The sequence below is a fragment of the Rhipicephalus microplus genome, chromosome 2 (assembly GCF_043290135.1).
Source record: "Rhipicephalus microplus isolate Deutch F79 chromosome 2, USDA_Rmic, whole genome shotgun sequence".
In the NCBI taxonomy this organism is placed as follows: Eukaryota; Metazoa; Arthropoda; class Arachnida; order Ixodida; family Ixodidae; genus Rhipicephalus; species Rhipicephalus microplus.
Window position 1 is genome coordinate 293,806,783 of NC_134701.1, and position 937,132 is coordinate 294,743,914.

The window sequence follows — 937,132 nt, forward strand, 5'->3', positions numbered from 1 at the left end:
GCTCAGTTCCATTAGTTTCGGATCGTCACGACACACGCGCTGCGCAGCCCACGTGCTTTCCGAGCCGGAGAGGGAGTCGCGCCTTCTGCTTCGCATTCATATGTAAACAAGAGAGGAGAATTTGCCTACTCAATATGGCCGACTTCCGGCTTCATCGCGGCTTCACAACGAGTGACGTCAGGGCCTCTCCTTACCTTTTCCTTCCTCCGTGTCAGGGTACATGATGTGTAACATTTTCAAAGTAGGGTACATCCGCGTTTGCAAAAGCCTTAATGTAAGTGCTTGGGGCCGGGTTAGATTTTTGTGAGGTGGAGGGAAAATTCTTCTAGACAGGTAGAAATGTTTAGTGAGCTCGTTATATGTTGTAAGAATTTCCCGGTTATCCCCTTCACCGGTAGAACGCATCCCCGGGGAGGCGCGGTTAGAGAGTTCTCGCGCCGCCTCGTGTGCTGCTTCGTTGAGATTGGGAGGGGAATCATTGATTTGTCCAAGGTGAGCTGGGAACCAACTCAGAAGATGATGTGTTATGTTCTTGCCTTGCAGTATTTTCAGCGTTTGTTCACAGACCGTCCCCTTGGCGAACGCCCGTAGTGCTGCCATGGAATCACTGTAGACCACTTCAATGTTATCCATCTTGAGTGCTAAGGCGATGGCCACTTGTTCCGCAATGATTGGGTCTTTCGTCCTGACCGTCGCTGAGTTGATGACATGGCCAGCCCCATCGACTAGCACTGCCACAAACGCTTTCCCATTGGCGTAGGAAGCCGCGTCAACAAATACGACCCCTCGTTCCTCGTTTGAGACTTGACGAAGTATAGTCCTGGCCCTCGCTACTCTTCTTCCGACGTTGTGTTCTGGATGCATGTTTCTCGGTATAGGAGATACCGTGATAGTCTCCCTGATGTTGTCAGGGATATCATTGTAATTGCGTCTGATTGCTATTGGGTTTTGGCCCAGCTCCTGCAGGATCATTCTCCCCGACCTTGTAGTAGATAACCTTGCAAACTGTGCTCTCTCTTGGGCTTCTGCTATTTCTTCGAGCGTGTTGTGTATGCCAAGCTCAAGCAGACGCTCGGTGCTGGTATGTATGGGTAGGCCCAGGACCTTCTTGATAACTTTCCTGAGGAGCACATTCAGTGCCTCGGACTCTGCTCTTGACCAGTTGTGCATTGCTGCCTCGTATGTGAAGTGACTTAGAACAAACGCATGCATCAACCTGATGAGGTTGTCTTCCTTGATCCCATTTCTTTTGTTGGCCACTCTGCGTATGAGGTGCACCGCACTGTCTGTTTTCCGAGTTAACTTGGCTATAGATTTGCTGTTGGCGCCGGTAGACTCTATCAGCATTCCCAGGACTTTAATGGAGTCGACCCTCTGGATGGCATCCCCTTGATTTGTACGGAGATGGATGTCTATCTGGTTTAAGGGCTTCCATCCTCTGGGCTTCGGTCCCCGGCGTGCAGTCCGATAAAGCAAAAGTTCTGACTTACTCGAGGAGCACTTGAGCCCGGAAGGGCGAAGGTAGTCTTCTACGGTGTCAATAGCCTCTTGCAGAGCGCTCTCAATCTGCCCCTCGCTTCCACCTGTGCACCAGATGGTAATGTCATCTGCGTAGATGCTGTTCTTTAATCCTTCAATGCTCGATAATTTCTTTGACAGTCCAATCATGGCAATGTTGAACAGATTTTGGTGAAATCACTGCCCCTTGTGGCGTGCCCCTTGCTTCTAGTTCGATTTCTGTGGTCTCGATATCTGCAATCTTCATCACGGCTTTCCGATCTGTAAGAAAGGACCATACGTAGTCATAGAACGCTTTCCCTAGACCAAGCTTGGAAATTGCTTCGAGTATGAATGAGTGGTGGATGTTGTCAAACGCTTTTTCTAGATCTAGGCACAGAATGGCTCTCACGTCTCTGGTTTCATTGTCAATGACCTGGTGTTTGATAAGCTTCAATGCATCTTGTGTGGATAGCCCTGCCCTGAATCCAACCATATTGTGTGTATATATGTTGTTATCTTTCAAGTACTTGTTTATCCTGTGCAGTATGGCATGTTCTGCGACCTTGCCGATACATGATGTCAAGGATATTGGCCTCATGTTGTCCAAGTTAGGGGGCTTTCCTGGCTTAGGAATAAGGATCGTGCTGGCCAGCTTCCACTGCTCTGGCACCCTGCCTTCTTTCCATGCTGAATTGATCATATCCCTCAGGGTTTCAATTGAATCGTCATCAAGGTTACGCAGGGCCTTGTTTTATATACCGTCCGGGCCAGGGGCCGACCTGCCGTTGAGATCATGCAAGGCTCTTCTGATCTCCTCGATGTTAAAGTCGCCCTCAAGACCTGGATTTGGCGTGCCCTGGTACTGTCTACTTGGTGGTGCCAATCCTCTTTTGATTGGGAGGTACTTATGCACGAGCTGCTGGACAACTTGCTGTTCTGTAGTGCGCCCTATCTCTTTATGCAAAATTCGAGCGATAACATGCTTTTGATTTGTTTTGGTGGTGTTTTCGTTGAGGAGATGCTTTAACATATTCCATGTCTTGCCATTGCGCATCTGACCATCGACGGAGTTGCAGATTTCGTCCCATTGCTGCCTCGATAGTGCGCGACAATGTTCCTCGACTGATCTGTTTACCTCAGCTATCTTCTTCCTCAGTCTTCGGTTCAGGCGCTGACCCTTCCAACGGTTCAGTAGTGCTTGCTTTGCCTCAAGAAGATGAGCAAGCCGGCTATCCATTCTTTCAACCGGAAGATCTGTGGTAATGGTGGAGGAGACGGATTTAATGTCATCTTTAATCTGTTTGACCCACTGCTCCAAGCCTTGTCTGTGGCCATCTTGTTCCCTTTCCATCCTTATCTTCCTGAACTTATCCCAGTCTGTGAAGTGGGATTCTCTCTGCTTTTTACGCTCCACGGAGAAGGTAGTGGCAAGAATGCAGTGGTCACTCCCTAGGTCTACAGCAAGGTTCATCCACTGGGCCTTCTTGATGTTCCTTACATATGTAAGGTCCGGGGTGGAATCCCTGCAGCAAGATGTACCAAGCCTTGTTGGTAGGCTGGGGTCGGTGGTTAGGGTGAGATCAAGTTCACTGGCACTTTGCCAAAGTCGATTTCCTTTCCCAGTGTTGTACTTGTAACCCCATGTATGATGAGGGGCGTTGAAATCACCTGCTATGACGAGTGGACATTCCCCGGCGATATTAACAGCTTTCTTTAGAACCGTCTTGAACCCTTGCTTTTGTTCCTTTGGACTGCTGTATATATTAAGAATGAAAATGCTCTGACGGTTGCTGGTACCCGGCACGATCTCTACCAAGACGTGTTCCAATCGGCCTGCTTCTATCTTGAGGTCATGGGTTACGTGCGTTAGTTTGTTGCATACGAAGGTGCAGACTCCCCTCCCTTCAGTATCCCCTATTACAGGCCGGAATCCACGTAACGTTGCTTGCGGTGAAAGGGTCTCTTGTAATAATATAATATGAGGCTTTTCTTGGCTGCTCCTGATATACTGCTGCAGAGTTGCCTTCTTTTTAAGGTAACCTCTACAGTTCCATTGCCAGATACGAAATGCTTCACGTAGCGCTGCCATCATGGTTATTACATGGGTGGCCAGAGCCTGATGCTGCACCTGTCGACAGGTTTGGTACCACTAGTATTCGTGGCCGAAGGGGTGAGCTTGGTGCATGAGGAGGCCTTGCTGTGTTGTGCAGATATGCTTCGACCTTTGTAATGCGCAAAGTCATATGCTCTTCCAGTGCCGCCACGCTTGATTGTAGCCTACCCATCTGCTCGCTAAGATTGGCTACTACTTTGCTGAGCGTGTCAAACACCTCTTTCATATCTGACATGGTCGTTTGGTTGGCTTCCACGTGTTCTGCCATGACTGCCCTCTTTTTCGCGGTTCTCGAGTCCCCCACGTTTTCAGCCACAGGGACATCAACTGGCTGAGGCATTGGCTGTGAAGATTGCGCGCTGGTTAGCTTAGTCAGAAGAATTTTTATTTCCTTTAACTCAGCTGATAGCCTCTCATTTGATTTTGTAAGTCTCGCGTTTTCTTGCTCTAGCTGTGCAATTCTATCATGCTCTGGCAGCTTTCCTGTCATCACCTCTGCCCCGCCGTTGCGCACTCGCTCAGCCCAGCTGCCTTTCGAAGTAACTGCAGGCGTCCTCCCCGGGTGTGAAGCCGTGATCTCGAACTGAACGCCAGGTAGCTGGCCATTCGGGTGCCGCCCAGGCTGATCCTGACCCTGATGGTGACCTTGAGAACTCGAGCGCCCCCGTGATTGGGAGCGGGCCTTGGGTCTAGAACCTCTTCTGGAACGCGACCTCTCCCTGGAGTGGGGCCGCCTTTCCTGTTCTTGTGTAGTCTGGATGCTCTGGGTCCCGTAGGCTGGAATAAGCTGCTTGCCATTGATGTCTGGACTCGATGTGATTGATGCGTCCCGGGCTTCTGCGGCTGCTCGCGATCTTTCCCAACGTCTGCGTCTGACGACGTATGGCACTAAGAACCTGTTCTTGCACTCCTTGTCTGCCGTGGGATGGTGACCGTCGCACAGCCTGCATCTTGGATTGCACTGGTGCAGGCTATCTGGGTTCTTGATTTCGCAGCCTCTGCAGATTGTTTCAGCTGGGTTCGGACAGACGTCAGCCCGATGTCCCAGCTTTCCGCAGACGTAACAAATATCGATGTTCTTGCGGTAAAGGGAGCACTGCAAAAGTGAAGGTCCATATCTCACGAATCTGGGCACCTTGTGTCCTTCGAACGCTATGATGATTGTCCCGGTGTTCTTGATTCTCTTGGCCTGCAGCGCGAGCGGGTTGTTCGCGTTCACAATCTTTCGGGTCAAAATGTCCTGAGTATCGCTCACGGGGATCCCGCGAATCACTCCTTTACAAGTGTCGTGGGGTGCCGCGGCGTACGCGCTAACCTCGAAAACTTTGCCTACAATGTCAATTTGCTTGACCTTGAGGTATCTTGAAGCTCTGTCTTGGTCCGGAGTGCTTGCCACCATAATGTTCTGCTGCAAGTTGGAACAGATGATGTCCTGCATGGCCTCTTCCTCTTTGACGCCGGCCGCCAGTACTATCGCGTCTGCCACGGCTCCAGTGCCAATTCTCGAGATATTTAATCCTCCACGTGGTCGTAGCACAATTTTGCTGAAGTCCTTAGGTAGTGGCGGCATGCGTCCAGCTCGCACGATTGTATGCCTTGTGTCATACCTACTACGACTGGCTCGAGCGTCTCCCGCAACGCCGGCCTCAGTCGAACCCTTGGCAGCAGGAACGCTAACCGCGGCTTGCTTATTCCTTGAGCGTCTCGTTTCGGCTTCCTTCCAACCCATTTCTTCCGTGCAATCCTCTGGAGAGATGTCCTCTCCATCTACTTGGTATTCCATTCTCAGTTGCAGATACTGGAACGCGCAGAGCGTTGAGTCGCGTTGGCGCCGGGCCGGCGCATCGGCGACAATCGCCTCCTTGGTTAGGCCTAAAGCCCCCGGTGGCGTTGCTGTGTAAAAATGTCCCCCCCCCCCCCCCAAAAAAAACGGTTTAAATGTCCACTCACCGGCGCAAAGGTGGTATCTGCTGATTTCTTAAGAACTTAGGCACACGATGAGAGTAAAAACTCGGCGACAAATTCGTGAATACCACAGGAAAGCATTCTTGAAAGTAGGAGCCGATCTTCGCGCGTCCGCACTGGTCGGCACCTAGAGCGTCCTCCGAGGGGGAGCAGTGTTCATCTTGAATTTTTACCCATTTCCGCGGCGCGTAGCGTTGCAAATTTTGGCAGGCGTGATCATGAACGCCTCGTCTACGCATTGCACTTGTCAGCTCAAAATTGTCAAACCTGGTGAGTGGCCCTTTAAAGGAGCACTGACATCAAATTTACTCATGCCAAGATTTTTGCATCAGCGAGTAGCTATAGACCCCGTAGCAGCAATTTGCGACCTAAAACGCAACTGAGGGATGAATAACTATCAATTTTATTGATTTGTATCACTGGCATTCAGCAGTTTTCAAAACGGCCGGCAATCCCGCCATTTTTAGCGCTGGGCGCACCAGCAGTGGCGCTATCTTGTGGTCACCACAGTACACCTACCAGCCATATATTTTGTCATCCATTGATGTCACGTAACAACAAACTTGGTATATGCAGAGCTAGCAAAACGGCCGCGAGCGCATCATGAAGGGCCCAATTATATTCTCCTATGTAACGTTGACGCACGCGCTTGCTGTGTACAGCGACGTTGCGTTAGCAAAACGTGAGCACTCTATAGTCTGACGCCAGGCGTGATCAGCGTCCGTCACCGTGACCCGACGGCAACCGGTGCGAATTTCGCGCCAAGGATGCATAACCAGACAACACTGCGTCTTCCTATTTTTGTGAAAGAAGGACGCAGGACGCGCTGAAAGGTGCATGCGTCAGAGCAACGCAGCGCGGAGCACGCCTGCGAATATATGGCAGGACTGGTGGCTGGCGTGGCAACGCCGGCGTCACGCGACAAAATGAACGCTGGAGAGCACGCGCACCACGTCACATCGAATTTCCGCCTTGACTGTGGCTTGTAGTTATGTTAATTCTCACATGACACGCATCTCATGATTATCATGTTTGCACCAGTCGCATACCTTCGTCATCCATTGACGTCACGTTATACCAAATTCGGCATATGTGAAGCTAGCGATACGGACGCTAGCGCATCATGAGTGGGGCATGTAGTCATGTTGTTACATGACACGCATATCTTGATTATTATGTTTGGATGTGTCATTTACCTATGTCGTCCGTTCGCGTCGCGTAGTACCGAGTTTGGTACATGTGAAGCTAGTGAAACGGCTGTGAGCGCATCGTGAGCGTAACATGTAGTCATGTTGTTACAAGACACGCACTCATGTTTATGATGTTTGCACAAGTATCATACCTTCGTCATCCATTCACGTCCCGTAGTACCAAATTTGGTATAAAAGAACCTAGCGAAACGGCCACCAGTTCATCACGAGCGTGGCATGTAGTCATGTTGTTACATGGCACGCATCTAATGATTATCATGTTTGCACCAGTCGCATATCTTCATCAACCATTAACGTACCGTGATATCAAATTTGGTATATATGACTCTAGTGAAATGGCCGCGAGCGCATCATGTGCGTGGCATGTAGTCATGTTGTTACAGGACACGCATGTCATGATTTTCATGTTAGGGTCTGTCGCTTGTGTTCGCCATGCAATCATGTCATATCGTACCAGTTTTGCAACATGCCATGTGAACGAAACCACCGCAAGAGCTGCTGGACTATAAAATGTAAATCATGATATTCATGACATCCATGACATGATTTCCGTGTTATGACTAGTCAGATATGTTCTTCATACAGTCATGTCATGTCATACCAAGGTTGGTATCAATATCATTATCGAAACGGCCAGGAGAGCTAAATTTCGTAGGTGGCTAGATAGATAGATAGATAGATAGATAGATAGATAGATAGATAGATAGATAGATAGATAGATAGATAGATAGATAGACACGCTCAATGTTGCCGAAGTTCGCTAAAAATGCTTCGCATTTAATAGCTTTCAGGCCACGGATGCCGTTCAAATTTGGCCAAGAAGAACTAAGCCCACCAAACGATCAGATGATGGGCACATCTCGATCTTGAAATTTAATGTCAGTGCTCCTTTTAGCGGCTATTGCATGGATGAATGCTGCTCCATACAGCCACTGCAGTAACGGGACGTGTAGTTGAAAGCATTGAGGCTTTTAGGAGCGAAGCTCCTTAAGGCGTGGGCTGTGCGTCCCCTGTATGTAGCCACCTCTCGTTCAGTTCTAAGTATTACGCTAGCCACCGCTCGATCTAAAGGGTACAGCCATATCCATCCGTCCATCCATCCATCCATCCATCCATCCATCCATCCATCCATCCATCCATCCATCCGTCCGTCCGTCCATCCGTCCGTCCGTCCATCCGTCCGTCCATCCATCCGTCCATCCATCCATCCATCCGTCCGTCAGTCCATCCATCCGTCCGTCCGTCCGTCCGTCCGTCCGTCCGTCCAAAAGATGCAAGATGTTATAAACTAGACGGCGGTACGTGTAGTTGATTATGAAAGATGCGAGGTGTTATAAAATAGGAATGATGCCACATATGGCGCGTGTCATCGTTCGATATAGTGCGGCGACGTACGCTAGGGGAGCGTTGCAATAAAATCGAGTGGGCAAAATGTACGGAGGATTCATGGTTTACCAGGTTTACCTCCGGAGCTTCGCCCACTCATCATCATTCACTTCGTGGATATGGCGGCATTTTTTTTAATTTGCTTGCTAATCGATATGCTATTTCGCAACTGTAGCAATAATATCTTCACTCTCGCCAATTGAGCCCCACTGTGCAGACACAAACAATGCCTCATTTTTGCTATTCTTTCTTTTCGCATATAAGTGGGTCTAATTGTAACTATAACCTATTAAATGCGAATCATTTCTTAGAGAACTTCGGCGAGTTAAGCGTATCTATCTATCTAGAAATGGACATGGGCTGGGCATGTAGCGCGTAGACAGGATAACCGCTGGTCGTTAAGGGTAACTAACTGGATTCCCAGAGAAGGCAAGCGGGTTAGGGGGAGACAGAAGGCTAGGTGGGCAGATGAGATTAAGAAGTTTGCGGGTATAAATTGGCAGCAGCAAGCACAGGACCGGGTTAACTGGCGGAACATGGGAGAGGCCTTTGTCCTGCAGTGGACGTAGTCAGGCTGATGATGATGATGATCTATCTAGCCACTTATGTTTGGGTGCTCTCGTGGGCACCCTCATAACTTGGCGTATATACCAAAATTAGCATGGGAGAATAAGATGATTTGACGAACATGACGCGCTAGTCAAGACATGAATAATGTCACCATCCCGTCGTGTAAGTCGTCAAACACCTTCCGCCAGACAGTGGCACATACCCACGGGGGGGGGGGGGTATGTGCCACTGCTATGCGGGTATGTGCCACATGTGATTGGCCCTTAGTATGTATACACAGGAACGACGAGAACACACGCGAGCAATTGTAACACGCAAGCGTTAAGAAATACCCGAGATCGGTAGCGTCTACCCGACGAATGTAGAAATAATGCTAGGGTCCCATTTGGAATCAAACCCAAGCATTCTGCGTGACAGTGAAGCATTTTACCACAGAGCTACGCCATATCTTACAACTTCTTTTCAAATAGACACTAATCTTCATGAAACGTCAATAGTGGCTGCAGTGCTGCCTACCCAATTTTTGAACATATTACATATGTGCTATTTTGAAACTGTCGTCACGTCGGGTTAACGTCAATTGTGGTTAGTTGCCATCCGCTCAAGTTGGTTTCAGCGCTTCATATCAGCTTCTGGTGTTGCCAATACACATGTTCTAGTAACAGCATTGCGCAAGTGACGACAACCGATTATGTAAACATCTGCAACTCTTGAACATATGTATGTGCATTAAATGTACATATATTAGCGTCACTTTAGGACGTGTCGTTCAAAAAAAAAAATTGCAACACGGTTACCTTTCCTCCGCATGCTTCGCATAACGTCGACTCCCAGGTACATGGGGATCTGCCAAACTTTTGATGCTTTTTTTCGCGAATCATTCATGGGCGGAATTACCTGGCTTTGTGATACATGTATCGCATCGTGATCTTAACAAACTTTTCAATTACAATTAATTACAGACGTAGATCACAGAAGGTTTTCAAGGCCGGTTGGCGCGTAGGCGAATGTAGTACTTACAGATCCATAATAAATAATATATATGCATGGTTACATAAGAAGTAATACACAACCTGCGAGTACACATGTTTTCACTACTTCGTAGAATTAAACTGCTCCAGTTCTTCAGCAGCGTGAATACAACAGTACACGAAGAAATACTCGACGGCATCATGGCCTGACGAAACCATTTTATTTGCACAACCCCATGTGTATACGTATGCGCAAATCGTTGCTATATCACAATATTGAGTAAAAATGCAGAAATTGTCACTCGTGGTGAAAGATAAAAAGATGCAAAAAACGCGAATAAACATATGCTAATCGAGCACAAGATGAAAAGAAAAGAGATATTAAAGGAGTACTGAATGTTAATCAAAGGATGATGGCGCAGAGTTTTTCAAAGCACTGGGGTTTAGAAACAGTGAGGGCAAAATAGACTTCAACTGGTAGACTTAACTAGAAGGAGGTTATCTGATTGGTGGCTAAAGTCAAGGCACAAGTGAAAATTAAACCCTTCACTGCAAAGTACGAATCCTCAACCTCTTTATTAAAAAAAAAAGATAAATCTAATGGTTAGTTCACTAAGTATTACGGCTAGGTAGCGATAGCCGCCGCTCAATCTAAAGGGTACAGCCACATCCATTCATCCATCCATCCATCTGCGACCGTGTGCGTCTTTTCTATATTCTCCTTACTTCCATATGTGGTTGTGCCTGCACCTCGCTCTATCTCTCTGTCTTTTAATCCTATCCTTTGAATCCACGGAGGAAGTGTTTGAATCCCTCCTTACCCCCATCCCTCGTGAGTTACTTGTAAAGTGTCCTCCTTCTAAAATACAGTTACGGGGCTCACTTTGATCTTTTCATTTAAGAATCACTTCCCCCTCCCAACGCACGTGGCTCAACGCCATGTTCAGCGCAGTATCAAGAAACGCAGTGGATAAGAGAAAACCAAGCTTCATTTTCTTGATGTTTAGCCAAATACAGTACGCATGATGAATGAGCCTTGAACGCGGTGTACCAACAGAGGCAGTATTTAAACATGCGCGCTATGGTTGTCGCCGTTTGAAGGACCCGCATCATTGATCGTAGCTTTGACGTCACCACCAAGGTCACGTGACGCGTTATCCCATGTGACCAACGGGGAGGCGTCGTTTCATCGTAGAAGTAAACTTCGGAGCAAGAGTCAACACACGACGTATGTATTTGTTATTTGCCGTTAGTTTTCAGTTCGTCAGTAGTGTATTAGAAAAAACGAACGACAGCCTTCACGTGCATTTGGTGCGCGATTAGATATAATTGCAACGAGCTCTTCGAGGTGTGGGTAGAAGACCAACGTCAAATCAATCGGAACCGGTGCAGCTGACAGCTCTATTTTGGAGCTTGGTTTGCGCCTTGCTGCTCTGTGGTGCATGTTTTGCGTATCGAATGCGTCGCTGGCGAGTTCGTTCGTTTATACGTCGCCCTCAAATTATGCTCTTTTTGTTTCCGCAGAAATACTCAGTTTATGCACCGGACGTTCTATGTATCGCTTCAAGAGCTCCAAGTACAAAAATGCCACACCTAAGGTGCCAAAGAAAGGCGAGGTGAGTGCTTCCACGTTCGGCTTTTGCCATGGTTTCGTAACGGCGCGTCAACACCGCGCGGCCGGCTTTGCATTTCAGGGCTGGGTCCTGGACATATCTGTCGGCGCACCGCAGTCATTCGGCAACCACATAAAGGCCAGCGCTTTGCACAAGGTCTTCAGTGTTGACAACCGAGGTTGGTCACAAATGGTGAGAATTTCCCCGCTTCTCATGATTGACGACGTTATGCAGGAGGTGGAAGCCTGGGCGTCTTGCCGCTGGATGACACGGGAAAAAAGAGCAGGAACTGCCCGTTACTTCATGCACATTCCGGTTGGTACCTTGTTCCCTGATGAAAATTTTGCTACAGGTTTCTGCTGGTCCCAGTTCTGGTGGTTTATTAGCCAGTGGTTGCTGGCACCACAGGGCGCCCGCAACCATTACAAATTAAGTAGACATTCAGTAAATATCAACTATAAGATATCCAGTATGTATTTGTCCGTTTTAGGTTGTTCACAGCAGTTACGCACATTACATTGATGTAATATCAAATGGTCCATATTTTTATTGTGAGGATGCACTACCAGATCTGTCTCAACCATTATCAGATTTGCAGTGTGTGTTATGACTAGCATCTTGTGCTTTCAAAGAACTAGACCTTTATTGAGCGATATCGCCGCCGAGGCATGGTCCGACGGAGACAAATGGGCACGTTAGTGTCAGAGTGCTGTGAGGAATGTCACGCTAGGCCGAGAACCAGGAGGGAACTGTTTATTCAGAGAGCGCACATTGTCACATGACAATGGTTACCAATATAGCTGTTGTGTGGCACCATGCGACACATCCCATTGAAACTGAAAGTGATCTAAGGTCCATGAAATGCCAGACACCACATCATCTCCCCCTAAAAAGGAAAGGAGATGTAAATTATTGCATACTTGTACAACAGAACGCAAGTTATACAAAACTAGCACCACAGTATGCAATCACAGTTGTTTAGAACATTATACAGCAGCAAGGCACTGAAATAATGACATACAGTAACATGTGTAAGATGTACTGGTAAAAATGCCATAAATCTTTGGTGTACATGACAATTTGGCATAACAGTTAAAAATATTTTGCAGAAAATTGTAAAATAAAACATTATACAGTAGTAATCACATGAAATGTAGGAGTGTGCTCAACAAACATAATCCTTGTAACGCACCGTTTTTTGCGGTGTCGCTAGGGACAATGGCATGCAGGAGAATGACGTAAAGTATTCATCAATAGAGCCTTATCTATTTCAGAAGACTTTGAGCCTTGGGGCTCACCTACAGGGTCATCGTCGGAGAGCGGTAGCGATTCTGGAATGTCCGTACATGACACACCCGTTCCTGAGACATCTTTCCCCCCTTCGAAACAGTCTGCACTGGGGCTGGGCACATCAGCCGTTTCTTGTGAAGGGGCCTGTAAGGTGGTTTGTGGAAGTGTCACTAACTTGAGCATTGCAGAAGAACGTGGAGGTGGGGAGTAAATCTGTTGCATGAATGAAGAGTTAGCAGAGGAAGTGAATTATGCTTTAAAGTTGAGTTTTGCTCTGCATGAATCAGTACGAGCTTTGAAGCATTCCATACATTGTCATCACTTGGGCGGAATGAATTCAGTTGAAGTTGTCTAATAATTGTATATGGACCTTTGTACTTAATCTGCTTGTCTGGAAGACAAACTTTAACCCTGGGGCCCACCTGTAACTTGGGAGGTTTAGCTCTGCGCTTAAAGGGCCCGTAAACCACCCAGGGTTCAAAATTCAGTTGTGGAAAAATTGTGCACAGCCGTACGATAACAAGGAGTCGTAAGGTCATTTCGAAACAGTGCAATAATAGAGGAGTTCAACACATATTATCAGAACGGTGACGACCACACCTTTCACTCTCTACTGCACTTCCTTCCCTAGTATCCTCTCCCATGCCGCTCCCAATCTCACGTGGCATACGTCATCGCTGACGTGCTGTTTGAAACGCAGTCTACTTCCGGTTGCCGCGATTCCGTCAGTTGCGTGCTTGAACCGTGGCTGCCATAATTGTTCCGGTATGGAACCTGCATTGTGGGCATGCCTTTGAAGGATTGCCAGTGCGATGGACCCGTCCGGGGACACGCCCTGCTCTGCATGTGTTACATGCATGCGGGCAATGCGACGAACAACAAGCAGCGCGGGCAGCTGATTGCAGACTGACCAGAAGTCGTAGGCTCTTGCTCGAACACTCACAGCATATAGAGATGTCGCACAGAGCGTCGCGTGGAGGCCTGAAAGGCCCTGCAAGAAGGAGGGATTGTTTCTTGGAATTTGTGGTGCGCCGGCGGCTCGTAGCGCTGCCACGTGCGGAATTGTTGATCGCGACATTCTGCACAGGATGCGCGCATTTACTTGAAATGCTTGAAAAAATATCAGAGGTGGCTTACGAGCCCTTTAAATCAATGTGTTGCTTAGTTTCCTGTTGCTTATTGAATACTCGTGTTCTCACAGGATCCAACGTTGGCAAAGGAGCAGAAGACTTTGGGTGTAACCCTGCAATGACAATTGCAGAACGCACATGGCGATTATGCAAAAGTTGTACAGACGAAAAGCCTGTAGTTGCTTGAGGTGAAAAGCGATACGTGCCTAAGAACTCTGTAACAGCATGTTTCAGTGGGCGGCATTCAAGTTGAGTGAGCGGAACTCGCTCTTTCAGAACTGTGTTGAAACGTTCAACTTTGCCTTGTAGATAGTAGTTTGATGAGCAAAGATGCTGAATGCCTCTTTCTGAGAGGAAAGTTTCAAATAGTTGCCACCTGAACTGAGGACCGCTGTCCGTAGCGATTGCTTCAGGGAAGCCTTCCCTACTGAAAAGTGCTGTCAAGAATGTAATTACCGTTTCGGAAGTGACTGCATAAGTAAAAAAAATATCCGACCACTTAGAGTGGTAGTCAATGAATGTAATTGCAAATCTGCAGTTGTATGGAGCACGTTCGAGTGGACAGACAATGTCTATACCTAGCTTTTCCCACGGTTTGCTTGGCCACGGGAAAGGCTGGAGAGGTTCAAAAAGAGGTTTAGCAGATTTATCAGCGGTTGGACATACAATGCAGTTGGGAACTGCACGTTCAACTGGACTATTCAAGCCAAACCACCTGAACCTTTCTCTAAACCGTTGCTTCGTCCTGACAATGCTTGGGTGGCTTTCACGAGCCAATTGCACAAGTCTGTCACACATTGGTGTAGGAACGGTGAGTCTTATCTGCACAGGAAACTAAGTTTTTACACAAGACAGCTCAAGTCTGACTGCAAAGTAGGGCAGTAATTCTGGTGGCAATGATTTCTTATCTGGCCAGCCATTAGCAATGAATGTAAGCACATGTTGTAATGTAGCATCTCCGGCAGTTGCTGCCTTTGCATCAGCTTTACTTATGCAAGGAGTAACGAGAGAGATTATTTCGTCTTTTAGTTCTGGACAGACTGGAAGCTGTAAAGGTAAACAAGAAAGTGAATCTGCCGCAATGTTATGTGAACCCTTGGAGTACTATACAGTGAAGTTGTAGTATAACAGTCCAGCACACCAGTGTGAAATGCATAATGGGCGTCGGCCCTCTGATCCAGCAGAAAGTAACGTAACAAGAGCTTGGTGATCAGTGCGTAATGTAAAATGTCTACCCCATAAGTGCACATGCCATTTCTCACAAGCAAAGAGGCAGGCTAGGGCTTCACGCTCACCAGCAGAGTATCTGCGTTCAGCAGGAGACAAAGCTCTCGAAGCAAAAGCAATTGTGATTAACTGGTCACCTTTGAGTATCTGCGTTCAGCAGGAGACAAAGCTCTCGAAGCAAAAGCAATTGTGATTAACTGGTCACCTTTGAGTTGTTGAAACACTGCACCCAATCCTATGTTGGAACCATCAGTTGTAATGACTATTGGAAGCTTCTCGTCAAAGACTTGAATGAATGGGTTGGCAGCTAGTATTTCTTTGATATTGTTGAAAGCCGAATTAGCTTCCTTGGATCAATTGAATGTTTGGCCTTTACACAACATGGGACAGAGTGGTTCAACATCATCATCATAATGGGGAATGAACTTTGAGTAATAGCCAGCGAGACCAAGAAATAAATACAAGGTCTTAGAATATGCAGGTACAGGTGCATTAACAATAGCATGCACTTTTGATTAAAAAGGAGACAATCCTCTGGCACTGACATTGTCCTAAAAATTAAATTTGCTCGATGGCAAGGACACATTTGTCGTTCAGTTTGATTCCTGTGTTGCTTATGTGTCTTAGTACAATTTGTAAATTAGCATCATGCTTAGCACACATTCGACCCCAGACCAAAATGTCATCTAAGTAGCACAGTACTCCAGAGCAATTTTTCAAAATGTCTGACATCATTTTCTGAAAAACAGCAGGGGCAGATCCAAGCCCAAAGCAATCTCTACGGAATCTGAATAAACCATGATGTGTGACAAAAGTAGTTAAGTCTCTACTTGATTCTGACAAGTTAACCTGATGGTACGCTGATGCAAGATCTAGCTTTGAAAAGTAAACAGCATTTGTACGTTGCTGGAGAAGTTCTTTCATGTGAGGCAGGGGAAACCTATCAACCACGATAGCTTTGTTTGGTTCACGCAAGTCCACACAAAGTCTTAAGGAACCGTTTTTTATCTTCCCCACGACCAGTGGAGAGACTGAATCTTATGCTGAAACTCTTTCGATGACTCCTGTTTTGTTCAAGACGAGAAAGTTCATCGGAGACTTGTTGTCGAAGCAGGAATGGCAATCTGCAAAGTTTGGCAGCGACTGGCGGCACACCTAGATGACGTTTCACTTCGTGCATATAGCCTTTCACCAGTTCGAGTTCCTCGGTGAAGAGGTGATAAAATTCAGAAAGAGCATTCTCGGGAATTTTCGAAGTTTCTGAACCTGAAACTTGTGAGCAGGACAATGTTGCACCTTCGATGGTTATGAGGAGGCTTTGAATGGCATCTAATCCAAGAAATGAAGAACCCTCTTTCGTCGCGTAAAATGTGACAGCAGCAGTGGTATCATTGTACCGAACGTTTGTAGAGAGATATCTGAGGTTGGGAATGCATTTCTTCGAATAGTCCTAAGGAACAACGTACGAGTCAAGCAGTCTGGTCCTCAAAAAGTACTTCCTGAAATATTGTAAGTTAATGATACGGTCGCACCAATGTCAATGAGGAATGTTAACTTGACCAACTTGAACAGTAATTTTCAGTGGCGAAGGACGGCTGGAGCGTTCATCAATGTTTAGAATTGTAATTGTGTTTGTTACTGAAGTATCTCATACTTAACTATCTCATACTTAACTTTGTTCTGCTGAGACGTGCTGACATTTGATGAGCGGCGCACAGCTCTGTAGTGACCTCGTTTCCCACAGGCAGAACAAGTGCGATTGAGGGCTGGACAATTGGGAAAATTCGTGCAGTGTTGATGAGGTCTGCATCTGTTGCAGACACCCGATTCAGATCGGTGTGGTCCATCCTGATGGCTTGAAAAATTTGATGTAGTAGGATAAGAGTCGTGATGCCTGCAGCCATGTTAGCTTCCTGCTAAGTTCTGTCAGGGAGGCCGTCGGCCATACTTTTGTTTTTGGCGGCCATTTTGCACACCTGGATGTAACCCGATCTTCTCAACCTGTGCGTTTGCGAATTCCTGCATTTTGAGTTCTATACACTCCTCTTCTTTGACAATTTGAACTGCTTGCTGTAAAGTAAGGGTAGGACCCAGTTGCAAGAGTCGTCTTCGCACATTTGGTGCGGTTATTCCGCTGAACAGCTGATTGCAGACCATGGAATTGGCGGAGGCACTGAAGTTGCATTTTCTCGCCATTGTCTGTAAAGCAGAAACGTAGTCAGTAACTGATTCCCCCGGCATATGTTTGAGCATTTTGAAGTAATGACGCTCTAGGACTTCATTGCGTGGAGCCTTGAAACTGTTCTCTAGTAGTGTGAGTGCTGCGATGTATTCATCCTTCGTGCCTTTGTCCAGAGTCCCGTCTCCGCCTTCTGCCTGGTCCTGTGCATTTTGTAGCGTTCAGTAGACATCAAGGCCCTCAACTCTGAGTGCGTTAAGTAGTAGACCCTTCTTGAGAGCGGGTCGGGCGGTGTCTTTGGAAGCGACTTCGACGTATGCCCAAGGCACGGTAAGGGCACCCGGAGTTTGCAAGAATGGTGGAGGAGCAATCGCGGAAGTCGTGCTGGAACGTTGAGGCACTGAGAAGTCCCAGACGCCAGTATACGTTGGCGAGTCACTGATGGCAGCAAGTATTGGCCGAACGTGCAGGGGTGGCTGCAGTAGTGCAGTATGCCTAATGCATTTGCAGCGTGCAAGTAGAGCGGTGCCCTGTAAATGCGGCCAAAAAGGTGGCGATTCGCGTAGGAAATCGGTGAAGGATGCCGACAAAGTATGTAAGCTGCTTACTTGTTCATCTTGTCACCAGTTTGTTGCATCGCCGCCGAGGCACTGTTCGATGCACACAATGGGTGCGTTAGCGCCGGAGCGCTGTGAAAAATTTCATGCTAGGCCAGAACCAGGAGGGAACTATTTATTCAGAGAGCGAGCATTGGTGTGTAACAACGGTTATCATTATAGCCATTGTGTGGCACCTTGCGACACATCCCATCAAAACCGAAACTGATCGGAGGTGCATGAAATGCCCGGCACCACAACTAGCTTTTGTAGGGATCGAGGGATCACGTCTCAATGTGGTAAGCGTCATGCTATAGCATTTATTCCCCCAACTCAACTCGTGAAGTTCTTGTGCTGCTTGAACCAGTCTGGTGGCTTGCACGGGCGGATGCTTCTGTGAAGTGGCGCAGCCTTCGCCGGATCAGAACTGTTGGCAGCAATGGGGGTGCTGACTTCAGAATAGGTTGTAGGGAGGAACTGATGCATTCAATCGTAGGGACTGCATTGTCCTCCTGAAAGGCTTGACGAGTAGCGGGTGGTGACATTTTCAGTCAGTGAAGCTACACAGTTTCAGCTGGAGGCAGATGCTGAAGTTGGGTCAGCATGGTGGTCGTGGATCGATCCTGTCCTTGCATTTTTATTTTATTTGAGCATACTGTTAACCAACATTTGTGGGTCATTACAGCAGGGAGTACATAAAAGTAACAATTTGTATATAAAAACGCTCAAGTAGTGTCAACTGTTAATGATAACAAGAAAGAAAATAAACATTGGCATAACAAAAAGAAAGCAAAGCATCCACGCATCACCGACCGGTTTTTAGGTAACACAGCTTTCAAGCAAGTCTTCAAAAGCATTTGCATCGGTGCGCTCAGCATTATGTGCAGGTAGTGCATTCCAGTTCTCAACTTCCACAATATGTCACTGCACTGGCCACCTGTCGCACTACACCTTCCTCCCAGAGGGCAAGTTCCTCTTCTTGCACTGGAATTGAAAGCTGGGCTAGTCAGTAGTTCATACTCTGTTAGTGAACAGTGGAAGAACTGCCCAGCTGAAGCCCTCTGCTGTGTAATTCTTTCTCTGTCTCTTGTGTTGCACTCCCAGTTCTCTGAACGAATGTAAACCCTTTGCACTGTTTTAACATACACACGATCATCTACACCAAGCACATGCTCGGAGCCACCCATAAAATCATTTTCTTTTTCATTGTGTTGTTTTTCTTGCATCGCATCGATAAATCTAGGTTTGATGTTGAAGCTAAAGCCCTGCAATTATATTGCGGGTATTTCTTTTTCTCAGCTGTCACTATGCGAAAGGCAAAAGGTTCACTTAATTTGTCTCAAGAAATATAACTGCAGTGATTCAACAGTGGTTCAAAAGGCAAAGCATTCACACACAGTCCAAAGACCTTTAGGGAACACGGTTTTCAAGCAAAGGTTCAAAAGCATTTGCATGGAAATTACTCGCATGTAGTTGGGCCTTAAATGGACACTAAAGGCAACTATTAAATCGACGTTGTTTGTTGAAATAGCGGTCCAGAAACCTCGTAGTGTTACTTTTGTTCCAAAGAAGGGCTCATTTTGAAATAAAATCATGTTTTAGTGGCCCACATCGGGTTAGTGCACTTCAAATTACCCACCTCAAAAAGCGGACTATCTTACGTCACTGTTGCCGTGCTTAACCTTGCCCGCCTTTACTGCGTGGTCACCGACACTACTAGGCAGAAGGAAAGCAGCAGGAGCCACAGGAGCAACAACACCCATTCATAATTTTCGTGCCATTGGCTCAGAGATGGCAGGCGTGTTTTGGTTCAACTGCTTTGTTTTGGTTTACCAGATGGCCCGACCTGTTCATTGTAACCACGCGGAAATTGCATTTTTCGTACCACTCGTACCACTCCCCATAGTAACGTCTGGCAGTTGTTTTCGCCATGAGTCAAACAAACGAACAAGGAGCATTTTATTGCGTCTCTTGATGCACGGAAGGTTTTTTTATTTAATGCAGTTAGATTGATTACTAGTGATCAATTGTAGGTGGTTCGTCTGATATCATCTGTATCACTTTGGGAATGTCCTACTGCGGCGCATGTGTTATTGCGCATTTACCTTAACTTCTCGGTAATTAGGGCACTGCTGTTGATAATATTGTCATTTTAGATGTTGACATATATTGCGCTTTCAATCTGATGTAAATTGTTATTTGAGTTTAGTGTCCCTTTAAAGTTTCGTATTTGCAGGAAGTGACCGTGGGTTGGTACGGGCAGTTTCGTGACCTTCACTAGCTGTGTGCTTATCAAGTGCAATGTATCTATACTAGCATCATTCGTGAACCCCACTGTGGCTCACGGATAATTAAAAAAGATGGGAGACACACACATAGAAATACAATACTGCAGTGGTTAAAGGAGGGAAGGCAGCGAGCCGAGGGGGGGTCGGCATAAAAAACGAGAGATCCAATAGGCAAGAAGGTGTCGGTTAGCGTGACTGCAGCGGATGAATCTAGGAGGTGCGTTTATTATGCGAGTACGTTCATTATATTAGTGAATACAGTATTAGCAAGCGCCGTCAGCTCAAGAACAAGTTCGTTCATAGCGTCACTGTAAAGGTGCAAGTCTATCATTGCTCAGTTGTAAGCGAACATGGTGGCAACGTGGCGTCCTTTATGGTGGCCTCTTAGAAAATAGAAAGAGAAAGGTAACACAGTTATCTGTAGGTGGATTGTGGCAGGTGATGGTGAATGTTGAAAGCAAATCTCTTTTGTGCAGAGAAGGAATCTCTATGCTTTACACATGTGGTATTTGTGCGATGGATCAGCATGACCAAATTGAGCTAGCTCCTTGCTGGACATCTACAGTAGCAATCTTTGTAATGATGGGTCGATTGAACACATGTCTACTGCAAAGGTCGAATCGGTGTTTATTATTTTTTTTTTTTGCCATCAATGTTCTGGTGTGAAGCCACTTGTTTTCATGATCGGGGCGATGCCACTTGGAACATGGCCAGGGTAGTTCTATAGATTATATGAGCCTTGTTTGTGTAGGTGCTGTGATGCATTACATAAGAATGCACGGTTGAAAGTGTTCAATGGTTATTCTATAGCCCTATTTAAAATATGTTAGTGAAATAACGGTCGCAAATATTTCAGTGTACACTATTTGATGTTTAAATTTAGTAGTTCATATCCACAAATAACATTTCATGTCACCCTCATTATTTTAAATACTCGTATGTTTTACCTGCCGTAGGGCGGGTAGTTCTAGGCCCCTGTACAGCCACATAATAGCCTCATAGTTCGCATCTCCAACATTGTCACCACAAACCACACATCATTGCTATTTTATTGTAATTTTTTCCTGGCGCTCTTTGGCCAAGTATGGCCTTGCACCAATAAAAAACCACATATCATTTTATCCACTAATAACATGTAACAGTTGATACCTTTAGTGCATGTCATTAAAATAGTTGCGCATATACGAACCTTGTCCCTCGTTTGGATCACTTCGTACTCTGTCAGTGGGGCAGTCGCCTTTGCTAGTACTCATAGCTCGGCACACTCCCTCATGAGTACTCACACACACTCATTTGAACGTCGTGAGTATGAACATGAGTGAGTACTCATGAGTATCGGTAGTCGCGAGTATGAACATGAGTGAATATTCAAGAGTGTGAGTAGGCGTGAGTAGGAACATGAGTGAAGACCTATGAGTGTCAATAGGCGAGAGTGCAAAAGGGCGAAAAAATTGTGGTGAATGAGTCGTCTCTCAAAGTGCCGACCTACACAACAGCCCTAACAACAAGCTGCGACCCCCTATCTTGCTGTTTGAGTTGAGTTGCCTCCACAATGGGTTCCAGGCCGATGAAAAACAGGGACGAGTTTTAACTGAAAGTGTTCATTCACCTCAGTTACACGTCTGCCAATTGCGTGCAATACAGTAGCACATCTAAAATAACACCTCAGCGGCAGAGCGTTCTGCACTACTGGGGGAAAACGACTTAACGCATAGTAAGCTTATGTCTTGGGAATGATGTTACTGTTCATCTGACCGTGCATGGTGCATTTGCACTCTGGTACAGCGCAGTAGTTTGCACCATGGTTAGGGCACTGCGGGGGCTGATGGCGGCGGCGGCGCTCTTGGCTTGAATAAGATGCGGTCAGTCGCACCTCCCAAGACCAGGCTCCCGAGAAAGTGATGTGTGTCCTTGGATCGAGAGGAGGAATCTTCCCCAAAAGGGGCAAGAGGGAACAAGGCATCTCGAGGAGGCAAAATGCCCACTTCAGTGCAGACCTTTCCGCCACTGCGCATGTAATCGTATCATCAGCCGAGCCACCACATTGCAGACACTGGATTGCGCATGCTATCCTGAACAATTTAGTGGCAAAGAGAGAACTCTGTATTGACACTGGGCGATTGGACCTTTGAGGCCCCCCCCGCCGAAGACAACACACCCGTTTGGCCCCGGCTTCATGCAGGCAGCTAGCTCATTTGGGCTGACCAACCCAGGTGAAATCAGCAGTTGCCTTTTCCTATCTCTCTTTCCCGACATCTTCGTCTTGATCTCCAACATTTTATTTGTCCTGTCGCCTTCTCTTTTCTGTTTACTTATAAATTTCCTGGCGGCTAGGGCTAACCCTGTGTCATTGCTCAAACCTGGGTAGTTATGTATGGTTATAGTGGCGATGCATGGCTGGTGTCTTCAAGTGTTCTACCTTGCAGCGTCCCCTTGTTGGGCTCTGTGGTTGGTGACCACCATCGCCGCCGAAAATAATATTCCCTGTATAGAACTTTTTTTTCCCGCTCCTTGATCATCGCCCGAAAAGGTTGCACACGGAAGAACTCTTCTTATTCTCAAAACCAAAGCAATCCTTCGCCAAATATCATGTTGTACATAGCCAGAGAGAAAATACAGTCCGATCAGTTTCTCTTGTATCGAAAACCCTAACAAAAGCAATTGGCCCAGGATTTAATGTCCCCAAGATGGGAAGCGGCGACCTGCTTCTGGAGGTCCACAACAAGCTTCAGTATGACAATCTCTCTAAATTTGTTGCATTCGGGGATGTCCCAGTATCATTAGGCCCACTTAGATCCATGAACACAGCCCGCAGCGTCATCTCTGATGATCTTTTTGAATTCTCAAAAAGTGAACCATTAGAAGGTTGGCAAAACCAAAATGTACTCTGCATACCACTAATTACCACTCAGTATAGAGATCCGCGACCTTACCACCCTCATGACGCACTTTTTCGTTTCAAGAGGGTTTGTTTCGAACTGGCATCGGCGCCCTCGGCATTTCAAAAAATGACGCATATGATAAAAGGGTGCAAATGCGTCTTGTTTTACATTGACGATATAATTGTGCATTGATGCTCCCGAGAGGATTATCTGTGCAATTTGTATGCTGTTTTGAAACGGCTCTCTGATGCAGGCCTCAGGCTCAATCACAAGTGTGTTTTTGACGTCATAGAGTTGACTTTCCTTGGTCATGTTCTCAGTGCTAGAGGATTATTTTCACCAATGTCACCCATTGAGGCAATAACCAAGGCGCCTTCATCTAAAAACATCGACCAACTGCGTTAAATCTTGGCACTTGCAGGTTTTTACTCTAAGCTCATTCCGCATTTTTCTGATGTTGGGGAGCCAATGTGTGCCTTTCTTCGAGAAAATGCGCCTTTCGTTTGGACTGCAGCAGCACAAAGCAGTTTGGAGCAACTGAAAGCCCTGCCAACATCTTGTGGAGTTCATCTCTTCGATCCTCATCTACGTGTGCATGTTACGACAGATGCCTCAGGATATGGATTAGGTGCAATGCTTTAGCAGGATAATGGAACCTCACTGCAAACTGCCGTGTTCACCCCGTGTACTCTGCAACTACAGGAACTGCAGTACTCAGTAGGCGAACGTGAGGCTCTTCTCTGCGTCTGGTCTTGCGAACATTGGCACATTTACCTGTGAAGCAGGCCATTCATCCTACTGACTGATCATGCGGCGTTGGTTACGCTCCTCTCAGCGAAAGGTACAGGTTCATTAAGGATAGTGCGCTGGTCTTCCCGGTTGCTTTGCTACAATTACACCATGGAATACAGGAAGGGCAGCAAAAACCTTGTGGCTGACGCTCTCTCCCGGCTGCCCAGAGTTTACTCTACGGTGCACCTGAAGAATTCGTATGCCTTTTGTCTCCAGTTGTGACCATGCAAGAACTTTAAGAAGCAAGTGCCGATGATTAGGTTGTCTGTCCAGTTAAGCACTTCACGACTGCTTCTTGGCGTGACAAAAAATCCCTGTCAAAGGTGTTGCTTCCTTACTTTTATGTGAAGTCTGAACTGTATGTTGTGACATTCTATACCGCGGTGACAGTATTGTCATGCCGGCGACTTCGACACACAGTCTTACGGATCTGGCCCACGATTCACACCCAGGCATTAGTTGTACCAAAGCTCGGCTTTGAGATTCTTAATGATGCCCGTGCATGGATAGCCACATTGAAGAACTGGTGTGCAGATACGTGATTTGCCAGTCTTGTGACAGGTATGCATGTAGCTTTGGAGCACCACTGCAACTTGTTCCTCTTCCTGACGCAGCGGGGGAAAAAATTGCCATAGACATTGTGGGACCTTTTACACAAGCTTTGGCCAGCTACCATCCTGCAATTACTGTTAATGACTATTATAGCAAGTGGCCTGAAGTGGCTTTCGTACGAGATGCGATCACGTCTACAGTGAAGAAGTTTCTACTTGAACTTTTTGCGCGAGAAGGATACCCACTTGGTATTGTATCCGATCATGGACCACAGTTTTCTTCAGCAAGCTTTGACGAATTTTTCACAGAGCATGGATTAACGCATTAAAGCTCTTCTGTGTATTACCCACTAGCTAACAGCTTGGTGGAAAGATATAATAGGGTGATAAAGTCGTATATTCAACTAGCTCTGTTTCGAACGTCGTGATATGCAAACAGCCATGCTTGATCACCTGCAAGTATATCGCTGTACACCTCACGCGACTAATGGTGCGGCACCCACAGTTCTTCGATGCGAGCCTTGCACTAGACTTGACATAGTGGGATTGCCCGACAGATGTTTCAGCACGGACCCATCAAGAGCGGTATCGCAGTTGCGAAAGCGTGTAAAAAACAAGCAAAGGATCTGGAAGAGCTACGCCAATGAAAAACATGGAGCAAAGGAACCCAGCTTTGCCATTGGGGATTATGTGCATGTTAAGATGCCTGCAGTTCACGGCAAGCTGTCTCCACAATTCTCTGTGCCCAAGAAGATTGGAAAACATTGATTGACCTCGTACCTCTTGGAAGAGGGGCATGTGGGGAACGCATCTACGTTAGATGTTAGTCGCAGTTCACTCTGAGCAGTCAACAAAATGATATCGGGCACCTGTGCTGTTATGACCTGGCCACCTGCATCTAATCAGTCATCTAGTGCACCACAACCGGACATATCCTGAGTGGATGGCCATGAAAATGCATACCCTTGATCATTTGCTGCAGAGGGCATGCAAGTTTCAACCAGTCTCTCAGGATTTGATGCACCCATAAGAAACTAGCAAGAAAAGAATACCCCAAAGGAATTAAGGGACTTTGTAAGGAAGTAAAAAGAAACTGTTTTTTGTGTGCTTTTATTTGTTATTATTATATATATATATATATATTTTTTTTTGCAAAAGGGGTTATGTGATATAAGGCCTTGCTACCGACTACAGCCCTGTGCGATGGCATGCGCTCGGCAGCGGTCACTCAGAGGAGAAAGAAGATGGAATAAACAGGATGTTTCCATTTAGGTTATATGTTTATTATGTACGATGTAATACTGGCGATAGAAAATTGCGAAGCGGCATGACATGATTTACCAGCCTCCTAGAGACCACTGACACTGCACAACTTTCCCAAATGTTCGTATAACCGCACCTGTCGTTGATTCACTCTATAGTGCACATTGCATTGTTTTATTCTCTTTGTTGTCTCTACAATTTTCTTTCTGCATTACAGACTTCATAACTGACTTTGAATTTTGTCCGTACGATGACGGCCTCCTGGCTACCTGCTCCCACGACGCCACCGTAAGCTGCTCTTATCTCTCAGTGTGAATTGTGCTTGACATAGTTGTCTTCTGCAGATCAAAATCTGGAGGATTCCGGATGGCGGTGTTGTACCCAACGTGCCCCAAAATTCTGAACTTGTGCTTCAACCTGGCAAGTCTCGCATTGAGAACTTGTCTTTTAATCCAGCTGTGGACTGCCTCCTGGCTGCAGCCACAGACAGTGCTCTGCAAATCTGGGACCTAGTCAACCAATCCGAGCTTGGCAGTAAGTGTGGGAATTTTCAGTATTGTGCTTGGCTTGGCATGGTAAACTTGTTTATACAGTCGAGCCCGCTTATAACGAACCTGATCGTGACGTGGCATCCGTTCGCTGTATCCCGAAGTTCGTAGTAAATGAAACACAGCTTTTACAAAAAGTTGGGAGTGAAAACACAACTTTTTTTGCCCCAAAAAGTCCGTGATGCACGTGTTTCGAAGAACAGAAACGATAAGGGTGGTCTCGGGTTCCTTTAAAACAGCAGTGTGCTTGTTCGCCAAGGCCCGTGGCATAAGCTGCAACCAATCAGCCGCGCTCGGAGACGTTCGTTGTAAGTGCGATTTTTGTGCCATTGAACCAATGTATATTTTCACGATCATGCGGATATTGTTCGTTTTAAGCAAAAGTTCGTTTTAAGAGGGGCTGTTGTATGTGGGCTCGACTGTATTTCTGTGGATAATTTACTTGAGACTAAATAGAATTTTCGATTGATGAGATAAAAAAATCCTCGAACAGGGGCTGTCACTGAAGCCAATGTTCTGACAGGTGGTCTAGCTTCTTTAACCCTTTGGCTTCTGTGCTCTGCGTAGCTGTGCCTGCCCTGTATTCTGTGGGAAAATTTTTGCAGCCACAGGCGGCACGGGTTGGTGCATACAAATCACGACAAAATCTGCAAAAAAATGTTGTAGAATAACAAATCTTGTTTTGTTCTGTCAGCAATGCTTCACTGCATCGACTGTACATTGAAAATACTGTCCCCGAGACAGAATAGATAAGCCGTGGTTACAGCGTTCTGAGGCAGATGGCGGGATGCACATAGCAGTCAGGTATAGGATGAAGCAGTAGCCTCTGCGAAAATCCAGAAAAGTTGATTAGATAGCATGCATACATCGCCGCTGCCAAAAGCATGCATACATTGCCGCTGCCAAAGTGAAATAATGAAGAGAAGTTGCCTGCAAGAAAATAACTATATGAAACATGGAAATTCATAGCCTGAAGAAGTGAATGAAAGCTTCATCGAGGAGACATAAGTCGAATCATCACGAACATTTGGGCCGACGGTTTCTGTCACATTGTCTCTTTGTGTGAATTCATCTGGATAGTAAGCGTGGTCTTTACTAGCATGTTGACGAATGACCTCAATATTTTGGGGTAATCCTCTTGTGGACGCTCACTGCCCATTCGCGACACCAACCGAAATGGGCATCTATGATGTCCTGTCTATGACATGGACAGACGTCGTAGAGAGCGGTGATAGACAAACTTTTATGCTATGCCATACGTTGACTCTGAGAGTGAATTGACCTAAATGCAAGCAGTATGACTCCAATGACTGGCCGGTAATATAATATAGGCAGTGGTGTGAAACCTTGTACCTCTGCGCCAGGGGCTGCCAGTCTATTCACACGTCTCGGCGGTCAGCAATAGTAAAAGAGGTGGCATGGGAACTTGAGCCAAGCTCATCTGGACCATGTGAAGTGCACCCTTTTCTCCCACTCCGCTCCACGTGCTCGTTTTAATACTAGCAGTCTTTGTGCCTGTGCAATATCGGCACTTCTGGCACCCTGCCTCCTGGAAGCGGTCACATCACCAGCGACATATGAAGAAACTACCCTGTTTACTCGCGTGATTAATGTACTCGCATAATAAACCTACTTCCAATTTCAGTCGTCATAATTTGGATATTTTCCCCCTCGCCTAATAAATACGCCCCCTCCTTTCACCTGCTGCTGTCCCGCTAACAGACACCTGGTGTCTCCTTACCCATTGGATGTCTTCTGTTGGATATCCTCGGCCACCTTGGCTCGCTCCCTTCGCTTGTTGCTGCGTGCCGTATTGTTTTCCTTGCTATCTGTGTGTGGCAGGTTCCCCGCCTTTTTTATTTGTGTGCCACAGAGGGGTTCACGAACAGTGCGAGTGTGCGGACGTCGCAGCTGATAAGCACACAGCGAGCAAAGGTCACCGCACTTCCCGCGCTAACCATCGGTCGTTTCCTGCAAATACGAAACTTTAAGGCCTGATGACGTGCACTCGATTTTCGTGCGACGACAGGATTTGCTGCTGCGAAAAGTCGTTTGTCGCTCTCGCTTCGCAGGTTTCTGGACAACCAGAAAAAATCGCTTGTCACCCAGAAAAGATGGTGACGATTTCCGCAACATGGTAGAACTCCCCATTCTCACTTTGCTTGTTCTCCACGCGTACAGGAACTTCTCATGTGGAAGTGAGGTGGCGGCTGTATATTGTCGTTAATCTTGTTAAATCTTGTTTCGACGGTTTGTTTCGATGCTTCGGGGGTTGCTTGCTGCAATGTTGGTTGCTTGCTACAATGTGAACGGCATCATCGCGGCCGTCGTGGGATGTTGGGACAAAGTTGGCTAAGTGCATCGTAGCGCACACTTCTGGGCGCTCCTCGAGATGACTGCAGACACCACTGTTGCAGTTAAATGATTGCGGGAAAAGATAGCCGCATTACGCTTTTATGGTGCATGCGAGCTACACAGAGACAGCTTGCAGAAGATAGTGTCATCAACCACCGAAGATGAGTAAAGTGCAACAAAGTAGCTGTTTTCAAACAGTGTACGCGTATGTCAATTGCAAACGGCTAAATGACCTAACTTTTTTTTTTGCATTACTGCATTTCTTGCTCATCCCGAAAATGTTTTAATAAAATTTGTCCCGCATAGGGAACGCACCCCCCACTTTGCTTCAATTTTTTTTAGAAAAAAAGTGCGTTCATTACGCGAGTAAATGTGGTATTTACAAATATATACAACTGAGTTACTCCACAGTACGTTTGAATCTCTTCAGCCCACCGTTAAAACAAAATTAAGGACATCTCCAAATTCCAGATGAAGAGGGCTGGTGCTTCCCACGGCTGGCTTTCTGCCAGGACAGTTTCCCTGTCATCGCCTCGGGGTTGCAGGGATGCGTCCCTTTCGACTTACGGGACGGGTGGGGGGGCCTGAGGCGCCTGCCTATTGGTGAACTGGACTCGTTTTAAGGCCCCTCTTGGTCCGCTTGGCGGTTTTTGCGCCGTTTTTGCACGTTAGTTGGCATGTGCTGAAATCATTACCAGCAGCGACACGGGTGCGAAACAGTGCGTCATCTATTACGCAGTTATGAGCTTTGAGCAAGAAAAGCGTAGAGGCGCTGAGAAAGTTTATTGGACTCACCAAATCGCTGAATCAGAAACAGAACGAGGGGGTAAGTCTCCCAGAAACGGCATTATGAGGATCTCAGGTTATCCAATGAACCCCCGCAATAAAGATCGAATGTTGTATCTCGGTGAAATCTTGCAGCACGCCTTTTCTGGTTTGTGCTTCGCAGCCAAAACATTGAAGCGGGTGCTCAATACTTCTGGTAAAGTGGCACTTGCCTCTTCCGATATCACAATACGTCAACGGAGACCTGGCCTAGGGTAGTTTATGCTCTAACAACCAATAATACAGGCAACTCTCAAGAGAGCGGTGGATAGATGCAAAGGAAAAAAAAAATGAAGAAAGAGATATGAACGCGCACTGGGAGAGACGGCTTTTGTTTGGACAAAACGCACTAAACTACTGGACAACCTTACTCCATTCCACTAAGAGCTCGGTCTTTCAGCGACCAGAGGCTAATTAGGCCCCTGGCTCGATGTTGTGTGCCAGAAAGAGGGTGTTGTTGGTTTGTTCGTTGGCGTCTTTTGTTCTATTTGTCGCCTTTTGATGATAATTTACCCGTACCGACCACCAGCCATGCACAGGCTCTCTATCCTCACAGCTCTACACGCCGAACACCACCGTGCATCCGAGCATTGCGAGCTCCATTCAGGGTGCTGCTTTTTTGTTCTTCTTGTCTCATTACGCTGTGTACCATCCATACTGCCGCGCATGCGAGCTCGGACCATCACCACGAATGGACGGTGAGCTCGCACGCGCAATGAGGGAGACCCTTGATGACGCTCTCCCAATGGCTGGTTTATTACTGAGAATGTTGTACAAAGACATCAGTCATTCAGTACAACCAACCGTAATTGACATAATTATACAGGACACCAAATAACAAATACAAGTTATCAGATATATTGAATAGTTGCCACAAATTGAGCACACATAAAACAAAGAACCAAGATGGAGGCGCGAACCTACCCTTCGGTCAGCGCTATTGCGATCACGCACCCCAGAACAGAATAAGCAGAACAGACATAGGAACAGTTAAAAGAAACATACGGTGCACAATCGCAAGGTGCTGTGTCAGGACTTCGAGACTGCAAAAAAGAGCGCGCACCAGCTGAAGCCAGAGCCCCGACAAGATAACGTAACCACCGGCTGGCGACGAAAGACAAGGGGACAAAGAGCCGCCGGCTGGAGAGGCTAAAAGCATACGCACTCTCCAAGGTCCCGAAGTGGTCTCCCGAACCCTGTCTTGTGCCCCCGCTTGTAGGGAGCCTGAGCAAGGCCTGAACCCCTCCGAAAATAAGCCAATGGGACACCATTTTAAACTTCAGAAGAATGGTAAGTTGGGCTAGTTGGTACTGATCCATAAGGTATGTAACTGCGCAAAAAACTGACGGAAACAAGAAGGAGAGAAAAAGGACAGACAAGCGCAGACTATCAACTGACGCTTTATTGCAAGAACGAGGCAATATATATAATAGGCAGAAAAAAGCAAGAGGGGGCAAAGGGGGAGGAGAAAAAACACGAGGGACCAAATCACCAACCTTAGGCACATCAAGCATAGCACACCCGTCATACAAAACCAAGATAGCTTAACTCCTTATCATGTATGGCCACAGAGGGAACACTAACACAAGACACAGATTTCTTGTGAATATGCGCAGCCTCAATAAGTTCGCGCACTCTTTGGTTCTTATGCCGGAACAACACAGAAGTATCACCGAACAGCGGAGCGCAACCGCATTTCTTACAGTGGGCTGCCAGATGAAGGCCGGAGTGGCCTTTTAAAGAATTAAAATGTTCTCGAAGTCTAACATTTAGACAGCGACCTGTTTGTCCCACGTACACACGACCGCATGACAAGGGTATGGAGTAGACAACACCGGTGATACAAGATACATAATTATGAATATGACTAACATTGCATGTGTGTTGCTGGACATTTCGCTGATTCGCGACTCGTCTATCTACTTTGGCACATAAAGTGGATAACTTGTTCCTGGCAGAAATAACCACTTGGACATCATATCTTGATGCAACCTTTTTCAGGCGGTGGGTAAAACCATGAATATAAGGAAGAACAGCAAAAATTTTATGCTGCGCCTTCTCATCCAGGTCACAACCATTACCTGGACCTCCTTTATACTTCTTAATCAACTTCTCGCAGACCTTTACCAATAAGTCCCGTGGATATCCTGCCTGTCTCAGTTTTTGCACCTGCCCAGAAAAACTGTTACCGACTAAATGAGTGCAGGATTTCTTCAGTGCAGAGCTAAAACATGAGAGTGCAATGGCATTTTTAACCAGTTTCGTATGGCCGGATTTGTAGTTCAGCACAGGTTTTACGGACCTAGGGGCATAGCACCAACACACATGGGTGGGCGAGAACTGCAGCTGCAGATCCAAAAATTGGATACACTGGTCCTTTAGGTATTCTGAAGTAAACTTCAGGCCAAGACCACACTGCTCAAACCTCTTTAGAATACCTGCCGACATATCTTCAGTTCCCTTACGGAAAAACACAATGTAGTCATCGACATAACGAAAAACTCTGATTACAGAAGCCTGCAAGACCGGTTGGAGCGCCCGATCAACTCTACTTAGAAAAATATCACTTAAAACCGGTGCCACCCTAGACCCTATACAAACACCCTTCCTCTGCAGGTACACCTCACCTTGGAAAAAAATGAATAAAGACCCCAGGTAAAAGAACAAAAGTTCCGTGAAAGATTCAACTGACATACCACTTAAACCTATGAAGGCAGGTTCATCATTGTGATACGTAATGCATTCTTTCACTGCGGTCAAAAGGTGATTATGGGGTAGAGAATAAAAAAGGTCCTCTACGTCAATGCTCACAGCGTCACAATCAACGGGGTTGTCATCACGTAGGAACTGGACAATCGTTTCCGAGTTAGGTGCAATGTACGGGTCGTCTATATATAGAGACGTTAAGCATGTTTGTAAGAAACCAGACACACAATACTGCCACGTGTCGCGTTCCGTGATTATTGCGCGAAAAGGCATCCCAATCTTATGCGTTTTTGCAGTGTAAAATACTTCAAGCTGCAATTTATCCGCCTTTTTTACAGACTGCGCAAGTTTCTGCAAGTTCATATCGAGCAACAAGGCTACAGCTTGTTTTTTCCTTTCCGCTGGCTTGACTGACGTGGTCCGGAAATTCTTTTGCACAGCTTGTAATGCCTTCTCGCAATACATGCCTTCCGGCAGAACAACGAACTGACCTTCTTTGTCAGAAACAAGTAATCTAAGTTCGTTGTTAGCTATAAAATCAACCATTCCTTTCCAGTTGAAAGTCGGCCCTATAGGCCTGCCTGGCGGCACACCCATAGCATCCATGCAGTCTCCAATACAACGTTGTTTTTCACACTCCGGTACATGGCGGGAAATATCGTGCACCAGACTGACCTTTTCAACATTCGACAGACGAGGCTCGAAAGCAAACTTGGGACCTAGCTCAAGAACCTGCCTGTGTTGGTCCGGAAGATGCACATTCCCCAACGTAACAACGTGTCCTTTTGAAGCAGAAGTCCTTTCACGAGGAGGCAATGTCGGGCGGACTAAATTCCAGAGCGCCTCAGTAGCGAGGTCGGCGGTAGCACACCAATGTCTGTGGAGTCGATTCCTGTAGAACTGGTGGGTCGGCGTACCACTCCTTACTCTACACCATACACTCAGGCAATCCTTGTAGTACCGGACCTGACGCCACCACTCCGAGCGCAAGATGCGGCAAAGCCGCCTCGAGTGGCCTGGGGACGGCTGCATCCACCCACACCAGGCTTGAAGCTCGGTAGGGCACGTGCCATGTCTGATGTGCCAAGAAGCCGTGCGAGCCTTCACAACACCGACGGCGATGAGCGAGGTCAGAACGGCCGGGTCATTAACAGGAAAATTAACACAAGGAAAAGAGCCCGATGTACAAGAAATGAACTTCAGAAGAATGGTAAGTTGGGCTAGTTGGTACTGATCCATAAGGTATGTAACTGCGCAAAAAACTGACGGAAACAAGAAGGAGAGAAAAAGGACAGACAAGCGCAGACTATCAACTGACGCTTTATTGCAAGAACGAGTGCGCGAACTTATTCGCGCACTCGTTGCAAGAGTATTGCAAGAGAGTGCGCGAACTTATTGAGGCTGCGCATATTCACAAGAAATCTGTGTCTTGTGTTAGTGTTCCCTCTGTGGCCATACATGATAAGGAGTTAAGCTATCTTGGTTTTGTATGACGGGTGTGCTATGCTTGATGTGCCTAAGGTTGGTGATTTGGTCCCTCGTGTTTTTTCTCCTCCCCCTTTGCCCCCTCTTGCTTTTTTCTGCCTATTATATATATTGCCTCGTTCTTGCAATAAAGCGTCAGTTGATAGTCTGCGCTTGTCTGTCCTTTTTCTCTCCTTCTTGTTTCCGTCAGTTTTTTGCGCAGTTACATACCTTATGGATCAGTACCAACTAGCCCAACTTACCATTCTTCTGAAGTTCATTTCTTGTACATCGGGCTCTTTTCCTTGTGTTAATTTTCCTGTTAATGACCCGGCCGTTCTGACCTCGCTCATCGCCGTCGGTGTTGTGAAGGCTCGCACGGCTTCTTGGCACATCAGACATGGCACGTGCCCTACCGAGCTTCAAGCCTGGTGTGGGTGGATGCAGCCGTCCCCAGGCCACTCGAGGCGGCTTTGCCGCATCTTGCGCTCGGAGTGGTGGCGTCAGGTCCGGTACTACAAGGATTGCCTGAGTGTATGGTGTAGAGTAAGGAGTGGTACGCCGACCCACCAGTTCTACAGGAATCGACTCCACAGACATTGGTGTGCTACCGCCGACCTCGCTACTGAGGCGCTCTGGAATTTAGTCCGCCCGACATTGCCTCCTCGTGAAAGGACTTCTGCTTCAAAAGGACACGTTGTTACGTTGGGGAATGTGCATCTTCCGGACCAACACAGGCAGGTTCTTGAGCTAGGTCCCAAGTTTGCTTTCGAGCCTCGTCTGTCGAATGTTGAAAAGGTCAGTCTGGTGCACGATATTTCCCGCCATGTACCGGAGTGTGAAAAACAACGTTGTATTGGAGACTGCATGGATGCTATGGGTGTGCCGCCAGGCAGGCCTATAGGGCCGACTTTCAACTGGAAAGGAATGGTTGATTTTATAGCTAACAACGAACTTAGATTACTTGTTTCTGACAAAGAAGGTCAGTTCGTTGTTCTGCCGGAAGGCATGTATTGCGAGAAGGCATTACAAGCTGTGCAAAAGAATTTCCGGACCACGTCAGTCAAGCCAGCGGAAAGGAAAAAACAAGCTGTAGCCTTGTTGCTCGATATGAACTTGCAGAAACTTGCGCAGTCTGTAAAAAAGGCGGATAAATTGCAGCTTGAAGTATTTTACACTGCAAAAACGCATAAGATTGGGATGCCTTTTCGCGCAATAATCACGGAACGCGACACGTGGCAGTATTGTGTGTCTGGTTTCTTACAAACATGCTTAACGTCTCTATATATAGACGACCCGTACATTGCACCTAACTCGGAAACGATTGTCCAGTTCCTACGTGATGACAACCCCGTTGATTGTGACGCTGTGAGCATTGACGTAGAGGACCTTTTTTATTCTCTACCCCATAATCACCTTTTGACCGCAGTGAAAGAATGCGTTACGTATCACAATGATGAACCTGCCTTCATAGGTTTAAGTGGTATGTCAGTTGAATCTTTCACGGAACTTTTGTTCTTTTACCTGGGGTCTTTATTCATTTTTTTCCAAGGTGAGGTGTACCTGCAGAGGAAGGGTGTTTGTATAGGGTCTAGGGTGGCACCGGTTTTAAGTGATATTTTTCTAAGTAGAGTTGATCGGGCGCTCCAACCGGTCTTGCAGGCTTCTGTAATCAGAGTTTTTCGTTATGTCGATGACTACATTGTGTTTTTCCGTAAGGGAACTGAAGATATGTCGGCAGGTATTCTAAAGAGGTTTGAGCAGTGTGGTCTTGGCCTGAAGTTTACTTCAGAATACCTAAAGGACCAGTGTATCCAATTTTTGGATCTGCAGCTGCAGTTCTCGCCCACCCATGTGTGTTGGTGCTATGCCCCTAGGTCCGTAAAACCTGTGCTGAACTACAAATCCGGCCATACGAAACTGGTTAAAAATGCCATTGCACTCTCATGTTTTAGCTCTGCACTGAAGAAATCCTGCACTCATTTAGTCGGTAACAGTTTTTCTGGGCAGGTGCAAAAACTGAGACAGGCAGGATATCCACGGGACTTATTGGTAAAGGTCTGCGAGAAGTTGATTAAGAAGTATAAAGGAGGTCCAGGTAATGGTTGTGACCTGGATGAGAAGGCGCAGCATAAAATTTTTGCTGTTCTTCCTTATATTCATGGTTTTACCCACCGCCTGAAAAAGGTTGCATCAAGATATGATGTCCAAGTGGTTATTTCTGCCAGGAACAAGTTATCCACTTTATGTGCCAAAGTAGATAGACGAGTCGCGAATCAGCGAAATGTCCAGCAACACACATGCAATGTTAGTCATATTCATAATTATGTATCTTGTATCACCGGTGTTGTCTACTCCATACCCTTGTCATGCGGTCGTGTGTACGTGGGACAAACAGGTCGCTGTCTAAATGTTAGACTTCGAGAACATTTTAATTCTTTAAAAGGCCACTCCGGCCTTCATCTGGCAGCCCACTGTAAGAAATGCGGTTGCGCTCCGCTGTTCGGTGATACTTCTGTGTTGTTCCGGCATAAGAACCAAAGAGTGCGCGAACTTATTGAGGCTGCGCATATTCACAAGAAATCTGTGTCTTGTGTTAGTGTTCCCTCTGTGGCCATACATGATAAGGAGTTAAGCTATCTTGGTTTTGTATGACGGGTGTGCTATGCTTGATGTGCCTAAGGTTGGTGATTTGGTCCCTCGTGTTTTTTCTCCTCCCCCTTTGCCCCCTCTTGCTTTTTTCTGCCTATTATATATATTGCCTCGTTCTTGCAATAAAGCGTCAGTTGATAGTCTGCGCTTGTCTGTCCTTTTTTTCTCTCCTTCTTGTTTCCGTCAGTTTTTTGCGCAGTTACATACCTTATGGATCAGTACCAACTAGCCCAACTTACCATTCTTCTGAAGTTCATTTCTTGTACATCGGGCTCTTTTCCTTGTGTTAATTTTCCTGTTAATGACCCGGCCGTTCTGACCTCGCTCATCGCCGTCGGTGTTGTGAAGGCTCGCACGGCTTCTTGGCACATCAGACATGGCACGTGCCCTACCGAGCTTCAAGCCTGGTGTGGGTGGATGCAGCCGTCCCCAGGCCACTCGAGGCGGCTTTGCCGCATCTTGCGCTCGGAGTGGTGGCGTCAGGTCCGGTACTACAAGGATTGCCTGAGTGTATGGTGTAGAGTAAGGAGTGGTACGCCGACCCACCAGTTCTACAGGAATCGACTCCACAGACATTGGTGTGCTACCGCCGACCTCGCTACTGAGGCGCTCTGGAATTTAGTCCGCCCGACATTGCCTCCTCGTGAAAGGACTTCTGCTTCAAAAGGACACGTTGTTACGTTGGGGAATGTGCATCTTCCGGACCAACACAGGCAGGTTCTTGAGCTAGGTCCCAAGTTTGCTTTCGAGCCTCGTCTGTCGAATGTTGAAAAGGTCAGTCTGGTGCACGATATTTCCCGCCATGTACCGGAGTGTGAAAAACAACGTTGTATTGGAGACTGCATGGATGCTATGGGTGTGCCGCCAGGCAGGCCTATAGGGCCGACTTTCAACTGGAAAGGAATGGTTGATTTTATAGCTAACAACGAACTTAGATTACTTGTTTCTGACAAAGAAGGTCAGTTCGTTGTTCTGCCGGAAGGCATGTATTGCGAGAAGGCATTACAAGCTGTGCAAAAGAATTTCCGGACCACGTCAGTCAAGCCAGCGGAAAGGAAAAAACAAGCTGTAGCCTTGTTGCTCGATATGAACTTGCAGAAACTTGCGCAGTCTGTAAAAAAGGCGGATAAATTGCAGCTTGAAGTATTTTACACTGCAAAAACGCATAAGATTGGGATGCCTTTTCGCGCAATAATCACGGAACGCGACACGTGGCAGTATTGTGTGTCTGGTTTCTTACAAACATGCTTAACGTCTCTATATATAGACGACCCGTACATTGCACCTAACTCGGAAACGATTGTCCAGTTCCTACGTGATGACAACCCCGTTGATTGTGACGCTGTGAGCATTGACGTAGAGGACCTTTTTTATTCTCTACCCCATAATCACCTTTTGACCGCAGTGAAAGAATGCATTACGTATCACAATGATGAACCTGCCTTCATAGGTTTAAGTGGTATGTCAGTTGAATCTTTCACGGAACTTTTGTTCTTTTACCTGGGGTCTTTATTCATTTTTTTCCAAGGTGAGGTGTACCTGCAGAGGAAGGGTGTTTGTATAGGGTCTAGGGTGGCACCGGTTTTAAGTGATATTTTTCTAAGTAGAGTTGATCGGGCGCTCCAACCGGTCTTGCAGGCTTCTGTAATCAGAGTTTTTCGTTATGTCGATGACTACATTGTGTTTTTCCGTAAGGGAACTGAAGATATGTCGGCAGGTATTCTAAAGAGGTTTGAGCAGTGTGGTCTTGGCCTGAAGTTTACTTCAGAATACCTAAAGGACCAGTGTATCCAATTTTTGGATCTGCAGCTGCAGTTCTCGCCCACCCATGTGTGTTGGTGCTATGCCCCTAGGTCCGTAAAACCTGTGCTGAACTACAAATCCGGCCATACGAAACTGGTTAAAAATGCCATTGCACTCTCATGTTTTAGCTCTGCACTGAAGAAATCCTGCACTCATTTAGTCGGTAACAGTTTTTCTGGGCAGGTGCAAAAACTGAGACAGGCAGGATATCCACGGGACTTATTGGTAAAGGTCTGCGAGAAGTTGATTAAGAAGTATAAAGGAGGTCCAGGTAATGGTTGTGACCTGGATGAGAAGGCGCAGCATAAAATTTTTGCTGTTCTTCCTTATATTCATGGTTTTACCCACCGCCTGAAAAAGGTTGCATCAAGATATGATGTCCAAGTGGTTATTTCTGCCAGGAACAAGTTATCCACTTTATGTGCCAAAGTAGATAGACGAGTCGCGAATCAGCGAAATGTCCAGCAACACACATGCAATGTTAGTCATATTCATAATTATGTATCTTGTATCACCGGTGTTGTCTACTCCATACCCTTGTCATGCGGTCGTGTGTACGTGGGACAAACAGGTCGCTGTCTAAATGTTAGACTTCGAGAACATTTTAATTCTTTAAAAGGCCACTCCGGCCTTCATCTGGCAGCCCACTGTAAGAAATGCGGTTGCGCTCCGCTGTTCGGTGATACTTCTGTGTTGTTCCGGCATAAGAACCAAAGAGTGCGCGAACTTATTGAGGCTGCGCATATTCACAAGAAATCTGTGTCTTGTGTTAGTGTTCCCTCTGTGGCCATACATGATAAGGAGTTAAGCTATCTTGGTTTTGTATGACGGGTGTGCTATGCTTGATGTGCCTAAGGTTGGTGATTTGGTCCCTCGTGTTTTTTCTCCTCCCCCTTTGCCCCCTCTTGCTTTTTTCTGCCTATTATATATATTGCCTCGTTCTTGCAATAAAGCGTCAGTTGATAGTCTGCGCTTGTCTGTCCTTTTTCTCTCCTTCTTGTTTCCGTCAGTTTTTTGCGCAGTTACATACCTTATGGACCATTTTAAACGTTTGAGGGGCAGAGTGTCAACAAAGTGACGGCAATATATGACCAGCTGGCATCCGTCCAGTTAGGAGGAGAGCGACGAGAGAACTCTCCAAGGGAAAATGGCATAGAGAGACTGGTGCGGGTGCCTAATTCCCCTAGCTGCATATACTCATTCCTAAACAAAAGAAAAAAGCGGGGAAGGCATTCTTTTTTAGTAGAGGAAGTGTGCGTGAAGCATACGGATACAAGTAGGCAGTTGCAACATAGAAGACCACTCGTCGAGACATTGGCTCTTGTTCAAGGATTTTTCATCTCTTGGAGGTACCATACACTAATGTATTTGGTTAATATGGGTTGCTTTTAATCCGCTAGTGTGATGCGAGATGCCAGAGGTCTCTTAGCCATGCGGTGCCTTTTGCGTTTGGCTCCTGTCACAGTGGTACCCACGTTGTCATCATTTGAACGGAAATACATGTGCCACATGCAAAATAAGTTTCAAGACTTAATATCGCCCCTTATATTCATCAAGGATAGTTGGGACCATAGCCTTCTCAATTACGTCTATTGTGATAAACGCACCTTATTATATTTGGAAACAACCTTTCTTGGAACTTACAGAACTGAACCACATATGTGCTACCATGCCAATAAATAGTACTCAAGTTTTCTGATAATTTTCCTATTTGCCTTGCTGAAATAAATACTGCTTTATTTATTATATGATAAAACAGTTGCAGGAAGTTGTAGGTAAAATATACCTTCCTTTCCATTTTTTAAGCACCAGCACATTTTAAGTACACCTGTTTTTCAATGTAAACGACATCCATGAAGTACAGTCGAGCCTGCTTATAACGAACCTGAGCCTGACGCTGTATCCCGCAGTTTGCAGTGAATGAAACACAGCTTTTAAAAAAGTTGCGAGGCAAAACACAAGCTTTTTTTGATGCACGTGTATGATGCACATGTATCGAAAAGCAAAAGTGATAAGGGCGGTCTCGAGTTCATTTAAAACGGCAGGGTGCTCGTTCGCCGAGACGTGTGGCATAAGCTGCATGAGGCACTGGCTCTCCTAATCCGAGTCTTCCAAATCCCTCTCGCCATCTACTTCATTCACAATGCCCTAATCCGTTCACAGTTCCGCAGTGTCGGCATCATCATCGGCCATAATTAAACCATCGCAACAGATGTCCCACCCGCTCTCCCAGGGCGGAGTTGACGACGTGCTGCCACAAATTGCTGCCAGAGTGATTCTGTTCGGAAGATTCAGGCTCGGCATTGGGCCCGACGTCGACGAAGTCGGCCTCGCGAAAACGGTTTTGTGTGGATGTAGTCGTCACCGCTTTCCACGAAATATTCACTATCTCCGCTGCTGAATACTGACACCCCCGAAGCAGCAAGTTGGCTGCCAGGCGGTCAACAGCTATGAGCAAGCGCTCCGCAACGCGGCACCTAACGTGTGGATTATGCTCAAGCCAAGTGATCACACTTTCGACGTTTTGTTGAGCAGCAGGAAAAAGCGTGCGAGTCCTCCCGTCTGCCATCCTGACCACACACGCACACCAAGAGCGAGCAAGACGCGCACATGCGACACTCATGCCAAAATGCGTGGAACAGCTCTGGGCTCGTTTATAGTCGAAAAACGAAACTAATTCGAGCCAGCGTGGCTGGTGTCGCGGAGCGGTGGAGAAGGGCGAAGTGGTTGTGATCAAGAGAGGACAGCAGATTTGCGAGAGAAGGGCAAGCAGTTGAGATGAAGAGGGGAGGATGCGGTGGGAGGTGGACCTTGAAAACCAAAACACACGGGAAGGAGGCAGGTTGGGTAGCTTGCTTGAAAGGTCCACGAAACGCGCAACTCGCACGTAGAAAAACTTGAGAAAGAGTTTTTGAGTGGAAACCTGCACCGGCGGGTTTGCATGGCATTATCAACTTCGATATTTCGTGATTTGTTTCGCGCAAATTAACAGCCGTTCTCGCTTTTCCGGAAAAGCACGCATGTGGAGGGCATGCTGAACAGAGTGTGAAGTGAGCAAGAACAAGTCCTAAACACGAAACAAATCGCAAATTATCAGAGTCGGTGGGGTTGCATACGCGCGTGCACTAGGTGCAGATGATCGGATACAGTCAGTGGCTGGCTATGTTGGCAAACGGTCTCGTCCAGGCTGGCGATGCCAATGACAGTACCAGTGATCAAAAAGAGGGTAGATGGCCGACCAGTCTTCGAAAGATCTGTGGCAGTGTGAAAACACGGGCCTCGTCGAGGGGGGGGGGGGGTGGGGGGGCAAAGGACGGAGGGGTGCGTAACAAAAAGCGGCGGTCGGGAAGAGCAGAAACTAGAGGGGTGCGAAGGCAGGGTTGGCGTTTAGCAATAAGAATGTATGGGCACCTTGCCGATGCCTGATCCGTGGTCGAAAGTGGTTTCCCGGGAAGTCGGCACACCGCTCGCTCCGTTCGCTGTAACCGATCAGCGGTGCTCAGAGACGTTCGTTGTAAGTGCGATTTTGTGCCATTGAACCAATGTATATTTTCACGGCGTGGGGACCTGAGGCGCGCCCGCGACCATTTTGCGGGCATTCCGCCACACGGCCACACCCTTTTGCTTTTCTGCTCTGATAGTGGTGATAGATGGCGCCACGTGCGGGCGGCATGGGTTGTCAACCCGTGCCGCCCGCACTGGTTGACAAGCGGTTGTCAACGCAAGAGCGGCTGTCAACGCAAACGAAGAGATATGGCGGATGAGTTGACAAAAGGCTTTGAGGTGGTGGAAATAAACATAGAGGTGCATAGGTGGGGTGGTTTTCAACGAGACAGTATTCACTTCGATGGGCGGCTAGGTCATGAGGTGGGTTGGCGACTTGCAGGACGCGCAGTAGCTTTTTTGGGGGGCAAGCGGGCCCTTCGGGGTGTAGGATAGCTGGTAACTAGAAAAACAACCAGGGAGACTCTTTGATAGGTGGTATGGACAGATACGATTCCAAAGTGGCACCAGTATCTAAGATAGGTAGAGTCCGGGGAAGAAATAAACGTAGCCACGAGCGCCGAGCCAATTCAGACATAGGGTATATTAACATGCGTGGCGGTAGAAACAGGCTGAAGTGGGAAGAGATAGAAGAACAGCTAAGGGAGGAGAGGCCGATGGTATACGGTTTTGTAGAAACACATCTCAGGGACATGGAACAACCTCCTAACAATGCGGACTACGCGTGGGATAATTGTAATAGAACAGAAAGCAGCAGAAAGGGGGGTGGTATTGGGGCATTCATTCATAAAAGTACAGACTGGCAAAGGGTCAAACAGGAGTGCAAGGAACATTTATGGCTAAAAGGGAAAGTGGCAGGGCAAATTACACTCCTTGGTTTCGTGTACTTGTGGATGGGAGCAAAGGCCAGAGAGGAAAACCAGGCAATGGTAGAGTGTATATCAAAGGACATTCAGGAGTTAGGAGGAGAGTGCGAGATAATTATACTAGGAGATATGAATGCACACATAGAAGATATAGATGGGTATACTGACCCGACAGGCAAAATGATCATGGATATGTGTGAAAGGCTGGATTTGATCATTTGCAACAGTACCGAGAAGTGTGAAGGGCAAATAACATAGGAGGTAGGAAGGCTGCAGTCAATGATAGATTACGCACTGATGTCACATAAGATGTATGATAAGCTCAGGGGAATGCACATAGATGAGGGTGGCTCCAGAAGTCTGGGTAGTGATCACAAACGTATCAAGCTAAGTTTTGGAAGAGCAGTGAAAGTGGGAAGGAGACAAGATGAGCAACTGCAGGAAAATTTTTATTCAGAAAGGCAAATTGAGAAAGTAATCACTGAGGATAATAAAACAGTGTGGACATACACGAATCTAATTGGACTGTTTGAGCTAGAGCTTGCTAAGGCACGAGACAAGTCACCCCGGAAAAGAAGACACAGACCCAAAAATTGGTGGGATGAGGAAGTTAAGAGAGCCATAGCAAAACGTCGGGAAGCCTCTAGGGAACACAGACATGCTAAGCAGCGGGGTGAACCGACAGATGATGTTGAAAGAAAATGGAAAATCTTTCTAAGCTGTAGAAGGGATGCATCCCTTCTGATCAATGATAAGATTAGAAGAAAGGGAGCCCAGTGGCTGGCAGAAGTACATAAAAAAGATAGAAAGGCAGCTGCGAAATTTCGGAACCATCTAAACTCCCTAAGAATTGAGACGAGTCTAGAGCAGAGGTTTATAACTACAGGTCAAGGTGCTAGGCTAGAAGGGGACAAAGATGAATATATAAGAACAAGGGTGACAGAAAAATTTCAACACAGAAGTGCTTTATGCACCACAATAGAAAAGGATGAATCAAGTGGTGCAATGGCTCCATTTTCGCAACAAAAGTGGGAAAGAGCTGAGAAAAGGGTTCCTAGTAGTACATCAACAGGTCCAGATGGCATTCCAATTACTCTGATAAAGACATTAGGTCCGAAGTCTAAGCAGGCTTTGAGAGAGGCAGTGAGCAAAATAATAGATGAAGTTCCCGATGGATGGAAACTTAGCAGGATGAGCATGATCTATAAAGGAAAAGGGGACAAAGCTGACATGAACAACTACCGTCCTATAACAGTGACATCAGTGGTCTACAGGCTGGCGATGCAGATTATAAAGGAAAGACTGCAGGCATGGATAGAGGATGAGGGGGTGCTGGGGGAACTGCAGAATGGGTTTCGGAAACACAGGAGGTTGGAAGACAATCTGTTCTCACTGACGCAGTGCATCGATATAGCAGAAAAGAAACACAGGCCCCTGTGGCTAGCATTTTTGGATATGAAGGGAGCGTACGATACCGTGCTTCAAGAGGACTTGTGGGGAATACTGGACACACTAGGCGTGGAAGATGAAGTCAGTAATCTTTTAAAGGATATCTATAAAGGTAGCAAGGTAGTTATAAAGAGGGGAAAACAGGTATCCAAGCCTGCAGAGGTAAAACGGGGCTTAGGCAGGGGTGTTTTCAGTCACCCTTATTATTCATGATGTACCTACTAGGATTAGAGGCCAAATTAGAGGGAAGTGGACTGGGCCTCAACCTCTCTTTCGTCAAACAAGGAAAACTCATTGAACAGGCACTACCAGCATTGATGTACGCAGATATAGTTCTAATGGCCGACAACAAGGAAGATTTGCAGAGATTGGTGGACATCTGCGGTAATGAGGGAGATAGGTTAGATTTTAGATTCAGTAAGGAAAAATCAGCAGTCATGATTTTTAATGACAATGAAGGTAATGAGCTTAGAATACAGGAGGTCACGCTAGAGATAACAGATAAATACAAATATCTGGGCATATGGATAAGCGATGGGGCCGAGTACCTAAGGGAACACGAAACATACGTGTCGACTAAAGGTAACAGGAATGCAGCGGTAATGAAAAACAGGGCACTGTGGAATTACAATAGGTATGATGTTGTGAGAGGAATATGGAAAGGGGTCATGGTTCCTGGTCTGACGTTCGGCAATGCGGTCTTGTGCATGAGATCAGAAGTTCAAGCAAGATTGGAAATTAAGCAACGTGGAATAGGTAGGCTTGCCTTAGGAGCTCACGGGAATACACCAAATCAGGGAGTACAAGGTTACATGGGATGGACATCATTTGAGGGCAGGGAAGCTAGCAGCAAGATAAAATTTGAGAAGCGATTGAGAGAAATGGGGGAGGAGCATTGGGCTAGGAACGTATTCAGCTACTTGTACATGAAGAATGTCGATACAAAATGGTGGAAGCGAACCAGAAAATTGACTGGTAAATACTTGGAAAACAGCAGGGGGCCAAACCAAAAAGAATTATCGGTTAAGAAGGTGAAGGAAGCTGAGACCGATATGTGGAAAATTGGCATGATTAAGAAGTCCGCACTAGAGATCTATCGAACTTTTAAGCAGGAAATAGCCAAGGAAAGGATCTGTGATAATACTCGGGGCAGTTCTCTACTGTTTGAGGCCAGGACGGGAGTATTGCGAACAAAGACATATAGGGCCAAATACGAAGGTGTAGACACGGTATGCAGTACGTGTGGAGAGGAAGAAGAAATTGCCGAACACTTGATAATGTTCTGTAAAGGGCTTCACCTTGTAGTTCAGGTTGATGGCGCAGAGTTTTTCAAAGCACTGGAGTTTAGGGACAGTGAGGGCAAAATAGACTTTAAGCGAGTAGAATTAACTAGAAGGAGGTTATCTGATTGGTGGCTAAAGTCAAGGCACGAGTGAAAATTAAACCCTTCACTGCAAAGTACGAATCCTCAACCTCACTATTTAAAGGAAAAAAATATAAATCTAGTTTTTGGTTCATTGAGTATTACGGCTTGGTGGCGCTAGCCACTGCCCGATCTAAAGGGTACATCCACATCCATCCATCCATCCATCCATCCATCCGGGTTACATGCGCGCCGAGGGAGCTGGCTCTCTCCTCCGTGGTCGGCGCTGGGTAAGCACGTGTTTTCCTTCGTCCCCGTCCCCTTTGGGAATCGCCGGACTGTAGCCTGCCTGGGGTGGCCTGTGGCACCTCGGCAGGCGTGTTTACTTGAGTGCTAGCTTCGGTGCTGTACGCTAAGCCCAGAGCGGTGCCTAGTGCTTGAAGTGGTCGTACCACATCGAGCCGCACTTGCCGTAGGCCTACGCGTACGAGGTTTGCCCCAACACTCGCGACCAGGCCCATTGGCCATCGTGAGAGTGCGCATCATAGCCGCGAGGGACCTTTTTCCGACCGGCGGGCCAAAGCTTGCCATTGCCAGCTGCGACGTGCTCGCGGTTTTCCCCTTATTGTGAACGTCCGCTTGCGGGTGCCTTTGCTACCCGCGTCCCGGGAGCGGACGTCGTACTGTTGTTCGGGGTGCCGCCAGAGGCAATAAAAAGTTGTGTACTTTGTATTAGAACACTGTCTGTTTGCTGCGCCGCGTAAACGCCTTATTAGTTGAGCGCGCGCGGAGCGGTGCGCTACACGCGAGTAAGTGACGGAGTCGCGGCCCTGTGGCTCGCTAAGCGTGAACCCGCGGTGATCATCCGCTACGGTGAGTAGCGGGGTCATCATATACTGGCGCCCAACGCGGTATAAAAGGCTCATTAAGCCTTTGATTAGCTTAGCCGAGTCAGCCCGCCTTTGCGAATCAGGCTCACCGGGTTCACCCGCGTTATGTCTGCCCTGCGTGAGTTCTGTCCGCTTACGCTTTTAGCAGATACCGCATTGCTCGAGAACAGGGCCAGTGCCCCCCTTGAGCATCACAATCGCGCACCCTCACTTGTCAGATGCCCCAGTCGGGATGACACGAGACGCTATGTAACAGCTCCCACCGGAGAGGTAGCTGTTACAGCAGCTCCCACTGTTTTGGGTCCGGGGCCATAGCCCAACCCGAACAGTGCACGCGGGCGAATTGGATTGTTACTGCTCCCTTTGGAATGCATGGCAATTCCATGTCACAGCGCTACGAAACGGCTCTCAGTGGAACTTCCCGAGCGCAGATCGGCACCGCGGCCTCAGCCGTTGCCGAATTTCGCCCGCTGGCTGCTAGGCAACCTAGCAGCCAAGCTCATTTCGAGCACGCGCCAGTACCACTAGCAGTAAGCGGCCTAGCAATTTCACGTGAAGCTGCCCCAAGAGTCGGCTGTGAACAATAGGCGCTTCCTAATGTCGCGGCGGCTGGTATCCATTTTGAAACCGCGCCGCTTATCGAGCTCGGAGACAGTTCCCCATCGCTCGCCCGCGCCGCTAATGCACCGACAGCTTCCTTTGAAGCGGGCGCACAGACGCTGCTGCAAAATGCGCCCAAATGACTCGGGCACTCACGGGGGCAGTCCAAACGCTTTTGGCCGTTCCGAAACGCCCTCATCCCGCTGTCATGTGGGCCATTCCGACCTACAGTGGTTATGGTGATCCCCTTATTGTGAACGTCCGCGTGCGGGTGCCTTTGCTACCAGCGTCCCGGGAGCGGACGTTGTACTGTTGTTCGGGGTGCCGCCAGAGGCAATAAAAAGTTGTGTACTTTGTATTAGAACACTGTCTGTTTGCCGCGCCGCGCTAAACGCCTTATTAGTTGAGCGCGTGCGGAGCGGTGTGCTACACGTGAGTAAGTGACGGAGTCGCGGCCCTGTGGCTCGCTAAGCGTGAACCCGCGGTGATCATCCGCCACGGTGAGTAGCGGGGTCACCATAACGGTCATGCAGATATTGTTCGTTTTAAGTGAAAGTTCGTTTTAAGTGGAGCCATTGTATCTGGGTTCGACTCTAGTTGGTCCGTGTGTGGCTGCAAATGCACTGCTTGGTTCGTTTAGAAAAATGTACCATTAACCATAAAAATGTTTCTCCCATTCACCTCTTTTATGTGTTTTTCTAAGCACATTAGTGATGCAAGCGAGCAAAACCAAGATCAGCGGCAACACATTGCAGACGCCCCGCCTCTGTAGCCTTTGCTCCACCGGAAAGATAAGTTGGCGCCAACTATACCAGTAAAGCTAGTTTTTGCTCTCCGAAGCAGTGCTGGCTGTTTTAACTTATCCTTATCCATACTTATTCATAAACGCGGCACCTTAAGCTGATAGCACTTCCTGTGCACTCATGCAGTGCCTTATGTTGGGCTGGGGCGCAACATATGGCACTACATGCCACTAGTGCACACTGTCGTCGAGACTGACAACGAAGCACAATGTAATCCTGTCATTGAGTGTGTGCATACAGTCGACACGGTGAGGAAAGGCAGGTGTAATTTACTGTAAAGGCCACCATAAACACTGTCAAACTTGAGAAAAAACGTGCGTGAGCTAGTCCAGGCTTGCTCTCGCAAAGGTCCTCTTGCTGCCCAGATGCTATATGTTCTGCAAAAGTAAAACTAAAGATTGTCGTAATGTTTCAAGAATTGTTGTAAAAGTGATGCATACATGTTACTACTGGTGAACTAGCACTAGAATGTCAGCAGTATGTATGCGTTTTTCATTGTCTGATTTTCTGTCATGATGTGCAGAGTTAGTTACTTCAACTGCTAAATATGACTTTTTTGGTGTGCCTGTTGCAGAGTCGCACACTAGGGCTTGGTGGCTTACGTTTGCCTAGCTTGAAAGCGAAACTGGTGGTGCTTGATATATCTTCTGCCTTGGTGCCAGTGCAACTCAGCTATGTTTCTTACCGAACTTGACCATCACCCTCCAGTCTGTTTCAAACTGTGTCTAAAGTTATTCATGCTTGCATAGCTATTTTATTCTCTTTGCTTTCCAGCCAATTTGAAACACAATGAGCTGGTACAGAGCTTGAGCTGGCGAGGTGATGGCAACCAACTTGTGAGCTCAGGGAGAGACAAGAAGCTGAGAGTGTGGGACCCCAGGGCGCCAAGCGAGTCACTTGTAAGTACTTTACTCGGATATCACATGCTCTTAAGTGTTCTTTAGAAAGCCTTTTCTCACAAAGTGTAGTTGCTTTGTGGCCGTATGGCCGTGTGCTCTATGCAGCTTGCTGCTACTTTTTTATGCATGCACTCCACAAAGTGGTTGGCATTGTGTGTTCTACCCTCAAGCAGAGCCAGGAAATTGTGATGATGCAATGCACAGGGTGTAGAGAAGTCGTAAAATTCATCATTGGACTCGATGGGTAGTTGGACTCAATGGAAACGTCCCGAGAGACCCCGTGCGCAGCGCCACAGTTGACATCCGCTGCCGGTTGAGAGGGGTTAGGCATCACTCCTCTCTCTCCCAGCGCGACAGACAGTGGAGGAGGGGAGTCATGTCAGGACATGAGAACAGCAGGAAAAGTGGTATAGCCCGCGCAGAGGCCGCGGGCTAGCCTCAATTTTCACAAGATAAGTATCAATATATTGTACACACGCATACAAGCGTAGTTCAATAAACAAACCAGATATTCAGTCGTGCACGTGTGCGTGCGTGTGTGTGTTTATATGTTTAGATGTTAGCAGAACATGCGAATGTTCAATAGAAACCTTATTCTCTCGCTCGAGTGTATCTTAGCACACGTATGAAGAGTCCTATTGTAATATGCTTGAACGTCGCCTATCAGACCTTGGAACTGTCTGGCTTTTACCATTAAAACGAATCTCTGCCTAGTGAAAAATATCGCAGTGATTGACTTCAACGCGATCTGTTCCGGCGGGCACACGTGTGAACACTGCTGCAGCATTAATCCCATTGCAAAGCTAACTTACAATGCTCTTGGCGAGATTCCTATTAAAATTATCACAGAGTGCCAAAGCCTTGACACACACCAGGATATGTTTTCTTGTGTGCAGACATTATTCACTGTAAAAGTGCCAAGGAATAATATTGTGATGGGTGAACCGTTTAGTTTCTAAAGTATTTCAGCGCGAAGCAACTGGAAAAAAAGGTGGGTAAGTGATGGGGGGATATGAGTGAAAAATTCCGAAGGTGGGGGGGCGGGGCTTGGCTACGCCACTGATTTTGGAGCAACCCATAGATCTACATACCACCAACTATAAAGCATGCCTATAAATAACGTTTGAATTTCTGGTCGTGTGCTCAGGAAAAAAAATTATTTTATTGCAGGTTTTATAAATTTATATTTCAAGCGTCATGCTGATGTTTAAAACCAGCAAAGAGCATCCATATAGCTGCTGTCACAATAAAAGTATCCGATTTACACCTGAGACGCCAAACGCTGCCTATACAGTGCTGTCCGGTTCGCATCAAAAAATGTTTGTCATAAGAATACTCTAGCCACCAGAATGTTCAAGTTTTGTTTCATACCAGCATTACTCATCACATTAGCAACATGTGAGCGACACAGAGGTGCTTCATTTTGATTACTTTTGATGAGTGTAGGGGGGTAGAATTTTTGTCTTCTGAATTATTGTACTGGTGCTCAAATACTTTGATACAAAAATAGTCATACTGGTATGACTAAAGTTCATGTTCCAGGTATTTTCTATCATGATATAAAATTTCCAGACATTGCTCACGTGATAGACCAGTATGTTATTAGCATTTTTGTACCTTAACATAGTGGTCTTTTGGGACTGTTTCAAACATTCAGTTCTGCTTCATGTTAGAGTGGAACTCCCACCATAAAAATCCTGAATAAATTTTGTTCTAGTCAGGATTCAGTAAGAATTTCATGAAGCTAATTGGTGTGGCATCATTCTTCTGCTGCGCTAAAATGACACATAATTACAAAATGAGAAGTCAGATGTTCACAAATTTGCAACTGTTTATTTGCTAACAACGCACATTGTATTGTCACGTGGTAGTGATGCTGATGAAGCCAGCAGTCGACGTATGCGAGATGAAACTTTGTTTAGCTGAACTTGTGGCGACAAAATAGAAACTGATGACTGGAAGCAGTGCACTGATATTGTACACTGATATTGACAAATAAAATGTTGGTCATAGATAAACTGATAATCAGTGGAGTATGTTTGTACTATCAAATATTTTACTGCTAGCAGCCATGCAAGTTTGATCGAACTTGTGGCGACAAAATAGAAACTGATGACTGGAAGCAGTGCACTGATATTGTACACTGATATTGACAAATAAAATGTTGGTCATAGATAAACTGATAATCAGTGGAGTATGTTTGTACTATCAAATATTTTACTGCTAGCAGCCATGCAAGTTTGATCGAAGGGTTGCAAGATCATTTAGATGGTTCCTAGTCATTCGGCATGGTCTGTGCAAGGGGGTAGTTACACATGTGATGGGGTCGTTACATGAATAGAAATGAAAAGGATGGCATGTGGCAGTACACAGGCGCACACACACACTCTCTCTCTCTCTCTCTCAAAAGGGTGAAAAAATGAGAGAGAAAGAGGGTGAACCCCCCTGGTGGGCATTGTGTTTAGCTCAGTCCTTTTAGAACTATGTATCTTATTCTTGACCTTTCAGTGTATACTGATGGGTTTTCTTGTTTATTTTAGCATATTACTCATAGGGCTGTGAGAAAGAGGGTGAACCCCCTGGTGGGCATTGTGTTTAGCTCAGTCCTTTTAGAACCATGTATTTTATTCTTGACCTTTCAGTGTATACTTATGGGTTTTCTTGTTTATTTTAGCATTATTACTCATAGGGCTGTGTGTTGTTTACTTTGAAGGTATACCTTGTACTCTTCTTCACTGCAATAGCAATTATATGTGCTGATTTTAAGGTCACATATCAACCTTCCTCATTTGTGCTTTGCATATCATTGATTCCCACTGAACCTGGGATCTGCCAATTTTTTGTTATTTGAGTATACAGCTTTTCAGTGCGATCACCCATGTTTGCGGGGACATGTCGCGGTCACTTGCAGCGGCCCCAGTAACGACCGAGCGCCGCATGCTCAAATCAGCCAATGGCCGGTACAATGGCTTTGGCAAGTGATTTTGGACATTGTGGCGTCATTTACCGATAGAAGAGAGAAATTTTTATGTGACTTTGAGGATTTATTGTGAATTCCAGGTCACTTGCTGTGCGAACTTAGGGGGTTTTTAATGGGCACTGAGACCGCTATCACTGTAGAAGCAACGCCGTATTCCTTCTTTACCTGCGCTTCCATTGTTTTTTCTCGTAGCGACACTTCGTATCATTTCTCCTCTCTCAGACGAAGAAGCCCTCTGGGCAAGTCATTCTTGTATCCGTCATGTAAACGGATTCAGGTGGGTAATATGCTTCACCTCTGTCTTCCATGAATGTCGGCCACTAGTGGTAACTTGTGCAATTTCATAAGGACCTCACTGAGGGGATTGACCATGGCGAACGGACCGGCGTAGTGGGCGAGTAGCTTTTGGCTCAAGCCACGCCTGCATATTGTGGTCCACATCTACACTTGCTCACCGGGGGCGTATGTTACGTGCCGGTGTTTATTGTCGTAGCGAGTTTTGGGGGACTCTTGCGCTGCCAGTGTTTGTAAGCATGCAAGTCGACATGCCTCTTTTGCACAACAAGAAGTTTCCTCTATTGTTAAACCGTCATAGACGACAAAAGGAAAGATGGTGTCCAGCGTATTTCGAGGTGAGCAAGTGTAGAGCAGATAAAAACGGCTGTAGCCCGTTTCTTATTTCGCCGTGTTGAAGGCATACGTGACGAACGGTAATACTTTATCCCTGTTCTTGTGGTCGGAGGCGACGTACATCGACAATGTGTTGGTGAACGTTCGGTTTGTGTGCTCGGTCAGGTCGTTAGTTTGTGGATAATACGCAGTTGAGTGTCAGAACTTGGAGGCACACAAACGAAGTAATGATTCTACAACATCAACGGTAAATTGGCGACCACGGCCACCTAGTATCACGCGAGGTGGCCCATGTCGAAGATGACTGAATGCAACAGGAACTCCGAAGCTTGGGCTGCGGTGGTGGAGGACAAGGCAGCCGTCTCACAGTACCGCGTCAGGTAGTCAGCGTATACAATTATCCACTGATTACCTTTTGAAGAGCGTGGAAATGGTCCCATGAGATCAATGCTGACCTTTTCAAAAGGGGAATGGAGGGGGGGGGGGGGGGCTTTATGGAATGCAGGTGACCGACTGGACCTGAGGTGGGCCGCTTGTGGCTCTGACAATGCGTACAGCTGGCCACGTAGTTTTGAATTGTCTTGATCATATTAGGCCAGTAGAATCGCTCTTTTGTGCGACTAAGTGCTCGTGCGGTTTCTAGATGGCCCGAGGTCGCATCGTCATGCATGAGACGCAGAACAGACATTTGAAAGGACGCAGGAACAACCTGCAGAAAACGGGTGCCTGTCGTGAACAAGTTCCTCTGGTAAAAAAGACCATTTTGGACACAGAATCTGCCTTCGTTTATTGGCTTTTTTGCTCCAGCGAAGAGAGCTTTCAAGCTTGGGTCATTACGCTGCTCAGCAGCAAAAGTCACTGCATCGGGAAAGCCATGCGACAGAGAAGGGATAAAGTGGTCAAAGTTATCGGCTTCACAATCTGTCATCCGTAGCGACATCCTGGAGAGGCAATCCGCACCAGTGTGTAGATGGCGTCTTGTATGAAATCATGAGGACGTACTCTTGCAAACGAGTGGCCCATTAACTCCAAAAGAGTTAGCTGCCAGCCTCGCATCCTATAACATTATAACCTGCTACTATCGAATTATTTGCTTTGCCCTTCTGGTGAAACTGTGCCTTTTGGCTCTTAAATTTTTTTTTTCCTATTGTAGCTATAGCTGAAGTTATTAACCATTGGTCTGTTGAGACTGCACCTCAATGTGTTTGCTCTGTGTAGCAGCTATGTTTTGAAACAGACTTTATTTAATGAGCTGTGTCGTTCCTTGCCTTCTCAGCATGCACCTGGCCATGCAAATAACCGAGACTCCCGGGTACTCTGGTTGGGAAACACCGACTACATTCTTTCAACTGGTTTGGGCAGTGTGAGTGCTTCACTTTTTTTTCTACTTATTGATGATGAGTGCTGCCACTGGCGGTGAGAGCAGTGCTGCAAGATCAAGGACAGAAAAAAAACTGGGCTATACAGACATAGTGCATCTAACGACTCAGAGTTGTTAGATATGCTTTGTCTGTGTAGCTCAGTTTTTTCTGTGCTCAACTTTGCAGTACAGCCTTTACTACAGTATGTCCGAACTAGCCCCTACACAAGCTTTTCTGCCACTGGCCTATGATGGTGAATTATTCAAAATGCACGACCTTTTGTATTGGCTCAAGTGTATTGCAACACCTTTGTATTGCAACATCTGTACAGGGGGACAAAACACACTAGAGAATAAATTTGAAATGTTGCCATTACTTCAGCATTTCATGAAAACAAGGTACAGCCACCAAGATGTATGCCTTGATTTTTTTTAAGTTAACCTTAAATTCCTTTGAATTTTTTAATTATTTTGTTTAGGAGGCACTTATCTTACTTCCGTGATTTGTATTGAACTGTGACCAGTCATAATTGCTCACAGTGCAGCAAATGTGGTGAATCAGAGCCATTAGCAAGCAAAGGCCTTTTAAACAATGCTAATAGTGATGATGCAAATTTTTTTGAAGATAATGAGTGTGTTAATAATGATCAACATTTATTATTATTATTATTATTATTATTATTATTATTGTTTTTATACATGGAAAACACAGAGGACAGAGGAAATGGGGAGGGATTGTGAAAACTCATTGAAGCATAGCATTCCACAAGCAAAGGTGCTTTAATAGTTTAATTCCGCAAAGCATTGTGTTGGGTGAGCTGGTTTCTAGTTTCCATGTTTATAGCACAAGACAACCCCACAAAAAGGAAGGCAGACAAAATTCACGGAATGTCTTGGGTGCCTTCTCTGCTGCGTGTGTCATCTCGTATTGTAAAAATGAAAGCCTTAATGGTGATTATGAAAGTGTCTAACATGAAAATTGACTAGAGCTGAGCAAGTAACAAGGTGAATTCAAGTATTAAAGTCTGAGGGCAAATTAAATTGAATATATTTTTGAAGGCCTCGAAAGGAAATTAGAGAGAAAAAAGAGCAGCTGATTCACAGGTTTATTATTATGAGACAGCAGCATGAATGCATTTCTTTTGGCTACTTTAATGAAGTGCTGGAGGGATGCGGTTTCCTAATCATAAAAATATAAAACAGTGCTTGGACACGGATCTACACACTGTCACTGGTGTCCTTTGTCCTTCCTTCATCTTGTGTCTAAACGCTGTTTTATATTTTTATCATGGTGTCACGGATCTCGGAGGCGAGTGTTAGTGGATATAAATCCTGAGATTATAAACTCTCAGCTCCTAAACTCTCACGCGCTACCTTACACGTTTATTCTAACCTTTCTCTCAACTCCAGAACATATGCATACCTGCCAAGTCTACTGGATTGGTCGGGAGACTCCCAGATTTCAACCGTTTCTTCAGTTTGTACGGTTGTCATGAAAATCTCCCGGAAATTGAAATTTATATTTATACAAGTACCTCACGGGTTCCACGAGGGAACATTGCGTGAGGGGGGGGTACATTTTGATTTTCAAAGAGCGATGAAAATATATACATATGCAAAAGTCTGGCTGCGTAAAAATAGAAAAGAACGAAAGAAGCAGCAAACAATAACATTATATAATTCGGAACGATAATACGCAAGTATACAATACAAAATTGTGAAATATTTTTCTATAAAAGCCAAAAAGCACTTGGCTGCGCAAAAAAGATACAGATGAGAGAAATAGCAAACAATAACGTTATACAATTCCAAACGATACAACATAACTATATAATACAAGAAGCGTTACAGTGTTAGAGGCGACCGCGTTAAGAATCAGAAACTAGCAGGAGTACAATAGGTAAGGCGCACACAACTAGAGTTCAAGAGGCAGTTTTTCAAGCAAGCCTCTAAAGATCTCGGTTTCTTTCACGTTTGCTATATTTTCAGGAAGATTGTTCCAGAGTACAATGGCACGTGGTAATGAAGATGAATTATAGGCGTTAGTGTGCCCGTATAGACGCTGAAAACTGAGGTTATGCTGCAAACGACGGGAATATCGATGAGGTTTGAGAAGTGGCAAGAAAAAACTGTGCTTGCTGTTGATGATTCTGTGCAACAGACATAAAAGAGAAATGTTTCTGCGGGAGGCGAGAGAGGAAAGAGAGAGCGACTGCTTGATTTTAGTTACACTAGAATGCCTGCTGTAGTTACCGGTGATAAAGCGAGCAGCGCGGTTTTGAACCGATTCCAGGCTTCGGGATAGATAATCTTGGTCAGGTGACCATATAGAAGAAGCGTATTCGAGTTTAGGGCGCACGAGTGTTTGGTAAGCGAGCTTGCGTGTGGTAGGAGGTGCATCACGAAGGTTGCGTTTTAGGTAACCAAGCGTTTGTGACGCGTCAGCAGTAATCTTGTTGATATGACTAGCCCAAGAAAGGTTCGATGCCAGATGGATGCCTAGATACTTATAAGATGAAGTAGGTCTTAGAGGGCTACCATCAAGGAAATACTGAAATGTTGAGAGTGAGCGCTTTCGAGTGAAGGTCATTTGATTGCACTTATCAACGTTTAATGACATTTGCCAATCTGAGCACCATGTGGTTACACGATCAAGGTCTTGCTGCAGAGCTGTATGATCTGATGGTGAAGTGATTTTGCGATAGATTATGCAGTCGTCCGCGAAGAGGCGAATTGATGACGTGATTTCTGAGGGAAGATCATTGATAAAAATTAAAAATAACAAAGGGCCAATAACGCTCCCCTGAGGGACACCAGATGTCACCTCCGAGAGAGGGGAAGACATGTTATCAATTACAGTACACTGTTTGCGAAAACACAGGAAGTTCCTAATCCAAGAGACTGTAAGTGAATCTAAGTTCAGAGATGATACTTTAGCTATTAAACGACAATGTGCAACGCGGTCAAATGCCTTAGAAAAGTCGATGAATATGCTGTCTGTTGGTAAATTTTCATCCATATTGTTAAAGATCTCATGCGTGAATTCGATAAGCTGTGTATCACAGGAAAGTCCTTTGCGGAAGCCGTGCTGATTTTTAAAAAAGTATTGGTTTTGTTCTAAGTGTGATGCAACATGTGAAGAAATAATGTGCTCAAGTAGCTTACATGGGATGCTCGTTAAGGATATGGGACGATAATTACTGGGCAGGCATTTGTCCCCGGATTTGAAGACCGGAATGACCTTAGCGATTTTCCAGTCATATGGAATCTCGCCAGTTTGTAACGATTGCTGAAAGATGTGACCGAGAATGGTACTAGACGGAACAACGGTATGCTTTAAGATTTTAGAGTTTATGCCGTCGACACCTGAACATGTGGACGTCTTGAGATTTGTAATTAGGGAAGAGATACCTGCAGGATTAATCTCTATAGGATCCATAAAACGATACTGAAATGTAGGTGGCAGAGGCATGTTAGTGTAATTTTCTTTCGTAAAAACTGAAGTGAAGTAATTATTAAACACCACTGGGCAAGATTCAGGAGAGACCGTAACACCGGCACTGTTCAAAATCGTGATACGAGTGTTAGAGCGTGTGGGGGCGATTGATTTCCAGAATTTCTTAGGGTCGTTTTTTAAAAGTGACTGTAGGTCATGTGAAAAGAACTTGTGTTTCGCCTGACGCACAGCATGACAATAAACCTTATCAGAATCACGATGCTTCGCCCATGCTACCGAAGATTGCAATAACTTTGCCTTACTGAAAAGACGCTTCTTTTTATTTCGAAGGGTGCGAAGTGTACGGGTAAACCATGGTTTAGATGTATTTACGCGAATTGTCAAGCGAGGGATATGTTCATGCACCAGGCTCAACAATTTTTCTTTATAAAGGCACCAATTTTCGTTGACTGAGCGGTTGAAGAAAGAGGCCATAAATGAGTGAGAGAAGTCAACTAAACTCTGATTTATGGATTGATAATCACCTCTTTTATAATCAAGTATTGGCCTTGGAGAGACATAAGGCTTGGATGCAGGTAAGCTAATAGATACCTGAATGAGACGGTGGTCACTGAGACCATCTAGATATAAGGTTGATGTAGCTTTTTCAGGAGCTGACGATAGAAGCAGGTCAAGAATGTTGTGTTGGCGCGTGGGTTGGTCAATTAATTGAACAAAAGAGAAGTCAAGGGTTAGATCGAGGAACTCTCTGGAATTGCGTGAGAGGGAAGTTAGATTGGACCAGTCAATTTCAGGGTAGTTGAAATCGCCCAAGAGGAAAACGTCAGCTTTAGGAAACTTAGAGCGCAAATTTGTCAAGTTGTCGTGCAAATCTGTAACAAAACTTTCCGAGCAATCTGGCGGCCTGTAACATACTCCGAAAATTGTTTTGGATGCATGTGATGAGGAGCACACCCAAACAATTTCCAACCGTGACGGAATGTCAATCACAAAAGATGTGATATGACTTTTTATGGCAATAAGTACCCCCCCACCAGCTCTACCTATCCTATCTTTTCTGAAAATATGGAAATCAGATGAGTCAAGCAAAACTTCACTATCTGAGATATTAGGGTTTAGCCAAGTTTCCGTAAGCAGCAAGATATCGCAGTTGCTGTTTTCAAGATAAGAGCACAACTCAGTACGCTTTGAAATAATACTGCGTATGTTGGTGTATGATAAAGTGAAGTTCTTGTACGGAATGGGATCAGCATGTGGCAGGAAATTGTTTGCAAGTGTGTGCGTAGCCGACCTACGCGCGAGCTATTGCGATGCAGGTGTTATTTTGTCATTGATTGCGTCGTACACGTAAGTAACGTTATCGATTCGCAGTTTATCGACTGAAAGCTTGAAAGGCACGTTTTTAGCTTTTCCAAATTCTAACAACTTTTTCCTAGCAAACCGTGTTTGCGGAGCAAAATCCTCACGGATGGCAAAGAGCGTGCCCTTCAGTTTGTGGCCCATTTCCATGATGCTATGCTTGTCTTTAAAGAAAGCGAACTTTGTGATGATCGGTCTGCACTTATCAGAGTTGTATCTTCCAAGCCTGTGGGCTCTTTCAACTTGCGAGGATTGAAGTGTTATGCCAAGGTGCTCCGAACATAATTGAATAACTTTCTGTTCGGATGAGAACCAGGACTCGGACGGTTCGTCAGGTAGGCCAAAGAAAAGCAGGTTAGAACGTCGTAACCTGTTCTCGGCATCTTCACAACGCGATTCAATAGCCTTTATTTTTTCGCATATGTTGACGCCGGAAATTTGTGACAAGGAAGTCGATGAACCATCATTTTGCTTTAAAGCCATAACGTCCACCTCCACGGCATGCATCCGGGAGGATATCTGCTTTAGTTCGTCATCAACAGATGTCTGCCAAAGTTTCAGGGCGCGCAGATCATTCAGTATTTCTTCTTGTCTGGAATCTATCCTCTGGACAGTGGCCAGGACGGTAGTTAGAACTTCGTTTGTGTTAGGACCGGGATTAGATTCAACGTCACCGGATAGCAATAAAAGCAGGCTATTGGTATACATGCGAAACCAATTCTTACAGCGTTCAAACATAAGGAACAGTTCACTTGGGCACGACACCATAAGAAAGCAACGATTGCTGCTGCGGGGACAGCAAGAGCGGTCTAAATAACTAACCTGTAAGAGCAGACAGGGTAAGCGCTCCATTCCGGAACCGGTGTCGTGCCCCAAGCAAGCCTCTTCGGGAAAATGCTTATATGCGGTGCCTCCCCCGAAGATAGTGGCGTTGATTATCGTAGTCGATGACCATGGTTGCTGGTGTAGGAACTGATGATTATCCACTCCTGGCGGTATCGTCGAATGCACTGGTATTTCCACGGAGCATGAAGTGACGCCGCACAGAAAGGCGGCATCAGGCAGCACGTCTGGAGTAGAAATCAGCAGGAAAGCCTGTAAGAGCAGACAGGGTAAGCGCTCCATTCCGGAACCGGTGTCGTGCCCCAAGCAAGCCTCTTCGGGAAAATGCTTATATGCGGTGCCTCCCCCGAAGATAGTGGCGTTGATTATCGTAGTCGATGACCATGGTTGCTGGTGTAGGAACTGATGATTATCCACTCCTGGCGGTATCGTCGAATGCACTGGTATTTCCACGGAGCATGAAGTGACGCCGCACAGAAAGGCGGCATCAGGCAGCACGTCTGGAGTAGAAATCAGCAGGAAAGCCTGTAAGAGCAGACAGGGTAAGCGCTCCATTCCGGAACCGGTGTCGTGCCCCCTGTGCGTAATCTGTGCGTAATCTGTGCGTAAATTTCTGTGCGTAATCTGGCCGCATTGGCAAAAACGCAGCTCAGTCCACTCCAGGCTTTTCGAACTTACCCCATTTTATTGTAAATGAGTTTAAGAGGCATTCATCTAAATGCACATTATAATTTCAGTGATTCAAAACCACGGTAGATAGGAATTCTTGAAATTCCCCAGTCAAATTCCACTATGTTCATTGGGCCTCAATTCGAATGTTGCGAACACATTTCCTAATCGCGGCGGGTGATACGAAGTTTAGGGCAGAAACCATCGAACGAAGGCAGAGAGTAGCGTGCTCGAAGCTTCAGAAGTACGCGTGTGACCGGCGCACGCACTGTCTTCTACAGTGCGTGTGATTGTCGCTGAGACAACCGCTGTGGACGAAGCTGCGGTCGCTCTTGACACGATTATGTATGGCGAGGACGTAACTGACAGAACCTCAAAACAAGTCAAAGCAACGCTGCTTTCCGCTAACTCTGTGGAGAAAACTGTGGCAGATGCTGTCGTAGATGGCATAAAACGACTTAGTTTTGAAGGCGCGGGCGCATGCAGCCAAGTGCATGGGGATTGTAAAATGAACTACAATTTGCCACAATCGCCGTGCTTAAAACCTCGGTCGCGGCAACACGATAGCGATCTACAAGCTCCGAGGGCACGCAGCGGTAAGTTAAAGGCAGTGAATACGTAAAAAAAATAAAAAGTTACAGTTTTGTTCAAGGGTGAAGCAATAAATGCATCAGCAACAACTTGGAATGTAACGCCGAGAACGACAAGCAGATCCAAACGTGCAGTGCGCTGCTCACACACAAATGACGCACGAAATTGATACTTGCAGGACAAGAGCGAACTAACGTTTATCGCTTGACGCTTAACGTACTGTTTAAACAAAAACGGTGTACGATACGTAATCACAGGTACAGATGAGTACAAACTAATAAGTGTCCCAGTTGTTATACTTCGTAGTGTATGAAAAGCGTACTGTTTTCTCAAAAGGGGCCTGTGAGACCAAACTGACCATTGTGGGCCCAGCAACTAATGCTTTCGTTTCAGTGAAAACCGAAAGCTCACGATTCTCCCATCAAAGGATAAGCGCGTGCGCACAGGCATCTACCTCCCCCCTTTCCCCCCATTCATGGGGCAAAGTACCAGTGAGAGATTAGCACCCATCGGCGCGGAGTGCAGGCGGCTTTTTTTTCTTTGAGTGTTCATATATATAGATACGTATCCATATACGGTGCAGGATGACAGCGGTGGCGACGGCAAAAAAACAGCCTGGACTGTTCATATTGTTGCGAATGTATTTACTACTTTAGAGTAGAAAAGTACTCCAGCAGTCAAGATGGCAGCCGTTGTGTATTTCGAACAGCCCAAAAACGTCGTCGTCTTCTTCTTCGCACCGCCCGCATAGCTGCATAGCCGCGAACCCGCAACATCGACCTCCGGCGGCGAAAAGCGCCGACCCGGCGCTTGTTAGCAGGTGTTGGACGAGATGTACGGCTTGAGGCGAGCGACGTGGACGATGTCGGAAGATGTGGAAGGTATCGAAGGGTTTAGAGGTGCTATTTCATAGGTAACATCAGTTACCTGCCGTAGCACACGATAAGGTCCGGAATACTTGGGTAGAAGCTTTTCAGCCAGACCAACATGTCGCGACGGAGTCCACAGAAGAACGAGGTCACCTGGACTAAAGTGGACGTCCCGATGGTGGCTGTCATAGCTACGTTTCTGACGGAGCTGCGAGTCCGAAAGGCGCTGGTGGGCGATCTGACGGGCTTTCTCCGCGGTGCTAATAGCGCGGCGAGCATATGCTGTGGACAGGTCGGTAGGGTTGGGTACAAGCGTGTCGAACGGCAATGTCGGGTCTCTTCCATACAAAAGGTAAAAGGGAGAATATCCAGCAGTGTCGTGGCGTGAGCTATTGTAAGCGAAAGTGACAAAGGGTAGCGCAATGTCCCAGTCACGATGATCCGTCGACACGTACATGGCGAGCATGTCAGTGAGTGTGCGATTCAGACGTTCTGTGAGGCCGTTTGTTTGAGGATGGTAGGCCGTCGTAAGCTTGTGCTTGGTTTCACAAGAACGAAGTAGATCGTCAATTACCTTAGATAAAAAGTAGCGACCGCGATCGGTGACCAGTTGACGAGGAGCACCATGATGTAAGATGACGTCTTGAATCAAAAAGTCGGCGACATCTGTAGCGCAGCTGCTTGGAAGAGGTCTCGTAATTGCGAAACGGGTCGAGTAATCTATGGCGACGGCGACCCACCTGTTACCGTCGGTAGAAAGAGGGAAAGGGCCCAGCAGGTCGAGGCCGACACGATAGAAAGGCTCGGCAGGTACGTCGATCGGTTGAAGGAGCCCGGCGGGGTGTACCGCTGGCCTTTTGCGGCGTTGGCACGACTCACAAGACCTAACATAACGTTGTACAGAACGGTAGAGGCCGGGCCAGAAAAAGCGTCGGCGGACACGGTCGTACGTTCTGGCAACACCAAGGTGGCCAGCCGTTGGTACATCATGTAGTTGCTGAAGTACGGTCGAGTGCAAATGAGTGGGTATTACGAGTAGTAGTTCGTTTCCCACATGGTGCATGTTGCGGCGGTATAAAATGCCGTCTATGACAACGAACATGCGAAGCGAACTGTCTGTACAGCCTGTGTTCAGGCGGTCGATTAGCTCGCGTAGGGACGCGTCACGCCGTTGCTCACATCCCATGTTGCCGAAAGCAGAGAGCGAGGAAATACAGATGGACGCGTCGTCGGTTACTAGATCTGGAGCGTCAACGGGGTACCGAGAGAGGCAGTCGGCGTCTTGGTGTAAACGGCCAGACTTGTAAACCACTGTGTATGTGAATTCCTGGAGGCGCAGAGCCCAACGAGCAAGGCGCCCCGTTGGATCTTTGAGGGCTGAAAGCCAGCATAGAGCGTGATGGTCAGTGGTAACTGTGAAAGGCCGGCCATATAAATAGGGGCGGAATTTACCAACTGCCCATACAAGCGCCAGGCACTCGCGTTCCGTAATAGAGTAATTGCGTTCGGCAGGAGAAAGGAGCCGGCTGGCATACGCAAGAACTCGATCGTGACCGGATTGACGCTGGGCTAAAACCGCGCCAATACCGTAGCCACTAGCATCAGTGCGGACCTCGGTTGGAGCAGACGGGTCGAAGTGGGCGAGAATCGGTGGCGTGGTCAGAAGTGTTATGAGCTGGGAAAAGGCCGTGCCTTGATCAGGACCCCACTCAAATGGTACATCTTTCTTCAAAAGATCAGTGAGGGGGCGTGCGATCTCTGCGAAGTTTCTGACAAATCGTCGGAAATATGAGCATAGGCCCACAAAACTTCGAACGTCCTTGACACAAGTCGGTACAGGAAAATCCAGGACAGCTCGGACTTTGTCGGGATCGGGGCGGATGCCGGAGGAGTCAACGAGATGCCCTAGAATAGTAACTTGGCGATGCCCAAAATGGCATTTCGAGGAATTAAGTTGGAGCCCAGCCTCTCGAAATACTGAAAGAATTGAGGAAAGGCGCTCGAGGTGAGACTTAAAGGTTGGGGCAAACACAATCACGTCGTCCAGATAACACAGGCAGATAGACCATTTAAAGCTGCGCAAAAGCGTGTCCATCATCCGCTCGAACGTTGCCGGCGCATTGCACAAGCCAAACGGCATTACCTTGAATTGGTAGAGACCGTCAGGCGTTACAAAGGCGGTCTTCTCCCGGTCGAGGTCGTCCACGGCGATCTGCCAGTAACCGGAGCGTAAGTCTATCGAAGAAAAATAGGTTGCGCCATGAAGGCAGTCCAGGGCATCATCAATACGAGGAAGCGGGTAGACATCCCTTTTGGTGACCTTGTTTAAATGCCGATAGTCCACGCAGAAACGCCAGGTATTGTCCTTCTTTTTAACTAAGACTACAGGGGACGCCCACGGACTCGATGAGGGCTCTATGATGCCTTTTGTGAGCATCTTATTCACCTCCTGTTGGATAACTTGGCGTTCTGATGGTGACACTCGATAGGGACGCCTGTGAATTGGAGCTGCATCACCGGTATTAATGCGATGTTTGACTTGCGATGTTTGACTTATGGGCCTACCGTCAAAGTCAAATATGTCCGAATAGCTCGTGAGAAGATCAGTGAGGTCTTTGACCTGAGACGGCAAGAGGTCTGAGGCAATCATCTTAGTTACATTGTTGAGCCGTGTAGATTTGGCTGCGTCGGTGCTATGCGGGTTCGGCGAGGCGACTGTGGCCAGTTCACGTGACACTGATGAGATCTGGCACTCGTGTGACGGTGAAAGAGTGGCGAGAACAATGCCTTGTGGTAGGATTTGAGGGCTGAGTCCGAAGTTCAGAAGAGGAAGGCACGTCTTGTTCGCTGTGACAGTTAATATGGTGTACGGGGAGGAAACGTTGCGGGCCAATAAAACACCGGGAGAGGGAAAGACCACGTAATCCCCATCCGGAACACTGGGATATGGTTCAACTGTGACACAAGTTAGGGCTTGGGGTGGGAGGCGAACAAACTCAGCGCACGAAAGCTTGTTCTGTACCATCTTCGACTCTTCGGTGGCCGCAGGCAAGTCAAGTTGCACGACGCCGGCTGAGCAGTCAATTACAGCGGAGTGGTCGGACAAAAAATCGAGTCCAAGGATGACGTCATGTGGACAGTGAGCGAGAACATGGAATAGAACGGACGTCTGGCGGTCGGCGAATCTCACACGCGCGGTGCACATTCCGAGCACAGCCGGGGTCGCTCCACTAGCGACACGTACAAATAGGGACTCTGGCGGCGTAAGGACCTTGTTTAATCGTGCACGGAGGTCAGAGCTCAGAATTGAAATATGTGCGCCGGTGTCAATAAGGGCAGTAACAGGAAGGCCATCCACTTCTACATCAAGCAGGTTCTTGTCCGTAGTCAAGGTCAGCAGAGGGTTTTCAGGTCGGGAGTCCAATGCAGCGTCACCTCCGGGAGCTGCATTGCTCAGTTTTCCGAAGAAGGGCGTCCACTAGGGTGGGGCGACGAATAGCGGCGGTGCTGAGGTGACCTGGAGCGACGGTCATGCGGGGACGGCGAACGGCTGGACCGGCGGACTGGTGTCGCAGGAGTGCCATTGTACGGTCCATCGTCACGAGCGCTGTACTGCAGGGGCCGGTGGTTGTCGTCACGTCGATAGCCAGGAAACGACCGAGGTGGATACGTGCGGAAACGACAGTAGCGGGAGATGTGTCCTACACCATGACAATGAAAACATATAGGCTTGTCGTCCTGTGTCCTCCACTGAGCAGGATCACGATAGCGGCGGAATCTTTCTGGTGCAGGAGAAGGCGCTATGGTACTGACCCGAGGTTCCGTCAACGAACACACAGGCTGCAGCCCAACGTTTGCCAGCTCCTCTCTCACGACCTGTTGGATCAACGAGATCGTTGGTCGATCATCAGATGGGCGGGTCAGAAAAGACGGAGACGCGGCCTCGATTTCTCTACGAACGATGCGAACCACACTTTCGTTGTTATGTGGTTGACTGCATGGCGGCTGAAGGTCCTCGCAAGATGACGTAGCGGCCGTGTTCGGAAGTCGCAAGAAATTCTTGGCGACCCGGCGACTCTTCAGCTCTTCGAATCGGCGGCACTCTTTGATGATGTCATCAATGGTGGAACAGTCTTTGGAAACCAGTATGTTAAAAGCATCATCTGCAATGCCTTTAAGTAAATGGCTTACTTTGTCTTCCTCGGACATGTTGGGGTCGGCACGATGGCAAAGGGCGAGAACGTCAAGGATGTAGGTAACATATGATTCGGTCGTAGTTTGTGCCCGACCAGAGAGTTCTTTAGAAGCGGCCCGCTGGCGTCCGACGGCCTTACCAAACAGGTCACGAAGCTTCTGTTTGCAAGTATCCCAGCTGGTTATGTCCGCTTCATGAGCCTCGAACCACGCGCCAGCTGTTCCGCAGAGATAGAAGCCAACGTTGGCGAGCATCATCGTAGGGTCCCACCGGTACACTGCTGCAAACCGCTCGAACTTCGGAATCCAGTCGTCAACGTCAACATGGTCGGTGCCGCAGAAGTTGCCAGGGTCGCGCGGTTGCGTCAATACGACCGGCTGTACAGGCTGCGCCGGAGTCGCGGCTGAAACAGGAGCGGCAGAATTGGTTTCTGTTGCCATGGTCGGGCAGTCGAGAACACGTCCGCTTCGAAGTTCCGTCTTGCGTCGTACCCAGCACCTCCACCAAAATGTTGCGAATGTATTTACTACTTTAGAGTAGAAAAGTACTCCAGCAGTCAAGATGGCAGCCGTTGTGTATTTCGAACAGCCCAAAAACGTCGTCGTCTTCTTCTTCGCACCGCCCGCATAGCTGCATAGCCGCGAACCCGCAACAATATAATTGCTATCGCAATAAAAAAGGGCAAGACGTGTTTTGGCGTTCTTGTAAAAAAAAATTTAGTAGTGAGCAAAGCTGGCAGCCAGCTGCGCCGTCCCGTCCGTACACATGTGTCCCAGTAACACACACGCGAGTTGTTTTGACCGAAATAGATTCTGCTAGTTGTGTTGATCCTTTGAGACTCTCACCTTAGTGAAAAACTCTACTTTCATGTGTTCGGCCACTCCTAGCCACTGTAAGACCACAACGCTGATGTTGGCACTTGCGGTTGAGACTCCTCTCCCACCCGCTTTTGTTTTTCGCGGTTTTTTTGTTTGTTTGTTTGTCCTTGTTTTTTTTTTTTTTTTGTGTACCCCCCTTCTTTGCAGAAATCTCTTGGATTTAGAATTCTTGAACTTGGCAGGTATGCATATATATGTCGTTTTTGTCTCTGCTTCGATTTCCTCACCTCATTGGCCCATATTTTTCTCAAAATTGCCAATGGCCCGCTCACTATAATCATCATCGTCATCATCATCAGCCTGACTACGTCCTCTGCAGGACAAAGGCCTCTCCCATGTTCCACTAGTTAACCCGGTCCTTTGCTTGCTGCTGCCAATTTATACCCGCAAACTTCTTAAACTCATCTGCCCACCTAACCTTCTGTCTCCCCCTAACCCGCTTTCCTTCTCTGGGAATCCAGTTAGTTACCCTTAACGACCAGTGGTTATCCTGTCTACGCGCTACATGCCCGGCCCATGTCCATTTCCTCTTCTTGATTTCAGCTATGATATCCTTAACCCCCGTTTGTTCCCTAATCCACTCTGCTCTCTTCTTGTCTCTCAAGGTTACACCTACCATTTTTCTTTCCATGGCTCGCTGCGTCATCGTCAGTTTAAGCTGAACCCTCTTTGTAAGTCTCCAGGTCTCTGCTCCGTGGCTAAGTACCGGCAACATACAGCTGTTATATACCGTCCTCTTGAAGGATAGTGGCAATCTACCCGTCATAATTTGAGAGTGCTTGCCAAATGTGCTCCACCCCATTCTCACTACGATATATTGTTTCAAATGGTGAAAAACCTAGAATTGCTTGGGGCACCTCTCGGTATGCGAAAAGTAGTGCAGGCAAGGTACCAGTCCCAATCCGTAGGTTCGTCTTGACACATCCTTTTCACCATAGTCTTAAGCATCCCATTGAATCTTTCTACTAACCCCTAAGACATAGGGGAGTATGGTGTAGTGAGTCTATGTTCGATTGACAATAGCCCATTCAACTCGTTCATAACTTCTGAAGTGAAATTTGACTCCCTGTCACTCACCAGTTCTTTAGGCACACTGTGCTTAGAAAATGCCTCTGACAGTGCTTCTGCTACATCTATGGTGTCTATCTTTTCTAATGCTACTGCATCTAGACATCTAATTGCCATACTAATTAATGTAATTACATATCGATTGCTCTTACTTCATGCTAGTGCTATTGGTCCTATGATGTCAATAGCCACCTTTTGAAAGAGCATGTCCACCATGGGCATATTTCCTAAGGCGCTCTGCCTGCTCGCCCATTTGTTAATGTGCGCTGACACAAATCATAGGACTTCACATATCTTTCAACTTCAGACTTAATCTCTGGTCAAAAGAATTCTTCGGCAATTCTAGTAAGAATGTTCTTAGCCCGGTGCCTAATGTGGTTACACAGGAAACACCTGAGTTGTTTCTGTGACATGTTAGGTAATGCCTGAAGTGTACCCCTTGTCTTCTCTGGTTTAGTTCTGGCAATATCCTCATTGGCATTCCTTAGGTTTCTAAATCCCTGGGCCTCCAAATACTGGTCGGCATGTTTTGCCTCATCATCCAGTGAAACGACTGTCATGAGCAATCACCCTTCAGAAAAAAAATAAATAAATAAGCCAACGAAGTATAGACTATGGTCCGTGCTGCACGAGCGCGGGCACTGTGCAGCGAGGCCCAAGGTGCCTGACCCTAGCAGCGATTGGCACGCGAACAGCCACGAGCTGGGATTGTCGACATGGGCTTGGCAGGCGAAGGTCGCATCGCCAGCAAACGTTTTGGTGACGGCAGCGGCAGGACAGTGACTCGGCGACCTGTGACGTGGGCATCCCGAGAAGACGAAGACCTCAACATACTTCGAGGGAGGCTGCTCGGGATGCAGCTGTCGCTCACAGCTAGCGCCGACGTTCTTGGCGCAAACGCCCTTTGAAACAAGTCGTTGAAGACAGTCACCGGGTGGCCACGTCAGCGTACACCACCGGGCATTGCCTGTGGCCGCTAGGCGTAACCACTGAGGCATCCACAACGTCGCCAACATCAGGCGACGATGGCAACGGGTGACCACATCGCCAGTGGCAAGAACTGCGACGCTTGTCGAGAGCGTCGAGATCCCCGACTGGTACCGGGTACGACCAATCAGGACGTTGGCGTCAAGATAATCAATGGTGACAAGTAAGATCGGCCCGAATCTTGAGGGGAACTGTGAGGCTGACGTTGACTAGGACGGTTTAGCGTGTAGTGTGGTTGGAGTGTAAGCTTAGTAGGTTTCAGTTTGAAGCTCAAGGCATTATCGTTTGTTGTACATTTGTATATAGAGGGTGTGTCGTGCGGGTGTTTATTGAATGTGGTGTGTTGTTATCAGACTCTTGTCTAAGTTCATTGCCCTCAGCAGCAGCAGCATGTAATCCGTGGCAATGACCATCCGTTCTTTAAATAAAATTCCTATCTTCCTAAATTTCTAAATTCAAGAATTGCTCCAAAACTATGTGATCCTGCACACCCTCATAAGTTTTTTCCAGATTTGCCATCTCCATCCACCTGTCAATATAATTTGACAGGCGGCACACAAACAGCTTTGCTGTCTCAGCATTCTCAGGTTTGCACCCACGAAACAATGTTTATATTTCTATTTTGAAATCTGATTCCATTGGAGCAGAAATAGAATGCCAATAACTTCAGGATGAATAGAGATTTCATTGCACTTTAATTGAGACCGATTCACAGATCTCACCAGATAACCTGTGCATGCAGTTGTCTGCGATAGTGGCAGCGCCCGTCACCAGATAACTGGCACTGCCGCTATTATAGTTCTATTACTCGGAGTGCTTCTGAGGCAGCTGCTTGCTGCATGCTTCAAGTACTTTGGTGTTTGGCACGAATCCTCAGTGCATAATACAATTTAACAAAGTGAAATCAGAGTCCAAACCTCCAATTCATGTTACTGTATTACAGGTTACACTGCATATCCATGTGTTATGAAAAAAAAAAAAAAGCAGCCGACGTTGCTTTCATGTTGTCAGGTCATCTGAGCACGTTGATTCTCTTTCATCGTGTTGCTCAATTCATATTAGCTAGAAAAAAAAATGAGAATTCAGTTCCTGTTATGATATTACCAAAAATCATCTTTAGTGATTGTCATCCCACAAGCAATACAAGTTAACTTTCCCAAACTCTGCCATCTGAAAGGGAAAAAACAAAATGATGGGTTGAAAAAAAATCTTTTTGTACATCGTTTTCGTTCAAGCTACATTTTTCATGTACACTGTGTTCTCAATGGAGGTGTTCGATCACAGTGACGCATTAAACGTGAATGATTATGAAATGGTCCCCGTGAAGCAGGCTATAAAAGCGCGTCTATGGGACGGTGACTAGCCGCATGCCATATAATAAGGTTTACAGTCACAGAAATCTTGTGAACAGCAAAATATTCCTACTGCACAAGGGATGGACCAGTCAGTACAAGGCTATAGGGTGATACACACATTATGGCGAATGAATAGTCCACTCTGCTGCTACTGGCGAAGTCTTCAGTGGAATGACGGTGGTGCCGATATCATCACTAGGCCTACTGCATCGAACTGCAGTGCATTCACGCTCGTATAAGAAGCTAAGCTTTGCTACCACTGTTGCCACTTTCTATCACATTCATGATACCACATTTCGAAAGGAATGGGGTCATTCTGGCGGCCTTGTGCACTGCACCAGGCAGAGCTGTGTACACATACAGCACGCACTTATAGTCATCATGTGTATCACAGGTAATACTCTTTACAGTCGCCATCGCTTTTGGTGAGAGGTTCGTTTAAGTGATTTTTATGTTGCCCTGAAAATACGTATACAATTTGCCGCCGCTGACCAAAGTCTCCTCGGCAAGGAATCAAGCACGCGTTGCATAAAGTTTTGTTGTAGCTGGCCAGTCCATCAGTCAAGCAGAAAGCTTCTTATGACCCAATTATGCTTTGCTTAGAGCTGTCATGCGTTATGTCATACACACTGAACTCACGAAGACTTTGAACTACGTGTTGGAAGAACGCAGTACTGGCCGTTCTGTGGGACTTTGTTGACTGTCGAGTTTGATATCCTTTGAAAACATGTGAAATATTGGAGTACTTTTGCTCTAGACTGCTGTTTTATCATCCCAACACAGCACGTAAATTCAACCATCACAGTTTGTCCAAATACGGCTGCTAAAGCGGTATTCACACGAGGGAGAAATCCCGGAGGAAAAGCGAGGATGGCACATCATGGGACAACGACATCATGGGTTAGTGCGTTGACGTGACCTCCTCACGTATCCTTGGAGAAGGCGGGGATCGTTTCTCTGACCACACAAACTATCCCCGTGCAGCGGGGGATGTAGTGGAATTTCAGGTGGGTGTCTAGCCATATTGTAGCGCTCTTACCTGCAGAACACAGCGGCGGCGGCCATTCCATATTACGCTCTGGACTTGCGGGCACCGTGATGGCGAAAATGAAAAATGAAGGACCTTTTTTTCTTTTCTCTCATAGAAGAATATTCTTGCTTGTGGGAAATCTCTTTGATTACTATAGTAAAACTAACCTAACGAATGGTGTATGGGAGATGATAGCCAAGCAGATTATGGAGCGCTACCCTCCCTATGGAGTGATAGTTAGTTTTGTTTTTTAAAATGGTTATTTTTATGAGAATTGTGAGATCACCCCCTTTTGTATTGCTGCTGCCACTGCTCTGCTTATTCAGCTTGATGAACATGTCTCACTTTTTAAAAAAAATTTTTTAACGGACTTCTTTATTCAAGATTAAACACTTAAAATATAGACAGTCGTAAAATCTGAGGACTGCTTTTTTATTTTCAGAAACATGACATACATCACATTGTACTTTACTGGCTGCACTGATGCAGCAGATTTTTAGGCTGAATTTGCGTAGTGAAGACAGAAGTAGTCTTCTATTACGTTGCGTTTTGAAATTATAACGAATCGCTTGTGCAGAATTTTTTTTTTTTCACTGTGAACAAGGCTTCTGTATGGGAGCCGAAACGTCTTTGTTCGGTGTTTTTTCTTTTTAAACTTTCACTTCGGTCGGTGCTGTGCCTCCAGGTTCTTTACCTTCAACCAGATAATTGTCAAATATCAATAAGCTAGATCACTTCCATTCTCGATTTTTCTCATGAGAGGAAGACCAAATGCTTTCACATGTCATTTCAGGCATACTTACAAGCAGTACACTTGTGCTGACATAACCGGACAAACCACCCTTTGGGAACTTGCGTGGCGTACGCGCGCATATTAACACGACGTGGCTAGCAGACAATGCACGGAGCAATCCACATTTGCTTGCTTCAGCCAGCTTCCACCAGGCGGCGACTTCACTCGATCTCGTGACCAATAAGTATCACGGTCACTTTTTGCTCTTACAAATGACATTTTTCTGCCCCTGGGCTCGGCTCATCAGTCGTTGGACAATGGGTGTTGTCTTTGTGAAGCCAATGGGGCTTTTCCACCACAGTTCGCTCTCCAACAAGGCTGATGAGATCATGCCGTGAGTGATTAGGTCTGCAGCATTGTCTACTCCTGGGCAGTGTCTCCAATCCTTGGGGACCATTCAGATTTTGCAGCTCTGATACTCGGTTTGCTAAGAAGGGCTTTCATCTGGCAGTGTTTCTTTTGATACAGTGCGTGGCTACTGTGGAATCAGTCCAAAGAATAGTAGCAGCATTCCGGAGGTCGAAGGTCTTTGCAACATGGTTACACAGTCAAGCGTGGATGAGTGTCCCCATCAGCTCTAGTCGGGATAATCAGAGGTGCTTCAAAGGAGCTACTTTTGCTTTGGCCATATTTAGGCTTATAGTGATTATTCCCAGAGGAGACTTGCATGCAACATGTGACAGCACTGTATGCCTTCAGGCTGGCATCGCAGAAAATGGGCGACACTTTCTCTGTCTGTTAATCTCGGAAATCTCTTGCGATGATTTTCGGAATGGACCCTGACTTGATGCAGTGAAGCTTTTCACACCATTTGTCCTACTCTGCCGGCATTATTTCTGGCAAGAGATCATCCGAACCAACACCCAACTCCCACAACCATTGGAACATTATTTTTACGTTGAGCGTTTGAGAGCAATGAACCCAAAGGAGTAGAAAATTCTGGCTGAGACTTGCAACATGAATCTCTTGCTGTCAGCTCTTGTAGTGAGGAAAGTCTGACCTCACTCGGGAAGTGAGGTCAGATTGTACTCAAGGTTATCTGTATGAGCATTTCAACCCACTCCCAATACCTTGGTGGCTGCATGAAGTCCAGCATTTGCATTCCGTTTTGCCAAGTTTTCGTCTTCTGTGAAGTTGATTAAATCGTAGTCGTTAGGCATCCACTTGCGGAGTCTCATTCCTGCTTGTGATAATATATCGCTTGATTCCTGACATAACCTTTTACCCTGCTCAAGGCTGTCGACACCAGTCACAAGGTCGTCAACATAGAGGTGCTTGCACAGGATGCCCGCAGTTTCAGCATACTGCTCCGTGAGGCTTTCAAGATGGTGTTGTAATGTTGTGGTTAATAGAAACGTACTTGATGTGACACCGAACAGCATGTGCGTCATCGGGTAAGTTGCCGCTGCTGGAAGTTCTTCACCTTTATTCGGTGTATTTACATACCAAAGAAACCGCACAGCGTTCCGGTCACCTTCGGACAGATATTTGAAAATAAGCCTTTTCAATATTCGCAATCAGGCCGATGTTGTATGAGTGCGGAAGTTGATTAGCAAATCGGTCAGCTCTGGATTAAGTTTTGGACCACTTTCCAAAACATCGTTCAGTGATAGGCGGTCCTTGGTACTTAAGGAGAACGACTGGCCAAGACATTTTTTGTTTATTTCATCAGTGATCTTGATCAAACTGCACAGGATCATGCAGTTTTAGGGGCGAAGCTCTTTATGGCGTGGCTTGTGCGTCCCTCGTAGTACGTAATCACCAGTGGCACATAGCCGAAATAGCGGTCCTTACGATTTTGACCTCCAAGGTGGTTCCGGTGAGAGATTTCTTCTGTGCGTTGTTGAACAATAAAAGATAGTGCTCAATGGACATGTTAATGGCTGCTAAGGGGGAATGAGAGACAGGAGCATTCGGCCTTTAGGTAACGCGCACGCTGCGATCCCCATTAGCAGCTATTGGCATGTACGTTGAGCACGATCTGACAAGAAAGGGTTGCTATGTTATACTCGCTGGGTGTAACCTCCTTGGTTTTAGAAAGGTTTAGCGAGCGTAGGGCCGCATAGCCATGAATACAGTGAACTAGTATATACACCATGAACTCGAGGTGGTTAAAGGTGGGAAGTAAACCCGAAGCGCAAGCCGTAAGAAAGTGTGCATGTGCCACCTCCCGTTTAGTCCTTGAAATGTCCGCTGGATGGCGGTGCTTCTATATGGAGAATATGATGAAAAGATGCGAGATGGTGGTACTTGGAGTGCTGAATAGATAGACGAACGGACAAACAGACAGATGCATGGATGGACGCATGAACGGACGCAGGCGCGGATGCATGGACGAACGCAGGGACGGACGCACGAACAGACGCACGCACGGACGGGTGGATGGACGCATGGACGGTTACACAGACGTACGTAGGAACGGACTGAAGCAAGAACGAATGGGCGGACGAATGCTTCGCCCCACTCCCCATCATTCACTCCGTGGATATGCTGCCGTTTTTTTCTGCTGATTTCAAATATTTAATTAGTTTTCCTGTCTCTCATCTTCTTCCTGAGATAACTTCAGTTCACCCCCTATTGTTTAAGGCTGCCATAGAAAAAAGTGCTTAATTAAGAGTGATATATAAATTATGCCAATATAGACTAATGACTATAGATTGAAAGTATGCAAGAGTTTTTTTGTTTTTGGGTCTTTCTTTGTTATTTTACAGCAAAATGAACTATCCATTTTCCAAAGCAGTTGGAATTGTTAAAATTTTGATGAGTAATTAATTAAAAAGGCTTGTGTTCTAAATTCTGCTCACATACTTGCATTCTACACACATACATGTTTCCATTGCAACAAGCACTATTATTGTACCTGCCCTAGCTACAGAGATATTGAGGCGTCAATATTGAACAGTCGTAAATTTACTTTTTTTGAGAAAAATGGAAAAAAAAACTGAGAACACACAACTTCTTCAAAAAACAACAATCGTGGTGCGCATGTTTTGCAATCTTCATAAAGGTGCTCATAAATTCATTGCAAAACTTCTAACATAGGTCCCGGCAAATTATAAAGAAGGCTTGAAGTCTGTTCCCCATTTTTTTGCAGATTTTGCATGTTAACAGCACCAAGAATCTGGACAGTTGGAATGACATTAAAAAAATTACCACTTTCTGGTGTGTCGAAGTTGACAGAGAGGTAAAAAAAATACTTGCAAAAACCAAATGTGTCAATTTAAAAAAAAAAGAATATTTTTGTCACTTTTTGGTCCCAAAAACCAGTTTGCCTTCTTAATAATGCATTGAACACCACCCTCATTTGGTTGTCTGGCTTTTTTGTCGCACGACTGCTTGATGTGGCATGTAATACACTGGACTTCCCGAAGGGCTACAATGCTTGTCGACTGGCTCTGCATAGCTCTTTCTGACATATTCTCGGGTGCAGGTGTTATATTCCACGATCATGGTATCTCTCCTCAAAAAGCGCATTGTTTGGACGCTTCGCAGCGCACTCGTCTTCGAGCTCATCAACCATAGGTCTCCAGGGAAAAGACACTGTGTGCCGGCCATGGTTGAATTTGACGGTTTCTTTCAAGCGAAGTTTGATTGTGTCTTGATGACAAGCTGGTTCGTGTTCCTTGATGCCAATGTGTTCGAGCTCCCAGAATACCTCAACTGAGTCGATATTGATTTGTTGGTTTGCTCGCTCACTGCGACTCGCATTATGCCAGCAGCAGAGGGACCGACTCCTGATGACATTCTTGTGCCAACCTGGCTCTGGACTGTCCATCCAAATACAGTCTCAACTGCGATCAGCTTGGGTGTTATACACTTGGTGGCTCCCGTTACTAACTCCCAATAAGGATTGGCACCGTTTATAAGGTCGATGTTTTCACTTACATCACCCTGTGAGACTTCTGCAACTGGCAAGTCAAATTTCAGAAGTTTAAGTAGAACTGACTTTGAAAATGTAGCCATCATATCTACGCAGATGCAGGGAACCTCCAAATCCCCCTCGCATATTTGTTTTCCCGTCATACTGGCTTTGGAGCCACATCTTGACCCGACGCGCTTTGGTGCGGTTTATAGCCTATCTGTCACCAAAGGCATAGATTCTGAGCTCCACTTCCTTTAGAACCTCTGTGATGTAAGGAGTGGCGATTTTTGGGGAGGAGGAAGCTTCTGCTGTTCACTCATTGCCCCCCCCCCCCCCCTAGGGCCCCAAGGAGGTGAAAAGATCTGCCAGCACTCCCTCCACCTAACCAGACGGCTCACGTCTGTCATCTGGTGTATACATTTTCACGGGAAGCCATAGTTATTGCCCAACCATGTGATTTACCTGATGGCTCGCACCCATTAATCACTCTTTGATAGTATAATAATGTGAAAAGTTCGTGAACTCAGGTTGTCGCTAAAGCCAATTTTTCTTCTTCAAGGCTTCCTTGAAGGAGAGCATCCCTCCCCTTTATACTTGGATTGATCAGACTCCGGCTTGGTACCAGTTCATTTTGTACCAGTCTTTTTTTATAAGGCTTCTTCTGAATATTTGGGAAATCGGGAATGCTTGACCTAAAGGCCTTGGCAGCGAGAGAATGCCATGCTTGGCATTCATGCCTCTAACTACTGAGCGGTCATTTAAAGGAGTGATGCAGATTTGGAAAAGTTTTTGTTTCATGCTTATGCTTCAACACATGGTGACCATATGAGGTGCTTCACGAAAACAATGCTTCAGACTAGTTATGCCTACGTAGCACATGTACAGGCATACTCACTTGCAACAGGGGAGTGTGTGGCCTCTCTAGTTCAAAGGTGCGCAGCCACATGCTCCAGTGTTGCAAGTCATATTTAGTGCCACTGTACATCAAGACAAAGGCAGGCCGCAAGTGAGAGACCCTTGCTATGAAGTATATGAATTTTGTCATTATTCTTTTTTGCCAGTGACTGTCAAGTAGTTTGAAATAACACTGTCTAAATGATGCATTTGTGATAGTTATGCGTAAGTGGCATCTGTAAGGGTTAAATTTCATATAAGAGAGGCGAGTTTGAATATGTGATTGCCTCAGTGAGAGAACAATTACTTTGATGCTTGGGATTTTGGAAAGAAGCCTTGCCTTTGAATTGTTAAAATAAATGAAAATGCTGATAGGACAAAATGGATTAGAATTGCTGTCTGAAATAGGCCACATTTAACAGTGTAGGCAGACCTAGAAATGGAATTCTATATTATTTTCAGGATTGTTTGCATTTGAATCTATGCCAATTTTACGATTAGCGTAGATTAAACTCTGATTAGATTAAACTACCATTTTTTGTGAGAGCATTGCATGTTTATTAACTGCCATTTTCGGTGACTGAATTGCTCTACATCTTTTTTGGCATTGTGTTCTTTTGGTTGTAGGCAAGGGAGCGTGAGGTGTGCCTTCGAGATGTCCGGAGGTTTGACATTCCCTGCACCAGTTGGTCCGGTGACAGTGCCATGGGGTCAGTAGCACCTCTTTATATTAGCTCATAATATCTATGAGCAGTTAGATTGTCGCATCCTTTTTTCATTTGTTACTGCTTTGCTGTGACTCGGGATCTGTTCATCTCATTGTTTAATGGCCCTAGAAGGATGAATATTAGGAAAAAAATATCGAGACCATACTGATGTTTAGTGTGCCCACATTTTAGTGTGTCCTTTCAGAAACTGTTTCTTTTTTTTCCCCCAGCTTACCTGATGGTAGCAGGTTTGATATCTGCTGTGGCAGTCGCGTTTTGAGGAAGGCAAATGGTAGAGGCCTGTGTAATGTGCATCTACTACTACTACTACTACTACTACTACTACTACTACTACATCTTTGTATTCTGGGAAATTATGTTAGCTTGTTCATGTGCAGAAAAATCTTTGTTCACTCAAACGAACATGATTGTTAGTCATTGTCTATCAGATAAACAAGCATCACTTTCATCTAGCGTCATTCTGATGTTATTTGTGAAATATTATGTTGCAAAACAAAAATAAAAGCTTGTGTAGAAATGTACACCCTAGAAATGCAAGAGACAAACACTTTACACAGTGTTCTTAGGGTTCCTCTCGCCTAGTGTGTCTCTCAAGCCTGTTGAACTACAGAACCTGAAATAAAGCTGAGTTGCATACAACGAAGCTTCCCAAAATTCTACGCTCCTTATTAATGTCTATTAAGGGCGCTTGAAGTGGTTGTTTGCTCTGTGGCATGCCTTTGCGGCATATGTTGGCAAACTCACTCATGACAATGTCTTAGTCTGAGTGACTCGTGCCGAGTTAGGTGAGTCTGGGTCTGAGTGAGTCAGCTTGAGAAAAATTCTGGTGAGTCTTAGTTCGAGTGAGTCCGGCTGAGTTTTACTTTGGCAAGTCTGAATCTGGTGGTATTCATCATTAGGTCTCAAGTGCTGATATGCAGCTTCTCTAACAGCGTGTCAGACGAGACAGCGCTGTGTGTCCAAGACGTCTGTGTGCGATGTTCAGGACAAGTGCTGTGCGCTATAGGCGCTATCATAATCTGATGACAGAACTTGCAGCTGCCTTAACTAAATTGCGACTCGTGAACAGAGAACGAGTGCAAGAACGTTGCAAAGTAGCACAGTTTTTTTAGGTTGTGTTGTTTAGGAGCTATAAATTTAATAAAGGCATTCTTTTTTTGACTCCGCAATAATTTTCACCACTTTGGTAGATGCAAAAGTTTTTTTTACAGCACTTCTGTATAAATTTCATTGAAGATATTTTGGAATCGGAGTGAAAAAAAAAGGCGGGGCTACAGAGATTGAAAATGTGATCTTTAAAAACAATTTTTTATGCTCCAATTGAGAATAAATTTATGACTTGAAATTCTCTGTGATTATGGTATACCTACTCAGTGTTTTTATAGAAGTCTGTTGTCACAGCACATATTCCTTTTTTACAACCGACCATAATCGTTTTTACTATGGAGGTCCGTTGTAATGAAGTTATATAGTTAGTGGAGTCTCATTAATTCAAAGATGCTTAATCCGAACTTCCGGTTAATTCGAACTCGCGATGAGGTCTTGTCAAAGCTATGTGTATTCCAGTGGGCGAAAACACCCAGTAATTCGAATGCGCAAGCACTTGCGACAGTTAATTCGAACATACCGCGCTCCGTAAATGCTCTCAGCACCCCGCCCAATCTCGCTGCGGCACCTCCGACACCTCAACGCTGCACGCGATGAAAAGGAAAAGGAAAAAAAAGGCTACGGTGGAATGTTTTCTCTCTTTCAAATGCCGACCTGTTACGCGCCTGTGCCACGCTTCTTCCTTTTTCGTCCCTGCCATGTAGAGACCCTTCTCCTCCAATGCCCTGCGCAAAGAGAAAGAGGGAAAAAAAGAGGGAATGTGGCTCTCTCTCGCGCGCCGGTGCCACGCTTCGCCCTTTCCCGTCCCTTCCACGTAACCCTTCTTCTTTTAATGATGCGAGCGAAGAGAGAGAAAGAAAAAAAAGCTGCCGTGGAGTGTTGGTTCTCTCTCAAATGCCGATTGCTTCTCTCTGCGTAGCGACGCTCCTCCTTTCTCATCACGTGCTGGCCACGCTGCAGCTTTGGCGCAGAAGGTAGTAGCGGAGATGCAGTCATTGTTGTTGTCGTCTTTAGAAAGTGTCGGCGCTGGACATTGCCGCGCGCAGCTTGTCTTGCCAGAAGAATGCTGAAGCCGCAGTTGACTTACTTTGCAAGCTGCGGGCAGAATTGACTCGTTGCAAGGCAAACATGTGCAGATGCGCATAACTGATTACTTCAATTAATGACTGATTTGCTGTGATTTGTGATTAAATGTAAGTCTTCTGAAACTTCCCCCTTGTGTGTTAGCTCAATGCACATGTGCCACTGTATGGGGAGCCCTCCGTTTACTTAGCTTTCGTTAATTTGAACTTCTTTTAATTTGAACAAATTTTCTGGCCCCTTTGAGTTCGAATTATTGAGATTCGACTGTATAAGAAACTGAAAACTTTATTGCATAAGATAAACACTTGTGAATATGTTTTGGAAAAATCTTCATGTTAGGTTGAATTTGGGGATGTCGATTCGAGTGGATACAAGTGCTATAGTCGAAACTACAACTGATATGTGACTAAGCAGCATGGAAAGCTAGCTGATTTGGTATGCATTCGTCTAGTTCAAGTTGGTTGTCTTGTCCTGCTGTGAAGCTTGAACATCATGAACTATGGAGCTCGAATCTTGAGCATAAAAAGAAATCACACGTGGATGTCAAATTTGAACAATTTATCGCCATAAATAACTGATAGCTTTCGTGTTCCCCCTCAAGCAGTGCATGTCGCACAGTACCCTTTTACTGCACAATGTGCTACAATCCAAATGTGCCACACCAGCGTTTGTGTGCAGAAGTGTGAAGGTAAGCATGCTGCGCTCCCTGACATGATATGCACTAGGCTTGTGCACTGTCTAAACAGATGTCCACACATAAAACGTGGGCATGCAATTGCCCCGGAGCAGTCTGGTGCTGTGAGTAGGCAACCCACTGCACACAAATAGGTCGGTACAACTGGTGACTTGCGGTGACAGATGTAGTGTTTCACAGGAGTGATGTTTTGAAGAGATCACATTGCAAAGGCATACACACGCACAGTGGAAAGCTGAGTAAGTCAAACTCTCTGCCGTCAGTTGTAGCCTATCTCTTTCTTTGTCTGGCCATCCCGCATTTGAAGCAACATTTTGTTTTGTTTCATCAGCCTTTAGGGAGTAGACTTGAAATAGGGGCAAGATAGTATGGTTATTGCCAATTTCTTGCTCAGTACTAGTATCTACAGCTGACAATTGTGCTTGCCATTACTCTTGCACTTTTGAGCACAACTTTTTTTCCTGGCCACTAGTTGAACTAGGGAAAAATTCAATGGTGTTCCTTTCCGTCACGACCAATGCAACACTACATTGTTGGAGCTGCTGCCTGCCATCATCTTTTGCTGACTCCTGCTGATTGCTCTTGTAGTGTGGGTAAAGGACATTCAGAATGGTGCGGGCTCAAGTTTCCAATTTCAGTGAACAGTAAACTGTCATGTAGTGCGCTTTAGGTGTTGTCCCCATGGGTGTGGGTGCTGTTAGTGCGAGGGCAGAGTTGTGCACCCTTGCTTGTGCTACATACGCAAAGATAGCATTACGGGCGACTGCACCAGTTTCTATACCCTGAGCGATTCGAGTGGCAATTATTAAATTCAAGCTGTTACCAGATCGAGATTAAATTCATTAGTCGGCGTTGTTGGTATGAGGAATTGCTAACAAGTTTATACTTGAATTCCACCCAAGGATCAAAGAGTTTGACAGTCTATACCAGTATTTCATAGCAAGCTAATGCATGACGCCGCATTACCCTTAAGCACTGGAGTTGCAGTAATGACTTTCCTTTGACAGCATTGAAATGGCTCCTTTGCGTACATTAACTCTTTTTTTACCGCGCCTATTCAAATCGATCACCGGTGGTCGATGCTTCGGAGCATCGATTTTAGCATGTTGAATTTGTTTCTCGTACACCCAGCTTTTTCTAGTACAGTAAAATCTCGATGATACGATTACGCTTTATCCGAACTTCGTGATGATCTGATTTTTTAACATTGTTTCAAACGGACTACGTTATATACATTTCATCGTGATTCGGTGTTACAGGAATGGTTTCCCCACACCGTGGATGATACAAATGAGCAATTGGTCGCTGCAAGCGAGCGGCGCAACGCAGCTTGACTGTGTGAGGGAGTCTTGTTCACACTTGGCCTCGAAAGGAGCAAATGTGGTAAAACTCACTGGAATTTATGTCGCTTTCCAGCCTAAGTGGCTGGAAAACCACGTCACGAGGCTGGCGCGAAAAAATTGGTCCAATTTTTACGCCAAGCGATAGCGGATCGCCTTCACTCTTCACGGCTTAGACTGCACCAGCTCAAGCCATGTGATGTAAATAAACGGTTGCCAATTTAGCATGGCGGGAAAGGCATCGGCAATGGCTCGCTTCAGTGCAATCGGAAATTACCTATGTACACGACAAAGCTCACTGCCTCGACAAGGACACATTCACTGAGAGCCTGATTTTGATTACAGTCGCCGAGAACAACGGAAGTAGAAAAAGGCACAGTAGGAGCGAATCGGCATGCCCCAACGTGTCTCGCTTTTGCACAGCTGGCTGAATCTGTGATAAAGCTGCTGTCGTTTATCTCCCGAATGAACGTAGGAAAAAGTACGAACTGTTACTTTCCAGATCTTTGCATGCATGACTAGAACTCGGTAAGAACTTTAATGCTCAGGAAACGAGCAAAATAAAATGAATTCTCAAAGTGGCGAAGGCGACGTCGGCATGTATACTATGAGGGGCAGAAAAAATGTCAACGTTTTCAATGCACGGGTACAAGCTTTTCTGGCTGCTCTGTCATTTTCGTTCTCACTTTGCTTCTCAAGTGTGTATGCTCTAGGGCTGATTTTTTTTCTGTGTCGACTTTGGGGCGCAGTTTTCCGGCCACGTTGGTGGCAAAGCCAGTGAATTTTAGGCCAGTTTTGCCGCTTTCGCTTTTTTTAAAGGGACACTAAAAGTAACTATTAATTCAACTTTGATTTTTGAATTAGCAGTGCAGAAACCTCGTAGTGTTACTTTTGTGCCAAGGAAGTGCTTATTTTGAAATAAAATCGCATTTTAATGTTCCCCATCGGGCTTGTTACGAGGCGCGACCCCAACAGGGTCCCGAAGGCGCCACTGCTACGAAACTCGCCGCTGCCACCACTGTTACAAATCGCACTGCCCGCCGCCGACACTGTTACGAAGTGCGCTGTGGTCACGGGCCGCCAAGGTCACCAGTCGTTTGGTAGCGTGTGTTTCTCAGCTCGCGACTGCTTCTGCGCAGAGCTGATATACGAGTGAACAAGACGAAGGTGACTTAAGGCAAGGTTGATTTACAGCATAGAAATAGAGGCGTTAACATATTCGGCACTGGGGCTGACAGCTTATGACCCGAAGAGCCGAGATGTCTTCTCTCTGACGCATACGTCGGCTTCTTTCTAACCCATAGGCTGGCCGCTTGGCGAAGCGCTGCGTTGTTCTTTGTAGGTCCCAGGTGATCGTTTACGTCATCAATGTCCAATGAAAACTGCCGCCGGGTCGCGTCAGAATCCTCCAATGGGGACCCGCCGCTGGGTTACGTCATGATCCTCAAATCTGGAGCCACTGCGCTGGGTTGCACCCAGGGAAGAGTGATGTTGCCATGCATTGCATAAGACTTGCCAGACTGGATGGCACCGCTTGCATCGTCGAACTACTATCGGGTTCGCGGGTTGAGGGAGCTCGCCGTGCATTGTGTAACACACATTGGCGCGGCGGGTTAGGTGACGTCGTTGAGATAGTGGCGTCAGGTGGGCTCGCTCGTGGACTTTGACACAGATTGTCTTTGCAGAGGCAATGACGTTCGGTCTGGACTATCAGGCGTAACAGGCTAATGTGCTTCAAATTACCTGCCTCAACGGAACGTCTGATGTCATTGTTGCCGTGCACAATGTTGCCCGGCTTTAATGCGCGAGAGCCACAGCGGCAACAACGGCTATTTAATAATTTTAAGCCATGGCCTTCAAAATTGCAGGCATGCTTGATTCAACTGGGCCCCACTAGACGGCACGACCTGTGCAATTTGTGGGGGTGCTGACACCTCCTGTAAAGTTGTTCGTGCCGTGTTGCGCATGTTTCTCATGCAGAAGCCGTATTTCGGGGGTCACAACTATTGAGCTGTAGGTGGCGTTGTGTTCACGAGCGTTGATCACCACACACATCATGGTTAGATTGGTAGTGCCGGCGGTGAACCTTAGCAACAAGCCTTGGTGGCGGCACGAGAGAGCTAAGCGAGTCTCTTTGGCTGGTGGTGGTTGTCGCGAATGGTTGTCTCTAGCGTGGGTGCCCAATGCACGGCACCGCGGGTTGCGCACAGTGGGCCCTTGTGGCAAGTCAAGCGTTGGTCACGCCGCCTTGGGTATGTTATTGTGTTGGTTATGTTGTTGAGTGTGGTGTAATTTTGTGTAAGGCTGTTTTCGCGTATTGATCACAATTGATGTTATAATGATTTGGCTGACGATATCGTCGTTCTACAAGGAGTTAAATAAATGTTTGGTTTGGTTTGGACCGACCGCGTCTGCTGTGTTCGTTTAATCCAAGGGCGTGGTGCTCTCCATTTTCAGATCCCACATATTTAACCAGGTGAAATTGAATATTTGAACCTCTTGCGCTATGCCCCATAGTAACGTCTGGCAGTTCATTTTTCCATGAATCAAACAGAAACGAACAAGCAGCATTTGATTACTTCTCTTGATGCACGAAAGGTTCTTTTAGTCTAGCTAGATCGATTACTAGTGATTAAATGTAAGCAGTTTGTCTGATGTCATCCGGATCATTTTGAGAATGTCCTACTGCGACATAAATATTCCTCTGAATTTACCTGTTTCCCTTTAAGTAGGGCGCTGCTGTTGATAGTATTGTCGTTTTAGATGTTGTCATGCATTGCGCTTTCACTCTGAGATAAATTGTTATTTGACTTTAGTGTCCCTTTAAGGCGAAGTGTGAGTGCGCCTTAAGCGGCAGCAGCATGACTGAGGGAACAGCGGCCCGATTTTGTTCCTTTCAGGTGGCTTTCTTGAGAGACATTGAAGGCAGAGAAGTTCAGAAAAACATGTACTTTTTCACCAAAATAGCTGACCCCTATTAATTTCTTGTTCATCTGTATGATCAGCTTTAACTTGATTTGGTTCATACGAATTCAGAATGATACGAATATTTTGCGTGCTCCCTACGAATCCACCAACCCTCGTGCCCCCTCATCGTCAATGTTGTCATCTGCATCGAGAAACTCTAGCGCTTGTGGGAAGGTTGCACCCTCCACCGGAGCAGTGGGAAGTCTCTTGTAGCAAAGAATGAGGTGTCCTTGCATCTTGGTCTCCGTATCGAAGGCTGTGGAAAGGCTGTTGACAACATCATCGAACTTTCTGCGGTACTCAAGAGCGCGAATAGCAGTCATCAGTACCAGCGCTTGCCTCGAATAGGAGGCTGTTGCCAGTACTGTTGTTGTAAAAGTGCGACTCACTGATGTTCTCCTTATGGGTCCTGTAGCACTCGGAACACAGGAGAAGCACACGTGCTGCGCGTGGCATCATCTGTGGCCACGCACCATCACCAAAACATGGGAGGAGGACAGGGAGCGGCCGTACGATGGAAATGCCCGCGAAATGATCGCGGACGCACCTCAGAACCTGTTGTATCGGTAGCTGTGTCACAGACTGGCTGTCCACTGGGCACGTGTGAAATTCTCTTCTGTTTCCTTCCTCCCCCCCCACCACTATCTTTTATTAACACTGCTGCAGATAATAAACGTCATTCCTTTGCCTGTTCTCGAAGCGTGTAAACGTTTGTTCCTTTCGTGCTGTGGCCAGTAGGCTGCGGCGACATAACAGAACCCCACAACCTTTCCGTGAACTAATGTGTTAGGAAAATGAACTTGGCTGGCAAACTTAGCAAAAGTGTGTCCCCCTCGTGATTATGCTATAACAACATCAAAGTTCTGTAATCAAAAGAACCTTTGTAAGACAAATATTAAATTAAGGTGTGTAGTGTACACGTATCCCAAAGGAGTACGGCCACTAGTATGAATCCAGTCTTAGCGAGCCGCAGGGCATGTTTAAACGACACCGTGGTGAGAACACAGTACTGCTCAAGGTTGCAACACTTTATTGCCTGCGGCAACACCAAAAAACGCAGTACAGTGCCCGTTGCAAAAGGGGCGGCGGGAGAGCAAATGGGCTTATCCACGTCACAGGCGAAAAGTACTACACAGGGTACCGCAGCACGTCTCTGTGGGCAAAAGTGATTCACGGGGACACAGCGACAACAGGGCCCGGTCACTCGAGCGAGGGCAAAACTCTGCTCACGTTGGCTTCGAGAGATACGGTTCGGCGTAGTACGACCACGCTCAGACACCGCACCGCCCTTCGGCCTAGCATTCGAAAGGGGCAACAAAAAGTGAGCGTTCACTGCGGGTGCCAGGCGCCATTGGCAAAGTCCGACGAGCCCCAAACAATAGGAGCCGACAGACGGGAAAAAAAATGCGTGCTCATCCTCAGTTGTCCCGGAAAGATTAGACTCACTCCCGACACTCGCGCGTAACGTCCCGAGAGACTGCGCGTGGCGCCACAGTCGACTTCACTACCGGGTGAGAGGGATTAAGGTCACTTCTGCTTCCCCAGCACGATCGACCACGGAGGAGGGGAGAGTCATGCCAGGACATGAGAATGGCAGAAATAGGTGGCCAAGCCCGCACAACAGCGTTGGGTTAGCCTCAATTCCTACAGGTGTCAGCTTCTCAATCTGTGTTAAGCAGTAATAATTGCCAGAAATTTATGCCAGCTATCAGTACAGAGGTGTTGTTAGGAGTTTATAACCTGGCAACCAAAAATTACTTTCTATACCTTAGATGCGAAGCAGCTCTTTGAGTAGCCTGTGTAACGCTGTCCTTTTGTCCGCACTGCTCGCCTCACTGCAGGTGCTAAAGCATGCCTAGTAGCTCACACCCTCCTAGCATTGCACGGTGACGTCTCTCTCGCTTCATTCTCTCCACTGCTCGCAACGCTCGAGCCCACTCCTCATGTGGGCATCATCTCACCCGCACCACCTCTGTCCGTCTGTCGACGAGAAGAAACCGCGAGCTGGTGGAGGCACGTGCGAAGCCAACAGTGTGGACAGGGCGCTGCTGTTTGCCGCGTGATCGCGCCGATGGGCGAAACGCTGTCGCGGCATGCTTCTCGCTAGTGTGCGTGTACCTTTCCAAGCTGCTGCCAGCGTTGCAAGGGTTAGCAAAGCCTAACGTGTTAGCGAATAGCTACGTCGCCACCGACGAAGCCCGAGTCAGGAAAGCCGAACACAAGCGTTGGCAGTGGAAGACTGACAAGATGCGAGTCAAGAACACCGATCGCGTTTGAGGATACAGATGGCGTGCGGGTAACACCGAGATGCGAGCCAAGGAAGCCAGCACAAGCGTCTTGAACGCGTCTCCCACCCGTGTATTTGCATTTCAAACGTTTACTAGAGTAAATGCTACACACAGTTTCGTTTCAAACGGTTCTTCCAGTACCCGCGTCGACGCCCGTTTCCACAGAGTCAACGCCGTGCGCACAGCTGCTGCTTCGCATCCAGGGTTTCCTTCGGAAAGATGGTTCATAGTTTTTTATAACATTTCCGTTGCTCTATAATATATACTTTTTGGAAAGAGGATTGCATTGTGAAAAATTTGGTATGCTGCAATGCGTGCTGAAGTACTTTTTTAACTGAAAAAAAGTTATCTTCCCGATACATGTCAATTTTAACAATTTTTGTGCGGTAACAAAAGAGTTAAAGAAGTACTGGCACAAATTTTAAATAATTTCAGATTGCTAATCTAAATAAAAATGCAGGTGTCGAGAATCCTTAAAAGTGTCTTGGTGCTTGGTAATGCATTAAATATATTTGAATGCTTTGAAAGAGTGATCTTAGTTTCAATATGGAGACTAGCAGTTACAGGTGTCAAGAGGGGTCTGACTTCATGGGAAAACGGCAACTCGGGACATACCAGCAACAGCTGCCCGTTTGCTGTCAACCACACGTAGTTCACATAAATGAGTCAATTGTCGTCCAGAGACTGCTTTAGGCTACATAGAAGACGCATACTTTGCAAACCCAGTGTATCCATTGCAGTGGGGCTGGTTTGCAAGTGCTGGATGACATTAAAATCAAAGTAAAAGATTTTATTCGTGTTGTCTGGCTCCGTTATATGAAGAGCGGTGATAGTGCACACCAAGAAAATGAATGATGGCCCTCTTGAGGTGCCTGAAAATTGTCTGTAGTTTGCTACAACAAAGCTTTCTTTGCTTGTCCTCATCACAGGCACTGCGTGCAAGTAGCATAGGTAGTACTAACGCTGGTTGCTCATGCCAGGACAAGCTTTTATTGTGCTACTCTTGTCAGTAATAATAACTTTGCCAAGACCATGCCAATAAATGCATGCAAGCCATTATGTGGCACTCTGTGGTTGAATTTCAATTACTGCAGTGTGTTCAGCCTGCAGGTTACTTTAGGACACCTGTAATATTATTTTTGCTCACAACACAGGCATGTAGTGTCTTTCTAATGGCACATTGCTTGGGCTTGCATTTATAGTGCACCTAACTTTTTTCCTCTTCTAGAGTTTACATACCACTGTATGACCCCGACACCAACATGCTGTTCCTGGCTGCTAAGGTACCTGCTTCTTTACTCCAAATAATCTTATAATTTTTCACTGGTTATACCTAGAAGCGAATTTCGTGCAATCATACGTGCAAAGTTCAAGTTTAGTGCAAGCCATAGCAGCTGTGTAAGGCTTTGAATGAGTGTGTAATGATGTTAAAGCATGATCATGGCTGCACAGATAAAACTTCTCCAAGTAAAATTTTTTGTTTCACTCACGTCCTTTGCATGTGACAACAAACTCTGCATGCTTAGACCTTATTTCTCGTATATTCAAGTGCAGGTTCACTTTTAAGCAGAAGTATTAAAGAAGCATTGTTGAGCTGTATTTGCCTGATGGACCAAATCACGAGCCAAGCCGATGTATTGTGTGTCCCGTACATCGTACAATCCCATGGCCCTTTAGTCGTTGCAAAGACATCAAATGACACCCTGTTATCTGAGTGCTGAATGTGGAGCTATTTTAATTTATCCATAATCGCATCCTTTGTGTGAATAACTTCTAATAGGGGGGTGGGGAGGCTGCACAAACACACACATGTGAACCAGCTGGAACATTCAATTTTTTCATGCGTGTGTTGGCTTGTTAATGTTGGAGGAAGGAGGCTTTAGGTACTTACCATAAGCATTTCTCACAGGGTGACACCACAGTCAACTTTTGGGAGGTCACATTCAAAGAGCCCTTTCTGAGCGAAGGTGAGGCTATTCCTTTGGAAATCTTTGGCTTGCATATGTGGCCTCATTTTGGTAGCGATGAGCATTATCAGATGAGCGTTATCAATCTTTGAGCTTGCTTGCTAGAAAACTTTAGCTCCAAATAGACTAACACACAAGTAAGAGGTAGGCAATGGACATCAGTATGCCTGTTAGTTCTCTGCTGTGTTGAGTACAAAGCTGCACTTTTGTTCTTCACTCGTTAGTGTGTTTGTGAATTGAAGCCCAGAGACCACATATGCATGAAAATTTACCCGACAGCTACGAGTGACGCAATATGAGATAAAATAGGTCCTGTGTGCGATGTGTTGCTTGGCCAAAATCACCTTGTACACTTTATGTTGAATTCTAGACTCTGTTGTTCATTGCCTGGAATCTGTAGACATGACAAACGGTAAAGAGCTGAAACAAGATGTTAATCAGTGATGAACTACTGGTTGTCACCCATGCTTGTTCAGTGATACATGCTCAGAACAAGCAACCAAATGGTTATGCACATCAGAAAAAAAATAGACTTTTAGAAATGCAGCCCAACCCACTTATAACAATGCCAGATATAACGATCTATTGGTTATAACAACTATATTTCGGTGCAATTTTGAATTTCCTATGCTACCTTTTTAAACAGAGTCCAGATACAGTGAACATTTTTCAAAGCCTCCTACTTTTACAACTTCCGGTAAAAATATGGCGCACACAAAGGGAAAAAAAACAACGTTAGAGCAGGCTTTCTAAAGCATGATGATAAAACAGTATAAATTATAAAGCATGGGATAGGCACGCGCTCGCTTGGGCCCCGGTGCAGTTTACTTTCGACAAAGATATCATAAACCACGGCGAGCACCGTACGCAAATTTCGAATGTTGCGAGCAAAGTCACTTACTTTCCAGATGTTTTTTTTTCCACTGGCCGAATGGAAGTGGGAAAAAGAGAGAGAAAAAAAAAAAAAAGGAGGCAACATGAAAATTTGCAGTCAGTTTTCGCACGGCAAACTTTTTTGATGGCATTTTCGGCATCTACGACCACCGACGATTAACCGATAATGCCTTCGAACGCAAGAAGCCATAAATGCTAGAAGCAATAACTCTTGTCACATAAAAGTTCACTGCAACGCCCAACTCTCCGACACCAATGTGCCTCAAAAGATTTTCTACTTTTTGGTAATAGCAGGGACCGGTCGGTTAGTAATAATAGCAACTTCTACGCAGTTGTGGCAACGCGCTTATGAACAAGCATCAGAAAAGAGTAATGGCGAGGTGGTCAGTGGTGGTGAACATGCCATTGGACTCATTGCAGGCAGTGTTATTAAAGCCCTCTGCAGAAAGCTGCTCGGCGAAGGCACGGTAGTACAAGTGCGTCACGCTGCTGTTCGCAAGTTCACTGCCGCTACATCATGCGAGGCCACTTGTGTTTGCTTGCAAAATTGTTCGTTGCGTTTAAATGAACAGGCTACCCGCCGCACTCGAGCACGATCCAGAGTGAAGCATGCGCGAAGAAAGCACACACACGCATACATTGGACTGGAAGTGAACTAGCATGCGATGGAAAGAGCCGAACCGATGTGCTGCACGCAACTAGCCAGGGTGGTTGGTTCGACATGTTGGTACAGTGCCTCAGTGAAATACCGCTAGTTCATAACGAACATGGTTGAATTTGCTTGTGAGCAAATGGGCATCGTTTAACACGCGAGAAGGCCTAACTTGTCAGCTGAGGCACTTAGTGGCCAAACCTGGCCTGGCCGCTAAGTGAATGTTTTTATGGGTGGGCCCATATACAACGAACTACTGATATAACGACCATTTATTGTGGCACTTTCGAGTTCGTTATAAACGGGTTCGACTTTATGTCCCTTTGTACATTATATACCGTAGTCATCATTCTACCCTCAGTACATAATAACCTACCCCTATACTAGCAGCGCAGAAGGCCCATTGCCAAAGCTGTTCGTAGAATGCAGTTTACTTGAGTGGGTAACAGTTTTATGTGATGCTGATCTACCTCACGTGTACTTTCGTTCTTACTGGATTTACACTTAAATTTTTGAAGTCTTATTTGTGGATTTAGAATCAAACTTTTTTGTTTATTGTTTGTGCATATGGTATTCACACTACATACGATATTGTGTGCCGTATGCATACTGTATGTACCCAGGATTGCATAAAACCTGAGTACGTGGGCAACAGATATGGTCTAGAAATATTTCTGGCACCCTGCAAGCGTGGTAGAATATGTGTGGGATTAAACCGTGAAGTTTCCCGAAAAGCAAAAATGAATACCAATATAAGCGCAGGAAATTATACAACTAAAGCTGAAATTTGAACCTACATAATATAGCAGAACAAAACAAGGACAGAGAAAGATGTACACAGAATGATTGCTTGGCCTCAGCTGAAAATTTTGCTCTGGACATGTGAAATATAAAGTGAAAAGCAACAAAAAAATCCAAGTTGATGGTAATGTCAGCATTGTGCCATCAGTGCAAGCTACTCATGCATTGTGCATGCACCCTTTCCAAGAAGTTTTTTTGTAAGGAGAAATGCTTATGCACCTATCTGCCTCCCTATGTATGAACATGGCCTCACAAATCTCTGGCCTCCGGAACCAAGGGGTACCAAATACTTGGTATGCACCCTCACCGCTTACAATGATCAAGCTCCCTCTTTTCGTGGGAAGTGATTATATCGCTGCTCTCTTAGCAGTCATTTGAAGAACGCCCCATTTGTCTCACGTAAAGAGACGGTGTAGACAAACGAACCTGTAGAGAGCATTTTGGGAAGTTGCTCCTTGCGAGGAGAATGCAATGAGCAAGAATGAAAATTGACAAGGTATCTAGCTGTGTTTTTGCCTGTGCTCACTCGTAAAATGCCAATGCAAAAAACAGGTTGCTGCCTGTTTAGTAGGCTTGTGCAAATATTTGAATATCCAAATGAATAATGCAGTATTTGAATTCACTTCGAATAGAATTTAAGTTATGGAAAATTCGGAATGATTCGAAGCCAACGAATAGATGCATGTTAATCTGCATGTGACACCTTGTAAAGCTGATTTTACTGCAGTAAAGTGGTGCTAAACCGTGAGAACACTTATTCAGGGGAAATCTGCACTGCCTCAAAGTCTCACTTCAATGTTAAATGAGGATATTACCCTCGCATCGATTCATTCAAGTTTAAAAGCCTGTCCCGCCGCGGTGGTCTAGTGGCTAAGGTACTCGGCTGCTGACCCGAAGGTCGCGGGTTCGAATCCCGGCTGCGGCGGCTGCATTTCCGATGGAGGCGGAAATGTTGTAGGCCCGCGTGCTCAGATGTGGGTGCACGTTAATGGTGCATTCAGACGACGGATCGAATCCCGATGTGGCGGGACGGACGGCGCGTCACGTGACCTCACATCAGCGATTCCCCTCGTCCGCGACTCGTCCGCGCGGCTCGCGGACGGATGAACCCAACCTGTTTCTCACATCGGGATTCTGGCGGGGGAGAGCCGGTACTTCAGCGGAATAGCTTGGGATCGGTGGCAACCAGTACACTTTTCGTCTGCTCGCGGCATGTCCTCCATGGCTCGCGGACAGCTGCATGACTGGTCGGCATCATCTACGCTTGAGCATTGTTTACTTAGTTTCCGGAGACTTTGTTCTCAGGTGATTAAATATGCAGAAAGCACTTTTGGTGGTTCGGGAAATGTCGCCGCCGTCGCTTAACACGCGAGATTCTTAGCCGTCATGGTGGTGAAATATTCCAACTTTTGCAACCGGCGACGTGCCGCTTCTAAAAAAAAAGGCGGGAGACACGTTTAGAAGTTCTACAAGTGGGGAATAATGTAGTTGAAATAATATCCTGCTAGCAACTCCCTTTTCTCCTGAAATAATAACACTACTCGTTCATTTGTCACAACACGACAGACATCGCAGCCAAGCTTCGCTTCTTGCGGGCATCCATGTTGAATACTCTCAAACCGGTCTGCTGCCAGCGGGCGCAGGTGAGCGCCGAATCTGCTGTCGAGGGTAATCCGGCTGTTTTCCCCTAGGACACCGTCCGTCGTGTGGATGCGCCTGCAGGCGGACCATCCGCGGATTAGCTGTCCGCGTCCACGACAAATCCGGATTCGGTCCGTCGTCTGAATGCACCATAAAGAACCCCAGGTGGTCGAAATTTCCGGAGCCCTCCACTGCGGTGTCTCTCATTATCATATGGTGGTTTTGGGAGGTTAAACCCTACATATCAGTCAAGTTTAAAAGCCTGTTATACAAACTTATATGCTAAAGGTATAGCTAATTTTAACAAGTGTGATATTTTACAGGCTATTTGGAAGTGAAATTTGGATAGTATTCAAAGTTTTTTTTTCCACTTTCTTGGATGCGAAACAATAGCATTAGCGTAGGCCTTGTTTCAATTTTTTAAAGATATTGTACAGGTTAGTTAGGTCATGATAACTGTGCCCATTTTTCTTCATAATATGCAATATGTCTACTATTTGAATTCGCTTTGACTTGTCTCGAACCTAAAATTCATTATTTGAACAAGCCTACTGTTGAGGATAGAAAGGAATGCACCACAATGAAATGCATTGGCACTGTTGAAGTACTGCACACTATCATTGCATTCTACCCATTAATTTGTTCAAACATCCACCACTGGTTTGTGGTTGTGGTGATGAACTGCTGACCTGCAGGTCGTGGGATGGAATCCCAACATCGGTGGCCAGATTTTTGTTGGAGGCACTTGAGGCCCATGTACATAAAAATAGGTGCGTGTTTAATTACCCCTGGTGGTAGAAATTTACAGAGCCCCCCACTTCGTGATTTCGGGATACTAAACCTCATCAATTATTATACTATATAATTTGTTTAATCTCATTGGCTATAGTACCTTGGCTGGTAGGCTGTCTCGTTTTTAAAATTGAATATGTGGGCAGCCTTGTCAGCCATGGCAGTTACATTTCAAAGAGGGCAATGTGCAAGCACCATAATGTACTAATTTATTCATAGAGACATGGGGATATTCTATGGGTGCTGGCTGCTATGTTGCTTCAATGCTGGAACTGATCTGACCAACTGAATGGTGCTGTAGAAGCTTTGTTCAGTCTTGAGGTTTGCAGATGAGTTGTTGAGCAGTGGTGGCTGGCCTTGCAGCATCCAAGTACATGGGTGAAGTGCAGACTAAAGGAGTGGGCCTGGTGCCCAAGCGCGCCCTGAAGGTGATGGATGGCGAAGTGAACAGAGTGCTCGTTCTTGGCCAAGACTGCATTGTGCCCATCTCCTACCAGGTGCCCCGCAAGGTGAGCCATTTCAAGGGCACTACCAATACACTCTGGGAACAGGCCACTGACCAAATGATGTTTTGGAATTCGTGCAGATCCCTCAGTCACAGTGGAGTGAGAGCTGGTTTAAGTAGTGGTAAAAGCATGATTCGATCCAGTGTTCGGGAGTACGCGTGGATTAATGCTCCAGATGATCTGTTGTGTTGCTTGACTGAACTAATGGTAATACGCTGTTGAGCCTCATTGTCAAATTCTTCATTCTAAAAGAAACGGGGCATGCAAACACGGAAACAAGACGGAGTTCTCAGTCTCTCTAATGAGTGTTGTGGTGTCATGACCTTTGTGTCCATTTTTTTTTTTAGAATGTACATGTACAGACTAGCTCAGCTCTCTGTTGTTCTAAAATGTCAAATTTTCGTTCACTGTCACGATACACGCATTATCCCTGGTCATCCATCTTCTTGGCAAGTGTCTAGCCCTTGGCGACATCGTTCTTGTGCTTGTTGAGGCACCTGCAAGATTTTATACTTTCAACATGCCGATTTGCGATCGGTGCAGGAAATCTTGTGGACCATGCCAGGAAAACATTGCTGAGGCAAAGGATCCTTTACATTTAAGAAAACTAAAGGGACCGGCAACTGATTTTGTTGACACAGTTTTTTTCCGGCGTGACCGGAAGCTTACCCTTCGCAGTGTTCGCTGCTGTAGTAGTTACTCCCAAAAGCACGTAGTTATTTTATAAGCAGTATTTTTCGATTTGAATGGGTCTGAACATTGACATACTTTTTTGTCCATCAATGCTGAGATTTGATAGCGATGCCGGTATCCCTTCTAGTGACTTGTGCAAGCTGTCATTGTTTTGATTTTGGAGGGGTTTCTGTAACTATGCTTAGCCACGTTTATTCTGAACTTTAGAACTACTTTTCAAAATAACAACAAGCTGTTACAATAAAACGATGTGGCTTTATACAGCTTCCTTGTGTTTGTGCCGTGTTGCGTGCACCTGCGCCCAAGGTTGATGCGCCTATGTCGTGGATGGCTTGTCCCATCGTCATTACTCTCTCGGCACACGAGCCAAGTCAAGTCACCGAAAACATCACTGCGCGTCATTTCTGAGACAAAGTGTAGGTAAAAAACCACGCCACTCCGAAATGTTGGGGACCTGGAAAGAGCTTGCACGGTTCCATGAGCACATAGAAAAGTTGCTCAAAACACGATGACAAACACTGGATCATTATGCCATGCGAAGGCAGCACCACTTTATTGCGCACCACTAACGCAGGTCTATAAGTACATTTTTATGTAGCAATATCTTTAACTATAAATAAGCAAACAATATTTCAATACTAACAAGTAAATTGTCGACCACGTACACTAGTTCATGGTCACGTGGCAGAGCAGCTCGGATAATTGAAGTTTCTGCCATTAGGTGGCGCCACAGGCTATATTCAAGGTTTTCAATGAAGAAATAAAAATACTACTCCACTTGTCACGAGAAAAATAGGGTTGGTTTGAGTCACTATGAGGGACAATCTTTTCATCAGTGTAGTCATCTCATTTCACGTTCTGTGCAGTTGCCGGTCCTTTAAGCTTCCTTGCTGGACATATGCTCTGCACATCACGTTTTCTAAGAAACGCAAGCTAGGGCTTCACTCGCAGCTCAAATGTTCAGGGCATTGGCATGCTTTTGTGTTGATGATGAAGTCCCCATGTCGTGATAGTCTGTCGATAAATACATGCTTCTGAACATTGCATCGTGCATCGAATGATACTTAAGGAACATCTGTTCAGCTGTCATTCCACTCTGAACAGAGGATCTGTGCAAATCCTGAAACTTCGTATTGCATTTTGACATCACTCAGTGACCTCTTTACAGCATGTTATGAGGTCGCAACAAGTCATTTTTGGTGCAGTAGTTGTCCGCCCCGCCGTTGCCGGTCGCAAACTCCATTGCAAACTGACCCTCAGTAGGCTTCATGTCGGGAAAGGAATCACGTTAATATGAGTAATAACTTTGTTTAGAATACAAAAGAAACAATTAAGCATCACACAATGCGAATTGCGTGACGAGTGAGTCGTCCAACCCATTACCAAAGGTTAAGGCAGAATTCTTTGTCATCAGCCTCAGCATAATAAAATTGCCCAAAATTTTTTGCATGTGTGTAGCAGGCACCACGCTTCTTAAATCTCCGAAGAATGATAAATGATGGTATAGTGAATGCCTTCCTATTTCACAAACGTTATGATTTACGTTATTGCCCTATTATTGCACCTCAATGGCTGATGACCGAATGAAATGCGATCATGGGCACAATGAAGTAAATTCATTGACTCTCTCAATTCGGTATACAGTCCAAGCCACTCATAACGTTCCCAGATATAAGGATCTATTGGTTATAATGGCCATATTTCGGTGCATTTACGATTTTTCTATGCTACCCTTTGAAACTAAGTCCATATACAGCGAACATTGTTGAAAGCCTCCTACTTTTACAACGAACCCTTCCGGCACGGTCACGGTAAAAATATGGTGTGTACGAAGCGAAAAAAGTTTTAAAAAAGGCGCTATCACACTGTGTTGCACGAGACGATCATAAAGTGACATTCTTCTTGGCTTATTCTGTTGTGCTAATGAATCCTATCTCTTTCCTTTTAGACCTACAGGGACTTCCATGCAGATGTCTTTCCGGACACGCAGGCTCCATCTCCAGCTACAACTGTGCCTGACTGGCTGGCTAAGATCACCTGCAAGGTAGGCTGTATTTCTCACTACACTGCCCATCCTTTATACATTGGGCTGGCGCCCTTCCTCACAGGAGTACAAACCACACCTGTGTCGGGTTCAGCGAGCGTCCGGGCTATCTTGGCTGTCACCTGGTGTTATATAGCACTCAGCCTGCATTGCGGTTCAGCGCTGTGCAGCAAAACACTGCATCGCCTTCTCTGTTTAACATCATTCATTTGCCTCTAATGGCACTCAGACAGAAGGCAATGCCCGATCTCAAGTGGTAGGGAAGCAAAGGGGCTCTGGTGTTCAGTGCAAAACGCGCTACTGTGATGTGGTGGGCAATGTCATTGAATGCTATATGAGTAGTGTTTCAAAATGTTAGCTGTGCATACTCGCCGGGCACCGGTAGAGTCTAGCAGTCTGCCTTAGCTTGACTGTTGCCCCTTGTTTCTCAATATCATCCTTGGGAGGCTCTATGTGGAGGCAACGTAAGGTTTTGTGGAAAGGGGCAGAGAGACGATGTTGTGGGACCACAAATCATATATTTTGTCTGAAGCCATTTAGTTATGGGCAACCATCTTTTGCTTGGTGTGCCGTCGTTACCTTCAAGTCGAATTCTTCTAGTCGCAAGTGTGTTACAGGTGGCCAAAAGCAGACTGTTGAGCTGAAAAATGCATGCTGCTAGTATGGCAGTCGAAGTGAATGTAATTAGTAATATAAGAAATCATTGAAGTTTAGAACATACAGCTGGCCTAGTTGGTAGCAATTCATAATTACTAGGATTCATAACAAGGAATCGTGGGAGAAAGCACAAGATGACGAGCGGTGTTTACGCGTTAGCATTAAAGAGCTTGTTTCGCTAGAATGCCGGCGTGGGCTTCGATCGTTGCGAGTGAAAAATCATGTGTGTGACCGAAAAATTAAAGAGGCAAATAAATTAAATCATAAAAAATTTCGGGTGTGAGTTAGGATCAAACGCAGGCAGTTTGCATGGTGTGGTAACCTCGCTATTTAACGTAGTCAAATTACTGCAGGTATAGGCTTACCAAGCCACAGGGCTGCGTGTACCGTTGTCGGCTCACACATAGCACATCGCTCTGTGCTCGCTCAACTAACCAAGCGCTTAGTGCCACCACACGGCAAAAACATGGTGTTTGAACTAACAACACACGAACACTTTATTGGCTTTGGCAGCATCCCAAACACATTCCAACATTTGCTCCTGGGACTGGGAGAGCAAAGGACTGCACGCGAATGTACACTAAAGGGGAAATCACGAGCAAGTCTCAGCTGCCAATGCTTTGGCACGCTGCTCGAGAAAGGTCTCTTGCTGTTATGCTGCGCACTCTTGCGATGACAACTGGGCCTGCTCACGAAAGCTGGAGCAAGTCTAGTACACGTTGGACTCTGGGAAGTGCGGCTCAGCGTAGTACAACCAGGTATGAGTACTAAGCACTGCTGTTTCGCCTACTGTACCGAACACGCGCTAGCACAAAAACAGAGAGAAACGAGGGAAGGCAGGGAGGCTAGGTAAATGCACTTGCCAAGGATGCCAAGGCAGGCTATGGTTTGGAGGGGACATTGGAAGGAGGAAAAACACGTGCAGACAGTGTGCTGTTCAAGCAAGCGTCCACGGCATGCACATGCACGTGACTCTATCGTGGCCAGAGACCACGCGCATCGCCACCATGAGAACCAGCACGCGGTGCCATTTATCGCCGCTGCCATTACAAGAGCATGGTCTGAGAGAAATTTAGGAGACCGACATAATGGCGAAATGCCAATGCAATGCCGTTGGCACGCCTCAGATCCCCACAGTGGCAAGCACTTGTTCTACCATACAGCCATGCATCTGCTGAGAAATACAGTGGAAATGACTTCCTTGACTTGCAAATGCAGTGAAAGTAACATTTGTGCTTTACAAACACATGCGTCTTTTATACAGACTTCAGAATACAACATGTAATATAGATTCCGTGCACTGAGACTGGCGTGCCGCCGCACAGCCGTGAGAGAAGACAAACGTTGACAGCCCGAGCAGAATGAAAGACTCCCCCAACGTTCGTTATCACATAGTTTATCTGAATCGTGAACTGCTGCCTAGTCGATTGTACTAACAGGTATGTGCCGTGTCTTGCGGGAACGAAGTTTCAGAGTTTTTTCACTTGTTCTTGCTTTATTAGGCAGCGAAATAAGTGGATCATGGCTGTGGGACGTAAAAGGTGTTTAGTTCCCATTTCTTCTGCCGTCTCGCATTCTTCTGATGTATGCTTGAATTGGTCTGAGGCAGCCTCTGCATGTGTGACAATCTTGCATGATGTTCTTGCTGCCATAGAGCTGGTGAGAAAAGAAGCGCATGCAAGAAATTTTATTTCAGATCAAGAGTGATGGGACGTTTTAATGGACCTTAATAATTACTACCTTGCCAAGTGCCATTCGCGGTTTTGAGGTATGCAATGCGAGGTCAATTTGTGCTTCCCTGAGTTGATGATGGACCAGTGAAGGGGCAAACTGAATTACGTAGCATTTTGCCGTAAACACAAGTAGCCACCCGGCAGCATATGTGCACTCGATAGGATCAAGGTGGTACGTCAGTTGGTTAATTGGTCCTTATTAAACTCTCGCAAGGCACCATGAAATGGGCGATGCCTTGTTATATAAATGATATTGTTTATAAATCTCGAAATCTTTAGCGAAAGATCATTTTCTAAATAACTAATTAGCTTAATTAACAAGAAAAAACATGTCATTCTAGAAAAAGTATCACTTACATAACCTTACAATTCAATTCGTTTCGTCTCACGTAGCGAATCGCATATGGCATCCCAAACGCTCCTGTGTCTAAAACAAAGTTCTGTAATTCCAAAAGAATTAACCGACGGATGTAATGAATTGAATCCCATCTTTCGGATTTGGTTCATTCAAAACCCTTTTTTTTTTCACTGTTAAACAATCTGCATGTTAGGAAGAAATGATGCAGGGCGTATAGTATAGCAGACCCATACATGGCAAGAAACGATGCTTTGCGACTGCTATAGTGACGGATGTGCATGTCGGTGTTTGTTTCGGAAAGCAACATAACGCAAGAGGTTATAGTGAATGAGAGACACGTGACGGTGGCCGAAGTGGCCGTGCCATCGTTGTCAGCACTCTACAAGGTGAACTGAAAGACTGAACGGGGCATGCGCTGTCCTCTCTGGACTAAATCTTCTCGCGTTCTCTTTCTCGCCCGCGCCTCAAGCTTTTAGCATGAGCTGTGCAAGCAGCAAGGTAAAGACTATGATCATGATGAGCAACGATGATGCCATGACAATTTCAAACAAAGCACTTCGCGAAACTCGGTGGCTGAAAATGGCCGTGACACTACACCGCAACAAATGAGCACGCCAGTTTCCATGGCGAGTGGCCGTGGAGCCATTGATATTTCTAAACGCTCCGAGTATTTTGCAAGTACACAGGCAGTGGGCAAGCACCGATAATAATCTAAGTTCGAAAGAATGACAGATTGCCGCGATAGTTATGCAGCTGCCCTCATGCATTACGCACACCTGACACACGCGTTTAGCAGTCATTCCTGGCAACAGGCAGCAAAGCGCTCACTAACGCAAAAAAAAAAAAAAAATCGTGAAGTTTTTTATTTATTTATGGTGGCACTGCGAAGATTGTCCCCCTGCGATATCTTTAAATAATTTTGCTCGAAGCATGCACTAACCCGCTGGCCACGGGCGCTTGTGCCACCATAGCTATCAAAGCAATTAGGCGCTGCTGTCTGCTACGACTCTCAAATTTTCGCGCCCGCCACACCACAAGTGGTGCTGCTTGTGCCTTTCAAGGCGTTACAGGGCCCACACAGAGTGTATAGCAGTGATATTGTGTAGTACAAGCATGCATTGCCATCAAGTGTCAGAACATGCAATTATCATAATGTCATGGCTTAAGGGGGGACACGGGTCTTAGAAGGCCAAAAATCTCAAAAAATCGACTTTTTCAAGCTGACATTTTTGAAATCTGCACCTATTTTTGCACTTATCTGAGAAGTTTCTAGCTTCTCGCGTCATTATTTCTGGTGCAAAATCCATTTATAACATCCCTGTGAGATGAATGTGAGCGCAAATTGACGCTAAAATTGTGCTTTTTTCTCGCCAAACTGTTGCCATTACACACGAGCTATCGTGTTCATCTTGGTCTCGTTAGAAAGGGTCGTTCTTCATCTTCAATTTCCTGCCACCGCTGGCTCACCTTGCTCATTAGTTTTTTAGCAAAAACGCGTCATCGAGAAGCACTAGCGCGCGATTCAATTGGCTGCTTGGGGCACCTGACCAAATTTAGGCACCCGATTGGCCAAGGGGCGCTTTCAGCGTCTGCTTCACCATCGTGACGCGCACAGACATGTGCCATTTTGTCATGGTGCTACTGACCGCTTGCGGCAGTAAAGAAGTTCCGTGCTACAGTAATTTGTGAAGCGGGTTTGGCGGTGGTTCGTTCGCTGTGAACTTCAGAAAGATCCCCGACATGGCTCAGGACAACGAGGATAACGAACTCGACGCGGTCAACGGCGGTCGCCGAGTCACCGATGTAGGCCTAACTCACGTACGAGCCCGCTGGTTGCCGACAACGTTACTGAGAACGGCTGTGTTTTGCAGCCTCATCAGTTAGAGGACGGCAAGTAAAAAGCAGAAGTGAAGCTACCAAAGATATCAATCTTTGTAGTGACGGAACGGAAGTGCAGTCTTATCGCTAAACCTGCCGATGTTGTGGTTCCCCCCGCCTGACGAAAGGACTTTGAACTGCACAACGGGTCGTCAGAGTGGAGTTCGCCGCGCATCGACCAACAACAAAAAGTCAATCCGTTCACAGTGAGCATGCTCGCGGCTCTCGCAATGGAGGCTACTGGCAACAGGTAGACTGCTTTTAAGGACGTGTTCGCAACGTCGCAATCTCCGCTCGAAAATGCGGTAGTCTTACGTGAAAAGGAAACTAACACCTCGGCACTTGTGTAGCCTCGAAATTGATGAACGAGGGAGCAACTTTGGTTCGCGACACTTCCGGGTAACTTATTCTGGACAAGCCGGAAAACATTGCCGCGTTATTCGACCGCGTTATTCGACGGATCGTTGATGATGCACGCACATTTGTCGCACATCGCCGTTAGTACAGTCACCGAACTGATAAGTGGCCTTGCGGCAAACGAGCACACGGCGACAACTTGCTACAGGACTAGAAGAAACAACACGCCCGTACAAAGAATCAGTACTATTACATTCCCGGTGCATATTAACTGACTAAAGGTATGTGTGTCATGATAATTTTCCCTCGGAACGGTGAAATTAAGTTTTAACAGCATTATTCTCGAAGCACAGATTCTGACCACTTTCTTTTGCTTGTTCGGTAAAAGTAAACCTAGGACAGCTAGAGCTGTAATTGTTTTTGCACAATGTAGCTAAATGTGCAAAAAGAACAATGCTGGGAGCCTATTTTTATTGGGCAGCTACATTTTTTTATTTTATTATAAAAATTTCTGTATTTGGTTACATGCAATGAACTTTACTGTGCTGTAATTCGAGAAGTACTCGTTTAATGTTCGATCAGCTTGCAGCATTGCACTCCTTAGGCTTTCTAGCATTCATTTATATGTCAATGGCTATGTAATTATAAGTGCATACATTTTTACAGTTAATAATGTTAGAATTCTTTGTTTTCTTCATTTTCTCAAAATGGCATTTTTGTACACCCTGCATGAAAATTACTGCAATATATCTGAAACTATTACAGATAGTAGAATATTTCATTTTGCAGCATGAAGCTATATGTTTGGAGCACACAATATAGGAAGCAGATTTTTATTTCTCTTGATGCAAGTTTTTCAAACTAGTCTTTTGTGTGACCACACAATGGCCACATTCAGGGCTGTGAAGTTTAGTGTACTGTAAAGTAAGAAATAATGACCCATTCAAAAAAGTGCTTCTTATGTTGCATGTCTTATGCTTTCTACTGTCAATCCCTATGTTATTTATAAATTTTTGACAGGTGGTTATTTTTCTATTATGGTAAGAACAATAGAAATTGTTATCTTGATTATTTAATTAATGAAGCTACAGAAAAAATAACTACGTTTTTAGAATTCGGAGAACAAACTAAGTAAGCATGCCAACTTCTGTCACACTTGGTTAAAAAATAAATGAGAGAGCCCTAAGAACCATGTCCCCCTTTAAGGGGGGACGCGGGTCCTAGAATAAGAAAAATTGGCCAAAAAGTCGATTTTCACAGAATAACATTTTTAAAAATTTTATATCTCTACGCACGTGTTCTCAAATTGTGAACGCTGAATTCGATCAGTAAATGGGTTAAAATTGGTTATAATGTCGCCATGGCAGTTACGAAATGTCCTGCGAAAAGTAAAATTTGTTCAAACTTCACATGCACGCGGCCAGCGAGGCAGTCGGCTGATCATCGCTATCTTGAGCTCAATTTGAAGCTGATTTCTTTGTGCGCATTTAGCCATCCTCAGGAATGGCTAAATGCATAGAACGACTGCGCTTGCCTCTTTTCCAAAACCCCTTTCCCAACCGCTCATTGGCTGGAGCGCGTGCATGCCAGGCGAGCCCCCAGTTTCTTGCTTCCCATTGGCTGATGCGGCCAAGGCTGCTTGCGTTTTTTTCCCCCGTCTGTTGTTTGTCAGCTGCCGGCTCCTGTCGCGTACGTGTTCATCTGCTTCCCGCTCAAGTTACGCGACTTGTGCAACGACTGCCCGTTTTTTGCTGGTATGACTGGAGATGCTCGTCTAAAGAAGAAGACGTGCCAAGCGTACGGCAAGAAACAAAGGCGCCGTGGAACGCGCGGCAGAAGAAAGCCGACAATATGTGGCGGAGTTCGCCTGATGCGGCCGAAGGGGTGAACTTTGACGATGGCACTCAGCCGCGGGCACCTGTCGTGTCTGAAATGGTGCACTCTTCAGAGCCCAGCTGCAGCACCTCTTCGGATTATCACGTCGTCGGATCATCTGGCACTTCTAACAATATACAGGACTGCATTGACACGGCGTTTTATTTCGTGCATAAGTCTGCAGAATGCGCGAAGAATGCGGTGAGCTTGAAGGCATCTCTCGCATCACCAAGCGCGACGGAAGGCAAGTTCAGGCTTCTAGATGTTGATCTAGAGGATGACGGCAAGGGAAACGGGGCAGAATTTGGCATTGTTGACCTGGCGGTGATAGACTCGCTATTTCAGCTTGTTACCTGCCCCGAGTGTGGTGAAAAAAGCGTGACTTTCTCGAAGGCCAAGAAAGTGTATAAGCTGTGTTCGAAGCTCGTCGTCATGTGCAGCAGTTGTGACTTTCGCGAAGAGCGGTTTTCGTCCCCACATGTAGCTGACAAGACCGACGCCAAAATAAGGCTACTTGAACTGAATTTGCGTGCCATGAAGGCCATCAATAGCATCGGCAAGGGGAAAAGGCCCTGTCCTGCTTTTTTGCCGTAATGAACATTTCACATCAAGGGCTCCACTACAGGACCTATCAAAGCCACATGAGGTTAATGGAGGAACCTGCAGTGTGACAACTGCAGAGTGCAAAGCAGTGAGCATTGTTTGCATGAAAGAGCTCTATGCAGAGTTTGGCAATGTGCCCGGCAACGTTGACGTTATATATGATGGCACTTGGCTCACGCGCCGGCACAGCTCGCATATCTGTGTTGGCTGCATTATTGAAATGTACAGTGGTCTCTTTATAGACAACATTGTACTGTCGAACTTTTGCCTGAGTTGCACCACAGGACCCAAGGCAGTTGAGGCAGGACGCATGCATATATCTTCTTTGAATATCATCTGTTGCAGACATAAACAAGCGAGTGTTCAGAAGCACATGACCTTATTCATTAGAAACCTAATGACATGTAATAGTGAACGAAAAAAAAGGAACACTCCTATTACAATTGAAAGTACGATTTGCCTTATCTCAAGATACACTGGCCCAGGCATAGCTCCGTCATGTAATCAAGTGAACGGCAGGCATATTCAGCTTTTGATGGGACAACGAAGCTGAATGGGATACATGCAATCGACAGCACGAGTTGCAGCGTAGTTGCCTAGAAAACTGATAAGGCCTTGCCTGTAGCAGTGTAGCAACACAGCGTGAAAGTGCCAGCACCTTTCAGAGAGGCCCGCTACACATGAGCAGTTGCCTTCTTCAACCTTGAAGGGGGTCCGCCTTATGCACAGCTGGTGCAGAAGCCTAGCTAATGTTCCAGCAGCACACATTCATACAGTGCACGGTTAACGTCCCCTTCCTGTAGCTAGAGTTGTCATAGCTATGATGAGTTCGGGCGAATGAGGCAACAGGCTTGGTCAACAAAATAACACTTCATTGCTACGTTGGCAATAATGTGTAAATGTCGTGTAAAGAGATGGTCCGCTCTATGAAGAAAACAAAGGGTAGTCTTACACCTTTGGTTGTCGATCACCTTGGCTCACATGGAAATCCGGAGGTCTGTCGTCTCCGTTTGATGGCTGGTGTAGAGCGCATCTCCCTTTCTTTCTACAACCTCCCAGTTTCTCTCTCCCCAGCAAGGGTTTCTTCCCTCGCTGAGGGAGAAGAACCTGTTTTCGCGAGACGAGATAGGTTGGAATAGCGCACGTCAGCTGCGGGGTGAATGGTTCTCCGAAAGAAGCTTCATTGTCTCTGTCTCGAAGGGACCGATGTGTCCTCACAACTAGGCTGCTGCAAAAGAGAAAAAAAGCATGGGTGTGCGTGCTTCTCCACAACCTCAAGCTCACTAGACAGGCTCTTCAACTTGAAGTAAATCTGATGCTGTTCACTGAAAAGGCTTGATGTTGGCGTGCATAACACGACTATTTCCTCTGTTTCGCCAGTGAAATCCTTTATGCCGATCAGAATGAGGCTGTCTGCCGCTAGTACCCTTTCGCCTTCGACAAAGCAATGCCATTCAACACCACAATCTAGAAACTTGAGCACGACGCCAAGTGAAAGTGCTGCATTGATTCTGTTAGGTGTAGCCATATATATATATTTTTTACCAGTGTTGGCAGCACACAGAGCGTTTCATGGAGTTGTGAACAATATGCGCACCAGTGACCCCGAAGGCACCCTCAAAATTAAAGCTCCCAGTTAGTGCTCGAGCGAGACCTCCGCTCCCTCCCTGCATTCTTCATGCTTTTTTCTCTGCTTGAGCATTCGACAGCCTGTCTTAGGCAGTGGGATGTTATTGCACCTGCTCTCTGAGGAGCAGAGATGGGCTTACTCGTGTGATCTCTGCCACAGTCATGTTCATTGCCCCCACTCGCGGACGTTTACCCAGAAGTAGAACCTATGCATGGGAGCACATTATTAGTTTGGACATTATATGAAAAAGGATGGCGATGCCAATGCAAAAATTTATTAGAGTGTGTTTCTATGATTGTTATCTATAATTGTTATCTATAATTATTATCGCAGTTCAAGGTCAAAGAATTCATCTGGCTTGCAAATCTTCCCAACTCATTCCCTCCAGAGCCACAGTCTGTTTGCAAATCGCACAGGCACATACAGCGGCGCTGTCGCGGGATTTCTTGCTCTTCACGGGCCACTGAAAAAGCTGTGCAGTGGCATCGTTATGTATAAAACTGCAAAGCAAAACTTTTGACTATGTGCAGCCACATTCGTCCTCAGCACTTGCTGAACCCTTCAATGTCCTTCCCTGCCGAACACAGTCTTGGGACCCTTCCTTGTTGACTGCGGATCCGATTGTGGGAAAGAGGAGAGTATTCGGCCACTCAACCAGTCTTATCATCTCTTCCCACTTAGCCAGTCGGTTGTCGCATGTCATGTGGCCTGTTAACGAGATGCCATATTTATGGCTCAACCATGTGAGTAGTGCAGGGACTCATACCCACCAATCGCACCTTGGCTCCATATTAAGGTGAAAAATGTGTGAACACAAAGTGTAATTATGAAAGCAAATATTTTGACTAGTGGACTTGTCTGTTTCAAGGCCGCCTTGAAGAAGGGCATCCCTCCTCTTTATGCTTGGATTGATCACCGGCCCGTCCCTTTCATACCGATTCACATTGTGCCAGTTTCATTTTTTTAGAAGACCTTTTCTGAATATTTAGAAAACCAAGCCTAAGGGCTCAAACCAAAGTCTTTGAAGAGAAAGGAGTAGGTATGTCATGCAGTGCTAACGCCTCTGAAATTATTGATTACAATAGAAAATCATTCTTAGCGAGTTCTGGCGATCATAGAACCACTGTGCACAGGTAATTTCAAACAGTGTGTTCTCAGTTGCAACGAGTTTGCTTCATCTTTTTCTTGAATTGATAGACTGCTGGCCTTCTGGTTAGGACTTTCTTTTTACTTTTTGGAATGACCTTATCACACTTAAGGGGGGAGGCTACCCTGGAGACCGAACTTTTTTATTTTTTAGGATATCTGGATGAAACTTTCAGGGGTTGTTCACTACAATAAAACTAGCACAACTGCTAAGTTTCACGAAGCTGTGTTTCTTAGTTCCAGAGTTATTGAGGTTTAACTGGATGCTTCACATGGGTGCCTGAGGAAGAGTCGTGAGAAATCCCAGGACATAGTAGAAAGCTGAAATTCATTGTGGTCATTCCTTGATAGCTATCCCAGGGCGCTACAAAGCCGGTTTTTTTTATAATTCCCCCCCCCCCCCCCCAAAATTTTCACGCAACTTTGAATTTGATGTAACCAGTAATGACCAGATTCATCAAAACATCAAAAATTAATTGTTTATTATAAATTAACAGCACCAATTTTCAAAAAAAAAGGAGCTTGTTACGCCCTTGCAAGGTCATTCAGGAACAGAATAAAAAAAACGGCACACAAATCTGATGAACGGTTTTCGAGTTCTTGCTTTCCTCAGCACCACAACTAGCAAAAAAATCCGTTCTGAGAAAACAGGCCGAGAAAGTTCAAAACACGTGTTTTTTTCAAAAAGCTCCAGCACAGTAGCTAGAAGTGTCCTGGTGCACTCTTTTCTTCTTTCGCCTGGCCTCCATCTTCTCTTGGTGTCTTTTAGAATTCTTTTTTAGGCGTAAAGCGTCTTTTTCACGAGCTCGCTGGATGGCCAGTTGACCTGGTTGAAGTCCAATGGAGTCCGATATCACTTAGGTTGCTTTGCAGCAGCCGGCATTGTAGCGCAGCACTGCTTCATGCAGTGCTGTTTCTACCGCGATCAAGGATGAGTGTTGTTCCTTCGGCATCAGAGACCACAGAATGGAGTGGAATGATTCTGATGCATTTTGCGTCTTCGCTCCCAGGCAGCGCTGAAGAAGCGACTTTTGTGACAGTCTTTCGTAGATGGGCAGCATAGCTGCAGCGATATAGTCCGGTAGGCTGTGTTTATGTTTTGGCTGTGGCTCACGCTTTGCCTCTGCAGCTCTATGGCGGCATCACGATTGAGCCCCCTCCGGGCAAAGTTCATGGTGAGGGTCCTGGTCAGTCGATGTGACATGGTGATATGTTGCCATCACTGCACGCTGCACGGCTGTTAGGTCAGTTGAATTGTTTTTCAGGGCCCAACCATAATATCCTGTCAGCTTTTCAATGAGGGCTTTAGTCAGCTTCCCCTTCCCACTCAGTGGCTTATCACTTTTCTGCACAATGTTTCGAAGAGCACTTCCAATCCTTTTTTGAACATGGTTCAGACATTCTTCTTTTACAATTGGTACTAGCCCGTACACATTATCTTCTGTGAGGGCAGCGAAGGTACGGCTGTCTCCGTCGGACACGAGAGTGGTGTACCGCAGGCCATGCTTGGATACAGACCGCCCAAAGAGAGTCAAGCCTGCCTCCACTTCCATGCTTCCCGATTTTGCGTCTGTGTTTTTCTGGCAAATGTGGTGCTTCTGCCAGCTTTCGTCATAGCACCTTTCAAACATGTCATAGCACCTTTCAAACATTCTTTGCACGCTGTGCGGCTGAGCACGACGTTAAAGATGTTCATTTGAACGAGCGAAAAATGTTCGCCCTCACTTGTCACTGCAGGTGCAAGAGCCGGCTGCATCAGTTGAAATTTCTTCTGCGTCGCCGGCGTAGACTCGAGTTCAGCGCGAACGGCGTCACGACGTTTCGCATTCGCATAGATTTCTTCCTTCGTTAGGAAACGTGTCCGCAGATGAAGCGACGGTCCACTCACGCTCGATGGCGGCACCGATTCAGACGAAGTGCTGGGTCCGGCGATATCAGAAGCACTCGGTGTCACACTGGATGGCATCGATTCGGAGCACGTGTCGAGCCCGGCGATCTCGGAAACACTCGGTGCATTTGCGGCTCCAGCCACACTCGATGTGTCGGATTCTCGACTGGCGACAGCCGACAAAACAGTTCCGTCGCTGCAAGCGTCTACGCAGTCGGCACCCGCAGCAGAATAGCGGAATTTCGATGATCGTACAAGCCGCATAGCGCGCCTCCGCGCACCGGACTTCCGCACTGACTTCGGCTTCGTTGCCGGCATCGCCCGCAACAACAAAGACAAAAGGCACAGAACTAGTGCAAAAAGAAAAAAAAAAAACGAGAGAAAATGATCGAAGAGATAGCACAAGGCGAAGAGCGGCTCGTAAGCAGACGTCTGTCGAGGCGGACGGAGCAGAGAGCAACAACGAAGCGAGCGCGCTGGACGCGCCATCGAGAGGAGCGACCGCCCCCGCTGCTGCACAGCAGCCAATGGCGGGCACGCTTTCTCCCGCGAGATATGAATGCGCTGCTCTAGCCAATCAGCGCTCCGCATCGCATCGCGAGAAAACGCCAATAGCGTCTCAACTGTGCTGCCGACGCCATTTTGCAAGGCGGTGAACGAGAGAGAAAGAATTCACGGTCAAAACAACACCAAGATGGCGCGGGACGACCGCATGGTCCGGGAATGGCGCGCACGCGAAGTTTGGTTTGATTTCGGGATTTGCGCCTGTTTTGGACGCCGCGGCAGCCTCGAAAATAGTATTTTTTTTGCATTTTGCGGTTGAATTAGGTGCTGATAATTGCAGAATAGGTAGTTTATGAGACATACAACCCAAAAATGTGGTTTTTCAAAAAACGACTTTTTCGCGATTTTTCGGTTTTCAAGGGCCACGTCCCCCCTTAAGAAGTGGAAATTTCAAGGCCTGTCTTGTTTGTTAGACACATACCGTATTTACTAGCGTAATCCTCGCACTCGCATAATTCTCGCACCCCCCACATCGCCCAAAAAAAATACGTTTTTTTTTTCCTCGAGTCATTATAGCAACCCCGAAAACTGACGCAATAATGTCGGCTGCTCGTTCCAGCCACTGATGATGATAGCGCGCGCCATCTGGCGTCATCTCTTAAGCATCAAGTGTACTAGTGCATGGAGATTCAATCCAATCCAAGCCAAGCCAAAATGGCCAGTGCGCGTTGCGGCGTGTTTTGTATGTTGTGTCGGTAATCTTGGCACGTTATGGGGCGATACTGAAGCTACACGGCTGCTTCAAGTTGCAAGTGATAGATCATGCATTAAACAACGGCAACAGGGCCGCCGGTAGGCTCTTCGGAGCCTGCGAGTTTTGTGTTCGCTACTGGTGACGGCAGCTGAAAGCCACCTAGACGCGTTTGGCCTGCCGTGTGCCTAAAACTGGGATTGATGGTAAACTTTATTTCTTCAGAAGGAAACTGCGGACGATTCTGATAAATAGCCATCAGCCCAATACTGACGTCCTACGCTTACCTTTTGAGGGCTTCTGTTCAGCGACCAACGTTACCACTACGCCCGCAACGCCCACAAGCTTTGCGTATGGTATTCTAATTCTCGACTATTTGCTTCCACTTTTTATGTCTCAAATAAATCTAGCCTTGTGTGGTACTACTGCTTTTATTGTTGAGGTAAGTTCTAATTAGTACTTCTTAAAGCTTGCTGGAAGTTGCTGGTGTGAGAATCTCGATTTGCGGCCATTTCATTTTTTTAGCTCTCCAAGTTTTCGTGAAAAGTTTTTTCCGCGTAATTCTCCCACCCCCCAACTTTGCATAAGTTTTCCGGCAAAAAAAAGTGCGAGGATTATGCGAGTAAATACGGTACTTAATGAGAACTGGCAGACTACACTACCAAGAAAAGTATTGGGGATGTTATTAGCAGTAAATGTAAGGTAAATGTCAACAAAAAAAAGTGGACGAAAAGATAATTTGCTGTGGGCACGGAGCAAACCTGTGACTCTCAAAGGTTGCAGTTTGGGTCCCTGCCCAGGACAAGTTATCTTTTCATCCACCTTTATTTCTTCACCTTTGCATTACATCTTATGACATCGCGCATACCTTTAGGCAGACTTGCCAACCAGTTCTCATTAATTTCATGACACCTGTCATTTGCAAAAACCATATGTATATGCTTTCTTTGTCACTAATGCTTCACTTCAACACACATCTTGTGCAGTGCAGTGAAGCCAGGGTGTGACACTCTTGTGCTAAGACCTTGATTAATGGCTGCTCTCTAGATGTTGGCTTTGGCTCCTTGTTTGCATTGCAGCAGCGTTCCCAGTACGTGCACACTAATAAGAACATTTACCAAAAATTTAGGCATGTTCTGCTCCATCTGATCCTGAATCCCATTTTGTCTGCCCCCAAACAGTTCGTTTGGCTCCGAATGTGCTCCAAAACAGAGCTTTTCCTGCTCCAAAAAATTGTTCCAAAGCCTAAACTGGCTGGACCATCACTGCTTTTCGATTGTGAAAGATAAGGTAAACAAAATGTTTGAGTCTTGACCCAGCTATGTTTTAACTTGGTGATACTTTGAGAACGAATAATTACCAGTGATGCTACCGCTGCGCCTACAGTGCCGAATTGCACCAAATTGTCATGGCTGCTCCACACTGCTACATTTCCTCAAAATTTAGCGAGTCTGCGCCCAACCTGCACCAAAGGGCGGGCTGCAACTTTCAGAAACGAAATGCTTATTTGTTATACATCACCCCACTGTGCGATAATACCAACCCCATCTAACTTTTTTCATTTGCATCACGCTATAGCATTAACCCATTGCAGCAAAGGCGACTTTCAGACACTACTGTGGCTCTGAACAATTTTTAAAAGCGCTCGTTTAAGGCCTAGGAGGTCATAGACGTAGCAAAGGTAAGGACATTAAGTAATGCTGTTTCATACCTAGAATGATGGCTTAAAGCCCGAAAAATCGGATGCCGAAAAATTTCAGTGTCGAAAGTTTCAGACTTTCTTATACATTGACGTCCGTAGGGCTTGTGATGCTTTGGCGAAATCGGCTGAATTTGCAAGCGTGTCTGAAAATTCTGGCGTCTGAAAAATCAGCAGTCAGCTTATCTTCAGTCATGTTATAGTCATCGACTTCATCTACTAAATATGGTCAGGCTATCATATCATTTTTTTTTTTTCCATTTTACTCTATTTTGCTTGAATAACCTGCAGCACATTGTGGTTTTATTATTGGTGTGTCATGAACACAATCTTCAAAAAACGGCAGGAAGGGGTGGATAAAAAAATACGTAAACAGGGGTTGTGTTAGGCTGACATTTTGACAAGTGGACTTATCTTTTCAGGGCTAGAACACAACAGTTTTGTTCTGGGGAAGGCAAGTCCTCTTGTCGGAACGTTGGCTTGACACAACCCGCTCTTCACAGATCTTTTCATGAAGATAGTATCTTTCTTAAGATTGATTCAAACAATATCTGCTCCGAAAGCCAGTTTTGCTGCTCCAAAACACATTTTTGTCGGCTCCATAAGCTGCTCCAAAGCAGCCTAAGCTAGTAGCGTCATTGAATTATAATATAATTGAAAAAGGTCTGCAATACACACGAGGTGAGATGGTGAAGCGAAAGTCTGCCTACTAAATTTAAATGCAGTAGTGACCTTGCCTCGTTCATGCGTATCGCTTGTTTACCTTGCCGTGTGTGGGTGGTGCATACAAAGGTAGATTAGTTCCATCCGAGTAGTCTGCGGGATGCATCACTGCACTCGCCACTGCACTGGCAAATGCTTTGTATGCGTGCAGAGCGTGTTGGTAGAGCGATGCTGTGCTAGGGTTTCACCATTGGAGCAGCTTACTTCTACTGGTAATGTCCACTTCACATTGTCACTTATATTTTGCAACACAGCTCACGCTTAGCATTTTATCCTCATCATCTTTTATAAAATACTGTGGGTGCAGTCAAATGATATACAACTGTATGCCAACTTACTATGTTTAGCTTTATGATATTTTTTATGACAATTTTGGTTTCTGAAGGCATTTAACAGCACATTTAAAAAATTTGCTCATCTGCCCTTCATATTGCTGTAGACCTGTGTGCTCAGATTTGGGTGCACGTTAAAGAACCCCAGGTGGTCAGGAGCCCTGCACTCTTGCTTAATCATATGGTGGGTTAAACCTCTCATATGAATCAATTTGCCCTTGCTTGTTCTTTTGAACAGCAGTGTAGGAACATGCACTGAAGAGTTTTTTAAAATCTTTTTACATAATTGATGACAGACCAGCATCGGTGTCATGGCACAACTGAAAATTATTTGTTATTCTGTAACATCACATTGAGAGCACACACAACGATGTTAGAAACTGAACTCACAAGAGTAACTGACTACATTTAAAAGCAGTACATTCGAACATGTGCTATGCTACTGACAAGGATAAGATCGGGATGGTGTGCATTTCTGTGAACTGCACACAGCTAGTACGAACCTTGGATCTATTTATACTTTCTGTGTTGTGTTTTTTTTAAAGATGACGCGCCCTGCACTGTCAAATCTTTTTTTTTTTTAGTAGTGTAATGAAACATACACAGTGGTGTATTTTAGTTTTTGCAGAACTACAGGACATGACATCTATTGTGGTCTTATTCTTAGCACAGAAAGGAATAAAACATGCAGCAGAGTTCTTAAAAAATGGCATTGTAATATCTTGTAGGCACAGACGCTTGTGAAATTTAAGGGTAAGCAATAATATTGAAAATTTTTTTTCTTTCTGCATTATTTGAAATCTGCAGCTTTTTCTGAACCAAAAGCAGTCGTTTGTTTGTCATAGTACAATTTAGTACAATCATAGTACAATAGCCATATTGAGAAGTCACAGTTTGCAAGCTGGAGTGAATTTGGCACATACAGAGAAGAATGGTCCCAGAACTGCGAAAATGAAAGAAAGCAGAGGCATCAAGCCTTCTGTCGAGAAATCTTTGTCTGGTCGGGATCATCATAGTGTTGTCATCATTAACAAACACCTAAACTATTATCATTGGGTCATTAAAAGAAGTAGAGCCAGCCTGGAAGACATGCAAAAAGCTATGCAGTCCACATATTTTCCCATGGCAGTAAAGCATACCAATCAACTCTCGGCCTTTTCTTGAAGGGCTCGAAACTAAACTTGGTGTAAATTCAACAAAGCCCATTTTAATGGTGAACCATTCATTCATAAAGACCACACTCTCGCATCTGTTATTCAGACTGTTAAGCCAAATTATCTGGAACTAGCTCATCTAGAATTACTTGCCAAATGCCTCCATAAGAAAACTCAAAATCACGACGAGGCGTTGGATTGTGTTGTGGGAGCGTGCTCTGGAAGAATGTTTTACTTGGGCAGCAAATAGTATAACTATGCTCTTTTGATGCTGTGTTCACATTTAATGATGGCAATATTGCCCGTGTGAATGTGCTGAACAATTCAGAATTTCGCCAGGGCATTGCACAGTGCAGGGCCTACGCACCCTTTAGATGCGTCGACAGTACTTCGCTGATAGGGCTCCACAGCAGGCAACGAAGAAGGCTTGCCAGGCAAAATGTTTTCACACGAAAAGATGAATTGATATTAGTGATGACTATCTGGCTGGTGCTTATTGAATGGGTCCATCAATACTCTGTTATCTCATTGTACTTTTGAAATAGAGATTTTCAACTGTAAGTGAATATCTCAAAACATCATTTGTTGTACTTATATTATTTTTTCTCGGCTACAACAGTATCTAGAATCGTAGATTTCGGCCAGTATTACGGGTGTCTGAATTTTATGAGCTTTTCCTTGCGACACCAAGCTGCTGGTTCCAAAGTCTGTTATTTGGAGATGCGTATCTTGTGACCTAGAGATGACACAAGGCTTCTTAGCATGTATGCTATGAAAGTATGTCAAATGTAGTGTGACATGCAAAGTGCAGTGTATTAGAGAGTTTTTGGAAGTTAGGAACAAGGCCGGGTAAAGATACCCTAAAATTGTCTTGCGACATGATACAAGATACTTGGAGGAAGTGTCATATTTTCTTATGTATAACCCACCCCTGCACATAACCAGGTCCCCCAATCGCAAACTGTGTAAGAATCTAAATTAAATAAAAAAAGCTCCCTCGTATTGCCGTGAAGCCAACTTTTGCACTGCAATTCGTGTATGATTGTTAATGCTTCCGCTGGTAGTAAACAACTTGTATTATTCATTTTGTTTCTCTGATGCGACGATGTCCCCATGTATGCGCCTTGCTGCGGCAGTGAGTTTTTCCAGGTCTGCGCACTTGCATCTTCCTGAAATGTGCCGCAAAAGTCGGGTGTGCTTGTCGCTTAACGCGCTCGACCTTTTCTGCGTTGGTGGCGTGAGGGTTAGGGAGACAATACAGTTCGCCCTCACCCATACATACTCCGGCAATGATTTGTCCAGATACTGGGTGCATAGCTCCAACTCCCTCTGCAATCCCCACTCATAATTAGTCGGAAAGAATTCCCCGCGAAAACTGCTCTACTGAGCTGTTTTACACTTCTACCGTGCGGGCGCGATGTCCGGCTAGTCGGATCTATCGAGTTGCTTGCTCTGTAAGCGAAACCGGGACTACGTGCTCGAGAAGTTCGGCATCAGAAAGCCCCCATTGCCTGCTGATAGTAGCGCGATTCGAGATATTCATTAGCGCTCTTGCAGCTGTGGTGGCCAGTGAAGGCAGGCATGTCTACCTTGCCTCGTGGTCGCACATTCTGTACGGAGGCCTGCGCTGTGTTCTCTAGGGCGCTCTCCAGGCTTTGCATAACTGACAGCGCATTCTGCAAGAGTATCTTGCTCGAGGGCAAACTACTTCCCGAAAACTCGCCAACTCTTGCAGCGTGTGTCGGAGAAACTTGTGGTGCCAGCTCTGTTCACGTCGCGATCTGACGCAGTGCCACGCGTGGTGCTCCTTCGTAGGCCTAATCTTTGTTAATGCGGTCTCTGTAATATCCTGGTCATCCCGCTTGAAACAATCAAAATCTACGTTGTCAGACAGTCTGAACAGTGTCCCAGTGTTAGCCGAAGATCGACGCTCCGCGATGCGACATCAGACAACATGAACAAATCTTGGAATTCTTACATGCCTATTTTACGTTTGGAGGCATGTTGGTAGTCGCTCGTGTCCACAAAACTAGCCGCGGTGCCAAATTCATTACATTGGGAGCCAGACGAAGGGGGTCTGCCTTATGTATGGCTCACACAGAAGCCTAGCTAATGTTGCAGCTGCACACAGTCGAACCGTGCATGATTAATGTCCCCTTTCCATTGCACGAGTTATCACAGCTGCAGGGGTTTGGGTCAACAAGGCCACTGGCTAGGTCAGCAAAATAACACTTTATTGCTTCATTAGCAATAACACGTAAATGTCACGTAGAGGGTCTGTCCACTCTATAAAGATGACAAAAAGGTAGATGCTTACGTCTTTCATCGTCGATCCCCTTGGCTCGGAGGGAAATCTGGGGGTTGTCCTCCCTGCTTGGTGGCTAGTGCAAGAGAGAGCTTCTCACTGTTGGCACGCTCGTCTTGACCATCCTCTCGGTTTCCCCAAGGAGGGCTGGTTGCCTCGCTGAGAAAGGGTGTCAATTTATCCCCAATGAAATGAAGATTGGATGTTGCATGTTAGGTTTAATTAAGCAGGGCAAAGGTCTACGATGGCACATTAAATTTTGATCTACAGGTATATTACATACAAATTTTTTGGCTGTCTCTCGCCAACATTGCCCGTGTATCATACACGCTGTTTTTGGTCCCATCTTGTGGCAAATGTGGACTCGTCAGTGAAGACGACTATATAAGCCACTTGTCAATCCAGTGCTCATTTGCTCAGGCATACACAAAGTGCCCCTCATTATTGACCGCACTCACTATCGGCTTTCCGATAATTCTCTTGCTTTTGAGGCCTCCTAAATGTAGGGAATGTTTCACCGTTGTATCTAATGCAGCCGACGATCTCACAATCAGCTTGCGTTCTCTGACGGTCGGCCCAGAAAAGTCATTTGCCTCCGATATTATTGACATCTCCTCATTTTTCATACTCACCTACAGACGGGCTTTCCGGTAAGCATCCTTTATACTGCGCTTCGTCCTATAGGCTTGAATAATTCTAATTACAGTTTTTAATAGCCTGTTCGTGGTTCTTTAAATTGCTCTCTGGGAAAAGTCGTTTAGGCTTAGCTAAACAATACACATTATTTGTTTTTTTAAAATGTGTGACATCGTCCAATCACACAAACGCCCCTAAATCTTTGCAGGAAAAAAAAAACTGGGTTACAACTGTTATTACCTTTTCATCACCGCTAAAGCATGAGAAAAAAACAACTGTGTAAGAATAACATTTTTACCTCATCTTTACAAAGGTGATAGTGTCACAGTGGCTTAGCTTGCTTTGCACTCTAGTAACATAATTGGGGCGCACAATATTTTTCATCTCGAGTTGATCGAGCGATTTTATGTATCTGTTCCTTTTATTTTGGTGTGATAGCCAGTGCAATTGACCATCGAAACAACATTAAATCAAGCCATCATATCACAAAATAACCACGCAATGAAAGTCGAAGCTTAGTTTTGAAACCATGCTAAACATTTTGCGAGCAGCATGAACGTGAACGGCGTCAATCAAATTTTAAAAGTTGCACTTCTTGCAGCAGAGCGCCATCTGTTGAATGCAGGAGTAACTTCATTGCTTATAGCGCCACACAATCACAGCAACACAAGAATAAAGCAAAAAACAAACGCATGGCCTTCAAGATGGTGGACGTGCGGCGTAGAAACGTGCCACGTGCCCGCCATCTTGTATGCCACGCAAATTGCCCACTGCGCCATTGGCGCGTCACTCGAAACGTTTGGGTGCCGCCATTCGACGGTGCATTTGTGTTTCGAGTTTGCCGCAGTGAACTTAGTTGGGGACACCTGCTGCGCAGGGCACGTTCGGCCGGTACGCTGGCTAATTGGCTGGTTTTAAACTTATAGTTGGTCGAGCATGCGCTGGAGCATGGGAACTGAGCAACTAGATGGCACTTCTGCGTCGATTTGTGCACTCGTTACGAGAGAAAACAAGAGTTTCTGGTTACAAAAATGATTTGTCGTGCATTTCGCGGGCCAAAACAAGCAACACTGTCATGCGAAATTTTCGCTGTTCTAACTCCGATGACTTTTTCCCAGGTAATGAACTCTCCTCCCAAATTAATGTCAGCTTTTCTTAAAAAAAAAGGTGGGTTCATCATGCGAGTAAATCCTGACGTGACGTGAAACTGCAACAATCATAACAAGTGTGAGCCTGATCACAGTAATAAAATCCTACTAATTCCCATAGCTGATATCTTTGCAAAAAATTGACTACGAGTGTCTATTACATTTACTGAGATAGCGTAAAGGTAATGGAATCTGTCGTTTTGCTAATACACCAATTATAAAAAAAAATGTAAACCAAAGTGCGTGAATACGCACTTTGGTTCTATTCTTTCATTCTGCAGCAAATGTAATTCGGTCGTCAATCTCGTGGGTGCAGGTTACCACCCTTTCTCCCCACGCCGCAAGAGAAACATAAAAATCAAGTAATTTTCATCTGCAGTTTCGGCTAGCTTGAAAATCTGAAAAAAAAAAAGCTGTAAGTCCTCGTAAAATTAAACAGCTATCAAAGCGTGGTATGTGCCTGTATGTCGGAGGTACAATTTTGTTTTAGTTCATAAATTAAAGATTGCTTGGCATCTGGCACTTCTTTATGTTGCGACACTAAATGTTGCATTGGCTGCAGGACACTGTAACGAAAGTTTGTTTCACAGCAGCGCTAGATTGGTGCGCCGAAGAGCACGAGCATTGTAGCAGACGACGCAGAGCCACGCCTACAGCCACTGCTGTGCCTGCGCAAATTTCCTTCGATGCGCGGCCGCGCTGCCGGCAGTAGCCCATTGCGAAGCGCGGCCATGCGCTCGCGCGTTCACCCTAGCAGAGGATAGCACTGTACACCGACGACAATGTCAGTGCTCGTGTCAACTCGGAGATTGTTGGCTGTGTAGGCACTGCTTCTTCAATCTTGGTGCCGTCGGACTCCTCCGTAACTTGATTTCGTCATCGGTCAATTCTACTCACAGCTTGAGGTTTTTGTCAGCATCGGCGAAGCCCTCAAGGACTATTCCGGCTGGAATCCAAACACCGGTAATGTGCAGATCGTCAAAAGCAAACGTTCGCGAATGGAAGTTCGTCGCACAGGTTGTCCACTGCAAGCCATCTCAACATCCAGTATGAAGATCGCGTGGCGAAAACAGTTCCGGAGAGTCTGTTGCATAACCGCCTTCCACGAGTCTCCAAACATGCCGACCATAGGTCAACAGCGTAGCCTTTCCCACCGTCTTGAAACAGGCTGCACAGCACCATAACAATAATAACAGCACCATGCGGCCTAAGCTACGGCTGGCAACGCTTTGGCGTATGCTGGATTGCGGCATTTTCGGTTTCGAGGGTACGGCAGCCACGGCGCGTTGGGTTCGAAGATCTGAACAACCAAAAGGGTGGCATCGATAGTGACTTGAATCTGCGGTTCCGGTCCAGAAAATCGGATGACTAAAACTATAAATGTCTGGTATTTTTAAATATTTTTAGATATTTACTCTATGGGAAACTTGACGGTGCGACAGATGAGTCCGGGAAATCAGGCATGTTGTTTAAGCAGTAGTGAAAAGATGGGGAAAGCAAGCGGGAAACAGCGCAAACAAACTTGTGGATTATTCCACATGATCATATATACCAGGTGTCCCGTCTGTGATAAAAATTTTGAGAAAAATCATATTCTCTAGGACGTTAGCATTCAAAAGCTTGTATTGCGGAAATTCCGGTGTTGGTGTCATTTGTTGTGAGCGAAAAATCATCTTGTGCGTGAGTGATAAATCGAGAAAGATGCAGATAAAGTTAATGATAATAATAATTCCGGGTCTGAGTGAGGATAACTCGGGTCGTTTGTGTGGCAAGCAAATGTTCTACCACACAGCCACCCGCCTGCATGGGAATACAGTGTAAACAACTTTACTTGGAAATGCAGTGAAAGTAACTACAATTGAACACGATTATCTCGAACCCACATATATTGAATTTTCGGGTATATCGAACTCATAAGTTATCCCCTTGAAATTCCTTTGTAAATGTATTGCAGTTTGCACGTTTATATCGAACGGTATTTTTACCCGCCTTCAGATATATTGAACGCCGCGCAAGCTGGAAGGTGCACTTCGGCGCTCGCCGCGCCCTGCGATCTCCCCGGCAGCGCGGCTCCGCACGCGAGTTGGAAGGCGCTTTGACAATTAGCACTCGCTCACCCAGCGACCTCCGCCCGGCACCACACCTCCGTCAAAACCCGAAACTTTGAAAAACATGTGCAAATGGCATTATTTTATGGTTCAACGTAAGTGAAGGCAACTTGAAATAGTGGTTACCAAAATTAGACTTGTTAGGTGTTAACCTATAAAATATGTGACGTTTTAAAATTTACTTAGAACATATGAACTGTTAAGCTTTTAAACTTAACTAAAGATGAATGGATGTGAGGGTAATGTGTTCATTTAACATTGAGGTGAGGCTTCGCAACCATGGGAATTTTTTTCTGGATAGATGTAATCTAGCTATAGCACTCCTGCACTGTAGCGAAACCACCTTTACAGGGGTTCCATGCAGACTAATATGTATACATTTACGTTAATTTAGAATACTTTCAAACATCCAATAATTGAAACTTCAATCAGGGGGAATTAGAATATTGTAATATTCATTTTGATATTGAAGTGTGCTAATATTTGCATAAGCCTATTCGTCTAAGATTGCATATTTTATTGCATAACCAAACATGGTGTCAGTGGCATGGTAGCTTACAAGGGAAACATATTACAAGTTCGGCTATGAAAGCAACCAAGCCGATGGTGTACACTATTGTGGAACTAGCTAGACAGGAATAAATGCCTACTGTTGTAGCTTAGCAGGCAGAATATTGTGCTACTAAGCCCAGGACCACAGGTTTGGTTTCATGCCGCAGCAGCCACATTGCAATGGGAGCAATACACAAGAACACTCATGTATTTGGGTGCGCATTAAAGAACACCAGGTGGTTGAAATAAATTTGGAGTTTCTCGCTTATGCTTTGCCTCGAAGTATATTAGGATTATGGTTTATAAAACTAAAGGTACCTGGTTCGATCCCGGGTTTCGGCACCATGTGTGGTACCTCAAGGTCTGCCGGCTGCCAGGCTGTGGTGCAGGACAAGAGATGGCACATCCAAAAGGAACGCTGTTTAATGGAAGGATGAAAGAAAAAGAACAGATAACTTCGTGCCCTAAAACGAGTGGCAGCTCGTGAGAAGCAATGAACGACGGCTGTTAGGCTGATAAAAAGGAAGCTTCCACGATTCCTGCAATTAAGACTCGGACAAACATCTCCAAAAGAATGACAGATGAAAGCACTGATCGATGTCCTCTTTTGTTGTTCTTTCACCCTTTCACATCCAGTGCGGTTTGTTCCCATCTTAATCATGCTCCAACCAGCAGGTGCCCTTCTGCTGTCCATCTCGCAATTATTATTATCATAGAAGGTGAGACTGGAAAGAAGACACCCACCCGATTGTAGCATGAAGCCACGAGAAAATCTATACGCATTTCTCAAAAATAAAGCCTCTTAGTTGCTGAAAAATTCGTCCTGGTTTGGGGTACAAACCCGGGAGCAACGCCTATCCAGGGCGGTCGCTCTGCCAATTGAGCTAACCAGGAAGCTAGCAATTGACAGCCCGAAGGCGAATTCATCGACAGCTCGAAGCACATGGACACAAGTATTGCAAAGCAGTTCTGCGGAAACCCGCAAGGTGGCGGAATACTTGTCTTTGCAATACTTGTGTCCATGTGCTTCAATATGTTGATGAATTTGCTCTCGCGCTGTAATTTACTAGCTTCCTGGTATCTCAATTGGCAGAGTGACCGGCCTGGATAGGCGTTAATCCCGAGTTCGCACCCCGGACCAAAACGAATTTTTCGAAAACTGCAGACTTTCTTTCTGAGAAATCTGTATGAATTTTCTTGTGGCTTCCTGCTACAATCGGGTGGTTGTCTTTTTACCCTTCTGCCACCTTGAGGGTCTCTGCAGAACTCATTTGCAAGGTGGGACTGTTGCATGTGAGTGTTAGGCAGTTCTAAATCACTTGTAAAAGTCGTATATATGCTATGACAAATGAGCTGTTAAGGCTAGCATGTTGGCATACTTCCCGTAGCGCAAAAATACGTGACAAAGGACAAGGGATGAAAATTCTGTGCAATATATTTTTGTGCTACGGGATCAGTTATATATTACCAACTCGCCCAACTTCATAATCTTGGCATACTTGTCTTAGCAACCACTGCATGTAACACCTCGGTGGTGCAGCCCATTCCCAGGGTGAGCTTGGACCCAGCACGGAGGCCCAAGGAGGGCCTGGTGCGCACAGGACACCAGCTGGGGTCTGGCCATTCATCTCTGGCAGCTGCTGCATCCCAAGAGAAGGACATCAATCTGGTGCCAGCCGAGTACTCAAGCGAAGATTTCGGTGCCAAGATCCTTTCAGAAAAGGTTCTTACTTCTTTTTTCAGCTGGGCCATTTCGGAAAGAGGCTTAACTTGTCAGCATTAGTGTATGTGGCAAAGTGAGAACAATAGACAGTTCTAACCACACACATAGAAATGTTCAAGTAAACATCATCTCTTCTTGCATAGCGCCATGCTGATGTTTTCAGTCACATTTACCGTCACCAGCAAAGTTCATCATTTGAATCTCATTATTCTGCTGAATCTTCAGAACAAATTTGAACATTGAACATCATTTATATATGGAGGAAAAAAGATGCATAATTTCCCTGTGGGAGGCAAGGACTATAGGCTAAAGAGCCTGACGAGGTCTCGACCTCCTGATAACTAATACAGTCTACATCTGTAACATAATAGTCAAACATAATTAGTGTGTACGCGCTTTAGGAGAACTAACGGTTAAAACCCAGTTACGATGAATTTTCAATAGTCTCATAAACATTAATGCATTGGCAGACTGCTTAAGCCATAATGTTCTGCTTATCCCTACCGATTAGTGCATACTAACTACATACCTCGATAACATTTTGTGCCAGAAAATTTTACTGTGCGGCTGAACTTGCAGATGCCACAATGTGCCATGAACGGTTTGTCATGTTAAGTGCGGAGATCAGGCGATCAGTTATTCTGACTTCCGTGTGATAGCGACGATGACTTTGCAGGTAATCATAGGGAAAAAGCAAAGGCAAGGTGGCAACTACAAAGAAACGCGCAGGTATGGCTTATGATCGAAAAGCTTCATCACAGTAAGCATTTTCGGCTATCCGCTCGGGCACAAGAGTCACATAGCGCCACTTTAACCATATTGAACGCTTTTAGTAGACAACTACCTGAACACGCTAGGCCCTCAATTGCTTCCACTTGGTTGTGCGGGACCGTTTTCAAGCGTGCAGCCCTTTACAGAAACGCAAGCAGCTCGCTGTCACGGAGTTTCGTGTTGCAGGTCACGGACATCGAAATACTTTCCAGTATTGACACTAACAAGCGCACGGTATAGTAATTGTAGCGCTGTTGTAACCATACTACACCTTTTTATTCAGCGAGAGCCCGAATGCGCCTCCTTCTGCTGCCAGGACTTCTAGAGCATCATGAAAAGTGCATTGCTTGCGGAAAGCTCATTGCTGTCGCATTAATCCAAAAGTTTACTCGCTGCACCTGTGCATGGCCTGAAGCAAAGTGGGCGTACTCTAGAGCAAGTGGATCGATAGTCACTGTGTGCGCCGGGTAGGAGAAGCGATGCACATCATGCAGTAAACTATTTGGCGCTCTGCTACCTTACCGTGTTGAAAAAAAAAAAACTGCATCAGTTCTCGCTTAGGAGCAGACTGCAAAACAACTGTAGCTCAGACCTTGCAGTAGTTTCGAAATGCTCCTTGGCTTCGCCACCGCGTGCTAGAGGATCGTTTTGCAAAAGTGACAGAATCTTTTCTGCTTTTTGGCCAAAAGGAAGAAATGGCTTTGCAGTGGGCACTTTAGGCAATATTTCAGGTGGCAAGGAATTTATTCTTTTGTTGGTGATGATGGCGCATGTCAGAAGATGCGAATTTGTTGCTGGTTAATGTGTAGTACGTTTAGTGTCTAGTTATGCCGTCATACCGGGCAGGTACATATTAACGAGGTTTCACTGTATATAGATTTACACATCAGTAGCATACACATATACACAGTGGTGACATACTTTACACATATTTTATACATTTCACTACTATAAAATAGTATTCTGAGAACTGTGGTTATATGGGTTTGTTAGCAGGCATTGTACATGCCTTTTTCAACATCACAGCAACTAGACAGTGTGAGAAGACCGCACAACACAGGCATTGACATATGGATGCATACTACCTGAAGGCGTCCCGTATGCCATAAAGTGACCCTCGCTATGCATGACAAAGAGGGAATTTTAAGGACTAGTTTTCTTTTTTTTTTTTTAAGTGACGTTTAATAAAGAACTAACAGACTATAAGGCCAAAGAAAGTATGGATGTTGTTATTTCTACTAACCGGGATATGGTTATGCAAAGTGTATATTCAGTTAATGGTGATTCAGTTGACACTGCACACAGTGCACAGGATCGCAAGACAACAAAAAGCTCCGACTCAGCCCCACAACGTCGTCTTCAATCATTTGGTGTCATTTAGGCGCCCATGCCAAAGGTACCTTTCTATACCCGTGACATTACCTCGGCCGGCACAGCACCGTCGCGGTGTTTGTTATGGTTAGAAACTCATGTCACTTTTGTGGGGCTCCGGGTGAGAAATAATGCACAGTGTCAGTTCTGGATGTAACGGTCGATTTCATAGTTGGGGAAATTTCATAGGGGGACAGCTGTCACCTGATCGAGAACTCGCTAGGGCCCAACATATGATAATAAAAGTTTCTCGGAGAGGTTTACACAATGGGATAAGAGCCTCAGTAGCATAAGAGAGCCTGAAGGAAAAACTGCATCTCTATGTTGACAGTCATAGAGCGACTTTTGTCCAGTCTGGGACGATGAGAACTGAGTGCGGGCTACTGTACGTGCAATGAGAGCACGGGTGATGGTATCTTGAGCGTATGGAGTGGTGGATGGAACGTAAGTGGTTGGAACGTCTAGTGGCTAAGGTACTCGGCTGCTGATCCGCAGGTCGCTGGATCAAATCCCGGCTGCGGCGGCTGCATTTCCGATGGAGGCAGAATGTTGTAGTCCCGTGTGCTCAGATTTGGGTGCACATTAAAAAACCCCAGGTGTTGAAATTTCTGGAGCCCTCCCCTACGGCGTCTCTCATAATCATATAGTGGTTTTGGGATGTTAATCCGCACATATAAATCAATCAGTGCCATGGCTTCTTGCATTGGTTCAATGCTCCATTTGAGCAGGGGTTAAACTGAGCCTACACAGGTGGTGACGTGGAAGCGGAAATCATGGATGCAAAAGAATGTTTTTAGTCTTCATCCCAGAAAAAAAATGTTCTTTTTGAGGAGATTCGTGAGGTCCCTAACGATTTCCACGAAGTGGATGACAAAACAGCGGAAAATATGAGCAGACCCTCAGAAAGCTGTACACGTGGGACTGGGGCAGTACGGACATTGTCAGGGTCTGGTTAATACCAGCAGCGTCAACAAGGGTGGCCAAGTAATCTGACGGCGTCCAAAAATGCACTTCCACTCGTTAAGCTGGAGGCCACCACAAAAAAAATCAATAATGGCCGACAGGCATGGAAGATGGCTTTCAAAGGTAGGTGAGAAAACAATCACATTGTCCAAATAGCATAGACACGTACAGTGCAGTCCACTTATAACGATACCACATATAACGATATATCGGTTATAACGATGGGTCGACTTAGCAGTCTCATTTTATGCATTGGGGCTATGGGGAAAAAAACCATATATAACGATATGTTATCCACCGCATATCGGATACAACGATGAAAAGTTTGCCGTGGACGGCATGTTTCATTCAGAATAATCGTAACATTTAGATTGATAAATTCCTCTGAAACGAACTATGCCGAGACAAGACGAAAAGTTAGCGTAGGCGAGTACGTATTTGCCGCCACTGCAGCACAGCGCCGGCAGCGCGTCCCGGCCGTTCAGAAAGCCGAGGAGAGCATCGCGAGTTGGCGCGACGCGCTACAGATGGCGCCAGCTGTGTCACGTTTTGCGCCTCGCCGCGCGTCGACCGCGGAGAGGCTGAGAGAATTTAAAAAAAAAAAATGCGAAAAGCAAAGCGTCGCGCTATGCGGCTCCCCGCCTTCTACAACGGCAAGCCGGCAAGCTACTCGTAGCTTGCCGAACGAAAGCGATAAGAGAGAGAAAATAAAAAAAGCGAAAAGCAAAGCGGCGCGGCGGCATCGGGGCGGGGCCTCGTTGGCATTCCGGCTGTGTACCTCTGGCTGTGCTTTCTTCCTCCCACTGCTCCCACCCCGCCGTCGGTCAGTCTCTCTTCCTCAGCGAACCCGTGATGCGTTCTTCGGAGTAAGAAATAAAGTCGTGTTTTTGACATCCTACTATCTACAATATTTATTAATTGGTGAAAATAGCGAAATGAAGCCTGGAGCTACAAAAGGTACGTCCGGCGACGATTTTTTGGCGGCAGTCCAGATATAACGATCACCGGTTATAACGATCATATTTTTAGGTTTTCTCGATATCGTTATAAGTGGACTGCACTGTATACCATTTAAAACGGCGGAGGAGAAAGTATATCATGCATTCAAAAGTTGCAAGTGCATCGTGCAACCAAAAAGGCGGGAATTTAAATTAATAAATGCTGTCAGGTGTGATGAATATTTCCTTTTTGCAGTCGCAGTCATAGACAAAAATTTGCTAGTATCGAGATGAGAGGTCAACCGAAGAGAAATACACTGCACCATGGAGGCAGTTGATGACATTAATACGAGGTAGAGGATAGACATCCTTCTTGGTGATTTGATTGAGGTAGCGATAGTCGACAAAAAACCTCCAGCAGTTGTCCTTCGTTTTAACAAGCACGACAGGTGATGCCCAAATACTTGAGAAAGTCTTTAGGATGTTTTTGTTTAGCATTTTCTCTACCTCCTCCTATATAGTTTGGCACTCTAAGTGAGACACATGGTAAGGCCGCTTAGGAAAAGGACTGGGGTCGTCAATGTATGGTAGGATACAACTCTTGAGCAGCCCAGGAGACACTCGTTCAAGCAATATAGCCATATGGAGAGGTTACACTTTTACAACCTGGAGTGCATTAGGCTCATTCAAAAAAGAGTGCGCCCAGAACTGCGAAAATGAAAGAAAGCAGAGGCATCAAGATTTCTGTTAGGAAATTATATCTGGTGGGGGACGTCTTAGGGGTGTCATAATTGGCAAGCACCAAAACTATTATCGTTTGGCCATTAAAAAAGATACAGCCAGATTTAAAGAACATGCGAAAAGCTGTTCGGCCAGATATTTTCACATGGCATCAAAGGATACCAATTCATTCTACGGCCTGTGCCAGAAGGACGCTGAAACTTGGTGTAAATTCAATGAAGCCCAGTTGAATGGCGAACCATTTGTTCATTCATAAAGAACACCTTTCAGCATCTGGTATTGAGGCTGTTGAGCCAAGTTATCCGTAATGAGCTCATCAAATATTTCTTGCTAAATGCCTCTGTAGGAAACCTCAAAACCCTAACGAGTCTTTGAATTGTCACGTGGGTGCTCGCTTCGAAAAACGTTTTCCTCAGACAACAAACACTGAAAATATGCACTCTTGATGCTGTGCTCACTTTTAATAATGGCAATATAGCCCATGTCAATGTGCTGAAATCCTTTGGAATTTCACCAGAGCACTGCACAGTGCAGGGCCTACGCATTCTTGAAATGCATCGACAGTACTTTACTGATAGGGCTCCACAGCAGGTGACGAAGAAGGCTCCCCCAGGCAAGACGTTTCCACACAAAAAGATGAATTTATATCGGTGATGAGTATCTGGATGGTGCCTATTGAACAGGCCCGTTGATTTGCTGTTATGTCGTTATACTTATGAAATAATGCTTATTCTAAACTTTAGGTGCAATTATCTCAAAACATGCTTTTTTTGTACTTATGTTCCTTTATCTCAGCAGCCAAATAATCTAGAGTCATAAATTTGAGCCAGCATTTAAATAACATAATAGGCAATATGCCAAAGCAGAATTATTATTGTGTGAGGAAGTGTTTTTCTTCAACACGACATCTAATACCTATTGCCTAGTGTTAATTAGTTATCCAAAGTAAAAAAAAATAGCAAAAATATAATGTTACAATTTCCAGCACTAAATTTTTGTCATTAAAAAGAAGGGCTTACGATCATAATTATAGTAAAATAATTACTCAAACTGTTATAGTTAAGGAGAAAAAGATGCATGAACCTTACCCAAAATATATGGCGGGTATAGGGCTTACCCTGTTCCCTTAAAGGAGCCCTGAAACACTTTTTTGAGTAACCATAGGATTAATTCACTGCGAAAGCGTATTAACTTGCAAATTAAATGCCGCAAAAATTTTAAGAATTCGTCCAGTGCGAGCGTACTCTCTGCAATCGCATTCTGTCTTCTCTCGTCCCGGCGAAGGCCCTGGAAGCTAAGCAGGGAGGGGCAAACAAAAAAACGTCATGCGCTCCTCATGACCTTGAGCACTTTTTTCTTTTTTTTTATTTGAATATGCAACTTTTTCAGTGCGATCGTGCGCGCACACGTGGACAAGGGACAACTTCTTGTGGCGATCTCTGTAACAACCAAGTGCACCATGTTCAAATCAGCCAATGGCTGATAGATGAGTAATCTACGAGTGATTTTTAACCGTTTTCCGTCATTTGTCAAAGGAAGAGAAAGCAATTTTTAGCTGACTTTGATAATTTATTGTGAATTCGAGGCTGCGTGCTATGCTATAACATTCGTCTTGCGTGTTCTCGGGAGCTTATACTACCAATCGGCAGCATTTTCTGGCCGTGCTCTAAAAGTATTGCAGGGCCTTTTTAAGCTGGTCGAGTTAATGCTACAACGCGAATTCAGGAAAACGGGGCAGCTCAGACTCTGCCTCACTACAACATTGTCGTTTTCATCCATTTGGTGTCGTTTTGGCGCCTGTGCCAGAGGTCCTTTTTTTGCTTGTGACAGTATAAATGTGAAGAAAGAAAACTGGACAAAAAAATGACTTGCCACTGGCAGAGACCAAGCATGCGGTTATTGATCCACTGTCAACTCGTACAAAAGATTACATGCTTCATGATGCTAGCAGGCCAAAAAAGCGTTCTACACTCAATGTCATGCGTACTGACCGCACTAATAACGCTCACAGCTGTAGATGCACATATGAGCACCATAAAGTGGACGGGGGATAATCGCCACTGTAGCTAAGTTAGTAGAGTATCACATTTCATTCGAATGTCACAGCTTTCGTCCATGTCTTTGGCAAATCTACTTTTTGCCTACTTTTTTTTATTTTAATGTCGCAGTTGCCACATATAACAACTCTCATACATAACAACTTACATGCTTCGTGATGCTAGCAGCCCAAATAAGCTTTGTACATTCAACGTCATGGCTACTAAAGGCGCTAATAACACTCGCAGCTGTAGATGCACCTATAAGCAACATAAAGTGGATGGGGGATAATCATCACTGTAGCTAAGTTAGTAGAGTGTCAGACATTTCATTCAAATGTCACAGCTTTGGTCCATGTCTTCGGCAAATCTACTTTTCGGCCACTTTTTTTTAAAATTTTATATTGCAGTTGCCACATATAACAACTCTCATCCCCGCAGGGGCGCCTGTGAAAGCAGGCGTTTGGTGTGTAGCGACACCACGGACCAGAGCTAACGGGCGGGTTTGGGCTCCCTCCCACGCCTAGCCATGCGTGGCTTTGCCATGTCCGGGGAAAAGGGGATCCTGGGGGTTGAGCTGACACTGGGTGATTGGACCTTTAAAGCCCCCCCGGCAGAGGCAACACACCCCTTTGGCCCCGGCTTCACGTAGATGGCACCCCCGTATTGACCCGCCTGGGGGGAATTGGCAGTCGCCTTTTCCTGTCTCCCCCTCACATCTTCGTCTTTTCTCTTACTTTAAATCTTTCCTGTCCTCTACTCTCTTTCATTGACTTCCATGTTTCCTGTCGGCAAGGGTTAACCCTGTGTGGCTATCCTACCTTGGATACAGCATATTCGGTTATAGTGGTGGTGTACAGCTGGCGTCTGCAGGGCCTGTGCTTTCAGACCCTGCAATCTTAGGCCCAGGATATGAAGCATTGAGAATAGCAAGTGGTGACCTCCTGTTAGAGCTCCGCGACCAGAAACAATATGAAAAACTGTCTAATCTAGTGAAATTTGGAGATACCAAATTAATAGTAACCCCACACCGAACCATGAACACCACCCGTGGCGTTGTTTCAGATGATGACCTGTTAAGGCTGACGGAGGCTGAACTCCTGGAGGGTTTCAGTGAACAGAATGTCATCAACGTGAAACGAATTAGGATGAGGCGTGATGGCATAGAAGTCCAGACTAAGCACCTGATACTTTCAATTCAAGTGTACTGCCAAACTCCGTTGAGGCTGGGTACATCAGGCTTCGAGTGAGGCCATATATACCAAACCATTTCCGAAGTTTCAAATGCCAGCGGTTTGGCCACAGTTCACAGAACTGCCGAGGCCGCCTAACTTGCGCCAAATGCAGTGCTGAAGAACACACATCTGAAGCCTGTGAAAACTCTCTTCACTGTGCGAACTGTAATGGGGAGCATGCTGCATACTCACGGTCATGCCCATGCTGGAAAAAAGAAAAGGAAATTGTCACAATTAAAGTAAAACAAAACATTTCCTTTAAGGAGGCACGAAGGCAGGTGTCCTACCTACCAAAAACCAGCTTTGCCGAAGTGGCACGTCAGGGGGCAGCGCCACGACGGCCTCCGGTGGCTGTCTGGCACACGCGTAGTGAGCCGGCGGTGACACCATCCGTCCCCTCGGCGGTTGCGGCCAGTGCTGCTTCGCCATCCAAGAAGGACCCACCAACCTCCGGGCTGGGGGCCGCGAAGGCCTCGTCTTTTGAGGTGAGGCCCTCAAAACAAATGCAGCGCTCGCAAGAGCACATGTCCAGTGCCTCGCAAGAGGCAATGGACACAACACCGAGCGTGAGGGCGCAGCAAGCGCCTAAGGATCGGCGCGACTCAGTCGACCGATCCAAAAAAGAAAAATCTTGTGTCACGGCCCCTGGAAAGGGTCCATGAGCTAATTTTCCATTTTTGAGCACACAGCACAAAACACATCTAAAATGGACACACAGATTTTACAGTGGAATGTGAGAGGGCTTCTCCATAACCTTGATGATATTAGAGAACTCCTTAATAAACATACTCCAAAGGTGCTGTGTGTTCAGGAAACACATCTCAAGTCCACACAAACAAACTTTCTAAAGCAATATGCCATCTTCCGCAAAGACCGTGACGACGCTGCCGCCTCGTCGGGCGGTGTCGCTGTAGTAGTTGATAAAAATGTTGCCTGTAAGCAATTAAACCTCCAAACTTCTCTTGAGGCAGTTGCTGTCCGAGCAGTGCTGTTCGGGAAGCAACTAACACTATTTACATTCCTCCGTGCTATCAACTTTTGAAGACACAACTTCAAAGCTTCATTGATGAACTTCCTCCGCCATATGTAGTCGTTGGTGATATAAATGCACATTATCCCCTATGGGGGGACTCCCGTTTGGATGCACGAGGACGCCTAATAGAACACTTTTTGTTTTCGTCAGGTGCATGTTTACTTAACAAAAAAGAATCAACATATTATAGCACTACGCACAACACATACTCTTCTATAGACCTGAGTATTGTCTCGAGTACACTAATTTCATATCTGAAGTGGTCTGTTCTCAAGAACCCCTTTGGGAGTGACCACTTCTCGATAATGTTGAAGCTAACTAAAGAAACATGCTCGCCTAACTTTCCTCGTTGGAACACCAAGTCAGCCAACTGGGAACTGTTCCGAGAAAACACATTTTTAGATGGAGATGACATTGTGCTGATTTTAATATAGACGATGCTGTGGCATACCTAACAAGTTTTATTATTGACGCTGCAGTCAAATATATTAAGCAAACTAACGGAATGACTAATAAGCGTCGCATTCCATAGTGGAACGACGATTGTTGGAAAGCACGCAGTAGTCAAAATAAAGCTTGGAGATTACTTTGAAAATACCCAACGGCTGAAAACCTCGTCAATTTCAAACAGGTGAAGTCACAAGCCAGAAGAACGCGTCATCTTGCAAAGAAAGAAAGTTGCAATAGGTATAGCTCTGGTATTTATTCTTATATTGACGAAACAAAGGTTCGGAATAGGGTAAACAAGTTAATGGGTTGGGAGTCGCACCCCCTACCCTTGGTAAATAGCCGAGGTGAGAGCCTGGAGGAGCAGGCGGACTGCCTAGGCGAACACTTTTAATATGTCTCAAGTGCATCAAACTACACAGAAACGGTCTTAAAATTCAAAGAACGTGAAGAATGCAGCCCTTTAAATGTAAACGTTCATCCAGTGAGACTTACAACTGCCCATTTACATTAGCTGAACTTAAGGCATCTCTTGCATGCTGCAACAACTCGGCGCCAGGTGTCAATCGTATAACGTAAAAAATGGTCAAGTACCTTCACCCCGAAGCACTAAAAACACTCTTAACCCTCTTCAATATCATGTGGGCAGCTGGGTATATTCCATTGTCATGAAAAGAAGCTATAGTCATCCCGGTACCTAAACAAGGCAAAGACCCGTCCTTGGCCGCCAGCTACAGGCCAAAAGCGCTAACAAGCTGTCTATGCAAACTATATGAGAAAATTATAAACCGGCGCTTAATCCACTTTCTAGAAAGTAACAGTATACTAGACCCTCTTCAGTGTGGTTTCAGAGAGGGGAGGTCGACAATAGACCACCTTGTTCGCATAAAGACATACATCAGAGATGCATTTATTCATAAGCAGTTTGTACTTTCGGTATTCCTAGACTTGGAGAAGGCGTACGATACCACATGGCGATTCGGGATTCTACGCGATCTTGCCGCCATGGGCATCCATGGGAACATGCTAAACACAAAAGTTATCTGTCTAACCGAACCTTTCGCGTAAAAGTGGGAAACGCTCTCTCTAGATCATTTACCCAAGAGACTGGTGTTCCGCAAGGGGGCTTGCTTAGTTGCACACTCTTTTTTGTAAAAATGAACTCCCTGTAGTCAGTCATTCCAAGCGCGATGTTTTATTCCGTGTATGTTGATGTGCAGATGAGTTTCAAATCATGCAATATGTCTGTCTGCGAACGACAAGTGCAGCTTGGAATGAATAAATTCTCTAAATGGGCGGATGAGAATGGTTTTAAAATAAACACCAAGAAATGTACTTGCGTACTTTTTTCCAACAAACGAGGGGTAATGCCACTACCAAATGTTGCAATCACGTTGCAATCACGGGAGACCAACTCTCTGTGAGCAGCGAGCATAAATTCCTGGGAACCACTTTAGATTCTAAGCTGACGTTTATTCCCCATATTAAATATGCCAAAATGAAATGTTTAAAAGCGATGAACGTCCTAAAACTCCTATCACGTACAACATGGGGTAGTGATCGAAAGTGCCTCTTGAAGTTTTACAAAAGCCTTGTTGGGTCGCGCCTTGATTATGCCTCTATAATTTATCATTCCGCAACGCCAAGTGCAATAAAAATCCTAGACCCCGTTCACCATCTGGGTATCCGACTTGCAACCGGTGCTTTCAGGACAAGTCCTATCCAGAGCCTCTATGTAGAATCGAATCAGTGATCACTTCACCTGCAGCGATCCTATAGCAGTTTCACATATTTTATGAAGGTATGCGCAAACATCAAGCATCCTTCTTATTTAACTATAAACGATATGACCGCTGCCGCCCTCTTCCATAATCGACCCACAGTGAGAAAGCTGTTCTCTTTGCGTGTGAGAAACTTAAGTGAAGAAATAGGTGTTCCACTGCTAGAACTTTGTCCTACGCCCACAGCGAAACTTTTACCGCCGTGGCAGTGGCAGCTTATACATTGTTACACCTCATTTGTCGAGATCACTAAACACGCACCAGAAGCACATATTAAAATGCATTTCCGACAACTCCAGTCCAACTACTCTTGCGTAGAGTTTTATACCGACGCTTCTAAGTCGCATGCAGGGGTGGCTTATGCAGCCGTCGGACCATCCTTCTCGGAATCCGGTGTACTGCACCCGGAAGTATATTTACGGCTGAGGGTTATGCTCTATTGTCGGCTGTGAAGCATATACGGAAATCAAACATACAAAAATCGATTATATTTACAAACTCATTAAGCATCATAAATGCATTAAGATCACTTTTTAGATTCAGAAATCCGGTAATAATTGAGTTGTATTCCGTCCTGTGTACTGCGTATATGTCCAACCAGCATGTTACTACTATTTGCTGGGTACCTGGCCATAGAAGTATCGAGGGCAATGTGTTCGCTGACCAAATGACCACATCAATTATATTGCGCGCTATTAATCCTACCGCTACTGTCCCAGCAACAGACCTAAAACCCTTCCTACGTAAGAAACTGCAAAGCCACTGGCAACTCTTGTGGGACACAGAAATAAATAATAAGCTTCACTTGATTAGGCCCCAGTTAGGTTACTGGCCCTCCGCTACGAGAACATGGCGAACTGATGTCCTATTCTGTCGCCTCAGAATAGGATACACTTATGTTACCCATAGCTTTCTGCTGACTGGCGATGAACCTCCTACTTGTGCTAGATGTGGCGAGAGGCTAACCGTCCTCTACGTCCTCCTGGAGTGTCGGGAAGCTGAAAAAGAAATATTTTTGTTTAGCATACCGCTATCATCTTCCTTTACATCTGAATATGTTTCTCGGCGAAGAGCCGCTTTTTGATTTAAAATCAGTTCTAAGCTTTTCAAAGGATGTAGTATTGAATGTTTTTAGCGCAACAAGTTCATAGCGCATCCTCTGTTCAGGGGGTTCAGAGGATGCCGCTGTGATAGCAGCTTTCAATGAGCCCAGGCCTCCATGCTTTTGTTTTAAGGGCTCTGCTGAGGCACTGGTGCTCCACGCCAAGTTTTTATTTCATATACGTATCACTTTTAAAGCATTTTATGTCTCCATAGCACACATTTGTCATTGCCATAATTTTACTATATTTATATTTTTACGCACCTACAGCGACTGTTTTTAGGCCCATTTACAGCCACGTCACATCTGTTTTATCCACACTGCACATTGCACAGTTAATTATCATCACTTTGGCGCTCTTTGGCCATATCTGGCTCTTGCGTCAATAAACTCCACTAATCAATCAACAACTCTCATACCTTGCTTGCCATTATTGACTGCTAAACGGCTAAGGGGGTTAGTTCTAGGGAAGATTTAATATGCCTGTGACTTACACATTTATTGCATTGAGATGATGTGAACCAGGAAGCATAATTTTTAGCCGACTCAAGAAAACTAATTAGATCATGTCGGTGCGGACTCTCAATGGGCAAAAAAAGTCAAGGTTTGCTTCTAACAAACATCTCATGAACTAGTATCCTAATATCGGGAGGGCAAAGCTGTCGCACTCTTTATGAGAAACCTATGGTCCTTGAGGCATGTGCTACAATATCTGAAGTGTGGCCTCCAGTGGGGCGTCTAATGTATGCTGTTGGAAATAATGCAAATACAGCAGCTGAACAGCTTAAAATTTACAATTGAAGCATGAAATTGTCCTGTAATCTCCACAAATATTTGCATAGGCTGATATGACATGGTTCATGGGGATATCACAGGAGGTCCGCAAGATGTTTGTTTGGTGCCAATGCATGTGTGCAGCCGATTCCAGCTCCCAAGCCGGCTCCACGAACCAAAGTGAACCGTTGGGAAGACACCTCAGCCAGCACTAACGGCCTCAACGGGGACACTCCCGCATTCCTGCATAAAACAATGCCTCAAACTCGCTCAACTATGGCCTCCAGTACAGGACCCTCTGCAGCCCCCAGGAGCGCTCGCCGACAGCCATCACGCAACGAGGGACGTGGCTTCAAAGGCAAGTCCTCTCCATCAGTCTTCAGAAGCTATTAGAGCATTGTGACTAGCAAAATTTCGTGTGTGAAGTGAATTCATGTGATGTGTGAGTGCGAATCGAATCGGATATTTTAACACTAAAAGTGTCTTATGTCGAGGTCCACCACGACTCTGCTGATGTATTTCCGTCACAGATACGGCGTAAAATACGTACTAATAGATTGCAAAAAAAAAAAAAAAGTTTGTCACTGGGTGTTGAACCTACGACCTCTCGCTGTGCAGCACGCGGTGCAAAACCATTAGGCCAGATAACTTATGTTGTCTATCTTGCTAATAGCGAGCTGTCTATATACCAGACATATCGTTGGTGGTCATGTGAGCTCAGCAACTTCTGCACGTTTTCGTCATCAGTAGCGAGATGGCACGAAGTCAGGGGTGCAGCAGCTGCGCCAATTGCGCAAATTTCATACAATTTTTGATTATTGTGCTGTTCTGTGCCAGAACCATGAAATTCGCTGAAATTGAGCCACACTGTGTCAAAATGCCCAGCCAGCCTCAAAATTTTCTCAGGTGCAGCGATTTCGTTGAGAAATGCAGGCCACATCGGCCACCTGCAGTTTGTTCTATCAGTCAAAACACACAGACCCAAACTATAGTGCCTAGAATATACTTATATAAATATAACCAGATAAAGCAACAATGCTGCGCGCTCATCGGTCCGTTGACCACAACGGATACCTGTCGGCAGGGCGATGGAACTTCAAGACAAAAATGAATTGCTGTAGCCACCAGTGCTTCGCGGGAAATGTTAATTTCTTTGCTTGAAAATGCGGCTATGGCTTGTTTGGAACTGAAGCTTAAAGTATATGCCATGTTTTCCTTGCGCAAACTAGCTTGACATGCTGCGAATGTCGGCATTGCCAGCGACCACGACGATTGCCTTAGCAGTGCCACATAAAACTTTTTTTTTGTTTTGTTTTGAAGTTGCGTCGTCCTGGCCACTGTCCTGGCGATAGATATCCGGTACCGTCTCCGGGCCAACGGGCGCGCACCGTTGTTACTTCACCTTGAAGATCGCGCTTTGCAAGGTAGCCGAAGCGGCACCTAACCCCCTGGTTAAAGAATAAAAAAACAGCAGGCCTGCGCGAAAGGCACAGCACAGTCTCAGCCAAAGCTAGAAGAGCGGCCTTTCAGAGCCTTTTCCAACCACTCATTGGGTAACTGATGCAAGCACATTTTCTGGGTGCTCACTGGGGAATTAATAATAATAATTTCTGGGCTGGCATTCGCTATGCTATCCTTCGTCATTCCGAGAAGCGTGGTATCCGCTAAACATTGGCAAGGAATGTTGTGCCAATTGTTCGTGCAGTGGCTACAGATGATGAGGAATTATGCCTGAAGTGGGTAGGTGCCATAGTCAATAGGTGATCAAGAACAAGCTTTTGTAATGGGTTGGAGCGTTGTACGACCCACTTGTTACGCTATTCGCATTGTGTGATGCCTGGTGGTTCCTTTTATGTAACAAAACACTTTATTACTCATATTAACAAGATTCCTTGCCCGACGTCAAGCCCGCCTAAGGCAAGTTTGCGAATAAGTCCCAAGCACCAGCGTGGCTCAGTGGTAGAATACTGGGCTTGTGCGCGACGGCTCCGGGTTCGAGCGCCACTGTGGCCTTTGTTTTTCACTTACCGAGCTTTTTTTTGTTTGTTTCGTGTGATAGTGCTTACGGACAATGGCGGCAGCGGACAATTACGGCACCGTGCGCGACTTGAGTTGTGATCTCATCACAGCTCGAAAAAGGTAAAAATGGAGGGGGGGTGAGGTGTGGCGGTTAGATTTCTTGGCTTTATTTTTAGCCCGTGCAAAGAATGCTGCTTAAGCCACCTTTGCCGCCATACAGTGATGCTCAGCGAAAAAGCATATCGAGATTTGGAAGCGGCTGTTAGCGCTATACACGGGACACAGCACATTTTCCTGGGTTACTCATGCGTTATGTGCACCGCATAATTCTGAGTACCAGTATAGTAACCGACTTCTAAATAAGCTATTGGCAATCATATGGAGCAGTGTATGACATTTCTGCTTCCCTAAAAAAAAAACTAAATTGTGCGCCAGTGTATTTTTTTTTCGCCTCCCCTACTTCTTGGCTTTATGAATCTTCCGAACTTCAAGGGATTGCAAGCTTGGCAGATCCATATTTCAATTCGCTGAGTCTGTCAATTAGTTTTACAGGCTCTGCAAAAGCTAATATAGACCTCATAAGTGTTTGCTCAGTGGGGTGGTTCAAAATAGTACTTTCATAAAGTATCAGTGCTCATGTTCACACTGCACGATTTAGTAGATGTTGAATGATTTACAGATATCCTTTCAAAATGTAAGCCTTCTTATTTATACTGCTCCAAATTTGGTATTTCATAATAAAAAAATGTATGGATTTTTTCTCTGCAACCTGCTCTAAATTCGGATTTTAGTGCTCTAAAAATTGCTCCAAATTGTATTTCAGCTGTTGCACCCCTGCAAAGGGTTCACATTGAGCATGTTCGGAAGATTGTCGCATCGCATGTTGCATTGCATGCACACCTGGTGGCTGCTAGTGCGCGTGTGCTTATCTCATGAATTGGGTCCTTTGTACATCTTGTGCTTTTTCTGAAAGGTTGCTTCGAAGTTACAGTGATTCGGGACAGCACGAAGGTCACTTCACTCTCTGCCGCTGTCGCATTAATGTAAGGAGCACGCTGCTCACAAACGAAGAAGTAAGAATTGTGGAAGCTGTTCACACTCGTCCTGTGTATACTTGTGCATTCATTCCGTGTGTCTTTCTTTGTGTTTGAGCAGCGCACTTTAAGTCGAGCTGTGACAGTTGTAAGTCCGCGCTCATCCTGTGTACCCTTATTTTATACGTGCTTTCTGCTTGAGCTGCTTGATACAAGTTCTTAGCTGCACAAGGTGCAATAAATGCACAATAAATGCACAATAAATGCTATGCACAATAAATGCTCAACTGCCTCTGTGAAGACATGTTCCACTTTCACGTTATATCTGCTGCTGATCCGCAGGTCACCAGATCGAATCTCGGCTGCATTTTCGATGGAGGCCAAAATCTGTAGGCCTGTGTGCTCAGATTTGGGTGCACGGTAAAGAACCCCAGGTAGTCTAAACTTCCAGAGCCCTCCACAACGGCATCTCTCTTAATCATATGGTGGTTTTGGGACGTTAAACCCAGCATATCAATCAATCAATCATCTAATGTTATACCATTTTCTAGATAGAGGGATAAGCCATGTTTCTTTTTTTTTGTATATTTCTCGAATATTTCTAGAATATTTTGGACTGCTTTAAAGCAAAATTGCAGAAGAAAAAGTTGAAAAGATTCCTAAACATATTCTTACTAGATCGCAACATGAAAGTGCATACCTGCCAACTCTCCTGAATCCTGACTTAATCTCTCGATTGTATGAGTGCTGTGTCGATTCTCTTGAGCTGTTGCTACCACTACATAGTTTTCGTCTTCTAATCACACGTGTACATCAGCCTTTCTTGCTGCGACAATTTCGATGCGGTTGACGAACACATGCCTCTAAACTTCTTGGCGAGGGAAATTTTACTATTTCTGCATCTGTCCATCTTGGCTCCTGCATTTCGCACACTAGGCTTACGGCAATTGCCTGGGCACTAACCGGTTGTGTTAGTTGATTGTTTCTCCGAGTTCAGTCGGAAGGTCAATGGCGGTGTCAAAAGCAAAAAAAGTACTTGCAAATGTTTCTAGACTAGGGTTTTCGTGCTGTGTGACTTGGCAGAAAGATGAAAAGAAAAATACGGATTCTGTACTATGTGCACCTTTAATATAAGCGTTTCGCGCAGTGGCAAGGCCTAAATGAAGGTGCACAATGCTTGACAGAAGCATGAGAAGTACGGTCAGTCTGCGGAAGGGCTCGAAAATATTAAGAGTTTCTTTTAAAAGAGCTAAGCAGGCAGTGTGATTTGTGCAGAATGACTGTTCACGGGATTTCTTGTGGAAAACGACTTGCCGCTAAGCGCTCATGATCACGCAGGACCGTTGTTTCGGAAAATGCTCCTGAAGTGTGAGGATGTGAAACGGTACGAGTTCGGACGTACGAGGACAGCTGCCATCGTCTGGGAAGTGGCTAAGATTTCGAATACGTATACACTCTGAAACGGTGGGCTTTCGCCATCGCATTGGATGGAAACGACAGCGGGTCACAAATGTCTCGGTCCCGATTCCCGATGTATATATCCCCCCTGCAGTGGTCTCCCAAATTTGTCATGCTCCTAGGTTGGAAGGTATGAAAATAATTCTTTTTATTAGGTTGATGAAGCGCTGACAAGGTGGTGTTTCATAATTGTCTTCTGAAGAATAAGGCAATAGGAGGCCGAATTGTACTTATGTACATGATTTGGTGCCATCGAAGTAATGCCAACAACACTATACGTGGGATTACCTCAGCATCTTCTTTTTTTACAGCTTTTGTGGAAGCCCAACTGATGAGGAAGAGAGGAGTGGGCTCTATTCAAGTCCATAGTTCCAAATATGCCTTGTAGACGTGAATAACTAAGGTCATCTGAAGTTCTAGGTGGTAAAAATTTTCAGTGTCGGATTTTTTTGTCTTCCTGCTGAAATTTCAGTTGCAAAACAGCATTAATTGAGCCCCCACCTCTGCCAAATTTATCATCTTCATGTTGGAACCAGCATTTTCTCGAGTCAATACATTTGAGACTGTAGCAGAGCCTGGAAGGCAGCTTTGCTGCAATACGAAGATGTGATGGGGCAAAGCATATTAAAATTGAAGGGGTCACTCGAACGTTAATTGTATTTGTCTTTGGGAAGTTCTAATAGTTTGAATATCAAAAATTCTAGTGGGAATAATATCAAATAGCAAAGAGCATTAAAAAAATATGTTAAATTTTGAATATTTGTAGCCCCCTGGGGGCAAAAGAACCGGTTCCCAAAACGCAACCACTACACCACACTTATCTAGGGCATCATGGGGATTATGGTGTTCTATCAAAAGGAAGAAGATAGGGTAGCCATTGCATCAATTTAATTTCTTTACAAAGTGGACGTTTCTTCAAGGCTGCAACATTTTTGAAGTATACAAGTTTGCTTGTCGAAACATCGGCTTCAGCATCACCCCTGTTTGTGGATTTTTTTCTCAGAGATAAATATCTTGGATCCTGAGATGAAAGAAGGACGAGATAGCTTCGCAATTTTTGGAAGCAATCTTAGATAAAAAAAAGGGGGGGGGGGAGGGGTCAGGATTTTGCTAGTGAAGCTTGTATGAACTGAAAGTGTATTATATGGAAAGTGCTTGATAATGTGGTTATGTAAGTCAAAGAATGTACACGTTGAACATACATTTTGAAAAAGTGGATTTATGTGTATCACAGAAAGGAGTGAATGCATGTCCTGTTTATGTTCTTGGTGTCTAAGTTTACTGTAGGTATTTAATTGGTGCTGTCACTGAGATGTGCTACATTGCGCAGTGCGAGTATCCAAGTACCGGCACCTGAATGGTTCTGTGGGCAGCCGGGACACTCAGATCACCAACCTGCCACCCATGTGCAAAACACTGCCTGGCGAGAGTGAAGGCTTCCGCGCCAACATCGAGCGCCTTGCCCTGCCCTTGGCCATCTCGGGTGGCCATCTGGCAATCCTAGAGGTGAGAGTTTACTCAAGCACTGTTTCATCAGTAGGGTTTCGTAATGAGCTGTGCTCATAGGGGAACCTGTCGTGCAATGAACACATGGCTGTCATGAGTAAAGGAGAGGCACAGGGTGCGTGCCGAACGTGGAAGCGCTGCGACGATGCGAGAGAAAAAGTCTCCCGAGAGCACTCGTAGCAGCCACGTAGACGTAGAGAAAGACTCATGGCACCCGACCCGGGCCGAGGGAAAAATCCCAGAGAATGAGCCGACACTGTGTGTTGGCACGCCGAGCTGCGAGGACGTTGAGAACCAGCGTTGCTACCGCGACAGGAGCAGTACGACTGCCCGGTTCTGAGGATGTCGGCGTGAGAGGCCCGGCGTGTGGCTGTCGACCTCGAAGGTTCAGAGTAAGGCTGCCCGGACTTGCCGCACCCTTGCCCAGCAGTTCCTGGTCGACTTGCAGCTCTCCCACTTCACGGCACGATGGCGACAGCCCACACCAGTCTGCAAAACAGCTTTTGCATCAAGAGAGTCCATGGCGAGCCCAAGCCTAGCCTAGTGAGGCCGAAGAAGACAAAGTTTGGGAAGCCGGCGGCGACGACGACAAGCGGCTCGTTTGGCTGCGCCAATCGACGGTGACAGCAAAGAGGTTGAGGAGAGAATCAACGACGTAAATGACAAACCTCAACACAGCATTGAAGAGAAACTGAAGTGAATGGTAAGAGCATTCGATTGTGGTGGCGCTATATTGAATCAGGAACAGGCTAAGAATGGATTTAAACTGGTTTGCAGACTACTTTGCTTGTATTGTTATTGGGGTAATTTTTTGTCCGCGAGTGTTTGTTTCATTCTCGCTTTCAATTTTTGCCTTTTATCTTTTGGGTTATAAAGTGCGTGTTGTTTGTGCAACGCTCGTCTCCCATCTCTCTTACTTCCATCCGACGCAAGCGCTTTCAAGAAGCCCTTGCTATTACACGCTCTTACGTAACAACTAGCTCACCAGCCAAATCTTAGAAATGGCAAGTAACGTAATAAATAATGAAATGTAACATCAATACATGAACAGCATAACACATCATTGTAGTGTGAATGTGGCATTGCCAACGATTAGCTCACCTTGGTAGCCCGCCAGAGCAAGCCATGATATTGTTCCTATGAGCCTCCCACAAGAGACGCATCCGTTCACTGCGGTGCCTGCGTGGTGTCCGTATGTGCCTTCTTGTGTTTGGGTGTCGTTTTGCATTACATCAAAGCTTTTGAGGTGAATTGTGAACAAGCTCACATTGCAACTCTTGTCAACCCCCATTTCTTATGCTGCACTCGTGCCACTGTGCAAGCAAAGCGCCATCTTTCTCTCAGTGGCAAAACTAAGGCGCACAGGTGCTACGAAGTCAAAGTTACTTTGCAGGAGGTACAGCACCTCCACGTACTGCCCTTCTTAAATCAACATTCTAGCGAAAATAATAAAAAAACATTAATGGTGATGGGGGAGGAGGTCTCTATGAAAAGAAAGCAATCTGCGACATAAATTTCTACACATTGTTTATGCATCCTGATCCCACTTTTAGTCGACACTGCTGCACGGGCGACTTGTCTGGGAGCTCGACAATATGACCCAGGCATGGACGAGCTAAGGCAACGTGGGAATCGGTGCAAGAGTGTCACTTATGTCGATGCATCTTCTGGTCGAGGGTTGCCAGCAGAATCCACGGGGGCCTCGGTTTTAGGGCAGCTGCTTACTGTCACAACACTCTCAACAGAATCGCGTAGTAGTACTAAGGGAAGGGAGCCACGGGTGCATCTCCCGCATAGTATGATGGCCAGTATGGCTCTATCAAGTATATCACTGGCAACTAAGACGCCAAGTTCAAGGGAACAAAAGTTGCTTTTTTTTAATTTGTGTAAGGCAAGATGGAATGAGGGAAGCAAAGTGTGACATCTGGTTGTGTCCCACCTGCAACTCACTAACGCCTTAGGCTTAACTAGTCGCTTGACAAGAGCTGGGAACCAACCAGCACCCAGAATTGGCATCAAAGATATCAGCTCTGCGAGGTGGCTGACTCTGCTCACTGTCCCTAATGGTGAAGAACACCCATGTTGCGTCGCAATACCAGGCATACGAAGATGCACGTACCCTGGCCACACGACTGCTTGAGCTGCCACTCCCAGAGCCTGTGATAGAAGAATCTGCTTACAGAAAACTTGGACCATAAAGAGGCTGCCATACCAGACTTGTACATGTTAAAGGAAATAAGTACAGTAGAGTCCACTTATTATGATGCTTTTTATTGCATTCTAATGGATATAATGATGAACAATGGTGCAATCCACTTTTGTATATTTTCTGTTGAAAGTTTCTGTTGAAGAAACCAAAGGAAAAATTTTCCTTTGGTTTTAAAGAACACCAACAGGAGTACATGACCATGAAAGAGCTTGCTGAGTTAAAGGAGGGAGGGATGAAGTCCAGGTGCCCCTATATTATAACTTGCATCTTTGATCAATTAATGTTGAGCTTGTGTGCGAACAGTTGTGCACCATAGCACGTGGTGTAAGTGCGAGCCAACATAAGGCTGAAAATAATGCTGAATTTTAGTAGACATGAGCACAGGTCGGCAAAAAAAAGTAAAGCTCGCTTAGACTCACTCAGAGAATGCATGTTGCACCTAGGGCTCACTTTAACTCATTCACTAAAATTTTCCTTACACGACGTAATCAAACTCAGACTCGCTGAAATGTTTCTCAACTAGACACACTCGAATTGAAACTATTATATTAGTACTCACACTAACTCACTCACACTTATATTTGAGGGCTCAATCAGAATCAGTCCACTTGAGAGTTTCCTGACTTATGATCATATGCACAAGTTACATATTGACATGTAAACATTGCATTGGAGCCTCATGCAGCTCCTTTCATGTTGTTTAAACAATTAGTTGCGGATTTTAAAATTTGATTTGAAAAATTGGTTGGTGCATGCATATTGTGGCAATTGGGCCGACTTTATGTGATGGTGCTATTAACTCATTTGGTGTCGGCAAGTATGCAAAAAAAAAAGTAGTTTGTTTTATAGTTGCTAACCGATCATTTAAATCTGTAGGAAACCCTTTGCTGCCCCATTGTCGCTGCACACAGTTGTGTAGATGTGATGTCAATTGTGCTGATATCAACCAGGTATTTTTGTTGTATGCAACTGTACTTGATTCGAAAAAGTTGTGCTTTTGCTCTTACAAATGCCACCTCACACATGTGCATTTGCTGTGCCAGTCACTAGAGTAAGCAGCCGATTACCTTAATTTGTATCTTGCTCACAGTGGTAGTGCTGTAGTAACCTTGTTTTGTGGTGAATCCAGCTGTCCAAGAGAGGCCGTCTACAATCTGGAGTTGTTCCCAGCCTCATCTGTGGGACCAGCATCATGGACTTTGCCTGGGACCCCTTTGACAACAGGCGCATTGTCATAGGTGAGCTCCTCAGATTTGTTTATTCAACACAAGAGGAGAGGAACTGACGCATAAGGGGGAACTGGAAGCTCGAAGAAATCAAAAATAATAAAAGCACAAAAAAGAGAGACAAAAGGGAGAAGTACCATGTTGCTCCTCCCTCCTGTCTCTCGTTTTTAGTGCTGTTCTTTACTCTGCATGAAAAATAGTAGCACGGGGGTGTTGCTGAAACTGACATTTCTACAGGTGAACTTGTCTTCTTCAAAGCTGCCACTGCTTTCCTTAGCTCGTGTGTGTGTAGTTGCTCTGTAGGCTCTCTTGCGAATGAGTGTACCCAGTAAATTTCGTTGAGATCCATTGACCTCGAAAAGTCGCCGGAGTTTGCCTTTCAGCGTAGCTTCGTCCCGTCCGTTCACGTGTGTCCCGGTAAGACATACGCGAGTTCTTTCGACAGAAATAGATTTCGCTAGTTCTTTTTATGACGCGAAATTTTGAGAGACACAAGTATGTTCGCCCCCATTTGAGACCTGTTACTGTCGTTGGGGAAACCCTACCCTTGGGTGTTCAGCTCCTCCTAGTTGGTATGGGACTGCCCAACCCCAATATTTACTGAGCCCTCCACTTCATGTTTTTTTTTTCCCCCTATGGTTTTCCTTTTGTCTAAAAAGAAAGGGGGGAGAGCGAATTGGCATGACACCTCCCTTCCCGTTGCGGGAATCGCCAAGATTCAGAATTCTTGCACTTTGCAGGTATAGATTGGCGTTGACCTGACGAACTCCCCCTTTTCGAAACAGTAATTTGGCGTGAATAAATATCGTTTCGTTTTCCAAAACTGCATGGGGAGTAGCTTTACTGCGTTAAACAACGTGTGAACGAAGTGAGTGAGTGGTAATGCTCTTCGGTGCTGGCTCCTTTCCTATTGTGCAAACGGTGAAGCTAGTGAAGCTAACGTGAGCTAAAGTGCAGACTAGACATGTTTGTTATAATATCAGTACGCATGTACTATATAAGTGCAATAAAAGTGAGTCAATTTAAAAAATGTTAAGGAAAGAACATTTCGTGCTAACCTGTCCTGGAAAGTTTTTGAATATCTTTGAATTTGGAAACATGTACGAACCCCGGCAGTGCCATGTGAAGTCATGTGGCATGACCATATGAATATGTGATTGCTGTCCAATAGAAGTTATTCACTCAGGATTGTAGTGGTGTCCTTTTTTGTCTGCATCATGATCGTGGGCTGATTTTATTTTCAACTTTGTTAATGCCGTGGTTGATGTCTATAGTCGTTTTGTAGTCATTATTATCAAATTATTGTCTTTTTTCGATAATTTATGTGCCATGCATTTTGATGTTGACTACGCCGGCTGTTAATTTTTTCATTTCATGAGGCTTTTGCCCTACGCACATCTGCGTTTCATATCGTGCATAATTATTTCGAGATAAATGTAGATATGCTAAACTTATACCACATTTGATAATAGGAAGCATAAGTGCTAACCAGACACACAGCTGATGGCGTGCTTCAATTCTGTGCAGCATGCGATGATGGCCGCATTCGCGTGTGGACTGTTCCCGAGGGTGGCTTGCATGAAAGCCTGACAGACCCAGACTTTGAGCTGAAGGGCCACACTGAAAAAGTCCACTTTGTGAAATTCCATCCGAAGGCTGCCGGTGTTCTGGCCTCTGGATCCCATGACCTGACTGTGATCATCTGGGACATGGAGACTCACCAGTGCAAGATTCGCCTTCAAGGACATACTGACCAGGTGCTTTGCATCTCATTTGAAGAGACATGTAATGGGAAACATTTTATTCTTGAATTACAGGTATCAGAATGTTGTGCGAATCTCGAAATGAGAACGCCGCTCCCGGAACAAATGGAGACTCACACGATCGGGCAATCCAAAACATTGTGTACTACTTCTGCAAACGGCGATATCGCCAGCCGGGGAAAAAATTTCTCTATTGACATACTAAACAACTCTATACAATATTTCAATACACTGGATTAACGTAACAAATAGAAGATAACGCAAAGATGTTGTCGTCAATCTTAGACTCGCCATGAGGAATGCACAGCACACGACCTGCGGTTGCTGCTTTTCGTCGAACCCCGTTAGGAGGTCACCATCCACACCAGCCGTGATGTGCCAAAAAGAGCCCCCAATCTTTTATTTGTGGCCACATAACCTCACAACTAGGCATCGATGCTGGCGTTTCCGCCCCAATCATAAGGATGATGGCGTACATGGCCCGATGTCTTGACCGCATTCTAGGTCATCGGCACAGATAATGTGCAAACGACAGTCAACCATAGGTTACATCTCTAGAGACCAGCTTTTAGGCAAATGCCTATTTTCTCCTTGCGTTCCTGGCGCTCCACTTTCATATATGAGCATTAATTGTATATCAAGAAGTGCTTTATAGTGTTCTCATAGTACGTATTAAGGCCTATTTCTGGCATTTGTGCCTAAATGACTATAACTGCCTATAAATGCGTAATTTAAGAATTGGCATATATACAAACACTATATAACCTCAAATTTTGTTTTAAAGGCCAGTTTAAGATTGTCATTATCGAAATAGTGTTAAAAGTATCGTTTCACTGAAATTTGGGTGTCGTCAATGTCGCCGATTGTGAGCGAAGAATGAGCACTGCCGTGAGAAAAAATTTAAGATAGATGCAAATAAAGAACTAATTTTAAAAATTGTGTGCGAACCAAACCATCGACATCTTCATGGCAAGCAGGTTTTACACCAAAGCGCCCTGTACACGAAATCGCTTTTGGAGGGGGGAGCTACTTGAATGTTATATAGTGTGAGGAGCACCATTGACATGTATGCATTGTAATATCTCGTTGCAGAAGTGTAGAATTACTCCAAGCGTTAATACATGAGAATTGTGCAATGAACGTTCAGCCCACAAGGTACAAAGGAAACAGGAATTATTAGTATCCATAATGTGTGCAGCTGTGAAAGTGCATGTGTGGCCTAACAGACGCATTGTAGGTACCTCACTACCTAACATAAGGAAGGATTATGTCGTAGTGGGCACTTTGCAGTTGTATTTGCAGTTCTAATTTCAATATAGAGGCACACAGATGCTCCTTTCCTTGCGGCATTGTTTAGATGTCGACCGAGTAGCGTGCTATAATCTAGCGATTGAGAAGGCGATGTGAACAAAGCTTGATTACGCTTCCGCGTTATGCTTCTGAAGGTGAAGCTCAAGTGTACTCCAAAATTTTCATGTTATTGAGTTCAACCTAGCCTTTCTTGTCTAACCTAATTACTCAAAACAACCGCTAGCAGCAGTGAAGTTTGATGCGCCTGCCACCATATGTCACTGTGCTGACATGGCGTAAGTGATTGGCGAATGCAAAACCATGAAGAAAAAAAAACGGGATGAAAAAAAAGGAAATTGCAATCTTCACACGGCTTTCGTTTTGTTTGTGATCTATACTTTTTAAAATGTTCACCATTAGGGGGAGAAATTGACCCTATGCGATTAGACCCTGCTGACCCGAATCGCTGGTTTTTTAACCGTTTGGTTGTCTGCTCCTCTGCCGGCCCTTCTCATCCATGGATAGATGGATGAACGAAAAAACTGTTAGGCTCCAGTGGGTCGCATTAGTGTACTAGCCCGAAGTGGACTTCTCTGACGTTGGGACTGAAGACCTATTCTTTTGGCCTCACCGTGGGCCCATTGGACTTGCCATATCGAAAAGAAAGGCTTAAGAGTGTGTTGATTCGACAGCAGATGCTTGACTCCCTATGTCACAGAATAAAAGAAAAGACCCGTGTTGCGAAACGTGCAGGAAAAAATTGGCAGAACCCACGTACAGTGGGAATCGATGATATGCGAAGCATTAATGTGAAATGTTGATATGTCACTTTAAGGGGGCACACGGGTTGTGGAGACCGAAAAATCAAGAAAAAACTAGTTTTTTTTTTTTTGCGTTCTGAAATCTACAGCTACTAGTGCACTTATACCGTGAATTTCATGCCTATAATATCATTATTTTAGCTGCTAAGACCCTTCATACGGCACTTTCTAGCTAAATCTGAGCCGAAATCGACATTCAAATCGCATACTTTCCATGACGGGCCCCTGCCCTATCATGTGTTCCAGTGCGGCCCGCTTGGTCTCATTTGAGAGAACAGTCTTTCGCCTTCAAATTCCCGCCAGAATGGGTACAATTCAACCATTGGCAGCCTGTAAGATGAGCGGCAAAAAGAAGTATCAGAGCGCCTTCCTATTCGCGACTTCATGCACGTGACTTGAGCTTGCCTCTCTATTGGTGGAGGCTCCTGGCTTCGTCTGCTCCGGGTATTGAGGTGCACGTCCATGCGCGCCATTTTGCCTCAGTGTCAGCTGAGAAGTTTCATGATGTCAAATTTTTTGAGCGCAAATGAGTTTCATGAGCGCAAATTTCGCACATGGCACAAGTTGGTGCGAAAACGGCGCGAAGGACGCTAGTCCCCGATTTCAGGAAGCGCTCCGTGATACAGCAAAATCACCGAGGCGCTACACTCTCCGTGGCTCATGGCGAAGTCGTCGACGCTACCATGGAAGGCCTAGCCACCGCATCAGTTATCACGGAGCCTGTGCAAAGTCCGTCAGCCACGGAGCCTCCGAGCAGCGGTCGCGTGAGGCCGGCGGTGGAAACTTCTCAGCCACACCGGTTGTTCTGCACAGAACGGCATTGTAGATGGGCGCTCTTCAAAAGTCGGTCCACCGACTGCACTTGGGAGGCAACAGTCTAGCCAACGCCTCCTAAAAAAATTATGCCTGGAACGCGAGCTGTGAACACGGTGCTCTACCCTCCTATTTTACTTTCCTCCTTCGTTACAAAGGCTAGTGTCTCCGACAGCTGCCCCTGCGAACACAAAAATGCTCTCACAGTTACCTCCGAGTTGCCGTGATATCACATGACAGAGCAGTACGGTAGGGTCACGTGACTGAGCGATACGGAGGCGAGTGGTCTCGCGCGGCGGTGGTCGCAACACAAGGCAGGAGGCATGGCCTCTGAGATTGCGTGCTGTCAAGAGGCTCCCAATTGAAAAGAGAGCGATGTTCCAGACATTGTTTTTCTAGGAGACGTTGGTCTAGCCTGGTCTGTATCTGATAATCTAGCAGTAGTTTGGACGGAGACTTTTCAGCCTTAGTCGCTGTTCATCCGTAGCGGCATTAGGAACCGACTGAGACGTGTACTGAAGGTGCCACCACCCTGAGCTTTTCAAAGGCCTTCCTTGATCGTTCCACGAAGCCACTTGACTGCGTGGGGTAAGGGGTCGTCATGTGGTTGATCCCATTCATTTTTACGAACTTCTGAAACTCTGCTGAGACAAACTGTGGCCCTTCATCTGAAACCAGTGTATGTGGCAGTCTGAACCTAGCAAATATGGACCTTAACGCTTCCACGGTGACTTCCCACGTGTACTTTGTCTCGATATGGCCTCCAGGCACTTGGTTTCAGCATCCACGACCACCAGTAGCATGTGTTCTTCGACGGGGCTTGCGTAGTTGATGTGCACTCGAGACCATTTCCAGCCCGTTTCTGGCCATAGCGCCTGCGCAGGAACCTGTGCAAGAGGCATCGCACTGGTTTGAACATACCTTTCACATTCGCGTACCATCCTTTCAATGTCTGCGTCTAGCCCTGAATACCAAAAAATGGTTGGCTTAAGGTTTTTTCCTTCAGCATGGAACAGCAGCCAGCTACCAAGAATTGATAGCTGGCTGCTGTTTCGTTGACCTGCGGCTCGTAGTGGCTTTGCATATGCTTGATGACCTTGCTGTAGGGGAGGTCGTTCACGCTTTTGGGGTGGCATCGGCACTGAAGTACTTTGACAATGCCATTGGACAAAACCACCACCAGCAGCGCTCTTTGATTTGCCTCATCTGTGATTTCTTGTGCTTGAAAGTATGCTTCCAAGTGTACTTTGTAGGCGGACTAGCCTCCTTCTTCCGTGAATGCAGGTGCTTGTCCCGGCGCCATCACTGCCTGTTTAAGCACCCGCACTTCGAAGCCTCCTCTCACCGCGTCGATTCGTGCCTCGTTGCCGCTGTTATGTCGTGAGTGAACGACTCAGTAACCAAGCAAAAACAATACGTTTTATTTTGCGTGCGTCTCTTTTTATGTGCTAGGCGATGACTTCATGGCATGATTGGCGACTTGCTTGCATGGGGTAGCAGTAGGGAGGGAGTTCGGAATTTTGAAGCAAACTGTTTCGGATTTCAAAAACAAGATGAAGATCTTGGCAGTGGCTGTCAAATCAACCGGGGCTGAAAAGAAGAATGCGAGCTAGGGTGTTTACCCGAAGCTCGAGGAAGCGCTCGTCGTGTGGCTCAGTGCCATGATCGCTAAGAAAGTCCCAGTGTCAGGCAATATTTTGAAGCAGAAGGCAGAGGTTTTCGCCTTCTTCAAACTCAACGATGGATGGCTTCACAATTTCAAGAGCTGCAATGACTTGAAGTTCAAGAAGATGTGCGGGGAAAGCAGCGCCGGCGACGATTCCTACAAGCTGCTGCGAGAGGAAACGGTTGCATTTGCTGGTTACCCCTGCCACAGCGGCAAGCACAGCAAGAAGCGGCTCACTGTCCTCGTTGGCAACAACATCTCAGGCAGGAAGAAGCTTTCGTTGCTAGTAATAGGCAAGTTGAAGCATCCAAGATGTTTCAAGGGGCAGTGACTCTGCCTGTTCTCTATAAAGCTAACAAAAAAGCATGGGTAACGCAGCAGTTATTCGAAGCGTACGTGCGCAAGCTGGACGGAAGGTTCGAGCAGCAAAATCGAAGAGTTCTTCTGTTTGGGGATAACGGTGCTACGCATGGCCACATCAAAGACCTAAAAGCTGTACAGATTGAATTTCTGCTGTCGAACATTACAGCAATCCTGCAGTCGATTGAGCAAGGCATGATTCGGAACTTGAAGCATTATTACAAATTATGCGTGCTCAGCCGCATGGTGCTCTGCTTCGACAATGGGAAAAGCTACGCTGTTGACCTCATGTCTGCTGTCGGCATGCTAGCGAAATCCTGGAAAACAGTTACGCAAGAGACTCTGCGGAACTGTTTTCGTGACGTGGGCTTCACACTCTACGCCGAGGCGGCCGTCTCGCCCCAAGTGGACAGTGTATGCCATCTACGGATGTTGCCTTCAACGATCTGCGCACTGCCGGCATGTCGATTCTAGCCGGGGTAACTTTTAAGGGCTTCGTTGATGCTGACAAGGACCTCAAGCTACGTTTGGACTTGACCAATGAGGAAACGATACGTCAAATTACGGATAATTCTGACGACTCCGACACAGAGAAGAGCCATTTCCTACACAGTCAACGACCTTGGAGTTGACGCGAGCACTGATGATGATGTCATCAGTGTACAGCGGTAAGACGTTGACTGAAATTGACGCAGACATGATCACGGGCAAGCGGAGCGTTGTGCAAAAGAAAATAGGCGACTTCTTTGTGCCCAAGTGCTGACCTATGAGGTAGTGCGGACCACGTCAGATTTTTAAAAAATTGTTATAAACTGCTCCTTTCAGAGCCACTTAAATGGTGCATTGGCTGAATTGCAATGAGAATCTTGTACTCCGGCCGTTACCCTCTTCGTCAGCAAAAAATGTCTACAAGAAAGGGCGGGTTTTCACATGCATTCATTCTTCCAGACGTTTTCGTGGTCCCTTGAGGGTCCAGAAAATCGGACGTCGACTGTATTCCAATACACTCAATTAATATAACAACAAACACAAGGTGATGTGAAACCGGCACGCTTGTACGAATAGTGAATTTTAGGTTTGAAGTGAATAGTGATTTTGGTCTCAAGTTGATTTTGGATAATATATATTACATAAACAAATGTGAGCATCATTGTCATGACATGACTAATCTGCACAATATCTTTAACTGTTGAAACTTGTACAAATGCCATTTTTTTGGTTGAAAGTAAGTAAAAAAAAAAACTTTCTATAGTGGGAGGATCTGACTTTCATTAGAATGCTAGTGATAACCTGTAAAATATGTTATGTTTTAAAGTTTACAATTCTTGGAGCATATAAGCCAGTTAACAAGCTTTTAAACTCAAAAAATGATAAATTGATGCGAGGGTAATATGTTGATTTAACCTTGATGTGGGGCTTTGTGGCAGTGCAGATTTCCCATCAATAGGTGTCATGGCCTAGCACTTTTTTAGTGCAGTGAAAATACCTCTACAGGGGCTACATGTGCACTAATCTACATCTAGATAAATGTTTTCATGGCTTAGCACCCTTTCATTGCTGTGAAACTATCTTTACAGAGTAATAGATGCGGACTAATATATACTCATTCATTTATTTCAAAGACCAGAATTTTCAATAATTTAATGTCGAATATTCGAAGCATTCGAATATTCACACAAGCCTAGAAAGAGGCGGCAGCGACGTTCGACTCTCCACAAGGGGACCCACGGGACACGACCCGCAGCTGCAGTATCCCGCAGGACCCTGTCAGCAGAAGACCATCCATGCCAGCCATCACGCACCAAAGGGGGCCCCCAATCTTTTCTGTGGGGCCACTTAGCCTCGCTGCCAGGCATCAATGCTGGCAATGCCGTGGCAACCATGATGATGATGGTGCACGAGCCCTGCACCACCTACCACTTGGAGGTTAAACCTATACAGTTAAACCTGGATATAACGAAATGAATAAATTCTCAGAAAAATTTGCTATAAAGAGGATTTTGTTACATGGAGGTTTGGTACGAAAATTCAGAAAATAAACGCACAAATCAAATAAAAGGAGGACTGAAGGCAGAGCTAACCCAAAACACTTATTCAGCAGTGAAAAACTGGATATAACGAAATGAATAAATTCTCAGAAAAATTTGCTAAAAGAGGATTTTGTTACATGGAGGTTTGGTACAAAAATTCTGAAAATAAACGCACAAATCAAATAAAAGGGGGACTGAAGGCAGAGCTAACCCAAAACACTAATTTAGCAGTGAAAAACTGTGTTATTATTGCAATAGCGATTGCATGAACACTCTCGGCAAGTTTTTGCTGTCGCCCCCATATTGCGTAACAAGTGTAAATTGATAACAAGCCCCCGCGCATCGCTACTTTTTCGAGCAGGTAAGAGCGTGCGGGCGCTGCTGTAGCTCGTATCAAATGGGCCGGCCCATCTCTATCGCCTGGAAGGTGCATAACATGACATCTCCAGCATGTTAGAACTGCCATCGAATGCTCAAACAGAAAAAAAAAACACCCATTTTGAATGAGCATGAAAAAAATGCAGGAAGGGGGGCGGGGCCCTCGAGTAGCAACAATGAACTTTGATTTTAAGGGCGCTCACGATCGCTGGCGCGCCAGCTATCTCGACAAGTATCAGCTGTGCACTTTCAACGCGAAGGGTCTGTGTGAAAAGAGCACTTCTTCCTGGAGTGGCCGTATTTACTTACATTAGCATTTTGTAGGAGTTCTGCGATATCGGATCTAAAAAAGTTGGCTCCCAGCCTTACTTTGTATAACATTATAATTTTTCGCTATCGTGTTCATTGCATTGCATTCCACGCGCTGTCCTGTTGTTGCCAGAACTAATTGGCTAATCGCCAAAGCTTCGAGCCTATGAACTCTTGGCCCGGCACAAGACGGAAGCGCGTGATGAGTCGACCTCCGAAAATCCGTCATCACTGTGGTCTCGCAGAGTTTTCATCGGGACCTAATCTGACATCACCTCGGTGGTGACGACACGGCTGTCCGCATTTTGAAAAAGAAAGAAAAAGCAAACCTGAACATCGTCGGGGGCCAAATCATGGGTGTGCAGTAAAACCATGCACGCGCGCACTGCATTGAAAGCGAAGAGGGAACAACATAGATACTGAGGAAAACAACTCAGTAAAGTGCCTTCCATATCTAGTGCAGGCCCACATATTCGACGGTAGCTAAAAGGGCAGCACTGTCAATGCAAAAAGTAGTTTTTTGTTTGTTTTCGGTTTGGAGAGGGAGGGCACATCCGCACATGTGCCTGTGGTGGCAAGAAAAGCAGCTTGTAAGGCGCAGGCCTGCCTGCTTCACGCTCACCCGGGCGCAATAAGAAGCCCTCACTTGCGCCTAGTGCACCATGCGCGCATTCCGCCGCTTCGCGTTTTGGCGGTAGTAGTAGTACACTCACGGAAGATGCACGCTCGTGCTGAAATGCAAAAATATGGAGTGAAATTTCTAGATGTTCGTGAGAAAAATTCGTTGCATAAATGTTGTCATTTCTGTTACTTTGTTACGTAGGGGTCGCAAATACATGTGATTCTACAGTGTAACAGCAGGGAGTAGCAAAACTTGGTTATATTGCAGAAATATTTATATGGAGGTTCATTATGGGCCGGTTTAACTATATTATCTGCTTAAGTAATGTGGTGCCTGGTTGTGTATCATATTTTTTCTTTCCTGTGTAATGGCTGTGTTGCTACTACATGGTGCTTTTCATATCTTAAACATTTGGCTTCAGCGTGAAATAAAGTGTAGTTGCTAGTGCAACTCTTTCATGTCTTCTAAAACAGAGCTGCCACAACCAAACTTTGCAGATTTTCAGTTTGGCATGGGATCCGAACGGTGTCTTTCTGGCCACCGTGTGCAAAGACCAGAAGCTGCGTGTGTACGACCCTCTGAGGAGTGAGCTACCCGTGCAGGAGGGCCTGGGACCCACGGGCACTCGTGGAGCCCGAGTCACCTGGGTGCTAGGAGGGAGCCACCTGGTAACCACGGGATTTAACAAGTGCGTTGCTATTCTTGACAGCAATGTATTGGTCAAACTGGCTTAAAAAACTTCTCTGCATCTGTGGATGCTCACCTTGTGAACAAAGCCACATATTTGGCAATGCAGTCGAATTCGGCTATAAACAAGTTAGCTACAACGAAATTTCTGCCACAACAATTATTTTTCAATTCCCCGTCGGCTTCCCGTGAAAAAGAATGTGAAAAGTGTCTCATAACAATGGGTACATTTCCGGGATACTTTCGCTTTAAAAAAGTTTTTACGAGTACTACCACATATAGGAAAGAAACTTGCCTAGAATTGCCGCAAAATTCTGCTCCCAACTCGGTCATTTCTTGTTGGTTGGTGGCTTCCTGCACAGTGCAACCACATCGCCACACCCGTGCCTTCATTGGAGACACTTTCTGCCACCACACACACATTCCAGTAAAGTTTGCATCCGTGAAGTAGGTGCTCAGTGACAACTTGCTCATCAACCATGATGCTGCCAGTGGGTTTAATGAATGTGCGGGCGCTGTTAGAATCTCGCCTTGTTTTTGGCTTCGCACTTAAAACTAAACTACCACTCATCGTCACTAGCCCTATGGTTGTGATTGACAACCACGGCATGGTTGCATTCAGTGGCATTGTGAAGGTACACATGTGGCCAGCGTGCGCCTATTCAAAGTGTGACTGGATTCTGCCGCAACCGCTACGAACACAAGTGTGGTAGTGTCAATGTGACCATGGGCAGCGATAAAAGTGTGCTCGTATCTAACGCGTGCAGACTCATACCAATGCTGCTTGCCACATGCTGTGGATAAAACCCCGTTAATGCGATTGCAGATAGCTGTGATGCAGTTTTTAAGGCATGTGCACGGCCAGGGCGCACAGACAATAAATGGAACTACAATTTGCCGCAACAGCTGCACAGGAACCGTGGTTCCTATTGTCGCGTTCGTTGATAGCGAATGTGCTCCGAAGGTAGGCAGCGAGCAGAGCCGAAGATTATAGGCAATAAAGTCTTAAAACTGTACAAAGGGTTTCTGCTTTCCGGTCGTTCCTTTATGGCTATGGTAGTGCAAAGCTGCAGCACTTTGTTTTTAGTTGACCTTTGGCGAAGCTTTTGTGCGCTCGTCAGCGGGGTGCGCTAGGCACGCTCGAACTGATCTGATGATCTCATCTTCTTGTGCATAACACACCCATGCATTTAACTGGCACTTCTGACTTCAAACTGTGGTAGAATGAAGAAAAAGTACCTGCTTAATATTATCGCTGGGCAGTTAAGGCATGCCGTGAAGCTAACTTGCGCACCAAAATTATTTTTACAATCTGCATCCTGAGTTCAGCTACAAATTATTTCATAAGGACAGAAGGTTGGGCGAGTTTGTACGACAACTTTGAAGCACCAAAAAATAAGAACTGGAAAAAAAAAAAGGGTGGACAGGACGAGCCCAACTTGAAACCGAAATTTATTACAAGAAAGACAGGAAAGAGATACACCCCATGGGATGGCATACATGCGGCACAATTGCGCACACTGCTTTGTATATTTTTTTATATTAGTAAATTTTCTGTAAATTATCTGTATACTTTTTGCATGTTATTCACGAGAATATATGTTCACTCAGTGGGTGACCAAGTACGTCAGAGTTGGTGAGAGTTAAAGGGAGATGCGGGTTGAAGAACGCGAGTTTCTTTAAAATTACTGATCTTTTATTTTCGCCTGTTTTAATAAGATTAGTACCTCTACTTTTCTGGAAAAAAATTTCACGTCGAAGCTTAACTGGAAACGCTTTAATATTGCATCTAAAGAGCACAAGGTGCCTGCTAAAAGGCCGAAAGTGTGCAGTCTTCAAGCACGTTGCCGCCGATAATGCGCTGCCGCTTGCCATTGTCGATCGAATGAGGCGAAGAGCCGAGCCTCACTGTTCAACTAACAACAGTTCCCTCACTGATGCGGCGCAAGAAATAATAAAAAGAAGCACGCTTTTGTGCGTTTTTAGAGCACCGCTACTGGCTTATCACTGGTATTGATCGTAGACCATCATTGGCCGCTGCGAGCCTGTATGTGCTGTGAAGCCTACTTGTGGGGTCCACATCTTGACGAGCAGTGCAGCTGAACATTGCTTTTCCCGTGTATTTATGTGCATTATGAATGGGAAAAGCCAACACATCAAAAGTCATTGAAAGCCATCAGCTGGAAAGTTCGAGATGCGGCAATGGATGACGTCAGCGCCAATCTCGCGAGGTCGAAGGAACTTAGAGGGGATGGCATTGCCATTATGTACAACAGTATTTGGCACAAATGTAGTCGCAAAATGGCATCGGCACTGTTGTGTTCCTCGACACTGGACTTTGTTTAGATTTCGCAGTCCTGTCGAACTTCTTCCTTGCTTGCAGGCGGCATAAGGCTCTGCTAGATAGAGGGGAAGAAGTTTGGCAAGCATTTCATGGCCCTGTCTGTGAGTGAAATGTCTGTGAGGAGTCGGCTCGAAAAAGCAGAGAAGGACGAACTCATGGTGCTGGTATATTTTAGCAACAGTGGCCACTACAAGAAGGATTGTTCTTTTTGGTGTGCTAACTTCATTGCATTTAATGATATCTTTCATAAATAAAAATTCAATTTAAACTTTAAAACTTATTTTTCTTAAAACACAAATTTTGCCTTTTTTTTTTCAATGTGCCCCTCCTTTTTCAGGTACTTCTAGTGCTCACATTTGCATGAAATTTCGGCCAAATTTTTTCCAAAGTATGACATACAATTATCTTGTTTAAATTTTAATAGTTTATTATATAATGAAAAATTGTATGTAAACCTTTACTAGGATAGGTCAAATATAGACTTTTTTAGGTCTATTATTTTTTATGCCTATTACACATTTTGTATGTGCTTCCTAATTAGTTATTCGCATTCCACACTTTATTTTAAACATTATGAAACTATGAATGCTAAAAAATTACAGAAGTTTAGGGATGAAAAGAGGGAGGGGGGGGCTAAAGGGTTAAGGTGTTTTCACTTTGTCATGTCACAGAGCTGAAAGTTATGCAACTTGCAAGAAAACTGATTATATATTTGAAAACAGCATACTAAGCTTCATAAACAGCTCAAGTTTCAGTGCTCTAGGGTGAATATTAAAAAAAAGTGTCTTCGAGTAGCATCTTTCTTTAAATTGATGCACCTGCGGGGAACAAAAGATGAGTAATTAGATCTTACCGAATTTCGTGGTCTATAGATGAAGTTTTGCTACAACGAAATTCTGCGACAAATTATTTCGCACGCGCCGTCCATTTTGTTGCGACTGCAGACTGGACTTGTCCTCTTCAAGCCTTTACTGACGCATCGTTGTGCCGTACATCCTTAGCAGTGAAAAGAGAAGACCGCTGGCATAAGCTGAATAGACAGAATGGATGCTAGTGTAAAACATTTTCAACATAACACATGGAACTAAGACATCGCACGTTTCAGTCACTAATAATTAACTTGTGAAGCACAGAGTTTATGAAGTTAGTGGTGCACAACAGTTATACATGGAATAAAAGCATTGCTGGCTTTTTTTTTTAATAAATAATATATATGTATTGTTTTTTTTTATACGAATGTGAGAGAAATCTATAATGAAAAGGTCTAGAAAACAACTCGTGTTTTCATACTCAATAGGTTATTATCGGTTAGTTATGTTGGGATTAGATAAATAGTGAAGCAGGACAAATGTGTAATATGAGATGAAAAGCTTCAAAAAGTAAAACACGCATATTGTAAATATATAGTTGAGAAGGGAGCTATATGTTAAGCTGAACGAAGATATTATACAATGGTGTCGGTCAAGTAGTTGAAGTAACAGGTCAAACAGCTTACAGCTTACTTTTTAGTACCTTCACGGTTCAAATATTAAGTTAATGTTGTGACAGGGTGTTTGTGACGGGGTGTATCAGGCCGTAAACTGCTGCTCGTGATGGGACGAGGGTGGATGCCATGGAGCTCTCTGCGAGCTGGGCACAGCACATACCGAGGGAATACCTATACTGGCGAGTTCTTGGCGGATGATAGCTTGAACCATGTTAGCATTGAGTGGGGGTCGTGTCACTTGCAGCAGTGCGAGCCGGAGCAGGGGTAACGGTAGAGCACTACACAGGACCAGGTTGGCCCAAAAGCCTAGGCCAGGCCCGGGCCTAAGTCAGGCCCGGGTTAGGCTCGGGCCTAAGTCAGGCCCAAATTAGGCTTGGGTCTCATTCGTATTGGTATAATGGCATGCTGTTTTACTTTGTATTGTGAGGTTTAAGGTAGCAATGAGACACATACTATGTCAAACGCTGCAAATGAGAACACTTTGAGTCCATTAGCCTGCACGGTAATTGCACAGTACAAGATGTCTAGCACTTTGCTCCATCAGAATGCTACACGTAATTTTAAGAAACCGTTAATTTCACTTTACACCACTGAGCGAAAGACTCCCTTGAATATCGCGTAAGGAAAGGTTTACCAAGTGGTATTGCTGCAACAGCAACGATACATTGCCTAGAGTAGCGTATTTAATACGCGGGTCTTGGGAAACATTTTAACTATGTAGCTATGCTCTCACGCCCACGGCTCCTGTTTCCAGCTGCGTGACTCCGTAGACTGCAAGACACGACTAGCTGTTTTTTATGCACTTGAAGTTCATGATACGAAGTGACTCTTATCCCAGACGTGCTTATTGATGCCAATGTTGCCGATTTCTTGTGTTAGCAAGGCAGGTTCATGTATGTAGCATTGTGTAATTAGCCAATAATACTTAACTTGAATTCCAATCGTATGTGGCCTCCTTCGTCCTTGCCATATCTTGTCAGTTATTCATAAGTGTACTGATTTGTTAAAGCACAAGCGTGTGGCGCTTGTGCTTCGACAAACTAGCGTAAAAATGCTCCCACAGTGAAAGATAGTAAAAGCTCTCAAGAAGGCAATGATTATGATGATTATTTGCTGCTGTACCCTTTGTAACATGGAGGTGTACTCTCACAGCTGTAGCGACACATCTTATTCCATCAATTTTCAAAGGCTCTAGTGACACCCCATACTGGGGATTTTTTTCGTTCTTTCAAACTTATTTGCCTATCTTCTGCCATTTTTGGATATCAACTAAAAAGTAAAACTCATCAAAAGTGGGGACAGGATCCCCATTTCTTGTAAAATTTCAATGTATTAGCTATTCTCTGCAAAGTTTCTGCAGAGGTCTCACTTGCTTGCCTCACATAGTTTTGCAAGCTGCATGCATAGTTGATGTATTATCGGGACCTGAGGGGACCGCGTGCACTGCATACCATATGTTTGTTAAAAATTCTAAGAATACCTGTCGCTTGGCTCGTCGAAGTGTGTCTAGCGGACATGTGGCTTTAATTTGCGAAGCATTCCTTTGCGTGCTGCAGGCACCATTAGCCTGTCTGCCTCTCTGTCTGTCTGTCTGTCTGTCTCTATCTATCTATTTATCTATCTATCTCTCTTTCTGTCTCTTATGTCTGGGTGCTCGTGGGATTACCCAAATAACGTAATGTAAACCAAAATTAGTAAGGGAGGATAAGATGGTGTGACAGTTATGACTAGCTATTCATGACATACAAAATGAGACAATCCCATCGCGCACCTCGTCAAACCTCTTGTAACGTTGATGAGCCCCCCACCCCCACTCCATTCTGCATTGCATTTACTTGGGTCCCCCCCCAGTGGGAAGATGTGGGAGGCAATTTTTTTTTAAATTTCACTGAGCAATAAACGAAATTTGCAGGAGACTTCCTACATTAACTCAACAGCCGTAGCTCATATGCACTTTGTATAGTCGGAGTATAAATGATGTCTGGCATTTTTCCACTTTATGAAGGTATTATACTTTGTAGTCTTTCTTTGAAATGCAAAAGTAAGATAGCGAGGTTACCACTGCATAGATGAGAGAGCCAGCTATGACTCCCATTTTATTTGACATTGCTCTAAAATTATTTCCCGAAAGTGTTACAGGTGTAATTAACTGCAGATATACACAGGAACAGTTAAAGTTGTGGCCTTGAAAAAAGTTCTCAAAACACTCCTTAGACGTTACCTTGTGTGCTGCAGGTGTCTCTACAATATTCGAAGATTGAACAGTGCTTTGTTTGTGCCGAAGGCATATTTGGCTTTTTTCTGAGGTTCGCAATTACGCAGGCCTCTTTTTTTTTTTTTCGCTCTGTGTCGGTTGTGACCACGCTACTCGAGAGAGCTAAGAACTTATTCTCTAATGACACAGAACAAAAGAAAGAGGAGGCCCGCGTAATTGCGGACCTCAGAAAAAAACTGATACCCAAAAAACTTCATTCGAGCCGCCACCCACCACGCTGAGCAACAGAGGATATGAAAAACCCCAATCAACCTTAATTGGCTTCCCCCCCGAAACACGTACCGGTTCTATACGTTCAGGGAACCAGCGAGATGTTGGCGCAGATCTTCAAGAAGGAAGGGGTTCACATCGCGCACGTGCCTTCGCATACGCTGGGCCACCTCCTCCCATGCCCGAAAGACCGGCCAACAATGGACAGGACCCCCGGTGCCGTTTACAAAATTCCGTGCGCCGAGTGCCCCTCTTCGTATATCGGCGAGACAAAAACCTACCGGAACGACTGAAGCAACACGCCAACAATGTGCGGAAGTTCTACAAAGAGCGCAGCGCAGTCGCCGAGCATGCTGAGACGTTGGATCACCGGATAAATTTCGAAGCGACCGCCAACCTTGAAAGCGAGCCGAACTGGAGGAAAAGGTTATTATTCGAGTCATGGCACATACAGAGGACAGCCCATAAAATCAACCACTCTCTCGGAACCCTTCCCCCAGTGTATACACATAGACTGCGCTCCAAGGCAAAGCGAGAGAGAGAAAGGGGGGTCATTATCCGCCCTGCGAGTGCTTTGAAGACGCCGCTGCTACGTAATCTCCACAGTCATCCCTGAGGAAGGAACCAAGTCTGTTTCGAAAGGTCGGGTTTCTTCAAAACTTTTGGTTGGAGTCTAGATCATCTCCCAACGGCTGTTACGAACGATTTTTGAGCTTGTGTCATCATTTGCTAAAAAAAGCACTTTTTGGATGACTTTGAGAATTTATTGGGAATTGTAGGCCATGTGCTGCACTATAATATTTAGCTCGGTTTTCACGGGAGCCTCAATCGCCCATTGGCAGTGTTTTCTGACCATGCTAAAAAAGTGTTGCAGGTCCCCTTTAAATTTGAAGTGCGGCTTCGCAGCAGAGCAGATTTTGCCTGGACAGGTGTTTTTATGGTTTAGCACTTCTAAATTGCAGTGAAACCACACTTACAGGCAGTTATATGCGGAATAATGTACATTTATTCCTTCGTTGCGAATACTTCAAAATTTTCAATAATTTAAATTCAAATCGAAGTGAATTTGAATATTTCACTACATATTCATTCAACTGTTCAAAGCATTCGAATATTCGCACAAATCTGTTAAGTACACATATTTTGTACAGTAGAATCAAAATAATTCAAGCTCTGATAATTCATATATTCTGTTAATTAAAAAATTCAATTTTTTCGTTGGCCGTCTATTCTTTGAATATATTTAAAAGCCTCTTAATTCGAACTTCATCATTTGGTTAAGTTATACTGTTTGCAGGTTCATACTAAAAAGTATCTGCTGCTTTCCCACTACTATGTAAAAACTTGCGTGAATATATAATCCTAACAGTTTAAAAATGAAAAATAAGCACTTAAGGCCTTCATGGAAGAAGGCTTTGCAAGTAAATGAATGTTTGAAACAAAGCACATTTATGGTAAACCGTCATGCTTCTCAACTGGTATAGAGAGATTTGTGCTGAAGGCAGATACCTATAGCAATGAAGCAGTTGGCAATTCACGATTTCTTTAAAAGGTCTGATCAGTAGTAAATGGCCAATAAACTTCTGTACTTTACACATCTGCTTTCTGCGGCGGAATCGGTGGAATGTAGCATGCTCGTTTCAGTATCACTAGGCTCAACGACATATGGTAGGGGAAGTTCGACGACACCCGTAGCACAGTCATTGAGAGCTGAATAGGACGACAGGAAATCAAGTCCTAAGATCAGTTCATGCGGGCATTGCTCCAATACATAAAACAAAACAGACGTATGGCATCCGGCAACAGTGACCCGAGCAGCACACATCCCACTGACAACTGCAGTCTTAACATTGGCTACGCGGAGTACAGTGATCGGAGCTGGACTGAGAACGTTCCGTAGTCTTGCACGGAGGTTTGAGTTCATAACTGACACATGAGCGCCGGTTTCGACTAGTGCTATGACAGGTGCGCCATTGACATCTACTTCGATTAGGTTGTTGTGTCCAGGTAGTGTAAGCAGAGAAATTTCGGGTCGGGTCGTCACGGCAGGCTCACCTCTAGGAGCTGCGGTCAATAGTTTTCTGAGGAGCAGCGGGAGCCGGAGGGGGAAGGAGAATGAAAGCGCTGAGAGCAAGACAGGCGACTTGATGGCGAAGGAGGGCGCTGCAGTCGGGGAGGCGTCGATGGTGTAGTAGCATCGTCTTCATGGGTAGGCAGTCGGGAACCAACAGGAGAATGCCAATTGTTGGAATAGTTGTACCAGGGTGGCGAGTTTTAGGGACTACGGCAGTGGTGGGAAATGTGGTCGACACGTCCACAGCAGAAGCAAATAGGCCTGTCGTCAGGAGTTCGCCATTACGCCGGGTTCCGGTATCGAGGACATGCGTACGAGTTTCGGAGCAGATCAGGACAGGGTGGACGGTAGTCTGGTCTGTTCACGGGGCAGAGCGTCTAGAGTTCGATGTTAGCGAGCTGCTGGTGTACAACAGTCTGTATTAAAGAAATTGTGTGGGAATCATCGTGGCCACGACTTTGCATGGAGACTGGAGCTGCAGCTTTGATTTCGCAGCGGACGAGGCATACAATGTTCTCGCGTGCAGCAGGAGCAGGTGGTGGATAGATATTCTCGCAAGTAGACGCCACCGCTGTGTACGGAAGGCGTGAAAAATTAGAAGCAATGCGACGACTTTTCGCTTCTTCATAGCGCCGACATTCACTAATAACGTCGTCGACTGTTGATGAGTTGCAGAACACGAGGAGAGTGAAGGCATCATCTGCGATTCTCTTAACGATGTGCCTGACCTTTTTGCATTCCCGCATCTTTTCATCAACTGTGCGACAAAGGGCGAGCACATCCTGAATGTAAGTCACGTATGACTCGGTGAAGGACTGCAGTCGGCACATGAGTTGTTTCTGCGACGATGCCCAATAGTCTTGCCGAAAAGGTCGATGAGTTTACGTTTGCATATGTCCCAATTAGTGATCTCTTCCTCGTGGTTGGAAAACCAAACTTTGTCGTGCCCTCAAGGTAAAATAGAACATTGGCCAACATGAACGTGGAGTTCCAGTTGTACAGTGCGCTCACCCGTTCGTATAGCTGATGCCAATCCTTGACATCTTTGTTGTCTGTGCCGGAAAAGGTGCTTGGGTCACGTGGTTGGGTTAGAACGACGGTGCGGTTAGCGGCGGTTTGTTGCGGCGTGGCAGGCCCAGCTGGCCGAGGCACGGTTGGAGACGTTTCCGATGCATCCTCGTATTCCCCTTGAGCAGACACAGCGGAGGCAGCCAAGGAGCGTCCGCTATGGAGAATCGTCGTGATGGTGAAAGAGAGGGCCCGCACTCTCCACCAAAATTTTACGAAGAGAAAAGGCATCGTCGAGTATATTTACAAGGCGTGTCCAGAGTCCTTCAATTTTTACTGGTCACGAAACTGCTCCGTAACTCAATGGGAGAGCTTCATATGATGCGTTGGGTTGCCGCGCGGTGGCGCCACCATCTCACTGAGGGGATTCGTCGGGCTGGTCGGGCGGCGTTGCGCTGGCTCGAACGACGCTGCGAGTTGTTTGCTTTGTGTGGGAAACGTGCATATCGTGCTGTTGTGATGCGGCGTTAGTGCAGCGACGATGCCGAACACGTGTTGTGTCCCGGGATGTCGTTCCGGATACTAGGGCAGAACAGAAAAAGTTTCCTTGTTCTGTTTACCCAGCGACGGCGTGCTGCGCGAGAAATGGAAGCGCTTAATTCCAAGGCAAGAAACGGGTGACTTTTGCTTCGACTCTAAGTATGTGAGAGTGTGCGAGAAGCATTTCGATGACAGCGACATCGTCCGCGCAGATGAATTTGTGGTGAATGGCGAAAAAGTGTCACTTCCGCGCGACAAGCCCCTTCTGAAGCCTTGTGCCATTCCAAGGAAGTTTGATGGCTCGCATGCAAAAAAAAAAAAAACCTTTCTGGTGTCTTCGTGCTTTCACTTTTATTATTTCCACGAACTATCGCTCAGGATTCGTTTTTTGTTTTGTAACCATGCGTGGCCGCTTCCGGTTTTTTATGTGGTGTTTCAACTGAAGCGCCCGTTTGCTCTTTTTTTTTTGTACGTCGCGTCGGGCAATATTGTTGATATGGAAAGGTTGTCACCTTGTCACTAACTTGATTTCTTGTTTGCTCGAAAATATTCTCGACCCTATTTTCATGGATCGAAAATTAATGACGTCCCGAGAGCAATTCATGCATAGCAAATGCCGCGTGACTCACTTTATCGATGTCTTCTGTGCAGGCCACGCTGCGGACTGCTTCTTTGACGTTTGCGTTTCCTTCTAGTCTTTTGCAGAGCATGAGTTCGCTTTAATAAACTTCATTCAGTAGAACTTTACGTTTGTCTTTGCTGCGTGGCAATATTTTGTTTCGTCCGTGTGCTACACATCAAAGCGCAAACAATAAATTTTTGTACGCTGCACCACGCTCTTTTGTCTCCCTTCATAATATTGAAATTTATTTTTGTAGCATGTGATAAAAGTTTGCGCTTCCTTTTTTGCAAGGATTGAAAAGCGGGTTCGCGGAAAGACACAGAGTGCAGCATACATCATTTCGTGTTTTGATCCTTTCCCTTTATGCAGCGCTTTTAAATGTTACTGTACCACCTCATCGAAAAGAGAATATTACTGGGGTATCTGGGTGCTCAGCGCATTCCAGAGCACTCAACAGATTAATTAAAAGCCTACTCTGAAGGACGCGTACCTGCTTCTTTTCAGTTTTTTTTTTTCGTTGCATTATTGATAGGCCTGCAGCAGTCCGCAGCTACGGAGCTACCGTATGTATTGTGGTTGCAAAGTTTTCTTGAAGGAAACAAACAAAAGATATTTTAAAATCGGTAAACACGGCGCAGCGCTTGCGCCCAAAGACGCGAAAGCAGTTGCCGTTCGTGGCCGAGGTCTGCGGCGATTTATTCGAAAAAATAAAACACCATTGAAGGCAGGTGGTATACACAATAATTGGGCGATTCATCGCTAACAACTACGAAAAGAAAAAAAGAAACCCAGCGTGCAGAGACCAGAAGCAGCGAGCGTTTTCATGCCAAAAGCTGGCAAATATGCCGCACGCGCGGCGGCTGGATCCTCTCAGTGCAACGGTGGCGCCAGTAGTGGCACCCGCGGACCCTATATGAAACTAGCGCCGAAGTTTTGTGACCAGTAAACATTGAAGGACTCTGGCGTGTCTAAACACTTAACGCCAGACATACAAGGCAGAGCCAAGTTCACGCAAATATCAGCGAGCGTTGTCTTTCTCTTTCCGGTCTTCCTTTACATCTCCGACAGTGTTTCTTAGCAATATATCAAAAACTTCCCTAGTAGAGTTAGCAAAGGGAGATAAAGGCACCCCCTTACCTAATTCATGGCTCTGAGCAATAAATGTTGAATTTGTGCATGAAAGTCTCTACTGTGGAATATGTGGGAGTAATCGTGAGTCCAGGTAATGCAGATAGTAATGCTCAAGAGTATATGGAAAGGATATGGTGGGCAACAGAAAGTGGAACAATCTCAAACTCACACTCTCAAATTTTCTTCAACCAGACTTACCAAAATGTTCCTGAGCCTGACTCATTCAGACTCACAGCTCGATGCTAGTCCGAGTGCGTCTACTCATGAGGCGAGTTTGCTGACCTGTATGTTGTATTTCTTTTTTCATTGGTTTCTTTCTATTTTTGTTTCTCTTCTGTGCTCCTTATATCTTTTATCTATTTCTTTCTCTTGTTTTTTTTTCTTGTCTAAGTCTTATTTATTTATTTATTCAAAAAACCTTACAGGCCCACTGAAGGGCATTGAGTAAGGGGGACATCAGTATACAAACGAAATAACAATAAAGGAGAAAAGCAGACGAAAAAAATACATATATAAAAGATTACAAAAATCAAGGTGCAACAGCGTTATACAATACTAGAGTGCAACGAAATCAGGTTTTCACGAAAAATTTCACGGTTACAAATGGATACATGATTCGGAAGACCGTTCCAATATGCAATGGCTCGAGGTAGTGATAATAAGTTACATGCCTGCGTGTGACCATGAATGCGCATAAAGCTATGTGCATTGTGAATGCGCTGGGAAGTGCACGCAGGAGAATAAAGTGGCAAACAGTGAATTTCGTTACTATAAATGTACCTATTAAACAGACATAAAAGAGCAATGTTGCGGCGTACTTCTAGTGACTGAAATGCAAGGTCTTGTTTTATTAGAGTAATACTTGAATGATAGTCGTAGTTTCCGGAGACGAATCTCGCTGCCCTATTCTAGACGGCTTCCAACATACGTACCAAGTAATCTTGATATGGTGACCATGTGGATGATGCATACTCTAGCTGTGGGCGAACATAAGTAATATATGATAATGCGTGTACGTTAGAAGGAGCGTTGCGCAAGTTTTTGCGGAGATATCCGAGAGATTGAGATGCTTTCGATGAGACAGCTGCTATATGCGTAGTCCAGGATAGATCAGATGTAAGGTGAACGCCTAAATATTTGTAAGATGGTGTAGCTGACACAACCGCGTTATTAATCTTATAGTGAAATGCTGAGTTGGTATGCTTTCGAGTGAACAAGATTAACTTGCATTTAGAGGCGTTAAGGGACATCTGCCAAGTTTCGCACCACCGGAAGGTTAGGTCAAAGTCATTTTGGAGAGCGGAATGATCATTAAAACATTTAATGTTGCGGTATATGGCACAATCGTCAGCAAACAACCTAACTGTGGATGAAAGGTTATCGGGCAAATCATTAATGTATATTAGAAAAAGTAACGGACCTATTACACTGCCTTGGGGGACACAGGATGCGACGTTGCAAAGGTTAGATGAAATGTTGTTGATCACCGTAAGTTGCTCACGCGAAGAGAGGAAGCTTCGTAGCCAAGACAGAATAAATGAATCAATACGGAGTGCGGCCAATTTAGAGATTAAACGACAATGAGGGACAGTATCGAATGCCTTGGCGAAATTAAGGCATTCGATTCTCGAGCTTCTTGTCTGACACTATCTTTTGTCTGTATTCTTTTTATTTATCTTCATTTTTGTCATTCACTAGTTTCACCTACTCAACTTTGTCGAGCAGAGTTTGCGGTCAATGCTTGCACTTGCTGTACTCTGTAGTGGGGCTTGCCAAACCATTCCTGTAAGGCCTGCCCCGCCACGGTGGTCTAGTGGCTAAGGTACTCGGCTGCTGACCCCCAGGTCGCGGGATCAAATCCCGGCTGTGGCGGCTGCATGTCCGATGGAGGCAGAAATGTTGTAGGCCTGTGTACTCAGATTTAGGTGCACGTTAAAGAACCCCAGGTGGTCAAAATTTCCGGAGCCCTCCACTACGGCGTCTCTCATAATCATATGGTGGTTTTGGGACGTTAAACCCCCCAAATCAATCAATCAATCATTCCTGTGAGGCCCACCCACTGGGGAATTTTGCACAACGGAGCACAAGTGGCTGGTAGCCTAAACAGCTTGCTGCTAAAAAATTAGGCAGTATTCTCCTCAGTTTGATAGGCAAGGCAAGGTTGTGAATGGCCGGGCTGGCAGCACTCAATGCGCATTTTTTTTTTAACTGCTCCTACCAGGAGTTATGCACAAACACAATGTCCGAGCAGCTTCTTTTTGAAGGCTAAGTGAAGTTTGTTCCCATGCAGTACACCGTTTAATGCACTTTAGAATACTTTTGCAGTTGCTCAGCTTAAATGCCATTTTCAGACAACCTGGCGCATGTGCAGCCACTGCGAGAATGCTCTTTCTCCAGCACAGAGAGGCCTTAGAGAGAGGAAAAGGTTTGTCAGAAGTTTGCTTTGCGAGCCTAGCTAGCTCCGTGCAGCCTCCTCAGCTGGCTTTTGTGTCGTCTTAGGGGAGTCCATTAGCGACAGCATAAAGCGTTGCGATGTTTCTGTCTACCACTTTGGCTGACAACATTAATCTATTTCAAGTGTCATTTCATAGAGTACAATTTTTAGTATTCATTGTATTGTTTATTTGCTAATTTTTAGAAAAACCACTAGAGGTTTTCTGAGAACTCAAAAGTGAGGGCTCTTTATAAAAGCCTCATAATAATTATTCAAGTGCTTGAATGTAAATGCAACTTGCTTATTCGGTGTGCTCCAGGATGTTAAATTAGAAGGTGCTTCGAGATGCCTTGTATATGCATGCACAGCATAAGCGCCACCCACGTACACAAACCCAGTCTCTGTGAACGCTGCAACGCTAGTGACAGAAGGGAAAAAAAAACAGCCACATTTATGCGAAAATCAGCCAGCCTTTACACAAACACAAAAACTTCATGTATGCAACGGTCTGAGAACTGGCTAACCTCCCTGTCCTTCCTCATTTATTCCTCCTCCTCCTTCATGTATGCATAAAACATCCCCTTTGCACCGACACAAGACAAGGCCCTTCAGCGACACCACTGTTCTGATCAGCATGAGTTACCTGAAAACTTGCCAGCAAAAATAACTGCATCAGTGGCACGATCCGAAAAACAAAAAACGCCCGAGACCCTCAAACCTTGAGCAGAGCCTAACCTCTGTATTAAGAAGCATTTCTTCACTTGAACTTTACTTCTCACTGCCTTCAGTGCAGCACAAGTGCATTTTGAGCTCGCACTGTTTTCAGGTGGTGTCAAGACAGCATAAATGTGTTTCAAACACGCTGCCTTGAGACTGTGGCAAGTCAGGTTCAATTCAATAAGCGTTTATGAATATGGTGGTACTACTTGCAGCAAAGCTATAAAACAACAGCAAGTGTATAAAAAAAACAACAGAGGCAAAAAAAGTGCAACAGGTGAACAAGCAGTGAACCAGTAGCACACCAGCACACTGTCGACAAAACACCAGATGTTTGTGTTAGCCGTCTGTACATGTGAACCTATCTTAGATTGCTCAATAGCGAATGACTCTGTGTTGAGCTCACATTCTAAATGGGAAGCATTTCTTGGCGAACTTCAACGACTTTGACTGTGTTTTTTTATCCATCCAACCGTCCGTCCATCAGGGTGTCTACCAACCTGGAAAAGTCGGGGAATTTTGAAAAATCGGGCCTGGTCATGAAGACTGACGGCAGTCTGTGCAATCGTCACAAACATAGACATTACCATTGATCCAAGCTAAAAAAGCCTCTCTTTCAGCTGCAATTACAGTGAGCAGCAAAAGGATGCATGAGAAAAATCAAAAGCAGTGCGTAGCTGTTTCATAATATAGACGTAAAAGAATACACCCACCAAAGAAATATAAAGTCTACTGGTGTTTCCGAACCTGCTATGGGAGTCTTGTTCACAATAATAGCCATGAGAAAGGCACAGGGTATTTAATTACACCTAATTATGTGACATAAGCACCAACACTACATTGTTGGAAGTGTCCTATCACTCCTGTTCAGCGTAAGTGCAGTTGTATATGTGATGGTATTCCAAGTGCAGGCAGATGAAAGCTTTTTTTTTTTCTTGCCAGAGCACACGCGTCTGACCAGTCAGTTTGGTCGCCTATAGAATACACATGTTTAGCGAGGACATATGAAGTCATGCGTTGTTTCCTGACATCATATTCGTATTGTTCAACTCTTCCCGTGAAACCAGTGGTCTCACCAATGTGATAGTTGTCACAATTGTGGAAACCTGAAGCATAAAAATAAAAAAGACCGTGGACAGTTTCAGTCTAGGACTTGTCCTTCATGTTGTCTAAAGCATTCCTTAGCTTCCATGTTGGTACATTCACTATTTTGATGTCTGTTGCTTCCACATATCCCACAGCATACCTGTCTCTCCAACCACTACATTATACTTGTTGGTAAATTTGTGCATGTTTGTCTTGACCATAATTTCGGCTAGCTTGAAGGCCTTCTGGTTCGGATAGAACTGCCATTAGCAGAGGCTTGCCAGGCTATGTGATACCTTTTATTATTGTTATTACTATCATTATTATTATTGGTGGTGCAACAGCAAACGTCCTCAGCTATGCACTTATTTCTGATAGCTTGCACTTCAAAGGTAGAGTTGGGTAACTTCATCTAAATTTTTTGTTTCAGTTTCCTAAGATGATATTGTTAAGTCTGTGATTAGTTTTTAGTGTTATGTCCATAGAAGAGTACACAAACGAAGGTAACCCGCCTGCATCTGTCATAAATCTGTGGAATCGAGGGAGCTATTGCAACCAGACAGATTACTTCTTGCCAGCGCATATTTGAGTGCCATCGCTTTAAACGCTACTCCTAGCTTTCGTTGCAGGCATCCGAGGACACAGCCCAGAGAAATAACAAATCAACACGTATGTGCTCGTCGTGGAAAAAAGAAAGAAAGTATGCATTGCGGCTCCGTTCTTGCAAAGTTGTTAGTCCTTGTCAACGCATGGTGCGCAGAATACACAAGCAGTATATAATTATTTTTTTGCTGAAAAGTATATATTATAGGTGTACAGTTTAGGTGGACATGCAAACCAATACTAAATACAATAATCCACGTCGCATCAAATCCAATTCAATTAGCATCCTAAATAGTAAAGTCAGTTAATATAGGTCTATGTAATATATCTTAATCCACCTCTTAAGTGGCCTGGCCTGTAACCATTATAGTGAACTAGAATATACTCCAGTGACGGAACCAGCTGGGCTCAGGCATCCTCTTTTTACACAGATGCCACGAAATGGTGCCACTTCTACATTTCCTAGCAGCTTTGATTGCCTTGTTGGACTATCATGGGCTTCTTCAAACTTTCAACTGCGATTAATTTTGACTCGTGTGTTTGCATCCTGCCAAACAGCCAACTTGCCGATTCTCTGGCTCGGAGGTGTCATTTTGGCCAAATATACATATTTTTATTTACTGCACGTGCTCAGACATTCGGAGCACGTGTGATACATTTATTAGCTTATTCTATAGGATTGCCTGATTTTTTTTTTTTACCATTCGTGGGTCTGTTTCCAGTGCAGAGAGTTTTCCAAGCAGATGTAACGGTCATGGAGTTTGCTTTAAATCATCATGGGAAACCTGAAAAAGTCGGAGAATTTCGAAAAAGCTTATTGGTAGACACGTTGCTCAGTTTTTTGCCTGACCTTTGTGACATGGTATGGGATCACACATGGTGCTGCAACCATACCTGAATCTGCTCTCAGATGATTAGCCAAGCAGCTAAAGTGATGATGTGACGTTTCTTGCAGAGTCTCTGAACGACAAGTGAGCCTTTACGACAGCCAGTCGCTCTCAGCCCCCCTGACAACAGAGGGCATCGATGTCAGCCCAGCCATACTGATCCCCTTCTATGACGAGGACAGCTCAACACTGTTTCTCACTGGAAAGGTGCACTCTGCCTCTCTCTTTTTCTTTTTCCAAATACGTAATCCTTTCTTGGTGCTGTGGCATGATCAACCAGTGAGCAAAAAAGCGTGTTGTGTGAAAACCAGTTCTCTTATTGAAGCTATGTTCTACCTTACATTTATCATCTGTTTATGTGTTTGGTACAAACCTATTGCTTCTTAAATGGCTACATTTAATCTTCACAGGATTATTTTCACTTGTTTGTTGACATTGAAGGCCACATCCTGCCAACTGTTACAATGCATACAAAACAAACTGTCTCGTCCCTGTTGTAGCGTTTCTGCTGTACACCCTCAAAGATGCCTCACTTTGTTCAGTTATATTATCATTTATGTTTTATTTCGTATTTCTTTACTGCTTCCCCACATTCCTCGAGTTTCTGTCTTGCTAATAAAAAGTTTTAATAACTGCGATATGGCAGTTTTTTCTTGTTCATAGCTTGTATGTACATTTTTGTGTGCAGAGTTAGCAATCGAGAACTTGAGGAAGCGCAAGTTCAATGACAAAAGAGTGCCTCAGTACAATTACCGTATTTGCTAGCATAATTCGAGCCCTTTTTTTATTATTTTGGGTCTACGAGAGGGGGGGGGGTTGCAAAATATGCGGGATTTCTAAAACACATACGAAATAATAAGCGATAGTACTAACACGTGCAGTCTGCACACATTAAGAGAAAGAATCAATTGGAGCACAAACGAACAGCACTTGTTTCTTTAATATAATTAGCACATGCTTTAACAAGTTAGATTTGGTAGCACGCCGTCTAGTTATAATTGCTGATCAAGAGATCCAATTGGGAATCATCGTTGTGGCCGCTGTCACTGCCTTCCCGAATCGCATCATCCTCTGTTTCGTCGAGCTAGTGCACTCTTCTGCTTTCTCCACCACTGATCGCGATGATCATTACACGTTAAAGAACTTCACACTGAAGTGTTCAGTAGCGGCACGGTTCCCAATTTCTTTGGGCAAACCTGGTAACGGCGAGCTTAAATTTGCCGTTTATGTAAGTATTGTAGCCCACTGCAATGGAACAGTAAAAATGCGATGGACGGATGGTAAAACCTAAACGTCCGAAATCGACCAAGCGCGCTTCGCAGCGTGGATGCAAAGAATGAGGGGTACAGTTGGTACGACAGGGCAACAGGCTCTCGCACGCCTTCTATGCAATTGTCTGTGACGGTGAGAGAAATGAGGAGATAGAGAAAGGCAAACTCTAGATTTTCGGCAACAGGTTTGAGGATTTGGGTATGGTACTCTAGGGGCCTTAATTCAGAGGAAATTCTTGGAAGAAGGGACTTTGCACTCACAGCCCAGTTGACTGTGCCCAGTGAGGCGTGCACCCAGCGACGTGTTCAAAGCATTTAAAGATCCAAAGTCTCCTTGTTCACGCGCCGGCAAGCTGGCCCGGCCCGGGCAGGTTGGGGAGCACAAAGTATGTGAGTGATATTTTTTTAGTAATGTTGGCATAAGATTAGAGGTGTTCAAATTATGCGAGGGTGCAAATTATGTGAGTAAATACAGTGATCACGAGTGCTCAAACTACGACGTATAATATTTGAGTGGATATCAAAATGGAATGAAATGAAACTTCTGCATTGCACTCTGATTCATGCAACAAGGTAACTTATTTACCTTACCCTTGAGAAGTGCACAAGCTTTGTTTTTACCAGGCTGTGCTCTGTTAAAGCCTTTTATTCCATTAAAGAACTTTGCTCTATTGCTCTGCTGTGCCGGGTGTTGGGCAGTAACGCGATTAAAGGGCAGGTTTGCAGAGTCGGAACACCATTCTCGGAGGCGGGCGGGTCTAACTGCACTAACAGTATGGAGATCACTGAAATGTGATTTTCCATTCAACAAGCGTTTTCTTGGCATTTAAAAAGCACCACGAGGTTCCGTGAATGCTATTTCAACAATCTACATCGACTATGCTTCAAGCCACTACTTGCACCTTTGTTCATCTTTAAAGCAGCACTAGTCTGATTGGAGACGAACGTGATGTAGAGTTCTTGCAACATTTTTTTTAATACAGTAAAAGCTCGTCCATTTGATGCTTGTTAATCTAAAAAATCAGTTGATTTAAATGTGCTTCTTATTTCCAGCAAGTGGGTGCATTATTTGATGGCATCAATTTTTCTTTGATTCTGTCATATGAGGACGTAACCTGTTAATTTTGATCGTCCTCGGAGTGCTTTGAGCGCGAAGCATTGTAAATGTGCTACACAAAAGAGTAAAAATGGTGTTCACAAACAACGTTAACTGGGCAGCCCTATCTACATCGCTATCTTCATCAGCTAGTCATTTACAATTAACCCTTTTCAATTAGCTCATTTTTCGATCGTTCTTGTAGACGTGGTCAATTTAATTTTTGTATTTATTGAATACTGCCGAGAGAAAACTGGTCCAAGGAGGACAGGTATAAAAGGTAGGGTATAAGAACTAACACATGTGATATCATATGAATGTATCACGAGATATGAAATGGAAACACGTGCTAATGGTACTCATAAAATATTATATGGTAAAATATTACCCTCCCCCCATTACGGCCTGTCGTATTGTTTTTCTTTCTATCTATGTGGGGAACGTCTTCCGTCTTATCTGTGTGCCACAGCGAGGTTCACGAACAATGTGAGTGTAGACATCGCAGCTGATAAGCACGCAGCCAGCGACCTGAGGTCATGAAGCTACCCGCGCCAACCGACGATCGCTTTCTGCGAATACGAAAAATCCCAACCATGTGCACGCGATTTTCGAGCGGCGATGACAGGATTTGCTGTCGCGAAGGGTTATTCGTCGCTATTGCGTTGCAGGTTTCTGAAAAACCAGAAAAAAATAGCTTGTTGTCCTTAAAAAACTGTGACAATTTTCGCAACTTGGTAGCACTCCCGATTCTCGCTTCGCTTGTTATCCGCGCGTAGGGGAACTTCCCATGTAGAAGCGAGGCAGCGGCTGTATTTTGTTGTTAATCTTGTTATTGATGGTTTGTTTTAATGCTTCAGGGGTAGCTCGCTGCGATGCTGGTTACTTGCTACAATGTTAACGGTGTCGTAGCATTGTAACACAGGCTATTGGCACCCCTTGAGATCACAGCAGATATTGCGGTTAAATGATTGTGAGAAAAGATAGCCGCAAAACGCTTTTACAGTGTGCGCGAACGGCCGGGGGACAGCTTGCAGAAGATGGCGCCAACAACCACCGAAAATGAGTAAAGTGCAACAAAGAAGCTGTTTTCAAACAGTGTACGCGTATGTCAATTTTGAAAAGCTAAGCAACCTAACTTTTTTTTGCATTACTGCATTTTTTTGCTCCTCTCGAAAAAGTTTTTTTTTTTAAATTTACCCCACGTAAGAAACGCACCCCCCAACTTTGCTCCTATTTTTTTAGAAATAAAGGGCCTTCATTACGTGAGTAAATACGGTAGTTAATGCCCGATTTATCTGACTTCCTAAGGAACAAGAAATCGTCCAAAAAAGATTCATGCCTCTTTATTCTGCTCAAGTAATCAAATCCCCACAGCCCCATCTGAAATAGCTTCAGTGCCTCCTAAAGTACACTTATCAGGCATTTTGGTGCACGCCCAGGCTGTTGTGAATACATTCAGGACCTGCGAACCTTAATTTACAAATTTACATCGCGTGATGAGCGCCGCCAATACCAGAAAAGCACGAAATAAATTACGGCTTTTTTGCAAGTGGAAACGATGTCGCAGAACATAAAGGGTGTGGCAGAGTAGAGGAATACTTGTATGGACCTCTCCAATACGTGTGCGCACTTAGAAGATGCGCCACTGTACGAAAATCTCCGTTGACATGTAGCATTTGCTGCCACACTAGACTGATTATATTTAGTTGTGTGTAACACATCGTTCTTACCAGGGCGTTTTCGTGGACACGTGTTTGTCACGAAAATGTGTTCTTAATGCACACTCCGTTTCTGATTGAACATGGGTGCGGCGTGTGGGAATTGAGGCTAGCCCGCTGCCTTTGCGCGGGCTTTGCCGCCTTTTCTGCCATTCTCATGTCCCGACATGTCTGCCCTCCTTTGCTGTCTGCCGCGCTGGGAGAGCGGAGTGACGTTTAACCCCCTCACCCGGTAGCGGATGTTGACTGTGGCGCTGCGCGCGGAGTCTCCCAAGAGGTTTTCGCGTGCTGCGTCGGGAGCGGGCAGATAGATACTCTCCGGGACTGCAGACGGTGAGCCACGCAATATTTTCCGTCCGTCGACTCCCGTCGCTCGGGGCTCATCGGACTTCGCTGACGGCGCCTCGCGCCCGAGGCGAACGCTCACCTTTTGTTGCCCCACTGCGTACGCACGGCCGAAGGGTGGTACGGTGTCCTAGTGCGTGGCCTAGCTACGCCGACTTGTCTCCCTCCGAAGCCAACGCGAGTGCCTTTGCCCTCGTTCGAGCAACCGGGCCTTGGTCCCGGTGTCTCCGTGGATCACCTTTACCGCGGAGACGTGCTCGTGGCACCCTGTGTAATACTTTTATGCCCGTGGCGTGGATAAGCCTATTTGCTTTCCCGCCGCGCCTTTGCAATGGGCTGTACTGCGTTTGGTGGTGCCACAGACAATAAAGTGTCGACTTTGAGAGCAGTATCGTGTTCTCGCCACGGCAACGGTTAACGCGTGCCCTGCGGCTTGCCAAGACTGGACCCACGCTAGTGGCCGTAGTCCTTCGGGATACGTGTGCACTACAGTATGTATGTTTGTATGTATGTATGTATGCATGTAAGTATGTATATATATACGTTATCGCCCACAGTTCCACCTTTGCAAACTGCCCACTACTTCGTCCTTGCAAACATCTCGCTACACTTCATCACCGATCCACCACTTACTTCCCCGACCATAAAGCAAATACTGTTGAGAAGTAGCCAACATGAAATGCAAGATGATCGTGTACTTGTATCCAGGTGCACATTAAAGAACCATAGATTGTCCCACTGTGTCCATCTCTTGCTTGTACGTGATTGCCTATAGTTTCACCTTTGCAAACTTCCCACTACTTCGTCCTTACAGACATTCCACTACGCCCTATCACCGGCCCACCACTTCACCGTTATAAAGAAGTGGGAACGGAAGCGACGTATAGCTTATGAATAATAAAATTTCTTAAATATATACAGTGTTTGTCACGTATTTCACGATGTAGTGGGCGATATTTGCGAATGGTTCACAGTTTAGCGATGAAACCCTCCAGCGCTTCGCCCCTCTCATTATGATTCACTCCGTGGATATGCTGCGATTTTTGTCTGCTTCAACCTTTAGCACTTAGCATTGCGGCAAAGCAGACTTTTGTCTGCTTCAACCTTTAGCACTTAGCATTGCGGCAAAGCCGACTTTTGTCTGCTTCAACCTTTAGCACTTAGCATTGCGGCAAAGCCGACTTTCGGATATGCTGTGATGTCGAATGACTCATGTAAGCGCTCGTTTAAGCCTATGAGGTCATAGACAAAGCAGAGGTGGGGACTTTATGCTGTTTTAGAGTGGGAATGTCGGTTGAAAACGCAGAAAAGTGGAAATCAGTTTCAGCGTCATAAATTTCAGACGCTTTTATACATAGACGTTCAGGGCTTGTGATGCTGTCGCGAAATCGTCCGAATTTTCAGGCACATCTGCAAAACTTGGTGTCCGAGAAATCGGCAGTCAACTGGTCTTCAGTCACATTATAATAAGGTGCTATGGTTTTAAATTTTATCATTGGCTTTGTCTACTAAATATGGTCAGGTTATCTGTCAATGATATAATTCTTTTTTCTTTTATACTCTGTTATGCTTGATTAGCATGCAGCACAGCGTGTTTTTATCATTCGTGTGTCATGAACACATTATTAAAAAGATGGCAGGAAGGGGTAGATAAAGGCTTGCGATGAAAAATATCTGTAAACAGAAGTTGTGTCGGGCCGACGTTTTGACAAGCAGACAGAAGTGTTCTGTTATAGCCTTGAGGAAGACAGGTACACTTGTCGAAACATCGACTTGATACAACCCTTGTTTACACAGTATGTGTCTTAAAATTGATTCTAGTAATATCCGCTCCAAAAGCCAGTAGCATCACTGGTTCGAGACCGCCATTGGCAAATGTAGCGCGCCGCTCCGCGCACGCTCATCTAGTGAAGCGTTTAGCGATGCGGCAAAGCAGACAGTATTCGTTCTAACAAAACACAAGCTTCATTGCCTTCGGTGGCACCCCAAATCCAAAATACAGTACAACGTCCACTCCCGGAACGTGAGGAGGAAAGGGCTCCCACATGAAGACGAACACTAAAACAGGCAACCACGAGCATGTCACCGCTGGCAATGGCGAGCTTTGACACGTTGGTCGGGAAAAGGTCCTCGCGGCTATTGATGCCCTCTACCCTGATGACCACTGTGCCTGGTAAGAGAGCTAGGGCAAATCTCGTGCACATAAGCCTCCAGCAAGTGCAGCTCATCGAAGTATGACCAAATGCAAGCACTATGCACCACTCTTTGGCTTATTGCATAAAACCGGAGTTAGCACAAAGGTAATCACGCCCTCTGAAGGCTCCTAGGCAACCGGGCAGGCTTCAGTCTGACGATTCCCAAAGGGGACACAGACGAAGGTAAACACGTGCTTACTGTGCGGTGCCCATGAGGAGTGAGAGCGTCCCCGGTACACACGTGACTCAGTCTCGCCAACACTCGCACCCTGAGAGCACGCACTGCATAGAGCTCCTGAAACTTCACGAAATAGCGAAACGCTTCTCCTCTGCTCTCATTTCTCCTTGGTTTTTTCACCTTTGCACTCTCTTTTTGAATGTGGCATCACCTGCATTGTTCATGCGTAGTGGACGTCCATTTCTCGGAGAGAGCACTTGCTTGCTTGCTTGCCAGGCAGCGCACTGAGAGCATTCAAGCCAGCCATTTAACTCGTCCAAAAATTGCCTAAACGAGTTTGTTGTTGGCCCATGACAGCTCTGTGTAGTGTCGCGCAGGGTATACATACAATATTGTAGCGATGCTGAAGCACACAGACTAGTCGAACAAATGTATTTATTGCAGCCAGGGCCAGTAACAAAGGCTAAAGGAACCTTGTCAGGGACACCTGTAGAACAGGCTGTCACGTTTTTAACAAGTAACTGATTTCACAGTCATGGTGATAAATAGTCTTTTTTTAACAATTTGTGAAGAGCACTCTGGTAGCATCATCGACATGTTGTGCAGGGGGACTCGACCATCTTTGCCTTTGAGGTTGCCCTGGATGCACCCTATTTGTTTCCCCTGTCACACTACAAGTGCCCAGGGGGGCCCCACCAGGCAGTGGCCTTTCTGCCCAAGTTGGCCTGCCGTGTGGCTGAAGTGGAGTTTGCTTGTGCCTTCAGGCTGACCACAACCAGCGTGGAGCCACTGTCATTCAGAGTGCCAAGGCTGCGGGTGAGTTTCATTCTAAGCTCGTTTATAAGGCATTCGGCACCTGTTTCAACATGAAAAACCTCCATTGTGCCAAACTCGAGCCAAACTAATTTACCACCTTTTATGTCCTCTTTGAAAACTGTCCTTGTTTTGTATCTATGAAATATTTCACCATATTTACTCCAATCTAGGCCAACCTCGATTCCAAGCCAACCCCCTCATGTCCGAAGCCCCCCCCCCCCCCCCCCCCGAAAAAAAAAAAAGCTTACCTCGAATGTAGGCCAGGTGAAAAGCAGACAGCATTCACAAAGAGAAAACATGTCCGTGTATAAAACACGGACATGTATAAACACTGACATAGAAAAAGCCCGTGTATAATCTCTGCAGGCGATCCTTTAATGGCTTGTTAATGGAAACATCAAGTGGTTGCAATTGGCCCGTCAATCTACTCGGTATTATTGTGAGGTCGGTGTCCATTTCAGCCAACGCAGCCTTGACGCTGTGGGTAAAGTGCCTGCGGTAAGAGTCCAGCACAAGGAGAGAATGCTTGCACAGAAGCGCACCTGGACGTGGCCGCCATACGATATTCAGCCACTCATCGACCATGGCCCTAGTTATCTAGCCATTCTCATTGACCCGCACAATTACCTTTCGTGGGAAGGCCTCTTCAGCGGGTAGCGTCTTCCTCTTAAAAACAATTTAAGGAGGGTGCTTGTGCCCATCCGCTGTGCAGCACAGCATCACAGTCGCACTGTTTTTCATAGCCGGCAGAGCGCACCTTCACTTCCTTGGCCTCTTTTTTGGAGACTGTGTACCCCACCAGCATATCATAATACACGGGGGTTTGGTCCGCGTTGCCAATTTAGCCTATCAGATACGCTCTCGCTTCTCTCTTTCAAAGCACGAAACACTGGAACTCGAGCAACTTCTCTTCATAGTCAGCCGGTAATTTTTGGACGATTGAGGTACGAAGACTGAGGCTGGAGGCAAAGCGCTTCATGAATTTCTGCAGCCAGCCTAAGCTGGCTTTGAAGTCTGCTGCTGAAACTCCTTGCTTCCTTGAAAGCTCCCCTGCCTTCGCCTGGAGCACTTCCTTTGTCAATGGAAGGGCAGCTGCTTGCTGCGTCCGAACGAAGTTAGCCCAAGCCGTCTTTATTTCAGGGTGACTAAAGTCCCGCCCAGCTTGAACAATGGAGGACGACTCCGCGGCTAACACAACTTTCCTTTTATATGCCGCACTATAATGACTACGCTTTTTCGGCACCATTGAGCTACGCTACGCGCAACCCATTCGAAGCGAGACTCAAACTGACGAAAGGCTCGCCTCAACACTCGCCATGAACATAAAAATGGCGGCCTCCCGGGTGTACTTAAAGTGTCCTCTAATGCTTGAAAACATCGGTGCTAATTGCATAACTTGAAGTGGCGTTCGCCAGAACTATCGGGAGTGGAAATGACACCAGAAGGTTGTCGTCATGTGATTGGATAAATGTAACGTTAAATGTGATTGTGGCATTGCATCAATATAGGGATTAGTACTAAGGAATTTTTTTTTCTTTAGCATGATTTTTCACTTAGAGTAGAAGAGAATAAAGCTCTTCGACTTTTTCAGCTTGAAAACTACAAAGCTGGTCAAAGAATGCGCCGAACGCCACGGTGCTGAGGAAACGGGCCGGAAATGCTCCGGGTGCCGTTGTTTCAAGAAAATTAAAGAAAAAAAATGTAAAAGCGATGATATATAGACGCCATTGCAAAAAAAAAATCAGCTATGCTACAAAACATTATAAAAGCGTTCGCGAGCTGCCTCGTCGCGCGTGTTGTTTCTTCTTCAAAAACCACGTTATTTGTTATCATCGCAACGACGTCCTCAATACGTTGGACATAACAGGCAATATGTCATGTGAACTTCCTATATGGCAGAGCTTTCAGTTCTTTTCATTGGCCAGCCTTCCGACGTCACAGGGCAAGGGAAAGACTGATGCCTCAACGTGCGGTTGCGAGAGCACAGCAGCTCTTTAATAGGAAGGCCGTTCACGCATCTGGCGATGCATTGCAGAGGATGCGATCAGGGTAACTGTAAGCCGGTATTTGAGCAGACAACCGTAATCTACAGGCACAGGGGCTCAGGGGAGAGGGAGATTATAGAAGCCCTCTTTATCCAGAGGGAGGGGCATGATTGCATCAGCCACCCCTCTATCAGTCTGCAGGAAGGGGAGATAGCCTATCTGCAACGTTACTTATAGGCATGCTGAGCATGTATTTTTAGTTTTTGGTCGATTCGTTGGGTTAAAGTTGACGTCACTGCGGTATAAATGGTGTTTCCTGAATAAAATATTCCAGTTGCTAGTAGCGCGTCGTCTGTGTACTTCTTCTCTGTTGTGTGTCGTTTTTTCGCGCCCCGTATCATCATAAAGACTGATCAGGCGAGCCCGCGAAAATCTAGTTGAGGGTAAGCATCTATTTCATTGTATTTTGATATCTCTACACCGAATAACTTTGTGCTGCGTGCCCCTATCACTTCCGTTCTTGCAGGACTTATTTCTTGAGCCGTCAGTGTACACGACCAGCTAGAAAAACATGCAAAACTATGAGGTTGTGAAAAGTGTTGAGGGCCCCTTTAAGCCAGGTGTTGGCTCGGCTACTAACGGCTATAATACTATCTAGGTGGCGCTAGTTTTGCATCATTTTTCTCGATGAAAAATACCACATTTTTCAAAATCCTTGAATCTAAGGAGGAGGAGGAGGAGGATTGAAAGAGGAAGTACAAGGAGCTCAAATCTAAACTGACCCTGGAGTTAGATACAAAAAAATTTTGAAAAAACTATCGGCCTAGATTCGAATAAATAGGGTACCATTGCCCTTATTTCTATGATTATATCATATCTACTTCTTTTTCTTCTCATTCATGCTAGAGTATTAGTGGGTCGTTACTGTATTTATAGTTACATACTCGGTATATTTTTGTTTGTGAAGCATAGTGAAAAGGAAGACAAAGTTAGCCCTTGTCGCTATCATTCTTTTCCACTCCCATCACCATATTCATACCTGCCAACTCTCCCGAATTGTCGGGAGACTGCCGAATTTTGACCTAATCTCTCCTGATTGAAAGAACGATATCTGGAATCTCTGATAAAGTGGCCATCACAGCTGAGACATTCTTTTTAATCATGCGCGTATGTCATCCTTTCCTGCTGCGACGGTTGTGGTGCTGCTGAAGAGCACTCGCGACTACACTTCCAGTTCATTGTAACCATACTGTAGAGTACCACTATGTATATTCTAGGCACTATAGTACTGCGCCTTTGAGCAAAGGCCGGCGGCCGCGAGATGCACTCCCCACTGTACAGAAGGCAGGCGAGGGAAAAGGTACCGCAACTTGTGCATCTGTCTGTTTTGGCCCCCACTTTTCGCATGCTAGGCCTATGTGGCTTGCCTACACGTAGATTGTGTTCGTTACGTGGTTGTGGGGTTTGCGTGTTTCCCCGAGTTCAGTTGGGTGGTCGATGACATTGCGAAAAGCAAAGCACTTGCAAGTGTTCTGGACTCGTACACAGAGGTGTTTTCGTGCTTGGCGACTTCATGCAAAGGTGACAAGTGCAAATTTTGTACCGTGTGCGTGTGACCATTTCGTACGGCGGCAAGGCCGAGATAAAGCTGCACATCACTTTAGACACATTACAACTACGTTCGTGCTGCAGAAGGACAGGGCAACGTCAAGAGTTTTTTTTTTTTTTTCAAAAAAGCTGAGAAGACAGTGCGATCCACGTAGAATACCTAAATATTCACGAGATTTTTTGCAGAATGCAACTTGCTGCTAAGCGTTTGCCCACGCAGGACCATTTTTTCGGAAAATGTCTCCGAAGTAAGAGCACGGGAAGCTGTATGGGTGCAGACGTACGAGAACAACTGCCATTGTCGGCGAAATGGCTGCAGATGCTGAAAACGCAATGGTGGATGCTCTGAAATGCCTTATCTTCCACAACCGCAGTGGATAGAAGCAAGGACAGAGGGTCGCAAATGTCTCAGTGTCAGTCTCACTGATTGCCGATATCACCCCCTCCCCGCTGTGTTCTCCCAAAATTTCATGCTCCTAGGTTGGCACGTATGCATATTAATTCTCTGGGAATGTGGTATCTTCCTTCTTTTTCTTGTCTCATGTTATGTGGACTTTAGTACAAGAACCTGGCGTTATCTGTTCTGAGCAGTGCACAAAGGAATCAACTGTTCTAGCTTCTTACACATACCATATTTGCTTGCATAATTTTTGCACTTGTTTTGCAATTTTGAAGCTCCAAAATGGGGGTGCACAAATTATCGTATTTTTATGCGAAATGAACACACTCGCATAATAAACGCACCCAAACTTCATTCGTCAAAATGTGAATTTTTTTTCCTGCATAATAAATGCACCCATTACATTCGCCCGCTGCTGTCCCGCTAACCGACATCTGGCACCTCCTTTTCCATTGAATCTCTTTTATTGCGATAGCAATTATATGGACACGTTCTGCTGGATTTTGCCACCGTCATTGACGTTGATGAACGCCATCTTTCACATATTTGAATACGTATTTATATATATATGAAACCGCAAGAAATAAATATAATCCAGACGAAAACCCCGGCGCGCAAGAAGTGAACGTCCGACCTCTTGCTTGTGAGTGTGTGGCCTTAGCCCCTGAGCCACAAAGGAGCACCTCCTTCAACGTTGAAATGGCAAGCTATTTGTATCTACCACTTACTGCTGTATATGCCGATTTCGGGGGTACGTTTGTGTTTTCAGCATTACCAGCGAGATGACGCAATGAGCATGTGTCTCCAGATCGACACGGCACTGCGACACGTGCTGCTGATGTGTTCATCTCCCATGTGTACTTAGTCCCGCAGAGAATGGGGGGGGGGGGGGTAGACGCACACATGTGCGTGGGCTTATTTCGTGGTGGGGAGAATCGTAAGCCTTTGGCTTTCGCCAGAACAATTCTGTTGTAGTTTCCAGGCGCACAAAGGTCCCTGCAATCGCTTCACAGTCTTCATTTGCGTAAAGGGCGCACTTTTCAGACACAGCCAATTAACAACTGAGACACCTTTTCGCGTTCATTTGTACCTCTGAGTACGTTTCATGCATCATTTGTGCATGAGCAACGCTGGGGACGTTCTCAAATGCTTGCCATTCTTCGTGTGACGTTCTAATTTGTTGCTATAGCATTATTTGTTTCGCCTTTGTGGCAAAGCTGTGACTTTCGTTTTTTATTATTCCGACCACCTTCGGCCACCTCGGCTCACCCTCCCTTTTTGCTCGCTGCTGCGTGCCATATTGTGCGGGCGGCACACCCCTGTCGTTTTTCATTATCCGTGCACCACAGTGGGGTTCACGAACAGTGAGAGTGTAGAGACATTGCAGCTGATATGCACACAGCCAGCGAAGGTCACGAAACTGCCCGCATCAACCCACAGTCGCATCCTGCAAATACAAAACTTTAAAGCCACTCGCACACCCGCAATTCTTGGGCGATGACGACAGGGTTTGCTGTTGCCATGGCTGTCGCAAAGGGCCATTTGTCGGCGTCGTGTCGCTGGTTTCCGGAAAACCAGGAAAAAAAACAACGCTTGTCCCCCATTGATGCAATGTCAATGGTGGTGTCGCGGTTGTCGTGCAAGGTTACCATGAAGTTGGCAAAGTTCGTCGTAGGGTTTTAGCGCATGCTTCTGGGTGCTCCTTGAGGTCACGGGAGACACCACTGTTGCGGTTAAACGATTGTGAGAAAAGAAAGCCGAGAAATGCTTTTATGGTGTGCGTGGGTGGCTTGGGGACAGCTTGCAGAAGGTAGCGCGGCTTCAATTGCCGAAGATGAGTGAAGTGCAACAAAGAACCTGTTTACAAACAGTGTACGCGCATGTAAATTGCAAAAGGCTGAGCGACTTCTTTTTTTTTTATTGCCTTACGGCATTTTTTGCTCATCCAAAAAAAGTTTTCATAAAGTTTGCCCCGCATAATAAGCGCACCCCCAACTTTGCTCTGATTTTTCGAGAAAAAAAGTGCATTCATTATGTGGGTAAATACGGTATGTGAAGAGTTCAAAAGTGCATTCGAAATTTTGTGCAATTATATAGTCGTAACACATGTGGTATACAGTCGAATTCCGCTACAACGAATGCCGCTTCAATGATATATCCGCTACAACGAGAAATTCACGACTCCTCGTCAGTAGTCCATAGGAGTCAATGCATAAATATTGTTGCCACAACGAATACTTTTATTCTAGGCTCAGTTACTTATTTCTGTGCAATAAACCCCATCTTTAACATTTCAATGCATTTTCAGAGCCTGAAAATGCGTCAACAAAGTCTAAAACATGCGTTGGTCGCTGCTATACCGCCGCTGTTCAGCAAGCATAAGCGCGCGGCCATCGCTCGATAGCGATAGCAATGGGACTGCCCCGCTTTTGCCACTGGTGCTTTTTAGTCGCAGACGATTCAAAACTGAAGCTCAGTCGCTCAGTTCATGCTTTCCTTTATGCAGCTGCTGCATGCAACCGTAGAACGATGCCTTTTTCGATTCCGATGCTTATCATTATGTTAGCACTTGGCCAGTGTGGTAACTAATCAGAGCGGCTGTTTGTCCGTATTACCAACAAAATCAGCTAGCCGCGAGTGATGGATGATGAGAATGGCATAGCATAATGCAAGTCGCTGTTTCACAATACCCTGCCTCCATCTTGGCGTTGTCGGATACTTTTGACGGCGAACAGCTGCTGGTGTTAACGTGTTAATGCAACTGTTTGGTTCGTTCACGTAGGCAGTTTTAGGCATTGTTTCAGCGTGCTTTTCACCATGGCCTCGCTTATGCATGGGTGAGAATCGCGTCATGACACTCCTGGGGAAAAAATAGGAAGCAGCGGACATTTTTTGAATTTTGAGAATAAATGTTCCTTTGTTTTGCTAGCTCAGATCTGCTATATCTTTTTCAATTTCACTACAACGAAATTTTCGCTTCAACAAAATTTTTTCCGCACCCCATCAGTTTCGTTGTAGAGGGGTTCGACTGTATGCAGTATAACCTCGTTACCATGGATCCGCTTACAACAGACATTTGGTTACTACATACCGATTCGTGGCATTGTGTTGACCTCCCCATTCGTTCCATTCGTTGAACTTCATTTACGACAGATCCTGGTACAACGGACAATCAGATCTAATTGACTAAAATGTTAGGCCTGCAAGGTGGTCAGGACTTTCTTACAGCGGACTTTTCTGTCATGTACATACTAAATTCTGTAACTTCCGACTTGAAGCATCGCGTGATATACTTTTGGGACAGGAATAGTGCTGCGGATATTGGCGAATCGATTTACTAAGAACAAAGGCTGCCGATTACGGGAAGCTTTGGTGAGAAAAAATTGGCCCGCAGCGTGTTTGGTTTTGCGTATTGGGGCGTGGACGCGTGAAATTGGTGGCCGCTGCCACTGCTGCTCTGAGCGGTCAGTGCGTGGAAAGCATGGCTGGGGTCGGCTACTAATGCGCAAGGTTTGTGATTATAAGGAGCTAGCGGCCAATGTGATTCGTTGCTTGCGACAAAACTCATTGCAGTTTATTCATTTTCGCATATCTGCTAGCGTGACGGCCTTGTCCGCCAATTTCAGAGCAGTGTTAAGCCTAGCCATGACTTCGAGCAGGAAGCACGGCTGCAATGTGCAAGGCCGCGGTGCCCGATGTTTCAAAGTACGACATGCTCGATCGAGAGTACAAAGATCTGTCTTGCAGTTTTCTTCGTCGCAATGTCCGAAGCAATGATAAGCAGAACCTTCTCGCCAACGAGTCAACGCTATGACGGTTCGAGACACGCACGTGCGATGGCTATGAGTACAGTGTGCCATCATAATCTGAAGTCTGAACTTCCGCTTGCAGCTGCCTGAACAACCCGTGAACACAGAACGAGCACAAAAAATGTCACCAGGTAGTGCGATTTTAGACAGCTGCGGCCGCACGACGCACAAGAAGGAAACGATGCTATCCTGGAGGGGCCTACAGAATGGGCATCTCACTAGCGAGGTGTACTGGAGCAATACGACATAAGTAGCCATTCGGAATCCCCCAAATGAATTTCAAACATCTGCTTTTTGAACACGGACTGCTCTTTACAAAGTACTCCTACGACGAGCCTAAAATGGTGGTGGGCAGTTGTGCCATCATGGACCTATAAAGTTTTGAAAAACTCCTTTTTTTTTTTTTGTGTGACTTTCACGATAATTTTCACCACCTCAGGAAGCGCAAAAAAACTTCTTACAGCACTTCTACGTCGTTTTCAGTGAAGATATTTTGCAATTGCATAGAAAAAAGAGTACAGACACTGATGAATAATTTTTGAAAAATCAAATTTTTTATGCACCATTGAGAATAAATTCGACATGACTGGTGGTTCTCTCTAGCTATAACAGACCTATTCAGTGTTTCTATAAAGTTTGTTGCAACGGTACTTGCATTTTACATACTCCTTTTCCAACAGACCACAATCCTCTTTACTATGGAAGTCTGTTGTAATGAGGTTATAGTGTACATTAAAAAATGAATTGGAGCACGAATGAAGTGTACTTATCAGCACAGAATAAGCACATACTCTAACCAGCCAGATTCGGTCATGCACGGTCTAGTCGGAATCGCTAGTCAAGAGTTATAGGCATGTGCTTAGGGAGGGTAGCAGGAAGGGTGAAAAGCCAGCCTTATGCATTGTGTTGTGACTCCGGGTCCCCTGGGTCTTATTTTGGTAGCAAGCCCCCGTCCTTGGACTCATCGTCCAACAAGTCAGATGAGGTGCTCATAAGAATTTATTTACATGGTTAGGGACTGGGAAGTCAACAGAAGGTGAATAAGTAAGTTAGAGTTCTTTGGGAGAAGTGCAGAACTGAAAATATACAAAAAGTATTCCGCTTATATAGTGCCAGGCTGCAAAACCTGGGCGCATTTCTCACATATTCAGCCAATAAGGCGCTCGATGGTCCTGGTGCTCCTCTCATGAAGGTGGGGAAAGACACTATACAATGCACGGGGGGAGGGCACTGTCTAAAACGATGCCCAACTACGGTCACGAATGCTAACACTAACGCTGTGCATACATCACCAAGATTTTGAGCACATTCGATAATCCTAGATGATGTGTAGTCCAAGGTCTCTTCCGGAATGTGGTGATGTTTGAAAATACTTACTCCCGGAACATGTGCTAAACCTGTTTGCGTTCGGGTAGAACAATGTGGCGGTCTGACAGGTTTATTGTCAAACATGCCACTCCATGTAGCCGATCGTATGGAGAGAGGGGGATTGAGGAGGGGACGACTAATCTCTTGTCGTTTCCTGGAAGTTAATTCTTAACAACTGCAAATTTTCAGGACTTCGCTCTTGTCGAAAGGTGCAACTGCTACTGGTTTGGTTTTAGCTGCCACCCCCAAACAGCAAATACCATGCTGGCTTAGGTCTCTCCAAATCCACGGTGGCTTTGAAAATGTCCCCTGTCCTTTGTAGCTGGTATGGAGTCTAAGTCACAATGGCCTTTCCGGTCTCGTGTGTTTTCTCAGCGCCGAACCGGGTCGATGACACTCTTCTTCACGCTTAACAAAGAGGAAATTAACCAGTCCCAACTGTACACTGTTGCTTGGAATGCGTCTTAAGCTTTTCACCTGGTTTCACAGCCGCCGAAAAAATTTCAACACTGATGATGGTTCGAACAATTGACATCGGGAACGTGCCCCCACTACCTCCAGAATCGTCGTTCTGCCATAGCATATATAGCGCACAATGACCTTTTTTCTGCCCCCCCCCCCTTCACATCAAGGTGAAACCCTCCCCTCCCAAATTAAAAAAAAAATTTTCTGGCAACAGCAAAAACCAGTTGAGAATGTCCATATAATTGGTATCCCATTAAAAACAAAACGAATCTCTCCTTCGAGTTATCTTAGGCATATGCATAATGTACCTTGTGAGATTTTTTCGTTATGCACTTCTTTCTAGAGCACACAGTAGGAGGTTCTTGGAGTATAGACATAATGCCCTAGCCACATAAAATATTGCTCCAAAAGGAAAATGAAGTTTGTTAAATTGTGTAATTTCAGCACAGAGATGAGTGCCGTAAAAGGTTGGCTTTTTGAGACTAGCTGAATAAGGTTATGTTGTGCCCAGCAGTCTAATAGGTCGTAAAGAAAAAGAACTTTTCTTCATTCATGAAGTCTTAGGGGGAAATGTGAGTCTCTAGCATTGTACGTGACAGCATTTGTCTACCATATCTACTGATAATCACATAGGTGTATTTATATTGTTGCATCATGAAGTACAATTTTATTCAGTGTTTAATTTATTTGCTACGAAAATAATCAGTGAACAAGAATGCTCAACTGCGTGACACTATTATTTTTGCATCATAAACCGAAATAGGGAGTGCTTCTAAGGTGATTGGTTCCATGAAATTTTCAATGAATCTAAATATTTCTGGCTCTTGTGAAGAGCTAGAAATATTTAGATTCATCCACAGCAATAAACGAAAGCCAACCACAGCAATAAACGAAAGACAGTGGAGAGAGGACAAAAGAGGATAGTAGTTGTTGGGATAAAGGCACTTATTTCTGCAATCTAGAAGCATGGGAGAATTGCACAGAAGCTAAAGAAAGGAAATAGAAGAAGAGCAAGCATGGAGTAGGATGCTGTTAGTCGGTTGCTCACTTCATTATTGAGGCATCCGGTGAGCACAAGCAAGCCACATACGTGTGCGTAAGCGCTGGTTCGCCTGTATATCTCCACAGCAGAATGCACTCAGTGTGAGCAATCATATATTGCTAATCGCAAGTCAACTCCCCAACTTGGAAATCGTTCTTGGTAAACAAAAAGTTCACTTTGCTCAAAGAGGTGTGCCACCCTGTCAGTTGCTTTGGTTCTTCCTTTCAAAGCCATTCATTGCAAAATTTGCCAGTCCGGTCGCCAAACGCACCAATGTGGCTTTCAGTGATTTGAACCAGCTGCATTGAATTTTTTGCCCTCGGGTCACTGATGTTGCATGGATATGCACTGTTTTGCTTCACATGCTTCAAGCAACCTATGGCACACAGTCGTATATTGCCATTGGCTTAGGATGTTATCGGAAGGGTATCATCCTACACGGCACTCTGAAAAAAAGAGTTCCACGCAGCTCTGCACGCAAAGATCTTGCTTTCTTGTTTTCTCCATTACCTCGGGCACTTTTCTGACACATTGAACTCGTCCTTAATTATGAAGCGGCACAGCGAAGGGACGAGAAACACTGGCAATAAAGAAGACAGCGCGGCTGTGCCATCGTCACTTTGTTGCGCTGTTTCATAATTATGAACCCTTACTAACTTGCCCTATGGCATCTCTGTCTAACCAAAGCTCAAGGACTACTGGTAGAGAAAGTGGGATCGACACATACAAAACAAACTACACGTTATCAAGCCACACCTTGGCCATTGGCCACCAGTATCAAAATCACGTCATACTGAGGTAACACTAACGAGGCTCAGGATAGGACACACATACACGACACACTCATATCTTTTGTCCGGTGGCGATCCACCATTGTGACAGATGTGGTGAAGCACTAACAGTTCTTCACATTTTAATTCAGTGCAAACAATTAGACACTCTAAGAAAACAACACTTTCCATTACCCTACCGACAACATATACCTTTACACCCTGCAATGTTCGTCGGTAGGAAACCACTGTTCACTCATAAATCGGCGCTAGCTTTTTTGAGAGATGTTCGCTTTTATCATGTCATATACCCAGGCAATGCGTAGCGCGACCTCTCAAGAGAGGTTGCTACTGCAGTGACTACATTGATAAGCACTTGCCTCGCAGCCCTTGGACACAAGGGCGATGATGAGGCACTTGTGCTAGTGCAAAATATTTTTACACATGTTTTTATTGTCAAAACCATTTGTCACCAATTTTTACTATCCATATCACGCCACTGTCATAATTTTAATACTTATGTTTTACCCGCATTATAGCGAGGAATTTTAAGGCTTCTTTTCTATACAGCCATGCAATATATCATTGTCCAACTCTAGTCATTGAAATGGAACTCTTTGGCCATTAATTGGCCCTTGCGTCATAAAGCGCCACACATCATCATCATATGGCGTCTCTCATAATCACATCTTTGTTTAGGGTTGTAATGCCCCAGATAATATTACTAACTCTCCCAACTATCAGTGCTACATTGCGCATGCGCCCTGACACAATATTGTTTTCCAATATTACGTAGAGGATCACCAGCCACTTAAAAACAATTCTGTGCTTGTGCTTATGTGGCAGCGGCACCTTGGCATTTGTTAGGCAGTGATACAGATCGCAATGGCTTTGTTTGAGAGTGAAGCAAAATGCAGAAATGGCTAACAGGCAGGCAAAAAATAGCCCACACAGCCCTCCACGAAAAAAAACTACACTATCAAAATCATACCACAGATAAGTAGACTTTATGATTTCGTGTATTAGTGAACTTGGGAATATAGGTTGACCATGAAGTTTTGGAAAGTCGGTTTAAATATAAATTGTTTACTTTTAAATTTGCAATATGCGGTCACGTTCTCATGTGTTGTTTTTGTTTTCTGAATTATTCTTGCGACTGCTGAAAATGCTTCTTCAGCATTTCCAGCGACTGCAGGAAATGCTTCTGATTCTAAATGAGCTGCCCCACCAATGCCAACATACTGCACATCACAAATATTGCATTAGGGAGCATTTTCATTGATTGCATCATGATAGTAAAGTTGCATTGTTTCTCTGCACGCCACAACCAACCAGATGAACTCGCTGTCACATTGTTGCCGTGGTGCTTCAGACTTGCAAAATGTCAATAACATTGGGCATATCTGTAGGCACAACATGCCTTTTCTGCTTGATGCATTATTTGCAAAACAGTTGCCACATTATAGTTCTGGAAATCTTACTTTTAAGTGAAAGAATTCATAGCTGGATAAGTCAGGCCGATCATCTTAAGTCAAGGCGAGCTCGGGGAGAAAATAGCAGTTTTTGATAGCAATGCATGGTAAGTCAGTTGAACACATTGGCATTTGCATTTCACAGCGAAGGGAAAGTGCACTTTCTCAAAGTGACATTGTTTCATTTCAGTCCGAGCTGTTCCAGGATGACCTGTTTCCTGACACACGTGTCACCTGGCAACCAGCCCTGACAAGCGAGGAGTGGTTTGCGGGTGTGACAAGAGCACCGAAATACATCAGCATGCGTCCTCCAGACATGGAATGCTGTGCGTTCTGCTGCGTTGAATTTTCGTGATTATTATTATTATTATTATTATTATTATTATTATTATTATTATTATTATTATTATTCAGCACTCAGCTAGGTACAGTGCAGAGCACATATTGCCGCGACATATGGCCTGCATTCAAACAACGCGCCCATCACCGCGCGCACAGGGACATACATGCGCGCCATCTAGTGTTGCGCAGAGACGATGATGATAGCACGACAACCCAGCTGGCTCCGGCTGATGTGCGCCACGCACTTGGGACTTCTTTTGAAGAAGTAGAAAAAGGAGACATCTTTGGTGTTCTGCTGTAACGTTCTACGACCATTTTCTGCAAGCCAATGGAGCCATAATTGATCTGCGCAGATCTAGTGTGACGTTTTCGACCGAACAAGCTATGTCAGTGGAGGAATCGGAAAAGCGACGTCTTGCTGCTCTGCGCGTTGTTGATGATGACGTCACAGTGCCACCACACTGAAGTGTAATGGTGCTTGTTGAAAATAAGGCATTTTGTGACCACGAAGGAATAGCGGATGGAAACGTAGGGCTCTTTTTAAACAAAGAAATTTGCGTAGTGAGGGGTGTTGTTCACTTAAGAAATGGCCGCTCAGTTGTCCTCCTTACGAATTTTGGGAATGAATGTCAGCACATCGCGCAAGGTATGGCTATCGCCTATTTCCATGAGTTCTGCATGGCGACTGAACTATGCAGTTTAGCGACAACGCCAACCACTCCACAAGAGACCTGCAACGTCGACGCATCAGTTAACGTCAATCATAGGCTCCCAGAATATCAAAAGAAACAATTTTCCGCCCTTATAAAAGAATTTTCGGACTGCTTTTCAACGTCCTCTAAGGTGCAACGGACGGCTATTGCAAAACACAGGATTATAACAGAAGAAGCCACGAGACCGATTTAACAACACCCATATCGAGTATCGCAAAAGGAAAGAGACGTCATCAAGAAACAAGTCGAGGAGATGCTTTCAGATGACGTTATCCAGCCTTCCAGCAGTCCATGGGCGTCTCCCGTAGTGCTTGTTAAAAAGAAAGATAACAGCCTTCGATTCTGCGTCGACTATCGGAAACTGAACAGCATAACGAAACGGGATGTAAACCCTCTTCCGCGTATCGATAATACACTCTATCGACTACGGAGTGCAAAATACTTCTCCTCCCTTGATCTCAAGAGCGGATATTGGCAAATTGAGGTGGATGAGCGCGACCGTGAAAAGACTGCATTCATAACCCCAGACGGCTTCTACGAATTTAAAGCGCTTCCATTCGGCCTGTGCACAGCGCCAGCGACGTTTTAGAGAATGATAGACGCTGTCCTCACGGGACTGAAATGGCTGTCCTGCTTGGTGTACTTGGATGACGTCGTATCTTCCGCTACATTCGACCAACATCTAGAGCGATTTCGCACAGTATTAGAAGCCATTCGTTCAGAAAACTTGACCGTCAAGCCAGAAAAATGCCACTTCGGTTTCAGAGAACTTCGGTTCCTCGGACACGTCGTCAGCTCCGAAGGTTTTCGGCCAGATCCCGAAAAGACGGCTGCCATCGCGAAGTTTCCGACACCCAAAGACAAGAAGTCAGTACGTCGCTTCCTGGGTTTATGCGCGTACTATCGGCGATTTGTAGAAAATTTTTTGAACATTGCTGAACCACTTACTAATCTATCAGATTTGGGTGCACGTTAAAGAACCCCAGGTGGTCAAAATTTCCGGAGCCCTCCACTACGGCGTCTCTCATAATCATATGGTGGTTTTGGGACGTTAAACCCCACAAATCAATCAATCACTTACTAATCTAACAAAGGACGAGGTGCCCTTTATGTGGGAAAGTGAACAACAGGAAGCATTTGATGAGTTAAGAACACACCTGCAAGCCTCTCCTATCCTCGCCCACTTCAATGAGACTGCCGAAACTAAAGTTCACACTGATGCGAGTAACATCGGCCTCGGAGCCATTCTAGTGCAGCGGCAAAATGGCCAAGAAAAAGTGCTAGCGTATGCCAGCCCCAAGCTTTCGAAAGCTGAGACAAATTACTCTGCAATCGAAAAAGAGTGTCTCGCGGTCATCTGGGCCATAAGTAAATTTCGGCCGTACCTCTACGGTAGACCATTCTGAGCAGTCAGTGACCACCATTGCCTGTGTTGGCTGGCGAATTTTAAGGATCCCTCTGGCCGACTAGCAAGATGGAGCCTTAGGCTACAAGAGTACGATGTTACTGTGGTATACAAATCTGGGAAAAAGCACAGCGATGCCAACTGCCTGTCACGCACACCAGTGGAGACGAGTGAGCCGGAGGAAGAAGACTTCCCGTTTTTAGGCACCGTCCAGGCGTCAGAAATCGCTAAACAACAACAAAATGACCCCGATTTGCTGCCGCTTATACAGCGTCTCCAAGGACTCAACGTTAAAGTCCCGCGCACTTTATCCAGAGGGCTCCCTTCATTCTGTCTTCGAGAAGAGGTCATTTACAAGAGGAACTTCAAGCCTCATGGTGACAAGTTTTTACTCGTTGTACCTGCACCTGTACAAAACGAGATTCTGCACGCATGTCATGATGAGCCAACATCTGGACACATGGGTGTCAGCCGTACATTTGCCAGAATTCAACTCGAATACTACTGGCCAAAACTGTTATCTTCAGTTCAGCGCTATGTGAAAACTTGCCGTGAGTGTCAAAGACGCAAAACTCCATCCGTGAAACCTGCAGGCCTCCCCCAGCCAATAGAACCGCCGCATGCCCCATTCCAGCAAGTCGGTATGGATCTCCTAGGCCCGTTTCCGACATCGACTGCACACAAGAAGTGGATAGTCGTGGTCACGGACTATCTCACTCGTTACACTGAGACTGACTCGCTGTACAGTGCAACAGCTCTTGAAGTTGCCAAGTTCTTCATCAACAACATAGTCCTCAGACATGGTGCACCCAGCGTCATAATTACAGATCGTGGCACAGCTTTTACTGCAGACCTAATGAAATGTCTGATGCAAATGACCCATACAGACCAGAGAAAAACTGCAGCATACCATCCTCAAACAAATGGCCTAACGGAGCGCCTGAACAGAACTCTGACTGATATGCTTTCATTGTATGTCGACGTCGAACATAAACTGTGGGATGAAATATTGCCCTACATCACGTTCGCATATAATACAGCCATTCAAGAAACTACGCGAGTGACACCATTTGAACTTGTATTCGGCCGAACAGTCACCATTACACTGGATGCCATGTTACCACTGAATGATGAAAGCAGCAATCCACCTGGCCTAGACAACTTCCTGCAAAGAGCTGAGGAAGCACGACAGATGGCGAGATACAGAATATGCCGCCAACAGCGTGTCGACTCCTATCGGTACAATCAGCGTCGTACCGAAGCACATTTTCAACCAGGTGACAAAGTATGGATATGGACCCCAGTGCGTCGCCGTGGACTTTCTGAAAAACTTTTGGAGGACTGTCTCCGTGGCGCAATTGGCTAGCGCGATCGGCTGTTAACCGATTCTGAAAAACTTCTTAGCCGCTACTCCGGGCCTTACGAAGTACTCTATTGTGTAAGCGATGTAACGTACCATGTCAGATCCGCTATACACGGGAGCTCAAAATGCCACAACCCTACAGAGGTTGTACATGTGGTCCGGATGAAGCCTTAATATGAAAGATCATCGGAAAACCAATGACGCCTACCACGAATCTATTCATTGCCTGACGCAACGGGACGATGCGTATGAGGAGGGGGATTAGGCCGTGACATATGGCCTGCATTCAAACAACGCGCCCATCACCGCGCGCACAGGGACATACGTGCGCGCCGTCTAGTGTTGCGCAGAGACGATAATGATAGCGTGAGAACCCAGCTGGCCCCGGCTGATGTGCGCCACGCGCTTGGGACTCCTCTTGAAGAAGTAGAAGAAGGAGACACCTGTGGTGTTCTGCTGTAACGTTCTACGACCATAGTCCTTTTGAGTTGTGGGCACAGGTTCGCCCTTTAATAAATACGTTTTATTACACCCCGAGTCCTTCAACATCGTTACAATATAACTGCTTCTAGTGCTAGACCGTAGTATTGGGGGCAAATAATATTCAGCGCAAATAAGACATTAAAACAAATGCACGACACAAGCATGGTTTTCTGCATCGTACGTGTGCCGAATGTCATGACTAGAGGCCGGACATTTAGGCACTAAAAAAGTGTGTTTTAGGCACCAAAGATAGGCAGGTAAAACACTGTTCTAGGCCTCCAAAACCAAAAGTATAGACACAATGAACTTCTACAAAAATTGAAATGTTCCAAAACAACGATGACTTGTATCATCGGTGACTTGTATCTATGGCAAGAAGCAAAAGAAATTATATTGTTTAAGACTGCAGAAAGGTACCAATGATTAAACATAGGCATGCATTTCCCGCTCGATTTGCAGTATGTGGTCTTCCGTTTGTCTAGCATTGTGCATCAAATGTCCACCATTAAATTAACACTCTCCTGGGTCGCTTTCGTTTCGTTGTGGCTGGGAAGGGCAGCGCAGGAGCAAATAACCAGACCACTGATACCCCAGAAGAGAGGAATGCTGGGTATAATCGCATAGGACCAATTTCTCCCCTATCGGTGAACACCTTAAAGGGCCCCTGACTAGGTTTGGGCATTTCGAGCTGACAATCGTAATGGTGCACTGGGCACTTCAGATCATTCCTGTTAAGATTTGCAAAATAACATGTCGCGGTTCATCATAACTTCGTTAAATGCTAGCTATATCTAGAAAAACAGACAGGAAAAGCCCCATCTCCTGATTGTATCCTGCATTTTAAACGGTACCTCATTAAGAGCGTTCCACGTGACATTGCTCTACTTGGCATGTACAATTTGTGTGTTCTGTTGTGTAACATGAATGAGGAGTACTTTGGTTTGGGATGGCTGCTTCATATCATTTTGAAAGGGAAGCGCAAAGACAAAGGGAAAAGAAAGACAGTGCTCTTTGTCTCTGTTTTTCTTTTCCCCTTGTCTTTACATTGCCCTTTCAAAATCAGTATAATGAATGAAAGCTGAGAAAAATAATAACACGCAAGTGGAATCTCAGCTTGTTGATATTTTTATATTTGTTTTGAATAGCCTCTAGATGCTATTTACTAATCGGCCTTCGATTCGTGTCCGCCTCAGTAGACCAGTCGCTATAGGGTACTCCACTGCTAACCCGAATGTCGCAGGTTCGATTGTGGCCTCGGCGGTCATGTCTAGCTGGAGGCGAAAAAGTAGAAGCCTGTGCTCTGCGCGATGTCAGTGCACGTTAAAGAACACCAGATTGTCAAAATTTGCGAAGACCTCCACTAGATTGTCCGAATTTGCGGAGACCTCCACTACGGCATCTCTCATGTTCATATCGTGGTTTTTCTACGCAAAATCACACATACTACCACTACTACTACTACTAATATATACTTCTACTACTACTACGAGTACTACTATTACTACCCCATTTCGCTTGCGTTCGTCATTTCGTCGTTCCAATGTCGTGCCTTTGCCAACCCTGACAACGCTTAGCCTGTGTTTGGTGCGTCGTATCTGAACGCAGTTTCAGCGGAGTAATGAGCTGTATCACAGTCACAATACATGATCCTTGCTAGCCTCTTCTAAAGTACATGCACTGACTGATCCATCCCACAGAAACGGGTAATACGCAACAGAGAATGTCGAAACGACACAAGATCTATGGCATGTGTGCACAAGTATAGCTGGGGCACGTCATGCACGCGTGATCTTGCTTACGGATGTTGTTCTCGTTGTGTATGCGTCGTGTGATTCTTCAGCCCTGATACCGAAGAGAACAGGGAAGGATTGAGGCTTGCAATGGCTACATAGAACGAGAGGCAAGGGATTAAAGCTTGCTTCTTCGCATCATGCTTTGGTGGCTCGTAGCGAACCAATTTGAAAAATCACCGTGGTAGAACGCTTTTCATTAGGCCGCAAGAACTTCTAGGTTCTAACTACAACTTAATATGTCACCTAGGAAGCGATGCTTAAAAAGTGAATTACAAACAAAACAAAAGCCGAGTGCACATCGCACTATTTACCCGAAGGCACATCAGCAGATGGGTTACAATGTCATAGAAAACATGCCTTTATTGGCACAACACACTTTGTTCTCTTTATAAGCCATTTCATTCAGTCATGAAACTAACAAAAACAAATTAATAGAAATAATATATCTGATACGACATTCCAAATTCTTAATTACCGTCGTGCAAAAAGGACTGTCTAGGCACATTCATTTTCGAATGCGAGTTTTACCATAAAATGCTTGACATAGGAGCTTTTACTGCAGTTCGATTCGACGCGATGATGGTAATTCCCATTCTAGCTCATATTTCATATTGTTACAGCTATCATTTTTGAGTAATTGCTTAGTACAAACCTTAAAGCCTTGTTCTGTGTATTTTTTTATGTTTGTCACTTAAAGAGATATGACAAGGGATCTCATACGGAACAAGCGTATTTGAGCATAAGGAGAGTGTATGCTAAATACACCGTTGATTGTAACCATGCCGGCGCCTGTCTCAGGCTTCGCTGTATAAAGTATAATGATTTGGCGACCTTTGCCACCACTGAATCAACAAGAGCTTTCCATGAGTAGCCCTTCATGGCTTTTGATTCGTTTTCCAGCTACCCACAGCTGCCTTGAAAAACCTGCTCTCCATTTACCGCCGCAACACCAGGTTTTCAGGGTGGTTCTTCAGTTCCTTCAGGGCGCTAGACAGCTGTCTGTAGAAAGCGGTCGCCGCATCCTCGGTCGTAGAGGTTACTTTTATTTTTTTACCCCATCTTTAATTCTCCCTCCTCCTACCCCTGCAGACGCTGAGACGTGCTTCCACTCAGGGCTGCAGGAATAGCGTCTTTTTTTTTTTTTCACTCCTTATGCTCTTCCTTCAATCGCTCGCAGCATGTCAGCTTTGTCTTCATTGAATTTTATAGTGTTTGGAAATATCAATGTTGCCTTTTTACATAACTAAAGGCTTCACACCATGCTCGAAAACAAAATTTGGGCCAGAGTAGCACTCATATAAGCGCTCATTTGGAAAATAGGCATTTATAGGCACTTATCGGCATTTAGGCACGAACACCCAAAATAGGCATTTATAGGCACTATAAAAACACCATAAAAGCCTTTTTTATCCTCTAATTTATGCTCATATATTAAAATGGCACAAAAGGAACGCAAAGAATGAAATAGGCATTTGCCTATAATCCGGTCTCTAGTCATGACTATGTTCCACTTAGCTAACTTTGCTACATTACTTCACTGCAAGACTGGTTACATTGTAATCTTTTTCGACTCCCGTTTGCCCTCCCATAGAACTCCATCTATACGTGCACCGTTTATTGTGCAGCCCCCCTAAGATGAAAAACTGTTTATAATGCTGTTGCTAGAAAATCTGGCAAAGGTGGTGGTGAACATGCAGTGAGTGCACTTCTCCTACGTTGCTGGGGAAGAAGCAGCAATCTCGTTACAAAGTTCGAGGGGACGCCAAGTGAACAAATGATGAGAGGGGGACAAAAACAGAAAGTAAAAAAGACCACGGCAGAATTGTGCCGGTAGTGCAGGCTCACCAAGTGAGAAAGAAGTGCGGTTGCCTAGGCAACGGAAAAGCCTTTGCATTAGTGGCTGCGAGGCTATGGCTGCTCTGTGGCCATGTTTACTTACCATGGAATGTGTGATCGTGTCCTCATCAAGTGTGCATCGAGTATGTTGTAGGGGAAAGTGTAGTCATTATCATGCTTGCTACAGATATTGCTGGCAGGCTTTTGTCGTCATTGCTTACCCAAACTTCATGTCATGCACGCTGCTCATAGGTCAGTGCTTGAGTGCAATTTTTTGTCACCTAATGTCCGGTTTGTCTTGGACCACATCCAGAAACGCTGGCTAGGCCTAATAGTCAGTGTTGGTTGCTTTTAGTAGCAGTCGCGAGCGATCAGAGTCGCAGTTTTGTGCAGAACCAACGAAACTATTTACGGTGACTGCACTCGAAAGGAAGGGATCATATTATTGATGAAAACGAGGGGATGGGTGGTACATAAAACTCGAATAGTGGTTTACGATTTGAATTCAATGTCTTGGACATCAGGTACACACCCACGAATCCACAGGGTTTGTGTAATGCGCATAACCGAGGTGGTCTGAAATGTTGTCAGCAAATTTATGTGATGGCGTTCCTGTTAGGTTTTTTCTTTTTCTGCATCATTTTGTTCGTAACGTAGGACATTGGTGGTCATTTTTTAACATTTAACATTCTGAAGTTTAAATAATTGTAAGCACCCTGCATTGTATGCCTTGATTCTCGGCGATAGTTATAGCGCGAGAACAAAACGACGACACAGAGACAAGAAGGACACGAAGAACACGTATCCTTCTTGTCTCTGTGTCAACGTTTTGTTCTCTCGCTATAACTATCGTCATGCCACACCAACTAGCCCAAGCTGCCACACTTCTAAGTTGATTCTCCGACACGCGAGGCTATATGCTGAAATGCTAAACACATTTTGTGCAAGTGCAGCCTTTGAAAAAGTTTGTTTTGGTTATAGTAAAATGCAGCTTATAATACAGCTATTCACGACTCCAGCGGCTTACGTTATAAGCACTCTGTGTGGTATACAGTGTTTTAGGAATGGCTTTAGCATGGAATTAAATTTGTAATTGAAATCGCAAACTCGTATACACAGAAGTGTACTTATTGATTGGGGTGTGCAAATACTCGAACTTCCTAATATTCTTTGAATAGTCTTTTGTGTTCGACAGAAGTTTAATATTCAAAGTATTCAAGTTTCCTGAAGACTAATACAGCCAACATCCAAAGCAGACCCCTTCAGATTTCTTTGTGCTTCACCGCATTACACATATGCACTGCGACAAGGTTGTTTTTCAAACAATGCTACAGTCGCAAATGTATTGTCGACTCGAGAGAACTATGGTTGCTACATTGACATGCAATAAGCCATTGCAGTGGCTTCTTCATATTTTTATTATGCTTCACCGCATCAAACTCTGGTATTGCAGTGATATTTCCTTTGAAGCTCTGCCACAGCTGTAAACCGATGGACTTTCGAAATCACTAGTTTGAACCTATGCATTAGAGGTGGGGGCTTTAAATATTTGTTTTGAACCAGAAAGTCTGGGAAAATTTGAGGAAGATTGTCAGCATTCGAAACTTCAGATGTTTTCATACATTGATGTCCACAGGGCAGATTACAGTGATCCCACTCCTGCGCCAACTGCGCCAAAGTGCGAAAAATCAGATTTAATGCGCCATCCTGATAATATCAATGGAAATTGTGCCAAACTGCGCCGAACTCAAATTTGGGAGTGTCTATCACCGGCAATTAGCCACACCCGCGCGTCACTACATGTGCACCTTGTTCTCAGGACCACCAAAGGCACAATCACGTACATAGTTTATTTCGCTGAATAAACTGCAGTAGCGCTTGTGTCCTAAAATCCATGGTTCTATGTTTGGTGCTGATGCAGCTTTGTTGCACAACTCTGCTTAAGAGCGAAACTCGCTCTCCGCAGGGGCTCGAGACATCTAGCCCAATTGGTAGCAGAAAACTGTGGTGGCGATTCATTGGCGGACATCGGCCGTTCCAGGAACGCTGCTCATAGTTCGTTTTAAGAGTTGTGCAGCATGTAATAAAGCAATTTTCAAGAATGACTGCACGCATGCCGCCAGAATGTCTGTCACTTCTATCTCTGGACATCGCAATCTAATTTTCTGTGCTTCAAGTCCGCAGAAGAACACGTAAATTATGGGAACGCGTTGACACTTTTCCTTTAATATACTTTATTCCTCGATATTCATTCAGAAAAGCTTTTCCGTAATGTCCTCGTGCAGCACATCCGCGTTTGTAATCGCTGTTGTGGTAAATGTCCCCAAAAGACCCTGCGCTTTCGAATTCAGTATTGCTATGGTCCTAATACAAAATATTCAAGTGCTTTTTTTTAAATGTTATTTCATTAATGAAAACATGCGTCCTGGTTGGAGCAGCCACAATTCGGTTTTAATACGCGTAGCTTTCAGTAGTGAGACCATTGCTGGCGGCTTTGGTGGTGGAAGGCCCACTGAGAAGTGGCTACGCGATGTTACACGTGTTATTACCTGAGACTGTGGGCTGGCAGGTTTCTCTCGAGCTGTCCGAATTCCACGGAGATGACGTAATTTCACGGGCGGACATGGCTGACTCCTCCGCAGTGGCATAAAGACCACAAGGGGGGACACACATCTTGCAGTGGTGGCCATTTTATTTTATAGATATTGCCACCTGGCCATGAACTGCGGCGAGCACGAGCCAGCATCCAGGAGAAACAAACGAAGAAGTTGTTTGGGACAGCGTGCTCTTTCGCTCAGTCTTTTTCGTTGTGTCGTGCCACTGATCTGCTTCTCAAACACCGTCTGTGCTCACAGACGGTGTTCGACCTGACCCCAACAAGACAACTGCTGTTGCCACCTTTCCAGTCCCCCGTGACAAGAAAGCAGTACGTCGCTTCCTCGGCCTTTGGGCCCACTATCATCGCTTCATCGCCAATTTTTCTAGAATTGCCGAATCTCTTATTCGTCTCACAAGTGATGATAAACTATTCGACTAGAATGAAGAACAGAACACGACTTTTACCGATCTATGTGAGCATATGCAGGCCCCACCAGTTCTTGCTCACTTCGGTGAGAGTGGTGCTACTGAAGTTCATACTGACGCGAGCAATATAGGTCTCGGCGCCATGCTTGTCCAACATCAAGAAGGCACAGAGCGAGTAATAGCTCACGCCAGCCGAACCTTGTCTTGTGCTGAGATAAGCTATTCCACCTCGGAGAAGGAGTGCCTCGCAGTAGTGTGGGTCACCATGAAATTCAGACCTTACCTCTATGATTGCCACCTCAAAGTAGTGACCAAACATTATTCATTGTTCTGGTTAGCCAATTTACGAGACCCATCTAGGCGTCTGGCACGATGGAGTCCTCATTTGAAAGACTTTGACCTTACCATTGTCTATAAATTGGGTTGCAAGCACGAAGATGCTGATTCATTCTCCCGTGCACCTACTGGTTTTCGTGATCCCGACAATGAGGATGACACCAGCTTTCTCTGAGTTCTCACTGCTACCGACTTGATCGCACAACAACACGATGACGTTAAGATTCGCGCAATCACTGAGAATCTAGAAGGGCGCAACACACCCATACGTCATCATCTTTCTTGTATTCTCTCTTCATTCTGCCTACGAAATGGTGTCTTGTGCAAAATAAACTCGAATAGCAATGGGAAAGCCTACATGCTAGTGCTCCCTTGTGACATGCAAGATGACATTTTTCTGGCCTGCCACAATGAGCCCACATTCGGTCATTTAGGTTCTTCACAAACTTTCACCAGAGTACAACCGCTGTACTGCTGGCCGAAACTTGCTATGCACGTCAAGCGATATGTGATCATTGAGAATCTAGAAGTATTCAACACACCCGTGCCTCAACACCTTTCTCCCAATCTCTCTTCGTTCTGCATGCAAAATGGTGTCTTGTACAAAACAAACGCCTACGGCAATGGGAAAGCCTATCTGCTAGTGGTCCTTTCTGACATGCGAGACGACATTCTTCTGGCCTGCCACGACGAGCTCACATCCAGTCATTTAGGTTCTTCACGAACTCTTGCCAGAGCTCAACAGATGTACTACTGACTGAAACTTGCTACGTACGTCAAGCGATATGTGAAAAACTGCCGTAAATGTCAACTCCACAAATTTCCGCCACTGAAGCCTGTAGACCTGCTGCAATCACTCACGCCACCAAGGGCGCCGCTCGATCAAATAGAAATGGATATACTGAGGCCATTTCCTCTGTCATCTGCCAGTAACAACTGGATAGTCATAGCGACAGATTATCTAACGTGATACGCCGAAACAAGAGCCCTTAAATGAGCTATAGCTTCGAATGTTGCCCAGTTTTTCATCAATCAGATTGTTCTTCGCCATAGTGCCCCATCTTGCGTGATGGAACAGCTTTCACGGCCCACCTCATTGACACTGTATTCAAACTAAGCTTCACGAGCTATAGCAAGACGTTGGCATATCACTCGCAGGCTAACGGCTTGATAGAGCGACTGAACAAGACCGTCGCTGATGCGTTATTCGTGTATGCGGACGTTCAGCACAAGACGTGGGATCAGGTCCTACGATACATAACATTTGCGTGCAACACTGCCATTCAAGAAACGACATGATTCACACCATTCCGTCCCGTCTACGGACGCGAGGTCCAGACCATGCTAGATGCTGTGTTTCCACACGATTACGACATTTCGCTACACCTGACTCTTAGCAGCTTACTCACTATGCTGAAGAAGCTACGCCAGTTGGCACGCCTGCAAATCATGCAACAACAAACTGCAGATGCACACCGCTATAATCTTCGCCATCGACAAGTCAAATACCACCCAGGAGATCTAGTTTGGGTATGGACTCTGGTTCGCGCCAAGGGTTGTCCAAAAAGCTCCTGAGTCGCTGCTTTGGTTGTACCCTACAAAGTGGTGCATCACGCGAGTGACATGAATTAAAAGGTTGTCCCAAAAGGAACTATGTTGCCCTAGCGTCGAAAGCACTACCTAGAGATTGTTCATGTTGTACGGCTCAAGCCGTACGTCACGTGTTAGTGCGACCGTGCCGTGGCCTTACTACTTGTTGTTTTTTTTTCTTTTTCTTCAGTGTGCCCACTGTGTGCTTGTTCATTTGGTTTTCTTCTGCTTATGCACTACTACTTGCGCGAACATCGGCGCGAACATCGGCGCTAACATTGGCTGCTCTTTGAGAAGCTGCCCAGAGTTATTAGAAAAAAGATAAAGAAGACGATCGGGAAGCGCGACAGACAACAGCCGCTTATCGAAAGGGCCTTCAATGACAACTGTAGTGATTGGTAAACAAGCACTCTACTCCTCGGCGACTTGTCTGATCCACGCACATTCTCCTGTAAAGTCGTCGGGAGACAACAACGAAGGATGAACAACGTCCATGGTTGCCGCGGAGTCTCGCAGTGCTCGACACGTTTTTCCAGTCACACCAATTTCTTGGAGATACGGCTCTAACAACCGCATGTTCTTTTCCGATTCTCGGATTGTTGCTAAAGCAAACTTTTGCTAACAGTTTATCGTGATTTGCCCTTCCTTTTTGCAGTTGTAGCAGATTAGTGGCTTCCGTGATTCAAACGCCCGTGTGGTATCAGTGCGTTGTTTAGGAACCTCACTCGATTTCTCTGCTTCCGTTTGCCCTTCCCCTACAGTGTCCTTCGTAAGAGATGGGTCCTTCCTGAAATTACAGTGTGGAGCGGGTTTTCGTTGATCCGGTTTCTTTAAAAAGCTCTCTTTCCTTTCATCCTTTTCAATGCGCACTGCCCTGCTATGCAACTTTTGGCGAGTATAATACTCCTCAACTAACTCTACTGCCTTGTTTAGCTGTACTTCACCAAGTTTGTCCTGCAGCCAAAGCTTGACATCCTCTTCGATACAGCGGTAGAATTTATCCAATGCAATTCATTCTACCACTTTATCACGATCGTCATAAACACCTTCGCCCTTGAGCCATTCAATTAAATCGGCTTTAAGACGAAACGCGAAGTCAACGTGTGACTCATTCCCCTTTTTAGCATACCGGAACCTTTGCCTGAAAGCCTCTGGTGACAACTTATAACGTCTCAAGAGCACTTCCTTAATCTCGTCATAGCTCTCAAACGCTTCCCTTGATAAGCAAGTTATCGTGTCGGACACTTCGCCGGGAAGAAGAGCTAACAGGTTCTGCACCCAAAGAGACCGCTCCAAGGCATTTCGCTCACAGACATGTTCGAACTTGTTGAGATGCTTCGCCATGTCCTCGCCTACTACTAACAGTGGCAGTTGGTCTCGAATTCTCTGACTGCTGACCTGAACCGTCGCAGAAGCTACGCTAGGCACCTGCAAACACTGTAGGATTGCCGATTCTATTCGTTTCAACTCAAGGCGCTCCCGTCTCTCGGCCTCCTCACAGCGTTCTCGCCTTTCGGCTGCTTCACGTTCGTGTATTCTCGCCTTTCAGTTTCTTCACGTTCAAGAACTTCTCGCCTTTCAGGCTCCTCACGGCGTGCTTTGATATCTGCCCAGGCCTCAACTTTCTCAGCTGTCACCCCTTCGTCCTTCATGATCTCAAGGATTGCTTGCTTTCATTTCGCGCAGCCTAAAATAAGGCTAAGTTCCTCACAAATTTCGATAAGTTCCTTCACTTTAGGTTCTCCATCGTTCACACTGAGCTCTTGCTATTTGCCCCTGTTAAGAATCTACTTGCCGCTCTCACTATAAGTTTACTAGCAAGACGCACAAGCAATTTTTAACACTGCTGTGTTTACACCCTCCGCATTAACTTTGGTTTCAAAGCGCTCCGACTTGGCTTGAAACGATCAAAGCTCACTCTAATGCTTCACACAGCCCTTCTCTTAACTACTATAACCTGTGCTAGATTACTTTGGTGAACTGAGGGGAAAACATCAAGCACTCAACGCATCAGTGTCATTGATGCCGGCTGATCCCGCAGCTGCCATCTACTGTTACGAAGTGCGATGCCAACACGGTCCCGAAGGTGCCACTGCTACGAAACTCGCCGCTGCCAAGGTCACTGGCTGCTCGGTAGTGTGTGCTTTTCAGCACGCAACTGATTCTGCGCAGAGCTGATAGACGAGCGGACAAGACGACGGTGAGTTAAGGCAAGTTTTATGTAGAGCATAGAAACAGAGGCGTTACATATTTGGCATTGGGGCCGACAACTTAGGGACTCGAAGAGCCGAGGTGTCTCCTCTCTGAGGCATACGTTGGCTTCTCTCTGATGCATAGGTCGGCTGCTTGTCAACGCGCCGCTTGACTTTTTTTATAGGTCCCGGGTTATTTACTAAGTCACCAAGGTTCAATCGGAGCCACTGCTGTGGGTTGCACCCAAGAAGGAGTAATATTGCCACGCATTGCCTAAGACTCGCCAGACTGGATGGCGCCGCTTGCTTCATCAGGCCAGTGGGCTGAGGAAGCTCACCGTGCGTTGCGTAAGACAGACCGGCGCCGCCGCTTGATGACGTCGTTGAGTTGATGGCATCAGGTGGGCTCGCTCGCTAGCCTTGACACATATTGCCTTTGCAGAATCCATGACGTTGGGTGTGGACTCCCAGGCGTAAAATGAAAAAGTCGTTTGGGACAGCGCGCTTTCTCGATCAGTCTTTTTGGTTGTGTCACATCACTGACCTGCGTCTCTGACTACGCGGTATTCCTTGTCCGAAGCCCTTCATTTTCACGTGTGACAATATGCTTTATTTTCAATCTTATGAAATCAAAAGTTATGCATTCATATATAATACTATTATTACTGTTAAATCAGCATAAATGTCACCTGGCCAGAAGAAATAGCACTGAATAGCCAACAGTGCCTGAGCAATATTACTTGGCGAAGTTACCTTTTTGTAGCAACTCGTAGGCAGGCACTAGCATTTTTGTAGCTGTATCATTCAGGTTAAAGCATGCTATAAAAATGATAGCACTTTTTGTGCTAATGCATAAATTTACTGCCCATCTTGTGTGCTGGCTAGAACATGTCAGTTCAATGAACATGCTTCGAATTTCAGAGTTACTTTTTAGGAAAGTGCATTGGCCTTCACTGTTAAGAAATTGACATGGGACATTGAGAAGATAAATCTTGAGAGGGTACACTTGCATTAGGTTTTTTTTGTCCACATATTCCTTAGCATGTGTAGAGCAGAGCGCAAGTATCTCCTAACAAGCTTGATATCATCTATATAATTATTACAAACCTTAAGTAAGCAATTAGTAAGGGCTGAGCAATTTAAAACTTCTCCCATTACAATTTTCTTGTTCATCAAAATGTCCTATACGCACTTGATTATTAGTTATTTTCATTTTATAGTTAATTTGGAGTAATATGAGCCCATTCACAACTTCAGAAAATGCTCAGTTAGCTGGCAACGGTGGTCAAAAAAACAAAGATGGCTGTGCTTAACAGAGTCAACACGGCACTTTCGCTTAGCGCTGTGCTGAAGTTCTTTAATTGTGGCGTCGGATGTTGCTTCATCAAAAGCAAAAAGGTGCTGGCTGCGGACCTCCTCATCCTGATCGGTATAAATGATTTTACTTGCCAGGCAGCGGAAATCATGGTGCTGTGCCCGCAAACAGGATGCCTTTTCAGCAAACCGCATCATATTTACTTCAAGTAGAATAACCTGTCTAGCGAACTAGAAGTTGAAGAAGGCAACTGCTCATGTGTAGTGGATTCCTCGAAAATGTCCTAACACTTTTGCGCTGCGTTGCTGCACTGCTACAGGCGAGGCCTTAACACTTCTTGAGGTAACTACGCTGCAACTCGTGCTGCCGACTGCATGTATCCCATTGAGTTCTGTTGTCACCCCGCCACAGTGGTCTAGTGGCTGAAGATATAATCGCGGCTGCGGCGGTTGCATTGTTGATGGAGGCGAAAATACAGTAAAACCTCATTAATTCAAACTCGGTTATTTCGAAATCCCACTTAATTCGAAAGGTTTCCATGATCCTGTATTTTGAAATGTAAGTGTGAGTGGGTAATTTGAAGCGGCAGCTAGCACCAGTCCAGTTAATTCGAAAACTTTGGGTGTCATGTGCGAGTTTGATCCCGATTTCACCGTGAATACGTGAAATGATGGCTATTCATAGCCACAAGGCAATGCAACGTATCAATACTTACGAGTGGCAGCTAAAGCACCCCAGCTTCGCTACTGTCATGAGCCGTGCTTTACTGCGATGCAGCGGTGACACGCGGGCAGCCTATTGCATGTTTCTCGCAATGTCATTGGGTCATGGTTTGCCCATTCTGACTGGGATTGTAAAGAAATTAATAAAAAACAGTTTAGCGGAAATCGCGATGTATGCGAACCTCCCATTGTTCCAGCAATGCGCGTCTTTGCACTGCTGGCGGAGTTCTTGCCAGCAACACCTACTTCGAAAACTAAATTTGAAAGTTTCAAAGATGTTTTTTCCAGCCAAAACACATCGTGAGCTTCATCATACTGGCCATTATTATAGTCATAATTATATTAGAAAGAAGTTGCGAATGGTCGCATCATGACGTGCTAACAAAGCGAGGAGCAGGCGACAACATGCTACCCGCATGTCACTACTGTGTTGCAGTGAAGATGTTTTGTTTTCTGCAGGCGCACATTTCAGTCGATTGCAACCGCATTTTATTTATTTATTTTTGTTACCGGTGGCAGCGAGGCTCACTGTTCCTCCATGTTTGCGGCAAAATAAAGACCAGGTATTGCTGGACAACATTACCTTTGGAGCCGCAAGCTAGCCGGCACAGCAAGTGACGAGTACTGATTACTTTGAATAGCTACAAGTTCCTTGCATCCCACTTCCTGTATGTTCTGTTAATTCGAAAACCCACTTAATTTGAAGCTTTCTAGTGGCCCCAGTGACTTCAAATTAACAAGGTTTTACTGTACTGTAGGCCTGTGTGCTCATATTTGGGTGCACGATAAAGAACCCCAGGTGGTCGTAATTTACGGAGCCCTCCACTACGGCGTCTCTCATAATCATATGGTGGTTTTGGGACGTTAATCCCCACATATCAATCAACGGAGTTCTGTTGCCCCGCCAAGGCTAAATATTCACTTTATGCCATTCACTTTATTATAGAACAGAGCTATTCCTAGGCCAGTGTATAAGCACTTGCTTATATAAACGAAACTATACTCCGTGCTCAAAGAAGCCCGAATAATAATAAAATTGCACACATTCTAAATAATGGTGTACTCATTGAGGATAATTAAGTTGCCATGAGCGAATTGATTAGAACAAACTACCGTAGTGTCCGTCACCTTCTTTTCAATGTGTCAATGTGTAAGTTTCAAATTCGCACTATACTCCATAGCGTCTCATCTGCATCCTCTGGGAAGTGACGGAACAATACATTGCCATCTTTTCATCATAATGCCATGCATCACGGCACACTTCGATGGTCTTTGGACGTCGCTTTGTTCTTTTTCGGGCTCGCATCCGCAGCATTGCGAAAATATAGGAACTATGCAGCCGCTTCTCAACGCGCGCAACGTGGTAACATATCTCCTCTCAAAGTTGATCCTGTTAGCTCCACTTTCAGGCGTGGTCGCTAGGTGGCGAAAGCTTAGCTGGAGTCGGGAATAATGGCTCAGAGCTATAGAAAAAGTTTGTCCAAAAAGAACACATTGTCATCGTACAAGCAAGAACTATGCAACCTAATGTAAAACTAATTATATATTTGAAATCAGCATAAAGGTTTATATATACAGGAAGGATTTAATTGCCTTGGACTGCACATAAAGGCTTTTTTTTTTTTTTTCGAGTACAGTCGAACTCCACTACAACAAACGCTTCAACAAAATTTCTGCAACAATGAAAAAATCACGATTCCCTGTCAGCAGTCCATCGGAGTTAATGCATAAATATTGTCGCCACAACAAACACTTTTTGTTCGATCGTCCAGCTTCAACGAAATTTTACGGTGCAATTGCAGGTTCAGATACTTATTTCTATGCATAAACCCAATCTTTAACATTTCGATGCATATTCATAGCCTGAAAATGCGTCTACGAAGTCTAAAACGCGTGTTGGCACCACCAGAAACTGCCGCTGTACTGCCGCTGTTCATCAAGCATGGGCGCCGCCATTGCTCGATAGCAATGGCAATGAGACTGCCCTGCTTTTGCCACTAGCTTGCTTTTGACTTTTCGAGCCACAGACGATCTGAAGCTGAACCTCAGTCGCAGTTATCTTTCACCATAGCCTCCTACATTTCCCTTGCCTGCCGGATTATCGGCAGTCACTTGGAAAGCGCCCGTCGTCAGAACTGCGGTGGTCGCGCCACTCAAGTAGGGTTGTCTCCAAAAATTTTTTACTATTTTTGAGTTTATATGCAACAAAAATAACGTAAAAAAAGTTTTAAAAAGGCGTAAACATAATTATAATTAACCCTACGTAAGTGATGCCGCTATAGATGACAGGAGTTTCACGCTCATTCAGCAAGCAATTCCTTCAAAACAAGGCATAGCCTCTGAAATTAGCAAACGCCATAATTGCTGATCTCAAAGGCCATGTACAAAAATTCTTAACCCTATGCAGGTGGCGCCATCATAGATGACGGGTGTTTCGTGCTCATCTGGCAGTCAAGAAAAATATAGGAGGCTATGCCTTCACGCTTATCATTATGCTCGCGCTTGGCCAGTGTGGTAATTAATCAGAGCGCCTGTTCGTCCGCATTATCTACAAAATCAGCTAGCCGCGAGTGATGGATTAGAATGGTATAGAATAAAGCAAAAGTCGCCGCTTCACGATACCCTGCCTTTATCTCGGCATTGTCGGATACTTTTGACAGCGGATAGCTGCTGGTGTTAACGTGTTAATGCAACTGTTTTGTTCGTTCATGAAGGTGGTTTTAGGCATTGTTTCAGCATGCTTTTCACCATGGCCTCACTATGCATGGCTAAGAATACCCTCGTGACGCTGCTGGGAAAGAATAGGAAGCAGCAGACATTTTTGAGAATGAACATTCCTTTGTTTTTCTAGCTCAAATCAGCTATATTTTTTCTAGTTCACGACAACAAAATTTTCGCTTCAACGAAATTTTTTTTCATGCCCCGTCAGTTTCGTTGTAGCGGGGTTCGACTGTAGCATCTTTCCTTAGTATACCATGTTTGCGGAAATTCTTCTTTGCTAAATTACCTAAAATATGAAAAAACACTTGAGAATTAGTGACGTCACGTCAGAGAATCAGTGACGTCATGTGCAGAGATTTCGACGCGAGATTCATAAATTAAGCTTTCACCTTGATTTTCTCTGCTATCTGTAAACCTGAATTGTAAAAAATTGACATCAGAGTTGTGAAAGTAAAAATTATCAATCTTAACTGATTCACTTTTCACTTTAGTGTCCTTTTAAAGTAAAAAGTACATTGCCGATTTAAGCGGCTTGTTATACTAATGAGATTTAGCTGTAGTATGTATGGAGTAGGCCTTTCTCTTTATGTTGCAGATTGACAGTAAACTAGATGGACCATGATGCAATGCAAGTACCAATAACAGAATTGTGAGGAATTGCGGCCTCTCAAGTACAAGTTCACTTCGTAAACAGCGATGATAGTTGCCAGCAGTGATATGGTGCCTACGAAACAGAATGCATGTAATCACCGCAATGTTATGCTGCTGTTGGTATCACCCAACAAGTTTTTTCGGGGAAGCATTAGAAGGCTGTCAGCCGCAATGAGACAGTGGAAGTGCATATAGAAAGAAGCAATGTGTGTGAAGATGTTTTTGCCAATTGAGAGGAAGTTTCCCAGGAAACCTGATTGATTTCATAATATACTATGAATGATGGCTGCACGTATATTTCAGTAACATCTGTTTGTGGATAATCATACCCTATTCAGCAATGCTGGAGTTGACTTGTAAAGGCTGAATGAAGGAGGAAGGCTCAAGAGGCTCTAATACACAGCACATATTGAACCCATGAAAAGGCGGGACGTTGTTTAAGTCAAAGGTTCATTGGCAATTGAGTGCAGTTGCAGGTGCTCACACATCTTGAAAAGTTTACAATTGAGTTTAGTGTAAGTGCTGGTCATTCTTGGCCCATACATGCCCTTCTGGTATGGTAGCACAGTACACTCTGTACACAAAGGAAACTGCTCAAGAGAACCAGTGCAAAACGGTGTCTTGTGTGTTTATAGTGTGCATTACTGTGCTGTGAGCACATCACTCAGCCATCACGAACCAAATAGCCCTATTCATTGCATCATTTCCATTTTAAATTAAGATTTTTAGTTGTGATGACAATACAGGATTTTCGTTTGCCCTGAACACTGATTGGCGCTGAACAATTGAAGCACCATTTTAGTTTGTTTGGCTTGTATTGTGTTGCAGTGTCTGAGGCTCCGGAAGTGCGTCCTCCTGCTCCACATGTTCCCAGGCTACCACAGGATGTCACTCTGGACTTTGAAGGAGACCTGACTCTCTCCAGCTCTGTCATCGAGAGCAACAGGGAGAAAGAGGAACAGGCATGTCTCTTTGCTGCCCACTTCTGCCCGTGTTTTCATTCAAATCTCAGTTTCTTCTACAGTCACTTTTTTTCGCAAAAAAAATCGATGAAAAGTTGGGGAGTTACGAGAATTAAGCGAAGAAAATTTTCCACAAAAACCTACTGAGTTTGGGATAAAAAACGTAGTTGATCCCTCTTTTTAGGAATCGGTATAACGCGAAAGTGAAACATGTCCTCGCAGAGGTAGTTGAGCATTCATTGTGCACTGTTTCATCGTAACGGCGAAGGAATGAGTGCTGCAATAACAAATTGCAATGGCATGTGAAAACGGCAAGCAGCTTGAAACGTGCAGCGCACACTTCAAGCAGACAGAAAGTACGCATGAAATGAGCATACACAGAACAAGCGCAGACAAACAAATTCCTGTGTATACACGCAGAACAAGTATACCTGTGCCTGTGAATACACAGGCACAGGTATACACAGGGCAAGTGCGAGCAACGATTGCAGTTTTTACTTCTTTGTGTGTGAGCAGCGTGCTTCTTTTGTAAATGTGGCCGCAGCAGCTAGTGAAGTGACGTTCGTGCTCTCTTTAACTACTGTAACTTGTGATGAAACTTGCGGTGAAAGCACAAGATGCCCAAAGCGCCCGAATCCCAAGACTGCGCGAGTGAGCCACCATGCTAAAGAACATTGTGGAGTCTCGGTGTAAGAACCCGCTTTCGGAGGGATTGGAAACAGTAGGCACGTTTGAAGCGAACCGAGTCTTATTTATTTAACTACTTTTAGAACGACGATGTCACCAGCCGAATTAATACATCAGAAATCAGGCCTGCCTAAGGAAAGTTTGCGAACAAGTCCCAAGCACCGGCGTGGCTCAATGGTAGAATACTGGGCTGGCACCCAATGGACCCGGTTTAGAGCCCCACTGTCATTGGTACTAGGTTTTTTTTTTTTTTTTTTGCGCGACAGTGGTTACGGGCACCGGTGGCGGCGGACAACTATAGCGCTGTGCATGACCTGAGTTTTGATCTCATAATAGCTTTCTCTGTAAAAAATTATTTAACTAGTGCAGAAATTGAATTCACAGCAAACTAGCTTTAGCATGCGTACCTGATAAACGTTCCAGTGAGATCACTAGCTTCATGCGGGATACAACAGTCCAGTGTTCCCAATAATTTCTCAAGTATAATCACGGCGCAAAACTGAAAAACTCTGTTTCAGGTGTGTAGTTCATTTATTTATTTACTTGTTAAAAAATACATGCAGCGCCCGAGGGCATTATTGCAGGAGGGAAATACACAGCGTAACATATGCCTACATAAAAAGAACAACTATTCATAAATAAGATGAACACAAAAACAGATCATAACAGAAATGTAGCTATGAGTATAGCAGTATGTTCCTGAAGGATGCTTCAATGCGGCAGCTTGGAATCTATCGTGGAAGCCAATTCCAGTGCATGATTGTGGGCGGAAAAAAGGAGTGTTGGTAAATATTGGTTCTGCAAAAACTTTCTCTTAATTTTAGAGGGTGGTCAATTCTCTTAGATAGCCCTGCCGCGGTGGTCTAGTGGCCGAGGTACTCGGCTGCTGACCCGCAGGTCGCGGGTCAGCAGATCCCGGCTGCATTTCCCGATCAAATCCCGGCTGCAGTGGCTGCATTTCTGATAAAGGCGGAAATGTTGTAGGCCCGTGTGCTCAGATTTAGGTGCACGTTAAAGAACCCTACGTGGTCCATATTTCCGGAGGCCTCCTTTACGGCGTCTCTCATAATCATATGGTGCTTTTGGGACATTAAACCCCACATATTAATCAAATCAATCAGTTCTCTTAGATAACAAATCTTACCTTTCACTGCCCCATTTTTTATCTATTTTGATCACCTCATGAAATATTTTTAATAGCATTTCTAATCTCAAGTTTTTCCTATGTGAAACTAACAAGTCTCACCCTAACCTATCCTTAAGCGCATTGACACTGACTCTGAAGTCATAGCTGCTAGTCATAAAACCATCTGTGCAGTTTTGTACAATCTCGAGCATATTAGACAAAGTTTTTGTCTGTGGTTCTCACGCCACACAGGTGTACTGTAAGAGACAGGTCGGACATTCGAAAAGTAGAGTAGTTCTCTAATTGTGGGAGGAGCTAACTGGAAGTTCCGTCTAACAAAGTTTAACATTCTGCCAGATCTCGCTGTGACATATTCAATGGGCTTAGTCCAGGTAAGATTTGATGAGAAGTAAACACCAAATTATTTATACTCAGTTACTCATGTTAGCTTAATGGTATTTAATGTATAATGAAACAGGTATGCGTTGCGTTTATGAGTGAAGGAGGGGCACTGGCACTTCCTAGGGTTCAGGAACATGTGCCACCTATCACACCAGCGCATAATGCTGCTTAAAATTGCATTGCATGTACTGATGGTCGGTCGGAGGTGAATCTAATACAGTGGTAAAACACAAAATCATCCGCATAAAGACATACTTTGCATGAGACATTCTGAGCAATATCTTTGATGTAGACTAGAAACAGCAAAGGCCCCAAACAGATCTGTGTGGAACTCCCAAAGTAACAGCAACATATTCAGATGGGGAACCATTAATTACAACACGTTACATCCGGTCTTGCAGATAATGCCGGATCCAGTCAAGCAATGCAGGAGTAATACCGAGGGATGAGAGTTTATGTATCAGCAGAACATGGGGCACAGAATCAAACGCTTTCTGAAAGTGTAGGAATATGCAGTTCGTCTGCACACCAAGGTCAAATGAGTAAAAAAGATCATGACTGAACTTTATGAGCTGTGTTGAACAAGAAAGACCAGATTGAAATTCATGCTAAGATTCGGTAAAAAAGTTGTTACTTTCTAGATGTTTCGTCAGGACGCTGCAGACTATGTGCTCTATTGTTTCACTACTAACAGTCATTAGGGTAATCGGCCTGTAGTTGGTGACATTATTTTTTTGGCCACCCTTATGTGTCAGAACCACATTCGCGACTTTCTATTTTCTAGATAAACAAGAAGAACGCAATGATTTCTCAGATTATAACAAGGTAGCAGGGGCGTAGCTAGAAATTTTTGGGGGTGGGGGGAGGTTACACCAAACCAACTGGGGGGGGGGGGGGGAGCACAGGCATTATCGTTCTTCTGTGACGTCAATATCTGCGGCAGTTTGAGCAGATTGTGTATATAGATATCAGTCATGAAATTTCCCATTCTCCCCATGTGTATGCTTGTGAAGAAAGTAAGTAAAAGTAAAATAATCTCAGTTATATACAGTGAAGGACAGGTAGAGTGGCCGTTTGGAGCAACAACCGCTCGTCGCACCATAGAATGGACTATATAGTCTTAATCGCATCATTGTGATTACCCACCTGATTGGAGAAGACATCCTTAATCTCTGTTAGGCGTAGCTGGCGTAGTCCTTGATGTGGCGAAGTGTGTTTCACAAGTCAGACGGCTCCACTTACAATGACGAAATAGAGGTATATGCAGCATTTTTTTTTTGTAAATTCATAATTACATTTTGCTTTTGCTCACTTTGCTGAGTGAATAATTTCTTACTGTCAATGTTTGTGACTGCATGCCTTAGGGAAGGATTTTTGTTACTCTATATGTCAAGCAGCACTGATGCAGTGATAGCTTTTAGTCAACATTCCTTTATTTTTTATTTTACTGCAAGCAATCAAGCATGCTTGCGATACACAATAAGTAATTTTTTTGTAAATTATGCTGCACATTGGCAACAGAATTTCGTACGCGTTATTTTTCGGGAAGACTTTCTCGCAACCTTGAGTAACGTTATAGTTGCACTGTGAGTTGATAGCAATGTATTGCTCCAAATTAGATGTTGTATTGTGAAATGTGCAAGGGCAAGGTAGTCAGTGTTGTGAAATGTTCAATAGGTCTCAACTGAAAACTGAAAATTAACCTGAGATCAGACTTTACCTATACACATAGAAACAGCTTGTTCGTCACATATATATATATATATATATATATATATATATATATATATATATATATATATATATATATATATATATATATATATATATATATATATATATATATAGTGGGAGTAATAATTCAATGGGCTAATTAGTCTTCGTGAAGGTATGGGATATGGCACACCGGGAGCATTGTCAACAAGGATAAATATATTTATTTCCCAACAGTTTCGGGAGGGGTCCTCCCTTCATCAGGGGATGAGCTCATGTCAGTATAACTCATCCCCTGATGAAGGGAGGACCCCTCCCGAAACTGTTGGGAAATATATTTATCCTTGTTGACAACGCTCCCGTTGTGCCATATCCCATACCTATATATATATATATATATATATATATATATATATATTGTCGCGAGCAAGAACAAGACCTGCAGCCAGGAGTTCACCCGAACCAGAGCAACGAAAACGTTCTCTTCTTCTTCGTAGCCCCAAAACGGGTATGAACCACAGCGGCTCGTTCATCAATGGTGGCATTACCCCCTCTCCCAAGAAGCATCGTCTCGATGCTGTACATGAAGGCAAAAAAAAAAAAGAAAATGAGATGAAAATTACCATGCAAGCAAAATGAATGGCGTAAGGCGGAATAACATAGTTGGTTGTGGAGCCAAGAGTTAAATGAGAAATAAGAAAAATAGGAAAGAATGTAAGGGAGAGACGAATTGGCCTCTGAAATTACAGCGTCAGACATGTCCTGTCCCAATTCTACTTCGACAAAGAGGCTGCTTCGAGGTGGGAGAGTCAGAGAATCGTCGGTAACACGAAGTGCTCTTTTCCGGAATTGTGTACTGTCAGTTGCAGCGCAAAAAGGATCCTCGAACGGCACAAGTAATTCACGGAGGTCGATGACGGCGCCGTATTCACGAAGGAAGTCCATTCCTAGAATGACTGACCGAGAGCACACGCGCAATACGAGGAAAGAGCCTGCAAATGTCGACGTACGTATACGAATGCGTGCCGTGCACATACCAGTAGGCATCACCAGATGGCCCCCTGCCGTGCGTAACTGGGGTCCTTGCCATGGTGTGGTAATTTTCCTCAGTTCAGATGCCAGTGAGGTGCTCATTACGGAATAGTCGGCGCCGGTGTCGACGAGGGCGTTGACAGCATGATTGTCGACGAAGACGGCGATTTCGGCAGAAACGATCTTTCTGCTGGCAGAGAACACTGCGAAACCGGAATGGTCCTCGTCTGGTCGTTGCGTCGAATGAGGGTCTTTTACAGTTCGCCGGGCCGCGACTTCACCCCCAGAAGTCGCCGTTCCTAGTTCCCCCTGCGGGGACTTGGTGACCGGCTCCTGAAAGGAGCGAAAGACGATGAGGGCAAACTGGGTGACGTAGACCGGCGAAGTGACGGTGATCTCGACTGGCGGTGCTGAACAGTCGAAGGTGTTCGCTGGCCCGTGAGATAGGCCTCGATTTCGCGGGGGCGCTCACCGTAGCGCGGGCATCGAGCATCAGGATGGAAGCCGCGGAGACCTAGTTGCCGGTATTGACAGTTCCTGTATACGTGATCCGCTTCGCCGCTGTGATAGCAGAGCGGACGGTTATCCGAGGTGCGCCACGTGCTTGCCTTGCTACCACTTTGTCTTGAGGTAGACTGCAGATAGGTGGGTGTGCTCGGGAACCTTGAGCCGTGAGGCGGGCTCGAAGCAGTGGCGTGGAATGACTGCATAACCTGGTACCTGGGCCGCATAACAGGATCTGTAGCCGGTGGCGCAGGGGATCGCAATGCCGCTGCGTATATCAGGACTGGCGTCTCGGGAATCGGTGGTGTGATTGGGGTCAGGGGTGTGACGGCCTGCCGGACTGATTGTCTGATTACATCCGCGAGGGCAGACACAGGTTGATGGGATCCCACCGCCTGAAGCTGTCGCAGTTCGTCCCGAACAATACTTCGAATGAAGTCTGCGAGGGCCTGTCTCTCGCTGTCAGAGCCGATAGAGCATGCGGTGGCCGCTGTCAGAGCCGATAGAGCATGCGGTGGCCGGGATCTGGAGTTCGTATTGTGATGACCGCTGCTGCAACGTACGTTCCATAGTGGTCGCCTCACTGATGAACTGGGCGACTGTCGTTGGCGGATTGCGCACGAGCCCAGCGAAAAGCTGTTCTTTTACTCCGCGCATCAAATGCCTCACCTTCTTTTCCTCGGACATGGCAGGGTCCGCGCGCTTGAAAAGCCAAAGCATGTCCTCGACAAACATGTATACTCGTTCGTTCGGCCGCTGGTTTCTGCAGGATATGGCTTGTTCAGCCCTCTCCTTCCTCTCGGTGTTCCGAAAGGCGTCACGGAGTTGACGACTAAACTCTTGCCAGGTTGCAAAGGAGCCCTCGTGATTCTCGTACCACGTCTTCGCAGAATCCTCCAAGTAAAAGTGAACTCCGCGCAGCTTGCGAACATCGTCCCATTCGTTGATACAGGCAACCCGATCAAAGTGGTCGAGCCAGTCATCAACATCCTCGAAGATATCTCCATGGAACGGCTTTGGTGTCTGTGGCGCATGAAAAACATGGGCGAGAAGAGAACCATGGGCATCGCTGGTTTGGACCGCCTGGCTTGTCATCGGAGTTGCCATCTTTCTGGGTGTCGATATCAAGGGACCAAATTCAGGGGTAACCCACGCAGGCGGCGGCTGCTTCTTGCTCTGGGAGATGTAGCTGTCTCCACGATGGCCGACACAGCCAAAGTACACGTACCCAGCACCTTCACTAGTAATGTCGCGAGCAAAAACAAGACCTGCAGCCAGGAGTTCACCCGAACCAGAGCAACGAAAACGTTCTCTTCTTCTTCGTAGCCCCAAAACGGGTATTCATTCATTCATTTTATTACCTCAAAGGTCCCGGTTGGGATATTACATGAGGGAGTGGGTATTACAAAGGCTAACAATATAATGGTAGTTATGATGGGATAGTTTCGATGAGCCGTTTAAATGCTTGGGTGTCGATGATGGTGGTGACTTCGGTGGGCAGGTCATTCCAGTCTTGGGCTGTGCGCAGGAAACACGATTGATGAAAGGTCACAGTATAGGCTTGTGGTGGATATATTGCGTTACAGTGACTGTTGCGGGAAATGCGGTGGGCTCTTCTGATGTATGGGTTATCTAAAGGCAAAGAATGAAAGAATTTATGATAAAGGTTAACACGTGCGATTTTGCGGCGCTTAGCCAGTTCGGATAAGTTAATCTCTGCGTTTAGTGCCGAGATGCTTGATGTGTATGAATAGTTAGACAGTATAAACCGTAGCGCACGGTTCTGGACAGATTCGAGGGCGTAAGTGAGGCTATTGTGGTGAGGGTCAAAAATCGCGTTAGCATATTCTAGCTTTGGCCGGACAAAGGTTTCGAAGGCAACTTTTTTAATAGAAGGAGGAGCGAGCGAAAGGTTACGGCGTATATACCCTAGAGTACGATTAGCAGAATTGATTATGTGGTTAATATGACAGGTCCAAGTTAAGTCACGCGAGATGTACACACCAAGATATTTAAATGAATCGACTGTAGTAATCTGGTTGTTATTGATGCTGTAGTTATAAACAACGTGTTGTTGACGACGGTGAATAGACATTAACACAGTTTTATTTACATTCAAGGACATGAGCCAAGTGTTACACCAGTTCTGTATGCGGGTGAGGTCACATTGTAGTATGGAATGATCAGAGGGGTTATTAATTGCGCGGTAAACAACCCAATCATCTGTGAATAGACGGATGTGAGAAGAAATATTACAGGGAAGGTCATTAATGTATATCAAGAAGAGGAGGGGACCAAGTACGGTACCTTGCGCTACGCCTGAAAGAACGGGTGTTAGAGATGAAGAGCGTGAGTTAGCATAAATAAATTGCTGACGGTTGGTTAAAAATCCTCGTATCCAGGGTATGAACCACAGAGGCTCGTTCATTAATGGTGGCATTATATATATATATATATATATATATATATATATATATATATATATATATATATATATAGATAAACTTGGCTATAAACTTGTCCATTGCTCTACTGGCTCGTATGGACAGCACACCAGACTACCCATGTTCAAAGAGGAGTTCGCTTCTCAACAGATTGATGGCATTTGTTAATATGCCCTTGAGGTACATGCGACAAGGTGCCCGAGTGTCTGAGACCACGTATGTAGAGATACCCTGTTAGTCAGAACGATGGCAGTTGCCTCGGCTGGTGTGGAGGATGGGGTACGTATGGACGTGGAGTTGACAAGATTACCCCGGTTGAATACAGCGAGAGTGAAAGCGGGAGATTGCCCTTGCTGTTTAGGGTAAGTATTTATATCCGTATAATAAACGTCAGGGTGGTCCTTCAGTCGTTGCAGCCTCTGTACTCAAGCTTTTTCAGCATCCTCTATGCTGTTACAGATGCATATCGCGTGAAATGGGCTGCGTCATGATGCGGCGTCTGAAATTTTGTGATAGTAGGTTGGTGGCTTCTGAACAATATTCACAAGTGATGAAGGAATGACCTCGGATCTGATTCAGAGCATAGTGCACCATAATCAATTTCTCAGAATGCGTGAACTCCGGCGAGAACTGCCAGCGCATGCAACACGAGTTTACTTATGCTGTACTGTGCACCATCCATGTCGGTTGGTCTGTTTCGAGCATTCTGATGTGAGTCGCTGGAACCTCACTGCTGGCATCAATTTCTTCGCATTCATTCATGTCTGTGGTATAGCATCAAAACGCAACAAAACCTACCAGCCTTCTGTAGGGGCCTAATCAGAAGCGCGACACGTTTTGCACTTATACTGGGCAAGCGCGACCTTACCGGCTCCTGAAGGGAAGTGAAGAAAATGTATATTTGTAAATGTAATTGCAATCTTTGCGCCAGGGGAGAAACGAGCGCTAGTGTTTGAGGCGGAAAATTACGAGCCGTCATGTATCGTCGCTAAAGTTCTCAAAAAGGACTTGTTTTTGGACTATTTGGTGCATACTTGGTGCAGAGCTGAGGTGCAAAAAACATAACATGAAGCAGGAAGAGCAGGAGAGAAGACAGAACAGCGTCTGCACCAGCCAAAGTTCTTGTTTCTCGCATTGAGTGTCACTGCCCGACCTTTGTTGAGCGTGTTGCTTCCTATCGCGATGCGAAGTCACCCCTCTTGAAATTCGCTGCCTACACTTATTGGTGGATAGTTCATGTTCTGTGTCAATGAGCGCCCTTTCATGAGACTCGATGGCCACGCCGAAACGCTGTGAAGTAACGCTGTGAGGTGTCGCTTGCCACATTGAACACTCGACAACTGGCGAAAAGGCTACAACAGCCGAAGAAACGTTTCCCAGTTGTTTTTCTGCACTGCCTGAATTTGACTCGTGTACTGAAAGAACTCCTGAAAACTAAACCGCGGTTCCCGACAACGACATTGGTCTTAACGTGTTTAATGGGCCAAGGCACCAGGAGTTGCAGGACAACATGAATAGACGACGTTTGCTAATGATGCCTTAGAAACCAGGCGCTAACATTTATGCGGCCTTATCTCACAGTTGGGAGCATCTTATGTCTTGGCTATCCTTAAGCTTTCACCCGATTGATTCTGTTGCGATTACCAGCCGCACCACGGTCACTGCAATCGTTGCACAGTTTCCGTTTGCGAAAAGAGCGCACTTTTCAGACATAGCGAAGTAACAACTATGAGAGTGCTGGCACGCTCTGTAAAGTTCTTTGCACGTGTCTCGCGCAGAAGCCGTAATTCGGGGTCACAAGTGGTAGGTGGCGTTGTGTTTGCGAACGTTGATCACCACTATTGCCACAGGAAATTGCCAGTGCTCCGCACAATGCTAATGAAGAGAAACGCTAATGGCACAACTACGAGCGATGAAGAAAGCCGCAATGCACGAGCCAGCCCTGTATGCTCACGGGACTCCACTGAACAGCCAACGCGCGTAAAGAAGAAGAGAACGAAGGTGCTCTAGGCAGAGACTCACGAGGACTACCGACCGTCGGATCTTCTTGATTGCTGTGCGTCATTCACTTTGGGCACAAGTTCGCCCCTCAATAAACGGTGCAAATAGCTAATAAAACATCCTTGTTGTGAGGCTGCTACATTCGTTACATTTTCTGGTGGAATTGCTGGGTAGGTGATTCCAAACCCCACGAGAGAGCGAAGTCCAAGTTCTGACCATCTGCAAGCCGTGGAGCTTATGCCGGTACACCAATGGACCAATCGCCGTATTCGAGGGGATTCCCCAGAATTTGGATCACTTCCCTCTGTGCCAAGGGCATCGGCGATGGAGACAAGGAACGCCACCATCATGACTAGCCAAGTTGCACCATCACAGCTCATTGTCAGCCAACCCGTCATACCGAAGATGTTCTATGAAGACCCGTTTGAGGACGCCGAAGACTGATTGGATCATTCCAAGAGGGAGGAGAACATAAACCAATAAAACAAAGCAGGCAAGTTGCACAACGTCTACGTCTCTTTGGAAAACGCCGCGCGAGTGTGGTACGAAAACCACGACGCATATCTGACGTCCTGGGAAGAGTTCCGGCAGCGGCTACTGTGTACGTTTGGCAACAATGATCGCTGGGAAAAGGCAGAAGCAGCTCTTCGTGCACGAAATCAACGCACAAACGAGACTGTCGCTATGTACATAGAAGACATGTCCCGCCTGTTCAAGTGAGCTGATCACAACATGACTAAAGGGAAGAAGGTGGATCATGTCATGCATTGGGTAAAACAAGAGCTGTTCGCCGTGCGAATTACTCTGTGATAAGCTGCGATTTAGCGAAGTGCCTCAGGAAAGTTCTGACCAAATGGAGTGGACCTTTAGTATGTACGGCAGGCGGTCACCTAATTACGCCTCCTGGCAGATGCGCCGCAAGAGTTGAGATACGAGGTCTCACTTACGTTGGTGACTTTCTTGTCTTGCCCGTATGTTCGAGAGAAGTTACACTCGGAATAGACTTTCTGCAAGCAAATGGTGCCATTATTAATTTGCAGAGGTCCAGCGTATCATTTTCGACGGGACAAGCTATAATGGCAGTTCGAGCAGACGAGTGATATACCACTTCACTGCGTGTCGTCGATGATGATGTAACTGTACCACCGCAGAGCAGTGTAATGGTTCTAGTCAGAAATGATACGTTTGGTGACTACGAAGGTGTGGCAGACAGCAACATGTATGTTTTCCTGAAAAAAGGTTTTTGTGTGGCACGAGGGATTATCGAGCTATGAAACAGGCACGCAGCATACTCCTGACAAATTTCGGGAACGAATTTTAGCACATCGCAAAGTGTACAGCCATAGTTTTTCTTCACGAGTTTTGGGAAGCCACAGAAGTATGCAGCCTTGAAACAATGTCAACGAATATGAAACCAATATCTGATGTCTGCGACATAATATCTTTAAATCCTAACCTTTCAGTGATCCAACATCAACAGCAGTACAACCTTGTACAAGAGTTTGGCAGCTGTTTCTCCAATAGCTCAAAGGTACGAGGCACGACCATTACAAAACACAGGATCGTAACGAATGAGACAACCAGGCTAGTACGCCAGCACCCATACCATGTTTCACCAAAATAAAGGGAAGTTATCAAAAATCAAGTATGGGAGATGCTTGAAGATGATACTATTCAGCCCTCTAGCAGTCCGTGGGCATCTGCTGTTGTACTTGTCAAGAAGAAGGATAACACGCTAAGGTTTTGCGTCGACCACTGGAAATTTAATGCTATGACTAAGCGGGATGTATATCCCCGGTGGCTAAGGTACTCGGCTGCTGACCTGCAGGTCGCGGGTTCGAATCCCGGCTGCGGCGGCTGGATTTCTGATGGAGGCAGAAATGTTGTAGGCCCGTGTGCTCAGATTCGGGTGCACGTTAAAGAACCCCAGGTGGTCGATTTCCGTAGCCCTCACTACGGCGTCTCTCATAATCATATGGTGGTTCCGAGACGTTAAACCCCACATATCAATCTCCTTCCATTATCCCCTTCCGCGTATTGAGGACACATTAAACCGACTTCGGTGTGCCAAGTTCTTCTCATCACTAAATTTGAAAAGTGAGTACTGGCAGATCGAAGTTGATGAACGTGATCACAAGAAGACTGCTTTTGTTACCCCGGACGGATTTTATGAATCTAAGACTCTTCCTTTTAATCTCCGTTGTGCGCCTGCAACGTTCCATTGCATAATGGACACTGTACTTTCTGGATTGAAGTGGCAGTGTTGCTTAGTGTACCTTGACGACGTGGTCATCTTCGTCGCTACATTCGAGGAGCATATCAAGCGCCTGCGTACAGTGTTAGAAGCAATCCGTTCGGCAGATTTAACCATCATGCCAGAGAAGTGCCAATTCAGTTTCGAAGAACTTCGATTTTTTGGGCACGTCGTCAGCACCCGCGGTGTTCGCCCTGATCCCAAAAAGACAGCAGCCGTGGTAAGGTTCCCGGTGCCAGCAGACAAAAAGTCAGTACAGTGATTTCTAGGTCTGTGTGCTTACTATAGACAATTTGTTGGAAATTTTGTGCAGATTGCAGAACCCTTGACGAAACTTACGAGGGAAGATGTATCTTTCCAATCGGAAACCGAGCAACAAAGCGCCTTCAACAAATTAAGAAAACGGTTGCAAGAGCCCCCAATCCTTTCTCATTTCGATGAAACAGTTGACACGGTAATACACACAGACGCCAGTAACATCGGCCTTGGATGCATTCTAATACAGTGGCAGAATGGTGAAGAAAAGGTGTTAGCATATGCCAGCAGGACTCTAGCGAAAGCGGAGACCAATTATTCGGCCACAGAGAAAGAATGCCTTGCCGTCGTCTGGGCCATCAGTAAGTTTCGGCCGTACTTGTATGGTAGACCATACAAGTCTGTCAGCGATCACCATGCGCTTTGCTGGCTCTCCAATCTCAAGGACCCATCCGGACAACTAGGAAGGTGGAGCCTCTGGCTGCACGAATTTGATATAGCAGTGGTATACTGATCTGGGAGGGAGCATACCGATGCTGACTGTTTGTCACGGGCACCTGCCGACACAGCACTATCAGAAGAAGAGGATTTTCCATTCGTAGGTGTTGTCAAGACTTCTCAGATAGCCGAATTTCAACACGCGGACGAAGAATTGCTCGCGCTCATGAAACACCTGGAAGGAGCTGACGTACAAGTACCTCGTATATTTTCTTGAAGCCTCGCATCGTTCTGCCTCCGAGGAAATGTCCTCTACAAGAGAAACTTTCAGCCCAACTGTGAAAAGTTCCTGCTTGTCGTTCATGCAACTATGCGGCAAGAAATATTACAAGTGTGCCACGATGAGTCTGGACATTTGGGGGTCACTCAAACGCTTGCACGAATCAGTCTGCATTATTATTGGCCCAAGCTATAGTCTTCAATACAGCACTATGTTAAAACATGCCGCGAGTGCCAAAGTCGGAAAACACCTCGTGCTAAGCCAGTTGTGCAACCAATAGACCCACTGAAAGCGCCTTTGCAACAAGCTGGAATGGACCTCCTTGGACCTTTCCCGACGTTTTTACTCTGCAAGAAGTGGATCATTCTAGCGGCTGATTATTTATTGAGATATGCTGAAACAGACTCCTTGCATCTGGGAATGGCGACTGAGGTGGCCAAATTCTTTGTACAGAACATAGTACTACGGCATGGCGTTCCGACTCTTTTAATCACCGATATCTGCTGCATATCACCCTCAAACTACTGCATATCACCCTCAAAGCAATGGACTGACTGAACGCCTTAACAGAACTCTAGCTGACATGATATCTATGTATGTGGATGTTGATGTCGAACACAAAAAGTGGGACGAAATTTCATCATACGTCACCTTCGCCTATAACACCGCCGTACAAGAAACTACCAAGATTACTCCGTTTCAACTAGTTACAGTCGTGCAGTTACCATAACACTGGACTTTATGTTACTTAGACCAAGATGACTACCCATTTGATCTTGACGACTATATAGAGAGAGCAGAAGAGGCCCATCAATTAGCAAGGTACCGAATACGTCACCAACTATGAATCGATGCCGACCGCTACAACCGAGGAAGACGTGGAACACGGTATGACGTTGGTGACAGTGTAGATATGAACCCCAGTACGATGACGAGGCCTGCCTGAAAAACTCATTTGTCTATATTTGGGTCCTTACGAGGTAGTATAGTGACTCAGTGACCTCGTTTATTTAGTCAAGCTTACAGGACACGGGCATTCCAAACGACGCAACCCCACCGAGCGTGACACACATTGTGTGCATGAAACCATACTATGACCGATACGAAGACTAGCCACCTCACTTGCTTTGTGTGCAATCATTTCATTCTTTCAAACCTTCTGGGACAAAAACGCTGCATACATTATCATCGAAAGCATTGGGGCAATGCCTCTTGAGAGGGGGGATAATGCCACAGGAAATTGCCATTACTCCGCACAACGCTAACGAAGAGAAACGCTAACGGCACAACTATGAGCAATGAAGCCAGCTGCAACGCACGAGCCGGCCCTGCATGCGCACGGGACTCCACCGAACAGCCAACGCGCATGAAGAAGAGAATGAGGGTGCTCTAGGCAGAGGCTCACGAGGAATACCAACCTTCCTATCTTCTTGATTGCTGTGCGTCGTTCACTTTGGAAACAAGTTCGCCCCTTAATAAACAGTGTAAATAGAACATCATTGTTGTGAGGCTGCTACATTCGTTACACTATCATCATCATGGTTAGATCGGTAGCCCCCACTAGTGACCCCTGGCGGCAAACCTTGGTGGCAGCACAGAGGAATTGAGCGAGCTCTTTTTGGCTGGTGGTGTTTGGCGCGAATGGTTGTCTCTAGCAGTGGGACACCGGTGCACGGCACCGCGGGCCGTCTGCTGGCCTTGACACCGCCTTGTTTGTCATGTGGTTGTGTTGTTTAATATTGCGTAAGGATGTCTTAATAATAATTCGGCTGATGATATCATCGCTCAAAAAGTATATAAATAAATATGTGTTTGGCTCGGTTTGTTTCCACTGTGTCTGCTATGTCCGTTCACTCCAAGAGCGTGGTGGCGCTCCCCACATGGAGACCCTATACAACTGAGATGCTTATTCGGGTTCATCTGTACTTGTGAGTACGTTTCGCGAGTCATTTGTGCGTGAGAAATGCAGGCCACGTTTCGATCTGCTTGCCATTCTGCACGTGACCTTCCAATTTGTTGCTATCACATTCATTGCTTCGCCTTTGCGGCAGAGCTGTGTCTTTTTTCACACATTGCCTGATTTTATCATTATACACAGTGCTTAACTGTGGATGTTCTTTGCACAGATTATAAATTCCATGAAGTCCAAGATAAGCAACCATCATGACGCCCTTCCGCAGGATATGTTTGAGGGGGTGGATCCGAAAGAATGGGTGAGTATGTGCTGCTGAGCATCTGCTGATATTGTTTTTGAAGCCTGCTCAATGTGCACTGGAGCACATTAGAACAAAAAATATTTGCTAAAAGCCACCCTAATCAGGTTTGTGTACATACACAATCAATACTTCCCACCTCCTGTGCCTCAACTCTGCTTGAGTGTTTTTGACAGTTTTGTTATTTCCAGCTTCATTTGTGAATGGGGCTCCCATGTGAGAGCTGGAACATCAGCAAGTACTTGGTATAATTTTTTTGAGGCTAGTAGCTTTTGCTTTCCCGCAAGGTAGGAGATCAAATCTCTGCCACGGCAGCCGCATTTTCGATGGAGGTGAAAATGATTGAGGCTCGTGTGCTTAAGGCCCAGGTGGTCAAAATTTCTGAAGCGCTCTACGCTGGCATCTCTCATTGACACATCATGGTGTTGGGAAGTGAAACTCCAACATTTATCAATTATTATTAGCTTTTGCTTTGTCGCAGTGATGACTGTTGCATTATTTACAAACTTGTATAAATTAAATGTTTGCATTCTTGTAATTGTTTTTAACAGAATGTTCAACTACTTAATTTGAACTCAGGTACAGGTCATTTTCTCTAAAGGAGCACTGACATCAAATTTCAAGATAAAGATGTGCCCATCATTCGATCGCTTGGTATGCATAGGTCTTCTTGGCCAAACTCGAACGGCATCCATTGCATGGAAGTTATTTTAATTCGATGTCAAACAGCGTAGAAAAGCTAAGGAGAAAAAACAGAATATAGACTGCCCTGCGACATCAACACTAGGGCTACGTGTTCGATGTGATACAATCCACAAATACCATCCTAAGTGACGATACCCTAGTAGCGATGACTTGTACGATTTGAGTGTTCTTATCATGGTGCCAACTGGCGCCAAAGCGCAGAAACGCACTCGCTCGTCGCGTCTGATCTTCGTTGCACCGGTTTGAATGATTTCGTGTTATTATCAAGATAAAAACCACCTTTAGAAGAATGGCAAAAGAAAAGAGCATGATTAAACGTTGTCGGTCAGCATGTCGGGGAATCGTTGCGAGTTGCAATCGTCTAGTTCAAAGCACAGAAAAAGCGCAATGAGCATGTCTTTTCATATCACATACGTGTTACACATCAACACAACCACAAGCTATCAAAAGTGGAACAGCGTATAGTCAGATATTATCGCTAACAAGTAACACGCAGATATCCTTGAATTTTAGTTCATCTGTAGACTTTGCGTCCATGTAAAAGTGGTAATACCGTATTTACTCGTGTAATCTTCGCACTCGCATAATTCTCGCACCCCCCACATCGCCCAACAAAAATAAGAGTTTTTTTTTCGCGAGTAATTATCACACCTTTGAAAATTGCCGCAATAATGTGGTCTGCTTGTTCCGACCGTTCATGATGATAGTGTGTGCCATCTGGCGCCATCTCTTAAGCATCAAGCGTACTATTATTGCACGAAGATTCAATCCAATCCAAGCCAAGCCAAAGCGGCAAGTGCACGTTGCGGCGTGTTTTGTATGTTGTGTCGGCAATCTTGTCACGTTATGGAGCGATACTGAAGCTACACAGCTGCTTTCAAGTTGAAAGTGATTGATCATGCACTAAACAATGGCAAGAGGACCGCCGGTAGGCCCTTCGGAGTCGAGGAGTTTTGTGTTCGCTACTGGTGACGGCAGCTGAAAGCCACCAAGGCGCGTTGGGCCTGCCGTGTGCCTAAACTGGGATTGATGGTAAACTTCATATCTTCAGAAGGAAACTGCGGAGGATTCCGTTAAATAGCCATCAGCCCAATACTGACATCATACGCTTATCTTTTGAGGGCTCCTGTTGAGTGACAAACACTACCGCTACGCCCGCAACGCCCACAAGCTTTGCGTATGGTATTCTAATTTTTGACTGTTTGCTTGCACTTTTTGTGTCTCAGTAAATCTTGCCTTTTCTTTAAACCTCTGCTTTTATTGTTGAGGTAATTTTTAATTAGTACTTTTCAAAGCTTGCTGTTAGTTGCTGGTGTGAAAATCCCGATTTGCGGCCACTTCGTTTTCTTTTTCGCCCTGTATGTTTTCGTGGAAAGTTTTTCTCTCCTAATTCTCGCACCCCTCAACTCTGCATCGATTTTTCGCCGAAAAAAAGTGAGAGGATTGTGCGAGTAAATACGGTACCGTGTTAACCACGAGAGGCTGGATAGGTGGGGCCATCTGGAGGTGCAAAAAAGAACCTGACAAGCAGGAAACTTATTCTATTCCTCCGCTGATACTCATTCGCGATAGCGATTGAGCCCTCTGCGTATACCTGAATGCGTTGCACGCCAAAACACACCAATATAGCTGAGACACACGAGCGAACATGGCTGAAGCGTGCATCTTTAGCACCTCTGCAGTACTGCTTAGAATAGCATCCATTTCGGAATCACTATTCTGCAAAAGGTCGATCGAAGCAAAAATAATTTGCGATGTCGTGAATCGCGGGGATTCCAAGCTCCAGACTATCGTATTGAGCCCGAGTCGACACTGTGTACGGCGACGACAGCGATGCAGGTAACAAGGCATGACTGAATGTGTCCGCCTAGCAGACGAAATGTTTGCGAAGCAGCTGAGCTTGACGTCACTTTTTTCTGTAGGGAAGTGGTCATCTGTGGCGTGATCTGGAGGTGACTGAGAGGTAGCGTCACTGTTGGTGCTCCTAGCCCTAGAGGAGGAGAAAAACTTTATTCATCCCAAGAGGGAAAGGTGCGGTGGTGGAGTGTCAGAGGAGCCTACCCAACGTAGGTCTCCGTTACCCTCTTGGCCCAATCCAAGATCTGGTCCTGGACCTCGGTCGCCGAGCTGCACATAGCAGCCTCCCACTGCTCCTTACTATTAATGTGTAGAGAATTGGGTGGTAGGTTTCGAGTACACCCCCACATGATATGGTCTAGGTTAGCTCTTTGTTGACAGAAAATGTACAAAGGGGAGGGATATATCGCAGGGTGTATAAGATGGCGAAAATATGGGGTAATAAACGTATGAGTCTGTAACTGGCGCCATAGTATTTCATGGTAGCGCGAAGCTCCATGATGTAAGGGGGGGTATATAGTGCGCTGTAGGCGGTAGTGATTTGTTATATCGTGGAAGGTCAAAAGACGATCTCTCGCGCTGAAAAAGGCCGCGTGGTCTAAGGCGCTATCAGAGGTCTGCGCTCGGCCGGTCATTCCTCGAGCACAGGTATGAGCCGCCTCATTGCCACTCAACCCCGCATGCGCGGTCGTCCATATGAGAGCAACGTCTTGCGTGGGAGGATGTTTCTTAAGAATTGAAAGGGCAGTTGATGAGATGCGACCTGCGCTGAAGTTGCGTATGGCAGTTTTCGGGTCGCTTACAGTCATAGTGATATTGGGGATGGATAGACCTAAAGCGATGGCAGCCTCCTCTGCGTCCTCCGAAGAGTTGACAGTGACGGATGCCGTTGTGAGTGCCTTGCCTTTATAGTCAACAGCAGAGAGGGCATAGTCCTAGCGCTAGAAATTGCGGGATTGCCGGCCGTTTTGAGTAGTGGTAGATACCACTGATATAAATCAATAAAAGTGATTTTTATTCATCCCTCAATAGCGTTTTAGGTCACGAATCGCTGTTACGGGGTCTATAGCTATTCGCTGATGCAAAAATCTTGGCATGAGTAAATCTCATGTCAGTGCTCCTTTAATACTGAATGCTGCCATTGGGGTTCACAACATCAGAAAAAAATAAAAAAGGAAGCATGGTGCACGTTAAGCTGGAAATTCATTCGTGTCGTGCTTTTCATATCTCTCACATTAAGAGAGCGCATGCAGACCACCAGAAGACAGAAGACTTGTGTTCTTTAAATGAGGCTTGCAGCAGACATGGGAGTCATGGGGAGCAATAGCGCACGCTGCCAGAATGCAAGTCCTGTTTGGGACTGTTGTTACACTAGCATAAACAGTAAATGGCCGAAGTACTGAAAATTGCCGTTTTTCTCTTGCAGTCATTTTTTTTTTTTGTCGTTCAGTTAAAACTGAGATGTAACTAAACCCGATTTCAGAAATTTCCGAATCTAATGAAGAATTGTTCAGCTAACCGCACACGATTAACGTTCCCTTCCCGTAGCTCAAGTCATCGCAGCTACTAGGTTTGGGTGAATAAAGAAACAGGCTAGGTCAACAGAACAACTTTTTATTGCTTCGTTAGCAATGTAACGCCTAAATGTCGCTTAGAGAAACTGTCGGCTCTAGGAAGATAACAAAGGGTAGACTCTTATGCCTTTCGTCGTCGAATTCCTTGTGGTCGCTGCATTTAATGTAGCCATCGCTGCCGTGCCCACTTACGTCATGGCCAGTCAACGCCACTGCTGTCGCCTTTGCCGCCGTTACTGCCACCGTGGATCTGGCGCCGGTAGTACTGTGGTACTGGCTCTCCCGGCTGGGCTGCTGGTTGGTCATCATGCGCCGCTTGCATAAAGGCCACGTGGTGAGAGCGATGGGGTAGGGTGGAAGTGGCGTTGCTTGCTTGTTAAAGTACTGTGACGCCGTCATGGAGGGTGTTCAGGGGGGGGGGGGGGGGTGATTCAGCTGGAGGAGCAGTCTCCTGTGCGAGCCATCCCGGCGGAACCTCTGTCTCTTTCGGCTATCGATTTGCTCGGTTAAAGTTGACACACAAAAAGGGAAGCTTAATGCTCGCATAATGTGTTGCACACGAACCCTTGCATCCGCGTAGAACATGTCGAACACAGCCTGCCATGCAGAGTTGTCTCCGCCTGTTACGCAGGAAGTAATGTGGCTCTAGGCTCCTCACTCGGTGTTGAGCGTTTTCACCCGCCACCTGCTGCCTGGAGGGGGACTGGCCGTAGTCCTCGTTTTCCTCCCGTGACATGTAGCGTTTCAAGTCGCACACATGCATCGGTCTGCCGCTCGGTTCTTTTAATGTTTGCGAGCCAATAAACGAGCGAGGAAACCTTCTCTCGACCTTGGTACGACTTGGACCATTTCTGTGCCAGCGAGGCTGCAAACTGTTTGCTAGCATCACTAAGAACATGATGGCACTGCAACACAGATCACCCACTTCGTAGTGTACGTTCCGATGCGTGCAGTCGTACTGCGCCTTCTGCTGTGCGGCAGTGCCCTGGCAGTGCCAAAATAACGTAGTGCTTTACGTGAAGCTTCTGCTATCTTCTCCCGCAGCTGCATTGCCTATTCCGCATGTGCTGACGTCACCTCTGACACTACACTGCGATCTGCGAAGACGGTCTCCATTGAATTCGGCAGTTCTCTCCGCTCAGGGAACCCGAATGTGGTGAAAATCTCAACTTCTTCAATATCCCTTGAGCCGTCAGCTTTCTAAGGGGGAAAAGCTCTATCCATTTAATGAAGTGATTCGTGATCACCAGCAATAACTTGTTTCTGCTAGAAGTTTTGTGACGTTGCGTTGTTAGTACACAAGTGATGTTAGTATGCACTTATATAGGTATTATGCTATGCGCAATTGCATGTCATGCACTGTATATTTTTCTTTTTACCGCTTTAAAACCTGTGTGTCCGCGACATTCTCTGTGCGTAATATATTGTGAAAATGTTCAGCGTGCTATATCTATATTTATATGTTACCCACTCCTGCTTATGGCTTCACTTTGAAGCCAGCAGAAATCCTGTAAATAAATAAAATAAATAAATAAAGTTGCGGGGTACGGTCCCATTACGTCGCATGCTGGGATTTGCCTGGAAGTCTGGCTGTTAATTGGTTGCATGAGGCCGCCTCGTGGCTTGACGCTTTGGCACACTGTGGGCAAATGTGGGCGCAGATTAGTCAGATGGGCACAGGAAACACCATTAGACGAAGAGGCACCACTTTATATACATATTGGCACAGACACTGGACTACAATACACGACATATATACATGCACATGCAAGTAACTAACATGAACATGCTCCACACTCGCACCACTGCAGCTAATCTCGGTGCTTCAGTCGTGGGGTTGTCGAAGAGCAAAGCTCTGAGCTCTCGTCTGGCGTACCCAGAACAAGAGGCAGGTTGCAATGGTGCACAGAGCCAAGTCCGCAGTGCACGCTGTGTGGTCATTATCTCAGCGGGCCGAAACAGGGCCGCATGGACTCGGCGCCAGGACAGGGGTGAGTTGCCTCCTCTGGGTCAGGACCTGTGCATGGCCCGGCTCATCTGATACATGCCAGGGAGAAACTTAGTGCAGCAGTGTCGGCACCTGGCACAGCACCGGGGACGTCGACAGGAACAGTGCCACGAAGGGTGGCTTGAACAGTACCTGCCAAAAACGGCCTCTCGGATAGCGACAGGCCAGCGCCAGGGATAACGCCAGCCACTTGCCAGGAACGTCGCCGGGTAACACCAGTCGGGGACTGGTGGGGTGATGCTCAGCTTTGTAGTCTTAGTAGTCCAGCTTTTGCCTAGAACTAACATTTGCTTCGCTATTTCTGTTAAGGCTAGTGTCTCGCTCTCAGTTCGTTTCGAGTTAGCTGACTTGCCTCATGTCGTTCTGAAGCACGCGTTAGTGTGTCGGCCGTGGCATTGTTCTTGCCCTTGCAGTAGCGAACGGTGAAGTCGTAACACTGCAGCAGCAATGCCCAACGTGCTAGGTGGCCACATGGTTCAATCAAGCGCTTCATTCACGTGAGCACCGTGTGGTCAGTCTCAATCACAAACGCAACTCTGTCGATGTAAAAGTGAAACTTATGGAGAGCGAGAACTATCCCGAGACACGCCGTTTCAGTTACCGAGTAGTTCCTCTTTGCCGACATCAACGAACGGCCCGCGAATGCAATCGATCGGAGGGCACCTCTTTGCTTTTGAGGCAGAATTGCTCTTAAGCCCAGGTCACTTACGTCTGAGTCGCAAATTCTGTTCAAATCGGGTAGCTGCAGCTCTGCCGTGTTGGCCAGCAACTTCGTGAGGGGACACAGTGTGGCCTCTTGTTCTCGGCTCCAAGCCAAAAGCTCGCCATTGCTCAAGAGCTTCGTCAAAAGCACCTGCACCCGCGCGCAGTCTAGAATGAATTGGCGATAAAAGTTCACCACCTTAGAAAGCGCCTCGGCCCACCGATATTGTTCAGTGATGGATAGCTGACTATCGCTTCAAGCTTACCCTTACCCGACAAAATGCGACCCTCGTCAAACATGAATCATAATAATGTTATTTGGGTCGCTGCTATGAGCTTTGCCCGAATTCAGAGTAATGTCCGCAGAGCTCAGCCTTTCTAGAATCTCTCTAGTGGCACAAGTGCTCCTCGAACGTTTTCGAGTAAGCGACTGTGTCGTCTAGATATACGAGTGCGTGCTGCCACTTTGCATCTCCCAAAACACGGTCTATTAGCCTCTGATACGTAGCAGGAGCTTCCACCAAGTCAAAAAACATTCTCCTGAATTGGAAAAGTCCTCTGTGGCATGTGAAAGCCGATTTCTTTTTATCCCGCTCATCCATCTCAAGCTGAAAATATTCACGGCTTGCATCGAGCGTAGTGAAGTACTTCGCCCCGCCTAAGTTGAATACTAAGGATGAAATGGAGGGAAGAGGGTACGCGTCCTTCTTTGTAACCTCATTCAGCCTGCGGTAGTCTACAAAAAGGCGATATGTATCATCTTTCTTTGGAACTGGTACTACCGGGAAACCCCATGGTCTGTTTGAGCACTAAACTACGCCTGTGTCAATGAGTTCGTCCAAGGCAGCATCAAGTGCTTTTCGCTTAGCCAAGCTGATCGGTCGGGGATTGCATTTCCAAGGTCGTGCATCACCGGTCTCAATTCTGTGCTTGACCAGCGTAGTGCGGCCTGGGTGGTCAGTGAAAATGGCGTTGTACTCGTGGACAGTTACGACAGCTTCGCTCTTTCTCCTTCTGGCAGGCTCTGTAACTTTACCAAAAGCGAATGCACTGACCTACCCTGTAGCGCGGCAGATTGTTCTGGCGGGGTGGTTACTCGCGTGCTCTCGCTTCTCGCATGCCTTTGTCAATGCGGTGGCCTTCGAGAAAAGCTTCAGGGCATCTCTGTCGCACTTTCAGTGACTGCCATTTGCAATGTCAATGACAATACTCGACTCGGCGAGAAAGTCTCGACCCAGCTGCCCTTTGCAATGACAATACCCGACTGGGCCAGGAAGTTTCTACCCAGGATGAGGGACATTGACAGTCCCGGGAGATGCACAAAACGTTGTCGCCTCACATGTCTTTCCCTACGGATCACTAGCTTAGCTACGCCGCTCGACTGTGCTGTGCCGAAAGCAAGGTGGAAGATGGTGTTGCTTTGTCTCAAGAGGATGTTGTTCTCGCGGAGATGGTGCAACACATCGTCCCCAAATAAGTAAGCCCTTGCCCCCAGTATCCAAAAGTGCTGCAAACTTCTTTCGAGTTATTGTTAACCGAGTCTACTGCATCACCTGCGTGCCCAAGTGAAGGTTCAAGTGATCCGAACGCATTGGTGGAATTACTGATCGCCGCGCAGTGTCCGACATGGTTCACTGGCTGTGTCATCGGTTTCTCAAACCACGCATTTTCTCTTGGCCCGGCGTGCGGTCGCATTCACGGGCGATGTGTTCTGGCACGGCACACTGACAGCTAGGACCGCGGAAACCACGCTGGCTCAATCGTAAGTCACCTCAATCTGGTGGGCCTCGCTCTGGGTTGTGCTGCTCGTTAGGCCTCATGTCGACCGCACGCTCTTGCTGTGGAATTTCATATGCGAGGGCTGTACGGAGCACATAAGCGTAAGGGTCGAAAGCACTTTCTGACAGCTCCCGATCACGTGGTACGTGCTCATCAGCGAACGATGCTGACGCGTTACCCTTAAATGCTTCTGAAGCTATACTGCGCCGCCATTGCACGCGCAGCATGACTCAATTGACTGCGCTGCTGGCGGAGGCGGGCAATACGCTTGCGCCGCGAGGATGTACGCTTGTAGGCGCTTTGATTGCTTTGGCAGTGAGTTTTTCCATGTCTACGAACTTGCATCTCTTGAAGTGCACCGCAGAAGTCTAGTGCTCTTGCCATGTAACACGCTCGACTTTTTCTGTGTTGGTGACGAGAGGGTTAGCGAGAGGATAAAGTTCATTCACTGCCCATACATACTGCAGCAAAGATGCGTCTAGATGCTGGGTGCGTAGCACCAACTCCCTTCGCAAGCGCCACTCATAATTAGATGGGACGAATTCGCTGCGGAAGCTGTCGTGGAACTCTTCTACTGTGCGGGCGCGATGTCCGGTTAGTCAAAACTGTCAAGCCGCTTGGCCTGTGAGCGACACCGGGACCACACTCTCGAAGTTCAGCGTCAGTAATCCCTAATGCCTTCTGACAGTGGAGCAACCAGTTGAGATTCTCGTTGGCGCTGTTGAAGTCTTGGTAGCCAGTGTAGGTAGGCATGTCTACCTTGAAATGTGGCCACACATTCTGCACAGGAGCCTGCTTTGTGTTCTGCAGGGACCTTGCCAGGCTTTGCATAACTGACAGCGCATTTTGTAAGATTATCTTGCTTGAGGGCAAACTATTGCCCGAGGACTCTCATACAGTTAGAGCGTGTGTCGAAGCAGCTTGTGGCGGCACCTCTCTAATCGCGTTGCGAGGTGACAGGGCGCCATGCGTGGGGCTCTCCATTGTGTACTTAGTCTCTGCTCACGCAGTCTCTACGGCTTCTTGGTTGTGCCATGTGAAACGACCAAAATCTACGTTGTCAGAAAGTCTGAACAATGCTCCCACGTTATCCAAAGGATTGACACTTTGCGACATTAGACAACATAAATAAATCTTGGAATTTCAACATGCCTGTTGCCCTATGTTGGAAGAGCATCGGTAATCGCTCACATCCACAAAACTAGCCGCATTGCCAAATTCGTTACCTGGAGCACCAGACGGAGGGGGGCAAGCCTTTAATGTTCTAACCACGCACAGTCATACCGTGCACGATTAACGTCCCATTGGTCCCATTGGGCGCTTTTGGTCGTCGAAATCCTTGGCTCGCAAAGGGTATATAGGGGTCGTCCTCCCGGAGGCCTGGTAGCCGGCACAAAAAAGAGCTTCTTGCTGTTGGCACGCTGGTTCTGACAAACCTCCTGGTTTTCTTCTCCCCAAACGAGAGTTGGTTCCCTTGCTAAGGGAGGGTAACGAAAAGAATAGCGTACACCGACCACGAGGTGACCGGTCCATTTGAAGGAGGCTTCATTGCCTCGTTTCTTGAAAGGACTGACATTTTCTCGCAGCTAGGCTGCTGCGCTGCAATATAAGGGAAAGGAACCATGGGCGCATATATTCCCCACAGCTCTCACTCGTGCAAAGCAAGTCATCATGTCGCCCCGCCACGGTGGTCTAGTGGCTAAGGTACTCGGCTGCTGACCCGCAGGTCGCGGGATCAAATCCCGGCTGTGGCGGCTGCATTTCCGATGGAGGAGGAAATGTTGTAGGCACGTGTACTTAGATTTGGGTGCACGTTAAAGAACCCCAGGTGGTCGAAATTTCCGGAGCCCTTCACTACGGCGTCTCTCATAATCATATAGTGGTTTTGGGACGTTAAACCCCACAAATCAGTCAATCAATCAATCAAGTCATCATGTCTATTAGGCCGCCCATGCTCCTGAGCTTACCACATCAGAGCCTGCAACTGCCGTACTTTGACTCTTCCTTTCTGGACCCTACCAGTACTGTTCGTGCGGTGGCTGACATGTACCACATGGTATAGGCATGCCAGCTCAATCCTTCTTTACCCCCGAACCCAAATCCAACCAGAGAGAAGTGGGAGGCGACCCTGCTCAGTTGCCAAGACATTTGGCCAACAAGCCATGGTCCAGCATGCCAGGACAGCGGCCACGTCCAATGGGGTTCTGACTAGGGACTCCACCTAATACTGTAGAGAAGCTGATCCACTAGGGGCTGGTTTCCCTGGCAACCTCTCTGTATTTAATAAATGTTTACCACCACCACCACCGCAAAGTGTTGCCCCGTAGAGTAAAGGCGCTATACACTCAAGCGCTATACACGGGCGGGGCACCACTGTACATTCAGTCATGACCAGTGCCAAGCCGCGAACTCTTGTTAGAGTTCACCATAAGAAAAGAAGTGTGGCTGTCACTTTTTACGCATTCTTCTTTCACCTTTGTTTCAGTAAGATAAAAGCTTCTTTGAGAAATGCTCATTTACACACAGCGTTGGTGAAGTTTGTAGTTTTTCTGTGCAGGACGAAGACGTCTGAACTGCAGAGGCAGATTAAAGCCCACCTCGCCTTGCACCATCAGCTTTAGGAGGGAGTGCCAAGCGAAAGCATTGAAGGAATATTGTTTCTAAGTTATTGCAATATGTTCAACTTAATCTCACTTGAACTCTTGTAAATTATTTTCACTCTTGCTTTCCCAAAAAAACTGCCTAAAAATATCATCAGCACTGCTTGTGTGAGCTTTGTTGAACCAGTAGAAAGATTGAGGTGAAGCCATCATTGCAGCCCGAGTTTTTTTTACCCCTATCAAAAATTACATTTTGTGAGCAGGCATGCGCATTGCTTAGATTTTTAACCTTCTCTTATTTTAGTTTAGAGTTGAAGAACATGTATTCTTTGATTTTAGTTTGGTCTAGGAGTAATGTATTAAAGAAATGAATTTAAGTAATGATTGAAACAAGTGATCTGAAAGCTTAATACTCATGAAGAAAGGAATTGGTCACCATTTCCAGGTGTTGCACACCAGTGTGTTGTTTGCTCACAGTAACATTTTCTTTTATATTCTTGGATCCTTGAACTGAATGTACACCATATTGATTGCAAACATGACATACGCTTTACACCACACGATCCAGCACTGTCAAAGCAAAGTATATACTTAAGGCTGTATGACTGCTTAACTAGTCACACTAATACCTGAAGTCTGATATTCACAGACTGGTGTGTATTCTGAAATGACATGTCTGTGTGCAAGCAATGAAGTGCTTACTATTGTTCCAACTTGACTATTAAAGTTATTTTAAAGCAACAGCTTTCTTTTAAACTGCTGTGGGTGATGCCTTTCTTTTTATAGCTGTGTTGTGCTTGAAATAAAAAAGACTGAGAAAGGATTCAAATGAGTGACTATATTATACCAATCTTGGTGTCATCAATTTACCTAGACTTTCATCAGTACAAGCTCTACATATGTTGTTTATTTGGTGTTAAGTTGTTGTGTGAACAAGTTGAAGTGTGCAACAAAAATGGTTTGATTGCGCAACAAGGCATTTTTCTTTTTTTTTTGCTTCCTTCCTTTCCAAGTCTCAGAATAAACTATCATGTTTGAATACCTTTTAGTAGCAGTGTGTTGATACTGAATAATAGCTTGTGAATCGCATACTGAATCATATTGCCAAGGGGTCGTGACGTTGACGAAGGAAGCAGACTGTAATTACAAAAAGAAACTTTTTATTGGGCCGAACTTGTGGTCCATGAACTGAAGGTCAGATTACAATGATGCCCATTAGCACTGATTGCGGCGAGCAGAGCGCCGGCTGTCGATCAACTGACAAGCAGTAAAGCGCGTTGGCATTTATACAGGTGGCGTCCAACGTTCTAGCGTTAACGCTAGCAGCCGCATAGGTTCCAGAATAATGTGCATTGTCCGTAAAGTGGGCGTAATCTTAAGAAAACAATCTACTATAATCGTGAACCTTCTAAAACAATGAGGCGCAGTTCGTGCTGAGTATTCTAGACATGCTTTGTGGCCGAAAACTGACTGAAAACATAAGTGCAAAAAATGCACGTGGCAATATCGTGAAAAAAGAAAGTGTAAATCAAATATGAAAAGATCTATTCTCGCTGGCGTCAATTTTTTCTTGCTTGCGTGTAAAACAAATTTATGCAGTCACTGTTTTTTCTTTTCCTTTATTTATTTATTTATGATACCTCAAAAGGCCACCAAAGGAAGGGGTTTTACATGAGGGGTGGGCATATCTATAAAAACAGCTCTTCTATGATGCTATTGAAGATGGCTTGGTCGGAATGAAGCGCTGCCTTGGTGGGAAGGTCATTCCAGTCCCTTGACGTCTGGTTGAAGAATGAGGAGGCATGGAAGACAGTGTGGGCTTGAGGGGGTGCTTTATGTGCCATATCGAAACGGAGGGTGCAGAATCTGCGTAATTTAATGTGCTGTTTGCTTATTGAAGTTCCTGAACTAGCATGCTCTAGAAAAAGCGGAGTGAAAATACAGTATAGACTACTTATAACGTAACCGCTTACAATGGGGTCTTTTTCAACTCCCGTTTGCCTCCCTATAGACCCTCATGTATACACATACCGCTTATTGTGCAGTCCCCCAAGATGAAAGACCGGTTATAATGCAGTTGCCGGAAATCGTTTGTGACAAATGCGGTAGCGCGGGCTCTTCTTAAAGAAGGCGCGCTGCGTGTGCTGCTGAGGAGCGAACAAAGAGGTCGTTACGGAGGAGGAGGGGAGACGGAGTAAACGAGCGAAGTGTTACGTAAAAATGACACGAGGCAAGTTTATTCAGAATTTATATTGACACTGATGTGTATAGCATCGACTAAGATGGAGGACAGCACACACAACGGACAGACCACTTCCTCGTTGTCTTCTGACCGCTGATATGTCAGCTACGTAGCATTACTCCCCGGCGGTAAAAGCGCCATCTCAGTGATTATTAATTACGGTCTACAGTAGGCAGGTGGCAAGGTTTTAGCCTGCTGACGTGCACAACATCACTGGTTGTGATTGTAGGCAGGCTTGTGGTCTCAGATGCATGAATGATCTTATAGGTGACGCCGGTTACCTAGTGGATGATACAGTAAGGACCCATGTAGCGAGACAACAACTTCTCTGATAAGCCAACTCGACAAACTGGGCACCACAGGAGAACGAGAGAATCTGGTGAGAAGCGAACGTCAACATGCCGGCTGTCATATATGGCTTTCGGGGTGGCTTGCGAAGCCAAAAGTCTAGAGCGGGCGATCTGACGTGCGTGGTCGGCACGAGCAATAGTGTCGCGTGCATATTCATTGACGGCGTTGTAGTAATTGGAAGTAGGGTGTCGAGTGGTAACGTTGGATCACGGCCATAGAGCAAATAAAAGGGTGAATAACCAGTGGTGTCGTGGTGCGAAGAATTGTACGCGAAGGTCACGTGAGGTAGCCCCAGGTCCCAGTCATTGTGGTCGGAGGACACATACATCGTGAGCATGTCTCTGAGGGTGCGATTTAGGCGTTCGGTAAGGCCATTTGTTTGGGGATGGTAAAAAGTGGTGAACTTGTGCTGCGTGGAGGAAGAGCGCAGAAGATCGTCGATTACTCGGGACAAAAATGCGCAGCCGCGATCCCCCAGTAATTGGCGAGGAGTGCTATGGTGTAGGATGACATCGTGGAACAAAAAGTCTGCAATGTCAGTAGCGGTGCTGGTGGAGAGTGCTCGAGTGATGGCATACCTAGTTGCGTTGGCTATAGCAACGGCGACCCACTTGTTGCCCGATTTCGACTCAGGAAAAGGTCCGACAAGATCTATACCAACACAGAAGAAAGATTAGGTTGGGATGGAGATCGGTTGAAGAAGCCCAGCCCGGCACAGTAGGTCGCTTCCTACGTTGGCATTTATCACAGGAGGACACGTAAAGGCGAACAGACCTGGCGATACCACGTCAAAAGAAGTGGCGACGCACACGGTCGTACGTCCGAGATACACCTAGATGACCAGCAGTTAGTTCATCATGAAGCTCATGCAGCACGGTTGAACGCAAATGTTTCGGTACGACAAGAAGGAGCTCGGGGCCACCTGGCTGGAGGCCACGACGGTACAGCGTGCCGTTCAGGAGGACGTACGTGCGAAGCGACGCGTCGTTCGGAGCAGATTTGAGACGGTCAATAATTTGTTGCAGAGAAGCATCACGACGTTCATTACCGATCTGAAGAAACTGGGACATTGACATGACGCTGAGGCTAGGCTCGATGTCTGATTCGTCGGGCTGATCAACAGGGAAGCGGGATAAGCAATCGGCGTCTGAATGGAGATGTCCAGACTTATAAGCAACCGAGTAGGAATACTCCTGCAGGTGTAATGCCCAACGGCTAAGTCGTCCAGTGGGGTCCTTCAGAGAAGAAAGCCTACACAGGGCGTGATGATCTGTGATGACGCGGAAAGGGCGGCCATACAAGTAAGGACGGAATTTCGATACCGCCCAGACAAGGGCGAGATATTCCCGTTCTGTTATAGAGTAATTACGTTCAGACTTTGAAAGCAGACGGCTTGCATGGGCGATTACACGGTTGACATGGTCGACTTGTACTTCAAGCAGGCTGTGGTGTGTGGAAAGCGTCAGTAGAGTATTTTCGGCAGTCATTGGTATTGCAGCTTCATCTCTATAAGCTGCAATATCTAGTTTTCCTGCTGTGATCGTCCAAAGAAGCTCGGCGAAGAAAAGCGCCGAGGCGGCGAAGAGTGGGATTGGCGACGTAGCGGGGACGGGGAGCTGGAGCTGCGTCGACCGGACGAAGGGGCGTCAGTGTTGCGGCGACCGGGCAAGGGGGCGTCAGTGGAAGGCTCGTAAGATGACGAATAGAATTGAAGGGTGCGGCGGCTGAACGTTGAGGGGTCATCGGGTGTATGTTCACAGAAGTAGAGAAGCTCTGACGTGGTTGGTTTGACCAACGATGCTCGGCAATAGCAAGAAACGTGCCCAGGCTGGTGGCAGGAAAAACAAATAGGCCGGCCGTCGGGTGTTCGCCGTTCCGAAAGGTTACGGAAGGGCATTGTTGGAGGTAAACGGCGAGCTTGTCCTGGGGAGTAAAACGATACTTCAGGGCGAGTCAAGGGACATGCTGATGGAAGGCCGAGGTTCGCAAACTCCTGCCTCGCCACAGCTTGTATGAACACCACTGACTGCTGTTGTTAGTCAGAGGCGAGTGTTGCAAAAACGAATGGCTGAGGAGGAGCTGGACAGGTGGCTTCGATTTCCCGACGAACAATGCGCGTCAGGTTGTCATACGTGGGGGACTGGCGAACGGCTTTACACGATGAAGTTGTGGCCGTGTTGGGCAGCCAGGTAAATCGCTGAGTAATTCCGCGGCTCCTGGCATCTTCAAACCGTCGGCACTCTTTAATGATGGCGTCAACGGTGCCAAGGTTGTACACTAGAAGATTAAAGGCGTCGTCTGCTATGCCTTTCAGCACATGGGCCACTTTCTCACTCACTCATGTGCTCGTCAATCTGGTGGCATAGGGCGATGTTGTGAATGTACGTGACGCACGACGACGTCTGTGCATGCGCTGCCAGTTGATTACGCGCTGCGATCTGCCGCCTAACGGTGTCGCCAAAAAAGTCACAGATCTTCTCTTTAAAAGAGTCCCAGCTTGTAATATCCACTTCGTGCGTCTCGAACCACACCCACGGTTCGCCATCGAGGTAAAAAAGCACATTGGCAAGCATAAGAGTCGGGTCCCACCTATAGCTTGCGCTGACCCATTCGTACCGGTTGATCCATTTGTCGATGTCAACACCATTTTGGCCGGAAACACCATTTTGACCATTTTGACCAACACCATTTTGACCGGGATCATGAGCAGGAGGTAGAACGACATACGTAGAAGTCACGGAAAGGGCAGGTGGTGAAGACGATGGTTGTTCAACCTGTGACATGGTTGGACCTATAATGATGCGGCCGTTGCAGAGCTTCGTGATGAAGACAGGGAAGTACCCAGCACCTCCGCCACAAAGATGTTACGTAAAAATGACACGAGGCATGTCTATTCAGAATCTAGATTGACACTCATGCGTATAGCATTGACTAAGATGGAGGACAGCACGCACAACCGACATACCACTTCCTCATTGTTGACTTCTGACCGCTGATATGTCAGGTACGTAGCAGAAGGGCGGCAGGAAGAAAAAGAAAATGAAAAAAAAAAAGATCACGGGATACTGCGCGGCTTGCCGAGCGTGCGATTTTCCGCACAATACAGGGTGCAGCATCACGCCGCATCGGAGCTATCAGTGGGAGGCTCCAGGGGCCCATGCGGTGCCTCGACATGCAAGGTCGGACGACTTTGTATCCTCGTAATAAAGCTCAAAACAAACAACATTGCACAGCCGCGCTTCGTTCTATTAAAAAAATACTGAATAAAATGCCTTCATCAATGACAAGCACGTCACAACAGCTGATTATTGACGACTCCAACAGGTAGGGCTGGGCGTCTGCCGTCGCCTACACCGTTCACGCGTGAGCTCGTCATTGAGTGCTTGTTTTTGACAACACTATTAAGTTTTGCACTCGTATGTAATGCATTAGCATACGCTATTACTTTCTCGGCGTCATCGATGTGAAGACGGAAGTGAAGCAAGCCGACTCAGAGTCGCCGGTGTTGCTGTTTTTACTTGCGAAATGACCTTGCATCGCTAGCTAGGTTCTGTTTGGCCAACGCCTCCTCTAGAAAGATGCCTGCGACTTGAGCCAAAACACTGGTTCCCAACCCACTCCTGTTCTTTTCTCCTCCGCTGCCCAAACAGTGTCGGCGTCGAACGCTCGCTGCAGCAGCCGCTTTAAAACTTGCTGCCTCTGAGACTAAAACAATGTCTACTGCCATCTTGGAGGTGACACAGTCGTGTTTTTGTGATGGCGTCACTTTCGAATTGAGCGGAAGTAGTAGTGTCGGCTGCGAGCGCTCCTTACGGAGAAAACACTGAACTACGAGAAACCTCCCTTCCCCATAGGAAAGCGTGCGATGTCGCAGGCATCTTTCTAGAGAAGGCCTTGGTTTGGCGTTGCATATCTCAGTTGCCTTGCGAGCTTATGCCAGATTAGTGACTTGAATGACCCTTCTTTTCACACACTTCTCCTCTCCTAACTTCTTCCTGTCACGCTCGATATTGACATTGTTGGTTTCAGTGTCTGAAATGTCGGAGTTCTGCTGATTTTGAGTGGTTGCACCCCTATTTTGACATTTCCTGTAAACTAATGAGTTGTCCGCACCTGTTTTCCGACCAATAGGCTACTTCTATGAGATTTTTACGTTGAGCGCATACGTCGCGAGCGGTTGTAGTGCATGAAATGAAATGCGAGAAGTTTCTAGCTGCTTAAGAATAGACAGGTGCTGCCTTTAAGGCTGCATCCTATTTTACTGACGCTTCGGTGTAGCAAATAAAAAAAAAACACTCGTAAATAGACATAGAGGAAGACCGTGGCCCTCAGGCGGGAATCGGCTATACGTTTTTTTATTAGGAAAATTAGATTTTCAGACAATTAAGAAAAGAAGGTGAGGCAAGCTACAAGGCAGGTGAAATTGGGAGCTTGTAGGCAGTCAGGTGGTTTTCTACATTGCTAATAAAGTGCAACAGACCATCTACTTGGAGATAGCGTGCCCCGCTGCGGTGGTCTAGTGGCTAAGGTACTCGGCTGCTGACCCGCAGGTCGCAGGATCGAATCCCGGCTGCGGCGGCTGCATTTCTTATGGAGGTGGAAATGTTGTAAGCCCATGTGCTCAGATTTAGGTGCACGTTAAAACAACCCCACGTGGTCAAAATTTCTGGAGCCCACCGCTAAGGCGTTTTTCATACTCATACAGTGGTTTTGGGACATTAAACCCCACATATCAAATTACTTAAATATAACGCAGCAGCCAAGTATGCGATGACAAAATTTGGTTTGAATAGAGATGTCGAACCATTTCCAATTGTATATCTACTTAAAACGGATGAGGAAGGAATCGTTAACAAAGAAGTAAAAAAAAAGGGTCTGGGGTACAGCCTTACTAGTGACCATCTGCCAGTAATGCAGCAGAGCAGGATCGGCCATCCTGGTGCAGTACCTGGCCACAACCTCCCAAGTACACAACAATTAACCCTTGGCCCTCTGTGCCCAGCAGCTGCAAAGCAACTGTCCAAGGCAGCGGTCAGACCTGTGAAGCAGCGAAGGGTGCTAAGAATCCCTTGGTACGAACAGGCCGCCATTGGAATCTGAACTTGGCTACCTTCAACACTAGAATGCTATCTAGTGAAGCTAGTCTAGCTGTGTTATTCAAGGAATTGGAGGGTGTTAAATGGGATGTAATAGGGCTCAGCGAGGACACGGGAGGCTTATACAGTGCTGAAGAACGGACATGTCCTATGCTACCATGGATTAATTTACAAAAAAGAACTAGGAGTGGGGTTTCTCATACACAAGAACGCTGGCAACACAGAGAAATACTATGGCATCAGTGAGAGGGTGGTAACTATCATAATTAAGTTTAACAAAAGGTACAAGATGATCATTTGGTTGAACGCTTTTATGAAGACGTAGAGTCGGCCATTAATAAAGACATAGCATACTATTCTTGTGGGCGACTTTCATGCCAAAGTAGGCAAGAAGCAGGCCGGAGACCATGCAGTGGGGGAATATGGCATCGGCTCTTGAAGTGCTAGAGGAGAATCGGTAGAGTTTGCAGAACGTAATAATTTATGGATTATGAATACCTTCTTCAGAAAACGGGCTAACCGTAAGAGGACGTGGCGAAGTCCTTATGGCAAAAATAAAAATGAAATTCACTTCACTCTATGTGCTCGCCCAGACATTGCACAGGATGTAGAAGTAGTTGGCAAAATTAGATGCAGTGACCATAGAATGGTAAGAGCTCGTATTCGCCTAGATTTAAAAAAGCAAAGACAAAAACAGATACGCAAGAAGCGAATTGATGAACTGGCAGTGAGCGTAAAAACACAGGCATTTAGAGTTTCGCTTCAGAATCGATTCGAGGCACTAAATGAGATAACTGAAGTTAGCGTTGACACAATGAACGATAATTGTACTAGTATCGTCAAAGAGAGTACAATTGAAGTTGGAGGTTTAGTCACTAGACGGGAACCTGGCAAACTATCTCAGGAGACGAAAAATCTTGTTAAGAGACGACAAACAATGGAAGCCTCAAATGCAACCGACAATATAGAGTTAGTGGAGCTTTCAAAGTTAATCAATATATAAACGTAATGTAGCCGACATCAGGAGGTATAACATGGAAAGAATTGAGCAGGCTGTAAAGTGGCAGAACCCTAAAAGTTGCGAAGGCAGATTTGTGCATAGGCAAAAATCTGATGTATGCATTGAAAAACAAGAAGGTAATGTGATAACCAATATGGATAGGATAGTCGAGATGGCTGAGGAGTTCTACAGAGAGCTGTACAGAAGTCAAAAGAGCCAGGAGGATATTGTGAGAAACTATCATAGTCCAGGAGAATTCGACATCCTATCACTAACAACAGGGGAAGTAAGGAAAGCCCTAGAAGAAATGCAAAGAGGCAAAGCCACCGGTGAGGATAATGTAACAAAGGACCTCCTGAAAGATGGCGGAGAAATGGTGTTAGAAAAATAAGCCACCTTATATACAAAATGTCTCTTGATGGGAAGGGTACCAGAATCTTGGAAGAACGCCAACATCATCTTAATTCATAAGAAAGGAGACTTCAAGGACTTGAACAGGCCGATCAGCTTACTCTTCATTCTATACAAACCATTTACAAAAATAATAGCCAATAGAATTAAGACGATATCAAGAGTTCAATCAGCCAAAAGACCAAGCAGGATTTTGTACCGGTTACTTCACAATAGACCAGATTCATACTATCAATCAGGTAATAGAGAAATGCACTGAATACAACCAACCCCTATACATAGCTTTCATAGATTACGAGAAGGCGTTTGACTCTGTCGAGACATCAGCAGCAATGCAGGCACTGTAGAGTCAGGGCATCAAAGAACCCTACATAAACATACTGGAAGATATCTACAGAGGATCCACATGTGCAGCCACCATAGTTCTCCATAAAGAAAGCGAAAGAATCCCAATAATGAAGGGTGTAAAGCAGGGAGACACGATCTGTCCAATGCTATTCACCGCGTGCTTACAGGAGGTATTCAGGACACTAGGCTGGGAAGAGTTAGGGATAAGAGTTAATGGAGGGTACCGTAGTAACCTGTGATGATGACATTGCCTTGATGAGCAACTCAGGGGACGAATTACAGTTCATTATTACTGAACTGCACACTGAAAAGAGATAAGTAGGTCTAAAAATTAATACTCGCAAAACTAAAGTAATGTGCAATGATCTCGGCAGTAAGCAGCACTTTGTGATACGTGTAGAGACGCTGGAAGTTGTGAAGGAATGTGTCTACTTAGGACAGGTAGTAACCGCGGAGCCGAACGATGGGAGTGAAATAACTAGAAGAATAAGGATGGACTGGATCACATTCGGCAAGCATTCTCAAATCATTCATGGTAATCGGCCACTAACCCTCGAAAGGAAGGTATATAAGAGCTGCATCTTGCCAATACTTACCTGCAGAGCAGAAGCCTAGAGGCTTACAAAGAGGCTTCAGCTTAAATTGAGGACGATGCAGCGAGCGAATGAAAGAAAAATGATCGGTGTAACCTTGAGAGACAAGAAGAGAGCAGAGTGGGTCAGGGAATAAACCGGCGTTAATGATATCATAGTTGAAATCAAGAACAAAAAATGGACACGGGCCGGACATGTAGCAGGTAGGCAGGATAAGCGGTGGCCGTTAAAGGGGAACTCCAGCGTTTTTTTTATATTCTCCGATTTCAATAAATATTTCAACGTGTTCGCGTTGGCATCGTGGTGATATGTGCCCAATTATACAACCATAAGTTGTATAGTTTTTTTGTAAAACAAATTTTAAAACTGATAGCTAATTCTGGAATCACGCTTCTAAATGTGGGCCACCCTGTAAAATAACGTCAGGGCAGAGAACACCTACCAGTTGTCAGGGCCTACTTTTTTTTTCGAAAACCCCACCTTTCCCAGCAGACAGATGCAGCGCATGCTTTCTTTTAAGAGGTTGCAGCTACCCGAGCACAGTTCAGCTTTGTCAGCTGCATACAACGTGTTAGTAGTCGTTGACGTCAAGTCTTACAATATTGAACAACGATCGAGGATATCGGTTCGGGGCATGTCAGATGCTTCAGGCGCCGGAGGGTCGAAATAAAAAAACGACGATGCCGTGCTGAGATAGTAGCTGCATTCATCCCTGAACTGGTCACTGGTAAGTTCAGACGAGCGGCACAGCTTGATTCCGCGTCGGATGACATCGCCAACTTGCTTTTCGTGCATCAGAAGAGGCACATGAAAGCAATGTTTACACCTTGGCCAGCCATGACGGAGTGTAGCATGGATGTTCTGTGGTGTTATTTTTTTTAATTCACTGTAAAAGCATTATACCTCGCAAATTGAACACCGCAAAAATTTTAAGAATCTGTCCAGTACGGGCGGAGTTGCAAAGATTTGTCACACGCTGTAATCACAATGTCTCTTCTCTTGTCCCAACGAAAGCGCTAGAAGCTGAGCAGGGAGGGATGGGAGGGGCAAACAAAGAGCGTCACTCGCGCCTCATGACCTTGAGCATTTTTTTTTTTCTTCGAATATTTGGCTTTTTCAGTGCGCTTGTGCACGCGTGAACAAGTGACAGCCATCTCTCGGCGACCTCTGTCGCCAGAGATGGCTGTCACAACCGAGCGCGCCATGTTCAGATCAGCCAATGGCTGATAGAGAAGCTTACTGAGCTTATTTTCCGTGATTTGTCGAGAGAAGAAAAAGCTATTTTTAGCTGACTGATAATTTATTGTGAATTTCAGGCTGCGTGCTGCGCTATAATATTTGGCTCGCATGTTGTAGGGAGCCTCTAATACCGATCGGCAGCGTTTTCTGACCATGCTCAAAAAGTGTTGCAAGGCCCCTTTAAGAGTAACTGACTGGATTCCCAGAGAGAGCAAACGCACGAAGGGGAGACGGAAAGTTAGGTGGCGATGAGATTAAAAAGTTTGCCTGCATAACGTGGCAAGGGAAAGCACAAGACCCGGTTGATTGGAGGATCATCAGAGAGGCTTTCGCCCTGCAGTGGGAGTAGTGAGGCTGATGATGATGATGATCTCAGTTGCCAAACTGCCACCAAATTTGTAGGAAAAATTTGCCCCTGTAGTTGTGACTTCCCTGTGAGGGCTTTGTGTCGTCCGCAGTGCATTTCGCGAGTGCATGAGCGACGTTGGCTGTTTTAATTAACGGAATGAACGTAAAACGTACGTTGCAGAAGTTGGGGCGCTTTCTCTTGCTGTGTGCGCAGCTGTGCAATTAAGAAATCATGTCTCAGAGTCGGACAATCAACGACAGCGCGTCGTCCGCCGTACATCGTCGCGCTGAGACAGACGCGATTTTCTGTGCGATGCGGCATGCGGTGCGATAATGCAGCAACCGGAGTGGTGACCTTTCATGACGTATCATCGCATCGCACGGCCGCGTATCGCGGTAGCCGGTGCAGCGAGCATCGAACCAGCCAGATTTTTCGTCACCGCATCTGATCGCTGCATGGCCACAGCCAATCACAGTGCGAGCAGACAAGAGGCGTCATACCGCTGGTGGTGCCATAGCTCTGTCAACACTCCCATCACTCTTGGTCCAGGGCAGTTCAGGCACGAGACACTAGTGCCAGAGTTCCCTCTATTGTGAGGATGCAGGTGCGGCACGAGTCGGAGCAGACGCATGCGTCAAAAGCTTTGTGTTTGGAGAATCGCTGTGTGTGCTAATTTCGGACTACGACGCCCAACCCAATATCCCTCGATTCCGCGAGTGACCAAGAGTCTGTATACACCAGAACATCCAGGTGGGCCAGTTATTTCGGACTTTTATCGGCAAAAAGCCTTGGCGAGTGTGTGAGACGCTGCTGGGCCTCGGGCCGAGCAGCAACTACGAAAACACGACCACCGCCTAAGCCATGTCGACGCAACATCTGTAGCTCGTAATTTGGGACTACGACTCAGAAACATGCACATTCAAGAAATCCAGCTGGCCGCTACATCATCGGCCAATTTTTCCCATCATTATGAGGGGGTACTTCAAGAAATGCGTCGCAACTGCCCTGGCGCTCGCACACCTTCGACGGACGCGGAGATGCTGACAACCACAAGCTGTGCTACAGGAGCTATTTCCACCTTTCCTGGTGGTAAACCTAGCAAGAACAAAGGTGCACCACGCTACTCGCCTCGCATGGCTCCCGATGAGTACGTGATCGTCATCAAACCCAGGCAGACGTGCAATCTAAAGCAATATAAAGGCACAGGTAGCAACGGCAACGCCATACGGGCAGCCATCTCTCAACGTAGCGTCACTGCAGAAGTAGCCTCAAACGTGACACACCAATACAGCCTACACCCACTGTGGGAACAGAATCTAGTCATCGTTGGCACCAAAGATGAGTGTGTGCTGCGCATCCTCCTTAGCTTGGAACAGCCGCAGTTGACCGACGAAACCATCAACGTGCAAGCTTACCTCAAAGCAACTGACAACATGGGCAAAGGCGTAATCTGGCTGGCGAACACATTCACCACAGATCATATTCTAGCAAACACCACATCACCTAATAACCCAATTACCGGGGCCTGGAGGCTTGGCTCTACCAATGTAGTGATGCTCACATTTGAATTGAGCAATATTTCAAGGCTTGTCTTCTTCCTCAACTAAGCCACCTTAGCGCAGCAGTACAAAAAAACCAACGCAGTTTGTGCCATGTGTGTGGAAATCCTGGACACCGAACAGACGTGTGCCTCGGGCCCATGCAGGAGACCGAACAGTGTTCGCTTTGCGGCAAAACTGGACTTGACGCGTCGAACCCACACGAGTGCCAACCAAGCTGTGTGCTCTGTCCCGGGTCGTACGATGCCCGTTTTCGCTATTGTCCGCGCAGATATAGCCAACCAGCCGCCATCAAGCCTTTGGTCCAGCAGGCTGGCCAAGCCCGCGACTGCAGCCGGTTACCGTTTGGCGACCACAAGAAACAGCAAGAAAACAGCAATGTGGCTGGCAATGACACCAGCGCCAGCTCATTCAGCCTCGATCAAAGAAGCGGGCAACTTCCCCGTCCAAATCACGGTCCCGGTCCAGGGGATTCCAATCAGCCCAGAAGCACATCGAGCACGAGAAGACTTCTAGAGCGCCGCCCCAGCCCTCATGTCAACGGGTCATCAGGTGAGCTGGGCATCAAAGGTCGCCTCCCAGGGTACACAAAATACCTCTAAAACTACAGAATCTCCGATAATCGAACAGCTCATAAGCACTATTGAGAAACAGAATCGAACGCTAGCCCAACTGCAGCAACTAGTTGCGCAACAAAAGCAGGACGGCAGGCAACTACAATGAGAAATCAGTGTCCCCAGACATCCTCTGCAACTTCTGCAGACTGCGAGAGGCCCAAGACACCTTCTATAACGACAGAAACGGACATAGTTTCCACCCAATGCAGCAGCTTGACATCGCAGAATCAGGCCTCAATAGCCGACATGGTAGACAAGGCCCTAAAGGAGAAATTCGCCGCTTTTACAGCAACTACAACTCAGACAATAGAGCAATCAATTTTCAGCCACGTCGGCGCACTCTAAGCCAGAAATGCACAGCAATTTAGTGAACTCACAATGCCTTACATCACTCGGATGGAATCAATCACAGCCAAATACAATCGACAAGTTACATAACTCAATGAAGGCAAGCATATCAAGGGGGTCAAGCAGCTGTCTGGGTGGCGTGACATGCCAGCTGCAGCCCTCCACATCAGTTTAGATAGCTACGACGCCTCCACGCCCTGTGAAGGCTAGCCAAGGTCCGCAATTCAAAGTAATACAGTGGCATTGTCACAGTTTATGCCGTAAAGCAGCATTGATGCATCACTATATTAAAACCTTACAATCAGCGCCTGAAGTAATAGCTTTGCAAGATGTCGGTCAACATGCAGCCAAACTTTCTATGTATGCGACTTACACTAGTGCTGACGGCATATCAGCAGTTACGTTTGTCGATAACCATTATGACGCTCTACAGCACGACCTTGCCCTCAGCGATGCTAGCTTGCAATTTGTATTTATTCAATTTATTCCACGCAACAAGTACCGTCATTCAATATACATTCTAAATATATACAGTCACCCAGCGGACCGACACTATACGTTTGCTGAGGTCATCCACAAAGCGAAAGCCATAGCGGGACCCTGCTCGTGCTGGGTGACTTCAACATCAAACGTACCGATTGGGATTACGTCGTTGAAGATGCGAAAGGGCGCAAGTTACGTAACCTAATGACCATAGAAGGGCTCACGGACGTGGACTATCCCATGCAGATCGACAACAGCGTATCACGGGACACATGCCCAGACCTTACGATAGCTCTCGATGCTCTGCAACGAAATGGCTAAACTCCCAGGAAGCACTGGGAAGCAACCATTATCTTATCCATACCACCATAGCTTATAGCCGTCATAAAGCACACAATAAATCTGTCCAGCTGGTCGATTGGCTCGCTTTTCACGAAACGAAAAACTTTCCATTTCACCAGCCGCCCAATTCTTATGACGAATGATCACGAACACTCATTCAACTGAGGAAGGAAGTGACCAGAGAAATCAAAACCGACCTAGAAACACCAGCAGTATATCAGCACCTGCTGCACTTTTGGTATGCAAGACGTCAGCTGACCAGACAATGGAAGCGCCAGAAGCTTAACCGCAAGCTCAAACTTCGCATCGCGGAAGTTACAGCACAAGCAGAGGAATATGCCACCAAACTTTCAAAAGATAATTGGTTCGCAAAGTGTGACACACTTACGGGCACATTACACACTAAATCAGCCTGGCACTTATTCCAATATCTTATAAACCCGGAACAATCACGTGGAGCCACCCATCGAAACCTTCAGCAGGCAATCAATGCTAATGCAGGAGACACTCCTCAACTATTTCGAGATCTGGAGGACAAATACATCAACACCGTCATGAGCGCTGACCACGTCCCCAATTACAGCAGAATCGTGAACCCTGAAATGGATCGATATGTCACGGCTGCGGAGATTAGAGCAGCAATTGATATGATGCGTCGTGAAACGGCTTTAGGCCCTGACCAAATTACTACTACTTTGATGGCCAACATTAGCGACGACATGCTCAGTATATTTACTGATCTGATTAATAAGTATTGGGTCGATGGCACACTTCCTCCGGAATGGAAATCAGCTAGAATTACCTTTATTTCCAAACACGGAAAGCCAAACAATATAGACAACCTTTGTCCCATTTCCTTGACCTCTTCTGCTGACAGTTCCGCCGCGGTGGTCTAGTGGCTATGGTACTCAGCTGCTGACCCGCGGGTCGCGGGTTCAAATCCCGGCTGCGGCGGCTGCATTTCCAATGGAGGCGGAAATGTTGTAGGCCCGTGTGCTCAGATTTGGGTGCACGTTAAAGAACCCCAGGTGGTCAAAATTTCCGGAGCCCTCCACTACGGCGTCTCTCATAATCATATGGTGGTTTTGGGACGTTAAACCCCACAAATCAATCAATCAATCAATCAATCTTCTGCTGACAAAGTTATGGAGAAGACACTGTACATTCAGCTCATGGAATGGAATACATGGAGGCTAAGGACCTTTTCCCAAATACCATCTTTGGCTTTAAAGCACATTTATCGGCACAGTATGTTCTATTTCACTTAAAGCAGGACATAATCAATCGCCGCAGTGGAGCCACGCAACAGGAGCGCGCCATTCTGGAGAAAGACTTTGAAAAAGTCTTTGATAATGTCCGGCACTCTGCTATTCTGGCTAACCTGGCTGAAATAGGAAGCAGTCAACGTGCATACAAATACGTGCGCAACTTCCTGCACAACCGTCAAGTGACCATTGAGTAGGCAGCACTACATCAGCCCCCATTACAATGGGAGACTCCGGAACACTGCAAGGGGCCGTAATTTCGCCACTTATTCAATATGGCATTACTGAATTTCCCTAGAGCACTCAATGAGATACCCTGAATCAAACATGCAATATACGCTGATGACGTTACCATATGGACGAACACCGGCAGCATGGGACAGATAAAAGGAGTGCTTCAACAGGCCGCGAATACTGTGGAGTGCATCGGTTGAACCTGCGGCCTTCACTGCTCTCCCACTAAATTAGAATTGCTGGTATTCAGGCAACGTGGCAATTACATTCCTTTGAATATCCAACTTGATCAATCTCCAGTCAAGCCCTGCCGCAGAGGTCTAGTGGCTAAGGTACTCGGCTGCTGACCCGCAGGTCGCGGGATCAAATCTTGCCTGCGGCGGCTGCATTTTCGATGGAGGCGGAAATGTTACAGGCCCGTGTGCTCAGATTTGGGTGCACGTTAAAGAACCCCACGTGGTCGAAATTTCCGGAGCCCTCCACTAGGGCGTCCCTCTAAGCGCACATTAATAATCAGGGCAAGAACAAGGTAGCGATCAGAAAGTTATGTATTACCTGCACAAATATCTCGTGTATGCTATCTAAGATTGCCAATCGACATCAAGGCATGAAGGAAGCGGACATATTGCATCTTGTACAAGCCTTCGTAATCGGTCGCGTCACTTACAGCTTTCCATATCTGCGCATCCTGAAAAATTATGAACACAAATTAGACCGTCTACTACGGCTTTCATATCGGAAAGCCCTCAATCTACCCCCATGGGCCATGAATGACAGATTGCTTGCGATGGGCATATACAATACAGCATCAGAGCTTTTCGAAGCTCATCACACAAATCGAGTGATTCAGCTCGCACGTACCAAGGCAGGTCGTGCCACGCTAGATGCTTTCGGAATAAATCTACCCATGTAGGTCGCCGGTAATTTATCACTACCACATGAATGGCAAAGGAAAGTCCATATTCAGCCTCTGCCACGTCATATGCACCCCGTCCATCACAAGAACAGAGGAGCTGCCAGAGCTAAAATATATGACAAATATTCAGATTGTGAAGAGGCCTTCTTTGTGAATGCCGCAGGACCCCTGCACAACTGCGCCATGGCTGCCGTGGTAAATAGGTGGTAGGTCGTGAACTGCACCTCAGCTAGCGGAGTAGGAATAACATCCATGGAAGAGGTGAGTATAGCCTTGGCCATGCGTAACCCAAAAGCCATCTTTGTCCTCACGGATTCCCAGGCGGCGTATCGCAATTTCGCCAGAGTTCAAGTCGGCCGATTAGCGCATTCAATTCTGCAACAGGTTGTGGCCCGTCGTCAGGAGGGCCAGTGGATGCAACTGCTATGGGTACCAGGGCACACAGGAGTTAGAGGCAATGAACACGCTCATGCCTCCGCCCGCGATCTCTTACACTGGGCCTCCATTGCTTCATCCACAGCGCACCTTCTTGCTGACCAGGACGATCCACAGCCCCTCCTTTCCTATATTGACATCCTGCAACACATTAGGCTGAGTAGATGCACTCTATCCACACCTGACCTCAAATTAGATAAAGCATCGCAGTTCGCATGGAGACGACTACAATCATCAGCATTTCCAAATCCTTATTTATTGTTCAAGATAGACCCTTCGATGTACAATTCGCAGTGTAAGTTCTGTCCCCAGACGGCCACTTTATTTCATATGGTCTGTGATTGCCAAAACAATCCCAGTATATCAGCCAATCATAATCCTACAAATAGTCGAGTGGGAGGTGACCCTGCCCAACTCTGACCCAGTGCAGCAACAGGCCCTGGTCCACCGAGCCCGGACAGCGGCAATAGCCAATGGTCTTCCGGACGAGGAGGTCCAACCACTACAGTGGCTTATTTATTATCAATAAATATTTCATTCTCTCTCTCTCTCTCTCCCTCTAGTGCATATTTAGGAAACTTTATGGCGAAGTGATCAGGTGCAATCATTGGTTCTTTATTCTATGGTGCATCGCTGTGGAAGCTATGCAAGAAGCTCGGCCAGCAAAACGTACAAATCCGCGCGTTTCGTGATCGCTCGCAGGATATCCGATTAATGCCGGTGCATGCTCACGTTTCTTAGTGCTCCCCTTTGGCGCGAACAGAGGAATGCCGGATGCGCACAAGAGAGTGCGTAGTCGCGAACAGAAGAAAGTGGGGTGAGCACAAAAGAGCGCAGGTACAGAACGACCCTGTCGTGTTTTATCCTGCACCGACACTGAATGTCCAGGTGGCCGCCATCGTGATGTACCCACAGTAGAGAGCCTGTATGTGACGTCACGGGGAAACTAAGATATACAGCCACATAATAACAGACTTTCAATGACGTTTTAATAATATTTTCAATGACTTCTCACTCCAAAACGAAAGAAAAATTGAATTTTTGATGGTAAGAATTAACATCGAAGTACTTTTTGTTGCGAACGCATTGACTGCAAGAACTCTCGCTACCTTCCACAGCGTTGCACCTGATGTATGAAACGGAGTATAGTACACTGTACCTGTGTTCCTACAGTGAGCACACCACATTGGCAGAAATACAGACTGACTTGGTTGCACGTAAACGGAAGTCCGTGCGGCAACACATTGCCAGCTTTTTCTAGCCACTGGGTCACTAAAGTGTCAACAAGTTGGTTTTTTTTCTGACACATTCGTTTATTTGGACATTCGATAATTCGGACTTCTGTACGTTCCCCGTGGAGTCTGAATTATCGGTTGTCGATCGTATCTGTCTGCCTACATGTGGGTGCTCTCGTAATTATACCATCCCCTTATAGGGGAGGCTACCACCTTAAGGGGAGGGCTACCAAACTTTTTTGTTTATTGATATATCTCAATGATACTTTTAGAATATACTAATAACAAAAGCATTAGTACTACAGAATTTCATGAAGTCATGTTCACTGGTTCTCCAGTTACAGCAGTATGTCAGAATAGTGCACAAGGTTCTCTTATTCCAGGCCTGAAGAACCTACAAAAGATGCTGGAACTGTGAAATTAACAATTATGATTCCCAGATTGACACCTCAGGGGGTAACGGAGCTCTTATTTTGAATTTCCCTACTGGAAAGTTTTAGCAGTCCATCAAATCTAGGGTTGGTGATTAGGATATTATCAAATTTTGACTAGGCATCATAAATATCAGACAATATAACGAAACAATGGGCTTGTCTCCCCCTCATAAATTTATTCACGTAAATAATAAAAAATGACCTATGAAACTAGGATCAGTGGTTCCTCAGATATGGCTGGAACAAGCAGCCTCACTAGCCAAAAAGTAGTTTTGAGAAAATGACATTTGAAAGTTTTGGGCACATATGCAAATCAAAACCCTGCAGCATGACTGCAGGTGTCCTTTTGCACTCTTTGTCTTCACCGCCTTTCTGTTTTCTCGAAAAATCTCTTCTTAGCATTTTTAGCGATTCATTTGCACAAGAAATTTTTCACCTTCACTTGTAGTGGTGGCAGCTTCATGATCCTGCTCCATTGCCTAAAATTTCCACTTCGTCTTTGAACAGCAGCGCGTTGTTGATCTGCCGCCTCTTTCTCTTTGCACGCCAGAAAACGTGTTCGCAAATGCACAGTTGATAACGGGATCGCACTCTCGGAGGCTGATGAAAGAGATGATGTGGAAACCTCTGTCGATGAGCACGAGACACCAGGTGCACTTGCAACGTGAAATTTTTGCACCAGTGGAGCTGGAGTCTCGTGTCTAGGCGCGTCAATGCAACCACATCCTTGCATAGATGAAGCAGAAGCTGTCCCACATGTACTGTCGGCGCACATGCGAGCGCAGAGCCTCGTTATACGGACAATCTTCATAGATCGCTTCCTTGCACTGAGCATTTTTTGCGTCTTCCTTTTCGTTGGACACATCGTGAGCGAATGCAACAACAGTCTCATAAAGGCAGTTGAAAATCGTCTCGTGAAGACGTTTGAAAATCGTTTTGTAAAAAACGGTTGAAACGCAGAGAGTATGCGAATGGCTGCAGCGATAGACGATAGCGAGTGGAACACCAAGAAAATGCCGGGGACAGGTGATGTCACAATCCGTTGCGTACGTCGCCAAACACTTTTCGCCAGACAATGGCACATACCCGAGGGCAGGTGATTGAAAGTTTATATCTACCCAGGATTAATGAGAACACACATGGGCAATTTCAGCAAGTCAGTATTAAGTGTTGAGAATAAGCTGACATCAGCAACATTGACTGGACGAATGAAAAGAATGTCAGAATCCCAGCAGGAATTGAACCCTAGCATTATGCGTGACAATCGAGTATTCTACCACAGAGCCACACCAGGTTTCTGAACTACCTTTCAAATAGACCCTAATGTTCGTGAAACATCAATTGTGGTTGCAGTACTGACTATTAAATTTTATAGACATCATATATGCTCTCGTATAATACAGCCGTCATGTTGGGTTAATGTCGATTATAATTAGGCGCCATTCACTGAAGTTGATTTACGTAGCAGTGTTCAGGGCTACCATCCTCGCGAGCACCAGCGCTTCACATCTGCTCACTGCTTCTGGTGTCGCTAATATCTATAGTGTTGGCATCAATTTGCAACTGTAAACAACTGCTAATATGAAACATATGTGGCTGTTCAATGTATGTCTGTGCATGCATTTGTACATATATTTAGCACCACCATGCAACACGTCACTCAATAAAGAAACACAGTCACCTTACATCTGCATGCTTCGTATCACATCAATCCCCAAGGTTTGTAGGATCTGCTGCATTTTTTAAGTTATTTTTTGAATTCATGGTTTACCTTTTGTGATATCGCAAGCACGTCGAGCCATTATACAGCAGTCACAGTGCTCAAACCGACCAATGGCTGTGAACTCTAGTTTGTGGCATCATTTGTTGAGAGAAGGGAGAGAAATTTTTGGCTGAATTTGAGAATAGTTAATTCCATGCTCTACTGCAATGTCTGGTTCACAAGTTCTCATCAGCCAGGACTACTGAACGGCAGTGTTTTCTTGACCATGCTAAAAAAAGTTTGCAAATAATATGGGCTACTGCTGTTCTGGGTTCGGTTTAGACAGAGCTGAATATAATTCACAGAGCACAGGGCAAATTAAACATTTTTTGAATGACCGAGAGGAATTCATTGAAGCTATGGGCAGGGTGCAATTCGCCTTGGAATTCTACCCGTACAGATAGGTGTTCAAACTGTTAAATGCGGGACAATGAGGGTAGACCTGTGTTTGCTGACCATTTGTTATCTTACTTGTACATAAAGCACCTACAACTTCACAAAGTCCAGAGTAAGATCGGCATTGTTGCACCATTTGCAGTTTTTTTGATGACGCACAGAAGCAGATTTTGTCATTTATTATTCATAATGCTTGTGTCAAAAAACCTTTCCTCCAGAAAATGTGGGCGCACTGCATAAAATACATCTGCAATGTCTGGTCATCTGGAATGTCCGACCCTATCCCTGGGAATGAGGCGAAGTTCTGATCCATGCTTAAGGAAGATGTTACCTGCACAAGGGAAAAAAAAGAAACAACAAAAACCTCTGTAGATTGGACAACAGAGTGTGCCGATACCATGTGGTTATATGAAGCCGATTGGAAAAGCTGCATAAGTATTTGCCTAAGTCAGCAGTCACACACAGCTCGCAGATGTATAGCTATCAACCAAGGAATAAAATTTGCGTGACTTTGCTAAATGACACTGTGATTATTTACTAGCCTATTAGGATTTATAACGATTTCCTCTAGTCAGCTGCAGACAGGACTGATCTGAAGCATTTTTGGGGGGGATTGGGAGGGGGGGGGAGGTGCCCTATGTGGTAATCAATGTTGATTTCTAATAGCGGTGTCTGGGCCAGTTTTTTCGCTTGTTTTGGAGCAAGTGTGTTCCAGTCACAAGGGTGAGGATGGGAGTCAATTAGAGTCGGGGGGGGGGGGGGGGGAGCAGATTCAGAGTGGGAGTCACTCTGGGGAGAATGTAAATTTGCTCGGCCAAAATCAGTGGACTTTTTCACTGGGTCATCGTCACTACTCAAGGCATGATTTGAACGAAAATAACAGTAGACTGTGCGCAACCGAGTATGCAAAAATCCGTCTCTTGTGGTGGCCTGACGTGTATGTGGGAGAGTGCACCACCCAATGGATGCATCGCCAAGCAACCTCAAGGGTTCTCATAAAAGTTGCCAGTTCCGCTTATTATAAGCAGATCTAGGCTTTTTTTCTTGCTGAGACGGTTGCAAATTTTTATGGTCGCTTGTCAAGTTTTTACCTGTGCTTTTTTGAAAAATAATGTTGCATCGCCCTACATGCAATTTGTTATCAAAAACACAGCAAAACTACGCTTCCCTACACCAGTCAGCACTTTAGCAAACTGGAACTTTAATGCACACACAAGAAAGAACACACCAGACTAGCGCAGACTAACAACCGATCTTTATTCACTAAGGAACCACAAGTATACTCTTTTTCAACACCTCGTGAACACAGTGCATAAGCAAATCAGCATCCTACAATCACTCACATAAACTGATAAAACTGGTGTAATCTCGCATCATAAGGACATGTTTCGGTTCTGCTGAATGATGAAGAAATTGAATAGTTGAACAAGATGTGAGATTACACCTTCTATTGTAAAGGTCAGTTTATGTCAATGATTGTAGGATGCCGATTTGCTCATGCACTGTGTTCATGAGGTGTTGAAAGAGAGTATATCTTGTGGTTTCTTAGTGAATAAAGATCAGTTGTTATTCTGCACTGACCGGTGTGTCCCATCCTTGTGTGTCCTCGAGCCATTGCTATGGCTTCAAGGTGGTCAAAGTACGGCAAGAAGTATTGCAAAGAGTGAGAAAAGGAACCGAAGCTAAAGGACTGATTTCGTCCAGCCACTAGAGAGAATAAAAAAGCTGCATGCAAGTATTGCAAGGGTGACATTCGCACTTGCAGATGTACTCGTATTTTTTTTCTGCACTACAATGCAGTTTACAAGAATATGAACATTTGTAACTTCCGGCTATTTTAGGCTTATTCAGGCCGCCGCTTTTTTTTTCCTTTTTTTTTGGTGGGGGGAGGGGGGGACTTGTTTTCGTGTGGCTCTTCGCTTGTTTGCTCGGCGGCAACTAGCAACTCTGGTTCGCATACGCGCCGCTTGGTGGTAATCACACTTCAAGAATTCTAGGTACTGTAATACGGACTAACCAACGACACTGGGGAAGCTAGTGCACCTTTGCTGTCAATCACGTGCATATAGAATTGAATTCCTGTGGCGGCGCCCTTTGTAGTGCACATAACATTATTTATAATGAAACGATACGCATACCAGCAGTGTCAGCAGGGTTTATGCCGATTCCGTCATCAGTGATAATAGCGCTGGTGGCTGGTGGTACTTTGAACTACAAGCACAAGGGGAAAAAAAAAGAAAATAGCACGCTTAGCCGATTGAAATTAAAGCCATACACATATCGCGCGAATGCACCTGCAAATAACCCGAATTGGGACATCTTGATCAGCAAGACATGAAATGCACTCACTTCTTCGGCTGCGAACTTTAACACTGCTGTAAAAGGCGTGCATTCAGGAACGCAGAGGCTGAAAAGGAATGGGCACGATGTAGGCAAACCTGTGACATATGTCAAGCCAGGAAGCACAACTGTGGCGACCGTCACCATGAGCGAGACAGCGTATAAAATGATAACGTTATATTATACTTGAAATCAGACTTTTTACGATGCCAACAGTGAGATATGAAATGAGAAGGCACTTACACCTTGTAAGGAAGCTTCGGGTCCGACGTCAGAGTTATCTTGAACGTCACCTTCGACCTGATAGAAATAAGACGGCGTTACAAACATGAAAAGGGCACTGTTAACATTGGGAAGTGTTTCCAAGGGTACTGAGATTGAAAGAAAGCTTGCAGAGAATATAAAAACAAGCTCACATTTGGGACGTGCCGTCGCGGAGCCACGGGCTGCTTTCGCTGCTTTTCTACAGGGTTGCCGGAACCGAAACTAGAAAAATTCGTAACGTAGACGTTACCACCTCAAAGGGCTGTCCTTAAAGGTGTGTCGTGTAGCACCCAACGTCAAATTATCTCTCCTGCTGTTGCAATATTCTGCGCAATAAGAAGGTAAAGAGATTCTGTAAAACACGCAGCAGCGCTACAGCAGCTTCACCCATGAATTCACCTTTTTTTTTTTCCTCTATCACTTTCACCAGCGTTTTTTCTATTTTTTTTCTGTGCCTGTTGCGTGGCGTGCGTTTCCATTGCTCTACGATTGGCACTCTATTTCTTCGAGTGACCGCGTGGTAACGTCAGGTAATTACCCTCTCGCGCACGGAGGAAGGAAAGGTTTCCGTGCTCTCGCGTGACTTCTCTTTGCTTGATTGCTACTCTTGGATGTGGCGCAGCCTCTGGTTTTTTCCAATTTTATGCCATTACTTTTCTTCGTATTCGGTAATTTCGCATTCATGCGTTTATTTTGGTAACGTATTAAAAAAAAAACACGTCGTAAAGTGTCTTATTCTTTGTTTGCAAGCGCTCGAAGGAGCGCTTTGCCGAATATCGATCCCGATCAAAATATAAGTGGAATTCGCAGGTTGAAGTGATGAAACAAGACATAACAATTTTATATGAACAAAAGACAAAAATAAAAACAAATGAGTCAGTACTAGTTAAGTGCAAGCTTTTTAACGCTTCAAAAGCTTCCGTGACAACGGCTTTTTTGATAAAGCCTGGCCACACACACAAAAAGCGTTGCTAGAAAGGAGAATGCACAGACTGCGCCGGCTGCCATCGGACTAATTTTCGGGAAGCTGTATCGCAAAAGAAAAGGGAAACACTGTGAAGCGAGAGCACCAGAAGCTCCTAATATAATCAGAGGCATGCAAGTTTATTACAAATATCGAATAAATGCACGTTCCAACTTTTACGAGCGGCCATCGGCGAGCAGCTTCTGCAGGTGAAGCTTCCATTGAAGATGCCTGTGGCGTCATCTCTCCTATGTGACGCCAAATGCGTCAGAGTAGCGGCGAGTAAGCCCACTGCCCTCTTCTAGTACAGTGTAGCAACGCTACAGTGTCTAGAAAAATACAAAATACTACCTAGTGTGCTGAGCGCGCGCATTTTGTTCGAGGGAGGGTGGTTCGACAAGTGATGACTGCGCTCAGTTACTGCAAGCGGCGCTTCGAATCGAGTGAGTGCCTGATTGTGCGAAGAAGTTTTCTCGTCCAATTGCTGCCGGAGCCTCGCTACGAGTAAGATAAGTGTTTGACAGCTGTTATCTGTCGTATTTTGCCAGATGTGAGCAGCAACATACTGAGATGTTAAAGGCTAAGGGGTAATGCAATGTTTTGTGCCTCTGTGTCGAAGCGGTTATCGGTTGAACGAGGAAAGAATATCTTTGTTCACCGCACCGATGGACCCAGCACGGCTTGCAGAATGGAAAAGCAGGATCAAGAGGGCAGGCAGAAGGCTGTCGTTTGCGAACGACATTTTAACAGTGACTGCATCGAACGATCTTTTCAGATTACGGTGAACGGTGTCGCGAATGAAATCGCCCGAGAGAAGCCACGCCTGAAGCCCGATGCTGTCCATACAGTGTTCGCAAATTACTCAACACATCTTGTACCTAAGAAAACGGTCAAAAGGAAAGTTTGAAACCTCTGTGATCAAGGACCGGCACCTAAAGAACGGAAGCGAAATGTCGAGTTGACGTTCCCCGAGTCGTCGTCAGCAGTCGACGATGGCAATACGGGGTGTGCGTGTGTGTTTTGTGTGCGGCAGGCAACGGTGAGGTGTAAATTACGACATTATCTTCCTTTGATATTGCTAAATACGAGTACTGTGAAAGCAGTCGCGTAGGCATTGCACAATAAAGCGTTTTGTAAAGAACTCTCCGAAAATACAGAAAAAATGAAAGTTGTCCTCGGCCTACTGAAAGCTTCGCAGCGCTTGCGGATCGCGCGGATTGAACGCAGATGCACCCACTCGTGTCGCAGCGCACCAAGCGGTCGCCATCGGCAGTCATCAGTGATGGAGCCACTTTCCTTCCTCCGTGGATGGAGCCATCTCCTTGCCCGCGCTCAGCACACTAAGCAGATTTTTCTAGACACTGTAGCCACGCCAAACAGAACCTTGCCCACGGAGGAAGGAAAGGTAAGGACGTTGGTCTGTTTCTTTGCCGCAAACCGGGCAGTCACTGAAGAGCACCATACCAAAAAGAACCTTGCCAGAACACCTATACACTACCATTTAGACCATACGATGGTGCAACCAGTTGTGCAGAACACCTTGTGCGACGAAATAAGAGTAGCGGTGGCGTTGTGAACTAACTTATCCGACCTAGAGACGGCGCTGGTAGGCCTATCATCATCATTGCGTTAGGGCAAATAAGGCGGTTGTTTTGGTAGCAGGTGCATGGGGTCGTGGTGCGCGCCAGCAGGTTTATGGGCGTTTATTTGCTGCTATTGCGGGGTGGTATTCGCGCACACAACACCTTAACGTTACTATAAATATTTCCGCTATGCCGCCAGGTGACCGAGAGGCCTCAAGTGGCAAAAAACACGCCAAGCAAGTAAGCTTACATTGTTTATTGACAATCGTAAATTCAGCAATATACATGTAAACAAGGAATACTGTCTCTCACAAAGTTAAACAATACATGAAAAAAAAAACGTGATATTTGTTTATTGAAATTACCCGGTGAAATTGTGCAATTTTTTCTTGGCTTGTTCAGTCAGACAACGATATTTACACTCACGGCCCACGAAGGAGTCGAACTTGGGTCCTCTGCACGGAGGAAGGAAAAAGGTAAGGAGAGGGCATGCCCAGCCGGCGCAGGGCGTAAAAAATGTGGCGGAAATGACATCATGGCGGCCATATTCAGTAGGCGCAATGGCGGCGTTGTTATGGTTACGTGTTGCGCAGTGAAGCTGGTCTAGCAGTGAGCGGCCGCGGCTGGCGGCGGAATGTGTGCCTCCGCAGGTCTCGTGCTGAGCCGTGGCGGACAATATCTGTGCTCGGCGCCGCGTTATTGGTTACGCAGTGTTCGTCTGGCTGTTACATTACTCTTAGCAACGTTTACAAATCTCTTTGTCCATCACGGGTTTTCAACAGTGCGTAGAACAAGTGCATATCCATGTGTCGTGCGGCGGATGAAGCAGTTAGTGTTCAGCGAAATGGCGTTGGGCACCATGACGAAGCTGAATGACGACGAACGCCTTGCAGGTCAGTGACGGTTGAGCAGTGCTCCTGCTTGTGACAACGGACGACGCTGTTGAGCCCAGCAAGACGCCGTGAGGACCATGTGCACATACGTAGTTTCGTGTTGTGTGTGTACAGTAACAACTTGCATGTGCGTATTAAAACACCTTTTCTGTTCCGCTTGGTACACTCTCCATCAGCATTTCATGTAATCTCAACGTAACAGCAACCACGTTCAACTGTCACTAGCACCGTGCTCAAAGTCACCACGGTCGCAGAATGCTGACGCAGGTGAGTTTCACGCGGAACACGGACACAGTGGCAGGACGCTGCGTCAGTCGCGTGGCGGAATGCAACCGTAGAAGGCGCACGACCGATCGTGTTGTGTGTACAGTTGCTCAATTAATGACGTGAAAGCACTCGCCATTGTCAGTGCATCTAGCGCGCGTTCTTTCGTAGTTGCTTCGTTGTCAGCGAGCTGTTACTCTTTGTTATTACTCGGACGAAGCGATTTCGCTGAAGGTGTCCCGCTGGCTCTGAGTGATGAGCCCAGTTCCATTAGTTTCGGATCGTCACGACACACGCGCTGCGCAGCCCACGTGCTTTCCGAGCCGGAGAGGGAGTCGCGCCTTCTGCTTCGCATTCATATGTAAACAAGAGAGGAGAATTTGCCTACTCAATATGGCCGACTTCCGGCTTTATCGCGGCTTCACAACGAGTGACGTCAGGGCCTCTCCTTACCTTTTCCTTCCTCCGTGGGTCCTCTGCATCACGAGTGCGAGGCGTTAATCACTGAGCCACGGCTCTTTTTTTTTTCATGGTATTTATTAAAGTACTTGGGCAATAAAGACAAAATCAAGCGAACAAAAGTACAATCAAATCGCGAAAGTAAGCGTTCAAGTGTTACTCATAAACACTAAATGGCTAACACAGCGAGAGTTCCTCACATTGAGAGTTCTTCACATCCTGTTATACAAACAAAAAAGGGGTGAGGTCAAACAGTTCTCTAAGACGGAGTACCAGTCCGGTCTAAAGTCAAGCTCGTCGTAAATGTTTTTTAGGTGGATAGCCATTTGAATGAAGTGTGCGCTTGAAGAGGTGGTGGGCTCTGCATTGCGGTCTTGCATTCGTGTCTTCCACAAGCTGCGCAAACCCATGAGGAAAAACATATCGTATGGTACTTCATCAAGTGTTGCTGGCAGAAGATAACGTATTGTGTGAGAATTAATGACGAAACGTTATTTCAGTGCTCGCTGAAGGACATCCCAAAATAGTATGGCATCTTTGCAGCTAACAAAACAATGTTCAATCGTTTCCGGCACATCACATAGACGGCAGTTAACAGACGGAATGAAAATACCTTTTCTTTCTAACCATGTGTCTACCGCCAATGTTTCAGAGTGGAGTTTAAAGAATGTTTTTGAATTCGGTGGAATGTACATTTTGCGCACTCGCTTCAACACATCGTGACCTGGAAGATTGGCGTACAGTGAACGGTACAATGGAGGTGTGAAGAGTGTACTCAGTAGGTCCTTATACAGCACCTTGCGCGATACTGAGTACAGGTATTCTACAGAGAAGCGAGCTTTAAGGAACTGAACTGCGAGGTAAACTTCCTGCATGAATCCCCACAAGCATGGGCGTTCGGAGAAGTTGGATGAAACAATTAAACCTGGTAAGCAATCAACAAGTGTAACCTGCAAGAAGGAACGGATTACAGGATGGGAATTGTCTCGAAAAAAGAAGAATCGGGACACTATTTGCCATAGATAAAGGTGTTTTAGTCCTAACCCACCCTCACTAACTGGCTTGAATATATTATCACGACGCATGGGCTCAAAAGTCGAAGACCATATGAAAGTAGCGAAAATCCAATGAAAGCGTTGTATATAGAATCTTGCGCAATGAATAAGTTGCAATACATAGTAAAGTTTTGTCGCTAAGAAAGTATTGCAAGCTTCAGCTCTCCCAAATATCGAAAGTCGATAGGGCACAAATGTCTGGGCCTGTCGTTCAACCTTAGGGACACGTTCCTTCCAGTAATGCGCACTGAATCTATATGCATGCAATGGTACATTGAGGTATGTTGGAGGAGTTCTTGTCCACTTAATCCCTGCTAAGTGGTTCGGTGTGCTACCCCACAAGCCAAACCACAGTCCTAAACTTTTAGAGGCATTTAAACGAGCTCCTGATACTATGCCAAACTTTTCAATAGTATTTACCACATTTTCGACACTTGGTTTATCTGTGCAAAAGAATGCGACATCGTCTGCATAAGCCAATACTTTAACCTCACTGCCTAATATTCTAAAGCCACGAATGCAACTCGACTGTATTATGCTTAAGCACAGTGGTTCTAGATAAAGTGCAAATAAAAGAGGTGACATCGGGCATCCCTGTTTTACAGAAGAGCGAATAGAAACTGGCTTAGAGAGTTGACCATTAACTATCAGACGAGTTAAGCATTCATTATAGCATAATTTAACGCCTTTAAGAACAACTTTGCCAACATTAGCTTGTTCGAGAAGAGAAAAAAGGAAGGAATGACGAACACGATCAAAAGCTTTTGCAAGGTCTACCTGTAGAATTGCAAGATGTTTTTGAGAACCATGACAGTATTGAAGCACTGTTCGAGCGACATGTATATTGGTTTGTATGGATCGACCTCTAATCCCACATGTCTGATGAGACCCAATGAGGATCGACATAGCAAATTGCAACCTATTTGCTAATACTTTTGCGAAAATTTTGTAGTCCACATTTGACAGCGATATTGGTCTGTAGCCCTCGACGAAGCGAAGTTTTTCCTTGTCAGTTGTTTTCGGTATTAACACAGTGTGACATTTGCAAAAAGATTGTGGGAGTGTATCCATGTCATAACTCATCTGAAAAGTATTCAGCAATATAGGAGCAAGCGTTTTCTTGAAAGCTTTGTAAAATTCGCCTGAGATGCCATCAGGCCCCGATGTTTTCAATAAAGGCAAGTTGTCGATTGCTTGCTCGATTTCCTGTATAGTAATGGGCCTATTAATGACTTCACAATCACTGTCCTTCAAGGGGTTCACAAGAGAAACAAAACTAGCCTTGAGGTGAGCGTCAGGATCATCAGAGAGAGAGCTAACTAAGCTGTTATAGTATGTTTCGAACGCCAAAGTAATGTCTCCGTTATCTTTTATGAGCACATCGTTAAAGTACAAGTCTGGAATAACTTTAGAAATCGCATGGCGTTGCTCATCAAGTAAAGCTTGGCGCGTCGGTTGCTCAGAATTTAAAGTGCGCTGGTTCCGAGATCTAATACGTGCCCCTTGGTAGCGAGCAGCATCATATCTCTGTAGTTGGCACTTAATATTCTCAATATCTTTGAAGTACTTTCCCGGCATTTCGCATTCCATCTCATAAAGATTGCAAAGACTTTTAACAAGTATCTTTTCATCATTCTTTCTATAGAAAGACTTAACAACCCCAATTTCTAAAGCTACAGCGCGAACTTCTTGTTTAAAAAGCTCCCAAGCAGCGAAGATATGAAAACCAATCGAAAAAGATTGCCTCAATGCCATCTGGACGCGATTCATGAATTCCTGATCACAGAGGAGCTTCGCATTCATTTTTCAAAGGGCCCACTGGGGACGGAATTGTTTGTGACGATTTTCACCAATTTGCGCTATGACAATACAATGGTCTGAGAATGATACAGCTTCGGTGCTGCAGGAAATTTTACGAGATAGGAGTGATGAGGACACGTAAATCCGGTCAAGGCGAGCATGAGAGCTGCCTTGTACTCTTGTATATGCTGTTGCCCGATTCGAGACCCCGATGTCAATTAGTCCTGCATTATCTACAATACCGAATAAAAGCTCACCACTCCCGTCTCTCTTTCCAGACGAATTATAACGATCAATAGCTTCACATATGCAGTTGAAATCTCCCATAAGTACCGTGCATCTGTCGACGTCAATTAAATTACGCACTTTTTCAAATAACTCAAGTCGTTTCGGAACATCATTAAACGCATATAGATTGATAATTCTCCATGGCACTCTTTGCAACAAAAAATCACAGCATATATACCTGCCCTCTTCATCAACACTAGTGCACAATGCTGAACAGGGTAGGCTTTTTTTCAGAAACAACCAACAGCCCGCAGATAAACCTTTAGCATGTGAGACACACACATTAAACTGAGACAGAAAAGGCCGCAGGGCCTTCTCGGTCTCTTCCTCGCTCTTTGTCTCTTGGATGGCGACAAAGGCGAGACGCTTCCGATTGAGAAGTCTACGGAGCTGTGCCTGTTTCTGCGAAGACCTAAGGCCGTGTACGTTCAAGGTGGCAAATATGAGTCGCTCAGACTGTGCCATGGTTACTACCTTCTAATTCTCTTATCGTCCCACTTGATCAGTCCCAAGAGTTGGCGCTGAGGCTTCCCGTGAGCCCCCAGCAGGCCTCCTAGATCGGGATCGGCGACACTTCCCCTTTGGCATGGACTTTCGTCGACAGCGTGACTCCCTAGTCACTGACGCTGGGTCACTCCCTTTGCTTGAATCCGAGCTGGACAATGCGCGACGTTTCAGTATTGCTGTATCTGTAGAGATCTGCATATCATCTTCCGACACTGCACCATGATGAAAAAGCTGCTGCGGAGCTGCAGCGCAAGCAGGTGATGAACTTTCTGTGGCACCCAGCCCAGAGTCTCTATCTTGTACTGGTGGTTCTTCGGCATCTTTATGGGTCAGCGCAACAGCACTCTTCATAGGAACTCCTCCTTGTGCTAGGAGTTGTGCGGAGTCGTTTTGGGTATGCTGCTTGCATGATTCACTTGGCTCTTTGCACGCAGAAGTTTCAACTGTGTCAACAGCGATGACTTTATTTCCTCTTCTGGATTCCTTGTGGTAGAGCTTGCAGCATATGACATTAACAGAGTGTCTCCCGTTGCGTCCAAAACCTCGGTGGCATCCATAATATGCTCTTGTAGGTTATCATCTGGCTGTTTTGTGTGCTGTCGCAGCTTGTTGGCGTATGTCATAACACAATCCTCGGCCGAATGACCGAAGCGTCGACAGTTGTCACAGCGAGGGGTCCTGCAGTTTCGGCGGATGTGTCTAACCTTACTGCACCGAAGGCAAAGTGGTGGGCGGCCAGGTATCAGGACGAGGCTTTGAACTCCGCAGACAACAAGAATATGAGGAATATCCGCAATGCGAACTCCATCAGCAAGGGACAAAACAACATCCCTATTTAGCGTCCGCATTTGTTCCATGTCCGCTACTTTCCAGCTTTCTTGTGATATTGTCTTGACCTTCCCAAAAGCTTGCAGAGCCTCGCACACATAGGCGTCCTCCAAGCGCTCAGGAAGCCACATAAGCTTCAACTTCACTTCCGTGGGCTCCGGGTCTATAACGAGGCATCGACGACTTTTGACGAAAAATTCGCCTCTTGTGACCAACTTTGTTTTCGTCAGCGTTGACTTGCATGTGACCATCCAAACATGAGACATTTGAAATTGACCTATGGAGCTTATTTCCTTCAAGTCAATGATGTCCCAGAGAGCATCTCTAAAATCTTGAACCCGGTAGGGGCGACCAGCTAAGTCCGCATGTAGAAAAACAGAGTCCACAACAAGCTTACCGGTGGGAAGGCGAGGAAGTACAACACGGTAGTCATTGCCGCTGGCTGAAGCCTGAGCAGCACTTCGGCCCATGGCCGATAAATCCTTCGAAGCGGAGAACATGAAAAACGCGTCCGTTCAGAACGTCGTCTTCGTCTTTCTCCCACTGAGCCACGGCTCTGGCAAGGTTGGTTCAGTGTAAACACCTTTCCTTCCTCACTGAGCCACGGCTCACGGAGGAAGGAAAGGTGTTTACACCGAACCAACCTTGCCAGAGAGACAAAACAGAGCGCTGACAAAAAGTACCGCGGATAAATTGAACAAATTAACCGACAGAGACGAAATCGATGCCAATGAGCTGCTGCTTTTCAAACGTCAGAAAAATCTCAATACTTATACTAAAACATTCTCCGCTTTTGTATTATAATAAAAATAAAACAATTTTTTTCATAAAAACGATTTAGTAATTATTTTTAGCAATTTTTTGATACATCCTGAAATAAAAATTTCAGCCGCGTTGAGCGCCCCTAACAGGAAAAAAACACACTAACTTATCTGACCGCTAAGAGAGGACATAGTAATTCCACTAGACGCACAAATAAGAAAACTTGCTGGTTAGATTATTAAATAAATAGATGTGGTGTACTCTTTAAATTTGGCGGTGGCTAACGCCACCTAGCCGTAATGCTTAGTGAACAAAAACTACATTTATCTTTTTTTCTTTGTTAATAGTGAAGTTGAGGACTGGTACTTTGCAGTGAAGGGTTTAATTTTCACTCGCGCTTTGACTCTAGTCACCAATCAAATAACCCCCTTCTAGTTAATTCTACCCGCTTAAAGTCTGTTCTGCCCTCCCTGTCCCTAAACTCCAGTGCTTTGAAAAACTCTGCGTCATTATCCTGAACTACAGGGTGAAGCTCTTCACTATAGTGTGAAGCCGCGGTCAATTTTTTCGCCCTCTACGGCCATCGCGGGAACTTGAGAGTTTCCAGGGCTTGAACAATACTCCCTTGCTGGCGTTGTCTGGGCACTATAACGCCACCAACGGCGGCCGGTTTGGTTTCGTTTTCAATCCACCTCTTCTATACACGCGCTTCTTCGGATTGGGCCGGTGCCGTGTGCGTGAGTACTCGCTCGTTGTCTACTTGTTTGGACCACGTGCTCGTCTGAGCGTACGATGTGGTCGTCGCGGAATTCAGCACAATGTCTATTTTACAAAATGCCGAGTAGCCCACGCACGTTTTTCTCACGCCTTCTCAGAGCGTGTGTGCGCATCGGTGTGCATGAAAGCATTGTTTACCGTTATCGGACATCACTTAAAAGGCCGAAGTGCGCGATAAAATTGTGGTTGCGCTAATGTGCATGGTTGTGCTAACCTCCATCCTAATGTAGGCATGCATTGTATTATTCATTGGAACGTGGAGGCGTGTACGGTACGTTACCCCGGGTTTTATTTTCTTAGCGTGTGCGCATAAAAAATGATGCCACTCGCTGACTTCACTAAATCATGTTCATTTCGTGAGTTATCTCGCGTTAGAGAACTTGAGCGGATTTGAGAATAATTCTTACCGACTGCCGTGACTTAGTTTCGCTGGAGCGTAATGTGTAGTCGATGAACGTAGTAGCATCCGTTGTTTCAAATTAAGTCGTATGAGTCAACATTTTTTCTTTGCACTATCTATACAGTACGCTTATATTATGGAATTCTGACTCCATCTAAATAAATGACAGTTGTGACAGCCCAAGGGAACTTGGTTACGGCTATCACAGAATAAGATACCGCACGCGCTCATGCACACACATATTAAGGAATAACTTAGCAACCATAGCAGCTGTCTTTTGTACACATTATGCTGAAGTGAACCTCGCCTGAACATCCACATTTTCATTGCAGCTATGCTGGTTTTAGAGTTGCAATATTTGCATCTCGTAACTAGGAGTGTTTGTTGTATAACGTGACTTCAATTAAATAACAAAGCACGATTCCATGTCTGTTATAAGAAAAAAAAGGAGAATGAAGAATAACGTGAATTACCCGCCAAAGTAGGTATCTGCGTACTTGAACAAGTGGTGTGATCGAGTGCGGCAAATGAAAACACTTATTGCCCACTTTAGTTACATATATGCACATACGCGTCACGAATGTGGTGCTTTCCCAACCATGTATGGCGTCCATTATATTGGACAAATCACGATTTTGTTTTTGTTATAAAATGTAGATAAGAACTTCACTTATCTGCCAAAGTAGGCGTATGCCATCTTGAACATGTGTGCAGGAAAAAGCGTGGGGTCGTGGTGCCACGTCATGCAGTGAATGAGAGCCCTTTTTGTCTTTTATATATCAACACACATGTACGCATCTCAGAGGCACTTCATCTTCTCCAAAAACTCCAGATTGTCAACTGTTGTAGATTGCATGCAACAGAGGGTTCACGCTTTGAAAGATGTGACAGAGACTATGAAACACTTGCTCTAAACATAAAATATTCCATTTAGCTTGAAAGAAAATGATTTTTGAATGGCAACAATAGTCCCTTTACACTGCAGGAATTCGGGGAGAGCATCACTCGAAAATTACTCTGGTCGAACGGACAAATTGTTTACAATGCCACCTTTGGCTGTTGCAATTTTGACACAATGGAGTAATGTCCTGGTCAACGGGGCTGTGGAATGTGCCTTGTGGCCACACCAAATCAATTCTTCTATCGAAACAACATAACAGTCTTTTATAGGTTACCATGACTCCTCTTTGCACGTGAGGTGTTAAGATGTTACACTACCTCCTCACGGGCTGCTACTGACTAAATTCACTTTTCATTATGAAGAATTCTGTCAGCGAAGACAAACAGGACACAGAAGGAGGAAGACAGACTTCTCACACTTTCTGAGCAAATGAAGAATGTAACATTAAACATCCACATAAGAACCAGTTTGTAGATTGGATGTTGTGTATAACATTCCTATGACATGGGAACATGCGTACGTATGGTAAACTGGGAGATGCTGAAAAAGGGAACACTTGTCCAACCTGAGAGATCGACCTAGCATTGTCAGAAATGTGGGTGCAAAGCTCAGCCTTGCGGTGATACCATTTAGCTCAACCAAATTATGAGTGAAATTCTGGAAGCCATTTCGATTGAAAAGTATAAAAGAGAAGTGCATTAGCTATCCTTCAATGGCCTTTCAGGATAAAGAGATTTTGCTTCTGTCATCATATATTTAATGCGCTTTTTTTTCCAAGTTATTTATGAGGTGTGGCTTTAATGTACTAAATTTCTGTGGATGCACTGATTTGTGGCATTGTGATCACAGGTGAAATATGCGCAAACTATCTGCTCTTTAAAGCGATAGCGCAGGTCATGTCGGGTACATGAGCAAACGTTTGCTCAAAAACAAATTAGTTAGATTCCGCTTGTCCGTGTGTGCTTTTTTTATTTAGTCTGTTTTTGTAGCACGCCTAGGTAATATAAGATCAATTCTTACTTTTCACTTTGATTAATCTCAGATTGGAAATGCTCTGTCTGCCACCTTGCACGACGAGAGCATGCCATTGCCCATGAGATACAACGCAGATGTAAGCAGCATCTGCTAGCAAGTTTGTTGATTTAAAAAACTGACTGCTTGTGCTGCACAACTCTTCATTGGCCACTCTGTATATATAAGCACCGGATCCCGACTTGCATTCTAGCGCCAATGTGAGATTTGTCTTGTGCGTAGCTGGACAATAAAAATTTGCAGTGTGCACATTATTTAAAACTTGACTGCATCCCCCGCCCCTGCTTAGTTTCGCATTGCCAGGGCTTTTGGATTGCTAGCACAGTACAAGCAAGGAACGGCTACTCAAGAAAGGCTCAGGAAAGTGGGTTTAGCCGCGGCGAAACCTGCATGGTGTACGCTGACGGTGGTGATCTGGCTATCTTAAGGCCTAATCTTGTCCATTGTCTGTACTCACGGTGATGCTGATAACAATGCAAGGTACCCACTATATACAATGAGGCTGATGGGCTTGTCTGTGTGTTGTGCGTGCTCATAGTGACGATGAAAAAAGCATGTTCTTGACCATACAATATCTTTCTGGCATGGATAAAAACGAACGTGAACGCACTCTCGCCTAAGAAAAACAACGCTGATGCAATCAACAAGCTGCCCCAGGGGCGAGAGCTCGCAAAGTAGCGGCAAAGCAGCAACACTGACAACAAGCTGCAACACTGACAACAAGCTGCAACTCCTGAGGCAAGAGTGCAGCATGCAGTGGCTAGTATACGTAGACAGCAAGCTAGGAGAGAGCTCAGAAAGCAGTGGAAAAATGGCAGCACTGATGACAAGCTGCTACCCCGGAGTTAAGCAGCGGCTCAACAACTAAAACACATTGCATGTACCATACACACGTGTGAAGGTGGCTGCACTAGTTGCCACACATTTACATACACAAGTGGGCAAAGTCGCGGGTTATTTACGGTAAGAACAGTCCTCAGTGCTTAGCTCACTCATCATGATTCACTTCGTAGATGTTTTCTTAAATTGATATTGTGTCTCATAGGTTTTGCATATTTAATAAGCTCACCCCAAAATTAACTGGTAGTTGAAATCGGCACTCTGTCCAGTGCCATCTTGCGATATTTCTGCCTTATACCGAATATATCAATATTCATTCTTCTCAAAATAAATACACTTTAATAACAAACAATTCATTCTTTTTTTCGTTACTTACAGCACTTGTACATGATCAGCTATGGATGGCTTTTGCAACACATCATTTTGGGTGAGTACTGCACACTTTACTGCAAAACATTTGTGCCTGTGTGCACCAATACAAAGCAACAGAGGGTGGAAACTTCTGTTCCATGCATTCTGTCTAGCATTTTATTTGCAAATTTTTAACAAGTTGTGTTATTTCTTTTCTTATACAAATATTATTTTTGGTGTGTAATTTCAAATCTTGGTCAGAATGATTTTTGCAAGATAGGTCCCATATTTTGTGATATACCTACCTTGCTCAGAAGAATACTATGCCCAGAATGTTTTTTTGTTGGTGTTGTTGATGTCGACAGATTTAAAATTTTACATTTATACATAAGCGAGCACAACCACATATGAGGAATAAGTTATGAAGTGACTGGACAAAAGCTGCTCACTTCATTGTTAATAGTTCTGTATGTACTGTGTCTCCGCCAAACCCTTTTTATATTTGATGTATCAGGCTACGAATATTTCTTGTCTACATTTACTGAAAAGGGGCTCGGCCTAAAGGACTGACTTTGGTCTCCCAAGATCAGTGGCGTAAATCGTGGTGGGAGGTAAGGGGTGTCCTGATACCCCTAATTGGGTCTGCCCATAACCTGGGGCTGTGGAGAAAGCCCGTTGAGACTGTACTCCCTTAAGATCTAGCTATGTAGTATCATATTTGAATTGCTTGACAGCTGTGCACTCTCTGTAAAACCAACTCTGAAATGGGAAGCCCTTCCAAAGATATGAATCGAAGTACAAAAGTGAAAGCTGCGTTCCATTTCAAAAAGCTCTGTATTTTCAACTCTGTGGGTTACTTCTGGTGCGCTTCAAATGTTTTTTTGTTTATGTTTGTTAAGCTTTCAAATGCAAAGTAAATGAAGAATTTCCAAGTATGTATCATTATTTATTTCTGTCGACAGTTTGGTGGAAGCCATCGACAATGAAAAATAAATCCGATTGCTGGACTGTGATGATGTTAATTCAAAAAGTTGATTGAAGTCCTTAGAGAGAGAGAAAAATGTTTATTGATACAGAAAAGCTGATAGGTCGGCCTGAATTATGTTCTAGCCTGCTCCTGAGCGTTGGGAAAGGGGAGGGTGTGGAAAAGAAAGAGAGATGATGAGGAAGGTGGCGATGAAACAAGACCTTGGATAAATTCACAGTTTCTTGTTGAGTTCTGTATCTCTTAAAAACTCGGTCAGCACTCTTAAAATATTGCGCTTGATGACGAGGTGGTGGTACCAAAAGAACTTTTTCGGAAACTTGCTGCTTGGTACATTTCATCAAGACAGTGGCCAACGAACTTCTTTGCGCTATATATCTTGGGCAGATGCACAAGATATGTTTAGTTTTCTCAGGGGTGCCACAGGCCTCATAGTTGGGCCTGCAGGGCCGATAATGTATAGGTAACGATGAGTAAACGTCACACCTAATCGTAACCGGTGCAGTAAGCTTGTACAGCACTTTTTCATAGTTGGCAGTAATCTAACATGTATATCTGGGTCTAGTTAGTGAAGACGATGGTGATGGTGACTTGATAAGGGCCAATATGCTGCTGTTGTTTCTCGGAGGAGTGTTGTAGTGTACACGTATCCCGAAGGAGTACGGCCACTAGCGTGGGTCCGATCTTAGCAAACCCCAGGGCACACGTTAACCGTTGCCGTGGCGAGAACACGGTACTACTCAAGCTCGCAACACCTTATTGTCTGCCGCAACATCAAAACGCAGTACATAGCCCGTTGCAAAAGGTGTGGCTGGAAAGCAAATGGGCTTGTCCACGCCACGGGCGAGAAGTACTACACAGGGATGCCGTGAGCACATCTCTGTGGTAAAAGTGATTCACGGGAACACCGGGACAGAGGGCCGGTTGCTCGAGTGAGAACAAAGGCGTTCGCGTTGGCTTCGGAGAGGTACGGGTCGGCCTAGCCTGGCCATGCACTAGGACATCGCACCGCTCTTCGGCATAGTGTTCGCAAGGGGCAACAAAAGATGAGTGTTCGCCGCGGGCGCAAAGCGCCGTTGGGGAAGTCCAACGAGCCCCAAACAATGGAAGTCGACGAACGAAAAAGAGATGAGTGCTCATCGTCAGTCATCCTGGAAAAATCTAACTCACTCCCGACGTGTGCGCGCAAGACGTTCTGGGAGACTTTGCGCACGGCGCCACAGCCCATATTCGCTACCGGGTGAGAGGGGTTAAACCTAACTTTTCGCTCCCCCAGCACGACAGACAGCGGAGAAAGGGAGTCATGTCGGGACATGAGAATGGCAGAAATAGGCGGCAAAGCCCACACAATGGCGGCGAGCTTGCCTGAATTCTCTTATTCCCCTCTCCTAAATTTGCCCTTTACCAGTCTTCAAAGGCAGCCGGACAACACCCATGCAGTTAAAATGACACTGATATGAGCAACAGCTAACTTCAGTCCAGCCCTGTAGCTGCTGCTAAAAAAAAAATGAAAGGAAAAAAACATTAATAACAAAATAAACACATGGCACTATAACATGTTTGCGAAAAGGAGCTCAGGAAAGTAGGACTAGTGTTCGTGGTGCTGAGGCGGGATAGCATCCATTGCGCGGAGGGGCGGAAAAGCGTGACAATGTCCGCTGGGTGCGATACCCATGTGTGAGGTCAGAGGCACAGAAGTGGCTTACTGATGGCTAGTGGCTTATGATGACGATTGGACTGCGAGTCCGACGAACGTTGCTTCGGTGGCGGTTCGGAGGCCCCGCCTTCCTCAATGTATGACAGGGAACCTCGCTGGGAAGCTGGGCCTCATCGGTGTGGGGTCTCAAAATAGCGAGCGCCACCACCACATTCTTGGAGAGAAGGGACACAGTTGACACGGTTGGAACAAACCCAACGATACACACATTTATTTGAGTAATTTTTGATCGACAATATTGTCAGCCAAATAATTATAACATCAATCGTTATCAACACGCTAGGACATCCTTACACAATATTAGACATAAGCTCCAAAACATGACAAACACAATAACATATCCAAGGTGGTGTCGCCAATGCTTGACTTACCATTAGGGCCCCTGACGCGCAACCCGTGGTGCCATGCACCGGGGACCCACGCTAGAGAGAACCGTTCGCGGCAACCGCCACGCGCAGAAATGCCCAGCTTATTTCTCACTCGCCGCTACCTAGGCTTGTCTTCGGCTAGGGGTCACCATCCCTTCCAGGTCACTGTCCCTTCCAATATTTAGGAAGGCGGGTGAGAAACCAGTTGAGCAACTCTCAGATATTTGAATAGCGAACGCGAGTTCACTCAAATGGTTTGCCCAGTCCCTTTGACTTTCGGCAAAGGCCGCCAAAATCAGTTTGAGCGTACGATTGACACGCTCCGTCAAATTGGACTGGGGATTGTAGGGTGAAGTGGTGCGGTGATCAATTCCGAGGGAATGGCACGTGACACGAAACACCTGAGCGGTGAAATACGAAGCATTGTCCCTGATAAGCCTTTCCGGGAAGTCGAACCGGCAAAATACTTCCTGCAGCTTCTCAAGCACCGCTCGCACTGTCTTCTTCCGAAGAGGAAACAATTGCACCCACATCGAAAAGTGATCAACGACTGCCATCAGGTGAATGAACCCGTGCTTACTCCTGGCAAATGGTCCTATTAGATCGCAGGTGGCCACTTGCCACGGACGCTCACTGACAATCGGTTTCATCCGACCGGGCGGTTTGCCACCCCTTGATTTCACTGTTTGACAGACGCGGCAAGAACGGCAATAGCGAAAAATGTCTCGCTTCATGCCGGGCCAGGTCAGAACGCGGCTCAGTTTTGCAAAAACTTTGGAGCCACTCAGGTGACCGGCCATGGGTTCGTCGTGAGAGGATCGCAGCAGTGCGGCTGTCAGACTTTTGGGCATAACCACCTTAAATGGGTCTACGGACTCGTCGTCAGTGGCTATATACTTCAGCAGGAGCCCGTCATGGTCCAGCAAATATGAATCCGCCGGGGACTCAGCGACACACGCTGGTTCGAGCCCCCTATTCGCGCCCGCTGCTGGGCAAGCAGCGTCACGGCGCTCCGTCTCATCGAGACAGTCGCTATCGGCGCCCGTTGCAGGACAAGCAGCATCACGGCGCTCCATCTCTCTGAGACCGTTGCACGTTTGGCGACAAAATGGATCACTTTGCTGGGCCTTCAGAAGCTCTTCTCTGCTGAAAGCGATTCCTATGCTCCCAAAATGGGGAAGTCTGGTATCGTGCCTACTCAGGACCGCATGCAGTAACAGCCGCTTGTGTCAGCGTTACGGGTTTGCTTTCGGCATGGTAGCCTTCGGAAAGCCCCTCCGCTTGGCTGCTTCGCGATGCGCCGCTTATTTGGTTAACAGCCAAGGTTCGTCTGCATGGGGACTCGCCCTTCTCGCCGAATGGTGGCGAAGCCGCTGTTTCACCCCCAACGCTTGCATGGGCAAAAGCACCGCTAGCGGCTGTCGCGCCAAGATCCAGGTCCTTGGCAGACAATGGGGTATGGGATAGCGCGTCAGCTACCACGTTGGTGCTCCCCTTTCTATGCTGCATTGCAAAGTTATAGTGCTGTATCAGGAGAGCCCAGCGCACCAGCCTGCCGGCAGGCTCATGGAGCTGCATCAGCCAGCTGAGTGCACTGTGATCCGTTTGCACCACGAATTTCGTACCATCAAGGTAGACGTCAAACTTCCATAGAGCAAGCACGATGGCGAGGCATTCCTTTTCGGTCAGGGAATAATTTTTCTTCGCAGAAACCAAGGAGCGGCTGGCAAAGGCCAATGGCTGCAACTTGCCATCGTATCCCTCTAGGAGAACTGCTCCTAAACCCAGATCGCTCGCATCGATTTGACTGTGTGGCGTCTCGAAATGGCGAGCAAGCGCCACACCACGCTCTTGGAGTAAAAGGACACAGTACACACGGTCGCAACAAACCAAACGATGCACAAATTTATTTAAATAATTTAGAACGACGATATCGTCAGCCAAATAATTATAACACCAATCGTGATCAGCACGCTAAGACATTCTTACACAATAATAAACAACACGACAAACAAGGCGGTTCGCTAATGCCTGACTCACCATGTGGGCCCACCGTAGACGGCCCGCGGTGCCGTCCACGGCAGACCCACCGCGAGAGACAATAGTCCGCGCCACCGCCCAATGCCAAAAGAGACTCGCTCAACTGTCTCGCCCGCCACCAAGGCTTGCCTTCTGCCAGGAGGCGCAGCCGGCGCTAGCACTCTACCAACCATGATGATGATAGTGGGGATCACCGCTCACGAACACATTGCGACTTATTGCTCAACAGTTGTCACCCCCGAAGTATGGCTTCTGTACGAGACACATGCGCCACGCGGCGCAAGAAACTTTACAGAATATGTCAGCACCCCCACAATTTTCCAACCTTAATTCAAACCATATTTCAAAAAAAGAAGAAATCCGCTACACAAGCTCTAATGAAACATGACAACCCATGTCCCTACATAATATCTGTAGGGACCCCCGCCGTTCGACACTGCTGCACTGTCCGGCTCGATGACTTCACCTCAGTACCGGTCCCACAACAGCAACGTTGAAGGCGGCGCGACGAACCGTCACTCCGGCCGACACGTCTTCTAGTTGCGACAAGCACTCACGAGGGTGCCGGACTGCAGGCAGTTGCGCAGGTTTCAGGCATCTCCATTGCCCGACCTCACGACCGCATTCCAGGCCAGCAGCGCTGACGATGTGCAGAAGACAGCCATCCGCGGGTTACATCACTCCCATTGCGTAAATTCTAAAACACTCGAAAGAACAATGCAGTAGGCCAAAGGAAAGGGAGCCAAAGGAAAGGGTATCACGCATTCAACGTGCTCGTTGTTCAAGGCTCAGGGCTCAGCGATAGAGTAAAGTTCATCCATCGCACGTACATACTCCTGTAAAGACTCGTCAAGAGCTTGTGTACAGAGCTAGAGTTCTGGCCCCATCCTACTTTCGTAGTCAGCGGGTAGGAATTTGCACAAAAAGCCCACGTGAAATTTCTCGAGGGTTGCTGCACGGTAACCGTGCACAGTAAGCCTATAACATCTCACCCCCGTGTCAGTCAGTGCAGCTGGAACAACACATTCGAGCACCACCTGATCATCCAAACTCATTGGTCTCTGATAACGTGACAGAAAGTCGAGGTAATCTCAGGTGGTGAGCAGATCACCGTATCCCCTGTAGGTTGGCATAGGCAACATAACAGCGGAGTGACCGCTTTTCGGACCAGCCGAAAGTGTTTGCACAGCTCCTGAGAGTGCTTGGATCATCTGCACGGCATTTTGCAGCAACGTCTGCGTCGTCGCACCGGCTTCACAGGAAACCATTAATGCGTTAGCGGCGCGGTCGAGTGGAGGTGAGCTGTCTCCCAGCTTGATGAGTGCGGCGGTTTCAAGCCGACCACTGCCCTGTGCACCACTCCCAGAGCAAAAGAGGCTCCTTGTGGCATTTGCCTGCTGTCAAACATAATGCGCACTTGGTGTGGCTACCGTTGACAATTCAGGCGCCTGCTCAACATGCGTTCGAACTGTCAGTTGCACGGCTGACAGTGGCCAAAGTCGGTGAGGGCCAAAGCCTGTGCCACGTCAATTCCTCAGGGAACCGACTGCAAGCGCTGTGCTGACAAACTGCCATGCATGCTGAAGGGTGCATTAGCAGTCGGAGGTGCTTGTGCGTGGCGTTCGGCTAGGGCAAGAAATACGAACTGAAATACGCTCCATCTCTAAAGGGAGCATATAGGCGCCTCGTGTCTTCACCGCAACAGGGGTAGGCGACATAGACGGGTGCTGAAGGGTTCCCGTCAATAAAGGCAATGGCCTCCTTTGCAACGCGGCATCCGCTAAAAAGCACAGCTGACAAAAATCCCGCGAAGCAGACATGTTGCGACAAGCCCGAATCGCGCAGGCGAGCTGACTCCCTAAGAGCAGTCAAAAGCTTAGAGCTTTTGATACCGCGTTGGGCGCCAGTGTCGTGTACACGTATCCTGAAGGAGTATGGCCACTAGCGTGGGTCCGATCTTAACGAGCTGCAGGGCATGCGTTAACTGTTGCCGTGGTGAGAACTGGGTACTGCTCAAAGTCGCAACACTTTACTGTCTGCGACAACATCAAAATGCAGTACAGAGCTTTTTGCAAAAGGCGCGGCGAGAAAGCAAATGGGCTTATCCATGCCACGGGCGAGAATTACTACACAGGGGTGCCATGATCATGTCTCTATGGTAAAAGTGATTCACGGGAACACAACAAAGGCCCGGTTGCTCGAGTGAGGGCAAAGGGGCTCACGTTGGCTTCAGAGAGATACGGGTCGGCGTAGCCTGGCCATGCACTAGAACATCGCAACGCTCTTCGGCCTAGCATTCGCAAAGGGCAACAAAAGGTGAGCATTCGCCGTGAGCGCGAAGTGCTGTTGGCGAAGTCTGACGAGCCCTAAACAATAGGAGTGGACGTACGGAAAAGAGATGCATGCTCACCTTTAGTCGTCCCGGAAAAATCTTTCTCACTCCCGACGCGTGTGCGCGAGACGTCCCGAGAGACTTTGCGCACGGCGTCACAGTCGACATCCGCTACCGGGTGAGAGGGGTTAACCGTAACTTTTCAACTCTCCCAGCAGGCCAAAGAGTGAAGGAGGGTAGTCATGTCGGGACAAGAGAACGGCAGAAATAGGTGGCAAAGCCCATGCAAAGGCGGCGGGCTGGCCTCAATTCCCACAGCATATATACAACTGAGTTAGTATCCGGTCGTGAAAACCAAATAGTTTGTGCTTAAATGGGGGCCATATCATCTTCTTGCTCAAAAAGTGGCTGAATCACACTATGTAGCCCTGAAAAATGGCCAGGGTTTAAGGTATCATCAGATTCTAGGACACTGTGGCCTACATGGAAACGAGCAATCCGATGCGGAGGCAAAGATGGGTCACGATAACGCCCCAATATTGACTATTGAGGTCCTGAGGGGGCCGATTATTCTCAAGGGAGAGGTTAACAAAGGGTAAGCGTTTGCCGCGGGCACAAGGCGCCGTTGGCGAAGCCCGGTTGAGCCTCGAACAAAGGGAGTTGATGGACGGAAAATAAATGCGTGCTTACCCCATGTCATCCCGGAAAAGTTCTCTCTCACTCCCGGCGCGCGCGCCTGATAGGTCTTGAGAGACTTTACGCACGGTGCCACAGACGACATCCGCTACTGGGAGAGAGGGGTTAAATGCCACTCCTCGCTCCCCCAGCGCAGCAGGCTGCGAAGGAAGGGAGAGTCATGTCAGGACATGAGAATGGCAGAAATAGGCGGCAAAGCTCGTGCAAAGGCTGCGGGCTAGCCCCAATTCCCACATCTCGCTGTCCAAAATTTGTCCTTTACCGGTCTGCAAAGGCAGCTGGACGTCACCTATGCAGTTAAAATGACACTGCTACGAGCAACAGCTAACCTCAGTCCAGCCCTGTAACTGCTGCTAAAGAAAAAAAATGATGACATAAAAACTATACCGTACTTACTCGCATAATCCTTGCACTTTTTTGCCGGAAAACCGATGCAAAGTTGGGAGGTGCGAGAATTACGCAGGGAAAACTTTCTACGAATACGTACAGAGCGAAAAAGAGAACGAAGTGGCCGCAAAACGGGATTCTCACACCAGCAACCAATAGCAAGCTTTAAAAAGTACTTATTAAAACTTACTTCAACAATAAAAGCAGAGGTTTAACACAAGACAAGATTTATTTCAGATGCGAAAAGTGGAAGCAAATAGTCGAGAACTAGAATACCATACACAAAGCTTGTGGACGTTGCGGGCGTAGCGGTAGCATTCGTCGCTCAACAGGAGCCCTCAAAAGATACGCGTAGGACGTCAGTATTGGGATGATGGCCATTTAACAGAATCGTCCGCAGTTTCCTTCTGAAAAAATAAAGTTTATTATCAATCCCAGTTTTAGGCACACGGCAGGCCCAAGCGTCTTGGTGGCTTGCAGCTGCCGTCACCAGTAGCGAACACAAAACTCGTAGACTCTGAAGGGCCTACCGAGGGCCCTGTGGCCTTTGTTTAGAGCATGATCTATCACTTTCTACTTGAAAGCAGCCCCGTGTAGGTTCAGTATCGCCTCAAAATGTAACAAAATTACCGACACAGCATACAAAACATACAAAACACGCCGTAACGCTCACTGGCCACTTCGGCTAGGCTTGGATTGAATTGAATCTCCGTGCAATAGTACGCTTGATGGTTAAGAGATGGCGCCAGATGGTGCATGCTATCATCATCAGTGACTGGAATGAGCAGATGACTTTATTGTGGCAGTTTTCGGGGGTGCGATAATTGCTCGAGGAAAAAAAGAATCGTATTTTTGTTGGGGATGTGGGGGGTACAAGAATTATGCGAGTGCGAGGATTACGCGAGTAAGTACGATAATAACAAAATAAACACATGGCTCTATAAAATGTGTGTGAAAGGAAGAAGCACAGGAAAGTAGGACTAGTGTTAGTGGTGCTTATGTGGGAGAGCGTCCTCTGCGGGGAGGGGCGGCAGAGCGTGGTAATGTTCACTGGGTGCAAGGCTTGGATTGAATTGAATCTCCGTGCAATAGTACGCTTGATGGTTAAGAGATGGCGCCAGATGGTGCATGCTATCATCATCAGTGACTGGAATGAGCAGATGACTTTATTGTGGCAGTTTTCGGGGGTGCGATAATTGCTCGAGGAAAAAAAGAATCGTATTTTTGTTGGGGATGTGGGGGGTACAAGAATTATGCGAGTGCGAGGATTACGCGAGTAAGTACGATAATAACAAAATAAACACATGGCTCTATAAAATGTGTGTGAAAGGAAGAAGCACAGGAAAGTAGGACTAGTGTTAGTGGTGCTTATGTGGGAGAGCGTCCTCTGCGGGGATGGGCGGCAGAGCGTGGTAATGTTCACTGGGTGCAATGCCCGTGTGCGAGGTCAGAGGCACGGAAGGGGGCTCCCTGATGGCTCATGGCTACTGCTGATTAGCCACGAGTCTGACGAATGCCGCTTCGGTGGTGGTTTGGAGGCCCCACATTTCTCGATGGATTACGAGGAAACCTAGCTTGGAAGCCGGGCCTCTCCAGGAATCAGGGAAGCGAACCGGCATTGGCTGCGAGGTGCCGTGACGTTGGCAGGCAGCATATAGCTACTGTCAGCTGGCCTCGCACAGGAGCCAAGGTAGATGGGGCAGCAGGGCTTCTCGGCGACGGCCGAGAGCAGAGCACAGCCAGATGTCTGATGTCAGCAGGTCAAGACCCCGAGCACCTCCAGTGTCCACATTGACGGGACGAAACCACAATGCGCATTCTTCCCGGGCACGCACAGAAGCACCACACACGTACACACACACACTGCCTATGACTGCGCGAGCAAAAGCGAGAAGCGTTCTTCGCCCTTCTATCCGCGCATAAGCACCAGTTGAAGTTCAGAACTCTCTTCGCCGATAGTTGAAATGCAGCACAAAAAATGCTAGTAGAGCAAGAAAGACACTTAATATCTGGACAAAAGAAAATAAAACATAAAATACAAAGGAACACGTAATATTAGAAAAAGAAACATAAAAACATAAAATACACACAAACTCTTATAAAAAAAAGGAACCTTGGCTGCAAACCGGGCTGTATCGACTTATTTATGAGAACAGGCCCTAATGAAGTCAACCATACTGAGGGTGAACAGTAAACTGAGGGCCTTCAGTTGTGGAGAAGTCCGCCGTCCGGCGTGAAATCACAAAGATGACTGCTTTCTCAGTTTATACCAGTGCGGGGCTGAATGCGGTTCGCTGATCCAGGTGTGCCCCGTTGCCTGCGCGAAGTGCCGGTGGGCGCTGGCGGGACCTTGTCAGACGGGGACAAAAGGTTCAGGTCTGCGATATGGGCACACCTGAGCTCTCCCAAAAGGGGGATCTTTCAGCAAGTACACGCCATGGACGCTCACCTCGGTTCGTAAAAGTGAGTGGCTTGCCAACCGTTGGCTCCACCGTTTGTCAGACAAGGCAGGCACGCAATAGCGATAAATGTCATGCTTCGTGCCGTGCCAGGTCACAACGTTGTTCAGTTTGCAAAAGCTTTCGAGCCACTCGGGTGACTGGCCACAAGTTCGTCGTAAGAAGATCGCAAATGTGCGGCTCTCAGGCTTTTTTGGACATAGCCACCTTAAACAGATCCGCAGACTTTTCGCCAGCGGCTATATAGTTCAGCAGGAAGCCGTAATGGTTCAGCAAAATGAATCTGCCGGGGACTCAGCGACACACGCTGTTGCATTCCCATATTCGCGCCCGCTGCTGATCAAGCAGCATATACGGCGCTCTGTCTCTTCGAGGCTCGAAACAGATCACTTTTTTAAGTCTTCAGTAGCTCTTGGCTGTCCAAAGCGACTCCCATTCTCCCAAAGGGGGGAGTCTGGTATCGCGTCCACTCAAGACCGCAGCAAACGCCGCGTGCATGGCGTCACAGGTTCGCTCTAGGCACTGTGGCCGCTACCCGGTGCGCCACTTACCTGGATAGCAGCCAAGGTCGTCCGCATGGGGATTCCACTTTTTCGTCGCTGTTTCGCCCCCAACGCGTGCATGTGCAAAGGTACCGCGAGCGGCCGTCGCACCGGAATTCAGGTTCTCAGCAGACAACATGGGGCACAACATAGTATGTTAGCTGCCACTTTGGTTGTGTGTTCACCAGGAAAGGCGTTGATGACACGAATGAATGCAGAGGGGTGCCCGTCGATAGAGGCAATGGCCTCTTTGTGCAACACGACATCTGCCTAAAAAAAATCAGCAGACAAAAATGCCACAAAGCAGGCATGTTGCGACGAGCCAGAATCGTGCAAATGAATTGCCTCGTTACGAGCAGTCTAAAGCTTTGAGCTTTTGATACTGCATTGGGTGCCAGTGTAGTGTACATGTCTTCCGCAGGAGTACAGCTACTAGCATGGTTACGATCTTAGCGAGCTGCAGGGCACGCGTTAACCGTCGTCGTGACTAGAACAAGGTACTGCTCAAGGTCGCAACACTTTATTGCCTGCGGCAGCACAAAAAACGCAGTACAGAGCTCATTGCAACAAGGGCAATGGGAAAGCAAGTAGGCTAATTCACGCCTCGGGCGAGAAGTACTACACAGAATGCCGCGAGCATGTCTCCGTGGGCAAAAGTCATTCACGCTGACACCGGGACAAAGGGTGTCCGGTCGCTCAAGTGAGGGCAGAACTCCGCTTGCATTGGCTTCCGAGAGGCACAGGTTGGCATCGTATGATCATGCACTAGGACACCGCGCCGCTCTCTGGCCTAGTGTTCAGAAGGGGGGAGCTGACAAAGGGGAAGCATTTGCCGCGGGTGGAAGGCGCCGTTGGCGATGCCCGAACGAGCCCCAAACAAAGGGAGCCGATAGATTGAAAAGAAATGCGTGCTTAGTTTATTTATTTATTTATTATACCTCAAAGGCCCCTATTCAAGGGTTTTACATGAGGGGCGGGCATTTATTGTGAACAATGTCATTAGTGGTCAGTAAAGAGTTTTAGTACATAATGTCTTCGATTGCTTCGTGAAAATGGATGAGGCTGAAGATGACAACGGCATCGGTTGGCAGAACATTTCAGTCTTTTGCTGTTTCGATAAAAAAGGAATGCTGAAGGGCAGAGGTGAGGGTCTTTCCTGGGTAAACAGTCAATGGGTGGTTGATGCGGTCAGAGTGACGATGAACTTCTTCAATGTCTGCCGTAGCAATGCGTGAATGACAAAACCTGTGAAACAAGCACAGCCGCTTAACTTTACGCCTTGTTACGAGTAGAGGAAGATTAGCTTGGCTTTTAAGTTTAGTGACGCTTGTGTGGTAGGAGTAGGCCGAATAAATAAACCTTGTCGCACGGTTTTGTACAGATTCAAGTGTATTAGATAAGTTAGGGAGGTGGGGATCCCAGATCGCATATGCATACTCAATTTTAGGTCGGACCAATGTTTGATATGCAAGCAATTTGACGGGTGACGAACAAAAACGTAAATTACGGCGCAGATACCCAAGAACGTGGTTAGCATTATTGGTCACGTTAGAAATATGAGTTGACCAAGTCAGATCCTGGGTAAAGGAAACACCCAGATATTTATACGATTGAACAGATGAAACGTTAGAACTGCCAATTATGTAGCGATGTGGGACGTATGTCGTTCTGCGGTGGAAAGGCAGTAATGAGGTTTTGTAGACATTAAGACACATTAGCCATGCATCACACCAATTCTTAATAATACGAAGGTCATGCTGTAGAATTGAATTGTCGTTACAACTGTAAATGGGACGATATAAGACGCAATCGTCAGCAAATAGACCTATGTTAGATTGAATATTATTTGGCAAGTCACTAATTTAAACTAGAAATAGTAAGGGTCCTAAAACTGTTCCTTGAGGCACTCCTGAGAGAACGGGAGATGAACTAGAAGAGTGCGAGTTAGCGAATACAAACTGCTTACGGTTAGTTAAGAAATTTATAACCAAGTTAATACAGCGTGATCAAGGTTTAGACGAGATAGCTTCAGAAATAATCTGTTATATGGAACTTTGTCAAATGCCTTCTCAAAATCAAGAAATAGGGAATCTACAGGAACATTTTTATCGTAGCTGGTACTGACGTCATTAATAAATAAGGCTAACTGAGTGTCATACGAGAGTCCTTTTAGGAAGCCATGTTGGTTTGAGTGGGAAAAGTGCTGGGACATTAGGAATTTTGTTACGTGGGAATAAATAACATGTTCCATTAGTTTACACGGTATGCTGGTGAGTGAGATCGGACGATAACTACTCTGAGCTGATGGATTACCTTTTTTGGTACTGGAATAATCTTTCCCACCTTCCAGTCCTCTGGGACACTTCAGATGATAGTGATTGCTGGAATATGAGCGAAAGTATTGCACTAGATATGTGTTTAGTATTTTTTAGAATTTTTGAATTGATGCCGTCAACGCGCGATGAAGTGAGTTTCAGTGATTCAATTAGTTGCATTATGCCATTAGCTTCAAAGGTAATTCCGGGCATGACTGGGTGATCGTAATGAGGAAAATTAGGTAATCATGTATCGGGTTCTTTGGTGAATGCCAAGCCAAAGGTACAGTTTAATTTCTGGGCAACATCAAAAGCTAGAATAGGCCAGTTGCGTTCGTTACGCAAGCTGACCGGTTTTGAATGCTTCGGGTTAATTATTTTCCAGAACCGTTTAAGGTTATTGTGTAGTATACTAGGTAGGGACGTGTTATAGAAAGATCGTTTGGCTTTAGCTTAAAGCGAGAGGTAAAGTTTCTCAGATTGGTGATACCTATCCCAAGCACTAGTACTAATTTGGAGCTTTGCTATTTTATATTGGCATTTCTTTTTGTTCTTGAGGCGTTTGAATTATTAAACCAAGGGTTAACTAGTCGTTCAGTTAAGAAATAGTGGGAATGTATTTTTCTATCAGTCTGATTTTATTCCTAAAAAGTAACCAGTTACTGTCAACTGAACGATCAAAAAAGTTAGGCAAAAATTCTTCATAAAAAGTTATAAGGTCGGCATTCATGCTACAGTAATCGCCTTTATCGTACACCGTTATCGTTTCTTTCATTCGCGGCTGGGCTGGCACATGGCCTTCAACTGGAACGTGGATAATGGAGTGGTCAGATAGTCCAGGATGGTAGTTAATGAACGTAACGCTATCGAGGTTTGAAGAAAGCACAAGGTCGAGGATCGTGGAAGTGTTGTCAGTCTGTCTAGTCGGGGTAGTAACAATCTGTGTTAAACCAAAAGTAAGGCATGTGTTCACAAACTCAGCTTCCGTGTTATGCCTAGCTGTTGTCGCAGCAAGATTTGACCAGTTTATTGCCGGAAGATTAAAGTCCCCGAACAAAAGAATGGACGCCTGGCGATGGGAAGATACTAAGGAAAAAAGCGCTTCGTGTAGATGAATGATAAATGATTGGTCAGCATCGGGTGGGCGGTAACCAATGCCAATAATAGTTGGTGGGCAAGAAGCATTGCAGCGTACAACGAGCAGTTCAAGAGGGGAAGGAACGTTTGTGGCTGAGCACTGTAAACTGGCATGGGTAGCTATTAGTACGCCGCCGTCACGTTTAGCTGATCGATCGCACCGAAAAAGGTCGAAGTTAGAAAAGCCAGGTTCTAGTTCAGGGTCACCTATGTCAGTATTAAGCCAGGTTTCGGTAAGGGTGACAAGATTACATTTTATGGTATTGTAGAGAGGAAGACGAATATGTGCCGCAGTGGGTCACACCTTTAGGAAGAGGAGCCGAGCGCGAGCTGTTACCCCGAGCGTTGTGTATCCTACGTCGGTTCCTGCCGCCCGGTTCCCGCATCAATAGACCTGCTGTGCAAGCACTACTTGTGCCAATAAACCCCGTTCCAGAGTGGTAAAAAGACACGCCCTCGATCACTTAGCAGTTCACGTGGTGCCCCGTGACGCAGTACGAAGCGTCGCAAAATGAAATTGGCTACGTCACGTGCACCAGCCGTAGGTAGTGGAGCTGTTTCAGCATACCTCGTCAGATGGTCGACGGCGACAATGATCCATCGATTTCCAGTGGCAGTGTAAGGAAGGGGACCATATAGATCGATACCAACGCGGTCGAAAGGGTGCGCCGGACACGGTAGAGGCTGTAATAATCCGGGTGAATGGGCAGCTGTCTTTCGTCGTTGGCATAATGAACAAGACCGAATGTATTTTCGTACAAAAGTGTACATACCACGCCAGTAGTAACGCTGGCAGATCCGCTGATATGTTTTTAACACACCAGTGTGAGCATGTTGTGGGTCGGCATGAAAATACGCACAGACATCAGATCGCATGTGCCGTGGTATAACCAAGAGCCATTTACGACCATCCGCGTGGTAGTTTCTGCGGTATAGTTGCGCGTCCCGTATCGCGAAATGTGTGGCTTGGCGGCGAAGAGCGCGTGGGTACGCAGACGTTGAAGAGTCGGAAAGAATGTTAAGGAGAGATGTTATCCATGGGTCTTTCCGCTGTTCAGACGACATGCTTTTGACGGAAATGGGAGCGATGGAGAAGTTGGTGTCCGAATGCAGGTCTGCGGTGGATCTCACTGGTGATCGTGAGAGGGCGTCCGCATCAGAGTGTTTTCGTCCTGAGCGGTAGACGACACGAATGTCGAATTCTTGTAGTCGAAGAGCCCAACGTCCAAGGCGACCTGAAGGATCTTTTAGCGACGCCAACCAACAAAGTGCATGGTGATCGGTCACAACGTCGAAACTCTGTCCGTACAAGTAAGGACGAAACTTGCTTAACGCCCAAACGATTGCGAGGCATTCTTTTTCAGTTACGGAGTAGTTCATCTCCGCTTTCGTGAGTGCGCGGCTTGCGTATGCGACGACGTACTCTGCAATACCTGGCTTTCGTTGCGCGAGTACTGCTCCCAGACCAACGCCACTGGCATCTGTGTGCACTTCAGTGGGGGCACTTGGGTCGTAATGGCGTAAAATCGGTGGGGACGTAAGTAGGCGGCGCAGTGTAAGGAAAGCTTTGTCACATGCCGGGTTCCAGTTAGAAAGATTAGCTGGACCGTTCAGTAGTTGTGTTAGTGGGGCTATTATTGTTGCAAAGTTGTGGACGAAACGACGAAAATACGAGCACAAGCCGATGAAGCTCCTAAGTTCTTTGAGTGAAGTCGGCTTCGGAAAGTCTGCTACGGCTCGAAGTTTGTCTGGGTCGGGGGAAATTCCATCCTTTGTCACAACGTGACCAAGTATCGTAAGTTGGCGAGCCCCAAAGCGGCACTTCTTTAGGTGAAGCTGGAGGTTTGCCTTGGTAAGACACTGAAGAATGGTGCGCAGACGGTCGACGTGGGTAGGGAAATCAGGAGAAAATACAATAACATCATCGAGGTAACATAAGCATATTTGCCATTTAAGGCCGCGTAAAATGCTGTCCATCATTCGCTCAAACGTTGCAGGTGCATTGCACAGACCGAATGGCATAACCATGAATTCGTATAGGCCATCCGGCGTAACGAATGCTGTTTTGGGACGGTCACACTCTGCCATCGGAACCTGCCAGTAACCTGAACGTAAGTCCAGCGAAGAAAAGAATTCGGCACCTTGTAGGCAATCGATACCGTCGTCGATGCGGGGAAGAGGGTATACATCTTTCCAGGTAATTTTGTTCAGTCGCCGGTAGTCGACACAAAATCTAATCGAACCATCTTTTTTCTTCACTAGCACCACAGGTGAGGACCAGGGGCTAGAAGATGGTTTGATGACGCCGCGCTGAAGCATATCATCCACCTGTTCTGCAATTACACTTCGTTCCTTGGGGGATACGCGGTAGGGGCGTTGCCGCAAAGGAGGGTGCGTTCCAGTGTAGATTGTGTGAGCGACGGTGTTAGTTTGACTCAGTGCTTTTTGAGGAAGGTCAAATGAATCTCGGAATTCATGGAGAAGGGTCATTAGCTGGTCCCGTTGATCCGGAGGAAGCTTGCTGTCGATGGAACGATTGAAGATATCCGAGGAGTAGTCATCCGGCGTGAAAAGAGGAGTAACGGCGTTCAGTTGAAGTTGCTGGCCAGGGTCGTGGGACTCAATAGGCACAATAACGTTGTCATCAACAGAATGAACATAGCCCAGTGTTTCGTGAGCTCTTAAGGTGAGAGGGCATGAGCTAGGATTGCAAACGACAATTACGGAAGTATCCTGGTGAGGTGGCAGAACGGCGTATGGCAGAGACGTACCGTGGCGGCAACTGAAAACGTCAGATGGCGAGAACACAACGGTAGAGCCGGATAATTCAGTGCGATTGACGGGGACAACGATGGCACTAAGAGGAGGAACATCAATGTTGGAAGCAACAAGAAGCTTGCCCAGGTGAGTGCACTCATTGTCGGTAGATGGCGCATCTGAAAACACAGGTAATTCCACCTGCGCGCGAGCGCAGTCAATTACGGCGTGGTGGCGTGACAAAAAATCCCATCCAAGTATCATGTCGTGGGCACAAGTGGTCAACACGAGAAACTCGATGTGGTACAGGACGTCTTGAATGTTTACTCTCGCCGTACATGCTCCGACTGGTCGAAGTGGTTGCGCACTCGCGGTATTCAGCAAAACGTCGGAAGGCGGCGTCGTTACTTTTCGTATCGAACGGCAGAGTTTCTGACTCATCACAGATACGGCGGCACCCGTATCAACAAGCGCAAGAGTTCGTATACCTTCAACAAACACTTCCAGAACGTTTGTGGGGGACGGGCGAGGACTTGTACAATGCGCCGATTTCGCAGCTCGTGCCTCCGGAGCTGCGGCAGTCAGTTTTCTGTCTCTACAGGGTTCGGTCGGCGACGCAGAGGGGACGGAGAACGGTAGCGGCGTGGTAAGGATGAGCGATGGGGACCGAATGATCGGTAGTCGCAGCAGGGCGGTGGTCTAGTTCGGTTGGTGACGGGTCGCGTTCCACTGATTGTCGGTCGCATTGACGTGGCAGTTCTCGTTGCGCGTTGTACGGGGCCGGTTAAGAGTAGTCAGGGTACCACGGAGGTGCAGCCGGACCTGTTGCGAAGCGCCGGCGACAGAAGCGCGCCACGGGACCTGGATATCCGCATGCGTAACAGATCGGGCGATTGTCAACTGTGCGCCAAGGGTTTCCGTTATAGCGCTGTTGTGTTGCTGGAAATGGCGTCGTTGATACTCGTACAGGCTGGGGAGTCGGCCCAAGCGGAGGTCGTGGTGGAGTAGCAGCAACAGCAGCATAAGTCAATGGCGCGGTGACGGGTGCTGTCTGAGAGACGGACGGCAATGCCTCAGAGACCTGCGCCTGTATTACCTGCCTGATGGCGGGCGCGAGACGCTCAGAAGAGGGTTCCGTTGGCGGTAGATACGACAGGCACGAAAGTTGTCGGGCCACCTCCTCGCACACATATCGTTTGATTTCGGACATTATTGCGTTGTGGTCTCCACCCAGGCTCAATGCCGCGAGAGTTTCATCGGTAGCCGCTGGACGCCGTGTCATGACTCGTTGTTTGCGCAACTCCTCGAAGCTCTGGCAAAGAGTGGCGAGTTCGGACACGGTACGTGGGCCCTTGGCCAGCAGCATCTGGAAGGCGTCGTCGTCTATCCCCTTCAAAATATGTTTGATCTTGTCTGCCTCAATCATTGAAGGGTCAAGGCGCTTGCACAAGTCGAGCACATCCTCGATGTAGCTTGTGAAGCCTTCTCCTTGAAGCTGTGCGCGTCCCCGTAGGCGCTGTTCGGCACGGAGCTTGCGTACCTCGGGGCGACCGAACACATCGGCAATGCGTAGCTTAAAGGCACCCCAAGTGGCAAATTCCGACTGGTGGTTGTTAAACCAGAGACTAGCCACCTCTTTCAGGTAGAAGGGTACATATTGCAGCTTCGAAGGGTCGTCCCACTTGTTGCTTGCGCCTACCTTTTCAAATGTCGACAGCCAATCTTCGACGTCTTGCTCATCAGTACCGTCGAAAAAAGGTGGATCGCGTACGCGTAGCGCAGTGGGAACGATGACCATCGGAGGCTGGGTCGTACCTTGCTGGATGGTTTCTTCAGCCATGTCTGGGATGGCAGGTAGTTTCCGGTTGCGGAGTTCCAGGTTGAGTTACCCAGCACTTCCACCGCTCTGGAACGGGGTTTATTGGCACAAGTAGTGCTTGCACAGCAGGTCTATTGATGCGGGAACCGGGCGGCAGGAACCGACGTAGGATACACAACGCTCGGGGCAACAGCTCGCGCTCGGCTCCTCTTCCTAAAGGCGTGACCCACTGCGGCACATATTCGTCTTCCTCTCTACAGTATCAATAATGTTGCGAAGTGAGTCACACTTGGACATAACACTTTGGATATTAGTATAAAAACATCACAAGGAAGTAGCGTTCGAAAGTTTCTTGGTTATGATTGGTGGCTATACCTCGTGAGGAATGACACTCTGTGAGCTGTGGTCGAATACATACGTTGTGTTCCCGATTACAAGCTTGTCGTGGCAAAGTTTGGAGGACTTCTTTTGGGATTTGGCAAACTGTAGCAGATTTTTACGGGCTGAGCGGGTGTTTGGGAAATAGTCCTCGGACATACTGAAGACCGTATCTTTGAGGTGATTGGCATTGGTTGGGATGGAGTCTTTAACTTTAAAGTGTGAGAATTTAACAATAATAGGCATGTTTTTTCCGGCAGCAAATTTACCAAGTCTATATGCACGTTCGATGTCTTTAGGTGCCACATAAATTTTCAGGTTTGTACTGCAAAGATCAGTTATTGCACGTTCTGGCTGCGCCCAAGTATTTGAGTTGTCGGCCACACCAAAGAATAAGACATTTGATCCCCGTGCCCTGTCGTTGGAATCATCCATTCTAGCAACTGAACTGGCAATGACTGACGCATTGCTTTCTGCAAGGGTTCGGCCGGTTTGAACCTCAGTTTTTACGTTGTTTAATAAAGAGCATTCTTCCTCAATCTTAGAGAGTCTCTGTTTAATTTCGGCAAATGCGGTATTGGTTTCTGACAGTTTGTCTTTAATTCATTTAACTTCAGCGAGAAGAGATGCTTGACCAGACTGAAGATCCTGAAGGAGTTTCAAAATTTCAGACGATCTCTCCACAACTGCAGTGCAAGTTTTCGGGCCAGGATTCAGTTCTATGTCTCCCGACAACAACAATATTTCAGCCATCACGCTTAAACTGTTACGCACCATAGTAACACAGTAGCATGGGCTCTGCAGCACTAACAAGGCACGGTAGCGAGTACGTCGTACAAATAAGACAAAACGATTATTTACCTGCGTGAAAAGTAGCGGGAATATGTCAGAGCAGCGCATTGCGTGCGTGCTGCCGAGCCCACTTGACGGTGCCCTCGCTGAGACTGGCTTTATACAGTGCTGATCCGATGTCGGCTATGAATCAGTCACACGTGATGCTGAAGCAAATGGCGATATGCTGGGTCCGGGATTGTGGAAAGGTCTAGGAACGGAGAAGAATTGGTCAGGGCTTTCACCCGAGGCAGATGATCTGTTGAATTGCCACACCACAGGATCCGGAAAAGTAGTATGTCCGTTCGGTACCGGGAATCGAAGCAAGCTGATCGGAGCTTGATCGCTCCGATCAAGGTATGCGTGAAGCAGCCAAAAGCTGCAACCTGCGTGAAAAGTAGCAGGAACATGAGCGGCGCATTGCGTGCGTGTTGCCGAGCCCACTAAAAACCTTCATGTTGTTCATGTTGTCTCTGAGAGGTTCTCTCTCACTCCTGACGCGCGCGCGAAACATCCCGAGAGACTTTGCGCACAGCGCCACAGTCGACATCCGCTATGGGGTGAGAGGGTTTAAACGCCACTACCCGCTCCCCCAGTGCAACAGGCTGAGGAGGAGGGGAGAGTCATGTCAGGTCATGAGAACGGCAGAAATAGGCGGCAAAGCCTGTGCAAAGGCAGCGGGCTAGCCTAAATTTCGACTGACCACCATCATCATCATCATGGTTAGCGCAATAGCGCCAGCAGTGCCGCTTGGCAGCGATGATAGGGGGGGGGGGGGGGTCAGGAAAGATTAGCGACTATCTTCTGCGTGAGCGGTTGAAGCGAGTGGTAGTCTTTGTTGTGGAATATTGTGTAGCGTTGTTTTAACATGTTGATCACAACTGATGTGTTTTCATTCGGCTGACGGTATCATTATAAAAGTTATTCAATAAATGTGTGTTGCTTGGTTCGTTTCTTTGGGTGCACGTTAAAGAACCCCAGGTGGTCAAAATTTCCGGAGCCCTCCACTACGGCGTCTCTCATAATCATATCGTGGTTTTGGGACGTTAAACCCCACAAATCAATCAATCAATTGGTTCGTTTCGGCCAACGTTACTAGAATAAACTCGGTTTGAAAGTTTCTTCGGAGAAGTGAGCCTGGTGGCGGTCGCAAAAACTAGTGGCGCTGCAGTCTGATTTGGCTCCAGCGGCCCAGGGCGCGCGTGTTGTGATCGGCGGTAGCGATGGCTAGTGGTTACCGCGAAAAGCAAGCTGTATTTACATGTCACTGTTTGGCCTCTTCTTGACACGACGTAGTTTCTTGTACGAAAATGCATTTGTCATGGATAGAGCATATCAAGGAGGAGCAGATTTATCTATAGTGAGGTAGGCCAACTTGTTTTGCACCAGGCTCCGATAGCGACGACCGCAATGATGGCTCTGCTTCACGCAACTTGTTCATTTGTTTGTTTATTCATTAATTTTTTTCTTTGTAAACATGGTTACATAGTGATAAGGGCCAAGATAAAAGCTGTTATAAGGAGCTTGAGAATGTCATATATATAGCCCCCAGTCTCTTTTGACCTGCAGTAATGGATTAGTATGTGGATAATCATGACGTAGTTTTCTCTCTAGCCTTGCATACAACCTTAGAGTTCATATTGTTGTGCAAATGAAGATTAGCATTCTATTATTATTATTATTATTATTATTATTATTATTATTATTATTATTATTATTATTACATGCAAAAGAAATTGACAGATATGGCAGAGCTGACACCGTTGAGTATTTTGCATATATTGTGTGAAACAATTACACAACAGTTACAAACACAGCAATTACAAAACTTAGATGACACTTGAGCTTCGTCTTCAAGAATAGACTGCGATAGCGTAGCCGGGCTCTGTGTGAATCATCTTCTCAGTTACTAACCTATGGCTTCAGTCTTGGTGTATGACTCAACCATGCCGTGAGAGAACGAACTACTGTGCGTGCAACTCTGGGCTTTTTAGACTATCGTAGAATGTATATCGAAAGTACAATTGTTAAATGCCAACTACGCCAATCTGTAAAGGGCCCTCTACGCGTGCGTAGGGCAACAGGCGAACATATGTTTGAGCTCTCTGTACTGAGCGGGTCTTTAAAACACCCACTCGTTCACCATTTCACATGTTTTGATGCCTGGCGCAATTCTATGCTTTTACCACTTAATATTGTGTGCGCTAAAGAGATTCCTTCTACTACATGAACGAAAGTGGTGTAAACAAAAGGCCTTGCTTTTTTGCTTAGACACAATATCATTGAGAACTACATGACATTCATATTTTTTTCTGTTTTTTTTTTCTTCGTATCAGTTTCGAACATTGGGGTACCTCTTTAGTAAAACACCAGATTGCCACACAGAGATCCTCGGTTCGATTCGTACTCGTATTGTTCTTTATTATTCATTTTATTGGCAGGTTTCTTTATTTTCTTTGTTGTCACAGACAAAATGATGCTTTCTCACTCGCAACTGGAGACGCCGACATCGGGATTTCTGCCAAATCAGCCCTTTAACACTATTGCGTTCAAATAATAGACAGTGCATAAGTATTTTAAATATAAGCGTAAGTGAAGAGACAGTTGTTTATCCGACAATGTAATTTGAGCACATGATCAAGGCACATACTGAAAGGTAGTTGTAACCACTAACAAAAATACTCTAGGAACTTGAGTAGACGGGTGAAACAAGTTGAGACCATGTTACTATAGCCAAGTTTTTAAATCCAGTATGGAGAAGTAAATCATTTGCATGCCATATTTTGTTCTTGATTACCAATTAATGTTGATCGTGACAGACCTCCAAAAAATGCGACAAAATTCAAAAGGTGAGCGCAAGCTTTATGTCACAAAGATAGAAAGCTCACTGCCAAACGTAATGTCTTTGACGTTCAATTGGAGAATGAGAATTGGAGAATGCACTACTGTCATGTTTTTCTGAACAAGTCTTGATATCATGCCAAAAGTGGGAGCTCATGCCCAGTACCCTTTTGCGCGTGTTCCCAGCTATGGAGTTTCATAAAATAATACCTAGAAAGGAATCTGGCACTAGTATCTACGAGGGCTCCTTCAGGGGCGCTTGTACCCCCATGGGAATTATGAGAAGTACAGGCTTTAGATCTGCTTCGGATGGATTACGTTCTTGAGAATACTGACGTAAAACAAAGTGATATAAAGTTATATTTAATTGAAAATTGATTCATTATTTTGTACGTAAATTTTGTTGCAAAACGTTTTCGTGACCATGAGGTGGAAGTGAAACCTAGACAAATTTAAGGGTAACTGTTGCTCTACCATTGCATTCCAGATTTAGCATCAAGATATAATGAATATTTTTTTACAACACCTGAAAATAAACATGCTTGTTTTGCCCACGAAAGTATGTATTGTCTATTTATGAAAATAACAGTACAATACTACTAACCTTTTGTCTGCTGCGATGCCAGATATGCCTGTCCAAGTGGTCTGCCCCCAACGCACCTCTCGTTTTGCTGTGAAGTCGAGTCAGAGGAGCGTGGCGGTTCATCTACTTTGTTTCACTGTCGTTTTGCACTCGATGTAAACGAGTTTTGGCAAGACGCTTTTACCAAACAACTCGTAATACTCTGCACTGGCATGAGACGCTGCATCTATGTGCAGCGGTGAGTGTACAACGCATCGCTTAAACTGTCAAATACGACTTGTAAAACTCCAAAGGCTCAGCAAATTTCAGATCTAGTAGTCTTCAGCCTCTTAAAGCAACAAAAGTGCTGCTTCAGTGCTTTTCACCGCACCCCAAACTGAAACTGTAGAAAAAGATTTGCAGACAGTTCGCTAGTTAATGCAATCCAATCGGAAGCCTGTACTTCCCATAATTCCCATGGGGGTATACAATCGCCGCACCAGATTCCTCTCTAGGTATTATTGTATGAAATTCTATGTTCCCAGCGATTGCGCCCTATATATATCGAAGTCAAAATGTTCATAACCAAGGTGCCAATATCCCCCCAGTCGCATGGCGCCCCTCGTATGCCCAGTTCTATCCAAGTCTGGAAGAGCCGCAGAAATATAACAGTAAAATGAAAAGCACACGATGAACAACACTCTCGATACTCAGAGAGTCGCATCACAGTGACACTCGATCAATTGTCAACTGTTGCGCTGCCTTCAAGGCAGTGGATATTTTTGCCTTAATATATTGCTACGTAGCTGACATATCAGTGATCAGAAGACGACGACGAGGAAGTGGTCTGTTGGTCGCGTGCTGTCCTCCATCTTAGTCGATACTATACGTATTAATGTCAATATAGATTCTAAATAGACACACCTTGTGTCATTTTTTACGTAACCTCTTTGTGGTGGAAGTGCTGGGTACTTTCCTGACTTCATCATGAAGCTCCGCAACAGCAGCATCATCATAGGTCCAACCGTGTCACAGGTTGAACAACCATCGTCTTCTCCACCTGCCCCTTACGTGACTTCTACGTACGTTGTTCTTCCTCCTGCTTGTGATCCCGGTGTATTTTCCGGCCAAAATGGCGTTGACATCGACAAATGGATCAACCGGTACGAATGGGTCAGCGCAAGCTATAGGTGGAATCCGACTCTTATGCATGTCAATGTGCTTTTTAACCTCGATGGCCTACCGCGGGTGTGGTTCAAGATGCACGAAGCGGAGATTACAAGCTGGGACTCCTTTAAAAAGAACGTACGTGACTTCTTTGGCGACACCGTTGGATGGCGGATTTCAGCGCGGAATCAACTGGCGGCTCATGCACAGACGTCGACGAAGTCGTATGTCACGCACATTCACAACGTCATCGCCCTATGCCCCCAGATTGATGAGCACATAAGTGAGTCTGAGAAAATGGCCCATGTGCTGAAAGGCATAGCAGACGACGCTTTTAGTCTTCTAGTATACAGCGACGTTGCCACGATCGACGCCGTCATTAAAGAGTGCCGGCGGTTTGAAGATGCCAAGAGCCGCCAAATTACTCAGCGGTTCACCCGGCTGCCCAATACGGCCGCAACCTCATTGTGTGACGCCGCCCGCCAGTCCATCACGTATGACAACCTCACGCGCATTGTTCGTCGGGAAAATGAAGCCCCCTGTCCAACTCCTCCTCAACCACCCGTTTTCGCAACACTCGCCTCTGACTAACAACAGCAGTCAGTGGTGTTCATACAGGCTGTGGTGAGGCAGGAGTTTGCGAACCTCGGCCTTCCATCAGCATGTCCCTTGACTTGCCCTGAAGTACCGTCTTACTCCCTAGGACAAGCTCGCCGTTTACCTCCAACAATGCCATTTCGTAACCCTTCGGAATGGCGAACACCCGACGACCGGCCTATTTGTTTTTCCTGCCACCAGCCTGGGCATGTTTCTCGCTATTTCCGCCGCCGTTGGTCAAACCTACGACGTCAGACCTTCTCTATTTCTGCGGACATACACCCGACGACTCCTCGACGTTCAGCCGCCGCAGACTTCAATTTCTATTCGTCGTCATCATATGAGTCTTCCACTGACGCCCCTGTGCCCGGTCGCCACTACATTGATGCCCCTTTGTCCGGTCGCTGCAACTCCCGCTCCCCGTCGCCGCTACGTCACCAATCCCGCTCTCCGCCACCTCGGCGCTTTTCCTCGCTGAGCTTCTCTGGACGATCGCAACAGCTAAACTAGATATTGCAGCTTATAGAGGTGAAGCTGCAATACCAATGACTGCCGAAAATCCTCTGCTGATGCTTCCCACGTACCACAGCCTGCTTGAAGTACAAGTCGACCATGTTCCTGTGACTGCGCTCATTGACACAGGTGGGCACCTGTCTATTATGAGCGCTTCTCTACGCCGCCGCTTGCAAAAGATTATGACGGCGTCTACGACGCATGCAATACGTGTTGCATGCATTGATACTGTACCAGTAATCGAAATGTACACTGCTCGTGTCAGCATTGCCGGTCGTCACGCCGTGGTCCTTTTTGCCGTGCTAGCCTGTTGCCCTCATGACCTCATACTAGGCCTTGATTCCTTTCGGCACACTCAGCTTAATTGACTGTTCGTCTGGTACCCTCAGCCTCGATCTTCCAATCTTTGCCGTCTACTCCGCAAAGCCTACCAGCCGCTTGAGCCCAACCACTTTCGTTCACCTGCCACCTCGAGCCGTCACGTACGTGTCTTTGTCATTGACCCCTGACGGTGATTGACGGCTCCTGACGGTTCCTGACGGTGATTATATCGTTACGCCGATTTCTGACATTCAGCTGACGTGCAGTGTTACTGTGCCCCATACCATCACGACCATAGTGGATAACTGTGTGTTTCTTCCGCTCCTTAACTTCGGTTTCACCCCTCAAGTGTTGCCCTGCCAGATGTCTCTAGCCCGGCTAACTGCCATAACAGACAACGATGTCAGTGTTGTCGCTGTATCGGCTCCTGATCGAAGTGCAGTCTCATGGTCACCCAGCTTAGACGACGCTGTATTTTAAAATATGATTGGATTGGAGCTTTCGCTTTACCAGGCCAAGGCTCTCTGCCAAATTATGACCTCGTACAGTGACATTTTCGATACCCACAATCGTCCCTTGGGCCAGACTAAACTTGTCACTCACTGAATCAACACTGGTAACTCTGCGCCCATTCACCGTCGATTGTATCGCGTGTCAGCGTCCGAGCGAGAAGTGATTCAAAAAGAAGTAGCCAAAATGCTTACAAAAAATGTAATCCAATCATCATCGAGCTCTTGGGCATCTCCCGTGGTATTAGTAAAGAAGAAAGATGGCTCATGGCGTTTCTGCATTGATTATCGCCACCTCAACAAAATTACCAAAAAAAGACGTGCACCCTCTACCACGCATTGACGATGCCCTCGATTGCCTCTATGGCGCAACCTTTTCATCTCTCGACGTCCGATCTGGCTACTGGCAAATTTCTGTAGATGACATGGACCGAGAAAAGACTGCCTTCATTACCCCTGACGGTCTTTACCAATTCAAGATCATGCCCTTGGGTCTTTTCAATGCTTTAGTGACCTTCGAGAGAATGATTGACATGCTCCTACAAGGATTTAAATGGTCAACATGTTTGTGTTACCTGGACGACGTGATCATTTTCTCACCTACCTTCTCAACCCACCTTTGAACGCCTTTCAACCATTCTATCTATATTTTGACGGGCCGGCCTGCAGCTCAATTCCTCCAAACGCCACTTTAGTCTTAGTCAGATTACCATGTTAGGTCACCTTGTTGACGCCGCCGGCGTACGACCAGACCCGGTGAAAGTACGTGCTGTAACAAACTTCCCAATCCCACGCTCTGTCCGTGATGTTGGCAGTTTCGTGGGCCTCTGATCCTACTTTCACCGGTTCGTGAAAAACATTGCGATACTCGCACGGCCACTAATCGACCTTCTCAAACAAGACGTCCCATTTTGTTGGGGCCCTCTCCAAGCTGATGCCTTCTCTCAGCTAATCACTGCTCTAACGACACCTCCTATTCTTGTACATTTCGACCTTGATGCTCCTACAGAAGTGCGAACAGAAGCGAGTGGTCAGGGAATTGGTGCATATTTGGTGCAAATTCAGTGGGGCAACGACCGTGTAATAGCGTATGCAAGCTGTCTGCTTTCAAAGTCTGAACACGATTACTCTATAACAGAATGGGAATGTCTCGCCCTTGTCTGGGTGGTTTCGAAATTCCATCCTTGTATGGCCGCCCTTTTCATGTAATCACAGATCATCACGCGCTGTGTTGTCTTTCTTCTCTGAAAGACCCCACTGGACGACTTGGCCGTTCGGCATTATGCCTACAGGAGTATTCCTACTCGGTTGCTTATAAGTCTGAACTTCTCCACCTGGACGCCGATTGCTTATTCCGCTACCCTGTTGATCAGCCCGACGAACCAGACATCGAGCCTAGCCTTAGCGTCATGTCAATGTCCCAGTTTCTTCAGAATGGTGATGAACAACGTCGTGATGCTTCTCTGCGACAACTTATTGACCGTCTCGAATCTGCTCTGAACGACACGTCACTTCGCATGTACGTCCTCCTGAATGGCACGCTGTATCATCGTAGCCTCCAGCCAGATGACCCTGAGCTCCTTCTTGTCGTGCCGAAAAATTTGCGTTCAACCGTGCTGCACGAGCTTCACGATGAACCAACTGCTGGTCATCTGGGTGTATCTCGGACGTACGACCGCGTGCGTCGCCGCTTCTTTTGGCGTGGTCTCGCCCGGTCCGTTCGCCATTACGTGTCCTCCTGCGATAAATGCCAACGTAGGAAGTGACCTACTGCGCCCCCGGCTGGACTTCTTCAACTGATCTCCACCCCAACCGAACCTTTCTTCAGTGTTGGTATAGATCTTCTCGGTCCTTTTCCTGAGTCAAAATCAGGCAACAAGTGGGTCGCCGTTGCTATAGACTACGCGACTAGGTATGCCGTCACTTGAGCGTTTCCTACCAGCCTACCAGCACCGCTACTGACGTTTCGGACTTTTTTGCTCCACGATGTCATCCTACACCATGGCACTGGGACGTTAAACCCCACAAATCAATCAAATCACCATGGCACTCCTCGCCAATTACTCACGGATCGCGGCCGCGCATTTTTGTCCCGAGTAATCGACGATCTTCTGTGCTCTTCCTCGACGCAGCACAAGTTGACTTTTTACCATCCCCAAACAAATGGCCTTACCGAACGCCTAAATCACACCCTCAGAGACATGCTCACGATGTATGTGTCCGCCGACCACCATGACTGGGACCTGGGGCTACCTCACGTGACCTTCGCGTACAATTCTTCGGGCCACGACACCACTGATTATTCACCCTTTTATTTGCTCTATGGCCGTGATCCAACGTTACCTCTTGACACTCTACTTCCAACCACTACAAAGCCGTCAACCGAATAGGCACGTGACACTATTGCTCGTGCCGGCCACGCATGTCAGATCGCCCGCTCTAGACTTTCGGCTTCGCAAGCTACCCAGAAAGCCATCTATGACAGCCAACATGTTAACGTTTGCTTCTCGCCCGGTTCTCTCGTTCTCTTGTGGTGCCCAGTTCGTTGAGTTGGCATATCAGAGAAGTTGTTGTCTCATGTACCCATGTACCTGGACCCATGTACCTTACCGTATCATCCGCCAGGTAATCGGCGTCACCTATGAGATCATAGCTGCATCTGAGACCACAAGCCTGCCTGCAACCACACCCAGTGATGTTGTGCACGTCAGCAGGCTGAAACCTTACCACCTGCCTTCTGAAGACTATAATTAATGTGCACCGAGACGGCTTTTTTACCGCCGGGGGGTGGGGGGTGGTATTGCTATGTAGCTGTCATATCAGAGGTCAGAAGACGAGACAATGAGGAAGTGGTCTGTTGGTTGTGCGTGCTGTCCTCCATCTTAGTCGATGCTATATGCATCAGTGTCAGTATAGATTCTAAATAGACACGCCTCGTGTCATTTTTTACATAACAATATGTTTCCCTTATGAACCAAGACAGTCGTACATAAGTGGCTATCTTTTACCAGTGACCATGTTTTGTTTGCTTCACATTTGCTTCATATTTTATAGCAGTTTCATATCTTAAAGCATATTTACAGCTTCATATTTTACAGCATCTTTTTCTCAATCGCAGCGTTACCATTTCTCCGTTTTATAGCCGGTAACGGGGTGTGGCACATGTCCGTGTCACTTCTCGGTGCTGCGTAGTCCACCAGTAACACACTGTAAGTGTACTACATCCGTGGGTACGTTCGCAGAAAAATTGAATAATTGACGATGTGCAGAGAGTGTCTAGCATCTCTCACAAGTATCCCTTGGGCAGCCGCGCCCAAATCACACGAAAGTGCTCTCACTCAGATGAGGTGTTTTTGAGAAGGCTGCTTACATCATCCCTTACACGGCCTTCTTTCTACATTGAAAGCAATCGAGAAAGCTGTCTAGAGGCATTTCATGAAAACCCTATAGTTGGTGACCCCTTTTGGATTGTGCTTGAAAAGTTGAAGCGGTTTCCACTGCATCTTTGTGTGATACCACTCATGATTAGAATGTGATGGCTCGAGTAGTAATGTTTCATATTGTGATGAGAATATCCTTTCTTTTTTGCAAGAAAACCGATCATTAGAGTTCTGAAAAGGTGGCAAATGCGAGAAAGAAGGTGAAGTTGCTGTAACATTTCGCACTCCGTTTGCGATTGATAGCCGTCGCGAAGACTTGTCTGGTGAACAGTGTAAAACATGGGTACTGCTTCTTCGAGAACGTCTTTTTTGCATTTTGGTATTTGGCATTTTGGTATTCCAGTAAGTCAACTTGTTTGAGACTTTTGCAGACATTTTGCGCCATTTTTGTCTATGCAAGATGGCTCTGGTTAAAATGGTAGCGGTCGTCATAAAAACTACGCTGAAAATACTTGTTCACCTAGAACCTAATGTACTTTGAGGTTAAATGCAATGCAGACAAGCTGAAATATAGGTAGGACATCGATTCTCAGCCAACTTGCAATGGGCAACGCATTCAGGCCGATCTATACAGGTGACTTCGTGCATATCCACATAAGCAGCAGTCCACAAACGCTACATGAGAATGTCGACTGGACGCACGATAAATGGTTAAGCTTGATATAGCACATTGAGAAAGCCGCCACACTGCCCCGGTACGCCGCCATAGCAGATAATGCGCCTAGAGTAGCGCAAAATCTGACTGCAGCACCGCTAGTTCTCGCGACAGCCGTTTGGCCCATCTTCCTCCGCTGGCGGAGATATGGAGCTTTCAAGCTGAGTTTAAACTGAAGCATGTATCGAACGTATCGATACGTGGCTCGCCAGTAGTACCTCAGGCGAAGACACGAGTACGTCTTGAACATGCCAGCGTGACCACACTAAGGGTTGTTGTCGAAAGCGCTGCAAATGTCCACGCGCAAATGACGGGTATCACGTGGAGCCACCTGCAGCCGTCGGTCAGGTAATTGGGACGTTATAGCAAGCCTTCACGAAGTGCAAAGTGTTGGACTTGACGACGAAGGGTGCGTGAGTTGGGAGTTTGCAAAATGTCAAGCAGAGAAGCGACCCTGGGATATTTGCGCTGTTCTTCTGGCATTTCAATTCAATTCAACTTTATTTACCAGAAAACAATCTGGTGGGACGCCTGGGCATAAAGCTGTCGCGGCAGCTTGATGAAGGTCCAGGGTCCCTTACATGGCTATAGCACACATGTGACACATGTCAACAAGTGTTTTTACATGGCATTCATATCGAAAGCATTATACATACAGATCAGCATACATGACACTTACACATAAAGTGTAACAATGACACTTCGTACTAGAATGAAGGGTAATATATTAATATAGAGATAAAAAGTGGTCGCGCAGATGTTTTTTATTTAATGCGGTTGTGTGTTTGTACTGGTTGAGTATGGTTGGAATAGTATGAACTAGTGATTGCAGGCTGTTGTTCCAGTCCGGTGATGGTCAGAGATGATGAATAACAAGTAAAAGATGGTGAGCTAGCAGAGTCTGAAGGCAGTGGGGATTGAGATAGGGCGTCAGCTTGCGAGAATTTTCTTCCAGAGCGATAAATCACACGTATATCATACTCCTGTAATGGTAAAGGCCAGCGAGCGAGGCGTCCAATTGGGCCTTTTAAGGACGACAGCCAGCATAGTGTGTGGTGGTCGGTACCAACATCAAACTGACGCCCATAGAGGTATGTACGAAATTTACCGATTGCCCAAATGATTGCCAAACACTCCTTTTTTGTGACAGAGTAATTAAACTCCGTCTTTGTGAGGGTACGACTGCCATATGCTACAACGTACTTGCAAAAGTCTGGTTTTAGCTGAGCAAGTACCGCGCCAAGGTCGATTGACACCGCTAGCATGCGTGTGTATTTCTGTAGGCGCGTTGGGATCGTAGTGGCACAGAATCGGAGAAGATGTGAGAAGTAGCTGGAGGGTAATAAATGACTCATCGCAATCGACATTCCATGCTGAGCGGTCGTTGCTGCCGGTGAGAAGCTGTGTCAAGGGGAATATAATGGAGGTGAAATTGCGGATGAAGCGCCGAAAATATGAACACAGCCCCATGAAGCTTTGGAGTTCCTTAAGAGTGCTGGGCTTGGGATATTCGGCAACAGCTCGAAGTTTGGCAGGATTTGGCGAAATTCCATCTTTGAAGATGACACGGCTTAGGATGGTAAGCTGACGGGCGCTGAAATACATTTCTTTAGATTTAACTGCCAGCCGGCATTAGTGAGGCACTGGAGAACTTGCTCAAGATGAGCAATATGAGATTGGGAATCCTCAGAAAAAACCATTATGTCATCTAAGTAGCATAAACAGGTCTGCCATCTGAGGCCTCTGAGAATGCTGTCCATCATTCTCTCGAAGGTAGCAGGAGCGTTGCAAAGGCCGAAAGGCATTACCTTAAACTCGTATAAACCATCAGCGGTGACGAACGCTGTTTTTGGACGGTCAGCTTCAGCTATGGGCACTTGCCAGTAGCCTGAGCGCAGATCCAGTGATAAGAAATTTTCAGCTCCGGTCCAGGGTGTCGTCGATGCGGCATAGGGGATAAACATTCTTCCATGTAACCTTTATTAAGCCTGCGGTAGTCGACGCAAAATCTTATCAAACCATCTTTTTTCCACACCAGCATGACAGGAGAGGCTCAGGGACTGTTCGATTCCTGAATCACGCCACGTTGCAGCATGTCATCAACGTTGTCGCTAATAACGTGGCGTTCGGCCTGCAATACTCGGAAGGGACGCTCTTGCAGGTGAACATGATGACCAGTGTCAATACGATGAACCACTGCAGACGTTTGCCTCAACGATGGCTGGCCGATGTCGAAAGAACCACGGAAGCGTTCAAGCAGTTGTACAACCTTTGTGTGCTAGACTGGCGTAAGCGCGTTATAGATAATACATAGCAGGATGTCTTGGACAGGGTAAGTGGTAGCCGCGGTGGAAGTCACGGCATTTATTGTCATCGGTGTTTTATCGCACATTGTATCCAAAGGGAAGATGGCGTCAAAACTGTCTAAATGTCCAACACATTCGCCACAGAACAGAGTTGCTGAGCAAAAAAGGGATTTCACGCATAGACCACACCGGCGCCATTCACAAAGGTAACGACGGCAAATGGGAATATAAGTTTGTATCGAAGTGCAGAGTCTTCAGACGATGTAAACAGGGTGGCTGAACCACAGTCAGAGGAAACGGACACTAGGGTGGTAGAGAACGGATAAATGATAGCGTCAGCAGCAACAATCAATTTAGGCACCGAGCTGGGAACGTTGACGACTGTGTTACTGAAAGGGGAAAAGGTGAGTCAAGCTCCAGGGCAGTCAACGACCGCATCATATGAAGAAAGGAAGTCCCAACCGAGGATCATGCATGGAGCCCATGCTGTAGGACAATGAATTCTACAATGTAGAATGCGTAACTGATAAAAAGACATGCCGTGCACGCCACCAAAGGCTTACCATGCTGCGAGCTCGCCGTCCGTAATAAAGTATTAGAAACAGGTATCGTCACTTTCTGCAGTTTGCGGCACAAAAGTTAACTTAAAATAGAAACGGCAGCTCCTGTATCAACAAGAGTTTTTGCCACGACACCATCAATAATAACGACGATTTTGTTCGGAGTCGAAAGATGAGGCCTTGAAATTATTGAAGAGAGTGCAAATAATGCCTCAGGAACCACGGCTCTTAGTTTTCCTCTTGCGTGGAGTTGGAACAGCGGAGCATAGAAGAAATGTAGTGGCACTGGGGAGGAGGAGATCGACGTGAGGGGGAATTGGCACAGCGCGAATAAGCTCCCAATAAATCGGCAGAAACGGGGTGTGCTAGCTGCTGTGGCATGTAGCCGAGGTTGAGGATGTCATCGTTTGCATAAAGACTAGGTGACGACGACAGTGACGTGCAACATGGCCAGGAATACCGCAGGTGTAGCAAATGGGCCTGTTGTCTTAAGTGGCCAAGGGTTGTGAGGTGGTTCGGGAGGCGAGAGGGGTTGTGTGAAAACTGGGTGTATTGGGTAAACAAGGCGTGGCGGTGAGTAGAAGTGTTGACTTGGGTGGATTGTGCTGCCGTCGGTCGAGAATAGGAACAGGTAATGGCCTCAGCAGACGTGAGAGGCGCCACAAGCTGCGTTGGTGGTACAGGAGGTGGGATCACCTCAGCAACTTGAGCCTGCATGGCATGGCAGAGCGAGTAATCCAGCGCCGTGGGACTTTTGATGACAGTTGTGACAATAGAGAGCTGACGAGCTACTTCCTCACGAATGTATTGCTTAATTTGCGGCAGCAAAGTGGAATGTTCAGTGCCAGTGCTCCTAGCTTCCAAAGATGAGAGTTTCACTGCTGGAATTCCGGCGCGACGGCTAGGAAAGGCACTCCTTGCACAGCTCGTCCAAGCTTTGGCACAGTTCAATGACTTGCGCTACTCTCTGAGGGCACTTGGCTACCAGCATATGAAATGCATCGTCATCTATGCCTTTCAGTATGTGCCTTATTTTGTCCAACTCCGCCATAGATGCATTCACCCGGTTACAGAGGTCGATGACGTCCTCAATATAACTAGTAAGTCTTACTGTTCCTTTGGGCTCTGCCACGGAGGCGATGTTCGGCGTGAAGCTTGCGCAAGCCAGGCTGACTGAAGAACGAAGCGTTGATTTGCTTGAATTCCGACCAGGTAGTAAACTCGGCTTCATGGTTGTAGTACCATAGCTTGGCCACATTAGTCAGGTAAAAGCTGACGCACGTCAACTTAGCAAGGTCATCCGATTTATTGGGACTGCTAACACGCTCAAACTCTACCAGCCAGTCTTCGATCTCAAGTTCGTTGGTGCCGCTGAACCTTGGAGGGTCGTGTTGACGAAACATCCCAGCACACATGATCGACGTGGGCATAGGTGGTGCTCGGTGAGGAGCGCCGGCCTCAGCCATTTCGGGGGCAGATGGTAAAGCCCCGTTGCAGAGCTCCAGGACAAGGAGGGAAAGGACCCAGCACCTCCACTAAATGTAACAAACGTGTTCTTCGGAGAAGTGCCAGGGAAAGCAAGACAGCTGCAGTGCAGGAAACACGAGGCCGAGAGCTCGACACACGAACGTCGTCGTCTTTTCTCTCGCTGGCACAGAGCTGGGGCGGATGCACAACGGTACACTAGTAACATTGGTTTCGGCCATGTCTGCTGTATCCTTTCGCTCCGAGAGCAGCGCTCTTCATAGCGAGACCCCACACTGGCTGCCCAACGTAGAACTCGGAGTATCGAACGACAGTTTTCATGGTTCGGAACAGACATTTTTGAGCTGGGGTTGAGTAGGTATAGGGGGACTTCTATTGCTTGTGTCGGCGGTGTGTTTTGTTGAAAGCATCGGTTGCTGTGATGTGTTTGAACTTGTAGGCACGTTGAGTTTCTTTTTCGCCAAGCCCAAAGTGAGTAAGTACGAAAGTCCCATAGGTGGTCCGAGTTTCTGTAAATAGCTTCTATCTTTTTGGCTGAGGGAGCCTGGCGTTCTTGCTGTCTTGTTTTGCGACTTGACACCGGGGTATCATGACACTGTCCAGGACAGCGGGTGCCAATTGCCGGGTAAGCTTCTGTGTGCAGTGAGCGAGTAGGGCCACCTTACGGAGCTGACGTCCCTTGCGGCTGCCTCTTCTGCTCCTAGGCTGGGTGCTGGGTCGATGCCGGTTGTTGTCGAGCGGGCTCTGCGTAGCCACCTGTCGCACGTGGCACAACTAAGAGGATCGTGGTGTTGAGGTGTTGCACTCTACTTCTCTCATTTTACCTTGCGATGCAGGAATAAAAAAAAAGCAACCTTTGTTTTATTTGAGCTGGGCGTTTCGGTCACTGCCGATGTGTTTGCTAGCAGTACTGACCTTGTACCTCGTGGGTGAGGAGCCCAAAACTGCCCTTCCTATGCCCTACTGCATTGTTCTGTCAAGTGTTTTGAGTGTACGCAGCAGAGGTGATGTAACCTGCGGCTGGCTGTCTTCTTTTTGCACATCGTTTTCGGAGATCAGGCTATGAGATCAGGTGATGGAACCTGTGGAACTGCCTGCAGTCCGGCGGCCTTGTAAGTGCTGGTCCCAACCAGAAGACTTGTCGACGTGAGTGACGATTCCTCCCGCTGACGGCAACGTTGCCGTTGTGGGGCCGGTACTGAGGCGAAGTCGTCGAGCTGGACAGTGCAGCAGTGTCGACCGGTGGCGAGGTCATGGTGCACAAACATTCTTTAGGGACATGTGATAATTTGTTAGAGCGTGGGTAGCTGATTTCTTTATGTTTTTTTTTCCGGGATGTGGTTTGAATTAAGGTTGAAAAAATATGAGGGTGCTAACAACCCTTGTAATAGTTTATACCTCGTGGCGCACGTGTCTCACGCAGAAGTCGCATTCAGGGGTGACAACTATCGAGCGGTAGGGAGCGTTGTGCTTACGAGCGTTTATCACCACCACCACCACCATCATCATCATCATGCACGGTAACATCATGCGCGGCACCATCATTACCATCATCATCAGCATGGTAGCACCAGCAGTGACGCCTGGCTGTGAGGTTAGGTGGGTGGTCAGGAAAAAGTGGTGACTCTCTTTGGCGTGTGACTTTTGGAGCGAGGGGTCGTCTTTTGCGGTGGGGTCTGCCATGGGCCCTCATGGTGAGTCAAGCGTTGGCGACTTTACCTTGCATGTGTTCTTATGTTATGTTGTTGAGTGTTGTGTGTTATTGTGTAAGGTTGTTTTAGTGTGTCAATCACAACTGATGTATTTTGATTTGGCAGACGGTATCCTTCTAAAAGTAATTCAATAAATGTGTGTTGTTTGGCTCGTTTTGACTGCGTCTGCTGTGTCTGTTTGCTCTGAAAGCATGATGCCTTATTCAGAGACCCCATGAGTGGCGGGCCGGTCATTGGTGCCTATTGGGTGCTTTTTTCAGGTCTCGTATAAAAGGGAAGAAGCACTAGCTCGACATGCTAAAGTAAACCCAAGGGATATATTAATGGAAAATATGCTAGAGCCCATCCATGAGCTGCACTTATAGCCTAACTTTAACAATATAGCTTTTTACTATTAGCAGTTAGGGTAAGTTTTACAGTGAAAGCTGTTATGAGATCAGAACACGGTTAACGCGTGGCGCCGTAGTTGTACGCCGCCGCCGGTGTCTGTAACCAGTATCGCAAGAAATAATAAATAATAAATAATAAATAAAAAATGGAAACAATGGGATTCAAACCCGGGTTCGCTGCGTGCCAGCCCAGTATTCTGCCACTGAGCTACACCGATTTTTGGAAATAGTTTCTAAACTGGCATTAGGCAGGCTTGATGTCAGAAAAGGAATTGCGTTAATATGAGTAATAAAGTGCTTTAGAGTATTGAAAGAACAACTTGGCATCACACAATGCGAATTGTGTAACGAGTGGGTCGTCCAATGCTCCAACCCATTAGCAAACTTGTTCTTGATCACCTATTAACTGTGGTGCATACCCACTTCAGGCATAATTCTTCATTGTTGTCAACCACTGCACAAAAAAAGTTGCACAAAATTTCCAGTAAGTGTGTAGCGGATACCACACTTCTTTGAAGGATGGCGAAGGATGGCATAGTGAATGCTGGCGTAGTGCACAAAAAGTTATGATTATTTGTGGTGTAGTGGATACCCAGCAAGTGTGCTTGTAGCAGTTGCCAAAGTGTATGTAAAAGGCTCTGAAAGGCCGCTCTTTTAGATTTCGCTGTGACTGAGCTGCACATTCCGTGCAGGCCTGCCGTTTTTTTTTTACCTGGTGCCAAGGTTCATGTTAACTTTTATATAGTCAAGTGGTCATGACATGGATGAAGGGAGCAGTCGGTGTCTTCAAGATGAAACAGCAAGCAATGCACACTGATATTGGCGCACAGAGTGTTGAAGACTTGTCTGGTGAACAGTGTAAAACATGGGTGCTGTTAACTAGTAGACACATACACATGGGTACTGTGTAACTAGTACAAAACATCGGTACTGCAAAACTGGTCATTGTTGTTGGGATACTCAGTCTTTTATTCATCACGTGTCAAACTTTCTAGCCTTATCACTGGTCGTCGCGCAAGCTGTGGCATAAGCTTGAGTGTTCGCGTTTTGCGTGCAATCTAAACAAAAACATCTGCTACACTTATCAAGGTTTCGAACACAGAAGCGCGGTCTATCCTGAGCATTGCTTTGTGGGTGTAAGCCATATGTGGTGAAATTGAAACAACAAATGCACGTGACAATATTCTTCTTTTTTCAGTTATATAAATAAAAATCAAACCTGGTATACTTTCAAAACAAAAATGCTAAGATCCCCTTGCGATTTTTTATGCCATTCCTCAACTAACCATAAGAAGTCTTTTTGTAAAAAAGGAAATGGGCTACTTGTCTTTATGGTTACTGGATCAGGAAGAATTGGTGACAGTAAAGTTGGGGAAAATAGACTGTTCACAGAAAATAGTGTGTCGTATCGAACTTTACTGAAGTTCACGTGTTGCTACGTAAGGCAATCGCCATTACCAATGGGAGGGCAAGCTTTAAAAACAACATGTCCCTCTTCCTGTGTTTGAAATTGTGGCTAAATGATGCCGTGTTATTCTTGTAAATCCTTCATGTCATAATGGATGCTTCAATAGCGTCTTTTTTTCTAGTTAGCATGCTTAAAAACAAGAAGCTTGTTTGGTTGGTGAAATCTCGGAGTAGTATTGCTGATTAGTGTGGCACATAAATGGCAAGCTTTTCACGTGCAAGGCATGACCAAACACAGCACATAGAATTTGAAAGTAACCTTGAGAGTACTTATTCAACTAGTCTTTCCATCACTTATTTTGTTGGTTTCCCCCACAGTGGCTGTTTACCACAAAACAACCTACTGTATTTAACCGATTCTAAGCAAACCCCCCCCCCCCCCCCCTGTTTCCACTAGAATTATTTTGGGAAAATGTTTTGCCAATCTAAGCACCATTCTTTTTTGGTCCTTTCTGCGAGCACGGCGCAGTCAGGGCCGCCAAGTGCACCCTCTCGTCGCTAATCACGAAAGTCGCCATGTAATATGTTGCTAGGTTCAGACAAGAGATAGCGGCACAAAAGTCGGCAGATAATCTAATCCAATCTGCAAGTCCGAACAAGTCGTGTTGGCTTCGCCATAGCTTTGCAGTAGCGGGTGGTGTGTGCATGTTTCTTTGTCAGTTGTTTGATAGCCCTGGCATCGGTCACAATGAGTGCAAAGAGGGCTCCTTACAACTTGACGTTTAAACAAGTTGTGATCACGTTTGTCAGCGATGATGGCAGTCACAGTGCTGCGGCCGAATTCGGTGTGTACGGTGCCTGCATCATCAGGTGGAGGAAGTAGTGGTACCAGATTCTCAAAGGTGCCCCGACTCACAAGAAATTCACGGGACCGCGCAAGGGCCGACACCCCGAACTCAAAGAGGAAGTCAGCGAGTTTGTTCGCAGCAAAAGAAACGGGTTTTGCTGCCACTGCTGATGCCAGACGAAGGCGATAGAGATCGCAAGGAGAATGAAGATTACCCGCACAGTGTTCCGTTCCAGTCATGGCTGGGTGGAGCCCTGGATGTGAAGACCAAGCTGCTGAAATGCAACTGCAACTTGGTAGTGATTCCAGGAGGCATGACACCAGTGCTTCAATTCCTGGACAAATGGTGAACAAGCCGTTCGATGCCCTCCTTCGACAGGAGTATAAAAAATGGGTCTGGAACTGCGACTGAAAAAAAAAAAACGCTGACGGGAAAGTTGCGGAAAGCGGCCCCGTCCCCCGTGGCAACATGGATTTCAGACGCATGGAAACATATCAAAGTCAATGTTGTCGCGAAGTTTTTCAAGAATTGTTGCATCATGAACAACTTGCATGGCACTGAAGACGATTTGCTGTGGGACACCAAGAGCGACGGCTCGAATGATGCGATGGACTCGAGCGGCGGTGATAGAGACTGACCTGCTACAAGAGTGGGGTGTTTACTGTGTGCACCTATTTTTCTTTTTATTGTTTTCAAATTAAAAGGCTCTTTCTCGTGTCAATCTCATTGATAGTGCCACGTGCTTTTCTTATTTGCACTTATGTTTCATTCGGTTTTCGCACAAAGCCTGTCTGAAATAATGCTTACCGGAAACTGCGCCTCGTTCCAGAAGGTTCAGAATTAAAGTAGATCATTTTGTTAAGATTATGGCCACTTCATGAAACATTTTAGATTATTCTGGAACCTAAGTCGCCGCTAGCGATAATGCTAGAATGTTTGATGGCAAGTCTACAAATGCCGACAAGCTTTGCCGCATGTCAATTGATCGATGGCCGATGCTCTGCTCGACGCTATCAGTGCCAGTGTATTGCTGTAATGTGACTCTTCTTGCGTGGGCACAAGTTCGGCTGAATAAATATTTTAATCTTCAACCTACTGTCTGCTACCTTCGTCGACCTCATGACCCCGTGACAATATGTTGTCGCAAAAGGGGGTTTGGCTATGCAGTCATCTTTCGATTTCTTTAATCTATGCACCCCCCCTAACCTTTAATATCGCGATCGTGAAAAAGGAGGGCGTTTAAAATAGAGTAAATATGGTATCTTTGAATGAAGATTTCATATGAAAAAAATCTTCATATGAAGATTGTAGGAAGATTTTTCATTTTAATATATATACAGTATAGGAAAGGGAAAAATAAAATATTGTTAGAACATATAGATGACACATTCGATTTTTTCACTAACTGGGACTCAATGCTGAAGTGCATACAGTGTAATGTTTTTTAAAGTGTATAAACCAGAACTTTGCAGTTTCACTTGTGGTGTGATTATGTATTAGAGTAGACGTATTGTACGGGATGCTTTGTGAATTTTCTAGTCGTTGTGCACATTACAAATTGATTGTTTTTAGATGTGTCAATTCAATATTGCCTTCATCAGATACTATTGCCACGTGTGCTTTTATGTAACTGAACATATACTAACCACTGTGTAGCGCACGCCACGCCGGAGTGTGCTTTGCAAACAGTATAGAGAATCCAGGATCTGATGTGGTGAGCAAGGATAAGCCTGGAATCTTCAATGCTGCATGTTTAAATGTTGATGTGGCTTAACACTGATAAGATTACTCGACAGCTGGCTGCTGTTCTTGCCGCTGTCAATTTACAGTGAGAATTTTCCAGGCACAATTTTGCCGAAAAGAAGCTTTCTGTAGATCCTAGTCTGGCTGCAGTCTTACGTACTGTCACAACGACATAACAGATCTCAAGAGGATCTTGTCAAGGATTAAGATCTTCATGTTGATATCAAACGGGTACTGCCTGAATAAGAGTAAGTCTCTACACATTGACGCAAAATTGTGCCACTTTTGTTTTAGGCAGTGTAGTTTGAGTGACGAAGTGGTGGCATTGTTGCAGAACACATCCTCCTCCTGGGACACGGTGGTGCCAAGTGTGAGCCCCTGTTTCGAGCACACTGTCCTTGTGTGGCTCCCCTGCTCGTTTGCCTGGTTGCTGGGGATCTGTGAGGCCAGCATTCTGGTTCACAGTGACAACCGTGACAACTCGTACAGCACGCTCTTTGTCACCAAGCTGGTGGGTGGGACACATTTGCTGGTGCATGCTTTACTAGTCGTCTACATTACAAGAATGTAATGTTTGCGCACGGGGACACAGAAGAGAACACAAACAGGCGCCTTGCTAGCAAAAGAAATTTCGCTGCTGTTCATTGAGCTTGTGATAGTAAGTTGTGACATGTGCGCAGTTCAAATGTTTTACAGTGAAAGCTGCTTTGAGATCACTTTTCGGGTCACGCGCAGTTGCTGTTGTCTGTTGCCACCGTCGGTGTCCATAACCACATTGCGCAAAAAAAGAAAAAAAGAACCTTGCACCAATGACACAGTGGGAATTGAGCCCGGGTCCGCTGGGTGCCAGCCCAATATTCTACCACTGAGTTACGCCGGTGCTTGTAACTTGTTGTCAAACTTGCCTTAGGCAGGCATGACCTAGCACTAATGGCACAGTGGGGCTCGAACTGGAGTCCGCTGGGTGCCAGCCCAGTATTCTACCACGAAGCTACACTGGTGCTTGTGAATTGTTGTCAAACTTGTTTTAGGCAAGCTTGATGTCAGGAAAGCAATTGCTTTAATATGACTTATAAAAGTGTTTTACAACAGCGAAAGAACAACCAGTTATCGCACAATGCAAATAGTCTAACGAGTGGGCCGTCTAGTGATCTAAACCATCACAAAAGCTTGTCGTTGTTTCCCTATTAACTGTGGCGCATACCCACTTCAGCCATGATTCCTCATCGTCGTCAGCCACTGCAGGGACAATTGGCACAAAATTCCTTGCAAGTGTTTAGCGTATACCACGCTTCTCAGAAGAATGACGAAAAATAGCATAACGAATGCCAGCCTACTACCCAAAAGTTTATTATGTATTAATGCCCTAGTGGGTACCAAGCCAGTGTGCTTGCAGTAGTTGCCCAATGAGTGTTTTGAAAAGGCTCTGAAAGGGCACACTTCTAGCTTTCACTGTGACAGTGCTGCACCTACCACGCAGGCCTGAGGTTTTTTAGGGACCAGTTTGCGCAGATCTGGGGGTTATTAAGTGAATGTTTTCGAACAATAAACCAGTTGTTGATTGCGCCTGTTTGTGTTCTCTTCTGTGTCCCTGTGTGCCTGCGCAGACATTACAAGATGGATATGTTCCAACTAGGCTGAATCGCAGGCATTGTTGGACTCAGTGCAGAATGCAATGTTTAGTTTGTAGACTTAAAATGGACAAGTACGTAGCTTTTCATCTAAAGCACCAACTCTCGGGCACTGCGCTGTGCTCCCGACCGGGTTGCAGAAATTAGGTGCCTTTTCTCATCTTCTAACCACTACCACCACCACCACCCACTCTGTGAGAAAAAAAAATTCCCAATCTTTGCCTGCCAGGCACCCCCCCTTCATTTTTTTACTTATTCTTTCCCGAATCAGTTAGCGAACGGAACAGTTTAGAAGATGACTTGGTAGGTGTATCAGGTAATTTTTAAATGTTATATTGATGTTGTTAAATAATCCCCATTGTCCCCGAAAAAAACAACTGTTCATGCTAAATGTTTTGAAAATATACTTGTTGAATTGTGTCTCTGTTTTTTTTAAATTACATGACAGTGCTTATTGCAGATCAGTGAATATATGTGCAAAATGTTTTTCTCTTTTTACTGGTTATGTTTTTGATCCCCTCCTTCCTGCCCTTTGTAATGCTTATACAGCAATGTAAGTATTCTGAAAATTAACGTATACTAGATAAATTCTGTGTAAACGTGTGCTATGTTGCCACTTACAGTACAACACCTCATTAATTTGAACTCGGTTATTTTGAAATCTTTCTTAATTCAAAGGATTTTATGTTCTTGTATTGGCAGTGCAAGTTCGAGTGGATAAATTGAAGTGGCCGTCATCACCGGTTAATGTGAAAGCTTTAGGTTGTATGTCTAATTTATGATCCCGATTTGAAGCAAATCTATGGAAACAGTGGCCCTTAGGAGCCCAAGGCAATGCATTGTAGCAATACGGTAGACTTGCGGTGATTCAAACTATGATAATACATACATTTGCTTAATTCACAAAATATAGTTTTATGGTTGGCCCTCTATTCTTTCAATGTATTTAAAATCCTCCGAATTAAAACTCCATTATGCGGTTAACTTAATAATTTTTACAGGTCCATAGCAGAAAATATCAGCTGCTTTTCCCCTAGACTATTTAAATATTTGTGTGCTTATATAATTCTTACAGTCTAAAAATGAAAAATAAGCATATGAAGTCTTCAAGGAAGAAGGCTTTGCAAGTAAAAGAATGTTTGAAACGATCATGCTTCTCAGCTGGTATAGAGAGCTTTGTGTTGAAGGCACATACCTATAGCAATGAAGCAATTGGTAATTCACAATTTCTTTAAAAGGTCTGATCAGCAGTAAATGGCCAATAAACTTGTGGACTTTACACCTCTGCTTTCTGTTCGCTGCGTGCAGTTAGGGCTTCAAAACACCTAAAAGTTTTTAAATGTGATAAAATCAATGCCTAATCATAGTGTGTGGTGTCAACTCACCCAGAGTCATCTATGGCAGAACTTCGGATAATTTAAACTTCTTGATAATTAAACAAAATTCAAAGGTCCATTCGAGTTTGAATTAATGAGAGTCGACTATACTTATGAGGGCCTACCTTGCTTCTACCAACACACACACACACGCACACACACACACACACATGCACGCACGCACACACGCGCGCACACACACACACACACACACACACACACACACACACACACACACACACACACACACACACACACACACACACACACACACACACACACACACACACACACACACACACACACACACACACACACACACACACAATGTGTACCTGCAGAAACACGTGCTTCACTGCAGCCCAGCGTTGACACGTGGGCAGCATGTTGCATGCTTCTGACAGCATTAGCACATCATGATTGACCCATTCTTTTTGGAAGTATATATTAATAATGGTCAGTCTGGCGGAATTCACAATGTATGCAAACCTCCGATTGGCGGTTGCTTCAGCAACTTGCGCACTTGCTTGAACTGGTCATGGCCGGGCTAGACTGCACCTGCACGCACTTCTTTTTTTTTACGGCCTTCTCACCCGTCCCAAAAGCAATGAGATAGTTTCTGAGTATGTTTCTCCACCCGTCGGAGGTAGGGACTCTGCGACCCTGACCTTGCATCTCATGCGCTGCGCACTCAGCACGAGAATGTTGCTCGATGCAAAACCACGGAAGGGGGGGGGGGGGTTCTCGGTGCATAAGGGGAAAGGGAATGCTCAAAAAGTCGGGCATAAAGGGAGGATCGTCTCCTTAAAAAAAAAGTAATGTTATCAGATGGCTCGCCGCATAATGTAGGTAAGCAAGTGCTCAAGATAATACAAGCTGAAACTCGGTGAAAATGCGGATGAATCAGCTAATGAGGCATAATGCAGGAGGCGTAAAGCACTGTCAAGGATCAGAGAGAGAGAGAAACAATGCTGCACCTGTTCTGCAAGCAGAGAGCACCAAATACTTTTGGTCCTTGGTCTTATTGGACAATGAGATGACGAATTAGAAAGGTCGCTTACGGAAATGATGAGCATGCTTTCCCTTTGCTAGCTATTTTATATTTCTTTATTTTTCCAAATACAATAGAAGTGGTTTTAGGGCTTAAGGCTGCGATCTGCAGCTGGACAGCTCTTTGAAACACGTACGTGTCTTGTATGGTTAAAAGTAAATGCATACAGAGAAAGAAAGTAGAAAAAAAAAAGAGGACTCTTGCTGCTGAATAACCCCTTTTAACGGCACGCCATGAGAGTGGTGGTGGGCACTGTCAAGGTGCTAACACCACCTGAAAACATTAAGTCCAGGGACCGTACGCTTTTTTGCATTTCTTTGCACTGCAAGTCACGTCAATGAAGAATAAGAAGAACGCAGCTGCTTTTACTCACAAGCCGCTTGCCCTGGAACTAAAACTGTGGTGCTAATCAGTTCTGGGCTATCCTTCGAGTTTGTGGAAGAAGATGTTTAGAAAGAGAAACTCACAAAATTCGAACTTTTTGGCAAGTAAGCAAGCATTTTTTTAAAAAGAAATCTGTATGAATTATTCTATGGCTTAGTGTGACAAGCAGATTGTTGTCAATTTCTCTTTCTCTCTAGTGTGGCTTGCTTTATTCTGGGATTTATTCACCACGGCTGCATTTCGTTCAGTGCTTTATCAGTGTTCAGTCTGCAGTGATTTCTCGACTCAAGAAGGCGGTCGTACAACCTTCAATACGCGCAGTACGTACACGGGTATATATTAGCTGTGTGATGGTGTATTTCTGTGTTTCCCCACTGCAAGTCGCATTTGGGGAATACACCTAGTTTTTATCTTCATCGATTCGCAAGCAATACTGAGCTGTGCACTGAATGACAGAAGAGTATTGCAAGAAACAACCTCATTATCAATGACAAGTCTGCATAGAATGTCGTTTGGAGCACACACTTCCGTGATGAAGACTATGTGCCTGCGTGCCGCATCAGAAAAATTGTTCCGGGCTCTGCGTCTACTTTTTTCGAGGACTATCCTTCCTACTTTGTCCAATTGCATAGAAGCCTCGCAACGATTCTGCTTCACGAGCTTTGCCCCTACGTCAAACGTCAAGGAAGCGAAAAGCGGAGACCAATGAAACAGATCTGGATGTTGCAACTTCACAAGGCGCTTTCACTGAAGAAGAAGCAGTAAGTGTTTTCATGCAAACAACGAACAGCGACCCTCATCTTGCTGGTCCATACCAGACTACAATAGGAAGGTCGCGCTCCCATGTGTCATACCATCGTTCAAAGTGTGAGTAGGTGAAGCAATTATTGAAAGAAGAAAAGGTGTCCAAATATTATCGCGAAAGCAAGCACCACGCATGTGTTTGGAAAATCGGAACAGATGCACAGAAAGGAGAGAAAAAGGCTGTTTCTTTTTTCATCAAATAGAATGTGAGAGAAAAAGCGTTCAGCATACCCACACAAAGTTGTTAGGGAGTGTGTGATATGGTGCTTTCTGTCCCCAAGAGGCTACGATCATACTTGCACTTTGGGCCTTCTGACACTGACAAGAAAGCGCACTCTTCAGACGTATATAGGTCCAAGCCCAATATTATCGGGTATGAGGAATGCCATAAACCAGCTGTGTATCTTCAACGATTAGGTAATTAGTTTTTCAACACGCGGTGAGTGAAGGAGCGCATCCAAATTCATGTGTCGGCGTTGCGTGCGCTGCACGGTGCAAAGGAGGGGGTTCAGGGTCGTAGTTTCCCCTTCAATGCAGCTGTTGCAAAATGCGCCTGAACGGAGCATCAAGGAGCGTGCACGATTGATGGTGAAAATGATGAAGTGGAGATAGGCATGCACTGAAAGGGGACAGCAGAATAGATAGTTTGCCATGACCACAAAATAAAGCCACATTTTCTTTTACGGTTTAGGAGCTAATCGTTTCGTAAGATTTGGTGCCGCGAAACCCGGGACTGCCCCTCGAGAGACGCCTTCATATCACGGTCATGGTGAACTCGGACCAGTTCCACAGGAAGCGTGGTGCACTCAGGGCTGGCATCATGCGAGCCCTAACCCAGCTTTCGGATCTTCTGCAGCAAATGGATCCGGATCTCTCAGAAGTTCAGGTGCACCTCAAGGGCAAGGAGCTTGCATTGTCGAGACTGGATGACGCAATTTTTCGCTAACAGGTGAAGATGATGTTAACCACGAAGTCGAAACGGCACAGGATAATAGTGACACGATCAGCTACGCCATCGCGTGTGCGAAGTACTGGTTGCAAGGTTGTCAGCAAACTACCACGACGAATGCTGAAGGTTCTGGATCGGGATCAAGCAACGCAGACCTCCCGAGATTCGTCGATGCTCTGGACCATGTGAGAGAGACACATCACGGATCGGCTCTACTGCTCAGGCTACAGATACCTACCTTCGACGGCAACCTGCGCAACTGGCAGGCCTTTTGGGATCATTACTACGCCACGATCCACCAGGACCCCTACCTATCATGCATCCAAAAATTCAAGTATTTGCTTACGCACTTAACTGGCAGCGCTAGAAGGTCAATCGAAGGAATCCGGTTAGCCGAGCAGCATTACAACCTCGCGATTAAAATGCTCATGGATCGGTTCGGACGGCAAGATCTCCTCATCTATGAGCACGTGGATCATCTTCTGGCATTGACTCCTGTGAACAGCTCATCAGAAGTTGCCAGACTTCACACACTTCACGACAATGTGCTGTTCCGAGTGAGTGCTTTAGAAGGCCTTGGCGTGTCCTCGGATCAATACATCGTCGTACTGAATCAGGTCATGATGCGCTGCTTTGCAGACAATCTGGCTATCATGTACCTCTAAAGGGTGAAAGAGGATGACCACCAATAGTGGGACGGAGACTTCCGAAAACAGACTGCACCGAGCGAAGAACCTGTTTAAATTTCTTCGCATCCAAGTAGAAGTGCGGGAGGAAGGTCACCTGCAACCACGTCGCAGCTCTTACAAAGCTGAAGACAGCATGGCAACAGAAAGCCCAGACAGCACGAAATTCATTCCATCGGCTGAAGCTCTTGCGGGTTCCACTGCATCGATCAATCAAGTGTGCCCACTTTGAAATAGCCAAGAGCAGAGCATTATGTCCCGCACTGCCAATCTGTCAGCGCATGAAAAGCGAGTGAGGCTACGGAATAACAACTGCTGTTTCCGCTGCCGTACTCGCAACCACATCCCAAGGGCATGCAAAAGAGCCATCAGTCTCACGTGTGGCTTCTGTCGTCGTCGCCACCTGACAATTCTATGCGACCTGTCCAGACCCGTCGTCCAGGACCCAGTGCCTGTAGCGGAATTGGTTGCATTGGGAGGACTTCCTTCGCCAAGGCTTCAAACCATTACAACAGCCCAAAGCACGCACGTCGGATGCACGGTTGTACTATTGCAGATGGGGCGTATATGGGCAAAGTCTGAAAATCGATGCCTCCTCATTCGGGTTCTGTTGGACACTGGTAGTCAGTGCAGCTATATTCGCGCAGGTGCAGCCAGAATCCTTCAGTGTCCCTCATTGGAAGGGAAGAGCTTTCAAGAATGACATATGGAAGCTCCAAGGCCTAGAAGCGACTCTGCGCGGACCGTGTCTCCGTGGAGCTGCGCAGCCGATTTAGCGATGCTGAAGTGGAGTTAGAAACCTTGACAATTGCAGAGATCTGCTCCGTAACGAGTCCATCGCTAGAGCACCATATCTTGCAGGCGCTCCTCGAAAAGGAGTACCATGTGGCTTACGCTTGTCACTCGAATACATGGCAAGAAGGCGACATCACTGTGCTGATAAGATCTGACGCCTATTGGAAGGTGACCACAGTCTAGATTGACCGTATCAACGAGATGCTAACAGCGATCAAAACAACATTTAAAGGGATGGTACAAGGACCATTATCGTCAGACATTCAGTACCCGTCTAGCGCACTGTTCATATCGAGCAGTTATTCTTCTCCACCAGACATATACATATCTTCGATGTGGCGTCTTGATGCAATCGGGATTGACGCCACCTGTTTCTGGACCATTGAAAGTGACTCTCACATGTCTACATTTAAGCAGGGCATCTCCAAGCAAGATGGCCATCATCAAGTGCCTCTGATGGTCGAACCGCCTGGGTTACCATCCGGAAGCAGCAATCGCTGACTGGCTGAATGTCGACTGCGAATTCAAATCACCCATTTTCGAGAGCAGCCATCACTCCTAAAAAAATACGACCAAGCAATTTCAGGTTATTTTAACAATGGTCATGCCGAAAAGGTACCGGACGAGCAGCTACTCAAGGCCAACATCTACTATATGCCCCATCACGCCGTGGTTTGTCGTGAGGCTGTAACAACGAAGCTTCGTGTTATATTTGGCGCATCATCGCATGGGGCTGGTCATGTTTGCCTTAACGATGTATTCTCGAAAGGTATAAAACTTGGGGCGGACGTCATCGAACTCCTATTGAACTTTCGCTGCCACCCTGTGGTTCTCGCTGCTGATATAAAGAAAGCATATCTGCAGCTTCTCATTCGACTTGAAGACCGAGACCTGTTACGCTTTCTCTGGCTCGAAAGATTACCGACTAAAGAAGAGCCCATGCCAACCACAGTGATGTGGAGAATGACGAGGGTTACGTTTGGAGCCGGATCGCGCCCATTCTTTTTGGCCGCTACACTTCAACACCACTTATCGTCTTGTAAGCGGAAATACCCATCTACTGTAGCCCTCTTAGAGCAGGCCTTCTATGTGGACGACCTTCTAGTATGACTACCGAGAACACAGGAGGCATTTGAGTTGTATGAAGAAACAAAGCAGATATTCAGGGAGGCCAGCATGGAGCTCCTCAAATGGGCTTCTAATTGTGACAGCTTAAAGTAACAATTCCTCCGCAATAAATGTGCTATAGAAGATGAAGCAGGCGACAGTCACACGATGAAGATTTTGGGTTCCTGGGGAACCTTCTGGTGACAGCTTCTTCCTCGCAACTGGACATGCTGATTCACATCTGGGAAGCCTGCGACCCAACGCGCGGCACTGCAATTATTGGCCAGAATATATGACCCTTTGGGATACATCAGCCCATTTACCGTAAAGGCCAAGATTGTATTCCAAGATCTTTGAAAGAACAACTTTGCATGGGACACCATCATGCCAGCTGAAGAGCAAATCAAGTAGAACAGTTGGTGCTTAGAGCTGAATGGCGCAACGTGTGTCCGCATCCCGCGATACGTGTTCCTAATAGACGACGTCAAGCCATTCATAATCGAGCTGCATACTTTCGCTGATGCCAGTCCAAGAGCATAGGGCATGTGCACCTACGCTTGTGTAAGGTCTGAATCTGGCACCTGCTTCACACGCCTGTTAATCATCAAGGGCATACTTGCTCCGATCAAGATGGTGTCACTTTTGTGCCTGGAGCTCCTCGCGTACATCATCACAACGTGACTAAGCTGCTATGTGAAAAAAGTGCAGTTTCTACAACGCGCTCCAGGGTTCTTCTGGACAGATTCACTGGTGGCACTCCACTGGATAAGGGGTTCATCAACTGAACTAGACCACTTTGTTGCACATCGAGTTTCTGAGATACAACAATTCACCAATCTATCGCAATGGTTTTATTGTAGCAGCAAGGACAATCTCACTGACTTTATTACTCGTGGAGCATCACTTACTAGTCTCATCGAATCTAATATTTAGTGGTACGGCCCAACTTGGCTAGGGGAAACAATTTGAAGGTGCAAGCAACTCCAAGAATTGCAATACAACGACAAAGATTTCATTGGAGGAATCGAGCGATTTTCAAAGCTGGTCTGTACGAACTTCCATCGGGCGTTTTCGTCCGTCAATGCATCTTGCGGGTAGAAGACTACAGCTCTATTATGCGGCTGATACGAGTCACCGCATGTATCAAGCGCCTCGTACGTTATGCTTCGCGACACCTTACATCAGTATCTGAACGTCTCACGGCGGAAGAGTTATTACAGGCTGAGCACTATTGGCTCCAGACCATTCAAGAACAATCCTTTCCAAATGAAGCTCTTGCGCTGCGCAAAGGTCAGACATTACCCTCAACATCTCCTCTTCGCCTTTGTCCGTTTGTGAATAATGATGGCCTTCTTCATGGCGGTAGACGGCTGGATCAGCTTTGTGCTAATCACGACATACACCATCCTATTCTCCTGGCAGATAATAAGCTCACCAGACTTATCGTATCAGCGGCACACGTGTGCACTATTCACGGTGGTGTTGAAGCAACATTAATGGAGCTTCGAAAGCGCTTTTGGCTGCTGAAGGGACATCAGACACTAAAGAAGATAGTTTGGAAACGCAGGATTTATAAACAATTAAAGGTAGTAGCAGTATCAGCATCAATGGCCCCTCTACCTCGCCAGAAAATTAGTAAAGCAAGCCCATTCATCATTTTCGGGCTCGATTACTGTGGGCCCTTATACGTTAAACTAGCAAGTGGTTCATCAAAGTCCTACATCCTTTTTTTTTTTTCATTTGCAGTTACACAGGCGGTACATCTGTAACTAACCTCATACATGACTGCAGCAGCAACATTGCTTGCCTTCTGCTGTTTCGTCGCCTGGTGCAGAGTTCCTTACGGTATACTCCGACAACGCTCAAACCTTTGCAGCTGCGCTAATACATTTGCATCTATACTACCAGCGCTTTGGGAGTATGTGGCCGAGCTACGTGTAGAGTGGAAGTTCAACGTAGAAAGAGCTCCATGGTGGGGAGGATGGTGGGAGCGTCTCATAAGCTCAACAAAAAACTTCTTGAAACGCTCATTGGAACGCAGCAGCCTCGGCGTGGAAGCTTTCACAACGGTGCTGTCCGAGATTGAAACAGTAATTATTAGCAGACCACTGACGTACCTCGAGAGCAAAAAGCTCCAGCCATTAATTCCATCTCGTTTCTTGTTAGGAAAGCGCAGAATTTCCCTGCCAGAACACATTGACTTCTCAGAGCTTCCGATCACAGTTCACTTGAACCGCAAGGCTCTTCATCGCCAACGTATCATGATGAAGTTTTGAAAAGATGGAAACGCACCTTCCTGCTACTACTGCAATTCAGCTCATAACAGCCCAAGTCGTTCATCAACCAAACTACAGATCGGTGATGTAGTGCTAGTGTTAGAAGACAACACACTTGCAATATACTGGAAGCTAGGCCGAGTGATTGCCTTACTGCCAGGAAGAGACAGCATAGTGCGCGCGTGCTCAGAGCATCTAGCCAATGGGTCAATAGTGAATCGCCCGGTGCATGAACTCTGCGCCCTCGAAGCATCGGACTAATCTTGGCCCAGCCCGGAGGATGTTGCAAAATGCGCCGGAATGGAGCATCAAGGAGCTTGCGCGATTGGTAGTGAAGGTGACGAAGTGGAGATAGGCACACGCTGAAAGAGGACGGCAGGACAGATAGTTCGCCATGACCGCAAAATAAAGTCACGTTTTTTCTTATGGTTTAGGAGCCAGTCGTTCTGTAACAGCAGCGGCGAGAGGCATGTGCTACACCCGATGCAAAGGTCATAGGAAGCGAGCCTGTAGGTGCAGTCTATCCTGGTCGTGAACTGGTAGAGTGCATGAGTAGACCGACACAAAGGGAGAGCACTTGCACTGCTGGCAGAGTACATGCCTGCAAAGCCGATTTTAAAAACTCAGCTCTAAAACATCAATGACCATGTTTTCCAGCCAAAACACATAGCGAATTCAGTCACACTGGCCATTATTAAATTGCTTATTTTATCAGAAAGATTAGGCGAAGGGTCACATCATGACAAGCTGATGCTACGAGGAGGAGGTGACATGCTGCCCGCTCGTCACCACTGCATTGCAGTGAAGCACATCTTTTTTGCGGGCACACATTTTAGTTGATAACAAGAAGAGTTTTTCTTTTCTTTTTTTTTTTTCTGTGCTCGCAGCAACGAGAGGCCCGCCAGTCCTTCTCCCTCCAGTATATACGGCAAAACTGGGACTAGTTATTGCTGGGAAACATTACCCCAGGGGCCACAAACTAGCGGGCACAGTAAATGACCTCCTGTGACTACTTTCGATAACTGAATGTTCCTTGCACCCTACTTTTTGTATGTTTTGTTCATTCAAAAACCCGCCTAATTTGAAGATTCTTCACAGTCCCAGTGACTTTGAATTAACGAGGTTTTACTGTAGTTTGGGGACCAGCCATTCTTGGACACGCGGAACTGCCTGCGTTGGGGGCTATTGACCTGCTTCCCACAAGAGATATGAATATCCTCTCAAATGGCCTGCATTTTGAACTTTATCGCATTGTTCTACTGTGCCTCGAGCTCAGCGGCATCTGGCCACCGCATTTAGCTATACATTAGCTGCATGCTGATCTTGCAGTGGTTTTTCTAATGAGATTCAAAGAGTATGTTATTAGCCAGGCAGACAACAAGCCAAGTGTATATAGTTTTTGAAACCAAAGCTTTTCAGCCAGTTGACTGTGAAATTGTAATACAGTCGAATCTCATTAATTCAAACACACTTAATTCGAACTTCCGGTTGACTCTAACTCACGATGAGGCTCCGTCAAAGCTATGCGTATTACAATGGGCGAAAACGCCCGGTAATTCAAACGCGCAAGCACTTGCGACAGTAATGTGAATATACCGCGCTCCGAAAATGCTCTCAGCGCCCCACCCAATCCCGCGGTGGCACCTTCAAAGTTTGCAGGAAAAAAAAGAAAAGTACAAAAACTTCCCTGCGGGAGGCAAAGACTAAAGGCTAAATAGCCTGACGAGGTCTTGACCTCCTGATACAGTCTGCATCAGTGCCATATTACACATATTCACACATCAGTAACATACATATACAAATAAGTGACATTATACATATCTTATTTAGTCCTTCGACACCTCAATGCTGTGTGCGAAGGAAAGGAAAAGGAAAGAAAAAGCTGCGCTGGAACGTTTGCTCTCTCTCAAATGCCAATTTGCGCCGCGCATGTGCCATGCTTCTTCCTTTGCCGCCCCTGCCACATAAAGACCCTTCTCCTTACATTGCCACGTGAAAATAGAGAGAGAAAAAAAAGCTGTCACGGAGAGTGGCTCTGTCTCAAGCGCCGGTGCCATCCTTCTCCTTTCAACGACGGGCGCAAATGCAGAGAGAGCAAAAAAAAAAAAAAAGAAAAAAAGCTGCCGTGGAGTGTTGGTTTTCTCTCAAATGCCGATCTGCTTCTTTCCGCGTGGAGATGCTCCTCCTTTCTCATCACGTACTGGCAATACTTCGGCTTTGGCACAGAGGGTAGTAGCGGAAATCCAGCCGTTGTCGTCGTCTTTAGAGAGCGTAGGCGCTGGACATTGGCACGCACAACTTCTCTTGTCAAGAGAAAGCTGAAGCCAAAGTAGACATGCTTTGCAAGCTGCAAGCGAAATTGATTGACTCGCTGCAAGGCAGACGTGTGCAGACGTTCATTACCGATTACTTCAATTAATGACGAATGTCCTGCGATTTGTGAATAAGTGCAAGTCTTCTGAAACTTCCCCCTTGTGTGTTAGCTCAATGCACATGCGCCACTGCATGGGGAGCCCTCCGTTTACTTAGCTTTCATTAATTCGAACTTCTTTTAATTCGAACAAATTTTTGGGCCCCCTCAAGTTCGAATTATCGAGATTCGCCTGTACAATCTAATGGGATAAACGAACAGTAAGCATACGGACATCTTAAAAAAGTGGTGTGAAGACCAGATCTTTTCTTTGCACCATTTTAGTAGAAGGGGGAGTGCTTAGTGGCTTCGCAGGTTGCCTTTGAAGTTTTGGGAACCATTAGCATCACCAAAGACAACTTGTCGTTCAGAAACGACTAACACCAAACATACACAAACACCAAGGGAGCACAACTTTTTATTTGGGAAAGGTGCTGCTATTTTATGTGTTATTGCTGCACGCCCAGGCTACAAACATCATTATATGATATATATAACGGTGCTTTACACACAAAGAAATGACACCCACAAACAACATGCATGTTGTGGTGTTAGGACAATGGCGAGTGCTCAAGAGAGGAAACACTAGCAAGATAGGGGACGACTATTATTTTCGGAACACATGCGCTTTGCTCTTTGTCTAGAGTGTATGACAATCTCTTGGTGATCACTGGGCGATGTCAGGAAGTGTTAAAGTATGACACTTACTGCTACATCAAATTACACCTACCTATATTTTTTCTCTGTTTTTCTGGTGACAAGTGTGGGAGAGGATCGTATTTTTTCTAGCCTTGATTATGTGGGGCTGCTATGAATCATGTGAAACGTTGATATTTTTATATTAACAATAGTATAAAATTTTATATGACCATATATCACAATATTTATTGTTAATATGTGCCTAGTTCCTTACCGTGCCTAATTGAATTGAAATCAACAAGAGACAATTGTGAACTATTTTTTTTGTCTGTATTGCAGATCTTTCAAGCCTTGACATTTATTGTGTGCACAGCAAAACTGGTGGTATCCTCGCTGCTCTACCTTCGCTACGCAACAGACTTGGCAGAAGTGGCTGGATGCTCTGTGCTCATTTGCACTCTAGTATGTTCCACTCCGGTCATGTAAAACAGTTATTGGCAGAAAACCAGACTGCTCTTGTGATGAAGGGCTATTTATTTATTTATTTATTTATTTATTTATTTATTTATACATGTACCTACAGCGTCTGGGGGCATTTTTGTAGGGGGTTTAGAAATGAAAAGTACATACACGTTAGTGAAAACAAATTGCACGGCACAAAACAAAGAAGAAATTAAAAATAGATAAATCACAGCTTACAATGTATGGACAAAATACGGACTGGACATTTCTGCTTTGTTAAATAAAATGAAAATCGTGAAGAGTAGAAAGAGAAAAAGCGACATCATGTGACAACATACTCCTTTAAAAGTGAAGGAAACGCTTTTTCAGGGGCGGTCACAATACTTTCTGGAAGACCATTCCATTCGCGTATAGTTTTAGTTTTAGGAAAAAAAAGTATTTGCTTAGGTTGTTGTTCGGGACATATGTTGGCATAGTTTTAAGGGATGGTCTCGTGATGAAGTGTAGGTTAGTGATTTGATGTATTTATTTTTATCGATCCCAGTTTTGTCCTTTATTAGGTTGTAGAAAAGACATAGCCTGATATATTTACACTTTGAGGACAGTAACGGCCATCCAAGTGCAGTAACAATGATATGTATACTGCAGTTAAACCTTGGTGTAACAATCTGTAAAGCTAATGAGAACTGACAAATATTTATGCCAAGGGAAGTATAGGGGATGTTTTTAGAAGTTATTGTAATGTAAATGTGAAGAAAGAAAACTGGATGAAAAGATAACTTGCCGTGGGCAGGAACCGGACCTGCGAGCTTCAATCAACGCGTTCGATGGTTTACCAACTGGACTATCACAGCCGCTAAGGAAGACAACAGCTACTCAGTTGCTTGTAAACAATAGGAAGGCTGCAGCATAATACAAGCATAATATACTGGACATCATTGGGTATACAATAAATCAAAAGAGTAATGCCTAAGATTTCATGCTATGCAACTATGATTATACTAGTCAAGCCTTACTGATTAATTTTTTGGTCCTGACACTGTTGATGAGGTGCTTTGGGAGCTCAATGTTGGTGTAACTACTGTCGTACCCCTTTATAAGAGACACTGATATAAGGGACAAGTAGGTATTAGAGACACCAGAGTGACTACAGTAAAATACGGGAGGATAAGAAAATGCATATGAGGTACCCTGCTTGTAAAAAACATCTGATATAATAGACAAGAATTGCTGCCCAGAGCATGCCTCTTATAAAGGGGGTCCAACTGTACTCATTGTTATTCTTGCACCTTTTCTGGCATGTTTTCTCTCATGGTAAGAGGGGCATTTTTTATATAAGATAACATACTACAGTTAAACCGGCCTAAAGAGAACCTTCATGTAACCAATTTCTTGATGTAATCAAGTTTTTCTATCCCCCGTCATTACTCAGCAGAAGCACATGTTTTTGTAACCTCTATGTAACAAAGCAACAGCAGGAGGCAATGTTGATATTGTCATGGGGTCATGACGTGGGTGAAAAGAGCAGACTGTAGGTCAAATAATAAACCGTTTACAGTGTAGACCACTTATAACATAACCGCTTATAGTGCAGAACTGCTTACAATGCGGTCATTTCCTACTCCCGTTTACCCTCCCATAGAACCCCATGTATACACATATCGCTTATTGTGCAGTCCTCCGAGATGAAAGGCCGGTTATAATGCAGTTGCCTGAAATTGTTTGTGACAAACGTGGTAGTGAGTGCATTTGTGAAAGGAGGCGTGCTGGGTGCACTGCTGGGTAGCGAACGACAAGGTTGTTACGAAGGATGAGGGGACACGGAGTGAACGAACGAAGGGGCAGAAGGAAGAAAAAAATGACTGCATACTAAGGAGTGAATGATTATGAGTGGGGCAAAGCGTCCGTCAGCCCGTTTGTGCTTCTATCCGTCCGTTTGTTCTTGCTTTCGTCCGTCCGCACAACCATCCACGCGTCTATGCATGCGTCCGTCCGTCCATGCGTCTGTCCGTGAGTCCGTCCATCCATCTGTGTGTCTGTCTGTCTATTCGTGGATCCATCCGTCCGTACGTCCGTCTGCTAGTCTGTCTGTTCGCCCCTCTGTGCGTCCATCTAGTGAACACACCAAGCACCGCCATCTCCCATCTCTCATACCCTGTGGCACATACCCGCTCAAAAGCGGGTATGTGCTGCCGGTGGCTATGTACTACTGCATACATACAAGGGATGGACAGACCCACATCTTAAAGAGCTTCACCCCTAAGAGAAAATGAAAAAGACAGCAGGGCACTGTGCGGGCTCACCAAGTAACAGACGAGGACGGTTGCCTCGGTGACCGATAAGCCTTTGCAACGGGGCCGACACGGGTACTACGTTGCTAGCGGGGCTTCGGCCACGCGCCGCTCAACGTGGCAGGTGTGATTTCATCTTTATCAACTCCATGTGCTCAACAGTTTCCTGTCGAGAAAGACGTTGTTATCGAGCTTGGAACAAATATCGTGTTTGCTTCCTGGTCTGTAAATTGAAAACCTTTTACGGTTTTATGACGTGAGGTTTCACTTTTGCTGCCAGTGCGCTGTCGTACGTAAGCTTGGCGAGTTGTCGTCATTGCTCATCTCTCAGCCGCGAACGCGAATTTGTATTACGCACGGTGTTCTTGGTTCACTTCTAGTGCAATTTTTTTGACGCCGAATCTTCATGTTTCGGACAAGCTTTCCACGACAACATACCAAACGGCAAGCTACGCCTAATCTGCGTCGGTTGCGCTTTGATCAGTAGTGATCGCGGGACTCTTAGTTGCGGTTTGGTACCGAATCAACGAAACTCTTTGCGATGGCCGCAATTGACGGGAAGGGATACATACCGTTAATGAAAATGAGGGCGGCATGTGTAGTGCTCAAATAGTGGTTCGCGATTCGATTGAAATGTCTTAAATCACGTGCGTGCCCGTGAAATCGAATGGTTAGCATCTTTCAACACAACAAATTCTAGACGTGGTTTGACATAGTTTCTGTGTAATGTTCATAATCGAGGCGATCTGGTAGTCGGTGAATTTCCGCGATGGTGCTGTCATTTGTTTCCCCCCCTTCCCCTTTTCACGTTCTTTTCATTGGCAATGCATGTTTTGGGAGTTGAAGTTTTTTAACATTCAGGAATTTAAATGTCAGCAAGCACGCATCGCATGTTTCTTATAGCGGCGAGCAGAGCGATGGCCATCGATCAACTGACAAGCAGCGAAGCGTGTCGGCATTTATACACTTGCCGTCGAATATTCTAGCATTATAGCTACGGCGGCGTAGGTTCCAGAATAATCTGTAATGTTCACTAAATCGGCGTAATCTTAACAAAATGATCCAAAGCTTCTCTAACAGTGTATGCGTGGTTTGCGCTGAGAATTACTGACAGTGAAGCGGGGTGATAGCAGCAAAACTTGAGGAGGGAATGTGAGGAGGGAAGGTGCTGTAGCAAAAGTACAATAATAAAGATAATAAACAATAAGCACAAGCAATAAAGCACAGCAACAAAATAGTCCTCAGGTTCGTGCATGAGATGGCTTGAGGCGCATGACATGGACGACTTTCGGTCGAGCACAGCACTGTTGAGAGTTCGTAATGCCATCGGGAACAACCTTGTAGTCGAGTGGGCCGAAATTTCGAACTACTCCGTACGGTCCGAAGTACCATCGCAAAAGTTTTTCACTGAGCCCACGTTGGCGTATCGGTGTCTATACGCAGACATAGTTCTCGGGCTAGTACTCTAGGAAGCTTTGTCAAAGATTGTAACGGCGGCTGTTGGTCGCATGCTGATTCTTGATGCGCAGGCAGGAGAGTTGATGAGCTTCTTCTGCGCGCTCAAGGTAGACGGTGACGTTAAGGTTCTATTCGTCAGCGATGTTTGGAAGCATAGCGTCAAGTGTCGTTGCCGGGCTTCTTTCATAGACCATCTGTGTCATTTCTTAGGCAGCCATATTGTATGCGAAGGTCACGTATGGAAGGATTTCATCCCACATCTTGTGCTTGACGTCCACGTACATGGCTAGCGTATTGGCAATGGTCTTATTAAGACGCTCGGTGAGGCCATTGATCTGTGGATGGTAGGCGGTGGTTTGGCGGTGACTTGTCTGGCTGTACCTCAGGATCACCTAAGTTTGGTTCGCTGTAAAGGCCGTACCTCTGTCAGTAACGAGGACCTGTGAAGCTCTGTGATGCAGGACAATGTTATCCATGAAGAACTTTGCTACCTCAGTGGTACTGCCTTTGGGCAGGCGTAGCGCGTGTCTTGGCGTAGCGCGTGAGGTAGTCGGTAGCTATGATGATCTATTTGTTCCCGGAATTGGACGTTGGGAACGGCCCCAGTAAGTCTATGCTGATTCGCTGGAACGGCTGGTGAGGTGGCTCGATGGGCTGGAGAAGTCTGGCTGGCCCAGTCGGCGGTGTCTTTCGTCGTTGGCGCTCCCAGCATGTTTTCACGTAACGAGTGACGTCGGCAGAAAAGTGTGGGCAGCAGTACTTCTCCTGTATTCTTGCGAGCGTACGGGAAACACCGAGGTGTCCAGCCGTCGGCTCGTCATGTAGAGCACCCAAAACTTCTGGACGGAATGCTGAAGGTACTACGACAAGGTAGTTGGCCCGAAGTGGCGAGAAGTTTTTCTTCAACAGAATGCTGTGCTGCGACTCAACTTCTCATTTGAATCCTTTTGGAACAACAGCGGTCTTGTCCTCAAGGTATTCTACAAGGCTCCTGAGTTCAAGGTCCGCTCGTTGTTGCACGGCGAAGTCGTCGGCCCTTATGGTGCTCAAGAAGCAGTCATCGTCTGCGTCGTCCTTTGATGGTGGTTCGACTCGGGCACGAGGCAGACAGTCGGCATCAGAGTGTTTTTTTCCGGACTTGTAAGCGACGGTAACATTGAATTCCTGAAGTCTCGAGCTCCACCGTGTGAGGCAACTTGAAGTGTCTGTCAAGTTAGCTAGCCAACGCTAGGCATGGTGGTCGCTCAAAACTTTGGAGAGCCTACCGTAAAGGTAGGGGGAACTTTGATGTAGCCCAGATTATTGCAAGGCACTCCTTTTTTGTTGTAGAATAGTTGGCCTCTGCCTTTTATAGCAACCAGCTAGCATAACTGATGACTCCTTCCAGTCTGTGAGTCCTCTGCACTAGAACGGTGCCGAGTCCTACACTGCTTCTTTTCTGTCTCGGCGAATTTGTGGAAATGTGAAAGTAGCGGAAGCGTCAGCAGGCATCATTTCGGTTCCTGAAATGCTTCCTCCTGCGCCTTTCCCAATTAAAGGGGTGCTGAAGAGGTCTCGGATTCACGAATTTATTGCGAATTCGGTATCCGCGACCTCTTACATGTCTCCAAAAGTTTTTTCATGAGGTTAGGTTAAACAACAGCGCTATAAGTGAGAAAACTTTGACTGAAGAAATGTTCCAATCACAACAGCGGCGGGACTCGTTATGGCGGCTGCTGCGCCTGTTGCTTATTTTCGGCAAAATAAAGTTGTTTGTGTTGGTTGTGGGAATTGAAGCTAGCCCACTGTCTTTGCGCGGGCTTTGCCGCCTTTTATGCCGTTCTCATGTCCCGATATGTCTCCCCTCCTCGCTGTCTGCCGCGCTGGGAGAGCGGAGTGACGTTTAACCCCCTCAACCAGTAGCGGATGTTGACTGTGGCGGTGCGCGCGGAGTCTCCCGAGAGGTTTTCGCACGGTGCCTCGGGAGCGGGTAGATACTCTCTGGGAGTGCAGACGGTGAGCCACGCAATATTTTCTGTCCGTCGACTCTCGTCGCTCAAGGCTCGTCAGACTTCACTGACGGCGCCTCGCGCCCGAGGCGAACGCTCACTTTTTGTTGCCCCTCTGCGTACGGACGGCCGAAGAGTGGTATGGTGTCCTAGTGCGTGGCCTAGCTACGCTGACCCGTCTCCCTCCGAAGCCAACGTGAGCGCCTTTGCCCTCGCTTGAGCAACCGGGCCTTGGTCCCGGTGTCTCCGTGGATCACCTTTACCGCGGAGACGTGCTCGTGGCACCCTGTGTAGTACTTGCATGCCCGTGGCGTGAATAAGCCTATTTGCTTTCCCGCCGCGCCCTGCAACGGGCTGTACTGCGTTTGGTGTTGCCACACACAATAAAGTGTTGCGACTTTGAGCAGTATCGTGTTCTCGGACGGTTAACGCGTGCCCTGCGGCTCGCTAAGACTGGACCCACGTTAGTGGCCGTACTCCTTCGGGATACGTGTCACTACATGGTTTATACAAATTTGCAACTTGATTTGCGATTTCGCCGCACGGAATGACGTATCATGACACCAAAATCTCGCTTTTTTTTTTTTTTTCAAAAAGTTTTTCAGTGTCCCTTTAAACTCCACGTCGGTCCTTGTAAGGTTAGTGAGTGCCTCTGCAATGCAGGCGATGTTTTTGACCAACCACCTGTAATAGTCGCACAAGCAAGAAATCGATGCCCGGCTTTCTTGTAGGTGGGTGGAGGGAAGGTGGCGATGAAAGCTGTTTTCTGTGGGCCAGGGTGAACGCCGCACTTGCTGATGACGTGGCTAAAGAGCAAGAGCTCCTCACATGTGAAGCGGCACTTTTCTAGCTTCGTGGTGAGTCCGGAGTTCTTGATTGCTTGCAGTACAGCTTCAAGGCGCCGGAGGTGTTCGTCGAAATTTGAAGAAAACACCACGACGTCGTCCAGATACACAAGGCAAGTCTGCAACTTCAAGCCGGCCAGTACTGAATCCATAACACGTTGGAAAGTCGCGGGTGCCGAGCAATGACCAAAGGGCATGACATTAAACTCGAACAGGCCGTCCGGTGTAATAAAGGCAGTTTTTCTTCGGTCCCTCTCATCGACTTCAATCTGCCAATAGCCGGTCTTGAGGTGCATCAAAGGAAAGTACCTCGCATTGTGAAGTCGATCCAAGGCTTCGTCTATCCAAGGGAGAGGGTACACGTCTTTCTTCGTGATCTTGTTCAGGCGACGATAGTCGTAGCAAAACGTTCCGTCCTTCTTCTCAACTAAGATAAGTGATGCCCATGGACTCTTTGATGGCTGAATAATGTCGCATAGCATTTGATCGACTTGCTTCTTTATGGCATCGCGTTCTCGCGTTGACATTCTGTAAGAGCTAATGGCCTGGAACTTTCTAATGGCATTCTGTAAGAGCTAATGGCCTGGAACTTTCTTCTGTTAAGGTGTGATGGTTTGTGACCAGGGTCTGTCGAATTTTTGATGACGATGAAAAACATTCTTTGTATTGTCGAAGCAAAGTTCTGAGCTGTTCTTGCTGATGCGTCAGGAGGCTTGCGTTAACGTCGAAATCTAGTTGACAAGCTTAGTTTGTTTGTAGCAGGTTTGGTAGAATCAACGAGGGCCAAAGCGTTACTAGCTTCCACTATGTCTTTGATGTAGGCAACCGTGGTGCCTTTGCTCACGTGCTTGTATTCGTTACTGAAGTTTAAAAGCATCACTATAGCTTTCCTTCCTAGCAGCTCGGCTGTTCCTCTGACGACACAGATCTCGCGGTTGATCAACATGTACAGGTCGTTTTCAATGACGCCTTGCACTTTTGTTAATATCTGTGTGCTGACAAAAATGCTGACATTGGAGCGAGGGGGAATGGTGACTTGTTTTTCCAGCACATTCAAGGAGTGCTTTACTGATGGCGTGTGCGGCAGCAGTGATTTTTCTGTCGACAGTGCTATCAACTTTGATCTGAGGTTGATGACTGCACCGTGAAGGCTTAAGAATTCCATACCAAGAATTATGTTTCTGAAGCAATGTTGTAGGATTACAGAGCTTGCGGGGTAAATCTGGTTGTCAATAGAGATTCTAACTGTGAAGGTTCCTGCCGATGTTACTAAGTGACCTCCAGCTGTCCGGATCTCAGGGCCTTTCCAGGCAATCTTCACTTTCTTCAACTTCGTGGCCGACGGTCCGTTGATGATACGGAATCGTCAGCTCCGGTGTCGACGAGAGCTGTCACATTGTGGCCGTTGATAAGAACGTCGAAGTCGCTAGTTTGTCGCCTCGTGTTCCAGTTGGGTTGGATCACAGCTGCGACGGTTTGTACCGCTGCTTTGACGCTGCATCATCAAGTCTTCTGGCCGCGAATTTTCGACGTCGAAACTACGTTGACATTGCGGTGAGTTCTTGTGGTTTCGTCGGCGGCGGCAGTCGTTCTTTGGTTGTTCATCGTACAGCAATGGCATCTCTATCGGTTGCTGCCCTTGGTTTTCCAAAAGGTACGGGTTAGGTGACTGACCACGGATCAGGCTAGTGTACGGCCGGCGGTGCGGCTAGTTGTAGCGGTTGTGCGACAGAGAACAGTATGGTCGTCGTTCTTGCCACTGTATTGCGGTGATGTAATCGGCAATGTCGTGAGGCCTTTCACTCAGCCGTGGACATGGCGTGGTAATGGCAAATCCCCGGAGCCCTATATGTCGGTACTGGCAGCGGCGGTAGGGGTGGCCGGCTTCCCGCATTGGTAGCATAGCGGGTAGTTGTCAGGGGCGCGCCAAACGTTCGTTTTCTTTGGTGTGTAGCGCTGGCCAAGAGGAGAACGGTAGGGCGTCAGTAGTGGTGGCGGCGGCGGCGTCTGGCGACGGAAGTTCGGCACAGCGGAGCGTTTGTTTGGGTGCGAAGGGGGGGGCGTAGGATTGGGATGAGCAGTGTAGCTCATCGCTTGCAGCTAAGGCTGCGGTGCTTCGGAAGCTCCAAACGATTGCTGAATTTCTTCGCTGACAATGTTGGCAATCCAGTCCACTTGGGGCTGCGATGAAGGCAGCAGCTTCCGGAGCTTCTCCTACATGATCTGTCGAATCGTTTCATGCATGTCGTTGGAGCCGAGGGAGCGAACTGTGCTGTTTTGCATCAATCGGTGATTGTACTGGTGGTTATGCATTTCGAGCGTCTTCTGGATCGTCTTAGCCTCCAATACAAACTCTTGAACTGTTAAGAGTGGGTTCCGCACCAGCCCTGCGAGCAGGTCTTGCTTTACCCCTTGCATGAGCAAACAGACCTCATTCTCTTCAGCCATGGCGAGGTCAGCATGGCGAAACAACCAGGTCATCTCTTTGAGGAAGATAGTCACGTTTTCATTCGGGAGTTACTCACACCCATGTCTTGAGGAAGGTGGCGGCCCTTTCATTGCAGACGATGCTCATGAAGGTGCTCAAGAACGTTGTCCGAAAGAAATCTCAGGTTCGAAGCGTCGATTCCCGGTTCTCAAACCACGTCTTCGCGGCGTCTTCAAGGTAGAAGTATATGCGGCGTAGTTTTTCTTCGGGGTCCCAGCAGTTAAATGCGCCAACATGGTTGTATGTCTCCAGCCAGGTCTTCGGGCCTTCACTATGTGATCATGGAAGCTCGATGATTCCTGGGATGGCTGCATCACAATCGCTGCATGGGGTGGCCCACCGGCTGTCATGGTTGCTGTAGTCATCATGCTCGTCGTGCGAGTCTTGTTTGATAAGGGCCCGTACTCCCGTGGTAGACCTTGTTGCCTACGGCTGCCTCGCTGGTCGTGGTTGGCGTGGTGTCTTTTCCGCGACGTGTACTTGGCTCACGGTTGGAGGTGGGCGTGCGGTACATGGATCGGGAAGCACCTTCACCAGATGTCACGGGGTCATGACGTGGATGAAGGGAGCAGACTGCTGGTAGATTAATAAACTGTTTATTTGAGCCGAACTTGTGGCTATGAAAAGGAAAGTCAAATTACAGCAAGACACTGTCACTGATAGCGGCGAGCGGAGCGACGGCTGTCGATCAACTGACAAGCGGCGAAGCGTGTCGGCATTTTTACACTTGCCATCAAATATTCTAGAGTTATCGCTAGCCGCAACGTAGGTTCCTGAATAATCTGTAATGTTCACGAAGTGGGCGCAATCTTAACAAAATGATCTACTGCAGTCCTGAAGCTTCTCAAACAGTGTATGCATGGTTTGCGCTGAGAATTACTGATAGTGAAGCGGGTGGTAACAAAACTTAAGGAGAGAATGTGGCAATGTAATGATTTTTTGCTACGAACAATCTAAAACCTTTGCCTCAGAATTTGTCATTTTGGCATGAGCATGCATCATTCATACATAGTTGACCCGCTCCAGCTGCCCCGCCGCGGTGGTCTAGTGGCTAAGGTACTCGGCTGCTGACCCGCAGGGCGCGGGTTCGAATCCCGGCTGCGGCGGCTGCATTTCCGATGGAGGCGGAAATGTTGTAGGCCCGTGTGCTCAGATATGGGTGCATGATAAAGAACTCCAGGTGGTCTAAATTTCCGGAGCCCTCCACTACGGCGTCTCTCATAATCATATAGTGGTTTTGGGACGTTAAACCCCACATATCAATCATCAACCCGCTCCAGCTGGTGCTTGAAGCAGACAGCAGTGGCGGCACGCACAGCACACTCATGGTCCTGGTGACTTTTCGCGAGAGCAAGCGCTTGGGAGGTGGGCGGGTAAATGAGCCTGCGCGCTCCGAACTGGCATTGCCGCCGTTCTTGTGGAAGCAGATGCACGCTCGGATGTGCCCTCTCTTTCCTGAGGGGGGCGGGGAAAAAAAGCTTACTTTGGCATTGGCAGTGCCATGCTTTTAGTTAGCGTCACATATGTGGGGCTGCGCTGAATTTGGAGAGGGCTTTACCGAATAGGGTTTCTCTGTTCGCGGCTCATTCCCTCTTCCTTTGCCATGTGCGGGGTTTCACTGCGTGCAGTTGGAGTTGCGCATGATGACATTCAGCTTGGTAGCTCTCTCTTTTTTTTTTTCTTTCCTTTTTTGATGCAGACAGTTGGTTCGTTCTGTCGAGGAGGTGTCAGATTAGGCGCTGATGGAAACTTTCCGAGAACACGGTGACAATGACGGATCTTTGTAAGTCGACTTGTCATGCGCTTTCGTCTTGCACCAGACCGTGAGTCTGCATGACTGTAGGCTTCGCAATTAGCCCATTGGCTCTGGCAACATGACGACGTGTACAATGTAAGGCAGTGAATGCGATAGCAGCAAATTGTAATGTTATACAAAGTAAGGCTGGCAGCCAACTCTTATGGATCCGATATCATGGTACTCCTACAAAATGCTGGTGTAAGTAAATATGACCACTCCGAGAAGTAGGAATTTTTCCACACAATCTCTTCGCATTTAAAGTGCACTGATGCTTGCTGAGATAGTACTCGTGCCAGCGATTGCGACCGCACACCTTTAAAATCAAAGTTCACCGTTGCTACCCGAGTGACCCCCTCCCCCTTCCCCCCAGCTTTGCGTTTTTTCATGCTCGTTCGAACAGGTAGTTGCCTTTCTGTTTGAGCATTCGGCGGCAGTTCTAACATGCGGGGGGATGTTATCACATGTTAAACATGGCTCCTACAGCAAAAACTCGTTGAGAGTGCCCATATAATTGCTATCGCAATAATAACACAGTTTTTTACCACTAAGTAAGTGTTTTGGGTGAGCTCTGCCTTCCTTCCCCTTGTGTTTTATTTTTGTGTTTATTTTTTAAAATTTTGTATGAACCTTCATATAACGCAAATCTTTTTTATGAAGAATTTTTCTTGGAATCGGTCAGTTCCACTAAATACAGGTTTAACACTATTACAGCTTGATCTGTTTGTTTCCTTAGTGTTATTTTTGTTGGAATACGTACTAGAAAATAGAGCAATCTCTTGACGATGTCTGTACTGCCTTCATGAGTATGCAGAGGAATGCCCTGACTTTGCTTGAATGTTCTCCCTGCAGGTCCTAGTGACAGGCCTGACTCTGTTGGAAAGACGAAAAGGACTGCGGTCGTCTCTGGCCATCCCTACATTCTGGCTCTTATTTGCCATCTGCATGGCAATTACATTTTATGCAGATGTCGTCAATTTCACTTTCGTAAGTAACTTCATAAGTGGTAAAGTGCTAAGCTGGATACGTTTTAATCATCGAGCATCTTCACTAATCAGCCCTGAGTGAGAGTGCAAAAAAAAAGCAACTAGGATATGTAAAGTGCTCTGTATTATGGACATCGGCCGGCGACTCCGTAGACGGACGGGCCCCTCTCACCCACTTGCAGCGTCGCCTGAACCACTTGCCGTGGCAGATTTGGTTCGAGTCTCTCTCGAGCGTTCACAGAGAGCAGACGTGTTGCCCGGTGCTCCCGATTCTGCGAGAGACGCTACCGCGTCAGCCCGCGAGAGACGCGACCGCGTTCCGCGCAGTGCTCCTCGCGTTCCTGGACTCTCATACCCGTTCGAGTCTTGTCAAGGCGAGTAATCTTTACAGATTATGCCCTTGGATCCCTGCCACCGCTTTCGGTGACCTGAGCCCTGTGACAGCGTCCTCTGCTCCTGCGCGTCGCTGGGGCAGCTGTCATCCCGACTACCATGGCAGAGCAGTCCCCTCCATTCTCGGCTACGCCATTGGAACGCCCGTCGCGTTCCCTGGTTCCCACATCGTCACACAGACGCTCAGCGAGCGTCGCGTGCACCCGCGTGCTGTGGAACCTCATCTCCAGTGCCAAAGCGGTGCGGTTGCATCATGAACAGGCACAGAAACTGTGCAGAGTCGTCAGCGAGAAACCGACATCACTTCGCCTACCGGTGCTTGCTGCCGACGTCGAGACAACTGCAAGGGGCCTGACGTCCTCGGCGGCCTCCAGCCCTACCACTAGCACCACAGCATCTTCGACCGCTGTAGCGGCGCATCATACAGCCCAACTCGAAGATGCCGGGTCAATTCTGTGCGTGAACGTCACCGTTCCGCAGAACGTACCACTGCCGTTAGACGAGGAACCTGATATTGCAGACATGGATACTACGTCAACGCGTAAGCGCTCGCGTCCTAGCGAGTCGGGCAGCGACGATGAGGGTGGCTCGCGGAAGATGCACGCAGTAGCGCCTGAACGTGCCACAGTTGCGTGTCTTACCCCAACGTCAAATGATGCGGTTGCCCACGAAGACGCCGTCACACACGCAACTGACGAAATCAGTCAGTCTGAGTTTCAGACCGTCCTCTCCAAGTCTAAGAAGCGCCGACAGCGAGCCTCGACATCTCAAGGACCCGCTGCCCACACTGGTCCTCGTCCCGCCACTGAATCGACGGCTATGCTTGCCCACGTTGCTCCAGGGACGTCTAATGCGCCCACTGCGACTCAGACCGCTCCTGCAGGGGTACGCGCCACTGAACACACCATGCCGGCTTCTGCTTCATCGTCGCTAGACTCGGGCACTATTCTTTTTCGACCAGCAAACGCCAGCGCCTCCTTTCACCGCACCTCTCGTCTTGCCATTGCGCAAGCTCTCTCTGCGCTGCCCGGAGTCAAGGAGGTGAGAGTAAACACGAAAAAGAACATCGTGGCAGCAGACGCATCTACACCAGAATGGATGAATCGCCTACTAGCAACATCGGAGCTCGCAGGAATACCCGTGACTGCCCGCCTCCCTGCTGACCGTTCACAAAGCAGTGGCGTGGTGCAAGGCGTCGATGGCGACTATACCGACGAAGCCCTCCTGGCCGCCGTGTCGTCCGATGTGCCGGTGATTGCAGCCAGGCGACAAGGGACATCACTAGTCTTGCGGTTCGCCTCTCCCGTGCCTCCCACCCGGGTCCGCCTTTTTCGCATGGTGTTCGAAGTGAGGCCATCCCGACCTCGCCCGCTTCAGTGCCGGCGGTGCGGACGCTATGGGCATATCGCCGTCACTTGCCGAGGACCAGAGCGGTGCCTGCGATGTGGTGGCCACCATGGGAAAGACGCCAACTGCACCAACAAATTAAGATGCCTGCACTGCGGCAGGCCACATTCAGCTGATTCCGCAGACTGTCAGCTCTGGCAAAGAGAGCGGCACCTGGCCACCATCAAGGCATCAGCTCCCACCTACCTGCCTCACCGCGAGGCTCAAGCAGTCTTGCGGGCAAGCCCTAGTGTAACTGATAGTCCTCAGCTGAGGCAGACCACGGGCAAGAGCTATGCTGCCGCAGTGGGATCACCATCCAAGATGACGGTCAGCTCGACCCATCCAGGCCAGACAGGCGTACAACAACGGGGCCCTTCGGCTGGTCTCAAGCACCCAGACTCTACCACGACTCGTCCACCCGCGAAGGTACCTTCCCAGCCTCGTGTGGACCAGGAAAATGCAAACCTGAGGCTCCTGTTAAGAGCAGTTGCGGACCTGCTGCCTCCTGAAAACCAGCTGCGCTCCATCTGCCTTCAGGCAGGTGGCGCGCACCCTCATAGCAGCCACCATGGCTGACACTCATCCGCATGCTGCAGAGAACCACCGCCGCCGCCGCCCGTGTGTGCTTCAATGGAACGCTCACTCGTTGCGGCGGCGGCATGCAGACCTCTCCTCACATCTCCTGCAGAGCGAGTATGATGTGCTTGCTTTGCAGGAAGTGTACGTAGCAGCGACCGACTTGCGACTTCCCGGATACATCGGTTACCAAAGTATCACGTCGTGTACTCTAGACACGTGCCAGGACGCGCCGTGCATAGCGAGTGCACATCCCCAGGGTCGACCACGTTGTGCAGTGTACGTGCGACGAGAACTACCACATGTGCACATAAACGTGGCTGATGTCACTGGAGGGGCTCTTGAGTGTTGTGCCGTGACGGTGCGGCTTCGCGGTGTGGACACGACAGTGGCCTCTGTGTATGTGCGACCTGGACAGCGGTGGGACGCCTCCATGCTGTTACAGCTCACGGCTAAATTCGGAAGAGACTACCTCATATGTGGGGACATGAATGCTCATCACACCATGTGGGGGAGTAGCACCTGCTCCTCTCGAGGAAGGGATCTGGTGGACGTTATCCATCAACTGGGCCTACAAGTTTTGAACACCGGATCCTTCACTTTCGTCCGCAGAACAGCACGACCGTCATGCTCCGCCATTGACGTCACCTTGGCCAGTGAAGGGGACCGGTACGATTGGGCAGTGGAGCCTGACTCCTGGGGTTCAGACCACCTGCCGATCGTCATCTCACCTGTGGGCGGAAAGATCCCAAGGAGGAGGCTGTGTAGTACGATCGATTGGCGGGCTTTTCGAAGGCAGCTTCGAGACGTCCCAGAGGATCAGGATTTCCTGAATCTGGTAGCAGTGGCAGCGCAGGCGGCAACTATCCAGACCAGGGTGCCAGAGCACCACCCTGTGCCAGACCTCCATCACTTGAACTTACGGGCTGCGAGGCGCAGGGCTGAGAGAAGGTACCTAAAATCCCATGACCCAGCTCAACGTACACTCTTCAATCGTGTGGATGCGGTATGTCGGCGACATGCCAACCGTCGCAGGCGGCAAAGCTGGCAAGGCATCTGCCTCTCCCTGAGTCAGGCAAGAGGTGGCGCAAAAGCATGGCGACTTCTACGATCCCTCGTCACTGGACCAATGGTGCGGCAACCCGTCATTGCGGTGGCCATCTACTTAGGCATTAGTGAAAAAGAACTGGCAGAGCGACTGGCCGATCGCTTCACAGAACTCCCACCAGCCAATCCTTCAGCCCTCATCGCCACGCCTGCTCCCAAGCCACCGCAAGGTCATCACCCTGCCTGGACGGCCAGCCAGATCGCATCTCTGTGTCAGGACCCTATTTTCGAACACGAACTGAACGTTGCTCTAGCCAGAACCAAGCGCCGCAGTTCCCCTGGTGCCGACGGCATCACATACCAGATGCTGCGCAACCTGGATATGGCCTCACGACGACACCTGTTGAGGACTTTTAATGAAATATGGCAGAGCGGCAACCTACCTGAAGCCTGGCTGACCGCTGTTGTGGTGCCGATCCGGAAACCTCGCCGCCCTTGTGCCGCCATTACGTCCTACAGACCCGTTTCTCTCACCTCTGCTGCCTGCAAGCTCATGGAAGCCATAGCACTGGCACGCCTAAATTGGATTGCGGGGGCAAAGGATTTCCTACCAGAACAGCAGACGGGCTTCCGACGCCACCGATGCACAGCAGACTCGATCGCGGACGTCGTCTCTACCTTGGAGGAGGCCAAGCGCAACGGCGAAGTGGCCCTCCTCGTCCTGCTGGATGTACAGAGCGCTTTTGACAGCTTGCCTCACATAGCGATAGAGAGTGCTTTGGACACACTCGGCATCGTGAGCTGCCTACGTACCTTTATCAGTGCCTTTCTGGCAAAACGCACCCTCCGGGTTAGAGTACGACGCGCGCTCAGCGATCCACGGCCAGTGACAGCAGGCGTTCCACAAGGTTCCGTCCTGAGCCCCTTTCTGTTCAACCTGGTGCTAGCGGGGCTGCCGACCGCGATGCCCGCAGACAAGCGTTACCCCACGCAGTGCTCCTTGTACGCAGACGATGTGGCACTGTGGGTTAAGGGGCCTAGGCAAAACTTCACGGCCATAAGGCGTTCCCTGCAGCGCTCCTTGGATGCCGTCGTCTCTTTCTTCAAGGCAATCGGACTGAACGTTTCGCCCACGAAGACGGAGGCACTGCTGGTTCACCCCAGAGCCGCTGCGCGGAGGGCCGTCCGAAGGCTTGTGCTAGGTGACCGACCTATCCCGTGGAGCGATGCAGTGACGTACCTGGGGCTAAGGATCGACCACCGCCTTACCTGGATACCAGCCGTTAAGCTCGCCGTCCTCAAGGCCACCAGGGTCGAGACTGCCGTAAGCAAACTGCTCAGCAGGGGCCAAGGGTGCACCTCACGGCTGGCTCTAAGACTCTACGAAGGGGCTGCAACGACAGCGCAAACTTATGCACTGCCCTTGGTGCAGCTAGCGCCACACCGCAAGGAGCAACTGGAGCGGCAACATCGCATGGCAATTCGGCGCTTCATGGGACTTCCCCGTCAGTCACCCATAGCTGCAACCCTGGCGGAGGCCCAGACCTGGCCTCTGTCACTCTTGATGCTACGACAGGCGCTGCATCACGTGGATCGCCTTCACAGGGCCCTCGGGGGCGCTGCCCTCCTTCGGAGACTGCGGAGCCGACCAGCGTCACGGATGGCACAGATCTGCGCTCTCTATGAAGAGCTGGTCCCCGATCCCCCCAGTCCAATCCAACCCCCTCCACCACACCAGCAGCCTCTGGACGTACAATTAACTCTGGACAACCTCAGAAAAAGGCGCACACCGGCATGCGAGCTCCATCAGGCAGCCGTGGCGAAACTTCATGAAAGACTTAAGGGGCAGCTCCTGGTATTCACGGACGGGTCCGTTCGGGACAGCCCCCATTCGGCCGCGGCTGCCTGCGTCATACCATCGACTGGGACAACCATCCGCTGCCGACTTCCCTTTCACGCCAGCTCCACTGCAGCTGAATTGGCCGGCCTTCACTTGGCAGCCGACCACCTTGCTGCCACGTTACCCCAGTTGCCTGTGGCGATTCTGTGCGACTCCCGACCAGCCCTACAAGCGCTGCTCCAACCAGACCAAGCAGGCATAACTGTGGCGTTGCTGCACGCAAAACTGACCGCCATCAAAGAGAGTGGTGTGCGCCTGTCCCTCCACTGGCTTCCCTCGCACGTTGGAATAGCTGGCAACGAGGAGGCTGACGCCGCCGCTAAGGCAGCACACCACTGCGACACGCCAGTCACTAAGGCGGTAACCCAGTCGGATTACTCACGGCAGCGACTGCGGAAGCTCTTACCAACGGCCCACCCTGACACACGGGTGGCAAGCGGCAAACCTCCACCATCCCTTCCGGAGACCGGCCTGGACAGATGCGAGCGGCGGTTGTTGCTTCGCCTGCGTACTGACAGCGTCTGGCCTGCGGCACGCATGTATTCCGCGGGTCGCTCTTCATCGCCAGCGTGCCGAAGGTGCGGTGATGACGAAACGCTGCAGCATATTGTTTGCTCCTGCCCTGACCTGGCCACTGAGCGTTGCGCACTGGTAAGCCGCTATCGTCTGCTTGGACTACCTGCCGAAACAATGGAAGACATACTTTTTCCCGCGCGCTCGAAGACGAAAGCCCTTCGAGCCTTCCTCGAGTTCTGTGCTTGCGCGGACCTCGCCGCCTTATAGACGGACTCTTTTCACTCGCACTACTGACTGTACTGACAAGACGTTCTCTTGCCATGACATTCACTTTTTCTTTCCTTCCTCTCTTCTTCCTATCATCTTTACTTCCCCTTCCCCGATCCCTAAAGGCGCTGAGCCGTGCCCCCGCGACGGGAGGCAGAAAATAGCGTCCTTTTTGTCTCTTCCTCTTTCATTAATCTCTCTCTCTCTCTCTCTCTCTGTATTATGCTCTGTATTAGATATGAGCTAACATATCTTTTTATCAGCGAATTTCAGAGGCTGCATATTAAAACCCCATCTGGTGGTCAAACTGTGTCAATTGCACCATTATGCTACAATTCCATGTCTCTGCTCTTTGCTGTGCACATTTAAGCACAACTTGCGCCAACTGCGCCAGAGTTCACCAGCCTGCGTGTTTACATGGCATCGTACGATTTAAAGCCTGAGAACAGTCCTAGTCGCGGCAAACATTGCTGGAGCTTTTCCATGATGCCGCCGATGCCCTCTATATACTCGATTCCTTCCAGTGATGCACTTTTTGTAATTATATTCAGCCTAACTAAAATCTCAGTGTCATCACGTATGTCTCAGTCGTTTAAAGTTTAGCTTGTAGTCGATAGTCGCTCGCATTTGATAGGGAACTGGCAGTAACATGCAGAAAAGTGATTTTTTTCTTCTCCAGTCACTTTGCGTACCGTGTAGCCATCACGGCCAAGCAGCAACAGCTGTCGACACTGCGTTCTGTAATTGGCATCTTCACACGAATGAAGATATGGCCGTGTGAAAGTTTGTTTAATATTTCGAAAAAAAAAAGGCTCTTATTCGCGATAAGCGGACATACCCACATAAAGGGTGTCTGTTATGATGTGGTGCAACTGCTGCTCGTGCACGGCGCTCATTGCGCATCTTGATTGTGAAAGTGACGTAACTCGGTGACATGCCACCGTAGACACTGGGCTCTGAGGTCAGCCACAAATAAAGAGCAAGTACTTTCACGTGTGCCCGAAACGGGGTTAGAACAATCAATTTTGTCGTCTATTCACAAAAAAGCAGTTTCAGCACAATGGCGAAGCAATGAATAGGATGGAAACAAATTGGCTGGCAGCTAACTCTTTTGGATCGGATATCGCTAACTCCAGAAAGCGTTGTGAGTATACGGCCGTTCCATGGATAGATGCTTATTTTCAAAGTTCTTCGTGTTGAAAGTGAAGCACGGAGATACGAGCCAACCACTGATGCCTGTGAAGCTAGAGTGCGCGCCACTGATCGTTATGGTGCCGGTATAATCAATGTTCACACTTGCTGTTCGAGCAAGACCCCACTCCCCGTGTCTCTTTTAGCTCTTAAAAGATGGGCAGTTTGTTTTCTTTCTGCTTGAGCCTTTGACAGCCAGTCTAACATGTGAGCGTATCTTATCACATGCGCCCTCTGAGCACCGGAGATTCACCTTCTCGTTTGACCTCTGATTCAGTTGCGTTCATCAGCCCCACTCATCAGCCTCGCTCACTCGCATTTACTGGCAGGCAGAACGTATGATTCGGGGGCGGGGAGAGGGGTATATGTTAGAAACTGTGACTTTATACGGAATATGATGGCGACGCCAATGGCAAGATCCAGTTGAGATTGTCTATATACAGTGTAGACTACTTATAACGTAACCGCTTAAAATGCAGAACTGGTTACAATGCGTCCTTTTTCGACTCTTCTCACTTTCCCTTCGAACCTCATGTACGCGCATACCGCTTATTGTGCAGTCCCCCAAGATGAGAGACCGGTTATAATGCGGTTGCCGGCAAATCTTAGTGCCGCTGGGTAGAGAGTGACGACATCGTTGTGGAGGAGGAAGGATTGCGGAGTGATCGAACGAAGGACGGAGGCAAGAAAAAAAAGAAAAGAAAAAGGATTGCGGCACACTGTGCGGGCTTGACGAGTAAGGGAGGAGGGCAGTTACCTCGGCCATAGGCTTATTAGCAGGGGGGGGGGGGGGGGTGGCAAGGGGGGCGCGAGCCCCCCCCCCCCCCCCCACTTTTTACAGTGGGCATTGTCAGCCGCATGCTGGGGAAACCAACAACTAAGGCAAAGTTTTCCTTCACCACAGTAATCACTTCATTATATTGTTACAAGAAAATGAAATTGTTACCAGGGAATGTCTTAATATAGTAAAATGTTTCTAAAATTTCATCTGTGACAATTGTCCTTGAATGTTCCTTGCGGTGCGGGTTGCCTATGCGACTCTTTCGTGCCTTGTACTGAAATATTGCAAGACGGACTACAGTACAAGGCGTGAAAGCGTTTTATGCTTGTTTTGTTATGTATGGGAGTGAGCAGTCAATTTATGGACCAGTCAGAGCATTTGCTGTTTCAGGAAAATTGTTTTCTTTCATCAAAAATGAATAGTGTCATCGCTGCTTTATCAAAGCTGCTGTGAGCCGATGATTGTGACAAATCTTTTGAAATGCTTTAGTTCTGCCGTACTAGAAGTGCCACAAAAAGGTTTGTGCTTTAGTCTTTGATAAATCTGATCAGCCTTGCTTATAGGAGCGATGGCAGTTGTTTGCAAAGTGGCGAAGAATAAAGCAGTGGACCCTAGCAGTGGACTCGAGTACAGTGGAAAGCTCAGCTTCTAAGCTTACCCCGCAGCTCGACCCACTGGACCAGGGAGAAGGTGAAAGACTGTGGTTTTTTGCACGATGAAGGCCTAATTAGGAGTAGAGCTAGTTAGTTTTTATTCAACTTGAATTTTCTTTTACAGCTCAAAATATTACTCTGACAGGAAAGAAGTACACACGCGCAGCACTGCTTAGTTCTCTCTCTGTCAGCAAGGATGAGCTCACAGAGATGTGCACGTACACATACACTCTAAAAAGTTTTCCAGAGTAGCTGCGCAGTATTACTATGAAAAGCGCTCTTTGCTCCTTTAAAAGATGAAATGTGCGCAAAATATGGCACACAGCACCGCAAGAAGGGGCACTTTCCTCCTTGTGGAGTAAAGCACCCATTCTTTGGGGTAAGAGCAGAAATGTTGCACACATGCTGTGTGCATACGACTCATCGGTGCCTACACAAGCCTGTTTCATTTCAGACGGTTCTGTGGCGTGGTGTGGTGTAGTGGTTAGTGTACGCGCATGCTAACTGAGGGGTCGTGAGTTGATTGATTGATGTGTGGAGTTGAACGCCCCAAAACCACCATATTATTATGAGAGACGCCATAGTGGAGGGCTCCAAAAATTTCGACCAGCTGGGGTTCGTTAATGTGAACCCAAATCTGAGCACACGGGCCCACAGCATTTTCGCCTCCATCGAAAATGCAAATGCATCCATCGAATCGAATATATATATATATATATATATTGTAAGGCAACGTTGTAAGGCAACACCTGAAACTGCAGATATCAGGCCAACGCATGACAATGAGCTCCGTGCGTTGATACGATCGATGATTTGCGAGGAGCTGCAACTCCAGGCCACCTCGTCGTCTTGTGAGCTCCGCATAACACCTTCTGCAGGCAGCCTCCGCAACATCGTCAGGGAGGAACTGGCATCCATGACGTGTGAGCAAGTCCCGAGCTCGCATACCTCTCCAAAGCCGACATACGCTCAGGTGGTTGCAGCGTCACCTTCTCAGCAATCACCGCAGTACGTGTCAACGCAGCCCTCCCTAAATGTCCTCGCCCCAAGGGCACCGCCTCCTTCTTTCCATGCCTGGCGTCCAACTCGACCGATTTGCTATTATTGCGGAATACGTGGCCACATCTCACGGTTCTGTCGTCGACGTCAACAAGACGAAAGGCATGGCTATGGTGACTACAAGAGGGATGAGTTTGCCCCCTTTCCACAACATCGTCACCCATACCAACTTTACCAATGCCGCTCACCCTCTCCACAGCACTTCGATGCAGCCAGTACCTTCCACTCCTCGCGCCGTCGCTCCCCGTCACCTATGCGCCGTTCCTCGTCACCACTTCGTCCGGCTACCACGGCGTCTGATCATCGCCCGGAAAACTAAACAGTGCAGCTTCAGGAAGGAAAGCTGCATTTGGCGGACTGCATCGAACTCCTCCGGAACGCCCCTCAAATGTACTTTCAGTGTGTGTTGAGGGTATATGGACTGAAGCCTTGGTGGACACAGGTGCATCGCTCTCAGTTATTAGTGTGGACTTGTGTTCCCTTTTGCGCAAAGTGAAGACACCGTATGATGGCCCTCCCCTTCGCTGTGCTAATGCGGTTTTTGTTCAGCCTTCTGGTGTTTGCACGGTACGAGTTTTTATTGAGGGCATCCTTCACCATATACAGTTCCTTGTTCTGTCATCGTGTACCAATGCGCTCATTTTAGGATGGGACTTTCTCTCCTCAGCTTCAGCCGTGATATCTTGCCGTCAGAGGGTCATTCACATGTCAGATACTGCGCTTTCGTCTGATAACTATGCCCATAGCCAGCGTTTCGTCACCGCTGATGACTGTTTTATTCCTCCAGGTAATGAGCATATTCTGACCCTGACATCAGATAAGATCGATACTGGTGATGTGTTCCTAGCACCGTGTGGACGTTACATCTCTGGTGGACTTACCATCGCTCCTAGCCTGGTGCGCTTTCGTGATGGCAGAGAATTAGTTACGGCAGTTAACCCCACTTCATTGCCTGTTGCACTGCCCCAGGGCACCACTGTGGTTTGCTTGACAGATACCGAACCACTTTCTCTGGTGTCCCTTCACGGAGACTCGCCATCTTTCTCTACGAGTACTGATGAACAGGCTACAACGGCTGCTTTAAAAGCCACAATAAATCCCCATCTCACGTCAGCGCAAAAGCAAGAACTTTTGGGTGGGCTTCAAAAACACAGCGCTTCATCTGATGTATATTCCAAGCTTCTGGGTCGCACTTCTGTCGCCGTGCATCGAATTGAAACTGAAGGCAATACAATCGTACGCCGCCGCCCATATAGAGTGTCGTCCGCAGAGCGGAAAATCATCGAGGACAACGTTGTTGATATGCTCCAACGAGATGTTATCCGGCCTTCGTCCAGCTCGTGGTCATCACCGTGGTGCTAGTTCGAAAGAAGGATGGTTCGGTGCGATTCTGTGTCGATTATCGAGCACTTAATAAGATCACGCGCAAAGACATCTACCCGATGCCACGAGTCGACGACGCACTTGACTCTCTGCAAGGCGCTGAATTTTTCTCCAGCCTCGATTTACGGTCTGGTTATTGGCAAATACCTATGCACGAAGCGGACAAAAAAAAACTGCCTTTGCAACACCAGACGGGCTGTACGAATTCAATGTCATGCCATTCGGTTTATGTAACGCTCCTGCCACGTTTGAACGCATGATGGGCACAGTTCTACGAGACCTAAAATGGAAAACATGTCTCTGTTATCTAGATGACATCGTCATTTTCTCCTCTTCTTTTCGTCAGCATCTTGATCGTTTGGACGAAGTTTTGACGTGTATTTCCAGTGCTGGACTTCAGCTAAACACAAGAAAATGCCATTTCGCCAACAAGAACATCAAGGTGTTGGGCGACCTTGTCAGCAAAGAGGGCGTTGTCTGGATCCTGACAAGCTTGCTGCCGTGATACGCTTCCCTCGGCCAGAAAATCAGAAACACCTACGAAGTTTCTTGGGCCTGGCATCCTACTTCTGCCGCTTCATTAGTCATTTTGCTGCCATCGCGTCGCCACTGCACAAGCTGCTGACATCCGGATCAACTTTCGCTTGGAACGACGACTGCGAGCGTGCCTTTCAAGCCCTCAAGAATGGTCTAACGTCTGACCCTGTTCTGTGCCATTTCGACGAGAACGCACCTACATGTCTACACACCGACCCGAGCGGCCATGGCATTGGTGCAGTTCTTCTACAGCGGGATGCCACTTCACGGGAAAGAGTTATAGAGTATGCTAGTCGTGCTCTTACGGCTGCTGAACAGAGCTACTCCATAACTGAGCAGGAGTGCCTCGCTGTCATTTGGGCCATACAAAAATTTCGACCGTATCTTTACAGACGCCACTTCACAGTGATTACAGACCACCACGCCTTGTGCTGGCTATCGACACTGAGAAACTTGTCTGGTCGCCTCGGTCGTTGGGTGCTCCGCCTGCAAGAGTACGATTTTGACATCATCTATAAGTCTGGCAAAAGACACCAGATGCAGATGCTCTCTCTCGCTGTCCCCTTCCACTGTCATCATCAAGTACGTCAGCTGATTGCTCGTCTGGTGGGCAAGGCACTGCGTCACCTCTCACATTATCACACCTTGCGGTTATCGAAACGCCGGCTTCAAATCGCTACACTGAGTTCGCCATACACCAGCGTGATGATCCATATTGCAATCGCATTATCCGACGCCTAAATGGCATGTCACCTACTCCTAATGCTAGATTGCACCGACAACTACGGCAATTTAAGCTCGATAACAATGTGCTCCATCGTTACGTTTACACTACTGATGGACACTACTGGGTTCCAGTACTTCCGCGTTCTCTACGTCAGCAAGTCCTCGAAGCCTTTCACGACGATCCATGTGCAGGCCACTTGGGATTTCACAAAACACAAAGCCGCATCAGAAACCGTTTCTTCTGGCCGGGCATCTCTACCTTTGTGGCCAAGTACATTGCATCTTGCCATCTGTGTCAGCGGCGGAAGTGACCAACTTCGTCTCCTGCTGGCCTTCTGCAACCTATCCCGTGTCCCGAGACTTTTTTTGCCATTGTTGGCATAGACTTACTCGGACCTCTCCCCATCATGCCAGCAGGTAATCGTTGGATTGTGAGTGCTGTCGACCACCTGACAAGGTACGCAGAGACTGCTGCACTACGCACAAGTTCTGCTTCGGACGTCGCAGACTTCTTTCTCAACGCCATTCTATTGCGTCACGGTGCACCTCGCGTTCTCCTGAGTGATCGCGGCAAGACGTTCCTGTCCACCATAATCGAAACCCTGCTCACAACCTGTGGTACAGTACATAAGACGACGTCAGCCTACCACCCCCAAACTAATAGGCTGACAGAGAGATTTCATCGGACACTAACAGACATGCTGTCGATGTACATCGCACCAAAACACGACAACTGGGATACCATTTTGCCTTTTGTGACGTTTGCCCATAACACCGCTGTTCAAAGAACTGCTGGCTACTCACCTTTCTACCTTGTGTACGGCCGTTCACCGACATTCACCATCGACGTCTCTTTCCTAAATGTGCCAACCGACGCCTCGGCAACTGTATCGGAGCATCACAAGGCTCGAAGAATGTCGGCAACAGACTCGCCTTAATACAGAAGCCAATCAGCAAGACCGCAAGCAACGCTACGACAGCTCTCATCGCGACGTCTCCTTCAGTCCGGGGCATGAAGTGTTGCTTTGGACGCCCATTCGTACTCCAGGATTGTGTGACAAGTTTCAGTCACGCTTCATTGGGCCCTATACAATCAATGAACAAACGTCCCCAGTGAACTATCGTGTCACTCCCACCGACCTTTCTTCGGATTGTCACTGTCGTGGTTCGGACATTGTCCACGTATCACGTCTGATGCCATTCGTTCGACGTTCCGTTTCCGTCTAAGACGCGTCCGGGCTGGCCGCTCACGCGTGGGGGGGGGAAATAAGTGTGAGCATTATTCATATGCGTCATCTTACCATATGTACATACTCATCATCATCAGTCTGACCTGTGTTGTGGGGCAGAGGCTCGGCAAGTAAAAGAGGTGTCTTGCAGCCAAAACCTTGCCTTACAATATATATATATATATATATATATATATATATATATATATATATATATATATATATATATATAGTGGGAGTAATAATTCAATGGGCCAGTTAGTCTTCGTGAAGGTATAGGATACGTGTACACTGCCCTTTCTTGTTTTTGTTTTTGTTTTTGTTTTCTTCTTTTTTTCTTTTTTCACATGCACATACAAAGTGTTTATGTTCGCCTACCACTTGATGACCATTGAAGGGAAATGGACGAAGATGAAAGGTAAAGAGCCGACCGACCCATTAAGGGGAAACCCTTTCTTTACGCACGCCGTCACGGACCCATCCCGCCACCGCGGCGACAATCTTGGGTGACCGGACACATGTTGAGAACTGACCAGCCCGGGATAAGAACCGGATGTGGACGTACATGGACATTTGGTTTCATTCTCAGTGTTGACAGTGGTTCTTCCTCTTTTTTTTCTTTTTTTCTTTTTGTCTTTTTTCTTCTCTTTTTTTTAGCTCTCTCTCACTCTCACAAACATCTTTCAAGGCGAGAGGGACGCGGCAGCAACGAAGTTTGGAAGTTTGTGTTAGTATAACTCATCCCCTGATGAAGGGAGGACCCTTCCCGAAACTGTTGGGCAATAAATATATTTATCCTTGTTGACAATGCTCCCGTTGTGCCATATCCTATATATATATATTTTTCGCATGCGTGGTCCCATTCTTATCAATTGCGCTTGACAGTTTCTTTGTTATTAGGTTTACTACAGATATCATGCTTGCTACCTCGTCCAAAAATTTAAAACCATTCACGACTTAATGAGGCGAGCTTTCTCTTTTGCTGCCAGTGCCCTGTTTAATGTAAGCTTGGCAGGTTTTTGTCGTTGATCTCCCGATTTCTGTCTCCCAGTTTTTGTCGTTGATCTCCTGACCGTGAACGAGAATTTTGTATCTCTCGCGCTGTTCTTGGTTCAGTGCTTGAATGCCGTCTTTTCGACACCTGATGTTCATGTCTTGGACAAACTTCCTGCAACAACGTACTGAACGGCAGGCTAGGACTATTCGGCGCTGGTTGCTGTTATGCAATAAAGATTAGGGGAGCAGGCTTTAAGAGTTGCGCGAGAGACACAGGCTAGGGCAGCAAAGATAAGACAGTTTCACTAAACACAAACATATATTTCAACACAAGGCACAAACTACACAAATAGAAGGCACAGCAAGCAATATGAAATAGCAAAGCGTCTTTAGCATCTAATCAGTTAAAGGGACGACGTGCTCACGCGTTAGGGTCTTGACATGGCGGTCATGTTCGCGTTGCTGTTGTTGGATGAGAAGGGCCAGGCGGGTTGTCGCAGGTGCTGCGTCCACTGAGCGCCGGGGCGGCAGACATGGTTTTTTGAAGTCTTTCTGGCATTGACATCCGACAAGGTATCTTCTGACAATGTTGCCCTCCCCAATGTTGACGTCCGGCCAGATCAACGCGTCGTCTTCTCCCCAGCTTCTGGCTCCATCTGGTTGGCCAACGTGGCCTGTTCTTGTTCCCTTTATCTTTTTCTTTTGGATGTGCCACGTAAACGTGCAGCGAGGCGACGCTGAATATCGATGCACGTGCTTGCGCGTTTGCCGTCATTTCGTTATTTTCTTAGTGGCGTTGGAGGGCCTCATCACAGTTGCGTTTCAGTTGCAGTCTTGTACAATCTAAGTCGTGGTTTGGTGCAGAATCAATCAAACTCTTTGCGGTGGTTGCTCTTGACAGGAAGAGAAATATATCGTTAATGAAAATGATGGTGGCAGGTGTAGCGTTCGAATGGTCGTTCGCGATTCGATTGTGTCGTCTCGAGATCGGGAGCGCGCCCATGAAATCGAACAATTGCCGTCTTTCAGAGAGTGAAATTCCAGACGTGATTTGACATTCTGTGTAATGCATATAATTGAGGCAGTCTGAGAAGCAGTTGGCGAATTTCCACGCTGGTACTTTTCTTGTTAGACCCCCCTCCCTCTTTTTTTGTGTTAATTTCATTGCCGGTTGCAAGCACCACGCATCGCATTGTTCTATTCTTGTACACATGAAGCTGCTTGCTCAACACATTTTTCGCCATTGTGGCCCTTGAAAAAAGTTGTTTTTGTTATAGTGTGCATATTTGCGACTGCTGCAACTTATGTTATAAGTGGTTTATACTGTAATTGTTATCGCAATTAAACGTTAAGAAATTCGCCCCGTCTTGCAAATCTTACCACCTGATTCCCTCCCAGGCCATAGCTTGTTTGTAAATCACATGAGCGTCAAGTGGCACTGCTGCGGAAATTTCTTGCTTTTGATGGACCACTTGGAGAGCCGGGCAGCGTCTTAGTAAAGCCTAGGCTTTCAAGCAAAACTGTAAATTATGTGCAGTCGTATTAGTCCTCAGCACTTGGTGAACCATATTATGTCCTTCCCGGACCCAGTCTTAGGACCTATGTAAATGGTGGACCGAAGTGTTGATGATTCTGGGGTAGAGGGAGGGTATTAAGCCGCTCATCTCATTCCCCCACCCATGAAAAAAACAAAACGAAAACGGTGGCACCTTTTTCATCTGACCAATTAGTTGTCCTTTCTCGTCTGTCCTGTTCGCTGGACGCAAGTTATTCCAGGCCAACCATGTGATTAGCACTGCAGGGGCTCATATCCACTAATCGCACTTTGGCAGCATTTTAAGTGAAAAAAGTGTGAACCTGAGCTGTTGCTGCAGGAGCCAACATTTTGACAAGTGGATTTGTCTTCTTCAGGCTGCCTTGTGGAAGAGCATTCCTCCCATTTATGCTTGAATGGGTCACTGACCCCACATAGTTTTACTTTGTACCGGTTTACTTTGTACCATGTTTATTTTTTAGAAGGCTTTTTTAAATATTTCGAAAAGGGGACTGATGTTCAACCCAAGGTTTATGAAAGTGAAGGCACAATGCCATTTCGTACACCCTCCTCTAAAACGTTTCCTATATGAGGGAACATTGGCGACTATTCAATGCACTATGTACGTAAGTAACTTCAAAGAGTGTTCTTAATCTCAACAAATTTTCTTCGTCTTCTTTCTTTAATTGTTAGACTGCTAGTTTTTTGGCTAGGACTTTTTCTCTTTTTGGAATGGCATTATGACACCTTACATTCTAAGAAACCGTATCTGTATGCTTGTCTTGTGACTAATGCTTCACTTCAACACACATCTCGTGTAGTGCAGTGAAACCAGAGTGCGATACTCTTTCATGCTAAAATATAGAATAAAGGCTGCTCTCTGGATGTTGGCTTCGTCGCCTTGTTTACATTGCAGAAGCATTTCCAGTATGCACAAGAATAAATATATTTACCAAAAAATCAAACATGTCCTGCTCTAAGCTATCCTAAAACCCATTTTATCTGCTCCAAACCTGCTTCGAAACACAGTTCTCCCTGCTCCGAATCTGCTCTAAAGCAGGCTTTTTCCTGCTCCGAAAATTGCTCCATATCCTAAACTGGCTGTACCACCTCTGGAACCCTAATGTACACTTGTCTTCTTTTTGCAGGATCTGCAGAATGTCACTCCACTTTGTAGCTTCCTACTCCTGCTACTGACTGTGGTGCAGCTAGTCCTGTCCAGCTTATCCGAGAAACCGCCACCTTATGTGCCTCTTGAGAGACAGCCAGTGAGTATAGTATGTGCACAGGTTGAGGGCACCACATACTAAGCTCTGCTAACACAGCCTATGCACATTTTTCTTAAGTCACATGGCCCTCTAACATAAGCAGGCAGGAGAGCCTGGATGATAGTGCTCTGGCTCTGTTACAACAATTAAGCTTGTGCAAGTACTAAATTTTAGGTTTGAAGCAAATAGTAGTTCTGGTCAAAGTATCTGAAATCGAATTCAATCTGTCTGTATGTCACCTAGTGTAAATAAATATTAGCATATTTGTCATGACCCAATTGCACAGTATTATTTGAAATCGAGACAAGGAATGCACAAATGCCGTTCTTTTTTCTTTTTTTTTCGAAGGGAAGTGGAGCCCAATTAGAATAAAATTTTCCCGACATATTCCTTATCATGTGAAGGGTGCAAGTATTTCCTTTAAAACTTTATATCGCCTGTATAATAATTAAGAACCTAAAGTAAGCAATTAGCCTGGGCTGAGGATTCCAAGAATTCTCGCATCACAATTTTTCTTGTCCAATAAAATGTCTTGTACACACTGTGATGGTAGAATGTGGGCCCAGGGTTTGGAATAATTCAAACCACAGTCAGGTGATTCTGTACACACAACACAGGCTTTAGTACACAACCAATAACTCAGCCAATTTGTACATAACACGCTATAGCACTCATATTTACATTCTACACGTCCTACGCACCTCGGCACATAAGCTGTCCTACTCGCCGTTAGGGAACGTTGCCGCTGCGGCGAGGTTGTTCGTCACCGGCATACCTTGTCCCATCAGAGTCGCGCTGCAATGACTGTAGTGAGGTGGTGATGGTGGGACTGCAGGCCTATAGATCACCAAACTACTCACCAAATGAGTAGTTTGGTGATCACCAAAAACCTGTTGCCAACCTGAGTCGCGGCCACTTCGTGACACCAGTTGGGCCCCAAGACCTCAGGGCTGGTACAGGTTAGGCTGCCGGTCCCGAAGTCAGCACTGGACTCTGAGTAGGAAGCCAGACTCATCAGGTCCGCAAGGCGATGTTGCGACACGAACCGACGACCAGCAGCTGCCGTTCCAACCATGTGATGTTCCAACTGCTTAAGCCGCACACCCCGCTCGCTCTTCCTTTTTCCTTGTCTTCTCCTACCAGGCATAACGCAGAGCACTTCTGCGGTTGCCTCTTCGCCTCGTCACGGACCACACAGTGCACATCATCACACACACTTTCTTGGTAGTTATTTGCATTCTACAGCTAAATTAAAGCAATATAAGCTATCGATGACTCAAGACTATAAATGTTTAGAAGAATAAAAAGTTTGTCCAAAACAAACATTACTCTACACATTGTCATGGCACTAAACAAGAGCTCTACAGCTTATTTTATAACTAATTACATATTTGAAATAAGCATAAAACTCTATATATACAGCAAAAATTTCATTACCTTAGGCTACAGACTAACGATTTTTTTTTCTTTTTTCGAATCTCATTTTCTCTCAACCTTGAAATGGGGCTTAGCGGCAGTGTGGATTTTTCCTTAGCTGTATTCATGTTACTGTACCCGATCAGTGTAGTGAAACCACCTTTACAGGGAGTTACAGGGGGATTAATGCACACCTATTCGTGCATGTCGAACGCTTTAAATTCAAGTTGAGGTGAATTCGAATACTGTAGTATTCGTTCAAAGTGTTGGAATATTCGCACAATCCTAGGACAACCTTTAAGTTATATTTTAACAGCTATTGTGATATATGCCAGCATCATGAAGTGTTTTCTTGCTTTTAGGTCAGCAATTGGTATGCATGATTCTTGAGCTTTTTGATGCTTGTGAATGTTTAAATATTGTGTTTAGAGGCTTGAAACATCAAGTGAGTCAGCAGCTTCTCAATGCAGTTTCTTACTGAAAGCTTGTTGCAGGGACAGATATTTTTCTGATTTTCTGTTCAAGGTAGATTTTCTGCCTGACACAGCTCTTTTCATGCTCTAGTATTGCGGAATGTTTTCATGTTATGGTCGTCATATTTCGATATGTATTGATGTTTGCCTAGTTTCTAAAAAAAAACAAAAGTGGGGATAGGCTTTTGCTGGCACCAGGCAAACTTTTTTATGTACAGGCAAAGAAATCTCCTGTGGGTTGCTATGAAGGAGCTTTACTGGTAGTCAGGGCCCTTAGTCCAGGGCAGAGATCGTCAAAACTTGTAGAGCTCACTGAGACTCACTCATTAAACATATTTTGTGCTTTGTACTCACTTGGACTCACACGCACCAAAATTTTCCTGATACGGACTCGCTCAGACTCACTCACAAAAATTTTCTTCAACCGAACTCACTTGGACTCACCAGAACATTACTCGCCTGAATTCACTCAGACTCAGACTCATGGCTTTGTCTGAGTGAGTCTACTCGTGAGTCCGTCAGTCTTGAATTAACTTTTTCAGACCTGGTGTCTATGCTCTTTAACTCCAATACCTCACGTAATTGGTGCTCTTCTTGGTGCAAATTTATTTAGTACCTCTAATGCGAGTGAGTTATGCGTAAGGTAATATTTCTTGCAAGAGATGACAACATAACATATATTTATAATAAAGTTCCCCAGAAGAGTTGGCTAGGGGGGGATCAAGACACTCCTGTACTTAATTCTCGTCTCTGATCGATAAGTATTGAAATGGTGTATGAAGGACACTGCTTTGGAATGTGTTGGAGCAGTTGTGAGTCCAGGTAAGGCTGATATTAAGGCTGAAGAGTGTATAGACAGGACCATAAGTCGGCAAAAGAAAGTGGAACTCACTTAGACTCACTCAAGAAATATATCTTGCACTTTGGACTCACTTGGACTCAGACTCACCAAATGTTCCTGGTTCGGACTCACTCAGACTTGGACTCACGGTTCTGTCTGAGTGGGTCCGACTAATTAGACTCATCAGTGAGTTCGCCGACCCATGGTCCAGAACTCTACTGGCTGTTGCCATCTGCTCTGCTCTCTGGACGAGCCTGATCTGGTAGTAGAGGGATGAACTCTATATCTCACTCGCAATGTTCATGTTGTGGCGTTCGAGGTTTTGTAGTGTGCACTTCCATGTAATCTGGTACACAGGGTTGGTGTGGCCCCACACCATGGACATTCATCTCTGTAAAATGTGGGGTGTGTGTGATATAGTGTGTGTAGGTTTTTGTAGGCTTCGGTCTGGATTCTACACCAGGCAGTCGCCTCCTACGTCGTAAGCCTTGATGAGGTGATGGATACTGTAGGCATCACCTTCTGTGGTAATTCAGTATTGTGGCATGCTGGAGGTAAACTGGTATCAAATCCGCTGCAGTCAATGTAAGGGACGCTCGGTTGTGTACGGAGCCTCGAGCTGCCTGCCGTGCAGGTTACCATGACGCCAGAGTGCCCTGGTATCCATAGGATGGCCTGTATGTAGGAGTCCTCCTTGTATTCCCTTGGTATTTGTGCTAAGACATGTGCAGCAGGCACACCAATTCTGCCCTGCAGAAAGTTCCTGCAGGCCTGCTGGGAGTCTGTGAGTATTGTCAATGGCTTGTTTGCATGGAGGCCTTCGTGTATGGCAAGTGCAATGGCCAACTCTTCGGCTTCGGTGATTTTGCAAAGGTGATCTTATGCACCAGAGGTAATGTGGCCTCAGCAGTCGCATACTACTGCCACTGCTCCTTTAGTGGTCGTCTCATACATGGTGGCATTCGTAAAACAGGGCGTAGTTTCGAATTTATAGGTTTTCAGAAAGTAGTGGGCCCTTGCTCTCCTTCTTCTACCGTGTAGATTGAGGTCCATGTTGCGTGGGATCGGGCAACGCGATACGCCTCCTGTACGTGACGAAGAATCTTGCAAATTTTCTGGGCTCTCATTGTCGAGGGTTGGAATCCTAAGTTCTGAAGGACCTGTCGGCCCGTACGCGTGCAGCCAAGTCTCTGTTCTTGTGAGGCGTGAATGCACTCAGCGAGTTCGCTGATAGTGTTATGAAACCCCAGTGCTGTCAATTTTTCAGTGGATGTACCTATCGGTAGGTGGAGAGCAGTCTTGAGTGCCATTCGCGAGAGGGGTGCCTTAGCTTGTCTCACATTTTGTGAGATTATAAAAGGGTCGGCTATATGTTATTATGCTCATCATCAGGCCTCGAACGAGTTGGAGGGTGTCTCTTTCCTTCATGCCTCTGTTCTGGGATGTTACCTGGGATATCAAGCGTGATATAGCCTTGATGCTGGTCTGGAAGAGTGTAAGGGTGTGGGTGGCTTGTTGGTTACTCTGCAGCTGCATGCCCAGGATCCTTGTCAATGGCTTCTCTGGTATGAGGTTCCCGTTGAGATATACAGCAAGTTTTCATGATGGGTCTGTGGCGACTGCATGGTTGCTGCGGCTTCGCCATACATGTGAGTTTTCGCATTTCTCAGGGGAATACTGGCTGACATATTCTGGATCATGTGAGCTGCAGTTTGTAGGCACTTTTCTCTTTCAGCAAGTGATTGTTTGGTGGTACAGAGTGTCATGTCGTCTGCATAGAAGGCTTGGCGGAGGCCTTCTACCTCCTGCAGCTTCTTGCAAGGCCAATCCTGGCGATGTTGAAGAGCGTGGGTAATATTACTGGTCTTACGAGAATGTGTTGTTGGGATAGTTGGTTTATAATGAAGAAATATTAAGGACGCAACCCAAATATATGAAAAAAAAAAAGAAGAAAAGGGACAGAGTAAGGTGTCCTAACCTGAGATTTATGTCATATTCTGTCCCCTTTCTTTTTTTTTTTGTCTATTTTGGTTGCATCATTAATATTTCAATTTTACTGGTCATTGTGGGGTTCCCTTGCTGGTAGGTTCGTATGCAGCAGTCTGGATGTCTCTGATGTTCAGATCGGCAGGGCGGTGGCTTAAGAAGTTCTGAATGTGCCTATATGTTCTATCACCACTGTTGACGTTGGCGAGCCCTTCCAGTATTCCTTGGTGTCTGATGTTGTCAAAAGCCTCTTTAATGTCGATGGCTAAGAGCATGTATTCAACATTGCATAAAACGTTACTGAGGACCTCTTTCTCTATTTGTCGTAGTATCTCCTGCAAGGACAGGCCAGCATAGAAACTGAACATGGTGTCAGGCAGGTGCTTATCTTCCAAGTGGTTCGGCAGTCTTGTGCTTACCATTCTTTCGAACACCTTGCCAAGGCAGGATGTCAGCGAAATGTGTCTGAGGTTTTTGAATGGCAGCTTCTTGCTCGGTTCGAGGATCATCATTTTTTTTGTGTTTCCACATCGCTGGCACAGTGCTTTGTTGCCAGTGTTAGTTGATAGTGGCCGTGAGTGCAGAGATAGACTTGTCACTGAGGTTTCTTATCATGGCATTTGGGATTCGTTTTGTGCCTGCCACAGTGTAAACCATGGTAGCTGCAATGGCCGCTGTCATTTCATTTTCAGTTATGTGTGGAGTCTACAAATAAAGCAGCACACACTTTGAACACATGAGAGTAAACGTGGTTGCACCAACAAAACAAAAGCATTTATTGAGCTACTTTTACATCGACAATATTGCCAGCCAATTCAATTGCGTCATTATAGTGGCATGCTAAAACAACCTTGTACAGATTTTAATGCCCTCAATCGAGATAAAAAACACAAGGTAACGCAGAGGCGTCGTTGGCGTTATTTGAATCATCGCGAGGAAACCACAGGCGACTGCGTACGGTCACTGCATACCGTGAAACCCTGTCAGGAGACGACCATGCATGCCAGCCGCCATGCACCAAGGAGAGTCCCGAATATTCTGTGCGGCCACCTCACCTAGCTTCCCTACAGGTTGGCACTGCAAGTGCTACCGCGCTAACCATAATGATTATGATGGTCGTGAACTCTCACGTCGCTGCACCACCTCTCACTCGGTGGTTGTTAATTCTAAATGCGGCCTATTTACGGGACATGTGTGTCATGAGGTGCAAATGACTTCACAGGAGTTAATAGCTACCTTAAAAGGTCTATCTATCGTTGTATTTTGTCGTCCCACGTATGATGTTGTACATGGCTCTGTGGTAGCAGGATCTCCATAGCACTTGGTCTTGATGGCATCAACAAGGTCTTGTTGGCTGTCTGGGTTGCTTTGTAGTAATCGCTCCAGGGCCTTGTTTCTGTCTCTTTTGGTTTTGGTGGGGTTGAGGATAGCTTTGAGGATGTGCCATGTCTTGATAGCTTTGAGGATGTGCCATGTCTTGGCTGTTCCAAGGGTGCCATCCAGGGAGTCGCAGAATTTATACCAGTTCGTCGAGGCGAGTTGCGTGGCACATTATTGTATCTCTGATGTTATTTTCGCTGTGTTACCTCAGTATCCTGTTGTTCTGTGTTTTCCAGTGACAGGTAAGTCCTAGTTTGGCATCCAGCAGATGTAAATGGGGCTGCACCTCGGGAATCATTGTTGTTCTGGCTGTTTCTTTTGTGTGTTCTTTTTGTCGACTAAGTCTGGTGCACCAGGCTTCCAAGTTTGCTATTGTGTCTTCATCCTGTTCTTGGGCTTCTCTCATTTTTTGCCAGTCAGTTAATTTGGTTTTGCCGATCTGTTTGCGTAGGTGTCCAGTCTCCAATGTTTTGTTCAATATGTTGTGATTGCTTCCCAAGTTTTCGAGTGTGTTGAGCCATTCGGCTCGTGTGTTTTGTGTGATGAAAGTGATATCAAGTGTTGTCTCGCATGTTCAGCTGTTTCCCTCCCTAAACGGGGAGCTTGGGTCTGCGATGAGCGTGAGTCGACACATTTTCGTCAGTGTCTCTAGCTGGAGGCCTTTCCAGTCACGTCTCTGGTATACCCAGAGGGATACCAGAGGCGTTTTCAGATGAAAATCTTGTAGGCTATGCTTAGCCTCAAAGCAGTGCATAGACATAGTTAGGTTCTGTTTGGTTCTTCCACTCGTCTCAGTTGTTGTGTGACAATTGCTGCTGCCACCAAAGAAGCTGAAGACGAGAACTTTTATCTGCTGGCACCTTGAAGAAATGACCGTGCGGACATCATTTGGATAGGGACACTTTTTCGGTTTTTTTTCCTCCTCACTGTCGCTGAACCTCTGGTTTTATTCACTGTTTCTACATTGAAAAACTCTTACAGTTCAATCAGAAAGCAGGAAAAACTTTCTCTTCTACTCCCGATTGGCGGCCGTTGAAAGTGCCAGGCCCAGATTTTTTCTCGCCACCTCCCCGAAGAAACACGGCCTCTCGCCCACTGATAGGTTTACCGCCGCCGCTCAGCTCCCTTTCTCTCCGGTTCCGGGATTGTTTGGCCTCGGGCATTGACGGGTCGTGGGGAAGCACCTCGGAGTACGTACTTGCAATGCTGGGCTGACGGGCCATCAATACAATTGGCCCGCGTGTTGTTGCTGCTACCTATGGTTGTCACTGCGAAGGCACGAATGCACCTTCCATCCCTGTAGCTTGGCTCGGCCACTGTGTAGCCACTGTTTTCTTTAAAGCACCATAATTTAACCCCTCGGGAGACGTGAGTCTTTGCGCCCTTGATGACCAGCAGACAGTCTTTGTTCCCCCATTCATAGGCACCGCTTTCGTCTTGCTGTGGGAACGCTGGCCGTGGGGCGGGTAATAATATGAAGGTATTCAGCGAATGTACAATGTTCGACCCCAATAGACATAAAGAAAAAAATGATGTAGTTCACAGCAAATGGCATGTCATGTTTCAAATAATTTATCATATGATTTGATTGTTCAATCACTTGTAAAAAAAAGGCACTGCTTAATTACCTGCTGATCCTTGCTTTGAGTTATCATAAGAAATAAAGGCTGTGGTGCCTATTTTAGTATTTGCATGGGTGTGCGACCTTTGATATAGTAGGTTCAACGTACAGCATTTTTTTCGGTGTCTTCCACATGCATGAGTGCGTGAAACTTTCAATAAATGCTTGCAAAGGTTCAGCAGGGCACACGACAGTGGGTCCCAGCTTACAACTTAACATTGTAGATGATAGCCTGTAGAGGAATGGACAATTGCTGGCTGGCATGCCTTACTAAAAATTGGCCTCAAGGGGAAAGTACAGAGTCGTGCATTTGCAGAAAGTTTCATTGCTGAGATGTTTGTAAAGCTGTTTTGCCATAAGCTTTTCGTGGTTTGATAGTCTTAGTATGCATTTGCTTGTGAAAAAGTGTAACCTTGCAGGAACAGTTTAGCGAGTTAGTGCAAATTTGTGTCTGAAAGAAAAATAATAAAAATAAAAATGCAAAGAAACCATGACAGATAGGCATGAAGGTGACAGGACGAGACACTATTAGCATCTGAAGCTTTAGTCAAAAGTGTAGAAAGATACTATACCGAGACATCACAAGACCAAAATTAAGAATAAAGCAACCACTAAATAAGTAGGTGCCAAGCATATTTAGGCCATCAGATTATGTGGCATCAAAGTATTCTACCTCCTGGCTTGATAATGCTGTTGAAGCACAGCTGATACACGAAATGCCTGCTTTTGCTAGATAAGTTGCTTTAACAGTTTCTCGAGTTTTGTGATCTCAGTTTGGGGCTTGTGGCAGTGCGGTGAAGGCGTCCAAATTCTCAAGCGTTTCCAAATTGTCAATTCTCAGCTCAGGATAGCTTAATTACTTGTTTGTTTCAGGTTGGACAAGCTTGGCTAGTTTTTGCTAGGAAAAGGCTTATTAATGTTGCCATAAATCCTATTGTTGGCACTTGGCTAGAACTGTGGCACTAGGCACTATGTATTTTTTTCATGGGCGGTGTGTACAATTGTACACATGGACTGCAGAGGCGCATCATGCACTGCGTGTTTCTTCGAATGGCTTGAAAGACAGAGTGCACATTTGTGCATGTTTCCTGAGTGGACGCTTAGATGTCATTTAAGGGGAGATGTGAGTCGATTTTCCAAAATTACACATTTTTCATTTTGAATCACTTTCGCAAGTTTAGTTTATCTACTCACGACAAGAAAATTGAAAATTGTAACTAAACTCGAAGTAGGTTAAAGGGGCCCTGCAACACTTTTTGAGCATGGTCAGAAAAGGCTGCCAATAGGTAGTAGAGGCTCCCGAGAACACGCAAGCCAAATATTACAGCACAGCATGCTGTCTGTAATTCACAATAAATTGCCAAAGTCAGTTAAAAATAGCTTTCTCTTCTCTCAAGAAATGACGAAAGGCGCTTAAAAATCGTGCATAGAAGGCCATCTATCAGCCGTTGGCTGATTTGAATGTGCCGTGCTCGGTTGCTACAGGGATCGCTGTGGGATTTCGCAACTTGTACACACCTGCGTGCGCAATCATCCGGAAAAAGTGGCGTATTCAAAAAAAAATAGAGCTCAAGGTCGAGAGGTGCGCGTGACGTATTTTCTTTGCCCATGCCATCCTTCTCTGCTTAGCCTCTAGCACTTTCATAGGGACAAGAGAAAAGAGAACGCGATTGCAGCATGTGACAATTCTTTGTAACTCGCTCATACTGAACAGATTCTTAAAATTTTTGCGGCATTGAATTTGTGAGCCAATAAGCTCTTTTAGTGAATTCATTTCATGGTTACTTTGAGAAGTGCTTCAGGGCCCTTTTAAAATTGCTTTTGAAGAGCACAAAGTTCCTATAAAAACTAAAAAGAACTCATTCTCTGTAGTTTCCTGGAAATCGTCACCTGGCTGCTTGTCATTGCATTTCACATGAGGAGTTTACTAAAGCCAAAATAACCATGTTCAAAATATTCATGATTGGCAAGCTCTCATGATGGAAGAAATCATCTTAAAAACATTTCTCTTCCACATAAATGAGTTTTCACTTACACCTTTAAAATGAGTCTTTCTTGAGATCCATTCTTGGGTAACTTATTGAGTTTGGACATCATGTTTTTGGTACTTCTGATAATATGATCAGGATGAAAGTTTGCCCACATATTCCTTAATGTGTGTAGGGTGGAAGTATCTCCTTTAAAATTTGACATCACCTGTATTATTATTACAAACCAAAAGTAAGCAGTTATTATGGGCTGAGAATTCTAAGAATTCTCACATTACTATTTTTTTTTGTCGATTAGAATGTTGTATATGCTCTTTCTTGATTGTTACTTACATTTTGCAGTTAATAATAATCAGTATTAGCCATTAATGACTCATAACCATAAAGGTTTAGTAGGATAAATAGTTTGTTCAAAACGAACTATACCTTACACCTTATCATGGCACAATACAAAAACTGTGCAACTTACTATGAAACTAATTACATATTTGGAGTCAGCATAAAAGCATATATATACAGCAAAAATTTTATTGTCCTAAGGTACAGATTAACGCAACTTTTGTACAAATCGCGTGTCCCGTCTGTTTCAATGCGCAGCTTATGTCCTGGAAACACTATCATGCTGGACAATCGTGTAGCAGGACCAACACCGAGAGTTTTTTTGTGTGTTTGCCTGAAGTGAATATAGTTAGACCTGCTTATAACAAACCTCCATATAACGAATTTCTCGATATAATCATGTTTTTCTATTCCCTGTTGTTGCTCCCTAGAAGCATATATATTTGTGACTTCTATGTAACGAAGTAACAGTGGGAGACAACCTTGATAAAACGAATTTTCCCCATGGGCAATCTAGGAATTTTGCTGCAGATTTTGGTATGAGCATGCATCTTTCGCGGGTACCCCGCCGACGCCGAATCGCGAAGCGGCGGCAGCACACACGGTGCACCAAGCGAGAGCGAGCGCTCGTTATTGCGCGTGGGTGAGCGCGAGGAAGGTAAGTGGGCCCCGCATGCTCCCCACGAGCAGGCGTTGCCGCCGTTCTTGCCGTCGCGAGCGCATGTGTGGGTGTGCTTCCCCCACTCCAAAAAACAATAATAAAGAAAAAACTACTTTTGCATTGGCAGTGCCACACTTCTAACTAGGCCACGCTGCATATGAAGGGTGCTTTACCAAACAGTTTTCCGTGGTATTCGTGTCTGTGTTTGTGTCGCGTGCTCTTCGTTTTCGACACCGTGCGTGTGTGCATAGTTTCGCTGCATGCGCATGGTGTGGCCCCTGACTACGTTCAGCTTTGCTTTTTTTTCTTTTTTCAATTGTGGACAACAGTGCCGTCACCACTAGGGGCATGTCAGATTAGGCGCTGATGAAAAGTCTCAAAGACCACGGTGACGACGACTCTTCGGAGGTCGACTGGTCGCGCGCTTCTTTTTTGCACTGTGCCGCAAGTTTGCAGGCTCATAGCTTTCGCTGTTAGCCTATTAGTAGTTCTGGCAACAATACCGCAGCGCGTTGAATGCAATGCAATGAACACAGTAGCAAAAAAATCTTTAATGTTATACAAAGTCAGTCGCACTAGATTGTCATTTGACAAAAACACAAATATCTGGGCAACGAATGCTTTAACAAACTGCGATAACATGAAGTTTAATCAGTTTAAAAGCTTAACTGCTTTGAAGGAACTTTATTTCTTTCAAAGTCAGATGGACGCGTCTGCAGCAATTTTAATGTGTTCCGCCACTACGATCTCTCTCGCGCCTACCCTTTGCTTCACCCGCGATTTCTGCCTCCTCAAAAAGCGCATTGCCACCGCACCTACTGCAATGCGCAGGAAAATGCGCCCTATCATTCAGAGCACTTATCGAGGTTACATGCACTCTAAGTCTATCATAAAGGCATCGACCCGTTTGGCAGATGTAAGCTTTACCATAACTGAGGGATACTTTTGTAATGTAAAGGAGAAATGGCTTTTCATGCTTCTTTCCACTGACTGTTTTCTCTGTTCTGTCACTGGCAAGGGTGCACAAACGGGAAAGCCTAAAAGGTGCCATGAAGACAAGGTCTACGTCATGCTTTGAACCTATCCTCTTAAAGTTGTGTGAAATCGTGTGAATGTAGGGCATTATAACAAACTTGTTTGGCCTCTGTCGTGTTCATACGCTGGGTGAAGCCCCAATCTGTTTGAGAAGGGAGGATGCTATGGCAACTAGCAATGGGGAAAAAAAAACCCGAAGCTAAAAAGCGCAAAATCTGTTTGTCAAAGCTAAGTCTGATCTTACGGAGCTTGACTTGGTCAGAGCCAAGTTGAGGCATGAAGAAGCCATCCCCCCTTTTCACCAGTTTAGTATGGGAAGAGTCAAAGGGGGAATAGGTTTTTTTTTTTACTGTGGCATATACTCCAAGCAGATGTGGTTATCACAATTGAAAAACATTGCTGGATTGTATCGTTGCCGGGAAGTTCTATCGTGAATGATAATAAGGGTAAACACTGCTTGAAGCAGTTCAAGACACTGTCGGCGACATCTGCATGAACTGGCGTACCAACACATTCGCGCGCGATTGGGGGGCAAACCAATCTCACTTGTCATCCGGGAGATAGATATATATATATATATATATATATATATATATATATATATATATATATATATATATATATATATATATATATATATATATATATATATATATATATATATATAAAGGGGCCTTGTAACACTTTTTCAAGTAGCCATGGAGCCAGTAAACATGCTTGTTGCCTCACGAATTTACTGCCGCAAAGTTTCTAGAATCAGTCCAGTATGAGCGGAGTTTCAAAAATTTGTCGCACGCTGCAAATGCATTCTCTCTTCTCGTCTTGACAAAATAGCTGGAAGCTAAGCAGGGAGAAATGGCACGGCGAAAGAAAATACTCCACACACACCTCGTGACCTTGAGCACCTCTTTTTTTTTTATCTTCGAACACGCGGCTTTTCAGTGTGATCGCTCAGGTAGTCATGGACAAGCGGCAACCCCGGTAACGACGAGTGCACCATGCTCCTATCAGCCAATGCCTGTGACCAGAGCCGTACATTTTTTCTTGGCTGTGACAAGTGATTTTTGAGCTTGTAGTGTCATTTGCCGAGGAAAGAAATCAATTTTTAGCTTTGAAAATTTATTGTGAAATACAGGCCACGTGCTGCGCTACAATATTTGCCTCGCGTGTTTTTGGTAGCCTCAACTACCGATCAGCGACGTTTTCTGACCATGTTCAGTGAATGTTGCAGGACCCCTTAAATTTGAAGGGCGGTTTCACGGCAAAGCGAATTTTCTTTGGGGGGGGGGGGGGGGGTGCTTTCACTGCTCAGCACCCCTACATTGCAGTAAAATTACTTTTACAGGCAGCAACCTGCAGAATAATATACACCTATACGTTCATTGCAAATATTCCAAAGATATACGATAATTTAAATTTGAATCGAAGTGAATTCAAATACTAAACTATTCATTCGAATATTCGTACAAGCCTAGAATACACTTTCTCTGTGTGCAGAACGTTTCGGAAAAGAAGTCGGGCATGACAAAGCACGTTTTCCTATCTGACTTCTTTTCTGAAACATTATACGCACAAAGAAAGTATGTTGCTTTTAGACTGCAAGTATATTGCAACTAGATTGCAAAATATAGATGTTTTATCTCTTGGGCAAGGCTGCTAATTTTCTCTTTGATGCTTCCAGCTGTTAATCTCATTGACTGCGACTTGATGACATAGTTTTTTTGTTTATGTATGCTTTATTGGTCAGAGCTCTCATGTATGCTTTTGTGTGCAGCATCAATGTGTCTTGAAAGAGTGGACAATCATCCCCAGGATATTCTTTGCTCATATGTGGCGGTGAGTAGTTCTTTTTTTGTGGTTTGTTAGCAAAAAACATTGTGGGCATTGTTATTGGTCACACTTGTTCCTGGTAAAAGCATATTTGGCTGTGCTGCGATTGTATTTGTTTAGACCAGTGTCTGTGTGAAAGGCTCCCATGAGCAAGGCATTATGATCGTTTAATGGGAGCATCATTACAAAGGTCCAAGAGTTCATGAATGAGGGTGAAAAAAAATGTGAGTTTTATTCACACATTTAGCACTCAGTAAATCAAGTAAGAAACCCTTAACGGTTGCTTGTATGCGTGGACTGCTTAGAAGCCACCCTGACGACCCTTATGACCTGTCCCATACTTGCCCCTCTAACACCTGCAGGCACTGATGCCAAAAAAGGCCCTATACAAATTCACAATCAAGGCCAACTGCAATGAAATTGTGCTCACTTTGAAAAGCTGATTTGTAGGTAGTTTTGCTGTACTTAATGCGACCTGCCAAATTTTACTTTTAAAATGCGAGTAGATACCTAAGAAAAAATTTGCCAAGAATGCAATTTTTGATAATGGAACTAGAAAATACGTCATTATAGCCGGCCGAAAATGGCATAGACAGCAGCCTGTCAGATTAACTTACACAGGTGAATTGTCTGCTTTGTGCTCCGAAGTCTGCACTTCATAGCTGCGCCCCTGAGTTTTTCCTTTAAAGCGTAAGGAAAAAAAATGTGAATGTGCACCGTGAAAGAAACGCAGATAAATCATCATAAAAGGACGTTAAAACAGGTAATTTTGTTATAATAGGAGTATGTGCTTGAAGTGCTTTGAACTGAGCACTGTTTTTGTCAAGCTTCGTTGCTTTAAATACTTGCAAGTAGACGTGAGCTGATCAGATTTTTGTACTTTGATTACTTGTGCAAAGATGGCGCAACTAGTGTAACGCTTCCAGGAGCATCATTTTAGCAGTTCTGTCCTGGGAATAGTGTTGCGCTATAATTTAGTGAGCAGACCACACTAATGCGAGCATTGTAATTTATACTAAAGCTGTCTAATATGAATACTACCTCTCATCGCCTGCGCTTCTCATAGCGCTGGGGGGGGGGGGGGGGGAGGTTTCCTGCTGTTGTGTTTGCAGTGGCTGAATAAAGCACTGCATCAGAACTCAACATTCATTTCAGACAACGGTCGTGTTTATATTACTCATCTTTGAAATGTGCTGTGTAAAGCATCACGCTCTTCGATACCGCCTATTCCTTTCGCCTCACTGTAGAACCCACAGCTTTTATGACTCTACACTTTTCGGAAAAGCGTGAATATGTTTCAACATCCTACAGACCCGCATTTCAAACTACAAAAGAGTTAACTGTTCTGAATGACCCACTCGTCGAGGGGCATCGTACAGAAAAAGAAGGAATGCAGTTGCTAGGAGTTCCGTTCATGAGCCATAGGAAGCTGCGATTGATGTCATTTTTGTTTGTGTCCGATTTGCCAGGGCACACTGCTAGGGCTCCACCTCATTTGCAAGGTGACCATTAGTGCACCGAATATAAATAAGTATGCGATTGCAAGCTTTTTCACCATCATTATTTATTTATTTATTTATTTATTTTGAATATCTCAAAGGCCCCAGCTGGGGTATTACGTGAGGGATGGGTATTAATTACAGAATAAAAAAAGTGATTCGAGGGCAATCTTGAATTGATGCGGGTCGTAGTGGTGCATGGTAGTGGCAGGCAGACGATTCCAGTCCCGTGCGGTTGTCACAAAAAAGGAGCGAAGATGTGTGGTGCTTTGGGCTGGTGAAGGATACACTGCGCTTGAATGGTTTGTGCGGCTTGATGAGCGATGGACTGGCGGGATGGCTGGAACTTCGATGGGGGCATGATAAAATTTGTGAAAAAGGCGTAGTCGAGATATGTGATGTCGTAATTCTAGATTAGAAAGGTGAGCACGAGTTTTAAGTTTGGAAACACTGGAATTGTAGGTATATTCAGAGTAGATAAAACGTGCAGCACAGTTTTGAATCGATTCGAGAATGTTGGATAAGTGAGATTGGTGGGGATCCCAGACAGAACATGCATAGACAGAACCACGGGAATGACTTTTTTTCGCTTACGGTAATCGTGGGCACATGCTTGGTGAATAGATCTAACATTTTGTTTTCGAATAGCAGCCAATTAGCTTCGACCGGACGCTTTGAAAGGTCGATAAGAAAGAAAGCAGCGAATTGCTCGAGATCTGAGTTTATAGCAGAATAATTGCCTTTATCATACAGCGTTATATTTTTTGTTGTTTTTGTTTAATGGTGTAGTTTACAAGAATAGGACACATGGATTACCAAGTGTTCACTGAGTCCTGGTAGGAACGTCATCTGGGACACTTTCAGGCTCAGAAGTGAGAACAAGGTCAAGAATATGAAGGGAGTTATCACTGTCTCGCGTAGGTTCATCGACTAATTGCGTAAGTCCAAACGTTAGACATGAATTGATGAAATCGCTCTCTATACTGTTTTTGGAAGCAACACGTGCTAGGTTAGTCCAAGGTAATGCTGGGAAATTGAAGTAGCTTAAAAGCAGTATCGGAAAATTTCGATAAGATTCAGTTAAGGAGTGAATAGCCCCGTGGAATTCAGATACAAAAAGGGGGTCACTATCAGAGGGACAATAGCAAACACCGATTATTGGGGGGGGATAACAAGCATTACAAAGAACAAACATGATTTCTAAGCACGATAATGTCTTAATTTCGCTACACTGAAGATCTTTATGGCTACCTATTAGTACGCCGCCACCCCGTTTATTAGTACGATCACTTCGAAACACATCGAAATCTGGGAAAAGCCTTAGCAACTCAGTGTCGGTAATAGAAGGTTTAAGCCATGTCTCTGTAATCGCGAACAAATCGGAATCATTGCTTACCCAACGTATACTACGCCAATTCTGCCCAAGTGAAATTCTGTTGCAGTTGGCCGTCTGTAATGAGTTGAAGTATTACTCTATCCTATTGATACTTCTGGCTTCATTAATTTTCTTTACCAAAATAAATAAACTGAACTCACCATTCTTTTCAATTCTTATATATTCATTTTCAAAATGTTTTCAAAACTTTACTCATTTGATTATGGTTGAGAACCTTGGTTCTTTTTGCACTTTCCATTCCTTGCCTTTGGATGTTGTGTCCATACAAAAACCATTGCATTTATAGGGTGTCTACCAACTGGGAAAACTGGGAAATCTCAGGGATTTTGATTAGGCTGTAAAATCTTGGGAAGAACTCAGGGAATTAAGGCCTCTTTCGGGGATTACCAGCTGAAACTTCATTGAGGGAAGGAAAGTTGCGCTAATGCTGACTTTAATGCTGGCACCTTGTAAATGAAGACCATTAGTGCACCACTAAAATCCGCTTTTGGTTGTTATCGTATGCCACAAAACAAGTGCTTCATAAGGCGCGTGCATCGCCCTCGAACGAGGGAAGGCAGTCGCGCTGCCCGCGAGTTATCCTTCAAAGCACGCGCAACGAAAGAACAACCAATAAAGACAGTGCGAAAACGCGTCAGACACCAAGTGGCAGCACGTCTACCTCTTTACCACCTGGAAACAGCCACCAGCATTGCCTAGAAATACGTAGAAGGATCGAGAGAGAAAGAATGATGCTTTGGCTTGCGACACTACCGTTTGTGGGATGTTTCAGAGGAGATGGGAAGCGTCCGTATCTTTCGCTGTGCTGCACACAAGCGAAGCATCCGACTGACTGCTTCCCACCGCTGTACGCTTTTATAGTCTCACGCCTGGATTCCAGACAGTTCTGGAGCCTTCGCTTGCATGCAGCACAGCGGAGGCTACAAACACTTCCAGTTTTCTCTGGTAATTTCCGCCGACGGTGGCGTCACAAGTCGCGGCGTCATTCCTTCTCTCTCGATCCTTCTCTGTGTTTCTAGGCGATGCCGGAGGTTGTTTCCACATGGTAAGGAGGTTGACGCCCCTCTGCTCGATGTCTCTTGTCGTCGGGTCGTTGCGCATGCTGTAGTGTACACATATCCCGAAGGAGTACAGCCATTAGCGGGGGTCCAGCCTTAGTGAGCCGCAAGCCTGCGTTAACCGTCGCCTCTGCACACACGCGATCGGACAGCCATGACGCCGGGCGCATTGTGGTGAAAACACAGTACTGCTCTCAACAAGTCGCAACACTTCTTTGCATGTGGCAACACCAAAACGTAGTGCAGAGCCCGTTGCAAAAAAGGCAGCGGGAAAGCAAATAGGCTTATGCACACCACGGGCGAGACCTACTACACAGTTGTGCCACGAGCACACTCCGTGGGCAAAAGTGATTCATGGTGACACCAGGACAACAGGACCGGGTCGCTCAAGCAAGGGCAAAATTTGCTCGTGTTGGTTTCGAGTGGAACGGGTCGACATAGTACGACCACGTGCAAAGACGCGGCACAACTCTTTGGCCTAGCGTTCGAAAGGGGCAACGAAAGGTAAGCGTTTGCCACGGGCGCAAGGCGCCATTGGCAAAGTCTAAGCAAGCCCCAAAATGAAATGAGCCAATGAACTGGAAAGAAATACGGGCTCACCCTACGTCGTCCCGGAGAGATTTTGTGACTCGCTCCTGACGCGTGTGCGAAATGTCCTGAGAGACTCCGCGCACAGTGCCACAGACAACATCCGCTACCGGGTGAGGGAGGTCATTGTCGCTCCCGCTCTCCCACTGTGACAGACTGTGGAGGAGGGGAGAGTCATGTTCAGACATGAGAACACAAAAATAGGCGACAAACTCGCGCATTTGCGGCAGACTAGCCTCAATTCCCACAGCGCTTTGAAGGAGAACCCGCTGGCGGCGTGACTGCTTTCTGTCGTTCGAAGGCGGCGCTCGCACCTAATAGACCGCTCGTTTTGTGGCAATGACAGAGCTGCAAAGTGACGAACTGTCTCTCGTTTTTGTGTCATCAATCTAAACTGACTTTTTTTCAACACGGCAGCGGTGCTGTAGGCAACTTTCATTTGAAAAGTATGGCGGCATTCAAGTGTAGTTTCATCCAGGACTGGACGATTCCCGAACATCCCGAGTGTGCAGCTTGGATAAGGCCCCTTGAAAAGATTGTGAATGCGGCGTACTGTGTGTGTACAGAAAACAATTTTTATTTAGTAACATGGGAAAGAGAAACTTGTTGTGAGTGGAGCCGGGACACCCTCTGTATGTAGCATCATTTCTGACGCTGCTGGCAAGTGGACAGTCAATCGCCGGTGTGACCAAGATGGGGCCAGTGACGTCAGGATCTGCACAGCCTTCACCTGCTACAAGTACGCCTACAGACTTCCACCTCCCAAGTACATCAAAAGATTTGTTTCAATGTGACAAAGAGGTCATTAATGTAGAAGCCATTTGGTGCATCAATGCTGTCATCACGCACTCATCATTACGTGCTGTTGCAAAGTCAGCTTCTTCGTTTCCACTGATGTTTCCATCATCATCTAGAGCCTAGAAAATGCAACTTACATTTACACTGTTTACATTTACACTGCTTACATTTACACTGTTTACAATGAAGGGCTAAATTGAAATAGTGTAAATGTAAGCCAATGATGAACAAAATCAGGATTTTGGGCAGAAGCCAGGAAAAATTGTCACGTGAAATACTAGAAGCTTTTCACATATCAAAGAGTAGTGAAGCATGCTGCAGTGATAGCTCCGCGGCACTGTGCAGGAAGGAAGAAACTTTTTTGAAATCTTTTTTGTAATCTTGAATGATTAGTATGCGAAACTTATATTGAGTAATTCTGCATCAGTTTATTGAATTTTGTCATTTTTGTCAAACGTTTTTGTTAAAAGCTTTCAGCTTGACCATGTGACCGCATGAGTACATCTGGTGCCCAAGATAGACCTTGGCTTTGCCATAAAAAAATTCGCTCAGAAAGGCCTCAAAACTTTCTGACTATATTATTCTTCAGTTCAGAAGTGACTGTGCCTAATTTTTTAAGAATTGTGCCAAAAAAAAATTGTGGAAAGCTCGCTGCTGAAGTTCCAGTTGACGAGGGGCTCTTCATCTTTAAATCTTTCAAGCCCGCTGATTTCAGAGCTTGGAGGAAAGCATTTGACTGATGCCCTTGAAGTGTCAATGGAACACCATTGGATGACCGGAACAGAGACTGATCAGGCAGTGCGAACCTACAAGCGTGTATGTTCTTTGGCATCGCCGCAAGCAGCATTGAAAAATTTTGATAGGAGCACGGGTTGGATGGATGCTCTTTGGGTGCAAATTTGTGGTCCAAACAAAAAAATGCTCACTTTTGCCAAAATGATCCTCACCCTTTCGCACGGAAACACATCTGTCGAAAGGGGATTTTCTATCAACAAAGATTTCCTTGAATAAAATCTGAAGGAACAATCTCTGGTTGCCCAACGAATCGTCTTTGACACTGTGTCGTCAGTTGGAGGATTTTCCTGTGTGCAAATGACCAAGAAGATGTTTCAAATGAACTTTGGAAGGAAGAGCTGGAGAAGACTAAAACAGATAGGGCCGACGCGCTACGAAAGGAGCGTAAGAAGCATGCTGCCACTTCGCTGAAGAAGCTAGAGCTAAAAAAAAACAAAGTTTTGGTGGATGCCAAGAAGCAGGTTTCCCTCTTACAAACAGAAATTGAATCTCTAAGGCAGTTACACATATTGTGGTTGACTTGTACCAGGACTGTTGAATATGCCGCTGCTGAGACAGAATATTACTCGTGGCAGTGTTTGAATCTCAAGTTCATGAGGTAGCAATTATATGATGAAAGGTACATGTTCAAAAAGGGTTGCTCATGTTACACCTCCTTTACATCTTAATTGAATATTGCTCTCTCTCATTTCAATAGGTGTTGTCCCTATTTTCAAAAACTTTTATTTTGCTGCGCATTTAGTTTTTTACTAACTTTTCTTTTTTTGTGTTTGTGAAATAAATATTTGATTACCATTTGAAGAGGTCTAAGGGATTTTTTTTAAGTCCTAGAGGGCAGTTTTCTGTCCTGCGAAGTCTGCCGCATGGGAGCATTTTTGACCCTCCGTTTGAAATTTCGTGCCATAATTATGCATACTCGGTAGAAGGTGTTGCCACCTCCTAAAACTTGCAAGAGGCGTTTGGAGTTGGCACATGCCATCTTCGTGCTGAAATAAGCAAAACTGATTTCCAGCAACAGTACGTCGCGTAGTCGGCGGTAACTTCGATGGGCGATGCTCTGTCATGGTTTTGGTTTCCCTGCATGATCTCAACGGTTAGGTGCTGCGCAACATTTGGTTTTTATCTTTACCGGCACTCCTTTACAGGGGAGGGGGGGAAGAAGTCGATTTTCAACTTTATTGGGGCAGATTTTAGCTTGTTTATCATCCACACTCATGAGGTATTCTCCCTCTCCTTGATTATCCAGGTTACTGTGCCTAAGGCAGTTGCACGCGGAGTTGCCCCGTGTGTTCCAAGGCAGCTCATTGCTCCAAGAGAACAGACTTGTTTTATTTGTGCAGACTGCGAAAAGGCGCTGTGCATTGACCCGTGTTTCAAGGAATACCATGTTCTGAAATACTATAGGAGGTATTCACACGATGTCATTCGCAAGGGGTGCTCTCGCTGCAGCTGCCGTAGTGTGGTCATGCACAGTGGTCATGGTATGATAATCAAGGTTCTTGGCCACGCGGCGGTGTCGTCGATGCAAGTTGTGATAACTTTTCTCATCTATTTATATGAAATCAGAACATCATACAATGGATCGCTTAATGACCATGACAATGTTGGCTGGAGATAGATAAAGATTTAAACTTTTGCTGGCACCGCTGGGCAGAACTCTTTGAGCATCGCCTATGGTACAGTTTGCACCTATAAATGATGCTGACACCAAAATACTGTTCTTGATGTTTTTATAGATTTTTCTCGACTTTGCACATTTCGTACATTCGAAATTCGCATTAAAAGTGTTACACATGCTTACTAGACAGTGATAGCATTGGGTGGCACGGTACTTCCTTGTATTCACGTTGCAGAAAGTTATATTAAAAATGAGAGTAAAAGAACTTGAAGAATAAGAATGGGGTGGATCACATTCGACAAGCATTCTCAAGTCATGAATGGTAATCTGCCACCAACCCTCAAGAGGAAGGTATATAACAGCTTCAGCTTGCCGGTACTTACCTACGGAGCACAAACATGGAGGTTTACAAAGAGAGTTCAGCTTAAATTCAGGATGACGCAGTGAGAAATGGAAAAGAAAATAATAGGTGTAACATTAAGAGACAAGAAGAGAGCAGAGTGGGTCAGGGTACAAACGTCAGGGGTTGCGGATATCATAGTACGTTGAAATCAAGAAAAAGAAATGGACATGGGCCGGGCACGTAGCATGTAGGCAGGATAACTGCTGGTCATTAAGGGTAACTGGCTGGATTCCCAGAAAAGGCAAATGCACGAAGCGGAGACAGAAAGTTAGGTCAGACGACGAGATTAAAAAGTTTGCAGGTTTAACGTGGCAGCAGAAACGTGCCGCGCTGTACAAGCGCAGCACACTGTTGGAGTCGTCTTCAGGCCTAACTCCGCTGACGGTAAGGTGAATTTGAACTTTGTGGGCAAGAACAATGCGCTAGCGCGCTCGTCGCTACGTGCTTCTTCGCAAGCAACAAAGCCCATCGCTCGCCAGCTCCTCGGAACCGCAAACAGGCATTTTACACATCGGCATTGGACCCCACAGTCATGCTTGTCAGATCCCCCTTCTCCTCTACTTCCAAGGATTGCTTGGAATAGCGGCTAGCAGTCTCACGCGTCGCACTTGTGCCAGCACTTCATACTGAGCGCAGTGCACGCCGTTGTTTTGTCGTCATAGCTACACAGTTCGTGCATCATCGTGGAATGCCGCCGCCAAATGCGTTACGCGCCGACTGCACTGTTCACGCGTTCGCGCACTTTACGGTCATATGGAGAACTGCCGATAAGCTTTTGTGGTGCGATTTAGACTTGCTTGGAGTCATACTTGGTATAGCTAGGAGTGTCTATGAATGTTTTGAGACAATGAAAGCCTTGTAGATTAGCGTTTCCATGACCGGCCGTATGATGATGCGTTTCACGGCTGGAGTGGCAAAAAAGCATGTACACGAATTTTTATATGCTTGACTGGCGTCATTGAATAAACTGCTGAAAAATTCCTGTGCCACCAGTTTTCTGCCCATAACTGTTATTTAGAAAGAAAGCGAAGGCTGTCATGGTGTGAGCCATTTTTCTGGTGCATTAAACCTCTCTCTATATAAAGAAATGTTCTGTGATTATCTGTAATCAAGTATTTAATTACACAAGTGACAGCTTGAACGCAAGAAAAATGTGCAATCATTTAAGTATATGCCCTTATTCAATCCCAATTTTTTTCTTTAATGCTTATCACACCACTCTTTCATTCAGAGAACTTGGTTTGAAATCCATACTTGTTTTTTGTAGATGAATAAAGGAGGTTATGAATAAAAACAAAGGCAACAAAGGCACACTGGGCAGAGGCCACTTACTAAATATCACAAGACCAACAAAAGATTACAATTTTTAGGTGTTTTAGAGATGTAAAGAGGAGTTGACACTCTAAACGCAGTTTCCTCAATACTGTTGTTTTGGCGTTATGCTTAGCTCATGGAGCAGATATCTTGACAAGCACTTCAGAGATTTTGAGTCCATGTGTTTTGTAACGCTCCTTGAACGGTGCTTCAGGGGGCTGCGATCTCATTTTGTTTTTGTTTTTTTCATTTTACTCCTTCCAGAATTTTTCGTTGTGATTCTTGTTTGTAGTGCAATTCTGCTAATTGCAGTATCGCTGGAGAAAACGTTAACTACAAGTTTTAGTGTTGCAAAAAAATTATTTTGAAAACGCAGCTTGCTATATCATACATTTGGCTGTCCATGCAGTGATTACCGATTATTTATGTCATCGTATAAATCCTCCAGCCCCTCCACGAAATTTAATGAACTCTCATTAAGTTTTTTTGTGGTATCGCCTTTATATTAAACGGTAGCACTGTGAGGCCATTCTTTGTGTAAATTTTCATCAAGTTCCAACCTGTAACAAAAAAGTTTTGTTTTCAAAGGCGCGTCTCCCCTAAGGGCTTAACTCACGATAAGCTGAGCATGTTCTGGAGTTTCTTATTTGCTTAGAGAGGGGCACTTGGATGTAAAAACAGTGCAAAAATATAGAAAAGAACTGAAGAAGAGACTACAAGGCGCTTAACTTGCAACTAAATGCCTTAATGCGAGACTAAGAGAACACTTAGCCTCATTAAAGATTCCCGGTAGTTTGCACTTGCCAGCTCATTGCAGGGAGTGTGGTTGCCAGAAAAAGACTTTTTGTTTGGTCATCAAGACAACTTCACTGGAGTGGTGATGGAGGCTTTTTACATTCAAAGGGAGGGGAAAGGTGCATCAGTAAACTGTCTGTGGCCCTTGGTGAAAAGAAGGTTGCAGTGCTGCCATGTTAAAGCGATTATTAGTTTTTTATGGACTGCTGTGCATGTTATTGCCAATAGGTTTGTTCTTTGTCTTTTTTCTTGTGTGTTTACTCATATGTCACTTTTCATCATGAATAGGTGTTTTTTGTGCCCTATTCGGTCTGCTGTGCAGCTACCATAGTGTGCTTGGGACTAGGTCATCTGCTTAATAGATGTGTGTGTTCTTTCTAATAAATTTTAGTTGCGAGTTCAGCGCCTTGTAATTTTTTCTTCAGTCCTTGTCTATACTTTTGCGCTGTTTTTACATTCCAAGCACGAAACGCCAATTTTCATTTCTAGTTGAGGGGTACTCATTAGTGTGATAGCGTTAAAAAGCTCGTTTCGCAGAAATACCGACGTCGGCAGCTGCGAGCGAAAAATTATCCTTTTGTGTGTGACTGAAAAAAATCAAACAAGATGCAAATAAAATAATTAAAATTTTCAGGTTCGAGTGAGAATCGAACTCGGGCCGTTTGCACGTAAATCACGTGTTCTATTACTCAGCCACACATCTGCTTGAAAGTACAGTGAAAATAAGTTCCTTTGCTTTGAAACGCAGTGAAAGTAACTTTCCTGCTTTACTAACACACACACGTCTTGTATATGGGCCTCACAATACAATATCTATTATCGCAGTGATATTGCGTGGTACAAGTGTACATTGCCATCGGGTGTCAGAACATGTGATTATCATAATGACTTCAGGGTTTAAGTCGGCCACCAATTACAAAAGGCACACACGTTACTGTGCGTATTTCTTTAAGACCACGTAGTGGTTGCATAGAAAGTTCGAAAAGATATCCCACGCATAACTGCTAATGGTTTAAAGCACGCTCCCATTACACAGAAGGCAGCCATATGTGAAAGGCTCACTGACACAAGCCTCTTTCAACTTTATCATTTACATTGTAGTAATCCACAATTGGAACTTCTCCTGTAACATTATATAATAAAAAGTATGCACTAGGGGCTGGATAACGCTATTGCATTGAACTCTTAAAGGCAAAGCTCAAGGGTCCCACAATTTGTTTCATTTAAAATGTAATGTTTTTTAGCATGCTTCAGCATTTTTGGGAATTTGTACCTCTGGCTGTGTTGTGATGTTACAGGATTGTCATGCTTGGATATCATGGAAAATTAGATGTGTCTACACTGCATCAGCTTTGCACGGACCTGACATGTGCTACTACGTTTATAGAGTTCCACAAGGCAGCATTCATGAAGCCACGGCCGCTCAGGTAAGTGCTTTTAGTATGGCACAACTTATTGCTTCCTGTTTCTTATTGATGAATTTACTTTGGAATGCCTGAATTGCACAGCTAGTGTGCAGTGTGGACAAACTTTATTGCAATACTCATGCCTAGTATATTGCGCATGGTTGATGCAGTGCTAATGACAGGAACATAACAACAGAGTGCATAAGATCAGTGCTGTCTCACAACTGAAAGACTTATGCAGATCTTTCAAGTGACTCAGCGTTTCATTCTACTCCAAATATAGTATTTTGCGCACACTTATTCTTATATTTCTTTGTGTTAGAGTCAAGAGTGGTTGTAATAGCTCAGCTGTATGTGCAGACTCTTTGTTGATGTGATTGAAAGTTTGGAATGAGAAGCAAAAGCTCAACGAAAAGAGGCGCAGTTGCTGCGCTTCATGAGCAGTCAGATTTGCACGCAATTGGATTCTCGATTGGCGGGTGCATAGCAAGTGCAAAGTTAACTTCACTGGCGAAGCAAGCTTGATTTGTTGGACTTGCTACACCTTGGCACATGATGTGGTGCCCACAGCACTTGTGCATTGGTTCCCCAAGCATTCGTAAGAGGTCCTCTGCGGACTGCTAATTGTATGGTGCGGTGTTCAAGGTGGAAAGGGTTGACTCTTCAGATTATATTGGAAAATTCCAAAGCAAGGTAATTACACCAGATGCTCTAACCTTCTAACAGCGGAGTTGTTTGTGCCAGCCATCAAAACTATAGTGTGTGCAGTGTGTACAAAAAACTGTTATCACAGATGGGTATGTTCCACAGAAATTAGCCAAACGTTCTCCTCACCACTGTTTCATTAAAAATGGAGAAGGCTGTAGACAGGCAGCAAAGGCCAATTGACCATAGGAAGTGACTCAGTGATAAGCATCATGGCCGTCTGTTTCAAATTTGCTGAAGTATCTGCACAGAGTGCTTCATTGGTACTCACAAGAGAATGCTAGGGAATGGTGAGGACCCTGGAGTGATGGAATGACGAGCCTGTAGATCGGTCTAATGGCGAGTTTCTGTCTCTGCAGTTTGGGCGTCCATGTTGTGGCATAACTTGAAGCTTTCTGTGCTGTCCAGAAATCTGTAAAGCCTAACAACAACCAAGAAACAATATAGGATCACTTGGTTGATGCCTAGCGACAACCTAGAAGCAACTAGATTAGGCTTCAGAATCGTCTAGCTTCGCGGTTTCAGGCCTTGTGCAACACGGGCGAGCTTCGCTGCTTTTTCTTGTTCTTGAGCTTGAGCAGCTGTTGGAGTTTGCTGTGCTTTGCATCAACCGATGGACTCGTCATTAGTGTGCAATTCAAAGTGCTGTCAATGGCATCTTAATGTTCATTATCCAGCACCTCATATGGGGCAATACATTCAAGAGAATGTTCATCCGCAGCTCGCATGTCGTAAATGCAATTGCTGGTGTGCATCAGTGAGTCCAAACCTTGCATTATGAAGCTTCGAAACTAAGAGCTCTGTATGCTTATTTCTCTCTCTTAGAGCCGCAGCGCAAACCTCTTATTTAAAATAGACACTGAAGTATTGCATGGGAGCTCCATCGATATTCCTGAAAATTTCAACTCTCACCACTACTGTTCAGCCCTACCTTGGCTGTAGGGTGTAAGCAAGCCACAAGTTTGCACAGTGAAACATAGTTCAAGGTACAGAATATTGCCACACTTCCTTGTCAAGCTTTGTTATTGTCTAATTACATGTCTAAGTGCTGTATTGCACAAATCACACTGATTGGCTTAAAAACCATTAAGATAATTTTAGAACCTTCCAAAGTTCGCGTACAATGCGAAGATTACAGATTCTGCTGAAACTTACATGGCTGCTAGTGATTACGCTGGAATATTAGACGGCACCTGCATAAATGCCGACGTGCATCACCGCTATTATTGTACAGCATGCTTTTCTTGCTGTAATCTGACCTAATGTTTTCTGGTCATCATCATTATCATCAGCATGACTACGCCCACTGCAGGGCAAAGGCCTCTCCCATGATCTGCCAATCGACCCGGTCTTTTGCTTTTTGCTGCCACCTTATATCTGTGAACTTTTTAACCTCATCGACCCACCTAACTTTCTGTCTCCTCTCCGTGCATTTGCCTTTTCTGGGAATTCATTCAGTTACCCTTGAAGACCAGCAATTATTCTGTCTACATGCTACGTGCCCGGCCCATGTCTATTTCTTCTTCTTGATTTCAACATTATATTCTTAACCCCGGTTTGTTCCCTGACCCACTCTGCTCTCTTCTTGTCTCTGAAGGTTACACCTATCATTTTTCTTTCATTCGCTCGCTGCATCGTCCTCAATTTAAGCTTAATCCTCTTTTTAAGCCTCTAGGCTTCTGCTCTGCAGGTAAGTATTGGCAGGATGCAGCTGTTATATACGTTCCTCTTGAGGGTTAGTGGCAGATTACCATTCATGATTTTAGAATGCTTGCCGAACGTGATCCACCCCATCTTTATTCTTCTAGTTATTTCACTCTCATGATTCAGCTCCGCGGTTACTACCTGTCCCAAGTAGACGTATTCCTTCACAACTTCCAGCATCTCTCCACGTATCACAAAGTGCAGCTTACTGATGAGATTGTTGCACATTACTTTAGTTTTGCGGGTATTAATTTTCAGACCCACTTTTCTCTTTTCCGTGTGCAGTTCAGTAATAATGAACTGTAATTCGTCCCCTGAGTTGCTCATCAAGGCAATGTCATCATCACAGGTTACTAAAGTACTCTCCATTAACTCTTATCCCTAACTCTTCCCAGTCTAGGGTCCTCAATACCTCCTGTAAACACGCGGTGAATAGCATTGAAGATATCGTGTCTCCCTGCCTTACACCCTTCATTATTAGGATTCTTTTGCTTTCTTTATGGAGAACTATGGTGGCTGGGGATTCTCTGTAGATTTCTTCCAGTATGTTTATGTAGGGCTTGTCGATGCCCTGATTCTGTAGTGCCTGCATTGCTGCTGATGTCTCGACAGAGTTAAATGCTTTCTTGTATTCTATGAAGGCTATGTATAGGGGTTGCTTGCATTCTGTGTATTTCTCTATCACTTGATTGATAGTATCAATGTGGTCTATTGTGAAAAAGCCTGTTTGAAATCGTCCTTGGTCCTTTGGTTGATTGAACTCCAGTGTGGTGTAATTTTATTAGCTATTATTTTTGTAAAGTGTCTGGAGAATGGACAGTAAGCTTATTGGCCTGTGATTTTTCAAGTCATTGACGTCTCCTTTCTTAAGGATTAAGATGATGTTGGTGTTCATCCAAAATTCTGGTACCCTTCTTGTCAAGAAAAACTTTGTATATAAGGTGGCTAATTTTTCTAACACAATTTCTCCGCCATTTTTCAGTATGTTCTTCGTTACCTTATCCTCACCGGTGGCTTTGCCTCTCTTTGCATTTCTTCTAGGGCTTTACTTACTTCCCCTGTCCTTACTGGTAGGATGTCGAATTCCTCTGGGCTATTATTGCTTCTTACGATATCATTCTGGTTGTTTCGGCATTCAAAGAACTGTAGAACTCCTCCGCCACCTCAACTATCCTATCCATATTTGGTTATGGCACAGTATTTTTGGTCCCTTAATGCATGCATCCGATTTTTGCCTATGCACAAGTTTGCCTTCGCAGATTTTAGGTTTCTGCCTCTTTTTACAGTCTGCTGCTCGATTCTCTCCATGTTATAGCGTTATACCTTCTGATGTTAGCTACCTTACGTCTATTTATTAACTTTGAAAGCTCCACTAGCTCTATTTTGTCGGTTGCATTTGAGGCTTTTATGGTTTGTCGTCTTTTAATGGCATTTTTCATCTCCTAAGAAAGTTTGCTAGTGCCTGGCTCATGACTGTACTTCCTTCCTAAATTGCACGTTCTTTGATGATAGTAGTAAGATTATTATTTATTATGTCAATGCTAACGTCTGTTATCTCGTTTAGTGCCTCGAATCTATTCCGAAGCAAAACTCTGAATTTCTGTACTTTCGCTCTCATCGCTAGTTCATTACTTGGCTACTTGCGTATTAGTTTTTGTCTTTGCTTTATTAAATCTAGGTGAATACGAGCTCTAATCATTCTATGGTCACTACATCGGATCTTGCCAACTATTTCTACCTCCTGTACAATGCCTGGGCGTGCACACAGAAGGAAGTCTATTTCATTTTTAGTTTCGGCGTTAGGACTTTGTCACGCTCATTTACGGTTAGCCCGTTTTCAGAAAAGGTATTCATGATCCGTAAATTATCGCATTCTGCGAACTCTACTAATAACTCCCCTCTGGAATTTCTAGAACTGATGCCATATTTCATCAAGAAAGTACATATAAGACATCATAATGAAAAAAATTAATGTGAAAAGTCTTCAAATTCTTAACCCATACTTATTGCTTGCTTTAAGTTTGTAATAATAATTTAGGTGATATCAACTTTTAAAGGAAAATACTTGTGCTCTGCACATGCTAAGGAATATGTGAGTGAAATCTCATCCTGATCTGGCTGTCAAAAGTACTTAAATTATGATGTGCAAACTCAAGAACTTGTCAAAAATTGAGTCTTAAGAAAAATGCATTTTTAAGGTATAAAGGAAAGCTCATTTAGGCGGGGAAAATATGATTCTTAAGATAATTTCTTCTATCTTGAGAGCTTGGAAATATGGCTATATTAAGCATGTGGCTTTGGTGAACCACTCATACGAAATGCAATGGCAAGCAGCCAGATGACAATTTTCAGGGGACTCTAAATAATGAGCTCTTCTTAGTTTTTAGTAGCCACCTTGTGCTCTTTAACTATGATTTTAACCTACTTTGAGTTTTTTTATACAATGCTTAATTTCTTTTTGTCATGAAAGAGAAACTAAACTCGGGAATGCAAATAAAAACAAAAAATTATGTAATTTTGGAAAAAATGTGTTTTTCGAGTCGCATCTTTCCTTAAAGGGCTCCTAAACCCGCTCCGATATTTTCCCAAACATTTCAAGTCAACAAACGCATCACGTGCAGAATGCCGTCGCGATCAACGATGCCACATGCCGCAGCGCTACAGGTAGCAGGTGTGTGTTCGAAAAAACAATAGCTTCTCCTTTCCGGTCCCCGCCATTCCCGCCACTGACTTGACGTTACTACTTTTGATGCTTGTGATTGGCCGAACGATAACCGACGATTTCCGGTCACTCTGTAAACAGCTGTTCGCATGGACCTTGCTGTTCTTGGTCGTTATGCCGCTTGCCAATCGACATCTGCGACACGTAACGCAACACAGGGTTAATACCGGCACGATTCGTAGGGGCACGGGGCGGCACGACAGCGACAGTGGTTAGTCAACGATGAGTGCGCCCAGATGACACACAACACAGTTGACGGCGAGCTTGGTGTCGGAGTGGCGGATCGCGGCAACCGGACGTAGACGCTCTTTCGAACAACGCGTCAGCAGTGACGTATGCCACGTGAGATGAGGAGGGACACTCAGCTGACTTAGCGAGGAGGGGCCAAGTGGTTTTGGAAGAGGGTAGCGTAAGAAAGAGGGAAAGAAGCGATCATCGCGTTTTGATCATCAAATGCGTGTAACTCTGCGATTACGGCACCGTTTCGAAAAATTCTCACGGCGACGTGTTCATTGTAAACTCAAGCAAAACTTCCTCACCTCAACTAAATTTTGACCGCTGGGTGGTTTAGGGGCCCTTTAAGTATAGTTTGGCTCTGTAGTCTTGTTACTGTTGCAATTGAACCCCAATGCTCAAATGAAATGTCACTTCCAAGCTAAAACAGAAAATTTTAAAACTCTTTTATTTAAGGGCACTTGTTGATGAGCAAGGCTCACTTGTTAGGGCACCACAAACTCAGGAAAAGAAGCAGCGGTCTCTCTACTGGGTGGTCTTCAGGGTGTGCTGGTTTCAGCTACTTGCATCAACTGTCCTCGAGGTTATTGGTGTGTTTGTCAGCTTCCTGCCACCTTATATGTTAAGGTAAGTTCCATCTTATGCATTCATTAACCAGCTTTAATGGTTTAGTTGGCTATGACATTGCACTGGTAATCATGATATTGCCACGAGGAATTGCTAAGGCGCAGTACAACGCAGACGTTGTTAAAAGAGGAACGCTGACGGCATCGCTACGACTCATGAAGCCCGCCGGAAGGCACGAGCCGGCCCAGCCTGTGCACGAGCTGCTACCGAGCAGCGGCAAAGAAAAGAGGAGAAGAAGAGGACGACGAGCGTTCGCTGCTTTCTCCCAGCTACTGTGTAGTTCTTTTGGCTTTGGGCACAAGTTCGCCCTTATTAAACCTTGTAAATAGGACGTCCCGGTTGTGAGGTTGTTATATCCGTTACATTTTCTGGTGGAGGAGCTGGGTACATGATTCCGAGCCCCACGCAAGAGCGAAGTCCAAGCACTGACCAGCCGCAACCAGTGGAGCTTACACCGGTGCACCAACGAGTCAGCCGCCGTATCCGAGGAGAGTTGCCAGAATTTGGGCCACTCCCTTCTGTATCAAGGGCATCGGTGACGGAGACAAGCGCCGCCACCACCATGACGAGCCAAGTTACGCCGGCACAACTCATCGTAAGCCAACCGGTCATTCCAAAGGTGTTTCATGGTGACCCATACGAGGACGCCGAAGACTGGTTAGAGCATTTCGAGAGAGTGGGAAATCTAAATCAGTGGAACGAGGAAGGCAAGCTGCGTAACGTCTACATTGCGTTGGAAGACTCTGCACGAGTGTGGTACGAAAACCACGAGGCATCTCTGACGTCGTGGCAAGAGTTTCGGCGGCAGCTACTGAGTACGTTCGCCAACAGTGATCGCCGGGAAAGGGCGGAAGCAGCTCTCCGCACACGGATTCAACGAACGAACGAAACTGTCGCGATGTACATCGAAGACATGTCCCGCCTTTTCAAGCGAGCTGATCCTGGCATGACGGAAGACAAGAAGGTGCGCCACCTCATGCACGGGGTAAAGCAAGAATTGTTCGCGGGACTCATCCGCAATCCGCCCCGTACTGTTGCTGAGTTTCGGTCGGAAGCAACAACCATCGAAACGACGCTTCAGCAGAGAGCCCGACAGTACAACCGCGACGTAGCCGGTGCATCCGCAGGAGTCTACTCAGCAGGCGTCGTGGATAATCTTGACACATTGCGCGAGCTCGTCCGGTCTGTTGTCAGGGAAGAATTAAGGAAACTGCAGTCACCTGATGTCACCCCCGAGCTGTCTCTTGCTGAAGTTGTCCGAGATGAAATTCGACAGGCCATGCGGGAGCCGCGGAGTGATGTGCCAGCGACACGACGGGCGGTAACCTACTCCGAGGTGCTCAGGCGACCTACTCCGCACTGTTCGCCGATCGAGACACCAAGTACTTATGTGCAGACAATGCGCAGCCCGCCTGAAATCGTAGAGGCAACACGCACTCCACCTCGTGCGAGAGAGATGATGCCACGGAAGAGCGATGTGTGGCGAGATGCCACACGTAGGCCCTTGTGTTTCCACTGTGGAGAGGCTGGCCACCTGTACCGATTCTGCCGATATCGTCAAGCTGGTCTTAGGGGATTCGCCATCAATGCACCGTGTCCGCGAAACGGCGAAAGACCTTCCGAGATTGAAGAATACCTATGCTCACGTCGGGAATTTGACCCGCCTCGTCGTCATCAACCACGCTCACCATCCCCTATGCGCTACCGCTCGTCTAGCCCACGTCCCTTCCCAAGCACGTCTAGGCAGCGTTCGCCTAGCCCAAATCCGGGAAACTGAAGAGGGCGACCTGTGGAGGCGAGGCCGCTGGCGACTTGGGATATGAAGATCCTCCACTGCGGTACGAGCCTGATAACGACGACTGTTTCCAGGTAAAGGAGTGCAGTACAGAGAAAATTACTTCAGACTTGCCGTTGGTGATTGACGGACTAGAGCTCAATGCTTTGATCGATACTGGTGCGGATTATTCTGTGATAAGTTACGAATTAGCGAAGCGACTCAAGAAAGTTCTGACCGAATGGGGTGGACCTCAAGTACGTACTGCAGGTGGTCACCTCATAACCCCTTCCGGCCGATGTACCGCAAGGGTCATGATACGGGGCTTCACTTACGTCGGTGACTTTGTCGTCCTACCTGTGTGCTCGAGGGAAGTGATACTGGGAATGGATTTCCTACAAGCTAATGGTGCGATTATCAATTTACAGAGGTCGAGCGTGTCCTTTTCGACGGAGCAAGCTTTAAAGGTAGCACGATCAGATGAACGATGTACCACTCCACTGCGCGTCGTCGACGATGATGTGACTGTACCGCCACGGAGCAGTATAATGGTTCTCGTGCATAATGATGCATTCAGCGACTACGAGGGTGTGGCGGAGAGCAACGTGGATGTTTTCTTGAAAAGAGGCGTTTGTGTGGCACGAGGGATTATCCAGCTGCGAAACGGGTGCACAGACATCCTCTTGACGAATTTCGGTAACGAATTCCAGCACATCGCAAAAGGGACGGCAATAGCGTTTCTTCATGAGTTCTGTGAAGTGACAGAAATATGCAGTCTTGAAACGACGTCACCGAATGTGAAACTTCCATCTGATGCCTGCGACACAATATACGTAAATCCTAATCTTTCAGAGATTCAACGTCAACAGCTATACGACCTCGTGCGGGAATTTGGCAGCTGTTTCTCCAACAGTTCAAAGGTACGGCGCACGAGCATTACAAAACACAGGATCATAACGGACGAGACAACCAGGCCGGTATGCCGGCACCCGTATCGTGTTTCCCCTAAGGAAAGGGAAGTCATCAAGAAGCAGGTACGAGAAATGCTTGAAGATGATGTTATCCAGCCTTCTAACAGCCCGTGGTCATCTCCCGTGGTGCTTGTCAAGAAGAAGGATAACACGCTACGGTTTTGTGTCGACTACAGGAAACTGAATGCTGTGACTAAACGGGATGTATATCCCCTTCCACGCATCGACGACACGTTAGATCGACTTCGGTGTGCCAAGTTCTTCTCATCACTAGATCTGAAAAGTGGATACTGGCAAATCGAGGTTGATGAACGTGATCGCGAAAAGACTGCTTTTGTTACCCCGGACGGACTTTACGAATTTAAGGCTCTCCCGTTTGGTCTCTGTTGTGCGCCGGCAACGTTCCAACGCATGATGGACACTGTGCTTTCCGGATTGAAGTGGCAGTGTTGCCTAGTGTACCTAGACGACGTGGTCATCTTCGCGGCTACATTTGAGGAGCACATCAAGCGCCTTCGGTCAGTGTTAGAGGCAATCCGTTCGGCAGATTTGACAATCAAGCCAGAGAAGTGCCGATTAGGTTTCGAAGAGCTTCGTTTTCTTGGGCATGTCGTCAGCGCCCAAGGTGTTCGCCCTGATCCTGATAAGACGACCGCCGTCGCAAGGTTTCCGGTGCCAACAGACAAAAAGTCAGTACGGAGATTTCTAGGTCTATGTGCGTACTATAGACGATTTGTGAGAAATTTTTCAAAGATCGCAGAACCCTTAACGAGACTTACGAAAGAAGATGTGCCTTTCCAGTGGCAAAACGAGCAACAAAGCGCCTTCAACGAATTGAGAAAGAGGTTAGAAAACCCCCCGATTCTTTCTCACTTTGATGAGACAGCCGACACGGAAATACACACAGATGCCAGTAACATCGGCCTTGGATGCGTTCTAATACAGTGGCAGAAAGGTGAAGAAAAAGTGATAGCTTATGCCAGTCGGACTCTAACAAAAGCAGAGACAAACTATTCGGCCACGGAAAAAGAATGCCTTGCCGTCATCTGGGCCATCAGTAAATTTCGGCCGTACCTATATGGTAGACCATTCAAGGCAGTCAGCGATCACCATGCGCTTTGCTGGCTGGCGAACATAAAGGAACCATCCGGACGACTAGCAAGGTGGAGCCTCAGACTGCAAGAATACGATATAACCGTGGTATACCGATCTGGCAAAAAACATACCGATGCCGACTGTTTGTCACGGGCTCCTACAGACACACCACCATCAGAAGAAGACGACTTTCCGTTCGTAGGAATTGTCGAGACCACTCAAATAGCCGAACTCCAACGTACAGACAAAGAATTACTCCCGCTTATCGAACACCTGCAAGGAATTGACGTACAAGTACCCCGTATATTTTCTCGAAGCCTCGCATCGTTCTGCCTCCGAGGAAACGTTCTCTACAAGAGAAACTTCAAGCCCAACCGCGAAAAGTTCCTGCTTGTCGTTCCAGCAACTATGCGACAAGAAATACTTCGAGCGTGTCACGATGAGCCCACATCTGGACATTTGGGTGTGACGCGAACGCTTGCAAGGATCAATCTCCATTATTATTGGCCCAAGCTACTAGCTTCAGTGCAACACTACGTCAAAACATGCCGCGAGTGCCAAAGACGAAAAACACCAAGTTCTAAACCAGCGGGCCTTCTACAACCTATAGATCCACCGAAAGCGCCTTTCCGCCAAGTTGGAATGGACCTCCTTGGACCCTTCCCGACATCTTTACTCGGCAAGAAATGGATCGTTGTGGCCACTGATTATTTAACTAGATACGCCGAAACAGACTCTTTGGAACGAGGAACGGCAGCAGAAGTGGCCCAATTCTTCGTACACAAAATAGTCCTGCGACATGGCGCTCCAACGGTTGTAATCACCGATCGCGGAACGGCTTTCACGGCGCAACTTTTGAAGTGCCTGCTCAACATGACTCACACTGTTCATAGGAAAACCACTGCATATCATCCTCAATGCAATGGCCTGACCGAACGCCTTAACAGAACTCTAGCAGACATGATATCCATGTATGTGGATGTCGAGCACAAAAAGTGGGACGAAATTTTACCATACGTCACTTTCGCCTACAATACGGCTGTGCAAGAGACCACCAAAATCACCCCATTTGAACTAGTTTACGGTCGTGCTGTTACCACAACACTGGATGCTATGTTACCAATAGACCAAGATGACTACCCCCCCGATCTTGACGACTTTCTACAAAGAGCGGAAGAAGCCCGCCAGTTAGCAAGATACCGAATACGCCACCAACACCGCATCGATGCCGACCGCTACAACCGAGGAAGACTTGACACGCGATATGACGTTGGCGACAAAGTGTGGATATGGACTCCAGTACGACGACGAGGCCTCTCCGAAAAACTCATTTCCCGGTATTTTGGCCCCTACGAGATCGTACAGCGACACAATGACCTCGTCTACGAAGTCAAGCCTGCAGGCCACCTGCATCCGAGGCGACGCAATCCCACGGAGCGTGTACACATTGTACGGATGAAACCGTACTACGACCGATTCCAAACCTAGCCACCCCAATCCCTTGACGTACTGCAACCTCATTTTTACAAACTTGTACACACAAAAAAAAAAAAAAAAAAAAAAAAGTACTGAACAGCCTCATCGCAAGCATCGGGGCGATGCCGCTTGAGAGGGGGGATAATGCCACGAGGAATTGCTAAGGCGCAGTACAACGCAGACGTTGTTAAAAGAGGAACGCTGACGGCATCGCTACGACTCATGAAGCCCGCCGGAAGGCACGAGCCGGCCCAGCCTGTGCACGAGCTGCTACCGAGCAGCGGCAAAGAAAAGAGGAGAAGAAGAGGACGACGAGCGTTCGCTGCTTTCTCCCAGCTACTGTGTAGTTCTTTTGGCTTTGGGCACAAGTTCGCCCTTATTAAACCTTGTAAATAGGACGTCCCGGTTGTGAGGTTGTTATATCCGTTACAATATTAAATTCTGGCCGCGTGATGAAGAAAAAATGTAGCAACTAGAAACTAGATTTTAGGCGGATGTATATTTTATTCCTCGTGTTTCCATCGCACCACTTTAATATGGGAGCAAGAATTAAGGGTTAATAAGGGCTTGTACAAAGTTTTTAATTTTTATGGCGTCCTAAAAATTTTTTTTTAGCATTTGTGCTTGAATGTTTATAAATAAGTGCCTAAATGCCTATACTCAAGATCGCCGTGTATATGTACACTGCAACAACAAATAGTGCTTCCTGGTGGATTTTGAGAACATTATTAGACCACTTGAAATGTAAGTCGCAGGAGTCACTAATATCCGCAGTTTCACAAAATATGTTGAGCATGCAGCCTCGCATGTCCGAGAATTGATGCATGCAATGCATATTGCTTACATTCCTAACGTTAAAAGAATTTAACATCCGAAACCCGCAGTGCACAAGAAATAAATGCAAAAGAGCGAGGGGGGGGGGGGTCTTAAAGCACCCTCACAGAAATTCTCAGACCGCCTTGATTATGCACATTGCACAGAAACTATGTCCAATCACGGCCAAAATTTCACACTGAAAGATATTAATAATTTGATTTTACACGTGCGCACCTGATTTCAAGACATCGCAATCGAATCTCAAACCACCATTGAAGTGCTCCACATTCCATCCTCGTTTTCATTAACGATATGTATCCCTTCCCATCAAGTGCAGCCACTGCAAAGAGTTTCGTTGATTCTGTACCAAATTGAAACTTTCATTTCATGCGAGTGCTACCAAAATGCAACCAATGCTGATTAGGGTTCAGTGTCGTGTCATGGGAAGTTTGACCAAGCCATGAAGATTGGTCATCCAAAAGATCAAACTCAAGCACTGAACCAAGAAGAGTGTCCATGATACGAAGTATGCGTTTGCGGCCATGAGATCGACGTCGGCGCAAGCCCACCAAGCTTATGAAAGACCGTCCACTGGTAGCAAAGGCAAAAGCTCGCATCATAAAGCCGTAAAAACGTTCAATTTATGGACGAAGTATCAAACGCAATATCTGTAGCAATCTCGATTATGACGATTTTTTTCCCAATAGGAAACCTTAGAGATCCTTTGAAGGGAAGGACTCTTGAACAAGGGGTTTCGCTCAAGCTAGTGTTTTGACAATCTTCTTTAAGGGAAAAGCATCCATCCCTCACTGACTGCGGCTTGGTACCAGTTCATTTTGTGCCAGTTTTATTTTTTACAAGACTTTTTCTAATTACTTAGAAAATAAAAGCTCTCACCCAAAAAATCCTTGCAAGAAAATAAGAGTTGTCACACCGCTGAAAATTATTGAGTTCGATAGAACTGATCCGTAGTGAAGTCTGGTAATTACTCGATTCACGCAGGTGATTTCAATCGACATGTTCACATTTGCAATGACTTTTCTTTGCCTTCTCTATTTAATTGTTAAAACTGCTGATTTTCTGGTTGAGACTTTTTTTTTTTGGAATGAACTTATCGCGCCTGTCAATCGAAGAAACAGTATGTGCACGCTTGCCTTGTTGCTAGTTGTTCAATTCAACACATATCTTGTGCAGTGCTGTGGAACCAGGGTGCGGCACTCGTTCATGCTAAGCGCTTGAATGACGGCTGCTTTTTATGTAGTGGCTTTGTCTTCTTGTTTACGTTGCAGCAGTATGTCCAGTATGTACAAAAATAAAAATAGTCACAGAAAAAAAATTAGGGGACCCTAAACCTTCGTCTTTAAAAGTTGAACGCGATAGTGATATCTTATTCCTAGTGCGTGCTTTAAAAAACACGTAGTGCATAAAACCTTTTTGAACTTGCTATGCACCCACTACGTGGCCTTGATGACACAGTAGCGTGTGTGCCTTTTATAGTGAGTGAGTGACTTTAAACCACGAGGTCTGTATGATAATCACGTGTTGTGACGCTCGACGGCCATGGGCGCTTGTACCACATATTATTACTTCAACATTTCATGTTGAATTGTAAAGCATGTATACAGGACACATGTGTTTGTAAAGCATGAAAGTTATTTTCCTTGCATTTCCAAGCAGAAGAAGTTATTTTCACTGTATTTATAAGCAGACGCATGGCTGTGTGGTATAATATCTGCTACATATTTGACATCTGCTACATATTTGAACATATTTGACTAGTCATAACATGAAAATCATGAGATGTATGTCATGAATGTCATCATTTACATTCCCTGGTCCTGCAGCTCCTGCGGTAGTTTCGTTCACATGGCATGTTGCAAAACTGGTATGGTATGACATGATTGCATGGTGAACACAAGCGACAGACTCTAACATAAAAATCATGACATGCATGTCATATAACACTATGACTACATGCCACACTCGTGATGCACTAGTGGCGGTTTCGCTAGAGTCACATATACCACATTCGGTATTACGGTAAGGGTATGGATGACGAAGGTATGTGACTGGTGCAAACATGACGAAGGTATGTGATTGGTGCAAACATAATCATGAGATGCGTGTCATGTAACAACATGACTAGAGGCCACGCTCATAATGCATTGCCGGCCGTTTCGCTAGCTTCACTTATACCAAATTTCGTATCACGGTTTGTGAATGGATGACGAAGGTATGATACTGGTGCAAACATGATAATCATTAGGTGCGTGTTATGTAACAACATGACTACATGCTACGATTATGATGCGCTCACGGTCATGTACCAAACTCGGTATTACGAGACGCGAACGCACGACATAAGTAACTGACACATCAAAACATGATAATCACGGCATGTGTGTCATGTAACAACATGACCACATGCCACACTCATGACGCGCTCGCGACCATTTCGCTAGCTTCACATATGCCAAATTTGGTTTTACGTAATGTCAATGGATGACAAAGGTATGTGACTGGTGCAAACAAGATAATCATGAGATGCATGTTTTTGAGAACGTGACTACATGCCACAGTCAAGGCGCCAATACATTTCGACGTGACGCGGTACACGTGCTCGCCGGCATTCATTTCGTTGCGTCACGCCGGCGTTGCCACGCCAGGCGCCGGTCATGCCATATACTAGCAGGCGCCCGCCGCGCTGCGTTGCTTTGACGCATGCGCGTTTCAGCACGTTCGAGGTTCCTCCGTCACGAAAAGACGGAGACGCAGTGTTGTCTGTGTAACGAATCGGCACGAAATGCAGCATGTCACATGTCGCGCCGGTTGCCGTCGGGCCGCGCCGACGGACGTTGGCCGCACCAGTCGCGCCTGGCATTAGACTGTAGGGTGCTCACGTTTTGCTAACGTAGTGTCGCTGTGCTCAGCGTGCGCGCGTGTCAACGCTACATTGGAGTATATTGGGCCCTAATCATGCGCTCGCGGCCGTTATACACCAAATTTGGTGTTACGTGATGTCAATGCATGACGGAATATATGACTGGTGCAAACATGATAATCCTGACACGCGTGTCATGTAAGAACATGACAACATACCACGCTCATAGCGTGCTCGTGGGCATTTCGCTAACTCCACATATACTAAATTTGTTATCACATGACGTGAATAGATGACGAAGGTAAACTACATATCCAAACATGATAATCATGACACAGAAGTCATGTATGGCATCATTTACCTCCACCTCGTAATCTTGTGCTGATTTTAAAGAGGCATATCAACCTTTCTCATTCGTGCTTCGCATATTAATGATTGACACTATACGTGGGATCTGCCAATTTTTTATTATTTATTTTATTTACGTTCTCGATTTTTCCGTCACGCATAAGATGTTGAGTTTCTTCTGGCAACCAACAATGCGGACACCGATGTCGACGCCGAAATTTCTGCCATACTAGCTCTTTAATGCTATTGCATTAAACTTTCGACGTGTTTGGCTCCAAACAAACCTTAAGTTTCGTTTTGACTGCTCCTAACCTGCTCCAAAACACAGTTCCTCCTGCTCCAAATCTTTTCCAAAATACTTTTTCCTGCTCCAAAAATAGCTCCTAATCCTAAACTGTTCAGACCATCCCTGAACACTGGAACTAATCGTGATAAGGATATGATTAAACTTTGGCAAACATGTGCTAAAGCAGAACCTAGACAGGTGGGCAGCTATACACAACAGGACAACTTTCTTTTTACGTGCCATGTGGGGAGCCCATTTGTTTTTTTCTTAAACTATGAACAGGCAAAAAAACTACTTCACCTGTCTGTGCGAAGAAACACTGCAGTGGCTTTCTTGCGTATTGTGCTGTTCAGAAAAAAAAAAGGCTGATAGTGCAGTTTTATCGTGCACAGCTCAAAAGAAGCAAGTTAGCACCAAACACCATAGGTTAAGCAATCCGCTGGCGCAAGTGAGATCATTTGCTGCTTTTCACGAAAAGGTACAGTCATGACACATCTTCATTCAAATTTCATCACTTCCTTGTCATGGGTAGCTCCGATTTGACGTAACAGAGTGATCGCGTTTCGTTCACACCGGGCATGATCTGGTTAGATATTTCAATAAAATTGCTGAATTACTTGCAACTTTGTGATTTCTAAAACATGACTGTGCCGTAAATTGTCACGCACTACGACCTTAGATGAACTGTCTTCAAGTCAATAATTAGTCAACTACAAATTTTTTGCTAATTAGTAATAATATTATTATTTCAGCTGTGCCAAAGTATTTTTTTCTCATTGTGGAATTCATGTGCAAAGAGGACAAGAGTCTTAGCCTGGTAGTATTTCAATTAAAATCGTAAAATAAGAACCTGGAGGACACTTGAGCTTTGTTTTTAAAAGTAGAAGGCTCATCGCCTTCTCGACTGCTAGGCTGGCTTTGGTTCTGGTGCAGGCCTCAATCATGCCATGAGGTAACGAACGACTGTTCACATGAAATGGGCCTTTTCAAGCTATCCTAGAATGCATACTGTGGCATGGCAACACGGCCGGGCTGGACTGCACCTGCGCGCTCGCTTCTTACGACTTTCACAACATCGTTTGTAGTACATGCCTCTTGCCACTGCTTTGAGGGGGGCACTGGGACCCTGACCTTCCTTCGCCGCTCTGTGCAGTGCGCGCAACGCCCGCTCATAAGCGCGACTGCACCTTTTCGCTCACTGTGCGTTATAAAAAAAGAACATGTTGGATAATTCGTGAAGATGCACAAATGGTTTATTTTAACTTCTTATATGCTAATGTGCATCGAGCTTAAGTTTATCAAAAAATGTATAAATGCAAGAGCCGGGAGTACAGCTCTCTGCCATCAAACGTGCAGACATTCTGAGGTCTGGAAATAAATAACTATTGCTCCTAAGCACTGGCAATAGTTGAGCACTTTCTAAGGAAAACTTTGCCGAACTTCAGAAATGTCTTGATCACGACCTGAAATCGTGATCAAGACATTTATAGATGGAGGGCTTGTCATTTGCGTCAGTCTGTTAGTGTGTGTGATTGACAAAAAGAATTCTTAGCAATTTTTCGGCTGTGAGATCTGTGGATCGTCGGGAGCGGCAGAACACACCAATACACCATGACACATCTAATATATACCTATGTACGTACTATGCATACTGAAGTTTGTACAACTGCCTTCTTGAGTCGAGAAATCACTGCAGACTGAACACTGAGAAAGCAGCAAACAAAATGCAGCCACAGTAAACAAATTCCAGAATAAAGCAAGCCACACTAGGGAGAAAGGGAAATTGACAACAGCCTTATAGTTCTAAGCCACAAGAAAATCCATACATATTTCTTAATAAAAAGCTTCTTACTTGTCGAAAAGTTGGAATGCTGTCAGTTTCTCTTTCTAAATATGCTCTTTCACGAACTCGAAGGATATCACAGAACTTATTTGCATTGAGAGCTTTAGTTTCAGGCACGTTGTAAGATAAATAATCAAGGTGTGGACACTCCGACCGACGGCACGTTTAGATAATGTTCGGCTCTTTCATCCTCCTGGCCCCATGTCGCAGTGCCTCCCACACAACTGCAGCCGGCGCATGTACTATAGAATACGAGCTGCATGTGAAGCTTCCGTAATGGCATTGTGCACGTAAGAACTCAGTGTTAGAAGTATAATGTGTTTTTTTTTTTTAATCTTACATGTGCAGCCAATAGCGGCATTGGCCGCACGTGGCATTTTCTGCACATGGCATTTTTCGGTCGCAAGAAATGCAGTATGCGTTTTTACCTTTAGTTGGTAGCAAGCACGGTTTAAAGAAAAATACTGTGAGGTGAAAAAAAGAAAAACGCGCGTTCGCCTCTTCGCCCTATAGGTCTCTTAAGCCCTTTTGTTGCAGCGCCCCCAACAAAGCTGTGTTTGGCGCATGTACTAAAGGCGAACACTATATGGACGCACTCTCTGTTGCGGCGGCGGAGTTTCCACATAGAAATTATTTTTCTTACGCCGTGGTTTCAGGGCAGGCGGCTTGCGAGTGTAAACAGCTGTGTTCTTTGCATTCTTCATGGGTGCGGCTTGCAGTATAAAGTAATGCAAAAGGGCTTGGAGTCCCTAGACTATAATGTTTCCAGGTAGTATTAACACTTTGACAATGAGCACCACCACTCTCAGGGCCTACCGTCAGATGGGGTTATTCAGCAGCAAGAGTCCTCTCTTTTTTTTACTTTCTTTCTCCCTGTACGCAGTTGTTTTTAACCATTAGAGGTACAACTCGCATGTGTATTTTATTTTAAAGAGCTGTCAAGCAGCAGATTGTAGCTTTAAGCCCTGAAAACCACTCCAAATGTATTTGGAAAAACAAAGAAATAAGATAATAGCTAGCAAAGGGATGGCGTGCACGTCATTTATGTTAGCGACCTCTCTTAAAAGTGCGGCCTTGTTATCCAACGAGACCAAGGGCCAAAGGTAATTGGTGCTCTCTGCTTGCAGGACAGGTGCAGCATTGTTTATCTTTCTCTGATCGTTGCCTGTGCTTTATGCCTCCTTCATTATGCCTCATTAGCTGATTATTCTGCATTTTTACTGAGTTTCAGCTTTTATTATCTATGAGCACACAAATACTTACATTATGCAGCGAGCGGTCTGATAACAGTTTTTTTTTTAAGACTATCCTCCGTCTACCCCCAACTTCATGGATAATCTTCCTCTCCCCTTTCTGTCGAGTGCTCCCATTCCGCGGTTTCACATCGAGCAACACTATTGTCCCATGTGCGCGGCATAGGAGCTGCAAGGTCGGGGTCTCAGCGCCCGTACCGCTGTTGGGTGGTGAAACTTATTCAAGGACTCTCCCATTGCTTTTGCAACAGGTGAGAAAGCCGTAAATAAGTCTAGCCTGGCCGTGACTGTAATTACAGTTGTTAAGTGCCCACTATACCATAATTCTTTCTTTTGTGAGTCAGTGTAGGTGTCACGACTTTATCTCGGGAGCGCTTGCAAGGGAATGGATTGAGAGAAAGACGAGAGATGGGCGTGGCAAACAAACACACTCTATCATCCAAAAGATAAAAGGCAAAAAATCAAAAGTGAAAACAAACATTCGGTTACACACAAAGTTATGCAAAGTTACCGCAATAAAGTACAAAGAAAAACAGCTGCGAACCAGTCTCAATTCGTTCCAAGTCCTAGCGGCTACTCCTAATCCAATATAGCGTTTTAAAAGTTGAACGTTCTTACAGTTCATGTCTGTTTCTTTTTGTTGCCGTATTGACGGTTTCCCCGGGTACGTTCTTTACATGCTGCTCCACTTCTTAGGGTCGTCACTGGTTGATCTCGACGAACAAACCGCTCATACTCATCGTCTGTGTCCCAATCTTCGTCTTTATCTTGGGCTTTGCTGAGCTAGGCTTAGCTTGTCATGGACTCCCTTGCTCGTGTGGGCTGCTCCCGTCCAGGGTAGCTGCAAGTCCATCAGCAACTCCTCGGCAAGGATGCAACGAGCCGTCTTATCCAATCTCGTACGTGAACCCGCTGCATTCCAGCGTCTGGCACGTGCCATCTTACTCAGTAGCGCTGCATTTGTAAATCAACACGTGACCCTACTCAGCTGTTTTCTTTGTTGATGCTTTTGCAATTGATTATGATTAAATATGACTTAGTGCTTTGTAATGGGTGGGCCTTTAAATCTCATTGTGCAGTTCATAAGTTTTGATGCATGATACGATTCTACGTGTCTGTCGCAGCATATTACATGCTTCAAAGGGATTCCAAAACAGTGTTTTCAAGTTTTGTTAAGTGTTTCACACCACAAATTAAGCGACACGCTGTATATCAAGACTGCTGTTAACAATTGTATCGTACACTCCTTCTTACGCCTGCCTTGGTTCCTCACGAGATGTGCTGGCATTGCTGGCGATCAGAGAGACCTCGTGAGACCATCAGAAATTTGAGCTTTGCCCAAAAATGACCTCTGAACTCCAAGATTGCATACCAAGAGGTTGCGCGTAATCTTGGAGGCTATCACCCAATGGGGCAGGCAGTACGCACTCCGTCTGGCAGCATAGATGGAGATCCCGAATGGTTTATATTTGCTCCAACAGGTGGCACCACCCTACTAGCCAGTCTTACTTGTGCACATTCCAGAGCCAATCAGATCAGCAGTGGATGACGTCATGCTACCAGAGGATATTGTGCTGTGGATGGGCTGTTGAAAATGTGTTTGGCTTAGCTGCAGTGATCTGCAGGGATTTGCAGCTTTCATTGTAATAAATTCCACAGAGATCGTAAATCTATCTATAAATTACCCTTAAGACATGGTCTACCGGCCAAATTTTTTTGTACAAATCATCAAAACCATTTTAGGGTCCCCTTAAGGAGTCTCCATACAATACATGAGCCTCATATTGTGTTTCTTTCTGAAGCAGTTTCAAGAAATAGCATGGCTCTGATAGAAAAGCGGCTGAGACAGCCTGGCTTTAATTTTTATTCGAGCTGAGGATTTTTATTATTATTATTTTTTATCTTTCTCAATTTTTTGCTCACAACCGACAACACTGGAATTTCTGCAAAACAAACTCTTTAACGTTATCGCATCGAGAGTGAAAAATAAGATGGGACCTAGAACAGAGCCTTGAAAGACACCAGATGCTACTTTTGTGGTGAGAACAAATTGGAATTGAATTAAGCTTACAATACAAAAAGTTACTTTTTGCAAATTGGATGCCAGAGTAGTTATTTCTTAGATAAAAAATAATTTTTAAACCTATGAGATAATAACTAGTCTCAGTAATTACCTAGTACTTATGCAATAGTTATGATTGCATTAAGATTGTGAAAAAACAAAACAAAAAAACTTTAGCCTGTGGTAGCCTGTGGTTCAGGTGCTTCTGAAAAGAAGGATATAAAGTTTGTTTAAGTACGTTCATATAAACCTTCAAAAAACTTCTATGTGGCAGATTTTTTTTGTAAAAACAACAAAGAAGTTCGCATATGAAGTTGTGAGAACACTTGTAGTTTAATCTACTAAGCTTGTAAGAAAAAGAAAGTTTTTTTTGCCATTGCATGATCTTTTTCGAGAGCCTACTTCGAACTCTAAATACTCCGAAATTGTGATTTCTGGAAATAGTCTTTTTTTAAATTTTTCTACTTTTAAGACCCTTGTTTCCCTCAATGCTATCACATTAAAACACTGTATTGCGCCACATGGTTTGCGAGTTTTCTTTCGTTTTTTGTAATGTATTGGCGACCTGCCGTTTTTCTAAAAGTTGCTCATTGTGTATGTCATCTGCTTTAATTATTCGTAATGCTTCTTCAGAGTTATCCCGTTTCTGGAAATAGTCTTTTTTTAAATTTTTCTACTTTTAAGACCCTTGTTTCCCTCAATGCTATCACATTAAAACACTGTATTGCGCCACATGGTTTGCGAGTTTTCTTTCGTTTTTTGTAATGTATTGGCGACCTGCCGTTTTTCTAAAAGTTGCTCATTGTGTATGTCATCTGCTTTAATTTTTCGTAATGCTTCTTCAGAGTTATCCTGGTAAGAGCTTCAGAAGTATTAGGGTGAAAAACCTATTTTTATATTTCTTTGTGTTGTGTTCATCCTTTTCTTTTATTTCCTGTAAAAAGGGGCCATGGACCACATCAGGGCTTGTTTGCTTTTTTCAAAAATTATCATTATTATCAGTTGTAAGTTTAAATTCTACTGACGTGTTAGCTTGTAATAAATTTTATAATGACTAACTACGACATGTTTTTTCTAACCCAAGTGCTCTTTCAGCATATTTAACAATTGGGGTATTCTTAATCTTTGCCTTTAAGAGTTGAACTCGTATCCTGTCCCTAGTGTGTACTTTAAGGTTGGTGCACACCAGCGACTAGCCGCGGTCGCGCGACCATTTGCGACTGGCGACCAAATTGCGAGCGACGTTCACACCGGCAAGGCTTCATGCGAGCGACCGGAAGTCGCAAACCCGGAGAGTCACGTACAGATCTCGTTATCAACGAGAACTTGGGCGACCGGCGACGATCAGCTGATCAGATACGGAGCCCGCTGAGCGCGATGCGTTTGTTTTTGACGGCTGTGTGTGTGTGCGTTCTCCCGGCAGCATCATAGTCTTCGAGTCGAGTGATGAAGAGGTTGTGGCGGTGCTGATGTGCTCAGCCAACGTGTCAGCGCTGGAAGCACAAAAGCCTTCAAAGCAAGCAAGGCGGTGGTGGGTGAGACCGTCCCTTCGCTCGCGAGAAGTGCCTGGCCACACAGGGCGTCTGCTTCCCGACTTGCGCTCGCACGACGAGGAGTATTTCCGAGAGTAAGTTTATGGTTGTTTTACGTGCTTATAAGATAGTGCATAACATGTTATTTCATTCTATTTTTGGGGGTTAGCTTCATGCGGATGCCGCCACGAACGTTCGATACTGTGCTCGAACTGCTGCGCCCCGCAATATCCAAGCAGGACACAAACCACCGGCCTACAATTTCGGCGCACGACTGCCTGGCCATGACCATTAGGTAAGAGCGTGTGGTTTGAAGATCAATATGCTGTGGCTTGCGGCTGCGCTTCGCTTGTAAGGAAGTTTTGCTTGGGCGGATAGAACGAATTGCATTTATGACGTATGCTGGCTCGATGATGCAGTCGTTACTGCGGCCGGCAGTTTACGCGTAGGTGACGGGTTTGATTACGGCCGCATCGATCGCCTTTAGGTGGAGGCGAAATGCACTTTAAGTTGGCGCGTTTCTTGCGCACGTACGTTAAGAATCTCAGGTGGTGAATATTTCAAAACCATCTGTTGTGGCTTATTGCGTAATCAGTACGTGGTTTCCGCTTGTAAAATCCCAGAAAATGGGATTCTGCGCTACACAATGACATTACATTGTGGACCGGTCAGTTCCCGTTTTCTGTTATCCTGATGCACAGGTACTATATAGAACGCAATTATTAATGATGTTATAAAATAAGTGAAACACAATCCTAAGCTTTGCGAGTACAATTATGCACAAATTGTTAGGACAAATTGATGTGCTGTTCGAGGCACTCAAAGAGTATTCATGCCAAAAATATTTTCAGCATCGGGGAGGGAGGAAGTTCAACCAACCACCCTTTATGTATCTGCATGCACGACGGTGTGTGTTTGCACAAGTACACATGCAAAATTTCTCACAAACATGGGCAGCGTTTAACCCCTGCACCTTGCTACAATTATACGTATGTTCTGTTAAAATGACAGTGACCCAATACACTGTGGACAGTAGTGCAGTGGCAAAACGTATTGTGGACGGTAGCACATTGTGTGAAAGCAATTTGAACAATAGACTTGAGTGATGTACGTTTTGCGAAATAGGTTCTCCTTGAATTTACAGCTTTTCAGAAATCCATGCTAAGGAAATTGCTACAGGTACGTTTAGGTTGCCCTTCTTCAACCTGAGTGATATGAGCACGTACGCTCTTCCATGAAAAGGTTGATGCATGCTTATGATTCGCTAAAATGTGTAGGCACAGAAATATTCACTGCATATACGACAGCTTGCAGAGTGCACAAGCAGTGCGACCGTTCGCGACCAGTCGCAAATGGTCGCGCGACCGCTCCTAGTCGCCGGTGTGCACCAGCCCTAATTTGGTTTAACTGTACAGGGCAATCGTTCTCTCAAAAGTTTACAATGGTTTTGTCCAAATGCGAGCAGTTACTGACCTTGGCTGCCATGAAACTTGACATATCGAAATTTCTAAAGTTAGTCGGCAAATATGCATTCTATCAGAAGCTGTGATGATGTCGTAGAAAATAGACAGCAGAGGTAGCACTCATTAATACATAAAAATGAGGAACACTTTGGCAATGTAGCGTCATGACTACGACACTGAAATGCAACTATGCGTGAGATTTTCAAGCTCAGCATGCTCCTTTTACAGTGTGTGTCTTCCATCATGGCTGTGCCGACAGAAATTTCACATGGCACTTATGCGTTGTAGGTATGCCAAGGAAGTGCGAGATAGATTGGCGCACTACTTCGTCACAGACGGTCAGGTGCCTTGGCAGGACAAAGTGGTGAACAGCACTTGAGGCGTACAAGGTGAAGGTGGGTTGTAAATGCATTTTATTGCTTACAGAACTTATGTACATAGCATCTTCTTAAGCTAAACAAACAAGAAAAAAATCACCCGTGACACAACAGATACATTACAGGGAAAACTGTCATGTCCAAATATAACCATGAAAACACAAAAATAAATAATTCATGTTAAAATATTTGAGTTATTGCACGGTTATCGCTACAATTATCACAGAAATAAGTTGCCTTAAAGGGGTCATGACACCCAATTTTCAACCATAATGTGTATTGTATGAGCTGATTCTTGTATGTTCACATACAAGCTGGTGAAATTCGAGCGATTTGGTAAAGCTGCTAATTTTTAATTGCATATTTTTATAAACGAGCTAGTCGCCTGACAGTTGGGCAATACTGACGCACTCACTATCCATGACATCACGAACCGCTTGCTTGACAAGCTGCTGCACAGTGTGCATTCTGGCAGACGGTCGTGTTTTGTCATCAACTGCGTTTGCAAACAAATTTTTACGCATTGTTGAACTCTCCACTAAAGCTAAATGACTTCCAGGGGTCGAAACATGGCTACTGTGTCAGCAATGTAGCGCTGGTACTTGCAGCAAATAATTTCGGATGTCAAAATGGGTCCTGTGAATGTGCAATGCGTATACCATTTGCCATTGCTCCTTCGGCTTGTGACGTCTCGCACGCCATGACAAAATGGCGGTCACTTGTGGTAGGTTGAGTTTTAGGAGCCGAGCACTTTGACGGCATATTTTTGACTAAAATAATCTCTTAAGGCCCCTTTTCACACGTGTACTAGCACATTTTACTCTGTAGTTTTGTTTTTTGCTGACAACCGTCAATTGTTGAGTGACCAGTCATGACCCCTTTAAGTTAGGACTAGAAAAGTGAACACAAGATAAAAAAAGGTGGGTGTCATTGACTTTATATATATAAACACTTCAATTTGCTTCACTGCTCTGACGCAATTTTGCCTTTGCTTCATACAGCATCAGTTCTACTGCATGCATTACATCTTGTGCAATGTGCACTGGTAGCTCTCTGAGGCGTGCATCGGTACGTAGAGCGAAGAAACCAATGTTATCTTTTTTGATGACCCCCTTGTTCGCTCTGATGTGTTCAAGGTGCTCCATGCACGCTTGCGCCACAGCTTCATGGCTTGTGCCCTCTCCTGCATTGCTGCAAAGCAAGTGTGAATTGCGATTCATGCAAATGCTTTAAGGTTGCATTGTTACTTCATAAAGCACCATTTAGCAAAAAAAAACAGTGTGAGAACGACAAAGTAGAAACAGAAGAAACAAGACAGAGCACTGACTTTGAGCTAAGTTTGTGATTTTCGGCACTAAGAAAGAAAAAAATATAGAGCAACTGAAGCAAATTAAATAGCACACTTAAAAGATAAATGTGTCAATAGGGGGTCTACTTCTCTGTGAGAAATAAATGGGTTTTTGATCTTTGAAACGGACACTCGTGTTTTGGGACAGGGTGGTGATGTTCTGATATTAACGTCTAAATATTACGGTAGTTACATGGGTTCTGTCTGCCTTAGTATAAATGTGCCCACAATAAAAACATCAGTTTATCTCCCGTAACAATATTGTCACGGAGATGAAGTAAAAGTAATTGCAGCCTGTCGCTGATGAATACTTTGCTTTTTCAGAAATATTTGACGTTGTAAAATAACCACATTCACACAGAAACAATGCCTGTGCCCTCATGTATTCCGGTGTGCTTCTGTTCAGTGTTGAGTGCTGAATGTATTGAAAAAAATGCAGTGGTTTGGGCAAGCTAACGACCTGAACACCATCTTTCAAGCACGTTTGTATTTTTGATAATTTTGCAAAGTACAATCACCTAGTAATAAAAAATAATGTTTCTAGGTTCAAGTCCATGCGTGTACAGCTTCAAGTGCATGCACATGGTACCGAAAATTTTTGTGCATGCTCACCTCTCGTTAGCCTCTTCTGCTGTGATGTGGCTGCTGCAAGAGAACATGCACTATGTGATTCTGTCAGTGCTATCGTGTGCATCTTTAGAGCATTTTCACTGTTTTGCTACAATATAAGTACTTATGCTGCATTCTTGTAATGAATATGTGCAATGCTTGTCTATGAACAGCCTCATGACACATGCAATAAGCGATCTCTTTAGATTTTGTATTAAGCCTTCCTTCTTTTGATAAATGAGAGCCGAGAATGACACAGAAGTACACTCAATTCTCTCATTCTTACTGTTCTGTCTTCAATATTCTGTTTTGTGAAGCTGTCCACGTGCCACTTGTACGGTATGCTATATTTTTTGCGTTGTGCTGATGCATTGTGCTATGCTAACCAAAACGTTTCATTTTCTGTTCAATGGACGGTAAGCATTATTCATTACCTTTGGTCAATGGCACTCATGTTGCACAGTATCCAGAAAGAATGATGCACTGAGTTATTCTTCGTAGCTGTAGCCACAGTTATTCGACATCAAAACAGCCCATTGCCATCATGTTCATGATCACATGCATGCCCAATGTGAATTACCTCTTGGGACTTCTATGTTTATGTGCAGTGTACTTATGAGTATTGATATGTGAGTATTTATGTGTATGTATTACAGTCATGTGAATTAAATCAACTTTTTTTTTGTTTAGTACTCAATAGTCAGCTAATATTGAACTTACGCCACAGGCTCAGACTCTCCTTCCATTAATTCAAGCATGGCCTCAAAATGGGGCCATTTTATTGTTGGAATGTCGGCTGCTGCGGCTCCACTTCTTTGTTTTTTCACGTATGTCGTGTTGTTTCCTTTTGAAGATATCACGCAGGTTCTTAAATCGTTTCTCAACAAGGACACCTGAAAACAAAACCCTTGCTGTAGGAATGTATTGTGCATACTGTATCGCTGATAAATTTTCTACTTTATTTCAGCACAATTGTGAGCGGTCTTTATTTTCTTTGCCCAGATTATTTCGGCTGCAGCACCTTAGAAATCTGAATATTGGGCAACAAAATGAATCGCATGCCATCTAAACTTAACTATTGGTAGGGGCTTAAACATTGCAAAACCACGACATGATTGAGGGAACCTGCAGCCGAGGGTTCCAGAAATGCTACCCACCTAGTGTTTTGGACCGTCCACCTACATGTGCACGACATCACAGCTGACGCAATGATTAGTTGCGCAAAGAGTTATGTACACTGTTTCTTGAAGGTAAGCATGTCTGCCAAGCTATTGTAACAAAGAGGCTGTTCATACTGTCGGAAATTGAAGTTCACTTGCAAAAAGTCTATTTCATGAACCAGCACATGATGTCCTTATCACCTTCACAGTGAAGCTTTCTAAGCATTACTGCATTGCGCAAAACTCCACAGGTGCGTATATACCCTTGGTATAGGCCAAGCGCAACTGTCGTGTACAGCGGGAGCGATTGTTGTCAAACAAAAGCAAACATGTTAAATAACTTGAAAAGAAGAATGAAACTAACTAGAGCAAGATGACAATTTTCGAGAGAAAGAAATGCAACAAACATAATATATGACTCAAAGTGTAACATAGAGAGAGCGAGAGGAAGGAAAATATAGGAAAAGAAAGGGACCAAAACATGAAAACATACCAACACATAGAAGCAGACATGAAAAATTGACTTTAAAATATAGAAACAAAGAAAACAAACAAAAACGAGGCACAGTTGAAAGCGGAGAGATATAACCTCGGGGAATAAAATATAAAGGCACCAATAGACAAAAACACGGGAGAGGAAAGGAACAGTTGTGAAGAAATGAGGATTAGATTTGGGCCACATTACAGAGGAATAAATTCCCCCATCTGTGTTTTCCTTCAGTGTTCGCCCAGCCACTAGAACACTACCATATCTTTTTTTTTTACGATTGCATGTCATTTGGCATCAACAGCATGTCTGACTCCCAAATCCGGACATTTGAGAGTGCTGCTAAACATGTTTTTTATGTTTTAATTACACGCTCCTCTGTGGAGTGCACAAAATGCGCTCAAAGCAGAAGCTACTTTGCATTCTTTTTTAAAGCAGCACAACTGCAATGCATAGGCAAAATTAAAGCGTAACCCCCCCCCTCCCTCACCGCGCACTAGATATTATGCATTGCAAATGCCGCACGTTCACAAAAGCACACATTCCCTTGGCCAGACGATGACATACAAACACAGCAAGGAGCATGCGCAAGTGAGTTGGCAACTGCGAGCAGTATTTCGAATGTCTGAGCTTTATTATCAGCTATACAATGTTCTGTCACGTCGATTTCGATGTTAAACTCGGGAAGTCGCGAGAACAAACATGCACACAACTGCGCTCGCATACATCACAGTCAATACATCTCATGCAAACTAACCATGTAATCTTGCAGTACAAATACCAATATTTTCATTGTTCATTCATTGGCAACGCCAGCCATGCAGTACACACCTGTTTTTGCTTATATAGCTACTCAAACAAAAAATCTCGGTACTTACTCGACATGCCGAACATGCTTCGATCTGCCCAAGCCCGGTCCTTCTTTGTCCGATCTTTAAAAGAAGGGTGCCGCTTGTCATACAGATATGGGTACATTTTAGTCGCGTTGATGAGGAGCTCGGCCGAGTACCCAAAGCTGGCCGTGGTGGCATTCGCCTGATGCGAGGAAGAATCCATGGAGGAACGTACGTGTCGTTCGTACCTCACGGCGGTAGGCAAGCGCAACGAGAAAAAAAAATAACATACGAGGAGACCGGACGTAAACAAAGGCTGACGTCACTTCTGGTCTTCGCTGATTGGTTAAACTGTTTTGCGACTGCAGTCGCGCGACCAAAAAATCGGTCAGGAAGCGACTGGCCCAAACAGTCGCTTTGCGACCGCTTGCGACCGTTCGCGACTGCTTGCGACCAGTCGCAAATGGTCGCGCGACCGCGACTAGTCGCCGGTGTGCACCAGCCTTTAAGCACTTAGTGCATGCTTTTTATTGTATGATGCTACTCGAGAAGTTCAAATCGTGGATTACTGCAATGTAATCAATAAAGTGGCTTGTGGCAGTGAAGCTTTCACATGTTGCTGTATTCTGTGTAATGGGCAATCATGCACGCGAGGTCTTTTAGAAGTTGCAATGCACCCACTTTGTTGTGGCCTTTAGGCACAATGTGCCTTTTGTAGTGGGTGGCCAAGTTTAAACCACGATGTTGTTACAATAATCACGTGCTCTGACACCACGCATCATTACTGCGATATTACATGTTGTATTGTGAAGCACGTATGCAGGATGCACGTGTTTGTAAAGCATGAAAGTTACTTCGACTGCATTTCCAAGCAGAGGAAGTTATTTTCTCTGTATTCCCAAGAAGGCGCGTGGCTGTGCAGTAGAACACCTGCTTGCCACACAAAGAACTCGGGTTTATTATTATTTATTTATTAGTTTATTATTATTTATGTTATTTGCATCTTCCCACATGAAATGAATGGTTTCTCACAACCAATGACACCAGCGCCAACATTTCTGCAAAACGAACTCTTTGGCGCCGTCGCGTTGACATGTAGATGTGTACCCTGGGATAGTGCTTTTAGAGCCTTACCGTTGTCCAAAGCATTGAGGTCCATCTTGCTGTGGCCTGCCATATTCCTGGTTAGAGCCTCAGCCACCTGTCACAAGGTTGCATTCATTCAGTATGCAACCTTTTTTTCTACCAAGCCGTAGGAAGACCTTGTTGGGTACTCATGACTGCTGCATTGGTCTTTTGCAGCCTTATCTTGACATTTGTGCAGAGCAAAGAGTACACATGGCATGGCTATGTGTATGCCTGTGGCTATGCTGGCTTTCTTTTCTTGAGCGGGGTGCTGGACGCCCATGCTGTCTACTTCACAGAGTTTGCAGCTTTCAGAGCTCAATCATCCTTACTGGCTGCCCTCTACAGAAAGGTAAAGCCATCTCGTTTGATTGTTAGACGTGCAGTGCTTCTGTAGTGATTGCAAAATGGTATTCAAAAGGGCAGTGCCTGTGTTATTCTTTACTGTTTTGTTCTTTTTAATGGCCTTAGTATGTCAAAGTGTAAATTGTAAGATAGCTGATCCAAATCGAGTGCCTTCATTTAATTTCACTTTCTTCAGTCTTCAGGCTTAGCACCTGCACTTACATTTTCTTATTTGAAAGTTTTTTTGTGAGCAAGTGTATTCCTACAGCTACTTTTATTATTGTGCTGTATGTGCTTCTCTGCATTTGGCCACAATACGATGAACATAGCGTAGCATGGTTTTATTTTGTGTGTGTGTGTCGAGCACCATGAATTATTTGAGCATACCAACTACAATTTATTTATGTCATGAAAGCATGGGAGATAATATTTTAGTACACATATATCTACTTTATGCATTTTATAGGCCAGTTGCTTTCTTCAGAAATGTTACTCATTTATTTATGTATTAATTAAGGTATTTATTCATTTGACATTACTCTTGATTCCAGAGAAGCCACTGCAGAGTGGGTAACAACGATTAGTTAAGCACAAAATAACCTTCCTAAACAGAAACAGTGGCATTTGTTCGTTTCAGTGGGATTTTTTCACTCTAAAGATGACATATATAGAAATTTGTGTGGCGGCTTGCCTTGCTCCTATTCTTATGTAGCGAGGGATTCCTTGCAGTTCAGGCATCATAATCATATAAAAAGGTTACAGTTTGCAACCTGGAGGGCATTTGGCACGTTCAGAAAAGAAATGGCCCAGGACTGTCAAAACGAAAGAAGGCAGAGACATCAAGCTTTCTGTCAGGAAATCTATGTCTGGCTGAGGACGTCTTAGTAGTGCCATTATTGGTAAGCACCTAAACAATTGTCATTTGGCCATTAAAAGAAATAAAGCCAGCTTGGAGGGCATGCTAAAAGTTGTTCGGGCCACACATCTTCACATGGCATCAAAGGATATCAATGCATCCCAGAAGGGCGCCGAAACTTGGTGTAAATTCAACAAAGCCCCATTGAATGGTGAACCATTCGTGAACCTTCCAGCATCTGGTGAACCTTCCAGCATCTGTTATTGAGGCTGTTAAGCTGAATTGTCTGGAAATAGCTCATCCTAAATTGCTTGCCAAATGTTTCTGGGAGAACTCAACACCCTAACGAGTCGTTAAAGCGTCGTGTGTGAGCGCGCTCCAAAAAACATTTTTCTCAGACATCAAACACTGAAAACACACACTCTTGATGCTGTTCTCACTTTTAATGATGGCAATTTAGCCTGTGTGAATGTGCTGAACTCCTTTAGAATTTCGCCAGGGCACTGCACAGTGCAGGGCCTACGCACTCTTGACCTGCGTCGACAGTACTACCTGGCAAACGACGCTCAAACAAAAGTGCTGTACCAATTCAATTTCGACTGCTTGTCAATAAGGTGCACAGTCTACAGACACATTATAGCCGCATTCGACATTCAAGTTTGCAAGCCCCGAAAAGCATGCTCGCATGCATATGTTGTATGAAACTACATTCAAACCTGGATATAGCGAAATATTGGTTATAATGAAGGAAATGAAAAATAGTCGTGCAATAGATATAGTGTTAGGAATAAACTTTTATAAGAAATTTTCACATATAACAAACTTATTTTCATGTAAGGTGCAGTCCAACTATGGTATGATGAGGTTCGAGTGTATTACAAAAAGCCATGTTGTCAAAACACCATGTTTTTCTGCAGGCTTCAGCTAAAATGCCTCAGTGCTCGCTGTGGTTCTGTTTTTTAAGGCTCTGATTGCAAGTTCGAACTGGCATTTTCGTGCCAGCACCACTGTCATGTGGATCACATCTCAGCATTGAACCAGTGTTATCTTGATTTGTGGCAAAAGCTGATACTAAAGTCGACCCCACCACAATGTAAAGGTGTGATATGATAAAACCTGCCCTGTAGAAGCAGGTGCTGTTGTTTTGAGACGTAGTGTGCTTCAAAAAAATGTTGCTGATGTGAGAGTGTAACAGAGCTTGTTTTGCAGAAATACCGGTGTCAGTGTCGGTGTCGTTGGTTGTGAGCAAAAAATCGGCATTGTCTGCAAGCAGCACTTTGAGATAAGTGCAAATAAATGAATGAAGAATAATCTTCAGTCCAAGTGGAAATCGAACCCAGGCCTTTTGCGTGGCAAGCAAATCTCCTACTCTGAAGCGATGCCAATGCTTGAAACTGCTTCGTAAAAAATGCTTCAGGAACGTCATATACTTAGCGGATTCTCCTTAACGCATGTAATATTGCATGGCAGAATCGTAAAATCGTACCAGGCATCAAAGCATTCCAAATGGGCAACGATTAGGTGGTTTAAAGCTGCCGGCTCATTACGAACTGTGCAGCTGTGCAGATGTAACACGTGGAGGGTAATTCACCAATTTGCAAAAGGATGAATTGTAGTGTAGTAAGCACTTTGCAGTTCCACTTGCACTAGGCATTCTAGAAGGGTTTGAAACAGCCAGTGTTACACACATAAACATTCCTTTTCTTGTTTATGGTTGAAAGCGATGTGTACACTGCCTCATTTAGCTATCGCATTCTACTCTTGAAAACAAAGCTCGAAAGCTCTCTAAGTTCATTGGTTTTGTTTTTCATTCTTTTTTAATTGTGCTTTTTGTGGACCTTCAAAAATGGCTCCAAGGACCCCCTGGGGTCTGCACACATCTGCTTGAGAACCCCTGCTTTAAAGAGACTGACAGCAAACTTACATGATGCTTATGTATTTTAGTGCAACAGTAAGCTCAATGGTCGGCGTGAACAATTGTATTGTGGTAGCGTGGAAAACATTTTTGAGCTGTCTTTGTTCAGAATTTTTCATATGTCTGCTGTGAGTATTCACGCATACACTCATGACATTCGTGAATCAAATTGTATGCTGGAAAAATGGTGCAAAACTTGTATTTGAGCTTGATAGCAATTTGATTATAGTTGCTTGGTGATTATACTTGGCAGCGAATCACGGGATATGCCTTTGCACCTATTGCTGGTGCGAATTTGTAGGAGAATTTGTTCACGTCATTTTGTACTTTAGATCAGGTCTATTATTAATGTATCCTCGTTTGTGGCCGATTTTTTTCAACTGCAGTGAGTGACGTTGGGCTGATCTGTGTGGCATAACGAAAGGGAAAGATGGCACTTATATAAAAAATGGCTCACGGTGCGCTAACAACAAGGCAATATAGGAAAAAGCAAAGCTCATGCTAGCTGCTAGCTCATGTGTAGTGGCACATGCGATGGTGCCATTAAATGAAAGAATAGCATCCGATGGGGCAATTTATAAGATCTAAACAAATACAACAAAGATGCTGCGAGGTGATTTCGAAGAGCTCAACACTTACACCGCACGATCTGCAAGTGCAATTTTGTCAGTGCCATCACAAGTAATATCTAAGGTAACTAAAGCATACCCATTGTCAGCCTGCTCATGATTCTCCTCCTCTAAGGACTCTTGAAAGGCTGAAAGCTTCGACATTGAAGAGCCTGCTAGGTTAACTTGCGATGACCATCACAATCATACATACGCATTTACAGAGAATTGTATTTGTTGCCGTGAAATATGCCAGTGATTCGAGCTCTGTCAACTGCTACAAAGTGCACCAAATTGACTTTACTGTGCCATGCTGATCTATTTTTGACTATCATACCTCTGCTGCATCATAACATGCGCATCTTGAACATGGGGCCTCCTAAGCCACAACCACAGACCAAGAATTATTTCACTGAACAAACAGTGCTTCCACATGCGTCCCGATCCAAGACACCATGATCAGTGCTAATGCAGCTTCCATTGTGCAAGCTGGCTCTGCGGCACGACGCGTCCTTGGCAGAGACTCGTGACACCTTGGCCATTCGGTAGCGAGAAAGTGTTTTATGGCTATTCATCGTTTAATGTCTGTTCCAGAAACCCTGCTAAAAGCTCGTTTCAGAAGTTGCACGGCATGCAATTAAAGCAGTGTTCAGTAATAACTATACTGTCACTTTTGTTTCTAAGCATCACGAAATGATATATCTGGGAAGTAGCCATAAATTTAAGAAGCAATATCAAATTTTACATGCAAATTTGGGAACGCGTTGACTCTTTCTCAAATATACTTCATTGATTTTCATCTGAAAGGCTTTTTTTGTTATTTTGTTCTGCCAGCCCATCTGAGTTTTGATTGCTTTTGCAGTAATATCCTCTAAAGGCCCTGCCCTGTTGAGTTTGCGAGTTTTAGGGTTACAGTTCGAATATCTTGCTTCTCATTTTTAAATGCCTTATTAATAAAGTATGCTTCCAAGTTCAATTCTGTTTTGATATGTACAGCTGTCACTAGAGGGCCTGCCGCTGATGGCCCTGGTGTTGGACAGGCCACTGTAAAATGTCTGCACTATGCCACACGTCTGCACACGTCTGCACTAACCAACCAAACAAAAGCGTTTATTGAACTACTTTTACAATGACAATACCATCAGCCGAATCAAGTACGTCACCAGCGACACACTAAAACAACCTTATTTATTATTTATTTATTTATTTATTTATTTATTTATTTATTTATTTATTATTTAACAATACTGCCAGTCTCATCAGAGATTATAGCAGGGAAGGCATATGAAAACAAATATTTGTTTACACAGATTCATATTGATAGAAAACACAAAAAAGCCAGTATTACAAAATGACATGCAAATCATAGGTTGTACATTGCCGTTAAAGAACACACAATCAAAACAATTTTAGTAATAGGAAAACAAAATCATGAACTAGGTTATCGTTGAAAACGACCGCGAAAAGATAATGCATGCATTTGTAATATGGGGTAGGGAAAACAAGTAGGCATTTTTATTGAGCAACTTATTCAAATAATATGAACAATAAACTAATCGAAAAACATGTCACTTGAAAATAACAACCATAAAAACAAAACTTTTGTATTAGCAGTATGACACTGACTCGTTTATTTTGTATATTGATGATGTGATGTTAGTGCGATTTGCGAGGCAAGCAATTCGCTTTCAATCGCAGCTATAAACAAGTTTATGGATGATTCAGTGCTTAAGGTGGGTTTCAGCGAGTTCCAATCTTTAATAACCTTATGCATTATTCCATTTCGCTTAGTAAACATAATACAAAATAATGCGAAGGCAAGGTCACCGATGCTCAATTCACGGTGAGAAACTCATGGGAAACGGCCCGCAGTCGCGGCATCCAGCGGGGCCCTGTCAGAAGACAACCAGCCACTTTGCGCAAAAGGGAGCCTCTCATGTCTCATGTGCTCCCACCAGCCTCACCGCCAAGCGTCGCTGCTGGCGCTACTGTGCTAACCTTAATAATAATAATAGTGATAAACGTGCATGCCCACAACACCACCTCTCGCTTGGCGGTTAAACCTTAATGTGGCTCGTCCGCGAGACATGGGCTCGCCACCATGCACAAAAGACTTTACAGGTGGTATCGTACCCCTGCAAGGTGTGTTCCTAGCTTTCTAGGGTCAGTAGCTGAGCATGAAAAAAAAATTTTTTAACTTAAAGGCGAAGCGCGAAAAGCAACAGCAACAAATTCTATTTTTACACAAAGTAAGGCTAGCAGCTAACTCTTTGGATCTAATCTCGCATAACTCAACAAAGGCTGTTATAAGGGAATACGGCTACTTCGTGGATCGAAGTGAGCTTTCTGCTTTCTGTTCTCATTTAGCGTAGTAAGCGTTACAAGGAAATCAAGTTTACAACAAGTATAACTTGTTTATTAAATGATGACTATTTAATCGGTCATCGCGCAGAGATGGCAAAAGTTACCAAAAGAATTTCAATGCACAGCATTTTAATGTAGCAGGACACAACTTTGACGACCTCATACTCTACATACTTCAAACTTCTGGTCCGCAAGAGAGGGCAAATGTACAGAGTCGTACCTTATTCACAAGTTCAGTACACTCCAGCCAGTAGGTATAAACGTTTCTAAAGGAGCTCTTGAATCTATTTGGTATGGTACATACACATAGGAAGCCAATGTGAGTTAGGCCTGATGTGTAAAAATTTCAAACCTATTATTGATACCTGTACCTTCTCACGATCGTGATTCAGCGACACATGTACATCCTCACCTCTCAACTGCTTCCTTCTTTTTCTTTTTTTTTTCTTCGCAGAACACCCGTTTCCTTTTCACTCATACAATTTCCCCACGTATCCAACGTGGTCCTCTTCCCCTCTTTTGTTCTGATAGAGGAGGTACGAAGCGCAGACATACTAGCGCCAACGAAATGAGTTTTGTTCTAGCCTTCAAGTCCGCTTGTCAAAACACAGCCCCTGTTTACGGATTTTACCCCTGCCTGAGGAGTTCTGCTTGATGCAGCATCGATAGCTTAAGCAGCTTTGAAGTTAAAAATTGAAGAGCCTTTCCGGTCTGTAAGATGAATGACCAGTGTAGCTGTTTGGTGCATGGCAAAAATATGAATGACATGATTGAGGCCAGTTCGGTATGTGGTGCAGCTATGTTAGTAATGGCCGGGCTGTTAACAGTCTATACACATTTCTCGCACTGCTCTCTAGATGGTGCTGACAAATATGCCTGCCTCATGCAACTTCCCTGTAAAAGGAAAGGAAAATTTGTTGAATCGTGTTGTCCCCCATTGAACGCATTTTTCTAACGCTTTCACGAATGCTCGGCATAAAGCAGATCTTGGTTTTTTAGGACACCATTGCATGCACAAGTGATACCCTGGAAGTACTGGGAAAGTGCTCTTGCTACTGCACAGAGAGGCCTCAATGAAGAGGGAAAGCAGTGCCGGAAAGCGCAGCTAGGCGATGTCAAGTGATGGCATACTATTGGCCCAAGAGACCATTTGGTTCAGTGAAGCCATAGTGTTTAGAAGACAGGGACCAAGGAAGAGCACATACTCTTCTCTTTCTAGGTCCCTGTCTGCTATAGCTTCAGTTAATACTGTCGGTCGACAAGGAAAATATCTGGCTTTCGCATTTCAGTAGTCTTGGGGAAATACATTGACGACAGTGTGAATCTTAAGCATTGAGGTACTGTTTGCAGATGAATTTAAAGTGTTATTTCATGAAGTACTATTTTTAGTGTTCAGTGTTTTGTTTATTTTGCTAGTTTTTAAAAAAGAAAATAACTGGAGAAGTTATGTGAGGACACTCAAGTACATGACACTCTTATTGTTGCATTATCAAGTGAACATATATATGGAGTGTTTTTGAGATAATTTTCTCCATAAGAATTTGCAATGAATAAAAATAATTTTACCTTTTCGAAGAGTGTCATAGTAATAATTCAAGTGCTTGAATATAAATGTGACTTCTTTCTCTCTATGGGAAATTGGCTGCTCCAAAGTGCTCCAAAATGAAAATTTTGCTACTACCGTTACGCCAGAGCTTCTCTTTCCCCACCCTCTTTTCTCTCTCCTCCACCCTCGGAGTCCAACACCTGCCATTGGTCAAGGAACTGATGACCTACAGTTGTGCACTTCACCAACTCGTCTGCATGGTGTTGGGCCAGATTTCCCCCCGCCCCCTCGAGGGTCAAACACCTGCAAACAGACAGTGACCTATGGCCTCGCCATGAGTGCGTCCCGCTCCTCCTCTTGGCTGCGCTTGTCACCTGCCCACCTGCACGGTTTTGCCCACAGCACCTCACCGGCACGCCTGATTCATGATTGTACTGGTCCATTGTTAGAAGACTCGCCCCAGCCTACTTGGTCGTGCTGGCTGGCTCTGTCGCTACAACGTGTTATACCTGCTATATTTACTATGCCTGCTATATTCACTGATTTCTTGCTATAACATTTGCTACTTTTTTGTTTTACAAAACCTTTCTGTCTTGCTCTGCTTTGGGATGAAAAGTCTGACTTAGACCAACGACGGCCACGTTGCCATTGTGGTGGGATACCGCAAATACCCCATTTGTAACACTACAAAAATTATTCTATATTATAAATGCACGGTATTATGACTGACCAGCGCCTCCTATATTTTTTCAGTGCCTGGGCGAAGGAGCGGATTTCAATAGGAAGCGGCCGTCAGTGCTAGTGTGGCGTTTCGCCGCCGGGCGCTGCAACTGGAGTAGAGATGCCGCCGCATCCTCTTTCGCACAAACGAAGCCCGTGGCTGCACTCAAAGCTGCTATGCGGCTCGGTTTTTGGCTGTATTCGCATTGTTTAAGGTGTAACGGAAACCTGGAAACGAGAATTGTGATGCACTTGTTCTGGACACCCAGCTCATTTCAAAGGCATATGTCGTTTGCGACTACTTGATTGAGGCGCTGGTGCGTCGTCTGTTAGGTCGATACCAGATAGCCAGCCTCATGCTAGTAATCTGCGGAAGATCGTTTTGTCAAAGTGGTGTTCGCTTGATTAAGAGTTGCTTTTTTGACTAACTGAAAGTGGACTTTTGAGAGAAGCCTTTGCCAGGAGATAGTATTAAAAACTTGGGCGCCTAATGTTCATCGATGCTTGCTACTCTCTAGTGGGGTAGCACATTATACACAAGCTAGGAGTTCATGCACTAAATAGCACAAAATGCCACTAGACTGCTTCCAGGAATATGGGTCATCATCCGTTTCATTCGTAAAGCATTACATCTGTTGCCACTGAGAAAAAGCAAGTGTCGGAAAATGAGGAACTATGGCAGGTGATTTCACCATTTGAGAGCTTAAACAATGAAATCATTGTGAAATAAACAAGAACAGCTCCATATGTGGCACGATTTCTGGGATCATTGCCTATGTTTTGAACAGGCGCTGTTAAAGTCTGAAATCTAATGCCAACTGTCAATCAGAGCCAAGGTGACAGACATGAAAAATGCGGCCTGCGGTCAGTTGCTTGAGCTTGTCTGCGTATTTATGGACGGATTGTTGTAGCCTTAATATCCAGCTGCTCAGCTCTGTCTTCTTCCCTCTGGCATCTTAATTCGGTAGCGAGCAGAGTAGAGGCCATATTGCTGTGTGGTGCCCATGGGCTATCATTCAGCTTCGGGGCGTAATGCCAGTGTTGTGCACGGCAGTGATCGCGAGGCAGAGTTGCTACTGATAGAATGATTTGTTGACTATTTGGATGCAGCGCGCTCCTGTTTAGTGATTCTAATTGCCATGTTGCCAAACGTGACAGGTAGTTTCCAACCGCCACTATTTATAATATATAAAATACTCGGGTTGTAAATGCTGGCTACATAGTAGACTGTAGTATGAAGATTTATTAGGAGACCTATTGTTCTGCCTGATTACTGCTACCACACTCCAAAAAATAGAGGAGGCACTGCACTGACATACACTTGCTGAATGTTTTCCTTGCCGCTGGCATCTCAAGTTTTCGACCGGCACGACAGACACAAAGTGTAAGGAAGCTAGGAACTAGAATAGTTCAAACAGATGTCTTCGATACACAAGCACAAAAATGAAACGCACACATTACTTTTTGGTTTACCTTGGCTGAAGAATTAAGTATGCAAAAGTTGTCCTACAATTTCTTATTTTGCATTTTGGTTTTCATACCAGAAGTCTCTTTAATAAGAAAAAAATGAACAGTAAGCATGGAGTGAGCTCAAGAAGGCGTGATCTGGTGTACGTGTTCAACCACTACTTTTTTTCAGAAAAACTGCTACTCAGCCACCAAAAAGACTTCATAAGAAAGGCATGAATATGAAAAATGTGCTGAAATAAACATGCTTCCCGAATTAAAAAGAAAAAGGAAAGTCATTTTTTGAAAAACAGTTTTGTGCTACCCTGTGCCCTCAAGTGAAACAAATTGTGTTTTTTGACTCTTAACAGGTGTTCCGGCTGGCACCGAGTGCACGCCGGCATTACCTGGCCGGTGACGTGATGAATTTTATGTCAGTCGATGTGGAGGAGGTGAGCTCATTCTTGACCCTGAGCACCCAGGTCTGGACAGTGCCGCTGCGCATTGTGCTCACCCTTGTACTACTGTGGCACTACTTGGGAGCCTCGTGTCTGGCCACGCTGGGTGTCATGTTTGCTGCTGTGCTGGCAACCACCTATGTGGCCACCCTCTGCGATCGCTACCAGGTACAGGGACAGTTATTAATGACTCAGTGCTTGGCAAGTTTTGCCTATCTGGTGTTCTAGCTTGACCTGCCTGACTTTCTCACTCACATTTAGTAACTACTCAACAGTATGTCAGACTAGCTAGGCAACTGTCATGAAAAGTGCCCATTTCCTTGTTCTGTGTGCACACACAATTTGTGGACCCTGTTGAATTTGTGTTTTCTGATGAATGCACCAAAGGTGTTTTTAAAATTGGAGTACTTGTATTGACAATTTCCATAGATGCAAGTTTGTGTGCTAAAGAAGTAGTTTTTAGACATGTAAAACAGGGTGGCAGGCGAGAGTTGAGCGAGTCTCTTCTGCGCGTGACGGTGGCCGCGAACGGTTGTCTCTAGCGTGGTTCCTCGGCGCGGGACACCGCGTGCCTGCGCTTCGGGGGCCCTCGTGGTAAGTCAAGCGTTGGTGACGCCGCCTTTAGTATGTTATTGTGTGTTTTGTGTGTTACTGGGTTATATTGTTTGTATGGTAGCGTTCTAATTACAATTGATATAAGATTCGGCGGACGATATCGTCGTTATAAATTAGTTAAATAAATGTATGTGTATTGTTTGGTCTGTACCGTCCGCGTATTCTGTATCCGTTCACTCCAAGAGTGTGGCGTGGTACTCATTCGCCATATCAAGACCCCACAAATTCAATAAAGTCGCACTTGTGGGTACATCAGTGTGGAGGAGGGAGAAGTCTCCACTGGCTCATATTGTTTGGCTTGTTTCGCGGGGCAGTCGGTGTGTCTTTTCCATCAGCAGTGAGGTTGTCACAAGACAGTTTTCGTAATCACAATAAGACTTTCAACTGAATGAGCTCACAGTGGCAAAATAGAAGGAGACACACGTGGGAATATTTTGGTAAGTAGAATCTCGATAATACAAATTCGAAGGGAGTGCGTAAAATATTTGTATCAGCTCGAATTCGTATGAATCAAAAACAACTTAAAGTTCATAAAAATGATAAAGAAGGACTTTATTGGCAACTACATTTTGCTGAAAAAAGTCTCGGTTTTCTCGCTCATGCTGCTGGCGCAGCGGGTTCGCAGTTGAAATTCGGAGTGAAAGCAGCCAAAATCTTTGGAAATTCACTGGCATCCCGGTTTCAGCAGCCGAAAAACTTTGCTACGAAGTCGACTTGAAAAAGAAAGAGTCCTGGAGAATTGGCATTAGAGAATTCAGGCGAAAATGCCAGCGTGGCCTGAAAGCCATGTTTGCGGCCGCCAAAAACATTCACATTCGTTCTGCCCCTCGTATACATGCCACCCCCGCCATCGCCGCTTGAGAATTCATTCCTTTTCGCCCGTTTCCTGAGCACTGAAGTCCGTACCGAGTTATAATTATCCATACAAAGCGCTGAAAGAAGCAGTTTAGACCTTTACTAACATTATTTCAAAAGACACGCCAGCCAAAATGACACGAGTGGACACAGCCGCGGCGACGAATTCAGCCGGCAGTGCAAAAGCAAGACACATTTGGGCAAGCTGACTTGCTGCTGCTGCACCTTCTACTTCTGGTGTTATCAGCGACTGTAATCTAAACCAGGCTCTCGACAACCGCATTCTTTTTAAGGTCGTGAGCTTTGACGTGCCGCGCGCGTAGTTTGCGATAGCGCCGACACGAGCCACCGCCGATGCCTTTGCCGCCATATTGATTTGCAGCTGGTTTAAGAGATAAAGCAGCTGCTAAAGCCAAAACCGTGAAGCAAAAAGGTCTCGGACCGATTTTTTCGCGTCGACCTCGCGACGGGTTTTTCCGGCCACCAAAGCTAGGAAAATTCCGGCGAGTTTTGGCGCATTCACTTACTTCGAAGTCAAAAGTGAACGGGCCTTCCTTCCACTGACCAGCTGCGTTGTGCTGCTGGCATGCAACAGTCAATCGCACATTCATATCATTCATAGTGGCTGGGAAAACCATTCGTATAACACCGAATCACGGTGCATTTTATATAATATAATCCATAAAAAAAACCGTAAAATTCGTATCGTTACAAAATTCGCATCAACCATGTGGAAACTGAGGCCAGTCCGCTGCATTTGCGCTGGCTATGCCGCCTATTTCTGTCATTCTCATGTCCCGACATGACTCCCCTTCTCCGCTGTCTGCCGTGCTGGGAGAGCAAGGAGTGACGTTTAACCCCTCTCACCGGGTAGCGAATGTCGACTGTGGCGCCGCGCATGGTCTCCCGACAGGTTTTGCGCACGTGCGTCGGGAGTGAGTCAGAGATTCTCCGAGACAGCTTACGGTGAGCACGCATTCCTTTTTTCGTTCGTCGACTCCCGATGTTTGGGGCTCGTCAGACTTCGCTGACGGCGCTCGTGACGAACGCTTATCTTTTGTTTCCCCTTTGCGTGCGCTCAGCGAAAGGCGGTACGGTTTCCTAGTGCGTGGCCAAGCTATGACGACCCGTCTCCCTCCGAAGCCAACGCGAGCGCCTTTGCCCTCGCTTGAGCAACCAGGCCTTGGTCCCAGTGTCTCCGCGAATCAGCTTTTACCACGGAGACGTGCTCGTGACACCCTGTGTAGTACTTTTCGCCCGTGGCGTGGATAAGCCCATTTGCTTTTTCGCCGCGCCTTTGCAACGGGCTCTACTGCGTTTTGTTGTTGTCACAGACAATAAAGTGTTGCGGTCTTGAGCAGTATCGTGTTCTCGCCACGGCCACGATCAACGCATGCCCTGCGGCTCGCTAAGACCGGACCCACGCTAGTGGTCGTACTCCTTCGGGATACGTGTCACTACAACCGTAATCGTATCATCGAGATTCTACTGTATTGAGCTTCACCTGTTCATAAGGTATATGTGCTGTAGACATTTCGCTTTCCTAAGCAATTCGATCAACGGCTGACTCAGGTGTGCATCTGCACTGTTGATAATGCGAAGGTAGATTCAATGGACAGCATGTTTAGCGAGTGTTTCATTAATCCTTCGCTGACATAGCATCACATCTGTCTCACATTACGGTCAGCCTTAAAATCAACATTAAGGCCGTATCCGCCCCCATTTCCTTAAACATGTGAGATATGTATAGTGTCCCGAACAGAAGAAGAAGAGTGTCAACAATAAAGACGAAGATCGAATGTCGAGTTAACAACAGTTTATCAGTCTTGGATTGGATTCCTATTTTACACTTGGCGGCACAACTCGACAGAATGTGGATACAAGTAGGAGTTGCTACATCAGCTGCAGGACAACCGTACATCATGTCATACACCGCTAACAGGTTGAACTCTAGGAGTCAGCAATGTCGGCAAGCCTGCTGCAGTTCATTGCAAGCAAGGGAAATGTCACCGAGGCTGATCTCATCAGCCGAGGTATGTGGCAAATAAATATCAAGATGTCCGACTATGATAAGCACTTCAAACAGATAACCAGTGACAAGCTGTTTTCAAATGACACTAACCAGCCCATTGTGGTGCTTACAGAGCAAATGTTGCAAGTGCAGATGCTAAACACTGAGCAACACAGATGATTGCTTGCTATGTAATTGGAGACTCCAAGTGTTAACACTGGTCCCAAAAATGACTTTGTCAAATCGGACGTGTTCGATGGGATGTCCTCATCTGTCTTACTTGACTGAAATTCTTCAAATATGCTTGCGAGCAGAATAGCTAGGTGATGTCACAAGGCAAAGTACAGAATATAAGATTGTTCCTCACTCACAATGCCAAGAAATGGTATAAGCTCCAAAAGATTACATCACTGGAACGATTCCTGCGATCAGCGGAATCGGCTTTTCTCCAAAACCTCGTCTATCGCTAACACAGAGCTGTATTTTTCAAACAACATTCAGGCTCACTAATAGATTACTTTGACGAGAAGAGGCAGCTGTTGCATTTAGCAGACCCTCAGGTGCCTGAATCTTCGGTTGTGCCTTTTGTCATCCATGGTATGACAAAGGAGTGCCAAAAGGGAGTGCAAATAAGATAATCCAAGACGGCTGAAGACCTATTGGGATGTCTTAAGCACGTTTACCATGAACCCTCTGGGCACACCGCACAGCATAAGTGGACCAATTTAGCAAGATTTTCTGCCATGGAGCGCTAGCAGAGACAGCCACCACAAGAAGTACCACTTCGTACTGTCGTCCTAGTAACACAGACCTCCTGGAGACAAAAAATGAATAAGTGTGAGTGGACAGCCCCACCTGTGTAACGAAAATGAGAAGGCTGTTTACTTGATTCAGTCGAACGTCTTATACAGTCGAGCCCACATATAACGGCCCCGCTTAAATCTCGGCGAGGTGCCCATACATACATCGGCGAGGTGCCCATACATACATCGGCGAGGTGCCCATACATTTTGTAGCGTTAGCTATACTGGCTTCGCTGAGCCAATTTCGCGTGGCACTGGTCTGCGCATGCGCAATAATACTTCGCCGCTGCCGTGCGCGGCTCGCCGCCTGTGTGCGTGCAATTCGATGCGCTGCACAGACAATCAGTGGTGTCACGCACCGGAGCCGGCACCTCCCTCGCACTCGGCTGCGGCCGCGCGCGACTCGCCGCCGCTAGTGTGCGCTTTCCAGAGGAGTGCCATCATAGCCTTGGTAGACATATGGACGCCGACGCGCGCGCCTTCTCAGTGCAGTCGCCATCTGACACTGCACTGGAGCTGCCTGATAGCGCCTCTGACTGGTGTTTGCCACTGTGGTATATCCATGGAGAAGGAAAGTGCAAATGCTGCTCAATGGTGCAGTAGAGCGGAGAAGCTTAACTCATTGGATCCCGAAGTAGTTACCCGCCAAATAAATATACATGTGCCACATAATACGTATACCGCGTGTGTGTCATTGGAACAGCTGTAAGCATGATATCTGGAAAGCTAAGAATAATCAGCTGAACCTTTGCTAATGCTACGTGTATCCTGGCATAGCTGAGCTAAGCCACTGCCATTTTTTATTGTTAAACGCCGACCCTCCCTCCGCGACCCTCTAGTTGCCGCTCTCCCCAACCCATGGAGGAAGGAAAGCTGTTTCCTTCCGTCATTCCCAACTGCTTTTTGTTATGCCCCCCTCTGTCCTTTGTCCCCTCGCTACTCTAAGCATCACGCACCGCCAGACGAGGCCAGTGTTTTCACACTGCCACTGATCTTTGGAAGACCAGTCGGCCATCTACCCTGTTTTTGATCGCTGGTACTGTTGTTGGCGTCGCCGGCCTGGAGTGACCAAACCATTTGCCAACATCGTCGGCCACCGACTGTATCCGATAGTCTGCGTCTAGTGCACGTACATACGCTACCCCACCAACTCTGATTATTTGCGATTCGTTTCGTGTTTAGGACTTGTTCTCGCTCATTTCGCACTCAACTCAGCATGCCTTCCGCGCCCGTGCGGATGCGCGAAAACGGCTGTTAGTTTGTGCGGAACAAATCGCGAAATATCGAACTTCGTAAGACCACGCAAACCCGCCGTCGCAACAAAGCGATTTTTTGACCCCGGCCGCCGATTCTGCGCACCGATCCAAGCGGCCGTGCTTTGACTTCGGCGCGTGCAGGCACTCAAGGTTTTCTACGTGTGAGTTTTGCGAACCTTTCAAGCAAGTTACCTAACCTGCCTCCTTCCCGTGTGTTTTGGTTTTCAAGGTCGCCCTCCCGCCGCATCCTTCCATCTTTTTATCGCAACTCCTTGCCCTCCTCTTGCAAGTCTGCTCTCCTCTCTTGATAACAACCCCTTCGCCCGTCTCCACCGCTCCGCGACGCTTGCCACGCTGGCTCGAAGTAGTTTCGTTTTCTGACAGAAAACGAGCCCAGAGCTGTACCACGCGTTCTGGCATGCATGTTGCGTGTGCGCTTCTTGCTCGCTCTCGGTGTGCGTGTGTGGTCAAGATGGCGAACAGGAGGACTAGCATGCTTTTTCCTGCCGCTCAACAAAACGTCGAAAGTGTGAGTGCTAAGGTTGAGCGTAATCCGCATGTTAGGTGCCACGATGGCGGAGCGCTTGTTCAAAGCTGTTGACCACTTGGCAGCCAACTTGCCACTTCGGGCGTCCCGGTATTCAGCTGTGGAGATGGTGAATCTTTCGTGGGCAGCGGTGATGGCTAAATGCGCGGGAAACTGTTTTCGCGAGGCCGACTTCGTTGACGTAGGGCCTGATCAGGACCACTGCGGCGGCGATTTGTGGCAGCACGTCGTCGACTCCGACGTGGGAGAGCCGGTGGGACATCTGTTGCTATGGTTTAATTACGGCCGATGATGATGCCGACACTGCGGGACCGTGCACGGATTAGAGAATCGTGAATGAAGTGCATAGTGAAATCGATTCGGAGGAATTGGATTGCGAGAACAACGAAACTTTCAAGCGAGTTCCTCGTGCAGCTTATGCCACGTACCTCGGCGAACGAGCACCCTGCAGTTTTAAATGAACTCGAAACCGCCCTTATTGCTTGTGCTCTTCGAAACAGGTGCATCACAGACTTTCTGAAGCAAAAAAAAGTTTGTGTTTTCACTCACAACTTTTTTTTTAAAGCTGCGTTTTGTTTACTACGAACTTCAAGATACAGGGAACGGATGCCGCGTCACCCTCATGTTCGTTATAAACGGGCTTGACTCTAATCTGCGCTGATTATAAATGGAAGAAAAGTCAATTCATTACCTGACACAGAAGCTTCCGTGAACCTGATTAATGAACTCATGGTGAGGCAACAGGAGATGTGACAAGGCAATATAGTAACAATTAAAACTATAATAAATTATATTGAACACTGCATACCTAGACTAGAGATAATACACATTTGACTGGGGAAGACTTCGTGATAGAAGCACTGGTCAGGCATGACATCAAATTTTCATTCCTACTGTCAAGACCCGACATGAAGAAGCCGAGAATGAACATTTCTTAGAAAGACGAAGTGACTCTAGAAATAAATTCGTCTATCTAGACACCGATGTAGATGAGAGCTGTCAAATGTGCTCGTAATGTGTGGACAGTTTTTCCGGAGGTTATATGCCTGGATGCATATCCAACCTTAGCACCCGTACCCGAAGTACCTTTTTAACTTCATGACACGAATATTGTGGGAAAGAAAGTCTATAGAAGATCCCATGAAAAAAAAACATTCCTGAAACAAGAGTTACAGCTAATGCTGAACGCTGGAATCATAAGGTCCTCGACGTCATCGTTTGCATTTCCTAAATGTATAGTTCTCGAAGAAGATGGCTCACGGAGGCTCTGTACCGATTACCGGCAAATCAACACCCATACAAAGCTGTATTCATTCCCCACACCTTTTATAGAAAACGTCATTATTGATAATGTGTCGCGGACTTATCTTGGGACAGCTTGCGATGGGTTGGATTGAGGGAGAGACATGATTTGGCTGTAACGCGGCAAACTCATTTTAATATTACACAAAATGGCAAACAATCGACACTCAGAATCAACTCACAAAAAGAGACAAGTACTTACTCAATAATCTGCTATACAAGTGAACCGTAACGAACTTCAATACAAAACAAGTTCGATCCTTATCCCCAATTTGTCTCTAGCCAAGATGGCGTCTTGGTGGCCACTCTCATGCGATACCGTAATAGTAGAACATTCTTACTGTTTCGATGCCACCGTCAAAGCTCCGACGAAGTGGTACCGTCGTCGTAGTCATACTAGAAACCGTCACTGTACAAACCACACGAACTCATTGCCAATTGGTTCCGGTCTTCGTCGTATATTCCGGCTCAGTTAGGCTACGCCTAACTCATCAACGACGCCTTGACTGTAATGCGAGCGGCATACCTTTTGTCTTCAAGCGGAGGAGCTGTATTCCACCCAGGAACTGCTGTGACAGGTTGCGGCAAGTCTGGGCAGTCTCACTCGATTCTTCCAATGAATAATGAAAAAAATGGCTCAGTTTCTCTTTAAGAAGATCTGCAAGTTAACTAGAAACAGCAGTTTTCCAAATACCTTTCCCTGAAACACTTGTTTTAAAAGGAATCTTGTTGATATATGTTACTGCTGAAAAAAAAAAAAAACTAAGATGAACAGTAATGACAACCAACACACAATCAAGCCAAGGGAAATATAGAGGACATTGTTTGTAGTAATTGAGATGTAAACAAGAAAAAAATCAAAATGGATTAAAGGATAGCTCTCCGCTGGCAGAAGCAGAACCTACAACAAACCAGCAGGCGTCCTCCTGCACGCTTTCTCGGGGATATGTGTGTATTTAAGCCTGAGAGTGTTATAGTCAGCATCGCTTGTAGCCATGACGATGAGTGCAGAACACTTTTCTTGTGCATGCTGCTAGCATGTGGTGCTTCTGCCGTGCCAGTAGGCAAAAGAAGTGATTAGTGGAGTTTTGTGGCACAAGGGCCACGGATGGCCAAAAAGCGCCACTAGGCAAAAGAAGAGTGTGCCGCACTCGCCATCATGGCTACGCACTCACTTCATTCATCTGCCCCTGTTGTCTGCTGCGCTATTATTGCAACTATATAAGTTATAATATAACTGTGAGTATGATATAAGTATGCTTTTAACAGGCCAGTAGATGGTCTCCATCAAATTTTAGTAGGCCACTGGGGACTGCCCTTGCCAGCTATGAATGACAGATATCCTATTTTTACAATATTGCTGATATCAATTACTACAAAAATTTTAATTATATGAGACAGTCAAGGTGGGATGGTTATTACTATCATTTGTTACTGTTTGACTGAATAGTTTGGAAAAGCAGTAAATACTTGTTATACAGGAAAAAGTGCTGTGTTTTGTTTTTGATTGTCCAGGTGAACCTTATTTTTTGTAAAGCTTTTACTGATTCAACATGTTCAATCTTGTAGTTACTTATTCTTTTTAAAAAATTTTTCTCTACATCACAGGAAAAGCAGATGGCTCTAAAGGACAAGCGGATGCGCCTAATCAGCGAAATTCTAAATGGAATTAAGGTACTCTTTTCAATCTACTTGTGTCGTGTGGTGGTATTACTTGTGCGTATGTAAAGGCAGAGTCTAGCAAGTGCTATGAAATCTTCGTGGCCCATTTTTCACGACAACTTCATCAGAAGCAACCAGTGGAGCCATATACAATGAAATCTCGATCCTACGAATCTCAAGGGACCGCTAAAAAATCATTTGTTATTTTGAAAAGTCTATGTAGTTAAAGTGTTGCACAATTAGCGAGTCGCCTACCTGTGCTATGTATACATTCGCGATCACGTTAGGCTCTAATAAATGAAAAAAAAAAAGATCAAACACAAAATAATATAGAACCAGTGCATGTTTATTTTAGGGAAAGCGCAATCTATTCTGATGTGCGCAGCTCGACTCCTGAAAGACTAATTGAAAAAGGGTTTATTGACGTGTGCTGCGACGGCGGTTTCATGAACAAAATGCAATTGGAACAAAGTAGTGTTCAGGAAGATGCTGGCAATGATCAGCGTGAGGCGAGCGAGACGAGCCAGGAACCCAGTACCCAAACGTTGGCGATGCTGCTTGCCAACGATGCATCTTCTTCATCACAATTTGCCCCCACTGAAAAGAGCAATCCTGGCGACCTAAGGGTCTGGAGGCAGAGGGCTATGGTATGGCTTGAGGCTTGCCACGTGGACAATCTCATGTCATCAGATGTCAACCATGTCATGTGAACAATGTCATCAGATGGGCAAACTGGCTCAATCAGAAAATTCACCGGGGAGGTTTTCTCCAAAATGCAGTAAGGGCCCTTGTACATTGGGACGAGTTTTGAGGAGAGGCCAGGGGTTTGGTAAGGTACAGCCACCCATACAAAAGATCCGGGGAATAGCTGTGGCTTCATTGAGAGTCGGCATCGTGTTCCTTCTGGTGCTGTTCTTGTGACGTGAAGGTGCACGCGAGTTCGCCGCACTCTTCTACTTGTCGGGCAGCTTCGGACACAGTTGGGCATTCGGATGCGTCAGGACAGTATAGAAAGAGAGTGTCGATAGTGGGGGAAGGTTCGCGTCCATAGAGGAGGAATAAAAGTGAAAATCTGATGGTAGACTCTGTCATGGTGTTGTATGCGAACATGATGAATAAAAGAATGCGGTCCCAGTTATAGCATGATCAGATGCCACTACATCAGGAGCATATCGCCAACAATTGCGGTTGAATCTCCCTGTGAGCCCGTTAGTTTGTGGGTGGTATTCCCTGGTCTTGCGATGAACAACGTGGCATTCGGAAAGTAGAGCTGCGACGACTTCTGATAGAAAGGCTGGGCCTCGGTCACTGAGTAGTTCTCGAAGCACCATGTCGAAGTATAAAGTGACAGAGGATGAAAGACGCCACGTCCTCCGCCGTGGCACTTGGAAGGGCGGCGATTTCAGCATAGCATGTTAAATGGTCCACAGCGACTATGATCTACCAATTGCCATCTAATGTTATCGGTGGTGGGCTATATAGACCTATTCCGACCCTAGCGAAAGGTTTGGCGGGGTATGGAAGCAGCTGAAGTGCACCGGGGGAGTGGAAAGGCATCGATTTAGGACGTTGACAATCAGGGCAGGACATAACAAACTTGCGAACAAAATTATACATTCCACGCCAGTAGAAGCGATGGCGAATGCGTTCATAAGTTTTGAAAACTCTGGCACGGCCACATTGCGGATTCTCGTGGAAGGTGGCATATATTTGTGATCGCAAGCTGCTGGGGACAACCAAGAGCCGCTTATGACCTTCAGGGGCGTAGTTGCATCGGTGTAGCAGCCGATCATGAATGGCGAAATTCGTAGCTTGACGCCGGAGAGATCGTCATACAGTGCTGTGGTCGACTAGCCGGAGAGACAGTCAGAAAGGGAAGCGATCCATAGGTCCTGGTGTTGTTCTCTGGCAAAGCAGTCAAGGTCAAGAGATGTGACGGAGTTGGTGCCATTGGTTCCGTAGGCCGAGTCGGGAGATAAGGGCAAACGGGACAGGGCATCTGCGTCAGAGTGCTTGCATTCACTGCGATAGATGACCCGAATGTCATACTCCTGGATTCACAGTGCCCGGCGGGCCAGGCTGCCAGAAGGGTATTTTAATGGGGCGAGCCAACGGAGTGGATGGGGATCCGTTACCAGATCGAACTGGCGACTGCACAAATAAGGGCGAAACTTGCAAAGCGCCTACACTAGAGCTAAGCACTCCTTTTCAGTGGCGCTGTAATTGGCCGCAGCTTTAGTGAGCGTGCGACTCGCATAAGCGACGGCGTATTCGAAGTAGTCAGGCTTACGTTGGTCGAGGACAGCACCAAGACCAGCCCCGGTAGGATCTGTGTGAACTTCTGTTGCAGCTGTTGAGTCGAAATGCCAAAAAATAAGAGGAGATGTGAACAGATGACGGAGCATGGGAAACGCGACGCCGCTGTCAGGAGACTAGAAGGAAATTTTTTCGTAACCGTGTAGGAGGTTGGTCAGTGGTGACATGATCGATGCGAAACTTCTAACGAAGCACAGGAAGAAAGAGCATAGTGCGACAAAACTGGGCAGTTCTTTGAGCGTAGCAGGTTTTCGGAACTCAGTGGCTGCACGAAGTTTTGCAGGATCGGGTAGAACATCATGCTTGGACATGATGTGCATGTGCTCTAAGATGGACAGCTGTCGCGTGTTGAAGTGGCACTTTTTGAGGTTCAGTTGGAGCCCAGTGTCAGTTATACATGCCAGATCTAGTCGGAGCCGATGCATGTGAGTAGAAAAATCAAGAGAGAAGACAATGTCGTCGAGTTAGCATAGACACACAGACCACTTGAGTCCATGCATTGTGTTGGCCATGAGTCGTTCAAACGTGGCAGGATTATTGTAAAGCTCAAAAGGCATTACGTTAAATTCATGCAGGCCATCTGATGTAATAAACACAGTTTTTTGGCGATCAGCCTCCGCCATGGGAACCTGCCAGTAGCCAGAACGTTCCGTTGCAGAGACGCGGTATGATCTTTGACGCAGAGGCTGGTGTAAACAGGTGTCAATGTAGTGGTGCACTTCTGTAATGCGACCCAATTGCGGCTGAGAAACGTCGAATGAATTCGCGAAGTGCTGAGAAGCTCGGCGTGTTCTGTAGCACTTAGGGTATTGAGGATGGAACTCAAGAAGATGTCACTCGACGAGCATTCAAATGGTGAAAGGGCATAAAGTTCGGTTGAGTCGCTACGACACAATTCATCTGGCATGTTAAAGAAAAAATAAGATTCAAGGTGCTCCACACGACGGAGACGTTTGCCGATAAGTAGGGGAGGTGTGAAAAGTTGGTTGTGGACAAAAATATTACTTTGGCCAGCAGTGACATGAAGTGTAGCAAAAGGCAGAGGAACGGCTCTGCAGCTCATGAAAATGTTGGAAGGTGTAAACAACTCCATAGTGTCATCAAGGTCATCATAAGAAACAGACGACTGCAAGAGAGGAGGCTGGCGGAATGTTGGTGTCCTCACGCACGAGTTTAAGCAGCCTATCAAGAGCTTCATGCAATGGTTTGTCAAGACAGGGACGAAAATTGATCTTCAGCACGTGCACAGTCAATGATGGCATTATGATGTGACAGAAAGTCCCACCTGAGAATAACATCATGCGAGCACACTGACAGGATGGTAAATTCTACGACATGCATATAGCCTTTGATGAATATGCGGGCAGTGCAGGCGCCGAGAGGTCTATCTGGCTGGGCGGTAGCGGTGTGAAGCGATAGTCCAGAGAGTGGTGTGGTCACTTTGCATAGGGAGCGACAGAGCTTGGTGGCTATAACTGAAACGGCGGCACCATTGTCGATGAGGGCAAATGTAGAAACATCATCGACAGATATGGTGACAATGTTAGCAGGTCATGTGCGAGGACTTGGGCATTTCGATGACAGGGCAGTTCTTGCCTCTGGAACTGCGGCGTTTAGTTTTCCCAGTTTGAGGGTTCGGGCCGGCCACGCATTGGGGAAGGTGATCGCCTGCGAGGAGATGGGGAGTGGGGAGAGTGAGACTGAGATGAGGACTGAGGCAACTGAGACTCGAGAAGGTCAGTGTAGTCATACTGCGGTGATGTATAAGAAGCATGTGGGTGCATGGGCTGTTGGTCGTATGGGAACGGCCGGGTAGCATCATGGAATGGTTTGAAGCGACGGGGACAATATCAGACGTGTCCTGGAGTACTGTTGGTGTAGCAAATCGGGCGATTGTCAGAGTGCCCCAAGAATCGCTGACTTGCAGTGTGGCCCATGCAGTCGAAAGAGGGGCGGAGTGAGGAGCAGGTGGATGCATGAGTAGAAAATGCTGCTGGCGGGGCCTGCGTACCACCTGGGCGTATGTAAGAGGTGCAGTTACGGGCTGCATAGCCGGCGCATAAGAAACAGGCGTGGCCACAGGCTGCTGGTGGGGAGCGACAGGGACGGCCTGAGTGACCTTTTTGTCCCTAACATTGCTGAACAGTGGGGGCAGACGAGAGTATGATGGCTGCTGCACGAAGAGAATCAAGGACAGTTGCCGAGCAACTTCATTGCACACAAAGTCCTTAATCTCTTGCAGGGACGGTGAGTGCTAGGGAACGGAAGTAAGGCTAGAGAGCGAGTCGGCATGCGAGGAAAAAGGTCGAGTCAGGGCGCGCTGCTTCATAAACTCGTCAAAACTTTGACACAAGGTGACGAGTTCCGCAACGGTGGTAGGATTACGGGCCAGGAGCATCTGGAATGCGCCATCATTCATCCCTTTGAGGATGTGCTGAATCCTGTCGGACTTTGACATGGCAGTGTTGACACTGTTACAAATATTTATTTTGCCGGGCAACTACTTCGGGATCCGATGAGTTAAGCTTCTCCGCTCTACTGCACCATTGAGCAGCATTTGCGCTCTCCTTCTCCCCGGCTATACTACAGTGGCAAACGCCAGTCAGAGGCGCTATCAAGCGGCTCCTGGGCAGTGTCAGATGGCAACTGCACAGGGAAGGCGCGCGCGTCGCGCAACTCGAGCCATGATGAAAAATCCCAGAGAATGAGCTGGCATTGTACGTTGGGGCTCGGAGCTGCAAACACGTAGGAAAACAGCGTTGCTACAGCGACGGGAGCAGCATAGCCACCCGGTTCTGAAGGATGTCGGCGTGAGAAGCTCGGGAAGCGGCCGTTGACCTCAGAGTTCCCTAGTGAGGCTGCCTTGACTTGCCGCACCCTTACCCAGCAGTTCCTCGTGGACTTGCAGCTATCTACCCCATTTCGTGCCAGGACGGTAGCAGCCCACACCTGTCAGCAGAGTGAACACGTCAGCAGGAAAGTTCTTGATGAGCTAAGCTTAGCCCAGCGAAGACCGACGACAGAGAGACACCGGCGATGAGGAAGAGTGGTGCAGTCAGCGGAAAAGGACCTCGATGGTAGGAACTCACGGAGAACATCAACGGAGGACTCAACTAAGCGTCGACACAACCAAGAACAACGAGTCGACATGGCAACGCGACGAACTGTAAAGACATTCCATTGTTGAGACACCATATTGGCCCACCTAGTGAACTACAAATATTGTGTACACATCCATGGTATGTTTCTCGTGGACATTGTAAATGTCTTTCAAATATCCATATAAATCCAAATTACGAAGATTAGATGTACCTGCAGCTATGAAAAGCTCAGCAGAGTAAGGCTGCAAGTACGTTGCACATGTTCACTGAATGGACCTTCAATAGATAGATATACATAGGCATTGGCATTTTGTAAATAAAAGGTTTTTCATGCACTTCGCACACTTACTGCATATAGTTGGTGTGCTAGACCTGCGGTCTCATGGCAGTTTTGCTCATTGTCGCTCAGCTGTTCTTTATAGAAAGCATCAAAGGCATGATGCTGACCGGATTGACGACCTCAGCTCAACTGCCATGTCTAATCAGCGACGCTCCTCTGGCTGTGGCACGCATTTTTTAGGGGCGAAGCTCCTTATTGTCTAGGGCAGTCCGTCCCTCCAGCGTAGCCAGCACGGTATCTCCACAGACAAACGGACAGACAGACAGATTGCTCGATTGATTGATATGTGGGGTTTAACATTCCAAAGCCACCACATGAGAGGCGCCGTAGTGGAGGGCTTTGAACATTTTGACCACTTGGGGTTTTTTAACACGCACCCAAATCTGAGCACATGGGCCTACAGCATTTTCATCTCTATCGAAAATGCAGCCGCCGCAGCCAGGATTCGAATCCGCGACCTGCGGGTCAGCAACCGAGTATTTTAAACGCTAGACCAACGCAGCGAGGCTGGCTGGCTTGCTGTCAGATGACAAATTTATGGCCTGCGTCATGGTGTTGACGCTTTCTGTAAGTATAGCACACCAGCTAAGAGCCAGACTGCAGTGGGAGCGCAGGTCTGTAGCACACAAAACTATACATGCAGCAAGCTGGAAGTAAGTTCGAGGCTGGGAATAAGTCTGCTTTGTTTCTCTTGAGCTTCTTTTCTTCCTCAATTTCTTTTTTTCTTTCTCAGTTTTTTCTGCCTGTATTTCTCCTCTACTTTTTAATCTATTTCTCTTGTCCTTTGTATTTTTCTTCCTATTTCTTCTTTTTCTATCTATTTCTCACTTGCTTCATCTTTTCTATCTTTATGTGGTTTTTCTTGCGTTACGACAAGTGATGACAGCTCAGGCCCTGAAAGTGCTTCACACTTGCAAACACCTTCGGGCTGCATGACTTTGGGATATCATGTACGGCAGCACTAACGCCATGCATGTTAATTCTATGGTAGTTCGCTTGCTTTATCTCCTCGTCCATGTAAGTGTATGCATCATGCACGTTAGAATGTTACATGCCCATTTATGGTCGAGCACTTTTTAGATATTACGTGCAATTTATCATTCTATATGTCAAATAAAGTGGTTTGGGAAGACAAAGTTTTGCGATGCATTTATTGCTGAGAGCACGTATATGCGACGTCATTTGCACTGTCTAGTTTTTGTTTAAAAGAGAAGTGCATGCGGCGTTAATAATACGGAGGCTCTCTAGACTGTAAGGTGGCACAGTATGGGGATGTTGTTTAGATGTAAGGTGGCACAATATGGGGATGTCGTTTAGATGTTATCGATAGACGTAGACATTGGATCTTATTTCTATGTCGACAAGATATCAGTTGTTCACTGGGTAGGGTTAGCGGCTAGGTCTAGTAATGGATTTAGACTGAGGTACAGACAGTTTGTGTTTGACCATGTATGGGGATTGTCATTGAGTTATTGATTCTTATTGAGTTGTCATTGAGTTATTGATTGTTAATGAGTTATTGAGTGTTATTGAGTGCTTTAACATGAATTCAGTGCATTGGTTTTGTTCGTTCAGTATATGAAGCATGTTTCTTTTGCCACGCCCGTCTCGCGCTTCTCTCAAATCCATCCTTCACAAGCGTTCCCGTGATAAAATTAGTGACAGTAATTGGTGAGCCTGTGCCAGGATTTTTTTCGTCTTCTTTACCCAGTCACATTATCATCGGGGGTCAGGATGGGTTGTGAGAAGTTGACGACCGTGGCCAAAGACTTGGGGATGACTAAAGAGGAGATGCCTAAGTTCTTCGAGAACGCCCAGAAAGAATCCGAACGGTGGCTAGTGGTTGAAGAAAATGGATGCGAGGGGGAGCGCAAGGAATGTGAAACCGTGTACCAGAGGGAACGAAACGGAGCGGGCGAAAAGCCCTATTGGATGCTCGAACAGCACGAGTGCGAAAAAGAGATCCTGCAGCTCAAGTTGAGGCTTGCAGAAATAAATGCTGTTTTGTGCAACGACGCCAGTGCTGCGAGTACTTTCACGTCGGCATTGGCCAGCTCGCCTACTCCCAGGCCTGATGGCACCTTTTGATGAGCGAACGAACGATTTGGATGCCTGTTTGCATCTTTTTGAGAGGATTACAGTAGGGCAAGGATGGGAGAAGAGCGAGTGGGCCTATATCTTGAGTTTGTGTCTAGTGGGAGAGGTGTTTAGTGTGTTTGGCTGATTGCCTGCCTAAGACTCATTAGACTACGATCTGGTAAAGAAAACTTTATTAGAAAGATTCTGGCTAACTGCCGAAGGTTCTTGTGAAAAATTCTGGTCGTGCAAGCCTGAGAATTCAGAGACTGGCAAACAGTTTGTCTGCTAATTGTCGAACTAATTTGACAGATGGATGGAATTGCCGGACACTGAAAGAACATACATAGGCGTTTCCGACGAGGTAGCGGGAGAATGATTCCTCGATAGTTTCCGTAGCAAGTTGGCCATATTCTTGAAAGGAAGAAAAGTGGGCATAGTAGAGGAAATTTGCAAGGCAGGCCTACCAATTCATGGAGGCCCAAGGACTGAGAAATCTTGGAAAGGGGGTCGGTAAAAGCGCTATGGCAGTGGAAGGTGAGATTGGAGGGCAGGTTCCAAGGAGCAACTTCAGGGCACACCAGCGATGTTTCTTGTGCAACTGGCTGGGACACATTGCCAGCAATTGCCATCACGGTTGACATCCAGGTGAGAGGGGTCAATGCCACTCCCGCTCCCCCAGCGCTGACGGACCGCAGAGAACGGGAGAGTCATGTTAGGACATGAGAATGGCGACAAAGCCCGCACAATGGTTGCGGGGTAGCCCCAATTCCCACAACTGCCATTCGGTTGCCTTCTGCAATGCTCTCGTGACGGTGCGTGGTATCGATGGTGCTGCGCTAGTTCTCGTAGTTGTGCAGTGCATGGTCTTGGGCTACAAGAGTCGGCGAAAACTGAGTCGTGTGCACCGGAGATGCATCCTCTCCCTCCTCGGGCAGCGCACGGTAAGCATCTGCACCCTCCTTGAGAATCGTTGGACTGTAGCCTGCCTGGATGCCTCGGTATTTCCGACGACCGCATTTACCTTTGTGCTAGCTCTGGTTTCGTACGCTAATCCAAACAGCGGTGCCTAGTGCTTGTGCGCGGTTGTACTATACAGCTGCACTTGCCAGAGGCCTACAAGGACGAGATTTACCCTAGCTCTCGCAACTAGGCGCAGTGGTCATTCGGGGAGTGCGCAGCATAGTTGCAAGGGAAGGAATAGAAAAGCGTTTATTACAGAAAAAAAAAAAGAATTAAGCCCCAGTCCAGGGCTCCACTGGCCTCAGCAGCCCGCCGTACCTGGCCAAGGAGAGCCACTTGGGCCTCCTTTTCTTTGCTGGCGAGCAAGGTGTTAATTTTGGGCCGCCTTAACCCACATTTCCATGGAATGTGAGCAAGTGTTGGCTGTCCTTCACACCAAGGGCAAGAACCGGTGTATGCGGTTGGGTGGATCACATGTTTTGAGCTGATATGTATTTGTCCTCAGGCTGCGCCACTAATGATTTTTCTCAAGCTGCTTGTCAAAGCTCACCATTTCCAGCTGCGACATGCTTGTGGCTCTGCCTTTTGGTGTACGTCCGCGTGTGGGAGTTTTTTTGTTCTCCCCGTCTTGGAAGCAAATGTTGTATTGTGTGTTGGGGTACCACCAATGGCAATAAAGTGTTTGTGTCTGTTGTTGATCAAACGTTGGGTGTTTTGCTGTGTTGTGCTTGACACTTGGATGGTTGAGGGCGTGCAGAGTGGTGTGCCATTCGTGAGCAGGCGACAGTATATACAGCCCTGTGGCTCGCTAAGCCTGAACCTGCGGTGATCTCGACTACGATGAGTATCGCGGTTACCACAAATATTAACTAGCCCATTCTCACACCGTTTTTTTTTGTGTGTGTGTGACTGCAGTAATAGGCTTTCCAATCATTTGAATGGCATTCGAAGGTATTTGCTACAGATGCTGCTTGCATTGCTTCCACTGGTAACAGCATACAATGATAAAAAACAGGTTGAAGTTCCTTTGGCTTTTTTTTTCTTTCTTTTTCTATTGTTTAGAAGCACCTTCAATTTGACCATGTCTCTGTCTTTTCTCTTCGATGTTTGTCCAATCGAATGCGCAACGATCTCTGTCACAAATGCGCACCCACTCGCCCAGCAAGAAGTTTTTCTAAAATACACAACAAATACAGTTAGTGTTTTAAATGTCAGCGAGTCTCACCACATGTGACTGGCTCCTTTTGCTATAGAATAGACCGTTTTCGAAACTCGTGTGACCCCCTAGCAATTGCTGGCCAAAGGGCTTAGATGAAGGTGCGCCACTTGTAATATAGTCTGCTACTGTCATGTATTTGAACATGACACACGTTAGCAGAATTTTCTAGCTATTTCAGCTTGCCAATTAGTGTGCAAGCTTTACGATTTCTTCAAAATCATGCTAATGTCCTGTTATCATGCTTAGAAAATCAAGACATGACAAGTTGGCAGTTTATATCATTAGTTGCTGAAAGGGCGTTTTCAGGGCATGCATTTTTCTGTTTAAGATTGATTTAGGGCTTACCACAGCTATAGTCGTGTTCCAATATTGGAAAGGGTTCCTGTATATCCTATGAAGTAGCACCTGTCATGATTGCTTTCTCGATTTCTTAAGAAAGAATTTGTAATTGGTCAGTGTCTGTGCTTTGCACACACCTCCATCTATTTCCCAAACTCCAATCTCGAAGGTGATACTTTACATACACGTAACTGCACAAACTTTCGAAAAGAATGTCTGTGCAGGATTTTCATAGCATTTGCATATTATGATTAGAATCCTTGCATGCTCTGTGAGTGCACGCTGTGTGAGCCCGTGAATGTGGTTGTCACATAGTGACAACCGCACTCACAGAGCATGTCGAAAAGACAGGCCACAAGATAAACTGATACAACGCACCCATCATGGCTATAGAGAAGAATTTGACGCTACTCAACCTCAAATCGCTGATCATTCAGACAACACACAATCAATAGATCGTATGACACACTAAACCATGTGTCCTCCCAAACTTTACATCATGCGCTCAATGCTACACAAGAGCCTGTTGCTCAGCCGTCATGCCGTTGTGAACAAGGGATCTGTGCGAATCCAAAAATGTCATTCTTGTTTTGTTTTGACATTGGTCAATGACCTGTTTATTCAACAATATTGAGATAGCAGGCCCATTTCTTTTTCCTTCTGCTGCAGGCTGAAGACTATAATTCACTGTAAGGGGGCTGGCACGCTCTATCATTGAACTTTGCCACCAGGGGACAGTGTGATCCTGGATGTTTGGGAAACAATTCATTATGCAGCAAAATAACAAGCTATATCCATATTTTTTGGTGCAATGACTGTCAAGTGTAGAATTACACTCCTTATGTAAAGCTTTCTTTGTCTTCTTTTATGGGGTTTGGTGTGTTTGCTCAGTCCATTGATTACTTAATTGAGCCAGTCTTGTTGATAGTGCAACACAGTAAAACCTTGATGATACAATCGAGGTGGATTCGAGTAATCTTGAGTAATTTGGCGGTTAAGAAGGCTTCTGGTCAGCAGATTCATGGAGGCATTTCTTCGATGCGTGTGACTTCTCATGAAAACAAAAGAGCAGAGCAGAACACATAGATGGAAGAGAAAGCAGAGAAAGAAAAGAATGGACCGAGAGAGAAAGGAATGGAGATCTTTTGCACCATGCTAACTAAGACCATGCTCATCAAAACCTTGGTAATAATATATGTCCGCCTCAAGTTCTGTTATTAGTCCAGCCTTGTACCACCAGTGCGAAGTGCTATTTTTTTTTTATCGTGAGCATGGCGTGTGTGTATATATTGCATTTTCCCACAATGGATCGGTGTTTTCTTTCACTCACTCGTCCTCCTGTTGAAATTACCCCCTGTCATTTTTAGAGCATGGTCTTAACGTTGCTCATGTTCTACTATTTATTTTCTTAGATGCACTTAGTTTAGCAATAATGTTTAGTATTGTATCTACAAGGGCTAGTTGTATGGCAAACACTTTGCAATTAGTTCGGGAATGTTGAATTTGTCTGTTCTAGCCCTTGTGGCAGGCTGCACTTCATAACAGCAGTTATTGCTACACTTACAGCTAGTAAAATAATGTTTCCTTGTTCCAGGTGCTGAAATTGAGTGGATGGGAGGTACCCTTCATGGAGCGAGTACAACAGACGAGGCTTCAAGAGGTGTCCTACCTGAGAAAGTTCTCGCTGCTTGACTCTGTGTTTGGTTTCTTGTGGACCTGTGCTCCATACTTGGTATGTGTCACTAGCTGGCCCTTGTTAGGCATTAGTTAAGACATTAAGAAACGTCTTCACTGGTATGGAGTGAGAAGGGAAATAATATAGTGACATGCACAACTAGATCAACTGAAAAAGTTTCGTGAAAAAAGATAAAAAATGTCTTTAGAGCAGAGGATTTCGTCTTGTTAGAAAAAAACTTTCTCTGTTTCCCAATATGAAGTCTTATTTACTTCACATGCCGTCTCCTCTACGGGCCTGAAAAGGCCCACAGTATTGAATAAATAAATAAGTAAATTAGTGAGGATTGTTCGGAAAGTTGTTAGTAAAAATTCAAGAAAGCAGGCTTCCAAGAACAATTGCTTGGGGCACTGTAGGTGAATAAGAATGGTCATGGTGATAATTAATGTATAAAAATGTCATTTGGTTGAGGTTAAGCTAGAAAGTGAATCATTGCATCAAAAGCTTCAGGGAAGTAAAAAAAACACCAAGATTTGCATCTGACAATAAATAATTAGTGAAGCAGAGTCCAGTCGAACGCGGATATATTATACTTGAAGCGGATCATGGATTAGTACGATATATGAAAAATTCAATCGATAAAAATAAGAGGCCCTGAGAGCTTACCTTGAGCGGATCGTCACTTACAATAGGTGCATTCAAGTATGACAAGTAATTCCACACACACACCGCAACAGAATGATTTATTGGCGTGAAAAAAAACGCAAACCTTGGCTTGCTTCTTCGTTTTTAAAATGTTGAACACGCTAGTCTCCATCTTATTACAACTCGAGAAATGCTTGGTATACGCGCGTGTCCTTGTCTTCTTCACCGGTTTTTGCAATTTTCGCCATCCCGAAGCCTGCCTTCCGGAAGCAGTTGACCACTGTGTTTGTCTTCACTTCTCGCCAGGGATTAAAGATCTCCGTGGAAGAAAACTTTGCAGAGATTTCTCACCACTGCTTTGTCATCCACTGCTGGATGTTCTGGCTGCTGACAGCTTCGCTTTTGTCAAAAATGGTTTTGCCAACGATGTTGTACGCTGCTTAAATCGGCAAAGCCACCTGATGTTGTTGGCAAAGTTATTTCACCAAGTGCAGCGGCAAGCCATTTGCTTTTGGCGATCAGCATCGGGCCATTCACATGTTCTCTTCGCGCACACTTCTAAAAATCAGGCATAGAGTGTATTTTCTACATTCCCGTGGGCAGAAGCATGCACATGACAGGCTTCTGACGTTTGCTGCTTCGCCGCCTTTGCCTTGATATCTGCCTTGTTTTTCAACAAGGTACTCGGAGTGCTCCGTGGTATCCCAAAGTCGTCTAGGACGGTCGAACATTTCTCGCCCAATTTAACACGCTGAATAGCGTTAAGCTTTGTCGCAAAGTCAAGGGTCTTGCGCTTCTTGACGCTGGCCGTAGCTATACGAGTAGTCGACAATTCAAGGAGTTCAGCGGCTTTGCCCATCATGCATGCAAAAGAGAAATGCTGCATATGCGGTGGTATGTAGGCGACACAACAGCGGAAGCAACAAAGCACTCACGAGGCAATGGCCACTTGCGAGGGCAACAGCAAAAGGCACGAGCTGTGGTTGGCTGATCAAACCTCTCAAAACAGCAACAAAAAATAAAAGGTGGAAGGAGGAGGACGTCAGCACCTTCTTTTCACTCTCTGATCCGACGCGTATACGGAGAAAGCATGAAAAAGAGAAAGAACGCAAAAAACAAAAGTTCCGCAAATTGGGGATTGTGCAGCCCTTGCCTTTTTTTGAGCGTTGCGGGTTTTGGTGGATGCGTAGTGCCGCGCGAGCGGAGGTCACTGGGCGCTGCTGTGAGTGCCAAAAGCGCGCTTTCCAACTCGCGCGCGGAGCCGCGCTACTGCTGAGATCGCAGGGGGGGGGGGGGGGGCAATGTTGAAGTGCACCTTCCAGCTCGCACGCTGTTCGATATGTCCGAAGGTCAAGGGAATAACTTGCGAGTTCGATATACCCAAAAATTTTATATATGTGGGTTCGATATAACTGTGTTCGACTGTATAGTAAAGTGTTGCAAATTTTTAAAAAGCAGTGTTGACAGGAGCTGTGGAATAGATTCAGATTCTAAGAAGTTTACATGCAGACATTGATGACACATTTTTGTTTGGCATGCCAGTAAGTGGGATGAAATGATAGTTTTCAGGAAATCCCGGAACCACCTGCCCCATCTTCCGATCATTGGCTAATTTAAGCACTGCAAATAATGTCTAAATGTCTTGGCCAAGACAAATAAATGCCTGAATGCGTCAGGATTTCTGAATTTCTGAATTCAGAAAATCTGGAGCTTGGAAAGAAAAACAAATGTTTGCTCAGCTCAAGGAAAAACGTAGATCCTTTTGTTTGAGCAAGTGAATGCAGTACAGCCAGTATTAGTGTAAAGCTCTACAATTGTGTTACAATGTAAGAGCAAGTAACTTATGTATGGGCCATGGAACATTCATTGTGAATTTTGTATTAGTCCAACCCCAAGGCTATGGGATTGGATTGCCCAAAGGTGCACCAAATGAAAATATGCATCATATGTTTTCTCTTAGGCTGCCCTGGCGTCTTTTGCCACCTTCCTAGCAGTCAACCCATCCAAGCAGCTAACACCAGAGATTGCTTTTGTCTCGTTGGCCCTCTTTGGTCTGTTGCGATTCCCCATGGGGATCCTCCCTGATGTCATCTCCAAGTATATCAGGGTACGTGCTGTGTAGTGAATGTGTGGACTCCTTACCAGTTGTACCATGAATTTCGCTTTGTATATAACCTTGTGCTTTAGACAATGGCCTTGCATCTGGAGTACAGTTAAGGTTCAAGGCACATCATCCTCATCTACCCTGAAATGGATTTATCCGAGAGGTTGAACTAAACAAGGGCCAAATAAAATATTGACGGATCATTTTTCAGGCAATATTTACTTGATTCCAGCAAACTCCCAGATCACATGTGCATTTGCTTTTTGTGTAAAGTAAGGAAACTAGTTTAGAAACACTGCTGGAACTCCTAGGCAAATAATAAATATAATGTCCACTGAAATTTGTAGCAGATAACATGTGGTGAGCTTCTTGCTTTGGCAATAAAAAAAAAACATGAAAGCAGTATTTACGATTGCATATTGTAAATTGACACTTGTCCATTGTCTTCTGCCACTGATCAGTTGACGAATTGCAATGGTCCTTCACATGGCAGATTGTGCCTTAATTGAATGGCTCTGCAACAGCTGCTAATGGGATGGTGGCTTATACTTAGGCTATGTTGCTATTTCGTCCTGTGGTGCATGCAATCCTCGGGATAACACATGACAAAACAATGCAAACTGATATATATATTTCTGGTATTTGCTTGAAATTTATGCCTGAATACAGCTTTCTTTGTAGTACCGAAGCATCCTACTGATAGTGCATGCCATGTGGAACCAAATTTGTTACAACATCCTTTATGGCAAGCATTTTTTTGTGTTTTTTTTTCATTCAAAAATTTTTAGATGCACAGTAATTGTCTCGAAAGAAAACGGCGTCACGGCTGTGAAGTGGTTTTCAAGGTCCCAGTGCTCTTTAGTCCCAGTGAACCACAAATATAGTGTAGACATCCATGGTATGTTTCTCGTGGACATTGTAAATGTCTCTTAGATATTCATAGAAATTCAAATTACAAAGATTAGGTGTACCCGCAACTATGAAAAGCTCGGCCGAGTAAGGTTGCAGGTATGTTGCACGTGGACACTGATTAGACATTCAATAGATGTTCATAGACATTGTCATTTAGTAAATAAAAGAGTTTTTTTATGCACTTCGTACACTTACTGCATGTTGTTGGTGTGTTATACCTGTGGTCCCATGGCAGTCTTGCTCATTGCCGCTTATAGAAAGCAACAAAGGCGTGAGGCTGACTGGATTGATTGATATGTGGGATTTAATGTTTCAAAGCCACCACATGAGAGACGCCGAAGTGGAGGGCTCCGAAAATTTTGACTACTTGGGGTTCTTTAACATGCACACAAATCTGAGCACATGGGCCTACAGCATTTTCATCTCCATCGAAAATGCAGCCGCCACAGCCAGGATTCGAGTCCGCGACCTGCGGGTCAGCAACCGAGTATCTTAAACACTAGACCAACGCAGCGAGGCTGGCTGGCTTGCTGTCAGATGACAAATTTATGGCCTGCGTCATGGTGTTGACGCTTTCTGTAAGTATAGCACACCAGCTAAGAGCCAGACTGCAGTGGGAGCACAGGTCTGTAGCACACAAAACTATACATGCAGCAAGCTAGAAGTAAGTGCGAGGCTGGGAATAAGTCTGCTTTGTTTCTCTTGAGCTTCTTTTCTTCCTCAATTTCTTTTTTTCTTTCTCAGGTTTTTCTGCCTGTATTTCTCCTCTACTTTTTAATCTATTTCTCTTGCCTTTTGTATTTTTCTTCCTATTTCTTCTTTTTCTATCTCTCTATTTCTCACTTGCTTCATCTTTTCTATCTTTATGTGGTTTTTCTTGCGTTACGACAAGTGACGACAGCTCAGGCCCTGAAAGTGCTTCACACTTGCAAACACCTTCGGGCTGCATGACTTTGGGATATCATGTACGGCAGCACTAACGCCACAAATGTTAATTTTAAGGTAGTTCGCATGCTTTATCTCCTCATGCATGTAAGTGTATGCATCGTGCATGCTCGAATGTTACATGCTCATTTATGGTCGAGCACTTTCTAGATTTTTCGTGCCAGTATATATTTATCATTCTAAACGCCAACTAAAGTGGTCTTGGAAGACAGAAAGTTCTGCGATGCATTTGATGCTGTGAGCACGTATATGCGACATCATTTACAACATCCAGTTTTTGTCTAAGAGAGAAGTGCATATGACGTTAATAATACGTAGGTTCTCTAGACTATATATAAGGATAGCACAATATGGGATATCGATTAGATGTTATCGATAGAGGTAGACGTATGAATCTTATTTCTATGTTGACAGGATAACAGTGGTTCACTGGGGTTGTATGAATCGAAATCTGGACATACCATTGGCTGAAATTGTGAACATCTGCTTATTATGGGGTTACCAAAAAAGCAAGATAATAAATGGCATTTTTATGTGTTGCATTTCGCACAAGCACCACAACAACAATGAAGTGAGCAAGCAGTGTGCTTACATTTGTGGTTCACATTTTGCGGATTATGCAGCGGTCATAGAACTTTTTCTGAAAGTTGTACTTTGCAACATTTTTGACACAGCAAGCTTTGCACTGGCAGCAAAGACTGCAGTAATCGTGGCAATGTTGTGTATTTTCTGTTGCAGTAAGGTGCATCTATTTCCTATCCTGTGTAAGTTAAGCCATGGAGTTGTCTGGATTTCAAAACTGAGCTTTCCAACTAGTATATTTAACGACCTCTGGTGTAAACAGTGTATTGTGTCTAACTATGCATATTTTGAAGTGTACCACGCAGGTGCAAGTCATAAAAATGAATCTTAGTCACATCATTACACAACCTTATGCACGCTTATGGCATTTATTTAGTCGTCTTCTTTAACTGGGCTTAATATTAAAGTATGGAGAAAATCAGAAAGCGTATTCTACTATTATGTAAAAAAAACAACTTGCTCACAGCAACAGATTATTAAGAAGCAAGAGCCTAGCTTTCGTAACATTGTTTAAGCACGATGTATGAAGCTTATGTCATTGACACTGATAGAGCATTCTTTCTGGGTCTTCTGCTAACTCGATATATTTTGGAGCAAGTACATGTCATTTGAGTGCTCTATGCTTAGTAAGGGTAGGATGCTTGAAGGTTTTGTTGTGTTTACCTTTTTTTAAAGTTTGTAGTGTCCATGGGACGCCTGGCAAAGTTTCTTGGGGAAGCGGAGCTTGACAGGAATGCAGTTGGCACAAGTCCAGAACAAGGTCATTGCTGTTTCTTCAGTGCAACTTTTTCCACCCATGTACTGCCCTTTCAAGGTGCAATTGCAGTAGTGTTGGCATTTCTGAGTTTCTAGAAGGTCCATTTGGGATGTGATTCGCGCACACTTTCAACGTCTTTTGTCGGTGGTGATAGCCATTATTTCGTTCACGGCAGGTAAAAAAAAAGATGCGCAACACGATTGGTGCCCTGCAAATGGTATTCGACATCCCTGCGCTCTACAATGGCTGTGTATTGAACAAGTGGCCCATAACACACGTATAACACAGGTTACACCTTACAATCCAAGGTCTAACGATACATCGATTATAACGACCATATTTTGGTGCACATACCGTATTTACTCGCATAATCCTCGCACTTTTTTGGGTAGAAAATCGATTCGAAGTTGGGGGTGCGATAATTACGCGGGGAAAACTTTCCACGAAAACGTACAGAGCAAAAAAGAAAACGAAATAGCCGCAAGTCGCGATTCTCACGGCAGAACAATAAGAGCACAGGTTCAACATAAGGCAACATTTATTTGAGACACAAAAGGGGCAATAAAATAGACGAGAATTAGAATACTGTACGCAAAGCTTGTGGGCGTTGCAGGCATAGCGGTAGCGTTCGTCGCTCAACAGGAGTCCGCAAAAGGTAAGGTAAGGACGTCAGTATTGGGCTGATGGCCTTTCAATAGAATCGTCCGCAGTTACCTTCTGAAGAAATGAAGTTTACCATCAATCCCAGTCTCAGGCACACGGAAGGCCCAACACGTCTGTCTTGGTGGCTTTCAGCTGCCGTCACCAGTAGCGAACACGAAACTCACCTACTCCGAAGGGCTTTTACCGGCGGCCCTGTTGCCGTTGTTTAGTGCATGATCAATCACTTTCAACTTGAAAGCAGCCGTGTAGCTTCTGTATCGCCCCATAACGTAACAAGATTACAGACATAACATAAAAATCATGCCGCAACGCTCGCTTGCCACTTTGGCTTGGATTGGGTTTAATCTCGGTGCAATAATAGTAGTACACTCTATGCTTAGGAGATGGCGCCAGACGGCGCACGCTATCTTCATCAGTGGCTGGAACGAGCAGAGGACATTATTGCGGCAATTTTCGGGAGTGCGAGAATTATGCGAGTGCAAGGATTACGCGAGTAAATACGGTACATTTTCTTATACTACCCATTCATACTTGGCCCACACATAGCGAATATTTTTGAATGCCTCTCGCTTTTAGAATGAACATTTAGAACATGGTTGCGATGAAAATATGGCCGTCGGGATGAGAGTTTTGGGAAGTCGGTGCCCATTAAACACCTTTGCGTTTACCGAGTGCAGAATGATCGCACGAGCAGTAGAACAACGAGCGCATGTCATGCTTCGCTTATGAAAGCGATTGAGGGAAGGGTGTGGGTACATCCGCTTGATTTCGCTGCGATTTTGCAAAAGCACTTGTCAGAAACGCAAAATCTATGCAGTTCTCTGCACGTCAGAAATGCAAAATTTATACAGTTCTGTGCACACTCTGCACTGTTTTGGGACGCTACATCCGCGCGTGGCTGAGCATAAGCGACGCTCAGCTCATGATGTTCTATTACACAGGGCAGCATGCTGCCTAACATGCAGGTGGTTAATGAATGATTCATGTGCAGGTGGTTAGTTAATGCAAATTAAGTTCTCATTAATTAATGAGGAAGCAGTGGATTTAGTTTTATACCCTATAGTCTTTTCAGAACCCCCCCCCCCCTTTCAACCACTTGCCATGATGGGGCTCAGATCTTGCTCTTCACATTGGAAATTTTTTTGTCAATTGATATTTTGGATGAAATAAGACACTTTCTGTTTTGTTCAGTGTGGTGTCTGGGTTTCTGTTCTGGTTTTGTAACCGGTTGGCTGGCCCTTAGGGGGCGTTGTAGATATGTGTATATAGCTACGCTTGTGTGATATAAAGAGAGTTCCTGCTTGGCTACCGGCTGCTGCATACTTCTGTTCTTTGTGCGTCGCGTCCGACACACGATACTATATTTAGCAGGGAAGAGAAACAGATAGGGAACATTTAAATAAAATTTATTTTTGAAGATTCCTTTTTAAAATTTCTGCAGTGAGTGTCAAAATTTCAAATGTGATTTTTTCAGCTTCACATTTTTTGTTAGCTTGACTAGCCTTACGGAACTTTTCATTATGTGTTTCTAAACCAATTTTAATAAATGTTGTACCGTTAAACTCGTAACAAATCAAACTGTGGAACTATGCTTTTTCTTTTTGGCTAAGTTGAACATATAAGATTTTGTGAACAATAATGTGAGCTAAATACACTTTAGCATTATGGAGCATCAATACAACGGAAAGTTTTTATAGAGTCCAGCCTGCTTATAACGAACCTCAGTGTGACGCGGCATCGTTCGCTGTATCCCGAAGTTCGTAATAAATGAAACACATCTTTTTAAAAAATCTGCGAGTGAAAACACAAACTTTTTAGCCCCAGAAATCCGTGATGCTTGTGTTTCGAAGACCAGAAGAGATAAGGGCGGTCTCGAGTTTATTTAAGACATAAGTGCTCGTTCACCGAGGTTCATGGCGTAAGCTGCATGAGGCACCATGGCTCCAAAGTATCGTCGTTCTCGCAACCCGATTCCTCCAAATCGCTCTTGCCACGTACTTCATTCAAAATGCCCCGATTCGTGCACGGTTCCGCAGTGTCAACATCATCATCGGCCGTAATTAAACCATCGCAACAGATGTCCCACCCACTCTCCCAGGTCGGAGTCGACGACGCGCTGCCACAAATCGCCACCGCAGTTCGGAAGCTTCAGGCTCGGCATTGGTACTGACGTTGACGAAGTTGGCCTCGCGAAAACAGCTTCGCGCGCATGTAGTCGTCACTGCCGCCCACGAAATATTCACCATCTCCACAGCTGAATACCGGTACGCCCGAAGCGGCAAGTTGGCTGCCAGGTAGTCAACAGCTATGAGCAAGCGCTTCGCAATGCGGCAGCTAACCCGCGGATTACACCCTAAGCCAAGCGGTCACACTTTCAACGTTTTGTTGAGCGGCAGGAAAAAGCGTGCAAGGCCTCCCGTCCGCCATCTTGACCACACACGCACACCGAGAGCGAGCAAGAAGCGCACACGCAACACGCATGCCAGAACGCGTGGTACAGCTCTGGGCCCATTTCCTGTCAGAAAACGAAACTAATTCGAGCCAGCATGGCGGGCGCCGCGGAGCGGTAGAGACGGGCGAAGGCGTTGTGATCAAGAGAGGAGAGCAGACTTCCGAGAAAAGGGCAAGGAGTTGTGATAAAGAGAGGGGAGGATGAAGTGGAAGGGCGACCTTGAAAACCAAAACACGCGGGAAGGAGGCAGGTTGGGTAGCTTGCTTGAAAGGTTCGCGAAACTCGCACTTGGAAATAGTGTCTGCGCGCGCAGAAGTCAAAGCATGGCCGCCTGGATCGATGCGTGCGGTGGTGTTCGAAGAATCAGCGGCCGTGGTCAAAAAATCGTTTTGTTGCACCGGCGGGTTGTGTGGTCTCACCAACTTTGATAGTTAGCGATTCGTTCCGTGCAAATTAACAGCCGTTTTCGTGCTTCCACACGCATGCGGAAGGCATGCTGAGACAAGTGTGAAGTGAGCAAGAACAAGTCAAAGCAAGTGAGCAAGCAAGTGAGCAAGAACACAAATCAAATCGCGAATTGTCAGAGCCGGTGGGGTAGCGTACGCGTGTGCACTTGATGCAGACTATCGGATACAGTTGGTGGCCGACGATGTTGGCAGATGGTCTGGTCACTCCAGGCCGGCGACGCTAACGACAGTACCAGTGATCAAAAACTGGGTAGACGGCAGACCGGTCTCCGAAAAATCGGTGGCAGTGTGAAAACACGGGCCTCTACTGGCGATGCGGGGTGTTCAGAGTAGCGGGGGGATAAAGGACGGAGGGGTGCGTAACAAAAAGCAGTCGGGGCATGAAGGAAGGAAACAACTTTCCTTCCGCCATGGGCTGGGGATAACGGCAACTAGAGGGTTGCGGAGGCAGGGTCGGCGTTTAACAATAGAATGTATGGGCACCTCGCCGATGCCTGATCGGTGGTCGAAATTGGTTTCTGAGGAAATCTGCAGACCGCTGACTCCGTTCGCTGCAATCCGATCAGCGGCGCTCGGAGATGTTCGTTGTAAGTGCCATTTTGTGTCATTGAACCAATGTATATTTTCACGGTCACGCGGATTTTGTTCGTTTTAAGCGAAAGTTCGTTTTAAGTGGGGATGTTATATGTGGGCTTGAGTGTATGATGATGGATATAAGCATCAATATAAATAGCAAAGCTCCACATGGCAGATTTTTGAATACAGCTGCATTTCAAACTGAACCAAAAATATAGATAAAAAGTGCATTAATCACCCGTAAGAAACTACCTAACTATACTTTACTTATTTTATTATATTCTGATAAATACTTGAGGTACAATAAAACTAATTACATTTTGGAAAACAGGAGAAAGAAACACATATACACACTTAAGTGCATTAAAATATTTCTAATAATAAAAATTAATTTTAAGACTAGCGTATCCTCTTAAACCAAACAATGTTATCAAATGCAAAAAAGCCATCAATGCAAGACGTGATAACTTTATCTGGAATAAACTTTGTGGGGTCTTGAAATGAGAATACCGACGCTCTCAAAACACATGGAGACGGTAGACACGGTCGGGCAAACCAGGACATCGTGTACATTTACTCAACTATACTTTTAAACCTATCATATCGCCAGACGAATCAAGTACGTCACTAGTTACACGCTAAAACAATCTTATACAATATTCCAATATGCTAAATCAAACATAAGAACAAACACAAGGTAACGCGAAGGTGGCTTCGCCGATGTTTCACTAACTGCGATACAGGAGACGATCCTTCGAGCCAGCTACCGCACACCAAAGAGACTCACTCATGTCTTTTTTGCTGCCACTGCTGGCACGACCTCATCTTTTCATCCACTTTTCTTTTTTCACATTTATGTTACAATTACTTCTAATTACATACCTTATACATTCCCTGATTGTCTGTTACTTCTCACTAATATTGGGTCCTTGCTTTTGTTATTGTTTTGCAGGACACTCAGTCACTCTAAAGAATGCAACACTGTCGTGGTCCAGGGAAGAGGCTCCTGTTTTGAAGGATCTGACTCTGAGTGTCAAAACAGGCAGTCTTGTTGCAGTGGTGGGCTCTGTTGGCTCAGGCAAGTCGTCACTGCTGTCTGCAATCCTGGGGACACTAGAGAAGGTGTCAGGCACTATCGATGTGGAGGTCAGTACGGGATGATACTTGAGGATGGGGAAATAATCTGCCACATTTTGTGTTCTCTGCCACTTGAAAAACTTGTAGGCATTCCTCGTTGTTAATGGTTTAAGTGAGAATGGCCTGTAATTCATGAAAAATTATTTCTTTTTAGCCTTGCTACTAAGCCGTCCATCACTTTTTGTAGCAAAGATATGGAATGTCATGAATCTTTCAAACTCTCATCACATTACTGGTGGCTACTGCCCCTTGATGAGTTCAGCAGAGCCACTTGAATTTTTTGCCACTGCAGCGGCACCCTTTCTTTGGTGGTACTGGGAGGGTAAATGGGAATCGTATATGGGAAGGTGAACGGGAGTCAGAAACGACCGCATTGTAACTGGTCCTGCATTATAAGTTATTACGTTGTAAGTGGTCTGCATTGTACCTGCAGGTGGGTATGTGCCATAAGTATGCAGGTATGTGCCACAGTGGATGGACAGTTTATACCCAACCAGGATCATTGAGAACAGGCATGAGTAATTTTAATGCGTGTGCCAATCAAGTATCCTACCACAAAGCCACGCCAGGTCTTGGAACTATCTATCTAGTAGACTGCAATGTTCGTGAAACATCAATTGTGGTTGCAGTGCTGGCTATTCAATTTTATAAGTGTTACATATGTACTCTTATGATACTGCCAACACGTTGAATTGATGTCAGTTGTAGTTAAATGCCATCTGCTCAAGTTGACTTATGTAGCAGTGTCCATGACTATCATGCTTGTGAGCACCAGCGCTTCATATCAGCCTACATTGGATTGATGTCAGTCGTAGTTAGGTACCATCTGCTCAAGTTGATTTATGTAGCAGGGTTCAGGACTATCATTCTTGTGAGCACCAGCACTTCATATCAGCCTGCCGCTGCTGGTGTTCCAAATATCCATGTTGCTGTTGGCATCTTTACGCAACTGGAAACAACTGGTTTTATATAATATATGTGGCTTTTTAACATGTCTGTGCATGCATTTATACACTCAAACCTCACTATAACAAAGTTGAATCATGCATGAAAATAAGTCCTTTATATGTGAAAGTTTGTTATAAAATTTTATTCCTAACACTATATCTATGGCAAGACCATTTTTTATTTACTATGTTACAACTGATATTTCGTTATATAGAGGTTTGAGTGTACATATCTTTAGCACCACTTGGTAATGTTTCACTCAATAGAAATTACAACAAACTCACCTTCCCTCCGCATGCTTCGTATAACATGTATTTGCCAAAGATTTGGCAAATTTTTTTCTACTTAGCTTTTATTTGATGGATGTGTGACATCTGCCACACAAATTGTTGGTCATGCACTGCTTGGTATGATTGTGGTTGAAAACACCCCTGTAGGTACACTTCTTTCCTTCACACCAAAGAAGAGTCGTGCACAAAGACCTGAAATAATGCTGCTGTTTTACATTTAAGGGCCGCCTGGCGTATGTGCCACAACAGTCCTGGATCCAGAATGCCACGGTCAAGGGTAATGTGGTCTTCATGAATAGACTGGATGAGGACCGTTATCGGGAAGTCATAGAGAGTTGTGCTCTTCTGCCAGACCTGGAAATACTGCCTGGAGGAGAAAATACCGAGATTGGGGAAAAGGTACTCTTTTACACATTTGCTTTTGCTAGTACCATTGATGCTGTGCTCAGGGCTGTCTCTGACTTTCGAGAGAAATTCGCCAAACGACGAGCAATATGTAACCAAAGGTCGCCATTTTTCTTCAAATTTCGCCAATAAGGTTGCCCCTCTACATACGTGTGGTGGGCCTAGTAATAAATATTCCTAATTTTGTATAGCCCCATGGAGTATGGTACCATCGATAAGCCCTAAATTATGTTGACATTTTTAATGCCAGTCACATCACCCGCTTCACCATGGGAGCACTGAAAAAGGGCACTAGCAGCATGAATAATAAAAGTTTGTGATGGTTTCAGTTGTGATGGCTGAACCCTCTTTGTAAGTCTCCAGGTTTCTGCTCTGTAGCTAAGTACCGGCAAGATACAGCTGTTATATACTTTTGTCATGAGGAATAGTGGCAATCTACTTGTCATAATTTGAGAGGGCTTGCCAAATGTGCTTCCCCCCATTCTTATTCTTCCAGTAACTTCGATCTCGTAGTTCAGCTCCTCGGTTATTACCTGTCCTAAAAGACGTAGTTTTTACAACTTCAAGTGCACTATTACCTATCTTGAAGCGCTGTTCTCTTCCAAGGTTGTTGTACATTACTTTCGTTTTCTGCAGATTAATTTTAAAACCTACGTTTTTGCTCTCCTTGTCTAATTCAGTAATCGTGAGTTGCAAATCGTCCCATGAGTTACTCAGTAATGCAATGTCATCGGCGAAGCGCAAGTTACTAAGGTACGCTTCATTAATTTTTATCTCTAACTCCTCCCATTCTAGGCTTTTGAAAACCTCCTCTAAGCGCGCGATAAATAGCATTGAGGTGATTGTATTCCCTTGTCTTACTCTCTTCTTGATCGGTATTCTGTCACTTTCTTTATGGAGCACTATGGCGGCAGTTGATCCTCTGTAAATTTTTCTCAGGATGTTTATATATTGTCACGGGTATAGAAAGGTACCTCAGGCACAGGTGCTGAAATGAAGCAGAAGGAATGAAGACGACGATGTTGTTGAGGGGCTGTGTCTGGACTGTCCTGTTGTCCTGCATCCTTGCACACTGTGTGCAGTGTTAGCCCAACCGGCAATAACTTATAATATACTCCCCGTTACATATTTTTGGTTACAAGGAGGTTTAAAATGCGCGGTTCTCCAACGAGCTTTCAAGGGGAATAGCATTTACTTTGTTACATTGATTATTTCATTATATCCCATTACGTTCTAACAAGGTTTGAGTGTAGACTTTTGGAGACATTATCTCAGGCATTTGCAACGCTGTTTATTTTGTTTTCCGTTATCACCTCTTCCGCGTTGCTCTCAGATAACTTCTTCCTGTATTATCTCGACCCTGGTGTTCCAGCTGCATGAAAACATGAAGGTGGCGTCTTACCGGAAATTTTGACCACCTGTTTATTAACGTGTACCTAAATCTAAAGTTCTCGCCTCTACAATTTTGCCACCATTGAAATGCGGCTTTCACAGCCGGTATAGAGAACTCCACAGGGGCACGGGTGGTGCCACACGGATTTTGATCTTCGACATAAAGGGTGGGCCTTACGTTATCAGAGTAAAAGCTTCAGACGTTCCTCTTCTTAAAACGTGAAACTGCAAGGTGCTCTTGAGTTTAGGCAGCTCCGTAGTGTAGCACTGCTCAATATAAACGACTCGACTTGGTATAGCTATTCACTATACGCAATGTATACAGCTCATAGCTCAGACCATGTGTCCTGTGCCGATTATTTACGTGTTCACGTGAAGGATGTTGCCAGGAAAAACAAAATTTTCATTGTGTAAGCATTTTGGATGTTTCATCTCTACAGAAGCTACCGCCAAAGGCTCGGGCTATTCGTGGCACCGACGAGGTTTGCCAGTGCTATTTTACGTGCCTTAAGAAAATCCACTTTTCTTCCAGCGAGAACAGCGATCAAGTCAAACCTTTCTCAGTGGTAACTCTAAGTGAAGTTGTTTAAGCGTCACAACAAGTGTTTGATTCTGTTTCGAATCCGAGAATACAAAGCACTAAACACGTTCTCTGTCATTGCCGTAATAAGAGACGCACATAAATCTTTCTTAGTTTGTACCAACTGTTGCCTGCTATTTTGCTTCTTATTTTAAAAAACAGCGTGAATTTTCACAAGCCAAAAGGTGTCATCACAGCACTGAAGGAAGCATTTTCAGCACGGCCACTTTGGCCTGCTGTATTTCGTGAACAATGCAAATGAGGACATATAATATTGAAATCGTGTATTGAGCAACATGTTGTACGTACTTTCATAAAAATTTTGGTTAAATAATCTTGGTTAATGTATAATGAAACAAGAAGAAAAAATTTCAACACGTTTACAGTTCATAACTAATTCGCCTGCGAAATCGGAAGACATTACGGCCAGCAATAACGAGACGCGCATGCCGCAATCTGGGATCTGAGAATCTGGGATCAGTTTTTATAAATAAAATTTTCCGTTCCGTGTACCACTAATATACCCTCATAACATATAAAAAAAACAGACAAAGCAAAAATATCGTTCTGACACGAATGTTCGATCTCTCATGGAATCATTCCTACTTCAAGTTTGAATACAATTTTCAGTTTTGTTTGTTGTTCTTGTTGCTGTGCAATTTGAGAAACCAAACTTGTGAAAAGAAATAAAAACAAAAAAGCTGTAATTTTGCAAAAAATAAATGCGTTTTTCGACTCGCATCTTCCTTTAGCTGTAAGTCATGTTTTCTTCCCTCAATTCACATAGGATGTTGGCAGTGGGCATAGATATAACGTGTTGGGTTGCACGACACATTGTTTTATGTTGGCATATTGTACAAGATGTTTTGGTAGGTGACTGAGCATTGTAATTGAAAAAAAAAACGGCCACAAGAACTATAGGGAAGTGGGGTGAGACGTCTACTGTTCACCTCCTTGCAGTCCTGTGGGCAGTCAGCATTAATGAGTGCTGGTGTTAGCATTGGTGTGTACTGATAAACATTTTTCAGGGCATCAATTTGAGTGGTGGCCAAAAGCTGCGTCTCAGCTTGGCCAGGGCAGTTTACCATGATGCGGACGTCTACCTCCTGGATGACCCATTCAGCGCGGTGGATGTGCATGTAGCAGCCCACCTATTTGAGCATGTGGTGGGGCCCACTGGAATCCTCAAATCAAAGGTAACTCCTTCTACAAGTTTCTGTTTGTCGGCACTTTTGATTCGTTGTCGTAAATGAGCCCAGTTCGTTGACGCTTTTCTGAACAACAAAAGAACCTCTTGATCACATTTAGCCTTTCTTGCTATTTAATTTACTACACAGATAAACTGGAAGGTCCTCTGACCTGGATGATTATTAAGTGGCAGCAGAGGTACAAAGTTCATGGAGAAAATGTGGCAATGTGCATGCTTAAGCTGTCGAGTCTCTCAGTGCGCAGCATTCATGTTCATTCCATCTGACGGGCGTGCTTGCTTTTGCACATTGGCTGGTTATATGTGGCTGCCACCACGAGTATGACACAGCAGCCTGGAACCCCTTGGTCTTATTTTATTCTAACTACGGAAAGCTCAAATGGCCCAGATCGCTATCGTTAGCAGAATCTCACGACTGAAAAAGTTCATACAGGGTGTAGCCGTGCTAATGCCTATACCGTTGTGGCAGAGTGGTATATAGCGCCATATATAAAGTACTCCCTGTCATGATGCATGCCAAAGTGTTGCCTGCGCAGCAGACGCCTGAACACTTGTTGCTAGCAGGCATTTCCCCAGTAAAGAGTTCAGTTTTTACCAGTTTGTCAGCTACCTTCTTCTCCGTGACAACGGTGTGCTCCTCTGTTCACATACTGGGCACTCCAACAAACCTTAAGTGAAGCCCACATTGTGAAAAAGGGACCTACATGCCATCCCGGGCAACCGAGCTAGCCAAAACAAAGACTGCATGTAATATTGTCATGCCTGAAAAGAAGCTCTTTGGGAAAGAAGTTCCGTGCACTTAGAAAAACTGACGCAGGTCTCACAATGCAGCAGTGACAAAACCGAAAAGACCAAGTGAGAGAGGGCTGTCCTCAACGACCTTTTTCTTTGTTTCTCTTGGATGCAGGCACGTGCTTGCCATAGTTAGGGGTGCAACAGCTGCGCCAATTTGATACAATTTGATTGTACCAATTTGATTGTACATGCCGCGCCAGTAATAGCGATGGTGAAGGCGTTCATATGTTTTGAACACCCCGGCGTGGCCACATTGCGGATCGTCGTGAAGAGAGGCACATACTTGTGATCGTAAAGTGCGCGGAATGACCAGTAGCCACTGGCGGCCATCGGGAGCGTAGTTGCGTCGATGAGGAAGTTGATCGCGGATGGCGAAATGGAAAGCTTGACGTCGGAGGGATCGAGATACTGGAAGGTTGGGCGTGCCAGATAGATATTCGATAAGAGATGCGATCCACGGGTCACGACGTTGTTCGGTGGCAATCGAGTTGAGATTTAGCGATGACAAGGTCTCGAGGCAAGTGTTTCCGCACGTCTGATCTGGTGGTAAAAGTGAGCGGGACAGGGCATCAGCGTCAGAGTGTTTGCGTCCGCAGCGGTATACAACGTGAATGTCGTACACCTGGATGCGGAGTGCCCATCGCGCAAGGCGGCCAGAAGGGTCTTTCAAAGTGGAGAGCCATTAAAGCACATGGTGATCAGTTACTAGATCGAATGGGTGGCCGTATAAGTATGGCCGGAATTTTCCAAGCGCCCACACCAGAGCCAAACACTCTTTTTCTGTCGCACTGTAATCAGTTTCGGCTTTCGTCAGAGTGCGGCTACCGTAGGCTACAACGTATTCTGAATAGCCGGGCTTTCGTTGAGCGAGGACAGCGCCTAGCTTGACGCCGCTGGCGTCGATGTGCACTTCGGTAGGAGCCGTCGGGTCGAAGTGGCGAAGAATAGGTGGGGAGGTGAGCAGACGGCTTAGAGTAGTGAAGGCAACGTCACATGCAGGGAACCAGGAGAAGAGGTTCACGTCACCGCAAAGAAGCTGGGTTAATGGTGACATGATAGATGCAAAATTGCGAACAAAGCGCCGGAAATACGAGCATAGGCCTACAAAACTGCGAAGTTCTTTCATGTTTGTTGGCTTGGGAAATTCTGCGACTGCTCGAAGTTTTGCTGGGTCAGGTAATACGCCGTGTTTGGACACGATGTGGCCTAGTATGACGAGCTCGCGTGCAGCGAAGTGGCATTTTTTCAGGTTAAGCTGCAGGCCATCGTTGGTCAGACAAGTCAAAACGTGCCTGAGGCGAAGGAGGTGCGTAGGAAAATCATGGGAGAAAACCACGACATCACCGAGGTAACAGAAGCACATATTCCACATGAGGCCACGTAGCGTATTATCCATAAAACGTTCAAACGTGGCAGGTGCGTTACAAAGCCCAAAGGGCATGACGTTAAACTCGTATAGTTCGTCTGGTGTAATAAATGCCGTTTTTTGGCGATCGGCTTCAGCCATTGGGACTTGCCAGTAGCCAGACCGCAAATCTAGCGACGATAAAAATTCCTCTCCGTGAAGGGTGTCGATGGCGTCATCAATGGGCGGCAAAGGATAGACGTCCTTGCGGGTTATCTTATTCAAATGACGATAGTCCACGCAAAATTGGACAGATCCGTCTTTCTTATGCACGAGGATGACAGGAGACGCCCAGGCACTGTGAGATGGTCGAATGACGTCTCTACGAAGCATATCTTCGGCTTGATCGTTCATGATGCGGCGCTCTTCAGCGGAGTTACGGTATGGTCTTTGACGCAGTGGCTGGTGTAGGCCAGTGTCAACATGATGTTTGACTTGTGACGTGCGGCCCAGTTGAGGCTGCGACACATCGAAAGAACTCCTGAACTCTTGCAGAAGATCCAGCAGGTCGGCATGTTTGGCAGGAGTGAGAGTGTCGGCGATGGCGCTGGAAAACGTATCATTGGACGACTCCCCGAGTTCCGACAGTGCTTTTGGGTGGTCGCAGTAGTCATCCGGGACATCAACCAAAGCCGAAGGGTCGAGATCCTGCACGCGGCCGAGACATTCCCCCGCAAGCAAAGTGACAGGTGTGGAAAGCGGATTGCTTACGAACATATTGCTTTTTTCGGCGGCAAGGTCAATTGTTGCGAAAGACAGCGGCAGAGCTCGACGACTCTTGAAGATATCGGCAGGCATAAAAAGGCATGTAGCGTCAGTGTAGGCATTGCATGAAACGGAAACAAGGGCGAAATTTCCAGGTGGAATATCGGTATCTTCATGAACGAGCAACTTTGCCGGCTGATGAAGAGCGTCAAGTAATGGGACATTACACAAGGGTGAAAACTCAACTTCGGCGCGAGCGCAGTCGATGACGGCATTATGACGAGATAGGAAGTCCCACCCGAGGATGACGTCATGCGAACAGACAGCGAGAACAATAAACTCCACGATGTAAAGAATGCCTTCGATGGACACTCTTGCAGTGCACGCTGCGAGAGGCGTTACTTGCTGTGCGCTTGCGGTGTGGAGCGACAGTCCCGAAAGGGGCGTCGTGACTTTGCACAATAAACGGCAGATATTAGCGGCAATAACAGAAACAGCTGCGCCGGTGTCCACAAGGGCGAAAGTACAATAACCTTCAACAGTTACTGCGACCACGTTAGCAGGAGAGAGGCGAGGAGTTAGACAGTTCGAAAACGGTGCAGTTCTTGCCTCTTAAACTGCGGTGCTTAGTTTTCCTTTTCGGAGGGTTCGGGCCGGCGACGCATGGGGGAGGGTGATCGCCGATGAGAAGACGGTGCGCGCTGCGGCTGGAAGTCAAGGTGGTCAGTAGGGACATAGCGAGTTGGTGACGAGACCGGCCCGTATTGGTCGAAGGGTTGGCTGCCGGGTTGCGACGACCGGGCATAGTTGCCGAACGTCTGAGGTCGACGGCGGCAGTAGCGGGCAACGTGTCCGGGAGTGAAGCAGGCGTAGCAAATCGGTCGGTTATCGGGCGTTCTCCATGGATTGGCGACTGGTGGTGCCGCCCAAGGTGTAGTATAAGCAGCCGGGTGTGCGCGCTGTGAGCGCGTGGTGTGGGGCGGTTGCGGAAGCCTACGCACAGCGTCTGCATATGTGAGCGGGGCGGCTAAGGGCTGCATCTCTTGCAAACAGGCGACAGGAGGAGCCACAGGCTGCGCTGCATACGTTAGGAGCGCGGCCACAGGCTGAATCGCTGGCGGATAGGAGACAGGGGCACCTACCGGCTGTGCGACACGCGGGCAGTGTACACGGCTAGATAGAGGCGGCTCGTGGTGCGCAAGGGGAACAGCTTGTGCAACCTCTTCCGATATAGCAGTGCGAAGCGGGGCGGGTAGACGGGTGGCGGTCTCGTGAGCAAAAGGCACTAGAGAAAGTTGGCGGGCGGCTTCCTCACGGACGAAGGCTCGGACTTGCTGAAGCAATGGTGAATTGTCAGGCATGGTGTCGAAACTGGACAGCGACTCACCAGCGCGCTTAGGTTGTCGAGTCAGAGAGCGTTGCTTCTTCAACTCGTCGTAGCTCTGACACAAGCTGACGACTTCAGAAACTGTGCTCGGATTTCTAGCCAAGAGCATTTGAAATGCGCCATCGTCGATGCCCTTCAGGATGTGTTTGACCTTGTCCGACTCGGGCATGGTGTCATTCGCGCGTCAACAAAGGTCGACGACATCCTCAATATAGCTGGTGAAATTTTCGCCAGTCTGCTGAGAGCGGACGCGCAAGCGCTGTTCTGCCCGCTGCTTGCGGACAGCCGGCCAACCAAACACTTCAGCACATGGCGTCTTTGTGTTGCTTCTACACGGAAGTTCGAGCTCATTCATCGTACATCCCTTTGTTATCCTGCACAAGGATCAGACACAAGCTTTTGACTATGAGGACGACACGAATCAATGCAGGCATGAGTCTTTGTGCTTCCTTCGCTTCATAAACTTTGTATTGCGACATTCTGAGATGAACTAGATGATCTGCTAGCGATTTTATAGTTACGTTTAACCTAAGAATCATAGCAAAGAAACCTGAGAGTCATTTTAAACACTAATGCGAGCACTTAGAGCGCAGCTGGACAATGACCTACATATTCGCTTGTCTTCATTTACATTTCACCAATTACTTAGAGAGTTGTCTGAAAATTTAATGCTAGTGCATACTCCTGAAACCCCTTAAAGCCAGCTATAACAAAACATACTAACCTATTACCCATTCACATGTGCTGCTTAAGGAATGCATTGAAATTCTACTCACCTCCAGTCTGTCGTTAGCACTGCTGCAGGAACGTCTCGTGGGTCACCACTGCTTTCTGTTTCAGCCGTTTCTGAAGTTCTCATCTTAGTGATTACATACTAGCACCTTTAAACTTGTGAAACATTGCTGTGTTTTGACCGTGTGCCGTGAAGAACAGCAATATCCTGTATACTGTGCACATACGTTGCATACACCGCTGCAGACCCCACACACCAACATGGTGGTGAAAAATCGTAGGCACTAGAAGGTGCTGTGGTGGAGAAAATGGCAGCCTCCTTATAAAATGTTTTTATAGTATTGCATCATTAAGTGTGAGGCTGGGGCTTCTGAAAAGCAAAAATGCCAGTGTGTAAATTAGTATAGCTTTTCTGACTAGCATTGAATTGCTTTGTGTGAATAAACTCTTCAGCTTTATGTGACATCAAATAATTATTTTTTTGTATAGACAAGGATTCTAGTGACACACTCAGTGACTTACTTGCCTCAAGTGGACTGGATTGTGTTGCTCAACCATGGAGTAGTACAAGAACAGGGCACCTATGCTGACCTTGTGGGCCGTGAAGGGAGCAAATTTGCAGAATTTATTCAGCACCACGTCAAGGCGCACCCTAGTGCCAATAGCTTAACTGCTGCCAATGGCTCCAGGAACAGGTGTGTATGCAGGATTTCTCCACTGCAAATAGTATTTGGTTTCTTAAACTCGCTCTTGTGTGTTCACCTAAGATAGCACATGTGTTTTTGAACCGCACACCACGTTCCAGTGTCCTTGTTGGCACTGTGGCTGAGGATGGTCATGATGTTGAGTTGTAGCTGAGTCCTTTGTATTTCGTTGGCAATGTTGTACCACACACTGGTTGCACAGTTCACATGGTGTGGTGCCTGGCCAACACTACTGCCTTGAAAATTACATCTCTTAGCATAACTCTTTGTCCTGCATGGTGAAAGCAGTTTGAAACAATGGCATCATTTTGTGCTAGAATACTCTACTGCCCCATAGAACGCGGGGGTTTGATTGAGGCTGAAACCCTGATATTTATTATGTGATCTCCAATTAAGGTCATACGGGGATTTTTTTACTGCACACCACGTTTTCTAGGGCCATCATCTGATCAGGCATTCGAGGTTTTCCACTTAGTAACTCTGATCTTGTTAGAAATTCCACGATATCTGAGGATGCATTAGTTTATTTAACACTTGCTGCTGTTTGAGTGTTTGGGATCTTTGGAGTAGTTGGTGCAAGCGCATCTAAAGTTTAAAAAGTCTAAAATGAATAGCGCCAGCTTTGGTGTAAGCACGCTAGTGTTTTTTTGAAACAATTTGTAGGGAACGCAGATCAAAGGTAGGAGTTTTACTCTTGAATTAGAGTGCGCCAAATGGCATTTACTGGGCGATCCTTATTACACATATGTAATTGCACCAAAGTCTCGAATTTGATGGCATATACAACTGGCACATCAAAACAACGGGGCAAACTGTATGAAGCAAGCATTATTTAGGAGTAAAAACAGGGCTCAGGCACACATCTCGATAATGCCATCCATGGTGGGGTTTTTGTTGACACAACATTACAGTAGGAGCTAGTCATGTATTGCAATGTTTGCAGAGTCCACAAAGCGCTTATATTCGCAGAGGCCTGTAACTTTAAAGCCATTCAGTGGTGATTCATCGAATGCTCAAGAAAAATTGCTGGTAGGTGATTGCACCTACAGCACAGCAAAGGCAATACTCACTAATAACTACATGGCTCTAATAGTCTGTCACTTTCTTTTTGGGCATTGCCAAAATGAATCTTGGAAAACCAACGAGACATATGGAACTAAACAGAATTTTTTGTGCATTGTATCTATAGATCAGTATGTAAATGTTAGGAAATATTTCTTCTGAAATGTCTCTTTTTCATTGTTCATGATTCAGACTAGCTTTCTCGTAGTGCCTTCCGCCAGCACATTTGGGTAATTTCACGCCGTCATCGCTTGCTGCAAATATGTTTTAAAAGTCTGCCCTGCTCAATCTTGTGTGTGTGAGGGTGTAGTGTTAAATTTTTTATTTTCTTTCTTAAAATGTTTTGGCATTAATAAATTTCTGCCTCTTGTTTAAAGCAGCTGCAATTTATTTTAATATGCAGTGCTGTCAATGGTGGGCCCGCTGTGAAAAGACCATCTTACATATATCTATGTTAAATGTCTGCCCCTTGTCTCCCAGTGTCTTAGCAAAACTTGAAATTTAGTGAGATGGTGCATAGCTAACGGAAAAATTCTGAGTGCAAGTACAAAAAATTCACAAAAGTCCTGTCTATCTTGCTCTCATGAATGTCTTGTTTTCGCACTCGAATCGTCCCCGTTATTTTCCAGTGTGAATCGCTAATGGCTAGAACAGAAAGGGAAGCTTGCTATAGCATGTAGTTCCCCCTTGTATGCATATTCAAGTGCTTGCATGGAAGCTGTACTTGTAGTAGATCTCCTTTTCAAGGACACGCACAAAACAATAGTCTAGAACTGTATTGTGAAAAAGGAAAAAAAATGGTAAAGTTTTCACTAAGTCACTCAAGGCTTGAAACGGCGAAACTGGATGATTATCAAGTCATATATAGTTGCTTCTTGGTTTTAGCTTCTCAGTTGCCAAGCAGTTTGTACTGATTCAGAAATTTAATTCAGTACCAACGCCTTTCTAAGGCTACCAATTGAGCTGACCAAGCAATTGGCAGTGCTAGGGTGGGAACACATATTTCAGTCAAAAAAGTTCAAGTGGTCCAATTGAAAAAATAGCAATTGGCATCAATTGGGTTTCAACCCATTGTAATTTTGCCACTGGTTAGAAATGTATAAATTATGACTAATTGGTGAACCAGTTTACATCTAATTGGTTATAACCATATAGACAGAACTGGTGGCTGATTGGTTGACCAGTTGATGTAGGCTGAGGTCCAACTGATCATCCAATTGAATCTAACTGATGCCTAAATGGCCAACCAGTTAAAGTGAACTGGTGTGCAACTGGTAATCCAGTTAATTGTAAATGGTCACCCACTTGAAACTAGGTGATTGAAACTAGGTGGTGCCAGTTGAAGAAAGCCGGTGTCCAACTGGATGGCCAGTCGAAGGTACGTGTATTCAAATGGTTAAGCAATTGAATAGATGTGGTCATTCAATTAAAACTAACAGGTGCTCAACTAGTCAGCCAGTTGAAATAGACTGGTTCCCAAGTGGTTAACCGGCTAAGCACAAGTGGTCATCCAATTAAAACGAACTGGTGCTTAACACGAAGAGCCTTTATTAGACAACAATAGTTGGGCGAAAATGTTTCATACAGCGTGAGCTTCATAGCGCAGCTCCCAATTTCTGCCAGTAAGGGTATTTGTAGTGAAACGGCTGCCCATTCTGCTGCAGCTCCTGGAATGGAGGTCCCTGATATATTCTTGTTGCTAAGAGCTTTTATTTGTTCCGCGTTGTATCAGCAATTATGCAGCCAGGCTGCGTGAAAGAAAAATGTAAGGAGAGGTTAACACACTAGTCTAAAAGGCTGCAACTGCACGCTCTGTCACTTTCCAGCACGAGTGGTTTGAGATAGTGCACACGTGAGCATTCGTCCTTTACGGTCATGCAGGCCAGCATCGACAGTCCAATTCGGAGCGCGTCATTCGGCTGTTCCAGATGAGTGTGGTGACCTTTGCACGAAGGATGGAAATTTTAGCGATGTAACAAGGCTTACCATGTACAGTAGCTCCCACACATCATGCTTGCTGCGCTTGTGCACAGTGCCCGCTGCAGTCACGAGCCAACACTAGATAGGGTAACGAGCAAAATGTGCAAAAGGTGCTAATAATACAATGATTAAAGTCATTCAGAAGTAAAATACTTGCTTTCGTTGGGGCGAAATAGGGCTGAATCAACGGATCATGCCAACATGATTACTGCAAAGATGCTGAATATAAAACACGCTGGTAAAGCTTGTGACCTCCTGTGTCTGCTGTGACTGGCTGTGGCAAAGAAGCGCTGTTCAGTCGTGATGACGATGCTGATGGAACTTGCCGCAGCGCATGCACTTTTATGAAAATATGAATTTCACGACTTTTTTTTTTTTTCAAATAATACAAAATTTTGTAATGAGAAATTATTTTTAATGTTTATTTTTACTTTACTTTATCGCTTTGAATGCAATGTTTTTGGAAGGGTTGCTAAAACTAAATGAACGCTTCTTCAGCCACTTTTTCACTATATTTTCGTATCAATAAGCTGTAGCGGCTGCTCGTGTCGGAAAGATGTGAAGTGGCAATTAAAGTTTGTTGCAGATATAGTACTATAGTAAAGTGCTTTATGATTTTCGAAAAAATATTGCAAAATCTTTACCACCTCACTCATTGCCAACTTCACAGAACTTGCACATGACACTCTATAGGGTTAACCAGTTGAAGAGAACTAGTGTTAGCTAGTCAGCCAGTTGAAATTAACTGGTTTCAACCATGTCAACCAGTTGAACACTTACAACATAAACTCTTTACAACTAGAATGTTTCCAATAAAGGGTCTACTCCGATTGGAAAGTCGTTTCCAATTTGGATGTGTACATTCGATTGGACCAAGAGGCATTCCAATTGAAAGGCCAATTGAAATTCACTGTTTCAATGGTTTATCAATTGGGATGTGTGCAACCAATTTGACTGACAAGCATTCCAATTAGGAGACCAATTGGAAACTGGTGGACTTATTGAAATGACCAATCAAAACTGTGTGGTCCAATTGGTCCTCCACATTGAAGTACCAGATTCCTGTTGATTTCCAATTCATTCCATTGAGGGCCAATTGCTGAAAAGTGGTGTGACCAATTGGACCCATTCACTTTTTTGACTGGGATCTGTGTCCATGTGCTTCCATCATAACTGAAGCAGCACAAATTTCTTGGCAACTATGAGGCCTTCAATTAGAGACACAGTAGTGGCTTTTTCGGGCAAAGAAATAACGAGGATAAGGGTCAAGGAGAGTTCATACCTTGACCCTCCACTCGTAATTTCTTTGCGCAATATAGGCGCAACTGTGGCTTTTGATAGAACATGATTCGGCTAGTCCAACAACCTGTACTTCTGTGAGGCTTTCTTTTAGAGAAATTCATATGGATTCTCTTGTGGCTTCGTGCTACAAACGGGCGATTGTCAATTTCTCTTTCTTATGATGTTTACCGATATTTGTATCAGTTACCCATTGGTCACAAGACTTAATGAGATAGTTGTAGTTTAGTGTTAATGTGATGACGAGGTTAATGGAATGGCATTACGGTGCTGCAAATGTTGCTTGTGGAAGGCAAGTTTTAGTATAGTGGAATAGCATTTACATGCTGAACTTGTGACTGCAACAATTTCAAGTGGAGGATGAATGCATTGAGACAATGTGTAGAGAAAAAAAAAAATGAAAATGCTCACCTGTATTTCTGCATGCAGCAGTATCTAAACTTTGAATTTATTATTTAAAAAAAATTTTAAAGTATGAAGTGTCCACGAAAAAGCAAAATTTATATTGTTACAGTGGGTTCAATCTAGTGAACCAACAGCAGTGACAACAACAACAGAAGGATGAAGAGAACAATGCGCAGTACCGGCACGCACTTGCCGTTCATCCCCTGTTAATAAACCTCTTCAACCTCATTTGTAAGTCTCGTGATCGAGGGGTCGAGGTGCTGGGTAACCCGAGTCCCTAACTACGGAATCTCGATACCTTGGCCCTCTTCAGAGTCGTTTTTTGCAAGACTTTCACCAACCTCAACAGGAGAGATGCCTCTGGAATCCCAAGTTTCGAGGACGGTGGCTTCTTTGCATCCTTACAATGAGCCGTCGAGATTTGGCGAGACTGGCGAGAAGGACGTGGTTGAAGCAGTACAAGCGAGTGAGCAAACCTAGAGGCTGGGACTCCGCCGCTCAGCTATTGTATGTCGTGCTCTCCCTCACCAACACTGCCCTCCTGTGGTATGAAACCACGACTATATGCTCTCCACGAGGAAGACCTTTGTAGACGAATTGAGCAAGTGCTTCGGAGACACCACAATGAAAAAAAAAGCGGGTGAACACACCCTGTCTCAAAGGGCTCAGTTACCTGGTGAGACTTGCACCACTTACATCGAGGAGATCATAAAGCTCTGTAAGCTTGTTAACCCCAGTATGTCTAAAGAAGTCTAAGTTGGACATCTTCTTAAAGGCATAGTGGAGGATGTGTACCAGTTCTTGATCTCTAGAGAGAACATGACCTCTGTGACCGACGTCATTAAGCACTGCCGTACCATTGAAGCCCTGAAAATGCGTCATATAGCACCGAAATTTGGCTGCTTGGCTAACGTCCCGACTGTAGCTAGCGTCTACGCTAACTTCCCCGCCGACGTGTCATCGACATTACGACAGATAGTACGGGAAGAGCTGCTCCGGTGCTGTGAAATAAGCCATTGCAGCAGTGATGACTACTCCCATTGCAACCAACCTGGACTACCTCCCACCTTGTCCCCACCATTTATCAGCGCGGCGAACATGGACAAGCCGGCAAATCGATCTTTCTTCCCCAACGAGCAGTAGCAACAAAACACCTATTCCGCGCAGCGATTCCGACTATTTACTCGTCCACAACGAGATGCAGGTATTGCAATGATCAGGGCAGATATTCCATGCCAACTAACAGAAACGAATGGTTTGGGCAGCATCGCGCATTTTGGCCTCCTCCTGTGCATGTGCTGTATCTGCGGCGTCCTAGGTCACACCTCATGATTTTGTGACCGTCGACAGAAATTTCGAGAAGCACCTTCATGAGGTTTCTACCATTCTAGCAATTGTTCCTTTTCAACGTCATGGCCAACACGCCCTACTTCCAGTCATAAATTTCACCAATGCAACTTCCGAAACTCGTCACCAGCCTCCAACCGCAGCTGAACGCCACCGCCTGCTCCACGTGCTCCGCTGTTGCCGTTGCCACCACGTCGCTTCCCGTTACCACCACCAGAAAACTAGGCAGTGCGGCTGATGGAGGCGAGGTTGCTGGATTCTGTGCGCTGCCAACTGATATACCTCCGTCAGTCCACATGCTGAAAAACAAAGTTCATGTGTGTGTTGACAATGATGAGCCTTAGTTTTAAAACTGTACAGGGGAAAAAGGTTATGTTTTCATGGAACAAAATGTCGTCGTTTTGTAGTGTTAGTGGTGATGCGTACATTGTGCCCGGTTGGCATTTGTACTGCTGATGTTTGTGCAGCAATGTATTTACCACTGAATTCGCCGTAATTGAATTCGCCGTAACTCACGATGTTATTTTAGGCCTAGATTTATTGCGGGAGTGTCGTGCTATAGCTGACTGTCGAAGTGGGGAGATTTCGGTACACCACGAGCTTTTGACTGAACTCGTGGAAAATTTGCCACGTCAAGAAGTGTCTTCTGTATTGTCCATGATTTAGTGATTAATGTCATGCTTTGGCTGCAACTAACATAAACACAAGGTAAAGGAATACAAAACAAGCACAAGCGACTTGTGCTTGTCGTTGTGCGTTCCTTTACCTTGTGTTTGTGTTATTTGTGGCCAAAGCGTGTAATTAAGCAAGTACCAACTAGGCCAACAATCAGTTAGGTAGTGATTCCTGCACGGTGTAGCATGTGCTTTCTAGTAATTTGCTCTGGTACAGCTTCTACTACATTTGACGCCGCAACAGAACCTCTACACTCAGCTTGTGTGAAGAACGATGTGTTGGTGCCACATTGCTTGGTGTTGGTAGTTGAAGAATAATCTGGATTATAATGAGGAATTACGGGGCCCAGCTCATACCTCTACCTTCTAGTATGAAGCTGGTACTCTTCAGGGAGGGAGTACTGACGTTAGTTTTTGTTGTACTTCATGTCTTCACCAGAAAGTCATATTCATCAAACCATCTCGCCCTCCCTTACTAAATTTGGTTTACCCCAACTTAATGAAGAGCACCCAGATGTAGGCAACTAGCGGCTGGATGGACGGACTGATGGACTAAAAGTGCCTACAGCACGCGAAGAAATGCCTCACCCATAAAAAACATTAATCAGGGGCCAGGTATGTATGTTTAAAGTATGGCTTCACAACAGTGGGGACTTTTCTTTTTTTGCGTAAGTGGTTTCGTGGCACAGCAGTTGTGCACTGTAGTGATACCATTTTTGCAGGGTGTTGATATGTCAAAAGTATGTTAATGTATCATTTGAATGCTTTGAACTTTCATGCATTTTTAATTTGTATAGAAGCAAATTTGAAGGTGTCAAATATGTTTGATTATTTCCCTTTGCTTACTTTCCCTAGGTTCATTGTCTGTTGTATTTGTTGTGTCAGGCTACTTGCTCCATTTCTCTCTGCTGAAAAAGTTGCCTGATAGCTTGTTCTTGTGTGCTTGCAGACCTGTTGATGAACAGAAGACAGGAGTTGAGGCAGACAAGTGCACCCTCGTTGAAGAAGAGACCTTGTGCACTGGATATGTAAGCTCGTATATAGGTGTTTTCTTTCATGACAGCCACATGCTATAGACAAATGGATATTTGAGGTGTTACTTTTTAACAACTGTCTTGTTTGTTTAGGTAACTTTAAAAATAACAAAACTGTCATTGGGAAGGATGTAATGTGTTATAGTTACACATACATAGAGCATCATGTATATTTAACCTAGATACTATAACTGATGTGAGCTCAGCGGACTGCTCATAACACATAGGAAGCCTAAGTATAAATAAGACTTTATTGGAATTAACAGTGATGAAATAGAAGGGAGCGATAACACAAGCGAGGCTGACATTCACATCGCCAGTGATCACAACAAGTACGATATCCCACTGCGTACATTTGCACTTTTGAACGTCATAGTGTACAGTCGCGGCCACGTCTGTGTAGAGCACGCGAGCAGCCTGTTTCTGCTCTGCTGCGCGAAACCTTGAGACAGTATCGGGCTGTGACATGCTCAGCCTGACAACTAGGCCATACATTCTCCCGTTACACTACATCAGAGCCGGAAACTCCCTCAAGGTTTTGACCTGCAGAGCAAAAACCGGCTTCTCGCGCACTCTACACAGACGTGGCCACAGCTGTACACTCACAAAAGTAGGCTGTTTATTTATGATTTCAATAAATGGTAGTTGCATTGCTGCTGCAATTGGTCAAATGGCTAAATCAGACACATTTCTTGCTAGCATACTTTTCAAGTTGAATTGTACTCATGAATTTAGACGCGACACCAAATTGCTTATATATTGACTGGTATGTGCAATTTCTGAAGATAACCACATCACGTCACGTTGAATCTGGTCTCGAAAAATAATGTTGCTTCTATGCATTCGAGTTAAAATATGCTTACAATAAGCCCGAATTGAAGACGGTGGGACGAAAATACATGTGTGTTACTTAGCCATGAATTTTTCCTGTTTCGATTCGTGAGTACTGTACATCGTGTGTCAGAGAGCAGCCACCAAAGCAGAGTGGTGTTCCTGCTGACATTGAATAAAGGGAAAGGTTGAACCTGAGTGTTCTTGCCAGTGATTGAATGAAGCAAACAGCGACATACTTTTTTTTACGCCAGTCGACATTGCTTGTCAACAACATCCCTTTACTGACGGTTGTGATGCTTATAAAATAAATGAGAACTGGTTGTGCTTCCTGCTACTGCCTCTATAGCTGCTTGTAGCTTGCGATGCGACCAAAGAAAAAGTAAAAATTGGGTGCTGATGCAGCGTAAAGTACTGTCGGCTTCTAAAGTTTGCTGGATTTGCAGTGCCTAGCGTAGCATCGCAAAACTGCATTGCCGCGCGTCACCTGCAATGATGCGACGGCTGTTAAGAATATCAGCCACAGTCTTCGGGATTACATTCGGAAATGGCACGTTGTCTAAGTGTGCCGTTGTTAATAGCTGAGGCCCCGGCCAATAGTCTCAACACCAGTCGCATCACGGTACATGACTCAACAATGCTGTTTTTCACTTTGTGGAAGTGCTATCACTCCTTGTAAAGTCATTTGCACCTCGTGGCACTGATGTGTCTCGCAGATAAGCCACACTCAGTGTTAACAACGATCTAGCAGTAGGTGGCGCAGTGCTTGCGCAGGTTCACCATCATCATCATTATGGTTAGCGTGGTAGCGCCAACAGAGCCTCTTGGCGACGAAGCCAGGTGAGCGCTTAGAAAGCATGAGTGAGTCTCTTTGGCGGCTGGCGTGGAGGGTCATCTCCTGAGGGGGGGTCTGCAGGATGCAGCAGCCGCGGGTCTTGTCCTGTGGGTCCGCTCTTGGTGAGTCTAACATCAGCGCCGCTGCCTATGCCTTGGAATGTTGTATAATGTTATTTTAGCATGTCACTAGTGACGTATTTGATTTGGCTGGTGATTTTGTCATCTGTAAAAGCAGTTGAATAAATTTATGTGATGTTTGTTTTTGTTCAATCGTGTCTACTGTCTCCGTGTGTTCTGAGAGTGGCATTCTCATTTTGAGACGCCTTAGTTAGGCAATGCGCTAAATCTAATCGCAGAAGCCGTGGTCGATAGCCTTATACCCATTGCGTCTCGGTGACACAGCAATGCAGTTTACAATGATTTGCCATGTGCTGCAGATCTTGAAAACTTTTGCGGCCGACAGTACAGTGCAGTATGATGTGCTAGGCATCGCTTTCATCCCTGCAGGTGACAACTCTTTGTTGTGAAAAAATAAAAACAGTGCAGATATAAACATACCATCACAAAATAAATTTCTGCTGTTGTCCTTTTGTTGATTGTTTGGCATTTCATTGTTGGCAGAGCTGTGCAAGCCTCAATTTCGTAGCTGTGAGAGGTCTGCTAGTTCTGAGAGGTCTGTTGTTGAGCACATGAAACATGCCAAAAAGCTGTCAATCTGTTCATTAATTCTCATGTCAATGGTGAAGCCAAATCACTGTTGACAGCTACATTAGAGAAATTGTGGGCACCACTGGTTTTGATTTGGCAGTAACACATTGATCTCGCTACCTTCCCTGTCTCTAGTGTAAGGGCTGTACGACAGCGATTATAACAAAGTAATTCTAGCTTTCTGTTGAGCATGTCATGTATCGAACAGAATTTTTTATTAATATCTTGATGTTTCTTGCTTTATATGTTTTAGGTTGGCTCTCATGTGTATGGCATGTATTTCAAGAGAGTCGGCTGGCGCTTTCTCATCCCAGCGTTGATAACCTGCATTCTTGCCTTTGGAAGTGAGGTATGGTTTCCCTCCTAACTGCATTTCGCTGCAACATTGACCAGTGCCTGTGCATGTGACTTTCGAAGGGTGGAGGAAAGTGTGGAAGGTGTGCACCCATCTTGATTTGTTTTGTTCTTTCTTAATCTATCAACCAATGGGTTGTTATGGTGCACATAATGACTGGTTATGCTTTCTTCGTACATAGAAGCCGTTACATATTATTTGTGTGCAGATAAGAATCGTGTCGTCTCTGTGATTGATAGTGTAGTTCTGCAGAATTGTTTAAGCAATTTGGTGTAGTGAAGAAGAGTGGCCTGTGCCTCAGCATTATCACCACGAGTATTAACTTGTGGCTTCTTATGCTTGGCGTCCTCCATTCCCTGCTAATAAATCTCATAATCAATGTAGCAGGAAACATCACAGTTGTTTTACAAAGCATCTCGAAGCAATCATCATTCTTCCAACAGCATTACCCACCTTGTGTTGATCAAATCCTCCTTTTTTCACAGGTGTTCAAAATTGAATCTCCCCATGCTAGCAAGTGGCTGCCCATAACAATAGAGACTGAAGGACATTGTAATTCACTTATCGGGCATTTCAACGCTATGGTTTCTAAGCCATGAAGCTGTGCGGTTTGCCTTTAAGACCAGCCTTATGAAAATTCTCCCTTGTTCAGTGGTACAAAAGCTTTGTGTGACCGACCCCAGCAGACTGTAGAGGATTTCGAGAGCTGCATTGAAGTCATTGCTGACGTTTACAAATGGATAAACGCGTTGGGTGTCACAGGAGGAGAAACATAGTGTACTGAGGATGACTTATTTCAAATATCACTATTCAAGATTCCTTCCTGTCATCAACGTAATAGTACCAGGACAAAGCAGCGACAAGTTTTGCAGGCTTAATGCCAAACATCCCTCAGCACTGGACAACTTTCCATCAAGCCATTGACAATAGTTATGCTGCTCTGCTTAGACTGCATTAGTTCTTGCAGACGTAGCTTTCGAGCTATTTTGTTGCAATGGCAATTATATGGACAGTCTCGGATGGGCTGGTTTTGGCTGTCGCCGCCGCTGCCATCACTCACGTATATGTGTATAAGTATGTTGTAGGTGCTGCCATCTAGGACTAGAAAGGTGAAGCCGGTAATTGCGTGTGCTTGAGGTGCACATGGTGCATGGCTGGGCTCCTTGGCTAAAGCGCGGTTCTGGAATAAACCTGTGTCCACGTAGCCCAGCCTCCTGCCTTCTCGCTCGTTCCTGACGACTTCAACATCGTGTCGGAAGAACAGGTACTACCAGTGGACGTCGGCTTCTAGTCATCATCCTAGCGAAAGATGCTGCAAGCAAAATATCACCGGTCATGGCGTCATTCATTATTGAACCGCCAGACGCCTTCAACTTTTCGTCGCCGAAGGTGTGGCCGAAGTGAAAACAGCATTTTGAATGTTTCCGAACCTCTTCAGGCTAGTGCGTGAAGCCCGAGAAACATCAAGTAGATGCCCTACTCTACATCACGGGTGATCAAGCCGAGGAAATCTACGCCACCTTCACTTTATCCGAAGAGAACTCCAAGAAATTCGACACCATCGTGGAGCAGTTCGACAAGTATTTCATTCCGTGACGCAACGTAATCTTCGAATGAGCCAGATTCAACACCAGGCTGCAACAAGATGGTGAGTTGGTGAAATATTTTGTCACTGCGCTTCACACACTTTCGAAAGATTGCAAGTTCCGTGCTCTTCAAGAGGAGTTCGTGCGCGACCGCCTTGGGGTTGGAATAAAAGACAAGCAGCTATCCGCCAGGTTGCAGCTCTACGCAGAGCTCATACTACAAAAGGCTCTAGATTCCATTCGCCATATCAAAAGTGTCCGTCAGCAACGAGTCAAGCTCCAACAGGAAGTGCCATCTTTGAACAAAGTTGCATTCAGTGCGCAAACCAGTCGACGTGCTTCAATGCAAGACAAAAGCGGCAGTTATCTACACGGGGCCAGCAAGCCATCTTCACTCTCAGGTAAAAACAGAGAGCAGGAGCCGTGCCATTGGTGTGGTCAAGAGCGTCACTCCCGCACTCTCTGCTCAGAACGCTCGGAAGTCTGCAGGAATTGCCGCGAGAGATGTCACTATGCCTCGGTATGCCTCTCGCGACGCCTCGATTGTGTCGAAACCGAGCACGGAACTTTAGAAGCAGGATTTCATGTAGCAGTCAAGACGACAGATACTGGAAACTGGGAAACAACAATCTTGGATCAAGGCCAGCCAGTAGACTTCAAAATTGACGCTGGTGCCGATGAAACCGTCTTCTCGACGCACGTATTTCAGACGCTCAAGGACAGGCCGCTTCTATCAGCTGCTCCTCGTCAACTGCATGGCTTAGATGGTAAGCTTCTTCGAGCAGCAGGAGTGGCTCAACTTCACCTCATCTACCGCAACCACGGGACTATTCAGGATATATACGTCTTAAACCAGATCTGCACTCCATTGCTAGGCAAGCCAGCCATCAAAAAGCTACAGATTCTGACCTTTGTAAACGCCGTTACGAACAAAGTGAACCCGAAAGAAGAATTTCTAGTGGTGTTCCAAGGACTCGGCAAGCTGCTCAAAAAACACAGGATTCAGCTTCAACCAGGAGCAAAACCTTTCGCACTCAGCTCCCCGAGCTGCATCCCAATTCCATTGTACGAGGAAACAAAGTTGGAACTTCAAAGGATGCAGAAACTTGGTGTCATATCATCTGTTGATGAGCCGACTGAGTGGTGTGCACCAGTGGTAGTCGTCCCAAAGCGCTCCGGAGACGTGAGAACATGCGTCGGCTTTGCAGACCTGAACCGCCACGTTCAGAGAATGGCATCCTATTCTTTCCTTGGAGCACACTCTCCGACTTTTTCATGGAGTTAAGGTGTTCTCCAAATTCGATGCCAACTCTGGATTTTGGCAAATTCCACTTTGTGAAGAATCAAGGAAACTCACCACCTTCATCTCACTGTTTGGACGCTTCTACTTCAACCGACTACCATTTGGCATTGCGTCAGTTCCTGAACACTTCCAGAAGCTGACGGGGTACATTTTACAAAACATTAGTCGAGTTCTCTGTCCCTTGGACAACATCGTCAAGTACAATGGGACGCTCCAAAACGTGCTGCAAGCACTTGCAAAGGCTGGAGTGATACTGAAAGACAGCAAATGCGTGTTTAATGTTCAGCGCCTTACATTCCTAGGACACTGGCTGGATGAAGACGGAATAAGACCGGACGAAAAGAAGATTGAAGCCATAATGAAAATGAAGAGTCCCAAAAACAGGACCGAGCTGCAGAGAGTTCTCGGAAAGGCAACATACCTTGTGAGATTTGTTCCCAATATCTTTGATATTCTGCAGCCACTCACTTTCCAGTGTTCAAAAAGCAAGAGTTTGTTTTGGGTTCTCCACAACAACGGGCATTCCACGGGTGGAAGTCGGTGCTCTCATTTTCGTCCTGTCCTTGGAGTCTCCGTCGACGCATCATCATTCAGACTGAGAGCATTAATCAAGCAGAAGCAAACGAATGGCAAGTTTCTTGTCATTGCTTATGCTTCGAGGTTACTCTCAGAAACCTAGAAGCGCTACGCTCAGATTGAAAAAGAGGCTCTTGCTTTAGTCTGGGCATGTGATAAATTCAGTGATAACCTTCTTGGCAAACTGTTCAAGCTAGAGACGGATCACAAGCCGTTGGTTCCAATCTTCACTTCGAAGGGTCTTGACGACTTGGCGCCTAGATTACTGCGGCTAAAGATGAGAATGATGTGGTATCGATGTGAGGTTGCATACGTATCAGGCATGGAACTTCTATCCGCAGGTGCACTTTTGAGAGTGCCTCTGGGAGAGACTGGAGACAGCGAGCTCGAAGAAAGTGTTGAAGTTTTCTTGTGCTTTATGACAACCTCTATTCCGATAAAGCGATGTTGTTTACAATGGTTAAACGCATCCCGACAAGCAGACCCTATTTGCACACAACTTCGTCTGCTATGCGAGGAAGAATGGCCCTCTAGAAGAGACTTAAGACTTAACTTAAAACCATTCTTTGACTACCGACACTATCTCACTGCCGAGAATGATTTACTCGTCCACGCATCGCGAGTTGTCGTTCCAAACTCATGCCGAAAAAACATCCTATGACTCTTGCACGAAGGACACTTTGGCATTACAAAGACATTGGCTCGAGCCAGACACTGTGTCTGGTCGCCCACCATAGGATCTCACGTCTCGTCGCTGGTGAAGTGATGTCAGCGATGCAGCAAAACAAGAGTAAACAGGAAAATGACACTAATAAGCTCCGAATTCCCTGAGAGGCCTTGTCAACGCATTGCGGTGTATTTGTTTCACTTCAAGAGCCAGTGTTGGTTGATAGCTACCAACTATTATTCAAGATACCCCAAACTAGTTCGACTTGAGAACCTCACTTCGGCAGCCGTAATCAACCACTGCAAGTCAATTTTCGCATGCCACGAAATTCCCGAGGAAGTGGTTTTTGACAATCGCCCACAGTTTTCATTGACTGAATTTTCACTTTTCGCCCAAGACTATGGTCTTAAGCACATTACATCTGGCCCTCGCTATCCTCAAAGTAATGGGCTTGCAGAGGCTGCAGTGAAAATCATCAAGACATTCATGACGAAGACCAAGGACCCTTACCTGACACTTCCAGCTTACAGGTCGACTCCTTTGAAGAATGGATATAGCCCTGACGAACCACTCATGGGTCGTTGGCTGAATTCCAGGCTTCCTCTGTGTTCCACCAAGCTGACACCCCAATTGCCAGATCAAGACAGCTGTTGTAAATTTGAGGAAAGATACAGACAACATCAAAGGAAAGACTTCGACAGATGTCACAGAGTCCACAGCCTGCCGGAACTTCTTTATGGAGATGCCGTGTGGGTGACGGACCTCAAAAGCAAAGGGTCAGTCCAAGCTCCAGCCGATGAGCCTCGATCTTATTGAGTCAACACCGACACTGGTGCTGTGCGTAGAAACCGGATGGTGCTAGTCCTATATTCCCGAAGTGACAACAATGCAGATAGTCCCAGTACCAGTGATTGTGCTGTAGTTACTCGCTCACGTTGCCACGACACTTCTCACGGGCATACCAGAAGAGGCAGGTGGGTGAAGGCGCCTGCTGCAGGGAATGTCGCTCGATTGCATTGGGAGATGTTGTAGATGCTGTCATCTAGGACAAGCCAGGCGAAGCCGGTGACCGCGTGTGCTCGAGGTGCGCATGGCTCGTGGCTTGGCTCCTAGGCTAAAACGCGGTTCTGGAATAAACCTGTGTTCAAGTAACCCAGCGTCCTGCCTTCTCGGTCGTCTCTGACGACTTCAACAGTATATACAGTAAAAGCTCGTTAATTTGAATCGCAAGGAGAAGCCGCTTCAGTTCCAATTAATGAAAGTTCGAACTAACGAAAGTGAAGAACAACAATAATACACTGCGAGTAGGGCAGAACAATTTATTTTTTGAAAAAATCTGTCATCGCGGTCTGTCTTCTTTTCTTGAAGGTGACAGCCAGCACTTTTTGCTCTAACGAGTGAATTAGGCAGAAGGCCTCTTTTCCGCCTTCTTCAAAACTTATGAAAAGACGGGCAGCATTCAATCCGGCAATGAATTCGGCAGCAGAAGGCCGCACTGGTGCTTCGCCCTCCTCCTCATCATCGTCACTGGCAGCGAAAGGTTCTGCACTTCTCACCTCACATATTATGTCGCCATCCGTGAGTGCACCACACACCACTGCACTTGAGTCCACATCGCCGTAGTCCACAAAGCAGACGTCTTCCAAAACGTTCGCCATAAGGGCGGTGACGCCATGTTCGAGCACTGGTGGCTCGTCAGCTTGCAGAGCTTCGGTGCTGAAGCCACAGTGGCGAAAGCAATTTGCTATCGTAAGCGCTGTCACTTGCACCCAAGAATGCACAAGCATGTGTAGTGCACATAGGAGCGTCACTTAGTAGTTATTGCACGAAATAATTCGTTCCAACATGTGACACCAATAAAATGATTTTAAATTTCTAATTATACCCTGGTCCATGGGCTGCAGTACCGCTATCATGTTTGCTGGAAGGAGGTTTTTTGGCACGATATTTGCCGCGGGCACACGTCATCAAGTCGGAGCAGCAGAATCACGACAGACGGGAAGCTGCTACCGGTGCTACTGCAACAAACGTTAGCCGAGACCTGACACCAGCACAAAGAATCTTGACAGCCAGAAGCTACTTCCAGCACCAACAACCAAGGTGTACGACGCACGCCCTAGATAGAGACTGCAGAGAAGGCTCAGCGAAGCTATGACGCAACCGATTTGCTGTGTGCTGGTCATGCCATCTGTCGTCTAACAGCGACAACTACGCAGGATTTTTAAAGGCTCCGAGATTGGCGCTTAAAAAAAAAAAACAAATCTTGGAGGTTACGTAGGACGGAGGGCAGGCAGCCGCAGAGAGAGAGAGATTGTAGGGAGAGGATGGTGAAGAGTAAGTGGCGCTATTTTCTGCACTCTGGCCTCTGTGCCAATCTCCATTTTTCTCTTTGCTCCCTGTCAACACCGCCTCGTAACTCGGCAGCCGCCGTATCGAGTGACTAGCCAAGTCGGTGGCGCATAGTTCGAATTATCCGCCGCGGAACTTACTCGCGTTTCAGTTAACGGGCTTTTTTATTCATAGGCTTGTATGGAGCTTGGCCGGACTACAACTTATAGTTAGAATTATTCATAAATTCAAATTATTGAACTTCGAATTAACGAGCTTTCACCGTATACTGAGAAGGATGCACTAGCCTCCTCTTTCTGCGGAGCGATTATCGCCTTTCCTGCCGGGGTCGTCTGCCCGCGCGCTTATCTCGTGAGCGACCAAGGGGCGGGGGAGGGGGGGGGGGCAGTTCTGGTTGCTGCGCTACCGTGGCAACGATCAGCGCGCAGCTCTTTTGCCCCAACAGCAAGCAGGAGCTTCTATGGGCTGTGCTCTCAGCATGAAAAAACGGCGCGCAAAGTGTACCTAAAGTGGCCGTCCACATATATATGGGTTCCACACATAACAAACCGTTACCAGCAGTGACACACGGCGTTTAGCCCTTAGTACCAGCTTGTGCTGCGCACGGAAGGTGCTTCTCATCAATTCTGGCACTACACACGAGCCTTGTTGTGGTCATTTAGTGTGAACACGTCGCAAGAAGCTTGTTTACTTAGCAAGCACATGTTTACTACAAATAATATTGCTCCTAAAAATGCTAGCTTTACGTCGCAGGAAGCTTGGTTATTTAGCAAGCACATATTTACTACAAATAATATTGCTTCTAAAAATGCTAGCCTTGCTTCGTAAAACATTCGAATATGTTACTATCGCTTTCATTCTTTCGCCCTTTTGGCCAAACTGCGACTTTTTTGGCTTCATGCATCTCATAATCACCCTCTACTTTGGAATCTACGATTTATGGCTTCATTTAAGAGCAACTATCAAACTATTTTTCAAGCCCGCTAATAACAGCCAGTCACCGCACCCGTCATGTGCAAAAGCAGTTGCTAAACCTTGTGGAGATTGGGCTTGCTGTGTCCCGTTCGTAGTTAAAGCAGAGAAAACGGAGGCTCCACATCAAAACAAACAATAATTTAATTATCTAAATGATACTATGGCAGGGTTGGCCCAGGTACGAGACAGCGGCATGGTGACCAAGATCCCCGGGCAGCTGCAGTCAGCCAGCTTGGCTGATAGCATTCATTCTTCGTGGCAGCCCCGGCCCTTCTTCCCCGGGCAGCGCGCAGGCTGGCCCTTTTGAAGAGTGCAAGGGGGCCGCGCCCACTGCCGGTGCGCGTGCTTCCCATACATCCCCCCCTCAAGAAGGCAGACTCTGAATTGGAGACCTGAAGGGTATGTCGGGCTGCAGGAACCCCGTGGCGAGGAAAACCGAAGAACCAATAAATATTTCCTGGGACGTTGAACCCCACATATCAATCAATCAAATCAATAAATATTTCCTTCTCGCCACCAGCGACAGTATTTACATCTTTCGTCAAACAATGAGGCGAACATAACAGCCCAAGGAGAGAAAAAAAAAGCAAGCACCAAGCAAGAAAATGCACCATCTTTTCAGACCCCTCTTTGCTACGTTACCATGGACGCAGATTGTACTACTAGTTCGGTGGTGTTTGTGACTGGGTGGCCGGGCTCCGATGAAGAATGTCTGGATCCCCAGCAGCTGAATCTTTTCAGGCAAAAAACGGTTTGAGATCAGAGACATAAATGGGGCCACACACTTGATTGGTCATGGAATCTGTTAACATGTATGAAAGCTTGGATTTTTGAATATTTTATAATGCCTGTCCCACCTGTTTGCTAGGGAAGCTGAAAAACTTTTCGAAGCGTTTTAACACCAAGCTCAAAATAATATTCTTCCGACGCTTATACTGTCTGGTCTGTTCCATGCGGGATACATCAAGGTGCTGTGTGGTTTGTTGTACTGCGTCGGTCAGCCGGTGCCTCAGGTCATCTGTAAACTTTGCATAAAATCTCCCAGTAGAAGCCGCACGTGGAGAGCATTGTCCTGTAGAAAACTCAGTTCTTTGCCCAGGTGAAGTTGCGCAGGAGAGAAACCTGTTGACCGATTCACTGTCATTCGATTCGCAAATGCTATCTCTGCCAGTTTCAGAGTCCAGTCTTTATGACGCTCGGTATGCACGACAAGCATAAATTTATGATTTGGGTTTACCATTTTGGTGATGTTAGCTTGCAGGTGATATACAGACATGTGCTCAGGGCATCAAAGGAATCCTTGAACAACTTGGTGGAGGAGTATGCTGCGTTGTCCGTGATCAATTGAAAAAGCAATCTGAACCTGGTTAAGGTTTTGAGATGGCAGTCCCATTCTTTCTGCAAAGTCATCTTGCGCAAAGGAAGAAATTCGACCCATTTTGTGAAATGGTCAGTCACAACAAGCATTGAGAAGGGAGCAGCTCACACCACTCAGCCAAGTGGCCTTGTCAGAGGGGGAGTCCTTGATGAGCGGGGCCTAGCGAGGCGGAAAAGGGAGACGAGGATGAAGACATAGGCAATGCAGACGAGTTAATCGCCAAGCTTACACATTCCAACGACAATCACGACGAGGCGGTACCACTTCATTGTAGCTCCGAGAGTGGCATATGAAGTGAAGTGAAGTTTATTTCCTTTCATACAAAGGAACAGCAAGAATGTTTCATAACTGCGAGAGCGCATGACAGCAGCCACCAAGTCGCCATTTTGGCTAGGGACAGTTTAGGCTTAAGACTGAACTGGTCTTGGATTCGTATTAGTAGCTTTGGTTTCACTGTATAGCCCATTATTGTGTTCATACTTGTTTCATTCTGGGGAGCAAATTTTGAGTGTCAGACTTTTGCCATTTTGGTGTAGTATGGGTTTGTCATGTAACTGCCCACTCGTATCTCTCTCTCAATCCAACTCTTTGTAAATGCTTCCGAGATTAAATTCGTAACACTTGGGGCGGGGGAAAGTCTGCAATTGTGCGGAGCTTATCTGGGTGGACTTTAGTACACCATTGGCAGCAACAAACCCAAGCAAGTTGATCTTGTTAGTGGTGAGCTGCGATTTTTCGGGATGAACTTTTAGACCCGCTGCTGACATGTGCTGTCGAGCCGTATGAAAGTGTTCAAGTTGCTCTTCAAACGAGCGCGAAAACACCGTCACATTATCAAGATACCTAAGTGCATAATTAAACTTTGCATCACCTAAAGCCATGTCTATCATGGGCTGATAAGAACTTGGGCTATTAGAAAGACCAAAGGGCATGCGCACAAACTCAAACAAGCCTTTATAGCATGTGAAAGCCATTTTCGGGACATCATCAGGGTGTATCTCGATTTGCAGATTTTTGCGAGAGCAGTGGATAGTGGTGAAGAACTTCGTGTTTCCCAGCGCATAGGTTGCGCTCGATATTGCTGGCATAGAATAAGAATCTCCTACCCTGACTGCGATCAGCTTGCGGTAATCTACAATAAGAGATGACGTACCGTCTTTCTTTGGTGCCAGTACAACTGGGAAGGCTCACGGACTCTCCAATGGTCGCATGGCTCCGGTGTTGAGCATCTCGTCTAGCGCTTTATTGAAAAGGGCTTGCTGGTGCTGGCTCAGTGGTCTCGGGTTGAAACGCCAAGGCGGGGCGTCACCAGTGTTGATGCGACGCACTAGGACGTCAGTCCTCCCGAGACGTTCTGTGAACATTCCCCAAAACGGTGTCAGTACGGCCTCCAACTGCTTACGCTGGTGTTCTGTGCCTGTGAAGTTCCCGAGGGACTGCACGACGGCTGACGGCAGAGTGGTTTGCATGGCTCCTACTGCTTTCTGGTACTGGCATGGAGTCTCTTTTCTCCACAAAGGGGTTGTCTCGGGCTGTCCATGAAGGCGGTAACATCTTGCCGGAAAGTCGAGTGTGAACCCTTTGTCTGCAACGAAATCGCGGCCTAGAACCATTGGCACTGATAGACCAGGTGAACAAACAAATTTCTGTCACTTTGTTCTCCCATTAAAGCTTATCTGCAAGTGAACACAAGCTTAAGCGTTTGATACGTGGTTTGATGCCATTCGTAAATTAACATTTGCAATATGAAGCTCCAGCTTTTTAGCTTTACATTGTTCCAGCAACGTGTCATCGATTAAAGAGATCCCCGAGCCAGTATCAAGACGAGCTGGTATGATAATTCCCAGTGCTTTCACATTCATTGTGGTTTCTGCGCTTGTGCTATGCGGCAAACAGAGGGAACTATGACTGACTTATCAGCTTGTTGTTCCTCGTCTGCACGTACCGGGCAGTGTTCCACACTCCTGGTATTGATGGCAGTGGGCTGCGACACACTGTCAGTGTTTAGTGTCGCCGGTCGTAGAAGTTTCCTGAATGACCTGTATTTGCACCACGGCGCACCAAGCAGTGCTGCCTCACATGACCAGCTTGACCGCACTGGTAGCTACGACTTTCACATGTCTGCGTTGGCCAGTTAGCCTATCACTGGAATCACGCCATTTGGTGGAGTGGCGCCTGGAGTACCCATTAGAGGAGCGCTTGTCGCAGTCGGCTCCCGTAGGACTTGTGAACCCAGCATACCGAGAATGGGGGGTCCGGTCGATTATGCTTTGTGACTCGAGTAAAGAATGAGCACGCTGCACTAGGACACTGCTCCGCAGACACTTTTTCCCAGGAACGGCTGACCCCAGATACAATATTGAATGAAACCCCGCGCCGCCCTTGCTTATATGCGAAGGGGTCATGGGCATGAGAGGAGACAGCTGGACTGCGCCTTGCCTTGTCAGGTCGCATGAGAGACTGGCAAGGGGGGCACGCCAAGCCAGGAAGAGCTAATAGAGGTGACGGTGGTGACATTTTAAGTGCTCACAACTAACAGGGCATCTTGTACACTGTGGGCCTCCCGTGCGAGATGGTCAAGGGTCTCAAATTTGTGCCTGTGAAGAAGTAACGAGAATCTGGGATGATTCTGTCGAATGACCCCAGCAACTTTGTTTCTTTCCGAGGCAGTCGGTGCGGCTCGACGATGCAATCCCTGAATTGTCCGGATGTACTCGAGCAAGCTTTTGTCTAGATGCTGGGTTCTCAATTCGAGCTCACGCTGGACTCGGTGCTTATATCCAGGAGGCAGATATTCCTCTCTGCCCATGTGGTCAAAAGCGACTGTAGCCTCCACCATCGTCCTGTGACATCCTGTAAAGCCAACAGAAGGATTTGTGCCGTCACATATGCTTCGGAGAGGCCAGTAGCTCTGGCATAGCTGTTTACTTCGTCTAGGAAGTCAGCTACTGATTTCGGGTCTTCGTAGCCTGTATATGTGGGTACCTCAACCTGCGGTCAAAGCTGTGGCTCACTCACCCGTGGCTCCACGACCACACTGCTCTTGCAGTCTACGACCGTGTTGTACAACTCAACGACATGCTGAAATATGTAAAGCTGCTGTGCCAGCAGCTGTTCCGTTGGCTAGACAGATGAATCCTCCTTGTCGCTGGTAGGCAAGATAGTCCTGGAACAGCACTAATTTTCGTCTTCCTGTGCTATGGAGGGAAAAGAAATACCGCGCCACAAAAAGCACACCCGGAAAAAAATTCCTGAAAACGAAAACTCGACAACCAACACTAAAGTCCGAACCTACATCAACTGCGCCGTTCCTACGGGCGGGAGCAAAAAACCACATTGGGCGCCAACCGTAGTGTGTCCCATTCGTAGTTCAAGCGAAGACAACAGAGGCTTCACGTCAAAACAGACAACAATAATTTAATTATGAAAATGCGGCTATGGCAAGGTTGGCCCAGGGACGAGACAGCGGCGCAGTGACCATGATCCTCAGGCAGCTGCAGCCAGCTTGGCTGATAGCATCCATTCTTTGTGGCAGCCCTGGCACTTCTCCCCCAGGTAGCGAGCAGGCTGGCCCTTTCAAAGAGTGCAAGTGGGCCGCGCGCACCTCTGCTGCACAACACATGGTGGTATCTTTTGATGACCGGTGTGCGTGCTTCCCACAACCTCACTCTCCAAAATTGGTGTCCTTCAAAGCAACTAGAAAATCTGTTCTACACTACACTTGGCTGGGAGTGTGCGTATTTTATTGGTAAAATTCCTGCAGCCACAACTCCCAGTCTCCTACACCAGTGCCTGTGGTGGGTTAACTATCGCATAGATGTCCATGCAGATGTTTATCAGGCCAGCCATGAGGTGAATATGCATAAATCACCGAATGCCAATAACTCTTCTACTCATTAGAAAATTACCGCTGGTTTCCTGGCCAGCACTGGTGATCAAAACCGGTACATGCCACTTCCAAAGCGGATGCCCTACCCTTTCATTTATGATGCAGTTTGGGTGCCTCTAACTGATCTATGTATTTGAACTGTAAGTGTACCAGACGTAACGCTTATTTTTGTTTGTATGGCTTGAGTTGCCATTCAAGTACTTCTGCATACTGTCAAAATTTATTGCACTGCTCTTGTGTTCTCATGATACCATATTGTTACGGAAGAGAAGAGACGCCATATCGATGAGGCTGTGGATCAAATATATTTCAAACCAGCAGCAGCGGTGTGACGGGTTGACCAGACACTGTGCGGAGACCACTCTTCGTCCTCTTCGTCAGGCGCACATGCGCATCGTCCCACAAAATGTCAACATGCATGTAGCATAATCCCCGGCGGCAGAAGCACCGTCTCGGCGCATCTAGAAGATGTCAACGTCAGCGGGAGAGTGTTAAGGCTTCAAGCGTGCCACATGTATGATATCGGTGGTCTGTGGGGCAGTTGGAGGCGATGAGGCAGCAGGGGCAATTTCGTATGTCACAGGAGTAACCTCATGAAGGACTCAATATGGACCTGTGTAGCGGGAAAGAAGTTTTTCGGACAAGCCAATTTGACAGGTAGGGGACCACAGCAGCACCAATGAACCGGGTAAGAAGTCACGTCGCGGTGCCGTTGATCGTACAAACGCCGCTGAATCTTTTGAGAGACCAGGAAGCGAGTGCGGGTGATTTCACGTGCGTGGGAAGCTTGAGTGATAGCGTCAAGGGCAGATTCACTGGTTGGTGTCGCGGTAGATTGAATGACTGTATCTAGCGGTAATGTAGCTTCTCGGCCAAACAACAGAAAAAAATGGGGAGTAAGGGGCAGTGTCATGGCAAGAAGAATTACATGCAAATATCACGTATGGCAAAACAAGGTCCCAGTCAGAGTTGTTGGAAGAAACATATTTCGCAAGCATGTCTGTAAGTGTTCGATTCAGACGCTCCGTGAGTCCATTTGTCTGCGAATGGTACGACATAGTGAGATTGTGCCTCAATTCACATGACTGAAGGATATCGGCTATGACCTTTGATAGAAACGTGTGGCCACGGTCTGTAAGCAGCTGGCGTGGAACTCCATGCTGCAAGATCACGTCCTTGAGGAGGAAGTCGGCAACATCTGCGGCGCAGCTTGTCGGAAGTGCTTGTGTGATGGCCTAGCGCATAGCGTAGTCTGTTGTCACAGCTATCCACCTGTTGCCAAAAGAAGACAAGGGAAAAGGATCCAGGAGGTCTAAGCCAACGCAGAAAAAAGGTTCTGACGAAATGTCAAGTGGTTGAAGGTGCCCAGCGAGAAGGGTCGATGATGGTTTGTGGCGCTGACATTTATCACAAGCCGCAACGTATCTTCTGACTGAGCGTGAAAGCCCTGGTAAAAAGAAGCATTGGCAAATCTGGTTGTAAGTGCGTGATACACCAAGGTGATCGGCAGTTGGAAGGTCATGGAGTTTGTTGAAAACTGCCGAGCGGAGGTGTTTTGGAATGATGAGCAGCTGGGCTAATTCATCTGGGTAGAAGTTCTGGCGGTATAGGACACCATCGTGAAGGACGAATGAGTGATTGGACCCTTCGGAAAATGGTGATTCGAGATGTTCGATTATAGCACGCAAGGATGCATCACGACGTTGCTCGTCACCGATGCGGGTCAGTTGCAAAATGGAGAAGGCACAAGTATCGGTGCCGGCCTCAGGGATGGTGCTCAATTCATCGATTGAGTAGCGGGAGAGGAAGTCTGCGTCCTGATGTACGCATCCCGACTTGTACGTGACTGTATAGGTATATTCTTGCAGTCGCAGAGCCCACCCAGCACCCAAACCGGCCAGTAGAATCCTTCAATGACAAAAGCCAACATAGCGCATGGTAGTCTGTTATTACAGAAAAATTCGTGTCATATAAATATGGGTGGAAATTCGTGCCTGCCCAAACAAGAGCAAGATATTCACGCTCTGTTATTGAATAGTTGCGCTTGGCACTGTGAAAAGGCGGCTAGCGTAGGCGATAACTCGATCGTGTCCCCGCTGGCGTTGGGCTAGGACGGCTCCAATCTCGTGACCATTCGCATCGGTTCTGACTTCCGTCGGATCGGACGGGTCAAAATGGGCCAATATAGGTGGAGTCGTGAGGAGAGTGGTGAGGTGAGAAAAAGCGGCAGCTTTAGCAGAACCCCACGTAAAAGTCACATCTTTTTTCAAAAGGTCGGTGAGTGGTTGAGCGATCTTTGCAAAATCTTTCGCGAACCTTCTAAAATAAAAACTAAGTCCCACAAAGCTCCGGACGTCATTGACAGACTGGGGTACAGGAAAACTCATGACAGCACAAATTTTCTCTGGGTCAGGCTGCACACCTGACGCGTTTACAAGGTGGCCCAGCACTGTAATCTGCTGGCGGCCGAAGTGACATTTCCACGAGTTTAGTTGAAGGCCAGCAGTGCGGAAGATGTCGAGAACCACTGACAAATGCTGGAGGTGTGTCTCAAATGTAGGCGAATATGCAAGGACATCATCCAGATAGCACAGGCATGTTGACCACTTGAACCCTTGTAATAGCTAGTCTATCATATGCTCAAACGTGCCCGAAACGTTGCATAACCCCAAACGGCATCACCTTGAATTGGTATAGGCTGTCGGGAGTTACAAACGCAGTCTTTTCTTGGTCTTTCTCATCCACCGCAATCTGCCAATAGCCAGAACCTAGGCCAATTCAAGAAAAGTATCGCGCGCTGTGAAGACAATCGAGGGCGTCATCAATTGGGGACAAAGGATAAACGTCCTTTTTCGTGATTCGATTAAGATGACGGTAATCAACGCAGAAGTGCCACGTGTCATCTTTATTTTTAACGAGCACAACAGGAAATGCCCAAGGGCTTGAGGAGGGTTCAATTATTCTTTTGGCTAGCATCTTGTTGACTTCTTGAATTACCTTACGCTCTGTGGCAGACACCCGGTATGGTCCGCGGTGAATGGGCAGAGAATCAGCAGTATTAATGCAGTGCTTCACGAGTTGAAGTCTGACCGAGTAGACTGCTGTTTATGTCAAATATGTCGCAGTAGAAAGCCGAAAGGTGGAATAGGGCATCAGATTGGTCAGGTTTGAGTTTCGGGTCGATCATGCTCAGGTTTGAGTTTCGGTTTGAGTTTCGGGTTTGAGTTCGGGCGCAAGGCCGCATTGAGTGATGTGGCATCTTGCGGTTGACATGGAAGGTCGGAGCATGCGTCTGCCGCAAAAGCGGTCACGTGGGCGTCTGTTAAGGGTTGAAGCATGGCGACTGAAATTCCGTGTGGTAGTACTTGCTGCGTGAAACCGAAATTGATAATGGGCAGACATGTTCGGTTAGAGGCGATGGTTACGACGGAGTGTGGCACAGCGATGTCGCACGCCAGGAGAACATCAGGAATAGGCGTGACGACATAATCACTGTCAACAACGAGTGAACTTGTTGACAATTCAAGGAATTCGAGGGCTTTTGGCCGTATCAGACTAAAGTCTGTGGTAAAGAGGCTTTTTGGCAGCTTGGGGCGAGAATCTGGAAGAAGAGGAAGCTCTAAACAGAGAGTGCTGGCAGAACAGTCGATCAGGGCAGAATGCGTCAATAAGAAGTCCATCCCGAAGATGAGGGCAATTTTCGAGCATGGTAAATAAAACAGGAACATGGCGGCCAGAAAGGCTAATACGAGCTGTACACATTCCAATGACGACCACAGTTCTACCATTGGCAACACGGACGGCTTGTGTTGCAGCAGGCGTGAGTACCTTTTGAGGCGGTGACAGAGACGAGCACTCATTATAGACACCTGAGCTCCAGTATCAACTAAAGCCGTCAAAGAAAAACCTTCCACATGCACTTCCAGCAAGTTCTTAATAGTAGGGAGCATCAACGAAGGATTTGGGTCAATCACACTTGATGCAACACTACCTCCAGAAGCTTCGTAATCTAGTTTTTCGTCCGGGAAGATCCATAGTTAATCGGCGATGGATAGCGACGGAGAACGGCGGCGTTGCGGTGATGGTGAACAAGCGGTAGAGCGACTGTTAGGTGCGTTGGAAGCAGGATATTCATGGCTGGGCGAATAGCGATGGGGGTCCGCGTATGGCCAAGGAGAAGAAGAAAATTGGATCCAATGGGGGGGGGGATCCAGGTGCTGCAGCAGTAGCGGGAGACATGGCCAACTCGGTGGCAGCGGAAACAGATCGGTTTGTCGTCTGCTGTTCTCCATTCCGTCGGATTGTGGGATCGGGGCAGAAAGTATGGGTCATGGCGTGGTGCATTCATTGACATCGGTCTGTAGTCTGGTCGGGAGACAGAGCCGGCGACAGGAAAACCAAGGTTAGCAATTTCTTACCGCACGACTGCCTGAATAACTGACACCGTCGGAGGTGTTTGCACGGTGCCCTGGTCGAGTGGAAGCGGATGAAGCAGGCCAGAAGGGCCACCTTAAGCTTGTGCCGAACAATGCATGTAACATTCTCGTGCAAGAGTGGTGTGGCACCGAGATCGGCACAGGTTGACGTGACAAACATGTTTGGGAGCTGCAAAAATTGAGGCAGAACTCGGCGGTCTTTGGCCATTTCGAAGTGGCGGCATTCCCTAATTATTAGATCGACGGTCGTGATGTTGTTGTACATGAGCAAGTTGAAAGCGTCGTCAGGGATGCCCTTGAGTATGTGGTGCACCTTGTCACTTGCTCGTCCACTTTGTGGCACAACGCGAGCACGTCTTGTATGTACAAGACATACGACTCGATTGATGACTGTACATAGGTGGAGAGTTCTTGTCGTGCTGCCATTTGTCGACCGTAGGGGTCTTCAAAGACGTCACGTAGTCATTCCTTGAAGATGTCTCAGCTAGTGAGCACGGCCTTATGAGCGTCGAACCATACACGCTGGGTGTTATCCAAGTAAAAGATTACGTTGGCGGGCATCATGGTGTGACAATAGTTATAGCGCGAGAACAAAACGACGACACAGAGACAAGGACACGAAGCACACGAAGGACTCCTTGTCTCTGTGTCGTCGTTTTGTTCTCGCGCTATAACTATCGTCATGCCATACCAACTAGCCCAAGCTGCCACACATCATGGTATGGTCCCATCGGTGAGACAGGCTAACGCGCTCGCACATGCGGAGCCAGTAGTCGACATCAAGGCCAGGCTGCGCGAAGAATGTACCGGCATCACGGGGGTGGGACATCGCAAGATGCGTAATAGCTGGTGCTCCAGCTGTAGGCGGTGACGGGTTGTTATCATTGGAAGCCATGGCCGGAGGCTGGACGGCGTGGCCACCGCGAAGCTTCGTAGTGAGGACAAGAAACGTTCCACCTCCACCAAATATGTTACAGAAGAGAAGAGATGCCGTATCGGCAAAGCTGTGGATGAAATATATTTCAAACCAGCAGCAGCGATGTGACCGGTTGACTAGACACTGAGGGGAGACCACTCTTCGTCCTCTTCCTCAGGCATACTCATGCATCGTCCCACAAAATGTCAACATGCATGTAGCAATATTATGCTAGAACCTTGTTTCAATTCATGACGCTGTGCTCATTCAAATGCGAGAAGTAAGATAAAAGCTTTGCGACATGAAAACAGTGTTTCAGGGAGGGTCACAACCTACAATGAAAATTTAGGCCTACACATCACATAGACAGTTTCCAAAGGAGATTTTGAACGATGTTTTTTTTATATATTCATATCGTTTGCTATTACTTTTAATATTGGGTATTGGAATGCATTTGACTTGGATAACTTTTTCAGATTTATGAGATTACGATGAAAATAAATTTTTGCTGAGATCTCCGGTACTGCTCCAATCGAGGCCTATCAAACACAGAAAAGACAGTAAAGCAAGCATGGGACATACAATGTGGATAAAAAAAAATTGTGTACAATAAATCATGCACTCTGAGGTAAGGTGTAAGTTATGAAGTTGAAAAGACATTACGATGAAGATTGTGCATTACAATGGGAAACTGGCAGCGGGCCTCACCGCAGCTGACAGCCACAGTAGTGTATCTGGCAGAACAACAGTAAGATTCATGCAAGGATGATGTTCTCATTTTCAGTGATACCATCACGTTCGGGAAATTTTACCCCTCTGTAAAAGGGGGAGAAAAATTATGTTAGCAAATGCACTGTGTGCGTGAGTGAATATGCTGTATTGGCAAAAACGACTCTGCTAATATCAGAAGGCAAAGTGTTGTGACATATCCTGAAGCATCCCTGTTCTTGTTTCCAGTATGGCTCTGCAGTGTGGTTGAGCAAGTGGTCTCAAGATGGGGATGTGTCACAAAGGCATTTTTACATCACTGGCTATGCACTGTTTTTGGCATCCTACGTGGTCTTCAACTTTGTGTTTTGGTCTATATTTGTTGTTGGAACGCTGCGGGCAGCCATCTGGTTTCACCAGCAGCTGTTGAACGGCATCATGCGCTCACCGCTCTCATTTTTTGACACTACACCCATGGGCAGAATCATCAACAGGTGCGTGCTTTCAGCTTACTTTTGAGGGCAATTCTTATCCACTGCAGTAATAATAAAGCACTATCTGCTTTGCACCCTGAAAAAACAAGGGCATAGCCTAATAAGTGTAATTAACAAAAACTTGGTGGTGATACCAGCAGGAATACTCATGCAAGGCAAATATTGAAAGTTCCGCTACAGAATGGCACTGCTTAGCATGTAGGAAAATATTTGGAGTAGTTGTGTTATGAAGAAGAATATAACATAATGCTTTCCATATGAGATTTTTAGAAAGAAAAGCTCTTTGGCTGGCAAAAATTTGTACTGGCCTGGGATTCAAAGCTTTTACCAACATCTGTCACGGGCAGGATTTCACTCAACAGATTAGCCTTATTAAATGGTAGCATGTTCAGAGATATTGGTTCTAAACATAATTTACATAAAGTTGGAGCAGTTAAACTGTGTTGCTTCAGACAAGCCTTAAAGCGAACACTGTGGGGTCTCAAATTGGCAAGCGAACACCTCGCCACGCTTTTGGAGTGAACGGACACAGCAGACACGGTCGGTACAGCAAAACACATACATACATTCATTTAACTAATTTATAACGATGATATCGTCCGCCGAATTGATACATAACTCGTTATGTAATACGCTAAAACATCGTTCCACAATAACACGACAAACACACTAACACACCCAAGGCGGCGGCGCCAACGCTTGACTTACCACGCGGGCCCCTTGACGCGCAGGCCCGAACTGCCACGTGCCGAGGACCCACGCTAGAGACAACCGTTCGCGGCAGCCGCTACGCGCAGAAGAAACTTGCTCAACTCTCGCCCACCGCCAAGGCCTGCCTTTTGCCAGGGGTCACCGCCGGCGCTACCACTCTACCAACAGTGGTACTCAACGCGAACAGAACGCCATCTATCGTCCGGCGATTGTCATCCACGAAATACGGCTTCTGTGAAAGACACGTGCGCCACGCGGCGCAAACAACTTTACAGGGGGTGCCCGCACCCTCACAACACTGAAACACTTTGCTTTTGTACAAGTGGATGTACAGCAAGTTGTGTAGTTCTGAGCAAGTTTTTGAGGCACAGGTGAGATTATCTCCACCCTAAATAGTGCCAAATGTGGCATATTAAGCCTTTTTTTTTTTTAAGTCACAAATTGCTCAAGGCAGTACCGAAACTCATCGCAAAATGAAATAGTGTGTACTGTCAATGCAATTAAACAAGCTCGTCTTAGCAAGCTTTTCCAGCTCAAATTCTTGGAAGCTACATGATGCTGAATAACAGAATCACAAATGTATTAATGGCAAATACTAATGGAAAAGCCATGTTTTCATTTTGGAGCTTGCAGTAGTTGTTTTCACCAATCTGGAAGACCATTACAGCCTTGCATTGGCGCAGGATTTATTACATTATAATGATGCTGCCATGCCGCTCTAACATGGCTTTTTTGAGGGTAAGACATGACTAGTGCTCTGAGACACCAACAGTTGAATTGCGAAGTAGATTGTACAACTTGTGACCAAAAACGCATGAGTGCCAACAGGAAAACAGAAAACAACCAAATAACCCAGAAGGTATTGCGATTTTTTAAATGTTGGTACGTTCCATGCGTTTTACGTGCAGTTGACCTCTAAGCTGCAGTCGTGCACTGTGACAGCATCGACAGCTGAAAGCATTTACTTTGAGTTGTAGATTGATTTGCTTTTGTGCTGCCAACCGCTAGCATGCGGGGTAGTTCAATTGGTAAAGCAACCACCCGAAAAATCGTTTATCCTGGGCTCAATACCCAGGCCAGGATACATTTTTTCACCAGCAACTGAGAAATTTACTGAGAAATTCTGCAGATTCTGAGAAATTTATGCAGATTTTCTTGTAGCCTTGTGCTCGAACAGGTGGCTGTCAGTTTTCTCCTTCGTAACCCTGCCACCCAATTGCAGGATTTCACGGAATTGATTTGCAGAACTTGTATGTTGTGATGAAAGTAGTATTTACGGGAGACATTATTAGTGTGTATCTTTTTCAGGTTCAGTCGTGATGTTGAGTCAGTTGACAAAGAGATACCGATCAATGCAAACATGACCATGTGCAATATTGTCTGGGGAATGCAGCTGCTGATACTGATATGTATCATGTCACCTTACTTCACAATTGTGGTCGTCATGGCTGTGCTCCTTTTTGCAAGCGTTACGGTAAGGATTGTTTCACCTACGTGCTTTTTTCGTTATAGATTTTACAGAAAACTCTTTACACAGCACACATAAACAAAGCATATAAGGTACTGAACAATAAGCAAGTATTTATAAGAACTAACAGACAGGCTAAAGTAAGTGTAGAAAATGTTATGAGAAGTAATTGTGATGTAAATGTGAAGAAAGAAAGTGGACGAAAAGATAACTTGCCACCAGCAAAATCCAAACCTTCAGATAAAGTGTCTGATGCTTTATCACGGAGGTATGGCAGTGGTGGACGGAGGGGTGGCCACCGCCATAGCTCAGTCGTAGAGCATTGGGCGCATTTTTTCGAAAGTTGCAGGTTCAAATTCTGTTGATGGCAGCTAATCTTTTCGTCCATTTTCCTTTCTTCACATTTACATTATAATTACTCCTAGAAACATCCTCTCTACTTATGTTGGCATCTTTGTTTGTTTTCAATAATACTGCGTCCAACAAAAGAACAAGCCCCTAAATTTAAGCTTATTTCTTTCATTTATAGCGAGAGTCATTCTAGCAGACTTGATGACTTCAGGTAGTATTTGAGGGATGATTGGTCGGCTGTCAGCTCGTAATAAAATCATGTGCTACCCAACACCAACAGGCAAAAAGGGTGTTTTACACTTGCCGCAATGGCAGCGCTGACGGACGCTCTTATGTTTAAATGCACATATGTGGTAGCTCAGTTGTGGTAGCTCAGTTGGCAGAGCAGCAGACTCATCATTCGAAGGTCCCAGGTTTACTCCCTGCCCACGGCAAGCTATCTTTTTATCCACTTTTCTTTCTTCACAATTACATTTCTGCATATTTACATTTCTTAACATTACACTTGCAGTATACTCTCCGTGAATGGAAGTCTGTTAAATGGAACTGCTGTTTAAGAGGAGATGCAGTTAAAAAAAAAGAAATTCGTTAATCTGCAGGCTAGAGCAGTGAAATTTTTTCGTACGTATAGGCCTTTATGCTGATTTCAAATATGTAATTAGTTTTATGGTAAGTTTCACAGTTTAAGTTTTATGCCATGACAATGTGTAACATATCCCACATTTTGTGGTCCTGGACGAACTTTTTATGCCACTAAGCTTTTATGGTTCTGAGCCATTAATAGCTCATATTGCTTTCATTTAACTATATAATACTAGTAACTACCAAGACAGTTCATATAAGATAGTTTAACGGACAAGAAAAATTATTATGTGGGAATGCTTAGAATTCTCAGCCTCACTGATTATTCAATTTAGATTCACAATAATAATACAGGAAATATTAAGTTTTAAAGAAAATACTTGCACCCTTTACATGTTAGAATATGTGGGCGAAATTTCATTCCAATCGGGCTATCAGAAATACCAATAACACGATGTGTAAACTCAGGAAGTTGCCCAATAATGGATCTTGAGAAAAGCGCATTTTAAAGGTATAAGTAAAAGCTCATCTATGTGGAAAAGATATGTTTTTAAGACCATTTCTTCCCTCACGAGAGTTTCACAATCATTGTTATTTTGAGCATGTGGCTTTAGGAACTGCTCATGCAGAATGCAAAGGCAATCAGCCATGTTATGATTTCCAAGGGAGAGTAAACAATCAGCTCCTTTTATTCTTTGGTAGCCACCTTGTGCTCTTTAAAATCAATTTCGGCCTGATTGCAATCTTCAGTTTTTTTTGTGGAGAGACTATACTTGTCGAAGCAAATAAAACGGAAATTATGTAATTTTGAAAAAATATCTCCCCTTTAATGGAACAGCTGCATGCAGCACGATTGCTTTCGTACTTGGAGCCCTAGTTCATCTCACAGTAAACTTTTTTCTGGTTCTTTCATATTCCATTTAACGAGAGTCTACTGTCTAATAACACCCTCTGTACTTATCTTGGCATCATTTTCTGTTGGTCCTCATTAATACTGTGTCTAACAAAGAAAATTAGCCCTTAAGTTTACAACTTGATTACTGAGGGTCGATACTCCTATGGTAATTCCAAGTATACTCCTATGATACTCCTAAGGCACCAAGAAAAGTGTTAAATTGCTTCGAAGGTGCTTTCAAAATGCGGCATTGCTCCAACACAAACAATGCTGTACATTAATGAAGCACTTTATTTCACTTAGCAATACAAATAGCTGGGAGAAAAAACTTTTGTTCTTCTTTGGTTGCACAAGAGTCTCTTTTCTCTGTATTGGCCTACGGTATAAGAATGCTCTGTGGATGCTATTGATGTGGCGGCAATAAAAACAAATACACCACACCTTTACTGTCTTGTACAATCACAACCCAACGTCTGCTTTTTTGCACCTACTACCACAGTACCAGAACACTTTAACATTGGCAGTGCTATCCTTTGCTTACACACTTTGGTGAGCTCTATTTTTATCATACTTGACTTCAACAGGGTATAACTCTGCACCTTTTGTTGGTTGCTGTTATGATGACTCCCCAGAGCACTGGGATAACTTACTGCAAAATCTGCAAATCGAATTTCGCTTGCACATACTCCACCACCTGACCTCTGCTTCTACAAAATAATATGGGGACTTCGTTACAAATCTTGTAATATTTCAGTGTTTGGTTATGATTTTCATAGTTCACTAAAGCAAAAAACATGAGTTTTATCAGACATGGCCATGTTGAAATGCAATACATTGTGTTAATATGCTCCCTTTTCTTTGTGGATGTGAGAACATTATTCTGATTTACTTCCCGTGCTTTGATTGATTATGAATGTGAACCTTTTCTTCATGTGTCAGCCCTCTCTTGTTTGCCCTTTGCTCTAGTGTCATGCTCCTGATTCGTACAAATGAAGAGGTTTGTGTGTTCTTTGGCTTGTTCACCATAAGCCCTATAGGAACAATATGACAGGCAGTCCTGGTGAAATGCTTAAAATAAAGTAACAATTTTAAATTCGCCTAAGAAGTTCTGTACTGCATGGTTGTCCTTTTTTATTTATTTCTTGTATTGCCCGAAGAAAGATATTTCCAGCTGTTTTGATGTCCTACCCTTGGCTGGTGTCTCTTACTTAAATCTAAAAGGATTGCCTGAGAAGCTTACAATGTCCTGTGAGGATTCAAACGCTAGGTTTACGAAAACATGTTGCCCGTTGAAGGTTTTGCCTGAAGCCACCCTGCCAACACACTGGAAAATCGGTCGCTTGCAGCTATGGTTGGCTGACATTGGCAGTGCTTTTTTTCTCACTTATGGTGTGGCTTTCATGTGGATCTTTATGAACATTAAATTTCAACCTTTCAGCGAATTCTAATCACGTACTGAGGGGACATGAGTTGTCTCTAATCAGTATAAGCGTGTTGTCTGCGGCAAATTCTTCTTGTACTTAGTTCGACTTTGTTCATTCTTTAAATGTTTAGAAGGAGCACTTCTTGAATAAAGTTTTCTGCGGTAAACTGATGACCAGTACCCAAATTCTGTGCCTTTCCTCTCTGCATAGTGAGCTGCAGTGCCATGGTGGCTGCCAGGAAGACATTACATGGTTCACAAGAGTGGTTTATGTTTGCTTTTCATGCAGATAGTGTCGCTGCCAGCATTTCGGCAAGTCCAGCGTCTCCGGTCAGTCACACGCTCTCCCATCCTCACACACATCAGTGAAAGCATAGCAGGTGTGGTATCTGTGCGAGCATTTGGTGTTACCAAGCAATTCATCAATGCCCTGGAACGCTGCGTAGACGTCAACATTAACTGCTGCTATCACTCCATTTCCTTGGACTGGTGAGGCATTCTTGTTGCATCTGTCTTGTCAAGTACTAGTGACGGCACGGGAGGCTCGTAAAAATGGGAGATAACTTGTTTATCCACTAAGAAAAAGCTGCATACTTCGGTGGCAACGAACGATGTATTCGGCGACTGTCGGGGGATAGGTAGCGTGCTGAATTTCCAACCAGCGCAGACCGATCGAACCCCCCCCCCCCCAAAAGATACGTGGGCGTGACCGCAATCATGCCAGATAAATTGCGACATGTGTCGTATCACCAAAGGAGATAAGGCTTCTGGCTGGCAAGCACAACACCGTATATGTATATGTATCTATATATATGAAAATGCAAGAAAGAAAAAGAAAAACACTCCGGTGTGCAAAATCGAACATGGGACCTCTGCGTCGTGAAAGCGAGGCGTTAACCACTGAGCCACCTTGGAGCACGCCCTTCACTGTTCGAATGGCAAGCTATTTATATCTACCATTTACTGCTGCTCACGAGCATTTCAGAAGGAGGGAGGGGGGGGGGAGTTGTGTTTTTAGCATCACCAGCAAGATGGTGCAATCTCTCACGCAAACTTTTCCCCGCTTAGAAAAGGGGAGCGACGCTCCCTCTGCACCCTTATCTCGTGGTGGGTAGGAGAGGAGCATCGTACGTCTTGGCTGGCCTCGGGCTCTACCTGGAACGATTCTGCTGTAGTTACTGGGCGCAAAAAGGTCACTGCAATCATTTCAGTCTCCATTTGCGAAAAGCGCGCGCTTTTCAGACACAGCGAAGAAACAACTGAGATGCTTATTCGCGTGCATTTGTACTTGTGAGTACGTCGTTTTGTGCATCATTTGTGCGTGAGAAGCGCGGGGCACGTTTCTATCTGCTTTCAATTCTGCGCGTGACCTTTCAATTTGTTGCTGTCGCATTCATTGCTTCGCCTTTACGGCAAAGCTGTGACTTTTTGTAAAAGTGGTTTCACAGCAGTAGAAAAGTGCTAAGCCGTTAAAACACGTAAACCGGAGAAATTTGACTTCTGCAAGGCCTCACTTGAAGGTTAAGTGAACATACTACCCTCATACAATTCATCATTTTATTGCAATAGCAATTATATGGACACTCTCGGCTGGATTTGGCCGACGGCGTCGGTGTCATGCACTGTATATGTATACCTATCTATATATATAAAAACGCAAGAAAGAAAAAATTCAGAAAAAAGCACTCCGGCGGGCGGAATCGAACTTGGGACCTCTGCATTGTGAAAGCGAGGCGTTAACCACTCAGCCATCCCAGAGAACGTTCATCATTCAAAAGCCAAGCTATTTATATCTACCTCTTACTGCTGCTGTGTTTTCGGCATTACCAGAAAGATGGTGCAATGAGCGCACGTCGCCACATCGCGCAGCGGCGCCCGCTCTAATCTGCTACGCGTACTTTGCTTGGCTTAGAGATGGGGAGCGATGCTCCCTCGCGTGCCCTTATCTTGCGGTGGCGAAGAGGGGAGGATCGTACGCCTTGGCTGGCCTCGGGCTTTACGTGGAACGATTCTGCTGTAGTTACCGGGCGCACAAAGGTCACTGTAATAATTGCAGTCTCCATTCGCGAAAAGCACACGCTTTTCAGACTCAGCGAAGTAACAAATGAGACGTTTATTCGCGTGCATTCGTACCTGTGAGTACTTTTCATGTGCAATTTGTGCGCGAGAAATGCGGGGCACGAGAAATGCGAGGGCCTCCGCACAACCCGCGGTGCCACGCACCGGGGAGCCACGCTAGAGACAACCGTTCGCGGCAACCGCCATGGGTAAAAGAGAGCCGCTTATTTCTTGCGCGCCCCCACCAAGGCTTGCCTGCCGCCAGGGGTCACTGCTGGCGCTACCGATCCAACAACCATCATGATGATGATAGCGGTGATCACCACTCGCATACACAACACCACATATCGCTCAATAGCTGTGACGCTGAAATAGGGCTTCTGCCTTAGACACGTGCGCCACGCGGCGCAAACAACTTTACAGGGGAGTGTCAGTACCCCCACAACGTTCATCACTTGCATTCTCCCTAAAGTCGAATCCTGCTCTTATTCAAAGTTGTTCCCTCTTTCTTTGAACAACACCACAAAAAAAAAAATTTGCACATGCTTTGTTTTAATTTTAAAAATATAGTGCAGATTAGTAAGGTCATGACAAATATGCCCATTTTTTCTGATGTGATATAAAGTATTTGAATTTGATTCAACAAAATGGGGCCAAAATCACTATTCTCTTTGTATTCGCTTCGAACTTAAAATTCACTATTCTTGCCCCGCCGTGGTGGTCTAGTGGCTAAGGTACTCGGCTGCTGACCCGCAGGTCGTGGGTTCGACTCCCGGCTGCGGCGGCTGCATTTCCGATGGAGGCGGAATTGTTGTAGGCCCGTGTGCTCAGATTTGGGTGCACGTTAAAGAACCCCAGGTGGTCGAAATTTCCGGAGCCCTCCACTACGGCGTCTCTCATAATCATATGGTGGTTTTGGGACGTTAAACCCCACAAATCAATCAAATATCAAATTTGGCGTGACACGGCCCTTCATGTTTTGTGCCATGATCAACCGCAAAATGTGGTCCTTCTCTTCATAGGTTACCCGGACTTCAACTCGTCCGGTTACTGGAATGGAACTTTCATTGTAGGAAGGATGTTAATCTTACATTAGGCTTTCCGCCGTGGTTGTGCGGAAACAATTTCTAGAACCCACTTTCGTTCAATATTGAGACTGCAGCTCCTGTGTCAACCTGTATCTCGCCCTCTTTGCTGTCAATCAGTACGCTTACATTGTATGCCCCCCACCTTGGGCGTCATTTCCACTCTAAACAACAGTTTCATCACTGGTAGCATCTACATTTGTCACAGAGCTAAATTCAGTTCTGCACATTTTTTCCAAGCGTCACGTTTTCGAGCATTTATAGCACTTGCTAAACAAAGGCGGACACTTCTTCGTGATATTTGAGCTACCACATCTAGTACAGGCAACAGTGGTCCTTTGAGGCGGAAAGTTTCATTTACTTTGTACTGAAGATTGCCGTTGCCAGTTGACATCGTCTTCAGTGACACCGGCGTTGTTGGTTGCGTTGTGGCTACGGACTTCCTTGTTCTGTCCTTGCGCTACTTTCTTTCCCAGCGCTGCACTGTATAAGCCTTCTTGAAGGTGAAGTCCTTGTATTTTGTCGTGAGGAGCTTGCACCAGATGGCGTCATTGTGTAATCCCACAATGAGGTGGTGCCGAATTGCTTTTTCAAGAAACGTGCGGAAGTTGCACGTGGCTGCCATCTGCTTGAGTTCCACAGCGAAGTCACTGATGCCTTCACCTGGGCGATGGTCTCTCCGGTAGAACTTGTACCATTCCACAATTACAGAACTCTTGGGCGTGTAGTAGTTTCGCAGGGTCTTCACAACATCTTCGTACCTGGCTTTCACCGGAGTTTTCGGAAAAAGCAGATTTTGAAGCGTGATAAACGCGGCCTTTCCGATAAGCGTTAAGAACACCTGCTGCTTCGTTTCCTTGCCTATCTTGTTAGCAGTAACGAATGCCTCGAAGCGTTGCATGTAGGCGTCAAAGTCACCTTTCTCCGGTGAAAACTCCGGCAGTTGAACCAGAATCCCACTGTTCGCCATGGTAGCGGGCGTTAAATTCATAGTTGTATTTTCAACGTCCTCGTCAACAATGTTGTAACTTGACCCAGGAAGGCGGAAACCAGACGAACTTGATAGCAGGGGGATTACTGCTTTATTCGACAAGGATCAAAACAGTACAAGGATCGGAACACAAGACTCACGATACAAGTAATGGCCTGCTTTTTATAGCCTTGGCCAGGCGTTACATTATAGACACTTGGGCGGGCACGCAGGCGGTCAGCATAGTGGCCGCACCGATTTTATCACAGACAACATCTAGCTCGTGCCCAGCCAAACGGCGTCATACGTGCCATTATTCACATGTAACATTGACGTCTACCAAACAGATTTCGAACACCAGAATTAAAGTGCACCCTTTTCTGCTACATCAGTTAGTTTCACAGAGGTTGAATGAGCCCCACAGGAGCATCTATGCAAGCAGGCATTCGGTGAGTGGTGTCACCACGGACCCGAGCCAATTGAAAGAGTTTCTACCTTCTCCCATGTGTCGCTGTGCCTAAATTAGCTGTGTCCAAAGGAAAGAAGATCCTATGGATTGAGTAGACACTGGGTTTTGCCGCAACCGTTTGCCGCAACCGCCATGCACGAACTGCAGTCACAGCAACGCGATAGCGATCTATGAGCTCTGAGGGCACGCAGCGGCAGGTTAAAGGCAGTAAATACGATAAAAAAAAGTTACAGTTTTGTCGCAAGGGCAAAGCAATAAATGCGCCAGCAGCAACTTGGAATGCACCACTGAGAACAGCAAGCAGGTTGATACATCCAGCGCGCTGCTCACACATAAATGACGCTTGAAAACGATACTCGCAGAACGAGAGCGAACTAACAACATTTACCCCTCGACACGTAACGCGCTGTTTAAACAAAAACGATGCATGATACGTAACAACAGATGCAGATGAGTACAAACTAACAAGTGTCCTAGTTGTTATACCGCGCTGTGTATGAAAAGCGCACTGTTTTTGCGAAAGGGGCTGGTGCAGAGACCAACGTGACCTTTTTGGGCCCGGCAACTAACGCTTTCGTTTCAGTGAAAGCCGAAGGTGCACGATTCTCCCACCAAAAGATAAGCTCGCACGCACAGGCATCCATTCATGGGGAAAAGTATTATTATTATTATTTGATTTGCATACACAGATACACAAGGACACAGAGGAAAGAGGGAGAGAGCAAGCTGGCAACTGCCACCTGGAGAAGCAAAGCGCCTGCTCATTCTTTCGGGAGGAGGGAAGAAACAGAGGAAACAAAGATTAGAGGGGAGAAAAAGGAAAGAAGATGAGGAAGGGGAAAAAATGACGAAGACTTCGGCGGGTACGAGTAAAAAACATAAATAACAAATAATAAAAAAGGAAAAAAAAGGGCCCCGTAAGAGATAAACACACGTTGATGCATCGCGACGAGGCCGGCGCCGAGCGCGGGCAGCTTTTTTTTCTATGAGTGTTCATATATATATATATATATATAGATACGTATACATATACTATGAAGGACGACGGCGGTGGTGACAGCAAAAAAAAAAAAAAAAAAACAGTACTGTCCATATAATTGCTATCGCAATAAAAAGGGGCAGGATGTTTTTTGGCGTTCTTGTCAAATAAATCTAGTAGTGAGCAAAGCTTTGATCTGCGCTTTTGCGGCAGCCAGCTGCGCCGTCCCGTCCATTCACGTGTGTCCCAGGAAGACACTTGCGAGTTGTTTTGACTGAAATAGATTATGCAGTTGTGTTGATCCTTTGAGACTCTCACCTTAGTACAAAATACTCTCATGTGTTCGGCCACTCCTAGCCACTATAAGACCGCAACACTGATGTTGGCGCTTGCAATTCTCCCCTCCCACCTGCTCTTGTTTTTCGTATTGTTTTTTTGTTTGTCCTTGTTTTTTTGTGCCCCCCCCCGTTGCGGAAATCTCCCAGATTCAGAATCCTTGAACTTGGCAGGTATCGACTAGGTAACCTAAAAGCGTTTGACAATCAGCCCATCACTATCACCACACCGAACAAAGAACACCGTGAAGGTAGTCGTGTCAGATGGCAACCTGATGGATCTCTCAGATGAAGAACTCTGGACAAGCTGGTAGGACAAAAATGTTATCCAAGTGTAGCGCATAACAATGAGAAGAGACAACAAAGAAATTGCCACGAAACATTTCATACTTACCTTCACATCTACCATACTCCCCACCGAAATCGCAACAGATTATCTCAAACTGCCAGCAAGACCGTACGTTCTGAACCCGCGGCGCTTCTTCAAGTGCCAGCGTTTCGGCCATGGCTCGCAGAACTGCCAAGAACAGCACACCTGTGCGAAATGTGGCACCACCAGACAAATCCGAATTCCTTCGCGCCAATTGTGAAGGGGACCATCCCGCATATTCCAGGTCCTGCGTGGCCTGGAAGAGTGAGAAGGAAAATATGACAACAAAAATCAACTAAACATAAGGTTTTGTGAAGTGTGGCAGTGTGTTCCCCGCATTTTGCAGGAAACACATCATATGCCAAAGTAGTGCGAGGGGAGTCAGCACTAGTACAGTTTTCGGTGATGCCCAGGACAACGCCTGGCGTGCCGAGGCACATGTCACGAGCGCCAACGGGGGGAGCAGCTTCGGTTGCCCCACGTTCCCTGAACACGGCCCAATCGAAGGCTCCTGTGAACTCTGGCTGCAGCCAGGGCAGCACACTTGCTAGAGAGGCCTCATCAACCTCTGGCCTGGTGTGGGTAAGGGCTCGGTTCATTATGACAAAGCCTATCATAAGTACACGACCGTCTGGCGTCACTCCAGAGGCAATGGACACATCTGGTTCACCGGTGTAGACGATCCCGAAAGAGCGGCGAGATCCTCTCTCAACTGCTCCAAAAAAGACGAAACTCCAACTACAGGCCCTCTCAAAGGCTCTGTAAAATAAGTCACTTTTTTTCGTCTGAGACCAGTCACTTCCATTTTGTACTCACAGCGCTACTTTAATCCTAATATGGAAACACAAATTACACAATGGAACGTTAGAAGACTGCTTCAAAATCTCGATGATGTCCAAGCACTTTAACAAACATTCACTAAAAGTGCTGTGTGCACAAGAAACACGCTTAACATTCAAGGATGACAATTTTCTTCACCATTATGTTACGTTTTTACTTGCGTAATCCTCACACTCGCATAATACTCGCACCCCCCACATCGCCTGACAAAAATACAATTTCTTTTTTTCTTCGAGTAATTATCGCACCCACAAAAATTGCGACAATAATGTCGTCTGCCCGTTCCAGCCACTTGGATTGATTGATTGATTGATTGATTGATTGATTGATTGATTGATTGATATGGCTGTACCCTTTAGATCGGGCGAGGGCCAACGCCACCTAGCTGTAATACTCAGTGCACCAACAACTAGATTTATCATTTTTTTTCTTTTAAATAGTGAAGTTGAGGACTTGAGGACTGGTACTTTCCAGTGAAGGATTTAATTTTCACTCGTGCCTTGATTTCAGCCACCAATCAGATAACCTCTTTCTAGTTATTTCTACCTGCTTAAAAAAGTCTATTTTGCTCTCGCTGTCCCTAAACCCCAGTGCTCTGAAAAACTTTGCACCATCAACCTGAACTATAGGGTGAAGCCCTTTACAGAACATTATCAAGTGTTCGGCAGTTTCCTCCTCCTTTCCACATGCACTGCATACCGTGTCTACCCCTTCGTATTTGGCCCGATATGTCTTGGTTTGCAATACTCCCGTACTGGCCTCAAACAGTACAAAACTACCCCGAGTATTATCATAGATCCTTTCCTTGGCAATTTCCTGCTTAAATGTTCGATAGACCTCTAGTGCGGATTTCTTAAACATGCCAATTCTCTACATGTCGGTCTCCGTTTCCTTCACCTTCTTCTTAACCAATAGTTCTTTTTGGTTTGGCCCCCTGCTGTTTTCTAAGTATCTACCCGTCAATTTTCTGGTTCGCTTCCTTCATTTTGCATCGACATTTCTCATGTACAAATAGCTGAAAAGCTTCCAAGCCTAACGTTCTTCTTCTATTACTCTCAATTGCTTCTCAAATTTTATCTTGCTGCTAGCATCCCTGCCCTCAAATGATCTCCATCTCATATCACCTTGTACTCCCTGATTTGGTGTATTCCCATGAGCTCCTAAGGCAAGCCTACCTTTTCCAGATTGCTTAATTTCTAATCTTGCTTGAACTTCTGATCTCATGCACAAGACGGCATTGCCGAACGTCACACCAGGAACCGTGACCCCTTTCCATATTTCTCTCACAATATTGTCACGACGCAGACACAGCAGGAGTTCGATATAGAAGAGCTCACATTAATTAAAAATGAAAGGCGCTCGTAAAGAGGACCGGGCAAGAGCTTCGTCTTCCTCTCTGGCTGTGCGAGCTCTCCTCTGCAGGTTGAATGCGGCATTTGCCTCCCTCCAGGAAGAGCATCGACCCGATGCTCGACTAAAGAATACGCGGTGTATGTAGTTGATGTATTATGCAACTGGCTCACTGCAATATGGCTTCATCTGCACAACGTGTACGATTTCAGATTTTTGAGCTCGCGAGGAACTGTCAGGGATGACCTCATAATTCACGTCACTTAGGCGCCGTATAACATTGTAGGGACCAAAGTACATCTTCAGTAACTTTTCACAAAGGCCGCGTCGGCGAATAGGGCTCCAGACCCACACTTTCTCGCCTCGTTGATAAGTGACGTATCGGTGTCACAGGTTATAACGTTGTGCGTCGTAACTCTGCTGTCGGGCGATTCGCACGCGTGCTAGCTGCCGTGCCTCTTCAGCTCGTTGGGTAAAGGCTTGAACATCCGTGTCTGTATCCTCGCAGTCGTGCAGCAGCATGGCATCAAGCATTGTCGTCACTTCACGGCCATAAAGAAGACTAAATGGCGTGCTCCGTGTAGTTTCCTGCTGCGCCGTATTATAGGCAAACGTCACGTATGGTAGAACGTCGTCCCAATTTTTATGATCCACGTCGATGTACATACTAAGCATATCAGCAATTGTCTTGTTGAGGCGTTCTGTTAAGCCGTTGGTTTGTGGGTGGTAGGAGGTAGTTTTTCGATGCGCTGTTCCACTCGACTCAAGCACTGACTTGAGGAGCATGGCCGTGAAAGCGGTACCTCTGTCTGTTATTATAATTCTAGGAGCACCATGCCTCAGAACGATATTTTAAATGAAAAATCGTGCCGCTTCTACTGCGGTTCCACTTGATAAAGCCTTTGTTTCTGCGTAGCGAGTAAGATAGTCCGTAGCGACAATTACCCACTTATTTCCAGTATGCGAAGTCGGAAATGGTCCAAGGAGATCCATTCCGATTTGTGCAAAAGGCATGGTGGGCACTTGAACTGGTTGCAACAATCCGGCTGGTTTTAAAGGTGGCGATTTTCATCATTGACAATCGAGGCACGTGCGGGCATAATGCTTTACAGTGCCTGGAAGCTTCGGCCAGTAGTACTTTTGTTGGTTTCTGGCCAATGTGCGCGTGTATCCGAGGTGGCCGGAGGTTGGCTCATCGTGGCAAGCGCTCAGGATCTCATCGCGAATGGATGTCGGGACGACAAGTAAGTGGGCATTTCCGCTGGGGGCAAAGTTCTTCTTGTATAGGACATCACTGCTCAAGCAGAATGATGGCAGGCTCCTTGCAAATATCTTTGGAACGCTTGTAGACTGGCCGTTAAGAAAATTAATAAGAGGGAGCAAATCACTGTCTTCTTTCTGCTTAGACGAAATGGTGACCGTGTCGACCACTCCTAAAAATGCCATGTTATCATCTTCTGAGACATCATCTTGCTTTATAGGCGACCTGGATAAGCAATCAGCATCAGAGTGCTGTCGTCCCGACTTATAGACGACCGTCATATCGAATTCTTGTAGGCATAAGCTCCAGCACGCTAGCCGACCGGATGGGTCCTTCAAGTTGGTCAGCCAGCAAAGAGAGTGGTGGTCGCTGACTACGTGGAAGGGACGGCCGTAGAGGTATGGGCGAAACTTCGGAACTGCCCATACTACAGCAAGACATTCCTTTTCCGTTGTGGAATAATGGGACTCGGCACGGGAAAGCGTCCTACTTGCATATGCAACCACTCTCTCGGCTGAGTCTTGCCACTGGACGAGTACAGCGCCTAAACCTACGTTGCTGGCATCAGTGTGGATCATGGTTGGAGCGTCCTCGTCAAAGTGAGCAAGCACAGGGGGTGTCTGCAGGCGCTGTCGTAGACCGTCAAATGCTGCTTGTTCCTCTTCGCCCCATAAAAATGGAACATCGTCTCTCGTTATGCGTGTTAAGGGCGATTCTATGTGCGAGAAATTGGCGATAAATCTGCGGTAGTAGGCACAAAGGCCAAGAAAACGTCTTACGGCTTTCTTTTATGTTGGCACCGGAAATTTTCGGACGGCGTCGATCTTGTCGGGGTCCTGACGAACACCTTCATGGCTCACCACATGTCCTAAGAATCGGAGTTCCTTGAAACCGAAATGACATTTCTCAGGTTTCAGCGATAAGCCAGCGGACCGTATTGCTCGAAATACTAATAGCAGCCGTCTTAGATGTTCCTCGAATGTTGGTGAGAAAACAATGACGTCGTCGAGGTATACCAGACACGTCTGCCACTAAAGGCCTGATAGGACAGTATCCATCAGTCTCTGAAATGTTGCTGGGGCTGAGCACAATCCGAAGGGCAAGACTTTAAACTCGTAAAGCCTGTCAGGCGTAACAAAAGCAGTCTTTTCTCTGTCCCGCTCATCGACCTCGATTTGCCAATAACCGCTTTTCAGGTCCATCGACGAGAAGAAGCGTGCATGCCTCAGCCTGTCAAGTGAATCGTCAATACGCGGTAGTGGGTATACATCTTTCTTTGTCACGCGGTTCAGCTTGCGGTAGTCCACACAGAAGCGTAAGCTGCCGTCTTTCTTCTTAACTAGCACTACCGGTGATGCCCAAGGGCTTTTTGACGGCTGAATGATCTCATCATTGAGCATTTTCTGGACTTGTTCTTGGATTGATTCGCGTTATTTCGGTGCCACGCGGTATGGGTTTTGTCGAATTGGTCTTGCCGTCTCTTCCGTTATAATTCGGTGCTTTGTCAGTAGCGTTTGATTTTCCCTCGACGTCGACGAAAAACATCTTCAAACTGGCCGAAAATATCTAGAAGACTCTGCCTCTGCGCTGGCGATAAATCTGTGTTCACGTCAACAGGCAGTGGTGCTGAAGCGGCCGGCATCTCTGCCTGTTGTACTGCGAAGCACTCGCGGAATTCTACAATTTCTTCGAAGTATGCAACTGTGGTACCCTCTGCAATGTGTCCACGCTCGTTGCTGAAGTTTGTCAACAGGACCTCTGCTTGCCCAGACACTACACTGACGAGACTTCTGGCAATAGCGATTCCTCGAGAGAGTAAAAGCGTCGATATTTGTTCCGCGACACCTTCTCCACTATGCTGCGTATTACACGTAACAGAGACGAGGCGGCATGACAACGGTGGCATGGTCACGCCGTCAATCACGCGCATGGGCTTGCGCTGCAGCGCTGCGCTATGGTCCGCTGAGAAGGTCAGTACACTGTCCGGTACATTTATAATGGCACCGTACTCCCGCAGGAAATCCATACCCAAGATGGCCTGTTTACAACACTCAGAAAGAATAACGAAGGTTGCCACTAATGATGAATCCTCGATCTTGATTCGTGCGGTGCACTTTCCGGTAGGTGTCAGCAGCTTGTCTCCAGCTCCTCTAATTTTCGGCCCCGTCCATTCCATTTTTACCTTCTTGAGTTGGTCGGCGAGATTCGCACTCATTATTGAAAAGTCTGTACCAGTGTCGACCAGTGCGGTCACGTCGTGACCGTCAGTTGAAAGCATAATGTCGGCGGTGACAATCTCGTCTTTCGTCGGTTCATTCGAAATGTGCGGCACTTCATGCGGCGGTAATGGGGGATTTTCAAATCTTCGGCAATTCGCAACCTTCCCCCCTAAGGTCGCTGCTTTTAGTTTCCCCGGCGTGGACTGGGAGACCTTCCTCTCGCCATGTCCGTGGTGCTACCCCTATTAGATCGGGGAAAATGACCTGGGGAGGGTGAGCGTGACCGGAACCCAGGAGAAACGTCTCGCAGGATTGTCGCGCTCGTTTCAACGTTGCGTCTTCTGTCGAAATAGCGCCGAGGGGTAGTGGACGGAAATCCTTGATACCCGGCAACGCGATGAGGACAATATGGCACGATGTGGCCTGCTTCCCCACAATGGAAGCACAGGGGCCTGTAGTCAGGGGTACGCCATATGTCGGTTTTGCGGAGTGGGGGTCGCATCGGCGTCGACGTTTCCCTGTAGTACCAAGGCACTGTCGGCGGCTGTTGCTGGTGGTACTGTGGAGGTGGCGGCACGTTAGATCTAGGCTGTCGACGGAGGATATCTGCATATGTTGGCCTAACTATTTCAGTGTTCGGCTCTGGAGGTGAAAACGCTTGCCTTATTTCTTGGCGAACAACTTCTGTGACCGACGCAATCGCGCAGTCATTCGGTGTGGCGGCGAGCTTCTTCACCTCTTTTTGCACAATATCGCGTATCAGGTCACGCAAAGAACGCTCGTCAGGAGTCACAGTGGTCACGGCGGTTGCGCTGATTTGTCTGTTGTTGTTTGGACGGTCGTACTGGCGGTACCGTAGCTGTAGTGCGCGTTCTATGGCGGTCGCCTCCTTCGAAAATTCGTCGACGCTTGAAGGTGGGTTCCGTACGAGACCAGCAAACAGCTGCTCTTTAACACCACGCATGAGGTGGCTGATCTTTCTGTTCTCGGACATATCGGGATCGGCTCGATGAAAGAGACGAGCCATGTCCTCAACAAACAACCCAACAGACTCATTGGGCATTTGAATCCGGGATTCAAGGAGTCGTTGTGCATGCTCCCGCCTTTCGGTGTTTGCGAAGGTGTCCAGGAACTTCCGCCGGAACTCGTCCCACGTTGACCACACGCGATTCGTGAACCACGTGCGAGCCCCGTCTTGAAGAGGGAAATACACGTACTCCAACTTCTGTGCGGCGTTCCACCCGTTAATGTTGGCTGTGCGCTTGAACTCCTCAAGCCAGTCATCTGCGTCCTCATATGTGTTGCCATGGAGGTCCACAGGAGTTTTAGGGGTGAAAACAGCCACCTGTGTTGTGCTTGGGCTCGTCATGGTGGGGCAACTGCTTCCCGGCGCGGTCATCTTTTCCGTCCAAGGACCGAACTCTGGGCTCAGGCCTAACAGGCGGTGGCTGGCGCGGTGAACGGGTGTTTCGACGAGCGGAAGTCTTTGTGGACTATATCGCAGGCTGTTGGAAGGTATCCTGGACATGTACCTAGCTCCTCCACCAGTGTCACGATGCAGACACAGCAGGAGTTCGATATAGAAGAGCTCACTTTAATTAAAATGAAAGGCGCTCGTAAAGAGGACTGGGCAAGAGCTTCGTCTTCCTCTCTGGCTGTGCGAGCTCTCCTCTGCAGATTGAATGCGGCAATATCATACCTATTTTAATTCCTCAGTGCCCTCGGAGTTACTGTATGTGCTCCTTAAAGGTAGCATATACAGTATCTTTAGCATCAACGACGGCACTCATGAGCCGACCAGAGTGGATAGCCGGCTGGCGCATCTCATAGAGGCCAATAAATCTATGCTGCGAAGAGCGAGTAAACAGAAATTCAACAGGAAGATATGCAAGAAGATTACAGAGATTAACCGAGAGATTGAGACTCGCTGCGCATGACTGTGCGAGCAGGAATGGCAGGAGCTCTGCCTGACGATGGACGGGAACATGAGCACTGGACGCACCTGTAAGATTCTCGGAGACCTTTTGGACCCAACCAGCCCCAGAATGGCGACTCGTGTGCAGATGACCAAGCAGCGACACAAGTACAAAAACAACCCAGAAACATTCACAGAAGAGATCGTGCAGACGCACCTCACTCGCTCGTCAGTTCAGAGTCATCTCGAGTACAGCGGCGCTCCCAACGAGGAACTAGACTGAATTTTACAGGAAATCAGAGCGGTCCTTCAGCTATTCCTTTGAGGAGGTCTCCATCTTGTCGCACTATGAGGCAGTAAAAACAAAAATAGAAAAGCAGAAACTAGAATGCAAATGCACAAAATATGAGGCTTTCAACCAACCTTTAGCTTGACTGACAGTGCTAAACTGCTGCAGAAATTCACCCCTGGTTTGGACTGCATGGCGTACGAGATGTTAAAAAACTTGTCTCCCAAAACGCGAAAAACTACTTTTCCTGTGCAATGCCATGTGGGTTTTCGGTAAGATCCCTGCTTCTTGGAAAAAGGCTATTGTCATTTCAATTTTGGAACACAGTTAGGATTTATCCTCTGTAGAAACTTGCAGGCCAATCACACGAACAAGTTGCCTGTTTTTCAAAAATATCATTAACCACTGACTACTACGCTTGCTGGAAACGAACAACCTACTGGGCTCATACCAGTGTTGATTTCACAGGGGTATATCCACCACTGACCAGCTGTTACTCATCGAGGCACAAATCCGCAGTTCTCGTTGATAAATAGTTTTTTCTTTCAGTGTTCTTAGATATGCAAAAGGCGTACGACACCACATGGCACCCTTGCATACTGCAAGTTCTCTCACAGTAAGGTGTCCGAGGCAATGTGCTGACCATAACCGAAAGTTATTTGTCCAACCGTACTTTTTGCATCAGGGTGGGGAATGTCTTGTCACAAACATTTGTCCAGGAAACAGGAGTGTCGCAAGGTGGTGTGTTGAGTTTCACACTTTTTATTGTAAAAATGAATACACTGCATTCCTACAATCCATGCAATGTGTTTTATTGCACATGCGTCGACCACGTTCAGATCGGTTTTAAATCCTGCAATCTCGCCATGTGCGAGCGGCAACTTCAACTTGGTTTGAATAAGGTTACCAAATGTGCAGAAGAAAGTAGGTTCAACGGTAACCCGCAAAAAAGCACATGCACTTTATTCACAAGAAACAGAGTTCTTCATTCTGATCCGATCATTGACCTTCATGGGCAGCAATTAGCTGTGAAAAGTGAACACATATATTTAGGCATAATTTTAGACATGAAATTAACATTCGTGCTTCACATGAAAAACCTAAAAAACAAGTGGCTGAAAGCTATGAATATACTCAAGGTTTTGTTGTAGGTATCAGGGGGCTGTGGTAGAAAATGTCTGATGAATCCTTATAGAAGTCTTATATGAATGTGCCTAGATTATGAGGCAATAATCTACCAGTCAGTGACACCAAGCATTTTGAAAGTACTTGACCCGGTCCATCATTTGGGCATGCATCTTTCAACGTGGGCTTGTCACGTTAGTCACGTAAAAAACCTGTATGTAGAATCGAACGAGTGGTTGTTACAGCTGCAGAGAATATACACGTTTTTTGTGTATTACCTCAAAGCAAACGCAGACAAGAAGCACCCCCCACACTCCACAATCAATTACTTGTCCAGTTCTACGCTGTTTGATAACCTTCCTTCGTTTAGGCAGCCCTACTCACTTTGTAGGAGTGGCCTCGCTAAGAAAACGGGACTGCCACTTTTTGATCAATATCTGATGGCTTCTGCCGTGCACTGCCATTGCCACTGGGGCAATGGCAGCTCATAGAATGTGATATATATCATTTGTAGAACTTACGAAACACACACTTGTGGCACATATCTGCATGTACTACTTGGAGCTTCACAATTGCAATTGTTCTGACTTCTTGACAGATGCCTCAAGTCTCACACTTCTGTGTAGTTTGCAGCAGTGAGCCCATCTTTTTTGGATGCCAGCCTACTGCATCTTGATACAAGCATCTTCACCGGAGAAGCTTACGGGATGCTTGGAATCGTTTAACACCTCAAACAATTAAAACTACAGAAGGCAGTAATTTACAAAGATTCATTAAGTGTGGTGAAAGCTCCGAAAACTCCTAAAGAGCATAAAAACCCCATCCTTGTTTCACTTTACTCACTATTATGCCCAATCTGCACAATCAAACAACATATCATAGTGTGCTGGGTGCCAGGGCACCGCGCTATCAAAGGTAATGTGATGGCAGACCAGCTAGCTAGATCCATCCGTGGAAACACTGCCAATAAATCCATAGCCATCTCCATGCATGACCTCAAACCTTTCGTTAAAAATCAGCTCAGACCTTGTTGGCTAAGCACATGAAAGAGCCACACACAAAATAAACTACTCGTTATGAAGCCACACCTACGAAATTGGCCGCCGAACGACTCTGCGATTACCTTGCCATAATTTATTGCTCTGTGTATCTGCATTATCTTTCAAGTGGTGAACCTAGCGTCTCTTTATGTTCTGACAGTTTTTTCCAAAATGCTACGAACATCTATGCTTTGAAACACTTTTTTAAGAGCTCGTTTTGCAGAAATTCCAGTGTCAGCGTCGTTGGTTGTGAGCAAAAAATCATCATCTTGTGCATGATCAAAAAATCAAGGGGGATGCAAATAAACTAAATGATAAAGGATGATAGATCTGAGTGAGGATCGAACCCAGGTCGTCTGCATGGCAAGCAAGTGTTCTTCCACTGAACCACGCATCTGCTTGAAAAAAACAGTGAATGTAACTTTCTCTGCTTGGAAATGCAATGAAAGTAACTTTCATGCTTTACAAACACACCCGTCCTGTATGCATGCGTCACAATGCAACATGTAATACTGCAGTAATAATGCATGGTATAAGCATAGATTGCGATCGGGTGTCAGAACATATGATTATCATATTGACTTCATGGTTTAAAGCCGGCCACCCACTACAGAAGGCACACATGTTACTGCACATTTTCCATTAAGGCCACGTAGGTGGTGCATAGCAAGTTTAAGATTTTATGCGCTCGATTGCTACCTATTACGCAGAATGCAGTCCTACGGAAAAGCTTCACTGACGCAAGTCAGGATATATCATGTATTTTATTATGGAAGGCTTCCGTAAGTTCACGTGTTAGTGTTGTAGAACAAAATATTTGTATCGTGAAGCATCGGATCACAATGGCATGATTTGCAATGATCTGACAAGTGCGAAAACGTTTCTTTTCCTAGTGAGTTAGCATGCTCTTTTAGTAGTGTATTGATGCATGTAGCGGCCAGCCTGTCCGATGCAGCGGCAGATAGCGCTTGTCTGTCTCTTTTTTGGTCTGTATTTTGTGCATGCTAAAGAAGTTATAATATGAACTCCAATGATGTCGGCGTGAGATCCAGCAACTATTGCGTTCATGCATACAAACATGGTGCGAAGCCAGCACAAGTCCTCTTTCGCCGCTGGGACCACCAAAAAAAAAAGTGATAACAGCATGGGACGTGATCACGATGCATTGCATCGTGATCCCGTTCCATGGCCTGTCACTCATTTTGTGTAGCACAAGCATTTTCCAGCTTGGCATGCAAATGTGCATCACGATCACACTACCACACTTGGACTGCATAAGTGTCTACTCAACACGCGACGACCACCAGAGGTCCTTCGGGCAGGTCTTTAGGACCTACCGCTTCGATGCAGCTAACATCACCCTCCGGAGGCATTGTCAGCTGCCCTACACGTTTACAGTCATGGCCAAGTGTGATGACGAGGAGTGACACTGAATTTCAGGCATGTGGCCCACGAGAGTGGGATGTAGAGGAAGACAAAGATCGGAATAGAACAGCTGGCCCAGAACTGGGTGCCGTCTTTCTGTCTCTTATTTCTTACAGTAATTACATTCAAGCAATAGTGGGAAATCATAGATTTATTGTAGACTTTTGATAAGTGACAAAAAGCGTGAAGTTTTCTACAATACTACTAGAGGGAACTATGGCGCTAGTGTCTATGAGAGCTACAACGCACGGCGCTTCAGCCAGCATGGGAATGATGGGTAGTACACGAATTTTGTCGTCTTTGTTCTTTCGACTCCGTTTCGCTTCATGGTATCTGAATTTGTTCGGCCGCTTGACAAAGCTCGGCAAAAGTTCAACAGTCATGCTTTATTACTTTGACTTTTTAAGCTTCCGAATTCTCATTGTCTCCCATAGTTCACAATGGTCTGTTCTTTTATTTGAAACAATACCAAAACACAACAATAAACAAATTCATGAGAGCGTTCAAATTTGGGTAGTAACGATCATGTCCGTGATGGCTGCGCAATTGCAGCGCCAGAATCCCTCCCAGCTAATTTTAGGAAACTCTATAGCAGGTAGTACACTCCACGGATGGCTTTTCTCATCGCTACAATTTTGAATTGCACGTCTCGTGTGCAGTACTGTGACATTGTTACCAATTGAAATTTGCGACAGCTGCAGGCTAACCATTGCCAACACGCTGGCACTGGTGGTGTCTCTGGGGGCCTCATTGTTGACCATTGCTGGAAGGAACTCCCTGAGCCCAGGAATGATTGGCCTTGTGCTGTCCTACACCCTGGAGGTCAGTTGGATCATGCTTGCTCCACCTCATTTTGCATTTTGCTGGCTCATCAAAAGACATTTGCCTAATATTGTAGCTGCACATGCTGGCAACCTCACACTCGCTTTAAGTAGTACTGACATGATATCGTAAAAAAGGTGTTTTTCATTTCCTTGGTGTGCAGTGTTAACCTGAACGGAACAAGGTGTACTTATCTTAAAATTTTCATTGCTGAGCCTCAGCAAGCCATCCCCACTGCTATGAACATTAGTGTGACTAGTCCACTCAGCATCCCGCACCCAATCTAAATGATAGAAATCACGGTAGGGGTCACTCATCATTGTTTATGTGAACCACAAGCAGACTGCAGATCTGCTACTAGTACCGTATTTTCTCACATAATAAGCGCACTTTTTTTTTTTTCAGAAAATTCGGCTCGAAGTTAAGGGTGGGCCAATTACGCGGGGTGAAATTTTTGAAAATTTTTTAGACTTGGGTCTCGCGCTTCAAATCTGCCCATTTGTCAAGTAAAATGCGACTTTATCGTTTATCAATTAATTCAGCATAAAGCAAACATAACTATGTACTATTTAGTGGACAAACGAGAGCCATTAACTGCACACACACACACAGGTAAAATTCATTTACACAAAAGTCGTAGGTGTTTCTCCTTTTTCTTATTCGGAGTCCGAGTCGGAGAGCACACATTCATTCTCGCTGAGCGACGATTTGTTTTTGGTGTCCGAATCATCCGCACCCCACACACATATAATCCTCACTCGCATCCAGTGCATTCGAGATACCCGTCTTCTTAAAGCTTTTCCTGACAACTTCATTGGAGATCGCCTGCCACACTTCTACGGTCCAAGCACACAGCATTTCCACAGGCGGCGTCTTAATCTTACCACCTGGATTCAGCTGGTGTTGTCCTCCAGCCATCCAGGTGGTGTACAGCCTTCGAACATTGTCCTTGACAGGCTTATTCAAGGACACGTCCAAAGACTGCAGTATTAATGTGAGGTTGCCCGGAATCACTGCCAGGTCTGTGCTTTAGCTCCTCTCGTATGCAGTCTACTAGGTGCCGACGAAAACTGTCCAGGAGAGGCATGAATTGTAACAACAGACCACCCGGCCGCCGACCCCAGACTGTTTTCACCCAATCCGCCATGAGTTCCACGCTCATCCAGCCTTTTTCCTGGACTTTGACATAGATGCCTTGAGGGAAATTTTCCTTTGGGAGCATCCGCCAGCATTACGGTGCATCATTGTTTATCAGCGCCAGACGTTCTGACGATAACGCTCTGTGCACCTTTCTCCTCCACTGTCGTGTCCCAGGGCATATCAAAGCAAAGGGGGGGTCTGATCAGCCTTGCCAATCTGGGACAAAATGAAGTCTTTCTGCTGTCGGAGCTTTATAACGAAACGGTGGAACTCCATCTTGTTAGGAAGCGCAGCCACTATTTCAAAGAACACACACCACGTGAGGACAAAGTGGTGGAAGTCCACCACTTTGTCCTCATATGCTGCGGGCAAGCGCTGGCACAAGGTGGTCCGCTTTTGCAGTGCGAGGCCATGGCGCCACATGAAACGAGTTTTTCATCCGGAGCTGGCTTTGAACTCTTTTGCTCCCATGCGCTGTACTCTGGCTAATCTGTGCACTTCTGTTTGCGCAGTATCTAATGACACAGCACAGCCATCTTGTCCTAGCTCCCGTATATGCCGGACCAGTTGCTCTTCGAAGCTCGGATACCTGCCGGTTTTGACATTGCAGACAGCCCATCGTGTCTTCTTCGTCGCCTTAAGTTTTAGGGGCGAAGCTCCTTAGGGCGTGGGCTGTGCGTCCCCTGTAGCCTGTATGTAGCCACCTCTAGTTTAGTTCTTGCAGTGTTCACTAGATGGCGGTACCGTCCCCTGTATGTAGCCACCTCTAGTTTAGTTCTTGCAGTGTTCACCAGATGGCGGTATCGTCTCCTGTATGTAGCCACCTCTCGTTTAGTTCTTGTAGTGTTTACAAGATGGGGGTACTTGTAGCTGATGATGAAAAGATGCAAGATGTTATAAACTAGAAAGCGGTACTTGTAGTTGATGAAAGACGCGAGATCTTATAAAATAGGAATGATGTCACATATGGCGCGTGTCATTGGTTGAAGGCAATCGTTCGATTTAGTGCGGCGACGTACGCTAGGGGGAGCGTTGTAATAAAATCCGTTCGCTGTTGGCGCGCGCTCGGAGTCGCCGGATGGATAAGGCTGCACAGCGGAGAGAGCGCAAGGCGGCAGCAGCGCGCGCAAGGTGGCAGCAGCGCGCGCTCGCAGACAGAATCCCGATGTGCGAGCGCGCGAGGCAAGGGACATCGCAAGCCATCCATCGTCTAAGAACAAATAAAAGTTGATTTGTGTATATACACACACAGCGTTTCTCACGTCTTTACATGATGATCGAGATGATCGACTGGGCGAATTACACGGAAGATTCACAGTTTACCGATGAATCCCTCCGGAGCTTCGCCCATTCATCATCATTCACCCCGTGAATATGCCGTAATTTTTTTCTTCTTGATCTTTCCAGTACCGAATACTGGTTTCTCAAACAACGAATGCCTGCTTGCAGCCTGGTTGCTGTGCTCTGGCGCGTACTGCCCTGCCTTCAGTTTCAATCCAGTCATGCAGCTTGCGTACTTCCCCATGGTGGAACCAAACTTGAATACATGACCACAACATACGCACACCGCTTGCAAAATGGCCTTTCTTTCTTTTTCTCTGATGATGGTGATGACGATCGAGGCCCCGGGGTTGTACGCGTGACCTCCAAGGAGCACAGGGATTCGGGGGATATCAGTAATTGATGGAACAGCCGTTTTTTTTTTTTGTGCTCAAGGATGGTTTTTTTTTTTCAAGTTTTATTTCTAAAAACACGTTAGTTGTTAGGTCATTGCACTTCGATTTTTTTTTTATTTGCTCGTCGATTTGCCTTCATTTTTTTTTTTTTTCAGAGTATGTGGACTTTACCGCTGGGGGGTAGAATCATTTCTGATCACAGCCAAGTTTGGGGTGTGCTTGTGCGGAATAAAAAAAATCGAGCTTTCCGTGACCAAACTAGGGGTGTGCCTATTATGCGAGTGCGCCGATTATGCGAGTAAATACAATACATGGTGAGTTGCTGTCTGCCATGACACGTCACTGAGAAGTCGCTTCCTTGATATCGAAACCAGAAAAACTGAAAGTTTTCATGCGCTATCAGACGTATATTCGCTGCATTCTCAGGCGCCACAGTACTGTTTTAGAATTCTTGGTACTAGGGCTTTTATTTAGAGCAATAATCTGAAAATATTTAAAATTTGTGTCAGTGCTCCTTTAACATCAGATAATTTTTACATTTATGCTAGGGATGTGTGAATTTTAAAAGTGGACATGAATGCTAATCCAATAATATCTAAATAGATCCGAATATCCAGATAGCTGGCCAACTGTTTCCAGAGAAGCCCTAGAGTAGCAATCTAACCATTTCCAAAAGATCATGAGAATGCCATAGTGATTTATTTCAAAGAAATATTCACAAGCTTAGCTAAGAGATATTACTTTTAACTTTAACTGACAAAAATATCGCAGTTATGTAAAATGAGGTAGGCTCATATACAGTGAAAGAGACATGACATTTAAACAATGTGTCATGAGCCGATATTGAAACCATTCTTTTGATAATCCTAATGGTTTGATGACACTTTGTCTTAGTGTGCATCTGGCATTTTAAGCAAAGATGCCTTTATTTGTTTATTAGTATCTACCATCGATAATCCCATCTGTAGGAGTCCGATCCGATTGTTCTCGATTGGGGGTTCACGAAGCGATTTTTGGAGGGTTCCCAAAACCCATCATTGAACAAGCGGTTTTTGGAAACAACTCCTTTGGACTTTTCAGTGTGCTTGAGCATTTAAAACTTTTTGCACTGCTGTGGAGCTAACATTTTGCTTTTTCATGAGCTGTTTGTAAAGCTATTGTTAGAGTTTTCTACGACATGTGCCCACCAGCATACATCTTCTTGGCTTGCATATTTAAAGTGCTAAGCACATCTGGAAAGAGGTTTAATGTGGCTGCAGACTGCACATTGTATTTACAAGCTGTTGAGATCAAATTGGCGGGATACTTTAGTTTGACCATTCTTTCCCATGTCAGGCATGCGCCCCTCCTCCTTTTTCTCTCACTGCAATCATTGGTTCACGAGAGGGCTGACAACTACTGGCGTAGGCGACATGCATTGTGGTAAATAAACGACTAGAGCCAGACAAATGACTTTACGTTGTTCCAAAATTTGTTTCTTTCGGGGTTTTTTCACCAGTGTTGCTTATTCAAAAAATATTTCTATCAAGCTTTGTATTTTTGAACATGACCAATTTCATTCAAATAACAAATCTAATAGGACGTCTTTTAATTTGTCATTCAAAATTTTTGGAACATTTGCACGCTCCTTATTCGTCCCTGGTGATTGTCTTTTTATCTAACAGTGACCTTCCTGTAGTTGCAAAAGTTTGTGTGTCACCAGAGCACCATTTATTGCAGGTGTCAAATGCTGCATCGTACACATTCCGAATGTTTGCTCTGCTTGAGACTAGCCTGGTTGCTGTGGAACGAATCAAGGAATACATTGGGCTGACTGAAGAGGTTTGTCATTCTCTGTCTCTCAATTGTGCTGTTATAAAAATCAACAGTTCCTTTTCTGCACCAAGAAAAACATTCGCCGATGATTATTACACTCTCTAGTGCAAATTCTAAGTGCAGCTTCATGTTAAGACCACGCAAACTGGGTTTGAAGTTTTGGCCATCCGCAGTTGCCACAGTAACTGCCAGCAGCCAAGTGCCATGCACAAAACACCAACAGCTTCAATGACGGCAATTGAAGCCAGACGCAGTCAGCCCTGTATGCGCTCTCTTCTCCTCGATTTAAAGGACTCATGTCTCTCCTTTTCTTCTGCGATTTATCTTGGCAAGAAGTTTTGAGTGGGCAGAAGTTGAAAGTATGGTAATAAATGTAGTTACAGAGCTACTAGCTGCATCAGAGTGCTGTGCATTAACAGCAATACCAGCTGCATTGACGTGCACCACATCTGTGTCTTGGAGCCCACCAGGTAATTGCAAAAATATTTACGAAAAAGATCCTGCTGCTGCGCCTTTGACAACTTCCTTCTGCTAAGCAAGCTTTCTGCTAAACCGATGCAGTTCAAATGGTTAGCATTCAAATGGTTAACAGTATAAAGGCGGCTCATCCACCCTTCCGTTTGCGACTGTCACCGTTGTGCATTATAGCAGCTACTCTTCGGAGAAATCAGAATGAGTAGTAGTGTTATCCCTACAACAACCTGGCTACTTGAAGTGTGTCACGAATTTGGATGGTTTCGTGTGGTGGATCAAGACAAGACTCGAATAAATAACCCAACACACTTAATAAGCACACACACATAGCGCTCTAGAATATAAAAATTGTATGAAAAAGGAAGAGAATCGTTTCAAACAAACCCCAGAGAGAGAGAGAGAATGAGAAAGAAAAGGCCGGGAGGCAGATATTAGCATCTGGTTTGCTACCCAGCACTGGGGGCGGGGAAGTAGGGGCAAGAAAGAGGGGGTAGATAAAGAAAAAAAAAACGCACGCGCACTCATAAAAAAAAACGAAAACACACACAGGAAGGGCGTCCGGCTACAACCGTTCAGTAAGGCCGGTCGATTGCAAAAAGTGCAGTAGCGCCCTCGGGGCCCTCTTCTGTGAAGTCGCATCCTGACGATACTGCAAAATTCCCTGCTCCGACAGAGGTTGATCATCTAATTTGTTGAGTTCCTTGCGAAGGCAAACCCCAATTTTATACTACTAACTAGATTGTGCTGATCTTAGAATAGTTCTTCTATACTAAACTTCTAGTAGCTGACAGGTTTTGTGGCTCTCACTTGACATATAAGAGATGTTCATGGGCAAAGTCTAGGATTAGTTGTGTTGCGTCTTTGTTGGAGTTCTTGACGTTCTCGACGAACACCGCCATCTCTGCCACTGCCAGAGTCATTTGTTGTTGTCGTCCACTCACGTCATTGCTGACGTGGCAGAGGCCTTTGAGGTTAGGCCTAGAGGTGGCATGCAATACTTGGTGCTGCAAGCTGACGTGGCTCTCCAGTGACTGTCTTCCGGGACTTACTTCGAAGGTTTGGGCAAGCAATGTCGGGGATTGTTGTGCGTGGTAGCTGCATCCTGAGCAGCCTCCCTCGAAGCAGGTCGAGGTCTCCGGCCACCTCTCAAGACACTTGCGTCACAGGCTGTTGAGTCAACTTCCTGCTGCTTCCATCGCCAGTGCACTTTTGTTGGCGAGATGACCTTCTTCTTCCAAGCCGACATCGACAATGCTGTCGCAGCGCTGCCCGCGTCCCGGTCACAGATCGAGTTAAGCCCCCGGGCACTGTATCAAAGGTGTGTGGTCTTGCGGCCTTTCAAATCTTCTCTGGACTTCGCCGTTGTCCTTATGCTTCTTGTGGAAGAGTCTTGTCTTCACAGTTGTGTCGTTCTTAGGCTTGGCAGGCTAGGCGTCAGGCAACATGGGTTGAGAAGTAATGTTATTCTTCTCACAAACATTGGGCGCATGAGCGAGTGCGTGTGCTACACACCTTTCTTTTTTTTTTCTACTGTAGTGAACGGGATTGTTACATCGCCGCAGCAGGGATTCCCATTGCACCGGCCATCGGCGTGTGTCTGTGGTACTTCCACTCCTCTTGGCTAAAGTTCGCCGCAGGGCTTGTGTATGCAGTAGCCGTTACTGCAGTTTCGAGCCATTGCTTGCTGGCAGCCTCTGTGACAGCATTTGCAATGGATGTAAGTCAGCGCTGACTACTGCCATGGTTCGTTCATGTGGTGTTAGCCATGCTCAGAAACTGACTCGTTCTATCACAACCCTGGCCTTTCATTGGGCACAAAATATAGAGGTGGTTATTTGAAGTCTGAACATAGTAAGACACCGCTTGGAAACCCATCTCATTTGAATTGCTCTGCGCTATCGGAGTGGCAGTCATTCTCGCTAACATTACACAGCAACCCTATCCCACGGTTCATGTTGAGTCGCAACCCCGGTGAGGCCAGTAGTATTTTCATTGTCTTTCAACTAACGGTGTTTATTCACCTTAGTTAAATGTCACCCAACTTTAACTTATACACATCTGAAAAAACACCTCAGCCATGAAGCGATCCACACCACTGAAGCGATCCACACCACAACAAATGGCAAGCACACATCAAGGAATGATAGCTGGCTGCAGAACGAGTCCAGAGTGCAAAGGGCAGTGGGAGTCATGAAATACCTCCCCTCCAATGCAACCACTCTCGCCGCTGCGCACGTAAACATATCATAAAGTGCACAGTGAAATAGCCTCACCTCATAGCATCTTGTTCGAGTCATCTTGTGGGAATGCACATAGGACCCAGAAAGTTCTTGATCGAGCTATGATAAAATAGTTTCTTAAAGGTGTCTCGAACAATTTTTAAACACCTTTGTGGGTTGCACAGACTGATGGCTGGGCATAATTTTAGAACGGGTCAAAGCACTAAAGTGAGTCAATTTAATATATTAACATGATAGTGTTAAAGAGTTTATTTTGCGGAAATTCTTATGTCGGTGGCATCTGGTTTGGAGCTAACAAACAGCATTGGCCATAAGTTAAAATTCGATGTCAATGGAAATGACATCGAAATAAGAGCTGGAGGAGGTTTGCCTGTGGCACCGTTTCGGTCTTACTGAAAATGGCCTCTGGCTTTTTTCTGGCGAGATGTCCATATGAAAAGCTGCTTCTTGCTGGCATTCATGAGCTTTCAAATGTGTAGCACAATCCCAATGGTTGTTGAAATGGCACCGCTATCTCTCCCCTTCGAGGAGTCTTTTGTTTGCTGTACTTTTTATACTAATAGAAACAGGTGGTGTTATTAAAAAGTTATAATAAAGATGTAACTCGGAAACATGTTAGGGAATGCACATAGGACATAGAAAACAATAAGCTCACAAGGTTTACCACTTTCTGTAAGGGAATGCACATAGGACATAGGAAAAAATAAGCTCACAAGGTTTATGTAAGCTTGCCTATGTAAGCTTGCCTATGTGTAAGCTTGCCTATGTGTAAGCTTGCCTATGGACCCTCCCGTGTACTCCCCGGTTTGTACGTGTTTCGGTATTCAAGAGGAGAATGTCCTTCACCTCGGCAGATTTTTTGTTTCGCGCTGTTTTTCTAGAAGTGCTGAAGATGTGGGTGCGACATTGTTTTTTTTTATTAACAACTTGTTATTACTGTGGTAACAGTGCAATCGCTGCGCCTGATGAAACAGACAAAAGTGGTGCACAGGTTTTCCCTACGTGGGAGCTTTCAGCTTATTCTTTTGCCACACCTCTGAATTGCTGCTGCCAGGAAAATTCGCCCATGTGACCCCAGTGAAAATAGAGTTGTGGGTACACATTTCTGTCTATATATTTTGAATTCACTAAGTCGAATAACTTCATACTGCATGCTTCGATCGCTGTCATTTTTGTTGCATTATTCTGTTTATGCAACTCATTAGTAAGAAAATGGGCACGTGAATAGTGTTGAAGCAGCCCTTTAACAGTGTAGTACTTTTACTTACTATGGTACCCTGTAATTGAAAGCATTATCTTGCCAATTTTTTTAGCTGCTCCGAAACGCTATTTTTTTCTGCTCTAAAATGTGCTCCGAAAGTGATCCTCGATAAAGCTAAACTATACATGCAACGAGAAACTTGATCTCGTTTTTGTAGTTTCTGATAAATCTTTTTGTTATTCACTATCAAAAAGCTTTAAGAGTGGCTTTGTGCAAGAGAAAGTCTTTCTTTATGCACTTTGAAATCCAGCAATACAGTGCCTGAATTTCTCCTAAAACTGTTCTTTCGAGAACAAGTTGAATGTCTTTCTGCAGTTTGTGCTCAGTATAATTGCATTTGACCATCAAGATGACTGGATTATTTGTTTTAGGAACAGAGTGAAGTAACTGGATGCAAAACTGACATGTGGAGGATGACATTGCTAGGGATAGGTGAATAAGTATGCAGAGGCAGATAGCATAGGAGCAAGAAGCTGTGTTGGTGTCCATCATTGCCTTCAGTAATTAATCTTCCTGTTTCTTTAGATGCGCCGGTTTGCTTTTGGTACGATCATGAGAACATCATGTCACTACTGTGTGCACATGGCACATCCCATAGTGGTGGCAGTAAATTTTCAGTTTAAGAATGCCAATGGCCATTCTCCCCTCTGCTGACATCAATGGTCTCTTCGTGTACATAATTTGTCAAGATAGAAGTGACTGATTATGAGCTCACTTTAAAATCTAACTGTGAATTTTGTGCTCCCTATAGTGCTATAAAGAATTAGTGCCCACCAGCAGCTTTGACTACGTGTTCAAAATGCTTTGTGTTCATCAGTGTTGATCGGCTCTTTTAAGTCAAATCCCAGAAGGGCGCTTTATTTGCTCCGTAAAAAAATACTGGGAGCACTGTGCGAGGCACCATTTTGAAAGTGCTTGACTGCACATATGTAATGGCGAATTCCACTCGTAGATCCGCAGCAGCCGCCGAAATCCTGGAGCGACCACTCAGATTGCGTTAAGCCATATCTGCAAGTGGAACACGTGAATGCCCCACTTGAGGTCGCTTGGAAGCTGTTCCCGCATATGTCACTAAACCCATGCCAGAAACTTCCTCGATGTAGCCGATTAACTTTGGCCGTGCACACGGCGGGCCAGCAAACATTTCCTTATACATCATTCCATATAGCACATACAGCTCGTCATCCTCAATGCTGCTACTTATGCTATTGCTGTCGCTGAAAGTGAGAAGCAAACCAGCAGCAGCACGTCCAGCAGAGTCAAATGAGGCCATTTTAGGAATGTTAACAAGTGCATAGGAAGACTAGACATCGTCTCATAAAAAAAAAAAATCTTGCTGAAGACAGTCTAGCTGCCCAATTGTACTGGAAATGGCAGCACGCATTCTCTGAATTCGGCCGAAATGCGTCTGGCAAGACGGAGCATGCAGAATGCTCTGTCGTGGAGTGGGTTGTCTGAATCTGTCAGTGGAAAATGCGTACTTGCTCTGAATCTACCAGCAAAATGCAGATTCTCGGCTGTGGAGCAAGAAAGCTTGCTCCCGATCGACCAGTGGAATTCGCTATTTGAACAGGGCCACCTTTTGAACGTCATGATACCGTCTGACACATTGGCCTGCTTAGTTTACCCTGAATGAATGCATAGCAGAAAAGGATGTGCTACACATGCAGGCTCCATGGAGAAATGCAGACTCACAGCCTGATGCCGACTGGCCGGCCAGAGGGAACATTGCCTACTCAAACTACAGCGCAGCGTACAGGGACAATCTCGCCCTTGTTCTCAAGGGAATAAACATCAAAATCTACGATGGTCAGAAGGTGAATCTTCTTACACCATTTTTGGGGGAGGCTGCTCTTTGAACTCTTGAGTGGTTTCGATTGAACTTGTTGAAATTAAACGTGAATACTTGTGTGTTAATTTCAAATGTGCAATTATCTTTCGTGTACAGTGTGTAGTTTTTAAAATATGAAGCATTTCACATGCTGTTTTGGGAGCTTGACTGTTGCCTAAACTGGGAGAATAACAGGATATGTCAGCATATCACATTATTCTTAAAAGAGAATTGTTCACAATAAAACAGCAATAGCTGTCCTTCATCAACTTGAATAAAAGAATGAAAGTTATGGTATGTTGAATGTTTGTGAGCCGATCATCAATCCGTACATTCCTCATAGCAATCGCTAGTGATCGCTGTCGGAGTCATCAGCCTCTCATTAACTGCAATGCAGTAACTGCAATGACTACTGCAATGCTCATTTATGACAATTTATGACCACTGAGTACACACTCGAATGGTGACATCACTGGCAGAAACAGCGAAGTGATTACTTATCACTAATGGCGCGGTCGTACCATATTTTGCTCACAAAAACTTATTCACCCTTTCAATGACTTTTTGTTGGATACCCATAATGCAATGTTATTGAAAAGTGCAAGCTACACAGCAAAGATATCACTAGTGATCACAACTATTTCAATTCTATTGCTGCTTGCAACAGTACCCACATAGCCACTCAGTCACATTTTTTTACCAGTGTTGATTTTTGCAGCGATGGTCACACTAGAGAATGTGATCACTGGTGACTCAATCACTCATTCTTAATTCTATGCATCCTGATAAAGTTCCCCTTAAATTCACTTCTGAGCTATTCCCTCCACGCACTTTCGAAAATTCTGGGTTGCCTTGAAATTGAAAAGTAATCAAGAACATTTTTGGATTAAATTAGCTGGCAATTGGATTAAATTTGCTAGCAGTTGGAATAATTTCAGTGACGTTTGAATTAAAATGATTAGCACTTGGATTAATTTGAGTGGTGACTGGATTAAATTGACTGGCACCTCAATTATTTTGGCTTGTGCTTGGATGAAACTGAGTGGGAACACCTATAGTATTTATCGACAAATGGCGTTGTTTTGTTCTTTTAGCTTGCACGGGTATAAGTTTGTCTATGCAGTGCTTGTCTCCATAAATAACCAATGGCTTCTGCCTCGAGCACCTGAAAATCACCAAATGGTTGTTACAAATAATTGAGGATGGATGTATCATATGGGTGGCAGTAATCTGTAACATTAGCATACACACAGGATCTTGTGCAGACAAAGGTGCCTCCCATTACTTTTCATGGAAGTCAATATCTGGTCAAATAAGCCATTTTTATTTGGTATACTATTACCATTCACTTAACCAAAGATTAAATCTGAATTCAACAATGGCTGCGATGTAACGGTAGCTCTCGTGCAATCTTTAACCATTTGTCTGGCCAGATGTAGCTGTCTTGTCGCACCTGCTGTGCTACCTCTGCCGGTCCATTCCATTTAGGTTACATCTTTCCTACGTGTCCTGTCTTAAAAACCAGTACTTGCTCCCCCACGTCAAACTCTTTAGGCCTGGCTCAAAAATTGTGCTTCTGAGTATACATCTGTTGTATTTGATCTGCGCACCCGTCAACTGTGCAAGCTGCTTCTGCCATTCGAGCACGTGACTCCGTCGAATAAGCAGTCGCAGATTTATTAGGCCTACTGAAGGTTGCCAATCTCCCGTCCAGCTTTTCTGCAATACGTTTAATGGTCCTTGGGCGATACGACCGTACATTAGCTCGAATGGTGGCACGCCTGTCATCTCATGAGGGATCTCACGATACGCCCACAGAACACATGGTATGTAATAACGGTCTCAATCTCATGCATGATCGTGGATGACATGTTTCAGCATCGCCTTAAATGTTCCGTTCCACCTTTCTACTAGGCCAATACTCTGCAGGTGTTCCGGTGTTGAAAAGTGTACCTCCACTCCTAGCCTTTCTGTCAGCTATATAGTTAACGCTGCTGTAAAATTAGTTCCCCGGTCACTGCATACGAGTTCTGGGACACCACACCATGAGAAGATATCCAACAACACCTGATAAGTTGTGCTCGTAGTCAAAGCTCAAAAGTGGGATGACCTCAGACCTCCTCGTGCATAAGTCAATCATGCACAAAGCCAACCGTTGGCCAGGTGATGATACAAGTTCCATACGACCGTTACAGTCAAGGTACACTACTTGGAAGGGTGTTTGGGGTAGTGTGAGGGTAGCGATTGGCACTCGACCGGCCACCTTTCTACTCGCAAATTTCTGGCAAGTATGGCAAGAATGACAATGCTTCTTGATGTCCGACATCATTGTCGGCCAAAAAAAGACACTACGAACGCGCTCTTTCATTTTTTTTTCCTGAACAAGCTCACCAAAAGGTGCATCAGGAGCAAGTGCCAGCACTTCTTTGCGGCATGCTTCAGGTAATGCAAGTCAGTCACACTGCCTCCCGTTCAAGCTTTCCCAGTGGAACAACAAGCCCCCCTCTATGAACATTCCATGTGTTCCCTCACGTGCCTGCTCCCACGGCAAATGCCATGAGCTGACCTCTCATTGATCTTTTGCGAGCAGATCATTATATGCTTCATTAGCCATTACTTGTTCTTCTGTCAAACAAACTGCTTGAGATTCCATTGGATCTGGCTGGTGCTCCAGCTTCTCCTTAACACAGTTCTCATCGTCACAATTCATTTCCTCAACAGCATTATGCTCCACTCTCACTATCTGAACCGCCAATTCCCGCGATTCTCTTCGCGTCTTTCTAAAGTTTTCCTGCGTGTTTGGTGTAAGTAGGGCATCTGCTCCTTCTGCAAGTTCATTGGTGACCACGTACAGTTCCATCAGCTCTGAAGCTGAGCCTCCACCCGGGATGTGCAGTGCTAATGGGACATACATTAGGTCAGCTGAAACAGCGTCCCTAAATGCTCCTCTCAAGCGTAATTGGCCTACTCCCAGAAATTTCACTGTTTGTGGCACTAACTTTCGCCTGATCATTGTAATATCCGACCATAAATCTAGGCACGCGTTGAACTTGCGACCTGCACTTATCCATTCTATCTATGTTAACCTTGACATTCCAGCACCACAGTGCCCAGGCATTAAAGGCAACTCCGGCGATTTTCTGACCATGTCAGGATAATGGTACTTTTGTGTTCCTTAGACACTCTTCTCACATGCGCAATAACTGAACTGCTCGAAAAATTCGAAAATAATTTTTAATTATCGAAAGACCACAATACCGAAACCGAAACCCAACCAAGTGCGCTACTACATGCGACGTAAAGATTTGCCTGACGCTGCACGAACCTGCCTGACTGCACATAATGCCCGCCAGACGGCACTACCTGTCAATGCTGTCCGCGGCAATCAACCTAAACGCTTACACTGTTATGGTGAATATATGGCAAATCGTGTGTGGCTCACAACTCAACACCACTTAGCACCTATCGCACGCCCACCAACAGGAAAAAAGAAATCGCACACTCAACCGAGGAAGCGCCGGCCAAACCCACACAATTTATAGTAGATAAGCACACGCTGCAGTGGCGCATCAGTTTGTCACTTCCGCCTGGCAAAACTCAGCATCACGCACCAAATGTTGCCATTAATTCTGGCAAGCAAGTTGAGTGTTTCGAGGCAAGCTATAAAATTCTTTTGAAAAGAATCTGCGAAACTCTCAAACTTGCAATTTGACATGAATAGCGCAAATGTGCAAATGAACATACCCAGTGAATTTTATTGCAATCCACTGACCTCGAAAAATTGCCGGAGTTGGCTTTTAAGCTTTCCTTCACCAATTCACATGCCCCCCTCGCGGCGAGTCTCTCTGGAGACGAACGGCCTTGTCCCTCTTGCGCTGCCAGCCGTGTCATTTGCGAGCACTGCCAATGATAGTGTACGCTCTCCCCGCAAACATAGCGTCGGAAGCCCGTTGTCTGGTTTCGTTGAGCTTGTCTATCTGACGATGAGCGATTGAACGCATCACCATTCTTCGAACGTCCAGCAGCTGGATTTCGCCCCGCCGCGGTGGTCTAGTGGCTAAGGTACTCGGCTGCTGACCCGCAGGGCGCGGGTTCGAATCCCGGCCGCGGCGGCTGCATTTCCGATGGAGGCGGAAATGTTGTAGGCCCGTGTGCTCAGATTTGGGTGCACGTTAAAGAACCCCAGGTGGTCAAAATTTCCGGAGCCCTCCACTACGGCGTCTCTCATAATCATATAGTGGTTTTGGGACGTTAAACCCCACATATCAATCAAGCAGCTGGATTTCGTGGCTTTCTATGTCTCGTGCTCTCATCATATTTCTGTGCCAACTTCGCGAGGTCATGAAGTCTTAGCCATTCTGCTGTCTCATGCTGAAGCACGTATGTGCGCATGTCCTCACGCATCAGCTGCTTGACTCGGTCTGAAATGAGCAACGCCCGCAGCTCCTGAACACTGCTAATTTCTCTACTGCAGAGATAATAATCAAGCAAAATCTCGAGTCTCGTGGTGAACTGTCCCCATGTCTTCTCTCCTTTCCGACAGGCATAAAGGCGGCGTTTGTACTCCTCATAAGAGAGATCCAGTTCATGCAGGATCAGATCACGAACTTCCTCGTATGAGAGTACTCGATTCTCAGCTCAATTTGCCACCAATATACAGCTGTTTTCGTTCGGAAATGGCACAATGATAATGCCTTTTTCATCTTCAGAGATGGCACAGCTTCTAAACATATTTTCAACGCTACGGAACCACGCAGGCACCAGCTCATCGTAAACCGGCATTGGCGAAAGAACTACTCGCAACTGAACCCCATACCGTGCCAAATCAGACCTGTCACTCCACTCCACCTCAATGTTTGTCTGAGATTGAAGCTTCAGCTTTTTTAGCTCAATTTGGATCTTCAAACCCTCTATTTCTAATTCCTTCATTCGAACTTGAACAGCAGGATCCGCGCTTTCACCAGCAACCAAATTTGCGCCAATCATACCTGCTGATGCCTCATTACAATCTGACTCCATAGTAGTCCCACCTGCCCTCTGACCTCTCGTCACCCTAGTCGCCATGGTGCTCAGAGAAAACCAAACAGGGACCCGCTTGTGGTTCACTGTGCATAGATGAGTCACCACACCACCTCCGAGTAGAAGTTCCAGTCATTAAGTAGTGAAAAGAATTTTCCACTGTAGTTGGATGTACGTGCACCGTTCAGTCTCTGCCTGGATAGGTGTGCTGGTCGCCGGTCACGGGCTGCCTCTCACGATCTATATAACTCCAGCAGTCGCTAACTGTTCTGGGTAGGGAGCCGATGTCCGAGCATAAGAAGCCCTCATTCTCAATTCTGGCTCAGCATATCGTGACGGTCGGAATTGCGCCGGGTTCGTCTTTCTTGAACTGCATATTTTTATCTCTGCTTTGACGTCGCCTGATGATTTTTTTTTTTCGCCCCCACCGGTGTATGTGTGCCAGGAAGGCAGGACGTTTCATTGTCCTCCAGGAAGCCGCTGCGACATCCTTCTGACTGCGCCAGTCAAGCTTGGGATGATGGATGTAATTCCGTTGGTGTATATGACCACGGCACATTGAAGGACTGGACAGGCCCGGTTGCTCAGGTTCTGGCAAAATTCAGTTTATTCACACACTGAGACTTACTTACAATAAACGGCTGGGGTGGCCACTAAACCGACCGCACAGTAAGCACTGGGCTGTATTAATGTCGGTGTTACTTGCCGAGCCCTTAGTATACTGTACGCATCGACACCAACTTCTCGATGTAAGGTCAAACCCTGGATCAGAGTCGGCGCCAAGCACGACCTCCGTCCGCGCTGCTTCGCGATCTTGTTCTCGAGTGCCAAGCTCTCCTCCTCTCCATTTCTCTTCATTAAATACCTCCCGTCTCATTTGAGACTGCCTCATGGGACGAACACTTTCTTGATGCTCCACCAATGCAGCAAACAACTCTCCTTTTTTTCAGAGATATGTCTCCACCTCTGCGTTCCCACACTTTGCTGTCCTCATCCACCTAGAAGTCAGCTAAAGAATAACTCCATCATTTCGTTATTGTACAGCTTAAAAATACTTCCACCCAACAACAAGCCTTGGTAGACAGCCATTTGGCTGTCTTGAGTAAGTACACACGGTGCTGCCATCTGTCCACACTTACTGTGACAGCACGCCGCCACATTATCCTGTCAGGAGCGGTGTCGCAACAGGGACCACTTGTTTCTCAGTCTGGCTCACCGTGAGAAAGCTTCCACCGTGCGGGTGACTCGGCAGCACAGGTGCAATGAACAAAAGCTTACGGGGTTTGTTGACAACGAAGGCGCGTGCAGAGGCTAACGGCTTAGTACCCCATCTGCGCAGCCACTTTTCATAATCTCTCCTTTTTGTCAGGCGCCATCTACTGACTGGCCATCCTTCGCTTGCCCCAAACATAACTGGGACCAACGGCTCCCTTTAAGGCATTCGCACTGGTATTGAAAAAATTAAAGGAGGTGTTGAGCAGTCTTTACATGCCCTGTAAAAAAATGTTCCCAATAATGTCAGGAAAGTTAACGTCACCAGCGATTATTAGCTTTGTGTTTTCATTTACACAAAAACTGTCTTCCAAAAGCTCGGGTTGAGTACAAGGTGGTCTGTACACAGCTCCAATAAGATGCACTGTGTTAGCATAATTCACTTTACAACAGATCATTACTAATGAAGTACAATTTCTTTTCGTTGCGGCTGTTGCACTTCTGATTACGAATACAACACCACCGCCTCAACAATTCCTGTCCCACTTGAAGATCTTATAATTTAAAGTAACAGTGTCTTCGATAGTATTAATTAACCTTGTCTCAGTTATAACAATTTCATGCGCGCTACATGAAAGTAATAAAAATTCCAGCTTTGTTACTTCGTGCATTTAGCGCAAACAATCTGAGCTAAAAATGCTGCAGTGCAACTCGCTTCCCATACAATCCACTGAACTACACAAGGCAGAAGATTATCATTGCAGTGCAGTCTATCTTGACTTCTTTCACGGTGATGTTCTGTTCGTAGAAATCATCATTCACGTTAAGGTGCTCATATAAATTCGAACCTGTTTATAACCAACCCAAACGTGTCTCAAAAAGTGGTAGTTGGGTGTGTAGTTTGTTGTATATGAACTTTCTCTGGAAAATGTGCACTTAGCGACCATGCCGCTCATTTTTATTAAAGTGCTAACAGCGTCGCCTGCTGTGTGCTTATGAGGAATTTAAACAGCCTTTGCAGACATCGTTTCACGAAAGTGCAGTAGTGTAGCCAATCATTCCTGGCATGCCATCACCGCCAGGCTACTTTCTGTGTTCTTTGTGTCTCTGTGGACCAAGTGCGAGTGCCTCAAGTTTGTTCAATGCTGTAATGACAAGTATTTTACAAGCAACGCACTATTCTCAGAAAAACTTGACGGTGCGGCGCACTTGGGAGGTCTTCTAAAAATTAGGATTGTTGAAATAGTGAAGTTTAGGTTTGTAGTGATTTCAGCTGAATAATTTCAAATCCAATTCGAGTAGTATATATCACATGTTATAAAGGAAATAGGCATATTTGTCCTGGCCTAACTAACCTGCACAGTATATATATTCAATTGAAGCAAGGCCTGTGCAAATGCCATTTTTCTTTTCTTCAAACCAAGTGGGAACAACTTTGGTTAATAGGAGGATTTTTTTTTTGGTAGAATGCATGTGATATCTTATAAATCATGTTACGTTCTAACATTCATTATGCTTAGAGCTTTTACATGTCAAAAATGATTATTCAACGTGAGAGTGATGTGTCTATTCAACCTTAAAAGTGGGGCTTCATAACAGTGCAGATTTTTATTATAAAGGTGTTTTTTCATCTTAGCACGCCATCACTGCAGTGACACTACCTTTACGGGGATTAGATGTGGACTAATATACAGTCGACTATCGTTAATTCAAACTCGAAGGGACCCCTGAAATTTGTTTGAATTATCAGAAGTTCTCAAATATATGACTGTGAGTGAGGTGGCACAACACATTATCATTAGGCATTTATTTTATCATAACTAAAATTTTTTTGATGTTTTCGAACCCTGACGGCACGTAATTAATATAAAGCAGAGGTATAAGGTCCACAAGTTTATGATCAGACCTTTTAAAGAAATCGTAAATTCCCAACTGCTTCTTTGCTATAGAGTTTGAGCTCTATACCAGTTGAGAAGTATTGTGGTTTACCATGCGTCTGCTTCGTTTTAGACATTTGTTTACTAGCAAAGCCTTTTTTCATGAAGGCCTGAGAAGCTTATTTTTTATTTTTAAACTGTTATGAATATATAAGCACGCTAATTTTTGAATAATAGTGGGAAAGCAGCATATATTTACTGGTATGTAACCACAAAAAGTATAAATTAACTAAATGATATAGATTGAATTAAAAGGCTTACAAATACATTTAAAAAGTAGACAGCCAACCAAAACATTCAACTTTCTTAGAATTAACTGTGTAGTGTACACATATTTTGAAGGATTGCGGCCACTAGCATGGGTCCGGTCTTAGCGAGCCGCAGGGCATGCATTAACCGTCGCTGTAGCGAGAAAACGGTACTGCTTAAGGTCGCAGCACTTTATTGCCTGGGACAACGCCAAAAAAGGAATTCAGAGCCCGTTGCAAAGGCCCGGCGGGAAAGCAAATGGGCTTATCCACGCCATGGTCAAGAAGTACTACACAATGGTGCCGCGAGCACTTCTCCATGGTTAAACTGATTCACGGTTGCACCGGGACAAAGGGCCCGGTCGCTCGAGCAAGGGCAGAGGTGCTCGCATTGGCTCGGAGCATAGCCTGGCCACGCACTAGGACACCGCACCGCTCTTTGGCCTAGAGTTCGCAAAGAAGGTGGACAAAAGGTAAGCGTTCGCCACGGGCATGAGGCGCTGTTGGCGAAATCCAAACAAGCCCCAAACAAAGGGAGCCGACGAATGGAAAAGAAATGCGTGCTTACCTCATGTTGTCCCCACAGAGGTTCTGACTCACTCCCAACGAGCGCGCGCATAACATCCAGAGAGACTCCGCGCACGATGCCACTGTCGACATCCTCTACTGGATGAGAGGGGTTAAACGTCACTCGTCTCTCCCCCAGCAGGGCTGACCACGGAGAAAGGGAGTCATGTCGGGACATGAGAACGGAGAAAAAGGCGACATAGCCCGCACAAAAGCGGCAAGCTCGCCTCAATTTCCACATCCCCCTCTCCTATATTTGCCCTTTACCAGTCTGCAAAGTCAGCCGGATGTCACCCATGCAGTTAAAATGACACTGCTATGAGCAACACCTAACCTCAGTCCAACCCTGTAACTGCTGCTAAAAAATGATGACAAGGTGAAAACATTATTATAATATAGACACATGACACTATAAAATATTTGCAAAAGGGAGCACAGGAAAGTAAGACTAGTCTTCGTGGTGCTAAGGCGGGATAGCATCAACCGCGCGAAGGGGCGGAAAAACGTGACAATGTCCGCTGGGTGTGATGGCCGCGTGCGAGGTCAAAGGCGCGGAAGGGGCTCACTGATGGTTCGTTGCTGCTGTCAATGATAAGTCAGCGAGTTCGACAAACGCCACTTTGGTGGTGGTTCAGAGGCCCCGCATTTCTGGCTTAGTGACGTAGCTGGGGCGTTGCGGGAAGCCGGGCCTCTCCGGGGATTAGGGAGTCGAACCTGCATCGGCTGCGAAGCCCCCTGGCGTTGGCCGGCTGCGCGTAGCTGTTGTCAGCTGGCCTCGCACAGGAGCCATGGTGGAAAAGGGCAGTAAGGCTTCTAGACGATGGCCGAGAGCAGAGCACAGCTGGACTGCCTGACGTCAGTAGGTCAGTGCCCACAGCACCTCTAGTGTCCCCGTCAACGGGATGAAACCAGGACGTGCACTCTCCACGGGCATGCGCAGAAGGGCCATGCACGTACACATGCACAGAAGCACGCACACACACACACACACACACCGCCGACGGCTGCACAAGCGAAGGTGCAAATCATCCTTCATCCTTCTCTCCATGCATAAGCTCAATGTTCAAGGTCACAACTTTCTTCGCTGGTAGACGAAATAAACATGGAAGAAAAAGTAAAACAGAGCACAAATGACAATATCTGGCCAATGGAACATAAAAACATAAAATATGAATTAACATTTAATATTAGACAAAAGAAACATAAATTACATAAGATACACATGAGCACTTAACAAAAAGAAACACTGGCAGCAAACTGGTCAGGGTCGACTTCTTTATGAGAACAGGCCGTAAAGAAGCTCACCTACACTGAGGCTAGACAGTAAACTGAGGGCCTTGGGTTGTGGAGAAGCTTGCCATCCGGCGCAAAATTACAAAGGTGACCGCTTCCTCAGATTATGCCGGTGCGGGGTCCGAATGCGGTCGCCGCCTTGGGTGTGCCCTGTTGCTTAACACAAAGTGCCGCTGGGCGCTGGCGCGAGCTCGTCAGACCGTGACAAGAGGGCTTCAGGTCTGCGATGTGGGCACGGCTGAGTTTTCTCCAAAAGGGGATCTTTCAGCAAGTACCCGCCACGGACGCTCACTGACAATCGGTTCATAAGACCAGGTGGGTTGCCAAACCTTGGTTCAACCGTTTGTCAGATGTGGCAGGCACAGAATAGGGATAAATACCATGCTTCGTGCCGGGCCAGGTCAAAACAATGCTCAGATTGCAAAAACTTTCAAGCCATTCACATGACCGGCCACGAGTTCGTCGTAAGAGGATCGCAATAGTGTAGCTCTCAGACTTTTTGGGCATAGCCACCTTAAAGGTATCGGCAGACTTCTCGCCAGTGGCTATATTGTTCAGCAGGAGCCCGTCATGGTCCAGCAAAATGAATCTGCCGGGGACTCAGCGACACATGCTGTTTCAGCTCTCTATTCGTGCCCGCGGCAGAGCAAGCAGCGTATACGACGCTCTGTCTCTTCGAGACTCGAAACAAATCACTCTGCTGAGCCTTCACTAGCTCTTCGCTGCCGAAAGCAATTCCCACTCTCTCAAAGGGGGGACTCTGGTATCGGGCTCACTCAGAACTGGATAGCAGCCAAGGTTGTCTGCATGGGGGCTCGCCCTTTTTGCCGCTCTTTCGCACCCGACACTTACATGTGCTAAGGCACCGCGAGCGGCCGTCGCACCGGAATCCAGGTTCTCGGCAGACAACAGGGGGCACCAGATAGTGCATCAGCTACCACCTTGGTTGTTTGTTCACCACAAAAGGAGTGGAAGCGGAGACACTGATGGCTGCAAAAGGGGTGCCCATCGACAGAGCCTGTTGCAAAGGGGCGGCGGAAAATCAAATGGGCTTATTCACGCGACGGGTGAAAAGTACTACACAGGGGTGCCGTGAGCACGTGTCCATGGTAAAAGTGATTCACGAAGACACCGGAACAAAGGGCCCGGTCGCTTGAGCGAGGTCGAAGGCGCTTGCGTTGGCTTCAGAGAGATACAAGTCGGCGTAGCCTAGCCTCGCACTAGGACACCGCACTGCTCTTCAGCCTAGCGTTCGGAAAAGGTGGGGGGGGCGACAAAAGGTAAGCGTTTGCTGCGGGATTGAGGCGCTGTTGGTGAAGTCCGAACGAGCCCCAAACAAAGAGAGCCCACAGACGAAAAAGAAATGCGTGATTACCTCATGTTGTCCCCGGAGAGGCTCTGACTCACTCCCGAAGCGCGCGCGCAAAATGTCTCGAGACACTTGGCGCACAGCGCCAGAGTCAACATCTGCTACCGGGTGAGAGGGATTAAACGTCACTCGTTGCTCCCCCAGCGCGGCAGACCACAGAGGAGGGGAGTCATGTCGTGACATGAGAACGGAGAAGGAGGCGGCAAAGCCCATGCAAAGGCGGCAGGCCCGCCTCGGTTCCAACAACTGAAAGTATGAATTATCAGAGTTTGAATTATCACGAGTCTACTGTAATCTGTTCATTTTGAATAGTTCAAAATTCTCAATAATATAAATTCAAACCAAAGTGAATTTGAATACTGTGATATTCATTCAAACATTTGAAGCATTTAAATATTCGCACAAGTTCACTTTTAATAAAACATGCAGTATATGCTTGCAGTCGGTGCATCTGCTATGCTCTGCATCAGCAAGCTACTTTCGCTTTATGCAAAGCGACTCGCATTTTAATGTGGTTTTGAAAGAACGGCGTGGCAGTGAACTTGTAAACAGCAGAATGGCGTGCTGGAACTACTGTCGATCCACACAGCTTATGCCACATGCGCAGCCAAGCATACAGCTGCAAGTGACTTCGATAAGGTCGTGATGGCACGTTTAACCGACCTCTGCCTTGTTGTTGCTCTTTTTTTAAATTATTCTTGTCCATTAAGTCATTGCTGCAAGTGTGTGGGAGTCATAAATTGATCAACCAGTCTTGACCGTTACTGAAAAAGACTAAGGGCCCTTTGCAGCACTCTGAGGTGTCAATGAGTTGAGGTAGTGAACTTTTACGTTGAGGAACGTTATTGCACATTTCAAGGTATTATTTGGTTCATAACAGTTAGCTGTTTATTGCGTACATAGCAGAAAATTGCGTCGGAAAAGGTTGACGCATGAAAGCTGGCTGCACCACTTCATGCTATCTTCTACTTTTTTTTTTTTTTTTGCACAATGGCATTCTGCTGCTGAAGAAACGCTTGCAAAGTGAGTGACCTCACTCGAAGCGTCGAGAATTCGCATGCGGTGCTCACTGATCTAGGGTATGTTCATTGCGAGTAAATTGTAGCAAAGTGTACGAGATAACGTGGCTTTTTTATGCTATAGAAGTGAAGCGAAAGGTTCTAGCAAGTTTCAAACGCGAGCACAAAAAAAAGTAGTGCACAGGACAATGCTTTAGAGAGCAAATTTTAACTTTTTTTGCTTTGTATGCACTATATTTTTACTGCGACCTTGTCTTAAGCGTTTGTCGTAAAAATAGGGGATTTTAAAAAATGTTGCCTATATGTGGACGTACTTTCAATGGATAGCATAGGGAAATCATAAGTATACCAAAATACGCTCGTTACAATCAATAGATTGTTATATTTGAGATCGTGGGTTTGACTGTATCAGCTTCACTTTTGCTCAATTAGCTTTGTCAGCTTCATTAATTTGCCACATCTTTTTGCTGATAGTTATTTCTTTAGCACAATTATGGCTACTTTAGCAAATAAGGCTACTTTTCAGTATTGGTAGCATACTTTCCTGTCTGTGATAATTAAAAAAAATATGACCTCAGGTTTTATAATGTTTGGTCTTTGTAAACCCAAGCAGTGTATTCTATCAACCAGTTTTACCTTGATGTCTCTAGAGTCTTGCGAAATAAGTTGTCAAAAATGACTTTCACCAAGCCTAATACAAATTCACTAGGCGTTTCAGGGAGGTCCAAAACCAAGAAATTATTTTCCCCTATATAGGCATATATAGCCAAACACAAATCGTACCAAATCTGAAAGGGATCACAAAAAAGCTCTATATACAGATATTTCAATTGATAAAATATTTCATACATCAAAGATATTTCGAGGGGATTCGAGAGCTGTTGTATATATTTGCATGCGACTGTTTGTGTGATATGCACTAATAAACGTACAGTTGAATCTCATTATTTCGAACACGCTTAATTCAAACTTCCAGTTGATCGAACTCACGCTGAGTTTCCATGAAAGCTATGTGTATTCCAATGGGCAAAAATGTCCTGTAATTCGAACGCACAAGCACTTGTGATAGTTATTTCGAAGATACTGCGCTCCGTAAATGCTCTCAGCATCACGCCCAATCCCACAGCGGCACCTCCAACACCTCAAGGCTGCGTGAAAAGGAAAAGAAAATGAAAGAAAAGGCTGCGGTGGAATGTTTGTTCTCTCTCAAATGCCGATCTGTGACGCACTTACGCCACGCTTCTCCCTTTTATGTCCCTGCCACGTAGAGACCCTTCTCCTTTCAACGCCATGCGCAAAGAGAGAAAGGAACAAAAGAAAGAAATCTGTCACAGAGCGTTGGCTCTTTCTCACGCGCCGCGCCGGTGCCACGCTTGCCCCTTACCCGTCCTTGCCACGTAGACTCTTGCTTTCAACGACGCACGCGAAGAGAGAAAAAAAAAAAGTGCCGTGGAGTGTTGGTTATCTCTCAAATGCCGATTTGCTTCTCTCTGTGTGGAGACACTCCTCCTTTCTGGTCACCTGCTGGCCATGCCGCCGCTACGGCGCAGAGGGTAGTAGCAGAGACGCAGTCGTTGTTGTCATCTTTAGAGAGTGTAGGCACTGGACATTGCCGCAAGCAACTTCTCTTGCCAGGAGAAGCTGAAATGGAAATGCTCTGCAAGATGAATGGGAAATTGATTGACTCACTACAAGGAAAACGTGTGTAGATGCGCATCACCGATTACTTCAATAAATTAATTAATTTATTTATTTATTCAATACTGTGGGCCTTTTCAGGCCTATACAGAACAGGGAGTACAGAGAAAATAACACTTCATATCACGGAGATGAAAAGAAATGGAAAATATGCAACACAATCCGCAAAAACAATGATATAACAGTATAAAGCAATAAATGAACAATGCACATGTGTTTCACTAATAAAAAAAACTACTTAGCATGATAACATCAACGGTAACAGTGATATACTGATGCAGGCGGTTAAGCATGTGTAGCAATGTGCGAGCACATGCGCGATACACTGTTTCAACCTTTATTTCGACGAAGATAGCACATGATTTATTGCAATGCCTCTAAATGAATTTCCAACAACGATGAAAATGATTCAGGTGATTGTGCACTGACAACGTCATTCGGCAAGTCATTCCACATCTCTATAGCTGCGGGAAAAAAGAATACTTCAACGTGTTACAACGTGACAGGAATGGGCATATGCATTTGTCGTTGTTAGTTCTTCTGGAGTGACGGTGCGGAGCTTTAAGGTAATAACCCTTATTTAAGTTTACCAGGTTGTTTGAAAGAAGAAAAAGAAATTTCAGGCTGGCTAGTTGTCGTCGGCTAGCAAGAGTTGCGACATGTGCTTGCAAACGCAGCGCAGAAACACTCTCCTGCCTGGCATACTCTGAAAAAGTAAACCTAAGAGCCCGGTTTTGAATCTTTTCCAATGCATCAATTATGTTCTTTTGGGGCGGGTTCCAAACTATTGCTGCATATTCCAGGACGGGTCTAATGAGCGTCTTGTACGCTGTTAGATTAACTTGAGGGTAAGTTCTGGTCAGTTTATGCCTTAAAAAACCTAGTTGTTTAAATGCACGTGTAGAAATTCGATTAATGTGAACATCTCACTTTAATGATGATGTTATTGTGACCCCCAGGTACTTTACGGTATTTGCATGCTTGATGTCTGCCCCAGAAAAGGTGTACTGAAAGTGAAGTGGTGTCTTGCTATGGGAAATTGTAATGCACATTGTTTTGTCTGTATTAATTTGCATACCATGTTTTTCACACCATTGCCCAATATTTTCTAAAGATTTGTCAAGTTTCACCAGGTCTTCTGTTGTGCTAGTGGGAGAGTATATGATGCAATCATCTGCAAAAAGCCTCATTGTGATACCTGGTTCCATAGCAGTGTAGATGTCATTGATGTATATGAGAAAGAGTGTTGGTCCTAGTACGGACCCTTGGGGAACACCAGAGAACACGTTGGCACGGTCGGACTCGACATTATTAAAGAAACATACTGGGTGCGGTTGGAAAGATAAGCGGAAATTCAATGGACTATTTCTGAGTTAACCCCAAATAATTCAAGTTTTTGTATGAGCAACAAATGTAGGACGGGGTCAAATGCCTTAGCAAAATCAATAAATATTGCATCTATTTGCAGTCTAGAATTAATAGCTAAAGCAAAGTCATGAGTAATCTCTAAAAGTTGTGTATTGGTTGAAAGCTTCCTTCCAAAACCGTGTTGGTTCGGGTAAAGCAGATTATTTTCCTCTAGATAGTTCATAAGTGCTTTGTTTATTATATGCTCCATTAGCTTGCAGCATGTACTTGTCAGTGATATTGGCCTGTATGTGTTTATCAGTTGTTTGTTCCCACTTTTATAGATACGAATTACTTTTGCACACAGCCAATCATCAGGAAGCACTGCTGTTTCTAATGATAAGGAAAATATCTCGTGTAGAAAAGGGGTTAGCTGAGCGGCATAGCGCTTAAGAAAAGCATTAGAAATTTCATCCGGGCCTTGCGATTATTGACATCGAGCTGAAAAAGCAGGTTAAGTATGCCAGACTCTGTTATTGTTAACTCTGGCATGTGATTTTCTCTGTTAGACGGATGTCCTGTGATTGTGAATAAATGTAAGTCTTCTGAAGCTTCCCTCTTGTGTGTCAGCTCAATGCACATGCCCCACTGCGTGGTGAGCCCTCCGTTCATTTAGCTTTCATGAATTCAACCTTTTTTTATTTCGAACAAATTTTTGTGCCCCTTCGAGTTCGAATTATCGAGATGTGACTGTACTAGTTCAGCCAGTGCTAATGTGTGAACATTTTGTTGAGTATATGAGGACACAGGTTTTCTTATTAAGATAAGTCATCATCATCATCATCATCATTATCAGCTTGTCTACGTCCAATGCAGGACAAAGGCCTCTCCCATGTTCCTCCCCTCAACTCGGTCCTGTGCTTGCTGCTGCCAGTTTATACTTGCGAACTTCTTAATCTCATCTGCCCACCTAACTTTCTGTCTCCCCCTAACCCACTTGCCTTCTCTGGGTATCCAGTCAGTTACCCTTAAAGACCAGTGGTTATCCCGCCTACGCCCTACATGCCTGGCCTATGTCCATTTTCTCTTCTTGATTTCAACTGTGATATTCTTAACCCCGGTTTGTTCCTTGATCCACTCTGCTCTCTTCTTATCTCTTAAGATTACGCCTTAAGGATAAGTATTATGCTATAAACAAGACCTTGCTTTCAGATTGGCATTGTTGGAAGAACTGGTGCTGGCAAGTCTACACTAGCGCTGGCTTTATTCCGAATCATTGAACCCAGAACGGGCAAGATCAATCTGGACCATGTGGACATTTCCAAGATTGGTCTTCACGACCTTCGTTCCAAGATGACCATCATTCCTCAGGTTTGTCAGTGTTCTTGAAATGCTTATTTGAGGCCCCTGGTCAAAAGAGGCCTTTCTTTGCATTGCAGGCCCCTTGTTATCCCCAATAAAAAAAATATTCTAGCCTTTGTAAACATGTGTTACAATGGCTGGAATACACGTACTGATGTGCCAACCACCGAGCATTTTCAATGGTAGAGACTGGCACCGCTGATAATGCATCCGCCGGAGGTCACCAAACGGCAACATTTTTAGGGACCATGCTAACCAAGCGACACATCAGGAAGCATGTGCGTTGCATGCGTGTCGCTTGAGCTTGGAATGCACATTCGTTGGCTGCGGTCACTGAGTAAGAAATATTCTGTTATAGCAAAAAATTTGTGGGTGTCATTGCTTTCAAGCAAGCAGCGTATGGTGTCTCTACATGTTGTTGCTGGATTTCTATTCTATGCGTGTGCTTCGTGCAGATCGCATTCAGTTCTCGGCACCACAATGTCATCACCCAAAGTGACAGCACCTGTTTCCACCCTTATTGTACGAGTGGATACCATTAAAACGAGTGGATTCAGCACGTCTGTGAACGCAGAATGTTCAGCTGAGAGGGAGAATTACATGAAGAGGGAAAATTGTAGACCAACTTCGGCAGCATTCATTTGCAGAAAACACTTAGATAATTGCTACACTGATCATCCTTAAACAATCAAACAGTTCATTCATTTTATTACCTTAAAGGTCCCGGTTGGGATATTACATGAGGGAGTGGGTATTACAAAGGCTAACAATATAATGGTAGTTATGATGGGATAGTTTCGATGAGCCGTTTAAATGCTTGGGTGTCGATGATGGTGGTGACTTCGGTGGGCAGGTCATTCCAGTCTTGGGCTGTGCGCAGGAAAAACGATTGATGAAAGGTCACAGTATGGGCTTGTGGTGGATATACTGCGTTACAGTGACTGATGCGGGAAATGCGGTGGGCTCTTCTGATGTATGAGTTATCTAAAGGCAAAGAATGGAAGAATTTATGATAAAGGTTAAGACGTGCGATTTTGCGGCGCTTAGCCAGATCGGATAAGTTAATCTCTGCTTTTAGTGCCGAGATGCTTGATGTGTATGAATAGTTAGACAGTATAAACCGTGCCGCACGGTTCTGGACAGATTCGAGGGTGTAAGTGAGGTTATTGTGGTGAGGGTCAAAATCGCGTTAGCATATTCTAGCTTTGGCCGGACAAAGGTTTCGAAGGCAACTTTTTTAATAGAAGGAGGAGCGAGCGAAAGGTTACGGCGTATATACCCTAGAGTACGATTAGCAGAATTGATTATGTGGTTAATATGACAGGTCTAAGTTAGGTCACGCGAGATGTACACACCAAGATATTTAAATGAATCGACTGTAGTAATCTGGTTGTTATTGATGCTGTAGTTATAAACAACGTGATGTTGACGACGGTGAATAGACGTTAACACAGTTTTAGTTACATTCAAGGACATGAGCCAAGTGTTACACCAGTTCTGTATGCGGGTGAGGTCACATTGTAGTATGGAATGATCAGAGGGGTTATTAATTGTGCGGTAGACAACACAATCATCTGCGAATAGACGGATGTGAGAAGAAATATTACAGGGGAGGTCATTAATGTATATCAAAAAAAGGAGGGGACCAAGTACGGTACCTTGCGGTACGCCTGAAAGAACGGGTGTTAGAGATGAAGAGCGTGAGTTAGCATAAACAAATTGCTGACGGTTGGTTAAAAATCCTCGTATCCAGTTTAAAACACAGGGGTGGATGTTAAGGCGGGATAATTTTAATAAAAGACGACCAAGGGGGACCTTGTCGAATGCCTTTTCGAAGTCTAAGAATATTGTGTCAGTCGGAATGTTACGGTCTAGGTTTACGTGTAGATCATGCAGAAAAAGTGCAAGTTGAGTGTCACAGGAGTAATGTTTGCGAAAACCATGCTGACTTGGGTGAAAGAAATTTACAGATGTTAAGAAGTTCGTAGTATGCGAGTATATGATATGCCCCATTACTTTACAACAGACGCTTCTTATACAAATCGGACGGTAGTTACTCGGCGATGCTCGGCTTCCTTTCTTGAAGACTGGGATGACCTTGCCCACCTGCCAGTCATGTGGAACTGAACCGCTGTCGAGTGATTCCTGAAATATGAGCGACAAAAACGGGCTACACACATGTTTAGTATTTTTTAGCACTTTAGCATTGATGCCGTCTACTGCCGTGGATGATGAGTTATTCAATGATTCAATGACTTTGACTATGCCGCATGAATCAAATGTGATGTTTTGCATCAGCGGATATGTGGAAAATGGAAGATCGCGTAAGCTGTTGGGTGGCTCATTAGTAAAAACAGAACTAAATACTGTGTTGAGAGAATCAGCAATTTCATTCTCAGGAATAGGAAGGCCAAAGCTATTATTAAGTGAAATCTCACTACATTGAGGGGGATTAATTGTTTTCCAAAATCGATTCGGGTTATTTTGCAGCATAGCTGGTAGGGTGTTAGAATAGAACTTGTGCTTAGTTTCGATAGTTAGTTTATAATATTCTTTCTCCACTGCGTAATAATTCTGCCATTTGGAAGCACAGTTAGCTCGTTTGGCAGCTCGAAATAAGCGTTTTTTCTTATTATTTAGTTGTTTGAGGGATACATTGAACCATGGGGAATTCATTTTCTCTGTTATTGTGATGGTAGGAATATAAATACGTATAAGACGATGCATCTCTGCTTTGAAAAGCAACCAATTCGACTCGAGAGAATTTAGCGGAAAATTAGTGGAAAAAGTGTCAAAGTATTCTGTTAATTCTCGGTTTATGCTAACGTAGTCTCCTTTATCGTAGAGGGTAAGTGTTTTTAGATTTTTTTTGTTTCTTTAGTACGTAGCAATAAAACGAGGCATGCACTGTTAGATGATCACTCAAGCCGCGCAAAAGGTTGATAGGCGTGAAGTTATCAGGATGCGTTGTTAACACAAGGTCCAAAACGTTGGACGAGTGATCAGTGATGCGCGTGGGGTCAGTGACGAGCTGCGTTAAGCCGAATGTTATGCATGTGTTTAGGAAATCGCTTGCCGAGCTGCTGTTAGATAGTGAAGAAGCGGGATCAGACCAGTCAATGGAGGGAAAATTAAAATTGCCGAACAAAAGGACAGGGCTATTAGGGTACTTGTTTAATAATGTGTTCAGACCTTCAAGAAATAAAGGCGTGAATGAACTGTCGGAATTAGGGGGCCGATAGCAGACACCAATGAGGATGTGCGGGTGTGTGGCTGTGCATCGAAGCCAAACTATTTCCTGTGGTGAAGGAAGGTTTACAAGTGAACAATGCAGAATCCGGTTAGTGGCGATTAATACACCGCCACCGCGCGAGTAATCGGCTCTATCTTTCCGGAATATGTCAAAGTGTGAAAGAAAGGGGAGAATCTCGGAATTATCGACGGATGTGTTAAGCCACGTTTCTGTTAATAGTAAGACATCGCATGAAAATGAGCCTATTAAGCTGCACAGTGCATCGCGTTTGGGGATTACACTACGAATGTTAGCCAGTAAAAATGAGAGGGGCTGATTCCGTAAAGAAGGTTTATTTCGAGATCTTAATGATGGCTATTGGCGTTCTTCAACTACCCTATTAGTAATGTGGTCGTAATAGTAGGTTTTATCATTCGTGATAAGCTTTTCATGACGTAACCTGTATCGCATGTTCTGGGCCCTTCCAAACTCGGAGAGGCGTTTATGGGCAAGGCGCGTGCTGGGGGAGAGGTCTTGCGCGACGGCATAGCCTGTATCTTTGAATTTGCGCCCTGAAGACAAGATGCGCTTTTTATCTTTAAAGTGTGCGAATTTCACGATTATAGGCCTGCGTTTCCCAGTTTGGTAAGACCCGATGCAGTGTGCACGCTCGATATCGCGCGGTTCTACCTGTATGTCTAGGATTTGTTTACAATGCTGGATGACAATTTTTTCAGAATGAAGCCATGTTTCCTTAGGTTTATCTTCTATGCCATAGAAAACAAGGTTATTTCTTCTAGATCTATTTTCAGCCTCATTCATCCGGGTAGACAGTGCATTTATCTGTGCCGTATTTTCGGTACATGTCTCATTCACTTTAACTAATTCAGCCTGCATGTCGTCGATACTAGCACAAGATGTCTCGATTTTGTCGAGCCGTGCTTTAATTTCACTGAAAGTTTTATCATGATCAGCCAATTTTTTTTCAATCGACTTTAGCTGCGCCAGCATCACCGTCTGCCTGGATTGCAGTTCATTCAAAACTTTCAGAATTTCTTTGTCGGGGCCGGGATTAGATTCAACATCACCAGCTAGCAAGACAAGGCTTAGTAACATATGAGAACAATCACTCACAATGGAACAAAAACGCCGTGGGCCCGGCAGCACCAGGAGTGCTCGGTGACTAGTTGGTTTTGCGTAAAGGCAATAAGAGTTCATTACCTGCACCAGGAAGAAGCGAGGAACGTTAGCACGGGCCATCGTTAGCGTGCTGCCGGACCCACTGAAAGGAGTGTTGCTCTGAGCTTGCTTTTTAACCAAATCCCACGCATGCGTGGAATGTGCAGGGGAGGTTCCGGTATTCAAATGGCCGATTGAAAGCCACGATGCTTGTTGATATGGTCGACGGCCGGGCACGAAGTGCGCAGACCGAGATGCTCCGAAGATAGGTTGATTTAAGGACCAGAACAGTCCCACCGCATGATCCTCGGGCAGCAGAGGCGTCGCGTCCGCACATGGCCTAGCAGCAGATGGTGGGAACGGGGTACGGGGGCCGGAAGGCTCCAGTAGCTGCAAACTCCAGAGTCCGAGAAACTGCACCAGGAAGAAGCGAGGAACGTTAGCACGGGCCATCGTTAGCGTGCTGCTGGACCCAGTTAAGAAGTAGTTGTGTGGTAACTAACTACAAATTGCTGTCAATTTAGCATTTTTATCGATGTGTGACATATGAAAAGTTATTTTCAAAAATATTTTACTTCATCTTGAGGAAGCCCATTTCAATAGGAAAGACGTTACGGAGCCTGGCTGTGGCAGTCACATTTCTGCGGAGGCAAAAAAAGAACATTAGATTGTCCAAGTTTCCTAAACACGTCATTACTGCGTCCATCGCAATTGTACTAGGGTTTTGGGACAACCCAAGTATCTTTATTATTCATCGTGAGAAACCACGTATATATATCCAATGGTACTTTTCAAAAAAAAAAATAATGGAATTGCGCACCGTGATAATGATAACTGTACATACAATTCTTTGCTAGCACAACGAAATCACATTCTCTTATTGCACTTTGCATCCGAACCAATGCAACACGGCGTCTTTCACTAGAGGGCACATTGTCCAGAGACACCGCTAAGTGTAGCTATCGCCATCTAATGGCAACCAGTGAAAGGGGACGGCTGCAATCGGCACACTAGTAAGTATATTCTAAGCACTATGCATGTGTGTTACAAACCTGCCACGGTGGTGTAGTGGTTATGGCGCTCGAGTGCTGACCCAAATGTCACGGGATTAAATTTTGACTTCGCTGGCGAAAATGCTTGTGCGCTTTGGTTTACGTGCTCTTTAATAAAACCCCAGATGACCAAAATTTCCAGAGCCTTTCATTACGAGCGTTCCTCATATTCACATTGGGATGATATTGGCTTTGGGACAGCAACAGTGATTAACCTGTACAATGAACATATGAGACAGACATGTTAAGTCGAATCACAATGTGCAAATCTTTAACTGGAAAAAAAGAGAGTGACCATGGCACACTAAAGTTCCATGGCAAGCTTTTTGCTATGGCACTTTTATCCTCATACCCTAAGTAAACAGGCACATTAGCTAATCAAGATTGAAATAGTGATGTTATGTTGAGTTCAGGATTTGCCTCAGAAAGAATGATGCAGCAGGCAGGTGAACAAACACACTTAGAACTTATTTACACAAGAGAATGGCCTAAAAAAGTAGACGGATACAGTCAAAGCCCATATCCCGCCCGCTACGTGCTGGAGTCGAAACTTGCTCCTACTGTTCAGAGTTGACGATGTCACCGAGTCGAAGTTGTCGAGCGTCCAATATTGTGGCTTGGTGAGCGTCGTGGTCGTGTAGAGGCGCGGCCTATCATCCTGGAGTTCCGGCCTATGGGAAGTGCTCCACGAAGACATCGTTAGGCCCCCATGCTCTTGGCCAAACCCACAGTGCGCCCGTCAGCACAAAGCGGCCTGCCCTAGTGCCCGGTCCCTGGCTCAATCTTCTTCTTGTGATAGAATAAGCGGGAGCACATCTATTACGCCAAGGCGACAGGAGGTAGGCCTGTTGGTTATCTCATGGACCATACGCCCAGCGAACGAGGCGGCCCTGGAACCTTCCAATGCCCACGCACAGCTCACGAAGTGCTACGCTTTTTCGAGCCATTACGCACACCATATCGCCGTCCTCTTTGCTGCAGCATGGCACATACACGATTCACCCCTGCACGACGCACAAATTCAAAAAGTCGCACACATCATCACAGAGTCGCCACAGCACGGTGCGCTGTGTTGTTCATATCTGAACCCGCACAACCACATATCACAGAAATGACCTGCGAACTAAATGCAGTGGGTATCATCTGAACTCTGTGCTAATGCACAAGATTTATTCAGAAAAACTGCCAACTAATGCACGTTCATTATGCGGGGATCTAGCCAGCTTGGAAGGTGCCACGCTGGTGCCCCGCATTACATGGTGGCAAAGCCATCACGCTGTCCAAATGGGAGGCTGCTGTTACCAGAATAGTTATGGGCGATCCAACGGGCCAGCAATGCAGCAGAGAGACTTCTGTGCTGGTGCCCATAGTGTGCTAGAGCGTGTTTCGAGGAACCGTGATGAAGTTTTTTTCACGCACATACAATATGACAGTATCTTCTTAGGTTGTAGACAGGTTAAAGACATGCAAACATGTGCATATTCACTCCATTGAGATCAAAATTGGGCTTTCATTTTTCCTTCAGTCCCCTTTTCTGTGTCTGTTCTTTATTTATTTATAAAGTTGACTCAGTTGTTTTAAGATACATTACTATTTCTGCTTTGTTACTGTAAACAGATTGAATGGCAGATGGGGCAAGGGCAAGCTGAATGGTGCAATAGCTGGGGTGGCCAATCGTGTCGCTAGACCAAAATAAATTTTTCTAAAAAAATTGCAAGAAATATACATGCGTTTGAACATTAGTTTTGCAGTATGTTCCCAAGATATTTTGAGCAATAGAAGTTTTATGGCTACGGGAGAGCCATTTGAATTTCTCAAAACGGTTGAAAATCAAGCGCGAGAAAAACTTCCAAGAAATCAAACATTTAGCCTTTCTTTCAAAACTAGAATTTTTGTGTTGTCTTGGTGTATTGCTTTTGTTAGACATTTTTACAAAATAGATCGCTGTTTTAAATGTTAACTTTAAATAATTAATTGCCGTCTTATGTTTTCACAATCACGAGTTCTTCAATTGTCTAGTAAATTATTCTTTGAACATTTATTTTCATTTGTTGTATATGTATATTCTGTCTTTACTACATTTTTTGTCGCATTGCAGTTTAACCCCTTTATAAGAGACACTGATGTAAAAGACAAATGGGTGTAGAAGACACCAGGGTGCCTGAATAAAAATAGGCGTTGATCAAAAAGTGAAAACATGGTATCTTGCTTATAAGAGACCCCTCGTGTAGGGGACAAGAAATGCTCGCCAGTGCATGTCTGTTATTGAGGGATTCAACTGCACTCACTCCCTCTGCACCTGAGGGTAATGTAAATGAATAAATAAATATGAATTGGTGCTCCAAGGATCAAAATCTGTACACCGTTAACCAAAATTGTAGGTCTGATCATTGTGGAGTCACTTTCGTACAAAAAAAAAAATAAGCTAGTAAGTGGCATTTCTCTGTGTTTCAATGCTCAAGCCCAGTAGTGATGAAGCAAGCTGTGTGTTTACACTTTTGGCTTACATTTTACAGAGAAGCCTATATAACTGTGCGACCTTTCTTGAAAGTACTTCCTATACTTGCCAAAAAAATGTTGCACAGTTATAGTGAGGGCTGCAGGGATCATGATGATAAAGTGTACTCCCAAGTGGCACGTCGGTTTGATATCCTCCACAAATTAATCCACGAGTGTTTCAGTATTGCAGAATGGAGCTTGTATGATTGAGAAAGTCTGTTTGATAGATCAAGTGGTGGACAGGCATGATAATGTGCAGGACCCAGTGCTGTTTGCGGGCACATTGAGGTGGAACCTGGATCCCTGTGAAGATTACACAGACGATGCTCTGTGGGAGGCACTGGAGCAGGCCCACCTCAAGGACTTTGTGGCGACCCAGGACGCTGGTCTGGACTATGAGGTGCTCGAGGGCGGCGAAAACCTGAGGTGCGTACAATAAACTGCCACTGTTTGCTAATCACTCAGTCTGTGTTCGATGCATATGCTTTTCGTGCCTACAGTCTTTAAAATAATTATGTGAACTTCACTGTCAAAACAGTGTGACAATATTGGTGTGTTGTGGTGATGGTAAAGGACGAGGCCACCCAAGAGAAGTATTCTGAAATCTTCATGGTGAACTTACGCTCAGCAGTATTGAGAACAGTCAAAAGCATAACCATAGCCAGAAGCACAGTCGTTGGTCGTCTGACCTGAAAACGGCGTGCATTGATTCTTCGACGTGTGTCATCTCGCATTCCACTGTAATGGTGGCTGCTTTGATAATTTGGAGAACATGACATGCCTTTATTGCCAAGCATATCTAGACATGCCAAAAAAAAAGGAGCTGCTATTTTTTGTTGAGGTCATATTTTACCACAAAAATAGGCACACAAAATGAATATACATTCGTGACAGCCTGTGCCATTGTCTTCATTTCTAGTATGACACAGTGCATCCCTAAGCAAGGTCCAACTAAGGCTAGAAGCAGTTCTCTTGAAACCCATTTGACATAATCCATTCAAGAACAGGTATTTTCTGGCCTTATTCAAAGTCCTCTGAAAACAATGGCTTAATTCTTGAACACCATGATGAAGGAACGTTGTGGCAGTGCCTTGCTATGACTGAGGACGGGACAACATCAGAGACAGATAAAGTTATAGTGCACACAAGACCGGATGGCAGAAAACATACTTAGCTGTTAGTGTGTGCCTGTTTTATGTTTCCTCGCGACGTGTGTCAGGTGAGCTACACCTCGTAAAGTGCTCTACCAACAAGTCCAATGTGCCACATTGATCCAGATACCCCATCTCCTTTAGAAGCATTCATTTTCTTTATATCTGGCTGGTTGCTCGTGAAGAGCTCCAATGGGTTTACTGTATACTGTATCCCACATCAGGCTCTCATGAAAAATTAAATCCAGGAAGTGATTCACGGCTGAAATCCTTGTGTCCTTTATCATCAGTGCTATGGTGTGCATGGTATGTGGAAACTGTAAAGCACTGTCTTCACGGTCCAACAGCTCATGTTCCTGTTGCACCTCAAACCACCACATCATATGTCCCATCACTGTTAGTGTATCCAGTCCATCATATGGACTGTGGGAATTGCATGCACATCTCATTATCTTAGAAGCTGCTGCACCTCAGCGCATACTATGTTTACATTTGCAGAGATGGCAGTTTTGCGCTTTTATGTCTTGCCTCTCAAATTGTAGCCAAGAGTGCTCCGTTCCCTTTTTGCAGCAACCCTGATGTGCCCTTGCGTATAGGTCGGCAAACTCACTCAGACTAAGATTAACCTGCGAGTCTAACTCACTCATCGAGTCTGAGTGAGCTTGAGCTCTATTTATTTCACCGATCTATTGACAGCATCAGTGTGTGCTAATGATTTATGGTCTTAGCAACACTATGTAGTTGTGCTAATGATTTATGGTCTTAGCAACTATACTTAGTATTCAGTCTGTTTTATTGGATAGAACATGTAAATGGGAATGCCTGTTTAACGCATTCAAAGAATTTCAGACAATAGTGCACACTTGCGGTATCATTAGTACAATATATCGAACAAAAGTTTTTCTCCTCATTTGACTTAGAGGCACACGAGCTGCTTGTCATTAGAATTTGCTGGTTTAGGGGGAAGAGCACAGGTCCTGTTTGCGATTGACTTTTTTTACGGATGCCTTCTGCACATGCGCACCGGAAACACTTCGACTATGCCACCCCAAAACATTTTTGGAGGCTTGTTGTATCCGAAGCTTACCGGAGCGCTATCTCGGAGGCCATGGATGTGAAGGAATGCACAAGTTTCCAGGTGGTGGTGTTGGCCAGAAAGTGACCAAATTTGTTTTTGGTTCTTGCTTCTAGGAGCACTGTTCCTGTCGCAAAAAAGGCTCAATTTTCATGTCATGGTCAGACCCTGCTACATGTTGTGTTTCTACATGACTGACTTCCCACTTGGTCCCAACACTGAGCAACTTAATCACTAAATATAGGAAGTTTGTCACTTGCTGTGTGCACACATTATGCTGCAAGAGGGTACAAATAAGCAGTGATACAAGCTTAAGAAACAGCAAGTTAGGCTCGTATTCTGAAACGCTCCTTACTTCAGATCATTTCCTTACATTATGTGAAGAGAGCCTTTCGTGCCTCCTTATCTTAAGGAGCTTCTTGAGGGAACCAATTGTATTCTGAAAGCCTTCTTCAACCTTCCTTTACTAAGGGCCAGTAAGGTAAGGTGCATGTCTCACAAATCTAGGAACGCGAGTAGCTGTAAAATATGGACTAAATGTCCGTTTTTAAAAAAAGGGCAAAGCATTATTTTTTAGGCATATAAATGAATAATAACGTGTACGCAACTTTTTTGCCATATAGGTGCGCATCCTTTCCCAATTATTTAACTTTCACCTGTTGCAGCAGCAAACAAGAAACCCAGTCCACCAACCTTGGACGTCATTGCTTTCATTAATGAATGTCAACAGCTTGTTTATGGGAGCGAGCAAAGAATATTGTTTAAAGAACTTAATAAGTAGTGACAGTTATTTTCAGAACTAAGCAATGTTAAGCATCTGAAATTTGGTGCAAGATTGTTTAGAATGCACCTTATGTCTAAATTATCATGTTCGAGTTCATTCTGTAGTCAGAAAACGTTGGAATATCCATCTGGCCAAAAAACGTGAAAACTGCTTTTTGCTGAATCTGCCAATCACACGCAAAAAAAAACCTTCTTCTGGGCCCAGTAAACTTGTCAAAAGGTCTATTGTTCATTGTTCAAGCTTGCTTTTCGAACGCGTTAAACAAGTCCTGCTGCCCCAGAGCAGGTGCCAGTTCGGGCAAAGGTCGCTCACATGGAAGCCCCATCACGGCGTATTACTTATCTCAGCAGCCGAGTCAGTCAGCATACAACTGAAAGCAGGCGGCTCGTGTCATTCTCTCTCACCCCACAGAAGCTTTGCGGTTTATAATGAAGCATTCCTACAAGAAATTAACAAGCCCTTCGTAAAATTAATCTCCATAACTGATTTGTGGTATGCACGATGGGTGTCGTGTACAGAACTTCCCTGAATTCCTAAGGTGGGTAGGTAGGTAATAAACTTTATTAAAGATCCAATGAGGAATTACTGGCCTGGGCTAGGCTTCCAGGAGCTGTCGTTCGTGAAGCATCTTGCGATGTCTTCGGCGATAGCCCTGGCTTGCTGGACAGCCCAGATTTGGTCCACTGCACGTTGGCTAAGAAGGGCGGCTCGCCACCGTTCAGCCAGTCATCCTGGGGAACATTCACGCTCGTCCGAGTAGTGACTGCGAACACCACACTCACTCTCCCAAAGTATATGCGCCATGTTGGCTGTCTCGTGCCCGCACCATGGACAGCCGAGTGGCAGGTGGTGGGTGGAGCGAGATTTTGAAATGATCAACTGTGAAAACATGCAAACTGTGTTAGAAATAACAAGGAGGGTTTACTGTACCCATGGGTTCGATAAGACTGCCACAATTTTCTCCTACGTGGACAACTGCACCTGTATCATTGTGGAAGAAGTTGGAATGGGATATCTTGCTCACCGACTGTTGCAACAGGTTGAAGAGGTCCCCGACAGTGCGTACACTGCATCGTGCTGATTGCACAGAATCGAAGAGTGAATAGTACCAGGTTTAGCAAAGGCGGGAGAGGCTCTCCTTTTTTATCACTACTCATGTTGAGGCACAGCTCTTGGAACTCTGGACTGAGAGCCCCACCCGACATATCTCTTTGATTCAAATAACAAGTTTCTCTCTCTTTTTCGTGAAGCGATAACTTGTCTGGAATTCTTCTTCGTTGTATAATTCTAGATGGTTCAGCCGATCTCGTAGCGATACATGTCACCATGCAAGCTTAATTTCACTCGCTCGTTACACGAAGTCCGCATGCAGCACCATTCTTGGGTTCTGTGTATTTATTATTATTATTTTTTTAACGAGTCACGGCTACCGCGGCGGCGGAGTGCTGGTTTGCCTCCTTTCCCTCTTGTCGCCAGACCCGAGAGCACTGAAGAGAAGCCCCCTTTCAGTAGAAGAGAGGTAAAGAGGCACGAAGGTAGCCGCAGTGCTACCTTAAGTTCCTAGCATGCTACAATGGCCTGTATGTCATCATCGAGCTTTTGAGTGAGATAAACTATACGATTGCACGCCTCACATCCAGCAGGCGACTTTCTGCAAGAGCTCAAGTCATGCACGCCGCCCAGCTGAAGCCATGCACACAAGAGGACGCCTCACTCGCCCAGCAGCTTCATCTGTGCAAGGAGAAGTGTAACAGGGCCTCTGAAATGAGGAGATGATGTCGGGGAAGAAGAGAACGAGGACTTTATTATTGTTTCCATAGCATTGATAAAGCAAAGTATAGTGAGGTGTTATTTATATAACCGCCCAGTCTATCAAGTAGCCATGATGCTAGAAGCAAAAGATGTTCAGCATTTGTCTCTCGTAAAACTTTTCCAGATAGCCTGCCTCACCATAAAAAAGACGTTTTTTTGAGATACAAGATGTAAAACATGTAGCAGGTTTGCACAACGTGTCTGGAATAATCTCAAGAACTATGCGAAGTCCAAGCTCGGTCGGCCCTATGCCTGGAGCTTCATGTCTGAGCCTGTCGTGAAAACTACTTTTCACGGCCGTGTCTGGGTTTTCAGGTAGGCCTGAGCCCATAGAGCGCTCTGTAAAGCGGTTTATGGAAGACACATGGCTGCCTGGCGACAACTGGGAAAAGACTGTTCAGCAGAGCTCCATACTACAATATGGCATTACTGCAGTGCTGTAAAGTTTTCAGATCGAGTCATAACTAGTCATTCTGTAGATTGAACTTTATTGTTGACTGTCATGTACGAAAAAAATCAAATTTTAAAATTCTGAAAGCAAAAAATTAGAATTCTGCTCTCAGCACTTCGTGATGCACACCTTGGGCTTTAATTTAAGGCAAAAAAGCAATTGCAGCTTTAGCTGTCTTAGATCATAAGATATCTCACCGACAAGCTAAATATTGACCCAGAAACATTTAACATTCAGCTTGCACTCATTGGATAGATCTAAACTGCAAACGAAATTCTAACCTTATTACATGCAAAAGGATAGCTGTAGATCTGTATTATGTAATAAAGGAAAGATTTTTTTCTTCGCAAATTTTTTGGTCTCCAGAAACCATGTCCTCGCTTAAAATGAAGTACACTTTTTTTTCACATCTGGCTTAATTTTAAGGACAAAAGCTGTAAGGGTCACTGCAAACTGAGATTGAAATTTTTTATTTGATTTCCTATAATAAAACAGAAATTAATCTAGAAGTTTAACCAAGAAACCCTAATTTCATCTTGATTGCCAAATCCTAGAGTACTATGCTTATAAGAACACAGATGCTTACTCATCTTTTCTCCTAATAACGCAATAAATATGTAGTGAAAAAGAAAGTGTGTCGTGCGAACGAAAATGCATTTCATTCTGCGCTGTAATGCTTGGCACTGCACGCAGTGCTGGACAGAGACAGCTGGTCTGCCTCACCCGCGCCCTTCTGCGCAAGAGCAAAGTGCTGGTGCTGGACGAAGCAACTTCGTCCGTGGACATGGCCACTGACCACCTCATCAAGGACACCATTCACCGAGAGTTCAGTAGCACTACAATGATCACCATTGCTCACAGGCTTCATACTATAATGGACTGTGACAGGTGAGTCTTTCTGGTTTAAGATGTTTCAGTCGATGGTGCTCTAAAGGCACTAAAGAGACATTTATCATATTAATAACTTTCTTCTCTATCAATATCACACACTTGCTTAAGTGAGAAAATGCACAAAAAGTAAGTTCTCACACTGCTACATCATAGGCCTCGACGTCACCTACTATGGCCTACACAGCCACCAAGTTTGAAAACATTTCGCTCAGACAATGTAATCGCTTTCAGATGTCTTGAATGGAGACCTCTGCGTAAAATTGAAAAAGGAAGCTGTGACTTTCATTTTATTATTATTATTAATGAACTTGAGATGCCAAAACTAACAATAAATTACAAGTTTTCTGAGTATATAATCTATCACTTCAAACTGATTCATTGTTTCAATTTAGTGTCCATTTGAGAGAGAAGCCTTGTCATCAATTGAGAGACTTTGCGAGGCCTGCCAATACTTGACAATATGTACTGAAGCTGTCCTGTCAACGTAAATGGTACAAGAGGTATTACAAGGTTATATATTTCAGTGACCTGTGATGTCGTAACCAAAGGTGGGCTGAGCCTCGGGGTGATCAGTGGAATGTGACGCTACAGGGACTTGTCGTGGTCACCGTTTGTAATTCTTGGTCTTTTCTGTTGCAACAGGATCATAGTGCTGTCTGGTGGCGAAATAGTGGAGCAGGGAACTCCAGCTGAACTCGTTCAAAAGGAAGATGGCTTATTTTTGTCAATGGCAAAAGATGCCGGCCTTGTATGAAGGACCCTGTTTGTTTCACACCATTTTGGAGCATCGATGGAATCCTTTCAGAGTGTGCTTCACCTGGCTTAGCACTTCAGTGATCGATGCACCTCACAGAGTATGCATCTTGCAAAAAAGTTTTGGTATTGTGTCACTTTTCCGTCTAGTACCAGTGCCCACTTGTGATTGCGATGGGGCCTGATCCGGATCATATTTCTACATTGTGATTGGCTCCTTTATGCAAGCTACTGTAGGGAGCCTATCACCAAAGAAATTTGATCTTTCATGGGCTGAATTGTGGTGGCAGTGCACCATGTGATGTTGTTATAATTATAAAGCAGGTTAGGAATAATTACATTTTCTTGCACAGATGTATACTTACTTTTTGTACAAGAATTCAATGCTGTAAGCATGAATATGACTATTTCGAGGTTGTATAAATTTATCAGTATCCAAAAAAATTTTATTTGGTCCTCATTTAGGAGAACAGTATTATTTTTTTAGCAAAGACTTTTTTAAGGAACATGCCTTAGTGCATAAAAGACTTTTGTATTTGTCAATGCAGCTTCTGTTCTTAAATGCACTGCACTGTGCTTGCCCTATGAAGCTCATGAATTGAGATGCAGATGTTTAGTGTAGACATAATTTTTCATTTGTATGTTATGTAAAATATATTGAATATGCTAAGAGAGTGTATTTTACAATAAAGAGAACTTCCATATAATGAACTGAATGGAATGACAAATACTTCAGCATCACTGGTAATTCAGCAAATGCAAATGTGCCATAAAAGTCGTGACACCCAGTGGTTTGTGAATAACTCTCAGAAGCACTCCCACCTCCAACCTTGTTTCTTTAATTTATTTCTTCCAACTTCATTCTAAGTTCATAGCATGGCATTGTGAAGCAGCTCCTTGCTCTACTGTGCTTGCACCACCTGTCATACTTCCCATTTATTTGTCGGTTCATCCAAAAGACCGCATTGATCTCTGATGGGAGAACTAGAAAGTCAGAATCATTCCCGATCATTTAGTGCACACCTTCGGTTCCTCCTGAAATGCCCACGGCCCTCAAGCAATGATTTCCATTAAAATGAGCGCACTCGAATCTCGATAATTTGAACTCGAAGGGGCCCGAAAATTCTTTCAAATTAACAGAAGTTCGAATTAGTGAAAGCTAAATGAACGGAGGGCTCGACATGCAGTGGGGCATGTGCATTGAGCTAACACACGACGGGTACGTTTCAGAAGACTTACATTTATTCACCTATCACAGGACATCCGTTATTGATTTTGAAGTGATTGGTGATATGCGTCTGCACACGTTTGCCTTGCAGAGAATCAATCAGTTTCGCACGCAGCTCACAAAGCATTTCTATTTCGGCTTCTCCTGGCAAGAAAAGTTGAGCGCGGAAATGTTTAGTGCCGACACTCTCTAAAGACAATAACGACTGCGTCTCCGCTACTACCCTCTGCGCCGTAGTGGCGACTTGGCCAGCATGTGACGAGAAAGGAGGAGCTTCTCCATGTAGAGAGAAGTAGATCGGCATTTGAGAGAGAACCAACACTCCACGACAGCTTCTTTTTTTTGCTCTCTTTACGCGTGGCCTTGAAAGGAGAAGGGTCTCTATGTGGCAGGGATGGGAAAGAGGGAAGCGTGGCACCGGCCACCACCAAATCTAGGTGGTGGTGCACCGGTGCGTGACAGAAAGTTAACACTCCGCGACAGCTTTCTTTTTTTTCCTCTCTCTCTACACGTGCGGCATTGAAAGGAGAAGGGTCTCTACGTGGCAGGAATGGAGAGGGGAGAAGCATGGCACAGGAACGTTGCAGATCGGAATTTGAGAGAGAGCAAATATTCGACCGCAGTTTTTTCTTTCGTTTTTGTCTTTTAGGAGTTGCTTGGAGGATTTCAAGCAGAACGGTCATGCCCCCGCACTCTCCGACAATAGCATAGCTCCCGCCGACCGGTTCACCCTTAGCGTTCTCCTGACACCGTGAAGCTTTTCTGTGTGGTGCCCCGTCCTTGGACTGCTTCGACCGGCTCCCAACTTTCCTATCTCCTTCCTTTTCTCTCCCTTTCCTCTCTCATTTCTTTTTCTAACATATCTTTACTATATTTATTTATATCACCCCTCCTCCCATCCCCCTACAAGACACTGTGCCGTGCTCCCTTAAGGGCTGCAGGAATAAGCATTTTTTTTTTCTTTTCTTCACGTAACCACTACCACCATTGCCCTTTTCTTAGCGTTGAGGTGTCAGAGAAGCCGCCGCGGGATCGGGCATGGTGCTGAGAGAATTTTCGGAGCGCGGCATGTTTGAATTAACTATCGCAAGTGCTTGCACGTTCAAAATACAGGGTGTTTTTGCCCATTGGAATACACATAGCTTTGACGGGACCACAGTGTCAGTTCGAATTAAGTGTGTTCGAATTCATGAGATTCGACTGTACTGACAAAATTCTGAAGGTTAGATAACTTGCAAAATAGCTTTGTGTGCGCATGCACACACCTACAGTATGAATGGCTAATATAGCTTGGAAAATATTAGAACTTTACTTCGAAGTGCATGCCTTGTAACCAAGCGGAAAAATAAGAAGCATCTAACAACATCAACATCACCGTGGTGTGCAAACAACCAACCAACTAGCATGTGCTGGGCACATGTATCACTGCGGTGACAATTTGTTTTCATGGTAACATCGACAACTGCATTTACGAAAAAGAAAAAGGAAAACTCAAACTTATGGCATCTTCGGCTGAGGTGCACTGGCCCCGTGATGGTGGAAAGGAAGTTACGTCAAACACAGCCCGAGTTTCACACTTCTACAGGCCAAACGAATGTGTGAACCACAAGACTTGAATCCGTGACAGCAGCGCCATCTGCGAGAGACCCCATCCAGCAGAACAACAGTTTCCAGCGTCCTGCTTGTACTGGGAGTAAGAGAGCAAACAACAGATATACCAAACAATGAGAGACACTTGCGAGTCACAATGTGTCTTGTGGGTGCGCGTCTGTTCTGTTCTTCAGGCGGTTGTGCTGCATCAGTTCTGTACCAAGTCGACGAGGGTCACGGCAATTTTTGCATCGCCTGGGGTGTCCAGTGAAATCTAGGCAGCAAAAGTAGCCTTGTGCAAGTTCAGTCGCCAGGTGTAAGCTCATGCACGTTTTCCGTCCCATCCAGGCGTGCTCTGTGGCGGCACCAGCTTCAAATTATACCTGCAATGATGGAATGCCACCGCATCGTCTTCCAGTGTGCGCGGTCTGATGGGATTGCACCACGCTTCAACATCCGTTGCGGTGTGTGGCCAGCCCAGCCGAACATGCAGCACCACATGAAAATGCCACTGGTGCCGCCAGCCTAAGATGCCATTTGTGGTGGTCTGGCCAGCTGTGCCATTTTGCAACAATTCTCTGTTCCTGAATTGTGCATTCAAGTGCAGCTTGCTAAAATAAAACTTGTTGTTGGGCTAGTTGGTTATACATCATATACTTAGAGACTTTTGGCGCAACCTCGACTCACGCAAACACTCACACACGCACACACACTTACACCAGAGCAACACACACGACACGCAGCGCTCACTACCAACTGTTTATTGCTCCTATCTGACCTTCTTAAATACGTACATCGAAATGCGCAAAGGCACAAACTAACAGAACTGCGCCAGTAGAAAACCAACATGGCGTCACCACACCACTAGGAACAAGTAAAAAGGAAAAAAGTAAAAAAAGTAAAAAAAGTAAACAAGGGGGGTTAACACGTAAAGGAGATATAATCGCTAAACCCTCGCATCAAGGAAAGATATTTCTTGTTGATGCAACACCAAAGATGGCTCGCTGACACATATATCTTTATTCTTTTCTATATAATATGCTTCTAACAGCAAACGTGCTGATAAATTTGAGCTTCTCCCAAGAATCCTTGTATCCGAAAATCGTGGTTCACACCCACATGCTGCAATATGCGACACAAGATGTGCGTACTTATCCTCGTTTTTCTTAACCTTTAGCGCATGCTCCCTAAGCCGGTCATTGAGGCATCGCTCGGTAATGCCAATGTACACGTTACCGCAGGAAAAAGGAATGGAGTATACAACTCCCATGGAACATTTTACGAAGGCATTCACATGTTTTTTCACGCAACCGCGTCTCTTGCCATTGCAAATACGCGGACATAACTTGGCGAGCTTTTCTGGCGCAGAAAAGACCACCGCCACACCATGCCTTGCAGCAACCTTCTTAATATTATGGGAGAGCTTGTGCACGTAAGGCACGACTTGAAGCTTGGAACCCGTAGGATCCCAGGTAGCTCTATCCCTTTGTGTTCCACGTTTCATCTTCTGCAGTAGTGACTCGGCGACCGCGTTTAGGACCGACGAAGGGAAGCCCGCCGCCGTCAATCGGCTGATCTGTTCATAAAAACTAGTACGCATGTGGTGTGGACACGACTTAATCAACGAGGATTCTAGACATAGCGAAGCAATACCTCTTTTAACTAATTTCGAGTGTGCAGAATCATACGGCAACAGCCCCTTCTTCACTCTAGGCCGGTACACCCAACAAAAGTGTTCACTACCCCACAGTAGCTTGAGGTCTAAAAACTGGAGACAAGCCTCTGTGGGTACCTCGGTAGTGAACCTAAGTCCGCGTCCATGATCTTTAAAAACACTAAGCACATGTTCACAATAAGAACGCTGCACTTCATATGATACCTCATCCGCACGCACACTCACTGAAGTACAGGCGTCTACTTGAAAATCTAAAAAGTAATTGGGGGGTGTATATGGCCCCCGCTTGTCTAAAAGAATTAAAAAATCGTCAACATATCTAAAAATCTTCAAAACCTTATTCCCCCTTAAAAATTTATCCAACGTCCTATCTACATCTGCTAAAAAAATATCAGTAAGAACAGGGGCGACACAAGAACCTATACAGATGCCTTGTCGTTGTAGATAGGGCTTGTCGTTAAAAGTAATAAAAGTAACGTTAAGATAAAATTCTAAAAGTGCTAAAAAGTTTTCAACGGATACGCCCGCATTATTCATAAAAGAAACGTCACCATTATCTTCTATGCACTGTCGGACCGAAGTCAAAAGCTTATCATGAGGTACCGAATAAAACAGGTCTTCAACATCTACTGAGAAAGCAAAGGAAATCTGCTGGTTATTCCGTATGAAATCTGCGACATCACTAGAGCTTTTAGTGCGAAACGGGTCACTAACACTGAGTGGCTTTAGTTTGCTTAACAGGAATTTGCTAACGTTGCCCTGCCATGAACCATTTTCACTAACAATGGTTCTGAAGGGAATGCCCACTTTGTGGGTTTTAGCGGAAAAAAAGGCGTTCAAGTTAGTGCTTTTGCTACTAGCTAAGGTTCCAGCCAGCGTAGGAAGTCCTACTTCCCTACAGAACGCGGTGAATTTAGATTTAACGCGTACAGCACTTTTTTTAACAGGTAAAAAGTTCTTGTCAATGGCGCCAATCGCTTTCTCATTGTAAACAATGAGAAAGCGATTGGCGCCATTGACACTAAAAGCTCTAGTGATGTCGCAGATTTCATACGGAATAACCAGCAGATTTCCTTTGCTTTCTCAGTAGATGTTGAAGACCTGTTTTATTCGGTACCTCATGATAAGCTTTTGACTTCGGTCCGACAGTGCATAGAAGATAATGGTGACGTTTCTTTTATGAATAATGCGGGCGTATCCGTTGAAAACTTTTTAGCACTTTTAGAATTTTATCTTAACGTTACTTTTATTACTTTTAACGACAAGCCCTATCTACAACGACAAGGCATCTGTATAGGTTCTTGTGTCGCCCCTGTTCTTACTGATATTTTTTTAGCAGATGTAGATAGGACGTTGGATAAATTTTTAAGGGGGAATAAGGTTTTGAAGATTTTTAGATATGTTGACGATTTTTTAATTCTTTTAGACAAGCGGGGGCCATATACACCCCCCAATTACTTTTTAGATTTTCAAGTAGACGCCTGTACTTCAGTGAGTGTGCGTGCGGATGAGGTATCATATGAAGTGCAGCGTTCTTATTGTGAACATGTGCTTAGTGTTTTTAAAGATCATGGACGCGGACTTAGGTTCACTACCGAGGTACCCACAGAGGCTTGTCTCCAGTTTTTAGACCTCAAGCTACTGTGGGGTAGTGAACACTTTTGTTGGGTGTACCGGCCTAGAGTGAAGAAGGGGCTGTTGCCGTATGATTCTGCACACTCGAAATTAGTTAAAAGAGGTATTGCTTCGCTATGTCTAGAATCCTCGTTGATTAAGTCGTGTCCACACCACATGCGTACTAGTTTTTATGAACAGATCAGCCGATTGACGGCGGCGGGCTTCCCTTCGTCGGTCCTAAACGCGGTCGCCGAGTCACTACTGCAGAAGATGAAACGTGGAACACAAAGGGATAGAGCTACCTGGGATCCTACGGGTTCCAAGCTTCAAGTCGTGCCTTACGTGCACAAGCTCTCCCATAATATTAAGAAGGTTGCTGCAAGGCATGGTGTGGCGGTGGTCTTTTCTGCGCCAGAAAAGCTCGCCAAGTTATGTCCGCGTATTTGCAATGGCAAGAGACGCGGTTGCGTGAAAAAACATGTGAATGCCTTCGTAAAATGTTCCATGGGAGTTGTATACTCCATTCCTTTTTCCTGCGGTAACGTGTACATTGGCATTACCGAGCGATGCCTCAATGACCGGCTTAGGGAGCATGCGCTAAAGGTTAAGAAAAACGAGGATAAGTACGCACATCTTGTGTCGCATATTGCAGCATGTGGGTGTGAACCACGATTTTCGGATACAAGGATTCTTGGGAGAAGCTCAAATTTATCAGCACGTTTGCTGTTAGAAGCATATTATATAGAAAAGAATAAAGATATATGTGTCAGCGAGCCATCTTTGGTGTTGCATCAACAAGAAATATCTTTCCTTGATGCGAGGGTTTAGCGATTATATCTCCTTTACGTGTTAACCCCCCTTGTTTACTTTTTTTACTTTTTTTACTTTTTTCCTTTTTACTTGTTCCTAGTGGTGTGGTGACGCCATGTTGGTTTTCTACTGGCGCAGTTCTGTTAGTTTGTGCCTTTGCGCATTTCGATGTACGTATTTAAGAAGGTCAGATAGGAGCAATAAACAGTTGGTAGTGAGCGCTGCGTGTCGTGTGTGTTGCTCTGGTGTAAGTGTGTGTGCGTGTGTGAGTGTTTGCGTGAGTCGAGGTTGCGCCAAAAGTCTCTAAGTATATGAAGTGCAGCTTGCAGCTGCGTAAAAGTTCACAGTACCGCTTACTTACTTGACACTGGGGGCCCAAAATATGCTTGGTCTGATAGGAAACATGCTAACAGCTTTTCTTAATTCCTTTTTCAATTTTCCAACTGCCACATTTTTGTCTCATTATATTCAGCCTACTTGAAATATTAGCACTGCAGCATGTCTTTTTCATTTTGTTCATGTCACAAGGTGTACTGTGATATAACTACACTAGCCATGTGGCTGCTACTTTAGGCACTATGCACTGTAAATGGCATCTTCATGCAAAAATAAGTGAAATGTGCGGCAGTTTCACTGTATGAAAAAAAATGCATGTCAATCCATCTCGAGGATTATCCACAAAATTGACTGACACACATCTTCTCTCAAACTTTTTTTACATTCAAATCTTCATGTAGACGCTGTTTACAACATGTGAGTGCCTGAAGCTTGCGAGGCTACACTAGAATACTGACACAAAAAAGAAAAATGCTTGCCTACCTTCAAATAGACATTCCAGATTATATGCCACACTATGAGATCCATAGAACAGACAAATGCACTAAATGCAAGCAGGAGACTGCTACACTTGAACAAGCCAAGCCTAGAAACCGGGCCGTCCAGCGGGCCCGCAAAGACAAGATTCCAGTCATAAGAAACTTGGTTCTCTAATACTAGCAGAAACGTACTACTACTAGCGCAAATAAACAGGGACTCATTTACTAGCAGGTCTTGAAGTGATGCCTGCATTTGAGCTGTACCGGTTGAAAGCAGTGTCGCCAGCTGGAGAGTCACTCTGCCTCGACAAGCCATCGATTGCCATGACCTCGACCGGGGTTAGCACTTTTGTTTCTTCTAAGGAGACGTCGTTTGGGAAACGACCAGTGTCTGTGCATGCATCTAGTAACTGCGGAGTACGGATAAATGACTCATATTGGTCAGAACTGACCTTGCTGGTATCGCTGGGCACTGTAGGTATTGTAGACCCGTAGGGTGTATCATGTCGTGACCCGCCCGCCACAACAGGGACGGGGCCGATGACTCCACGTGCCCACGTGAGGTGGCAGCGCCAATTGCTGAGGCTTGAGGGTGGTCTTGTAACCTGTTGTCGGGCTGGAGGACTGCGATGAGACATCGAGCTGGTGCCCCACCTGACCTCGATGTATGGTAGTGGGCACGTTGGCAAAAGGCTACACCCTGTGTCCCTGTGTATCTCGTCCCACGCGAGAGGACGGGGTGGCCAATGGCTGAGATGCACTGTCGAGGTAGGGAGCCGCACATCTCCCATCCATGGTAGAGAATGGGTCAGCAGGAAGGAGGTCGCAAGTCTCGGAAAGAGGCCGAAAAACAGTAATCAGCCTTGCACACCACTGAGGCCAGGATTGTTGTTGCACACCTTCGTTGTTGTGCCATGCTTTGGCTGCACCACAAAAGCAATCGATGGCAATTATCTATTCTTGGTCTTCCAGCCAGGCGTGGAGAGTGGTCAGTGGGTTGACCGCCTTAATCCATCCATAGACATTGTCTTGTAAGACGTGGAACTTCGGTATCGCCGAAAAAGATATCGACGGTAAAACGCGAGGCGAGAATCCGCAGTGTACCGACGCCAAGTAGCCCACTTGGTCGGAGAGCTCCGTGAGGGAACGCCGAAGCTCGCGGCAGTTTTCGGGAGAATTGGCCTCAAGTTTTTGCGACGCTGCTGCAGCCAACATGGTCTTGAGTGTGCACAAAGTTAACAATGCGGCCGGTGACAGCTTGGAACTGCATGCTAGCAAAACGTCAGTCGTGAGGCGTAATTGGGCGATGGTGTGGTGCAGCTCTGCAGCGCTGTCGGATGGTTCGATTGGAGACACAGGGCCGGCACCCACGGCAGATACAGTGCTTCCAGTTCTAATGATGTAACAATTCATGGTCAAAAATGCGTGGACGGCATCCTTCGAAGATCCAGTATTGGTTGGAATGGCGGAAGCGAGATCCAGGCCACTGGAAGCGTACCTGACGTTCCCACACAAGCGGAACCCGTATGATGTGTCGTGACCTGGTACTGTGCAGTTCATGAAGTGGTGTTGTGCCGCTGAGTAGGCCTCGACGCCGTACACGGACGGTGCTTGAAGTGCTGACAGGTTGCCAGGTATCGAGGGGGCGTGTACACCATCCCTAAGTGAGAGGTCCCCGTGCGCAGGGTTGCCGCGACATATCGCATCACAGGACAAGTTTCCCGCAACCTCAATAGAGGCCTTGACGCCATCTGTTGGTGGTGGGATCGACACTTGTTGCAACGGTGTTTCTTTGGAAGACGCGTTACCTCTCAAGCTAGCAGCTGTGATTCACCAAAGTTTTCGGGGATTGCATCATGGTCATGAACTTATATATTGTCATGAACTCATTATCATGAACACATATATATATGAGCGAAAAAAGTTTGTACTTAAGGGCACATTTCTCCACGTTTTGACACAATATAATGAGATCTAACAGACAATAATGTCGAGAGAAGTATAAGGGAAGGTATAACTTCCCCTGTACTTTCCTCCGCATTATTGTCTGTTAGATCTCATATTATAGATACATATGCAAGAGTACATGCATTTAGGTCGCACGTCCCTGCCATTAATAATATCGGTGAACTGCCCCTTGGAACGGCCGCTATTTGTACGCGGTCATGTATGCCGCGCATGTGTCGTCTGACTTGAAATATTTTTGAGATTTCATACTGTCAAAAAAATCAAATTTACATTGCACCTTTATAAAGAGACACTCTATACTCAACTTTGCCAACAGGGTCAATGTTCCGCACAGAGGATGAGGGTTTTTTGGGGGCGCTCGAGTTACCCCAGCTGAGCGCCGGTGGATGCATGGCAATGCATGGCTTGTTGCCGGTTCGCGAAGAGTTTCATCTCGCATTGTGTTTAAATGTGGCACATATTATGAATCGTTTGATTTAATGTGACTTTGAGAATCTTCTTTTGTATTTTAGTTGACATTTCAGTGGATTATTTTTTAAACAGAATCGCAAATCGGATACAAACACATCTATCAGCGTGCAAAACTAGAAAGGACGATGACAGAGGATGGTAAAACGTGCTGATCGCCAAATGTTTATTCAACTTGCGATACCAGTATATGCGTATACAATGGTAGACTTATTGCCGTCGGCGTACACTGAGCTGGTTCCTAGTTACTATCTGGGCAAGAAAGGACAAGGACTGTGACATTTGACAGTGGCCGCGGCATCCAGCACGCATAGAAAGCGACACAATACAGATACATTATTTTGCAGACAAATACCTTCGTCCCAAATGGCAAATGTGAATCGCAGGTACATAAAAAAATCAATGAAAAACACTGTTTTGAAATGAAAGGGCACTTACAATGCACTTATTCAACACATATTGATTTATTGATATGTGGGGTTTAACGTCCTAAAACCACCATATGATTATGAGATACGCCGTATTGAAGGGCTCCGGAAAGTTTGACCACATGGGGTGCACCCAAATCTGAGCACACAAGCCTACAGCATTTTTACCTCCACCAAAAATGCAGCCTCCGCAGCCAGGATTCAATCCCGCGACCTGCAAGTCAGCAGCTGAGTTATTAAGCCACTATAGCACCGCAGCGGGGCTATTCAACACTTATTACTAGCACATCCTGTAGTGTAAACAAGTAAAAAAAAATCATCTATGTCCGATGAAAAGACCAACTCATTTGTATCTTTATGCTGTCAAGTACTCAACCTGTGCAGCATTTTTCACTAAAATTTAGGCCTTCATTCTTGAAGACAACTAAGCTTATCTTGCTGAAACATAACAGGAGATATATCGCCAGATACCTTGCTCTGGAATAATCACCAAAAGAGAGCATACAACTTTAGGGGTCTTCGCAAGCAAAAATTACATCTACTGAAATTCCTTGACAACTGATTGCATTCCTGAGCATTTAACAGTTTCGTAAGTGGTTTCTAAGAGCCTCTAAACCGTACCCAGAAATTCAGATTTACAAATTAGCTGATGGCCGTGAAAATGCTTTGAAAAGGTGACTTAATGGCGGAGTTACATGCGTTTGATGATACAAGAGAAGTTATCTCTCGTTTCGGCGTTTTATGATAGGTCATCACTCATTTAGTTCTTCAATCGGTTTGCTACGCTCCGTAAATAGGCTCGTTTCTCTTCCTGGCCGAGTGCACTTCCTCAACGTACGAGGAGCGGAGCACGTGTACCTCTCAGATTTAGGTGAACACCACATGGTGAAAATTTCCAGATCCAGAACCCTATGACGTCCCTTGTATTAATGTCGTGGTTTTCGTACATAAAACTTTAAACGATCATCATTATCATCAGTGCACACACCTCTTTGCTCTCTAGCCACCCTACTGCTTGCAAACAGGTTTCTTTTGTGGATGACTCGAGCAGACGACAATAAGCGCGGCGACGCATGTTGCATTCCCCACCAGCCCATGCGGATAGACTGTAGAGCCTCACTGTGCCAATCAAGTATTTTTTTTCTCATAGTTTTCATACCTATAATAACCATTTTAACGGTCTAACCTCAAGAAAATTAATTATTTTCAATCTCCCACATGGGCTTTGGCGACGCCATTCCTCAGGGGTTCTGACAGCTATGTGCTAGACATGAATGATGGGCAGACACAAAGAAAGGTGCATAAAAAAAAGTGCACCGGGAGAGCAGAAGCACGTAGCAGTTCTTGCACATGGAGCGCTGCGCTTTCAGTACTAATGAACTGCAGTGCCGCCACTACGGACAACGCCGAAGGCACCAGGTGGCAAGGCGCGGTCACACTACTCAACAGTTCTTTTTGTACTCTGTTTCACCACTTTGGTTCAGCGATACCAAAGCTACGGGGTGTAAGAAAGCCACACGCTTGCGCACAAAAACATAGTCCCAGGTATGGTAAGTGCTTTGAAATTGACAAGGTTGACTAATATTGGCATCACATCAATACGTAATGCATTCATTTTTCACATTTCTTTTGTACGCATTAAATTATTTGTTTCTATTACTACCGCTGCGTTTACAAACCAATATAGCACCACCCCATGTTGAAGCGACCGCCCGCTTCGATCTGAACTTGCTCTCGCTACCTGCCCACTGCGGCGAGAACAAATAAATGGTGAAATCAGCCGTGAATTTGTTTCATCTTACTTTGAGGATAAAGAATAAGGTATTTTTTGTCGTTGTTAGCAAAATATATTGTGCGAAGGAACGCGTCGACCAAGAAGCAGTCATACAAGAGCCACGAACAGCGTCTGAGAGAAACAGCCACAAAGTGAAGTAATCCGCCGGCATGAATGTCTACTGGTCTTCAGCAGAGTGAGAAATCCACGCTTCAAGTTCCTGGTGTGGTTGCTTGTGTCGCAGTTTTACTGCATCTTTAAGTTAATAAACCAGCTATATTGTCTGCAGTGAGCGTGTATAGACTACTTGGCGAGCAGACGTCGTGAAGACCGTGAGCAGACGATGACACGGATGAATACATGTGGAGGGTATAATTTCCCTTCCTATTAGCTGAGGAGTCCTGTAGCTTCCACAGTGCTGAAAGGAACTTCTAAAACAACGTATAGTACACTCTAGTTGAGGCGGACATTTGTCATGTCGGGTCGCGCTTCGAGTGGTCTGTGTGCAGCGTAACTCAATGGCATCAAACAGGCAGTGTCATTATGGCGCCGCTTATAAAAGAAACGTTGTTCTAGCCGCAGAGTCATCGTCCAACATTCAAGCTGGGCGGGACTTTGGAGTGGAGCATCGCTGGAGAGGCTGCAACGTGGGACGAAAAACCGAGATCTTTGATTGTGTGCTCTTTTAAGAAGTGCGGCACACCCAATGCACTTGATGACACCGAGGATTGCGCACTGTTTGAAGACAGAGACAAAGAACTCACTGATGAGGGAAGCAGCGGCGACAACTCGTAATGAGCGTGGCATCTTTATGATGCAACTAGAAGCAGCGCAAAAGCAACAGTGACAAAGAAACACATTCAACAGGACTTGGGGCAGTATGTTTCTCGAGTTATTTGCATCATGAATCAACTGCTTTGATTCATCTTCATGTTCAATAAGTGTTTTCTTTTTGTGAACGCTGCCTTTGCTGCTCGGCCTACATTCAATGCAAGTTTTTTTTTTTTTTTTCTTAGGATTCGGACTTTTGGGGGATCGGCTTACATTCATGTAAATACAGTATATTGACGTTTTTCAGTGCCAGTCACATCACCCGCTTCACCATGGGAGCTCTGAGAAAGAGCATGCATGCACTAGCAGTGTCCCTGAATGCTAGCCCCTCTTAACAAAAGTTCGTGGTGGTGTCAGTTGTAGTAAATACAGGAAGAAGCAGACGCTACAACAAGAGAGGGGTGGTATGCCTTCCTGCAGATTTAGAGAATTTTGTTGCAGTGGAATCAAGTGTCTGATAATCAAAGAACTTAATTACAAATCAACGGGAAGAAATTCAATTAACCATTGCGTTTCCCCTGCTATGCTTTTTGTGCAGTTATTCATTATTCTCACAGCAGTTTCTGAAAGCAGCCCTAAAAAGCCCGACTTTCTTGGCTCATCCAAAAGGTATGTACCAAATTAGGGGCTACTACAGCTGTCAAGAAACCATGACAGATGGACTAGGCTACTCTGACACAGAACGATGCTAACTTTTGTAATTTCATTATTATGACTACTGATTTTCATTTTTTAGAAGTGCGATGTTGAATTTTGAAAAAAAAAAAAAGTTTTTGTAGACGCACCTATAGATACAAGTGCATAAAACAACAAGATCTGCTACATAGCAATGAGAGTTGAAAAGATTGTCAAGGAAATTGTGGAATGGCACTGCAACTTTACAGAAAGTCTTACCTTCGAAGATTTGTGCGGAATAGGCTATACAACAACAAAAAAAAAAATACTCTTCCTAGTCACTCACGTTCTGTGATGGTTTAATGTAATATATTTCTACATGCATGCTGACATTTTGTGGGACGATGCGCATGTGTGCCGGACGAAGAGTGGTCTCCCTCAGTGTCTGGTGAACCGGTCACGCTGCTGCTGCTGGTTTGAAATATATTTCATCCACAGCCTCGTCGATATGTCGTCTCTTTTCTTACGTAACAATACGAAATGTAATATATAATAGTATAAATTGACTGCCTTTTGTTAAAACCTGGTTTGTCTGCCAAATTATTTACGTGTTCCACTTTGCTCGCCACTGACGTCGTCCACATATCCCGTCTCAAACCATACATCTCTGCATGTGATCCTACTTCCTTTTAGGCGCCGAGATGGCACTACCAGCAGCCGGAGTTATACGTTACACGACATTGGGAACAAGAGAGCATCCAGTGCAGACGACGAATGTGATCACATTTGTAATGTTGTTGCTGTACCGCCATTTTGGCTGCAGCTACCTCTGACTCCAGGTATATTTTCTAAATATATTTCTTTCATTCATACTTTCACCCCCGTGACAATATAAAGACAATTCAAATAAACTTAGCAGCATATATTTATTTACAAAAAAAGAAACAAAGATGAAAGCACTCATGAATCTCCAGACAAAGTGGCACCAGGGTTGGATATGGCAGCAGGCAGAGCACTATTTGGGGCATCGTCGCCTTTGCCACAGTTGGGTGGGTCCTTCTCGGAGTCCTCTTTAAGAGGCCCATGATCCCCAGGATTGTTTTCATGCTCAAGGAGAATCTCCTCTGGATCAGGTGCCCGTGGCAGGAACTCTTCAGTGGGATACATCCTATGGAAAACTTCCCTTGCCTGCAAGCAACAACACTGTCTTTAGACCACTGGAATGACCCCTGTCAAAGGTTTAGTGACTGCACATTGGAAAACATTAAAAAAAGAAAATCGGGGAATATGTAATAAATACAAGGGGTGTTCAAACGAAAAGGTACAAAATGAAATTGTGAGTGTAAATGAATACTTTGTTCAAAGTATAGGCCTGAGCCTAAGTGACTCTAATAAAGAGGTGAAGTTTTTTTTTTTTTTTACCCAGACTTGTTGTGGCCACGGCAAAACCCAGTCTTTTACATTGTTTCTGAGTTCATTGTCTAAGTATAAATGCTCACACTATTCTTTTTTTTTTTTGAGGGGAGGGGGGGGGGGGTTCAATGCCAAAATCCAAAATGTGACAGACAGATCACTTCTCACTACATCGTCCACGTTTGCGTGTTCACCGGTCATCAATTAAACTTGGGCGGTCGGGTACTCTGTTTTCACAAAGACTTGTCGGACACCCCACTCCGTCTTAGCCATACATGGTCGCCATCTGGCAATGAATGGTAGCCTTCAACTGCCAGAAATGGGATAATGCCTCGCTGCTCCTCAAGTCTAATTTTGTAATGTGAACGCACAACGCCTCATTGTTGGTAGGCTGGCACAAGAGCCTCTCCTGTGCATGCTCCGATTGCATCCCAAGATGTCTCACTACCTTAATTATTAAAAAACTAGACGTGACTGCGGGCTGCGCACGGGAGGGTGGCAGCGCAATCCAACGACGCGCGTCACAGGTATGCCTCAGCATGGTGGCGCCACGGTATGTCCTCACGCCCAATAGCATAACGCTAGTTTTCTGTACTCTTCTGAAACGCTCTGTTACACACATTAACACAATTCCTTAACCTACATAAAGCCTGCTAGGGTAAGTTAGTAGCAGAGTTTCAAGCACAGGAGTGGCTCTGTGGTAGAACACTGGGCTGCCACGGAGAAGACCCGGATTCGAACCCTGTTCCACCCTGGATATCTTTTTCTTTGTATTTTGTGCGAAACTGGTTATGGGCAGCCCGACGGCAGACAACTAAGTACAGCACCAGAAACAGCCCTTGTTGTGATCTCATAACCGCTTCAACTGTAAAGTTTTTGAGCACAGTGTTTCCCTGCACTTCCTTTTCAAAGGAATTATGCTGACTTGTGATGTTGAACCCAACCATTCAATTCGTGCACTACCAATGGCGGTGCTACAAATGGCACTCTGGTGATGCAATCTGGAGACTCTGGCTTTTTGATGTCTGATAGCCTCTCGCTAGAACAGCAGCATTTTAATTATAGTTCACTCTCATAGCAGGCCTCTATTACTAGCTGTATTTTATTCTAGCGTTAGTTCTATAGAAGGCTGCCAAAAATACAGGAAGTCAACAAATGTTTGTATTTAATGCACATTTCATAATAACCACAACCACTGTGGTGAGGATATAATGCCTCAAAGTTGATAGTGTAACTCAGTGGGTTAGATTGCATTGATACTTCTTGCCTGAAAGCATGTATGACTTGCCAAGAGAGCTAATAAGAGTCTATGGCACTTGGGAAGTGAAGTAGGACAAATTTTAGAACTTGTTCACAAAGCTTGGCTTGCCGACTTGAGTTGGACGCAAATTCACACTTGGCCCACCATTGTAGTCATGCGCACATTTGTATACAAAACGTTTGCTGACAAAATGAAATTGATCAGTTAGTTCACTGACAAGTGCATCATTGCTGACATAGCCAGGACTCACCCCATACCAGCACTTAATGAATGTTCATTTTTAGGTATTCAACTTGATTTATTTTTGAAATTTAACATTCAGTAAACAAGAAAACCGCATATGGCATCAGGGTCCTCTTAAAGACGAGATACTAATTTCAAAGGCACACTCTTTTGACATTATACTATGCCTTTATCTTCAGTCATGTAAATTATTGTATAGCATCACGGGGCCTTGCATATCACTGTCATGTAGCCCCTTTGCAACACATCCAAAATAATGCTATTTGCGTTATCACTTCAGATCCTTACAACGCTCATGTTACCTCCATTTTCACCGAGTTGAATCTGCTCACATTAAATAAGCTTATCTCTTACAATCACAGCATTGTCATTTATCGCATGCTCAAGAATCGGCAATTACATTATGTCAATGGTCAAAACAGCCTTGCTAATCCAAATAATAATAGGTGTTCTTCAAAAAATAACATTTTACTTCCGAAATCACAAAGCAACTACGGAAAACTAACTGTCAGTTTTGCAAACGTCAAACTATGGAATGATCTACCTGTTCTTTTAAAATCTTGATCTTCACAGTCATCATATCAATGATTATTAAAAGCTTATTTGGTTTCTTTGCAAATACTACTGATTCTTTATTTTCAGTGAAGTTTAACTTTTTTATTTGTCTTTTCATTTGTTATTTGTAATCGCTATCCTTTCAGTGTATTTTTTTTTCTCAGTCGTGTTATGCAATAAAATCTTGTGCTACCACGCTCGTCCTTATCATTTCAAGCAATATGTAAGTTTCGTATATATTTCTGTTTGCATATTTAATTTTGGTCTGTGGTTGATAACAAGGGGTCCTGTTACAGTTCTTTACTGTGGGACCTCTTTCTGTATACTTTCTTCCCTTTTGCAATACCTTGAGAAAGAATAAACTTGAACTGGCACTGCATGTTAAAACTTGTTGCACATACTATCAGTGCAAAATGAAATGCAAGCAGTTGTGCGCACGGTGTAGTTTGCAGCATCATGGTTGGAGTTCAGTTTGCCGCTCAGGCACCACACATATGCTTTCGATTGACTACTGCTGTACTGTGCGACCCCTAATGCCCTGTAAGCACACCAGTGCAGTAAGGTTCTTGTACATACCACTGGGCCTCCACCATGTAAGTCATGTGACCCGTCTCATGCCAGCCTATGTCAGTCTCGCCTAGGCTCGGTCCAGTGCCGTTGCGCTCCCTGCCTGACACACAACAACTACGCTGGCTTATAAAAAACGGTGCCCACCTCAATGACTGGGTGTTCGTAGTCCAAGTAAGGGCCCGGAGATGAGACGAGTATGAGCCCGGGTGGACAATTTTCATTCAAAGGTGCCTGTGTTGTATCTTCAACATTGAAGTACAGTATGTACAATGCTTTTGGCTTAGACTTGTCTTCACCTGCGCAACCAGAACAAAGTTTGCACACCACATGCATACAGGCTGTCCAGAGCATTGCCTACCTTCATTTGAGCACCCCTAAGTGGTGTGACTAAAGAGGAACTCAAGTGATGTTTATATAGCCACCAACAAAACTTTAAAAATATGCTCTCTTCAGTACCCTAATGATATGTGCCAAATTATACAGCCTCAATTCGCTTAGCATTTTAAGAAAAAGTGAATTTTAAAATTGGTTGCCAATTCCACAATCATGTTCGCAAACCCAGGCCAAGCTGGTATGTGACGTAACGTGCCTGCTCTTTCAACCCCGCCTCGCCCAGCAGATGGATGCAGCACATGCTTTCTTATACGAGCACATACTATGCGAGGTTTTGTCAGCTGCACAGTGCGTTCTTATTGCTAACATCGGGTCTTGCAGTAAGCATGCACAATATTGAGCAACAAGGAGATCAATGCGAGGCACGTCAGCTGCCTTACGCGCCGGTTGGTCGAAATCAAAAAGCCTTGCTTTCATAGTAGCTGAAATCATTCCTGAACTCTACAATTAGTAAGTTCAGATGGCCTGGTACAGCCTAATTCAATTTTGGATGAAATCGCCAGCTTTCTTTCCGTATGATGGAAGAAGCACATGTGCTATGTTACAACCTGGCCAGCTGTGGCAGCGCGTAGCAGATTTTCATGATGCCTTCGCACACACTACATGTTTCAGTCTTGGTTTTGACTCTTAGTTTATTGACTGGTTGATTTAAATAACTTCAATGTTCAAAAAACTTTATTGCTTATTTAAAATTATTTGCAAAATAAATCACCCTAGCTGTTACAGGACTGTTGATACTACTTAAAAACAGTGTTATGTATCTAAATGTGGTTGTAAATGCACCGGAGTTCCCCTTTAAGTACAGTGCACGTAAGTAAAAGGCTGCATCTAAAACACTTGAAAGATCGTCATATAAAGGGCTGCTAAGCAGCAACAAAGCAAGAGCTGCATGCTACATCACTGTAGCTCACAACGGGCAGTCCCTTATGCGCCAGCACTCTTCGGCGTGTTCACTCTGAGAGTGCACATATGGCCCATTACACCCATTGTCTTTTGAATCCAGAAGTACACAATACTCGCTTGCTGGCATATTTTACTGCCACAAGCAGACACTAACACTGCGCCATTCCTACATCAATGTCAAGCCCCATTGCTTTTGATCCAGAAGGAGGGCTGTAACGTGGAACTGAGTGCTGTGCCAAAATATAAAGTGACAAAGAAAATTAAGTTTTCAACCTTTACCTTCACGTGACGTGTCAAAAAGCATTTGGACAGTGGGCGCCAAATCTTGTTCGGCAGTTTCCTGAACACTGGGGCAGGTCAAGTGAACAACATCTGCAGAAAAAAAAAAAAAAAAAACTTTCCATCATTTTCATCACACAGAACTTTGAATGTGTGGGGTTCAGCTCCAGGCTAGTGAAAGGGGGGAAGTCACTGACAATGTAACTTTCAGATCATGGTTATTACACATGTAAAGTGATGCAAGGATGTTGCCACTAGGCACTATGTGTTTCAGGGTTTGCTAACCTGTTTTTATATACAGTAGACTCCCTGAAGGAACCACTATCATTTGATCGTCTTATCGGGAGTTTGTTATATCAGAAGTGCCCCAAAAACCAAATGCTAACATGCCAAGTATGCCCAAATATGTTGCTTGAAAACACTGAATGGAGTACACTTACAATGGGGAGGAAAGGAACAAGAAAAGCATTTTGGCTCAGCCTGATAAACACTGTGCTTTCAAGTAGAGTATTTAGACTAATCTGACTAGTACTCAATTTCACGGGTTTTCACCACATTTTGATAATAAAACTGTAGCACAACCTTATTTCAACAGTTAAAAAAATATAAAAAGTGTGAGACAAGCACAATTTTTCATCAAAGAATGGTAAATTTATTGTTCTGGCTGTTCATTTTCTCAGAGACTGTTTTACTGGCTTTGCTGTCACTTTTGGATATGCCTTCATTGCATACCTTGACAAAGCCAATTCACACCAAGTTGCTTATCAAAGTCTGTACACTTTTTTTTTTTTCTTGAGGTTCCGTTATTTTCTTATTTTCAGCCCGCAGTAACTTTTCCTGAATGACATGCAGCTGAAGGTCTACCTTTACGCTACTCACGATCACAAGCCTCTTGAGAACACAAAAAAAGCACACAACGCAGCTATATTTAGTGTGCAAGAATGATCTTCTTTTGTCGTGCACTTTCATGGTTAAAATGGCACACCACAATTTGCTGCATTTTATTGCAAACAGATACGACACACATAGGTCCTATGCAAAACAAGGCAGACTGACCACAACATGAGCTCGGGCACCATTGTGTGACGGCGATAACAGTGCATCTGACTCCTGTGATGGGAGTGCTAATACCACATATGTGGTTTTTCCGTTTCATGTGATTATAATGTACAGACTATCTTTGTTCTCGTTTTAACTTTCATTTGGCTTTTTTTCGTCCCCTATCCCTTTCAATTTTCTCCTCTAGCCAAGCTCTTATGTTTTTCTGTTCTCTGCTGTACTCCTGTTGAAGAACTGAAGAACGCGAGGAGGATACCAAAATACAAACGCCTTCAAATACGAAGCATTTCTTAGCGAACTTCAGTGACATTGAGCATGTCTGTCTGTCTATCTGTCCCAAAATTGGTATGGAATAACATGACGGTATGACGAGAATAAGTGACTAGTCATAGCATGAAGATCATGATATATGTGTCATGAATGTCATGATTTACATTTCATGGCCTTACTGCTCTTGCGGTGGTTTTGTTCACATGACATATTGCAAAAATAGTATGGTATGATGACTGCATGATGAAAATAAGTGACAGACCCTAATGTAGAAATCATGACATGCATGTCATGTAAGCCATGACTACACGGCACGCTCATGGTGCGGTCGCGGTGGTTTCGCTAGCTGCACATACACCAAATTACGCTTTACGGGACATGAATGGATGACGAAGGTATATGACTAGTGCAAACATGATAATCATAGGTCCGTTTGATTCACCTGCACCAGTCGGAACGGGTTCACGGCTGTGCACGTGAAGCTCAGAAATTGTGCAGCGTGAGTTCAGCGGGGCAGGCCTTACTTCTGTTCGCTTAATTTACATCGTTCAGCTAACACTGACCAATGACGAATTGCACATGTGAACAGTTTATGAGGCGCAAACATCTTCACAAAACTTGCCGCGTTTGTAGAGGCAGCTACAGCGCCTACGATTAAGTGCTGCGTCGTCTGCTAAGCTGCACGCGCAGCTTCACCAAGCCAGCACCGTCAGCGTAGGAGGGGCAGGAAAATCGTGAACCAGTGCTGCACCTCTTCTGCACCTTTTGAAACCAATGGCAGGGTTCAGAGGTCGTCAGTGCTGCACCGCTGAAACGAATGGCAAGGTGCAGCACCTTGCGAACTGGTTCACGTGGTGCAGACGAATCGAACGGACCTCATGAGATGCTTGTAATGCGAAAACATGACTACATGCCACGCTCATGATGCGCTCGCGGCCTTTTCCCTAGCTCCACATATGCCAAATTTGGTGTTACACAAGGTAAATAGACTGCAAAGGTAGACTGACACGTCCAAACATCATAATCATGACATGCGGGCCATGTGAAGCATGACTACAGACTAGGCTCATAGTGCGGTCGCAGCCGTTTCGCTAGCTCTGCATATACGAATTTTGGTATCACGTGATGCGAATAGACGACGAAGATAAATGACACGTCCAACCATGATAGTCATGATATATAAATCATGTACGGCATAATTTACATTCACCTCGTAACGTTGTGCTAATTTTTAAGTGACATATCAAGCTTCCTCACTCGTGCTTCGCATATCGATTCCCACGGTACGTGGGGATCTGCCAATTCTTTCCTGCTTTCTTTGCTGATAAAGCTGGCCTTTTCTCTATCTACAGGCTAAGGGGTGAGGGAGATTCCAGCTTTATGCATTGACATTTCTTTTCCACTAACCTCGCTTCCTCCCTCATGTTGCAGTTTGCCTTTGATTTGCTACGAGTCATTGTGCTAGGAAGGTTTTTATTTCTCCTTCTCTTTTTTTTTTTTTTTTGAAATATAGAAAATAAAGGAAGTAGTTCTTGTCCCCCTTACTTGGTGATGGTTACCCTTTCCACTTGATTGTTACAAATAAAGAATTGGTTGATTTGTGGGGTGTAACATCCCACAACCACCATATGATTATGAGAGATGCCTTGGTGGAGGGCTCAGGAAATTTCGATCACCTGGGGTTCTTTAACAAAAAAAAAAAAAATGGCATATATACATATATACAGTCTTGTATACGTGGGCATCTGGGGAGAAAGTCCTCTTCTCTTGTTTGCCTGAATGCCCCTACCAAGACTAAAATGTTCATTGCACAGAAAGACCTGTCGTCGGTCGCTGTGAGAGTTGTTCTTCACAGAAGAGGCCTGCTATGCGGTTCATCTCAAGCATATTTTTTTTTTTTTTGCATCGAGTCTATGGGAAACCAAACAAACACTCTTGTGTTGTTCATCTTAAGCAAGAATTCGTCTTGACAGAGTACGTCTTAAAGGGAGCTCACTGCATTCGCAATCATAAAACATCAGATTGAAACTTTTTCAAGGAGAATCCACATGATTAACATGCTTAAAAAAGTCTGTGCCAGTTACAGAGTAAGTCCGGTTGTTTACCTATATTCAGTCATTTATTTAATGATCATGGGCTAGTTGTGATTCATTATTAGGAAAGGCAATGCAAAAGCACAGAACAGAGAAAGACAACATAAAGAGCTACTGACAAATGCTTATTTACCAAGAAATACGCCAAGCTTATATAGATTAAAACTTGTTTACACCAGAAAACAACAGCAAGAACAAGCATAAAGACACAGAGCAGCTTTCAAGAAACAAACAGTTGCTTGAAGACAAGAGAGACAAATATAGGGGCGGAAGTGGGCCTGGATCTTTTAAAGCAGCTCGGGGGCAGGAATACTGCTGTTTTGGAGCTGCTTGAGAGCGGTTAAAAGGGAGTTGTGGAGCAGCTTTTGAGCATCAAAGGGTGTGCTTGGGTGCAGTGCAGGTTAGTTTTGGAACGTATTTCTCGGTTCAGAGTGAGAGAGAGACACACACACACACACACAAAGTTGAACCCTCTTATAATGATAGCAGTTTTAATAATATATCAGTTACAATAATAAGAAGCTCCTGCGTCATCAACTTTTATGTTTTCTACGGTGCAAGGACCTGCTTAAAGCAAAGTTCACATGCAGCATTATCTGTTACAACAATGAATCCTGGCTGTTGGGTGTCTGTGCTGAAAGGTAATGGGACGTGAAATCCTTGAAAAAGATTAAATAAAAAATCGAGGAATTCAAGCTAGTGAACTCCCGTCCACAACCTTAACGTCCCCCAGTGCCCCTCTGGTTTTGAGGTATGTTCCGCCGCACTCTAATTGAGGCAGATCAGACTTTCAGAATGTGCTACGACGCAAGAGTAGCAGTGGCTTTGTTAATGCATTTTCAAACACACGATTTGAATAAATGTTTAGACTCGTAAGAGTTTCAGCATCCAACACTTCATATGTTGTCATACACTGGCTACATAAGGCTTGTGGCAGTCCCGTGAAAGTGTTGGAATTTTCAAAGATGTGCATGCAAGCATTTGTAACGAACACGACTGAGTCAGAGATAAAATGAGCCGGTTATCTTCATTGCACGAAAGCTGAATGTGATAACATCGCCAAGTGTGCAGGGCTGGCTGTTGATGGCCCCTCAAGCAGAGGAAAGGCCTCACCTGTCTCTCATTGAGCGAAGAAGCGTGCGGGGAGGCTGCGTCATGAGAGCAGCAACTTGGAACTTTGACGATAAGGGCACAGTCGCTGGCACTAAAGTGTGTGCTATCTCGGCATACATCAGTAAATGGCCCACTCACTTCGCATTCTGATTACAGAGTACGAAAACTGCTTCGGTGCACAGAGCCATCGTATTCCCATACACCCCCAGCGTGTTGAAAAGTTACACGACAAATGAGACTTTCGTTCAGAATCTCGTTCTGGCAAACTTGGTGCCTTGAGGTAGTATTGCCATGTTCCTTTCCTCAAGTATTGTTATCGCCCCGTTACACTATGTTCAGCGCAAGCCGTGCCTACAGTGTTAGAGAAGCTTCGAAACTGTAGTAGATCGTTTTGTTAAGATTACGCCCCCTTCGTGAACCTTTCAGATTATTCTGGAACCTATGTCACCGCTAGAAATAATGCTAAAATGTTCGATGGCGAATGTGTAAATGGCGACACGCTTCGCCGCTTGTCATTTGATCGACGGCCGACGCTCTGCTCGCCGCTATCAGTACCAGTGTCTTGCTGTAATGTGACTTTTCTTTTATGTGGCGACATGTTCGGCCAATTAAATAAAAACACATTTGATTAAGACAAGTCATCTCAACCTTTGTCAGCATCACGACTCCGTTACACCTTGGTGGAGGTGCCGAGTATCAGTCCCAGTACCTCTCCCTTTTCATGATGACCCAGCGGGTGGCCACCTTGGTTTTTCCCTCACGCTCGCAAGAATACAAAAAAATAATACTATTGGCCACGCCTTGCCGCCAACGTCGCTCATTACATGAGGTCATGCCGGGACTGCCAGCGACGCAAGACACTGCCAACAAAGCCAGCAGGACTTCTGCAGCCCATCGAAGCACCTCGCCGACCATTCCAGCAAATCAGTATGGACTTACTTGGGCCGTTCCCGATATCGGCTGTCGGAAACCATTGAATCGACGTAGCTACTGGCTACCTTACTCGCTACGTCGAGACAAAAGCCCTGGCCAAAGGTCGTGCATCAGAGGTAGCCAAATTCTTCGTCGAAAACATCGTCCTGCATCTCGGCACCCCTGAGGTCCTCATCACCGACAGAGGTACGGCATTTACTGCTGAGATAACCCAGGCGATTTTGGCATACAGCCAGACAAGCCAACGCCATAAAACAGCGTATTACCCAGAGACGAAAGGCCTCACCGAGCGCCTAAACAAGACTTAAGCAAGACAAGTGGCGCTGACTGACACTCCCACGTTTAATTCACACATATACCCAATAAAGTGGAAGGGGATATAGCCGCCATGGTAGCTCAGTTGGTAGAGCATATAACGTGTTATTCGAAGGTCACAGGTTCAGCTTCTGCCCATGGCAAGTTATTTTTTCACCCACTTTTTTTCTTCACATTTACACTGCAATTGCCTCATATAACACGTAGGCAGGATAACCGCTGGTCATTAAAGGTAACTGACTAGATTTCCAGAGAAGGCAAACACCCAAAGTGGAGACAGAAAGTTAGGTAGGCCAACGAGGTTAAAAAGTTCGTAGGGATTCATAACGTGGGAGCAGAAAGCGCAAGACCGGGTTAATTGGCGGATCATGGGAGAGGCCTGTGCTCTGCAGTGGGACCAGTCAGGCTGATGATGGTGATGCCTCATATAACATCCCCTATACTTTCTTTGGCATGATTGTCTGTTTGACCTCATTATTATCATGCCTAACAAAGAAAACTAGCCCTTAAGTGTACACTTCTCCCCTTCATTCATAGCGAGGGTCGTTTTGGCAGACTTGGTGCCTTCAGGTAGTATACGAGGATCAGCTGCCAGCTCGTAATGAGATCACGTGACGCCAAACAGGCAAAAAAACATTTGCCGTCATGGCTGGTACTCCCATGCTTAATTCAGACATATACCCGACAAAGTGGACAGCCGCCGTGCTAGTAGCTCAGTTGGTGCTTATCTGTCCCCCGACAGAGAAGTCTAGCAGACAATTTACAATAGGTGTCATACTAACAAACCCAAGACCACGTTATTACAGTGGTTGCTTTGTATTGCACATAATGCACAAACAATGGAAGGACAAACAGCAGTGCACCTTTATATCATACCTTATTGTTCGTGCTGATTCATTCTTTGAACCATATTTACATTTTTTAGGTCTCACAAAAACATAAACAAGGCTAAGTTGATTATCAACATTTAATATGAAATGAATGCCCCGAAAGCAAGCAGTAGTAAAGTTTCTCGTTTGTATGTACTATCGGCGTCAAATGAATCCCGAACATCAGCAAGCCTTTGCGATAGTGTAGTGCGTGCCGTCCAGTTACCACCATTGACAGGCGCACATCATGTTCGGCAGCTCGGCGCATATATGCGTGCCTGTCCGTAGTGATAAGTGGACGGCACACACTATACCATCGCAAAGGCTTGCTGCTGTTTGGGTTTCATTTGACGCTGATAGTGCAGTCAACCAAATCTTTAGCCATTGTGCATCAGTGGCAGTTTTTCTGTGTATCTTTGCTATACAACTGAATTAAGTTACTAAAAAAAAGGTAAGAACAAGTGTCTGCCCACAAAGCATATCAGCTTCACTGACTCAGTTATGGTGGTGAATTTCTCTCCTGGTACACGAACATCTAGAGAGATGCTTTCAGGCTGCTGTTTGAATGAGCACTCACAGAGTCCAGGTGGACAGACCATCATGCCGGGCCCCTGCTCTTGCACCAGAACAGATTGTGCCAGCTGCTTACTTGGCTCAAGTCTGAGAAGAGTGATCTGCAAGGCAAGCAGTTGCAAATATTAGATTAGCAGCATGCACCCAGTCCTCTAAAAAACATTGTTTGGCAAGTCACTTTTAGGAAACAAGGGGTGTTTTTAAGTCAAATAGGAATTACTTGTTAAAATCAGCACAATATGAACTAAGATATAATATTTTAAAATTTTCTAAGCATGTAAAATGTGAAAGTTTTGCTACATCAGATGAGCTAAAAAAAGATGCGGCCTAGAATTGTTCAAGGTTTGCATGAACTCCCTAAGAAACATGGGTGTTCTAATTTTCAATAATCTTCATGATAATTTCTGCCACTAGACAACATGAAAATATGGCTTTGGGGTAACCATCTTTACCTGCTCTTTATCTGCTGGGTGAATTGACTCGTCGGATATTACGATGGCTCTTGACACTCTGCGAGCAATAGAGAAGGCGTGTAAAGATGCAGTGCGACACAGGCCACAATAGCAGCAATACCTTTGGATGTCCCTTGATGAAACCATTTCAGGTGGGGCATAGCTTGCTCCCATGACAACCCATCTGCACATCACATTAATAAGGCACAGTATTAAAATATGTACATACGCAGTACTTTTGCAACAACTGACCGAGCACCACAACACGAGACCTGCAAGTACCCATAGGAGATGCCTTAACAACCCAGAAATGTGAAAATATATATATATATATATACATTATGTTGCAAAAGCACAGCTTTCTTTGTAAATACTGAACTATATTTCTTGGATGACACCTGCAAATTAGTAAAAAGAATTGATAAATATGTACCTGCTATAGTAAGAAATTTTGTTGATTGGGGAGACAAGCACCTTGTTTCCTGTACAAGAAACCAAGAAACTTTTAACGTTAGAATTATAGATTACCATGCACCCTTGACTCTTCGTCATACAAATTTACTATACCTGCTTGGAAAAGAACTTGCTGCCACGACAAAGGCCTTCCCATTTGTAGTTTTGTTCACAACACCATCTGTCGCTGCTGCAACTTAGCTCACCATTGTAGTCTAGCAGGCTCTGTAGTATCAAAAAGCCCATTCGCAGTACGCTTAACCCAAAGAGTTTTCTTGGTTTATATAGTGCACATAAACCGTGGAGGCTTTTTCAGACACCCAGTTCAAACTGAACTTCCCTTTTCTATGAAAAAATCCACTTTGTTTGCAGCAAACGATGGTGAATGACTGCATATAAAATTGGCTTTGCTGACCCCAACGTGAGAGTTTTATGCCTTACTTTTTTAGACTGCTTTCCCTGTACGAACGTCTCTTCTGGAGTCCCTCAAAGATCTGTCCTGGCTCTCCTGCTCTTTCTTATTTACATTAACGACTTACCTTTATCTGTTACTTCTCACATTCACTTGTTTGCCGATGACTGCGTCCTCTTTCGTGAAATATCTAATGACAATGACCTATTAACCGTTCAATCCGATCTTAACTCTATTTCTGTGTGGTGTAAAACATGAGTAATGGAACTCAACACGAACAAATGCAAGTTCCTTCGCGTATATAGAATTAACCGTATATTGCCCACTTACTATCTGAACGATGCTCCACTGGAATCTGTCAGCACTTACAAATATCTCGGAATACATATTACTACCGACCTCACTTGGTCCGTGCATACCACGTACGTAATTAATAACGCTAATCGCATGCTCGGCTACGTTCGTCGAAATTTCTCACAGGCTCCTTCAACACTAAAACTAACTCTCTACAAGACGCTTATCCGCTCCAAACTGGAGTATGCGGCATCAGTTTGGGATCCTAACCAAGAAAATCTAGTACACTCACTTGAAATGGTTCAAAATAACTCTGTTCGTTTTATACTCTCTAACTACAACCGGACTGCCAGCATAAGCACTATGAAATCCAGCCTCGGATTACCTTCCTTATCATCTCGTAGGAAAATCCTTCGCCTCTGTCTTTTCCATAAGCTTTTCTATCACAGCCAGCTACGAAACGAACTCATTCTGCCTCCTCGGTACATTTCAGCTCGCATAAATCATGTCCATAAAGTCGGCTTGCCGTCCTGCACAACTAACTCCTTTTGCCAGTCATTCATACCGCATACATCACAGGAATGGAACCACCTACCCGCACTGACGGCAACAATTTCGGACTACCAACTTTTTAAAACTGCTTTAGCTAACATTGTATAACGTGTAACACTGAAGTACATTGCATTTTCCTGGTTTTGTTGTGTTTATACCTTTTTTTTTTTGCTCTGTTTTATATTATGTTTGTAACTATTGTAACCCACTCCCCTCTCTAATGCCTCTGGTCCTGAGGGTACCTAAATAAATAAATAAATAAATAAATAAATAAATAAATATTGAGCATCCTTAGGCCTAACAAAATAATAATTTGAAACAATCCTGCAACTTTTAAATTTTCACTTTATATGCATTGCTCATATTTATTTCATTTTTATTACAAACAAAAAAAGATTAAATTTTGTGACATTTGATAATACAAGTCAGCATTTTCACTTCTTTTCTTCTGCTAGGGGATGCCACAGTCACAATTTGGTCACATAAACACCATCTGCTATACTGAAAGTCATTTTTCACAACAAATGTTTGGAGTAAGGTAATTATTTCTTTTACTCTCCTACCACGCTAATGCTACACAACAATTTTTAATGCAATAGTGTTAAATAGCTCGTTTCACAGAAATTCGTCGTTGGTTGTGCGTGAAAAATAATTGCTTGTGTGACTGAAAAACAAGAAAGATGCAAATAAAATAAAAAAGTCCAGGTCCGAGTGAGGATCGAACCCGAGTCATTTGCACGGCAAGCAGGTGTTCTACCACACCACGTGTCTGCTTGAAAAATCAGTGAAAATAACTTTTTCTGCTTGACAATGCAGTGAAAGTAACTTTTCTGCTTTACAAACACTAGCATTTTGTATACAAGCTTCACAATGCAACATATAACTTCGCAGTAATAATGCGTCGTACAAGCGTACATTGCCATCGGGCGTCAGAACAAGTGCTTATCATGACGATTTCATGATTTGAAGCCGGTCACCCACTACAAAAAGCACACACGTTATTGCACCTATTCCCTTACGGCCACGTAGCGGGTGCATTGCAACATCGAAAAGATCTCATGCGCATGATTGCCCATGATAAAGAATGCATTCATATGCAAAAACTTCACGCACACAAGCCACTTTCAGCTTTATAGATTACACTGTAGTAATTCACAATTTAAACTTCTCGAATAATATCAAACAATAAAAATAATGCACCACGTGTTTGGATAGGCACTAAGTAAGGCGAAGCTTAAGGTCCCTTCCAAGGGAAACCACCCTGCATGCATATGTGTACACAAGCAATAAATAATAAAACATTTCGGAGAACCCAACCCCCGTTGGTCGAAAGAAGAAACAGACGACACCAGGAACCATTCACATCAAATGTGCTCCAAATGAAACACCGTGTCCCAGAGTACAGATGTGAAAACAGATAGCATTGTTTTGCTAACTCGAGCGAAGCAGATTGATTGTTAGGATCAAGCAGTCTTCCCGGCTCACAGAAAAGTGAGAAGATTCATAATGCTCTCAAGAGCCTCTTTTAAAAAAGCATCTTCCAATGATTCACAAGTTCATTTCATGTTATGCCTGCCAAGTTTTTCATTGCATTACACCACCTAACTAACTGCTGCCCTAGCCTGTGTTCACCATTACAGGGGTCTTTCCAAAGAATTAAATGTTTTAATAATATAAGAGAGAGCTGAGCCAGTTGGTACATATTGGTAGCTGGTACATTGCAGTTGGTATGTTTTATATGGCCGTAACACCTGTACCTGCAGTTGAAGCGCCTGCCATTGGACACAATTCCTATGCAAGCACCATCTTCATTCAGCAGAAGAGCACCAGGTCCCCTTTGCAGGTGATAGATGCCTCCATAAACTGCACATAGCCTGCAACACACAATGGCACACCCTCAAATATGGCACAAGACCACAATCTCAATACTTTGTGGCACATAAAACATCCTTGAAACAACTTCGACCAAAGAACATCGGAAGATTATAATAAGCTATGACTTTTAATAACTAAGCAACACAGAGTTTTTATTTTGCTTCGATAAGCTGCAATTGTCGGCGCACTTGAGTAACATTTGACTATAAACTACGAGATCGACCAATAGGTAAAAGCATTGTTGGCGGGGTAGTGAGGGCAGGCGATTGAGCTGATTGTTGGCGAATAACAAGATGCGATGACTATAGCTTATTGATGACGGTTCTTGTTGCTTTATTTGTGGATGTTTAACTAGTGTTTAACCTACAACGCACTGCTGTAGCACGACTGAACAACTTGAGTATTTACTTCTTGCTCATCTCGATACCAAAGAAAACGCCCATACTCCTGCGTAGCCAATTTTAATAGTACTGCGCTCTCGAATACAAATATGCATTTTTTAATTCGGGTCTACATGAAATGCAAGAATAAGTTGAACTCCTTTATAAGAGACATGCACTGGGGAGGAATTCTTGTCTTTTGTACGAGGTGTCTCTCAAAGCTGGGTTCCACGAATGCATTTTCTTTTCAACACCCATTTCAATGCAGGCACACTTGTGCCTCTTATACCAGTTTGCCTCTTACACAGGGGTTCGACTGTATTGATAAGTTTATTCAGGAAACCTACATGGCAGACAGTGCTTTAGCACCGTGGAGATGTTTAATATGTAACAAAGTGTTAGGCTTATTGTTAGGCATATATTTAATTGGCATATATATTAATTGTTAGGCATATATTTAATAAGTACCAAAGTGTTAGGCTTAGGATGTACCAAAGTGCTTGGTACCAAAGTGAGTACCAAAGTGTTAGGCTTTAATCAATATATGTACACATATTTCTCTGTAGTGGGACCGCAACCACACAATAACTGATAAACCACCATTATCCACCTAACAACAATGCAAATGTGCACAGCCTAAAGCCACATTTCTCGTTTACTAACAAGTCGCGAAAAGGCTGATTTACTCACACACTCTTCCTATTCGGGACGATGCCAAGTACATGATCTTACGCATACACTTTTAATTGCCTTTTGGAATGAACGCAGTTTTTTTCTACATAGTGTAAACAAATTTAAGAGTACGCTGCTTAACTTGGATGATCACATTTTGATGAAAGAGCTTGGGGCCGAATAGTGCGTAGAAGTGAACCGGAACTTCAGATGTTCTGATGGAGGCAGTGTGCTCCATAATGGGCTCCGAAGACGCCTCTCTGTGGCATACGCCAGTTTTCTTCCAAAAAAATCTTGAAACCCTCTTACGACCACATGACATGAATGTTTATTTTAAAAAAAAAGGTGTCAAAAAAAAATTTTTGAAAAGAAGTGGGAGTAAAAAAAACATATGGCAAACATGAAAGTCCCCCGGAAGCGGCACTTTCCCTGTAAGGTTATGTCCAGTCATCATCGATGGACGAGCTTCTTGATCACATGAGCAGTTTTCACCACAAATAGGATCGAATCACGCTGGGATCAACAACACCATCAGTTGACCAGCTTTCTGCTCCTCATTCTGGCAGATCAACAAAACTTCTCGAAGGTGCTAATTTCATTTATTCACGCACAATGCACTTTTGGACAAGTCAAAATTGACTGAAAATATCGCAAAATTATTATGTCATTCATTCATACCTTGGCAGTTTTAAAGGGTTAAATGTGGGGGGAAAAATTATATATGCAACCAAGTTTTCAAAAAATATGTCAATGATTATTCTACTGCTTAGAGATGTGCTACAAAAGGGTGAAAAGCAGCAACTTACTGATTTCTTTCAAGCGCCACATCAAATGCACACACGTTTAGTGCCCGCCTTCCAGCAGAATGCGTGTATCAGACTAGATAGCTTTTCTTTTTATTCAATAATAATACTGTAAGTAGAATACTTCACTCTGCAGCTGTAAGTACAGTTTTTTGCAATGTAGGTGGTAATAATATTACTCACTACACTACAACAGAATCTGGCACCAGCCTATTCAGCTGTGCCATCCTAACAGCATGCACTTGCCCGCTGCATTGCTATGCACTACTTTCACAATCTGTTCCTAATTTTTTTTGTTTTTGTTACTACAAGAATCGTACATTTTACGTATAGTTTTTCAGTTTGCAGCTCAAAGTCACAAATGATCGCGGTCGAAAATGCATTACATTAAAATTAACTACCGCAATGCTTCAGTTACATGGACGTGAAAGACTGACTTCTTTTGAGAACGGGGTTCAGAATAAAAAAGGGAAATACATGAGTTGACTCTGCAGAAGTTTGTCGCATCTGGTTAACATTTATGTTTCAAGTACTCCGTGATGACACAATGCTTCTAAAACCGCTGGTATCCGTACTCAGTTTAGTGCTGTTTCTATGAATGTCACACAAAGAGGTTTGTTGTGTGCAGCACATATCTTGATAAGCTGATATTACTGAGAAATTGAATCAAATATTGTGTTCAAGAATAAGCTCTTAAGATTTCTTTCATTTAATAAGCTGATGCAGCAGATGGCCGAGATACATGTGGAGTACCTATCTCCAAAACTGGCTTGCCCTCTACGATGAAACCTTATATTTTATTTGTACACTATGGTTGTCTAAGGTACACTGGAGTATTCGAAAAATGTTCATTTTGTTTGCGTCCCTGACAAAATCTGTGACAGTGCCACTACGCATTCACTCAGTAATTGCATTTAAAATAAGACAAATTAGGTATGCAAATAGAGCGAACAGGAATGAAACGAACCATACAAAGAGGCACTTTACAAATACTATAAGTACGCCTACGTTGACCAACTATACATGTTTCCCTTTTACCATATTAGTGTGTATGCTCACAATAAATGTAACGAAGGCATGTCTTTACGATGCAGTTCAACTGTGCTTACACTTCCATTTTGACTCGAGCAATGCCTGACAGTGTTAGTAAATGTACCTTTCATAAAATCTCCTACCTGCAGAAACACTGGGGCAATTCTCCACTTCCATACAACGAAGCCAGAAATGGGCTGTTGCCGTATCTTCCCAGTGACTCCAGAAACTTCTGAACAGATTTCAACGCCTGTCACATAAAAGTATAAAACTATATAAGCTACTGCAAACAAGCACTACTCGAAGGTGTTTGTCAACTTCTTGCTAGTTAGATATTGTTCACTATAGACACCCAAGGTTCCTAAATCAAAACTAAGAATCAAAGTACTTTTGCTTCGTCGTACTAAATAATAAGCATTCCCTCGTAGTGCAGATAGTTTTTCTTTCCTAGAGAGAATATACGAAGAACTCTTCAGCCTGTTCGAATTAGGCAGGCCACCAAAGTACTGTGCATTCCAGTAGCTATTGTTATGACAAAACCCAGCCTCGAGTCATTTTTTAAGGGGCACTTAAGTCGAATAACAATTTAGGTAAGAGTGAAAACTCAATGTATGACATTGTCTAAAACGACAATATTATTGACACAAAGCAGTACCCTATATACCCGAGAAATTAATGTAAATGCATGAGAACACCTGCATTACAAGTAGAACATTCATAAAATGATCCTGATGACGTCAGAGTTACCCTCTGAATTTTCCTCCAATAATCCAGCTAGCTGCACTAAATAAAAACTTTCCGTGCATTGAGAGATGTAATAAAATGCTGCTTATTCGTTTCTGTTTGATTCACGGAAAAAGGAACCACTGGACGTTCTCATGAGCAATCGCACGAGTTGTTGAAGAGCTGAATTTTCGCTTGGTTAAACTGGACAGGTCGTGCCATCTAGGGAGGTGCAGCCTGCTCACGGCTGGTCATTTTTTCATTCACTTTTCTTTCTTCTTTCTTATTATTTACATTCCATTGGTTCTAATAACTTCCCCTGTGCATTCCTTGGCATTACTGTCTGTTAGATCTCATTAATATATGTATGTATGTATGTATGTATGTATGTATGTATGCATGTATGTATATATATATATATATATATATATATATATATATATATATATATATATATATATATATATATATATATATATATATATATATATATATCATGGGTTGATTGTAGGGAGGGGGGGGGCGTGCTTATCTCAAGTCATGTACAGTGTAATAATATTTTTGAGGTTTTCACGTACCATGGCCACGATATGAATGCGAAGCATGGCGCACACAGTGAGCTGCTACAGATGTTTTGACCACTCGAGGTTCTTTCATGTGCAGATGTCATTTAGCATTTGTCGAAATGCCAGCCCTGCACCGCGGCCGGGACTCACCGCACGCATGTCAGGTTAGCATCAGGGAACCCAGCCACCACGAGACGTGGCTATGTTGAATGTGTGTTTATTTGTTCCACAAACATGTAGCACTGAGTTTCTTTCTTTTTTTTTCGTTACCATGGTTGCTCGTGTATGTACGTGTTTTTTGCAAGATTTATGGCGGTAAGCTGTTGGCATCGTATAAAAGAATGACTAACTTAGCTTTGAAGGCTGCATACACAACAGGAAAAAATTTCGTTAACATACAGGCTGGGAACTAGCAAAATTTTAATGAAACAACACGACTCGAAAGGGAAACCAAAATGAAAGCACTGTGCATGAGACAATCCCATTATAATTACCAAAGCACTCACAAACCGTAAACACTATAGAGATAAAAACGCAGCGCAATCGTACTTTTAATTACCTCTGAAAAAGGTTCAATGTATACCTTTTGGTTACCCCTCGCATCTCGTAGCAGGAGATCATTAAAATCAGGCATGTAAGCAATCGCGTGTACACTCTGCAATGAGCAGGCAAGTCTCCCTGATGTGACAGGTGTTTCATGTTCTTTAAGTTCACCCCATTTGTTCACATAGCTAACACTGTATCACAAAGAATTTCATTTTTTTTTACTTTCACAGCATTGCTGTTACATCTGCTTGGTATTATTCCTTATTAAATACCTTACTCTATATATTGTTTTTATTTGGATGTAACTGTTAATCTTTTATTCATTATCAAATGTATCTCTTGTTTATGTTATGCCTTTGGGCCTTGAGGTTGCTATTAAATAAATTAACAATAAAGGAGCCACTTTTCTTCAGGTAAGTAGAGGCAAGTGGAGCTTGAAGGTTTTGTGGGTAATTTACTGCTTTTTTTTTTTTTGTCCTAACAGAGAGGTGGGCAATTTATGGAAGTCATTATGACATATTACATCTACAATGAACAACTCTTTTTTTCCTCCAAGCAATTACACTTTGGAATCGCCTCCCCGACTCCATAGTTGCCACACCTGACCGCACATCATTCCGCGCAAAATTGGAATCCCACTTTGATTCCACCCAATAACCCATGGCTGTAGATATATCCCACCAGCGTACTGTATGTATAATTTTTTTGCCATGTTGTTTGTACTCATATTACCAGTCAAAAGTTTGTTTTGTTTATTGTTTGATTAGTTTTTTATTGTCATTCTTGATCAATCTACCACATGCGTATTTAGAACTGTATTGTTTATGATAAGTTGTTCACATTGAATTGTACACCCTCACAGTGTACTTGCTGCCCCCCCTTATGTAATGCCCTCGGGCCTTTAAGGATGCAATAAATGAAATGAAATGAAATGAAATATAGTGATTCATGAAACACACGAGAAAGGCTCTGATTCATCCCGCATAAGAGGACTCTGCTCAGCGACTTATGATGCAAGTGCTACAACGAATACAAGGAAGTGAAATTATAGCACATGTGCTTTCTTCTTTGTGTCCTTTTTCAAAGACTCCATTTTTGAAAGATGCAAGGAGGTGCGAGTGGGGCGGAGAGCAGTGCTCGAGTCTCGTCTGTTTGTAGACCGCTTTTTATCTTCATACCAGCCCCTACTTTCCCTTCAAAGAAGTGCTGAAACAATATTTTGCAAATTAGATAACTTGCCAGATAGATTTGTGTACACAAACACACATCATCTGCGAAATATCAACAAATGATATCACCAAGAACAAATGGTATCAGTTTTGAATATGGTGTCACCCTACGGCATGCTAAACATGCCTTTGTTTTTCGGGTAAACGACCAACCGCCCCCGGCATGCATTTTGTGTTGGTTGCACAATCCTTGCAACCGCTCTCGCCTGGCTCACCATTTAAACGGAAAAACGGGGCAGACTATCATGGCAATACAAAGGCTGATGTCCGAACTTCAGCAGCATTTTCTGGAGGGCGGTCACACAGATATTTACGCCTCAGAGGAGATCATAGCAGTGCCCACTAAACCTTCATTGAAAATACTTGTCAACGCGGTTTTGTCCATTCGCCTAGCCAGCTATCTTTGCACAAAAACCCAGCATTGCTTTCCACCATGCAAAAACCCCTCTGGGTCCTGCCTCAATCAGCGCTCTGTGCACGGAACCGCAACTACGACTGAGTCAAATGAAATTGTCTCCAAATAATTAACCATCACGTGTGAGAGCGCATGAGCTTTCCAGCCATAATAAGTGGGTCGTTAGTTACCTGTTGCAAAAGAAAAAACTTTGCGTCAGTGCTCCTTTACAGTCCCCCCCTGTCAACGGAGCTATGAGCGCCCAAGAAGAGGGGCTGTTCATGGTGCGCACCTGTCATATCCCCTCTCACAATGTTTTGCAAGGGGGGATGGGGGACGCTAAGGCTTCTTGCCCCCCCCCTGCACACACACAACAAGAAGGGAGGACGGTGGTAAATTAAATGGCTTCTGCAAAAGCTTTAACAACGCTCCAATGCACAAAGGATCCTCTCTTTTTTTCTTACTGTGCCATCTCCATGCCTTCTGATGGCCCTCGGCTAAACTTTGTTTTATGCTTGCCAGTTGCGCGTGAGGCGAGTTTTAGCAAATCTCACTAGCCTCCCAGATCAGTTATTGCAAGCTTCCCCTGAAAAGCAACGACATATGTACAAAATCTATGGTCATTGTCATGAGCAAAAATGTTCGAAATCAGCTCTCTCGGGCAGCGCCCTGTCATCTCTTCCTCAATCTTTGTCTCTATTTTTGGCTGTTTTCACTTCCCAAGCATTTCTCTGGCAAGAATAAAGAAAACTACACAAAAGAGAAAACTCCGAGCAATATAACCAATCGTCCAATCACCAGTAGTCACCACAGCAGCAGAAGGAAGAAAAAAAAAATTTATTTGCAGAGCCCTCCGTAAGAGAAGATACAGGGAAAATGTGACACCAACGGCGCGCCACAACACCGCGTGACGATTGTGCAGGGGTCGACATTTCCCACACGTCATCCACCATCATCATGGCAGTTTCATTCCTCAGCCCAGAGACCATGCACATGTGGATACTCCGACTACCCCACTCCATACGTTGGGGAAACCAAGAGCTTCCATGAAAGAGTGCGGCAGCACAAAAACTACCTGAGTCAATGGAACAGCGAAGGGAGCGCAATGGCAGAACACTGTGAGATGTTTAACCACCATACCAGTCCCAACGACGTGGCATCGAGCTCATTGCTTTTATAGTGTCCCTGCATTCCTTGGGATGCACAAAGAGCGCGAAAGCTTATGTATGAGAAACTTGACTCTGGGAAATGCCCGTGTCGTCAAGCTTCTTGCATGCAGTGTGGACTGAACGAACACAATGACAAGTGAGGGACCACAAAAAGTGCTTCTGCGCTTCTGCTTGAATAAAAAAATTAAAAATACAAAAACGCTGCCTTTGCTATGTCGCGTCTACACGATTGAACTGCAGACGTGTTAGAAAAATATGTAAGCACTATCTCATACAGCGACTTGAAAATTCGAAGATGTCGTTGAAGTTTAAAAGCCCTTAAAACTGCTGAGAGGTAACTGCATTGTTTGACCACATCACAGCTTGAAGAGATTTGTTTTTGCGAATGATAAAGCATTGCATATGGTATGATGCACCCCTTCCTTTTTGAAATCTGGCCACGACAACTTTCAAGGTGCCCTAAATAATGCAGCTGCTGTTAAAGTGGCAGCGAATGACACGACAAAAGCGGATTGTCTGTGTCGTTGCTACATTTTAGCAAAACATGAAAAACTATTGGGAACTTTTGAGCACAAAACAATGCCTTCACCCGTCCTGTGGTTCTTGTGAATACCTTGTTTGGCACTCATAACTTTCCCAATCACCACATTTGTTTCTGGAAAAACAAAAGCAGAATTAAAGGACACAAGTGGTTCAATGAAATAGAGAGAGAAGGGGCGCTCGATGTTCGGGAATCGTGCTACTTTTCATCACTGGAGCTGCATCAATAATGAAGCCGCTGTATTGCACTCATTTTTCATTTATTAGGTACATAACTGCAGATCCAACTCAATGTGAATCATGATGTCAGTAATACTTGGAGTATACTGCGCAGCCTACTTTCATGCCATCATCCAGCCTTGTTCGTTTATTTAAAGCTTTTGTGAATTGCACTGTAGAAACAATAGCCAATATTGAGAATTATTCAGTTTTTCCGGTCATTAGTATCTCAAGTCGCTGTGCGTTCTTCTCTCCCGTGAGAAAAGATCACTTCAGTTTCGTAGCATGCATTAACACTGTTACATCGCCATAAATTACGGGTTTCAGGGAAAGAAACTCCTAATGTCTCGTGAAATTCAAACTTAAATTTTGCAATCATCTTTTTGCGTACGGGATCAGCTGCTTGACAAAATACACTGCAAACGGTGCTTCCAGCGGTTCTGCGCCTTGAAGGTACCATGTATGCTGCATACATTTCAGATTATATTGTGCCAGTTTTTTAGTCATGTTAATAATGCTTTTTAATGTTAATATCTCACCTAATTGATGCGTTTGATTCAGTACTTTTAACTAAGAGTTAATGAATGGTTGTTATCCAGCAAACATATTTTTATTCAAAGACATTAGCGGTGTTTATGAACGACCTTCTCAGGGACTTGCTCCTGGTGTATAGAGAAACAGAAAGTTCTATCAATTCGAAACTAAATTCTTGGGGCTCCGCAAGCCAGAACATCAATGCGCTTGCAAGGCACACCGTAGTGCCGGAGAGTATCTGACCCGCTCCCGACGCACGCGCGCAAAACCTCTCGGGAGACTCTGCGGGCGGCGCCACAGTCGACATTTGCTACAGGGAAAGAGAGGGTAAACGTCACTCCGCTCTCCCAGTGCGGCAGACAACGGAGGAGGGGAGTCATGTCGGGACATGAGAACGACAGAAAAGGTGGCAAAGCCCGCGCAAAGGCAGCGGACTAGCCTCGATTCCCACATCATATAATCCAAAATTTACCAAGAGAACTGTATAGATTTCACTTTATTGTCTGTATAATTCCGTCTTCCCTAGACGCACTCAACATGGCTCAAAATTGTTCACTGTTCTACACAGTATTTTCATTTTCATAAATTGATTATATATATTCCGAGTTCAAACCGCATGTTTATTTTCACCATTTCAAAAAATTTCTTCATTATTTACTAGCGCCAAATCCCGAGAAGAATTCCTAGCGGTGTATAATACCCCAGTTCAATTGAGTTTGTCCCGGTTTTGAGTCACAATCGAGGTCACACAGAGTTCGTGCGATCAGCTTTATATTTGGAAGAATGAAACAAGTCTTTATTGTGAATAAGTTCATGTCACTGTTTCATTCTTGGTGAACAAGCGCCACGAATGCCAAGAACGTCCACCCGAAGCAGATACGAAGCTTTTAGTTTCCATCAATCCTATTGTGGTTGGAGAGTCTGGTGTTAAGCCTGTTTGGAATCTAGCTTGGAATCTAGGAACCCAGCGTTCATAAAATACATGCACAAGAAAACAAATAAGACGACCACACACACTGGGGCTTGTGGTCATCATGCGTTTTTTGAAGGCATGGTTTCTAGATTCCAAGCCATGATGGTCGAAGCACCGCTCAATCAGCATTGCGTGTCCCATGTAGACATTTCAGAAAATTAATTGTGCAAACACACAACACATTTATGCACACACACACCCAGGCATCAAACAGGCACAGCGCTGTATGTGTGTGCGTGAATGTGTCATGTGTTTGCACTCAAATCAATTTTTTTGCAATGATCTACCAACTAGCCCAACAAGAAGTTCTACTCACGTAGACACTCGTGCCAGATTCCACTCTAAGTTTTGTGGTATGAAATTTTACGCTGAAACTGTGGCCTTTTCAATCGGCATCAGTAGTGCGCTTGCCGATCGCAGAGGACACTGTGATGTGAAAAATGTGAAAACATTCGCTGACTTTTGTAGTTTTGGTAAAAGTGGGGACCCCGGTGTGGCCAGAGCCTTCAGTATTGTACGGCGTTGTGCAACTTTACTATGCGGGTTTAGCACATTCACCACGTCGTCGTGATATATATAAAAAAAAAAAACAAATGGTGGCGTGCCAGTGCCGTGCTCGCCCTGAAAATTCCGGCGGCAGTGCCAAGTGGCGGCGGAGGCGCGGCGCGGCACAGCTCTACTTGTAAGCTAAATTAGTGATGTCCTGTTTCAAACACGGTTGTGACAAATCTGCATCTAGAGTTAGTCAAATTAAGTACGAAATAAAAAAGGCCGAAGGAAAGACAGATTACTCGGTTTGATAGTGTGGCGTGGAGCATCGCACGGAGTGCAGGACAAAGCACGCAGTAAATACAAGGCCACATTACAGTGTTTTGTCTGCATTCCTCTTCTGTGCGTTACTTCACACGAACTTAATTTATAGTGATCACCATCTCATCCAATACTGTTGACCTTGCTGAACCTGCCGCCCTACGATGGGAATCATTGCTATTTGATAGAGCATTTTTCGTCTACTAATTGTCACCTTCCTGTCTTTCTTTATGAAAGGCCATGCATGTGTTCCGGTTTCTTAACTAATTTTTTTTTTCTAAATATGCCCTACACAACTAGCTCTACCTCAGTTATGCTGCTGTACATAATATCTGCCATACACATCGAATACAAGCACGTCTACCCTGCCCGCCTCATTCCTAGCCCCCACCCTTCACATCTGAACTGCATTTGTTCTTTGACTCGCTTTCACAGTCATATTTATGAACATTAGTACAAGCTCTACACGTCTGTCATCACTGTTCAAAGGCCACCTCAGATATTACATATCCTCATCAGCCAAAATATGTACACAGTCCTTGCCAAACACCACCGTTGGCACGGTCACTGGCCGGGATTCGCTTTACTACAGTGAGCTCGAAGGTAGCTTAAAATTCTCGTTTAAATGGGAAAGATAAAATTAAATGTTTATTGGACATTTACTCAACACTACCTTCTGAAATTTTTTGAAGCGCTCAAGTTTTTTCAGTCCAGTTATTTAACTCTGAAGTGGCAGGCGAACCAGTTGCAATGCCTTTGCGAAGTGGGCAGAATAAAAAAGGCCAGGGTATTTACTCGTAACTAAAAGTGCAAAATAAACGTAGGTTAACAAAAAAAAGATAAATCCATTTAAATGATGCGCCGATGACACACATTGGCGGTACACCGATTAGTACGTGGCTGGCAGTTGGCAAAAACTGGCAGTTGTGGCCCGCCGACGTCTTGGCGCACACCTCTAGTTGTAGCTTGTTAGTCCGTGTAGCGTATGTAGTACGTTGTTGTGCCTGTTTTGTGGTAACGCTATGGGGTAATGCAGAAACTACACGGTTTCTTTTAAATTAAAAGTGATTGATTATGCACTAAACAACGGCAACAGGGCTGCCAGCAGGCACTTTGGAGTCGACGAGTTTCTTGTTCGCTACTGATAACGGGAGCACAAGCAGCTGAAAGCCACCAAAACACGTTAGGCTTTCTATGTGCCTAAGACTGGGATGGAAAACTTTTTTCAATGGAAGGCAACTGCCGATGATTTTCTGTTTGATGGCCTTGAGCCCAAGGTTGATGGGGACCTGTAATATTCACAGGTTGCAGCGGCGCTTTTAGTTACATCAAGGGTATCCGTGCGAAGACCTTAAGACACAATTTGCTGGTGGCCTTTGTGTCTGCAAATAAACCATCCCTTGTCTTGAACCTGTGGGTTTATTGTTAAAGTAAGTCTTGATTAATATTTCTCAAAGCTTGTAATTAGTTGCTGTTGTGAAAATCCTAATTTATGACCACTTGGTTTTTGTTTGTTTTTTTCACCACTCTGTATGTTTTCTAGGGAAATTCTCGCACCCTTTAACTTTTTTTGTCACTTTTGTTTGAAAAAAGTTCAAGAATTATGCGGGTAAATATGGTAATGTGAATGCAGCTCAGTTGGTACATTACGTACAATAAGGGAAACGGTGCCACATGAGCATGCTCAAGGTAAACAGCTTTGTCACTTGCCTGCAGTGTTGGTGTGGTTGCATCCACCATGGCAATAGCATGAAGCACATAGTGCTCAACATTTTTGCTCAGCTGCTTTGACTGGAGAAACTCCAAAAAGGGCCTGCCTTCAAAACCTGGTTGAGCCAAAATAAATACATCTAAGTAACCACATCCTACAGACACTCCTCCTTCATTTATATGAGCTCCCCTTTTATTTTCTTGGAACAATAGAATTAAGATGCGTCTTAGATGGCCAAATTCCGTCCACAAAATGAAATTTTCGCAGCTACAATTTTGTGAAAAAGGTAACTATTTTTTTGCTCCGTTCTGCAATGTTTCTCACATCAAATTCATAATCTTTGATAATGCATTTCACGGTTCAAGACCAGTCTTTTTATAAAAAGAAACTTTTTTGCCACTTTCCTAGTTAGCTGCATTAATATATTTGCACCTGAGATGGCTAGGGGTGCAATTCTTTTTGCAGCATAGCGTTAAATAAGTATGCAAAGAGACACTGATAGTAAATTTGGCCATCGTGCCTCCATACTCTCTTATTTTTAGTGTTTATTTTTTTTTACGGAGAGCCATGAAAAGACCACAATAATGTCCCCTATACTTTCCCTGGATTCATCATCTGTTAGTTTATTCACAGCGAGTTCTGTCTCTTCTCAATACAAAATGGCAAAAAACAACACTCTGTATATTCAGAGAATTCAGAGACTCTGTATATTCAGAGAATTCAGAGACTCTGTATATTCAGAGAATTCCACACAAACAAAAATGCTGCACTTTGCCTCAAAAAGCACCATGGGAGTAGTCCTTGTCACACTTCTGTCGTTGCTGCCACTTTGCTTGTTGCAAGAACCTGGCAGATGCTGAACCTTTCCACTTGCCATTCATGATCCGACAAGCCTGTCGCGAGCGTTTGATGCTCCCACTCACTCATTGAAGTTGCCGATAAGCTGCAGATCTTATCGTCACTCACTTTCTGCTGTTGCACATGATCGGTGCTCATCAAAAGGTTGTGTCTATCCTTGTGCCGCACTGCCTATCACCGACGTCGTCTGAGAAAGTCGGCGAACAGGTGGAGATGTCGGTGTTTTGACCTTTTCAACCGAAAAATTGTGTTCTGTCGCCGCGTCGTCATGCACTAAGTGCACTTTTGATGTACCTGCCCCATTATTTCGCTTTGCCGAGATTTCTTGCGCTTTTTTTCACAAACTTCTGAGCAGTGCGCAACATTTCATATGGCTTCGTCGTGATCAAAGGTTCGAAACACGGCCGAGAGCGTAGGCTTAACACACTGTCCCGGTGGCGCATCCTGGTGGCTGTGGCACGCTTTGACGAGCTGATTCGGCACCATGCCAGTATACCGTCAGATTTTGCAGACTGTTGAAAATGAGAAATGCTTGTTCTAATTGCTTGCTAGCTCACGCGGGTTAAGAAGCCGACGAAAACAAAGTGATGTGTGAGCGAGATACACTCGCGGCTTCGCGTGCGCTCCGCCGCCGTGTACAGCAGACAGCTCCGGAGGCCTAGTGAGTCGGAAGGGCCAATTTAGTCACGTGTGCTCACCGCTCTAATAGGCTCACACAGTGGAACTTTTTTTTTTACGCGGATTCACGACACGCATACTGAGTGGATGAAAACAAGCGTGGCGGGATATGAAAGAAAAAGGGTGGCTCTTTGGAATGTGACCAAAATGGCTGCTGTGGCAAGCGTAGAACGGCAACAGCGCAGCGCTGACAAAACCCGTTTTTCACGCATCAATGGCCAAAAATTCAGCTCATTAACATCGCATAGACTACTGTCACGGCAAAGATACCAATCTAGGATGCGTGAAAATTGGTGAGATTATGCATGGATATGGTGTGGGGATCTGTGGTGCGCCTACAACCATTTCAAGAGCTATTCCGCCATACGGCTGCTTCCTTTCCTTTCCCGTGCGTTGGCGACGGTGCGTGGCGATAGATGGCGCCACACGCAGGCAAGCGTATGTTCTCAAGGGCTGCGAGAGACAGCGAGGCCGAGTCAATTGTGCGCCGGGAAGGTCTCTCCTCCTTGACCTGGGCCCGGTAAGCACGTATTCTTCCTTAGTCTGCGTCTCCTTTGAGAATTGCCGGATCGTAGCCTACCTGAGTGCCTAGGCATCCCCGACAGGCATGTTTACCTGAGTGTTAGCTTCGGTACCATAGGCTAAGCGGTGCTAGTGCTTGAACTGGTTGCACCACGCCAAGCCACACTTGCCATAGGCCTTCGCGTACAAGGTTTGCCCCAACTCTCGTGACCAAGCCCAGTGGCCATCGTGAAAGGGACCTTTTCCCGAACGGCATGTCAAACCTCAACACTGCCAGCCACGACGTGCTCGTGGTCTCTCCCTTATCCTGAACACCCGCGTGTGGGAGCCTTTGCTCTCCGCGTCCCGGGAGCGGACATTGCACTGTTGTTTGGGGTGCCGCCAAAGGCAATGAAGTGTGTGTTACTGTTAAGATTGAACACTGTTTTGCTGCGCCGTGCTAAACGCTTTGCAGATGAGCACGTGCGAAGCGCCACAAATGAGCAGGTGACAGAGACGCGGCCCTGTGGCTCGCTAAGCCTGAACCCCCGGTGACATTCCGTTAGAATGAGTAGCGAGGTCACCACAAGCAGGAGAACTCGAAAATAACGTTTATAAAAAATTGATTTTTTTTGCAATTTTTGGTCTAAAAGACCCGGTCCCCACTTCACATAAATGTGTTATTTAGTTTGGTCTAACCACGTCTGCAGTCTCCGTGTGTTCCGAGAGCGGCTTTCTCCTTCGGAGACCCCACAATGTACACTGTACTTTTTGTTGTTTTTTACAGCAAAAGCTGTTATGAGATCAGAACTCGGGTCACGCGCAGTTATCCACTGCCGCCGGTGTCCGTAACCACATCGCGTGAAATTGGAAAAAAAAAAAAACTAGCGTTAATGACACAGTGGGGCTCGAACTTGGGTCCGCTGGATGCCAGCCAAGTATTCTACCACTGAGCCATACCAGTGCTTGAGACTTGATGGCAAACTTGCCTTAGGCAGGCTTGATGTCGATCAAGCAATCGCGGTAATAAACCTTATAAAGCGTTTTAAAACAGCGCAAGAACACGGAGTCGTCACACAATGCGAATAGCGTAACGAGTGGGTTGTCCAATGCTCCAACTCATTACAAAAGCTTGTTTTTGTTCAGCTATTAACTGTGACGCATACCTACTTCAGGCATAATTCCTCATCATCGTGAGCCACTGCATGAAAAATTGGCACAAAATTCCTTGCAAGTGTTTAGTAAATACCTTGCTTCTCAGAAGAATGACGAAAAATAGCGTAGCGAATGCCAGCCTACTAACCAAAAAAATGTATTATTAATGCCCTGTTGGGTATAAAGCAAGTGCACTTGCTGTAGTTACCCAATGAAAGTTTTGAAAAGCTCTGAAAGGCCGGTCTTCTAGCTTTCGCTGCGACTGTGCCGCGCCTTCCGCGTAGGCCTGGTGTTTTTTTTTTTTCCCCTGCCCACAGGGCCCAAAAGTCTCAATGTCACCAAAGCTTGAGTGCAGGTGATGTTATGGTGCTCCACTGTGGCGGGGCACTAGTATTTTGTTTCATTCGAGGCAGAGGTTTTGAAACAATGCCAGAACTGGTCACAATTATGCTAGCATTAATCATTCGATACTTTTGATCTTTCCCAATTTGATTTCCGGATAATTAGACACAAAGGTACCAATTAAAGCATGAAATTCTCAACAAGGATTTGCCTGTTGGTGGCCCTAGCCCGCATAAACAAGAATCATCTCACCTCTGTATTCTTCAGGGTGCTGCTCAAATTCTTTGCAGAAGGTGAGGAACTTCATGAGCATGCGTTTCTCAACCACAGTCACATTTTTGCAGCTGAACACGTCGGCACGTGAGCAGGGAACCTGCTGTAGTTTTCCATTGTGCATGGTCAGGATGCGTGTCAGGGCCTTGAATTCAGTGTAGCGGGCAATGTTCGATGAGATGAGCAGCTCTACAAGTGGGCCGCGGCTGAACAGAAGCTGCAAGGCACAATCGACATGAAATCATGAATTATTGTCATATCAAACCGTTTTAAAATTCCATGAAATATATCTTCGGTTTAAAAATTACGTCACACTTCAAACTATCTATATAATTCCTTTCAGCAGATGGCTGTGTTTTTATGCAAGTTATGTCAACTTGTCGACAAAAGCAAGCGAAGTACACAGCTAACTGGATGAATTTAATTTTCTCCATAGCCAGTATGTGGACTCTGTGTTCTGTGTACGACCGTAGTCGACCACTTTCTCGAAGGCCCTATAACGTTTTATTGGTTATTCAACGTGCCACGTTCTACAACCTACAAGAAAAGTGTTACTTTTATTTTCCCGAACCAAAAACTAATTGCACACACATTCATAGCCTAAGATTTCATTTTATGTTAAAATAGAACAGTAATGCCTGTATTTAATTACATGATAATTATAAGTAATTACAAAACTCACTTAAAGCAGCATATTACTTCACTTCTTTTTTTTTCCTATGTAATATTCAGTGCCATGTAATTATGGCATGCAAATTTGACATGTTGGTAGACAGTGCATCATGATCTGTGCCTCAAGGAGATATCTAGAACTTTCTTTGTGGTCTTCTTCTGATGCTAATTAAGCGCTAAGTTCCGAGACAAGGGACGCAAAATCAGGGCAGCAGAAATGGCCATGGTTGATCACCAGTGTTATCAGAGAGCCATCTGTTGCTCTGTTAAAGCAAGAACTGTGCTTAAAGAGACTGCACACGACAGTGAAGGTGGAATTATGTTAAGGTTTTAGTTTTGCAAGTAAATGATGCATTATATTTTGTAAGCTTAATAGATATCATTTTAGGGTGCCATGATTTGTGGAAGTGGAGTGGCGCTGGCATGCAATTGCCATTTTAAATACAGTGAAACTTTACTTCAACGAACTCCAAGAGACCTCATAAAAATTCGGCAGATTCCACGCACCTGGGAATCAACGTTATGCAAAGCATGCAGAGGGGAAGGTGACCGTGTTGAAATTATTTTATTGAGCGACATATAGGTACAATTGTTCCACGCACAGACATAAGTTGAAGAGTTGCAGATGGTTACATAACCAGTTCTTTGCACTTGCACAACGATGCTAACTGGAACATGCGTATTAGAAACACCAGAAGCTGATATGAAGCACTGATGCTCGCGAAGATGCAGGCCCTGGACACTGCTACATAAATCAACTTGAGCGCATGGCAACTAACCACAATTGACGTTAACCCGGCGTGAAGGCTGTATCGAAGGAGTACATATGTAATGTTTATAAAATTTAGTAGGCAACACTGCAACCACTATTGACATTTCACGAAGATTGGCGTCTGAAGATTCTGCTTCATTTCCACGCAGAATGATTGGGTTCGATTCCAGCTGGGACCCTGATATTTATTCTTTGCATTCGTTGGGTCGACGCTACTGATGTAGAGTATTTATTGACGTTTGCCCGTTAAAATTGCCCATGTGTGTTCTCGTCGTTCCTGGGTAGATACTAAGTGTCAATTACCTGTGGCACATATCCGCATATCAGCGGCGCATACCCATCTCTGGGTATATATGTGCCACTGCCTTGCGGGAAGTGTTTGACGAAGTACACGACGGCATTGTGATATTATTCATGTCTTTACCAGCGTGTCCTTTCATCAAATCATCTTACCCTCCCATGCTATTTTTAGTTCACGTCACATTAAGGGGGTGACCACGAGAGCACCCAAACGTAAGCGGCTGGCTAGCTAGCTAGCTAGATGTAACTGTAACTAGCTAGCTAGCTGTAACTAACTGTAACTAGCTAGCTAGCTGTAAATAACTGTAACTAGCTAGCTAGCTAGCACTGTAACACTAGCTGTAACTAACCTCGCATGTCAACACACACTGTAACTAACCTCACACGTCAACAAAGCGTGTATACCCACCATCGGAGCCTCACGCACACTTGCTGCATTCCAGCAATTGCCATGCGCCTCGCGCCCTTTTACTTACGACATGTCCGTACCTAATGTTTCAAACAATTTCTGATCAATATGGTGTGAGACACATTAGATGGTGTCACACAATGAGTTTGTAGAACTGAAATAGGCTCTGCACTAATTTCATTTAACTAACCAAAGTTAAGATTGGGTCTTATGAGGGGAATTTCAAAAACGTCCATGAACTGAATAGTTCACCTGAAACTTTCGTTCAAGCGGTTTTTATTCAATGTGTCTGAACAATAAATATTCATATGAAAGTCAGGGCTTCTGTAAGTCGCAATTTTCCATTCCTTGTCATCTATGAATTATCAACTAGACCAAACATGCACATTGCTAAGATCCCCTTCAGATTTGATGTATCTTGCTTCAGATATAATTACATACTCATTTGGGACACCAACTACTTACGATAAAATGCCGAGCAAGTGCCCCCTCCCTTTTTCGGGAGATCTGAAATAAGCGCCAAATGAGCGCCAGAGACCAGTCCGGGATCGAGCAAGCGCACTCCCCCTGTCATAGTCTCTATAGATGTTCAACGAGACAGGAACAGCAAAGAACAAAAAAAACTACTTATGAAAATGAAACTCAACAAAAACATCTCATTAACAAAAGATATGCTAAAATGCGCTACAATGTAAAGCGTCCAAGGGGTGTTGCCTTGACTTGGCTCCGGCGTCGAGTCGTATGGCTCGTCCCGTCTGCGAAGCTCGTTGCGTCGATGGTCCTGGCCGTACGAGATCCGGTTGCCACAGCGTCGGGTCTCCGCAGTAGCTGTACCGCTTGCCGTTCTTGGTGCGCCATCTACGGAGCATCGCTGCAGACCATCTGGCGCGGGACAACAAGGTTGCGGTCGCTTGGCCGAGCTGGTCGAACTCCTGGCTGCGCCCCGCCACTCACAGAGCGTTGCTGCAAAGGCTGGGGTACGTATTTTCTAGGAGCTGTGCTCGTGGGGTTCCGGCAAATGCTTTGCTGCTTCTACCCCTCGTCGGCGCACGTCTGCGTTCCAAGCAACCGCGCCTCCATCTGTCTTGGCCACGTCCTCCCTCATGCCCTTCTTTTTCTTCCTTGTTTTCCTCTTCTTTCTAATTCCTTTTCTGTTGATATCTCCTTTCTTCTTCCTCTTCTTCTAACACTAGTTGACATGTTCATGACACCCCTCAAATCTCGTGTCAATTATCCTTCACCATAGGGGGATGCTTGCTCAACATTTTATAGTGAGGTGCAATCATAGTGTATTTAATTACTAGTACATGTAGCCTCTTTCCCTGTACTATGAATTCCTAAAGTTAATCCTGAATTTATTATTTTTATATTGTATTCTTGCCTCTCCCATCCACATTGTGCGAGCTGTATCCTGAGGGTCTCACAAATATACTGTAAATCCATTATGCGGAATCCCACAAAATGGCATAGTGGTCAAGAAAGGGGACATTGGCAACCACCTGTATTGTAGCACAAAGCTGCACAGAAAATCTCTTGGTTGAGGAAAAAAAAAAACATCCTGGTCAAGGGTACGAACAGGATACTAGCAGACGACAGAGCAAAGCCAAATTAGTAACTGAGTTGTCACCCCGAAATAACACTCCATATTGAGCTATTACTTAAGCCCATTATTTGCCAACTTAATAGTATTTGCTTTGCACATGTGCCTTGGTGCTTTGACAGCAAAGTGTTTGTGTGGTATTTTCAAAGGCTATTTTCAAATTGTTAGTTCTTTAGACTTATCGGGGTAATATTAAAGTGGAATGCTTGACAAACCATAAGTACAGTACTCAAAGATTGAAATTCAACACGTCATAGCATTAGTAAATGGCTCATGAGCCCGATTGCTCGAGATAAGCTCATTAATTAGCCCCTAATCTGGCAGCCAAAGGTAATGTCAGCTCTTATTTAAGTGCTCTGATAGAAATCACGTCAGCATGACACAAACTGTAAGTGGTAGAAACTTACTTGGCCCCACACTGTCACATTTGAATCTGTGAGCACTTGACTGATTGATATGTGAGATTTAACGTCCCAAAATCACGATATGATTATGAGAGGCACCGCAATGGAAGACTCCGAACATTTTGACCTCCAGGGGTTCTTCAACGTGCACCCAAATCTGAGCACACGGGTCTACAACGTTTTCGCCTCCATCGAAAATGCAGCCGCCGCAGCCGAAATTCGGTCCCTCAACCTGCGGGTCACCGGCAGTGTACCTTAGCCACTAGACCCCTGCGGCGGGGCCTGTGAGCACTTTAGAAGCCATACGAACATCAATCCTCTACTATAGACCCTTTTTATGTTTGCAAACAAACCATCCACGCGTCTTGGTGGTGTTCTCGCAACTCTTTCGGTTAAACGAGTCCCATCCCACTGGCTCCCATCTCAAGCGAGAATTCCTGTGGGAGTGCGCAGCATGTACCGCATCGCTGCTGTTTTCTTCGTAGTGCGCGTTATCATTTGCATCTCAAAACTGTTTGACAACCATGAGAAGTGAATATTTTAGTTTTTAATGCCACATTTTCCAAAGTAGGAGCAGAGATGTCAGCCATAGTTAGTGTTGCACTTGCAAATGTTTGTTCACTGGGATCTGCTACCGGCGATTTAAAGGTTCACGCAGTTGCACTAGTGCACTTTGGGTCTGCTGTCTTGCACAGTATGCCTTTTTTGGCCATGCTAGTACCACTGACGATCCATGTGGCCTTGATTGTGGTATAGAAATGCAGGGTCGAATGATGGCTTACCTGCAAGATGAAACAGGCAGCTATGAGAAAACATGCAGGGATGAGCTTAAGGTTTTGCTGAGAACAGAAAGTTGAAAGAGCTAACAATGAAAGGTGAATCAGCACAGCAAAAAAGAAGTAAAGCAGGCACAGAGTAGAAAACGCAATGCACAGTGTGTGCTGTGTCACCCCCCTCCTTCCCCCCTCCCTTTTTTTTTGAAAACAGTTGTCACGTGACCTACTTTCGATGGTAATGGAGTAGAGCACAGTCGAAGATGCTTATTCGGATTGGGCTCGATCGACAGCCTTGTGGCACCGGCATTGAGCATAACATTATCAGCTGACAAGCGGCAATACTCTACTTTCGCATCGTTACAAATCTTAGATTGTGGTGCATCACTTTCATCCGGTGGAGAAACAATGCACGGGTAAACATGCCTAGAGGTCTGCGCCTCGCTCTTAGCATCAACGGTATTGCGGACAATTCTCTCAGAAGATGACATGGCATAGTTTCTTCTAAAGTTGTGGTAAGTGACAAAACTGCTCACCTTAGATGAAATGAGCTGGACATATGTGGGGGCTCCTTGTAGTGACCCTTTCGCACGGCTGAAATCCAAACATTCCATCTTTCGCTATCGCAGAAAAACTTGCAAACTTGCGAAATGAGATTGGTGCCAAACGGCCGGCTGCATCCAGGCACAACAAAGCATGACCCTCATCGTGTTTGTTAAAGCGTAGGAAGCATTTCTCGATGAGCAGCAAACACGAAACGTCTACCGCCACAAGCGAAACACGCAGCGGGCAAGGCTGCCGGAAGCTTCTTAGGAGCACTTCTTGTTTGTGGCATGCTGGCAACTCTGGCTGTCGGCCTTAGAAAAAAAGGTCTATAGCTCACACCAAAGGCAGAAAAGATGAAAAGTGGAAAAAACGAAAAAAGGGGTCACTGACAATTAAGGCACTCCCTAATGCAAAATTACCAGCACTCCAAGGTTTTAGTGTCTGCTCAGGCAATTTTCTCAGTACCAGGCAAAGCATTCTGCTGCCATGTGTTTTCAGTGTGAAATGAAACCAACTGTATGCTCACAAACTTTCCCGCGTACACTGGCCAAAAAAATCTAAGAAACTTACCTTGGGAGCCAGGTCTAGGTTAAACTTCCGTGAGACATTCAGCAGTTTCTCCATGGACCACAACTCCTTGACCTTGTTGGGCTCCTTCTCTGAAACCTTTTCACTTGCAACCTGCTCTCCATTCAGGCCATCCAGCGTGCTCTCAGTGTGCTGCGTCACACTTCCGTAAGTAGCGTCTACAGAGCTGCTCCTAGCACTTGCAACACTGTGGTAGTCAGAGCTGGCATCCTCACTCTCCACAGGTCCATCACGTTGATTCAATAGGCCGGCACTGTCTTCTGCACTAAAAGGGCATGGACAGCTGGTGGCCAGCTCATCTGTGGTGCTCTCGGCTGAAGCAACATGTGATGGTCCTTCATCAGAGTCCTCAACAATATGCAGCTGCACCAGCGCTGGTCCAGGATCACTTGCGGAGCAGTCCACAAGCTTTTCAGGCCTATGTAAAAACAGTGGTCCTGTTGACATCATCTATGTAAAAACAGTGGTCCTGTTGACATCATCACCACTTCACCATCATCAGCCTATTTAGGTCCACTGCGAGAAGAAGAGCCTTTCCCAATGATTTCCAGTTTACCTTATCTTGTGTGAAATGATTCCATTTTGTCTGTGCCTTAATTTAGCCCTTCTCTAACTCTCTGCCTTCTTCGACTGCGTTTTCCATCCTTAGGTGATCATTGTGTTGCTCACACTGTCCACCTATCGCCTGTCCTATGCATTATGTGGCCTGGCTAAGTCCATTTTTTGTTGCTTGATGTAAGATATATAATTTCTGCTACCCCTGTTTAGTCTCAGACCTATCCTGCCATCCTCTGATGTCCTAATCTTACTTTTACAATTTTCCCTTCCATTGCACACTTCGTGGTCATTAACATTTACTTCAGGTTCTTTGCTATTCTCCATCTTTCACCGCGTAAGATACAACTGAATGTCGTCCCAAGTCACAACCACATAACCAGTGCTCTCCTAAACACTGAACTCTAAAAAACAGTTTTGCAGATGCTTTGGCCTACTGTTACAAAATGCGGCATGACTCATGTTCTCAGGTATGTTGTTTAGTTACTTGCATGCTCAGCTACCTAATTTGAAATATCCCTCTGGATTTTCAGTACATGTTTGCAAAACACTTAAAGACGGAACACGTGCGCTGTGCTTAGGATTCCGGAGTGGTTCAACAAACAACGTAGTTATTGCGAAGTGGGAGCCTTCACCTTTTTAAAAAAACAAGCACCAATCACCATCATTTATAGCATTTAAATGCCAAACTTCAAGGCTACAAAAAACACTGCAGAAACCTTCTTCTATATGCAAAAACACTCAACAGTTCATGAAGGACGCAGGAAACACTTAAAATATATTGTAATTGACTTTTGAACAGTGCTGAATTGTAGGTGGGCCAGTTGGTACATATTTTAGCGTAAAACATTATTCAAGAATAGAACAATCAAATAAGGGCATACACAACTCAGTGCTGGCGCTGAATTTTCATTATCAATTGACAAGTAACAAATAAGAATATACGTGATGTCATAGAAAAAGCAAGGCGACCCGTCTATAGCAACAGTTTTATCGCAGGCACAATCACCAGAGAAATGAATTAATCCTGTGTAACGGCAACATAGGGACCACTGAAGCAATCTTTCTTTTGGAAATTTCAAAATATCTGATCCTGTCCAGATACCAACCTATCCTTTGGCACTGATCTAATGTAGGATGGCAGGCGGACTCAATGACATGCATGGCTGATGTGCTCCCGGAAGAAGAACATCCTAGGCCCTGTTACCAAGTATTTTGGGGCCAAAGAAACAAGAACAATGCCCAATCACTCGGCTATCTTTTCAAACTTGTGGTTCTACACCATGGATGTAGATGAGCACTGCAATTCTCTTGTTCTCCCTTCATAGCTCTCATGCGGGTGGTGTCTTCAAGACTGTCTTAAAGCTTGCAGCCTATGCTGCGGGAAAATAATGCTGGAAAACCATTCAAATGCAGACAGCTTGTTTGATCAAGGCTTTTTTGAAACACAGGATCTAGACAACAGTTTTTGCTGGCAGATGTGGCCACTGTATCCTTGGCAAGTTTAGATGAGCATATATGAATGACACGAGACCTTTTTTGTGGTCACATGACATAGGTGCTCAGCACCAAAGCACACATTTAGATACAGAAACTGGATTTTATTATTTGAGCAGACCTCGTTTGCTGAGATAAAGTTGCTTATGTTTTCTGCAAATACTCGCAAAAGTCATCGCTATTTTGCCATTTTTAGCACGCCTTGTATGTGATCATTAATGAAAAATAACACAGGACTTGTTTCTGAGCTAGTTGTTCTATAGCTTGAAAAAAATATACTTAAACCTCATTATAGCAATGAAGTATCTTGCATGAAAATAACATTATAACATTTCTATTGCAAGGCCAATATTCATTTGCTTCGTTATAACAAATATTTCGTTATATACAGGTTCATTATATGGAGGTTTCATTAAGTGTAGGTATCACACAACAAAAAAAGATGTCGAACTTGGTGTCTCGACTTTGTCCCATATCTATTTTCCTTGAACACATTTTCCCCTGGATGCAGACTTCTGCTATGGCCACTAAGGTCACTCAGCAGAGATCACACTTGCTGCACATGTTGCAGATTGCCGTCCTACATTCGATCAGCGATCAAGTGATGGGGCGTGAACTACGGGAAGCTTTTCTCAAAAGAAATAAAAATTGTGTCAGTGGTCCTGCCTTTATCCTTACACGGAAGGAACGCAGTTTTCTCAGGTGCTACATGGAATCGCAATTGTGCTAGTCGTGGATTCGTAAGTGCCACCTTGCTGTTTCTGTTGGGACAGATTTATATTAAAAAAAATTAAAGCATTAACTTCAACACAGACGTCAGACAAGGTAGGGTGCCAACTGCCAACAGAGAGCTTTTATTGAGCAAAACAAACATAAAGCTTATGATAACAGAGGGGTGGGGTTAGCGAGGAATATTGTTGCATGTGGTACTGTCGATAGGGGCAGATGTACTGGATTAAGATTGCTGTAGGAAGCTGCATTTGAATTCAGAAAGGATCAGTGATGAGACACTGGCACACATCGTGCCTTCACATTGTTCTAAATGTCTCAAAAGTGTCTCAAGCGAGAACATCTTACTTGGTGACTTGAAGCAGAGGTACACACCTGCATTTGGCACAGTGAATTACCACACTGCTGCTGTGCTTTTATCATCTGTCCCTTGAACAACTGCAACTATCTTCCTTTCAAACAACACTCCTCCTTTATCGTAAGCTATATACTGCACATACAATCAAACAGGGTACGTACAGGTTTCATAAGAAAGAAAGTAATATTACCCAGGTCTTGTTGCAGGTTTCTTAAGGACTTAAAGTACCCTTAAGATGTGAATTTTTCGCTCTAAAATTTTAAAAATGGCCAATTTCTATGCCATTCCAATAAATAAAGGAACATCCTAATTATAAAAAAAACGTATGATCTTGATAACTTCTCAAGGTCACCAGAATGAATGTTCACAAAAGTGATTGATATTTTCCCACTATAGGTTTGAAGTTCACGAACTATATTCAGGGTGTTCATTATATAGTATTTTTCAACTTTATAAAGATAAGTAAATGTATATCACAATGATGTTAATAATTAGCCTGGATCACCTTTGCAAGTCTCAAACAGTATGAAAAAAGCTCACAACACATAATGACCTCGTACAATAGCGGTTAAGATTTCTCCAGTATAAGCTTGGTGATGTTCACCAAACATATCCAGAACTTTCAGCATAATGCTATTTTACTTACCCAAAGGTAAACAAATATAAAGAATTATGCACTTGACATCATCTATGGGGAGCGCTACTGACGAGGTCGCCATACTGCAGGTGCGCGGACCTGCAGAATGACCACTTCCTCGATTTCATATTCTACAAGCAAGAAACTTTCAACACATGACTGTGCGTTTTTTTAATGTAAGGAAAACCTAGAAAGCCATGGAGGGAGTGCAAAGCACTGTGCTTGGGAGACTGGAAAGCTAGGCGAGTACAGATTTTGCCTTCGGTGTCTGGCTGTGTCAGACCTGGTGGCACCGCGAAAATATAGCATGAATGTTGCCGAGTGAGAACCTTGGTTGGCACAGTTAGCGCTCCTTTTCAGCAGGCACTGGACTTCATTTATTTGCAATGCGCTCATGCTGCTCAAACTGAGCGGTTACCAGGCATAGATGTGGTGCTGGCGTCTTGCACAACTAATGAGAGGACATTTTGATATCATAAGCGTCCTTCTTTGCGCAGATTCGCTTGTCTAATTGCATTGAATGCTTCGCCCTCATTGTGTTTTTTTTTTTACTTCGGTGTAGCTTTGCAAAATAGAACCATGCAGGCTCGTGCCGCATTACTGCTTTTGGAATGGGGAGTTTGTCATGTAATGTGGTCTACCACATTAGTGAGGCCGCAATATCCATGTGAGCTGGCACTGCTAAAAAAATTCAAGGATTTTCAAGGAGGGGGAAAAATTACAGGACTTTCAAGGGCCTTGAAAATACATTTTTCAAATTCAAGGGTTTACAAGGATTCCAAGGACCTGACTGCACCCTGATCAAAGCTTTGCAGGCAGTCAGCACCAATCCTAGTGTGATGTTGCCTTGTCCATGTTTAAATTAACACTGCATTTATAAGGAAGGAGATGGATTACATGTCCATTCCTATTTATTTAGTAAAGTGATAATCAAAATTGAGCCGTCAGTCAGCACTGTGTCTTGTGCTCTCATCCCCCTTTGCATGCCCAGTACCCAAACGCTTGTTCTTTCTACTGAGACCCATCATTAGAGTGATGTGCAAAAAGCGGTCACACAAAGCACCACCACACCGCCAAAGGCTAAAGAGGCTGTGTCACTGGCTGTGAACTCACACAGGGTAGTTTTCCTTCCCAGCATACTTTTAACTAGCCCAGCTGTCACAACAAACTCTGAAAATAACACTGAGCATGCTCGAGTGTGAAAGGCATCCAGGCAGTTGCTTGCACGTGAGTGCAAGCTCAGGATATGCATCACTGTGCGCGCCACAGCTTCGTGGTCACATGTGGGCCAAGGAAGTGATGCCACTGTGCAGCTCAAAAGTCACTTCCAACGAAAACTGGTGCGACATTACCTAGAATATATGACTCTCTGAAAGCGTATCATGCTTCCAGGAGAAATAAACTTTTGAGACAAAGAATATGCGATCTTATCTGCCTGCCACCCCTGGTGCACTTTGGTTTTTTTTTTTTTTTTTTTTTGAAAAGCCGGTATTATTCAGCTCCTCTTTCTGCACTGAAACACCTCGACCCAGCAATGTCACCATCTGATTATTTCTGAAGCCAACATATTTCACATAACGAAATATGTTAGGAGCTGTCACCAATCTTGAAACCCATTTATATGGCGATCACAACACTGTATGTAAACATGCAATCATGACTTACACATTCACTATCTCTTTTGCATTGACAACTGAAGAGTGGTTCTGAGCGGTCAGTAATAAACGTTCACCAGGTCCCAGTGGATAGTCCTCCAGTGATACAGGTGGCACTGGTTCATTCTGCGAATACGACCATCTGTGAATGTCGCCCCAGGAACAGAGAACACCCAGGCAGAGCCACCTCACCTGTATCCATTCCCGCAAGCTGCTCAAGTTGTAGCTCGCCCAAAGGCCACCATAATGACTTTCTCTGCAAGTGAAAACAGATCTACTTGAAAGCTACGTTGCTGGCTGTTCGGCAAACTGAACAAGGTTGTTCCTTTCAACAAAACTTCGTACACAGAAAGACAGTGCATAGTGCCCCTTGGAAGAGATTACCGTAAAATGCCATGCAAGCACCCCCCAACTCCCTACGGTGAAGGATAATTCGACCAGATTTAAGCGCTTGCTCGGTCCGAAATCAGTTATTGACGCTTATTTCAGATCTCCCCCCCCCCCTCGAAAAAAAAGAAAGGGGGCGTTTGCTGGGCACTTGCTGGTCATTTTATGGTAGTCACTTTTTTCAGACCTCCCAGAAAAAAGAGAAGAGGGGGGCTTCCTTGCCAGTTTACGGTAGGTGCAAGTCTGAGTATGGATGAATGTCAAGGGGTGTTAGCAGATGTAGTATGACCATTACAGTGATGGAAGGGACATTTTGCTTTTCAGGGCAGATTCTAGAGCAGAAAAAATGATGCTTTGGAGCAGGCTTAAGTGTCTTCGGAGCAGAAAAAAAATGCTATAGCTTAGTGTTGCTATGGGTGTTTTCGGAGCAGATGCATGTTCCTAATGACTCCTGCAGTGTAAAACATCACTTAAACAACAAAAAATGTTTATATTTATTATTAGACACACCATATTCTAATATTCAGCTACTATACTAGCCATATAGTAGTATCATTGGTGTAAATAATGGGGGGGGGGGGGGGGGGGTCAAGGGAGTCCGGACTTTCCTTATGTTTAGGGGAAGACAGCCCTTACAAGTACCCCCCTAGAGATTTAGCTTTAACACGTTATATAATTGAGTAAACAGTTCAGTATAGCACAATTAACTTTTTAAAAGGCTTCTTATCTGTTACTGCATACCTGTGTTAAAAGCCCCTCAGCTGTGTGAATTTTGTAAATCTCAAAAAGGTAAAAAAAAAGAGACTGAATAGAACAATGCAATTACTTGATCTCGGACCCCGTGCTCGTTTTTTGTAAATTCTATTTGAAAGCATGGTTTAATTCTTGCATAAATAACAATAAAATCAATATTAAAAATACGAATTGGTCACCATGGTCTGATATGTGTCACCCCTTGTGATTTTTCTGGATTTACGTGACTGAGTAGCGTGCTGGGACTATAGTGTGAACACCTTGTTTTTGGTTTCGCTAAGGCTCACGGGGTGGTCCTATGGTTCAACTTCATTCTTTTTAGTTTGCCAATATCCTTTCCGAGCAGGTTTGGAGCAGCATTTCTCTTTCGGAGCAGTTTGGAGCAATTGGAGCAGCACTTCCATCACTGCCATTATATTGTACAGGCAACTATGAACAAGGGTCAGTACTCACGCTCATAAGTAATTTTTTTGTGCTAGGAATTCTACGTGTGTTTTTATACTTTTGTGTACGTAGCACTGTTATTCCTGTGCTACAGAAACCTGTTTGTTTATTGAAGCCTGCATTTATTGCAACCTATCATCATCATCATCAGCCTGACTACGTCTACTGCAGGACAAAGGCCTCTCCCATGTTCTGCCACTCAACTCGGTACTGTGCTTGCCATTTTATACCCGCAAACTTCTTAATCTCATTTGCCACATAAATTTCTGTCATCCCTAACCCATTTGCCTTCTCTGGGAATCCAGTCAGTTACCCTTAATGACCAGCAGTTATCCTGCCTACGTGTTACATGCCCGGCCCATGTACATTTCTACTTCTTCATTTCAACTACGATATCCTTAACCCCGGTTTGTTCCCTGACTCACTCTGCTCTCTAGTCTTTTAAGGTTACACCTATCATTTTATTTTCCATCGCTCGCTGCATCGTCTTCAATTTAAGCTGAATCCTCTTTGTAAGTCTCCAGGTCATGACGGCAATCTAGCCTGTCATGATTTGAGAGTGCTTGCCAAATGTGTTTCACCCCATTCTTATTCTTCTAGCTACTTCAATCTCGTGGTTCAACTCTGCGGTTATTACCTGTCCTAAGTAGACGTAGTCTTTTACAACTTCAAGTGCGCTATTACTCATCTCGAAGCGCTGTTCTCTTCGGATGTTGTTATAACCTTCCTGTAATCTATATATCACCCTAATAATCATGATCCTATAAGACTGTAGTATTAAGAAATAAATAAATAAATATTCTGCATATCTCATAGGTGTGCCCACACCGATCAGATTTGGGACGGGGGCGCTTGCTTGGTCACTGGCACTTATTTCAGAGCTGAAAAAAAGAGAGGTGCACTTGCTCGGGCGGGGGCGCTTGCTCCGCATTTTACAGTAAGACTTTTCAAGTAGAGTGTATCCCAGCTTTGTCTGTCCTAGGCTTATCTTTCGCAAAAGGTTGTTCCTGCCTACCCTCATTTTGGAACAGCGTCACGAAGTTGCTAGCTCAAATTGTAGTAATGTTAAAACATCACTCAATGAAATCGAATTTTATCAAGTTTCTGATCTAATAAGGAATTTTTACTACCTGGCAGGTTATAAATGTTTTCATCGATAAGGGCTCAATGTTATCAACACAAATTAACAAATTAACTTTGCCACCAAAGCTAACTTAATGAAGTTTTTCTTGAAGTATTAGTAAGAAAGCAGTGATTTCATTCTAACTTTGGCATAAACAGGTTTTTCAACAAGTGTCTGCTCTAACACTAAAGGATAAAATATACTTTGTCACGGCTCACGCTTTATTTAGACAAGACTGCATACCATGCCCATGCATAGAACAATGGCCTCAGCAGCGAGTAGAATCCTTAAGAATTGTGCTTTCCTGAGCTTGTTATTTGCGCAAAGCGAGGAGGGTTTTTTTCTCTCGAACAATTTTTCTCAGCAATGAAGGAAGGCTACAAGGGCAGAGCTACTGCAAAGCAATCCTGTTCTGCATGCATTTCAAATTTAGTTTGAGTTTTTTAACTTTCCACGTCTCTCCTGCGACGGAGTTTCCATTATTTGAGCGGCTGTGCGGATGTAATAATATTGCATACCACTTGTTCTGTTTGCTTAGACAACCGGTGTAACGAAGACAATTAAAACAAAACACTGACCATGAATAAAGCAAAAAGTGAGGCATTTCGGCTCTTCTCCTTTGCTTTTATCGTAGTCAGCACCTTGGTTTATTGTCTTCATGTCTGTTTCTGAACAGACAGGTTTCGTGCAACTATTGATTTTATGGAGTAGTGGTGTTGTAAATGGATGGACAACACTTTGAAGCCTGCAGATTGGCGGCCGGGTGACCCGAATGGTCGCGGTAAGGTTTAGCCTTTTCGCCGCTTCCAGGGCCTGCGGGATGGCCCTACTTTGGCCTTCAAATTCTGAGCTAGCCAAAGCATCGAGCCAACGCGCCTCAAGGAAATCCGGGTTTTGGTGATAAAAAAAGCTATGTAATGTGTAATGATTTCCAAAGGATGTGTTTTATGTCTGCGTATGCCGTGAAACATTACTCATCAAAGCATTTTCTATCTTCAACTCTGACGAAGTCATAGATGCAACAGATGCTGTGAACAGGGGCAGGATAGTACAATAATGATTGGTGTTAGTGCACTGGAGTTCACTGTTTACAGACCACACTAGTACTGTTCCACTATTTGCTAGCACTGACTCTCTGTGTCAACTTGTTTTAATTGTAATAAGCAAAAAATAAATATGCAGTCTGTAAATATAAACCCAAGTTGTGATGCGCCTAAACAACAGCAAACTACGTACAGAAATTCGTATTGTTCATTTGCACAGTATCAAGGCTTGTCTATCAGGTAAAAGGTCAGTTTTTCTATTGAGTTATGACCAAAATTTGAAAATACAAAACCTATTCAAATTACGAAAAAATGTGTTAGATTCTGTCACTACAGATATTTTTTCTACTTCCACCAGTGTCATAATACATTTCGTCCAGTTGTCAGACTCTTTAAACAATTCATATAGCGTAAAGAAAAGCAGTGCGAAAAAAGATGGCAAGAAAGTGAACACAAGTGCTTTTGTGTCTTCTTTCTTGCACTACTATTACGGTATTATGAATTAGTACCAACTAACTCGCCTCTCAGTTTTGCATCTCTTCAAACAAAGCAAATTATAAGCTGTTTCCACTATACGCTTTGTGCACTGGTATGGTGGCGCCACCACTTGGCTCGCCTGGTCACTAGTAAGGAAAAAGGCATTTGCACCTCTTCTATAGGATCCCACGTATTTTGAATCAAACTTGGGCTTCTATTGCTCAACTACCAACTAGTGCAATCTCTCAACAGCACATCACACCAACGATGCAACACTTTTTCGTACTTCCACTGCTCTTCCACAGCCTCAGTTTTTTAAATTTATTTTTATCGCTGTGGGAGCACACACTGTGCAGACGGCAGTGCACTCAAGACTAGCTGTCCTTGTACCTTTCTTATATGGACGTTGCAACATTCAAATTGTGTTTTACGCACCAGAGGAGAACCTAGCATACAATGGAAATTTCTTGAACTACTGCACCTCGCACGATTGGTTTCCAACAAGTACTTTATTCATCTTTTCAGTAAACAAAACTGTTATTAAATGAAACATTATTTCCTGGTCCCTTCATGTTCCGTTTAATGACAGTCTACTGTTCATATATATACTTCCTGTGTGCACACTTCCTATATAAATTGGACTAACACTATGCTTCCATGCTTGATTTAAGATGCGTGTGATAGAGGATTGTAGCTGCAATGGCAAAAGTAATTAGATTATGAGAAATATGCTATTTTAATGCAGTTTCAAGTTTCTGATTATTTTTATATCATTCGTGAAATAAAAAAAATGCCAAGTGAACGTTGTTTGCTCAATTGCTCTAGTACTTTCACACATTATTATGCAGCTGTCCGAAACCTGTTAGAACATTAAAAAAGTTAACTTTTGGTTCTCTTGACAATTGTATAGTTGAGTGCTACAAGTCTTGAGCGAAGAATAAAGTGTGTTTTTAGAACATTTCCCAAGAAAACATATGGCTATTGTTGATGCACTGCTTAGGATTTTCAATAAAACAAAAAGACTGTGTCCTGCAACAAATTTTATTTCATCTGTGTAACAATGTTGGAGGCATGAGTGTAAAAACAGTACGCAGTGCATCAAGCACAAGCGTAGCAATAAAACACAGGTGTGCCATTCCCAAAGAAATAAAACAAAACAATCGATGTAGCAAACAGCATGGCTGTCTAGTTAGAACAGCATCAACAGTGCGAATATAAAACCAGAACAAAAAAATGAACTCAAAAACAGCTAGCAGTGGACACTTCATGCAAGACTTTTATGAGCCGCCCCCATCTTTTTTACGCCGCCGTTTAAGATGAGTAGTGCCACATGTACAGTCTGTTTCACACTTGGAGGAAATCTTGGAGAACATGAATTCGCGGTGCGGCCATCACTGCAGTCACACATGGGTAGCCGCTCATGCATGCTCAGACACTGAAGGGGCATCATAGTGTTGAACCACATTGGCTGCTACAGAGGCACGCAACTGCAGCGCTCACCTCACCGCATGCCATGCGCTCCGATACCTCCCCCAAGTATAGAACAGACTGCACAATTGTTAGCACGTTAACACACATGGCTAGAACGACAGAGTGTCATGCTTGGAACAGCACAAGCAACATCTGCAGTTCCAAATAGACCACAGCCGAGCATGAGCAGCGGCAATAAGGTGCATGGCTTGCAGCGTCCTTCCTTTTTTTTAATGCCGTGGCCCCGATAACTGCTTGGGCCGTCAGAAGTGCAGCCAACTGTAGAGCATCATTAAAGAATAATAATAATACCAATAAAGAAGTAATATCATACTGCGGAGAACAATTTACTTTTTTTTCACTCAATCAGAGCGCTTTAAATGGGCAAAGCAGTTTGTTGCATCTGTAATGATAAACGAGGATAAAAAATGCAAGCGAGGTGTGCCATTCTTGTCGCCCATGCTCAGGTGTGGTGTGCTTATGACTGCAGATGTCACTCGTGCAGTTCCGAATGTGATGCTCCAACTATTCTAGAAATGAGAATTGACCATCAAACAGCTCAAAGCAGTAGCGCACGAGGCAGGTTACGACGAGCATCTGTTCACAATTTGGTAGAAAAAAATTGTCAGCAACACAAACTGGACATCCTGTGCTATAGAGCACTTGTACTCTACGTATTATGGGAGTGGGTGGTTGAAATCTCATTTGGCTGGACCATAGAGAGCTTACATCGACTTGCTAACGGTCCTTACAGTCGGCTCTACTGGCTCAATGCATTTATTCAAATTCGTCAAAAACGTTTCAGGGTCCCTCCAATGGCAATAGACGTCTCACTGCAAAAGGTCGGAATGAAAAGATGCTACATCTTCTCTAAGGGCGCAGTGTGTGAAAAACGAATCACTGTTCAGCTAAAAAATTGTTGCAGAAAGATTGTGATGTAATCCTGAAAGAATGAAGGATCGAGCGCAGACATGCACAAGAAATGACAACCCTGCGGGCTGCATGTGCTTCGTGTGCAAACAATAAAGAAATGCTAGTAGTAGAAGAACGGAAGGCATACTTATCTAAGTGTAGAACCCTCTGTCCGATTCTCGACACGGCGGCAGCTACAATGGATTCCGGCATACCTGCAATGAATCGCAGTGCAAGTGGGTGTAAATAAAATACCTAGATCGTCACACTTCAAGAGCGTTCATTGCAAATATGTTCGCTTTCTCGGGGACTATCATACAGGCGTGTTTTTTTTTTTTTTTCTTAACCTTTGTCCTGCTATCCTTGAGAATTTCTAATGAATGACGGCAACAACCATGAGTTTTTCGTGTCTGACGTCTAATTGAGATCGCCTACCAAAGCTGCCAGCGTATCGTTACTGCGCGTTTCAAGCGCTGTCTTAGCATGAAATAGCAACCGATCGCTCGCTCGCCGGTAATAGTCAAGCATGCTTCGAGACCATCAAAAAAAAAAAAAAAGAGCAAGAGAACGCACGCACCCGTTCCCACAACGATCACGTCGTGGTCTGCGGGAAGGTCGTCCATGACCACCGTCGCCTACGAGTTTCGTTCACAATTCGAGAACTGCGTCAGACCATGAAGGAAGGCAAAACTGCGTCAGACTGCGTCACAGAACACGGCGTTCTCTGACTGCTGGATGGATTCATATGACCACAGAACACCTACGGCTGTACCACTGGTAGGTGTTCTGTGGTTGTACCACAAAACACCTATATCATATTAGAAAACTACTGTAGTAATCTAGGAATATACTGTAGCTATTATAGTTAACTAGAACAGAAGTCTTCTAGTTCACTATAGTAGCTATATACTCCCTTTTAGAAAATGGAAACTGTGCTTTTGACTAACGCCTCCTAGATTTCCTGTGCCTGCCGGATTATCGGCGGTCACTTGGGAAGCGGCGGTCGTCGGAACTACAGTGGTGGCGCTACTCATGTAGGAGTGTCTTCAAATAGGTTTTTACGTTTTTGAAACATATATGCAACATAATTAACGTAAAAAATTATAAAGGCGCAAACGTAATTAAAATAACCCTAAGTGGGTGACGCCGTCATTCAACAAGCAATATTTCAATACAAGGCATTTTCTGAAATTAGTAGCAAATGCCAAAACTGCCAATCTTAAAAGCCAAGTACAAAGACCCTTATTCCTACGTAGGCAACGCCGCTATAGATGACCGGCCTTTTTTGTTCATCTGGCAGGCACAGGAAATCTAGGAGACGTTGCTTTGACCAACGCCTCCTTTAGGAAGATGCCTGCCGCATGAGCAGAAAAACAGCTGCCGCACTCTTTTCCTCTTTTGTTTTAAAATGTTCTCGGTCGCTAGCGTCACCTGTGGCAGACGGTGCAACAACGCAACACTTTACATAGCCTCAAAAACAGTGATGCACAGTTGCAGGTCTCGAACAACTCTCGACTGACGCGCCTCTATGGGCTGTAGATGAAAAACGCTTAGCTGGTACCGCTCGTCGCCGTGATGATGGATGAATGGATGGATAAATAGATATGGCTGAACCCTTTAGATTGGGCGGTGGCTAGCGCCACCAAGCCGTAATACTTAATAAATCAAAAACTATATTTTTTTTTTCCTTAAAAAGTGAGTTTGAGGATTCGTACTTTGCAGTGAAGAGTTTAATTTTCACTTGTGCCTTGACTTTAGCCACCAATCACATAACCTCCTTCTAGTTAAGTCTACCCGCTTAAAGTCTATTTTGCCCTCCCGGTCCCTAAACCCCTGCCGCATATTATAGCGGCATACCCCTGCCGCATATTATAGCGGCAGAGGTATTGATGATATAAATGATATTGTCGGTCGCGAGTGCCACCGCACGGAGCTTGTTTAAAACGGAAGGCAGGCCAACTCCGCTGGGAGCGCGAGCCATTTCTCAGGCATCTATCTAGAGGAGGCGTTGCTTTGACAATGCAACGAAAAATAAGAATAGCGGTGGCGTTGTGAACTAACTTATCTGACCTAGAGAAGGCGCTAGTAAGCCTATCATCATCATTGCGTTAGGGCATTATGACGGTTGGTAGCATAGAGTTGTTGGTAGGTGTTAGGTGTTCTGTGGTTGACATGGCAGTGAATGCACACATGTTGCTGTGAATGTTCTGTTCATAGCCGACTTTGGTCCTGTAGTGTGCCTTCTCTGGTGGAAATGTGCTCAGCGAAACTCGTCTCATAATGGTACGATGGCCGCGCGTTCAACGGCGTAGCTTTGAAGATTTCCGTCGCATTCGTAATGTCCGTCGGGAACCTTCAGATCCAGAATATGGTATTGTTATAGACAGATGTTCAGATGTTTTCTACGAAAGCACAAAGTGCTCGAGTGACATCGAAACTGCTCTGCAGTCAAGTCGAAACACTAGAAACTGCGCGGAGCGGTTTGTGCGTCATCTCTGTATAATTGTATTCGCCGACAGCCAGCCAGCTCACTTGGTGTTGTCGTTACGGCATCGTGGTATTTGTGCGCCGATTTGTGAACAAGTGTTGTTTCGCAGGACCGGATAAGAGGCTTGTCGACTAGCGTCCGCAACTCGCCGCTGCCTTCGCCGACACCCAACCACCTCGAGAAACGCAGCGCCAAGGACAAGGGATCCAAGTTCCTGAGGCGACTGATTCATGTGCGACACATGGACTTTCAGTTTGCCATGTGGCAAATGCTCTACCTCTTCGTTTCACCGCAGAAAGTGTGAGATTCTTGATTTTGTTGGACTTATCGTGGCTTTACTGAATAACCATGTTACACGCTGCTTAAGGCCACTCGACGTAGACCTGCTCAATGGTAGCCTTACATTGTGCCCCACAAACAACGAAGTGAACGAATACGATCACCCCAAAAATATAATTGAGCTTTATAGACGTTCGCTCGTAAATGAGTTCTTTTTACAGCGAAGGCTGTTACGAGATCAGAACACGGGTCACGTGCGGCGCTGTAGTTGCCCGCCACCTTCGGTGTCCCTAACCAGTGTCACAAGATATAAGAAAAAAAGAAAAAAAAAACGCCAGACAGTCGCAGCGAAAGGTGGAAGAGCGGCCTTTCAGAGCCTTTTGTAAACACTTGTTTTCTAAACCCACTACGCCATAAATAATCATAATTTTTCTGTAGTAGGCCAGTGTTCGCTATGCTATCCTTCGTCATTTTTCTGAGAAGCACGGTATCCAGTTAACACTTGCAAGAAATTTTGTGCTAATTGTTCTTGCAGTGGCTAACAACAACGAGGAATTATGCCTGACGTTGGTATGCGGCACATTGAATAGGTGATCAAGAACAAGATTTTGTAATGGATTGGAGCATTGGACGACACAATCGTTACGCTATTCGCATTTTGTGATGCCTGGTTGTTCCTTTGCAGGTCTAAAATGCTATTTTACTCATATTAACGTGGTTCCTTTCCTGATATCAAGCCTGCCTAAGGCGAGATTGCGAACAAGACCCAAGCACCAGTGTGGCTCAGTGGTAGAATACTGGGTTGGCACGCAGCGTACCCTGGTTCGAGCCCCACTGTGTCCTTGGGGTTTTTCACTTACTGAGTCTTTCTGTTTTAAATGCAGAGCATTTCTTAGTCGCACCATGTCACCTGTCATCGGCGTCCACACCCTCACTGCGCGTACTCGGCTCCCCTTCCTCTCTCCCTTGTCATCCCCTCTCTCTCCCCCTCTTTCGCTTGACTTCACGCTTTGCTTGACTTGAGTAGATGTGATGGAAGCAACAGTACCTTCAACCAGTACTGGGGCACAACCCTACATCATTGTCCCACCATTCGTTCAAGGCAACATTACCTCACCGTCTTCAGCCTCAACAACAGCAAGCAACGCAGAAGACTAGGCTGCGAAGAGACAAGCATACGACGCTGAACGCTAGCATTTGAAGTGAGCTGCGGATGCTTCACTTGTGGAACGAGAAGCAGCTGCGAAACGGCAATGCCGAGCTGCGGATTCCAAACTTCATGCACGAGAAGCAGCTGCGAAACGGCAATGCGGAGTTGTGAATTCCGAACTTCATGCACGAGAAAAAGCGGCGAAACGTGAGCAGCGAGCTTTAAGACCAGAGGTACGTTAGCGAGAAGCGGTGTGCAATCGTTGTCAACGAGAGACGGCTCCGGAAGCTGCTCGTGAACACGAGCGCGCTGCGAAAAGGGCGGGGTGAGCCAAGCAGTTTGTGTAGCGGGCCGCTCGTTTCAAACGCGACTTCGGAGACCACAGCTTCGGACTCGGCTGTAAGGTGTGCGACCAACTGTGGTTTGACAACAACCTCACTCTGCGATGCATTTACTCGAGTTCCCCTTGTGGGAAGGTACGGGTGGCTTTTTTTCTTTTTTCATTTGATAGTGGTTACGGACACTGGCGACAGCGGACAGCTATGGGGACGGCGTGTGGGACCCAAGTTGGGATCTCACAACACAGGGGTGCAATAGCTGCGCCAATTTGACACAATTACTCATTTGTGTGCCAGGCTGCGCCAAAATGTCCGACCAGCCTCAAAATTTTCTCACCTGCCCTAATTTGAGCAAGGAATGGAGGCCCCTTTGGCCACCTGTAGTTTGTGTCATCATTCACTCCAAGCGGGCAGACCCTAACTCTGAACTGCGGTGTAAGATAGTTGTTCATTAGGCCAAGACACTCATGAAGTGCGATTGACCAGACGAAGTAACAAGGCCGCACGCCCATCTGTTCGCTGACCGCAGCGGATATCTACAGGCGGGATGGCGCAACTTCAAAAGACAAATATGTGTTGCTGTAGCCGGCAACACTTCGCGGGAGATATGAATTTTCTAGTCGGCAAACACAGCCATAACATGTTGGGAACCGTTAGGAACTAAAGCTTTAAGCGTACAAACTCGGAAGTATGTAGAATTTGAGGTATTGTATGACATTTCTGCAGCTGTAAAAAATCTAACAAAGCTGTGAGCCAGATTTTTTTTTCCAGTTTTATGAATCTCATGGTCATCATCTTGGGAGATCCACATTTGAATCCTCAGACTCTGTCAAACATTTTGACAGGCGTGGCGAATTTTAATGTGGACCTCATCATTGTTTGCTCAGTGGTGTGACTAAAGAAAATACTACTTTTGTTGATATAGCAGTGCCCATATTCACTCTGCATGATTTAGGGAATGTAATGGCTTGTACATATATTTTTTTCTAAATCTAAGCCTTGTTTCTCAAACTGCTCCGAATTTGGTCTTTCGTGATAAAAAAATGAATGTTTTTTTATTGTAACCTGCTCCAAATTCGGATTTTAGTGCTTCAAAAGTAACATTTTGCTGCTTTAAAAGTTGTCCCAAATTCTATTTTGGTTGTTGCACACCTGTATAACAGCTTTTACTGTAAGAAAATACCCAGGGCACAATGGTATTTGAACCTAGTGCACTGCATGCCAGCCCAGCATTCTACCACTGAGCCACGCTGCTTATTGAAACTTGTTTCCAAACTGGCTTTAGGCAGACTTGATGTGGGAGAGGAGTCTCGTTAATATGAATGGCAAAGCGTTTTAGAACATCAAAGGAACAACCAGGCATCACACAATGGTAATCGCGTAACGAGTGGGCCGTCCAATGCATCAACCTGTTACAAAAGCTTGTTCTTGATCACTTAATAACTGTAGCGCATACCCACTTGCAGCATATTTCTGCATCGCTGTCAGCCACTGCATAAAAAAAATGCGAGAAATTCATAGCAGTTGTGTAGTGAATATCGCGCTTCTCTAAAAAGTGACGAAGGATAGCATAGTGAATGGTAATTCACTATGCTAATTCACAAAAATTATGATAATTGATGGCGTAGTGGGTACCCAGTGAGTGTGCTCGTAGCAGTTTTCCGAAGAGTGTCTAGAAAAGGCTCTGAAAAACCGCTCTTCTAGCTTTCGCTGTGACTTGCTGCATGTTCCACGCAGGCCTGGCGTTTTTTTTTTATAAGGCAGACACTGAAGACGTGAGCCATAACTCTTTGCTACTGCTGAGCACTTGGATGCCAAATATAAAACAATTCAAATAGTTAGATAAATGTATAAAACCAGTTTGAAGAAATATTCTGAGCACAGTTGAACAGGCTTAAGCTGAAGAACTTATGCAGAATATGACGTCTTGAGACTACTCTCAAACAGAAAGGAGATTGTGATAAAACCTGCGTACAAAGCTGGCAGTATAGTAATCTGGCCCTTAGAAAAATATAAAAACGAAGCTAGCTCAGCAACAACACCCACTATCAAATCTTACCTTCATACCTGACTTTATATAGCAATTAATAGCAGACAACACATCATAAAGGGTTTTCTAGCCAGATAATTAATCGTACCCTCCGAGCAGTGATTCATAATGCCCAAAAACAAGCAAGTTGGCCGCTTCTACCTTCTTCCGAAGCTTTGTAAAGTTTCTGTAGATGAACTGTTCATCGCATAAATCTCGGGTACGCCTATAGCATCTAACAACAGTGTAAGTGCTGGGTCTTTATCAAGATTTCTAGATCATTTATCTAATATATTTTTACGGGGATTACAAATACACGGAAGATAGAAAGGAATGTATTTGCAATATTTACAGATGGGTGTGACACCTCAGGGTTGCTAGGATCTCGCGCGCCGAATCCGCTTCTTCATCAATGCGTCTACGACGAGGCGGAGCCATGCCCACTGCCTCGTAATATCACCCCCGGCGGACGAAGCGCCATCACGGTGCCGCTAAGTCAATCAGGACTGGCAGTGTAGTAGCGTTTTAGTCGCAACACATGGACAACATCAGTAGGTGTTGTGGCAGAAGATCAGGGGCAATCATCATCGTGATTTCATTGGTAGGTGCGTTTGCTCGGCTGGCTGCAATAGGGGACGAGCAGTCGTCAGGGTCTAATGCCACGGTGTTACATGCAGCAAGTGGGGAAACATGGCCTAACGAAATGCCTTGCGGGAGCACTTGGGTCGAACTACTAAACTTGAGAAGCGGAAGCTGAACGTAGTTGTCCACGATAGTCACGATGGTATGCGGCACAGCAACACTTCGCGCCAAGAGCACATCCACTAATGGAGACACTATGTAGTCACTGTCAGGAAGAGCTGGTGATATCGTTAAAGCCGCAAACGTGGTGGCTTGCGGTGACAACCGAACATAATCAACAGCGCACAATCGGTGTGACGGTGAGGACGGCACAGCCCCAAGTCGAAGCAGTTCAAGTTGGAGAACGCCGGTTGCACAGTTGATGAGAGTGGCATGAGTGGACAAGGAATCCAATCCAAGAATCAGGTCATTGGGGCACTGCTCAATAACTGCAGAGAGAACAGATGTCGGGTGATCGGCGATTGTGATGCGTGCTGTGCACATTCCTATGATGGAAAGACTTCTCGTCGACGACACGAATAATGCCAGAAGCAGCCGGTGTGGGAACTTTCTTCAGGCGGCGAGGAAGTCGGGCACTTATCACAGAAATATGCGCCCCGGTGTCAATAAGTGCAGAAACAGTCAGGCCGTCAACGTCTACGTCGATCAAATTTAGTCGTGTCGGCAGTACAAGGAGAGGATTTAAGATCGGTATTGAGGATGCAGCTTCACCTCCAAGAGCTGCACCGCTTAGTTTCTCTGATGAGAATTGAGCGGGGAGGTCGGGCGTCGTCGTAGAGGAGAAGGGGACGACGGGCGACGTGCAGGCGGCGAACGAGACTGATGACGTCGAGGCGACGGTGAGCGGCTGTGCTGCGTAATAGGGGCATCGAAGGGTGGAAGGCGGCGGTAGCTGTCGGGGATCGGCGCAGGAGGCTGGAAAAAGCGGTAGCTGTCGGCCCGGCGAGCAGTGTTATACTGTGTTGGGGACGAAGACCAATGGTTGCGGCAATACCGTGCGACGTGCCCTATGCGACGGCAGTAAAAGCAGATTGGTCGATCATCCGCCGTTCACCATTCGGCCAGATTGCGAGAGTGTAGAAAAGACCGTTCCTAGGGTGGTGACCTGGGGCGAGGCGGCGACCTTGAACGGAAGCCAAACGGTCGAAACTGAGCAACGGCGCAGACATCGAAGCCCAAATTGCTGAGTTCTTCCCGCACAATCGACTGTACCAAGCAAACCTGAGGTACTTGCGAATCGACGTGGCCGTTGCTGGGAAGAGCAGGTGTAATTGCTTCAATTTCCCGCCGGACGATTCGCGTAATTTCAGACGCCGGTGAAGACTGCCGATGAGAGGTCAGTTCATCGTCGCAGGATGACGTCGGAGCGGTGTTCGGCAGTCGAGTGAAAGATCTTGAAATACGCCTGCTTTTGGCCTGTTCAAAACGCCGGCATTCCTGAATAATTTCCTCGACGGTCGCGCAGTTCCGGCACATTAGCAGGTTGAACGCATCGTCCACTATCCCCTTGAGGGTGTGGCCAACCTTATCCGACTCCGACATGTCATCGACTTTACGACATAGAGCCAGCACGTCCTGTATATACGAGATATACGTCTCTGTGGACGTCTGAGCACGTATAGACAACTCCTTTTTTGCAGCCACCTTTCGACCGATGGCTTCCCAAATAAATAAACCCCGAAAGGGGCAACGAAAGGTGAGCATTTGCCGCGGGCGCAAGGCACCATTGGGGAAGTCCAATGAGCCCCAAACAGTAGGAGCCAATGAACGAGAAAGAAATATGGGCTCACCCTGAGTGTTCCCGGAAAAAACTCCCGACGCGCGCGCAGAAAATGTCCCGAGAGACTTTGTGCACGGCACCAGAGTCAACATCCTCTATCGAATGAGAGGGGTTAGTACTTCCGCTCCCCCAGTGCGACAGACCGTGGAAGAGGGAAGAGTCATCAGGACATGAGAGCAGCTGAAATAGGCGGCTAAGCCCACGCAATGGCGGCGGACTAGCCTCAATTCTCACGGAGTGTAGGACAGTAGGTGCTGCAGGATCGAAATGGCGAAGCACTCGCCATTATGTGAGGCATCGCTTGAGAGTGTGAAAAGCAGCTTTGCAGTCATCCTGCCAGAAAAAAGGGTGCGCTAGCATTCAGAAGTTTGTGCAGAGGTGGGATAGTGGCAAAATCACGGAGAAAGCGGCAACAGATGTACGGCGCTACGTTGAGAATGCTGCAAAGGTCTTTGGGTGTGGTTGGTGCAGGAAAGTGAAGTACCGTAGCAACCTTGTCAGGATCCTGCTCAATGTCATGTTTATTGACAATGTCACCCTAAAAATCTGACGGAGTTGTGCTTTGAATGCTGTCCAATGAGGGAAGTCACTTTCGCGGTTGTAGAACCACGTCTTAGCGACCGCCTTGAAGTGAAAGAAACTGTAGGGCAGTTCACCTGTCTCGTGCCAATGATTGCAAGCACTGGTTCTGTCATAATTGTCAATCCACTCTTGACATCTTCGTGAAGGTTGTGAAATAGCGGAGGGTCTTGTTGTGGCGTATTCACGATGTAGGTAGGGTCAGCTGGCTGAGGAAAAGTGATTGCGCTGTTCTGTTACATCCCTGCTGTTGGCGAGCAGAGCTGTTGACCAAATCGGAGCTCCAGGGGTTGCCGGTAGAGAAAGACGACGTGGAAATCGAAGCACACTTCACCACTTATAAGATGACGGCTGGTACGGCAGTAGCCAGGTTTTAATGCAGTTGCGCGAGGGCCAAGCGGCCCAGCCTGTATGGATGACGGTTATGATGATTACAATGGTTTGGATATACAGATGAATATAATGAAGGAAATAGTCAGCACCCACGCTATTATTAGCAATCTGCCTCTTTGTGGCACATCATACAGTACAGCTAGTCTTTGGTCTTGTGTATATTGAAACATTATGGTGAACTAACAGTTCAGCATTTGCTCTTGGCCACTTCTTATTTCCTCAGCAATCAGTTTAGCAAGATTTAACCCAACACTAACAGCTTTTCTTTTTTTCTTGCTCGGTCCCACAGGTACCGCAACTTTCAGTACAGAAAACGTAAGCATGCCACTGGTTTCGCATGTCTTTTTGTTGCTGTTGGAGCTTCGTTGGCCTCATGCTTTGATTATTTGCAGAGACAAAGGACCAGTTTGCTAGGGACGATCCTGCCTTTCTGGTGCTGCTGGGACTGTGGCTCGTTGGTGCGCCATCATTTCTCTCTTTGTTGCCCAAATGCCTTAAATATTTTTGCTTTCAGGCTATTGTGTGCATCGTGGTGTGCATTTTACTTAGGATGAGCAAGTCGTTCATAGTGGGGATTGTGCAGTGCTCACAGAAAGAACAAGTTTAGACCATGTGTGTGGACTGTTAGATGACAAATGCTCAGAGCATTAGGGAACTTCACTGGCTTCTCCAGACTTGCGCATAACAATTTTAATGTCAAATTTCCACATGTGCTGACTAGGCATCCACACTCCTTGTCCCAAAGCCTTCCCAGTGGCAGTCCCACACAGTTTTTGTTTTTTCTTACAATGTGGAAGTCCTCAATAATTTTTCTGGCCTGCCAAGCAACATTGTCTGTGAAATGAAGAATAATGCCCCTGACACACGGGCACCCTGAAGTCCTTTAGACAAGGGGACATCTTTCGGAAAGGCGTTCGGGCGCAGTGACACACGACAAAGGAGTAACTCCTTTCCGGCAAAGATCCTTTTCGCAAAAGCAGATCCCGCATCTACTTTTCTGGCAGGAAGGGAGTACTCTCGCATAGAGTGTGCATAATTTATCAATAGAAGAAAACGTGTCGCAACGCTGCAGTGCCCTGTCAGTATTTTTTTGCGCTGAGAAAATGTTTTTATTTTCAGCAGCAGTGCGATTTGTTGAAAAGTGAAGGCCTATAGTCTGTCCATACTCTCAAACACCTGCATTACGTCACTAGCGCGATCATGTTAGGGTTGGCAGCGGCAGTTGCTGTGTCGGTGACGTAGTATCTTGTAACAATGGAGTCGGCTCGGTCGGTGAAGAAAAAACCGCGTGTCAAGTGGACTGAAAAGGAGACCTGGGCGCTGATAAAGCTATGGGAGGACCATTTGGACGCCTTGCGAGGGCAAAAGCACAACGGTGGAGTGTACCAGGCGATTGCCGAGAGCCTCACCAACGCCGGTATTCCCCGTACACGGGCGCAAATTCACAGCAAAATTGCCTTCACAGCATTTAGCTCATCTTCGATGGAGCCGAGGGCGACAAGAGTCAGGCCCACCTCAACTGTTGCTTTATCTCTGTCTCTGCGCTGAGACATCGCAGGACCACGATGAAACGCGGCACGCCGTCACTGACCCAGCTGGACGCAGCCTTGTAAAAAGCTTGACAAAAAACAAAAACAGCAAAACGCGGACTGTTCATAGTTGCCAGACGAACTTAAGTTGCTGCTAAAAAGGCAAAAAAGCGAAAGAAAATTACAGGTATGCGCATTATAAGCCACCAGACAAAAAAAAAAAACGGATTTATGCTCCGGCGTCGCTGAATGAGATGTACACGCGCAGATTCTTTTTAATATTTCCAATCTTGCTGCTTCAACAAACAGCGCCATTTTTTCTGCAGCGTTCTTCTGAGGCACCGCCTAAAACAGTAGTCCGATGCCGTGTGTCATCAGCGCCACTCCTTTCTGCAAATGGTCGCCTTAGGCGACAAAAGGGGTTTACTTCAAAGTACTTTACTTTTGCCCGTGTGTCACGAGTATAAGTGGAAAGGGCCTCCTCACATGTAGTAGTGAACACCTACATTCGTCCACTGATGCCTATACTATCGTAAGAGAGTACTCGTCACGCACAACAAAAGGAGGCTTAACATCTGGTGGCCATGGCTTCTAGCCTTCTGCGCTCTTCTTTCTTCTCGTCCTCCTGCTGTATGCTGCGCAAAATACACTACTGTCTCATGTTACTGCATCGTGTAAGAATATGTCCTGCAGCACAACAATGGGGTCTCGTACACGAATCCTGTGTTGCAGTCAACATGCCTAGACTTGTTTTTTATGCCGCATCCATTTATTGGGTCTGTTGAGCATCGTTATAACAGTGTTAAAGGGCCGTCACGATAAACGATTCTGCACGTGGAAGCACTGCGATCCGCCGGCACGCCACAAATTTCAAGAAACAATCCCTCCTTTCACAGACCTTTCGGGCCTCCGCGTGACGTGCCTAGCCAAATATGCCAACTATACTGTGACTGGTACAGCAAGAGACTATGACTTACGGTCAGTCTGCAAGCAGTTGTCCATGCTGCTTGTTGTTTGTCGTGTTGCCCGCATGCGTGTAGCACGTGTGGGGCACAGCATGTCCCCGTACCAGTCCATCGCGTTGGCAATCGTTTAAAGGCTTGTGCGCAATGCAGGTTCCATACCGGCACGATTACCGCAGCCATGGTTTGCCAACAAGCATGCAACTGACAGAGTAGGCGGCCGAAGTCGCGGCAACCGGAAGTAGACGGTGTTTCAAGTAGCGCGTCAGCGACGTTGTATGCCACGCGAGATTAGCAGGGGCCCTCGGTGAGAGGACAGAGCGGTGTGAGAGAGGATACCAGAGGGGGGAAGCGCAGGAGAGCGAAAGGTTTTGATAATCAAATGCTGACTCCACTATTGATGCATCGTTTTGAAAAATTCTGACAGCTCCGGGTTTGTCCTGCTTTCGTGCGCGATTTTCCTACCACAACTTAATTTAGACCTCTGGGTGGGTTACAGGCCCTTTAATGACGTGTTTGTGCATGTGTGGGGCGAATTCGCATCTACGGAACCATAAATGCACCATGTCGATAACAAGCCAGCAATAGAAGGCAGAGGAAATGTCAGTGATGTCGTTAAAGCAGCTCGCAGACAGCCTCGTGATTTGCCTTGAAAATAGCAGCTCGGACAAGGGCGATCGCCAGATTTATGTGCTGAGCTCAGAAGGCTTTCGCTACATCCAGGCATGTCAGAGAGAGAGAGAGAAAGAATTTAAGAAAGGTTAGACATGTGAGAGATGTCCACTGAACGGATCGGCACTATTTGTTGATGCGGCGCAGCAGTGTTCACCCGGCAGGTTCTCACGCTGGCTGCACGGTGGTGCCATAGGCGTGCTCCTCTAAGCATTCTAAGATCGCCAATCTATTCGATTGTTACACTGCCTCTCGCGCTCGGATTGCGAGCTGCCTCTGCATCTGGTGTCTCTGAGCCAGAGGACCAGAGCGGCCAACCGAATATGCCATTAGGTGCATAGGGCAGCTAACTGCTTTTAGTAGGCTCACTCAAGCTGATCTTTGTATAAGCACAAATTAAGGGAGTCTAGATGAGCAGAACTTGTGCACCCAATGAAAAATATTTCATGAGTGAGTGAGTGTTGTTTTTGTTCTGCCAACTTAAAACAGTGCAAAAGCAGTAACGTGACATGGTAAGCATTATTGACCGCACAAGCGGATACGATCAGGTACCAGACCATGTGGTTCATCTTTGCCATGCCACACAAAGGAGCAGCGTCACATGCATCTTTATCAAAAGAAGTGAACGCTTGAGCCCATTCCCTGCTTACCTGTACAGTTGAACCTCTTCCTGAATTGTAAAATATTGAACTGTGAACAAAATATTGAAATTATTGTGAACTGTAAGCTAATTGATAACTAACTTGGTGATGCCTCACTTCCGTGACATTCATTTCTTGGTTAAAGGGGCACATTCACTCAACAAAGTACAAGTAGAGGGTCTATTAATTATACCCATACATGTATAGGAAGTTGAGTGTAAAAAAATTTTTCACTGCACGTTAAGTCTTAGGAATGGCTAACAATAAATACCACTACTTTGCCATGCCGTGTGTGACATCGTGTCCTGCATATAGCAAAGATGTCATCTCCTAAAAATGTTTCAAATAGTTCATTTTTACTGCCAAACTGAAGAAAGCTGAAATAGCTTGATTGCATGTGCAGCTGATCACAAAACAAAATCGTTTTTTGAAATACAGATGCTCGCACAGCAAGCAGCTTGTTACGTCACGACTTGCCAGTGTTGCCAAACACTGTGGCCACTTGCATGTTCATAAAAATAATCAGTTGTAAACTAAGCGTTCAACCAAATGCTCTACAATTTCCCCACCTTACCTGTGAACACATAAGAGCTAACCCGCATAACAGATTGTGATTGATCGAAAATTGGGTGTCATGACCCCTTGAATGAAACCAAAAAAGTGATACTTGCCACGATATTGGCTGCAACAAGGAAATATTTGGCATGAGTGATGCTCAAAATTTCAAAGGTAGTATAAAAAGGTAAACAAATATTCAAAAGTAATTTGCAACTGTATTTATATTTTACTGTATAGTGCTGTAAAAGGGTACCTGAGAAGGATCACATCCTTTTTCAAATAAATGGAAATGCAGGGCTGTTTTGTCAAGTGAGTCTTTCTTAATTTGTAATGGCATCTTCTCATGTTCCGGTCTATTTAGTTTGAGATGCCACAAGGAAAGATTGCTTCATTTATTGTGGGTTTAAAGCATAGGACAATTCATTTTTTGTCTGGGGTTTTTGCTCAAACCAGATTGCCCTCTGTATTATATGTGATTTTTACATCTACTCTTATATTGAAAACTTGATATAATGAATAATTAGTGGTCCTGGTGCTGCTTGATTGATGCAAGGCTCAGCTGTATTAATTGTATGTCCACAGCATGCTGAAGACAAGTTTGGAAGGGATATGTGCAGTCAAACCTCAATGTAACAAATCCAGATATAATGAAATATTGGTAATAACGAAGTAAATGAAAAATATTCTTGCAATAGATTTGGTGTTAGGCAAAACCCTTTATAAAAAATTTTCGGATAAAACAAACTTATGTTTCTTTAAGATGCAACTATGTTATAATGAGGTTTGAGTGTATGTGATAGTGCATGCTTTATGTGCATTCACCATTGCACTCGGAATAGGCTAAAGCCGGCAGCATTGTGACAAATGAGAGCTGCTTGTGACACTGCTTGGTTTCAAGGTGGGCTTTGAATCAACGAGATTTCACTGCTTTTGCTGAACACCTGTTAGGCTATAAAGCAGTATAGCTAGGCTTGTGCAAATATTCGGGCACTTCGAATCGACTGTAAATTATTGGAAGTCTAAAGTATTCGAAGGAACACATTTACGCGTTCTACTGAAAGTCAAGTCCTGCCATTATTTGAAGTTGCTTCCACTTCCTTTGAACCCAAAAAGAAAGAGGGTTGCATATGCTTTGTTTTAATAAATAATAAAACAATGCACAGGCTTGTTGAGTGACCAATGTGCTCATTTTTCTCCTTAATATGTGATATATTAGAATTTATTCGACCAAATCTCTCCTTGCTTTGAACTTACTTCTAACCTAAAGTTTACTATTGGCACAAGCCTAAGTATAGCATATGAGTTGGAGGAGAAAGGGCCAGGACATTATTTTGGGGAGGACAGCCCCCCTTGCTGCCTGACTGGTTATGAGGCTATGAACTAATATCCTCAAAGGCTAGACTAGCTGTTTGGAATAATTTGAGGTATAGTATTTATGTTGCAATTGGGGTTTGTTGGTAGTATCATCAAAGTAGTAGTTGGGATTTTATTTCGAGGGGCATTAATTTTTGGCAGCTTTTGTGTGCTCCAAAAGCCCATGACGATTGGCTGCCATGAAAGCTGCTATGAAATGGCCTTAAAGCAGCCACATCGCAAATACTATCAGCCCAGCTGTAAAATAGTCTTAAAAAATATAAATGTGTCTTGTGCATTACTGTGAGTATGGTATGTTTTTATCCTCTTTCCAGCCTCATCAGTGGGATTTGTTTTGATCCTGCGCATCAGCTTCTTGGGCTTCCTAAAGTTTCTCCTGTGGGTGATATTTATTGACTGCATTGGCATGGGCGTCCTCGTGGCCACTGCACTGTGGTAAGGGCATGACTCAAGCTATTATGTGATGCCACTGTTGGTCCAGGGCAGTGTGGGAAGCAAGCTTGCTGTGGGTACTGCTCGTGGATGTTTGCAATGGAGCACTGCAAAGCACACACAGTGAAACCTTATTCAACGAAAATGAATGTGACGTATATTTGCAGCACTGTGCCTACAGATCGTTTTAGCAGGGTTTAACTGCGGGTGCATTAAGGGAGATCTATAGACCTTTTTCCTAACATGTATTTTCCATTGGTGCAGTTTAGAGGGTGCACTGGACAGCAACTGTTCATTGGAACTCATGAAGAATGACATTTCTTTTTTCTTATCCTCTGCTGTTGAGTTGAGACATGCTAGTGCATAGGCTGGTGAACATTTCCAGAAGGACTTTACAGCAGTTGGCAAGACTGCACTTTTCCACTATACAAATGCCGAAATTCTCGCTGCATGCCATGTCTACTTTTGTGTTAAGCAGTTTAATAATGGAATAACTACTAGCTCAATTCTACTCTTTAGTTAAACCAAAAATGAGTGTGACATTAGCAGAAAGACAATCTTTCTTTTTAGGAATAAAACATTTACCTCTATATATTATGTTTCATGCTGAACAGTAAATTTTATGAGACATGCTTTCCCACATTCTTGCATTTTTGTTCAAGTGAAGTATATAACTTTCGAGGTTAGCATTGAAGAACTGGTTGGGAATGCTTGTGAGTCACCAGCAGAGACTGATACTCTATTTTTTTTTGAAGGTTCTGGTGAGTAATGACGGCAAGTATTACACCAAAAGGTAGTGGCTATAATACGGAACTTTGTGCTATTTTGCAGCATTAATGAAGCTGCAATGAGCATAAAATCTATTTTAAGCACAGAAATTATTTTTTGTTTGGTGCATTTTTACTTAGAAACATTGGAAAAACCGGTTACTTACTTGACGTTTTGAGCCTCTAAGCATGATGAGTGAACATTTGCGCGCATTGAAAAAAAATTGGAAAACTTGCGCATTAACTGCTGACTTAAAAAAGCAACATATCTGCGTAATGCTGGTGCCTGTTGCAATAACCATTCAAACACATGGTGATGTAAGACGGTAGTGAAGGCCAGTGCGCTTTCATCGTGGCTGGCCGTGATGTCACATGACTTTTGAGAAAGATCCAGTGCAGGCAAAACTTTCCTTGCGCTGGTAATTCATGACCACTATTCAAGTCAAAGTTAGTGCAGCCTGTTCAAGAGAGTGTGAAGCATGACAGAACACTAAGCTTTGGGGAAGAAACACGTGAGTGGCTGCACTGGTAGACCTAGACGCTCGTGTTAGACTGGCTACCTGCAGTTATGAGGCGCAACTTATTTCAACCCTTCAGAAACACTACACATCAAAGCGCTAGACCTTCTCACTTGCCAGTGCGTGCTTTTGCTGTTACTCCCTTGTTCCTTACTTGGCTGCCTAAGACAAGTTCTGATGTAGAATTAAATTATCAAGACTGGAGCCAACTTGTACCCATTTTATGCATGGCAGCAGAGACTCCTGTTTGGTGCCTTCCAATTTAATCTTAGCAGGCTGTTTGGTCTGTGTTTGCAGTTAACCTCTACTAAATATGTACAAGCAGAAACTGCTGAAATGGATCGAGCTTCTCTTCAAAAGCTTCTGGCAGATGATTCTTCACATCTAAAAAAAAAAGTTTTCTTCCTTGTTTAATTATACGTCACTCTTTGTCGGCATTACGTGTGTCAGTTTGCAGGTTTTACGTTGAGAAGCTTGGTGTTCATGGGTCTGCATCGAGATTTTTTTGCTCTTTTGTTACTGTGCGAAAATGCTTATTTTTAATATGTATCAGGAAGATCGTTTTTGCCAGTTTGAAAAGCACGCATTTCAGCATACCAAAATTTTGCATAATGAAATGTTCTTCCCCAAAAATGTATGTTTTAGAGCAACTAAAATATTTTGAAATGATCAAAAATGGAAAAAGTGTGTAATTATTGTCGTTGCCAGCTGGAAAAAAGTGCACCAAACACACTATATATGCAAGAATATTCAGAACAAGGAAAATTCAGAATATACATATTAAACATAGATGACTCAGGAACAGTATAAAAAATAATAAATGTACAAACTTTTTGCATTCACATAGACAATGAAAATCAGAACCGAGGTGCTGCTTCGTTGCTCGTGTCATGTTGTAAAGCATTGGTTGGTTTGTTGTGAGACACAAGTAAACTCGCACAATTTTCTATGTAAATTTTAGTTTTTTTTTTTTTTTTTGCAATAAGAGCCTCCAGGTGTTCTAATAGATGAATATCCATGATGTGAGTAATCCCTCTATAAATCAGATGTCTAATGAACTTTGCTATTTTATTTAGTGTCACATCTTTTCATGAGCCGCCTCTCTCTGCATAGGTTGGCGTTCCTATATATGCATCCAATCTTATTTCTTAGCATTTTGCACGTCGTATTAAAAAAAAGAATAATCTCGCACGCAGTTCTAAAACGTTTCACGCTGCTACGTAGTCAGGGTCAAGATATGCTCCAGTGGCATTCTTTTCAGGAAAAGCTCTGCAGTTGTTGCAGCACACCTTGCCCCAGCGAAATGTGGTCTTCGCATGTAACCAGAGTACATATAAGATTGTGCACAAAGGTCAGCAGCTGTGCACTTGCAGCGGGGGAGGCAACTTGAGGCCATAAACAAAACACCCCGTGAACGGCTGTGCATGTCTTAGGCTGACTCAAAGCATCGTCGTCCTACGTAACCTCCAAGATTTGTTTTCTTTTAAGCGCCAATCTCGTAGTTATTGAAAATCCTGCGTAGTTGTCGCTGTTAGACGACAGATGGCATGACCAGCACACAGCAAATCGGGTGCGTCGTAGCTTCGCCCAGCCTTCTCTGCAGTCTGTCTCGACCGTGCGTCGTACACCTCGGTTGTTGGTGCTAGGAGTAGCTTCAGACTGTCGTTATTCTTTATGTTGGTGTTAGGCCTTGGCTAACAATTGTTGCGGTAGCGCCGGTGTAGCTTCTCGTCTGTCGCATCATTTGTAGTGGACTTGACGGCGTCTGCCCGCGGCAAATACCGTGCCAAAACACTTCCTTGCAGCAAACACTACAACCTGGCCTTCCTTCCAGCAAACACAACAGCAGTACTGCAGCTAATGGACCAGGGTATAATTAGAAATTTGAAATCATTTTATCGGCGTCATATGTTGAAACGAATTACTTTGTGCAATAACTACCAAGTGACGCTCCTAAGTGCACTCTACATGCTTGTGCGTGCTTGAGAGCAAGTGACAGCGCTTACGATAGCAAATTGCTTTCACCACTGTGGCTTTAGCACCGAAGCTCTGCAAGCTGGCGAGCCACCAGTGCTCGAACACGGCATCATCGCCTCCATGGCGGACGTTTTGGAAGACGTCTGCTTTGCGGACTACGTCGATGTGGATTCAAGTGCAGTTGTGTGTGGTGCACTCACGTATGGCGACATAATGTGTCAGGTGAGAAGTGCAGAACCTGTCGCTGCCAGTGACGATGATGAGGAGGAGGACGAAGCACTAGTGCGGCCCCCTGCTGCGGAAGTCATGGCAGGATTGAATGCCGCCCGTCTTTTCTTAAGTTTTGAAGAAGCCGGAGAAGAGGCCTTCCACCGAATTCGCTCGTTAGAGCAATAAAGGCTGACTGTTGCCTTCAAGAAAAGAAGGCAGACTGCGATCGCAGATTTTTTTCAAAAAATAAATTGTTAAGCCCTACTCGCACTGTACTATTGTTGTTTTTCACTTTCGTTAGTTCGAACTTTCGTTAATTCAAACTGAGGCGGATTCTCCTTGCGGTTCGAATTAACAAGCTTTTACGGTACTCAGTCATGACTGCGAGTGTGCGCAGCTGCCGAAATTGTCTAGAGGGCGGCACTGGGAATGTCATGGTGGTCGGTCACTTGTCGTCGCGAGCTGTCCTATTGCAATGCCATACACTCCGGTGGTCGTTAGTGACTGGATCGCTCTGGCCGCTTTCTTCGGCGATGCTGTGATTTGGTCCGGTCATCTGCCAGAAGTATACCCGGAGAGCGAGACTGGCTGCATCGCGGTGGTCGGTCTCGTCCATGAAGTGATTTCGGTGGGTAGCAGCAAGCCCCGCCGCGGTGGTCTAGTGGCTAAGGTACTCGGCTGCTGACCCGTAAGTCGCGGGTTCAAATCCCGGCTGCGGCGGCTGCATTTCCGATGGAGGCGGAAATGTTGTAGGCCCGTGTACTCAGATTTGGGTGCACGTTAAAGAACCCCAGGTGGTCGAAATTTCCGGAGCCCTCCACTACGGCGTCTCTCATAATCATATGGTGGTTTTGGGACGTTAAACCCCACAAATCTAATCTAATCGGTGGGTAGCAGCAAAAAATACATCTGGCTGTTGCCTTCTGCTGTCTTGTGGAGTAAGCGGTAGCCACTGCATGCTTGAAAAAAGTCGCCGGAAAAGCTTCCGAAGAGATGCATTGGGTGCTCGACTTTTCTCTTCGGCTTGCTTTAAGTAATCGGCCACTTTCACATTTTGGTCAACTCCAGGCGAACGGTCAGGACCTCCATCATCCAAACAATCTTCTTGTAGCTTTTGGAAACTGGAGGAATCACATACAACCTCCACGGGAGTACGAAAAGGTGTCGTGGTTCCTTGGTGCTTTTTCTCACGGTTTTCAACACACAGTGGGAGTGACTGGGGAACAGTGGGGAATGTCTTGGCCAATGACTGCCTTGACATCTCAGACAAGGAACCCTGGGAAATGGGTTCCGACGCGCAATCCGACAACTGAATCTTGAAGCCCACTTTACAGCCTTCTTCAGTGTCTCCCGCAGGGCGTTCCGCCGTGATGTCACTAAGAGCATTGCAAAGCGCAGGTGTGGAGTCAGGATGATTCCCTGCGGATGCGTACTCAGAGCGGCACCTTTCACGGGGGTCATCTTCGGTTTCGGTCACTAGCTGTGAGGTACTTCGTTGTATACCCATGAAGGGTCTGCAAGCTCAAGTGGTGAATTGCAGCTGAAAGCTGCAGCCTTGAGGTGAAATTCTGCCTGATCTCCATCATTTGTAGTGGTCAGGTTGAACTGAGTGGTGGCAGAGAGTTGGGAGAGAGTCTGGCTAAAAGCAGCAATCAACTTGCAGCTTCATTCCGCCCTTGATTGCTGCAGTACGCCTTCGTACCTATGCCATGCTGCGGCTGGATTTTGAAGATGGTCTATGGCTATGCATCACTTCTGTTGTTTTGTCCATAAGTTATGACCTCTGATAGCATTGACAGTAGCCACACACTTGTCGGCGTCTTCCTGGAAGCCACGGAACGGCGGTAGTTCGCAGGCAACTGGTGATAGTGATACAGCCGCTGAAACTCCGAAGCATGTCGACGCTAAGCAGCCCAGTTGTTTCGAGAGCTCCATGAGAGAACACCGGAGCACTTGCGACGGTTGTCGGGTGGACTAGCCTCAAGTTTTCGCCACGTGACCGCAGCCAACATGGTCTTGAGTGCGCACAAAGTTGGCAATATGGCCAATGATAGTTTGGAACTGGACGCTTGTAAGGCGTTAGTCGTGACGCAGAGACGTGCAATGGTGTGCTGTAGCTCCGCGGGGCTGACGAATGATTCGATTGGGGACCCAGGGCCAGCATCTGTGGAGAATACAGCGACTCCAGTGCTTGTGTTGGTAGAGTGCAGGACCAAGGACGCGTGGACGGCATCCTTTGGAGATACAGCATTGGTCAAAATTGTGGCAATCGGATCCCTATCATTGGAAGCGCCAAGGGCAATCCCAGGCAAGCAGGTCCCGTGTGATGTGTCGTGACCTGGTACTGTGGCATTAACGAAGCGATGTTGAGTTGGGAGGAGGCCTTGACGCTGTCTGCGGACAGTGCTTGAAGCGTCGACAAGCTGCCAGGTATGAAGGAGGCATGTACGCCGTTTTTAGATGAGAGTCGACCGTGCGCACGGTGAGCGCCCAGTATCGCATCGCCGGACAGGTTTCCTGGAACCACAATGGAGGCATGAATGCCGTCCCCTGGTGGTGGAATCGACACTTGTTGGGATGGTCGCCTTCTGGGTTCCATAAGCGAAAAAGCGTGACGATGTTTCTTGGAAAGACGCGGGACCTCAAGCTGACAGCTGAGAATCGCCAAAATTTTTCAACGACTGTACCATTGTGATGAAGAAAGACAAACAAGAGACAGCACCCTCGCTGCAGGTCGGCTGTTCTTATTGTAAATTCATCGTCCTCTGTTTCGCACTGGTTGAGCGCGACAGCAAAAGCCCCTTCGCTGCTTTTCATCTGTAGTCTTATATAATGATTCAAGCAAAACCAAAGCTGCTGAAAACTCACCTCAACACTTTATGCAGTTAAACTTGCTTATAACGAACCTTTATATATGTCATGAGTATATGACAAAATATGAAGAAGAGGACGACGAAGGGACGCCTGTGTGATTTGAATAACGCCCGTTTAAATTTTTTAAAAATTAGTAAAGAAAAAAACGGAGAAAAAGGGCACAAGCGACGACGTGGCCGAGACAGGCGGAGGCGGCGGGGTCTTGGAACGCAGACATGCGTGGACGAGGGGTCGAAGTGGCACGGTGTTTGCCGGAACCCCTCGAGCACAGCTCCTAGAAAGAATGTGCCCCAGCCTTCACAGCAGTGCCCTGTGAGCTGCGGGGTGCAGCCAGAAGTTCAATTAGCTCGGCCCAGCTACGGCGACCCCGTTGTCATTCACCAGATGGCCTGCAGTGGTGCTCCGTAAGCGGCGCACCAAGAATTACAAGCGGTACAGCCGCTGTGGGGACCCTACACTGCAGTGACCGGACATCGTAGGGACTCGACGCTGCAGCTTACGGCGGGGATCATGGACGCAACGAGCTTCGCAGACGGGACGACTCGACGCCAGAGCCAAGTCACGGCAATGCACCTTGGACTCTGTAAATATGACTCTCTAGTCTTGTATATATGTAGTATGTGAGAAACTGTTATGGTACATTTAGCATATCTTTTGTTAATTAGGTTTTTTTGTTGAGTACGTTATCATAAACGGTTTTTGTGTTCTTTGCTGTTCCTGTCTCGTTGACCATCTATGGAGACCATGACAAAACAGTCGTGAGTATATGACAATATAACAAATTTTTCGATATAACAAAGTTTTTCTATTCCCCACCGTTACTCCATAGAAGCACTAGTATTTGCGACCTCTATATAACAAACTAACAGGGGGAGACAAACTTGATATAACGTATCTTTCCTATGGACAATCAAAAAATTTCGTCCTGGATTTTGTCATTTTGGTACAAGCATGCATGCTACGTCGGCGGCGGCACGCATGGTGCATCAGGTAAGACCGAGCACTCAATCTTCCGCTTGAGTAAGTGCGAAGCGGGCAGGTGGGCCTGCGTTCCACAAGCCGGCGTTGCCGCCGTTCTTACCTCCGCGAGCACATGCGCCACTGTGCACCCCCCTCTAAATAAAAAAAAAAACTACTTTTGCGTTGGCAGTGCCACGCCTTTAGTTAGTGTCACATATGTGGGGCCACGCTGCATATGGAGAGCGCTTTACAGAATAGTTTTCCACGGTATTCATGTCTGTGTCCGCGTTGTTCGCTCTTCGTTTTCGATGCCCTGCACATGTGCATGGTCTCACTGCGCGTGCATGATGTGGCCCCCAACAACGTTCAGCTTTGCTTTTTTTTTTTCTTAGTGCGGTCAACTGTGTCGTCACCACCAGGGGGAGGTCAGATTAGGCACTGATAGAAACTCTCCAAGACCACGGTGACCACGAATCTTCAAAGGTCGATCCGTCGCGTGCTTCCGTCTTGCGCCGGGCCGCAAGTTCGCAGGCTCGTGGCTTTTGCGATTAGTCTATTAGTAGATCTGGCAACAACACTGCAGCATGTTGAATGCAATGCAATGAACACCATATAAAAAAATCTTAATGTTATACGAAGTAAGGCTAGCATGCAGCCAACTTTTTTTAATTTGAACTCCTACAAAATGCTGGTGTAAGCATATACAGCCGCTCTAGGGAGAAGTCCTTTTTTCAGACAGTCCCTTTGCGTTGAAAGTGCACTGTGATGCCTGTCCAGATAGCACGTGTGCCAGTGATCGCGACCACGCCCTTAAAATCAAAGTTCATCGTTGCTACTCAAAAGATCCCCTCTCCCCTTTTCGTATTTTTTCATGCTCATGTAAGATGGGTGGTTTCCTTTCTGTTCGAGCATTCGATGGCAGTTCTAACATGCAGGGGGATATGTTATTGTGTGCAATCTCCAGGTGATCTAGATGGGTGGCCTCATTCGATCTCTGCTTCAGCAGTGCTTGTGCACTTTTACCCGCTCGTAAAAGTTGTGATTCACGGGGCCATGTTATCAATTTAGACTTGTTACGAAACATGGTAACGATGGCAAAAAGCCGCCAAGAGTGTCTGTATAATTGTAAATGTGATAATAACGCAGTTTTTTACCACTAAATAAGCGTTTTTGGTTAGCTCTGCCTTGAGTCCCCCTGTTGTTTAATTTGTGCGTGTATTTTTCAAATTTTTGTACTGAACCTGCACATAACGAAATCCTTTTTATAACGAATTTTTCTGGAAATTTATCACTTTTGTTATATCCAGGTTTAACTGTGCATGCGGCGGACCTTTGGAAATATATTTTTTTTTTTAACTTTTCCCTGATTCCTAGCAAAAGCTCTGTATTGCATAGCTTACATAAATTTCTGGAAATTGTTACAGCTTGTGAGGTCTCGAATTGGCGAGCGCCACGCCACGCTCTTGGAGTGAACGGACACAAGCAGACACGGTCGGTACAAACCAAACAACATACATTTATTCAAATAATTTAGAGACGACGATATCGTACGCCGAATCACTACATCAATCGTTACCAAACGCTAGGACATCCGTACACAATATTACAATGCACTCCATGACAAACACAATAACATGAAAAATACAATAACACAACTAAGGCGGCATCGTTAACGCTCGACTTACCACGAGGGCCCCAGCGCACAGCCCACGGTGCCGAGCATCGGGAACTCACGCTAGAGACAACCGTTCGCGGCAACCGCCACGCGCAGAAGAGACTTGCTCAACTCTCACCAGCCACCAAGGCGTGCCTTCTGCTAGGGGTCACCGCCGGCGCTTACACCAGGATGATAATCGTGGTGACCACCGCTCGCTAACAACGCCATCTATCGTCCACTAGTTCTAACCCTATATGCAGCTTTTGGGGGAGATGCGTGTGCCACTCAGCGTAAACAACTTTGCAGGGAGTGTCAGCACCCCCACAAGCTCAACACTGTCAAATTGCGAAGCTGACACTTTAATTTGTTATTTGGCTTGCAAAGGTTTTTTTCATTACAGAACTTCGATGTTACTGTAGCATAATCACGAGGGGACTGCACTTCGGTCAAGGTCACCAGCCTAGTGCATTTTTCCACCAACAAAATCACATTGGTTCGCACAAAGGGCTGTCAAAAATCGTTATGTTGTGAAAACGGGCAAATTCAAATTGATTCTGAAAGTTCAGTGGCATGATCAACTGCTAGAAAGTGCCGAGTGCACACGAAACAAATATAACATGCCAAAATTGACGATGTAAAGTTTCGATCACTGGTGCTCAGTTTGAATAGGCATGGTAATGAAAGAGTTAAAAAGCTTTGGCAAGCTAATCCTCAAGGTCTGGATATGGTATCCCCACTCTCAGGAAGCCTTTTCAGGTTAACTTTCAGCCTTTTATTCATGGACACGAGTCTCAGGCACACAATGAAAATTTGGTGCAGCTGTTGCCATTGTTCTCAGTTTGTGAAATTACCTTTAATCAAGTTTTCATTCTGAACGTGGTGTTTCACCGTTTGGACTACACTAGGAAAAGAAATGACATACTTAAAACTGCAATAGAGTATGAAATGAACCTTTATCTGTGTGCCAAGTATGACATGGTGTGTGGCTATTTTCGCCAATGTCAAAAACCCAGTCTTCTGGGATAAAGGTGCACATTCTATTTGCGTAAGGTATTTTGAAGATGTCCATCAATAATGACTGTGAAATTCAAGAGAAAGAGCGGATAGCCATGTGCTCTGGTGCATAGGCATGTATTTTACATGTGTTGTCTTCAACCGCACAACAGGTAAACATGCATTGTGTCTCTTAAGGAACCCTGAAACGGTTTTGGCGATTTTGTACAAAAACATTGGGCCGGTAGACGAAGTCCCAAGAGTTATCTAGAGACCGATTTGAGCTCTCTGCGTAAACTGTGTAATTTATTACAATGCTTTAAAGCTGTGAATCGCTGCAGATTGTTGCGACTCAGTCAAATGTGTTTTCAGCCCCCCATTCGCAGAGCGATATGCACTTGGCCAGAGCATGTCTAAGGCCATGTCACTGTGGCTGCTAACTTGATTGGCTGTCATGGGCTGTAGAATGCGCGGAAGTAAGATCAGCTGATACAGTGGCAGCACCTGTCAGAGCAGATCTGAACCACGCCACAATCTTTGTCTTTGTTGCCAGATGGTGTGCATGCTGCTAGGCGCAATATGTAATGGCCTCCAAAGCTGAACTCAACCTGTCGGCGTACGATTTCGGAGGTCTAGACTGGTAGAAGCTCAAATCCTCAAGCGCGCTCATAAGAGCTCTGCGATCGCCAGTGATGCCTCATGAGTTGAGGAGGCCAGGCAGAAGTGAGAAGGAGGGTATGATGTAATTGTCCGTAGCGTCCTTGGTACACGGCATGTCATTGTGGTGCAAATGGTTTGGTGATGCTCTAGCCTAAATGCTGACAAAACTCAAAAAAATTGTTTCAGCGTCTCTTTGATGAAAACATTTCGTTTTGATGTCTTGTAATTATTGTCAAGTTTAAGGGGCGAAGCTCCTTATAGCGGCACCCGCTCGTCCATCGTAGTGTCGTAGTGTGTAACAATTGTTTCATCCATCGTAGTGTGTAACAATGGTTACATTTTGACCTCCAAGGTGGTGCCAGTGGGAGATTTCTTCTGTGCGTTATTGAACAATAAGAAATAGTGCTCAGTGTACATGCCAATGGCTACTGTTGCGTCCCGCTGCCAGTGACGTCTTCGAGGCGAGCGCGATGTCGCCGCAACTCAGTTCCGCGAACGCAGCGACTGTTGAGGCTGACCATTGTGTCGCGGGACGGTGCGCTGGCGCCACGGCTGGGCCCTGCGGAATGCGGCGGCGGTTTCGGGGAACGAAAGATTCGTCGCTGCTTCTTGGAGGGATGGGTCCACCCGGAACAACTGAGCATAGAGCTGAGGGGAAGTCGGGTTCCGGGTGGACGATTCACCCCCTTGATCCCCCCCTCTGACTGCGGGCCGCCCCTGCCTTTCGTGAAGTGGACTGATGGACCGAGATAGAGGGAGAGGGGCGGCAACGAGAGGGATAAAAAGGACGGAGGAGACGGCGGGGGGAGAAGGGGGAACAACGATGACCAGTTAACTTTTCTTTGAATGCAAATAAATCCTTTTTTCAAGTTTCCTAAATGGACGTCCTGCTTTCATGACCTGCCTGATCTTGGTCATCCCACCCAATCTACCCCGACGACGCTACAAACTGGATGGCAGCGGTGGAATCAAGAAAAGGCATGCAGAAAACTGCGGACGGAAGATCGACTTCTGTGGATCCGGGATCAGCAGAACGAGACCTCGTGGCTCCGGGAGGCACAACCGTCGCAGTAACGGCATGAAGTTTTGGACGACTCCAGGAAACTAAGGACGAGCAGCAGAAGGCAGACCAGACGATCTGGGATCGGCGGTCCTGTGAACGTGGCTCTGGGAGACACGTCCTTCGCCAGCTCGAGGTTGGAAGTAGCTGCGGACGGAAGATCGACTTCTGCGGATCCGGGATCGGCAGAGCGAGACTTCGTGGCTCCGGGAGGCACAACCGTCGCAGTAACGACTACCGGAAACTAAGGACGAGCAGCAGAAGGCAGACCCGACGATCTGGGATCGGCGGACCTGGGAACGTGGCTCCGGGAGACACGGCCTTCGGCAGCTCGAGGTTAGGTGAGTGCTTGAGCGATCACGTTTTGCCGGACGATAAGAACAGGGTTCTATCGGGCAATTGGCTCTGAAGGGCCGCCACAAGTGTGCGGTGAATATTGCAGAAGTATTGGTTGGCTCTTGTGAAGATATGGATATCGGAGTGTTAAAGAAAGAAGAGCTGTTGCTGTTAGCAGTAGAGCTCAGCTTGGATATCAATAGCAGGTTAAGGAAGCCCGAAATTCGCAGTGCGATAATCGAAGGGGGTTTCGAGGAGGACGAGCTCAGCGAGGCCTGGGAAAAGATATGTGAGGAGAAGAAACAAAGGGAGGAAAAAAAGGGGGTAAAATTATGGCAGTCTTGGCGTCCGGTGGGCGTGTCGCTCGGGCACGCCGACCAGAGTGTGTGTGCTTGTGTTGTGTATCCCTGGAACAGGGTTATTGGTGATGCGAGTGCTGAGGCCCAGAGAGGCCGAGTGTTTGCACATGTCGTCTCGACGCTTCAGGTGACCCGACAGTTGGCCACCCTCGAGTCGAGTCTTTCGGCGGCGGAGGAGTCTGTTGCGTCCCGCTGCCAGTGACGTCTTCGAGGCGAGCGCGATGTCGCCGCAACTCAGTTCCGCGAACGCAGCGACTGTTGAGGCTGACCATTGTGTCGCGGGACGGTGCGCTGGCGCCACGGCTGGGCCCTGCGGAATGCGGCGGCGGTTTCGGGGAACGAAAGATTCGTCGCTGCTTCTTGGAGGGATGGGTCCACCCGGAACAACTGAGCATAGAGCTGAGGGGAAGTCGGGTTCCGGGTGGACGATTCACCCCCTTGATCCCCCCCTCTGACTGCGGGCCGCCCCTGCCTTTCGTGAAGTGGACTGATGGACCGAGATAGAGGGAGAGGGGCGGCAACGAGAGGGATAAAAAGGACGGAGGAGACGGCGGGGGGAGAAGGGGGAACAACGATGACCAGTTAACTTTTCTTTGAATGCAAATAAATCCTTTTTTCAAGTTTCCTAAATGGACGTCCTGCTTTCATGACCTGCCTGATCTTGGTCATCCCACCCAATCTACCCCGACGACGCTACACTACTAATAGGGAATGAGAGACAGGAGCATTCGGCTTTTAGTTAACGCGCACGCTGCGATCCCCATTAGAAGCCATTGGCATATACATTGAGCACTATCTGACAGGAAAAGGTTGCTATGTTATACTCGCTGGGCGTAACCTCCTTGGTTTTAGAAAGGTTTAGCGAGCGTTGGGCCGCAGTGTCATGAATACAGTGAACTAGTACAGTAAAAGCTCATTAATTCGGATTTCACGGGACCGGAAAAGCTGTCCGAATTAACCGAATGCCGAATTAATGAATGAACAGGGAAAACAACATTTAAAATCAAGCTGCAGAAGCATACCTTTATTTGTTAAAGTATTTTGTAATTGTCGTCTGCGTTTTCGCGCAGATTCCGGCTGACATCACAATTTTTCTTAACTGTTCCAAATGGCCAACAGCACGCAAGCTGTCGGGAGTGTTCAGGCAAGCGTCCTCTAATATTAACAGCGCCTCCGAGACTTCCCGTGAGGTGCGATGAGGTCGCAGCTGTATCTCCTCGCATGATTCTTCGTCGGAATCATGGTCTTCATGGGCGCCCGTGACATCATTAATAATCTCTTGATCGGTCAAGAAACCACTCGTGGCGACACCATGATCAATCGCGATGTAGTCCTGAAAGGTCACATCTGTGGGAAGGACAGCATCGAAAGTCGGGCAGTCATCGTCGGTGGACTCAGCTGACACCTCCTCGATGCCATCGTCAGCTACTGCTGCATGCTTGGGCCTCACAAAACCGCTGTGCCGAAAACAGTTGGCGATGACTTGCGGCAGAGTGTTTTTCCTCACGTGGGCGATGATGTGCACTGCGCCGAGTAAGTCCACTTGATACAACTTTCCAGCTTCTGAGCATAGGATCATTCGCTCTAGCAGGTGCTTGCGGTACTTCGACTTACGTAGTGAATGATATCCTGGTCCATCGGCTGAAGAGCAGACGTAGTGTTGGGCGGCAAAAAAAATGCTTTGATGCTCTTCAGTTCGACTGTACAGTTATGGGCACTGCAGTTGTCAACAACCATAATTATCTTGCGGTCCTTCGTCGTGAAGTGCCGGTCCAACTGCTGCAGCCAGCCGCGAAAAATGTCCGATGTCATCCATGCCTTCCTGTTCACTGTGTACTCGACAGGAAGGCTTTTGACGTTCTTAAAACAACGTGGCTTAAGCGCCTTCCCGATGACAAGTAGTGGCAAGCGCTCCGTGCCAGTCATATTGGCGGCAAGAAGCACAGTTATCATTTGCTTGCACTTCTTGCCACCAATGCACGCGTCCCTTTTGAAAGTCACCGTCTTGTCGTGCAGAGCTCTGAAAAACAGAGCAGTTTCATCTGCATTGAACACGTCACGTGGTTCATATGCGGCGATGTGCTCCAGCAGCTTCACATTTCTCCACTCGGTGGTCACGCTTTCGTCAACACTCGCCTTTTCGCCGCACACACTCCTGAAGACAAGTTCGTGTCTCTCTCGAAACCTCGCAAACCACCCTTCTGACGCTTTGAACGATTCAATGTTCATCATTGCAGCGTACTTCTCACCTTGCGCCATGATGAGAGGTTCGCTCAAAGGCAGATACGCGTTGCAACAGTCAGTAATCCACCGGAGCAAAGCTTCTTCGAGCTGGGGATGAGCTGCGGTTCGTAACTGCTTTCTAGAGGCATGAAACTTCTCGCTTTCGAAGGCTTGTCGAATCTGTTGTTCACTTTTATGTACGTTCCCAACGTGCTCCGCTTCACATTGTACTTGGTCATAACCTGCTGTCGCGATTCGCCGTTCTTCAGTGCTTCCAAAATTTCTACTTTAGTCGCCAAGTTCTTCGCGTCGTAGTTCTGCCGCTTTTTCGGTGTTGCCATCACTGTAGCACACGATAGTGCTGGCATGCAAATACGGTCACAATGGAAGAAAAAGAGAATTCCGCAAGAAGAGATGGTTCCGACACGACAACACAAGGGAAAATGGCGTCGGAGGCGCTCACTGGAGAAGAAAGAAGACGCCGACGTTCGGTGGCGCTGCGATCGCCCCCACTAGTTGATGATGATGGCGATGCCACTCAGGTTTCGGTTTCATTCCAGTGGTGCCTGCGCTGCTTTATAACACAATTGTGTAGCAGCAGCCGTCAGCATTTGTCCGAATTAAGTGGTGCGGAGCCGAATTCCGACGAAATAACGAAGGTTTGGTCCCATAGATTAACATGCACTTTGGCCGGGACCAATAGAGCCGTCCGAATTATCCAAATGTCAGAATTAACGGGTGTCGAATTAACGAGCTTTTACTGTATATATCATGAACTCGAGGTGGTTAAAGGTGGGAAGTAGACCCGAAGCGCAAGCCGTAAGAAAGTGTGCGTGTGCCACCTCTCGTTTAGTCCTTGGAATGTCCGCTGGATGGCGGTGCTTCTATATGGGGAATATATGATGAAAAGATGCGAGATGGTGGTACTTGGAGTGTTGAATAGATGGACGAACGGACACACTATACAGATGCATCGATGGACGCATGAACGGACGCAGAGTTGGATGCATGGGCGGACGCACAAACAGATGCACGCACGGACGGGCGGATGGACGCATGGATGGTCACATGGACGGACGAATGCTTCGCCCCACTCTCCATCATTCACACCGTGGATATGTTGCCAATTTTTTTTTAATTGGTACATTTGGCAATTGGAAAACAGTAGGGAAGTTACATTAGTTTTTATAGATTATGTGTGCCTGGTATAAATATTTCGATCATATGGGTCGCAAAACTCCTTTTCGAAATTCAAATGTGCCAATGAACAAACTTGCAAAGGATAGTAAGCTGACATGCCACCCGGGAACAATGATAAACAAACATGTGCTCCTTCTGATCATCCTCGTCTTGGTGTTGCGCTGTGGTTCGTCTTGGTGTTGCGCTACCAAGCACACCGCATCGCCACGATAGCTGCAGTCTTTGCTGTCGTCATACGAATTGCCACAGCCAGAATTAAAGAAATGCTGAAGCATCTTGTTGCCTCAGTGTAGTCTGTAAAATGTAAGCCGCAAACGTAAATGCACTGCTTGTCTCATCCATGAAATGGTGCTTGTGGGCTTGTCCAACACTGCGCATAAAAATGCCTATTCTTAGCTTCTTTTTCTACATATAGGTGGCACTGCAGTCAGCGGTCTGCTATGATTTTGGGCAATGGCGTGTCCTGATTTTGATGCATGGAGCCTATGAAGAGTTTTTAATTGAAGGACTGTAGTGTTTGGTCACATAGATCCTTCACAGCATGATTTGTGTTTGCCCAGGGTCATCAGCAACAAGTACCTGCTCAAGCCAACCTGTCGCACCGAGGATGTCGAATGGGGATATGCCTTCGATGTGCACCTCAATGCCTTCTTCCCTCCGCTAGTGGTGTTGCACGTTTTCCAGCTTTTCTTCTCTCGTTGTGAGTGCCCCTTTGCTTTACTCTTGAGATGACTGGCAATAAGGTATACATAGCATGTGTGCCCTGCTAATTGCATGGCTAACTCTTGGGCATTTAGCATCTTGTCGTCCTTTTTCTTTTTATCAGCCTGTTGGCTCTTGAAACTTATTTAATGTTTAGCGTCTACATTGCTTTTCAGAGCTCCTGGCTTAGTTATTTCTTGCAGCTTCAGTATTTAAAAAAAAAGGTGGAGGTATCAGGCAAGCCTTGGAGGTTTTCAGGCAAGCCTTGTATTGACTCACCTGTGAAGCTGATAACCCTCTTTGCCCCCCCACCAGAGCAATAATAAAGCAAAATAAATTTTTGCTTTCTGGGACTGGGGCTTGAACCCATGTGCCCAAGTCTCGAAGTGAGGGTCTGGAACATGGGGAACATAGTTAATGCCTTCAGCAAGTGCCCCTCCCCCCTTGCTCTTACAGCACACAGCACTGTCGGTATCGGGAGTTTCACATTTCAGGAAAATGCCAACTTTGAAAAAATTGAATTTCTAGCCCTTTTTTTTTCGTTATCACACAATGGTCCTTTCGTTCAGCCTTTCCAAAGGTTGACAAGTGCTGGATTCAGCCCAAATGCAGCGTTCCAGGAACTATCTGCAATACACATTAGGAGGGACCATTGCAAAAAAGAAAGACACTCAGTCGGCCATGCTTCACTCGCCCCCATTTGTCCATCAGGGGAAGAAACGCTGACATTCATATTTCAAGGGTTGTATTTTGCTCAGAGACGTCTGCACACTCTGAAACAAGGTATTGCAGTCAGCCCATAAAGTGTAACACCCCTGTCGCGTGGCCAACACGAAACTTTGTTAAACTTGTGGGATGCCGAGTCAACGAAAGGACACATCTCGCTGTGAAATATAACAGCTGTTTATTAGCGTAGCAGCAGCACTGGGGCAAGCATAGTGACGCTGCGTTCAAACAGTTGGAGAAGGAAATAATCTTCCGAGCTTGGCAGCTTTGGTTTATAGCCACTGTCAGTGACATAAGTCTCCAGTGACACTGCAGTGCCACTGTTTCTAATCGGAAGCGTGTCAGCATGCGACCGCTTCATGCTGAGCTAGCTATACTCGGGGACAAGTTTCTGTGTCAACGCAGTGAATGCTGCAGAGCTGCTACACAGCTGGGCGAAGACTAGGCACTCTACACAGTCGGGCCAGGACTCCAGAGAAACATCCAGAAAATGATTGTTTTGCTCGTAAATGTTTAAGGCATAATAAACATCAATATTTTAAAAGTGTATCTTTTGCTTCAATCTCCTAAATTCGTTAGTGTAATTTTGAGCTTTGGAAAGAAGCAAGGAAGGAAAAGATGTTAAAAGGCAGGTATGTTGACCAGTTTCGCATAATAGGTCGGCTACCCTGCACAGGGGTAAAGTATGGGGAATATTGAAAGAAGAGCATGGAAAGAAACAAAATGTGTATGATGTGCTTTTGTGCAGTGCTCTCGCATCACATCTCTCTTCTGTTTGGCAACACCCTGTGGCTGATAGCGCTGGGATACTACATCTACATCACATTTCTTGGCTACAGTGGTAAGAAATGATTGTGCTTCACAAAATTGTATGAACCAGAGTTCCTCAAAGTTGTGTTGTGGTGCACTGTTTATTGGTTAGAGGTATAGGTTTACGAAAAAGAAAAACAATTTTTTTTCTATCAGTAAATTACCCTTTCACAAAACTAAAACCACCACTCTTACTTTAAGAGGTCACTGGGTAATGAAAAAATGTGCACAGAAGAAATGAAGGTGGCATTGCCACCTTAATGCTCCCACACAACTGTGATGTCATGAATATCGGTGGCGCTTATTCAAGCCCGCATAGTTCTTAATTAGCAAATGCAGTATACTCCCTTTAACTCTTACCAGAACCACCTTTTCTGAATTTCTTCCTCTTCAAACACGTCAGCCCAGCGCGTCGGATTTTTAATGGCACATTTTTGAAACGATTGGCAATCTGCCAAAGCTGGCTCTACTTCGTTTGGGCTTCAATGTGACATGTTTGCATTCTCCCAGCTGCTATCGTCCTCGAGTCACGCGCAATGGGGGACCCAATATATTTTTTTCGATATAAAAGTATGTGCTGTCCTTATTATATTGGTAGTTTAGAACAGCATGTTGTATGAGTAGCTAAGGCTAAGGAATTCAGAAATTAAGAGCTGTACTCAGTCAGTACAGAGCGCGATGCCAACAAAGTTGGCGGTCACCGTGCATGAAGGATCTTAGTAGGCTGGTGATATATATTACGGGAGCGGCGGCTGCGGGCACGCCGACCCTAGAAAAAGAGAAGGATGAAGAATGGCATGCTAGCAGCTCGCACTAAGTGGCCGCTGAAACACCGTGGCTCAGACTTGGACACTGTGTAAAAATAAGATAGGCGATGACACTGCGCCCGACGGTGCGTCAGAATTGTGTTCGCCGCCTGGGCTGTTTCCGCTTGATGCGACAGGTGGCGGTCACGGAAGGTGGGCCAAGGCGCTCACTAGTAGGGACTCGATCCGCGTGTAGAAGGTTATTGCTGCGGAGCCTCGCTTGTTTATTACGCTCGATATACACATGTACACGGACATCAATAAAGTAATACACTGTCACTCTGCTATAACAAAATCGATTTCCTAGCTTTATGTGCAGCTTATTTGCTAACAGTGTTTTTGTCATATAAACGCTTTGACCGCAGCAAGCGCTGGCCTAGAGTGCGGTTGCATTTTGACAGGACAGCACTAAAAAGCGTCTTTCGCTGAAATTCTGGTGTCGGTGTTGGCGGTGTCAGCATCTTTGGTTCAAAACAAAAAAGCAGCATTGCACGTTAGTGAAAATTTGAAATGTTTGCAATAAGGATACCGGCCCGATAGCAAATGCACGCTAGCTATTAGGAAAGCGATAGTCTGCGTGTGTTTGTGCTTGTATGTAAGAACAATCTGCGTGTGTTTGTGCGTGTATGTGAGTGTAATCTGCGTCTGTTTGTGCGTGTATGTGAGAGCAGCATTTTGCGGGCCCGTTCGACCGTGAACGCTACATCTGCAAGCTTTCTGTAGGGTATTTGCTTGTGGCCTTTATGTTTCAAATAAATCTTGCCTTGTGTTCAACTTGTCGTTTTATTGTTAAGGTAAGTCTTGATTAAAACTTCTCAAAGCTTGTAGTTACGTAGTTGCCGGCTTAGGCTTGGGAATCCCGATTTGCCGCCATTGCGTTTTTATTTTTCCTCGGTACATATTCGATAAAAATTTTCCCCGTGCAATTCTCGCAACCTCCAACTTTTCAGTGATTTTCTGTGAAAAAATGTACGAGGATTATACGAGTAAATACGGCATTGGACACAAATCAGCACTAAGCTGCCCATATAACAGTGTCCACTCATGCTGATGAGGCTAGCTGTTCAGATTTATGCCGGTTTGATACTTGTATGATACTGTCAGCATTAAGAAAGCTGAATATTGTCATTGCTTCAGACAATGGCCTTAAATTTTGATTTACAGCCTGTTCTAAAACACACTAACCACATGTAATGTGCAGTTCGACTGGATGTTGTCATAAGTTGTGGCGAAATTCAAAGTTTCTTTATCTAGTGATCTCTAAGCTTCTTGACTCTTAATGTACAATCATCTGATGTGCCTAGCAGTTTTTCATTGTTGTTGTGTCTATGATAGACCATCCTCACAGTAGTTGTGTTTTGAAACCATTTATTACGTTTTCTCTTTTTCAGCACTTCCTATCCTGAAGAATACGCACATTTTTCTCTATCCACTGGCCCTCCTGTTTGTTTGCTATGTAGTGACTTTGGTGTGCAATGTTAACCTTTGTGAAGCCCTCAATGATTTCTACGCTTATAGGGTGATGTGAAATGGAAATATTTTGCAATTCTTTATGGCTTCATTGTATGTTGAGATGCTAACTTAAAAATATTTCTGTGCTGCAGTGTTGTATGTGTGCCCCTAACATATAAATAAAATTGCATCATCATGTCCTCAGAATGTCCACCCTGAATACAATGTAGACAGACGACGGGCTAGGTTGCCCACGCACATGCCCGAAGTTGCTTTTTTCATTGACGCCACACGGTACCCAAACGGAGAAGCATTTGTTGCAGTCACTGTTGATCAAGATGGTGATGTTACAAACTCCTTGATGGTCCGGAGCTCAAAATAGGGAAGTATGGCAACACACAATCGTATGGTTACCAGCTCACATGGGACAAATCAAGGGCGCTCTGTACAACTTCAGTAGACGGCCCACAGAGCTGCACGAGGAGTGGTTGACAGCGTAGCTACTGAACGACATGGTGATGAGGTTCTAGACAACAAAGATCCCCCAACAACGACAATGAACTTATTAAAAACTTTTATCTGAGGAGGCGAAAGTATCCGCCACCACTCAGTAAACTGAACTGAGGCATTGGCGCTCAGACCCTTGCAAGTTGGTGCATATCCCAGTGCCACACTCTTGCACAAAATTTATCCATAAATTCAGATGTCAAACACATGCGTGCTTTGCCCAGACTTTGCCAACTTAGATCATATGCTCTGGCAGCGCCCTGCGTTACGGGTTGAAAATTTTACATCGTCCAAGTGGGGACACTGCGCTATGCAGTACAAATTTAAGGACGCAGCTATGGGCAGTCCAACGGGCCCACGACGTGACGGAGAGGTTAGGCCTGTCTGTCCCGACACGGGAGCGGCCCACTATGAGATAGTTCACGCCCCGACCAACCCAAATAAAGTTTTCCCATACCATTATGTAATACACAAACTTTTCTTTCGGATCATGCCGTGTTTTTTGTTTTTCTGAAGATTGCGACTGATCAAGCTGGAAAATAAAAGCTAGAAAATACTTTACTGTTACAGTTGGAAACGCACGATGCGGTGCCGTCTTGGCTTTCACAAAAGTGTTGAGAAATTTGACTAGTAAAGTTTTTGGGCCAATCAGTTGCACACTCATACCTTATTATAACAAAGTTGCATCTTACACGAAGTTAAGTTCGTCATATCTGAAAATTTGTTATAAAGGTTTATTCCGAGCACTATAAATATTTAAGACTATTTTTTGTTTACTTCGTTATAACCAAGATATTGTTATATTCGGGTTCGTTGTATAGAGATTTAAGTGAAGTACACGTTAAGCACACCCTGTGCAGTTGTGCTAGCGTTTACTCATGGTGGTTTTTATGTTCCCCATTAATGATGCTGTCAGCATTATTGGCCGCTGCTGAAAGGAAGAGAATCAGGGCTTTTTTATCATCATCAGCAGCAGCAGCCTATTCTATGTTAACTGCAGGATAAAGACCTCTCCCAACAGTCTCCTATTGACTCTTTCCTGCACCAGCTGATATACTTCTTAATGTCATTGCTCTATCTGACTCGCTGGCAGTCTTGGCTTCTTTTCTCTTCTCCTGAGAGTCACTACGTTTCTCTGGCTGACCACTGGTTGTACGTTATTTTGCCAGCGTATATCCACTTCTTTACAGCAAAAGCTGTTATGAGGTCCCAATAAGAGCCAACTTGTCTGCCACCGCTGGTGTTCGTGACCACTATTACACGATATGAAAACAAAAGCTAAAACATTCGAAGATCCCACTTGCCATGGGAATTGATGTTATGTGAAGCATGCGCGAGGAATGTGACTGTGTTATAAATTTAGGGGCGAAGCTCCTTAAAGCGGCACCCGTTCGTCCCTCGTAGTAGTGCGTAAACAGTCTTGCGCTTTAACCTTCAAGGTGGTGCCGGTGGGAGATTCCTCCTCTGCGTTGTTGAACAATAAATAATTCGCAGCATGCACGTTAACTAAAAGCTGAATTCTGTCTTTCATTCCCCATTAGCATGTACATTGAGCACTATCTGACAAGAAAGGGTTGCTACGTTATACTCGCCGGGCGTAACCTCCTTGGTTTTAGAAAGGTTTAGCGAGCGTCGGGCCGCAGCCCCATGAATACAATGAACTAGTATATACCATCAGCTAGTATAACTCGAGGTGGTTAAAGGTGGGAAGTAGACACGAAGCGCAAGCTGTAAGAAACTGTGCGTGTGCCACCTCTTGTTTAGTCCTTGGAAATTCCACTGGATGGTGGTGCTTCTATATGTGAAATATATGATGAAAAGATGCGAGATGGTGGTACTCGGAGTGTTGACTGGAGGGATGAATGGACACACAGACAGATGCATGGACGGATGGACGTATGGACGGGCGCAGGGGCGGATGCATGGACGAATGCAGGGACAGACGCACGGATCGACGTGCGGATGCACGAACATACGCACGGACGGGCGGGCGGATGGACGCATGGACGGTCACACAGACGGACGTATGGACGGGCGGATGCTTCGCCCCACTCTCCATCATTCACCCCTTAGATATGCTGCCATTTTTTTATTGAATGAAACATCATAAAGTGGCACTAGAAATATGTACAGGTACAGACATACAATAAACAGCCACATATGTTTTATATAACCAGTTCTTTACAGCTGCATAACGATGCCAACAGCAAGGTGGACGTTAGCAACACCAGAAGCGATAAGCTGATGTGAAGCACTGGTGCGCACGAGGGTGGTAGACCTAGACACTACTACATAAATCAACTTCAGTGGATGGCACCTAACTACAAATGACAGGCTAACGTGACGGCTGTGTTATAGAAGTACATATGTAATTTTTAATATTAGATAGCCTGCACTTCAACCAACATTGACGGTTCACAACCATGTAAGTCTATTTGAAAAGTAGATCTGAAACCAAACCTGGCATGACCCTGTAGTAGAATACTTGATCGCCACGCAGAATGGTGGAGTTGATTCCTTTGTAAGCCTGACATTTAGTGTTTCCATTTATTAGGTCAACGCAGCTAATGAGAGAGTTTTCTTAACGCTAATGCAATAAAATTATCCCTGTGTGTTCTCGCCGTTGCTGGGTCGATATAAAGTGTCAATCACCTGTGGTACGTACCCGCATACCAGTGGCACATACCAGCCTGCAGGTATGTGTTATTGTTTGGCGGAATGTGACCATGTACGTGAAGAGATTGTGCCATTGTCATGACTAGCGAGACGTATTCGTCAAACCATCATACTAATTTTGGTTCATCTTAAGTTTGTAGTGGAGCACGACAGCCTAGTTGCAGGGACATGACTGGCCCTTCGAGAGTCAATAAAGCCTAAGCAATGGAACATCCCCACGGCCAGCGCACGGAACGGGTTTCCCCTCCTTCAGCGAGGGCACGAATACTCGTCAAGAAAGGGAAACCGGGACGGAAAAGAAAACCAGCGTGCCGACAATCGGACGCTCTCTCTGACACCGGCGAAGGTAGAAGGAGGTTGGACCTGTAACCACCTGCGAGCCAAGGACGATGACAACAAAGGTGTAAGCGTCTACCCTTGTTTTCTGTAGTCTCTCTACGCGACATTTACGCGTTATTGCTAACGTATAGCACTAACGTGTTGTTGACCTAGCCTTTTGCCTTATTCGCCTGAAACCGCAGAGCTGCAATGAGAAAAGCTAGGGTTAGGGGACGTTAATCGTTCACGGTACGATTGTGCGACTGGAACATTAGCTAGGCTTCTGCGTCAGCCGTACATAGGACAGACACCTACAAGTTAAGGGGGTCATCACGAGAGCACCGAGACGTAGGCGGCTAGGCAGGCGAGGCAGGGCAGGGCAGGCACAAATGTGCTTGCAGTGTGCAAAGAAATGCTTTGCATATATTAAATAAAAAATATCCAGGACATCGGAATGCGAACCTGTGCCCTTTCACAGAAGCCCATTATTCTACCTCCAACCACACTGTCACTAAAACTTCATCGCAAACGGACCCTATGCAAGCCTCATGTTGGGTAAATAATTTTGTTTGGGTGTCTCAGAAGAGTACAATAATAACTAGACGTCACACAATGTGAATTTTGTAATGAGTGGTTCGTTGTGTGCTTCTCATTCATTATGAAAGGCTCGGCCATAAATCTTCATCATTCACAGCGCCAATGAAATGCACATAATGTTTTACAGGTGTGTAGCGGGTACTAAAGCCCCTCCATCGCGTCTACTGTCGCTTTTTTAAAGAGCGCCAACCATTGTTCCACCATCACCGCCTATTCCTGGTTGCAGAGCTTCAGAAAGTAAATTATTGAGCCACGTTTTCCCACTTTTTTTCTTCTATCTTGTTTCTGAACACGGGAGAAAGTAAATATTCTATTCTTCGTCCTACAAGTGCAGTCTCGAGTTTCATCCTAAGCTAGCGAGAAACGCCACCTCGCTGCTGCGCACAAACTGCCCGACAGGGTCGACGGTTGGGCGGTGGGACACAATGAATGAGGCGGGGTGGGTGCGTCAAGGGGTGTGAGTTTTCCTTTCTCCATCCTACCCGTAGTAGGGCTAGAGCTGAGATGGTTCATCAACCAAAAAGCAGCAGAAACATCATGGTGGCACATCAGCTTCCGGTCGTTGGAGGACAAGTGTAAAGGGAGAGGGGAAGAACGAGTTGGTGCTATTTAAGCTAGCCGGCGGAAAGTGCATGGAGAGGCTTTAGCGGGTACCATGCTTCTCGAAAGAATGATGAGTGATAGGGTAGTGGGATTTTCTACACTTCACAAATATTATGATTTATAGCATAGAGGGTGCCACGCAAGTGCACTTGCAGTAGTTTCCTCAGAGTGTTTAAAAAGATTATCGGCATATCCCTTGGGAATCGATGTTATGAAAAGCACACAGATGGAAAGTGACTGTGTTCTAATTTTTTTGTTGTGCGGAACGTCACAAAGTGGCACTAAAGATATGTGCAAATACACACGCAGACATTTTGAACAGCTGCATATGTTTTATGTAACCAGTTATTTACAATTGTGTAATGATGCTATCAGAAACCTGGATGGTAGCAACATCATAAGCGGTAAGCTGATATGTAGCGCTGATGCTCGCGAGGATGGTAGCTCTGTACACTAATACATAAATCAACTTCAGTGGATGGCACCTAACTACAATTGACGTTAAAGGAAGATATGGTTCGATTTAAAAAAAGTTGCATTAATTTGTAGCTTAGGGCAAGAAATTTTTGCTCTATATATAGGCTTCTATGTCAATTTCAAATATGTAATTAGTTTTATAGTAAGTTGCGCAGTTTTGGTTTTATGCCACGGCAATGTGTAAAATATAGTTTGTCCTGGGCAAACTCTTTATGCCTTTAAACATTAGAGTTCATATTGCTCTATTTTAACTGTAGAATGCAAACAGCTACCAAGAAAGTGCTTATAAGACATTTTAATAGACAAGAAAAATTTGTGATGCGAGAAATCCTCAGCCTTGTCTAATTGCTTAGTTTAGGTTGATTATGCAGCCAATATCAAGCTTTAAAACAGATACTTGCACCCTTCACATGTTAAAGAATATGTGGGCAAAATTTCATCCTGATTAGGCTGTGAGAAGTATCAAAAACATAGTGTCCAAACTCAAGAAGTTGCCCAAAAATGGATATTGAGGAAAACGTATTTTAAAGGTATAAGCATAAGCTCGCCTATGTGGAATAGATATGTATGTTAAAATGATTTCTCCGATCATGAGAACTTGGCAATTATAGTTATTTTTAGCATGTGGCTTTAGTGAACTCGTGCGAAATGCAATGGCAAGCAGCCAGGGGACAATTTCCTCTAGACTCTGGACAATAAATTCTTTTTAGATTTTAGTTGCCACGTTGTGCTCTTTGGAAACAATTTCACCTTACTTCAAATTTATTTCAAATCTTGTTTATTTTTGTCGTGAGTAGAGAAACTAGTGAAAGCAAATAAAAATGAAAAATGTGTAATTTTAGAAAAATTATGACTAGCATCTTCCCTTAACTCGACGTGACAGCTGTATCATAGGAGTACATATGTAATGTTTATAAAATTGAATAGCCAGCATTGTAACTGCAATTGACATTTCATGAAATTAGGGTCTAATTGAAAGGTAGTTTTGAGACCTGGCGTGGCTCTGTTGTAGAATACTTGCTTGCCATGTAGAATGCTGGGGTTCAATTCCTGCTGGGACCCCGACATTTATTGTTGGCATTTATTGGGTAAATGCTGCCGATGCCAGCTTTTGTGTTGAAATTCCCCATGTCTGTTCTCGCCATGCCTAGGTAAGATGTAAACGGTTAATCACCTGTGGCACATCACATCACAATCACCTGTAATCCGCTGGTATTTGCCACATGTGTGGTGGAAAGGGTTCGACTATGTATGCGACGGGATTGTAACATTATTCATGTTATGGCAAGCGAGTCAGATTCGTCAAACTAATTATGGTATACCCCAAGTTGTGGGCCTGATCACGAGAGCACCCAGACGTAGGCGGCTCAGAAAGACACTTAATGCAGTACGCAAAGAAATGATTCATGTTTAAAAGGGCTCCACAAAGGCTGCTCTTCTAGCCTTCACTGTGACTGTGCTGCACATTGCACGCAGACTTGGTGGGGTTTTTTTTGTTTGTTTGTTAAAAATTGAGCAGACCATCCACTATCTCTGTCTGTTCCTAGCCCATTATAGTGTGTCCCCTTCTCTCATTGTTACACCAACCATTTTCCGTTCCGTTGTGTACTGTGCAGTCCAGAGCATTTTCTCTAGTTGCTTTGTTTTTCTGCACGGTTCCACTGTATAGCCGTCAATGTCTGAGCCGTCAGTATGCAGTGGTAGTATACTTCTTGTTTTAAGGACTGCACCAATTTGTTTTTTGGGGTTCATGTCTACGAGCCAAGTTCAGGAACAGAAACTATACTCAATTTTTTGTTATGCTGCAGGCACAAGAGCAGGCTTCAGCAGTCACATCCACCAAAATAAAGTCAGCCAATTTACCCAAAGTATATCATTAAAGAGAAAATATCTTTAATTAAAGGGGTGGTGCCACCAAATTTCGAGGCTGTTCCAAGCCTGTTGTGGGTTTCCTCTGTATGCAAGTATTCTCCACACCAAGGGTCGGACTCAACAAACCCATAGAATATATTTTAATTCACTTCTAGAAGAGTATCTGAATGCTCACTCTCACAATCTAGGCCCATCGCTGGCACAGCAACACTGACTTTTCGGAATAGGAGAAGCAACGGCAGTTGTCGTGACATCACACCAGATCTTTAGTGAAGTTAGTGACCTCCGCTCTCTCTGAAACGAGCATACCCAGCGTACCAGCAAGGCATCGGTTGCTGTATTACTCGCCGAGTTTCGATCCCTTTTTCGCTAAGTGCTACACATCAAAACTTGCAAAGGCATTCAGCATGCTTGAGTGCTGAAGGCATCCGGTGGGTTGCTAATTGCTACGCATCAAAACCTGCAAAGCATTCAGCGTGCTCGAGTGCTGAAGGCATCCGGTTGGTTGCCTGCGTAGCGATGATCCCTGCATACTATTGTGTGTTATACTTTCGTCCAAGCCGATTCGGTGACACAGTGAGTTTTCACGAGTTTCCCCGAGATGAACAACGAAGAAACGCCAAGACAGACTTTGTTTTTGGCCAAATACTTGGCTATGACCCTTTTGTTGAACAGCTGTGTTGTACAATGGATGGTACGCATGTTGTGAACAAAAAAAGAACTCGTATGCCTGCTGTTGCGAGTGTGCTGATGTCCTTTGCAGAGACACTGTGTGCGTCCGTCAAGGACACGGTGCTTTTGAAGAGACACTCGACGTGTCCTTCATGGACAACAGAGGCGTCCATCAAATATTCTGCACGCGTCCAGCAGCGGGGCTGCCTTCTCCTCCTTCAGCGTCTCGGCGCCTACAACAGGCCGGCACATCTAGCGTCGGGCGGCTTCCTCGTCCACGTTCTGTACATAGGTTGTAAATATAAACGCTTTGTTTCTTTCTGGCTGTCTTTTGCCTTGCCACTGATTAGATGCTACTGGAGCTGGCCATGGCGACTGTCGGCACGTTTGTTTTGCTGGCGCTTGTTTGGCACGTCTATGTGAGAGCAGACGAAACTCAGCACGATGTGCATCTCAGCCTTGTATCGTCACGTGACCAAGCCATCTATGCATCGACGTCACTGCTCAACTCGGCGCCACGATATGGAAACAGAAAATGGTCCACATTGGCAGAGCAATATTAAATTATTTAGCGAAAATACACGAATTTTGATGCATGTATTATGCTTCCTGGAACTGAAGGAAACGCTTACAGCAAAGAACACGCATGCCACAAATTTGGTGGCACCACCCCTTTAAAGGAAAATTCCCACACTCGTGGCCAGCTCCAATCAGTTAAAGCCAATGGAGCACCTACAATGTTAGATATCACGATTCAGCAGTAACTGGTGTGGGAGCATATTTTAGAGAAGAAAACAAGAAACGTTTAAAATCATTTGGTTTAAATGCCTTAGTGATGTACATGTGGTTGAAGTTTGTTTTAGTCGGTGGCTGAGGCATCGGTTATTCTTATGTCGCAGTTCTTTTGTAGCTTGGATGTGGGCCTATTCCAGATACTGGCTGCAACAATAGTCTCTTTTACAATTACGCTGGCCTTTATCCTCTCGACCTCTTAATTAAATGCTGCATGGTGCTCTGCTGGAGACAGCACCCTTCTTTCTGATGTTATTCATGTTGTCCTTCTTTGAAGATTTGCCTCTCTGCAACATAATCATAATCTACTCAGGGAATTCTGTTGGCAGCTTTTCTAAAATGCACTTCACCTTGCCTGACCAATCTACTTGTTCAGGGTTACGGCTTTCACTTCGAAACTGAAATGTCTATAAGCTTTTTTACTGGTCTTATTGTTTATTTCAATGAACTACAAGTGATGTAGACTGTGCCACTGTGCAAGCGCACACATTGAAAATGCACCTTTAAGTGTAATTTCTTCATAAACAATCGTGCAAAAGCTTTTATAGGTGCATTTCATATCGTGCCCAAGTGATAAGTCAGGAGATGAATTCCCGTTTCACCATTCGATAAAAAGGCGTTAGCATGGAATAATGAGCATAATGGAGCTTTTCTGTTCTCCACGAGCATGGCTTTCTTTCCTCAATGAGTTGCGCAGATGAAGACCTCAAGTGTGGGGCAGCTTTCATAGTTGTGAAACAAGTATTTCTCTATTGTCACACCACCAAACAACAGGAGGACCTCCATTTGACAATACCTTTGATTTATACTGATAAGTAAATTAAACAAGTGATTTTGTATTTTTGTCCTTCCCACAAAAATGAGCTGCTGCTACACAGCAGAAATTTGTGCTGTGAAGTGCATGTCCATGATTTGTGGAAATGTCATGCCTGAAAGCCTATTGAACCACAACACAAGATGTTTGTTCTTTAAATGTCAAAACAACTGGTAGAAAACATGACAGGCGGGAAAGGTAAAGTGAACTATAGGAATGAAGAACAAACCTGCCAAATCAAAACTGCCTGTGAAACTAGTTTGGCGAGTCGCTGCTGTCAGTTACTTTTTTTGTACCGCAAAGAGACAGAAGTGAATATGCTTTGTCCTATTTTGTGCTTCTTTTAACATTTAAAATAACTGCTACTAAGGCATATTGACAAAGGCTCATGGGTTAAAAAAAAGAGCACATCTTGCACGATGACTCAGAAGGAACACAGGGTAAAGTGGTCCATGCATGCTGTGTCATTTCTGATCGAGTGTTCGTTGCTGTGTTTTGTTTTTTCTCCACGAACAACCTTTTAACTTCTCACATGCACAAAAATATGTTATAATTTGTCCAACTATCTTCTAAATTTTGTATGCTTTCACCAGTGGCGTAGCTGGAGGCGATAGCATGGTTCAGCCCACACCATCCACTTCATGCCCGAATAAATGTTTGTGACCACACTCCGGCTTTTTTAATGAAGCAGAAATGATCAAGCACTTATTTATAGAATGTTGAAGATATCAATACCTAAGGTAAAGATTTCTAAAGCCGCCTCTTCAAAAAAAGTGGTGTTGAACTTTCTACATCAGCATTGCTCTCACTGGGGGCAGTGGCACTAGGGCACTTCAGCAAGGTCATTTAAAATGCTGTATTTGATTAGTTTAAAGAATCGGAGAATGCCATGTTAATTCTGTCGTTACATCTAAAACATTACCTTGCATTAATCCATTTACCCTAACTATATCAATTATTTCATATGTTTAGGTAGCATTGCATTAAAAGACACCAAAATTATCACAAATATTTTTGTATCTATATAGATTATCTTATTCGCATATATACTTCGCCCTGTTTTTCTCCTGTCTCTTTCCTTTTTTATTATTTCGTTATGTTTGTTTCATGAATTTTACTGCCGCAGCCCTTGTGGGTGATCCGCCGTGTTAAGTCGTGCCATTCTTTCAGTGATCATCATTATCATCATCACCTGGCTTTCGTATGGTATGGCTTCTGTTTAATTTGTGACTAATAATGCACAGTTTTAATAGAAAATTCTGGACAACCAAATCTGCAGCTACAGGACCGTGACACTGCACACTTCACAGCCACTATTCGCAAAAAATGCCATTCCGATAGCTGACGGTGTACAAGAAAGGTATGTGCACATGGTTGCGGTTTCTGTGCGGCCATCTGAGCAGCAGGTGCGGCAACGAAGTTAAAGTCACCATGGCATCGACACGAGTGCACATATGAACGCCACTGTGGAGGTTGCAACGGCGTAGTGTTCTGCAATCCGCGGCAATGACGTGGTGAGTGGGTTTGCTGGCGGCCATAGTTCAAGTGTAATGGGCTTTTTCCTAGTCCTAACAGCACCCGAAATGAAGATCGCCTGCCGGTAGGCTGTGTCGGAGGCCTGCTTTCGCGCCGATTTTGGGGGGAAATATTTGCACGTTTGCGGCACCAAATTTGGCTTGGTCCGCACGTGTCGTCATGTGGCTATTCGCCCCGAGAACGAGCGGAGTTGCCGCCTGGTGGCCACTGGCTGAAGTGCACCTAGTGTGGATTGCTCCCGGTGTCGTCTGCTATCCACATAGGCTAGCATGTGTGCGTATGTCATGTTCGTGCTCAAAGGGTGGTTTGTCCCACTCTGCTGGCGCAAGGGTAACTGCTTGTACGTTTGCCTAGCACTGTCTACAAAAGCATTTGGCCTTACTCGCCTGTATATGTACCGAAATAAGATGACGTCGAGCACTTGGCGAGACTGATGTGTATCGTCGTCGTAGCCTTTCTTCGCCAGGATCATGTCGGTGTAGGGGCCGCTTCTTAGCTGAAGCCCATCGTAATGTGTACTTGGCGTCGCCCAAACATGAGGAATAATAAATATTGTGTGAATGCAGCGTTTTAGCGAATAAGGGATAAACTAAAGTTTTGTATTGTTGTTAGGTGTCGACTTAAAAACAAAATGTGGCATTCTTGCTTATCGGTTATGCGACGAGCCTTAATTGTGCTTGAAATAACCTTCTATTGTACGGTCCTACTTCCATAACACTGTTGTATAGTAAATTCTGACACTTCGGTACTTCAATTAAATGACACGGAGCTGATTAAGCTTGAGTTGCCGTGCACAATTTTAGCGTTGGGTGGTATATTTATACAGACAGACCCGTGTTCTTATCAAAGGTGAACATTTGGCAGAAGTCTGCCTGGTTGAAATAGGAATGATAAAAACTCCAAACTGCAAATAAAAAACTCCAAAAATTGTATTCAGAAAACCAGCGTTTTGAAGCCAGACCATGCGCTGACTCAAGAGCTGTAATACAATTTTCGGTTGGAGTTTTCCAATTGCCTCACCCTTGTTCTTAGATTTGGGTTCACTTAGAAGAGGACAGATTGTCAAAATTATTGCAGACGGCGTGCCTCACATATCACGTATAATTTCAAGGAGAACGTCACATTTTTTTTTTTCACATTATCCTGTGAGCTTTTGTGGCCTTGTGCTAAACAGACGGAAGGAGTGAACGCATATTCGCTGGAAAACAAAACAAACTTCGTTTCATCAATTAATTCAACCTTTCCATCACTTTGATGCAGATAATCGTTATAAGAAAGCTGCGGGCTGAACTATTACCTTTTCATACTTTTATAGGAGTAAGAACAAGCGCACTTACGCGCTGTAAGTCACGCAGCTTTCCTGAATAAACATATCGACTGTTCTATGTTTATTGCATAAAGAATTGATTAAGACGAAAAGGTGGAATGAGTAATCGCTCTATTTTTGGGTTCATCGCCGAAAAATATCGAGTTTCTTTTTTCTGGGGTGGGAGGAAGGGAGGGAATGAGAGGGTTGGTATTCATGACCAGCGTGCATGAAGAATGAATTCAGTCATGCTCAGCAGTGCATAGTAGGCGGGACACAAGCTCAACACCTAAAATAAAAATACAAGAAGCGAGACACACAGCAGTGCGAAAGTGCAGACAGTCGCCAAGTGTGAACATCCCTTTTAATGGCAGACTGCATTTTTGTCACAAGTAAAAGTAACGTTCGGTAAGCTTCGTACATCCGTTAAGCAAAGAACGGCATATTTATTACGACTGGGCAGCAGCCAACGCATTTTATTCGCCGACAATCGGCTCACAGGGCTCAGAAAACGTGCCCTTGCGTGCATTTGTATGCGCGCCGCCGGCCGCCTATCCACACTAGCACTGTGACGGTGCTGCCCCGTATAACCCGATCTCAGGGCGAATATAGTTATGTATTAGCCACTAAAATCATGGTGCGTTCCTCCTCGAGGTCGGCGCCCATGCGCAGACTGCCTACCCGCAAAATGCCCATTAACAGCTGCGCGGCCGCATATCACAACCTGCACTGGACGTGCTCTGCTCGCGCAATGCTACTTACACTACTGTGCTTTTGCAGGAAAAGCGGAAGCGACGAAAAAATGTTTTCGCTAGCCTTCGACTCTACACGTTCTAAAACTTTCCCTGAATTAGAGCTAAGTTTGCCTCTGGCGCGAACTGGTGCAGCCGGAGAACACCTTGCAGCTTTGTCGAAGTGACTTTCGAGGTAAACTTTATTTCTTTTTCTTTAAAACGCTCGCGCGTCTACAAACTGGGAAAGTGGTGAAATAACTTTATTTAAAATGCAGCGATTGGTAGTAGTCAGTGGGCCACGTTGATAGAAGGCCGCTTGGAGCTGTTGTTGAAACCAAAAGTAACATGAAGATGGGTTATTGTTCATAAACACTTGGAGACATGGATTTATAGAAACCTCACGATTAGAAGCATCTAACGCATTCTTTTGTCATTTTGGGTGCATTGCAATGACAGCTTTCATTGCGTTACTATGATTTTAAAAAAAGTCATTGGTTAATCTATGTAACGGCTATTTTTTTTTTTACCACGTTTTTGTCTTTTTGTGGAGAATTCTGCTATTATATAGTGGTAGCCATTTAACCAGCAAACCTATGAGCCGTCGCTATCCGAGACAAGCTAACATGGAAATCCGAAAGCAGTGTCCGAAAGCAACTGGTGGGCGAGAAAGTTTGGCAAGCGGGTTGTCGGCGGGCTACGCCGAAGCCAAATTTCGGCAGGAGCTGGAGAGTGTTTGGACCGCGGTCGCGACATGCTGGGTTGCGCCGTAGTCGGGCTGATGGCGGCGCCCCGTATGTTGGAGACATCCACGTAGCGCATATCCGCAGGATGACGACACAGGCTGTTGGTTGATCGGCGTCGTCATGAGAGTTGTGATAATTGCGATCGCCCTCGCAGCCCTGCCGCCGTGGACGACCGGCTACGATGTGTTTTTCTACAAGCCAGGCTTCTACGACCGCAAGTACGGCAGTTTCCCGGAGGATCTACGTCTCCGCATGGTCGAGGAAGCGAAGCGTATGTTTCAATTCGGGTACGACAGTTACATGAAGTATGCGTTTCCGAAGGACGAACTCAACCCCATCTACTGCACCGGCCGAGGCCCCGACTACGACAACCCGTCGAACATCAACATCAACGACGTGCTGGGCGACTACTCGCTCACCCTGGTCGACTCGCTGGACACGCTGGCCGTGATGGGGAACGCGAGCGAGTTCCGCAACGCCGTGCGCCTCATCCTCGAGCACGTCTCCTTCGACAAAGACAACGTGGTGCAGGTGTTCGAGGCCAACATTCGGCTGCTGGGCGCACTGCTGTCGGCGCACCTGCTCATCACGGACCGGGAGCAGCCGTTCGGCGACCTGCGGCCCCCTGGGTACCGGGACGAGCTGCTGCGGCTCGCGCGGGACCTGGCGTCGCGCCTGCTGCCGGCCTTCGAGAACACGCGCACGGGCATCCCCTACCCGAGGGTGAACCTGCGCCGCGGCGTGCCCCGGGCCGTCTCGACGCACACGTGCACCGCCGGCGCAGGCTCGCTGCTGCTCGAGTTCGGCGTGCTCAGCCGGCTGCTGGACGACGGCGCGTACGAGGAGGCGGCGCGGCGGGCCACGCGGGCCCTGTGGCGCCTCCGGGCGAAGGACACTGGCCTCCTGGGCAACATCGTGGACGTCAACACGGGCGAGTGGGTCGGCAAGATGAGCGGCATCGGCGCCGGCCTCGACTCCTTCTTCGAGTACCTGCTCAAGACATACATCCTGTTTGGTGACATGGAGGACTTCCGCATGTTCAACGAGAGCTACAGCCTCATCAAGCAGTACATGCGCAAGGGACGCGTCTCGTGCAACGAGGGCTGCGGTGAGCATCCGCTCTACGTCAACGTCAACATGCAGGATGGTTCGACGTCCACTCTGTGGATTGATTCCTTGCAGGCGTCCTTCTCGGGCATCCAAGTCCTGCTGGGCGACATTGAGGAGGCCATTTGCAGTCACGCCCTGTTCTATGCCATCTGGAGGCGCTTTGGTGCCTTGCCAGAGCGTTTCAACTGGCAGAAAGCGTTGCCCGATTTGGCCTTCTATCCCCTCAGACCGGAACTGATTGAATCCACGTACCTTTTGTATCGGGCCACCAAGAACCCCTTTTACCTGCATGTTGGCCGAGACATTCTACAGAGTCTCAACAATCACACCAAAGCACCGTGCGGCTACGCCACCATTCACAATGTTCAGGACAAATCCCTCGAAGACCGCATGGAAAGCTTTTTCTTAAGTGAAACCTGCAAGTACCTTTACCTGCTGTTTGATGTTGACAATCCCTTGAACAAGCACTTTGCCAAGTATATTTTTACGACAGAGGGACACATTTTGCCAATTATTCGCCCTTTGAGGACATCTCCTCCGACCAGGGAGAATGTGCCCACTGCAATTGATGTGCAGACTGTGGCAACATTAGTGCCTAGAGTCTTAAATGAGACAGATTGTCACTGTGACAAAGTGCCTGAAGAGAGGCAATACTTATTGCCTCTGAAGCATAACTATCTTCAACAAATCAGCCAATCCCTGGGTCTCGATGGAGATGTTTGAATGTTTTGTGATCGTAACGACACACGTTCCCCATTTCTTCACCTGCTCTGGCTGCACTTTTTTTGGATTTGTCAAGTGTAGACATCTGCCTGGTGAATGTACTTATAGTGCTGAAGATGCTCAAACGACAGCACATTCAGGCAACAGGTACCATTCCTGACACTTGCACTAGGGGTGTGCACAATTTGTGAGAAAGTATTTTGTTGTGCAGGTCATCCTGTCAAAATTTTATGTGGTGTGTACAGTCCCGCACAACACTGAGGGATATTGCTCAATCTCGCGAGAGATTCTAATGCAAATAAGTTAAATTGTTGATTCAGAGCAAGTGCTTCTTTTCACAAAGTTGCCATATTTTATTTCCATCTGCCCAAAGGAAATACCGTAACCTTATTTTCATGCTTAATAAAGTCTAGCACTGCTGTGGCATTTTCTGAGTGCGATTTTCTGTTGGTGATTTGTGTTCTAATGGAGGCCACTGTAATAAGAACCAAAGTTCAGAGGTTAAGTAATTGCTGAAGCTAATGAAAAATATGGTAGTAGCTTTTGCAGTTTTGACAAGTGTTTCCACGGATGGTTTGCCTGCATGTCATAAATGAGGATGCAGTCCATGCTTCCAATAAACAGTTACATTGGGAGGAGCAAATAAGCACTTAAATATTGAAGGTGCTTACCCTGAAGAGCTTCATGATGCCTGTGTCAGAAAATTTTGTTTTGTTATCGAAAAAGTAATACAGTGGCAGATGGGGATTGAGCTCTACCTGTTTGATCGAGCACTGCCTCACTCCATTTAGCAGGAGCACTCAATGAAGTGCTAACTCTTTATAGTTTATGAGTAAAGACAGGCATTGAAGGCAAGGAAATTATAGGGGATGTTATTTATAGTACGGCATACCTGGTAAGCCCTTAATTTGCTTATAACACCAACTAACTTGTGCGAAACTGCCAATACACCTTGTAACGCTTGGTTTAACGAAAAAAAGGCACTTTGGCTGCCAGTGCTTTGAAATGTAACGAAAACTAAAAACAAAAAAGCAATAATTTTGAACGAAAACTTAAGCTCAACATTATCATTTTGTTTTCAAGTGAAACTGAAGTTTTTTCAGTTATTTTTGGGTTGAGCGCACAATAAAACTTGGTGGTATAAAGCAATTGAGGCTGTGTAACGTAAGCAATATTGCATACCTCAGAATACAGTGTAAGCACCTATCTCAGGCAGGAATTACACAGTAAAGATGCATCGAAATTGTGAGAAACATGTGAAGGGTGGCAACCAGAGATTTTTACATTAACAGAAATGGACTCTCATATACCTGTCACACAAGCCAGTGTCAAATGGGCGTTGTTGGCACTGAAGTTTGTTTTATCAGAACAGCAGTCTCTCACATCAGAGAGTACATTTGGTGATGTGCTGCTTCTGAGATCATGCTCACTGCCTTGACACAAAGCATTCAGCCTGCTAAAAAAATTCTTAATTCACTTTTGAGCTGGTTTTTTTAGGTGCAGCACTGAGAAATGCAGAGACACATAGTAAACACGATGGGCGCTGTCGTGTCTACTATGTGTCTCTGCATGCCTTAGCGCTGCAGCCAAAGCAATTTGTCCCTGAGCAAACTTGCCCAAACCAAAGTTCTGTTGAAGCAATCACTTTTAAGACAATGAATACTATGACCTAGGAGTGTACTGATTTCTACTAGTTGGCAGGAACTAGTGGTGCAAGTTACCTGCGCTCCTCTGAAAAAAACGTGTTTTACCCCTGCTTTATTCTTCAAGTAGGAGTGCAAGGCACATCTTTTCTTTTCGTTATGAAATTGAGTGGTACTTTTTACAATATAACAAAACTAAAACAAAAAAAGAAACATTTCGTTCCGACTCTGTTGGCTGCTACTCGCTGACTGCTTTGGATAGAATTAATTCCCTCAATAAGTTGGATCTGCTAGATTTCTCACTCACAAACAATGCCGCTGACACTGCGCTTAGTGCTCGTTAGCACGTTAATTGGATATTCTCAAGCTCCTTTCTGCATCCTTCAAGCAACATGCTGAATGAACGCAAAGACGTGAGTTTGCTCAATACCATCTTTCAATTCTAATAACGAAATGACTGTGCATCATGCATCTTCTGCACTGACGGCATTTGTTAGTTGACATGTATTCCGGTAAACATTCATGATTGCCAACAATGTGAGCTCACTTGGTGCCTTTCTTGCCAGCTTAGTATTCATAGTCATCTTGCGGCATTATAGAAATATTTGGGTCGTACAGGAGTGCCATGTGCTCGAATACAGCCCCAGAACAGCAGTAACAGAAGCAGTGAGCTAGCAGTGAATGGTGAACTGTACGTGCAACAAGGAGTGTCAAGCCATTTCCTACTTTGACCTTTCACACATAAACTTGCCTATTTCGATTCTCATCATGAGAGGAATTATCACATAATCCACCCACGTGTCCTTTAGAATTAACTGTGACCTCCACAGGACACAAAATGTTTTCTTCATGACACACCTAGATTTATCTGTCCACAGTGGTCATGACAAGGAAATGTTCGCCTTTGTCAGGTACGTATCAAAACTACTGCATGGCTATTCATATTGATATTGTTGTTTTAGCGATTCTAGTCTTGATTTCATCTCAAGCCCTGTTATATTTTGTTCAATACGATTATGAATCACACTGTGGTGTATAGCTCCAAAAATTTTGACCATCAAGTTTTCTTTTAGGAGCACACTATGCGACTTGGGCGTCTGCAGAGGAGGGGAGTGCTAAGGTTTCCCCCCAGGTCAACCAACACCTACCCACACCCGAGCCACGCCAGCGCTTCCCCTCCCACCGCAACGCAACATGGTTTTGCACACCCCCCCCCCCCCTCTAAGACAAATTTCTGCTGACGCTAATAGTACACCAGTCTCTAGAGCGACCGCCGTGCTCTATACAGAACACCTCTGGCAGAGCATTGTAACCACTGTACCGAGGCAAACCAGAAATTTTATTTAGGCAGACAAATGATTATACAGTTGTAAATACCAGTACTCTTTCAAATATGTGGCAGAGATTGGGCTGGCCGGTGGGGCAATAACGCTTTCGTGGCTGCGCCTATTTCGATCGATAGTATGCTATCAATGTTGAATATTATTGCGGAAGAACGGCCAACACAAAGAAGAAGACCAGAGCGCGCCCCAAGCATGCGCATGCATTACATTTTTTTGTAGTTTTCAACCCGGCATCTAATAAACAAGACGTTGCGTCTGCTCCGCTTTCTGGTTTTCATCAAAAAGGTGTCGTGACCCGGATTACAATGATCGGTTGAAGACCCCTAACGATGCAGCCGGCTCTCTGAAGAGGACGGCTGATCGAGGCAATCAACGTGGTGAACCTAGGCGATGAGTGAACGATCCATGTCATCACGAGACCTTCGATTCTCGACGTGAAGACATGAAAAAGCTATGACAAAAATGCATCACGGTTCGAGCGGCAATCAGGATCATCAACGACATGATGAATCTTATGCAGACAGAAGCAGTGCCGATCAGTGAGCTGAGAAATCGTCTTAACCTGTTGAAAATAAAGAAAACTATGATCACAGACCTTGACAGATAAGTAGAAGAGCATGTTGCTGAGGGTAACCTTGAGGTTGAGATTCAAAGCGTCCAAGATTCTATCGTACGCCCCAGTGAAGTACCGGGCCGAACGTACTTTATCAGCACCTCAAGTCATAGCTAGGCAAGTCATAGCCATTAAATGACCTGCATTTTGGTATCACTTTGAGTTAACTATTCACCAAAGCCATAGAGTTAATAATAACTCTATGACCAAAACTGACACCTCGCCGACGTAGGCAAACTGAAATACCTCGAGCTGAAGCTATCTGTCGGGTAAAGTGGAAGGTGTCATAAGCGGCTTGGCTACAACCTCCAGAAGCGAGCTATAAATCTTCTAAAAGAAATATATTTGGCTATAGATTACTGATTGTGAACGACCACATAGGCCAGCATCTTAACCCACTTTATTAAGAAGATTTTGAAGGCCTTCAAAGGCAGTATGAAGAGGTGCGAATTCGCATGAGATCCCTTCGTATAACCTTGGTGTCGAAGAGAGAGTATGGATTGTTGCTGAAAACGGCAATAATACATGCAGAGTCTCCCGTAAAAAGTGGTACTTCGTTATATCCAGCGCACCCTAATTCCCAGTAAAAATTTCCCCTGACTAATTAAAAATTTCCAATTGGATCCCATTGAAACCGATTAAACATTTCCAATTGGACCAGTTAGGAGTTCCCGATAGTGTTTTGGGACATCAATTGAAAAATTTCAATTGGTTCAATGGGTCATCCTGTTAGGTTTGAATGGATCCTGCCAACATAACCAATGGGTAACACAATCAATATCCAAATGGATTGGCCAATTAGACTACCAGATGAACCAAGTTTACCCATTGGAAAGAGCATAGAGTTCCTATTGGATTTATCACTTGTGTGGTGGTTCTAACCAACTGAAACTACCGGTTGCATAAAAAACTAGTCCAAATGGTTTTATCAATTAGGTGGATTGGTCAGACCAATCTTGCCAATTGGAATTACGATATAGCTTTGAATTAAGGGTCTCATGTGTTAATCTCATTGGAGATGCATCCAAATTAAGAAAGCATGTTATTAGAATTCATGTTAGATTTCATAATTTTATTAGATTTCATTAGTGAAGGCTACCATGAAAACGTTCTCTAGATATGTTAGGTTCATCCTTAAATGTAACCTCACTCAACATGTCAGTAATTTCTGCCTAGTGAGTTGTGCCGGGTCCCAAGAACAATAGGGTAATTTTCGTGGCCGATTGTAAAGTGAATTGACGAAATAAATGACACACTTGGCATAAAAATGTAAAGATATTTCATTTCAGGAGGACTGTTGTAATGGCAAACATATTTCTATGAACTATTTTCTTGTATTACAGCTTTACTCATTTCTGTCATGTCGAATTGAAACCAATTGGCAATCATTAAAGTCTAATTGGAATCAATTGGTGGAGTTCTCATAAAAAACCACATCTGGTTTAAAGGTCCTAAGCCCATTTCGATTTATAAGTTCTACTATGAAACTCTTGATTAATCATTAAATCAACCTGGTGCATTTATCCCAACTGGATACTAAGTATAATTATTATTGATTCATTATATGTAATGGGTAGAATAAGTCCTACCCAAAACTGTCCTATATAAAGCACCAATTGGACCTATACCAATCTCCAAGTGATCCTATATATAGAAATGTCCAATCGATGGCCTAATATTACAGGGACAAGTATAATGATATGCAAACATTCCGATCAGAATAACAATCTTCCAATATTAATTGAGGAATCGCACGAGCATTTGGAGTATCAAAAAATAGGGTGGCAAAATGAACAATTTACACCAATTGTCTTGGAACTAACAATTCTAATTGGGCTTTCCCATTGAAGTTCAAGGTCCCAATTGGTTTTAGTGCATATCATTGGGGGCCAATTGGTATGGCCTGTTGGATTGAGCGACTTTTTTTTTACTGTGTTTGAGGACCAATTGGAGAAGAGCCAATGGGCTAGCATTCCAGTTGGACACTTCAGGGCATCCTATTAAAACCTATTGGATAATGGGTCACGCCAACTGGGGCCAATTGAGGCCAATTGAATTTCCCAATCGGTGTTAATGTTTTTTTTTTACTGGGTTGTCTTCAAAAGATACAAGCGGTACTAGAGGCCAACTAGATGAATTTTCTATTTTAGATTTCTTCAGCCTTGAAGTAAGAAGCCGGGAACAGGCGTTCATGATGATGATTGACCATCGTGAAACCAAAATCTAAGGAAGATAGCCGAGGTTCAGCGTTAGTCAGTCGACGCTGAACCTCTGTTAACCGTGAAACTATGTTCAAAGATGATCTGTGATGTCAAAGATATCACTCGGTGGATCACTGCCCAGCTTAGCAGAAAAAAGAGAACCTGTGCAAGCTTGGATGTTGCTTCCGATGCGCTCGACCATTTCACAGAGCGAAGGAATTCAAAAGCTGGAAGAGGTTGGATAGGGCAAAATGTAAGGGACGGCACATCACTTATATGTGCGACCCAAAATGGAAACAAGAAAAGAACGAAACGCAGACGTAGACCACTGTTTCCAGCTCGTCTGTACACACTTTAAAGGGTACTACTGACACGAAACTGTTCACTTATTGTTCTTTTGTGTCAAATCATAGACCAAGCCCCCGAGAGCGTAGGAAACGTACCAGTAAGCGTAAGTGCACTCCGAAAACTTAATTACAACATGCTTTTAAAAGCTAGCTGTAAATAATTTACAGAAATTAATTAACTGTACCGGGCACTAAGCATAGCTGGGTGAGTGCCACAGCCCAGGCAGTGGGGGTTGTGAGGCAAGCCTTAGACGTCCCCTCATGGGAGGCCTAGGCCCGACCACCTAAACCTGCTTGTTTCTGATAATAATGTTTATTCCCCTCCCTTTAAAAACTAGGTTCAGCTCCTACTGTACCGTGGCGTCACAATGATGACGATGATGATGATGTAATGGTGGCCTGCCTCTTTGCAACGGGGGCACACACTGCAGTGTCCTGGCCTCAGGGGAAAAACAAAAAAGTTTAAAAAATAAAAAAGTAAAAAAGAATAAGAAATGTTTTGAAACACCCACACTCGCCAAAGGCAGGAGATTCGCGCATAACAGATCCTAAGTTTGGCGTACAGTTCACCACTCGGAAAGCCGCCTTTTCGTGGCAGCCACCGAGCGTCGTGCCTCATCATCGGCACTGTTGTACTAGAGTGTACTAGTACATTAGTTGTACTCAGCATTAGAGATGTGCACGGACTCTGGGTAGTCCGAAAACCCGAGGCCAACCCGGTTCGCGGGCCGGGATAGGGCAGCCGGACCTCTTTTCACCTCGGGCCCGGGCCGGGCTTTCTTGTTGAACTATAGGGCCAGGCTCGGGCCTGATGAAAATCCCGAATCAAGTCAATAATAATAATAATAATAATAATAATAATAATAATAATAATAATAATAATAATAATAATAATAATAATAATGTGCCGGAATTCTTGTTGTTCATTCGTGTGTTTTCTTTAGAGAGAAACGCACTTTTTGTGGAAGAAAATTATTTCTTTTGCCATAGTTTTCATAGTTGGGGTGTATGTGGGTTAATTAGCTGAAATTCACGGCTTTTATAGGGCCACTCACCAGTCCACATACCAAATTTTAGTTAGACCATGGAAGCTGTTGGGTGTCCGATGAGGAACATTTTGCCACGAAAATGTTTTGAAACGGTTCATTGGGAGCTAAGAAAACTGCTTCTTCTTCTTTTTTTTTTTTTTTTAAGTGGCGCGAAACGAGGATGAAAGGAGGCGAGCTCGAAACCCTTGCCGCTCCTCCGTGTAGCCTTCGCAAGCCAAATCTTCCCTACTCTCTCCAGCATCCGCCCAGGAGGTCACGTGTGCATGACGTGCCCAAATAAGCCCAACCCCCGTCGTGCACGTGAGTAGCCTGTTTTTTTTTTTTTATTTGACCACCGTTGTTTCGAGATCTACTGCCTGTTTCTGCGGGATGGTTTGGATATGCTGGCTTAGACGCGGTAGAATAGATAAGCGAATTCTAATAGATAAGCGAATTCGCGAACGCGTAGGAGCGTTCACCGGCTGTCGTCTGCTCGATGCGCTGACCGCGGAACCACGGGGACACGCCAGTGTGACAGAAGAAGAAAGTGCAGAGGACATGGCCTACCCGAATGCCCACCAGAACATCGTCGTCGTCAGCACTCCGAAACAAGTAAACGCCGACCGCTACGCCAGAATGCGGCAGTTATCCATCCAAGGGAAGATCCACGAAGTCAACGCGTATGAAGCGGCACCCGATAATACAACCAAGGGAGTGATTCGAGGCATTCCCTGTGAGGACGGACCCCGAGTGCTAGATCAGAGCATCGTAAACCCAAGAAAGCCGTTGGCATTGGTGGTCAAACGCATAAGCAATACATCTACGGTTGTTATCGCGTTCGACGGATTGAGAGTGCCCAAGTTCGTCAGCTATGGCGCAAAGCTCATTCCTTGCACTTTGCATCGCAAGAAAATAGACATATATGTTACCAATGCGGCCGCCTCGGCCACCGTATGGGCGTTTGCCCAAATCCTACCAACCGCATCTGCCGGAGCTGCGGCCTCTACAACCCCGACCAACAATACGCGTGCTCGCCAAGTGTAACCTGTGTGGTGGCGCCCATATGATCGCCGACAAAGACTGCAGAGGAAGGTACAAGACTCCGTACGTGATACGCAGACGCCGATGGGAGCACCGATAAGCTAATAACCAATGGACGCAGCAAGACTACCTGCACACCGAGACAACCACATCGAAATCAAGGTCGCAATCGCAAATCCAGTCCCGGTCTCACAGCAAGACAAGGCTCAAACGATTTCCGAGAGGTTCCAGGTCCACGACGCCAGCTCCAGTAGACAAGGGGGGCTGGGCGGGCGAAGTCCGGGGCACCGCGCGGGAAAGGGTCGGTAAACCACCTACAGCTCCAGAGAAAACAAATTCAATCAAGACTGCCAATATAGATGAACTAACAAAAGAGAACGTGGAAATGCACGAGTGAGTCCAAAAGCTAACACAAAAGGTGCAAGAACACAGACGTGAGCGTGGCGGGTCGGCACAAAACAAACATACTGAAAACCACCCGGTGGCGACGAGCGCTCCAGGCGCGGACGCTTCAGATTCAGACGTAGGTGCTCCAGCTTCGAAAAAACGGGTGATTCAACCTGAAGTACACGAAGAAGGTTCCTAGAGTCAGTTACGAGCTGAAATTATGGACACCAGGAAAATGCTGCGCACCATGCAAAGCTCCTTTGAGACGCTACACGCAAGAGTCCTCGCTACACGCAACAGTCAATACCCCGTAATCACGCAACAGGGACACGTTACGGCGAGCAGTGACGTAGGACCGAGCACCCTTCCAGGGCATCAGGGCAACTTAAACCCGCATCATGGCTATCACTAATCAAGCGATAGTCATATGGCAGTAGAATGCCATGGCTTCGCCGGAAAAAGGGCAGTTCTACAGCAACACATTAGGCACTCAACACGAAAACCAGACCAATATTACTTCAAGAAATGGTTACAAACGCGGCTACTTTAACAGGCTACGAAGCGCACAGCAGCAAAATCGAGGGAAGGGGTATATGTACGCTCGTAACGAAGCGTCTCACGTTCGCTCACCACGAACTAAGCGGCGTCCAAATGGAACACGCTCACATCAAACTGGTCCCCACTAAACGGAGGGGAAAAAAATTGGTAGCATATCCACGAAGAGAGACGCTGCGAGCGCCGACGAGTGCTGACGCGCTTCACGTCGGCTCCTGCTTTCATGAACAGCTTCGCAGTGAACATCACCACGTGCATTTCTCAGAGTGATATCAGAGGATTCGCCTCGTCATCCAGATTCTCAGGATACCAAATACAAGGTGGGCCAACTGTTTTTCGTCTTTTTAAGACCTTTTCTCGGTGCACACCACACGAGACGCTGTTAAGCCTCGAGAAACAGTCTGCTTTTCTCAGGGAGCCGGCGCTGTAAACCCAATGGAATCCACCGCGTCGGCAGGCGACGCGCAAGACACTGATGCTGATTCGAGGACGATGGACGTACAACACGATGATAATGAATCGCCAGCCACTACCGAGAGTGAAGAAGGCTGGCACACCGTCTACTACGGACGTCGTCGAAAGCCCGGACATGAATCGGTCAGGTACGCTGACGGCGTCCATGGTGCTAACAACAAGGTAGAACCCGACTTTGGTAACACGCAAGCCAAAACGCAGGAAAGACGGATGAGCCGTACCGAAAAAGCGAGCAGAATGCTCAAGCTGCCGGCGGGAGACTACAAAATTGTCATCCGACCGAGAGGAGGCCTACGCCTAGCCGCACTCGGCCCAACCGATATAACCAGAGGCATACATGAAGCCGCGGCTACACCACCAGAAGTCCGGCACTTCGACGTGATATGCCGCAGCAAGACACAGAACATCATGATAGTGAGCCCACCAGACGCCGACCGAGCTGACCAGTACAGAAAAATCGAGGAAATACTTATGCGAGGCAAAGAAAATGAAGTGGCAGCGTATAAAGCAGCACCAGAAGATACAGCCAAGGGTATCATTAAAGGAATCCCACTGGAAGAAACTCCTGGTAGCATTAGGGCGGGCCTTGTCACCGAAAGAAACCACAGCATCATCACGGCGAAACGACTGGGGAATACTACAACAGTCATTGAGCTCTTCAGTGGAAACAAGGTACCCTCCAGTGTGTGCTATGATGGAGTAAAAATACCGTGCACGCTATACCGCAAGCAAACTGACTACTGCAAGCAGTGCAACAGACTGGGACATAGAAGTGACGTGTGCCCAAACCCCCAAGATAAACTTTGTGCTGGTTGCGGCATTCGCAACTCCAAAGACGACCACAGATGCGACCCTATAGTTGTCAAATCTGTGGAAAAGACCACGTTACAGCCGATAAAAGCTGCGCAGCCAGGTTCAAGAAACCTTACATTGTAAAACAGAGGCAATGGGCCACACTACGAGAAAATCAAAGGAAAAGCTCATGTCCACCAAGAGGACGTCCACGAGAGCGCTCGACATCGAGACCTGAAAAATGACAGCAAACGAGATCCCGCTCCGGTTCAAGGAACCGCAGCCCTGCAAGCTCCCGCCCCAGTTTTAGGTCGGGATCGGCGTCTAAGGGACCAACAAACAAGGTGAGATGGGCAGATAGAGTACGCGGCTTGCGACCGGAGGGACCTCAGGAGGTTAAAAATAATAACGGTAGCAATAACAACAACAGTCAAGAGTTAGAGTGGCTTAAAGATGAAAACAGACGAATGAAAGAAATGATAAAACAGATGCAAGCTCAAATAGAACTCCTCACTATGGAACGCGAATGCGGCAAAAACAGAAGCCCTAATATAACTAATAGTGTAATGCAGGAGGAAACACCCATAGCCGACGATTGCATGGAGATAACTACCCCTCCGTTAAAACGAAAGTCCAAAACGCAGAAAACTACAGATCGCCCAAGCACTAAACAAGAAAGCATCTCACAACAAACAAGGTTCGATAACATTGAGAAAAAAGTAGACCAGCTATTAACCACGTTTCCATCTATCATGGAAACCACCACTAAGACGTCTGTTGATCTGACGGCCCTAGCAGCCAGGGTAGGAATGCTGGAACGAGGACGCAACCCACAAACATCCGCAGACCTTCAGGGCGCAGTCGCGAACGTTCACCAACAACCGCAGACACCATATCCCCTGCAGGCAACTCCCACAAGACCACCAACTCCTCTCATCCACCCACTTATTTTCACGCCTCCCACACAAATAACGAACAGCGATGGTGAGGCGTGGTAAAGGACAACTCCGCATATGGCAATAGAACTGTAGAGAATTCAGGGCTAAGATATCTGTCATCCAGCAGTACATCCGACAAGGTGACAAGCCAGATGTTTTTTTACTTCACGAAACGCATGGCTTCGCCACACTACCAGGATACCAGTCAGTAAGTCCCGAGTGTGAAGATGGAAATAAAGCTCTCACTACACTAGTAAAGAGAGAGATTACGGTCAGAACCCATAATCTAAAATGTGAATACAACCATATAATGACAGAACTTCTGTCTAGGAAAACAAAAGGGAGCAGCACATTTATTCTTAACGTATATAGCAGTCAGTCAAATCACAGACAGCAATTTCACTCTCTCTTTATCCAGACCGTGATATCAGCTGGCAGCGCCCCGCTCATCGTAGCAGAGGACTTCAACGTCCAACACGAGGCATGGGGGTATGGTTTCACCACCCCCAATGGAAAACGGTTATGGCAGAGCATACAAGATGAACAGCTTACTCTGATAACAGACCCGCATGCACACACACGCATAGGTACAAGCACCCAGCGAGACACAACACCGGATCTTACAATAACCGAGAATTCCCCGGGGGCTACATGGCACAACACATTCGATGATTTAGGAAGTGACCATCGCATACTCGAAACACACGTACCATTCACCGATAGCGACAGGATTACGACCATGTGTAACACGAAACGTCTAGTTTACTGGGATAAATTTCGGGAGATCAGAAAAACGATTACCGAACATCCAGCAATGGTGCGAGAGCATAATATACACCGTCAGGAAAGCCACACAGGAAGTAGAAACAGATATCCCAGTTGAGCGCATCGATAACAGAATAATCCACCTGTGGCGAACTAAAGAAGCGTTACAACACAAATGGCGGAGGCAAAGACACAGCAGAACAATCCGGAAAAAGATAGCACAGCTCAACAAAGACATTGAAAGTCACTGCAAGCAGCTGTTTGAGCAACAATGGGCGGAGATATGTAAGGACATGGGCAGCCATATTGGAACATCACAAACGTGGAAGTTGCTAAGGTTTCTTTTAGATCCCACCAATACCAAAACTGAACAGAGACACACTATCCGTCGTCTCACACGCGAATACGAAGGAAACGAGGCACCGCTAATGACAGATCTACAAAACATCTACATGCCGAAATCGCCGCCACTACAACATAAAAACTGTACAGGCCAAGCCAACCCCAACATGGACCAAAGCTTTGAGGTAGCAGAGATTAGAGTGGTGCTCCACAAATTAAATGTAAAATCGGCACCGGGACCCGATGGAGTCACCAACCGAGCATTACGTAACCTGGACAATGAATACATAGAATTTTTAAATGGATATATAAACAAATGTTGGACAGAAGGGGCAATACCCGGCGCGTAAAAAGAGGCTAGAACAATCCTTATACCAAAACCTGGAAAGCCAATCAACAAAGTAAATCTCCGATTCCGACCCATCTCATTAACCTCATGCGTAGCAAAAGTAAGGGAACATGCATTTCTAAATAGAGCCAACAACTATCTTGAGGATGGTGGATACTACCACACACGATGATAGGCTTCCGTCGTCACCTAGCCTATCAAGATGCCATGCTACAAATTAAACACCAAATCATAGACTACCCCACAAGATCCACACGAGCCATACTCAGTCTGGATCTCAAGAAAGCATATGACAATGCAGCTCACAAAACAATTCTCAGCCGCATATCGAGCTTAAACATGGGTGAGCGAGCCTATAGTTACGTCAGAAACTTCTTGACCAACAGATAAACAAGGCTCAGCTTAGGAGGCCTTACATCTGATCTCCAAGAATTGGGCTGCAGAGGCACTCCACAGGGCTCCGTAATATCGCCAATGCTCTTTAATCTAATCATGATTGGACTACCGAACGAGTTAAATAAAATCCCTGGAATATATCACTCTATCTACGCGGATTACATCGAAATATGGGTCAGTGATGGCAGCGACGGCTACATAGAACAGAGACTCCAAGAAGCAATAGGAACAGTTGAGTGATACTTGGAAGGAACAGGACTCACATGCTCCCCGGAGAAATCAGAACTTCTCTACAGGCCAGAAATCAGAGGCAGACCACCCAAGTAAGAGGAAAACAAGCGGCAGTATGAGGAAATTAGGATTCATACAGAGGAGGGCACAGCTATACCGACCGTTCCAAAAATACGGGAACTGGGATTAGTCATCGAGGCTAACGGTGCCAACGGCGAGACTATACGCAGTCTAAACGCGTAAGTCACGAATGCGATGAGATTGATTCGCAGGGTCACGAATAAACACCGAGGTATGGAAGAAGCCCACGTAATTCGTCTAATCCAGGCGTTCGTCATAAGTCCCATAACGTATGTAGCAGCATACCACAACTGGCAAAAAGCTGAAACTAACATAATATATGCACTCATCCGGAAGGTCTACAAACAAGCGATAGGAATACCTGAGTATGCTAGCACAGACCTTTTTCTTTAGCTAGGACTACACAATACGCTTGAAGAGATTATAGAAGCTCAGCGGATATTTCAGCTCGAAAGGCTTACTAAAACTAAAACGGGAAGAAATATAGTGAGTAGATTAGGAATCACGTACCATGCACAACATGAGGTCAACCATGGCATCTTCAATACAATCAGAGCTAAGATAGTCTCTAACCCGATACCGAAAAACATGAACCCCATTATCAACACGGACCGCAGAAAAGACCGAGCAAAAGCACTGCTCGAAGCACACGGCACGGACAGTAAATCTCTTTTTGTAGATGTTAGCCCATACCCTGAATGAAAAGCTCACACTGCTGTCGTGATTGACACGTCCGGCATTTTTATTAATGCGTGCTCTGTCATAACAAACGATATAGAGGAGGCTGAGGCGGTAGCCATAGCCATGGCTATCACCTCCAACAAACACTCATTCATACTAAACGATTCGCAAGTAGCAATCAGAAATTTTACGCAAGGATTTCACAGCAAGCCCTCAGAATCCTCGTTAATAACCAAGAACTACACAAAGTAGAAGAACCCAAATACCTCGTATGGTTCCCGGCGCACACAGAGACTGATACACCCAATCCTAACGAGCTGGCTCATGAGTTGTGGCGAGAATTAACCCACCGCGCAACCCGACCACACCGCTCGGTGATCATCCCTGGCGCCGCCGACGTACCACACAAAGACCGATTTACAAGCTACGCAGAATACATGCAACACTACAGAGAAGCGAGGCGCGTCTTTCCCGCACCTCATCAGAGTCTAAACAGGCAGGAAGCATCGGAATACCGACAGCTACAGACGAACTGCTACCCGAATCCTGTGCACCTCCACAGGAGCTACCCACACTTATACCCTGACAATAAATGTAAGCTATGTGTAATAGAAAAGGCGTCTTACAAACGTATATTAGGGGAATGCGCCAACTTATCAACAAATTCTCCTGAAATCTTCCGGGAGCAATGGCGGCTTGTGCTGCTCAGCTCGGAGGTTCAAGACCAAAAATGGGCTATCCAGCAGGCCAGGGAGGCTGTACAGAGACAAGGTCTCCCGGTACCTCCTTGTGCGGTCTAGCCCGGACCACAAACATGCCGGATACGCAAATAAAGTTTATTCATCATCATCATCATCATCATATCCACAGAGTGAATGATGAAGAGTGGGGTGAAGCATTTGTTCTTGCTTCCGTCTGTCTGTGCGTGCGTCTGTTCATGCGTCCGTCCCCGCGTTCGTCCATGCATCCACCCCTGCGTCCGTTCATGCGTCCATCTATGCATCTGTCTGTGTGTCCGTTCGTCCATCTATTCAACACTCCAAGTACCACCATCTCGCATCTTTTGATCATATATTCCCTATATAGAAGCACTGCCACCCAGCGGGCATTCCAAGGACTAAACGAGAGGTGGCACACGCACACTTTCTTACGGCTTGCGCTTCGTGTCTACTTCCCACCTTTAACCACCTCGAGTTACGAACCTCGAGTAACCAACCAACTCCCGGTGGCACCGCAGCGGTGGTTCGGCAACTAGAGCTTTCATGCCCGTTTTGGAGCACGCGGCGGGCCGCACCCGTGTGCTCTTTTATCTAGGGGCCGTGCCAGTGTAATCTAGGGACTGTACAGCCTAACTACAGTGTACTAGAAGGGGGCAGTGGGCTCACTCTCCGGCGGAGAGTATGCAGAGGGGTGGCTCCAGAAGTGTCTAATTATGAAATGGAAGCGCACAACGTAGAAGCAGACGGAAAGACAGGGACAAGCGCTAACTACCAACTGAAAGTTTATTCGGAAAAAATATGAAATATATACTAAAAGATGATACAGTGTCAAGGCACATACGATAACACCAAAGCACAGACCAAAAATGGCAACACCGATAGAATATCTTAGTGCGTCAGCCCTACCTTACCATCGCTTACTGTGCTTTACATTGATTAGTTAACTTCTACGGCATCTGCTAATGTTTAAAAACGCTAGCTCCTTATCGGACAAAGCGATTGATGGTTTGCTGACGCAAGCCCCGTGTTCCGCTATGTGTGCTACACACATAGCGGAACACGGGGCTTGCGTCAGCAAACCATCAATCGCTTTGTCCGATAAGGAGCTAGCGTTTTTAAACATTAGCAGATGCCGTAGAAGTTAACTAATCAATGTAAAGCACAGTAAGCGATGGTAAGGTAGGGCTGACGCACTAAGATATTCTATCGGTGTTGCCATTTTTGGTCTGTGCTTTGGTGTTATCGTATGTGCCTTGACACTGTATCATCTTTTAGTATATATTTCATATTTTTTCCGAATAAACTTTCAGTTGGTAGTTAGCGCTTGTCCCTGTCTTTCCGTCTGCTTCTACGTTGTGCGCTTCCATTTCATAATTAGTCATGTATCACCAACTCGCCCAATCAACCATTTTGACAAATTACGTTCCAGAAGTGTCACACGTTTGTGGTTCTGTGGTCGCACGAGCGGCGGCGCTGGCATCGCCATCAATGGAAGAAGTTTGGGAGGGACGTTGCAGCTGAGCCGGTCAAGTCGTGCAGAGCAACAGAGTTTGAGCCACGTTGAGTGGATGTGGACATTGTTGCGCCGAGATTTTGCCGTCAGCTTTGAGCGTTACGCATCTAGCAAGATGACAGTATGCTTTACAGTGCATACTGTAACCACGTCGTGACAAAGGCAAAACCACTGTTAGGCGCTTGGGTGTCAAACAGGCAACGTGTTCGTGAATAGTAAGCAGGACCTGTCATTGTTTGGCATCCTGAAGGATGAAAACAGGTCGAAAGAATGCAAGAAGAACCAGCACAGAGCGGACACACTTCTGGAAGACACCAACGCAGTTTGCGAACTCCACTTGCAACCGTGTCTTTAGCTTAAGGACCATGTGCATATTATGGATGGAAAAAAGTGGGCATACCTCACGCATTATTCACACCGAGGCTGTTTTCAACTTGTTCGGCTGACCAAATTTTGTGACCGAGGAGGCCTCCTTCATCCCTCAAGTCAGCTGTACAGCTTCATGAAAAAGCTCGAGGATGTTTTCACAGAATGTTTTTGCCAGAGTAAGCTGCACTCTGGCAGCATTATGGACATGCTGGCAATTGTTGATCGCTGACTCTCGATTCAAGTTGGTTGCAGTGTGCACGCAGCTACTCTCACAGCGAAAGTAATTACTTTTTACGTTGTCACACGATTTCGTTCATTGTGAAAGTACTGAACACTGATAAGACAGGGAAGCGGCAGAGGGCCAAGCAGCTGAAGATGACCCGTCAGACATGAAGTGAATAAGGTGTGTAAATCAGTGGCTACATGGTGTACTTCAGTTCTTGCAAATAAAAGCTTCGTGTCAGGAGCAGAAGCTTCGTGTGTATCTTTATTTAGTTTTTTACTATGTCGCTCTACACATGTCTAACATATGTGTATCTGCATAATTATGATTATTATTAACCCCCAAAAAACTGTTGTGCCATGGTCTACAACTGAAGCAGAACAAAAATTATTTAAGCACTACAGTTTCACTTTATAATAAAGGCGCAAACCCAGCCAGCACGCTTGCATGCTAAAGCTTTTCTAGGAAGTGAACGTGCACTGTTTTCTAATTATGTCGTGAAAGGGCGGGCATAATCTTGTTACGAATTTTTTTTAGGTTCGGTCTACGCAGCATGAACCGTAAGTTTGGTCGCTGTATCAAACCATATAATTTGTGGGATACATCAACCTTTTCGACCAGGTGTTATATTCGAGGAAACACGATGTAGCCAGAACGATTATAGTGCTTATTAGGAATACTCAACTAACTCAAGCACACGCCCTCCGAAACCCCCCCCCCCCCCCCCCCCCCACACACACACACACACACACACACACACACACACACACACAGCGTTAACTGCGTCGCACTAGAAAGGAGAATGCACAGACTGCGCCGGCTGGCGTCGGACCGATTTTCGGGAAGCTGTATCGCAAAATAAAAGGGAAACACTGTGAAGCGAGAGCACCAGAAGCTCTTAATATAATCAGGGGGTAGTCAAAGCATGCAAGTCTATTACAAATACAGAATAAATGCACGTTCCAACTTTAACGAGCGGCCATCGGCGAGCAGCTTCTGCAGGTAAAGCTTCCATTGAAGGTGCTTGTCGCGCCACCTCTCCTATGTGATACCAAATGCGTCAGAGTAGCGGCGGAGTAAGCCCACTGCCCTCTTATAGTTCACTCTAGCCTAACTATACTAGTGGAGATCAGTGGATTGGAACAGCCGGAGAGAAACACGCCGCGCGTTTGCCATTTTGGAGGCCGTGCAAAGGGCGTAGCAGTTGTTAATGTCAACTAGAGGGGGCGCACGCGTAGCTCCTTAGATCGCTCTCTCCGGTCAGAAGCGTTGTAGCACGTGTATGGCGTACCGCATGCGCCTCCGTTGCTACGTTTGTGCTGTCGTTGGCGAAGTTGTAAACCATTGCCATGGCTTCAATAACGATGAGCAAGCCTGCAAAGTTGAAATACTCGTTCACACACTACTTTAGCTTCAACAAACTGAGAGCAAATAGCGTAATGAGCTTGATTTCAGCACTAACGAAAAAATAAACTTACCTGTGTTGGCTGTGAACAACATTCCACAGGTTTAACCAACAGCCTGATCAAGTTTTATGTATTCACAAGGCTGCATTTAATAGTAAAGACGGAAAACGTGGCACGAGAAAGCAAGCAGCGTCAGTGAAAGGGCGATTTAAAGCTTCGTGGCGTTTATCAGTTTTGAACTGCCTCCTCCATGACATTTGCGATGTACAAGAATAAATACTCGCGATGAAGAAAATCAACCAAACCTGTAACTTCCATCTGACAGACGAAAAGTAAACAACTGCAAAGTGAGTAAGAAGGTATACTGTCGCTAAAAGCTGCATAGTATTTAAACGGTTCACGTAGATCATGTCATTTCGCAATTGAGAGACAGACTCGTGCGCCTATGTTTGAGACGACACGCATAAATTTACACACAGTGTAATCGCGAAACATGCTCCCTTCTACGGCTGTGTGGCAGAGTAGCTCATTGTTTTGGCCTTGCTGAATTCTGTGCAAAGTTGACTGCACGTGTTAAAATGCAGATCCAGATTCCACATAAACGATTGGGGAGATCCTTTAGCTTCACTTTTAAGAGTTGAACGCGATAGAGATAGCCTGTCCCTAGTGCGTACTTCGACCACTTAGGGAATATTACTTTATTGTATATGATCTTATGTGAGAAGTTGAAACTGTAGATTGCTACAATGTAATCGTCAGTGTTGAAAGTGATTTGTGTCATTGAAGCTTTCGAATATGGCTGCATTCTTTGTAATGGGTAGCATGCTTTAAAAAACGAGCAAGTATACGCATGGAATCATTTCAATCTTGCTATGCACCCACTACGTGTACTTAGGGGAATACGTGCAGTAATGAGTGTGTCGTTCGTAATGGATGCCTGGCTTCAAGTCACGAAGTCCTTTTGATAATCACATGTTCTGACGCCCGATGGCAATGCCCGCTTGTACCACGTAGCGTTACGGTGATATTACGTGTTGCATTGTGAAACCTGACGTGTACAGCACTCGTGTGTTTCTAAAGCGTGAACGCTATTTTCACTGCATGTCCGAGCAGACGCATGGCTGTGTGGTAAAACACCTCTTTTCCACGTCAACGGCCCGGGTTCAACCCTCACGAGGACACGGAAATTATAAGCATTGATCTTATTTTCTTTATTTCTCAATTTCTCGGTCACGCACTGATAATTATTTTTCGCTCACAAGCGCTGACGTTAACTGCAACGCCGACTCAGCGTCGAAATTTCAGCGAAATGAGCTCTTAAACGCTAGCACGTTAAAATTCATTGTTTGAAAGCTCTTGAGCTTCCTACCACCTCGATCGCCATGCGCCTGCAAGCTTCGCAGCAGGGCATCCGCGGCGCCCGGCCGATCTAAGCTGTGATGGCAGCGCCGCCACTGCTGACATCACATGCCGGTGTAGCCGCTGTTGCTCCCCTTCTGGCCACAATAACTCTGCTTCTGTAGAGAGCACATATATGCAGTGACTCTAGGAGACATCTTCACGCAGCGCAAACTCTCGTCAACCAAAGTGGCGGCCTGCCGTAACTGAATTTGAAATAAGCGAGAAAAATCATTACTGACGAACAAAAGGTAGCAAAGACTTATGAAATACAGGAAAGACTTACTTGAACAGTCGAGCAAAGTTACGGTGTCTCACTACAAACCGCGTGGCTTCTCAGGGTGTTTTATGTTTAACAATGGTATCCCATGTGTTTTTCTGGGGGCTGTTGAATAAATCGTCCTGGGAATCCACACGCTTTATGGTACAATACTTCAGTTTTACCAAAATGTACCAGCGGGTCTCTGCTACATATAACCGGAAGTCGTTTTTGATGACGAGTTTTTTTTTTTTTTTTGAGAGATATAATTTTGTCACCTATTTCTCATTCAGTTAAGGCAGGCTGCCGTTCCTGCCGCCGAGAGATGGCGCCACAGTCAGATGTCTCCAATTCTTGGGAATATATTTTTTCAACTAACTACTCTCAACCAGAAAAATGTACTAATCAAGCCAATTATTTCCCAACTGAAGATGAAAAAATTCTCAGCTGGAAATATCACTTCCAAACTGGGACTGCAAAACTTCAAACTTGAAATGGAAATGATACCCGACTGAAAAACCATTTACAGGTTGAAGCTTTCCAGCGATTTCCAGGGCCAGTTTAGAATTTATATTTCCAGTCGTGAATCACTTCCATTTCTAGCCTGGAAATACGATTCCTAGCCTGCAATGGTTTCATTCCCAGCCGCAAAAGGCACTTCCAGCCGAAAATGGGAAATTCCCTGCCTGATTAGCAGTTTCCAGCTAAAATTCAGTGTGCCAATGCAATTTACAGCTGGGAACTCGCATCCCATTTTCACCTGAGAGCGAAACCAGACCTCGTCTTTACCAACCTAATTCAGGCTAGATCCGATACCACAAAACAGTAATAAGGAAGGCAAAACAAAATTCACAACTCAACACAGCATGCCATCTATGATTAATAAACATTCTATGTAACTGTAGCGCGCTTTGTCACTCATTTACATGCGTGAGCAGTTATTGCGGTAACACCGAACGATGCCGCTGCTTCGCCCACTAATCATCGTTCACGTCGTAGAAATGCCACGATTTGTTTCTCTCTTCCACAGAGTAGGTGCTGATGAAGCGCACCTCAAGCCGCTGATGAAAGCATCAATTTATTGCAGTGAAATTCTGGTGATGTGTACACAGTGGTGGGCTCATCTCAGCAGCGCTTGCATAGGAGCCCCAGCTGAGAGGTGGCTAGCAGGAGTCCCAGGAAGATGAACAGGCCGGTGTGCAGCCAGAAGGAAAAGTAGAAAGCCGTCGGCGAACAGTAGTCGCCACTCGCACGCTCCCAGGATGGCCAAAGGCTGCCATAGACGTATACGCACCCTGCCAAAAGATGGCGTCAATGTTCATGAAAATTTACTTTCTTCTTTATCTTTTTGTATACAAATCAGCTATAGAGGCAAATAAGTAGTTAAGTCGTGCTAGACCAGTGTGTAGTAGGCAGAAAACAAGCCATGGCCTCCGAGATGGCGGGCCGTCCCAATCGCACGGAGAGCGCTTGCTTCCAGAGATGGGCGTGGCCCGCTCTTTTCTCCGCACCGCGCGCTCTGTCTTTCGGTTCAGTTTTTTATTCTAATTTCTAATGATAACAAAGGCAGGGTCATAAGACACAGGAAGGCATTTAGTCATGTTGATACAGGTAGCACGTAGTCATGTTGTTACATGGCACGCATGTCATGTTTATTATGTTTGCACCAGTATCATACCTTCATCATCCATTCACGTCCCGTAAAACCAAATTTGGTATATGTGACGCTAGTGAAACGGCCACGAGCGCATCATGAGCGTGGCATGTAGTCATATTATTACATGACACGCATGTCATGATTTTCATGTCAAGGTCTGTCGCTTGTGTTCGCCATGTAACCATGTCATACCACACTAGTTTTGCAACATGTCATGTGCAGTAACCACCGCAAGAGCTGCAGGCCCATGAAATGTAAATCATGAGAATAATGACATACATGTCACGATTTTCATGTTAGGACTAGTCAAATACGTTCCTCATACAGTTATGTTATGCCACACCAAGTTTGGCATTGCTACCATTATCGAAATGGCCAGGAGAGCTAGGATAGCCTAACTATCCTAGCCTATAGGCTAGGAGAAAGTATAGCCGTGATTCCATACAAACACCAGATATCACACAGGCTCAAAAAAATCAGGAAACGCGTTGGAGTTGGTGTCCTGTTCTCGGCGCCGTTCAAATTAATCAGCCTCACCAAAATCTACAAACCCCCTGAAAACGCAGTCATCAACGGAATGCAGAGTTCAACATAGAAACAGGTATGCGGCATGCTCCCGAGAAGTTGTCTATAAGACCCCCCTTTCATGCGGTGCTTGTTATGCCGGAACGACCGAAAGGTGTCTGAACGATCGGCTGAGAGAACACGCTAACAATGTTAGAAACGGGAAAGATGGTTTTCTTGCTCAGCACTGCACTGAGTACAATTGTGTGCCCCTTTTCAAGGACACAGCGACGCTGTACAAGCACAGAGATGAGCGCACCCGAGTCATTGTTGAAAACAAAAAGACAAAAGCACAGAAAAACGGCAAAGAAAAATCTATAAGAAAGTGAAACAGAAAAGTAAAGATAATATAACTACTTGCGCGCACCGGAACCTTCGAGGAACCTGAGTTCCTTCTCGGACAGGCACCTGTTCGCGTGCCATCTGCGCGGCCTCGACAATGAAGTGTGGCAGCTTGGGCTAGTTGGTATGGCATGACGATAGCTATAGCGCGAGAACAAAACGACGACACAGAGACAAGAAGGACACGAAAGACACGAGCGCTCGTGTCTCTCGTGGCCACGCAAACTTTAATGCAAAAGATTTTTGTGACTAGGCGGTAGAAGTGAAACCTGGAAAAATTTAACCACCAAGGTATGCATTGCTCTGCCATTGCGTTCCAGATTTGGCATCAATATATTATGAATCATTCTTTACAACATTTCAAAACAAATATTTTTGTTTTGGCCTCGAAATCGCGCAATATTGGTGTATGAAAGTAGCAGCACAGTATTAAGTTAGAAACACTTAACGTGCCGTCTGCTGCGATGTCATGTGCGTCTGATCAAGTGGTCTGCCCCCAACGCACCTCCCGCTTTGTTGGGAAGTCGAGTCAGAAGAGCGGGGCGGTGCGTCTACTTCGCGTCGCCGTCGTTTTGTAGTTGATTTCAACGAGTTTTAGCAAGGCGGACTAACAACAAGCGTGAACTATATGCAATATCTTGCACTGGCATGGGACGCTACATCTATGCGCAGCGGTAAGTAGAACACGCTTCACTTAAACTGCCAAACACGACTTCTTATACTGCTCCAGCGTTGCAGTAAATTCAGAGGCCTAGCAGTTTTCAGCTTTTTTGAACAACAAAGGCACAGCTTCAGTTCTTTGCACCCACCCCACTACCGAGTCTGCGCGGAGAACGAAACTGAAACTGCAGAAAAAGATCCGTAGACAGTTCGCTGGTTAACGCGATTCGATCCGAAGCCTGTACTTCCCAAAATTCCCATGAGGGGTATGAAACTCTATGGCTGGAGAGAAGCACGCTACGCGCCCGCAATCTCGGAGGCCATGACAACGCCCTCAGTGACAACACTGTTTCCATCGCCGTTAGCAACCGCCAATTTAGACCCTTCGCTTCGAGGCCGCTTATCGACGCTCGCTTATTCTCCTCCCCCAACGCGAGGAAAACAGTGTCGTCACCTCACGTAATGAGGACATCATCTCATGAGATGTTTCGGTTCCGCTGAATGATAAAGGAATTGAATTTGAACAAAATGTGAGATTACACCGTCTACGGTAAAGGTTTTATCAGTTTGTGTGAACGACTGAATGATGCCAATATCTTATGCGCAGTGTTCATAAGGTGCGGAAAAAGAGTATTTTGTGTTTTTTTAGTGGATAAAGATCAGTTGTTAGTGTGCGCTAGTCCGTGTGTTCCTTGCTAGTGTGTTTTCGTGTCGTCGTAGTGGAGTACTACAAGAAGTATTGTAAAGAGTGAGAAAAGGAGCCGCAGCTAAAGAACTGGTTTCGTCCAGTCACCGGAGACGATAGATAAGCTGCATTAAAATATTGCAAGTGCAATATTAGCATTTCCAGACGTATTCGCAGTATTTTTTTCTCTACTACACGCAATTTTCAAGAATATGAACATATGTTTAACTTCCGCCTACTTTGCGCTTATTCGGAGAAGCGCCGCCGCTTTTTAAAGGCTTGTTTTAAAGTGGCTTGTTTGCTCGGTGGCACCTGACAACTCTGCCGCACGTTCACACCGCGCGCGGGTCTAGAAAGCGCCGCAACGACGTAAAACCCCTGTGTCCGCATCGCGCCCGGACCAATTTTCTCCGCGCAGAAAAGTTGGCCGCAGCCAATCAGGCCTCGAGAAGTGCCGCAAGATGATGTCCGCCGGGGATTCGGCTGAAAAGGCAGAAGGCAACGTGAAGAGCTGCGCGTCCTCGCTGCTTCTCCGCTTTGACAATCCGCTTGCGCGTTAGGTGTCCTATAGTGGACGATCGTGCACAAAAATGGCCTGAACGAGAAAAATCGGTGTATCAAGCCCATCCTAATAATAGGACCGACCGGCAATGAAGACGAAGAAGAGCGCCACGTTGAGCAGAGCCGTGGCGGCGCCCAGCTCTTGACGTTCGTCTTCGGTCGGGTAGAGGCGGCCCGAGCGGGCCACCAAGTTGGCGACCCCGTTGACGAGAGCCAGCAGGCCGCCCAGTAGCAGCAACACCGGAACCATGGGCTGTCGCGGACACTCGTGGATAGTCAGTGCACCTGCGTCGTTAAATGCCTCAGTCACCTGGTGCGAGCGTTCAAAACCACCTGGCCTGTCGAAATGAAAATACGACAATCCCCCTCTCCTCAGGCGATTCATCGTCAAAAACAGCGTGGTCATAAGAGAGAAGAACAGAGCGCTGTAGGGGAGGCTCGTACGGGGAACATAATCTCATTCCTTTCGGCCCCCTTCCACTTCAGAATAAACACACTTCCGCACATCTCTGATTAAGCCTCATGCTGTAACACACTCGATTGGTTCCGAGGCTATTACGCGTTCATCAGCAATACGTGTTTAACAAGCGAAGAATAAAAAGTACACCGCTTTCCATTTGTATTATGCGCGTCCGACTGCGACCGCTCTTTACTATGACGCAACAGTCACGATGAAACAATGACAAATTCAGCATGGCACCGTTCACGACAAGAGTATTCCATAGAAGTGTGGCAGTTTGGGCTAGTTGGTATCACATGATGATAGTTATAGCGCGAGAACAGAACGATGTGTCCTTCTTGTCTTTTTCTCGTTGTTCTGTTCTCGTGCTCTAACTATCGTCGAGAACTTTCCAACTTTGAGTATTCTCTGACGAGAGGTGATGCGGCTGCACCGAGACGGGCAGGCAGCCATTCAGGTTTGCTGTGGTGTTTTCTTCGCTAAGAAGCTATTTCATCCACTTGCACTCGGCATCCTACTAACCGGCCGTTATTCGATGCTGACGTTTTTGATTTTGCAGCGTTTAAAGTGCACCCAAGCGGCAGAGCTTCATCGTATTCCGTCGTCTCGGCAGCATGAGGCACCAACGTGGCGTCGATTTCTGCGTCACTCGGGTGCATCAAAAACATTGCCTGAGGGTGGCCACCCTCGGCGATTGTCGTCGGCATCATTTGTATACAGCAAGGTGAACGTGAAATCTGAATGTGCGCGTTTGTGTTTTGTGGAATGTGTGCTTCTGTGACTTACCACCCGCCATGACATCAGCGCAGTCACATGTGCGTGTGTGAGTGTGTTGGGTGTCGAAACGTGTGAATCTTGGTTATATATTGCGACATGCGCTGTGCTGTGCGCCTTTATAAGTGATGTAAGTGTGGACGAGGCACGAGAAAAAAAAGGCAGATCCCGTGCACGTACAGTGGGAATCGATGATATGCGAAGCACGAATAAGGAAGGTTGACATGTCACTTTAAAATTAGCACAAAGTTACGAGTTGGAGGTAAATTATGCCGTACATGACATCCATGTCATGATTATCATGTTTGGAAGTGTAATTTATCTTCGTCATCTATTCACGTCACCTGATACCGAATTTGGTGTGTGTGGAGCTAGCGAAACGGCCGCGAGCGTGCTGTGACCGTAGCTGTCAAGTTTTACATGACGCGCATTCCATGATTATCATAGTTGGACGTGTCATTCACCGTCGTCGTTTATTCATGCTACGTAATACCAAATTTGGTGGAGTTAGCTAAACGGACGTGAGCGCATCGTGAGTGTACGTGGCATGAAGTCATGTTGTTACATGACACGCATGTCATGATTATCATATTTGCACCAGTCACGTACCTTCATCATTCATGCACGTCCCGTAATACCAAACGTGGTATATGCGAAGCTAGCGAAACGGCCGCGAGCGCATCATGAGCGTGGCATGTAGTCATGTTTTTACATGACACGCACCTAATAATTATCATGTTTACTCCAGTCCCTTCTTTCATCATCCATGCACGTCCCTTAATACCAAAATTGGTATAGGTGAAGCTAGCGAAACAGCCGCGAACGCACCATGAGTGTGGCATGTAGTCATGTTGCTACGTGACACGCATCTCATGACTATTATGTTTGCATCAGTCACATACCTTTGTCATTAATTCACGTCCCGTAATACCATATGTGGTATATGTGAAGCTAGCGAAACGACCGCGAGCGCATCACGAGTGTGGCATGCAGTCATGTTGTTACATGACACGCATGTCATGATTTTTATGTCAAAGTCTGTCGCTTGTGTTCGCCATGCAGTCATGTCATACCATACCAGTTCTGCAACATGTCATGAGGACTAAACCACCACAAGAGCAGAAAGACCATGAAATGTAAATCATGACATACATGTCATGATTTTCATGTTATGATTTGTCACTTTTGCTCGTCATACAGTCATGTTATGCCGTATCAATTTCGGTATCGATACCATTAGCGAGACGGCCAGGAGAGCTAAAAGTCGTAGGCGGCTTGATAGATAGATATACCTACGCTCAAAGTCGCCGAAGTTCGTTATGGAACGCTTCGCATTTAAAAGGAACCAACAGATCCTGCTTGCGCGACACAGTACGAAAGTAACAAACCAGGTGGGGAGAATATGCAGTGGCTTTATAAACCGAATTGTTGTCACCCTCTGTAATTATTTCGACGCGTGTCTGTCGGCACAGCTGCGTCATCTGAGCAGAAATGATTTCCGGCAACTCATAATTATGTGCCAAGTTGAAGTGCCCGTTGTTTAGGCGCTCGCCTCACGCTCGATGCGCGAACGCCTTCACTCTTAGAAAAAAAAGTAGTAGTACTTGCTAACTATGGGGTAGTAATGGTTTGTCACATACGTTACAACCCTGGTAGTAAGCGCGGTTAGTAACGGCGAGGGTGGTAACAGTTACTACCAGCATTTAGTAATTGTCACTACCCTATCCGTTACCACCAATGAGTATAACCTTTAAAGGTTTTAAGAAAAAGGTGGTAACCGATACTACTATGTTCATTTATTTTGGAGCATTATTTTCCTATTGCTAATGTTGGTCTATCAATGTTTCATTACTGCACAACTTCGGGTAATGTAGCGTGGTGTGCCATGATCGCGAAGATCCCATACACTCTAACGCAAAGGGGTATTAAAAGCGTGTACGGTTCGTCCTTTTGGAGGAAGGAAAACTGAGGAGAGGCCCTCGCTATCCAAGCGGCAGAGAAAAAAAGTGTGGCGGAAGTCACGTGCTCTGTCGCAATGGTTGCTATGGCAATGTGGGCACGCCGTCGATGCCTCGTCATGGCCCCGTCACAGAACAGCTACCAGTTTGGCTTGAACTTGTATAGCGCACTACGGGGAAGAAGAAACGCCCAATCTTCAACACTCGTTTGGCCCCGTCGTCTCGCGTCGTCGGCAAATCACACCTTTGATCGGCTTGTTGTCTGTGAATCTGCATTTTTATGAGGTCGTTGCGTTCGCGGATGACGTAAGGTTTTAGAAGTTCATCCTACAGTGAGTATGTCGTCACGGTTGCGTGCGCAGCATTCAGCGTGCCATCGCGAGGGGTTTTCGAAGTCCGCGACAGGTTCTCCGAGAAGACTTCGCTGTTTGCCTTCGACACCGAGCTGCTGCACTCCTCCGCGATGAAAGGATACATTTCCGAGAACAGAACGACACCTTCGGCGGCTCTTGATGTTGGAGACAGTGGTGAGCCGTTTCCGTGCGCGACGGTGACGATTGGAAAGCATCCGCCCGGTGCTCTCACCGAAGGCTGCATTGTCAAGAGCAGAAAGACGCGCCTAACCAAATTGTGTTTGACACAAGAAGGCGATTTGCGAAGCTGCTTGATGTCTTCAGATTCCATTGCATTTTGTGCGAGGTTGTTTTATATGGGCCAAAGTGCTCTTCGAAGCGGTCGCACCCAAACGACCGCCCCGCCCCACTGCAGCTTGACCGAAGTGTTGCCACGTTGGTGCGATTGTAGGAAACTCTTTGGTGCGAATGTTATGACGCGCAGATGCAAGGGATAATGTGAAGGTGCAACATGCTTCTATGGAAGAAGGCCAATGCAGATGGCACTGTTAAATTATGTCGCGTACCCTTAACTTACCAGCTCACCTAAAAAAAAAAGTCCACGGTGATTACCCTGCCGAGTTGCACAGTTTGTTTCTTGCATTCAGCTCAATAGACTTGAAGCGCGTAACTGAAAGTTTATTCGAAAAACTCAATAGCAACGCTTGCACTCACTAAAGCTTCGTTCCATTTCCTGTACACTCGCCTGGGCAATATACCGACGTATCAGCATGCAGTCAATTTACATGTATCTCCAATAAAGGTTGGGCATTTAAATCTGCAGCGCGCGTGTCGTTGCGGTTTCTCAAGGTAGTAGGAGCGGCACCCTCGCGAAGGCGAACTGCCACTGGCGCCGCCCAATTGAAGTGCTTAGGTGGGAAGTGTTTTAAGTACACAAAAGACCATTTCGTTGGTTCCCAGTCGTGTTGGCTCGATTCATAGCCTCTTTCGACGGGGATCTTTGGGAAACCTGCACTAAAGCAATTATAAATATACGCGAATTCGCCGACATTATTGACACAGGGACAACTATTCATGAATAAATTGAAACACAGTGATATCACGTCGCGGACAAAGCGAGCGAAAAAAGAAACTCCGGTGCTAGCTGCCCCGTGTCGTCAGCGTTGTGGTTAATTGCGCTGCGTTTTATTGCGTTCAAGAACTGTCACCAAGAGCCGTAAATATACCCCAGGAACACTACGCAAACGCACGAAGTATCGTGCATTAGGTTCTGCGACGATACTCCCGATCATACCGTACGTCGAACATAAAGTTCAATACACTCACCTGCGGAAGCTGACACCTGTTTCCCATTTTATCGAGGGCATCGCAGCTCCTTAGCCGATGCAACAGATGTATCGCTTTCCAGCTCGGTCAGCTGGCGATGTCCCTGCGCTCTGGCCAGCGCAACGTGATATCGTCTCCTAGCAACCAGACGAGCGTGCCCACAAGTGCGAGGAGGAGCCCTCCTACTCTTCCCTACTTCCGGCTTCACAAAATGTGACGTAACGGCCTCTCCTCAGTTTTTCCTTCCTCCATATTTTGGGCACTAATGGGGCTGCCACAACCATTAATCCCTTTAATGACGAACGGCACCGGGTCTAACAGTTAGTCCCCACAGACGAGCTCAATGGACCAACATTCAGTCCTCACAAATGCACATTAGTTGGTAACCGTTAGTCCCACAATTCACCTCAAAGGACTAACATTTAGTCCTCACACTTGCACCTTGTAGGGCAACTGTTAATCTCCACATGTACACCTTACCGGGCAACCGTTAGTCCTTACAGTTGCACCTCGCCGGACGAACGGTTGATCCACTCAAATACTCCAATTGGATTAACTTTTTGTCCCTAGTTCGAAGATTGTTTTTGTTTATTTTCCCCCAGGCCTAATACTTTTTTCGCCTGTTTTTCTACGCACGATGAGCAACAAATAGCGCAGAAAAAAAAACACGTAAAAAAGTGGTTAGCCATCTATGTGTAACTGCTTTCGCAGTCACGACAACAACGAAACACAAATGTTAGACATTGAAATCTTTTATTTTTCTACATACGCATGAGGTTTCTCCATTCTTTTAAGTGAATTCATGGTGAAGTGTACAAGTCCATTCTCGTTGTCAAATCTTGTTCACTCCTTGGGGAGCTCCTCCGACGGAAGCGATAGATGACAGGTACTGCATACGCCAGCGCACGCAGCCATCTGCCTATTGTGCTCTCACGGCTGCACGTAAAATAAGATATTAAAAATAGTTGGACACACGTGACAGAAGATCAAGATGCACGCATATGACAAGTACGTGGAAGTTAATATAAAACATGCGTGTAACATATGAGACACAAATAACTTTACCTTCACATCTCGCACAGTCCTTCTGAAGCTTCTCTGTCGAAAGAGATGGATGACAGGCATCGCAGACGCCAGCACACACAGTCTTCAGCGCGCTGTGTGCCCACGGCTGCACAATAAGTATGTAAAATAGTGAGTCACACGTGACAGAGGATGAATACAAATGCATATGAGAAATACGTGCAAGGTGAAATGAAAACATACGTGAGATATGACATGCTAATAATTTCACCGTGATGTCGCACATCGTCAAAGACTCATTTCGATCCCTGTAGCGCAACAGCTTAGGAGCGGATGCCACAGCCACTACTCCGCGAACCCAAGTGCCGCTAACAAGTCGGCGAGTCCTAAGCGAGCGATGTCGATCAGCTCGAGCAAGCGAACACGATACCAAACACGGAGCTGCACGCGGAGTGTCTGCCGCCAGCGAACTTCGGACAGGAGAGCGAGCTTACGCTTGGCCGCCGCCACGAACAGCGCCGAGCTGGTTTGGAGCTAGCCCCGAAGAAATCGACGGTAATGCGGCTTTTTTCCACAGACTACAGCGAGTTCAGTCACGTGCAGCGCGCAAACGCGAGTCCGCCGCCACGTCCAACAGACGGCGCCGAGCTGCTTGAGACCGACTGACGGGAAAGCCAACTGTAATGGCGACCAATTTTCACTGAGTTCCGACGCTAGTGAAAGCCCCACCAGCCCGTGCTGCTGCCCTTACAGCGCGCGACATACTACAACCAAGCTCGTTTCGAAAACCCGCAACGTGTTTTCGACGACTCCCAACACAGCGACGAGGTCTCAGCCCAATATCCTCAGCCCGGAGCTCATCGCGGCGGTGAAGACAGGCCGGCACTCGATTAGCGAGCGTACGGGAGGCCGACGGCAATGGCGGCCAATTTCCAGGCGGTCGCAAAGCACGGACGAACTGCAGACGCCCAAGCTGACCTGCGGGGTGCATTTCGTGCGTGCGATATACAACACAACCGAGCCCGTTGCCGGCAAGCGCGATCCATATCGCACACGCGACAAGTAGAGTAGAATAAAGAATGATAACCTACTTGCGAAAGAATCCAGCGCTGATTTCTGCCCTGAGTCGGATTGAAGCATATATCCGATAGGGCTGCTGTCTTCCCGGCCGCCATGTTGGCCTTCCCAACTGTTGCTGTCGTGTGTTGGTCGTGACTATCTTGAAGCCAGAGATATACAGCGCGGCGTGGTGACATGTCGAGACTTGCTCCAGACTTCATGGGTGCAGCGATACGTAAAAGCAGCAGCCCACGCTGATTCAAGCGTACACACGAGCACCACGTCGTAATTCTTGATCGTCGAATCTAGGCGGCCGTGGTCGAGCACTCTCAGCGCGACGCAACGCGAACGGTCGCCAGCAAAATACGGGGAAAGACCGAGCCAGGAGAGGAGGAGGACGGATAGTGACCTCGGCAACGCTTTGCGTGCTGCCTGCATTCCTCGGGCGCTTCATCCCTTTGGAGCGTGTTTGAAGATTAAAGTCGTTTGCACGTGTCACACTTCCCTCTGTGGTTCCTCCTCAACGGTCTATCCGCTCATCACGCGCGCCTATTGGGCTCCGTTGCTCCTTTTTTCCCGTACGTTTCTTACCCCGTCTTTTCGCCATCTTATACACCTTGCGAAATACCCCTCCCCTTTGTGCATTTTCTGTCAACAAAGAGCTAACCTAGACCATATCATGTGGGGGTGTACTCGAAACCCACCACCCAATTCTCTACACATTAATAGTAAGGAGCAGTGGGAGGCTGCTATGTGCAGCTCGGCGCCCGAGGTCCAGGACCAGATCTTGGATTGGGCCAAGAGGGTAGCGAAGACCTACGCTGGGTAGGCTCCTCTGACACTCCACCACCGCACCTTTCCCTCTTGGCATGAATAAAGTTTTTCTCCTCCTCCTCCTTTTTCGGGTAATTTTTGCCTTAGAGTGTAAACCTAACAAGTTCACTATTTTTTACGCATACAGTACAAAGTAAGCGTGGGGTATATATAGCCCGTACTTTGCGGGTGAATTTCTTGCAAAGGGGAAAACTTGTGTTTCAGGATGAATTATAAGAAATGTGAACCTATAGCACTATATTATGCTGCCTGGTTACGTGTGTTTGGGACGTAGCACAAGACCTTTAATCAGGCTTACTTATAAAATTTATATGTCTTATATATTGATTATAAAAGGGCGACAAAAAGACGTTATGTACAGCGGCCGAAACAAGGTACCGAACGCATTCTCAGTGCATTTCAATGTTTCACACAGCTAGTATATCAGCGGTGAAAAGGTAATAATCGTACTTGGAGTTTGTTGGGTTTTTTTTTTTACAGAATACTGCGGTCGAAAGACCAAGCAGGGGGGCATAATAAAAAGTGATTCACAATGTAGCTTAAATAAAAGAAAGTTCAAACAATAAAAACATGTTAAGGCAGTAGAACACAGGATAGCATTTGAACAAAGTTAAATGGCAGCAAGAAATTGCAAATTGCAACCAGAGAATGCAAATCAAATACAACGTGAGACAGTCCGAGATCTTGAGTTGTACGGTTAAAAACGGAAAGATAAAAAGTTATCGAAGTCAGGATTTTCATCATCACAGAATGCTTCAAAAGGTAACGCGTTCCAATCATTGATCGTCCGAGGAAAGAATGAGTTCATGAAAAGATTAGTACGTGCGAAGTAAGGTTCAAGAGTGTAGCTGTGAGTATGTCGAGTTTGTCTTGAGATTCGATTTCTTATATAGGTTTCTGGACAAATGTTAAATTTACGGAAATAAAGTGAGTGTAGAAATTTCAGCCGGGCAACAGCTCTTCGGTATTGTAAAGTGGGGATATCATTAATAGCCATGATCATTGTTGGCGAGTCATTTCTGCGGTAGGCATTAAAGATAAAACGAACCACCTTTCGCCGCACCATCTCAAGCTTCTTAATATCTTTCTTTATATGTGGGTCCCAAACGACACTAGCATAATCTAAATTTGGTGTTATAAAAGCATTGTAGGCCAACATTTTGATTTCTGAGGGCGCTGTTTTTAATTTGTGTCTCAAAAAACCGAGCTTTCTAGAAGCAGATGAGCATGTTTTATTAATGTGGCTTGACCATGTTAGGTGGCTTGTCATTGTGACGCCCAAATATTTATATTCGTTAACCTCAGTCAATGGACAGTTGTTGAGAGAATATGTATAATTAAAACGGTGTTTCTTATTTGTTATATGCATGACAACTGATTTATCGCTATTTAATTTCATTGACCAATCTTCACACCACTTAGAAATGGCACAAAGGTTGGAATGCAGGCACTTCTGGTCATTCGGAGCAGTAATCGTTTTATAAAGTATGCAGTCATCTGCAAAAAGCTTTATGTGGACTTGTGATGTGTCTATTGATTCAACAATGTCATTTATATACACTAGAAAGAGAATAGGTCCCAAAACACTACCTTGAGGAACTCCTGATGATACTGGTAGAATACCAGACATGCAGTCATTTACATTAACATACTGCTTGCGATTGTGAAGGTAAGAACGGATCCAGTCAATGAGGTTAACAGGTAGACCTAAGACATATAATTTAGAAATGAGTTTGCTATGCGTGACAAGATCAAAAGCTTTACTAAAATCTAAAAAATAGCATCAGTTTGATTCCCCGTATCCAGCGACGACGTAAACTCATGAATTGTTGTAACTAGCTGCGTTGTGGTTGATAATGTTTTTCTAAATTCGTGCTGTAATGGCGACAGCAGGCGGTTTTCTTCAAGAAATGTTGTGATGTAATGTGCGACTATGTGTTCTAATAGCTTACATGACGAACACGTTAAGGAAATAGGCCTGTAGTTTGCAATGTTTAAACGATCCCCTTTCTTAAACACCGGTACTACACGTGCCATGCGCCAGTCATCAGGAATGAAGGAATTTTCGAAGGAGAGGCGAAAAACGCTTGCTAAAATGTGCGCAACGGGTTCGGCATATTTACGCAAGAATGTGTTTGGGATATTATCTGGACCAGCTGAAGATTTATTTTTCAGGTTAAGCAGCAAAGAAAATATGCCCTCATAAGTTATGAACTCGGAAGACATTACTGGAAAAAGATTGTCATGTGGTGATTCATGTTGGGGAGCAGAAAATACGGAGCAGAAGTATCTGTTAAACTGATCAGCGACAACCGACGCATCATTTACAATGGAATTATCAACAGTTATTTGACTGGGCGTAGCATCTGTTTGTTCTAAATATCGCCAGAATTTTTTCTAAATATCGCCTGAAGTTGCACAAAAAACAAGGAAAAAAGTTAATAAAAGATTTCGCTAAAGCCGATGATCATGCAATACTTGACTGTTTGTGGGAATTTTGTGATAACATGCCGGGCTGCGTCACAACTCTCTGGGATGCTCTGAAAGAAACTATTCATTATTGCATTGAACAATTTGTCCCCTCCAAATATGTTCGCACTAACAAAAATAACCCGTTGATGACAAGAGAAATCATTCATTTACACCGTAGGCTAAAACGAGCCAAAAACATAAAAAACCAGTTAGTGAGATATCTAAATTAAAAGTCAGCCTTGCTTCCAAACTCTCCGACGCAAAAACTAGGTATTTCACTCATCCATTACCTGAATTTTTGACAAAAAGCCCTGAAAAATTCTGGCGATATTTAGAACAAACAGATGCTACGCCCAGTCAAATAACTGTTTGATATGGAGAGCGCCACCACCACGCTCTTAGAGTGAACGGACACAGTAGACACGGTCAGATCATACCAAATGATACACACATTCATTTAATTAATTTAGAACGACGATTTCGTCAGCCGAGTCATTATAACATCAATCGTTATCAACACACTAGGATATGCTTACACAATATTACCATACGCTCCAAAACATGACAAACACAATAACACACCCAGGGCGGCGTTGCCAACGCTTGACTTGCCACCAGGGCCCCTGACGCGCAACCCGTGGTGCCACGCATCGGGGACCTACGCTAGAGACAACCGTTCGCGGTAACCGCCACGCGCAGAAGAGAGCTGCTTATTTCTTGCGCGCCGCCACCAAGGCTCGTCTGCCGCCAGGGGTCACTGCCAGTGCTACCGTTCTAACAACCGTGATGATGATGATGATGATGATGATGATGATGATGATGATAGCGGTGATCACCGCTCACGTACACAACGCCAGCTATCGCTCAATAGCCGTGACGCCGAAGTACTGTTTGTGCGCGAGACATGTGTGCCACGCGGCGCAAACAACTTTACAGAAAATGCCAGTACCCCCCCCCCCCCCCCAAGTTTTACGTGGCAAAACAATGATAATATTTGGAGACACGCCGCATTTGATTAATTGTGTCCATCCTCAGGGCTGATTGTGACAGTCTGGTTATTTTGATCCGCCAGTCTTCTTAATTTGCAGTAACTTACTAAGTTTGTACTAATTGTCTATTACAACGTGTGTAGCACTTGCTTATAGTTCGTTAACTTGTACTTCTTCGTTTCGACAATATCAAAATGACGTTTAAACATTTCGGTTGCGTAATTTAAAAGAAAATGTATTTTATTGACCTATGAATATTTTCTGCGTCTTTTTACTGTTTAATGATCATACGTCGAGACGATTCCTCGCATAAATTATCTGAATCGAAATCGCACCCTATTTTGAATAAGATAGTCAACAGCCTGGTAAAAAAAATGTAGTAACCGGGCAAGAGAGGTGGTAACGGCTGCAATTACTACCTTTTTCATTCCAGCTAGTAACTGTTTAATAACGTAGGTAGTAAGAAGGTCGCGAAAAGTCAGTTACAGTTGCAGCTAGTAACTGTTTTCTAACGTAAGTAGCGAACAGGTAGCAAAAGCCTAGTAACGGTCCAAGAAAGGTAGTAACCACTGTAGTTACTACCTATTTGATTGCAGTTGCTATCTTTTTACTAACTTTTTTTTAAGAGTGTTTGGTGAAAAAAAAAAGCGTGTAGGTTTTTGAAAACGCAAAAAGACGTGCGCTATGTAATGTCAGTGTATCAATCGTGATCAATAGAGCAATCATGATCAATCACGATCAGTTAATCGTGATTGTTACTAAAGCGATGCTGCTTAAACTATTGTTAAGCAAAAAATAAAGATTTTTAAGACGTTGTATCATACTAATCGACATCTTGTTAGGAATTATGACGTGTTTGTTTTTATTTCGCCTCTATTGCCTAGAAGTATTACGTATTGATAACTTGTTTATGTTAGGTTAGAGCCCCGTGAAACAAAACACGAAGGATGCATTGCACTACCCTTCGAAAGCAAAATCTGGCACGCAATTCAGTCGCAAACACACGTATACAAACATCTGCAACTATTCTTTGTGTCTGTGCGTGCAAGATTTTTAAGTATTGTAACGAACAAGTACAATGCTGGTCACTAGAACAACTATTTATTTTGGGCGAACTTGTGCCCATCAACTAAAAATTGGCAGATCCCACGTACAGTGGGAATCAATGATATGCGAAGCATCAATGTGAAATGTTGATATGTCACTTTAAAATAAGCAGAACATTATGAGGTGGAGGTAAATGATGCCGGTAAATGAGCGCTGCTACTCGCTAATCTGTGTGTTCGTGCGATTGCGCTACATTTGAAAATCAGCTGTCAGCGAAAATGAAAAATTTCTTAAAGAAAACACTTCAGGGGACTTCGTTTATTATGATTTAGGAAGTAGCACAAAGACGGTGAAAGCAAGACGGGAAACAGTGCGAAACAACTTATGATTATCCCATGGCATCTCATATACTCGCTGTTCTACGTAATTCTCATAAAAGGTGTTTGAAAAACCATGTGCTCCAGGAGGTTCTAACTCCTCTATATTAGTCTTCAACTAATCGTCAGCAAGAAACACTTTATTTGGTAAGCCTTTTATTTTAGTTGGAGAGGGTGAAATTGAGCAAATAGTCCTAGGATCCTAAGGTTATCTTGTGCAGAAATGTGACTCGCTGTTTTCGCAGCGTAAGCTACATTAGCCGAGGTTGAGAAGTTTCGCGTGGCAAGAAAAAGAACAAAAGACGCGCTCGCGCGACACTACATCAAGCCAGTGCCAAGGTAGCTACATCAGAAAGAAGGCCATTCTAGTTCACTGAAACGATTCAAAGCGTTTGGTTGATGTCATGTTCAATCATTATTCCAAGGACGGGAGTGAGTCAGAGAGACAGAGTGCGCGGGCGGACACTCGTGTGTTGACACTACGACGCTGGTCTGCCAGCTGGCACGTTTCGTCGTGTAGCTGAAACGACGCCAACAGATTGTAGGTGAAAGACACCGTCCGCGTTAGCGCTTTTCGTCGGCCGATATCCGCCGCCTCGCGCGACATGCAAGAGCCGCGCGAGGCGACGCTAACCACGCAATTTCCTCGCTTTTTGCAAACGTGCGTGGGAGGCATCGTTTGGTGTCTTTTTTCAAAGTACTGGCAAAATGGAGATAGCGGAACCTTCATCTTATGGCCCCTATACAGCCACGTGCCATATCATTGTTCACATCTCCTTCGTACTGAAATGGCGCTCTTTGGCAATGAATTGGCCCTTGCGCCTTTGAGCACCACACGTCGTCACCATCATCTACTCTCCTTCATTTTCCTGAGCCTCTTTTGAAATCTCATTTTGTTTGGAGCTTCGCTTACTTCAAAGCCTGTCCATTCCATGTACGTGGATGTTAGGCAGGGTTGGAGGGAGACGAGGAGGAAGAACGTGTTAGAAATAAAGAAGATGGCTGACACCCCAGCCTAGTACTGTGTACTATTACAAATTGGCGCAGCCGCGTATACTTTCTGTGCGGACATTTACGATGTGGGTGGACTTCACCATTGGAGCAAATCAACGCGGTGGCATCCGGATCTTGACCGCAACGCCTCAAGATGAAGAGGAACTAGCACTTCCGGAAGCAGTGAGCACTGACGCATTTGTTTCCAATATAAGCACTAAAACGAAGTTCACTTCAAACCATTTACTTGCTAAAAGAACGGTAAGGATCAACGTAAAACTTCAGAATTATGAAAATTTTGTGCTGACCGTTGCTTCGCCTGACAGTTCCGTCAAGCTGATCAACAAGTTTCTTGAACTGCACCAAAAACAGAATAGGCAGCAAAATGATTTAATGCGCTTGCTTGTAAACGCGACGGAAAGATTAAGCAGACCGAGTCGCCAACACGTGAAGCCAGACATGTTTAACGGAGAGTCTAGTAGTCCCGAGTCCTGGCCCACGCTTTACGAGTATGCATGCAATGAAAACTACTGGCACAGCGACGAAGATACAGGGAAAAACATGCAACTATTCCTAACGGGCATAGCCAAGAGTTGGTACGAATGGTGTCTCAACGCTCACAGCAACAAACCATGGATAGAGGGAAAAGCAAGCTTTCCTAGCTCCTTCAGTGAGAACAAGGTGTTGCTAAGGGACAAAGCAATCACGCTCAAATACAGGTCTGGATCAGCACTCAGCTATTTTTATGAGAAAAGGCGCTTGCTACAGCTGGCAGACTCATCTTTGCCTGAGACGTCTGTGGTTCCGCTTATCATCCATGGTTTAAGTCCGGACCTCCAGAAGCAAATACAAATGCGAGGACCGAAGACGGCCGAAGAACTTCTGCAGGGAATGCGAAACATCTACCTCCAGAACCTAGGAACCCAGCGTCAACCCATGACACCTGCTGCAAAAAATACCGGGGCCACCCGAGCTGAGGAACGACGCCCGCTTGCAAGCGGGAGACCTACTGCAACACCCGTATCCTTTTCCGACCAGGGAGGCTAAGACCATGGCGAAGAGCTAGATGACGTAACAAAAAAACTAAATAGAGAGGGTCTCGGCTTCCACCCGACGACCTCAAGAGAAGCTGTTTATTTGTCTCATACAAGTCTGTTGTACATATCTGTTTTTGTGGATGTAAAGGAACGGAGTGCGTTAGTTGACAGCGGAGCAAGCGTCATTGTTATTAACGCAACTATTGCTAAGCGGGCGAAAGTAAAACAGGGAAGACCAGTAGAAGTACACAGATACGATGGAAAACGATATGTTCACGATAAATGGACTTGTATAACCATATCGTGTCTCGGCAACACTGTCCCTGCGCAAGCACTGGTACTCGACTGAGTTCCGTATGAACTACTGCTTTCACGTCCAGTCATCAGTCCACTTCGCCTTAATATCTACTGGACAGGCGAAATTACCACAGAAGAAAAGTGCCACGCTATCAACGCTGCAGTTTCGCCTTCAAGGACTCCGCGGAAACCATCGTCAGGTGAAGATGTTAGGGCGCTTTACCCGGAATTGCTGTGCCTGAAAGGATATCCTACAGCAACTACGAAGTTTGATGTTCCATTCCAGCTCATTGATACAACGATGGTGAAAAAAAAACCCTATAATATGTCACGAGAGAAGAAAGTGTGGCTTCAGAACGAGATTCAAAAGATGTTGGATGCACAGATTATCCGTCCATCCACGTCTACGTTCGCTTCACCCATCACCATTGCACCAAAAGAAGATGGAATTTTCATTTTCTTCGACTCTGCACGGACTACAGACAAATTAATAAGCAGACAGAGCTTTTTTCGTTTCATATGCCGCGTATAGACTGTATAATAGATGACACGGGTGGCTGCAGAGTTTTCTCGCGCATTGACCTATGTAAAGGATTTTGGCAAGTTCCGATTTCTGAAAAGTGCATGAAATATTCTGCCTTCATCATGCCCTTTGACATCTATGAGTATAACCGACTTCCATTAGGATGGAACAACTCACTTGCTTGGTTCCAGAAAATGATGAACGACGTCTTGCGACCGTTTATCGGGAAGTTTTGTAACGTCTACTAAAGGATATAATAGTATAATCCTGCAACGAGGAAGAGCACTCAAACCATCTGGCTGTGTACTTCAAGCACTTTGTGATGCCGAGCTCAAAATTAATGACAAGAAGAGTGAGTTTTTCCAGAGTAAAGTGGTGTTTCTTGGAAGAGTATTTGACGGCCAAACGAAGACAACAAAACAGGAATCAGTCGAACGAATCGTAAAAATGCAGAAGCCGTATGACTTGCACTCTTTGCGGGTATTTCTGGGTCTTGCAGGGCATTTCCGGCCATTCATTAGAAATTATGCGACCAAAACCAAATGCCTCACAGAAATGACTAAGAATGTGACATTTCAGTGGACAACAGAGTGTGAATCTGTTTCTCGCAGCCTTGTGACCATTATTTCATCGGATCCGGTCCCGACTCTTCCAGACTTCAAGTCGCCCTTTGAACTGAACACCCATGCTTCTTATTATGTCACAGGCGCAGTGCTTTACCAGAGAGATACCGACTCTCCACGGAGCCGTCAACAGAGGGTCGTCGGGTACTATTCGTACACCTTTTCGAAACGTCAACTGAACTACACGACTACAGAGAAGGAAGCCTTGGCAGTCCTAATGGCCATACGCTATTTTAGACCTTACCTGGATGGCAGGAGCTTCAAGCTCTTTACGGATCACCAAGCCTTAACGTATATCCTTAACCTCGCCGAGCCTCGAGGAAAAATTGCTAGGTGGGTGAGTGAACTCCAGCAGTTTACTTTCATGGTCCACCACAGGCCTGGAGAACACCTCCAGGACGCAGATGCGCTTTCAAGACTTGCGGTAATTCCTGATCATAAAAATGTCAACGCAACATTGTTGTGGAAGGGAACTGAAGAACTTAAGTTCCATAATGGAAAGTTCACAGTCCCAGAAACAATGGTTCCTCGAATTTTGGAGCTCTATCACAACTCCCCGCACTCAGGTGGACATGACGGCTTTTGGAGGGCATATCACAAGATTCGTCAGCGTTTTCGGTGGAAACACATGAAAGAGGACGTTCAACGGTATGCTCAGTCTTGTCATCGATGTCAAGTTCACAAAGCCAAGTACCTTCAGAGAACAGACGAGATGGTTTTGCCTCAACATTCCGACGTACCATTTGAAGTCATTCATCTGGATTTCGCAGAGCTCAAAAAGAAGGCTGCAGGAGTAAGAAGAATGCGGTCTTTTCTAGTGGCAATAGACCAGTGCACAAGGATAGTGGCTCCACGGCCGGGAAGGGAAGACGAAAATAGTGTGATCGCTCTTTTGAGTCGAGAGATGTTCAAGAATACGAAAGTAGTAATATCAGAAAATGGGCCAGCGTTTCTTAGTTAGCGTTTGCAAGATTGGGCGAAGGAACGAGGAGTTGTATTGCGATGCTGTGCTCCGTACCATCCTGCAGGAAATGGCATGGCTGAAACAATCATTCGGGATTTGAAGCAGGTCACTTCAATGCATCCGGGTTTTCAGGGTGGATGGAAGTGCTGCTTGGAGGCAGCTGTCGCTCATCACGATCGGTCGCACACTGCAAGCATCGACTGTAGCCCATATTTTGCAGCTATCGGAAAGGTACCAGGGATTCCTGCTGATCAAGAACTTTGCATTGCAGACCGCCTGCAATTGTGCGAAAAACGAAAAACTTTGGAATCCTACCAGCGATACCGGGGAAATATGAAAAGGAACTTTGACCGCCACAACAACACGTGGATACCTCACATACAACTGAACGATCTCGTGCTCATCAGAAAAGGCCTTCCCGGCACAAAGCAGGTGTACATGGGACCTTATCGCGTGGTGCAGATCGCAGTGCAACATGGCGTTCTCAAATGGGTCGGTTACACCAACGATGATGGTATGCTAGAGTTTGCGACCATTGGAAACATTTTCATGTATCACCCCAGGAGAAATGAGTCTTCAAAGAGGGGGAGTGTACGTGGACGTTAGGCAGGGTTGGAGGGAGACGAGGAGGAAGAAGGTGTTAGAAATAAAGAAGATGGCTGACACCCCAGCCTAGTACTGTGTACTATTACAAATTGGCGCAGCCGCGTATACTTTCTGTGCGGACATTTACGATGTGGGTGGACTTCACCATTGGAGCAAATCAACGCGGTGGCATCCGGATCTTGACCGCAACGCCTCAAGATGAAGAGGAACTAGCACTTCCGGAAGCAGTGAGCACTGACGCATTTGTTTCCAATATAAGCACTAAAACGAAGTTCACTTCAAACCATTTACTTGCTAAAAGAACGGTAAGGATCAACGTAAAACTTCAGAATTATGAAAATTTTGTGCTGACCGTTGCTTCGCCTGACAGTTCCGTCAAGCTGATCAACAAGTTTCTTGAACTGCACCAAAAACAGAATAGGCAGCAAAATGATTTAATGCGCTTGCTTGTAAACGCGACGGAAAGATTAAGCAGACCGAGTCGCCAACACGTGAAGCCAGACATGTTTAACGGAGAGTCTAGTAGTCCCGAGTCCTGGCCCACGCTTTACGAGTATGCATGCAATGAAAACTACTGGCACAGCGACGAAGATACAGGGAAAAACATGCAACTATTCCTAACGGGCATAGCCAAGAGTTGGTACGAATGGTGTCTCAACGCTCACAGCAACAAACCATGGATAGAGGGAAAAGCAAGCTTTCCTAGCTCCTTCAGTGAGAACAAGGTGTTGCTAAGGGACAAAGCAATCACGCTCAAATACAGGTCTGGATCAGCACTCAGCTATTTTTATGAGAAAAGGCGCTTGCTACAGCTGGCAGACTCATCTTTGCCTGAGACGTCTGTGGTTCCGCTTATCATCCATGGTTTAAGTCCGGACCTCCAGAAGCAAATACAAATGCGAGGACCGAAGACGGCCGAAGAACTTCTGCAGGGAATGCGAAACATCTACCTCCAGAACCTAGGAACCCAGCGTCAACCCATGACACCTGCTGCAAAAAATACCGGGGCCACCCGAGCTGAGGAACGACGCCCGCTTGCAAGCGGGAGACCTACTGCAACACCCGTATCCTTTTCCGACCAGGGAGGCTAAGACCATGGCGAAGAGCTAGATGACGTAACAAAAAAACTAAATAGAGAGGGTCTCGGCTTCCACCCGACGACCTCAAGAGAAGCTGTTTATTTGTCTCATACAAGTCTGTTGTACATATCTGTTTTTGTGGATGTAAAGGAACGGAGTGCGTTAGTTGACAGCGGAGCAAGCGTCATTGTTATTAACGCAACTATTGCTAAGCGGGCGAAAGTAAAACAGGGAAGACCAGTAGAAGTACACAGATACGATGGAAAACGATATGTTCACGATAAATGGACTTGTATAACCATATCGTGTCTCGGCAACACTGTCCCTGCGCAAGCACTGGTACTCGACTGAGTTCCGTATGAACTACTGCTTTCACGTCCAGTCATCAGTCCACTTCGCCTTAATATCTACTGGACAGGCGAAATTACACACATATACCACATTTGGTATTAGGTGACTTGAATGGACGGCGAGCACAAATGCCAGGCGCGAAGATGATAATCGTGACATGGAAGTCATGTACAGCGTAATTTACGTTCGCCTCGTAACGTTGTGCTGATTTTGATGTGACAATTCAACCTTCCTCATTCGTGCTTCGCACATCATCGATTCCCATGGTACGTGGGATCTACCAATATTTCCTTGTACCTCCATATATCATTCTCCCTCATTTACTCATAATCCGAGGTACTTGTACTCGCTTACCCTCAGTATTTCTTGGTTCTGTATTGAGAGCGCCTCGTCTTCATGATCGTTGAATTGCATTAATCACCATTTTTTTTTCACTAAATCCTTGTCGTCGTCCCTTTCGCATATATCTGCCGGCCGCTGTATATCGTCTTGGCTGTCCGCAAATGGAACAATATTGTCTGCATAAAATAGAGCCTGGAAGCTTCTGCTCAACGGTCGCGCCAGCCTGTTTGTGCGACAGATGAAACCCAATGTTGCTACCTTTTAGCGCACGTCGGCCGCGGCGCATCTGACGGCTAACAGCAGAGTGCGAGACCGGGCCCTAGGTATTCTTGCAGCATGATACCTGCACGTATAGCGCGCCCCTTGTGTTTAGCTGTCGCGCTCTTTCTCTTCGTGCGTTCCATCTTCTTGATCAGTGCGGTGCACGTTTCGATCTGGTTGCCGCTCTTCGCGTGGCATTCCAAGTTGTTGCTGCTACTTTTTCAGCACCACCCACCACTTCACCACTCAGCTCGTCTGCATGGTGAGATGTGTCGCAGCTGTTCAAGTGTTGGAATATACAATAAGCTTCGCTTGGGATCTGGCGACGTATTTAAAGAGACACTAAAGTGAAACAGCAATTTACGTCAGAAAGAAAGCTCATTGTATGACAACGTATAAAACGACAATAATATCAACAGAATTAAGTGGCCTACTTACCGAGAAACTAAGGTGAATGCACAAAAATACTTTCGCCGCGAACATTCTCATAGTGATGCCGGTGACGCCAAAAGAACTGCCTACATTTAATCACTACTAATAGATCGAGCTGCAATAAATAAAGAACCTTCCGTGCATCAAGAGACGCAATAAAATGCTACTTGTTCGTTTGTGTTTGGTTCGTAGAAAAAAGAATCACCGGACGTTACTATAGAGAATGGCGCGAGGGGTTCAAAAATTCAATTTTAGGGTGGTTAAACTGGACAGGTCGTGACATCTAAGAGCGCGCAGTTGAACCAAAACACGTCTGCCATTTCGGAACCAATGGCAGGAAATCGATCAATGGCTCTTGTTGCTGCTGTGGCTCCCGCTGCATCCGTTCTGTCTACTAGTGTCGGCGACCGCGCATGCAGTGAAGCCAGACAACGTTCTGTACGGCAACAACGGCCACAGTGTGGTGAATCGATCCGCTCCTTGAGGCGGGTAACTTGAAGTGCGCTAATCCGATGCGGGCCACTAAAACGTAATATTATTTCAAGATAAGCCCGGCGCAAAAGTAACACTACGAGGTTTCTGGACCACTATTTCAACGATCAAGGTTGACTTAATAGTTGCCTCTAAATATGAACACGTTGCAAACGTTTTTCAATCATCGACAGATCAGCGGAATCAGCTCACCCACCTATTACGATCGACGCAGCAGGAACGAGGAAGGTTGCCAAGACAATGAGTGCGAAGACACCTGAAAACAAAGAAGCAGTGAGTTTGAAGGAAGGACGCACTTGCAGCGTGCGCTCACCGTGGCTCAAGCAGAGGGCCCACACAGCAGCCGCCACCTCCTTGGGGTTCTCCTCACGTGCTTGCCGTAGGCGCTCGAGCACAGACTCGTCTGGGAGTGAAGTGATGCTTTTAGAGCAATTGAGGCATTTCTATTCTAAAGTAGCCAAATGCAGAAACCCAAAGTGGGCTCAATTTCAGTGGGACGTAAAGCACGTATATGCAATTTCCAAAACAGTTATAATAAAAATTGGGCATCCACTTATTGAAACGTGAGATTGAAAAGGCAGTTTCTAATGAAAATAAGCTAAGTACATCAACTGTTTTAATCAAAGTGAGCCACATTCAATAAATCAGCACTGCGCCAACAAACATAATCAAAACAACGAACATTGTTCCTCCCACAATGTTTCATTTCTGTTTTAGTTGCTTTGTTATCGTGTTTACGTTTCACAATTAGGTTTGCTAGCGCGAGTTGGCACTTACTGAATGACATGATGCTAAATGACGAAACTCGATTGTAAAGAGTAAGAGGCTAACTTGCCTACTTCTTTTTGCATCTTAGTGATTCTTTTCGACTAAACGCAACAGTATGTTGTCGTCAGTTCACTCCGACACGGTATATTTCAAATAAAATAGGCATGAAGTAAAGATACCGGGCGTCTATATATTCCCTAAAGAAGAAGAAGTGTTAAGAAATGGCATGGCATGAAACCAACTGGAACACTTTCAAGGCCTTCCGTTGATGCCAGGAACTGATGACAGTCAGAATAGTGCCACTTTTGTTAGGAAGGAACAGTTGCTCTTCATGTTTAGTAATAGTCATTACGCCCATGCGTCGAATCAAGGCAGCGATGAAAGCACACCTATGATGTCAATTCTATCGCGAAATATTGCTATACTGTACATTCGAACCGTTTTACTCCTATCTAACTACCTAATTCATGTCCAAAGGAAATGTTTCAACCTATTTTAGCCAAATACAAACTTTCCTCCACAATACTACCGCTGTTTGGCTATGTAGAGGTTAGCCAAGTTATAGATTTGTGGTATTTATAGGAGAGGAACATTGTGGCAAAAAGTTGTTTCAGCAGGACTAACCAGTGTCAGTAGAAAAAAAGTGCGTTTTTCTCAGTTTCAGTGCATTTGACTTCTTTAGAAAAACAAAAAACTTTAATTCTTTTAAGCGCGTTCAGTTGGACTTGGCAAAAGAAGAACCGAGAAATTAAAGTTTTATTGGTGAATTCAGGGAGCATTGGGTACTTCGCTCAGGGCTGCTTTCGTGATCCTGGACCACCTGCTGCTGTTTCTGCCGGCGTCAGCTGAGACTCCCAAGAGGATTAAGGCGTGGGGACGGAAGAATTGAATACAGAAAGCATTCGGTACTCTGTCTTCTATAGACCACAATATTCTTCTAACTTCACTACCTAAAGTACAACACCTATCTCTGCTCCGGTTCAGTATATATAGCGAGCGAAGGCACCGAGGTTGAATGTGCAGGCAGGGTGGCATAATGAGCAGGTTCAGTATCATCATCATCCCCATCATCAGCCTAACTACGTCCACTGCAGGACAAATGCCTCTCCCATGTTCCACCAGTCGACTCGGTACTGTGCTTGCTGCTGCCACTTTATACCCGCAACCGTTTAATCTCATCCGCCCATTTAACTTTCTGTCTCCCCCTGACCCACTTGCCTTCTCTGGGAATCCAGTCAGTTATCCTTAATGACCATCGGTTATTCGGCCTACGCGCTACATACCCAGCCCATGTCTTCTTGATTTCAACTATGATATCCTTAACCCTGGTTTGTTTCCAGACACACTCTTCCATATTCTTGTCTCTTAAGGTTACACCTATCATTTTTCTTTCATCGCCCGCTGCGTCGTCCTCAATTCAAGCTGAACCCTCTTTGTAAGGCTCCAGGTTTCTGCACCGTAGGTAAGTACCGGTAAGATGCGGCTGTTATATTCATTTCTCTTGAGAGATAGTGGCAATCTACCATTCATGATTTGAGAATTCTTGCAGAATGTGTTCCACCCCGTTCTTATTCTTCTAGTTATTTTAATCTCGTGGTGCGGCTCCACGGTTACTACTTGTCCTAGGCAGACGCACTTTTTGCGACTTCAAGTTCCAACATGATTCGCTTTGTGGATGTGGCGGTGATTTTTTTCGTGTAGCAGCGCCCCGCCAGAGTGACACTTTGTGTGTACTCGCTCAAAATGCACTTATGTTGCCACGTGTGACGGGGGTATTGGGACCCCTGTCAATGGAGTATGGTGGTAGTATTAGGAGAAAAAGGGGGAGGGGCTGTTGGGACGTTCACGCCCCTCCTCCCCTTAGAAGTATAACAAATACCCGGTGGCATTTTTTCGAAAGACCTCAGGACACCAGCTATTCACAGAAACCGTATGTGCCATATATGCCCAGTGTCTTAGGTGTAGGATGGTGAAACTTTTCAGTGTAACTCGTATGTTTTTTTTTTTCTGTAAAAAAGGTAACGCCACTTAAGGTGTATTTATGATGCCATGTCTTCGTCAGATGCAAGTCTAGGTGATCGCTGGGCTACAAATAGCCACCTGCTTGCAGTGGCTATTTCGCGCGCGTGAAATTGAGCGCCATACCGCGAAAAAAAAATATATAAGTAATACAGAGTCAAATTGTTCTCGATGCTGCTGATACACTTGTCGATTGTTCGTCGGTAATTGGGTGGGCAATGATTTACGTATGACAGTGATTGGCGATAATGGTTTTTGTTCAGGGTGTGTCAAACATCCGTGTCCTACATATAGGACGGCTCCAAAACCGTTGTTCAAAACAGTGTCTTTTTAAAATAAAAACCTTATTCTGTTTTATGAGGTCGTAGAGGCAATCATTTTGGTGAAATAAGTTAGTTTTGCAAATTTCCCTAACTTTAGGCATATATGAGTCAATTTTTCTTTGAACGAACATGCGGTGATTTGCAGTGAAGACATCTTTCGCGCGAGAAACTTGATTAATGGCTGCTCTCAGGATGTTTTCCGTGTCTACTTTGCATCAGCGTTTCCTGCGTGCACACAAATAACAATATTGCCACGTGACGCCTGCAGTTGGTCACTGCAGACGCGCTATCATTTGTTGCATCTGTGAGTTTCGTTGCACGCATTGACATGGGCTCACTGTGTTTCATGATGCTACTGCCTGTTTTTCTGTGTAACTTTTTGTGTCACGTATGGATAAGAAGGCCCACATTGTTCATGTTTTGTTTATAGCGGAACTCCGGTGCATTTTCGATGATGATTGATTGATATGTGGGGTTTAACGTCCCGAAACCACCATATGATTACGAGAGACGCCACAGTGGAGGGCTCCGGAAATTTCGACCACCTGGGGTTCTTTAACGTGCACCCAAATCTGAACACACGGGCATACAAAATGTCCGCCTCCATCGGAAATGCAGCCGCCGCAGCCGGGATTTGAACCCGCGACCTGCGGGTCAACAGCTGAGTACCTTAGCCACTAGGCCACTGCGGCGGGGCTCCGGTGCATTTTCGACCATATTGAGATAATGCTGCTATCAAGTAGTATTGACACTCCTGTAAAAGCTAGGGTGGTTCATTTTGCCGCCCGTTAAAAATTTGAATTAGGCAATTAATGGTGAGTCGAAACAGAAACCGAAACCGGGATCTGCTCCATCGCCCATGGTGGGTATCAGATGACGTCACGAGATCCATCGCCGGTGATGTCACGAGATCCGATGCACCCCGCCACGGCTGGCTTCAGTGTAAACATAGCGCGAAAAGCAAGCTAGCAATGTCATCCGACCCGGAATAAAGCTGAGATAGCTCTTTTGAACTGATTAGTGACAAGTTCAACGATAAGTGCAGGTGCTATCTAAGCGCGGAAGCATGGCTTTTTGCTTGCGGCCCACCGGTGCGTGAAGCACCTGACATGCCTCGAATCGATTTCCTCGTTGCTCAATGTTGTAAGACCCGACGTCAGCGATGACTAACACGCTGTATGCAGCTGACAAAACTCGATCGTGCTCGCGTTGTCATCGCCTCGTAGAAGAAAGCACGCGCTGCATCCGTCTGCTGGGAAAGGCGGGATATTTGAAAAAAAATAGGCCCTGACGTCACATACCCAGGGTGGCCCGCGTTTACAAGGGTAATTCGAAAATCAGCTACAAAGCCTAAAACTTGTTTTCTAAAAAAACTACGTGGCTCACGGTTGTATAATTTGGCTCATATCACTACGGCACCGACAAGAACAAGTTTTATTGAAATCGGCGAATATCGAAAAAACGCGGTGGATTCTTACGCCCACCAAGATTGCCGACGTTACCTCCGGGGATTGCGAGCACATGTCAGACAAAATAAAGTGGCTTTCTCCAAAAACGTCTTCTGGTTTCGAGACTACGTGGCAAAATTGACCGGAACTGTACACGTGTCTCGCTCCGAGTAAATTCGGCTCCGAAACACTGTGCCAGATCTTCTTCCGAACAAACTTTCTGCTGCTTCGAAAATCGCTGGACATCATAATCTGGCTGGACCAACACTGGCTTCAGGGAAACGCTATGGCCGCGGCGCTTTCACGAAAGAAGCAGCGGCTCCAACTGTGGTAGGGAAGTGAAAGATATATATATATATATATATATATATATATATATATATATATATATATATATATATATATATATATATATATATATATATATATATATATATATATATATATATCCCACTGTACGCGGTAGATACCGCGTACAGTGGGAATCGGTGATATCCGAAGCACGAATGAGGAAGGTTGAATTGTCGCAGCACAACATTACGACGCGAATGTAAATTATGCTGCGCATGATTTTCATGTGATAATTTATGATTATCGTACTCACGTCTGGCATTTGTGCTCGCCGTCCATTCGCGTCACGTAACACCAAATTTGGTATATGTGAAGCTAGTGAAACAGCTGCGAGCGCATCATGAGCGTGGCATGTAGTCATGTTCTTAGATGACATGCATGTTGTGATTATCATGTTTGCACCAGTCATACACCCCCGTCAGCCATTTACACCGCTTAATACCAAATGTGGCATATAATATGTGAAGCTAGCCAAATGACCGCGAGTGCACTATGAGCGTGGCTTGTAGTCATGACTCACATGACACGTATATCATGATTTGGAGGCGAGTTCTCTATCACTAATGTTCGCCCTGCAATCATGTTATACCATGCCAGTTTTGATATATGTCATGTGAATGAAACCACCACAGGAGCAGCAATACCGTGACATGTAAATCATGACATGCATGGTATACATGTTATGATTTTCATGTTATGACTAATGACTTATGTCGTCATACAGTTATGTTAGGTCATGCGAATATCGGTATAGATGCCATTATCCAAACGGCCAGGAGAACTAAAAGTTGTACGCGGATAGAAAGGTAAATAGATAGATAGATAGATAGATAGATAGATAGATAGATAGATAGATAGATAGATAGGTAGGTAGGTAGGTAGGTAGGTAGATAGATAGATAGATAGATAGGTAGGTAGGTAGGTAGGTAGGTAGGTAGGTAGGTAGGTAGGTAGGTAGGTAGGTAGGTAGGTAGGTAGGTAGGTAGGTAGGTAGGTAGGTAGGTAGGTAGGTAGGTAGGTAGGTAGGTAGGTAGGTAGGTAGGTAGGTAGGTATGGTAAAACTCTGAATTTTGCGAAGAAACGCTTCGCATTTAAAAGCGAGAAGGAAATATCGAGTTTCTCGCACCACTGGTGACGGATGGCCGCGGCAGGAAAGCAAACGCTGTAGACTGTAGTTATATATAGTAACCATTAAGCTATAGAGCAACAGGCGTTTTCGAATTTATTTCAGGCAGAATGTAATGACAGTAGAAGAGGGCCTTCATAAATTTTATTCGTTTGTACTTTTCATGGCGGATTCCACCGTACTGTATAATTTCGCAATGGCGGTATTTCAAACAAGTCTCAGAGTCCCTCTGGTCCAATTAGGGTTGAACAATGGCAGAATTCGACAATGTCCCGAATTGTGCTCACCGTTGCCAAAGCAGAAGCGAGATGACGTATGGGTGCTGCCGTAGTGTACGGTCGACGACGACGCGTTCACGTCGATGGTGTCGCTGCTGATCTTTTTCGCCTGCGTGTAAAAAGAGAAAGTGTTGTAACAATGGCGCGAGAAACTCGAGGTGCCCCCGAGCGCCAGGCCAGCTCTCCAGAAAAATTGCAGGGCACCTGCACTCGGATACTCTTGCTTTTTGCGCTCTGTAACCATGGTTGCACAGCTGGAACGCTGCTGCGATAACCAAGAAACTCTGCTTACTTTTTCCTGTCTATGACGGTATACCCGAGAGTATATAAGCGCACGCGAAAACTGTGAGCACCGAAATGAGGCTGCAGGAGAATGCCACGTACGTTAACAAGAAGCTGGTTTTCCTCGAGCTGTTCTTTCGATTTCATTTGGGCACAAGCATGGACGCTGTTTTAGTGTTGGTGTGTGGAAACTCAGGTTGCATTGACGGGGGTGGGAGGGGGTTGCTGTGGGTGTGTCTTAAATGGGCCAGTCGCCACTCTTGCCCCTTGATGGGCATAAGCCTGGAACGGAAGGTCTGATCGGTTTCTTTCTTGCTTGCATGCTATCAAGCGTAGCCGCTCTCCAGCTTGAAGCCCGAATGTGTAGTGACGTGAGGACAAAATAAGGCATTGCCAAAGAAGGGGAAAAATACAAAAAAGTGTGGCTGATGCCCCTATATAGGAGTCGGTGTAATACGAAAGTCAAACGTTCCTTTACAGTGGTAGTTGAGCGTTTATGGTGCATTGTTTCAGGAACAGAAAGAAATGGCAAAGTCACGTTAAGAACGGCCAGCAGGCCCGAAATTTGCAGCGCACACCTCAAAAAGAAAGCACGCACGAAAATAGCATACACAGGACAAGCGCGGACTAGAAACACTCACAGCTTGACACTTATAGCGCGCCGTTCAAACAGAAAGACGCAAGAGCACAAGAAGAGGAGAGAAGAGAGGAACAGAGAGCGATGAAATTCCGAAGTTTATTTGTTTGGAAATCCTTCGCTTTTATACAACTGCTGCAACAGCCATGCACCATGTTTCAGGAATGCATCACCTTGGACAAACCTAAATACATCCTTACTTTATTGGTGAAAGCGACCACGGGAATACTCACGCAATCATTCTTTAATGAAAAAAAATCTGCTTGCCTCGGTGATTTGGCGTGTGGTGCAGTCCCTGCATCTGACTGTATACTATACTGCAATCTGAACTCACACGGGCTACAGTGAGCAGACTCTTACTCAACGTTACTAAATTATGTCGCCTGGGAGCAGTGCGAAAATGTGGCCCACTCCTATCATGAGGTGGCGCTGTCGCCTCCATCGGCGGCCTGGTTGCAGCCGCGCCGCCGTACGAATGTCGCTTCTCTTCACCTCACTCTTTTACGTTGCGTTGCTTTTTTAGCGCCAAGTATTCAAGGCGTATCCTTCTTACTTGGCGCGCTCTGTGAAAAGCAGCTAATGGGTGAATGAATACGACATTGAGGCTTTTCGTGCGAGGTATATTGTTTTATGTACGCGTACAGCGGGCCGCTGACATGAAAATACAGAAGCGTGCGTTTGGCAATATTCACAAAAGACGCACTTTTTTGTTTGCTACAGCTGCCTTTTGAATGTTTTCTAGGCGAAACTTCGTATCCGTCGCGTAAAAACGCAACCGCGTAACAAGGAAAAAAAAAATCACTTCGTGCACGAATGCGGGCATGTGGTCTGCGCAGCCAAGAAGAGGGAAGCTGCACCCCTCTATATCATCTGAAATCTTCCAGCATATGTCTCTACACTTTTTATTTCTGTTTAGCACTCTTTCGCTCGCTCTAGCGATGGTTAAGCTCGTCGAAGAGCAATGCAGAGCTTTGGATGGTAACCCTGTTGTCTGGGGCGCAGACTCGCTCACCATGGTGAAAACCATTGGGCACTGCGTTTTCACTTTTAGCTCCGTTTCGATTATTGTGGCGCTTAACGTCCAGGGCTGGCTCCACAGTGGGAAGCTTGCGCTTCTTTGAGGGGTTTCATAAATATTTCGGACAACTGGGAAATAGATATGCAGAGTACTTATTTAGCGTTCATTTATCACGTGGTAGAGTGACCCCTTCACCATTGACGTTGCGGATGAAATATCCAACGAGGTCTCCTGACTGCAAATGCAGGTCACACACGACACAATAGCTGGTAAGTTCTCTGTCGAGTCTCAGAAATGGCGCATGAAGCAGTCTTCAGTTACAGTGCATAGAATGCTTGAAGTGTTATTACCGCCAAGCGGAGCGTAAGGAAACCCGTGAGGCCGCTTGGCGATGCACCCACTAGGTAGCGCGCTCTCCCGCATACACGTGGGAGTGGAATCTGGAATGAATGTAAATCAAAGGACTGTGTGGCGCCTCGCGTTGAACGCAAACGGGAAGATGACGGATGAGGCTCTAAAGGGAGATGTGGGATGGACAGGCTTTGAAGTAAGGGAGCTTATAAGCTTCATTTTCCTATAGGAAAATGAAAGAAAGTAGATAGGCAGGGAAGGTTTTCAGGTATTTGTATAGCGTGGACAAAATGTTGAGAAAAAGAACTAGGAAAATATACGGCTTGCAGTATGGGCGACATGGCAACAAGGAGCATTAAGCGAAAGACAGAGAGGCGGAAAGAATTTATTGGATGGCAGCGATGGAAAAGGCGCCAGCTTTGAGTAACTACCGAAAGGGCAAGAATGAAATAAGGCGAGAGAGGTTTTATGATAATTCAAGCGGAAGCGTTTTACTGTTCGAAGTGAGATCCGGCTGCCCCAGAACGCGCATTCATAAACCGAGATTCAATAAAGAAAAGGAACAATGTACATGCTGTGGGGGAGCTAAGGAAACGATGGAACATGTTCTGCTTGAATGCGGGCATATCCACTCAAATATGCGCGTGGTTACAAGCCTACATGAGGCTTTCGGTTTCAAAGACAAACATTGAAAGCTGAACACGTCCGCGATAGAAGCAAGTAAGAGATGGTTAGACTATTGGCGGCAGAAAAGTGGGGATAAGGGACATAAATAGCGGGAAAATGAGCTCATTCTTCCTGAAGAGGCAGAGAGATGGAACATAAATTTACATTCTTCTTTGTTATAATAAGATCGATTTAATCGAAGTACATAAAGCATTACGCCTACATAAAAAGAAAGTTTTCATTTCATATTTTTTTTCTTGCGAGCCTGGTGGCACACATGTCAACGCGCCGTTATTAAGGGGACGTTCGTAGCATCCATCCACTTCCCGAGAAACGCATATCTGCTTGCACGCCAATATCTGTGTGGTCATGCTTACGCTACACATTCACCTCTGTGCAGTTTGTGAAGGCTGACCAAAGAAGCCAGCTATTTGCATATTCGACTGCGCGCGTCATGCGGGCTTCTCGTGATGTTTTTTTTTTTTTTGTTCAAATCCTGCATGCTTTGAGGAGTGAAGATAACTCGATGACACATTCACCGTATTGTGCCCGGTTGAAATAGCGGGCATAAATCATGCAAGGTGTCCCTGCTGGGGTCAAAGGTGGCGCCGAGCTGGGAGACAGGCCCCTCTGTAACCCGTCCCTCAAAAAAGTGGTTTTTCTTCGTTGTGTCCAAGGAAGCGGATGCGTTTCAACAAAGACTGCGCAACATTCCGAGGGCAGACTGAACACCTGAACTTACATCACAAATATTTTAGCACCGCATCGTAAAAGCGATCTCGTCATAGCACGGATGCCTCAATTCAAGCAAGAAAAGAATAGCGATTGCCGCTCGAGTGACGGTCCACAATCGAACTGGCTACAAGTACCTAGGAACTTGGCGTTACCATCTTGGGTGAGCGATTCAGTTTCTTTGAATCTTTCGTATGGATTCTCTCAGAATTTGCATTTTCGGTTATACAGTCATGATGATTTCGCTAATAAATATCTTCCATTAAACTATGTATGTGGCTGTCCAACGGACCTCCATAAGCAAAATCGTGCCACAAGATCTATTATGGATGCTTGTTCTACGAACGTGCCCTTAGTGCTGGAGCATATATTTTCGGTTATCTAATCACAATGTTTTCAATATTCCTGGGGTCTTACTTGTTTTTATTCATTGCACAGGCGAAAGCTTATTTCACGTTTCTAAACTAAATCCGCTTTTCTTATTGAGTAGTACTTATTGAGAGAAAATAAAACTTTTATTAGATTTTGGTTAACGTAAGGCCCTGTTTTACTGAAACGTGCGAATATGAAGAAACTAACAAAAAAGGTAGAGCTTCATAATGCTCACAGGGGCCTAAAAATATGCGCCTTATAATATAGTCTAGGAAACTGGGGTTCCTAGCATTTTTTAAAAGTTTATTTCAAACACTTGGCGTCATACCTTAAACAAGGTGTAATATGTCAATTAAAAAAAACAGTTGAAGCTGCAACTTTGAAATAAATTCAATGTTTCACAGTCAATCACTAGTGCAATAAATGATTTAATAGCAGATGCTTGGTTTGCGATTAAGGAAGCAAGACAGCCAAATAAACACCTCATCCAAATAAACATACAGAAAAACCTGCGATTAGAGTTGCAACCGCAATAGTTGCCGTAGTCACGCATGCTACGCAAGCCGTGGTTATTTGGAAAGAAACGCGATATCCCAAAGTGGTCGGTGGCTAGAAAAGTAACCGTAAAGAAAAAAAACCCTTCACAATATATTTTAATTCACATTGCCAACACACACATAGTTGGCAAATAAAGATACTGTATACACGTACAATTCACAGAAAAAAAAAAAACAGAATTTGAACGCACGTCGGTATGCTCAGCCGATTCGAATTACGGAGAGCAGACGACTGGCCGCGAATAGACGTGGATGGATGGAGGGATGTATCCGGCTGCGCGCTTTGGATCTGGCGGTGCTGACGCTACCTAGCCATAACGTCAAGTACTATCACTATGTGTTACAGGATTGAATTTCACTCGTGCCTTGATTGTATCCGCCAATCAGTTAGCCTCCTTCTGGTTATTTCTACCCGTTCAAAGTCTATTTTGCCTTCACTGTCCCTAAACCCCAAAGCTATGAAAACTTCCGTGCCATTACCTTCGACTATAGGGTGGAGCCCTTTACAGAACATAATGAAATGTTCAGCCGTTTCCTCCTCCTCTTCAAACGCACTACATACCGTGTCTGTGCCTTCGTATTGGCTCGGTATGTCTTGGTCCGCAATACTTCCGTTCTGGCCTCGAACAGCAGAGAACTACCCCGAAAATTATCGTAGATTTTTTTCCTTGCAATTTCCTGCTTAAAAGTTCAGTAGGTCTCCAGTGATGAATTCGTAAGCATTCCAATCTTCCACATGTCCGTCTCTGTTTCCTTCACCTTCTTCTTAATTGATGCTTTCTTTTGGCTTGGTATTTTGTTGTTGTCTAAATATTGACAATTTTCGAGTTCGCTCCCTCCTTTTAGTATCAACATTCTTCATGTACAAGTAGCTGACAACTTTCCTAGCCCAACGCTCCTTTCCCAATTTTATCAATCGCTCCTCAAATTCTATCTTGCTGATAGCTTCCCTGCACTCAAACGATGTCCAACCCATGTCACCCTGTATACATCCTGATGTGGGGTATTCCCGTGTGCTCCCAAAGCAAGTCTACCTATGCCACGTTGTTTAATTTCCAATTTTGCTTGAACCTCTGATTTCATGCACAAGACCGAATGCGGAACGTCAAACCCGGGACCATGGCACCTTTCCAAATCCCTCTAACAACATCATACCTATTGTAGTTACACAGTGCCCTATTTTTTATTACAGCTGCATTCCTGTTACCTTTAGTCGTCACGTATATTTCGTGTTCCCTTAGGTACTCAGCCACGTTCTTTATCCATACGGCCAAAACTATTTATGAATTACGATTTTTCACTGCTGCTCTTCAAATTTAACCTATCTCCCTCATTACCACAGCAATCCCTGCAGATCTTCCCAGTTGTCAGCTATCAATACTATATCATCTGCATACATCATACTGGTAATGAGTGTTTAATGTGTTTTCCTTGATAGGCAAAAGAAAGGCCGAAGCCGAGTCGACTCCCCTCTAATTTGGCTTCTATTCCCTGGACATACAGCATAAATAACAAAGGTGACAAGGCGCATCCCTGTCGAATCCTGCGTTGTATCTCTATGAGTTCAGATACCATTTTATAACAACCTTGTTACTTTTATAGATATCCTTTAGAAGATTGGTTATTCCATCTTTCCCATATAGTGTGTCCAGTTCTCCCCACAAGTCTTCTTGAATCACACTATTGTAAGCTCCCTTGATATCTAAAAGTGCCAGCCACAGGGGCCTGTCTTCTTTTTCCGCTATTTGAATGCACTGCATCAATGAAAACAGATTGTCCTCCAACCTCCTTCGTTTACGTAACTCATTTTGTAGTTCTCCCAACACCCTTCATTCTCCACCCATGTCTGTAGTCTTTCCTTTACTATCTGCATCACCAGCCTGTAAACTACTTATGCTACTGTTATAGGACGCTAGTTGTTTATTTCAGCTTTGTCCACTTTTCCTTGATAGATCATGCTCATCCTGCTTAGTTGACACCCATTGGGGGCTTCACCATCCATTATTGCTTTGCTCGCTGCCTCTCTTTATGTTTGCTTAAAGTTTGGTCCTAGTTTCTTTATTAGCGTAATTGGAAGGCCGTCAGGGCCTGTTGATGTGCTATTAGGAACCTTTTTTTCTGCCCTTTCATACTCTCGTTGTTCCAATGGAGCCACTGTGCTAATTGGTTAATTCTCATCCGGTATATGGTGCATGCAGCGCTTTCTTGGTAAAAATTTCTTGTCATCATTGCTTTTTCATATTCTGTTGCCTCATGCCCTTCTCGCCTAACCCGTTGAACTGTAGTTATGAACCTCTGTTCCATGCTTGTCTTATTGCTCATAGAATTGAGATGGTTCCAAAATTTGCAGCTGCCTTTCTATACTTTTTGTTTACTTTCGCCATTCATTGGGCCCACTTTCTTCTAATATTTTCACTGATCAGATAGGACGCTTCCCTACTGCAGCTCAAAGAGTTATCCCGTTTTCTTTCGACATCTTCTGGTTCACCCTTCTGTTTAGCATACCTGTGTTCCCTGCAGGCTTTCTGACGCCTTACTTTGGCTCTCTTAATTTCCTCCTCCCGCCAGCTTTTGGGTTTGTGTCTCCTTTTCCCAGTTTATTTTACTCGTACCTCAGCAAGCTATAACTCGAACAATGGAGTTATATTTCTGTACGTACACTCTGTTCTAGTATGCTCGGTGATTATTTTCTCAATCATTTAGTTGCTATTTGTATTTGCTTTTCTGAATAAATATTAACGTGTGGTTGCTCATAATGCCTCTTGGACCCATATTCATCTATGTTCATTACCCTTAGCCAATTATACATCCTATGTGACATTATTGCGTAATCTATCGTTGACTGCAGGCTTCCCACCTCCCATGTTATCTGCCCTTCGCATTTCTAGGTACTGTTGAAAATGATTAAACCACGTTTTTCTGACAAATCAATTACTATACTGTCTTTGGGTCAGTATATCCATCCATATCTTGTATGTGCGCATTCGTATCTCCTAATATAATTACCTCGCACTCTTTTCCTAGTTCGTTAATGTGATTTTCTATGCACTGCACCATTTCTCAGTTTTCCTCTTGGGCTTTTTCTCCTGTCCACAAGTATACGAAACCCAAGAGCTTCATCTGCCTTGCCACTTTCCCTTTTAGCCATAAATGTTTCCTGCACGTGTGAGCGGGTGTCAGCCCCTCCTGGTTCTCTCTCTTTCGGCGCATCGCGGAGCGGCCTCAGAGCTGGCGGCGCGGTCTGCGCACTTCCCTATTCTAGACACTGTATTTCAGTGGCCTGTAAAAGTACATCTTTTCGCTCGAAGATCGCACTGTATCGTAGCCATACCTGCAACACCAGGGGCGTAGCCAGGGGGTAGCACCCCGAGCCTTTGCTTCCCCCCACCCCCGAAAATCATTTTCACCATAGCATAAAGAGCGAAAGATGACCATTTCAAGGGGCTGCCCACCCGAAAATAAAAAAGGTGCCCCCCCCCCCAGCCCCCCCCCCCAAAGAAAAAGGTCTTGCTGCACGCCTGCGAAACATATTTAAACACGAAGCATTTCAGAGAGGGGTTGAATCCGATGTGTGGCGTGACCACTCCGACTGAGTATTCGCAACAGCGGGCCCAAGCACTGCCAGAACGCGCTAGCGCGTCCGGCCTGTGTAAGGGGCTAGGAAAGACGCTGTGGTCTCATATAGAGCCTCACCTCCTAACACTCTCTCAGCAAACATGTAATAGCGTCGGCGAACAAGATTCTGCAGACGAGCGATGAATCAGCGCCTAGTCAGAACGCGCTGGAACTCGCTAGCACGTACGGACCAGCGAAAGTGGCTGTGTGTAAGAGGTTGTGGCGTCTCCCTCTTACACTCTAACTCTCAGCGTTAAATACCTGTCAAAACCGCGGAGCAGTGGCTGGAGGAGCGGAAGGGTCGACGCGCCGAAGCGTGACGTAAACGTCGGCAAGCGAGCTCCGGTCTACGGAAATCCAGCATAAACAGCATCGTCGGCGGGAAACTGCTGCAGATGAAGCGCGGGCTCGACATGCCTGAACGCAATGGCAGCGTCGGCAAGCAACGCACGCAACATCGACGTCGAAGCCGAACGTCAGCGTCGAGCCCAAGTGTCGGCTGCGGACATACGACGTGAGTCCAACGCCCACGCAGAACGCCTCACTAAACAACTTCAACGCCGGGGCTTCAACCGCGTCGACGCCGCTAAATAACACCGCATACGGCGATAATGCTAATTAGGCAACATTATGGGAGACATTCACGGAAATACCCAGTCAAATCGATGCAAACGGTGTGCACCACCGGTGCTGCTTCGCATCGCCTCATGGGCTTCTTTAGCGGAAATTGGTTATATTTTTTATCACAAAGCCCACGGAAGCTTAATGGCCATAGACGCGAGCGAAGAAATTGGCCCCATATCTACATGTTTCACTGCAAATGTCATCGAAAGACGACAGTCTTGCGTCTGGAGAGAGTGAACAAAACGTTTATTTGATGTTCTGCGCGAGAAAATCGGTGAATGTTTCAAGTGCGAATGCACTTTATAAGCGACCCCGAATCCGCCATCCGCGGTGCGCCTTGTCCTTTCCCCTAGCAATGGCGCGAGGAGCAGAGAGGAGCGTCTGTAGCAACGGCGCAGCGACGTCACACACCACGTGATTGCGCGCGCCGCGCCGGCTGAAGACAAGGCAGTGCGGCGAAGGGCCCGTGATGCCGAGCGCAAGAGGGCGAAGCGGGCCGCGGACATAAACATCATTATAGTGCGAATTCACTCTCACATATACGCGTAAGCTCACCAAGATTTTCCGAGAGGGTCTAATGGTTCTTGGGAATCGCAATGTGATCACACGGGGGAGTTTACGTTAACTCACTGGCGAAGGCCAGTGAGTTAACGTAACGGATTTTAATTTTAACTTTACTCCCCCTCATAGCATCACCCCGTGGATTCGCACTTAACCATGTTCACCCTCGGGGAAATGCTTGGGAGTTTTTTTTTTTTTTTTTTTTGAGGAGCTGCGTTAGAGTGCCTCCATGCGTGCAGCGAAGGGTAGCCAAGGCAAATGAGCTCATCGACGTACGTCACAGGCGAGACATGAGCGCTATCTGGCAGTTATCTGGGAAAATGGAGCGCGCGGCGTGCACGCCCGTCTCAGAGGCGATAAGGTGTAGAACTCAAGGCGATGGGTAGGTGCCACCACCGTCTCAGCAAAGTGTTGGAAACACTTGCCTTTTCGTGCATAGCATTGCATTGTCAACGCAGCGTGATAAACGCTACAGTCCTTAGAAATACTTATGTATGCCTTTTCTAGTATAAGAACACACATAAAAATATTGATGTGTTGTTATTGTGCCTCAGATATGTGCAATAATTGCTTTTTATTTGACAATCGGACAAGTGTGAACCCTGAAACTTGAGCAATATTAGTGGGCACTGCGAATAGGGTTGAATTTTGGCCGTTTCAGGTATCGTTTCGGCGTACAAACAGACAAGTTCACTGACAGACAGAAATACCGAAATGTTTGCGTCGAAGGTCCCCAAGACAGACAGTAGTTTTTAAAAAAGCGCGCGCTTCGGCGCCTCTTCCCGTTGCCTTCACCAACGCTGCTCGCACCGCTCGACCTCGGGCCGCGGACCTAACAGAAAAAGGTCGGGCGCTGCGGTGGAGTTTGACAACTGGAAGTACCTAGTAACGTTGCTCTTACTTTCATCAACCAACATTGTACATTTGTTGTTTCAACTTTTCACGTTGGTCAAAGGAGTCGTTGTTTAATTGAAAGGTAGAAGTGAAATGATTTGTTTAAATGATAAATCGCCTTGTCAGCCACAAAATACACATCTCAGTCGGTTACCTTATTTTTACCCCTTACCACGTATAGGACGGCTATGAACGGTGACACACACTTTTGGTGAAAGGTTGCGGAGTGGAATCCCGGCCGTGGTTGCCGCATTTTGATGTGTACGAAATGCCAGTGGCCTTTGTGCTTATATTACGGCGCGCGCTGAAAAAAAAAAAAAAACACCAGCTGGTCGGGAGCCCTCGACTACGGCGTCTCTCGAAATCATAACGTCGTTTTGGGACGGGCAGACCACAGTTATTGTTCTTTTACACAGTATTGCGAATATGTACTTGTTACACTCAGCTGACTCAGCCAAACACGCTCATATACGCATATTTCATTTGTGCCACGCACTTGAAGAGCACTCACATTGTGAAGCAGGTTGTCGTTGCTGCAGTACATGGCTCTTGTCGCAGGTGTTCGCGCAGCTAGGGTAGCACAGCTGTTTGCGCACCTGCTGCTTTCCCCGCTCGACGAGAGGCGGCGCTACTCCTGCAAGAAGCTGGGGCCACCCTAGCCACATGTTAGATGTCACCGCGCTTTTTGAACGTGGGCGCCGCCTTATTGCTTAGCCGGCGGCGCCGTCCCTGGTCTGGCAACCCTTTGGAGCGTGCTACAGTGTACTAGAAGGGCCCTTCTAGTACACTGTAAGCATACGAAGCTCCGTGTTTCTATGGAAGGTATTCATAAGGATGCAGTTGCAGTCGGTGCCTCCTTTTTTTTTTTTCGTTCTGGCGTGCTGAATTTTGTCTCAAATGGCGCAGTATTGGTATAATATGAGTCTGTGTGACGTCCTGAAATGTTTTGATCTGTTCGAGGTCAAATATGGTATATGCGACGGCGTTAACGTGTTGCAAGTGGTTGGTGTCGTATTTTTTCAGCTCCCTTTCTGTTGAAAAAAACGTAATGATATTTTGACCCGTTCAAGTAGGCAAGCAATTGCTGATACCCTTAGAAAACAGAATTAATTTTTGGGGGTTGTAGTATTTCTGTTTCACTCGCAAATTTGTTGAACTGTCACAGCGACTACCACCCGTACCTGCAGTCGTGAGGGAGCGCGCAGTTGCGATATCTTGGCGATGATGGCATTTGTTTGTTGCTCACAAACCGTTTAGCTTCTGCTCTACCTTTAATTAACCCTCTTACTCGCTCATTTGTTGCCCACCGGTGTGAACGAAAGCAGAACTGGTGGTGCTGGTACACCAAAAGCGACGATGAAGCTTACATGCCAACACGCTTCTTTTTTTTTTCTTTTTAGAGTCCTGACATTTGATTGGATTGCAGTGGCGCTAAAGTGAAGGCAATGTTTCTCCTGCCGATGAGGCACCAAGCGCACCCGGCGGGCTCGAGCCTATATGATCAGCATAAGAGTGATCTCATGTTTATTTTTTTTATAATTTCTCTAGTAGTTGTACGGCTTTTTTCAAAATCTTTCTTGTCGTTCACAAAGCTAAGCAGTGAAGTTGACTGATGTAGAAACAACAGACAACAGTAACAACGTGGTTTAATTTTGCTAAATGACTCACGCTGGTTACCCCGATGTGAAGTAAGCGCTTTCTTGTCAGTGTTAATACAGCCACATCAAGTACATTGATCTCCATGTTGAGCCGATCTACGAGGCTAACTGTTTCGACCAAACCCAGACAACCGAAACCCATCTTCAGTGCGTTTTCAGAACATTTTCATGAGGACGTTTGAACGTACCGAGAACATGCTCACTAGCCTGGCTGGAGTCCAAGAAAGGTCCCATTGTCCAGCCTTAGCACGTTTTTTGAAGATCCGCAAATGGTTCACCAGGGCACTCCTGGCACTATTTCATGTTTTATAGGGGACTGAAACATACTCAATTGGTCCACCAGGATATTTTGCATATCAACACTGCTACTCAATAAGACTTTTCTGGGACTAACTTTGCGTACCGAGTAGGCTACACATCAGGACATTTCTGGGACATTTTGTGTACAGATTACGCTGCCCTCCAGGATTTGTTGTATGCTGAATTGCTGTGTTTCAGATTTTATTTTTATGTGAAGATATCGCTACAGCACGGTTGTTTATTAGTAGTATAGAAACACGTTAATGCCAATACAGACAATGCACATGCACGGTAAGTAGTGGTGCCACCCGCAGAATCAAGCACAAAAACAACCAGTTTCGAGATATACTTTATTCTGATGCATCGGCCCGCAAAGCCAAGAATAAAATTCTTCAAAAAATGTGTGGGACTAGGTACTAAGTAGTATTCATTCATTGGAATAATCAGAGTTTACTTCCAGTGATCCCAAAAGAAAGTGAAATTGCTTTCGTCAGGACAGTAGTTAGAAGAATGTACATGTTTCCCAAGCACAGCACGGAGCTACTCTAATGACCAGTGTGGCCGGTGTATATAAAAGTCAGGAAACAATCTCTTCCTGCAGTATATGCGCCCCCAACTGCGCAACTTGTGCAGATATAAAGGCTCATGGTATATAGGGAAAATGTTTTGGCAGATGCATCAGAAACTATGCCGTGCAGCTTCACAGAAACTGACACACCATTAACAAAAAAATTCTCAGAAAGCAGTCACTTAGTTTTTTCAGCGAACCTCTATAAAAGCGCAGTTGTGTTTTGTAATTCAGTTCTGTGAAAAAAAAAAACACAACAGAATATTTTTTTTTGTTTTCCAAATTGCAGATGCCACCAAAGATTGCCCTCGGACTCTCGGCAAAACGTGAATGTTCAACCATAGGAGGAGCTCGCTAGGCAAGCATGCACATTCCAACAGTTTGCCGCCACCTGGCCGCTAGGCCAAAATGGCGGAACTTAGCTCTTGCCAGCTTTCTATTTTCAAGGGGCATACCTTAAAGTTTGCAAGAGTATTTTAGCAGATGACGGGAGTGACAAGAAATAAGAGTGGCTCCTAAAAACTGACCACAGCGACGTGACCGTGGCATGCAATTCCCACGATTTTACCGCTCACGCTTGTAATATTTGTCGGAAATTAGGCACACTGATTTTGCCATCGTGAGACACGATGCCTCAAAATAGACGGTCATGATGTACACATCACTGCTTAGTCGGCGCCGATCATGCTGCAACGAAAAGGCTGGTAGCGGCAAGTTTACATCGTCACCGTGTGAGCCACCACTGATCGGACCGCTTACTGTATACATATGCAACACGCTGATATAACACGTGTGTATTATCATTAACAAGGCCGGCAGACTAAGCTCGGGACCATGCGCCATCTGTTCATTGTGGAGAATCGCTTAACGTTGATGTTTACGGCGAAACCAGTGGAATCGGTTCCGGGCATTGAGCACACTACACTTCCGGGAGCTTGGTGTTTACGCTCACAAGCTGATCATGCGCATCGACACGCTCGCAGCGAAATAGCCATTCGTTGCTTTCTGCCATAACGACAACTTCAAGAAACTGCATGGAACTCACCAATGTCCATGTCTGGATGCGCTTTCACTCGTGCAGCCATGGAAGTGTAGAAAGGAAGCCGAAGACACAGCCACTAGAAGGTCACATTTTTTTTTTACCAAACCGCGTGGGCCACAGTATTTACAGTGGTCAGAAATTTACCTGCTGACAAGTTTTAATTTGCGAGGGTTATTGTCCTCCGAACTAGGGCGTTTTAAACAAGCGGAAGATCCTAAGCATTGCATACGGAAGTCATATGTATGTATTCGAAATTAGGCAAAACGTGTGCGATCGGCCCTCACAATTTTGTGGTGTTTCACTTGATGTATTTTTTGTAGTAAATCTGCAATCAAAAGTTGTTCATTGCACAAATGCTGTACTTTCCATTGATTAACAGCCGCGCTGGTTCCTGTACTAAACACGTCCCCATGAGAATATTTTAAGGATAATCCTGCAAACAGTGTTCTGCGAACATTTTCAGGATGCTGCCAAGCGGGCGAGAAGGTTTTTGCCTTTTGAGGACGAGCTGTCGGCTGTTGTCTGGAAACCCATCATACTTAAATATAATAATAAAACGAAGCGAAAACAACACAGGTGGCTACACGAGTGGTGCTTAGACGTTTTGTTACAGACAGGGCTGTCTGTACTCAACCGCTTGTGTTCGGTCGTAAACCTAACCATTCCCGATTGTCATTTGGCTGAGTGCAACACTGGGCATTCCGGATATATTGCAACCCTTGCCGATATAAAGCTTGCCTCGTAACACAAACGATGTGTATACAATGAAGCAACTGCAAACGCTGCGCGTTTTGTGATGCGTGCTGCGTACAATTCAGACAGCTGTTTCCCTTTTTTTCTGTATTTCTTGGAACAACCAAGGAGGCACAGTGGCTTCCCGTAGACATTTCGCTGGCTGACGTCGCCGTAAAAGAAAAAAAAAAAGTCTGCAGTTGGACTTGTACCGTCGGCACGCTCCAGAAAGGAGAAAAGCACTGGTTGCCAGTCGGGTCCTTCTCGCCCAATGGAACGGTAGATAACTGAATGAGCAATGGACATGGCCAGCAGGGTCGCCAGTCGTGGAGTAGTTATTCCTACTTGTGTGGTTATTTGCAGACTTTTTCGGGCAGTGTGGGGTAGTAGGGCGGTGATACGATTTTCTTATCAGGTGATAGGGTAACTTTCACTTTACGCTCGTCATTGATCAGCGAGAGGTGACGAGGGAAGCCCTGAATTTCTTTGTTTATTGCCTGATTATATCTAAGCCACTTAGCTTTTTTTTTCTTGGTTGGCTCTTCTTAACTTGATTGTGATCCATATCAATCAGTGCTTTCTTATTGTGCTTACGGCGCCAGTGGTGCACTGTAGTCTGCGTAACATTTTTGCCTACTTTGTCTCGAGGGGTTTTCTCGTTCATTTCACGTTTATGTGCTTCCGTGTGATCTTGTTACATCCTTCCGTGTAATCTTGTTAAGGTGGTGGAAGTCAACGCAAAATTTTATCGAACCGTCTTTTTTCCGCACCAGCACGACAGGAGAGGCCCAGAGACTGTTCGATTCCTGAATCACGCCACGTTGTGGCATGTCATCGACGTTGTCGCTAATAACGCGGCGTTCGGCTTGCAATACTCGGAAGGGACGCTGTCGCAGGGGAGCATGATGACCGGTGTCAATACGATGAACCACTGCCGACGGTACTGCTGGTACTGAAAGGGGACAAAGTGAGTCGAGCTACAGCGCAGTCAATGACCACATCATGTGTAGAAAAGAAGTACCGACCAAGGATCACGTCATGGGACGCATGTGGTTGGACAACGGATTCCACAACGTAGAGTGCGTCATTGATAAAAAGAAGGGCCGTGCACGCCGCCGCAGGCTTATAACGTGCTGTGAGCTCGCCGTCCGTAATAAAAGATCAGAAACGGGTATCGCCACTTTCTGCAGTATGTGGCACAAAAGTTCACTTAAAACAGAAACGGCAGCTCCAGTGTCGACAAGAGCGTTTGTAGCGACACCATCAATAATAATCACGATTTCGTTCGGAGGCGAAAGATGAGGCCTTAAAATTTTCGAATAGGGCGCAGTTCGTGCGTCAGGAACTGTGGCTCTTAGTTTTTTTCTTGCGTGGAGTTGGTACGGCGGAGCATAGGAGAAATGGAGCGGCGCCGGGGAGGAGGAGATCGACGTGAGGGGGAACTGGCATGGCGCGAATAAGCGCCCGATGAGTCGGCGGGCGCTTATTCGGGGGGGGGGGGGGAGGGGGGTTAAAAGACAAGAAGAGAGCAGAGTGGATTAGGGGACAAACGGTGGTTAAGGATATCACAGTTGAAATAAAGAAGAGGAAATGGACATGGGCCGGGCATGTAGCGCGTAGACAGGATGAAGCATGTAGCGCGTAGACAGTTGAATGACTTGCGCTACTTTTTGAGGGCACTCGGCTACCAGCATATAAAATGCATCGTCATCTATGCCTTTCAGTATGTGCCTTATTTTGTCAGACTCCGCCATAGATGCATTCACGCGCTTACACAGATCGATGACGTTCTTAATAAGACTCGTAAACGTCTCACCATTCCTTTGGGCTCTGCCACGGAGGCGATGTTCGGCGCGAAGCTTGCGCAAGCCAGGCTGACCGAAAAACGAAGCGATGATTTGCCTGAATGCCTACCAAGTGGTGAACTCGGCTTCATGGTTGTAGTACCATAGCTTCGCCACATCGGTCAGATACAAGCTGACGCGCCTCAACTTAGCAGGGTCATCCCATTTGTTGGGACGCTCAAACTACCAGCCAGCTCGACGGTGCCGCTGAACATCGGAGGGTCATGTTGACGAAGCGTCCCAGCACACATGACCGTAGGTGCTGCTTGGGAAGGAGCAGTGTCCTCTGCCATTTCGGGGACAGGTGGTAGTCTGTTGCGGAGCTCCAAGAAGAAAAGGGGAACTACCCAGCAGCGATCCACAAAATGTAAAAAGCGTGTTCTTTGGAGGAGTTTCAGCAAGAGTCTAGCCGGGGCAAGCAAGACAGCTGCAGCACAGAGAACAGGAGGCCGAGAGCTCGACACACGAACGTCGTCGTCTCTTCTCTCACTGGCACAGAGCTGACACCAATATACACTGGTACACTGGTACCAATATACACTGGTATATATATATATATATATATATATATATATATATATATATATATATATATATATATATATATATATATATATATATATATATATATATAGAGTCCAGTATTTTCATATAAAGGGGTTTTATTTCAGTGGAACTCGTGGAGACGCTCTCAAAAGAAGGCTGCTAAGATGGTCGTCTTCTTCACTCACCTGCGTTGCGCCTCTCGAGCAAATCCGCGATCTTAGTTGTCGTCACTATATCGCAGCTAGACGCTGCTATGCACGCGGTAGAGATGTAGGTAGAGATGCGGCCAGCGGGTGTTCACATCACTCAGAGTGGTAAAGTTTCATGCAGACCACGTGCACTGTCTCAAGCAGATGCTGGCGACGTTTCGAACAGGAGGAGGCGTCTGGCACGACTTCGTACGTCACATCACTAAGACGGCGCAAAACCTTGTAGGGTCCAAAGTATCGGCGTAGGAGTATCTCCGATAGGCCTTGCCATCGTATAGGAAACCAAACCCAGACTCTATCGTCTGGTTGATAAGCGACGAATCGATGGCGAAGGTTGTACCGTTGGGCGTCAAGTTGCTGCTTGTTGATTATTCTGACGCGGGCAAGCTGCCTTGCTTCCTCGGCGCGCTCAGTGAAGTCTGCGGCGTCTGTTTCTGAATCATTGCAATCGTAAAGCAGCATGGCATGAAGCATTGTAGTAACTTCTTTGCCATGAATTAGTGCGAACGGCGTCATTTTCGTTGTTTCTTGGCGCGCCGTATTATACGCGAATGCGATGTATGACAATATTCGGTCCCAATTCTTCTGTCCCACGTCGACGTACATGCAAAGCATGTCAGCGATTGTCTTGTTAAGTCGTTCTGTAAGCCCATTCGTTTGCGGGTTGTAAGCTGTCGTGTTCCTATGCGCCGTGTCACTGAGCGTAAGCACAGTGCGCAAAAGCTCGGCTGTAAACGCGGCACATTTGTCTGTTATGACGACTGCTGGAGCACCATGTCTCAGGACCATGTTCTCAATGAAGAACTGGGCCGCTTCAGCTGCAGTGCCACTCGCGATTGCCTTGGTCTCCGCGTATCGGGTGAGGTAGTCCGTCGCCACTGTAACCCATTTGTTGCCGCTGTCTGATGTTGGGAATGGGCCCAGCAGATTAATTCCGATTTGAGAAAACGGGGTTTCTGGCACGGGCACAGAATGAAATAGCGCAGCGGGTTGGACAGGCGGTATCTTGCGTTGCTGACAGTCAATGCATGTTCGGACGTAACATTTCACCACTGCTGCGATTCTTGGCCAGCAATATTTTTCTTTGACGCGTGTCAGTGTTCTTGTGAAACCGAGGTTGCCCACAGTGGCTTTGTCGTGGCAGGCTTGTAAAATTTCGCTGCGGAGATCTTCAGCAACTACTTCAGCAGATAGATTCTACCTGTTGATGAGAAATTTTTTTTGTACAGAATTCCGTCCCATAAAGAGATTGACGATAAGTTCTTCGAAAACACTCTCTTGTGAAACCGAGGTCGCCCGCAGTGGCTTTGTCGTGGCAGGCTTGTAAAATTTCGCTGCGGAGATCTTCAGGAACTACTTCAGCAGATAGATTCTACCTGTTGATGAGAAATTTTTTTTTGTACAGAATTCCGTCCCATAAAGAGAATGACGATAAGTTCTTCGAAAACACTCTCTTGTGAAACCGAGGTCGCCCGCAGTGGCTTTGTCGTGGCAGGCTTGTAAAATTTCGCTGCGGAGATCTTCAGGAACTACTTCAGCAGATAGATTCTACCTGTTGATGAGAAATTTTTTTTTGTACAGAATTCCGTCCCATAAAGAGAATGACGATAAGTTCTTCGAAAACACTCTCTTGTGAAACCGAGGTTGCCCGCAGTGGCTTTGTCGTGGCAGGCTTGTAAAATTTCGCTGCGGAGATCTTCAGGAACTACTTCAGCAGATAGATTCTACCTGTTGATGAGAAATTTTTTTTTGTACAGAATTCCGTCCCATAAAGAGAATGACGATAAGTTCTTCGAAAACACGCTCTTGTGAAACCGAGGTCGCCCGCAGTGGCTTTGTCGTGGCAGGCTTGTAAAATTTCGCTGCGGAGATCTTCAGGAACTACTTCAGCAGATAGATTCTACCTGTTGATGAGAAATTTTTTTTTGTACAGAATTCCGTCCCATAAAGAGAATGACGATAAGTTCTTCGAAAACACTCTCTTGTGAAACCGAGGTCGCCCGCAGTGGCTTTGTCGTGGCAGGCTTGTAAAATTTCGCTGCGGAGATCTTCAGGAACTACTTCAGCAGATAGATTCTACCTGTTGATGAGAAATTTTTTTTGTACAGAATTCCGTCCCATAAAGAGAATGACGATAAGTTCTTCGAAAACACTCTCTTGTGAAACCGAGGTTGCCCGCAGTGGCTTTGTCGTGGCAGGCTTGTAAAATTTCGCTGCGGAGATCTTCAGGAACTACTTCAGCAGATAGATTCTACCTGTTGATGAGAAATTTTTTTTTGTACAGAATTCCGTCCCATAAAGAGAATGACGATAAGTTCTTCGAAAACACGCTCTTGTGAAACCGAGGTCGCCCGCAGTGGCTTTGTCGTGGCAGGCTTGTAAAATTTCGCTGCGGAGATCTTCAGGAACTACTTCAGCAGATAGATTCTACCTGTTGATGAGAAATTTTTTTTGTACAGAATTCCGTCCCATAAAGAGAATGACGATAAGTTCTTCGAAAACACTCTCTTGTGAAACCGAGGTTGCCCGCAGTGGCTTTGTCGTGGCAGGCTTGTAAAATTTCGCTGCGGAGATCTTCAGGAACTACTTCAGCAGATAGATTCTACCTGTTGATGAGAAATTTTTTTTGTACAGAATTCCGTCCCATAAAGAGAATGACGATAAGTTCTTCGAAAACACTCTCTTGTGAAACCGAGGTCGCCCGCAGTGGCTTTGTCGTGGCAGGCTTGTAAAATTTCGCTGCGGATATCTTCAGGAACTACTTCAGCAGATAGATTCTACCTGTTGATGAGAAATTTTTTTTTGTACAGAATTCCGTCCCATAAAGAGAATGACGATAAGTTCTTCGAAAACACTCTCTTGTGAAACCGAGGTTGCCCGCAGTGGCTTTGTCGTGGCAGGCTTGTAAAATTTCGCTGCGGAGATCTTCAGGAACTACTTCAGCAGATAGATTCTACCTGTTGATGAGAAATTTTTTTTGTACAGAATTCCGTCCCATAAAGAGAATGACGATAAGTTCTTCGAAAACACTCTCTTGTGAAACCGAGGTTGCCCGCAGTGGCTTTGGCGTGGCAGGCTTGTAAAATTTCGCTGCGGAGATCTTCAGGAACTACTTCAGCAGATAGATTCTACCTGTTGATGAGAAATTTTTTTTGTACAGAATTCCGTCCCATAAAGAGAATGACGATAAGTTCTTCGAAAACACGCTCTTGTGAAACCGAGGTCGCCCGCAGTGGCTTTGTCGTGGCAGGCTTGTAAAATTTCGCTGCGGAGATCTTCAGGAACTACTTCAGCAGATAGATTCTACCTGTTGATGAGAAATTTTTTTTTGTACAGAATTCCGTCCCATAAAGAGAATGACGATAAGTTCTTCGAAAACACTCTCTTGTGAAACCGAGGTCGCCCGCAGTGGCTTTGTCGTGGCAGGCTTGTAAAATTTCGCTGCGGAGATCTTCAGGAACTACTTCAGCAGATAGATTCTACCTGTTGATGAGAAATTTTTTTTTGTACAGAATTCCGTCCCATAAAGAGAATGACGATAAGTTCTTCGAAAACACTCTCTTGTGAAACCGAGGTTGCCCGCAGTGGCTTTGTCGTGGCAGGCTTGTAAAATTTCGCTGCGGAGATCTTCAGGAACTACTTCAGCAGATAGATTCTACCTGTTGATGAGAAATTTTTTTTGTACAGAATTCCGTCCCATAAAGAGAATGACGATAAGTTCTTCGAAAACACTCTCTTGTGAAACCGAGGTTGCCCGCAGTGGCTTTGTCGTGGCAGGCTTGTAAAATTTCGCTGCGGAGATCTTCAGGAACTACATCAGCAGATAGATTCTACCTGTTGATGAGAAATTTTTTTTTGTACAGAATTCCGTCCCATAAAGAGAATGACGATAAGTTCTTCGAAAACACGCTCTTGTGAAACCGAGGTCGCCCGCAGTGGCTTTGTCGTGGCAGGCTTGTAAAATTTCGCTGCGGAGATCTTCAGGAACTACTTCAGCAGATAGATTCTACCTGTTGATGAGAAATTTTTTTTTGTACAGAATTCCGTCCCATAAGGAGAATGACGATAAGTTCTTCGAAAACACTCTTGGTCATTGGCGGCTTGATTGTTCAAGAATTTTGTAACCGAGTTGAGCTTCCGATCATCTTGTTGTGGCCGAGAAATAATAGCCGCATCAACGACTTCTAAAAACTTGTGTAGCCCCTCCTCTGTAGCCGGTGATTCAACCGGTGACCTTGACAAACAGTCGGCGTCTAAGTGTTGCCTTCCGGACTTGTAAACTACGGCCATGTCGTACAATTGGAGCCGTAAGCTCCATCGTGCTAAGCGTCCAGATGGGTCTTTCATGTTGGTCAACCAACAAAAAAAGTGATGGTCGCTTATGACTTGGAAAGCGCGGCCTTATAAGTGCGGGCGGAACTTCGAAACTGCCCAAACGACAGCCAGACACTCCTACGTTCTTGAGTAGGTGGACTCGGCGCGTGCCAACGTTCTGCTAGCGTAGGCAAATACTCTCTCCACACCATCTTGGCATTGGACAAGAACAGCACATAGGCCCACATTGCTAGCGTCTGTATGGATGGCTGTTGGTGCATTCTCGTCGAAGTGAGAAAGGACGGGTGGAGTTTGTATACGCTGTCGCAGCTCGTTGAACGAAGCTTCTTGCTCTTCACCCCATACAAACGCAACGTTTTCCCTTGTAAGGCGAGTGAGTGAAAAGGCGATGTATGAAAAGTCTGCTATAAATCGCCGGTAGTAGGTGAAGAAACCCAGAAAATGCATGACCGCTTTCTTATCAACAGGCCTTGCGAACTTTGCGACGGCTGCAATTTTATTCGGGTCAGACTTCACACCTTCGCTCCTGACCGCGTGTCCCAGAAACTGGAGTTCTTCGAATCCGAAGTGGCATTTTTCCGGTTTTGGTTTGAGTCCAGCAGACTGTATGGCTGGAAGGACTGACAGTAGCCGCTTTAGATGTTCTCCAATCGTGGCCGAAAAAACAATCTCGTCGTCGAGGTACACAAGGCATGTTTTCCATTTCAGGCTGGGCAGAATGGTATCCATTAGTCTCTAAAACGTGGCTGGGGCTGAGCATAGACCGAAAGATAGGAATTTGAATTCATAAAGCCCGTTTGGCGTCACAAAGGCGGTGTTTTCTCGGTCGCGCTCATCTAATTCTATTTGCCAGTACCCACTTTTAAGGTCCATTGACAATAAGTAGCACGCATGCCGTAGCTTGTCCAAAGAGTCATCAATTCGAGGTAACGGATAAACGTGTTTTTTCGTAACGTGATTCAGCTTACGATAATCGATGCAGAAACGCAAGCTGTCATCTTTCTTTTTCACGAGTACCACTGGCGATGACTAAGGACTCTTTAATGGTTGGATTACATCATCCTCTAGCATCTTCTTGACTTTCTGCTGGATTACCTCACGTTCTTTCTGAGCGACGCGATATGGGTTCTGTCGGATTGGTCTTGCTGTGTCTTCCATAATGATGCGATGCTTAGTCAGAGGCGTTCGACGCACTCGTGATGTCGATGAGAAGCAGCCCTTGAACTGGTTGAGTAGCTCCATAAGAGGGCATCTTTCCGTCGGTGTTAGACTCGCACCGATATCAACTGGTGGTGTATGTGGAGGTGATTGAGCTGTGGCTTCCCCTTGCATTAGAAGACAGTCGTGAGAGTAGTCGAGCTCTTCGAGGTACGCCACAGCCGTGCCTTTACCGATGTGCCAGCGCTCATTCGTGAAGTTGGTCAGAAGCACCTCTACGCGCCCATCCACTAAGCTGATGAAGCCGCAAGCGATGGCAATGCCTTGGCGAAAAAGAAGGACAGTGATGCGTTCCGCTATGGCGCCTTCATTACAATGCACGCCGCAACACACGGAAACAAGGCTACATGACAGTAGTGGTACGCAGACGTTGTCGTCGACCACACGTAACACCCTGGGTTCTTGGTCTGGATCATGGATCACAGGCTTGTCAGCGGCGAATGTAATCACACCATCACGTATGTTCACCACAGCACCGTACTCTCTTAAGAAGTTCATTCCCAGTATCATAGGTTTGCAGACCTTGGTAGGATCGGAAATGTGGCTACAAAAGCCACATTCTCAAGCGTGAGTCTTGCTGTACATTTTCCCGTGGAAGCCATTATCTGGCCTCCAGCATTTCGGATAAAAGGGCCCGTCCATTCCGTCCTGACTTTCTTGAGTTCGTATGCCAATCGTTCACTCATTATGGAAAAGTCTGCACCCGTGTCGACTAAGGCCGTCACTTCAACGCCATCAATCGTCAGAGCGAGGTCAGCAGTCACAGTTTTCTCGGCGGAGTCTTCATCGTCGTCTCTCGCGTGTTTTGGCTGCAGTGGGGGATTTTCGGCCATCCGACGGCTTGCAACCTTCCCCCCAAAGGTCGCTGCTTTCATTTTCCACGCCGTGGGCTGGCAGACCGAGCTATGACGACGTCAGCAAAGCTATGGCGGCGTGGTGAACCTAAATGAGCTGGAGATCATGAGCGCGTCCGAAAGGTAGCAAAGACTTCCCGCCGGTTAGCCTGGTCATCGTCGATGGGGGCATGGATTTCGTCGAACTGTCGGCGCGTAGCGGTAGGTGCACTCCCGTGGTATTCCGCTCGGCGATGTGCGCAAAAACGGTAAATGTGCCCTGGCTCTCCACAGTTGTAGCAGAGTGGTCGGTGATCCGCAGTGCACCATATGTCGGTCTTCGGCAGATAGGGTCGCCTGACAGAATCCTGCTTAGCCAAGGCTGCCACAGGATAAGGTTCGAGCTACTGCGGCGCTGGCATGAGCGTGGGTCGACGAACAGCGTCTGCATAGCTGTATCCGTTCGGCTGGTAGGATACTTCTGGAGCCAAAGGACGACGCATGGCGTCTGCGTATATAGGTATACGAGTTTTGATGGTCCGGTGAAGCGGAATATTTCTGGGGAGAGTCAAAGGCTTGTCGAAGTTCATGGCGAACGACTTCAGCGATGGAGGCTACCATGGACTCCTGCTGCGGGGGTGCCTGTGACTGTAATGTGTACTTTGCGTTCTCCTTCGCAATCTCCTCACGCATGATCTGTCGAATCAGGTGGCGTATAGAAAACTCGTCAGTTGCGGTAAGTGGGGCGGCACCTGCAGCTGCGCCGGTGGCCGGGCGGTCAGACTGTCGGTACCGTTGCTGCAGCACAGGTTCTATTGCGGTGGCCTCCCTGGTGAACGCGCCCACTGTTGTAGGCGGATTGTGCACAAAACCAATAAACAGCTGCTCTTTGACGCCCTTCATGAGATGATTAGCTTTTGAGCCTTGGGGTTAAGGGGCACAGCCGAATACATCCCTCCATCCATCCAACTTTCTCTCCCAGGGGGACATTATCGCGGCGCACACACGCGCCGGCCCGGAGTTTCCCCTCCTGTCTTTCTTGCTCCATGGTGCAGTGCAACAGGGCGATAACAAAACTCGAAGAAGGAATGTGGCAATATTGTCACGTTGTCATGACGTAGACGAAGGCAGCAGTGGGCGCCTTCAAGGCGAAACTCTTTATTCGACCGAACTTGTGGCCGCGAAACGAAAACTCGAATTAAGCAAGCGACGCACGCTGTCTACACTGTCATCGGCGCATAGAGTCTCTGTCGTGGAAAAACTAATGCGAGGCAAGGCACGTCAGAATTTATGCATTTGTACATATGGCACCTTCAAACATTCGAGCATTATCACTAGTGGTCGCGTTTGTTTTAGAATCAACACAGCTGTTCGCGTTTTCGACCTCAAGCCTGACAAATGATCTCAAAGTAATCTCGAATACTCTCAGAAATTCTGGCGTGCACATGGTTTGCCCCAGGTACTCTGCCCATGTGTGATTGGACAACAACATGTAACACAGTGAGAAAGGAGCATGTTCGGCAATACAATCTGTGAAGTTGAGAATTGGACGAAATCGCGTCTGGTCGGAAAGTACAAGCATTGTAGACAAAAAGAGACAGGACGCTGACCAAGAGGGTGTCAAAAAATGGCAGCATATCCACGGAGTGAATGATGGAGAGTAGGGCGAAGCATTCGTCCATCCATTCGTTCTTGCTTCCGTCCGTTCCTGCGTACGTCTGTGTAACCGTCCATGCGTCCATCCACCCGTCCGTGCGTGCGTCTGTTCGTGCGTCCGTCCGTGCGTTCGTCCATGCATCCGCCCCTGCGTCCGTTCATGCGTCCATCCATGCATCTGTCTGTGTGTCCGTTCGTCCATCTATTCAACACTCCAAGTACCACCATCTATATTCACGATGAGTCACAAGTACTGGGAGATTTATTAAACCACCGGGTAGCTAGCACTAGGACGATGCGTCAGTCGTGGCTGGCTCTCGAGCAGAGAAGAAGCACGCGATCTTCTTTTTTCTCCAGATTGAGAGCCGCTCTTGCTGTCAACCCACTACGGGCTGGTGGCATCATCCCCCCTTCCGAAAAGAAAAAAAAAACAAGTACTAAAAAGAGGAAAGAAAAGTACATAGTAGCATCACGATTCTACTACATAGGCACGTGAAAAAAATGGGAAATTCCGATAAAGTGAAAGTAGAAATTGAAGAGCGTGCCAATATAGGAAGCGTCAATGAACGAGAAAGCAAGTTCACAAAAGTAAACAAAAAACACAAAGAACGCTGTACGGTAAATGAAAAGTTACGAACAACGCGAGATAAATGTTTTCATGCGCAACACATGAACGACGTCCGGCCTCAGTCGTGTCCTGCTCCATGCATGGGGTGTTGAGTCCGGAACCACTTCGTAGTTCACGTCACTGACGCGGCGTTACACTTTATATGGGACAAAGTACCGGCTCAGTAACTTTTCACTAAGGCCACGGCGGCGGACGGGCGTCCACACCCAAACTTGATCTCCGGGGCTGTAAAACACTTCTCTGTGGCGGGTGTTATAGCGCCGTGCGTCTGCCCGCTGTTGCTGGCCGATGTGCAGTCGCACGAGCTGCCGGGCTTCCTCAGCACGCTGTGCGAATTCTTCGGTGTCAGTTGCCAACTCGTCTTCGTCTTGACACGGTAGCATAGAGTCTAGCATGGTCTGCACTTCGCGGCCGTAGAGAAGCCGAAATGGCATGAATCGCGTGGTCTCTCGCACGGCGGTATTATACGCGAAGGTCACGTAAGGTAAGATCCGGTCCCATGTTTTGTGCTGTACGTCGATGTACATTGAGATCATGTCTGCGATGGTCTTATTCAGTCGCTCGGTAAGTCCGTTGGTTTGTAGGTGGTACGCAGTTGTCCTTCGGTGTCTGGTGTTGCTCAGTTTGAAAACTTCGTCCATAAGCTGCGCCGTGAATGCCGTCCTTTTGTCCGTTATTATACTGGAAGGAGCACCGTGTCGTAACACGATGTGGCGCATGAAAAATTGTGCTACCTCAAAAGCCGTGGCTCGTGGGATCGCCTGCGTCTCAGCGTAGCATGTCAAATAGTCGGTCGCGACGATCACCCATTTGTTGCTGTCCACAGACAGGGGAAATGGCCCGAGAATGTCCATGCCGACTTGGTCGAACGGCGTGCAGGGTGCTTCAATGGGCTGAAGCAAACCAGCTGGCTTAACAGATGGTTGCTTTCGGCACTGACTTTCCCGACAGCTCTTGACGTACTTCTTGACGCTTGCTGAAAGTCCTGGCCAATAGTACATCTCGCTCACTCTGGCAAGTGTCTTTGAGTAGCCCAGATGACTGGATCTGGGTTCGTCATGGCAAGCGAAAAGGACGTCATCTCGCATGTCTCGAGGAACCACCAGGAGGTAGGCACGGTTGTTTGAGCGAGCGTTCTTCTTGTACAGCACACCATCTCGAAGGCAGAACGACGTCAACGAGCGGTATAAATGACGTGGTATGATAGTTCCCTGGCCCTCTAAATGGTCAATGATTGGACTAATCTCTGCGTCATCTTGCTGCCGTTTGCTCAAGTCTGATGCGCTAACGGCGCCCAGGAAGCCTTCGTCTTCCTCTGCTTCCTGACTGACAACATGAAGGGGTGCGCATGACAGTGTGTCAGCGTCTTCATGCTTACGGCCGGACTTATGGACGATGGTGGCATCAAATTCCAGCAGCCGCAAGCTCCACCGTGCTAGCCTTCCTGAAGGGTCGAGCAGGCTTGCCAACCAACAGAGCGCGTGATGGTCCGTCACTATCTTGAAGGGATGACCATAAAGGTATGGGCGAAACTTGGTGATTGCCTACACGACTGTGAGGCACTTTTTCTCCGTAGTGGAATAATTCGCCTCGGCACGGGATAGAGAGCGGCTGGCGTAGGCTATCACTCTTTTGATGTCCTCTTGACGCTGAACGAGCACGGCACCGAGCCCAATGTTACTAGCGTCGGTATGGACCTCCATGTCAGCATCATCGTCGAAATGAGCGAGAACGGGCGCTGATTGCATGCGCTGTCGCAGCTCATCAAAAGCTGCTTGTTGCTCGTTTTCCTAGACAAACGGCGTGTCATCCCTTGTGAGACGAGTCAGAGGTTCTGCTATCTGTGAAAAGCCTTGAATGAACAGGTGATAGTTGGCGCACAAATCAAGGAAGCGCCGGACGGCTTTCTTATCGACAGGAGCTGGTAATTCGGCAACAGCGGCAAGGTTGTCTGGGTCGGGCCGGACTCCTTCGGCGCTAACTACATGTCCAAGAAATTTTATTTCTTTATAGCCGAAGTGGCACTTCTGTGGCTTTAGTGTGAGGTCCGTCGATCGGATATCCTCCAGCACGCTGCGCAGGCGGAGAAGGTGCTGCTCGAACGTGGCAGGGAAGACCACCACATCATCAAGGTAGACAAGACAAGCCTGCCACTTTAGCCCTGTGAGGACAGTGTCCATCATTCGCTGGAAAGTTGCCGGCGCTGAACACAAGCCGAAAGGGAGTACTCGAAATCGGTATAGGCCTTCTGGAGTCACGAAGGCTGTCTTCTCGCGGTCTCGCTGATCTACCGCTATTTGCCAGTACCCGCTTTTGAGATCGAGAGAAGTGAAATAAGGGGCATGACGAAGTCTATCTAGCGAATCGTCGATACGCGGCAGCGGGTACACACCCTTTTTTGTCACGTTGTTAAGCTTTCGGTAGTCGACGCAGAAGCGTAGCGACCCATTTTTCTTTTTGACAAGCACGACGTGAGATGACCACGAGCTGTTGGATGGTTCGATAATGCCATCGTCAAGCATCTCGCGGACTTGTGTACGTATCGCTTCACGTTCTTTAGCCGACACGCGGTAGGGGTGCTGTTGTGTTGGGCGTGCGTCCTCGTACGTGATGACCCTGTGTTGAGTGATGGAAGCCTGACGGATCTTTGAGCAACTTGCGAAGCAAGACCTGAACTCGAACAAGAGCACTTGTAGCACAGTCTGGTTATCGGTTGACAGATCAGGATTGATGTCAATATTACTCATTGACGTGGTGGCGGTATCCACTAGTTCCGACGTGAGATTGTTGGTGACGTTTGCTTCTTCGTGGGCAAACGCTATCGAAGTGCCACGGAAAAGATGTCGATGCTCGTTGCTAAAATAGTTGGTTGCGAGCAATTCAGATCAGCCATCACGAAGGTGTATTACACTTCTAGCTACACAAATGCCTTGCTGCAGGAGGTGTTCTAAATTTGTCTCAGCCACCACATCGCCATCGCCCAAACCACAGCATGTTACGTCGACTAGAAGACTTGCCGGTTGCCGAGCTTTGCACCGAAGCGCTGGTCATATTTGTCGACGTGGTGGGAGCAGTATCGTCGGCTTCCGGAGGAAATCCCCTGATTCGGCGGCTGGTCCGATGCACGAGAGTATTGACTGGCACTGGACTCGTATCACTGCTTCCTGGGGGGGTCTGCAGCATCCGTGAGACTACCCAGCATCTCCACCAGTTTGTCACGATGAGTCACAAGTACTGGGGGATTTATTAAACCACCGGGTAGCTAGCACTAGGACAATGCGTCAGTCGTGGGTGGCTCTCGAGCACAGAAGAAGCACGCGATCTTCTTTTTTCCTCCAGATTGAGAGCCGCTCTTGCTGTCAACCCACTACGTGCTGGTGGCAATATATTCCCCATATAGAAGCACCGCCATCCAGCGGATATTCCAATGACTAAACGAGAGGGTGCACACGCACACTTTCTTACGGCTTGCGCTTCGGGTCTACTTCCCAACTTTAACCACCTCGAGTTCATGGGATATACTAGTTCACTGTATTCATGGCACTGCGGCCCAACGCTCGCTAAACCTTTCTAAAACCAAGGGGGTTACGCCCAGTGAGTATAACGTAGCAACCTTTTCCTGTTTGATAGTGCTCAATGTACATGTTAATGGCTGCTAAAGGGAAATGAGAGATAGGAGAATTCGGCTTTTACTTTCTTACGGCTTGCGCTTCGCATCTACTTCCCACCTTTAACCACCCCGAGTTCATTCATGGTATATACAAGTTCATTGTATTCATGACACTGCGGCTCAACGCTCGCTAAACCTTTCTAAAGCTAAGGAGGTTACACCCAGCGAGTATAACGTAGCAACACTTTCTTGTCAGATAGTGCTCAATGTACATGCCAATGGCCGCTAATGGGGATTGCAGCGTGCGCGTTAACTAAAAGCCGAATGCGCCTGTCTTTCATTCCCCATTAGCAGCCATTGGCATGTACATTGAGCACTATTTTTTATTGTTCAACAATGCACAGAAGAAATCTCTCACAGGCACCACCTTAGAGGTCAAAATGTTATGCTTGTTACATACTACAACGCATATGAGGGACGAACGGATGCCGCTATAAGGAGCTTCGCCCCTAAAACACGACACGCGGCGTAGACCGGCGTTGCCACTGGCCAACAGGAAGCATTTTGGCCTCTGAGGCGGTGGGTGTACGGCATGTTTCTTTTCGGTCGCAACAATCGCACGGGGAGAGCGTGGTTAGAGTGCGCGTGAACTTCTAGTTTACTGTAGCGTGGTTTCAGAGATGGGCGTGGCCCGCTCTTTTCTCCGCACTGTGGCACTTCCACAGAGGATCGAAAAAGCTGCCGCGCTGTCGGCGCAGCTAGAATGTGGCGAGAAAAAAATCTTTTGCACTTTTGTGAAACTTCGCGCTCATTCGGAAATGTCGGGTCAAGGTGTACGAGAGGCCAAGTCAATGCTGAGGCATACATATTCTCAAATGGGCATTTTGCCTTCCTGTAGATTTGCACCGCCCTTATAAGTACGATGCCTCTGCAAGAGATCCACACTATACTTGGAAGTTTGCGGAATGTGTAGTATGGATGGCGAAGAAGAAAAAAAGTGAGAGCCCGATCCGCGAGCGATGAGTTCTACGCTGACGGGTGACACTCGATCGATTAAATGGGTTTCTTTTCTTTCATGAAACTACCGCTGCATTTCATTCAAGAATTCTTGCGGAAGCACTCATATAATCACACTGGTGCAAAGTCACAGGGCTAATGGTCACCCATTCACGCTGGGGAATTTACGGTGTTGAGTTTATATGTTGGGCAATGCTAGAACAAAAATCGAAATTCTTTGCTTGTTCAAAAGTAACGCAACACAGTTTGTTTTATCTCGTACAAAACACTGCGCGTTACATAGTAGTGACGATTTTGCACTTCTTCTTTCTTCAGTAGTCTACCTCGACTAATACTTACTTTTCTGCAGAAAGATGCCGGTTCTGCGATATTTCCAACCTTTTAATTTGTATGCAGTCGAGAATACAGTAAGCAAACACTATACTCATATTACCATTGTGCAACCAAAAGATAATCAAAACATAATTAAATGACGAAAAAAGAGACAATGACAACTCGGGTACTTACTCTGAAAGACGTGGGGAGTAATAGTAGGTCGGCTAATTGAAGCCTTCCACAATATTCGGGCAAAATTACTTATCACATTACTTCAATAACATGACCAGGCACTTATTTTTGAAGAACGTGACTGGCTCGGTTGATCAGCTCATCTATATCTGTACGTGATAAAATAGTAAAACGATGCGTCACAATGCGGCAATGTGATTCAACGATCATGATTTGCCCAGTTTTCATCTATGCACGTGTCCAGAAACGATGAATCCTAGAATATCTCTACATTTCTCAAATTGGGGTATTTAGCACCGAGACAAAATGAACCGTAATGAAAGCACGTTAAAGAACCCCAGGTGGTCAAAATTACCGGAGCCCTCCACTACGGCGTCTCTCATAATCATATGGTGGTTTTGGGACGTTAAACCCCACAAATCAATCAATCAATCAACCGTAATGAAAAAAAGTAATACTGCCACGACGAATTGATACCTCCTTACAATGATCTATATCAGGAAAATTCAGCAGTTGTCATGCTTTTCTTCGTAAATTAGACCAAATTAAATGCACTAACAAAAAATCACAGCATATCAACGGAGTGAATGACGATGAGTGGGGCGAAGCGTCCGTCAGCCCGTCCGTGCTTCTGTCCGTCCGCTCGTTCTTGCTTCGCTAAGTTCTCTAAGAAATGCTTCGCATTTAAAACAACATGCGCACGCTAGAGTCCCATGCGCTCTGCTTTCTGCCTTGGTCTCTGTCGCCGCCGGAATCTACACTGAATCCGCCCTCTCGCGGGCGCGCGAGGCGATACTCGTTGGTTTTTCTCAAGGAGGTTTGAATATATCTTGCTGGAGTGTAGGCCTCCTATACATACCAATGGGGTGCAGCGAAGACGAGGTGTCCATCTTGCCATAGACAATCTACGGTAGGCAAAGTGCACCCGTCACTTCTCTCTGCCGTGCTTTTTAACGGTTATGGAGGGCATTAAGTGGTTAATACTCAAGAATAAGAAGTCAAATTGCAAACAAGAATACAGTCGACTTGTTCTGTTTTTTAATCGTTTTATTTGCAAGCATGCACACCGACCTTTCGTCAAAGGTATGTAACGCTGGTTTTTAAAAAGCAGCATACTCGTGAGAGGTGCATGAGTTCACTTTCTCAGCATTCATTTTCTTGTTTTTTTATTTTCTTCTTCGTGTGACGGAATTTTATGCATAGGTAGATTTCGGCCACTTCCTTTGCGTTACATATGAAAGTGGGTGTCCCAAGCTTCACCTGTACAAAAGAATATGCTCGTCGAAAAGAAGATGTATGTGCGAGACAAAGCTGCAGTGAGCTTCCCTCTCCCCCAACTCTCAGAAATGGGCTTTTGATTTTTGATCCTTTTTATTTTTGCTTGAAGATAAAGCCTCGCTCTTTTGGTTCACTACAATTTTTTTCCTGTGGCATAATTTTCTTCTGGAGCTGTTGTAGCTCCCAATAAGAAACATGAACCCCCCCCCCCCCCACTTTTTTTTGCAAGAGCTGCCATGTAGTTGATGCAATTTCACATTTTCAAGTTGAATACAAATAACGGCACGAGTAACCCTTGGTTATGATTGCTTTTTTTTTGCAGTCAGTTGCACAAGAAACATTGCACAGTTCAGACACTGGTTTTCGCTCACTGCGCTTCAAATATTAAAATAAAAGGCACAAATGTAAAAGAAGACAGGTCTCTATGTGCAATTGCCCTTACAATGTGAACTACCCTCGTGGTAGCGACTTAAGCTTCTGGTTAACGTAACGGCGTAGCCAGGGATTGGCACGCTGGGCTCGTGCCCCCCCCCCACCTCAGTCCCCCCCCCCCCCCCCAATTTTTTTCCGCCATGGCGTAGAGAGCGAAAATGGGTGATTTCAGGGGGGTGCCCCTGCCGAAAACAACAAAATTCCCCTTCCTTCCCCACAAAATGGCTACGCAAGGTTTATGACAGGGCTAGTTAGTGAAGATGCGTAATAACTCACAGCTCACTCACTTCGTGTCGTGCACTGTGAGATATTCTGGCTACGCCGCTGCCTGTAATCAAAAACGAAATGACGGAGACGCCTATTTATTTCAACGAATAGTTAATCGTATGTTACCTGTCATCTCGCTTACCACTCTAGTGGTATCAACAAGCACAAGGATTTGTACAATCTACATTGCAGGTGTTTTCGAAATGAATCTAGCACAGTCGGTAAACTTGTGGGTCCCAGTGTGGTCCAGTTGTGACAACGCGACAAGTGCCCCTAACATATGCTATCACTATATTTTTGGTACCAGTCATCCCGTCATATAATCACACAAGGGTTCAACAGCACACCCCGAAGTGCTTCGAACTTTTTTTTAAGGAACTCGTTGAAAAAGAATGACCGTGAGATATGTGAATACAGGTTGAGAGCTATGAACAGGTATGTATTCAGGCTTGCAGTTTTCATCAAGCTCAAAGTATGATGCTCAAAAATAAAGGAATATCCCAGAAAACCTCTCCAATGACCTATGTGGCCCCGAAAAAGGCACGATGAATCCATTAAAACGTGCGGACGCTATGCAACACCGGTGAACAACGGTGCAGCCGCAGCCGTTTTAGTTGCGGAAGGCACGCTTTCTGCCTATGGCAAGATGGCGGTGCGCAGCTTCACCTGAGGGCCGCCTCCTCCACTCGAGCAAATATTTCTTTAACCTCCTTGGCTTTACTGGGGAGCGCGGCGATTGGGACGGCCATAGGGAAGCGCGCCCGCCATCTCGGAGGCCATGTTGTCTTTTGAGTTGCATCTTTTTGCCGATAGACACTCCCTGCCGTCAGCGGGCCAACGGACTTGCGTCAGTTTTACATTATCTGGTCGATCACGCCTTGCATGCAAGCCGAGAAGTGTCTCCACCTTATACCGTGCATAGAGTCAAGCTAACTCGAGAAGTTATCAAAGCTGAAGGGATACATTGGCTGGATGATGATAACTTCAATAAGGGTATGAGCGCACTTTCCAGTGGCACTTTCGAATAGAGAACTCGAATACCTGGCTGAGCTTCAGGGCAGAAGTGGTGGTGTACGCTCGAATCATTTCAGATAATGTGTGGGGGCACCTTTTTTTGTGTGTGTGTGTGTGTGTGCTTAACTCGCCACTCTCTACCTTCCTTTTTCGTCGAGGGAAAGCTATAGCTGTGGGCACAGTTTAAGAATGTGAGTCAGCGCTCTCTGTTTCTCTCGTTCCCTTTCAAATCTTCAGTGTGCACTTTGGTATTGTTTTAGCTCAGCGATAGCTTCTTCGCGGGCTCAGTGCAGCAGCCCAATACTCAGCACGTCAATGCATCGCAAAATGGCCATCCGAGGCAGGGTACGCGTGAGCGACGCAGAGACGAAGCGTGTTGCTGATAGTCTCGATACCGACCAACTTGATTGTTCGTTCAACTCGAGGACCGGCTCCCCTTTCCCCTCCGCGCATTTGTTGGCGGTGCAGAGGGAAACAAGGAACCTTGGTCGGCGACGCGCTGGCAGCGCCACCTGCTGCGCTGCGCCGCGGTGCACTTGGACTTCATCACAGTATTTCTCACCATCGTGTGCTGGAAAGCGAGATGCCAAGGGTAGCTGCGACTATACAAAAACTAAAAAAAGTTCATAGTACACTCTAAGCCACAAAGGAGCGAAATGAAGTAAGTGCTGCATTTCATCCCCGCAACTACACTGTGCCCTCAACCAACAGTTCGTCCGCGGAGGGATTAACTGAAAGACGAGAGTGCCGTGTGCAAACTGGGAGAGGAACTGTTAGACCATACGAAGCAACGTTTACTCCTATGGAACTTTCTGGTGCAATGGCGGTGTAGTGGTTTGTGGGCTCGAAGAAATGGTCAGCATGCGCGTAAGCAAATAGTTTCCTAAGGAAACCAACTGTTAACAATTTATTTTTGTGTAAACCGTCATGACAAATACGGCAACTGCGGCAGCAGCAAAGCAATAGCGTTTATACAGCATAAACATTAGCACGTGTGTGAGCCCCCTCCCCCCCCCCCCCCAAAAAAAAAAAAAAACCTGCTCGCGCCCAGGGTATCAATTCTCGGCGTGAACCCATAGATGGTGTAGCGGTGTGTTGCAGATGCATTTTCGTTTCGTGGTTGTGATTGCTGCCGCTTGTCGTGCTCTGAATTATCTTGGCGTTTTGGTAAACGTGATCAGCCTTTGGAAAGAAGTCCTATACGCTGTCGAGATTCTGCGCACCGACTGGGACATATATCGCTTAGAGGTGAGTGTAAAGAAGGCTACCATCCGCAGGTCTGAAAGCCCCAGTGCTCAGATTTGGGTGCACGTTAAAGAACCCTAGGTGGTCAAAATTTCCGGAGCCCTCCACTACGGCGTCTCTCATAATCATGGTGGTTTTGGAACGTTAAACTCCCCATATTGTAGGGGGTTTCGAGGACGCTCGGCCCAGAACTCCGCAGAGAAGACGCGGAGCCAGACCAAGAACCTTCTTTGGCGACCAGAACCCGAGCCGCAGCTGCCCGCTGCGCCACGACCACACGCGTGATCGTCGTCCTCCTCTCTTCTGTGCAATCGTCAAGCTCGCGGTCACCGCTCCCATAATATCAATCAAATCAATTCTTCGCGAACAGAAGGCACAGTTAACGAGCTCGCACTACCGAAGGGAACATGGTCAGTGGCCGATGGTTGGTTGAGGAACGGCAACCAGTCGGTGGCCAGTTTAGTCGGCGAGACAACCGAAAAAAAGTGGTCGGCCCGTGACTGGCCATTGACCTGGTCGGCGGTATATCGGCCACCATGCTTGGCCTGACGTCACAGGTTCACCTTGGGCCGACCTCTTTTGAGATCATTGGCAAATGCCAGCGCGGGCGATCACGCTTGTCAATTTGTCCATCGTGTAAGCTGAAACCCATCTCTATACTGCGTTTTCTTTTTTAAATTATGGGCAGTGACATTACTTTAAATGCGGCGTACTGATTGCAGCGTATGTGACGCATGAAGGCCGTCTAAGGTGCAACAATCTAGCTAAATATTTATTCTTACACATAAGTTTCAATAAAGTGTACGAAGAAAAGGTAACATAATTGTTCGGCAACTATAAATTTATATTTTTTTTTTCGCTTCTTTAAAACACGCTACTACGGCCTAAGTGAAGGTACGCATCTGTGGATTAGTAGCGGCGGCTGCCCCCACTTGGACGGCTGATTTGACGGGAGACAACGTGCGAACAGCGCCGTTCTAAGTTCGGTGAGTATATATGCCCCGATTTTACGTAAAATAAACAGTACGACGACAGATAAAGCGCAATGTCGTGTCTTTCGAACGGTGTTAAACATCCGTGACGCAGAAGCTTTCCCGCCTGCCCTTACATGCACTCACATGCAGCGATCGTGTGAGGCTTAGCGTTTTAAGGCTTAAAAAATAGAATGTTGCAAAATCTTGCTAAAAAGAAAGGGTACAATATTCGGGCCATGCCTTCTTTTTTTTCCCTCTTAATGAGGGGTGCAAGCTTAGTCGTATAACGCAGAGTGAATACAGAACCGCGTTTGATAGAACTGCACTTTGATTAACGACACCCTGAAACCAATCTCGTGGGCTGCTCTAAAGAGAAGCACAGTATTTGCGTCACAGTATCTGGATACATTGCCACACCATTCGAGCTATGGCAGTAGCATTCCATAGCTTGCCATACTTGTACAACTGCACGCAAAGCTACGTTTGGACACTGCCTTTGAATGAGTGATCACGTTGCCTTTTGTGGATGCTATAAAGCTTCTTCCATGATATTTAGGCTGAAAATATTCCTGTGCTGTGTCACTGAACAGACAGTTTCGTTGCTTATTGCTTGTAGAGCATACTGACGGAAAGCGCTCTTATTTTTTACCAATTTAGCTACTTTCAGCGTAGGTCATAATGTTTACACTACTGTTTAAAAAAAGTAAATAGTTTCATGTACGTTTTGCTTGGTTGGATATTTTATTAGTTCACTTGGTTTCAGGAAAAAAATGAGCCTTTGAATTCACCTTGTGTCGTACTGATTGCTTGGAAGCATGTCAACTTCTTTTCTCAGAAATATTCGAGTGGTACTCGAAAGCGTTGTTGGCTGACATCATCGGGACTTTTCTAGTATTTGCAGGCTGTCTCATTATAAATAATGTTGGTGCATCAATGCAGGACGTTTGCAATGCCGTCGAAAAATGCTTGGTTGAAATCCAGAACAAGGAAGGCGGCCGATCACGCAGGCGTCACGGAGAGAGCATCCACGATTCGCCATCAGTGTTCGCGCGAAGAATTTGTGTAAATAAAAAACTTTTAGGTTCATGTACCTGTGACGTGAGCTTCACTGATGCTCCTACAATTCATAGTATGTATGAACTACAGTGGCTGCTACTGGCGTGATCTGAAATTTATTTGTGTGGGACGGTGCGGCGCTATCATACTTTATGTATGTTCGTGCGTGGGTTTGTATAGATGTACATGGAGATGTCTACGATACAGTACGTGTGCAAATTTAAAAAAAAAAGTCAGAAAAAAGGTTAGAGCCCCCCCTCCCCGCCCGGGCTACACCCCAGTGTCCGCGAACTGGCCACGCACTAATTTTCACCGGGTCGAACGTGGACCTACAGAGGCTTGCACTCGGTCAGGTCGGCCTGACGTCGGTGGCCATAACATCGGCTAGCGTGAGGTTAGTGTCAATGCCAATACGTGGGCAGACCTCGGGAGCTGATTCGCGTGAACTCAGCTGAAGTTCTTCTATTGTAACGTAAATAAGTCATTTAGAAAGTTTGGCTGTTAAACTTCATGTCCATAGCTAGAGGCTTAGCACCACTAACACAGATAGCCGGCGACCACATCGACGGCATTTTGTTGGTTTGTAGCGATGCTAAGAATCTTGATTTTCCTATCTCTGAAATGGAAAGCAAGCTTCTTTGATAAATAAGAGGGCTCACAAGCCTATACCCAAGAAAGCTTGAAGTGTTGGGAACGGGCTTCTTTAACTGCATGCATAACACACTCTGACGGCATTATTCTTTTGAAACGGTATCTTCTTTTTAGGCACGCGTCATGTCGAGCTCCTTCGGTATCACAGTTTTCGCTCGTACTGAGTACTTTCCTCCGTACGCGCTACTTTCACGCAACCCAGCAATATCCAAGTTCGTTTTTTTCGCTTACTGCTGTGCCGCGCGTGCTCAAGTTGCATGCGGAGAAGATCACGATCGCAATTATTTCTACGACTTACAAACTGCCCGAAAACACCAGACGGATAACTTTGTTCATGAGCTGTTTATTTTCTCACAGGACACAATATACACTTTTTGGGGGTGTAAATAAATAGTTTTGCAGCGCTAGCACGTTCATACAAAAGCAATGACTGGCCCTTTTCTGCTTTGACGAAAAGCAGAAAAGCACAGCGAGTTGTGAGCACACATTTAACACATAAAATATCAGGATATGTGACCCAGCGATCGATTTGTGTATTTACACTGCAGTAAAGAACATCTCACATAAACTACGCTTTCTCACAGGAAGAACAATGGCACAAATAATCTGACATATGCGAAGTCACAGAGGGCAGTGAAGACTTTGAAGTGCGCTACACTACGCATCGCGTTAGGCTTCTCGAAGGCACTTGGCACTAACACAGCGAGCCCCGCTTGTTGTCTTTACACCGGCACAAGTTTCTTTTTGCGCACGCAATGACGCATGTTTGTGCACGAACTGTACAAGACTGTCATGGTACCTCCCTAGTGAGCGGTTATCAAATATGAAACATTTTTTTGGCATCTAAGCACTGTCGCCGATGCGACGTAAAGAAACGTGACGGCCAGCACTCGGTCTAGTCGTGCCGACCACTTTCTCACTCTACCAATCACAGCTGCTCGCTGGTCGAGCTCCTGACACACGTCGGGTGCTCGCCAATCCACTGCCGCTGCCGGCAGTAGAGGGCGCTCGCCTTGGCGTACTTGAGCGAATAGCCGAGCAGGCACTTGTAGCGAGCCAGCACGTAGTGGCTCTGCGCCGGTTTGCCGAGCACCTTGCGCTCGTACTTGTACACGTACGCGTGCTTCACCTTGGGCGCGCTGAGGAACGGCCGGCCCAGCTTGCGGTCCTGCAGGCAGCTCTGGTCGTACGTGGCCTTGGCAGACGACTCGGTCGATGTGTCCGACGACGTGTCTTCAGTGCTCGTCGTGGTGATCTCCAACGGCTCGTCGGCCACCATCATCTCGGCTGCGTGAGACAAGGTAATTTCACGTGACGCTCATTAGGGTGTTGAGCCTAATCAATCGTCTACTTTTTTTAACGCGGAGCATTCCTTAGTCTCACGATTTATCACGTGGTGATGGTGGTAGTGGTTAGGAGAGGAAAGAGGCACCTAATTTCTGCAGCCCGGCAGGGCGCAATCTCGAGCCGCATGCTCGCATCTCGTGCAGGAAGACACCCGCAAAACTGTCACTGCCTCTGTCGCTTCACAATGCAACAGCGTCTGCTAGCCAAAAAACGACTGCTCGCGCTGAACAACCATTCACTGGCCACCCCGTATATGTAGGAACTGGATTGCGCGTTAGGAATAGTCAAGGGCGTCTCTACTTGGCTTTCGCTTGACGTTGAAGGTGATGCTTCTCTTTCATTCAATAAATGAAAATAACAAAAATGAAATAACAATTAGGCATTCCCGAGCCATACTCAATTACGCGAAATTCATTTCTGCGACGCATTCCCTCGAGTTGCCCACGTGGTGTTGCGAGCGCATATTTTAAATATTCACTATGAGGGTATTAAGAGGACCGTAATAACAGGATCTGAGGCTTAACATCCCCAAAATAAGATATTACCATAAGACACGCCATAGTGGACGTAAAACAGCACATATTATTTTTGTTAGCGGTGGACATGTCGCAGCAGCGAGAGGGAAGCACGTCTCTTCCTGCGGTCTCAAGGACCTTTTATGGCTCTCATTAGTTTTAGGTGCTGCAAATTGGCACAGGAAAGAAAACGTGGGGCAACAAGAACTTAATTTGGGCGAGTTGGTTCATCGTGGTTGTGTTCCAGTATGTAAATTACGCATGCATTCGTCGTCGTGTCATGTGAACATACTTTTGAGTGGGCGGCCAGATTGCAGCAACATTAAGTACTCGGCTATCTCTCCATGTGATTGCTTGTACACACAGCCCTCGTTTTATATACCGAAGAAAAAAAAAGCAGGTCTCGTTCAAATCCGTTAACCGAGCTGCTTTCTTAAAACGTCCTTCTTTTCGTAACACACGCCCACCAAGATTTACATTAACCGTTAGCTACATGTGGCACGTCTCATGGCTGATATGCGACCGAACAAGATATCATCTTATCCGACGTCTTTAAAAGCTGGTGCCAGCAGGATATTGTTTTTTTATCACTTTCCCGTATGTTTTTTTTTCGCTCACAAAAAAGCGTAATTTAAGTATTTCCAATCAAACCTACAATTCCACCATCAACAACATTTACGGATTTGCGCTAATATTCACTGTCAATAATTTGTGCATTAATACATATAAATGTCGCATTTTAAGCTTATTTTTTTCGTCCCATCCATTTCACCGCCGATACGAGTGTCTCATCACTCGCACATTTGCAATACGAAATGTGCTGAATAGTCGAAGAACGTGATTACCGTGGCTGCTGCGATAACGGCTGAGGAATTTGTTGGCTCTCTCTGGGTCCGTCTCTTCCTTGATGCGCGCCTGGCGCAGGTCCCGGACGAAGCTGGCGCGCAGCTGTGGCGACAGCCGACTCATGAGCTCCAAGTCTTCTCGGCTCAGCCTCAGGGCTCCACTAGTGCCTTGCTCGCCGTGCTGGTGCCGGTGTCGGTGCTCCTCGACCGGCCTGCCCCTCGCCTCCTCCTGGACAGCGCCGCGCTGCGCCATGTCGTACTGTTGTCGCAGCAGCTCTGTCTGCTGTCCCGCCTTCTCGCCCGTGAGAACCTGCACGGGTCGGCCGAAGTGGTCGAACGGGGGCGAGCTCGCAGGTTGCACGGGTCTGCGATTGAACTCGACCGGTCTGCCCTCGGCGTAGTCCGGCTCACTGGGCCTGCTGCTGAGACGCGCCTGGTACTCCTCGTACTGCCTTCGCAGCATTGCCTCGGCCTGGGCAGCCTTGGCACCCTCGAGGACCTGCACTGGCCTGCCGAAGTAATCCACGGGCCTCGACGTGACTCCCGGCAGCGGCTCCCTGTCTCCCCGGTATCGCACGTCGTCCTCGCTCACTCCCTGCCTGGGGAAGTAGTCGGTGTCGGGACGCTTGCGGGCTTCTTGCACCTGGTTGTCCTGCATCCTCTGCTGCACCATCTCGTACTGGCGTCGGAGGAGGGCCTCAGCCTGGGCTGCCTTCTCGCCCGTGTGCACCTGCACTGGTCTCCCGAAGTAATCGAGCGGCCGTGACGTCACGGGTGCGTGCGGCGGAGGTGGTTCGAATCGCACCTCCTCGCGAGCCCTGAACTCTTCGATCTTGGCGCGCCTGTGCTGCTGGGCCATCTCGTATTGGCGCCGCAACAGGGTGTCTTGCTGGTGCGCTTTCTCTCCGCTGAGAACTTGCACCGGTCGACCGAAGTAGTCGACGGGGGAAGACCGCGAAGAACTCTGCTGGTCATACGGCTCGCGGTCGCCCTTGGGTCCCCTCTCGAACGTCACGGTACGCGGACTGCCGCTGGGCCCCTCTTCGTCGTCGAAGGGGCTGATGTCGCCCCTGCGTGTGGGCTGCGCATTGTCGTCGTCTTCGAGGTCATAGTCGTCGTCGGGGTAGCTTCTCTTGAACGCGCGGCTGACCGTCTTGTGACCCGTCGTCTCATTTCTATCAGCGCCGAGACTGTCCGCGCTGTGCTCTCCGTGGTGGCTCCTCCAGTAACGATGTATGTCTGACTGCGTCCGCAATGCTTCTCTGGGGGTAGCCAGTCCATCTTCGCCTTGCTGCGCTGAGCCGTGGCCCTTCTTCGAGTGCTGCGAGCTGTCGGCCGAATGAACGCCGTGGAGCGAGATAACTTGTTCAGTTGACGGCACCTCGTTGGCGGCACCCGAGTCGCCTTCCCAGGAGTCGCGACGGACGCCGTTGAGCCTCGTTGACTGTTCATCGCCGACCAGTCTTTTCCTGTCGACAAGCGGCGAGCTCTCCGTCGACGAGCCCCACGGCTGCCGGTCCTCCGTTGGCCTAGCACCGCCACGTCGAGTAGCTGCGAATAAAACGGGCAGGCGTCAGAACACACTCGTGCATCGTGAGAGCACTGTACGAGTAACTTCGTGACAGATGCGTAGCCGAACGATACGATGTAAAGGAAGAAAAGCTGCATTGCACAGCCTGACTGGCCCCCTTCACACAGAAAGGAGCAAAATTAGAGAGGAAAACGCAACAGTGCGAATAAAAAACGCGCATGTTGCCCATGAGAGCAAATAATGAAATATAAAAAATAATTCCAAAGATCCTACGTCTAGAGAGTCAATGTTTCAGATAGTTGAAAGCCTTTAAATAGCTCATCCGAAGTGGTATGTGCCCGCTGGTGTGGGCGTGGTACTGATAAAAAAAAACCCTAGGTTATCGGGAGGGGGGGGATGTTTATGTTTAGAAGAAGGAAAAGAAATGAAAAGTGAGCCCCGCAACTGTCTGCATCAGGGTGTGACACCTCAGAAGTAGCTCACAAGGGATGGGGGTGAGGATGATTAAAAGGATAGGAATAAAGGTGTAGAGAGAGAGAAAGAGATATGAGGTACGCCAGGGAGCGATGACATATCGAGGAGATAGGAGAGATAGGAAAAATGGAAACACGGTCACAGGAGTCCGAGGACGGGGCACCACTTGCGAGAGCTCTCGTCGGCGTCAGGAGATGGCGTAGAGCAAGTCCAGTCGGTCAGAGCTACACTGTCGTCGGCGTCAGGAGATGACGTAGTGCGAGCCCAGTCGCCAAAGCTACGCTGACGTCGGAGATCGCAAGGGCACAACCGGTCGGCACGGAATCCATGAGCGAGTCCTAGGTTATTGGCGTAAGTCTAGCGTCTCGTTCAATTCGTTTATGATCGGCAACATAGTATGACTAACATGACTAATCAGTGACACACGAAATCAATACCTGGACATGTTTACCTTTCACGCCACCAATAAACAATAACAACTCACAAGGTCCTTAATTGTGCTGTCTCCTAAGACAGCTCGATGGGAAATTAACAGTTTTCCTTCCATCGATAAAATTAGTTTACCCACGCGAGGGTTTTTAGCATCGCACACGGTTTTACACTACCCGCTTTTAATTCCAGCATCTGTACCTCACTTTGTTTCGCATTGCATCCTTGATCGGTTGGCCGATCACGCAGGCGGTGTACGTCATCACGCGGTAATTTTTTTTCATCACTCGTACGCACAGGCGTGCTCGTGGAGGGGGGTTGGGGTGGCCGCCTTCCTAGTCTCCTAAGAGTTGTGGGGGGCGCAAAGTGATCACCCGCATATATTGACTGTATATAAAGTGGGTGCTGCGACGCGTGGGTTGCGGGCTCAAGGTCAGCCCCAAACGTTGACGTAATAGGTATGGGGGCACGCTGCGGTGAATCTTCACGCACTCCCCCTGACGGGGAACCGTGTAACCGTGTTTGTACGCCTATGCTCGTACGTGCTGTCGCCGCCGAGGCGGGACACCGATGGTCAAATCGCGCGTTTCGTAAAGAATCAAAGGCTTTTGTCTTAAAATCTGACGTGTGGTCTGATTTATCTCCACCGGACGATGTAAACGTGGTCATCGCCTATCTCGTTTACAACTTACCCATAGATATTAAAGAAGTGAGCGCATTCGCAAAATTTGTACAAAAAATATTAGGTTCCACAGAGAAACAAGATAAATTAAATAAATTAACTTCATGTTACGAGCGAACGTCAGAAAACAAGCGTACGTCGGACGTTATAAGTACTGACGCGGCTTTTGCGGTGTGTTAGAAAAGCGTAACGCTCGTCAAATTTTAACGTGTAAGTAACCTTAAAAATTTATTTCGCATACTCGATGTTTCGGGCTTCGTAAATATACATTTATATCAATAATTAAATAGTTGGAGTTATGAAAAGAGATCACTACTAGCAAGGGAATATTCTTTTCATGTTTTACCTTGTTCGAAAATTCTATGCTGATGCGATACCTCTAGATAAAGAGGATCCTGATGCATAAGTTATCCTAGATCACACCGAGACATACAGCTGCTATACGTGTTTAAAATATATGTTACCGCATAGATAATTTTTGTTAGGCTAGCGCATGTAGAAAATATGTATTTTAACAATTTCCTAAAGTGATGGAACATCTTTACATCTGTAGTTGCTCGACGTATTAAATGTGAAGCATTTCTTAGCAAACTTCGGCGACTTTGAGCGTATCTATCTATCTATCTATCTATCTATCTATCTATCTATCTATCTATCTATCTATCTATCTATCTATCTATCTATCTATCTATCTATCTGTCTATCTATCTATCTATCTATCTATCTGTCTGTCTGTCTGTCTGTCTGTCTGTCTGTCTGTCTGTCTGTCTGTCTGTCTGTCTGTCTGTCTGTCTGTCTGTCTGTCTGTCTGTCTGTCTGTCTGTCTGTCTGTCTGTCTGTCTGTCTGTCTGTCTGTCTGTCTGTCTGTCTGTCTATCTATCTATCTATCTATCTATCTATCTATCTATCTATCTATCTATCTATCTATCTATCTATCTATCTATCTATCTATCTATCTATCTATCTATCTATCTATCTATCTATCTATCTATCTATCTATCTATCTATCTATCTATCTATCTATCTATCTATCTATCTATCTATCTATCTATCTATCTATCTATCTATCTATCTATCTATCTATCTATCTATCTATCTATCTATCTATCTATCTATCTATCTATCTATCTATCTATCTATCTATCTATCTATCCGCTTACATTTGGGTGCTCTCGTGGTCATCCCTTTAGCTTGGCGTGAACCAAAATTAGCATGGGAAGGTAAGATGGTTCGACAAATATGACGCGGTGGTGAAGACATGAAGGCGCAGTTTGCGCTGAGCATTGCAGACAGGCTTTATGGCCGAAAACCAAATGAAACATAACTGTAAATAATAAACGCGCGGGGCAATATTATTACGAGAAAGATATTGCTTGACATAATGTTACAATATGTTAAACAGTCCCATATAGATTATACAACCGTTCGCTTACAGTTGTTTACAGTTGCATAACGATGCCAACAACAACTTGGGCATTAGCAATGCCAGAAGCGGTAGTGTTTTGGTATGTGCAGCGCTTGTGCTCGCGAGGAGAGCCCAACGTCCACGAATGGCGCTGAACTACAATTGACGCTAACCCGACGTGACGCAGCGTATGTGTAATGTTTTTTTTAAGGTTAAATAGCCAGCACTGCAACCACAATTGGCCTTTCAACAGCATAGCACCGTTTTCTAAAACTGTTCCGAGACCTGGCGTGACTCTGTGATACAATACTTGCTTAGGTTTGAATCGTACTGCGACCGTGATATTTATTAATGATGTTAATTTTTCGTCAATAGGCTTCACGGAGTACAGCTTATGTTGCTCGCCAAAAAAGGCCCACAGCCGCCTTTTACAGCAACAGTCAGCAGTGTAAACACAAAACACATGCATCAAGGCCCCCCAAAATAAATATAACAACACTTTTAGCAGTGTAGCAACTGCAGACAACGATGAAAATTCAACATGTGTATTCCGCACAGTTGGGTCTGTGTACAATATAGGAAATCTATGCCCGCTTTCACATATGTATTAAGTAGTGTTGGTGGAATAACTTATCTTCGGAGTAGTTTGTTTTAGAGGTCTTTATTTTCCCGTTTTCTTATTTCATGTAGCAAACATTGTAATATTTGGCTGTAGTTTTGAGAGGTCATGCAAAAAATGTCGACTTTCCTTAGCTTCACGCTTGATACCCAATGCTTGCTTAAAACCATAGAGGCAATTCATGAGTAATATCCCAGCCTGTCGAAACAGTTCGCCAGTGTGAGTATCATACAGCAATATGAAAATGATTTCAATACACTTCTTTTGAATCAGGTACAGTTTTTGTAAGTTCTTGTTAGTTGTACTCCCCATACAAAAAAATATAGGTAAAATGTGGATGGAAAAGTGACTTCGAAAGTAAGAGCTTTACCCTGTACCCTTTTGCTATGGCACATCATATCCACTACGCGCGATAATTGACAATGTCAATATGTTCGTTCCAAAGCCAATTGCTTGAATATATGTGACTCCGAGAACTTTCACATCGTTAGATTATACTTTGCATTCGTCGGATCAACGCTGTCGATGTCATTTATTCTTAATGTCACCCTGCGACACTTTTGCGACAGCCTTATTTCATGATCACACACGTATTAAGGTTTCTTGCTGGAAAAACGGGGGTGCATGTGTACGAGCGATGCTTCAACTTTATACTGTTCTGTTCCTTGGTGAACAAACGTGGGTGTTCTCCACTGGCTTCAAGCCCGAGCATTGCAAATATGCCTTGGTCTTCTGAGATGCAGCAGCGACAGTCGTCAATGCGCGCGATTATCCAATCAACACGCATACATCCGCGTTTACGCTTTGGAAATGCATTTAAGGCATTTCGCTCGGATTCCGTCTCATCACCTCGCCTCATTGGAACTCCCCGCTGAGCGTTGAGCGCAACTGCAGCTCAGCCTTGCTCAGTACTTCCATCACGCTTCATGCATGCGGCACGGCCGCCATTGCGGTGCCTACCATTCCTGGCCTCTAGAAGAAGAAACAGTCGTCGCATCTCGCCCTGAAACCGGCCACACAACGGCTCCCGCTGGCGAAGCACAACGGACGCCTTCACATTTACGCGACGGTTCTGTTACTTCAGCAAGCTCCGCAGAGGCGGTAGTTATTCCCGGGAAGTCAGTCACTATTAAGTTATAAACATCGCACTTGACGTCATCGACGGCTGCTGAACTCGCTGCCATACGTGCAGCACTTAAGTTTATCGTTGCAGAACCTTCGCAAGCTTGGTCCATCTTTTCGGACTCGAAGGCAGCTTTTCAATGTCTCATGTCCTACTTTCGTCATGTACCTAATGAGCGGCTAGCAGCCAATATAATGCTTCTTCACCACCAAGTGATCAAGCTTCGTTTGCAGGCGAAGTATTGTGTTCGTTGGTCCGAAAATACGTCACTTAGAAACAGGAATGATTTCTTTCTGAGAAAGTGTAAAAAAGTTCTTGCTGTTTTTAGCATTCACTCGTATGGCCGAGCTACCACTATACGAATATTGCACGCTATTTGTCGCCTCAAGCCAATAAAAAACGAACGGTCCTTGTCATCCCGTCCCATGACATCACGTCACTTCCCATAACAAAAATAGCCGATCAGTATCACCGTAGTCTGAAAAACTCCAGTGACATAAACTTATAAAAGCATCAATTTGGGCGTTGCCGTTTTCGCAACGATATCAGCGCGTTCCATAACACCAGAAGAACTGATGAAAAATACATGCTCAAATAGTGTCTGAGGGCGCCCCGCCGCGGTGGTCTATTGGCTAAGCTACTCGGTTGCTAACCCGCAGGCCGCGGGATCCAATCTCGGCTGCGGTGGCTGCATTTCCGATGGAGGCGGAAATGTTGTAGGCCCCTGTGCTCAGATTTGGGTGCACGTTAAAGAACCCCATGTGGTCAAAATTTCCTGAGCCCTCCACTATACGACGCCTCTCATACTCATATGGTGGCTTTGGAACGTTAAACCCTACATAATAATCAAATCTAGTGTCTGAGGGCCTCTTTAAACAATCCGATCTATTCATCCCGCCATACTTCGGGGTGTTGGGTCGTGAGAAGGTTGCGAAAAACACATATCTAACACGCACGTCAACCAATCAAAACCACACTCCTATTGCTAAAGTGGTCTTGCTCCGAATTCTCGGTTTGCACGTTCCAAGATATTGACTCTAAACATACGCCATTCAGACACTCGAGACCACAGTTTACCGCACCCTGCGAATTTTAGAAGAAGTCTTCGATAAATATGGTTAATTCTGGGCCACGCACTCGGTCTTAAAAAAGCATTCTCTTATCGAAATCGAGACCAACCATGGACCCACACATTTTCATTACGGACTCCTTTTCCTCGGAGATAACTACGTTCCATTACCTCGACTGTTTCGTGTGCATACGCAAGTGGATGACACGTCTATGTATACGACTAACTGCTTCTTGCAGTTTATAAAAAGCGGGGGCAGGGTAATTAGCCGAATTTGGAAGCGCCGGAAGATCATTAAGCGAGCCGGTTTGTTTCGAGCGTATGTCGGCGGCCAGGTATAAGAAAAGTCGTGATGACTGACAACGTGTCAGATAATTATAGCGACTTGGAGGCCCAGCACACAGAATCAAATATTTTCCTCGTAGCGGTCGTCAGAAAGGGCCAAGTAATTCGGCCCTCAAACGCGCCAACCTTATGTTCACAATGGAAATTGAACGCTACCGCACTAAGTGCTGTGAGCGCAGGTCATGGAGAGTGCAGCACTGTGTGGGATGCGCACAAGACTCGATCTTTGTGGCCAAAAGAGAGTGACGTTTTGTGCTCAAGAAGTTCTTCTAGTATCGCCAGCAACGTGATGGACAAATTGAAGCAGTGCGACCTGCACTCATCAGAGCACCAGCGCAGACTCGTATATAGTTCGCCGCCGCCAAACATGGCCGCATTTGGGGATACTTCGGACAGCATCGTCAAGCCGACAGCAATGTCTTCAAAAAGGCTCCTTAAGCGCCGTAACACCAATGTTTGTAAGCAGATTCTAGTGAAAACACCTGTTGCTTGTGTTACAATAGCGCTATGCGGAAGCTGAGAACCTTCAGTTGAGCGGTAAATAATGTAATTTGCACATTTACTTTGTCCAGAGCGTTGGCTTGAATAATGTATGTTTTATCACTGGGCTGCCCAGTTATAAAACACCCACCGTTCAGAGGACGCAAGTTCGCGGTGGCATGATGCAGCCAATACATTCCTTATTTGCTGCACTTCAACAGTGCAAAGTAGGAATAAGGTCACATTGATAACAAACTTGAGATTTGCTGCACTTGTAGTGTCCCTTTGTTGTGTGTGGTTTATGTGGCTTTCTTGTGAATAGCTATCAGGAGGTGTGATAAGCATGATCTATTAAATATATTGCAGGAAAAAATCCAATTCTGCATAATGATACTTAAAGTCACATTGCGGTATTTCATATAATGCATGATGTAAAACAGGGACTGTTATAGTAATGGAGCTTCGCAACACCCATCTTGAAATCTTCCTGACTTGCATTCATTTGTTATCCTTTTCATCTGTTGTACCAAAGGACATGCCGTCTGGTATTATATGAAAATAACCAGTTGCAGGTTTCGTTGGGTTGTTCGAGCAGAGTGCACATGCCGGCTGAATAGGGGAAAAAGATCGAAGGTACAGCTCAGGTTTTTATTGACGGGTGGTCAAATATTGCTTGTACTATCGGCATCAAATGGAACGCGAACAGCGGAGCGCGTGGCAGAAGCCTTATCAATGGCATAGGGCATGCCATCGACCAGTCATTGGCACAGACAGGCCCGCACATCTGGTGTGGCAGCACTGCACGATCCCCCTATAGTGCACTACTTCTGCTTGTGTTCCAGGTATGGTATTTGAAAGGAACAAAAAAAAAACAGAGGTTAAACTACTGCAACCGAAGGCGAGTATTGTAGCACGGTTTGTCATCATAGAGTCCATCTTCATGAAATTCCTGGCTAATTCAATTTATAGTAGACAAAAGTCGGTTCCTAATGGTGACAATTGCACGCTGTTTCACTTCGTGCTGGTAAAGCGAAACAATTTGCGCTCTCTCTTCCGAATAAACGCTCGGCATTTCCAGTTAAAGTGACGCGTTTTCGGTTCGGTCTTTTTAGGAAGGGTGCAGCAAGTGAAGCAGCGCTGGCAAATGAGATGCGACGTTCGTTTGAAAATCAACCGTAAACCGATAATTTTTCTGTTTTTGTTTTATTGTGCCAAGTCACAGATCGCACTGCGACGCTGTAGTAAAAGCAAGAAATTGTGAGTGATACGATCGAAAGCGCTTGGCACGCCCACGATGGCCACCATTATCACTATACGAAAACTAGAGCAGAAACGGAGATAATACACTGTAGGGGGATCGCGCAGTGCTGCCAAACCGGATGTGCACGCCTGTCAATGGTGATGACTGGATGGCCAACACTATATTGTTTATAATGCTTGAAACACGCGCTCCGCTGTTCGGGTTTCATTTGACGCCGATAGTACTTCGTGAAGCATGCACGTCGGCTCCCACACTGGCTGTGTCACAGGCTCTAAGACTCCCTGCTGAACGAGGTGGTCCAGCTTTCGGTTGAATTGTAAAAGGTAGTCTTCATGCTTTGAGACGCACTGGTTGAATGTTGGGGTCAAGGCGCAGAGAGACTGGTGGACCCACGTTGTTCCGCAGGCCCTCTTCAAATACCTCACTGAGCTCGGAAAGCACAGAGCCGACCGGCAATTTTCTTACCTAAGAAACACCAGTAATAATATTGCCGAGTGGTCGAAACCAGTCAACTCCCAGCAGGTGGGTGCAGGTTCCCCTTGCTACCAGTACAGTCCGCACGCCCGCAAACTCCTTGTACTCCACAAGCGCGCTGGAGTACCCCGTAACATCCACTGGACTCAGCTGATAATCGACCACTGTCGAAGAGAAGTTAGCCAGTGTCAGCTCTTCATTGCACTGCCGGAGGCGGCGGAATGTCCCTTTGGTGAGGATGAAGAAATCCGATCCAGAGTCCACCTCCATTTCCCAAGTCTTGCCCTCAATAGCAACCTTTGCTCGAAGCTTGCGAGACACCTGTGAGCCTTCTGCACCGACATGGTTGTTGTAGTAGCACTCATCATGAGGTAACCCGGTTACGCCGTACGCCTCTTCAGAATTCCGTGGCTGTCGAGGCGGCAGGTTTTGCTGCCGGCCACTCGAGCCGCCGGTGCGGCAGACTCGTTCGATGTGGCTGGTTTCCTTGCATGCTCTGCACTGCGCGTTCTTGAAACGGCATTCGGCGCGGAGGTGCGCCCCTCCACAACCGTAGCAGGGGCCGTTACTCGTAGCCGGACGGTCCGTCTGCTCGAGTGCGGCCGGTTCCTGGCGTTTCCCTTGGTTTGTCGCGGCAACGGCCGCGTCAGAGTCATTTTCTTCAGACTGCCGGACAACGATCGTGCTTTTCGCAGCCGCTTCTGTCGCCAGAGCCTCCTCCTGGGCTACGGCAAAGGTCAGCTGCTTATGTGCGAACAATCTGTTCTGCAGGTGCTCATCTCAGAGGCCACACACGAGGCGATCCTTGAGCATTTTTTCGAGGTTTGGGAAATCACAGTGCTGGGCCAGGCGCCGGATCTCTGCGATGTAAGACGATACTGTCTCCTGTAGTGCTTGGTTCCGCTTGTAAAATGTATTTTTGCGCACTGCTTCCGATGGCGGCGGCGAAAAATGAACCTTGAGCACCTCGAACACTGCGGTAAGTGTTTTGGATTCCGGTTTCGCCGGGGCCATGAGGGATTACAGTAATTCAAACGTGTTCGCGCCGCACACGCTGAAGAACACTGCCAAACGACGCTTCTTTCCTAACACCGCGTTCGCATCAACGAAGAACTTGATCTTTGCTACGTACGAATCCCACTTGGCCGCCATTGTCGTAACAAATAGCTCGACCAGGCCTAGCGTGAAAGTCATTGTCACAATGAAATCGCGCGATGTTTTAATGTACGCACTAGACGATACTATCCCGTTTTCGCCGCCACAGCTGTGTACGGCTCGCAATGCATGGTGGATAGATGGAACACGAGAGGATGTACTCGGAGAGCTGGAGGTTGATTCAAACTGGATTATTATGACAGCTGCGCAGAAGGCGGCAGCCTGAACTGCCTCCTGCACTTAACATGGCTACTGCACATCCAGGTGGGAGGGTGGCTACAGAGACACCACCTCGGTACACAACAGCTACCTTCAACGCTAGAACGCTATATAGTGAAGCATAGTCTAGCTGTGCTATTCGAGGAATTACAGGGTGTCAAATGGGATGCAACATAGGGCTCAGCGAAGTGAGGACACGTGAGGCTCTTTCAGTGCTCAAGAACGGACACGTTTTATGCTACCGTGGATTAGGTGACAGAAAAGAACTAAGAGCTATGTTTAATTTACACAAAAATATCGCTGGCCCCATATAGGAATTCTATAGCATCAGTCAGATAATGGTAAGTATCATAATTAAGTTTAGAAAGAGAACTAGTACAAGGTGGTACAGGCCTACGCGCCTACATCGCGCGATGATGATCACTTGGTTGAACGTTTCTATGGAGACGCACAGTCAGCCATGAATACAGTAAAGACACGGTATACTGTTTTGATGGGCGACTTTAATGCCAGAATGGGCAAGGAACAGGCCGGAGACCATGCAGCGGGGGAATATTGCATCGGCTCTAGAAATGCCAGAGGGGAGTTATTAGTAGAGTTTGCAGAGCGTAATAATGCACGGATCTTGACCACTTTCTTCAGAAAACGGGCTAACTAAGTGGACGAGGGGAAGTCTTAATGGCTAAACTAAAACTGAAATAAACTATATTCTGAGTGTACACCTAGGCATTGCGTAGGATGTAGAAGTAGTTGGCAAAATCCGATGCAATGACCATAGAATGGTAAGAGCTCGTATTCACTGCGGTGTTAAAAAAAGCTAATACGCAGATTGCCAATTAATGAGCTAGTGGTGAAAGGAAAATTACAGGAATTCGGAGTTTCTCTTCAAAATAGATTCGAGGCACTAAACTAGGTAACCGACGTTAGCGTTGACACAATGAACAATAATCTTACTTCTATCGTTAAAAAGCGTGGAATAGAAGGCGGAGATACAGTCACTAGACATGACACTGGCAAACTATCTCAGGAGACGAAAAGTTCTATTAGAAGATGACAAATAATGAAAGCCTCAAATGCAACCGATAAATTAGAGCTAGTTGCCGGATATTTTGAAGTTAATCAATAGACGTAAAGTAGTCGACATCAGAAGGTATCACATGGAAAGAATTGAGCAGGCTGTAAACTGCGGCGGTAGCCTCAAAGCTGTGAAAGCAGGCAGACTTGTGCATAGACAAAAATTGAATGTATGCATTAGGGAACAGGGAAGACATTATCATAACCAATACGGTTACGATAGTCGATGTGGCGGAGGATTTCTACAGAGAGCTGTACAGAAGCGAAAACAACCAGGATGATATCATGAGAAAGAATAATAGTGCAGAGAAATTCGACATCCTACCAGTAACGACAGGGGAAGAAGGAAAGCCCTGGAAGGAATGCAGGCAAAGCCGCTGCCTTTTTCCTAAAAAAGGCAAAGCCGCTGGTGAGGATAAGGTAACGTCAGACCTGTTGAAATATGCTGGTGAGATTTTGTTAGAAAAACTGGCCACCTTGTATACGAAGTGTCTCTTGAAGGGAACGGTTACAGAATCTTGGAAGAACGCCATCATCACCTCAATACATAAGAACGGAGACATCAAGGACTTCAAAAACTACAGGCCGATCAGCTTACTCTTCGTTCTCTGCAAACTATATCCACAAAAATAATAGCTAATAGAATTAATGCGATATTACAGTTCAATCAACTAAACGACTAAGCAGAATTTTTACAGGCTACTTCATAATAGACCGTATTCATACTTTAAGTCAGGTAATAGAGAGAAATGCGCGGAATACAACCAACCCCTGTAGATAGCCTTCATAGATTACGAGAAGGCGTTTGACTCAGTCGACACATCAGCAGTAATGCAGGCACTACGTAATCAGGGCATCGAAAAACCGTGAAAGAAGATGCTGCAAGAAATCTAGAGTGGATCCATAGCCACCATAGTTCTCCTTAAAAAACGATAGAATGCCAATAAATAAAGGTGTAAGGCAGTGAGACACAATCTCTCCAGTGCTGTTCACCGAGTGTTTACAGAAGGTTTTCAGAACCTAAATTTGGAAGAGTTAGAAAGAAGATTTAATGGAAAGTGTCATAGTAACCTTCGATTCGCTGATGGCATTGCCTTGATAAGTAACTGAGGGGATGAATCACAGCTCGTGATTACTGAACTGGACACGGAAAGTAGAAAAGTGGGTCTGAAAATAATATGCGCGAAGCTGAAGTAATGTGCAACAGTCCCGACAGAAAACAGCAGTTTGCGGTAGGTGTAAAGACGCTAGAAGTTGTGAATGAGCATTACTTGGGACAGTTAGTAACCGCAGAGCCGAACCAAGAGAGTGAAATATCTAGAAGAGTAAGGATGGGGTGGATCACATTCAGCAAGCATTCTCAAATCATCAATGTTAATCTGCCACTAATCCTGAGGAGGAACGTTTATAACAGCTGCATCTTGCGAGTACTTACCTATGGAGCAGATACCTGGAGGCTTACAAAGAGAGTTAAACTTAAATGGAACACGATACAGCGAGCGATGGAATGGAAAATGATAGGTGTAACCTTAATAGACAAAAAGAGAGCACAGTGGGTGAAGAAAAAAAAAACGGGGTTAAAGATATCATAGTTGAAACCAAGAAAAAAAAATGGACATGGGCTGGGCACGTAGCACGTAGGCAGGACAACCACTGGTCATTAAGAGTCACTGACTAGATTCTCACAGAAGGCAAACGCATGAAGGGGAGACAGAAAGTTAGGTGGGCCAGATGAAGCTCGCAAGTATAATGTGGCGACGGAAGCCCGGGTTGATTGGCGGATAATGGAGGTGATTTTTTTTCCCTGCAGTGGGCGTAGTCAGGCTCATCATGATGACCTCCACTTCTGGTTACGGGAATGGATTTGCTCGAGCTAGAACCAAAAAGAGTACCATTTTTCGGGAGGCACAGGGGAGCGGGCCTGTTCCAGCTGTTGTGGTGGCAGAGCGCCTGGCCGTGTCCTCGCAGTGTGAATCCAGAGTGACAGCGGTAGTGTACCAGGCGGCCCCTGTTGAAGATGAAGGCCAGGCCGTTCTCGGGCGAACGGGGCGCCGGGCATCCCAGGTCTCCAGGCGACGGGCTCGCGTTCACCATTGCTGCGAGGAACATGGGCGACTCTTTGAGCATCGGCACAGCTATGCAACTGCAGAAACGGTTGGTGCAGTTACTACATAAATAAATCGTGCATGAGGTGCGGTTGGAAAGGAGGGAAAAAGCTACATATTGCCGCATTGAATATGCAGCACCAAGAGAACAACGGAGAACACGCGCAGCGAAAGAGAAAGACAAGGTCCTCATCCAATCAGTTTGCCAGTATTCTGGTACAATTAAAGTGAGTTGTCCGGTATTCAACTGCTGCTGTTTCTGCATTGTGACAATATGTATAGTTTGACTGGCACCACCGCCCAGTGCCCAGAAATAGATAATTTAGTAGAAGTAAACCACTTACACAAAGACTGTTTCAGTTGATACACAAAGTTGTTCCATAATTAATAGTGTAAATTTTGGCAAAATGAAATAAAAAAGGCATGCTCACGCAAATAACATCAGTTTCACTTCAAGGTCGGAGCAATGAATGTGATTTTAACAAGCTTTAATCAAAAGGTAAGGCTAGCAGCTAACTCTGTTGGATCTGACATAGTGTAATAACTGCAGGAAACGCTGGTGTAATAACCTTGCCGCACGTCTGCGAAGCTGCGCGTGGCTCTACGACGCGCACCGCGCCCTCTCTCTGTGGAGAAAGAGATCGCACAGGGAGAGACTGGGGGCGCCATCTCTCCCGTTGTAAGAAGAGAGCACGTGTGGCCGAAATACCACTTCGACTACTAATCTTTTTTTTTCTTACCTGTTGGTATAGTTATGGGAAAAATGGAAGTTTGCGATGACTGCAGTGAGGAACGTAATGAGTAATTTTACTTTCTAATGTCTTTTTAACCTTGGCTAAAGAATACAGACATCAAATCTCGTCACATTTTGCAAATATCAAGCTGACCAGACGGCATTCCGTCGAACTCTCGACTACGTGAACATCCGCCACAAGTATGGACAATCGGCTATCACCAGGATTCATCAGTTCTTGAGTGCATCTACACGACTGGCAGCCTTCAAGACGCACCTGCGTTTCAACGTAACCTGTAAGTCCAAGCAACTCATCCCAAAATCTTTGCAGTTAAAGCACCCCGTGAAATCGGCATTCGGTCATCAAGTCATTTCGAAAGCTGAATGGCAGCTTCTTCAAGCACGGATAGAAGACTGCAAGCAGACTGTGAAGCGCCTTGAGACTGACATTTTCTTCACAACACGCCAGCTGGAATTCATCATGCCTGAATTACTCCCTGAAATACATCTCGTTGCGAACCAAGCATCGCGACGACGAACAGAAAAGCAGGAAACGTCACAAGAGCGCAAACTGAGTGCTTTGCTAAAAAAAGGCAGGAAAACCAGAGGACCCATGTTCGAGGTCAGGAACTTGTCGTCATACGAGCTAACTCCTGCGGAATGCCAAGTTTTGAGCCGTGGTCTCAACTTCAACCAAGCAAAGAAGCCGGAAACGCTATTGGTCTACTTGGAGAAAGTGAACGAGACGAAGTCCGTACGAGAGCAGTAGGTACACTATCGAGGATTCGCAAGTCTGGCTGCCAGCAAGCCCTCTCGGAAGACGAGGAAAAAGCGATTAAGGCATTGCACAAAAACAAGAAGATTGCCGTACTTCCTGCGGACAAAGGCAACGTGACGGTTGTGCTTGACCGGTCGACGTACGAGTCGAAGATGACGAAGATAGTGGGGGACTGTACAACGTACGCCAAGATTAACAAGGATCCTACCTCGAAAGTCCAAACTGGCCTGCAAAAGACGCTCTCTAGTATTTTTCAGACGCTTCCTGCATCAGCAAAAAGGTTATACTTCCAGCTGCTGTGCACCAATGGTTCTGCTCCAGCGATATACGGTTTACCGAAGATTCACAAAAGCGGAACGCCTCTAAGACCCATAGTAGATTTCACTAGGTCACCCCTGTACAGCCTCTCAAAGTATCTTCACGGCATCCTGGCTCCCCTTGCAGGCAAGACTGAAACTAACCTCCGGAACACCAATGAAGCAAAATGAAGAGTATCACTGTGGATATCGACGAAATACTGGTTTCATTTGATGTCTGCTCCCTCTTCACAAGTGTTCCCGTCGACCTTGCTGTAGACACTTCCAGACAATTGCTTCACAAGGACACGACATTGGCCGATCGCACACCGTTCGACGTCACCGAGCTGTGCACCTTGTTACGGTTTTGCCTATCTAACACTTACTTCTCGTACAAGGGTGAATTCTACAGGCAAGTTTTCGGTACCGCAATGGGAGCGTCGATTTCGGTCACAACTGCGAATATCACAATGGAAGCAATTGAGCAGAAAGCATTGGGAACATTTCAGCCGAGACCCAATGTTTTTCTGAGATACGTCGACGACTGCTTCTGCGTGATAAAGAAGAAAGACGTCCAAGCTTTCCTTGACTGCCTAAACGGCGTCGAGACTTCCATCAAGTTTACTGTGGAAGAAGAAAAAGACGGTTGCCTCCCTTTCTTGGATACAGTTGTAAAACGTACTCCCACAGGCCTCGCCTTCGCTGTGTACCGGAAGCCAACGCACTCCGGTAGATACCTCGACTATGAGTCAGTCCACCCGGTAGCCCACAAACGCTCAGTGATTCGGTCTTTAGTTCAACGAGCGATTCGCACTTGTTCCGATGAAGGAAGCTTGCAGGAGGAGCTCCGGACCATTGAAGATGACCTGATCAGGAATGGATACCCGAAGATTTTTATTAGAAAAACAACTAAATCCGTCATGCATAAACTGCAGTCAACTAGTCAAGTCATGCATAACACATCGTCTACGCAAAAGCGTGCATCGATTTCTTATATTCGAAATGTAAGCGAAGCACTAGTCCGTCTATTCAGAAAACGTGGTGTACAGATCGCGCATGTTCCAGCAAGCAAGCTTAAGGCTGAGTTGCTAAATGTGAAGGATCCTCTCCCTCGGCAACACTTTCCTGGTGTGATCTGCAAGATACCATGCGCCGATTGCGAATCAGTGTACATTGGCACGAGTGGAAATTACTGCAGACGTCTGATGCAACACAAGAATGACGTCGCCAAGGGCCACACAGTGACAAATGCACTCGCAGAGCATGCCGAGAAGACGGGCCACGAGATAAGCTGGGACAACGCACGCATCTTGGCCACGGAGAAGAATTTTACAAGCAGACTGAACCTCGAATCACTAATCATTCTGACGACAAGTAACCCAATCAATAGATCATCTGGCACACTAAACCACGTGTACTCCCGGACTTTGCGTCATGCGCTCAACGTTACATAAGAACCTGTTGCTCAGCCTTCATTCCATTGTGAACAAGGGACCCGTACGGGTCCCGAAACGTTTTGTTTTGTTTGACATTGGTCAGTGACCTGTTTTATTCAACAATGCCTTTACCTGACCAGACGGCATTCCGTCGAACTCTCGACTATGAGAAGTTTAAAGGCGCGCTGCAACACTTTTCGAGCATGGTAAGAAAACGCTGCCGATCGGTAGTAGAGTCTCCTGACAACACGCGAGCCCAATATTAAAGCGCAGCACGCGGCATGTAATTCACGATAAATATTAAAGTCAACTAAAAATTGCTTTCTCTTCCATCAACAGATGACGGAAGACGCTAAAAAATCACTCGTAGAAAACCCATCTATCAGCCAATGGCTGATTTGAACAAGGCGCGCTCTTCGTTAGAGAGATCGCCGCGGGAGGTCACGACTTGTCCACGCATGCGCGCGCGATGACACTGAGACAGCCACGCATTTGAAGAAAAAAAAAGCGCTCAAGGTCACGAGGCGCTGGTGACGTATAGTCCATGACAAGCTAAGATTAAAAAGTACAGTGTACCACTGTCAGCCGATGTCCATTTGTAATATGCGCTTCCAACTGGAGCCGCTTTTTTGTATGACCCGTATGACGTAACAGTCATCATGAACCAATGACGAAATTAACATGGCGCCGTTCGCGTGGAGAGGAGATACGCCGCTGCACTATGGTCCCTAGAATAGAGACCGCAGCTGTGACTCGCTCTGTGGATTTCATGCTGACCGGTTGTGCCCCCGCAATCTCCAGCGACAGCGCAGCTCTGACCGATTAGGCTCGCCCTACGCCATCTCCTGACGCAGGCAAGAGCTCTCGCCGAGTGGTGCCCCGTCCTCGGACTCCTGCAACCTGGTCCATTGTTCCTATCTTCTCCTCACTTCCGGATGTCGCTTCCCCTGAGCCGCGCTCTCTCCGTCCCTCTCTCTCTGTCTCTGTACCGTTTAATCCTATCCTTTTGCCTCGTCATTCTAAAGGAATCGGAAAAAATAACTTGCCATGAGCAGGAATCGAACCTACGACCTCCGAAATACGCGTTCGAGAGCATCGAACGCGTAATTCGTAGGTCGTAGGTTCGATTCCTGCTCACGGCAAGTTCTTTTTACCCACTTTTCTTTCTTATTTACATTCCATTGGTTCTAATAACTTCCCCTGTACATTCCTCGGCATTACTGCCTGTTAGATCTCATTAATATTGTGTTAAAACACGGAAAAACGAGCCCTTAAGTATACGCTTCTTTCCCTTACTTATATATATATATATATATATATATATATATATATATATATATATATATATATATATATATATATATATATATATATATATATATATATATATATATTGTAATGAACCTGAATAACGGACGCTCTGCTGGAAATGAAGAAGACGATGATGATCGGTGGCTGTAGTAGTAGCTCGCGCACGCCGCTCGCCATTAGCCAGACCTGCCTTATAAAGCACATTTTGCCAAGCTGCGTCTGAACCTTTCTCGACGTACAACACCTCTATTTTAAGTGGTGGAGGAGCCGGGATTCCCATCAACCTGGAACTTCGCAATCGGACGCTACCCTCACCGTTCACCATGACTGCTCCTGGCCCTTCTCAAGCTGCCTTACTAACGACAGTATACTGTACTGGCGTGCCTCGGCAACGCGACCCACCAATTTTTCGCGGCAACGACGAACAAGACGTCGAGAACTGGCTCGTCGAGTACGAAATCGTAAGCGCTTCCAACAAGTGGAACGCCTGTGACCAGCTCACAAACGTGCGATGTGGCCAGCCTCTGGTTCAAAAACCACGAAGGCGAAATCACCAACTGGTCCGCCTTCAAGACCACCATCGCCGCGGTCTTCGGTCGTCCCGCCGTGCGCCGGCTTCGCGCGGGACAGCGTCACCGTAGTCGAGTCCAGCGCAGGGACGAGACCTTTACAAGTTACATTGAAGATGTATTGTCTCTTTGCAAGCGCGTCGATGAATCTCTAACCGAACGCGACAAAATCAAGCACATCATCAAAGGAGTTGACGACGATACCTTCCAGATGCTCGTCGCTAGGAATCCACAGATCGTCACCGATGTTGTCCAGCTCTGTCAGGAGTACGACGAGTTGCGTAAGCAGCGTGTCTCGACGCGCAGGGCCGCTGAAGATACGGCTGAAGTTTCCGCCCTCGTGCACGACGTCACTGCTGATCACACCGTCTTACTGCCCCACATCAAACAATTCATTCGTGAAAAAGTTGCGCGTCAGCTTTCTCTTGCGGCCGAAGCATCCGCGCCAGTGACCTCGTTAGACCCACGTCTACGCCAGGTCATTGAGACACAGGTCACGCAGGCACTGCCTCCATCGCCATCTGTCCCTACGCCGCTGACCTACGCTGCCGTCGTTGCTAGACCCCCAGCCCCACCTCTCTCTGGCGCATACCGGGGCACCGGGTCCTCCTACCCTACGACGCTGCCTACATACACGGCACCCCATCCCGTTTCACCCCCTGCACCTTCTGTCGTTAACCCATGGCGCACCTTGGATAATCGACCCATCTGTTTCGCATGCAGTTTCGTGAGACATATAGCACGCTACTGTCGCCGTCGCAACTTCCAGCCTCCAGACCATGGGAATTCTGCAAATTACCAGGCTGCCCAGAATCCCCAGCGACCATCTTCTCCTATCACCGACTCATTGTCCCCACGACGCCCTGTCGATTCTCGCCGGTCATTACCACCCCGTCGCCGATCTGTCTCCCCGATGCTTCGGCGCACGAGCCCCGCTCGAGAGGAAAACTGACAGCCATAGTTCCGGAGGCAAGAACTACGTCGTCGTCGAACTTTCTAAGACCTTCTCTTTGTCCGACCAACGAAATTGATGTGCTAGTAGAAGGTGTTGCTGTACGTGCACTTGTTGACACAGGCGCCGTCGTTTCTGTAATTAGTGAAAAACTGCGTCGCGATTTGAGAAAACTTACAACGCCGCTTACGAATCTTCCACTGCGTACAGCCACCTCCCATTTCATCGCGCCGACAGCTCAGTGCACAGCACGCGTTCTTATTCAAGATGTTTGGTACGCCGTCAACTTTGTTGTTCTCCCACGTTCATCTTACGACGTCATACTAGGACGGGATTTCCTTTCTACCCATCAGGAGGCCCTTGTCGACTGCGCTCGTGCTGAACTCACGTTGACGAATCCGTGCCTTGATATCGACCACCACAGTCCCTCGAAAGTGTTTGCCGCAGCTGACGTCCACATCGCGACGTTGTCTGCCGTCCTAGTGCCTGTCTTTTCCCCTGCTGCCACTAACTCGACACTCCTGTTCCAACCAACTATAGCTAGTGTGAAACACCGAACCATCGTACTCCCGTTTGCCGTCATCAACTTTTCCAATGGTTCGGCGGTACTTTATGCGTGCAACGTTTCTGCTTGTCCGTACATCTTGCTACGCGGCGAGTGTCTGGGGAGCCTCGAGACCTTAAATTGTATTTTCGAAGACCCGATCTATCCAGACAAGCCATTTTTACCGACTTGTACCATTACATCCGCAACTGGTGCTAATGAACCTATGGATGTATTCCGCAAGTCCATTGATTGCGACCTCACGCATGGGCAGCAGGAACAGCTGATCAAGCTCCTACAGCGCTTTCGAACCTCGTTTGACCACAATCAGCCTTCCTTAGGTCGACCGTCATCTGTTGTTCACCGTATAGATACCGGTCAAGAGACGCCATTACGGCAGCGTCCATATCGTGTGTCAACTACCGAACGCCGTGCCATCAATGAACAGGTTGACGACATGCTGACACGTGGCATAATCGAACCGTCAAGCAGTCCCTGGGCCTCTCCAGTTGTGTTGGTGAAGAAGAAGGACGGATCCATCAGGTTTTGCGTGGACTACCGACGTCTCAACCGAATCACGCGCAAGGATATCTGTCCGCTGCCACGCATTGACGATGCCTTGGACTGCCTACAGGGAGCCGAATTTTTCTCTTCTTTAGATCTGCGCTCTTGATACTGGCAGGTACCCATGGCAGAGGCCGATCGCGAAAAAACAGCTTTCATTACGCCCGACGGGCTTGACAAATTCACAGTCATGCCCTTCGGCCTCTGCAACGCGCCAGCTACTTTCGAGCGAATGATGGACTCTATCCTTCGAGGCCTCAAATGGAACGTTTGCCTTTGTTATTTAGATGACATTGTCGTCTTTTCAACTGAGTTCGCAACCCATTTAACCCGCCTCGAGAAAGTCCTCGCGTGTATTTCTGCCGCGGGGCTGCAACTGAATTTGAAGAAGTGCCATTTCGCCGCTCGAAAGCTTACGATCCTTGGCCACGTGGTTTCAAAAGACGGCATTCTTCCTGACCCTGCCAAACTTCCAGCCGTTTCAGCGTTTCCCAAACCGACCACCATGAAAGAGCTCCGAAGCTTCATAGGCCTTTGCTCTTACTTCCGGCGCTTCGTCCGCAATTTCGCGACGATCATCGCTCCTTTGACCAAGCTCCTCGCCGGCTCTAGAGATCTTTCAACCTGGTCTGCCACCTGTGACGATTCTTTCAATGAAATGCGCTGCCTCCTCACGTCGCCGCCTATTCTGCGACACTACGAGCCATCGGCGCCCACAGAGATCCACACCGACGCTAGTGGTGTCGGGCTAGGCGCTATTCTTGCACAGAAGAAAGACGGCTTCCAAGAGTACGTGGTTGCCTACGCAAGCCGAACTCTCAGCAAAGCCGAAATCAACTATTCCGTCACTGAAAAGGAATGCCTCGCCATTATTTGCGCGATAGAAAAATTTCGACCTTACGTGTACGGGCGCCATTTTGACGTCGTGACTGACCACCACACCCTCTGCTGGCTGTCGTCACTGAAGGATCCAAGCGGTCGCCTCGCCCGATGGGCATTACGCCTCCAAGAATATAATATTCGCGTGGTCTATCGCTCCGGCCGGAAACATTCGGACGCAGACGCCCTATCCCGTTCGCCCCTACCCCCTGACCCGGACTGCTGAGGAAGTCTAACCTGTGATGCCACTGCCGTCACCATCACCGACATGCCATCTGAGCAACGCAAGGACCCTTGGGTTGCTTCGCTTCTAGACATCTTGGCTGGGCGGACGGGTTCCCCCCCTTCTCGCACGTTGCGTCGGCAAGTCGAGCACTTCGCCACTCGCGACGACGTGCTGTACCGACGCAACTACGCACCCGGTGGACGTCAGTGGTTACTCGTGATTCCACGTCATCTGCGATCCGAAATTTGTTCCATGTTTCATGACGACCCCCAATATGGCCACGCAGGTTTCCTGAAGACTTATTCTCGCACGCGTCTCCGATATTACTGGCGTGGCATGTACCGTTTTATACGACAATACGTTTGGGCCTGCTCGACGTGCCAGAGACGAAAAACTCCCCCTTATCACGCCAGCGGTACCTTGTTACCCTTACCATGCCCATCCCGACCATTCGACCGCGTCGGCATCGATATCTATGGTCCCCTTCCCAACACTGCTGACGGTAACCGCTGGATCATAGTTGCTGTCGACCATCTCACGCGGTATGCCGAAACTTCATCCCTTCCCTCGTCTACAACAAAAGACGTTGCGACTTTCGTTCTTCACAACATTGTATTACGTCATGGAGAACCTCGGGAGTTACTGAGCGATTGTGGTCACGTATTCTTGACAGACGTCATCACAGCATTGCTGCGCGAGTGCCACGTCGTTCACCGCAATACAAGCGCCTATCATCCCCAGACCAATGGAATGACAGAGCGCTTCAACCGCACCCTTGGTGACATGCTGTCTATGTATATCTCGTCAGACCACTCCAATTGGGACCGAGTGCTCCCGTTTATCACGTTCGCCTATAATACCGCCATTCAAAGCACTACTGGGTTCTCTCCTTTTTTCCACCTTTACGGACGCGAACCTTCTTGCACTATGGACACCATTCTTTCGTACAAACCTGACTCCTCAGAGTCCACGACTTTGTCTCAAGCTGCTACATACGCTGAAGAATGCCGCCAACTGGCCAGATCATTCACAACCCAAGACCAAGGACGCCAAAAGCACCACCATGACGCATCAAATAACACTACTTCCTACGATCCAGGTTCACTCGTCTGGCTGCATGTCCCTTCTGCTACACCTGGACTTTCTACCAAGTTGGTCCCCAAGTATCACGGCCCATATCGGGTGCTACAAAAAACGTCACCAGTGAATTACCTCATTGAGCCACTGGAACCATCTTCTGACCAACGTCGTCGTGGCCAGGATATTGTCCACGTCTCGAGACTTAAGCCCTGCTACGACCCTCCCGTGTTTACTTGTCCATAGGTCGTATGGCTCCTTATTTCGCGAGGAGTAATTGTAATGAATCTGAATAACGGACGCTCTGCTGGTAATGAAGAAGGCGATGATGATCGGTGGCTGTAGTAGTAGCTCGCGCATGCCGCTCGCCATCAGCCAGACCTGCCTGATAAAGCACATTTTGCCAAGCTGCGTCTGAACCTTTCTCGACGTACAACACCTCTATTTTAATATATATATACATGCAGAACTGCTGGCTATTGTTCTTTCCCTTCGCAAATTGCCCTCAAGGGAATCATCAGCAGTAATCATTACAAATGAAGTGAAGACGTTTATTAGTCGTTAAGGACAACGGCGAGACAGCGTCGAGAACCATCCAGAGACCGGCACAGGAGCGAACCGAAGCCCGAGCCGAGAGAGCTGGGCGTTGGCGATGCTGCTCGCTGCAGGCACATCTTCTTCACAATCAGTATGTAATGCACTTTCTGCTGCAGCAAATGCAGAGAATATGAATACTTTTCTTTATTTAATACCAAAAACGTAAAAAAAACTTCATTTGCTATGGGTGCCAGGCCACCGCGGATTATATTTGAACGAAATGGCGGACTCTTTAGCAGCAGTATCCCTTAGTGTGCCGACCATCCCGGTTTTGCCAGATACGGCTTACGGGACAGCGCTAAGCTTCCTAAATGCTTGTTTGCAATGGGGAATAGGCGATTTGGATAAATATAAAGATTTCGAACATTTAAGGTATTGCTGGAATAAACAGTGGTGTGTATCTCGACAATTGAAAGTCACTTATACCAGATTGCGCTGTACAGTTCCACAATTAATTTGTTACCTTAAGAGAGCTCGACTCAACTTGGCGTCACCGCTGTGAATTTTTCGCAACGAGATTGAAACCATTGAACATTGCTTTTTATTCTGTCCTCGTTACTCGAGAAAAAGATTTTTAGAAGCTCCATTACAGACGTTAGGAATACAAGTAAATGTACCAGTGCTTTCATCACTTGGCGGCAAGTTCGTTTGGCTGCTGCCACAGGGATGTATGCTCCACTGTGACTACATCAATGCAACTAAAAGATTGCCGTGCTAGTGAACCCTAACCTTTTCAGATCTTTAGTTTATAATTCGTCTCTCAGGAAGAAGAAATGGTTCGACCTCTTGCTCAGCAACCATTTTTGTTTATGGCAGTTTTATTTCTAAACTAATTTTTTAGATTGGCTTTAATTTCATTTTAGCTTCATTTAAGCATCCTGCCGCCTGGTTCTCGGCCCATTCCCCTCTGTGGGCGAGCGCCATCAATCTGAGGTCATCAGCATCAATGTAGCGCGTGCGGTTCGCTTACGTTCTCCGCCACGACGGCATTCTGCCTCACGTTCCAAGAGCTCCGAGAAAGTAAGCAAATCGATATTTTTTAAACAGTAGAAGGAGGTATGAGAAACCTGTGGTATGATTTTCGTGGCGTTGTTTAGTCGAGACGCTGAGAAAGCAGCCCACTATCGCGGTTCACAAAATTGTTGAGCTGCCGGGCAAGGGTTGCGGAACACCGCGCGTGTGGCTGCTGCTCGCCTCAGTTTGCGCGCTTTTAGCGTTGTAATTGTTAGCTGCTGTAACATTTTTATTGAAAATAAAGCCAGAGGAGCTATTGCGTGGGCAGTCAGAACCATGAATAGTTCGTAGTTTTTCACTATCACAGCTTTGGGCCACAAATACGGTATCTTTCAAAAAGGGATGACGCGAGTGTATTTACCTAGAACTCACTCATTCAAATGCAGGAATAAATAAAGCCATTTTCTATGGAAAGTGGGACATCAACAAGAGTGTTGCTCTTGTTCCACTGCCACCAAGTGACTGTGGACTTGGCTCAAGTGATGATGACACCACGGATGAAACTGTGCACGCTAATACTTCAGAAATGTGACCAATCAAGGAATCACTCAGGAAGTGCGGCCCCGCCGCGGTGGTCTAGTGGCTAAGGTACTCGGCTGCTGACCCGCAGGGCGCGGGTTCGAATCCCGGCTGCGGCGGCTGCATTTCCGATGGAGGCGGAAATGTTGTAGGCCCGTGTGCTCAGATTTGGGCGCACGTTAAAGAACCCCAGGTAGTCAAAATTTCCGCAGCCCTCCACTGCGGCGTCTCTCGTAATCATATGGTGGTTTGGGGACGTTAAACCCCACATATCAATCAATCAATCAACTCAGGAAGTGCGGACGGACGGACGGATGGACAGACAGACAGACAGACAGACAGACAGACACAAACCGACGGACGGACGGACGGACGGACGGGCGGACGGATGGACGGACGGATGGGCGGACGGACAGATGGGCGGGCAGACAGACGGACAGGCGGATGGACAGACTCACAGACGCACGGACAAACAGACGCACGGACAGGCGGACGGACAGACTGACAGACAGACGGACAAACAGATGGACGGGTAGGTGGACAGACAGAAGAACGAACGGACACATGGACGGACACACAGACGGACAGACAGACAGATAGACGGACGGACAGACAGACAGACAGACAGACAGACAGAAGAATAGACAGATAGACGAACAAACGGACAAATGCTTCGCCCCTCTCATCAGAAATTCACTCCGTGAATATGCTGTGATGTTTCTTTTTTAAGCTCCGCCTTTTTAGTGTTAACTGGCAGGTCAACAAAATTGTTGAGCTCCTCTATCTTTCTTTTTTTTTCATGAAACATCACGAAATCGTTTTGATGGTTCTATGGTGGTTCTAGAGAAGAAGTAGAACAGCAGAAAAAAGTTTGCACTGTTTTTTTCTCATCTTGCCATTTAAAGGGTTAAAGAACCCCAGGTGGTCGAAATCTCCAGAGTCCTCCACTACGGCGGCTCTCATAATTATATCGTACCTCACATATCAATCAATCTACCGATCAGCCTTCTAAACGTAGGTAACAAAAAGGCAGCAAGAAGTTAGTAATGGTCCCAGAAGGTTAGTAACAGCGGCTGCTATAGCGGTTGGCTCCTGTTTTCAAGCTTTTTCCTAACGTTGAGAGTGTAATCACAAATCGAGGTGACCAGGGGCGTCAAAGACGGCCGGCTACTCCGTCTTGTTTCTGTCGGTGCTAGCAGAACAATCGAGGTGTACACCCTCACGCGCCGATTCACTTCTACTGTTTGCTGCGAAGAGCTTACAGCCAGTAAGCAATCGAGACCGGATGTCGACGAACGGAACAGAGCCGGGCGGTGCCGGACGCGTGAATGCGCTGCGGAGCGATAAAGGGCGCTGCGCTTTAATCAACTCCTTTGCTGCTTCCTCATTTCGACGTCTTTGGTCGGACAGTGATTAAAATGGAATAATTGCCATTGTTTTACGCGCCAAAACCGGCTCTGGAAATTTCGCCCATAGCACCTGCAGGAACTCACCTCTAGTAAGAACGAGCGCGCCATTCTCCCGGCGCGATTCCTGACGCCATCTGTTTATACATACGTGACGTCAGGTTGAAATAAGCTCTCTATTGGTGTAGATGTGCGAGAGACAATTGTCGCCCACCCTGCTTTGCCACGCAGTCGCATGCCAGGCCTGCCTTATCTCGCATCATGCACTGTCGTGCGGGATAAACTGATTTCACTTGAGTTTTCTCTGTTTGCGACTGGATAAGCGAACGCGCGAAGTGCTCACTGACTCAACGATTAGTGCTGCCATCTCACTTCTGAGGAAACTGTTTGAACTAGATGCGGTTTAGGGGAGGGGAAAATTATTTTTATCATAATTCAGCAAATTGCTCGTACAGAATTCCAATATCGTGGTGTGCACCACAATTGTGGTGTCGTATGTTTCGACGGCATCTAGTCTATCACGATGGTGGAAGTACATTGTGCTCTGAGATAGGACGTTCATAATTTTTTTTTCATCGTATTTGTCGCCAAAGTACAAAAAAAATACGCTTTGAAGTCCGAGACGTCAGGTGCGGCGAATTCGGAGTGAAACTTGAAAATGGAATGCTTTACGTCGATTGTGCTGAAACTGACGGCATTACCAATCTCAGCCGATTCTCGGTTACAAGTTATTGTCCCTTTAAAGTGCACTTATAGATATAAATACCTTCAGCAGTTCGCCTCCGTTAAAATAGTGGCCTGGATAGAAGCTCATTCGAGCACCGTCACTGTGTGTGCAGCGGGAGTAAACGGGCCAGAAGTGCAAAGCCGCTTCTCCGCGTGGAGCAGCCGCAGCAGGCACGAATGTGAGTGACCTCAATATCTTCAAATCTAGCGCTGACGTAGTTTGACACAAGGCGCGGCCTCTGTCACGGCTGGCAAGGCTCTCCGCAGGAACAGCAATCCCGCGCTGCGCAGCTTCCCCCGCTTATCGCGCCGGACATGGAGCACAATGGACGGAGCATTTTAATGAAGGATCTCTTCTTGGGCCACCGAGCACGGAGTATATGGCATTGCTGGCGCTTTCGTTATTCCCTGCTTCTCTGGCATTTGGTAGTTCTGCACGCAATGATTGCGGTATCGTAGAGAGCTAGAAACATGACGTTTTCAACGGCGAAGCTCGTCGGAAATTGGAGGACGCTCTGCCTTCAAGAGCAGATCACGATAGCAACTCGATCAGTGCAAACAGGGCGGTTAGGAAACTGTGCACTCTTAACTAACTTTGGGGTTTGTCACAACAAGTGCAGTTAGTAACGGCGAGGGTGGTAACAGTTACTACCTTTGAAGTCAACAACAGTTTTAATAACTTTTACTACCCTAGCCCTTACTAACCCTAGGTAGCAACTTTGAAGGTTTTAACAAAAAGAAAAGTAGTGCTCACTCTGCCACATTTTTTCGCGCTTGCTAATAATGGTAATGTCACGCAACTTCGGCTAATCTATACTCGGGGACTACTTTCTGTGGCAGCCCCGCCGCGGTGGTCTAGTGGCTAAGGTACTCGGCTGCTGACCCGCAGGGCGCGGGTTCGAATCCCGGCTGCGGCGGCTGCATTTCCGATGGAGGCGGAAATGTTGTAGGCCCGTGTGCTCAGATTTGGGTGCACGTTAAAGAACCCCAGGTGGTCTAAATTTCCGGAGCCCTCCACTACGGCGTCTCTCATAATCATATAGTGGTTTTGGGACGTTAAACCCCACATATCAATCAATTACTTTCTGTGGCAATGAAAGGAAAGCTACGTGGGCGGAGCTACTGCTCTTGTACTCCTACGCGAAGTAGTCCGGCTCGCGTTTGGACTGACGGCCGTGTCCAAGTAATTCCAATGCACGCTTTTTGACACGTTCACTTACACAGCCATTGGAGAGTGAAATTCGACACAAGCTTCTTTCGGCGAATCGTCGGATTAGCTGGAGGGCGACGCGTGCTCAGACCAAGACGCCATTTAAGCTGTGAGGTGCACGTAAAATGTGCGACGTTTTGCAGACGCACGAAAACGCGAAAATGCGCTTCACAAAGCAACAACAAATAATGGCCATCTCCTCGGTGCGTGCAGCGTCTCTTTCAAACAGTGTACAGCTGAAAGTAATGTTGTTTTTTATTATTACTCTGCGGAAAACACAGGCGCATTTGTTGCACTAAATTCTACAGCAGTAGCACATGCCAACTTTGGCCCCGTAGCATTCCCTTCACTGCCACACAAAGTTGTCCCCGTGTATGGCTTGGTATGTGGTGAACGCGAAAAGTACATGTGTTTAGAAAAAGTGGGTAACGATTTAGAGTACTAGGTACTCTACTATGGGAGAGCGTAAAACCGTCCCGTAACGTAACCGCTGTGTAACGACTCGCGCAGTATGTATAGCCGCTTCTTTAAGATGCATGTCCAGCACATGTGAGCACTTGTGTTTGAGGATGAATTATAAAAAAAGCGAGCCTAGAGCACTACACCACACTGCCCGATTATGAGTGTTTGGGAACGCCGCACAAGGCCTTCAATCAACCGTGCTTATCAAAAAGGACATCTGATATTCATTATTACAAAAGCGTCACAAGAAGGCATTATTTACAGCTGCCAAAACAAGGTAGCGAAGTCATTAACATAGTTTCAGTGCAATTGAATATTTGGCTGTGCCAATATGTCTGCGGTTAGAAGGTATTGTAATGTTCTGGGGTTTCATGTGCCAAAATCACAATACTATTAAGAGACACGAGGTAATTAGGGACTTCGGTGTAATTTTCACCATCTGGTTAACTTTGATCCACCTGTATTGTCAGTTTGCTCTAATTTACTAAGTTTGTTGTAATTGCATATTACAACGTGTGCAACACTTACTTGTGGTCCGTTAACTTCTCCGTTTTCATAATAGGAGAGTGACGCTTGCATATCTCGGTTGCGTAATTTAACATAAATGTTTTTTTATCCGTAGATATCTAATGCATCACATTTCCGTTTAAAGATGATACACCGAAAAGACTTCTCTCATAAATTATTAGAGTATACACTACTTACTATTTTAGTTTAGACAGTTCATGGCCGGGTAGCAAAAAGGTATACAGTAACGGTGCAAGAAAGTTCGTAAAGGCTTCAGTTACTACGTGCTTCATTCCTGCTACTAGCTGCTTACTAACGTAGGCAGTAAACAGTTAGTTTACTGTTAACAGGTAAACCTGTAGTAAACTGTTTGTAAACCTGTTTACTAACGTAGGTAGTAAACAGGTAGCGAAATGTTAGTAATGGTAGCAGGTAGTAACTGCTTACTAACGTAGGTGGTAAACAAGATTCAAAAGGTTAGTAACGGTCCAAGTAAGGTAGTAAGCGTTGCAGTCACTACCTATTTACTTGCAGCTAGTATGCCTCTTTGCTAACTTTTTCAAAGTTTTAAAGTTGTTAAGTGCTCTCTACGCGTTTTGCGAATCAGCGAAGGGCCCACTACAGGCAGCTGTTGTTTGTGCCGCTAATATGTCTGAGCGTTATCTAATCGGTGCACCTTCAAAACATCCAATCATGGCTCAAAGCATAGTTTCCTGAAATTACCAAGAGGGGGCTCTGCAGCTCTGCGATCTTTCAGCGATCATGGGAATGATGGATTTGCCTAGTCTTCGTGTTTGCGGACTCCGAACGCACTTCTGGCTGCAATTATTGCTGTGTTTTGATTTCGTTTCGTTTCGAATAAAAGAACTGACGTTTATAAACTTAATGAGCCGATTTGAAATGGTGAGCCTAAAATGTGCATAATATTAGTTTTTAACCTCTCCAAACCACCATATGACGTTGTAGTGGAGGGCCCACCCGAGGTTCTTAAACGGGCACCTGAATCTAAGCATTCGGGCCTCAAGCATTTTCACCTGCATCGAAAATGCGGCCACCGCGGCTGGGATTCCATACCGCGACCTGCGGGTCAGCAGCCACTAGACAAGTTGTGGAGTGGAACTGCTGAATGTTGTGATTTCGTGACAAAGCAACTTCAAACCACACGAAGTCAACCGGAGCTGAAAATTAGACGAATCCGTGCACTGCCCACCCATCAGTCCCATGCTCGCTGAAGCACCATGGCTTGCCGCTCCCATAGCGCCAGAGTTCATATGGTACCCATGGAAAACTCTATGGCTCAAGCCGCATATTTTGACGCTTGACGCGATTGCTCGCTCCTACCACGTGATGCGTTATGGGAGGCTCTTTGCACTACATGACATTCATGCCGTGTTTTACAGTTGTTATGAGATTAGAATAGAAGCCCCGTGCGGCGCCATATACTTGTCCTCAGCCGCCGGTGTCCGTAGCCAAGCAAAAACAACCCACGTCCCCTGCATGCCAGCCCAGTATTTTACCGCTGAGCTACGCCACAATTTTTTTCTTTATTGTCTTGCATATCAAGACTGTTCACCTTCCACATATTTATTGGTCAAAATACAAGTGCGTGCCCCGCCGCGGTGGTCTAGTGGCTAAGGTACTCGGCTGCTGACCCGCAGGGCGCGGGTTCGAATCCCGGCTGCGGCGGCTGCATTTCCGATGGAGGCGGAAATGTTGTAGCCCCGTGTGCTCAGATTTGGGTGCACGTTAAAGAACCCCAGGTGGTCAAAATTTCCGGAGCCCTCCACTACGGCGTCTCTCATAATCATATCGTGGTTTTGGGACGTTAAACCCCACAAATCAAAATACAAGTGCGTTACAAAACACAGCCGCAAAATTAATTCGACTACCGTCAGCTCTGAGCTGACTATTGATCAATATTTTGGCATTCGTAACAATGCTTCAATGCGCACAATGCAGTCTGATACATCATCTTTGCCTTTCAGCACTTCAAGAAAATAACAAACTGATTCGCAAAAATATTGGCGCACAGATAGCACTTCTACATCCACGTTTTCAAAGGCGCATCGGGTTTTCCATATACTGTGCAGGCCCAGAAGTATGATTAGATCGTAAGATACGCCTGCCTCGTTTTCAACTGAAAGAAAACGGATGCCGTGTGGGTAATTCTTTTTTTCAAGGTTCTCTGCAATATGTTCCAGAGAAATACCCCGTTCCAGCAATCTATAAACACGTGTTCAATTGTTTCCAGTTTACTACTTGAGTGGCAATGTGTGCTCCATAAGGCAAATAATCCCATATCCTGCAACCACGTTTTAACTGATAAGGTACCAGTATGTAATTTAAAGGAAACGTTTTGATCGCTGACGCTACAAACATTCTTTTAACACGTTTAAAAACATCCTGTCCTGGCACTGCACAGTATAGCTGGCGGTACAATGGTACAGGCAGTCAAACATCGACAAGATCGTCATACAATTGTTTACGTGATAGTTCAGTCAGATACTCCAACGAAAATCTCACTGATAGAAAGTGTAAAGACGAAACAATTTCCTGTAAACGCTGCTGTATTTGTTCTTGCACATTTGATCACGATACGAAAAATCCCGGCAGTACTCCAGACTACCTTGTATGTATAACAGTTCTCCAAAAATGGTCATACTTCACGCAGAAAAATGAAACGATGGACAAGTTGTCTTTTATGCACAAACGAACTAATCTGAGCCCGCCATCTCGAACTTTTCTGAAGAAGTTTGTGCGGCTCGTTCTTTCCCGGACAGAGCTCCAAATGAAAAGTGAAAATACTCTGTGTATTGTCCGTACACTTATTTTACTACAGTACAAAACCTGCCTTACGTACCACAGCTTGCTCTCTACAAACAAGTCGCACGTTGTGGCCCTCGTGAATATCGAATGTGTATTGTCCGTACACTTATTTTACTACAGTACAAAACCTGCATTACGTACCACAGCTTGCTCTCTACAAACAAGTTGCACGTTGTGGCCCTCGTGAATATCGAAATAACCCAACCTTTCCATTTTTCTGTATCATTGCTCTATGCCTGTGTTTCTTTTTTGCTATAGGGTTCACTGTCGCGATAGAAATCCAGTGGCACTCGCTTCAATGGTGTTTCATGCCATTTAATGTTTAAAAATATTCCTGGTGTGACATCCCACTCCCCGTGCCAGAAATCAAGGCACTTATCCCAGTTGACGGCACACCACTCACCTGGCATAAAAGTTTTCACGGCATTCACAGCATGCATCACACTCCCATAATTTCAACAGAAAAGTGCAATGTCGTCTGCGTATGCAAGGAGACTAACTCCAGCTTCATGCAATATAAAGCCGCGTATTGCACTGCTATTCGTTACACGTAAACAGAAAGGTTCAATAATAAATTGGCCCCGTATCTGCATGTTACGCTGCAAATGTTGTCGAAAACTATGGTCTTGCGTCTGGAGAGAGTGAACAAAACGTTTATTTGATGTTCTGCGCAAGAAAATTGGTGAATGGTATACTGGAGGTACTACGTTAGGGTGCCTCGAGCATGCAGCGGAGGCGAACGAGCGCATCAAATCACGTCACACATGAGACATGAGCGCTATCTGGCAGTTATATTGGGAAACGATGCGCGCGCCCAGCGCGCCCGTCTCGGAGGTGATAAGGTGTAGAACGCAAGAAGACGGGTAGGTGCCACCACCGTGTCGGCTTAGCAAAGCGTTGGAAACACTAGCCTTTTTCGTGCAAGCGTTGTCTGATCAGCGCAACGTGATAGACGCTAGGGTCCTTATAATTACATATGCATACTTTTTTAGTAAGAGGCACAGATACAGTATTTTAACGTGTTGTTATCGTGCATCAGATATGAGCAATAATTACTTTTTCATTGACAATCACACAAGTATGAACGCTGAATCTTGAGCAATATTGGTGGGCGCTGCGGATGGGGTCGGCCGTTTGAAGTATCGTTTGGCCACTTTGGTGCCGTTTAGGGTACCGTTAAGGGTGGACAAACAAACAAATGTACAAACAGGCAGACCAAAACTATTTGCGTCGAAGGTCTCCAAGAAAGACTATCGTATTTAAAATTTGATTTTACAAAGCTTACATATCTATTCTTTTGATGAAGCCGTCACGCCGGGTTAACCATCTCGGCCCTGGTGTCCTCAGGAAAAAAATTTGCTGCAAAATGTGACATAATTAAGAAATTGAAAAAGGTGTCCAAACTATCCTCAATACAGCTGCGCAAGCGTAGGTAGTAATTGTGTTGTTGTCGTCTTCTTTGGAACTCTGCAAATTGGAAAACAAAATGGCGGAATGCGATAACGGGGACGCTCGCCACAGCCATATAATAAGTGGCACCTTACTTGTTAACTATTAGATCTGTATCTGTCGTATTTTTCAAGTTGTTACTAAGATGTTTAACTTGCTATTTACAAAGTGGGTATTCCTTAACACTAACGTATCGCCCGCAGCACTGGACAATCTTCAGAGCTCAGCAGTTTCAGACCTCAGAACGCATTCAGGCTAGTCAAGATGTGTAGCTCTTGTAAAAGCTCCTAATTTTGTTATTCTGGTCGGGAAATCTGCCCACATCACTTAGATAATATGTAAGGGGTGTCTAATAGCGAGATAGTATGTAATGAATTCGAATTCGTTTCATGAAGTATAATAATGGTGCGTGATAGAGCTAGAAGAAGACGATGCTAAGGTGTCGTTCGATCAGCTTGCCCTGCAAGCTGATTTTTTTTTTTTTGAACATTACCCACAGCGCTATCTTAGGCATTATTGCGGGGGGCACAGTGCCTGATAGAATGAATTCGCAGTCTTGCAGCCAACTAAATCAGCTGGTAACATATTCCATTCGACAATGGCTTGCGGAAAAAAAGACTGCTTAAACAGATCCGTTCTGGGGTTGTATGGCCGTACTTTAAATTTGTGGTCATTATGAGAGGGTTGATAATGCGCTGGTTTTAAATATTCTGAAGGATTATAAAATGTCTGTTTTCTTGTTATAGATTGAATAAAATAGTTTCAATCTTAGATTACGTATGCGATCTTGTAAGTATTGTCAATGAACTTCTCTTTTCATAATTTGCAAGCTTTCAGTTTGGTCATATTTGCTCAGAACAAATCTTGCTGTTATCGACTGAATGCGCTCTATTACATGAATGTGTACTTCGTGAAACGAATTCCACGCAGGACAGGCGTATTCCAATATCAATCTGACATAGGCGTAATATGCGGCCTGTTTAACTCCTCGGTTACATGTCTAAGATTTCTTTGTAAAAAGCCTAGGGCTTTTGCAGCTTTGCTCAGAATACTGGCAATGTGTTCAGACCATCCCCCATCCTCAGAGAACGTGACGCCCAAATACTTGTATTTGTGTTCTTTCCTAATAACTTCATTCTATAACATGTACCGATTTGTAAACCTATTGACCATTTTGAAGAAACTGACGGGAACGTATTATTAGTATTTAGTGCTATGTCATTATTTTTACACCATACACTACCATTTTACACCACCATTGAATCAGTATTTGGCCATTGTTTTATGATGTTGGATCTTCTGAAGTGTTCAATAAGTATATAGGTGGTAGTCATTCCAGTGCAATAAGGAGTTGTGTGTCACGAGCGCAAAGGCTTTTTATTCGACATTTTAGGCACCGCAACTAATACGTGCTTGCTGTATGTTGTTTTTACAACAGTAACTTGCACTAACAGGGTTAAATATAGGGATGTATTTAAATTCACCATATTCATTTTAAAACCACTAAGTCCTGGTGTCCTACATTTAGGACATCGAGCGATTTTTCTTTTATACTGATGATATGCTCAAAAAATATTTTCGTGTTCTTGAGGTTGTAGTAAAAAAATTCAGGGCTTTAAGGTTTAAAGGCAATTCGGGGATCATCCTAGATCAATGGATCTCAATGAAATTTACTGGGTATACGTTCATTCGCACGTTTGCGCCAGTCATGCCAAATTGCACGCTTGAGAGTTTCGCATATTCTTTTTTTCAAATGAACTTTATAACTTACCTCGAAACGCTCACCTCACTGGCCAGAATTAATGGCAACATTTTGCGTGTGATGTTGAGTTTCGCCTGGCGGAAGTGACGGAACTGTTGTGCACCGTCTGCTTGTCTGCTATGGATTGTGTGGGTTTGGCCGGCGTTTGCTATAGGTTGATCGTGCGATTCCCTTTTTCGTGTTGCTGGGCATGCGATATGTAACAAATGGTGTTGCGTTGTGAGCCACACGCCATTCACCATATATTCACCATAACAGTATACTGCCTGGAATGGCAGTATACTGTCACTATACGCTAGTGTGCTGAGCGCAGGGGTTTACAGTGGGAGAAAATGGCAAGGCCGGTGATGCCTTCCAACTTTGGCTGGCGGACGGCGCCACTTGTCGCTAAGTTGAAGTCAGAAAACGCCTGTGCCGTCAGGGCAGCCCGTTCGTATGCGTGTTGCCGGTGTTGCTTCTGCAGCATTGCAAGTTCTCCGAGCCTCGTGTTGTCAGAAGCTGTAGTATTAGTGACGTGTGTGCTGTTTTTAGCGTGTGTGCGCTGTTCTTTGTGCCGCTTGGAACCGCAAAGGCATGGTGCAAAGGGAAAGGCATCAGGGCAGGCGGAAAACGTGCTTTGTGCCGACGTGGCTATCGCACAATTCCGGAGAAGGTGTCTGTGTTTCCTTTGCCGTCGGACGTAACGTGCGAAGTGGGAGCGGCTCAAGCTGACCCAGACATTTGTGTTTTACGAGAAGCATTTATAGGATATCTAATTTAAAGAACTTTTAATGCTAAATAGGGCGTTCTCGTCAACGAGATCGCCAGAGAGAGACCGCGCCTGAACCCTGACGCACTACCTACGGTATTTGACAACTACCCTGGACACCTTCAGCGTAAGAAGGAACCTAAAAGGAAAGTGTGAAATATATGTCACCATTGCAAAAGGATCAAAATGTGGGCCAGTTGGTAATTCATTTTCTTCGTTCAGCGAACTGGGAGCGCAGAGAAAAACACAAAGGACGAAGCGAGGAACCACACAACACAGCTCGTGTTGTGTGGTTCCTCGCTTCGTCCTTTGTGTTTTTCTCTGCGCTCCCAGTTCGCTGAACGAAGAATATGTCACCATACCATCGATAAGCGGCAAAGTGCAGCGCCGTTACAGATGTCACCACTGGGTCATCAAGCACACACTTCAGAGTCTGCGTTGCAGTCCACCGTGCTTCAAGCTCAGTGCTCAGCCACGCGGCTGTGTTCATATCACCGTGCTTCAAGCGCAACACCCAAGTTTTCGATCCTTGCGACATGGACTATGTTGACCGAAGCGCAAGCTGGCTCTTTTGCCTACGCGCGCTATTGCGCAGAAAACAACAACGTGCCTGCGCTATTTATTGAAATAACGGTGACGTTTTAAGCTGTGATGCCCAACGTGGTTCAGTACTGACTACAGCATATTTTCGTGGAAAGGAAAGTGGCTAGCATGTTCAAGCAATTGATCAAGAAATCTGCATCGCAGATTCTGTATGGCAGATGTGGCCTAAACCTGATTCGAGAAAGTTTGCCGAATTCAGGGAACTGTTTTTTTTTCTTTCGAGAAGTGTCAGCTTAGTGTTGATAGCTGCGCGCAGTGCAAATATCTACGAAGGCTCGTGCAAAACAGACGGCGCAGGAAAAAGCGCGCAACACGCCGTCAGTCTTGCACTCAACAATCAGTCAAAGTATTTTGTGCGAAACGAAAAATGGTCATTTTGCAGCAGCAAGTGGCTCCCATGAAAGTCCAGAATGTGGCACTGAATAAATCAGCAGTGCAAGAGAGAGAAGCAATCCCCTCGAAAGCAGCAACTTGCTGTGAAGATCTGCTTTCTTGCTGCCCAACGACAATCTCTGAAAGGCGTGCCGTACGATGAGAAATGGATAGTCGAGTGTCTTTTTATGCGAATCGCAGCCCGAGACTCTATGAGCAACTGAGCAAGAAAAATATATTTGTTTTGCCGGGACGAGCTTGCTTGCAAAAATGCGTGCAGTGGTCTAAATTAGATTTAATTCAAATATATCTTCTGCCTTGAAAAACCAGACCAGGGATAAGGATTCTTTGAGCAGGCCTTGTCATTGACCAGCCCCGGGCAAACTATCTGTTCGCGATTAACAATTATAGTGGCCGCATGATCCGCTACCTGTCCCTAAGCATGATGCTGCATCGTACCGAGTGTGATAAGCCGCTAAAAAAATAAAATATCACTACGACTGAGTGGTGTGAATGGCAGTTGACTAGATCAAGGTCGAGAAAGATCACTGCGTAGAAAACAAAGCAAAATAAATGGGACGAAGACTAAAAAAGAAAAAAAAGCAATCACTCTTGTTTAGTTCAGAGTGGCAGGGTGTTTAACGCAGTAAGATGTACCAAGTGGCTTCCAGATGCGAGGACGCCCTTAATCGGCAAAGTTTGACTGCGAGAGTTCTCGTGTAGCTGCGAAAAATCAGGAGTTTTATTGTTCGCAATCGAAATTGCCGTGAGCAAATCTTACGACACAATTTCTCGCATCTATAAATGTACCAGCCTTAGCTTATTATTTTCAAATCGCAGCTTTTGTAAGCCGTAGCACATTCAATGTGGTTCCTCGTATTTGGTCTTGGTCGTTATAAGCACGGAATCGCGAAAACAAGCAGACGACTTGAGGTACGTTCGTGTAAAACGCTTCATCGTTTTGTCATTCCGAACGAGCGGAGGATTATCTTGGGGCAGTTATTTGGCAGTAATATTTTTTCCGTCCGGTCAAGTCTCTTGCTAAGTGTGCTAAAAGCAACGAAGAAGACTGAATTTGCTGCAGACAGTGCTCTGCTACTCATAGCGCAGGAGTTGCCCGACGCGCGGTGTACCTTAGTAGAGTTACTGGATATGCTCCCCACGGGAGCTGATGCTGCGTTGGGGGCTGGCTGGTCCCGACGAAGCAGAAGAAGAAGACGGCCGACGGAGACGAACGCGGCCGGCGGGGACACCGACCAGCCCGAACACGCGGGTTGGCGCGAAGCGCTGAAGAAAAGAACAACAACCGCACTCCACGGTTACCCAACACACACCCCTTTTATTTTACAGTCGCTTTGAAATCCCAGATGCCAGAGCGGCGCCCCCTGGCATCCTCGCATGTCATTCCGAAACCGAAAACCCAGAACACAACAGCTGAGTTGCGCATAGGTCCGCCATTATGTTCAACGGCTGTGCAGTGCATCCACTCGTCGCGCGCGCAGGAAAAAATTACGGCGTGACGTTCCGGCGCGGGCGGCGTGCCGCAGACTTATTCGCGCGCTGAGCAGGATTGCACTGTTGCAATGAGGCGGTCCCGTGTGTTTAGATTTAGGTGCGCGTTAAGAAGTTGTCGGCATTTCTGGAGACCTCTAGTACGGCGTCTTCAATTAATGATATGCCAGCTTTGGGGACGTTAAACTCAACAATAATTAAATGAGGTGAGAGTGATTGAAAAAGTAACTCATTCGAAATAACGCCACTGCGCGGTTTTTACACCAAACGTACCATTCACAATGTTTCTGCAATAACAATTTTGTGATTGCCTGGTTCATTTCAACCCTGCTTGATGACACCACTTATCCAGTCTGTCGGGGGCTACCACGTTTGCGGCTTCGATTTTCTAATCATTCTAGATTTGGCTGAAACAATGCAATCGCTATTGGTGCTCGCACGTCTCTTTATTTTGACTGGAAGTCTAGAGTCTCCGCAGTGAGGATATCGCGGCTTCCTACGAACAAAGGTGGATTTGCGAGATAGCGCCGCGAACGAAAAGTATGTATCGCGCAAGTAATTAACGTTACGTAAAGGTTTACCTTCTGTAAAGACCCGCACATGATAGGTTCAACCGATAACACGGTAACGTAAAGAAGTATACGTACAAGCTAAAATCTCCTAATAGCGGTCACAATGAGACCAAAGTCAGCGGGAGCAGAGAACACGTGGGCACCAAGCCACCGTGCATGTAACGGTGGCTTCGCCCCAAAAAATTGAACATTCCACGTCACTTTGCATCGCGTGACAGCGCTCGCCGAATAGTGGCGTGAGTGGCGGAAAGAAAAGGTATGCGCAACTCTGCTACCTAAAGGCATGGAGTTTCCTAATATACACTAGAGGTAACTCTGGCGCTAATGTCTATGGGAGCTGCAACGCGCGGCGCTTCAGCGAGCATGGGAATGATGGGTGGTATACACATTTGTCTCATCTTTGTACTTCTGGCCTCCTTTTGGCTCCGTGAGTGTTCGTGTGGCTTTGAGTTGTTTTCTCACAAAACAAAAAGCAGCAAATGTTCAGCGGTTGCCTTTCAGCACCTTATTCTTTTAAACTTACCTTTCCAAATCGGGTCACCAAGTTCAAAAGGGTTGAATCTTTCTTTCGAAACAAAACCGAAACACAGCAATAAACGAAGCCGCAAGTGCGATTCGCCGTCCGCAAGTACGAAGACTAGGCAAATGTGTGTGCTGCCCATCATTCTCATGGTCACTGAACGATCGCCGCGACAGAGTCCCCTCTGGTTAATTCTAGGAAACTCTATGCCTAACGGTAGCACATACAGTAACTCTAGACCTTAGAGAGCGGCGGCGCCATCATGCGGTGACTGTGAGAAGGCGTCAGCGCGGCAGCCACGCGAGAGCGCGCGCTCAGCACACTAGCCAGCATATTCTAGACACTATGATAACAGCTGAAGCGTTTTAGCCAATCTCGGAGAGAGAGAGAGAATAAGACATTTATTTGCGACCGAGGAAGGAGTGTCGGTGAGTGGATTCCTTAGTCCGGGACTCCATTGGCACGGGCCGCTGTCCTCGCTCGTCTCACGAGGGCCTCTTGGGTCTTAGGATCCGAGCTGGACAGAGCTGCCTCCCACCCTACGGTGTTGTGCTGTGCTCTGGGTTGTAGAGGTTGATTGTCTGGGCATTCCCATACCATGTGGTACAGGGTGGCTGTTTTAGTGACTCAGAACCTGCACTGCGGTGCGTATGTGTCGGGATCTATCTTGGACAGTATGTATGCATTGGGGTAAGACAAGGTCTACAGGCGACGCCACGCTACCTGAGATTCTTTACTGAGCTTTGGCCCCGGGTGTGGAAGTTTCCGTCTTTCGCGTCTTGGTTCTAGAATATCTGTGTGTGTTAGGAGCGGGTCCATACGCATAGCCGAGGGTGGGTGCGACATCCCGGGTTCGGAGGTCCGGAAGAGTAATTCTCGGGCCGAGGCATGGGCGAGCTCATTGCCTCTTAACTCCGCAGTAGACGGGTATCCTTATCAGCTGTTTCCATTCGCCCTCTGAGCGTGAGGACGAGAGTTGTGTAAGAATTCGATGCGCAATAGGGCCAATGTAGCCTTTACGAAAATTTCGGTAGGCTGCTTTTGAACCTGTTAGAACGAAAGTGGACATTGGGCTTCGTAGGGCGAGGGCGATTCCTGCATCTTCCATACTTGTGTCTGTGTCCTGGGCTGATATACAATCAACCTGTTTTCCACAATGAATGACGCTTGCTGTATATTTGCCGTTCACTGGTCCAGCTGCATCGACAAAGAAGGCGCCCTCAGTATCTGAATAATTGTCGTGAACTTTTGCCCGTGCCCGACATCGATGTTCGCGGAACTGAGGAAGCATGTTGCGTGGAAGTGGTTTGATGATAAAGTCCTGCCTCCATTCAAGTGGGATGCGTTGTTTTCCCCTTCTCTCAATGGGGGCTTCGATGCCAAGTTCTGATAGTGTTTTCCGTCCCGTTTTAGTGATGGCGAAGCGCATGACTTGATTCGTGTGGTGTGCATAGAATAGTTTTGATACAGCATTGTGGAGCCTCATTTGAAGCAGACGTTCCGTGAGGGTCCACGGAGGAAGCTTCAGAGCCTTCTTGAGAGTCACACGTATCACTCTGTCTGTTTTGTGCTCGTCTGCTTTCAAGACCCTCAGGTAATGAAAGCTATAGGTTATGCGGCTGATAACAAATGCCTGAATAAGTCGCATTATGCTGTGTTTTTTCATCCCTCGTCCTCGGTTAGCCACCTGACTAATCATGCGAGAGATTTGTAGGTAGGACGTCTTTAGTTTATGTAAAGCAAATGAGTTGTTGCCCCGATTATCGAAGTGGGCCCCCAGAATTCGGATGGTTTCAACCTCTTTAATTTGCGTTCCATTGAGTTGTACGTTGAGGTATGTATTGTCAGATGCCTTATTTCTATATACTAGGATTTCTGATTTGGCGGGGGAGCACACCAGACCACTCTTGCGTCCTATATTCTCTGCGATGGAGGCGGCCTGTTGGAAGGCTTCTTATATCTGACCCACGTTACCAAACCGGCTCCGTATTGTGACGTCATCAGCATATATGGCGTGGCGTACTTGCAAAATTTCATTTAGGGCCTCTGGCGCAGCACCTTATAGGGCCCAAAGTACCGGCTTAGCAACTTTTCCGAGAGGCCATGGCGACGAACAGGGTTCCACACCCAAACTTGGTCTCCTGCACTGTAGGGCACGTCTTGATGACAGGTATTGCAGCGTCGTGCATCTGCCTGCTGTTGCAGACCGATGTGCAGCCGCGCGAGCTGGCGAGCTCCCTCGGCGCGTACAGTGAACTCTCCAGCGTCAGCTGTTACTTGTCAGCGTCTTGACAGGGAAGCATATACCGTCCAACATAGTTAGAACTTCGTGGCCGTATAGAAGGCGAAATGACGTGCGCGTTGTTTTCTGAATGGCGGTGTTGTAAGCGAACGTCGCATGGGGTAATATCTGATCCCAAGTTTTGTGCTGGACGTAGATGTAGATGGAGATCGTATTGGTGACTGTCTTATTTATTCGCTCGGTAAGTCCGTTGCTCTCGTCTTCCGATGCCTTGTGTTGCTTAGCCAAAAAACCCGGTCCGTAAGTTGTGCAGTGAACGCTGTCCCTCGGTCTCTTATTACGATGCTTCATGACGCAATACGATGTGGCACATAAATAACTGCGCAACTTCGGCAGCCGTGTTCCAGCACAGCGTGTCAAATAGTCGGTTGTGACTATCACCCATTCATTGCCGTTGGTAGACAAAAGAAAAGGGCCGAGAAGGTTCATGCCGACTTGATCAAATGGCTTGTGATGCGGGTTAATTGTTTGAAGTAATCCAGCCGGCTTCCTTGATGATGACTTGCGACGATGACATTCACGAGAGCCTTTTACGTATTGCGCTTGATGGTTGCCCAAAGGCCCGGCCAATAGGACGCCTCGGCTGGCAAGTGTTTGTGAGCAGCCTATCGTCACGGCACGCGAAGGGGACGTCGTCCCGCATGTCCCTCGGAATCACGAGGTGGTAAGCGCGGCTCGTAAAAAGGGTGTTTTTCTCATACAAAACGTTGTCCCGAAGACAAAATCATGTCGGCACACGGGATAGGCGGCGTGGTATGACTACGGTATGTCCTTCTATAATCCTTTTATAATCGATGACCGGCCAAATCTCGTCGTCGTCTCGCTGCCATCGACTGGCTCAAGTCTGGTGAGCTGAGGGCATCTAGGAAACTGTCATGGTCTTCTACTTCCCTACTGACGGGAGGAATTTGTGCACGTGACAGTGTGTCCGCGTATTTGTGCTTCCGGCCAGACTTATAGACGATGGTTACTCCTGTAGGCGCAAGCTCCGCCAGGCTGGTCGGCCTAAGCATGGCCTCCGAGATGACGGGCGCGCGGCGGGTTTTAGATGCGGAGCATCTTATACTCGCGCCTTGTAGTGCGCCGTCCGCGCCGTCCGCGCCGTCCCGTCACCCCCGGAAAATCTTTTCCGGGGGTGACGGCCGTCCGCACCGCTTCTCGAACATTCGACAGCTGACGCGCGTGCATGCGCCGTCGCGCCGTCGCCCACTCTTCCGCCATCTGTGCATCCCTTCCTCCTCTACACACCGCGCGCGCTTCACTCCTCCACCATCTGTGCACCCTTCCTCCTCTACACACCGCGTTCGACATCTACGATTCTCCTGATTCTCCAGTGGACGCGCATGTGGCGTCGCGCTTCGAGAACATTCAACAGCTGACAGTGCATGCGCCGTCGTGCTGTATATATACTCAAGGTCGGCGCTCGCTCGCTCAGTTGCCGCTCGTCGGTTGGTTTGTACGGCGCGTCGACGTCCAAGGTCGCGGTGAAATGAATTCCAACGAATCCACAAACACAATGATCGACGTCCCTTCGACCAGCGCCGCCCTTTCGCATACGTGTGTACGTGTTCACTCATTTAACACCCCCTCCTACAACCACGTTAACCAATTTAGCCATCGACCCAAGTAAGTCGCAATTTAACACCCCATTTCAGAACCACGTTAACCAATTTAGCCATCGACCCAAGTAAGTCGCACTTTAACACCCCGTTAACCAATTATATGGTCCGCATCCTCCTCAGTGTTCCCCCGAGGGAAGCTGCGGGCAATTGTTTCTCCGGCTGCCCCAATGCAACGTAGAGAGCGTGTTTCCAGAGGTGGGTGTGGTCCACTCTTCTCTCCGCACCGCAGCGCTGCTTCGTATGGTAGAAAAGGCTGTCGCCCTGTTGGCGAAGCTTGCATTTGGCGAGGAAAAAAAATGGTGTCGCACTATGACTTCGCACTCATTTGGGAATGTCGGGCCAAGGTGTACGAGAGGCAAAGTCAATGCTTGGGCGTATATATTCTCAAATGGACTTCTTTATGCTGTGCACTTGCGCCACCATATTCTGAAATAAACTTTTTGCTGTAGACTTGAGCACTTGTAATTGGGATGTCTCTGCCAAAGATCCGCATGTGCTGGAAACTTTTTGCACGTCAAAGTTTGCAGGCTTTATAGTATGGAGGCCACTGGCGAAGAAAAAAAATCACAGCCCGATCAACAAGAGAAGCCAGACGAGTGCCGCATTCTACGCTCACGTGTTGCACTCGATTAAAAGGGTTGCTTTTTTTATAGAACTACCGCTGCTTTTCATTGTAACGTCGTTTCGAGAATCCTCCCGTCGAGCTGCAGAAGCAGGATACAGGGAGGAGGCGCCGGCAACGAAGGCGGGTTTGCGAGACAGGAGCGAAAACGTAACGCCTATCCGGTGAGTAGTTAACGGTTTGTTAAGGACCGCGCACGCGCAGATTTCCTTCCGTATCTGGTAACACAGTAACGTAAAGAAGTAAAGTACAAGGTATACGTACAAAAAGAAGCGCCCAAGTTTTCGACTTGATTGGTTTTTCGCATTCTGGATTAATATTGCAGGAGTGCAACACATGGACCTACTGGCATCACCACTAGGTGAGATACTGAAAGACTCTATCGCTGTGTTTGATGAAACAATGGGGTGTGACAAGGGACCGTCGACTGTGCGTTTTATGTTTAACCCTAAAGTTCTGCCAATACGCATGAAAGCAAAGAGGGTTCCTTTTGCACTTGAACCAAAAATCAACTCCGAACTGGACAAACTGGTATAAAAACTGCTGGAGCCAATTGATCATGCTCGTTGTGAAATTCCCATTGTTACACCACTGAAGGCAAACGGAGACGTCCGCATGTGTGCAGACTATAGCTGCACAACCAATAAAACCCTGAAGCAGCACTTGTGCCAGCGGCCAGCGGGCATGGCTCTCTGGCGCAGGTGTTTTTGCAAAGCGAGATTTGGCACAGGCCTTCGGGCAGCTGCCTGTGCATCTACAGACGCACAAGCAATTGTGACTGATCATGGTGCTTTTCGTGTTCACCGATTACTTTACGGTGTCATTGTCGCACGTGGCACTTTCCAGAGATTAATGCACTCAACGCAATAGCAACCTGAGCAGTACAGATCTTGTGTCTTGTGTCTTCGTTCAGTGGTATCCATGAATCATTCGTGCGATAGGCATCGCTAACGGGTTTAACGGGGATGTTTTTGCGGAGCATCAGCATTCCCAAAGTTGATAAAATAACGTGGTATTTTTATTTTCGTACCTGTGTTTCTGTATCTGTATTCCGGAACATTTTTTCGTCTTTTCAGCAAAAGTATTTTGAAAACATCCCGTTATAACAAACTCAAATGTATCTCATCACGTCTGTATTTTAGGCTTCCTGCGCAAGCATATTCCCGAATATTTTCTGACGAACGAGGGCAACTTGATGGTTGTCGTAAAGCTTCCTTCTGTCTCGCGCGTCACAAAAGCGATTTCGTTATCGCCCAACAGCAAACGAGAGAACAGCGTGTTGGCCGATGTGTACGGCTTTTCAGTGGAGGGAACGCTGGAAGTGCCTCAACAGCTCATAACAAGAACAACAGCTGTCTAGGATCACAAAACCCATTTACTCGATCCTTCGGTCTTTCTCGGTGCCTCGTCCCTATAACTGGAATTGAAAAAAAAAAAACGGGTGCAAGGATTAAACTAGACATAATTCTGTTATCGTGAAATCGAAAGCAGAAAACGAAAAACGAACGCAGCAAGAAGAAAACGTGTCCGATGTTCTTCGAAGGTCGCAGGTTCGGTTCCCAGCAAGCTATCTTTTCATTTCTTTCTTCACATCTACTACTAATAACATCTCTTATACTTTCCTTTTCATCATTTTGTGTTATTTCGCATGATTATTGTGTCGACCAAAGAAAAACGAGAACTTCATTTTTCACTTTGATTCAATCGTAATTTATGAAAGCCATAAAGAGAGATGTTTTAATCACAAGCTGAAGATGTTGACCAGCCGACATGGCATATAAGAAGTGTTATATGTGTTTGATAGTCCTCTCAATGGTATGATTAATCGCGTGAAAGTGATCTACAGTAGAGGGCCCTTTTCTGAAGCCAGATGGGTTAGCTATAATCCTGTTCTGAATCATGTTTAGGAGTACAGTCATGTTTAGGAGTACATGGCTGATAGTACTTCTTCAAGTCTTTCACGTCCCTTTTTGTGTTTGTCAGGAGAATATTGGCGTTTTTCAAACTCTCTGATACATGCGATATTGAAGGCATTATTTTCTTAGAGCAACAAACTTCTTGAGCGTAAGATATCCTTAATCTTTACCCATATGGGCAGTTATGCCGTCTTCCACAGCCTCGCGAAGTAATGTAAGAATTATGTACAAATTAGCAATTTCTCGGAAAATTCCTGACACCTACCTACGTACATGAGTCCGCCGCGGTGAGGTGCTTGCCCGAAGGTTCTATTTTGGCCGTGGCATTTCGGTGCAGTGTTAGTAATAGTTCCTTATTGACAATACTCACAATACTGAGCTCACTGCATGGGCAAGGGCAAACAGCCTCTGACAAAGGCCCCTCTACAGGCCCAAATTTCCGGAGTCCTCCACTACGGCGTCTCTTATAATCATACGATGATTTCGGGACGTAACGCCCGAGATAATATTAAAGGTTCATAAAATACCTTGCAACCACTACGTAAGCTTCCCCTACGACTGAATCAACAGTTGGTTCTCGTAAATAGCGCGGTCGGAAGACGAAGAGTGGTATTTTGCCATCGCGAAACCAACGACAAGAGTGAGGAGCAACTGACACTCTAGCAGGGTTTCACCACAGGGTTGATTTATCAGGCTAACCAATGCGCTGCCTTTAGCGATCAGCGCCAATAGCACGCACAAAAGCCCTCGCCCTTTAGTTGTGACGACTCAACTGTCAGTCAACGCAAGAACAATGTACCGAAGGTACGAGGATGTTTTAGGGAACGGTGTGGGCCTGGCAGCTTTACATTCAGGAAGACATGCAGGCTGAGCGAGTTGATGGCGTTCCTTGGTAAATATAAGAAGTGACTCACACGGCGCTCTACTTTCAACTGCTTTATTGAAAACCACGTACATTTTTTGCAGGCGAGCGCGCATGCTCAAAGATGATTCTGTCAAAACATCACGCACAGCCTCGTGTGAGCTTCCTAGCCAGCCCTGCTTAAGAAGCCCATTTCTTTCGATGATATCGCCAGGCAAGGTCGGCTAACGCAATCACTCACTTTTCGAGTTAGCCTCAGCCACGTCCCCATTATACACAATCAAGTCATCTGGATCCAGAACAACAACAACAAAAAAACGGCACACACTCGCATTCAAAGCAACAAGCTCGTTGATTTATTTTCTAATGAATTCTTCTGCTGCTTCACTTATAAATTACACTGGCCTGTTTGTCTTATATATGTACGGACAAAGGTATGTGGTACACGACTGCCATTTTACATGAAACAAACTTGGTTACATGTTTTGTTTAGCAGTCTGTGCTACTTCCCGATTCCTTACTCTGAACTGCGGCTCCCAGCTTGCTCACCTCATCAGGAGCACACATGTGAACGCCGTACATACTTTCCGAAACTTGTGGGCAAGAGAATGCGCAATACCGCTACCTTTCGATCACTCGTGTTGCTAGGTGATCGAAAGTAGAGGCCAGGTATGGCGCTCATATCTCTGCTCCTAACGAAGTGAGCGGTGCAGTCGAGATGCGCGCTGAAGGTGATCGCTGTTTCCCGCGCAAACCTTGAATGACGTCCATTCCTTGCCAAAAAAGAACGGGACAGCTCGCCAGAGTGAACGTAGCTATGTGCACGAAACTACCTTAGTAATTACGTTTGTGGAGCTTATTAATTAACGGTAGGGTATTATTGAGAAATCTGACAGACTTTCAGTGGGCAGGCGCAGTCGCGGCCCAAGGAAAGTCATCTTTTCTTTCTTCACAATTACGATACAGTTACTTGCAGTGATCTATAACATTGCACCTAACTAAGAAAAGCAGCATTCAACGTCAGGGGTTTAGCGTCATTACTTCGGAGAAAAATAGTGAAATCACCAAATGCATCCTTGATGTGCGTATTCACGTAAACGGGCAGCATACATCGAGATTTTTTTTTTTTTTCAACTCAGACTGGCTTTTTTTCATTTTCTGGTCAATTTAAGAGGAGTAGCCCAGCTGAATTCTGGCCAAAAGTATCTGGGTAAAGCGTGGTTTGCTGATATTCACTCGCTTGAAGTGACGCACTGCATGGCAGCTGCTAAGCTTCAAAAAATCTGCCGGGCGACGCAAGGGCGGAAGCAAAACAAACAAGCCGCCGCTGGGGCGCGGCCCGATGAGCGAGCCCCTCTCCTCCTCAATAGGAGGCGCCCACGTGCAGCGACCTCCGCGAGCGAGCTTTGGAATGCCGCCGCCCGTGGTGCTCGATGGTCGTCAACACCGATGCGTTCTAAACGCTACCGTAACACGCCCCTGCAGGAACACGGTATCCGACAATTATTTCAACAAGTCCGTTCAAGACTGATGATGGAAATGAGCAACCGAGTGAACGGCAAGCTCAGCGTCAACCAAACATCTTGACGAGAATGAACGCTAGCTTTCGAATAACGCGGGCAGATATCCTCGTCATACGGCGCAAGTATGAAGGTGAGCTGGAACGCGTATAAACAAACTCTCTCTTCGCGTCATCTGCTGTATTTGGGTGATTGCATCCACAGCCACACCTGTTGTGACGCGGCTTCTAACGCGCTTATTTTTTCTCTCCTACCTCATATGATAAGCGATTCAGTAAAGGAAGCACGTAATTCCTGAGATACTCGAGAAGAAGAGTTTGGCGTCACTCCTGAGGTGGCAGGCAGCCTTCTCAACTGCAGAAGACACTCACCTCCGAGGAGCGCACAGAGTAGCCACGGCCATGCTGAGGCGGTCATGCTTAAAAATCGGACGTCGTCGTCAGGGCAGCGGCGTCGACGCTTCAACCGCAGTCAACGCGCACACTCACGGCCTGTACTTACAACGCCCTAGTGATCCATTTGCTCCGTCGGTGCGTTTATAAGCGACCGGCTCCCCGTTTTTCTTCCCGGGCGGAAAGGGCGCCCTCTACGCGCCCGCCAGTCTTGGATGTGACGTGGCGTGACGTCGAAGAGAGGCCACCGTTCCGAAACCAGACGAGGACCAGTTCCGGCTGCGCCCGCTCGCCGCCGCCGCCGGTGCGCGTACTTGCTCCGACGCGGATCTTGCAATGCGCAGCGGACGCCGAAGGATGTCGTCGTGGGCGGCCTCTTGGGATTTGCGTAACGACGCGCTGGCTCGTGTCGACACGCTGTTACGCACCATCCTCCCAGCGGTTCGAACCTGCGGATGCGAGGGCGTCGCTTTAGGAGTTGCGCCCGTGAGTGTGTCTCCTCCTTGGAGCCTCTTCTCGGCAAAGCGTTCGTGCTCGCGTATAATGAATGCAATTCAGTGACCATCTGTACTCGCGTCAAATGTTTGCGAGTATATCAGCTGCCCCTGTTCCTTCTCTTAAAAGGGCACGACATCGCGAAAGAGTTGTTTTGTTTTATGCAGTTTAAACGCTCTCCACACACCGGAATCAGACATCACGTATAACAAAATATTTTCCTTTGTGAAGAAACCCCCAACACTCGTTCGCTGGGCCGGTCGTTCTATTTGTCCTCTTCATATTTTTCGTCTTCGCCCTAGCCCAGCACGCGCCCGAGCGGCGTTGTCATCCGCCTCTCAATTCATAACACCTCTCAACGAGACCTACCTCCTTGTAGACCGAACCTTAGCTACGCAAGTACCCTACTCGTACACCACGGACACGGTCCTTCCTCTGCGCAGGACCGACCACCCAGTGAACATCCTCAATGTTTATTGTAAGCCACATTCGATGGCATTTTCATCAGAGCACTGAAGCTCGCAAGGCATGACCCCCTTTTAATAGTGTGGCGAATTCAACGCCCCTAGCAGGCTTCGGGGCAAAAAGGAGGTGCGGGAAGGAATCTGTAACTTGGGTATTACTCTGCGCAACCAAGTCGTGTAGGTAACTCTGTCAGCCCTGTCTCGACCTAACCTTCACGATAAACGTTAGGCACTTACACTGGTTCAATACCGAAGAAATCCTCGGTAGCGGCCACTGTGTTCTCAACACTGCACATGACCCCTGCAATGCCCCACCGCACAGGCACAACGCGGAAGCCTTCCGGCAGTTCGCACCTGCCGCTCCTGATCGTTTTTTCCCAGTGGGCCGACTCTATGCACCAAACATTAAGACAGCATGAGACCACGATACAAATCACGAACACTGATCCGAATGTACATAAACATCTCCTCCGTCTTTTGGAGGCCCGTCGCAGCCTCCCGAAGAGATGGCGCTGGCAAAACACAACCGCGAACTCCGCATGTGGATACTGCAGATCTCACCAAGAAGGCGGCCGTGTACGCCGACTCAAATAGAGCGTATCACTCTAATACTGCCATGAAGCAAATGTCCAGCCACAATAAAGTTTTCCGCAGTCTCATTCACCTCTTGAAACAAACACAAAAACACCGAGCCTTTCATAAAGTCTCGGCTCCGCAACCCTTTGAGTATGGGGCCGATATCTTCGCACTTAGTAGGACCCGTGGGGCTTCGCTATGCAGGTTGGCAGAATTCGGCACTTGATGCTCACTTCCAGCTAAACAACCATCGCGCCACTCTTGAGGCGGGATACGGCTCCCGGGCGAAACCAACTCACCGTCACAATCATAGCGAATCTTTACGTGACGCAGGACAGTCACTGCTCGACTATATTCATGCGATCTGGTTCACCCCTCCCTTTTGATTAGAAAACGTCTCTTTATATCAGGGCAAACCCATCAACACTGGCGATCTCTTTTCTCATCTTGTACGGGGATCGTCTTTCTTTCTACATTTTCGCTCACTCTGTACGGCTTCAGACCCAATAAATCGTCGCAGGACAGCACACTCTTACAACTACGCCACGAAGTACTTAATCCCGTAGAACGCCCTCTTAATGACAAGTTCATTCTCACGCTTGACCCTAAAGGAGTTAATGTGAAGCACCAAGTCATCCTATAGCTGACCTGAGTGCCATTAAGATCGACGAGCGCGCCTTCAGCTACACCCGAAATTTCCTCTCTGACCAAGCTGCGTACATTCGCATATAAGATTAGGAATGCGGCCCCTTTGCACGTGATGCAGGGCGCTGTTTTATCACCTCTGCTTTTCAACTTAACTATATGGCGCAGCTCCCGGCCCGCTTGGCTGCTGCAGGAATGCACTTTATGTCGACATCACCTTACGGGCCACAGAGGGAAGCCTGGACAGCTTGGAGGACAGCCTGCGAACTGCAGCCCATATATAGTGGACGATTATGCGGCCTACTATGTTCTCAACAGAAGTCTGAATTCACATTCTGGCCGCGCAAAAATGTATACCTCGTCTGTTAACCTTTTTTAGCGCAGTGTACCTATTAACAAGGCACAGGAGATCAGGCTTTTTGCTCTGCATATTCACAAACACCGCAGAGTCGAGACAACACTTCACAAGATCCGTAATGTTGAAGAACAGGTGAGCCACATGAGGCCTCCAACAATCGTGGGGAAGACGGGGGTCTCAAAAGTGCTTCGTCTCGCACTTGCTCGTGTCGCATCTTGTACGCGACTCCTTACTTGCTCTTACGGAAGCATGGTGAACATTCTTTGGAGGTCACCCCGTAGAGTAATATATAGAAAGAGGTGACACTCCTATAGGACACTGTGGCTCATTTTGGTCCGCAGCGCACCAAACGGGCGTGGAGAAACATTGCGGCCTCGGAGATGGGCACCGCAGAAACGGTGATCTTCAAGACCGTTTTCTAGCGATTAGGAAAATTGCACAGCCTCCGAGACCACTTCTGTGAGTGGTCTTGTGTCTGAGGCAATACATGAATTTGATTAGTTTCGTGTAAGCTGCACCATCAGAGCGGCAAGCGCACGATGCCACTGTGTGTCTATGCACACATTTAAAATGAATCATGTTAATCGCTGGAAGAGCGTTTCGTGTTCAAGACATACTCTTGGTAAGCACATGCCCACTTTCTTTCTCAATGCTTGATGAACGCGGGCACGAAGAGAGAGGTTCATTGCACTGCAGGATGCGGCAACACAGCTGCCATATCTTGAGTGTAGATTGCACTGAAGAAATAAACATATAGGCGACGTTATGAAAAAAACAACAAAACAGTAAGACTGCAGTAAACGCACAACTCTACACATACAGTGCACAACACAACACGGCTGTAGTTGCCACCGCACGTGACTCCGGACGACATGAATTTAAAAAGAAAAGAAAAAAGTTGGAAACATTTTTTGCCCGCCTTCGCGCAAATTTTCTTCGCACTTTGCATCGCTCTTTCACGAAAAACAATCAGTTGCCGCAGCTAAAACTAAGCAATTTTAGGTGCCATGTGAGCTGTAGGATTCTTCATTCAGAAGATCACGTCGTAGCTTTAGCTAACAAACATTGTTCTACATTCGCCACTTCTCTTTTATTGAACTGGTTACAAGAGCTTCAAGAAATCTCCTAACGCAACCGATAACGACACTAATGTTGAATTCCAATGGCGGAGTCGGTGCAGCCGACCGACTTCGCGAGCGAGTACTCGACTCTGGCGTAGAGCAAATCCTCCAAATCCGCCATCGGAACACAACCCGCCCAGCTGGAGCAAGGCGGAAGCTGCCGCGTTACCCAGGATACCTTGCGCGTGGTCTTTCCCGCTGTCTGTTTCCCACGTGGTTTACCAGCATCGCCGCATCGTTCGTTTGCTTGTTCAGCGCTATTCACCTGTGTGGAATGGATATCACGCCAAGCGTGCAACAGCTATTGTCCACGATGTCTGCTGTCACTATCGAGTAGCAGAAGCATTGTCGCACGCTTTGCCGAGGTAGCCGAGCCGTCCATGCCGTCTGCCATTATCAACACAACTCGCTCCGCGCCAGCCGCGCCCCCAAGCAGGCAAACGTGTTAAAGGAAATACGTCACGCTGAGTTCCGGTCCACTCCACCGATTTCGGCGGAGCAGTTTTTCCTGCTCCACGGAGGGACTCCCGCTCTGAATCCCCTCCGGCTCTCTCATTGGAACTTTTGACTCTCGCTCTCACTCTGTCATTGGAACACACTTGCTCTGAAAGGAGCAGAAAAACTTGCTCCGACTCCGCCATTGGAATTCAACATAAGCACAACTGCACTTTTCACACAATATCACACGCACTGATTTGGAATACATGTAACGGTCTAACAACGCGAGCGGCGACTCACTTTCTTCAACCAAGAAACGATTTTCTCGTAAACGTTCATGCTGCGTAGCATTCCGAACAGGTTTTTTTTTTTCTTTTCCTGCGAAGCCATCCACGAAAATCATACCCAAAGTGAAGAGCACAAAAAAAAAAAAGCTCTCCGCCGCACAGCACAATGCGACAATAGCTAGCTTAAGGCTTCAATGACGTATGCAATATGCACTTTACCTTGTAATCACGGCTTTAGTAGCTAGTAGTAGCCAAGCTGACAGTGGTGTAGCCAAGAGAGAGGGGGGGGGGAGTAATTGGGGGGTTGAACCTCTCGCCCCGACATTTTTTGAACGAGCCCCCCCCCTTCCCCCCGTGCCACTTACCCACCTTTTTTCTCGTCACTGACATGGTTTACAACTAAGCGGCGCTACTATAACAATGCAATTCCTGGGTGCTTTTACAGTAAAAAAAAATTGGCTCCAAATCTGCATGTTACACCGCCAATGTCGTCGAAAGATGATAGTCTTGCATCTGGAGAGAGTGAACAAAACGTTTATTTGATGTTCTGCGCAAGAAAATCAGTGAATGGTATTCTGGAGGCACTGCGTTAGAGTGCCTCGAGCGTGCAGCGGAGGCGAACGAGCGGATCGAGGCACGTTAGACACAAGCGCCATCTGGCAGTTATCTTCGAAAACGAAGGCGCGCGCGACCGCGGAGAAAGATGCGCGCCAGTCTCGGAGGTGATAAGGTGTAGAACGCAAAGCGGCGGGCAGGTGCCACCACCGTGACGTCGTAGCAAAGCGTTGAAAACACCTTTCTCAGCATCGCGTTGCACTGTCAGCGCAGCGCGAGAAACGCTACATTCCTTAGAGCTACTTGTGTGTGCCTGTTCTAGTATAAAGGCAGACATACAAGACATCGAAGCGTTGTTGTGGTGCCTCAGATATGCGCAATAGTTGCTTTTTTAATTTACAATCGCACAGTTATGAACGCTAAACCTTGAGCAAACTTAAGTAGCGTGATAATAAATGCAGTGTGACCAGCTATAGTGAGCAAAAGTTTTATTCTTCAGCAGTGTGGTGTGTATATATATATATATATATATATATATATATATATATATATATATATATATATATATATATATATATATAGTATATATATATATATATATATATATATATATATATATATATATATATATATATATATATATATATATATATATATATATATATGTGTGTGTGTGTGTGTGTGTCTGTGTGTGTGTGTGTGTAACGGAAGCGAGGAAGCACGACGTACGACGAAACACTTTTAACAATCACATACGTTGCGGCTGGTGGGCCAGCTTTTGTCAGTGTGACATGTAATGCAGCTTTCGTAGCCATTATATACATTTCTAAAATGAGTATAACTCATCCCCTGATGAAGGGAGGTCCCCTCCCGAAACTGTTGGGAAATAAATATATTTATCCTTGTTGACAACGCTCCCGTTGTGCCATATCCCATACCTTCACGAAGACTAACTGGCCCATTGAATTATTACTCCCACTATATATATATATATATATATATATATATATATATATATATATATATATATATATATATATATATATATATGTGTGTGTGTGTGTGTATGTGTGTGTGTGTGTGTGTGTGTGTGTATGTGTGTGTGTATTGCCATGCCCGCGAATGTGCGCGCCAACATTCTCGTGAAAAGGAAGACTGAAGAAGACGACGTGCTTGTGTTCATGTCTTTTCCTCTTGGCTCCTGCATAAAAACACACGCCGTCCGTTCGCGGACTTAACGTCTCGGTGATCTGCTTACGTTGAACCGCGACTTTGGTGGAGGTGCTGGACTGCAAGCCTGCCGATGCACTACTCTCCGTTTGGCAGCAGTTCATCAAGTCCCGACACGCAGCCACCTGTTACGACACCAGTGCAACGCTTCAGTCGGCGGTTGCTAGGCCTCTTTTCTGAGCTGACTTCCTTGGACGAACATTCTACCAGGCGTTTTGTACCTTTGCCAATGACCTCCGCCAGCCAGCCACAGGTGGTCCAAGGGATACGAGGCAGCTCCGTTCCCAATCCAGCCCAGGTAACACTTCTTCAGCCACTCGTACCTGATCGCTTCAGTGGTGCCCCACACGAAGATGTTGAAGATTGGCTTGAGCATTACGAACGCGTTGCCGACATCAACCAGTGGAATGCTCAACAGAAGCTCGCCCGCACGTACTTCACTCTCGATGACAGCGCTCACACGTGGCTTGAGAATCGAGAAGGCTTTATATCGACATGGGAAGAGTTTCGTCAGCAGCTGAATGACACCTTTGCTAGCGTCGACCGTCAAAAGCGGGCTCAGCAGTTGCTCGAGTTAAGACTTCGAAAACCTAACGCCACTGTGGCAATGTTTGCTGAAGACGTGACGCGCATATGTCGTCAGGCTGATCCCATTATGTCGGAGGAAAAGAAGTTGCACTACCTTATGCGCGGAGTAAAGGAACAACTGTTCTCCGGACTTGTGCGCAATGCCCCAACTACCGTGGCCTATTTAATAAAAAAAGCCGCTGCCATTGAGCGTGTTCTGCACCAAAGATCGAGGCAGTATGATCGCTCGTCCACTACCACCCCATTCAACGCCACTTCAGTGAGTCTGGACAATCGGGGCTTCCTACGTGACCTGATCAGAGATATTATTTGAGAAGACATTCAGAAGCTTTTGACTCCTATTTTTCATAATAAGTCACAAGCTGGCCGATCATCTTAGAAAAGTAAAAACGCCATGGACAGGACCACATATAAGAACAGCTGATCGTCAATTGCGGCTCCCTATACTGAAAGATGCACAGCAAGAATCCGCATAGCAGATTCCTCTTTCGTCACGACTTTCATCGTTCTCCCAGAGTGCAGGAAAGATTTAATTATAGGAATGGACTTTTTGAGGGAGCATGGCGCAATAATCAACATCCCGGACCACGTGGTTTCGTTTTACGAGAGTGCTCGTCTGACTGATTCTTCATCACCAGGGCACAAATTCTTTCGTCTCAAGGACCACAATGTAGTCCTGCCGCCTCGATCATGTATCCTCGTTTCAGTAGCATGTGACGTACCGTTCGACGGTGAAAAAGTCGCCGGCCAACTAACCTCGCTGCTTTTCACTCACGTGATTTCAGTAGCACGAAAAATAGTCAATGTCACTGACGGCCGAACAAACTTGCTGTTGACCAATTTCACCTACGAGCGACGGCACCTTCCAAAAGGCACAACTTTGGCATATTTTGACGAGATAACAGATGTTCGTAACTGCTTTCAGCACTCGAAGCAACGCCTTCACAAGACCCACATGACCTAGCACGTAACCTTGACGTCAGCCCTGTTTAACTCAGCAACAGCGGGAACGCTTGCTTGGGCTGCTAGCCGAGTTTCAAGACTCTTTTGCGTCGACCTCGAAAGTATACGCAGGGCGGCCTTGACCAACCACCGTATCATCACAGAGGAAACGGCTAGACCAATCCATCAAAATCCGAACCGTGTGGCTTCAAAATAATGAGAAGCGATAGAACAAACAGCGGGTAACAAAAATGCTTGAAGACGACGTGATTCAACCGTCGAAAAGCCCTTGGGCGTCACCTGTTGTTCTAGTCAAGAAGAAGGACGGCAGCCTACGTTTCTGTGTGGACTATCGGACGCTAAATCAGGTTACAAAAAAAGACGTGTACCCACTTCTCCGCATAGATGATTGGATCGACAGGCTTCGAAATGAACTTTGTTAAGGCACGTTGCCGGGCTAGTTGGTTGAGATTAATCATTTTCACTGGTATAGCGCACCACGACAAGGACACACACAAAGAAGAGATGCACACACACACAGCGCTAACTTGCAACTAATGTTTTATTTGCGATCAAACACGCTGTTTTATACAACAGTAGACTGATAAAGCCTGGATAATGTCACGTCAAGAGTACAGCACAGCCCATGCACGCGTCATCACCGATAGCGACAATCTACACTAGCCCGTCAAAGTGAAGATTCCAGATACTTCTTTTCTTTAGATGATAATGCTATGGAAGCCGCACTCACACATTTTTCTTTCATTTTGTCTATTTCAAAAGCTTCAATAATGTCACGTGTGGTTCTGTCACGGGCCTTAAAGAGTATACGGGTGTTTTGGAACATAGGGACGCAACCGCACTCTGACAGTGAAGGGCCAAATGACCACATACAGCTCTTTCTACATTGTACTTGTACTCCTTTAGTCTTTCGTTCACACACCTTCCAGATTTGCCTATGTATTCGCAACCGCAAGTCAAAGGAGTGCTATAGACAACACCACAACAACAATTCACAAATTTCTCCCGGTGCTTAATCTTACAATCCTGTTTCCCGCTACTTTCTGCATTGACCTTTTTGCACACTCAATGCAGAAAGTAGCGGGAAACAGGATTGTAAGATTAAGTACCGGGAGAAATTTGTGAATTGTTGTTGTGGTGTTGTCTATAGCACTCCTTTGACTTGCGGTTGCGAATACATAGGCCAATCTGGAAGGTGTGTGAACGAAAGACTAAAGGAGTACAAGTACAATGTAGAAAGAGCTGTGTGTGGTCACTTGGCCCTTCACTGTCAGAGTGCGGTTGCGTCCCTATGTTCCAAAACACCCGTATACTCTTTAAGGCCCGTGACAGAACCACACGTGACATTATTGAAGCTTTTGAAATAGACAAAATGAAAGAAAAATGTGTGAGTGCGGCTTCCATAGCATTATCATCTAAAGAAAAGAAGTATCTGGAATCTTCACTTTGACGGGCTAGTGTAGATTGTCGCTATCGGTGATGACACGTGCATGGGCTGTGCTGTACTCTTGACGTGACATTATCCAGGTTTTATCGGTCTACTGTTGTATAAACAGCGTGTGTGATTGCAAATAAAACATTAGTTGCAAGTTAGCGCTGTGTGTGTGTGCATCTCTCCTTTGTGTGTGTCCTTGTCGTTGTGCGCTATACCAGTGAAAATGATGAGGCTTCGAAACACACGCCACTTCTCTTCCATGAAAGAGTGGATATTGGCAAACTGAAGTCGGCATGGATCGTGAGAAAAACCGCTTTCGTGACGCCGGACGGACTGTACGAATTTAAGGTCTTACCATTGGGCTTGTGCTCCGCGCCTGCTACTTTCCAGCGTCTCATGGATACCGGGCTCTCTGGGCTTAAATGGAGAACGTACCTGTTATACCTTGACATAATTGTATTTTATACAACGTTTGATGAACACCTTGAACAACTGCAAGTGGTCTTGCAGGCCATACGGGCCGCAGGCCAGACGCTCAAACCGGAGAAATGTCACTTCTGCTTTGAGGAACTACAGTTCCTTGGCCATGTCGTCAGTTACGCAGGAGTTCGTCCAGATACTGAGAAAGTTGCCGCCATCACAGTTTCCAACATCACCAGATAAAAAGGCAGTCAGGCGTTTGTGCATATTATCGGCGGTTTATTCCAGACTTTGCGCGCATTGAGTCGCCTTTAACTCGTCTCACGAGGGATGACGTTGCATTTCTTTGGGGTGACGAACAGGAAGATGCTTTCAATGACTTGCGGCAACGTCTATAGACGACCCCCGTGCTTGCCCATTTTGATGACACAGTCACTACAGTGCTCCATACTGACGCCAGCAATGTTGGCCTCGGAGCGGTGCTTGTGCAGCGCCAGTACGACGAGGAAAGAGTGATCGCTTACGCAAGCAGAACTCTGTCACGTACAGAAGCAAATTACTCGACCAATGAAAAGGAATGCCTCGCCGTAGTATGGGCAGTTATGAAATTTCGCCCATACTTGTACGGCCGCCCATTCAAGGTTATCAGTGACCACCATTCGTTTTGTTGGTTAACAAGTCTGAAAGATCCTTCCGGGTGATTGACACGCTGGAGCCTTAGACTGCATGAATTCGATATAACGATGGTGTACAAGTCGGGAAAACGACACACGGACGCCGACTGCCTGTCTCGATCATCGATACAGTCAGCTGCTTCCCTTGATGAAGAGACAGCATCCCTCGAAACCCTCGACATGTAAACCATCGCAGATCACCAGCATGACGATCCTGAGCTACTTGGCTTGATTATTTATTTATAAAGACGAAGCTAGAACGCGCTCAAGGGCTTTGCAAGAGGACTATCGTCGTTCTGGCTGCGAAGCAATGTCCTTTACAAAATGAACTTCTCGTCAGACAGGTCCACCTACCTGCTTGTCGTCCCTACCACTATTCTTTCTGAGGTATTGCAGGCGTGCCACAACGAGGTCACATCTGGACATTTAGACTACACGCGCACTTTGGGCAGAGTTCGATAGAGGTATTACTGCCCTGTAGACTTACCGCTGCCGTGAAGCATCATGTTCGGACCTGCCTCAATTGCCACTGGCGCAAGTTACCTCCGACGAAACCAGCCGGTTTGCTACACCCTGTATAGACCCCGACAACGCCATTTGACCAGATCAGAATTGACCTTTTGGGCCCACTTTTTTATTTATTTATTTGTACATACTGCAGGCCCTAATCAGGCCCATGCAGGAGTGGATACGTAGAGGTAACATGAGGCATAATAACGCTCCGCAAAAAGAAAATAAAGAAAGTATTGATACACATAGGATACTTCATAATTCACATGTATACATTTTTAGAAAAATCAATCTCTTCTAGACAGTCGACAAAAGATTCCAGCGTAGAAAAATTCACAGCAATGACTGGCAGCCTATTCCAAAAGCTAATGGCCATTGGGAATAAAGAATACTTATGTGTATTGACACGGCTAGCAGGTTGAAAGATGACCTTATTACGGTTTGTCCTGAGTGAGTGTTTAAATGGGTCCTGTAAGTACAGATTGCGTGGTATCTTAAAATGACCGTGATAGAGTAAGTATAGGAACTTTAACCTAGAGATTATTTTTCGTTTGGAAAGTGGCTGAAGATTCGCTCCAATAATTAGGTCGGTGACGCTCGAATGCCGCGAATAATTAGAGTAGATGAACCGTGCAGCTAATTTCTGAATGCGTTCAATTTTGTCCATTAGGTGTTGCTGGTGGGTACTCCGTATTATGTCGGCATACTCTAAGGCAGGGCGAATAAGTGACTAGTATGCATTTTTTTTACTTGGTTCGGAGCATTTCGCAACCTTCTTCTAAGAAAGGATAGCTTCCCTACCGCTTTTTTACAGACGGTGTCGATATGAGGTTCCCAACTTAATTTTGCTGAAAGCGTTACACCAAGGTATTTCACCTGATCACTTTTAGGGAGTTCAATATTTTCTAAAGTGTACCAAAAATTAAGCAGATTCTTCTTATTAGTGAATATGAGACATCTAGTTTTGAGATGCGTTTAGTCTCATGCTCCATTTCTGGCACCAACCGCAAATATTTTTTAGAGAGTTATTCAAGCCGATTTGGTCCTCTGAATGTCTTACAACTGTATACACGACACAATCATCTGCGAAAAGCCGCATCTGGATTGGTGACTGGAAACAAAATTGGATATCATTGATATAAATAAGAAATAGTAGAGGCGCAAGGACTGAACCCTGCGGTACTCCCGAGTACACATGGAGGCTATCGGACATATCTGTGTTTACGGCTACACGTTGTGTTCTGTTCATTAGGAAGCTGGAAATCTACGAGATTAAGGTGTCATCAATACCAAAAGCATGTAGTTTTGTAATTAAATCTTCATGTGGGACCACGTCAAACGCCTTTGAAAAGTCTAAGAATATGACATCAACCTGACTGTTGGTATTACCAGCGTTGGCGAGGTCATTAGTTATTTCGGCCAGCTGTGTTAGTGTTGACAACCCAGATCTAAATCCATGTTGTTGGTTATAAATAAAGTTATTCCTTTCTAGATGACTGATAATAGATTTAAAAATTATGTGTTCCATCATCTTACAACACGTGCTTGTTAATGATACAGGTCTGTAGTTGCTTGGCTCAAATTTAAAGCCAGATTTTATTATTGGAATTATTTTTGCCGTGCGCCAGTCATCAGGAATACTCGAGGTATGCAAAGACACTTTAAATATTATAAGTAAATATTTTAAAATCTAGGCAGCATATCGCTTCAAGAATGCATTAGAGATAGTGTCGGGACCAGTGGACTTCCTTATGTCAAGGTTATTCAATAAATGTAATATTCCTTCTTCACTTATAAATAATTTTTCCATAAGCTGCTCAATAGGATAGTCCGCCATTGGCTCTTGTGAAACAGTGTGTGTGAAAACGCACTGGAAATAGTTGTTAAGCTGATTCGCAATGTCTTTAGGTTCAGTCAGTGTTCTATTCCCAGTTTTGATTTGAGCAATGGTTGGTCTATCTTCTGTCAAGTAGCGCCAAAATTTTTGAGGGTCATCCTTCATAAAACTTGGCAAAGTTACACCGTAAATTCGTGATTTCGCTTCACGTACTTTATCACGCATAGTGCCAATGATACCAATGATTTCGTTTTTATCTCCCTTTGTGCAACGTCACCGTTTCAGTTTTCGTTTCGACTGAATTATCTCGCGTGTTAGCCATGGGTAATCTTTGTTGACCCGTTTCTTTCTTTGGGGAATGAAGTTGTTTTCGCAAAGATATATTATTTCTTTAAAACGCGTCCGCAATTCCGGAACACTGTTCAGGGCGCTAAATTCGTCGAATTTGCGTTCTAATATATCTGATATTTTGTCATCGTCTGCACGCGCATAATTTTTTACGTAATGGCACGGTCGTTTGGTAGATGAGCGAATAACTGTGATAGGGCAAGTCAGGACAAGCAACTTATGATCTGAAATACCTTCTTCTACGCTAAATGTGCTGTTTTGAAGCGTATTTTCAATGAACATCAAGTCGAGAAAAGAGAGAACGACGCCCCTATTCTCGTATGTTCGGACACTAGTTGGTTCAGCGAAAAACTGAACGCAGTGAAAAGCAACGATTCCGCACTTCTGGCATCTCTGCTGTCGTAACACATGTCAGTACAGTTTATCCCCAGCAGATTAAAATCCCCTGTTATTATTATGTTTGACCTTGAATTTGTGTGGTGCGAAAGATAGTCGTGAACAGCTTCCAGATACTGGGGCGCAGCATTGGGTGAGCGGTATATGCCAGCAAGTAATATCGTCTTGCCAGAATAAAATAATTTGCTCCATAAGCTTTCGTGTTCAGGAATTCCATCAAGAATAGAAAACTTGATGTTGTTTTCAATGGCTATCGCTACGCCACCACCTCTGGAAGTCCTGTCGTTATGGAGTAGTTTATATGATGTCGGAATTACTTCACAGTCCAACACACCAGCATGTAGCCAAGTTTCGGTAATTACCAGCACGTGCGGGTGATGACACAGAATTAAATTTTTGATGTCGCTGAGCTTGTTTACTACGCTGCGGGCATTGAAGGACAATATTCTCAAGTTTTTGGTCTTCCCCTGTCAATCCGCCTTCTGAACGTCAGGTCTTGCCCTTGTAGCTACTTTCGGTCGAGAGTACTCTGCAGCAGCTTCTACTCTGGCGTTCTCTACGGGGTTTCAGACAAACATTTTTTCATCGACTTTTAGCTTATCAAACACGAGGGACACCTTCGCTCCCTGTGCTTTCTCGTCTGCGGCAGAGAGCCACAACTGACTGCGCATATCTCTCACTTTTTTCGAAAAATGCTCCGAAATTGATATTTCTGTGTCTTTTAATTTGGAACAGCAAGAGAGAATTTTAGACTTCTTAGAGAAATCGAAAAGTCGTAGAACAATTGGTCGTGGGCGTTCGCTACGAGGATTGCCTACTCTGTGGATCCTTTCAACAGATTTTACGGCAATACCAAGTATATTAGTAAAAATAGTTCGTTGAACCTTTTCTTTCCGTGATTTCGAATCTTCATCAGGCTCTTCAGTCACCCCAAATATTACGAGATTGTTGCGACGACTTCTGTTTTCCAGATCGTCAACCTTAGCTGTCAGTTCTAGTATTTGCTGAGTCATGCCATGGCAGTTTTTTTCGTACTCTGCTAGTTTTTCCTTACATTGCTTTAGCTGACCGATTTCATTTTCCATGGCAGTAATTTTTTCCTCGGTAGTAGATACCACACCCTGAATTTGTCTCAAATTAGCTGCAAGTTCTTTAAGCGTTTTGGTTGTTTTCGTTTGTTCTTTAAGGAGGAGGAGGAATAAATGAGGAAGGACAGGGAGGTTAGCCAGTTCTCAGACCGGCTGGCTACCATGTACTGGGGAAGGGGGTAAGGGGAAAAAGGATGAGAGAAAAGAGACGTTGTAAAAAAAAGGAGAGAGAAGGTCATCAGACGATCCATGACGCTGTTTACGGTCTGTCTCTAAGACCACTTGCCCGCAGGAAGCGCAACAACGCTCTCAATGCCTTGCGTGCAGAGGACGGTCTCGGCCAGTGTCCTAATACCCTTTCTTCTGACAATTGGCGATTGTCTATTCTATCTAAAGTTTTCGACAGTTCTTTTCTTGGCACGCTGAAGCGGGGACACTCGCAGAGAAGATGGGAGAAAGTCTCTGCGCAGCCACAGTTGTCACATGTCGGGCTTCTGGCCATTCCGATTCGAAACGAATAAGCATTCGTAAAGGTCACCCCAATCCACAGACGGCACAAAAGTGTCTCCTCTGCTCTGGTTATTCCTGATGGAAGGCGGAGCTGTAGGTGCGGGTCCAAATTATGAAGGCGGACATTGGTGAATGCCGGTGAATTCCACTGAGCGAGTGTCAGTTCTCGTGCAACTGATCGAAGCCTTGCAGCGGCGTCCATTCTTGATAATGGTATAGCTACACAAGAGGCATCATCATGAGCAGTTCGGGCTGCTTCATCTGCACGGTCGTTTCCATCAATGCTGCAGTGGCCTGGTATCCATTGATACGCTATTTCATGTTGTTTCTCTATAGCCCGGTGATGAAGCAGTCGTATTTCAGCAATTAGCTGTTCGTTTGGTCCATGGCGATATCGCGAGGCCATGCCCTGGAGAGCTGCTTGGGAGTCGGAGAATATTCACCATGTCCGTTGCGGTTCTTCAACTAGGAACTCCAGAGCGGCACGAATGGCGGCGAGTTCTGTCGCCGTGGATGATGTCAGATGCGAGGTCCTGAAATTTATCGTGATGGATTTTTCCGGAATTATCACTGCGCCTGTTGAACTTGATGAAGTGACCAACCCATCCGTGTAAATGTGAATGCGTCCACTGTGTTTCTCATGCAGAAACAGTATTGTTGTTTGTTTTAGGGCCAAATTTGACAAATTTTTCTTCTTTTGCATTCCGGGGATGGTTATCAGGGCTTCCAGTGGATGTAGACACCACAATGGTAACGACGGTCTTGTTGCGTGCGTGAAGTTCGTGGGAATCACCGTGCGATGTGGAGCAATAATAGAGCAGAACGCAGAGCGTGGCCTGAAAGTTGGAAGGGAGGCAAGGTGATGCGATTGAATCCGGGTGGCATGTCTTGTGTGCGTTCTTAAAGCATCGACACGAATGTAGGTTGTGATAGGGTGTTCATGAGCGATTGCGACAGTCGCTGCTGAGGATGCGCATCTCGGCAGCCCGAGGCATATTCTCAGTGCTTGAGCTTGTAATGACTGGAGGACGTGTACGTTTGTTATGCGGGCCTTGCCAAGCACAGGTAGGCTGTAGCGCATGAAGCCAAGAAAAAGTGCAGCACACAGTTGAAGCATGGCTCGTACCGATGCACCCCATAATTTTCCCGCAAGAAACCTTAGGACGTGGGTGATCATGGTCAGTTTCTTCTTCATGTAAGCGATATGAGGGCTCCAAGACAAATCACGACCTATTATTACTCCCAGGAAACGGTAAGTCTTTTGATAGCTGATTGTGTGTCCATCAATTCTGATGCGGTATGACGTCATTGTCTTGCGCGTAAACGCAACCAGTGAGCATTTCTCAGATGACAGCTCCAGTCCTCGTCCTTGAAGGTAGTTTGACGTTAGTGTAGCCGCTGTCTGAAGCCTGGCTCGTACGTGTAGACGCGTGATTCCTGATGCCCAGATGCAGATGTCGTCCGCGTATATCGACAGATGTACGGAGTGTGGCAGGACGTCAACGAGGCCGATGAGCGCAAGGTTGAAAAGTATGGGGCTTAGGACCCCACCTTGAGGTACGCCGCGATAAGTATGATGTTGCCTTGTTGCGCCATCTTCTGTCTGAACGAAGAAGGTTCTGTCCTTCAAATAGCTGTAGATCCATTGGTAAACGCGGCCTCCCAATCCAGTGCTGCCCAAGGCGTCCAGGATGGTTTCATGTAGTACATTGTCGTATGCAGCCTTAATATCCAAGAAAAGTGCCGCTGATAATCCCTTTAGGCTTTTCTGCTGTTGTACAGACGTGACAAGATCAACAACATTGTCTATGGCAGACCGTCCACGTCGAAAGCCGGTCAAAGCATCGGGGTATATATTGTTATGTTCCAAGTACCACTCCAGGCGAGTCAGCACCATTCTCTCCATCACCTTTCCAAAACAGCTGGCAAGCGCGATGGGGCGATAGGAGGCCATGTCCAGAGGCGATTTGCCTGGTTTGAGCAGGGGCACAAGGCGGCTGCACTTCCACGAAGGAGGAACCAAACCGTTGCTCCACGAGTCATTGTATGTGTTCTTTAAGGATTTTCTTCAACATAGCGTTGGTTGACGTGGATCAAGACTCTCAGTCAGAAGTTGGCCGTTGGTTCTGTTCCACGTCCCCAGATGTTAGTAATAACAGTCTCATAACACGGCAACAATCAAACATAGTGGCAATAAGACACTGTGGGCTCGGCAACACCGCAAGGGTTACATCATCGTCTCGAATTGATGATATTGAATTTTTCTCACTAACCTGCGTTACAAAAAAGAACCGCATGAGCGTGTGCCCCAGGTACGTGCCACCAAGCCCACTGAAGAGCCTGGCTGGTTGTCTCCAAGTTTCATCCTGGCGCCGTGGCAGTTCTGTTGACGTCACCCTTGCCGGAAGATGATATCGAAGATACCCGTCTGGTTGCGTATCTTGCTTCGTCCACGAATTCCCAGGGAAGGGCGGCTGGGCAGCGGGGAATGCTGATCCGATGTCTTCTGACGGAGCATGCGTGGTTGTTCCGGTAACGAAGGCTACCGGCCACAAAGCGATCTGCGTTACAAAAAAGAACCGCATGAGCGTGTGTCCCAGGTCGGTGCCACCAAGCCCACTTTTCACCTCTAGTGCTGGTAACCGCGAGGTTATAGTGGCGACCGACTACCTTACTCGCTACGCCGAGACAAAAGCCATTCAGAGAGACACAGCTGAAGAGGTGGCCCGATTATTCATAGAGGACATAGTGCTGAGACACGGTGCGCTGTTGATCGTTATAACAGATCGCGGAACCGCATTCACGGCCACGCTTTTAGATCATGTGTTGGTGCTCAATGGTACTATTCATTGTAAGTCGACAGCCTACCATCCACAAACCAATGGGTTGACCGAGCGGCTCAACAAAACTCTGGAAGACATGCGTTCAATGTATGTGGACATCGAAGAAAAAAACTAGGACGAGATTCTCCCTTACATAAAGTTTGCATACAATACTGCTAACAAGAAACCACACGGATGACCCCATTCAGCCTTGTTCACGGACGAGAAGGACGATGTTGGACGCGAAGCTGCCACACAAATGCGATGACAACGAAACGAGTGCTGACGCGTCCACTCAACGCGCAGAGGAATTAGACTGTGACCTCCCAAGACGTATCGACACACTCATTCATCGCCTACAACTCGGAACTGCTTACACAAAGCACTCCCTACTTCGTATTCATCGTGCAACATCGTCAGCATGTTCATGCGGCCACGACGACGAGGATATCTGTCCCCTCTTGCTCGACTGTCCGAAACACGACACACATCGAAGGCGACTAGAACAAGAACTGCGTAGGTTAGATCCTGAGTGACCATTCAGGTTGAATAAAATAGTAGGTCCATGGCCATCCAAAACAAACGGCAAATCAGTGAAGGTGCTGCAACAGTTCTTCGAAGAAACGAAGATTTGTGACTAATACTGAGCGGACAAAGTTTGTTCTGCCCATATAGGAGAACTTTTGCTCTCACCCATGTAGGACTGTATATATGTATACATGCTATTGTTTTTTTTTTCATATTGTTATTTGTACCAATTAAGTGGAAATGTGTATCCCTCGCCAAGTAACGGTGACAAAAACTTCTTCGTTTATTTTCTATTTCAATAAAAAAAGCCATGCAGCTTGCACGTCTCCGAATACACCAACAGCAAGAGTACGACGCAGGTCGCTATAACCTACGTCATACACCTGTAACGTACGAAGCCGGGGACAAGGTATGGGTGTGGACGACTGTACAAATACGGGGACTATACGAAAAGTTACTCAGAAGATACTTCGGACCTTATCGGGTGGTGCGACGACTAAGTGACGTTACCTACGAAGTCACCCCGCATAGCCCAAACTGTACAAGACGCCGCCAGCACCGACATGAACTTGTGCACGTAGTGCGCATTAAGCCACACGTCAGCGAGTGACTCTGCGAAGCACCGTCGCTTGTACAAAGTGACTTTATGCGCGAATGACTGGCTCAGCTATATATCATCCGGGTGATGCTCTTTTAAGGGGAGACCAATGCCGCGCTCGAGATAGAGAGCAAAGACGATGTGATTATAAATAAATAAATATATAAATAAATAAATAAATAAATATATATATATATATATATATATATATATATATATATATATATATATATATATATATATATATATATATATATATATATATATATATTTGGTTCGCTTCATCTGTTCGTCCCTTCACATTGACATGATAGAAGGGCACACCGAGAGTGCCTGAAATAGACAACCTACAGGCACGGATGGTGCACAGTACAGCGTAAATAAACTCGTGTTGCATGCGCTGGCAGTTCTCGTCAGAGTTTACGCATTCTGAGAACTTCATTATGGTGCACTATGCTCTGAGGAAGACCAGAGCCAATTCCTTCATTACGAGTGAACTAACCACTCGAGATTTTGTGTGGTACGAGGCTGCTCTTGTTCGCGCTGGCGTAAGTGCTGCAAACATGAATGCACGTACTAGTTGGAATCGTGTATACATGGCGCATCTATATGCTACGTGGTGAAATATTCTGTACTGTACTGAATTTGTTCACGTAAAAGAAAATGACGACTGCACGCTTGTAAACAACGGAGGACACCTTGCCGCAGCGCAATTGTTTCAAGGAGCAGACCGACGAAATAGACGAAAAAAAAAACCGCGAACGATAGGCGCTTTTGCGCGTATTTAAATTCTCTAGCACTTATACACAGCGAACAAGCTATTTCGATGTCAGTAGGTATGGTCTAGCCCGAGGTGCATTTTGGATGGAGACCAACATAACATTTCTTAACAACATTACCTTGCCCTTGCAGATTTCGCGATAAAACCTCTACGATTGCGGTACTTCATTGCTATCAAAACTCACAGAGTGACTGTAGTGTTAACTAAGGTTGCGAGAAAGGCTGCTTGAAAAACAGCGCGTGCGAAATTGTGTTGCCAACGTTCAGCATAACTTACAAAATAATACTTCTTGCGTATCGCAATCATGCTTGGATGCGTGCAGTAAACTAAAGAAAATGTTGACCACTGCGTCAGGGCTGCTTGACATAAAAATTATTCCCATGGGCACATAGTCACAATCATGGACAGTCAGAAATTATTCTCTCAGCAAAGTAAGCAAAACTGAAGTGTAATTATGAATGTACAAAAAGGTGTTGCGTATACCTCTCATTCCCCGTTCTATGCGGAGCCGTCCTTGACTTGTGAAACGCAGTTCGCCACGACGAGAACTACGCCATCTACGCTTAACAGAGATTAACGATTCAGGATCCGATCGGGTTCGTCATCGCAGTGATGCGTTTTTGAAGACTAGTCCATTCGAAGGTGCGGCGAGAGACCGTTGCCCCAAACAGTCACTCCCCCTGCCGTTTACACCCGCCGCAGTTGTCTAATGGCTAGGGTAATCTGCTGCTAACCTACTGGTAGCGGGATCAAATCCCGACAAGTACTGCAGACTGGGCGGGCTGGTGCATGATAAAACGATATTGCTTTAGCGCAACTCAGTTTGAGCGTGAAGGAAAGATACTATGCCGTCGCCTACACATCGGGCAGGAATTTCACACAGAAACCAAGGGAGTGTCTGAACGTTGGAAATAACGTGATCCATGTTCGACCCCTTCCCACCAACATGAGTCACTCGCTGGCCGTTGAGAAGCTCTCCGGCGCCAATACGGCTCTAAACAAAACCTAATTTACACGGACTTCACGGGCCCATATCGAGGGGTTTGGTATACGGCCACCGTACTCCACCAAGACAGGCAGGTGGATGGTATCTCTCTCATTCCGCGCAGCCGATGTTACCCATGCCGAAAAGGTGGCCACATTGCCCTATAACTATCTCACATGAGACTCATTGCCAGACTCCAGAGGAGCCTGCCGAAACGTTCAACAGAGACGGATCGCACCCATAGGTGCCAAAGTTATAAGAGCCTGGCCATCAGGCCCTCGCAGGCAAGGACGTTGCCGCCCTCCGTTCCCGGGCCATGGCCTCTCCCGCCGATGACCCCCTGTGATTCTGAAGAGAACGTTCCTATCCCGACTTTTCGAGAGACACGTTACCGGGACTCCCACCGCCGCTTTTCTGCGCCCTGCAAATGACTCAGGCAGGCGGACAACAGAATTCTTCTCCGCCTGTTGACCAATATGCTACTGTTCCCGGTTGTGCTTAAGCATTTCGATTATTCCGGCCTCGGCGAGTACTATGCCGAGGTGGCTGACACCTACCACGTGATATGGGTAGAGTGTACTAAATTTGGCATGCCATCTCAATTCTTCTTAACCCTTAACCTCAATCCAACCAGAGAGGAGATGGCCGTATACCAGGACCTTCCTGCCCGACAAGCTTGGCGTGCTAGGACAGCGGCCATGACCCTGACTAGGTACTCCACGTTGTACTGTAAGGGAGCTGCTTTTTCTTGCTACCTTTCCGTTAGGGTAATAATAAATGTTTACCAGAACAGTTTTTAAACTTTTCGTCGCCGGGAATCTGCCAGCCAACTCCCCTGCAATGGAATTTATCCCGACAAATCAAGGCAGTTGAGTCTGCGAATATCCTACATGAAGCCTAAATCGCAAAAATTCACGTCAGGGTCCACAACTCGCTCATCGTTGGCTACATGCATCGTACGCCGTGAGTTGCGCTCTCTCCGTTATGTCACACTGCTGTGACACGTCACTGACAAGCAGAGCCTTCGATATCAAAAGTGAGAGTGTCTTTTGCTCGTCTTAAGTTTCTCGACCACATTTAAAGCAACAATCCAGAATTTTTTTTATTTTTGTCAGTACATTAGGCCTTTAATTTTTTCATTCCATTGCACTCTCATCATCACCGGCCTGTCCAAACTAATGCAGTCTGTCCTGCACGAGCTGTTTTCATTTTATTCTCGTCACTTGAACGGATTTTTTCATCTATTGGTAGCCATCACTACTTTCCAACTGACCATCTTGCTCAGGTCCATTTATTCTTCTTGAAGATGCACAAAAGTAAAACAGTGAGTCGGCTTAGATAAATAAATTGCAGTCTGAGAACTTGAATGTCGATAAATTTGCTATCATATATTTATCAATAACACAAAAAATCAAGGCTAAAATATCATTTTTAAATTTCGCGCCGATATCTCCGTACGTGACGTCACAGATTTCAATGTGTATTTTTTGCATTCTGTCTTGTATTTTAAGTCTATGGCCTCGTTCGATGACACTGTATTTCATTTTTGTATCACCGGAGTCCTTCAAAGCTTTGAAGGACTCTGGTATGACCTAGTTAAAGTGGTCTCAATCCATGACGTCACGATGCTTATTGCGGGAACATTAAGATGGCGTCGCTACCCACATCATCTTTTCGTGCCTTTTCTCGCTTACCGAGCGTCTTCTGGCGACAAGGTAGTGGTATTGAGAAACTTTAATTTAAGAATGGTAAGCGAAAAGTACCATTAGTAAGTTCGCGTACAGACAATTATGCCGAGAAGAACGTTGGGGATGTTATTAGAAGTAATTGTAATGTAAGTGTGAAGAATTAGGTGTAAGAGGATGACTACAATTTAAAGACTGTTTTGTTCCTTAGAGTCATGCATGTCTCCTGGAAATAGATTTGGCTACAGTATTTCATCTGCGCGATAAAACACACAACGCCAAACGAGCGCTGAGTCTGTAATACCCCTGTCACATGGGCACCCGCGAAGACCATTTAACTCCCTCGTCCTTACGACAACGAAGATGCGGTCCGTGTCACACGGCCACCCTTACGCAAACGAAGGTAAACGGAGCATTTCGCAAAGGACGTTCAACAATCTCCCTTCGCAGCGAAACGAGATACTCTCGTCCCCAGCAGTCTAGAGGTCAGAGAAAAATTTCGATACATTTTGGCAATATTAAACGTTCTTTCGCTGTAGTACTAATTTACAACGCGTGTTTGTTTACATATATTTACGCCCGCTAGAGTTCACATACTCTCAACACCGTGCCTCGCGAGTCGGGCCGGCTGGTGCCAGCCGACCAACGTCATTACCCGCGCAATATCGTACCACTTCCTCACGTCGTCCGCTGTGTCACTCATGGCTGAAGAACACAAAATGTGCGCTCACGAGGCAAGGAAGCATAAGAATTTTCGTACCGAGCATGTGTACCGGCAAGAAAACAACTAAAAGCAGAATGTGGCCAGCGTCACTAGCAGCATCGCTACATTTAGCAAATGCGTTTTTATTTGAAATTATTTTTAATGGTTTGTTAGTCGCATACTTACTTAATAGTGCTTTTTTGAAAACACCGCATAACAAGGATTCACAAAAAATCAATAGAGATGAAATTAGAATGCTTTTCCGAAAATCAAACAGCGCCAGCTGAGCCCCTTCGCGGCAACTGTTGCAACCTTGTCATTGCCGCGTGACACTGCCACAACTCCTTCTCCGTTGAACCCCCTAGGGGAGATTTACGTTGACGGTGTTCAACGGAGTTTGGTGGTGGCCGTGTGACAGGGGTATAAGGTTCGTGTGAGTGCTTCGAGGGATTTATAAGTTGCGCTCGATTGACCTACAACATGATTATTTACGAGCTAGCCAAACAACCAGTCTTGATATGCTTCATCACGGCACGAAAGAGAAAAAGCACAACATATGGCATATCAGCGGATACCGGGCCATTGCAGATGGAGCAGCCCGATGATGCTGCCCACTGTGCAGCTACACCGTTATCAAGAATGGACGCCACTACAATGTCACTTGCACGTAAACTGACGCTCACACGGTGGAATACTCAATGGAATTTACCGACGCTATTCTTCACAACTTGGATCAGAATCTACAGCTCCATCTTCCGTCGAGATTAACTAGAGCTGAGGAGACGCTCCTGTGCCGCCTGTGGTTCGGGGTGGTCTTAAATGCCTACTCATTTCCGACCGGAATGGCCAGCAGCCAGACATGTGACAACTGTGTCTGCGAGGAGGCAATTGACCATCTGCTCTGTGAGTGTCCTTGCTTCAGTGCGTCAAGAGAGGAACTTTCTGAAGTGCCGATAGACTTGAATATCTCCCATTGACGGAAGAAATGCTACTGGCCAAAACCGTCCTCGACACGCAAGGAATTGAGAGCGTAGTTGCATTTTTCGTGGACAACAAGAGACATGCTTCAAGCAGCATCGTTTGGCCTTATTATTGTTTTCTTTCTTACTTCCGTTTGCCCAGCCGCTCTGAGAAGCTTCCTACGTGGTTCTGTCTATTTTCCGCCTCCTCGGCTGCGGCAGCCCGAAAGTCGTGGTTTTCATAACGGCTGCATTCCGATGGAGGCCCGTGTGGCCAGAAGTATATGCTACACAATTTCGCACGTTCATTCGGGACTACATTGCAGGTAGTATTTCACTCGTTGTTTGGCGCAGCCGTGGACTAAGTTGCCGACCACTGGCACGCGTATGCTCGCGCCTACGCATCAAAAGCGTCCAATGCGCCTCGGCGTCGGTGGGGCATACGCGACGACGGATCAAGCCAGGCTTGATATTTTCGTCCACGTCACCACTCGCACGGCGGCGCGAACCAACCACACGCCACGATGCATCTGAATGCTATGCCTAAAGGCTGCCGTTTCGAAGGCACAGTTCGAAAACTACTACTAACATTGCTCAATGACCGCTTCGTCATCTAGAACGATACGACGAACGACTGTGAGTATCCTACCAGCGTGACACGGTTTTGGGCCGAGTTCTAGAAACACCGACAAATCCAGCGAATGCCTACCGGCTGCATTAGCGCCGGTCCTGAGTGTGATCACCGGCCGCGCGGGAACATCGTACAGACTACTGGAGCATGTCAGTGTTCCAGTGCTTTGATCTGGGATTTTCTGTGCTAAATACGAGTGTAAACAGGTTTCGGAGGTTCGAAGCCTTCAGCGTGAGCCCTCGCCTACCGCGGAGGCAATTCAAAGCGGTGTCGTCTGCACTCAGCGTAGGCCTCTACCGTAGAGCTCGTGTATGAACCAGCTCATGCGAGGAACATCGGCTGAAAAAAAATTTACAGTAGCTTCCGTCGCAACGTAGACACGATATACGACGCCTGAAATACAGAGGAGTTTTTATCTCCGCTGTGCTTGTTTTCAACATCCGTATTCATCATCGCTGAAAGCGAACCTCGCACTATAGTCAACACATATTCGGTGATGTGAAAACGTACGTGCTTACGTAAGTGCATTCGCAGATTGTACGACGATGAAACAATCGTCGGCTTTGGTGCAAATCGTTTTCGTGTGTTTCCAAGTTAACAACAAGCGTGCGCTGATCGGTAGCAGTGTGATGTGATTTCGTGCCGGGTATCAGCGACGCTGACAAATTCAGCCGTCGGCGGTCGCGTCTCCATTCATTTGTAAGACAGAAAATCGAACGTGCGTTGCTGTGGGGATCGAAAAAGAAAGTTGCATGATGAAGTGCTTCTCGTGTTGCCTACTATTTCACTTATTGATTCTTGTTCTGCTTCTCTGCGACGCTCGGTAGCACATACGTTGTTTGGCAGCATTCTAACACACACATCCCTTCTAGTCCACTCTGATACTCATACCTAGGCAAACCAATGGCGCTTCTCCATCAGTTTACAGTTTAATATAATATAACACGCGTTTTATTTACAGCTGGACACATAATTAGCCGAAAACGTTGTGAGAAACACCTGATTTCAAATCAGCGGCACGATGACACGATAGTCGGAAGAGAAGAGCGTGTCACCACATGCATGTACAGAATATTGAAAGTGCTACTGTATTGCACTTTGTTTAGAAGAAATGGAAACAGTGCCTCATAGGACTCATGAGAACATACAGAACTGTGCATGTATTCATTGATTCCTCCAGACTGATATGAGCTGAAGAAATTGTTAGATGGTTTCGAACATGAAATCTTTGTAGGTGTTTGCGAAGACTGTTTCATTTCTGTTCGGTGTTTTTTTTTTTTTTTGCATATGCATTAACTTGGACTATGCATGCACTTAAGTATATTTGAAATATCAAGATATTCAGTTTAGCTATGTTATAAAACTTGCCAAAAACTTATATACGGTGATGTGGTGCAGCGCTATGACCGATATATGTCGCATCGTAAAATTTTGGGCACGCTTTATTACGTTACAGGGTATTTTCACTACTGACTACATGTGAGGGCCTTCCATGCAGTGCTTGGCTGCAATCTCAAAACCAATATATGTCGCGTGAAGAAGTTCACTTTGTAGATTTTAAAGCATAAAGGAACTGCCAACGAAGTGCAAAAGCCTTCAACATAGCACTGATTTTCAATCACAATATAACTTAGAGCCAATTTTTGTGCTATTCAACGTGCTCAATTAATGCTTTTTTTTTTGCTAAAATTATCAAACAGCGGCATGGTCTACCTAGTTTGGTTCGTGAAACCAGTGTGCAACTTTTTGGAGGCACTTGTGTGATATTAATTTTCTTTATCTTTCATTTTTTACTGAGCTGCACTCAGGAGTTAGCGATATTTGTTTTTGTTGGCGCACTTATTGTGCTATTACTGCTTGAATGCTTTCATTTAGTACCGATGTACACCACTCCTTCAGTAAGCCCCACATTGGGCTGCAGTATTTGAAAATAAAGACATCATCTGAACGCCTTCTACGCAAGGCTCAATTGCAGACTTGTGACCTAAATCTGTCACATAATCAAGTGTAGGATGTGGGTTGCATTAGACAACATTTCGGCTGCAGACAACGTTCAAAAGCCTTCCATACAGGGTTCAGTGGCAATCTTATGAACGATATATGTAACTTCATGTAGGTGCGGTTGGTCGGTTCTGAGAACATTTCGACTACAGACAACATGCACAAGTCTTCCATAACAGGGCTCAGTAGCAGTCTTATGAGCAATATCTGTCACATCATGAAGTGTCAGGCACAGTTGGTTGCGTTAGAATGTATTTCGACAACGGAAAATTCCCAAATGCATTCTACGCGATGCTTGGTTTCTATCTTATGTCAATATCTGCTGAATCATTAACAGCCAGGTGCGCTTTCTTGCATTACAGGATATTTCGACCACAGACACCACCCGAAATATCTCTACACAGGGCTCAATTGTAGTCTTATGGCCTAAATCTGTCACATCATTAAGTTTCAGGCCTGATTATTAGGTAATGAGTGCTGTAAAATATGAAGTGTAAACATACTGAATGTACTAACATGTTCACGTTCACATTAATGAATTAGGTAGTGAAGGTATATGAACCTGGTGGTTTATAAGCTTTGGTGATTTGTAAGCCTGACTAGCGAGGGGGACGGCCGCCCCCCATTTGTCACTGAAGTGGGAGGCGCCGCAATTTCAACTCCATAGATTACTATAATAAGGAGGGTGGCAACAAGTCAGCCCCTACAGTGACATAATAAGGAGGGGGACACTGCGATGAAGCTTCGCCACCTCCCCCCCCCCCTAAGGAGAACCCTGCGCACGCCTATGATAGACGTACAGTATCCTAGACGCGAATTTTTATTCGCGGTAGCAGCGCACGCAGCGATGTTGATTTCTTGTGCATACCGCTGTAGTTACATTGCTCACTGCGGTGTCAATTACTTCTAAAATAGTCAAAACTGGCGGGTGAAGCGCAGTAAATATTTTAATGTGCTCTAATTCTCATATCTTCGAAAACGTACGAACCCGCTCCGGATGAGAACGCGCCGTTCTGTGCTAAACTTGGACAGTTTTAAACTAAAAGATCAAGCAACACTGTGCGTCAGACGCGTGCCAGTGGCGCGACTAGACGCTCTTGACGCATAGGCGCGTGCGTACCAGTGGTTGGTGCTTGAAGGTGGATTCACACGAGGAAACGGAGCAAGAATTTTCGCAGCGGACGGCGCATCACGTGACGTGCGCGTCATCGAAACGTGCCATCCTCGCTTCATCCACTCTCCTCCGCTCGCGGCATGAATGGAAATGTCGTTTGACGGTCGTCTGCTCTCGATCGAGAGGATTCAGCGTCAAATCGGTCAACATTGGTTGGATTGGCGTGGCTAGGAAGCAGGCAGCTGGCTTAAAAGCCACCTGTTTTATACTGGGTGTTTTCCAATACTCACCATAGACGGCTCAATAGACAGCTAAATTGACGGCGGCCATCTTAGGTTCATTCCAATTCTCACGTAGCCGGCAAAATAGACAGCTCCGAGAAGACCGCATCGACGACAAATGCCATGCAGGCTACTTTGCTGTCTAAACAAGATGGCGACTCAGTGAATCACTCAGATAGATCAGATCTCGCCGGAATGGTCGTCTGCACACAAACTACGTCGCATCGCTCGTCGCTGTCGCGTGCATTTTCGCGCTTATGAGGTTTGGACTTTAAACTAATCACGTGACTGTTTGGTCCGTGTAGCAGCGAGATTTCGCCCTCGCGTGTGAATCTAGCTTCAGGGGTCGAAAAACCACCGGGCGTACGTCTGATAGCGGTGTTTAGCTTTTTTGTACAGCGATTTTGAAAATCTCTCATATATCGCGTACATTGTGGATGGCGAACTTCCTGCTGGAGAAACAGCTACGATCCCGGGGCGTACATTGCACTGGCAGGGAGCAACCGCTGCGCAACGTGGTTAAAACAAGCCGCGGCTGTGCGCGACCCAAATGCGTTGCCGTGTGTATACGGGGACTCGATGTTTATGTGTCGGAATTTTACGACGAACCGATCTGCGCCCTGTCCAAACCACACCTGGAGAGTTGCCAAGGCGGCGCGCAAATGCATCTGAAGGCCTCGCTGTGTAGACCTTCTCGCGGGGGAGCACAAAGCCTGACGTCACAGCCAGTGCATTTTTGGAAGGTGACGCCTGTTTAGTGCAGCCCGGAGAGGGATTTCGGCGGTTCCTAGGCAGTGCCAAAATCCTGTCAAGCTCTACCGAGGTACGTCACAGCGTGACGTCACCGGTGCAATTTCTTTTTGAAAGCTTAATCTTCATCTCACAGTGGCAACATTAGCTGTGGTATGTGTAAGAGAGGTATGTGAAAGTGCGTGATGAAATATTTCCCACGCTGGCTGGCTGTTTATCTCGGAGAAGTGAAAACACATGGTGGCCTGTGCGAGGAACAGCGACATCACCTTCGAAAATGCGCAGTGTTGATTTTGGCGTGTAGTGTGCGTTGAAAGGCATCGACAGTATTGGTTCACCTTTACGGACGGTGAAACTAGGAATATTGTGCATGGTGTGTGCAGTGTGAATAACGTAATGCGTCCTGTTTACGAAAACACTGGTACTCGTTGTGGGCCGGTTGCAGTAACCGCTTGTCGATTGAACCTTACGATCTGACATTTTAGTCAAGGTAAGAATGCATTTGACGCAAACATCTGTGAGTGGGTACACCTCAGCGTATGCACGGCGTGCAGAAAAACAAAAGTGCGTGATCTCCGGGTGATACATACGACTACGCATGAGGCATAAACATGTTGTAGCGTTGCCGAATCTAGATATACGCTTCACCACGGCTATAACTCATATTATCGGATACCTGATACGTGTTAATGGAAATAGTGGAGATTTTCGTTTCTTCTCTACTTTGTACTTTTACCACTCGATCCTTATGAAGTGACAATGCGCATTGGAAGTTTTTGTATCAAGCCTAAAGGGGCAATATAGGTCCGAAAACACGTTATAGGTATCAAATGCAGCAAGGTAAGTGTGCCAGACATTAATTAAGTGGTCGGGTTTTTTTACATCACATTAATTTTCACTCGGTTATTAAGAGACGCAGTGGCAGAAATTCACTTTAATTTTCACGAGGACATAACTCTCAACCGAATGCATGGCAAGAAGTGTTTTTTTTTATTCGTCTCCGATCAGACTTTTTCGCAGTGATTGAGAATCTTATCCATGACGTTGCGCACGTCAACTCAAAACCATGCTGCCGCTAATGCTGTACATCATTGAAAACTGCATTGGACATGCCACGATGGAAATTGAACAAGTTTGCATCCTTGCCATGCAAATATTTCTCGAAGTGCCAGTCACCGTATACATTCAAAATGTTGGCTTTCGAAAAAGATCAGATTTTTTTTATGGCTGCCATTTACGCGGGTGAAGCCCACTGCGTGCTAGTCGCGTCTCTCAGTACTCTAAATAAAGTTTCTCCATCCATCCATATACCACGAGCGAATTTCCACACTATGAGCAGTGGCCCTTCCGCAACCCCTTTCTTTCAAAAGCTGCAACTTCAGAACATAGCAATGTAGAAATTTCTGCTCAAGGAATGCAGACACGCAGCTCTCTATGCAGAAAGTTGCCACCGGCGGAACTTTCTGGCCAACCAGCAGCTGCTCCAAGAAAGCGTATGGTGGGCGGGGTGCCCGCAGTGACGTCACACTGTTTACAAACAGGGAGAAGTCTATTAGGAGAGAAGCACCGACAACGAGCAAAAATATCGGCCTTCATTATTTTGTCCTCCTTTACCGCCAGCTGTCCCTCAGTGCCGGGCCGGGCAGTATCGAGGATACATGTATCTGAGATGCTGTCTTAGATACTGTTTGGGTATTCCATACCTGTATCGTTATGCGACTGGCAAAACGACCATCTGCGTTTTCGTTACATTCGATGTTGCATCGTCTATCTTAAGATACTGCGGGCGCAACGCTGTGCCGTGCGAAACATTAATCGCTCACTGAACTCCACTGCCGAGGCCGCTACTGGTGCCCCTAAAGCACGTGATTAAAACTAAGGGCAGTGACGTCATTTTGTCGCTCCACCAGTCAAGGCAGGTGATGAGGCGTACGCGTCACTTTCGGTGGATCAGACGACACTCCAGAGCTCGTGCAGTCTACGCTGGCGGGCCTTTTCAAGATTTCTTCTTTTTTAGTTGTGTCACAGCCATGGCCCTTAGCCCCTTGCAAGTGCCGCGTATCACAAAGCATGAGGCGATGAGCGCACAAATTCTGATGCCACTCTCTAGCATGGAACTACGTGCACCGCCAGTACTGATGCTGTGTCTAATACTCACTTATCAGACGACATCTTGATGTACTATGCCGCTTTTAAATGCGAAGGATTTCTTAGCGAACTTCGGCAAATTTGAGCGTATCTATCTATCTATCTATCTATCTATCTATCTATCTATCTATCTATCTATCTATCTATCTATCTATCTATCTATCTATCTATCTATCTATCTATCTATCTATCTATCTATCTATCTATCTATCTATCTATCTATCTATCTATCTATCTATCTATCTATCTATCTATCTATCTATCTATCTATCTATCTATCTATCTATCTATCTATCTATCTATCTCTCTATCTATCTATCTATCTATCTATCTATCTATCTATCTATCTATCTATCTATCTATCTATCTATCTATCTATCTATCTATCTATCTATCTATCTATCTATCTATCTATCTATCTATCTATCTATCTATCTATCTATCTATCTATCTATCTATCTATCTATCTATCTATCTATCTATCTATCTATCTATCTATCTATCTATCTATCTATCTATCTATCTATCTATCTATCTATCTATCTATCTATCTATCTATCTATCTATCTATCTATCTATCTATCTATCTATCTATCTATCTATCTATCTATCTATCTATCTCTACGCCTACGAATAATCGTATGGTTACCAAACTTGGTATGGCATAACATGACTCTATGACGAGCATATTTGGCTAGTCATAACATGAAAATCATGACATGTATGACATGATATACATATTAAGGTCTTGCTGCTCTTGCGGTGGTCTCATTCACATGACGTGTTGCGAAACTGGTATAGTATGGCATGGTTGCATGATGAACACAAGCGACAGACCCTAAAATGAAAATCATGACATGCGTGTCACGTAACATGACTACATGCCACACTCGATGCGTTCGTGGCCGTTTCGCTAGCTTCACATATGCAAATTTGGTATTACAGTACGTGAATGGATGACGAAGGTATGTGACTGGTGCAAACATGATAATCATGAGTTGCGTGTCATGTAACAACATGACTACATGCCACGCTCATGATGCGCTCGCGGCCGTTTCGCTAGCTTCACATGTACTAAATTCCGTTTTACGTGACGCAAACGGACGACATATATTAAGGTCGTTCGCGCCACGACCTATGCGAATGCATCCAAGCATCTTAAGATACCATTGGTAAATACCGTACCAGATACAATTTTTGCGGCAATATCTTGTATCTGTATCCCAAATACGTTTCGTATGAGTATCGAGTAGAGTATGAGTCGTAGAGTTCAAAGTATATTAACCCATCCCTGCTTCAGTGATGATATTGATTGCCTTTAAAGATAAGACAAAATTAGCGCAGCTTGCAGAAAGGCTGGGTCACAGCACAGCTGGTCCTGGCTTGGCTCAGCACCCTGCCTTTCTCCCACTTCTTGCTTATCCATGTTTGTAAACAGTGGTAGGCGCCGTCGGCATACTATACGCACCGCGACCAGCGCCTCAGTATACGGACGGCGGCAACCGCTGTTTACAAATGTGGAATACATCTATACGACGCGTGGCTATGCATGCCGACTTTTTCCCGTATCTATCTCTCTATATTTCCGTCAGAATCACGGCATCCTTCGCCGAATAATCGGTGCACCTGTTCTGCAGGGAGTGAAGAAGCAGAGGAGGAATGATGTAATACGCCACACTGCAGCGCTATACTGTACTGCCATAGCAATGCTTTCTCTTTCGATCTCTCTGTCTATTTCATTCTCCCTTTGTTTCCATATCTCTTTCATTGCGTAGTATCTCTCTCAGCTTCTATCTTTTTAACATGAAAGGGTTTTACGCCAGGGTCCACCATGGCACCGATGACGTTTTTTCGCGACGAATATGACGTTCTAAATATATATTTACAAATTAAGAAGAAAAGTACGACAACGTGAAGGACCCGAATGGAGCGTCGAACAGGCGACCTCTTGCTCCTCAACGCGCGACGCTAACCACTAGGATAACTAGGTGACACAGCCCGCGTTGCTAAGCTTGCTAGCGGTGAGCCATTTATACACACTATGTATCGTTGGCCAGCTTCTGAGAGCTCAACAACTTCAGCGCGTTTTCGTCATCAGTAAGGAGATGGCGCGAGGAGCGCGCGTTGGGCGCACTTGCTAAAGGTCCGCGCGTTGCTAAGCGCGCGCGCCTCCACATGGCGTAGGTGAAGTTCCCTGGCGTGGTCGCTCAATCGTGAGCGCACTCATCTCGGGATTCGGGCGCGTTTGAAGTGTGAATACACTTTATAAGCGACCCCAAACCATCCACCGCCATCGGCGGCGTCCGCAGTCTTCTCTCTATCTTTAAAAGAAAGAGGACTTGGCGGGCTGCAGCGCGACGCTCTACCGAATAAGCCATGGACGCGACGCTGATATCGGTGTCAGTAACGCGCCTTATACCCCTCCCCCTTCGCTCGCTCCTCCGCTCTCCTCGCTCGCTGCAGCTGCGCGCGCACCCCTCTCTCTCGCGCGCCCGCCTTCTCTCTCAGTCTCCCGTCGAGAGCGGGTCGTGCGATGGATGTCCCGGAGGCAACGCTACCATCAACAACGAATGCAGTACAACCGAATGCCAGCACTGCACCCGTCGTTGGAGGTGACGGTACCGCGGTGGTTTCGCCGACGTTGGAAGACAATTGGCGGCGCTGCGAAGGGCTTGTGAGACCGAACGTAAGCGGGCGAAGCGTGCAGCGGATACCGAACTGCGTGCTCGCGAGGCCGAGTGCAAGCGGGCGAAGCGTGCAGCGGATGCCGAACTGCGCGCTCGCGAGGCCGAGGACAAGCGGGCGAAGCGTGCAGAGGATGCCGAACTGCGCGCTCGCGAGGCCGAGGACAAGCGGGCGAAGCGTGCAGAGGATGCCGAACTGCGCGCTCGCGAGGCCGAGAACAAGCGGGGGAAGCGTGCAGCGGATGCCGAACTTCGCGCTCGCGAGGCCGAGGACAAGCGGGCGAAGCGTGCAGCGGATGGTGAACTGCGCGCTCGCGAGGCCCAGATGAGGCGTCAGCATCGAGCCGCGAACGCGGCCCAAGAAGCGGAACGATAACGCAAGCGTCAGGCGGAGAAGGGCGATGAAGGCCGGCGTCAAGACGCCGCTCGCAATCGTCAACGGCGAGTGGACGTTCCCGAAGCCGTTCCAGCCAGTGAACGTGCCACGCGGGAGAGGGACCGAGCCCTGGACTTTGCTCGTCCGGACGCGTCGTGAAGTGTAAATAAATAATACTTCGCATATAATGTATCTGTGTACAAATGCTTCATGACAAACAACACTTGAATTCAATAATTACACTTTAATCATCATCATCAGTAATAAAACTCCCAAGCATTTCCCCGAGGGTGAACATGGTTAAGTGCGAATGCACGGGGTGATGCTATGAGGGGGAGTAAAGTTAAAATCCGTTGGCATTCGCCAGTGAGTTAACGTAAACTCCCCCGTGTGATCAAATTGCGATTTCCAGGAACCATTACACCATAAAGGCATCATAGTGTGATTAATAAATATAATAGTGCGAAATAATAAATACCCCTCATAGCATCACCCCGTGCATTCGCACTTAACCATGTTCACCCTCGGGGAAATGCTTGGGAATTTTTGTATCGCAGAAAGCGAGGGCTGGTGCACTGCCACCTAGAAAAATATTTTCAGGCTTGCTCACTGCCGCCGGGACGTAACTCGTTTAGACTGAGCGAGCACGCGTACAGCCTCTCTCTCTTTTTTTTTTTTTGATCGCCAGGCACTCGCACGATGCTTCGCACACTTCCGTGTGTGTCTCGTGTTGTTTCATACTATAAATTCGTCACGAATACAAGGAGCTCTGCTTCCCTAAACAGTCTTGCTTTATCGATTGCCTTAGACTATACACAAATAATGCATTTTTGCGGTATCGACATACTTGGTAGGCATGCGCGCTTTTAGTTTCGCACGGCACCAATATCACCCATCAATTCAACGGAGCGCATAAAAAAGCCTTACAGTTAACCTTTCAACATCCTAGGAAACGTGATACCACTTTACAGTCTATGCGTGAAAGTACGATCATACGCAATTGCTGGAGTTATACGTGCCGCTACCACCATATGATTATCAGGCACGCCGTGATGGGAATATGTGGTTGAATTTCATCCAACTGAAATTTTTTGCCGTGAATCTAAATATAAGCACATGGGTGTTCTTTGCACTCCACCCCCCCCCCCCCCCCCCATCAAAATACGGCAGCCGCGGCCGGGAGTCGAACCTGCGCCCTCCAGCGTAGTCACACGACACCCAATGAAGCTATGCTATACCACGGCAGGTGAAAGCACAAAGGGAAACGGGCTGCAAAGTTTCACCGAGCGTTTATTTGCCAGACTGGGTTACAATCATCATAAACGTTTTAAGCATCATCATGACTACACTTTTCTGAAAAGTAAACTAATGGCTTCTGTCAATTAAACCAAATTCTCGATCGCATGTGTTTTGAATTGTCTATGCCAGCACTGAGAGTTGGGATGGAATTATGCACGCGCACAGTATGCCTCTCTCGTCCACATCATTCTGCTTTGTCGTCCGAAGCTCAACACAATATGCACTTCTAGTAACAGCTGTGTGCAGCAGGTAAGTACTAACATACTCACTCACCTTTGCAAAAAGAGTATTCCAAATCCGGAGTAACAGTAACCACCACAGCCACACGCTAACAACACAATTGTGGCACGCACAATGACAGCCAGTTGACACGCGAGGCGAATCGCGAGACGCATCTGAAGCAGCGAAGTATGTAGGCACCGCACACTGTAATGTTATAGCATATTCGCGCACTGTAGCGCCAGTTCCTCCTCTCAAGTAATCGAGGTGCCGCGACGCCAACAACCACGGCCATCGCTCACGAAAGGACACCGATGCGACAGTCGTTAGCGGTGTACTGTATCTATGGCTAACGGTCGCACTTGTGGTAAGCAAGTGAATAGAATATAAGAAAATGTTAACACAAAACAACTAAACGAAGTATACGCGGCGAAAGAGACCAAGTCTGGCCTGCATGCTGCCCCTTTTCGAGTACCAAGTGAAAAAAAAAAAAATACGTGACCTCTCAAACGGCAAGCGCGCGGCAAGTGTTTGCCTTCTCAAAGGCTTCAAGAAAAAAAAAATTGTCTGTGGTAGTGGTCGAGAGATGGCGCAGCCTTCGGAATGCCGTTGGCATTCTATGCATGGTTTGGGGTCATCGTTTTCGCGGAAACCTGATAGGCTCTAGTAATTACTCCGTTCATCATTGTGAAACCATTAATATATTACCGATTGTCTAAGAATCAGATACAATATATTTATGTGTCCCCATGTGGTACAGCCACGAAACGTCAAAAAGTTGACCAAAGCTTACATGTCCCTTGTACCACTATGGCCCGTCAAAATTCCTTGCTATATAAGCTTGTGCGGTTTCATGGTTGAGTGTGAGGAAACATGTGGAATTGTGTGCTGCTGTGGCGAATTATTGATTGTTCTCTTATTAATGAGTTCACTCTATATGTATGTATGTATGTATGTATGTATGTATGTATGTATGTATGTATGTATGTATGTATGTATGTATGTATGTATGTATGTATGTATGTATGTATGTATGTATGTGTACTATGTGTTCTTAGATGTATGTGTAGCTATATGCATTGCATCAGCATACATTAGGTGGTGGTGTCAGTGAGTAATAAATGAATGGACTGACTCACCAATTATCCGCTACGAAGCCTGCGGGTGTGTCAACATGTGTCGCCTCAGGCAACATTTTTAGTACCATTCAGTTCCTCTAGACGGCGCCAGCTACCTCCTACTTCACGGCTGTGACGCTCTCACATCTCCAGCTCCTTATATAACATTGAACATCTATGAAAACTGCACTGCTGAGACAGTAAGCTTTCGCTGCGATCAAGTCTACGGTTCGGAGGCACATCACGTGACCTGCGGCCCCGTAAACGCGCGCATAACGTCGCTACACTATGAGAACCTGCGAGAAATAAATAGAGCAAGCCTAGCAGGCACCCACCGGGTGAGAACTCCGCAGTATCCGTGTCTTTCAAAGTGAACGTCGTCAAGCTGGCCGAACGAAACCTACTAGCTCCGTCGTTCTGTTTCGCCGAGTTTTCATCACCCCAGGTTCGTCTGCTTGTTTCTATAATCATTTCGTTTGATATCAAGCTTATCGGGACGTTTTTGTAATTTTCAGTGCCGTGTACTCATTATGAGTCGAGAATCGATGCATTCGCTAGGCCTGCCCGCTTCGCTAACCCGGAGTCAGCCATCATGGTTCTCATGGAGAGAAACATGTTTCTCCGTGGCAAAGGAAGCAACGTTTCTGCATTTAAAGACGAAAATTGGGGCCATTGGCGTTTCTCCCCGGGTGTTTGAAGTCATGGGCGAATCATCTTTTAGAAATTTATTATTCCTTAACAAATTCAGAAGTGATTGTGCGTTATTGAACGTGTGGTGAAAGATCGAAATTTGAAGGCCCAACAAAGTGACAAAATAGGAAAAATATTGGTCAATCTTTATGTACATACAAGCCCAGGCTCATACAAACACACACACTAACACACACACACACACACACACACACACACACACACACACACACACACACACACACACACACACACACACACACACACACACACACACACACACACACACACACACAATATCTAGATGCACGTAAGCTGTTCCCACGGATCTGCCAAGTTTCTGCAGTTTTCTGAGTTAGCGGTATTACACTCTCTAGAACATCTGTCATCGTAAAGACGTAGTTTGTGAGGAGAATGTTCGCTTTTGTCACAAGTATGTTATTAAGCACAATGCCAGGGTGAGGACCATTGCAACACACAACGAAATCTTCTGTTTCACAAAAAAAAAATCTCTTGTGGCAAACACAAAAAGCGGCATTTGCTCTTTTGCTCTGGTCGTTCTCCCACTGGTGCGTAATCGCTCACACAACTTGGGGCATTGGAAAAAAAATTGTGGGCACTGCGTCTAGAGCAAGCCGTGTATCCGCCATGGCAGCTACTACACTGCTGGTTCTTACCCCCGTATTCTAGAACCTCCCTTCACTCAACACTTCACCTTCACTTGAGAAAGCCGATGGGAGCGCCGTCTCTGGGCACGGCAAGTCACTGCATATCAGCGATAGTCTGCTTCGATTCTTCAGTAGCGCAGCGTTATTTTCAGCCGTGTGGTGGTGTAGTGCTCAACTCTGTCAAGTGAAGGGTGAAAGTCGAGTCGAGGAGTGTTTGTGAATACGGGGGTTAGACGGGTATATTCGGTAGTGGTTCTTCAATTCTTAGGTTTGAAGTGGAGCTCACGCGCCTAAAATCTATTAAAGAAAGCGCTTTGCGTAGGCGTTTACAGGTATCTAAATACGGCTGAAGGTATGTACTGCAGCACCAAGGCAGCAAACTGTTCAGATGAAACTGTCGATTCGGCCGAACTTGTGGCCAGGAAACTGAAGGTCACATTACAGCAACGCACGGGCACTGATAGCAGCGAACAGAGCATCAGCCGGCGATCAACTGACAAGCGGGGAAGTGCGTCGGCATTCACACATGTGTCTTCGAATACTCTAGCGTATTCGCTAGCGATCACGTAGGTTCCAGAATAATCAGTAATGTTTGAGAAATGGGCAGAATCTTAACAGAGTGATCTACTGCAGTCCCGAAGATTGTCGAACACTGCAGGCGGGGTTTGCGCTGCGAATTACGTCCAGTGTAACAGGGCGATAACAAAGCTTGAGGAAGGAATGTAGCATTGCTCACCTCTGTAAAGGGCATCGCCCCGATTCTTTAACAAAAGATGAAAGCATGTAGTGGGGAATTCGCAAGGCAATGGCTAGTGGGACCATCTCTGAGTGCGAAGCGCGAGTGTGTGCACGAGCTTTGACTGATTGATTTGTGGGGTTCAACGTCCCGAAACCACATATTATTATGAGAGACTTCATGGTGTGCACGAGCTATAGACACTGGACTGTTCGACTATTTTTGTCTGTACCGGCTGTCTGCCTACTACCTGGCGTTGCTATTGAACTCCCTTGAAGAGTAGGGGAGGTGCTGGGTACGCAAACCTGGGAGTTCGAAGCCGGAAGCAATGCCTGATCATACCACTGAGCAAGGCGCCACCCAGCAAAGCGCGGCCCAATCTCAACTGGTCATCGGGCCTACCACCCTGCGCCAACGGGATCCCCCCTTCTTCAGCGGCACCGAGGACCAAGATGTGGAAGACATGCAGGCTACATCTGTTTGAAAAGGTGAGTGTCGCCAACAAGTGGGACGACCCCTCGAAATTGGAGTATGTCCCATTTTATCTCAAAGACGTTGCTAGCCTGCGGTTCACAAACCACCGTGCTGAATTTGCCACTTGGGCCGCTTTCAAGACCACCCTTGCAGCTGTGTTTGATCGCCCCGCAGTGCGCAAGCTGCGTACTGAACAGCGCCCATGCGGACGTGCGCAAAGGCAGGGCGAAAGCTTCACAAGCTATATTGAAGATGTTATCTATTTATGCCGGCGCTTTAACCCTGAGATCACCGAACAAGACAATATTAGACACATCTTGAAACACATAGACGGTGATGCCTTTCAAATGATGCTGGCGAAGGGCCCATGTATCGTATCCGAATTTGTGACCTTGTGCGAGAGCTTGGAAGAGATTCACAAAGAACGTGCATCAGTTCGCAGGTCGACGACAGCAGATGACTCTCTCGCTGCCCTGGCCGTCGGTGGTGACAGCACCCTGCTGGAGCAGATAAAAGATGATGTACGCGTGGTTTCTCCTAGTACTGCGAGCGCCCAACAATTTAGCCCGTTGCGTGATGTACAGCAAAAGTGGTAATTTGAGACGTGTTGTACACCATTGAATTTCACGTGTTGGCTTCATGTTCCCACGATGTCATCCTAGAATGGGATTTCTTATCATGCCATTACGCCGTCGTGGACTGTGCTCGGGCCGAAGTGGAGCTGCTACCCTTTCGTGATGTGCCTTCTGTTGATGTGGTCGTATCTAGTGTGCTTAACCATGTCGTCGCGACGGGCATTGACCTTCCTCTTTTCAGCACCCAGTTTGTCCCTGCCTACTGTGCTTCATTTTCTGACGCTACCGTCCTATTCACGCCATCCAACATCTTCGGTAGCCGCCACCACACATCGCTGCCATTCGCCGTTTTTGCACTTTGTGAAGACACTACCGGAATATTTATTTCCAACCCCAACTCGTGCCCCCTGAATTTGCGCCGCAACGAGACGCTCGGCCACGTTCAGCCTATCGATTAAGGTATTATCGTGGCTGCCGATTTCTTCGGCACCAAACCAAATATGGAGCTGAACGCGTTGGTTCCTCACCTTGCCTCGGACAGCCTGTCTTCCTACGCATTTCACCATTCTATTGACAGCCATCTCGCCCCTGCTCAACGAGAGCAGCTTGTTACCCTGTTGCACGATTTCAGGCGTTCGTTTGACTTCCCCCAAACGGTGCTAGGAAGAACGAACACCGTTGTTCACGCAATTGACATGGGGAAGAGTGCTCCTTTGCGCCATCTCCCCTATCGTGTGTCGCCGGCGGAGCGTCGCGTGATTGCACAACAAGTAGAAGACATGATACAGTGTGGAGTCATAGAGCCTTCTTGTAGTCCTTGGTCTTCCCCTGTTTAGTCGTCAAAAAAAAGATGGTTTGATCCGGTTCTCGTAGACTATAGGCGTCTAAACAACATTATGAAAAATGTGTTTTACCTTCTTCCCCGCATAGATGACGCTCTCGATTGTCTCCAAGGTGAAGAATTCTTTTCCTCGCTTGACCTCCGCTCAGGTTATCGGCAGGTCCCAATGGCTGAGTCTGATCCTCCAAAAAGAGCGTTCGTCACACCGGATGACCTCTATGAATTTACCGTAATGCCCTTCGGACTCTACAATGCGCCCGCCCAATCCGAGCGAATGATGGATAGCATTTTGCGCGGTCTCGAATGTAACATATGCTTGTGCTATCTTGGCGACATTGTGGTCTTTTTACCCGATTTCACTTCGCATCGTCTGCGTAAGATTTTACAGTGCCTTACAAACTTCAGGCTTCAGCTTAACCTGAAGAAATGTCCCTACGGGGCTAAACAACTCACCATACTTTGTCATGTCATCTCGAAAGCTGGCATCCTTCCCGACCCTCACAAGCTTCGTGCTGTTGCCGAATTTCCTAAGCTGACTACAGTTAAACAATTACGGAGCTTTGTGGGCCTGTGCTCCTATTTTCGTCGGTTTGTCCACAACTTTGCTTCAATCATCGCTCCATTCACCATACTCCTTGCTGGCCCTGCAGATTTTTCGAATTAGACAACTGCCTGTGACGAATCCTTCGCAGGCCCTGCCGCGGTGTTCTAGTGGCTAAGGTACTCGGCTGCTGACCCGCAGGCTGTGGGCTCGAATCCCAGCTGCGGCGGCTGCATTTCCGATGGAGGCGGAAATGTTGTAAGCCCGTGTGCTCTGATTTGGGTGCACGTTAATGAAACCCAGATGGTCGAAATTTCCGGAGCCCTCCACTGCGGCGTCTCTCATAATCATATGGTGGTTTTGAGACGTTAAACCCCACATATCAATCAATCGAATCCTTCGCAACACTGCGCCAACTCCTTACCTCACCACCCGTGCTGCGCCATTACGACCCTACTGCGCCGACCGAAGTACACACGGAAGCAAGTGGCGCCGGCCTTGGTGCAGTACTCGCGCAGCGCAAACCAGGTTTCACGGAGTATGTGGTCGCCTATTGCCAGCCGCGCCCTCACTAAGGCAGAAGCCACCTACTCTGTTACCGAAAAAGAGTGTCTCGTGATTGTTTAGGCGTTAAACAAGTTTCGCCCCTATTTGTACGGCCAAACATTTGATGTGCTAACTGACCATCACGCACTCTGTTGGTTGGCTTCACTGAAAGATCCTTCTGGTCACTACGGAAGTTGAGCACTACGCCTCCAGGAATTCGACATACGCGTCGTCTACCGATCAGGACGAAAGCATTCAGACGCAGATGCGCTTCACGATCACCTCTTAAATCTGATGAATCGGAAATATCAGCCCTTGACCTTCCCCTCTCTTCGGTCAGCGTCACAGACATGCCATATGGACAGTGGAAGGACCCTTGGATTGTCTCGCTCTTGAATGTGCTCTCTGATACATCAACTTCCGGTTACCCGCGTGCTCTTCGCCACCAAGCGGCGCGTTTCACCCTACGGGATGGCCTGCTATACCAACGAAACTATCAAGTGGCGGGTCGTAAATGGCTGCTAGTCATACCCAGCCGTATGCGGTCTGATATCTGCAAATATTTTCAAGCTGAACCGCAACACGCACACGCCGGTGCGCTAAAGACGTATGAGCGCATCCGCCAACGTTACTACTGGCGGGGTACGTGCCCGTTTGTACGCAAACACATTCGCCTATGTTCCTTGTGTCAGCAGCGCAAGACATTTCCTCATTCATCCGGTCAACTAAAGCCTTCACCATCTCCTGCACGCCCAATTGACCGTGTGGCGATTGACCTACACGGCCCGCTACCGTGCTCTGTTGGTGGTAATCGATGGGTGATTGTGACTGCTGACCATCTGACAAGGTACGCCGAAACGGCAGCGCTACCTTCGGCTGGTGCTCGTGACGTTGCAACCTTCATCTTGCATCGGTTTGTTCTTCGTCATGTTTCACCGCGGGAGCTCCTGAGTGACAGGGGCCGTGTATTCTTGTCCGAAGTTCTGCAGCAGCTCTTACATTCATGCCGCACGGTACACCGCACATCAACAGCCTACCACCCTCAGACGAACGGCCTAACGGAACGTTTCAATAGAACCCTGGGAGACATGCTCGCTATGTATATCAATTCCGACCACTCCAATTGAGACGTCCTTTTTCCTTTCGTGACGTACGTTTACAATACGGCAATTCAATCAACAACAGGCTTTTCTCCATTTTATTATATGATCGTGACCCATGCAGCACACTTGACACAGTTCTGTCATACAATCCTGATGCCTCCGAGTTCAGCCCAGTTTCTGAAGTGGCCGAACATGCCGAAGAGTGTCATCAGCTTGCATGGTCCTTCTACGCCGACAATCAAGCCCTCGAAAAAAATCGCAGTGACTGTGATCTTGTTCAGGACACTTTCCCCGTCGGTTCTCTCGTGCGGCTCCGACTGCCTTTCCACCCTCTTGGACTGACTCCCAAGTTTGCACCGAAGTATACTGGCCCTTACCACATCGTACAGCGCCCTTCTTCTGTCACCTATGTGATTGTCCCGCTCAAGCCGCCCACGGACAAGCGCTACCTTGGTCGTGAGACGGTCCACGTCAGTCGCCCCAAGCCCTGCTACGACCCTCCTGTTCTCTAGTCACCTTGAGTCGCCAGGTTGGCTCGTCTTCATCGCCCAGGTATTGTAGTGGGGAATTCGCAAGGCAATGACCAGTGGTTCCATCTCCGAGTGCGAAGCGCGAGCGTGTGCACGAGCTGTAGACGCTGAAGTGCTCGAGTATTTTTGCCCGTACCGGCTGTTTGCCGACTACCTGGCGTCGCTATTTGAAGGGCCGTGAAACGGTCTCTTTACAACGACAATGCGGCACCATCGGCAGCCACATGCGCTAACTGTATCATCATCCCGAGTGGACCTGCATATAAGCTTTGCCTATCGAGGAACGCGGAACTCCATGGCATATCAAGCACGCGCAAGAGGCGCTCATCGGCGTCTGCCATACGCAAACCGCTTCCCACAAGGACGCTGCTTAATATGACGTCAGAGTTCAAGTTAGCGCTGATTGCGCATGACAAAGACGCTGACGAGTGTCCCAGTTGCACGCACGCAAGTACCAAAACGTTCAGCGTTTTTCGATAGGCGAAGAATTACTTATGATGACGTCACCTAGTTAGTGCGTGGGGACGCCGGTGGCTTCGAATTGTCGCTTTAGAGCGAGCGTTTCACGACCCCTTTAAACTCTCTTGCAAGCACAATAATAATAAAAAAGTACAAGAAATAAATTATGATACAGCAATACCAAAACGACAAAATATGCTCTTTCAGTTCGTTAACGCACGTGAAATGGCTTGAGGGCGCGACATGAACGACTTCAGGTCGCGATCGGTGCCGTTGAGAGTTCGTGATGCCGTCGGAGACTACCTCGTAATCTAGTGGGTCAATACGTTGAACAATCCTGTCTGGTCCAAAGTACTGTCGCAGAAATTTTAAATGAGAATGCATTTCTTAGTCGGGCTATGTCAGGCATCCAGCGTTGTCCGCGGCGGTGTCCGCGCGCCGGCAGGTGTTACCTCTCCGCTCTCACTTTCTCTCCCATAGCAAAATATGCAGGCGCGCGCGTTTACCCTCACCCCTGTAAACTGAAGCATGGGGTGAGAGAGAGTGTAGGTGCAGTGCTTTGTCGCTCCTGCTCTCGCTATTTGCTCTCTCTCTTCCCTGCACTCCACTCTCCCGTCCGCTCGTGCCTCACTCTCGACCGTTCGCTGGCTGGGCGTCTCTTAAGGTGACAGCAGAAGTCGGTGAATGCGATTGTCTGACGGCAACAGTACCCTCTCTCGGCGCAAGAATTGCATTCGCATTTGCTCACAATTCCCTTCGGGGAGGTCGAGGAATTTGTTTTCGCTGAGTCCACGTCGGCGTATCAGCCCAGTAAATGTGCTTGGGTATGGACGCGTATCGGCGTCCATACCCAAGCACATTTACTGGGCTGGTATTCCACGAAGCATCATAGAAGACTGTAACGGCGGCTGTCGGTCGTCTGTTGGTGCTTGAAACGGAGACGGGCGAGTTGTCGGGCTTCTTCGGTGCGCTGAAAGTACTCACTCACGTCGAGGTTTTTTTTTCGTTGGTGACGTTGGGTAACATGGCATCGAGCGCTGCTGCCGAGGTCCTTCCGTAGATCAACCTGTACAGTGTCATCTGCACTGTTTTTTGTACCGTGGTGTTGTATGCGAAGGTCATGTACGGAAGGATGGCATCCCACGTCTTGTGTTCGACGTCGACGTACATGGCCTGCATCACGGCGATTGTCTTGATCAGGCGCTCGGTGAGGCCATTGGTCTGTGGGGGATGCGCTGTCGTACGGCTGGCTGTATACCAAAAGTGCTTGGGTGAGTTCAGCAGTAAATGCCGTACCTCTGTCGGTGATGAGGACCTCCGAGACACCGTGACGCAGTTTTCGACGAAGAATTTGGCTACCTCATATGCGCTACTTTTGGCGGGGCTTTTGTCTCAGCGTGGCTGGTAAGTATCGTCGTTATCTACGAGGATCCATTTGTTTACGACAGCCGACGTCGAGAACGGCCCACGTGAGGTCATACCGATTTGCTAGAATGGTCGGCGAGGTGGTTCAATGCGCTGTAGTTGTAATGTTGTACACCGCTGGCCCTGTCGGTGGCGTCTTGCATCGCTCGAAGTTCCGGCATGTCCTCACGTAATGAGCGACGACAAGGCATGGTAAGTAGTAATTGTTTTGTATTCTCGCGAGCGTGTGGGAAAAACCAAGGTCGCCAGCCGTTTAATTCGTGCAGGCCTTGCATAATTTCTGGTCGCATTGCCGAAGGCACGACGATAAGGTAGCTGTCTCGGGTTGGAGAGAAGTTCTTCTTTACGAGGGCGTTGTTTTTCAAAAAAAATGGCACTAGTCCTCACCTGAAGACTTTTGAGGCGACACTGGTCTGACCCTCGAGGTACTCCCCTAGCCCTCTCAGTTCCGGGTCGGCTCGCTCTCGCTCGGCTAAGTCATCGGCACTTATGTTTCTCACAAAGTACTCATCATCCTGGTCGCCCTGCGGTGGTGGATCGACGGAGGCGCGAGACATGCAGTCGGCGTTGGAATGTTTTCTTCCAGACTTGTACACGACAGTAATGTCAAATTATTGAAGTCAGACTCCACCGTGCGAGGTGACTTGAAGGGTCCTCAAGGTTAGCTAGCCAACACAGGGCACGGTGGACGCTCACAATATTGAAAGGTCTGCCGTAAAGATAAGGGCGAAATTTTGACACTTCCAGGTGATGGCAACGCATTCCTTTTTCGTAGTGGAATACTTGGCCTCGGCCTTGGATAGCGACTGTCTAGCATAACCGATAATCCTTTGCAGTTCATCGGTTTTTTGCACAGGGACGGCGCCGAGTCCTACACTGCTTGCGTTGGTGTGTACTTCTGTTTCGGTGTATTTGTCAAAATGCGCTAGTAGCGGTGGTGTCTGCCGGCGTGGTTTAAGTTTCAGAAATGCTTCATTTTTCGCCGTTTCCCACTTGAAATCGACGTCAGTCTTCGTGAGCTTCGTACTGGCTCGGCGATCTGTGAAAACTCCTTGACAAAGTATCTGTAATAGGTGCCCAAGCCTAGAAATTGGCGCACGGCTTTCTTGTCGGTGCGTGGCGGGAAGGCGCTGATGGCAGCTGTTTTCTGTGAATCGCGTTATTTCCTCAGACCTTAGGTCGGTGACGGCGCCGTATTGACTTAAGAAGTTCATCCCGAGTATCATGTCCTCAGAGCAGTGCTGTAAAATTAAAAAGTTGGCAGGATAAGCCCGGTTATTGAAGGTGACTCTTGCTGTACAAACGCCGGCTGGTGTTATTAGATGACCCCCAGCGGTCTGGATTTCAAGGCATTGCCAAGCAGTCTTCACCTTCTTTAACTTCGTCGCTAAAAGCACACTGTCAGCGGAATAGTCGGCCCCAGTGTCGACGAAAGCGGTGATGGTGTGACCGTCGAATATTACGTCGAGGTCGCTAGTTCGTCGTCGTGCGTTGCAGTTTTGTCTTGACGTTGGGTCACGGCTGCGTCAGTTTGCTCCACTGCTTCCATGCGGCGTCGGCAGGTCTCCTTCTGGCCGGGAAGTTTCTACTTAAAAAGCTCTGTCCAGCTTCCGGCGCGTTAACGTTTCGTCGCGACGTCGTCGGTGGCGGAAGGTTATTGGTAGTTCGTCGTACCGCAACCGCACCTCCATCGGTAGCTGCATGCCCTTAGTTTTTCGAATATGGGCCCACAGCCGGAGACGTCGGGGTTCTAACCCCTCCCAACTTCTACAACTTTCAATATTGCTTGCGTATATATACACGAACATATGCAAATGCACGCACAAGCACACATCAAACATGGTTAGCTCCCCTGCCCCGAAAAAATTTTTGACTACACCCTTGTCGCTTACCGCTACAACTGTTGCGTCGCGCGCCGTGACACGAGAGTCCCACTTGCCATTTCCCTGCTTCGTAATAACCCCTGAGTTGCCCTCTCAGCCCTTTGGAGTATACGACGGTGATAAAAGTAACATCGTAACCAAAATAGATTACAAGATATGACGCCAAGAAGTTTGTGGCATTGAATACAATGAAACACACAATGAGGACATAGACATCGAAACTGATAACCTAATCAAATACCTACAAAACGCTATAGAAAAAAGTAATCGCAAGGTAAAGAAAAGCCGCCATGATAAACCTATGGGCCCTTGGATGACTGAAAAGATACTTCAAACACTCAAGGCGAAAAAATACTGGCACGACAAATGGCGCCATAACGAAGACAATCCCTGCTACTTACGGCAATTTAAATCTCAGCGGAATAAGTCTGTCGCTGTGATTCGATCGCGCAAAAAACAATATTATACTCAACTAATTAGACAGACCGCTGGCAACACGAAAAAACTGTGCGAAATTATAAACGAAATCATAGGTAAACAACGTAAAGAAACTGTGCTTCCCGAAACCTTTGATGAAGACGTTGTAGAAAACTTCAACGCTTATTTCGCAGGTATTGGTCCATCTTTGGCGAAAAAATTTAATGACTCGGACAACATTTCTATATTGCAGAGCCCTCTGCCGAATGCCTTCGTTATGTATAACATTGAGCCTGAAGACGTGATGTCAGCAATTAATAAAATGTCTACCTTTAAAGCTTCTGGACTATAGACGGCATTCCTATTCATATGATCAAAGAAAATATAGATGCATTAGAAACAGTATTATACCACTTGTTCAATCACTCTGTCAGCTTCTCCAGATATCTATCTCAGCTGAAGATTGCTAAGGTTGTCCCTATCTACAAAGACGAAGACTGCAGTGACCCTTCTAATTACAGGCCAATATTCTTGCTCAGTACCATTATATTATATATGAAAAAATTCTGATGAGCCGGTTTCATAAATTCATTCAAAAATATCAGGTTATGTGCCCGCAGCAACATGGTTTCCGCCCAAATCACTCTACTTCATCAGCAGTGTTAACGCTAACTCTAAAAATTAATGTATCTTTGCAAATTAATATACTTGTGTGTGTCATATTTTTGGACCTGAAAAAAGCCTTCAATATGGTTGACCACAACATACTTTTACATATAAACTAAAACATTATGGTTATCGCGGTAGCCCATTGGATCTTCTCACTAGCTACCTTCATGAGCGAGTGCAGTTAGCTAGAATGAACGATATTACGTCATTACTAAAGTATATGCGCATTGGAGTCGCTCAAGGATCCGTCCTAGGGCCACTTTTATTTTCATTATATATTAATGACCTCTCACAAATTTTAGACACTAGTGAAGTTATTATGTACGCTGATGACACTTGTATTGTTATAACAGCGGACAACATTCAAGATCTGCAAACTAAAGCAAACAAAGTTAAAAAAAGCAAGTGAATATTTCGTGAAGAATAAACTTACTATAAACGTCAAACTAAATATGTAGTGTTTAGACCACGCAACAATATTATGCCTCCTATATCACTAGATTTGCGAATAAACTAATTTCAACTTGATGAAGCCAGCTCATATAAATATCTTGGCGTGATATTTAATTGAAATCTGCGCTGGCAAGAGCAAATAAACGCAGTTTGTACAAATCTCTCCTCGGGATGCTACGCACTTTCACAAGCACGTCATCATCTTGATACCAGTACTCTGCGTACTTTACATTTTTCACTCATTCACAGCCACATCTCATACTGCAATGAATCATGGGGTACGACATATAAAACGTTTCTTGAACCTTTTCGCAAACTTCAAAAACGAGCCCTGATAATAATCACCAAATCTTGCTACAATGAGCCGAGTCTGTCTTTGTTTATGAAAATGAATAGTTTGCCTTATGATAAGGTACACGAATTAAAAATTGCCACGTGTGTTTTCAACGTTGTCAAAAACAACCTGCCTTTTCATGTTTCTTTATTTTGCACATCCTCTCGTGTAAGCAGAAATCAAATATATGGAAATTTCCATCTTCCTCCAACAAAGAATACTTACGGACAACGTTTGCTGCAGTTCTCAGGGCCAAAAATTTGGAATAAACTACCAGCAGAAATAAAACAGTCGAATAATTTTTCATCAGTGCTCAAGAAATACTTACTTGCACAGAACAATGTTTATCAATGAAAACAATTATGATGTCATTTGTGTGTGCATGTGCATGCATGCGTGTCTGCCAGAAACTTGGGAAATCGTTTAAAAATACCTTTGTCACCCAGTGATTTGGTTTTTGCTTTCGGTATTAGCCATGCATATTTTAACCATCATAATAATGCAACAATCTGCTTTGTTTACTTGTGTTTTCGTAAGTTACAACTCTTATAAACAATCATGTATTTACCGACACTTTCGCTCTCCCTTTGTTTCGCTAGTGCAACTTAAGGATGCACGATAACTATCTGTATGCGTGTATATATCTTTTTTGTAAATGGAACCCGTAGTTATTTATTTTTTTGGACCCCCAACTAGCCTTCGGCTATATGTTTCACAGTTTGCAAATAAAGGATTCAATTGAATTAAATTGAATTCGCATGCTTCTCATTGCTCCTGCTGGCAAAAGATAGATGATTGTTGTCATCGATTACACGCGAAGCAGAGACTGCGCTTACGCCATCTGCATCCGGCAGCAAAGTTTCCGCTCATTTCACACCACGTCATTCGACAGCACGGCGCAATACGGTAGCCTCTCACTCATTAAAGAACGCATAGTTTCGTCTGACGTCGTCAAGCAATTCTAGGTACATGCAAGGTCTTTCACCGGACCACCACATGTTACCAGCAAGAAACGAATGGTTTAGCAGAAATATCTAATCGAACATCATGCGATATGCTGACAATGTACGTCAATACCGGTTACTAAGACTGAGACCGTGCGATTCTCTTCATGATGTATACGCCCAAAACAGTGGTGCGCAGACCGCGAGTGGACATCTCTCCTGCATTTTATACCTGTAGAGGACTCGAGCCCTCCAGTATGCCTTATGAGCAGTACCTCCTTTCCACGCTTATGTAAGTTAGTCCATGGCAGTATCCAAGTTGCTAAGCATTGAAGAAGGTCGCCAGAGAGCCCGACCTCACGCCACTTCTGGGGATGTCTCGAAGCCTTTTGACATCGTGTGCCCGTGGCTGAGTTACATGGCTCCTTGAGCTAGTCCCGGTCATCAAGCCACTTGAGCTTTCTTCTAATTAAGTAATCGAGAATTTCAAGACATGCGATTGACCATATGAAACTGCTAAAACATTACTATCATGCACTGCGCCATGGTGTTCTGCGAGTAATTCTCCAAGATGACTCTGTTTCGCAAAAGGTAAAGCGCTTTCCAAAGCAGAGAACGCTGCTCACGTAGAAAACGATTCTGCAGAAGACGTAGAAGACGTCTTCGCAGACACGTATAGACGCAGACACGTAGAAGACGATTCTGCAACACAAGCTATGCGCTGGTTCTGCCATTGCTGGTCAGTCTCCAATAGTATAGTGCATATTTAAAACGCATAAGTATAATATAAATAGCTTCCGTCGTGCTTTCATTCAATTCAAGAGATGTTGCTTTACTGATCCTGCAGTTAACTAAATAAGCCCCTGGTTCCTCTTGCTCTCTTGCATAAATAATGGGTAGGGTAATACGAAATAAAGGACAAAACAAGGGAAACTCACTTACTCCATTTCCAGAAACAAACCTGGCACTGCAGCAAAAATTCAAAATTCTGGGTGTAACACTATAGCGAAAAAACAAGCAACTAAATGTTCAGCAAACACGCACAATAATTGCTGGAACATTACGTGTCAAAATGAGCACGTGCCGTAGGGGAGGACTGGAAAAGGTATGCCGGGCGTCTCCCATTCTCTGTTGTGGCAGAGTAGGGTGTCTGATCATCTGGGGTTATTTTACGTCAATCTACACAGTGGCGCAACTAGATAGGAGCGCGCCCATGGCAAATATTTTACCGCGTCATTCATGATCAGTGATTCTTTTCCTTGTACTTATTATTGTTTTATTCGCAAAAAAAGAATCTCGCTGGTTTGAGCAAGCGAATGAGCGATCTCTTGAATGAATATTTGATTGATTGATTGATTGATTGGTCATTACAGTGGACTAAGCCACCTTGGACGTCCACGCATAGTACGACACACCAGAAGTCCACAAGTGTTGAAAAAATGCGACAGAAGAAATGGACCTAGTCAGCCAATTGTCTCACTTCACATGAAAGATGACAAATTCGTAAATTTCATACATCTGAACGAAAGAAAACAATAAAATAGGCAATTAAATGGTTCTTATTTTTTATTGGATACATTGGCATAAAAATAATTTTTCGAAATTACTTATTATGTAAATCAAATCTGCATACTATGGCTACTTTTTTAATCGATGCTAACGATGCGTCCAAAAGCTCGTTTCGCCAGATTCTGTTGTCGCAGATATTATGTATTTTGTGACACCAGTGCAGATTTTGGCAGGGAACAATGGTGTAAAGAAAACACGTCCTTTATATTAGACGTATATGATGGCGGAGGTGCATTACGAAAGGAGCTGTCACTCTCGTGTCACGCATTTCTGCCCTCGGCTGCCGACCAGGGGTCTCAAACACGCGGCCCGCCGACCGCGCGCCAGGGAACATGACTGCCTCCACAGTTTCCTTCGCTTGTTTGTTTTTCCCCTTATTAGCTGCGGTCATGAGCCACACAGCTATGACTCGTCTAGAGCATTTTTTTTTCTCGGGGGGACGACTGCAGTCAACATGTGTGTATACATAAGCGCAAAACAAAACTGTATATTTCAGAAACATCGTCCGGATATTGGACAGTTAAAGTTTACCAGGCTTAGCGGTATAGTGGACTTACCGGGATTGCGGGATCAAAGTGCGCATGCGCAGTCACGTACGTGACCCGTATCTCACTGTGCGCACGCTGTTTTTTTTTCAGATTTAACGTTACCGTGTTAGCGTTGTTTAGGTAGTGTGCGTAGAACATGGCGGCGGTTTCGGACGGACGCTTCGAAGTGATTTTGATAGTTATGAAAAGATCGACTCCATTCGCAGCAAAAGTTTGTTTCAAATGGCTTCGCTCACGTTCAGTTAGCTTCGATGACCGAGCATTACGCATAAGTTAGCGTAATTTTTTAGATAGCCTCACAATTCGAACTTCTCTGGGCCTAACGAGAAGATCGATGTGAACAAATCAGCAACATAAATGTTCTCCCGTCTTGTGCGTGGTTCATATTTATTTACTTTTGTTATTACTAAAGAACTTCTAACTCTGCTTGGCACCGTGACACAGGCGCACATACTCCTTTTATTTTCCCTTTCACTATTCTTCAACTTACTCACCATCCGATAGGTGGGGCTACCGTCAAAGCTAAAGTACGTAAACGCTATTCCGCTAAACTACAACGTGCTCTCCGCAACGAACATTTGCGGCACCATAACGCTATTCCGTTAACCCCCACTATCACGTTAACGTTAAATGATGACTGTATATTAGTCTTTTTGGAGGTATATTGGAATTCTGGTGCCAAATCGCCTTCAGAAATGATGTATATATAAGATAGGGAACCGTATTTCAAAAGGCAATGTTAGAAATTTGATAAATAGCCTCTTTTTTTGCGTGTGTTTTGGGCCCTATCCAGAGTCTACATCGACCAGATGGCGCTGATACCATCTCACGTAGCCAGCCACCATACCCGTTTAGTGAGACATCCAACAAAAAACCTTGAACTGTATTAGCAGAAAATAAAATGTACTTATAGCTTGTTCATTCACTGAAGCCGACAGAGAAGTCGCTGTTCGAGACCTCCTTTGCATGAGCGTATAGATCTTTTTTGGTGTAACTCTCCTATTTGGGTACCAATATGCCCAGTCAGTTAAGGCGCGTTTACACTAGAGCGACACGACACTGGCATGACCTCGACAAAAACACGAGGCAGAAAAAAACCATCGGCCAACGAGTCGCCCGCCGACGAAGGCGCCAGACCCGCGGGTCACACTATGCCACCGACGGTGACGGCGCCTCAAAAGACAGCATGTCGTCGTAGTGTAACATGATGAGAGACCGAAAACCCCAGCAAAACGCATCCGCAGACCTGTCGTCGGGAGATCGGCGGCTGAGCCAAAATTCGCCCCATGTCTTTGCTTCAAACGATCACGAAAGGGGCAATCTTGGGGAAGTTAGCAATGCCCTCGCCAAGGCTTCCGCGGTGTCTGAATAGGCATTTCGAGCAGCCAACGGAAGTCTTTTGTTCGCTTTCCTATTGTGGCCACCAGCCCCGTCCCTCGTTACCATAAAATATAGCGCGGGCTGCGCGGTGTGGAGCAGGGAGCGTGCCTTAAGTATTCTCTCCGCTCACCTTTTTTGTGCTCTCCCGTGCCTGAGGGGTGGCGGGAGAGCCACCGCGTACCCCTAGATAGACGATTCCACAGGTAAGGCAGAGGAGCGAAAAAAAGAAGAAAAACGTGGTTTACAGTTGGCAATGAGCCATAAACGATGGATCTTCACAACGAAGTAAAAGTGGAGCTTCATAGAATAACGCGCATCATTTTCTATTTACACTGATTACTTGTCATACATAGCTTCCGCGAACACCTTCACATGCGTATGGCTGCATCTTACGTCACAATATAGCTCATCTCTCGGATATTTGTATCCAATCTGGAGGATCTCACTATTAAGCTTTGATAAGCACAGACTGCTGGGTGAGTTGGTAATTCATCTTAACTGAGTTGCGCGAAGAAAAATTGAAGTACAAAGGGAAGAAATAATTATTGGAGAAAACAGACTTGTGTGACGCAGGAGGCGTGATGGCTGTACGATGAACCATTTATTTGTCTTCGTCTTCCTCCTTCTCTACCATTCCACCACATCGTTCTCGTGTGGTTCGTCACACTTATATATTTGGTTACGAGAACATGCGCAGTGAAAGCAAAGATTAGATGAGTAGTCAGATTGTATTTATGGTGCACTTCCTAAAAACCTACCTCAGCGGCAAGTAACACAACGGACGGCTTCGCGATACACGAATCACCAGCTTTGTGTTGATGAAATACGCCTCTTCTATTTCTCGCGCTACCTTTTTCCTGAATCTAGTTTGGACTACGGTATCTCTACAATGCAATGACAGGTAAGAGCATGGTTGTCCGTTTTTTACGTGCAACTCAATTAAGAAGGTCAATTTTTGATGCCGTACGTGGCACTAAAGTGTAAAACAGAAATAACCGCCCAACTTATCACCCGATTGTGTATCGTCATACCGATACTTGGAGGAACGTTACTAGTAACTCACTAAAGCTCTTTCTATATACGAGTTGCAGTAACATAACGCGGTGTAGGACCTCGAGAATGAGTCTCATATACTTCGCAGAGACAAATAAAAATAATTCAGCCCGTTTAGCCTACCTACATCGACCACTTTAGGTTTCATCTTTGTTTAATCGCCGCCATACACACATCCTACTGCTTAAAGGCACACATTCGAAACTGTGACAGCATGGGCTTTTCTTAAATTTTCCTCCAAGCGAGCAGAGCTGGGCATAACTTATCCAAGTGAACGCAACACTGATAACTTTCAAACCACACTTTCAGAAGTCGCCGAAACGACGCGGGCCTGTTGACAGCCGTCCAAGTTTGAGCCAATTCATCACAGCCAGCGCCTCCTCTATTTTTAGATCCCTGCTGCGTGGCCTCCAGCAAGCCCGCCAAACCCTCTCCCGTTTTCTCGCTTTCACGCGCTTGGCTCTCGCAGGGTGGCGCAACCTTTTGAGCCGCCAACGCACCGGCGGCAGCGCTAGTAAAGTACAGGTGTTCTGTGGAAGTGCGTTGCTGCTCTTTCGACGTGTCTGTCGGTGTACAAGTTCTGGTGTGCTGCTTTGTGTTTTACTGCACGCCGTGTGGTTACGAAACGTGCGTTATTGCTGCGTGCCCTTCTGTGCATCGAGCCAACGTAAGAAACAACCCGGCGTGTCGTTTCACGAGATCCCTGAGGAGACAACGCCCAGGGCTCAAAGTGATATCGAGAAAAAACTGGCAGCCAAATTGAACGTCCCGCTATTCTGCTGTCTGCAGTCTCCACTTCCTCGAAAGCGACTTCCGAGGAGACACCAAGAGGCGCATAATGAAGCAAGGTAGCGTGCCAAGCGTGTTTCCACCCTATCCGTCGTACCTCCGGCCAATACCACCTAGGCCGCGGAGGGACACGAGCATCGCCAAACGCAAGCGCGAACCATCGCCGGCAAAGACAGCTTCACCCAGAGCATATACTCGCGTTCCTGGTGTAGACCTCTGTACAGGACCAAGTGTTTTGGACAATGCGACTGTGGATTGCTTGGATGCCTCTGCACCTGAAACAGTAGCAGCGGGTGGAGTGACTGCGCGATGTGGCGTTTCCGGTGCCACAAGTGAGTTCTTGGAGGATCGTAGACTGCCTGAAGCCAGCAATGTGCCATTTCTCGTGCCTACGGCGGGTGCTATGAGGTCTTTTGGCACACAAACGAACGAATCAAACTCGTCAGCTGGCTGCTTGCAACAAAAGAAGTGGCGCGAGAAAGAAAAATGTTTGAAGGCACAAAATAAAAGGTTGCGCCTTGCTGTAGATAGATATAAGAAAGAGTTTGGTCGCCTGAAAGACGAGTGTCATGTAAGCAAGTTTCTGCAAGTTGTTGAAGCGGGGCACCCACCCGCCGCTGTCACAGCCGGATGGGTGCCCCGCTTCACCTTCAGCTTCTTCCCCCTTCTCCTAATCTACCACCCCACCACCGCGCAAGTCTGGTCAGTGTCGCCACATGCGCTTCTCGTGTGACCAGAGTATCGGCAGACAGCAGGCCCCGAGCACAAAAAGATGCCGACCAGGCATGCCGCTGACAATCGGCAGGCTGTTGGCGTCATTTTAGTGTGATGGGAACGACGACACGACAAAAGACTCTCTCGCAGATAGTTGGCTGGCCAAAATTGGTGCCGTGTCTCGCTCGAGCCCCCAATGGAAGTCTTTTATTCGCTACCCTATTGTGTATCCCCAACCCCGTCCCTCGTTATTATGGATTATGGTGGGGGCTACACCGAGTAGCCGGAAAGGGCTGAAAATGAGGAGCAGGTGTACAAGTTTAGCGGGTGTCACTGCGTGTGCCCCTAATGTGACTGCAGAATTGGCCAACGAAAGGCTGCGAGCATGACAAGACGCGGGCAGGGCCTTCGGGAGATTTAACAATGAGTGATTCTTAAGAGACAGAAAGCAAGATAAAAGTGAGCCCCGTTATTGTCTGCTTCAGTGAGCGACACCGCCACAGTAGCTCACAAGGGATGGGGGTGAGGAGGGATAAAAAGGGTAGGAGTAAAGGTGTAGAAAAGAGGAAGAAGAAGCAACAACAAACTGAGGGTATAGGAGAGACAGGAAAGATGGAAGCGCGGTCACTGGAGTCCGAGGACGGGGCAACTTGCGAGAGCTCTTGTCGGCGTCGGTAGATGGCGTAGAGCAAGTCCAGTAAGTCAAAGCTACACTGTCGTCGAACGTCGTCGGCGGCAGGAGGTGACGTAGCGCGAGCCCAGTCGGCCAGAGCTACGCTGACGCCGAAGATCGCAAGCGCGCGGAGCGCGCGGGCGCACAACCGGTCGGCACGCAATCCAGCAAGCGACTCCATTTAACAGTACGTTATGTTGGGCTAGTTGCTACATAATAAGATGAAATACGTGGCGCAAGGTTGTCAATGAGAAGAACGAGAAGAGACAGAAAGAGCGCAACTCTCTCTGCCACCTCCAAGGCTTGCCTGCCTCCAGGGGTCACCACCGGCGCTACTGCTCTAACAACCATGATGATGATAGAAGTCATCTACGCTCGCGAAAACACCGCCACCCACCGCACAACACTTGTGACCCCAAAATACGGCTCCTGCGCGAGACATGTCTCTCTGTCTCTTCTCGTTCTTCTCATTGGCAACCTTGCGCCACGTATTTCAACTTCGGGAGACCACTGGTGGACTGCTTGTGTCTTTGCAATTACATAGGCCGACGACAAGAGAAAGGACACTCCTAAGGACAGCCCACAGACCAAAATCGGTGTCGTGTCTCTCTAGTGTAAACGCCTCTTCAAGGTTCAAATCCCGGCTACGGCGACTGCATTTCCGATGGAGGCGGAAATGTCGAGGCCCGTGTGCTCAGATTTGGGTGCACGTTAAAGAACCCCAGGTGGTCAAAATTTCCGGAGCCCTCCACTACGGCGTCTCTCATAATCATATGGTGGTTTTGGGACGTTAAACCCCACAAATCAATCAAATCAAGGATCCTAAAGGCATGCTAACGAGAAATGTCAACTTTACGTGGAACTACCCAGGGTATTGGAGAATGCATGCCATTTTGGTAGGATGTGAAAGGATACGTTAACAAAAGAAATAAACCAGTAGTCAAATATCTCCTACTAAACGCATCTCACCTCAGGCTCCATGCTGAATGAATGTCGTCACGAATCTGATGGTTCATGGCGAATAAGGAAACGCCATCACACGTCACCACGCGTGCAATTGTCCGCTGCTTGGCCGTGATGCAGTGAAGTCATGGACTCATGGCGTTCATGATTGACACGATGGTTGTAGTTGCAGACTTTTAACTTCACAGCAAAGGTCTGAACATGGACGCAGGATTGCATTTCAGCGAGTCTGCATTGATCCCCCACGCACCCGCGGCGGCAGCAGCTCTTTTTGCAAATGAAGCCTGGCTTCGTCGTTTTCGTCGACGGCTTACGCGAGGCGTTTGACTGTCGAATACTGTTTATGTACACGCATACATAATTTTTTTGTTTTTAGTAATGACGTTTTCCGTTTGTAGAACTCGATCAGAAGCGCCCTGCTGTGAAGAAAATAGCGACAAAGAAGTGAAGGCCGAGTCATGGAATGCTGCACGCATCCGAAGAGCAGCTCGGAGGGTACCATTGAGAAGGAATGTAACATGAGATCAAAACCATAAGAACCTCATAATTCGCTGTGACACAGCGGTAGAACACGCATGAAATCTGACGTAGAAGCGCTGCGGGGCTGGCTCATATATACGATGACCCCATCGCTGGAGTCAGACTACACCTGGTTGCTGTTACTGCCGACGTACACACCGTCAGAAGCCAGAAAATAAAGCAAAATTAATGTGCAAGATATAAAGATGAATAACTCTATAGCAAAGCATGGATAGACTGCGTTTGTGATCACTACGAGGATCGTGAAGAGATGTTGGTACTATCGGCATGAAATGGAACGCAAACAGCGCCAAACATTAGCCATGGTCTAGAGTGTCCCGTGCTGTCATCGCCGTGGAGATGTGCAGAGATGCAAAATAGGATTGATGCGTGCCTATCAATGGTGGTGACTGGAGGGTGCGCAGTATACGATTTTTAATGCTTACCGCTATTCAAACTTTTTCTGACACCGACGTTAAATAACCTTTAGTTTATCGCAATGTTCTATCTTGTTAAATATCTGATCACAGCAATAATGGCATGGATGTGATGACAATAGGATATAATTCCATTGCAATTGTGAGGGTTCTGACACCTCCTGTAAAGTTGTCCGCGCCGCGTGGTGCACATGTGTCGCGCAGAAGCCGTATTTCGGGGTCACAAGTGTTGCGCGGTAGGTGGCGGTGTGTTCGCGAGCGTAGATCACCGCTATCATCATCATGGTTGTTAGAGCAGTAGCGCCGGCGGTGACCCTTGGAGGCAGGCAAGCCTTGGTGGAGAAAGAGAGAGTTGCGCGCAGTGTGAGTCTCTTTCTGTGGTGGCGTTTGGCACGTACGGTTGTCTCTCGCGGGGAGGCCCCTGCCGTGCCAGGGTCCCTTGTGGTGAGTCAAGCATTGGCGACGCCGCCTTGAGTGTGTTATTGTGTTTGTAATGTTCTTGAAGTGTATGGTAGTATTGTGTAAGGGCGTCTTACGTGTTGATTACGATTGATGTTATAATATTTCGGCTGACAATATCGTCGATCAAAAAGTAGTCAGATAAATGGCTGATGCTTGGTTCAGTCCGACCATGTCAACTGTGTCCGTTCCCTCCAAGAGCGTGGCGTGGTGCTGGCCATTACGAGGCCCCACACAGTACCACTTCCTGAATCTATTTAGAGCTATTATGCGCGAAGCCTGCCATTGGCGACATGGGCGTGGCAGTCGACATAAGCTGCTACATAATGACCACGTGACGCAAGCATTTCCGAGAAGGCCGACTATGTCGACGGACTACGAACGCAAATGTCAATTTTGGGAGCGAGTTCACACGTTACAGCTACTTCTCTACGGGAAGACCCAAACACCTCGAAGCCTTCTCAAAAATTACTCGGTTACACCATCTCATATTGAACCCCATCCAACGCATGTTGATCAAAAAAAATTACGTGGGGAAAGTACCGGTACACAGACAAAAGTAGAAAAGGATAGTACATACAGATTTTTAATTTCCAGAAATGAAGACAGTTTACACACTTTGATGAAACAAAAAAGCAGTATGCGAACGCCCCGCCGCAGTGGTTAGGGCACTCGACTGCTGAAACCAGATATTATTATGAAGTTCTGTACCGTCACATGTACCACCCCGATGGTCAACGCTAGGTTCCCGTGCTATCACGGTCTCTTCGACTTGACGTGCTTAAAACCTTCCACGACGACTTGAATGCCGGACATCTTGGTATTCAAAAAACTAACGACCGCATTCAAAGTCGCTCCTGCTGGCCTGGTATTTCTACTAGCATCGCGCGTTACGTCGGTCCCTGTGTCCCGTGCCAGGGTCGTAAAATCCAGACAACTGCACCGGCCAGGCTGCTGCAGCCAATTCCGCGCCCCACAACGCCATTTGAGGTTGTAGGTATCGACCTTTACGGCCCTCTTCCAGTCACATCTAATGGGCAACGATGGATAGTGACCGCTGTAGACCACTTGACACGCTACGCGGAGACAACGTCTGTATCAACTTCCTCTGCTTCGGAAGTTGCCGACTTCGTTCTGCACGCCATTATTCTGCGCCACGGTGCCCCTCGTGTATTACTGAGTGACCGCGGAAGGGTGTTCATGTCAGAAGTGCGAAATGAAGTATTGCGCGCCTCTGGAATAACACACAAGGCCGCTTTAAGCTACCACCCTCAGAACAATGATCTCACCAATATATATATATATATATATATATATATATATATATATATATATATATATATATATATATATATATAGATATATATATATACGTTTCTTTCGGTGCAGAAGTAAATTCTAGTTTCATCACAGTCTGTACATAATCCATAATCACTGTACACGCAGATTTTACTACACGTTTTCGGTGCAGTGAATTTCTTCACTTTGTGGTGTTGATTCTGTTTGTGCCCCATGAAATCCTTAGTAACGCATCTTGTTCCATTCGAACGTTTTCTGCTATATTTTTGTGTTTTGTGCGTGTGATTTGCTGTATAAATTTGATAGTTTTAGTTTTTCTATTATATTTTCTTTATTCTGTTTTATTTGTTTTATTTTCACCAAAACAGATACAATGGCGAAAAATAGGGAGACGGTAAAAAAGCTGCAGTTATTGCAGCTTGACTAAGCACCGTCCACCCTACGTCAGCAATGACTGGGTAAAAACAATATACAATAAAATGAAAAACAAATATTATAAAGAAAGTAACAATACAAGCAGAAGGCAAAGTAAATGACAGGCCAAGGCATACAAACAAAAAGGAATATTTCATATTACCGTAGTTTCCAAACTGCTGTTCATGTGATCTACTTGATGTAAACACCATTCATACATTCTCATAATTTTACTTTGACATTGCTTTGAAATTTTCTACTCACCATTTATTACTCGCCACATCACAGTAGATAGTGTATGATAGTGATGGTTCACGTGTCAGTGTTCCCTGATATACCATGCCTACTTAGGAAAAGCGCATTTTTCTATCGTATTTTCCTTCATGAAGGCCGGTCCCCTGCTGAAACGTAGAAAAAATAAAAAAGAAGTTGTCGTTTTGCCCGTCCTCTACTTCTTAGTATATATTGATACGCAACAGCCGGCACAGCCTGTCTGGAAGAAAGAGAAAGACGACGTTGGTGGCTGGTTGTTGATGAACTGTCGCCATCTTGTTCGCCGAGCACAGTGCTTCGTATTTAATTTATTAAATAAGTTACCCGTAACATTATTGGTGGAGGTGGACGACTCCCGTACCTCGATGGAGACGCGCAGCGGTCGCAACACCGGGGACTCCTCGGCTACTTCAACTGCCAGTGCCTCATCCCCACCGGTCTCTCGATCCGAGTCGACAACCTACGTCACCCTGCCACCCCTGCGGGATCCTGGAACTTTCTCCGCTGACGGCACCATCGACGTTGACTCCTGGCTGCACTGGTACGAGCGAGTCAGTGCTACCCACCGCTGGGATCCCACGCTCATGCTCGCCAATTTTGTGTTCTACCTCGACGGCACGCCGCGGACATGGTTCAAAACCAACGAAGCCGAAATCACAAGCTGCGATCTTTTCAAATCGAAGATCCGTGATCTTTTCGGCGATTCATCCGGTCGTCAGCTCGCTGCCAAGAAGACTCTCGCCACTCGCGCCCAGACGTCTACTGAATCGTACGTCTCATACATTCTTGACGTCTTGGCGCTTTGTAGCAAGGTCGACCAGCGCATGTTAGAAAAAGAAAAAGTTAACCATGTCCTCAAAGGGATTGCTGACGATGCCTTCAACCTGCTGGTATTTAATAATGTCACAAGCATCGACACGATCCTGACAGAATGCCACCGTCTAGAACAGGCTAAATCCCGCCGCGTCACCCACGGCATCATGCGCCTGCCGAACACAGCTGCTACTTCCTCTTGTGATGACGCCGTCCGCCCAGTTCCCCGATGTGACAACCTCACCCGCATCATTCGTCCTGAGGTCGAGGCAGCCCAACCAGTAGCTACTCCATTTCCAACGCCTGATCCTTCACCGACCACTATCTCACTGATACAAGCCGTCGTTCGTCAAGAATTATCGAACGTCGTACACCCCATTCAACCAGTCTATTCTGCCGAGCCGTTTTATCGTCGTCCATCCGCTCCTCGATTTGGTTCCAACTACTCTCGACAGCGCAATTTGTCCGAATGGCGTACACTGGATGACAAGCCCATATGCTTCAACTGCCGACGTGTCGGTCATATTGCTCGCCACTGCCGCAATCACTGGGCTCCGCCGGCACGCTATGGTCCTCCTACCCAAGCCACTTCTGACCACCAGTCGTCCTCAACATTTGATTTTGGTTCTCCTATGCCGACCACATCCGCTGATTCTGTCGCACCTCTGACGAGACCTCGCTACGCCCGCTCACCATCCCTGCTCGCCGTCAATCTCGTTCGCCCCCACAACGCCGTCCTGCCTCTCCGACCTATTCGCAGCGCCCCCGACCGGAAAACAAGGCAGTGCAGCTTCTGGAGGTGAAGCTGCATTGACGACGACCTCTGCAAGAAATCCTCGTGTAACATTACCGACCACCCGGAATCTGTTGAACGTTACTTTAGACAGTGTACCTGTGCGCGCGTTGATCGATACCGGCGCGCATGTGTCCATAATGAGTGCTGCTCTTCGTCGCCGCCTAAAGAAAGTTGTCACACCCGCCTTGAACCGAGCCGTTCGAGTCGCCGACGGGGGAACTGCCGCGATTATTGGCATGTGCTTTGCCCGTGTGACAATCGCCGATAGAAGCACTGCTGTTCTTTTCACCGTTATAGAAAATTGTCCCCATGAAGTAATTCTAGGCATGGATTTTCTAACCGCTCACTCGGCCCTTATAGATTGTTCAGCCGGCTGTCTTGACCTTGAAATGCCTCTACTTTCTGATCTGACCAACCCACCCCAAAGTCGCCTTTGCTGCATTGGTTTCGCATGCCTTCCGCCTAACTGTGTCACACATATCGACCTCCTCTCTACACCACCTGTACCTGACGGCGATTACATGGTGGCACCAATTCATGCCCTGATGCTTACGCATGGCGTCACTGTTCCGCACACCATTTTGACAATTGTTGAAAACCGCACATGCCTTCCTATTGTCAATTTTTCCCTCACTGCCCAAATTTTTCCACAAGGTATCTCCCTGGCCGAAATTACTGCTCTAAAAGACCATACGGTTGAACCCTTCAGAGTGGATGATTGCTGCACCTCAGACAATGAACCAACTCTATCACGTTCATCGGGCGTCGACGTTGACCACATGGTACCATCAGACCTCGCTCCTGATCAAGCGGAAGCCCTTCGTCACGTCCTGGAGTCCTATAGTGACATTTTCGACTTCGCCAGCACGGCTTTAACCCGAACGAGTGTTGTTACTCATCGAATCAATACTGGTGACGCGAGTCCCATTCACCGACGTCCATACCGTGTTTCCGCGTCCGAGCGCACAGTCATACAACAGGAAGTCGAAAAGATGCTTGCAAAAGACATAATCGAACCCTCTTGTAGCCCCTGGGCTTCTCCTGTCGTCCTGATCAGAAAGAAGAATGGAACATGGCGATTTTGTGTAGATTATAGGCATCTCAACAAAATTACGAAGAAAGATGTTTATCCGTTGCCTAGAATCGACAATGCCTTAGACTGCCTTTACGGTGCTAAGTATTTTTCCACTATCGACCTTCGATCTGGCTATTGGCAGATCGCTGTGGATGAGATGGACCGTGAGAAGACCGCATTCATCACTCCTGACGGGCTTTATCACTTCAAAGTTATGCCCTTTGGTCTCTTTAATGCGCCGGCCACATTCGAAAGAATGATGGACTTGTTGCTCCAAGGGTTTAAATGGTCAACCTGCTTATGTTATTTAGACGACGTTATCGTTTTCTCGCCCACATTCGACTCCCATCTCAAGCGTTTATCGGCGATTCTTGAAGTTTTTCGTCGAGCCGGACTTCAACTGAACTCGTCGAAATGCCACTTTGCTCGTCGTCAAATAACCGTACTTGGCCACATCGTCGATGCTGCAGGAGTCCGCCCGGATCCCGATAAAATTCGCGCCGTCACGGACTTTCCAGTTCCGAAGTCAACAAAGGACGTTCTTAGTTGTGTGGGCTTGTGCTCCTACTTTCGACGGTTTGTTAAGGACTTCGCCATCATTGCACGCCCACTCACAAACCTCCTGAAGAAGGACACCCCGTTTTTCTGGGGTGCTGATCAAGCCTCATCCTTTTCCCAGCTCACGACTCTCCTTACAACACCGCCGATTTTAGCCCATTTTGATCCATCAGCTCCAACCGAGGTTCGCACTGACGCTAGTGGGCATGGCATCGGGGCAATGCTAATGCAACATCAACGCGTACATGACCGTGTTATAGCATATGCAAGCCGCCTGCTATCTACAGCCGAGCGCAACTATTCAATCACGGAACGTGAGTGTCTCGCTCTCGTGTGGGCAGTCGCCAAGTTTCGCCCATACTTATACGGGCGTCCATTCCGGGTAGTCACCGACCATCACGCCCTATGCTGGCTGGCCTCACTCAAGGATCCCACAGGACGCCTCGCTCGTTGGTCCCTACGATTACAAGAATACACGTTCACCGTAACGTACAAAACAGGGCGGTCACACCAAGATGCTGATTGCTTATCACGCTAACCCGTGGAAGAGGCTGCCCATACTGACACCTTTCCAGACCTTCTGTCTGTGACGCAGCTACTCAACCTTGGTCACGAACAACGCCTGGATGCTTCCCTGCGAACCATCATTGGCAAGCTTGAGTCAAGGCCTCGCGACGCATCTCTACAAATGTTCCTGGTAAAAGACGGCATCCTGTATCGCCGTAACCTCGATCCATATGGCCATGACTTGCTTCCCGTCATACCAGCACATCTTCGTGCGACTGTTCTCAACCAACTTCATGACGCTCCTTTGGCGGGCCACTTGGGCATCTCTCGCACATACGACCGTGTACGTCGTCGTTTCTTTTGGCCTGGTCTTGCCCGCTCTGTTCGACGCTACGTCGCCGCTTGTGAACCCTGCCAGCGCCGCAAAAAGCCATCTTCCCTACCAGCTGGATGCCTTCAGCCGATTGACATTCCCATTGAACCCTTTTTTCGAGTTGGCCTCGACCTGCTTGGCCCATTCCCGATCTCCAGCTCAGGCAACAAATGGATCGCTGTCGCCACTGACTATACGACACGGTACGCTATCACACGAGCACTTCCGACGAGTTGCGCAACCGATGTGGCGGACTTTCTGGTATATGATATTATTTTAGTACACGGAGCTCCACGCCAACTTCTCACTGACCGGGGCCGCACCTTCCTATCAGCTGTCGTTGATGAAATCCTGCGCTCTTGCTCTGCCAAACACAAGTTTGCCACTTCGTACCATCCGCAAACGAACGGTCTTACGGAGCGCCTCAACCGCACCATAACCGACATGCTTTCTAAATACGTAGCGGCCGACCACCAGGACTGGGACGTTCATTTGCCATTTGTGACGTTCGCATACAATTCGTCACGTCACGACACTGCCGGCTATTCAACATTCTATCTTCCATACGGCCGAGAACCCGCCCTACAATTTGACACCTTGCTGCCCTCGGTCACTGAGTATGCCGGCGAAGCCATCGCGCGAGCCGACCACGCACGCCAACTCGCCCGCAGCCACCTGCAGGCTTCACAGGAGCACCAAAGACAGCTCTACGATTCCCATCATCGAAACGTGCACTTTTCACCGGGTTCCCTTGTCCTCCTCTGGTCCCCTACTCGGCGTGTAGGGCTTTCTGAAAAACTGCTGTCACGCTACACTGGTCCATACCGCGTCGTTCGCCAGGTGACTGACGTTACCTACGAGATCGTTCCAACCGATTCAACGTCATCATCATCACCTTCGAGTGACATCGTGCACATAGCTCGACTCAAGCCCTATCACGCTCGTTCTACCGCATCCGAGTTGCTCAAGCACCGAGACGGTGCTTCTACCGCCGGGGGGTTATGATACGCAACAGCCGGCACAGCCTGTCTGGAAGAAAGAGAAAGACGACGTTGGTGGCTGGTTGTTGATGAACTGTCGCCATCTTGTTCACCGAGCACAGTGCTTCGTATTTAATTTATTAAATAAGTTACCCGTAACATTATATATATATATATATATATATATATATATATATATATATATATATATATATATATATATATATATATATATATATATATATATATATATATATATATATATATATATATATATATATATATATATATATGTGTGTGTGTGTGTGTGTGTGTGTGTTGTCCCAACAGCAGGTGGGACCTTTAATGGGCTGAGCTCTCAACACGATATAACGATGTCGGAAGTGTACCTGGAGCGGCCGTCCACATATACGTGTGTTCTACACACACCAAACTGCCACCAGCGGCGACACACGACGTATGGGCTTTGGCACTGCATGCGTTGCCCACGCGAGGCGCTTCTCGTCAACGCCGTCACTACGCACGAGCCTTGTTGTGGTCATCTACTGTGTCCGCGCCGCAGGACACTTGGTTACTTAGCAAGCGCATGTTTACTGCAAGAAACATTGCTCATAAAATAACTAGCCCTGCTTCGTAAAACATTCGAACATGTTGCTATGCCATTCATTGCTCCACCCTTTTGACGAAACTGTGACTTTTTGTGAACCACTCTCGCTTGAAAATGTAAGTACTGAGCCGTGCTTAAATGATAGGTTGAGAAAGCTGAACGATGATGACCTACGCAACACCCCATGCTCTCACGTCATTGAACAGATAGGATTTGCTAACCTATTCATTATTTTAATGATAAGGTGGCATAGTAGAAAATATGGCAGGGAGGCCAACCTGATCATTGCCGGCAAAGAGTTTTAGCAAAAAGGTTTGATGAAGCAGGATATTGTGGTACGAGTATACGGCACTGGTATTCGCCACGACAGAGATCTCGAATGCACGCCGATGGTACCGAAACCATCTAACGCCTAAAGAGATAAAGATCACAACTTTTGAGAAGCAGGCACCGTGTTGCATTAGCTCGTTCAACTCTTTGCAGCAGCTAGCGTTCCTTTCCAAACTCGGCTAACACGTGCAACACCTTTGTATCTGCTTCGACCCACTAACGACCGGGATCGGTACCACCTGTCGGCCATCAATAGGTTAAAGTTCAAACCACGACACACTTGGTAAGTCGGCGCTGTGAGTGCATTATGTAGTTGATATGGATGATAGAACCCACGGTGTTCCAACTGTTGCACAAATAGACGAGCAGATTTCTTGCAGGGAAGTAGCCTTAATAACAGCACAGACGCATATCCTACAGGATGAGGAACCGACGAGCTTCGCTATACGCATTCCGACCTTCTGCATGCACGCGTCGCATTGCGTGCCATATATGTCGCCTACACGTGCAGGCAATATCCCCTCGACGGCTTTCCGATGCTTGCGCAACTGCTCCTCCAGAGGACATTTGTTTTCGCTTTCTACGGGAAGCGCCATTCTTGGCGGTACAAACTCCAGGAAGCGAATGTACGTGGCTTCCTATTCATGGCGTTGGCCTCATCGGCAGCAGCGAGATAGGGCTCCATTTCGAAGGACGTGTTCGGAATATCGATGTTGTTGGGTCTGGCAGCCGCGAAGGCAGCAGCCTTGAACCTCTGCAGTACACGCGCACGCTTGCGTCACGACTCCTCTCCACGCTGTGACACATCGGCTGCTTCTGTGGCGCGCTTTTGTTGGGACCTTGACGAGCTCATCAACAAGCCCTTCTCGACGGGCCTGCAGCGAGCTCGTTTTTTTTGGCTCTGCATTCTTCCATTCCCGGCTGTGGTGACATTAGTTGCGTCGTTCGTGGTGCTTGTTCGAGTGGCGAGACGATCGCACCAAGTCTTATTTGGCATTTTATCTCTACTACGCATGTGCTTTCAATGCGTCACTCTCACCGACCACATAAGGTGCAGCGAAATAAAAGCGTCGCAGTGCCCCTTGATATGCACAGGCATAATTTCATGCAATTAAATAATACCTCAAGCGCCTAGATGTAGGCCGCATAGGCGTCCCATTTGTCGCAGCACCCTCTCTTTTATTAAGTCAATGTATGGAGCACTCAGAGGCCGGCGCTCGCCTATGGTCGCAAGAGCAGAGACAACTATAGATTTTTACTATGTTAGCAATAATGGACATGATCACTAAAAATCAATAACAAGAATACGATTGAACTCTCTAGTTGAATAAACACTGGACATGTTTAATTATGAGTATAAAGAAGGGGCTTTGGTAAAAACTTGCCTGTTTCGTTACAGTTCTACTTGCATCTAGTAAAGCTTAGATATTTAGGAAGTTTATTTACTGTGTCGCATGAGGTTGGGCGTGGCATTTACGAATTCGTAATCTCGTCTCCATGGAATGGCGAGCACTTCGGCATGCAACATCTGCGCCTGCGAGGAAACGCTTGAGCACATTCTATGTCATTGCCCAGCATACCAGACCGAACGACGTATTTTGGAAGCCAAGCTCTGTCAGCTGGATTCACGGCCGCTTACAGAAGAGAAGATCCTGGGACCTTGGCCGACGGCTTCCCATATGCGCAAAGCCACGAAAGCCCTCTTGTACTTTTTAAGGAACACCAAACTTCACGACCGCTTGTGAAAGAACTGTGCGAGGCCGTGCTGTGTAGTTTCGAGCTGACTATTTATGCTTCTCTTTCTTACTCCTCTTCTTTTCTGTCGCTTTTCGTTCTATTATTCCCCTTTTCCCCCACCCCAAGTGTAGGGTAGCCAACCGAGCCAAGCTTGGTTAACCTCCCTGCCTTTCCTCTCTCTATATATATATATCTCTCTCTATTCAGGCTTTAAAGTGGTGTTTGTATTTATTTATATTTTAACGAAATGTGGCTTATTCACGCCAACAAGAAAAGGATGGCTGTAATCGTGGTTAACTTACTATAGGCATGTAATGAACCAGGTTAACACGTGTACAGTGTCACGTCGCAGCAGTAAGACAACAGGATAACACAACAAGCACCACGTCATCTTGTCCATTGTCTTGCGCTGGCGTTCAGCACCATCACTAGCATAACTGCGACATATTCAAGAGAAAATGGGTCGTCATAAAGATGCTGAAAAAGTTAATTGCCTGCGCAATTAGTCTTGTATAAAAGTGGCCACGGTAAAAAAGGCTATATATCATGCGTTTTTCTTATTATCTGACTTCATGGTCAGAATATTTGCGCACCACTTAAAAAATGAAAGCAAGAAACGAGCAAAAGCTCGAGGTTTCATCGGGGCTGACGTATATTGTTTTCATGCGTAAGCACGTATGACGTAGCTACAATATGTGCAAGTGTAATCGCGAAAGTGCACTACGTACACTCCTCAAGTCACTTGTGATATCGAAGAAAGAATTTTTGAGCAGTGCTGGAACCGATGCTTCGATGAGAAGACTTGTTTTCTTCAAGGCCAGAACTAGAACAGTACCATAGGCTTGAAGACAAGTCCACGCACACCTTGGCAACGTTGGCTCGAGCACGCAACTTCGGTTTACTGATTACGGCGTCGGCAACCCCACTGCGCATGCTCGCGCCCAACGTCTCAGGCTGCATTCGAGCGTCTCGTGCCAACTGCCGCCCTCTCTCTTTCCTCGCGACGCACGCAGCGTCTGATCTCGCTGCACAACCGTTCACAGGCCACTTTGTAAATGTGGGCACTGGATCACACATCAGCCATTGAGTTTCTCGCAAAATTACCTAGAAAAAAACCTGGTGCTAGTACACTTCTGCATGCAAGGGATATACGAGCTTTGAACTTGACTTGGATTTGTGTACCTCGAAGACGCGTCTGGCTTCACGTTAGAAAGGTTGATTTCTAAATAAAAAAAAAGCACGTCATAAGCTATTTATGTTTGTTATTGCACATAAACGTGTTTTATTTAACACTAGAACTTTCTGCGTCGACGTACAATTTTACGAAGCGTAAGAAGTAATCAATGGCCGTTAAACTAGGCAGTTCTCTCTGCGACTTTATGTCGTCTGTTTCTTCCGCCGTTTAGTTGTGCCGTCGAAGGGAATGGACTTTTATTTTACAATACGCGTGCTTGATATCCGCTTATAAAGTTTTATTTTAGAGAAGCTCTATTTACGCAGTTGCATTCATTTTGAGCCGAAGCCTTGCTCAACACCAGCCAACACAAGCCTCGCATACACATGTATCGTCATTCCCAGCACTCCAACGGGGCCCTTAAGAAATCAGCATAAACGGTGGCGCCCCATTTTCCTCTAGGTGTTTTTGCGAGAAATTCTATGACATCAGCGTCCCACCACTCTTCGATAAAAACGTATCTCTTTCATTATTAGGTAAGAATAATAAAGACCAAATAACAATTAAGCATTGCCAAAGTAGTGCCCCAACCATACCCAATTACGCAACATTAACGCTATACTCCCACAAATCTGCGACGCATTTACTCGAGTTCTCCCTGTGGGGAGATGTGGGCGACTTTTTAAAATGAAAATGTCTTTCTTATTCAGCCTGTCAGGCATACGGCGTTGTCCGCGGCGGTGTCCGCGCGTCGGCAGTTGTTATTTCTCCGCTCTCACCCTTCTCCCATAGCAACAGCTGCGGTTGCGCGCCCGCGTATTTTCGCCGCTATATTTAGTGACTTTTCTTGTCACTGAAGGGAAAGCTACGGAGGCGGAGCTTCTGCACACGTAGCACTACGTGAAGTCGCGCGTGTCTCGTAACGCTGTGGAAAGTGACGGGGGCGCACCATCAGCGTTTCATGTAGACGCAGACGCCGCTTAGCGTTTGAGGTGCACGTAAAAAAGAGGGACATTCTCACGCGTTCAAAAACGGGAAGTCACAACAGATTAATTTTAGAAAATGCGAATATATTACAGGTGAGGGCGGCGTCTTGTCTGAAATAGCTCCACGTACAAAAAAGGGAGGAATATTTATATTTTACGGTGAAAATATGGGCACTACTTTGGAACTACCTTCACTGGCGGTATGATGCACGTGATTTGGCTCTGTAGCTTTTCCTTCAGTGCCAAGAAAAGTTGTCGCCTAGTATAGCAACCAGAGAATGTGTTGCGAGAGGGTGTAGGAGACGTCTGGTACAGTGCTTCGCCGCTCCTTCTCTGGCTGTTTGCTATCTCTCCTTCCTGTGCCCCATTTTCCCTTACTCTCGACCGTTCGCTGGCTGGGTGCCTCTCAAGAACATCCGGAAATGTGTGCTCGAGACGCTGCTGTGAAACGCCAGCGCCGAGCTCAGGACGCTGTTTGTTTCGTTCACTTCATAGTATTTTTTACGCACAGATAGCCAAGCTGCCTGTCGAGCCCTCGCGACAGGTGACATTCCTGACGCGCATTACAACAAACTTACGGAGTACTTAGCTGACCACCCTTCGTTACGTGTTCGCATACAATGGATACCTGGTCACTCGGGGATCAGAGGGAATGAAATGGCACACGCTATGTCCTGCGTAAATCTCCCAGGCCCTCCTCCGTGGGGGCCGGATCCACTGAAACGCACCGAATTACTTGCTATGGTACGTTTGGAGAGGTGCTAACATTTAGATGAGATGCGCAACAATCGCAGGATCTATCCCGATCCTCCTCATTTCATGACTAGACGCGAAGCATCCCTGATAAGGAGTGCCCAAGCTCACTCTTTAATGACACCACACATTCAACACTACATACAAGGAAAAGACGGGTCTCCTGCTTGCATGGCATGTTGTGGCTTCCCGGATAATGCTCACGTTATCTTGGATTGTCCGGGTGGCCTTGGGCGAGAGCCTCAAGCACATACCTCTGAACTTAAGACCTGCGACCCTGGAGGAGTGGCTGGCAGACTCCTTCCCGCACATCATGAAGACACTGCTCCAGCATTTGCAACTTCTAGGCCTGTCTGATGGATAGGTTTTTTTTTTCAGTAGACCCGGACTGGGGTTCTTTTATTTTTAAACAAAGTTTTTCTCTAGTATTTTTAATCGAGCACGATAGCTAATAGAGCTGGAAACGCATATACCACGTTTTTCGCGACAAAAAAAAAAAACGTCCCTTGCGTTGAACGGCGCTATTCGCTGCATGGTGTAAAAAAAAAATATTCTTCGAACACTGGCTTCTCACTTTTGTCAGTAATTTTTTAATGAAAAGAAGAGAAAAGTGAGCCCCGTAACTGTCTCTCAGGGGGAGGACACTTCAACTGTAGCTCACAAGAGGTGGGGGTAAAGGAGAGATTAAAAGGTAAAGAGATAGATGGAGAGAAGAAGGAGAGAGCGAGGCGAAGGGACAGCGAACGACAGAAAACGACGGAAGTAAAGAGGGGATAGGAAAGATGTACACGGTCGCAGGAGTCCGAGGACCGAGGACAGGATAAAGAGATAGATGGAGAGAAGAAGGAGAGAGCGAGGCGAAGGGCAGCGAACGACAGAAAACGACGGAAGTAAAGAGGGGATAGGAAAGATGTACACGGTCGCAGGAGTCCGAGGACCGAGGACAGGACACCACTCGGCGAGAGCTCTTGTCGGCGTCAGGAGATGGCGAAGGGCGAGCCAGTCGGCCAGAGCTGCGCTGTCGTCGGAGATCGCAGGGGCACAAGCGGTTGGCACGAAATCCAGAGAGCGAGTCCGTTCTCCCTAGTGAAATGCAGTTATGGACGCTACGCAATGCATTCGCATTTCCTCACCATTCCCTCCGGGGACGGGGGGGGGGGCATTTTCTGTCTTCGCAAGCTTAAGCTGTCATCTCCACCTTCCTGCCATTGTTATCAAAGCATCTCATGTATGACCTCTTGTTGCGCTGCGGATGACGAGATTACAGGGCAGGTGGTGCTCCTTACACTTCGACATGCACTGAAATGGTAGAGGCGAAGCTTGTCGCGGGCGCACAACGCAGATTTTGAACTTGTTCTGCTCACGGGTGGAGTAATGTTTCCGAAAAACGCGAAATACGTTGTGCCGTTGTTCTCGTGAAAGAATCGCTGTGATGCGAGCGCCACTGCAGCAGCTTCATGTATGATCTTGAAACGTGGCCGTCCTTCCTGTGTTCGTTGGCGGCTCACGATGCACCCTGCACGTTGTGTCCCGGCTGCTAATTAAACGCCGCCTCGGGCAACTCGCGGGATCTGAGTAGAGAGATGCCAACCGAGCCATGGTGTCATCCGGCGACGCCCAGCTGGAACTCTGATTGATTGATTCGTGGGGTTTAACGTTTCAAAACCACCATATGGTTATGAGAGACGCCGTAGTGGAGGGCTCCGGAAATTTCGACCACCTGGGGTTCTTTAACGTGCACCCAAATCTGAGCACACGGGCCTACAACATTTCCGCCTCCATCGGAAATGCAGCCGCCGCAGCCGGGAATCGAACCCGCGACCTGCGCCAGCTGGAACTCTAACAATACATTTCATGCAGCGTGATCACGCTGAAAACGTGAAGGGCCCCAGACAGTGAAAGCTTCGTTTGCGACTTTTATTACTGTAAATTGTAGCTTTTCGTTTGGTAATGTCGAAATTGAATCGTAAATGCTCCAACATATCATATAACTATTGCTAGCGTCGTTTATTCAGAACATTTTTGCGTCAGTTCGAAACGGCCGCCTAAACGCCGTTAAAAACTAGCGTCGTACAGTGGGCCAGCGGCTTAGACTATGTGCGCTCAAGCTGTCGTGACGCTGAACGTGCATAAAAAAGGGGCCCCGCAAGCGGTGAGCAATGAAGTGTGGCGAGTGCTTTGAGTGTGTCTTCCTGAGAAAAAAAAAAGCATTCCTGGCCTAAGCAGCCAGAACTGTGACATTATTTCGCGTGACGTCATTTGCGGCTTTTAAAGTGAGCGAGTATCTTAACAACATTGGGTCGTGTTCTTGGTGCAAACATTGGGTCATTCTGCGCATGCAGTTTTTCGGCGTAATTCGATTTATTCTGCGCGACATGGCGTAAGAAAAAGCGTGCACGCGCTTTCACTGCTGTACAGGTGCTTCAAAAGTAAAACAGAGCGCATGAGCGGTGGTCAAGCTTTGCGAGTGCCAGCGCTCACAGAAGTGGTTCTTCATTTTTATGTGGAAATGATGGCACTAACTTCCGGCACGTTTCCGTATAAAAAGCCGCTTCTCTGATGTAGAGATTCAATTTAGCGTAGCTTGGCCGCAGCACGCGCTCTCTGTTTTACTTTTGGGGCACCTGTACTTTGAAGAACTGCCCACTTGTGTACGTTGCTGGCATCGGCCTTTACGATCTGCGCACCGGCTGCAGCGAACGTCAATCTTGCCTTGACACACGAAGGCATTGTCAATAATTGAGTGCTTTCAACAGGTCACGTCACGGGCAACCCGCTGGACGGCCACCTCTACTTGAGCAGCGGAGAGCTTCAAATCAGCGTGTCGTCGTTCCAAGCGACGCTGTTTCAGATTACAGCCGAAGCTTGTTTTTCCTCGCCCCGGAGAAGCATGGTCAAAGTAAAACTTGGTTCAGACATCGACAAGGTTTTCTCTTGGTACGGACCTACGTTGCATCGCGTGGGGCGGACTGTTATAATTTAGAATTCCAGTGTTAGTGTTGTTTGCAAATGGCCCGTCCTGTTCCAGGCTCCGGCTTGCCCGCTACATCCAGTTCGCTCCTTCGTAGCTTTTTTTACAGCGGTGAAAATGCGCAGTGGCTGCGGAAGTAGCCAGGTCATAACGGTCACGGCGCAGCACTTGCCTAGATGCCCAGTCTGAGTTTACGTCGTTCATCAAATTCACAGTTTTTCCTCGAAGGAGCATCTTCACATAAGTTACATTGTTAAGCCCAACTGAGCAACTCGAGACGCGTTTATTCGAGGGAAAAAGATCAGCTGTACGTCACTGTGAATATCTTGAGAGCATTCTGTAGAAGAGACGTAATCACACCACTAATTAATTATACGTGTTGAACCTAAGCACATCTCGAAAATACTCTTACCTGTGAAAGACCACGCAAATGAATGTGTTTCAGTAATGCACGCCAGTCAAGAGCGTTTGATTGATATGTGGGGTTTAACGCTCCAAAACCACCATATGATTATGAGAGACGCCGTAGTGGAGGGCTCCGGAAATTTCGACCCCCTGGGGTTCTTTTACGTGCACCCAAAGTCAAGAGCGTTTCTCGTGCGTCCTTGTTCTCGCGTTATGGTCAATTATAACTGCGGGCGAGCTAAACATTTCAACGCGTGGATGTACCTTGCCTTTCAATGCAGAAGTTCTACTTCATTCAGAAATAGCGCAAATAGGTAAGCTCAAGTTGGTGCCGCGTCCAAAGAATACATCTCGCCGCTGCAAAGCTCTCGACTGCATGCGCGACCCCAAGTGTTCTTAAACATGGCGGCTTTCCGTCGGCTCCTTCCCGGACGTCACGTCCGCGCAACAAGAAAGTGCTCAAGGTTACGAGGCGCGCATGACGTACTTTCTTTATCCGCGTGCCATCCCCCCCTGCTTAGCTTCCAACGCTTTCGCCTGGTCGGGAGAATGCGAATGATGAACTCCACTCGTACTGGACGGATTCTAAAAAATTTGCGGTGTTGAATTCGTGAGGCAAGAAGCTCTTTCAGTGAATTCATTTCATGGCTTCTTAAAAAGTGTTATTTTAGGGCAGTTGTCTCAAGTTCACCTCCGCCAGCGAACCATATATTCACGCACTTTGGTACCCCTTTGATTAAGGCCCCCGGGGAAGTCAAGAAGAAAAAAGGGGGTACAAATTGTCAGCAAACGTCGACACTTGAAAGAAAGCATTTCCCATATTTACCGGTCATTTCCAACGGAGACTTGGCTTTAACAAAGTATCGATACCGATCCCCTTACAATCTGGACGCGATATATAGGTTTTGCTTCAACACACATGACGCATGGGGTGCCTCATGTTTTATATCTGTGTAGCTCATGAGAAAAAACGAGCTTTTAAAAATTTTGGGATTCCCGTGCATGCCACAAGAGAGAGACTCGCGTGTTTGATAGCCCCTGTTTAAGGAGTATTGAGGTACAGTCAATGTCTTGCCCTTATTAAGAACGCTGGTGTTGGGTAACTTATTAAGCACAGTATGTTCGAATTAATTTTTTGATAATGATACCTTGAAACAACACTTTCGATATCGAAAGCGTGGCTTCTCAGTGACTTGTCACCGCGGCGTGATGTCACAGGGCAGGGACACAGTGACTGGTGGCGTAATATAGCGGCAGATTTTTCATCTGCTCATGGTGCACGTAAACAACGTCATCATCATCAGCCTGGCTACGTCCACTGCAGGACAAAGGCCTCATCCATGTTCCGCCAGTCAACTCGGTCCTGTGCTTGCTGCTGCCACTTTATACCCGCAAACTTCTTAATCTCATCTGCCCACCTAACTTTCTGTCTTCCCCTAGCTCTCTTGCTTTCTCTGGGAATCCGGTCTGTTACCCTTAATGACCAGAAGTTATCCTGCCTACGCGCTATATGCCAGGCCCATGTCCATTTCCGCTTCTTGATTTCAACTACGATATCCTTAACTCCAGTTTGTTCCCTGATCAACTCTGCTCTCTTCTTGTCTCTTAAGGTTACACCTACCATTTTTCTTTCCATTGCTCGCTGCGTCGTCCTCAATTTAAGTTGAACCCTCTTTGTGAGTCTCCAGGTTTCTGCTCCGTAGCTAAGTATCGGCAAGATGCAGCTGTTATAAACCTTCCTCTTGAGAGATAGTGGCAATCTACCAGTCATGATTTGAAAGTGCTTGCCAAATGGGCTCCACCCCATTCTTATTCTTTTACTTACTTCGATCTCGTGATTCGGCTCAGCTGTTACTACCTGTCCTAAGTAGACGCAGTTTTTTCAACTTCAAGAGCACTATTACATATCTGGAAGCGTTGTTCTCTTCCGAGGTTGTTGTGCATTACTTTCGTTTTCTGCAGATTATATTAAGACCTACCTTTCTGCTCTCCTTGTGTAACTTCGTAACCATGAGTTGCAATTCGTCCCCTGAATTACTCAGCAATGCAATGTCATCGGAGAAGCGCAGTTTACTGACGTACTCTCTATTAACTCTTATTGCTAACTCTTTCCATCCTAGGCCTCTGAAAACATCCTGCAGGCCCGCGGTAAATAGCATTGGGGAGATTATATCCCCGTGTCTTTGCCCCTTCTTGAGTGGTATTCTATCGCTTTCTTTATGGAGCTCTGTGGTGGCTGTTGATCATCTGTATATTTCCTCCAGCATGTTTATATATGCTTTGTCGCAGCCCTGATTCTGCAGTATATGCATGACTGCTGATATTTATGCTGAATGAAACGCTTTCTCGTAATAAATGAATGCATGTACAGTGGTTGGCTGTATTCTGAGCAATTCTCTATCACCTGATTGCAAGTATTTATTTATTTATTTATTTATTTATTTATTTATTTATTTATTTATTTATTTATTTATTTATTTATTTATTTATTTATTTATTTATTCATTTAGGAATACTGCAGGCCTTGAATAGGCCCAGGCAGGAGGGGAAAGATACAAACAGTAAAAAGTGTGCAGGTATCAAAGATAATATACTGACAACAAAATGGGTCTACCAACAAAGAAACAAGCACTGAAAATGTGAAACAATGAAATAGAATATACAAAATGGAAGGATCATGGATACATAACTATTTAATCAATAGACAAGGGTATCTTTGCAAGGCTAGGTTCAAGATGTAATGGATGCGATAGAGTAGGTGTTGCTGAGGGCACTAAGAGGTAGGCTGTTTCAGTCTGCCACTGTTCGAGGGAAAAAGGAATATTTAAATATGTTGGTTTTGGCATTGTAAGGCGTTAATGTGGCAAAGTGGCGATGTCTTGTTCGGCGAGCAGTGAGAGGCCTAATATAAGGTTCAGCAGAAAGAGACAACTTATTATTATACAGCAGGAACAGAAATTTAAGCCTGTGAATTTTCTTCTTAGTTTTAAGGACTAAATGTTGTGTTGGGCCATTAAGATAATTGGAGAATCACTGGTACAATATTTTGAAAAGATAAACCTTACTGCTTTACGTTGGATCCTTTCTTGCGCATCGATGTTAGCTTTAGTTTAAGGATCCCACACGATAGCGGCGTATTCTAGCTTATGACAGACACGAGAAGTGTAGGCAGTTAGACGGGTCTCGGCAGGAGCGTGTTTTATTTTGTGACTGAGGCAGCAGAGTTCTTTGACAGCTGAGTTGGAAAGGTGAGAGATGTGGGAGCTCCAACTGAGATTATCACTTATTATGACACATAAGTACTTATGTTCATTGACCTCTTTAAGTGGCATGGATGCAAGATTATAAGCGAATGAAAGCTTATTAGTTTTTGTTATTTTCATAAATACTGTTTTATCAATATTAAGTGCATATCCCAGTATTTGCATTATGTTAAAATATTTTGAAGGCTGGAGTTTAAGGCGACATGATCTTGTTGGCAGGTGATTTCGTCAACGAGTAAGCAGTCATCTGCGAATGAATTTATCTCAACAGGTTCAGAAATACAGTCAACAATGTCGTTAATATATATTTTAAATAATAAAGGTCCAAACACACTTCCCTGTGGAACACCAGAAGTCACCCGAAGGTTACTCGAAGAGCAATTATCGATTGAAACTAATTGCCTATGGTTAGTGAGGTAAGCAGAAATCCAGTTTGCTAGGTATGAGGGAACGCCCAAATGAATAAGTTTATCGATTAGCTTTGCGTGTGGCACGAATGTAGTCAATTGCTGAGTAGCCTGTTCGAAATCCTGCTTGTTCATTTGGTTGATTTAACTCTAGTGTTGCCTTCAGCCTTATAGAAATTACCTTTGTAAATAACCTATATACGACGGAGAGCAACCTGAATGGCCTGTAATTCTTCAAGTCCTTGTCATCTCCTTTCTTATGTATTAAGATGATGTTATCATTCTTTCAAGATTTGGTATTCCTCCCGTCAGAAAACACTTCGTAAACAGGGTGCCTAGTTTTTTTAACAGGACCTGTCCTCCGTTTTTCAGATATTCTGATGTTACCCGGTTCTCACCAGCAGCCTTGTCTCTTTGCATTTCCTCCACGACTTTTCTGAGTTCTTCTGTTATTACTGGTGGGATGCCATCTGGGTTACTGCTAGTTCTTATATTAAGACCGTGGTTGTCACGGCTACTGTACAGATCTCTGTAAAACTCCTCCGCTATTTTAACAATCCTATCCATAGTGGTAGTTATCTTGCTTTCCTATCCATCAGTGCATACATCTGATTTTTGCCTATCCAAAGTTTCCTCTTCACTGCTATAGATATGACGCTAACTACGTTCTTCAAAGCGTGTTCTATTCTCTCCATGTTACTTCCTTACATCGAATACCTTACGCTTTAATAATCAATTTCAAAAGATCTGGCAATTTTATTTCGTTTATTGTATTCAAGGCTTTAATGCTTTGACGTTTCATCCAAGCATGAAACTCCGGGCCGGCGCCAGCGCGAGCATGCGCCCCGATAATGTCACCCTGGGTAAGGAAGTAGGATGGATGGAGGGATGTATTCGGCTGTGGCTTTTAGATATGGCGGTGGCGCACACCACCTAGCCGTAAAGTTAAGTACTATCACTATGTGTTAAAGGATTGAATTTCACTCGCGCCTTCATTGTAGCCACCAATCAGTTAGCCTCCTCTTAGTTATTTCTACCCGTTTAAAGTATATTTTGCCTTCACTGTCCCTAAACCCCAATACTTTGAAAAATTCTGCGTCATTATCTTGGACTGTAGAGTGGATCCCTTTACAGAACATTATCAAATGTTCAGATGTTTCCTCCTCTTCTCCACGTGCACTACATACCGTGTCTGTGCCGTCGTATTTTGCTCAGTACGTCTTGGTCCGCAATACTCCCGTTCTAGCTTCGAAGAGCAGAGAACAACCCCAAAAATTATCGTAGATTTTTTCCCATGCAAATTCCTGCTTAAAATTTCGCTAAGTCTCTAGTGATGATTTCGTAGCATTCCCATCTTCCACGTGTCCCTCTCTGTTTCCTTCACCTTCTTCTTAACCAATGTTTTTTTTTTTTTGCTTGGTATTCTGCTGTTGTCTAAATACTTGCTTGACAATTTTCAAGTTCGCTGCTCCAATTAGTGTCAACATTCTTCATGTACAAGTAGCTGAAAACTTTCCTAGCCCAACGCTCCTCTCCTATTTTTCTCAATCACTCCTCAATTTCTATCTTGCTGCTAGCTTCCCTGCACTCATGCGATGTCCATCTCATGTCACCTTGCACTCCCTGATTTGGTGTGATGCCGTGAGCTCCCAAAGCAAGTCCTACCTATGCAACGTTGTTTCATTTCCAGTCTTGCTTGAACTTCTGATTTCATTCACAAGACCACATTGCCGAACATAAAACCCGGGACCATGGCACCTTTCCAAATCCCTCTCACAACGTCATAACTATGGTAGTTCCACAATAACCTTTTTTTCATTACAACTGCATTCCTGGTGCCCTTAGTCATTACGTATCTTTCGTGCTCCCTTAGATACTCAGTCCCATTATTTATCCATACGCCCAAATATTTGGATTCATCCACTATTTCTAGCGTAACTTTCTGTATCTTATGCTTACTGCAATTGTCATCATTAAAAATCAAAATTGCCAATTTTTCCTTGCTGAACCTCAAATTTAACCTCTCTTTTTCATTACCACAAATTTCTATCAACCCCTGCACATCTTCCTTGTTGTCGGCTATTAATACTATATCATGTGCATACATTAATGCTGGTAATGACTGTTTAATGTGTTTCCAGTGCTTGGCAAAAGAGAGGCTAAAGCCGAGTAGTCTCCCCTCTAATTTGGCTTCTATTCCCTGGACATACAGCACAAATAACAAAGGTGACAAGGCGCATCCCTGTCGAAGCCCACGTTGTATCTCTATGAGTTCAGATACCTGTTCTTCCCATTTTATAACAACCTTGTTACTTTTATAGATATCCTTTAGAAGATTGGTTATTCCATCTTTCACATAAAGTGTGTCCAGTTCTCCCCACAAGTCTTCTTGAATCACACTATTGTAAGCTCCCTTGATATCTAAAAAAGCCAGCCCCAGGGGCCTGTCTTCTTTTTCCGCTATTTCAATGCACTGCATCAATGAAAACAGATTGTCCTCCAACCTCCTTCGTTTACGGGACTCATTTTGTAGTTCTCCCAGCACCCCCTCATTCTCCACCCATGTCTGTAGTCTTTCCTTTACTATCTGCATCACCAGCCTGTAAACTACTTATGCTACTGTTATAAGACGGTGGTTGTTTATATCAGCTTTGTACCCTTTTCCTTTGTAGATCATGCTCATCCTGCTTAGTTTCTACCAATTGGGAGCTGCACCACCCATTATTGCTTTGCTCGCTGCCTCTCTTGATGTTTGCTTAAAGTTTGGTCCTAGTTTCTTTATTAACACAATTGGTATGCAGTCAGGGCCTGTTGATGTGCTATTGGGAACCCTTTTCTCTGCCTTTCCCACTCTCGTTGTCCCAGTAAAGCCACTGCGCTAATTGCTCCATCCTCATCTGGTATGATGCAAGCAGCGCTTTATTTGGCGTTTAAAATTTTCTGTCACCATTGTTTTTATATATTTCATTGCCTCATTCTCTTCTTGTCTGGCCCCTTGAACTATTTTTATAAACTTCTGTTCCATGCTTGTCTCATTACTCAGAGAATGGAAATGGTTCCAAAACTTGGCCGCTGTCTTTCTATCCTTTTTTTATTTACTTCCGCCATCCATTGGGCCCCCTTTCTTTTAATATCGTCACTGATCAAATTGGACACTTCCCTTCTGCTGCTCAAAAAGTTATACCATTTTTTTTTCAACGTCATCTTCCTGTTCACCTCTCTGTTTAGCATACCTGTGTTCCCTGGATTCTTCCTGACGTCTTACTACGACTTTCATAACTTCCTCATCCCACTAGATCTTGGGTTTGTGTCTGCTTTTCCCAGTTGATTTGACTCGTACTTTAGGAAGCTCTAGCTCAAACAATCGTGTTGAATTTGTGTACGTCCACACTGTTTTGTATCCTCGGTGATTATTTTCTCAATCTCTTAAGTTGCTATTTCTATTCGCCTTTCTGATTAAATATTAACATGTGGTTGCTCATAACGCCTCCTTTCCAAAACTCAGCTCGATACGTTTGTGATCACTACCTAAAGGGGTACTGACACAAAACCTTTGGTCTTGCGTTTTTCTGCTGCAAGGCGTTGCTGGGTGCCCGTTAGTCATGACACAACACATCGTTTGCTGCAACACGCGACAGGTAATAATTACAGGACCGTCATTATTAATCAGTTTCAGTTTCGGTTTGAGAGGGTTCCAAAAACTGGGTGCAACTGTCGCCACCTAGCATGTGCAGCTCTTGACCACGTCGCCACAAAGAACTGTGACGCACTTCCGCACGGTCCAAATCAAGATTTACTTTCGAATAGGAAACGGGACTGGAATGTCGCCAAACAAAAAACTTTCAAAGCGTGCGCCACGGCCACGCACTCACAACCAGCCGCCGAGAAATAAACTTCGGGAACTAACGCGGCAAAAAAATGGCGGCTATGACGTCATCATAACTTGTTTTGTTGACCGCAGCGTGGTGACGCGAAGGAAGTAGGAATCCCCTCGGGGTCCCCTCTGAGGGTGTCTATAGCGCTATGCAGTCGGTCGCTCACGCAAACTTCAAATTTAATTTAAAATACCTTCTAAGCTATATTCGCTGTTGGTATTTTGCAGATGATATCGAATGTTCATGAGAATTGACTCCGCAGGATATCTCGACCCCGAAATTTTGTGCCAGTACCCCTGTCAGCTTCTGTACCCATATTCATCTATGTGCATCACCCTTAGCCGATCATGCACCCTACGTGACATTATTGCGTAATCTATCGTCGACTGCAGCCTTCCCACCTTCTATGTTACCTGCTATTCACATTTCTCGGTAGTGTTGCAAATGATTAAATCATGCCGTTCACATACATCCATTAGTATTCTGCCTGTTGGGTCAGTATATCCACCGAAATCTTCTATGTGTACATTCATATCTCCTAATACAATGACCTCGCACTCTTCTCCTAGTTTGTCAATGTCATTTTCTAGGCACTGCGTCGTTTTTTTTTGTTTTCCTCTCTGCCTTTTGCCCCTGTCCACAAGTATACAAAACCCAGGAGCGTCATTTGCCCTGCCAAAATTCCTTTTAGCCATAAATGTTTCCTGCACTCCTGCTTGACCCTTTGCCAGTCTGTTCTTTCATGAATGAATGCCCCACTACCACCTCCCTTTCTGCTGCCTTCTGTTCTATTACAACATTCTCATGCGTAGTCCGGATTGTTATGTGTTTGTTCATGTCCCTAAGATGTGTTTCTACAAACCATATACCATCAGCCTCTTCTCCCTTAGCTGCCCTTTTATCTCTCCCTACTTCAGCCTATTCCTGCCATCCTGCATGCTAATATAGCCTACGTCTAAATTGGCTCGGCCCTCGTGGCTACGTTAATTTCTGCCCGGACTATACGTGTCTTAAATACTGGTGCCACTTTGGAATCGTATCTGCCTATACCACCTGTCAAAGAGTCCCCCTGGTTGTTTTACTCGTTACTTGATATCTTGGACCACGGCTGGGATAGACTGCACCTGCGCGCGCTTCTTTCTTTACGGCCTTTTTACCCGTGGCGAATACAATGGGAAAGTTTCTGAGTATGTTTCGCCACCCATCAGTGGTAGGGGCGCAGCGACCTTGACACTGCATCTTCTGCGCCGCGCACATGGCACAACGGAGTTTGTCGACGTAAAACTGTGGAATAAGGGTTCTTGACGAAGAGCGGGATTAATAATGAAATCGAGGATAGAGGGGGGATCGTCTACTAAAATAAAACTACTTTACCAGACGGCTCGCCGCTTAATGTAGGTGTGTATGTGCTCGTGGATAATACAAGCTGACACTCGGTAAAAATGCGGAAGAATCCGCTAATGAAAGGCATAATTCAGATGGCATAAAGCTCTGGCAACGACCGGAGAGATGGGAGAAGAATGTTGCACCTGTTCTGCAATCAGAGAGCACTAAAAACCTTTTGCCCTTGGTCTCGCTAGACAACGACGTCGCAATAAGGAGAGGTCGCTCACGGAATGACGAGCGTGGTTTTCCTTTTCTAACTATTTCCTATTTTTCTTTTTTTTCAAAACACATTAGGAGTGTTTTCGGGACTAATAGCTGCTGTCTGCAGCCTGACAACTCTTTTAAACACGCACGTGTGTTGTATATCTAATGGCTAAAAAACTGCGTATAACAAGAAAGGAAGTAAAAAAAAGGGAGAGAGAGAGAGAGGGCCCTTGCTGCTGAATAACGTTTTAGGATGGCACGCACAGACAGTGGTGGTGTACTTTATGAAGGTGTTAACACCATCTGGAAATATTGATTCCGGAGACCCCAAGCCCTTTTGCATTCCTTTGTACTTCAAGCCACGTCCATGAAGAATACGAACGAAGTACGCAGCTGCTTACGCTCACGAACCGCTTGCTTCGGAGCTAAAACTGCAAATGAGTTCTGCGCTATGTTTCTACTTCGTAGAACAACAAGTTTAGAAATAGAAATTGACAACATTACAACTTTTTGGCAAGCAAGCAGCTGAATTTCTGAAAAAATCTGTACAAATTCTCTTGTGGCTTGTTACTACAAGCAGGTTGTTGTGAATTGCGGATTCGCTCGGATGATTTCAAGCTGGATAGTCTATTTCTCACGATCTCCGACGACACCGTAGCTCCAGCCGACTGGTTCGCCCTCTGCGGTCTCCTGACGCCGTGAAGCTCTCGCATTGTGGCACCCCGCCTTTGGACTACTTGGAAGAATCCGCTAATGAGAGGCATTATTCAGGTGGCATAAAGCACGGGCAACGTCCATGAAGAATACGAACGAAGTACGCAGCTGCTTACGCTCGCAAACACTGTCGGTTCGGACTGTCACAGTGGATGGACGTGTTTTTGAGCGCTCCCGATCGACTGCGCAGATAAGTTGTTTTGCATGTTTTGAGCTTGTGTTTATAATTATAGGGCAGCAGTTAAAATCCCCGTAGCACTTATTTTATTGTACGGCTTTTTCGGGGGTCAGTCACCAGGTATTTATTAGTTTGTGCGTGTGTGTTTTTTATTTTTTTTTGTTTATTGTTGTTTTTTTTCCCGACCCGTGGGGGAAGTGCACGTACATTGAACACGCAAAGTTTTGTAGTAGAGCTTAGACTTTCTCTTTTTCGTAGGGCAGGGCTCGAGTTTTGTAATTATCGAGTGAGACAAGTCATAGGGACAATAGGTGTCGGAAAGACAAGGTTAAAAAGACTGTGAAGTGTTCAGGATGTGGGGTTAGTTTGAAAGTGGACCCAAGTGTAGAAGCGGAAGGAGAAGAGGCTGCCGCGAAGTGTAGGCAATGTGAGGTCGAGGAAAAAATGGACAAAATGATGGTTACCCAGAGTGACATGCTGTTGAGAATCACCAAGCTCGAGACCACGTTGGCGACAGAGCAAGACAAAACGAGGGCTATGGGAGAAAAGCTGAAGTCCGCCGAGGAAGCACTAGCGAAGGTAAACAGAGGAGCGGCCGACGGAGAGAAAAGTAGAGATCCAGCCACCAGAACTGCGGAGAAGAAAGAGCAAGCAAGTTTGGAAAAAACAAGTTCAGCCAGTTAATTTGTCGCAAGGCACATATTCAGCGAAGTAGTGGTGGGGCTGGGAGGGGACAAAGCAGCCACCGTCACAGGTTCAATAACCCCCAGGTGCAGGACGCTCCAGCTGAAAAGTCATTGCATGTGATAATCGTTGGGGCCTCGAATTTTAATCGATGCACATAAGCCATCAAAGAGAGGGTAAGAGGTGACAAGAGGGTTGCAGTAGGGGCGTTTCTAGGACGCAATCTGGAAGCAGTCATGAGGCAAGCGAGCGCAAAACTCAAAACTACAGCTGATAGACAAAACCTCGTGATAATTTTAGGTGGTTTAAACGATGTATTAAATGAAGATACAGCAGGACTAGCAACTACAATGGCGAAAGGCGTCGATGATATGCCCGCCACTTCTCCTCAGCTACAGGTAGCGATATGCACGATACCGGAGGTACCGGTGCGTGATAGCACCGTGCAAAGAGCGGTTGTCAACGCAAACCAAGAGATGTTGCGGATGAGTCGAGAGAAAGGCTTTGAGGTGGTGGAAATAAACAGAGAGGTGCATAGGTGGGGTGGTTTTCAACGAGACAGGATTCACTTCGATGGGAGGCTAGGTCATGAGGTGGGTAGGCGACTTGCAGGACGCGCAGTAGCTTTTTTGGCGGGCAAGCGGGCCCTTCGGGGTGCAGGATAGCTAGTAACGAGGAGAACTACCAGGGAGACTCGTTGACAGGTGGTATGTACAGATACGATTCCAAAGTGCACCAGTATCTAAGATAGGTAGAGTCCGGGGCAGAAATAGACGTAGCCACGAGCGCCGAGCCAATTCAGACGTAGGGTATATTAACATGCAGGGTGGTAGGAACAGGCTGAAGTGGGAAGAGACAGAAGAACAGCTAAGGGAGGAGAGGCCGATGATATACGGTTTTGTAGAAACACATCTCAGGGACATAGAACAACCTCCTAACAATGCGGACTACGCGTGGGAATGTTGTAATAGAACAGAAGGCAGCAGAAAGGGTGGTGGTATTGGGGCATTCATTAATAAAAGTACAGACTGGCAAAGGGTCAAGCAGGAGTGCAAGGAACATTTATGGCTAAAAGGAAAAGTGGCAGGGGAAATTACACTCCTTGGTTTCGTGTACTTGTGGACGGGAGCAAAGGCCAGTGAGGAAAACCAGGCAACGGTAGAGTGTATATCAAAGAACTTTCAGGAATTAGGAAGAGAGCGTGAGATAATTATACTAGGAGATATGAATGCACACATAGAAGATATAGATGGATATACCGACCCGACAGGCAAAATTATCATGGATATGTGTGAAAGGCTGGATTTCATCATTTGCAACAGTTCCGAGAAGTGTGAAGGACAAATAACATGGGAGGTTGGTAGGCTGCAGTCGACGATACATTACGCACTGATGTCACATAGGATGTATGATAAGCTCAGGGGAATGCACATAGATGAAGGTGGCTCCATAAGTCTGGGTAGTGATCACAAACGTATCAAGCTAAGTTTTGGAAGAGCAGTGAAAGTGGGAAGGAGAGAAGATGAGCAACTACATGCAAATTATTATTCAGAAAGGCAAATTGAAATAGCCACTAAACAAATTGAGAAAGTATAATCACTGATGATAATAAAACAGTGTGGACATACACGAATCTAATTAGACTGTTTGAGCTAGAGATTGCTAAGGCACGTGACAAGTCACCCCGGAAAAGGAGACACAAACCCAAGAGTTGGTGGGATGAGGAAGTTAAGAGAGCTATAGCAAAACGTCAGGAAGCCTTTAGGGAACACAGACATGCTAGGCAGCGGGGTGAAACGACAGATGATGTTGAAAGAAAATGGGAAACATTTCTAAGCTGTAGAACGGATGCATCCCTTCTGGTCAATGAAAAGATTAGAAGAAAGGGAGCTCAGTGGCTGGCAGAAGTACATAAAAAAGATAGAAAGGCAGCTGCGAAATTTTGAAACCATCTAAACTCCCTAAGAAATGAGACGAGCCTAGAGCAGATGTTTATAAATACAGCCCAAGGTGCTAGGCTAGGAGGGGATGAAGCTATTGAATATATAAAAACAAGGGTGACAGAAAATTTGCAACAAAAGAGTGCTTTATGCACCACAATAGACAAGGATGAACCAAGTGGCGCAAGGGCTTCATTTTCACAACGAGAGTGGGAAAGGGCTGAGAAAAGGGTTCCTAGTAGTACGCCAACAAGCCCAGATGGCATTCCAATTATGCTGATAAAGACATTAGGTCCGAAGTCTAAGCAGGCTTTGAGAGCGGCAATGAGCAAACTAATAATCGATGGTGACGTTCCCGATGGATGGAAACTTAGCAGGATGAGCAAGATCTATAAAGTAAATGGGGACAAAGCTGACATAAACAGCTACCGTTCTATAACAGTGACATCAGTGGTCTACAGGCTGGCGATGCATATTATAAAGGAAAGACTGCAGGCATGGATAGAGGATGAGGGGGTGCTGGGGAAACTGCAGAATGGGTTTCGGAAACACAGGAGGTTGAAAGACAATCTGTTCTCACTGACGCAGTGCATCGAAATAGCAGAAAAGGAACGCAGGCCCCTGTGGCTAGCATTTTCGGATATCAAGGGAGCGTACGATAGCGTGGTTCAAGAGGAATTGTGGGGAATACTGGGCCCACTGGGCGTTGAAGATGTAGTCACTAACTTTTTAAAGGATATCCATAAAGGTACGAAGGTAATTATAAAGTGGGAAAAACAGGTATCCAAGCCTACATAGGTAAAACGGGGGCTTAGACAGGGGTGTCCCTTGTCACCATTATTATTCATGATGTACCTACAAAGATTAGAGGCCAAATTAGAGGGGAGTGGACTTAACTTCAACCTCCCTTTTATTAAACAAGGAAAACTCATTGAACAGGCACTACCAGCATTGATGTACGCAGATGATATATAGTGCTAATGGCCGACAACAAGGAAGATTTGCAGAGATTGGTGGACATCTGCGGTAATGAGGGAGATATGTTAGATTTCAGATTCAGTAAGGAAAAATCAGCAGTCATGATTTTTAATGACAATGAAGTTAGTGAGCTTAGAATACAGGAGGTCACGCTAGAGATAACAGATAAATACAAATATCTGGGCGTATGGATAAGCAATGGAGCCGAGTACCTAAGAGAAGACGAAATATACGTGTCAAGTAAAGGTAACAGGAATGCAGCGGTAATGAAAAACAGGGCACCGTGGAATTACAATAGGTAAGATGTTGTGAGAGGAATATGGAAAGGGTCATGGTTCCTGGTCTGACGTTCGGCAATGCGGTCTTGTGCATGAGACCAGAAGTTCAAGCAAGATTAGAAATTAAGCAACGTGGAATAGGTAGGCTTGGAGCTCACTCCCGGGAATGCACCAAATCAGGGTGCACAAGGTGATATGGGATGGACATCATTTGAGGGCAGGGAAGCTAGCAGCAGGATAAAATTTGAGAAGCGATTGAGAGAAATGGGGGAGGAGCGTTGGGCTAGGAAGGTATTCAGCTACTTGTACATGAAGAATGTCGATACAAAATGGCGGAAGTGAACCAGAAAAATGACTGGTAAATACTTGGAAAACAGCAGGGGGCCAAACCAAAAAGAATTATCGGTTAAGAAGAAAGTGAAGGAAGCGGAGACCGATATGTGGAGAATTGGCATGATTAAGAAGTCTGCACTAGAGATCTATCGAACTTTTAAGCAGGAAATTGCCAAAGAAGGGATCTATGATAATACTCGGGGTAGTTCTCTACTGTTTGAGGCCAGGACGAGAGTATTGCGAACCAAGACATATCGGGGCAGATACGAAGGGGTAGACACGGTATGCAGTGCGTGTGGAGAGGAAGAAGGAACTGCCGAACACTTGATAATGTTCTGTAAAGGGATTCACCCTGTAGTTCAGGATGATGGCGCAGAGTTTTTCAAAGCACTGGGGTTTAGGGACAGTGAGGGCAAAATAGACTTTAAGCGGGTACAATTACCTAGAAGGAGGTTATCTGATTGGGGGCTAAAGTCAAGGCACGAGTGAAATTAAACCCTTCACTGAAGTACGAATCCTCAACCTCACTATTTAAGGAAAAAAAATCAATCTAGTTTTTGGTTCATCAAGTATTACGGCTTGGTGGCGCTAGCCACCACCCGATCTAAAGGGTACAGCCACATCCGTCCATCCATCCGTCAGTCCGTCCGTCCGTCCGTCCATCCGTCCATCCATCCATCCATCCATCCATCCATCCATCCATCCATCCATCCATCCATCCATCCATCCATCCATCCATCCACCCATCCATCCATCCATCCATCCATCCATCCATCCATCCATCCATCCATCCATCCATCCATCCATCCATCCATCCATCCATCCATCCATCCATCCATCCATCCATCCATCTATCTTCTACCGGATCCTAACTTTCCTATCTCCCATTTTCCGTCGCATGCCATCTCTATCTCTCCATTTTCTTCTATTCTTTTTATCCCTTTTGCTCCTCACCCCTACAAGGCACTTAGCTGCGTCGCCAACGGGCATATATATATAGTGACTTGTTTGCAAACCCTGACGAAGACCGGTCGACCGGTCGAAACCGTTGGTATTAAAATTAAGACAACCGCTAAGTTGTGTTTCTTGTCTTCCGTATTGATTGATTGATTTGTGGGGTTGAACGTCCCAAAACCACGATATAATTATGAGAGACGCCGTAGTGGAGGGCTCCGGAAATTTCTACCACCTGGGGTTCTTTAACGTGCACCCAAATCTATATATATATATATCTGTGTGTGTGTGTGTGTGTGTGTGTGTGTGTGTGTGTGTGTGTGTGTGTGTGTGTGTGTGTGTGTGTGTGTGTGTGTGTGTGTGTGTGTGTGTGTGTGTGTGTGTGTGTGTGTAACGGATGAGGCATGACGTCAGTCAGAACACCAGTTTATTCTGCCTCTTCGTCCTCCTCATCTTCTCTTTCCACATTCACCAGTGAAGCGTCACACGTTTCCCCCTCCCCCCGAGAGATGGTCAACTTATTGGGACAATAGTAGCGACACAGTTTGTTGACGTGCACAATGTCAGTAGTTCTGCTTAACGAAGCTACGCATAGGTCGATCTGATAGTTCACAGGAGAGATTCTGCGAAGAATTGTGTAAGGTCCTTCCATGACTGAACTGAGCTTTCCTTTGTTCGGGTGCCAAGGTGTTTCGTAGAGGACCAATTGACCAGGTTGGAGATCTTGTGGTAGGAATTTTTTGTCGTAGATTATCTTGTTTTTCTCGTGATAAGCAAGCGTGTTCTTGATTGCACTTTTCCTTGCTTCTTGCGCACTCTCCATTGGTGCGTCTAAAACTGTGTCGTATGAAAGAATTCCATACATGAGGTACGATGGTGGATATCGTGTTACTTCATGTGGGGTTCTGTTGTATTCATCGACGACATTCGAAAGATGTTTGACCCAAGACTTCTGTGACTGCTCATTCATTTTGCACTTTAGCCGAGTTACAAAAATCTGATTCGTACGTTCGTTCATGCCATTACATTGAGGGTGTTGGGAGGATGCGAACAGCTGGTGGACACCCTTGCATTTTAGAAACTGCTTGAATTTTTCAGCTGTGAAAGCTGGTCCACGATAAGATAAGAACTTCTTGGGTTTTCCTGTAGCAAAGATGGCGGTGATGTTCGAAATGTGTGCGTCACAAGTTTCGTTCTAGTGGAGAAACTCCCAGACATATTGCGTAGCGTGGTCGATCGCCAAGTGAATAAACTTCTTTGTCGAGCCGTATCCTGAAAGGCAACCTTTAGTATCCATTGCTAAAAGATCAAAGGGTTGTTCTGCAGGTGGTAGTGACTCGAGAGATCCGAATCTCTTGGTTTTCGGCTTCTTGCAACGCTGACATATGTCACAGTGGCAGACGTAGACTGAAACGTTTGTGATGATTTCCGGCCAATAGTTGGATGATGACAACAAGCCCAGAGTTTTCTTTACTCCGACGCGTCCGAACTGACAGTGTGCTTTCTGCAGAAGGCCCAGTCGAAGCTTGAGAAGAACGTACACTTTGCGAATGAGACCCCGTTTTTCGTTGTGTACTCGCAGCGAGGGCGGTCATCCTGATAAGTTTGAAGTTCTGGTAATGAAAGGAGTTGAACCATAGGGCTTCGCGAAAATGCGTCCGCCTCGATGTTTTCGCTGCCTTTTTGTTGTCGAATGTTAATGTTATACATCGACAGCTTCAAAAACGACCGAAAGAGCAGGACATGGTTTCTTTTTATGTTTCTGAGCCACTGTAAAGCAGCATGATCGGTGACAACAGTGAATGGTCGTCCATGTAGACAGCAGTGCCACTAGTCAACAGCGTCAATTATAGCGAGGCATTCGAGCTCTGGAATGGCATAATTTAATTCGTGTGTGAGTAGCTTACACGAGGGATAGGCAACGGGGTGTTCTTTACTATCATGATCTCGTGGCTTCAGAATTGCACCTACGCCCACGTCAGATGCGTCACAATAAAGAATGCATGGTTTCTCGCTAGAAAAAAATCGTAAGACGGGTTCTCTGGTCGGACAGTATTTCATGTTCTCAAAAGCTTGTTCACATGAGGAATCCCATTTCCATGGTGTGTCCTTCTTCAACAGCTTCCTAAGTGGGAAAACTATGTCACTGAAGTGCGGTATAAACTGGCGGTAAACGTTGGTGGTGCCTAAAAAACGCTGAAGCTCTTTCGGGGATTTCGGTTTTGGGAATCGCAATATAGCTTCTATGTTTCTTCATACAGGCGACACTGTACCATGCGACACTTTGTGACCCAGATATTCAATAGAATTTTGGGCAAAATGGCACTTCTTCAATTTATGTTTTATATTCTCCATTTTTATGGCATGTAATAAAGCTCGAAATGCTGTAGGTGCTCAGTAAATGTGTCGTAGAATATTACAATATCATCAAAATAATTAACGACATTCTTTACCTTATGTTTTTGATAACTGATTTCACAGGTCTTTCGAACGTAGCAGGAACATTTCTCAAACCGAAAGGCATAACAAGCCACTCATAATGGCCGTTCGGCGTGACGAAAGCTGTTTTTGGGATGTCCTCTGGTTTCATTTTGACATGCCAATAGCCTGATGTGATATCCAATGTCGAAAAATAATTCGATTTTCCCAGGTAGTCTAGAACATCGTCTATACGCGGAATAGGTTGGTAGTCAGGCACAGTGACAAAGTTATGCTTTCGGTAATCAATGCATAAACGTGTGCGTCCTTCACCTTTTTTCTCTGCAAGAATGACGGGAGCCGCGTATGGGGAAAAATATGGACGCACTACACCTTGCTTGAGAAGTCCGCTTGTCTGACAATTTCCTCTTTGTCTGCCAGGGAGCATCGATACGGTGGTCTGTGGATAGGGACGTTGTTGCTGAGGGCAATGCAGTGTCGTTCATCCACGATACATGCGAAGTCCATCTGAGACTTTGAGAAAATGTCTTCGTAACTGTGAAGCACCTTTCTCAAAGCAGCTTGTTCGGATGGTGGAAGGTGCGTGACATCAACGGCTTGGAGAGGGGTTGCATTGGCGCTGAAGACACACTTTTGAGTTTGAAAGGAATTATTCAGAGCTTTGTTGTCTTGAAGCAAAGTCATCGTGTTTAAATCCAGTGACAGGTTGAAAAAGGAGGCGTCGTCCAGGCTTAGCAAGAATTCAGTCTTCATGCTTGGTAGAACGTGGGCTTGGACTGCCCGCTTTATCTTCCTTATTTCAAACTGTATGTGTGCGGGGCCCAAAGTTTTTGTTGTTGAGGTGACTTGTTGGACACTAATTGCATAGATCCTTGAGCAACTGCAGCTTGAGTTTTTTTAACACAACTTCATTGATACAGGTAATAGTCGCTCCTGTATCCAGAGATGCGTTCACCATGTGTATGTTCAGAAGTGCACCGAAACGTATTAATGAAGCTTTGGGCCGTTCTCTTCGTTTCCCTGGTTGTCAGTTAGAGCAGACACCATTTCAAGACGAGGGAACTCATTGTGCCAGTAAAACTGATTCGGCAAACCAGCGGATGCACAACGTCGGCACTCACTGTGAAAGGTGCGCATCGATCCTGCAGGGAGCCTCGGTCGCGTGGAATGAGGCTCTCGATGCATGAGCTGCCGTTTTGACGAGTGTTGGGAAGCATCTCTGTGGACAGAGTCGTCGGCTTGAAGCGCAGCAGCAAGCCACTTGGCCGAGGTGGTGAGCGTCAATCCAGCGAGGTGCCTTTCGATCTCCTCAGGTACACCGTCGGTCAATCCTGATACTATGTGAACGTCTTTTAAGTCTGCGAGGCGCCCAAGGTGTGTCTTCTCTTCGTAGTAGTGCCTGATGCGCTGTTCTCTTTTTAGCCTGCAGTGTATGAATTGGCGGAAAGGGTCGCTAAAAGGTGCAGAAAATCGTGCTATCATGCTTGTTCTGATGCCTTCGCGCGTATCTTCTGCGTAAAAAATCTTGGTGAAGTACCAGCGGAATGCCTCACCTTCCAGGTACTCGCTGAAGCAGTCAATGCGATCTCGTTCGGACCAGCTGACGTTGCTCGCCTTCGTTTCGAAGAGGTGCAACACACACACACACACACACACACACACACACACACACATATATATATATATATATATATATATATATATATATATATATATATATATATATATATATATGTAGCGTCTCAATGCGCCGCTCGTCAAGGAAGAAGTTGGCATTTGGGCCGCGCGGCGGGTGCAACAAAATAATAAAAAATCAGCTAGAAAACTGAACGCTGCCAGGGCTGGATCTTTCCCGTGTTAGCTCCGACAGTTAATGGTGACCCGATAAAGAACACACAGCCCCGATCATCCCGCATGGATCCCACCGGCTCTGCCACCAATCCTACCAGTCCTGACGCCCAAGAAGACGCCAAACCTAGCGGTGCTGCAGTCGCTGAGATTCAACATGTCAACCTGCCACCATTTTGGCCCAACAGCCCCAGCACATGGTTTCTGCAAGTTGAGGCGCACTTCCGTCTTCGGCAAATCACCAGCCAACAGACCAGGCACTGACATCTGGTATCCTGCTTACCTCCGGACGTAGCCGACGACTTAGCTGATATTTTAGCGTCGCCACACCCGAGCCATCCCTAGGACACGCTGAAGGCAGCTATCATTTCCCGCAAGTCTGAGTCTGAACACAGCAGACTCCAACAGCTCATCACGGCTACAGAGCTCGGTGACCGTCGCCCATCACAGCTCCTGCGACGCATGCGCCAGCTCCTTGGCGGCCCCTCCGCCCCTCAAGAGGAGAAGCTGTTACGTGAGTTGTTCCTCCAGCGCTTACCGCAGAACATGGTCCCGGTCCTCGTAGCTGCAGGAGATGTCCCACTAGACACACTCGCTGAAATGGCTGACCGAGTGGCGGACTACTCGCGGGCACATAGCCTCAACGCCGTTACCACACCGCCACCGGACACCGCTGCAGACCCGGCGCTCGCGAGCATTGAGAACCGTTTGGACGCCCTTGTCAGGCGCCTCGATGACTTTGTACCTGCGCATCGTCGACCGTCATCCAGATTCCAGATACACAGTCACTCCTCGACGCCCCCACGTTCTCCGGAACTTCGGCCACCCGACGCGCCGCGGGACGTTTCATCCTCAACCGTGTGCTGGTACCACCGCCGATTCGGTGCCTCTGCTCGCAAATGCACTCGCCCATGCTCCTGGTCGGGAAATGCGACGACCGGCCACTGACGGCGGCAAGTGGTACTGGTCGAAAGTCATGCCGCTTTTTCTATGTTTCTGATAAGATCACTGGCGCTTGCTTCCTAGTCGACACAGCAGCCCAAGTTAGCGTCATCCCGGCCTCGTGTGCAGATCGCCGTCGCAACGAACAGACCTGCCCACTCCAAGCGATCAACAATTCCGCCATTCGCACATACGGCCAACGCTCTCTTACACTTGACCTTGGACTACGCCGTACGTTCCGCTGGATTTTCATCCTCGCTGACGTCTCGTAAGCTGTTCTTGGAGCTGACTTCCTCAGTTTTTCTAACCTTGCTGTGGACATGCATGCTCATCGCCTCATTGATCTCAACACCCGCCTCTCCATCAACGGTATACTCTGTACTTCCTCGCCAACGGGACTGCGAGCTCTCACACCTGCTTCGCCGTATGCAAAAATACTCGACGACTTTCCCAGCATCACGAAGCCGCACACCAGAGAGTCACCGATGAAGCATTCCATCACTCATCACATTGTGACCACTGGACCTCCCGTTTTTACACGACCCCGTCGACTATCTGAAGAACGCCTCGCCATCGCCCGCCGTGAGTTTGAGCACATGCTTGAACTCGGCATTGTGTGGCCTTCCTCCAGCAACTGGGCGTCGCCGCTCCACATGGTGCCGAAGAAAGATCCTGGCGACTGGAGACCATGTGGGGATTACCGCGCTCTCAATGCCCACACCTTACCAGACCGCTATCCACTTCCTCACATACAGGATTTCACATCAAATTTGGCTGGGTGCACAATCTTCTCGAAGATTGACTTAATGAAGGCTTACCATCAGATTCCTGTAGAGCCCGCCGACATACCCAAGACGGCCATCACCACCCCATTCGGTCTGTTTGAATATGTGAGGATGCCTTTTGGATTGCGCAACTCTGCACAGACCTTTCAGCGCACTATCAACGAGGTCACGCGAGGTCTTGATTTCGTATTTGCCTACCTTGATGACCTCTTTGTAGCAAGCTCATCCGGCCCTGAGCATGAAGCCCACCTGCGCACCCTGTTCCACCACCTGGATGATTACGGCTTCGTAATTAATCCCAATAAGTGCCTCTTCGGCGTCGCTACAATAGAGTTCCTAGGCCACCTTGTCACTCCAAAGGGTATCCAACCACTCGCCAGCAAAGTGAAGGCTATTCAAGACTTTCCACCCCCGACTTCACTGAAGAGACTCCGAGAATTTGTGGGCCTACTAAACTTCCATCGCCGCTTTCTTCCAAAGTCCGCCACATTCCTAAAGCCCTTGACTGACCTATTGGCTAAAAAGAAAGACCCGGCTGCGCCACTGGAGTGGCACAAGGACGCAGGATCTGCCTTCGACACTGCCAAGAAGGCTCTGGCAGACGCTACCATGCTCATACAACCCGTCCCTGATGCCCCAATTCGTCTCATCACCGATGCATCAAGCGTGGCAGTTGGCGCTATTCTTGAGCAGCACGTATCCGGTTGGCAGCCCCTTGGGTTTTTCTCGCAAAAACTGAAGCCACCAGAGACAAAAAACAGTACATTTGCCCAAGAGCTCCTCGCGGTATACCTCGCCATCAAACATTTTCGTCATTTATTGGAGGGCCGGGACTTTTACGTCGTTACAGACCACAAGCCCCTGACGTTTGCCTTCCATCGCAATCACAGCAATTATACTGCACGGGAGATCCGTCAACTATGCTTTATTTCCGAGTTCACTGTGGATGTCAGACACGTACATGGGCCGGAAAATGCTGCTGCTGATGCACTATCCTGCATCGATGCCTTGTCGACCCAGCAACTACTAGACATGGAAGAGCTAGCAGCTGCCCAAAGCAACGATCCTGAGCTGCATCGTCTTCGCTCTTCATCCACGTCTCTATCGTTCACGGAGTGCCCGCTTCCATTTTCTACCTCATTAATAACGTGCGAAACGTCTACTGGTATCTCTCGGCCCTTCGTGCCTTCAGCTTTTCGTCGTGCAATTTTTGATCAATTGCACAACATGAGCCATCCTGGTATTCGTGCGTCCCAGAAGCTAGTCACATCTCGTTTCCTTTGGCCAAGCATCAATGCTGATGTCCGACGCTGGGCGCGAACCTGCCTTGAGTGCCAGCGCGCTAAAGTTCACCGTCACACTGTCACGGCAACATCCCCGTTTCGGCCTCCAGACGCAAGGTTTTCTCACGTCCATCTCGACATCGTCGGTCCTCTTCCGTCATCGCAAGGAGCCTGTTACCTGCTGACATGTGTGGATCGCTTCACCCGATGGCCGGAAGCGTTTCCCATTTCCGACATTACAGCACCAGCAGTTGCCAAGGCTTTCACAAACGGCTGGGTGTCGCGCTTTGGATGCCGTTCTGTCGTCACCACTGATCGCGGTCGTCAGTTTCAATCGGCCCTTTTCACCACACTTGCCAATATCCTGGGCATTCGACACATCCACACAACTGCCTACCATCCTTCCGCCAATGGCATGGTCGAACGGCTTCATCGACAACTGAAAGCTGCCCTCACTGCTCACCAGCCAAGGGAACGTTGGCTCGACCACCTCCCCTTCGTACTTCTGGGCATCCGATCAGCATTGAAAGTGGATCTCGGCTGCTCATCAGCCGAACTAGTCTATGGCGTTTCCCTGCGTCTTCCTGGAGAATTCTTCGAGCTATCATCGCCACCTTCCACTCACGATGCCTCCACGTACATTCGAGAGTTGCGCACCACGTTTCGGGACCTTGCTCCTGTGATTCCTGCCGACCGACACCCCAAGTCTGTCTTCGTCAGTCAGGATCTGCGTGACTGCAGTCACGTCTTCGTTCGGCGTGACCAAATACGCCCACCACTAACACCAGCCTATGATGGCCCATTCCGCGTACTCTATCGTACACCTAAGACGTTCACGCTGGACATCAATGGCTGTGAAGACGTCGTGGCTGCTGATCGACTGAAACCTGCGTATATCGCCGCTCTCGCGGCCGCAGGGTTTCAATCTAAAGTCCAAATGCCAACATCCAAGCATGTCCACTGGGCGACTCCTCTGATGATTCCTACGGCTCTCGCTCTACGGGGGGGGGAGCCCTGTAGCGTCTCAATGCGCCGCTCGTCAAGGACGAAGAAGTTGGCATTTGGGCCGCGCGGCGGGTGCAACGCGATAATAAAAAAATCAGTTAGAAAACTGAACGCTGTCAGGGCTGGATCTGTCCCGTGTTAGCTCCGACATACATACATACACACACACACACACACACACACACACACACACACACACACACACACACACACACATATATATATATATATATATATATATATATATATATATATATATAGAGAGAGAGAGAGAGAGAGAGCATATCTAGAACAGATATAGAGCAGATATAGAGCAGATATATATATAGAGCAGAGCTCTGGCCGTTCATTCAGAGTAGTTACGGACCATCATGCCCTCTGTTGGCTGACCAATCTCAAGTACCCTTTAGGGGGCCTCGCGAAGTGGAGCTTGCACCTTCAAGAATTTGAGGTTACATTCGTCTACAAGTCTGGCCGCAGGCACCCTGATGCTGATTGCCTTTCGCGCGCTCCACTTGCAACGACATCGAGTGATTATGATACCGACGGCCATTTTTTTGCGCACTCAGTGAATCTGTCTTGGCCCAACAACAGTGGAATGATTCAGAGCTCCGACAACTAATTAAATACCTTCAAGGTCACAGCTCGAGTCCACCATCGGCATTCGCACGTTCAGGGTCATTTTGTCTCCGCAACGACATCGTCTACAAAAAGAACTTCGAACCTTGTGCGACTGAATATATACTTCCTCGTCGTTCCGTCAGCGCTACATGCTGACATTTTATCTGCCTGACACGACGAGCCTTCCTCCGGCCACCTAGGATTCGCACGTACCATTGCCCGGATTCGGGCTCACTACTACCGGCCAAAGCTCACCCAGGGTGTCAAGCATTACGTTAAAACGTGTAATCATTACCAGCGCCGTAAAGCCCCATCTGCGCACTCTGCTGGTTTATTGCAGCCTGTTGCACCACTGTCACAACCGTTTGAATGAATCGGCATGGACTTGCTTGGGCCCTTCCCGAAGTCACATGATGGCAACCGCTGGATCGTAGTGGCTACTGACTATTTAATAAGGTACTGCAAAAGGAAAGCCCTGAAACGAGGCACCTCCAATGCGATTGCGTATTTTTTCATCCACAACATCGTCCTCCGCCATGGAGCGCCACCAGTTCTTATCACTGACCATGGAACAGCCTTTACAGCCCAATTGATGCAAGACGTCATGAGACTTAGTGGAACAGCTCATCGCAAAACGACCGCATGCCATCCACAAATCAATGGTCTGACGGAGAGATTAAACAATACACTCGCTGACATGCTATACACGTACGTCGACCGCGATCACAAAAACTGGGATCAAATTTTGCCATTCGTAACGTTCACTTGCAACACTGCGGTTCAAGAGACAACAGGTTTCACTCCTTTCCGGTTGTTTCACGGCCGAGAAGCAATTACGATGCTGGATGACATGCTCTTGCCTGACATGACCGATATTCCTACTGATGCGAACGACTTTATCCGGCTCGCCGACGCGGCCCGCCAGCTTGCACTCGAGCAGATCCGAAAACAACAACGCATCGACTCCCAGAGGTATACAACTCCCGTAATCGTCATGTTATTTACCAACCCGGTGATCTGGTGTGGCTGTGGATCCCCGTTCGCCAAAGTGGCCGCTCGGAAAAGTTACTTCACCGCTACTTCGGTCCTTATAGAGTACTACGGCGCCTCACAGATGTCAACTACGAAGTCCTGTTTGAAGACACAGCTCGGTGATCTCGATGTTCCCAGCAGGCGAACATTGTTCATGTGTCACGGATGAAGCCACACAACCCCCGAGCGACCTGACACTGCTTCATCATGCATCCTTGTGCGTGTACGCGATTACTTTAACTTTTAATCGGCATTGAGCTTCAGGGCGGTACTTTTTTTTTGGGGGGGGGTAATACCAGGGGCATGGAACGAGATTGAGCCATGCCAATGCGAGTATGTGCCATTTTGTGAAAAAAGAAGACTGGTTGTTGTCTCGTGGTCTAACGTTCGGTTCGGCTCGACGTCCATTACTGCTGCTCCTGTGAACAGACGCTGTGATCTTTCCGTAATCACGGGACAATATGCCAGTCAAAACGTTCTGTTTTCCGACTGATGACGATAGAAAGAACGCCTGCATTGCAGCGACCACGCGAGAAAACTGGATTCCCACAAAGAGCGCGTAGGTTCATTCTGCACTTCATCAAAGGCAATGCAAAGCTCAGTGCAGACTGATGGCACAGAGGTGATACTCAGGTGTTAGAAGTCGAAGGCGCCCGGTTACTGGGAACGCATCATGCAGTCACTGTCGTGTTCCACCCTTGACACTTAAGTGTACTGACGCCTGAAATGGACATCAAAACGTGAAAGCTAACACTGAAAATCCATCGCAAAGGTGTTTATTTCACACTTTGAGCTATATTAATGATGCGTACTGTTGGAAACAACAGGGGACACAAAGTAGCCGGGCTCAACATTAATCGCCGCACCGTGTACGTCATGGTGTCCACGTTTTGTTGTCGTTGCAGTTGATCTTTTTTTTTGAAAGCGATGTCGGCGAGTGGGCTCTAATCTGTGCGAGGAAATGACTCATCGCCTGCTTTCTGCCACTAATTAATATTGCTGCATTCTAGCTCATTTATCTTTCAGTGTGAACATGGCTTAGGTGGGTTCAACATGAAAGTTTGGGTCAAGAATAGCTTACTCGTGAGTAAAATATAATAGTTCGCGTGACCCTGCAGCTGCAGTCATCACATCAGTAAACTTTATAATTTCTCACTCACACGAACACTTCAAATCGCGAGCGATTTCGATCGCCGCTGATCTCTTCAATAAGTGCCCGGTGTGATACAGGCGCAGAAATAATCGTTTTATCCTAAGGTTGCGTGCCTAGACAAAAATACAAATGTGTTCGGGGTTCAACAGGAGGAAGGTTTTCAATTCTAGTCGAAAGGCTGAGTTGAACAACTTCACTTTTCGTCTGCACATCGATGATGTGGGTGCGGTTTGAAATGTGGACAGGGAAAAGACAGGTGTGCGCGGTCCATTCTCGGTCCGCGTCTTGAAAGCGCATCCACATCATCCACATGCAGAACCAACTGGCCCAATCAAGTTCACTGGCAAACGTGCCCTGGAATTTATGCATCTTTCTGTTTGTATAGGCACGAGCACTATCAGAGGTAAAAGGGAGTAGGGGGCCTCGCTCATCGGAACGCCACGACGGATATTTTGCGCGGCGCCCATCGACCACGCGAGCAGTGAGCCCCTTCATGTAGCCGCTAGAAGTTGCTGCAAACACATCCTAAGGAATGCGCCAGAAATAGCAGAGCAGCGAACTGAAACATGCCACGAAAACACCGCCGGAACCATTGAAAAAGCATTGCCGGAAGTGCCGCACCGGACGTCTGCTGGGGTAAGCCGTTCGGCGCGAGCCGGTTTGTTTACAAACACCGAAACCATCTCGCGCTCGTTTGGGAATGTCGGGTCGAGGAGTACGAGAGGCAAAGTCAATGCTGGGGCGTTTTATTTTCAAACAGTTTTTTTTTTTTGCTGCACATTGGCGCCGCCCATATTAGAGCAGTTATCATTGCGATGCCTCTGCAAGAGATCCGCATGTGATCGAAACTATACTTCGAAGTTCTTCGCGGGCTGTATAGTAAGGGGGGTGGGGGGCACCAGAGAAGAAGAAAGACAAATGGCAGCCCGATCCGCAAGCGAGGTTAGACGACTGCAGCGTTCTACGTCCATGGATTACTTTTTACACTGGATTGAATGGATTCTTCTTGCTTTCATTAAACTGGCAATGCTTTTCATTGTAACGCTGTTTCAAAAATTCTTGCAAACACGCCCAAATATGATGACAAATGCGCCATGACGTGGTTTTATTGCTTCTTAGAAGCGTTCTTCGCTTCTTAGGCTAACACGCCAGCCGTCCAGCCGTGCTCGCCACAGCTGGTCTTCCCTATATATGAGGCACGTTCAGTGGGACTTGTCAACCACAAGAAAAACGCTGTTCAGCACGCGAGGGATAAACAAAACTACAGCATATGCACGGAGTGAATTATTAGTGGTGTGAAGCTTCCATCCATCCGTTTGTCCGTCCATGCATTCATCCATGCGTCCGTCGACTCCTATCACACTACAGCACGCATCGGGCGGACGAACGCTTCGCCTCACTCATCATATCATTTACTCCATGGATATGCTGGCTACGGCGGATAGAAGGACGACCGACCAAGTGATGCTAGAAAAAGCTTTGTTCCTAAAAGCTATAAAACCACGTCGCGCTACGCGTCGCAGCAGTGATTACGTCAGCGCGCCTGTAACAATTTTCTAAATAGCATGAATTTTAAATCATAGATAGTTCCACAAAAGGAACAAGAGAGCGACCTATTTATTTGCGTGTAACCCGTGAGCACAGAAGGCGGCATTCTGATTTGAGGCCCTGACAGCGCAAGATGGGGTCGCGAGAATTCGTCATCGATGACGTCATGAGATCCACTACACTCTGCCACGGCTGGCCAGGGTGTAAACATAGCTCACGTGCCTCATCTGACGCGCGAAAAGCAAGTTGAGTATGTCATCCGACACGGAATTAAGCTGTGCCAGCTTGTGTGAACTCACCGGTGACCAATTCACTTATGATTATCTGAGCGCGGAAGCATCGCTTTTTATTTCGACCCGCCGCCGTGTGAAGCATGCCTCGAATCGATTTCCTCCTTGCTCAATACTGTAAGACCCGACGTCATCTATGACTAACACTCTGTATGCAGCTGGCAAAACTGAACTGTGCTCGCGTTGTTGTCGCCTCGTAAAAGATAGCGCCCGCTGCATCCGTCTGCGGGGAAAGGTGGGGTTTCTGAAAAAAAGAAAAAGAAAAAAAGTGTGGGCCGTGATGTCATATAAACAGGGTGGCCCGCGCTTACATATGTGATTCTGGTATCGGCTACCAGTTTTAAATTTTGTTTTCTAAAAAAATTATATGACTTACGGTGGCACGATTTGGTACGTATCCCTACAGTACCGACTAGAACACATGTTCAAAGTTTTATTGAAATCGGTGAATATCAAAAAAACACCGGAGTTTTCCTCCTCTTTCTGGACATCGCAGTGATGAAACCGAAGTTCATAGCTTTATTGCCGCCCAAAATGCGGCCATGTGTATATAAAATTTGTAAAGTTGGGAGTTCTGCAAATAAACACCTCCATTGCTGTCCAATTTAGTCTCTTCCTACAGTTGTCGCGCTGTCACTGCAATACTACTCCTTTCCATGTTCTGTCTGTCAACGAGTGGCATGCAGGGCTGCTTAAGTGTACTTCATTCGCGTCAACCACGGTGAGTGCTTTCATTCCGCCTCACCTTGTGTGTACGAAAGGCCTCGTAAGGGGCGTCGATTCTAAACTTAGTCCAGTACAGACCCTCTACAGGCTTTCAGGAGCAGCAGTAATTTCTGTTTACCGCTGTAGTCACCTGATTATTAAAGAGAAGACACTAACAGAATCCGTCATTGCTAAATTTGTGGGCACATTCTGCCCGTCAGAAATAAAGCTATGGCCTCTTATCTCTCGCGTGGAGCCCCTCGCTTCCTGTCCAGTACAATGTAAAAACTGCTAGAGATTCTTCCATATAGTGCGGGAGGATGCAAGTCAAATCTTCGTTGTCGCGTCTGTGGCGAAAGCCACTCCTTAAGCGAATGCTCAGCAACTTCAGAAAAGTGCTGTCTTTGTGGAGGGAGTCACTCCGCAGACCATTCTGAATGCTCTGCTCACTCTCAGGAAATACAAATCCTAGAGATTATAGACCACTGCCGCTGTTCGCACAGGGAAGCTATTGATATAGTTAAAAGACAGGGCCTTTGGCTATTCTGGTGCAGCAGTACGACACATGTCTAGTCTAGACTCTAACCTTTCACAAGCCGTTGAATCTGCCGTCGAAAAGGCAATGGCTAAGGCCATGCATAAGTTAATATTTACCTCAGTGACTGTTTAACGCAAATAATTTCAACTCAGATGATGCAAGGAGAGCAAGCTGAGGCTCCAACAGTTCCTCAACAATCAGACATCATTGACGCCACTCAACTACATAGCATGGTGCTGGATAAATTGTCTGAATGTGTTCATAATGCTGAGCAACCTGTCCCACAAGTGCAGCCAGACCCTTGTACGCCTCAGCCAAGCCCAAGTAATGCTACAGATATAGAAATTGAGATCTGAGCTAAGAAATGTACCTGATCGCCTATCTCTGCAGACTTAAAGTCAAAAACTAAAAAGAATGAGTTGTTGATTGCGAGAAAAGATACCAAGAAGAACAAGGCATGCGTCTCTGCTGTGCGCTCAGCACCATGGGTCAACTAAAGGTACTTCAGTGGAACTGCCGTTCTATATTCTCAGCCTCAACCGACTTACATTACTTATTTAACCAAGTTAACCCCGATAATAAAATTCTACAAGGAACTTGGCTTACAGCTAATAAAAATTATTATTTTACAAGATTTTGTTCTTTTCGATTAGATTGCCAAACACATGGTGGTGGTTTAATGATACTAGTATCAAGTAGATTTCGTCATAAAGCGAAGATTGCTTTCAGAATGTCCGACTCTGATTGTGAAATAATAGCATTAGATTTGTACCTCCCAGGATACCACCCTTTTTCAGTTATAAATTGTTATTTCCTAACTGGTGTACAAAGTACAAGTCACCTTAACAGCGCTTTGGCTGCCTGTAAAAAGGAAGTGGTGATCACAGGTGACTTTAATTCTCATCATTTGTTTTGAGGCAGAAAGACGGACCTGTGTGGTAGACGGCAGTGGGAGTGGACCATTGACCGAAATTTCTCGTGTATAAATAAAGGACAGGTAACATTTGTTCGAGGTCAGGCTCAATCAGTGTTAGATTTGACTTTTTGTACCAGTGCGATTAATGTTTTGTCGTGGTCAGTGGTTGACTCTGCAACTAACAGCGACTATCTTCCTTTGACATTGTATGTCCAATGACAACTTCAGCGCAACAACCTCAAGTATATGTCAACCATAAGAAATTTCAAACCTGTCTGCGTTCAGCCATTGCAAAACTTCAGAATGACAATGGTCAGGAAATTACATCTAAGATCGGCTCCATACTAGAGGGATGTCGGAAAAATTCAGAGTTCGTTATTCCGTTCAGTGAACAGCCATCCTCACGTTGGTGGACCAGTAAATGTACGCGCGATTACAAAAGACGGAAAGCTCCTCGGAAGAAGCTTCTGCATAATCAAAGCCCAACAAATTGGAAAGATTATCAGTTTTTGCCGGCGTACTTAAACACACTGTTAAACACGCAAAAGAAGAATATGACAGTTGACATTTCGATTATCTTTCTAAATCAAGCAATAAGCCTGCTCTTTTTGCGTATCTGCGGTCAAGGAACGTACTGCCAACACCTTTAACTTTAGAATCATGTATCTTGACGCCGCAAGAGATGACCAGTTCTCTGAAAGAGATAGCTAAAAAAGTTTAGAACGTCGCTTTACGACAGGTCTCTCGACCATTCGCAACATGCAGGCATCTATGCATGAATTTACTGAAATTTATGTATCTGAATTGACTGAAACTGTACTTTGTTTTCCAGTTACTGCCCTTGCCCCGTCGCGGTGGTCTAGTGGCTAAGGTACTCGGCTGCTGACCCGCAGGTCGCGGGTTCGATTCCCGGCTGCGGCGGCTGCATTTCCGATGGAGGCGGAAATGTTGTAGGCCCGTGTACTCAGATTTGGGTGCACGTTAAAGAACCCCAGGTGGTCAAAATTTCCGGAGCCCTCCACTACGGCGTCTCTCATAATCAAATGGTGGTTTTGAGACGTTAAACCCCACAAATCAATCAAATCAATCAATTCCAGTAACTGCCCCTGGACCGGATGGAATCACAAATTTCATGTTAAAAGTTTTGCTTAAAGAATTGCCTAATGTTCTTTTAGATATTGTGAACCATTCGTTGAAGAACTCATGGATACCGCAAGAATGGAAACTAGCTAAAATTATACTGTAGCTGAAGAAACATGCCGGCAGGTACATATTGGACAACATATGGCCAATCGCCTTGACATCAAATCTGCTGAAATTCATAGAAAAAATTGTCTATACTCGAATCAATAGATTTATTGACAAAAGGTCAATCCTAAGCCCCTGTCAAATTGGGTTCAGGGCTGGGTGTCCCATATGAAATGCTCATGTTTATTTAGAAAGTCGTATACAGTTAGCCCGACAGGACAACAAATATGCAGCTTTAGTTACTTTGGATGTCACTAAAGCATACAATACTGTAGAGCATGGTATTGTGATAGATCGGCTGGAATCCCTCAATTTTCCGGCATACATAGTAAAAAAGATTCACAAATTCCTTTTGGACGGAAACTTCTATTGCTTCAAAGGTGGCTTTTCATCAACTATGCACACACAAACGAGAGGAGTACCGCAGGGCTCAGTGCTGTCCCTGGTGTTTTTAATGTGCTAATGAGCACCATTCCAAGTAACCAGGACATAACAACTTTTGTTTATGCAGACGATATCGCCTTCTTTGCCACGACAGACACCATTCAGGCGTTATACTACAACCGCCTGCAGTCTTATCTTGACACACTGAACAACTGGCTTGATGGCAATCACTTTTTGCTAAATCCGAGTAAATGTGCTCTTCTTGTCTTCCCCTTGAAAAATCTCGTGCACATCTCATTACGTTATCATTCTGAGGACATACCACAGGTGGAATCTATTAAATATCTTGGGGTAATTTATAATGCATCTCTAAACTGCCGCCAACACATTAAATACATAGCTGAAAAGGGTGCACGAACTGTCGGCATGTTACGTAGGATAATCAACTACAGAAGAAGAATGAGAAGAGATACACTAGTAATGATATAACGAATGTATGTTTGTCCTATTCTGGAATTTGGATGCGTGCTTTTCTCTGGTGCTTCAGCCTACAAAATCCGGCCTCTCATATTTTTAGAAAGAGATTCGTTACGCTTTTGCCTTGGTCTTCCTAAAACAGTTTCCAACGGCGTTTTATATGTAGAATCGAGAGTTCCTTCTCTTTTGTGCAAGTTTCATATCTTGAACGTTCAGACGTTTTTAAGAATGAGTCACCACTCCAGCCATCGCAGACAGTATTCATATCCTCTCCGGAATTATTTACTGGTGTTAGATGGCCACGGTTTCACACCCCACAAATTATATTTGTACAACGTTTACTGGACCCGCTGAATGTACGTATCGGCGAGATAAGGCCGACTAGTGATAATTCACATCATGTGGACATTCAATTTGACGCCATTTTTTCTAATGATGCAAAGTTGCTTTCCCATCACACTCTAGATGGTTTATTACAAGAACACTTGCAGGGCATCAAAACAAGTGTAATTATTGCAATAGATGCATCGCAGAGTGACGAAAAGTCAGCTGTTGGTATATTCAGCCCGAACTTGAATTGGTCCTATTCGCTCCGACTACCTGAGTTCATACTCATTTTTGTGGCCGAGTTTCTCAGTGGTGCTCAATTTACGAAAGTTAACCTCGGCAATTTCATCGGCTGTTATAATTACAGACTCTCTGTCTCTTTGCGCTGCACTTTCTATTGTTGCTGAATGGCACATAATAAAGGCGTTTCGTGCATTATACCCCACCATTTGAGAAAAGTTAGATTAGTTTTGGTGCTGGGCCATAAAGTGTTGCTCTTAAATGAAATGGCCGATTCCTCAGCGAAGTCAGCAATAAGTGGACCAATTTTACAGTGTTTTCCACCATCCGCTTATGTAACGGCTGCGCGATTTCACAGGCGTATACCATTATGGAAAGCTCCACAGGTACACCACTCACAAATTCGACTGAATATCGGCACTTATTATAGCCCTGGCACCGATCCTCTTGTGACACACGTAAACTAGAAGTCGCAATTACCAGGCTGCGCTGTAGGGTGCCCAAACTAAATTTCTACCAGGACAGGTCTGGTCAGGCTCTTTCTCCAATGTGCGCTTTCTGTGGTGAGCCAAAAACTATGGATCATCACTTCTTGACATGTAGATGATTTACTACAGCTCATAGATACAAGTTAGAAAATTCTTTACGTGCTATTGGAATGAATTTATCTATGCCCGTGATTCTGTCCTTTGGAGCTTTTATTTTTGGGTTTTCCAGTGCGAAAGTTTGCGAGGCAGTGCGGAATTATCTGATTAAACGAAGACTAACAAGCCAATATTATTCTTCTGTGCCGACATACTCATAACTTCTCCCCTTTTTTATTTTTTTAAGTTAGGTTTTGATCCAGGTTATTATCTATTACTAATACAAAAACTTTAAAGTAAGTACAGATCAGTGACCATTAAAATTTCATTCTAAATTTGTAACGTTTTCAATTTGTAAGTTTTTTTACTCTAAAATAGAATAATACTTTATAAGACCACTCAATTATTGGCCGATCCCTCCAAGTGAGTATGAGCCACAAGTGAAGGGCAACAAGAACAAGAACAAAATAGCACTGCGGCCCGCACCGAACAGACTGGCTCCAAACGATAAAAAGGTGGCTGTATTAACTGTCAATCCCAGGATACCAATCGGTCTCTCAAGAATTATTCGGCGGAGTGAGGCAAAACGGCGGCATGTGAGAAAATGTGATCTATTTTATTGTTTCTGGCTGA

The 937,132-nt window shown here is 45.9% G+C and overlaps 13 protein-coding genes and 2 long non-coding RNA genes across 24 annotated transcripts; 8 read left to right on the forward strand and 7 right to left on the reverse strand.

The window, feature by feature from the left end:
* Positions 1-10,805: 10,805 nt before the first annotated feature.
* Positions 10,806-242,220, forward strand: LOC119178225 (coronin-7). Of its 2 annotated transcripts, none has more exons than XM_075882279.1 (25): positions 10,806-10,944; positions 11,241-11,332; positions 11,411-11,507; positions 11,564-11,644; positions 25,745-25,815; positions 25,872-26,061; positions 48,130-48,254; positions 53,141-53,227; positions 76,702-76,784; positions 87,510-87,564; positions 88,191-88,248; positions 93,392-93,537; positions 96,176-96,271; positions 121,849-122,031; positions 135,368-135,581; positions 141,065-141,240; positions 144,579-144,687; positions 146,203-146,432; positions 155,225-155,415; positions 172,900-173,038; positions 180,241-180,450; positions 193,560-193,695; positions 214,684-214,817; positions 230,080-230,166; positions 241,336-242,220. In XM_075882279.1, exons 2-25 carry the CDS (start codon positions 11,270-11,272, stop codon positions 241,453-241,455), a joined length of 3,081 nt encoding a protein of 1,026 aa, XP_075738394.1. In that variant the 5' UTR covers positions 10,806-10,944; positions 11,241-11,269; the 3' UTR covers positions 241,456-242,220. The 2 variants fall into 2 exon arrangements, with proteins under 2 accessions (XP_075738394.1, XP_037285319.1); XM_037429422.2 differs by having other exon boundaries at positions 241,349-242,220.
* A 20,989-nt stretch (positions 242,221-263,209) lies between these two features.
* On the reverse strand, positions 263,210-266,436 carry Ufm1 (Ubiquitin-fold modifier 1). Of its 3 annotated transcripts, none has more exons than XM_075882286.1 (5): positions 266,189-266,436; positions 265,803-265,872; positions 265,630-265,686; positions 265,396-265,453; positions 263,210-263,377 (listed from the first exon to the last, which is right to left on the reverse strand). In XM_075882286.1, the coding sequence occupies exons 1-4, from the start codon at positions 266,332-266,334 to the stop codon at positions 265,439-265,441; spliced, it is 288 nt and encodes a 95-aa protein (XP_075738401.1). In that variant the 5' UTR covers positions 266,335-266,436; the 3' UTR covers positions 263,210-263,377; positions 265,396-265,438. The 3 variants fall into 3 exon arrangements, with proteins under 3 accessions (XP_075738401.1, XP_037285337.1, XP_037285331.1); XM_037429440.2 differs by lacking the exon at positions 266,189-266,436 and adding an exon at positions 265,185-265,257 and having other exon boundaries at positions 265,803-266,049; XM_037429434.2 differs by lacking the exon at positions 266,189-266,436 and having other exon boundaries at positions 265,803-266,106.
* A 374-nt stretch (positions 266,437-266,810) lies between these two features.
* On the forward strand, positions 266,811-570,031 carry LOC119178251 (multidrug resistance-associated protein 1). Of its 6 annotated transcripts, none has more exons than XM_037429456.2 (31): positions 266,811-268,019; positions 279,382-279,430; positions 321,507-321,683; positions 335,620-335,742; positions 347,460-347,594; positions 364,919-365,038; positions 378,553-378,614; positions 390,171-390,299; positions 396,100-396,270; positions 420,187-420,361; positions 430,181-430,435; positions 439,265-439,330; positions 451,267-451,404; positions 453,953-454,099; positions 457,211-457,295; positions 462,403-462,596; positions 464,048-464,224; positions 467,231-467,398; positions 472,923-473,128; positions 480,854-480,932; positions 483,568-483,663; positions 502,702-502,946; positions 504,966-505,131; positions 508,666-508,865; positions 526,802-526,928; positions 531,464-531,565; positions 537,205-537,351; positions 554,287-554,445; positions 562,658-562,824; positions 568,365-568,559; positions 569,205-570,031. In XM_037429456.2, exons 2-31 carry the CDS (start codon positions 279,401-279,403, stop codon positions 569,314-569,316), a joined length of 4,353 nt encoding a protein of 1,450 aa, XP_037285353.1. In that variant the 5' UTR covers positions 266,811-268,019; positions 279,382-279,400; the 3' UTR covers positions 569,317-570,031. The 6 variants fall into 6 exon arrangements, with proteins under 6 accessions (XP_037285353.1, XP_075738397.1, XP_075738398.1 ...); XM_075882282.1 differs by lacking the exon at positions 266,811-268,019 and adding an exon at positions 275,278-275,790 and having other exon boundaries at positions 526,808-526,928; XM_037429448.2 differs by lacking the exon at positions 266,811-268,019 and adding an exon at positions 275,279-275,790.
* LOC142783128 (uncharacterized) lies at positions 268,439-274,929 on the reverse strand. The gene is made up of 2 exons (XM_075882284.1): positions 273,431-274,929; positions 268,439-270,209 (listed from the first exon to the last, which is right to left on the reverse strand). The coding sequence occupies exon 1, from the start codon at positions 274,789-274,791 to the stop codon at positions 273,832-273,834; it is 960 nt and encodes a 319-aa protein (XP_075738399.1). The 5' UTR covers positions 274,792-274,929; the 3' UTR covers positions 268,439-270,209; positions 273,431-273,831.
* On the forward strand, positions 412,287-414,648 carry LOC119178274 (uncharacterized). The gene is made up of 3 exons (XM_037429472.2): positions 412,287-412,702; positions 412,777-412,902; positions 414,359-414,648. Exons 1-3 carry the CDS (start codon positions 412,545-412,547, stop codon positions 414,447-414,449), a joined length of 375 nt encoding a protein of 124 aa, XP_037285369.1. The 5' UTR covers positions 412,287-412,544; the 3' UTR covers positions 414,450-414,648.
* LOC142783195 (uncharacterized) lies at positions 416,072-419,386 on the reverse strand. The gene is made up of 3 exons (XR_012888416.1): positions 418,930-419,386; positions 417,125-417,297; positions 416,072-416,440 (listed from the first exon to the last, which is right to left on the reverse strand). It is a non-coding gene; the product is annotated as an uncharacterized LOC142783195 (long non-coding RNA).
* Positions 554,455-560,513, reverse strand: LOC142783144 (uncharacterized). Its single transcript, XM_075882285.1, has 2 exons — positions 558,890-560,513; positions 554,455-555,306 (listed from the first exon to the last, which is right to left on the reverse strand). Exons 1-2 carry the CDS (start codon positions 559,298-559,300, stop codon positions 555,172-555,174), a joined length of 546 nt encoding a protein of 181 aa, XP_075738400.1. The 5' UTR covers positions 559,301-560,513; the 3' UTR covers positions 554,455-555,171.
* Positions 570,032-584,041: 14,010 nt separating the features above from the next.
* Positions 584,042-634,974, reverse strand: Rep (Rab escort protein). The gene is made up of 15 exons (XM_037429481.2): positions 634,804-634,974; positions 634,375-634,441; positions 627,810-627,873; positions 627,628-627,743; positions 622,169-622,604; positions 616,102-616,339; positions 612,315-612,430; positions 603,045-603,151; positions 599,897-600,013; positions 596,550-596,612; positions 596,429-596,486; positions 595,981-596,077; positions 588,752-588,844; positions 587,321-587,472; positions 584,042-584,322 (listed from the first exon to the last, which is right to left on the reverse strand). The coding sequence occupies exons 1-15, from the start codon at positions 634,847-634,849 to the stop codon at positions 584,095-584,097; spliced, it is 1,998 nt and encodes a 665-aa protein (XP_037285378.1). The 5' UTR covers positions 634,850-634,974; the 3' UTR covers positions 584,042-584,094.
* A 1,350-nt stretch (positions 634,975-636,324) lies between these two features.
* Positions 636,325-670,569, forward strand: Unc50 (Unc50 RNA binding protein). Its single transcript, XM_037429499.2, has 8 exons — positions 636,325-636,509; positions 636,824-637,014; positions 644,194-644,219; positions 644,297-644,362; positions 649,955-650,075; positions 666,427-666,566; positions 668,043-668,135; positions 670,302-670,569. The coding sequence occupies exons 1-8, from the start codon at positions 636,507-636,509 to the stop codon at positions 670,436-670,438; spliced, it is 777 nt and encodes a 258-aa protein (XP_037285396.1). The 5' UTR covers positions 636,325-636,506; the 3' UTR covers positions 670,439-670,569.
* Positions 653,455-663,738, forward strand: LOC142784350 (uncharacterized). Its single transcript, XM_075882763.1, has 3 exons — positions 653,455-653,717; positions 661,773-662,089; positions 662,571-663,738. Exons 1-3 carry the CDS (start codon positions 653,455-653,457, stop codon positions 662,945-662,947), a joined length of 957 nt encoding a protein of 318 aa, XP_075738878.1. The 3' UTR covers positions 662,948-663,738.
* A 12,347-nt stretch (positions 670,570-682,916) lies between the features above and the next one.
* On the forward strand, positions 682,917-701,606 carry LOC142783232 (uncharacterized). Its single transcript, XM_075882287.1, has 2 exons — positions 682,917-683,459; positions 693,184-701,606. Exon 2 carries the CDS (start codon positions 695,436-695,438, stop codon positions 696,408-696,410), a length of 975 nt encoding a protein of 324 aa, XP_075738402.1. The 5' UTR covers positions 682,917-683,459; positions 693,184-695,435; the 3' UTR covers positions 696,411-701,606.
* On the forward strand, positions 683,864-686,268 carry LOC119178323 (ER degradation-enhancing alpha-mannosidase-like protein 1). The gene has a single exon (XM_037429514.2). It carries the CDS (start codon positions 684,130-684,132, stop codon positions 685,840-685,842), a length of 1,713 nt encoding a protein of 570 aa, XP_037285411.1. The 5' UTR covers positions 683,864-684,129; the 3' UTR covers positions 685,843-686,268.
* Positions 701,607-706,994: 5,388 nt separating the features above from the next.
* Positions 706,995-748,287, reverse strand: LOC119160079 (uncharacterized). Its single transcript, XM_037412815.2, has 6 exons — positions 748,211-748,287; positions 737,400-737,499; positions 731,391-731,480; positions 731,274-731,333; positions 710,490-710,690; positions 706,995-707,231 (listed from the first exon to the last, which is right to left on the reverse strand). The coding sequence occupies exons 1-6, from the start codon at positions 748,241-748,243 to the stop codon at positions 707,062-707,064; spliced, it is 654 nt and encodes a 217-aa protein (XP_037268712.2). The 5' UTR covers positions 748,244-748,287; the 3' UTR covers positions 706,995-707,061.
* Positions 748,288-775,646: 27,359 nt separating this feature from the next.
* Positions 775,647-828,039, reverse strand: LOC119178334 (uncharacterized). 2 transcript variants are annotated; one of them, XM_037429535.2, is made up of 4 exons: positions 827,857-828,039; positions 792,259-792,459; positions 778,027-779,577; positions 775,647-776,606 (listed from the first exon to the last, which is right to left on the reverse strand). In XM_037429535.2, exons 1-4 carry the CDS (start codon positions 827,900-827,902, stop codon positions 776,248-776,250), a joined length of 2,157 nt encoding a protein of 718 aa, XP_037285432.2. In that variant the 5' UTR covers positions 827,903-828,039; the 3' UTR covers positions 775,647-776,247. The 2 variants fall into 2 exon arrangements, with proteins under 2 accessions (XP_037285432.2, XP_037285423.2); XM_037429526.2 differs by having other exon boundaries at positions 792,259-792,462; positions 827,857-828,038.
* On the forward strand, positions 827,387-829,836 carry LOC142783290 (uncharacterized). The gene is made up of 2 exons (XR_012888419.1): positions 827,387-827,618; positions 827,785-829,836. It is a non-coding gene; the product is annotated as an uncharacterized LOC142783290 (long non-coding RNA).
* Positions 829,837-937,132: the final 107,296 nt, after the last annotated feature.

What these genes read in the sequence shown, in the direction of transcription:
- LOC119178225 (XM_075882279.1), top strand. Translation starts at nt 11,270, where the DNA reads ATGTATCGCTTCAAGAGCTCCAAGTACAAAAATGCCACACCTAAGGTG. An exon ending in CGAGGGACGTGGCTTCAAAG is followed by an intron (nt 135,582 to 141,064) that starts GCAAGTCCTCTC and finishes TACATTGCGCAG; the next exon opens with TGCGAGTATCCAAGTACCGG. An exon ending in GTAACCACGGGATTTAACAA is followed by an intron (nt 155,416 to 172,899) that starts GTGCGTTGCTAT and finishes CGTTTCTTGCAG; the next exon opens with AGTCTCTGAACGACAAGTGA.
- Ufm1 (XM_075882286.1), bottom strand. Translation starts at nt 266,334, where the DNA reads ATGAATGCGAAATTACCGAATACGAAGAAAAGTAATGGCATAAAATTG. An exon ending in CTTCCTCCGTGCGCGAGAGG is followed by an intron (nt 265,873 to 266,188) that starts GTAATTACCTGA and finishes GAATTTTTCTAG; the next exon opens with TTTCGGTTCCGGCAACCCTG. An exon ending in CGCGACGGCACGTCCCAAAT is followed by an intron (nt 265,687 to 265,802) that starts GTGAGCTTGTTT and finishes TATTTCTATCAG; the next exon opens with GTCGAAGGTGACGTTCAAGA.
- LOC142783128 (XM_075882284.1), bottom strand. Translation starts at nt 274,791, where the DNA reads ATGTTCTCCGCTTCGAAGGATTTATCGGCCATGGGCCGAAGTGCTGCT.
- LOC119178251 (XM_037429456.2), top strand. Translation starts at nt 279,401, where the DNA reads ATGGATGGCTTTTGCAACACATCATTTTGG. An exon ending in TTCTTTGCTCATATGTGGCG is followed by an intron (nt 378,615 to 390,170) that starts GTGAGTAGTTCT and finishes GTGATGTTACAG; the next exon opens with GATTGTCATGCTTGGATATC. An exon ending in AAATTCTAAATGGAATTAAG is followed by an intron (nt 439,331 to 451,266) that starts GTACTCTTTTCA and finishes TCCTTGTTCCAG; the next exon opens with GTGCTGAAATTGAGTGGATG.
- LOC119178274 (XM_037429472.2), top strand. Translation starts at nt 412,545, where the DNA reads ATGTGCTCAGCCAACGTGTCAGCGCTGGAAGCACAAAAGCCTTCAAAG. An exon ending in GACGAGGAGTATTTCCGAGA is followed by an intron (nt 412,703 to 412,776) that starts GTAAGTTTATGG and finishes TTTGGGGGTTAG; the next exon opens with CTTCATGCGGATGCCGCCAC. An exon ending in TGCCTGGCCATGACCATTAG is followed by an intron (nt 412,903 to 414,358) that starts GTAAGAGCGTGT and finishes TATGCGTTGTAG; the next exon opens with GTATGCCAAGGAAGTGCGAG.
- LOC142783144 (XM_075882285.1), bottom strand. Translation starts at nt 559,300, where the DNA reads ATGGCCCGTGCTAACGTTCCTCGCTTCTTCCTGGTGCAGTTTCTCGGA. An exon ending in CTCGCTTCTTCCTGGTGCAG is followed by an intron (nt 555,307 to 558,889) that starts GTAATGAACTCT and finishes TCCTGCGCACAG; the next exon opens with CCCAAGACTGGAATGACCTG.
- Rep (XM_037429481.2), bottom strand. Translation starts at nt 634,849, where the DNA reads ATGGACGACCTTCCCGCAGACCACGACGTGATCGTTGTGGGAACGG. An exon ending in TTGCCCCAGTGTTTCTGCAG is followed by an intron (nt 600,014 to 603,044) that starts GTAGGAGATTTT and finishes TGTGTGTTGCAG; the next exon opens with GCTATGTGCAGTTTATGGAG. An exon ending in TCATCAAGGGACATCCAAAG is followed by an intron (nt 596,487 to 596,549) that starts GTATTGCTGCTA and finishes TATTGCTCGCAG; the next exon opens with AGTGTCAAGAGCCATCGTAA.
- Unc50 (XM_037429499.2), top strand. An exon ending in GCTGGGACTGTGGCTCGTTG is followed by an intron (nt 644,363 to 649,954) that starts GTGCGCCATCAT and finishes TCCTCTTTCCAG; the next exon opens with CCTCATCAGTGGGATTTGTT. An exon ending in CTCGTGGCCACTGCACTGTG is followed by an intron (nt 650,076 to 666,426) that starts GTAAGGGCATGA and finishes GTGTTTGCCCAG; the next exon opens with GGTCATCAGCAACAAGTACC.
- LOC142784350 (XM_075882763.1), top strand. Translation starts at nt 653,455, where the DNA reads ATGGCGGACGTTTTGGAAGACGTCTGCTTTGCGGACTACGTCGATGTG. An exon ending in GCCTTCCACCGAATTCGCTC is followed by an intron (nt 653,718 to 661,772) that starts GTTAGAGCAATA and finishes AACGGCATGAAG; the next exon opens with TTTTGGACGACTCCAGGAAA. An exon ending in CTTCGGCAGCTCGAGGTTAG is followed by an intron (nt 662,090 to 662,570) that starts GTGAGTGCTTGA and finishes TCGACGCTTCAG; the next exon opens with GTGACCCGACAGTTGGCCAC.
- LOC119178323 (XM_037429514.2), top strand. Translation starts at nt 684,130, where the DNA reads ATGAGAGTTGTGATAATTGCGATCGCCCTCGCAGCCCTGCCGCCGTGG.
- LOC142783232 (XM_075882287.1), top strand. Translation starts at nt 695,436, where the DNA reads ATGGAATCCACCGCGTCGGCAGGCGACGCGCAAGACACTGATGCTGAT.
- LOC119160079 (XM_037412815.2), bottom strand. Translation starts at nt 748,243, where the DNA reads ATGTACTGCAGCAACGACAACCTGCTTCACAAT. An exon ending in GGCCCTCTGCTTGAGCCACG is followed by an intron (nt 731,334 to 731,390) that starts GTGAGCGCACGC and finishes CTTTGTTTTCAG; the next exon opens with GTGTCTTCGCACTCATTGTC. An exon ending in TGCTGCGTCGATCGTAATAG is followed by an intron (nt 710,691 to 731,273) that starts GTGGGTGAGCTG and finishes TTAACGACGCAG; the next exon opens with GTGCACTGACTATCCACGAG.
- LOC119178334 (XM_037429526.2), bottom strand. Translation starts at nt 827,902, where the DNA reads ATGACCGCCTCAGCATGGCCGTGGCTACTCTGTGCGCTCCTCGGAG. An exon ending in ACTCTGTGCGCTCCTCGGAG is followed by an intron (nt 792,463 to 827,856) that starts GTGAGTGTCTTC and finishes TGTTCCTCGCAG; the next exon opens with CAATGGTGAACGCGAGCCCG. An exon ending in CCGTTATCGCAGCAGCCACG is followed by an intron (nt 776,607 to 778,026) that starts GTAATCACGTTC and finishes TGTCTCACGCAG; the next exon opens with CCGAGATGATGGTGGCCGAC.